The sequence below is a fragment of the Microcebus murinus genome, chromosome 13 (assembly GCF_040939455.1).
Source record: "Microcebus murinus isolate Inina chromosome 13, M.murinus_Inina_mat1.0, whole genome shotgun sequence".
Taxonomy (NCBI): Eukaryota; Metazoa; Chordata; class Mammalia; order Primates; family Cheirogaleidae; genus Microcebus; species Microcebus murinus.
This window is the reverse complement of record NC_134116.1, coordinates 50,642,759-51,796,191: the sequence shown is the minus strand read 5'-3', so window position 1 is coordinate 51,796,191 and position 1,153,433 is coordinate 50,642,759. Positions and strand designations below refer to the sequence as shown.

The 1,153,433-nt window shown below is 36.5% G+C and overlaps 2 protein-coding genes, 3 long non-coding RNA genes and 2 pseudogenes across 8 annotated transcripts; 4 read left to right on the top strand and 3 right to left on the bottom strand.

Annotated features, from left to right (window-relative positions):
• Nucleotides 1-208,160: 208,160 nt before the first annotated feature.
• LOC142875246 (uncharacterized) lies at nt 208,161-208,313 on the top strand (annotated as a pseudogene).
• Nucleotides 208,314-606,600: 398,287 nt separating this feature from the next.
• Nucleotides 606,601-1,074,080, bottom strand: DIAPH3 (diaphanous related formin 3). 3 transcript variants are annotated; one of them, XM_076009403.1, is made up of 28 exons: nt 1,073,715-1,074,080; nt 1,041,084-1,041,116; nt 1,023,219-1,023,395; nt 1,007,275-1,007,379; nt 965,317-965,447; nt 939,348-939,422; nt 939,192-939,261; nt 934,514-934,650; nt 933,519-933,624; nt 918,055-918,165; nt 917,647-917,765; nt 916,741-916,857; nt 912,991-913,109; nt 910,193-910,257; nt 904,095-904,199; nt 900,590-900,892; nt 899,720-899,834; nt 863,014-863,109; nt 852,215-852,309; nt 848,049-848,150; nt 818,426-818,665; nt 800,234-800,363; nt 779,967-780,090; nt 773,801-773,966; nt 754,002-754,137; nt 715,862-715,957; nt 715,322-715,381; nt 606,602-607,855 (listed from the first exon to the last, which is right to left on the bottom strand). In XM_076009403.1, the coding sequence occupies exons 1-28, from the start codon at nt 1,073,898-1,073,900 to the stop codon at nt 607,593-607,595; spliced, it is 3,582 nt and encodes a 1,193-aa protein (XP_075865518.1). In that variant the 5' UTR covers nt 1,073,901-1,074,080; the 3' UTR covers nt 606,602-607,592. The 3 variants fall into 3 exon arrangements, with proteins under 3 accessions (XP_075865519.1, XP_075865520.1, XP_075865518.1); XM_076009404.1 differs by lacking the exon at nt 1,041,084-1,041,116 and having other exon boundaries at nt 606,601-607,855; XM_076009405.1 differs by lacking the exons at nt 939,192-939,261; nt 939,348-939,422; nt 965,317-965,447; ... (2 more) ...; nt 1,041,084-1,041,116; nt 1,073,715-1,074,080 and adding an exon at nt 936,705-936,843 and having other exon boundaries at nt 606,601-607,855.
• On the top strand, nt 936,960-986,325 carry LOC142874854 (uncharacterized). Its single transcript, XR_012922443.1, has 3 exons — nt 936,960-937,032; nt 979,798-979,852; nt 986,083-986,325. It is a non-coding gene; the product is annotated as an uncharacterized LOC142874854 (long non-coding RNA).
• A 175-nt stretch (nt 1,074,081-1,074,255) lies between the features above and the next one.
• On the top strand, nt 1,074,256-1,097,173 carry LOC105863052 (uncharacterized). Of its 2 annotated transcripts, XR_012922551.1 has the most exons (5): nt 1,074,256-1,074,380; nt 1,075,027-1,075,144; nt 1,081,169-1,081,224; nt 1,094,732-1,094,799; nt 1,097,028-1,097,173. It is a non-coding gene; the product is annotated as an uncharacterized LOC105863052 (long non-coding RNA). The 2 variants fall into 2 exon arrangements; XR_012922552.1 differs by lacking the exon at nt 1,075,027-1,075,144.
• On the top strand, nt 1,082,512-1,084,766 carry LOC105863038 (oocyte-expressed protein homolog; annotated as a pseudogene).
• Nucleotides 1,097,174-1,117,451: 20,278 nt separating the features above from the next.
• LOC105863054 (uncharacterized) lies at nt 1,117,452-1,136,630 on the bottom strand. Its single transcript, XR_001150345.1, has 2 exons — nt 1,136,413-1,136,630; nt 1,117,452-1,118,050 (listed from the first exon to the last, which is right to left on the bottom strand). It is a non-coding gene; the product is annotated as an uncharacterized LOC105863054 (long non-coding RNA).
• Nucleotides 1,120,958-1,121,957, bottom strand: LOC105863050 (small ribosomal subunit protein uS2-like). The gene has a single exon (XM_012749796.3). The coding sequence runs from the start codon at nt 1,121,875-1,121,877 to the stop codon at nt 1,120,990-1,120,992; it is 888 nt and encodes a 295-aa protein (XP_012605250.1). The 5' UTR covers nt 1,121,878-1,121,957; the 3' UTR covers nt 1,120,958-1,120,989.
• Nucleotides 1,136,631-1,153,433: the final 16,803 nt, after the last annotated feature.

Below are 1,153,433 nucleotides of genomic sequence, written 5' to 3'. Positions count from 1 at the left end.
TTTGCAATTGTGAATTGTGCTGCTATAAACATTCGAGTGCAGGTGTCTTTTTTGTAGAGTGTCATTTGATCTTTTTGGTAGATGCTCAGTAGTGGAATTGCTGGATCAAATGGTAGATCTACTTGTATGGCTTTGAGGTATCTCCATATTGCTTTCCACAGAGACTGAATTAGTTTGCAGTCCCACCAGCAATGTAGGAGTGTTCCTATCTCTCTGCATCCACGCCAACATTTATTGTTTTGGGACCTGTTAATAAAGGCCATTCTCACTGGAGATAAGTGATATCTCATTGTTTTTTTTTTATTATTATTTCAGAATATTATGGGGGTACAATCATTAAAGTTACATACATTGCCCTTATCTCTCCTCGAGACAGAGCTTCAAGTGTGTCCATCTCCCAGATGGTGAGCATCTCACTCACTATGTATGTATATACCCATCCCCTCCTCCCCCCTCCTACCTACCCCACAACCGACAAATGTTTGTTTTTCTTTTTTTCTTAACATCTCATTGTGGTTTTGATTTGCATTTCCCTCATGATTAGAGATGTTGAGCATTTTTTCATATGTTTGTTGGCCATTATTCTGTCTTCTTTTGGAAAATTTCTGTTCATGTCCTTTGCCTGCTTTTTGATAGGGTTGTTTGATTTTTTTCTTGCTGGTTTTCCTGAGTTCTAAGTAGATTCTAGTTATCAGCCCTTTATTGGATGTGTAGCTTGCAAAAATTTCCTCCATTCTGTGGGTTCTCCAACAGTTTATCTCTGTTTGCTCTCATGACACTTTCTTTGGGTGTGCAGGAGTATTTTATTTTTTTAAGTTATAATTAAAATTGTATACATTTATAGTGTATGACATAATGCTTTGATCTATGTGTACATTGTGCAATGGGTAAATCAAACTAATTAACATATGAATTATCTCACATACTTACAGTTTTGTGGTAAGAACACTTAAAATCTCTCAGCAATTTGTAAGTGTAGGATGATATATTGTTATCAACTGTAGTTAGCACAATATACAATAGAACTCTTGAACTTACTTTACCTGTCTAGATGAACTTTTGTGCCCTTCACCAATATCTCCTCAATACCCCCTCACCTTACTTTATTTCTTAATTTGATTCTATTGATATTTTCTCATTTAATCGTTACTGCACATCAGACTGATGATTCCTGGCAAGATTCTTGGTAGAAATTACTAGTGGAACCATTATAAATACCTTAAACTGAAATGAAACAAAATATAGTAATATAGTAATGTCTATTTGGGTGGTAGGGATTTCCTTATTGCTATTCATAAAGCTATCTTTGAAAAATTTTGCTGACAAACTTGTCTAAAGATGTGTCTTAAAAGCTTTCATTAATTGGCTCATCTATGAGGTGTCTACTTTTGATAACATATGCTGATTACTTGAGTTTGGAAGTGGCTGTATTGATGTATGCCTACTAGCTCAATTTGGTTTAAATTTCATATTCTCACATCATCAGCTCCATTTGACTCTCTTTTCATCTGTCTTACCCACTGTCCCTAGTTGTCTCTCTCCCTTCATTCCAGCCTTCCTGCTAAGCATCTTATTCTAAACATCAGATGGCAAATTATTTTTTTCCATTTCTATAGCTAAATAGATTGAGACTCATCCACACTTTAAATCTGGGAAGAAATTAAGATTGCGCCTGCCTTGGCAAAATGAATATAAAGCTATTTCTGATTCTTACTTTCTCCTATGGACAGACTACAGTAGAAAGCAATTCTCAACTGTGGTCATTTATCAACCCATTAACAAATATATGATATGTTGATATGTTGCTTTGAGCAATTCATCTGCAAATGGACCAGAACATGCAAACACTGTACTTGTAAACAATTACTAGTGATACCCAAGTATGTTCTTGGTTCTTTTTATATCCCTTTGTTGGGAATAGTTAGAGTCCATTAATAGGGACTGTTAATATTTTAATGCATTCCTGTTTTTTTTTTTTTCTTGCAATTTTTTTTTGTGTGGAGAGGCATTTAGGGAACAACAGAAAGTATGAACTTATTCACTATACTAATGGAATATGCTTTGGGTCTAATTAGCATACACAGTATTAAAATCAATGACTAGCTATAGAGATGTTATAGAGAATATGGAATTACATGCAGCCCTTTTTGGGAAGGATGCTAATCTAATCACCTGCTGACCTCAGAGCAATGCTAACCTTTGAGACAATTGTAAAGCCCATGTCCCCTCACCACATGCCTCAGCATGCCCATGGAACCGTCAGTATTAACGCTAATGCCCCACCTCCACCCACTCTGCTTTTCATCACCTAAAGCTCTCAGCTAGAAAGTGGTGACAGAGGCGGCTGGTGTTGTATGTCAACAGATTATCAGGATGGTAAGTAATATTCCCTTGCTAGGAACCTTTTTAAATCCCTGCATTGGCAATCCTAAAGCTCTGTTGATTTTTGTTACTTGCTGATAAGGCTTTTAATGGCCAAAGCCAGATATATTTTTAGATCTTTTGTCACCATGGGTCCCCTGTCACTCACTGAGGTTGAAATCAGCAGGCTATTAGTTTGCCCAATGTATAATCTCAAGCAAGTCCAATGAAACAAGGGCATGCAGTGAGTAGGCCTCCTGATTGTGGAATTTACTTTTGATTTTTATTCATAGAACACTGTCATTTCTGCCTTTAAAACTAAAGTGAAAACATCTGTCTGCAGCTGTGTTAGAAATCTCTTAAGGAAAACATATTTTTATTAAAATGATAGATACATACATGATATAGCTGTTTGCTTAACACATCAAAATGTATTTCAACTTTTTAAAAATGACTGACTCATTATTTTTTTTCCTCTAAGATAGATAATTAGAATCTCTTTTCAAATTAAATTGCAGCACTTCTTTAAAATAGAAGGTAACAAATTGTCAAATGAAGGAACTATGTGAACTATAGAGAGAGAAAAAATCTTCAGCACACCAAGAAACATTGGGCTAATGTCCGTTAAAGATACTAGATGGAAACAATTCCTTGGTCACCACTGAAATGTTCTTTAACTGGAAGTTTCTTATTAATGGAAATAAATCCCTGTGGGTGATCTGTCACTTGTAACTGTGTCTCCCTCCTGCCCATGCAGGAGAATATAACAAGAGCAGAAGGAAGCATGAAAGAGGAATTTGAAGAGGCTTCACTGGAATACTTTATTGGGGAAAGAACAACTATAAACACGAAGGCAGAGTAAAGGAAACATGCAGAAGGCAATCCATCAGACAAAGGAAATACACTGTGAACTTGAACTAGGAAATGAACACATGGCAAACCTCAATCCCCTGAGAGAGAAGAAGACATCCTGTTAAGTGCTTAATATCATGCTTTCCTTAAAAAGTATTTTTAAACGTTAAATTACAAAATATCAAACTACAAAAAAAGTGGAGCGACACTATTATATCTAAAGGCCTCAATGGTCTGCTTTAGAGGAAATTTTAAAGATAGGCTCACCACAGAAGGGCAGGTGACATTGTGGGCAGGACATGGTAGAGACATAAAGGTTATTAGGTTAAAATGTAGTCAAAAAACTCCACATAAAGAATAATGTGTTAAAGTGAGGCAAAATGAGGTTTTAGGATAAATAACTCAATTGGATGAAAAGGGCTTTTAAGTAGAGAGTGCGAATGTGATTCGAAGACATTGTGAAATGTGATAAGGATGCTACACTAAAATTACCTGGAAAAATAAGCCAGATATAGCTTAAAACAGATCATCACCCATCCAGTTGCACATTTTCTCTTGGTCATAAAAATATATACTTCCTTTCACTAAATCTTAGCTATTAATACTTCCTCCTACAAAACCTGCTTTAGCTATGGACAGCTACCTCACTTTCAAACACTACAAGTAGTCCATTTCACCAAAAGGTGAAGAGATACGAAGAGTGAAAAATATTGTATTAACCTTGAAACCTAGAAATGTGTGGAGTACACGGTGTGTATTCAGTGAATAAGGGAGTTGCTAAATGAATGAAAGTAGGGTAGTTACAGCGGTGGGAGATGGTGAGAACAGTCAAATATGATCACCAGGAGCCTGTTCACTTCATTTCACATTAATTTTCAGAGGAATGAAACAGTATATACATTTGGGATGCTACACAAACAGCACATTTTTCCTCCTTCAGCATTTGCCTCTGAAGCCCAGCAGTTGGAATTTCTTATTGATGATTTTTTTTTTTCTAAAGGACTCTATAGTAGCTTCTGTCATTTTCAAAATAATAAAATTTCACTTATTAATGATTCTGATACTGTCAAAACTAAAATTCATTTTTGTGTTTATTCTTTCTTACCCTCACTCAGTTATTTTATAAAGAAGGTTATGATTATAGAGAAAAACTCTTTTTAACAGCTCTATACTATTGTCTCCTATTTCCTTTTATATTTCCTCAGTATTTCCTGTGTTACTATTACCAGAAGGGCAATCGTTACAAAAAAAATATATACATATACTAAAGCAGTGACCAGGGAGGTAGGGGACAAAATATAACATATTAAATGTGTTATTTTCACATAACATTTTTATATATCTATCCTTATAAATAGTCCAGTATGTATATAATGACCGTTTTATATCTATATGCTCTATGAAATATATGCAAATAAAATACAAAAACATGCCATTGAAATATTTGAAATCTAATTATAAGACAAAGCATATGCACATGGAATAACATACAAACCAGATTTTTCTAGAAAATAATGTAAATAGATTGATTAAGATAGGCAAGGACTTTCCATTCAAGAGAACAGTATGTATGAACTAAATCACTAGCATAGAGATTTAGAGGTAGAAGCAAATTGATCTAACATTGCTCTAGGCCCAAAGAATATTTCTGAATAAGATTTTTCAGTGTGTTAAATTAAACCAGATTGAATATTTTGAGTCCCATCCCACTGAACAACTTTAAATGAAGGATTTGCTTTTTAATGAGGCATTTGCATTTAATCATAAATTTGGAATGCAACCTCTTTAACTTGGTTATTTCTACTGGAATAGGTTCTTTCAGGGTATTATGTCTATCCTATAGTAAAGACACAGATTCCTCAAAATATATTTCAAGTGTAAAAAACGAGACGAATACTTATTTATAGAGAAACCTGGAAAATATAGTACTTACAATAGCAAACTAAGAGTTGTATAATAAAAATTTCAGAACTGTTATCACGAAACCATTTACAGCAGCTCCTGAGGGCTATTTTTAAAAGAAAGACAGAAACAGAAATTTTAGAAAAGTGATTCACAAGACAGAAGCTATTGATAGAGAAAAGCTGAAGTACTGAGGAACAGATGAGTCAGAGGCAAATTTAGGAGGAGAACATCAAAGAATGCTTTAAAAATTCATCATTTCAGGGGAACTATAATCCATTCTAGCTAGAACAAGCAAAAAGAGTAGGAAAAGAAAGTATATTTACACAGAATTAGTCTTAAATTAACAAGTATCGTTAATAATTTTAAAAACTGCCCGCCTCTTCTTTTTTTAATGACAGCTTTATAGAGATGTAATTTACATAAATAAAATTTTTGCCCTTTTAAATTGTATAATCCAGTGGTTCTTCATAGATTCACAGAGTTATGCAAGCATCACCATTATCCAATTTTAGAATATTTTTATCAACTCCAAAAGAAACCCCCATATCCAATGTTATTCCTCATTTTCTCTCCATTCCCAATGCCCCAGGCCTAGGCAACCACTAATCTACTTCCAACCCCTGTAGAGTTCCATATTCTGGATATTTAGTGTAAATAAAACCACAAAATATACAGTCTTTTCTGATTAGTCTTTTCTTTCATTTAGTATGTTTCCAAGGTTCATCCATGTTGTAGGCACGTATCATTACTTTTTTACTAAATAACATTCCACTGTATGGATACACCACATTTTGTTTATCTATGCATCAGTTGATGGACATTTAAGTCATTCCTACTTTTTTACTATTAGAATGCTGCTATAAATATTTGTGTACATGTTTTCGTGTAGATATGTTTTTATTTCTCTTGGGTGTGTATCTAGGAGTAGAATCTTCCTACCACCTGAATAAAAAATAAACAAGTATCACTACCTCATATTTTAACTAAAACAAAAGGAAACTTCTGATTTGGTATCCAGTTAATACAAAGTCCCCTCAATGTTTTAGGTTTATATGGTTCAATTAAAATTCATGTTCTGAATTATTAGTATAATGCGAGGTGCTGTAGGAGCCTCAGGTTTTTAGAATGATATTGGATTATTTGCTTACCACATTATATTTATAAAGCAGAAAATGGAAACAATTTTTTAAAGTCTTCAATAATAAGATTTAAAGCAAAAAGTGATAGAAATTAGCCCAATTAAAAATATAATCAAATTATCAATTTAATCAGTTTCTTTTCCTTAAAATGGTGACCATATTGATAATATTTTTAATGAAAATTTGTTTAATGCTGAAATTCCTCAATTAACCATTGCAACAAATTTAGAATGATGTAATAGCATGTCATGTCATAGCCATACCTGATATTTTTCTATAACAACTATATCAAACCCTGAGTAGATGCAATATGAGGCTTCCAGTGGTCTCAAAGCAAGATATAAGAGGAAAAATGTGTTTCACATTGTTATGGATGTTCTTAGATCAAAATCTGTCCAAACTCAATATTTTCAAGTGATGTGCAGGTTCAAATATGAAATGATTGTTTATTCAGCTTGTACAATACCTCAACAGAAAGAATCAGCCAGTCAAGTTTAAGTTCAATATTATTTAGTTGTTTCTGACTGTGGTACCAGAATGACTCACTAGTTAGAATTGTAAATTACCGTGGAGCACTTTTGAACATTACAAATTTTTTGTTTTGTTTCTGACAAAAAGTTTAAATGTGTTCCTAGTTTTGTTTTATTTCCTGGATACCAGGCAGGCTCACTAGGTGATTTCTCCCTATATGTAGAAGGCACTAGGAGGGTTCAGACTTTGGGGGCTTCTACCTGGAGTAGCCAGAGCTTCAAACGTGACTTCACTCTTAACTTGCAAAGTGCCTGGTGCTTTTCACCTTTAAATTCCTTTACCTGTTTTGCTCTTTTTATCAGTAGTTCTCAACTTTTGTTTCCCATTGGAATTATTAGATAGATAGCAAGGGATTCCAAGTCTTCTAGGGACAAAAGTGGGTTCCATTACAGTTCAACCGTCTAAATGGGCTTTCAGAAAGGCTCATGAGAGATCTGCATGTATAGTAAGACTCAGGTCATGTAACTCCCAACTGCCCATCAAAGTGGTTCCATGATGACTTCTCAACCATGGAGAGGTCCCAATCCAGACACTGTACAACAAGACCCAGACCCAGACCATAACCAAGGTCTCTTTTTTGCTATGACAACGGGTCTGGTGGTCATCTGTGGCATATATATCCTGCTCTATAAACCTATATCTTACTCTTGCTTTATAGTTCCATCTGTCTCTTCCCAATAAACCTAATTTTCATGATTATCTTGCTTTCGGTGTGTCTGGTCATTCTTTGGCCAAGAGCATACCAAGAACCAACATTTCAGAATGTAACCCAACAGAATCACCCGAAAAGCTATAAAAATATGAATACCTGAGTCTCACCTAAAAAGATGATTCTTGGCCAGGCGTGGTGGCTCACGCCTGTAATCTTAACACTCTGGGAGGCCAAGGTGGGCGGATCGTTTGAGCTCAGGAGTTCGAGACCAGCCTGAGCAAGAACGAAACCCCGTCTCTACTATAAATAGAAAGAAATTAATTGGCCAACTAATATATATAGAAAAAATTAGCTGGGCATAGTAGCACATGCCTGTAGGCCTAGCTACTCTGGAGACTGAGGCAGGAGGATTGCTGTGAGCTAGGCTGATGCCACGGCACTCACTCTAGCCTGGGCAACAAAGCGAGACTCTGTCTCAAAAAAAAGATGATTCTTATGGCATTGGTCTTAGGTATGGCCTGGGCATTAGGATTTTCAAAAATTACCCATGTGGTGCTAACATAGCCCATGGTCAGAAACCACTGCCTTACCTAATCTCAGCTATATGCTAAATTCCTCCACAAACTCACCAATGAATTTTTATTATAAATCAATGACCTTCAAAAGAGCCATCAATACTGTCAGACCATGCTGCCCTCATCTCTGACTCATTCATATGCTATAAAACCATACTTTTAAAACTTCACCACCTGATTTAAACCTTAAGACTCAGATTTTAGAACATGTCAAGACATGTCGAGACATGTTTTGCTTCTTCATTCTGAAAGAAAACACGCATCAGAAATTTTATCTTCCAGCTAACAAACAACAAATCCTATAATATCTCCATCTACCCTGTTTTCCTTACTTTCTATAATAATGGAGAAAGAGTTCCTTCTTCTACATAAGTCCATTCCCCTAACCTGTGCTTTCAATGCATCCACCCAATCTTATCTTACCCTAACCTGCCCCATCCCATGGTATTCTATCCTAGATTCTAGAAGAATTCTAGATTCTAGAGAAACTTACACTCTAGATTATCTATTCCCTTTATGCATTCAAACACAACTTGTTGATTAGATTATTTCCCAACAAGTTGTAATAAACTTTTTAAATTCACTTCCTTTCCAAATATCTCCCTCTATCTCTCTTCCTCATCTTATTAAATGGAATGGGCAATTTTATTCTCATACCATTTGATCTCTCAATGGTTTTAAATATATACTTTTTCTTGAAAGATTCTCTTCTTTTGGCTTCTATGAAATAATAATCTCCTGTTTCACTTCCTACCTTTCTGGCCTTTCTTTTTGTCTTTGTTTAGGTTCATGCTCCTCTACTAAATCTATATATATATATATATATATATATATATATATATACACATATATATATATATATATATATATTATTTTTTTGGAGTAATTCAAAGTACAAATGTAAACAAACTCCTCTTGTGATTCTACTCTCTTCATAGACAATCACATCTATGCCCACAACTTCAATTTCCACCTACATACATATGATTTCAAAATTTATATATCTACACAAGACTTTTCCTCTGCTAATAAATTTTCTATTTTCACCTTTGAATTCCTGGGGTTTCAGGAGCTGGAAAGGGTCTGGATTTTAATCTACTTGCAAGCTAACAGCTTTCCACTCTTTTATGGATGCTGACAGAAGATACAAGATTTCTCAATCAAAGAAAAGCTGTGTAGTAGTTCCCCCTTATTTGAAGGGGATATGTTCCAAGACCCCAAGTGGATAGCTGAAACTGCAGACAGCACTGAAACCTACATGCACTATGTTTTTTGCCATGCATACATCCCTATGGCAAAGTTTAATTTATGAACTAGGCACAGTAAGAGATTAATAATAATAATAAGACATAATAAGTTATAACAATATACTGTAGTAAAAGTTATGGGAATGTTTACCCCTGGAATTTCCATTCAATATATTGGAACTGTGGTTGACTACCAGTAACTGGAACCGTGGAAAGCAAAACTGCAGATAAAGAGAGACTAATGTAGCATTCATGACTGAAGCAATAACCAGAGGGCCAGCATATTTTGAGCCAGTTTCTTTAGTCTGAATTCCCACAGGATGACTATATTATAAGAACAAGATGACACCTGCATACGCAGTGAATTGTGTTAAAGAAGAGAAGCCCAGAGCCAAGAACCTAGTACTTTTGGGGCAAGTAGCAGACAAGTTTGTTGGAGACTAAGACCCTCCACATCCCAGCGACTTGTCCTACGCACTGGCCTCACCCCGGAAAATAGCCTAAGACGAAAATAGCACCCAGCCCTCCAGCTATAGTTCCGAGAAGAATGCATTCCATGACGTGCTTGCTCCAGGACATGCTACCTGCAATTGTTCCGGACCCCCTGCCAGGTTGAGGTTGAGTGATCAATCACAAACAGCTTCTGATGCCGATAAGACGCTGCTTGGGGCTGATTGGCCCACAACCAAGCCTCATCATCCCCCCACTCTATTTTTCTGTTTCTACTTCCTTGTTTCTGTATATAAAACCTACTAAGAATCCAAGTAAAGTAGACCTTGACAACCATTTGCTTGGTCTCGTTCCTTTCTCTCGCCCATCTCTTTCAGGCACGGTCCCCCTCGCCCCCCGCCCCCCGCGAGTAACAAAAGGTCCCGCGGGCCGGGACACAATTTACTTTGTCCTAGGATTGCGTTACCTGGTAATCTCATTTTAATCACCTGGACCTATTCAATTGCCTATGTGACAAGCAGGAGCCTTGTGATCTAGCACACCCAGCCAGAATGGGCAGGGATGCTCAGGGCTCCTGACACATGGTCCCTTCAACATAAGGCATCTTAAATTCTCTGCAACCCTGGAGAAAATATCTCAGTTTCTCAAACTCATACTTTTCTCTTCTATCATAAGGCCTTTGCAGAGGTGGAATTTCTTCTATACCAGGAGTTCAGTTTCCTTCGTGGCAGAATCAAATGAAATTTCAAGGTGATCTGTATTTGTCTGAAGGAGGTGGTATTAAAGTGGAAAAGTATGCTGAGAGCAACAAGAAGACAAAAGCATAACGTGGTGGGGAAAAGGTAAACCACCTATTCAACTCCTATTGAAAAATAGCTGTGATGAAAATAGGCTATTGATTTAAATTGAAATCCATAAGCTATACCATTAATGTTTGTATTTGGTCCCCTAGCACTGTGAAAAACATCTAGTGAATTGTTCCAGAGTGTTATCACTCCATTTCTTTCCCTATTTCCCAAATTGTTCATGCATGTTGCTCACATTGCTTCATAAACACATTCTCAATGAATAGCATAAAATCAGTGTGGGAAATGTCCTGCCATTTTCTCCTTTCTGAAGAAAATCATTCTGCTTCTGAATTTCCTCTGTGATATCTCAAAGGTTAGCTATGCTTTACCCCAGGCTAAGCGGTGGAAACGGATCATGAGCTTTTCCAACCTACTGTGATTCTTTCTACCCCCTGCCTTAAATATGCACCCCGGCATTGACTGTAAAACTTCACTGAGGCAAGGAAAGAATGTTAACTTAATCTACCTAGAAAGACACAAGTCAAGGCAGCTTAAAGGAATCCCTCTAATTATTCTTTTGGATCTATATAAACCAAGTCAACAATTCCCATTTAAAACTTGGCTACCACTGTTTTGACAATGATGACTTAACATCTCAAGTTGCTGACAATTCGCTTAGTACTCTTTTAGAAAGTTTATGTTAATTGTGGAGTTTCTTTTATTTTCACTTACAGACTTGAAATTTTTCACCAGGCTCTAAGAATTTCAGTATATGATATGTTTTACAGGTGTAAAATGTCCCTTTAATTTAATAGTAGCTGTCATTTGCACATTTAAAAATAGATTCCCTGCTTTTATATTTGTACTTCAGCTGCTTTCACTAGCTACTATTTTACTTTTTTCCTCTAGACTAAAATTGATATTGCCACCCCCCAGAGCATAACATGGCTTTACCAGCATTAAGACATAATTAAGAGACTGAATTCGATGTTTCCTTGCTTTCTAATATTGGCTCTTTGAAATATAAATTTAGTTATGAGGCTCTTCCCCTGAGGGGAAATACCAGTGACAACCAAATCAGTTGCAGGCAGTTAAGTTTCAAATAACGGTGGGGTTTCTGTTTTGGTTCTGGGCAATTTCTCTGCTGCCAGTCAAGAATCTTCCCTCAGATACTTCTTTTGTCAAACCCATCCAGGGGCAGACTGTTGATTGATGATGTAAAATGTGATTCATCAATATGATGCCAGATCCATGTACAAACAACAAGGAATTAGATTATCAGCTTCATAATAATAGAATTCTAATGTTTAAATATCTTAATATATGCACAGCTAGAATTATGTATACACACTTCCAACCTAACATTGGGAATATCTTGACATTTAAAGCAGAATGTGTTAATGATGGAGACCCAAGCTTTAGGATAAAGGTTAATAAAGATAAAAGAGTGATTTGAATTTTGTAAGGAGATGATTTAGTAATTAAACTAGTACAGCTGCTAAAGATGATATAGCAATGAGATTTCATAACTATAAGGTCCTGGCATCCTCGCTCCCAAAGCTCATACTCAATGGTAAAATAACCATGCCCATTTTTAAAATGAAGAGATAGGAAGAGAGTCTATGATACATACCATGTTTCCCCTGTAATAAGACCTACCCACAAAATAAGCCCTAGCAGGATTTCTAAGCATTTGCGCAATATAAACCCTACCCCGAAAATAAGACCTAGTGATGGGCGTGGCCACGCAGCATATCTGCACAACCCATGCATTTTGTCGCAGAGCGCTAAAGAAGATGAGCAGCCCCAAAGGTGACCGGAAAGGTACAGGCAGCCCCACCAATAAGGTCGCTCCCCCTGTCAGGTCGAGGCCATCCTATATGTGCTACAAGCTGAGGCTTTGAGGGGAAAGTCTCAGTGAAGTGAGGAGTGAGGGATGCTCCACTTTAGGTATTGTGTGTCCCCAGGGGGAAGAAAGAAAGCTGTGGCTGCCATTTCACTCTGATGATCTTCCAGAAGAAGATGACTTAACTATATTTGAATAAATGTAGATTGTTGTACCATACTTAAAAAAAATAACACATCCCCTGAAAATAAGCCCTAGGGTGTCTTCTTGAGGAAAAATAAATATAAGACCTTGTCTTATTTTCGGGGAAACACGGTAGCAACTCTTACAGTAATAGCTGTTACTCCTTAAAAATGGGAGAGCCAGAATGACCCATAGCAGAGAGAAGGTTTGTTTTGTCTTTTAACAAACATGTTGCATATTTCTACAACTCAACTTATGAAGCCACATCTGCTATACACATGTAAGGAAGATTCATTAATGCAATGTTAGTAGAATTCTAATAAAAATAAAATGTCTGTTCCTGGGAGCCACCAAGTGGCTACACTAGTACACACCTCTCCAGTTATAATAATTTAGTGTATTGGCAGGGTGCAGGAGTAATTCATTACATTTTTTTTTCTTCCTTCCTACTTGCCTCACTTAACACATGAGAAGAACAATGTTGAACTCTATAAATAATCTCTTCAGCCCATTTTTTGCGAGGATATAGAGAAAGAACCAAATGATATATGCAGTTTCCATATATATACACAGCTTGAGACACCCTTTCTTCTATGCTGTAAGAGAATACATCTTTTGGAATGGGAAAGTCAGAAAAAAAAGAGGCAATAGGCCAATGGCAGCACTCCAAAAATGATATATTTAGAGGCACAAAATATAAACTTTACTTTGTGTTAGATAGGGCTTTCATCTTGATATTTTCTAAAACTTGGCTTCTAATGTTATCAAAAGTTTATTTGCAGGCCGGGCGCTGTGGCTCACGCCTGTAATCCTAGCTCTTGGGAGGCCGAGGCGGGCGGATTGCTCAAGGTCAGGAGTTCAAAACCAGCCTGAGCAAGAGCGAGACCCCGTCTCTACTATAAATAGAAAGAAATTAATTGGTCAACTGATATATATATAAAAAAATTAGCCGGGCATGGTGGCGCATGCCTGTAGTCCCAGCTACTCGGGAGGCTGAGGCAGGAGGATCGCTTGAGCCCAGGAGTTTGAGGTTGCTGTGAGCTAGGCTGACGCCACGGCACTCACTCTAGCCTGGGCAACAAAGTGAGACTCTATCTCAAAAAAAAAAAAAAAAAAAAAAAAAGTTTATTTGCTTTTGTCAATTTTTTTAAATCATTTTTCAAATCTAGTTGGTAAAAATGCAATTTTTTAACAACTGTTGATTACCAATAAATATTAGCAAAATATTGTTATATAATTTTGACTCCTAGAATTATGTTTTTATTAAATCATAAATAATAATCTGATACTTTAAGTCAAATTAATTATATTATGAAATCAAATTGATGGCTTTTCCAAAAATGCACTGAAGTAGTGATCTAGACAAGCTAACAATTAAGTGTTATTTATTGAGATTAAACATTTGTCACAAAATATCTGTGTGCATGCACATGTATTTCTATACTTCCTATACAGTAATTTATATTTAATCAATCTTTCTCAAAAAATAGAAAATAAATCCACCAGATCCTCTGCGGGAGCATTGTGCTTTTTGTATCAATAAATCACTGAATATATTTGACCATATATTTTTATTTATCAGAATCTTAACTTTTTTTAGCTATTAGAAATTAAGCATGACATATACTGAGCATATTATATATTTATATCCCATAATATTTGGCAATTAAAGTAATTCAATTTCCCCATAGTATGATAGCAATGATTTTAATAAAATAATACTGTGTAATATTGTGTTGTACTGTGTACTGTTAGTGGTAACCCCAAATCATTCTGCTATATCCCAAGAATTTGTATAGACTTTCATGAGTCAGTTCATTCTGTGGTTCTCTCTCATGAGTCCATGGGGCTGGACTGGGGACAGATTGAAATCAGAGCTATCAGACTAGACTCAGAATAGCTCCCCTTTCCAGTTTGGGGAGTGTTCCAAGGTCATATGCACCATGCTTGTGTTCCTCTTTCCTTAGGTGTATTCTCCCCAAAGATGCTACTCAGCCCCTCTTGAAAAAAAATTTCAATCAGGCATATTCCACCAAACCCAGCTACTTCAGAGCACCAGATAAGCTTAAGCTATGCATTGTTATATGAACTTGAGAAAATTATCTCAAATCATTGAGCCTCATTTTGGAATGAAATGGTAGTATCACAGGTTTCTAATTCTAACAAATATATATTTTACACCATATAGAATATTACATTAACCACAATTATTCTATGTATTTAGCAAATATTCTTTGAGCATCACCACGTGCCTATCTTTGTTCTTGTCTCTGGGACCCTAAAGAACAAAAAAGACCCTAAACTTGTGAAGCTTATTTTCTACTATAGTCAGTGCATTCCTACACCCCAAAACAATTTGGTTATTTCCAGACTGTCTCTAATTAAACATTCAATCACTATAGCCTGTTTAAAAAAAAAAAAAAAAATGTCTGCTAACTGTAACCAGTATTACTTAACAGCCTTTTTTGAGTAGGAAAGCTAACTTCAGGCTGCACTTTGAAGTAGCTAAGCAAAATAAGAATATGTAAAAGCAAACAAAAAATTTATTATAAAACAATCACCATGAGTATAAAAAGAAGCATGTCAAATACATTTGAATTCCAAAGTAATAGGTTTAAATTTTGATTCAGCAACAACTAAAATCTCATATGTCAGAACATCAGTAAATAAAATCCCTAGGTACATATCAACCTTAATTTGCAGAACTATGTTATAGTGGAATGACACTCTGTGATCCATTTTTACATATATTTAATATTTCAAAGAAGAATATAAGAATATTATTAGCCTACTAAATTGTAAATGATAGATCAGCAGTCTTGTTTCCACTTACCATATCTTATACATCTTCTGCTTGCTGACAGCTTACTCTTTGGAATAGTTGGTTATGAATTACTCTTAAGAAACTGAGCTGTCTGTTCCAAAGATACTCTTCTTTCTTCCCTAGTGATGAAACATTTCTTTTTATCTGGGACTGCTCTTAAAAATTATAATTTTTCCCATATTTTCCACTGTGTTTTCTTGTTATTCTTTTCTATTATTTCTTATATTCATGTGAAAATAGATGAATAGGTTATTAGAAAACTTTTATGTTTCCTAAGGAATAAGGGACAATTCATTGGTCATGATGTAATATTTATAGTCTAAAAACACTAAGCCATGTGCCCCAGGAAACTTCTCCCAAGTCATTAGAACCCTACTATGATTTACTAGGAAGTTGTCTGTTCTCAAAGGAAAACTGAGAAACATATTTTTTAAAAATGATAAAGGTTATTTTACTATTTGAAAACAGCATATAAACACATATATTTTCCAAGTAAATTTGAAGAATTTTCATTGAAAAAAAGTGATTCAGCTCTTAGTCAGCATATTTAGGATGTAAAATGAAGATAATTCTATCATTCTGTAAAGAAAAAGAAAGAAAAGGAGGAGAGACAATGGCAATACCTAGTAGGACTTATGCTCTATGTGCCAGGCACTTTACATATGGTACTACTTTATTCATATATTGACAAACACACACACATACACACACACACACAATGTTAATATGTTTAATGAAAAACCAAAGAAGTAATATAGTTTATTCAATTCCCTACAGTTAGCTTGTGGTTGAGGCTGCAAACTGTTCTCTTGCCTCACGTTATCGCCTCTGTAATACAGATGCTACTTCACTTATGATGGGGTTGCTTCCAGATAAACCCACCGTAAATTGAAAATATCATAAATCAAAAATGCATTTAATATAACCTAACCTACCAAACAGCATAGCTTAACCCAGCCTACCTTTAACTCGCTCAGAACACTTAAATTAACCCAAACTTGGGCAAAACCATCTGGCAACACAGTATGCTGTAGAGCTTAGGTTGTTTACCCTCGTGATAGCATGGCTGACGGGGGGACTACAGCTTGCTGCCTCTGCTAAGCATCATGAGAGAATATAGTATTGCTTTCTATTGAATGCATATAGCTTTCACACCATCAGAAAGTCGAAAAATTGTAAGTTGAACCATCATGAGTTGGGACCATCTGTACATGGCCTACCCCGTCTGTGTGGTAGAATTTATGCCAGCTCAGAGTAGTGAAAAAGAAAGATTCACAATGGACAAAAATCTTGCACATAAACAGTGAAAGGAAAAAAAAGAAACCTTTGTACTAAATTTGAGAGGGAGAAAAAGTCTTATTTCCCGTCTAAAAAATTACTGTTGGCCTCAGACTGCAAAAGAGGAACAAAGGAATAAGGCAAAGGTGTCCTGGTTCAGCCAGAAAGATCACTACAGCAGCTGGGTGGGCATCTCACTTATACTATGGAAGGAAAAGCCATTTTCCACATTTGGAAGTTTTCCAAAAGCCATGAGATGTTGTCTTTTTAACACATTAACTGCTATGTGAGTTGTATTTAATTCACGCTAGCTTTTGATCCCGGGGCCTCATGAAGCATATGTAACCCACACATCTCTTTAACTTGGGAGCTATGTGAAATATTTTTCAAGTTGCATAGAACTCACACACAGAAAACAATAAAAAATAACAAATTTTTCATTAAATTAGAAATGATCATTTTATTTTCAAAGCTTTTATTCTATTTTTGCAATAAAATACCATGACCCCAAGGAAAACAATTTTGTAACATGTGGTAGTCAATGTGTTAATCACATCTATGATCCAGAATTTATCAAACTTCCACAATTTTTTAAAATGTTAGCTAGTTGGGAGAGTTTCAGAAACTATACCCTCTACTTACAAAAAGTAGTGTCAAATCTCAGTATTTAATAAGTGTAAAGTTCTCCCCAGCAGCAAATGAAGGAGATGCACTCCACTGAATTCTGAGTTGAAAATCTTGAGTTCAATTGGTGTTTTCTGAAAATAAGCTCCAGGACCACCACCAACTGAATGCTTAGACTGAATACCATTGGTCTCTGAGTCAAACTGTAAAATCTAAGAATAAAAATATGTTTAAATATGTAAATAGAAATATATATACATACACATGCAGCTAAACTCATGTAGACTTATACATGGAAATCCTAGTAAATTTGCGGCGTAGAAACTTTATTATCACCATAAAACAATCAGAAAGAGAGGAAAATGGAATATTTAGAAAAGTTAGATGCTGGTTCTCAAGTGGCATTTATAGCAGATTTATAAATCAGATAACCTTGTTTGGAAAGGCACCTACCTAATATTCTGAAAATTCCACACATAAGCTTCTTATGAACATGTTCCTTTTGAAATCTAAGCAGAATTTTACCAGTGGAATTTTTAAAATGTAATTCCAAAGGACAGTTTTCAAATACTTTGAGCATCTAAATTAATGATGAAGGCTGTCCATGCTTTATTTAAAATAACACTAAAATTACATTTTACAATGAATGTGTCAATGTGCCAAGTGGTACCCACTGGTTTCTTTATCTAGTAAACTTCCATTGGAGTTCTTTTTAATGACCGTGCTCATAAAAAAAGCCTCCTTACTGTCTGAGGGAGCATTATTACTCTGAGTGGAGAGATTCCTTAAGTAGTTAAAGCTGTCCACGGATTTGCAAAGTGCCTATTAAAAACTGCTTTAGTCTTTGCTTTTCTTTGGGAACTATCTTTTGTTGTTGCTGCCGTTTTTTCTCTTGTTATAGTGGTGGTGGTTAGTGTTGTTCACTGAAGAAAACAAGCTCTTACAAACAAAAAAATGCATGAAAAGGGAGAGAGAACTGTAGTGGGGGGATGGACCAAGGTGCTTTTTTTGGTGAATTTTGCTCTCACTTGCACCACTATTTTCTTTTTATTTATTGAAATGATTCTGTAACTCAGCAAGGGGAAAACAAAAGGCATGAAAATTCATTTAAGTACTCTCTTTTATTTATGTTAACATTTCATCATATGCTGTTTAACAATTTACTAAATGTTTATTATGCACAGTGTTGCATTCTCAAGAGAATAAATAAGTTTCTGTCAGCACTTCTTTTATGAAATCCTATTTTGGTTGTGGATTTTAAAAATTCATAATAAACATTTCCTTCAGGAAGAAGCCAAGAAAAAAAATGCTTTGACGTTGTTGATAAGTGAGTTTGTAACTAAAGAAATGGAAAACAAACATGTGCATAAATATTCACCTTGTGTATGTGTGGAGAGAAGGAGAAGAGGGAGGGGAAGAGAGGGAGATTGGCGGAGAGAGAGAGAGAGAATAAGAAGATAATTAAATTCCTGGATTTTATGAGTTTTTTAGATAAATCTTTCTGATGGTTTCATTGTTAACATTCCCACAGTTATGTCACCAGTCATACACGCAAAATAGAAATGGAAAGCCACAGAGAACAGACTATATGGTGTCCATGGTCTTTTCAGTTCCAAGTTTTATTATTCTATTATATTAAGAAAAAAACAGAATGGAAAATAAATGTCAAAAGATGAAGAATGACAATCTCTAGCACTGTCATATATCCTACATCATTTGACTTACACATGTATGAAGATTTTATATATATATATATATATATGAGAGAAACTTACCAGTTCTAAGTTTTATACTGAAAAGTGAGAGAATTTGGTTAGAAAGAGACTGAAATTCTTTTCTTCCCTTCTTAGTCATTTAATTTTTTAACAGAATTAGAACATATATTGGGTGATTATTATTTATCAGACACTCTTAGAAGCACTATATTAACTTATTTAATCATTTTTCAAAAAATTTACAAGGTATATCTATTATGATAGTATCTCAATTCTTTAGACGTAAAAAATTAAAAGCCAAGCAATTAGTAACTTGTCAAAGTCATGGTGCTTCTATGTAGCAGACGTAGACTTCCCAACCAAGTAGTCAGGTTCTGAGCTTATCTAGCACACCAGTATAATTCTAACTCTCCAAAGAGGATTGTGACAAGACTCACTCACTAATCAAATGCAGGTCTCACTGTATAAAAGATCAAGATATGTTTCTGTCTGCATAAAATACTTTTCTGAATGTGCAAACTTCAGAAAAAGATAAGGCAGAAAATAAACATCTTCTATAAGCCCTTGGTCCAGATATAACAGTTAATATCTTGGTAAATATTTTTATAGTTACTTTTGGTTTTATAAAGATTTACTTTAACTTATTAATACAGTGAACATTTCTCAATGTCATTAAATCTCGTTTGAGTGCATGCTTTTGAATAGTCACTTAGTTGTGTCACAATGTATTAGATAATTGCTGTTTTTTAAGCATAGCTGGTTACTCAATCTTGCTCAGAAGCCTTAGTGAACATCTTTAAATAACTACATTAATTAATCTGTTTGTATTAGTTTTTTTATGCTGCATAACAAATTACTAGAAACTCAGTGGTCAAAAATTACATACATTTATTATCTAATGGTTTTTATGTGTCAGGAGTCTCAACATAGCTTAGCTGGGCCCTCTGTTCTGGGTCTCATAAGGCTGTAATCAAGGAGTCAGTGGGATGTATTTTCATCTGGAGGCTCGACTGGAAGAGAATCAGCCTTGAAGCTTCCTCAAGTTGTTGGCAGAATTCCTTTCCTTGCAGCTATAGAAGACAGAGCTTCACTTTCTTGCTAGCTATGGGCCAGACACTGCCCAGCCACAAGAGGTTCCTTGCCCACTGGCCCGCTGCATAGGCAATTTACAAGTCACTTGCTTCTTCAAGGCCAAAAAGAGAATAACAGCAAGAGCTAGCAAGGAGAGTCTAATATAAGGTAAGTGCAAAGTGAGGTCACAGTTTGTATCCCCAGGCAATAAAGACACACTCATCTCAACCGTTTCACACACCTGCCTTGGTAAAGGAACTCTAGGGTTTCTTTAAAAGACACTTGAAAATCAGAAACACTTAGCTTTTGGTAAGAATTTAAGCAATGTGGGCAAGCAATTAAAGGAATTATCATCTGAGAAAATCATCCCTTAACAGAAATCCCACATCTTTCTTCATTTTCATCCAGTGGAGAACTTCAAAAGTTTTTGCTCTCCCCACACAGGTGCACACACAGTCACTCACCCATCCACGTGCACACACTTTTTACCCTGGCACATGATATCTCAAGGCATAAATGAGCAGTTGTCACTTAATGATTCAGTAATAATATTCAAGGTATGTTTGCAGAAAATTCTTAACTCATTTGATAGTAGAAGCATAGGTAGAATCAAAAGTGTATAAGCAGTGAGGAATATATGAAAGTCAAATGTATCCAAAGAACATTTTGTCCCATTACAAGCCTTCACATTAATTTGGAAAGAAAAGTTATCTTTACATTATTCAGGCTTTGCATTCAGAAACATGGTATAGCTCTCCATTTACCTAAATATTTTATTTCTCTCAGTAAAGTTTTATCAAGTTCTCCCTATAGATCTTACCCATTTTCTTCTTAGGGTTATTTTTAAATAATATATAAGATTTTTATGGCTACTGAGCATAAACAATGCTTCCAATTATGTCTTCTAATGGTCACCACTGGTTTGAAATGCAATTGATTTTTGCACATTTATCTTATATCTGACCATTACTAACTCCATAAAGTTTTGACAGTCTCTTAAATTGAAATGACATTCACAAAAGATGTGTCAAGGATCATAACACTGGCTTTATTTTGTTTGTTTTTTAGAGGTAGAGTCTTGCTCTGTCACCCAGGCTAGAATGCAGTGGCATGATCATAGCTCACTGCAATATCAAGTTCCTAGGCTCAATCAATCCTTCTGCTTCAGCCTCCTGAGTAGCTAGGACTAAAGGTGTGTGCCACCATGCCCAGCTCATTTTTTTAAAAAATTTTGGTAGATAGTCTCACTACATTGCTCAGACTTGTCTCAAACTCCTGGCCTCAAGTGATCTTCCCACCTAGGCCTCCAAAAGTGCTGAGATTATAGGCATGAGCCACCATGCCCAGCCATAACACTAGTTTTGATCTCCATTTTTACTATTATTTCAGAAAGTATTTTTAATTTCTAAGTGGTTAACTTTACTTTGGTTAAAGTTTTAGTATGACTTTTGAGCTTTAGAGAATATGGACTATGCAGTTTCAATATTGAAATTAGTAAAGAGATTTCTCTATCTACCATAAGAATAAACTTTGGAAATGTCCCTTGAGACTTGGAATATTTTTCTTTTTATTCATTTTATTCTGTCATTTTCTGCATGGTACTTTTCCTTATTAATTTAAGGTTTCAGGGATATGGAAGATATATAATTTTTAAATTTTCAAAAGTAAACTTTTGCTTTTACATCTTGATTATCAATACCAGACCTGAGATGCCTCTTTTGATTCCTTCCCTTACAGTTCCTCCTGTCCTTTTCCCTACTCTCTGTCTACATCACTGAAATGTAGTAACAAAATATTATTTTACAAATATTGATGTAAAATTATATTTATAACAATTATTTAGGCTTGAATATTTAATGATAGTAATATGGATTGCAAGTCATTTTACATTATCATTTTTCTGTTTAGAGCTTTTAATTTTGTTGCCTTTGTTCAAAATCCAGAAGGCAACGTACATATAATTTTTTGAGTCTTTACATAGTTGAGAATGTCTTTTGCACAAAAATGAGAGAGCATAGAATACAATTATTTAGCTATTATAAATTTAAAAATAGGCATTTTGTTAATAAAATATTTGAGTTATTTACAAATCTACATTCAAGATATGCATTATACATTGTATGCTATATTTATAATTGTTAGGCTTAATTGAGTTACATAGAAATATCTAAGAATAGGAAGAAGCAGAGGAAGTTTCTTTTAAACACTGAATGTTGTATAAAATCTATAAAGGTCCAGAAATGTCCTTGACTAGAGACTTTTATGAGGAACAAATGAAACATTGAATCGACTCAAGTCTTCCCCTCATGTTCTTTTGAGTAAAACACCTGTGGTTTCATCTGCTAAATCTTTGCTCAGGGTGATAGGTGAATACAGGCTTTCTTCTTTTTGTACTTAAACAGCTTTAGAAACTTAAAGGCCATTTGTACCCTAAAGTTAGGTCATGCACAAGTAAAAACTCTCCTGCCATGTAGCCCTACCCACTGCCCAGGTACATAATGCCATACTTTGATTCCTGTCTGACTTTGTTCCCTTGGTGTTCAGTACACAGTTCCGCCTCTATGATTTAGAGCACTCTGGAACTTGTCACTGGCAAAGACTCTTTATAGCTGTGATTTCCACTTCTCTCAACAATTACACCCTGCAAGAGGTCAAGTTGAATATATCAAGGGCCTTACAGATGCTGCCTATCTACATCTTAAGTCATGTAAATCCCAGATGTTACCCTTTAGCAGAGCAGTACTTCTTTGGGGAATTATTCAGGTGGTTATTTTTCACTTTCTTAGCAACAAGGCAATCTAGGGAGGTATCTTTATTTTCACTGCACCTCTACATTTGTTTAGGCTTATTTTGCAGTTGTAACAGGTAAAAAAAAATGTATCTTTGGAAAATGTATCTTTGATAATATAACCAATATGAGAAGTGGTCTTTAATTTAAACCACTTCTCATATTGTTCAAAAATACAATTTTTAGAAAGGTGGAGCTTCTGGGGAGGAATGAAGTGAGGAAGCTTTTTCTCTGTCAAGGAACACTTTCTTTTATATTTTGTCACTACTGTCTTTTCTCTCCATGTTACAACTTAGATGGATCCAGTGCTGGCTTCCACTTCCTCCTCTATTGAAGATTTAGCTCTTGAAAAGGAAAATCAAGAGTGAGGAACCATGGTGTGGGAAGCTTAAGTGTGCTCTTCTCTACGAGTTAGATTAGAGTTGCCTGTGTGATACAAGACATCCATTTCAATTTGAATTTGAATTTCAGATAATCAATGAATAATTTTTTTAGCATAAATATGTACTATACATTGCAGGGTGCATACTTATCCCCCCAAAAAAATCATTCATTTTTTAAAAAATGTGAAATTCAAATTTAACTGGGTGTACTGTATTTTTATTTGCTAAAACTTCCAATCTTAGATTGGACTAAAAGCAAGAATGCTATTTGCTTATCCTAGATTACAATGGTAGGAAATGCTATAGAGAATTATGACCAATTTTTAAACCCAGAATAAATATCATGTTTTTGCAATTGAATGGTGTATCCCTTTTAAATGCACACGGGATCTGGGGAGGTGAGGGCAATGTACAATAGGCTTGTTATTGAAGATTGGGAGATTCAGAATCCAGGAGAAATCTCAATACCAGAAGATAATACTAATAGTCACCCACTTCCCCTGATTTTACTTTAGGAAATCTGTCAGTGGAAGGATTAAGAATAAAAGTATCCGTCATAGCACAACTCTCACAAGCCTCAGAGTATAACCTCTAATGTATGCTAACATAATTTTGGCAGAATTCACAAATTGTTTTTGTGAATTAAATAGAATATATTTGAAGAAAATAAAAATAAATTTTTTAGTACCAGAAAACTTAGAGCATTCTATCTCCTCTTTTTGAAATTCCTTTTATCTCACCCTCTTTAACTAGACAATGTATTATCTCTTAAGTTTCAGATCACCTTCTACTGATCACCTCCCTCTCTCGTGTGTGTGTTTCTCTCTCACTGGAGAGTTTTTTGAGGACAAGGACCATATCATCCATCTCTGTATCCTAAAAACTAAATAACCAGTGAAGCTCAAGAAATATTTGTTGAGTGAATGAAGAAGTGAAATCTGCAATAAAATTGCATGAAAACAGGGAATCACTTAGCAGATTTTGAAATAAGCAGAGCTATGAAATAATCCCAAAATGCACAGTTACAAATTTTTAAAACATTATCAGAAAAGTATTAAACTAAGATAAGATTTAAGAAGAATTAGGGCATGAGGAACTTCAAGCTTTTGAGCCCCATGCCAGAGAACATGGTGTTCAGTATTTAAATTTGATAACATGCTCAAGTTTTAATTAGACATCTAACTACCATCTTGATCAGTGCCGCTTCTTTGGAACTTAACCATATTCAGCACAGGTAGATTTTTATAAAGCAAGTTTCCCCTGTTTACAAATAAAAGCAAAATTTTAAATTTAAATTTGTATGATCATATATAGTTTGTGCCAATATAAAGTGTCACTACATCTTAGAAAATCAAATGTTTAAAAAATCTTAAAAATATTCATACCCTTTAATCCAAGATTTTCGTTTCTACAAATTAATTCAAGTATGAAAACTATTTTATCTACAAAGAGGTATATTAATTCATTCTATAAGGCAGGAAACAACCTACCTTATCCAGCAAACAGAAAATGGTTAAATAAGTTATAATACCTATGTTCAACAAAAAATTATTTAGCTCTTTAAAATAGTGTGTAGATAAACATATTACAAACAAATTGTTTATAATATTTCATTATGAACTTAAAATATAATCAAAATATAACTTATGTAAAAAGACAACTAGGAAAAGCAATTTAGAGGAAGTAGAACAAAATAGCTTTCCCAAAAATGATTATTTAACACTTCTTATGTTTTTCTAAGTATTTTAAAGATGTTAACTCATTCAAGCCTCATAAAAGCCCCAGATATAAGTACTATCATCATTGTCATTTTACAAATGAGGATGGAAGAAACAAAGATGTTAAGTAACTTTCATAAAATCACACAGCTAATCAGTAGGAGAGAAAATATTCAAACGCCGGCTATCAATAGCACAGCTATAATGAAGTGTCCAGGTTGGTGCTTTATCAATTTTTAAAATTTTTCTCTGTGTTGTCACCTATTGTGTGTGAAATTATTATATGTATAATTATATTATTCATTACTTAATAGCAACATTTCTTTGTTTTTTTTTTAATGAAACAATTTATCAGGACTTTGAGACATTAAGATGAACAATGCTGTTTTATCTCATCTTAAACTTTTTTCAGTTCTGCCTTATGAAGAAGTTTTTTGTTACCCTAATATCTAAATACTTAGCAATGAGATCCACAGTTGATGTTGAATTCTTCTTGTTGTTAGACAGCATACCAGGGTGTCATTTAATTGCAATACCAGGAGGTATAGACAGAAAAAGATGAGATCACACTGAAGCCATTAGTCTCGAGACATAGGTGGAGATCAGCCAGGTGAAAAGGAAGCAGGTGTCTAAGTTAGATGGCAAGAGACACAATTAGTAGTTCCCTGGATTCATACAGGAGCCTCCTGAGGATCATGTAACCACTTCCCAGCAGGCACACAGTTTGATAAGACGCCTGAGATGGCAAGCCTAGCTAAGAAGCCTCAGGATAGCAGTCACCTAGCTGGAAACAGGGTTGCTGCCTGAGGGAGGAGAGGTATGTGGCAAGGCTCTTGCAAATCCCTAAAGAGTGCTGCTCCCTTTCCCTGGGCCATAGTCTCTGCAAGATGTGCAGTAAACACACTCTGGAAATGCACCCACTCTACCGTCATTTCCATCCTAGCATAGCATTTCTGCAGACTCGTCTCAAGCCACACCAACTTCCACATCCTCATACATAAATACAACCTTGGGGACACTTTATTCTAGAGCCTGTGTGATTGAAATCACAAATGTGACCACTCCCTTGTAAAATCCACTTTTCTTTTTTATTTTTCATTGTTGTCTGATGTACTTTAGCATCATCCAGTCAAACTTAATAAGATAAAGCTAAGGTACTCTCCTTTTCCACATGAGCAGATCTGACAATCTCATTCTAGATAAGAATGACTTGAGTGTGTTGAACCAGGTGAGCTAGCTATCTGGACACCCAGCTTTCTAGTCTTATTCACATGTTTTAGAAGCACGACCACCTCCATCCTTTATTCCTTTAAGTAAGAGTATTATCAAGGAAAAAGGATAGCTGGACAAAGGTGTTAGAAGTAAAATGATAAAATTTGGTATATATATTCAACACCTAAGCTAAGTGCTATCATAAAGATTAACAAGTATTACTAATAACATGCTAGAAGGAAATATCCCTCTTAGAAGTGATTGCCGTGTCATATCCTCTAACCAACAACTTTCCTTCACCTAATGTTTTCTTAATATAAGAAATCTGTGTGCATTGCCAAGCACTGTAATCAGATTTTCTCTAGGTAACAGCTTGAAACAATGAAATACAACTGTGCTTTTTTTTTTTTTTTTAACTAAATAAGTAACTTAGAGAGTGTTATAGGACCAGTATGGAGATTCCTTTTTTAGACCATTACAATTTCAAACATTATGTTTCCCCAATCCTACCCATTAGGTAGGTATATTGCCATGCATGGAAAACATAGATATAAATATCTCTAAGGGCAAACGCTTTGTGTTTTACATGCTTAAACAGATTTTAGGGTTATAAACCCTTTTCAAGTGGCTTATTGCTATAGAAATTAGTTATAACCTGACAATGTTTGTTCACAGTAATGCCTTGTACAAACATATGTTGAGGTTGTGTGTTCTAAATGATATTATTATCAAATCTCTATAAAGACAACTGCTACAACATAATCCCTCTGTCTTCTGGATAAACTGTGTCAACACTGTGTACACCTGGCTAATTTTTCAATGTGTGTCAATTATGGATTTGTACAAACTAGGCTCCTTTAGACAGTTTCAGTCTTTATAAAGTTAGCATCTTTATCTGAATTATTTCTTCTTTATAAGTTGACTGCAGCATTAGTAAGTGGGAATCCTGCTACAGATACTTAGTATACTAATACTGTGTCTTTCTTAATGACACTTGCTGATTAATGTTTACCGTAATGTGATAACACAGCCTGCACTTGGACAGAAAAATGTCAGAATGCTTAAATTCTAGACTCTAGTTACTTTCAGTCATGAGCCCTGGATAAGTCATTTAACTCTTCTGGTGTCAGTTTCCCAACACCTATACTATTTCATGGTTCTCAAACTCCATGAATCTATGTGTCTCTTCTAAGGCAACCTCTGAGATTCTGAGATTCTGTTCTTTATCCAGAAAACAAATTTTTAACCTCCATTGCTATTCAAGAAATGCAGGATGTATAGCGTGACACAAACTACTTTTCATGGACCTTACACTATAGATGCCAAATCATACAAAATGCGAGAAATTAAAGTCGACTGTGACCAGCATCACAGGAAAGATAAGAAAAAATTATCTGGAATTTCAAAAAAAGAGAAGCACACTGCTTCTCATAGTTAACAAATAATAAAGACAGTTTGTCTAACCCTTGGGTTTCATGGATAAAAAGCAGGCCTGATGGTAACATTTATTCGTGAGGCCCAGAGCAAGAATATAACTAGAAGTCTACATATCAATTGTCTGAATATTTAGAAATTAGACTAACAAACTACTTACTATACAAAGTACATTCTGTCATTATACCTTGATGAGCATAATTTCACAATGACCTGGAAAATCAAATTCAAATTTAGAATTCTCAGACTTCCTTGCCCCTGTTGTTCCATTCTCTCAATTGCTTTTTTCCATCTCTTGCTCCTACCATATCCTGTAGGTCTTCACATACACTTCTGTAGATACTTCAGGCTATGTGTCCTAGCTCCTTTTGTGAAAGAGAAAGCTACCATGAAAGAGCTGAGGAGGATTTTAATAGATAGCATTAAAAACATTCCAGTGAGGGAAAAAAATAATGATTAAGACTTTTGGTAGAAGGAAGCTTTCAGGTTTGGTTGCCCAATGTTAAATAGTTCAGTTTGGTTAGAGTTTCAAAGAGAGAAAAATATTAATGCTACTCCCATAAAAATCAGCCTAAATCATAATGTCAAAGGCTAGAAAGTTTGAACTTTATTTGCTAGGCAAGGAGCAGGGATTTGAAGGTTATTGAACAGGGGTGACATAATCAAAGCTGTACTTCAGGAAGATTAATTTGGCAGCCGAATGCAGAATGAGTATATCAGAAGGGAGAGTGGAGGCAGGGAAAAGAGTTATAGCTGTAGTTTGGGTAAGCAGTAATAAGACTGTTAACTAGGGCTAGGGTAATGTACGGGAGGAAAGGGCGGTGTGAGACAGTAGAGAGAAGGCATTGACAGACCCTGATGAATCGCTGGTAATGGGGGAAAGGAGAGCGATAAATCAAAGAACACTCTGAGGTCTTGAGCTTCTGTGACTAAGAAAGAATATTGGAAATCATCAGCAAGAAGCCAGAAGGAGGAGCCAAACTGTGGGGTGAAAATGGTGAGTGGCATTGGTGTGTGCCCTGTTAGTGACATTAGCAAACCTCCACCCAGGTGAAGATGCCACTGAGGATTTACAAATGTCTGGCATGTGGGAGAGTCACATGATGAAGTAAACCCCGTACATCTGAACTTGCTGTTTTAAATGAGTTGTATATGCCATTCTTTATGCAATCTCAGGGTCCACAGGTCTTGAAAGTTTCTCTGGTTCACAAGTTAGCTCCTTGTCAGGTCGCTCAAAATATGTATGTATTCTGAGAACAGTTATTTACAAACCTTGGGCCAGTTAATTCGCTTTGGCAAGATCTGCCTTATAATCTATAGTACAGTGGTCTGCTTTGTCAGGATTTGGTGACAACAGTCCAAGTTTCTTCCTGGCATAAATCATTTCCCAGTATCACAACATTTACTTCTGGGAATTTGGACTTTGTTCAGATTTAGACTTTTGTGCCTTTGTCTAACTTAATGCTTGCAAACAGTGAGTCAGCCTTTGAGGTGACATATTCCTCAAATCTATTGGGATATGCCAGAAGCTCTCAAGTGACACAACTATTGGTTGGTTACAAAAGCCTCTGCCTTTTGTTCTCACTCACAGTAACCACTGTTACACATATAATATCCAGACATGCACACATGCCTGCCCACACACACATGTGCACACACACATGCAGAGTTCACAATCTCAAGTAACAATAAAGGTGAATTAATTGAGCTAATGCTTTTCCACCTATATCTGCCTAATAACATTATCTGATAACTTCTATTCACTTGTCCCTGATACACGCTAGTATTTCGGTCTTTGGTGAAAATATTAGGATGCTGCCATTCATGACAGGATGGGATTAAAGCCTTGCTGCAGCAAGAAAATCCCAGTCTTTGGGAAAACAGAAAAAGGAATCAGCAACAATGCCGGCCACCTTTTCTGGGAGGGACAAAGTCTGTCTGAGGTTGTTTTAGACAGTTGCAGTCAAATCCCTTTACTTATCTCCACTTTAGGAAAAAGATTGGCGTCAAAGCTTTTGTCTTTATCAAAGCCTCGGTTTTCAGAGTTGATAGCTAGACCTATATCCAAATATCTCTTTATAAGTCCCTTCTTTAACATGTATCTTCAACCCAGGCAGCTCAGAGGAATATATAGGTAACAATGATAATGCTCCCTAAGGATTTCAGGGTAAAGGTAAACTGTGGGTGTTACACACAAAAAAATATTAATTTAAAGATCAGTGGTGACTTTCAGATAAAAGAAGAGTCAAGTTTTTAAAGGAGACTACATGGTTCTAATAAAAGAGCATTTCATAAAACAAGATAATCAAGAAAGACAAACAGAACCAAAAATGTTAATAATATCTATAACATACCAAATAATGGTTTTGTGTTGGTCAATTGCCTACTACCTCCCACAGCAAACAAGTCTGGGAAGGAGCAGCATAAATGCACACCCTCCTCATTGTTTCTGGGAGAAATGCTCTGTTCATTGGAATACTGACCTACTTCTTACATATTTTACACATCTTACGTTGGTCATTTCTTTATTTCTTTAATCAATTCTGAGTTAAGCCTAGTTCTCCTTACCTGGCCTGTTAAAGTCCTGGACAGATTGACTCCATTTGACTCTCCAACATTTCTAACTTTTCAGGATGCCCTTGGCATGTATGTGTATGTGTGTATATATATATATATATATATATATATATATATATATATATGACTTGAGTGAGTTTTTAAAAACCAATCCATTATCGAAGGGGCAGGCATAGGTATCCCCAAAGGATATGTAACTTCTTTTGAAAAAGTAGACAAGCCTTAAAATTGTTAATAAATTTACAGAAAGATAGGAGGGAAAAAAATTTTAAAAATAGGGAGAAGACACCATATGCAATGTATGAGAATCTATTTAATCAAGGTTCAAATTACAGGATAAAACTACTAAATGCCATTAATGATTCTGAGGATTCGTTGACACAAACATTTTCAAAAGGTAGTAAAGTATCTTTTTACTATTTCTCTTCTCTACTCACTATATGATATTCACTTTTTATGCCAAATTATATTAAGCAATAATTTTTATCTCCTATTTTTACTATAAAGGAGAAAATACTTAGAACTTTGGATTCACACATACTGAATTTAAATTTATGACTTTCCTTAGATTGCTAAATATTTTTTTAAATGCCATGAGAATTCTTACCACTCCCCTTGAAGATTCCAGTAGTCTAACATTCTCAGATTGGGAACCATTGCTTAAATTATTAGGAAGGTAAAATGGCCTAAAATGCTGAGTTGTGTTAGGACAATAAAATCATGGTTAAGTCAGAAGAGCCAGAATATATGACTAGACCTTCTTAAGCAAAAGAATAGAAGGTGAACCCAGGCAATAAACAGAATTTGATAAATGAAAGAGACTAGATTGATAAGAGAAGCCAAAATCAGATGTCAGATTCATAGGGAAGCCATTGAATGATCAATACATGAATTTAAAGGGTGTTGAGATTACGGTGACCAGTTAAAGGGATTAGTCAAGCAGCCTTCCTTCAGGGAGTAGATAGAGGTCAGGGTACAACAAATCCAAATGTGGAAAATATTAACATCTAAGTTAAACATCTATCTAGTGAGATAACTCAGAATCTCTAAGAAGCCTTATGATTAGGGATGACAGGTCATCCCCTTCTTGAAAGGATAATTATCTAGGGGGTTTCTCACAAAAGTCTTAAAAACCCTGAAAAGAAAGTAGTAAACAGTAAGATCTTCAAGCATTATAAATTAAAAATAAAATAAATTAAAAGAATCACAGGTTTAGCTCCACCGAACTAGATATACAACAGGCCTCGGGCACAGCACAGCTAGGTTTCCTATTAATTTAAATGGGGTAAAATGAAAAAGAAAATTTACATCAGAACTCTCATGAAATAAAAATGCAGGTTCTGAGCAGAGTCAACACAAGTTTACAGTAGGGGCTCAAAGCCTCCTGTACCTAGTCTCACTGGGGTGCCACCTTAATGCTATCTGCTCAGTGTCCTATTGTGTTTGAGTTTTGCGAGTTTGATCTTTAACTGTGAATTTCCTCCTCCTGATTGCACTAAGGCAAAATGCAGTCCTTTTGAAGTCACTTTTGTTGGGTGAATATTTTAAAGCTAGATCTGTTATATAGAATATACATGACATTTGTACCAGTTTACGGAAAATCTTTAGCAGTCACCTCACATCTATAAGCACTATTAATGTCAATGGAAAGGCAGTGAGCCTGATGATCCACATATATATGCTAAAACTGCTGGAGCAGAATAGACAATGAAAGAAGGAAAATGCAGAATGGAAAACCAGCATGGTGCCAACGGGGTTGAAAACATATTGTAATGCTTTTTTGGAACTTATGTGTCAGTGACCTGTAGGATAAATCCATTAAAAATATCAATATCAAACTATGTTTAAACTAGTTTCTTAGAGGAAATTCTTTTGTTACTTAATAAAAATTTTAATTATTTTAATTACTTGCTTTTGATTTTATTTGTTTATGTGTGTTTTGTTTGTGATATAGTAAAAGAAGAAAACACAACCATACAATTGGTAGAATATGATAGAATAGGCAACCATTGAGATGGAAGAATTTTCCATTTCCAAGTTATTAATACTATGAGCTAGCTCATAATTATTAGTAGGTTAAATAAATATTGCAGATGCATAAAGATTAATAATGTATAAATTCAGATGATTAAAGAGATAAAACAGTTTTTAAGATCATCATAATTTTGCCTAAGAAACCAAATATGTATATATAGGAGCCTATTTAATTTTCATCAATGATGACTGATCTCAGCATAAAATTGATATAAAAACTAAAGAATTGGTTAAAATGAATAAATAAAAATAAGATGCAAATGCCAAAGCCTGTGGGGTAAAAATTTGTAATATAGATGATGAGATACATGGCAAACTAATATTCCTAATAGAGAAAAAAGTCTTAAAATGTTATTTTTTTAAAAACTCAGATAATAGAAACAAAAATGAAAGATCTTGGCCGGGCGCGGTGGCTCACGCCTGTAATCCTAGCTCTCTGGGAGGCCGAGGCGGGCGGATTGCTCGAGGTCAGGAGTTCAAAACCAGCCTGAGCAAGAGCGAGACCCCGTCTCTACTATAAATAGAAACAAATTAATTGGCCAACTAATATATATAGAAAAAATTAGCCGGGCATGGTGGCGCATGCCTGTAGTCCCAGCTACTTGGGAGGCTGAGGCAGGAAGATTGCTTGAGCCAGGAGTTTGAGGTTGCTGTGAGCGAGGCTGACGCCACGGCACTCACTCTAGCCTGGGCAACAAAGTGAGACTCTGTCTCAAAAAAAAAAAAAAAAAAAAAAAAAAATGAAAGATCTAGCAGCCAATTTCCAAAAGAAAAAAAAATACATATACTGTACAAAAATATGAAAAGAATCCTTTAATTGTATGCTATGGACTGCATTGTGTCTCTTCATTCTACCCTCCAAATTCATATATTGAAGTCTTAACCCCCAATGTGATTGTATTTAGAAATGGTGCCTTTGGAAAGTAATTAGGTTTAGATGAGGTCATGAGGGTAGGGCCCTTATGATGGGATTAGTGTCCTTATAAGAGGAGACATTATAGAGTTTGCTTGTTCTCTCTTTCTCTGCATGAATGTAGTGAAGAAAGGCCATCTAAGTACACAGCTAGAAGGTGTCCATCTGCAAGCCAGGAAGAGAGCCTTTATCAGAAAACAAATAGACTAGCACATTGATCTTGGATCCCAGCCTTCTGAGCTGTAAGAAAAAATATAAATTCTGTTATTTCACCCACCTGGTCTATGGTATTTTGTTATAGCAGCCCAAGTACACTAAGACACCTATTCGTAACTAAAGAAGTTGTGGTATGGTATGGTATAAAATATATTTTTGATCTTTGTCCATGGTTCCCATCACAGAGCTCTTCAAACCCTTAGAATTTCCTAGAGATAGGAATGTTTTTTGTTATTCATAATGAGCCTCACTGATAATACCTGAATTTATACTAATGAGGTGATTTATTAATAGGATGTGGCCTCTAGATAGTCTAAGACCAAGTGATTAGAGATTTGGAACTTTCAGTCCCACCTTCCAATCTCTGGAAAGAAAGTGAGCAGGCTGGAGATAAAGCTGTATAAAAAACTTTTTAACAACAAGGTTTGATGAACTTCCAGGTTGCTACTGCTGAACACATGGAGGTGCAGGGAGCGTGGTACAATGGGATCTCTGCACCTACCCCCATACCTCACCCTATGCATCTATTGTACCTGGCTGTCAATCTGTATCCTTCAGAATATCCTTTATAACAAACAGGTAAATGTATGCACCTACCCCCATACCTCACCCTATGCATCTCTTCTACCTGGCTGTCAATCCTGTATCCTTCATAATATCCTTTATAACAAACAGGTAAATGTATGTGTTTCCCTGAGTTTTGTGAGTTGCTTTAGCAAATTAGTTGACCTTGAGGTAAAGAACAGGGAAACCCTAATATCTAGCTGATTGGTCAGAAGCAGAGGTCACAACCTGGGCATGCAACTGGCCTCTAAAGTGGGAGTGACTGAACTCTTAACCTGTGGGACCTAATGCTAACTCTAGGTAGACAGAGACAGTTAAATTAAATTATAAGACAAGATTTGGTGTCCACTGGAGAATTGCTTGTTAGGTGCGGAGAATCCCCCCACACATTTTTTTTTTGAGACAGAGTCTCCCTTTTTCACCCAAGGTGAAGTACTTTGTGTTGAGTATTGAATATGGTGAGTAAGTGTGTTAAAGTAGGAAAACACTTTTTTTCTCTACGTCAAATAGAAGTGCAAATCAGAATCCTAGGTCACATTTTTCATAGGAAATTAGCAAATAATTAAATATATAATAACCTTGTATACATGAGGGAATGAAGATTATGGACCTTTTATATTCTTTTGGTGGAAACGTAAGTTGGTGCATATTTATCACAATTTGTCAATCTTTATTGATTCTTAAGTATCTATGGCCTTTAATCCTGTAAATCAATTTGTAGAAATTTAATCAGGAAGTAGTCCATGAGAATATGATTTAGGATAGGAAACAATTGAAAACAATCTGCACATCCAATGTTAAGAGGATTATTAAATAAACTTTATCCATAGTATGAAATGTTTTATATATTTTTTTAATTTAGATTTTCAACTTTCTGTTTTTATATAAGCAAAGATTAAATTTCCCCTTTCTCTGCTTGGATGTCAAAATATGCAGTCAAAGATAATAGAAAGATGAATTTCAATCTTTATGAAGCCAGAAGGTATCTGTAACCTCAAACACAATACAGGTCAAAGAGGAGTGTAGAAAAATGCTGAAAGAGGAGTCTCAAGGCTGCAGATCTCAGACAAAGTCAGCAAAGTATAGTTTTTCAAAGTAGGTGACATATATTAATGGGAGAAATCCAACAATCTCTTATTTACAAAACAAGGACTGGCTGGGGACAGGAAACTTCCTGGACCTACATTGGCAACAAGTTGATCCCAGAGAAGCCAAGCAGACTGAGGAGTAGCAGTGGTTAGCCATATTTTGCAGGAAGCAGTCTGTCAGCAAGAGTGAAAGAATGATTCTCTACATGGTTGGCAATCCTACAACTTCTGATCTTTGTAACTGGCTAAAAACAAGAGCCAGAAGAATTTGTTCACACCTACTCCTGCTTCAAAAGAAACTTTATTACCAACTGCTCACATGAAACACAGCTCTAGCCTGACCTTCATGTCATTCTCCTGCAAATCCTGGCCCAAGAATTAACTTCAATCAAATATGTGCAAAATTTTAAGAAGAGACAGCACAGCAGCTATTAATATATATAGTCACAGTAAAAGAGAAAATTATAAGTCATACAAGCAAAGAAAATTTCAGATGATTAATAAAGGAAAAATGTTACCATAGAAGATATGAAAATTGTGATCAAACACAGCATGGCAAAAATCAATATTTTAAATAACAAATCACCTTTTAGAGAAAAAAATCTTAAAGCAAATAAAAGAATTCAGAGAAGATGCAGTGAAACAACAGAAATAAAACAAACCAGCAAAGACATGAGTTGGCAGAGATGAAGAAATAAGTAAGGGATAAAAATAAACCATCCTAGAAATGAGGATCTCACCAGAAGCAGCACAGAGAGAAAGACAAGCTGCTATCCCAGGGATGAGAAGCTTGGGAGATGCAAGCTAGTAAAAATAAAAATAAACAAGGATTCAAAAATCGATTGCTGAGGAAGAATGTGGAACAAATGTAATTTTTAAATATTTTAAAATAACTTTTTCAATACTTTTTTAAATTTCCAGAAATGAAAGATAACCTGCTTATACAAATTGAAACATCTTATTATGTCCCAGAAAAAACTGATCTGAGATCAATACCAAAGCAAATATTGGTAAAATTTCTGGACTTCAAAAATAAAGAAAGCATGGAAGAATCACTAACATTTAACTTCAGAAAAAGTAAAAACTTGGATAGATGCATAACCATGTAAGAAAGTAAAAATGTCTTTGCTTCATAAGGAAATTCGCCCAGGCAGGGTTACAACTGGGTTTTACTGAGCTTAAAATGAACAGCTAATTCCTATGTCTGTGAATACATTTGAAACAGAAAAATAGATGGAAAGATTTCAAATGCTTCACAAGAGACTAACATAAATCAAGTTCCAAAAGATATTATACCATCTAAAAAGCAAATTAGTAGTAATCATGTGTTTATAAACCAAAACAAAATATTAACAAATTAAATATAACAGTGTATTTAAAGAATAGTACGCCAAAATCTGCATAGTGAACCCAGAATATATGGAAGATTATACTGGAAAATCCATTAATGAAGTTTTTGACATTAGCCAATTAAAGCAGAAAAATAAAGAAAAAGAGGCAATACAAATTTCTAATTTTAACATAAAGGGAAGTAAGTAGGATCAGGTAACATTTCTCTACAGAAATCTAGAAGAGAAACATAACCTGAAAGAAATAAGAAGTAATCCTAGTAAAATTGGTATTATCTGTGCCATCATTCACTATTTTAATTGCACTCTTATAAAGCACAACAAAACTTGAGAAATAAATCACTAACATGCATATTAAAAAGAAAGGGACCTGCCTTTTACTATTTACAATCAACTTAGATTTAAAAACTGACATACTCACAAAAGCATATACAGATTCATGAATAATCCATGAACTGAAAATTAGAACAGAAAAACTGGAACAGAAAAAATTTTCAAAGATACTTGAGGAGCAATATATTCTGAAATAAAGGAAGAACTTAATGTGCATGTGAAAGGGTAAAACGTCTCTTAGAAATACTTGTATGTATGTTCAATAATCAGCATTAAGACATAGCCTAGCAATGCTACTGGGTTTAACATATTAAATAAGCAAGTCACATATAGGAGGGCAAAAATGAAGTAAAAAGGAAACTTAATAATCAAGTAGACAAAAAACAGATATAAAAGAATTAATAACATTATTAATAACAAGGTAATTTGAATATGTATATGTGTATAAGCACATATTATATTGTAAAAAGAATATTGTATGATCATTTCAACAGATAACAAAATATCTTGATTAAACTAAAAGTGAATTGACTTTTAAAATGCGAAACATAGTTACTTCTAATATTCAAGAAATGACCTCCCACAAAAGAACTGACGCCTATCCCTCCATTTCAAGATGACCCACAAATGCACTGAGATGCATTCTCCCTAGCTGCAGCAAGCTCTGTTAACCTACTTTTTTTTTTTTTTTTGACTACAGGTGTGTTTCTGTTGGCCTTTGGATGCTGGATTTTAACACCAACCTCACAGACGTTGTTAAAAAGATTTATGTACCTACTTAATATGGAATATTCTGCAGCTTTAATAATGTGGAGAGATCTCCAAGACATATTTTTATGTGAATAGGCAAGTTATAGAGCTATCTGAAAAGAATGTTCCAATTCATATTTTAAAAAGACTTAGATATTTAAAAGAATTCATGCAAGTAAATACATTGAAAATGTACTCAAAATTGAATATCAAATTATCCATTGGGGAGAGAGTCGTAGGGAGATTTGAATAAAACAGATTTATTTTATTCCATATATTTGTAAAATGTTGGATCTGTCAATAAAAATGTTTTCATGTATTTGGTGTCTAAAAATCGAAATACATTTTTAAAGGGATTTTCTGAAAAAGACCTAAATTTGACAGATATCTCCAAGTGTCAACTAATTTAATGAATTGTTAATAAGCTTGATTATGCACTATTTCCTTGTAACTAGAGGGACTTTTTTGGTTTTTGTTAGTGTCTGTGTGTGGGTTTTTTTGTTTGTTTTTTTGTGTTTTTTTTTTTCAGAGGCAGACTAAATAATCGTCTGTAAGTTCAGAAGGAAAGGGATAATACCTGAACCCAGAAGTATACGCCCCATCTACTAACAGATGGCTGAAAGAACACATACCTTTAAATTTTTGCCTCATTAAAACGTGTAATGGCCTGAAATATATAGCATTTCAAGTAATCGGTAGGTACATTTGAAGGCGAATGATTTTGATCCTTTATCTTAGGAAAAGGAAGATACGGGGAAAACTTGCAATAGAGATTGAGGATGTATAAAACAAAGGAGGGAGAATTGCAAGTCCAAAAATAACAAAGATAAGCTCAGTACTTGACAAAAATACCTAGTGTTTGAATTGTAAGTTAACGCTATGGACCGGTCTTCCGCATTAAAATATCAGAGAAGAAAGATGAAGGCAGTAGAAGAAGGAAAAAGTCTTGGGAGCATTAGCTACTTTTAATATTTTAAAATATAAAACTGAGAATTTGGATTTGGGATGTTTAAGTCAAAAAAGGAAGAAATAAGGAAGAATAGAGAGATAAATGCTGATGATAGACTTGAGTCCTGCACTATCACTGAAAACATTTTTTTAAATTTCTGATGAATATTTTTCAGTTTACACTTTAAATTTAACAAACAACTAAATACTGGAGATCTGAAATATTGCAGGAGCAATCGTCCCAAGTATGCCAGTCTCCATCAAAAAATAATGGTATGAAAGTATCATATTAAATTTGAATCCGACACAATTGTCTTTGAATAAAAAAAATAGACCAAAAATAATTATGTGCAAGATTATTTTTAATATAAAACAAAGAGAAAGTCTTTGCAGTCTATATTATCCAAAAAACATAAATTCATGTTAGTCATAATCCAGTGTTATGGGGGAGTCTTATAAACAGTGTATCTAAATATCACCCTACTGATATATTTTCATACTTTTAGGGAAATGGAATGTAATTTTTAAGAGAAGCAGATTTTTATTAACTTCTTCAGGATTTTGTGTGTGTATCTATTGGAAAGAGGGCATTCTCACTAATCTAAAAATCCTCTTACTTTTTAAAATAACATATTTGAATAAATATTAAAATATTGTGCTTGGCAATAAAGGTGAACAGGAAATTTAAGCACTGAATGGGGAGGGCAACAAGATAAACTTTAAGGTTCCTTTCCATTCTGAGAGTCTACGATTCCAAACCGAAGGAGACCATGGTTAAAATGTAGATATAAATCATAATCATCTACTATCATCAGACAACCCTTATAAGCTGGATTTTAGGTTTATATGCCTCTTTATTCAATTTAATCAAGAATGAGATTGTGTTTTGAATAAAAACAATTGATAAAATTCTATTGAAAAAGCAAATGATTTTATTCAGAAGAGATCATTCACCACTGGGAAATACAACCATTCTTTAATAAAGCATTATTACTTGATTTCACAGCCATTCAGAGAAGCACTGCAATCTCCTCAATATCTCTCATCATTCACTTGCTTTTACTTACAACTATATACAATGCTCATCTTTTTTTGGCAAATAATTATTATTTGAAATTCATTGGTTTATGGAGACAGGTCTCTGCCTTTATAAAAGATATATGTAGATTTATTTTTGTATCTATTTTCCCTGTTTTTTTTAATACCTTTTAATTTTGATACAATTTCAAACTTCCAGAAACTATGCTAAATAGTACAAGGAAGTTTCCTATAGCTCTTAATCAGACTCAGCAATGTTATAATTTACCATACTTATTGTTTTGTCATTCTCTCTAAACACAGACACACAAACTCTCTCCTCCTCTCTCTCTCTCTCTCTCTCTCTGACATACATACTTTTTTCCTGTACCATTTGAGAGTTCATTGAAAATATTTTGTTCCTTTATCCCTAAATACTTCAGTGTATACTTCCTAAAAGTAAGACATTCTCTTACATAACCATAATGCAATTACAAAAATCAGGAAATATTTTAATCAAAATTTATTAATTTTTCGATGTATCACTAATGTCCCTTTTAACACTTTTTCCTACTTCAGGACCCAATTCAGGTCAGCTTGCAGTTAGCCATCCTATCTCTTTAGTCTCCTTTAAAGTAGTAGAATTCCTCAGCTTTTCTTGACTTCAGTATTTTAAAAGAATACAGGCCAGCAATTTTGTAGACTATCCCTCAATTTGTATTGTTTGATGTCTCCTCATGTCTAGATTCAGACCATGCATTCTAAAAGAAATACTACAAAAGGGTTCTTTGTATTTCTCAGTGCATCGTATGAGGAGGTACCTGTTGATAGGTTTTTCTCAGCATTGTTGACATCAACTTTAACTGGCCCATTAAGGTGGTATCTATAAGATTTTTTCGCCAAGTCATTACTATTTTTCCTTTTGTAATTATTTAAGTATTTGGGGTGTAGGGTATACTTTTAGACAGCACAAATATCCTGTGACTTCTCAAATTTTCACCTCTTAATCTTAGCATTTATTGATATTGATATTCCAATTATTATAATAATTTCTTATATAATTATTAGTTGGCTTCCTATGTCCAAGAATAGCTTTCTTTTCACAATTATTCATTCATACATTTATTCATTTCTTTACTATACCAGTAAAGATTCTCATTTTATTCATTGTTATCATTACTGATACTATCAATTTATTAATTTGCCATTTAATTATTAATTTATCATCATTACTGATACTTTCATCAATACTCCCTGCTGTGGACTGAATGTATGTGCCTGTCTCAAATTTATATGATAACTTGATAGTATAGGAAGGTGGGGCCCTTGGAGAGTAATTAGGTCATGAGGGTGAAGCTCTAATTAATAGGATTAGTGTCCTTATGAGAAGAGGCACAGAGGTGATTTCTCTCTTGGCCATGTGAGGATACAATGAGAAGACAGCTATTTGCAAATCCGGAGGAGTGCCCTAGCCAGACACCAGACCTGCCAGCTTCTTAATCTTGTGCTTGCCAGCCTCCAGAACTGTGAGAAATAAATTTCTGTTGTTTAAGCCACCCACTCTCTGTTATTCTGTTATAGCAGCTTGAACTTCTATGACATTTCCATTGCTATCATTATTGATTTTGGTGCTCAATTTCTCGATATTCAGTTAGTGACAGACTTTTGGATTGACTCAAGTGTCCTTTTGATATGTCACCACCTTTCTTTCTTGTGCATGATATCATTCCAGTATTAGCTGGTACTTTTCCCATTCTAGCCCAAGAATCAGTCTTTTTATCAAGCTTCCCTGATATTTTTTATTGGTGAATGGCATTTAGAAACCAAGATAATGGGTTTTTGGTGAGCTCATTGTCCCTGGCATGTTGCTGCTTCTAGGCTGTCTCAGTAGACGTTGCTAGGACATATATGCTGAGATATTCATATACACATATGTCTATAATTATTTATCTATATATTTATCTAACATGAGTGTGTATATGTACCTTTTCCTTACAATCCCCCCAATATAGATTAGTTTTATCTTCTATAGACATTCATATCAATGGAATCATACATCACATATTACTTTGTGTCTAGGCCTTTTGATCATCATATCTATGAGATTCATACATGTTATTGCATTTCATCAGTTTATTAACATTTTATTTCTCTGTATGAATATTCCACAATTTCTTTTACCCATTATCCTGTTGATAAACATTTGGATTCTTTTGAATTTTTGACTTGATGAATAAAATTTCTATGAACATTCCTGAACAGCCTTTGTGGGCATTTATTATCATTTCTATTAGATAAATATAGTTGGTTCTGCTATAATATGACAGATATGTTCTTAAAAATCACCACATTATGAAAAATTGTGCATTAAAAAACACAGGACGAGGCCAGATGTGATGGCTCATATTTGTAACACTAGCACTTTGCTAGGCTGAGCAGGGAAAGATCACTTGAGCCCAAGAGTTTGAGACCAGCCTGAATGAGCAAGAATGAGACCCTGTCTCTATGAGAAATGGAAAAATTAGGTGGGTTTGGTGGTGTGCGCCTATAGTCCTAGCTAATCAGGAGGCTGAGGCAGGAGGATTCCTGGAGCCCAGGAGTTTGAGGTTGCAATGAGCTATGATTGATGATGCTACTGCACTCCTCTTGTCCAAGCAAAGAATGTGACCTTGTTGTAAAACAAACAAACAAAAAAAACCCACTAGGACTTACGGGGAAAATGGCAATAGGGAAACAACACTCAAAACCTTCATCAGTGAAACATAAGCAAAAATAATTAATCCTTATGAAAACAGTATTATAATTTTATATACATTCAGTGGTAAAGAACACAAATTCTACAATAAATATGGCACTTTAACACTGAAAAAGATGAATTTGGCTTGTGGAATTAGGCATTGGAAGGATCGCAACTTGAAAGTTATTTCGAGTTATTTTGAAGGAATAGGAGGGTTATCTGATATGATAAGAAAAGCTATACTATTGGATGTGGGTGGATATGACTCATAACACCCTGGTAAATTGTGAGGTAGCTAGTAGATGTTTGAGATGTGCACATATGTGTTTATGTATTGCTATATACCTCAATTTAGCTTGTTCAGTTTTCTGCATTCGCTTAATCTTTCTCGTAGACAAAATTGCACATAAACAAGTGAAAAGGTATACAAATTGTCTCCTAACACATTAGTTGTGTTAAATCAAATTTGCAATTTTAAGACAAGCATTGAACGGACTACACCTAGAAATGCATTTGCTGAGTCATAAGGTATATATGTTTCACTTCGTAGGAAACTCAAATTGTTTTCCATGTTGGAGTGTCTTGGATTTCCACTAGCATTGATTACATTGATTTCTTTTCTCATATCATTTTACCCTTTCTACTTATTTTGAGTTTAATTTGCTTTTCTCTAATACCAACCTCACAATGCAACCTACAACTCATTAATCCACCTCCCTACCTCCCACACCAACTTTTTATTTTGGCATCAACTGATATACTTGAACGAATTATCTCCAGAACTGAGGATACAAAATTTCTGCCCAATTTTAAAGGGATGGGCCCTGAAAAAAATTGAAAGTTTCCTAATCCCCAAATCTAGCTTTTTCTAAGTCGCCACATAAAATAGAATACTTAGGTTATTTTAGAATCTTAAAGTTCAAAAATCCAGGCAGCCATGGTAATTCAAAGGTAATACTCATGACCCTAGGGTTTTTTGCACATTCGAGCCTCTTTTATAGAGGTCCTGTAACTAACTTTCCACACCACAACGTTCTTGACTCTTAGCTTTCCCTCTCCTGGATTTCTCCTCTTGTGATCTCTGACTTCTGACTGAACTTCCTTTCTATAAAATATGTATCTTTTCTACTTTTATTTCAGCCATTCTCTCATCAACTAGCTAGACATTTATTATAATAATAGGAGATATGAGTGGGGCATGGACAATACAACAATAAGTAAAATAGACATAAAATATCATTTCTTCTTTCTCAAAAGTCTTCAGATCAGATCATCAAGGCTATTGTTAAATACACAAATATGACTATACAGGCTGTCCTTTGTATAAGAGTTACAGGCAAGAAGACATTAATAAGTTTGATATCTAATACTCATTCTCACAGGAAAACTATGACTACATAAGAATTATAAGATGATTAATGACTCATGGTATTTCCCTAAAAAAAAAAAAAAAAAAAAAAAAAAAGATGATTAAAAGGATGCCTTTTTTTTCAAATTGGCTCATGCAAAAGGGACACTTTTATGCAATTGATTTATTTTGTCGCATCTGCCTTTTTACAATCAACACAGCGTTTGTGCAAGCTGAGGTTTAGTTACTCTTTATGTGCTGAACTTTCTTAGTACTATAGATAAACAATAAACAGTACTATAGATAAACAATAGAATTACGTTTTTGTATTTTAAAGAGGATTCGTTTTATAAGGTCCTGCTATGGTTTGAAAGTATCCCTCAGATTTCATGTGTTAAAAACTTACGCCCATCCTCCAAAGTGAGGTATCACAAGAATGGAAGAATAAGCACCACATGTACTCTCCATCAAATTGGCACTAACTGATCAACACTAAGGTGCTTACATGGTAGTAATCTTCATTGGGGTTTGGGGGGTGGGGGGTGGGTAAACTCACAACTAATCGATGGGGTGAGCATTGTATGGGAGAAGGGCACACCTCTAATCCTGGCTTGGGTGAGGCGAAGTCATAACATATAACCAAAATGTTTGTACCCCCATAATATCCTGAAATTTAAAAAAAAACCCTTAATCCCCAAATTCATACATTGATTAGAGGTGGGCCATCCAGAGGTAATTAGGATTAGATGAGGTCATTAGGGTGGAGCCTCCATGATAGAATTAGAGAGTTTTCAGGGATAGGAAGAGAGACCTGCCCTAACAGCTTGTTGTTCACCATGTGGCGACTCCCACCGTATCATGACACAGCAAGAAGGCCTTCATCAGAAGCTGCCATGCCCTGGGACTTCCCACTTCCAGAACCACGAGCCAAATAAACTTCTTTTCTTTACAAATTACTCAGTGTCAGATACTCAGGTATAGCAAAGAAAACAGAGAAGGCAGGTTCAATTTATGAAGTCTATCCAAATATAAGAAATTTAATGATTTACATTTTTATAGAATAATTTTAAATGGCAGATATTTTCTCTCTGCATAGATTGATATTGAACAAATGTATCTGAGTATTTTTATAACTTAAAACTAACTCCACATACAATTATCATAGTGCAAAGTGATATGGATACAAGTGATTACCTTTGGGTTTTTTTTATTTATTTATTTAGTTCTTCTGTGCTATATATCAGTGTAAAAGAAATGTTTCAGGCTGAATCCACACCTCCCATTGAACTTTAAGAATTTGAAACTCCCCTTTTGTAAACTCAGGGTGTTTCCCATTGCCATTTTAGCCATGAAGCTCTATATTCAAAGAAAACCCAACTCATAAAGCAGATGACATCAGATAACTCACTGCATAGATTGAAGCTAAGCAAGGGAGGAGGAACAAGGCAGCAAAGCATCCACCTATTGTCCAACAACCTGGAGAGGGTTGCAGGGATCTTTATTTGAAATTCATTATTCCTTCTAATCCCTCCCTAGATTAACTGAAACTGATTTCCTCTGTCTTTCTAGTGTGCTTAGTGTATCTTAAACTCTTCTTGGGTAGTGGCTGAGTTCCCTCCCTCCCAGGCCCTACCATGGTGCTTGCTGCTGTGTGTGATATTAATAAACACAGGTTGTTTATTGAGCTGAGTAACTTTATAGTCTGTGTTATGGTCTAAGATACTCAGCTTTAAAATACGTTTGATTCTCTTTAAAACCATATGAATAACAATTGTCAAACAATTTTGGCCTGAGTTCCTCAAATGCATTTAGGTATCTGAATATAGACACTTGACACTTTTCTACAATTTTACATCATCAATGGGAAAAGATATCCCCAAAGTTTAGTGAAACTATAAAAGGAGATTACTCACTGAAGTTTTGTTAGGATGAGTTTTTTTTTAAATTCTCAGAATTTTTTTACCATTCTCCAAATAATCTATTTTTCTGATTTTTTTTTCCATTATTAGGTCAGTGAAGAATAACAATATTTAAATGATGCAGTCCTTTGAAAAGCCCTCACTTAAAAAGAAAAACCCATTAAATAAAAGACTTTAGCCAAATATACTGACAAGATTATAATAGCTCTCATAATCTAACTTACATTTTACTCTGTAATTACCCAGGAAAAGGTGCAGAAGTATAATTCACTGATGTCGCAGAATAGCAAACAAAGAGGTATGTGATGAAATCGTGAACTAGGAGGTAAAATTAGTCACTGCTATCTTATTCTTTTTAATGCCACCAACACTACTCAAAGCAAAAGCAGGATGCCATCCACAGCAACATTCTTCATGTGCCCTTTCCAGCAACGCCTTTTTCTTTACCTGCTCTGTGAAACAGTTGTTCTTCTCTTCCTAATGGGATAAAAAATGCATGTGAATTCATTGAAAACCTCAGACAGCCTTATCACAAAAAAAGATTGAAATTTCAGCCGTTCCATTGCAATAATCTACAGTGCCAAGACAAAAATTTGAAGAAGAAAAAAAAAAGAGAGAGAGAGAGAGAAGTTAGAATTAATTAACTGGTGATCTTATACCTTACAATAATTAATGATTGAATTCAAATTAGACCATTACCCATGAAGGTTCTTAGTCTTTCATGATTATATTATCACATATTAGCTTTCAGTTAATTACTTATTCTGGAAAATATCAAGAAGATTCAGTGAGTATGTTTTTGCTGGCTTTCACGTTTAAATGAGATCATGTTCAAAAATTTTTAATGAAAAAAGCCAACTCAATTTAGTTTCCAAATATTTCAAACATTCAGGAATGCCATATGAAACAATAATTTTGGCTCTCTGAATCTGTTGCTTCATTTGTGAAATGGGGGAAATAGTGCCTATGCCATATGGTTATTAGAAATAGTGAAGAAGATTGTGTATATAAAATATCTAGGTCAGTGTTTAAACCATAGTGACCGCCAATTTTAACTCCCTTTATATAACTCAAGTGTATGTGAAATACCATATTGAATATAGCAATAAAAATAATAAATTATAAAAATAGTATTACAAATGTAAAACCTACACAGGTAAAACATAAAAATATTTACAAAATAGCACACTAGGACAACTGAAACTTGGAGACATGATAGAATATACACCGAAAGTAATAAAATTGATATTGCTCCCCATGGGTGTTCTGTTTTCTACCCAACACCAAAGCAGTAGACATCCTTCCAATTACAAGTGAGGAATAATGCCATCATCCTTACTGCCCAAAGGCAGAAGGTACAGGGGCAGGAAATAAAGGGAACTGGCTAGAAATCGAAGCATTTAGATTATGGCATATATTCTCAGCAATCTCTTTCTCTATCTGAATATTTAACAATGGTAGGGAAAGGGAGGGAAAAGATAAGGAAGTTACCACTTTTTGTTTAGTATGTTAAGATTTTCTTGGATTTCAAAACAATTCCATATATTTTTGATAAAATTACCTAACGAAAGATAATTTTAGGACTTTTTATGGCATTCTTAAGATTATCTATCACATTATATTATTAGTTTGTAACTTTGTTGTGATATAAGACTCAAAGACTAATACAATGAAAACTATGAACCTACTCCCATATAAGGAAAAGAATATTATATAGATTCGGTGAGTTCATAAACACTGCAAAGTCCAGCCATAGATTCTCTTATTACATAGTCCTTGGTTTATGAACTCTTGATGTTTAGGAAGTAATTTAAATATTTATACTGCCGTCATGGGATAAAGAAATTTATTTCAAATTCCCCTAAGACTCATATTTGAAATCCCTGAGATTTATGAGATACAGAATTTTGTATAAACCTTTGTTTAGTTCTTTATTTTTAAAAACCACAATTTTATTCCAAATAAGTATTAGTAATTTCTATATAAGTTCTTGACAATTGAATACATGAATGAATCAATACATACATTGATTTTATTTCTTTTTATTGAGTCATAATTCAAATAATAAATATCTTTTTCTATGAATTATAATCAAAACTTAAAATTATTGTTAAAATCAGCCTAAAACAGAGAGCAACAAAAACATTGTATTCTTTATCAAATTTGTTTTTTGTGACCTTTGAGTGAATGCATATGTAACAACCAAAACTGTCAAGCAAATAGTGATATCAAGGAGCAACATTTCTCAAATACAGTGGTAATGTGAGCATAACATGGTGTAAACGCAGAAAGAGCATCTGATTTGCATAGTACAAGAATGAGTTCAAGCTAAAACAATCTGAAAGTATTACTTAGCTCTGTTCAGATATGGTTTGTTTTCAACGATTCTTTAGTGAAAAAGAACTGGAGTTTTAGAACAGAACCCCACTAAATACATAGGCATAGACATAGATTTACCATATACTTACAGACAGGCACACGCATGCATACCCACAGCCTACACACATATAATTAATTATGCCTGAGTCCCTTAAAAGTTACTTACCCAGTTCTCTTGGGAATACTTTTTAAAAGACAGAACCGGAGGTAGTTGTAAGCAGAACTATAAAATAAAGTGGATGGTGGAAGAAGAGAAGAGATTATTGCAATAAAACTTTGGAAGAGAAAAAAAATAAATGTAAAGCAAAATTGGGCCTAGTTGTGCATTTCTGTTCTTGCTGAAAAAGATGGAACCTTAAACATATAAGGAGTGATGGCATCTGGCTAGAGAGATTATCTAAGCAATGCTAAAATAGGATAAGCCTATACAAACAGAAAGGACTTGTAAAATACCTATTTGAAATATGCAAGTGTATTAAGTAAATGTTATCCGAAGCTCTTGGTATCTCAAGCATCCAAAATTCTACTTTGTTTCTGAAAACTGGGACTCCAACAGACTGGTTCTAAGAGGCAAGACCCAATACATGGAAGTTAATACTTCTATGTGCCAAAAACAAGAAAGCTTGAGATATTTTAATGTGGAACTAGAAAACAGACAAAACAATCTTTCAGTTTGCATAAGAAAGCAAGCATAAATGACAAGCATCCCATCAATATGGAAGTAAATGATAAGTGAAAATTTTATCCAATAACCATTATTATTTATTTATATTCTTTATGAAGTAAAATATTTTTTCTTAAAGTAAAAATTATCCCCTGGCCCTAAATTCCTTATCATGTTTTAAATTTCTTTATTCCCCATTCTACCACCACCAGTAGTTACAGAGAGGCTAAGGAGAAAAAAAAAAAATGGAACTTGAATCTGGAACTCATACCTAAGCCATATCGCAGAACTGCCGGCAAGGTCCATTTTTACTCTCAGATCTCGCTCCAGGGCCACTAAGTCCAGAGCATGGTCCCCAGAACCATCGCTCCTGCTGCAGCTGCCTTCACTTGCTTAAGGACAGCAGCAATGCAGGTTCCACAGAGCACTTGACGCTGCTTCTTGCTCAGGCATGTCTGATTCATTTAATCTAGACCATAAACCTCATTGTAGTTGCCACAAAGCCTGGAAAGATGAGGACTGTCTTCTTATGCAAGGAATTAACAAAGAGAAAGTGATTAGAAGATGCGGAGTAACAAAATATGAGAATACTCACTATAGGTAACACTTAGCACTGCTCTTGCAAGCCTTTCTTCTGCCCAGGTTTACAACATGTAACACTCCAAAAGGTGTTATATAAGACAAAAATAAGCCATTCTAGAAACAATTACTTGCTGATATAACTATTCTTACTATCTTTTCTCAATAGCATCTTCATTAGCCCCTGTTACAATGGCTTTTTAAAATAAATATATATACATAGAGAAAACAAAATGTTTAAACATTAATATTTCTCCCTCTTCAATGAATCAACACATACATTAGTAAATAACCCTTCATTTGACTGATCTGCTACTCTAATCTACTTTTCTATCTACTCTATCTCTTTTCATCATTTTTTTTACAAAATTCTATAGCCATTGTTTTTATGTCCTTTCTAACAGCTTTTGGGTTCCTGTCTCCACCATGGACATCACTCTCCTGAAAGTCAAATGACCAGTTCTTCACAAGTCGGGTGGCGTTTCAGAGTCTCATTCTCCTTGACTTTGCTGAAGCACCTGGTGCTGTAAATAAACTTCTGGTGATTCTTCTTGTATTCCTTTCCTGGATCTCATCCCATTGTCCCCACTTGATCACTGTCATCTGTTTTTGTATCCTTTAATACTTCATCTCTGGTGGCAGCTTCTAAAACTCTGTCTTCAAGACTTTCTTTTCTCTCTATTATCTTCCTAATCAAGATCACCCTACTCATTGTTTCACATTTACTTATTTAAATACTTGCAGTTATTCAGTGCGCTTTACTTGATTGCCTACTGAGTGGCAGGCACTCCACTAGGAGCTGGTGACAGCACAGAGAATTAGACTCAGAGTCTTTTAGGAAAAAACATATAACAGAAACACTTGTTATAAAATAGATCAGCAGGTGTATGGATGCAGCTGTGCACGGATTCAGAAGCACCCAAGAGGAGGGTGAACAGGGTTGTAGCCCAAGGCAAGACTGAACTCCCTGGAGGAAGTGACAATATCGCCTTCATAAGAATGTCTTGTACTTGTGCATCCCCATCTTTGCCCTTCCACAGTTAGCTCCACCTTTCTCCATTACTGCTGGACATCTGCACCTTCATGCCTTTGAAGAAATTAGGTTTAAAATCAAACTGCTCATTCTCACTCCTACATAGAGTTCCCCTCCTGGTTTTCTAATTTAAGGTCATGGCATAGATGTTTGTTTAGCCATGCTAGCTCTGAGTCTCTGAGTCGCTGTGGGCTTGTCGCTCTGCCTCACTCCTAACATTTGTTCATTCAAGTACTGTTGATTCATGTTTTAAAACAAGGAGTCGTCCCATGTAGCAGTTAGTAGTTAGCATCATAGGATGGATTCAAAACCAAAAACAAAAGAAAGATCACTTAAAGGTGCAGCTGTAGGCAGATGATTTTTGTGTCTGGGTGATTTCCTCATCTTTAAAATGGGGATAGTTATTCTTACATCACAGTGTTGTAAAAACTCTAAATGAAATGCTTTCCTGGAACATATCAAGCACTGATGACATGCTATCTATTGTTGATCATAATTTTTATGTTGTCCATTTTCACTTTTCCATTTCTACCATCTTGAGCTTATCTCCAAGTTTCCATTGTTCCTACTTTCTCTAATCATTTTATTGAAGGGACTGAACTTGATAGGGTAAGTTTACAAGGTTGCTTGATTCCCTTTTCCCCCTGTCCCTTCATCCTCACTCTGTGGAATAATTCTATCCGTGTCTTTCAGTGAAATCGCAGTCAGGTTAAACAGCTTTTCAGTCACTTTGGTTCCCAATGGCACTTAATTCTGGGAATAATAACTGCAGTTCGGTGTAATCATCAAAATCTAAGCTCTTATCCAATTTGGAGCTTCTCTTAGGCCAGCTTGATAGCACTGCAAGCCAGTAAAGGTGCATGGGAGGTGGGGAGGAGTGGGGAGATGCGGATGAAGGGTGGTGAATCTCACTGCTCTTTAGTCTGCCTGCTTCTCCCCAAGTCCTAGGCCCAAGGGAGAAAGAATTGGGAGCTGGTGCTTTAGTGGTTTAATGTTTGAGCCCTCTGGCGTAGAAGAGAGCATTCAGAGCAGACGCCCTGTTTCCTGGTAAGCCTCAGTGGGGTTTTCAGCTTTCTTGCAATCTTTTTGATATAAATAGCTACCTTGGGAAGACATCCATATCTTTTTCCTCTAGTCTTTTAACCTCACTCCTCTACTTGGTCACTTGGTCCCTTCCTCCTTCCCATCCTGACCTCAGCCACTTCCAGGCCTATACCTTCCCACAGATCTACTGGGCTCAGAGAAACACCTGCATCCTTTCCTCACTCACACCACTATTTTGGGCAGGGATAGGATAGGGAGCTCAGAGCACACCTGACTCAATCTCTGTCTCTCTCTCTCTCCCCGTCCCTGTTTTTTTATTATTATTATTATTTGTCTTCCCACTCTGTTATCATTCACCTCTCACCTTTTTCCTTGTGAGATATGTATAAAAACATTCCTCCCGTATCTCTCAAACTCCAGATAATAAATCTCAAACTCTTCAAAATAACCTCTTGAAGCTTTTCACATTGTGTTTACTGCAAATGGGATGCACCACGGAGGGAAGAGGAGATGCCCCTACGTTCCAACGGTGCAATCAGAAGGAATCCTGAGTATTAGCTGCCCTCCTGACTAGTCCCCAGCCCTGCTTTATGTGTTCCAGAGCGAGGTGATGAGCTTTGCAAGGCAGATTTGAGGCAGCTCCTTGACAAGTGCTGCAAAAAAGTCTCTGTGGGAAGTACTTGGCATCCATCATTCTCAGTTTTAGGGCCTTATCTCAGAGACAGAAAGGGCTCCATTTTAATATCCTGTTACCTTCTTATTATATTCTCTATGAAACTCATCTCTCTATCCACAGTTCTCCCCTCCCCCCTCAGCCAGTGGATCACCCTCAAGCACTGCTTTATAAAACACCCCAGCTTAGAAACGCCCAGCAAATCCCACTCACTGCCCATTGAGGAGTCCTGCTACTTCTATTTGGTATGAGGACTTTTCAGGCTTTGCTCATTTTTAATACTTAAAAATAGGATTCTTTCCCAAGTGGCTCTTGAATCATTACCATTACTTTTTAATAACTGAGAGAGAACGATCTATTAACAATTAATTAGAGTAAATGAAAGGGGACTGTCCCTGCATAGATGAAAGCAAACTGTTTCTGTTTAGGGAAGACTTACTGAAGTACTTCAAACTGTACGCTAGGCAATCAACAAAAGGTGGAAATATTTTCATCAAACTGTGACCAGAAATAATTAAGAACTTCTCTACAGATTAGAAGCACAAATAAGGAGCAGCATTCATCTCTGAATAAATTAATATATGTGTATATTATCTTATTCATAAAAACATCTATTGTAGCATGTCTACATAGATTAGGAAATTAGAGTAATAAATAATTTACACTAGCTACTTTCTTCTTGAAAACAAAAGCACTGTCACTTTTTCCAATGCTAAAATGTTTTCTTAGATACTAATTTATTTGTATGTTGTACTTATTGGAAGCACCATACAAATGATATATTTTGTGTATAGTCTGTACAGAAACTGTTTTACTAATGGAGAATATGCTATTTAGGGATGGAATAATCAAGAATAACTTTAATCAGTTAATTTCAAATTATATAAGTCTCAGAGTTTCTTAAGTTTTTTTAATTTAGTTTTTGGCTTTTAAAAAAAATTTATTTGATGGGAAAGGAGAAAGAGAAGAAAAAATTTTAGAGAGAAAAAAAGTGTCCTATGTGATTAGTTCCAATAAACCTAAAATACAAAAGTCTGAAGTTAGCTAGAAGCAGTTAGATGAATTGTGATTCTTATTTTTGATGAGTCATAATGTTTAAGAGGAGGAGTGTTTGAATATAAAATAAGGTTGTTCTAATTTCTTGATATTATCCTAGAGGCCTTTTAATATATTACTTATATCTTTTTTTCCACTTGAAGAAAGAAATGATCTGACCTCTAAGAGGCACATTTTCAATAAATTCCATAAAACAGCAGGAGAGAATGCAGATTGAAAATGCAGTTCCAGCATCTTGCACTTTAAAAAGCTTTTAAAGCCTGTCTCATGCATTTATCTTTTAACAAAGATGAATGCACAAGACACCTCAAATTCTATCCTGCTTGGTAAGTCAGTGATAATGTTAAATCAATGGCACAATGATCAAAAATGAGAATGGGATCAATATTCTGATCAATTGAATTGCTTTAGATATTAAAAAGTAATTATTCCAGCACAAGTCTGCACTGGCGAAAATAAGAGTATGTCTGACTCGTCTAATAACTCTCACTTTAAATATTGACAAACGCAGTTCACAAATAAAATAACAAATTTGGGGGAATTTTATTGAGCACAAAGTTATAAAATGTGTCTGGTATAGATAAAAATACAATTATATTCTTTCACACATAACTCTGTAAGGAGAGATTTCTCCTCAAAATAGAAGTGAGTCTAATTTATTATCACATTATGTAATGAAAAGCAGGCATTTGAGTTGGAAAAAAAAAAAGAAAGAAAGAAGAATGTAGGCAGAGGTCCTACCCTCAGCAACAGACATAAATCAGAGCTGCTAAGCGGCCATCACAAGGCATCGATTTATGGCTGCAGGTGACCAGCCCAGTAGGCAAAATTAGAATTGGTCCCTGACCTTAAGGAACCTACGTTCTGGTTAGAAAGCCAAACCTAAACATATGAAACAATCTGAGAAAACTTACAGAGCAAAATAATGTAATGAAAAGCTAACTTTTATTGGCAGCTTACAAAGAGCCAGATACTTTCCTAAGCACTTTGTATGTTCAAATGAATTCTGTTGGTGGGCTGCCCAAATCTGCTTTAGCGGTGTGGTGTACTCAACACTTAGCAACTGTAGGTGTTGGCTGCAAAGTACTCCAGGCTCACCTGTTCTCCAAAAGAATTTGCCTTTCTAGAATGGAAAGCCAGCCGGCCTGGGAGTTTATGCACTGCCACCCCCAGGGAGGAAGCTGTAGCCAATGGCTAACAGACACAAGGGTATACAAAAGGCCACTCCTTGCCTAAAGTAGGACCAACTGTGGGGTGTAATTTGTGGCTCTCAATTGCCAGTGTGATCAGGCTCAGGATGCTGCTAGTCTCCTGCTGAGAGCCTCTCTTTGTATGACTCCCCCACCCCTTCCTCCTTTCCTCTCTCTCTCTCTTTCTCTCCTTTCTCTGATATTCCTCTCCCACAAACTATTTGTACAATAATCTCTGCCTCAAGCTCTGCTTCTAGGGAACCAGACCTAAGACACATACATAAACTCATTTAATATTTGCAACAACCTCATGGAGAAATTACTACTATTATACCCATTTCACAAGTTAGAAAACTGAGGCCCAAAGGGACCTCAGTGCTTAGACAATGTCACTCAGCTTATAAATGGTTAATCTTGGCTGTGATGCCACACACTGATGGCTTGAGATATCATGTGTTTAGTCTCTACACTCCATTGCTGTGAACATTTGCCACATAAAGGCATCACTATATGTGGCAGAAAGAATGCAAGATTTAAAATAAGGAGATTCATGTGAATGCTTTAACTCTCTAGTCTTGTGATTTTGAGTTAGTCATGTAAACATACAAAACATATTTGTAGGCTGGGTGCAGTAGCTCACACCTGTAATCCTAGTACTCTGGGAGGCCGAGGTAGGAGGATCCCTTCAGGTCAGGAGTTCAAAACCAGCCTGAGTAAGAACAAGACCTAAAAAATATAGAAAAATTAGCTGGGCATGGCAGCACATGCCTATAATCCCAGCTAGTCAGGAGGCTGAGGCAGGAGAATCGCTTGAGCCCAGGAGTTTGAGGTTGCTGGTTGCTGTGAACGAGGCTGATGCCATGGCACTCTAACCCAAGCAACAGAGACTCTGTCTCCAAAAAAAAAAAAAAATTGTAAACTAGAAATAATAATAATATGAAGCTATTAGGAGGATAACATGAAATCAGTGATGCGAAATTTGACATAGAATAGGCCTCCACAAATGCTAGTACAATTTTGAAGTTGAGAATACCAACATTCTTTTAAAATCATATGGCAACTTTACAATGTATAAAATGTGTTATTTAATCATCTCTTTTAGTCTTCCCAATAGCCTTATGATAAAAATATTATTATATATATTTTATTGATTATTTTTAAAAAATTGAAGCTCAGGAAATTCAGTGAGAGAAGCAAGACTCAAATTTAAGATATCTCACTACTATTCCAGTATTTTTATCTTTGTACCACAGCTACTTAAGATAATAAAGTATAATTTGAGGATATTCTAGTGATTACTAGCAAATCTTATTTTATTCCTCTTTTGCCAACCTTTTGAAAGTGTGAGTGTCCTTAGTTCCACAGGAATCCAGGAAGGGGAGGAAGTGTTTGTGCAGTTCACAGAGGCAGGTAGAGGAGACACTTCATGAAGAAAGGGCACTTGAGCTGCACTTCAGCTGCATTTTGAGCTCAATTTCTTCAACAAGAAAATCTGTTTTAAGTGCCTTTTTACCTTTTTTAGATGACAAATGAAAAACAATATATGTTTGTGGTATATAACACAATGTTTTGATATATGTATACATTGTGGAATGACCAAATTAAGCTAATTAACATATCCATCCCATTACATATTTATCATTTTTGTGACAGGAATATTTAAAATCTCCTCTCTCAATGGTTCCCAAGTATGCAGTGGTTTATTAAGTATAATCACCATGCTGTAGACTAGAAATTGAAAACTTATTCCCCCTATCTGAGACTCTGTACCCTTTGACCATCTTTCTACTCCCTACCCCCACCCCCCACCCTCTGGGAACCACCACTCTCTTCTTTTGAGTATCTTTTGTGTTTCTAGCATTGCATAAAATTTAGAAAGACAAAGATATGTAGTGAGGAAACATAATAATGTAAGTAGAAGAAAAGTATCAAAAGTGAAAGAGCATCTTCAAAAAATAGGAATAATACCTTTCAAAAATCCAAAGAATAGTGAAATATAAAAAGCTTGAAGAATTCATTTGGGACAGACATTTGGGAACAGGGAAAGTCTAGCTTGGGATAAGGGCTCCATTTGGGGGTTGGAAAGAACTATTTAACGTTGCAGGTAACTGGGCCATGATTCGAGCTATACTTTAGGATCTACAGCAGTGAGCATAATGGATTTGAGAAAGTAGGAGATGGAAGGAAGGAAATACATCGAGACTACAGCAAGAAATAAGTGACAGGCAATGAAAACCCAGAATAGGGTAATACTAATAGAATGAGGATAGGTGGGGCAGTGTAAATTTCTCTAAAGTTAAATTAACAGCATTTGTTGATTGACCAGCTACAAGAAAATGAGGAAGAGGAGAAAGTCAAAGATAACTTTCCACACATCTAATTTTTATAGCACAGCTGTTAAGAAAACAAGATCTAGCCCCAGACTTTGCCCTGTTTCAAATCCCAGCTATACCAGTTAATTGCCAGCTAACATAAAGTTGGGCAATTTCCTTTTCTTTTTCCTGCTTCTGTTGCTTCATCTGTAATATGGGATGAAAAAGGATGCCTACCTCCTGGGGTTGTTGTAAAAATTAGATGAATTCTAACAGATGCACCTGCTGCAGAGTAGCATTTGGAAAACATTCCATTACAGTCCTCCCTTTGTGTCTGCGGGGCATTGGTTCCAGGATGCCACCCCGCCCCACACACACACACCCCCACCCCCACCCCAGTCTGCCCTCTGTTGCCATGGATGCAGAACCTATGGATACGGAGGGACAACTGTACTACAATGGAAACCTTGACACAAAGAAAAACACAGGAAGAGATCATTTACAAGAGCAAGTAAAACTGCACGTGAGGCTGATACTGTCAGAAGATTTGGTTTTGTAACTCTACACTGCCTTTTATCTTCATAATTTTTTTCTTGTCATTCCTTTGTTTGATTTTTATGGCTGCCTACAAAGAAGAGGTACTAGTCTATTTAAATCTCTAAATAAAAATGTAAATAAGTCACAATTAATCAACAGTAAACCCCAAGTCTTAATGGAGGCTTCTTTTCGATGAGATGTTAAAGAAATTTTCAGTCAGATAGTAACTAACAAGGGAACCTGTTAGAACAAAGATTGGTTATTCTTGAGACATCGAAAAATAAAATACAAAATTATAACACATAATATTGTAAAATCTTATCTGATATTTCCCAAGCAAAATTTAAATGTTCCCTGCTCCGTTAAAGCATTATCACATTATTAGAATTTTTATTTACATGTTACATGTGATAGTCACAGTTAACCTACAAAATGATCATTTCTAAGAGACTTTTTCTTGTCCACTCTTCACTATACAACAAGCTTCTTTAGCCTGGGCATTTGACATTTTGGGTTGGATAATTCTTTATTATGGGGTGGGGGTGGAGAACTTCCTGAGCACTGTAGGATGTTTAGCAGCATCCCTGGTCTTGACTGGCTAGGTGACAGTAGCACCTCCACACTCAAAGTAGTGACAAACAAAAATATCTCCAGACAGTGCCAAATGTTCTCTGGGTCATAAAATCACCCTGGTTTAGAACCACTAAAGATAAATAAGATGAATATTAATTTTTCCAACTCCCTCGTAGCTTGGAGGTGGACAGGTGACCAAGTTATAAGCAGTGAGATGTAAGAAAATACGATGGAAATTATTCTGGAGCCTAAAGAAAGCCCCCTTTTCTCTGCTTTGGTAAGCTGCCTTGCTCAGAGCTGAGGCTGCCATCTTTTGAGCATGAGAGGAATGCCAAAAAGTACACCTGGGATGCTGATCCAGAGCCTCAATGCTGTGATGCCCTTGCCTAAAGCCAGCACTCACCTACCTACAGACTTATTGCCATGAGAATAAAATAATCCTCTATTACTCTGCACATTTTAGTTAAGTTCTCTTGTACTTGCACTGAAGACAGTCTGTGTGACTATAAACAAGCTTCACATTGTCTTTGAAATTTCCTTTTCACAATTTTCAAATGGGGGTAATGCCAGCAACTTGCAGGAATTGTTCAGAGCATAAAAAGAAAGATAACATGCACAAAGCAGGTGTCTCCAACACATAAGTGCTCAGTAAATGGTAGCTATTGCTGTCATTGACATGGTATCAACTGATGAATAATGGATACCCTTTTAATTTCTCCTTATTCTCCCTAGAATGATATTCCAGAAGACAGTTCCCAGGACCTCCTAGAATGAACAAAGTCCTAAAACAACAATTCTTAATTGGGGCCCAAAAATAGCCTCCAAAGGACTAATGGAGTATCTGAAATTGTTTTCAAAAAATTTAAATGGCATACAAGCATTAACTTGAGACAGAATCAGATGTTCTCATCAGGTTTTCAAGGGGCCCAAAACTGGTTGACCCCAAAATGAATTGGTAACAAGAACCTAGAAGCTTCTTAGCTTGGTAAGGTTACCATAGTTCTTTAGATAGGCTGCTTTTGAGGAAAAATAATATGTCAAGAAGTTCAGAAGGAAAAAAAGAATTTACCTATTATGAACTCACAACCTGGGTAAGGAGTCAGCCTTCATAAACACAGGAGTGCTAAATACTAGGACACAAATCTAATCTCATGAAGCATCTATGAATTAGCCATTCTATTATAACAAATGGTACCTTGAAAGGGTTAATTTACCTTACATGGATAAGAAAGCTACTCAGAAAATACTTTACCCACCAATGCTAAAATTGAAATTAAAGATATTTACTGAAATTTTATTACAAAGTGCCAAGTTAAAAAGCTAGGTGGAAATCTGAAATTCTCATATTATTTGTCAGGATTTAACGCAGTTACCTGGCATGTACCTTTTCCACACATTGCATTGTCTTAAACAATAGAACAGCCTGTTTCCTGCACCATTCTCTTGAATGAGACGTGTAAAAATCCCCATAATATCACTGAAGGTCATTGTCAAGTATCAGAGATGCTAACTTATTTTAGATTTGCTAGCAGAGATACCTAAGGAATACTAACCAACTCAGGCCTTCAACAACAATTATCCTTATTAAATAAAATCTGTATCAGCTGAATCTTCAGCACAAAAGAAATTAGAACTACTGTGGCAAATCTGCAGTATAAATCCATGGCAGTAACTGATTTTCACAAGAGAATATTAATCAAGAAAAGTTTTAACTTTATCAACTCCACTAAGAAAAGACATTTTCTGTTACATATCACACAAAGCCTGACGGGGTGAAGGAGTGCAAGCCTTAAGCCTCTAGATTTTAGCTGATGTATTACTTCTCCAAATTCACAATGCTTTTGAAGTGCCTCAGATCTTAAATCAAGGAACCTGCACTACAAAGAGGATAGTTGCAGGGAAATTAACTTTTTCATATCCTTGTATATGGTATTATTTTTCTTGTCTTAGCACCTTAACATGAAAGATGTATAATACTGACAGAGACAGTCATTTTATATAAAAGACCAGAATAGCTAATTTAGTGAGCAAATAAATGGTGGCACAAATCCTCCTGCTCCTTTAACCCATCATCAGGCATTTTAATCAAGCCAGTCTGTTCCCAAAAGAGAATTTCATTGCAGTTGCAATTATTTCCTTTAATGTTGATGCCCCAAAGACAGCAGAACAAGCACATTGCCAAAATTCAGCTTTAAAACGAATAGAGTTTCAAGATGACATATCCTCTCCTCTTATTCTGCTACTGTTTCATGTTACTTTTCATCTCAGTAAGCATCAGGCTCTTCAACGATGAAATTAGAAGCCTAAAACTGCCCACTTCATGGGTTTAGTGTGTTTCTTAAATGAGGCAGCATGTATAAATCAGTCAGCATACAATACCTGACCTATAGCAAGTGTAAAACACACATTAGTTTTTATTATCGTTATTTTCTTGCACAGAATTTTTAAGGGAAAAATGATTATCTTTGCAATTTTCCTCTATTATCACAGTTTCCATTTACATGTTTTGGAAAAAATTAACTAATCAACCAGAAGAGGAAATATATTATATCTGTGTGTGTCTACTGAAATATATTTTGTCTTTGCTAAAGTTCACAGAAGGCTAAACTCAACAAGTGCTAAGGTGCTTCTGATTGTTTCTAATGCCTGGGATGGCAGAACAGGTACAATATTAAGGATTGCTTCTCTATGCCAGGGCAAATTTTTCACACTGCATCCTTATCTTCTCTGTCACTCACAACTGCTGGCTCTCAGAGGATTTGGCAGGTGGTTGATAAATGGAAGTTCTGGCTTCTTGGAGAGCTCTCTGGAAAGTCGCCAGAAGCGATATCAGATTGATACAGTAATGCAGTAAATGGAGGAAGATGCCAGGGTGGTCAATGAAGGAAGTCAAAAAGAAGATGGAAACAGGACAAAGAGTGCACAGGGAAACCCACAGTACAAGTGATCGACACATATTTAACAATCACTTATTACATGCCAACTACTGTGCTGGACAGAGTGATGTCTAGTATGGGTGATATGAGGTCAAAAATGAGTGAATTGCGAATTTTATCCTTAAGAAGCACAAAATTGACTGGCATATAAAAATAAGTGCATGTATTGATAACTAAGAACATAGTATTAAAATACGTTGGATAGGTCCTAACAGTGTTTTTCAAATGTACGGAGAGATATGGAACATATAAAGGAGCAAGACTAATTTCCAGGGAGAGTGGGAAAGGGGGATATTTGAGCAAAGGCTGAAAGTTAGATATTGCTTTGTTAAGTAGATGAGGAGGGAAAGAAAATTCATTTTAGAGGAAAAAAGAATGAGCCTGGAGGATCTGGACATAGCGTATGTCGGAGTGAATGAAAATCAAGTTGGGAAGCCAAGCTGGAGCCCAGCATTTCGATCTCATGCTGATGTATTATATCAGGCCTTCATTCAGCTACAGTGGGGATCTACTGGGGACAGTTAGCAATGAAGTGACAGGGTTGCATATTTGTTTTAGAATGATTACTCAGGCAGGTATGAGGAAGAATTTAAAAAGGCAACAGTGGAGGCAGGAGACCATCTAGAATCTGACCATGATGGTCTGAGGGAGAAATGTATGCCTGAGTTGGGAAGGGGACACACATAGGAGGACATAGGATGACATAAGCTACATAGGAGGACATAAGAAGAACACAATGGCTTCAATGGGGATCCAGAGTCAGGCCCAAACTAACAGAGAGAGCAAAGCCAGATTAGCCAATTAGACATTGACATTTGAATGAGACACATAAAAATAATTCACTGAGATATTTCCAAAAGCTGAGTATCTTATCTTTTACAAAGTAGCTTAAAAGTGCATACTGCCTGCTCCCTTTGTTTTTGATTCATTCTTTCCGCAACTGCTAGCTACACACTCTTAGGTAATTCTGACATAGCCGTTTATTTCTATTTCTATTTTTATTGGCAAACATTACCTATCTCTGTCTTATGTTAAATACTATGTAAAGGGTTTTATAAATATTAATATTAATAACTGGGCCATGGGGTGCCCAGACATTTGGTCAAATATTTTGGGTGTCTGTAAGACTATTTTGGGATAAGATTAACATTTGAATCAGTAGACTGAATAAAGCTGATAGCCCTCGCTAATGTAGGTGGCTTTCATTCTACCATTAAGGACCTGCTTACAACAAAAACATTGAGTAACAGGGAACTTCTCTGGCTTGCCTGGTTGACCTGGGCCAGCAGTCTTGTCTTGCTCTCAGACTGGAACAACACCAGCCGCTCTTCTGGGTTTCCAGCTCATCCACTACAAATCTTGGGACTTTCCAGCCTCCATAATCATCTAAGCCAGTTCCTTATAATGAATCTTTCTTAGTTATGTTTCTCTGGAGAACTGTGACTAACACAATTTATCTAGTCCCTGTAAAAATATTTTAAGAAAAGACTATCACCCTGATTTTAAGATGAAGAAAGTGAAATATAGAGGGATTGAGGAATATTTCCAAGGACACACAAGAGGGAGCCCAAATTCAAACACAGGCACTTCACCCAGAGCTTACAGTCTCTGCTCCTAACTACCACACAGCTGCTCTGTGCCTACTGCCCTCGTGGACAGATGTTCAACATGGGGGAAGGGAGTGGCATTAGCTGTTGAAGATGCAGTTGCATAAATAATTATTTAAAGTTGTGACAATTTCCACAAAAGGAGTCTCTCGGTGAATATAAGACCATATAAGTGTGTGGGAACCCTGCCTGTTTTGGGGTTCAGGGAATGCTCCTTGGGGAAGTCTTGTTTTAGAGAGAACTAAAGGGTTTACTGTCAGCATCCAGGGTTTCAGCACCAAAGACGTCAGGGTGGGAGTCTGCCATTGGTTCTTGGTATGCTCTTGGCCAAAGAATGAGCAGACACACCAAAGTGTTGAGTCCATACTAGCCCTCGACTCCTTTCTTGGAAAAATCACCAGCAAGGCCAATACAACGGAGTAATCTCCAACAGGGAACAGTTTCACAAAAGCTGCTCTTTATTGTAGAATAAAACGAGTCTGTCTCCTTGAATGGAAAAAGACAAACCAACTTACTCACTGAATGACCTACTCATTTTCTCTTGACTTCTCAGATTGTTTCCTTTTATTAGCCCAGTCTGGAGCAGGGCTCTTGGGAGGTGTCGGATGTTATTAAATGATCAACAGATGTCCTCAAAATTCCATCTGTGTATATATACACAAGCTCATTCTAAGAAAGCCCACCTGATGGGGTGAACTGCAATGCAGATTCAAGCTAATGTCATATTAATTACCCTTCGGTTACTCTAGGTCACTTTCTAAATCTCATGATTCTTGGGCTGAGGAATTCCTAGATTGAAAAAGCATTCCCTCCTTCCCCACTTGTAGCAGTTTCTGGGATAGGATTAAGGGTATGGCAGGAGTGCTCTACACCAACACCACAATGGAGTATCCATCCTTATCCTTCTTCCTAGGTGGAACAATTGCTTGAGAACGCATCAAAGCAGGGAATTTTTGTCCCTAGAAAACCCAGAGGTCCTACCTATCTATTTAACAATGCAACAATATGTCTGAAGACCTCAGAAGGAAAGGCCCATGTGACTGATGTTAGGCAGGAAGGCAAAGGGGGTGTAAGGAGAATGGGAGAAGTAGCCCCAAGGCAGGTGATTTGGAGTTTTCACTTCTTTTTAAAGTCCTTGTGAGGTAATTAAGGGGATTTAAGGGAGGCAGGGATTATAATAGGACTATTTTGCATTTGAAAAGGCCCTCAACTCCAGAGAGACCTGGATCAAAGTAAGGTAGGTTGGGATAGAGAAGGGCTCTTTAGGAGGCCAGGGCTGTAGTTCAAGTGAAAGATCACACAGCGGACTTCACCAGTGTTCCTGGATGTGCAGTTATTATGTATGTCCAGAGTTAAGTTTTTTTTTCCCCAAATTCAGCACAGACTGATGATTTTGTAAAGTACAATAAAAAGTGAAAGACATGAAAATGATTACATGCTTAAATGTCTCTCACTGTCAAATTTCCATAAAATTTTCTAAATGCTTACCCTGAATTTTGATAGTTATTTCCCCCAAACAACAACAAACAGCCTACAAACAACAGTCTGTAGGCTGGCATTAGCCCATGGGTCACTCCTTGAGTAGCAGGCTTGGATGGTAGCAGTAGAAATGAGAAAAGGGGATGGATTTGAGACTTATTTACATAGTAAAATGGACAATATTATGCATTAGATTGGAGAGTTTGGATTGAGAAGGAGGGAACAAGCAAAAATGACAATTACATATTTGTCATGAGGTATTGAATAAATTGAGGAGGTCTTTACTGAAAAAGGAACTATTGGAGGGGAAGCATGTTTGAGCAGATGGAGAAGTGCAGAGAAGATAATGTATCAGGTCAAGTACATCAATTTGGCAATGACTTTGAAAATTTTGAGTGGACAGTAGGATATATGGGTTTGGAGCTTAAACCATTGATATTAACAAAAAAAAATCAATAGTAATAAATAATGAAAATCAATAATAAACATTTATAAATAACACATTAATAAAGTAATAATGTCAAGTTTCAGTCTGAAATGTCAGTTCTTGATTCGTTCATGGCCAAAGAATGAGCAGGTACACCAAAGTTAAGCAAGCATGAAAATGAGGTTTATTGAGAAAGAAAGATAGGATTACAGAGCAAGAGCAAGATCTAGGTTTACAGAGTGTGATACATACGTCACAGATGACAACAGGATCCATTGTCACAACAAAGGGAGAGCAAAGGAAGAGTGCAAAAAAGGATCTGGTTATGGTCTGCATCTTGTTTTATAGTGCCTGGATTGGGACCTCCCTAGTGACTCAGATATCACCATGGAACCACTTTAGACAGTTGGGAATCAGAGTCACCTGACTTGAGCCTTACTACACATGTGAGTTGTTCTAGGTTACTTTCTAGACTCTATGGTACCTATGCTGCTTGGCCCACAGGCTAGAGAGTCCTCTGTATTTTCTTGCAGCTGGCACACTAACTTATGATTGGCAGATTCGTGGGGTATTTCCTCCTCCCGCAGGTATGACAGTCTCTTGGGAGAGGATTAGGGTGGGCAGGACCAAGATAGGGGCTTGGGGACCACCCTCATCCTTCTTCCCAGGTTGGGCAATTGTGCCAAGGCAATAACACCAACTTTTGTTGTATCTACAAGACCTAGAATCCCTCACTATCTACCTAACAATAATAATACCTCTGTGGGCATAATAATTTCTAATAAATTTAGGCATTTAATTCTAACCATACCCTATGACATGTGCACTATTTTTGACCTGCTTATGAGAAAACTAAGGCACAGACAAGATGTATAATTTGTTCAGAGTTACATAGCTGAAAAGTATTCATAGATGCCTTGGAGTATGGAGACAACCTGAACCCTATACATTATTTTGCTTCCAGAAAAAAAAATCTAAATGAAAAACATAAATTTAGGTTATGAGATTGGGTTTTTAAAGAGCTCAGTCTTAGCTTATGGAGACATTGCATAAGCTATAATATTTTGTTGTTGTTGAGTTTTGGGATTCCAGTCTTTAAGAATAAATGCTTGTCAGACAGGACCAAGATGCCAGAGCCATAATATTTACCACTTCTTCTTTTCATGAAACAGATGATTACATACTTCAAATATGAAATTTTGAAAAAAATCAGAAATAAAAACACTCTCTTTCAATTACTTAGCATCATTTTTACTCTCACATTCTGTCTCATAAACATGCAGGTGACAATGCAAGTGTTGTTGAAAAAAGTACTATTAAATCTAGATTATATTTAACTTTGTCACTTTACTATATACACCACTGGATGGCTCTTATTTAATAGGTAGGAAGGAGAATTTATAGCAATTATCAATAGATGCTTGGGGTGGTAGCAGGTTAGGAAGTGGGCTGTCAAAATCAATGCTTAAATAATAGCAGATGTGGCCAGCCCAGGATGAGAGCAGACATACAAAGTCTAGGTAGGCTAGGGATCCAAACTACAGTGCAAAGATAGGGGACCTTGACTTTGGGCCTAGACCAGCATGGATATGGGTCCAGAAGATTATCCCAAAATCTGTCTAGAGAAACAGGAGGCCAGATGTGTGCACCACAACCTGAAGCTGAGAAGAAGTCAAGATACAATATATCAATCTAGCCAAAAACAACATCTGGAAGATCCAAATAGTAGACAGTCAAGCTAAAGACAAAAAAAAAAAAAAAAAAAAAAAAAACAGTACAGATGGGACATGTCAGGGGGTAATTTTTAATCACTTTAGAAAGGCAGTAGTTACCAATACGGACTTTATATTCAATGAGCCTGGGTCCTGTACCAGCTTAGCCAATATTTAACGTAATTAACCTTGTACAACATATTCAAGTTCCCTAAACTTCACCACCTTCTTCATAGGGTTGGTAGACAAATAACAAAACAATGTATATAAAGTGTTTAGCATAATATCTGGTATGTGCTTAATAATCAACAAAGGTTATTCAGGATGGTGAATACCATGGTAATGATGCTATTCAGTCAGGATTGGGTACTGAATTATGAAAAATGTTTCACTGTTAATAGATAATATAGATATAAATATATCTTATTTTTTTCAGTCTTTTTGATGAGAAATTATTTAACCATTGGATTATAAAAATGAAAGTAAATATTGGTAATATGCTATTGCCTTTTTCAGATAGGTCTAGCTATAGGGAAATTACCCAACCAAGACTGACAGGGCAGAGTATGCCAGAATTTTCCTCCCTACGATTGGGTAGGATGAAATATTAATTGAACTATGTCAGGCCTGGTATCTTTTGTGCATTGGTCAATCCCTGAGTTCCTAAATCCCACATTTACCCCAAAGCTGTATCATTTCCCTAAATATTCCATATTAAGTCTGTAAATATACCTGGACTTCTACCCTGTTTTCTGTTTGGCATTCCATTGTCTAGAGATAACCCCAGGCTCCTAGCAGTGCTTTTCTGAGAATTGCTGTTAATCACCTACCTACTTGGATTGCAGGATAAGCTGGGGATATGGGAAGAATTAACCTATAAAGAAGAAAGTGTGAGATCTGCCAAAAATGGGAGAAAATAAAGCAAGTTGCAGGCCAGAGGAGCTGAATTTCACAGCTGACACTGCAAGTCAGTGTTGCAGTACAGCTCAGGTGAATGGAATATGGGGAAAATTCTCTGAGTATTGAGGACAGACAATAATACTTGGACCCAGCAGGTCTTGCTCAGCAAGCTGTCCACAGATTGAACGTGGACCCTGAAAAAAGATGGAAAAGCTGGAATGCTCATGGCTTCTAAAATTAGTTTGTGAAAATTTTAGCCAATTTGAGGAAAGAATCTGACACTTCTAAACTAATTTGGAGAATAGGAGAGAAAAACTAATTCTGAATCTTTCCTGAACTCTACATGGAGCTTAAGATTTATTAGTCTACTAATATCCACATAGAGACAATATAAGAGCAGCAAAGCCTGAAAACTTATGGCTATATATTTAAAGTGTTGAAATTGCAAAAAGACAGCATCAAGTGTGACTTGATGCTAACTGTGTGATTCTTGCTAACTATTCTTGCGAACTATGTGATTCTTGCTAACCATTCTTGCTAACTATTGTGGCTCCAACCTTCTTGTATGTGCTCTCTCTCTCTCTCTCTCTCTCTCTCTCTCTCTCTCTCTCTCTCACACACACACACACACACACACACACATACACTCACACACATGCACAGTTTCTCCCTCCCTCTCTCTCTCTGTCTTTCTTTCTCTCTTTCTTGAATTATATCAGAATCATCTTTTTTGCCAAGTTAGGAGAATTGTGGTTGAAGGGGAAAAACATGTGATAGACATAGTACTTCACTGTTTAGCAAGGCAAAATGGACAAGATTCTCATGTAGAAAGGAAAGGAAGAAGGGATGACGTGGTAAATGTTCTGTTAAAGAAAAAAGCAAATGAATTAATAAGTGGTTTAACACCATACTAAGAGAATGATAATTACAGAGAACATCATGCAGCTTAGGAATCTGACAGAACAAATTTAAAGTGTGGTGTCTTAGTCCATTTGTGCTGCAATAACAAAATACCTGAGACTGGGTATAAGAACAGAAATGTATTCCTTATAGTTCTGGAGAATAGGAAGTTCATGATCAAGGCACCAATAGATTTGGTGTCTGGTGAGGGCCTTTTTGCAGAGTCCTCACATGTCAAAAGGGTGGAAGGACAAAAGGCTGCTCTCTTGAACCTCTTTCAATAGAGCTCTTATTCCCATTCTACCCTCATGATTTAATCACCCCCTGAAGGCCCCTACCTCTTAATGCTATCACCTTGGAGATTAGGTTCTAACCATAATTTTGAAGGGACACATACATTCAAACCATAGCAGATGGGCTGTGATACCTTCATAGCTTTATAATTATGGACAACTTAACTTCTCTAAGCCTTTGTTTCCTCAACTCTATAATGGGGATAACAACAACAACAACAACAACACCAACAAAAACCTTTCTCATAAGGCATTTCTGAAAGTTAAATGAAAAGTTTATTGAAAGTCCTCAGCACAGACTTTAAAAAAAAAAAAAAAGAGCATTGCTTTTCAAAGATAAAATGCATCACTTTGAAAATGTGTGTATTCTCCATAACAGTATCATTCAGAAGTCTGTTTCATGGGGATGATATAGAAAAGAGTCAAATATCAGATGGGGATTGGATGGAATGACCTTAAGATACCTTCCTTACTCATGAGCCTATAATTCTATGCCCAAATTATTAGGCAGTTGGGGTTAGGGGGATCTTTCAGCAGATGCCAGGTGTCCTGTCACTGGGGAGTAAGGGCTGGGAGTGTTGCACAATGGAGCAGTTAGAATGTCTTCCTGCTCACGTGATAAAATCCTCCACTCAAACTGGCTCAATTAATAAGGAAATATAATTATTTCAGTTATAACAGCCCCCAAATATATTAGGATTATTTTATTTAGTGCTTTAGAGATATTACCCAGGAATTTTATTATTATTTCTTCTACCTACAGGGTCAGCTTCATCTGAAGTGGGTTTTCTTCACAGTCTTAACGTAGCTGCCAGCAACAGCTGGGGAACATGCTTTCAAATTCACATAAGCTTTGTCCCTCCCTTCAGTCCAGTTGGGCCATCCAAGGATAGCTCACCTCCAGAAGATTAACAGTCGCCAAGGGATTTCCAGGCACTGACTGGCTATACCAGTTAACAGCCCCAGCATTGCTGGAAGTATATGACTATAAGAAGCAGACATCAAGACCTAAAGCAAACATGTTTGTAGAAAGGAATAAGTGAGTGAATGCTGGCCAGGCAATAGGGCTCACTGCAGGTAACAACTTCAGAAATAAGAAGCTGGATAAAAGCCAGTCCCTAAGATTGGGTGATCTGTAGAATAAGATGAAGTCAAGAAGAGAATTTGGTCATGTTCAAAAGGATACAAAATATGAAAGCAAGTGAACATTACCCACATGTTCAAATAATTGTCTTTCAATTCAAATACTCTCTATATATAATTGTGAAAAGATTAGAGAAAGCTGTAGAGGAAAAAAATGCAAGTTAAATAGTGATGGCCACCTATTAGGCACTTAATATTTTTAGTACATATTATTTAATTATAATAAGAAAACATTCTCATTAAGTACTCATGTGTGATAATGCAAAATATCCTGCATACCTTCTTTCATCAATAGATATTTTTTACTAAATGAATGAACAAATCAACAAATCCATGTATCAATGAGAGACACCCACACAATGGGAATGCCATAAAATCATACCTCATTTAAGTTTCACCTTTTTATAAGATTGGTCTAAAGAGATGAAAGATAAACTAAAATGTGAACCTAGCTGTGGAGCAGCCAATCAGAGGTTGTGGGAAATATGACTTAGTTTCACAGAAATACAACCTTGAAACCCAGATGGAGAGTTAGAGGAACTGGTGGTAACATGGGAGTATAAAACATAATAATACCCTAGAATATTTTATAATAACCCTCCCATCTCCAGCAAAATGATAACTTTCAAGCCAGTTTGCATGGTGATTAAAACAAAAGGACTTAGAAAATCAAAACAACAGTTTCAGATACGTAGGATGCAAAAATTTTCTTCCATTCTGTAGGTTGTCTGTTTACTTTCATGACTGTTTCTTTGGCTGTGCAGAAGCTTTGTAGTTTCATCATGTCCCATTTATTTATTTTTGTTGCTGCTTTGATTGCCTTTGGGGATTTCTTCATAAACTCTTTGCCTAGGCCGATGTCTAGGAGAGTCTTTCCAACATTTTCCTCTAGAATTCTAATGGTTTCATACCTGAGATTTAAGTCTGTTATCCAGCGTGAGTTGATTTTTGTGAGAGGTGAAAGGTGTGGGTCCTGTTTTAACCTTCTACAAGTGGCTATCCAGTTTTCCCAGCACCATTTATTGAAAAGGGATTCTTTTCCCCAGCGTATGTTTTTGTCTGCTTTGTCAAAGATTAGATGGCTATATGAGGATGGTTTTATATCAGGATTCTCACATCTGTTCCACTGGTCAATAATCCTATTTTTGTGCCAATACCAGATTGTTTTAATTACAACAGCTTTGTAGTATAGTTTGATATCTGGCATATTAATGCCTCCCAATTTGTTTTTGTTGCCTAGAATTGCTCTTGATATTCGGGGTCTTCTTTGGTTCCATACGAAGCGTAAAATTATTTTTTCTATATCTGTGAAGAATGCTGATAACTAGAATATACTTAGAACTCACGAAAATCAGCAAGAAAAAATCAAATAACCCTATTAAAAAGTGGGCAAAGGACTTGAACAGAAACTTCTCTAAAGAAGACAGAAGAATGGCCAACAAACATATGAAAAAATGCTCAACATCCCTAATCATCAGGGAAATGCAAATCAAAACTACAATGAGATATCAGTTAACTCCAGTGAGAATGGCCTTTATCAAAAAGTCTCCAAATAACAAATGCTGGCGTGGATGTGGAGAGAGAGGAACACTCCTACACTGCTGGTGGGACTGCAAACTAGTTCAACCTCTGTGGAAAGCAATATGGAGATACCTTAAAGCGATACAAGTGAATCTACCATTTGATCCAGCAATTCCATTGCTGGGCATCTACCCAAATGATCCAATGTCACTCTACAAAAAAGACACCTGCACTCGAATGTTCATAGCAGCACAATTTATAATCGCAAGGCTGTGGAAACAGCCCAAGTGCCCATCAATCCAAGAATGGATTAATAAAATGTGGTATATGTATACCATGGAGTACTATTCAGCTCTAAGAAACAATGGTGATATAGCACATCTTATATTTTCCTGGTTAGAGCTGGAACCCATATTACTAAGTGAAGTATCCCAAGAATGGAAAAACAAGCACCAGATATATTCTCCAGCAAACTGGTATTAACTGAGTAGCACCTAAGTGGACACACAGGTACTACAGTAACAGGGTATTGGGGAGGGGGGGTGGGGGGGCAGGTATATACATACATAACAAGTGATAGGCGCACCATCTGAGGGATGGTCACGCTGGAGACTCAGACTTGTGGGGGGGGAAGGGCATTTATTGAAACTTTAAAATCTGTACCCCCATAATATGCCGAAATAAAAAAAAACACAAAAAAACCCCAACAGTTTCATTTAAATACATGAATGTTTTCCTCCTTGGAAAAGTCAACAAGAATTTGCAATGGACCCTCAGCAGTTCTCAATGGCTGGGTCCCTGTTTTTGTGATTTGGACATGAGTCTACCATATAATAATTATATTATTATTATGCTATGTTATTAATTATAATTATACCAAGTTTGGTAAAAAGCAAAACCTCAAATCAAGTCTGCATGTACATTACGTGCAGCCAACATCAATGGAAATGTTTGTTTCCCACAATCTCCATTCTATTGGCTCTCATGTTCTCTTGCCATTTCTTGCCAAATAATATTTGCTCTCTGTCAATGTCCACTGGCAGTTTGACAAAGTGCTGAATCTGCAGAAACCATGGCCTGCTGTGCAACAGCTCCCACAGCAGATTTCTGACAGATTTTCTTCCCCTGCAGTAATAAGGCTTGTGCTACAGTTTGTGAAGAGGGACATAAATTAGTTAATATGTCCAAAGCATTTTGAAGATGAAAAGTGCTATGTACATACTAAGTTTTACTATTAATTTCTATTACTGTAAGGATGAAAATAAGCACAGAAACACATTAAACCCTACTCACAGAAGCATTAACATGTTGCTAAGATTCTCAGGATGCCTGACAAAGACAAAGCATTGCATTTGTCTTTACATTTGACAACATTTGATAAAACTGACAAATCAATGTTCTGGGAGGAAAAAAGGCATTTATTGCAGTCATTTATTTGAATTATAGATAAAATGCTAACCGAGATTTTACATATGTTGACAATGTTATCAATAGTCACCTGAGAATTGCACAGCACAATCTCAGTACTTAATTCAAAATTCTTTTACTAAAATAGGCATTTGTCTTTATGTATAGTTCTCTTTTCTTTTTCACAGAGGAGACTTTACTTAACCAAAGGTTTAAAGACAGACCCAAATCCTATGAATGTCTTAAGGCCCAGGTTAAAATACTAATTCTTCTTGACCACATCTTAAAGTACTAAATCAGAATCTTCAGGGATGAAGCCATAACGTTTTGTATTTTTAACAGGAGCTCTAATTGCTTCTGCTGTCAAATTGGGCTTTGGAAGCCAATATTAGCCAATTCCTACACTCCTGAAAGAGTTTCTTATTTCTGACAGCCCATATTTCTTTTCACTCTTACACGAGAAGTTTGATGTAGTTACCCAGTCTCTAAGATTTTGATGAAATTGGCTCATAATTGTAGAAAATCAAACTTTTTTTTGGAATTAGTGTTTTGTCTTCTCACCTCTGATTATGTTCTAACTTTTGTAAAAAAAACAAAAATACTTTTCTTTTCTCTGTGCCTTTGCTTATTTCTCTATTTCCATCCTTGCTTGCTACAAATGTTTGGTGATATCAGACCAGGAAGTTTCACCTATAGTCTTCAGCACAACTGTGTCCTTTGATTGCTACAATAGCGCTCAGTCTTGCTTTGGCAGTGCACTAACTTCTTGCTTTTAACTATTTTAAATTCAGACAAAAGACTTAACTTAGGCCTTTGAGGATATTCTGTCTGTTCAGTTGAATTTTGTGTTTTCACTTTGTCTACTTTTACTGTTTCATCTCATTTTCCTTTAAAGTACTATCTGTCAGTGTATCTTTGTTTTATTTATTTTCATCCACCTTTTTGTTCTTTTCTTTTCAAATGTGGAACAAGAGGAGCAGGCATCAGACGAACAGTCAGGTGCACTGCCAGCATATACCAGATCAGTACAATCAACCCCAATCACCAACTAGGCTCCTGTTGGTACAACAGTGTCACCTCATTTTCAGAACAATTCAGAGGTATCATGGTCAAGGTAAAAGTACATAAGATCTAGGATGAGAAAGTCTATATTTAATCCATGTTTAGTTTTTTATTAACTGTGACCTCAAACCAGAAATTGACTCCCTGACTTTGTAAAGAAAGATAATGATAACAGCTCTACCTACTTCATGGGCTGATTGTTAGAATCAGACACAATTATGGATCTTATATCCAGACAAGGAACTGCTACTCATATGAGAAAAATCTGTAAATTATAAAGCCATATTTTTAATGTAAATAATCACTGGAATTAGACTAATTCTTCCATCCATCACTGGTTGAGGAAGAAACCAGATGGAAAGGGGAGCGGAGGGCAACATTCCAGTGCATGAGAAGTGTGAGCATGGAGCTAAAGCCAAAACACGAAGCAGAGCAGGAAGAGAGAGAAATGGGTGGCACCATTGGAACCACTGGGTCAGGCTCAGATTGGCACATCCCATCTTGGGACTTTTCAGATAAGTGAGCCAACACATTCTTCATTCTAATACTGGTTTTAGTTGGATGTATTATCACTCACAACATAAGGAGTCATAACTGGTTAAGTGAGTCTGCTTTTTGTGAGTTACTAAGGCACTCTGCCAAGATCTAGGATTTAAAGAGATGAGTCCAAATAATTTGACTTGAGAAGAGGGTTATCTTTACTGAAAAGCACGTTTAGGCTCACAAAATTTAACTTAGAAAGGATGAATGAGGACCTCCCTGGGGAGGATTATACTTTGGAATGCTACAGACCTGGGTCCCCCAACAAAATATCCTTTATGAGAGAAATGAGCATCTCAGATAAAGCTATTCCATTGTTGACCATTGCTAAACATCTATCCTATTTTTTATCTGCACTTGTGGAAAATTTTCACCTTACTGAGAAGACATTTGAGAACAATGCAAGCCTTTGTCAGCAGTATTGATCTACAGTTAGTCTTTGATTCTATAGACAGGAATCACTATAGGCCAAGCTATGTGATCTCAGCACAGATCTCAGGCTATGAAGATTCCTTCAAAGTTTGGAAGCATAATACCACTGTGAGAATCAGAGCAGGTAGGGATGGATTCTCAACATTAAATTCCAATCAAAATCTGAGAAAGATATTTGGGTCCTAGCTCTACTTCTTTTTAATTTATTTCAAAATAGTTTGATACAGCTTTCAAATGATCTGAATGAATACCCTCTTGCCATCAGAAACAAGAAGACAAGCACTTACCTCTATACTGATAACACAGATTTCTCATTAGATTCCAGGAGCTGCCTTAATAAGCTACTAAGCCTGCTGGCTACACACTGTCAGTTTAATATCTACTGTGCTGAAACCAAAATTATTTTAGACAGACACTCCAATATGCAGATAGGAAATATGAGTGAAGTCTATCCAACAGAATTATTAACTTAGCTATCTGGGCTAGTGATAGGGTGGTGCGATATGCATTTAGCAACCCAAGAAACCCATAAACATTTATTGATTACCTACACCTTTATTGAATAAATATATTTCAAATGCCAGATTCTGTGCTAGGAAGGCCCTAGAGCTGCTTGGGGATCATGATGCAGTTCTTGCCCTTAAGAAGCTTAGATTTTAAGGTGGAATGCCAGGATTATATAAATTCTATAAGATTCATACTATAACATAGAGACTAAGGCAAGAAAATATCAAACTGTTGAACACTTGCTCTGATCAGACAATAAATGGGAATGAATTATATACTTTGTTTATTGTAATGCATAAATTTAACCAGTATCCTTAACTAACATCTATTTAACATTTTAGTTTAGCAATTTTTGTATGTATTTCTTATTTCAAGTATTTTCAAAGCTTTTAAATGATGCTTAAATTATTTTAAAGAATGGATAACATATTTTGTATCTCTGCCTAACAGTTTTACTTGCATGAGGTCACTGCTTGCATGACTTATATCCCATTCAGTAAAAAAATAAACAAGAAAACTTGGTATAAACAAGGGGAAGGGAAAACAATACAGTTGACACCATGAGTGGAGCAAGCACAGCCATCAAGTTTAGTTCAAAATCATTTGGGAAGGTGGCATTTGACTGTTTCTCTCATGGTATTCCTTTGAACAAGGCAGGGAAATGGAGTTCAATCCACAGCAGACTCATAGGTAGCTAAACAAAGTTCTGACTCCTAGACCATGTTTAATCTGTAAACAAGCCTCTAAGGGCATATCTTAGAAGGTATCCTTGGTCTTGTTTGTGCAATGTTTTTAGTTATAGATCAGATGAAGCCATAGAATCTGTATTTAGCATCTTTCATGCAATAATGTGAGAGGAATAGTTAAATTTTTGGATAGCAGAAATATATTTATATTAGCTTTAAATTTAAATTTTAAAAAGCCAGAAATATGATATTTAAAGTTTTTATTTAAATTTTACATATCACTTTTTTGTTTAATAATTAAATGTAAAATTCAGGTGGAAAGAGACTGCAGTTGATTGCAGTTTGATTAGAAATGTAAGAGGTTCAAACAAATATAGAAGCAATATGAGCCAAACGTACCATATTTTTCCAAAAAGGGCAACAGGTTATAGTAGTATCCTTCCATACCTTGAGTTCATGGAGGTAAGCCCAGCAGTACATAGCAAATAGAAGCAGGGGTTGTGATTGGCCTCAAAAATGGCATTAATAAAAATGTCGAGCAAATATGGAATATTTAGCTTGGAGGAAGAGAAGGGTACTTGATTGAAATCTTCAAATATTTGAAAGCTTATTGTGTGTAAAAGGAAGTAGATTCATTCTAAAATTTTCCAGAGGTCAAAACTAGAACGAAGGAGTAAAAGTTACAGAGAGGCAGATCACATCTCCATACAAGGACTTTAAAAATGATAGGGGCTCATAAATGGATTTCCCTGAAAGCAGTGAGCATTGGGAAAACAATAAAATATGAAACAACCATTTTCCAGGGATGTTGTAGAAAATCCCTTAATTGTGAAAGAAGTAGGATGACATGACCCCTAAATTTTCTTTTAACTGTAAGGTTCTATGGTTTTATACTTTACATCATTCTTAGTATATAATAGGTGCCATATAAATATCTGCTCTCACTTATATTATTGTAAGTACTGATGAGCATGTGTTCGTTGAGGGAGATACCCTCAGATCTCACATCTCTGTTTCTAGTTGGTATTTGTATCGATCCCCTAGGAAGAGTCTAAATGTACCAGCAACACTGAGAATTAAGAGTAACTTAGCAGCTGATAGAAAGCCCTGTGGAACCAAAAACAAAACAAAATAAACAAAAACTTAGGAAACAAGGTTGGAGTTAGGTGTTTTCTGTAATTTGAATCATAGTTTTCCATAGTCTCTTTAGAGAAGAGACTAACAGAACAGCCTTTTTCCAAATTGATAAGTAATAGTTTTTTAAAATTTTTTTTAAATTTCAGAATATTATGGGGGTTCAAACGTTTTGGTTACATGAATTGCTTTTGTAGCATTTGAGTAAAAGTTATGTATGCCCATTACCCAGATAGTGTGCATTGTACCCATTCAGTGTGAATTTACCCATCCCCTCCACCTCCCTCCCAACCTGCTTGATTTTGTAATTAATCAATCCACACTTATGTGCACATATGGAAGTAACAGGCATTGAAAGAAATTGATTTTTAAATCAATGATCTTTTTGATAGTTGCCCTAACTGAAAACCAAGTCAATATGCATATATGGAACAAATTATTTTATGGGAGACAATCCATGCCCTTGCCTTTTTTTTTTTTTAATTCTAGGATTACCTACCTAAAGAAAACCAGTTTTTACCATTACTTCCAAACTCTCTTCCATGCTCTATATAACTCTCTCTTTCCACTTGGTCTCCATCTAGCACATTCTTACACTTCCTTCAATACCTTGTTCAATTTTCCTGTCTCCTCTGAAGCTTTCCCCAGCTGCCCCAGGCAGAAATACTTATTCTAGCTTTCTCACCAGTAGCTTCTTTAATACTCTACTATAATGTTTGTGATGCATTATTTATATGTGAGTCTCCCCATCTATATGAGAATGCTCTCTTGGATGAAATTTTATTTTGTTCATCCTTCAAAACCCAATACCAGGGTACCTAGGACACTGTAGGTAGTCAGGAGAAAGACTAAAGCAATATGTACAATGGATAAGCAGATATAGGGATAAGACAAACTACTTATATAAATTATAAATTTAAAATTATGGAAAAATATTATTACATGAAATAAAAACATACCTAAAAGAAAACTAGTACACAAAATTGCTCTGAAAAGAAATTCAAGTTCTGTGCTTTTGTGTTATCCAGTGTCACTTATAGCAGCACCTAATTTGTCTGATTCTGGAGAGGATATTCAGGTAAGAAAATTGTGCAGATAATAAAATTATACTTGTTTTATGTATTGAACTTTCATTCTTTCTCAAAAAGAAAATCATGAAGAAATTTGAGCAATTTCAATTACTTTAAGAACACAGGTGGGTTTGTTCATCTTTACATCTCAGTCCATATAGGCAGTAAAAGCACAACAAATACTTGGTAAATGTATTTATTAATTATTATACATTCTGTGATATAGTTCTCTCCCTTTTTAGCTAGCAATTCTTTTAAAAAATGATTTCCATAACTTCTTTCAAATTATTCTCTTCATAGATTAAGAAATTAGATAAATAATATGGTTGGAATTATGTGTGTAATAAAAATTTTTTAATTCTGAATTATGTGTTCTTCAAGTTGTTGAAGTTGGAGCTTTACTTGGATGTTTACTTGGATGTTGATACTAGTAATGCTTGATGGTTGGTAATGCTTACTTTTTAGTCACTGCTGCCTCTCCTGTGGTTGATATTGTTCAAATTCTGCCCTCCAGATTACTGAACATGAATATTTTCAAATATCTATTGCAATCAAGTACCTAATTGAGAAGCAAGTATTGTTATTGTAGTTCTTCAGATAGAATCTTCTGATTTTTGCACAAAGGTAAAGTGGGTTTATATCAATATATCTAGAAAACTTATCTCTTTATATCTAGATTTGGAAAAAAATTATTTTTCCTCTAAATCAATACTAATAACTATATTTGAGCATTTATAACTTTAATGGAAAAACAAGAGCTATACATATACATATCAGCCAACAAAGTTTTTGTGACACTATTGATTAAAATTTCACAAGTTGCACTGCAAATATGGGCAATATTATGTGATGGGAATATTATCCATACAACTATATTATGGTGGTATTTTTGTTTTCTCAGTAATAACTTTGCCTAGGCTATATCACCTAACAGCATGATGTTTGTTATTGGAAATGTAAATAGTAGGTGCTATATGGAGATACTTGTTGATCTGAGATAATCTGATTTAAGAGCATTTTAATCACTGAAATTTATGGAGCAGCAGAATGACACCCTTATGATACCAACGAATTTAGTGTTATTCAGGCAGTGGTACTGCTGTATGCTTGTTGATTACTGCAGCAAGAGGTATGCCACACGTAACGTGTTACTTTCTCAGCAGCTGAAGAACATCCTAAATGTTATACCAGAAATAAAATACGTCTTTCGAGCAAATCACATGACTCTCACTTCCCTAACACTTATAACACATGTCACAAATGGATTTCAACTATATCTCACACTTCAGATATGCTTTATAATTTTGTTTATACATCCAAACCATAAGGTGTTATAAAACAAGTAAAAGGAGCTCTTCTTATTAAGAGTACAGAGATAACTCCTAGGTAAAGGAAAATCTGCATGAACAAGCCAAAGAGCTTGTCTCTATTCCATTCTGCTTCTAAACGTGTCAAAAAATGAAGTGCTCATTAGATGGTCATCTGTATTTTAATTTCTTTGCATGTGCTTTTATTTCTATGCATTTGCATTATGTTAAAGTATTTTAGTACTTGGAGGTGAGACCCTGTGTGTTTGAAATTCTTTGCCAACTTCTTACAATATAAAGTTCAGAGCAGGAAAATGGACTTCATGATCAACAATGAGAGCTATGTTCTTAATTGAGTTAACTTTAGTTGTACCAATGCTATGCACTTTTCATCTACTGAATCCTCACAAAAATTCTGTAAGATGTGTATTATCTCTAATCTACATACAAGGAAACTGGGACTTAGAAAGGTTGAGTGACTTGCTCCAAATCACACAGGGTTGTGTAGGCTTTGAATAGGGCCTTCTTTCCCCTCTGTCACAAGGCTATAATCTGTGATCAGTACTATGCCTGAGAATAATATAGCAAATATGTATGATAGAATATTTCATCCTAGTGCTCCTTAATATCGGTTTAAAGAAAAGGATAAAAATGTCCACAATTATTTTATGTTACTCTGATGCCTACCATTAATGGTTTGTTTGTTCCATATTTATTGACAGAGAAATATAGAAAAACAGTGAGAAGGGAGGCAGTAAAAGTTCATCCTGGGCCTGTAACCATCTTGAGGCAATACTTTGTCTAGCTTTCAGGTCTTTTGAAAGCTTTAACAATGATCAAATGACACTCCACAACCAAATTGGCAGTACCTTTCCTGGATCATCTTGTTAGCGTGCTCTTAAAGGGCATTCTGACCCATGTTGCTTCAAGTGTCCAAAAAGCATCAATTTTCTACCTTGATTTTCTCTGATTATTGGCAATTTTCTCTGCTAGGTTCTGTTTGGATGATGAGACAAACTCAATGTGATTGGCCAGGTTAACAAAGTGAGAACATTTCAGTCGATCAGTATGCACCCCGTTAGTATTCCTCTCTCGTATGTAATTAATGAAAAGATGTTTTAAAATACACAAAAGAAATCTTATCACAAGGTAGAAAATGCTTTCTTGTTTCTTCCCATTCACCTCAAGACTTGTAGTATATTTATTTGATAATGAAACTCTAAAATGACTCCCTTTTCTGTCTCTGTTCCTAAGTCCCTCTGTAATGTTTTTTTCTTATCCTTTCCTACTTGGAAGTCTTTATTTTATCAACCAATGTTGTCTAATTATTTAATATTTAAATCACTTTTGGTTATAAATTGCTTATGCATGGCAAAATGAACAGCTATAAAAATCTTGAAAAAAAATTTCAAAAGCATAGGCTTTAAATTTATTTTAGGATATAATTACTTGTCAAGAAAATAAGAAGCTATATTTATAATTTGAGGTAACTAATAGGAAATATTATCATTTGAAAACAGCAGAAAGTATTTATTTTATTATAAATGTTCTAGCTTTGGCAAGAACCTTGGTCTTAAAATAGCATTGAGTTTGGAAAATGCCCAAGAAGGTATTTTTAGACCATAGGAAATTTAATGTGTAAAAACAGGTAATAAAGCTTAATGTAGACAAATGCTTGACTATATAGTAAAACTAGTATACTGGGTGTCTGGAATAAAATGCCATTATTCATAAAATGGCTGCATAAGTTGGCTCCAAGTAGAGGCAGATAGATGGCACTATACAAATTCAAAAAAATCTAGTGAATTTATATTAACAATGTCAAGCTTATTCTGCCTACAAAAGGAGAGCATTTTAAAAATGGCATACTGTTGGGTGTACCAATGTGACTTATTTTTCTCGAGAAATGCAATTATAAGTCAGCTTTTAATACTCACCAAAATTATCTGCTTAGTTTTATCTACTTAGAAGATACCTAAAATGTTTCTGGAAATTTAAAATAATTGAATAAGAAAGAAATGTTGCATATGAAAGGTCTTTTAAGAACAATTAACTAGAAAATATTCTTCAAATAATTTTCTAATTTCATGATTGTATTATAAAAATTTTAGAGGAAACTTTTTGTTCTCTACTAAAAAGTCAGTCTATTAGGTTGAATGTTGAACTAAGAATTAGAGTGACTGCATTTTTTTTTTATCATGATGGCTGTCTATAATATTTTTACTAGGTTACTTCTTCTTTCATAATATTATATACAAATTGTGTTAATAATATTTGGAAAAGTTGTTTTAACATCCTAGTTTGTAAAATTATGATACCTATAAATTTTAAAATTTTCATAAGTAGATATAGATAATATTTTTACTTGACAACATTAATTATTTTGGAAGCAATATTTTAGAGGTAGTAAATTTAATTTTAGGAATATATTTTGACAGGTTGTCTCAAGAAATAATCTTTCAAAAATAAACATTAGTTGTTTTCCAGCATTAACACATGGGTTGAAAGCTGTCTGAAAAGTTATTAAAGAGTAGTAGAAAATAACAGTTTATCAAGTTGATTAGAAGGGTCTTGTATGTGTCACTGGGACTGATGTTAGGTCCAGCTAGGCTCTTTTAACAGCTTCATCAATGATTGGGCGGAAAGAAGAGGCAACATGTTAATTAAATCCCTGGAGCCATTAAATCTAAGCATCAATCTATAAAAGGTGTCAGCCCAGAGTGCTTAGTTCAAATATGCTCAGAAATCAAGTTTAAAACAAAAGATTACTGGAGAATTTGTATCTCAAGAAAGGCAGTCACAGCATAATGTTTTAAAATTTATATTGCAAAGATATCACTTTCTAAAGTATCGAGAAAATTGGACAAAGGTGACTTTTTGTTTAAATTTTATCAATATCCTTATGTGATATTTGCCCATAGAGATGAAAACAAAAAATGTATAAGGTGTACAGAGTAATAGGCAAATAATTACATTCAAGCATAGACCATGAAACTCATTTGTACTTGGCCATTTGCTTTTCTTTACAGCTAAGCATTTTACACTCTCACTGCAGAGTCAGATTTGCTTCATTCTTTGAAGAACAATCCCGACTACAGCTCATGGACCCAGAAGAAAATCTGTCAAGACTTAAACTCAAGCAAGATCGACAGCCCAGACCCCCTTCTGCTAATCTGGGACAAGCCTTGTAACTAACTTGTATAATTGAGTTTCTGCCATCATCCTGAGTCTAACTTGAAACTCTTTTTGCCCTTTCTCACCTGTGCCTGCTTTAGTCCCATCATTATAAATAATGTGGCTGGTTCTTCCATTGCTGTGGCATGAAATTTTCCTTCTTTTTACTCATCTTCCTTCTAGTCACTCATCTTCCTTTCACTCCAGGAACAGGAAATTGCTGTTTCTATATCCCAGTCCCTGCTTTGTGCTGACCGATGCTTCTGACACTACTTACCCGGCTGCCTATCTGCTTCTCTGAACATCAGTATATTCAGCTGCTCCAACATTCCATTTCTCTGTGTTCTGTCTCCTGGCTTGTTGGAACATCCTATTATTCAATCCTATTATTCAATCTTTCTAACAGCAACAGTTTGCTACCACAAATGAGCAATATATACATAGCTGTAATTAATAAACAAAATTACAATGAAAGAAAATGTTTCCCCAATTTAAATATAAAAATAGCAAGGTGAAGCTTATTTCACAGTTATCATTAAAAGTGCATATGAATTTAAAATAGAATATCTCATATTAAAGAAAAACAATTCTAAACAAATACAGCATATTTGTTTGATGTTAGACCAATCTTGTTTACTAATTTCATTAAGAGAATAAATTTATTGCTTTTTATTATTTTAATCTGAATAAATCCTCTTAATAATCAAATTTTTCTGTTTGGAGCTATTTTCCATTACATTCAGGTTTTTTTGAGTAGTAATTGGAATTTTGTACTCAGTAATATGCTGAGTGTATCAGTACTATTTATCAGTACTATTTTTAAAGAGATGCCCTAATAATAATAATAATTCAATTTGTTGGAAAATAAGGCAGAAGAACTATCACATTGCTCACTGATTCATTTTCCACATAATAATGCCTGGGCACCTACTGCTTTATTCTCATACTTTAGCCATGCATGTCTACTTGAAGGACCACTTCTGGCTCTGAGCATAAAGCATATCAGAAATCTTCAGTTCTCTATTGAGCTGTATTCTTGGCACCCTTTGCCTATTGCCCAAATCTTTATGACACCAGTTCTTTTTCCTGCCCAGACATATAACATCATTCTTGAACTTTTGTTCTCTTATCTTACTATCTAAGGAAACCCTGCTTTCTGATTTCCAAAATTCTGAATTTTGTATGCAGTGGTGTGCTTGTAAATATTTAACAACCGGTTCTCCCAGAGGAATAAATGCCTCAATTTATACCATTTACCAATTTTAATAGCACAAGTCTCCACCATCCAGGTGGACAATCTCAAGCTACCAAAAATGACTTCACTAATGAGGAGTCAGGACATATATGTTATTTCTTGCTGCCTGATGAACTAGTGTAGAATTTAACAGCTTAAAAGAACTTATTATATCACAGTTTCTGTTGGTCAGGAATTCAGAGTCTCTCACAGGGCTTCAGTTAAAGTGTCAGCCAGGGCTTTGGTCTCAAATGAAGGCTCAATTGGGCAAGTGTATGCTTTTAAGTTCCTGACATGGTTGTTGGAAGAATTCAGTCTCCTTAAAGCCTATTGTTTTTATAAGCTCAATCTCAACTTGATGAGTTCTCTTCTCTGGAACTCTCTCACCTACCTGAGGTAAAGCCTGATCAGGCAGGGCATTTGTTCTGCCAGCTGCTTCCTGGACCAGGTTGTACAACTCTTCCTCATTACACCTAAGTTGAGACAATGAGATGACAATGAGTTAGAACAGCAATATAGAATCCTAACCCACCCAAACCAAACTTTTCATCTGAAAGCAATAGTCTAAACCTGAAGATATCTTTGATTCCCCACAATGAATTGCTTTGTTAATTTCTTTAACAGGTATGGTATTACCCAATTCAGTTCATCATTGTTAACTTTAACTTTTTTGCTTCAAGAGGAATTCACTCCATCTCTTTCTTTTTGAATACTGTTTGACCTCTTTTTGCTCTGCTCTCTGGATTTCTGTGATTCATCACTTTTTATAGTGCATGTTACATCTCCCTGTCATTCTTTCTCTGACTCCTTCAAGGCTTCCTCTCCCTTGGCTGCCTTCTAGAAGTTCATTTTCTAAGGATTTCCAGTTTGGCCTTAGACTCATCTCACTCTGCAGATACTTCATAGGTTTTACAGACTCCCCACAAATGTATGGGGAGTCTGTACATTTTAATCAGCTCAGATTTCTCCTCTAAATTTAGAACTATTTATGAATGTTTCCTATATCTTTATTCATAATCACCCAAAACTGGAAAGAACACAAATAACCAGTGAATGAATAGATAAATTGTGATCTAAATATACAATGGAATACTCAGCCTTCAAGAGGAACAAACTACGGATGTATACATGCAACAGCATGGATGGGTCTCAAAAGCATTATGGTTAAGTGAAAGCAGCAAGACACAAAAAGCTACATATGATATGACTCTTTTTACCTGACATCCTGGAAAGACAAAAGTCTAGGGACAGAACATTCTTTAGTGTTTTCCAGGTACTGCAGCTAGGGGCAGGGGATTGATGATAAAAGTACATGAGGGAACATATGAGGTGATAGTTGTATTCTATATTTTAATTTTGGTGGAACTTACATGGCTATATATATTTGTCAAGACTCATAGAACTAAACTCCTAAAAAGAGTTCATTTTAGTGAATGTTAAATATACCTTAATAACCCTGATGCTAAAAATATCAACATATCAAACCCTGAATTCATTATCTTCCCTTCCTCAATCTTTTCCTATACCTATGTTGTAAATTTTATTCATAACAGTTTGTAAGGAGATATCTACTGTCATTTTTGACTCTTCCCCCTCCACAATATTATATATCTAGTCTATCGCCAACTTCTGCCAATTTAAATCTCTGAAACATGTTTTCAAATTCTTTCTCTTCTTACAACAATTGACCAGTGTAGACCCTCATCTTCTTTTGCTTAACTAGGCAAATTTTATTGAAGTCACTTCTGGAATACCAAGACTTCCCAGTTATCCTTTAATCACTAGGATTTATCTTTACATTGCAAACCTTGGTACAATTCACCATCTTTCCTTTTCCTGACAAAATCTTTAAATTTTTAATATCTATATGTATTAATATTATCTTGAATGTACACACAAGTTTCTGAAGTAGAACATATGATTATTAATTACTTACAATAAAAAACAAATGTGTAGTTATCTAGCGTCCCGATTCTTACATCTGGGGAAATGTGTTGAAAGCTGCTTGTCATCCTACACATAAGGCATCAATTCTGTAGGTAAAGAACTCTAAAAACATAAATCTGAATACTTATATAAGACAGAGAGGCAGCTGCCTCCTACTCTTCTGAGAAAGTTTCCTTAAAAATATGATGGAAAGCCGGATCAAATGGTAGATTCACTTGCATCGCTTTAAGGTATCTCCATATTGCTTTCCACAGAGGTTGAACTAGTTTGCAGTCCCACCAGCAGTGTAGGAGTGTTCCTCTCTCTCCACATCCACGCCAGCATTTGTTATTTGGAGACTTTTTGATAAAGGCCATTCTCACTGGAGTTAAGTGATATCTCATTGTAGTTTTGATTTGCATTTCCCTGATGATTAGAGATGATGAGCATTTTTTCATATGTTTGTTGACATCTACCCAAAAGATCCAATGACACTCTACAAAAAAGACACCTGCACTCGAATGTTTATAGCAGCACAATTCATAATTGCAAGGCTGTGGAAACAGCCCAAGTGCCCATCAATCCAAGAATGGATTAATAAAATGTGGTATATGTATACCATGGAGTACTATTCAGCTCTAAGAAACAATGGTGATATAGCACATCTTATATTTTCCTGGTTAGAGCTGGAACCCATACTACTAAGTGAAGTATCCCAAGAATGGAAAAACAAGCACCACATATACTCACCAGCAAACTGGTATTAACTGAGTAGCACCTAAGTGGACACATAGGTACTACAGTAATAGGGTATTGGGGAGGGGGGAGGGGAGAGGGGGGCGGGTACATACATACATAATGAGTGAGATGTGCACCATCTGAGGGATGGTCATGCTGGAAAATCAGACTTCTGGGGGGAGGGGGGGAAGGGCATTTATTGAAACCTTAAAATCTGTACCCCCATAATATGCCGAAATAAAAAAAAAATGATAGAAAGGATTCTGGGTTCTAATCTTTTGGATTGTGAATAAATTCTCCAGGAGAAAAGTAAAGCCACAGTTAACTCCACAGTTCCAAGTCTCATCCTCTATTAAAATATAAACACATGCCTCAGGGGAAGTAAATACCTCTGGATGGCCTCTTGCTATCTACAGGATATTTCCCTACTCATAATTCAACTTCCACACTTGTCTTATAGTCCAGGTTCCAAGTGATGGCAAAATTTACTCAAAAATCTTTATGTAGGAACATAAAAATATTTCCCTAAAGTCCCCCACACTCCTATTCCTCTGGAACTCTCAATGCAGGACTAGTGACCTTCTCTGCATCCTCACTCTCTTCTGAATAATTGCTACAGCTCCTTGCCTTAACCCTAACCAGGATATTCTTTGAGGTTACTACTCCTCCTTTAGCTCATAGAGGATGTTCTTTGTCTCAATTTCAACAAGATCCCTTCCATCCAGAAGATGTGTCCTTTTTGCTCTCTTGCTGCTTTCAGATAATTTTCTTCCTTACACTTAGAACTTAATATAAACGTGTTACCATGAACTAAACCTGTATTACTTGGCTCTTGGGCACCTTTCCACCTTTGTACATGGCACTGGCTCCCTGGGTCTACAGCTCCAGCTCACTGTGCAACCAGCCACACTGGTCTTTCAGTTTTTGGAGTTTAATAACCTCTTTACCTCCACTGGTCGTTGGGCTCACTGCTCTCTCTGGACACATTTTTCGTTTGGATCTTTGCATGGATGACCTCTTCTTGTCCTTCACTTCTAATATTAGATAATTCTTCTTCCAAAAGGCTTTCTTCCAAAGGCATCTGAGTTCTATAGGTAAAGAACTCAAAAAACATAAATCTGGGCATTTATATAAGACAGAGAGGCAGGTGCCTCCTCCTGTCCTGAGAAAGTTTCCTTAGAAATATAATGGAAAGGATTCTGGGTTCTAATCCTTTGGTTTAGTCCTCAGTTACAGGACTTCCTTTATTTCTTCCATTGCATTTATCACAATGTATCATCTTACTTTATTTATATAGCTTCACTTGTTTGTTATTCATCTCCACATCATAATGCAAGCCTCATGAAGACAGATATAAAAATGTGTCATGGTCATGCCTGTATGCCAGTGACTACATAGTAACTGGAACTAGGTGACCCTCAATTCTACAAATATCTGTGCAATGAACAAATGATCTTCCTGCTTTTACACAGCCTTCTCCATTCAGCCAAAAGAAGTAACATGTGTTTTAAAATGGCTCCAAAATCTCAATAATTTTCTAACCTCAGCACACTTCAAAAGTAGAGCACATTTCCTCCTATTCCAAAAAATGATTCTTAACTAGACAAGTGAGGAAGAAGCGATGCCCTCCTTGACAGATATGTAATTGAAGTCTTCTGGGTGTATGGAGGCATAGGTATTTTAAATAAATCCCCCAAGTAATGCTAAAACATCAACTCCTACCTCTATCCCCACACAATCCCACTGATTGAGAATCAGGAATTCTAAGTAAAAATTTGACTTTGCTCCTTCCTTGTTGAAAGTGGTTGAAAGCCCACCAGTGGTTCCTTAAGATGGTGCACATGGCTTTCAATGACCTGGTCTGTGTTTTTATCACCAGCTTCAACCCACCACTTCCTGACTGATGCTGGATCCTGCAGCATTGCAGAACAGTGTTCAGTTCCCTGCACTTTGTGTATATGCATGTATATACACACATATTATCAATGTATAATATTGACATTTAAGTATATTAAATTACTGAAGATATCCACACACCTCTTCAATAATTTAATAATCTTTAGTAGCTGAACTTAATAATCATTTGTCATCTAGGTGATTTGATTCAGTCTTAATAATCCTATTAAGCGTGTTTTATTCAATTAAGCCAACATAAAGCAACTGTTTTCTCAGTCACTGACCTAAAATACACACACACACACACACACACACACACACACACACACACACACACACACATATATATATATATATATATATATATATATATATATATATATATATATAATTGGTTCTCACCTTGTGGAGGGAGGCTACATCCCAACTATCTGGACAGCTTTTTATGAAGTGTAGTTGCACAGATTTCTATTCCCATCTCACTCTACCTCACACTAGGTTATATTATTCTTCAGAGATGTAGGTATGGAAAGAGCAGGTAGTTTGAAAAAACTCTCCAGTAATTTTGCATTGCTCTGCCCTAGTTAAAAATGACAAATATACACCAATCTTAATGGACAGTGATATATTGTAACAAGGTAGAAAAAGCTAAAAAGTGATTTTGCATCAGCAGTGGAACTTAGCAATTACTTTTATCTGAATAGTTAAAGTTTCCTTCCAACTTTGTTTACCTTAAGGGGCTACCTGTCTGCTTTGTATCAGCTGCCAAGATTAATTTATTAATTACACAAATATTTATAAGAGCAACTACAATGTGAGCCATTATGTTATGTGCTGGTGATGCAAATAATGAGCAAAAAGTACATAGTCCCTATTTTCAATGAGCTTAAAGTCTAGTAGGGGAGTATATATTAATCAAATAATCACACTGATGATATATAATTATCAAACAAGCTAGGTGTACTGAGGGAAATAATCACAGTTCCATGAGGAACTATATCACATATATCTCATTTATACTGGAAATCATGGCAAGCTTCCTGAAAAATAATTGGGCTATGACATTAAGGATGAATGAGTTAACACACAAAGAGAGAAGATGAAGGGATTATTTATGACATAGAAAAACAGTGTAGGTAAATTCCTGTGGTGGAAATGAGCAGGGAGGTCCCAGGTATCCAAGGTCAATGTAATGGAAAGCAGAGACCAAGGGAGAAACCAGAGCCTTCATGGGTAGCAAGGGCTATTAGACTATTAGACTGGCCATTTTAAGGAAAATATTCTTATTTTTTTCTTAAAAAAGTCTTTGTTTTTTTTTTTTCTCAGTTTAATGATAGCTCACAGAGAAGACAGTACATAGGAAAACCTGTTATTGGACAATTCTGTATTCTAAGCAAAAGATAAGGGTAATTTGGATTACAATGGTGGTAATAGAGATAAAGAGAAGTGGATCAATTCATGAAATATTTAAAAAGAGAAACAGATTGGGCTTGATATGGCAGTTGAGGTAGCAGAGGAGTCAAACATTGCTTCCAGGTTTCTCTGTTCACAAGTAAATTAAAGTGTCATTTTTTTAAACTGAGGGACAGTTCAGTAATGAAAAGTTTAATTTTGTACCTGATGACTTTGAAGTACTTTGAATAGTCAAGTAGCAAGATGTTAAGTTGGCAGTTGGGTGTTTAGATCTGAAGCTCAGAGAAGAGAACTGAGACAGAGACACATATTTAGTGAGTGTCATTGTATATGTGGTAATTAAGGTCATGGCATGAGTGAAGTCACCTAGGAATAGAATACAGAGTAAGAAATAGAAGAAATGCTAGAATAGGCACCCAAGAAATCCTAGCATGTAACCGCCAAGTAGAGGAAGATGACCTTCACAAGAAAGGAAGAAGAGAAAGCATATAGGCAGGAGGAAACCGGGAGAATATGATGTTGAAAAAGCTAAGGGAGGAGAGAGTTTGAAGAAGGATATGGTCAATATTGTTAAATGATGCTAGATGGCCAAATTAGAAGATAAATGAAAAGGATCCACTTAGCATAGAAACATGGAGAACTTTGGTGACTCAGTGAGAGCACTTTTGTGGAGTAATGGAGTAAAAGTTAAACTGAAATAACTTAGGAGTGGAAAAGTAAAGAAATGCAAACAGCATGCATAGACGCAAGCTTTTAAACAGCTTGATTGCAAAGTAAAAAAGAAAATGGTCAGTTGCTGCAGGAATTATACAATGAAGAAAGTTTGTGGTTTTATTTGTTTTAATAAAAGACATATAAATGCACCTACATATACAAATACAAATACATATGAGACATACACATATACATATGTGACACAAAGGGAGGGGGAGAGAAGAGAAGAAAAGGGAAGGAAAAAGTATCATTGATAAGGAAAGATCCCTGAGAAGATAGGAAAGCAAGAGGGGACCAGAGCACAGTTGGAGGTTCTGGCCTCAGACAGCTATTCAGGGAAATTCACTACTGTAAAATATTGGAGGGATGAGAGATTGGAAACACACAGCTAGACTGGAATGTTTGGTTAGCAGGGCATTTAGCGGTGAATTCTACCTTTTTTTTTCTAAAGTGGGAAAAGAAATAGAAAAAGTGGGAGGTTGGATGAGAGTGGAGAAGATTTCAAAGAGTTTTAGTCAAGATTAGAAGAACCAAAAGAAACTTTGGTTGTTAATGAAATTTCTGGGTGGAATTAAGAACTAATCTGAAGTTGTTGATTTTGAGGGGGATACCTTTTATTCACTTCTCCAATTCTCATTTGTCCCAAACACTGCCACCTTGTTTGCCAGCTCAAATTTGGGATCTTAATTCGCATCCCTCTTACACCACACTATATTGGTGACTTTGTGTTTTTTTCATCTTCTAATAGGGTGACAGCACCTTAAGAAACTTAACATTATTTTGCTATCCCAATACTTGCTTAACTTAGCACACTGTGTCCACATTTGATACATAATAAATATTTGCATTGAATAAATAAATAGATGTTAGCTTACAGATAACACAGGAAACAAAGGTTTCTGAGGTTTTAAATCTCAAACATCAATCCCTAGATTCTAGCCCGACATATAAAATCTGAAATTTTGTATATAAATCCAGAATGCTAAATTTCTGAACTCATATATACTCTCTCTTGTCTTACTGTAGACATATTTGAATTAGTTATTCTATATAGTTGTATGCCTGAAAGCTTTTTTTCAAATCTTTCTGCAAATTTTCTCTATAGCTATAACATCGCTGTCTCAGATGGATACTTACTAAACTAAGAAAGGAAGAGCATTTCGCATGGTAAGTTAAACGTCTTTTTAAATATGCAATAGAATAAAAAGTTCTGATATAAGATCTTGTGAATTAAGTTGTGTCGTTGAAATTAAAGAATCTGATACTCAACTCGCAAGGGTTGCTACACTAATGAACAAAAACTGTTTTCGATTATAAGATAAGTAGTTAATGCACTTTACTTTCAAAAGACTTGTCTTCAGAGACAGTGACGTTAGCTGCTATTTTGAATTTCAAAGTGAGGCCCTGGTTTGCTGTTGTGGTGGAGAGTCTTGCTGACACGTCCCTGGGTTCCACAGCTATGCCTCACTGCTTGAGTTTTGCTTCACTGTGTCCTTCTGCCCACGTACTTGAAGGCTCAGTCCTCCGTTTGCCATCGAGCAGCTGCCTAAGTATCCATCTGTCATCCGTCTTTCACACGTGTACCACCCAAAGGAGTCCCTCCTGCAACACATCAAAAGTACTTCTGTGCTGAGCAACTGTCTGCGTGTAAAACCCAACAGAAAATAACAAGTTCAAGGGGAGACACTAAAAATAAGTGGCTGGTTTGAACTATCAGAATAATTGCGAATGCGAATAATCTAGCAAAAGTAAAACCAATAGCTGGCAAAAGGACTAATTATACCTAATGGGTAGCTATTCAAAGAAAAGGGGTGAAAAAATGGGTAATAATACAACAACAAAAGGTTTTAAATGAATGATCAAAAAGGAGAAGGGTAAACTATTTAACAATATATAGAGTAAGCACTTTGATTACTGAATACAGAAATACTTCCAGCGCGCTACAGGATAAAAGCAATTAAAGACATAAAAATATGAAATAATCAATTAAATTTTTAAAAAAAATATCCCCAATTCAATAATTATTCATTATGATATAGATATGTGAAAAAGTATTTTAGAGTTTGTATTTCTGTATAAAGTTTATAGAAATCTTTAACCTGAAAGAAATTTGATGACAAATAACCCAGGTACTATCTTCATATTGTCCCACAAATCTCAATACTCATTGCTATCACCACCACCTCACAAAAATGTCCTGTGTTTTAAAAGTTAGGAAAGCTCATTTGATATACTGTTTATCCCCTTGATATTGAAAGGAACTGGCAGAAGTGAATTTCTACAGGGAAGGGCAAAGAGAATAAAATAAAAAGTCAAGACTATTAGTCAAAAAGAATGGGGGGAAAAAAAAACACCTAAGTTCTTCAAGGAGAAGTGATTAAAAGCATGACACTCAAAGGTCCAAAGGGAATAAATGATTCAAACAAGGCTGGAGTGTTAAAATATACATCTAGAAGGATTTGACACCTAAATTTCTGAAGGACTTGAATGATTTTCAACAGACCTCAGGCTAAAAATTTGTAATGAGAACTTCTCAGAAGCAAATGCCGAGGGGAAAAAAGTCAGCTGTTTAATAAAAAGGAATTTGTATTTGACTTTCATTAATTCACATTTGTTTAATTTTCCTAAAAGAAGAACATAACTTAAAACAAAAAGAATAAAAGAAAATAATAATTTGTATTGACTGAATAGAATATTTTTGATCATTTTGCAAACACCGACACGTAAAATTTCTTTGCAACTCAAAGACATTCAATAAATATCACTGTGAAATAACAAACCAAGCAATAAGAAGAAAGCAGAACTGTCTGCTTATAGTCCTATGTGAGATAGACACTGAACAGACATGATTTGAAAGCCATAGAGACAGTGTGAATCAGGGATAGCCTTACCAATATAAGGAAGACAGTCAGCCCACTCCCTGTCTCCCTGTCTAGTGAGATTCAGAGGACAGGCATAAGTACTAGTCTACCACCAGTTACAGTGTCTGAAATTCAACCAGCAATATTTCTTTTTATTATTTTAAAGGTCTTTTGATTTTAATAATCATCTGTTAAAAAAAAATGCTGGGAGAGAGCAGTTAACAGCAAAATGAAACCAAGAAGTACTGGTAAGGATCTTGACCTATAGAACTAGTCTATTTGAACATCTCAGAAGGATGGAGGCATCAGGAAGCAAAGTAAGGATGAAATAGAAAGTAAAAAAGGGTCAAAAATAAAAATCGAATATTTTCCCATGTCTTCGATTGTATGACATCTCTGGGCAAAATGGAAAAATGAGTCATTGAGGGATAAAGATAACTTTTGTGCTTATTGAGGTCAGAATACTAATCTCATTCCATCATATTCCACACTACTATACTTTATTGAAGACACTTAGAATTACAGTATAATCCGTACCACGTAATTATGTTTTGGTCAACAATGGACCACATGTTAGACAGTGGTCTCATAAAATTATAATGGAGCTGGAAATTTCTATCACCTTGTAAGTTGTAATTTCATAGCACAACACATTATTCATGTGTTAGTGGTGATGCCAGCACAAACAAATTTACTGTGCTACCAGTCATAGAAAAGTATGGCAAATACAATTATGTACAGTACATAATATTTGATAATGATAATAATGACTATGTTACTGGTTTATGTATTTTTAATAATTATACTAGAGCATATTTATTCTACTTATAAAAAATAGTTAACTGTAAAACAGCCTTAGGCAGGACTTTCAGAAGGTATTGCAGAAGAAGACATTGCTATTATAAGAGATGAGGGCTCCATGTGTGTTATTGCCCCCGAAGACCAACCAGTGGGACAAGATGTGAAGGTGCAAAATTGACATTGATGATGCTGACCCTGTTTAGGCCTTGGTTAATGTGTGTTTTTGTAAAAGTTTGTAAAGTAAAAAAGTTATAATAAGCTGAGGTTAATTTATAATTGAAGAAAGAAATTTTAAAAATGAATTTAGTGTCCATAATCCACAAAAAACTCAAGTAAATCAGCAAGTAAAAAACAAACAACCCCATTAAAAAGTGGGCAAAAGACATGAACAGAAGCTTTTCAAAATAAGATACACAAATGACCAAAAAACATGAAAAAATTCTCAATGTCACTAATTATCAGGAAAATGCAAGTTAAAACCACAATGCGGTATCACCTTATCCCTTATGTAACCAAATCATTTATATCCCTGTAATATTCTGAAATTAAAAAAAAAATGAAAAGGAACTTGTTTGAAAAATATGAACTAACCACTTTCTGGGAAAAACAAATACATATCATGGATTTAAACATTTAAAAACTTCAAAAACAGTAGATGCTGACATGGATGCAGAGAGAAAGGAAGGCTTATACACTGTTGGTGGGACTGCAAACTAGTACAACCTCTATGGAAAACAGTATGGAGATTTCTCAAAGAACTAAAAGTAGACCTACTATTTGATCCAGCAATCCCACTACTGGGTTACTCAAAGAAGTAACCCAGGAAAAGAAGTCATTTTATCAAAAAGACACCTGGACTCAAATGTTTATTGCAACATAATTCATAATTGCAAAGATGTGGAATCAACTGAAGTGCCCATCAATTCATGAGTGGATTAACAAAATATGGTATATGTATACCATGAAGTACTACTTAGCCATTACAAAGCATGAATTAATACCTTTTGGAACAATTTGGATGGAACTGGAGATCATTATACAAAGTGAAGTATCTCAAGAATGGAAAAACAAACACCACAGCTGCTCACTATTAAGTTGGAACTAACCAATGAGCACACATGTGCACAGAGGGAAGTAAAACTCAGTGGAAATCAACCATGGTGGAGGGGGATTTGGGGAGGGGCAAAAACCTACCTAATGGGTACAATTATAGCAGAGACTCAAGAATTACAAAAGTGATCCATGCAACAAATAACATTCATACCCCCTTAACATTTTGAAATTTTACAAAAAGAATGAAAAAGAATAAAGAAAAAAAATTAAATAAATTTCACGTAGCCTACATGTACACTGTTTATAAAGTCTATGGTAGTGTACAGTAATGTTTAGGCCTTCATATTCACTCACCACTCACTCACTGACTACCTAGAGCCACTTCCAGTCCTGCAAGCTCTATTTATGGTAAGCATTTGTATTTCATATTGTATTTTACTGTACCTTTTCTATGTTTAGATACATTTGGATACATAAATATTATTGCATTACAACTGCCTATAGTATTCAGTACAGTTAACATACTGTACGTGCTAGGTTTGTAGCTTAGGAGCAATAAGCTATACCATATGGCCTAGGTATGTAGTAGGCTATACCATCTTGGTTTGTATAAGTACAAACTCAGTGATGTTTCCATGATGACAAAATCACCTACCAATGCATTTCTTAGAACTTTCCCATATTGTTAAGTGACATATGACTATATTTATTGTACAATCTGATAGGAGTCTTTTGAGATCCTGTAAAATCTCCAACATTATACTGATAGGAAACAAAGGTAGATTGTGACTTATTTAGTTTGTAGCCAGTTAGCTGTAAGTTAAGACAAGTAGCTCATTTTGCCAAGTCCAGTGGATTTATTATATGTCTCATTATTTGTTTGCCTAAATTTTTTCTCATCAGATAAACATACTGATGTCAGTGATGTCACCAATATTATAATTAGAGCATATCACTATGTTATATCTGCACTACTGAACCAGTATCCAAAAGTACACTATGATTCAGTGAATTGGAGTAAAACATTTTATCGCCTATTTCATGAAAGCCTTGTCTTAAAGTGGTGGTACTTTTCATTTTATTTCTGAAGATAATGGGTGTGATTTGAACTATTTTCAGTGAGTGTTTACTTTCAAACTTTTGGAATACTTCATTTACGAAAGGATTGTACCTACTATAGAAAGCTCCATTGGTGAAATATTGGAATACTAGTAAATAAATGAAATCTCCCTTTGAATTGTAGGTTGCTGCAATGCCTATCATGAATTGACCATTCAACTTCAGTTGTGATTGAAATGTCTCCTTTGATTGTTTTTTGGTTTTTGGTTATTCAAGTTGATATTGGAAACAATAAAACAGATGATCAGATTGCACTAAAATGTTTCACACCCAGGCTCTTGCACATACTGTCACCTGGGGTTTGTCAAGACTGTGTATTTTCTTGAACTTCAAGGTTACACTCGGAGTACATAGAATAACCGTCAGAAATCTTCTTGATGTGGGAGCCACTTTACTCATTGCTTTGGGAAAGGACTTGTTATCCATAGTAGCTGTTCAGTGCTAAAAGAGTGATAAGAAATGTAGTTTTCAGTACACTGGCCAGAGAGTAACATCCTAAAAATGTAAATGGTTTGACCTATGCCTATACCAAAACCCTGCCCAATGTGATTAGAATCATTCATTTGTAACCCATTCATGCATTCAAGTAATCATGAACGTCCACAGGCAAATGTTATCATGTCATGCCTGCCACATCCCAACTTTCCCATTATTTGAATGATTAACTTCATAAAACAAAACTATGTTAAGTTTTGTTTAAATAAAAAAAAGTATCAGATTACACAGATGTCAGAATTATAAGGAAGAGAATGCATATAAACAGTGAAAATTTTTGGATGCTCTGGGCCTCCAAATTTATTTATCACATTGGCAACAAGTGATAAGATGTTTTCGAATACCCAGGAAAAAAAAAAAAAGGAGGCTTTGGGTGATCTTTTAAATCTATGTTCAATTTTCTAGAATTTTTCAGAACTCCACTGCAGAAAGGGTACCCAGTAATTCCCTTCAATTTTCATCTCAAAACTGATCTCCTCTCTGGGCTCTCTGCGGCAGTTCAGATTGTTGCTTGATGCATTCCTTTCAGGAGCTATGTCACTTATGGTGAATTTGTCTTACTTTACTCCCCCTTCAAGGGACACACATTGCCACGATTATCTCTGTACCAGTCACAAGGAGAAGAAGTTGTTTTCATTCAGTGGAAATCAAAACGTGCATCTAGTTTTTATTTCCATTAACTCTTATACTACTATTATCAGAGCCTTCTGATAATCTTCCTGCCCTGTTCTCCAAAATGTCTCTATACTTCTTATACCAGACTTCTGTTCCACAATTGTTTTTTTATTCAACAAATATTCAAAATACTACTATGTGCTCTTCTAGATGCTGCAATAACAGACATCAAGAGAAAGAATTCCTTGTCCAAGGAATTCACAAACTTTAAGGAATCTGCGATGATATTATGACACAGGAGCTTGACACCAGTGTGGTAAAACTCTCTACACATTTATCTCTAAGGCCATCCATTGCTCTGAGAAGATGCAATATAGATTAAGAAGAGAATGATGGAAATAAAATTAGACTATCCAAGTTCAAATCTGATCTCTGTCATTTTCTGGCTATGTGACTTCAACAGGTTTCAGTTAAGTGGTGACTCCCTAAGCATGAGTGCCTTCATCTGTGAAATCATTATACTCAATGCCCTACTCACAGGGTCATGTGAAGACTGCTTGAAATACCTTATGGAAATTATAGCACATCTGGTACACAGTAGGCAGTCAATAAATGTTATTTTAGTCAAGTTATTGTCAAAATAATCTATTAGATGCCAACCATGTGATAATTCTTTAACTGTTTATTTTGAAATAAATTAAGACTTAGAGAAAAGTTGCAAAGATAGTACAAGTTCTCTTATAGACTTCACTCTAATTCCTCCAATTATATATATTATTCTAATATAAATAATATAATTTTTTTCTGAAACATTTGAAAGTAAGTTGCAGGCATATCATCCTTTCACTCCTGTATACTTCAGTATACATTTCTGAAGTATAACATTATCTTATACAATCAGTGTAGAATTATAAAAATTAGAAACAAATATTGATACATGATTGTAGCATAATCTATAGACTTACTCAGATTTCATCCATTGTCCCATTAAAGTCCTTCACAGCAAAAGAAAAAAAAATATTTTCTGGTCCAAAATCTAATCCAGGATCATATATTTCATTTACCAGTCATGTTTCTTTGGTTTCTTTCAATCTAGAAAATGTTCTCTACTTTTCTTTGTCTTTCTTAACCTTGACATTTGGGGAATACAGACCTGAATTTTGTAAACTGTTCCTCAGTTTTGGTTTCTCCAATATTTTCTCATGATTAGAGCAGTTTATACCCTTTGGCAAAAAAATAACACAAGAGTAATGTTGTTTTCTTCTCAGTGCATCATATCAGGAGGCACATAAAGTCAATTTGTCCCATTAATGGTCATGTTATCTTTGAACACTAGATTAAGATGGTGTGTGAGGCAACTCCACCATAGTTACTCATTTTCTTTTATAATCAATAAGCACCTTATGAGGATATCTTTCAGACTAAATAAATATCCTATTGCATGTTTTTGTCCACTAGTTTTACCATGCAATGATTTTTACCTAAAACAATTATTACTAAGGAGATCACCAAATGAAGATTTTTCTGATTGCTCCTACATTTAGTAGACACAATCATATGATAACATTTATGATTAACTATAAGCAAACTAATATTTAATTGATTTTTCTAATAACTGATGTTAAGAGAAATCACCCATTAAGGCATAAGAAGAAAAAGGTTTTTAATTTGTTGTACACATCTTTTTAAAAGCTAGGTTATCATCATCAAGACAGCATCTGCTTAAAATACATTTTTAGAATTGCATTAAAACCTCAACACAAAGAACACCAAATTCTGATGAGAGTAATTGTCTCTAATAGGAAACAGGAGACTAGAACTCACCAAAAATAAGATTAGTCGAATAATATTGTCTGAGTGCACCTGAGAAGTAAGAGAGGGATATCTAGATATATTTCTCTTTCTCTGTAAAGTCACTTTGTTTCTGAAGAAATCTATGGGCCTATATTTACTGTGAAGTTAAAAATAAAATTGAAGAAATCACTTTACATTTTTACAAGTAGATTTTTATTGGCTAATAGTAAAGAATTCAGAGAAGAAAACTCATCACTAAAAGACACATGAAGAAATTTCTTCAAAGGTGCTTTTCTATATGCTTGGAAGTTCAGAATTTTTTTCAAAATTGTAATTTACACTTTTCTCCCTCAAGGTCTCTATATTTTGGCTTTTATGATATCACATTACTTCTTGTTCCTAACACAAATTTTCTGAACAGTATAAAGGAGTGCCAAAGTGAGTATTAAGAGCAAAATTTGAAAATTTTACTATCATTTAATATTGGGAAAATTATTTTCTTCTTTATTGTAAAGCAACATTTTACCATGATAGAATGAATGAGAAATTAGTGAAAAATCTTAATTATATATTAATTGTTGATAAATTAAATTTTCAGCTTCCAAATATTTATAGTAAAACAAACTAATTGGTCCTGCTAGATGGATTTTGCTGTCTATACAGATTAGAGATGATTTGGATAAGTAGACCTAGTAAAGCACTAGTAGTCTAATGGAAGATCCAGTATCCAGATTCAGCTCAATACTAATTAGTTATTTGATTTTGGGTGAGTTACATAACCATCAGTCACCGTATTTATCTATAAAAAAGAGAGTTAGATCATAACATCTCTTGAGATTTCTTTAAGAGTTAAAATTATATTATTGTAAAGATAAACTCTTCTGATTCTATTTCTGAAATTCTGATTATAGTTCTACTTAGCACATTATATCCAAATGATGAGTAACTTTATCCCAGCCCCTTCTCAAAGTACCATTAACTATGCATTATTCATGATCGAAAATAAAATATCACTGATTCAAATTATCAACATTCAAATCATAAGATTTTACTACCCATAGTCTACATGTATTTCCTTTATGTTAGTAAACATTTGCATTATTCAACTAAACCTTCCTCTTTTTTTTCTCTTCCCAAGCCATCTTCTGATTACAATTTGGCTTCCATAAAAATGTGCTTTCATACAAGGACTGCACCAACATTCTAATTTGCCTGAAATTTTTATAATATCAGTAAGATATATTTTGGTTAATATTTTATTCTTACGTGTTTGCTTAGTATGAAACAATTCCTTCATGTTCTGATTTTTCTAGAAAACTGACACAATCAAGTTTCTTTACTACTGGATCAGCAAAGCTATCATCCCTGGGCCCTGGTAAATTCACTAACAAGTTAAGGTCTGATAACAGGGAGTCAGCAGACCTTGCCCCACCGATAACCCCACGTCACCATAAGTTTCACTTGGAATGTGTTACTTCCTACTTCTACATCGGGCATTTCTGCAGGCTTCAAGCCACATATCAGAGCTACTCAGGCAGAAAGGGCTCTAGTAATTTTGGATCTAATTCTTAGAGGTTTATATGATAGGAAAATACTGTTAGATAAGAGCTGCCAGTCAAAAAATTCAACCTTTTCCATTTACATATTAAGAAAATGTGAGAAAGATACAATCATAAAGGCAAACACCCAAAGTGATGATTCTAGTGCCCAGGATATTAAAGGGAGTGATAGAAGAACTCAAACTCAAATCATTAAGTTATATCTAATATTTAGCTTTATCTAATAATGTATATGTCTTACACCAGATTCAGGCACACTGCCTGACAACAAACTATTTTACCTTAAATTCTGGATTTCTTTTCATTTAGAGAAACCACACATCTAATTTTCACTCAGCCCCGTTAAAGTAAGTAAATGTCCTCATCCTGGACCAAACATTTTCTGCCATGCAACTTTCATGACCTGCTTAATGTCTACTCTATATTCTATACAGGTGTATCCAGGTAATAGTGATCACTTATCTGGTGGCAAGGTCTTTGTTGTGCATGAGTCTAGATATGTGTAAATAGGTCAAGCCATGTGAAGGCTCTCATCTAGGTGCAGCCATATTTGTTTCTTCTGGGGTTTTTTTGATCATTTACTTCTCAGAAGGCCTTTGGTCTCCTATATGATAGTTCTACTTCTATTTTTAAAATATCACACGTGTATGGACACATGCCAAGTATATGCCTATGCACATAAATAGATAAACAGACAGATAGATTGTAGATATCCTCTTATTCATTTTGTCTCTGTTTTGCCCTCTTTCGTATCCCCCAAATGGGTTAAATCAACTATCCATTATCTCTATCTAAATCCTAGATTCTTTTCCTAAACCTTAACAGCTCAATTTTCTACAAGATATAAATCATAGAACTTTCTTACCATACTGGAAGTTAACCTGGTAGAATCCTGGGCTTCACATTTTTTCAACTCCTTTTTCTCTGATTCCTGCATTCCATTTCTTCTTGCCACTAATACCATGATTGAGAACAGACATTTAATGCCAGATACTTTCAAATTTCATCTCATATAATATTACTAACAAGGATACCAGATAGTGAACATTATCCATATTTTACACACAAAGATGCTGAAGATGAGAGAAGAGTGGTAGCTATGCAATGCAAATCAGCGGTAGGTTCTGATCAAGCCCTTTCTACTGTAATAGACTGTTACACAATGAAAATGTCACCTTCATGCTTTAACTCTATCTGTGGTATCTAATAAAAGATAAATCAGAGACATCAGGGTCCCAATATTTTACTTTGTCAGTTTCATATTTAATTATTTTCAACACTCGTGTGCATTACAGGCAAATAATAATTATATGGGAGAAGGGAGATGAGTGTATAGATGTGTAAAAAAACACAAGCCCTGAATTTTTAGGATGTCTTGTTAAATTATTACTGATTTAACTTTTGTAAGCATTGTCGTAGAAGAGGTTTGACTGTAGCTGAATTTATTACAAGCCAATCAAATTAGTTCAGTACACAAGTAACTTTGTGCTTCAGGATGGCTCTGGGAATCTCCTTTTGATTTGAGGATTGCCATTTACCCATTCCTGGAAGAAAAGAATGATGGCTGAGGTGGTTGTGAGTAGACAATGACCCCATTAATCATTGTGCTGTAGATATGAGTTGTTCCTTGCAGTGACTCATTACAGAATGCATCAAATAATAAACACTGTCAGCTAGCTAGGAGTGAGAGAAGACTGACAGATGGTCAATAAATTCAGAACTGGCATATTTTTGTAAATTGATTATAGGTTTGAAGGCTTGCAGTGCTTTTCACCACAACTTTAAATCATCAAAGTTGTCTTCCAGATTAAGCAATTAAATAATTATGTGAAAAGTCCTGATCATTTGAGAATGGGATATTTTTTACTTTCTTACGCCACTGAAATTTGCCCAATTATTTTTACTAAAACAATTATTTCTAAAGTTTATGCAAAAAAATGTAGTGGCTAAACTGTAGGTATTTTTCTATGAATGCCATGAAGTCTCTATGTAAAATTTAGAAAAAATATCACCTCAAAATCCATGAAATTTTTTTCTTGCAGGCTATGATTATCTTCAATATAAATAGGTAAAGTTAAAAAGAAAACATATGCAAAGCTTGAATAATGTGTGATACTTTATAAAATACATTTCACAAGCCTAGATATTCTGCCACGTAAAATGTTGATGTAGTTCTCTCTTCTTATAAAAGACAAAATTTTGTGAGTGTTATTTTAGTGGTTTGGGGAGATTTATAAAAAGCATGCCAATTCCAAAGCCTAAGGCAGTACATTCAATAATGGCAACAAACCTGTCTTCTGTGTTCAGACATCCTGCACCAGTTACTCCCTTTTGATAGCTCTTTCTTCACAAAGCATAGATTATAAAAGAAATCTGTTCTCAAAGATGATGAGAAAATGCTTATTCAGTTCTTTAATTAGGGGCAAGCTTATGTTTAATATCAGCATTATAAATAAATACCTAAAATATATTTTTTTCTTTCCCCAAGGTTAACTGCTATTCTTCTGTTTGTCCCTTCTGACATACTGCACTTCCTCTCTATTAATATTGAAGGTCTAATTGTGTCCCACCAAAAGATATGTTCAAGTCTGAACCCCCAATACCTATGAATAACCTTATTTGGAAATAGATCTTGGCAGGGGTAATCAAGTTTAAGATGAGATCATACTTGATTTGGGTGGGGCGTAATCCAATATGATTGGTGCTCTTATAAAAAGACGAGAAACGACAGAGACACAGACACACGAGGGGAGCACATCATGGGATGACATAGGCAGAGACTAAAGCAGCCGCAAGGCAAGAAACATCAGTGATTGCTGCAAACCACATGAATCTAAGAGGCAAGGAAGGATTCTCCCCTCTAGGCTTCATAGGAAGTGTAGTCCTCCGAAATCTTGCTTTCAGTCTTCTAACCTACAGAACCCTAAGGCAATAAATTTCTGTTATTTTAAGCCACCCAATTTTCTAGTACATTGTTACAACAGCCCTACAAAATTTCCATCCTGCTTTGTGCCCAAGGAGATGGCCCATATAGGCTGCAAATCTGGGCTTCCTCTCACATCTGACTCAGTCAGGACAAAATCAAGTTCTGGCAGGAAATTCGAGGACAGTGAGAGAGTAAGAACAGTATTTGTTACCCCCGTATTTGAAGGATAACAGTATTTGTTATCCTTCCTGCTAGGTTGCTTTGACGTGCTGGTTCCTCTGCCAAAAGCTACAACTCCAGTAGCTAGCTCTCTCTCTCCGTACTGCTGCCCTCTCTGAGTCTGATAACTGCCTGCTCCCATTACCCCTTCAGACCCGTGGGCGGTAGTGCTCCAACTGTTATCATCTCTATTAAGTATCAATGGCAGCATAATAAATTACCATGAACTTAGTGGTTTAAACCAACACACATTTATTATCTCAAAGTTTCTATGGGTCAGGAATCAGCTATGGCTTAGCTGGGTTCTCTGATTTAGGGTCTCTCAGAAAGAAGCAATCACAGTATTGGCCAGGACTGGAGCTCATCTGCAGATTCAACTGAGGAAGGATTTATTTCAAATTCATGGTTATTGGCTATATTCAGTTCCTTGGGGGTTGTTGGAGTGAGCACCTCAGTTCCTCTCTGGCTGTTGACCAGGGCCATCCTCCACCTCTTGCCACATGGCCCTCCCCAGCATGGCAGCTCGCTGCATCAGAGCCAGCAAGGGCAGGTGTCTTTGGTATTTTAATCATAGAAGTGGCCTGCCCTCGAAGTTGAGATATTCTATTGGTTACAAACAATTTAATCAAGGGGAGGAGACTACATGAGGTAGCACATACCACCAGGTCAGGATCACTGGGGTGATCTTATAAAGCTGCCTACCATACCATCTCTTGTTAGAGCACTTAAATCCTGCCCACAGCTTAGTAACTAGTCCCCTCTTTGAGTGCACTGTTTCCTGCCTCAAGATGCTAACTGCTACAGATGGTGAGAAACTGAATTTAATCACTGTTCTTTTTGCTCACTCTGATGAATTACTATTGACTCTGAATAGTGTGCCTGTTTCCAAAATTCACCAAAACTAAAGAAAGCTATCAGTACCGGACATCCTCAACATCTTCATTCATCCAGACCAATAATATGGTCCACAAACTTAACAATTCACCTAAGACATGAAATAAAACATTTTAATGAAATAATTTACCTTTATACTTGATTAGATCAAAGAAGAATTGGTTCATAAGAAATTATGTAGGATATCAAGGACCTACATAACCATTGTGCCATGTGGTAGATTCAACAATCCTGTGACTAGAACAACTGAAAATGTAGTAGTCAAGATAAATATTTAAAATGATCATGAAGAGAAGACACATGTCAGAGAGTCTGAGTTCTTTCAGTGTGGGAGTGGCAACACAAAATGTAACGGCCAGGAAATATAAAAAAAAAAGATTGTAACAAGATGAATAAAGAAAGGAGAGGTGGAGCAAGATGGCGGACGAATAACACCGCCAGACAGAGTGTCTCTGCAGAAAAGACAGATTCTAGCAGAAATTACAGGAAAGAAGCAAGAAGGTGAGCATACAGCAGACAAGGGCTGGAAGGAGGGGTAGCTGACACCCCGGGAGACTCCACGGGAGGAGGCTGCGGAAGAGAACTGGAAGCTGAGACCACCGGAGCAGCCCGGAGACCAGCGGCAAGGGTAGGTGGATTTGCTGTTTCCCCTCCCCTGCATTTGGGAATGCTGGTGGGCTCCCCAGTGGGTGGAGAGACCTGCGGACACCAGCCCAGAGACTGCCGCCGCCACCAGCCAGCGGTGAGCCTGTAGCAGACATGGCACCAGGTTCCCAACTTCCTCCGGGCACCTCCGTGTGCACAGACCCGGACGCGCAGCAGGTGCCATATTGCCTCCTCCTCCCCTCTGCCGACTCTACCCACAGCTGCCCAGAGAGACAATACAGCCACCAGCCAGAGCCACCGCCAGGGAACGGGACCTTCCCTTTTGGGACCGTACAGCTGACTCAGGGGAACTATAACTGTGAGCTCCCTATCCACCCGCCCTCCCAGATGCTGCTGGCACGGTGTTCCCAGGAGAACGGTGCCGACTCAGAGGATGAGAGACATAGACACAGCTTGGGCTCCCTGTGGGTGAATTGGGACCAGAAATCCTCTCCCTGGTGGGGATACAGTTTAAACTCTGAGACCTAGAGGTCGGACCTGCAGACCAGATCCCCTGCACCGAAGACTAGCATTGCCCGGGGCACAGAAGGGTTATACGTGAACAGCCTACTGAGTTGTGTGTGCCTCCAGGGGTGGATCAGCGTCCTAGAGGGCAACCCTCCTCCCAGGAAGAGGCCATGCACCCAACCCAAGTGACGTTCCTGTGCAGGGAACCTCCCCGCCAGCATCACAGTCCGGGAAGGCCTGATGGCTTGTGGTCTGGCCTGCTGGCAGCAGCCCAGGAGTAGCTGCGGAGTTGGGGAGGGTGGAAAGAAGCGAGGCCCGCTCCAGACTGCGGGTCTCAGACAGCCCCATCCCCACACCCAGACTTTCTGGCTGAGCGGGACCATTCCAGCCCCGCCCTGACAGCTTTCCCTGGAAGCAGAGAATGGAACTTTGACCCCTGCTAACTGCCTGAGGGCAGGCTTTCCCAACCCAGCTCCGCCCACAACAAGAGCTGATAACAGGACACAAAATCAACAGCCTAGCCTATTCCTCCAAGCACATGCCACCTACTGGAAGGAACGGCATCTTGCACAGCCTTTCCACGGCACCCACTGACTCAATATACAGGGAGTGGTCCAATTTCACCCACAGACACCACCTAACGCCTCAGAAACTAAACAAGGTGTGTGAATACCCAAACAATAACTTAAGGAAAGAAACAACAACTGATCGACATGGGAAGAAATCAGCGAAAGAACTCAGAAAATATGAAGAACCAAACGGAAAACACACCCCCAAAGAGGAGCACCAGCCCCCTAGAAATGGACACCAACCAAAATCAGGCAACCAATATGACAGAAGAGGAATTTCATATGTGAATCATAAGAACACTCACCCAGCTGCAACAACAACTCAATAACCAACACAAAGAAAACGCAAAAAGCCTCCAGGATATGGGAAAAGAAATAGACACAATGAAGAAAAGTGTAACCGAACTCCTGGAAATGAAGAAGCAATTCAAGGAACTACAAAATACAGTGGAAAGTCTCAAGAACAGGGTAGATCAAACAGAAGAAAGAATCTCAGAGCTTGAAGATAACACCCTCCAATTAAATAAATCAGTCACAGAAATAGAGCAGAGAAACAAGAGAAAAGAGCAAAGCCTACAAGAGCTGTGGGATTATGTGAAGAAACCTAATGTGAGGGTCATAGGCTTACCAGAAGGGGAAGAAGACAACCCTCAAGGGTTGGACAAGCTGTTTGAAGATATAATAGAGGAAAATTTCCTAGGCCTTGCTCAAAATCTTGATATACAAGTTCAAGAAGCTCAGAGGACCCCTGGGAGATTCAACGCAAACAGGAAGACGTCACGACATGCAGTCATCAGACTGACCAAAGTATCAACTAAAGAGGCCCTTCTTAGAGCTGTAAGACAAAAGAAGCAAGTAACATACAAGGGAAAGCCAATTCAAATAACATCAGACTTCTCTAATGAGACTTTACAAGCAAGGAGAGACTGGGGCCCCATTCTCACTCTTTTGAAACAAAACAATGCCCAGCCTAGAATATTATTCCCTGCAAAACTAAGCTTCATATATGAAGGAGAAATAAAAACATTCTCAGACAAGCAAAGGCTCAGAGAATTCACCAAGACAAGACCAGCCCTACAAGAAGTACTTAAAACAGCGTTACGTACGGAACATCATAATAATAACCCACGAATATAAAAACAACCAAAACCCAAAGATATTAAAGGCCAGATATTACAATGGCTCAAGACAGAAATCATAGCAACAACATCCAACCCAACAGAATGATCAGTAATCTACCTTACCTATCAGTTCTCTCAATAAATGTGAATGGCTTAAACTCTCCACTCAAGAGACATAGGCTGGCTGAATGGATAAGAAAATACAGGCCAAGTCTATGCTATCTTCAGGAAACACATTTAACCTGCAAAGATGAATATAGACTAAAAATAAAAGGGTGGAGATCAATATTCCAAGCAAATAGAAGCCAAAAGAAGGCTGGTGTGGCAGTTCTAATTTCAGACGATTTAGTTTTTAAACCAACAAAAGTAGTGAAAGACAAAGAGGGTCATTATATAATGGTGAAGGGCACAGTTCAACAAGAAGAGATAACAATTTTAAATATATATGCACCCAACTTAGGTGCACCCAGATTCATAAAGCAAATCTTACTGGAGCTAAGCAAATGGATTAATAGAAACTCCATAATCCCCAGAGATTTCCAAACCCCACTGACGGCAAGAGACAGATCCTCCACACAGAAAATTAATAAAGAAATAATGGACTTAAACAAAACTCTAGAACAATTGGGTCTGACTGACATTTACAGAACATTCTACCCAAAATCCACTGAATATATGTTCTTCTCATCAGCTCACGGGACATTCTCTAAGATTGACCATATCCTAGGACACAAAGAAAATCTCAAGAAATTTAAAAAAATAGAAATCATACCATGTACCTTCTCAGATCACAGTGGATTAAAACTAGAAATCAACCCTAACAGAAACATTTCTACACAAAAACGTGGAAATTAAACAACCTCCTACTAAATGATTACTTCATAAATGAAGAAATCAAGACGGAAATAAAACAATTCTATGAAGAAAACGACAATGGAGAGACAAGTTGTCAACTCCTCTGGGACACAGCTAAAGCATTTCTGAGACGAAAGTTTATCTCCATAAATGCCTATAACCAAAAGGCAAGAAGATCACAAATAGACAATCTAACGAAACGACTCAAAGAGCTGGAAAAAGAAGAACAGACCAACCCCAAACCCAGCAGAAGAAGTGAAATCAACAAGATCAAATCAGAACTAAACGAAATTGAAAACAGGGAAGCTATTCAGGAGATTAATAAAGCAAAAAGTTGGTTCTTTGAAAAAATAAACAAAATTGACACGCCATTGGCTAAGCTAACGAAAAGCAGAAAAGAGAAATCTCTAATAAGTCCATCAGGAATAAAAAAGGAGATATCACAACTGATCCCAAAGAGATACAAGATACAATTTATGAATACTACAAAAATCTTTATGCACACAAACTGGAAAATGTGGAGGAAATGGACAAATTTCTAGAAACACACAGCCTCCCTAGGCTCAACCAGGAAGAAATAGATTCCCTGAACAGACCAATCTCAACAGCTGAAATAGAAACAGCAATTAAAAATCTCCCTAAAAAGAAAAGTCCCGGTCCAGATGGCTTCACACCTGAATTTTACCATACTTACAAAGAAGAACTAGTACCTATCTTGCAGAAACTATTCCACAACATCGAGAAGAACGGAAACCTCCCCGACACCTGTTATGAAGCGTATATTACTCTGATACCAAAACCAGAAAAGGATGCAACAAAAAAAGAAAACTACAGACCAATATCCCTAATGAATATAGATGCAAAAAATTTCAACAAAATCTTAGCTAACCGAATCCAGACACTTATCAAAAAAATAATCCACCACGACCAAGTGGGCTTCATCCCAGGGATGCAGGGATGGTTCACCATACGTAAATCTATAAATGCAATTCACCACATAAACAGAAGCAAAAACAAAGACCACATGATTCTTTTAATAGATGCAGAAAAAGCTTTTGACAAAATTCAACACCCTTTCATGATACAAACACTTAAGAAATTAGGCATAGAAGGGACATACCTAAAAATGATACAAGCCATATATGACAGACCCATAGCCAACATCATACTGAATGGGGAAAAATTGAAATCATTCCCACTTAGAACTGGAACCAGACAAGGCTGCCCACTATCTCCACTTCTGATCAACATAGTGCTGGAAGTCTTGGCTACAGCAATCAGACAGGAAAATGGAATCAAAGGCATCCAAATAGGGGCAGAAGAGATCAAACTTTCACTGTTTGCTGATGATATGATATTGTATCTAGAAAACCCCAAGGATTCAATCAAGAAACTCCTGGAACTGATCAATGAATTTAGTAAAGTCTCAGGATACAAAATCAATACACAGAAATCAGAGGCATTCATATACGCCAACAACAATCTAATTGAGAACCAAATCAAAGACTCAATTCCCTTCACAATAGCAACAAAGAAATTAAAGTACCTAGGAATATACTTAACCAAGGACGTAAAAGACCTCTACAGGGAGAACTATGAAACACTGAGGAAGGAAATAGCAGAGGATGTAAACAGATGGAAATCCATACCATGCTCGTGGATCGGCAGACTCAATATCATCAAAATGTCTATACTACCCAAACTGATCTACAGATTCAATGCAATACCTATTAAAATCCCATCAGCATTCTTCACAGATATAGAAAAAATAATTTTACGCTTCATATGGAACCAAAGAAGACCCCGAATATCAAGAGCAATTCTAGGCAACAAAAACAAAATGGGAGGCATTAATATGCCAGATATCAAACTATACTACAAAGCTGTAGTAATTAAAACAATATGGTATTGGCACAAAAATAGGAATATTGACCAGTGGAACAGATGGGAGAATCCTGATATAAAACCATCCTCATATAGCCATCTAATCTTTGACAAAGCAGAGAAAAACATACGCTGGGGAAAAGAATCCCTTTTCAATAAATGGTACTGGGAAAATTGGATAGCCACCTGTAGAAGGCTAAAACAGGACCCACACCTTTTACCTCTCACAAAAACCAACTCACGCTGGATAACAGACTTAAACCTAAGGTATGAAACTATTAGAACTCTAGAGGAAAAAGTTGGAAACACTCTCCTAGACATCGGCCTGGGCAAAGAGTTTATGAAGAAGTCCCCAAAGGCAATCACAGCAGCAACAAAAATAAATAAATGGGACATGATCAAACTACAAAGCTTCTGCACAGCCAAAGAAATAGTCATGAAAGTAAACAGACAACCTATAGAATGGGAGAAAATTTTTGCATCCTATGCATCCAATAAGTGACTGATAACTAGAATATACTTAGAACTCACGAAAATCAGGAAGAAAAAATCAAATAACCCCATTAAAAAGTGGGCAAAGGACTTGAACAGAAACTTTTCTAAAGAAGACAGAAGAATGGCCAACAAACATATGAAAAAATGCTCAACATCTCTAATCATCAGGGAAATGCAAATCAAAACCACAATGAGATATCACTTAACCCAGTGAGAATGGCCTTTATCAAAAAATCTCCAAACAATAAATGCTGGCGTGGTTGCGGAGAGAGAGGAACACTCCTACACTGCTGGTGGGACTGCAAACTAGTTCAACCTCTGTGGAAAGCAATATGGAGATACCTTAAAGCGATATAAGTGAATCTACCATTTGATCCAGCAATCCCATTGCTGGGCATTTACCCAAATGATCCAATGACACTCTACAAAAAAGACACCTGCAGTCGAATGTTTATAGCAGCACAATTCATAATTGCAAGGCTGTGGAAACAGCCCAAGTGCCCATCAATCCAAGAATGGATTAATAAAATGTGGTATATGTATACCATGGAGTACTATTCAGCTCTAAGAAACAGCGGTGATATAGCACATCTTATATTTTCCTGGTTGGAGCTTGAACCCATACTACTAAGTGAAGTATCCCAAGAATGGAAAAATAAGCACCACATATACTGTCCAGGAAACTGGTATTAACTGAGTAGCACCTAAGTGGACACATAGGTACTACAGTAATAGGGTATTGGGCAGGTGGGAGGAGGGAGGGGGGCGGGTATATACATACATAATGAGTGAGATGTGCACCATCTGGGGGATGGTCATGATGGAGACTCAGACTTTTGGGGGGAGGGGGGGAAATGGGAATTTATTGAAACTTTAAATTCTGTACCCCCATAATATGCTGAAATAAAAAAAAATCATCAAAAAAAATAATAAAAAGAAAGGAGCAGATGAAAGCTCCCAGAGAAGCCTGGGAATTGGGGAGCCCTGGAAGTGTGCAGGACAGGGCTGTCAGTACAACATGGGAAGAAACCCATTTGCCTTTGGAACAAGGGGACGCCCCCCTCCCCAGGTTAGAGACTCTTGCACAGACATAAAAGCTTTATGCAGGACGAGTGGGTATATTAGTGATTCTCTTTATAAGAAAACAAGTAAAGGGTGGTTTGATTTTTCCCTTTTTAATTTTTTTTTTATTTCTCGAGGAATAAACTATTGCAAACACAATTTCCAAGAAGTAATACCAAGCCAGAGCAGAACTGGAAATACAGTCCTTCCTTGCTTGAACAAAAATGTCAAGGTACCATGTGATACAGAGCAATTCACTTAATATTTTTAATCTCCCCATGTATAAAACAGTATAATGACATCTACCTTGCCTAGATCACAAGAACATTGTGAAGATCAAATAAGACAATGAAGATAAAAATATTTTGCAAAGCAAAATGCAGCATATAAATATTATTAAAATATTTTTCAAAACTCAATCATGTGCTATATATTTATGACAGTTATAGATCTCAGTAAAGCATATCTTAATAGGCGCCTCTAAATGTTCTCATTAAAATTTCAAAAGCATAAAATTTTCTTTACCTGCTTACAATTGGGGCATTTTGGTAACTATTGAACTAAAACATAATATATAAAAATATATCAACTTAACAGCACTAGAAATTTTTTTCTAAGATATGATTCAGTGATTGATGCCAGCTCTATATTATGAAAAATGAGGGTAATATTTTCTAATAGTTCCTGACATAGTTTCCTTCTCAGTAATTAGATACTTTCCTGGGAGATGCTATGGTGGAAGGAGAAAGATATGATATAGGAAACATTCCTAAAGAGAAAAAAAGAAAGTAGAGTTTTTTCCAAAGGTAGAAGACAAAAGAAGACAGACAAAAAGAGATGCTAATTTCATTTTCTGCCAGCCTAGCATGCTTCAGTAGAAAGGATACTAGATTGTTTAGGAGAAATGTAGTCTAAAGCTACGATCCCCAACCCCCAGGCTGGCCAGGTACCATCTGTGGCCTATTAGGAACCCAGAAGACATCACTGCTTGTGCTCTGCCCTGACCTTCCCCCTCCCCATCCCCCATTCCTATCAGTGGAAAAATTGCCTTCCACGAAACCAGTGCCTAGTGCCAAAAAGGCTAGGGACCGCTGATCTAAAGGACTTAGATACTTCTAAGGGGTCTTATGCCCAGTAGGTAGATACCACCTAGAAGGCTTCACATCACCATGAGCTGGCCACTGCCCAGAAGTGGTGGCCTAGCAGACACAGGGAATGGAAGATCTGGAATTAGTGCTGCTGAAACTGCCTCACCTTCCATGGGATGTGGGATTCCCAGTGGAGAATTGGAAATAGCTGAGAGCTGAGAGCTAGCCTGCCTACCATGTGGCACTGTGGTAAAGGTAATGATGAAACTACATTGGGGCACAGATGAAAAGCCTAAGCCAAGCAAATATAGAACTTGGTTGAGAGTCGGCAAATTCACAGAAAGAAGCCTAGGCTCATGCCTGTAATCCTAGCACTCTGGGAGGCTGAGGCGGGTGGATCGCTTAAGGTCAGGAGATCGAAACCAGCCTGAGCAAGAGTGAGACCCCATCTCTACTAAAAATATAAAGAAATTAACTGGCCAACTAAAATACATAGAAAAAATTAGCCGGGCATGGTGGCGCATGCCTGTAGTCCCAGCTACTTGGGAGGCTGACGCAGAAGGATCACTTGAGCCCAGGAGTTTGAGGTTGCTGTGAGCCATGGCACTCTAGCCAGGGCAACAGAGTGAGACTCTGTCTCAAAAAAAAAAAAAAAAAAAAAAAAAAAAAATTAAAAAAGAAGGCAAACATAAGAGGCCAGCTCAGCCCAGGAAGCACTCCTAGGGGCATTAGCTTTCCCAGCTCTGCAAGAAATGATGGCAGGATGCCCAATGAGCAGGGGCAACAAAAGGTTTGTCACAGAGACCTGTAAGGGATCAAAAGGGCCACACAAGGTCCATGCTTAGATCTAAGCCTTCCACCCACACACTGAGAAAGGGCTCAGCAGTCTTTCCCTTGGGAAGGGCACACATGGTATCTAAAGAAAACTAAAGAATTAGCAGACAAAGGGAGAAATATCTCTGAAAAAGTGTTGAGCTCTGTAATGCCTCAATATTTATCCAAAAGGAGAAAGGCTTAAGTCAGAAGAGACTAAAATACATTTACTTAGTAAGTTTACATATTATCTAACATCCTGTGGATAGAGGTTATGAGAAAGTTCAAACCAGTTACAGGGAAATTTTTGTACATCTGAGTATAGTGTATAAATTTTCACCATTACCATATTCCTGAACCTGTTTCACATATACATTTTAAAAGAGGTATCACATTTTAGACCCACATAGAATTTAACCACTTAACATGAGCAAACATAATTTGCATAAATTTCACCTGTACTGTGGAATGACAGATTCTGAAATGAATTTATATTATACCATGGTGCATTGTATGTGACAAGTACTCAACAGCACAAGGCAAATATCCTTAGGCAATAAAGCCTTCTTCTTCTGAATGGGACGTGAACCCTGTAAACCAAAGGGCAGTGGAAGTGCAGCCCACAATTACTTATTTTCCAGTTCTCGAGCTTTTTGAGTGCAATAAGGTATTTACAAGTTCTTTTAAGTAGAAATTTTGATCTGGAATGCCAAGTCAGCCTTGAAAAGAAATGCACATTATGCGATATAAATAGGGAATAATTCAGGACTTGCCTTAACTTCTTATTTTTACCCCATTCCAGATTTATTCTTTATGAGATGTAAATATCAGAAACATTTTGAATATTGAACAGGTTTTTGAAAACCCGAGCAGAGGAGACCATTTACTGCAAATGGTAAAAAGGATCCAATCTTGGTATCATGAAATCATATTAGTAATCTTCAGATACTTACAAATTAAAGCATTTTATCTTCAGAAACTGATAAGAAAAAAGAGATAATATTAGCTTATTTTTCAGAAAAATGTGTGTTTAAATTCTTAGAAAATATTACCTCAGAAGTCAGCCTAGAAGACATATTTCTGCAGACAGTATCAGTAACTCAACAAACCAAGTTCAAAAAAAATTTTTGACTTTCTGATTGAGCAGTGGTCTTTGTACAGGAGGACCAATAATTGCTTTGCTTGATTTTTTCTTTAATAAATAATTTCAACAATCTCAAATATAGTGTTATTGGCATTTATTTCCAAATCCACTGGTTTATTCAACTAAAGGCAAGATGTAAAATGTACCTGCAAAAGTAACTATCTGTACCTTCCCTCAAGCAGCTTCATGTTTTCTCAAGGTCCAACAGTAATTAGAAGATTTTCAGAAGTGGACTCACAAGAATAAGTCTTAGATATGACAAGCTAGAATATCTACAGAGAGATACATTTTTTTTTTTTTTTGAGACAGAGTCTCACTTTGTTCCCCGGGCTAGAGTGCCATGGTGTCAGCCTACCTCACAGCAACCTCTAACTCCTGGGCTCAAGTGATCCTTCTGCCTCAGCCTCCCAAGTAGCTGGGACTACAGGCATGAGCCATCATGCCCAGCTAATGTTTTGTTTCTATTTTTAGTTGGCCAGCTAATTTTTTTTTCTATTTTTAGTAGAGATGGTCTCAATCTTGCTCAGGCTGATCTTGAACTCCTGACCTCTAGTAATCCTCCCACCTCGGCCTCCCAGAGTGCTAGGATTACAAGCATGAGCCACCAGTCCTGGCTGCAAATTTTGATTTATAAAATACTGCATATATTTCCATTCCCTACATCAAGAGATGAATTATGGCTAAATCCAACCAACATGACTACTCACAAACTCCATGAGATAAACACTGAATAAAAATACAGTAATAGGGTATTGGGCAGGTGGGAGGGGGGAGGGGGGCGGGTATATACATACATAATGAGTGAGATGTGCACCATCTGGGGGATGGTCATGATGGAGACTCAGACTTTTGGGAGGAGGGGGGAAATGGGCATTTATTGAAACCTTAAAATCTGTACCCCCATAATATGCCAAAATAAAAAAAATATATATAAATATTTAAAAAAAAAAAAAAGTACTCTCAACAACAACAAAAAAAAAATCACTTGATTCACTTATTTTCCAACTGAGAGTTTTTGAAGCATCTAGATTTCACCTTTTGGGATAGTCTCTGAAATCAACAACATAATTGGCTTCTTGATTTTCAGTTTTAAAAATCAGATATTAAATTAAGAGGGAATTTCAGTTGCCAGTATTATATTTTCATAGGTTTTGCATATTTGAGGGAATGCTAAAAACTTGTAACTTATGTTTGTAAAAGTCATTATTATTGCTTTTTCTTGTATATGTCACTTCAAAAAGTAAGAGAACTTGAACTTGTCTGTGCTTTCAGCAATAGGGAGTGGTCACTTTTAGAAGGTGCTGGCCATGGATGAATTTTAAAAAAGTCAGAGATGAATTTTAAAAGAGTCAGTTGGAAGAAAACATGTAGCTAAATTGGGTAGAAAAGATTGTATCAAAAATAAATAATCATGTTGCTTTACACATTTGCTTACACTTGCAGCTACTTCTGGCTTCTATCTTATATCTCAAGTTGCTTCAGAAGTAGTCAAAATATATTGGAAATAAATTTTCAGTAGCTTCAGGATAAACTGTATCCTGGCTGGATACTTTAAATATTTTAATTTTTCTGAAAATTCATGTATGGTAAGTCACATTCACACCCCCAAAATTTATAGTCCCTGAGTGGCAGTAATTCCTTCCTCTGCTGCTGACTTACAGCCTTGACAATTCTGTTCTTACATTTTTTTTTAATATCATGAAAGATAATACTGCTGGCTCTGACAGGAAGGTAAGCCCCACAATTATTTTTCCTTCCACACTCAGTATTCATAAACTAGGTTGATTAAAGCATTGCTATGGATGTGGCTTATCACACATGCTACTGACTTGTGAATAGTAAGGAAACTTAAATACTAGAAAATAACAGCAGATTACCTATTGAAGAGAAAGGAGGCTATCCTCACTGATCCTTTTGAAAGTCATATTCAGCTATGCAACATTATCAGAAAAATACAGACAAGATTCTTCCTGAGGGTCACTCCATTATATTTTGTTTAATTCAGAGCAGTAGTCTCCCATCTTAGTCATTTCCAATTTCTAGGGTTGGTGATCCCATAAGTGATTAGGTGACTTTTAGGGAGTGAAAAAGGAACAAAAGTAGGATATATATATATATATATATATTTATATTTGTATATTTATATATATATTTGTATGTGTTATCAGACAGTTTACTTGGTAATTAATATTTTCTATAAATATCCCTACTTCAAAAACTCTTCCTTTTCAGTTCTAACGTTATAAGCTAGAACTTTTTGAGCTATATAAAAGTGTGATAAAAATGCCTGTGTATCAGGAATTCTGTTTTGTTTTATGTTGTTGTTGTTGTTGTCTTAACCATTGGGACATAGTATAATAGAATAGAGGATGACTGGTTAGAATCAGACATTTGTTTCTTGTAATAAACTCACCTTATGCCCCCGAAGAAATTAGTTTTGTTTTGTTTTGTTTTGTTTGTAATCCTTGTTCTCTCCATGTATTAAATAGGTATGAAAGTAACCATCATGTTCCACAGAATATGATGTGTATTTTAATTGGTTTATATAAAGAAATTTTGAGATCTCAGCTTAGAAAGTTCTAACGAAGCATCAAGCATGATGACCTGTGTACAACTCCAAAGTTGGTATAGTTCAGCTTCTGTTATATTGTTATATTTCAATAACTGTTTAAAAGTAGAGTTCTAAAGAAATGATTTTCAAACTTGAAAGAGCATTAGAATCACATGAAAAGCTCATGAAAGCACAGAATTTTGGGACCCATTCTGATTCAGTAAGGCTGGGGTGGTATCAAGTAATTTGCATTCTTACAAGAATTTACATTCTTAATTTGCACAATAGCTTTGTCCTGGGAACACACATAAAAATAGTAACTATAAAATATATAAAGGTGGCTATAGAGTAAGATAAACTTACTTTTTTATCTCCTTGTTTATTTCATTGTCAATTTTTGCAAGCTTTGCTAAAGTGGTTCAGACCATAGCAAAAAGTCATACAGCCTGGGTTACTTGGATGAATCATATGCTTAGCAGGAGAGATGTTTGGCAAGCTCTCAACATTAGATCATTGTACCATAAACTGTATTTTCTCTAGCACACAATAGCTAGTAGTCCAGCTAACTCAATGAAAACAATATTAACGCTGGTACATTACCAGACAATCACATTCCCATTAGCATCAGCCTCTGTGAAAGGTATTCCCAAGTTGGAAGATAGCCAAACTCCTTCAGACAATCTCAACTTACAATACAATGTAATTTGGAAATGGCCATATGGCAATAAATATGGCTACAAAATATCATGCAAGTTCTTGCTCAGCCTTCTTGTGTGACAGAGAGAACTGAGCATCTAGAGATGCCTTAATGTGTGTGTACACACACACACACATATACACACACACACACATATATAACATATTAGCATAATATTTGTCCGTATAGCCACAGAAAAATAAACATTCTTTCTGAAATTGAACAAAAAACATTTTATCACTCTAGTCACTCTTAATACACAAATGCTTGCCTGTGCCCTGGATTATAAGCAATGTTTCTTCTGTTACACAAGTGGTCACATTTACTTCCATAAAAGAGATTGTTTGCACCATTTTTTAAAATCTGGTGAATGAAATAACTAACACTGACAATATTAAAGCAGAAATATTTAAGACCTGATAGAATCTGCAGTGAAGTCTGTTTCCAGTTTCTCCTCTGCTGTGTGTATTGGTCAGTGGACTGTAGTGGACTTCCCATCATAAGAATTAGCTTATCTATTCTCTTGCTTTCTTAGCATTATCCTTCAAGCACAGCCACCTGCTCAGACAATCCACATGACTTTCTGTGACTTCTCAGTAAATGAAGCTCACTCCATGAACCCAAGGGTACTGTCAATCTAAACTATCGATAGGAAGGCTTGAATTGCACATTTTATGATCAGCCAACTGTACTTAGGCAATAGCCATATTTAGAAGAGAGCCATTTTCTGATCTTTTAAAATCACTGTCTACTTTGCCCTCTCACCAATATTAGAAATCTATTATTTTGTATATTAAATGCCATATTACTGAAAATGTGGCAGAATAAATTGGTGACTCTTTCTATCCAAAGGAATTTCAGAGTTATTTATTTTAGTCAGAAATCTCCAGAAAACAGCATAGGAATTTTTAAAGTATCTGCATAGAAATCTAGTTGAAAAATATGAAACTGGCAAGTACATATCATCCCATGCAACCAGCCCTATGCTAATTTCCTGCAAATATTTCTCTTCATCAAGACATTTATATTCCTGATACATTTACAGAGAAGATTGCCTACTTTGTTGGGGGAAGGATAGGGAAACTTCCCCCAACTCAACTCTTTTCAGTCTTATGTAAAAGCTTGTTAGATTTTATTGCATATTCTTTTACCACTTACATACCCTTCTCAATGTTAGAGGTTGTCAGATAGTTCCTGAAAGATTGCACATTCCGATTCAATAAGATTAGATAAACATTAAGTAAGATAGTGGTGTTTTAATTTGGGTTTTACGTAATGCTATCCTTTACCTAAGTCAATTTTTAAAATATCCATCCTACCACAACAAGTGAGACTTAAACAGAAGCTAAATCATTGGCAAAATGGACTACAATATGGCTAATACTCTATTTCCCACCATCTCAAATGTAAAATGGCTCTGTTCTGACTACATCAGTTAAGCATACCAACTCAAAATTACTTCGGGCAACGCTACTTCCCCTGCTATAACTCAGCCATTATTTCTTGCCTGTCATAATACTGACCTCAGAAGGTTTCCCTTTGGTCTTAATGAAAGCACAAAAAGAAAGAGAATTTTTCAACAATGTCATGAGTATAACATATATATGAGATATTAAATAAAATTAGCTATGTGTGGTCACAGCCCAGTTCTGGTATAATGAAATGCATACTCACCTGGAGTCAGAAGACCTAGGTCTGTGGTTAGGATCTATTCCTTGCTATTTATGGAATTCTCATAATTTCTCTCAGCTTCCACCCCCACCATAAAGGGAAAAAATGAGAGTATAGCAATGGATCCTTCATAACATTGTCATGGCATCAAAAAAGATAATGTATTTTAAAATACTTTGGGACTATAGAATGTCTATATAAATATTAAGTTTTTCCACCCCCTCCCCTCCTCATCACATTTTACCCCTGTTGTCACAAAGGAACAGTCTTCTAGACAATCCCAACATTCAGTTCATGGATTCAACTGCTTCCCATATACTGCTGGCTTCCATATTTCCATTTCCCATTTAAAATTCCATCTCACTCCAAACCAAGAGCCTTCCATACATCTTTACTCTAGAGTCACCTCAGGCTTCTCAAATTACACATGTCAAAATCAGAACCCACCCACTCCTTCTCTTAAAATCTGCCGAATTTCCTACATTCCCATCCTTGGTGACTAGAACCACCATCCATTGCTATCTATTTCTCCCTTTACTTCGTCACCTATACCTGACTCGTCTCCAGCCTTGCTACTTCTAGGTCATTAAAACTGTCCAGTTCCATATGTTTTGTCTTGACCACTATTGTCACTGTTGAGGTTCAGGGCCTCACCTCTTCTCTTGTGTTACTCACAGATCTCGTCTCAGTCTCCCATTCCACTTCCTCTTTCACACTGGTGACAAAATGCTCTCATTAAGCACATACCCTATTAGGTTATTCCCAGCCTAAAATCCTCTGTTAATTGAGCATAATTTTGAGGGTAAAATAAAAATTCCTCCATGCAGACTTCCCTAAATCTAGCCTCCTTCTAGAACTACTTCTCCCCTCTAAATTTCCGCCATTCACACCCTAATTTCCAGTTACATTGAAACTGGAAGTTCTTCAAGTGCACCTCATAGTTCCACTAAGCCGATCCTTTCCTCCTGCCTCTCCCACTCCCTAAGAATTCCCCCACTTCATTTTTTTTGCCTCTCATTCTTGAAGAAACATTAGGCAGACACTCTTCCAAGAAACTTTGCTTCAGACTGAAATTCAGGTCCCCTTTTTTTGCTGGCAGGTCACCCTCCTCATCTCTTTGCTACTCACAATACATTTACAGTGCTCTAATTGTTAGCTTATTTTTCTCTCTTAGTTAAAATGTAAGCATTAATTTTTCTTTGAATATCTCATTTACCAATGTCAGTTATGTTGCTCAGAACATTGTAGATGTTCAATAAATGATTGCTGAGTAAATACATTTTCCCTAGTCATTTGTCCTTCTTAATCTTTAATTTTTGTTAAAAAGTCACTAAAATGTTATAAACAACTAAATTAATGACGCCTAATCTACCAATAGAAGTGCTACCCACTTGCCTGCATACATCTCCAAATACAGTTTTACCAGTAAAAATATCATATATCCATAGAGTTAGGAATTCCAATTCTAGGAATGTAGGTTGAATTCTTATCTAATTCTATCATAATGATTCCAGTTACAGAAATACTATCTGATTTCCAGAACATTGAAATGAAGATTAACAAAAACCTTTCCTATTCCAAGCTGCCCTAAAGGTTGAGAGGGTCTTTCTCTGGAGAAGGGTGACTCGATGTACTAAAATTGAAGCTGACATTGGAGATTTCTTTGATGTATAAGAACGTTTATCTTCTACCTATTAATTTTGCAACTTTAAATGGTAATACATTTAAGATGTGATAAAGTTTCTCTTTTCTAAAAAGATGTATTTGATAGTAAAATATGTCTATCTTGCTTCATGTATTTTCTAAATTTCTACAGCAAAAAAATTCTAGTTTTGGTTTTGTTTTGTTTTCTTTGGGTCAATGTTCCAAATGGTGACATTCTCTAACTCATTGTTTAGGGAAAGGACACTGTCATAAGGAAGATACACAAATAACTCCTTTATTCCATAAAATGATGTTCAAAAGAAATAAAGTGAGGAAAAGGAAACCTGTTAATATGGAAAATACTCCTTTAATGTACACAAATAGAGCAGCCAGACAGAAACAGGAAAGCAAAGCATAATTGAGGGGGTCCACAAATGATGTTATAATTGACGTAAATAACTTGAGGTCAAGGCTTAAGTTTATTGATTTTCTATAAATAGTTTTCCTTATGTTTCTTCATCCTGTGACCACACCAACCTCACCTTAACCACATTCTCCCATAAAATTCTGACTCTCCAATGAAAAACAAATATATTTGTATAATGAATCCTGTAATTCAATTTATTCTCATTAAAGACACTCTGGAAAACAAAGAGTTGCTTTCCTTTCCTGCCCTGCCACCAGAAAAATAGAAGTGTTTTAACTAAATTAATTCACTCTCATCTTATTTAGGGCTTTGCAACCACGTACAAAGCTAAATTATACAGTAACTTTTATTTTGTCATGATAAAGGATGACAGAATATGCCAAAGTCTCTTCAGTGATGTCTTCTAGGGAAAGTGCAGCACAATCAGGTTTTGGTAAAAACTCTCTCCAAAGATTCTTGAGCACTCCTGTCATTAAACTTTTTTATTAAATTCTTCGTTAATTAAGCAATAGACAACTACTAGATAGAAAATTTCTCATGTGCTAAAATAATCATTTAAATAATTTTCTGATTAATAGTCAAAATGTTCTTTGAGGTAGTTGTTGATAACTACCATTTTCATTTGAAAATAAATACAGTAGTAATAAGCCTAACTGAAAAATACTCAGAATCCTCAATCTTCGACTTCTTAGCTAAAGATATAACTCTTTCAGCAATCCTTGAAAGATAAACAAAGTAGAATTAATACAATGGAGATAGAAGTTAGAGCACATACATTTAAATATGCAATTTTTCTATAACATTTATATATCTATCAATAAAAATAAGCATTAAAATATTCATAAAATAAACCTCAGCTAAAATAAACTCCTTTGTTTTCACATTAACAATTACTTATATATAAATTAATTTGCTACCTTAGTATGTTTAGCTGTTTGTATTCATGTACAAAACTTCCATTAATTGAGGTTTTAAATCACTATATTTGATAACATGGCTCTTTGAAATTTCTGTGATACATGTTACCATAAGCTTTAATTTTCTAAAGCTAAAATAATAAAATCTTTACAGCATGACCTCAGGGAGATCTTATAGCACATCTCAGTGATGGGAAGGGTAAAGATAGTGTCTTTCAGAGACAAGGGGAATAAAAGGAAAGACAGAATAGAGTCGCCTTAATTGTTCAGATCTCTTTGAAGATAATGGCTAAATCCATTCATTGCTTTTAAAATAAAGTGATTTGTGGAAAGAGAAAAAATGTGACACATGATGTAAACAGATACTCTCACTTTATGACACTGCTGTTATAACCCCTCAAACACACGCATATTCTTTGAACTAGAATAAAGGGCACAGCACTACACAGAAATCTAAGAAGTCCCTCATAAGATAGCAATTTACTAGAGATTAATTAAATTGCAAGAAGAGTAAAACCCTACTTATTTACAGAATAGGTAAGAACTAAAATGAGGCTTTTTGGGTTGGACTTTTTTCTTTTCTTTCTTTCTTTTTTTTTTTTTTGGTTTTGTTTGCCTTTTTGAAAGAAAGAAAGAAAAATTTGACACACTATTATTAGGAATTAATCTAAAATTTTTTGCTTGAAAAACAACCAACCCCTTTGGATAATGATAAACAAATACCAATGATCTTCTTTCCCTTTTATTGATAAATTAGCACATTCAGAATTTTCTTAAAACTATTGTGAAATACCCATAAATATTTATATTTTTATATTGTACCTTCCTAGGGAGGAATTCCCTGATCATCACATCTAGATTGTCCACCATCACATTCCTGCCTCACTTTTTAAATTTCTTTTATTTTTCTTATAGCTATTTTAATTTTTTTTTCTTTTTTTTTACTCATTTTTTTATCCAATCCTCATCCCCCAGAAATGTACACCCTACAAATGTGGGACCATGTCCAGCTTCTTAAGACCCTAGCAGCCTTCCCTGTGCTTGGCAGAGTTGAAAGGCAATGAATGATCCAAATCTCCTATCACACATGGACTTGCTGACTTCAAAGCTGTCTTTTAATAGGATGATTTTCTGTGCAAAAATCAAATATGGTTTTAATGTCCTAATGTGCACTCAGATATACAAGCCTAGGTTCTTGAATTCTTTTCATTCTTGGTGTTTTTCTTTTATGAAGGTTCCTCTGCGGGGCCTGGAATGAAATTCATTGGCTGTGACAGGCTCTAATAACACCAGCTCTTTTCCAGAAGCCACTGCCAGGCTGACCACTGTGGGAGGAGCCCAGGCACAGACCTGCAGGGAGGGTTGGTCCCTAACCCTCCCCTATAATCAACACAAAGAAGTGGGCAGGGCTGCTAACATCAGGCTCCATTAAGGTGACTCTTTTCTGCCTTCCTGGTCTTTAAACCCGAAGAGAGGTAAGGAGAAAAAAAAAAGAGAGAGAGAACAAAAGAAGGAAGGATGAGAAAAAATACAGTTGAGGAAAAGAGGCGTGGTAGCTCTTCTCAAAATCATTAATTACCAAGGTTACTTCTGGCACAGAGTGAGAGAGACAGGGGCAGAATGTGCCTGCCTGAAGCTTGTACTCCTGCCCAGACTGTGAGGAAAATGATGGGATTAAATAAAAATGCCAGCGATAACAAAAAGAAAATCTTCCCAACAGTTTTCCTTCCCTGAAGGATGAACCGTTTAAAGCTCTGGCCTCCCTGCCTGTCTCAATGAGGTCAAAAAACTGTCACTCCTGCAATTGTGATTAATGATGCTACTGCTGGTGACATATTTCTAGCCACAGTCTCCGGAGTGCGGCAAGACTCAGTTGCCTTGTGTTGTGTTGAGTCATTGCTCTGGCAAAAGATCTGTTTGCTACAGCAACAGGCTTAGCTTTCAACAAGGCATCCTCTTGATTCTTTCTGCGACATCCTATCATGAAAGAACAGAGAGCCCAGTACAAAGAATGGCTGCTAAGAAGGATAAAACATTAAATTAATTTAAAAAAAGCTTTTGTACTGAACGGCAAAATGCAGCATAATGAATAATTAAACAATTAATAATGTAATCCTCTTAAAAGCACAGAACCACTATGGGAGAAGATTAAGTGTTTAACAGTTTCCAGTATAATGCAAACGGTAAGGATGAGCCTTTTTTCCCCAGTTTTTAGGGTAATAGAATTGAAAGCACATTTCCGGATTTTAATTAAATACTATTAAATTTTCAGTAATAAGCCGGCAACAACAGTGTTGCAATATGGAAGGATTATTAAATACAAAGGTAAGTACACAATAGCAAAATGCTAACATTTCTTGGTTCTGTTTTTATAAAGAGAGGTTACTTCTAAGCCACCATGGTGTACATCACCAAACATCAAGTTTAAATGCTAATCTGTGGTAATGACTATAAGATTTGGACTTAGATTAATGTATTTCATTGACAGGCCAATCATGGAAAAAGAACTGCAAAAACGACATAGATTAGTTGCAGAGCTATAAAACAAAGTAATTGATACATCCAAATTCTATTACTTTCTCAAGTCTACAATTAATACTCTCCATGTCATAGCACCTGTGTTCCTGCGATTATATTCTCACTGTTTCCTAAGGTATCACAAGTATGGGTTATCTTAACTCAGTTTTCCTAAAAGCAGAACAGGAGACATGAGAAGCAGAATAGAAGAGAAGGAGTAGGGAAGTTCTTCTAGGAGAAGCAGGGAGGCAGTGGAGGAAGACACCAGACCAGGGTGCAATTTCAAATGAACCTCAGGTAGCCTAGCCTGATCACGCAGAGAGCTCTGAGCATAAGTTATATCACAGAGGGTCCAGACACCTGGTGAGGGACTCAGCAGCCCAGAGCAATACTCTGAAGAAGGAGTAGGTCATGCAGAAGTGGCCCTGGGCAGTATGGAGAATTCCAGGGATCTAGGCAGAACACCAACAGTATCTCTCCACAGTTGTTGTAAAGAAAGATCTTTGCTTATAATTATTCATGAACTTGTTTAACTGTATAGTAAACTACATGTCAACGTGAAAATGCCAGTTAGGTCCAGCCTCTATTCCTATATTACACTTGTCTCCACTCCCCACGGCTAACTCCTACATGAAAATTTATTCCCAGGACCAGTTTGGACTACAAGCATGAAGAGATTTTTGGAACTACAGATTGAGTCTCCCTTACTGGAAATGCTTGTAAACTGAAGTGTTTCAGATTTTGGATTTGGCCGGGCGGGGGGGGGGGGCAGTGATCATAGAATACTTGCATATGCGTAATGAGATCTCTTGGGGATGGGACTCAAATCTAAACACAAAATTCATTTATATTTCATACATACCTTATACACATGGCCTGAATGTAATTCTATAAAATATTTCTAAATAATTTTGTGTATGAAACAAAGTTTGTGTTAGGTATTTTATGTGTGGAATTTTCCACTTATGGCATGATGTCAGCACTCAAGAAGTTTCATATTTTGAAGGATTTCAGATTGCAGGTTTTTGGATGAGAGATGTTCAACCTATAGTAGTGTTTTGCTTGACACTATAGAATTTGACCTTAAGTAACCTCATATCCTGTTCTGGGATCTGAGAGGTATGCCTGAAACTCAATCCCACCTATGCTCCATAATTTTTCACCTTGGTTTATATTCTGGTGTATTGCTTAGATTTCAATCCTACTAAGACGAGAGATCCTGTGTCACTCCTGCCATTTCTTCTCTGGACTCTGACTTTCAACTCCAGACTTATGACCTTACCATTTCCCATATGCTTACTACCCATGAAATCCCAAAGGATATACTCCACATTATGTAATAATATAAGTTATCAAGAATCCATCATGCAAAATGTTGGGGCTTTCTATTGTCATGGTCTCCAGGTGTTAGGCTGGTCTCTTACAGATGCCAGATTCCCCTTGTGTGTCCCATCTGGTAGCAATCACCTGGACCATATATACTTACATCCTAAAAGATGATGTCTGTTAATGGTTCTAAAGAAATCCAACTTAAAAATAATAATAAGTTCATGAAGTCATTTAACAAGCAATTGTGGGTGGAGGAGGAAACACAAATTGAATGAAAAATTTCATAAAGTACTCTGATATTAAAGGATATCTTAGAAGCTTGGAGTAAGGTTTGCTATGTAAACTGTCCCTGTATGAAGCAATTTCTTAGACTACACTAGACTTAAAAGACATTTCAAGTTGATTTAGAAATGAAGAGCAATACTCAGCGTGTGCAAATTTTAAACATGAAACAACATGACAACTAAAATTATTTAATCTTGAAGATGTGGATACATAAACAAAAGCTGAGAATCAGATGAAAGACTGAGTTAAATAAACAAATCATAGTTAATTTAAAAACAATTTTTAAGAAGTACAGCTCTGTTGGTTGGTATTACTTAGTTTATTGGTAATAATAAAAGAACAGTTAAGTATGATATTACTAATGTAAATACATTTTAATGTATAAAATACAATTTTGGGAATTGCCTGGGAATCCTTGACTTTGAATTTATTTTTAAAAGTGCATCCTAAAGTCAGGTCCATAGATCTTACGTTTTCTTTCTCCACCACATGGTAGTGCAAGGTTGCTACATATCATTAGTACCAGAGTCCAAGGCCACTAAGTGAAGGCAAAATCCGGTCTTCAGCAGGTGTTTGAGGTCCAGAAAATGGTTGGCAAGATGAAAAAACCTGATCACAGAGGCAAAGAATAATCAGAAGCACAGCCAGGACCAAATGCTGGAGAAGACCGATTTGATGCAGATTCATAGAATCTATGAACTAAATCAGGCAACAGGTCCAGAGGGAATTAAGGAGCAGGAAGAAGCAGAGCCAGGAGGTACACAGCTGATCTAGCATCTTTATAGCTGGAGTTCTCTTCAAAGCGCATTCCTCTGTAGAATATATCTACTGATTTTGAAGTTACAGCTCTCTGAGACCAATCTCTGCATGGCGTGGTAGATAGTTCTTGAACTTTAAATCAGAAAGATCTGAATCTTCCATCCAAGCTCTGACACTTATTAGCTGCATAAACTTAGACAAAATATTTATGTTATTTGAATGATAATGGGTAACATAATATCTCATGGTTATAAATACTGTGAGGATTAAATAAAATAAGTGATTTCAGCTTCACCGTACATTGCAGGGTACTCATGATGCTACTCCTTCCCTGCCTGCTCCTTCCCTGTTCAATACCCTTGGAGCCTTCTGCAATAAAAAGTATCTGGGTTTCATGTAGTGGTGGTGGGGAAAATGTCCATATGATAGAAGGTCTCAGTATGCTGGCAGAAGGTATGATGCCAGTCTGCAACCCCTCCTAACTTAGCAGGTACTGAGACCGGCTTCCGCACCAGCTGAGTCCAATACCCACTCCTATGAGCATGAGACACAGCGAGGTCAAATGTAAGATGAGTTTCTCTAAGGCTGGGTGAAGGGAAGAAACTCATGCCATAGAAAGTTTACATGGAGAAGACTAGGAGCAGAAGGTAGAAAGTATGCAAGTCAATCATGACTGTCAATAATAAACAGGAAACCAAGCATCTGCTATGTTCCAGAGTCTGTTCTGGGTGTTTTAGCATACATTTCATTTGATCCTCACAACATTCGAAAAGTATTAATATAATCATTTTATATATAATGACATTGAACTTCATAAAGGTAAAATAACTTGCCCAAAGTACATAGCCAACAAGTAATAGTAATAAGTCTGATGTAACACTGTATCCCCAGATCTCATTTACGATTCATTGTGATTCATTTTGTTCAAGTAGATGAGGCTGAAATGATGTGAGGATTTTAATACGGTCCTTACACTAAGGGGACCTGCTGCCATCAGATGAGACATTTATTCTAGAATTTTGAATGCTTATGTATAAATTCCTCCAAATTTAACTAGGTAATGATCTATAATGAACACAACAGCGAACCAGTTGAGTGTGGGAAAAATATAGGAGAAAATAATCCAAGACGTTATATGTAATGCATAAAATGAATACTTTGCCATCATAAAAATTCTCTGGTTTTAAAAGAGTTGTTTATCATGAAGAGAACATTCCTAGAGTAGAAGTACTAAAAAAAAAAAAAAAAATTGGGAAGAGGAAGTGACTTCCAAAAGCTCCAACACTGTTATTGTACCTCAGTGTTCAACACATGATATTGAAATCCATCCAAAGTTTTCAATGCAGTCTCAATTTCTTTTTATTTTTCTAAGGAAATATAAATCCAATCTCTAATGTAGTGGAGAAGTCTGATTTGCTTTTAAGGAACTATTTTTCCAACCAAGTTCACTGGCATTCATCTACACCCTAATGAAACATGAAAGTTCAGTTCTCAACATTTAACTACCCCATGTTGACATTTGAAACCACTTGAAAGGAAAAGGGAATCATATTTGCATGTGAAGAGAATTGGAACAGGTGTGAAAGGGCTAAGACCTCAGAACCTCTTTTCTTTAGAAAATGAGCATTATTGATATTCACTCATTAAAGAATGAATGGTCAAAATGAGTTGTGAAATGAATTCTGTACATCAGATACCATAAGAGCTTTTAAGCTACCCTAAGTAAACGAGATTTGAATGAGGTGAGAAGTGGAAGAAAAAAATATCTGTTAGTACATTTGAACTAGATCAGCCTCCCCAAATTTCAACCAAAGCCAAAAACCCAGGATATATTATTACGAGTCAAGGATGTGACTCTTTTTGCCAGGTGGGGCTAAATAAGTTTTTCGCCAAGGAAAGACTGATGTTGAAAGAAGACTAACACTTTGAGACAAGCAACATAAATAACAAATTTATTCAAGTAGCACTCTTTATCAGGGACTCTGGTCTGTTTGCATCAGTGCACACGTGAGACGCATTGGTGGTTGGGAACCTGAAAGCATGGCATTGCTTGGGTGGAGGAGTCATTCCACAGGGCAGATAGCTATGGCAGGAGGAGGCAGGAGGGGAAAAGCCTATTGTTTCTCTCCAGCCAACTGCTACTCACATTCTAAACTTAAACGTAACACTCACCTTAATGGCTGTTGAATTCTCTTTTAAATGACAATATACATACCTCGATCTCCGCTAAATCTCATTTTATGCTCATTTCACTTCGCTGCAGCATTTTTTGTCTTCCATGCTGCATTTTTCTTGAACAATCACCAAACTGGCAGACTCTGACTAGCTTGTCAGAAAGGAAAAGGGATTTATGTTTCATAGGAAATTAATCTAATCAGCGGAACATTTATAAGAGACCGAGCCAGACTTGTTTACAAATGAACAATACCTGAAGGGAAGAGATTTTAATCTCATTATAATATGACCTTCCAAACACTAGGACACAATTGTTTAATTCTCCTTGTTAACTCATTGTGTTTAAAGTTTACTGTGTCTTATGGTTTTCAGGGAAAATAAGTAAGCTGAAAATCACCTTATTCTAATAAAGTAGGAAGCGGGAGGAGGTAAACCAATAATAAACTTTAATATTGTGGTGAAGATAGCCTTCCATAAAACAAAGATAAACAACATTGCAGTCTAATTTACCTCTGCATAAAATGTAAACTAGAACTCAATGTGCAATAAAATATTAGTATCTTTACTACCAGCATAATCTTAACTAATCATTTCTTAGGTTATTTCTGTAGTTACAGTAAGTCATCTGCATGAAATTTGACTGAATAAGGTTAGCCCAGCAAAGGAATGTACTGTGGTTTTCCTCTTTTTCCATTTCATAAAATCTTTTCTCATTAATGTTCTCACACATTTCTAAGCTAGCCCCGAACAGGATCAGTCTCTACTCTTTTCAGAATGTCACCAACCCAAAACAGTTTTCTTCTTAACAATCCCCTTCTTTGTAATACATAAACACATTCTTCAGGGGCACTGTAATTATCCAAAATGAGCTTTAGTACTGCAAATTACTTCAGCACCCCTATGATTTATCTGTAGTAAACATACTTTATGATATTTATATTCCCATTAAAACTGCCACTAATAATGAATTGACAGTACGTAAACATTTATATGATACAGCATGGACAAATACCGGATGTCCCTGTAATAGTTACATTCCTTGCTCTTCCTATCATGTTGGGAAAAACCTAGCCTTGGCATTTTGCCATGTTTATGAAAATATCTTTGAAAATGGCTCAGCACATTGCACTTCACATTTGCAACCATTTCCTTTAAAAAGATGGCATTCATCCGTACTTACGAGGTCTGGGTTATTGCATTTTCACATTATGCATCATTACCCCTAGTAGGTGTCTTATCAGCAACTCCAGTTGCTGTGGAGAAGATTGGAATTAAGCACTGGAAGCTTTTTATTTATTTCACATGCTTTATTTCTACAAGATTTTCTGCATATAAGCTTCTTTGTTCGGCTGAGAATTGGATACATTGCCAAGGCATTGTAAAATTTACATCTTGCTTTTCCTCCTGTATTCTTTCCAAAATTGGATTGAAAACAAAGTATAGTTTTTAATTAAAGCGCTGACCGACAACAGACATTTCTCTTCTCCGAGCATTGGCATTTCTGATCAGTGGCAAGGCTTTATAAAAGCCTAATAGGAGATATTCAGTACTTAGCCACAATCAGCCTTCAAGCAGTTTATGTGTCAGCTAAAATCTGGGATATTCCTGACAATATTCATTTAAAGATAACCATCACCAAAGTTGATCTAACTATGATCAACAAGGGCATACACAAATCTGCGGCAAATTTACCTTTTCCATTTAACATCATGATGTAATCCAGAGTGATGCTCCTGCTGACTTTAACACAGAAAAACTGAAAGAAAAGTTTCAGTTACTTTTCCTAACCAATTTCAGAATAGATTTCTGATTACTATTTTGTTACCTAGTTCAAACCATCATGGCCTATTTTGTCCTGAAGTAGAGTCCAAAAATCATCTTTTTTGCCTTCAAAATGTCTTAATGATTTAAATGTCCTCAGTAAGGCCAATAGCCCAATCATCTCAGCACAGTTTTAAGAAATCTAAGATCACAGTAAACCTCGTTATATGCTTCAAGGTTAAGATGGTCCAAAAATCAGGGGCTCTGTCTTCCCATTTGATTAGCAATCACTCCTTCCGTATGGGAAAAAACTTCACTCTTCTTTTTGAAACTCTCAGATCCTTTGATTTCTCTAACCACAGATTAACTCTCTCTCCCTGGGCTGTCTGCCTCCCGCACCCAACACTTAGATACTGAAGTTCCTCCGGACTCAGTCCTTGCTCTCTCACCAGACTTTCCTCTGAGGTGATGTCATCCATTTTCAGAGCTTCAGAAACACCTAATCCTAATGACACCTAAATTTTTATGTTCATCCCAGGGCTTCACGGAGATCTAGACTCCTATATTCAAATGTTCACTAGACATCTTGACTTAAATATCTCAAAGATATCTCAAGCTTAATCCATGCAAAATTGGAATATTACATTTCCCTCCAATGTTTGCTTTCACTGTACTTTCTCATCCTAATTTGTCTCAATTAATAAATATTAACAGTACTACATGTTACCCCTGCAGTTCTAGCAAAAATAAATAAATAAATTAGGACGCATCATCCTCAACATCATAAATTCTTTCCATTCTAGTTCCAAACTACTTTTAAAATCAGCCCAGTTATCCTCATTTCTACTGCCACCAACCTATGAAAGACACCACTTTTGCCTCTTAAATAACTTTTAATTTATTTTTCAATTTCCATGCCTGCCTTCCACCAATTCATACTCTGTACAACAGCCAAAATGATCTTTAAGAAATACAATGAACTTTATGTCAATCTCACATTTAAAATACTCCAATAGCTTCCCAAAACATTGCAAATAAAAGCCAAATCTTTTCTGAGATCCACAAAGCCCTTCATGATCTGGCCTTGCCAACCTCATCAAATTTCACTTTCTTATTTTCTTTCCCTCCCAGAACAAGCCAACCCAGTAGTCTGAAGCTAAACTCTATCCTCCTCCTAGAATACTTCATCTTCCATGCTTGGCCAGCATAGCTCCTATAATACTCAACCAGAGCTTAATGTCAACTCCTTGGGGACACCTTTCCTAGCCAGCCAGATTTTTTACTCAGTCTAAAGTAGATCCAGGCACTCCTCCACCTTATTCTTTCTCACAGTCTATTTAATCCTTCATAGCCATTATCACAATTATGTTGCTTACATTTTATTGTCTTCACCCCTCCCCTGCTATTTAAAAGTTCCTTGATTTTTATCATCCATTTTTAGCACTTAATTCTGCGTAGCTTTTATGTTTTGTTTCTGTTAGGTTCATGCCTGAAATATGAAGAAAGTTATTCACAAGTCTTAATGGTTATCACAAAGTCCTGACTGTTATTCCCATGAAGGGAATGTCTAGAGAAAAGCAAAAAAGGAATTTTATTCATGCAAAGCAAAACTGGTGCCACAAAATAAAGCTGAGATGAAAGAAGAAATAAAGAGCAAATAAAGTAGTAAAATTATAGGCATCTCTAAATAAGTATTAACTATGTAAAACAACACATTAGAAGAAAGAATTAAAATACATGACAAATATGTCAGTTATCATGTTAAATATAAATAAATTAATAATGATAAAAGAATTACCAAGAAGTTTAACAATTTAAAATATGTTTAACAACTTAAAAAGTGCATGAACCCAAGAACATGACTTGAGGATGTGCAATTTTATAAAGTAATAAGACTGAAAGGGGAAAAATCCAAATGTACAATCAGTGGGAGATGGCATATATAGACTCAAGAAAAATATAGAGAAAAAAATGACTTCATGGTTATCAGAGTGCTCAACAACTGTACAAGTTAAATTCTTCTTAAGAACAAATGGAAAAACTATAAAAATTGACCAATATCATATGCCATAAAGCAAGTACCAGTAAATAGGAAAGGTAATATGTTCTTTGATAACTATCAATAATCAAAATATAACTAGAAAATTGCAAAATCTTTGGACATTATAAAAACACACATCAAAAGGAAATCATGAGAAAAAATACTGAACGTAATGATAATGAAAATCCTACATATTAAAATTTGAAAAGTACAGCATGTAAAATGTATAGATTTAAAAGCATACATTCAAAAGAAAAAATGACCTGAAAGTAATAATTCAAGCATCTATCTCAAGAATTATAAGAACTGCAGAAAAGAAAGTAGTAAGAAGAAAACATTAAAGAAAAAGAACAAACAATAAATGATGATGAAAAAAAGATTAAATATGATTGAGAAGATAAGCAAAGCCAAACATTGAGAGACTGATAGCATTTAAAAATATATATATGGGCCAGGCATGGTGGCTCACGACTGTAATCCTAGCACTCTGGGAGGCCAAGGCTGGTGGATCCTTTGAGCTCAGAAATTTGAGACCAACCTGAGCAAGAGCCAGACTCCCTCTCTACTAAAAAAATAGAAAGAAATTAGCTGGACAACTAAATATATATATAATTAGTCAGGCATGGTGGCACATACCTGTAGTCCCAGCTACTCAGAAGACTGAGACAGTAGGATCGCTTGAGCCTAGGAGTTTGAGGTTGCTGTGAGCTAGGTTGACGCCACAGTGGCACTCTAGCTCAGGCAGTAGAGTCATACTCTGTCTCAAAAAAAAAACAAGAAAATATATATATATGAAAAAACTGCTACAATAATGAAGAAGAGACAATTAACTCATATCTGGAATAAAATAGAGGAGATGGTATAAATAAGATCCTATAGGTGTTTTAAAAATAATAACTATGATATAAATAACTTTATTCTAATAAATTTGGAAATTCAGAATAAACTTACTAGAAAATTCCTAGAAAAATAAAACTTACAAATTTGACAAAGGAAATAATGAAAACCTGATATAAAAATAAAGAACTGCACCAGCAATATAAAATTTTCTCCAAAACAAAATCCAGGTTCAAATATCTTTACTGGCAGGCTCAAGAAAAAATTAATCCTACTTATTTCCAGAGAACAACAAAATAGGATAAACTTTAATATATTGTATCAAATTGGATTTCCTTGATACCAAAAACCAATAGGTAGAGTACAAGAAGAGAAAAATATACTGTAGTCCAATCTCATTGTGAATATAGATGTGAAAATGTTTAAACATTTTGACAGATTATACCTAGCAATTGTTAAAAAGTATAATTCATCATGATAAAATTTGCTTTATACTAGAAATGTAAGGTTATTTTAACATTAGAAAAGCAATACAATTGGCTATATTAATAATAAAAGGAAAAAGTGTATACCACCTCATTGATACATAAAAAAGCATTTGATAATGCTTTTTAAAATCTATTCATGATAAAAAATAAAAATAAAAACTCTTGGCAAACTAGGAATCAAGTGGAGCTTCCTTAATCTGATAAGGGCTTACTCCAAAAAAAAAAAATATATATATATATATATATATATGAAAATCCACTGCAAGCATCTTATCAAATGGTAAGATTATCAAAGGTTTCCTTTGGACTCAAGAATGCCAAATATTACCACTTCTCTTCAATTTTGTACTAAAGGTCCTAGATAGCACTAAAAGGCAAAAAAACACAAATGAAAAAGAATAATGATTAGAAAGGTAAAATTAAAATAGTCATTATTCTCAGCTAACATAATTTCATATGTAGAAAATCCAAACTAATCTACACATTAATTAAAAGTATTTATAGCAACACTACATAAAAAAATAAGTTATATTTAAATGCCAGTATCAAAGAGTTAGAAAATATATATTTTTAAGTCACTATTTATAATAACATCAAAAATACTAAATGTCTGTATATAAATCTCACTAATATATGAAAGATCTCTAATGGGAAATCATAAAATTATGTTGAGTTAAAGAACACCTAAATAAATGGAGGAATATAACGTATTCATTAATTGGAGAACTCAATATTAAAAAATGTTGATCTTTCCAAATAACAATCATTATCAAAATTTTGACTATGTGTCTCTTGGTGTGTTACTTGACAAGCTAATTATAAAATTAGCTGCACAACAGGGTGACTATAGTTAATAATAATGTATTGTATATTTCAAAATTGCTAAGAGAGTAAAGTTCTAATGTCTCACCATAAAAAATAAGTAAATCAAGTGAGGGATATGTTAATTAGATTGATTTAATCATTCCACATGTGTATACATAGATCAAAACCACTTTTCACATCATAAATATATACAGCTGTCAATTAAATATGACATTAATTTTAAGAGGGAAATGCAAAGTCAAGAAAAGTCAAAAATATTTGAAGAGAAAGTGAAAGCACTTTTTAAAATCAGATATCAAAAACTATGTAACTATAAAACTATAATAAGATATAGTAATTAAGACAATGTGATATTGGAACAGAAATGAATACCCTGGCCAATAGAACACAATAGCTCAGAAACAAGTCTATGCATAAATAATCATAGGATTTCTAAAATCCTATGATAAAGGAGTAGAAAAAGAATAATTTTTTTTTTTTTTTTTTTTTTGGTAAATGGTGCTGAGACAACCAGATAACCCCAGGAGAGATTATTGGATGCCTACTTCACAACATACATTAAAATCTGTACAAGAAGAACCCTAGACTTAAAGGCAAAAGCCTAACAATAGAACTTTTGGAAAATAACGTTAGTGGTTATCATCTTCTTGTCTTATCAAAAATTTTATTAATTAAGATAGAGCAGCATTGACTACCAAAAATGAAAGATTCATAAATTAAACCAGATTAAAGTTAAGAAATTCAGATTGTCAAGAGGTAACATAAATAATGGTGAACACAGATTGTTACAATAGCTAAGAAAATAATATGTTTTAAGTGTGAAAATGGTATTGTGATTATACTTTAAGAGATGTTATATTATAGAGACATATACTAAAATATTTATGGATGAAATTATATAATGCCAAAATTACCTTAAAATAATCCAGAATTTAGCAGACCAGGTGGAGGTATAAATGAAACAAGACGGGCCATGAGTTCATAATTTAAAGCTGGCTATGTAGATGTTCATTATACTATTCACTCTTCTTTTGCATATGTTCCCATTTTCTATAATAAAGATATTAAAAGACAATATAAATAAAGTTTAAAAAGACACAGAGTAAGAGGTAACACCTATAATCAGTAATGAACTTATATCCAAAATAAATAAAAGCTCCCATAATCAATAAGGAAAAGCCGGAAAACCCAATAGAAAAATGTGCCAATGACTCACATAGATTCTTCAAAACAGATCAAATGCAAATGGACAACAAAACATATGAAAAGATGCTCAAACTCATTTATAATCAGAAAAATGTAAATTAAAAAACAATGAGAAATTACTATATACTCACCAGGTTAAGAAGAAAAAACTAGCAATAAGACATTGGCAGAGAAATGGAGGAACGGGGTTTCTCATACATGCTGCAGATTAGAACAATCACTTTGGGTAACAGTTTTGGATTATCTAGTAAAGTTGGCAGTAGACCCAGAAATTCAAATTCCAGATTTATGTCCTAAAAATCTCACACCTGTGTGCATCTGGACACCTTTAAGGGCTGCTTATAATAGCATTGTTCCTTTCAGCTTCATACTAAAAATAGATAACATGGCCATGATTTGTAAAATGAATAAATAAACTGAGGTTTATTTATTTAATGGAATACCAAATAGCAATGAAAATGTACAATCTGTAGCTACACTCACAACAAGAATAAATCTTACAAGCATAATTCATTTGATAAAAATTCAAACACAGGCTAAACGTTTACACGTCATTCAGGGTTGCATACGAGGAAGTAAAACTGTAAAGAAAAGCAGAGAAGAAATTACCATAAAAGCCTGGGATAATATCCTCAGAAGGTGGAGGAGGAGATTGTGATCAGGAAGGTTCTCAGGAGTTGCTTCTGGAGTGAGGGAAATGTTATATATCTTGACCTGATTTCATGGTGTTCACTTTATTATAATTTGTGCAGTTTTACAATCATATTTACAGAAAGTCTTATATTTCACATTAGCAGTTTAAGAAAGAGAAGAGTTATCCTCTCACTGCAGAAAGCTATACAGAACATCAAAAATCTTACTCTTAGGAATTTATTTTTCATGAGAGGTTGGGAGGTTGGTTTGGGCTGTAATTTTTTGGACATGTGAGAAGGAAATTTAATGAGAAATAAAAATGAGGCATTTTTACTGATGGACATGCCAAATTATAAAATATATTTTCAGAACCATGTCCATATTTTCAATTACTATTGTAAAGGGAATAGTTCGAACTAGGTTAACAATTCCCTTGAAGAAAGGCTTGTTTTAGTAAAGAAGAATAATTGTCAACTAAGCTATCAATTTAAATAAAATTGTAGACACTCTGTCTCTATTTTCTTCCATTCAGTTTCCTAATTTCCTAATTAGTGTCATTTGAATTGGTGAAAGTATATATCACCTGAGCCCCTCAGCTTCTCGTGCACATGCGCATTTTCTCTCTCTCTCTCTCTCTCTCTCTCTCTCTCTGTTATACACACCCCCACCACACACACACACACACACACACACACACACACACACACACACACACACACACTATTCTTTTGTATTTTGTTTGACTGTCCTATTTAAAAGCCCTAAATAAGCAGTATTAGTTTGCTAGGGCCACCATAACAAAATACCACAGACCAGTTGGCTCAGACAACAGAAATTTGTTTTCTCACAGTCTTGGAGGGTGGAAGTCCAAGATCAAGAGTCAGCAGCCTGCAGCCTTGACTTCTCCTGACACTTCTCTCCTTGGCCTCCAGATAGGCTGCTTTCTCACACTGTTCTACCATCGCATTTTTTCTATGCAAGCGCCTCACCTCCCTAGTGTGTCTCCTACGTTTTTTATGAAGACACCAACTATACTGGATTAGGGCCCTGCTCTTATGAATTCATTTAACCTTAATTACCTCTTTAAAGGCCCTATCTACAGATAGCCACATTGGGGGTTAGAACTTTAACATATGAATTTCGAGGCGACACAATTTAGTCCATAATGCGAGCTCTTTCATTTTGGCGATATTATCCCTAGCCATTCTGTAGAGTATTCAATGTCGTTCGATAAATTTCAAAGTTGGTAACTCCACTTCATTGCTCAGGAAATAACAATCATAAGACCTGTCGTCTACTCCCCTTGCCTTTCATTTGTAAAATACAGATAATACACTTAAGTGGATAGGATATGTAAAATGGGATATGAAACCTTTTAGATGTTCCCATTGAAGATTGTAGATCCTCACATTTCAAAAGGAACTGGAGGGGAGATTGGCAATAAATGACATTTCTTCCTAAAGACATCAGAAAGGCCTTTCTTCTTCCTTTTCCAAATATTCCTTGATAGATCCATCTGTTGTTTCTTTCTGATAGATACTTTGGACAAGGGTAGTAGCCCTTGAGAAGAGAATCCCATTTTCACATAAGAGGAAAGAGAGGACAGATAAAAATATGGATACTGTTAACAGGTCCCACTCACAGCCATCAGCAGAGCCCACACCTTCTTTATCTCATGCTTCCAACCTCTCTCCACTCACTTCAGTCTCCTTAGTGCTGAGTTACTGTCCAAAAAAATAAATCTTCTCATGCCATTTCCCTGCTTAAATATTTGAACGTTTCACTGTGTCCCATAGACTCGAGTCTAAATTTGATATGTTGGGTTGCAAATCCCTTTGTAATCAGACTCCAGCTTACTTTTGCAACCATAATTCTTGCTACTACCCATTCCATGCATGCTCTGATCCAACCCTATGGGACTCCCCAGAAGCCTCCAGTTTTGCTCATGTTTTCCTCTTTCACTGTGTCTATGCCCAGGACACTACTCAGCTGTAAGACAAGAGCTCAAAGGCCACTATGTGAGGTGCTTCCTTGCTGACCGAGGAAGGTTTAGGCTTGCTGCGTGACAAGTACACTGTTCTTAGTACACTTGGTCCACAGTACACTGTTCTTACCTTGAATGTAGTATTTATGATGTTATACTGTAATTGTTGATTTATATCCAAGCCTTACGCTGTAGGCATTGAACAGTGTCTTGTATATATTTGCAGCCTCTTGGCACATAGTCGCTTTCACTAAATATGGTTTTAATGTATAAATTAATGAATTCTTTCATCCTTTCAATAAATATGCACATAGATATTAAGGGTCCCCTATGAAAGAAATTCACCAAAGCTCTCAGAATACAACTCTAAGGTAGTTGATGTCTAGTGTGCCTTCATGGAGCTTCTAAAAGGGAAAGACACACATCAAACAACTTACTATGCAATTATTTTACTAATAAATTACACAAAGGAGGAAAAAAGATGTGATGTTATTAAAATGCACCATAAGTAGCTTGACCTTATCTGAGGAAAGGATTAAGCAATGTTTTCTTGAGAAAGTGATATTTGAGTTACCTCTTAAAAGAGAGAGAGAGAGAAATAAGAAGTTAGCTAGGTCATTGTATCCAAAATTCAGTTAAGTACAGATGACACAAATTATTATTACACAGTATATTTGATTGAATAACTTTCTCTTAATTATAGCAAATAATCATGGTTTTATTTCTCATTTATTACAATGATATTAGATTTCTTTTGCTAGTACATTTTAATAAAAAGTGATTGATTTAAAGAAATTTAGTAAATTAAACAAAGATAATAGTACCAGTATACACAGATATGGCAAAAAAAAATTTTTAAAGACATTACATATAAATAACTGGTAGTAAATTCCAAGCAATGCAAAGAGGGAAAAGAAAAGACTTTCAGGTAGATGGGGAAAACATGTGAAGGCCTTAAAGAAGGAGCTCGGTGTGTAGAAGAAATGAGAGAAGGTAAGTGCTGAAGCCCTGCCTGAATGAGGCTCTGAGCGAGAAAGGGAAAGTGTTGGAAGGTGAGGCAGTGGACATCAATCGGGAAAATAAAAGTAACAAGAGAAGAATGTCTTAAGAACTCTCATATAGAAAAGGAGGACAAACAAATAACAGAAAATTGAGAGCGAATTAACAGGGAGGTTGAAGAAGAACCAGCTTAGTGTTGTATCAGTCTAGCCAAGGGAAAAAGTTTCAAAAAGGGAATGATCAACTGTGTCCAACTGTGCTGAAAAGACGAGAACCCAAAAGCACTGACTGATTTAACAACATGAATGCCATTCATATCCTGAGCCAGAGGAATGATCATGTCTAAGGTGTCTGAGATTTCTCTTTATCTGGATTTTGGATTAATGAAAAAAAATGAATCTTAGGCAGAAGATAGGCCTTAATCTGTCTCCAGTGTTACAGCCCTAATTTTTCAGACAAACATATTCTTTAAATTTCTTTCTTTGGAAATGGATTACATAAAAAGATCATAATTTCTTCTTTCACTAATTATTCATGATTTCCTTTGAGAACAAATTAAAATTCCTTTACTAGATGTTTGATCCTGGGCAAGTCATTTATCTGTCTGAAAGTTCAGTTTCTTCCTCTGCCAAGTGGGGAAAATTATGCCCACAGTGCATAGTTTTTGTTAAGTTTAAGAATGTACAGCCAGTGCCTGGCATAGAGTAGGCACTGCCAAGTAGTGTGGATGCTCAGTAAGCTCCAGTAGGACTCACTTCTCTCACCTTTGAATTCCATTCCCCATTAGGGGAAAGTGAGCCTAAGGATTTGTCAATATCACATGCTTACCATGAAGTTACACAGCCAATTCCACACAGGATCAATGGTTGACTATAAAACAGTGTGTTGGGTATCATCAAGTTCCCAAAATAATCAGTGCTCAGTAAACAAATACACACACACACACACACACACACACACACACACACACACATATATATATGGAGACAAGTAGCTCACTTTCCCAAAAAGGCAAATCCCTTAAAACAAATGATAACTCCATGAAACTCATGAAATCCTATTCTAATCCTGAGATTAACATTCAAGAGATGCTTGGTATGCTATAAACAGTGTTTAGAATATTACAGTTATTTTAACTTATTCTTTTTAGAATAAATCATATTTATAGAAGCACATTTATAGAAGGCTGGTGAAGACAATGTCTTGTGTAATAAATAGAATTGTTGTTTTTGCTCTTGTCAGTGAACACTTATTAAACACCCACTAGGTACTGGAGCTAATGGAAATGAATAAGAATTAACATATTTCTTACCCAAAAAGACATTTTTCAGTGACTTGATGTTTTTTCCTAGTATTTGGGGTAGGCAAATAAAACTGACTGCATCACATTAGAAATCAATCCGTTATCAAATGTAATGTTTTGCAACAGCAAACATTTTTAGATTATAATAACACACACACACACACACAAACACACACACACACACACATACACACACACATAGTAAAAGCATCTGAAATAGGCAATGTTCTATTATTCTAAATGTGCTCCCTGACTGAGACCTGGTATGCCAGCCTGAAGCAAATTATTATAGCCTAGCTATTAACTCCTAAAAATAGGGAGCTATAATGGAAACACTTGGAGACTAAAGAGTGGGCAAAACTACTATACCAACAATGGTGCAGCAATGAGAAATATTTGTATAGTGTGCCATGTCATGGTAGGGGGTATGTGGCAGACATCCCTGCCTTGTGGCACCAATCTCAACTTCTAGTTCAATTTTTTTCTTTTTCTATAGACTTTTTAATAAATACACACTTTTGAAAAGCAAAATCTCTTTCTCAGTTCTTTTCTCTCCTCTCTGACAAAATTCTCAGGTCAGATTGCTCCTTTAAGGTTGAACCCACCCCACCAATAAAAAAGAAGTGGCAGCATTTGTTGAAGCAGAAGCTATGAGAAAAAATTACTAAAGTGATCTGAAATGAAAATGCCAGAATTGTGACCCTTGGCAATTTTGCAGAGCAATTGTTGAGTGACTATATATGTGAGTGCACACTTTCTAATGCAACCCCCTAGGTTCTGACCATTTCCCAGAGTATCACACTATTTTCTTTGAATTTCTGCCAGGGCTATCATACATTACCATCTAAATTTCTGTTGTAAGACAGCTGTTTGGTATCTTGTAATTGAGTGGGTCAGTAAAATTTGTATGTATAGCTATTAGACATTGTCCAAAACTTTAAATAAATCATTCTGCATAGCGAAATATTTTTAAAAGAAGTTTGTAAAATATTAAAATATCCTATTTAGCTTGTAGATTTCAAACCACAGGCACAAACAGATAACTAAAAATTTCATCTGAAATCATAGACGATAACGAATTGAGTGATTCAAATGTACCTCTATTTTAGATTGAGGTATAATTTTCATACAATAAAGTACAAAGACCTTGCATATAACAATTTGATTTGTTTTGACAAATGGATACACGTTCTTTTGTAATTCACAAATGTATTGTAATAAAGAACATTTCTATCATCCCAGAAAGTTCCTGCAAATTCCTAACCGCTCATTTCCCCCAACTCTCTCCCCACCAGAAGCAACCACTGATCTGATTTCTCTTGCCATAGATTAGTTTGGCCTTTTCTAAAATTAATTATGTACACTTAAAAAGTGTACATAAACACTTTTGTGATTGACTTCTCTCATTCCACGTAATGTTTTTCAAAGTAATCCATGTGTTTACATGTATCAGTAGTTCTTTCATTTCACTGCTGAGTAGTACTTTATTGTATATATTCAAACTGTTCAGTCATTGACTCACTGATGAGCATTTGAGTTGTTTCCAGTTTGGAGGCTATTATAAATGAAACTGCTATGAACTTCTTGAACAAGTATTTTTTAAATGCATGTTTTTATTTCTCTTGGATCAATACCTAGGAGTAGAATTGCTGAGTCACAGGGTGTATAATTATAACTTTAAAAGATGCTGCCAAATGTTTTTCCAAATTTGATATATCAATTTTACACCTTTATCTCCCATGTATAAGGTTTCTAATTGCTATAAATATGTATCAATATTTAATCTTATCAGTCTTTTAAAATTTAGGTATTCTATTAAGTACATACTAATTAATATCTCATTGTGGTTTCAATTTTCACAAGCCTAATGACTAATGATGTTAAACATACAAGGGCTGTCCAGAAAGCATCCAGACATTGTTACCATAATATTTCATATTACATGGCTGGATACTTTACGGACAGCCCTTGTATTTTTATGTGCCATTTATTTATCTCCCCTGGTAAGTACCTGTTCAAGACTTTTCTCCATTTATCAAAAATTGTGTTGTTTGAAATTTTATAAATTTATTTATGAAAGTTCTTTACATAGTCTGATATAAGTCCACAGTCAAATGTATATATTACAAATACTTTTTCCCAGTGCTAGTTTTTTGATGAGCAGAAATCTTTGATATTTATAAGGTATAAATTATCATTTTTTTCATTTCAGTTATTGCACATTTCAGTTCCAGAATTTCCACATTTTAAAGTTTCTTTTTCTTTACTGGGATTTCACATTTGTCTGTTTATCGTGTTTATCCTTTCCTTTAAATTCTTAAACGTAGTTAAATTGCTGTTTTAAACTCTTTGCTAGTTCCAACATCTCTGTTATCTATGGGTCTGTCTGTATTGCCTTTATTTCCCTGAATTATGGATCACATGATATTTTGCGTCTGTGCCTATCTAGTAATATTCCATTTCATACTGAACATTATGGACACAATGTTGTTTAACCAAGATTTTTTTTTTTTAAATCTTACTTTAAAGAGTGTTGAGTGTTATTCTGGCAGGAAATTAATCTAATAGTTGATCATCTTGATTGTTAAAGGAGGTCTATATGGTTTCTTATTCTAACTCTAGACTAGCCCTGTGTCTAATACATAAACTTTCAGGGACCTACATTGACTGTTCATGGCATTTAGCAAAACTCCAGCTGGTCACAGCACCTACCTCTTCAGAAATGTGTGACCTCTGGAATCTATATTTACTTTCATAGCTCCCCAGCCTCACTAAGCCTTCCCCTGTGTATTCACAGCTTAAAACTGATTCCTAGACAGATTCCTTTTTTGCACAGTTCCTCTCTCTGTGGGCACTAGCCTTATCAATTCCCACCCACCCAACAGCTTTGAACTCCAATTTCTGCCTCCTGAACACAGCAAGACCATCATGCTCTGCTTGGGCTCCATCCTCCTGCTATATAATCTGGAAATTGCCTCCAGGCAAAAAGTCATGGTGATCATGGGCTTACTTGGTGTGTTTCCTTTCTTGGATCATGGTCCTACTTTGCCTCTTGTCAAATGTCTAAAACAGTTGTTCCCGATATTGTGCCTAGTTGGATAGCTGAGTTGATAGGTGAGTGCACTATCCATTGTCAATTTCTCTGTCATGGGAACCCTAGAGTCCTTCAAGATTTGTTATTCATGACAGTTAATGTGTTCAGCAACACAACATCTGGATGTTTGTCAGTAAAAGGCCAAGACACATCAAAAAGCTTAAAGATTTTTGCTTTTGTTTTTTTAATAAAGACTCCATTTTTTAAACCCTGCTTCTTTAGTTTTATAAACCTCACTGCATAACAGATTCCTTCTGCATCACGCCCTTCAGCTAAGTGGATTTTCCCATATAATATAAGCAACTTTTTAAAAGTCATCAGTACTTAAAGAGAGCCAAATTCATTGTATATGCTCAGAAAAAGAAAATATGGGATGTGATTTTTGGAAATGAGATCTGACCTGAGGTGCATATGACATTTGATTTCACTTCTTTTCTCCCTTGATAGAACATCTCCGATGTGGGCATTTATATATTCAAAGTTGGAGGTGGAATCTGGACTCTTGACTTTTTATAGTTTAAACTACAAATATCCCAAGTTTTCCTTCACTAAGCTCAAGCTGTTTTGCATCCCACTTGTGTGTATACTCACACATACCTTCTACTACCCTCCCACATATACACAGCCATACAGATACATAAAAATGGCCCTGTGAGAGCAGGCCCATCCCCGCCTTTGCCAAGGATGAAGGTGGACAAAAAGCATAGCACAATTCAAATTAGTGCCAAGTCCATTATCATTACTACTTTTTCACTATTCCATCATGGCTTAATGTTAGCTGGTTTTTCTAACATGGCATACATTAAAAAGAAAAAAAAATCTGAAGAATACAAATACAATTTTACTCATTTAAATTCAAACCATTCAAAAATAGGATATGGCTGGGCATGGTGGCTCATGCCCAGCACTTTGGGAGGATGAAATGAAAGAATAGCTTGAGGCCAGGAGTTCGAGACCAGCCTGACTAACATAGTCAGACCCTCTTCTCTACAAAAAATAAAAATTAGCAGGCATGGTGGTGCCCTCCCGTAGTCCTACCTATGTGGGAGTCTGAGACAGGAGGATCTCTTGAGCTAGGAGTTTGAGGTTGCAGTGAGCTGTGATGATGCCACTGCACTCTAGCCCAGGTAACAGAGCGAGCCCCTTTTTCCAATAAATAAATAAATAAACAAAAATAGGATCATCTTTAGAGACAAATATAAGAGACTATTTGGATAGAAATGCACTTTTTTGTTGTTAGAGGGCAAACTCTGCTCCTCGGCTTCCTGCCCTTGTCAGTGGTGGCAGGCTGGGGGTGGAGGTGTGTTAGGAGCAGTCATGGTTACAGATGTTGGATAAAGCCCCCTGGACAGATGCCCAAATATGGCTGAATCGTGTTCCAGGAGAAAATAGCTAAAATTCAAATATCCTTTTTACTAAGAAACCTTCAAAGGAAGGAAAGAACAGACTGAAAAATGAGCTGACACAAAAAGGCAGCAGAGGCAGAGCACAAGAAAGAGAGATCAGGAATAAGAAATCCCTTCATCTAGTTTAAAGTCCAAATGACCCTTGGGAAGTAGACCTTCTTTACGAAGGCAACTAAACTTATGTGCGTAAATGAGGCAGAGGGGGCACTGTGGGAGTCTCCTTACCATTCACACATAGTCCCCACCCAGTGACGGAAGGCTGGGCGCCCCACCTGGAATCGCTCCATGAGAGCCCTTGTCATCCCTTCCTCAGTCTGCAGTCCTTATTTCAGGTGGTGCACCAGGTAGCCATTCCTGTCCTTGATCCGTGATCTGCCCGTGCTGCCTCTGGACCTTCTTTTTGGTTGCCTGAGCGTGGTAAACAAAGAGATTGAATAAGGAAAGGATTAAGAATGTGAGGCTAAGGGAATTTAAATCATCTCTGTAAATTCACAGAGCAAGAAAGTGGCAGAGGCAGAGTTCACACTGCACCAGGGTTCCCTGTGGTTCAAGGTTGTATTCTTTCTACCACACCTTATTCTCTTCCCTTGGGTTCTGAACGTTTTGGAACGGGAGCACGGTCTGTGTGGGTGGCTTATGTTTGCACAAATTGGCTTTCCAGACCAAACATTGGCTTATGTTTGTACAAAATCTTTCCAAAACCAAACATTAGCTTATGTTTATACAAATTGTACAAATTATAGTTTATGTCATGAGACAATGTCATATTTGTTATTCCTTAACAGCCTTTAGTCAAAGATTATGAAATTAAATGAACTTGAGGATTAAATCCAACCAATTCGATAAAATATCTAGTATAATACCTGGTTTCTCTTTAAGTGTCCAAAACTATATAAAGCTTTTATAAAGTTATTAGTCAATAAAACATATTACCCTAAAACTCTCATCCCTTAGTACCCATCGAAAGTTAAGGTCCCATTATTTATTTTAAAAGAAATTGAAAGAAATTAAAAAACAGAAATCCAGAAAGATATTACTTATCACTGCAAAAATCGTGTTTTCTAAGAAGTGCCATTGGCCTAGTTTTGCACCAAGGGGACCAGAATCGTGATGGTAATATTCACCTAGGGTGAATCCAGGGCTATTGTTAAGCCAGCACTGTCACGGCAGTACGGATTGTTAAAATATTTAAATAGTTCCATTTGACTGGTAAACAGCAGCTATAATGAGCAGTAACATGAATTAATAATAAAAATTCCAGCTCATGGTTTATTTCAGAAACCCAACACATGCTGTTATTCCAGAACACTTTTTGCTAGATCAGGCACTATGCACAGAGCTGAGGCCTGCTCCCAAATCATGCCATTTATTCTAAATATCAAGGTGGGAGAGAGGGTTATGCAGCCAAATTGAGAAGAACTTTGTCCCTGAACCTCCAGAAGAAATGATCATATTCTTCCCAAGAAGAGAAGCAAGGACCATGCTCAGGTAGTGAATGAAGAGTCTTGTAGAGCTATTGTCGAAGGCAGGTTCTGCAGTGGGGTTTCTCCAGTAAAAATTTTAAAGAGCGCTATTTTTTTTTTTTTTAAGCAACCTGTTTCCTGGTGGGTGATGACCATGTCTGTGAGCCGTGAAAGGTCAGGTCATCTAAAAATCAATCCCAAACACATTGAATAGTTAGAACCTGGACCCCGAGGAGCAACAGTGCAGTCCTATTTGTCACACTCACCTAAAGTTTCCAACAGCCCTTGCAACTCCTTCCTGCCATGCTTGTCATTTCTCTGACTGCTGGGGACAGAGAGAGCCTGCTTGTCTCCCGGCCATCAGTAACTGCAATTGTACTCCCTTCCCTTTTCTTCTTTCCCCCGGTTTTTTGGTTTTTGCCTCAGTTAATAAGTTGGCACCTGGCAATCATCACCTCACCTGTTGGCCCAGCCTTCCCCTGGTTCACCCTCAGAGTGTGTACAGTTGTCTCCTGCTCCCCAGGGGAGCAAGGAGGAAAAAAGCCTAGGTTCTGGCTCTCAAATCCCAGGATCAACCAATCTCCACTCCTTCTAGCTCTCCCACTCCTTCTTCTCTCTCATTCCCTCTGGCATTGGTTTTTGACTAACCCACAGAGGGAGGAAGGAGATGATGGGAAAAGGAGGGGCAGAGAGCAGAGAAGTAATGAGGGAATCACAGCCCAGACTCGCACGCTGATCACGAACAGCCTCTAGGAGTAGGAGAGGACCACTGTCACCTAAAGACGGATGAGTGAATGGGGAAATCATCAGAATTGGTGGACACACAACTCTGCCTGGAACTTTGTTTATCTGGGAACTACATAAACAAAAGATCTGACCACCAAATACTTACTCCAAGATCACTTCTGGTGTATTTGCTCTGTCTGACAGTTGCCTCTGGAATCTTGTGCTCTTGGTCTTATATCTTTGGCAACAATGAAAGGAGGAATATTTTTAACTCCATAGATGGGAACAATCAGTTTCTGAATTGATTAGGAATCATGCTGAGAATCCATTTGATGAGAACTGGAGTACTCTTGAAATTTGCTGAAGACATTTTTGTCCCCTACTCAATAGCCATTTCCAGCTCTTTCTTCCTTAATATCAAAGACCTAAAGTTCTAAGGGTAAAGATGCTAGAATCTTAATATACTTAATTTTATTTTTTCTTTATTAGGGTGTAGTCTAGAAACATTTTTCTCCCAAATAAAAAGGATATCTGCTAGGATAAAAGCTTTGTCACTCCCAAATCCCATCCCGTCCCAATCTACAACCTTTCTTTCTATCTTTGACATATCTGAACCTAGGACTGATGCTCAGAACTGGGCTGTAGCCATCCTCTGACCAGCAAGGCAAACCAGTGATGCTCTGTGGATGACAAAGCAGAAAGACAGAGGAGGCCTGGATCTTGGTGAGTTCTTGAGTTGCTAAATCAACTGGGAAAAAGCTGCCTCTGGATTTCTTATTATGTGACACAAATAAATTTTATCTTTAGTGCATTTTTTTTTCGGTGTTTTGTTACTTGGAGATGAAGGCATCCAGGCAAACTAATGCTCCTTGAAGAAACCCCACACTGACCTGTGGCATGCGAAAGCACCCTATTCCCATTCATTTTGAGTCAATAGATGCTTGGTAGACCATCAATAGGAGATAATGATTACCCCCAAAAGGAATTGTGGAATTTGAAAGGATCATGGACATTCAGAAACAGATCGGATTAGACACATACTCTCCCTCCTACCTCATCAGCAATCTCTGCTGCCAGATTGTTCCTGGGTAGTCATCAAGATTTTGTTCATGCCTTCCAGAAACAGAGAACTCATCATCTCATGAAGCAGCCCAGTGCTCTTCTTCCCCTTTCTATTTATTATTATTTCTATTTCTATTATTCAATTTTCTTACCAGACCATAGGGCAACACATATTATTAGGGGAAAAGAAGAATTCAGTGACATTCACTCTTTCATTAACACACATTTGTAAAATGCCCTGGTCTATAGTGAAAACCACTTTAGACTTGAGAAAAGATAATATATTGACTAATTTTATGTTTTTCTCATATTTTTTATTATTTATTGACACATTTTTTATTGATTTAAAAGCAAAGAAAGCAAACCAAGATTAATGCTATATAGTGAATAACACAATTGAGGATACTAATGTTATCAATAAAGCAGCCTTGCTGCACTCAAATTGTTAATTAATGGGATATTAAGAGTAGAAGACAAAAAGAAAAAAATAATTTATAAAATATAATAAAAACCACCATGAAGAAATTTTATGATATTTTTACTCTTTAGTCAAGGAAGAAATCTGCCGGGGGAAAAGAAAAAACCTGACTACATATTTAAAAATGTATATAACTAATGTAATATTAAACATAAATATTTGTCTAAGTATCTCTTTAGAAATTGGCTTCATTCAGCAATTTATGGCCTTAGATAATTTATGTATTTATTTATTTTTTATATGTCCCCATTTTATTTTGATTCTTAAAATAATAGTAATAAGTTCAAAATAAAATTCACCTAACAGATATCCTTGTTTATCAATTTTATTTTGATGTTTGCTCAAAGGTCATTAAAATGTTTTCAATGACCCATGGGCTGATTTGGGATTTCTTGTGTGTCTGTAATGTCATATTGAAATATTAGATTATTCTAAAATTCCAAAATTTTTAGCAAAATGTAATGGAGCTATTCCACTGTTATTCCATCAAGCGTGAGATTGCAAAATTGCAGTATATCTTTAGGCCATAGACATGAACCATACTATATGAAAATAGAAAACAAGCTCAAGAATTTTGTAGTATAGTCATTGATCTTATAAAAGCATCTGTCTGCTGGAGCAAAGCTGAATCCTGCACACCAAAACAGCCTTGCACTTATTTAATGTTCTCTCAATCTTCTACGACACATGTACCTATCTTTTAAATCTGAAATAAGATTATGTCATTCCAGACTATAAAATTATCTCCAAAATACATATTGTGAATTACTTGTTTTGGCAAGGTAATAGACAAGATAACTTGTATTGCATTTTTCTTTGATTCTATGCATTTTACACAAAAACATCTAGTTGAATGGGATAAAAAGAGGCAAACAGCATATTCACAGTCATGTATCATAACTGAAAGAAATCTTCTTAAACAAGGTATACATGTAGACGAAGGCTTGGAATTCCACCACTGTCCAGTAAGTGCCAGAGAGTATATTACCCTATGTGTTTTTCTTTATATTTTTATGACTAACATTTCAATGCCACTCTACCATGCTAAGGTTCTGCTTGTGTACAAACAATTCAGGTTTTATGATCTTACAGTTCACGTGAATCGAGAGGTGTTTATTTGAAACAAATTATGTTTGGGTAGCAGAATTTCCAAAAGTAACATCTGTGAACTTACTTTTATTTTAGCATCATATGTTTTATGTGATTCTCATTTTTAGTATTTTGCTTGCCACTACTCCAAAGAAATAATGTTCCTTGGAAAACATAAAACAGAATGCTAGGTGCTATGTGGTATGTATTTTTTGCTTGTTTTTTTGACCCTCCCATGCAAACAAAATGGTTAATTTTGTGGCTAAGTACTGCCCATACTAAACTTTAAAAATGTCACCTCCAGGAACATCACTTTTCTCTGGTTGATATTCTTTATGCTCTAATCTAAAAGTCAAATGAGCATTTCTAGGCAAAAGAAATAAAAGCTAGGGTGTGCCAGTGGGTTTATTTTTAATTGGAAAAAGAACTCCTCTTTCTTAAAAGTCAGGTAATGATTTCAGTGTGTTTCTAAGCAAGACCTGAATAAAATATTAGACAATCATGCTCAAAAGCTATTAGTGGTTTTCTAATCTAATACAAGTAGAGGGAGTTTTGCATGTAATTGGGGTTTTCTTTATTTGTAGCTGTAGAACTTGTGGGAAATTTACCAAGAATACCATTTTTTGAAATTTTCATCAAAGCACTGAGTTTCAAGTTTTTTACATGAGACTAGGAAAAACATTCCCAAATATTAACTAATAGATATAATACATTGAAAAGTGCTACAGAAATAAATACACAATATTCATAAGATAAAATCTAGATCTACAAGGAGGAGATATGCTGGGGTTTTTTTCCTACTATTAATACTGATAGTGTGTTATTCTAGGGCAGGATCTTATGATCATTTTTTAAATTATTATTTCTGGTGCCAAACTCAAAGACTAAGATCTAATATGTTTCCAGATAAAGATATTTTTATTGAATTGACCAATCAAAGATTGATTTGGAATGAAATTTGAATCTATGCTTTTCCAACTGACTATATGATCTATTTGTCCATAATATGTCATGAATGCTGGCATAGGAAATGGCTAAGTATGGGACGATGGATAACTTTTATTTAAAGAAGAAGTTGTCTGACTTGCATAAGAAAGCAAAAATACTAAATAATCAGACCATGTTGTGTGACTGAGCAAGCTGCTCTGTTTTCCTCCTTTGAACATTTCCGTATTAAATGCAGAATTTCCTTGGGTATGGTAAGTACATGATGTATTGGGTTCATGTTTTTAGTTGAAAACTTTTGACACCTGTGTTAGGTTTCAAGATGAAGGAAGAGAATAAAAGTGCCAATATTTCAACTGTCTCACCTTTAGAAATAGGTCTCCTCCCAAAAGTAAAACTCTTTCAAGAATAGAAATCCAACTGTGTTCCAAGGCTATAGATTTTGCATGGTAGAGACTCAATTAAGGGAGAGTGACTAGGATTTATTTCCATTAGCATACAAAAACTCCATTTATGAAACATTTGAATGGTGACAAAAGAACTGCCTCCCCACTGCATCTTTAAAAGAGCACTGGCACAATAGTCCTTGTCCTGCTGATAATCATTTTTTTCTTCCTGCTGTTTATCCATTCCCCACTTCTGAAGAATAAGTATTTTTTTAAAGAAAACAAATGTAAAATATTAAAGTAAATCCTAATCATGTGATCTAAAGACAAAGTATAATGACCATCAATTGAAATATCATAAACACAATCTAAAAAATAAGAACTGAATATATTTTCAATATACAATGATGTATTTTTTTCAACACTGGTAGGATGCACTAAAATGTGTTCTCCTTAAGAGGTTTCAAATTCATTACCAGACATTTATATTTTCACTTTAGTTTTTAAAACAGAGCTGACAGTGTTCCATGAATAAAAATGAAAAGTAAATTCCACAGTCAGAGAGTCTAGCGCCTGCGAGCCCTTGTTCCATGGGACTTGAGGTTACACATTGGGCAAACCAATAGCCTGCTGATTCAGCCTCAGTGAGTGACAGAGAAGTTAACATAGAAACAAACAACAAAAAAAAACCACTAAAAATATATTGGGCTGTGCCTACCAAAAGTTTTATTAGCCAGATACAAAAATCAATAGAAAGTCTTTGAGTTCTCGATGTAGAGATTTTAAAAGAATTTATAAACAGAATATTATTAGTCTTCTTGTTCATCTATTGAAATAAAATAGAGACCGTAGCTCTCCTCTTCTGACTAAGAATAGTAAGAGAATCAAGTTTGAGCAAGGCAAAGACTGTTTCACATCCTCAATCTCTGAACAACTCTCCATCCATCACCGTGTCAGCCACTCAGTTAAAGGTAAGATCATGTCTGAATTTCAGAGCTGGATAGGGTCTTGGAGATCATCTAATTAAATGTCTTGATTTTATAGTTGAGGAAAGTGGATGCACGTAGTTACTCAGCTATTTAGAAGGATAGCCATGACTAGAATTCGAATCTTCTGATTTGTTGGGGTTTTTTTCCCCCTTTTTATCACACTCAACAGTGACATTGTTTTGTGGACCAAAAGTCAGTGGCTTTCTCACAGTTTTGAAGATATGGCGAGAAATATATTCCACATCATTACTACATGCATACATACAAACACACACACACACAAAAAAAAACTGAAACAAAAATGTCTTGAAACAACACTTACTGTATATGATGCACCAATACTTTCCCTATTCCTTTCTATTATATGCTATTGTGTTTCATTTTAAAGGGTAATCAAGACCCAGTAAAATAATGACTTCCCTATTTGCTAAGGGACCACAACATAATTCTAAAGCAATAACAGTAGCCGAACTTACTTATTTTGTTGTCTTCAAAGAGACATAAAGAACTTCAATTGTAACTTTAGTAATTTATGCCAACAATCCAAGAGGCACCGGAACAAGTCATGTGCCCTCCAGGCAGAGGAAGTCCAAAGCAAAGGTAACCATGCTTACTTCATGCATTATGCATGACTTTCTCCTGTCAATATTCACCCCATACTCCTTGTTTGAATAACACTTTGATCCTTCCAGTCTGGAAGAGGATGATCTAGAGATGAACCATTATTTCCACATAACTGCTTCTACCTTCCTGATTTCCTTTCCCAACCATACATTGCCAAGATATCAAAAAATCAGAGTTTCTTTCACTGTAATTACTTTTCTTTCCACAAGTAAATTGCTTTCCCCATATTTTGCTAGATAATTTCATTTAAATAATTTTTAAATATATGTCCATGTCTTCCATCAGTAACCAATTCCATGGATCATGGGCAAGCCATTCTCCTATCCAATTCCCCAATCTAAACTGCAGATGGGGAGCCCTGTGTAATACTTACAAGTCTTTTGATTCTGTTTCGTGGTCAGATGCTGCCTCTGTACCCCACTCTGCTCCATATACCTCCTCCCACACTTTCCCATTCTGTCTCTTTCTTGCTATTCTTCTGTCTGTCTGTCTGTCTCTCTCTCACACACACACACATATACTGGCAGGGATACATGTCTGAATCTGGGGTTAGAATGTGCATATTGACTTGGCTCTTTGAATAACATAGATATGTGCACCTCCCATTGCTACACACCCCTATCTGGTAGGTACACACACACAAGCTCCTGTAACCACCACCACCCCAGTTCAGAGATCAGGTGATCTTTACAAGGCTAGTTCTTTCTATTGACTAGATTTGTGACTTTGTTCACTTGCTTTCAATCAGAATTTAAGCAAAAGCCTAATATAGAGGTTAGAAGGGAGGAAGAGATCTTCTGGTTTAAAGGAAATATTAAATATACATACTAGCTCTGCTTCTCATCTACCTCCTACCTTCTGCCACCACAAGGCAAGTGCAACTCCTTGGAGCAGTGTAAAAACTTGGGGTCTCTATCAGTGCTCTCAGACACTACTAGAAAAATATAATGTTCTGGTCATCTGAAAGAGGAATAGAAAGAAAAGAATAAAGGGAAGAGAAATAGAAGGAAATAAATTTCTTACTAATGTTGGATAACACCCAAGAGAGTTGAGAACAAAGCTAAGCTGAAGTCTTCACCACAGATATTATTGGCTGTTTTGCTTGTCTTCATTCTTGTATCAGTTTGTTTTTGGCAGCAGCCATGCAAGTGATGAAAGGATCTTCAGAAAAAGTAATTATGACAAATATCACTCATGGTTAAGCCATCTCTCTACTCCTGAAGCATTCACAGACCCTCAAAAAGAATGAAACAAATTAAGTTAAAAGGAATAAGCACACACTGGACCACAATGCCCCATGGCAAGCAAGGACATCCTTCTCTTTTTAGCAAAAATCATTTTGTAGCCAGTAAAGAAGAAGAGTTCTGAGAGGCTAGCTCTCTGCTCTGTGGAGTAGTCAGAGATGGCAGGTGAGGCCATTCCAGACCCCTGAATGGTCAAAGAAGAGTTTCTGCTTCTTCCCATTGTGACCAGGTGAATCTACATCAGGTGTAAATGCAAAATAAAGGTAGATGGTCTCAAAACTTGCCTACTACTGCCAATGACCCAGAGATGAATTGTCTTTTCAGGTGATCAACCCACTAATCTTGACTTATAGGCACTCTAGACTTAAAGTAGCACACCTCCCACCCCATAGCTTCCTCTTTATAGCTAGGAACCTATTGACAGTTCTTAGCAGACTGTTAATTGCAGTGAAAACTAGATAAGCATAGGTGTGAACAAAAAGATTTCTTGAAAATGTTTTCATCTCTCTCATGTGCTTTTAGTTAAACATGGATGGAAACGTTTGAGGAAATTTACAATATCAAACCATGAACAGGATGGATTCTTCTCATTGAATTTGAAGTGGAAGGTTAAGCAATGAGAAATTTGGCAAGTCTTCTTGGCCACTGTCCTTCAACACTCTGTTTCAGAAGGCCTTTACTTATCTGTGTTCTGCTCTCAGCCTCCCCATTTGTTTGAAGGTGATGAGGCACAATTGTGGCAGGTTAGATAAGGTTTCTGTCTGCATGTTCCTCAAACTCAACTTAGGCAAAAAAAAAAAAAAAAAAAAAGCAGAAACAATAATGTCTGTCAATCTGAGGTGCTGCAAATAAGTGACACAGAGTTGCTGTGCACCAGCAGCAGAGATTTAATTTAGAACTAGCAGCTCTTGGAGGAATGTTGAATCATCTCCCAGAATCATAAATTGTTTTCTCCAGAATGACCCAGCAAAATAACTTCAGCTCTTGACCGTGGCTTCTTTGGTCCCCTTACCCAGCAAATACTTTGGCCATGTTACAACAGCAAATTGGCATGTGCCACATACCTTTACAGACTTTTAAATATCAGAATCACTTCCATGCGACCAGTTACATTTTAAATTCAAAGCTTTTATGCAAACACTTCAGAATGTGAGCGCTTGGTGTGACAAGCATAATGCAATCACTTCATTTGAGAATAGCAATATAATTCCCCCCCTTTAAAATGTATGCTTTATGCATAGACGGTTCACATGAATGTTTGTGAAAGGCTTGGTTCCTGAGCAATAACTCATTGAAGAGTAGACAATTGGAGTTTCATTGCTTTGTGGCATTTTGCGGCTAAATCAAAACTCCCAAGCTGAATGATGGCTACCATTCTGTGCGGTGTTATAGCACAGTTGCAGAAGATAACAATTACTTAGAAATTGTCCTCATGCTGGTTTCTGGTGGCACAAATTTATTTTCCATAGGTATGCTTCAGCACCATGTAAAACTTAAAGATATGCATTCATTCAAGGAAGACTGATAGTTTTATTTTTATTATTTAATTGTCATATTATCAACTGTGAGATAGACATCTCTTAGATTGGGTGAAACTCAGAGGCACTGATGTAATTTACCTCAAAAAGTGACCATGGAAGTTCCAGTTACAGAATTTCAGGTTTTTTACTTAATATTTAATGTATGTGAATGATAAGAATTCTATAAATCATTTCACAATGTTAACCTTCAAAGCTATGGAGAAAATTTGCTTTACTGGGATTAGTTTTAGGAAGAACTCAGTATTTGTTAGAAGAAATAATTTGATAAGTAATTTAGATATCACAAAGGCATGCTCAGGTAATGAAAGATGCAAAAGTCCAGGATGGGAATTTAAAACACTACTGGAGAGGGAAGGGAGGAAGATGAAGAAAAAAGAAAGAATATTGGCACAGAAAATAACAAGGAAGATGATAGATTCTTTACATAGCAATGAATGGACACATCATTTTTAAATACATTTGACAAAAATTAAGAAATATTTTGTGAGAGCAGATTCTCGTTGAAACCACTTCAGAAGCTGAATTCTGCATTTGGTACTGATTTTGAGAAATATATAAATGCTACATGTGGACTCAAATAGCTGATACATGATATAAAGTATCAGATATGATTTATTGACTCCAGGCTCAGGAAACCATGAGAAATATTTCGCCAGACTGAGAATCCCAGATAATAAGAGCTCATGTTTTATACCAAAAAATAAAAGTCAGCCGGGCGTGGTGGCTCACGCCTGTAATCCTAGCACTCTGGGAGGCCGAGGCGGGCGGATTGCTCGAGGTCAAGAGTTCGAAACCAGCCTGAGCAAGAGCAAGACCCCGTCTCTACTATAAATAGAAAGAAATTAATTGGCCAACTAATATATATATATATAAATTAGCCGGGCGTGGTGGCGCATGCCTGTAGTCCCAGCTACTCGGGAGGCTGAGGCAGAAGGATTGCTTGAGCCCAGGAGTTTGAGGTTGCTGTGAGCTAGGCTGACGCCACGGCACTCACTCTAGCCTGGGCAACAAAGTGAAACTCTGTCTCAAAAAAAAAATAAATAAAAGTCAGACAAATTAAAGAGTTCAGTATAAAAATTACTCTCATAAAAATTGAAATGTAATAAAGGGAATATTTTCTGATTATTATGTGGAAAAAAGAATATATAAAGTGAAATATATATAAAGTGAAAGGAAAAATCATAATTAAGATGTTTGAAATATATGATTACAAAATATTATAAAAACTTTAAAGGTAAAAGAATTAATTGGCAAAGATGTTATGAACAAGACAAATAGTAAAAAGTCCTCAATAAAAATGCTTATGGAAATCAATATGGTAAATAGTAACACCTTAAGAGAACTATAAGCAAAAAACATCAACTACGGAAAACATAAAAAATAAAATAGAAGAGTCTAATAGGTAAGTGAACGCTGAAATACTCAATGCCAGCAAGACTGTAATGGGATGAGCACACTTAAATTGTAAGCTTATGAATGGGTCAAGTTTTCCTTTGAAGGCATATACACACACAGCCTCCCAGAAATGCTGCTTTTGTAAATCTATCCCATTGAAATTAATAGAAATATGAATAAGTTGTTCTGTGTAAATATGCCAATTATTATATTATTATAGTAAAATTTTGAAATTATCCTAAATGTCCAGAAATGGTTAAATAATGATGCTACATACTTATGATGGAACATTATGCAGCTATTGAAATGGTATTTTTAAAAACATTCATTTAAAAATGCCCACCAGGCATTTTTTACCAGGAGAAAAAAAGTGGAAAACAAAATTGTATGTATATTAGAGTATTATTAGAATTCCTATATATTCTCTCTTTCTCTCTCTTTCTCTATATTTAGATAGAGAGACTAGACAATAAATATATAAGGCTGCTGAGAAATACAGGAAATATATATCATGGTTGGTGATATGTAGATTTTTTTAGAGTAAGATTTTAATTTACTTCCTTATATTTTCCTGTGCTTCTTAAATTTTCAAAATGAACATTTATTCCTTTTGTGATTTCTACTTTTGACCATTCTTTTACCAATCACAAAACACTATCCTCCTGAAGCATTAAATAAAGAGGAAAAATACTACTCTGAAACAAAGAGATGCTTAAGTTGAGATGTATCTAAAGAATAAACCTGTTTGATTTCTGCAGAATGATCATGAAGTGTGAGAAGAGGGATGAAGATTGCTGCTATATTAGGGTAGAGACTCCACAAAGTTACACTTCATGATTAAGGATGGGGATGATCTATCAAGAATGCAGACCTAATATGAATATACCTTGTTTGATAATATATACATGTATAATAAAATACACACACAGTTTTATTATATCAAAGATTATACTCCTGGCTTTTTAGTGAGGTGATGCAGTGGATTGAATAAGACAAAGTGATATTGGAGCCTCTCTGCAAATTTTCATGTTTGTTTATACTTATCATACATTTGGAGCCTAGTTAACCTTAATTGATGGGAACTCCATCATCCTAGCTGTGCATCTGCAGTTCTGGAGCCCTAATGGTCTGAGCTATGTAGGTACAGAGTATAACGCTACAGCATTGTCAAAACTCCAGGCGGGATAAGCAGAGATTGTAGTTGCTGGGACTGACATCAATCTCATCTGTACCAGTGAAGTTAAGTCTTCCAGCCTTTGAAAAGGCTAAGGTGAAGCTAAATCTATCTTATTTCCTACCTCTGTTTTTATCAGCCCATTCCTACAAACTTCCTCAGCATTTGACTAACAGGTATTTCTTCTTTTTTTATGTTCACCACCTACCTCTCACTCTTAACTGGTTCCGTTCCATCCACAAGTACGTGGGCTGAATTTCTCTCCCACAAAATAAATATGAAAAGTAATAAACGCAAAACCCTCTATTCATCTCACACACCTTCTAGCCACCACTGATTTATTTCCTCCACTCACAACAAAACAGCTCAAAAGATTTTTCTACAATTTCTACCTACATTTCATTTTCTCCCAGTCACTCCTCAATCCAGTGACCTTCATGTGGTTAAATTCAAGAGAGGTTTTTTTTTTCCAGTTCTTGCCTTACTACATATCTCTTGAATATTTACCCTGGGTAGTCACCCTCCTACCCTTCCTCTCTATTTAAAACACTCCCTGCCCTCAACTTCCTTGATGTTGAACTAAGTTCAGTAAGTTGGACCATTCCTGCTCTGTCTCTTTCATATGACCAAACTTCTCCAACAACTCATTAATATTAGTTTGGTCTGGGTTCTTCGCTTTTTAAATATAATGTCCCCCAAGGTGATTTCATTCATGGTCATAGCTTTACTGCCCTACAAGATTTTTACCAATTTTTATTTCAAGCTCTAGAGTCTATTTAAAACCTTCTCTAGAATGTTTAAAAGATGCCTCAGAACTACACCAAATTCAGTATCTGCCACAGTCCACCCATAACTACTATCCATAACTTCACACTATTCTTGCATTTCTATCTCATTGGATGATATCTCACTTCATTAAGTAGCACATGCCACATATTTAAGCATCATTTGCAATACCCCTACTTACTCCCTCAATATGGAATCTGACTTTTTACTTCCTAAAATATATCCACTTTTTTCTACCTCTACCATATCTTGACTAGTCTCCCTGCTTTCATTCTTGTCTCCCTCAAATCAAACTCTTTTGCAGCCAAAAATGATATTTTCAAAACAAAGGTTTGATCCTGTCGTCCCCTGCTAAAAACCATGAAAGGGATTTCCACTGGTTTATTGGGCATCTTTCATGTGCTCTAAAAAGTCATTTACATTCACAGCACTTGCCTTTCTCTCCACGATCTCTCCTTCCACTCTCTGAATTCCATGCATGTTAACCTTCTTTCATATCTTAAACAAGGTATGTTCCATCCTTCCAGAGTACGTACTGTTTTCCCCACCAACCCCCAACTGAAATGCTCTTCACCAAGATACCTTGTTGCTTTTATTTAACTCTTAATCAACTTTTATATCTTAGGTCAATAAGTTGCTTTTCTCAACTAAATCTCCCCACCCCCAGCTTAGACCAACTCATCCTGCTACTTACCCTCATAATACCCTTACTTTCTGTCAGGCGAATTTTTACAGCTGTGTTTTTAAATTGTAGCTTCAACCCCTTGACTCTCTAAAACATATTATGAATGAATAATTATGAATGAATGAATGAATGAATGAATGAATAATTAATCAATTAATTATTGGTGCTAGGTACTGAGGTGGCAATAGCAATTTTAGGATAAATAAATCCTGGTTCCTGCTCTCCTATCTGGTGGGAAAGAAACCTACGCAAATAATTAAAGGCATAATGCAGCGATAACTATTGTAATAAAGAAATGTACCATACAACTTTGTGGAGAGGAAAATCTAATTAATTCTACATGGAAGGGACAGGGCAGGCAGTCTTTAAAGCCAAGTTGACATTTGTGCTGAACTTTGAAGAATGATCCCAAGTTAGTGAGGCAAAGACTTGGGGAAAAAAGACATCCAAGGCATAAAGACCAGTATAAGCAAAGTCAAGAAGCTATTTGCACTCACGTCAGGTACAAGAATTCCAGAATGAATGCTTCTTTGTGTCTAGAATATGTAGTGTATGGAGGGGAGTGGCACAAGATAAGGCAAAGACTGGGGTAGAGTTGCCATAGCTCTGAAATACTATGCAATGAACTTGAGATGACACTTTTCCTGAACACAGTGTGACCTCCTTCTCTCTCTTTTTCTTTCAGGTGGTGTGCAGTGTGAGCAAAAAATATTGGATGGCAATGGAGAGAAAGGTTTGGAGAGTGGTGGTAATATGGGAGCCAGAAAGCTCAGTAAAAACTTATTACAGTCATTTAATGAAGCTACAGGTAGAGCAGTAGCAAGGAGAATGGAGAGTGAATTTTGAAAGTAAAATAACTACGGCCTGGTAACCAACTGGAATGTGAATAAGGGAAGTGATAAAGGAAAGGAAGAATCAAAGATGTTCAGCTTGGGTGACTGAGTGGCATTTACTGAGACGGGACACATGAGCAGGAAAATGGGTTGTGGAGATGAAAGGTACATTTTTTTGCTCTGGTAAAGCACACAATCTACTAAAAGAGACACATACCATCAATACCTATGCCATGATAACAATATGCAGGAAAATATTTTCTTAGCAGCTAGATGAGATATCATCTTAAGGAGAGCACATCATTTGTTCAGGGAGTGATAAATCTGCTTAGAATCTGGGCTGACAACTGGAATTGGCAGACCTGGGATAGGAATGTTGGAGGAAATATATAAATTCCTGAATGTTGGTGAAAGATGGAAGGAGATGGAGACATAGTAACTGACAGCAGAAAAGAGATATCCAGTGGGTATTTGGAGGTGAAATATTTGTGTTATGTGTGGCATAGAATTCTTCCTCAGATTTTCCTATGAATTCTTCAATAATGTCCGCACTTCACACTAATGCCTTGTGAAGTGTGTTTTATTTTGGGAGAATGCAAAGAAGTGCCCAGGGTTCTTTCATGCTTGATGGAGAAATCAGAGGAGAGCCATATTTGAATTTCAATGCAATTTAAACGCCCTATAAAAAGTACAAAGTTGTACATAGAAGCATAGAAGTTTAGTAGCATAAAGCTTCTGTTTAAGATTTCTTGAAACAGAGGAAAATATTCCATGAAAAGGAAGAAGACATGCACAAAGGAATGAAGATTTAAAATGATAAGGGATCTAGGACGATTGCTCCTGAAGGGTAACAGAGGGAGGGGGATAGTGGGAAGTCACTGAAGTAATGAATTCAGCCCCAAATTCTCAATCCAAAAACAGAGGCTATATTCAATTTTTTCCCCATAGTACTTGAGAGTGGATTTATACTCTCAACTTGCTGTCTACCCTCTTAAAATATTTTACTATGAATATCTATTAAAAAAAAAAAAGCCTAAGAAGATAGAACAATGGCCACAGATGAGGCAAACAGAAGTTGAGCAGGTCTTCATCACTCTATTATTGAAAAAGAAAAAAATTCTGGACTTGCAAAATCTCTTAGATATACTACACTAAGGAAGTTTTTTAAACAATGCAAATAAAAATCAGCCATCTACAGGCGATCACCATGCCCTGCCGGCATGCATAGCTCCATCACTGGCTGATTACTTCCTGTAATATTTCTATGAAGAAAGGCATGTTCTTGCTACAAGTCAATGCTTAATAATTAAAGGAAAGGCTCTGTCTCTTGGTTGAGGAAGAATCTGTAGAATTTATGGTAAGATAATTTGCGAATGCCATTTTCCTCCCCCTTCACTCAGAATTGAGGCTAATGCTAGCGCATGCCTAAAATGACTTTCTGCTCAGGGCTGAAGCATAGTCTCCTTCACCTGATAGGGTAGACGAGCAATTATGCATGACTAATTCTGTAAAATTCACATAAAAGATATAAAGATTAGTCTCATTACATTTCCATTATTCTTTAATAATTATTAAAACAAAGAACTACCCACTGTAGATAGCTCAATGGACCTTGTGTTTCTTTCCTCTGCATTTGTAATGAATTGAATAGATTTTATATTTTCAACAAATCAATTGCCTATTCCCTAATCTACATTATTGTTCACTTAGAAAAGATGAAACATTTTACTCTTCACGGCAAGGTGTATGTACATTGAATGAGTACAGGGTTTTTATGCAAATTATTCTTTGACACTAGTGAAACAGAAACATTTCACTTATTATCAAAGCTAAATTAGCCAAAAGATTCATTATTAATTTTTTTCACTCTCAACCTAATTTTAAAGCTGAAGATTACGAGTATACCTACTGTTATTCCTGCATGTGTAACACATTTCTCCACAATTCTCTCAAAAAGATCTCTTTTACTCTTTTTCAAGACATCAAGGAAAATGATATCAATTTTTCCTGTTTATATAGCCTGGTACAGGACTTTGAGGCTGCCATATAGCATTTCGGCAGTTGCAACACTTTGAATCCAGAGCCTTCCAAAAATCCTCTGCGAAGGTGACTAGTGATGGTATAGGAGACTTTCTCTAGTTCACACTAAAATAAGCTGGCTTTTAGGATCATTTTGTTATCATTATGTAACCATGTTAAGGAAAATTTCATTCAGAAAGAATTTAGTCTAACCACACCAACCCTCTAGGAAATCATTTAGTAAACCTGTCAAATCAGGCTAATTATGGTTTGTTAAGTGCCTGAGGCCTTCTTTAAATCCTGAATACACTGAAAATAAGCCATACCTCCCACGATTAAATTTACTGTGATCATGGTATTGGTGAGCTCAAAAACCTGGTAGATAAATGTGGAGCTCACAGCTCTCACTACATCTAAATTTACCCCACAGTTAGAGCCAGACCACTGGAAAGACCACATTAAAAAATAATAATAATATCTCTCTGGAAACTGAGCTCTAAGAAAACAATAATAATAATGACAATAAAAGTTTCTTGAATGATGATTGCTTATCCCTGCTATCATTCTTTTTTAATTCTCTTTATAAACTTATTTTCATTGCTCAGTCAAGATTTATGACTTCCAAGCATAAAATGCTGTGTAGCCCTGGTTCACGGTGAGGCCACATTAGTTCAGCAGGTCTACCCAAGCACAAACTAGAAGATGTTTTGATGCGGAGCCTTATTTCTCAGTAGTAATGTGTCAGTTCTCATTAAGTATATAATAAAGTGCATTGCAAGACCTTTTAAGTCAGCAACCATTTTGACATACTCTGATATCAGGATGAACAGCTGTTGCAAAGAAGTGATTCTTAAGGAAAATAAAGATGTAATCAATCACTCTTGAGCAAGGCAAAAAGAATTATAATATTAAAAAGGTTTAGCAGACATAAGATTTCTCTGTATTTGTGGGTAGTTGGTTAACTATTCTCATTTCACAAATCTCTGAATATAATCACCCACATTCTAAGAGTTAATTTTTTTCCAAATTCTCCTCCCACAACCTTCTGCAATATTTTTTCAGTCATCCACAAAACAGTGAAGATATGGACACATTTTATTTATCACACCAAAAACAAAATTATGAATAAAATAAATAAAAACAAAAACAGAGCCAGATACAAAATATTTCAATTTCTGTAACATAGTATTAGTTTTAAAAATGTTTTGAAAAACTTATCTTTATCAATTCTCTTAACCTTACATGTCCCCAAACATGTTTGAATAAGTGTACAAAAGACATTTGGCCACACAAAGTGGTAGGGAAAGTGTCCCAGAAAAGAAACAAGTAGAGGACTAAATGAGAACAAAAAGAGGGAACACAGAGACATCACAAGTTATCTTCATAAAAACAACTGTGTTAATCTTCAGTAAACAACAGCATCCCAATTATTTTTTAAATGCTTGCAGTATAAAAGTAGCAATTATATCATAACTTTTAAAAATACTCTTACACAATAAATTCTTGCAACCTTCTTTTTTTTTTTTTTACAAATAGAAACATGTTTTCTTGCTGACGTAAAACTTTTCATTCATACTCAAGTGACAGCGCACAATGAGAACAGCCTCCTATTTATTGAAAAGGCATTTATGAGAGCCCACTATGTGCCAGAATCTGGGACAGACACCCCTATCAAAAGAAATTTGAATAGCTACCTTTATCATATCTTTTTTGTTTGTTTGTTTGGTAAGGCTATGGTTGCCATATTTGATTTCCTAAAGAGAACTCAAAATATGGTAATATGGTATATACCAAAAAAGATATTTGCTGAGATGGGCATACAATGTGTGGATTTATTGTAAATAAGAGGTAAGGTGCTCAGAGAAATATCAATCTAGTGCAAAGAGTAGATACAGGCTGAATAGATCACGAGAGAAAGAAAACTGTATAATCAGGAATGAGAACTGTTCTTTTCAGGGAGCAACATCATGCCAAACAGAAACAGACAAACTACTTTTATAAATCTGAAGATACCACCATAATCTATGATCGTAGTATTGTAATTATGGATGTTTTGTTTGACGTTTTAGGCTTTTACTCCCTTTTTGCATGCTTCCAAAATTCTAATACTTGAAAGTTGAGTCAAACACAAATCAACTGAGAACCACTGTAATCATTAAGGAAGATATTTGTGTTTCTTTTCTCTTTTTTTGTCATTATCAATATTGGTAAGGTATTTGTGTTTCTTCAATAAGCACTCATAACTCATAAAAATAATCTCAATTAATATGACTATAAAACCTGGAGATGTCTGACTCTCCTCAGACATCCAGAGAAATTTGATCACCTCCTCTCTATACTCCATTCAAACTCCTCTCATAGCACCTAACACTTTATTGTACTTCTTTGCAAATCTGTCTCATTGGCCATGTCATGATCATCTGGAGGGCAAGGATGTGATCTTGTGCAACTTGGTACCCACCATGCATGACATGTTATAGGATGTCCTAAATAAGAAATTTGAATTTAAATTTTATTTTTAAATGATCAGAGTCAGAAAAGGAAATAAAATCAGGAGTATTATCAATGTCATCTATTAGGAATATTACCAATCGTTTCTTTGGAAACGATTACGGGTTAATTTTAAATTGTGATATTTTTCATTAGTACTGCTATAATTCTTTTACTAAAACTGCAAAGCCTATACCTTTAAATTCTGCCTATATAATTAGCTCTCAGCATGACACAGAACAAGTCACTCAACCTCTCTATTCTTTAGTAGTAAAAATTATTTTAATTTACCTTACAAGAAGGTTAGGAGAAACCAGCTATGAAGCAAATTATTATATAAAAGTGCTATATAAAGATTAATGGAGAGGACTATGACTTATAAGAAGTAATTATAATAAAATAAAATAACTCTGGATTCAATAGCAACTTATATCAGAAACAAAGCAGCTACAGAAACAACTTTGAAGTTATTTCAATTACTATTTATCCTAACAACATTATATTCAGATCATAGTTGATATTTATTCTTTTAGCCCCTGAATATTTTCTGAGATTACTTGTCTGATATGCCTTATGTTGTAATAATTAATATATTATTGAAGTTAGGAAGCTTATTGTTCATTTTAAAATACACAACTCTGAAACCAAGACCATAATTCTACAAGTTAAAGGAGAGATATTATTTAAAGTGAGATGTGTTCAGCAAGCTATAAAAATTCAGGGGACTGTAGGTTGCAAAGTTCCTTTTTATGTTTTGTGGGGAGTTTTTGGTTTTGTTTTGGTAGAGATGGCCTTTATTGGTTGCAACTCGAAGTGTAAGAGGAGGGGTAGGATAGCTTCTGCTCTAGGGCAGTGTCCACAGACCCTGTTGCCATTTTTGAAGCTGTCCCCATCTTTTTATTTTGAAATATATTAAGCTTACATAAAAATGGTAAATATAGTGCAATGAATACCATTTATCCTTCACCTGTATTCACCAATTGCTTTTTGCCACATGATGTACATCTGTACACACACATTTTTTTGTTTTTGCTGTACCACTTGAAAGTAAGCTGCACATATTATAATATTTACCTCTGACTACTCCAGCTTGTATCTCCTAAGAAGTAGGAAACAAGGCCTTTGTCCTAAATAACCACAATACCATTATCACTCTCAAAAAATAAAACACTGATACAATATTAGCGGATCCAGTGTTTCTCAAATTCCCTGTGGAGAAAGATCAGCATTTTCCATTTCCAATAAATTGAGAAACAACATTTTGTAAAAATAAAAAGAAACTGAATTACTTAAAAAACCCAGCAAGGACCTGTATATCACGTCATTTACCACAGAAATTTCTAATTGCTTACTCTTAATGTCTGTTGTGAACTAATAAAAATCAATAAAAAATAACTTTACAAAAAGGCAATTGGCACTGTCTTATGGACCACACTTTGAGTAACAATATTGTGATACTGAGTAAATATTCAAATATCCAAATATCTCCATCAATTCCATGTTTGAAGTGACCCAGGTAAGAATTATGTCCCTTTATTCTCCTTTAATCTAAAAAAAAAAAAAAATGATTCTTCCTCTCCTTCTCTCTCTCTTCATTTTTCAGATATTTGTAATGTTAACCTTTTTGAAGAATCCAGGCTAGTTGATTTGTAGACTGCCTCATTAGGTGACTTTATTCGGTGTTACCTCATGATTAACTTCACTTTAAATTCTTTGGGCCAGAATATGGCAATAGGTGGCTCTGTGCCCTCCCTCCTTCATGACATTAGGAGGCACATGGTGCTAGTTTGTCCCATTATTGGTAATGTTTATGCAGTATCCATCAGATTTCATTATGTATATAGTGATTTCCTTTTGTAATTTGTAAATAATCTGCTGATATGTTGACATGGTGTGAACATCTTGGTCCCCAATGACATTTCACCAATGCTTTCAGTATCTATTTATGAGCTTTGCCTGAAATAATCATATTTTAGGTGAAAATAATCATTTTTGGTTTTGTAGGGGGTTTTTTTTGGTTTTTTTTTTGAAGGTGTTAGCTAGCATTCTTCTGTAATGAGCTCTCCTTTTTCCCTCCATCTCTTTATTTTGGGGGAAGTATCACTGAGGACTCATAGACTATTTTATTCTTTTTATTCAATGCATTATGATCCATTATCATCATAATCCATTTTAAAGTTCAAAGTGTTTGAAATTTAGCCAATGAGAATTTCTTTAGGCCAGCTCTTATGTCCTAGTGACATGTCACATAAATTTTCAAGTACTCTTATATTTTCTGACACAATGTATTCATCATGTATCTTCCCTGCCGCAGACACAGAGTAAATCATTTCTTCGATGATCCCTAGCTCCTGTGCATAGGAAATGGTGTTTAGAAACCAATATATGAGTGTTAGGTGTACTTATTAATATTGCATATTATATTTTTTAGGAGTTTTCATTTCTCTATTATTCCTCTCACCATCACAACCTGTACAAAAAAGAATATTTCATATGTGGAAATACTCAGTATGAACTCTATTAGAGAACATTACTAGTGGGAAATTGTCTAATTAAAATTTCTTCTTTTGTAAATTATTTATTTATTTAGAGATTGGGTCTTGCTCTGTCACCCAGGTTAGAGTGCAGTGGCACAATCATAGCTCTCACTACAACCTCAAACTCCTGGGCTAAAGCAATCTTCTTGCCTCAGCCTCCTGTGTAACTGGGACTACAGGTGCATGCCACCACGCTTGGCTAATTTTTTATATTGTTTTTTTGTAGAGATGGAGTCTAGCTATGTTGCCCAGGCTGATCTCAAACTCCTGGCCTCAAGTGATCCTCCCACTTTGGCCTCCCAGAATGCTGGGTTTATAGGCATGAGCGACCATGCCCAGCATAATTTCATATGCATTTAAACATTTAAACACTTAAATGACTGGGGCTATATTGCCATACCTTTTAGGAATATAGTTTTTATGCATAAAGATGTAAAATCATGTTAAATCTTTTCAGGAATAATATTTTCACACTTTCCAAATCTCCCCAACAAGATGTGATGAATCTCTATTTCCTTATAACCCTAATGGCATGTTGTTTCTTTATTCCCATGGTACATAGCACACTGTGTATTATGCTATGAATATTTCTGACTATTACTCTGTAGTGTTTGCATTTAGTATCTAATGTCAGAAGACTTGGATTTGAATCCCAGATCCAACATTAACTAAATTTGCGCCTTTGAAAAATAGGTCACTTTACTTCTCAAAGTATAGGAGGAAATAGGGTTAATATTATATCTCCATAGTCAGCAGTATTTACAATATTTATAAATATTTGGGATCCTGAGAATACAGAAGATTCAATCAAGGTCAAAGATTTTTTTGCATAAGGCAGAAAATACATTTACATATTCTAGAATTCCAATCAAGGTAAGACCTTAGACCCACTCATAAAGATATTTAAATATCCTAAGAGATTTTAAAAATGCAAAATTCAAAAAGTAATCAACTTGGGAAATTTGGCAAACTTCCATGATTTCATGAAGACAGAGTTAAATGGAGATTTGAGTTATTTGACTACTGGACTATTAAAATTATGCAGTCCAGGACACAATTCTTATTAATAAAAATGTATATTACTAGCTAGGGAAGCTAGTCAATACAAATAACATCCTGGACATCTGATACTAGAGCTCACAGAGCAGACAAAATTCTCAGGTGGTAGGAAACTTCAGTTATCCAAGACAATGATTTTCTTCTTAGAGTAGTAAACATCTTTCAAAAGGGATAGATTTGGTATGAAATATGGACATATTTAAAAGTAAACACAGTGAGGCTTCAGGCTTCAGCTCTAACACATAAAAAGATGGAAAGTTGTCATTCCCATTCTCAGAGCAAGAAAATCTGGATAAACTGAAAATCAATTTCTTTCCTTGGACTCATTATAGAACTGAGGTCACTGGATAAACTGCCACCCTGAAATCTGGAGAAGGTGCATTCCAACAAGATTCATCACCCAAGATATTCCTACTTTGAGCAGAAGCCAGTGACTTCATAAACTGGTAGGAACTCATAAAGGGTATTTTTAACAAATTTATGGAGGCTGAGCATGGACTGGAGTGACAGTGACAAGCTCTTGGTTGCCCCAATCGTACAAGGGCAGCCACACTTTCATGGAATCCACCCCAGGAACCCCACCAGGTTCTCAAGATGAAGAACTAAGAAAGACCCCCTTATGGCTGTAGTCAGGGGAAAGGAAAAATAACATTGTAAAACATACCCAAAGCTTTCTCTAATATATATATTAAAAAGCCTTACTCTCCAGAGAAATTAACTTTGCTAAAGCAAAATTCTGAAATTTTATCACTGCTGAGGGAAGGAAATTCTTCCCCACTCCAACCCCTTTCAAGCAACCCAAGACACAAACCCAATAAAAGACAATTTAGATAGTATGGTAAAATTCAGGTGTGAAACTGGTCCAGGACTTTTTTTTTGTTGGAAGATTTTTTATTGCTGCTTCAATTTTGTTACTTGTATTGATGTGTATAAAGAAGAACTGGTACCTATCCTGCAGAAATTATTCCATAACATATGAAAAATTGCTCAACATCTCTAATCATCAGGGAAATGCAAATTAAAACCACAATGAGATATCATTTAACTCCAGTGAGAATGGCTTTTATTAAAAAGTCCCAAAACAACAAATGCTGGCATGGATGCAGATAGTTAACTCTCATAACAGTGCTGGTGGGACTGCAAACTAGTACAACATCTATGGAAAATAGTATGGAGATACATCAAAGAACTAAAAGTAGAACTGCTATTTGATCCAGCAATCCCATGACTGGGTATTCACCTAAAGGAAAAAAAGATATTCTACAAAAAGACACCTGCACTCAAATGTTTATAGCAGCACAATTCACAATTTCAAAGATGTGGAAACAACCCAAGTGCTCATCAATACATGAATGGATTAACAAAATGTGGTATATGTATACTATATGGAATATGACTTAGCCATAAAAAAACCTCTTGTATTAACCTGGATGGAGCTGAAGGCCATTCTTCTAAAGTGAAGTATCACAAGAATGGAAAAACAAGCACCACATCTATTCACTATTAAATTGGAACTAATAGATCAACATCTGTGTGCACATATGGAAATAACATTCATCAGAAATCAAGTAGGTGGGAGGGGGAAGGGGTGACTAAAATCAAAGCTAACAGGTATAATGTAGACTATCTAGGGGATGGGCATGGAACAAAATCAATTTATATAACCAAATATTTTGTACCACTGTAATATTCTGAAATAATTTTTTTTTAAAAAGGAATATTTAATCAACTTTTCCTAAAGCAGGCAGAAGAGAATTAAAATTAGAGTAGAAATCAATAAAATTGGAAGCAGGAAACCAAATGAGAAAATCAACAAAACCAAAGGTAGCTCTTTGAAAAGACTGATAAAATTGATAAACCACTAGTTATGCTAACCAAGAAAGTAAAGACACAATTACCAATATCAGAAATAAAAAATAATTTAAATAGATATTAAGGGAATGCTGTGAACAAATATAGGGCCACAAATTTTACTTATATCATTACTTAGATGAAATGGACCAATTCCTTGAAAAGACTAAGCTACCAAAACTCACACAAGAATAAATAAGTAATCTGACTAGTCCTGTATCTATTAAAGAAATTGAATCAACAAGTTACATGACAAGAAAAGAAGGCATCAAATCCAGATAATTTCACTCATGAACTCTATCATTTAATGAAGAAATAGTTCCAAGTCTCTATAGTCATTTCCAGATAATGGAAGCAGAATAAATACTCCTTAATTCATTCTACAAAGCCAGCATTACTTTAATACAAAACCAGACCAAAAAGATAACAAGAAAAGATTACAAGATTACAATCTATGATAAAGAAGAAAAACCATATGATCATATCAATTAATACAGGAAAAGAAAAACACTTAAAACCCAACACCAATTAATGGAAAAAAAAAAAACTCTCAACAAACTCAAAAGAGGGAAATGTCTTCAAGATCATCTACAAAAATCCTAGAGCTAATATAATTCATAATGGTAAAAAACTGGACATTTTTCTCATAAGAATGGGAAGAAAGTAAGGTTCTCTGCTCTCATTTCTATTAAATATCCTATCTGAATTACTAGCTAGAGCAGTAAAACATACAAAAAAATAAAAATTATACATATTTGAGAGGAAGAGCTAAAACTGTCTATTGTTGGATCATAGTTCAAGTGTATGTTTAACTCCAAGAAAGTGCTAAACCAATTTGCAGATTGCCTATACCATTTAACATTCACACCAACAATGTAGGAGAGAATGTTCTCACCAGCATTTGACATTATTAGTAGATTTTTTTTCTGTCATTTTAATAAATGTGCAGTGGTTTAATTTTAATTTTAAATAGCTTTAATTTGCATTTCCATAATGGCTAATAATGTTAAACATATTTTTATGTGTTTATTTACTATCTATATATCTTCTTTGGTGAAGTGCCCAAGTCTTTTGTTCATTTTCTAATTGGATTGTTTGGATTTGGTTTTGAGTTTGGAGAGTTTTTTGTTTTTACATATTTTGAATATATTCTTTGCTAAATATATGACTTGCGAAATATTTTCCCCTAGTTGGTAACTTGTCTTTTCATTGCCTTACCAAGGTGTATCAAAGAATAAAGGTTTTTAGTTTCAATGAAGTCTAACTTATGGATTTTTTTTTTTATGGATTGTGCCCTTGGTGTCATATCTAAGAACTTGTCACCTAGCACTGAGTTATGAAGATTTTCTATTAAACTCTCCCCTAAAAGTTTTGTAGTCGTATGTTTTACATTTAGATCATAAGAATCCATTATCAGTTAAGTTTTGTATAATGTGTGAGGTTTAGGTCAAGGTTCTTTTGGGAAGGGGCTATTGATATTCAATTGTTCCAACACCATTTGTTAAAAAGAGTACCTTTCTCCATTGAATTACTTTTGCACATTTGTCAAAAACTATAACTTCAATTTAACTATGATAAACTTAATAAGCTTTCAATTTAAAATCACAAGCCCAAAACCATTATGTGGCATATAGAAATATTTAGAAAAACTTCAGTTTCATTTTAAGAGTTTAATTTATTAGATTTATAATTTTTTAAGTACTCTGAAGTTTTCATTTGTTAGTCAGACAATTGAAGTACTTTAAAAGTAAATTGATTATATCAAATGTAGAAATACAATTTAAAATGTTGAAAAGTGATTAAATATGTGAATGAGAACAAACATTATTAAAATCCCTCAAACATTGCTAAAATTTTCTAGGTATATCAATAGAATAAGTCACATAAGGTGCACTTACATACTTAAAGATGAAGTAGGCCTTTTGAATGTATGGGTTTGGTAAACTGAACACTAATTTTGAAAAGCAAAATAACACCTATTAGAATAGCTAAAATAAAAAATAATAGCAATGCCAAATTCTGGCAAGGATGCAGAGAAACTGAATCCCCCATACAGTGCTTTTGGGAATGTAAAATGGTACAACTACTCTGGAGAACAGTTTGGCAGTTTCTTATAGAACTAAACATAACTCACCACCATATGACCCAGAAAATCCCCCCTTGGGCATTTACCCAAGAGAAATATAAACCTATGTGCATATGAAAATTTGTACACAAATGCTCCTCGCTATTTTATTTGTAATAGCCAAAACATGGAAACAGCATAAATATCCCTCTTCAGGTGAATGGTTAAACAAGTTGTGGGACAAATATACCATGGAATGCTACTCAACAATTAAAATGGAATGAGCTATGGGTAGATGAAACAACTTGAATTAATCTTAATTATGTTGAATTAAAAATGCCAATCCTGAAGGATTATATACTGTAAGTTTTCATCCATATAACATTATTGAAATGACAAAATTATAGAGATGGAGAGCAGATTAGTGGTTGCCAGGAATTAGGTTCTGGCATCAAGGATAGAAAGGAAGGTGGTGTGGCTATAAAAAAGGCAGTGTGAGGAATCCTTCCAGTTATGGAACTATCTGTGTCTTGACTGCTGTGGTCATGCAAATCTACACAGGTGATAAAATTGCATAGAATTAAATATATACACATGCAAATAAGTGCATGTAAAAGTGGTAAAGTTTGAATAAAATGGATGGATTGCATTAATGTCAATATCCTGGTTGCCTTACTGTACTCTAGATTTGCAAGATATTTCCATTGGGAGAAACTAAGTGAAGTGCACACAGGATCTTTCTGTATTATTCCTTACAACTGTATGTGAAACTATAATTACATTTTTTAAAGACATAATTAAAAACAAAAGTAAATCTTGAATAGTCACTTCTGTGCACAAAGAACAAAAAACAAAACTCTTAATAGCATCAAAAAATCTTACACTAGCATAAAGATAGAACATACAAAAAATATTTAGAACAACAGATTAATATATAGTATGCATTTAATAGATTGCATCTGCTGCTACTGCTATCACAATTATTACTACTTCTATAACTGTTATCATTAATTTAATATTTTGAATGTGTTTATTCTTATGCCTGATACTCTACCTTTAAATATCTCATTTGATTTAGGTATCTAAGAATTTTATTACAGAAAACATCACTTCATTGACCAATCTCAACAAACCCTGCTCTGTCCTTCCACTTTTCTTCACTCCCTATTCCATCCCTTTACCATAACTTATTTTTATTCTTAGTACTTATGATCAAATTAAACATTGCATATTTATGTGTTGACTTGTTTATTCTCAATTCCCTCTCTAGACGGCAAGCTCTACAAGAATAGGGTTATATCTGCTTTTTTTTTTTTTTTTTTTTTTATATCTGCTTTTTATTCACTGCTGTTTCCCTGGTTTTTACAAAATGCCTGACATATGAGAGAGGCTCCGGAAAGACTTATTAAATAAACATTGCATTAAACTGATGAGTGACTGTTGATCTTAAAGAACAATGCAAGATTAATTGTTTCTTCTGTTTTAAGTAACAACTTCTGGTGTGTGACAAGAATGCTAGAGAAGAGGTCTTAGAAAATCCCTTTCCAAATCTTTTTATTAAAATACTCATAAAACTATTTTGAAAAGAGTCTTTTATGCACTTCAATGACCAAAAAAAGATCAAGGAAGTGTTGTGTTCTTTTAGGGTCTGACACAATTCTCCTTATGCTTTATTCATGAGTTCGGATTGAAAGTCTGCTCCCTTTTGGAACCTGCTCTTGTAATTCCACTTCTCTGTTTCCACTAGCTATTCAAGTTAACTGGTTCTTAGAGTTCCAACTCTTAGGGTGGAAGCTCAGTTGCCTAAGACCAGATTTGCATTTTGCCTTCAGGTTCCATATAAAATCTCCTACTTGAAGTTTCTTTTTGCCTCTTTATGCAGGAACTTTGAAATTTATCAAGCGACGTAAGTATAAGCTTCCCCCCACCCATTTTCCTCCTAGGATATCCACAAGTCTTTTTAGGTTTCCTGGAAAGAAGAAATGGCATTTTAAAAATATTAATATCTACTATGCACCACAGCTGTTTTAGAGGTGATACGTACCAACCTTTCTTCTGCTTCAGTTCTGAAAAGAACATGTTTTCTTCCTAGGTCCACTGAGAAGTGGTTTATAGCAACTCTCCCAGTGAAACCATATGGTTTACTCTTCATTAAAAGGATAAGCAGGGGAAAAATGTCATGGGGCCTATAGAGGATAACAAATATCTACCATTTATTGAGTATTCTGAAAACTTTATACATATTTCAGGGTATTCGAAGGGCTGAGGCTTTAATAGATAGTTACCAGGTAGCAAAATGAAAGTAAAACAATCCTCACCCCAAATTATGCAGAATTTTCAAAGGGATGCAGGAGAACATATTTTATGACTCCTGGAGACCCTAAACTCATAAAAAGCAGTCAGAGAGGAATTCAAGGAGATCGGTGAGGAATAGGATGTTCCGTGATAACCTAAATCTGCGTACTACTGGTAGTTGGCTTCCATCCTCTGCCTAGCTCTCTATTATCAAAACGCCCAGAAAGTGATGTAAGGTTGGGAAGTAAAGGAATGACTCTTGATCATTCAAAACAATGAGGGGTCGCTTTTACACAGTCTTTGTAATCTGACCAAAAAGCATTGGTGTTTTTTATTTCTATTAAACTCATAATAAACGTGACCTCACACATTTGAATTTTGGAACTGAACTTTTATGTCATTGTGGGATTTTACTATGTATCTTTGAAGGTAGCTCTTGCCCTCCTGAGAGTCCTTTCTGACTTCAAGCCTAGTTAAGAAGGAAGGATGGTATGAGGAAGATAGAATGGTCTTCAAGAGGACTAATCAAAGTGTTTTAGAGAACTTCCATCAGTTGGGAGCGCTAGAGGACCAATGCCTGACTCATGCACACAGCAGACTGTGGACTGAGGTCTAACCTACATCAGGCCAATACAGAGGGCTAGAGAAGGGCTGGCTTACCTTACTGGGTGGCAGAGCCCAAAGTGCTGGAGTCAGCCTGCTCTCCCTGAGTTTGTCAGAGCAGGAGATGTTGAGCATTCCCCTAAGGACCAGACATGGGCAATGAGGGAGAAAAGACTGGCATAGGTTCATCCTGGGTTCTCTCTAACAGTGCTGCCTGAAGGTTTAAGGAGACTACAGGAGAAAGATGTAGCTATTGTTACTGATAGATAGCAGGAAGCCTAGACAGGAATCACAAACAACCATGGGTCTGAGATGTATCCTTTAGGGAACTGCAGAAGAGGAGCTAGCAGATAACCTCTGAATTGAAGCACTTATTAAATACACCACAAGAAAAGAAAGGCAAGATCTGCCAAGGCCAGTGATCTAAGTCACAAAACCAAGCAATACTGTCTCCTCCCCTCAATCTCTTCCTCACTTAAATCCAGATAGAGAGAAAGAGTAGCAAGTTGCAGTAGAGTAGAAGACCCTATCTCCCACATTATAGGATTAGTTAGACTTTTCAGTTATTGTACAGTACTAGGTTTTATAATTATTTAAGTAAGATAATTTTGTTATTTAAGCTTCTGCAGGGCTATGTGCTATCTGAGAATCTGCATAATAAACTTGAGCCTGCTGGAGTTTTCTTACAAGGCCAAGAGAAGATTGCTCAGACTGATTGTGGGAGACAAGAAAATAAAATTGTATTTTGATCAAAATTTATTTATCACACCTATTCAATGTAGTGGCCACACATACATTATCTCCTTTACTCCTCACATCATCTTTGAAAATTAGGCATGCAACGTGTGCAGTAGTTCAGAGATACATGCCCAGAAAGGCCCTGTGCTGGGCTTAAGACTCTTTTCTTAGTGTCTTGAAATTCTTAATAATTTTGGAGTAAGATGCCACACATTTTAATTTTGCACTGAGCCCTACAAATTGTGTAGCTGATCTTGCAAAGGGCCTCTGGGATCCTGGCCATGTTCAATTTCTTGACCTAGACTGGAGTTATATGGGTGTTAAGTTTTAAAAATTTGTTTTATCATACAGGTATTTTATCCAATTTTCTGTATCCATTTCATATTACATAATTTTAAAATGCTAAAAATAAATCCTTTCCTAGAAATAGATTTACTCTAGGATATGGGGAAAAAAAAGTTAATTTCTGACTCATATTCCCAATGAGATGTAGAGGTAGGCTTTTAGCAAATAGACAAAATAAGAAGAGATCAAACCTATTTTTTTTTTAATTTAGGAATTGAAATAAAATCCACATTGGAGCACTAAATAGCAGACATGACACAGTGGAACAATAAATTTTTAAGAGTAAAAAGATAAGCTTGAGGTGTCATCCTACAATTTAGAATGAAGACATAACAAAGGTGAGAGAAGATAATAGACAAGGAAGGTAAATGACAAGAGATCCAATTTATAAATATTTAGTAATAGTTATCTGCAAGGGAGGAAAGAAATGGATCAAAAGCCAATTAAAGAAAAAAAGCTATCACTTCTGGACTTTTGGCTAAGATCAAGTGTGTGAAAAAAAGCTTTCCAGAGTAGAGAAAGGATCTGACACCAGTGGAAACTATGATGTCTCACTGTGTTCATGGCCAATTTAATAAGCAATGTGTTTCCTGTTAACTTTACTATTTGATTTCCAACAAAATAGAAGATGACCCTAAATTCTTCTAAACTGGAAAATAGATAATACTCTACGAATTGATCTACAATCAGAAAGAGTTCACTTTTTTGTTCTTTTCTCTGTCAAAAACAATATAGAAGTGTCTTCGAGTTTTGGTAGTGGATATCAAAGAAGGTAATGGCACAAACATATGGTCAAGTTAGCGTTCATGTTTGAGGGCAGAATAGCAGAACTTTGAAGTTTCAGAAAAAATAATCAAATACTTCTAGAGAAATAAAATATTAAAGATGTTAATGGGAAATAAAAATGAGTTAAATTTCAAAAATTCATCATTGAGAAGTTATAATAGAAAAGAATCAGCAGTAAATACAGAAATCAGAAAGGAAAATCTTCAAAAATCTCCAAACACTATTGAGAGAAAGATTGATGCTACTAAGACTAAATAATTAGTGTAACTATGGTAACTAACCTAGGATGCAAATGACTAAATATGCTTTGAAGAAAAAGAATACTTAAAAAAAAAAACAGGGTTTGCAATACATCAGGTAGAAGAATTACATCAGGTTAAGAATACATCAGGTAGAGGAAAAAAAGAGTAAAAGCACTGTTTTTCCTTAAAATGGAATCCAAAGTTATCACTTTTTTTTATTTTTATAAGAGCATAACATATACAAATTTAAGAAATCTACAAAAATTGCTAAATTTGCCACTAAGAATATTAAAATCAAGTTCTCCACTCTCCAAATTATTGAAGAAAATATTGTTTGAGCTTAGAAAACAAAACCTTAAAATATGCTGAAACTTTGACATGCTGAACTAACGAAGCAGCCTCAAGGTCTCTCTGACCTCCCCTCCTTCCCTCCTGTCTCTCAATCTTCTTCTCTCCCAAAACACAGGATGAGGCTGTTTTCTGAAGTGCCCTTATCTACCTAGAAACTGGACCTGACAAAGAGGAACACAATTGCCTTCGATCCCTTCCCTAAAATTTCATTAACCAGAGAAGATTAAAACTCATTTCACAGAGGAAGAGACTGAAAATTAAACACCACACCTAGAGCCCAGGCTAACTTGGTCCCAAACTATTGTTTGCTCTCTGGTCCCAGTCTACAAAGAGAATTATTTACAAGCGAATATCTGTCTCCTAGGTCCATTCATCTCTCCTAATATCATTTACTACCCCTCTAAAATTGCCTACAGCCCTGAATTCCTTTTCCTCTATGAAGAGGGTATTTAAGCTTCAACTATCTGGCTCTTCTGTCTTGGTTTTCATATATTTGTATGGCTCCCATGCTTATATATGTTAATAAATTTGTTATGCTTTTCTCTTGTTAGCCTGTCTTTTGTTATAGGATGTCAGAAATTATCTTTATGATGGGAAGGAATGGGATCACCCACTTTCCACTCCTTCAATACAAAACATTTTCTATGCAAGAGAATATAACGTAGAAAAAGAAGCAGATTTGCTAAAAGAAGTATGAAATTAACATGTCAGACCTAGAAAAATAATTAGAATCAATTATAATAAAGTTAAATTCAAAATTAATCATATCATTCAAATGAAAATACCCCCGGGAATAGTTTTAAATGATTATTGTATCGGAGGAAATATAGTCTAAAATGCAGGACTACATAGAAAATTTTTGAAAACTCTAATAGTACAGCTTGGTCTCCTAGATGAATACAGACAATAAAACTGTACAAGAAGTAACAGGGAACAGAAGAGAGACAAATCTTCATGGTCCTAGTAGTAGTTTATTTCTTCTCCCTTTTGTTAAGCTAGCAGAGAGCTGGCTCAAGAGACTTGCGTTGCTCAAGGGAATAACAGGCAAATAACAACCACTGTGTCTCTGGGTCCCCCTTTCTATAAAGGCTCCTTCTGAAGCAGGGAGCTTCCATTCTTCCACACTCGCCTAGACTTTCCTGGCCATCTGCATACATACATACATACATACATACATACATACATACATACATACATAGGGCAAGACCAGGGCCAGGCTTCCCTCTGATACATGCGATTCTGCACGCCAAAGCCATTCATGCTCCCTCATCTGTGGATAATAAGACTTGTGTGATCTGCCTGTGCTCTGTTTTTCTCTGCTAGTAAAATTCCTCCCATAAACCTTATGTTGAGTATACTCTGCTTTGCTTGTGATGTTATCCATGATTACATTGCACAACAGGAATAGAAGTCAACAATTTATTATGCCAAAGGATATTCATCTGAGGAATGAAAAGTGGATTACATATATAAAATTGATTAACATCATATGTCACATAAAAAGGATACATAAGAAAACTTACGTTATCCCTTTAATGGGATGGCAAAAGGCACTTGATAAAATATTATGCCCATTATACATTAAAACCCTTTAAAAAAGACAAGAAAGATGAGTTCAGAGTTTATTTCAAACTGACATCCAGCATTATGCTCCCTGGGGTAAGTGCTATGGTTTTTTCTCTCAAATCACCAGCAAAGCAAATAAGATTTCTATCTATTTTTAAACTAATAATATTTAATAACTTCTCACCAATTTCATAATTTATAAAAAATGAGAATGAAAATAAATTATGAGAAGTTATGAAAAATAAGTGAAGCCATAATAGAAAGAAACAGGAAATATTTTCATTAGTTTCAGAAGATAAAACGCAGAAAGAAGCTCTAGAAAAGCAATTGATTGAAAAATAAGATTCATAGAGTAGTTCAGCAAAGTAGAAGAGTGAAAGATACATATGAAAATATCAGTTCCAATTCTATATCCTAAAATCAAGATTTCCCATTTAGAATAGCAACAAAAAATTAAGTGGGAATCATTTCAATGAGAAAAGTGAATGACCTATAGGAATAAAACTGTAAACATTTATTTTATTTTTGTGTCTTTAAAAAAAGGTATCTCCATTATTCTTTTATATTTCTCAATAGTGTCACTTGATGCTATTAATCTATAGGTTTAGTTCAATTGAAATAAAACTGTAATGGAATCAATTTTGAATGTTGAGGAAATTAAATTCCATTTATAAGAATAAACAGGCGAGAACATCTTTGAAATTTTTTTAAAGAAAATAACTAGCCAAATCATATATTTAAAACAACTTATAGGCTGGGCGCGGTGGCTCAGGCCTGTAATCCTAGCACTCTGGGAGGCCGAGGTGGGCAGATCGCTCAAGGTCAGAAGTTTGAAACCAGCCTGAGCAAGAGCAAGACCCCATCTCTACTATAAACAGAAAGAAATTAATTGGCCAACTGAAAGTATATATATATAGAGAGAGAGAAAAAATTAGCCGGGCATGGTGGTGCATGCCTGTAGTCCCAGCTACTCAGGAGGTTGAGGCAGGAGGATTGCTTGAGCCCAGGAGTTTGGGGTTGTTGTGAGCTAGTCTGATGCCATGGCACTCTAGCCTGGGCAACAGAGTGAGACTCTGACTCAAAAAAATAAAGAAAGAAAGAAAGAAAAATTATATAAGTATAGTAATTAAAACACTAGCCTGCTTGCCCACAGATAAACACTGCAACACAAAACGTGACTAAAAAGAAATTATATTGCATTTATGATAAAAGAGGCATCACAGATCAAGGAATAATAAAAGTATCATTTAATAAATGGCCTTACTACAATTTGGTGGGAAACTAAGAGAAGAGGGAATCCATGTACATCTTTCTTACATTAACACTTAATAATTAAGTATTATTAAGGGAAATCAGAGAAAATTTATCTGATTATCCATTTTTAGAGAAAGGCCAATTTTCTAAGTAAAAAAAATACCAAAAAAAAGAGAAAGTAATCCTATATTTCACTCCATAAAAATAAACTCCCTTGAAATGAAAAAGTTAATAGAAATTAAAAGGTAAATAAAAGATTGGGTTCAAATTTAGAGCAAATAAGCAAAAAGATAATATCTTTATAAATCTCATTTCTTTTCTAATTTGCATTTATTTGATAACTACTGAGACCCAGCCTTGTCTCACATGTTTACTTACTAGTTGTAATTCTGCCCTGGTGTACTACCTTCTTATGTTATTTTACTAGGTATCTGTTAAAGTCTCAATGTTTTTCTAATCATTCCACATTTGGGAAAAATACTTTAAATAGGTAAACAAAGCAGGAAATACTTTTAGTGTATACAATTAATTAGAAAAGTACCAACTACCACTTGTTATCAAAGAAATGTAAGTCAATGCTACAATAAAAAATCTTAACCTATTAAATTAACAAATTAAAAAAAAAGATAAACCCTAAAATTATCTTGGGTAAAATAGAAATTTTCTCCCATACATACTGGATAATAGTGGAGGCTGAAATTGTAATTAGGAGACCAATTTATAATTATAAGCAATACTTATAAATTGTCATAAAAATCTTAATGATATCCTACCCACATCCTAAAAGCAAACAAATAAATGACCTTAAAATATGTAAAAGTCTATTTTTAAAAGTTTCTAAGTAGCCTTTATATCCCACAGCACAGAAATGGGAAAGTAAATTATGGCCCACATACAGGGAACTCAACGCTGCTGTTAAAATGATGATTATGAAGATTACATACCAGCATGGAAATACTCATGATAATTCTATCATAGAAAAACACAAAAGCAAAATAAAAAATCATGTTCATGGTAGCAAAAGAAAAAATGGAAAGAAATGGACTAAATCAATAAAACAGTAGCTCATTTTTAAACAATAACTCCCCCCAAAATCCGGTTCTTTTAAGTTGTAAACACACAGTCTCTCTAGCTCTCTATGAGCTAGGCTGACACCACAGTACTCTAGCCTGGGCAACAGAGTGAGACTCTGTCTCAAAAAAATAAAATAAAAATGTATTTGATTCAATTGCATTTGGGGCTGGATGATTTTTAAAAAGTATCCAGTTTAATATATTCCAATCCCCATTCCAATCTTCATTCACACATTTCAATCCAACTTTCCAGGCCTCATTCAAAAGTATACAACCATTTCTCCCTTACTCCTTACACCCAGCTGGGGCTAGAACCTGGGGGCTGGAAAGGTAAAGTATTTCTTGTCTCTTTTTATCCCTGCTCTCCATACCTAGATTACAACCTTGGGCCTTAGAGTCCTCTCTCTGTTCCCACTCTCCCTTCCCCTCCAGAGGGGGACTGTTAGGCAGGATTTTAATTAGCTTTTTCTCTTCTGTGGCATCCCCATATGGTCCACCAGAAATGCATACTCACTCTTTGCCATACAGGGATTGCAGTAACCACTCCCGCCTCACTCTTGGGTTTGAGTCATGAATGCAGGAAACTCTGTTATCCATCATGAGTTGATTTTTGTGAGAGATGAGAGGTGCAGATCATTTCAGTCTTCTACATGTGGCTTTCCAATTGTCCCAGCACCATTTATTCAATAAGGACTCTTTTCCCCAGAGTATGTTTTTGTCTGCTTTCTCAAAGATTAAATGGCCATATGAGGGTGGTTTTATATATGGGTTCTCAGTTCTGTTCCATTTGTCTATGTCTCTGTTCTTGTGCCAATACAATGCTGTTTTACTTACTATAGCCTTGTAGTATAGCTTGAAGTCTGGTCAAAAAGTAGGCAAAGGACATGAACAGAAACTTTTTGAAAGAAGATAGACTAATGGCCAAGAAACATATGAAAAAATGCTTAATATCTCTAATCATCAGATAAATGCAAATCAAAATCTAAATGAGATATCACTTATCTCCAGTGAGAATGACCTTTATCAAAACATCTCAAAACAATAAATGTTGAATGTGGAGAGATAGGAACACTCATACACTGCCGGTAAAACTGCAAACTAGTACAACCTCTGTGGAAAGTAATATGGAGATACCTCAAAGAGCTACAAGTAGAACTACCATTTGACCCAGCAATCTCATTACTGGGTATCTATCTACCCAAAGGAACAAAAGACATTCTATTTTAAAAAATCTGCACTAGAATGTTCATAGCATCACAATTCACAATTGTGAAGATGTGGAAACAACCCAAGTGTCCATCAATATATGAATGGATTAATAAAATGTGGTATATGTATACCATGGAGTTCTACTCAGCCACAAAATAAAATGGTGATCTAGCACCTTTTGTATAATTCTGGATAGAGTTGGAGCCCATTCTACTAAGTGAAGTATCATAAGAATGGAAAAACAAACACCACATGTACTCACCATCAAACTGTTATTAACTGATCAACACTTATGTCCACATATACTAGTAATATTCATCATGTGTCAAACAGGTGGGAGGCAGGCAGGAGGAGGGGATGGGTATATTCATAACTAATGGGTGTGGTGTACACTGTCTAGGGGATGGACACGCCTGAAGCTCTGACTCAGGTGAGGCAAAGGCAATATATGTAACCTAAACATTTGTACCCCCGTAATATGCTGGAATGAAAAATTAAAAATATATAAATTACTGAATAAAAGATAAACAATAGTCAAATTATTAAATTTTCTTTGAACCCTTACTAATTACATGCCTTGGTCAGTGTCCGTAAGCTTTCTGAGTGCTGTTTCCTCATCTGTAATAGAAGTAATAAATTATAGATTTCTATATCTTTTATAGGAAGTTGCAGTGAAAAAATAATATGTTTACTGTAAATATTATATCAACACACTATCCTTATTATAACAATTGACTATTTCATAACAGAAACATTCTTATGGATCCTGTTTTCTTTTTAGTATGTGTGAATTGCATTGGTCTTCTAAGTATTGAAATGATCCATAATGAAATAACTAGAAATGAATACCAAAGTCAAAATTTACTATTACAACTTATTCATTGACGCTTATCAGAATATCCACCAAACATTTTTTTAAAGTGTTACCATTTGAAAAAAAAAAAAATGGCAGCTTCTGAGAGTTTTTTTTAACTGAAATTAGTAAAGAGATATAAAGCATCTGAAAACAAAAGCATGTCAAAGCTTTCCTTGTAATGAGCACAAAAGACATATTTGCTGGGGTAGACATTTTAAGAAATTAGTGAAATGAGTTTTGTGTTGAAAGAAGCTTTTTGTTGAAGATTATTGCTTTTATTCAGATTCAGATGAAATTGTTTGCTTTAGTTAGACAATGAATTTCTTCCTCAGGAGTAATTTCCCTGCAAAGTTATTTTTATCAGTGGCAATTTATATCTTATGTTAGGACAGAATGATAATAGAGGCACTTCGCCATAGGTTTTCCTGGGGTGGTTTCCTCAAACCTGGAATCCTTGTTTGCCCAATAAAGTGCAGAAGACACCTAGAGCAGAAGGCATCCAAAAAACTGACCTCTCTGCTGGCTACTCCTTCATTTCTTTTTTCTTACTATCTCTTGTTCCTCGTCTCCCTCCTTCCCCAGTCAACTGCCTCACAGATCACCTCTAGCTGTGGATATGAGTAATGCAATACATGGTGAAAATGTTTAACTCTCTCCCAAGGGAGGGTCTCAATTCTAAAGGAATCTCCCATTCATTGAGGAGGGACCATGTTTGAGCAGAGGGACCTCTAGTGCTCTTTGCCTATTCAAATCTCATTCCACCCTTTTGCTCTTCCCCTACCATGCAAGGAAATGGATCTACCTTGTTTAGCAGCCTTCAGTCCCACAGCCTCCCCTCTTCCTTTGCTGCCTTCACTCTGGCTTTCGCTGCTCAAGAGTAAAAGCATCATAGCAAAACAAAACACCACATTTATGTGAGGAGATGAAAGCAAAGCAAATATTTAAAGGTTCTAGGCATGCGTCTTCTTTACATATTTCCTAAATGGGAAAATACATATACAGTGTCCAGATAAACATTAAGAAAATAATTTTGAAATGTATGCTGTTCAATTTAAATATAATATTAGTAATAAAGTATGATAGTTCAATGAACATGAAAATGTTTACAATGTTTTCCAGAATTATTCAATTTTAATGTTGAAAAATCATTCAAAATTATCCTTGCGTCTTGTGTGTGAGGACCTTCGGTGATGAAGTGACTTGTCCAAAGGATTTAGATAACTCAAAAAGATCTCATCTCTCCCAGTCCATATGTGTATTTTATACAAGATCACACACCATTTGGGTCTCTTACACATCTTAATAGAAAATTGTTGTTGAAATTTTCAACTTGAGACCTACCTGGGGCCATTGTAACTCCCTTAAGGATCAAAAGAGATGAACAAGAGAAGGAGAGAAACCAACAGCATTTCCATCCTTCAGCAGACCTCATATTCTCCATATCATAACTAGTGACATCATCTTGGTCCCTTCACTCCCTCACCGTTCATCACCCAGATTTTTGGCATGAACTTGTGACTCCACATTCCTATCAGGTTGCAACATTCATGTCCCTCCAGATTATTCACCTGGTTGCTGAGTATGCTTCACTGTTTCACTGCCTGCCCCTCACCCACTGTGTCCTCACATTCTTACTAAGCATGAGGACCTTGACTTCTATATTTTGGAATTGTCCAGATAAGACTATCCAGTTTCTCCAGAGAAGCACAAAACTTCAGCTTCCCAGTAGTAGCTTGAGTGCCATTCTCATAAATACACAGCTTTCTAGAGGTCCTGGGCCACATGCTGCTCAAACTCCATGAGTCCCTTCTCACAGTGGTTAGAGACCACTGTGCTTGCTGCTCACACATTGCTACTCAACCCAGGAATTGAGGTCACTCCTACTACTTCAGGCAGAGGATACTCACTCGACAGATAAGCCTGAGTCCAGAGAAACGTGATGTCTACACCCTGAGGAGAAATCCATGTCTCCCAGGGAAATCTGACCTTCCCTCCTCATATGGAATACATTGCCTAATACAGAACAGAGACATGGTAAAGGACCAATGTCCTAAGTAGACTATAAATTCACCATCTCAGGAGTCTACACTTAGCTCCTCCCTCCACACACTCTCCCCCTCCTCCTCACTCCACCTTTCACTGAGCCTTGGAGCTCAAGGAATAGGCTAATGGGAGAACACTGACAACGCCCCTTTGCATGACTAAATTCTTCATAGGATAGTGATATTAAATTGGCATTCATATATAAAAATACAGCAATTGTAAGTAAATATTTTCCATTTATATGTCAGATGTGTTTTGATGTCTCTTTTTAGTATTTACTTATGTATGCAAAAATTTTGTACAAATACATGAAATTATACACTGGGCAAACTAAGAGCAATTAATCATAAGACTGTAACTACACTGAATTTATTTCTATGGAAGATACAAGAAATCAGATCTTAGGTGCTGGAATCAAATTGCCTGAGTTCACACTCCAGCTCTATCATTTGCTCCCCCTGTGACCCAGGCAGGCAATTTTACTTACTCAAAACTGGTAGTCCTCATGTTTAAAGTGAAGACAATAACAGCACACACACACATAAACAAGCACATGTAAAACTGGTGAGATCTAAATAAATTCTGTGGACTGTATCAATGTCGGTTTCCTAGTTGTGATAATGTACTACAGTTATGAAAGGTATTTGCTACCTTTGGGTGAAACTGAGTTAAAAGTCCATGTAATATTTCTATTACCTCCTACCACTGCATGTGAATCTACAATTATCTCCAAACAAAATGTAATAAAATAAACAACTATTAAGATGATTTTCTGGGGCTCCTAGAATTAAGTCACGCTGCCTTTAGTTTTCTTCTTATTCAATGAGAAAAATCCCTAAGGAAAAATGTATTTGTAGAAATATAGAGTTGTTGCAAATCCTAAAACTAAAAGCCTGGAATTGATAGGCAAACAAAAGAAAATAGTAAAATTAGGCATTCATTGACAATTTACTTGCAATCTAAACACTGAGTGTGGTGAGCTAATGCTGATTTTTCTGACTTCCTGCCATCAAATCCAAAAATAACTCATCCTAGGCACCAGACATCTACAAGCTAAAAATCTGAAATTAATTGTGCTGGGAACTTTTTACACGTGCGTGTGCACACACATACACAAACAAAGGAAAAGCAGCCAGAAGTTAGAAGGAAATGGGAGCAGGAAACAGATTTTGTTTGTAAATGTCTTTCCTGCCCTTCCCACCTGGCTTACTTACAATGCCCAAAGTTTCTTCTTAGGTCCTCATTTCCTCCAAGTTATTTACCAGAGTTTAAGACTGAGTCTTATAGATCACCAGGGAAGGAATGCTGACTGCCGGTGTTTACCTGGGTAGCATCGGCCAGCCTGAATCAACGAGCCCATGATCCTGTGAGCATTCCAGAGGGCCTGGCATTTGCTTCAATGCTGTTTGCTGGACAAATGCTATTCCCTCGCTGTTGTGATGTTCTGCATTAGTAAACTTACGCTGGTTTGTTTACAAGTTTTCCACCTCATCTAAGACACTGACAATAATTCCCTATGTTTTTCCCTGCCTCTCAAAAGTCCTTCATTCAAGCAGCCACAGACAGAATTATACTACAAAGACCTCAAAGCTCCAAATGCCAACATCTCCCTGACAAGAACATATTGTGTACATCACAGTCGAAAAACAGGAGAAACTGTGCAGTTGATAAAAAAATCACTGTGCTATCAACTTGGAATTAATGGAATTCAAATTGTCTACCAGAACAGGGCTTTTCAAACTACTTGAGCAGAAGAACCAATTGAAGATTGATAAAACTGTAAATTTCCATAAAAATAAATTATTAGAAAAAAAGGATGAAGACATAAAAAAATAAGCCCAAAATTGTATTATTGAATTGATAGACATAGATTACTCTGTCAAATTCCTGTGGAAATTTCTAAACACTGAACTCTCAATTTGTGCATTAACTTTAGTACAAGCCTTTCATGAATCAGCAGCGGTCCACCTATCACATTTTGAGTAGCATTGAACTGGAGGACTTTCTATGGTCTGGTCATCTTTCTTCACCTCCCTAATCTTCTTCAGTATTCATCTGTAAATGACCTCTTTACTGGTTCTTTTCTCTATTGCTGCCCTTAAAGAAAGACTTAGAAAAAGATTCCAAGTCTACATGGTCCTCCTTACATGCCTGTTGTCACACTTAAAAAAAAAAATGGCAGAGCTGAATTTATTAATTCTAACAATTGACCTTTACTTTCTCAATGGTTAAAAGGAATTATCTCAGGAAAATCTAAGTGAATTAACTTGTAAGGACCAGATGTTAAGTCCTGATATTGTTTTTCTAAATCTGAATGTTCTCTACAACACTTTCATCCTCTACTCTAACATTCTAAGAAGTTATTGGACCTGTGTAAATCATTTTGGTATGTGGTTATCTACATTTCCTGACATTAAGAGCTCAGTACATTTTTAATACTCCCTTCCATTACTATTTAATTATACATTTACGTATTTTTTTTATTTCGGCATATTATGGGGGTACAGATTTTGAGGTTTCAATAAATGCCCTTCCCCCCTCCCCCCACAAGTCTGAGTGGGGTATATACATACATAACGAGTGATATGCGCACCATCTGAGGGATGGTCATGCTGGAGACTCAGACATTTACGTATTTTTTTCTCCCTCTTTCGAATACTATCTTCAAAGGCAGGAATTCTGCCTATTGACGTTTTATATCTTCCACAGTATCTAGGGCAGGACAAAAATCAACATGCAGTAAATATAGAATAAAGAAACTAGCATTAGTTTTCTTATTGTTAGTGGAAACCTTATATATGAAGAATATCATATTTTAAGAGAGAAATAAGATAATACTTAAAAGTGAAAGGAATATTTTAAACACAAAATAAAAATATGACTCTATAATGTTAATTCTCTTTCATGATTGAAAAGGTCTTCTAATATCTTAGAAATCAGTTTTTATTGTCTTGGCCAAATAGATGTAACTGAGCAGTTACAGTTGTTTTTTCTTAAATTGGACCATTCAGCCAAGCTTTTTTGGTAGACCCTGGAGACCATTGAATTTATTCCTTGGTCAATAAGGACCCTTAGTCAATAACAAGACTACCCCAGTTGTTGCACTAACCTCAAGAAGCAACTGATGACCAAGTTGAATGGTTTTCCAATGTACACTGCCATCTTGGCTTTTCACTTGACAGAATCCCTACAGCTGTTTTAAAAAGCTTTTTACTTCTTATTTTGCCAAAGCCTCTTTAAACATTGCCTGTGAACACTGAAGCTTTTTTCAAACAAATTGGAGCTTTTTATATCTCTAAAGCAGCTGTGAGGACTTCACATTTTCACAAAGGGAATAAAAGATGGAGGCTGTAGAGAGTGGCTTATGGGAGTTTTTGTCCTTACAAATAAAATGTCTTAATAAGTTTATTCATGTAAACAAAATAACAGGGAATGATACAAACCACAAAGAATAATTTACCATCTTCCCCAGTATAATTATACCAATGGATTCTGTCTACTCCTGTGGAGAAGAAAAAAAGAAAATAAATAACACTAATGCTCTAAAATCTCACGTTAGAAAATGATACTTATATTCCTAATTAAGGTTCTAGGCACAATTCTAATGGATCAGGTTGATATATATATATTATAATTCCAGAAAGTTTTTCTAGTATTTCAGGCCAACTTTACAATGTTGTAGTATACACAAAAGATAACAAATAAAGGTTGCTGAAAATTACTATGTATTTATCACGTCATTTTGGGGGAGAGTTCCAAAGTCTCTTGATTTGTTTAATTACTTAATTTTTTGAGATAGATATGTATTTTTAATGGACACAATGATTGTACATATTTATGGGGTACAGTATGATATTTTGATACTTATATATGATGTGTAATGATCAAATCAGGTAATTATCCTAATATCCATCACCTCAAAACTTTATCATTTCTTTGTGTTGATAACATTTAAAATCCTCTCTTCTAGCCAATTGAGAAAAATACAATAAATTATTGTTTACTATAGTCACCCCACAGTGCTATAGAGCATCAGCATTTATTCTTCCTATCTAGCTGTAACTGCAAATCTCTTAACCAACTTCTTCCTATCCTAGCTCCTCACTACCTTCCCGGCCTCTGGTAACCATGATTGTACTCTTTACTTCCATTAGATCAACTTTTTTAGATTCCACATATAAGTAAGAACATGCCTTATTTATCTTTTTGTGCCTGATTTACTTCACTTAACATGATGTCCTCCAGGCTCATACATGGTGTCATGAATGACAGGATTTCATTCTTTTATTTGGCTGAAGAGTATTCCATTGTGCACATACACCACATTTTCTTTATTAATTCACCCACTGATGGACACTTAGGTTGGTTCTGCATCTTGGCTATGGTGAATAGGGCTGCAATGAACGTGAGAGTACAGTTATCGCTCCAAAATACTGATTTCCTCTCCTTATCACATCTTGATAATAGCCTCTTCATTCATAGTCTGTGTCTTCAGTAATTGAATTGAACATATATTTCTAAGAAAAATGTGCTATTTTTTTCTAGCTATTTAATTGCACAATTTAGGTATTAAATCCTTACTCCCAGAAAACCTGGGAACAATTTCCAATATATTTACATGGTGATCTTAACTTTTTTTAATTTAAGTATGCATCTATATTGTGAAATCAGCACCAGAGTACTGAAAGGAGAAAGGAATATTTTTATTTTTCTGATACAACTAACCTCATAATGTAGTCAATATTAACATGCTTTAGCAATAATTGACCATTGAATGTTATGTCCTTGATGAAGAACTTTTCATGGCATAACATGTATGTTCCAAAAAAGTAAACATTTGAATTGATAACAAATGTAAGAAATTACTTATAAGGCCCAAATTGATGTTCACTGACCATATAATGGCTAGATTTTTCTTTGTTTATCACTTCTAGATGTACTATAGCTCTTCTCAGAGACATATATGACATAATCCTGTTCTATTTTTTATTATATGGAAGCACTTATCCTGTGGCTAACTGGAACCCAATGGGTTTTCATGAGCATTTATCAAGTGAATGAATGAATGAATAGGTGGATGAATGACTGAATAAAAATGCAAATATAACTATGCCTAACCATAACTGACTAGAATGTTATATTAGCTTTTCTGTTTCTTGAAATTTCTTAGTGTATCCAGCATGGTGATTTTTAGACTCTAGGCACTGAATAAGAATTTGTTTTTATTGAGACAACATGGCTAACATTCTCTACCCCTCCAAAATATACTACAAGTGCTTACATTTTAAAATTTTAAATTAGTAAAGTTTAATTGCATTCTTTATTTTTCATATTAAGAATGGCTGCACAACTGGAAGGGTTTTAAATTTCTCCCATAGGTTTTCGTAAATATCACCTCCATTATGCAACAAGTCCATTTGACACATTATAGTTTGGAATTCCATGTTTAACAAACAACAATCCGTTGCACTGCAAGGTGTCTACAGTTACCAACGATAGTCTACATTCGTGAAAAATGCAAAGAGAGTGGAGAACAGAAAATGAAGATCCCTGCCTGGCACTCACTTAAGCACAGAGGATTGTGCCAAAGGTCATGGTCTCTGCTGTCAGGCTGCCTGGCTTTCAATCCCAGCCTCACCCTTTCTTGGCCTTGTTTCAAAAGGAAAATAGTCTTCTTGTGCCTCAGTTTGCTCATAGGTAAGACAATAGCATATATCCCATAAGCTGATGAGGAGAATTAAATGAGAACATGCATGAAAAGTCCCTGGCATGGGACTGTTCAATAAATGTTCTAAATGTTCAAAACTGTTCAAAAATGTTCAATAAATGTTAGCTATTACTGAGAATTCATACTCTTTTTCTGAGAAATGGATAGTGTTTCAAAATGACCTCTATTTTTTCCAGTATCATTTGCCCCAAAGTTGATTTGTGGATTAAGTATTTTTCCTTTTCTAAATTTAATGTAAATTAAGGTTTTGTATTTTATTCTTGTTCTAGCATTATTATAGATATATTTGTGGAGGGTGAGGGCAAAAGAATTATACCTAACGAAGGTCCTTTCCTTGGAAAAAGGGAGATATTTATTGTGGATGGAAGAAAGCTGGCACTGATATCCTTTCACTGGCCTTCTGTCCCCTCTTGCCATCCCTCCCCCTACTTTTCAATATTTTCCCTTCCTGGTAGTTCTTCACATCCTCATGATGTTACTTCAATATAGAACAATGTGTTTAAAGGCTAATTGTCGCTAACATATTAAGAACATGTCGTACTTCTCATGATGTTTGCATTTTTAAAGAGGCTCTTCTGTAATCGTTGTGCTTACTATATTGTGCAAGTCTTAATAATGAAATTTCAGTCACTGTAGTATCAACTGTATAATAGAGAGAGATAATTGTGGAGTATATGGGTGCAAACACACATTTTACAAAAGGCTCAAGAGAAGCAAACCTGAAAACGAGGGCCTGGTAAGTCTAATATCAACAGTAAAATAATAAAACATGCCCGACGAGATGAAATTTATCAAAATCTGGAGGATGATGGAATCATGAGCAATAAGCAGCATGGTTTTATAAAGAGCAAATCATAGCCGACACAATCAATAGCTCTATTCAGCAGAACGGCAAAATTAGAGGATGAAGGGAATCAGGTAAATGTTGCCTATTTGCACTACCACAATGCATTTAAAATGGTCTCAGCAAATTTTAAATTCAACTGTAGATAAAACTGATTCAGCCCTGAATGCTTTCTAAAAAGGCCTGAAAAAATGTAAAATGTCATAGATAATGACAATGCAGGCCGTTGTGGGATGCTAGAGTTAATAAAGCTCATTCACCGCATTTCCTAAACTGATGAAAGGGGGAAAGTATATCAGAATTGTGTATGACGTGCTTAGTGAATAGCACATTTCATAGAACACAATTAGGTAGATTTTAAAATACAATGGATAATCTAAGAGGATCCTAGGTGAGTCTGCTGTAACAACTGTCTCTTGACTATAATAAAACAGATCGAGATAAGGGAAAAGCCCTCAGAGAGTCAAGAAATCTTTGGTTATGTTCTCTCTCCACCTTCTCCAACTGCCTTCTTCCATGACTCATTTAACTGTCTGGAATTCTTCCCCCAACCCTGACTTTAGGACTGAGTATGATGTGGAAGGAATCTGATCATGTCCACTGAATACCTTGACTCTTTGACCAGAACTTGATGGGACAAATCTATAGAAACTTTCTTCAACTTTGGCACCCCTGGTTCTTAGATACACATGTAATCACAGCTTTGGTTCACAGATGCTCTTTTGGCCCATAGTCTGTTGAGAGAGAGAGGGAGAAGTAAATAAGTAATCACAGGAAAATGAAATAAGAATAATAATACCAGTGTGTAGAAAATTCTAGAGCAACCCAAATAAATAAGAGATTGCATAGGGAACTGAGTAATTTTCAAAGAGGTGACATTGGGTCCGGGCCTCCTTGAAAATGAGGTAAAGAAGAGGAGGGGACTAGAGACTCTGCCACAGCAAAGGACAGCAGACACAAAACTCTCCTCGTGCATATGATGAGAATAACTTCCTGTTTCGTCCCGCTAGATCGCTGCTTAGAAGAATAGAAGGAAAGGAGCACATGACAGAATTTTGTAAAACATTTTATGAATACAAGAGATTTTAATTACACTATAAGTAGTTAAAAATTGCTTTAAAATAAAATTACCTAGTAGGCTGAAAATTAGGTGAGCTTAAACGCAGCCGCCTAACTTCAGCATAAACCCACGCCTCTAACCCTGTTTCTAACCACGAGTAGGGTGGGAAGATGCCACACGCAGAGCAGAGCCGGAGTTCTGTTATGCGTACTCGTCCTCCCAAACAGAGCGTGACTCACATGTGTGGGATACAAAGCCTCCTACGGATCAGCATGGATTCACAGGCAGCAGCTGCCACTATCCTCCTCTGCAGTATGTTCACTGTGAAGAGAGGGGTAGAGCGTTCCCACCATCCAAGCTTAAAAGCTTAGAATCACCTTGGACTCCTTCCCTCTGTGCTGTGATTTCATACTAATTTATCATGTCTCTTGTTCTCATCTTTTCATTTCCTTTCACGTTGGCAGCAGCAGCAAATCTAACTCCTCACTTGGACGAATACAAGGCTCCTTACCTGGGGTCTTCCATCAGACACTCCAGCCACTCCCCCTCCTCCACCCTCCCTGCAGGCCAACTCGGCATGGAAGAATACTGCTTTTGTGCTTTGTGCTGTTATTCAAAATTCATCAGTAATTCCCTATTACCAATATCAGTGATTCTGAAGCATCATTTGCATGAAAATTACGTCTGATAATTGCTTAAAATGCAGATTCCAGGATGCTATTTCCCATTCTGATTCAGTGGTGGGGTCTTGGAATCTTCATTTTTTAACAAACAAAAATTTGAGCTCTTCTTGGGGTCTATACCTGAACTTTAAATACCTGTTACCAAGCATCATTTTAGGGTCGCATAATCATTTCATTTAGACATGATTATCAACACTAGGAATACAGTCTATAATTTGTGCATGTGTATAATGTATATCTACCTATTTATCTATATATTTGAACATTAGTACTTCATAAATAAAATACCCACTGAGATGTCTTTCTGGTCCTCAAGGGGCTGCTAACTGGTGCAGGAATATCTGTTGAAATGATTCATAGTTAAAAGAAAAAGATGCTAATTTCTGTATATTCATGTTCAAAGGAAGCTTGACTCATGGCCCTAGAATCTCACAGTTTAAATAAGTCTCTCCACAAAGCACATTATCCTTTCAGCAAGGGAGGGTTGTCTTCCTGAGGAGAGTTAAGTCATCAGATAATAACTATTTCTTTCTCCTGTACTGGGTGAGGTTGGTAGTGGTAGAACATTTAACTTATCCCTCCCTCTATGGTGCCCAATCTATCACTGCCCCCCCCCCAAACTGGAGACTGGTACCTGTCTTCTGTCTGAAAGTGGTGAAAGGATCAAGCAGCAGAGATGCCTGATGTGGCCAGGAAATGGATGGGAGACAGATGATAAAACTGAGAGACATGTTGCAGAGAAATAGCTTACATTTTCAGAACACAGCCCTCAAGACTTCATGAGTTTGCCAGGTGGAGTGGCTCACACCTTTAATCTCAGTGACTCAAAGGCTGAGGTGGGAGGATCACCTGAGGTCAGGAGGTCGAGACCAGCCTGAGAAACATTTCTAAAAAAATAAAATAAAATAAATATTAGACAGGCACAGTGCTGTGAGGGTGTAGTCCCAGCTTTTTGGGAGGCTGACGCAAGAGGATTACTTGAGCCCATGAGTTCAAGGCTGCAGTGAACTATGACCCTATTACTGCATTCCAGCCTGGGTGACAGAGTAAGACCCCATTTCGGAAAAAAAAAAAAAAGACAAGGAAAGAGTGTATTATAAAAGTATTCAAACAAATTTATACAGCTTGTGGATGTCTACTTAAATTAAAAAAAAGAATTCATGAATTTGACATGAGTCAAATGAATGCCACAGTAGGTAAACTGGAGTTAGAGGAGCCTAGAAGTGAGAGATTGTAGGATATACAGTGTCGAAGAAAATAAGCAAATGACCATTAGCCTGAGGTTGTTCCTGTACTCAAAACTGTTATATAAGCAAACTGAAACTTAACTTAGGGATATTTCTTATAACTGATTAAGTTTTTAATTGACGAATAAAAATTGTATACATCATGCACACATGTTGTTTCAAAATGTATATATGTTGTAGAATGTCTCAGCTGAGCTAATTAACATATGTATTACCTCACATACATATGATTTTTTTAAGCGATGAGAAAACAAAATCTACTCTCTTAGTGATTTTTAAATGCAATACATTGTTCTTCCTATCTAATTTATTCTTCCTATCTAATTTATTCTTCCTATCTAATTTAAATTTTGTATCTTTTGACCAATATCTCTCTAACCCCCAAACCCTAGCCCCTGGTAACCACCATTCTATTCTCTGCTATGCTGAGTTAAATTTTTTAGATTCCACTTTTAAGTGGGATCATGTGGTATTTGTCTTTCTGTGCCTGGCTTCTTTTACTTAACATCATGTCCCCCAGTTCATTCATGTGAATGAAAGGATTTCCTCTTTTGTAAGGCTGAATAGAATACTGTGTATATATACTGTATTTTCTTTATCCAATCATCTGTTGCTAAACACTTGGGTTAATTCCATATCTTGGCTATTATGAGTAGTGCTACAATAAACATGAGAGTACAGATATCACTTTGACACACTGATTTTATTTCCTTTACATGTATAACCAAGTAGTAAAATTGCTGGATCACATGGTTATTCTATTTTTAGCTTTTCTATGAAGACTCCATACTGTTTCCCATAGTGACTGGACTAATTTACTTCCTGATGACGTGTGCAGGGCATCCTTTTCTCCACATCTTTGCCAACACTTGTTTGCTCATATAATTTTGATAAGAGCCTTTGTAACAAGTGTGAGATGATATCTCATTGTGGTTTTGATTTGCATTTCTGTGATAATTAGTGATGTTTAGCATTTTTTTCATGTACCTATTTGCCATTTATACATCTTCTTTTGAGATATGTCTATTCAAACTCTTTGCTCATTTTTCAATTGGGTTATTTATTTTCTTACTATTGAGTTCTTTAAGTTTGTTGTGTATTTTGGATATTAACTCCTTATCAGATGTAGGATTTGCAACTAGCCCATTGGCTATATAACTTGGGACCACCTATGAGACCATGCCCATATAGGACAAACACTTAGCCTTAGCCAATCAAGTAGTTTCTTTACTTTGCTTTTGTGTTCAGCCTATAAAAGTTTACTGCTCAGGCTATTGGAGTCAAGCTCTCTGAACCTCTTCTAGTTTTGAGAGCTGCCCATTTCACTGATCATTCTTTGCTCAAATAAAGTCTCTTAAATTTATGTTGTCTAAAGTTTTTCTTTTAACAGTAGCCATATGTGGAGATAATGAAAGGAGCAGACTATATCTCAGCAGGTGCACCAGGCCAGAGAACAGAGCAGTAGAAGGCTTCAAAGAACCACCAAATGAACCCCATGAAAGATCTAGCATTTGGAGGTCCATAGCCCAGAGAGAACCAATAGCCACATTTGGTTGGACAACTGTATGACAATCACAAGAATAAACTGTACCCTCCTGTAGCTACAAACAGCACCTGGGACTGAAAGAGGCCTGACACTCTCCCAGGCTATCCATTTTTAAAAATTTTAAATCAGCTTCTCCACAGCCATGTAGAACCTCTGCTCTGTTTCTTGGAAAAAGGGCATCAAATTAGAGAGTGCAGTATCTAAAGTTGACTGATCTAAACCAGAAATCCTGAAGAGTTATGAGATGTGACTAACATTGATCAGAAGCTGTAGAAATTCCACTGATTAACCACTTTAAGTTTGAAACATAAATATATGTCCATAAGTGTCTACTCTATAAAACAGGAGCATAAGCATAAGATACAATTAAAACAAAACAAATATAAGTCCAAAGTACATGTTAATAATTCTTATTTTTAAATCATTAAAGTATACCATGGTGTTAAAAAAAAAAAGAGAGAAATTGGATTGGAACCAAATGACTTGAATTCCAGTACCTACCAAAATACTTAAAAACCAGATCAGTGAGACAATCATTATGAGCCTTAGCTCTATATCTGGGAATTAAGAATAGTAATTATTCAGTACCCACAAAAAATAGGCCATTGAAACAAATAAAATATGCCATCTTATCATCCATAGTAACATAAGACTTACCAAATTCACTATTCAACTCTCAATTTTCAGTAGAGATATTAAAATGAAAACTCCATATAACACCATGTATTATTTTCGCCATTATTCATTAAGTGTTTTTTCAAGTTAATCTATTTTACTATATTTTAGGGTATTCATCTAACACCTAATTCTAAAATTTTGTATCTAAATAAGAAACTGGACTGTATATTTTCTAAATTTTCTTCAGTTCTAAGACTTTGTGATTCTCTCTTTTCTCTCATTCTTAGCACACTTTTTATTAGAAGTGTTAACAAGTGTGAGTGTTGTCTAATTTCAGTTTTCTACCAGAACTAATAAGCAATAAAATCATCAAATGGGAGCAGAAATCTAGAGAAGGGAGAAATCTTAAAGAGAAACAACTGACTGAAAAATCAGCTACAGTAACCAAGAGTTAACTTCCTATTTATCTTATTTAGTACAGCAGTCTATAGATATATTTCACAATTTCGCATACTGATTGGATAGCCAAAAACAGACAAAACCTTTGAAAATTAGTACAGTTGAAGCTAAAATGTTCACAGATAATGAAATAGAAAAGGATTGTCACTTCCTGATTCAGATATTATGTGAAAGAATCACCAGTCTTAGATAAGATAACTGAAGAACTTTGTGTTACTTGGCATGAATTTGAACTGTCTAGAAAGAAATAGTTCTCGTTCCTGAGAGTCAGTGTCTTGGCAACTTGGGGCTGTGGCATAAAGCATTCTCCACTTTTTATTTTTCAAGCAGGTCCGGCTGGAGCATTGCTGGAACAAATCATAGCAACAGAGCCTCACGCAGCCTTTTGCGATGTTCCATTCCCAGCAGGTTAGTGTGTCCCTTGATTCAAGGATAGGTATTGAGCTACAAACACCAGGTATTGCAAGGAGTTTGACTTTATCCACAAATACTAAATTACCTATGTACGCAACACAAATATCATTGTTCAATAACTTGTAAAGGAAACATGGTAATTTAGAGATTGCTAAAGTAATCAGTCAGGAAGAGAGGAATGCCAAAGAGAGGATTTCACATCAGAAAACTGTTCACTTCTCCTACTGAAGCTAAAGTAACTACGAATCATTTTAATTAATCTGCCATAAAATGTCACAGCCTAAATGAGTTCAAAGGATTTCAATTCAATCCATAGTACATCACAAATACCACCATGAACTAAAGCCAATGCTGCAGCCTTAAATCTGAGAGACATGCAGATAAGAAGACAGGTGTATGCATAAAAGAATAAAGTATAGTAGAAACCAATTATAGCAAAGTAGTTTTTCTTCCATAAGAAAAATTTGTATTATAAAAAGAAAAATTACTACAACAGAAGGGACTGTGATTGTTTTCTAATGATTGGAATATCTACATACTTTCTTGATGAAACAAATTTCATTCAGAGTGAATTATAAATAAATTGTCCAGCCTGTTATAGATATTATATAGTTCTACTAAGAATCATACCACCTGCACAAAAAGACATATTCACCACCTCACGTCCTAAACAATCAGATGTAATTAATGGGGCATTTATAATTAATATGACATTTTCATATCTAAAGATTAAAGATGCAGATTGTGATGACAAAGCTAGGGTACATCTGGTTCCAAATAAGAGGTTGACAAAGGCTCTCTTTCTTGATTTGTTACTTAAATATTTGACAGGGTACAGAGATCTAATATGTAATTTTGCAGGTGAACATCATCACCCAGCTAATCCTACTGTGGATATCTTTATATTTCAGATCTGTAGTACTCTTTCTACCCCCATCGGATTGTTGTTGGTGGCAGCTGAACACTTAAGCACAGCAAAAATGTATTATTAGCAAAAATCTGGCTTATTATTCAATTATCAATGGCTGGTTGAACTCTCAAAGTAGACTAAGTATGGCTTTGATAAGTAAGTATGCAGAAGTTCTCAAAATGTTCTAAAATAGTAATTTCACAAAATGAAGCTTTTCTGGATATTTTTTGTATTTGTTAAGCTATATCTGCCCTTTTCTCATTCAACATAACTAAGATCATATTGTGCCAAAATGAACTTCAGGCTGTTGATATCTCTGGAGTGCATAGATACATAGATACACAAAGTATTATGTTTAATATAAGAAAAGAGGTGGTGGCAGAGAGGGAGACAGAGGCTGGATTTTTTCCTTTTAGTAGAAATAATGTTTTAGACCAGCAGTCCCTTTTTGGCACCAGGGATCAGTTTCATGGAAGACGGGGGTGGTCAGAGCTCAGGGGGTGATACAAGAGATAGGGAACTGCAAGGCTTCACTTGCTCATCTGCTGCTCAACTCCCGCTGTGCAGGTCACCCCTCACCCCCTTTCCTAAGTTTCATGGAAGATGATTTTCTATGGATGGGGGTGGGAGGGAGGGCAGCAGAACTCTACAGCCCAGTCTCTAACAGGCCCAGACCGGTACTGGTCCATGGCCTAGGGGTTGGGGACCTGGGGACCACAGTTTTAGACAATACATTTGTAGCCAGTGTTTGACTCAGCAATATGATTTATCAGTATTACTATGAACTCAATATTATTTCTATGACCTTGGAAATGCTTTTGAACTTCTCAGGCTTTCATTTTTGATGACAGTGATGGTGATGTTTCATAATATTTTGCAATGATTAAATAGTAATATAATGATTTAAACTTCCTGGTCTGAAACCGCAATTACTTTTGCACCGATCTAATATGCCGGAGAGCCTAGTACAGTTCCTGACACAAAACAGACATTCATTATATTAGGGTTTTCTTTCTGCTTTGAATAAATGTTTCCTACTTTCTTTCTTTGCCTTCTTCATTCCCTACTCATTATTTCTGTTTGTCATTCCTGACAATAAGCTTTATAGATTTGCCGTGAAGCATAAAAATTAACAGCCATTTAGGACTGTTCCATTTCTCCTACTATATCATAGTCATTCATTCCTCGTAGTCACATCACGTTGTATTGAGTTTGTTCTTCATTTGTTCTGCCTTTCCACTTGACTATAAACTCTCTAAAGGCAAGAACACATATTTTCATCTTTATATCCTCAAATCCTAGTACCTTTAGAACAATAATAAATTCTAAGTAATATTGAAAAAAATCAATATTGGGAATATAAAATACAACAGAGAACATAGAAAAATATAATTCTAAAAACTCCTATTGGCATGACTCTATGCAGATTATAAAATGCTTCCATGTGCATATTTCATTAGTTTAACATATATAATAATTTTGAGGCATATAGTAAAAGGCAAAAAGAAGTCCAAAGACTTGTGCTCAAAACCCTGTCATTCCCAGTGACCTGACCTGAGGCTATTTTGTAAATTCTTTGAGTCCTAATCTCTTTGAGCCTCAGTCTTTTCATCTTCAAACAAGATTAATATCTGTCCTGCCTCCCTGGCAGCATTTTTGTGAGGACCAAATGGGGGAATGTATGTCAAAATGCATTGTGAACTGTAAAAACATACATGTAGGAACTGTCTATAAATCCTCCTCAAAGAAGAGATAGGTTATAAATAACTAGTTGTTCGGTGTCATCTTCACTCAACAATGAAACAACTGCTGACTAAAAGGCCTCATTTTGTACAGAGAAATTGGTCATTTGGGTTGATATGGTGGGGGTTGTTAGGGAAGGTTGTCCCATAAGAAGTCAGAACACATCTGAGCCTTGAAGTCTGCTTGAATCTAGAGGGTAGAAGGAAGAACGTGACAGGCAGGAACATTTTGAACAAAAGCTTAAAGCGCAGCACAGGCAGGTTATTTGGAGAGAGAGTACAAAGATCATCCTTGTCGGAATAGAGCATTAGGGTGTGAGAATAGGAGGAGATAAACTTGGAGAGTTAAAGGGGTCAGAGTACAGAGGAATTTGAATGTCAGGGTAAGTTTTAACTTCTTCATGTAGATAATAATATATTTCATATCATAAAAATATTATTTCATGTAAACAATAATCTATTATGATGCAAATAGAATTTTAGGGAAACAAACTCAGTGATATCCATTTGGTTGAAGATGAAAGACTACAGTACAGAGATTGGTTAAAAGGCTATTTTTCATATGGAAATAATAGAAAGAAGGAAGGAAGAGAATCTATTGTGGCCTACTCAAGAAGGAACACCAAAAAAAAAAAAAAAAAGTTTTAGGAATAAAGTGCTGATAGGCAGTGGGAGGAAGAGTGATGAATTTAACATTATAAGTAAGGAGCAAGGGTGAGAATCATTTCAGATATGTAATACACAGCTCGAGTATGTCATTAGGACACAAGGCTAAGTCATGTTTAACTGGGCAGATGCATAGTGGTGAGTCAGTGAGTCTCAGGGATGAATAGTTCTCAGGGGGGAGGCCCAGGATATTAAGCCTTTGTTGGATATGAGTCAGTAAACATCGGTATAGTATTATAGAAAAGGAACCTTCTCAACCTCCATAATTGTGTGACTCAATTTATCGTAATAAATCTCTATCTCCTATTGTTTCTGTTTCTCCAGAGAATCCTTACTAACAAAGAGAGAAAAACACACGTAAGAGCAGCATGGAACCAGTACTGAATGTGCAGTGAGCAAGACATGTGAACATCATCAGCTAAGTGGATAGTATGCAAATAAGCAATAATTCATTCTGTCAACAAAAGTGAATATTTCTGAATTGAAATTAACTCTAAGGCTTGAAATGTCTTGTATGAATAACATAAATTTGACAGAAAGTCAGAAATTCTGTCACTTTCCTAGCATGTAACCAGTCATGGAAGAATATCATAGGAAGTGAGGGAAAAAACGTATTCAATTTTGGAGCAAATGAAGATAATTTGAGATTTTTAGTAACTCTCTCTACTTTTAAAATAATAGAATATATGGAAACAAATATTTAAAATTAAAATTGATAGAATGTTTTTCATAGAACTTTACAGTTTACAAAACACTTAAATAAATGCTATGTATTTTTATCAATGATTATATACTAACATGTATGTAAAACTTTTTCACAAACTGTAAAGCACAGATGCAAATGTATAGTGTGATAGCTATTTATAGTCATTTTATTGAACAATTTTAACTTGTTCAGTTATATACTTGAGACAATTTTATTTTTCTCCAAACTCTGTCAAATCTTTTCTGTTCCTTAAGGATGTCTTAGACAGATCTCATAGCTTCAGAGTCACTTTCAGACATAAAAATACAACCCAGAGTAGATTAAAACTCCAATCTCATGTTTTTCTTTTTTCCCAAAACCAAGTAAGGGCTTTAAGTCAGGAATGAGAATGATCTGTTCATTATGCCTTCAACTATGCTTTCTGCTTTTAGCTTTTCCATAAAGACATAGAAGAAGGAAGGCAAAGGGGAAAGAGTCTCTTCAGCTGACTGTCACTGTTCTCCAGCTGACACTACTTGGGGGGCCTGGTGCCCTCAGCATAGACAAGTGTCTGTTACTAACGCTCCCCTTAGTACCTACTTGCTGTTTACTTCCCTGAATTATGTTAGGAAGCTATAGCATTGAGTTTTCTAACATGGCTCAACTTCCACCAGTGATTCACATCACAGGCAATCACTGGTGGTTGAGGGGGAAGGGACAGCTAGCCTGGTAGTCAGCAAGCCCTCTAGGTTAGGGTAACAGCTCAAATAGGCACAGAGGACATCAGTAAGTCCACTGAACAGGAGAACTCCTATGATAGAACACATGCTAATCATCCATTCTCCTGGACATCCCCAGACTTCATGGATGATTCTGTTAGATCTTTCCCCCTTGCTTGGTTTAGGCAGTGTTATGATTTGAATGTCTCACAAAATGTATGTGTTGAAATTTGATCACCAGTATGATGGCATTAAGAAGTGGGGGCTTTAAGAGGTGATTAAGTCAGAAAAGCAAAGCCTTCATGGGTAGGAGTAGCTCCCTTATGAAGGGTCTTGAGGAAGTGGGTTCATTCCCTCCTGTCCTTTCTACCAGGTGAGGACACAGTGGTTGTTCCTTCTGAAGATGCAGCTACAAGGTGTCATCTTAGAAGCAGAGAGCAGCCCTCACCAGACACCAAACCTCCCTTGGTCTTGGACTTTCCAGCCTCCAGAACTGTGAAAATAAATTTCTGTTGCTTACAAATCACCCAGTCTTGGGTATTTTGTTACAGCGGCACAGACTAAGACAGGCAGTGTGTTAGTTAGCTATTGGTGCATAAGAAACTACACAAATATGTGATGCTCTGAAAACAACAAACATTTAGTATTTCTCATAAGTCTATATCCAGCTAAAGAGTTCTGCTGATCTGGGTGAGGCTCAGTTCATCTCATCTGGGGGTCCCCATCCACCCACAGGTGGCATGGTGGGCAGGTAAGTTGGGGCTAGCTGTTCTACCATGGTCCCAACTGGAAGACACAGCCCTTTTTCATGTGTCACTCATCTGGCAGCCTTACCTGGATTTGTTCTCTTGACAATGACAAGATTCCAAGAGGAACAGAGGAAGTATGCAAGGTATCTTAAGGCGTAGGGATGGAACACCATCACTTCTGCTATATGATTTGGTCAAAAAAAGTCATGAGGTCATATCAGATTCAAGAAATAGTGAAATAGACTCCACTTATTGAAGGCAAAAGCTGTAAGGTTACATTGTAAAGAGCAAGGAAAAAGGAGAGGACAGAAAGTTAGGAGAATTTTGGCAATCAAATTAACAGAGAGATCCTCTGGCCTCAATTTTTCATATCTATCCCATATGCAAAATACACTCACCATCTCCCAAGACCTTTAAAGATCCCATTCAGTCATGGCATGATGATTGTGATCTATATCAGGTCTTGTATGGTTCCTTACGACCCAGAGACTTTTGACCTAAAAAAGACAAGCCTTCCAGAACCCAAATATGATAATAAATCTAGGAAAGAATAACAAACCCTTCCATTCAAAAATAACATTCCCATTCAAAAATGTGGAGAAGGAACGGGACAGAATAGTCATTGCTCAACATCAATTCTGAAATCCTACTAAGCAACTATTGCCAGAACCGGCAATTCAGGGTTGGGTAATGTTCCTTTATTACATACTAGTTCTACTATCTGGTGATTTCTCTTGTCTAATGTTCTCCTCAGACCTTGCTACCACCCTCCTGCTTCTTAGGTCTGCAATATCCTTTTTCCATCACTTCCTATTTATGTAGAAAGGACTAGAGCTTGCAGCTGAGCAGCTTTCTTGACTCAATTCCTGTCCATATTAAATAGAGGGTCCAGAATTACTTTTGAGATTTGAAAAGCGTCAGTCCCTTTTAGCTCAATTTAGCTGCTCTTTTGGCAATACAATCCAATTAAAACTTTTATGGGCTTTATCTGTACCTGATTATTTTCCACTTCATATTCCAAAAGTCACAACCCAAATTGTTTTTCAGTCTCACTTTCTAGATGTAATCATTGTTATTTTGGGATCAGATTTCTGTGAGACCACACCTAAATAAATTTCCTAGGAAGTCTTTTTTATCCAGCTGACTATGACCTTATTTCTTTTAGGAAAAAAAAAATATTCTTTTTTTAAAGACTTAATTCTTAACCAAGAAAGATTTATTAATAATTTGTAAGTCTTAACAAAGGGTCTCATAACCTTACTCTAATTTGATCCCTGTATCCACACTTCATTTTACTTTGAGAATCTGTTACTGGCAAAAGACACCGGAGAAGAGAAATAGTTTTATTTTCCAACCAAGAAACTCCTCTATATTTCCTCTAAATTCTGTGTGCAAATTAATGGACAATTCTTTCTTTAGCTCGTCTCTTACTTTAGGTTACCTTATTACATGCAGCTAAGAGCAACTAAGCTACACTTTCAACATTTGCCTGGAGATCAACTTGATTAAGTCCAAAAGTGCATTAGAAACAGTTTCTGTCTTCCACCACAGGCCACATTTTAACACATGTTTTGGTCCTGCAAACAAAGATCATGATTGTTTCCAACCCCCACTGCCATCTTACTGCAAAATCACTGCAACCTATGTTGGGATTTTGTTATGGCAACATCTTGCCTATAAGTATCAGTTTCTGTATCATTTAGATATTGGTGCATAACAAAGCACCCCAAAACTTAGTGATTTAAAACAACCACCATTTATTACTTCCAAAAGGTAAGAGTGGCTGGGCTTTTCAGCCAATCTAGTGAGCCTCAGCTGAACTCATCTGGAATCACTCAAGCATCTGCAGTCAGCTGGTGAGTCAGCTGGAAAATGACTGGTCTATGATGGCTCCAGCTGGGACGACTCCAGTCTCCCCTGCTCCACATGCCCTTAATATTCATTGACAGCTAGCTTGAGCGTGTTCTCACAGTGGTGGCTGGATTATAGAAAGAGAGTGAAATATGCACGGCTTCTTGAGGACTAGACTCAGAACTCACTTCTGCTATAATCTATTGCCCAAAGCAAGTCATAGAGCCAATCCATATATGAAATATGACAGATTCCACCTGTCATTAGAAGAATCTGAAAAGTAACAGTGTAAATGATTTGGTTGCAATGGACAGGGCAGTGATATTATTTTGCAATCTTTCTGCCAGATACAAAGCAAACCAGGACAGGAAGAATAGAAAAGTCACAGCACTGCCCACTAGGCTAAAGACAGAGCATTTAGACAATTCTCCCCTCCCAGTCCCATTCCTTTCCCCAGTCCTCTGCTTGAGTGGTAAGGACATGGAGTTTATGAGGCATTATGTTGGCAATGAATGGGAACAGCAATAGGAATTCAAAGCTTGTAGAAAGTGGCCTCAATTTTGGTGTGTGTTTTTTAAACAATGTATTTTATTAGTATTTCTTGGACCATAACTGTGAGATATAGTTGCCAATTCTGAGGCAAAAGAAATATTCCCGCTCCACATCCTATTATTATATAATTTAATCTGACTAGGTAGATGGAGCTGTAATTTATCTTGCCAGATAGACCTTGAAAGGGTTAAGCACAGGAACATCAGGGCACACAGTTGGGAAATGATGGAGTTCACAACAGACCCATCTTCTGATTCCATGTCAGTGGCTCCATAATTTCTACACTCCAAGGATTTAAGATTGACAGTCAGGGTGGGAAAAGGAACTAGCAGACTTTTCTGAAAGCTGCATTTGTATAGCATTTAGTATAAGATTGAAAAAAGCTCAATTGTTCACCTAAAAGAAATGGACAGAGAGGCTGATGGAAGTGACGAAGAGCACTAACTACCACCTCCTCCCACCAAGACAATACTCAGCTGTACCTTTGCTCCAAATCTAGTGCTTTTTTCACTTTGTAGCTTTGCCCCTTATAGTGGGTAATATTGTGTCTCTCAAAACAATATGTTCAAGTCCTAATCCACAGTACCCAAGAATGTGACCTTACTTGGAAATAGGGTCTTTGCAGATACAATGAAGTTAAAATATGACATGCTGTATAAAGGTAGGCATTAATCCAATGAGTAGTGTACTTATAAGAAGAAAGAAATTTGGACGCAGATATATTAATAGAGATGCGCAAGGAAGAACACCAAGTGACAATGGAAGCAGAGAGGAGAGTGATACATTTCCAAGCCTAGCTAGGAAACCCCAAGGATTGCCATCAACTACTGGAAGCCAGGAGGAGGCAAAAAAGGATCATCCTCTAGAACCTTCACAGAGAACATGGCCCTGCTGACACTTAGATTTCAGACTTCCAACCTTCAGAACTGTGACAGAATAAATTTCCATTGTTTGAAGCCACCTAGTTTGTGGGCATGTGTTATAACCACCTTAGGAGATACCTTTTAACTTCCTCCTAACTTTTTCTATAGGAGAGAGGAACCATTTACCTCACCCTCTTAGGGTTCCAGCTAGGAGTGAGAATTAAATTGACATAAGGTAGATTAACAGAAGAAAAGCGTATAAGGTTTACGTGACAAGGGAGCCCTCACAAGGAAATGAAAACCCAAAGAAGTGACAAAATCCAAATGCTTTTATATTAGGTTGAATAAGGAGAGGTAATTTCGGAAAAGTAACTGAATTAGGTGGGAGGCTAGAGGAATAAAAGAGTTATTTTAATAAGATCTCTTTGACTTACCTGGCAGGGGAGATACCATGATTATGAAGGTGGTTTTCCCAGGGTGAGTCTTATCCATTGCACTCTGGATGTGCACCCTGTGATTTCCCCAAATGTGGGAAATTAGACTGCATAATTTGTAGGGCTGCATTTGTGCTCTCCCTGATATTACAAAGTTCTCTCAATTGTGACTCCCCATTGAATATTTATTTTCTCTTGGTATAGGGTGGGCATCTTTCACAAGGAGTTTTAATCCCCTGTTTTCAGGAAGAAAAAGAAGGATTAGAATGCCCTGACTGCATCTGGTATTTTTCAAATATCTTTAACTCAAAAAAATCCTTATACCAAAGTGGTAAATTTTTTTTTTTTTTTTTTTTTTTTTGAGACAGAGTCTCGCTTTCTTGCCTAGGCTAGAGTGAGTGCCATGGCGTCAGCCTAGCTCACAGCAACCTCAAACTCCTGGGCTCAAGCGATCCTCCTGCCTCAGCCTCCCGAGTAGCTGGGACTACAGGCACAAGCCACCATGCCCGGCTGATTTATATATATATATATATATATATATATATATATTAGTTGGCCAATTAATTTCTTTCTATTTTTATGGTAGAGACGGGGTCTCGCTCAGGCTGGTTTTGAACTCCTGACCTTGAGCAATCCGCCCGCCTCGGCCTCCCAGAGGGCTAGGATTACAGGCGTGAGCCACCGCGCCCGGCCCCAAAGTGGTAAATTTTGAGGGGTGTATTCTGCTACCTTCATTACAAACTTCTTGACCATAAATATCTTAGTTTAAGACTTTGTATAATCTCATGAAGAGAAAAGGTATTGCAGACGAGTCAGCATTTTACATCTCCTAAAATGAAGAGGCGAGTCAGAGGGAACAAAGAGCATTGGCTTTAGAATATTATTTTTTTTTCTCTCCAATTCTCATAAGGTCAGCCCACCTACCTAAAACAGCCACTTGAAGCTAATCTCAAAGCCTCCAGTACAATTTTATTCGACCTTTAGTTAAAGACCGCCTCTACCAGGCAACTGACTTTGTTCCATCCCCTTGGGCTGTAGCAGAAGGCAGGTTTCACAGTTTTCCTTTCATTGTTCTGCTTGGAAATCTAAAAGCTGTTCATCCTAAAAGAAACCAACTTGCAAGTGCCAAGCGAGGCAATAACTAAACATATTTCATACATTTTTGAGAAAAAATATGCAGGGAAGAAAAATGAAGGGAATAAAATAGTCCGTTTATCTGAAAACTATGTTTTTTTATGCTAAGCACTATGTTTATAGAGCCAATACATCATGTCCACCAATAAGTGGAAGTGAAGCATGTTTCTTCCACACATTATTTGACATACAAAGTGAGTATTTTATTGGCATTGGGTAATTTAAACTCACATAGTGGTGTCGGGAGTATATTAGCAGCATACCATGCAAAGACTAGATTGTTCAGCAATTTGTGCTACCAGACAGAAGCAGTCCAAAACAATTCAGGAGAGAGGCAAGGGCAAAATGTGTTGATAAGTTGCTTTATATCAGACAAATATAGCTGCCATTAAGATGATACTGATTAGGCTGGTCCAACAGTAGTGGGTTATCAGAACTTATTAACATTAGTGTCACTAAAGTTGGTACTCAACCCCCCACTACTAAATTTGACTGGCTCAAAAAAATAAAAATAAAATAAAATAAAAGATGATACTGATTAACATCTGATAAAATCTAAAAATCCTGCCACCCTGTTTATTAAATGCTAGTTTATATGGCAGAGATGCAGACAATGGCATGCAAATACTGGTCCACCACATATACGGCACTGATACCTCCTCAGATAATCTACTGGATTCATTCTTCCTATTTTTCCCTATCTTGCCCATAACAAACAGCATGTGAAGGGACACACACACACATACACACACACTCCCACATGTTTATTGCTATAAAATACAGAGTGCATTGGGTTTTTAAGTGTTGGCCTTACCTGGACTTGAATTTCAGCTTTACCATTTACTGGTGTGCAATCTGTATCTGTAAAATAGAAAATATATAGCACATATCTCATATGTACTATTGTGATAAACAGTAAAGAGGATAATACATACAAAATGCAGCCCAAGGCACAGAATAAATGGTGAATAAATATCAGATGTCATCATCATCATCACTATTATTATATACATACTTATGCTTGGTTATTAATGTACATCCATATCACTGAAGGCATCTTTAGGTTTGTAAATAAATTTAGGGGTCTGTGGGCTTAGCAAAGCTTTATAATTTGGAGAAATTATATTAATTTTTATTTTTAAAATATTGTGAAATAAAACTCAGAAAAATGTCTCACAGCCCAAACAATAAATTGGTCAACTATTTGATAGAGAATGTCTGCTCAGTATTGACAGATCTTATCAGCTTATCAACCTAGATAAAACAGCATGCCTCATCTACCCATTTATGGACAATTTGAGGCACCTTATAAGAATGGGATAACATGATTAAAGGCAAGAAGCTACTAAAGCAAAAGATATTGAGGGAGGATAACTAGCATAATAGTTCAATTTGTCTGGCTCAACAGATTGCAACATAAAGTACATCAGCCCTGAGACAAATCCCAGCTTCTACTCCCAGAATGTAAGAGGAACATTGAACTTCCCTGAGCCTCAATGTTGGGTTAGTTGGTTTGCATTTCAACTGTAAAACAAAAGTTTGTGTGATACTAAATGAGTAACTGCAAATGAAAACACTTTATGATATTCTTCAAACCTAGAGAATAATAATAGAATTTGTTATTAAACTCACTGTCAGAGATGGTATTAAAATGAGATTTTAAAAAATAATAATACAACTGGAAATGGCAGTCCAGAGAAGTTGGACTTTCCAGTGTAGCTTATGGAAAGTCAGTGAGGAAATTTTAAGTGAGGTGATCAAAGCGGTGTTTTAATGGGTTGATCTTGTAGCTGTGTATGACTTTGTCTTCACTGGGTCATGTTTTTCTTCTTGCAAGTCAGATGAGATAGCACATAAAGATGATCGAGAGAATATGTGCTTGCTCCTTAGAATTTGCTATAGAAAATATACATTAATCCTGTGATATTTATGAACAGGATTTTTCTGGCTATCAGTCAGCTTTCTGGTGGCACAAATGAAGGCACTTACAGGAAGATAGTCTTAAAAACTTATCAGAAATGGATATGTTTTCATGTAATAATGTTTGGCTATATTTTTAAAGAGAAATTACACCTTTTCTGTCAATACAAGAGCATTGCATTTCCCTTCAACCATAACTTCTACCTGTGTAGTAGATCCTTTATTGCTTGAAATATTTGCTGCCTTTCCCTGTGGGTTGATTGTACCTCTCCTTTCCATTGCTATTAAGCTTGTCTCTGTGATTTTCTTTGACCAATAAAATGTGAACAGTAGTGACATGTGTCATTTCCAAATAGAAGCCATAAAAGCTTTCACATAATTCCACCATCTTCTCTTTTCTGGCTTCTGTGGAAAAATGAAATAGCAAAAGTTTCCACACTACTAGAAAAAGACTGTATAGAAGCCATAATAACAAGTAAACACCACAACTCTTTAAACCTATTTAATCAATCCATGATAGTTCTATAGCCATGGCAATAATCATCAGAACTACTCAAGAACATCAGCCAAGTGGCGACAGCCTCTCACTTTAAAAAGTTATCCAGTAAAGAATAAGAAAAGAAAGTTTTTCTGAATGCCAATGAGTCAATGTAAGTCTCACTCTAGTAACCATGCTGCTGCAGCCGATGGGAACACATTCCCATCCTGAAAGTCAGCCAGTCCCCAAACTCTACCCTTCCCCAAAGCCCTACAAAGTGTTAGTTCCCTGCTTTGCTTAAAGAGTGTATGTCACATAGCTTCCCCTCACTTAAATAAACAATAAATTCAGCTTTAAGATTTTTGTTTCAAATATTGAGTGGTGATCTTGTCTTTTGACATATGAAATAAAAAAATGCACCAGATAGTGGCTATTCTGTCTGACTTCCCAGTGAAGAAAATGTAGCATACAGCCATGCTTGATCCATAGTGAACATGTACCATGAGTGAGAAATAGCTATTGTTTGTGTAAACCACTGAGATTTTTCAGGTAGTTTAGTAACACAGAATAATTTACATCACACTGAATTGTACAGACTATAAGTCTAAGTTATGACTACAGAAAATTACACAAAGAGAATAGGCAGTTATAGCTTTCCTCCCACTCCTCCTAAAAGTTGAATTTTCCTCTTGTGGGATCAGAATTCTCTTCCTTCAACTAATGTAATCATTAAGTTTCCATATTTCAGCACAGTATTTATTTTAAAAGGTTCATTTTATTATTTTATTAGAAAGTTATTTTTTCTGTAAAATGAAATGATTTGCAAAGATTTCTCCTATGCAAAAAAAAAAAAAAGAAATCACCTAAATAATAATGATAACATGGGTAAAAAAATAAAAAGTAATGTAAAAATATGGCTACAAAAGAAATAATATACTACAAAATACTTTATTCAGCCATAAATTTTCAATTCTGACCCAATTTCCACCTTAGGACTCCATATCTAGCTTTAAAATGAAAACAAGGAAGTTAAATTTGTCTTTAAAACATGCAAAATTTACTAGAAAATATCTATTATAAAGGTCAATAGCATGCCTGTAGTCATATCTCATTTGATATATGATTATTTTCAAATTTTATTGTGTTGTTGGATCTCATAGAATTCATTTTGAAGGACAGTTTAATCATAAGAATTCAGTTATCATGGAAACACACTGATTCATTTAACAAGTATATATTGAGAACATTTTGTATGTAAACTATAGGATTTAATGCCTTCAGTGTTTCAAAATAATTAAGACATAAACTTGCCTTCAAGTCTAAAAATAAAAACAGAAAATTTAATGTATAATCATAATAAAACATGAGCATGACAAGTGGCATCAGAAAGATATACATAAAATGATATGCAAGATTCGAGGGATAAGAAATCACAGTTGAAGAAAATCAGAAAAAGATGACAGAGCAGGTAATTTAACCTGGGCCTTGAAAGACAGGTGGGAAGACAGGTGGGAAGTAGGCACGTGGGCATGGCTCTAGTCCACAAGCAAAGTGGATCCTCATTTCCTCAGTGTTGCCCTGATGTAGCAAGGCAGAGCTGTTCTCTCAGTAATGTGACTTACCAATTTCCTGCTGTGTGTCATCAATACCTTCCGAGATTTGGCAGGAGGTGAGGGGGGGGGTTATGTTTTAGGATCTGCTCTCCAATTTTATTCACTCACTTAGGCAGCTTAATTTAACCCAAATACTTCTTCTAACAAATTTTAGTGAAGTAGAGATTTCAAAGTGTACAGGTCATTGGAAATTAACTCAGGGACTCCACATGTCTCTGAATTGTTGGCCTATGAAGGCCCAGCCAGGCCAATACCTTCACTCAGAATCTCTCTCAAAGTAGACTACCTCTCTGTATTTTATTTCTTCTATATGGGTCAGAGCTTTAATCCAAAGCGCTGAACCCCAGCCAGGGATTAATAGTGGTGAAAATTGTTAGTTAACTAGATGTGATGGAGCAGCCAACTGATAAGGCATGATTACAGGCCTCATAATTCACTGGGAAAATTCATTAGTCAACATTTCCACCGACACTCCCTTCCCAGTAATAGTCAATGCACAGTTCTTCAGCCCTGTACGACGATTACTTTTCTCACTTGAGAAATTCCAGGATGAAAGGATTAAAGAAAAAAAAAGGCAAATCCTTCCCTCCATATCTCACCCACAAAAGTGGGCAGCATCACGATTCAAGGAAATTTCCTAAAGTCATGATGAAATTTATAGCAGAACAAAAGCCACCTGGACCTATTATTTATTTTGCAAAGCAAAGTAAGGTCTTTAAAAAAAGTCTCATATTCAATTTTATTAAGTAATATTAAAAAGCAATAGAGGTTTCCGGACACACAGGAATATAGTGCCCATATCATTTATATGCAGTTGTGCATAAATCATTTCTTTTTTTTTCATATGAATAGAATCAGAACTTCATGGCACTTGCAGAAAATACCCACCTAACTCTCAAGAATAACCCTACTATAGAATGCTTATTACATTCACTGAGCTTCCCAACTCCTGGATGCAGACAGGTACTGGTGGCTGGCCTGTTATGGACCGGCCACAGAGCTTTGCCAGCCCCGCCTTCCCCCACTTCTTCCACTCCTGGCAGTGGAAAGATTGTCTTCCATGAAACTTGAGAGGAGGAGGTAGAGCACAGCAGGAGGTGAGCAGCAGGCAAGGGAGCAGAGACTGAAGCTTCATCTGTAATCTGTAGGTACAGCTACTCCCCAAGGCTTGCATCACTGCCTGAGCTCCACCTCCTTCCTCCCTATCCACTCCACCCCACACAGTCCGTGGAAAAATTGTCTTCCATGAAACCGATCCCTGGTGCCAAAAAGGTTAGGGACAGCTGCCCTAGAGTGAAAATCGGGCTAAATATTAACACTTTGCCATTATACAAACACTCTTCAACCCTTTGACTTAATGGAGTTAATATCATTGCCACCATTCTCACTTAAGTGGAAGAATGGTCATGTCCTTGGAAAAACAGTAAATTAACTGGCAGAGTCCATGAATGTGAATGGAGCTAACGTCTCAATATTTAAAAAACAGGAGAGAGTAGTGGCTCATGCCTGTAATCGTAGCTCTCTGGGAGGCTGAGGAATCAGGAAGATAACTTGAGGCCAGGAGTTCAAGACCAGCCTAAGCAAGATGGAGACCGTCTACTAAAAATAGAAAAATTAGCCTGGCCTAAGTGGCTAGTGCCTGTAGTCCCAGCTTCTCTGGAGGCTGAGTCAAGAGGATCGCCTGAGCCCAGGAGTTTTAGGTTAGTTCCAGTGAGCTGTGATGTCACCACAACACTCTAGGGGGCGACAGAGAGAGACTCTGCCTCAAAAACAAAACCCCCTTTTATAAAGTTCCCTGGCTAAAAGTCTCAATGTAATTAATGTCATCAGCAACTACGTTCCAAAAAGAAAAGCCGTCTCTCAGCTTCCTTTATCACCTTAGCCCCAGACTCAGATACATTAGATATACCAATGTGCCAGTTGACACACGAGGTCACTTTCTCTTCCTTGGTTTCCTCACCTGAAAATGGGAATCAAATATTTATCCTAGAATTGTTCAAGCATCAAATTTAAGAATATAAGTAGAAACACTCTGTAAACATAAAATATCAGGGCACTATCACCACACTTTTTTGTAAAGTCATTATAACCTTGAGTTCTTGTGTATGCAGGGTATCAGTTGATTCCACAGTTAAGTCATTTCTAGAACACCCTGGCATTGACTTTCTTTCTACCGCTAGATATGTCCCTATCCTCTCTTTTTCTCAGTTTTCCTGCCTGTAAAACCGAGCTGATCTCTACTAGTCACAAATATTTGTGAAATACATAAATGTTTCAAAAAGTTCTCTGAGAGACTTAGAGCAAAAAGCAGCCTGCAAATTCAAAGTGCTAGTTAGATTTTCATGACACTAAAGTATTGCTGCATCTCTCTGGAATTCGTAGGGCTTTTCTATCCTTAGGACACAAACAGAATAAATTGGATGAGTGTTACTGGGTCCTTGAGAGCAGTTCCAAACAGCCATCTATACACATAGACTGGGGTCAAAGCTGGAGACAGAGTCTCAGAATTCCATTATGAAACTGTTGGATGAAGCTGTTTTTCCTGCATACATAATGAGTAAATTATCTCAGGCTTCCCAACTGTTTTGAAACTAGACACTTAAACTTGGGGGTAAGTAATTACTGAAAAACTGACAATCTTCACTGACGGAAAAAAAGTTCCAAATATTCCCTTCTTCAGTTGGGTACATTTAACTGTGTGAGAAGAGGAACTAATCTATGTTTCAATTAGTTCCCAGTGATTCCAGCAAGCTTCGATGGATTCATCAAATTCTGGCTTTTGGGGGAAAGGATTTACTTAAAATCAAATTGATCTGTTGTTCTCATATTATCACTGGTAAATCTATATTTACTCTGCTTTAGGGCTTCTGAAGAGTAATAAATTGTCACCACTCCTGCAGTCTGCCTGAGTCTCAAGTCACACTTGAAATGAGTTTAATATTTAGAGCCCCTTTCAAAAGTACTGTTGCTTGCAGACACTCAGTCGTAAACTTTCCAACAACAACAACAAAAAACGCGACAGTAGAGGCAAGATTTCATGAAGGCAGAGTCAGACTGTAAATTTTCTTCTTGACTTTTGGGGGTGAGGAAGATAGTTTCACCAAACAAAAGCAAAATGCAAATGAAAAGAGGGTGAGATAGAAGTGGGGTATGTGTGTGTGTGTGTGTGTGTGGTGTGATGGCAGCAATAAGGAGGGGAGAATCTAATTGCTTTCCATCCATGAATCATCCCCACTTAGTGGAGAAATTCTTCCTAAGCTCTGTCTTGCCTTTCCTTTGATGGACACTGACGGCAGCCTCCCCCTGTTCAGAATCCAGTCTGCAGGTGTTGCTTAGAAAAGCGTGCACATCACTCGCCGACTCCTTATCATCTCTACGGACTGTTGTTCTTTGTCCCTCCTGGGGACAATGGCTCTGATAAAACTTCAAGGCTCTGATGTTTAAATACAGATCCCTGAATTTTAAAAGCACCACCGCTGCTCCTCCTGGCAAGAGAGCAGGACTGCTAATTTGACGCATCAAATGAGCCTTTTGGACTGCAAAGGGTTAACCCCGCCTGCTAGCCAAGCCAGGGGAAAGAAGCTGACTCCCAGATGCCACTGCCAGCAAAATTAATCTTGGAGCTTAGCATCTGGATGTTTCACCTGCCAGGCAGGGGCCCCAGTAGGTCTTTTTCATTGCTGGGCCAGATTAAAAGAGAATGATGAGTAGAAGCGGTTCCTCGCCATCAGTGACAAGAAGAGAAAAGGCAAAAAAAAACAAAAAACAGTCCTCCACTGAGAATGAGCCTCCGACTGCCTCCAGGTATTAATGCCCCAGAAACAGTGGACAGGGCGTCGTATGCCATGTCCAGACAGCATCTGACCAGTCTGGCTGCAGGAGAAAGACTCTCAGAACATCACAAGCCACAGGGTAGAGCACACCAAGCAAGTCCAGGCTACCTTTAGGGTGTCACCTGTCAAGGTTTCACCTGAGCAGACAGGATTTTTAAATGTGTTCTTTGGTTTCAGGCTGCTGGCATCATTTATCAGGACACCTTTTTTTCCCCCTACCCGTTTGTTTTGAACTTAACAGAAAATCAAACTTTCCCAAATCCGTGTGCCTTCTTGATCTTTTAGTCTTAAGAAATTCTTTAAGCTCCAGGCTTCCTTGTCTTCACAAGTGTTTGTTTTATTTCAGAAAATAATAAAAAACAAAATCTAGTGTTTTTAACATGTTATTTTAACCATTAGAAATACAATTACATTGTTGGAGAATTGCCCAGAGCCGGACGGAAAACAGTGCATTCTGCCTATCTAGAAGAATCTGATCGGGGAGCAAAGGGCTGGGAAAGCAGAAGGGAAAGCCAGTAGGACAGCCCTGATTTGCTGGGCAAGAACCTCAAAGAAATAATGAGGTCCCAGGAGAGGTGGAGCTCTGATGTAGGGAATTGAATCCTTTTCCTAAGCTTTCATAAGATGTGTTTTTCTTTCTACTGCCAGATAAAGGTCTTCGTAGGGTAGAGGGGAAGAAAGAAAGAAGGTAGTGGAAGTATTTGATGAAAAACTGGAGAGGAACGGTTCAACGCTTTGCTTAGGTTTCAGGTAAGGTTTCCTTCAAAAGTACCATGAGCAATTTAAACAGTAAAAGTGTCTGGGAATTAAAGAATAAACCAGGACAGAGACAAGCATTTCAAGGGCAGTTATCAGAAATAATAATGTTTCTATTTAGCAGACACAGCTAAAAGTGGGTTGCAAAGTGTAACACTTTATAAATTTGATCGCTGAATATGAAGCCATATCTTCTGAGTCTATGAGCTAATATTTTTTGCAGATGGAATATCTAAAATCTAATATAAATTATTTGAATGTGTATGAGTGTGTGGGGGTGGGGTGAGGGGTGATCCTCTGGAAAAGAATAGCTGGCAAGCCAAACCTCCAGTTTTAGATTTACGTTCTCATAGCAAGACAAAATAATTATTTCTAAATGTGAACATCAAAATCTGTCTTAAGGCTGATTGAATCTAAGCATGTTAGTTGACTCTTTTACGAAAGCAAATATTTTTTAAAAAATTCACCTCTTCTATAAGGAAATGACACCTCCCTCAACTTCCTGCTTATTACTTACTGTGTATGATTTATCTTATGGTTTGAGGAAGTATCTATCCCAGTTTGCCTAAGACAGTCCCCACTGGTTCTTGTTATCCAGGTGAAATTAGTAAAGCACTCCTTTTTATTCTCTTTAAGTGTCCTGATTTGAAGGACAAATGATATTATTTTCTTCCTTAGAGAGGACTGCAATGTTCTGATGTACACAGGGTAAGGCCATGGGGTCAGGAGACCAGTGGCTGCTAGAACCACAGTCCTAAGAGGGGGCACAGACCCCAGCATGAGGCCCACGAGGAAGTGGTGGAAGTCAATGTGCCATCTCTCACCTTCACATTTAATAAAGACTCAATACTCAGAGTGCCCTCAGCTACATTATACAGAATTAAATGAACAGTACCCACCTGGGGGCCTGAAGGGGGAATTGGAGAAAAACGCCCCAAAAAGAGGGCTGTGACAATAACAGAGATCAGTGAGAGGTCACCAAGGGGAAAGGGAACTAGAGTTAGACAGTGAATTCCTCTAGCCCTTCCATGATGAACACACTCCCTCAGCTGTTGGCCTTAGATTAGAACATCTAGAATTGGTTTTATTAAAGAAATCGGTATCTTTTGTTCCAACATGAGCAGAATAAAAAAATGATATCAGTAAATTTTGTCATACCCCTACCAAAAGGAATCCACATGCTCAAGACAAAAATAAGAATATTTGGGCATTCTATAAAAGATACACCCCATCCCCTTATATTCAACAATGTCCACATTTCTTAAAAATTCAATAAAGAAAAGAAGAGTAAAAAATGTATAATAAAAGATACTTGCCATTTAATACCCAAATAAAATAAGCATATGCTAATTTAAATAATAAAGGTTATAGCAAATTATAAAATATAATCAAGAATAATTTTAGGGCATTTATATTGCTCAAAATAAATACATACAGTTGTTAAAACCTTAATTTTAATGTATCATTCTGGATGTTATAGGACTTAAAAAGCAAGGAGAAAGAAAGTCTATTTCCAGTCATTTAAAAGCAGGCTGACAAGCCCTAAATGTACTCACTTAATCAACAAATATTTATAATATTTACCATGCACAGTGCACTATTCTTTAAATAAATAGTGACCAAACATATACCATCAGGGATGCTTAAACCTCATAGGAAATATAAAATATACAAAACAGACAAGCATTAAAATGTTATGATATATAAAGTTTTCTCATATCCCTTACTTCATTTGGTCTTCTGGGCAGCATATTTTACAGGTGAAAAAAAACAAATTCAGAGAAGTTAAGTGAGTTATTCAAGACCAGATAGCTAAGAAATTAGCAGAGTTGGAGTTCAATCCCATAGTTTCTAATCAAGGCTCTTTGGCAATAGTTCTATTTCTTCCAGGATGGGCTGCATAGAGCAAAGTGCCTTACATACAATTACAATATGGCAGGAAGCAAAGGATAAATGAAATAAGGATTCTAGGCACAGGCCATGTTAATTTAGACAAAGTTCTTGAGTTTCTCTTTCCTCCTCTGTGAAATAGATTACATAGTTATGGTACTCCATGACTTATCTCTTTCATACATAGTATTTCACAATGAAGTACTCTTGAAAACTCAAAAAGAGATGCAAAGTTTTATTCCCATTAGAAACTAGAAATAATCAATGACTCCAAGAGCAATTGTATCTAAACAAGGCATTTTTCTGAGGACAAATGCTAGGTTGGGAGCAGGAAGTATGTAGGAGATGTCTGCACCAGTATGGCCACACCAATTGGTGAAATACTGATATACTTCTGAGCTGCTTAGTTGCTATTGGCCTTAGTCCTTGAGAACCCAAGCCTCTCTCCTGGAATCTTCCAGAGCTCTCCAGGAGTCAATAATTACAAGATTAATGTTGGCAGGTTCCTGCTTCGGTGCTAAGGGCACTATCAGCCTTACTAGTCCTTGACCTCTGTCCCTACCTCATTGGAGATATTTCTGACCAATAAAGAGAAGACTCCATCTACAGTTTTCAGCTTGCTTTCTAATGTAGCCAGAGGCATGTTGCCAACATCCGCCTATGTTCCTGTGATCAATGCCCATGTAAATATAGCACCACTCTTTTTACCCACTTTGCCTTACACCATTTTTGTATTGCTATAATGGAATACCTGAGGCTGGGTAATTTATTTAAAATGGGGGAGGAGGGGTTATTCATCTCACACATCGTTAGGCTCTACAAGAAGCATGGCGCCAGTATCTGCTTCCAGTCAGGGGCTCAGGCTTCTTCCACTCACAGCAGAGGAAGAAAGAGAGCTGGTGTGTGCAGAGATCACATGGCAAGAGGAGAAATGAAAGACAGTGAAGAGGAGCCAGACTCTTTTTAACAACTAGCTCTAGTGGGAACTAATAGAGCAGGAACTCACTCATTACCACAAGGATAGCACCAAGCCATTCACAAGGGATCTGCCCCCATGACTCAAACACTTCCCATTAGGCCCCATATCCAACACTGGGGATCAAATTTTAACATGAGGTTTAGGGGAACAAACATCCAAACTATAGCACACTGTAAGATAGTATTATAATGTAAAAAATGTGCTAGGATGGGAAAGCTATTAAAATATGGTGCTTTATCTCCAGAGAATTAATACAACTGTAGAGAACGTCTAATCTTAGGAGATCTGTTGATCATTTATCACTGTTTTTGGCAAAGGAAGTACTAAAGACTACTTCGATTATCCAGGAATTTACTTCCAAATTCACAGCAATATAATGCAGTTAGACTAGGAAATAGAGCCCTCCAAAGCCAGCTGAACCACATTATATTAATGCAAAGGATATCTAAATACCAAGAATTTCAGAGACTCAGAACGCAACACTTGCCTCCAGTTTAAAAATCTGAGAATGCTCCAAGATCTGTCAAATGGATGCTGAAGGTAACCCAAGGGAAACCACTAACACTGTTTGCCGGCAAATATCATGGTAGAACATAACTCTTTCCATCCAGGGACAAGAAAACAAGACCAAACAAAAATAAGCATGGCATTTATGCAAAATGGTTTGCACTTTTAAAAGAAAGAGAGAATCTAAGTACTAAAGATGCAAAAAAAAAAAAAAAAAATAAAAGCACATACTTTTGAAAAAGATCTAACACAGGAAATGGTAAAATAGTAGCTTCTTTTTAATAGGGAATGGATTTTTATTCCTAGTGTAATTTACAAAAAAAGAAACATGGACTCCATGAAATAATATAATGTTAGCATTTAGATGAAAGGGAATGGACTGAATTGGGCAAATATAAAAAGGGAACTAGATTTTCTAAGAGAAGAAAGTCTGTAATGACATAAAATTGCAGTAAAATTAAATAATTCATTTAATATCTCTTTATGAAGGGCTAGGCAATCTTAGAATAAAAAGATGAGCAAGAAATTAGGAAACAATATTATAGAAAATTAAATAGACAACAGACTCGAGAAGCACTTCAAGTGTGCAGAAGAACAAGAAGAGAAAAATTGTGTAATTAAAAAGCATTAAAATGGAAGATAGAAAATAAAGATGTAAGAAATGGAGGGGAAAAAAGAAAAGAACAACTAAGACAATAAATAATGAACAACATAAATGATTAAATCTTTCCAAAATAGAGTAAAACAATCTTATGTTTCCCCAGCAGATTTAAACATTCCTAATTTTCCCTAAGCTACGATGTTTCCCCGAAAATAAGACCTAACCATAAAATAAGCCCTAGCAGGATTTCTGAGCATTTGAGCAATATAAGCCCTACCTGGAAAATAAGACCTAGTGATGGGCGTGGCTAGGCAGCATATCTGTACAATCTATTCATTTCGTGGCAGAGTGGTAAAGAAGATGAGCAGCCCTTCTCATCTGCCTCATGAGAGTTCTATTGCTGGACATGAGAGATTGGGACCAATGGTTCTAAAGGAAATAGAGTCTCAAGAAATTCAGCATGGAATTGGGGGTTTGGAGAGTTATGATGATGTTCCAGAACAAGACGACTTAACTATATTTGAATAAATGTAGATTGTTGTACTGTACTTAATAAAAATAACACATCCCCTGAAAATAAACCCTAGAGTGTCTTCTTGAGGAAAAATAAATATAAGAGCCTGTCTTATTTTGGGGGAAACATGATATATAAGGAAAACTAGGAAACTTCTCAAGAAAGCCCTTGGACCAAAAGGGCTTACCTTTTTTCTCATCATATTCTGGTGAAGTTGTGAATTTCAAGAAAAAAAGAACAAATCATGCATCCCTGAGGCTGGGGGAAGGACACAGAGGAGTTACCTCTCTCAGAAAAAAACTTCTGAAGCCGGCCATGGGCTTCTGTAAAGCATTAAAAGACATTTAAAAAGGTTTTAAAAAAAAGGAAAACATACCTTAAAGATGTTTTGAAAAAGGAAAGCACTACCACTAAACTCTGTGCTCAGCCAAATTATCATTCAAATAATAAGATGAGAGAAAATTATTCTTAGTAATGCAATAGCTCAGAAAGGATATATCTCAGAGTTTATCCTGAAAATGTCAAACTGTTCAAAAGATCAGTAAAAAGAGAACCAAGAAAAGGTAAAACTGTGGCATAAACAAACGCATAAAATGGCACAGGACTCATGTAAATGTGTTAATAATTGTAAAACAGAAAACAAAATTTGAAAAAGCGTTTGAAAGAATCGTTACTTATCGTGACTAATCAGTAATTTAATAACATCCAGTCATTCTGAAAACCCGTATCGTAAGAAAAAATCTATGAAACAGAAGAAGGGATAATTAAAAATGGGTACTTGTTAGAAAAGGAAGATAGCAACAGTTTCTGGTTTACCCATGACATTGATAATCAGCAAATACACGTTCAAATATGTCATTTTTTATATTTTTAATTTCAGAGGTAAACTCTATACCATTTTCAGGGATTTTTTTCTTCCAAATCATTAAGGGAAAAAACCAGATCAACATTTCATATAACCAAAAGACCAAATGAAAATAATAAGAAAGGAAGCAAAATACACAAACAACAAAATACAGAAATCTCCATATAAAATGAAAGAATAAAATTGAAATAACAGTTATGATAATGAACACCTCTGCTAAAAGATAATTCTTAGATTTGGCTACAAAATATCAATAAAATCTAACAATAATAGGCCTTGCTAAGACAAAATGAGAAAGAAAAATTAAAAGTAAATACTTCAACAAAGATACATCAGTAAAACCCCCAAACAAAGAGAGAGCCAAGGCATGTTACTAACAGAAAAGTAGTTGGCAACAAAAATTAACATATGAATAATTTTTATTATCTATATAAGTATGCTAAATGTATAGATAGATACAATCTGTAATAATGATACTAGGATCATAAACAACTATATTATATAATGTAGTATAAAGTATGTAAAGCAAAATTAAAATGAGAAAAAAGTAGAAAAACAATAGGAGATAGAGATTTAATACAAAATATATAGGCTTTGATAAGTAATTAAGATTAAAAAAGATATGAACAATATAAGTACTTAAGACTTATTTAATATATTTATATTGAACTATATGCAGAAAATAGAAAAATGCTTTTTTAAAATGCCCATGGAAGTTCTGCAAAAATAGTTCTTATATGAGGCCACAAAAAACATACATAAATTTTTTTAAAACTCCAGAAATTCCATGAATTACATTCTTTGAAACTAATACTAAAAAAAACCAAAAAAACTGCATGTTAATATCAAAATGTTAAACAAAAATTTTAAATATTGGAAAAAAGTATTAGTCTCATAAATAGCTATGCTAAAAAATAGAAATGATAATTCTAGAAAATTTTTAAAGTAACACTAATGATAAAATTGCATACCGAATATCTGGGAAGTGGCCAAAGCTTCTCAGAAGACTATTCTTCTTAATTTTAAAAGCTTTTGTTATGAAAAGAACAATGAAAGGAAGAAAGGAAGGAGAAGAATGTTAACTAAATCATTAGTGGCATAAATTAGGAAAGGAAACACAATAAAGCAATTTTAGGAAAAGTAGAAGAAAGAAACTAATTCTTTTTTAAATGCAGAAGTTAATAATTTAAGGTAAAAATTAAAAAGTAGAATTAATGAATCTCAGATGTAGATCTTTGAAAATAAATCAATCGAAACAACAATTCTCCACAAAAGAATAATTTAAAATAAAATTCTAATATACAAATTTACAACTAGAAAGGGGATATCACAGTCCAGAGATAATTAAAAATAATATCATTTACTAGCCTGTGCTAAAGCTTTCAAACTGTTAATGAAATATACATTTTTCCTAGGTAATCTAATTCATAAATTTGACCAGAAAAGTAGAAATCATGGAAGGAATTTAAAAGTTAATCAGAGAATCACTCAGCAAAAATGTGCCAAATAAAAACAAGATATTGTGCTATGTCAACCCCTTTAGAACATAAAAATATATGATGAGCTTTTCAGTTTATTTTATAATTTTTTGCATTATCTTACTACCAAGTGTAAAAATAAGCAAAGTAGGAATTCAGGCCAATTTCACATACATATAATTTACTTGAAAATTATAAACAAAAGTTTATATATTTTAAAAACTATTCACCATGATTGTAAGATTTAGTTTTGTAACATGAAAAGCATATGTTATATTAAGCTATCAAATGTATAATTAAAAAGAAAACATAGTTACCTCAATAGATGCTAAAAGGAATTTGCTAAAATTTTTCATATATCCTAACATAGTAACAAAGACTAAAACAAAAAAATAAATAAATAAGAAGATGTCCCAGACACAGGAAATCTCCAAAAGATCATAATAAGAATTTCAGAGGTCTCTAATGTAAATTTGCTCTACTGTGTCACTATATATGGGCTGCATTGTTAACTGAGACCCAACTGACAACTGCAAAACCACTCTATCTCCTCCATCTGCTGAGCTTACTTGACTCAAACCAGAATCCTCATTCATATCCATATGAAAATAGATCTTTATGAAAGCTCATTGTGCTAACACTGTTGTTGCCCAGAGCCCAGATGTTTGGAGTGCTAACAGCAGGCAGCTTTCAAAGATATCTCAATTGCAGAGAGCTGCTTCACCCAGGGTCACACATTTTTGGAGGTGGCCCATATCCAATTCAAGGCAACTCTGAAGGGCCACTCTTGCTCTGGAGTTCCCTTAAGAATCAGCTGAGTCAACTATTGGGACTGTGTTGCAGCTCAGCCTCTCCTTCTGCCCCATCCTGCTTTTTTCCCTTTTATTTCATAAGTGTCCGTGCCGGGGGTGCTCCTTAACAAACATCCTGCAAACTCAATTCCATCTGAGTCTGCCTCCTAGGGAAAACAACCTAGGAAAACATTACATTACATCCTTAAAACATGAAATGTCTGATTTCAAGTCAAAAGTGTAGTTTATTGTATCTCAAACAAGAAGCAGTACAATTAATCAAAGTATGTGCCTAAACTATCCACACAGTTTTGCCATCTTAACAGTAACTTTTTTTTAAATTTTTTTATTTCAGCATATTATGGGGGTACAAACGTTAAGGTTACGTACATTGCCCTTGCCTCCCCTCCCCCCTTCGAGCCAGAGCTTTACAGTATCTTTTTTATGCCAGGAGCGAGTGGAGAAGAAATCACGAAAGGCGTTTTCCACAGCTTCTTGAGAATTGAATATTTTTCCTTGCAAGAAGTGGTCCAAAGCCTGGAAGAAGTGGTAATCAGTTGGTGCAAGGTCTGGTGAATACAGTGGTTGACAGTTTCTAAGCCCAGCCTCTGTAGTTTGAGCAGTGTTGTTTGTGCAACATGTGATTGAGTATTGTCTTGTAAGAGGATTGGCCTGTCTCTATTGACTGGTCTCAATTGCTGAATCACAAGCATCCTCATCATTTTGTTCAATTGGTTGCAGTAGACAACCACTGTCATCCACTGAACGGCTTTCATGAAGCTATAGTGGATAATACCAGTGCTGGACCACCAAACAGACATCATTAGCTTTTTTGGATGAATATTCAGTTTTGGACTGTGTTTTGACACTTCATCTTTATCCAAACGGTATGCCAAACACTTGAAATTGTCAAAAAGATATCCAGTTTTCATCACATGTAACAATACGGTGTAGAAATTATTCACCTTTATGTCATAACAGCAAAGAAAAGCAAGCTTCGAGATGATTTCTCTTCTGATGCTTAATTCATGTAGTATCCATCTATCTAGTTTTTTTACCTGATTAATTTGTTTCAAATGGTCCAATATTGTTGGAATAGTAATGTCAAACCTTGCTGCTAATTCATGCATAGGTTGAGATGGATTCGCTTTTACTACAGCTTTCAGCTCATCGTATTGCACCTTGGTCTCAGGTCACCCACGTGGCTCATTTTCAAGATTAAAATCACCAGAACGGAACTTCTCAGACTATAAGACATACTGTGCATTCACTAGCCATGTCCTTCCCAAACACTTTGTTGTTATTTCCAGCTGTCTGTGTAGCATTGATTCAACAATGGAACTCATATTCAAAAATAACACAAATTTTTGATTTTATCCATGGATACCCAAAACTTGCTCTTAAAAAATTTGAAAGATAATCACAAGCCATACTGTATGTTTGAAAGAATGAGGATGTACCTTCACAACAAAAATAAAACAAAAAGTGTCAAAGTGAAATGTCAGAGATATCAACTGTCAGACTTAATACTTAAGAAAATCAGACATTTCATACTTAATAACCTAATACAATGGAATAATGTTATTTTATTCAATGCCTGGCTCTAACATTTGGGCCAGACATTACATCTTGGAGTAGGAACTTAGAAATCTGTCAAGAATACAGACCTGGGTTGCCACTTAGGACTAGAGATTAACCTTTGTTCTGCTTCTGATATGTTGCTCTAAGCTTTGCATCTGTAAAATGAGAGAGGTGTTCTAAAGAATTTCTAAGCTCTTTTCTGGTTCTATTATAAAATCCCATATGATGAGAACTTCAAGTATATATATTAGATTTAGTGCTTTAATATCCATCCATACAACCATTTGGCTAATTTTCTAAACAACATATTAATATAGTCACTCAATAAAAACAAATTGTCAGATGGTTTGAGGTTGAAACTAGAATGCTATTAGGAAGTCAAAAGGGATTAGGAGAGGAAATACATTCTCTTCATTCATTCATCTGCTAATTCTTTTATTCATTAACCACTTATTGAGCAACTACTATGTGCCAGATATTATGTTATAATCCAAAATCAGCAAGAAATGTCCTCTAATCTCTAGAATCTCATAATTTAGTGAATAAAAAGGATGCCTGAAATAACATACTACTAATCCATTAATATAAGTTCGGCAATAAAATGTGATGAGTTCTGTTGAACTATGGAAGAATGTACCCAGATCTACCTGAGGGCCACAGGAATCACTTTCAAAAGAAATGATGATCCCTGAGGTAAGAACTGAAAGATGTCCAGAAGGAGGAGGCAGTATACATAAAGACACAATCTCAAAAATTAAGGTCGTGTTTGGAGAGTGCTTTAGTTATTAAACACTTACTCTTAGACACTTAGCTAAGTATCTCAAGGTATGATCAGAAGCAAAGTTGGCAAAGGTTAGCCAAAAATTTGAGGATTCTATAAACCAGTGGTAACTGTGCTTCCTAGAGATAACCCACCCTACTCCCATGTGCTCAAGATTATGATTCTCTAGATGTAGGGTGTGGCCAAGAAATCTTCAATCCAAGTTAATTGGGTTTATTCGCAGATGAGATCTGCAAATTACACTTCAAGAAGCATCAGGAGGCTGAACACGGTGGCTCAAGCCTGTAATCCCAGCACTTTGGGAAGCCAAAGCAGGAGGATTAGTTGATGCCAGGAGTTTGAGACTTCATCTCTACAAAAAAAAAAAAAAATCTATCCAAGCATGGTGGTGGGCATCTGTAGTCCCAGCTACTCAGGAGGCTGAGGTAAGAGGATTGCTTGAAACCCAGGAGTTCAAGCCTGCAGTGAGCTGTGATGATGCCACTGCACTCTATACAGGCAACAGAGTGAAACCCTGTTGCAAAAAAAAGAAAAAAAAAGTGTGTGTGTGTGTGTGTATGTATATTATATAAAATATATATATTAGGAGTGCCCATATATCCCAGTATGCCTGGGACAGTCCCACCTTGCATCTATTATCACAGCATAATTGGCAGTAACCTCGCCATTCATTTGCAAATATGTACTCCTTTGTAGGATAAATCATTACAGTCACTCTAGCAGCACAGTGGTATCAGTGGCATCCAGAAGGTGCCCTGGGAACACAGAAAAGGGCACAGTAAAGACAGTCTAAGAGGAAGACTCTGGTCCCTTCCCCTGATTCAGCTGGATCAGTGTTATACATTAGGTTCCTGTTGGATATTTCTTCTAAAGAACAAATTTTAATAATTAAAAATGGAATTGGAAAATCACAAAGTGACTTTAACATGCCCTGACATGGCCAGAGGGGTAGTTGATATAGACCATCCTGGTAGCTGTGGGGACTATGGAGTAGGGGTGGGCAATCCAGGTAGGAAGCTGTTTGGCTGCCTGAGGGAGGAATGATGAAGGCCCTAAATAAGAGGATGGGAAATATTTATAAGATTTTAAGACAAAATTGGCATGTCTTGGTAATTAATTTTATGGAAGTGAAGTGAAAGGTGTGGGTAAGTTATAGATGACCCCCGTATGAACATACACCACTCAAGAAAAACCCCAGGATACATGACGTGAATGCTCTATTATTTAACAGCTTAGGAAAATCTTCTGCAAAGGGCAGAGAGGATTTAGCGAGAAAGGCCAAATCTCCTGCCTACATATACAATAATAATAGCATTTTATTCCACTTATAAAAATGTTCTGTTTCATTAAACTTTACTAAGCATTTTTAGGTTGTCAGACTATACTCCAAAAAAGAAAGCTGTAATGCTGAGGTCCAGAATCACAGAGAAGTCAAAATTTACTAGTGTTGTTTGTAAGTTTTTAATAGTAATTCTACACCTGGATGAATTTAGGATTTAAGGAACTAAAGCTTATACAATTTTGAGGAACTGAAGCTCATATGATTTTTAAAGTTCTTTTTTAAAAAATACAAAATTTCATGTAAAAATCAATTATTAGTAATAGAAAAACGATCTATTACAGATTTTTAACAGATGAAAATATCACAAACAAAACCCAGAAAATTGAAGATATTTATTCATTCCTTTGCTTAGCATCCCTCTATAATGCTTTCTCCACAAAATTGGCTATATATACTCTTTTGTCACCTCTCCATAAGCCAAGATGTTATAATATTTTCTACAGTGGAGCTTCTCAGGTTTTGCAGTCTCAGCATTATTGACATTTTCATCCAGGTAATTTTTGAGAGAAGGAGGATGGGAGGAGGGAAGTGGGTTGTTCCATGCATAGTAGAAGCTTTAGCAGCATCTCTGGTCTTTATCAACTGTGTGCTAGTAGCATTCTCCCTACAGCTTGTAACCATAAAAATGCCTCTAGTCATTGTCGAATGTCCCGGGGGGGGGGGGGGGGAATCACACTCAGTTGAGAATCACTCTTCTGTAGAAAGAACAGAAAGACAATATCTTAGTCTTCTCAGACAACTGTTGACTGGGTGGCTTAAAAAAATTATTTTCCCACAGTTCTAGATGCTGGAAAGTCCAAGATCAAGGCTCCAGTAGGGTTTGGCCTCCAGTAAGAGCTCTCTTCCTGGCTTGCGGTCATCTGCCTTTTTGCTGCATTCTCACGTTGTAGAGAGAGAGTGAGCTGTCTGGTATCATTTCTTACAAGGACACTTATCATATCACCCTTCTGTCCTCATTTAACCTTATCTCTAGTAAGCACAAATACATTCTCATGGGGGTTAGAACTTCAACATACAAATTTTAGGGGAACACAGTTCAGTCCATAGCAGATAAGGCAATTAAGTTTTTTTGTATAGTATAGTTGGTAAAAAAAAAAATGAATATTTTTGAAAAAGTTTCTATCAGCTTCACAACCATTTTCACAACCATTATCAGTAACATCCTGTCAATTTTTACAGTGATTGTCAAATCTGAGAAAACATCAACTTTCTTTCATAATTTACCTATAATATATTAGGACATCCTAAGTTTTCTGAAATAATGAAATTAATGACACTTGCTTACCAGTTTGTCATGAATATCATTATTGTAGTAATAGGAGTTTTATGTTACCATTATCCATATCAGATTTTCATGTCACCTCAGGAAGAAATTAATAAGAAACGTGCACAGGTCTAGTTGGGCAATGTCATTTCAGTCAGGGGGAAGAGCATCCGCAAAGTTCTGTCCCCGCAATGCCAAAGAGTCTGTTTGGACAGAATGTGGTATATAAGCAGGACAAGAGTGGATAAGAAGATTAGAAAAATGCTCTAGAGTCAGGAAGGGAGTGGGAAGTATCATTAAATACTAGCAAGTGACTGAGAATAGATGACCATGACTTGAAGTTTGAGTTAAAGGATCAAAGGTCGGTTGATGGACCACCAGGCACATGGAAGAGTAGTGTGACCATCATTCACATGAGAATCAGCCAAATCTCAGTTTAAGTCCTAGGTCTGACACAAAGCAGCCTGTGAAACCTTCAACTGTGTCACATTCACGTCCTCTGAGAAGCAGACACCAAGATAAAATTAGATGTGCAAGAGATTTATTGAGAAGAATGGCCATGGAAGATTAAAAAAAAGAAAAAAAGAGGGGAAACAGAAGACATAGAGAGGCCTTTACACCATGATGAAGATCTGACTGCAAAAGGAAAGAGGGGAGAAAGGAGGACTGTGTGGGAAAATCCTCAGACTACGGTACAGCCCTGAGAAAGTCTCAGCTTGAGGGCAACGATTGCCCTTCAAGGGAGTCCTGCATTGGGCAGGAATGTCTAGCTCTAGAACTCTGGCCATACTTCATCACCGGCTGAGAACAGCATGCTTTGGTGGGATGCTTTGATGGATCCAAAGGTGTGGCAGCTGGAGGAAGCATGCCAACCTGTTTTCTTAAAGGGAGAGCTGAGCCATGCACCTCCATGGTCAGCCCACTAGCCATGGCTTACATATAGAAGTAATTGCTAAGCACATAAATCCATTCCAAAATCCCAAGGTGAATATATCTCGTGCACATTTTTCTTAACCATATCTAAAAAACTGTTCTAACCCACTCCAATGCCACCAGACATGAGTACAAATATGACAGAGGGGAAGTCAGAGTGAAAAGGCACAGTGATCTTAACCCATTGCAGATAAGATATCTTACTTGTACAACATTACAGAAACATATGTCTATGTGAACATAGTGCTGGACACACTGCTGGGACATTGGAAGGGGTATTGCAAATGAGGACCCTGAAACTTAAAATACTTCAGCCTCCTGCAAATCTACCTCACTTCTAAAAGTGGTGATGATTTCTTTTTATTGGTCAATCACTATGATTGAGACCAAGTTTTTCTTTCTCCTAAGTCCCCAAAGCTTTCTGCTAACTGCAGAATAGTTATCTCCGTCCTAGAATATATAATCAACAAGTTCAGTGGGACCAGAGAATCTTGTTCTTCAACCTGGGTCAGAGTCAATATCTAAGGGTCCAATTCAAGGGAGAAGGGCAGGTGCATATGGCGTGAGGAAGGTCCAGGTGGGGACAGTTCTCAATATGGTCGTATGAGAGCTCCAGAAGGAAAGTCCATATGGGACAATATAAAAGAAAATAAAACAAAGATTTAAAAAATGGAATCCAATCCAAGTTAAGGGGCTGGCAAGATCTAAAAGAGAAACCAAGAGATCTAGTCAACAGGCTATGAGTTAGGACTATGCTCTAGACTTGGGAGAGGAACTATAGTGCTGAGAAGACCAGGAAGCCAGACCTACTGGTGAGCAGACCGACTTCATTGGTACATAGTGAGGATGGGCATACTTGATCGTGACTTCACTCTCCCCAGACATCATGGATAAGGAAAGCATTACCGCTGGGTCCTCATTGCCTCAAGGATTGAGCGAGTGGAGATGGGCCTTTATTATCCACACCTGGGCATAGCAGGGCAAGATAGACAAGCAATTAATGGAAAATTATGACAAATCCTAAAAGAACATGGTTTTGCTCAGTGTCATTTCTGTACAACATTGATGAGGAGGGAAAAAAAACCCAGCCTGAATCCAGGCTGGGTGTGGTGGCTCATACCTGTAATCCTAACATTTGGGAGGCCAAGTCAGGCGGGTCACTTGAGGCCAGGAGTTTGAGACCAGTCTGGGCAATATATTGAGACTCAGTCTCTACAAAAACTAAATAAAAATAAAAAGTGGTGTGTGCCTGTGGTTCCAGCTACTCAAGAGGCTGAAGCAGGAGGATCGGTTGAGGCCCAGAGTTTGAGGTTGTAGTAAGCTATGATCATGCCACTACGCTCTAGCCTGGGCAGACAGAGTGAGACTGTGTCTCAAAAAGAAAACAAAACAAACAAACAAAAAAGAAACTAGAGTCCAGCCAGGGTCACTGTCTACGTGAAGTCTGCACATTCTCCCTATGTCTGCAGCATGGGTTTTCTCCAGGTAATCTAGTTCCTTCCCCCAACCCTAAGCCATGCACATTATATGAACTGTGTGGGTGTGTGAGTACACTCTGGGATGAGATGGTGTCCTGCCCAGGGCTTGTTCCCTCCTGGTGCCCTGAGCTTCTAGGATAAACCCTCACTACCCATGACCCTGAATGGGAATAGCAGGTTGGAAATAAATGAAAGAATGAATACAAATTATTGTCAAGTAAAACTTTGTAATGTCTACAATAAACACACAAATGCATGACAATAAACAATGTGGACTGAAAGCAGCAGTGAGCCTGCCATATTATTGTTTGTTCTGGAACTGTAGGAGGTACTCCTTACAATTTTCACTTCGCAAACCTTTATCTCTTGATTTAAGCCACCACTGCTATGACGGACATCACTCACTGATTCACCAAAATGTGGGTCAGTAATTATCTTTCTTGTTTTGATTAATCTTTCTTAAATGTATGTATACCTCACATCTATTTCCATGGTTAACATTACAAGTGTTTTGGGTCTTTATTTAGAAGCCTGGTGATATTTTTGTTACCAGACATATGCCACAGAAACTTGCCTCTTGTTCAGATCCATTAGCCTATGGTAAATTGGTTTCATCCTATGTCATTTAGTTTAACGTTGCAGTTTCCAAGAGCCTATCTACGGTGCTAAGTAGGACTGACTGTACATTCATGCCAAGCAGGAGTCTCTATAGGGCATCCAAACCTTAGAGCTCTAAAATATCCTAATCACCAACTTCAAGCTGTTAAGGTGCTAACACAGGCAAAACCTCGCCAAAACGAGACTTTGAGATGCATGTATAGAGTCACCAGTGGAGATAAAAACAGCAATTGCGAATGTGTACACTCGCATGTGTGCTTTACTGGTGCACACTGAGATGCAAGCAAGCAACAAAACACTCCTGGAGGAGAGGTCAAGAGAAAATGCCAAATAACTAGAGAAAAAAATGGCAAAGAGTTCCTCATAAGGGTCAGAGACAAGCGGCCTTTTACCATTACAGCATTTGTATAAAATCCAGGTGTAACGCAGCAAAATTAGCACAACTTTAATGTTAAATCTCTCTTTCTTAAACACAGTTAATGTATTTCCCAGATAGCTGGTTATTGGTCTCATGTTTCCCCTAAAAAAATAACTTAGAACCTTTAAGTGAGCAGAAGGAATTAGTGATTCTTTCTAGCTATAAATTATTTATCACCTTGTTCCACTCTCTCTTTACCTTCACTGGGATGCTTCTAAATTGACAAAGAAACCTATTTACTGTTAATTGATTACCACTCTAAATTCATTGAGATTGCAGCAGTAACAAGCATCTCAAGTAGTTCTGCTGAGATTAGCTGTATCGCATCACAGTGGAGGCGGCAAGATGTGGCTGCGGCAGGTTCTCCTCACTGACGGTGGACTTCCAATTTCAAGTGCACGTGTTTCGAACTTCAATACGACAGTCTTAGTTTGTCTGAAAGACAAGCTAAAATGCAGACCTTCATCTTCGCAGGACGAACGATAGTCAATGGGAATTAAGTCGGGGGAAAAAAGAATCCTGACTGGTCTCACTACATGTTAAAACTTACCAAAAATAGATAATAATTCTTGATAGCATATCTGTTGATAGCATTAGAAAAGATTTTCACTTTTATTCAGCTCTAGCTCACCAAATATAAGAAGCATTAAATTTTAAAGCAAATAAAATATATGCAGCAGAATCTGCTGTTACATGGGAATATGGGAAAAATCTGCACAAAAAAATGAGCTCTGAGGAGTTGTACTTTGTTTTACAATATTTGTTGCAAGAAATGACTTGTCTGTAATATTATCCATTCAGTAGTAAGGATTTGCTGTAGAAATTGCTACTCCCCCGAATTGGGAGTATTTCTTGACAAAGCCATATTTAATTATAATGAATTCAGAGGTCAGCGATATAAGGGCAAAGAAAAAAAAGAATTAAAATTAGCGTGCTGAAGAACTTTGACCCAGTCTACAAGAGTGACAAGTTATGTTGCAAATGTGAACATAAGTTTATTCATTCAACAAATATGCATTGAGTCCCTAATTCAAACCAAGCATTATTCTAACTGTAAACAAAACTGTTAAAAATCTCTCGTCCTCATTGATCGCATAGGTAAGGCAGGGTGGAGGGTGTGGTGAGAGAAGCAAGTAACAAATACATGATGTGATATGGTGATGAATGCTGTGGATCAGGAGAAGGGGGAAAGAGATCTGAAGTCTTATTATTAAGACCACTTAATAACAAGTGGTCACGAAAGGCCTTTCTGACAGGGTACTCTTTTAGCCGAGATGTCAAGAAAGTGTAGAAATCAGCAATTTGCCTATCTGGGAGAAGAGAGTATTCTACGAAGAAAGAATAGCAAGTGCAAAAGTCCTGAGCCGACAGTATGTTGGCACATTGGAGGAGCCAAAAGGGGGCTGGTGTGGCTGGAGCAAAAGGAGTGGGAGAGAAAAATTAGACCATGCAGTCAGAGAGTCCACATCAGGCCGAGTGAGAAGCCACTGTGCACATGTTGGACCTCACATCCTGAACGGATCAATGTGGCTCCTCTGAAAAGAAGAGCGAGCGGGTGGAGAGAAGGACGAGGGCAGAAGGACTACTCAGGCGGTTATTGAAGTCATGCAGGCCAAGGATAGTGTTGGGATGTGGCCTTGGAGAGCGTGGCAATTTAAACATGAGACTGACAGACTGGAGGTCTGTTTCCATAGAGCAAGAGGAGTCAAGGATGGCTATGGTTCATGTCCTGGAGTTGCCATTCACTGAAAAGGGGAAGTCTGTAGGGCAGGTTGGGCAGGTTTGAGGCAGGGAAAGTAAGAGTTCTGTTTTGATCATACCAAAACTGAGATGACGATTACATATCTAAGGGGAGGGGGTGCATGTGTGCAGGCAGGTGTCTTCCAGTGGTCACATTACTGAGGAAAATTACTGTTGCTGCTAGTGAGGATTGAATATGGAGTAAAAGGAAACATCCTAAGGATAAGATGTCTGAGGCAGCGTGGAAGAACTTAAAGACCATTGAACTAAAATAGTTCAAGTACCACTAGCCGAATGATCTCAAAGTGTCAGACAACCTTCTGGAGTCTCAGTAGTATCCCATCTCTAAAAGAAGCAAGCAAATTCAAAGAAGATATTAGTCCTCTGAAACCATTCCCCACGATAAAGCTCTCATGTCCATTTCAGGAAAAAGAAAAGGCCTTTTGTATTATAGATAATGACAATTTCCTATTTTGGAAATTAGGACTTGTTTTAAGGCCTAAGAGCTAAAGTTCAAAAAGTCCCATCTCTGGCAGAGGTCACACAATGTCGAGGGACAAATGTACAAGCATCAGATCCAGCACATTTCAACCCTGGCTACTCTGGCAGGAGTTAGATTAACTTATTCTGATCTCCCAACCTCTGCCTGTATGTCCTTATTTATAAAAGAAAGCAAATAATGCTCTTCTCACAGAGTTGCTCTGAAGATATAAGAATTAAAGAATTTAACACTATGCAAATTGGCATATAAGGTAGTATAATTTAGAATACACCATATATTTAGAATATTCCATAATTGTTAGTTCCATCCCTTCCCATCCCTATCTCCCCACTCCTCACTGGAGGCAAGCTGGACAAGAACCAAGCCCTTTCGTGTCAGGATTTGATTAGTCACGGAGCGAAATGAGTGAGAGCTCTCAATGATATGAATTAATTGACACAGTGGGGAGGCCAAGAGAATTCCATTTTTAGCATCCACTATATGCAAGGTATTTTGTAAACATTGGTGGAATTAATCTCTGCAACAAACATACAAGGTAAATATTTTCATCCTATTTTATTAAATAAGGAATCTGAAGCTCTGAAAGGTTAAGTAATTCAAGGAACACACTCAAGCTCATGCAACCAGTAATTGTTTCTCAGACAGGCTTGATTGTGAAACCTCTTTATACTCCATCACTTTCTCTCTTGATGCCACCTCCCACCCTGCTTTGGTGGCCTAGCAGTTTTTAAACATGATGCTGGGACCTGGTCTCCAGACTAAGAATAGCCTGTGAACATGACCTGTCTAGACTTTTGCTTGTCTGTGCCTCTCTTCTCTGAGTCCCACCTGCTACCACACTCTTGTCTGTACTTTAGTTTTTATGATCAAAGCCCCTCTTTAAATCAATGTTATTCCTGATCAGTCATCTTGGCATATCTCCAGCCAGCAGCCTGGGCTACAAATCCAGCTTGCAATCTCCTTTCATCATTGTTATTCAACTATGTAGAAACCTGGAAGTTGTCTTTAAGTGTTTCCTCTAAGACACTCCTTACGTACAATCTATCATCAAGTTCTGTTGTTTCTACATCCAAAATATCCCCTGAATCCTTCCATTACTGTTTGCTTGACTAGCATTCCACTCCAGGTCACCAATTACCTGTTACCTGGATTTCTGCAATAGCCTCCTTATCATTTTTCCGTTTCTCTCTTCCCCTATCCCCAATATATTTTCCAATATATCCCCAATATATTTTCCAAATAAAGTAATATTTTTAAAGCAGAACTTTAAACACTGCTTCCCACTGTACTTCAGACAAAGTCCTTACCCTTTCTGGTAGCATACACCACCCACAGTCTTGCATGACCTGACTCTTGGTCTCATCGTGGCTTTCTGTGCACCAGCCATAGCTGCCACCTTTCACTTCCGGGAAAGGCAATGCTCTTTCCTGTCTCTGAGATGTCACATGCCTGGCTGGCTCCTTCTCACACCTTCAGGTTCCTGCAGAAATGTTACCTCTCTTTCTCTACACTCATTTAATTGCCGTACGGCAATTCACAATCTATAATTACATATAGTTGGCTATTAAGAGAAAGGAGAAGAGCATCCCAGGCAGAGGAAAAAGCAAATGCAAGCATGTGGAAAGGTCCTGACCTAAGGTTGAAAGAGCTATGTGTGTTTGAGAAACTGAAAGAAAACTATTTTAAAAAAACAGCCTTTGTGTCTCCTGGCAAGATTGTAAACTCCATGGAGGCAGGGCCGTATCTGTCTCATTCACCAATTCACTTCACCTGACATGAATAGTGTCTGATATATAGGAGCCACTCAAGTACCTACGCAGGTCATGACTTAGCTCCTGTGAAATCAAGTGTAGCAGCCACTCTGGATACTACTCATTAGTCCTTAATCAGTTTACTCTTTTCTTTTCCTCAAAAGCCAGAATATAGCTGATATTGTTTTACAGAAACTTGTGTCTATCTGACATACACATGGTTTATTTATAGTCCCTGATGCTTGTCTATAGATAATTTTGTTATCTTGGTTCAGACTTAACTTTCATTTAATAAATCCATGATCCATGTCTTCTCTCTGCTGCTGTCCACACCACCCAGCTTTGTTTTTCTTAGACTATGGGTTGGTCTGAAATATTATGTAGCCTTACCTTGACCGACAGGTAACTCACAAAAATAAGTATCTTGGCACTTCTTTGTCTGACCTTCAGGCTGCATGTCAAATTCAGGTCTGTTCATTTCATCATCATTCTGGAGCAAGACCTACTCGGGACAGATGGCAGAAGCACAACGGCTAAGGAGAGTGACAAGAAGTGGCAACACGTTTATGGCTGCTGCTTACTTTCACATTTTATTGACCAAAGCAAGTTACGTGGCCAGGTCCAATGTCAAGGCAGCAAGGAAATACATTTCACTCAGGTGACTGTCTGAAGTGCTGCAAAGTTACAGAGTAAAACACATGAATGTATAAACCTATAATATGAAGAGAGTAAAGAATTGGGAACAATAATCCAATCTACTACAGCAGTCCCACTTCTTTGAGTTCAAGAAGCAATCTTGGATCCAGTTACCTAAAGATAAGATAAAATGAATAGATTAGATCAACTCTTTTAAACTAGTTTATTGACAAAAGTGCTTATTATGAGATGTGTATTTACTTAACAAAGTTAAAGATAAGCATATATAACCGAGAATAGTATTAAACAGAATACATCAAAAATAGATCTGGTGCTTCCAAAACTCCATATCCAAAATAAAATTGATTAACAGCAAGACTAATTTTTAAACCTGTCATATCAATAGCCAATATAAGGTGTTAGTTTATAGGTCTCACCTGCAGAAAGATATTAAAGATCAATGTAAAAGTAATTAAAAATTAATGATTCTATTTAATATGATGGGCTGTAAGTGTTCATATTCATGAGTGCAGAAAAGACTAGGAAATATGTTAATAAAGTTGTCCATATTGCAGTATCTTTGAAAAATAAGAAAGCTATAATCTATAAAAGATTTATTAAAGATCTTGGATAAAATTAAAATGCAGGAAGGAAGGGAAAAAAATAAGAGGGAATAATTGTACAAAGCTGGAACCATACAAATGTTATTTTTAGCAAACAAATATTACCAGAGAAAAAATAAAATGCAACTAAATAGAATGCTGAATTTCTTTAAAATTTTCTTCACCATAAAAGATATTAATATTTTAAATATTAAAAAAATTGTTCTAAATTTTTAGGAGGGTAGAATTTTTGTACTATTTAATATGTGTTAACTTGAGAAGTACATGCTGATGCCCTGCTATAAAAGACAAAGAAATTAGTGCACTTCTAATGCTTCCCACCTCCTAATTTTTTTAAATTGTATTCAATTATTTCACCAAGGTTTATTACATTTACATTTTCCTACCATGTCTCCCACTGGCTCAGGCCAGCCATAATCACCCTTTTGTGATTCCTTAACCCTGCCAAGATCATTCCTACCTTAGATTCCTTTTACTTATTTCTCCTTCTTCCTGGCACGTTCTGCCCTCAAATATTTGCCAGGTTGGCATCTTCTTGTCATCCAGGTCCCAGCTCAAATGTCATTCTTTCAGAGAGGCTCCCCTGATGACTGACCCTCAAGGTACTCAACATATCACTTTGTTCTAATTTCTTTAGGGCATTTATCACTATCAGAAATCCCCTTTGTTCAGCACTTTTTATTTCCACACTGCCATGTAAATTGCATAGTAGAAGGAATGTTTGGTTCACCACTTCTGTTCAGAACCCTGACACTTCTGAGGAAATCTATACTTTGTTCCACAGTGAAGAAGGCTAGTGTTAGAACCCAGAAAATATCTTTGTCTCAAGCTAAATATCAAGGAATTGGGAGGTATGATTAATATTTTGCTGTTTAGGGTTGTTTCTCTATCCTTATTGCACTGAAGAACATTTTTAAAGAGCTTAACTCTATTTTTCTTTTTGTTGTTATCGGTGTTTTTGATGCATTTTAAGAGAATAAATTTAACTAAAATCCTTCTACACTAACATGTGCATATATTTGCATTCTGCATACATTTTATACACTAAATATTTGAATTTCTGTCTTCAATTTGTTTGTGTAAAACCGAGCTTAAGAAGAAGAGATGATGATAGAAGCTAAGCAATGTGAGCCACTACGACCATAGTTAATTGCAGATGCCTTTGGTAGTCTAATGAAGAAGATATACCCTTTTCTCCATAAAAAATAAATAGGCAGCTCTCAGTCCCCTGAAAGCCCATTCATGGGTCCCTTTGAGAACAATGGGCCAAGTGGAAGGAAACCTCAGTGAGTGTGGATTTTAGGTCTGATTTCTCCACATTAACATTTTGCACATCTCTTTCCCTCTCTGAACATAAACAAAATAAATTCATAAATAATCAGAATGATTTGAGCCAAAATAAATTCAATTAGCCTCTATAGGAATTATTCATCTATTATAATATGTTATTATAATATTAGTAAAGTATTAAGAACAATGCCTGGCACATACTGAACCCAAATATATTAAACAAATAAACTGCTTTGAAATAACCCCAATCCTCTTCTTAACTGCTCAAGACATATTAATGCTAATTAACTAGTGGAACAAAATATATGTCCTAGTCACTATATTCCAAATGCATACTAACTACAAAAAGAAAGAGAATGAACTAAGTTGACATAGATCTGTGGGGATTTTATGTCTGTGATGGCAAGGATGAGGGAGAAACTCAAGCAACTACCTAGATTTTTCTGAACCTTTCTCAGGACCCCAAAAGTATAAGCTTCCGTCTCTTCCAGTGCACAGTGCAGTGTTCTTCATTTCTGGACTTTTCTTCTAAGGAGTTGTGGTGATGGTGAGTAGCAGGGAGGTAAGGTAAATATGGAATACAGTCATGTATCACTTAACAACAGGGATACATTCTGATAAATACATCATTTGGCAATTTTGTCATTGTGTGAACACCATGGAGAGGTACTTACACAAACCTTGATGGTGTAGCCTACTATACACCTAGGCTGTGCAGTGTAACAATTATAACACAATGGCAAATATTTGTGTTTCTAAACATATCTAAACAGAGAAAAGATTTGGTAAAAATAGGATTATAATCTTATGAGACCACCATCCTCTATGTGATCTGTCCTTGAGCAAATTGTCATTACGGGGCACATGACTGCTTGACATGATAAGGGTGAACCAGAGTAGCAATAGACCAGCAGTACCTTGAAACCCTCTTGTGCACACAATCTCCTTAATCTATTTATATAAAAGTAATATTCTTTCCATTAATTACATTCTTTATGGGATAAAACTCTCCCAAATTCCCCCTCGACTTCCTTCAAAATGGAGGTTATTAAGTGCCTATCCTCCCCTAAAAAAATGTGCATATTTTTTTCCTAGTTCCATTATCATACAATAAAAGACTTATTGCCAAAGAAAAATTCAGTGCAACTTTGATCAATAACTTGAATTTATTTGGTCAGAGTTTTTCTGGTTTTTAACTGTCCTCACACTGGGGTTAAAGTAATGCAACTCCTTCCATGCTTCAGCCATTTCTCTCCTAGTCTTGTCCCCCACTCTTCAATGTCAGGATGACCTGAACATGGCCCTCTTTGACCCACACTACATTTTCAATGGCTCTCCACTCTGAAGAATTTTCTAAAATTTCATCTCCCCATTTAAAAAAAAAAAAAAAGCCCATTGTTGAGTTTTACCTTTAAAAAAATTGCTCGGCTTATTTTTTTTCACCTTTTATAACTGCTATTAGAATATACTATTAGTTGAAGAATGACACCCACCTTTATTATAATTCTCATTAAAAAACTATATAAAATGTTGACACTTGTGATTTATTAATCTACATGGTGGAATTCCCTTAACCTAACACAATTGCTGGATACTGAAGTACATTTTTTTTAATTGATACATAATATTTTACATATTTGTGGGGTAGGTACTTGTGATATTTTTTTGCACGCTTAGAATATGTAACTATCAAGTCAGTGTATTTGGAGTACCCATCCACCTTGAGTATTTACCATTTCTGTGTGTTAAGAACACTTCAAGTAGTCTCGTCTAGCTATTTTGAAATATGCAATACATTGTTGCTAACTACAGTCACCTTACTCTGCTATCAAACATTAGAACTTATACTCTGTATATGTATGTTTGTACCTATTAACCAACCTCTCTTCAGCCCCACTCCCATCCACATTTACTTGCCAGCCTCGGGTAACCATCATTCTAATCATTCTATTCTCTGCCTTTATGATATCAACTTGTTTAACTCTCACATATGAGGGAGAACAAGTGAAATTTGTCTTTCTGTGTCTGGTTTATTTCACTTAATATAATGACTTACAGTTCTATCCATGTTGCTAAAGCACATCTTTTGACCACTACAGATAACTTTGCTCTTTTTCTTTGTTCTAGTGTTTCTCGCATACAAAACTCCTGAAGTTTCTCCCAAAATGGGATTATTTACCCTCAAATGGCAGCTTAGATGCTGACCATACCACCCGAACCAAAAGAGCCTTTACTCTATATCCCTGGAGCAAAAAACATTTATGTCTCTATGTGCTACGCTACTTCTCTAATCAGACATTCAGGGTTACTGCACTAATATGCAATAGAGATAGGAGAGGGATTTTACACTGCTGAATGCACTAGGACTAGATTGTGCCTTGGCCCAGCTTCCCATTGAGCCTAGATCTACACAGTAATATTTGACTTAAATAATCCAGACATGTAATTAATGGGACATTCTGCAACAATGCTGAGGGATTGTCCTAGAGGGGTTCCCACTACTAGCAGAGCATAAAAATAATGTAAAAGAAACCACATTTAGTTGCACAATACTTAGCAATGACCACAAACACCAACCACCATCTACAAGTGCACTTTATATTCACAAAAACCGTAATACAACATTGCAAAACAATATAGCTAAGGCAGAGCTTGCATTTCCAAATTATACATTCTATTCTTTTCATTCCTTCAAATAAGCTATATGCTGCCATATTTAATCAATCATCACAGGAAATTAATGAGAGTACAAATGTAGCCAGCCATGAAAAATAAATGCCCAATAGCCAATGTAGGTTATGTATTAAGATGTGGGTTATATCAAGGCAGGTTATTACTGTGGGGATTTCATCCCCACAAATCCTCAAGCATATATGATGTTATACAACAGATTGCTCTGTCAGGGCTTCTGCCTCTGAATTCCAGGTGTGCTCGATTTTGCATCTGTTACTTCGCAAATGCATCAGACTTGAACGGCAAACCATATGGCTTCCTTTACTGGACCTACTTTCAATCACAAATATGCACAAATTACTGATACAGAGGCTGATGCCATCTGAAAATGCCAAGAGTGAATGGTGTTGGGTTGGGTGCACAGACATAACTCAACATGAGTTTACAACAGCCCTGAACGTACTGTCTGGTGCTTCCCAGCTGACCCTGATCTATGGTATCTGGATAACTAATGTGCACATTTAGAATGGCCTGTTCAGTTACTGCTCTGCACTGGGGATCAAACAAGTTACAAATAGCCCTAAGTCCAAATACAGTAGTGACACGCAGTAATGGTGTCATTATCAGACAATAATTCTATGCCTATCACTGACTCCCACTGGCAATAAAAATGATAGCCTGTAGCAAAGTGGGCACTAACAGACACTAGCAAGGGGATAGCAAATTACACTTAGTATATGATTATATCTTCAATTAGCGTCGTGTGCGAATGTGACTCTGTGTGTGTGTGTGTGTCCGTGTGTATGAGAGCCCTAATGATGCAGTTTGAATGTGCGTGACTGGTCCCCTGGCAAAGAAAAATTAAATAAAACAAAACAGGAATGTTCATATTTTCAAATTGTTTTCTGGCATCAGCAGCTGATGAGCTATTATGAAGTGTGTTTTCACTACACAGCACTTCTTTTTATAACACAGTCGTGGATCTCCAAACATTCCCTCCGGACAAGATGCTTTTTGAGAAGGGAACTCTCTGAAAGCTAAAAATACAGAAATCTTCCTATATACTCCCCCAAGCAATGGAAAAGCATTCAGGGGAAAAGATCTTGAAATTTCTAAGCTAGGAAAGAATAGAAATTTTTTGACCCTGCATATTCATAGTTCCTTAAGAAAGTCTTTTGTTGAGGTGTGGTAGAATCCTTATAACAAGGATTTATCCTCAACACTGCTTGGGGCAATCTCAGATTATAAGGGTTTTCTTAACTCAAGGAAAACAAAAATTCATGCTGCCCCACTGGCGCTTTTATAAATTCCCTATTTGCTTTACAAATAGTAAAATGTTGACAGAGCAAAAGTGTAAAAGACATCCACAAAATTAACATTATTTAACCACATTCAAAACCAGTCCTATTTTATAATGATTAGAGAAAGGCTACAAACATTTAACAAGAAGAAAAACAAGAGCTCTGAAAATTTAAAATTGAAACCAAAGCTAATATTATTGGGAATGTTAGTTTTTTAAGTTAAGCCTCTAAGTCCTTTGACAAAATAAGCTTAGTGTTAATCAAAGCAACAAGTAACATAGCATCAAAGTTTGCTCACATCATTTGGCTTTATCAATTTCTCTTTGCTTCCTAGTGTGAGGTTGGCTATATTTCAATATTATTTACTTACTTGTTATTAACTCAGGCAATGAATTCTACAGTCAAGAGCATCATATGCTTTCTTTCTTTTGGCCAATTGTATTGATTTAGTTTCTTCTCATTGGCAGAAAAATTCAGTGTTTACAGCAGAAGTTATCCAGAGAGAGCATTAAGAAAATCTGCAAGCTATAAGGAGCTTGCTTAAGCCCCCTAGAGTCTGGACTATCCTTAAAATATGACTTTGAAATATTTTTTTTATTTATGCAAGACCAAAATCTCACTGGCCCCATCTCAATAATCTTGCATGCAATATAATGAATTACTGCTATTGATACAACTTTTTTTTTTTTTTTTTAGAATGAGGCTATTCAGTCTTCAACAAGAAATGAAGACTTGTAAGCTGATGCCACAAGTAACTGTTCCATATTTCCCAAAGTTCTGAGATCAATAGTTTTTCTTATGTGGAGATTGCTAATTGTACCCCATTAGCTATTCTCTTCTTATTCCTTAATACTTACTTCTTCTTCCAAATTTTTGCTGGGTACCTGACCACTCAGAATATTTCAACTTCCCCAGCTTCCCTTGCAGCTAGGCATGGCCATCGCCATGGCCACAGCTATAACCAATGGAATATAAGGAGAAGTCATATGCCAGTTTCAAAATGCTTTAATTAAGAGGCAGCTGATGCCTACCTTTATCCCTTTTTCACTTGTTCCTTTTTCTTGCTGTCTGGAATGCTGATGTGTGACAGAAGCTGGACTAACCATTCCAGACCATAAGATGATCCTAAGAATAGAAGACACAAAAAAATGGCAGAATGACAAGACAGGAAAAAATCTGAGTTCTGACACCATACTATACCTGAACTATCTACCCCTAGACTTTTATATGAAAGTAAATATATTTCCCTCTTGTCTAAGCCACTGGTAATTTTCATTTTGTTCCGTTTAATCTCTAAAAGCTGAACCTAATCTTTTCTGAAACCTGCTAATATCTACAACCCTTGAAATTGTTGACAATTAGTTATTTAGATAGTGATCTCAAGCAAGTACATGATTCTTGTTTAGGGAAAGAAGCCAGGCTTGCAAAATTGGCTTTTTATCAATATCTCTGTCTTCTACAGGAAATACTTATATCAGCCTGTATTTTCAGGCTCTGTCTTCCAGTGATAAATTCTGGTAAAAACCTGACTTGAATTAGCCACATGTATTTATTGAGTGGAGTTAACATGCGGAGGGTCTCTTTTCATTCTTTGCCCATTCTCTTTGCTATGTCTACCAGAAAAAAAAAAAAAAAGGATATTTACTCTCAATCTTCAGATTCCCAAGAAAGAATAAGGTAACTCAGGCTCACAGTGCTCCTAAAACTGGGTGCAATAATTTGAGAGAGAGTGGGGATGTAGAAGGAAGATCCATTTTGGCCTCAGGGCCAAGCCCAAGTCCAGTTGAGCTAAACTGTGAACAGAGCTGTTATTTTAAACCCATCCTGCCCTGCTGAGACAGTTATCAACATAGATAAGAGTCTTGGGGGAATGAGGGGTGCACGATGAGGCTACCCCAGTAGTGATATTCTGAGCTACCCCATGGTACAGCAGCGCAAGGTCCTACCAGTAGCACAAGTGGCCCTTAATTCTCAAATTCTATATATTTGTCCATTTTAAGTAACTACAATTCTATAAAAATTCTATAGAAATCATGTTCTTTTTTCTTCTTCCTCTCTTTAGGTCTGTGATTTAAAAAAACTACATAAAATAAAGCACACAAAAGCATCACCACTTTACATGTTAGTCATCTGAACTTAAGAACAAGCACCACAAAACAGCAGAATTTTCAATTCACTGAGCAAATGTCTTCAATGATGTCAAGAGGAACTGAACACCTGGGGAAACAAGAGTCAAACTCCAGGCGTTTTTGTTTGTTTGTTTGTTTGTTTTACATACATTCCAAACCTTAGATATTTCCAAGAGGCATACTAGGGAATAAACCTTACTCAGCAGGGAACAGATGTTACCATGTGCTAGTAGATGGGAGAACAGGGAAGTCTGTACCATTGTAGAATAACCTACCAAGCTATATAGGAACCTAAGGGGAAAAAAAATCAGTTACACTGGTGCTACCTTTATTTAAAATTTTGATATTTTATCCATCCTGGGTTTTTGCCCTAATTTTGATTTTTAAATACAGCATTAAAATATAATTTATCTTGATTGCTGAGTTTATTAGCTCCTCCTTAATATGGTAGTCAAGATGAAAGTGTATGAGGATCAATAAAATGGCCTTTTGGGTCTCACCCGAGTCCTTGCCTGCATTTCAGAATCTAGCGCTGGCTATTTTATGTGACTCCTGTCAAGTTTATTAGCATTTCTGGACCTTAGAATATCTGAAATGTAATACCCATTGATGATTCTTTGCTTCGCATTGCTATATGATAATGGGAAAAGCCCAAGCCATGCATGATCCCTGAAGAGTTGGCATTAAATAACTTCAAAGCAGTCTTCTTGTTGTCCTCAAAAATACAAGTCCCCTACCTTTGCTAGGCAGGTTCATAATAGAGTTGGTCAAACAATCCCTGAGATAGGATTTACACAAGCACATTAAAAAGCTGAAAATCAAGCGAAAGGTAAGAATTGGGAACCCCTTTGGAGGGATTTTTCTTCTTTTTAAAAGGAAGGTGTGTAGAACTACTAAAACCTGCAGATATTTAATAAGAACCAGCATCTGTGCTTTGCCTGCTTCAAATTACACAGCATCCTCCTAGCGCCAGTCCAGGGCTTCTCACATGCACGGATGCTGAAGGCAGAGCCATGACAAAAGGCTGGACTAACACTTTTCTTTGCCTCTAGCAACCACTCAATGTCCTGTTTTATTTTATTTGGCTTTGTTATCTGGCTTTTGGCTGACCACCCTAAAAGAACAGCCTGCAGCGGCAGCAAACACCGCTCCCTTCCTCAAGACCATTCTGTGAATGCTCATGCACTCTGCCTTGTGGGGCCCATGAAGATGGGGTGAAGCCCTCTCTAGGATCCACACACAGACACACACTGACACATCCATTCCTCCTTGCAAGACAGATGCTGTCTGGAGAGTAGAGATTATTGCCAAAGAACAACGGGTATCTTCGGGGATAAAAGCACTACCTAAATGTAAGATTTTGTCAGGTAATGACCTCATGATTTTCAAAGTATCTCACAATTGCTGCCTGGTGGTGATTATAGGGTAGGGCACAGTGTGCTTAGTGGAAAGTCCAGATTAGGCCTGTGAGGAAGGTGAAGTGTCTGGCAGGACTGAAATACAATGAAAGATTATAAAAACCTGGTTTCTCCAGCCTGACAATGAGCATAGTTAGAAAGAAACTTAATTGCACTATTTAAGATTAGGAAAGGTACAGGGGGAACAAAGTTATCAATTCCAAGCTTAAAATGCCATTGCACAATATGAGAATAAGTACTCATATGAATGGCGCAGCAAGAAAATTTAAAAACCAATAAAATGAAATACTTCTGCACACAGTGGAATTCAGTGCTGCGGGAGATCAGAGAGTCAAATGCAGTAGCTGTATTTTAAAAGGAGGCTGAATAATTTTATGACCACTATAAAAGAGGAGACAGGCTTAAATTGCTGCAGGAGGTTAGAAATAAGGAAAAAACTTCATAACTGCAAAAGAATTGAGATCCTGGAGTGGGCATAACCTGAATATTTGGATTTGCCACATTTTTTTTAGCATTCTTAAGATTTGTCCCTCCCATTAGCCAAACCAGGGATCTGCTTAACCTCAAAGCCCAGGACCTTTTGTTTTGCTCTATGTTGTCCTACCATCTTTTGTCTTTCACATTATGACATCGCCAAGGCAGTTATCATGAACTCTCCAGTGATCCCTTTCCTGGAATTTGTGCCCACCACAGTGATTGGCCAGATGCTGTTTACTGTGTACACAGATTCCTGAAACCTACCTTACGCCTCCAGGCCCTCCTCCACTTCAAATCACATTATAGCCCCAAGGAGTTACTGTGAGTAGACTTCAAACTACACACAGAAATTCCATTAGATTTCAAATTGGTTGCCTTAACCTCTTATGCACTGCAGACCACAATAATACATCAGAACATGCTGGTTTAGCCACATTCTACCTCTCCCTAACAGCCAACAGTAAGCCTCTAGATAAATTAGGACTTTCTTTCTGGTGACTGGTGATTGCTTCGCATTCCCTACCAAATCATTTCTTGGTGGTGGTGTCCAAAATAATCCCTTGCATTTGTGTAGCATTTCAGAAGTTACAGTACATTTTGGTATGCATATCATTTGACAATCACAGGAGGATGTCAACGTACAGCAGATATTCACATCTCCTTTTGGAAAATGAGAAATCCAGCCTCATTTCTGCTTAAGTGTTTACATCTTCTCATTTCGGGCCCTTTGCAGTACACAAGATGATGCACTACAGCTAAGGAAGCCTGGTCATTTTATTCACAAATACCCCTTTCCTCTGCCATTTTACTTAAATGTTCCACAGCATTTAGAATGGTCTGCCTTTCCCCCCACAATAGTCTAAGCTCCTATAATGCTATTTACTCCACAGAAAACCATCTTTATTCACTTAAAATAATCTTGCATTCCAAACAAGGATCCCTAATACACACATTTTTCTAGGACTCTTACCCTAGTCTTCTGAAATGTTTGCATCCATAAAGTATCAAAGAATAAATTGAGTAAGATCTCAATGTTACTCATTTTGAATGCCCCACAGATTCTGAAACATCTTCCATATAAGTATTCATATTTTTACTCATTTATTCAATAAATATCTGAGCATCTTCTATGTGCCAAAGATACTGAGAATATATAATAGAGAATAAAACAGACAAACATTACTACCCTTTATTGAGTTTAGATTCCAGTGGGGAAAAGAGACAGTAAATAAAGTAATTAGGAAATTTATGGAATGCTGAATAGTTTAAAAAACATAAATTAGGTAAAGACAGAAAGAAGTATTAGGATGGAGGCAAAGAGATAACTTCTGAGTAAAAACCTGATCAAAGCAAAAGAACTAGCCATGTGGATGTCTGGGGGAGGAGCATTCCAGATACAGGAACAGCAAGTGCAAAGGCCCTGAAGTGGAGCCATTGTTGTATTTCAACCAACAACAACAAAAAAAGCTGTGAAAAGCAATATGGAGATACCTTAAAGCGATATAAGTGAATCTACCATTTGATCCAGCAATCCCATTGCTGGGCACCTACCCAAAAGATCCAATGACACTCTACAAAAAAGACACCTGCACTCGAATGTTTATAGCAGCACAATCCATAATTACAAGGCTGCGGAAACAGCCCAAGTGCCCATCAATCCAAGAATGGATTAATAAAATGTGATATATGTATATCATGGAGTACTATTCAGCTCTAAGAAACAACGGTGCTATAGCACATCTTATATTTTCCTGGTTGGAGCTGGAACCCATACTACTAAGTGAAGTTTCCCAAGAATGGAAAAACAAGCACCACATATACTCACCAGCAAACTGGTATTATCTGAGCAGCACCTAAGTGGACACATAGGTACTACAGTAATAGGGTATTGGGCAGGTGGGAGGGGGGAGGGGAGCGGGTATATACATACATAATGAGTGAGATGTGCACCGTCTGGGGGATGGTCATGATGGAGACTCAGACTTGTGGGGGGACGGGGGAAAGGGCATTTATTGAAACCTTAAAATCTGTACCCCCATAATATGCCGAAATAAAAAAAAAAAAGATTTTAAGCTTGGCATTTTATGGTGAGAGTGGAGTGAATGAAGACAATAGTGATAGGAAGTGAAGTTAGAGAAGCACCAGAGTCTAGTATGAGACGTAGAGCCATGTGGGCAGAGCAATATGAACTAAGTTATACTTTGCAAGATATCAATCTGCTTGGTTGAAAATAGACCCCTTTCAAAAAAGCAAGGGATGAAGTGAGAATATCAGATAGGTGTCTATTGCATTAATCCAGGCAAGTGACTCAGGAGTTGTAATGGGGGGAGGTCATAAGGATGGGATAAATTTAGGATATATTTTGGAGGTAGAATAAATAGAATCTGTGACAGGTCAGATATAGGATGCCAAAGAACGTAAGAGGTCAGGATAACACCAAGATCTGGGTTGGAACGAGTAAGTAAATGAATTTCCTATTAATTGTGATATGTGAGAGCAGAGATCAAGGTGGGGAAGCATCAGTAGATCTATTTGGGACATGTTAAGTATGTGATATAGAGACATCCCAATGGAACATCAAGTAGACATTATGTATATGGGATATTTAGATGCATTTGAGTATTGAAATTCAGAGAAGAGGTCCAGGCAGGAGACCTCACAAACACATAGATATATTTAAAGCCATGAAACAGGATGAGAACCCCTGGTGAGGGAGAATGAATAGAAAACAGAGAAAAGTTTAAGAAGTGAGGCCTTCCGATATTTAGAGATGGAGAAGACAAAGAACACTGTGAAGAAATATCTAGAAAAGTAAAAGGAAAGCTAAGTAATTGTGTCATCGAAGTCAAGTGAAGAAAATATTTCAAAGGCAGAGCAAATACCTACATAAAATGATTAAGGTTAGCAATGAGGAAATCACAGATGACCCAGTAAGACTGGTTTCCGTGGGAAGGAGGCACAAGCAGATGATTTGAGTGAGTGCAACAGAGGAAGGAGAAGAATAATTGAAATGAGCAAGTTAGCAAACATATACAACTCAAAGAGAAATGACGAATATCTACAGGAGGAAGTATGGGTCTTGGTTTTGTTTTTTTTTAATGTTGGAAGGTTAACAACACATTTGTAAACTAATTGCAATAATCCAACAGAGAGGGGCAATCTGGTGAGCTATAAAAGAAAGGGGAGAATTGCTGAAGCGTCATTAGTAGGGAAGGTAGGATGAGGTTTAATTATACATAGAGTATTTGGCCTTAGTCAGAAATAACAATAGTTTATTTACAAAGAAGACAAGGTAGGGTATGTGGTTAAGAGTCAGGGAGACCCAGATGAGAGTATGTGGAAGTTTTCTTCTGATTCCTTTTATTTTGTCAGTGAGGTAGAAAGTAGTGCTGTCAGGTGGCAGGATGGGTGGAGGATTGAGAGAGAAGAAGTATATAGCACTAATCTAGGAGATTGGGAAAATAGATTTGGGAGGATGGCTGGCAGTGTTCAAGGCCTGCCTTGAAATCAATGATCATGTGTTTAAGGTGAAACTAGTCATCTTGCTCGTGTATTTTGTCTCATTTATTTCAGCTGCCTAGGTTCAAGCCCAGAGTAGTCAGAAAGCTTGTTTTAGTTTGATCAGATCCCATTTGTTTATTTTGCGGCAGTGATTGCACTGCCAAGGAAACGATCATTGGAGCAAATAGACAACCCATAGAGTGGGAGAAAATATTCGCTCTCTACACTTCCGATAAAGGTCTAATAACAAGAATCTACCTAGAACTTAAAAGAATAAACAAGAAAAAAATCAAACAACCCTATCAAGGAATGGGCAATGGAAATGAACAGAAACTTCTCCAAAGAAGACAGAATAATGGCCTGCAAACATATAAAAAAAATGTTCAACATCTCTAATCATTAGAGAAATGCAAATAAAAACCACAATGAGATACCACCTAACCCCAGTGAGAATGGCCTGTATCAAGAAATCCCAAAACAACAAATGCCGGCGAGGATGCGGAGAGACAGGAACACTCCTACCCTGCTGGTGGGACTGCAAATTAGTGCAACCTCTGTGGAAAAGAATTTGGAGATACCTCAAACAGCTAGAAATAGAAATACCATTCAACCTAGTAATAGCATTGTTGGGCATCTATCCAAAAGAACATAAGTCTCTCTACTGTAAAGACATCTGCACCCGAATGCTTATGGCAGCACAATTCACTATTGCAAGGGCATGGAAACTACCCAAGTGCCTGTCAATTCATGAGTGGGTAACTAAATGTGGTATATGCTCACAATGGAATATTACTCAATCCTAAGAAACGACAGTGAGCTAGCACCGTTTATGCTATCCTGGATTAAGCTTAAGCCCGTAATACAAAGCGAGACGACACAAGATCTGGAAAAGGGGCTCCACATCTACTCACCATCAAATTGGTACTGACTGACTAAAACTATGGTGCTCAAAAAATGGTAGTGTTCAACAGGGATTTGGGGGGGGGGACCCACATCTTAAGGAAGTGGCGAGCATTGTGGAGGGGAAGGAATTACCCCTACCCCTTTTTAGGGAGAGGTAAAGATATACATTGTAACCAAAATGTCTGAAAAAAAAATCTGTAATCGGAAAGTGGGCAGGGGTAAGCGGGGAGGAGGGGAAGGGTATGTACTTACACGGCGGGTTTGGTGCGTACCACCTGGAAGCTGGACACGCTACAAGCTCTGGCATAGCGGAGTGGAGGAGGGGGGGCAGGGGCAAGATATGTAACCCTAACAATATTTGTACCCCCATATTATGAAGTAATAAAAAAAGAAATAAATAAAAAAAGAAAATACAATGTTTTTAATTTTTAAAATGTATTGTTCATATCAACATGTAATGGGCTTATTACTGTTATTTTTAAATGAATTAATAAATATTTTAAACCTTAAAAAAAAAAGAAAGCTTGTTTTAACCAAGGTTGTAATTTAGCCAAGTGAGTGTAAAAAGCACAAAGGGAGCAAGGGAATTGAGCGTATTTGCAAGTAAATGAGTGGAATGAGGGCCTGCAGGGTCTAAACTTGATAAGGGATAAGGAGAGGAGGTTAGGGACAGAGAAAAAGATGTAGGAACCTGCCCAGGGGTGGAAGGGGGCTATTGAAAGATTGCTCCTGGTGAGGTAATTGAGAGAGTAAACTGGGAAGAAAGGCGAGGGGTGATAATCACTTAATGGGTTGTTGGTAACTGAGATAATGGGTGTGTATTGGTAATGAAAAAAATCAAGATTGTAGCCAAAGGGAGTGGTTGGCCCTTTGTTCCAGAAAAGTTAAAGTGCTTCAGGAAATGAAAAGAAGTGTTTCAGGAAATGAGAAGAAGTGAGACAAATGAGGATGAGAGTCTGGAATGATTTGGGATTCCTGAGCTTCTTTTGGTCAGAGATATGAAAAGGAGTAAAGGTCATGCTGGGATTTGTCCTCTGGGGTTTCAAGAAAGATAAGGGAGAAGCATTGGAAGAGTAAGCTGTTGCCAGGAGCTTGAATTCAGGAGCTCCTCCTTGACTCCTGACATAGAAACATGGAAATTACACAGGGCACTTTATTCCTAAGGCACAGCGGCTCTCCTAAACCCTGCTGCGGTGGGCCATGGAGGGGTAGCTATCCTTAGTGCTCTGGCCTCTTGACACCTGCCCACAAGCTCTTCCAGGTGGCGGAGACTGCAAAAGCAATGATACTGCCTCCTCCTGTCTCCACTTCCCTCTGCAGCGGCAGCCAAGGTCATCTGCAGAAAGTAAAATAGTTGAGGAGGTTTAGGGAGAGTTTTAAAGGAAACCCTAAGTAGTAATATATACATCTGTTATCTTCAGTAGAGTATATGAAATAATCATCAAAAAATCTTGGAAGGAGGGACTATTGAGAGGCCTAGAGCCAATGATATAGACAAATTCCGACTCCTACTCTCAACCTAGTTGGTCATGTTTGGTTATTAAAATGTTTTCCAAGTGATAACACATCAAGTCCAACCTGAGGAAACTGAGAATGGTAGTAAACTCCAGAATGTCTCCCAGACAGGAAAGTTGGATAAAATCAGGAGTGCCAAGTAAATTTGAATTTAGGTTAAGCTACAAATAATATTTTTGGTATATCTCCTGCAATATTTGTATTTACACTCTTTTTATTTGCTATATCTGACAAGCCTACCTCTAAAGGAATTTTTAAAAAATCAATAGAGATGCAGGGATGGTTAACCTTGGTCTCTCTTAAAGTAACAAACCCTGAATGAATATGCCTCAAAAATAGTAGAAATGTCTTAAAGCCTCTCTCTCCCAAGTTACCCATTCTAAGTTTCCCATGTCACAAAGAGAGTTGGGGAAGACATGAATAAAGCTTAAATAAGTCAACAGTCACCTAAGATGTCCCCTCTCTGCTTTGTCCTATGTACTTCATTATTCCTCAGTCTCCACAATTTCAAGAGAAGGCTTAGGGAATGAAGAGAGAGGCAGTACAAGAGGAGGGATTCGTCAGACTCTCCTATACCTTAGGAGAGTGTATAGGTATAACATGAAAAGAGAGACTCTCTGGGATGGGCCTGAGGACAACATCCCTACCCCATTGTGAGCCTGTCACAGCACTGGCCTCTTCCACTGGGTCTTTGGTAAAGCCCCGAGTAAACATTCTACACTTTTTCACCCTAATAAGTATTTGAGAAAAAGAAAAGATGAAAGATGGAAGAGACTCTTCCTAATGAAATGCTTCAAAATTCCCAATTAAAATATAAAGGATTTAGAACAGCGTGTTAAGGCTGCCACTTACATTCTATTTACTTAGAGCAAAGATGATGTTCCCTGATTACTGAAGGTCAGTAGTTGCCAGAGCTTACACTGCGTCATATTACCTGATGGCACAAGTCATACGAGTGCTGAAAGATTAAAGAAATACCATATATTAAAATCTACTATCAATCCAGTAGGGAAGAACCAGCTGGATAAATCAGAATAGACTTCAAATAATCACTATATATGAACCTGCAAATTTATCCACATCCCTATCTCAAAAGCTAACACATTTCATGCTCTTTCTCATATTTAAATCTAGATAAGTGAATTTCCAATATCCTTTGAGGATGCAGCTGTTGTTTAACACTGTGATTTCATATTTACACAGCTCCTCTTATCATAGGATCTCAGACCATTTTCACCAGCATAATTCAGTATTAATAACCATAAAAAAACAATAATTTCAACTACATTATTCTGCTGGGCAACTAGTCAGTAACACATTCATTTTCCTGGGCATTTGGAAATTCCCTCTTTATCTTCAAGGAGAAATAGCAGCCAAATTCTCTGATCCCCCAGAGGAAAATAAAAAATAATTAAGGCCAGCCAACAGGACAAAAGAGTGATGTTTGCAAACAAACTCCACTTGTGGGAACCTCTCAAAAACCATTTTATATATTCCAGGAAAGAGGAAATTGATTTGGCAATGTGGTGAAAAATTTTGACATTTATATAGGAAAGGAAACCAAGATTCTCATACAGATTAGGCTATTTGGATACATTTGTATTTGTAGATTAATGTGGCAACTTCCCAAAATGTGACGATAAACCAACTTAGAAATATGTTTTTCATGAGAATGAATGATTGGATACAGCCTCCTCTATAAGCCCTGTACCTAGAATCCGTTTATCCCCTCTATACCCCATAATCTTATCCCACCCAACAATGTAGCCAGAATGATTATTGTATCACTAGTAGCTGACATCTAATGCATGTATGTTTGTTCCAAACCCCCCACTCCATGATCCCCTCTCATCCCACTGGATACATCTGATTCTCTTTTATTTTTCTTACCTACTCACCATTTATTTAATTCTGTCTCAATACAGCATTCTCTCAGGTACTTACACATCCCTTTTCCCAATATTTAAATATAGGGCCATGAGTAAAATGGGCTTTGGCACAAAGTACTAGTTCCTGAATCAGAGAATCACCATTGAGAATTGAATTTAAAACTGATGGAGAAAGGGGAGGAAGAACTCCAAGCAAGAACATGAGCAAGGGTACTTTATTCTGTCTTGTAACTAATATGCAGTTCTCTGTGTGTGTTTGTGTGTGTGGAGATCAGCTGTAAAATTTGGCAGTCTCTTGCCAGATGCTAACAATGATTTTTAAACAGTTCAAATAACTAGGATAACTGTGCCTCATTAAATGACATTGTGCATGTCAAGCACCTTACAACACAGTTTATTTTGGTTGATTTGCATATAGAAATCTTCTTGGCACTGCATCATTTCTCCCATTTAAAAATGAAATCTCCTTTTGAAAGTTAAAGTTTCTTTTCTTTTTTTCTTTTAATCATCCACACATCAGCCCTTCTCCCCCAAAATGCATGTCATTTACTCAAATCAGGTCACACAACTGAAGAAGTAGCACGCTGGGAAGACACACTGGACACCGGACATTATTAGACACTGTGTGGGATTTACTTAAGTGGCTCCATAGAAAGAAATTGCATTTCTATGTCACAGTGGTCCGAGATGGATTTAGGACAAGACAAGGCAAGTAATAAGGATGTCTGTTGAATGTCATGAATCCTACTAAATCAATTAGTTGCTAAGATATAAGAAGATTTTCCCTACCCTCTTCCTCACCCTCAGCGCTACAAAGGCCACGAAGTTATCAAGCACAGGGGACTGGAGTGCTCTGCCAGTGTTCAGCTGCTGCAGGAGGCTCCTAAATGGAAAATTACTCTGATTGTGACAGTGCAATTTCAGATGGCAAGCATCATTGACGACAGATACTGAACCTCTCTGCTGAAACTCAGAGAAAGACCCAAGTGTTTATCCCATTCTAGAGATACAATTAGCCGAAGTTTTTATCTCTGCATCTGAAGAGCCTAAATCAGACAAGTGCCCTATGAGCATTTCTGGTTGAGAAAGGGAGGATTGCAATCTCACACTGGGGCTGGTTTCTTCTTTTTCCCATTAACTGGCTTTTTGAATAGGCAGCAATTAATCACTCTCCTCTGCATACAAAGACAAAATTAGAGCTTTGCATTCTAACTCCAATTTGATGAGTATTTAAGAGTAAAGAATCACCAACATGGTCAGCATCTTCAATATTAAAATAAGAGCTTATGCAGAATATAGTGACCAAGCAATTTTCTATCTCCACGAGAACAGGTCATTTCAGCACAAAGAAATTTTTTTTTTTAAATAAGAAAGTGATTTAGTCATCTTTGGAGGGTTATAAAGCTTAAATACATATATTATTAATGATTCCATAAAACAAGCACAAAGAATATACAACCAAGAGGGTGTTTTTTCCATTAGTATTACCGGGAGAGGCTACACTTAATCCAAGCATTCTTCCATTGCACTGGACCTTTTTAATACTTTGTTTTGGAATTTAATATAAATATTACAGTGCATCCACTCTCTGTATATTTGTCTTTTGGCGCTGGATTTGATTTTTGAAAACTTCCAAAATTCATTTGGAAATTCATCAGTCAATTCCAGTCAGTGAGAGTCCCCAGTGATGATTTTGAAAACCAATTCCTTAATGAATAACATGTTTAGCATGTTCATTTATTTAAGCAACAAATATCTATTGACTGAGAGACATTGCTGTGTTTAAGGTGCACAGATTGAGAGTTATAAATAAGAATACATGTGGATTCTCCCCATTAAGAATTTAGTCTATTGGGGAGAGAAAGAGATGGATACTTGAACAATTCCAACGCCTTAAATGATTTATAAACAAAGTGCTCTGAGAGCACTTACAAAGGAATGATTAATTCCAATTGAAGGGATCATGAGAGGATTGGTGGAGAGTTGAATTTGATCTGGGTCTTGAGAAATGAGTAAGATTTCAACAGGGGAAATCAGTAAAGGATAGGAAAGGAAGCATATGTCAAACAAATGTGATAGTAAAGCCACAGAGCACAAGAAAGTACTGAGTCTGTTTATTGTACTATACATATCCGGTTGTAGGCCAAGAGTTATTTGCAAAATATAATGCTGAAGACTAGAAACATGGACACCTGGAAATGTACATCTGATTGGCCTGTGAAGCCATCCAATTCTATTCTTTTGTTTTAGAGGTAAAGAAACAAAAAGTAGCTAGTGTGACTTGTAAGGACCACAAGAATATCTAGTTGCAGCCAGAACTGAACCCAAATGCTGGGCCATCCAAACTAGCTTCCTCTGTACCACCTCCAGCCCACACCCTGTTTAGGTTGGCATCACATTATGGAAGGTGGCTCTTGTAAGCAATGAATTGAAAGTTTCTGAGAGGAGAGTGATATGATCAGATACACATATTGCACTACAGAAAACACTGAACTCAGTGAGAAGAGACTGGAGAAAGGTTGGTTAAAAACTTCTGCAGTCGTCTAAGTTGGATATAATGGGAACCTAAGCCCAAACTGAAATAGAAAGGAAGTGATGGATTCAAGCGTTGTTTCAAGAATGAAATTGCTGCAACATGGTGAGAGAGAGGGAAGAATTACAGATGATGATCAAGGAGGTAGATGTCACCCCATCACCTGAGAAAGGAAAATGGAAATGAAGAAAAGACTTAAAGGGATAAAGTAACTTTGTGTTCTCCTACCATAGTGAACAGAGCTCAATCACTCATTAGAAGCTGGGAGCTAAGTCTCTGCTCCACGTCTCTGGCCCTTAGAAGCATCTGTGCAGAGATCAGTGGCAACTGGGACCAAAACATCAACTTTATTAGTGGCTGGTGAAGGACAGCGACAAAAAGTGAGCTTTCATTGGAGAGCTACAAAAAGCACTCTTGTTTTCCACCCCATGTCAAGTGTCTGGGAAACAGAGTCTTGTGTCCACAGTGCAGACTGTGAGTAGCCTTCTCAGTCGGTATCAAGGAGGAGATTCACAAACCCAGATGCAGGTGGAACAGAGAGAAGGAATGACAAACACACCCCCCAAGAAGAGAGGCCTTGTTGTGGATGGACGTAGGTGGAGACAGGATGCAGAGGAAACCTCTCCACACCAGCACAAAGGAAGGGGAGGTTTCCTACCTGCTTCTTTCTGTAAAGGACAGCAGCCCGTCCCTCTGACAAATCTCAGTCCAAGGGGTGTCAAACTATGACTAAGCTGATTAACCAACCCTCCTCAAAGGAAACAGAGAAAGAGGCAGGGGCTTCCTTCCCAGGAGGAAGGAAGGCCTCTGCAGAGGCCATACTTACAGCAGAGTAAAAAGAACAGAAAACTCCCTGTATTTCCTAAGTCAGAATCCCGAGAATCATCTTCTTCTCCAACATTCCCTTCTCCCACAATAGTCAAGCAATCCTTAAGTCCTGTCAATTCTGTCCTCTAAATGCCATATGACTCTGTCTCCACTTGTCCATTCTCACTGGTATTTTCTTCCTATCTCCCTTAGAACAGTGAAGAAGAACCTTGTAAATTATGTCCTGTTCTCTGACTTCACAACCTTCCATTTCATTCTTTACAATGCTGAGAGATTCTCTGATGCAATGTAATCACACTATCCTCCCACTTAAAACCCTCTAAGTGCTCCCAGTCATCTCCAGGATAATATCCAAATACTTGTCACTATTGTATTTATTACAATTATTTGTTGCTATGTCTTCTTATCCTATTAAATTTCTAGTTCTTTTGTTGCAGGGAATCTTTCTAATTTACTATTATATTTCCAATGTCTGGCAATGAATCTAAGTAATGTATTCAAAAATATATTTTCGCCTATACAAGACCCTTCCACATGTGACCCTGACTATAACTCTGTGCCTTTTCACAGCCCTATCAATTCCTACCTAACTCTCATGTAAGTTCTAATTCCAGGTTTATCAAATTATTTGCAGGTGCCTACGTATTCTTTGCTCTTTCTCCTCACATTTGCACACTTACTTGCCTCTTCTTTCTTTTCCTCTTTTCTACTTAAATATATTTCTTACATATTACTATGGTTCAAAATATCAGCTCATACCTTCCTTCCTCCAAATATTGTTTCTTAATCTTAACCCTTTCTTCTTATCATACCACTGGGTCCAGATTGAGGTGAAGGCTCTTCCCATGGTATCTATGAATATTTCTAACACTGCATTTATCACACTTCTTAATAATAGTTTACCTTATTTCTTCCTATATAGATGTTAAATTACTAACATCTCTTCATCTCTGGAAATTGGACTGAATAACACACATATTTCTGTAAACGTTGAATGAAATTAAGAAAGAAGAAATGAAAGAAGGAAGAAGGAAGGAAGGGGAGAGAAGGAGAGAAGGAGAGAAAGAAAGAAAGAAAGAAAGAAAGAAAGAAAGAAAGAAAGAAAGAAAGAAAGAAAGAAAGAAAGAAAGAAAGAAAAGAAAGAAAAGATTATCCATTTACATATTAAGTTTTTCAACAGAACAGTCACTGGAAAATATTCAATATGTCCATATGGTAGAGTAGACAGAAGGTTGAGTATCTATTCCTCTGTCTCCCTGCTAATTACTTTGCTTTAATAGACCTTCAGAAACAATTCAATAACTAGAGGGTTTATTCTAAATTGTACTTTGAGTTATTAAGAGACAGAGTAAAAACAAATCTTTTAGGAAGAGCCATTTTTTAATTAAATATTTAACTTTCTTCACTTTGGCTTAAGGCCTATAGAGTCATGCAAGTCAAAAAATATCTACTACTCAATTAAAAGGTGCAACTATACAAAGTAAGAGAAAATTCAAGTACATTTATAAAGCACTTGGCAATTCCCTGTGCCACTGGAAGAGTATCACGTCTCTCTAGTAAAACACTGTCTGGTTGCTGCCTTCTCCCCAGGCAGCATTTGATGGTCATGGTCAAAGTCATGAAATATAGTACTTCAAAAATTAAACTATAGTCCATGTTTCTTTGATGAAATGCAAAGTTCCTTTAAAAAACTATTACAGGAATAAACAAGAAAATCTGAATACTTTTTAAAAAATAAAACCATTACAGTTAATTTACATGAGTTAAAGCTGGAGGAAGAGCTTTTGGTGGTAGCAGGTACCATTTATTAAGACCAATTTAGAATACTGTGTAAGTAAGCTGTAAGAAAACAAGAAGATTTAGCCTGCAAAGTTCTGCTGTTAACATTTTGCGTCTTTGGAGAAGAACACAGACCAAAGAAGTTGAGATTCCTCCCAATGATAGCAAGTATGAAACAGCTGACACTTCCACTCAGCATCTATTTTGTCATCTCTTTGTCTATTCTCATTTTCAAACCTATTTGACTAGGGCACGTCTTTCAGTCAATAAATGCTTATTGCATTGTTATTATATGAACAAAATGGTTAGCACACCACATTCCTTGCCCTGAAGCTTAGCAGGCAGATTTTTAAAAAATCAAAGAGAAGATCAAGGTGTGATAAGGGCTAAACTGAGGAAGTAGGTAGAGAAAGGATTTCACAGTTGAAGGAATGGCATCTACAAAAGCACGGAAAAGCATATTTAAGGGATTTGTAAACATTCCAGTATCTTGGAATATATACCACGTGGAAGAAAAGATAGGAGATGAGGCTGAAATGATAAAGGCAAAATTGTGCAGACTGAATAGGATGTGTTAAAAAGTTGGGATTTTCTTCTGAAGACTGTGGGTTGCACTGAAGACTTTAAAGCAGGAAACTCATAATTTGGGTTTTAGAAAGACCATAGGCCATTAGTGTGGGAAAAGACAAGACTGGGGACAGTTTAGAGATTGTTCTGATAACCTGGATAAGAGGTAATCATGGACTAACCCAAGAGAGTGGTAATGATTTGGAAAGACTTGGATAAACTGGAACGGTATTTAGGAGGGAGCAGCAACAGGACTTGTTATATAGGTGTCAGGAGTAAATAGAGAAGAAATTGACCTCTAGCTTCTTTATACCGTGTCTTTTTTTTTCCCTCAACAAAATCTGTGCAACTGAATCACTAATAGTAGTTAAACATCCTGTGAAGTCACCCAATGCAGTTGTGTGGGCTGCATATAGTCATGTATATTGATATGCTAACATTAATAAACAGAAATGAAGTCTTCTGTCTGATTAACAGGTATTTTTCATCACTCTAGGATAAACGAAATGTTCAACATTATACCTAGGAAAAAAATGAAAAATAACTAAAAAGGTAAGAAAAATGACTGAAGTTTGTGATTATTATTCCTCATATAAGTTACTATATGAGGTAATTTATAGCTTAAAAAATAAGCCATAAATGCCTCCATGAATCTGATGTGCTTCTGAATGTAGTGTTGCCATTTCTGTTCAAATCAAAAGATGTTTCTAACACTATTACTTCACATTCATACGGGTTCATATCCTACGATTCCTTCTTTGAACCTAGAATTTAAGCAAATCTCAAATCTAATTATAAGCCTTTAGGGTTCAGTTTCCTCCAAAAATCTGAGAATAGATGGAAATCTTTGTCATATTTGCATGAAATCTATGTAGTAAGTATAGTTCCCTATTAAGAGGCTTCCTAACCAAGGATAAATGTAACCCAATTTCGAAATGTTCCAAGTACCATCCAGCCTTTGCTTTTTACTATGTCAACTATCAACTTTGAGCCAAAAGATAAAAAAGGCAAAAAGTAGTTTGTGCCTTGAGGAAACATAGAGGAAAAACAGTGAAAATCCAAACACACCACCCTGATAGTCTCTTTTAAGGAAATAAAAGTAACACAGACTTCTGAGAAGATATAAATGCCATGGGGTACTAAAAATATCAGTTATATAACATGAAGGGAGAAGAGGCAAGGGAATTGTACATAAAGAAAAATCTTCCCCAAACCCTACATAACAAGCCAACTCACATAATACTCGAGAGAACTTTATTTTTTTACTGCTCCTTCTCTGAATGGTCAAAAGTACAAATGCAGTGTATGCATGTGGATAGATTCGAGTCTGAAAAAAATAATACTCTAACATTATAACCCTCTGATATAGCCCACGAATATATGGCCAAACCAGAAAATTCTCCAATCGTGATAAAAGAACTGTACAACAAGCACTATGGGTATGAGTATATTAAATTTCACTGAGTAGTATTCACTGGCACTACACTTTTTTAAAAAATCGCCTTAAAATTTTAAAATGAAAAATTTTAGAAGTCTTTTTAGAGAAGTTAGACAAATGCCTACCTTGATTTAGCCCCCTACCTTGGGGGAACAAAGCCGTTTTAGAAAAATAATAGCTCCCAAAGATATCAGGTCCTAAATCCTGGAAGCTGTGACTGTCACCTCATGGGAAAAAAAGTCTTTGTTAGATGTGATTAAGTGCCCATCAATTCATGAGTGGATTATTAAAATTTGGTACATGCTCACAATGGAATATTACTCAATCCTAAGAAACGACAGTGAGCTAGCACCGCTTGTACTATCCTGGATTAAGCTTAAGCCCATTATCCAAAGTGAGGTGACATAAGATCAGAATAATGGGCTCCACATGTACTCACCATCAAATTGGTACTGACTGATTAACACTATGGTGTTCAAATGGTGGTGGTGTTCACCAGGGATTTAGGGGTTGGGGGGTAGTCCCACATCTGAGGGATGTGGGGAGCATTGTGGAGGGGAAGGGCATACCTCTAAACCTTGCTAGGGAGAGGCAAAGATATAAAATATAACCAAAATGTTAAAAAAACACAAACCATTTATCAGGTGTTGGGCAGGGGGGAGGGGCGAGGAGGGGATGGGTGTATACTTACATAATGAGTGAGATGCACACCACCTGGGGGATGGACACGCTTGAAGCTCTGACTCCAGGAGGGAGGGGAGGCAAGGGCAATATATATAACCTTACCATTTGTACCCCTATAATATGCTGAAATAATAATAATAATAAAAGAATCTTGAGGTGGGAAAATGATCCTGGCTTGTATGAATAGTCCCTAAATGCAATTCCAAGTGGCATTGTAGGAGGGAAGCAGAGGGAGATTTGATACGAACAAAGATGAGAAAGGATGTAACCGCGGAGGCAGAGATTGCAGGGATGCGGCCATGAGCCAAGGAACCCCTGGAGGCACCAGACGCGGGAAGAGGCAAGGAAGGACTCTCCCGCAGACCCTCCAGACACACAGGTGCACTGCCCAGGCTCTGATTTGGGCCCAGCAGCACGTACTGATTTGGCGTTTCTGGCCTCCAGAGCTGTAATAGAATAACTTTCTCAAGTTTATAGTAACTTGTTAGAGCAGCCACAGGAAGCTAATGCAGATGCCTTGGGTGTAGTAGAGAACGGAGAAATTTCTCATCATTCACTCTGCTCCTCAGCAGTTCTACACAATGCGCTCAGGGCCTGGGGCGTGTAACCTCATAAAAGAGGCAGAGCTGTAACTGCTTTAACTGAAGATGGCTGGGCACAGGCAGTCTCCTGGGGATCCTCAGCAGAGGAGGCGCAGACTTCTGTGGAATCAGAAGAGGCGAGCCCACTCAGGAGCCTGGGGTAGGCGGTGGGGAAGTGACGACATCCCTTTCCATGCAAATCCCTGCTGCCAGTTGCAACTGGAAACGTTTTGTCAGCACGTTGATTTGTATGACTCCCTGGTAATAAGAAACTCTAGGCGGGTGTGGAAGGCTCCTGGAGGAAGGTACTCCTCTCTCTTCTCACAGGCCCAGCATTCATAAGCAAAGTGACTTTGGGCAAGTTGCTAACCTACTTCACAACAGTGTCCTAGGGCAGCTCTGCAATTAATTTGTAAATGGCCTTTGGCTCACAGAAAATCCATTCAGCCCATGAGATTTGTATCTCCCAGAGCTACTTACTGATTTGCATAGCATGCAGCTATGCCAAGCATCTGCCTGCAGTAAATACAAATACAGAGTTCTTTTATAAACACAGATTCCCTGGAAGATCCAAATAGAAATGAAAGCGAGGAAGAGGGAGACTATTACATTGTGTCACCTAAATCCTATTTGACCCACTCTGATTCCGTTTTGCAAACAGGTATATTGGCAAGCATTTATTTCCTTGGACACTGTGAGACTGTGGGCAAAATGTGTTCAGAGGCTGCTGGGTGCTCAGGAAAAGGGCACTGTATAAATCCAGGGAACTATTATGTGAGAGAGACAGAGCCTTTATCTCCCGGTCTTAATAAAGAACTAAGCATAAGGCCTATCTGACTGCTAGTTCAGACACCAAATTGACCCCTCTGGGAGCTGGGGAAGTCTCAATCTCCTTCCTGCCTTATATAGCAGTGGTAATAAAGGAGTGTGCGCTGAGGATTAACTAAAGTTCACATACTGCCTTGAAGAGAAAAGTCCTGATTTAAGTGCTGAAAATTTATATTAGTGGGAGGGGAAAGACTAGAGAATGGCAAAGGAATGGAAAGTTACAGAAAGTTATAATGAGAAATAGAAATTGAAGCAGGTCTAAGGAAAAGTTGAGAGAACAGACACAAAGTATAATACAAAAATAGAGGATAGAAAAGATGGGCAAAAAAAAAGACTTTTTCTGCATCTGTGTTGGCTGGGCAAACCCTAAAGGGAATTATACACATTAAACAACAAAATAATCATGATTCAAAGTGGAGAAAAGGGGAAAAAGTGGCAAGATGCCAGGGAATGAGAGAAGGAAAAATATTAAGAGGAGGTAAGGGACATGATAAAACAACAGAGAATGAAACTCACAGGTGCTATAGCAGGATCTATAAGAAGAGTCCTTCAGTCCCCCATCCATTTTAAGAGCAAGGATCACTACCCTGATTTTATGAGATCAGAGCTGACCCACATAGATCAGGAGAAAGGCACCTGTCACCTTCCTGGTACAAAAATGATCTGACCAAACCAAATGGAGAATATGGTCCAGCTACTTGGCATATGGCAAAAAGAAATATTTTATTTACATCCAGATTTCCTAACATAAAATGCACTGACCAACAAGCTGTATTTGCACACAAAAAAGGCAATTTGGCAGAATTTAGTTAAAAAGTTGAATATAATTATATTGGTTTCTAGGCTTTTACAATCAAGTAAATGGTTAGGAGGGTTTTTTTGTTTATCGGTTTGTGTTTTTTTAATTGAAGCCGCCTAAACTTTACATGGTTGTGACTGACAATATAGCCTACAAAAGGTTTAAAATTTACATCAATTGCTAGGGGCAAAGGATATCATACCTCACTTTGGTTTTGTGTATAGACAATTCCCAAACCTATGTTGTGGTTTTGTAAAAGCCTTGGCCAAAATCCATCAGACCATAATCACATCTTTCTTCGTGATGTGAAGTGAAACAGGGAGTAGAGAGGGAAAGTGACCAAATTGGAATCTGCTCCACCATCCGAGGGGAAGACAAAATTTCCCCAGCTTATGTATGAGCAGGTCTCGGATTACATGTCCATCCGGCCGTGCTCTGTCTCTTCAGGAGTACAGTAACCAACAAAAGTTTCGTGCTTCACGGTGGAGAAAAGGAAAAAAGCAGCAGAATACCAAGGAAGAAGAGAAGGAAAATGTATAGTTTTGTTCCAAATGTACACCTAAACCATAGCATCTATGTGGCATTTTAAGATGTAAACATCCTGTTTTCCTCCTCTCATCATTCATGTGCTGAACAAACGTATCAGATAGGATCCAGATAAGGCCCACTTCTTTCAATAAAGAGGACTTAATACAAAGAATTTTTAATCAGGTATTATAAAAGTGGAAACACCAAGGTCGCACAGAGGTAGTAAAAGCAGGAAGCAGCTACCTCCTCTAGGGCTGGAGGACAAGGGGAGATGTTGGGAATAGTAAACTTAGAACTGCTTTGTCCAATGTGGTAACCGTTAGCCACACGTGGCATTTGAGCATGTGAAATATGCCTAGTCCAAATTGCGATGGGCTTAAAGCATAATATAGGCACCAGATTTCAAAGACTTAACCTGTAAAAGCAGGTAAAATACCTCATTAATAACTTTTATATTGATTACATGTTGAAATGATATTTTTGAATACATTGGGTTAAATAACATATATCTACTTGATCATTTCCTTTTTATTTTTAATCTTTATGAAACAGATTCAGAAGTTATCCTTTTTACTTTTATAATGCCACTACTGGAAAGTTTGAAATTTCATACATGATCTGCATGTTATTTCTATTGGACAGGGCTGGTTTGTTTACAGGCTCTGAAGGCCCCGATGGGGCCTGGACACATCCTTTGAGAGGTGCTGGAGGTTGATATTGGTGTATCTGAGAGGGAATGATGAGGCTGGTTCTGACAGTGTAAAAATCTGCAAATGGGAACCAATTGCTGCTGAATCAACTGTCCCTTCCAGGGTGAAGATGCAGCAGTGCTGATAGGGGCAATAGAGAAACACAGAGGAAGACAGTCCTTCCTTAGTCTTGCAGTTTTCCCCTAAGAGCCGAACAGGGACTCAACTGTAAAGGAGAAATGTGATTTGCAGGGTCCCGGCCCCAACTACACAAAGCTGAATACAGAAAGATGAGGTTGATATTGAGAGGCAAATAGCTTAACAACTGGTGCAACAAATATTCATTAGAGTATAGGGACACAACCACAAACCAGATAAAGTCCCTGTCCTTATGCAGCTTTCATTCCAGTGAGACACAGCCAACAAGCAAATACGTCAACAAATAAGATGATCTCCCTATAAGTGTTATGGAAAGAAGAAAACAAAGCCATGGATTAGAAGATACCAAGATTGGGGGATAGGGGCACACTAGCTCCTGGAAGGCCAGAGCACACATAACTACCTTGCACAGGCTGCAAGAGGCCCTAGGACATTTGCTGGTCAGCCAGAAATCCAACTTCTGCTTCTAGTCATGCCACCAGCATCTCATGGAAACACATTGTCACCATTACAGAGGTCATGTTATACAGTACAATAAAATTCAAATATCAATGAAGATAATACTATTGCCCTGCCACCAAACAGGAAGTTTATTTCATCACTGGATAAATACACATATGAAGAAACCAGACTTCAAAGTTGTTCATCTCAGTATCCTGACATAAAAAAAATCATGAAATTTATTGTTTCCATTGATTTGATGAGTTTATCATTTACCCAGATCCTAATAAGTATAAAAAAATATCTTGGGCCTTCAAAGAAAAGAAGCCATCGAAATTGGGTTTTCCTTTGGCTTGACTTCATGCAAATGTAATAAGCCTAATAATTTCTTATCAACCCATTGCTGTCTTCAGCCAAGGAGAGTGATGGCAAAACATGTTTGTGTATAATAACTGATTTAATACTTCCAGAGAAGATATGTCTCCTTCTGGAACACTTGGGTCGCTGCTTTGATGAACCAAAGTTAACCAATAAAACCATGGGTTATATTATTTATTCAAGGCTTTAGAGACAGCCTTGTTTCATGAAAAGAAAATGAACATGGTTTTCAAAAAAGGAGAACATTTTCACAACTTTGTAGTTTTTAATAATCAGGACTTACTTATTGGCTTCCTATGGCTGTTGGGGCCAATGATGACTGCTCACCATAAAAAAATACAAAATTTTAAATCAAAAAGAAAAAGAAAAAAAGATGGTAACAAGATAAGGTTGGGCACTGCTTTAGATAATGAGATCAGGAAATGCCCCTCTGAGGAGATGATATTTGAACAAAGGTTTGAAGGAGGCAGAGGACAGGGGAGAGGAAGTCTTCCAGGGCAGAAGGAATAAAACTTGCAAAGCCTGAAAACAGAATGACCTGGGATTGTAACTGGAGCATAATCATCAGGGGGGAAGATGATGAGGGATGGTTGGGACCGGATTATATAGGGTCCCTGTAAATCATGATAAGTAATACGGATTTGAACTTAATTGCTATGGGAACCACTGTAGGATTTTAAGCAGGAGAGTGGTATGATTTGATTTACATTTGTAAAAGGTCATTCTGGCTGCTGTGTAGAGGAAAACTCTAGAGGGGCAAGAATATGAGGGAGACCAGGAAGCTACGGCAATAGCCTACGTAAAAGATGATGATGCCTGGGACTATAATGGAAGCAGTGGAAATGGTAAGAAGTGGCTGTATTCAAGATATGAATTAGAGGTTGCAGCAAAAGTACCATTAGAGAGTGGAATGATTCATGTAATTCACTTGAATAAATTTTCCAGATAGCTAACATTTACACTTGAAACACCAAAATTCTTTTTTAAAAATCTTGTTTTCATGGAAATCTTTCAAAATTGCGCAAAACATTCCTTGATCTTCTTCTGCAGAAAATTCCAACCGAATTTGCAAATTGTTATTTTGACTCAGGATCCTGTTCTCCATTTTTGTCTGCCATCTGACACATCCTCTGTCAATTTCTTGAGTTCTTCAACTCCAATTACTTTCACTCCATATGTTAAAGCTCTGCTTGTTTTGAGGCAGATCTTAATTAGGATGAAAAGATTATTCTCCATATAAACTAATTTGCAGATTGGCTATGGCATTTAGGTAGAAGCTGCACCTGCTAGACTCAGGTCAGCATCTGCTGCCCAGCCTGTCCATAAAGCCTGTGCCCACCAGGCCCTCACCTAACGAAAATTATCTTTGCTTCTGAGACACCAGCCATGTATTTAGCTGCTGTAACCCACCCAAACCAACACGATCCACACTTTCTAAAGCCAAATAACCAGTCATTCAGAAAACTTTATCTTCATAGTGAGTCCCAATTTCCAGTCCTATTCTATGTCACTGTTCTCAGCCAATCCACAAAGTTGCTGGGGTTTCAAGGGGCCAGTAAATGATCTTTCTTTCTTCCTTTCCCAAGTTCTAAATGGGAGTCTGAATTAGAAATCAAATGATCATTTACTGATATATCTAAACTAGAGCCCGTGGCTTGGATTTAAGGCCAACGGCTTTCCTCCTATGTCCAAAACGTCACTCAACCCACCAAATTACGAATCCACTGCCTGAAATAATGAAGGTGAAAATCAAATTAGAGTGGGATAAAGAGCATATAAAAACTGAAGAGTAGAGGTATAGAAAATAAGACTTAATCCTTCATGAAGTTGGGCTCTGAAGAACAATGGCAAAATGGAGCCATAGCTACAGGGGATGTCAGATCAATCGAAGATTACACTGTAAGAAGGGAAGCAGTAGGACAACTTTACATATTCATGCACTAATCGAGGGAAGGGGAGAGATTAAGGATATGGGACAATGTATACATTTCAGCAGAGGTGGTGTCCCTGACCGTCGGTGGATGGGATTCAGAGCCACAGTGGAGAGATTAGCCTCCATAGTAACAAGTGGGAACATAACAGTGATGGGGGCAAACGAATTTAGGTTTCTAGATTTAGTTGCGGGCAGATGGAGTTTTCATTCTGTGTTTTCTATTTTCTGAATGAAAAATGAAGTGAAGTATTCAGCTAAGAATGAGAGGGTGGGAGGTGTGAGAATCGAGCAAGTTTGAAATTAAAATCTTGTTGAGTAGGGAAGCAGAGTTACTGAGGAAACAATTTCGAAGCACTGCAGAAGGTCCATTTGAGGTTTGTGATAATTTAAAGTGAAACTAATCAGCCCACCCACGTAACTTTCTCCAGCAACACTCAGATACTCAGGGAAAGCCAAGGCGAAGCTACGCCAACTCACCTCAGTACGGGTGATTGCAGGTCAAAATGGAGGAGAAAGGAGTGAGGAAATTTGCAGGAGCATGATTATAGGTAGCAATCATCATTGAACTCCTAGTAGATAACAATATCTAGTCAAAAATACCCAGCCAAGCAATAGGGAGATGTACGCGGCTGCCAGAGTCCAGGGCTTTCACCAAACCTGGATATAGATTTATTCAACCTGTTCTTTCTTTCTTTTTATTTTTCTTCTCAGAAAAAAACAAAAAAACAAAATATTGGTAACATATATTTAGTACTTAACCATGTCTCAGATACTATGCTAGTCACTTTTTGAAAATGTAATCTCACTGTTCCTTACGTCAATGCTATAAGGAGATTACTATTATTAACCCCATTTGCAGATGAGGAAAAAGTGTGCGAAGATATTAAGCAACCTATGCAGATAACCAGATCATTTTCGGAACTCCTGACTTTGCAGATCCTTGCTTCCACAGGTTAAAAGTCTTCATTACTTTAGGGGCGAGGGAGACCTGAATATTTTTCCATTTAAATATTTAAAATTTCTTATTTCTACTCTAATGCATAAACAAGCACTCCTTTATTTAGAGATTCTTTTAGAAGAAGAACTTTAAATTGTCATAAAAAAATCAAGTGAAATTTTTATTCCAAGTTATCTAAGGTTACAAATTGAGCAGTCTTGCTTATACAAATAATTATGAAAACTTTACAAACCAGTAAATAATTACTCTAGTCTCTTTCTCTCCTAAACTCTTTTGTGGGTGATAGATGCTGAAGAAAATATGCTTTCCTTGACATTTTCTGCGTAAAGGAAAAACAGTCTGAATTTCTAAATTTGGGCATGGAAAATAAACAAAAGTTTCCCCTCCTTAGTTCCTCTTGCTTCCTTCCTTGCTAATCAAACCAAGATAATGGTTCTGCCCTTGAAAATGCCCAATGACTAACTGATACAATTGTTTTTCTCCATATGAGAAACCGGAATTAAATAGGCATCCCTTCCTATTCATGAAATATTAGGGAGGATTGAGAGAATTTAGGCTTTGAAGCAAGAGTGAAGGTCACTCACATTCTTGATGCAGAAAGTTTGACAGGGAAGCAGAGAATGTTTCCTTGTTATCTAGAGAAACACAGAATTCCTAAAGTTGAATCATGCAAAAGTCCCTTTTACTATTTATATTTTTCAAGACTATGCTATGTTTGAATATATTCAACTATCGCTATCCAGAAAGACACATCCCGGTCAGACAAACATAAAAAAATGAATTGTGCTTCCCTAACAGCAAAACTGATCGGTACGCAGGACATTGTAGCCAGGTTTGGCAGTAGCTATCATTGGTTGACAATTCACTATATTCACTATATTCTAAGCCACAGATTCTCAATCTTAGAATCAGTGGAGACATTTTTGTTTTGTTCTGTTTAACTTTTATTTTGAATTAATTTTAGACTTCTGAAAGAGTGGTAAAGTACCAAGGGTTTTCATAAGTCCCTCACCTGCTTCATTTAATATTAACTCCTTATATGACCATAGTACAATTATCAGAATCAGAAAATTAACATTGGTACAATACTATTAAGTTACTGATCCTGTTAGAATTTTACTAGCTGTCTCACTATCATTCCTTTTACTTTGTTCAGTATTATATCAATTGATAGTTTATACCAGTTTGTCATAGTTCCTTTGTCTTTCCTTAGCTTTCATTACCGTGGCCCTTTCGAAGAGGACTGGTCAATTTTTTTTATAGAATTTCCCCCCATTTGGGTTTTTCTGATACCTTCTTATGATCAGAATGAAGTGATGCATTTTTGTAAGAATACCACAGAAGTGATGTGCTCTTCTCAGTTTATCAGATTGAGGGGTTCATGATATTGATGTCTTAGTCTTGCTGATGTTAACTTTAATCACTTGGTTAAGGTCATGTTTAATGGGTTTCTTCATGGTAAAATTACTATTTTTTTGTAGTTAGTATATGTCTTGGGGATAATACTTTGAAATGCTGCAAATCCTGTTTCTCCTTGAACTTGCACCCACTAATTTTAACATCCATCAATAGAGCTTGTCTATAACAATAATTACTGTGGTGTTTGTCTAATGGTGAGTTTCTATTTCCCTCTTTCCTTCTACTCTTATTATTTGAAATTTCACCTGGAGAGATTTTGAAAATGCTAATGCCTTATCCCTACCATAGATCAATGAAATGAAGATTTACTTAGCATATTATCACTTGTCCTCACAATAAGGCTAAAAAGCAGATATTATTATCTGTATTTAAATAAGAAGAGACTGACACTTAGAATGGCATAGTAACTTATATTTTTAAAGCCACTAAGTAGTGAAGGCAAGACAGAAATTCTAAGCTGCCTATCTCTAAAACCCATGCTCTCTCCACTGTCTCATCCTTCCTCTTTTTAAGTTCAGCTCACTCTTCCTGATGTTAAAATTCATCCCATTTAAAGCCTACTCTCTCTACTAACTCCAATCATGTATAATTTTTGCCTAGATCATTGCAGGCTTACATACATTTTTTCTCTGAACCATTGACACTCACCTTCCTAAAGAATAAGGAACAGATGTCAGCTACAGTATTTGTCTTCACCTGGAGAATAATCATTGTAGAACAATATGTGGGTGAAAGAAAGGGGTATATCATATACACATGGAATCATTTATTTATGCAGGCTAATAGGCAACATTTTTAAAGAAATATAATATAAATGCTCTCTGAGAGAGTTAAATTCATCAGGCATTGAAACACTGAAGCCTATTCATGCAGTCAGTGGTTAAGAGCAGGGCTTTGGAACCAGGCAGATCTGAATTAGCATCTGGCAAACTACTCAATGACCTTGAATATGTCTATTAGCCTCTTTAAGTTTTAATCTTCTAATTTTTTTTTTTTTTTTTTTTTTTGAGACAGGATCTCTCTGTTGCCCAGGCTAGAGTATGGTGGTGTGGTCCTATCTCCCAACGTCAAACTCCTAGGCTCAAGGGATCCTCCTGCATCAGCCTCCCAAGTAGCTATGCTAATTTTTGTTTTTTTGTCTTTTGTAGAGACAGGGTCTCACTATGTTGCCCAGACTGGTCTCGACCTCCTAACCTCAAGTGATCCTCCTATCTTAGCCTCCCAAAGTGCTGGGATTATAGGTGTGAGCCACCATTCCTGGCCCAATTTCCTAATTTTTAAAATGTAAATATTAATATCTATTACACAAACTTCTTGTAAAAATTCAATGATTTCTTAGCACAGGGCCATGAACAGTCAATAAATATGAGCTTTAGAAATAACTCCACTATACTAATTTGCCTACTACCTGACAAAAGATGAGTGCTTTTTAAGGGAATTTTTTGGGAAAAGTTGAAAGAGATGAGTTAGGAGAATATGGCTCTTTAAAAGAGATCAGAGATTACAGGGGTATACAGGAGATTTGGAACTGCCTGAGGGGTACATAAGAACTCTGATGGAGAAAGAGAAAGGGAAATGGAGTGTACGAACCATCACCTTGACTCATCTCCCTTGTGGAAGACACTACCGAGTATAGAGCCAGATAAAAGGGTGGACCATCTGATCAGTTACTACAGCTGCCAATCTGTAACGGCAGGCTGCTTGCTAAAACATCACCCGAAATATAAAGATAGGCAACATTTTCTCCAGAACACCTCTCAGGAAGATTATTGTATGTGCATACCATAGGGATAATGCATTTTGTCTATTTCAGTCACTACTACAGTCCAAAAATACTACCTAGCATGTAGTAATTTTTCAATAAATAGTTGTTGGATTAGTAAATAAATGAAGCTTAGCTCCTCCATAAAGAAGGTATGTCCCCATTACTTACAAGTATTCTTTCTTGCTGAGAAGGGTAAACAAATTAGGAAGTAGGGATGATTCTTTCGGGTCTGTAGAAGAAAGCCTGGGAGCACCTACCAGCTGTTCTTTCTCTCTTCCTCTTCCTCATTAAGTGTTCAGTGTCTCCACACTTATAACTTTGACTCAAACGGTACAAAAGCAATTTATGTAACCAAAACGTTTGTACCCCCATAATATTCTGAAATTTTTTTTAAAAAAGGAGGAAAAAATTCTTGTTGAATAAAGAATGACTAATTTTTTTTAAAGGATGCCAAATTATAAACGTGCTCAGGACATTTATGAATCTGTTAGACTTTGGCTGTATGTCACTGAAAATTATATATGCACTAAGAAAAGCAACCATTGCTTACCCAACTATGAAAATATGAAATAAGATGCCTCTGGCAAAGACTGGAAGTTCCTTCTCTCCCTTTCATACTTAATAAGAGAACCCTGAGAAACATGCCTAGCTGAAAAACTATATATCCCAATCACATTTGTAAACACAAGCGGCCATTGAGATATAAGACAGCTCCAGGAAATCTCTATTGCCCTTTGCTCTTATTATTATTTCTGCCTGGAATGAAGACATGATGGCTGGAGCTCCAAGGGCCTTCTTATGATTTTGAGGATGGTGAACCAGAAAGATATTAAGACACTGGGTCTCTGATGATTTTCTGGAGCTGCCATATCATATCTGGAGTTTGTACCTCTAGACTCGAATTGTGTGGCAGAAAACCAAATTTCTATCTTGTTAAAGTGACTATAGTCAGGTAAGTAGCCAGCACAATTTCAGTGTTGTGCCCCATTAGATGAAGTGTGTGTATAGTTGAATCAATAGAAGCTAAAAATGTGTTTGGAGGAAGAGAGCAATTAGAAGTCTTAATTGAAAGTTTTGGTGTTAATAATTATTAACAGAGCAAGAGAAAATATTAAACACAACTTTTTTTTTGTAACTTCAGGGAAACTGGCTGTTAGTGAGGTACAAATTAAAGTACCACTTATTATGAGAACACTATTACCCACCGCAGGATTAAACAACAGAGCTTGCACATTAGCAAATGTTTTTGGCAATAATTGGCACATTTCATTATTGAAAAAATAATAAATCATCCAGTTCAATTGCCTACCTGGTGCTCAAATCTTCTCTAGAATACTTAGATAAGAAGTTATCCAGTTTATGCTTGGCTACATCAAGTGATGAGTAATTCCCTACTTCCCACATCAGCCCGTTTTATCTTTGGACAGTTCTGAAAGTAAAAATGTTGTTTCTTACATTGAGCTGAAATCTGTTTTCCTCCAGCTTCCATCCACTTATTCTGGTTCTGATCTTTAGAGCCATATTCAGTATATTTAATACCATCCTAAATGATAAGCCTTCAATTATCATGTTCCTCTTGAGACAGCTGCCCCTTCCAGATTTTCATGTCATGAGATCATTCTGAACATGTGGACATCTATTTCTCCAAAATCTCGAGAATATGTATGACTATACCTACTCCTTTCTTTCCTTGCATACCTTAAAAGGCTATTCCACATCCTCCTCAATTACATAACAACTTTCATTTTGCCAAAAAATTATCTTTTGTTACTCAAATACAAGTACCAAGGAATTATTATTTCCAGTTATTTTCAATAACTCTGGTAGATATATTTTGAAACAAAGCAAGTTATCTAACTTGTCAGATGTTGCGTTGTTATTGGTAGGTGAGAGTTCTATTGCATATCCTCCAATTTTTAAAATTCCTCTTTTTTCTATGTATTATACCTGTGCAACTTGTGTGACCGAAATCAGAAATAAATCATTTATTTCTTATATTAGTACAAATGGTATTTAGTACATCTTCAGAATAATATTACATTTGTCCTTTCACCTTTCATTCATACTCCAGTGATCTCCAATAAAATATATTCTTAGGATTCTGGATTTCTCAGCAGGCATAAATGATATTGACACAGAATACTATTGTGACTTTTTCTACTAAATAAAATCTGTTTCTACCGAATTGGAGCTGTTCTCCCATTACCATATTTCAAGTGTACCCTGCTCACTGAGCTTTGGTGACACCAACGAGATATTTACCATCTGTGTTATGATATCTAATTCACTTTGTTACCCACTGAAATCATATATATTGAGCCCACAGGATGTAATAATAACCAAAATAAATGTAACCTAAACCAGTTATTTTTAAAATGAAAAAAAAAAATGAAATCGAAATTTAGCCAACTAGCAAGGGCATTGTAAATTTAATCTGGAACTAATCTCTGAGTCTGACACCTAAGGGCAGACATCCTTTAAGGAACTTCTGCCACTTTTCTCTGCTTCCACAACCGGTGTTATGTCAAAGAAGCAAAATGAAAATGGTCAGGAGCTACAGTTACCTCATACCAGGAGAGCAGAAGTCATTTTTCAGGCTAGATTTTTAAGAGTATAAAGCCAGGTTCACAGTTTAGGAGAAACACAGTTTCTCATTCACAATCTGTCTTCTAGCCAGCCTATTCTATTACCAATATCAGGAAGGTACAGAGATAAAATATAGTCTAAACCTCAAATCCCTCAAACCAGGCTGTCAGGAAGGGGAAAGGTCAATGCTGCCATGCTGGATAAAAGAAAGCTGATGATGTCCACTGTGGTGATAGCAGTTTTTCACCTGATAAGTATGAATTTGGATGGGATCAACAGAAGATGAGATTTGGGTTATTTGAGGTTTGTGCTGTTGAAGTCAGAAACAGATGTGCCTAGGAAGGGTTAGCTAAGTAGTGGGCTAGGCAATGTATGTTCAAAATGGAGATAAAATATCCACAAGCTCTGGGACTCATTTCTGCTCTGCTAAATGCTGTAAGAGGTTGTTTTCTTCTGGTGCCAGAAATTTCATGCTCAAGGCATAGGAGGGAAAGATGATTTTTGTCTGTAAGTTTACTCATGTCCTTCACTGGGTTTCACTTAAGCATGTGTCTACTTTTCCTTTTCATTACAAAAAAAAATAATAATAAAAATAAAATAAAAAAACACTTTCAGAATTTTAAAGGGATATGAATTGGAATTCTCATTCAGGTAGTTCACAAAAAATAATTGCTTGAATTATGCAACTGTTGTGTGGAAGATAACTTATTTTTATTATTAGCCTTATGACCTGGTATTGACATTTTACATGCTTGAGTAAGAATAGGGTTCTTCTGTCTTCAAGGTCCCCACAGACTAGAAGAGAGGATAACACCTAATACAGAATCTGTACAGCGGTGGGTCCCTTAAAAGCAAGACAGAAAGAAACCTAGAGTGTCAGGGAAAGGAGAGATGAATCCTGAACTCAGAAACACCACAAGCAAGATGGCGGAGGCAAACAACAGGATTCAAACATGAGCATGGTGAGTGCTGGTGGATCTCAATCTTACTGCCGTGCTGCGGCCACACCATTTCACTGTGCATTAGTTTCTTCAACCATTAAATGAGAAGGCAAAAACGGCATTCTTGCCCAAAGTGCTCATCATCAATAGACAGATCCCAAGCCAAGCAAAAACATCGCATTGTTCATGGAAAGCTTCACAGCACTCGGAATAGAGCAGAAGCGGCTTTGCTCTCCAAACTTTACATTCTTTAGGACAGTCCCACAAACTGCGACTGCATTGCCAAGCCGGAGGAGTAAAACTAGATGTTCACATACAGCCAGTCTTAAAAGAAGGTTAATTTGTGTTAGCAAACTGTCAGATAAGCTGTCACAATTATTTCTCTTCATACGCGACTTTTCCCCCCTGAAAGTATTAAATAAATAAATAAGCAGAAAAATGTTTCCAGGATTGTGTGATAGCTGATCTCTCAAGGCTACGTTGTGGCCAAACAAATAAAAAGAAAAACAGAAACATTGCTATTCTGAAGGGCATTTTTTTTTTCCTCTTTGAAGACACTACAAAGAAGTACCACATGTACTCACCAGCAAATTAGTATTAATGGATCAACACCTAAGTGGACACATAGGAAAAACATCTATGGGGTGTCAGGCAGGTGGGAGGGGGAGGGGGGGATGGGTATATACAAACACAATGAGTGAGATGTGCATTGTTTGGGGGATGGTCACGCCTGAAGCTCTGACTCAAGGGGGGAAGGGTGCAAGGGCAATATACGTAACCTTAACATTTGTACCCCCATAATGTGCTGAAAGAAAAAAAATTGGTTAAAAAAAAAACTATGATAACAATAAAAAGATCAGTTGTTACTAGGGGTTAGGCCAGAGGGAAGGATGAATAGGTAAAGCAAAGAAGATTTTTAAGGCAGTGAAACCATTCTGTATGATACTATAATGCTAGATACATGTCATCATCCATCTATCCAAACCCATAAAATGTACAACACCAAGAGTCAACCCTAATGCAAACTGTGTATGGTCTTTGGGTGATAATGATGCATCAATGTGAGTTCATCAGTAATAACCAATATACCACTCTGGTGAGGGATAGTCATAATGAGACATGCTATGTAATATGCAGCATAAAGAATATATAGGAAATCTCTGTACCTTCTGTCAATTTTGCTGTGAACCTGCAACTGCTCTAAAGATAAAGTCTATTTAAGAAAAAAAAAGAAGTAACGATGATATAAATTCAAGGGAAATTTCATTCTTTCTAAACTTGAATTAGTAAGTTGTTCTTCATCTAGCATATTTTTAATGCAAGAGAGATAAAATTGGATAAGTTAATGAAAACAATTAAATTAATACAACAAGTAACAGGTGTTAATACAGTATAGGTACTAAAAATGTATGAAAAACAAAAATTCAGAGAAAGTGATGGATGCTCCATCATAGTATATGAATTATATTGTCAAAATAATTATTGATGTTATAACTTATATTTCAAAGACTGCCTTTATATAACAGGTCTATTGTCAAATCTGATAAGGAAATACTTTTTCAAGTATTTCCCACCCTATATTATTTCTATAACACTGTAGATATGGAAGAGTTACCTGAAAAAATGGCACATCTGAAAATAAAAGCTAGGGAGAGGAATTTAATGGAATAAAATCCAATAAGTAACATTAAAATATATCACCTTCTAATGTTTTTCTTAACAAAATTCTGCATAAAATGTTTCAAAATAGAGTCAAAAAGGGCATGCAATATTATATTATTTAGATTTCTACAGCACCCCATATTTTTCAAACACCACCCATGCATGAATTCCTAACTGTATTCTTCTATGGTTACCTGATTATAAATTAGATAAATCTCTCCCTCCCTCTTTTATTCCAACAAAGAAATTGAGAAGGAAATGAGTCAAGTAATTTGCCTCAGCTCATACTGAATAAAGACAAGATTTTGAACATCTATTAAGAGAACTTTCAAATATGATAAGAAGGGTCATGTCTGGCCAAGTTAAAAAAAAAAAAGAGAGAAAGAAAGAAAAAAGAAAAAATGGGCCGCAGCCAGGGTTTAAACAATGGGGCTTTTATTAGGTTTTTATTAGGTTGTAAAGGACAGAGGGGAATTTAGGTTATTTCAAGTAAGAGGGGTCACTTCTGGTTTCTAGTCCAACTTGTAAAGAGCTTAGAAATTATCACTCCCATCCTCACAAGAAAAAAGCTGAACAAAATGAAAATCAACAACTCTTCTTAGATCCTTCAGAGAATTGAGGTCACAGGGCAAATCACCAGCCCCAAATCTTGAGAGACAGGCAAATACAGAGAATCACAGCTTACCAGGAGCAGAAACTTCAGCTAGAGCCAGCAATGATTAGAAATACTTAAAGGGTAGTTGACTAATTGCTGAAGAGTGAGCATGGACTACCTTGAGAAATAAAAAACGGAGATCCAGGTTTAGGGGATGCTCCCACACTTTTGTGAGTTTTATTTTGTGTAGCTCCACCAGGTTCTTACTGAGAAATTAGAGAAAATTCTCGTCATGTTTCCAGTAGGGAAAGGAGAAAACCATGTTGAAGCATGCCCAGAGCATTCAATTCTTCCTGCAAGAGCTTCCTGTGAGAGAAACAATTTTCCCAGAGCCTAACAGACTTGGATATTACAAGACCCTTACAAAACTAGATGAAGGGAAATACCCTACTTCACCCCCCTCTAGTCTTTCTGCCTCATCTCAGGGGGAAAAACAAAACAAAACAAAACTGAGAAGCACTTATGAAGGTCACAGCCCAGGGACACAGGGCCATGAAAAGATTTGGATAAAACTATAGGACTGTAGAATGATTCCACCACCATTACCACTCCATATCTTACTACCACATCTATAAGGGCTCCTGAACAATAACAGTGGATTACAGCTAAAAAGAACTGCTAGTTTCAGACCCTATTTACAAGTGAACCATTAAGGGAACCTAGAGACAATAGAGAAAACAAAAACAAGGACACTGGAAGAAATTTTAGCCTGTGACATCTATAGCTGCAGGAAACTACAAATACAGCCCAACTCTTAGCCAGATAAACATAAAACCTCACTCAAAAGGTCTAATTATCTCAGTTTATTTTACCCAATACATCAAGTATAACTTTTAATAACAACAACAAAATCATAATGAATGCTAAAAGGTATAAAACACAGTCTAAAAAGACAGAGCCAGCATCAAGAGCCACACTCAGATATGGCAGAGATTTTGGAATTATCAGACCTGGAATTTAACAATGATGAATACACTAAGGACTCTAATGGAAAAAGGAGTAATGTGCAGGAACAGATGGGTAATGTAAGCAGAGAGAGGGAAACTCTAAGAAAGAATTAAAAGAAAATGCTAGACATAAAAAACATTATGACAGAAACAAAGAATGCCTTTGATGGGCTCATCAGTAGACTAGATAAAGCCAAGGAAAGAATCAGTGAGCTTGTCAATTGAAACTTCCCAAACCAAAAAGCAAAGAGATGTATTAAAAAAAAAAATCTGTAAAAAAAAAAGAAGCAGAATATTCAAGATCTGTGGAACAAATAAAAAAGATGGAACATATAAACAATAAGAATGCCTGAAAGAGAAGAAAGAGAAAACAAAGCAGAAAAAAATATTTGAAGCATTATGGCTAAGAATTTTCAATTGATGGAACTTGCTGTGAGGATAGAAAGGGCAATTATGGAGTATAGGAAACTGTCTCACCTGTAAAGGGAAGAAGATTCATGAGGAATTAGAATGCCTTGTCCCAGCATAGCAACTTCACACAACATAATCTAGCATTCACTATTCCTATAAATCCTTCCTCTTTTACGAGTGGGTCTAGTCTGTTTTCTGACTACTTTCTTCCTTATTTCTATCTCATGCCCTTTGTTTACACAGCTTCTACTACCTCATGCCTGCTGCCTTTTCTCTAGGTTTCTCTTAGCCTCCTGATCAACTAGTATCCCTCTCTATATGTCCCTTTTCTACTCCATAAGAGATAATTTGACTGGGTTAATCACTCTCCAGTGTAAGCATCCCACCTGGACAGAATCCATTCTTCAAACTACCTGCCAGGCTGCTGGCCAGTCTATAAGATGGCTGTATTTGGCTCAGGTGCCAATTCCTGGTCTAATCATTTTTGATCTGAGCAGCAAGTCATGTGATAAAAGAAATTAAGGGCAGGAAGTTGCTTTTTAGTTCATGCTTGGAAGGGACTATTGGCAATGTGATTTCTTCATATGTTATGAATTTTATCTGAAATTCCCAGGCATTTGGTAGCATGTTGCAAAAAGCAAATTTAAGTTTCCAAAGAAAATGATAACACTGAGTTAATATATCCTTTTTTCCTTAAGCTCCGTTTCTGGCTTATAAATACTCTAATTGAAAGTATGTTACATATTTCCCACCAATAATATCCACCACTGAGGATGGATACCTTAATAGAGAGTGATACCACCAATGGGGAAACAGGAAGTATCCAATGTAACGCTGCTGGTGATGGCCCCAAGGTAAACTCTGAAGATGATCAGAACCAGAGCCCAGATCACCCAGCACATCCTTGTGACAGACCAGGGCAGACAGTTGCAAAGAAAGGAGAAAGATATTGATCTGACATTCCCAAGAGCAGCTGTACATATCCTTGAGGGTTCCATTCCTTGAGTTATTTCACTGTCTTACCTGTTCCAAAATATTTTCAACTATGCCTTTACTAAATGTGTGGCTTCGAGAAGCAGAGAGGAAAAGGTAGGCTAGAATCCAGGAGCAGGGGGCAGTGCGTGTGCATGTGTCTGTATGCATGTCTGTGTAATTTTGCCCTCAAGAGCACAATATGTTTGAAGAAGTATATTTTTAATCTATCTGATTTTAATTTAGGCTCTTAATTTTCTGAAACAGATAAAAATCAACGTAGGAAGAAAGTATGATATTCCATTAGGGCTTACTTTTCACTTGAATTCAAGTTAAATATGAATGTGTTTCTTCTTCACTAGTTTTCAAGGAATCATATTATACTAACTTCTCCTCTGTACACATATGACACACAGCAGGAAGGGAGAGGAACTAGGGCACCAGCATCGTTCTTTTTAGTTCTCTACTGTGTTTGACCTTCATGGACACCTTTCTTAGGAAGAAATAGAGTGCTGTGCTCTATCTCCGCACAGGGGACTCTGTGTGAGTAAAGGCCATGAGATGTAAGATAAGAACCCAGTTCTCTTTAACTAACCCTCTCTGGCCTCAGAATCAAAAGAGGTGCTCACATGCATCACATCTTTTCTATTATCTTTGCCCTTTATGCATACCATTTCTCTGTGAGAAATAGAGTGATAACTTCTGCTTCCTGCTAGAAATGTATGTTTAAGAAAGAGACACAAAATTTGTAGCTGTATAGCGTTTCCATCTTACCAATCTTCTCTGGTCCCATATACCTTATAACCTCACTGTTACATTGCTGTTAAAAAAAAAAAAAAGTGCATTTCTTTCTAATCTGTTCCTTAGGATAGATTTTTAGGGAACAAGAGGGAAACATTGCCCTCCACAACTCCTTTGTCTTACCAAAACATTAAAAAAAGAAAGAAAGAAAATCCATCACTGCTGTCATTGTTCAATTTGCAAAGGAAAATATCAAGTTATGTATTCATTCACCAAAATGTATTGTCTCAAGACTCATAAATGACCATTATACATGTCCCTGGGAATTTAAAATGATCAGACACTTTTCCCATTTTAAAGATGAAGAAACAAAGTTATAGAGAGGTTAGATGGTTTATCTAAATTAAGAAATGAAATATAATTGCAAAAATGAGATTGGTTTTTAAAAGTCGGGCTCAGTGATTGTCAGCCAAGTCAATTCACTTGCATTTTCACCCAACAGCTCCAAATGTTGCCATCCTTCAGGATGCAGGAGATAGACAGATAATCATGTAACATAATGCAAGTGTTTGTTTTTTACCTCTGTCACATAAAATTTGTTGTGAATTTATCCTCCGTTTGAATCGAAAAGAGTTCAAAGTCAACTTTATTTTTCATGAACAATATATATATATATATATATATATACTAAAATGCCCCTTAAATTAAAAAAGAAAATTGACCAGGCTTACTTTGCTCCCTCTCTTAAGGGTCTCTTGTACATGAATGAGCATTAATAAAGGTAGTAAGAAGAGTGAACTCCCCACACCTGGAGAATACAGCAAGCCCCACACATAGAGAGAGCTTAGTGTACATGCTGCATAATAGTATCTCTGAAGAGTAGTGAATTCTGTATTCAAACAAAGGTCAGCAAATAAATCCAGAGTGTCTGAGTGTTTGATTTTTTTTCTTTTTAAAGATGAGCTGCTCTGATGGTTGGAAGTTTTCATTTCCCAGCTCCAACACAGAGTAGTCACATATGCAAACATGAACATTTTGCCTGCAGTCTCAATATAGATTAATTATTTCTGGCTGCCAGGAACCACGGATTGGCTATGCTATTTCTGTGATAAACCCCAACCCTCCCTCACTCAGAGACAAAAGACACACATGCACAAAAAGGCTACAGCCTCAAACCACAGTTATTTCACCTTGAATAGACTTTCCAAATGAAGCCCTTTCATTTTCCTTTCTATATTAAAAAAGTAAAAAACAAAAAGGAATTTCAAGTCTTGTTTTTCTTCATTAGTGTATTGCAAACTGCTAATTAGAAAAGATTTCTTTTACTAAATGATTTAGTTCTTATGTCTGTTTTAACACTTGAAAGGTTACAGCTTCAGGAAAAGAGGAAGGAGGCTTAATTAAAGAATGAATTATTGAATATTCAGTTTTAATTGATGTTGCGCCATGCTATTATTTTGCATGTTTATAGATGTTTTATGTGATTCTGTTATCAGAATAACCAAAGAGAGGGACATTGACTACTGAGCCTAAAGAAGGGGAGGGCTTCTGCCTGATCACATTCAGCCATTTAAGTTCAAGAATGATCTGGAGCGTGGTTTCCATGACAACAAGTCACTAATTGCCAACATAAAATAAAGTAAAAAATCAACCTTCCCTGAATTTGGCAGCTACAAGGATGATGTCTAATTTTTTTTTTTTTTTTTTTTTTTTTGAATAGTGAAATGGCACTTTTCCTTAGGGAATCCCTAAGTCATTTTCCTGAAACCAAAAAGCTAACCATTGTAGAGTTAATTCTAGTCTGGCAAATGTGTCAGCTGAAAACTGTCCAGATCTGTCAGGCGTTGATTACCAACACCTAGATTCTGCTAGAGGTAAAGGAAGGTGGTTGCCATGAGGAGTGAAGGATGTTTGCATCTCTGAGCTGCAGAGTGGAAGAGAGCTGCTAATGCAGATGAATGAACCAAAGAATTGCTACCAAATTCTGGATCTGAGCATCCTTTAGACAAGGATGGGGGGAAAAAAAATTGAGGGAGGAAAAGGTGAGTTAAAACCTAAAATCCACCATTTTCCATGGGGTTAGTCATCTGTGCTCACTAGCAAAGGTTTCTGGTTTCTCTGCCTGGCAGATTTTAAAAAAACAAACAAAAAAAAGTGAACCCTTTGAGACTTGGAAACCTGTTCAACCGACACAATGGCACCATTCAAAATTCACCAATTTATGAACTGCAGCATATCATTTGTAAAAATTGCTTCAACCTGAGTTACCTTTCACTAACTCCCTAAGTCTACTAACCGGGTCACTAGGAGTGAGCAAGAACATTTTGATAAATTCTGTTTCCATGACAATGAATTAACCAGTGAAAAAGGGGAGGTGTTGAAAGATCTGTATTCTGTAGAATACTCTCAAATGTTTGCCTGTTTTCATTTTTAGCCATTTAGTTCTCATGGCTCTGTTCCAGGACTCTTTAATTTGCCAGTAGCTGTTTTTCCTACACAGATTACAGGAGTAATTCATCAGTGAATGTTTCACTCAGTGGTCCCATCTAATGTAAGGAAACATAAAAATGAATTTTTCCAATTATGCCGTTTTGTTTGTTTAGAAAGAATGTAGTAAGCTTTCTTCCTTTCTTTCCTCACAATCTAGCTTTAGTGTTCTTATTCTCCCTTATTTATTGACCAATACCTTACACAGACTACAACTGCAATTTGTAAGATGTTAGGATCTGCTTTTAAATACCAATAAATCCCCCAAAGGCAATGATTTTTGAATTTAGTGGACTGAAAACCCAGAGGGGGACGTAAAGAGAAAAAGAACATTAAAACATGTAGGCTCAGTACATGTTACAGTGAAACAAAGTGTTTGGGAAAAAAATTAAGAAAGCAATAGAGGCTTTCCTTCACTAAATTACTTTAAATTGGCTTATGTATATATAATGCGATCTGTTTATGTTATTTCAACATTTATCTACTTCCTGAATTTAATGATAAAAATTGCTATTTCCCTGAGGAGCAAAGAAGGAAGAAAAAAGTAATTCTTATGGTTTTGTATTCTAAATGATAAAAATAGCAAGAACTTATCTATTTGCACCAGGAAAAATTGGATATGCAACTATTTTTTCTGAGGTATGAAGTAAGAATAATTTTCCCTCAAAGCATGTATTTCCAACCTACCTTTGGTTTGTATCTCAGTAAGTAACTACTTTAGTTCATTTTAAAAACTAAATTCAAATAATTGGATTTTTCTCTTTTCTTTTTTTCTCCTAAAATCAGGCAAATAACCAGTTTTCAATTTCCAATTATTTATTTTACCACTATGTAGCCACTTTCATTCTTTCTGAAATTCGTTGATCTTTTGCTTAAAGCAGGAAGAAATTTTACTGGGAGATATTTTGGACCATCAACAATTAACAGATTAATCAGGTGTTATCCTAATCTAAGACTGAAAATGTGAAGACCTGTGAGATATACAGGAAGTGAAGAAGGAAACTACTAACACTTATTATGCAAAGTTCTGCCAGTTAGAGCTACTTTTTAAAATTTTTAATAAATACTAATGCAATAACATATTTTTCTGTTAAGAACAGATCTTGAGGGTAATATTTGCTCTGAGAGTTTAATTTCCCCACCGAGAACAGAGAGAACTTTCACATTGAAAAGAATGTGGCAAGATTTTTCTCTCTCTTCAACACACACACACACACACACACAAATATTATTAATACTAGTGGATTTCAGAGAATGTAAATGATTGAAAATCAAAGTAATTGTTTTAATGAATAAGCCCTGGCTGTTTTGCAGCAGACATCTATAAACCATTAGAAAAAAACAGCATGCAAATCTAAAATCAGTGTATTGGTAGCTCTGAATTTGTCCATCTTGATTCAGAATAGTGAGGGACAGTATCAGCTGACTGGCTAAGGACAAGGGGAAGGCTAATGACTTCTTTTGTTCACCTGACATATGCAGTGCCTTCTGCCTCTTATGGGTAATGTTCATGAGTTCTGCTAACAGCACCATGCCTCCCTTCCTAGACCTCAGGCCGTAATGCAGGTAGCTGGCATTCCATTCACATTGATGGTAATAGTGTGAGATCTCTCTGCCAGCTGTTCTCTGGAAAATGGAGATGGCATGGCCCACCCTAAGGTGACCCACAGTTGGCACCACACAGTACAGGAATCAGCTTGTTAATGTTATTGTCTCCAGTGAGACATGGATAAACAGAAGCTCTCTCAGTCCTATAGATTTGAAAGTGTCACAAAAATACTGTCATGCTCAGGTGCTAATCATTAAAAATGAGTGCAAATGAGAGGAATAGTGGCTTGTTGATTCACCTGAGTCAAGTTTGACAGCCTTATGACACTATTTATAACTGTATAGATGTCTTTTAGACCTTAGTGAGGGAGATTTTTGACAGAGAAAATAATGAAACTTCTTGAGTTTTTGGTTAGAACTGGTCAATAACAAAACATCCTTAAAGTTCCAACAATTTTATTTCATCATGCACATTAAATGATGTACTCGAAAATTATGGCATATGTCATAGAACATCTATTATTTAAAATTCTTTTTCACATGAACAGGACATTTTACAAATATTCAAGAAAATGACATTTTAAAAGTCATGTTACCTTATGCATGTACATGATAGATATACAAATACATAACATATATCATAAATATGATCATATTTAAATAACTGAAAAGGGATATTGAATGTATGTTCATATAACTATATAAGTACTAATAAGGAGATGCATATTTATGCATCTAAAGAACAGGTGTCTTCTAATATTTTCAATCTGCTCCTAAGAAATTATGTGTAATACTTTTTTAATCATATGGTATTTTAATTCACTGAGACCTCATCGCTTAAATAAATTTTGCAATGATCCTTTTAGTAAAGCCAGAAATACTTCTGTAATATGAAAAGTTATCCTCTCTAAATCTGTTTTGTAACTCTATTTTTTATACCTATGATTTTAAAAATGATGTGTTTACTATAAAAATTTGTAAAGCTTATACTTGCATTTGTTGTCGGAATTTTTCCTCCCACTCTTACCCCAGAGGTAATATTAAGAAGTATAGCTTCAAGGGCAGCCTGTTTTTTAGCCAAGAGGTTTGATCAAGAATGCTGAATCCAACATCCTGCTTTCTTTCACAGAGTCTAATTCTACTGGCCACATAATTCTTCCTATTGCATGCAAGGTTCATACCAACATATAGTTTGATAAGCCAGGATCTCTATCACAAGCAAAGAAAACATCTCATACTTTACAGAGGGTAATTAGATGAATAAAATAGTCTTCTACTTAATTTATGAGCCAGGGCTAACCCTCATCTGTAAATCACATAAAATTTTAACTGCACTGAGAGATCATTATTTTAAAAAGCCCTTTTAGTGAAGTACATTGGTACCAATTCAGTGAGATAGCTGGCATAGTCATTCACTCAACAAGCATTTATGAAGTATTTGCTATGTCTTTGCCCCAAAGAGTTGTTTGTGTGTATGCAGAAGAAATGTAGATGTAGAGATAGAGAATCTAATGGTTATAAAGCAATATGGAAAGGTAATGATAGACACCTGGAATAGTACTGGAGGATTGTGGGAGGGAGTTACTAGGGAGAGAATAAGTTAATGTTTACCAAAAACTTTCTGAATGAGATAATTAGGAAAAAGTCATTCCCTATAAATGGGGCATCTGGGCAAAGGCAGCAAAGTGAAAATCCATTAGGTAAAGAGAATCACAAGCAGCTCAGTGTTGCTTGAGTGCTCAATGTAAGTAAGACAGGTAGCAGGGACAAAGAGTAACAGAGAGTAAAGCAGGTGGCACATCAAGAAATGTCAGGTACCATTGTTAACAACTTGGACATTCTCCCATCTTAATGATCTTTTGGGTGGTAAGGGCATCAGTTCTGATGAGAAATAATAACAATGAGGGTATATATGCAGAGAAAAGATGAATAGAATGTATGTTAGGAAGTAATCAGCACTTGGTGATTGATTGGGCATGGAAAGATGAGAGATGGCAAAATTCTATATGATGTCCAAGTTCTAGTTTAAGCAACTAGGTGGATGGTGGTGCCACCAATTGAGGTCAAGAAGACAATTTAGAGGACCGCGTTGAAACAGAAATGACTGTGGAACATTCTTGTCAAGAGGCTCACTTGGTAATTGAATAAGCGAGTCTGAAGCTCAGAGCATGGCTTTAAATTAAAAACACAGACTTGGAATCCACTGGTAAATGATGGCATCTGAAACCACGAGACTGGATAATATTGCTCTAAGAATATAGAAAGCAAGATGAGCTGTGGAATGAAGACCCAACTCTGGGACACAATTATCTAAGAGATTGCCAAAAGAAAAGTGAAAACAGTAAGAAGTTGATCAGAGATAGGAGGAGAACCCATAAGATATTAATATTATGAAAGCCACAAAAGTGAAAAATTCAGCGGAGAAGTTCAGTAAGATAAGGAAGGAACAATGCACCTAATCTCCCTGTCTGCCTCCTCCTTCTTGAATACAAATTTGCATCATTAGAAACAGAACTTGCGAGGTAATGCATATGTTAATTAGCTTCATTCAGCCATTCAACAATGTATACATATTTCAAAACTTGTACTCTATAAATATATACAATTTTCACTTGTCTATTAAAAATAAATTTTAAAAAATAGAATTTAGAAACCTAACGTCAAGAAAAGTCTAGGAAAGGCCACAGTCAGCATATTCACATGTTATTTAGCACGTGTACTCCTAATTTGTTTGTTTTATAGAGACAGGGTCTCACTACTTTGCTCAGGCTGCTCTTGAACTCCTGGGCTCAAGCAATCCTCTGATCCTCCCACCTCCACCTCACAAGTACCTGGGATTACATGTCACTGTGCTGGCTAACTGTCCTTAATTTTTAAGCAGGAAAAGGTCTATCAGTGTATTTTGTCTGTTTATTCTCTACCTTGACCTCAAAACACTACAAATTCCTTAGATAATACTTCTTGAATTTGTTCTTCTCAATTAAGCTTGTAATAAATTTTAAGCAAAAGCCAGTTCAATATTATTCTGGATGACAAGTACCAGAAGTACAAATTGTATCTGTTACCAGTTAAGGGTTGAAACTTTTGCTTTAATGTCAAGCTGAGAGTGTAATTGATACCTTGTGAGAGTTAGGGACTCACTTACCAGTTCAGTCCTAATAGAAAGGTATACCACTCTTCAACACTAAAGAGAAGAACAGCAACACGTTGTAAAGAGGAAGAAAATGAGCTATAATGATAGAATAGGCTCCCAAGTTAGGGGATAGCATAAATGCAAAGGAATGTTGACTTCTTAGCATTTTGCACAGTAGCAACCCATCATTACGAAGAACAATCTAAATTCAGTTTAATACAACCAACACATCACTAAAGCTTTGTTGTTAAGCAGAATCAGATTCTAGTAATAGCTCATTCCTCACCAGCTGTGTGTCTTAGGGTAAACATGTAATATTCTTCAGTTCTACTTTCCTCATTTGTATAAATAGATAACATTATTACCTACCCCACAAGCTTGTTGTGAAAATTAAATGAGATAACACATACAAAACATTGGTCTAATATAGTGGCTCTAGTATAGTGGCTCTCAACAAGGGGTGGTTTTTCCCCTGGGGAGCATCTGGAATATTCGGAGACATTTTTGGTTATCACAGCTTAGAGGGGGTAGGTGTTATTGGCATCTAATGGACCAGGGATGCTTCCAAGTATCCTACACACACAGCACGGCATTCCACAATAAAGAATTATCTGACCCAAAATGTCAATAGTGCCAAGGATGAGAAACTTTGGTTTAGTAGTCATACACACATTATAATAACTATCATTTTCTGAACAATCACACTACCTAAGTGCTTAGCATCTAACCCTCACCAAAATCACATGATTTGGTGCTACTGTTATACCCAGTTTATAGATTCAGGAATTGACACACAAAAAAAGAATTTAATGTATACAATGCCACACAACTAGTAGTAGTAGAACTAGGATTCCATAAATGCTAACTATTACATCTCATGGAAAATTATTCAGGTATCTTCAAATGTCCAACTCTTGGCATCAGAATAACGAAAGGTTGGTTTTTCAACTTTCATCCAAATATTGACACAAACCAGACAAAACTGATAATGTAGTGTGTTTTGATTTTCATACTCAAGTTTTTCCTTAAATATGGACAAAATAAAAATGGAATAATGGCTAAAAGAGTAGAAAATTTAGCATTTCTTAAGAGCATATTAAAAAGACAGTTGCCAAATCTACTTTTACAGAAATCTTTTCAGTGTTAAAAATCAGTAAAACCTGACTTCAATAACGGGCATTAGGTCTTCTCTAATGCCGAAGTCAATAGCTCCTCTTGTAACGGTGTTACGGTTTAAGTACCGCTTCAGGCCTATGCTAAACTTGAACATGGGATCAAAGAGATAGAAGTCACCTGACTATATCACTTTCACATTATAGTCTGAAATTCTTAGAATCTGTACATATATCCAATTGTCAGTGATGTGTCATTGATTGTTTTTAACAATCTTTTTTTATCGATGTGTTTTGGAACGTGTTTTTCTCCTCTTTAAATCTTCCTTCAGGGAAGCTGAAACATGAGCTGGTGAGTATGTATGTGTATGAAAGAATCCTAGAAAGGCAACAAATGCTGATATGTAACATATTTGTATACATACAAATATTCTGAAAATTTTAATGTGTATGGAAGTTTTAGTGTCCTGAATTTCCAAACTAATTAGGTATTAAGTGAAGGCAGTACAGTGTAAAAAGGAAAGCAATATGGAATAGTGGCAAAAGGTGTAAGATTTATTGTCAGATCAGTATTTGAATCCAGACTATACAATTTACTAATTATGTGACCTTGACAAAGTGACTTGACTACTCTGAGTCTCAGTTACCTTTTCTATAAAACAAGTAAAAACAGATTGATCACAAAGGGGTCTCCAGAAATTAAAAAAATATATTTCTATTTTATACTATCTTATGCCAGACACTGTTCTACACAGTAAGGACACCATAGTGAACTACCAGCACGCAGCTTATAACAACAATATTAAAATCAAATATAATCTGCAATAGCAATATTTGCTCCAAAGAAAATAATTCTAGGTAAGCTCATAGTGATCAGCCAAGAGTAGGGGCTGGTAAGTCCTCTTAGGAGGTGTCCTTTGAGCAGAGACATTAAGGATATAAGGCAGTGAGCCATGTGAATATTTGGGGAAGAGCATTTTAAGCCTAGGGAAGAGCAAATGAGAGACTTCTAAACTGAAAATATTCTGGCAGATTTGAGAAAAAGCAAGGAGATCAGTGAGGCTGGTTCTCAGTGACTTATAAGTTGAATTAAAAAGGTAGCCCAGGATTAACTCATACAAGAATTTATATGTCATAGTAGGATTTTGGATTTTATTCTAACTCTGATGAAAAGCCATTGGACACTTCTGAGTATGGGAGCATCATGATCCAACTATGTTTTGAAAGGATAACTTCAGCTCCTACGTGGATAACAGATGCTAAGCACCCAGGAGCAGACAAAGGATGACTAGGAAAAGGCAATTCCAGTAGTACAGGCAAGAGATGGTGCTGGCTTAAAATAGGAAGATGGCACTTGGCAGTAGCTAACAGTGGTTAGAGTCATGATGAATTTGAAAGTAGACTCAGCATAACTTCTGATAGATTGTGAGTTATGAGAAATAATACAAAAATGATTCCAAAGTTTTAGATTTGAGTAACTGCAGAAATGGAGGTGCCATTTACTGAAATAGGAAAGACTAAATGAGGAAAAGGTAAAAAGAAAAGGAACTATAAAGAGTGTAGTTAGAGATATATATGGAATAGACTATTGAATATATTAGTATGTATTCAGGAAAAAGGGCAACAATGGATCTTAAAATGTGGTCATTGTCAAGGAATAACAATACAGTTAAGTTAAGAGGACTAAGTGAGATCCTTACAAGAGTATGTTAAAATAGAAAGAAAAGAGGTCCAGGGTCTGAGCTCTGGGGGTCTCCACTATTTAGAAGTCAAAAAGATGAGGACAATGCAGGAAAATCATGGGAGGGGAGTGTCCTAGCACCAAGTGAATAAAGTGCTACAAGAATGTGGGGGTGACCTGTTATTGTCCATATGTTACAGAGGGGTTGAATGAGGTGGGGGCAGCATTGATCACTGGCACTGGCAACACAGAAGCTATTAGTGATCCTGAGAAGAAAAGATTCAGTGGAGTGGTTTCAAGAGAGAATGACAGGAATAGAAATAGGGATGCATAAGGTAATTAACATATTTTTGTGAAAATTAAATAGGAAAACATATGTAAAGCCTTTAACCCAATGCTTGGCCATTATAAAGTACCAATAAGTAGTTGCCATCAGTATTTTTATCATTTTTATGTAGCCATACTCTATCATTCAAATATTAATTATATATTATATTAAAATTTAGCACAGCCAGACCAAAAGAAATAATTGTATATATGTGTATACATACATATGTATACTGTTTATTGTATACTTTTATCAAAAAGATTCATGTATAATTATTTCATTTTATCCTCACAACATTCTGTGGAGAAACAATATAGCTGAGGTTTTCCTTGTTTTACAGCTACCAAGGCTTAGGCTTGCAGTTTATTGTGTGCCCAAAGTCACAACTAAAGCCAGAAATGAAACCAAGATCTAATGACACCTAACTATTTTTTGGCAACAAAGAATAGAAGTTCAGTTATCCCAACAACAACAAAAAGTCAAACAATATCAATAAGAATTGGATAATGTAAATATCTGACTGAGGAATGAACATCTAAAAAATATTTTTAATTCATAAATCATTTAGACATGTATTGTTAACCATCATGTACAATTTGTTCTTCATAGACATGATCAGTGAAAAAATGTTCTGCTTTAAAAATGGATTAAAATGTTTTCTTCATAAAGAATATATAAAGAAAGACAGAAAAAGGTAAAACATTTCTTTAAGTATATCTTTAATCAATCAAGAAATATTTTATTGTGCAACTACCCATGCCATGTACTGAGTTAGGTACAGTGGATAAAGAGGAAGTAAAATGATTATGACTCTTGCTCCCTTGGCATCTATAGTCTGATGAGACACATACTAATCAAATTTGCAAATATTAACTTGTTAATTTATAAGTGCATAGAGAAAAGAAGCAGAGAACTATGGGAGAGAAAAATAGGAACAAGCAGGGCACAGTGGCATTTGCCTATAGTCCCAGGTACTTGGGAGACAAAAGTGGGAGGATTGAGCCCAGGAGTTCAAGGCTGTAGAGTGCCATAATTGCACCTGTGAATAGCCACTGCACTCGAGACTGGGCAACATAGTGAGACTGCATTTCTAGAAAAAAATCAAAAAAGAAAGAAAAAGAAAAGAAAACAACAGGAATTGCATAACCCAGTGTCACTGTGACTGATATGCTGATACATATGAAGGAGAGAAGAAAACATCTGGATCTTGTAAAAATTTTTACTTTTCAATTTTTAATTATTATGAGTACATAATCATTGCATATATTATATGGTACATGTGATGTTTTGATATAGGCATACGATGTGTAATAATCAAATCTGGGTATTTGGAGTATCTATCTTCATATAAATGAAGCATTTATCATTTTTTGTGTTAGGAACATTCCAATTCCACTCTTATTGTTGACTATAGTCATTTTGTTTTACTATCAAATATTATTCATTCTAACTATCTAACTACATTTTTGTACCCATTAACTATCTCTACTTTATCCTTCCCTCCTCACTACCCTTCTCAGCCTCTGGTAACCATCATTCTACTCCCTGTCTCCATGAGATCAATTGTTTTAATATTAAATATATTTAGCTCCCAAATATGACTGAGAACATGAGAGATTTGTCTTTCTATGCTTGGCTTATTTCACTTAATATAATATTTCTCTTCACAAACCACATACAGTCTTTTCCAGGAGTTTGGAATGAAGAGAGATTCTCAAAAGAGGCATAAATTCAATAAGGCACGTTAGTAACAGATATGAAAGGGGAATCAAGTTGATTTTCTTTTAAGTAATCCATCTTTCTTGATTCCAGGTTTGTAAAAACAAGGAGCATTGTACTTCCTTTTTCTTGTAAAAGACTACAGAAGTCAAGGCGAAATATTAAAAGAAATAAGCATTAAACAATTCTGAAATGCTTCCAAGATGTGTTAGCTGCTCCCAAGACTCCAAGTAATCAATGTGGAACCCTACATACTCCTCCCACAAGGCCAGTTTCCCATTCACAAGAGACTAGAGTTCCTTTAGGGTTATAATCAATCCAAATGCTTGGTACCTTCTGAGAAGCATACAGTTCCCCATCAGTGAGAGAATGGGTAGGATGAATTCTGTGGGGATTTTCAAATCGGCTACTTCATACACCAGACATTTTGTTAGTGACCAAACTAAGCCTTCTTGTTTACCAAGTCCTCTGACCCCAAAACTCTTTGCAGCTTGTTCTTAACAACCCAGGCTCCACTGTTCCCCACCCTCCATAACCTTCCAACTGTGTTCTTTGGAACCCCAATCTGATTTATCCTTACATCTTCAAATTTTTCCCATACAATTCATTTTCTGCCTCAGAAAATAGAAGTTCTAATGTGAGGTCTATGAACTATTAGGTTATTAAATATGAAATGCCCGATTTCAAATCAAAAGTTTAATTTATTATATCTCAAACAAGAAGCAGTACAATTAATCAAAGTATGTGACGAAACACAGTTTTGCTATCTTAAGGGTAGTTTGTATATGCCAGCAGCAAATAAGCCTGGAAAGCGAGTGGCAATGAAATTGCAAAAGGTGTTTTCCACAGCTTGTTGAGAATTGAATATTTTTCCTTGCAAGAAGTGGTCCAAAGCCTAGAAGAAGTGGTAGTCAGCTGATGCAAGGTCTGGTGAATATGGTGGATGACAGAGAGTTTTCAAGTCCAGCCTCTGCAGTTGAGTAGCATTGTTCTTTGCAACATGTAGTCTTGCAAAAGAAGTATCCTATTTCTATTGACCAGTCTCAGCTACTTACTTAGTCACAAGCATCCTCATCATTTCATCCAACTGGTTGCACTACACATCTGCTATAATTAATTGAGCAGGTTTCATGAAGCTGTAGTGGATAATACCAGCACTGAACCACCAAACAGACACCATTAGCTTTTTTTGATGAATATTCAGTTTTGGACTGTGTTCTGACACTTTATCTTTATCCAGCGATTGTGCTGAATGCTTGTGATAGTCAAAAAGAAACTATTTTTTCATCATATGTATAGAAATTGTTCACCATTATGTTCATACAGTATAAAAATGGTTCACCTTTAAAAAAGAAACTATTTTTTCATCATATGTATAGAAATTGTTCACCATTATGTTCATACAGTATAAAAATGGTTCACCTTTATGTCATGACAGCAAAGAAAGGTAAGCTTCCAGATGATTTCTCTTCTGATGCTTGTTTAATTCATGTGAATCCATCTATCCAACTTCTTTACCTTGCTGATGTGTTTCAAATTCTCCAATATTGTTGAAATAGTGACATCAAACTTTGCTTCTAATTTACACCTGGGTTGAGATGGTTTCACTTCCACTACAGCTTTCAGTTCATCATATTCACTTGGTCTCAGGGAGCCCCTGTGGCTCATTTTGAAGACAAAAATCACCAGAACAGAACTTCTCAAACCATCAATGTACTGTGTGTTCATTAGCCACATTCTTCTCAAACACATCATTGATATTTTGAGCTGTCTGTGCTGCATTGCATCCATGACAGAATTCATATTCGAAAATAACATGAATTTTTTACTTTTCCACGGTTTCACAAAAATTGCTCTAAAGAAAGTAAAAGATAATCACAAGCCAAAACATGTGTTTGAAAGATTGAGGATGTACCTTCACAATAAAAATAAAATAAGAAATGTCAAAGTGAAATGTCAGAGATATCAACTGTCAAACTTAGTACTTAAGGAAATCAGACATTTCATACTTAATGACCTAATATATCTCAAAAATTAAGTTAAATGCTTAAAAATATTTATTTTGTGTTTTCTTCCTGTTATTTGACATATTTTTTAACCAGTCAGCTTTATTTGCAAAACAAGGAAATAGAGGCTTACTTCTCTTAAAAAAATAACTAAGTCAATAACTAATATGTTACTCAATATGCTTATTAGACACCAGAAATTGGCTTTGCTTGAAATAAAATAAGAAGCACAGAAGGGGTTGAACTCCACTTTCAACATAAAATTGTCAGCAGAATCAGTTGTGAAGAAAGCATTCCTCAAAGGACCTGAAAGTTTCCCTGACCAAGAAAAATACTGGCCTTGGGCTGTCTCAATTTTGCAATTATAAGTCTAAGACCTGAAAAGAGTATTCTGGACACTGATCATTTGCAGGCATAAGTCCTTATTGATGGATGATGCCATTAGATCCAATGACATATGTCTTTGTAAACTAAAAATTATTACTGTAGTACAAGAATATCATCTCACACCAAATGGTCTATACAGTTTAATGTATATGATCAAGTAGCATGCAATCATCAAAACCATGTTATAGGCCGGATGCAGTAGCTCATGCTTGTAATCTCATCACTTTGAGAAGCCAGTACAGGATAATCACTTGAACCCAGGTATTCAAGATCAACCTGGGCAACATAGCAATACTCCATCTATATAAAAAAGTGCAAAAATTAACTTGGAACAGTGGCATGCACCTGTTGTATGTAATGCCAACTACCCAGGAAGCTGAGGCAGGAGGATGGCTTTAGCTCAGGAGTTCAAGGCTTCAGTGAGATATGATTGCACCACTGCACTCCAGCCTGGGTGACAAAGTGAGACTTTGTCTCTGGAGTAAAAACCAAGCAAACAATATTATGATGTCTAGAATAGTTTTTTATAAACAAAAATTAAATAAAATGTTTCTGCTTTATCATTAAAGAGATCAATGATTATGTATGCATGGATTAAGCTGCAAAAAGTCTCAAAGGTTACAGGGATTCTCCTATATGCTTTGATTTTGCTTTTAGTTTTGAAATGGGACACAGAAGTCACAATCTTACCTATGCTGAAACTTTGGTACGAATAGAAGCAGGAAGCCAACAAATAGAAAAGTTTACCTTGAATTTGTGGACTTTTTAAAATGAGAACATTTGAATTGGAAAGATTAAGACATTACCAAAGCTTACTAAACCAGAGATCAAGATGAATCTTTGATCTGTTAGTGTCTTTCACTGATAGACCCATATCTATTCATTTTCCAACACCTATGGGTTAAACTTCCTAAATATCTCTCAAATCCATCTACTTCAAGAAGGGAGCAGAGTAAGATAGCCAAATAGAAACCTCCAGCAATTGCACCTCTGCACAAAGCGCCAAATTCAATAATTATCCATGCAAGCAAACACCTTCAGAAGGACAAAAAATCAAGTGGGTGATCACACTATCTGGTTTTAACATTATATCAAGGAAAGAGGCACAGAAGAGGGCAGAAAAGACAGCCTTGCATTGCCCATGCCACCTCTCTTTCATTCTCCATCACTACCGTGCCAGCACGTCAAGTGGAGAGAATCTGTGTACGGGGCAAGGAAATTGAAGTGATTAGGGGACTTTTCATTGAAACTCAGAGCCTCCCTGGCTCAGGCAAACACAGGACAGGGCAGAATTCTGCCAGTGTCCATGGAGGGAGCATTTATCCCAGCCTGGACAAAGGAAAATCCTCTACCCCAAAACCTGAGTTCTGGCTAGTGCCACAAAAAGCAGCCTGAGGTCTGAATTAAATTTATAAGGCATTCGGGCCACAAACACTGCAGTACTTGGGCAATTCCTCTGGCTTTGCTGGCTTGGAGCCAGTGGATTTGGGAGTACATGTGACCCAGTGAGACACCAGTGGTGGTGGCCAAGCCAGTGCCTGTGTCACTCCTCCCCCAACCCCAGGCAATGTGGCTTAGGGAGCCTTCTTCCACTTGGAGAAAGGAAAGGTAAGAGTTCAGAGGACTTTATTTTGCAACTTGGGTACCAGCAGAGCCACAATAAAGTAAAATACCAAGCAGACTCCTGAAGTCCCTGAGTCTAGGCCTTAGTTCCTGGAAGGTATCTGGACCCATCCTGGGTCAGAAAGAAATGTGCTGCCCTAAAGGGAAGGACTCAGTCCTGGCAGAATTCACTACCTACTGACTAAAGAGCCCTTGGGCTTTGAATAATATCAGCAGTAGCCAGGCAACAGTCATCATGGGCTTTGGGGGAGACTGGGCTGGCTTCAGGTGTGACCTGGTATTGATGGCCATGAGGGAATCACTCCTCCTCCAAGTTCAGCAGCTCAGCACAAAGAGTGAGGGAAGAGAGTGAGAGACTTTGGTCTTGCTGTCTCAGGAGTGGCAGATGTGGAAGAAAATTCAAGTGTAAGTGGAGCCTTGCAGATCAAACCCATGTTGCTCAAGCATCTTCTGTATACAGGTGGATGTTCATAGGTTATATGACAATACTACGTCATTTTATATGATCTGTGGACTTGAGCATCCATGGATTTTGGTGTCCACAGGAGTTCCTGGTACCAATCCCCCAAAGATACTGAGGGACAGCTATTTGGAAATTCTGAGAGAGAGGTGTGGTGGAGAGAAAACTGTATTGATGTAGAGTAAAAATTTAAATAATCACTTTGATTATCTTACAGAAGAGTAAGCTTCTTGGAGCTTATTTGTACTGTAATACGTACAAATAAGTACAATAATGTAGTGAAGAAATTTGGAGGTGTTTTTTGGACAACAAAAGTTTGTTGACTTGTTTTTTTCTAATGCTAGAGGTTAACTTGTCACCTGTCAGGCCAGAAAAAAAGTTGTATGTTGTCTTCTTTTGGTTTCGGATTCAGTGGCAGGAGAGGCTCAGTAAAGGGAGGAGGTGGGAGAAGAGGCTGTGACCTGATGAAGAACAGACCATAGATCACATCAACCTGTGAGATGGCTGGGCCAAGGGAAGAAGCCAACAAGGAACCCTGTATCAGATAATGACACATGAACTGAGTTCCAAGTTTTCTTTCTCTACTCTGTAATTCTCTTATGAGTCTTTTGTGAACCCTTAGCTAAACTGGAGTTCCAGTATCATAGTGGCTGGCAACCCCACTCTATCAGGAAAGAAGGAGATCTGGGTGTGGGTGTTTACAGTGTGCCTTTCACACGATACTTCTGTTACCTGGCGGATGGCCTAGTGCCTAGTTGTGAGATCCAAGGCCAGGGGAGTCCCTCACACAGGAAACTTGTTTATTCTGGCAGATGCACGTATGGCTCTTGTCTGACCTGGTCTGGTTTATGCCTGGCTGGCTCCCATCTGGAGCCGGGATCCTGACCTTGTGATCTCCCCGGCATACTGAGCAAAATCCTCTTGGGGCAGCCCCTGGTTCTCCAGATGGAAGGTGTGAATTCAATATAACACCACACTAGGAAACAATTTCAAAGATTTTTACTTAAAGATCCTGGTCAGAGAGGGTGTAATTACTGGAGGGCAATCTTCAGTCCACCTAGAGGCAGGATTGAAGACTCAGGCAGAGAGAGACAGAGACAGAAGGAGAGAGAGAGAGGGAGAGAGAGAGATGCTTCTAAGTTCTCATCTCTGGCCACTGGCTTGAGCCACTTGGGTGTGGGGTAGAACTGGAAATGTGTCAGGGGTGACTGAGCCCTGCCTCTGGTTTGAGAAAGTTAAGCTTGTGTTCAAAATGGATGCCAAGGCAACATAAAATTATAAGAATCCACTACAATGAGAGCCTCACCTATTTAGTAAAACATGTTAGTGTATAGCCTTGGAGAAGGAAATAAACAGGCTCTATTTATGCTTGAGGCAAAACAGTATGGGCAGAGGACAGCAGCTTGCAGTGGTGAGGGAAAGGCCAGGAGTGTCCATAAGAAGCCTTAAGCAGTGAGGAAAACAACTGGGAGAGGCATAAGCCCTGTTTTCTGGAGATCCTCAGACAAAATTTGGTATTCTACACAGAAGAACATGTGCTCCATGAATGTATATTTTCACTGCTGGATACTCCTCTAGGTGTGAGGATAACAGAAGTGAACAACACTGACCCTGTCTCAGCCCTTGTGGAAGAGACAGGCCATAAACAAGCAAATACAGATTATGTCACATGGTGGTAAGTGTCATCGAGAAAAATAAAGTGGGGTGTAGGTGATAGCAGCTGCCCGGAGAGGGGTCAGTGGCATTTTATAAAGGGAGATGGGGGACCTGTAAGAAGATGACATTTGAGCAGAGATATGAAGGGAGGTGTGAGTGATCCATACAGATATCTAAGAGAAGAATGTTCTGGGCAAAGGGAACAAGTCAAAAAGACTTGAGACTGGAGTCTGCTCGATGTTTTTGATAGCTTAGGGAAGAAAGAAACCCCATATGTCTATATGAATCATTGCTATCTCCACCAGTATATATTGGCATCAAATCTTGTTTTCCACTGAGAAAGTCATTAACTTCATTAGAAATCAAACATGATTCGGACCAGGTTTTTCTGAGGTTTCATCAAGAAATGAAAGCAGAATGTGAAATTCTTTACTACTATACCAGATTTTCTGATTTTCCACAGGGCATGCCTCAAAGTTTCTGATTAATGTGTGGACAGATATTTCACCTTTTTTTTTTTTTTTTTTTTGAGAGAGAGAGAGAGAGAGAAATAGAGGAGGAAAGACAATTCCAAGAGCAGATTAATTCAGTCTTCCTCTCCAGTCCATGCTCTGCCATCATTCCCAGATAGTTGAGCATACAAGTGGACAATACATCCAAAAACTGGCCTCAAAAATTCCTTTATTTCCATAATTTCAATGACCTAATTCTGCTACACACATGGAGAGGTCCTGGTCCTTTTTCTTCACGTGAAATGCCCAGGTCTGATTTCCTAAATTGAAACATTACAATCTAATAACTACAGCTCCTATCCTTGAAATTCTCTCAGTGTACAATACCTGTAGCTGCAAAGTATCTCAGTGGTAGACAAAGTGCTGTGAAGTCAGATGCCCTAGGCTAAGAGCAATTCTGCAACGTTAAAGATGTGTGAACATTATCAAGTTTCTTAGTCTCTCTAAGCCTCTGCTTTTCTCTATGAAAACAATAATTGTTGGTGGGAGGATAATATAACCTATAACATTTATCATGACAGTACTGAGAAAATATGCAATAAATCATACTTTATTTTATTATTGTTTTTATTTCACCATCTTACAGGGTACCAATGCTTAGGTTACAAATATTGCCTTTGCCCCACCCAAGTCAGAGCTTCAAGCCTTTCCATTCCCAGACAATGCACATGACACCCACTAGGTGTGAATACACCTATCCCCTCCTCCCACCTCCCACCTGCCCAACACCCAATGCATGTTACTACTGTATGTGCACGTGAGTGTTGATCAGTTAATACCAATTTGATGGTGAGTACATATGGCACTTGTTTTTGCATTCTTGTGATACTTCACTTAGTATAATGGGCTTCAGCTCTATCCAGGGTAATGCAAGAGGTTCTAGATCACCATTTTTTTTTTTTTTTTATGGCTGAATAGAACTCCATGGTATACATATACCACATTTATTAATCCGCTCATGTACTGATGGACTCTTGGTTTTATTATTATTTGACCTCACTAAGAGGTCAAATAATGCTTCCTTATTTGTTAACTCATTTCTCAACTCATTCCCTTCCCTCCCTAAGAAAACAATTTAGACCTTCACTTTAGTCACTCTCCTGCCAACACCCTCAATTCTCACCCTACTGTACTTCCAATGCATTCTCCCTGTAAAACCCCAGCCCTAGATTGCCACCAAAAAAAGAAGAAAAAGAAAAAGGAAAAAAAAAACCATACAATTTGATATTTTGGTATGCTGTCCTTGGAACATAGCAGGTGCTCAATAAATAGAATGAATGAACATTACCAAAAACTCAAGACCACTAGCCTCAATGGAACCCTCAGAGCTGCCCAGCAGTTTTACTCCCTAGTCATCTCTCTCCTTGTTCACAAAGCCATTATTTCAGATGCTATCTACCCTTCTCAAACCCCAACCCTATGAGATTGCAATCTGTACTTTTTCCTCCCACTCCTGTTCTCTACTCTACTGGATCTTCTCTATTAGCATTGAATCATGCATGTGTTTCTCCCCTGCCCAAATGAAAACCAAAAATGCCTTCAAGTATCTTTCTTCCCACATCTTGTCCAGTTATCACCCCATTTCTTGGCTCCTTTTCCCATCTAAAGCTCTTGAAAGTATTGTCTATATTCACAGTCTATACTTTCTCACCTCGCGTATGATCTGCATCCTCAACACACAACTCAAACTGCTCTTGTCAATGTTACTTGTGGCAATGGAAGCTTGACATTTGGCAGCAATTGACATTTTGACCTTTAGACATTTTTCTTGAATGCTTTCTTTCCTTGAGTTTTTAAAATAACAGCATTATTGAGATGTAATTCACATACCGTAAAGTTCACCCTTTTAAAGAGTACAATTCAGTGAGTTTTAGTATATACACAAAGTTGTGCATCAATCACCACCATCTAATTCCAGAATATTTTATTTTATTACCCCAGAAAGAAACCCTGTACCCATAAACAGTCACTCTCTGCTAACCCCTCCCCTGGCAAACATTAATCTACTTTCTGTGTCTATGGATTTGCCTATTCTGGATATTTCATGTAAATGGAATCATAACAATATGTAGACTTTTGTATTTGGCCTCTTTAACTTAGCATATTTTGAAGGTTTGTAGATGTTGTAGGATGTATCATAACTTAATTTCTTAATATGGCTGAATTATATTCCATTGCATGGATAGATCACAGACTATCTATTCATCAATTTATGGGCATTTGTATTGTTTCCATTTTGGGCTATTATAAACAACAGTGCAATGAACATTCATATACAAGTTTTGTGTAGACTTGTTTTCAATTCTCTTTGGTACCTACCTAGGAGAGGAAATGTTGAATCTTGAGGTCACTCCATGTTTAAACCTTTTGAGGAACTGCCAAACTGTTTTCCCAAAGTGTCTACACCAGCATTATATGAGGGTTCCAATTTCTCTACATCCTTGCTAACACCTGCTATTGTCTATCTTTTTAACTCTAGCCATCCTGCTGGGTGTGGAGTGGTATCTCATTGTGGTTTGGATTTACATTTCCTTAATGACCAATAATGTTGAACATCTTTTTATTTACTTATTAGCTATTTGTATATCTTCTTTGGAGAAATTTCTATTCTTCTCTGACTTTCAAGATCACACTCTACTAGTTTTCTTGTCTTCTATGTTAGCTCCTCTTCTTTTGCCCTTGCTTTAAACATTGATGTTTCTCATCATTCTGCCCAAGATCCTAACTTGAGGTATCTTCATCTACTCCTAGGCATTTGTTAAAATCTGAAAATCAGTTATTCCTAAATCTTTACTTCCAGTCCAGTTCTCTCTCCTGATACCCAGATTTGATTATCTAACTATCTACTCAACATAATTAAACCTGAATTCATTGTTCACCTAAATTCTAACCCATTCCTCCCAAGATGAATGGTCCCACCACTCAACAAATTGCCCCAGCCCAAATTCTAGCCATCCTCCTTTTCCATTTCCATCAACCACACATCCAAAATGACCAAGTCCACCTTATTCAACCTGTTAAATTCTCCGAATAGGTTCCTCCAGCCCTTATTATTAGTGTCCTAAGTCAGCCCTATTCATGAAATACCTGAACTAATCGCAAAGGCCTCTCTACTCCATCCCCAATAAGTCTTCTCATATCAAATGTTATATCCCTTGAGTCAACATCGCTCATGACCTTTGCACTGAATTTTTGCAAAAAATACTACAGACTGGTTCCTTTAACAACCACTTCAGCCCCTCCTTCTAGCATGAGCCGACGCTGACATGCCTAAGGACCCCATTTCCCAATCTATCTCCCATCTGCATTTTTCCTACAGAATTTCCAAGCACAATCATCTCCCAGGTTAGAGGACTGAGACATAGTGACAGCCACACAGGTCTTCTGAAAGCACTGGCAGGGAAGCAAATTAGTTATCCTGCAGCAGCTTTCGTGAAGGTCCTTCTCCAATGTTTCTCAATCTTGACTGCGCACAAACATTACCCATAGTTTTTTGTTTTGTTTTTTAATACTATAGATGGGCCCTGCTCCAGATCAATTAAAAGCAGTCACTAGGGGTGCTGACCAAGTCTGGGTACTTTTATAAAGCATTCCAGGTGATTCTGATGTGCAGCCAGAATTAGGAAACATTACTTTAATGTCCAGCTGGTTCCTTACTTCCCGGTTGCCAAGCCTAAGCCATGGTAGCAGCAGCAGCTCCTGATTCAACAGCTTTCCTGAGTGTGGCCAAGACAGTGTGGTTCTTGAGTAGGGGGTGGTGGCCCCAACTACATCAGTTTCTTGGCCAGCCAGCATGGCAGGGTGACTTGTACAATTGTTATTTCTGGAGATTCAACCTAGAGCTGGCTTCTCCAGCCCTTCCAACAAGTCTGGAATCTGTTTAATACCTGATAATAAATCCCATTCTGCTAAAATTGGCCAGAGAGTGTTCTGTTGCTCACTGCTCAACCTTTACCAATATAGCTATCTAAAATTCAAGTCTGACTACATTACATGCCTGCTTTAAATATTTCACTGGTTCACCATTATTCTCACATTAAATCTAAAAATGCTATTAAGTGACTTACAAGGTCTTTTGTGATCTGGCACCTGCCTTTATGGGAGGCATGTTAAAAATATGTATTAAACATATTTCAAAAATATATACTTTCATTGAGAAATTACAAATGTAAGAATTTATTGAAAGAAAAGTACAGACATATGGGAAAAACTGGGCATATAGGAATGCACATCACTGCATTGTGTATTAGTATTGAAAAAAAAATTCTGAACAACCCTAATAGCCATCATTAGGAGTATGATAAGAAATGTTATGGTATTGGCCAATCATGGTGGCTCATGCCTGTAATCCTAGCACTCTGGGAGGTGGAGGCAGGAGAATCTCTTGAGAGCAGGAGTTCAAGACAAACCTGAGCAAGAGCCAGACTCTGTCTTTACTAAAAATAGAACAAATTAGTCTGCTGTGGTGGTGCAGGCCTGTAGTCCCAGCTACTTGGGAGACTGAGGCAGGAGGATTGCTTCAGCCCGGGAGTTTGAGGTTGCTGTGAGCCAGGCTAATGCCACAGCATTCTAACCCAGGACAGAGCAAGACTCTGTCTCAAAAAAAAAGAAAAAAGAAAAAAAAAAAAAAGAAAAAGAAATGTTATGGTGTAGTCATAGAATGAAATACTTTCCATTAATTAAAAGAATCTCCAGGTGGTAGTCTTGTGAATGGTTTCTATATCTTATACTTAACTATCATTTCTCAATTTTTTTCAAAGAATATATCATGTCTATCAGAAAAAAAGCAATGGAAACATTTTTACCTTAGGAGGAAGAATTTGATGTTTAGAGCAGACAGACCAAACCAAATAAGGAGTCCCCCTTAAAGAACAATGCCCTGATAAGATAGACCCTTTCTGGGTGAGCTCAAGGACACAGGCTACCTCCCACTGACAGCTTTTTTCATGCAAGCCACTTTGACCATTGTTATGGCCTTTCTGGTGAAGAGGAGGTGAAAGGAAATATTACAAGGGCTTGGAGGAACTCAAATATCTTGTAAAGGGTATCTATTTTCTCTGCCTGCAAGATAAAAGTTAAAAAAAAAAAAGAACTCAACAAAGGAAAGAGATCAAAGCACACCTGGGGAATTAGGAGAAATCTTCAATCTCTGCTATCTACTTTTGCTGCTCCTCCTTCAGCAGCATAAGTTATACCGGAAGAGAAAGTAATTTGGTATTGATTAACGCACACACCGATAAGAAATCATCGAAACATGTTTCCAGTACCTTACATGGACCAGGAGCCTAGCAGAAGCTTTAAATAACAGACATCACTCTTATCTCAAAGAGGATCTCAACTGCTTCCTTCAATAACCTTACAGATGGGAATTTCTGCGTCACCACTTCTTAGGTGCGGAAATTGAGGCTCTGGAAAATTAAGTTCCTTGCTCTGGTCAGCACAACACATTAGTGGCTGGTCAAGTTTCTTAGCTAGCTTTGTAAGTTCTGAAATAAAAACTCACAGAAATGAGCCAGGTCTAAACCAGTTCTGTAAGTGAGAGGGAGGATGAAGGAGAGGAAGAGGAAGGGCTGAGGGGACACAACAACAAAGGGGGGCTTTCACAAGGGTGAGCAGCATGGATAGCATTGCAGCCCCACACTACTTCTCTATAAAAGCTAGATGGAAGGAAAACACTTCTTTTGGAAACACATTTGTGGTTAACATAGAAGAGTGTCTATGTGTGCACAGGCCCATTCATGCTGAGCGAGGAAACCCAAAAACTCCTCCCTCAGTGCTGTGCAGTTAGTTCAGGGAAAGGCCATCCTGAACACTTAAAGGTCAACAAGATCCAGTATGGTTTCATCTTCTTCCTGCCAAAGAATATGGTTAGCATCCTATACTGCTGATTGTCAATTTAAAGGTTCAACTTACAGTAAATAGCTACTTTTAAAATATAAGACTCTTGCAGAAGTAGATAAAAACTACAAGAAGGAAATTCTCACCTCCACTTTCTTTCCTACTCTACCACCTGCATGTTTTCTATACAGGTGACCCTGGGGAACATTGGTGCTCCTGGGTTAGTGAGAAGATCCATGCCCAGAACAGAACCTCCCTTCTCTACTTCTAGGAATTTGTACACAGGTACATCACATCTCTGGACGTGAATTATAGCACTGTTGGTAATAATGAAAAAAATGTTAAATTCCCATCAATAGGAGTGTTCTTACTTATATTGTGCAAGGGCCATAACTTGGAACAATATACAGCAACTAAAAATATAATAAGAAGGTAGATGTAGAACCATAATATTAAAAAATAGCCGCCTGCCATCCCTCCCTCTTTAGGGTTTTGATGCTTGTCTGGGAGGAAGATCAGGTTTAGATAGAGAATTCTAGGGAAAGCCTTTTCGCTCTTTATACCCCAAATAATAACAGTACAGTAAGTCCTCACTTAACATCATGGATAGAGTCTTGGAAACTGTGACTTTAAGTGAAACCACGTATAACGAAACCAATTTCCCCATAGGCTAACTGATATAAACAAGAGTCAAGATCCTGGGGCTGATTTCTGGTCACAAAAACATCAGCAATTTTTAAAATAAAGACCAAAACATTTCTACTATTAAGCAAATGTGAACTAAAAATACATGTTCAAAAGATTCATAAAAACAAGATAATTATTTGACCAATGATTCCAGTTCAGGGTTTAGGGTGGCCAGAGCCTGTCCTTGCACCTGAGCACGCACCTGAGGATGGAAACCAGCTGTGGACAGGAGGCCATCCCATCGCAGGGAGCATGCTCACTCAGACTGGGGCAATGTAGACACGCCAAATCACCCACTATGCACATCCGTGTGATGTGGGAGGAAACCAGAGGACCCGAAGAAAATCCACACAGACACAGAGGACCCAAAGAAAATCCACACAGACACGGGAAGAACATGCACACTCCACACAGACAGTGGCCCCAGGCAGAAGTCGATTTTTTTTTTCTTACCAACATTATAAGGAAATAGACGTTGAACAAAATGAGTTATTAGAGGACCTGCTGTACTCTTCAACCCTGATCATTAATGGGAATTGGAAAAAGCAGAGTAAAATTGCACCTGACAATATAAAAAGTAGATGACCTGCATGGATTGAAGGAGACCTACACAATAAAATCATGCCAGGAAGACATTTAAGTTATTTTTGCTACTACCTCTGACTCCATCCAGGCATCCAGAATTTTCATGCTCTCTCTCCTTTCCTGCTATCGGCTCAAAGGCTGATCTGAAATCAATCATTTACAGTTTAGTGAGAATATGTTTCAGAGCCAAGGTACACCTGGCAGAATTGCTCAGGGGCCTATTCCCAGAATTTACTGGGAAAGAAATGTATGTAGATAAAGTATTTCATTTATTTGTGCAGTAGAATTGTTTTCTACTACTCTCACTGTTTTTAATATTTTCATTATAAATGTATGGTTTTCTGCTATAGTGGGCCAAATGGGTTTTTGTGGACTAGCATGAAAGATAATAATTATTTTTTAATATTGTTCAATGAGAGGATGTGACCTACATTTCAAAACCACCGACATTCATACTTTTAGAAAGCATCCTGTTTTGAAACTTTTAATTACATGGATGCTAAATCAGAAATTAAAGGTATTTAAATAGCACAAATTGCTCTTGAAGAGACACATTTGCCTCTAGAGCAGGGGTCTGAGTATCATTGCTGACGGTAATAGGAAACCACTGAGGTTATGAGCAAGAGTGACAAAATAAAATTGACACAGAAAAATCAATTTGTTAGTGGTGTGGAGAATGGACCAAAAAGGATAGAGGTGCAGGCAAGGGAATTAGAAAGCTGTTCCACATACACCACTAAACAGTGTACTTTATACATCTAACCTCACTCACTCATCACAACGGATATTTTGATATTCATTTGACAGATGAGAGAACTGAGGCTCAGAAAAGATGAAATAGCTTTCCCAGGATCACACTGCTATTAAATATCAGTGCCAATTTGGGGGAAGAGAGTATACAGAATCAATTTGTGACATCCTAGGACTACATGAGACCTTAGACCAATTACTATGATAATCCTCTCTTCAGACTAGTGCTTCCAACTTGGCTGATCGCTGGAACCACCTGAAGGGCTGTTTCGAATACTGAGTGGAGCATGCCACACGAGAATTATTCTGATGACCGGTCCAGTTAGGAAATCTCTGCTGCAATACCGATGATCATCTAACCGTTCTATTGAAAAAGAAACTAAGTCCAAGTGGAAATTAATTCCACATTAGACCTATTGAATTTGAGGTAACAGCAGGGGATGCAGTGGGCTCAAATTCAGCTGCAGAGATGAGACAAGAGCTGAGAAGAAATGTCAGGACCAGAGGAATAAATTTTGGCATTATCAGCATGGAGGTGGGAGTTGGGATCATGAAAGGTCTTCAAGGAAGAAAAGAAATAAAGGTTGAGGGCAAAACTTTAATAAATGTCCATGGAGGTGGAATGAGAAAAGGAAAAGGAACAGGTAGACACAACTGAGCAGTCTTTAGACAGAAGCAGAATCAAGAGGACACAGTGCCACAGGAACCAGATGAATGGAATCCAATTCTACAACCATCAAGGGTAATATGCACTAAGAAAAATCATGAGTTTAACAATTGGAAAGTTACTGGGGAGTTCTGGGAGTATTATCTAGGGTAGAAGGCAGATGATAGGAAGTTAATGTAGGCAATGAAAAGAGGAAGGCAGCAGGTATGGACTTCAAAGAAGTTTGGCAATGAAAGAAAAGAGAAAAAATGGCAGCACCTGGATTACCAAGGTCAATGGAAAGTGTTGCTACTGTCTTTGGAGCATTTGGCCAACACTAAGTGGGAAGGCATAATAATTTACTTTACCAATCAAAGAATGTAGACCAAACCCAGAAACAGCCACCACTCTCTGCATTTGTGGACAGTTTTCCTCCATGTGATGCAAGAAAGTGCACTGCATTTGCAGGAACAAAATGTCGGTACGGGTGGTCAGTATAAAGGATTGATTCCATCTGTGAGGTCTCTTCAGCACAGCTGACCAGGGCTGCACCCTCTGGATGCTTCCTCTGGCACATGTGGCTATCTTAGAACAGAAGAGCTCAGACTCTTTATGTTCTAGCAGCTAAGCTAGGACTTTGGCCCCATGTTGGGCTTGGAGCCAGCTTATCTAAGGGAGTAGGGACATATGTACAGTGTCTTATGTCCCTCTCATGCCAGTAGAATGAGGAAAGATCTGTTTGTTTGTTTGTTTGTTTGTTTGTTTGTTGTGATGATAGGGGTGAGAGAATTGATCAGGGCAGGGGTTTAGACCTCTGGATCATGTGCTGCAGTCCAACCTACTAGAACTCTTCCTGATGAGATCTGGGTCCCAAGTCAAGTTAGCAATATAATGTCACTTTCCTCCCCCCACCCCTTACTTTCATATCTCCCTCATCAAGAAACTTGACTTTGGTCTGGAGTAGGATTCAGGTATTTCTGGGTCTCCCAGCCATCTGACCATCCCAAACCCACCCCAACTTCCAAGGCCATGTTAGGACAGGGGAAAGCAGCACACAATGTCTGGAGCAGGAAGGACAAAGCATGTCAAACTCCACAGGGGAAAAACAGGTTAAAAACACTGAAAGACCATCACCAGCACCAACCTCCATCTCAGTTTTAGCTAATAGCTTCATTTCACAGAGAAAAAAGAAAGTGTCATATGAGAACTCCATCACTTGCAACTGCCTGCATCCCATTCACCCTCCTCCCTTGCTCCCCTCTTCTTATGCTACAGGAGGGTCTTGTCTTTTATTTCACACCAATCTTCATATGTGCATTTTGGATCCTATTCTTATTGCTTCCCTCTCTTTCCTATATCTTCATCTTCCCCCTCTCTTTCCTATATCTTCATTTTCCCCCTCTCTTTCCTATATCTTCATCTTCCCCCTCTCTTTCCTATATCTTCACCTTCGCCCTCTCAACTGGATCTTTTTCATCCTTCAAAATGCCCAAGGCTCTCTTTTAATTTTAAAAACCCTCCTAGACCTGCATCCCCCTCAATTACCACCTGTTTCTCACCTCCCTTTCACAGCTAGATTTCTCAGTAGAGAGGTCTGGCCTCATCTTCCCTGTGTTACCACCAGCTTCTTTAATTCTAACCCTCTCCAGCTCACTCCCAGCCTATTACTCTGCTGAAGTGGTTGTTCTTGGTTCTCACTATGGTCACCTCCACCTTGCGAACATTCAATTGGCATTGTCAGTTTTCACCCTATTTGACCTCCTAGGAATTACTCCTAAGAGTGGTCACTCTTTAATTCTAGAAACTCTCTTTCCCTGGCTCAAGTAACAGGACTCACATTCTCCTGTGTTGCTTTGTTCTATTTATTCCTCCTCAATCTTCTTTTCTTACTCATCCTGCTCTACTCAGCTGTTAAGATTTGGCAACTGATCGCATCATTCACAACCCTTTTCTCAGTCTATTCTCTCTCCCTGAACTACATCTATGTATTAATGACCATCTATGTATTAATGACTGCCAAGGTGTATATTCACTCCAGTCCTCTCCTTTGTCTCTAGTCCTGCAAACCCAACTTTCTACTTTAAAATCTCCATTAGCATGAAGACTCTTCAAGCTCATTATGCTCCAAAATGAACTTGAGATCTTTTCTCACCCCAAACCTGATTTTCTTATAGTGTCCGTTCTCTTAGTGAATGGAATTCATACAATCCAGAAATTTATGAGTGATCTTTACGCTTCCATATCCAATTCATCTATAAGCCCTGAGATGCTACCTCATGAATATCTGTTGCATTTATCCATTTCTATTCATCCCCCAAACCATCCTCCCAGTCAAAACTATAATTATCTTTCCCCCACACTGCTGTACTTAATCCCGAACTAGTCTCTCTACATCTATTCTTGACTTTTTCCCATTGGTTCTCCACACTGCAACCAGCATTGTATTTGTAAAGTGATCTTGTCACCCTTTAATTTAAAATCCTTCAGTGCTTCCCATGGCTCATAAGATCTTACCAGGCTCTGAGTAACCTAGTGCCTGCTTACCTCTCAAGCCTGGTCTTCATCTTACACACTTTCTCATTGTTGGTTGTTCAACTGACCCTGCTCTCCTTCCTCCCTCTATCTATCTTCCTCTATGCTTTTGCTTGTATTTGTTCCTTTTCTGGAATCAATCTCTCCTTAATCTTGAGATCTCTCTCTCTCTCTCTCTCTCTCTCTCTCTCTCTCACACACACACACACACACACACACACACACACACACACACACACACTTATACATGTACACTCAATTTCTCTTTGTTGACTCAAAAACACTCTTCCTAAATACCCCTATAAACAAATTCTTACTGGAAACCTTCATAACCAGCCCCTCCCTCTATATGCTATTATATATAATGGGGATCAGCCCCCCCCATTGTATCTCATAGCACAATGTGCCTTTTCTTTACAGTTTTCTCACAGTAGGTAATTATACATTTATTTAAGATTGTAGAACTGTTTTCCTCCCTGGCTATGCTGGAAGCTCCTTAAAGTAATATTCTTAATATTAAACAGGGTTTTTGCCCTTGGTAACAACAAATATTTATTGAATATGACTTATTAAATTTGACTAAGAGGTCATAGATAAGATTCAGCTTTAAGTTCAAAAACTCCAAGTTCAGGATCACGTTGTGGTCAAACTAGAGGAGAGGTGATCCTGGGGTTCTCTGTGCCTCACGTTTAATGCTTCATGGATGCATAGGTGGGTCAGGCTGCCTCAAAGAAAGGGAGCAAGGCAGATAGTGTCACCATCTCAAAGGACTGTTGTAAAACTTAAATAAAGCTATGCGTGTGAAAACGTTTTACAAGTTGGAAAATCTGTTGTTCATAGACTTTGTGTAAGCCCTATGTAATCTGATATAAGATTGATGAAGACAAAGAAAGTATTTTATTCAAAACTCTAAGTCCAGTGCCCAGAACAGAGCCTGGCACATAGAAGATGCTCACTATTTGCTTGTCAGTGAATAAATAGATATCCTTCTTATTAAAATAAGTTCAGTTAACAGAAGAATTTCTTGACCACATTTGTTGAATGATTAAATCCTATTCTTTGAAGTGGCAGGCTGTCCTTAGAAGAGTTTACATTAAAGATTCTGAAAAATAAGAGCTTCATATATGAAATGGTTTTTAAAACTCAAGGTGATGGAACATGCAAAATCATCTTTTAAGGATGATTTCAAGTTCTATTTCCCTAGTTAATTGTTATTAATCTTTGAAAATCAACTCAAGCATCATCTCCACCAGAAAGCTTGTTTTGACTCCCCAGCCTGAGTTCGGTATTCACACACACACACACACACACACACACACACACACACACCCCTGAACTTCTGTAGCACTGTGGGAATACCTGTTTCACAGCACTCCCACTGTTTTGAAATTCACTAATATCATTCCCACCAGTCTCTAAGTTCCTTTAGGACAGTAGCGTTGTCTATTCTTCTAATGATTACTAATTCCTAACATAGTATCTGGCACTTAGTAGATGCTAAATAAGTTTTTGTCAAAATGAACTGAATCCTTGAAGACTTTCATAGATGGTATCAATTTTATAACCTGATTCACTCATGCATTAGCTTTCAGCCAGTTTTTCAGCTAATCCCTGTTCATACCTGGAAGGAATGATAACATATCATTTCATAAAGAGTTTCTGGACCACTTTCAAGGCAGCAAATGTCATTTTAAAAGAATTCTGATCAATACTAGTTTAAATTAGATATCAGAAAATCCAATGCATACATAAGTGTTTGCTGTATTTATATAAAGCTAAACTTAACAGTTTCTTCCATTTCCTTTCTTTCATTTGGCGTGACATTTTCACTGATATTCCTGAACTGCTGGATAGAGCAAATGCATTTCTATTAGAGCCAAAATTCTCCCCTGGGATTCTGCCAACAGGTGCTCCAGCTTCTTCATCCTATATACACTTCCCTTTTACTTTTATATTACTAGAACAAAAGAATTTACTGTAATTGCTGAAAGGGCCAGATCTATTTAAATAAATGAGGTGCTTATGGATTACACACAGAATGAAACTTTGAGGCCAAACCATTCCCCAGCATCACATAATGTATGGGCAATAGACAGTATCCTGGTGTTTTCTTTCGTTCACCTTCACTCAGCTCTGAAATTTTGGAAAAAAAAAATTTCAGGACTTTTTATATTCACAACTCTCAGTATACCAAAAACAGAGAAAAAAAAATCCCACTCTAAGAAAATATAGCTTAATTTTCCCCTTCCAAGATTATATACCAGGATGAGTCAATATATTCCTGATAACTTTCTTCAGTAAACATATAATTTGTGTTACCCATCTGTGCAACTATCATATATCTTTAAAGCACCACAATTCACAGAAAACTGTCTTTGAAGAGACAATGGGAAAAGTATACAAATGTTTTATTTATTTCTCTGAGTAGGGTCCTCCCCAGGGAAAAAAAATGTACTGCAATATCTTCAAGGTATGTGTTTGTCATGGGGAAAGAAAGGTGAGGAGGGTGAAGGAGGAGTTATTTTTCTGTAGTATTAACTGTTCTATTTCCAAAAATATTTACAATTCTCAAATTTTTTAAAAAAAATTCTATTTGCCAGGCACTGATCTTGAACCCCTCTGATATTGCTTCATTCTTCTTTTCCCGAGAATTTTGGATTATATGTTGCCATACACTGCACACACACACATGAAATCTGCATTCTTATTTCAACATGTAGTTCTGGAAAAACTCTTTAATAGCTTATTTTATTTCCCTGATTGATTTCAACTGCATTTATTATCTCCTGTCACTTTCCCTTCTCCCAAATCTCTTGCCCCAACACAACTAACATTCTTACGTGTTCTATTTTGGATTAATAAACTGGGGGGAAAAAATCATCCCAACTATTATTGCTCTTCAGCAGCCCCTGCTGGTAAAAGACACTGCCTAATTTATCTGTCCTTTCTCAGCTGTGCTTGTCAAGCCTTACTCCCCAAAGAGCCACAGTCTAGCCACAGGTGACCTCCGGGTCCAGCAGATCCAGGAACGGGGCTGCCTACCACCTGCAGGGTAGCAACTGTTTCTTGTTTCCAGTGTGGAAAGAGAATGCCAGAAGAATACATAATTTTTATGCGTCTTTATTTTCCTTGTTTCTAGAACACACAGGAAAAAAAGGGATTTGAAACAGTGGCTCAAATGGTAAAAGGAAATTAATGCAGCCAAGCAGACCATCTGAAAATCTTCAGCTGAAGCGGAAGTTGGGACGTGCTGTCGAAGAGGCATTCTCTTCACAGAGAAGGCATATTAAATTATGCTAGTGCTGACTGCTCTTCCAAGGACTGTTGATAGATGCTCAGGAGAGGAAAATCTTCCTTTCTGGTTGACCTTAAAAGCTGTCTTACCCCAGGCCTTAAATGTTTAAATGTGAACATAAAACATTTTTTCATTGATCCCATAAAATTTTTTTTCAACCTGTTCTCCTCAGTTTTTGTGTATCATCTGCCCATGCATGTATAAAGATATGTGTATAGAGAGAGATAGATGTAGAGATATGTTAATTCTCAGCTAAAGAATAAATACATTTATCATTCAGAATGACAGAATCAGAGTGGAAAACACCCAGGTGATTGCAATTTGTTTTGCCATGCACCCATGAAAACTCCCTGTAGTGGAAAGAAAATAGAGCAAGCAGGTTATGATAATAGAATATATCTATTTTTCTCACATTTATCATTATACTTAAGCCAATCTTCCCAAACAGTGTGAAATGTATACATTTGTAATAGGAATACTGTTCCCCCAGGACTGAGTTGAACGGGGACAAAAAAGCTGCAGAACTGATCTGCATGAACTTGAATCATGTAATGGGGAAAACAAGACTTTGATTGGTAGAAATAAAAGAGACAAGAACAATGAAAGACAGGAAACAGGACACAGAAGACAAACCGGTTTAAGGATTTGGAGTATGTGCCTATTTTGGTATCAGGAAATCTATCTTTAAAAGGAAGGGTGAATATGCTTAAAACAATGGAAGATAAGTTATTTTCTGTACACAATCTCAACAGAAACAACATCCCTTCAAAAGAGTAACGTCAAGGTTACTTCTAATTCATTTTTGATGAATATCATAATTTTATTTAATAGCAAATAATACCACCAGTGTGTCAGTTACCAAAAGACTATTAACTGTGCCAAATATTCCATGTAGATTAGGTTGCAATTTTAAAAACAAATTTATTTATTTATCTTTTTATTTCATACTATAGGAATACAAATATTTTGGTTACATAGATTCCTTTTGTACTGCTTGAGTCAAAGTTATAAGTGTGCTCATCACCCAGATAGTGTACATTGTACCCCTTAGGTATGATTTCACCCATCACCTCTTTCCCCCTCCCACCTGCATGATTTCCATTGAGTTTTATTTCCATTTGTGCACATGAGTGCTGATAGATTAGTTCCAATTTAACAGTGCTTGTTTTTCTATTCTTTAGATGTTTCACTTAGGAGGATGGTCTCCACTTGCATCCAGATTGTTGTAAAAGGTATTCGTTCATTTATTATGGCTGAATAGTACTCCATGGTGTACATATACCACATTTTATTAATCCACTCATGAATTCATGGGCACTTGGGTTGATTCCACATCTTTGCAATTGTGAATTGTGGTGCAATAAACATTCTAGTGCAAGTGTCTTTATGATGAAATGGCTTTTTTATCTTTGGGTAAATTAAAAATCTTCTGCACAGCCAAGGAAACAATCAACAGAGCAAATAGATAACCAACAGAATGGGAGAAAATATTTGCATGCTCTGCATACAAAAGGCAGTAGCCCTAACCTTTTTGGCACCAGGGACTGGTTTCATGGAAGACAGTTTTGCAACGGATGGGGCTGGGAGGAAGGCAGAGCTCAGGCCATGATGTGAGCCTTGGGGAACAGCTGTAAATATAGATGAAGCTTTGCTTGCTCTTACACCACTCATTTCCTGCTGTGCTGTGCAGCACAACCATCACTGCCACCACCCTGCCCCCGGTTCCTAAGTTTCATGGAAGACAATTTTTCCACAGATTGGTGGGCGCAGGGGCAGTGGAGCTTTGCATCCCAGTCCCTAACAGGCCACAGACCAGTACCAGTCCGTGGCCCCAGGGTTTGGGGACCACAGCAATAAAGAGCTAATAACCAGAATCTACAAAGAATTCAAGCAAATCAGTAAGAAAAAAAATCAACTAACCCCATTAAAAAGTGGGCAAATGACATGAACAGAAGCTTTTCAAAAGAGGACAGACTAATGGCCAATAAACATATGAAAAAATGTTCAATGTCACTAATCATCAGAAAATGCAAATCAAAATCACAGTGAGATACCACCTAAACCCAGTGAGAATGGCTTTTGTCAAAAAGTCCCAAAACAATAGATGTGGATGCAGAGAGATAGGCACACTCATACATTGTTGGTGGGACTGCAAACTAGTACAACCTTTATGGAAAATAGTATGGAGATTCCTCAAAGAACTGAAAGTAGACCTACCATATGTTGCAATTTTTGCAGCCTTCTCACTTAGTGACATCATACGATGGGCAGGCCAGGGCACCAGAAGCCACCAAAGCATGGTTAGTGAGAGTAGAGCCTGTTTTAATGAAATAGAATCATCCAGTGCTTTTTATTTTTTTCCTATTTGAAAACCAAATTTTGCCTCAAAGAGGCATCTTGATATAACAAAGCAACACAACCCAGGCTGAGATATAGCAGCCTCTTTGGCAAAGCTGCCAAATGGTTGTACCTTTTAAAGAAAACAAAGACAAAGAAACCAAAACAAAACATTGTATATTCCCTCAATACAAAAGATAAACTTTCAAGTTGTGGCAAGGGATTTTGACATACAGCAAACTCTGACTTAAAGTAGCAGTGTATAGATGAGAAACTGTTAAGTCATCTGACCTTCATCTGTACTCTAGCTGGCAGACACTCACAAAAATACTACCCAAGAAATATCACTTCCATAAAGCAATGCAAAAAAAGTCACTAATGTATTATCATATCCGGCAAGGGGAATGCTCTAGAATTTATTCATTGTTAATGAATTAACAATAGTAGAAGCATATTTATATGCTTTTGTGCAAAAAAAAAAAAAAAAAAAAGAAAGGAAAGTTTCATTACGCCAATGGGTATATGCTCCTTTGACAACCTTCTTGGCAGCGATTATAAAAGCAGAATCTTGGGGGGAAATGTCATGAGGGCCCAGCTTATTAAATTTTGTAAATCACAAGACTTGTCTGCAAATGCAGAGCACTGCAGCTGATTTAGTCATTGGCCTAGAAACTCTGCTGTTAGGACCATTAAACAGGTCCAGAGTTTAAGTTGCACTGTAAATTATACCCCAAAGAAACAGACAGAGACTTTTGCCTCATGTTTTCTGACTGTGAAGTGCAGACTGCCTGCACCGCGGCAACCCTGTGAAATGGTGTCGGATTTTTTACAATGATGCATCAAACTAGTGCACCTTGACTGAGCCCACCTGAGACTATTGCGGAGTTCTCCTGTGAATTTCAATATCAAAAATGGAGAACCAAATTAAATTAGGCATTTTCTATTTGAAAAATCTTCACAGCTGGAATAGATACACCCAATATTCTTTTTAGGTTATGCCAGCTTTTACAGTCACTTTCAACAAATAGCTATCATTAGAAATAGCAAGGACAATGCAGTTGATCGTTTAAAAATAAAGGGTTGTCGTGTTGGTTTTTTGTTTTCTTAAAAGGAATAATGAATTGCCTATAGCTACTATGACTGAAACACCCCTTTAGAGGCCACAAATAAATGAGGCCATAAAGAAAGCAAAGTCATATGTCAAAGAAACCTGATCCAATTAATCATTCTTTGTAGTAATTCTGTCATGAAACTTTCTAACGTTTTGTTTCTATTGAGATGTAAACTGCTAGCTAGTAATTTGGTGCCTACTCAGTTATTTAATGTGATATTAGTTTTTTTATTATTTTTTTTTTATTTCAGCATCTAACAGGGGTACAAATGTTTAGGTTATATATATTGCCTTTGCCCCACCTGAGTCAAGCATGTCCATCCCCCAGGCAGTGTGCACCACACCCATTAGGTGGGAACATACCCATCCCCTCCTCCCTCTCCCCCCTGCACGACACCCAATGAATGTTACTATTATATGTGCACATAAATGTTGATCAGTTAATACCAATTCAATAGTAAGTATATGTGATGCTTCCTAAAATAAAGGTTTTTTTCACACAAGACTGAGTTTTGGAGGTTTCTAATGGCAAAGTTATAAATAGCCAACTATTTCATAAAAAATGGGGAATGAATTAGGTTCTAAAATATAGAAAAGCTCAAAGAAAATAGTTTGAAGCATGAAATAGAACATTATTATGTTTATATTTTGAAATAAGTGTCGCATTCTGTAATTGTCGTATAGTTATAACATTTAACTGACTGCAAATAAATACCCAAATTGCCCCATTACACTCATATAATCTGGGGGTATGTTTTTAAATCATCATAAAAATAAAATCTTTCTATTCAAGATCACTTCTAGGACACAGCCATAAATACAGTAGACATTCAATAAATATTGGTTGATGACAAGCACGATTCTGCCCATTCTATGAACTTTGCAAGCATAAAATCCTCACTTAGTTTTCCATGGTAAATTAACCTAAACCAATAGCCATTGGTAATTTCTATCTCTTTAGGGCAAAAACAATTCATGACAATCATTTATTAAGCTCTTCCTGCTGTCCCCCAAGATCTTGCATACCCAGTATTCCACAACGTAATATAATACAACATAGCTTGCTAAAATTGATTAATTTTTTTTCTCCACTTGGAAATTTTTTATGTTAAGACACAAGAATCTAGTTTGGAAGATATGATTAAAATGTGGTTTGATATCAATAGAAGAAGGAAAGGGCGGAAATCAATACTGTGAGGGCTAATAAAGACAAATGTTCTGTGATTCACCGGGGAAGAAATAATGGATGAAAAATTGAATATGATTCAGCAGTGTAACACTGTCACCAAAAGGCAAATGTTATATTGGATTGCATTAATAGACATATCATGTAAAACAAGCAAGGTAATTTTTCAACAGCAACATTTCTCAAGACTATTGGTTAGGCCAAAATTGGCAAAGTGCCCATACTTTGAGCTACAGTCATTGCACAGGAAGTTGTATAGAATTCAAAGGAGAATGAAAAACAAACACAAAGAAAAATAAATAAATAAACATAGATAGATAAGATGATTGATAGATAGGAAAAAGAAACTATCAAACACAATCTAGAGAATCAGACTTGCTTTCAGAGATCAAGAGAAGTCAGTCCTATATTTAGTCAAAGGCAAATCCAACTAAAGAAAGACATAATTACCGCAAAACCAGATCCATAAAGGGAACAACATTTAAAAGGAAGGTAAGAATCCACACTTTTTATCATGCAATGGTAGAACCAACAATAAATGGATTCTTGTTATCTCAGATACTGATTTACATTAAAGAGAAAGAAAAATCTCTAGCATATAAAAAGTCAATGGTATGTCTGGGATCTTAAGCATTGAATACACTCAAAGGAATCAGTATACTCAGCCTTTCAAAGGTGGTTTGGATTAATGAATACATGGCTGAAGACACCTTCAAACATTTATAGCTATTTCCTGGTCTGTAAAACATGACATCTAGATGGATTACTAAAAGAACAAAATTGGAAAAAACGTCTGGGAAAATTCTGCTTAAAGCTACAAACTCCAAGAGTCACAGAATCCCTACGTTGTCAAAAATAAATTATTTTAGGCTAGAAAGGTAGGAAAATATTAGCTAGTTTTATTGAGAACTTACCATATATCAAGCGATGTTCTGCATTTTTTACCTGTAAAATCCCATTTAGTTCTCAAGCCCTCTTAAGAGCTGTATACTGGTACTATCTCCATTTTACAAATGAGAGACTGAAGTATAGGAATGGTAAGTAATTTTGCCCACAAGTTCCCAAAATCAGGATTTTGAACTCTAGAAGTCTAGCTGCAAGGTCTAGTAGGTATATCCTGCCTCTCAGTTACCTAGGAATATACCACAGAGTCTAAAGGAAGTAAGTAGGATGGGCTAGGAGGATTAGGAGGACAGTATATGTATCAGTAGGTAATGGTAGTCAATGAGTAAAGAAATAACATTATGAGGCAGAAGGAGAAAATTAGAATACGCATAAGGAAAATTTTATGCTCAATGAATGGCATCACTATTAGAGAACATATTGTGAAAGGCTAAGGACTTTTCTCTCTGGAGACGTTCTAAAATTCCAAACAGTTTAGATTTTCATCTTGCTGTGATGATTTTGTGAAACTTTTTCTGAATGTAGAGTATTAAATTAAGTTCTCCAAACTCTTTTATAGCATCTGATTTACATAAATCATAGCATTGCTTTGGAAACATCACACTAGAGGATTTCAAAGGGAATATTTAATTTCTGTCTAATATAGATTAATTTAATATTTAATTTCTGTCTAATATAGATTAATCTCATTAATAGGGGCAGCTGGCTACAAAAATCACATTCTCAAATTTTGCATCTCTTGGGTCCCATAGAAAGAACAGGCAGTTAGAAATGGGAATTGGAAAGCAATCCAGAACATGGTCATGATTATGACAATTACCTAAATTGTATCACTTATGGTATAAGCACTCTCAATTCAGACGCATTATTCAAAGATGCATTCATGATATAAGAAAGTATATCTAGCTGAAAAACAGGTATTGCATTCATATTGCTTCTTATAAAAATACAATGATTATAGCTAATTTCCTCTTGCCCTTATAGCTTCCAGATATCTCGATGCTTTGGTATTCTGTTTCTCTTCTTTTTTCCCCTTATTTGAACTGTTCTCATTGAAAGTATATTTTATGTCTGGCCAAAATAACAGAAATAAATGACAAAACCATGGTCTTAGAGTTAATATGGGACTTTTTCCCTCAATTCTCATCTCTGTTACCACTTTGAACATGTCCACAATAGCACAAGTGCTACTGGGGGTCTTTCCCCACCTGCTCCATTATTCTGTTCTTCCTCACTATCTAGGGACCATTAAGGACATTTGAAAGGACATTGTATTTTTTTCCATAATGAGTTCATTTATTTGTCCCTTGTGCATAAAATTGCATAGAGAAATAGCCACCCCCTTTCTGTTTAAGTCATTCTTTCATTAAAACTCCTATGTTGGAGATGAAAACTTTTGTCCAATACAATTTTAATTCTCACATATAATACTGGTGAATTTATGAATTTAACACTAGAGTAAAAAAACAAAGTATTTTTGTTCTGTATCCTAGATTCTGAGCTTTCTCAAAACAAAAAGAAACAAAAACAAAATCAGTAGCATTATTTACATTAAATGCTAGTTTTTTCATTGTTCTTTATTAAATATTCATTAATGATAAAACATTGTTCAAACCTAGGCAGATTTAGAACAGACAGGCTTGGTTCAAATATTCGTCCTGCCACTTACTAGCCATAGAAATTGGCAACTTAACTCTGCACCTGTTTCTGCATGTTTAATAGGAGTAATTTTACTTCTGATGCCAGCATGACTATGAAAGTTAGAGGTCAAATCAAATTACTATAGTATATTGCACATAGCAGGTGCCCAGTGAATGACAGCTCTTAAGATTATGCTTGTATTTTAATGAAATGCTAAAGGTCATTAGAAAGCCAAAGAAGATACCAAAAGAAAGCAGCAGATTCTTGCACAGAAAATCTGACAGTTGGGATTGGAAGGGTCTCTGCCAATCTTCCATTCCTGCCGACTGTTTTTGTACCTCCAGGACTACTGCAGTGATGGGGGGTTTCAAGAAGATAGGGTCACAAACCTCCCATTCCTTTTATCATAGAATATCAAAATTTATTTGTTTTGTGCACTGGGCTTTCAAATGAAATTTTATTTGATAAAAGATTTCTTTTAGTAGAATAACCTTGGAAGCCATGTGAGATGTCCATGTGAGATTTTTTTTTATTCTTAAGAGTTGAGATATCAAAACTTTTTAAGTATATAATAAAAATGCATAATTTTGTTAAGTTCAAGGGTATCTAATATTAGAAGGAAAAAATATTCTGCATACATTAAGAGTCAAAAAGATGCAAAATCCAATCCATAGATATAACCACCTGAAAGTTGATTATAGACTAATCTGAATTGTGGACTAAATGATTAATGTGGCTTTAAGTTATATAAAATCCTTGTCACATACACTATATAGGAGTCAATAGGAGTCCACATCACAGACAAAGAAGTAGTTGCTTCTTGACCAGAACCACTGATCATTAATAACGTCAGCAAACTGCAAAGGCAACCACACCCAAAAGCATCCCTTGAGAAAGCCACCCTGCAAGTATTTAAGGCAACAAAATTGCACCTCCTAAAGGAAACATTGCTCGAACTATGCAGACACAGAATTAAATGTAAGAATTTAAGGCAATCATTTATTCATTCATTTATTCATTCTTTTATTCATTTATTCATTTATTCATCCAACAAGTATTTATTAAGTCTGTGCTAAGTGCCAAGTACTGTTTTGGGAACTGTGAATACATCAATAAGCAAAACAGGAAAAGTCTCTACTTTCATAGACCTTGTCTTTTGGTCAGAGGATAAATACAATAAATATAATAAAAAAGTATAGCTGATGGTGCCATTGCCTTGCTTACATTTCCTCCACACTCACTGGTTGAAGGAACTGTGAACAGTTGCAACTCTCTGCCCAAGTGCCGGAAGCACACTCTGCCCACACTCAGGCAAGGCAGAAATGACAGCATGGAAGTCCTGAAAAGAGCCCTCAACCAAGCACAGAAAGGTTCTTGTAGACACATACCCCATATTCCTCACTTAGTGGAAAGCGATTGAGCTTCAGTTGTTCACAGAGATAAGGTGCTTAACCATCTATCTCCACCCAACTTGTTACCCCACTCCCCCATTTTTCTTGCAGGCACTTCCCAATAAACTACATGCAATCAAATTTTATCCATAAGATGTTTAAATACTTAAGATTTGTCAATCATATCAATGATGTAGTTGAAAAGAAAATGTTAAATCTATTAATGAAATAAAAATGATTTAAAGATGTATACGCACATGCAAATAGACCCAAATGCTATTCAAAGGCTCTTAAAAGTCATTGTAGATTTACAAACTGAATAGTAAATTTTGTAAAATAAAATTAAAAGCTTAAGTAAGAATTAGGTTTTTAAATTTCTAACTTTAATTGAATATTATTCTTTATAAGCAAATTATCCCCAAAATTGTCTCTTCTACACACAAACCTGCCCCCTATGGCATTGATGGACTCATATTCAATAGCTTGCTCTGATAAAAAATGAGATTTTGAATGTTTACTGTCTAGTCAAGCATAATTTCTGAAGACCAGAGAAATTAAATGTACTACCTAACATTTCAAAGCCAGGATTTTCTGATATTGCCTGTATTATTTATGTCTATAAGGAGCTATAGTTTAATTTTTGACTTTTTTGGAATTTTGGCATCCTATGATGCATGTCAAGATATTTGGGGAAATATTTGAAGGTACTTCAAATATTTGTTAAGGTACTTGTGTTATTGTTGTTTTAACTATTTAACACAATACTTATGTGATTCGATACAAAGTACCTTGTATGATATGGTATTTAAGTCCATTATGGGAAAATGGACTAGTCCAATATGTCACAGTAAGGCTACAGTAGATACAACCAGAGGAAAGAAAGGAAGAATTCACTACCACAGGCTACTTTCATTTTTATCCAGTTCATTATCATATCTGGATAGAAACCACAGCAACAGCAGCAGTTTACAATATTAAGAAGAATTTGGGGAAACATAAAACTGTGCTGATTAACATTTTTAAAAATATTGTGTATAAGCAATACTGAGCTCTATTGGATTGCAGCTATTTCTAAGTTTATAACCAATTGTTAATATTGCAAGTGGGGTTTCATTGCATTTATTCATTTAAGGGTTTATTTAATGGTTTGAGGCATCTGAAATTTTTGGTTGCTCCCATAAGTAGAATTAATTTAGGTTGATTTGATAACTGATTATTTATGAGGCTGGCTGGGGGAACGAAGAAGGTAGAATAGTGATATTAAAGCAGAAAATCATTTGAAGCAGCTGAAGTTTCCAGCCGTGTTTTCCCTATTAATTTAATACACTGGGCAGTCCCTCATGCCCCTCTGAATTTTTAGCACTTAGGGACTAATCACAGAGGGGGAAAATAGCCATTAAGAGTTATTTAACACAGAAGAGTAGTATAGCATGAGATTTTGTAGAATTTAAGAATATGCAGTCTATTAATGAATGTCAGTCCTATTTGCCACTTCTTGTCTAACCCTTTTGACCTTATCATTGACTATTAGTTTCTTGTCAAATATTTAACTCTAAATATAAACATTTGCTTTTTTATCCCATTAAAAATTCTTGCAGATTTTACAAATTCATCTTTGTAGTAAGTTGGGAAAATATAAGAATGTTTACGAAATAATTCACAAATTTATCACCCAGAGTAAACATTTTGGTAGAATTCTTTCCATGTTTTTCTGTGTATATATAAAAAGAGTTTTAAAAACAAATTTGGGATTATATGTTTAATATAGTTTATTTTTTGTGGTAAGAATATTTAACATGAGATCTATGCTCTTAACAAATGTTTACGTATACAACACAGTGTTGTTGAGTATAGTCATGATATTGTATAGCAGATCTCCACAATTTATCTTGCACAATTAGAACTTCATACTTGTTGAATAGTAACTCCTCATTTCCCCCTTCCCCCACCATTCTACTCTACTTCTATGAGTTTGACTATTTTAGATACCTCATGATTAATATTTCACATTCTTTTCTCCTCAGCTAACTTTATTTTGGTAGACATTTTCCAAAAATCTATAAATATTCATGGAAAATAGTTCTTGATGGCAATATAATATTTCATTGTATAAACATATCCTGATTTATTTAACCATTTCTCTACTTAAATTTTCTAATTGTTTATTTATTTATTTATTTTTGAGACAGAATCTCACTCTGTTGCCTGGGCTAGAGTGCTGTGGCGTCAGCCTAGCTCACAGCAACCACAAATTCCTGGGCTCAAGAAATCCTACTACCTTAGCCTCCCAAGTAGCTGGGACCATAGGCATGTGCCACCATGCCTAACTAATATATATATATATATATATATATATTTTAGTTGTACAGCTAATTTCTTTCTATTTTTTTTTTTTTTAGTAGAGACAGGGTCTCACTCTTGTGCAGGCTAGTCTCGAACTTCAGAGCTTAAATGATCTGCCGGCCTTAGCCTCTGAGAGTGCTAGGATTACAGGCATGAGCCACTGTGCCCAGCCCTGATTGTTTATTACCACATAACTATATAATTAATGCCTAAAAACATGTATGTGTCAACAGATAAAAACTGACTTAAAAACGCGTATTATAGGGAAGTTCCTAAAGAATTATAATACTATTCTTTTCTTTACTTTTTCCTTTTTATTTTTCTTTTGAGACAAAGTCTCACTCTGTTACACAGCTTGGGGTACAGTGGCCTCATAACAGCTCACAGCAACCTCAAACTCCTGTGCTCAAGTGATCCTCCTGCCTCAGCCTCCTAAGTAGCTGGGACAATAAGCACTTGCCACCACGTCCAGCCATTTTTTTCCATTTTTTGTGGAGATGGGGTCTCATTCTTGCTCAGGCTGGTCTCAAATTCCTGGCCTCAAACGATCCTCCTGCCTCAGCCTTCCAGAGTGCTAGGATTACAGGTGTGAGCCACCACACCCAGCCCATTTCTTGTTTTTTTTTTTTTTTTTTTTTTTATTTCGGCATATTATGGGGGTACAGATTTTAAGGTTTCAATATGCCCATTTCCCCCCTCCCCCCAAAAGTCTGAGTCTCCATCATGACCATCCCCCAGATAGTGCACATCTCACTCATTATGTATGTATATACCCTCCCCCCTCCCCCCTCCCACCTGCCCAATACCCTATTACTGTAGTACCTATGTGTCCACTTAGGTGCTGCTCAGTTAACACCAGTTTGCTGGTGAGTATATGTGGTACTTGTTTTTCCATTCTTGGGATACTTCACTTAGTAGTATGGGTTCCAGCTCTAACCAGGAAAATATAAGATGTGCTATATCACCGTTGTTGCTTAGAGCTCAATAGTACTCCATGGTATACATGTACCACATTTTATTAATCCATTCTTGGATTGATGGGCACTTGGGCTGTTTCCACAGCCTTGCAATTATGAATTGTGCTACTATAAACATTTGAGTGCAGGTGTCTTTTTTGTAGAGTGTCATTGGATCATTTGGGTAGATGCCCAGCAATGGGATTGCTGGATCAAATGGTAGATTCACTTGTATCGCTTTAAGATATCTCCATATTGCTTTCCACAGAGGTTGAACTAGTTTGCAGTCCCACCAGCAGTGTAGGAGTGTTCCTCTCTCTCCCCAACCATGCCAGCATTTATTGTTTGGAGATTTTTTGATAAAGGCCATTCTCACTGGGGTTAAGTGATATCTCATTGTGGTTTTGCCAGCATTTATTGTTTGGAGATTTTTTGATAAAGGCCATTCTCACTGGGGTTAAGTGATATCTCATTGTGGTTTTGATTTGCATTTCCCTGATGATTAGAGATGTTGAGCATTTTTTCATACGTTTGTTGGCCATTCTTCTGTCTTCTTTAGAAAAGTTTCTGTTCAAGTCCTTTGCCCACTTTTTAATGGGGTTATTTGATTTTTTCTTACTGATTTTCGTGAGTTCTAAGTATATTCTAGTTATCAGTCCCTTATCGGATGCATAGGATACAAAAACTTTCTCCCATTCTGTAGGTTGTCTGTTTACTTTCATGACTATTTCTTTGGCTGAGCAGAAGCTTTGTAGTTTGATCATGTCCCATTTATTTATTTTTGTTGCTGCTGTGATTGCCTTTGGGAACTTCTTCATAAACTCTTTGCCCAGGCCGATGTCTAGGAGAGTGTTTCCAACTTTTTCCTCTAGAGTTCTAATAGTTTCATACCTTAGGTTTAAGTCTGTTATCCAGCGTGAGTTGGTTTTTGTGAGAGGTGAAAGGTGTGGGTCCTGTTTTAGCCTTCTACACGTGGCTATCCAGTTTTCCCAGCACCATTTATTGAAAAGGGATTCTTTTCCCCAGCGTATGTTTTTGTCTGCTTTGTCAAAGATTAGATGGCTATATGAGGATGGTTTTATATTAGGATTCTCACATCTGTTCCACTGGTCAATATTCCTATTTTTGTGCCAATACCAGATTGATCTAATTACTACAGCTTTGTAATATAGTTTGATATCTGGCATATTAATGCCTCCCATTTTGTTTTTGTTGCCTAGAATTGCTCTTGATATTCGGGGTCTTCTTTGGTTCCATACAAAGCGTAAAATTATTTTTTCTATATCTGTGAAGAATGCTGATGGGATTTTAATAGGTATTGCATTGAATCTGTAGATCAGTTTGGGTAGTATAGACATTTTGATGATATTGAGTCTGCTGATCCACGAGCATGGTATGGATTTTCATCTGTTTACATCCTCTGCTATTTCCTTCCTCAGTGTTTCAGAGTTCTCCCTGTAGAGGTCTTTTACATCCTTGGTTAAGTATATTCCTAGGTACTTTAATTTCTTTGTTGCTATTGTGAAGGGAATTGAGTCTTTGACTTGGTTCTCAATTAGATTGTTGTTGGCGTATATGAATGCCTCTGATTTCTGTGTATTGATTTTGTATCCTGAGACTTTACTAAATTCATTGATCAGTTCCAGGAGTTTCTTGGTTGAATCTTTGGGGTTTTCTAGATACAATATCATATCATCAGAAACAGTGAAAGTTTGATCTCTTCTGCCCCTATTTGGATACCTTTGATTCCATTTGTCTGATTGCTGTAGCCAAGACTTCCAGCACTATGTTGAACAGAAGTGGAGATAGTGGGCAGCCTTGTCTGGTTCCAGTTCTAAGTGGGAATGATTTCAAATTTTCCCCATTCAGTATGATGTTGGCTATGGGTCTGTCATATACGGCTTGTATCATTTTTAGGTATGTCCCTTCTATGCCTATTTTCTTAAGTGTTCGTATCATGAAAGGGTGTTGAATTTTGTCAAAAGCTTTTTCTGCATCTAAAGATGCAGAATCATCTTTGAAAGAATCTTGAAAGAATCATGTGGTCTTTGTTTTTGCTTCTGATTATGTGGTGAAATGCATTTATAGATTTACGTATGTTAACCATCCCTGCATCCCTGGGATGAAGCCCACTTGGTTGTGGTGGATTATTTTTTTGACAAGTGTCTGGATTCAGTTAGCTAAGATTTTGTTAAAATTTTTTGCATCTATATTCATTAGAGATATTGGTCTGTAGTTTTCTTTGTTTGTTGCATCCTTTCCTGGTTTTGGTATCAGAGTAATATTCACTTCATAAAAGGTGTCGGGGAGGTTTCCGTTCTTCTTGATGTTGTGGAATAGTTTCTGCAAGATAGGTACTAGTTCTTCTTTGTAAGTATGGTAAAATTCAGGTGTGAAGCCATCTGGACCGGGACTTTTCTTTTTAGGGAGATTTTTAATTGCTGTTTCTATTTCAGCTGTTGAGATTAGTCTGTTCAGAGAATCTATTTCTTCCTGGTTGAGCCTAGGGAGGCTGTGTGTTTCTAGAAATTTGTCCATTTCCTCCACATTTTCTAGTTCGTGTGCATAAAGATTTTTGTAGTATTCATAAATTGTATCTTGTATCTCTTTGGGATCAGTTGTGATATCTCCTTTTTTATTCCCGATAGAGCTTATTAGAGATTTCTCTTTTCTGCTTTTCGTTAGCTTAGCCAATGGTGTGTCAATTTTGTTTATTTTTTCAAAGAACCAACTTTTTGTTTTATTAATCTCCTGAATAGCTTCCCTGTTTTCAATTTCGTTTAGTTCTGATTTGATCTTGTTGATTTCACTTCTTCTGCTGGGTTGGGGGTTGGTCTGTTCTTCTTTTTCCAGCTCTTTGAGTCGTTTCATTAGATTGTCTATTTGTGATCTTCTTGTCTTTTGGTTATAGGCATTTATGGAGATAAATTTTCCTCTCAGAAATGCTTTAGCTGTGTCCCAGAGGAGTTGATAACTTGTCTCTCCATTGTCGTTTTCTTCATAGAATTTTTTTATTTCCGTCTTGATTTCTTCATTTATGAAGTAATCATTTAGTAGGAGGTTGTTTAATTTCCACGTTTTTGTGTAGAAATGTGAGTCTCTGTTAGGGTTGATTTCAACTTTTATTCCACTGTGATCTGAGAAGGTACATGGTATGATTTCTATTTTTTTAAATTTCTTGAGATTTTCTTTGTGTCCTAGGAAATGGTCAATCTTAGAGAATTTCCCGTGACCTGATGAGAAGAACATATATTCAGTGGATTTTCGGTAGAATGTTCTGTAAATGTCAGTCAGAACCAATTGTTCTAGAGTTTTGTTTAAGTCCATTATTTCTTTATTAATTTTCTGTTTAGAGGATCTGTCTCGTGCCGTCAGTGGGGTGTTGAAATCTCCGGCGATTATGGAGTTGGTATTAATCCATTTGCTTAGCTCCAGTAAGGTTTGCTTTATGAATCTGGGTGCACCTAAGTTGGGTGCATATATATTTAAAATTGTTATCTCTTCTTGTTGGACTGTGCCCTTCACCATTATATAATGACCCTCTTTGTCTTTCACTACTTTTGTTGGTTTAAAAACTAAATCGTCTGAAATTAAAACTGCCACACCAGCCTTCTTTTGGCTTCTATTTGCTTGGAATATTGATCTCCACCCTTTTATTTTTAGTCTATATGCATCCTTGCAGGTTAGATGTGTTTCCTGAAGACAGCATATACTTGGCCTGTATTTTCTTATCCATTCAGCCAGCCTATGTCTCTTGAGTGGAGAGTTTAAGCCATTCACATTTATTGAGAGAACTGATAGATAAGGTAGATTACTGATCATTCTGTTGGGGTGGATGTTGTTGCTATGATTTCTGTCTTGAGCCATTGTAATATCTGGCCTTTAATATCTTTGGGTTTTGGTTGTTTTTATATTCGTGGGTTATTATTGTGATGTTCCGTGCGTAACACTGTTTTAAGTACTTCTTGTAGGGCTGGCCTTGTCTTGGTGAATTCTCTGAGCCTTTGCTTGTCTGAGAATGTTTTTATTTCTCCTTCATATACGAAGCTTAGTTTTGCAGGGAATAATATTCTAGGCTGGGCATTGTTTTGTTTCAAAAGAGTGAGAATGGGGCCCCAGTCTCTCCTTGCTTGTAAAGTCTCATTAGAGAAGTCTGATGTTATTCGAATTGGCTTCCCTTGTATGTTACTTGCTTCTTTTGTCTTACAGCTCTTAGAAGGGCCTCTTTAGTTGATACTTTGGTCAGTCTGATGACTGCATGTTGTGACGTCTTCCTGTTTGCGTTGAATCTCCCAGGGGTCCTCTGAGCTTGAACTTGTATATCAAGATTTTGAGCAAGGCCTGGGAAATTTTCCTCTATTATATCTTCAAACAGCTTGTCCAACCCTTGAGTGTTGTCTTCTTCCCCTTCTTGTAACCCTATGACCCTCACATTAGGTTTCTTCACATAATCCCACAGCTCTTGTAGGCTTTGCTCTTTTCTCTTGTTTCTCTGCTCTATTTCTGTGACTGATTTATTTAATTGGAGGGTGTTATCTTCAAGCTCTGAGATTCTTTCTTCTGTTTCATCTACCCTGTCCTTGAGACTTTCCACTGTATTTTGTAGTTCCTTGAATTGATTCTTCATTTCCAGGAGTTCGGTTACACTTGTCTTCATTGTGTCTATTTCTTTTCCCATATCCTGGAGGCTTTTTGTGGTTTCTTTGTGTTGGTTATTGAGTTGTTGTTGCAGCTGGGTGAGTGTTCGTATGATCCACATACGAAATTCCTCTTCTGTCATATTGGTTGCCTGATTTTGGTTGGTGTCCATTTCTAGGGGGCTGGTAGTCCTCTTTGGGGGTGTGTTTTCCGTTTGGTTCTTCATCTTTCCTGAGTTCTTTCACTGATTTCTTCCCATGTCGATCAGTTGTTGTTTCTTTCCTTAAGTTATTGTTTGGGTATTCACACACCTTGTTTAGTTTCTGAGGCATTAAGTGGTGTCTGAGGGTGAAATTGGACCACTCCCTGTATATTGAGTCAGTGGGTGCCGTGAAAAGGCTGTGCAGGATGCCGTCCCTGTCAGTAGGTGGCGTTTGCTTGGAGGAACAGGCTATGCTGTTGATTTTGTGTAAGCCTACCCTCAGGCAGTTAGCAGGGGTCAAAGTTCTGTTCTCTGCTTTCAGGGAAAGCTGTCAGGGCGGGGCTAGAATGGTCCTGCTCAGCCAGAAAGTCTGGGTGTGGGGACGGGGCTGTCTGAGACCCGTAGTGTGGAGCGGGCCTTGCTTCTTTCCACCCTCCCCAACTCCGCAGCTACTCCTGGGCCTCTGCCAGCAGGCCAGACCACAAGCCACCAGGCCTCCCCGGACTGTGATGCCGGTGGGGAGGTTCCCTGCACAGGAACGCCACCTGGGTTGGGCGCACAGCCTCCTCCTGGGAGGAGGGTTGCCCTCTAGGACGCCGATCCACCCCTGGAGGCACACACACCTCAGTAGGCTGTTCACATATAACCCTTCTGTGCCCCGGGCAATGCTAGCCCTCGGTGCAGGGGATCTGGTCTGCAGGTCCGACCTCTGGGTCCCAGAGTTCAAACTGTATCCCCACCAGGGAGAGGATTTCCGGTCCCAATTCACCCACAGGGAGCCCAAGCTGGGTCTATGTCTCTCAGCCTCTGAGTCGGCACCGTTCTCCTGGGAACACCGTGCCAGCAGCACCTGGGAGGGCGGGCGGGTAGGGAACTCACAGTCTGAGTTCCCCTTAGTCAGCTGTAGGGTCCCAAAAGGGAAGGTCCCATTCCCTGGAGGTGCCTCTGGCTGGTGGCCGTATTGTCTCTCTGGGCAGCCACGGGTAGGGTCGGCGGAGGAGAGGAGGAGGCAACATGGTGCCTGCCGCGCGGCTTGGGTCTGCGCACACGGAGGTGCATGGAGGAAGTTGGGAACCTGGTGCCACGTCTGCTACAGGCTCACTGCTGGCTGGTGGTGGCGGTCTCTGTGCTGGTGTCTGCAGGTCTCTCCACCCGCTGGGGAGCCCACCAGCAGTCCCAAATGCAGGGGAGGGCAAACAGCAAATCCACCTACCCTTGCCGCTGGTCTCTGGGCTGCTCCGGTGGTCTCAGCCTCCAGTTCTCCTCCGTAGCCTCCTTCCTCTCGTGGAGTCTCCCGGGGTCTCAGGTACCCCTCCTTCTGGCCCTTGTCCGCTGTATGCTCGTCTTCTTGCTTCTTTCCTCTAATTTCTGCTAGAATCTGTCTTTTCTGCAGAGACACTCTGTCTGGCGGTGTTATTCGTCTGCCATCTTGCTCCACCCCCTCCCATTTCTTGTCTTTAAAAAAACTTTTTTTTACTCTTTTTCTGGAGTTTCCATTGTCAGAAAATTTTTCTTACTTAAAAAGAAAAAATCTCTCCTAGTTTCTTTCTCCTTAGAGATGCAAACTTTGATTGTATATTTTAGTATTTTATAGGTATTCTTTGATTTTTTTCTTTTTTTCTCATAATTGAATATGTAGTCAATTAGTTTAATCCCATTGAGTCTAATGATTCTCTCTTGTTTGCATGCCAAATTTCCATTTTTATCTCAACTATATATATTGGAGAGATTTATTTCTTATTACTCAAATCAGCATTTTCCTTCTTCCATTTTCTAACATATTTTTGGGGAATAGTGAGGATAAAATCCAATAAAATATTCAAATGGCAAAAACACTGCTGTTAACACAAACTTGTCATCACCATCAAAGCTGAAATGTTAGCTGACATATTATCTGTTTATACTAGCAGAAGAAATCAACCTAGCCAGTCAGCTCAAGCAAAAGTTAATAATAATTTATTGGAAGAACATAGAGGTGTTCACAGGACCAAAAGGAAGTCAGGATAGGAACAGACAACAGGCAGCTCCTGTCTCAGTAGCAGGAAACACTTCAAGTCTCACCCTGGCATTGCTATAATAAGAATGAAGAAAATCTGTGTCTGCATCATCCAGTTTAAGGTTCAATTTTCCCCGTCATGTCCAGTTGGTCCAGATGTACTTGATAGTACTGAAATTGAAAATGATCTGAAGTAAGGGGCCTGCAGGGAATTTTGATCTCTCTAGTAAGAAGGCAAGGGTGCAGAGTTGCCTTCCCACTGAGCAGTCACTGGATGAAGGAGAGGGAGTTGCCCAAGAGAGAGTTAGGGTGCTTTGAGGAAAGAGAAACAAATGCTAGAATGCAAGCTCCATAGTGGCAGGAATCTTTATCTTTGTTCACCAATGCAACATATAGTAGATAATTAGTAAATATTTTTTTAATCTAGTTGAATTGGGTAGCCACAACATTAAAAAGAAAGGGGAGAAGGAAGGAAGGAAGAAGGAAGGAAGGAAAGAAGGAAGGAAGGAAGGAAGGAAGGAAGGAAGGAAGGAAGGAAGGAAGGAAGGAAGGAAGGAAGGAAGGAAGGAAAGAAGGAAGGAAGGGAGGGAGGGAGGGAGGGAGAGAGGGAGGGAGGGAGGGAGGGAAGGATGAAAGAGTGGGAAGGGCAAGATCTGAAAGTAATTCAGGGTAAATTTTATTTTAATAAAACAGTCAAACTAGGTGATACTTTTCAACACAATAAGGAGTGACTCTAAAGTAACATAATCAATTTTCCTGGTTGACTTGCATATTGACTTTGAAGGCAACTTTCAAAGGGAAGTTCTAAGATGATCTTAAACAATGGCAGTAATGCTGGTGTAATATAGAGCTTCCCTATGGGGGCACTTAAAAGGACTCATTTGGATGTTTAAGTCTTGCTATGTAGGCTTTTAAAAAATTCATTTGTGGTTACACATTGTCTATTTTCCATAAACTAATTGGTTAAAGAAAACAATATAAGGCAGTAGGAATACTAAGAGAAAAACAGGAAGGACATCGCTTTAAACATGATAGGTTTAATAAAATTTGCTGATCAAATGTAATTTCAGAGGTCTAAATGATTTTTTTAAACACGTTTTCAAGGCCTGCTAAAAGCTATACTAATAGTTACCATATATCTAATACTGACTATGTATAAAGCATTTTACATTAAATTATCTATAATGCTCATAACAACCACCCTGCTAAATAGATACTGCTGCTCCAATTTTACAGGTAAGGAAATTGAGGGTCATAAAGGTTGAATTGCCCAAAGTCATGCAATCAAGCAAGACAAAGCCATGATTTGAATCCCAGTTTGTTTAGTGCCAGACCTTGAATGTAATACTATCTAAAAGCAAAAGACCAAATGAGGCAATGTCCTCCTCTAAAATATAAATTTACTTCCCTAAACCTCCAAAATGCTCATGCACAAACCATGTAACATATTTTCTAAGTAAACTCAAGCAAGCAATTAATGTTATCAAACCCCTCCTTTAATTTTTTCTTTGAAAACCAATTTATTTAATCATGTTTAAATCTAATCACTCCCATGTTGATTGTAGCATTATTTACAATAGCCAAGATATAGAATTAATCAAAGTGTCCATCAACAAATGAATTGGATAAAGAAAAAGTGGTATGTATAGCTGGTGGAAGACTACTTAGCAAAAATAAAGGAAATCTTGTCATTTGAGACAACATGGATGAACTTGGAGGATATTATGCTAAGTGAAATAAACCAGGCAGAGAAAGACGAATACTGAATGTTCTCACTTGTTTGTGGAATTGAAAAATGTTAAACTAGAGAAACTAGAGTATAGTGTAGTTAGCAGGGGGAAAAGGGAGGAAGGGGGGAGATTTTGGTCAAAGGGTACAAAGTTTCAGTTAGACAGAAATAATAAGTTTTAGAGATCTATTGCACAGTATGGTGACTGGAGTTAATAATAATGTAATGTGTATTTCAAAATTGCTAATAGAACATAATTTGCTAATAGAAATGTTAAATGTTCACACATTTAAATTTTGAATGTTAAATGTTAAATGTTTAAATGTTTTAAATTTTAAATGTTTAAATGTTCACACCACACACAAAATAATAAATTTGTGAGGTGATAGATGTATTAATTAGTTTGATTTAACCATTCCACAATGTATACATATATGAAAACATCACATTGTACCCCATCACATTGTATATATTTAATTGACAAATATATAAAATTATTTGTCAATTAAAAATAAAAATTGAATCATATATCCATACATAACACTAATTCTTAAAATCAAAAGTACCTGAAACATTACTAAATAGATAGATAGTAATGAACTTTCCATTAAATAAGTGAAACATTAGCATATGATTCATATTTGCACCAAATTTATATTTTTATGGAAGAAAAAATCTTGTTTTCTATAATGACCAAGGAATAGGCCTATAGATATCCCTTGTAAGGACTCCTTGATGCGAGAGCCTATCAGCATGAAAAAGTAATAAAAGAGAGCTCACAAAGATCTAAAAAGTTTGTGAAGAGAACAACTACTTCATAATGAGAGTTTCCAGATCACAAAGTAGAAAGAAGAAATCCAACTATAAATCTATATTCAGAGTATAGCAGGAGAAATAGGATATGAGGTAATTTCTGCCTTACTTTTGAGCAGCACAAATCTTATGAACGGAGGTGGAAGTTATTCAATAACATTTATTGCAAGGTCTAGTTCAGTGCCTTCCACGGGTGGGCAGTCAAAAAATCTTATTTGGAGATGATATTTATGCAATGATAATCAGTCTACTTCAGCACAGCAATTTTAGGGGAGAATATTGTCTATACTGAGGTTAAGCTTTGTGAAGTAAAATAATAAAAGGAAGGGCATAGACCAGATGTGGAAATTATTCAAAAGAGAAATTAAGGTTTATGCAAAATTTGCATAAGTATTGGCAATTACAATTCAGAAAAGTAAATGCATTTTTTCAGAAAACTTTGAAACACATTTTGGTAAATGCAGGGGATGCATCAAAACCATACATGATTTTCTCCTCCCTCCCAACTTTAGCCACTGACACATTTGTTACTCATTCAAAGAGTGAAGATGAGGGCTCAGAAGGTCTCTGACCCTTGTTTCAGGGCAGGAAGGATCAATTATATACAATTGAGTCTTCTGCCTTTGTTTCTTGAGGTCTATGTACACTAAATTAACGAATTATAAGCACTACCCCTGGAGTTTTGCCACATGAGAAATCAAACTGGATAATTTCATACAATGATTTAATGGTTTGGGTCAACTATATTAAAACATAAAGTGTTTAGGTAGATTTTGAGTTGAGAATCTTTATTTTCCTAGCATGAAATAAAATGTATTATCTCATTACAAAACACACACACACCCCAGGATGCTCTCAGTGGACACTCCGGTGCCAATATATGGGCTGGGCTTAGATCTAGAAAAAAACATTCCAAGCTATGCTGACAATTAATCTAGAAAAACATATAGTATGGTTATTCTTTTGAACAATTTGTTTTAAGTTTTGTATGGTATTTTAAAATCATAGAACTTTAAATTTTCTGTCTATTAAAAATATTAGTAATAAATTATGGGAAGAAGTAAAGTGAAGAGAAGGGAAAAGGAACTGAAGCTATAACAACATTTCTTTAAAGGTAGCATATAGAATTATCTCACAACATTCACCATAAAGAAATCGAACACACACGTTTTAGAATTCATTAGAAATAATATGGTAAAGTTAAACAAATAACCAGAGTTGAATCTTTCACTTTAACAGCCCAAATTTCTCATTTAGTGTTTGCACAAGGAGTAAGAAGAAAGCTACATAGCCAGTGGGACCCTCTGTTAGAAACCCAAATGGGAAAGAGGTAATTTACTGCAAACTTTAGGTTATCCAACCACTAAATCATCTCTGTGTTCAGATCCAATTTTAGTTTTCTCAGAATTCTCTATATCCTCCTTCCTTTTCCCATTCATATACCCAGTTTGAAACTGTATGGCTGGCATAACTTCATCTAAGCTTTTAACAGTCAGCTAAGAACAGCAACCTGATCTTTTCCCATAAAGAAAGTTGGAAAGAAGAAAACCAAGGCTGTTCAGTTAGCAGAGACAATGAAACCTAAAATAGAGGTATTTCTCTTGCAGAGTTGGAGGGGCTGCGTTGACAAGTCAAGCAACGGAAGTGTAGGAAGCAACCTTGTCCCCAGGAGCAGCAGTCAGCCAAACAGCCAAAAAGGATAAACTAAAAATAAGGATTACTTCCTTTCTCTGGGGTTTCTCATTTTATGCAAACTACTCTCTACATCTGTACCCTAACTTCGTCTTTGACTTCAATCTGCAGGGAAGTCTGTTTTCACAATTTAAACAGACAAAGTTTACAATAAATCTTTGCAAGCAGACAACTGAAGCCTTGGGAGCAAGTCACTTTGAAAACTTGGATAGGACAATACTCCATGTTGCATTGGGACAAAGTTCAAAACACTCTAATTAGCAATTTCAGAATTTATGAAACTTTTCTCATTAAGCCTTGCATAAGCACATGCATGCACATATGTATGTGTGTGTATACATGTGCTCATAAAAGAGAGAGAGAAAGAAACCTGTAGTAAAATCCCCAAAGAGAGAACCCGAAATAGATGAAAAAAAATTTTTTTCATTCTTAGCAATGTTCTAGTACTTAGCAATTACTAAATAAGAATATACTCTATTTAGGGAAGAAAATGTTTCATATTAGAATTGGGAAAAAAATCTTTCAGAATAGGACTACATGTGAGTCTAGTTGAATTGGGCACGTCCACATAAGGAGCATAAATCAAGTAATGGTCAAATTAAGGAAGGTCAGCCAAGACAAAATAGATAGATATCTATTCACTTTTTCTATAAGAAATTGTTAAATATCCACTCTTCATCCATTTAACATTCATAGATATTTATTGAGCACTCACAGTATTCCAAGCTCAAACTTTGTTTTTGGTGTATTCACACATGACCTTGTTCAGGTGGCCAGAGGTGACACATCTGGGAGTCAAGCAACAGGAATCAGAAATTCACAGTAAAGAGAACAAAGAGAAGGATCAGATAGATACCTGGTCAGAATAATAAAGCCAAGGAGAGAACCTGGGCCCTCAGGTCCCTGGATTATCCTAGCTTCATAGAGAGGGCTTAATCTAAATTTAGAAAAACTGTCATATCACAGATAGGGAAACTGAGGCTAATCAAAATCATATGTAGTCTTGTTTATTCTCTCAAAACTCCCATATTACCTTATCACCCCATCATCACTCCCATCTTCCTAAGTTTCTGCTCAAACCCCTTATCTCAATACAGAAAGACTTCCAGGGTTATTCCTTCCAATCACCTACTGCCTTTTCTTTGCTCTTGCTCTTCATCCCAGCCAGATGAAACCAATTTCAGACCTGTGCATGCAACATGCTCTTTTACACTTCGATGTTTCTATCCACATCTCTATTTGAGGAGTTCTCACATATGCTAGGCATTTTGCCAAGCGCTCAATGTGAATGGCTCATGTAATCCCCATGAAGAGGCTACAATGATTATTACTATTTTTATAGACAATGAAACTGAAGCTTAAAGAGTTAAGTAACTTAATAACTCATAGCCATAAGAAGCTGAATTGGGGGTCAAAGCCCTGAACTCTAACTCCAAAGTCCACTTTATCATGTGTCATGTCACCTCTTGCCTTCTATTTAGCCAACTCACACTCCAAACAAACTTTTTCTTACTCCATAATTGGATTTAGATGCTGTTCCATATTCTCTCTAAACAGCCTTCATCACAGCACTTGTCACATTCATCTGCAGGGCTCTATGTACTTGGTTGTCCTTCCTCTGGAGTCTAGAATAAGCCCACAAGCCCCTTATGCTCTCAGTGTTTAACCCAATGCTTGGCACTTTGAAGGTGTTCAATAAAATTTTGTAGACTAACTCGAGAATAAATGAATATCATGTGACTATGAAATCATGGGCAGAAGGATTAAAACACAAGCCTGTCTGACTTCAAAGCCATTCTGCTTCCAGTGTACCATACTGGCTCCCAGCTATTTATGGATGAATGCCCTTACTCTACCCAGACAGTGGAAATAAGGTTACCCATTCTGTCATCCTTAAATCAGGATAGTGAGGACCAGTGTTTAAGTCTATACTTTCTTGTGCCTATATCTGGCACAAAGTAGGATCTCAATAAATGTTTGTTGAATAAATAAGCCTCGTCATGGCATGTAGATAGTCCTTGCCTCATGTGTTCTTTGCTGTCTTCGTACACTGCAACAGTGAGCACTGTATGCTCTAGAATTTTGCTACTCAAATTTTGGTGCATGGACAGGCAGCATTGGCCTCACCAGGGAGCCTGACAGACATGCAGAATCCCAGGCCCCACCTCAGACCTACAAAAGCAGAATCTGCGTTTTATCAAGACTGTCCATCTTGATAAAGACTGGTATACATGGCACAGTTTGAGAAGCATTACGCTGGAATATAAGCTGTGTACAAAGATGTGGCCCACCCAAGGGACTTGCAATTTAAGTTAGAGAGAAAACTCAATCCAGTCATAAAATGCAATAGATTAGCACCATAAAAGCAATACCAATGCAAAGGAAGGACAGTATTAGACACAGTAAATTGAAAACCATAAAGAGTAAAATAATGCAATATTTCTACTTCTTAGGCAGAGTAGAGAACACAGGGCCCTCAATAAAGGTGCTGTCTACAAGAGGCTGGTGCAGAGATCACTGCCCAGCACTCAGTATTTAAATCATAATAAAGACAGACCACAGCAAAACTCAAGTTATTAGTGCCATATCACAACTTGAGAAGGTTTGTATAGTGGATCAGGATCTTAAGATAAACTGCCTGAGTTCTAATCCCAGCTCAATCACCAAGAATCAAAATGATCATGTTACCTTGGGTATGTTGCTTAAACCTCAGTTCCTGTTTGGGAAGTAAGATAATAAGTACCTAACTCAAAAAGTTGCAATGAGCACGAGATGAAACCATCCCTGCAAAAGCACTTAGAATACCTGACACCAATAAATGCTCACGAAAAATAATAATTGCATCATCATAATTGTTCTGAAATGCATAGGGAGTGGCTTATTTTGACATAGCTCTTCTGCTCTCATAGACTTTATTGGCAGCCTCTGTTGTCCTATCTCATTTCCACTTTCCCATCCTAAATTATGGCTGTTGTCTCATTATGGGCATAGTTGATCATAACCCCCTTAACCTTATACGAAAATATTATGTGTAGAATATACATATTTCTTAGGAAATGTTCATATTTTTAGTGAGATTTTAAAGGCATTGATGCCTCTAAAAGGTGACTAATCTCTACTCTAGATGAAGTGGGATGGGATATTTAAGAGAATGTAGCAACAACAGGCTTGACTTTCAGTCCTGACTTCACTGGTTGTGTGACTAATCTAAACATGTCTCCCCAATTTTAAAGTGGGGATAATAAGGCTACCTTAATAACATCATTTACTGTGAAGGACTGTGTAAGAGTCAGATGAGATGCTGTACGAAATGGTGCTCTGTCATTGCAAAGAGTTTCTAGATGCTAGTGACAGCTATTACTGAGGGACTTCTCAGACATCTTCCCCCACAACTAGTTTTAGTAGAACCATCTCCCTCAAAAGCTGCAAGCACAGTGAGCTGGTCAGGAGGCTACCATGCTCATGACTTATGCCCCTGCCATGCCTGCAAAGATTGGGATGGTTAAGGACTGTATCAAGATGGAAACAGCAGGGGGAAGGGTTGATTAAAAAGAAATGTTGCGTATGCAGTAACAGGTGAATGACGGCAGCGTCTGGCCTGGCTGCCATGGGCTGCCACACTCTGATCTCCAGACAGATGTCTGAGGCAGACATGCCTGGACGTGTCTTCCAGCCAGCACTGTTTTCTCCTCAGCCACACATTTCCAGGCAGCCTTGCTGTAGCGCTTCCATTTATCAACGACAAAAATGAGTGGAATACCGAATTCAGAAGTCAAAAGATTCTGCTTCTTTAATTAAAACAGGTCAAAACAAAGGAGTCTGGAGATAAGGAAGAAAAACAATCTCCACAAGTAGATCGAGACATGAGCCTGACTTTGGACCTAGACATTTCCACACTGTAATAAGTGGGTTGTCAGGAAGCCAAGAGTGTATAGCTGAGGAGCAAGTGAAAATGAGACTATGAGGGGTGTGATAACAGCTCTATATCCATAACACCTTCATCTCATAGTACACTTGTGCATCAAATGCATTTGCTAGCAGCCTTCCTGCCTTTCGAGGGGGAATCTAACCGGAAGACTAGAAAAAGGGAACTATCAGGAAGCTAGATTTATGCATATGCCAGTAGGATGAGAGTGGAACAGCACTATGCCAAGTGCACAAAGACGGCTTCAGGGTTTTTAAAGATGTGTTAGCGTCTTCATCATGTGCTTGAACAATTCATTCCAATCAACTAGTCTTTCCCAGCTAGCATTCCTTTTGAATTTAAAAAAGAAAAATGCAGTCCCTCCCTCTCTCCCTTTCTCTTATCACTTTCAAATCAGAAACAAGGATATTAAATCAGTTCCTGAAGAAATGACATAGGAAAGCTATTTAAGACTTCAAATTCTTGATAATATGAAAGAATAGAATGATGCTGAGCGTTTCCTGTCTCTGTTTGAGATGAAATCATCGTACGTGTTAGCCCATGACCATACTTAACTCATTTCCTATGTCCCTGCATTTGTGCACATTTTCTTCTCTTTAGCTTTCCTGCTTGAACGGTGCCAGTAATGAGGGGGAACATATTTGTCTCTCATAACTGTCAGAGATGACACAGAGAAGCGAAATGAATGTGGGAGGTGCTGTTTTGTTTCTAATTAACAAGGGTTTTCAAGTATTTGTGTAAAGAAAAGAAGTCGACATTCAAAGGGTTGGAATCTATTGCCCTTTTCAATGTTTTCTTTTGAGAAAAAAAATATAAATTTTTATGTAAGGAAAACACGGTGTGTGCAATTCAATGGCAATGATAGGGACAGCTAGAAATAAAATGTGAAAAAAGAAGTAAATCATCCAGGTACCATAAAGCAATGCATAGCTGAAGGTACCTTATTGCTTTATATTATACCTTCTCATTCTGAATAACTACTATTATATAATATGAATCATTGATGTTTAATAATAGAAATAACCACAGTCAGATGCCAAATCAAGAAGAAAGGATCTGCACTTTGAAAAAAAAGAACTCTTTTAATGTACATGCCACATGTAAACATTCAGGGCTTGAGCTCTGAAAGGACTCCTGCCATGGAGAGCTATTGAGAAAAAGCAGTTCTGAGCAAAAGAAGGGGTGGGGGGAGTTAGTTACAAGTCTGGTTCTTGCCTAGTTAAAGTAAGTGACACTATGAAAGTATGTCTAGGCCTAACTGTGTGTGTGAACACCACTGCACACTGACACTCCATCTGGTTGCCTAGTAGCAGCTGGCAGAATTCAATATGTGGTATGTCCATCCATCAAAAATACCTACTGAAGTATCTAATGAGAAGAAAGCTCTGTATTACAGATTTTAAGGGAATACAAAAAAAAATTGACTTTATGACTCATTATTTACCTGAAAAGACAAAAAGCAAAATGTAAAAAGAAGAATATCTGTGCAGTATGGCATAGCAAAAAAATAGAACATATTAGTATTGCAAAGTGCAATGTATTAATAGTGCAGAGTCAACAAGTAAAGGGCTGCCAATGATACTGTTCAGTGAGCACCATGAAAAGGGAAAGAAGATGAAGATGTGCATTCAATCCCATATGCCTTCCTCCAAAAGGAGAGTTTTTAGCGGAAAAGGAATGGATGGAGATCTATGAAAATTTACAAGTGAATGGCATGTGTTGTTCAGAGGTACCATATCAGAATGTAATCAGCTACAAGTATCAGAAAAATGGAACTGAAAAATGCAACTCAGAGTAATGGGAATTTCTTTGTCTCACATAACAAGATGTCTGGAGATCAGCCACCGGTGTTAGATCTGCAGTCTCAAAAGCTATGAGCTGAAGTTTCTGTGATTTTCTTGGCACTCCCTCTTGCTCATAAGGTGGCAGTTGCAGCTCCAGTCATCATAGTATTGTTCAAGATTTTTAAAAAGAATAAAAGAAAAAAGAAAGGAGGAGAGGAGACAAAAGGGGAAGTGAAAGGGAAATGAGCTCCTTTTATTAGGAAAAGTGAAAGCTTTTCCAGATCCACAACTCTTGCTGAAGGCGTCTACTTGTATCATTGGCCAAAACTATTCTTCATAATCACACAAGAGGTCCGATAAAGTGAACCTTGGGTTTTTCCAATCTCCAGGATGGCTGGTAGAAAGAGGTTGAGAAAGGCTGAAGTTATTTCAAGGGACTGTGTCTGCTACAGTTGGACAGATGAATGCAAGAAAATACAGGTGATGGTGAGGTTAGCTTGAGGGACAGAAACCCTCTGGATAGTATTTTGAAAGATTTTTCCAAAGTAAACACACACACACAAAGTAAATCGTGGGTAGAAATAATGTCTAGAATATCTTGTTTACAAAAACATTCACACCCTTATAATAAACTTTCACACTTTTATGCACTGGAAAATTTCCACCCGTGACACAAGAGCAGCCATCTCTGAAACAGGATATGGCAGTAATTCGCCATGCGGCACACAGGAGTTCTCTGACACAGGTTAAACAAGGAAACAGACACACACCACTTTCACCAGAGCAAAACTACAAAAAAACAGTTTATAGGAATAGACGGTATCTGCTTAAAGAATCTCCCACCAATGTTCCACATTTCACCCTATCTCTTCTCTAGTCTTTTATCAAACCAGTGACATCTGTTTTATGTAGCCCCAAGGCACTTTGTCTTGATTGTGACTGTTTTATTTATTCACAGGCACACCCTGCTAGACACCCTGTTACCATGTCCTTGTTACCTTGAATAAAGGGGGAGACAAAGGTGGTTTTAATCTCTACTTAGTCCATGCCAGTGGGGTCTTGGTGCATAGGGTCCTTTGAGCCTCCTTGCAACACTGTGATTTGAAGTGTCATTACCCTGATTCTGAGCGGTGAACTGTCTAAGGGTTAGAGAAGTACAGTTAGATGACTGAGTAGGAATGCGTCACAGAGGAGCCACGTGGTGCCAAACCAAGCCAGTTGGACTGCAGAGCCCTAGAGCACCACACTGACTTTAGAATTCCATGTGACTTGCCAAGGACTCCAGCACCAAGCATAGTTGCTGGATTGTTTGATATGAGGATGAAACTAATCCTACTCTGGCCACAAGAAAAAAAAAAAAGTGAAATGATAAGCAATGAAATATTTTCCAGCTTTGAGAACACCAGGTCAATTTGATTCAAGCCATTTTGATCATCTATAAGTCTTTCTATGATTTATGGAAAGCCACCAAGCTCTAAAACAAACCTTGGTGTGTTGGGATGTCCCTAACTATTTGCGGCACTGTCCTCTGGAAAGAGTGAGAGCTTTAAATCAAACAATCCTGGGTACAATTTGTTGTCCTACCCAATGTTAGTTAGGGTCCTCGAATGAGTTGCTGGGCCTTCCTTTCCTCTATGTATAGTAGGGTTTGTGATGTCTACCCAGCAGAGAAAGCATGTGAAAAGTGCCTCACACAGTGCCTGCCATATGGCCAGTGCTCTGTGAAGGACAATGTCAGCGACATGAGCCCTCTGTTAGCAGCACGGTCTCCACGTGATGACACTCCGTGGGACCAGGACTGGGCACTCCAGTGCAAGCCTGAAGTGAGATAAAGAAAGCAGAGTCAGCGGTACAGTTCCCAGGTCTCTGCTGTACAGAAGAGGGCAATCCAGGATTTGGCGCAACCAAATAAAAAGCACAAACGAATAATAGAGTCAAGAGTGTTTGAGCACATAGGGAATGAGAAAGAGAGAGGGTGTCAAAGATTAGAACTGTTTAGAGAACGGAAAGATGAAGGGGAGACACAAAAGAATGTAAAAAATGGAGTGGTAAGGGAGGCATAAAGAATATTAGAAAGAAAAAAAAAAAGATGAATCAGAAGGACTAAATGCCCCACAATTAAAGAAGGTGAGGTTTAAAAGAAAAACTTTAAAGCCCTTTGAAAATCACAAAGCTGTTACTTCCCCGTAGTGGAGTGGAGCAGAGCTGCCAATGAGAACTAGGAAACGGGTGAAGAAGCAGTGAAAGCTTGGCAGTGGAAAGCCACAGGAAGGCCAGAGATAAGCCAGATTGAGAATGGATAGAAGGTTCCAGCAAGGTTTAGGAGAATGGTGTTTCTGAACAAAGTTTCTCAACCTCAGCACTATTGACATTTGGGGCCAGATAATGCTTTGTCGTGAGGGCTGTCCCGTGCATTGTAGATGTGTAGCCACATCCCCAGCCTCTGCCCGCTGGATGCCAGTAGCCCCTCCAGCCCCCAAGTCATGACAGTCAAAACTGTCTCCAGACATTGCCAAATGTCCTGGGGGGTGTTGGGGGGAACACGGAAAAAATCAGTTGAAAATCACTACTTTACTTTAGACTGCAGAGACCTGTGTATGCTCTGAGCCACAAGGAAAGAAATGTATAAATAGTTTCAGTGTCTTGTCAAGCTTTTCTGTTTCATATCAATATAGAGGGAAAAATGCCAAAACTTCAAATGGTAAACAGAAGAAGAAAAATAGCAATGACTGTCAACTCAGGGGATAGGAATCAGCAGACCTGTATTGTCTGTGCAATAGTGCAAATAAAGATAACTTTGGGAGAAAGTCTTGGACTGTAATTTCATATAATTTCAGGATCTGACCAAATTAATAATATACACTCCCCATTTATAAAACAGAACATTTTATAATAGTTTGAAAACAAATTTCTGGCCAGGGGTTTTGAAAAGAAATTGAAAAGCTTACAGTAAGTACCCCTACTATATAGATAGAAAGAAGAAATGAATATGACAAGAAGTTTTTATAGCTCTTGCTTGTCTTTTGGCTTTTTTAGACATGATGCATTTGGAGTCTTTCAATTGTTCCTACCTTCCGGCTTTCTTTCAATATGAAAGCTTTAGCATTCAGTCATGAAATACTGCACCCCCGTTGCTCCTATTTTTAAACACATTCTGCAGAGTTGATTTCAGTATAGTTTAATGTTTTAGGCAGAAGTTCAAAAAAAAATAATTCAACCCCATATCTTTACTTAGTCACATATTAAAGAAATATAATTTATAATAAACATCTGCTTTCCAGTAATAGCATAACAGAAGGCAAAGAAAATTGGATGCGAGAAATGACATACACTCATATATATGTAATTAAACCTTTAAAGAATAGCTGAAGGATTTTTTTCAAACCAATCCAAGAATTAATGACACCCAAGTCAATCTCTGGTCCTCTAAAAGTGTCATCTTAAATATAATGGCCTAGTGCAGTAAGTAACATCTGATTAGGTCTCTCAGTTTATAAAGAGCTTGCTAGGTGACACGTAGGTGACACTACAGGAAAACAAAACAACTGGTCAATTCAGAAGGGGGAAATTCACTAAAATTGATTATTTGGCATTGTGAACACACTTCACCAGCAAAGGTGATCACATTTAATTTTCACTTTCCAATTGTTTGCCTTAAATTGCTTTGATAAGAACTTACAGGAAATTACTACAGAGATTGCTCTGTGTTATCTTTATACAAAAATATATAACGCTTATATTTTCTTCTGTCTCTTATAAAATATGTCCTTGAAGAAACAATGGGTATTTGAAAAAGTAATTGCTGGATTTTCTGGAAAAGCCCCCAAAGATAAGGACTTTAATTTTAAAAATAACCATTAGGTTAATCTCAATGAACTCTGGCATAGAACACGTTACAAGCGAGGTCATACTCTTGAGTTAATTCTAGAATAAGCTATTTATTTTGGCTCAGTTTGTGACTATAGATTGTAGCTTCTCCTCAGGCCAGTCAAATCAAAACCACAGATGTTAATTCCAGAGGGACTACTCTCTAATGTAAATAGATCAACTCAAACCCATGGCCATTACTAGAAAAATAACTCAGCCTAAATGATGACTGTTAATGGGGGGAAATCAACCAATATGTATTGCTTCTGTGGTTAGTTAATAATTTCACCTTCATTTAAGTGAAATAAACAATATGTTTGCCATACTGAATCACAATAAACAAAGGGAAATTCTACAGTTGGCTCAAACCCAACCTAAGATTACTAGTTACAAAGTATCCGTGCCTCTCTATGAATCAGCAAGGCCAATTTGCAGACATGGCCTACAGATTCACCACAAAATCACAGCCAGTTGCAGTCACTGTTTTAAAACTGTTGGTAAGCTGTGTTTGAAATGCCATTTGTTTGAACAATGACTCATATTCTAGGGCTACAATTGGAAAAAAAAGTTACAATAGAGTAAGAAGGTAGAACATCCATACTCCACTAAATGAAGTTTCAAATGACCAACAAAACCTTCAGTGAAAACAATGAAAATCAACTTTTCATTCCATACCATAAACAGTTACCCCAACTATCTGACACCTGAAAATTTGACTTTTAAGGAAATCACAGTGAGGTATTATTACGTTATTGATGCCGTGATGACATCTAATATTTTGAATGCTGCAAAGGATAAGGACAAAAACAGAAAAGAACCTTTTAATGTTGATTAGAAATCATCTTGCAGATGACTTCATTTTTGTTGTTAATTAATTTTGCAAATAAGTCAGCCATATTATCTCACCTCAGAGGTCGTGCAGTAGCCCACTCTTCAAACTACTTTATGAAAATGAGATTAAATAATAAGAACACAGGCTGGTATTGCTTTTTAAAAGCAATCTTAGCATCCATACAGTATATCCCAATTTACTACATTTACATCTTTAATGTTAACTATAATTGATGTTTAAAATATTTAACTCAAGGCACAGTAAGAATCTGAAAAGTCGATTTGTGTTTAATATACCTTGTTTATTAAAGCATAAAATTAGAAAATACATCTTCAAAAAGTTATTCAAAGTTATGATTAAAGCAAAGAAGCAGAAGTTGGAATGATAGATGCATGGATCGTCAGATGGCTTATATTAAGCCATGTCAGAAAACTGAGCTGTGACCAAATATTTATAGTTCTGTTACAGAGCTCTTTTTAGTCAAGCTGCCCAAATTTGCTTTCTGTCAGCAGTTCTCAACCTTTGTGTGTGTGTATAGGGCGGGGATTGGGGGAAGAGCAGGGGGCTAATGGAAAGAACATGTCAAAATGCCAAACTACAGAGTTCTTCTCCTATAGAGTCTGACTCTGTAAAAGTCAGGGAGGGATCCAGGATTGACCTTTTATATAAGTAACCCAGGTGATTGTGATGCAAGTGGTCCATGGACAATACTGTGAGAAACATTGTAGCCTTCTGCTTAACTCTTGAGAAACCTTGCTTTCCACCCTTAATATTCTCTTCCCAGCCACTCTCAGGAATGCATGCCCTTCTTCCTAAAAGGCTTACTTGTCACTGTTTCCTCAGAGTATCCTTCCGGTCTCTGCTCCCAGATCTCCTCCTGTCTCCCCTGCATCATTTCAACTTAGTGGCTAGACTGTCCTTTGCTTCCTGAAACTGAGCTTGCCTGACATAGAGTCTCCGATTCCCTTGCTAATGCAATTTGCTGCAGGGCAGAGACAGTTCTTTCCGTTCTTCTTTCAGCATTTCTACTATCAAAAGTTTATGATGTAGTACCTATGTGACCACTTAGGTGCTGTTCAATTAATACCAATTTGCTGGTGAGTATATGTGGTACTACAGTAATACGGTATTGGGCAGGGGTAGGGGGGAGGGGGCGGGTATATACATATATAATGAGTGAGATGTGCACCATCTGGGAGATGGTCATGCTGGAGACTCAGATTTGTGTGGGGGGGAATGGGCATTTATTGAAACCTTAAAATCTGTACCCCCATAATATGCCAGAAAAAAAAAGTTTATGATGTTCTTATGTTCAAGAAAGCAGAGAGGGATAATATAAAGAACCTAGAATTTGGAGTCAGAAGACCCAAGATTGTATCTTGATGCTACTAATTCTGGCTTAGGATATTGGGAAAGTCATTTTAGGCTCTGAGCCTCAATGTCTTCATCTATAAAATGAACAAAATAAGACCAATTTCTTAGGTCTTTAGTTGGGGTTCAATGAGATACTGTCTGTGAAAAATCCTTTAGAAACTAATTTCCTACAGGAATATTAGACTACTAGATAAAATTTTGGAATATTTTTGCTAAACAAGAGGAAACACCTGCCAATAGTCATTTTGAGATCCTCACTTAGTATAAAAAAAACTAAATATGGAACTTTTAGCTTATTTCTCATGAAGGGTAAAAAAGTATAATCCTCTAATAGTAATTTAGTTCTTTAGACACCAATAATACTGACTTGTCAGTGATCCAGAAATCAGCTATTCTGAATATTTTCCATTTTTCCATCTCCTTCCTCCCTTCATCTCCCCTACTTTGGTGCTGAGGAGGTTGTCCCCTGCAACCTATATTTCATGGGCCCCCTTTGCTGGCTGTCTCCTGAGTGTGGCTGGCCACCAGAGGCACCAGAAGGAGATGCATGATAGGAGCAGCAGGATCAGGCTATTTCTTCCCCACTCATTCCATTTTCATATCACATCTCTGGTGGCAACTGTGTCCAGCCACTGTGACTGCAGCCCTCCCTGCCCAGTCTCAGGCCTCACTGGGTTCCAGGAACACCATTTCCTCCACCCAGACCCTCAGCCCTGGGTGTGGTAACAGCCTTCTGCTTTCAGTTTCTGGGTGGACAGCCTCACCATCCTTTGTGCAGTCCTCTGTTTGATTCCAGCCCACATCCCTGTAAGTGCTCTTTTTATTAAAGTCTTAACCTAACCATCTGGAATGAATTCTGTTTCCTGCCAGAACCCTGACTGATATACCAGTACAGTAGGCCAAGAACATGCATGGAATTTTTGAAGCAGGACATGAATTTGAGTTCCTTTTTATGATTAGGGTTTTGTATTATCGTAGATTATTTTCCATTCTCCTATTCTTTGTCAAGAGCAGACATTAATGCTAATATTGAATCTTTTGCCTGCAGGAGCATAGTAAAAAAAAGATTATTGCCCTAAAGCTAAATAGAAGCAAACAAATTTCTCTCCTGAAAAATCTCTCTAAAGTTTTTTGTTACCATGGGGTACTTTAGCTTTGAGGTGTTTTCCTTTCTCTTTGTCTAATTTAAATGATGCATAGAGGTTTTCTAGTTGAGTAGTAGTATTGTTTCCTGTTATTGAGGTTGGGTGTGAAACAGTTTCATTTTTTTTAAATATATGTTTATAAGTTTTTATTGTGAATTAAATATTTTTATGGAGAAAAATTTAATGAAGAAGTGATTAACATTGGAAAATAGCCTATCTCAATTACACAGTAACTTTTTCCCAATGGTTTTCTTAATATTTATATATTAACATCATAACGGCTCAATACAATTTATATAATATGAAGTCATTATTGTGAAAAAGATCCATTAAAATAATATCTCCATCCTACAGACAGACTCAACACGCCATAATGGCTCAGCGGGAGCCCAATGCAGGATTACATGATAGGACTGAAGCTGTGTCATGGTCTAGCAGCCCAGGTAAGTAATACACATTTCGTAAAAGAGCCAAGTAAATAGTTACAGAAACAGGAAAGTCTCTGTAGAGTAAATGTGCACTCAAGCAATTATTAAAATATGGATTATGGCAGATTTTCTTTTCTCCTTTTCTCTAGGCTTACCCTTTTAATAAGAACAAAAGTAAATCAAACATGTGTGCACAAAGACACAGAATACATTCTAATAACTTCAGGGACTCTGTTTTAATCAACTAAAGGGATATATTTCGAGTGGAGAAATGACATCTTGAGACCCCTTCATTCTATCTGGGTGTTACGGCTGATAGGGGCCTGTGTCAGGCAAGCTAAGAACAATACGTGCTATTCTGATGCCTGGATATTATAGGTGCAGCAATAACTAGCTTGCAGAGCTTCAAAGAGCAGAAACGATTTCCACCTTAATAACCCCTGTGGCATTTTTCAATTTTCCAGGCTGCCAGTCAAATGAATGCATGTCTGGGAAGCAGAAGAGACAAGAAAAGGGAAAGATTAACCTCTGAGATCCGTGATATAAACTCCATTGGCTAAAATTGGTCATGTGTTAGAAAACAAACATGGATAGCGCTAGCCCTGTCTAAACACGGAGCACAAATGTTAGAACAAAGATACTAGGAGAAAAACTGGGGTCTTAGGATGGCCTGCCTGAAATAATCTTGGAATGTTAATCATTCTTATTTTCTTATTCCTCTAGGTTGAAAGCAAGTCTCCACCTGATTTTCACACTAATTAGCCCAAGAGACCAGACGGTTCTTAAAAGACCTGAATTCTCCTTTCCAATGAGAAAGGCTTGTGGAAAACACAGATCTGCCACTGCCTAATCTGTTGGATCTCAACTGAAGTAAGCAAGCAGAACTCTTAGAACTGTCCCTTTCTCACACTCACTCTGCAACCTTCCCCCGGGCTTCCCTTATCCATCGGAAATTAGAACACTTTCCCCAGGAGGTGAAGAACCTCTAATTACAGATGTCTTTAAAAAAGCTAAGATTACTTCTATTGCCAAAAGGGCAAAATGCAAATTATATGCAGAGTGGATTTGCTCTAAAGAAGAAGGAATTGTGCAGATGGCTCACTGTACTTTAACTTGTTTCTTTTCCATTTCCAGGTACTGAACACTTTCAAGTTTTCTTTCAAAATGTCTCTTGAGCCTCTGTTTTTCCACTCAGTGTTCCTCTCTGAACCTTTGTGCAAGTACTAGGAGTTCTGAAAATAAGAGAAGCAATTACTCATTTCTGGATTAAGGGTCCTTGGAAATAAGGATGAAAACCACGTGGTAATCTGTTGATTCTGTCTGAAATCACCAGCCCTGGCCCTGGAGACTGGGATAAGACCGCCATGACACTGCCAATGGGCTGCTGACTTAAGGGGCTGCTTAACCTGATCTGATCCTTTTCTAACAATTCATCTACTTACCTCCACATTTATTTATTTAATGGAATAATTATTATGTATATATCATGTGCAGAATTCTATGATAGATACAAAGTAAAATAAAAGAAAAATGCAGTCCAAAAATACATATTAATATTTTGCTAAAGAGAGTCTGTCCCTACCTTAACTCATTTCTAGCTCCAAATCTCTGACCTGGCCTCCTTCTCCTACCCATGTGCCCCTCCAATCCACTCTTCACACTGCCCCTGGCCTGGTGATATTTTCAAATGTAGTTCTGCTATGTCATTCACCATATAACAACATCACAGTCTTCGCCTTACTCCAAGATAAAAATCAACCTGCTTAAGATGATGCTCAAAGACCCTGGGGGACTTGCACTAATTTTCTACCATTCTTCCCTTATTCACTGAATTTATTTCATTCTGACCTTATTTTTTCAAATAAACTTTTAATTTGGAATAATTTTAGATTTACAGAAAACTTACATAGATAGTAGAGTGTTCCCGTATACCCCTCACTCGGTTTCAGTTTCCCCTAAGTTATCATCTTCCATTACCAACATTAGTACATTACTTAGTAACTAAACTCTGTACATTATTCAGATTTCACCAATTTTTCCATTAGTGTTCTTTTCCTGTTCCTGGATCTGATCACCTTGGTCTTCTTTTAAATCTTTCTCCCACCACAGGGTCATTGTGCATGCCATTGCATTCCTGAAAACGCTCTCTTTTACCCTCACTCCTCCCCGCTAACTCTCTTTGCTGTGTGGTTTCTACTCACTTTTCAGATCTCAGTCAGAAGGTCAGTTCCTCAGAGGAGCCTCTCTGAAGTCAGAGTCTAGGGCTGGTTCCTCTGTTACATGCCTTCATGCAACCATGTGCCCTTCCTACATAGCACTTTTCTCAATCTGTAGTTATACCATCCTGGTGTGATTATTTAATTATTGTTTCTGTTTACAACTAGACTTTAAGGGCCATGAAAGCAGAAGCATTATCTGTTTTTGTTAATCATTATATCCCCCAAGACCTAGCATGGTGTGTGGCACATAGTAGGCACTCAAGAAAAGTGTTGAATGAAAGACTGAATGAATTATGACAGATAATACTAAATGATAATAGAAGGAAGCACATTATAGAACATCAAAATCAATGGTACAGACAGTAAGTATCACAGGCCTTCAAAAGAGGAAAAGATCAAAATGAGCAGTGGAATTATGGGATGACTCCATGAAAATGGGGAGTGGGACTCACCTGGACCTTTTGTTCACGCAACCAACAATTACTGAGTACCTACTAAGCACCAATTACTTGAAGTGTTTTGTTTTAAGCAAAATGATACCATCAGTGTGACATGTAAAAACAATGGAGCAATATGGTGCATGGATTAGAGCAGAAAAGAACCTAGAAATTGAAAAGTGGTTGAGATAATCTACTTAAGAAATACTGAGGCCTTGAATGGAAGCAGAGGTAGTGCAGATAATAAAATAAATACTGGGAAGATTGATTCAATAAGAACTCAGAGATACCAATCAATGCAATAGCAAATTCCCAGTAGGGGAAACAGCAACAAGAATGAGTTAGGAGTTAAGCATTAGCATGGATATTTAGGAAACAGTGAGAATGCTCCCCAGTTGAAGTCAAGGGCTCATGCTGGAAGCAACAGAATGGAGACTCACATAGACAAATTCTGCTTTTGAAAAGTCCAGGAAATTGGACTTTCTTCTATTAGTGATGAGTCATTAAACAATGAGGACATGATGAAAGTGAGATATAGGAGAAGAGAATCTAGACAAAGGGAAGGAACATTGAGAAGCTGCTGCAGAAATCTAAGCACTGGCTTTAGAGTATTAGCATTAGAAACACAGAGGAGATGACATACTTTTGACACTTTTTTGAAGGAAGATCAACTTAAAAGTACCCAAGCAGCCACTGCAGTATCTAATACAAGGTGCTTTGTCCTTGGTACTTGCAGTTGACTTGCTCTTCTTTAGGGAGAAAACATCCTGGGAGACTAGGTTTTGAATATCCATAAATGTTTTTTGAGAATCCCTTTTATGACAAGTACATAGAACAGACAAAAAAAAAACAACAAAGTGCATGTGATGCTCCTTTGAAATACCTTTTTCACCCTAATCGCCTTTCAGGAGAAATTAATCCATGTCGTATATTTCTAGGGTCATCATCCTCTAAGATGGCCCCCAAGGATCTCCATCACCTCCTGGCACTCACACAGTGTGTGGTCCCCTCCCACGTGGTCTCGGGGTTGGTCCATGGGATTAGTAACATCCAGTAGAAGCGAGGGTGTCTCATTTCCCAGAGTAGGCTATAAAAGACTGCAGCTTCCGTCTTGGCTTTCCCTCTTCCTCTCGGATCAGTGTCTCCGGGGATGCCAGCTGCAGTGTCATGAGCACATTCAGGCAGCCCATAGAGAGGCACATGTGGCCGGGAAAGGAGGCCTCTGGACACCAGCCAGCGAGGAGCTAAAGCCTGCCAACAACCACATGAGTGAGCCTGGAAATGGATTCTTCTGCCCCAGTCAAGCCTTGATGTGACTGCAGCTGTTGCCAACAGCTTGAATGCTACCTCATGAGAAACTGTGAGCCAGAACCACCCATCTAAGCTGCTCCCTGTTTCCTGCCCCTCACAAACTGTGCGAGATCATAAATGCTTGTTGTTTCAAGCTGCTAAATTTGAGGGGAATTTGTTACACAGCGATACGTAGCTAAAACAACATCATACGACTAAACATTAAAAAATATCTAGGAAATCATGTTTCTGTCTTTGTCCAAGTTGTCGAGAAGTACAAACTAAATATTATTCTTGATTTCAGTTGCTTTTTTTCCATCTAGAATTGTTGGTTTTTCCTCTCCTCCCTCCCTTCTTTCCTTTATTTTTTGGTTCCCATATTCCATCTTCTGTCCGCTGATCTTGGTTTTATTCTACCTACTCCTTTATTGTGAAGCTCCTAAAGACATTTTTTTGGAAATAGATGAGGGAAAAAACAATAACAAAATAAAAACAGTAAACATTAGATAGGATTCCAGCCATGCTCAGAAAGATCGCAATTGCATTGGGTTGAAAAGGGAGCAAGTAACTTGACACAGCCTATTTCTTGTGTATAGCTAACTAGTAATTGCTATTAGAACTCAAAGGAAAGGTACACCGGAAAAGCTGTGTTTTAGGTCAAGTTCCCCAGAAGCAGATCTTGAGACAGGATTTGCATTATGAAGATTCTCTTAAAATAAACTGCTTAGGGAATGGGGAAAGCCAGACAGGAAAGGGGAAGAAGCCAAGCTAGAGTAATATCTCAAAGTCAGAAGATGCTTCAGTCTGACTCTCCACGGGAAATTTGCAATGAAGTTAAATGCCCCAGAGATTGTCCTGAGGCAGAGGAAATGAGCTTCTGAACTCCTGCATCAGTCACCCATCGGCCAAGGACCTCTTAGAAGGAGGTGAGCTTTCATGCACTCCAGCTGTGTTCAGGGTTCTCTGAACATGGAAACAAAGTGGCTGCAGTAGCCTGAGCAAGTTCTCTGAAGTAAGTTCCAGGTGCCTGTGGTCAGAGGGCAGAGCACACTGAAGCCAAGAGAATGCACAGAAGCAGTAAAGGGACCTGAGGGCATCTGGGTAAAGTACCAAGGTCTGCTTTGTTGGGGAAAGTTTCAGTGAAGGAGATGGTTCCTCTCCTGTAATGAGCCTTAAACGATAGTTAGCATTGGTGTAGACTTGGAGGAGAAAGTATTTTACAGACTCTACTGTGAGAAGACTAACTAATTACAAAACCAGCAGAATCCCCCAGTTACTCCAGAATGATGAGAAATTATAACATAGATTGATTTCTGTTTCTAATCCAGAGGAGGGATCTTGAACCTATCTCTTATGTGGATTATTAAACACATTCATTTGTCTTTAGAAAAGGGGGGGTGAGAGGTTTAAAAAAATCTCATGCTTCTCCCAAACCATACCAATGCTATTTTTCATTCATTCTGGCTCTAAAATACAGATACTGCATAAAATCCTGGTCTCAATCCTGAATAAAGAGAACGCCTGGTCGGAAGAGGATGAGGCCCACCTAAGTGTTTTTAAGATGTCTTATTCTCCTATTCTATTATTATCATTATCCCTGGGTTGCTAAAATTTGGAAAACATTTCAAATACAAGCTATTCAATAATGTGTCTCTTTTCCTTTCTTCTTTCTTTCTTTCTTTCTTTCTTTCTTTCTTTCTTTCTTTCTTTCTTTCTTTCTTTCTTTCTTTCTTTCTTTCTTTCATAGAATTTATCACCAACAAGCAAAATGCAGTAATAGCTTTTCATCCTATGCATGCTTTAGGATGTAGTCTAACTTTATCTGGAGTTGGGCATAAAGGCATAAATCATTAAGCCCCTGCCTGCCTGATCAAGAGCCTATCTTTCAGAAAAATCAGGCGTTCAGGGGCTGCCATTCACAGAAGCTCTATTTTCTGGCTCTCCATCAGGATTGCAGACACCTCTCCCCAAGGATTCATCAACCGCCAAACAAAGAGGAAGGCAGGTCAATGACACCACAATCTGCAGCTTCAGCAGCTTCTGAAGTTCCTTACCAAAAAAAAAAAAGAGAGAGAGACTGTGGTGTGTGTGTGTGTGTGTGTGTGTGTGTGTGTGTAAGAGAAAAAAACACAATCTCAAAGGAACTTTAACAAACAGTCTCAGAATTCATAGTTTGCATTCTGTAAAGGAGACTTCCAGAGATGTATAACATGCAAGTTCCTGGTGCCATGTAATGGGCTCCAAGTAGCCTGGATAGGGACTGATCTTTACTGTTTTATTAGCTGGTGTCTAGTTTTGTGCGCTTATTTCCTTATCATTTTCACAAAAGGATTTCTTCATGATGTCTTTCATCATGTAGTGATCATGACTTTTGTGTGGACAAAGCAAACTAAAGGATTCCCCTTCATAGAATAGAGGCACTGCCCTTCAGTTGAATATTCCTCTTTTAATTTGTCCTTGGGTACTCTCAAACTTTGGCACCACCAACTTATACCATGAAATGATGGAATTTTGATCCAGAACAGGAACCATTGCATTTAGGATTATTGCTCACTTTACAGGTGAGGAAGCTGAGCTTCAGAGAGGTTAAACAAACCTGCGTCGGGCCAGGCAAAGCCCAGTCACCTGTCTTCCTATCTAAAGCTTTTCTGCTTATACCATAGTTCAACTAAGAAGGTTAAAGACAAATTTAAACTCCAAAGTGGTACTGTGTAAGATTTAAAGATTCTTTTGAGGGTGAGACACAACACAATGAAACTCAGATAGATGAAAGGCACAACTCTTTATTACTTACGACTCCAAAAGAGAGAAGGCTGCCAAGCAGCGCCACATAGCAAAGGGATTGGACAGGAGCAGCTTAACAGCAAGCTGGAGATGTAAGAGGAGGGGTTAGCTAGGTTTTGCGGGCTTCCTGTGGATGGGCTAATTTGAATAATTCCTGGGACTCAGGCTCAGGGCAGAGGGGCTTACCTAGCTGTCTAGTATCTGACCCTGGGCTGATGAAGGAAGGTATAAGGATGCACAGGCCTGTGGGAGCTCAATAAGGTAAAAAGTTAGGGTATGGATTTAGCCTTATTTGAAAAGAACTAACTGGCCTTTAACTATGGCTTTAAAACTGGCCATAGAAGTATCTCCCCAAATTATATTACAAGTGGTTATGAATAAATAGTGTTAGAACTACACCAAACCACATATATTCAGAGAAGCAGGTGTGAAAAAAAAAACACCAAAACAATAAATCAATACAGTTAATCAAAAGATCTGGGGTTGAGTCCTCCTGCCACTCATTTGCTCTGCAATTTCAGGTAAGTTATCTAATTTCCTCTGTACCTCAGTCTCTTCATCTGTGAATCAGGAATTCACATAGTTTACCTCACAGGATTATTATGGATATTAAATATAATAATGCATGGTAACAAATGCACATATTTCATACTTTTATATAAAATAGAAAGTTGCAAGCAAAGGAACTTTCACCCTAATCACAATTATTATACAAATGTAATGATATCAAGATATTTTTAAAGGACCATGTTCTTATCACTATGGATACACCCAAACCTTCTAGTTCTTGGGGAGTGTGTCTTTTTACTACCAAATAGACAGAGCTATAAATTCTGAATTCCTGATATAATACATCAAGATAGCTCCTTCCAATGTGTTATGTTCTATTGCCTCAAAATAATAAACTGCCAAGGCAATATCATGCATCATATTAGTGGCAGATTATTCACTGAAACTCCCAAGGAGAGGAATTCGCAGCTCACAGACAGACACTAGGTTTCATCCTTTGTTATGTCATCCTTCTCTGTAAAGGTCTGAGTTTTATAGAGGAAGAAAAATCTTAACTTGTAATAATCAGAAAAAGATATGATTCATAAAAATACTTCCAAATTCTTAGAAACACAAAACTTTAAAATTATCAGGGGTAAAAGCAAGATAAAAATAAATCATTCTGGACTTAGAACTACTTTTTGGGCAAAGATTTATAAGGGAGATCAAGACACAGGAGTCTGAATATAAAACATTTAGAATTCTTTCCCAAACTCTCAGAAGTTCTCGCTTCTCAGTTCATGTTTTTCAGGAAGCACAGTTCTTTTGATGTCAATAAAAGAGACTCAAATTGGCCTCAGCACTGATTCTTTCTCATTAAAGTTTCTTCCCTCGTCAGAAATGGGTGGTCTAGAGAAGACTCCCCAAGGAAGGGAGGGACCTATCAGTTACAGCCCTTACTTAGGCTCTCCAACGTGTCTGAAAAGAGCATTTCAGGAAGGACTCAAAAACTTCCAAGAGACAGAGCTCTCTTCTTGTATTTTTTCTCCACAGAAACAAGACACAGGTGAATTATTCAGCTATATGTTTTTTAGAAAGCATTATTGGATATGTATTTCAAAAGCTTATACTTTTGAAATGCACTAGCCTGCATAGTTCAGTTCTAGAAGAGTATCACATATAATGGAGCCCAGCCCAAAGAGAAATTTCCAATCATTGCTCATAAATCTCAGATATTTAGAGTATTCATTTACAGATGCATAAAAATTCTCATCATGTGTTTTCCTGGACATTCTGTTACCTTGAAATTCCTAGGAGCCTCTTACTACCCTCCTCCAAGTGCATTTCATACCACTAATCTACCTACCAAGATCTCCCCTCCCATCTCAGTAGCCAAAACTATGTCATATATTCACCATAATTCAGTAGCTGGTGAGGGGATATAGACTACCGCAGCTGGCTTAGACAGTTAGGATTTATTGCTAAATTTAATAGGAAAGAGTGAACACTGAACATGTCCAGTTCTAAAATAAACTGTTATTTAGGAAGCCAACAGGGTCTGTGAGCACTGCCATTTCTTGAGTACTAGACATATTTAGCATTTTAAATGCATTATTTTAGTCAATCTCTCAATACCCATGAGGTATTTATTACCATCCTCATTGTACATATGAGAAAATAGTTACAGAAAGAATCAGTAATATGTCTAGTGTCAGACAGCTTTTCATGGTGGAGCCAGAAACCGTGCCTAAGTTTGTCTGATTCCAAAGCCCTTGCAATTACCCACTGTGCTAAACTTTGGCATGAAAACTTCAGCGGCTGTTGTTTCTGTTGAATCATCATAATGAGTTGCTGTTGAATCATCGATTTTTTTCTCTTGGAAGTTCTTGGCAAATAATAGATGAAAGATACTGAGCTAGGACCCTGTTTAGCTATTCCAGAACCAACTTAGACTTAGCTACATTGGAAGTGTTCAACAAAAGGTTGTGCAGAAAGACAGAGAGAACCAAAGGCTTGCTATGACGTTCTGAGAACAACAGAGTTATTAGGAGGAGATACCAAAATATCATTGATTCGCCGGAGAAAATGTTCCCATTCTGATCGTCACACGCTGATTCTACAGATGGACCCAGCCTAGCTGAGGCACGCTCTGTGCTTCAGCTGTTTACTTAAGCAGCCCAGGGTTCTCAAGAAAGAGTTGCTATGCCAACCAGCCCCAGGACTATATATACATTCATGACCAGGGCTTATTCTTAGGGCTTTGTTACCTCTCTTTCAAAAGTTTGAATCTCTTTTTGCTAAACTGTTCACATTTACGCATTAAAGCCCCTGATAGTTAGGCAGCCTCCTTTTCTTCAGCAGGTGAAAAACCCAAGTGGAGGTTTGCAGGCTATGCTAAGCAACCCTTTGACGTCACAGTTTATAGTCAGGAACCAGACTGCTCTATTTGCCCAAGCCTCTGACTCGGTAGTTAGATGATAAAGGGCAGTGCTTTTTGTCATCTGTTATTCACTGTCATATGTGCACATTACCACAGAAGTTCTTAGACGAGAAAGTAAAGCGGGCTTTTGGGTGCCATGATTAGCGTGCTTTTTAAATGTCTTTACCGCATTTTTTAATGGAACACATTTCAGAATAGCATCAGCCAACAAATTTGGCCAATCAATCCACCTCTGGTCTCCTGCTAGAGCTGCATTTAAATAAACCTGTAATGTTGAAAGCTGAAGAGAAAAAGCTCTTTAATTACCTTTTCTCCTGTTTATGTTACTTTGATGGCTTTTGTTCAAATGCATCTGAATTTTCAGTCTGTTTATTTTATAATTATTGGATGACTACATGCTGCACTGCCATTTCAATTAGATTTTGATGGTTGATAAAACCATTGTTGACAGGGAATGCGCAAATGAATTTGGGGAAACCAGATTAGTGATGTTTGTGTTGTTGCATTTAAATAAAACAAAATGTCCTGGCAGCAATGTGATTGAATCTGAAAATTTTTTTAGAAAGAAAGAAAAAGCAGCTCTGTGAGAAATCAAGTTTTCAACAGAGAAGCCGTTTCCTGTTGAGACATCATTTTAAATCCTCAAGTGTGCAGCCACTTCTTCTTCAAACAGATTATAAAACCAAAAAACAATCATATAATCTCTTCTAACAAGAGGTTTTCAGCTAGACAGATTGCTTTAAAGGGGAAAGACATAGAAAGAAAATCAAGATCTAAATACTGATAAAGCATGCTAAATCCATTTGAATTGATAAGGTAGAGAAAGCATGGTGATAAAGCTTAAGAGGTTAAGGCTTATGTTCACCCAAAAGATCAATACCTAGGGAAGAAGAAAACTTGGAAACATTTCCACCTCCAATTAACGACTGAAATATGGCAGATGAGGCAGAGTGGAAACAGACAGGCTATTTCCCCAGGAACAGACCCTACTCAAGCAGGGCTCAGGCTTGCTTTGTTATCGATGTAACGACTGTGTGAATGACAATGTTTCAGCACTAAAATATTTGCAAAAGGGAATAGAAATCTGCTGTTTCTTCCAAGTCATTAAAGCAAAGCCGGATAGTTGAAACAAAACAGAATCATGTGCAGTTGGCAAACTGAACGGAAACTAACATCCACACAGCGTGCCCTTCTGTGTGTGCTGTGCTCAGTACCATTCACGCGCTTTCTCACATCACAGCCCCGACAAAGCCGCCTCCCAGCTGGGGAGATGTAGTACACACAGCTGGCCCAGGGCAGAGCTGGGATAAAGACCCAGGACTTAGCAAATGCCTGTGCCCCTGACCATGTGGTTACCGTAGTTTAGCCAGTTTGATTTCATCTCGTACAACATCCTTTTACTAAATCAGTAAAAGATTGCTGCTCCTCAACCCTCCTCATTCAGCTGAATCCGAAGTCTTCCCCAGGAAAGCTCAGTTAGGGCTGGAAGTGATTGGTGACACCTGCCCTCTCTAGATTCAAGAACAGCCGGAGGTTACATACCTTGGAGAAAGAAAGTCAGAATGCTTAGCTATACTTTTCATCTTTAATTCAAATGTTTATTGTAATAGAATAATTCCACATAACAACTATATAGTGTTTTCTGTATGCTAGGCACTTTTCTAAGCACGTTATAGATAGTAACTCATTTAATTATCACAAGAACCTCAAAAGATTGGTACTCTTATTTGCTTCATCCCCCTTTTACAGAGAGGGAACAAGAAGGAAAAGAGGTCCTTCAGCTATTAAGTAGAAGAGCCAGATTTAATCCTAGGCACTCTTTGTTCAAAGTCTACACTCCTGCCTGACAATAGTTACCGAGGCCATGAGGTAAGTCATGCTGGCTTGCCACACCAACTGGCGAACAAATCAGATGTACTGCTCGGGGTCCTGGGGAGGCTGAGCAGAGGTCTATTAGCCAAGAAATCACAATTTCTGGGTTACAAATACCATACAATGGGCTATTAGTAGTTACGTAAGGAGGAAAACCCAAACTCTCTAACTGTACAGACCTTACAATTGGACAAAGGGACAGATACACATAATTCAATGTAAATAAGAAAAAGATTTCATATAGGTGCATCTTTTCTCCCAATAAAATCCTTGGAAAAAGGATTTTTCTGTCTTCTAATTTTTTTTTTGTATCCTTCCACTCCAGGAGATGACTATGACATGATTACTCATAAAGAAATTATTAAAGTTATTTTTGAGAAAAAAAATAAATATCATAATGAAGTCATTGGGCAAGATGTTTGAAATGGATCAAAGGACTTTATTTTGATGAGTAGAATAATGCTGAAGTTGGAAGAGCTGTTGTAATCCAGTTGTTGCTAGAAGTTAGAAATCATTTCAAAAGTTTCCATTGTGGTAACTCAGGCCAAAGGTCTCAAATGGAAATTAGCTATGAAGTTTGACAGTCATATGTTCTTTCCCAGAAAGTCTAACAAGTTAGTGACAGTAAAGGTTGGGTTCTTGGTCACTTGTTCTATGGTAAGGCAGAATTGGAGAAAAAGAAAGTTTTATAATGATAAAAATGTGATACTATGTTTTAAATATAAAGAAAACTGACTTTGCCTGTTATGATCTTAGTTGTATGTTTTTATGCTGGTGACAGCTATGGCTGATTCATCTGCTTTCCACCTTGACACTTTTCCCACCCCACTGTATTCCTAAATAAACATCCCATGTTTACAATAACAGAACAAAATAAATCCAGATGGATTGGGTTACGGCACGTGGGTGAGAGCTGTCTGGGAAAAGGAGAAACCTGGCTTTTATCAACAAGCTACAGTGGAACTAGGCAGACACGCCACCAAAAATACCCAGAAGCAAGGCCAAGGGGTTATTTCAGGGCTCAGGCTAAAATAGTTGCTTTTCTGCTTTCATTTCAATGACATATGACAATTTACCTCAACACAGGCTGTAGATAAATTATGATTCAGAACCTGAGAAAATGTAAGAAATTATAAATATTATCAGAATTTTGTTTAGTACAGATGAACTTTTGAATCTTATTGTTAAGTAGGTGCATTACCTGGAGACAATAGGCCAATTTTTCTGGTGTCCATTTCTTCATCTATGAAAAATGGGGCTAGGTCGGGCGCAGTGGCTCACGCCTGTAATCCTAGCTCTCTGGGAGGCCGAGGCGGGCGGATTGCTCTAGGTCAGGAGTTCGAAACCAGCGTGAGCATGAGCGAGACCCGGTCTCTACTTTAAATAGAAAGAAATTAATTGGCCAACTAATATATATAGAAAAAATTATCCAGGCGTGGTGGCACATGCCTGTAGTCCTAGCTACTCGGGAGGCTGAGGCAGCAGGATTGCTTGAGCCTAGGAGTTTGAGGTTGCTGTGAGCTAGGCTGACGCCATGGCACTCGCTCTAGCCTGGGCAACAAAGCGAGACTCTGTCGCAAAAAAAAAAAAACACAATGGGACTAAACTGAGAAGAAGTATGTACTCCAAGGAGATCAACTAAAACTGTATGATTTGCGGCATTATGGCACATGTAAGTGGTCTGCAACACACTGGGTTACATTAGCGTGATTCACCCAAGCTACTCTTTCATCGAGTATCAAAGGGATTCTGTCCAGGAAATAATAGTACTGTTTAATAAACATGGATGTTGCTATGTTTTTACTGACATTTTATTTCTCTTTTAAAAGCATGCTTTTTCCTTTTCACCAAATATAGTGGATTCTTCACATTGAATTTTGAGAAGGAAAAAGGGAATTTTCAGAAAGAAGAAAGTTAGCTTATAACCTATTTCAAGTTGGTTTCATCTTTTAAGCCTTACATTCATTTAGCATGACATATTGATCATCAAACTGCAAAACACCTAGGAAAAATTCAAATCACCTTCTTTTTCTCCTCTCCTGTCTATACCTCTTCTGTTAGAGTAGGTGAGATGAGGGGAAGGGGAGGAGAAAAGAAGACGAAAATTCTTTTCAGCTTCCAAACTGTCACCATCGAAATGAAAGGCTTTGCAACCATCTTCCCTTTAAGGAGCTGGAGTTTGTAGTCTAGCCCTTCTTGAGACCATGTGTCTTGCCCCTGCTTCCCTGTTCTTATTGCTCTGTCCACAATTTCACCCCTGCTCCTCCCTAATCTCTCTACTCAGCTCTGTTTTCTGTGCTCTCTCTGCCCTCCTCATCTCTTCTGTGATTGTTCTGGCCTTCTTGGCTTTCTCCAAGCTCCCCCTGCTCCTCTGTTATCCTTCTCTTCTATTTCCTTACCCTTTCTGTGCCCTCCTCTGCTCTCCCAGCCCTTCTGATCTCTCTGGCCTCTGTAGCTTTTCCGGTGATCACTCTCCTCAGTTTGTTGTCCGTGATTTCTCTGCCCTCTCTGGCTTTCTTGGCTTTCTTTAGAAGTCAGAAAACCTGAAAAGGTTCAGAGATTAATTTCAGTTTAGATAAGCACCCAAACTTGTGAGTGCTGACACCCATTCTTTACTGAAACTCTGTGTATCTAAAATCTCACTGGGAAGATCAGCCTTATAAAAGTTCAAGTACTTGAAGTTTTATCAAGAGAATAATTTCCCCTCAAACACTGGCCTTTCTGCTTCTTATTTTCTATAAGATAGAAAGAAGATGGCCATTGTTTACTATGAATAGTTTATCTTCTTTCACTTAATGTGAGCTATACATGAAGAGAAAACCCAGCAAGCTTGGCACTAAGAAGGAACACATGCAAGTATTCATCCATTCATTCATAAGTAAAAACTTATTGATACCCACTCTGTGCTGGAAAGTAAGGCAGAGTTGGAGAAAGTCCAGGAAGCTAGACTTGACTTCAATCTCCATGAAATAAGTATAGATTTCTTCCCATAAATGTACCTTATAGATTTCATCTACCTTGTGTGACCTTAAACTAGATAGCAAATGAATAAATATTTCTGCCTAAGTCTCTCTTCCATCCTTGTTTCAATTTAAAGATTAAATATTGTTATTTACTTCCTATAACCTTAAAATATTTAAAAAATTATTCCTATCATAGAGCAGATTAGGGTGCTTTCAAATCAAAATTTTCACTGACTCCTTTTCCAGGTCAAGTTCAACCACCAATGCTATGAATCAGTAACGCAAAAAAATTGTGATAAAAATGTTAATTTTATTTTTTTGTTAATTTCTCCACCCAATATTTAGTACATTTTTTTGTTTAGCTTTTATTTTTATATTTCTTGGGGAAACTAGAAAACTGAACCTATATAGTCAACATTAAGCAAGATTCAATTATCTGAAAATATTTGAAATGTTGCACCTAAGATTAAGCTCTGTCTTCTATCCTACTAATATTTGTCCATTTGCTCATATATCTCTTTAGTATAAGAATCCCAAACTGGTGGTACATGGGCCATGCTAAAAGATATGTTTTATTTGCCTGTGAAATATTTTTAAGATCTGAATATGAACACTCTAGACAGGCTGGCAATTTACACTTTGCCACACTTTCCAGTAATATCAATTGTCACATACTTGTTCCACTTCACACATTTATATTACTCACCTAGTTGCGTGGGCATTTCAGCTTCTGATTCCTAAGTTGAGTGTATCTCACCCAAATGGGAGGTGGGATATGGAGAGATGAGAACTTTTGAAAATAACTGAAAACATCCTAGCAATAGGTTTGTAGGAAATGTAGTAAGAAAATGCCAACTTTGATTAAGTCTCACTCTCCCACACCTTTTTTATATGGTTGGATGAACAAGCTAAACTAAAGAAAAGAAGCTATTCTATTTCTTAATAATTCCCAAGAGAGCCATCTGCAGTGTTTGGGATGAGTGAGCCTGTATACTTAGAAGAATTCTCTCCTCTAATAGATACTAACAGGGATATACACTTTCTTCCAAAGATGAGGCTGTTGCTTTGCCAGTGCTGAATTTGGTTCAAAGATCAGGAAAATAATATTTAAAAATAATTCCTTAAACAAAATTGCATAGATTATCAGGCTATCTTTTAAGGCATGGGGAGATCAGGCCTGAGTATAAAAATGTAGTGGAATTACAGGAATTTGTCCATTTCCTTAATTCCAGCAGGATAGTGCCTACATAGAAAGTGTAACCAATGATTGCAAACCTTTTCAGAAAATCAAGGGGCCAGGAATAAGTCACATCTAGACTAGATACACTAGTTCTCTACATACTCTTTTTAGTCCCCTCACTTAAATTATGTATCAGTTTCTTAAATTGTGTATCTGAGTTTAGGGAAGGCAAGATGGATTGCTGTAAAAGATTAACCTTGCACAAATCGAAGTTTAGTTTTAGCCTTAAGCTCCTGGGTGATAACCTGTAAGCCCTTGGAATGTTATGTTGATATAAGTGTCCTTCTTTACTTAGGGAGTTTGCATCATGCCAGATAGTCCAAGCTAAAAATGTGACTGAGGGTGGGGAGTCTTGGCAATCTCTATAAGGGCCAGAGACTAAGGTCAATCATGTAGTGGTCAACCAGATCTGTGTGACCGAGCCTCAATAAAACTCTGAACACGGAGGATCATGTATGTTTCTGTGGTTGGCAATACTCCATGTGTGTTGATATACATGGCTGTTGAGAGAAATAGACGCTGTCCACTGGGAAAGGATAGACCACCACTGGGAGAGGATAACTGGAAGCTCCATGTCTTGCCTACTGACCCTTCCCTATGCTCCTCTTTCCTCTGCCAATTTTAATCTACATCCTTCAGCTATAATTTAATAAACAGTAACCATAAGTATAACAGCTTTTCTGAATTCTATGAGTCCTTTAGTGAGTTCTTAAAAATGAACAATAGGGATCCCTCAGTAGGCATCTCAGTAGGTCATAGTTGGTTTCAGAAGTGGGAGTAGTCTTGGGGACTCTGCCATTGTAGGTGGAGCTGTATGGAGGGATGGGGGAGAATCTGTATTTCTCCAGAAATTCTGCAGTGACTTCCTGAAGGTTCTATCACTAAAGAAACCAACTATTGTCAAAAACAGTCTCATCGGCTGGGCACAGTGGCTCACACCTGTAAACTCAGCCCTTTGGGCAGCTGAGGCAGGAGGATCACTTGAGGCCAGGAGTTTGAGACCAGCCTGGACAACATAGTGAGACCCCATTTCTGTCAAAAAAAAATTAGCCAGGCATGGTGTCGGGTACCTGTAGTCCCAGAACTTTGGGAGGTCAAGGTGGGAGGACCCCTTGACCTCAGAAATTTGAGATTACAGAGAGCTGTGATTGGGCCACTGAACTCCAGCCTGGCAACAGAGCAAGATCCTGTCTCTAAAAAAAAAAAAAAAGAAAAGAAAAACACAACAGAGTCTCTTCAGACTTTCATCTCTTATCCAGTTCACAGAGAGTGTCTGGGGCTTTCCAAGAAAGGTAGCCTGAGCTTCCAAGCAATACTGCCTTGTTGCTTCCTCACCTCTTCCACCTGGGCCCCACAGAGAAAAAAAAAAGACAGAAAGAAAAACTAACCAACTCGTATTTCTTTCACTCTCAGCATCTTATTCAGGAAATGTTTTCTAAAACTGCATCTCGATATCATCTCATTAAGGAAAAAGATAATTATGATATTAACGTCTTGCTTCCAAACACTTAGGGAAGTCACAAGCATTTAGCTTCACACTTGAAAGAAATGGGGACCAAAGTATCTGACACCTATAATTCAAATGCAAATCTCATAGTGATGCTGAAAACCCAGTTTCTTTTCATTTCCCACTACAAAGAACAGATGGCATTTTCAGTGAACTGATCTCAAACTGCCTGTGGGACTGGAGGAAAAACACAGGTATGTGTATAGATCTAACTTAGAAAGTAACAAATTGTATTTGGAAAAATGTACATCTAGACTAATTCCACCCATGGCACTACTAACATGCTGCCAAACCTGGGAAAGCTTTTCCAGCACCTATGACTATCCTTCTTATTATTACTCTAAGGTTCCAAGCCCCAGAGCAGGAACACAGGCTGGCCAATGGCACATGCCCAGGGTTTCCTCTCCCCAGTCCATCTTCCATGCAATAATCACAGGGAACAACAAATGGGGAGCACTGCACAGACTCCAGGGCCACCTGCTGTTCCTATTCCTACAACTTCTTGAAGGATTACCAAGTAGGAGACACTATGCTAAGCTCTCTACATAATTTACCTCCTTTAATCTTCAGAACACCCCTGACAGGAAGGAGGTGGTAGTAGAGCTATTTCCATTTTACAGAGATGAAGAATCCAAAGTTTAGATAGGTTAAGTGCTGGGCTGCAGTCTGAAATGTCAGTTCTTGGTGCATTCATGGCCAAAGGATGACCAGATGCACCAAAGTAAGGCAAGCATGAAAATGAAGTTTATTAAGAAGAGAAAGATAGGCTTATAGAACAAGAGCAAGATAGAAAATAACAGAGCAAGATACATATGCCACAGTTGACAACCAGACCCACTGTTGTAGCAAAAGAAAGAGAGAGCTTGGTTATGGTCTGGGTCTTGTTGTATAATGTCCATATAGGGACCTCCCCGTGGCTCAGATGTTACCATAGAACCACTTTGATTGGACAGTTGGGAGTTCTATGACCTGAGTCTTACTGCACATGCGGATCTCCCATGAGCCTCTCTGAAAGGACCTGCCCATGATCGCAAATCTAGCAACAGTCAAATCCGTGTTCCAATCTATCTCTGTCCACCTAAAAACATTTTTTTAATCACTGCACATTCAGTATTCTGGTTAATTACAGACTCTGATGATAGCAATTCATCCTATATATCATTAATGGATTGCTAATTTTCAAAGAATTAAAGTACAGTAAAATACCCTTAAGACCGAAAGTACTAAAATTCTACAGAATAGAATCAATTTTTTTTTGGATACTTCAGATGATGCTATAAGCCCTTGTAATGTCTCAGGTGCATCATCCTGCAGAAGAGTGATTGTGCTAATGAAGTGTAGGTCAGAAGAATAACAGATAAATCAGCTTCCACTTACACATAATCACTATCCTAATTCTCATAAATACTTTTGCAGAGTTCATGATGTAGTGATCTACTAACTTTCTTTCAATTCAAGTTAACAAATCTTTATCTAGTGCCTTCCTTGCGCCAAGCCCCATGGTAAGCTCTGGGCAGCAGTAATAAGTGTGATATAATGCCTGTCCTTAAGGAGGACACATTTTGACTTTGGAACACTACATTATTTCCCTTGCAATAGAATTACCTTGTCAATATTTAATTGGCTGTAAGTGGAATATTAACAGCAGCAGATCTACATTTTTAAAAAATTACAATAGGTATGTCCATTGATGTAAAGTGACTAAATACTATTTTTCTTTTCTCTTCCCCTGTAGGCTGTCTTTTTGAACAAGCCATGGCTACCTTCCATGTCACCCAAGCTTTGTTTGAAACTCTTCCCCATACACACACACACACACACACAAACACACACAGTTAATAAATCATTTGTTGTGGTGGCTTATAGTGATTCTCCCACATCCCTTGCTGTGCATATATTCACAGGCTTCTTACAAAAATCTCTCTGATGACTCTTGGGAGGGACAGGAAGCAGGGAACAAAGGCGGAAGGAAGCGAGGAAAGGAGCTTAACCTTCCCTTTGGCAGATGTCTGGGAAAAGGAGACTCTTTATGAAATCACTGGATCAAAGGGAAGTAAGAAGTTTCTATGCTGCCAGTCACAAAGCCACCAAAAACTCACTTTTAATGAAAAAAGAAACTGTTAACTCCTGCACTGTTGTAAAATACTTACCAAAGACACCTTCCCTGCTAAGTGCCATTCATTTCAAGAGTGAAATGCTGGAACAGAGAAAAATGCCCAGGGCAACTGGGAACCTGAGGAGGAGGGAAGTATGTGCTTAGACTGGCCCTGTAGGGGAGGCAGAGTGTCTCTTTCCTTGACAGCTACCCCACTTAACTACTGTGCAGTCAGCCCTCTTTGGCGCCAGTGAAAATTCAGCCTTCCGGCAGATTCCCTGCCATCTGCCTCATGCCTACCAGCCCATATTCACATACCTTGAATGCTCAAAATCTGCAGTGCTCCCAGGGCCTGCCTTTTTGGGGCAATTAGAAGATCCATGGAAAGAAAATCTTTACTTTGCCACTTGGCTTAGGTTTCCAAATTTATCTGAAATTCTGGAAGAAGATATTCAGATAAATACTATTTCTCGATTTTTCTTCTTCACCTTGGTGCTTTTTTAGTACCCATAGCCATGGAGGCTGAGGGAGTGACGCATGGCCATCAGAAAGGCTTGAGTCTCCAGAAAAAATCAGCAGAGATGTTATTCAACTGACAAGGAAGAAAAAGGAGAAATGAAAACAGAAACAAAATAAGCTCAGTTTTTGGCCCCAGGGCTCCAACCAGGTATCTGTCAATTTATTCACACAGAAATATGAAAAGATTCCAGATGGAAACATATTCATCTTTTTCTATTATCTCTTTACTTTATTTGGATTTTAGTGGTTACTATTTGAAAGTTTCCTTGTATAGGACTAAGAAAAAAGCTGAGGCAATTGTTCAAAATCTATGGAGGGACGTGTGGAAGTTTTAGCATTTAATCATTTAGGTCACTAGACTAAATGTTGCAGGACAACCTGTTCTTCCAAAATGTGTCCATCTTTCCCAAGGAAAAAGTGCATGAGTAGGATAGGGTACAACCAAAAATGCCTTCCTGATCCATTTGAGTCCCAGCTGCAACCAAAGATAAATGACTTAGTCACCAGTCGACTCCAGACCCTTTGGGAGCCTAAAAATTAGAAAATCTCTTAGTATCTTCATAGTCAGAAAAGTCCCATAAACAGTAGTATGGAAATTAGAAAGAGATTTTTGATGTCAAGATAGTGTTGTCTCCCAGGTTCCTTTTTCCTCCTTACTGATAATTTCTGTCTAGTTCTCCTTGTTGAATAATCCCCCTACATTTGAATTAATAAACTCTTTAAATGTCTTCAATTGAGATCCACATTAATAGGATTCATAGTTCTACCCATTTTCCTAGGCACACACCTAACGAGGTCACCAACTCAGGTATAAATAATGCCTCCCAACAACTGTGCTTTTTCAATGTAGGATTTAAAAATATACTAAAACTGAAACAAAAGTTTCCTAGTGAGAATAGGAAGTGACCTACTTTCAACCAAAAACATTCTTACCATACTGCACCTATGCTCTAAAGGCAGCTTAATAATTTCTTAAAGATATTTAAAAATGCAGTATAAGTTATTGTATAGCATCTTAATGTGGATTTCTATCACTTCCATTCAGAGCTAAACTTAGATTGACTTTACAATCCATTACTCCTCTTCCTTTTTTTTCCCAGGTATTTTTGGAGACAAGAAGTATTTAGTATTTCTCTATATTGCAAATAAGAATTTTAGTTACATTAAGAATTTCTACCCTGACAGAATCAAGACCAAAAAGGGCAAGCATGGCAACTTGTTTTTAATTGAAAACTGAGTGAAAGATCTCAAGTATATGACTTATACATATTAAGTCTCAGTTCAGAGTCCTGGAACAGCAAAATGATGTTTTACTAGTCTCTATTTCCTCTGATTGTTGGGATCTTCTCACCAGCTGGAAGTGAGTTCCACAGAAAGGACTGGTGCTTTGAACTCAATAGGTTTCTTCTAGGTAAAATTTTGCACCAGGGTTCCAATTAGAACCTAAGGCTGATTACTTGAATTAATAGACCTCCTGTCTGAATCCTAGCTTTCCTCGTCACTGGATCAATGCTTCTTTACTAGGTAATTGATTGTGGGAGCATTTCAGTGGGTCTTCCTCTAAGGTCTTTCTATTGCTTTTGGGGAAGCTCCAATAGCTTTGCTTTAGCAAACAGAGCAAATGGCTATGAGCATGGTTCAGGAGCCACCCTGCTTCGATTGATAACCCAGCAGCACCCCTTATCAATGGTGTCACCTTCAGCAGGTTGCTAACCCTTTTAAAGCCTCAATTTTCTTATATTAATACGTTAAATGTAAATACTTATAATACCAGCCTTAAAGAGATACTTTGAAGATTAAATTGACTAATCTGTATAAAACATCACAACAGTGTAGCAAGCACTCAAAATATGGAATATTATAAGCTATTACTATTACATATGTAATATAAATGCTATAAGCATATATCAAAATTCATTTTTTCTGGTTCACTGGAGTCTCATCAGGATTTTTTTCTTAAGAGAGACAGAGTCTCTCTGTGTTTCCCAGGTTAAGTGCAGTGGCTATTCACAGGTGAGATCATAGAGCACTACGGCCTGAACCCCTGGGCTCAAGCGATCCTCTTGCCTCAACTTCCCTGGGAATATGGGCATGTACCACCATGCCTGGCTCATTAGGATTTAAGACAAAAAATTATAATAATCTAACTTGAAAATCCTTCTAAAGTGATATATCCTCTTTAAAGTATATAGCCTGGCAAAGACATAGCATCTGTAGCACAAACACTGTAAGTGTCCTGTTGATATCCTTTCTGTGTGTCTTAGGCTACTTACTACATGTAACACCTGCGACTCTCTGCCTGCAGTGTTTTCATCTGGCTGTGGGAGCACCCTTTTCCCCCAGTCTGGCTCGGTCGGAAGTCTGGAAAGCTAATTCTTTTCAAAACCCCAACCAATGACAAACAAGAAGTTGGTAGGTAAGTATTATCACTTCCTTGGCCATCAGTTGAGATAAGTGACTTGTGTTTCTCAATGTCTCCCAGAGTGCCCTAGAGCGGCTGAGCTCCAGATGTCCTCAGAGATAACTATCTCAGAACACACATTTTGTTGTCTTCCTTCCCTTTCCTAATTCACTTCCTCCTCTCCCAGGGTTTCCTAGGATGACCTCCCAAGTACAATACTCACACTTGAATCTTTGTTTCAAAGCCAGCTTCTGAGAATCCAAACCAAGACACCACCTCTCAATAAATCCATCATAGCCTCATGTTTTACTCACTGAATATGGCAAAAAACATTGTTCCTTTTTAGTTGAGGATCTTTCAAAGTAATTGACTTGGTTGAGAGGCCATACAGGATGTATATACAAATTAAATGAACGTACATCCCCTTAGAGTTGCAATCCAGTGGTGGGGGGGATACCTGCCTCCACACTTCTCTTTTCAGAAGTTTCTTCATTCCTCTGAGAGAGTCATTTAGAAAATAGGTACTAGATCTTCCTCTTCCCTTCCCTTCATGAAAATTTTACCTCAAAAGCCATTAGCTTAGGTCAAGCCAGATAGGTGTCTTTACCAGGGGTAGGAAGGAGGGCCATAGCAGCAGATGGGGTAACAGATCCTTGGAAGGGTGAGGAGATCTGAGGGGCTGAGAATGGCATGTTGAGACCTGAGTAGAGCATACATAGTGTGCAGGTCATAGTCTCTAAATATTATCTGTTAATAAAAGGAATCAGGATTGATTACTCAGTTAGGAAACTTCACAATGAACCTAGAACATCTGGGTGTGGTAGGATAAAAGAAAGTTCTCAAAGAGTGATGGGGAATGTGTCAGAAGTCATCTTGAAGGGGTTCTTACTGGTCCAATCTGGGACAATTAAGCAACAAAATAATTAATAATAGTAACAAATAATAACCACTGAATAAAATAGAAATGGCAATTCATATTGATTTTAATTAATTAATTTGACGAAAAACAGAGTATTTAAAAAATCTTGGTGTACCACAAAAGATAGTAACTTCACTGCAGAGAAGCCTGGATGATACCACCTTATTCAAGTGACCGAACTTAATGTCACTAACAATGGGACAAATCAAAATTGTACACCAACACTTGATAGGATGCAATAATAAGTTTCACTGCTGTGATATTCCTGCAGAAGATGCATAAATTGAAAATAATCATGGGAAAACACTCATAAACATAAAACTGAGGGATATTGCACAAAATACCTGAATTTCAAAAATGTTAAGGTCATTAAATTTGAGAAAGAACTAAGAAAATTTTCTAGACAGAAGACTAAGAGACATGGACACAGGCATAAAAATGCAACACAGGCTCTGTCCCAGAATCTTCCTATAATGGACACTTTGGGGAAACTTAAATAAAGTCTGAGGATTATATGGTAGCAATGGATATCAATGTTAATATCCTGATATTGATGAATACAACTTGGTTGTATTCATACAACCAATACAAGGAGGAAGTCTGTATATAGGAAATACACACAAAAGTATCATGTTGGCCACTTACTCTTGAATAGTGCAGAAAAATAGATACATTTGCACTGCTCTTAAAGTTTTTTTTGTATAGTTGAATTATTTTATGGGTTTTTAATTTATTTATTTTTATTTTAGCGTACTATGGGGGTCCAAGTGTTAAGGTTACGTATATTGCCCATGCCCCCTCTCCCCCCTGGCATCAGAGCCTCAAGTGTGACCATGCCCCAAATGTTGCACATCTCACTCATTATGTATGTATATACCCATCCCCTCCTCCCCCCTCCCACCTGCCCGACACCCGATAAATGTTACTCCTATATGTCCACTTAGATATTGATCCGTTAATACCAATTTGCTGGTGAGTACATGTGGTGCTTGTTTTTCCATTCTTGAGATACTTCACTTAGTAGAATGGGTTCCAGCTGTATTCAGGAAAATACAAGAGGTGCTATATCACCATTGTTTCTTAAAGCAGAATAGTACTCCATGGCATACATATAACACATTTTATTAATCCACTCATGAATTGATGGGCACTTGGGTTGTTTCCACAACTTTGCAATTGTGAATTGTGCTGTTATAAACATTCGCGTGCAGGTGTCTTTTTCATAAAATGACTTTTGATCTTTTGGGTAGATGTCAAGTAGTAGGATTGCTGGATCAAATGGTAGATCTACTTATATCACTTTAAGATATCTCCATATTGCTTTCCACAGAGGTTGAACTAGTTTGCAGTCCCACCAGCAGTGTAGGAGTGTTCCTATCTCTCCGCATCCATGCCAACATTTATTGTTTGAGGACTTTTTGATAAAGCCCATTCTCCCTGGAATTAAGTGATATCTCATTGTGGTTTTGATTTACATTTCCTTGATGATTAGAGATGTTGAGCATTTTTTCGTATGTTTGTTGGCCATTATTCTGTCTTCTTTTGAGAAGTTTCTGTTCATATCCTTTGCCCATTTTTTTGATAGGGTTGTTTGATTTTTTTCTTGCTGATGTTCCTGAGTTCTAAATAGATTCTAGTTATCAGCCCTTTACCGGATGTGTAGCTTGTGAAAATTTTCTCCCATTCTGTGGGTTGTCTGTTTGTTCTCTTGACAGTTTCTCTGGCTGTGTAGAAGCTTTTTAATTTTATCAGGTCCCATATATTTATTAAGAAAAATTTAGGGAATGGTAACTAGAGAAAATATCTACATATCCTGATATTTAGGAATTGCCTATGGAAAAATCAGATAAGCACTACAAGACCCCAGTCAACAAGCTCTATCAACAAACATGGGTTCCATCAAGTTTTCAGTGCCTCACACTTAAGTATGGAGGCTCAACCAATGATCATCACATTCCTGAGCAAGACTTTCAAGATACCAAAACAAACAAGCAAAAGACAAAATTATTCAGAAGAAAAAGATACACCAGAGAAAGGTAGCACTGGTTTATTTATTAAACAGTATTTGTGGAGCATGTACAGTGTTGCCATGAAGTCTCCGCATGCAATAGTAGATGTGTTTTGAATGGACACTTATTTCTCAACACAAACTTCAATTTTTCCATGTTCTTCTATATATAATCTCCCATGTTGATAGTTGAAATGTACTAAAACAATCTCTGAGTTACTTTTAAGCGATTTTATGTAATTGAAAATCAGGAATCAAACCCCAGTAGTATTTTAGTCACTAAGCTTTAGAATCATACAAACATAGGTTTCAATTACTATCTACCAATCATCCTGAATGTTCTTCTCCCTGACTCCTGTTTCCTCATCTACAAAATGGGTATAGTAACACCTCCCTTGTCATACTCTTGTGGAAATTAAATAAGATGAGTCATAACTTTGCCTAGCACCTAGAAAATACTCATGAAATGATGCTATTGATAGAATTATTATTATTATTCACTAGCTTCTATCTTATCTCAAGATGTAAGTCTTCCTTCAAGAAGAGGCCTTGAGTTCATTATTTGTCTCAACCATGCTCTATTGAGGAATGGCCATGATTGAGTGTCATCTAGTCACTTCACTCTGTTTTGACACCCATCCTACCAACTAGTGACTACGCATTTTTTTCCAGTTATTAGACTATTAACCCTCAGCATCAAATTTATTTTTCTATATTCCCTTTGATAACACCAGGGTTGAGACTCTAAAAACCTTATTTTTCCTTTGTCAGTGGCTCCCTGTAAGGCACTGTCTGTCACTAGGGGGCACTAGAGGGAGACTGCAAGGCTTAAGGTGGGAGGTCAAACACTTCCTCTTTTCTTCCTGTTCCTGCTTTGGTTTTCTGTTCTTGCTTTGGATTTCTATTATTATGTCACTCTAGCAACTCTTCTTAACCCTGGAAGCACCAATTTGTTCCGGTATAGTAGTTGATTTTAGTTTGCAATTTTCCCAGTACTTTTAAGACCAGCCTCATCTCACCTCTCTGGTTCACCAGAGCCTCTCCTCCAAGCCACTAATTGTTAATAATTCCAACCTCTTCCCTCTTCCTCCAGCACTAAGCTTGGGCTTAGGCTTCTCTTTTTGCCTTTTTAGTCTCTTTAATTCCTAGTTAACAATTCTTTGTTTTAAATTCTTTCTATTATTAAATAAATTCCTGACGGGACTCTGATACAGATGAGTTGTACATCCTTATTAGATTCTTCTTAAACTCTCTTCCAGGTTCTTCTCTGGGATAATCTTATGTCCTGTGCTTAGTCAGTTCTTCACCATCCCGTTAGATACAGGCATTTCTGAAATAACTTTGATCACTATGATCATCCAGGCTAACTTCAGCTCTCTTTCAAAGAAATTATTGTCACCACATCTGTTCTTTTCCATTCATGTCTGCTGGCCCCTTAGAGAGCAGACAGGTTTGCTGTATCTAGCTGACAACAATCATTTCCCTTTACTGCTTACCTCTCAGTGAGATCACCTATAAAAGGCCCCTTACTCAAGCGAGTAACATAGCCAAATGTTAAAACCAAAGGTATTAATAATAGAGAAAAGTAGATGGAACTATACTTACCATATCCATATAACTTATTCTACTTTTCTTTCATTTCTCCCATCTCCAGGCCACCCTAAAACGTTCATCAGTATTTTTCTCAAACATCATTTTCTTCTTAGCACTAAGAATGTACAATGACTCCTTATTGCCTAATGAATCAAGTCTAAACTCCTGAGTTAGACCCTGGGTATCATTAGGATGGCTTCAGCCAATTAAACTGACAACATTTTATAGTCTTAGACTGACTTTTTCATTTTGTAGCTCTTGTTTTGGTAACAAATGCTTCTAGTTCTCTCTCTCTCTCTCTGTGTGTGTGTGTGTGTGTGTGTGTGTGTGTGTGTGTGTGTGTGTGTGTTAGTAGGAGCTAGTAACAGCCTATAGACATAGACCTACTGGGGAATGGGTTGCCTGAGAAGGTGGCCTGCAGGTTCAGCCAGGCTCACAGTAAACATACAGGAATGTGGAGCATGGGGGGAAAGGTGGACAGGAAGCCTGAGGCTCCATAAAACTTAGCAAAAGCCAAGAGAGAATCCCTTCAGAATTGAAAAAGCTTCTTGGATAGGCTCAAAGTGCTCCTCAGCCCAGTTACGTGCTGTCAGGGCTACCAGGCATCCTCAGGAGGCTTTGAGGTCCAGAAATCTCCATTCTTCAACCCTGAGGGTTGCAGGGCCCCAAGAATAATAGGAGGCCTTCTGTGTACAATAAATTGTATATTTTACATGCACTAAAGGGGCTTGAGTACTTTGCTTGTCTCAGTGGGCATTTCCATCAACCGAATATTGTCCCCCTTTTGACAGCCACTAATATCCACCAGATAAATTTCCACAAAACGACTTCTTTAAAATGCTTATTAAATAAACGTCTTCCAATAAATGAGTATCTTCCATATAAAACAGCTACAATCCTTAGTTGATTGTAGGGTCACTTTTCTGGTTTTAGTGTATGTCATAAGGAAAATGATCTGTGTCTAATTTATGGAACTTGAAATGATAGTTCAGGCTATTTCTATATGATCTTAAATAGCCAACTAAAAATAGAAAATTTAGCTAACTGTCTGCATTTTTGGTCAACATGATATCAAACACCTAGATATAATATTTAAAAATAGTTGAGTCATTAATGTATCTTACAGATTAGCCTAAGCAAGCAACTTAGGAAGTCTAAAGCATATTTGCATGTTTTTAGTGTTCCTACTAAATTTTTACTTGGCTAATTATGATTTTGCTTAAATGTTAAATATTATGTTTGAGGCTTTTTCTTATAAGATGATTTAGTACTAAATTATCCTTATTTTCGATATATTTGTTATGACTTTTAAATATATTTACTGTCATTCATTTTATTTCAATGTTTCTTGCTTCTAAGTTTCACTCTTGTCATTTACTCTTTTAGCTGTTTTTGATATGGCATGATACAAGTTTTTTTCACTGTCTTTCTTTCTTAAGAATTTACACCCTTAACTTAGTTTGATTTCTTACTTAACGCTAACCTTCTTTGATTTCAGGAATCTACAAAAATACTGAGTGCAAAATGAGAGATATAATCAAAAGAAAGTTTACGTTACCTGATGTCAGAAAAAAATGAAAATTTGATGAATAGGGTTGGGGAGTAGGAGCTGCCTATTTGAATTCATCAGTGGCATACATTCTGAGCTTCACATTTGGCATATTACAAGATATGTTAAAATTCTTATTTCTTTCCATGAAATGAAATGTTTACTACGCATATGTTACTGAAGCACTTGAATGTGAAGAATATGCTTCTCTTGATGAATCATCTGGGGGCGGTGAACGCAAGTAGCAATGTATTTATTTTTGTATAAGTGTCCTTTAACCCACACCACTGGCCAAACTTCACATTCAGCCTCATTTTATACCTTGCCTTAAGAAAAATAACTTGCTTTAGTCAGTTCAGCTGCTGTAAAAAAAAAAAAAAAAAAAAAAAAAAAAAAATTGCCATAGACTAAGCAGCTTAAATAACAGAAATTCATTTTTGTTTTGGAAGCTGGGGATGCCAAGATCAAGGTGCTGGCATATCCAGTGCCTGGGGAGGGTCTGCTCCTTGGTTTGCAGATGGCCAACTTCTCATTGTATCCTCACGTGGTAGAGAGCAGAGATGGAGGAAGCAAGCTCTGCCCGGTCCCTTATAAGAGCACTAATCCCATCATGAGGTCTCCATCCTCATGCCCTAATTGCCTCCCAAAGGTTCCATCTCCATATCCCATTATGTTGAAGATTAAGGTTCCAACATATGAATTAGAGGGAGAGGCACAAACATTCAGCACATAGCATAACTCTTACTTAAATAAATATATACAATCAGTAGCGGTTATTTCTATGTATATCTCCTTGGAATTCATCATACCCTACAGAACTGAATTTAAATACGTTCCCCAATGAATAAATTGCAGCTCATTTCAGAAGTCTGTTGGAACTTGTCTCTCCCAAGCATGCCCAGATGCACTAAGTGACAAGGCCCCCGCCTGATCTGTCCCCTGTCTTTGATCTCATCTGTCTCTATGCTCGTATTTAATATATTCCAACCATACTGGTCTTTATGTTGCTTAATTTTCCAGGTTCATTTTCCCCTCAGGAATTCCATTTGCAGTTCTCTCTGTCTGGAGGGTTGCTGCCCCTGAGTCTTTGAATGGTCAACTTTTTCTCATCATTCATGTCTTTCCTCAAATGCCACCTTCTCAGAAAGGTATTCCCTAAACATCCTAATGCCTCTGTATTCCATTGCCCTGGATCATAGCATTTATCTGTATCTGAAATCATTTGTTTACTTGATGTCTGCTGTAGGATGAGTCCCTGGATAGTCTAATCATCCCTGAGACCTCTTGGGTTCTGACCATCCAAGTCCTAAGAGTTTTTCCAGGTTCCTGGTTTGTTCTCCAGTTGTCTGTGAAACTAGAGGCTGCCCCCCCCAAACCCGAACTGGTTTCCTTAGTCCTGATCCCCTGTTTTCCTCCTACCCACTCTGCCTCAGAACTGGATCCAGCTCCCTGTGCTCTCATGCCTTGTTTCCACAGAGGAGCCTTCCTGAAACTCCTCATCTTTCAAAGACTCTACTGTCATAGCTACACTCAATAGGTTAGAATCTTGGGTTAGGACCCAGGAACTCTGAATGAACACTGAGCTCCTTAAGAAACAGGATGGATATGAAAACCATTCTCTTATTTCTCTGGTATTCCTTGAGCTATCAAGTTCTTTTGGTTCCCCAGCATTCCTGGATGTTTTCAGGAACATTATCTCTGAGAATAAGCAATTTTCTATTAATCCTATGAGGATTCAGGAAGTTTAACATAGGCGACTCATGGCGTAGTGTGGTGTCTAGTTGCATGAATCTGGAGTCAAAGTCTCAGTTCAAATCCCAGCTAAGCTATTTTACTAGCCATTTGACCTTGGAGTCACTACTCAGTATCTCTGAGCCTCAGCCTCCTAACTATACAATTAGGGTCATAAAATTAGGAAATAACAAGGTTATAATAAGGAAAGTGTTCAGATACCTGCCAGACACATTCACACATTGCTTCTGGAGGTGAAGAATGATACAACCCTATGCAGGGAAATTTGTAATATGTACCAACACTACATAGGCACAAGATTATTTTTCAAGGCTTTATTTGTAATAGCTAATATTGGGGAAAGCCCAAATACCCAGCCACAGAAGAGGTATATTTATATATCTTCTCATAAGACAGAAAATAAGAAATATTAATTTATGTATGTATATACACACACATAGGTAAATACAAATTATTATATATGTATATATATTCATATATAATTTTTTGCTTATTTTTGAAAAATAAAATATTGGGACAATAAACCAGAAACTAGTGAAAATGGTTAACCATAAAGGATGAATGGAAATTGAGAGAAAGATAGAAACAGGAATAAAACTTCTGAGTAGACTTTTTAAATGTACTTTTGCCCTTTGAAACAGGCAAATGTTGTACATATTCAAAATTTAAATTTACATTAAAAAGGATTTACTAAAAGCTAACTCTAAAATTGAAATCAGGGGGGCGGAGCAAGATGGCGGACGAATAACACCGCCAGACAGAGGGTCTCTGCAGAAAAGACCGATTCTAGCAGAAACTAGAGAAAAGAAGCAAGAAGACGAGCATACAGCGGACAAGGGCCGGAAGGAGGGGTACCTGAGACCCCGGGAGACTCCACGGGAGGAGGCTGCGGAGGAGAACTGGAGGCTGAGACCACCGGAGCAGCCCGGAGACCAGCGGCAAGGGTAGGTGGATTTGCTATTTCCCCTCCCCTGCATTCGGGACTGCTGGTGGGCTCCCCAGCGGGTGGAGAGACCTGCGGACATCAGCCCCGAGACTGCCGCCGCCTGCCATCGGTGAGCCTGTAACAGACGTGGCACCAGGTTCCCAACTTCCTCCGGGCACCTCCGTGTGCACGGAGAGCCGCGCGGCAGGCGCCATATTGCCTCCTCCTCCTCTCCGCCGACCCTACCCGTGGCTGCCCAGAGAGACAATACAGCCACCAGCCGGAGGCACCTCCAGGGAACGGGACCTTCCCGTTTGGGACCCCGCCCGCCCTCCCAGGTGCTGCTGGCACCTTGTTCCCAGGAAAACGGTGCCGACTCAGAGGCTGAGAGACATAGACCCAGCTTGGGCTCCCTGTGGGTGAATTAGGACCGGAAACCCTCTCCCTGGTGGGAATACAGTTTGAACTCTGGGACCCAGAGGTCGGACCTGCAGACCAGATCCCCTGCACCGAGGGCTAGCATTGCCCGGGGCACAGAAGGATTATACGTGAACAGCCTACTGAGGTCTGTGTGCCTCCAGGGGCGGATCGGAGTCCTAGAGGTCTGTGTGCCTCCAGGGGCGGATCGGGCGGAACGTCCCAGGAGGAGGCCGTGCGCCCAACCCAGGTGGCGTTCCTGTGCAGGGAACCTCCCCGCCGGCATCACAGTCCGGGGAGGCCTGGTGGCTTGTGGTCTGGCCTGCTGGCAGAGGCTCAGGAGTAGCTGCGGAGTTGGGGAGGGTGGAAAGAAGCGAGGCCTGCTGCAGACTGTGGGTCTCAGACAGCCCCACCCCCACACCCAGACTTTCTGGCTGAGCGGGACCATCCCAGCCCCGCCCTGACAGCAGAGAACAGAACTTTGACCCCTGCTAACGGCCTGAGGGCAGGCTTACCCAACCCAGCTCCGCCCAGAACGAGAGCTGATAACAGGACTCAAAAGTAACACCATAGCCTGTTCCTCCAAGCAAACGCCACCTACTGACAGGGACGGCATCTTGCACAGCCTTTCCACGGCACCCACTGACTCAATATACAGGGAGTGGTCCAATTTCACCCACAGGCACCACCTAACGCCTCAGAAACTAAACAAGGTGTGTGAATACCCAAACAATAACCTAAGGAAAGAAACAACAACTGATCGACATGGGAAGAAATCAGCGAAAGAACTCAGGAAATATGAAGAACCAAACGGAAAACACACCCCCAAGGAGGAGCACCAGCCCCCTAGAAACGGACACCGACCAAAATCAGGCAACCAATATGACAGAAAAGGAATTTCGTTTGTGGATCATAAGAACACTCACCCAGCTGCAACAACTACTCAATAACCAACACCAAGAAAACACAAAAAACCTCCAAGAAATGGAACAAAGGTTCAACAAAGAGATTGACACAGTGAAGAAAACTTTAACCGAAGTCCTGGAGATGAAGAATCAACTCAGAGAACTACAAAATACTGTGGAAAGTCTCAAGAACAGGGTGGATCAAGCAGAAGAAAGAATCTCAGAGCTTGAAGATAACACCTTCCAATTAAATAAATCAGTCACAGAAATACAGCAGAGAAACAAGAGAAAAGATCAAAGTCTACAAGAGCTGTGGGATTATGTGAAAAAACCTAACGTGAGGGTCATAGGTTTAGCCGAAGGGGAGGAAGACAGCACTCAAGGGCTGGACAAGCTTTTTGAAGATATAATAGAGGAAAATTTCCCAGGCCTTGCTCAAAATCTCGATATACAAGTTCAAGAAGCCCAGAGGACCCCTGGGAGATTCAATGCAAACAGGAAGACGTCACGTCATGCAGTCATCAGACTGACCAAAGTATCAACTAAAGAGGCCCTTCTAAGAGCTGTAAGACAAAAGAAGCAAGTGACATACAAGGGAAAGCCAATTCGAATAACATCAGACTTCTCTAATGAGACATTACAAGCAAGGAGAGACTGGGGCCCCATTCTCACTCTTTTGAAACAAAACAATGCCCAGCCTAGAATATTATTCCCTGCAAAACTAAGCTTCATATATGAAGGAGAAATAAAAACATTCGCAGACAAGCAAAGGCTCAGAGAATTCACCAAGACAAGACCAGCCCTACAAGAAGTACTTAAAACAGCGTTATGCACGGAACATCATAATAATAATCCACGGATATAAAAACAACCAAAACCCAAAGATATTAAAGGCCAGATATTACAATGGCTCAAGACACAAATCATAGCAACAACATCCAACCCAACAGAATGATCAGTAATCTACCTTACCTATCAGTTCTCTCAATAAATGTGAATGGCTTAAACTCTCCACTCAAGAGACATAGGCTGGCTGAATGGATAAGAAAATACAGGCCAAGTATATGCTGTCTTCAGGAAACACATTTAACCTGCAAGGATGCACATAGACTAAAAATAAAAGGGTGGAGATCAATATTCCAAGCAAACAGAAGCCAAAAGAAGGCTGGTGTGGCAGTTCTAATTTCAGACGATTTAGTTTTTAAACCAACAAAAGTAGTAAAAGACAAAGAGGGTCATTATATAATGGTGAAGGGCACAGTCCAACAAGAAGAGATAACAATTTTAAATATATATGCACCCAACTTAGGTGCACCCAGATTCATAAAGCAAACCTTACTGGAGCTAAGCAAATGGATTAATAGCAACTCCATAATCGCCGGGGATTTCAACACCCCACTGACGGCACGAGACAGATCCTCCAAACAGAAAATTAATAAAGAAATAATGGACTTAAACAAAACTCTAGAACAATTGGGTCTGACAGACATCTACAGAACATTCTACCCAAAATCCACTGAATATACGTTCTTCTCATCAGCTCACGGGACATTCTCTAAGATTGACCATATCCTAGGACACAAAGAAAATCTCAAGAAATTTAAAAAAATAGAAATCATACCATGTACCTTCTCAGATCACAGTGGAATAAAACTAGAAATCAACCCTAACAGAAACTCACATTTCTACACAAAAACGTGGAAATTAAACAACCTCCTACTAAATGATTACTTCGTAAATGAAGAAATCAAGACGGAAATAAAAAACTTCTATGAAGAAAACGACAATGGAGAGACAAGTTATCAACTCCTCTGGGACACAGCTAAAGCAGTTCTGAGAGGAAAGTTTATCTCCATAAATGCCTATAACCAAAAGGCAAGAAGATCACAAATAGACAATCTAATGAAACGACTCAAAGAGCTGGAAAAAGAAGAACAGACCAACCCCAAACCCAGCAGAAGAAGTGAAATCAACAAGATCAAATCAGAACTAAACGAAATTGAAAACAGGAAAGCTATTCAGGAGATTAATAAAACAAAAAGTTGGTTCTTTGAAAAAATAAACAAGATTGACACGCCGTTGGCTAAGCTAACGAAAAGCAGAAAAGAGAAATCTCTAATAAGCTCCATCAGGAATAAAAAAGGAGATATCACAACTGATCCCAAAGAGATACAAGATACAATTTATGAATACTACAAAAATCTTTATGCACACAAACTGGAAAATGTGGAGGAAATGGACAAATTTCTAGAAACACACAGCCTCCCTAGGCTCAACCAGGAAGAAATAGATTCCCTGAACAGACCAATCTCAACAGCTGAAATAGAAACAGCAATTAAAAATCTCCCTAAAAAGAAAAGTCCCGGTCCAGATGGCTTCACACCTGAATTTTACCATACTTACAAAGAAGAACTAGTACCTATCTTGCAGAAACTATTCCACAACATCGAGAAGAACGGAAACCTCCCTGACACCTTTTATGAAGCGAATATTACCCTGATACCAAAACCAGGAAAGGATGCAACAAAAAAAGAAAACTACAGACCAATATCCCTAATGAATATAGATGCAAAAATTTTCAACAAAATCTTAGCTAACCGAATACAGACACTTATCAAAAAAATAATCCACTACGACCAAGTGGGCTTCATCCCAGGGATGCAGGGATGGTTCAACATACGTAAATCTATAAATGCAATTCACCACATAAACAGAAGCAAAAACAAAGATCACATGATCCTTTCAATAGATGCAGAAAAAGCTTTTGACAAAATTCAACACCCTTTCATGATACGAACACTTAAGAAAATAGGCATAGAAGGGACATACCTAAAAATGATACAAGCCATATATGACAGACCCATAGCCAACATCATACTGAATGGGGAAAGATTGAAATCATTCCCACTTAGAACTGGAACCAGACAAGGCTGCCCACTATCTCCACTTCTGTTCAACATAGTGCTGGAAGTCTTGGCTACAGCAATCAGACAAGAAAATGGAATCAAAGGTATCCAAATAGGGGCAGAAGAGATCAAACTTTCACTGTTTGCTGATGATATGATATTGTATCTAGAAAACCCCAAGGATTCAACCAAGAAACTCCTGGAACTGATCAATGAATTTAGTAAAGTCTCAGGATACAAAATTAATACACAGAAATCAGAGGCATTCATATACGCCAACAACAATCTAATTGAGAACCAAGTCAAAGACTCAATTCCCTTCACAATAGCAACAAAGAAATTAAAGTACCTAGGAATATATTTAACCAAAGAGGTAAAAGACCTCTACAGGGAGAACTATGAAACACTGAGGAAGGAAATAGCAGAGGATGTAAACAGATGGAAATCCATACCATGCTCGTGGATCGGCAGACTCAATATCATCAAAATGTCTATACTACCCAAACTGATCTACAGATTCAATGCAATACCTATTAAAATCCCATCAGCATTCTTCACAGATATAGAAAAAATAATTTTACGCTTCGTATGGAACCAAAGAAGACCCCGAATATCAAGAGCAATTCTAGGCAACAAAAACAAAATGGGAGGCATTAATATGCCAGATATCAAACTATACTACAAAGCTGTAGTAATTAAAACAATATGGTATTGGCACAAAAACAGGAATATTGACCAGTGGAACAGATGTGAGAATCCTGATATAAAACCATCCTCATATAGCCATCTCATCTTTGACAAAGCAGACAAAAACATACGCTGGGGAAAAGAATCCCTCTTCAATAAATGGTGCTGGGAAAACTGGATAGCCACCTGTAGAAGGCTAAAACAGGACCCACACCTTTCACCTCTCACAAAAACCAACTCACGCTGGATAACAGACTTAAACCTAAGATATGAAACTATTAGAACTCTAGAGGAAAAAGTTGGAAACACTCTCCTAGACATCGGCCTGGGCAAAGAGTTTATGAAGAAGTCCCCAAAGGCAATCACAGCAGCAACAAAAATAAATAAATGGGACATGATCAAACTACAAAGCTTCTGCACAGCCAAAGAAATAGTCATGAAAGTAAACAGACAGCCTACAGAATGGGAGAAAATTTTTGCATCCTATGCATCCGATAAGGGACTGATAACTAGAATATACTTAGAACTCACGAAAATTAGGAAGAAAAAATCAAATAACCCCATTAAAAAGTGGGCAAAGGACTTGAACAGAAATTTTTCTAAAGAAGACAGAAGAATGGCCAACAAACATATGAAGAAATGCTCAACATCTCTAATCATCAGGGAAATGCAAATCAAAACCACAATGAGATATCACTTAACCCCAGTGAGAATGGCCTTTATCAAAAAATCTCCAAACAATAAATGCTGGCGTGGTTGCGGAGAGAGAGGAACACTCCTACACTGCTGGTGGGACTGCAAACTAGTTCAACCTCTGTGGAAAGCAATATGGAGATACCTTAAAGCGATACAAGTGAATCTACCATTTGATCCAGCAATCCCATTGCTGGGCATCTACCCAAATGATCCAGTGACACTCTACAAAAAAGACACCTGCACTCGAATGTTTATAGCAGCACAATTCATAATTGCAAGGCTGTGGAAACAGCCCAAGTGCCCATCCATCCAAGAATGGATTAATAAAATGTGGTATATGTCCACCATGGAGTACTATTCAGCTCTAAGAAACAATGGTGATATAGCACACCTTATATTTTCCTGGTTAGAGCTGGAACCCATACTACTAAGTGAAGTATCCCAAGAATGGAAAAACAAGCACCAGATATATTCTCCAGCAAACTGGTATTAACTGAGTAGCACCTAAGTGGACACATAGGTGCTACAGTAATAGGGTATTGGGCAGGTGGGAGGGGGGAGGGGGGCGGGTATATACATACATAGTGAGTGAGATGTGCACCATCTGGGGGATGGTCATGATGGAGACTCAGACTTTTGGGGGGAGGGGGGGAAATGGGCATTTATTGAAACCTTAAAATCTGTACCCCCATAATATGCCAAAATAAAAAAAATAATTAAAAAAAAAAAAAAAAAAAAAAAAAAAAAAAAATTGAAATCAAACAGAAGTAAATGAACCTAACTATATATCAACTTGATAACATAACCACACACAAGAAAGTAATAATTAAGTAGGTTTTGAACACAGTCATTTAACTGAACATTCTTGATGGTATTGTATCAGACAAATTCAAATTGTGGAACTTTGTCTAGGACAACTGTCCTGTAATCTTCAAAAATCTTCAAGCAATAAAATAAACCAAGAGGAGACTATTCTAGATGTACAGAGACCAAAGAGATAAGACAACTAAATGCAATATGTGAACCTTCCTAGGATCTTGGATTTAGCAGAATAACTATAAAGGACATTACTAGGACAATTGGGGGTAATTTGAAAACAGACTGTATGTTACAAATTGTTATAGGTTAAATTTTTTTTTTTTTTTTTTTTTTGAGACAGAGTCTCACTTTGTTGCCCAGGCTAGAGTGAGTGCCATGGCGTCAGCCTAGCTCACAGCAACCTCAAACTCCTGGACTCAAGCGATCCTCCTGCCTCAGCCTCCCAAGTAGCTGGGACTACAGGCATGTGCCACCATGCCCGGCTAATTTTTTACATATATATATCAGTTGGCCAATTAATTTCTTTCTATTTATAGTAGAGACGGGGTCTTGCTCTTGCTCAGGCTGGTTTTGAACTCCTGACCTTGAGCAATCCGCCCACCTCGGCCTCCCAGAGAGCTAGGATTACAGGCGTGAGCCACCGCGCCCGGCCAGGTTAAATTTTTTTAATACAATCATAATAGGGTAATATCTTTGTTCTTAGGATATATATGTTCAAGTATTTTGAGAGGAAGTATCATGATTTTACTTGAAACTGTTAAACTTTCAGTAAAAAAGATAGTGTGCACACACAAAAGCAAATATGCAAAATGTTCATTCTGTTACCCTCTCAACTATTCTGTAGATTTGAATTTTTTTTTAAATAAAAAGTCAGAGAGAGAACTCCCCAAAACAAATAAACTAAAAAAGATCAGTTCTTTTTAGCTAATACTATCTCTGATTCCCTCAGTCTGGGAGCCTGTGAGAAGGAAACCTGAAATAAAAACATATGGTTGATAAATAAAAAGGAAATCATGTATTGGGATTTATTTTCAGCCTAGTGAAGAGTGTCAGTTGATAATTTTACTTATTCATTTCCCACAGGATTTGCCCAAACAAATAAAACTGCCTCCAACTTTAAAAAAAAGGAAATGATACTGTCTCCAAGCTTCCCTGGAAAGAAGCAGTTAAATCTTATCCTTATTTTACCTCCTTCGTATTTAGTGATGTGCCTTGGCAGAAACTCAAGGGGAGTATCGTTGCAGCCAGCCTCTGGAAAAAAGGCAGACAACTCTGCCTCCCACTTTTGTGAATTACGCTGGGGAACATTCCGCGGCTTCCAACCTGCCCATCTCAATTGTGGTGACAAAGCACCAGGCCAAGAGGCAGATCCCTGGGTAGTCAGGTCTATATTATTTCAGATTTTAAATACTGAAAGCAAGACAGAAAGCCCTTCTCTCAGATCAGGGAGTGGGAAGTATAATTTAAAATAGATTAAGCTAACCTTATCTGGGGGGCATTTAAAGATCTATAGGCCCTTCTTTTTATATTCCTGATACACAATTGACCTAACAAAACACCTTTAGACACTCCTAAATTATATGCTTTTAAAAAAAAATCTTTTTCCCAGATATATAATATTTGCCTCACAAAGTGATGAAACGACAATTTGCCCCTGGCCTTCTATTTTCCTCTCTTTCAAGCCTTAAAAGCCTGTTTCATTTCTATTGCAGGATCGTGTCCGTGTATAGACAGACACCCTTTGTAACTGGTTAAAAGCCACAGAAAAGCTCTATTGAAACAAAATGCTGCTCATATCCTGATCCATGCCAGGAGGAATAAATCGCACAAAAGCACCTAAAGAAAACTGTTTTATAGTTACTACTATGTTACATTAGCTGACAAGGGAGAAATGATTAGGTTTATAGATTTTTTTCCTTTTATAGAGGCAAAATCTATATGCAGTTGAAGAATTGTGTATTATCACCACTGGAATTTGAATTCAGCTAATGAGACCTAACAGCAAAAGGAAGACTTCTTGCAAGGCCACCTCATCTTGGCCCTTAGATGGGCCATAAAACTAGGCTGCTTTGCTTCCCTTTGAGGCCACAGCACTGATCTGCAGATGTATTTCAAGATTCCATTATTGCATTAACAAAAAACACTAAAACATGCATGTCTTAAAACATGCATCCTAAGCTAATTATGGAATTGGAAGCTGTTAATACCAAGCTAGCATGATTAAATAATACCTTATATTTGCATAGTATAGGTACTTCTATGCTTAGAGCACAGTCACGTGCATAATCTCAGTTAACCCTGGAACTCTAAAAGGTGGACTTCATGGTCAACCTTTCCTTTATGGCAGTTATAGCAACTGAACAAAACATGATAGTTCTCAATGCTGAAATTTATGTCCACCATTTATCAGAACTGAAAATCTTGACTTGAGAAAGAAGGAAGAGAGTGAGAAGGTGCACTACTAAGTTCTGTTACTTACTAGCTCTGTGACCCTGGACAAATGACCAGACTTCTCTGAGCCTCAATTTTCTCAGCCGCAAAATAAAGAAAATAATATCTACCTCATTAAAATGTTGCAATGGTTAAATAAATTTAAAAGAACTTAGCACTCAGAAATGATGGCTATTTGTTGATTCACTCGTTTAACAAATATTTTAGTGTTTTTAGCAATTGACAGATGAGAAAAATACAGATCTAGAGACAGCGAGTAATATTAAGACTAGAAGGATGGCAGATTCATGTAAACCATTACAGTGTAATGTGATATTAAGGAAAACAGGCCAAAGCAACCATGTACAGTTTACACTGCACAATCTAGGGGGCAACACTTACATGTGAGTGACAACACCCCTGGAAGTTGTGTAATGCACAACCTTAGAAGCCATACACAGCAGCCCTGCTGGTAACAGAGAAAGGTTAATAAAGGCTTCATAGAGGTGATATTTAATCTAGGTCATTCCAGAAAAGGGAAAAAGTACATAAGAATGAGTGAAATGAATATGGAATTGCAAGACCACCATTGCCATAGTAGATGGAATATGTGTATGTCCATATTCATGAAATATGATATTGAAAAGATAAAAAGAAACCACAGGGTAAAGGGCCTTATAAATTATGCTAAATAATTTGGCCTTTATTCTCACAACAGTGAAGTGGGTCGGGGCAAATATGTGGTTGCTGCCTTAGGCCATCTTCTCTGCTTCCCATCAGCCTCCAGTTTCTATTTGGAGATTTACACGGTTCTAGGGATATCCCAACAGGATAAAACCCAAAAACCCCGCAATCAATCTTGCCTAAAGTCCACCTATGTTGGGATCTTCAACTATGTGAATTGTATCTCCCCAAATTTGTAAGTTGAAGCTTTAATCCCCAGTAACTCAGAATATGACTATATTTGGAAAGAGGGTTTCTAAAGGAGTGATTAAGTCAAAATGAGTATAGAGTAGTCCCTGGTCTGTTCTGTCTGGTGACCATGGGAGGATGCAGTGAGAAGACAGCCATCTACAAGCCAATGGGAGAGACCTCAGAAGAAACCAAACTTGCTGACACCTTGATCATGGGCTTCCAGCCTCCAGACCTGTGAGAAAATAAATTTCTGTTGTTTAAGCCACCCACTCTGTGGTATTTGTTGTGGTAACCCTAGCAAACTAGAAAGTGAGCCAGTAAAATTCTATTTATTATTTAAGCCAGTTTAAGATTTATTTACAATTGCTTTCAACCAAAATAATTTTAACTGATACACCCATGAAAGACTCTAAGCAAAGAAGTGACATAATTGTATGTACATTTTAGCAAAATATTGGAAAATGTTGGAAGCAAAAATATGGAAGAGGCCAGAAGTCAGTACGGTAGCCTATTGCCAAAGTCCAAGCAAGAAGGGAGGACAAAAGAATGAGCTGACACAAAAAATATCTTGAAACATATTTTTAATGGGAAAAACCAATTTGTAAAATAATTTGGATTACATTATTTCATTTTTATTTTTAAAATCTTCATTATTTTTTGCCTATATGCATTTTGGTTTTTACTCTATATATTCTATCTGAATTTCTTAAATTGTTATATTAGTTGTGTAATTTTTTTAAAAAGGAAATTTGAGAACAATGACCAAGTGACCTAAATCTATGGTATTGAATGGAAAGGATGAATTTGAAAGATATTTAGAAGTCAACTATCTAAAGTCACCCTTTTAGGTAAAGTTCTAACCCACCTCATCATGCTTCTTTTCTGGACCACCCCTCCCCAGAGTGATCCTCCTCCTTTGAACTCCTAATATCCTCACTCTGAGGATAATCATTCAGTCTTCCTACTGTACTGAAGGTTAACTCTTCATGAATCTCTACCTTCCAAGCTCCAGGAGTTTGGGTTTATTCTTTTCTGTAGGCCCACTGCACCCAGTTTGGTATGTTGTACAGAGTAATTATTCAAATGTTCTCTGATTTGTGGATCATCCTTTTTAATAAATGACATTGTCACCCACGTCCTGCTTCTACCATCCTGGACTTCCCCTGACTTGACAAGTTAAAAGCACTTCTGTCCTGCAGGGCTCAACTCTCCTGGGTTCTAGGTTTAGCTCTGCTTCTCTTTTATCAAATGACCTGTTGTAGGCACTGAGAAAACAGTAATAATCAAGATAAGCATGTTTCCTGCCTTCATGAAGCTTAAGTTCCAGTGAAAGCTAGAGACAAGTAGACTATGTAATTGGCACCCCCTGAAATACATTTTTTACAAAACTACAATGTGGATAGTGCCCTGGATAAGAAATATAATGTTTGTGTCCTCCCAAAATTCCTAAGTCCAGGTCGCAACCCCCGATATGATTATATTTGAAGATAGGGTCATTATAGAGGTAATGAAGGTTAAATGAGGTCATAAGGGTGAGGCCCTGGTCCTCTAGGATTAGTATCCTTATAAGAAGAGACATGAGAGAGTTCCTTCTCTCTCTACCAAGTGAGGACACAGCACAAAGATGGCCATCTATAAGCCAGGAAGAAAATCCTTATCAGGAAACAACCCTGCTTACCTTGATCTGGTACTTCTAGCCTTCAAAACTGTGAGAAAATTAATTTCTGTTCTTTAAGCCACACAGTCTACGGTATTTTGTTATGGCAGCCCAAGTGGACTAATACAATGAGAAAATTTCAGAGCATTGTAGGAGCACCACACTCAATCTTGGAAGTTCATTGAAGACCTCCTATGAGAAAATGAAATTTAATATTAGGTGCAAAGAATGAGTAAGAGTTAGCAGGTCAAAGGGAGAGTAAGGAGGGGGGTAAGGCAGGATGCTGAGCAAAAATGGTTTCCCAGACACAGAAAAGAATGGGTGCAAAAGAGAGCAAGATGCTTGACTAGGCCACGCTGAATGAATCATAAAGCTGAGGGGCACAGTCTGTCAAAAGTTGAGCAGGGGCAGGGTCACAAAGGGTCTTTTTATGGGCCTTCAGAAGGAGTTTGTATCTTACCCTGAAATCAATAAAGTGTTATAATATTCCTAAGATATTAAAATTAATAACTAGAATCATTTGTTTTATGTAAAATAATTTGCACATAGTCTGGAAGGAAATATCCACTTTTGCAGCTTTTTAAACATTTGCTCAGCACCACATGGCTGGCGCTCAGTGACATTTGTTTAATAAATGATTGGTTTAGGCCTTTGCTAAGGATATTATGATTCTCATCTTATCGTCGCAGTATACTTGTGATTCCAAATCAGAGATTTTCTAGATGAGCTTTTATTGACATGTTAAAAGAGCCTTTCTCTGCAGCGGTTATGTAATAACACTATGCTAGAACCCAGGTTTCCATTTGCACTGCCTCCTAACACTCAGCCCTTGCATCTGTTATCCCCAGACTAGCCAACACAGTGTTGGACTCAGAAAGATTGAGTTTAAATCATCCACTGTGGACTCCAGAATAATTCTGTGTATTCTAGCACCTCCTACAAGCTGCTGGTCCTTGGATGGGTATCATCATTGCAGTTTTACATTTTTCATCCTTCCAGAAAACAATAGCTAAACATCAAAGCATAAAATAATGTTTTGTTCAGGGGTCTGTCAAGCATGTCAGGTAAAATTCTTTCTTTTTTTGGCCCTCAAATTGTTTTGTGAGATCCCATTACAGTATTGCACCACGTTTGGTCTTCAGGAAAACAGACTTGGAAAACAAGAGTTGATGGACCCTGACAGTCAGTTTCTTAGGTTTGTCTTTTCAGTCAGCCAAGCATGGGAGATAGTTACACTTTGACCTCAAGATCTTTACCCTCCTCCTGAGCCCTCCCATGGCACTATAAACTCACACCTGCCTAAAGTCCACTGCTTGCTGCACATACCTTCTCAGCATTTGAGAAAGATAGCTAGCTCTTGGAAATCTGGATTTCTTAGAAACACTTTTGTATACTATCTACTTCTTTAATGTGTATCTGGTGCATGGAAAAAAGCTCAGTGTGATAAAACCAAGAACTACAGCTGTGGAATGAGTAACGGCGTAACCCAAGCCTACAATTGACAAGGTAAGCAAATCCCCAACCCAGCCTGGCACCATTACTGACTGCAACTGGCAGCAAGACATCATTTGGAGAAGAGATGTTTTTGTGATCAATAATCTTTGAACATCCTATTCAAAAATACCAGGCTTAGAACTCAACAATTGAGTCTTTCTGAGAAAACAAGTCTTCCAAATAGCTTTAGCTACAGAACTGTGTTTGCTGTGGTTTGAATGCGTTCCTCCAAAAGCAACAGTGTTGGCAGGTGGGGCCCAATGGGAGTTGTTCAGATTATGAGGGCTCCAGCCTCATGAATGGATTAATGCCAATTATAAAAGGGCTTGAGGCTATGAGTTTGAGTGCACTTTCTCTTTCCCTCCCTCCCTCCCTCTCTTGCTCTCCTCCTCTCCCGTCTCTCTCTTTCTCTGTCATCTCTCTCCCTCTTTCACACTTTCACCTTTAGCCATGAGATGACACAGCAATAAGACCCTTGCCAGATGCCAGCACCCTAATATTGGACTTTCTAGCCTCCAAAACCATGAGAAATAAATTTCTTTACGAATTTCCCAGTCTGTGGCATTCTGTTATAGCAATACAAAGCAAATTAAGACAGTACTATTCAACCTAGCTGAGACTCTGGAAGAAGATCAATACTACAGGCCAAAAGGACCAGCACATTTGAATTCTTTGCCACTCTTTGTATAGGATAGGACTTCTTTAGTGGCTTTGGCCAAGTCATTGGATCTACTTCATATGGAACGAATTTTAAATGCCTACCCTGCCAGAATAGCTCTCATCACCTGCAGTGCACTATTCTCTCTGCTAGTATCTTTACTGGCACTAACTTCTCTTCTAGATCAGCTTTAAGCCCCTCTGCCACCAATAATAATGGAGTCTTTACTGATCACCTCTTTATTCCTACGTTTACTTGTCTGCCTGTCTGTCTTAAGTCAGGTTCACAGGACATAGACTCTGAAATAGGTTTGCATGGAGATTTAGTGGGGAATGTGGTCAGGGGCAACATGGGCATGGAATAGAGGAAGAAGTTGAACTGGTATGCAGTCACAACTGAGGCCAATCCTACAGGGAACTCTCAAGCTAGCATGTTTCTTCAGAGTCACACCAAATTAAGGCAACATGGCCAGGGGTTTATATCCCCAGATCTATAGGCTATTAGGTGAGGGCTGTCTAGGAAAGGTTATGACCTTGGACAAGACAGCTCGTGGAAAGGGGCTGAGCTGTGGACTCTCAGCAGCAACATTCCCAGAATCTGGGTTGCAGGGGTCATCCACCACACCTCCTCGTCCCAATAATGCAAGGAAAAGTTTAGGGTGACTTAACTACCTTTCCTCCCCAGTCCATTTAGTGTAATATCCACTGTCATTCCTCCTTCCTCCCAAATACCAGCAATATGTTGGGGGCTTACCCCAAGGGGACCCTGGCCTCCACTCCTCCAAAAGCGTCAGACTAAGACAGGGAGCTCAGGTCTAGGGTCTGGTGCTTTTTAAGTTTTGCAGTGTTTTGATAGGTTTAAAATTTTTTTAAAAAAAGGGAATTTTAAATAGTTGCTTTTAATTTATCTTGGTAGCTTTTAATTGCAAATGCACAGTGTTTCAGCTACATTTGGGTTAGATCAATTTTTGTCCACCATCCAAGAAGGCTTACAGCCATTGTTTCTATGGGAAAATATATATTGAGTTCCAAACACTCAGCTCAAAAGAAGTTCTGGAACAGTGCCCAGGTGGGGACTGCTACACAGGTAATGGCTAAAATGAGCACATTACAATTGTCAAACCCTTCAAACACATATAGGGAGAGTAAAAGCCCATTAAGCGCTGACGTTGCCTTTCAACTGTGCCTTGCTTAAACTGATGCCGTAGGGCCAAAATACTGTTCTTGTCAATTTTTTTCCCCAACAAATAAATCCAGTACCACATACTCCAACACAAGGTAGGCTGTTTCAAGTGATCACACATTTTAATGGAATCACACTTCATTTCTGGAACAAGCACATCTTGCCCAAGCAGCTCAGCTGTCATTACAAACAGGATCTAGTCACTGCTCCCTCTATCCCTAGCATTATCCCTGTTTTACTGAAAAAGAAGCTGGCAGGAGGTACTTAAGTGACTTTAGCCCCAAACTAGGGATCAGGACTGCAGCAGCTGGTGAAAGCACAGCCTTCCCCAGCCTTTGCACGGATTCCTGGCCCTGCGCCCCAGCCTGGATTCCCTCCCAGCTGCGGGCCCTGAAATGTCCCTTTAAGTCGCCTTGGCTCCTTTCACCTGTGAAACAAGCTGAAAACAGCCTTTCCCAGGAAGATTCAGTGTTCATTCACTAATCAAAGAAGAAACACTCACCCACCAACCCTCAAGGGGGACAGGAAACTCCACGCAGTTTCTAAGAAGGGCCTTCTTTTCCTCCCCAAAGGGAGTGAGCCTTTCTCAGGTTCGAGCCTCTCTTATTCTTTTGACAGCCGTATTAATAATCGCACCAGCTCTCCCCTGGCATAGTTGCACCACCGAGGAAAGCCCAGTGTCGGAGCTGTGCCCAGCGCAATAATGCCGGCTAAATAAGTACAGTTCATTACCTCCCAACAGTCAAGGAGTTTAAAATCCGTCAAATCATCCCACGTGAGGGAGATTATGTGATTTACATGTTAAAGTGCCCCTGTGGTTTGCTTTGCATAGCAAAGACTTCGGGGGCATGGAAACAAAGCATCAGTGTGCATGACAAGAGTACTATTAGCATAGCACTCTCAGATTTTCAGACAGCCGCAGCCTGGCAAACAATCCGGCACCTTCACCACACGCGTGGAGTTTATAGGATTTGACACATTTCTCGTCTACAGTGAGGAAAGAGGTTAGGGAGTTGGGGTGTGGAAGGAGGTTTACTAGAAAGGCTGTCTTCTTAAGCACAGTAATTAGTCTTTTCTTAAAGGGCTTCCCTCCTCCGATGATTTTTTTTTCTTCTTCTGATATTCATTTCAAGGCAAAAATATTCTGCCTGATAACACTGGAAGGGGCCAGACACAACCGTTTCTAAACACTGAAGTCAAGTAGTAGTGTAGCATGACCACACACACACACACACACACACACACACACACACACACACCCCACTATAACCTTAGGGAAACCTCCAAGGGCCTGTTAAGGCCTTCCAACTTCTATCATAAGAGCATTTTGGGCTTAAGCTGCTGGGTTGGCCTCTGGCAAAATTACGAAACTAGTTGGGTTTTACTTTTTACTTTTGTCATCCCTTTCTAGTTATTTTTTTCTTTCTTTCTTTCTTTCTTTCTTTCTTTCTTTCTTTCTCTCTCTCTCTCTCTCTCTCTCTCTCTCTCTCTCTCTCTCTCTCTCTCTCTCTCTCTTTCTTTCTTTCTTTCTTTCTTTCTTTCAAGACATGGGGTTGCCCAAGATGGGGTTGCCCAAGACATGGGGTTGCCCAAGACATGGGGTTGCCCAAGACATGGGGCTGCCCAACTGTAATGCAGTTACATGATCATATGTTACTGCATCCTCGAATTCCTGGGCTCAAGGGGTCCTTCCAAGTGGTTGGGACTACAGGTACACACCACCATTCCTGTCTAATTTTTTTCATTATTCCAGAGACAGGGTCTGGCTATGTTGCCCAGGCTGCCAGTTCTCTTCTAAATGGCCCTTTGACCATTTCTCTGACTCCTTTTTTTTCCAGCATATTACAGGGGTACAAATGTTTAGGTTACATATATTGCCTTTGCCCCATCTCTGACTCCTTTTGATTAGCTTCCAGTGGAGGATAAACCTAACATGGATCATCATACAGAGCAGGTGATGCTGCAGGTCAGGCTCGCTCCTGTGGAAAGTCCCCTCAGGATTCCAGGCTGGAGAGGGGAGGTTGGTCTTTGAGCACAGAATCAGAGAAAATGGTGTCCTCAGATGTCCTCAGGGGCCTTTCCATCAGCCCAGGGCACTGGGATGAGCTGCTCTTCTATACTCATTCACCTCTTTGACTCCTCAAATGCCATAATAGTCAAGGCTTCATGGTTACAAAAGTGAGTAAAATAAGGTCCCTGCCATCAAGAAGCTCCTAGTCCAGTGGGGTAAACAAAATTATAATGCAGTGTGTTTAGGGCTTCAATGGCATAGCTCTAAAGGAGCACTAAGCCAGTAGCCAGCTGAGTGGTCTGGGCGGCATGGGGATTGAGGGGGACAACATTGCAGGGGAGAAGGTGGCTAAACTGGGACTAAAGGGTCCCTAGGAAAGAAGCCAGATAAATAAGACTGGATAGGGCCATGATAACCTTGGCCAACCCTTACCCCTTGGTTTTGACTCCTTGCAGACTCTTATCATTCCCTCCTTCACCCCATCTTCTCCCCACAACACTTAGTACTCCAGTTAAGTTATAATTGAGCAGGTGATGGCTTTTTAAGGAACACGTTGGCTCTCAAACTCACCCTGTTTCTTTGCTGATCATCTGGCCCCACTGATATTACTCCTTAATTATTCTGAGTAGTATCTTTTGTTTTCAATCCACTTATCCCTAAATCTACTCCCTGCAACACACACATACCCCAAAATATGTTTCAGTTGTATCCTGTTTCTTCATTCATTAGTGTAATGTTCATCGAGTTGCACCTAATGAAAAAAACACCAGTTAGGAAGTTTGCAAAGTTGGGTGCAGTCAAAGAAAGGTTCTTTCCTTAACCAAACTCTAATCAAGGCTCCTCCGAGCTCTCTTTTCAACTAGGACCTGACTCTTGGGCTTTGGTGTTAGTCTCTTCATTGTTCAGTTTCAACAAGAATCCTGCTAAGTCAGTTTGGCCAGAGTCTCCCAACTTCCGTATCAGATCACCCTTAATATCTGATCAAATTCTTCCTCCTCTGCCGTTACCCAGATGATGTCTGATCACCCTGGCCTGCCTTCAACAAGAATCCCGTTAGGTCAGTGCTATCTATGGTTTGGATGTTTGTCCCCTCCCAATTTCATGTTGAAATTTGAACCCCATTTTTGGTGGTGGGACCTAGTGGGAGGTGCTTGGGTCATGGCAGCAGATCCCTCAGGAGTGGCTTGGTGCCATTCTGTTGAAAAGAGCCTAGCATCTCTTCTCTCATGCTCCCTCTCTCATCATGCAACATGCTGGCTTCCCTTCCGCCATGACCAGAAGCTTCCTGAGGTCCTCACCAAAAGCAGATGCCAGTGTCATGCTTCTTATACAGCCTGTAGAACTGTGAGCCAAATAAACCTCTTTTTTTCTTTATAAATTATACATTCTCAAGTATTTATAGCAACACAAAACAGACTAAAACACCAGTTTAGTCAGAATGCCTCTGCACTCCCACCACACACAATGTTTCCTCAGTAATTTTCCACCCATTGGCCTCCACCTTACTCCTTGACTATAAATTCTCATTCTTCCTTGTTGTGTTTAGAGTTGACCCCAATATCTCTCCCCTACTGAACTCCTTATTGCATTGGTCCCTACAACTATTATGATGGTCCTGAACAAAATCTGCCTTACCATTCTTTAACAAGAATCATGAATAATTTTTCTTTAACAAGTCCTGACTTTGCCACATGGGTTATCTGGGCAAGTCACTTAATTCCTCTGCAATTCAATTTTCTCCTCTCTAAGATGGAAAAGAAAACCTCTAGGATCCCTGTCAGCTCTAGCATAAGAGAAATTAACAAGACAGTCGAAGACATAGTAATATCATACAAACCGAACCCCAGGAATGTTGGGCTGAAGGCCAAGGTGAATCCCACCTTACGTATTTAATCCTCTGTCACTTTAAGAGTTTGTCATTTACCAGCCCTGAGCCAGTTTCTAAGAGTCTTTGAAAGAAGGATATCAACAAAGGTATCTTAGGGCTGTTGTGAGAGTTAAATATAGTGCTCTATGTGAAAAGCACTTTGCAAATTATAAATGCAACACACTGTTACTAATGTGTTAAGTCAGATGAGATTGAAATTCCAAGTACTGACAGCAGTATTCTATGGAACATTCCTTTAATCCATTGGTTTTCAGTGTGGGGGTGGGAGAGATTTTGCCCACCAGGGATATTTGGCAATGTCCGGGAACATTTTTGATTGTTACAACTGGGGACAGGCGAGAGATACTACTGGTATCTACTGAACTGCCAGGAATACTGCTAAATGTCCTACAAGGCACAGGACAGACTCCCACAGCAAAGAATTATCCTACTCAGTGGTAAACCTAATACTCCAAAATCATCCTAAATAATGGCTGTCTGTTTTCCCAGGGAAAAAAGACAGATCTAGTTAATAGGGACAACCAATACTTATGCCCCATGAATACCTAGACTCCCAAAGAATCCTATGGCCCTGTGACAAAACTCCAGCCCAAAAAAATTTTCCTCAGAGATTTTACCACCAAGCTTTGCCTACAGGGATTTGGATGGAGGCTGTTCTGTGACCCAAAAGTCCCATAAATGGATGTGCAGAAAGATCCTGGAGCATGCTAATAAACTTAGAAAACTTATGCTCTCTTGTTTTGTTGAGGTTGAGGGAGGAGGAGTATCAAATCCCTAAAATATCCATTGTGTATAATTAGGCAATGGCAGCTGGGGAGATATAATGTATGAAGAGTAGCATGATACATCATTCATACAGTGGAGTTGAACTCATTCATTCTGTGTACATTCCATTCCCAAGCACACAGTAAGGATGTAGCTACAGAGTTCATTCTTTCTGAACATCTACTGATCTAAAGGTCTGTTAGGAACACTCAATGTAAGGGGATAAATATCTACTGTAACCAATATTACTTTTGTTTAGTACTTTTTAAAATGTTTGATCACCAGCTGCTGTTACACAATTTGAAGCATGAGTATTTCTACTTGAATATGAGTTGAATATACAATCCAGGTTGAACAGTGAATGTAATTTGGTAAGATCTTCAGTGGGTTAGGTAGGTTGAATCCAACTTGTTCAACACCTTAGATGGAGAAAAAGAAATTCTGAAACAAGAAAGCTTAGTTTGTATTTAAATGAAAGTTTTTTTATTCAAAAGAAGAAAAAGATATTTAATACATTATATTATTTCTCACCATAGTCCCATAAGGAGGATGTTATTATACAATAAATGGGGAAACAAATTTGTAAGGAGTAAGAAAACTGTGTAAGTAGGATTAGAAATCACAACATTTAACTTATGTAAACTCATGCCAAAAATTCTGAAAATGCAACTGCTGCCCTCTCTATACTTTCTCCTTAAACCTGATGTCCTCCTATTCCATGTTGTGCCTAATTTGTTCTCTAAAAGGCTTTTTGAATGGCAGTGGCTTTAGTAGGCGATTATATTGCAATGCTTGACTGTTTTTGTCTTGGTTTGTCATGTTCGTACCAGATTTCTGGGCTTGAGCCTGGTGTTAAGGTCTCCGAATCCTGACATCTCTGACCTGAGCTGAGAGTTCTTTCCTTTACCCTCTTGAAATGTTAGTGGGGGCACTGGTACTGACTCTCTCCACTGAGATAAGAGCCTAGCAGTGAAATAACGCAGTAGAGGTGAAACCCTTGTAAAACACAGAGCTAAGGCATAATAGTTTTAAGGTGAACAGAGGTCACTGCTCCTGAGAGCTCGGTGAGGTGGCATTGACAATATCCACAGAAACCCTGGTTTTGTAGTGCACTGATAATTGTAGTCTCTTTGTGAAGAAGTAGCTGATTAAGGTGTATGCAGATAACATTCCAGATTTTTCCTGTGTCTGAGCATAAGCTTGGCACTTTTGAAAATGGCATGAAATCTGTCATGTCACCAGGGTGCCATTTTTGAAATTACTACTACAATAAACTAAGTGGCACCTCACAGGATTTACCCCATGTTCAAAAACTGTTCTCATAATTAAAGGATAAAATCATTTGATAAAACCGTAAGAATAATTTAGGTTCTAGGAGCCTCTAACTATTTGGGGACTGCTTTTGTCCAGGTACTTCCCCCTAGGATCTAAGTGAACTCTGAAATTTTCTAATTAACAGTTTATTGTAAGAAATTCTTAAAAGGTATTATTCTCTTTCCACCTCTGAATGTGCACGCACACACGTACACTTTCTTTGTAGAGTACACTTTTGAGGATTCTAGTTAAGAACAATCCCAGTTTCAAAAAGGGCTTTCTGGTTTGAGGCAATGAAAGGAATAGAGAGGAGAGTAGCTCAAGAGCTGCCGTCTCAAAACTTGTAGATTATTTTCACTTAGGATGTGATCTGTAAGTTTAGACAGGAATGGCTGAAGGCAGAAGGAAGGCGTATTTATCTTCTAAAGACTTGTATATGTTTAATACGGAGGAGAGTTTTTCAGAAGTGCCTGGGTTAGAGAATGTTAAGTAAACGGCCAAAATAAATGGCCAAAAAGCTTTCCCTGAGAAAGCAGTGGCTGTCCCTGCACGGGTCACCTAAATTGGGTGGCATTGCTTACACACTTGGCACAGAAGAGCCTCAAAGCCTTCTGGGATATTGATCCCTTAGAATTACAAAGGACTAAACTAGGGAAAGTCATCTGACTGAAGACAGTGTTTATTCAAAAATATTCCCAAAGGCTATGCACGCTTCAAGAAGTATAGACTAAACATTTTTTCTTTCACATAATGAGGAAATTGGGCCAGTCACACATAGGGGCAGCTGAGGCAAAGGAAGCTCACTCAGACCCAGGCAAGTACTTACAAGAGCCTCAGGCATAGTTTGTGCTCTGGGTTAGAAAGTGAGGGGTTCTGGGAAAAGAGATACAGAACACATCCCTGTGGCATTTGTCTCAGGATGGAAAGGAAACAAAGTCTCAGACCAAAGCATCTGGGAACACAATGCCTCTCTGTTGCATAGGGTTTACATTGAAAATAATTACCAATATGCCACAAAAGTACTTTAAAATTGAATTAAAATGAGCCTCATAAACATGGAAAAAGGCAAGAAAGTCTATAATTACTTGTGTTCCCTTTACTAGTATCTTATCCTACATGGTTCCCTTTGTTCCTGAAACCTAAAATTTTCATACGGATCAGAACAAAGTCTATTTTTTGTAACTAAAGCATCCATTTAAAGATAAATATTCTGAGATACTGAGATATGCTTGTTTAGCTACCCCAAGTCTCCACCCTGAAATGAAGTCTATGTTATATTTAGAGTCTCCTGGTGAAATGTTTAAGGTCAACCAATGTTTAATAAATTTTTCAGGCTTATCTGAGAAAAGTCATCTCCTACCCCATTTCATTTACTGCATTTTTCCAGGTAAGGGACACCATATCTGAAAAATCCATTTTAAAAATAAACAAAGCTTTGTGGGTGGCTGATCTTAGATTGTGTCCAAGATTCATCTTTGAAGCATTTCTAATTTGTGTTGTCTTCCACTTGTAATATTCAGCAGCCCTCGAATGGAAGGCATTCACCTAGAAGAGAGAAAATCCATCTTTCAGTTGTCCCAGAAGGTTCTTTCTCAACATGAATGATTCGGTGAGTTGTTTATATCCCATTGACTATAACCCTATTATCTCAATTGGGAACAGATGTTGGTATGTTGTGAAAAACTAATATTCATCTGAAAATTTTCATTTATATCACTGTACATGAACACCTAGAGATAAACGCAGTGCTAAGGGAATAGAATATAAGAATATGGAAAAATTCAGAAATAGCTTATTTTTACTGTGTGCTTTATCTTCTGGAAGTAGAAGCAACAAACATTGCCAAAAATTGATTGGGAATTAATTAGAAAATTCTATGACCTAAATCGAATGATAAATTATGAGAAAATGAAACTTTTTTCATACCTTGCAAAATTGTACTTTCCTGGTGGTATCTGTTTTATTATGTAGCATTGCTATAGTTTGACTGTGTTTCCCAAAGTTCATAAGTCAGAAACTTAATTCTCAATAAAACAATGTTGAGAGATGGGACCTTTAAGAGGTGATTAGGTCATGAGATTAATGTATCCCCTTGAATGAATTAAAACCTTTATTGTGAGAGTGGGTTTATCATGAGATTGGATTGTTGTAAAAGAAAGCTTGACCCTTTCTTGCTCTTCTACTTTCCACCATGAGATGATGTAACAAGAAAGTCCTCTCCAGATGTGAGACCCATGACCTTCTAGCTTCCAGAACTATAAGAAATAAATCTCTTTTCCTTATAAATTATTCTGCCTGTGCTATTCTGAATGGCATTCTATTAATCAACCTCATGTATTTTATACACATTTTTTGTTCAAGTCTACTTATAAGGACACATAAGATTACAAACTTACACAGTTTTATGGGAAAATATAATCTGATATCCCACTCGATAGTGACTAACAATGCCAAATGCTTTGTGAAGTTAACCAAATAAAATGATGGATTTGTAAGTTATAATGAAAATGAATGATAATGCCTAAAACATATTGACCAATATGAGAAGATTGTGGGAGAGATTGTGGACAAGGCCTATGTTATCAGACTATGGTGTTAGATGTCCATCAAAGCCCATTCTTTTTTTTTTTTATTTCGGCATATTATGGGGGTACATATTTTAAGGTTTCAGTAAATGCCCATTTCCCCCCCTCCCCCCAAAAGTCTGAGTCTCCAGCATGACCATCCCCCAGATGGTGCACATCTCACTCATTATGTATGTATATACCCGCCCCCCTCCTCCCTCCCACCTGCCCAATACCCTATTACTGTAGTACCTATGTGACCACTTAGGTGCTGTTCAGTTAATACCAATTTGCTGGTGAGTATATGTGGTGCTTGTTTTTCCATTCTTGGGATACTTCACTTAATAGTATGGGTTCCAGCTCTAACCAGGAAAATATAAGATGTGCTATATCACCATTGTTTCTTAGAGCTGAATAGTACTCCATGGTATACATAAAGCACATTTTATTAATCCATTTTTGGATTGATGGACACTTGGGCTGTTTCCACAGCCTTGCAATTATGAATTGTGCTGCTATAAACATTCGAGTGCAGGTGTCTTTTTTGTAGAGTGTCATTGGATCTTTTGGGTAGATGCCCAGAAATGGGATTGCTGGATCAAATGGTAGATTCACTTGTATCGCTTTAAGGTATCTCTATATTGCTTTCCACAGAGGTTGAACTAGTTTGCAGTCCCACCAGCAGTGTAGGAGTGTTCCTCTCTCTCCGCAACCACGCCAGCATTTATTGTTTGGAGACTTTTTGATAAAGGCCATTCTCACTGGGGTTAAGTGATATCTCATTGTGGTTTTGATTTGCATTTCCCTGATGATTAGAGATGTTGAGCATTTCTTCATATGTTTGTTGGCCATTCTGTCTTCTTGAGAAAAGTTTCTGTTCAAGTCCTTTGCCCACTTTTTAATGGGGTTATTTGATTTTTTCTTCCTGATTTTCGTGAGTTCTAAGTATATTCTAGTTATCAGTCCCTTATCGGATGCATAGGATGCAAAAATTTTCTCCCATTCTGTAGGTTGTCTGTTTACTTTCATGACTATTTCTTTGGCTGTGCAGAAGCTTTGTAGTTTGATCATGTCCCATTTATTTATTTTTGTTGCTGCTGTGATTGCCTTTGGGGACTTCTTCATAAACTCTTTGCCTAGGCCGATGTCTAGGAGAGTGTTTCCAACTTTTTCCTCTAGAATTCTAATAGTTTCATACCTTACGTTTAAGTCTGTTATCCAGTGTGAGTTGATTTTTGTGAGAGGTGAAAGGTGTGGGTCCTGTTTTAGCCTTCTACAGGTGGCTATCCAGTTTTCCCAGCACCATTTATTGAAAAGGGATTCTTTTCCCCAGCGTATGTTTTTCAACATCATCAAAATGTCTATACTACCCAAACTGATCAATGCAATTGATCAAGATTCAATGCAATACCTATTAAAATTCCATCAGAATTCTTCACAGATATAGAAAAAATAATTTTACGCTTCGTATGGAACCAAAAAAGACCTCGAATATCAAAAGCAATTCTAGGGAACAAAAACAAAATGGGAGGCATTAATATGCCAGATATCAAACTATACTACAAAGCTGTAGTAATTAAATCAATATGGTATTGGCACAAAAATAGGAATATGGACCAGTGGAACAGATGTGAGAATCCTGATATAAAACCATCCTCATATAGCCATCTAATCTTTGACAAAGCAGACAAAGCCCATTCTTTATTCAAAGCCAAGTAAGACTAAGAAGTCCACAAAAGGAACACAGCTCACCATTATTCAAAAAAGAGGTGTGAATCTAGGTATCAAAAACTTGAATGCATTAGTATTAGTAATAGTAGAACATCTGACAAGAGGAATTTTAAAACAAGCTTTAGTATGAAGAAGGTCCTCCGGAGAGACAGAAGATTAATGTCGGTCATTCTGTGCAGGAGTCATTTGTTCCCACAGCCTCAGAGATGTATCTCAAATCTACCACTGGTGAGATTTCAGCTGCTTCACTCTACCACTATTTTGGTTTTTGAGCTCTTAAGAAAAGATTTTGAAACTTGGAATAAGTATAAAATCATCAAAGAGAAACTCCATATCTGCTAGGAGGATTGGCCCAGTTTAGCCATGTTGTCAGCAATATGAACTAATGATTATTCAAATAATGATTGAGAGTATTTTTCTTCACCTGCTCTTAGTAAGAACTTGTCCAGTAAAAGAACTCATGAAGAGCGTAAGTATCAGAGCCAAACTTACGTGGCAGAGAATTAAATCATAGATGTTAAAGTTTTTAGAATTCAAAAGGGACCTGAGAAATCTGATGCAACTTCTTTGTTTTAATGGGAAAAACCCTCAAATTTTCAGAAACTGAATGCTTTCTCTAAGAATGCACAGCAAGCTAATGGGAGTCAGTTAAGGTTGAGGTGGATGACTCTGGAATTATATTGCCTGAATGTGTGTCCATCACCACCACTGGATAGCTGTGCGACCATAGCATGTTCCTTATCCTCTCCAGGTTTCAATTTCTTTGTCTGTAATATAGACACAATAGTAAAGACAAGTGTTTCAAAATATCAGTGTAAGCAGAGACTCATTAAGTACAAACACTAAATTACTTATTTTTACCCTAAAACATAGACAGTTGGTCCTTGAACAATGTGGGGGTTAGGAGAACTGACACCCCGTTTATTTGAAAATTCACGTATGACTTTTAACTCCCCCCAAATTAACTGCTAATAATTTGCTATTGACCAGAAAGCCTTGCTGATAACATAAGTAGTTGATTAACATATATTTTGCATATCATATGTATTGTATACTGGATTCTTACCATAAAATAAGCTAGAGAAAAGAAAATAGTATTAAAAAATCATTAAAAAATAGTATTTAAAAATCATGATTTTCTTTAAAAAATCATAAGAAAATATATCTACTATTCATTAAGTAGAAGTAGATCATCATACAGGTCTTCATTCTCGTTCTCTTCATTTTAAGTAGGTTGCGAAGGAGGAAGAGGAGGGGTTGATCTTGCTGTCTCAGGAGTGGCAGAGGCAGAATAGGTGAAGGAGATGGAAGAGGAGGCAGGAAAGGCAGATACACTTGGTATAAATTTCATTGAAAAAAATCTGCATATAAGTGAAGCCATGCAGTTCAAACCTATATTGTTCAAGGGGTTGATTCCAGACCTTGGCTATTGTGTATAGTGTTACAATAGCATGTGAGTACAGATATCTTTTTGATATACTGATTTTGCCTCTTTTGGATATATGCCCAGCAATAATATATCATATGGTAATTCTATTTTCATTTTTTTGAGGAACGTACACACTGTTCTCCATAGTGATTGCACTAATTTATATTCCCCCCAATAGTGTATGAAGGTTCTCTTTTCTCCACATCCTCACTATCATTCATTATAGTCTTTTTGATAAGAGCCATTTTAACAAGGGTGAGATGATATCTCATTGTAGTTTTAATTTGCATTTCTCTGATAACTAATGATTTTGAGTGTTTTTCATATACCTGTTGGCCATTTGTCTTCTTTTGAGAATGTCTTCTTTTGAGAAATGTCTATTCAGATCCTTTGCTCATTTTTAATTGGATTATTTGATTTTTTTTCTTATTGAGCTATTGGAGTTCCATATATATTCCAATTATTAGTCCCTGGTTAGATGGGCAGTTTGCAAATATTTTCTCCCATTCTGTGGGGTGTATCTTCCATTTTTTGATTATTTTCTTTGCTATGCAGAAGTTTTTTTGCTTGATGTGATCCCATTTGCCCAATTTTGCTTTGGTTGCCTGTGCTTTGGAAGAATTTCTCAAGAAATCATTACTCAGACCAATGTCCTGAAGTGCTTCCCCAATGTTTTCTTCTAGTAATTTCATAGTTTCAGATCTTAGATTTAAGTTTTTGATCGATTTTGATTCGATTTTTGTATATAGCAAGATATAATGGTCTAGTTTTATTCTTCGGTATGTGGGTATCCAGTTTCTCCAGCACCATCTATTGAAAAGACTGTCCTTTCCCCACTTTGTGTTATTGGCATTTTTGTCAAAGATAAGTTCACTGTAGATGTGTGGATTTATTTCTGGGTTCTCTATTTGGTTCCATTGGTCTATGCATCTGTCTTTATGCCAGTACTATGCTGTTTTGATTACTACAGCTCTGCAGTATAATTTGAAGTCAGATAATATGATGCCTCCAGTTTTGTTCTTCTTGCTCAGATGGCTTTGGCTATTGTGGATCTTTTGTGGTTCCATATAAATTTTAGAATTATTTTTTTCTATTTCCATAAAGAATGTCTGCAGATTGCTTTAGGTAGTATGGACACTTTAACAGTATTGAGTCTTTCAATACACGAGCATGCAATATCCTTCCATTTTTGTGCCCTCTTCTATTTCTTTCATCAGTGTTTTGTAGTTTTCATTATATAGATCTTTCACTTCTTTGGTGTCTAATTTTATTGGTAGCTATTGTAAATGGAATTACTTTCTTGGTTTCTTTTACAGATAGTTTACTATTGGCATATAGAAATGCTGCTGATTTTTTTATGTTGATTTTGTATCCTGAAACTTTATTGAATTTTTTATCAGTTAATAGCTTTTTTGTAGTCTTTAAGTTTTTCTAGATATAAGATCGCATCATCTGCAAACAAGGGATAAGTTAACTTCTTCCTTTCCAATTTGGATGCCCTTTTTTCTTTCTGTTATCTGATTGCTCTAGCTAGAACTTCCATTACTATGCTAAATAACAGTGGTAAAGTGAGCATCCTTGTCTTGTTTCAGTTCTGAGAGGAAAGGATTTTAGTTTTTCCCCATCAGTATGATTTTCAATGTGGGTCTGTCATATGTGGCTTTTAACATATTGAGGTAAGTTCCTTCTATACACAGTTTTTTCAGAGTGTTTATCATGAAGCAATGTTGAATTTTATTGAATGCTTTTTTGGCATCAATTGAAATGATCAGATGGTTTTTGTGTTTTGTTCTGTTGATATGGTGTATCACATTGATCTGCATATGTTGAACCAACCTTGCATCCCTGGGATGAATCCCACTTGATCATGATGAATAATCTTTTTAATGTGTTGTTGAATTTGGTCTGGTAGCATTTTGTTGATTTTGCATCTGTGTTCATCAGAAATATTGGCCTATATTTTTCTCTTTTTTTGTTGTTGTGTGTTTGTCTGGTTTTGGTATAAGGGTGATACAGGTCTTGTAGAATACATTTGGAAGTATTTCCTCCTCCTCAATTTTTTGGAATAGTATAAGTAGGATTAGTATTAATTCTTTGAATGCTTGGTAGAATTCAGCAGTGAAGCCATTGGATCCTGCATTTTTCCTTGATGGGAAACTTTTATTACTTTCTCTCTCATTAAGAGGTTTATTCAGATTTTGGATATTCTTTTAGGTTTTTATAATTTCCAAATTTGTAGTTGTTGTCCCACATTGTCTTTGCTGAGACTGTTATAATAAAGTACCATAAACTGGATAGATTACAAACAATAGAAATTTATTTCTCATAGTTCTAGAGGTTGAGAAGTCCAAGACTAAGAAGGCACCAACAAATTTTGTGCCTAGTAAGGGCCAATTTCTTAGTTCATAGTCAGCACCTTCTAGCTGTGTCCTCACATGGTGTGAGGGACAAAGAAGCTCTCTGGGGCCTCTTTTATAAGGGCATGAATCCCATTCATGATGGCTATCTCCATCTCCATTTCCCAAAGGTCCCATCTCCTAACACCAGCACATTCATGATGAGGTTTTAACATAATAATTTTGGGGGGGACACAAACATTTAGACCATGGCATACCCTTACCTAATTCAACAGTATTTTAAAAAATAAATTATATTGATTGAATCCTTTCAATATATTTAAGTTAGTTTTTATCAAAATAATCTTAATTCTATTAAAATTCTTACTTCATTGAATTGTGTTGTATTTAGTAAATACATGCACCTCTATTAATAGGTACAACTAGTATAATAAGATTAGGTCCAAACAGCCCCAACTCTTGATAACATGAATCTCAACTTGCAGTAGCAAAAATGATCAGCTTCCTGGAGAATGGCCCATTCTCTGAAGCTGTCAATGTGCTGTAAGTATGTCAGTGTGCTTTACAGATGGAATGAAGAAAGCCAAGTAATCTTTTAAATTCAAGTGGTTAAGGAAGTTTCTACTGAAAGCTCATAGAACAATGCCAACACATATAAAGTACTGAACAAATGTTAGCTATTAATATACAAGTTTAGAGCTCATTTCTCCTGACTTCTTGTCAGGAGATAGATAGATACTTGTAAATTGATACTGCTCTTTGTTCTGCACATTTGTTTGCATTGACATTCATAAATAACTTTTACTCCCTTTTAGCTGCATTAATAAAAATTACCAATGGATTAAATTATATGTGCTGTATTTGTTACAACAGTAAACACTGGCAATCAATTCTAGAATTATGTTAAATGCAATCTCTATGGTATAAAAAATATTTTTTGATAGTTGGGCTCTTTTTTTCTCAAAATTAAGATGCATATAGTTTAAAAGTCAAATACTGTATTATACTGATTCTAAGATGCACATTTTCCCACATTTTAATATCTTTGAAATCTGAATATCATCTTACTGTCCATGACATTTTATAATTACAGTGGACCAGGTGGCAATCATAACACAGTGACACTGTCTGCACATTTACACTTCTTAAAAGTACCAACATCAAAATTCAGAAGTGACAAGAACTTGGAAGAGAATCACAGAATCAATATCATATCACTCTTTAGGGGACTACTGTATCATCAATGATCTCCACAGCAGAAAGAACTATTGTATGGAAAAATACAAGCACCAACAAATGTGAGTTGAAATAATCCAGGAGAATTTGATGTTCTAGGAATATTTATCCAAATCACTTCACTTATATTTTTGTTTTTATTTATGCACAGGAATGATGTATGATTTAAAAATATTAATACTATGCCAACATAAAAGTTCCCTTTTATTAATATCATAAGAAAATGACCATGATTTCTGACAATGGTGGAGTAATGGGTACAACAGTAGCACTCCTACTAGGCCACAAGCAGGGCAAGATTGCAATTCTTGAGAAGAGTAACTCATGATGTGGGGTTCACAATTGCCCCACTGTCTCACCAGGGGACAGGCTCCTGACTAGAGTGCAGTGAGCTGGGGTCTAAGCACATAGATCATGGTAGTCCATTCAACTGAGGAGGTTGTTATCAGAGTTGTAGCAAATGAAGCATCTGGAATCTATAGAGCAGGACCCCAGAGGAGGAAGCTTCACAGAAAGGAGACACCAGAAGTTTGTGATGGAGTTCTTCATGAGCCTTTGGCCAACAGTTGTGTTATGCATGAGTTAGAGTGAGATTATATACGGCTTACTAAACAGCAGTTTCTACAGGGTTCAACATGGAAAAGAGATATTAGTGGTCAAGACCTGCTTATTAAAATGCTTTTAACACCTTAGATATCCACCAGAGACAACAAAAGACTGCAACTTAAAAGTCAGGGCCATACCCTCTTCCATACCCACCCAACAAAGCCAAAAACAAAACCCTGACAAGATCTGTAGGAAGACAGAGTTCAGAGGTTTAGTCCCATCAAGTTAGAGGGGTCTGGAAAACACCTTGGTTTTTCCAAATATCTATGCTAACAAAGTATATAACTAAGGCCAAGGTTACACAATGCAAGGTGATTAGATAATAATTGTACTGTGTACTAGCAATTTAAAACAAAATCAACATTCCTCAGAATCTCTACAACACATTGCTGAAACTATTTCAAAACCGAAAAGCAAGCTAGAATAATTACATCATCTGATTTTAAGACTTACTAGAAAATTACAGTAATCAACACAATGTAATAATGGTGTAATGATAGACAAAAGGGGGGAGGGGCCAAGGTGGCAGACTAGAAGCAGACTGTATGCGTGCAATCAAGGTAAAGTTTGGCAGGTAAAGTTTCACCTATGGATGGACTGTCTCAGAAAGAACATTGTGATTATCAGAGAAGTGACTGGAGACTTCCAAAGTGTATGAAAGAAAGGTGGAGTGATCCACTTGGCAAGATTGGAGGTTACCTGGGGGAAGCATCCACACGCCAATAAGGGTTGGAGAGAGACCCCCAGTGCTCCACATTCCTCCAGCAGACACTGAAATCTGAGCTACAAGGGGCCTCCCCCACCATAGCATGCCTCTGAACTGATAAGGATGTGGCTTGGAGATTGCAGCAGCATTGGACCAGAAAGCAGGCACAGTGGGGTCTCACCAACTTCTGGTCCCAGATCATGGCAACAGACACTAATCCATGCACTCACGCCCAAAATTCCCAGTCTATAGAGGGGTCAACTCCACTGCAGCCAATCCCCCATTACCTGTGCCAGGTCAGAGAGGGAGAAGAGAGGGCAGGTGCTCTCATGCACACTGTGACTGGGTGCTGTGTACTACCCCAACCCCTCCACCAGCTGTCTCCCAAGGATCCATGGACAGCAGGTGCCAACTAGCCCTTAGCATCTGCTGCTGCCATCTTGCCATCTCAGTAGCATCTTGCTATCTCAATAGCACCACCATTGCCACCTGTGTAACACTGCAGCAGCTGCCACAGTTAGACCTGGGCAGAGGGAAAGCTCCAACCACTGTGACTCCCCAGCAAGGCACTGCACATCAACCTGGCCCTGCCAGCCACAGGTGGCCCAGCTTCTGCAGCATGAGGAGTTAGCTTCCCCACTGCCATCTGAAGTCCCCAAACCCATCCTGGTATCATCCAAAACCTCTAACCTGTCCAGGTCCCTGCCAAGGTCCCCCACCCTACACAGGCACCCAAAAAGATTCTGTGAACTGCCCCGCCACCAACTGCAGTTCTGTGACATACCCAAACATGCACTAAGGTCCTGCAACATGTCTAGGCACTGACCAAGGTCATATCACTTTCCTCCATGGAGAGGGACTTGTGCAGCCCACTGCCCAAGCTTTCAACAGTGACTTAGGGACCAACCCACCAATCTGAATGAATATTCCCCAGCACAGGCTTGGACTGTGATGAACACAGGAAAATGGGATGACACAGAAAAACAGCTATATTACAGGCTATTGGTGCATCTTCCCCTCTCCCCTGGGCCAGTCCTCCAGAGTAGGATACAAAAGTACTATCCAGGGATTTCTCCTCCTTCTAACCAATTAGGAGAGTTCTCAGAAAAAGATAGCAGGTGCACCACAAGCCTATCAACACTGAGCTGAGAGAAAATATTTCAGATGAGAAGAAATTAGCAAAAGAATTCTGGCAACATGAAAAAACAAGCTAGTATGACACACCCCAAAGGTCACAATAGATTCCTAGCAATAAAATCCAACCAAAAAGAAATTGTTGAAATGTCAAAAAAGGAATTCAGAATATGGATGGCAAATAAGATGAATGGAATTGATGAGAGAATGTTTAAAATCAAAACAAAGAAACATGAAAGAAAAATAAGAAAAACACACTAAAGAGATAGACAACATACAAAAGGATACAACAGAACTTAAACGAAATGAGTCATTTAGGGAGCTACAAAACACAGCAGAAAGCTTTAACAACAAACTCGACTAAGCAGAAGAAAGAATCTCAGAGATTGAAGACAAGGCTTTTGAACTAACCCCGTCAGTCAAAGATGCAGGGGAAAAAAATGAAGAAGAATGAACAATCCACTCAGAGAAATATGGGACTGTGTGAAATGAGGCAATGTACAAATGTTTATCACAATACAATTCCCAATTGCAAAGATGTGGAACCAACCTCAGTATCCATCAATTCATGAGTTAGTAAAGAAAATGTGAGTACCATGGAGTACTACTCAGTCATAAAAAGGAATGAATAATGTTGTTTGCAGCAACTAGGATGGAACTGGAGATCATTATCCTAAGTGAAGTGTCTCAGGAATGGAAAACCAAATACCATATGTTCTCACTAATAAACGGGAGCTAAATGATGTGTACACAAGGGTACAAAGAGATATCAAGGACATTGGAAACCAAGAAGAAGGGAGTGTGGGAGGGGATGTGTGGTATTAACAACTTACCTATTGGTCACCTAGTGTTACAACTTACCTAGTGTTACAATAAACACTATTCTGGTGATGGACACATCAAAAGCTCTGAGTTAAGAATTTTACAGGGTGTCTATGTAACAAAAATATTTGTACTCTCTTAATATTTTGAAGTTTAGAAAAAGATAAATAGATCATGATAGATAAAATAGAGTCCAAAACACCTCCACACATATGTAGCCAACTGATTTTTGACAAAAGCCCCAGTGTAATCTAATAAAGAAACACATTCATTTCATCAAATGGTGCTGATGCCACTAGATGTCTGGTATCTAAAAAAATGAATCATGGCCCTTTTTTAACAGAATACACAAAAATTAATTTTATGTCAGTCATATTTAAACTTAAAAGTGATAACAATAAATCTCCTAGAAGAAAATATAGATAAAAATCTTTGTAAACTTGATATAGGCCAAGATTTCCTAAGCAGGATACTAAAAGCACTAACCATAAAGGTAAAAATTGGTAAGTTGGACATTATCCACATTAAATAAATCTTTGACAGGGCTGGGATTAAGGTCAGGAAACAAAGCCAACTTTTCATAAATGCAGAGTCATATTTTGTCTTTATTTTGAAGTTTGATATTTTGTGCATCATAATTTTATATTAAATTTGATATTTTAAATTTTGCATTAAAATATCTTGATATCTGAGTTTTTCGTGAGCCCTTAATGTTTTGTGCTGGAGGAAAGTGGGTCATTACCCTCACCTGAGTCCTGGCCTTGATCCTATCCTTTCTAAATTCTGAACCCTATGTCCTCGAGTCTGTGGGACCTTCAGGCTCTGTTGTGGTTCCCCCTCCCTGCTCTGTAGGCTGAAAACTCTTTCCATTCAGTAAACCGGGGCAATCATAGGGCTTCTCTCACTTGTTTTCCTTTTCTCAGAATCAATTACATTCTACCTATGGTCCAATGGCCGAACATCAGTATTTCATATGTTTTGTCCAGTTTTCCAGTTATTTAAGAAAGGAGGGTAATTCTGGTCCCTGTACGCTGCTATAGCTGGAAGCAGAAGTACTTGCAAGATTTTCGAAATGTATTTTTATCTCTAGTGTTTGTATTTTAGAGCTCAGTGAACATGGCAAGTTTTCCATATTCTTCAATTCATACTGGTTTGGAAGCAAAGGCTATCAAAATTTTTCTAAAGTTATTAATACTTTTTAATCTATATTAACATTTTGCAAGTAGCCTGGTAACCATTAATTTCATCATGCGGCTTTTTTTTTTTTTTTTTTTTAAAAAAAAAAGGTCTGAAATACTTGGCAATGACTTGTAGGATTGCTATGTGAAGCTCACTGGACTGAAGTTATAAAATTTGCAAGTGTATGACACATGACTATCTATAACATGATTCATGATTAAAGATACTGAAAGTTGCCAGGCTCCTTGAATAATAAGGAAATTATTTCCATGCCACTGACTTGTGGAGGTGTATTTTCTTTGCATGAGGGAGACTAGAAAACTCTTGAGAGATTCAGTTTATTTTTTTTTTTCTATTGCTACAGGAACCTTGAAAGATGTTTTATCTTAACTTTTCAGTCTAGGAATAAGATGTAAGTTTCAAGAGTGTGAACTAGGCTCACAGGTGAGAGGTCAGTTGCTCTTAGACTGCAGGTCGATTGGCTAGAATAAGGAGGGGGTGGAAAAGGGGAAGATGCAGAATGTATGTGCAAGGGCATGGCTATAGATTGGAGAGCATAGAAACCAGCCACAGTGAGAGGGTCTGGAGGGTCTGGAGTAGAGAGCAGGGGGCCGGAGGCAGTAGCTTTGTAGATCCTCAGATTTGAGAGTGAACAGCCTTGTGTGTAACCCAACTGCTGACCCTCCATTAGTGCACTTGGATACTTTGTCTATGGGGAGAGATTGTTTTCATTCTGTTGTGATCACAGCATGCATTTACTAGGAGAAAGCAATAATCATATAACAAAAAATAATTTGTATTCATAAACTGTCTCCCGAGAGACATAAGACATTATTGAAATTCATTCAGATTAAGAAAATTATCTTCTTTGCTTCCTCTTGCTGACCAAACATAGAACAATGTTCAGCATCTTCTATGAGCATGGCTGCAACATGTGTTTATTGCAATACAAATGTGAAAGAAACTGCCATAAGGCACGATATAAAGAGGCCCTCTCATTCTTAAAATGATTCCTTGTTCTGGTCTCCCTGCCGAGGCTGCCAGCCACCTGCCAATTGTGATGTATTTTATGATATGGACACAGGGAGCTATACAAAGATCATCAATTAATTTCCTTCCCAACAAATGACAAAACATATCATGAAACAGAATCACTTAAACCAGTGACCACTGGGTCTTGGCTTCTACCCCAGAAGCAACAGTCTTTTTCTTTCTGATGACTGCTTTAAACTTGGAATGAGCCCAAGAGCTCCTGCCCACATGGCCACAGCTGCTTAAGCCAGGTCTTACAGAGGGTTCGTGGTAGAATGTGGACGAAGATGGAAAGAGACAGGAGAGCTCATCTGATGTGAGCCTCCCAACTTACAGATGAGCTAACCAATGTCCATAGAAGCTAAATGACTTGCACAAAATCAGTACGAGTCAAAGCGCTACTATTCACACATATTTCCAGTTAATGTACTCAAGTGACACCTTTCTTACTTGCCTTACCCAGAGTCCACAATTTCAGGAAAAGTATATTTTTACCCAAATTATGATACTAGTTTGCAAATATGTGTTTGTTTCCCTATAACAAAATTAAAATATTTAAAAATTCAAGGAAAGAGCAGATAATAAGTGTATTAAAATATTTGAGTGTTTATAATGCACAAGGCTCTAGGCTAAGTTTTAAGGAGAGTAGTAGGGAGGACGTAAAAAAAACTTAAGCAAGTCTCAGGCATCAGGTATGTATTGCTGTGAAAGTAAAACAACAATGAAACCGAGCTGGTTAAAAACAATTTATTATATTTCAAGATTTTTGGGGTCTACTGGAAAGTTCTCCTGCTGGTCTCACCTGTACTCTGTGGCTTCAGTAAGCTAGTGGCTTGGCTGGGGCTGGATGCTCTAATGGCCTGGGCCCTCAAACATCTGGGGCTTAAATGGGGTGTCTAAATTGAGGTTACAGAGATGGCTGGTCCCCTTACCAGCTGGTCTTTCATTCTGGGCTTCTCTGTGTGATAGCAGAAGCACTCCAAAGAAGCAAGAACAAAGCTACAAGTCCCCTGAGACCTCCAGAGCATTCAATCTGTCTTGTTCTATTGGTCAATGGAAATCAAGGCCAGTCCAGATGCAAGTGATAGGGAAATAGGTTTTGTCTCCTCATAGGAAGAGCAGTGAAGAGTTTTTGACCATTTTTAATCCACCGCTTCTCCCTATCTCAGGAATTTATAATCTAGTTGTAGAAATACATTATAAATATAAGTAACCATAAGGCAAAGCATTATTGAATGCTAGTATATCCCAGTTCATTCTAATATGGAACATCTAATACTCATTATAACTATGAATTATCATGAGTGAATAATTTTATTATTGGAGATGAGGAAACTGTGCTACATAAAAGGTTAAGTAACTTACCTAAGGCCACGCAGGTAGTCTATGAGTGTTGAAGCAGAATTCAGGCCCAAGCAATCAAATTCCAAATCCCAGTCTCTTGAACATCACACTTGTGAAATACACAGTAAGCATATTGTACAAGCTTTCTATTGCCATCACAACACATTGCCACAAACTTAGTGACTTAAAACAATACAAATATATTATCTCACAGAACTGTAGGTCAGAAGTTTGGGTTGGCTCAGCTGGTTTCTCCACTTCAGGTTTCACAAAGGCAAAATCAACGCTGAGTTTTATCAGAGGCTTTGGGAAGAATCCATTGCCACGTTCATAGAGTTTGCAGGAAAAATTAAGTTCCATGCAGCTGAAAAACTGAGGATCCATTCTCTTTTTGTCTATCAGGTAGGGCTACCCTTGGTTCCTAGAGGCCTGAATGTGGAGGTATATATTAATATTAATATGTATGTGTCTGTATGTGTGCATGTATCAAAGCCCGCAACAGGGCATCAAATTTTTCTCGCACTTGGAATCTCTCTCACTTTACCTTCTGCTGCATCTCTCCTGCCTTTTCTTCTGCCACATCTCTCCAACTGCAGCCAGAGAAATTTTTCTGCTTTTAAGGGCTCTTGAGATTAATTGGGACCACTCAGATAATCCAGGATGAAGGTCTGTAACACTAATTACACCTGCAAATTCCCTGTTCCATCATCATGTAGCACATCACAGTTTCCGGGGATTAGGGCATGGACAGGTTTGCAGGCCACTCTGCCTACTACAGATATAAAGTGCTACTGGAGTTCAGAGGAAAAGAAGATCTTGAGAGCTGTGAGGTTAGCAAGTATTCATTGGGGTAAAATTGAGTTGGATTTTAAGAGATGCATAAGATATCATTAGGTGTTCTTTGTGTTGGGGAGGAAGAAGTCCCCCAGATACCTGGGGAAAGATATCAGAGATAAGCAACAAGAATTGCACAAGTAAGAACACATGGAAAGGGTAAGGCATTTTTGATAAGTGTTAATGATTAGAATGATAAATTCTTGGGAAAAATTGGAGAGAGATGTTAGAGTTCAGATAAGGTCAGCTGGTGGAGAACCATAAACATAACCATAACCATAAACGCCAAATACAGGAATTTGGGTTTTATTCTACAGGCAACAGGAAGTAATTAAGTTTTTGAGGGAAAGAGTGAAAAATTAAAATGATATTCTGGGAAAATGAATCCAATCAGTGTACAGGACAGGTAGGAGTGAGGAGCACAAGAAGATAGCCAGGTAAATTACAGGGCTATTATAACCATCCAGTTGTGCAACAATAAGGTCTATAGAAAGGAATGGAAATTGGTGAGAGGTCCCAGGAAAAAAGAAATAGCTGGACTGTGGATTGACTGAATGTTGCATGTGAAAGAGAAAACTGTGATCTTGGAAAAAGAGTGGTGGGAAGGGATGAGGTAGAATCTGCTATAAAGAGGAAGCCTGAGTCAGGTAAAGTAGTAAATGTGATTCCAGTGTGGAGAGAACAGCTCTATTCTACCACGGAACAGCTCAGCTCCGCATCTTGCTCAGCCTTCATGTACCGCCATCTTCCTATTTGGGGTAAGACATGGATTCCTCCACAAAGCAGGCTCCCTGCCGAAACCCCCTGACTTCAAAAGCCACGTCTCCAGAAACAGAAAAACAGAGACACTTTTTCCTTCTGAAAAGTTCCTTTTAATGTTTGGAGTTATTTTCCAAACAGTGGTTTAATTAGTGTTTTTAATTTCTAAACTTAATGAAAAATTTATAGCTCCACAGTTGCTTCTGAGGATTCTGTGTGTTTGTGTGTTATCTTTCTTTCTTTCTATTTTTTTTTTATTGCTAGATTTTTATAGATTCAAAATCTTCTGAACTTTAATCTTTAGGGGCATCTCTGCATCTCAGAATTGATGCATATAATAATAATTTTAAAAATTCCCTGACTATACAAAATGTTGGATTAAGAGATCACTCTCTAAGGCACTTCCTAATAAATATTCTTTGGCAGGCCTAAGATTTACAGGGGTCCATCATCAAAGCAGCCATGTAAATGGGGACATATTGACAACTTTCCCCCTTAAAGGCAGAGGCAAACAGGATTTATACGCTTAAACCACAGCTCCCTCGGGAACTCAACAAGGGACTTATTTTGTTTCTCTTTTAATAGCTTCTCTTGGGTACTTTATGGACCAGTTCTCTCATCTCAAGTGTCTGATCCCAAGACATAAATTAATTTTAGATGCACCTTTTATCCATCTTGTCTGCTAAGGCAATATTCACTATTTGTTTTGGTTGCCATGGAAATAATTGACTTCCTGCCATGGCAGGAGTCTTGTTTGGGGGTATAAAAGGGGTTTGGATCCACAGATTCTTTAATTTTCACACAGTGAGGGAAACCATTTCATCAATGGAGCATTTGTATACATCTCCTCGTTATAATTGGAATGATTTCTTTTTATCACTTTGTGAAACTTCCCCTTTTATTTTTCATCACTTCCTTTTTCATGTCCTAGCCTCTACTTTCCAAGGTGCTGACTAAAACCACAGCAAAGGGGCAAGCATTCCATTTATTACTGTTTTGCAGAATGGTTGGACACAGCATCTCAGCAGAATATTATCTGAAAAAAACAGCTGAAGAATTTGAGAAATTGGTAGATTATAGAACCCTTTTCAGGTAGAGGAAGAGGCTACATGTGATCAAGGCAAAAAATACTTTGAATACCGATTTATACAATCAATCTCCCAGTGCCCAACTCAGGCTGCTAAAAATTGGGTCCCCCTGGAGTTTATGTACCAGTTCTGATATTTACAAAGGCAAGTGTTGGATTCTGCTATAAACTGTAAAAACAGGCAACCTGAAAGTCCTTTCAAGTACAAATGAGAAAAACTAAGAAGTATAATTTTTAAAAACACCCTTTTTAAAATATAAAAATAACAAAATGATAAACTATGACATTTTATACACATTTCCTCCTACCTTCCACATTTGGACTATCATTACAGATCATAAAAATTTCCATAACAAATTATCCAAAGACCTTTAATGGCATTTTAAAACATAACTACCAAAAACACATGATATTTTTTTCATTTAATTTTTGAGAATTATATGAGTTATGGCATTTCTACATATATATTTCATAACACCAAAACAATTCTATGCCAATTATCTACAGGGCTAATATTTTTGCTAAAATAATTTTTTATTATAGTTCAAAAAGCTATTACCAAGAGAAAAAAAATTAAATCAATGATCAGAATGAGAATTCTTTGGAGCAATAACAGCGAACAGAACTCTAAGAACCTACTTCAGTCCTTTTAAGTGCACAGCACAAAATCAATTTGCAATGACCCTGAGAATCAGCCTTCTTCACCACATGACAACAAAAGAAATGGGGGATGAAAACAAATTAAAGTAAGTTCTTAAAAGTCTTTTTTGCCTTCCAAAGATTTCAGGATATCTTTGAGCTATGAAACTTTTAAAGGCAGCTCTTTGAATGGTTATCAATATTGTCGTATATCCTTACAGTAATAGCTTTTAGGCTGACCCTAGTAGCTCATGATTCACTTTCTGATCCCTCTTTCATTCTCATTGTTTGTTTATTCCATAATGTTTTCTGAGAATGTGTTATGGACATGGCACAATCCAAAGTAGAAGGGACTGTTCCACAACACGCTTCCCATACAGTTGCGCCTTTAACACTGACAATACCCTGAAGAGGGATGGCCAAATACTATCTCCAGTTCACTGATGATGAAGCTCCACTTTCAGAAGGAGTTGATATAGGGCAGAGCCTGGATTTGAACCCAGCTGTCTCTGACTCCTAACGCAAGCCGTAAGCCTCTAACCTATGTTGCTTCCTTAGTTCGAGTAGTACAGTTGGCTTTAATGATGACATTTAAGTTGGACCAGCAAAGATTTGATATGTGTAAGAGGAAGACAGGCATTCCAGAGGAAGAAAAATATACGTGGAGGCCAGTGCAAGATTCCCTGAGACGGTGTAAATAGTGGCTAAGTCTTACACTGCACTCACTTGTTCCCCAACACTATTCTAAGTGCTTCCTGCATATTACTTTACTTCATCCTCACAAGGAAATCCTCATTCTCCAACGGGGAAAGGTACTATTGTATTATCATTCCCACTACAAACATGAGGAAAGTAAGGCTCAGAGAGATCAAGTAACTAGCCTGAAGTCAAGCAGCAAATGACAGAGATGACCCAAGTGCCCTGGCTCTGAAGCCTGTGTTCCTTCGCTCTCCTAACCCCTGTGCACACCTACCTCCCTAGAGACTACAGGAGAAATGCAGGAGGGGTGGGTGGGGCAGCGCCAGACAACTAACGCAAGACAAGAAAAAGTAGCCTGGGGCTAGGCTAAAGAGGGCTGTCAACTGTCTTCTCTGGGCTTTGGGGAGCTTTTTCTTTTTTGAACAGGGATAAGCTTAGCTCAGCTTTGTGTTTTAGAAAGAAAACCCTGGAGCATAGAGGAGCATGAACTGGAGGGGATAAAAGTTGGAGGCTCTTTTCTTTCAATAAAAACATATTTACAAGTTACCCTCCACACATCTACATACTATACACATACACTATACATAAACACACATACACCGCCCACTCCCCAAACATACACTTATACACATTAAATATGCACCCTATAGACTCATATACCGTACACATATACACATTACGCACACACTCACCACACGAACACACTCATACATACACCACATATATTCATACTCCACATATACATCATATAACACACATATATGTACGTATGCACTCAAACATGCCACACAATGCCATATACCTAGACCACACACACACTACACATACACCACACACACATAACACCACATATGTATGCCACACACACACACATGTGGACATACGCTCACATACACATTCATTTCCTGGCCCTGATCATGAGGTAAATGAACTCAAAAAGGTGATGTTCATTAAAATTTCTTTATATCATTTATTTTCTGCCTCCCTGAACATGGACTAGACATTATCTACAATCTTGGTCCTGCAGGAAAGGAACATTGCTCATCTTGTTCACCTTCCATATCTAATGAGCCAATATTAGAAAGACTTTTCCTTCTCCAGATTCATGTGGCTCTTGTCTGAGCTCAATAAACATGCCAGGTGAGCTAGCTTGAAAGGCCTAGAGAGGAGCCTTGCACAACATTGTCCTCAACTTTGCAGATGATATCCTAGTTACCTATGCCTTAAATTAAGAAAAAGATACATTCTGGTTTCGCCAGCTTTATTTGGTTTCCTATTTAGAAATTCCCTGTGTTGAGCCTGACACTGTGTCCAGCCCAAGACAGTGACTCCAGCCTGCCAGGGGATCCCACAGAGATACGTATGGGGTTAATTACATGTTCCCCTTCATTCAGATGTCTAATTTTGCACATTTTTGTGTAATAAATATACAAGTATAATATTTGTTATTTATAAGACTAATATACCTGTATCTAAACAAAATGAAAACATTCTCTCTTTAGTCAAAATAACTGCCACCTAGATGGTAAATTATATTCCTATTGTAATTCACACTTGAAAATTATTTTTAAAGCATCATGAAATTCTTGAAAGCAAAACAACATTTTCGAGCACACACGGTTTAAGTTTCACTTAGGGACCATGAAAATACATCCTTTAGAACACACATAGGACATTTACAGGAAATGCAGTCCATGAGAGACAGAGCCTCTGTTGGGTCTGAATGGAAGATCACATTTCAGATTTTAAGGTCAAATTACATCAGTTTCTTTCCAGTAAAAAAAAAAAAAAAAAATAGCATCATACTAGAATGTTAATATCTTTAAAACCCCTGAGACTCAATATTGTGATCTCTCAGGATAATTTACCGACGATGAGACTGATGAGCTGAAGCAGCCGTTTAATACCCAGAGTTGTGCTTAACAGAAAAGGATTTCCAGAAGAAACCATTTGCAGGGAAAATTCAACCTATCATTCTTTGTTCTCAGAACCTAGGTTTAGGGTGAGGAAAAAAAAAACCCTAACATATACAAACATGGAGTTCTCACCCTTTCTTGTAAGTATAGCTGTTTCAAGTTGTTGGAATAATTTAGGACCCTGGCCAATTTATGACTATATAAAATCATTTCCATGGGAAAAAAAAACAAAAACAAAACGTGATTTATTTTCATTTCCTCTCCCTCCTCTCTTCTTCCCCTTTCGGTTGGTTTTGTGGTATTATTACATCTACAGAACTGCATGCAAAAAATATTCAGTAAGCATTTACTGAGCCCCCTCTCTGCTAGGTTGCTAGGTGCTGAATGAGACATAAAATTGTAGGAGACTCCATATTTGCCCTCAATGAGCCTAAAATCCAGCAGGAAAGATAAGACACTTATGAAGATATCTAAAAAACAAAAGCACAATTACGAGGATGAACAGGGGTGCCAACTGCTTCACAAATGCAGAGCTGGAGTTGAGACTCACCCGATTGCAGGCTAAAGAAGGCATGTGCAGAATTCCAACAGTGGGATATGAAATTCCCATTTCAGGGACATAAAGTTTAAGTCTGTTGAGGGACATTTTTTGCTCCAGCAGCAGATGTTTGAGACCCTGTGCTAGAAACAGGGAGTGTTAATGACCACAGGTGGTTATCATACCAAAATGACAAACAGCAATAACAACAACAACAACAACAAAAAAATCCATAAAAACCTGAGTGGCTTCTTCTAGGTTTGTTGGCAGAGTTTCAAGCTGAAAAAGGTTGCTAATAAATTATCTTTCAAGTTGATTTCCTTTTTCTCTGTATACCCGTGAACAACCTCAGTGGAATTGGGAGTTAGGGTTATTTGTGAAGAGCAGGCAAGGTTGTTGCTGAAGGACATACTAAGTGTTTCTGCCTGAGCGATACAGCAGTAGACTCGCAAATCTCCCGGTGGGTTTTGTGACAATCGCAGCAACTATCAGAGCAAGAGGGTTTTGGTCACTGGGAAGTTTTCCAAGTGGAACTTTTGTCAGAGAGTCCTCGAGGCTCTTTCTGAGCACTCACGCACATCCTTCCTTCTCTTGTTGGCACCTGTAACCTGAATTTCCTGCACAGAATCACAACCATATCTATAATGTGGAAGAGTCAAATTGGATCAGAGCCATCCCTCACTGCCCACACCCGTGGGGATGGGCTCCACTGTTAATATCTCTGCTGAAATGTGAGCAGCCCAGAGTCTGCAGGTTAAGTAAATACTGAATCAAATATGCCAGCCTACAGGGGAAATAGCAATCTCCACCATTTTGAGGACGCTTATCATGTTCAAGAGCCTTACATTTGTTTTTGTTTTTTGTTTTTCTCTAAGCAGTAATTGTGGAGTGGTAGCTATAGTTATTTCTTTTTCATAGGCTTCAAATAGCTAAATAATCTGCCCACAGCCACACGTACAGTAAGGCTCTCCGATCCCAAATCATCACTCATCTCTGCTATGGGACTGGAAATACAACCCACAAGCGAATTGTAAATTTCAATTTCAGCAACGTAAAACCATGGTGATCAACTGGGTAGTAACTATATATTGGACTAATCCTAAGAGAAATTGAAAATAAACCCTTGGGAAGCCCAGAACTTACTATTCTAGGTTAGAAGAGGTTAAGGAAGGGGTCCAGCCTGGGATACCATAACCTCATACAAATAATACGCTGCCTGCCCTGACCGTAGGAGCCAGTGTTATGAGGCATTACTCATTCTCCCCAGAGACAGTAATGTCACAGGCATGAAAACCGTCTCAGAACCTTAACATGGGGCTTGATGATTCATCCGCTCATGCGTAGTGCTTACTGAAGTGTACTGGATGAAAATCTGAGCCCAAGCATATTATAAATCTACGACTTTTTTCTATAAGCAGTTAATCTAAAATCAAAGATTTCGAGTAAAATATGGACATTCAAAATTGCTGTGTTATTCTTTCAGAAATAAATGGTATTTATTCAAAAATTACTGAGATCTTATAGCCTTGAAATGGGCTGACACCAAAGTATAGAGATGAATAAAAATGAAAGATGAAAAGATCTGTCCCAAAGAATAATCATCTTACTCTCCTCCTACCACTTGCAACTTCGAATTAAATCCTGGATTAGGCAAATTTCCCAGCATCTTATATAAGACCCCCTTTCATTCTTCTTTTTATTTTTCCCTAGCAGTGGTCTCTGTGGAGTTGTTGTGTTCAGAGTAAGAGAGGTGTTGAGGTTTATGTGGAGTGGAATATGATGACAAAAAACAGGAAACAATTAATTCTTTCATTCATTCATCTCACAGATATCTGAGTACCTACTTTGTACACTGCAGGGGGATATTCTTAAGCAAAACCATCAGCAATCTGCCTTTGCAGAGTTCACTTTCTAGTGAAAAGAAAAGATGAGAAAAAAGATAAATCAATAAAATATAGTATGTGCTTTAAAAATGATAAGTGAGGAGGAAAAGAAAATAGAGGAAGATAAGAAGTGTCTGGGAATGCAATTTTAAAGAAAGTGATTATTTAGTGTGGGAGCCCATGTAATCCATAGAAAATTTTAAGATTATTGCAAATATTCTAACCCCGACACAACAGATAGACTTAGTCAGTTGGTATATTAGTTTCCTGAGACTGCTATAACAAAGTACCACAAACCAAGTATTTTAAACAACAGAAGTTGTATTGCCTCACAGTTCTGGAGGCTGGAAGTCTGAAATGAAGGTATCAGCAGGGTTGGTTCTTTCTGAGGGCTGTAAGAGAGAATCTGTCCCATGCCTCTCTCCCAGCGTCTGGTAGCCTCAGGCCTTCCTTGGCTTTTGCTAATGTTCTCCCTGTCTTCTGTCTGTGCATGTCCATCTCTGTGTCCAAATTTCCTCTTTTGATAAGGTCATGAGTCATATAGAATTACATTCCACCCAATGACCTCATCTTAACTTGATCATCGTAGAAACTGTATTTCAAAATAAAGTCACATTCACAGGTACTGGAGATTAGGATTTCAACATCTTTTGGGGGGACATCCTTCAACCCATAACAGCTGGTTCATAAGTAATGCTTAAAAAAATTAAAAGTCCTGACAATATCACTTGAAAAGGAATCATTAAAGGGGTTGATTGTTCTCATCAGGGAATGGTGATGATGTCTGCTTCTATATTTAATAAAGGCTAATTTCAGCCCTGCAAATATCCATAATGAATTATTTAATGCAAGCTGGCAAAAATATACCTATTGAACACAGATGTTGTCTTCTGTTACCATTGGCTTTGGCTATAAAATAAGAAAGGAATTAGGAATCTCTCAGGGACCAGAGCAACAGAACATTAGATAGGAAAAGGTCTCCTTAGCCCACCCAGAGCAACTCTATATACACTAGTCTAGTTCCTGCGCTCGTAGCAGCCCAGAGCAGACTCCCTGGCTCCTTAATAAGCATATTTTCTTTTAACAAAGGGTAGAAAATATTATCAAGCTAAATTTTTCCTCCTGCCAACAAGTTAGGGATAATGTGCACCATGTGGATCAAGCTGATCACATAAATTAAGGCTTTAAAGCATAATATCTGAGCATTTCCCAACTGAACATTACTTTTCTGTATAAATTAAAAATGTCTAAAAGGGGGGTTATTAGAAGGAGACTATCAAAGCTTTTTATTAACATGCTTTCTCTTTTGATCTATATAATTTTCAAAAAGTGTTAGACATATCATGATTTCTAGCACAACTGGAATTTTAAATCTAAGAATCAGAAGAAAAAAATGCAAATAGAAAAGACGTGATTTTGAAGCCATGTCTATTTTGCTGCAATTAGTCATTAAGCAGAGGAAATGAATTTCAGTAAAAAGCCTGCTTTATCTAGCACTCTATCAACCAGAAAGCTCTAGAAAAAAAGCATTTCTAATATCTCCCAACACAAATCTTCCATCTATTAACCACAGGACTATAAGAAGGTTGTTATTTGCTTTCTTACTGGTTTGGGGAGGAAAAAGAAAATTATATCTTTGCATCAGTGAGCTTTTTCAAACAATGGTGATTTACATGTCAATCTCTTGATTATTAAATATTATCTATGTGATTTTCAACTGCATCCAATAGAAAAAAATTTAAATCACAGGAGATATTTTAAAAATATTAACTACTTTGAATTTACATAAAGCCTTGGAGAAGATCAAAGTCCTTTCAAGGTATGCTTGTGGATCACTGAGCCAGAACAGATCTGAAGTGGTCATTTATTTCTGAGCACTCTTTTCATGCATGTCAATATTAAAATATCAAATATTGGGAGAATTTTCAGTTTCTAGTCTTAAAGAACTCAATCCACATGAGACAAAGTTAATAAAACCTTACTACTTAACCAAGTAGTAAGTATGGTATTCATAAGGTGTCCAGTTTGGTGGCCATGGAAAGTGGTAGAAGAATAATTCAAGCACCTTTCCTTGTCTGAATGTGAACTAGAGAGAGGTAAGAGTTAGTCCATCATGTTACTGGACCACAGAATATCCAAAAGATGCAAAGCCATGTGTATTATTAGTTTGATTGGGCTGCCATAACAAAATATCACAGACTGGGTGGCTTGAATGACAGAAATTTATTATCTCACAGTTCTGAAGGCCAGAAGTCCAAGAACAAGCTGTCAGCAGAGTTGGTTTCCTCTGGTATCCTCTGGGACATAAGGAAATGATATGTTCCAGACCTCCCCAATTAGCTTGCAGATGGCCACCTTCTCACTGTGTCCTCACATAGTCTTACCTCTGTGCCTAAACATCCCTTGTGTCTGTGTCTTTCTTTATGTCCTAATCTCCTCTACTTATCATAAGGACACTGGTCATATTGGATAGAGCCCCCACCTCATTTTAGCTTAACTGCCTCTCTAAAATCCCTATTCCCAAACACAGTCATATTCTGAAATACTGGGGGTTAGGACTTCAACATATGAATAGGGCGGGGGCGGAATAGGTGAGGAGGGGGAACAATTCAACCCATAACATCAGGAAAGCTGGGAATCATCTGCTTAGCTCATTGATCATGACTCCCCAGTTCATAAAGTTTTTCACCTTCTCCCTGCTGAAAGGACAGGACAAATGGAGGCTTTGTCTTATTCAACTGTAAAATCTTCAACTCTAAGATATACCTGAATAGAGGAATAATTAGCAAAACAATGTGGACTGCTAAAGTGGCCAAACTCCCTTGAGCACATAAGGGATGCCAGCCCCTCCCTTCTGCTCTGGAAATAAAGAGGAAACGACTATATAAATGCAGAGTGGATTAGAAGAATCAAAGCTTTAGAAATCTCAGGCTGGAACATGGGATCTACTAGCAGATTTCAAAGCCTCGCCCAGCACAGTGTCTACTACAATTAGGACCTACAATTAGGAGCTATCTGAATAGTATATCTCTTAGTATATTGGCTGCCCTCATACCCCTGCTTGTTTGCATCTCTCACCATGTTACAGCCGGTTTCCTTGGGCCCCAGGAACAGAGAGGCAGAATCGCTGAGGCTGCAAAGCACAAAGGAGTTTATTGGCTAGCTCCAGCTAGGGTCCAGGTCCCAGAGCACCAACGTGTGTTCTCCCTATGAACCAGGACCCCACCCTGGGGTATAAGTCAAGCTTTTATACTTTTCTGCAAGTTATACACGCTGGGTACACCTTCCCTCCCACCCCCCTTAGTCCATTGGTTCCTTTAAAAGTGGCTGATCGTGTTGGCTCCTGATTGGCTCCTTCAAATGCGGCCTGGGTCATTTCAGGGAAGGTTGTAGTAGGCGAAGTTTCAGGGAAACCGAAACTTAGGCCTACTCCAGGAAGTGCAGCCTGTCATGGAGTCACTCCTGCTCTCATTCCTGTTTTACAGCCAGTGACCCCAAAAGAGCAGGGACTTACACGTATTCACAGGGTTTCTCCACTTCCCATCATGGTAGTAGATACACAGCAATCACTCAATTAGAAACTGTTGAGTTCTAGAGCTAGCACAGTCATCGGTGAGACAAGTTGTGTGATTCCAAAGTCACTGCCTTTGGATGTTCTGAGTAATCTGATTCACATTTTCTGTCCATTCTAGCTAGGAGAAAGGCAGTTTGATCTTATCATAAATCATATTTCACTATTTTTTCCCCACTGCTCTATACAGTCTAGCTACAATGCTTTTTTTATACAGCTAAAGGAGATAACTCTGAATATGATTGACATTCCATTGACAGAATTTGCTTTGGGTTTGATTCATCTGCATCCTAATCAGGAAAGAGCCTTCACAAGATGGCAGCTGGTAGAAAGGTCACATGTACTGAAGCAACGATGCTTTTTATATTTTACATAGCGCAGAGTAAATTTTTTTTCCTTCTAATTAAATATCTGACATTATTCGTTTCATTAAATTTCTCACGAAAATGATCAAAACACAAAATGTCGGCCTGATTGGTAAGTGAACATGTGCTCACTTACATAATGTGACTAAAAGGAGAGTGTGTACAAGGGCATTTTTACTGTGGTCTATGCAAATGTAAAGTCTGTCTACCTGCATGGTCCTATTTCCCAGTGCAAGGATTCCTCTACTCTCCCCATTTGCTAAGACTCCCAGGAAAGAAGCATGTATTAAATAACAGGCGATGGAGACATCAGCCAACAAGAGGAATCTCAATATCAGCACTGCTCTCTCTCTCTTCCTCCCCCTTCCACCTTCCTGGAAATGAAGGTCATTCTCCTTTACTAGAAGACCAAGGGTTCCTGATCTGATCTCTGGGGAACCAGGGTGGAGAAAGTGGAATAAGCAGCAACATGAAAGATTAGATACTGTTTCCAAAAGTTTTCCTCTGCTTCTCAGATTATAGAGATTATCTAAAGGGAAAATTTAACTTGACCAAAAAATTTGTTCAGCTCCATAAAGCTAAAGATGTTATAAATGGACTCTTTCCTAAAGAGCACCGAACCTTGAATTTTTCCTGTTAGAGAAGGGCTGATCTTCACGGATACCTGTCTATTGCTAGACATTAAGAAGGAAGGTGAACTCTGTCCTCTCCTCATAAAACACATTTTTGCCTTTCCCTCTCACTCCTCCACTGAGCCCACTATGTTTACAAGTGCAAGCTACGACTCTGGAGATGGGAAATCTGATACTGTCAGCACAAGTGGAACAAAATGAAAAGAGAAAAAAACCTACACCCATCTGGACTTCCATATGCTCTGTAGCCCAGAGGCTAATATAATTCCTTGAATGTTGGTTATAAAGCAATGTGATATGGATGACTGCTATGCGCTGGGCTTATTTAGACAAGTGTTCTTTCTACTCAATAAACCTTTGAAAGGATTAAAGTACAATCACTCCCAATTATCTGTTCTTCCCTTTCTGTCTGCGTTTTGACCATCTCCTACAACAAGTCCTTATTTTTACCTCATTCTGTTTCCCTATCCGCTGGACCTAGCAACAATGCAGTGAGAAGACTTGACCTTCAGGGAATGTTGAGAAGTTTACTATGATAAAGCCACCGGGCATGACCAGCCAGGGGGCTGTTGAGAGATCTGCCTAAAGACATGGGAGCCAGATTGTCAATGGCCTCGTGGGCTACGCTGAGGATTTCATCTTCTGAGCATCAGGAAACCTTGAGAGTAATGTGATGATTTTTGTTTTAAAGAAATAATTCTGGTGACAGTGTAGACAGTGTGCATGAGAAGACAAAAAAAAAAAAAGGAGATAAGACAGAGACTAGTGAGATGGATGGCTGTAGTCCAGCAGAGAGATGATAATAGCCAAACTAAGACAACCCCAGGAGGGATGGAGAAGAACCAGGTTCAGTATTGTGGTCAGGTTTATACACCAGGAAAGCCGAGTTCCTTCCCTTCAATGAAACAAAGCAACAGTAAACTCCCTGAGGAATCCTTCTCTGGAATTTTGCAGCCCCTTGTGTATGAGGAAGAATATTAAGGAGACTTTTAATGTGCTTGTGGAAGAGTACTATTAAAAAAGAGGGAGAGTCTTAAAATAATACACCTGACTTTTTTAACTGATCGGAAAATAGTCTTTAATATTATAATTTCTCATCTTAACACATACATTGCTTCCTTACTATTTTAAATATCATAGTTTGCTGCATCTTAATTTATTCGTTTATGCTGAATATAAAAATGCCCTGATTTTTGATCCTTTTCATTTTCTTTTCTGATGATCCCTCAGATTTCTACCTCTGAAAGCTCCAGTAACAGCCTTGACCAGTGGAGCCCTTTAGTACACTTTATGATGAAATTAAAACTAAATGGATTTCAACAATCAAGTTTAAATGTTGCTAAGTCCTCTTGGATGGACAGCCTTTAGAGACCTCACAATGGTTTCTGTGCCAGTGATTTTTTTAAAGGAGGGTATAGAGTTTGCAAGACACTTTTTCCCTCTAAAATTTAGCCCTATGTTAATATCTGGTCAAAACTATTATCATGCAAAAAAACCCTCAAAAGACCCATGACTCAGCATGCAGGATTAGGAAATGAACACGATTATCATAATTTACAAAGATTGCGCTATGCTAACAAAAACTCTCCATTTATCCATGCTCTGGATAATTGTGTGCTCCAAAGATTTTCACCTGTTAGAAAGGATGGGAAGGCGCAGCTGAACACTGTTTTGTAGGTCAGCAGGTTCAAAGTCGCCCTTTAGAAGCAGCTTCAGGACAGCCCCAGGGTATGATGTGAATTAGATGTGTGTACTGACCTCAGCAGAGCGTGGTGCAGTGGTGCTCAAGGACCCACAGCCAGGGACACAGGAGAGGCAGGATCTTACACATGTGAGGTAGATAGGAAGAGAGAACTGTGAGACGTGTTTTAAAAGAATTAACAGTTCCTAAAGAGAGGGGGAAATCATCTAAAATCTTCACTGAAGCTTCTTGGGAGGCTAGGACACAAATTGACTTCATCAGAGAAGCAGATGTTTCCCGATTTCTAGTTGTTTTCTCTTTGTTATGAAAATGATCACGGGTTAAAAGAGAACTGCATTTGTTGGACCACAATTTGGAGCACGCATTCCAGTGTAATGGGAAAGAAGGCAGCAGAAGCCCTCACCTGTTTTCATGATGGGCTGTGCAGAGAGACAAGCTCTCAGGAAGTAAACAAGCTTGTCAGTTCACTAAGGAAGCGGCAGACCAGCTGTCACTCTATTGCACAACACTTACTTTTTAATTTTATTCCAAAGATAGGAAAACAGGAATCCAATATCACCTTTCATTTCTCTTAAGTAACACAATACAACTGAGATCCTCCAAGTTGTAGATAGAGAAAATGTAATCAGAGTAGCTGAAATAGGAGGAAAAAATATATCAGGGGGAAGTATATACTAGCCTCTCACTCAGGGCCAGGTTTTCAATGGGCCTTCTTAATTGTGTCTGCAGTCTTTAACAGCAGTTTCCATTTTCACCAGTATAAGCCCACATTTCAAAAGCAAATTGGATACCTGCATGAACAAGCAGGCAGTTAGGCAGCTAATTACTGTTTGCAATTCAATTACCTAATTACTGTGGGCAAGTGTAGGGTGTTTGTGCAAGCAAACAGTCCCACCCACAAATATTGCAGATTTGATTAAGAAGGCTTAGGTGCAAAGATCCGTGCTTACTGCTAGTGCCTAATAGGCTCAATAATTTTCCCTCTGGGCCCAAGAACATCCTGGTTAAACTCTCTTCTAGGGTTAGAGTGGAGAAAAGCCTGCCCAAGTGAGCCTCACTGGCCTCTCCCCATGCCAGGCTGAAGGGTAACCTGGAACTTTGCCTTGCTACTCAAAGTGTGGTCCATGGACCACCAGCATTAGCTTCCTCTAGGAGTGTGTTTGAAAGACAGAATCTTGGACCCTACATCAGATTTACAAAATAAGAATTTGCATTATAACAAGACGCCTAAGTGATTCATAGGCACCTTTGTGTTTGAGGAGCACCTCCCTAAATGGGTGCTCTTGGTGCCAAGTAATGCAGAGTTAAGTCTGTGTGGGGATCACCCTTGAAGTTTTCCTTGAAAACGAGAGCAAAGCTGGTGGGAGAGAGATGACCCACAGTTATTCAGCAGTAATGAGCAAGCTGGATGTTTCAAGAGAAATCCCAAATAGTCAACACTTAAGGAACAAATCCTAAAATGTTAATACTAAAGTACTCAGCATATGCCCTAGGAGAGAGCAGAGATGGTGTAGCCAGCTACCTCCCTAAAGACTCCATAAATACATCTTTCACACATCATTCCAGAAACATTCTCCACCTATTTAAGATCCACTTGACTTGTGATATTAGTCTTCATCTGTGACTACATGTTCAGCAGCAAAATTATTCTGTGAATGTCCTCAACCAGAACTTTGAGTCCAATTAATCATTCCAATCTACCTCCACAAAATAATAGGATAAGAAGACTCTGTCTTGTGGTGTTCACCAGTCTCTACAGAGACAAACCACATGGATTCATTTACTCAAACATTACTGAGAGGCTGGCTGTGCAGCCTCAGAGACAGGTATTTTCTACTCCCAAATAGACTACTTCAACCAGCTCATCAATCTCACTCTGTTTGCATGGTGCTGGAACCTGAGAGCAGTGCCCTTTTAGGCAAACGTGTGTAGTTTGTCTTCATCATGTAGAGGAAAAGCACTGCGTAGGAATCGGGGACCTGACCCCACCACTAACCAGCTATGTGACTTTGGGCAAAGCACTTAAGCACCAGTCCCCTCATCCCTAAAATGAGGGAATTGAATTGGATTGTTTTCTAATTCCCTTCCAGTTCCTACAATAATTTGTCATCATCCTTCTGCCTTTGGGCCCTCAGCGTCCAAGTCCACATCCAGCTGCCAGGTACCTCTGCATAGTATATTAGGCCTTCTGATTCCAGACAGTTCCCCCAGGTGGGACTTCTCAGCTATCTCCTACTTACACTTTCCCACTGTTAATCTCACCTGATTCAGAGCCTCCTTTGCCTAGCTGTTCCATTGGCAACCTTCCAGAAAGACATGCCCTACAGTATTAGCAGCTCATTTAAATGTATTAACCTTCCCATGGAGTTTTTGGATTTGAATGGGAAACTTCTTTCCTTAGCACAGAGGGCTCAATTTCTAATGATGAAATTTTAAACTTGTTTTCCCAATAAGGAAATCATGGCATTTCTGTAAATAGCTCTGCTCATAAGACCAGGAAGCACAATCCTTCTCTTTTCCTTTCAGCAACTGAAGCCCAGAGAGATTAACTCACTTGTCCAAGGAGATGCTGCTAGAATTAGAACTAATGTTTCTTAAATCTCTACACTATAAGCAGGTTCATCTTTATTATAATTATGAAGGTTACTTCAGTTTGAAGTAAATGCTGACCCATCAGCATGTCAATTAATTTTGTCTCCTAAAAGATCAAGGGCAGGCCAGATCCTGACAGAGAATGGATGTCATTTCTGGGTTTCTTCTGTAAAGGAAAAGAGAAAGGATATTTTACAGTAATGCCTTACAGTAGTTACCTAAGCTAACGTTAGCCGGCTCTTCAACAGTATCAACTATTCAACAACCCAAAGTGAATGACATTATCGCTGAGAGCAGAAGGGGTGAAGGACCAAGAGATTCAATGAAACCTCAGGAGATCTGACCCTGTCATTCACTGGGCTCAATGACTTTACACCTTCACTAGGATGGGACTAGATGGTCTCCTGTTTCCTTTGTATTCTGAAAGTTCTTCTAAAAATTATGCTAGGTAGGAATAATGAATCAAACCTACAATGAAACTTATTAGAAATAAATATAAGGTCTTACATTTGGATCCATACAAACTATCTGAGGGAAGGATGGAGTGAAGGCAAAGCTGAGTAGCTGAGTGATTACAAAATAATCACGGATTCCAATCAAAGTCTTATATGACTGTGAAAGGGTTACTTTAAGTTCAAGCAGCACTGATATATGTTTATTTTAGATTAGGGAAAATTGCAGTCTCGTTCTCCTTGGTTAGGCCACACCTAGAGCGTTGCATTCAGTTTTGATGCTGCATTTAAGAGGCACGTGGACAATGGGAAATATGTTCAAAAGAAAGTGGCCAGAAGAGTGAAGAGAATCTCAATCTTGTTCTATGAGGAATGATAGGAGGTGGAATGTTTAGTCTGAGAAAAAAAAACAGGCCCCAGTGACTTGATGACTACCTGAAGGGTTGTCATTTTCAGGAGCAGTTGGCACTATTCTACACAGTTCCAGAGAGCAGAGCCAGGGCCAGTGCAAAGGAGATGCACGGAGGGGGGACTTGTGAGCATTTAGGGGCAAACGAAGGCAAAAAGGTGACCTCAGGAGGTCATTCTCCAGAGAAGTTCAAGCCCTTCTGTTTGCTCTCCCTTGGAAAAGATCCAAGCATCAGATGAGTGGATGAACCAGGTGACCTTTATTGTCCCTTCCCAACTAAGAGCCTATGAAATGGAGAGAAAGGCTGGACAAAAAGAGAAGGAAGAGATGAGCAAATGCCAGATGTTTATTACTGCTTTAAATTAAACCATTTTTGTCTCTGGAACAGCAATAAATCATTCATTTTCACAGAGGGATATTTTTAGTTTATGTCGCTAACATGCATAGAAGGCACTTCTACAGAATTACAACTATTAAGGCACTCTCAATGTCACTGATACAACAAGGCTATCACCTATTAGTAAGTTTTATTTTTTTGCTAATGAGATATAAATATCTTGTGTTTATAGCTAGAGAACTCTTTCTTTTTGCTGTATCTAATACGTGAGTTCTTTTCATGTGCCTTATTGAAGTCTATCCTATCTCATTAGCAAATTTTATTTTTACCTGACCAGTTGAACACACGTCATGTCAATGGCAACTCTTATTACTAAACTTCACAAAAAAGTGTGATGCCTTCACTTTGTATTCATTCTTGGTTTCATTGTTGCTGCTAGTGAAACTATAATTTATTAAGATATGATTGTCTTCAGTAGTGTGACCATCTGTGTTATTAATACAAAAGCAAAACAAAATCTGCTCCTTTTATCTTACTTCCACCTTCCCCTTCAAAATCTAATGATCATCTTATTTTGACTTGACCAAGAGGCATGAACTGTTTGCTGATCTTAAGAAGCCCCCTTTTGAAAGCTTTTGAAGTTCATCTTTTCTCTATAGACACATGAAAAATCACTAAAAATCTGACAGTACACATCATAATAAATTTGCAGTTGTCCATAACTATTAATTAGCAAAAGTGTTGAGATTACCAGAGAAAAATGTTCCTCTATCATTTGTACTGCTATAGTCTGCTTTGAAATTATACTGTGTTATCCAATAAAAGTCTAGAGACACAGGGAAGAAAGATATATCAATCTATAGAGGAATGGCCTTTTTAATAATTAAAACAATAGCTACTAATTCTTTTTCTATTGTTCGGGGAAAGGAAAAGGAAAACAGTGATTTTTGTACAGGCGAGGGGCAAAACAAAGCCTCTGTACACTTAGAGGTTAGGGAAAGGCCTATGAGGAGGTCAAAGGGAGTAAGTACATAAGGCATATGTGCAGATACCAAAGACCATTTCTACCTTGTTTTTGTTTTGCCTGTGTTCTAGTGAACCCAATTGCCAACGAAAATGGCTATGCCAGCTCATACTTTTGGAAGAGGTAGAAATAGCCTCAAATAAGAGAAGCCATGGGCCCTCTCAGACCAGTAAGAAACTCTTTCCTTGTAAAGACCTCTGAAGGGTCCACACTGCCCCTCAATAGCTCTCTCCAGAGACTCCCAAGAAAGGTTCATTGATTGAATGATGGCTCCCAGGTAGTTCATCCCATTCAGTGACTTGGAATTTCACTTTCATGTCTTCCAGTTAATCACCACTATTTTTACCAAGTGTCTAGCACCTCCTAGAAGCTTGAGGTAGGACCAGAAAGTCCATAACAGACAAGCCACATAACAAAGTTCATTCCCCTAAGTTTCAGAAGCCAAGGGCCTTTACCGGGACTCCCCCCACCAATCACAGGTGTCAGAGAAACAAATCCTTGGTCTGGGTCAGCCTGTTCTAACAGCTCAGGGTCAGACAGAAGAGACCACCTAGGCCACAAGGCACATGTCCATCCCTGCCCCTCTGAGATGTTATGAAAGAGTTAATGAAAATAGCTGGCATTGCTCTACGCTCTGTTGGTGGTGGAAGCGGAGGCATTTATATATTTTTTTATTTAATTTGTTTTTTAAGACATACTTGTGAGTTAGCAAGAGTGATTATCATATTCACCAATTAGCAAATAAAGAAATCGAGGCAAGAAAAAATTGAGACTTCCTCCACTAATCAGTGCCATTCAACTTTGACCAGCCATTAAAAACCTTTAAGATCATATAGAGACTAACAAAGTTGGGATTAGAACCTAGAGGCCTCAAACTCCTAATTTAATGCTCTTTAGCCAAGCTAATCACTCTCTTCCCAATACTACTCAATTCTCTTCCAAAAGAAAAGCTGTTCATTACACATTAGTTCCTGGAACTGTTCTAGGTCCTGATGAATCAGTCAAGTCCACAGGATATTTAGATATTAGACAGGTAAGTAAATAATTAATGATTTGTATTGTGGATTATAACAGAGGCTCTTAAAAGATGCTGTGGGAATGCAGTAGAAAGAATTCAATTTTGTCTGAAGATGTCAAAGGTTGTAATGTTTAAGCTGGTTCTTAAAACATGAGTAGGAGTTCTTGAAGTAGAGACAAGACAAACAATATCCCCACAGAAAGAATAGGGTAAATAAAAACACAGAAATATGACAATTTAGAGACATGAAGTTGGGGCTGGGTTGTGAAGGGGCCCATATGCTAGGTTAATGAATTGGGGCTTAACCCTGAGGGCCAACGGGAACTAAAGAAGGGTCCTCTAAACTTAACGACTAAAGACTGTTACCAATAACCTATTAAGAGCAGAGAGCCAGGTTGCAGACACTATTCTACTGGCAGCTGACTAGAAATGAGAACAGCAAGGCTCCTTTTTGCTCATTGTAACCTGTCTTCGCCAAGCTGACATCACCACTCACCTCCCCTTCTACACTATCCAGGAGGCATCAAATGTAATTGAACATCCATAGCAAGTTCTATGTTCGCAGTGAATGGAGTCATTCATTGAGGCTACAGGATCTTCATTACAATTGCATGAGGCTTTCACTGTGGGCCATATTATGAGAGTATGCTTAGTGCTGGCACAAGGAGAACTGCCTGGTGGAGCCAGCTGCAAATGTCATGTCCAGCTTTTACGCACAAAGGAAATGAGAGCTTTAAATAAAAAGAAAACCAACGCCCGTTATCATTGTGATTCATCTTCTTCCCATCAGCACCAGGATGTCTCAGATTACATTGTCTGGCTCCCGGGAAAGAGAACTAGGACAAGGTTGAAGGGAAGGGGTTGCCACTGTGGAGTCAGGGCCTCTCCTCTGAGGCTCCAGCTGCAGACAGCCACGCTCCATGCTGACAGTCGAGCCAAGGTCTTCCTGAACGATGGTTGCAAAAGCCTTTGTAAAACAGAATATGAGCCCTGGAGCCCACTGCTCCTGGCAGGAGTCGAAGAAGGGAACAGTAGGAGCTGCCTGTAATTTTCTTTGTCTGTGGCAGCAGAGCAAGGGAAAGAAGTGTCACAAACATGAGGGACAGGAAATGAGAGATCTTTATGCTGAACCACTAAATTTGCTGAAGGCTGAAAACCACAAAAAGTAAATTCACATAAAACACGACTTGGCATTTCACCTGGTATGTTCAAGAACCTTGAGTTCAAGGATTTTTAAATTACAGACGTCTCATCTGTACCCAGGGAGAAAGATGATCTTGCCTAAAAACTTAGGACTAACCTATGGGACCCTGGGTGCCTATACCTATGAGAGTCCAATCAGAAAAGCAATTTATTATAGGCATTTGACTTTAAAAAATTGTGGGAGCTGGTAAACAGCTCTTACAAGGCCATTGCCTTTGCATCTGATGTTGGAGCTTGATGTCTGCAGGGCAGACAGTCTAGAAGGAAAGGCTGATATAAAGTAGAGAGAGCAAAGACAAGCTAGAACCCATGTCAGGTTCTCACCACCTCCTGCAGGAGAAGATGGATTCTTCTTCACAGAGATAGACATACCTGAGCAAGGAGTCAGAGAAGCTCAAGGAGGATCCAGGGGAAGCTAGAGCAATCACAGGTCCAGCAGCTGCCCTACACCAATGAGGTGAGCAGGCAGATCAGCAAAGAGATGTATGAGCCATAAAAGTACCTGGCGACCCTGCCCCAATTTTCTCAGCATAAAAACAATACAGCTGCTGTGGCAGTTCTGTCCCCAAAGCTCACACAAAAATGTCTCTTGTGGTGCAACTTAATTAGAAACATACAGGGAAGGGAATTCCAGGAAGTTCAGCATAGCCCAGTCACATTCACATGTTGCAAAGCCACCATGTGCCCTCAGAACTAATGCCATAATTTTAAATGGAAGATAAATGGCACCTAGGTGTCATGTTAGTTTCTTGTGGTTGCTACAACAAAGCACCACAAACTGGATAGCTTAAAACAACAGAAATGTATCCACTCATAGTACTTAGGTAGATAGTGAGGGATTCTGTGTTTCCTAGGAACAAAAGTAGGTGCCATTGGGGTTCACCTTCCCAGTGAGCTTTCAGAGAAGCTCATGGAAGACCCATATATGCAATAAGACTCAGGTCACATAACTCCCAAATGTCCATCAATTTGGATGATGACATCCAAACCACAGGGAGGTCCCTATTCAGATACTATAAAATAAGACCCAGACCATAGCTAAGCCCTTTTCTCTCTTTTGCTACAACAATGGTTCTGGTCATCATCTGTGGCATATGTATCTTGCTCTGTAAACCCATGTCTTTCTCTTGCTGTATAATCCTATCTCTTTCTCCTCAATAAACCACATTTTCATCTTTGCCTTCCTTTGGTGTGTCTGGTCATTCTTCCACCACAGGTGCACAAAGAACCAACATTTCAGACTGTGACCCAACAGTACTAGAGGCTAAAAATCCAAAATCAAAATGTTTGCAGGGCCATACTTTCTCCAGAGGCCCTTCAGAGCCTAGGGAAGAATCTTTTTTTCCCTCTTCTAGTTTCTAGTGGTTGATAGCAGTCATTGGCATTCCTCGCTTCTGGCAGCATAGGTCCAGTCTCTGACTCTGTCTTTCCAAGGCCTTCTTTCATCTAACTCTGTGTCTTCTTATAAGGACACCACTCATACCAGATTTAGATCCCACACCAATTCAGTTATGACCTCATCTTAATGTAATTTATTACATGCAGAGATCCTATTTTGAAATTAATTCATATCCTGAGGTCTTGCATGGACATGAATTTTTGTCCAACCCAGTTATAGAGTCATAGGGAAAATATAGAACAGGAAATAAATGAAAAATCTTAAAACAGGGGATTCAAGCAAGGAATGTGGGCATTTATAAAAGGATCAGCTTCATTCCAAAGAATTATGTGTTCAAGAGTGGAGTTATGATACCAATTGGAGCCTAGATCTGTTGGCATTGGAATATCTACAAGACTTAAAAGCATTTATTTACTGTTTTTCTCATTTATTTCCTCATAGAACACACCATATTGTTATTCAAAAGAGAAAATGTAGGCTCAAGGAGATTAAATAATTTGCTCAAACTATACCATCAGAAAGTGGTGGGGCTAGGATTTGAACTCAGGATGGTCAGATTCCATATGGCATCTTCTTTTATTACCCATGTCAGGTAACAATAAATAATACTCATCAAAGTGAATGTTAACAAACTTCTTCAGGCTCTTACTCATCCTTCAATGCTCGTATTAGATATTACATCTTCTCTAAAGAGTCCCACTCTCTTGGACAAAGTGAATTCCTCCTCTGACTGCCTACATTTTGATCACAATTCCTCTATAGTACTCATTCCTTTGTATTATACCATCTATTTGTACATCTGTTTCCTGCCTTATGTGTAGCTACCATATCTTATCATTGCAATATCCCCAGTACTCAGCCCAATGCCTAGAACATAATAGGAACTCAAATAATAATTGATTAATATTCTTCAAAAAAGAAGCTTCATTTTCTAAAAATATTTCTGGAGATGTTGTGACTACCTCCTCCTCCAGTACAATATTTTCAGACTTCAGAGACTCTGAACTCTTCTTTTATGCCAAATGAAATATTTCTACTTCAATGAAAATTCTTATTTCTTTTCTCTTTTCTGAGGATGTATAGAACACCTAGTTTTGAAAATTTCAGAAAAAGTAGCAGGAATTTTTAAGTGTCCATTTTTCTCTTCCCGATTAAATAATCTCAATTCTATAATCTAATTTTATTATTTTTTTAAAAGTCCTGTTATTACATTAATAAACACATATAAATATTTTTCATTTTATTTTTGTTTCAGGTCACTTAATAATCTAAAAATCCACATTAACTCCAGCTGTGCTTTCTGTTCTATTTCTTTCCATGTATCTTCTTCATTTTCTGCTACTTTGCCCATATTTCTAGAGCAAGCATCTGCCTTCATTACAAGCTCTTGATAACTCCCCAGGGAAACAGATCACCATGAAAACTATACCAAACAGAGAAAAAAGGCAAGGCAAGGGTTATTTGGAGCCACCATCTGATTTTAAGGCCTTTCACTAAATTTTATTCTTATTTTTCTAGTAGCCTTTCATGTGTTCAGTCCTGTATTATTCATAATAGAGGCTACAAAGTCACAAAAGAACAATTTATTAATATTTTAGTTCCATGGCCAACTCTTATTTCCTTAAATGCTTCAATCTATGCCCAGTGTTGTCCTAGATCCTGGTTACTCAAAATATGGTCCACAGATGAAAAGCAGCATGACCCAGAAGCCTGTTAGAAATTCAGAATCTCTGACCCCTCATAAGATTAATGTCTCAGAATCCACATTTTAAGAAGTTTTCCAATTAATTCATATAGGTTAGTTTTTAAAATGCACATTTATAGATAATTGGAAGTAGCTGTGAATTAGAAGAAATAACCAGGGATTGGCATCAAAAGACCTAGACTGGGGTCCTGCCTCTGCTATATTTCTACAGGTGACTATTGGAAAATCACTTTGCATCTCTGACCCTCAGTTTCCTCAACTGTGTGTATAAAAACTTTAAAGCGATCAAAGAGTCACTTGCATTAGATTCTTAAGTCCTACCTCATAATTACTGAATCAGAATTTTTCAGAGATTTACATCTTTATCAAGTTTCTCAGGTAATTTTAAGCACATTTTTGTTTAGGGTTCCCTATAGTCGATAAAAATAGAGAAAAATCTTTTCTATCTTGACATCAATGCTAGTGATATGAGCATCAGTTTTACTAAGAGAAGAAGAGTAGCGATTTCAATAATATCATTTTTTTCTCTCTTTTTTTATTTCAGAATATTACAGGGACACAAAAGTTTTGGTTACATAAATTACTTTTGTACCATTTGAGTCAAAATTATGAGTGTGCCCATCCTCCTAAATAATCTCCTAATATAGCTCAGTAAGTTGACATCTGAGCTATACTTTGTCTTCTTTCTTTAGTCCATCATAGATGAAGAAGTGGTAGCTTTTCCTTAACCTGATCATAGCAGGAGAATTGCTTTGTAGGAGAACTACCAAGACTGGCAATCATTCCAAACCATTCTGCCAAGACAAAGGGGCATGGTGCCTAGTGGGTTATTGTCCTATCAGTGGCTATTCATTGCTCTTCTGATTTGTCTAAGAATATCAGAAAGGTTTCCAAGGAGATGTAGCTTTGTACTTTGTACTTCACAAAATGTTTCTACACCTGGCAGTTAAATAAAATGCTAAAAACTAAATGCTTTCTTCTTACTGCTGTGCAAGCTTTCTAGATCAAAGATATCCCTTCAGTGGTCCTATAAAATTAAGTTAGGGAAGCAAAATAATTGAAGTCAGCATTTAGCGAGCCTCTTCTCTGTGCCAGGCACTGTTCTAGTTATTCTATAGCTACTGATTCAGAAAGTCTCCACTATGAACCTAAGAGGCAACAGCTCATTTGTTGCATTTTACAGATGATGATGAGAATGATTGTTGGACACATCACTTACTGCTTTCATACAAGAGTTTTATTCTGGGGTTCAGCTAGCTCATTAGAGTCTAAAAATATTAAAAGTTAAAAATTAAATACCCTAAAAACTCATATTCTAAGGTTACTTAATTTATAATTCAGTCATCATCTAATCACATTTATAGTTCTCAATTTTCAGTATCATGCAATTTAATTCATGAAATATTGTTTAGTGTTTGCTCTGTTCTTTGGGCCACTGATATGCAGGCTGAGGGAGGGTTACTCAAGCACTAAATTATTGTAATGCCTGTGAAGACTGTCTTACACAGTCTTCACAGGCATTCACATTCTCCTACACAGCCTTCACATTCTCCTTTAGAATAAGGCTGGTACAGATAAATGTGTTGATAGCATGTGTGACAGAATAAGAAACATACTGTCAGGAAAGGGCTCTGGGGTGGGCACAGTGATTCATGCCTGTAATCCTAGCACTCTGGGAGGCCGAGGTAGGAGGATCACTTGAGCTCAGGAGTTTGAGACAATCTGAGCAAGAGTGAGACCCTGTTTCTACTAAAAATAGTAAAATTAGCCAGGCTTGTGGCATGTGTATGTAGCTCCAGCTACTTGGGAGGCTGAGGCAGAAGGATCGCTTGAGCCAAGGACTTTGAGGTTGCTGTGAGCTAGGCTAACGCCATGGCACTCTAGCCTGGGCAACAGAGTGAGACTCTGTCTCAAAAAAAAATAAAAAAATAAAAAAAGGAAAGGGCTCTGGTAGTTTCCAAAGAAGGGAACACTGGTGTCTGGCTGAGGGGACAGACAAAGTGTGGGAAGCATCTTACTGTTCTGAGATGGAAGATTGAACATTGCAGGAGAAAGAACAGATAAGAACGATTAAGCCAAGATGAGGAGGCAGGGAAGTTCTGGGTCTATTCAAACAAACAGGAGGAGCCCCATTTGGCTGATTGCAGCCCAAGAGATGTGTAGGAGAAACCTGGGAAGGAAGGATGATACTACAGAAAGCCTTGAATGTGAAGCCAAGAAATGTGTCATATATCCAGAAGGTTTTGGAACAAAAGAGCATTTTATTAGAGCTACACCTTAAAAAAATCACTCTAGCAGCATCATGTAGAGTACTTGAAATAAAAAAAGAGATTGGGAACAGGGAAGAGGGCTGTTGTCAAACCAAGGCCCCTGAACAGTGAAAGTGGAAAGGGGAAGTTGCTGTGAGAAGCCTCCCTGGAGCAGAACTCGTGCCCCTGTCCATGGTGCTGAGCACCAGCAGGAAGGAGGGGAGCCTTCATATTAACTACAAGACTATAAGACATGTAGTACAGAGAAGAAGCCTGTGGTCCTTGATGTCACCCCAAACCACATTTGCGTTATAGCTGGGTTTCATCCCCTAACCTCTTTGAATCTGTAAACTGATTTGTAACATGGGAGGAGTGAGCTTACACGGCTGTTTTGAGAAGCTACTGAGCAAACCTGTAAATGCGTCACCCAGAAGTGCTCCTTACACTTCAGTTTCCTCTCTTCCTAAGTCCTAATACTCAAAAGGTGAAATTTTCACTGGCAGTAGCATCACCTGGAAATGGATTAGAAATGTGGATTCTCAGACCCTGCCCCAGGCCTGCTGAATCAGAATCTGCATTTCACCATGACCCTCACAGATTTCTATGCACATGTAAGTTTGAGAAGCATTACCCTATGTGTCTGTTTCCCTGAATGCTTCCCATCCAGGTTCCCCTAGCTTCTCCCTGACCTCTTAGCCTTAACTCCACCCTTCCTCCCTCCACATCTCATTCTCCATGAAGAAAAGAAGGAAAGAGAAAAAATGAAGGGGAAAAAATAGTAGAGCCCAGAGGAATGCCCTATGTTTTAGCCCATTCTGTATTGCTATAAAGGAAATACCAGAGGCTGGGTAATTTATAGAGAAAAGAAGCTTATTTGACTTACAGTTCTGCAGGCTGTACAAGAAGCATGGCATCAGCATCTGCTTCTGTGAGGGCCTCACAAAGCTTACAACCATAGCAGAAAGCAAAGGGGGAGCAGGCATGTCACATGGCTAGAGAGGGAGCAAGAGAGAGAAGAAGGGGTGCCACACTCTTTTAAACAACCAGTTCTCACATGAACTAATAGAATGAGAGCTCACTCATTATCTCAAAGATGACATAAAGCCGATCATGAGGCCTCTGTCATGACCCAAACACCTCTTGTCAGGCCCCGCCTCCAACATCAGGCATCAAATTTTGACATGAGATTTGGAGGGGACAAATATTATCCAAACTATATGACCCTGTGACTATCATATAGCAACATTAATTTTTTTGTAAAATTATCCAGAAGGCATTTTAAAAACAGTTCTAAAATGTGAGTTTCAAGAAGGTTTGAAGAAAAATGACTTCCAAAGATAAATTCAGTTGGCAGTTTTTCTGCTATGTTTCTGGGGGGTGGGGATATCTCATTATTTTATCAGTGTACCCGTAGCCAAGCTTTTAAAATGATGTATAAAAGGAAAAAGCAGTGCTCTAGTGACAGGAGTAATCCAACTTTATAAGGCAACAATTGGGACCTGTGGCTGAGGGAGAAGAACCTTTGATTTTGTGGATTAAGGATCAAACTCAGTCCTGAATGCCTTTGCATTTGGCCACCATTCAAACCAAAGCTTTTAGGCTTTTGACATTATGAAGCAACAACATAGTAAAGGATCAAAGGATGGTGAATTCTCTGCAAGTAGGGGTTACTTTGGGCTCTGCTAACACAGGTATTCTCTGCATAACATCAGCAAGCCTAGGGAAGCTGCTAAGCTGGTGAGCTGGCAGTTCAAGGCAGCAAAAACAGACAGTCTGATTCCAAGCACTGAGAAGACAGCAGGGTGATGTCTAAGGCCCATGCAGGGGCAACTGTAATGAGAAAATGAGAGCTGCAAAACAAATAGCCCTGGACCAATACCTCAAAAGTTCATCCAACAGGGACCCAGTCTATCCACAGCAGTCTTCAAAATACCTTAAATAGTTTTCAAAATCTGCCTCATAATATCCTAATGAATCCTCTAACCCTGGTAAGAATCAGCAACTGACAGAACATTCCCTGATTTTATTTCAGTGTAAATAAGTGATGAATACATGGATAAAAGTACACACAGTTGGTTCAGTAGTGTACCATATTTGACACAATTTTAGATTAATAGTGCCAGCACCATTGTAACAGAGAATAAAGAGTTAGAATGGTAACACTTTAACCTCTTCCCAGTGAGTTCTTGAGTAAGTTAAAAGCTATGTTTTGAGTACTCATAACATTGTCAATAATGCTAATAATTCATTTCCATTCATTGAACAATTACTGTGTGCCAGAGACTGGTTTTACAAAATGTTACCATAAGGATAGTAGATAAAATTCCCGTCTTACAGATGATGAAACTGAGTTACAGAAAGGTTAAGTATCTTACCCAAAGATAGACAACTGATAAACAATGACCCTAGCCCCTGTATTTATATCTTTCTAACTCCAAAGCCCTATTCATTAATTAACACTGCCTCTGCTAAGGCACCCTGCCTTTATGCACCTCAGCTTCTTCATCTGTAAAATAAAGATCTTAGCTAGATGATCTCCCATGTTCTTTCCAGCCCTGACAATCTTTGATTCTTTGTGACCTTAGGTTAGTCAATTTATTTCATGTAGAATAATGTGATGATTATTGTTATGTGTCAATCTGACTAAGCTATGGTGCCCAGTTATTTAGTCAAACACTAGTCAAGATTATATGGTGAAGATATTTTTTAAATGTGACTCACATTTATAATAAGTTGACTTAAGTAAGGAATATTACCTTCAATAATGTGGATGGGCTTCATTCAGTCAAATGCCTTTAGAACAAAAACTGAGGTTTGACAGAGAAAAAGTAATTTTGCCTCAGCTTTTAACCGAATTTCCAGTATGCCTGTCTGTCTTAAAGATGTCAGACTTTCCAGCAGCAACTGTTTTAAATATAGCCATTTATCTATCTATCTATCTTGTATACACACACACACACACACACACACACACACACACACACACTGTTTCTCTGGAGAACCCTGACTGATATCAATATTGTGCAAAATCATTTATAGATTTTGAATATGGTGTTTTGCAGTTATTTGGCCTATACCAAAGCACTAAATACAATCAAAAGTAGGTATGTCGAAGAGTATCAGCAAGATGGTGGAATAGAATTCTCCTTCTTCCCACAGAAATACCAAGTTAACAACAACACATGATTAATTCCCTCTATGTGGAAGCCAGAAATGAGTTAAGAAGCTCTTGCACCCTGGGAGAGTGTTAAACCAGCCATATTTAAGTGAGTAGAAAAATTGGTGATACCATCTCATCATAGTCCCTCCCCCTTGCACAGCACCACATGATCAGGGGGAAATTCCCATCTCCTGGCTACTTTCTGGGGAGACAAAGAGAAGACTGAACCATACAGCCAATGTTCTGTCTGGGTCTGGGGGAAGGATACACAAGGAACTGTCTTGCCTATCTTGAAGTGCTGATGAAACTTAGCTTATTCTAGACACCTGAAAGCCACTGAGAAAAAAAGAGCTGGGTGCTGATCTAATGCCCCAGAGCTTCCACAGCATAGTAGGCAGAGACAAATACATCTCAGTGATCTCCCCTTCAGGAATAAAGATAGAAGTAGACTGTATGTCTAACGTTCTAGCTTTTCAGTGGGAGGATACCCATGAGATTGGTTTCTTTCTAGCCAAATTTGGAATGCTGATGGGACCCAACGTACTCTAGATGCCTAGAGGCCACTGAGAACAAGAGCTGGAAGGTATGCTGTATCTTAAAGGATACACGTTACAACAGATGGACACCAGAGGAAGTAAGAGATTATGAACACCTGAAAAAACAAAGAAATGGCTACTCTCTCTAATTGAGAATCCACCTACACTACACAAGTCCAGAGAAGACACATCTCCAGAAAATTTTGGGAGGACCCCAAAATCTCTAGCCAGGCTGATTGGTGAAGGTCTTTCCCTGTGTGAAGCCACCCCATAAAGACTGGGAGAGGTTACTATTTTTCAAATGTGGGATACCAACACAAAGTTACAAGGACAATGATGAAATAAATTGAACCAGCCCAATTAAAGGTACAAAATAAATCTCCAGACACCAACGCTAAAGAAACAGAGGTATATAAATTACCTGACAAGAATTCAAAATAACTGTCATTAAGATGTTCAATAAGCTCAGAAAAAAATGGTACATCAACAAAATGAGAATTTCAACAAAAAACATATTTTATTAAATAAAGAAGCAAATAAAAATTTTAGAGTAGAAGAATGCAATAACTTAAGTGAAAATTTCACTAGATGAGTTCAAAAGCAGGCTTGATCAACTAGAATAAATAGTCAGCAAACTCAAAGGCAGGTCATTTGAAATTATCCAGTCAGGGGAAAAAAAGAATAAAGAATTCCTAAGGGAATTATGGGATACCAGCAAGCAGACCAGTATAGGCATTGTGGGAATTCCAGAAGGAAAAGAGTAAAAGAAAGGGACGGAATATGTATGTAAAGTAATGATAGTTGAAAATTTCCCAAATCTGGGAAAGGAAATGGACATGCAGATTCAAGTATCCTAATAAATCTCAAATAGAATGAATATTTAAAAAGTTAACACTGAGACGCCTTGTAATTAAACTTGCAAAATGGAAAAACAAAAATAGAATTTTGAAAGCAACAAAAGAAAAGCAACTCATCATATACAAGGAAACCACATAAGACTATCAGCAGGATTGTTCAACAGGACAGAGGGAAGTAGGGTTATATATTCAGAGTGCTAAAAGAAAAGAAGTGACAACCAAGCACATTACATGTAGCAAAACTGTCCTTCAGAAATTAAGAAGAAATAAAAACTTTCCCAGATAAACAAAAGCTGAGGGAGTTCATCACCACTAGACCTGCCTTATAAGAAAAACTGATGGGAGTCCTTTAAATTGAAACAAAAAGATGCTAAACAACAACACAAAAGCATAATAAAGTATAAAGCATGATGGTAAAGGTAAATGGTACACAAATACAAAATGCTATAATACTACAACAGTGGCACATAAATCACTTTTGATTGTGGTATGGAAATTAAAAGGCAAAGTTATAAAAAATAACTATAACTATAAAAATATGTTAATGGAGACACCATATTAAAAGATGTAACATAATATAAATAACATAATATAAATTTGAGGGGAGGAGTAAAGGCATAGAGTTTTTGTATGTGATTAAACTTAATTTGTTATCAGCTTGAACTAGATTATTATTAAACATAAGATGTTTTATGCAAGCCTTATAGTAACCACACAGAAGATAGCTGTGTAGTAAAATATGCATAAGAGAAAATAAGAAAGGAATCAAAGGATGTCACTACAAAAGAAAAAAACCAACAAAATACAAAGGAAGATAGCAAGAAAGGAAAAGAGGGACAAAAGAGCTACCAGACAGATGGAAAATAAAATGTTATAGGTTGTCTTTTCCTATCAATAATTATTTCCAATGTAAATGGATTAAACTCCCCAGTCAAAAGACATAGAGTGGCTGAATTAAAAAAAGAAAAGAAAAAGATCCAACTCTATGCTGTCTAGAAAATACCCACTTTAGACTTCAGGATACAAATAAGCTGAAAGTGAAAGGCTAGAAAAAGATATTCTATGTAAATGATAACCAAAAGAGAATCAAGGGTACCTGTACTTATATCAGGCAAAACAGTCTTTAAGTCAATAACTGTCATAAGGACAAAGAAAGACATCATATAATAGTAAAAGGATCAATTTACCAGGAAGATATAGCAATTATAAATATATATGCACCCCATATCAAAGCATCTAAATATATGAATCAAACATTGACAGAACTGAATGGAGAAACAGATATTACAATAATAATAAGATATTTCAATACCCTACTTTAAATAATGTATAGAATATCTAGACAGAAGATAAAATAAGGAAAGATAGAACTTGCACAACACTATAGACCAAATTGATGTAACACATATATACAGAACATTCTACCCTATAGTAGCAAAATACAACATTCTTCTCAAGCACACACAGAATATTCTCCAAAATAGATCACACATTAGTTCACAAAAGTCTTAATAAGTAAATTAAAATTATACCAACTGTATTTTCTAAACATAATGGAATGAAACTAGAAATCAATAACAGGGAAAACTGAAAAATTCACAAATATGTGGAAATTAAATTAAATGATACATTCTTGAGCAACCCATGAGTCAAATAAAAGAAAATTATAAAATATCTTAAAACAAATGAAAATAGAAACATAACATACACAAAACTTATGGGATGTAGCAGAAGCATATCTAAAAGGGAAATTTGTAATAATAAATGCCTACACTAAACATGAAGAAAAATCTCAAATTAACAACCTAATATTACACCTCAAGGAACTAGAAAACAAATAAAAAACTATCAGAAGGAAGGAAATAATAAAGATTGGAGTAGAAATAAATGAAATAGAGAATAGAAAGATAATAGAAAAAAATCAATGAAACTAAGGGATGATTTTTGAAAAGATTGACAAAATTGACAAATCTTTAACCAGACTAAAAAATAAAGGCCCAAATAAATAAAATAAAAAACAAAAAGGGAACATAACAACTGAAACCACAGAAATACAAAGAATTAGAAACCATCATAAACAACTATACACCAACAAATTAGAAAGCCTAGAAGAAATGGATAAATTTCTGAACATAGACAACCAAGCAAGATTGAACCATGAAAAAATGGTTACTCAACAAACCAGTAACAAGCATTGTGATTGAAGGTGTAAGAAAGTCTCCCAACAAAGGAAAGCCCAGGACTTGATGGTTTCACTGCTGAATTCTACCAAACATTTGAAGAACTAATACCAATTCTACTGAAACTCTTCAAAAAAAAAAAAAAAAAAATTGAAGAGGAGGGAATACTTCAAAACTCATTCTATGAGGCCAGAATTACCATGATACCAAAGCCAGCAAAAGATACTAAAAGAAAAGAAAACTACAGGCCATTATCACTAAAGAATACAGATGTAAAAATTCTCAACAAAATACTAGCAAACAGAATTTAACAGCACATTCAAAGTATCATGCATCATGATCAACGGATTTATCCCTGATAAGCAAGGATGGTTGAAAACATGCAAATCAATAAAGGTGATACATCACATCAACAGAATGAAAGACAAAAGCCATATGATCATCTCAAAGACCCAGAAAAAGCATTTGAAAAAAAATTCAACATCCTTCATGATAAAAACTGTCATCAAATTAAAGAAAGAAGGAACTTACCTCAACATAATAAAGACCATACATGACAAGCTCACAGCTCACATTATACTCAATGGTGAAAAGCTGAAAGCTTTTCTGCTAAGATCAGGAACAAAGCAAGTATGCTTACTCTTGCCACTTCTTTTTAATATAGTAGTGGAAGTCCTGCCAGAGCAATTAGGCAAGAGAAATAAATAAAAGGCACACAAATCAGAAAATAAGAAGTAAAATTATCTCTGTTCATAGATGACATGATCTTATATGTAGAAATTCTAAGGATTCCATAAAAACTCCCATCAGAACTAATAACTGAATTTAGTAAAGTTGCAAGATACAAAATCAATATATACAAATCAGCTATGTTTCTATATACTGACAGTGACCAATACAAAAAGGAAATTGAGAAAACAATCCATTTACAATAGCATCAAAAAGAATGAAAACCTTAGGAATCAACTCAACCAAGGAGATAAAAGACCTGTACACTGAAAACTACAAAATATTGCTGACAGAAATTAACAAAGACACAAATAAATTGAAAGATATCCTGTGTTTATGGGTTGAAAGATTTAATATTATTAAAATGCCCATGCTACCCAAAGCAATCTACAGATTAAGTGCAATCTCTATCAAAATCCCAATGGCTCTTTTTTACAGAAATAGAAATAACAGTCCTAAAACTGGACCACAAAGACCCTAAACCACGAAGAATCCTAAAGAGCCAAAACAATCTTGAGAAAGAAAAACATAGCTGAAGGTCTCACACTTTCTGATTGCAAAGCATATTATCAGTTACATAAATTAAAACAATATAGTACTAGCATGAAGACAGACATATAGACTGACAGAACAGAATACAGAGCCCCAAAATAAACCTAAACATATACGGCCCACTGGTCTTCAATAAGGACACTAAGAATATAGAATGGGGAAATGATAATCTCTTCAACACATGGAACTAGGAAAACTAGATATCTACATGCAAAGGAAATTGGACCTGTATTTCACCATACACAAAACCAACTCCAAATGGATTACAGACTTAAATATAAGACCTGAAACTGTAAAACTCACAAAAGAAAACATAGGGGACAAGTTTCATGCATTGATCTTGGCAATGACTTATTGGAGATGACAGCAAAAGCACAGGCAAGAAAAGTAAAAATAAACAAGCAAGACTACATCAAATTTTTGAAGTTTCTGCACAACAAAGGAAACAATCAACAGAGTGTAAATATAATCAATGGAATGAGAGAAAATATTTATAAACCATATATCCAACAAAGGGTTAATATCCAGAATATATGAAGAACTCCAACAACTCAATAGCAAAAAACAACCCACTTTAAAAATGGGCAAAAGACTTGAATAGATGTTTATCCAAAGAAGACATACAAATGGCCAACATATGAAAAGGTATTCAACATCATTAATCATCAGGAAAATGCAAAACCACAATGATATATCACCTCACACCTATAAAACATGTTTTTAAAAACACAGAAAATAAGTGTTGACAAGGATGTAGAAAAATTGGAACACTTGTGCACTAGTGTAGGAATGTAACATGGTGCAAGCCACTATGGAGAACAGTATGGAGGATTCTCAAAAATCTAAAAATAGAATTACCATGTTATCCAGCAATCCTATTTCTGGATAGTTACAAAAAAAACTGATATCAGGACCTCCAAGAAATATATGCAGAACCATGTTCACTGCAGCATATCATGCATAACAGCCAAGATGTAGAAACAAATTCAACAGTCATCAATGGATGAATGGACAAAAAAATATGATAGACACACACAGACATACACACACACTGGAATATTATTCAGCCTTAAAGGGAGGAAATTTTGTCATATGCTACAGTATGGATAAACCTTGAGGATATTATGCTAAGGGAAATAAGCCAATCACAAAAGGACAAATACTGCACAATTCCACTTACATGAGGTGTCTGAAGTAGTCAAACTCATCAAAGCAGAAAGTAGAATGGTGGTTGTCACAGGCTGGGGTGAGGGAGAAATTGGAAGTTGCCTTTCAATGAATATAAATTTCAATCATGCAAGATAAAAAGGTTCTAGATATCTGCTGAACAACATTGTGCTTGTAACTAACAATATTGTTATGTACACTTAAAAACTTATTGGAAGTGTAAATCTCATATTACGTATTTTGCACCACGATGAAAAGAAATTAGATGCATTAAAATTGAAAGTAAGAACCAAATTAATAGAAGGAATTATATTATTAATAGAATAACTTTTGTTTCTATAACTACGGCCACCGGCCATAGTTCAAAACTATTTCGGGGTTTGTTTTGCAAAGTAGTTTTCACAGTTTTCCATGGTAACTTCCCCCATTATTCCTAGGAGATTTCTTTTAAAGTTGTCCTAACTTTATAATGAAATATGACGTGTAAGTCTGTTTTGAGTGGCTGTAAAGGAAATACCTGAAGCTGGATAATTTATAAATAAAAGAGGTTTATCTGGCCTAGGATTTTGCAAACTGTACAAGCATGGTGCCAGCATGTGCTTCTGGTGAGGGCTTCGGGGAGTTTCCAACCATGGCAGCAGGTGAAGGAGGAGCAGGCATGTCACTGGGCAAGAGTAAACAACCAGCTCTGGAGTGAAGTAATGAAGTAAGAACTCACTCGAGCACCAAGCTATTCAGGAAGAATCTTCCCCTATGATCCAAACACTTCTCATCAGTCCCCACCCCAACACAGGGGATCAGACATACACATAAAATTTGGAAGCACCAAATTTTCAAACCATATCATTTGGCACTTGTTTTTTTGTCTCGAGTTTAAATATTTTATTTGATACTGGTCCATGCCCCTGGAATTTTCGTGTGCCTTTTCTTTCTCGTACCATAAATTTTTTTCAATGGTTCTGAGACTTTATCATGCTATAAATTCTAAAATTCTTTGGTATTGCCCAGCACATTGATGATCCTTAAACTTCATTATGAAATAACTAATTCAGTCACCAAGGTAGTTATCGCATCAGATTTTATTTTCTTAGCTATACTTTTCACTTTGCTACCTAGTACTTGTCTTTCAAAATGCCTGGATTTAGATTCAATTTACCTTTTCTGTCCATGTGACTAATAATATTTACAGTTAAATTCATTAAAATATACAAAATCTAAATTTCAGTATCCTAGTCCCTCTAGCCACATTCTGAGCTCTCAAAATTCGCATGTGGCCAGTGACTACCATATTGGACAGTGCAGATACAGGACATTTTTATCATTGCAGCAAGTTCTATTACATGATGCTGTTCTACATCTTCCCATTCTCCTCCAAAATCCCTACCCCTTATTAGCATATTAGCAGAACACTTAGCCTCTAAATAAATTTCACTTGTCTCATCTGAAAAGTGAGGATAACACTTTTCTGACTCAGGAAAGAAGACTGACCCACATTGCCTTTGCATCTCCTTCCTAGCATGATAGCCTCATTTCTATGCATCCACCAAGACTTGGCCCTTGGTCAGGAAGATAACTCTGTCATAATAATGTTTCTCTGGGAAAAACATCAAATTCGAATTACATCATCTCAACTCACAGGCTCTTTGCTAATAATACACCTACTTAAGTGTAGGAACTACATTCCAACTTTACAAATTCCTTCTTGGGTCCAATATGGCAGGTGGTACTTAAACTGTATCAGTTTTTTCACACCCCGGCAGGCCTTGAAATCACTGTGATAAGAGAACCAGCCTCTCTAAGAAGGGTCACAGCATGCTTATAAGAAGACATCTGGGAAGCAGAACATTTATTTAAAAATTCAAACTGCATAGTCCTGTAAGTAATTATAATTGGAGAACATAAGTTGTATTTGAACTAAAATGGAACCTTTGATTACACTTAATGTCTGCTGGATGATTAATGTATAAAGTGTTTGCTGTTTACTAAACAAAGGATTTGTCTTTTTTTTTTTTTTTTACCATCCGAAAAATCTTGCTTAAAACACTTATTTTCAGAGATGCGATCATTTCTTTGGCACTTACTGGACTGTTAAATTGAATTCATGCTGTCCTTCCACGTTTCTCAGCCCACTCAGGAAGTATGAAAATGGGAACTGATGAGGGAGGCCTGGACATGTTTCCACATCCACTGTGTTCACGTTTGTTAATGTAAGTCAGTCCCGCACACAGATCTGCCACCTCCCGGACCAAGATAAATGGTGAATGGTATGCTCTGCTGCTTGTGCAATTTCCCCTCCGTGTCTGAAACAGAATACGTTTCCTGACTTGGGGTATTATTCACTTTTATCACAAACCTTATTGAGATCATCATGTTATATCAGAAACCATGTAAAATACACAGATGGGTTTGAATGACAATAATTCTGAACACAAGATGTAATAGCAAAGATTATCAAATCATTTTCCTTCTACCGTTCAAGTGCCTATCTTGGCTCTAGGTTTTCCTGAGCAGGGGAAATGAATTGGGGAAGGGGTGAGTGACTCTCTCCATCCTTTCACTGACCTTCCTGGTCTTTAACTGTGCCAACTCAACTCCCTTGTGTTATTCCTGCTTCATGAGGAACCAGAAGTTATTAAGCACATCCAGTAATCAGTGGTTTATATCCTGGGACTCACCAACCTCCAAAAGATAAAAGCAAAATTATATAAATATACACACTTTTTTCTTGGGAGAAGGTTAATGGCTTTCACGAGATTTTGAAAAGAGTCCATGATCCAGAGGAGATGAAAAAGCCCCAATGTGGGCCAGCTGTGGTAGCTCACACCTGTAATCCTAGCACACTGGGAGGCCAATGAAGGAGGATTGCTTGAGGTCAGGAGTCCAAGCCCAGCCTGACCAAGAGCAAAAGATGTCTCTACTCAAAATAGAAAAATTAGCTAGGCACAGTGTTGAGTGCCTGTAGTCCTGGCTACTTGGGAGGCTAAGGCTGAGGATAGCTTGAGCCCAGGAGTTTGAGTTTGCAGTGAACTACGATCATGCCACTGCACTTTAACCAGGGTGACAGAGTAATACTCTGTCTCAAAAAAAAGTCCCAATTTTGATGGATATGGAATGCAATCAAGTCACTGATGACATTACTGCTTCTGCATTAGTGGGGCCAGTGCGTGGGTATAACACAGTGGCCAGAGCTCTGTAAAACAGAGCAGAATTCAAGAGTCTTCTCAGCCTCAGCTTTTAGTAGTTGAGATGTGGTCAATAAACCCTGGTGATGTACTTTAAGTCCTATGATGTTGTGATTTATAATGAGAAATATATATTTGGTCTTTTTTCCTGGCACATAGCTCCTAAAATCCTCCTAATTTCCTAAATCATAAGCTCTATGGGAGCATCTTTGGTTATAATATTTAATCTTTTGTCCTGGGTTCCTGAAATAGCTCCAGAGCTACAGTAAAAGGAGTTTCTCTTGTTCCTATCAAGTCCCCTTCAACCACACCTGAGGTTATGATAATTAGGTGATTTTTTTAGAAAGCTTCTAGATAACCTCTGGATGGGGACTGGTTGCTAGGGGAATTAACTATGTGATTAGACGGTTAAAATTTTCAGCCCTACACCCTTGTCTCTAAGAGGCAAGGCACTGAAGCCCGAGTTGATCATCAATGATCAATGATTTAATCATTCGTGCCTATGTAATGAAGCTTCCATAAAAATTCCAAAGAACGGATTCAGAGAACTTCTGGACTGGGGAACACATGGAGGTGCTGGGAGGGTGGCAAGCCCAGGGAGGGCATGGAAGCTTTGCACCCCTTGTACCCCTTTGTACTATCCGTCTCTTCCATTTAGCTGTTCCTGAGGTGTATCCTTTATAATAAACTGGTAAATGTAAGTAAATGTTTCCCTGAGTTTTACCAGCCATTCTAGCAAACTATCAAAGCAAACGATGGAGTCATAGGAACCTCTGATTTATAGACAAGCACAAGTGACAATATGGACTTGTGAGTGGCACCTGAAGTGAAGGCAGTCTGTGGCACTAAACCCTTAACCTGTGGTTTCTGACACTATCTCCAGGTAGATAGTGTCAGCATTGAGTTAAATCATAGAACACCCAGTTGGTATCCACAGAGAATTGGAGAATTGTTTGGTGTGGAAAACCTACACATCTGGTGTCAGAAGTGAAGTATTGAGAGTAGTAGCGGAGTGGAGAAAAAACAGTTTTCCCTTAGTTGACGGAGAAAAGAAAAGAGTTTTCCCACACAGCCCCAAAAGATTGGCTGGTGACATGCCAGAGCTCTGACTATAATAGCACACATTATTTGTTGCACATCTATGTGCCAAGCAATTCATACACATAATTCCACTTAAGGTCAAGAATCCTTCAAAGTGGGTATGATTTACCCCATTAAAAGACGAGAAAACTAAGGCTCAAACTGGCTAACTAATTTATTCAAGGTAACGAAGTTCATACATTGCAGTACCCGAGTTAGAACCCTGGTCACTCTGATTCAAAAAGCTCATTCATTAATATTGCCAAGCTAGGAATATCTTCCCAGGTTCTAGGAATGGACTTTTAATTCTCCTATCATCCCATCTAAAACCGAAAAAATGGCACATCTCCTGATTCTTCTAGCAGGGCAATGGAAGGCTAATTTTAGAAGTCTAATGAGAAAGGATTAAGGTACTTCTTGTTAGACAGTCAACACAAGCAGCTCTCATTAGCAACGGTGAAAAAAATTGCTTGTATGGTCGGTAAAGGCAGGAGCCTCGGCTTTCTTTTGTGATTCTCAGCTGGGTTGCCCCTTTAAGAAGCTTAGCCCACATAGTCACATTCATAGATCCTCTAAATCAAAACCTTTTCAAAAATCACCCAGGAGTGATCCCTAACTACCAAGGAGTAAGACATCCTTTGAGGAAAGAACATTGAAGAGGTTTATCTGAATGTCAGTGAGTTTCAGCTATTCAAGAGAAATCCATCTAGAAAAGTGATTTTATACAATTTGCAGATTTTATTCAACACCACCAAATTTTTATTTACACCTGCTCTACGCAGCAATTGTGCAAAATGTTAGAGAAGAGGCTGTGATATACAGAATGGGATGACTGTCCACCAGAGAGGTTCAGAGTTCATTGGCAGAGGACAGACACACACCCAATATGCATAGTCTGGCACAGGGTACTACGTTGGAAAATTGGTTTTCAACCAAAGTGCAAGAGAAGAACAGAGGAAGAAGACAGTGATTCTAATGGCTGGGTGGGATAGAGACAAACCAGAGAAGAGCTTATGGAGAGTGTGAGCTCTGTGGATAAATAAAGGCAAGTAAGACATTGACAGGTACCAGCACCCCAGAAGCATAAAAGCAAAAGTTATGTGTGTATCTAGAAAAACAATAGCACCCTGGGGAGGCCAGAGAGTAGAGTGACCGTGGAGAGTCAAGAGCACAAAGACAGGCTGGGCTCAGGGGCCCACGCCTGTAATCCTAGCTCTCTGGGAGGCTGCGGCAGGCGGATTACTCAAGGTCAGGAGTTTGAAACCAGCCTCAGCAAGAATGAGACCCCATCTCTACTATAAATAGAAAGAAATTAATTGGCCAACTAATATATATAGAAAAAATTAGCTGGGCATGGTGGCGCATGCTTGTAGTCCCAGCTACTCGGGAGGCTGAGGTAGGAGGATCCCTTGAGCCCAGGAGTTTGAGGTTGCTGTGAGCTAGGCTGATGCCACAGCACTCTCTCTAGCCTAGGCAACAAAGTGAGACTCTGTCTCAAAAAAAAGTAAAATAAAATAAATAAAAAAAGAGCACAAAGACAATAAGCCTGGGAAAGTGGGGTGGAAGTGTGCAAGTCCATCATTGTCAGGCCCATCCTCTAGACACTTGCCACTCAAGTGTAGTCAAAGTTAGAGCCCCATGAACACCTGGAAACCTGTCAGACACGCAGAGCCCAGGCCCCACCCTACACTGACTGCATCAAAATCTGCATTTTTGCAAGATGCCCAGGTGATTCACATGCACATGAAGGTCTGAGAAAAGCCGAACAGACAATGGGGAGCCATTGAAGGTTTCTGGGAGAGGGGGGTAACCTGCTCTCAGCTCTGCTTGGGAAATGCAACTGCGTGAAGCAGCGGGGAGGGCACACACAATGGCCATTTGATGAGCGGTTACTCAGCCACCAAAATCTTGATAAAAATATGAACAGTAGTCTTTTGGAATGATGATTATTAAATGATACCCCTATAGGCATAGCTCCATCATATTTGACTGTAAGGTAATTAGGATATTAATTTTTTAAATGCAATTTATTCATTGGATGGGAGGATGAGGAAGTAAAACCAAGTTGCTGCCAAGAATAACAGATTTTTCACTTTAGTTCACTATCTGGAATCGATGTAACCATGCTGTTTGATTTTAGATGGCTCAAATTTTTTAATACTATCTGAACTCTGATAGCCAAGGACCCTGTAATATAAGATTGATCAGGCAGGTTCAGCACCCTAATTCCAGAATACTCTCTAGCAACTCTTATACCCTCCTCCATTCCCCAAACACCCATTTTGAGATAGCCAGGATAATTTTCTTCATTTCCTGCCCAGACAGCTGTGGAATGTTGTAATTCATTGTTAGACAGCTGCAGCAATCCTCCTTAGAAAAGGATACATCTTGTCAAGGATATGGTTATTCTCAAATTTGGAGTTTATTTTTTAAACAGTGATGGACCCGCCAGATGTAGAAATAGTCCAGCCTGAGAAACCTCAAGGGGAGGCGGGATCTAACAGGCCCATCCCTGCTTGGAGGTCAGCGCTGCAAATACCCTCGCCCCTCGCCGGGGCGCTTGCAATCTCCACGGCTTCGGCCAACAGTCCGACCCACTCCTGTTGGAAAATCCTCTCGACTCCTGAAAATAACTCCTTCCTAGCTGAGTCAACCTTAACCCTCTCTTACGAGCAGATAAGAAAATGCAGCATGCCTAGAAGGTGAAGAGTAGCCAATGTTAATCCTCAATGATTGCCTCCCTCCACATCCACAACACGGCCCTGCTATCTTCTGATCTTTACTACAAAACTGTGGAGAGCAAAGGAAGAGCTAAAAGATTAAAATCTCTCTCCACTCTGTGTGTGTGTGTGTGTGTATACCTACGTGGGAGGGAGACAGAAATAACTACCTAAAAACTTGAAAACTACCTCAGACGACAGTGAGGGAGACAAGACTTGGAAGACTCCAGGGAACAGCGGTGATTAGAGTAGGAGTGAAATGTGAGGGCTCAGAGGTTAGAATATTTAGATTATTTGGGAAATATTGGATATTAGATCAAAGGAGGTTCATTACGATGCCATGTTCTGTAATTTAGATATCACGAATCCCAAACAAGACAAATGTAAAAAAAAAGCTTTTCTACTCTTCAATGGCTTCTTCTGCTTTCATAATAACCGCTTATTTGGTACTATTTTAATTTTTTAAAGCACCTTGGAGTTGGCAAAATAGATCCAGAGGCAATTAAAGTCCCTCTAGTTTCTTTTTGTGAAATTGGTGTTTAATAGCTATTTGGGGAGTTTCTCCCAATAAAAATTTTCATTTTCCCCCATTTCTATTTCAGAATCTCTAATAATCATTAAATTTTGTTTGACAAGTTCAAATAAAGCTATTTTATGGCTTCATAAAATCAGTCACAAAACTCTATTTCCTGAGGTAGAGAGGAAACAGGGTCTTTGTCCAGTGGCATAGCCCTGGGGTTCACAAAAACTCAGCAGCAAAGGTCAGGTGGCTTCACACAGTGAACAAACCTCTTTGAGTAATTTTGAATACCCACCACCTATCAGGTAGCTTGCTAGGCAGAGGCTGTAGGAAGACAAGGCATAAGCCCTATCTCACAAAGCTTACATATTTATGAAGGATACCAGATGACTGATATACATGAAAGAGACAAAAAAAAACAAAACACCTATATTTATGAAATGAAGGAAACAATCAAGGAAGGGGTAATTATAACACAGGTTCATCAACATTAACAGAGGTATCTGCCCACAGGGGTCAGGAACATCTTTCTATCAACTGGGGGGAAAAGTCCCCCCAAGAGTTAGTTGTTCTTAGAAGTTAATTCTGTTGGAGTTTTTTTGTAGGTAGACATGGATATGCTTAATCAGGGTTAAGCTATAGTCCTTTAATCAGGGACTATAGCTTAGTCAAGTCTACAGCTTAACTAAAGAATTTAAATTAGAACTCTCATGGACATGCACAAGACAAGTTATCCCAGCACCACACACCTAATTCAAAGAGGTTTAAATCCTGAAATCAGGATAAACTCTTCTGCACCCAGAGAAAGTCCCTGTGTACCAAGGAGGTTGTAGGCAGTCTGTAGCTGATTTAGTGGGAGAGGCTTGCTGGTCAGGAATGCACCACTGTCAAGCAGCTTAGAACAAACAGGGACCCCACAGTTCGAAACCTTTTTCTCCCATTTACTAGCTACTAGACATTCAGCTTAACCTCTCTCTCTGTCAGTTTCCTTATCTGGGAAATGGGAATAATAATAACGCCTACCTCATGGGGTTGTTATGAGGAGTAAATGAGTTATGATTTCTATAGTCTTTAGAAGTTTTTGTCCCTTAGTAAGTGCTTTGAAAGGGGTATGCTAAATAAAAGTCAGTGCCATGAGGCCCCTAACCCAATGTCTATCGTGACAGGGTGGCTGAAGCATCATTTATTCCAGTAACTACCTGCTTTTTCTATGGATGAGATGACCTTTCTAATGGGGGAAGAGACTGTCTAAAGCAGCCTCCCTCTCAACCAAAAAAAAAAAAAGATGCACTCCGACTGTATTCAAACAAAACAGCTCTAGAGTCCCCTTCCCTCCAGATAGGTCATAATGAATAGAATACATTTTCCCAAAAGATTCTTGCCGTGGGGGTGCCCATCTTCTCTCTTCTTGAATGAACAATAGATATTCAAGCAAAAGCAAGAAGCAGTCTCATATTAAAAGAGTCAAGATCTCAAGATTTCATAACAAATTAGCATTACACGCCAGGCATATCCTTTAATATATCTCTTTTCTTAAATTCAGCATTGAACTTAATTACATTGATTGGATTTTTGTCTTATCTCAGATTATAAAATTAATTTTCATAAATCTTCTGTTTTCCCTATTGTTCTCCACAAAAGTTAGCAAACAACCCTCCTTCTCTAAGCCATTAAAAAAAAAATCACACTTAGGCATCCACATTACCCCTAGACTGACAGACTTCTACAAAACTAATTTCCCCATCCTCTTATCAGAGGTCTGTACTGAAGCAGCAACCACATGGAAACTATTTATAAGCTGCACGGGCCAAGTAAATGCCAGGAAGCAAAAATTGGCTGCCTTTAAGATTTAACACAGACATTCCAAGTCCCAGAGCTATTTCTTTTCCAAAATTTTAATAATTAGTCATTTTCTTAAGCTGTGACAAAAAAAAAAAAAAGTATAGGACAAAAGCTTCCTTAGGAGGACATTAAGATTGTATTACCCTAGTTTGTCGGCACCTTAATAAGTGTTCCCACGGCGAGGGTCAGGAGCTGCAGCCCCTTTCCAGACTCATTGCAGATAAAAACTCCTTTGATAAGCACTGGAGTCCCTGACTTGCAAGTTAACACTCCCTGCTTTTCCAGACAGCCATTCCCCGAGTGCAGGCTGACAATCATGTCAAACGGGGCTAGGACCTGACCACCAACCTCATTTTCAATTGTGAGTAAAATCAGGATTTGAAGCCCGGTCTCCGAAGATCAGACACAATGACATGAACTTGGTCCCCTAATAAATCACAGCTGAAGTTGGCGTTCAGGAGAGCAAACGCTATATGATGCTGCTGGCAAGATGAATTCCATTGCAGTTTCACTTGTCCCCCTTTGCCTTAGCTTAAAACTTTCAAAGAAGTTTAATCAAAGTTTCCAGAACTTCATGTTGATCCTTTGTTTAAAAGCAATTTTTTTTTGTTCCTTTGGGAAATCATCTTACAGATGGCCTCAGGGAGAAATTATATATTTTATATTTATTCTGAACCCTTCTGTGGGTTCTTAGAGGAGCAAAGTTTAGAGGAAAAACCAACATGCACATCTAGGAATTCAGACTGAAGGAACAACAAAAATCACATATCAAGTCATTGTGGAAAGAACAGGAATTACATATCCAGTCATTTTTGAAAGTATGTTTAACATTTTATATTTTATTTCAAGAAATGCTGAAAATAAATAATGCCTGAAAATTATGATTTACCTTCTGAATTCAGCTTCCCTAGAGCAGGTGGTATTTAAGAAAGCATCACCAGTTAAAATCAAAACATCACAGAAATATTGATATTTTACCTCTACGTTCTTCTTAGCAATTTTTAAATGGGCCAAATGGTATAAATTTAGCATTTAAACCTGTAAAGTACAATATTTTTTTTCTGATTCTTAATGCAAAGAAGTGTACTCACAAAGAAAAATCAATTTGTCAGCCTTGCATGTACATGACATTTTTTCATTTCCCCACTTGCTGAGGAGAAACACAGACAATGTATATTGCTGAATGAAGTGACATTTAGAGAATTGTGATTTTTTTCATTTACCATCTTAGTCACATTTAAAATTTTTATTTCAAATAGTACATGAATAAGCCTTCCCTGCATATTTAAAATCAAACCCACAAAATTCCTTGCAAGGAAGCAAAATTGTCATCAACTCAAATCATCCTTTCATGCTGGTTGTCAAAATGATGCATATAATTGCATCAAAAGCCTGAATAAGTAGAAAATCCAGGCTCTCTGGACAATATTTTAAAAATTTATCCAGGTTTTCATTTGGCCTAATCTGACTTCTTTTAACACCGAAGTCATGCCTTTTGGACCTAGTCCATCCTTAGTTTCCTGAACATATTTTTGTAAGTGCTGGACTAGAAGTAGTTAATTTATAATTTCTCATCATAAAAGAATCAAGTTTATCTCTTGAAAGGAACAGTGGGTCATTGAAGTTTGTATTTTCTATATTTAGAGTGTTCTTTTAGTCATATCTTGACATGTGAGAAGCAGGTTTTGTAGAAATAGACAGCCTGCCCTACTAGTTAGCACTTTCTCCTAAAGTATTACAGCTTCATAATGCTGAGTAAACCCATTGCTTGGCATCCCTGATGTGAAACGACAACCAACACCCCAACCTGTTCTGGCTTCCAAGTGCTTTATGCTGCTGGCAATAAGGGTCTTGTTCAACACCAGGTCCATTTAAATCACTGCCATCCCTGACCATTATTTCATCTGTTTCTTGAAAAAAGACCTGTGGTATAGGTCATCTCACTTCCATTTTCTAGTTGAAAGAACTGCAACTCAGAGAGGTACAGGTAAGTTTACTGACAGCAATTCCAATCTAAATGTTCTGCAATCCAAAATCTGGATTCTAGTCACTGAGTCGTCATGCTTCTGTTTGTTCTGGCCACAAGCAAAATATAGTAGTTAAGCTCTGAAGCTGGGGTTCAAATCCCACATCTGATCCTTCCCAACTGTAGCACTGCAATAAATAGTGTTGAACCACTGAGTGAGAGGAGGCTAGAGATGTATGTGTCTCATTAGACATGTATGAAGATTAGAAAGTGTGCAGAAAGTACTGCATCCCATGCAGTAAAGTGTTCAATAAATACTGTCTTCTGCCGTTATATTATTTTATTACGTATTCACAGAAACTTCTAATCATCTTGGATTCTAATATCCAATCTCTTATTTGGAGATACACTCTTATAGAGTCTTCCTTCATATATGGAAAGTTCTGTTAAACGCCAGCAAGGAGTCAAAGCAAGACAGAAAACCTTTACTTAGCATGGGCGTGTTTAAAACAGTGTCATTATGAGCAACAGGACACTCAAGAAAATGACAATCATCTTCATAATAGTAATAATAATAGCAAAACATTCATACCATTGTAATTATTCACAGGACAGTGATAGGAAAAAAAAATGGCTTTAACACTAAAGGAGTGTGAAATTGTTCTTCAAAGTGCTATAATTCAGGGTGCAAGCCAAAGCGGCTTTGGGATTTCATTTAAATACAAAATGCAGGAGAACTCATTAGTTAAACAAGCCCCCCCTCTCAGTCTATACCTCTAGCAGCCACTAAGGACCTGGCTATACATTACAGGTGTTTTGAAACAACATAGATGTTTTTCCAAATGCTCCTTTTCTCATTTCACTTGGATTCATGTTGTGCAGTAAGAGATAGTGAGATATATTTGAGGCCAAATTCACTAAGCATTTATTGACTGCCTTCATGGTGGAAGATATTTTTTGGACAAAGAACTTGGGACTTTCATGATTCTGAATTATAAATGGCTCCAGGGAAAACCCACAGTATCTCTAGTATTTGCTCACTGAAATAGAATTGAATTTGCAAGCTATGTTGTCTCAGTCAACTATTGCCAATGGAATAAGCCACTCCAAAACAATATTCATGTATTCTCACATGTGTCTGCTCACCAGCTTAGAATTAGTTGATCTGAGTGGCGCTAAGCTGGACTCAGCTCCAAGCTTCAGGTTGGTTTAGGGCTAGTCCTTGTGTCTTTTGTCCTCGTGGAACTAGGAGCTAGGAACTTGGAACCTTCTCTTCTTTTGACAAATAGCAGATGTGCGAGTGGGCAAGGCCAACTTGCAAGCACATTTTGAGCATCTGTGCCAATATCTCATTAGCCAATGCAAACCACCTGGCTGAGACCAAACTCAAGTAATCAAGTCACACTCCCCACTAGGAGAGGTGCTACAAAGTTCCACAGCAAGCAACGTGGATACCAGGCAGGCTCTAGAAGTGGGACCAATAAATCAATCTTTCATACATACTTTCATTTAAAAAAAAATGGTTAATTCTTCATAAGCTTTGAGTCTAAAATTAGAGAAGTAACTATTATCAGACAGTTGGGTGGCTATCTTAGAAACTTCAGCTAAGTGTGTTTCTCTAAGATTTTGAAAATTATCACACATGATCTAAGCACTACAATTTCCCTATTAAAAAATATGGACATTACTTATACAATGATGAATTTTAAGTAAAATCAATTACCTGTGTCTACTTACTAGGCTGATGGGAAATCCCATTTAAAGTAAGACTGGCAGAAACTTACCTGCATGCTTTCTGAGGTTAGGGATTATTCTGAAATCTTTATCATTGTACTTGGTCCAGTGCCTGACATAGAATAGATGCTCAAGAGAGATTTGTTTATTGACAGACTGAAAACAGGATTACTGGACATTTTAGAGGCTGGCTCTTTGTTTACACTCCTTCCTTGCTATTAGTGACCACTTGATCTTTTCCTAGCTTATAGGTTTCCTCTGACTCACAGGTTCAAGCCTTCCTACCCTGTTGCTTTTTGTTTATGTCTTTGAAGATATTTTATCTGTGAAATGAAAATTTGCTACACCTCCCAATCGAGTTGGCCAGATTTGTGATCTGTGTCTATGTTGTTTTAATTCCCTTTTGGCCAGTGTTTATATGCCTTTGCCTCTGATGTGTTTGTGTATCTGTCTGTTTGTGTGTTTATTTCAGAAAGAAAAAAAAATATATAGAGCACTAGCTCCTCTTCTGCCCAGAACAGTCAACCCCCATTGCCTCTCCTTACCCTTTCTATTCCTATCACTATCTTACTTGAAAACATGCACAGACAAAAGATGCCTTTTGTCTGCCACCAAACCATGCCCTTACCTTCAGAACTTTCTGTGCTCAGTTGAAATGATTGAGTCATTAACTTGGTTTATCAGCCTCTCTTCTCCTCATTCCCCTATCTGCATTATTTGACTTTTTATATATTTGACTTCTAATATTTGACTTCTAATATATATTGACTTCTACATTTTCATCAAATTTTTTAAAATCTTGCTTCTGGAAATTATTCGTCCTCTCTGAAACTTTAAAAAATATATTGAAAATAATTCAATACAGCTACATAAAGAAAGATCTCCTCCTAGCCTATTGTAACAGATCTTGAGTAAAATCTGAAGGGTAGGGCCCCCTTCACATGTTATGAGGGGCTGGCAGAGCATGGTGAGCCCCAAACAGGTTTAAGATAGTCCCAGTTACAGCAGTGTTAACATGCAGAGTTAACATCCAGAGTTAACATGCAGTAGCCTCGGCCAATTCTTCAGTTATCCCAAGCTTTAGTAATTATAATAATCATAACTAAGGAAAATATCTTTGATTAAAAGCTTACACTGCCAGGCACTGTGGTGAGCCCTATCTATAATACCATTTCTTTTTTTTTTTTTTTTGATTGTTTATTTTTTTTAATTTCAGAATATTATGGGGGTACAATCATTAAGGTTATATACATTGCCCTTGTCTCCCCTCCCCCCCTCGAGGCAGAGCTTCAAACGTGTCCATCCCCCAGATGGCGTGCATCACACTCACTATGTATGTATATACCCATCCCCTCCTCCCCCTCCCCCCTGCCCACACCTGACAAATGTTTTTCTTTTTTTCTTAACATTTTGGTTACATTTTATATCTTTGCATCTCCATAGGAAGGGTTAGAGGTATGCCTTTCCCCGCCACAATGTTCACCCCATCCCTCAGATGTGGGACTACCCCTCCAACCCCCGAATCCCTGGTGAACACCACCACTCTTTGAGCACCATAGTGTTAATCAATCAGTACCAATTTGATGGTGAGTATATATGGAGCCCATTATTCTGATCTTGGTATATGTTTACAATGGAATATTACTCAATTCTAAGAAACGAAAGCGAGTTAGCACTGCTTATATTATCCTGGATTGAGCTTAAGCCCATTATACAATACCATTTCTGTTGATTCTCAGAACGACTCAATGAACTAGAAATTAAACCTATTCTACAGTGGACAAACCAAGTATTTGGATTGGTTATACATTCAGCCAGCTAGTTATGTAGAATAGAAAAGTGGAGATGTAATCCCAGGCTGACATCAGAGCCTGAGCTGTTACTATAGTTTGCAAACTCCCCTGTGATTATCTCTGTGATTTGTCTAAATTGAATTGTTTCGTTCTTCTTTTTATTTGCTATGTTAAAAGGATGAAATGCAAATATTTCAACTAATTTCCTATAAAATTTGAGGATTGAGACTTCCCTGCCCTTCCAGAAAGGGATACTAGCTGATGCGTTGCTAACCATTTGAATTCTAAGGGTTCTGAGTATGATGGGTGGGTCCACTCTGCAAGAACAAAGGAAAACAGGGTTTCAAGAGAGTTGAAGTCCCTCAAAGAAAGGAGGGAGGGATTCCCCCAGAATGAAAGTAAGTCAGAAGAAAGTGATCGGAAGGAAGAAGTGAAGGAGAAAAGAGTCATAGGGACAAAAGCCTCGCCCCAGAAAGTCAGCTCTGATTGACTGACAATGGACATCTCTGATGGGCATGGTTGAAAGGCAGTCATGCCAGTCTGCCTTGGATCAAACACCAGTTTCACTATTTACTAATTTTGTGAACTTTAACAAGTTACTCAACCTCTGTGCTACTCAAACGCTACCTCAGTTTTCTCTCCTGTAAAATAGGGAAAACATTAGCACCTACCTTATAGGATTCAATGAATTGATACCTGTTCAGCCACCAGAATGGTCCTTGGACAAGTGTGTCTAGTAGATGTCAGTCCTTATTATTCATAGGATATTTGAAAGCTTTGGCGTTGGGTGGGGCTATGCCATCACACTCACAGCAGAAACCTTACCCATGACTTACACCCACACCTTGTGCTTTCCCCAGTAAACCCTCTCCCTGGGACTCAGAAGGGACTCATTCCAGAGGGATCCAACGGTGCACCTATGGCCTCCCAGAGGGAGCAACTTCTGACCATATGACAAAACTCCGCTCTGCCCTTTCCAAATGCCCCATGGGGACCTCAGTAATTACAATAGCAGAAAGCCTATTAAACTCAGAACCCACATGGTAACAACTGAAACCCCAGATCCCCTTTCTTCTGTCCCCCACTTGAGTTCCCTCGCCTGTAAAGTAAAACCACCCCCCCCATGGGATCATTATGAGTACTAGATGAGAGAACAAATAAAAGGGAGGCAGCACCATGCCAGACACATAGTAGGTAGTTTAGAAATACAGCCATCCCTTGGTATCCATGAGGGATTGGTTCCAGAACCTCCCTCACAGACAAAAATCAGCAATGCTCAGGTCCCTGATGTAAAATGGTGTGGTATTCGCACATAACCTATGCACATCCTCCTGTATACTTCATCTCTAGATTATTTGATAATGCCTAATACAATGTGAATGCTATGTAAATAGTTGTTAGACTGTATTGTTTAGGAAATAATGGCAAGGAAAAAATAGTCTGTACATGTTCAGTACAGATGGAATTTCTTTTTTTGAGTATTTTCCATCAGTGGTTGGTTGAATCCACTATGTAGAATGCACAGATACAGAGGGCCAAATATATTCATTTATTTCCTTCTTTCCTTGAGCTAAAGACAGTCCTTACTAAACACTGTTAAGGGACTAATAGTTTAAGGTAAAAAGCCTAGTGGGAAGTGGGGAATTAGTTCTGTCATTAAGCCACTGCTGCCTATACTATATCTACAGATTTATTCCTTCCCCAAACGCTTGTTTCTCTTAATGTAGATGGGTCAGAAGGAAGGACTTCCATATAGGAATAAAATGAGTATAATAATAGTAATACTCATCACTACATCTAGCTTCAGATATATAAAAAAGTTAGCTTCTGTTTCTTTAAGGGAAAAGTCCATAGTTTTCTTTTTCGGTCCCTGGAAAATTGAATCATAATTTATTCCTGTGTGTTAGGAGATCTGCTCTGTTGTTGTCATTAGATCCACTTAAGTTCACACAACAGAAGGAGACATTCTGGAGGTTCTTTTTTATCATTAAATGAGCACCTATGTGGTGTTGCCAGAAATGAAGGGGGTAAAGGTAGTTTGAGGCATAAAAAACAAAAGATATTAGCATAAAAATGCACCAGATTAAGCATATTAGTAGAGAGAGTCCTGAAATCTGTTTACTACACGCTAGGGTGACAACATGACAAAGGTAACGAGGGAAGCCACTGGAGAGAGCCCACGGTTAAAGACCAATATACTGGAAACAAAGGCTTCCTTGCAGGACTGTTTGTGATGCTACACCTAACTCTCTCCAGGACAGCTCATTTCTCTCACCAATCAGTCCATTGCTAGAAGTGCTGAGGAGGGGGAAAAAAAATCCCTGTTGCACAGTTTCCTGTCTTTCCCCAGATTCTAAATCTTCACACTGAAAATCATTTGCAAGCACAGGCATCTCTGGGATTCAACGGCTTTTCCCTACCACCTCCCTTTGTTCCTTCAGTCCTACAGGGATGCTCCAAGCAGACAGGAAATGTGACCCAGAAGTGTGGCGGCACATTTGTGTCTTGTTTCAGGAAGATGAGTGTTTCTCAGCCTCCTCTAGTTGAACTCACACATTCCACCTTTGAAGAAAGTTTTAAGCAGTCCTGGCTTCTTCTGAGTCCTTTTTTCCTCCAGATCAGTTAGGAAACAGCCTGCAGGGATACAGTGACCGTGAACTGCTTAGTGGTGTGCACTTTGCTCTGAATACACACCTTCGGGGATGGGAACATGCTACTGATATTTTCTTCTCCTGACTTTTTGGGCAGGATCACCAACCAGTACTATCAGTTGTCATCCATGTTAATTTATTTAAATGATCATATGCTGACCAATACCATGAACAATATATAGTCACATAAACTTCAAATTAGTTCTACTTTTTCCCTTTGAATATAAAATGTCATTTAAAGTAATATTATTACTTTATTTAAAGTAAAATTATTAAAGAAATAAATGAAAAAGGATTCCACACAAATATCTGCATCTAACTGGGCTTTACCTAAATGAACACAGACATAAAAAAATGTATCTATTTTAACCAATAATGATTCATTTACTTTCTTTTTTTTAATCATTGTATTTCTTTTTCTTTTTATTTCAGCATAATAAGGGGGCACAAATGTTATGGTTACATACATTGCTATTGCCTTCCCTCCTCCCTCGAGTCAGAGCTTCAAGCATATCCATGCCCCCGACAATGCACAATGTACTTGTAATGTATATATATACACCCATCTCCTCCCCCACAACCTGATTCATTTACTTTCTTATTGAAATAGTATGTAAGGGTAGGGAAGTCAGAAATGATTAAAGTAAAAAGGTCTTGGTTTCAAACTGACACCAAGAAGCCTGAACATGTGCAGAGATGCCACTAGCCAATGTGGAAAATGTGGACAACTTAGTAAAAGCCCTCTGTCTTCCTACCGCAGCCCTGAGTAGCCCCGTGGGCCCAGAATATGTTGAACAAAGGTGAGGGGCTGAATTTCAGACCCCACTTTCAACCGAAGCCATTTTTAGACATTTCACAATCAGCTCAGTCCCACAAAGCAGCCCAAGGCACATTCCAAAGCGGACTGAGAGCAGGAGATCAGTGATGAGCTGTTGCTTGATAATAGAGACAGTCCTACAGGTGAGTCTTTAAAATGGTGGCCCCCACTTCATCCTTATTCAAGTGAAGTGAAAGGTTTTCCTGTCCATGGCATAAAACCAAGCAAAAAATAATCACCGTATCTCTTGCCAACTTTGCCTTCTTCACTGGGCAAGATTTTGAATATAGAATAAATGCTCTCTGGGCTCCTTGTTTCTGTAGCAAACCAGCCCCTACAACATCGTTGGATTAATGATTTAAGATGCATATCTCTTGATATGAAAAGCTCTAGCGTACCAAATACCCTAATACCTGAACAGTTTGTACTGTAGGCATGGCTGTAGTTTATAATCAATATAGTAGATGAATAGTTACATTTTTTAAATATATGGGATACATTTTTATCTCTCCAAAAGAAAATTCCAGTGCATTGCCCTTCACAAGCAAAACAAGCACACAAGTCATAATCAGTAAAGAAGTTAGAACCCACCCAAATAATTTCTTCTGAATCATCTATCTGCTCCATGTCTCTGCCCCCTCCCAGGCACTCTCCCATTGTCTGTAGTTGCCAGCCAGTAAACACGAATGCTAAAGCAAGAACAAAAGGAAAACAGAAACATATATTTATGTAAACTTGTATTGATTCAACTAGGAAGAAACCCCACAGCTTTCAAGGTCTGAGTCACAAATCATTATGATCAGAAATGCTGATGTGCTAGGAATACACAAGTACTTTTTGCTTGTTATCATGGCTTGGGTCTGTCACAGATCTAGAGTTAAGCTGAAAAACATTAAATGTAGTTTTAAGCCCCCATTTTTCACGTGTTATTTTGGGAAAGGGAGGGCATAGTGGCGGCGAGTCCAGGCTTGTAGATTCAGCTCCACGCTCAGTGACAAAAAGATCCACATTCGGGAAAATCAGAGGGAGGTCACACCACCTTTCTAAACATGAGAAAACTCTGTTCTTCCCAAGATGACCCGAAATGTTCTAATTATTGGTTATTCCCTCTGGTCGGTGATGCAGCCAACAAGCACGTAGAGTTCAGTGAACCCACAAGCGCACAGCTGTTATCTTTGACTTATGGCCAAAACAAAAATTGGAACAGAATTTACTCAGACAAGTGTAAAGGCTTCTGTTTAAAACAGCTATTTTCTAAGCCAGATAAACAGCTTTGAAATGGAGAAGAAATGAATCCTTTTCTAGAACGTCTGAATCAAAGTGAGGTCAACGTCTTGCAGACAAGATGCTAACATAGATTACCCACACGGCTGCACAAGCCTCCCAGAGAAGGAGGCAGCCTCCACGCCTCTGAGTTGTCTGGTACTTCTACCTTTTTTTGTCAACTTGTGTTTGTGTTTGGGAAACAACCTTCTGCAGTTGGGAAAGGCGTCTGTGTTTATTTAGTTAGTCCATGATGTAAAACATGAAGGGACAGCAAACTGCTGTGCTGGAAGCTTCCATGAGCCAGCAACGGCCAGTGGCCTCGGTGGGCAGTAATATCGGAGGCTCTTATCTGGCAGTTTGAGGGCAGACAGAAATAACAACGCGATTTCACTTTGGGCTTAAGTCCGTGATTCTGGCCCTTGAATTTCTGCTAAGAAACATTAACAAACACTGTATATTTTATAGGTGGCAAAGGGACTGGTAGGAAATAGCTGGTAGGAGAAGCAGGGAAAAAAATCACCCTCCCTGTTCCTTACACAAACACTGTGTGCCTGTGCTAATCTGGCAATCCATCTTACAATCACCAAACAGTACAGAGCAAGGAAGCAATTCGCCCTGCAATAGTGCTCCTCGGAGCTTTTCATAGCTTGATGCCTATTGCAGCTGCTTATATTGTACCAGCAGGTGGGTATAAAATAGCAGATTCCAGAGCCTACAGAAGCTGTGTCCCAGGGTAGAAGAGGAGATGATTTTTTTCCAGTAGAGTGAATATGCATATCAATGTACCTGAATGCAGAGCTGGGTCCTGGTGAGCTGTCATCAGCAGCAAATCGGTCTGTACTTCCATCTCAAGTGGTCTATTTCAGTGATAACAAGGCCTATGCAGCAAGGGTTTGAAAAGCCTGCTTCTCTCGATTCCAGCGGGGTTACAGACTATGTCTGCAGCGCGGATAGCCCTGAGCCTACCATCAATTTTCATTCACTCCCAAATTCTCCCTGCACTCTTCATCCGCAGCAATAGTGAAACCTCACCAGTTTTGAAGTCCTGAGTTTTTCTAGAATAGGAAGCATTGGGTATCCAGACATAGGAAGAACAAGAACAATTGCAACTACACGGCATTGTGTGGCCTGTTCTCAAATACTCTGTCGCTGAGGCAGTCAGCTGCATAATTGGTGTCGACTTCATACCCAATGGGCAGGGATAGTTATCAGAAGCCCATTGAGCAAATGGATGGGATGTTTCAAACCTACGAGCATCAAGCTTCTCCCAAAATAACAAGAAGTGACAGCTGAAATCATGCTTAACAGAGCTGGTTTAAAAATGTGAAATGGGTTTTAAAAGCAGCGCTGCCTTCATATTGAGTGTGAATGAGGCTCAGTATGAAATATCATAGGAGGGGAAATCCCTGTTAAAGCTGAGACTCCCACTTTGTTCTCGGCATCTGACAATTGGATATCTCTAGATAATACTTGAAAGGACTAAGATGCATGGCGGCAGATGGGTGGGTGGCTGAGGCTGTGTAAAACAACCCTCTAAGAAAGAGCTTCAGTGAACTTCACAAGCGTCACTGTTAGGACCAGTCCTTGTAGCAATTCCAGAACTGTTGTTTCTCTGGTCATTTGCTTACATAAAATGCACAAGGGAAATCACACCTGCCACCTTCCTTCCCTCCCCTACACCGTGTATTTCCTGCTGGTGGTTGTCTGGTTATTTTACCATTTCTCCACCCAGTTTGTGGCTTTCTTATAATTCTCTCGCATGTTCTGCAAAAGGCCAGATGGTAAGTAAGTTAAAAGTATCTGTCACAATTACTTAATGGTGTCATTGTAGCACAAAGGCAGCCACAGAAAATACACAAATAAGTGGGTGTGGCTGGGTTCCAACAGATTTTATTTACAAAAACAAATAGGTTGGGGGTCAGATTTAGCCCACAGCCATCATTCGCAGATCCCATCTCTAAGACATTGTATCTTGAACAAAGTTAGATCTGGGAAACACCGTGAATCTGATTTCCTTTCCCACATTTTGGCAATGGTCTGTGGTAGATCGTTAGCGTAATGGTTCTATCATTTGTTCATACCTTCTACTACCCAGGCCCTTGTGGGACCTCCTCCCATACTGAATGTCAAGGCTGAATCGTGTCCTCCCAAAATTCATGCATTGAAGCGCTAACCCTCCAGTACCTCAGAGTGTAACCATACTTGTAGATAAGGTCTCTATGATGGTGAGTAAGTTAAAGTGAGGCCATCAGGGTGGACTCTGATCCAGCTGACTGGTGTCCTTATAGGAAGAGGAAGAGACACGAGGATGCACACACAGAGGCAAGAACATGTGCAGAGGCAAGTGTGGCCATCTGCAAGCCAAGGAGAGAGGGCTCAAAGGAAACCAACCCTACCGGCACCCTGATCTTGGACTTCAAGGCTCCAGCATTGTGAGAAAATAAATTTCTCTTGTTGAAGCCACCCAGTCTGTCATATTTTGTGATGGCAGCCCAGGAAAATGGGCAAATATATACCAACTCTAGGCCAAATCATGTGGCATTCTTTGGCCAATGGAGCAGTAGCAAATATGACATAAGTGAAGACTTGAAAAATGTCTCCTGCAGCTCTTGAGACACCGGCCAGTAACCTCATAAACAAGGCTGGGCTAATCAGCTGCATGGTGAGAAATACATGGCCAGTCAGCTCATCACCCCAGCCCACGAATCAAACCCCAGACACGGCCACCGGGCTGCCTGCCAGCCACCACAAACGCATGAGAGAGTCCCACATAGATCAGCAGAAGAGCCAAACTGCTGACCCACAGGATGTTAGCATTGTTTGAAGCCACTAAGTTGTGAGGTAGTTTGTCATCACATGCAATGAACAACCAACCACTTCCCACGTCTTCCCCACCACGCTCTCAGATCAGCCTCTGTCTCCTGCTTCCTTGGCCACTGGAGAGCTGCACTTTGTTTTCCAACCTTTCTCTACCCCTCCAGCCATCCAGTCACTCAGTCTTGTGTGCCACCCACTGGGGACACCACACTCTGCTAGGAGAGTGCATTCATTTTCTATTGCTGTGATAACGAATCTTTGCAAACTTAGCAACTTACAACAGCATGGGTAGGTCAGAAGTTTGACATGGATCTCACCAGGTAAAATCAAGCTGTCGACAGGACCGTGTTCCTTCCTGGAGGCTCTGGGGAGACACTGTTTCCTTAGGAATCCAGATTATTGGGAGAATTTATTTCCTCGCTGCAGTAGGACTGAGACCCTTGTTTCCTTGCTGGCTGTCAGCTAAAGGACTCTTCCCACCTTCTAGAGGCCACCCATGTGTCTCCCTTTCCTCCACCTCCAAAGCCAGCAAAGGTATGTCAAGTCCCTCTCGTGCTTCAGATCTCTCCTGCCACTTCATTCATCACATTTCTCTGGCTCCAGTTGGGGAAAATTTCTCTGCTTTTAAGAGTTTATATAATTAGACTGGGCCCCTCCTGACAATCCAAGAGAATCTCTCCATCTCAAGGTGCCTAACTTCATCACACCTGCAAAGCCCCTTTTGCCACCTAACATAGCATATTCACAGGATCCAGGAATTAGGATGTGGCTACTGTGGGGAAAGAAGGGATCCATTATTCTGCCTACCACAGTTGGCAACTTGTGGCATTGAAATCAGAGACTGTAGTTCTCATCAGCTCTCTGTTATGGTGGGGATGTTTAAAAGGCTAACTGCAAACTGGATGTGGCTAAGTCCCCTCGGCAACCATGATCACGGCAGCCCCGGAAGTCTGGAATGGCTACTTTTACTTATTGTAGCGTAGTCTCCACCCATGTCTTCTCCAGACGTAGTTGTAAATTAGGGTATGTGGACCATGTCCGAGGTCCCTGAATATGGGGTTTCAAGAATGGTGTCTGGAATCCCTTATGTCATTATCTTGGGCAAATGAGCCCTAGCAGACAGCCGTTTTTCTATCCCCACTTCTTCGAGCTCTAAGAAGTTGCTAAAGCTTCCATCTAAGATTGTGTGCAGGGAAAGTGCCAGTGTTGTCACCAGTGTCATAAGTTCCTGTCCCAATCTACTTAGAATTTTGCCAAATGGTTTATTGTGGTCTTTTCCATTCTCTATCAGTTAGGCTGCCTTCAGCTGCAAGTAAAAGAAACCCTGATTTAAACAGGCACACACGCTATGAAAAATTACTATTTCACATTACAGGAAGCACAGACACAGATCAGACTTCAGGGTTAGTTAATTCTGTGGCTCAGAAAAATACTCAAGGTCCCAGTTTTATTCTCTCTCTCTCTCTTTCTATCCTGACATTCTTGGTGTCATCAAGCTGGTAACAAGGTGTCGGCAGCTCTTCCCGGCATCACATCCAATTATAACAACATCCAGAGGAAGAAGAGTAATTGTCTCTTCTTGTGCCTTTGTCTTTGTTGTGAGGAAACATTTTCCTACAAGTTCCCCAGTAGACTTCCCCTCTGGTTTCATTAGCAGAATTGACCTAATTGTAGAGCAAGGTAAGGGAATGAGAACATGTCACTTCATCAGGGTTTTCCGTGATCACCCTTTTAAAATAGCAACTGCTCCCAACACCGCCTCCCAGCATCCCCTTCTGCCCCTGCCAAGGCCAGGTTTTTCCCCTTAGCTTTTATCACAATATGGTTTGCTTTGTTATTTGTGCATTTTCTTCACACACACTAGAATATAAATGCCATTGTGTTAGGGATTTGAGGCTCTTTTATTCACCTAAAACAATGCCTCGCACATAATGGAGTTCTCACAATATTGTTAAATAAATGAACAAGTTATAACCTTTGAACCAATCAGGCCCTTTGGTGGAAGAGGTAAAATCCACTTCCCCTAAGCCATATGGCTGTGGCAGGGAAGGTGGGTTACAGAACAAAATTGGGTTTTTGTTAAGACTAGATCGTGCCAGGTGCGGTGGCTCACAGCTGTAATCCTATCACTTTCAGGGGATGAGGTGGGAGGATCACTTGAGCTCAGAAGTTCGAGACCAGCCTGAGCAAGAGTGAGATCTCATTACCCTCCTCCCTCCCCCCTGTCCAATACCCAATTACTGTAGTACCTATGTGTCCATTTAGGTGCTGCTCAGTTAACACCAGTTTTCTGGTGAGAATATGTGGTGTTTGTTTTTCCATTCTTGGGATACTTCACTTAGTATGGGTTCCAGCTCTATATACATACATAATGAGTGAGATGTGCACCAACTGGGGGATTGTCACGCTGGAAACTCAGACTTTTTTGGGGGGAAGGGCATTTTTTTTATTTTAGCATATTATGGGGGTACAGATTTTAAGGTTTCAATAAATGCCCTTTCCCCCCTCTCCCCACAAGTCTGAGTTTCCAGCATGACCATCCCCCAGATGGTGCACATCTCACTCATTATGTATGTATATATCTGCCCCCCTCCCCCCTCCCACCTGCCCAATACCCTATTACTGTAGTACCTATGTGTCCACTTAGGTGCTACTCAGTTAATACCAGTTTGCTGGTGAGAATATGTGGTGCTTGTTTTTCCATTCTTGGGATACTTCACTTAGTAGTATGGGTTCCAGCTCTAACCAGGAAAATATAAGATGTGCTATATCACCATTGTTTCTTAGAGCTGAATAGTACTCCATGGTATACATATACCACGTTTTATTAATCCATTCTTGGATTGATGGGCACTTGGGCTGTTTCCACAGCCTTGCAATTATGAATTGTGCTGCTATAAACATTCGAGTGCAGGTGTCTTTTTGTAGAGTGTCATTGGATCTTTTGGGTAGATGCCCAGAAATGGGATTGCTGGATCCAGTGGTAGATTCACTTGTATTGCTTTAAGGTATCTCCATATTGCTTTCCACAGAGGTTGAACTAGTTTGCAGTCCCACCAGCAGTGTAGGAGTGTTCCTCTCTCTCCGCATCCACGCCAGCATTTGTTATTTGGAGACTTTTTGATAAAAGCCATTCTCACTGGAGTTAAGTGATATCTCATTGTGGTTTTGATTTGCATTTCTCTGATGATTAGAGATGTTTAGCATTTTTTCATATGTTTGTTGGCCATTCTTCTGTCTTCTTGAGAAAAGTTTCTGTTCAAGTCCTTTGACCACTTTTTAATAGGGTTATTTGATTTTTTTTCTTGCTGTTTTTCATGAGTTCTAAGTATATCCTAGTTATCAGCCCCTTATCGGATGTGTAGGATGCAAAAATTTTCTCCCATTCTGTAGGTTGTCTGTTTACTTTCATGACTGTTTCTTTGGCTGTGCAGAAGCTTTGTAGTTTGATCATGTCCCATTTATTTATTTTTGTTGCTGCTGTGATTGCCTTTGGGGACTTCTTCATAAACTCTTTGCCTAGGCTGATGTCTAGGAGAGTGTTTCCAACATTTTCCTCTAGAATTCTAATAGTTTCATACCTTAGGTTTAAGTCTGTTATCCAGCGTGAATTGATTTTTGTGAGAGGTGAAAGGTGTGGGTCCTGCTTTAACCTTCTGCAAGTAGCTATCCAGTTTTCCCAGCACCATTTATTGAAAAGGGATTCTTTTCCCCAGTGTATGTTTTTGTCTGTTTTGTCAAAGATTAGATGGCTATATGAGGATGGTTTTATATCAGGATTCTCAGATCTGTTCCACTGGTCCATATTCCTATTTTTGTGCCAATACCAGATTGTTTTGATTACTACAGCTTTGTAGTATAGTTTGATATCTGGCATATTAATGCCTCCCATTTTGTTTTTGTTGCCTAGAATTGCTTTTGATATTTGGGATCTTCTTTGGTTCCATATGAAGCATAAAATTTTTTCTATATCTGTGAAGAATACTGATGGGATTTTAATAGGTATTGCATTGAATCTGTAGATCAGTTTGGGTAGTATAGACATTTTAATGTTGTTGAGTCTGCCAGTCCATGAGCATGGAATGGATTTTCATCTGTTTAAATCCTCTGCTATTTCCTTCCTCAGTGTTTCATAGTTGTCCCTGTAGAGGTCTTTTACCACCTTGGTTAAGTCTATTCCTAGGTACTTTAATTTCTTTGTTGCTATTGTGAAGGGAATTGAGTCTTTGATTTGGTTCTCAATTAGATTGTTGTTGGTGTATGTGAATGCCTCTGATTTCTGTGTATTGATTTTGTATCCTGAGACTTTACTAAATTCATTTATCAGCTCCAGGAATTTCTTGGTTGAATCTTGGGGTTTTCTAGATACAATATCATATCATCAGCAAACAGTGAAAGTTTGATTTCTTCTGCCCCTATTTGGATACCTTTAATTCCATTTTCCTGTCTGATTGCTGTAGCCAGGACTTCCAGCACTATGTTGAATCGAAGTGGAGATAGTGGGCAGCCTTGTCTGGTTCCAGTTCTAAGTGGGAATGATTTCAATTTTTCCCCATTCAGTATGATGTTGGCTATGGGTCTGTCATATATGGCTTGTATCATTTTTAGGTATGTTCCTTCTATGTAAAGGGCATTTTTTTTGAAACCTTAAAATTTGTACCCCCATAATATGCCAAAATAAAAAAAAAAAAAAAGAATGAGACCTCATGTCTACTAAAAATTTAGAAAAATTAGCCAGACATCATGGTGCACACCTGTAGTCTAGCTACTTGAGTGGCTGAGGCAGGAGGATCACTTTAGCCCAGGAGTTTTAGGTTGCAGTGAGCTACCATGACATCACTGCACTCTAGCCCGGGCAACAGAGTGAGACTCTGTCTCAAAAAGAAAAAGAAAAAAGAGTAGGTAGGGAGAGTGAATGCCAGGTAGACAACTTAAGTCCTCCCTCTTAACTTCATTTTCTCACCACTACTATCGCCAGTACTGACCTGGGGTAAATTTGAAAAGACAGAGACTTGGTCTTGTCTAATCTTAGAGGAGTTTAGTGGTCTCAAGTAATCTATCATTCCAGAGGAGTACTGGTCCAAACTAGACAAGTAGAAACTTCTTTTCACAGACCCATTCATCCCATCTTCATTTAGAAGGAACCAATACTGATGCTCTCAAGTCTGGTGACTTTATTTACTTCTTGATATTCCAATAATTATAATACCACATACAATTTACCCTTACAATTCTGAGGGAGTAACTTATCTAAAGTTTATATACTAATAAGAAGGGGCTTTATGCTGGAAATAATCATCTAAAGCAATTCATAAGCAATACAAGGAACTAAGGAAAGCCATGAGGCTGATGTCTGGCTGTTCAAACCACCTCACCTGAAGAGGCCTGAGCAGAATGTTAAGAAAGGCAGCAGGCAGCCATATTGCTCATAGTTAACATGAGACTGCTGTAGCATAATCCATATATTCCCCATTATGTTCTGCTCTCGGGGTTCTTGAGAGCTCCAGGATAGGGGATTTTTGCCAGGTCTTTCAAGACCTCCTTCCAGACCCCTCCCTCAGAGAGGAACCAATATCTTCACTGCAGAGAGATGCAGATCAGGCGCCCTATTTATGCCAATCTTGAAACCTCTTTCCACTCTCCTTCCAAAAAACCTTTCTTTATCTTTGGGAAGAAAACAAGAGTAACATTTGGTCTGTTCATCCCGAGTCATTAGAGTGGGACAGTCTTACTACATATGACCCCACCTAACCCAGGCTGCAGGGTCCCCGTCAGAACTCTCCAGCCTAAGCCATGCTTGCTTGCCTCAGAGCTCTCACCCCACTAAGTTGTCACCATCACAGTCCCTCACAGGCTTTGCTCCTTTGGGGGACTGCTCCCCTCTCCTCTCCTGCAAGTGACCAAAGACACCAGCCAGCGTGACTTCTGCCCAGTTTCCTTCCTGGATCCCCAGGCTCCTTCTTAGAATTCCTTATGATCTTTAAGGCAATCTCCTCTCAAAGAAGCCTGACCCTCTTTAGCCACTTTCTGAGGACATCCTAGTTATAATTCAGTATTTTTATTATTTATTTTCTTGCACGAATTGCTCTGACATTGGCCATTAAGAGTTACCTCAGATTGACTCCTGTGTCCTTCAAGCAGGCACCCTTCCTTTTTGCATACTTCCCTGCACCACAAGATGATCCAAGTCAATCTTGTATTTTCCCAGCCTTAGCCCAGGAATTAATCACTTAGTTATGAAGCCCTGGTTTCTTTTATTGCAAATAGTGTTTAGAAACCAAGACCCGGGCACCAGGTCTTCTCACTGCTATTGCAGTGTCACTGCTTCTGGACCCTTTCAGCAGATAGAACCAGGAAATACATACGTGTATACTAACCCAGATGTCCAGGCATACACGTGTGTCTGTATCTTTGTACCTCTCGATTTGTATGCATAGAAAAGTCCATGAGTTTATACTGATACCTCTGATGATTCTAGTCCAACACCATAGGTTTCATTTTAACTTTACCCTTTTCCTTATCTGTAACATCTTTTGTTCAATAGTGAGAAACCTGGCTTATTATCTACTTTATTATTTATTATATAAGTAAATATGTTTACTTATTTGCTCAACTCTAGTATACACAAAGTATTTCATGTCTTACCATGACCCTGTAAGAAACACATTTACTAACTAGATTATAGCAATTATTTTTGTCCTTATAGTATTCAGTCAAGATACTGTTTTCCAAAGTTACTTAGGTAATTCATTTTTATAGTTCATTTTCAAGGCAGACACATCTAAACATACTTTTAGGGTCCGACTTTTAGATCTTGCTTTCAGCTGCATAGTCTCAATAAGTGTTAAATATATATTGTGCCAGATCTTTAATTGTCTTCTTTATAAGATTAAAGCTCTTCATTAAATTAGAATAGGCTTGACTCTTGTGTATATTGTATTTATGCTATATTATTTTTCTATACAATACTTTGGATGCCTGATATGATCATTATAAATTTCTTTTTTATTATTCTAAATTTGTATCATCCCCTTAAGTCTTATATTGGATAGCTATAGTTCACAACCTCCAGCCATAAAATACAAAGCAATAAAATCTTCTAATTAATGCACATATATGCAAAGTTTATAATTAAATGCAAAGCTATAATTGGACCCAGTGCCCCATCTAACACAAAACAGCAATAGCAATGAACTAGGGGGAAAAAATAATAGCTGGAATACTCAGTCATTGAAGTTGAATCGTTATTTACAGTAATTTAAAGAAAAAACATTATTCCAGATCGTGGGGAGAAGAAATATCCATAAAACCAATAAGGAGAAAATCTCTCTCAATTTATCATTACATAGGAGGATAAGGTCTACTATGCTCATAACACACAAAGGTGGGGGAAGACTATAGCAAATTTATGGATGTGGTAGCTGAGGAAATAAGCTCATCTGTTGACTGTAATCTGCCCACATACACCCCTACACACAGCCAAAACATACACACACACAAACACACACATCTCCATTATTGGGAGCCTTAAATTTCCACTTCTGCTTGTTCTACAAATATCCACATAAATATTATGACTCTTGCTACAAATAGAGTTGTTCTATCTTTGACTGTGAGTACTTCCAACGATGGTGTCAACTGACTTGCAAATGTACTATTCATGAATAACTTGTTTCCAAATTTTAAAAAATTAATAAGTTAGGAGTTCCGAATTTCATATGAAATGGAAAAAAATCCCCATTATTGTCTTCTATTAACTTTAGGACCTAATTAACCACAGTTGCGTCTCCCCTAGTCTTTTGATTGAGCACTAAACGCCACCAACATCTACACAGTCCTCCAAGCCAGAGCATAGAAATCATCCATCATTTGTCCATTTCTCTCTACCTTGGGGCACATTCATTCCATTAATAAGTCCTATTAGTTCTAGCTCCAAAATGCAGCATGAATTCCTCTCTACCTTTCCTCTCTGCAGCCAGAGCTCTCTCTAATCCAGCCTACTGTCATTTGTCTGTGAACCACTGTAGTTGCCCCTTAACTCTTCCCCCAGTATTCACTTTTTCCCATCTTGCATCCATCCTCTGTTACTGCAGCCTGTGAGTAGTTTTTCACAAATGCAAGTCTGATAATATTAGTCTTTTGTTTAAAAAATGTTCCAAGCTTCCCAGTTCCTGTGGATGAAAGACCATGCAGGCTCATGTCTCTCCTGGGGATGCATCTTGCTCCACCCTTCACTCACTCTCTGAACTCCAGCCCATTATCCTCCTTCAGTTTCCAGAACATTTCCGGTCTCCTCAGGGTCTTTGCCCATCCCTCCCTCTCTGCTACACTGGATCAATTCCCACCCGTCATTCATATTTCAACTCGAATGCTATCTCCTCTAAGAAATTCTCCCTAACCCCCACCCCCCAAATAACAGGTACGGCAGAGAACCTCTCCTATGTTCTCAAAACACAATGGACTTTTTCTTCATAGCACCAATGATAGTTGAAATTCTATATTTATCTGGAAAATTATTTATTACTATTTTTCTACCCACAGTATATTTGAGTTCTGTGGATTATCCTTAGCCCCCAGGAGAGTCAGCATTTGGTGTTTAATAGGTAATCAATAAGTATTTATTGAATGAATACTGGATAAAAAAGGAATAGCCTGAATACATGAAATTTTTTCTTGTGCCTTCTTTATCAACCATCAACAGCAGGTGGAATAAAAATCCTGTCAGGGCACGTGAATCTCCTATTGTGATCCCTGAAGTTCTGCTGAGCTCAAGACAGATGGAAACCCTGCAGCAGCCTCGCAGAATGGCTCTCAGATCTGACCTGCATACAAAGCAGAGAGCAGGAGAGGGCTCCGGAGCAGAGAGGCAGCAGCCTGTTGACATCCATAAAATACAAGGCCAGCTCTGGCTTTGACACTCTGGGGTCCAGTAAAACGTGGTAAAGATATAGAGAAGGGATGGGCTGCTTTCTTGGAATTATTCCAGACAATTTGAATATATGACCAATATGTAAATATATGGCCATTTTTCAGCCATTCTGTATTACCCACAAATGTGCTATCATCTTTTTAACCTCAAAGAGCGGGGAGACTAAATGCTTCAACAGTGATTTTTCTTCTTTCTGGCATTTCCAGGTGACATGTTTTAGTGAGATAAAAACAAGGGTAATGCTTTCTGACCCTCTCTCTCCCAGCTCCCACAAAAGTATCACGTCTTGACCATATGGGACGTGGATGGCAGAAAAATGACCAACCTGGAGACGAGAGATGGCCACCTCCGGCAAGGAGTCAAGAGGCCAAACGCTGGGCCCAGAGTGTGCAACAAATGCTCTCCAGCTCCAGGAAGGAGTCAGGATGCATGGATCTGGGCCCAGGGTGCTGGCTGAGCACCACAAGGGACTTCCAGGTGGCAGGAGTTCTGGACATCAGGTGGTACCTGAGCCTTGGACTGTGAAAGATGACAGAAGCAGGATCCAATGCTGAGAAAGGGGATAGTGGGAACTGGGAAGCAAAAGTCGTGGTCCCTGGCCAAGTAAACTTGGTTGGTGAATGGGGGGGGGGGGGGAACGAAGAAACAGGGCATAAAGCCCAGGCCCGCTCTCTCCCTCCCGTGTCACACTTGCTTGTCTTTGAAATTTATTGAGATTCCATAAGACTGCAGGCTCCTAGTGGGCTCATTTTCTGGTCTTTGTCCCTCCACTCAACCTGCCAGGAACAACCCCAAACCAGAATCAATTCAACCACCTCCATAACCATTCATATACCTGGTCTACTTATCAGGTACCTAAGGAGAAAATTCTCCTAACTGTGCAGGATGTCGCGATTACTAAATAATGACCTACCCCAACCCCGTCTGAGCTCTCAGTGTGCCCAGTCGTCCTTTCAAGATCCCATTCAAAACTATTAACATCTCGGTGGGCTCTTTAAAACTCTCCACTTCCATGAAATCCCATTCCCTCCACGATTTTCTGTCAACCACAACCTTCAATTTTATGGAGAAAACAAATAGCTTAGGGCAAAAAATACCTCAACCTTCTGCCCCTACCCTTTGACTTAAAAAGGTGTCTGGATCTTTGCTTTCTTCCCGGCTATCTCAGAAGAAAAAGTGATTCTTCTGCTGTTAAAACTAAGCCTTCCATATGCACTCTGAATTTCATCCTGTCCCAGTCCTTAGAGAACTGGCTCCATCAATCACATCCTCCGTTGCTTTCCTTTGTCTTCAACTTCTCTCTTGCTAATACATCTTTCCCCATTGACAAAAGAGAGAAGGAGAGACAGAGAGAGAAGTTATCCCTTTACCTCCTTCCTTCTCTACTTTCCCAGGTGACTTAAAAGGCTCCTCTGTACTCAAATTGTCTACTTTGTCACCTCCTATTCACCCAGCCCAGCTGAAACATCTCTCACCACATCAACAACCTGCTCAGGACCAAAATCAACAGACACTTTTCTGTCTTCATTTCACTCACTGCATGTTGGTCACTTTCTCTTCTCTCATCATCTGTGACACCAATCTCTCCCAATCTTATCCTCATCCTCTCTGTTCCTTCATGGTCTCTTTTGCTGCTGTCTCTTCTCTGCTCCCTTTCTCTTGTCACAGTAATCCTATCGCATAAACTCTCACCCACACCAGCTGTCACCAACCACATCTATCCAGAGGACTTTCCAATAGCTAAGCCTGATCTCCTTAGTTCCAGACTATTCTGTGCAAAGACTCTATTAAACATTTCTATTTGGACATCCCAGAACTGTCTCTAGCTCATTACATCCTCATTGAATTTACATGCTTTTTCACAAAAATTCCTTCTTTTACAGACCCCCATCCCTGATAACTACTCATTTCATGTCCAGTCATCCAAACCAAGAGCCTGAGAGTCAGGTTAGATTCTTGCCTCTTCTTGGCTCTTCACACACAATCTGTCACCAAATACTGTTGATTCTGCTTCTTAAATACTTCTTGGCAGCTCTACTCATGTCTAGCTCCACTTTCACTGCTATGGTCAGGGCTGTCATTGTTACTTTCCTGCACTGTAGCAAGGGACTCCTCATTTGTCCCATTGTCTCTATTCTGCTCTCTCTTAAATTTGTCCTCCAGAGTTCATCTCTGCTTTTATTCTGCAGACATACTTTGGGGAAAATAACAAAACTTCTAGCATGTCATAGAAATGATTAACAATCTGAAGAACACCAATACTTCCCCAATAATGAGTATGTTATTTAGATATTAATAATATATATTGTATAAGGTTTTTGTGAGGCAAAAATGAGTTAATACATATGCAATATTTAGAAGAGAGTCCCATACAAAGAAGGTGCTCAGAAAAACTCAATAAATGTTCAATAAGTAAATGGTAATTAACTGAGATACTCAGCAGAGGATTTGGTGGTTTGCATCTCAGTGTTATGCAGATACTCAGAAAATCAAGTACGGGCACAGCAGGCTTCAGATTCTAGCCTACTGGGGAAGGAACTGTTGACATGATACTGGTTATGGCCCTCAATCATTGAAAGATTGAATTTCTGGTTTTTACAACCCACATTTGGGTAGGCAGAACAATTTGGGCTAAAAAGTACATTATCCATGAGATCTCTTTCTTTGTCTGTTTCTTATTTTTACCTCTATTGGGAGTGATTTGTTTGTATTTTATTCTTTGCGTTTTCATTTGTTTGAAATCTTTGAGTATAGGCACTTACAGGATAAGATGTACTGTATCTCACCCAGTGGAAACATGTTCTAACGGATGCTGCCTGAGTAAATGATAATGAGAAGATCTTCACTTTTTCACTTGTTTGAAATTTTGAAGTATAGAAACATACAGGGCAAGAACTGTATTGAGTTGAGTGGAGACTCAAATTATAATTCATGTTCCCTAGATAATGAGAAGATGATCAAATGATGACAATGAAGATGCTGATCAACAGAGCCCCTCCTCTTACCCATCTATATTACATAAGTTTGCCAAAAGAGAGTTAAGGAGGGTTTTACATGAAATACAGCTGTCTGGCAGGATCACAGGTGGCAGACCCTGTCTCTGTCAGAGGCATTGGAATTTATGGTGCAAAAGGACATCTCTGTGCTCTTTCCCATCAACCTCCAAGATGTGCCTGAACTTCCATTAATGATCTGTCGTTGTTATTTATCTAAACCAAGCTGACAAGCTGTTTATGTTATTAATCTCCTCTACCATTTGTGGGCAGAGAGCTTCTCAAGTTCTAAACTTACCTCTTTCAAGTCAAGAGCAGTCACTCTGGTGTACCTAGATTTGGGAAAAAACAATAAAAGACTGAGAGGAAGAAACTTCCTGTGCAAAACTATAAGCTATAACGGCAAAATACTTACTTTGCCCCAAAACCTTTCACTGGAATAGGATACAGCCACAACTTACATTCAACACAAAGACCACAAACCACTGCTGATAGTGAAGAAATCTATTTTATTTAACAATTATGGCCAGTAATGCTATTTTTAAAAGAGAGACTTTTACATTTTAGATATTTTTATTCTTACTTTTTAGTGTCCTAGGATTCAGAAAAGATCATGTCATACAATTAAATTCTCTACATAAACATATAAAGCAAGTATAAGATGTTTAGTATAGTGCCTGTCACAGAGTAAGCACAACAAATTATCATTATTGATGTTATTATTGTTGCTGAGATCATCATCTCCCATAGTCCAGTGGGGATATGACCAGAGGACACAGGCAACCATAAGGATATCATTCATATATATCTTATGTGTATATATATATATGCACACCTATACATACATACACATATATACATGCACATGAGGGACTTTTGCATGTATCACAACATCACACTCACTTAGGATCCCTGTGAGGTAGGTAAGGTAATATAGTTATCCTAATTTTACATATAGGAAAACTATACCAAAAGAAGCAGATCAACTCTCCCCCAGCCGTCAATGCAAGATTTGAGCCTGGAATTCTGGCTTTCAGTCTCCTAGTTTGTTGCGATTTCCCTTTGAGGGTAAGGGAATGATGCAAAGGAGGCCAGGGGACAGGATGCCAGGGAGGTCAGAGGATAAGAGATGATATTACAGGAAGCTGTTTTCCCGGTTATCCATTCCCACCACGTATGCAAGGTATAGAGTTGTCACGCAATTGATTTTGTTTGTGGCTGTGGCTGATAAAATTTGTCTCTGTACTTTGTTATTATCCTTGACAAATTAATTGTAAATAGGCATTAGCCTACATTCATGATTTGTTGTTTATTGCACCAGCATGAAAAGTCAGAACACAGCATCATATCCTACAAAGGCACAAATTTTTCTTCAAATCTATCATACTCGTTCAAAAGGAAAAGAAGTGAGATTCTGACAAGCATGGGTTGATTTCCAATCATGTTCCCCAGCTTCTTGGCTCAATGAGCTAGACCTTCAACAGTGCCAAGCATATGCTGGCTGCCCTGGATCACCCAAGGTATACTGGAGGCCTTGGGAGACCATATGTTAGGCATCTGACATATGTTTAAAAAGAGCTGGTCATATTTCTGAAGCGGATTTTCATAATGGAGTTTCGGCAGTGCTAGAATTAGCCCTGTAGCTCATCATGTTTAATTCATGCTTAATTACATTTGAATCTGCAAACTTTTCCATGAAGTCTTCACAATCGCACTTACATTGTGGTAGTCATACTTGCTGGATTTTTCTGTGCTTTAAACACAAATGTCAGTGCCTTGTGAAATCTCACAATTAGGCTATTCACTGTCATTTTTCATCCAGCCATGAATCAACATAATTTGATGACAGCTGTACAATTATGAAAATACTATTGAGTAGACATCACCTGTGTGAACCTAGTGCTAAGCATCATTGTAATGAAGTCAGTGAAAAGTTATGAAATTCCTAGCCAGCCTGAACTTAACAGAACATGAAGTCATTTAACTTAATTGAAAGTGTTAGCACTGAGTTTTTCTACTTCAGCAATAGAAGTTCCATACAAATTAGAGCTGCTTAGGGAAGGATTGCCTCCATTGCTGCCTTTTACACAGAGCAGGCCAAATTACCAGATTTACAGGGGCATTTCATATTCGCTCAACCTTCCTCTCTAAGTACCATTTGATTATCTCCAACTACCATGTTTAAATCAAGTTCAACAAAGCCCCATATCGGAAAGTCATAGAATCATAGCTGAAAAGAGTTTTACAGATTATCTAATCCTTACATTCATTTTACAGATGAGGAACTCAGACCCAGACTTTCCTGAGATCACAGCTATATAGCAGCAGACTGGAACCAGAACTCAAATTTCCAGACACCCAAGCCAGGCGACAGTTTTGGGCATGTAGTAGAGCACGTCTCAGTAATGGTTGATGAGAGTCACGAGTAAAGCCCGAAGCTTTGCTCCTGCCTGAGAAATGCAACACCCAAGACTAGAGCTTGGTCACTTTCCCCACCCAAATAGGTCATTCCTATTAGTCTGGCTTGATGCCTGAAAACCTCACCTTTAGAGATCCTTCTCTGAATTTACACCATTGCCTTCCTAAGAGAATATTGTTAAAATGGAAATAATGCATTGCACAGTAGAAGATATCACCTGAAACGGTCCCCAAAACCCTCTAGCATGGATCTCAAGTCAGAAGTCAGGGCCTGAATGAATAGGAGAGGAGACAGGTCATATTTGATGGAGATAACTGATAGCATGTGATAAACGGGAAAGCACTGAACATTTTGGGGAACAATAGTAGGTACCTGGAACCTGAAGGTCTGGATAATAAATGAACTTCAGGTGGGCAGAAGCGAAAGCTTATAATAGGCTGGGAAATGGGAGGAAAAAGATTCTGATTAAGAACACTGGGGAGGGTGACTGATACCCACACACTGGAACCCATGAATGACCAATGACCAGGGTTTTCTTCTCTGGAGAAGAATTATAACTCCATGGGGCCTTTTCCTTTTTCCATTCTCACTCAGGAAAGGCAAGAAAATTTCTGTATCTATCACAAGCATTCTTGCCTAAGGTTTTTTTCTCAGGGCATCTATTGATCCTTGAGCTAGAAAGTGCATGGTTTTTGAAAATATTTTTCTGAGTTCAGACAGCAGGGGAAAGCTCCCAAACAAGCCATCATCCTTCTATCCTTTTGCAACAAAGCTTCCCTGGGAAGGTTTTGGTAACTTGTAAAGTCCATAAATACAGGAGAAGAGCTGCTGTGACTGTCTGGCAACATACCTCGTATCGTACGTGCTGAGCTGGGAAAGGTGAGGATGGTGACACTCAGGGACCCTGGGCTAAGGGTCCTCCCTACTTTAGGTGAAAATATAATGAGGGTAGGCCATTCTCACTGAGAGGTAACCCCTTTCTTGGGATACGAGGATGTTGTATTTATGTCTGATGAGTCTAAGTCCATCTACCAGAAAGGTACTACACCGCGTAAGTCAATAAGAGTAAAAAGAAGAACACAGAAACATAGGCCCTATCCTCAAGAGCTTATAGCCAAATGGAAGAGAGAGGACATCTATGCAGAAAGATAGCCAACAATAGTATCAAGGTCAGAGGAAGGTCAGGGAGGGTAGAAAGGGTGGGAAAGGAAGATATAAATGGATGAAGGAGAAAAGATAGTACATTTAAGTTTAAGGAGATGAAAACAACAGTTACATGAGCACTGTGCTCCCAGCACAGGGCTATGATTTATATATATTATCTTATCTGATGGTATTTATGACTTTAGATCTCTAGAAAGAAACTATAATAATTAGTGGATTAGTACCTGTCTCCAAAGACTGACTTACCTCTAAGAGAAGTAGCTGAGCAAAGGTACATCACTGTGGATGACAAAGCAAAGTCGGTGCCTGTGGTTTGGTAACAGTGAGGCAGTGGCAGAAGTTCTGCCTTACAGCTTTCCTCCCGGAATGTTATCTGCCATTTTATCAACTTTGCTTTGAGTGTCCCCTAAAACCTGGCACAGAACTCTGGCTAGAGCAGATGCCCAATATTCACTTGTTGGTTTGCCTTGGATTATAACTTCTTGTAGCCTGCGTGTTTCCATATTACTGTCATTAGTGAGTGACAAAAGCCTCACCCTTCAGCTTGTCAGCAGTTCGAGTTTCCAACATGCTTGACTGAACATAGCCAGACAAGACCCACTGTGAACCTTTGGCTGATCTTTCCTCAATGTGTACAGCCATCAAAACCCTCCTCCTTTTCCTCCACATGCCCACGAGCTCTGTCAAGTGCAAAGTCACCCTGAAGTGCAAAGAGCACGAGTGGAATTGAGAGATTAGTGATGCAAAGACAAAGGGTGGTCAGAGAGTGGTAGAGGGCAAGAAAACAACAGCGCTTGTCATGCTAAAGACATTTTCACCCAGAGCAGGCCAAACCTTTGTCTGCCAGCCTTGGAAACACTGGCCACGATATGACCTCGGGTTGCCAGGATAAAAGAGATTCTATTGTGGAACTCTCTGGGCTCAGGGAAATAATTATTAACTGTGGCTTCCATAGGCTAGGATTACGCCAGGTGGAAAAAACCATGGGCTTTAATCTGCTTGATCTGAAATGTGAAATTGGGCCTAAACACTTCCTAGTGCTTTAAGTGCTGCTGAGAGAGCCAAGATCTTGTTGCCTTAAACCTTCTGTTCTCAACTCTTACTTTTCTTTTACATTTTCACATTAATTAGAATTCTTTGCAAGGGAGAGAATAATTGTTCTGGCTGTTATGTGCTATCAACAGGCCATTTTCAAGCTTTTACCCAAAAATCAGTGATTAGACCGCAGTTGGCATGCCCTCTGGTCACCCTTGCTTAGCTGCCCTTCCTACTTGCTGAGCCGGCAACAGTCAATCCTGTGGTTCTGAGATTGGAAAAATATGAGACCTCCTTCCGCCTTTAATCTCTGTACCTACAGAGCACTTAGGGAGGAAGACCAAAGATGAGTCTTCCCCCTGGGACCAAAGTGGAGCGTAACTCACTTTTATAAAACAGACAGAGATAGCCCTTCAGAGGCAAATGGGAAACAGGCCTGAAGCAACACAGGGTCACGTTAGGAAACCGGGGCACAACCAGGCTGGCAACATGGACTCTCAGGAAAGAGGTGGGTTGGTTTGCACAAAGTCATAAATGAGACCAGAGCCAGAAGAGCGAGAGGGCCTCGGCCTCTCCAGATGGAGACTCTGGATGGTGCTGGCGGCTGCTGTGTGTGCCAGCTTGACGGTGGCTTGTTGCTGCCATTCATTTGCTGTCAGGAGCACGGCCATCATGCATGGGAGGTTACTAAACCAACAGGAAGCACAAATTCAGTACCTTCATATGTCACTCTGCTCTGTCCAGTGTTTTGAAACCGTAAGGATTATCTTCCAAGAGCAGAGAGGATCTGTGTAACTAAGCTTTCAAGGAATAGCAACCGTGATAGAATAAAGAGCCCGACTCCGTTTCTGAGGTTTGAATGCTGACAGCTTTCAAGCCCCGCCACTGCCCCTTCCCTTCTGCCCCACGTCGGAGCCAGCCAGCTAAGAAAGCCCACGTGTTCCCTTTTACAGCACCGGCAGCAAATTCAAACCACACAAGCCGCACGCAGTCCATGCGTGGGAACCCTCTCCCTGGCCACACCTCACTAACTACTATAAAAATCTTTCTTTGCTTTCCCAAGCTGTTTTCAGACCAGCTTGGGAGCCTTCCTTGCTCTCCCCGGAGAGCCTCATTATGGGAGTAATAAACCTTTGCACGCACTCTCGGTGCATGTATATTATCCTAACCACATATGAGTAGGTTGTCTACCCCACCTCTGTGGGTTGACCACAGCAAGTTGTTTAAAATGAGTAATAGCAAACACTGTTTAAAAATCTTGACCAGGAGAGATTTCCAAGGCATGTTCATAAGTATAGAAAGTAATTTGCAAAACAACATGGGTTTTGTTTCCATTTATATAAAAATAAGTATTTGTTTTATTTATATATTAATATATAAATATGTACACACACACATAAATATATAAAGTAATCTGAAACTTGTTAACCCTTCTGAGCACTTCTGAGCAGAGGTGTGCATCATAGAAGCAGTCGTTCTAATCCCAGTACTTAATGTAAGGCTTGAATCATTCACTGTAAATGTACTATTATATTATTTGTCTAAGGCACTACCAAAAAATACAATTAAATAAAATATTGAGCCCAAAATCATTTTTAAAACTAATTGAAAAGTAGTTTTCACTCTCATATAAAGACTTTTTATATGGGGATCCCCTATCCTGATGGGAAGGGGAGGAAATAGGCACTCTCTGCTTCGCCAGTGAGCTGTGAGAAAACTGAGTAACAGACACATAATATATACATATGGCTTCAAAAATGGCCAAATCCTTTAATCCAGTAATTCCATTTCTAATAACAAACCCTAAGGAAAAAAGCTAGAGCCGTGCACAACAATTTATGTAAAATAATTTGCATTACATTATTGTTTAAAGTTAATTTGTATTTCTCTGAATGGAATACATGCACCTGTTTAAACATCAAGTGGGTTACAAGGCTTGCAGTGAACACAGCAGCCCTGCCCCAATTCCATCCTCATAGGCCCATTCCTCAGATTCCACCGCTGTCCACTCTGGTGTGTTTCTTCTGATGCGTAATTCCGTATTTTTAAATAATATGCTTATCCTGCTACTTCTTGAATCATCAATTCTAGACATAATACATCGATCTTTTTATAGTGGCTGAGACTTCCAATCTCCCCTTATCACCATCCCCATTCATCCTTACTTCTGCCTCCTTCTCCTCCCAATTTTGTCATACCACAGTCTGCATTCGATATTATTGTAGCTATGTAAATATTGTATTATAAAGCCAAGAACTGTGCTATAATAACATATTGTTTCCTTTCTTGTAAAGTATTTTTTCCTAAAGTTAATAACTGCTATTTCTTTTCTATGTAATACTTTCTACTAGTTTCCTAGTGTTTATAGATGTTTAAATAGATCAAATCGTCAGCCCCCATCCCAAAAACTTTCTAGAACTTCTCTTTCTTCCTTCCCTTGCATTAGATGAACACCCGTTTTCTTGGTCTTTATCTTTGTTTACTCCTTAGTTTGCTTAAGCACATTTACAAAAGGGGAACAAGGAAGATCCTTCTTTGCATGTCTGGAAAAACCATTATTATTTCTTCTATAATTTCATCTTTGTTTTTTATTTTTGTCTTATTAGTTTGATGTTGAACTTTTAGGATTTATCTCCCAGTTTCCTTCTGTTTCCTCCATATTCTGTCTCTTTTTGTTCTATTTTACGAGAGTTCCTCAACTTCATCCTCCAATCCCTTTATTGTATTGTTTATGTTACTACCATATTTCTAATTCTTAAGGATTCTTTCTAATCCCTTGATTATTTCTGTTTATAGTACCTGTGTTTGTTTTATAGATGTAGTATCTTTTATTGCTCTGAAGATATTAAATATAGATTTCTGTTTTCTTCTGTATCGCCTCGGTTTTTTATGGGTCCTCTTTTTATTTGTTTGTTTGTTTTTCTATTTAATGTTGGATGAGTTGCTCAAATATATAGTGACCCTTGGCTGTACATTCAATTCCAAAGTTACTGATTGGAAGCTCAGTGCTCAGGAATATGACTCATCCATCAGTGGAAGAGTGGTGTACATGGGCATGATTTGTCAAGTGATGAGCTAAACTGGAAGATGTTCAGCCCTGAAGTCCACAAGGCTTAGTGAGAGATCAAATGTTAGTATCTAGACATCTTGATTCTAGAAGTATTATCTCTCCAAAAAAAAAATTCTCTAATTCCCTACTAGAGGTGAGGGAACTGGGTAAAAACAAACAAACAAAAAAACAGGCATCATACAACTGGAAATGAATTCTAGAAGTAGGGCAGGGGAATATCACTGAGTATTCTAGAGATTAGGGCACAGAGTTTCCTTTAATGACTCTGCTTTCAGCTCTGTGCCTGCCCTTCCCTGCCTGTACCATTGTAAGTACTATAATATCCAGTGTGACTAGGAGAGGTGAGACAGACAAATTGACAGAAGGGACAGATGAAGTGGAGAGACTAAAGGAAGTGTTAGGTTACTGGAATGGTGTGCCATACTCCCCAGAATGCATGAGGCTGGAGTCTTCTGCAAGACCAGCGTAGTTTATTGACACTTAAGGTTTCCTAAAGATGAATCCTACTCTTAGGACTAACTCTGCCCAACATAAGGAGATAAAATGTTGTAAGCTGGATAAAAAGTATCAGGCAGCAGCCTCACATAGACGATATTGCTAAAATAAATCTTCCTGGTAGCTGGTCTGAAGCTCACTGTTTCTGTGTATTGAGTTTTAGCCTATTTTTATAGTCATGCATTCCTATAAAGACACTTATTACAGACTGCAAGACCTGATTATGAAGGGTAGCTACAGAAAATGAATTATGCAAGGGAAAGATCCTGCAGTCTTAATAAACATACTTGTTAACCAATATGTAGCCGAGAAACAACAGGCTTAGAAAACAGTTACTACCTTAAAATAAATGCTTCTTATTCTAAGAAGAGTATTATTTATAAATAACTCATATCATTTGGCAAACTTAAATGAACGACATCTTGAGACTTTAAATAGATGAAAAGGGTTTAGTCCACGAGAGCTTTACCTTGTGCCATTCATTGGAGGGAATGAAGGGAAATCTCTCTGCCCTCTTTCTAGGCTCTTGGTTCAAATTAGTCTCATGACAGAATTGAGAAGAGATTGGTTTCTACAGCTTTCTCAGTACCTTGCTGAAAGAGATAAGGAGAATCATCGAGAATGCAAATTCAGAGATGGCTTTGGCATAATCTGGAGAGTTTGGGTTTCCTGTTAGTAACCACTCCCAGCTTAAGGGTAGTGATTTCTTGCTGTGGATAACTGAAATGCTATTTCACTAAACTTCTCTTGGATTAGTCATGGATCACCAGAGAAGCAGAACCAATAGGAGATACACACAGAGACACGCACGCGCGGGTGCACACACACACACACACACACACACACACATGGGAATTTATTATAGGAATTGTCTCACTCAACTATGGAGTGGAATACTATTCAGCCTTAAAAAAGAAGCAAATCCTATCATTTGCAGCCTTTTTTAAGGCTGAATACTATTCAGCAAATCCTATCATTTGCAACGACATGGTTGAACCTGGAAGACATTGTGTTGAGTGAAATAAGCCACAGAAAGACAAATAACACATGATCTCACTTACATGTAGAATCTAAAACTGGGGTACCAATCCATGGTCTGTTAGGGACCGGGTTGCAGAGTTCCACACCCCACCCGGATCCCTGTCCATGGAATAATTGTCTTCCATGAAACTTAGGAATGCAAGGGAAGGGCAGCAGGAGGTATTTACAGCTGCTTCCCATAGCCTGCATCACCGTCTGAGCTCTGCCTGCCACCCCACACACACCCCCACCTGTGATCTATGGGAAAATTGTCTTCTATGAAACTGGTCCCTGGTGCCAAAAAGGTTGAGACTGCTGAAAAAGAGTTCAACTCACAGAAGAAAAGAGCAGAACATCTCCTGGGGTTTTTGGGGGGATATAGGTTAAAGAATGCAAAATTTCAGTTAAACAGGAGGAGTATGCTCATAAGATCTATTGCACAACATGGTGACTATAGTTAATAACAATGCACTGTATACATGAAAATTGCTGGCCAAGTGGATTTTGAGTTTTCTTACCACAAATAAATGACAGGTATGTGGGGTGATGCATATATTAATTATTTCAATTTAGCCATTCCACAATGTATACATATTTCAGAAAATCATGTTGTATACCACAAATATATACAACTTGATTTGTCAATTAAAAACAAATGAAGATGAAGAAGAGGAAGAGGAGGAAGTGGAAGAGGAAGAGGAAGAAGAAGAAGAAAAAGAAGAAGAAGAAGAACCCTGCCTGAGTCTCCATTTCCAGCCCACTAGCCTGGCTTACAAATTTCAGACTTGCCAGTCCCCACAATTGCACGAATCAATTCCTCAAAATTTCTTTCCTTCTCTTTCTCCCTCCCTTCTTTTGGTTCTGACTCTGTGGAGAGCCTTGACTAATGCAAAACACAAACATTGGTGAAAAAATAACATATAAAACTAAGTACAGTGGTACTGTGACACCATAATTGGAAAGTTCAAAAAGAGGGAAAACCAAACAATATAGTGTTTAGGAATGTATACTATGTGGAAGAATAATTTTCAAAAGGAAAGGATAAGGCCAAATGCATATTACCTCTGCGAATGGAGTCAGGAGAAGTAACTCAGGCATCCCTTTAATGTGGTGTTGGAAATATTCTGCTTCTTAGGTAGGGTGGTAGGTTTATGAGTATTCATTTTATTATTATGCTTTATATTTTACATGTATATTAAATGTAGCCTTCTTATGAAGCAAATATTTTATGATTAAAACTTTTTTAAATAACAAATCTTAAAGGCACCTATAAAAGAACATTGTGCTGAGCTCCTTTTGTTGGCTTAGTGACTGTTTTTAACATAAAATATTTCTTCCTGAAAGCCTCTCTCTGCTCCTTTTTCTTTAGCAACACTCTCTCCTCTTTCATCCTTGTTTCACTTGTTCTTTTCACAGCTTCTAATCCATTAACCACTCTGACATATGGATTTAAATGCCCTCCTTATTACACTCCGTAGGATCCCAGTTCTACAGGTCTGATTTTCCCAAATCTGTCTTATAATCAGTAGCTTTTTTAATAACCTTTATTTTCACCCCCCTCCTCTGGTTGTACTTCCATTCCTCTTACTCTCATCGTGCCCAGGCTCTGAACTACGTCCCGGGAGAGCGCCGTATCCCCTGTTGCCTCCTTTGGCTTTGATTACTTCTCCTCTTAACCTTGTTCTTTTGGTTAAGCAATTCTTCTTGGCCAAATGTTTCACATCTGTGCCCCTAAGTTTCTTTCCTTCAATTCTCTCTTTGACCTTCTCTAATCCGGCTTTTACCCACTTCATTCCGCTGAAATACAAAGCTGCCAATTACCTCCTCCTCAGGGGCTAAGCCTCCTGGCCTCTGTGCCAGCCTTAGTTCCCTTGACCTTACAGCTGCCTTTGATCTTGTGAAACACTCTCTCCCTGGGTCAATGGATGGCTCCCATATGGGCCAGCCGAAATGCATTCCTTGCCTAGACAGACCATAAAGGAACCAGCCAGCAGCTGGTTGCCCGGGGTGTTCTGCGTGCAGGAAAGTAGCTCCCAGCTAAAAGAGGGGAGCCTTGAAAAACTGATGAGAATCAGTTTCTCATTTGAAAGCTGAATAAAGGATTGATCGAGCAGGCTGAAGTACCTTGAGGAAAAGAAAGAGCTGCCAATGATTAGAAAGCACAGATCTTTTTAAAAATAATCTTTCAGCTATTTAACAAATAGCAGTATAAAATAAAAATTTTTAAGGAATTTGAATTGGGTCCAAAGTGCACTGTAATATCTTGAACTTGTCTTTTGCTTTTTCTGAGTAGCATTATTTGAATTTCAGTTTTATAACTAAATAAATGAGCAGCATGGTTGAGTTTTCTGCCTCATGGTTTTTAGATTTAGAAAGAGCTAGAAATAATATTTTCTTCTCTAAAATTACAGTTTAAAAATATTTCATCTTGGCCCTTATTGTATTTTATCATATATTAACATTGGGTACGTTATTTATTATATAATACAGGTTGAATGTCCCTTATCCAAAATGATTGAGACCAGAAGCATTCCAAATTTTGGAATTTTTAGATTTTGGAATATTTGCATATACTTAATGAGACATCTTGAGGATGGGACCCAAGTCTAAACATGAAATTCATTTGTGCTCCATATACACCCTATACACATAGCCCGAAGGTAATTTTATACAATATTTTTAATAATCTTGTTCATGAAACAAAGTTTTGAGTGTGTTTTGACTACAAAAAGTCACATGAGGTGAGGTGGGGAGTTTTCCACTTATGACATCATGTCAGCACTCAAAAAGTTTTGGATTTTGGAGCATATTGGATTTTTGATTTTTGTATTAGGGATGCTCAACCTGTAGGGTTATTTGAATTTGCACTTATTAACAATCTGCACTTAAACTTCAAGAAAACCTTTCACAGTGTATCTCGAAATTATAATTGATTCTCTAACTTCACACACTTCAGCTAAACAGGACTGTTTGCTCTCCCTTATGCCTTTGCTTTCTCTCTTCAGTAGCTGGGCTCCTGCAGTTGCTTTTTGTTTCTGTGTGTGTTTTGCTTTGTTTGCATTTTTGTTCCTGACTAAAAGACTTCCTTGTCCTCTCATTTCCTCTGGTCAAAATCCCTCCCACTGTTTGACCAGCAGTAGTACTCAGTTTGTACCCTCTCTGACCTTACTTTATTTTATGTACTTGCTATGTTATTTAACTTTTTATTTTGAAATAATTTCAAACCCACAGAAAAGTTGCAAAAATTATATGAAGCATAATACTCTTTGCACAGCTGCACAAATCTTAACATTTGCAATATTTGTTGTTTCTTTTCCTTTCTCTGAGTGTGTGTGTTATGTGTATTTCCCTCTTGAACTTTTTAAAAATAGATCGCATATATCATGTTCTTTTATCCCTTAACATTTCAGTATGTACTTCCTAAGAATATTGCTATTCTTTTATTTAACCATGGTATGGTTATTAGCTTCAAAAGATTTAACATTGATATGATACCTTTTATCAAAGCTGCCCATATTCCAATTTTGTCAATTTTTCTAATAAAGTCCTTTATAACATTTTTTACTTCTGATGCAGAATTCAATTTAATATCACATATTATATTTAGATTGCATTTACTCTAAGTTATGTCATATATCATTGCAATGAGGAAATAATCTGGGAGTAGTTGTACTCAAAGCATATAAATAACCTGTTGTTTATCACGTTCTTCCCTCTAGATTTATCATCCATGATGATTTTTTTTTTTTTTGAGACAAAGTCTCACTTTGTTACTTGGGCTAGAGTGCCATGGTGTCAGCTTAGCTCACAGCAACCTCAGACTCCTGGGCTCAAGCAATCCTACTGCCTCAGCCTCCTGAGTAGCTGGGACTACAGGCATGTGCCACCATGCCCGGCTAATTTTTTCTATATATTTTTAGGTAGCCAATTAATTTGTTTCTATTTTTAGTAGAGATAGGGTCTCACTCTTGCTCAGGCAGGTGTCAAACTCCTGACCTTGAGTGATCCGCACGCCTCGGCCTCTCAGAGTGCTAGGATTACAGGCGTGAGCTACCGAGCCCGGCCCATGATGATTCTTGCCTGAATTCACCTTCACCATCATTATTGAAAAAATGGTGAATTTCTAACTCTGCTACCCCATCCACATTTATCTGTCTAAATTATATTATAAAGAAGAGACCTCTTATTTCCTCTTATTTACTCTCTAATTATTATCAGTATAGACTTATAGATTTCTACTGTATTCAATGAGTTCTGTCCTTACCTATTCTGATGATTAAAATTGTCCCATATTTGACCAGCTTGACCTCTTTAAGCTGGTTTATGTATCCTTCAAATATGTCCATCAATTTTTTTTATCATTCCCTTACTTATGGCTTAACGGGATGGTCCAGACTCATCATGTATGTTTCATACCCCAGCCCTGGAGTCAGCCATTTATTTATTCATATCACAAACATTATTTTGGAACCTGCCATGCATCAGGCACTTTGCTAGCCCCCACAGATACAGTGATGAGCAACACGAGACATTGTGTTTTTTTTTTAATGGAACTTACAGTTCAGTAGATGAGACAGACATTATTAATCTTTTCTTTTCCTGTGTCTCACATTCATTTACCCTGTGTGTTGTGAAGTACATTAATTTCTCACCAATTAGAATGAATGCTTACTGAATGAGTCTTTTTCTGGCAATCTGCAAGTTTCTTGTCTAAATCTAGAGCAAGGTGATCTTGCAGTCCTGTGAGAAATAACTCCAAGTATAAGGTTGTCTTCAGCCTACAGAGAAAGTTGTTGCAGAGAGCTTCTGTCCTAGGATGGGAACACTCACCAGTGTCCCCTTCTCACTGCCCCTGGCATGCACTGGCTGGGCACAACACTGGGTGGGACAACGCACATAGTGTTGGCTGTTAGGAACACAGGACATTAAATTGAGATGTTAAGGAAGAATAAATAATGCCCAAGTTAGAGATTTGGGTTCCTCAAGAATAATGTTATGGAAAGCCACTTCTCCAGTCCCACGTTGTATGATTCTCTATCTTTCTCTGCGTGCTACAGCCACAGTGGTTTTCTTTCCATTCCTTGAGAAAGCCAAGCTCCTTCCCACTGCAGGGTCTCTGTGCTCTTGTCCACACTGTTCTTATCTTTTAAATGAAAGTGGCCATCTCTGACCATCCTGCCATGACCCTTGTTCACCCTGTTCATTCCTTTAACATCACCTTTACAATCTGCAATACAGAAGCTTGAAGACATGACAGGGAGCTTGGATTTTTATTCAAGGGGAATAGACTTTGAAAAAAAAAAAAGAAGAGCCATCATGACATTTAAGATAATTGACTATAGATGTACCCTCTCACTTGAGCTAAGAAACTTAACAACCTAGAAGAAAATGTTAGTACTCTCACCTCTATAATCTAGACTTGCTTGCAATCTGAAAAACTAGAAATGCACAAATCATTGCACACAGATTCAAAATAAATGAAATGTCCCATAGAGAGGCTTTAGGCAGAACCTCCCGGTCTTATTTAGGGATGCTACTTCCTGTGTTGGTCATGCTGTTTGAAAGTATTAGTGTGACTGTTAGGTACACTTCAGGGACTTTTGAGAATGCAATTTACAACATTTAATATAGATGAAATGTGAATGCTTTTCATACCCAGTTGCGCATAGCTGAATTCATAAGGGTGGAATGCTGAAAGGTGTACTTGTGCGAGTAATGCTTAATTATAAAGACCTTTCTCTCCATAACCCCATCAGCTCCTCTTATTTATCTGGAAAGTGGTGAGCAACAACAAAATGTTCCAGAAGAAATGGTTTCCTAGAGACTTTTAATCTTCTAAATTTCAGGAATTTGGGACCTTGAAAAAAAAATGTTATCAATCAGTCTGGAAATTGGACAGTAAAATAATCAAATTGTGATTGCTTTAGTCATCCATAGATAAAAGCATCTATTGCCAAGATTTGCAGGATTTGCTCTCTAAAAAATTAGATAAGAAGAAAAGATTGGCATAGAACTGTGTATTAGTTTTTCGGATTATAAAAATAGCACATAAAACAAACTGACATCTTAAATTGCAAAAAGAATGGGATAAAATAAATTTGCCATATCCCACCATCCATTCACTAACAACTATTATCATTTTGATATGTTAATGAGAGAATTAAGGTCAGACTATAAAGAGAATTCTATATTCTGACTTTTGTCCTTAACTTTTATTCTGAGCATTTCTCCTTGTCATTAAATAATCTTCAAAGCCATAATTTTTAGTGTGTACATGTAATTTCAGCATGTGTATAAACCTAATTTATTTAACAACTTCCTTGTTTTGGGAAATATAGGTTGTTTCCAATATTTAGTTATAATGAATAAGACTGTGGACTTCTACCCACAATGTAGCCCTCTGCTTCTCCAAACACTGCTAAAATATCAGGGGGGAAAAAAGGCATTAATCCACAAGTAAAAAGAGAGCACAAGAGGAGACCTCAGCAAATTGGAGATTTCATTATATTTTTTGGAAGATAGACTAGAGGATATAATGACTTAGTAGAGGAAGGCTGCAGAGAGTTCCAATGAGAAGCCAACCAGTTGCCCTAACAAACACTGGGAGGCACAACCCTTGGAAATATTTTACTGTTTCTTCCTGACAAATCACTGTTCTTAAACATACCTCTCTGCAATACCTAGTCAGGAGTGACAATACATTTCTAACCTTGACCTAATTAAGAACCAATCAGCTCTCAAAAGGCCACCTATGAAAGAGACTACGTCAAGCAGAACTCTTAGTCGGAAGAGAGAATGTACTGGTCGTTACCGGTTTTTTGGGGAGGACCTTCATTTTTAATGTGAAGTAGAAAGCAGGAAGTTCCCCTACTTCTTATCCCTCACTATGCAATTTCCTGTGAATTTTCGTTTTGATTCATAAAGCAACAAGTCGCCTTTCAGAGTATTTCAACACATATTCCAGTCTATAACTCTCTGGAATTTCAGTCAGTAGACCCCACCTCTAACCTCATTGCCCTTTTTTCTTTTTGTATGCAACATAGGTTTTATACATCTCATTTTATTCAGTGCATATGTTGAAAATTTTTGAACACATCATTTATTGAGTCATGGCAGTCTATTTATATGACTTCCAAAGTAGCTCACTTTGTACCAGCAAGCTTCATATTATAAGAGCTTCTGATGAATAGAATAGGTACTTTTTATTATGTTCAAATCTGGGTGCTTGTTCTTTGTCACTTCCCTGATGTAGGTAACACCACACTTGAAGGCTCCCTACCCCCATGCTACCATAGTTCTTCTATTACTGCGTTTATCCCTTTACATTGTAACTACTTGTTCACAGAACTGTCTCACCTGTTAGCCTATGAGATCATCAAGGTCATGAATGATATTTTCATTCCTTCAACACATATTTTTTCATCACCTGCTACGTATAACACAGTGTGATAGAAACAGGACATACAGTGATGAGCAAGGTAAACATGATTTGTTTAGGCAAATGCAGTGCGGTCTGAGTCCCATACTGGCATGTTCTTAATAGCTAGCTGTTGCCACAGTAATGCCACAGTATATAACAAACTACCCCAAACTCAGTGGCTTTCAACAAGCGTTCAATCTCATACCCACACGACTACAGGTTCTCTGTAGTTTGCTTAATCTAGGCTTCAGAGTGATGTTCAGCTGGGCATGGCTCCTAATTGTGAATTTGGTTCAGGTCTAAGACACATGTGTTAATTCTGGGGCACAGGCTTCTCAGAGCACGCCGTGTGGTGGATCACTGGAGCATAAAAGGTCAAATACACTAGAAGCCTCCACTCCATGATGTTCACTCACTTTCCCTTGGCCACAGCAAGTCCCAGACCAAGTTCAATGGCAATGGAGCAGGAACGTGCCCATTGTGGAAAAGTACTGCAAAAGGTATAGATGTATAATTCCAATACAGGGTTGGTGTCAAGGATTGAAAAAGATGATTCAATCTACTGTCCTAGATTACCTTTTTGGTTATTGCTGTCCATTGTTCTCTGTAATACTCCTTTTTATATATTCATTGCACCTAAGAACTTGCTCAGTATTTGTTTCCCTACTCTTCTGTAAGCTCCATAAAGGTAATGATCCTGACTGTTTTACTTGCTAATTACTCACCGAGTTAGCCTTTACACATAGTAGATGTTCAATAAATTAATATTGAATTATATTGAATTGGTATGTGTCGTGATAGGGAAATTCAGAAAGCTAATAGATCATAGGGAACAGAGGTTCTCAGTATTGTCCACTCATTAGAATCACCCCCAGGTAAACTTCAAGAACTCTGTATGCCTGTGCCTCACCTAGGCCAATTAAAGCAGAACCTCCTAGTTTAAATCTCCAAAAGTGGAGACTGGGCCTTGGCATGTTTCCAATGCATACCAGGTGATTCTAATGTCTAGCCAAGGATAGGAATCACCGATCTGGGGACACCTCACTCAGATTTGGGCAGTCAGGGAAGACTTCATGAAGGAAGCAGTATTTATGTCTGAACTGATAAGTAGGTGTGGGGCCCAGCTGGGGCTGGAGGTGGGGAGGAGAGGTTTGTAACAGAGGGAGTTGCATGTGCTATCCCACTGAGTTAAGAGAGAGCTCTTTCCCCTGATGTCTAGATCATGGTGAGACAAGTGAGGCAGAGCCTAACAACTGTTGATCTGGGGAGAATTCTTAGATAAAATGACGAGAAAAGCTTAGGATTTGAGGGAAGAACTTCCCAACCAGTAAGCACAAGTTTCTCAGGAAAGGCTCTGCCTAGTCTGAGTCCTTTGGCTGCCTGCCAGGGTGAAGCTTTTGTTTAGCGCAGCTTTTGCCTGCATTTATTTTTGTACCTGCTGTTGTCATGCTGAACTCTTTCCAGCTATTCTTTGTTTATGTAACTCTCTAGGCAGCCATCTAATTTCTAGGATATGACAATCTTTTCACGTAACATTTTTGTTCACGATGACTGCTGAGTTACATTTTAATAGTAAGCAAGCAGGATTTTTTTTCCAAATATAAGAATTAATCATACTAAGAACATTTCTGCTTTTTAAAAAACTACTCTTCAAGGTAGACTTCAAGTAGCTCAATATTCTCCTTATATAGATTCATATGATGGATCCATTTCAGATTCTTTTATCAGTAAAAACTTGTTCTCGTCACAATGATTTACTTTCTTATGTTTGATCATGAGAAATATTTCATCCAGCATGTTTTACTTCTTGTCTTATTTTCCAGGAAACTTAGAGCTAAAATTGCAGAATTCAATATTAGCCCAAGTCAGAGGGTATAATTGTCTTTCCTATTTATCAAATTTTAATTCTTTCATCTTTAGCAATCCTGCTCTGTATGTGGCTTCCATTGTAATCTACCTTAAATACTTTTTGAAGCAAGAAGATTACAGATTACCAGGCAAAGTATCAGGCCTCTTACTAGATGCTGTGGCAAACACAAAGGCGTTTAAGACTCATTCCTTGCCCAGGAATTTTCAATTTACTAACTATTTAGAGATGAATTTCTTTACAAAAAAATATGTTCATGAAAGGCCTATAATTTTTTAGGCCTTAAATTATGTCTATGATAGGTCTAAAACTAAACACATATCTTTTTACATTCTATCTTAAAATCAAAGTTATAGCGATTTTTTATTAAAATTCCTCCAACCATTTCTAGAATATTCTTGTCTGTAAGACAGATATGTAGGGTTATGCACACACATGTGCAAAAGTAGTCCTAGTTAATATTACCAGTGTAACATTGTGAAGGCTGACAAAGTTGGAGGGTACATGGGCACTAGCAATAAAATTATAAATGCATAAATAATTGCTATCTGCTGCCTTTTGTGCAGTTTTCCAGATAAAACAGTATCAATTGAAATCAAGTAATGTTGGACACTGTCATTTTGCAAGAGAAGAAAATCTAAGAAAACTGAGAACCCTGCTCTAAGGAAGTTACAAACACAGTATTAAATAAAATAAGAAGTAGAGACTTTGCAAAGAAAATTAGGCTATTCCAGATCCCAACACAAGGAGTATCCTCTAATCCACCTCCTTCAAATAAAAAGAATAATTTTTTAAAACCCTCTAATAAATATTCCTTGCCACAGTTCTACCTTCTGAATCCAATTAGCAATTTTATCACCTCATTTTATTAACATCTATTAATCTTGAAAAACATAGGACTGGCATTCTATTGATCTCTTTCTGGTCTGTATTTATAAGGGAGAAAGCTTTGTATTTCTATTTGCTAATGTGAAAGAAAAAGAGATTTAAGGCAATACATTTAGCATAGAAAACTCATAAACTTCCACCTAAATAAGCAGTTACAGAAGAACAGATGCGTCTAGATTGCATTGGTAAACAGTGCTGTGTTATAGACCAATCAATACAGTTAATGCTAATTGTAATGCACTTTTGTCAAAATTGCACTTTGTCTTAAAGTTAATTTCTGATTTATGTCATTTTCCATAAAGTAATTTTGAAAATCTAGAGCTTATTGCATTCAGTTCCTGCTAATGAGAGACTGACATGATTGAAACACCATCTATCCTGAGTATTTGGATATCAGGTTCAATATTCCTATTGGTTCAGAATGGACTAATGTTTACTACCTACCCCTGACTTCCTGTAATAGCTCAAAATGCCAATGAGTCAAGATCAACAGGCCCTGACCTGAGCCACGTTTATAGAAAACACCGCAAGCATTTGTCTCAGGAGATAATATCCTGTATGACTGCCTCTAGAACTACTTACAGTGCATTGTGGAGTGCTTTGATCATTTTGTTCAATAAATGGTGCATTTTCAAAATGGGACAAGAATTAAAATTCAATTTTTTTTAATTACAAGTCTCCAGTGAAGGGTTCTGTGGTTGTTCCTTACACATCATCAGTTCCTAGTCCTTGGGCCAAACACAGGAACTATGGGAGCCAGATCCCTCCCATGTTATTCTAAAGAGGTAGGAAAGTTTCAGAGCTTCCTGCTTCTATAGATGTAGAAAAATCCTGCCAGATTCTTCTACTACACAGGAGCATGTCAGACCACTGCATAGCACCAGCTTGACTGAGCTGAGCAGGGCTTTCTCATTCTCCAGTCTTTCCCACTCATGAGCTCTTTCTTTTTCTCTCTCTCTGGTTCATATTTACCTTTATAGAAATTTTTGGCTAGATAATTCACACCCTTTGGGTGGCAAAAGAAACTTAGCAAAATGCCATGTTTTGTACTAAGACATTTACAGAGGAGAATCTAATAATTTCCTATAGCTGTTCCTCTCAGCATGGTATGGAAATGCATTCAGTAGTTTAATTTTCCTTTCCTTCTCATTGCCAGAATTATTTATAGCAGAAAATTGGAGTTGTATTATAGTTATTATTTCTTTTGATTGGTTTAAAAATTCAGTTTGATAGAGATCTTAAAGAAAAAAAAAATTCCACAAGTTTAAATGTGGTTTGGAAAGGCAGCAGAGGGATTTGAAGAGAACAGATCTGATGAAAAAGAAAAATGTTTTAGCATTTTCAACCATCCAGAAGAGAATCATTGAAAAACAGGAAGTCTCAGAAGGAACCTGCAACAAAGTAAAAAGAGTTTATAAAAGAATACATAGCCATTTTGAGAGTTGTGTTGGAAAGGATAAGGTGATATTTTTTATCTGAGGCTATAATGAAAAGACCAGAATTACAGATGTGATGCCTCTATAGGAATCAAACTTTTTCCATGACAACAAACTGGATTCCAATTCCTGGCTAAAAATCTTGAAAAAAATGTGGAAATATGGAACTGATCATATATAGTTGATTCCACCACAATTTGTGGAAAAATGATGCATAATAAAGAGTCAATGTTACCATGTTAATCAAGGACCCCACAAAACAATCCTAATGATTATTAGGGCTGACGGTCTCCCAGGCTATGACTATAGACATATGACTATAGACATGAAATGAACAGATTGCTGTGTAATCTATCCATTGTTACTAAATGTACAGATTATTCTTCCATCAATTATGCAGCCATGATTATTGTCGACAGCCAGTGTGAACATGAGCAGGCAGTGTAGGGCATGGGAGGGGAAACACAGATGTGAGCTTTAATCTTTTCTCTACTCTTCCACCTGCCATTTGATGTCAGAGAAGCCCTATAAATTCTCTTTCCCTTAGTTTCTTCAGTCTTTAAGTAGGAATAATAATATTCCCTTCTCTACTACCTCACTGTTGTTATGAATATCAAATGATATGAAATAAGCAAAATAACTTTACAAATATCGAAAGCACTTATAAACATACAGCATTATTAGTATTTGTTGATCGGTGGCGAATAATGCCGGAGCTTATTCTCACATTTGCTCAAGGCTCAGCTTTTATAGCAAAATATGGCATTGATATTAGTTTTATTGTCTTCCAAAGTTTATCTTAACACATTCTCACTTTAAAAATAGCAAACTGAGATTTTTTTTTTTCTTTTTGCAAAGGGGACTTCTCTTTTGTTCATGTTTTACTGAAAGCGAAAAAGTCCTATTATAAAGATTTTCATTTTCAGTACTTGGAAGGTATTGGGAAAAAGTTCAAATTCAGAGGCAAGTTTTAAACCCCTTCAAAAGTATTTCAATGATGATGGTAAGACAATGTTAACACCACCTGCATTGATAAAGACCTTCATATTCCATTATAATAATGTCATATGCATATTGCAGTTTGAAGAAAGACAGAGCAATATTTTGTTTTTCTTTTTTTAAGTTGTGTGCGTGTGTGTGTCTCTTCCCTCTCCCAATTCCAGTACTTTCTGAGAAAAGCCACCTTGGTGTAGCCACCCAGGGTCTTGAACGTGGAAGTTGGAAACTCAGTGGTCAATACATCTGGAGTTAATCAGGCTCAGGAAAATAACTCACACCAACCTAATTCACATGTCTGATGTTAAGGAATCCACAATGCCAATTTATTCATTTATGATCAAAAATATAATGCTTTATTGATAGCTTCTGGGCAGGCCACAGCTCACCAGAAGATTGCTTGATGGCTATAGAATTGGTAGCCTTTTGCCTAACCTGTGTGGCTGTTGTGGTCAAGTGCTGCTCAGGCCAGGTCTCTGGGCTCACAGTTCAGGAAACCAGTCTTCTAAACAGGGCTAGAGATGGAAAGTACACCTCTGCCCACTATGATTGTTGATCAGTCAGCTTTCGGATCAAGACATCTTTTTCCTTTTGCCATAGGAATACTTTTCTTTCAAGATTGGTCTGGGAGACATTACCTCTTTAAGGTAATGATATATCTTTGCTCTGCTATATTAAATGTTTGTTTCTTAGAAACAGTTGGAAGTAATCTTATTTCTATTTCCACTTTCTTAGGCTGCACTCGTTGTTGCCCCAGGTAACATATCCCCAACAATTCTTCCTCACAGCCCCTGAGCTTGCTGTCTCTACTCTTAAACATCTGGGCTCTTGAACATGGTTGGGGCTGGAAAGCTCCTTATTCTCAATGAATTCCTATGACACTGCAGTACCTCTTTAAAAGTTTATTCCTATGTGCCCTCTGGGTAGGTAGGCATGGGCTGGTATTCACAAAAAGAGCTACTTCAACAGATTCGGTTATACTGTAGGGTTTAAGCCAAGTTTGCCAGGATAGTTCTTTTTCCCAATGGAGAAAAATAGAGTATCCCCCTCATTTTTCAAGAGGGACAATGTTGATATCAATTTTCAAGGAACAATTTTAGTCCCATGGGACTACAGTAGCTGTGGGGACTTCTCTTGGCTACGAGGATTTTGTTCTATCAAGTTTAAAAAGTTGTATTTTATTAAGTAAAAATGTCGTATCACTAATCATTGTAACACTTTGGGATTCAAGGAACTCGTCCAACCTCAGCCCCAGCAGGCTACATTTGTAATTGCAGCTGACATTTACTGAGAGTTTTCTATGTGCTGGGGAGTGTATTAAGCATTTTGCATGAATTATTTCATTTAATCTTCACAATGACCTTATGATGTAGGTGGTTTTAATTATCCCCATTTTACAGTTGAGGAGACTGATGATAAAAACAGACAGGTGGTAAGAGGTAGAGCCAGAACATAAATCTGCTGGTGAAATCCGAAATAGTATAGTGACGAAGAAGAATTCCATTGCCAACAGGCTTTGTTTTTCCTGTGGCACTTGTCTCTATAGTATGCCTGATCCCTGCTGCAAAGATGGATCTAGGTGTTTCACAATTGCTAAGCATTTTGGCAAGATCTGGGCAAATAAAAAGTTGGAAAGTGCAGAAACTTAGACTTGGTTAATATAGAAAGTGTGCCAGGTACTCCCTGGATCTGCTACAGTTCCCAAAAGACAACTTTCTCAGCTTCCACAGAGCCATAAACACAGCCCTGGGCTCTATGGATCAATGCTTTGAGCCCTGTGAGGAGAATGTCACACAACTAGGATGTGTCACAATTTTAACTAAAAAAAAAAAAAAAAAAAAGGTGTTGCCTACAAAGCCATAATTTTTTTAAATGTCTAATGTTCTTCAAAGACTCATAATTTTCTCATAGTTTCCAGAAGGTTAGAGATCTACTGGTTGTATATAGAGTCATGCATTGCTTAACAACAGAGATGTGTTCTGAGAAAAGCATCATTAGACAATTTCGTCATTGTGCAAACATCATAGAGTGTACTTACACAAACCTCAATAGGATAGCCTACTACACACCTAGGCTATATGGCATAGCCTATTGCTCCCACGCTTCAAACCTGCACAGCATGTTACTGTAATGCATATTGAAGACAATTGTAAACACAATGGTAAGTATTTATGTAGCTAAACATACCTAAACATAGAACAATAAAAATATGGCATTATAATTTTATGGGACCACCATCATTATAAGGTCTGTCATTGACTAAAATGTCATTATATGGTGGTGCATGATTGTATTCACATTTTCTACTTCAGGGCCTGTGTAGCAATATAATTGTACCCCCGAGAGTCCCCAAAATAGGAACTTCTGCCTCACCCAATGCTCATGGAGTTAAGAGACAGCAAATTTTTTTCTTCTAGAAAACAAAGAGCTCCCATCATAAATGCACTGTAATCCCTGGAGGTATTACCGTATCTTCGTTGACACTATTTGCTGAGCCAGAGGAAGCTACTGTGTAGGCCACCACCAGCCCCACTGGCACTCAGCCAGCTGTAATATCTAAACACAACTACTGTTCACAGTGTCCTGTCCATTCAAAAACATGCATTTGGCCCCTGCCATGTGCTGGCCACTTTGCTATCAGCCCTCAGTGTTTTAAGTTTTATAAATGTACCTAAGCACTAAAATCATTTGGCCAGTGTAAATATTTTACATTCGTGCTTAACGCATATGTGAAATGTCTCTTAGTCAAACGATTGTTCTGATGCGTAATTTGGACAGAGGAAGTATGTCTATCAGAAGCAGAGGGCATTCAACCTTTGAAACTGGTTGTTTTCACCCTTCCTCATCTGTCTTTCCCCCAAATCTATCTCCAAGTCACCTTCTCTCATCCCCTACACACAAATACACATTTAATCATAAACAAATCTGTAGAGTAGCTACTCACAGGGCTACTTCATCATTAAGATCTATCACTTCACAGCACCGTATGGTTATAATAGGATCCTCCCCCAACCCTTTGATTAATACTTGTTCAACATCTCTCACACTTGCCTACCCAAGAAACTCTTTCCAGGGGAGGAAACAAAATTACACCTCCTTTCACAATGATCCAGCAGAGAAAATGAGATTGCACAACACATTACAGCTCCTGTCGGCACAGCCCCATGCTCCCTCTTGAGAAAGGATGGAAAATAAGCTTCCAGCTAAAAACTCCTAAAGAATGTCACAATTACAAGTTTTCACTGGCGCTTCTAAGTGATAGTACTTCTGACCCGAGACAACTGAGACACACAGATGTGCTCCTAAGTCTACTCATTAGCCTAATGAGAATGGAGTCAGGCAAAGAGTTAATTTGACTAATTTCATCAGCATGCCCTTAGATGTGTCTACTGGGAGAACACCAAAGTGACAGAGACAAACACAGAAACACGCAGAGGGGAGGAATTTACTGAGCTATGCTTGCGATTAGGCAGAGTCACAATTTTAGAACATGATGGAATTGAAGCCAGAAAGAACTTCAGTGATTGCTTAGCCCAATCATGTCATCTTACAAGGTCTAAGGAGGTTAAGAAATAATTTTAAACATAAAATTTATTGTAAAATGAGTGACATCTGAGAAAACATTTTATAAACTGTAAACTGCTACTGTATATGAGCATATATAAGATACTACCAAATTGTTTTCCCAAAACAACAAAGAAGGACAATTTAAACAATGGATACAGTGTTATATACTTTCATAAAACTAATATTGTACATTTCTTTCCCTCTTCCCCCCCAAAAAACCCTCCAATTCTTTAGCTGCAGGGACACACTTCAAACTTAGTCATCTGATAAGGATATAATTTGAAATTATTATTTTTTTGTTTTAAATTTTTTAAACCTTTCCTGCTCTTGAAGATTCTAGAAAAATAAGGCATTGATGAGCATTATTTGATGATGAATATAAATTTTAGTTTTACCAAATTTAAGGATTTTCAGTTAATACTTGGTGTGAATGATTTATGCTTTTGATAAATGGTTTTCAATTTCTTAAAAATTCCACCTTAAAATGAGTACCATAAAATATCTGTTTAATGTTGGCAGTACTTCTGACAGCATGCCTTGATCTTACAATTAGAGATTAAACCACAATTACCCCTCAGATTCAGTAATTCTAAGAGAGCTGATTGAGGGTTTTTCTGGACAATGGAATGTCATTTGCATTGATTATTTCATTATATTAATTTTCTCATCACTTTTCCTTTTTCTTTCTCTCTCTTTTTTTTTTTTCATTTGAACACTATTAAGGAAGTTTTTTCAACAGGCTCAAGCCTGAGGGTATGAAAAAGAAAATGAATAGGTTTCTTCTATTAAAGAAAAAAAAAAAAGAAAGGGCTTGTGGGGATACTAAGCCTCATAGCCTATAAATTGTTCCTGTTCTTTTTTTCTTCATGATAGTTTGTAGAATTAAAACAGGATAGGAAAATTTATATTTTGGGGGTGAGTCTTTTAAGAAATTGATCTTTTGTAATACCCCTTCTACTTGAATGATATTGCTGCTATTCCAGCAGTCAGACCAAGCAGTTCATAATGTCCCCTTTCTGTAAGTTTCCTTACAAATGATTTTTCTCTATTCAATTTTTAATGGAGATCTGATTATGTCTACTAAGTATAAAGTTTATATTATTGCAGAAGAGACAGATATTAAATAAACACGTATATATGACTATGAAATATAGGTGCAATAAGGGTAAAGAACTGTGAGGGGAAAAAAAGGGATAACTCAATTTGTATGTGAGTGTTCTCAGGGAAGTCCTATCTGAGAGATGCAAAGAGCAGGGACAAGTTAGACTGGAAGTGAGAAAAGAAGGACCAGACAAAAGTAACAGCATATGCAAAAGTTCTGGAAGCAGGAAAAACCTTGGTGAGCTCAAGGACTATCAACTAAGGTCAGTATAACTGGAATAAAAGAGAAAGTGGTACAAGATGAGGCTGGAGAGGTGGCCAGTGTCCACATGGGAGAGCACTAAAGAGTGGATGGGGGAGTTGGTGTAGAATGGTGATGGATGGAATGCAGGACGGAATTCCTCTGCCTCCTCCCAAACACTCATCATAAAATATCAGACAGAAAATAATTTTGTATAAAAGCCATAATTCCCCAAGAACAGAGAGATATGGAGAAGAAACGATGGCATCATTAGAGTCTGAAAAGCATGTAAAAGTGGTAACTGATTTATCAAATCTCAGAAAGCCTGTAGTGAGAAAACTAACAAGTTACCCAAATTACCAAGTTATCTGTGGGAGTCAGGGAAAGGTGAGGCTCAGAACAAAAGAACTGGTTGAAAGCCCATCCAAGGAGCCCTTAGATCATACCAGCCAGTTAGGGATTTAATACAAAGAATCAGCTGCCTATAAAAGTCTAGTTGAAGGACTGGAGAAGCACACAGGTCAGGGAAAGCCATGGCTGCTCCTCAAATTTGTTGGCAGCTTACAGAGTCAGGAGGTTGCAAAAACTTCAGGAAATTATCAGAGATGACTTATAGCTATCTGAATCATCATGGCAGGTGATTTGCAAGGAAACACCCTGAGGCTGCTGTAACATTTTATGTTTGCCGAAGTACACAATATTGCCTATTGCTGCCAGAGGGCAATAATATGGTTTCTGCCTTTCTTATGATCTCCAAATCTTGTAGGTGTGCCTCTCATTGGCAGACTTAAATCCAGAACATGACCAGCAAGTGGTTCTGGAAATACAGTTCCTGGGCTTCCAGCCCCTTCAGTATGAGAGGACATAGAAGAGGCATGATGGCAGGGGGAGCAGGAGGAGTGAGGGAGCTGAGCTGCCATCCATCAATCCAGCAAAGAGTGCTTCCCAGATTCTGTTCCTCATTAGTGCAACTTGCAATTGCCCCCTCTCTCATGTAGACAGAAGATGAGGTATAGGACAAATGGTCTTTAGACTGCCTCCCAGGGAAACAGTGCTTAGGCTTATCCAGGACAGTCCTGCCCCTCCAGGTCTGAGCTGAAGAGGCACATTGCCCCCAGGAAAATAGTGCCTTGACTGAGGTGAGCAGCTACACATTCCAGGGCTGAGTTGACATAGTACCCCTCATCCCATCCCAGGAACACAGTAGTAGCTGAACTGAGATACCTTGCCCTACAGGTCAAACAACTGTGGTACCTGGCTTCCCTTGAGCTGAACTGCCCACTAGAGTCTGAGCTGCTGAGATACCTCTAACCCCAGGAAGTGGAGTCATTACTGTGCAGCTCTTTGCCCCCTAGGCACAAATGACAGCTGTGCTATACCATTCTGGGGTACTTGCTGCTGCTGCATCTGGCCTCACAGGGTCTGGGGTATAGCCAAGCCCTGCCATCCCAAGAGCTAGAGTCACAGCATGATGTCTTATCCCCGGGGACCTGAGTTGTCACTGAGCCTTATTGGCTCATGTTCCCAAATTGCAGCCATAATTTATTCCCTGGGCCCAAACATCCACAGCACCTTCTTATTCAGAGTTGGGCCAGTGTTATGCCCTGCCTCCCAGGGGGAGAATCACACCTAGCTCCCTGGGCCCAAGCTGCTATAAGGTGATTCAGAGTCACAGATCCTGGCTCTGTGCACAACCTACATCCAACAGATGAACAGAGAACAAACCTGCACCCCAAGACTCAGGAGCCACAAGAGATTTGCAAGACCCTGAGTCTAGGATCCCAATGCCACAGACACTCTGAGCACCTGCACCTGAAGCCAGCACAACTGAAGCTACTTGTAGGCATGTCAGACCTGACATTAAGATGGATCCCCCTCAGCTAAGTCTCCTCATTGTGAGTAAACAAGACTTGTAGAATACCAAAAGCCCTTGCAACTGAGGACCTTAACAACATATACAGTCACCACAGCTGCCAAAATTTCTACAGCCTAAGCCACTGAAGCACCCACAGTTATTGCTTAGGTCAAATACAGCCGAGGAAACTGCATAGACACCATACCACTGCATCCACCAACAAAGTCATCATTCCCTTTCCAAGCAGAACACTGAGATCTAACTGTAGGCAAAAGTCTTTCTTTAAAAAAGCCACTATAGACAGTTTGAAAGAGGCTATTTTCCACCAGACACACATACATCAATGTAGGGACACAAGAAACATTAAAAAAGAAAAAGAAAAAGAAAACATGACACCACCAAAGAAACACCATAACTCTCTAGTACCAGACCCCAATCAAAAGGAAATAGGAATTCAAAATAATGATCTTTTAAAAACTCAACAAGACACAAGAAATACAAATAGACAATTCAATGAAATCAGAAAGCCAATTCACAGTATGAATGAAAAATTAAACAAAGAGACAAGTATCATAAAAAAAGAACCAAATGAATCCTGCAAAGGAAGAATTCAATGAATGAAATAAAAATATAATAAAGAGCTTCAACACCAGGCTTGATTAAGCTGAACAAAGAATCTCTGAATGTGAAGATAGGTTATTTGAAATGACTAAATCAGAGGGGGGAAAAAGTAAGAATGAAAAAGAGTGAAGAAATTAAGACTTAAGGAACAGCATTAAGCAAACAAATATTTGAATTCTGGTAGTTCCAGAGGGAGAAGAGATAGAAGTAGACATAGAAAATCTATTTAATAAAATAATAGCTGAAAACATCCCTAAGTTAGGAGAGATATGAACATCCAAATCCAGGAAGTTCAAACTCCCCAAGTAAACTCAACCAAAAATGCACATTATAGTCAAATTGTCAAAAGTAAAAACAAAAAGAAAATTCTAAAAACAACAGGAGAAAAGCGTCAAGTCACATATAAAGAGATTTCTCAGCAAAAACCTTACAGACCAGGAGAGAATGGAATGATATATTCAAAGAGTTGAAAGAAAAATCATCAGCCAAGATACTATACCCAGCAAAGCTATCCTTCAGACATGAAGAGAAATAAAGTCTTTCCCAGATAAGCCAAAACTGAGGGAATTCATCACCATTAAACCAGCCTTACATGAAATGCTCAAAGGAATTCTAAATCTAAAAGCAAAAAGATGATTATTACCATCATGAGTACATGCAAAAGTGTAAAACTCACTGTTATAGCAGATAGATAAAGGAGAAAAAGAAAAGAATCAAACTTGATCACTGCAAAAAAAAAAAAAAAAAAAAAAAAAAAAAAAAACACCAAACCACAATGATAAACAATAAAAGTGAAAGAAAGGAATAAAGAATATATAAAACAACCAGAAAACAGTGAAAAAAAAAATGACAAGAGTAAGTCCTCATCTATCAATAATAACATTGAATATAAATAGATTAAATTCTCCACTTAAAAGATAGACTGGCTGAATACAATTTCTAAAGAACATATTTTTATCTCAACTATATGCTACCTATAAGACACAGACCATTTGGAAACCATGATTAACCACGAGGGAAAGAAATTTGAGTTAGTGACCTAACAATTACATTCATAATTTTCCCACTGAGCAAGTACCATGTATAAAGTAAAACATAGTATTTCTAATAAAAGTAAGCTCATTAATAGAGCAAATGATAATCTTTACTACATTTGGGGTTGGAAGATGTAGAATGCTGTTTAGATACAGTGTGTGTTTATGTACAGACCGTTGTGAACTGGACAGTTAACTGGCCCCCTGTTTAAAAAGTTTGAGGAGCTCCTAGCTCTCTGGGAGGCCGAGGCGGGTGGATCGCTCGAGGTCAGGAGTTCGAAACCAGCCTGAGCAAGAGCGAGACCCCGTCTCTACTATAAATAGAAAGAAATTAATTGGCCAACTTATATATATACAAAAAATTAGCCGGGCATGGTGGCGCATGCCTGTAGTCCCAGCTACTTGGGAGGCTGAGGCAGGAGGATTGCTTGAGCCAGGAGTTTGAGGTTGCTGTGAGCTAGGCTGATGCCATGGCACTCACTCTAGCCTGGGCAACAAAGTGAGACTCTGTCTCAAAAAAAAAAAAAAAAAAAAGTTTGAGGACCCCTGCTCTATAACAAAAGCAAAAGATAGACAAATGGGATTATATCAAACTAAAAAGGTTCTGCACAACAACAACAACAACAAAATCAACAGAGTGAGGAGACAACCAGCAGAATGAGGGAAAATATTTGCAAACTATTCATCTCACAGGGGTTATTAACTAAAATATACAAGAAACTCAAATAACTCAACAGCAAAAAAAAAAAAAAAAAAAAAACTCAAATAATCCAATTTTGAAATGGACAAATGAGCTGAATAGACAACCTCAAAAGAAGACATACAATTGGCAAACGTGTATATGAAAAAATGCTCAACATCAGTAATCATCAGGAAAACGCAAATCAAAACAATGAGATATCCTCTCACCCCAGTTAGAATGGCTGTTATCAAAAGGATAAAAAACAAATGGTGGCAAGGATTCAGAGAAAGGAAAACTCCTATGTGGGAATGTAAATTAGTATACTCATTATGGAAAATAGCATGGAGTACCCTTAAAAAACTAAAAATAGAATTACCACATAATCCAGCAATCCCACTACTGGATATATATCCAAATGAAAGGAAATCTGTATGTCAAAAAGATATATATCTGCACTCCCATGTTTATTGCAACACTATTCACAATAGCCAATACATGGAAACAACCCAAGTGTCCATCAAAAGATCAATAGATGCAGAAAATGTGATATATACACACAATGTGATACTATTCAGCCATAAAAAAAGAATGAAATCCTGTCATTCGCCACAACATGGATGAGCTTGAAGGACATTATGTTAATTCAACTTAGCCAGGAGCAAAAAGACAAATACCACATGTTCTCATTCATATGTGAAAGCCAAAAAAATTGATCTCATAGAAATATATAGTAGAATAGTGGTTATTAGAGGCTGGGAAGGGTAGGGAGAAGGAGAGAATAGCCAGAGATAGGAATTGATACAAAATTAAAGCTAGATAAGCTTTAGTGTTCTAGCAGTGGCCCCCAACCCTTTTGACAACAGGGACTGGTTTCAGGGAAGACAATTTTTCCACTGGACTGGAGTGGGGTGGGGGGATGGCAAGCGATGGGGACTATAAATACAGATGAAGCTTTGCTCACTCACGCCTCACCTCCTGCTGTGAAGCCCAGTTCCTAACGGCCATGGGCCAATACCACTCTGCAGCCCCAGGGTTGGGGACCACAGTTCTATATCACTGTAGAGTGACAACAATTAACATCAGTGTATAATGTATTTTCAGATACCTAGAAGAGCAGATGTTGATGCTAAACTTTGGGGCTATGGATATGCTAATTACCCTGATTTAATCACTGCACATTGTATACATATACCAAAATATGACACTGTACCCCACAAATATGTACAATTATTATGTGTAAATTAAAGATAATAAAAGTAAAAAAATTTCCCCTCAAAAAAATTAAAAGATGAAACTTAAAAAATTTCAACTGCATTTATATGGATTCGGTGGATACTTAGATGAGTAGGGGAGGTCATAGGTGTGCAGTAATTTTAAGCACATAAAACCTATCTACATTAACAAAATGACTATTATGAACTTCAGGGGAAACAAAAAGTTATATAGAAAAAAATCTTTGATCACTGTATGACTCAGCTTTGATAGTGTTCTCAGAGTCTTAATAAAACTAAACTTGATCTACTCAAAATTATGATAGAATATTGAAAAGCTGGAAAGAAAAATGACAGTGCTGGTGTGTGGTGGAGGGGGTATTTTGGGAAAGAGAGCTAAAATTTTGTTTTCTATATGATAAAAAAAAATAGATAAAACCTAAAATGTTGCAATACAGTTAGATAAAGCAGGAAGAGGTTAACGTGCCAGAAAGAGAAGGAAAAACACCAAGAGCAATAAAAAATCTTTAAAATCAAAGACATTTTCCTCTTTCTAACATCATCCAATCTCTCCATAATAGCTTTTTCTTTCACTTCTCCATTTTATTTGTTTCTTCCATTAGCATTCCAACATGCTCTTGCAGCAACTGCTTCTACTTCCAGTTGAAATCCCACCGGTCAGGCTACCTGGAAGAGTGTGTTATACATGGGTTCTCCACTTTTCTTGCCTCCCATCCACATTTCCTTTTAAGGTTTTGTTTGTCAAAGTAACAAAGCTTCAGTAGGAGAAATTCAGAGTAAAATATAGTGTGATCAATTTATAATCGTTTCCCACCTCAGCCCACCATGTAGTCTTGTCTTTGGAGAGAAGCAGCTATATAATTAACAGCACTGGGAGATTTGAAGCATGATTTTATTATTTAGCGTAAAGAGGCCAGGCATGGTGGCTCATTCATGTAATGTCAGCACTTGGGGAGGCCGAAGCAGGAGGATCACTTGAGGCCAAGAGTTCGAGACTAGCCTGGACAAAATTGCAAGACCCCATCTCTACAAAAAAAGTGAAAATTAGTCATGTGTGGTGGTGCACGCCTGTTGGTCTCACCTATTAGTACTACCCCGGAGGCTGAATCCAGGAATTCAAAGCTGCCATGAGCTATGATGGGACCACTGCCCTCCAATCCAACCTGGGTGACAGAGCAAGACCCTAACTCTGAAAGAAAAAAAATGATTGTCATGAATAATCAGAAAGTCTCTATTTCCAGGATTGGTACTGTCATGCAGCTATATTATCGACCAGGCCCCTTCTTCACTGGCATTCTCAGAGTGTTGACTCGATCCTCAGAGCTGCCCCTGTGCAGTCCCCCATAAGGTGCCACAGCCCCAATGTCTGCCTGAAAAAAAAATTATTTCCTCCTGCACATTTGTGTTTTATCACAGAGCAAATCTTTTCCAGATTGCAGACTGGAGACTTCTCGTTGTGTCTTCATATGGCAACGAGAGGGTGAGAGAGCTCTCCAGGGTCCTTTTCGAAAGAGCACTGATCCTATCCATGAGTGCTCTGCCCTCAGGACCTGATGACCTCCCAAAGTCTCCCCCTCCTAATCCCATCACATTAAGGGGTATGATTGCAACCTATGAGTTTTGGGAGGACACAAACCCTCCATCCATCACATGTATGCAACTAAAGCAGATGTTCCTTCAGGTTGCATTCACCAGGGTCATATCTCATGCTGTAAATGCAAAGGAGGATGGGAAAAGGAGAAGTGGAGATTTTCTGTAACTAGAAAGGGAGGCAGGTTCTGCTAGTGAGCAAGGAATGGCTGCTGGATAGACAATCAACAGAGTCTACTACTTGCTGTGGGGGCCACAGGACATACACTGTGATACCCAGCAGAGGGCACAGCAGTTCCCAGTGAACAGAGCCATACCCAGCAGAAGTGGTAGCAATGCCTCCCAGAGGTAGCATTGCCCAGAAGGAAAGGTAGTACCATATGTAAGTATCAGTGGTCCCTGGGAGACACAATGATGTCCAAAAGATACAGCAGTGTCTGGCCCAAGAGCTGCACTGTCCAATATTGTAGCCATAATCCACACATGGCTATTTAAGCTTAAATAAAATTTAAAATTCAGTTCCTCAGTCACACTAGCCACATTTCAAGTATGCAATAGCCACTTGAAAAAGGGCTACACTACTGAACACTGTAGATCAAGAACATTTCTATCTTTACAGAAAGTTTATTGGACTGCAAGAGGTTAGAGAAAGGGAAGAACTTCTTAAATGACAAATCCAGACATGTAGAAATAAGATTAAGTTATAGCTTGTCTTTAGGCATCTCCGGGGATGCCTCGAGCCATGGTACAGACCCCTGGCCAACATAGGAATGAAATGTACAAGCTAATGATTTACAATGTGCTGTTTAACGCCTGGAATTCCCCCTGGAGGTACCTGGTACCATCTTGTCTACATTGTTTAGTGAAAATGTGTAGATTGATAGTCCACGCCTGGTTTACATGGTCACTTATCTTGAAGTTGGCTGTTTGATTAGTGAAGCATAAAAGACCTGCCAATCAAGTTGTGCCTCATCTTCCCTGAGACAGGTATCTCCTAAGAAGATACCTGTTAGTGGATCATGATCCTGAGACAGAATTACAGTCTGTGCAGCTGGAAGAGGACCCTGGGTGCTGTGCTCAGGTATTCCAGACCTTTGTAGTGTTGCTTTATGCTTTCTTGCTCCTGGTGCTGTGTATCCTTTGCCTGTAATAAATCTTTCATGAGTAGACCTCGTTAGAATCCTGTGAATCCTTTCAATTATCTGACCCCAAGTAATTGCAGCACCCCATGGTGACCAATCAGATCTGGTCATTAACACATATGAAACACCCCCTGAGCACTGCTAGAAATAACTAGGCTGAACTTGACAAAGCTCTGGAGGTCCTGCATTAGCAGTTGTGAAAAAGAAACACCACAATATATATGAGAATTTATTGCTCTTGTTCATTCTTACATGTCAGAAGAGAGTTTTGAATGAAGTGATGAAGTTTGACATGAATATAAGTCAGAAAGATTTTTTGTGTTCAAATCCTTGGAAAGATAATCTTATTCCTTAAATCTCAATTTCTTCTTTTATAGAATGAAAAATATTGCAGAATTCATACTATACAACTGTTGGAGGGCTTATTTAATGCATGCAAAACATTAAGTACAATACTGAGCATGTAGTAAGCACTCCACAAATGTGAGCTCTTGTTATTACTCTCAACAAAGATATCTATGAAATATGAACATTTGTAACAAAGCTGGGTAGCACATTACCTTACAGATCTTATTATCTGTCTTAGTTTTTTTTTTGTTTTATTCAGTAACAATCTCTCAATTACCTTCCAATTTTACATCTATTTTGTTTTCACTTAAATGTTATTTTACATAAACACACACTGTATCTAAACAGCATTCTACATCTTCCAACCCCAAATGTAGTAAATATTTTCATTTGCTCTATTAATGAGCTTACTTTTATTAGAAATACTATGTTTTACTTTATACATGGCACTTGCTCAGTGGGAAAATTATGAATGTAATTGTTAGGTCACTAACTCAAATTTCTTTCCCTCGTGGTTAATCATGGTTTCCAATCTCAACACTATAAACAGCTTTCCGGCAGTTTTCTGGTATAATCTTCTCCCTTTATAGTGAGATCTCACAGCTACTAAATGATAGAACAGAGGCTCAAATCCAGTCAGACCCATATAAATGTTGAAGTTGTAGGAAAACCTAGAATGATGTGGTACATTTTTGGAAAGCATATCCTTACAATAGAATAATGGATTGTGAAGAGACAAAAAGTATTTTTAATAAATTATTCAAACCAATTTATAGGACTTCAGTAGAGACAAAAGGGTATAGGATATTCTTCCTACCATGAAAGAATTTCCTTAGACTCCTAGTTAGACACTGTCCTATTCAAGGTTCTTTTAAGTCACTTGAAACAGAACCCATTCAAGATAACACAAATGAATTGATGACTTATTACTATGTTTTTAAGTATGAAATGTCTGATTTCCATTAAGTACTAAGTTTGACAGTCGATATCTCTGACATTTCACTTTGACACTTCTTGGGTTTTTTGTATTTTTTTTTAATTGTAAAGGTACACCTCATTTTTTCAAGCACACATTTTGGCTTGTGAATTTTTTTAGAGCAATTTTTGTCAAACCATAGATAAGTCAAAAATTTGTCTTTTTTTTAAATATGAGTTTCATTGTGGAACCAATGCAGCACAGACAGCTCAAATGAATGCAGAGTACATCAATGGTTTTGGAAATTCCATTCTGGTGATTTTAATCTTCAAAATGAGCCACATGGGTGACCTGAGACCAAGGTGGATAATGATGACCTGAAAGCTGTAGTGGAAGTGAATCCATCTCAACCTACATGTGAATTAGCAGCAAGGTTTGATCATTATTTTTCCAACAAAATTGGACCATTTGAAACAAATCACCAAGGTAAAGAGCTGGATAGATGGGTACTGCATGAATTAAATGAGGGAGAAATCAGAAGGGAAATTGTCTCAGAGCTTGCCTTTCTTTTCTGTCACAATATAAAGGTGGAACCATTTCTATACCGTATTGTGACATGTGATAAAAAAAATAGATTCTTTTTGACAATAGCAAGCAACTGACACAATGGTTGGATAAAGATGAAGTGCCTAAAACAGTCAAAAACCTAATATTTACCAAAAAAGGCTAATGATGTCTGTTTACTGGTCCCACTACAGCCTCATGAAACCCCATCAGTTAATTACAGATTACAGTGGATGTCTACTGCAACCAATTGAACAAAATAATGAGGATACTTGTGATTAAGCAACTGAGATTGGTCAATAGAGACAGGCCAATCCTCTTGCAAGACAACACCAAACCGCATGTCACACAAACAATGCTTCTGTAACTACAGAAACTGAACTTGGAAACTTTCTATCATCCACCATATTCACCAGACCTTTCACCAACTGACTACCACTTCTTCCAGGCATTGGATCACTTCTTGCAAGGAAAAATATTCAGTTCTCAACAAGCTGTGGAAAGTGCCTTTCGTGATTTCATTGCCACTCACTCTCCATGCTTCTTTGCTGCTGGCATAAACAAGCTACCATTAAGATGGCAAAATTGTGTGGATAGTTTAGGTGCATACTTTGATTAACTGTACTTCATCTTGTTTGAGATATAATAAACTAAACTTTTAATTTGAAATCAGATATTTCATATTTAATGACTTAATACAATGCTACCTCAAAGAAAGAAAAGGAAGTAATGGCTGAACCTCATGTAAAATAGAATTGGAAACTGGAATGGTGTTAGGAATTGAGGAAGGCACTTAAATCTTTCTTGCTCAGGATGGGTTTTCTAATCTTAACCTCTCTTGGATCCTTTGCTCTGAATTCCTTTCTGTTTTGCCTGGTTTCCTCTGCTTGCATATTTGAACATAGCCCAACATGGACTGACTCAGACTTAACCCTATGGTCCACCAATTTGTGCTACTAGCATGAGTCTCTCATTTCTGTAAGGCAGCATCCTCCCAGTCAAGTGCATTATTTGCCCTTGGCCCAGAAGTGTATCTGATATTAATCAGTTTGGCAGGTGGCTTGTGAGCACATGGAGTCTAGAGCTGCCCCTATGGGGTTGTGGTGTTATTAGGAGGTGTTTGGGTCATGAGGGTGGAACCCTCATGAATGGGATTAGTGCCCTTATAAAAGGGACCCAGAGAGCTAGCTCGCTCTCTTTTGATCTCTCTCTCTCTCTCTGCGCCACGTGAAGATACAATAAGAAGTCAGCAGACAGAACACGGTTGGGGGAAGGGAAGAGGGCATACTAGAAGTAGCCTGCATGGGTGCTATTTTCAAAGAGACGATTGAAAGTTACAGGCAAAGTATTTTTCTAGTGATTCTCATTCTGATAAATGTTTTCATACACAGAGAAAAGAATACCTTCCATGAATAACATTAATTCTACCTTGATATGCTAAAAAATGTTTTTGGTATTGAAACTTAGGGTAATTTATTTTGGGCAACTACCTATTTAGCATGATTTGCTGTGTCAGTGTGATTTTCAGTATGTTATTTTGGCTGGAGATTAAGGCACAATCTCTTGGAATAGTCTGTATTACCATTGTAAAGGAAAGATTAACAAGCATAATTATGTTTCTTAAAAAAAAAAAAATAGAAGAAGTCAGCAGTCTATAACTAGGAAGAGGGCCCTCACCAAAACTCAGCATGCTGGCACCCTAATCTCAGACTTTCAGTCTTCAGAATTGTGAGAAATAAATTTCTTTTCTTTATAAGCCACCCACACTGTCTATGGTACCTTGGTTAGCAGCCCATATGGACTAAGACAGTTTATATATATATATATATATATATATATATATATATATATATATATATATATAATGTTCAAAACACAAGGGTATTTCATTCAGAACTATTCTAAGGTGCCAATGAGATATGTGTTGTGTTACCAAGTATTTAGTAAAAACACAAGTGCTCCAATAGTTCCAGGGTATCAGATACCCAAGTGGACTGTAAGCTCTGGGAAGTTTACATAGAGAAAGTGAGTGTTAAGAGGTATCTGAGAATAGGTATAGTTTGACTACATGGTAAAGGCAAAAGGGCATGGAGGTAGGAAACATTAAAGTGTGTTTAAGGAGTAGAATAGAGTATTTGAACTAGAGCAGTGTTCATATACAGGTGTAATAAAAGATATGGTTGTAAAAGGTAAATTGTGGGCTAATTGAGGAGGGCCCTGAAGTCCATATTAGAGAGGACAAATTTGACTCTAGAGAAAAATATAGTTAAAACTTAGTTTCAAATTATTTTCTTTTTGGAGTACATGATAAAAAGTTTTGGTATCAGCAGTGTGAAGATGGGTATAAGTATTGAGTGGTCCAGGGCTAGAAAAAATAGGTAAGGTGATATGTATTCTCTTGTTAAGATGCCATTGTTAGGAAAATGTAAAAAATGAAGACCAAGATTTATGTACCAAAATATTCATGGCAGTACTACAAATAAAATGAAAACCTAGAAGTGATTTAAATACCTAACAACATGAGATTTATTAATAAATTATGTATATCCAGATGTCACAGCATTCAAAGAATGTTTTATGTTAAATGTAAAATTCAAGCACCAAGCTGTATGTTTATGTATATGGTATTGCCTGCAAGTTAAACATCAAATATTTCTTTTGAAATTTTTAGAATCAATCTGCACTTCCTAGACAGAGGATATTAGCAGTAATATTTACATCTTGATGAAGATTTATTACAACAAGCAAAGACTGGTATCTGTTTTAAATGTTACGGCAAATGCTAAGCTGCTGTAACAAAGACACACAAAAATGCAATGGCTTAAATAAGACAGAGGCTTATTTCTCTCTCATGTAATCACCGGGCTGGTCTAGGCTTGTTGAGTAGTTCTACTTCACAAGGTCATTCAGGGAAACAGGTTTCTTTTATCTTGGTACCCAGCATTCCTCTGGGTTATTTTTCTTTCTTGCATGATCAAAGCTGAGTTGGTGTCATGTCCCTGCTCTAGCCCACAGGAAGCAGGAAAGAGAGCAGCAAATTCAAGCACCTTTATTTTTAAGGATGTGTAGCAAAAGGTGCTCACATCACTTCTGTTCCTAATCCATCAGCCAAAATGTGGTCACATAGTCACACCAAGCTATAAGGGAGCTAGGAAATATAGTGGGAGGTGGTGTGCTCTATGACTTAAAGGAAGAAGGATGGAAGGGATACTTGGGGACAGTAATCTCTTCCACACTTGCTAGAACACAATGGGTCCTCAGGATCCTTTATCAACTGTTCCCAAAATATCCAAGGGTGTTTTTTTTTTTCCTCATATCAGTAGTGGAAACTCACTGTGGTGGTCAGTAAACCAGTGAGCTCTTTACTGTTAATTGAAAAACTAGAGAGTCAAACATAGCAAGAATAAATCTCACGCCACAAATTTAGATGGGAAAAAGTAATTGTATTCCTTTATTATCTTAAATCTTTTAAATTTGACTCCAAGCTCCATGCCTTCTGGCTGATAAGAAATTTAATCTTGGGCATTACTGGACTCTTCTCTTCCAAGGATGCATGATGGTCTTCTATTGAGCCCTGTGGTTGTCAGTTGTCAATGCACATTAGGGGTGTGGTTTCTTCAAGCCCAACTCTGCTCTTTCCGTATAGTGCACAGAGCACAGGAATATTTGTTTTGCAGTTGCATAACACACATCTTACCCCTAGATCTTTCTACCATCAATTCCCATCCCCACCCTAGTGTAGTCAGGGAACAGGTCCCTGGACCCCTGCAGGCAGGGCCTCCGGATCTTTTTTGATATTCTCAGTTTTATGTAAACCTTTCTTCTTTCCCTCAGCAATGTTCAGAGAAATATTGTGAAAGACTAAAATCCAGAGTAACATTACAAATGACAGAAAATGCTTTAGCCCTCAAGCAGGTTCTGCTATCCACCCTGCAAATTTTCCACCTACTTCAAATGAAAGTGGAGGGGGAAACACAGCAAACAAACCACACATAATCACCTCTGAAAATTATCCTGCCACCAAATTGCTAGAATTGCGTATCAAATCAGAACCAATGTACTTCAATATGTGGGCTATCTATTTGGAAGGCTCAGGGATTTTTCTTTTCTTCTTGGTTCCTAGTTATTGATCAGATTTTAGAGAGTTGAAAAGGTCAGAGATGCTCCACCTAAGTGATATCTCCATATATGAGTTTCTCTAGGATAAAAAAGGCCACAGGAAAATATGAAAGAGGAAAAGATTACTTATTTAACTGCTGTAGCTACAGTTTGCCTGTGGTTTAAAATAATCTGGAAGAAACTGTCATAAAGCTTGGAAGGCATTTGTTTATTACCCAAACCTAGGCTGGATATGGAATAGTGCAGGGAGCCCTGAGCAGAACAGATTAAGAAGAAAGAGGGGAAAAAAATAAATTTCACCCAAATCACAGGATAGATAAGTGCCTTCCTTCCTTCCTTCCTTCCTTCCTTCCTTCCTTCCTTCCTTCCTTCCTTCCTTCCTTCCTTCCTTCCTTCCTTCTTTTTGGCAGATTCCTACCTACCTCTGTTACTTGAGAAAATAAAATTCTCTCAAAATCAGTTTTTTTGAGAATAAACTCTCTTATTCTTCAGTTTTCTGCCTAACTGACTTCCCAAACACCAACATTTCAAATTTTCATAAATATTTGACATTTTTCCTGTTGATTTAACATAAGCCAGCAATATTTCTTTTTTAATCTAAGAAAACTCATTTTAACACAGTGAGAACATGACAAGAAGCAGCATGTAGCCAAGTCTGTGTTCAGGAGGTGGACTGCCTCCCAGCAGACACTTAGGAGGGCCTTGAAAACCAAGCGAATGAGGAGAGGATATTTTAGTACCAGCGAAAACTTTCTCAACATCTTTGTTTTTTTTCCCGAAGATGAAGAAGTGTTTGTAGCAACTTTCCAAGATGCTATGGTTGACGTCTTTATTAATGATCTTGCAGAGACAGCAAATGGTACTTAAATGAAGTTTGCAGATGATGCTAAATTAAGAGCTGTTGCTAATACCGGTAAAGACAGCATAGTAATAAATAAACTCTTGGTAAAAAATACAGAGAAGGCGAAAAGTGGGAATGATAGGAAACATCTGAAAGTGATACAGAACATGTATATTTTGTGATGTTACCTAAAAGCTGCCTTCTCCTCCCCCTGAAACTCCCCCCAAAAGGAGACCAGACACTGCTTCATGGACAGAATACATTGTCCCTCCTAACTATGGGACTGGACTTGGAACAGCATGTCTAATTTGGAGCCCCGTATTCAACCTGGAAAAGTCAGAGAGTAGAGAACAAAGCTGACCTGAAACTCACCAAGGGTGATGCAAATAAAAAGGTTAATGGGGATAAATATTTATAATTTCAAGACTAAAAAAAAAATCTGCAATTATTCGAAAGTTGCAAACACTCTGAATAAGAGCAATTATTTAGCCTAGGAAAAAGCTTTTAACTAGAAATAATGAAGTTAAGTTTGGCATTATTTCAGAAATATCAGGAAACTTGTTTTCCAGACATGAAAGCTATTAGATCTAGGACATAGATGGAAAGAACATTTTTACATTTTTCCAGAACCTTCCTTTCTAGGGGAAGGGGAGGAGAGGAGAAGTAGTGAGAAGGATTGTGAGGTAGTTTAAGAGAAAGCATTAGCCCACCACTGAGCAAAAAGCTAGACAAAGCAGAGACATGAACTCAGCAGTTTCACCAACAAAGTCCCTGGGGGTCTTGAGAAGAGGATCTGTGAGCTCAGGCTTACAAAGCCAAGGGAATGTGTTACGAGCACGAAGGAAGACTCCTGAATTCCAGAATCCCTCTTTCTAGTCTGGGAAAGGATGAGTGGAAAAGTCATAGATGATAGGAAATACTTAGAAGAGCTCTCTGACCCAAATTCCTGATTTCCTCTAAGAATTAATTGTCCAGTGATGGCAAGTAGCTTATCCATCACAGCATCAAGTCAACTGGGGATGAACAAATATGTTCAGTGAATATTGATACACTCTGACAACAATGAAGTTCCAATGCAGTTGTAACATACTCATATACCTGACAACTTACCCTCCCATCTCTTCTGGGTAGTTAAAAGAATTACATGATAGAACTAAAGGAAAAAACTGTTTCTCTACTGACAACACTTCTGACACCAAACGTGTAGGTTTTCCACATCAGGAAATTCTCCAGTTCTCTGTGGACACCAAATGGTGTCCTACAATTTAATTCGGTTCTGATATTAACTACCCAGAGTTAGTGCAGATCCATAGGTTAAGGGCTCAGTCCCACAAGACTGTCCTCCACGTTAAGATGCCAATCCCAAGTAACTAGCCCAGGTTACCCACACTTCTATCAGACTTGGCTACAAATCAGGGGTTCCCACACCCCCTCTCTAGGTTCAATAATTTGTTATAATGTCTCACATAATTCAGGGAAACATTTACCAGTTTATAATAAACATTTATGAGTTTATTACAAAGGATATTATAAGGCATACAAACGATCAGCCAGATGAAGAAGTATATAGCGTGAGGTCCAGAAGAATCCCGAGTGCATGAGCTTCTATCCCCCTGGAGTTTGGAATGAGCACCTCAACATGGATGCACTCACCAAACCAGAAGCTCTCCTCAGCCTGTTGTTTAGGGTTTTAATGGAGGCTTCATTAAGTAAGCATGATGATTAAATTATTGGCCCTTGGTGATTAACTCAATCTCCTATGAGGTTGGAGTGGGACTGAAAGTTCCAACCCTCTACACTCATGGTTGGTTCCTCTGGCAACCAGCCCCTGTCCTGACACTGTCTAGGGGCCCTTCTAGAGTCACCTCATTAGCATAAACTCAGGTATGATTAAAGGGGCTTTTTATGATTAACAGGACAAACGTCCACAAGAGGATTTGACTGCCAAACACTAATATATACACACTTTTTTCATATCAAAATTAAGTAGCAACAGATTGAGCAACCATGGAACACAAGCTACTGCCACCTAATATATCCCTTATAGTGTCAGTCTCCAACCTTGAGGCACGAGGGACTGGTTTTATAGAAGACAACTTTTGCATGAACTGGGCAAGAGTAGGGAAGAGATGGTTTGGGGATGATTAAAGCACATTACATTTATTGTGCAGTCAAACTTCTCTGCTAATGATAATCTGTATTTGCAGTTACTCCCCAGCACTAACATCACTGCCTCGGCTCCACCTCAGATCATCAGGCATTAGATTCTCATAAGAAGCGTGCAACCTAAATCCCTACCATATTTAATTTGCAGTAGGGTTCATGCTCCTATGAGAATCTAATGCTGCCACCGATCTGACAGGAGGCAGAGCTTATGCAGTGATGCCAGTGATGGGAGTGGCTGGACATACAGATGAAGCTTCGTTTGCCTGCCCCACCACTCACCTCCTGCTGTGTGGCCTGGTTCTTAATAGTACTGGTCTGCAGCCCAGGGGTTGGGGACCGCAGCCTTATAGGAGCCATCTGCCGAAAAGGAGACAAAGTGTCTCCAGGTTCAATCCAAGATCTCTGAGTAAGATCTAGCCCTCCTCTGCATCTTTCAGGATTCTGTCCAGACTGTCTGCAAGCTATGGATTCTTGTGTAAACTTTACTTACTCTAAATAAAATATGAAAGATAACAAGAGAGGAGGAAAAGTTAAAATGTATGAATATATGCGTGAAACAGTAAGGAAGAATTATGAGTAAGCACAACAGTACTTACCTCTGAACTAGTCACAAGGTTATAGTATCTTTCATTTCCTTTCTCTTCTACCTATTCCCTATTCCCATTGTCATCAGCCAGCACCTCAGCCAGTCAGAGCTCTTTACCTGGTGGGACAACCCAAATTTTATTCCCCAAATATATAAGCCCTTGGTAATCTTGCCTGTACAAAGCTGCTGCAGTTTTCTTATCTTTATCATTGGATAAGGAAAAACTAGACAACATCATAGAGAATCCCCTTGGTTTCACGTAGAATTCTTCCTGTCTCCATAGTACAACAGCAACCCTGTTTTCCACTGATTATAAGGATCAATCACCTCAGTTAACATGAAGTCTTTACTTTCTTTTTTTGCCTGTTTTCCAGAAGCAAGAAGAACACTAGATTACAGGTAACAATCTCAGCTTCCAACGTTGTTGCATTTCTTGACAGAAACATGTCTCTCTTAGCTATTAACACCCTTAAACCAGGAGATTTCAAAAACAGAAGGAGAGAAAACAACTGCTGTTGGAGTAATTTGGTTATAAAGCTAGCTTGAGCTTTTCCCTCCATGTGAAGATTAAAAAAATTTAGCTGTGTACAACCTGGAAGAGGACCCTCACCAGAACCCAACCATGCTAGCATAATAATCTCAGACTTCCAGCCCTCAGAACTGTAGAAATGAATTGCATTTGTTGATCAGCTACCAGTTTTTGGTATTTTGTTACAGCAGCATAGGCTAAGCATTACAATAGCGAGATATGCCCCCACGCCCCCCCCCCCTTGGTTTCAGGATTCCTGTGTTTTGGCTATGCAGGAAATAGAACCAGATATTGGTCACTGGTTCAAATCAAACCTGTATCTTGTAGAACAGCACACAGGCTGCACAAGGAGCTATTACCCAACCAGCATTGTAACTGAGTCTTCGATTGGACAATTCCACCACTATCAGGCCAGCTGCTTCTGGATGGCGGGGTGCACAGTAGGGCTCAGTGAATCCCATGGCATGAGCACATTGGCTCATGTCTTTTGCTTTGAAATAAATTCTTTGCTCCGTGAACTCTGGCTTCAGCTCAGACCTTATGAAAAGGCAATCATCTTTCATTTCTCAACCAGGTAGCCATGGGGATCTTGTCTCTATGAAGTTTTCTCTTCACCCTTTTCCAGACAGTTTAGGGGGTCCAAGGCCGTGACTCTCAAGATTCTTCGGAATCACACGGCAATCACAAGCAAGGCATCCCAGCCACCAACAGGGTCTGTGAGGCCAGAGTTTAGCAGTCTCTAACTCTCTCTCTCTCTCTCCCTACCTCCCTCCCTGCATTATACCTTTTTTCTTTTGTTGTTCTTTCTTTACTCTCCTTCTCTTATTCCTTCTTCCTCTCTTTCCTCCTAATTCTTTCTTCTCCTTCACCTTGCACTTTCCCATCATTTTTGTAGCTTTGACCATCTATTTCTTTATCCAAATGGAAGGAAGCCTAATCCCTACCTAAATTTCCCAGAGCTATCTTTTTCCCAGTTCCCTCAGGCATATTATTGTCATAGAAAACTTGGCATATGGAGAAAGAAAAAAAAATCTTGAGAGTATGACATTAAATTATTCATCCTACTATTAAAAAGCATCAATCTTTCTCATTTGTTTTTATTTTAAGAGTTCAAGCTTTGATCTTTCACTGCAAAGATTTATGTATTGAGGTATCAGGGGAAGTGTTTGCAAATCCCTCCATACAATCTTTACAAATTTTCTCAGTTTCTGTCTCTATCTAAGATCATTTATCTTTCAAAATAAAAATCTTCTTTCACATCCATAGTCTGATTAGATAGTTACATTTTAATCAAGCATTTGATAGGCTTTTACTCTGTCTGCATATTTCTATAGTTGCTTTATTGCGTTAGATTTACATGTATATTTTCAAGAACAGATTTAAGAGCACATTTTGACCCGTTGGATATTTTCTTATATCTATTATTGTTGGTATTTTTGTTTTACGCTTTTTTAACCTGTGTTGACAATTTTGTTTTGTGGCTTTAATCTTTAGTAATGGATCTATGATAAAAGTAATCATTTCTGTAATCTGACATCTTTAAAAAATTTTGAAGCCCAGGTATGTTTTCTATAAACTGTCAAACATCTGTTTTTACTAATAATATGGTTTCATTGAAAAAATTAAAAATGGCTTAAAATTTCAGCAAAGATCTTTTTGAGTCATAAATGGAAATGTACAAAAGAAAGCAATTTATTGCAAATAATATGTGATTAGAAATGGTCTAAAATGGAAGGAAATTTTCTGAGAATAAAAATGGTGTGGGTGAAACACACACACACACTTTTCTCTAGGGTAGTGGTTCTTATGGGGGGGGTGGGTCTTGACCCACTTTCAGAATCTAAATAAAGCTATAGACTTTCCGCCTAGGATGAAACACACTGATACACAGAGTCTATGGACCTCAAATTAAGAACTCATCCCCAAGGAATAATATTGGACAATTAATCCAAGTCAAAATACCCTGTTGCTCCCTTTCTACCCATAGTCCAAAGTCCCACTTGTTGAAACTTAGCATTCATCGTAAAGTAGAATTAAGGTCAATGCCACCTGTAGTTTAACCTTCTATCCATTACAACACAGCAGAGAAAGAAAGAATGAATAAATGAATGAATGAATGCAAGCACAATTCACCACTGGTGTGACTATATAAAAATACAGTGTGGGCCTGATTTGGAGAAAGTCATTCTGAGCAGAAGAGACAGCCTGAGCCAGGGAAGGAGGTGTCAAGTGTGAAGTGGAATGCAAGAGACGGGTCCTCGCATGGGTGCTGAATCAGGGCTTCTTGAATGTAAAGATGACCTGACTCTGTGGAGAAAGGATTTTGAACAGCTGAGTAACTGGTCAGCTTCTAATGTTAGAGATCATCCTGGCCCTTCTGGATGCAGAAACAGTATTAGAAGGTGATTGCAGAAGTCTAAGACAAAGTGATCAGAGACTGAAATGAGGCAGTGAGAGTAGACATAGCTTGAAAAACATTTAGGAAATTAACAACAGATGGAGGCCAGGTGCGGTGGCTCACACCTGTAATCCTAGCACTCTGGGAGGCTGAGGCGGGAGGATGGCTTGAGCTCAGGAGTTTGAGACTAGCCTGAGCAAGAGTGAGACCTTGTTTTTTTAAGAAAGAAAGAAAGAAAGAAAAGAAAGAAAAGAAAGAAAGAAAGAAAGAAAGAAAGAAAGAAAGAAAGAAAGAAAGAAAGAAAGAAAGAAAGAAAGAAAGAAAGAAAGAAAGAAAGAAAGAAAGAAAGAAAGAAAGAAAGAAAGAAAGAAAGAAAGAAAGAAAGAAAGAAAGAAAGAAAGAAAGAAGAAAGAAAGAAAGAAAGAAAGAAAGATTGATTAAAAACAGACAGGCTGGGCGCGGTGGCTCATGCCTGTAATCCTAGCTCTCTGGGAGGCCGAGGCGGGCGGATCCTTTGAGTTCAGGAGTTCGAAACCAACCTGAGCAAGAGCGAGACCCCGTCTCTACTATAAATAGAAATAAACTAATTGGCCAACTAATATATATACAAAAAAATTAGCCGGGCGTGGTGGTGCATGCCTGTAGTCCCAGCTACTCGGGAGGCTGAGGCAGAAGGATCGCTTGAGCCCAGGAGTTTGAGGTTGCTGTGAGCTAGGCTGACGCCACGGCACTCACTCTAGCCTGGGCAACAAAGTGAGACTCTGTCTCAAAAAAAAAAAAAAAAAAAAAAACCAGACAGAAATAAAAAAGGCAATGTGCCACCCTCTCTAGGGCTACTTACATTTTGCAGAGGATTTAAATTGCAGAAAAAAAGCTTTAACATCCCAGGACCACCCCCTCTGAGGGCCTCGGGTGGTCCTTGTGCTGCAGACACAGCACTGTCACACAGTGGTATGAGAGGACAACACATTTTTCTTCCACTAAGTGACCAGGGCTTGAGTTGATAGACAAGGCTGAAGCTCGGAAGCAGAAATATTTTGGAAGAGGGATGAAGAGAGGAAACTCATAAAGAGTTGGGTTTTTTTTGTTGTTGTTGTTTTTTTTTTTTTTTTTTTTTTTTTTGAGTCAGAGTCTCACTCTGTTGCCCAGGCTACAGTGAGTGCCATGGCATCAGCCTAGCTCACAGCAACCTCAAACTCCTTGGCTCAAGCATCCTTCTGCCTCAGCCTCCTGAGTAGCTGGGGCTACAGGCATGCACCACCATGCCCAGCTAAATTTTTCTATATATTTTTAGTTGGCCAATTAATTTCTTTCTATTTTTAGTACATACGGGGTCTCACTCTTGCTCAGGCTGGTTTTGAACTCCTTACCTTGTGCTTCTCCCGTCTCAGCCTCCCAGAGTGCTAGGATTACAGGCGTGAGCCACTACACCTGGCCACAAAGAGGTTTTTATATCAATAAACTTCCCTGCAGTCTAACTGACTAACAAGCACACATGTACACACATGTTCATACACACACATACATACACACACACACACACACACACAAGCTGAGCCCCAGAAATAGAGAAAGTGGCTAGAGAAAGTCTAGCAAGTGGTCAGAAAATGCTATCAGTGCCATGCACATACAGTCTATTTGGGCAGGATTCTTGTACTACATAGAATAGACATACTCTGCCATTGAGTGCCTAAAGTATGTTTTCTTTGATTCTCAAAATATATTCTTTTATATTGAAAAATTGCTCCTGTAAGTGCTTACACTAGTAAAATCACAGCTTATGATTCATATGCCTGATTCTGCTTCACTGAATGTTGACTCTATTTATAGCTGGTATATTATTTGGGGGGCATTTTCTAATTCCTGGCGAATTTCTAATTCTCTCTTTCCATCTTCTTCAGGTCACTGGCAAATAAAAGATAGGAATAAGCAAGAAGAAAAAGGAAGGGGAAAGACTGTGTATAAAAGCAGTGTGAATTGGTGTTAATTTTTGATAATTATATCAGGGCCATTCACTCAATGGCTCTTTCTCTATTAAGCCCAGAACAGGGAGTGTCAAGGGGTAGCTACAGAAAGGGTTTCAGCTCCATCCCACCTGTAATAATCTCAATTAGTGCTTCCCTCAAGTAATCCATATAAAAAATAATACAATTTAAAAAGTAAGTAAAACCATGTGATTTGGGGGGCAGAGGATGCAAACCCAATTACTAGTCTCCTAAGTCCCCACCTCTGACCTAAGTCCTTCTAGTAGGGTGAATTATATTACATAATCCTTTTTATACATCAAGAACAATTATCATCAATTTCATATGGTTCGACTTAGCATGTAGAAATTCTGGAGCCACTGTTACCCAGAATGAGTTCCTTCCTGAGACTGTAGGGAAGAAAACATTCTACACCATCCTTTCTGCCAATGTCATCTGTCATACACCCTGTGACTCCCCAATTTTTCCTACTCCACTCAAGGATTCTCTCTCCTATAAAGTTAGTGTTGGGTTGGAGAAGAAATGACAAGGAATTCTGAAAAACTTACGGGATTTCTTGTAAAAACCCAAAGAAAAGCCATCTGCAGTCTAGCTTGGGTCAGAATTAGTGCAGGTCCTAGAGCTGCCCATGACCAGCCCACGAAGGGCCATGGTGGTCTTATTGTGCTGAGTACACAGCGCCATCACATGGTCATGTGAGGGGAGAACACATTTTTCTTACATTAGACTTTAGGTTGATATCCAAGGCACAGTCCTGGCCTCTTAAGATCCTTTCCTCCTGTAAGGGAGGAAGAGGAACAATATGGATTTTACAAAATGTGGCCAACAAGAGAACACTAAAGAGTACAAACTCCAGAGACTGCTGGAAAAATTCATATCTGTCTTTAATAATCAATAGCTTGTGCTGGCATGCTGGCCATCATCACAAGCACTGCACGCCTGCAGACTGTGATACAATCAAGCTTTCATTTATATTTATGTGACCAGGAGGACTTTGTATTTGATGATTTTAAAAGATGCATGGACTCAGCTCTGTTTAATTCTGATATATTGGTCTATTATCTATAAGAGGCCATTGGCTAAATTGTACTATTCACATGAGGGTCCGTGATGGAAATTTATCAGAATGATAGGGAAATATTCAGATTTAGTTTTTCTTCCACAGTAAAATTTGAAGAATATGAGCATGACGTGCTTCCAAACGACCATCAGAACTAGATTGAAGAGGATCTCATTGTACAACGAATGCATTATTGAAATAGTTTGTTATGCTGCATTAAAAGGGAAGCAGCTTGACAATTGATGGAGCAGGGAAGATTGGATCCACAGAACTGCAGCAAATGAAGCTGCAGTCTCAGGGAGTCAAATTCAGCAAGCCTGGAGGGGGCCCCTAATAGTGAGGTAAACTGGCGTTTCTGGGTGGCCTGTCACTAGCAGAGTTAGGGTTTTATTTCGTTTCAACAACAAAATGTTTATTTAACTTCTGTCACTGCTAACTCAATCTAGACAAGTCATTTCAGTTACGAGGCCCTTTCATTTATTCAGCATCGATGGGAGGGTGTCCTGGTGTGAAAGTCACTATGATAGGGATGGATTTTCAAAAACGGATGCTCACTGTCACTGCTCTGAGGAAACTGTCTAGAGAGAAAATACACAGATGTACTGATTGATAGAACATGTTAGTTTAGTGTTCCTCTTGAAAAAGGTAAGGAGAGGCAGGAAATTCCTGAATCCCAGTGGGAATTTCAATGGTCTTAAATGAAGGTATTGTACGGACTGTGAGTCCAAATGAACATGCTGCCCTCGTGACATTGTCATTGTAAACTGTTAAGGAATGGGGTGTGTGTCTACTATTGTTGTTTCAAGTATTGGGGATGGGTTTGTAGGAAAGCATTCTTGTGCATGATCAATGATTTGGATTTCCAGGGTATTGGTCCTGGTGAGCAAAGATCATTGATTTATTGGAAGCAACATAGGAGATTGAAAATGCATTAGACTTAGAGTCAGAAGACTGGGACCTAGTTCCATCTCTGCCACTCCCTGTTAAAGGGATGCTGGAAAAATCCACTTCCAAGGATCTCAGATATCCTCAGCTGTGAGATATCAATGGAATATTGAAAGTTACTAGAGGCCTACATTTTTACGTCTCAATGGGGAACTAAGCCTTTTCCTACACACTCTAACTAAATAACTTTAAATGAATGCAGCTATGAAACATTTTGACTCTGTCTCAGAGCCAGATGTAGACTTCTGACTTTAAAAGGCCATATGATCATGCTGATGAGTAGATTTTGTTGTCTTTGTACACTGGTTACTGAAGATGAAAGATCCATCCATTCAGCAGATATATAGTGAGCATGCACTTTGGGGCCTGAGAAATAATGAGACTAAGACAGCCCCTTTCCCCTCCTGAAGAAATAAGCATGGAACAGTTCCTGGAATTGATTATTAAGGAGGTCGAATATCTTCTAGTAGTATGCATAGCTTGCAGCTAATATCACAGAATACTATATCTGAAATGATCTTAGAGATCATTTAGGAAATCTCATTTTTCATGAAGAGCAACTAAGACTTAAAAACATCTAGCATCCCCAAGTCACTCAGGGAGCTAGAGATATTCTTCATGTATTCAACAAATATTTGAGCTCCAGATGTGTTGCTAGGTACTAAGAAAACAGTCAACAAGGCACTTACAAATGTCACAGTCTAATGGGGGCCACAGATAAACAGGATGTGGTAAGTGTTATGATCTGTAAACCCATTTCAGAGGGATATCAGAGAAGGTTTTCTTGGGGGAATCAAGTCGAGGCTGAGCTCTAAAGGTTGGGTAGGAGGCATAGAGCTGGGACTATGAATCTGGACTTAGAGTTCAACCCTCTTCTACAAGCCAAGACTCCAGGGACCAACTGGGGCTTGCTGCTCAGTGGCAAGTTGGGGAAGTTTCCAGGAGGAGATGTGCCTACTCTCACCCTGTTTGACACAAACCGTCAGCTAGCAGCTTCTTGAGAACCTTTATCTGCCTTTGCTCTGCCCCTTTGCTTCCATGGCTGGGGTGAGAATGATGTAGTGGAAAGGGTGTGTTCTGCAGAGCTGAGCAGATCTGGGTCAATCCCAACTTTAACAGTGACTACAACTGTGACCCATGGGCAAAGCACTTCCTTCTCTGAACCTCCCAGCTGCAAACTGAGGAAAACTTCTCCTTAATAAAATTGTCGAGTCTTTAGTCAAATAATGAATATAAAACAGCCACAGCCTCCAGCAGCCAGGCCGGATAAAGAGCCCACAGAGAGTAGCTCTGCAGTGTCAGGCAACTGCAAACACCTGAAATTGCAGGCTTCTTGTCAGGGGTGACTAATAGACTTTGCAAAGGAAACAATACATTCAAGGTCTCTAAACACTGAGAAACTATCTTCTGCTCTTTTGCTTCCCCATTATCAATTAACATTATTATAAACCTTCTTGATGCTTTACATTAAGTTCATTAAAAGATATCGCTATAAACCCTCGATCCCAAGCTCATCCCTGCTTTGGACTTACTGAGAAAAGATCCAGAAAATAAAATTCAAATGTACAGATTTACTGATTAGAATTAATTCACTCAGCCATAACATCTGAAAAGAGGCACAATTTCTGTTGTCTTGTTCTTCTGGCATAAATTATAGTTTAAAGAAATTTTTAACAAAGAACCTAACAAAATTGTAAATATAGGCCCAGGCATGTTTTAAACAAAAGCATCGAGTTTTCCATCTTACTTCCTGTTTCAGAGGGGTTCATCCAGGGTGGACAGAAACATTAATTTGCAAACTAACCACACTGGGTCTGGTTTGAGCTAATAAGTGGGGACTGGGAGATCTGGGTGGCTGACAAAATGCCAGTGGGTTCTGACATATAAAATTATTTCTACTCTGGATTTTCAGAGACAATGATAATATCAATTCCATTTTCCCTACTCAAGAATGTTGCATCATCAGCTTCCAGTCTGAAATTTTTTACAATTTTGATGAACCTTAACCAATAGGTCTTAATGCCAGTTGCAAAATCCTATAGAGTTTCTAACTGCTAGACAAGCAACCTGCAAGTTCTTTTGTCTCCTTTCTTCACAAATGCCAATGTGATCAACAAAAGTTGAAGTAGTAGAATGAGAAAGGGAGCGTAGTGCAGTATTTTTAGCCATGAGAGAGTTTCATTGTTTGATTTAATTAATCAAGTGAGTGATCCTTGGACCCTTCTAGCTAATTTTTAAACTTCTGTCGATGGGTGGTTACCCCCATGTAACTTTAATAAAGAGAGTCACAATTTCAGAAATTGGCAAGAGTGCATGGAAAGGGAATGTATGTTATTCTAACCAACATGAAGAAAAGGTACCTCTAAGTTTTCAAACTCGGCAAGTATTCTGGTATCACTCACAACTTGTGTGTTGGTGTCATCACTGAGCACACATCACCTCAATGCACCTAAATGTTCATTTGTTACCTCTCATGTCCCCAAGATCCATATGCCACAATAATGACCAGTGCAGTGATGATCAAACTGGGGGTACTCACAGCCCTGGGAATATAGGAAGACTTTCCAAGGGGTATGAAAATTTCTGTAGTTTCCAGCATCCATTTCTAGATACCCAAACTCCATGTTTACCCTTTCCTAAATAAGATTTGCCTGAGTTCGCCAATAGCCCTTTTTTCACTTTACCAAAAATGAGCCATTACTCTATCCTCCATCCCACTGTAAAAATTATCAGTGTGCCAAAATAGTTTAAAAAGGTGGAGGCACTTTCTTTCATGACTACTCAAAATAGTATAAATTCGTAGGGCTTCCCATTGTTCCTTCTCTTTTATGTACTCTTTCCCGATAAGGATGAAGCTGAGCATTAAAAATGAGAAATTTGGGTCCCTGTTTGGGTGTTCTAAATTCAGATACACAATAAAGTGGGGTTAAGGGTAATAAAAATAAAAATGAAATGAAGTGGGAATAATGATAATTTTTGTTTAATGATTTTACCTCTTCCCTTATTATCAAAGAATTCATTATTTATGAGGAAGAATCTGTTGAGAGCAAGGTAAAAAGAGCATCTGTGGGAAATATTGAACACTAAAAATGGTTCTTTTTATGTATTTAAATGTAAGCACTTCTTTTTCAGCTATTCTCAATGCTCAGCTCTAAGACATGTTATTAGCTGGGGAAAAAGCAGCTTCCATCATCCGAAGAAAAGCACCTTCCATCAGCCAAACAGTATGGCTTAGTGATGCAGATCTTTTCAACATAAGTGGAATGTTTTCTGAGACTCTAAATTTTTTAAGATAGATTAGATAAAACTCACAGATAAGCCTCTGTATAATTTCTTGTAGGATTTAGTGTCTGTTATTAAAAAAAAGTAGTTAAAACTATTTTATCTAGTCATATCTTACAATATTTATTCTAATCTTCATCTTATGAAAAGTTTAATATTTCCACCTTTTATTCATAAAATATAAAATTATGTTAGCTGCCAGACTGATTCATTTTTAGAAGTTTATACACCTTTCTCTTTTGTTTCATATGTAGGAATTTAGATCATAGTGTCAAACTAAAAGAATGGCATTATTTCCTATGTTTATAACTGAATATTATTTAATTATACCTAAAACACCCACACCACATATGCCTTATATACATGTACACACATTTACCTAAAGATTGCCATGGCTTTTATTATAATCTCTAGCTTTTTGTAACTTATCATTTTACTTACATGTTATATTACATTGTTACAAATTAAATAATGGGAAGCTACATATTGAATTATTTTATTTTTATATCTTAGTATAGAAAGGATAAATTAGTTATAGATCTAAGGCATTTTAATCTTTATTTAACTGTTCTGGTAATCATTTTTGTAAAATGCATTCTATAATTTCTTTCTTCAGAGTTTCTATTGTATATCTTAAAACACACTTATTGACACATTTATTTAATTTAAAAATTAAGTCAGGGAGATTTCCAGTTCTAAGATTAAGAGTAGTCATGCAAGAAGACTCCGAAGGGTAGAGAGACTAGTCAAAGATATCAGGACCTAAGAAACAACATGGTAGAATTCCCTGGCTTTTCTGTTTGCTTTGTATACAAACCCTAGACTGGGTGCTAGAGAAGCTAGCAATCCATGAAATACCAACAAGTGCAGGAAAAAAGCCCTCTCAAATAGATCGTTCTCTGTAGCTGAGATACCAGGAAAGGGCTGCCCAGTAAGAGAGAAAAACTTTTAGACAACTACTGCCCTATTCTGGCCATATACCATGGAAAAAAATTGAAGCCAAACTCCCACCAGCAAAGACCAAGTAGGGAAGTTAGACTTCTGTCTCATCAGGCTATAACAAACAAGGTGTGCCTCTGTACTGCTAGGATGATGTCTGGGAAGGTCAAATGGGGGGCCAGGACTTTATTCACCACCCAGGGGCAACTAGAGCTCCCTCAGCCCACCCAACACCATGGTGTCACTGGAGGCCACATGGGGAGCCTAAACTCCCAGCCCTGCCCAGCAGTAACAAGGCAGAATGTTAATGGAACTTGGACATCTCCTACCCCTACCTGCCATCAACTGGGTGGTGCCCACATTTCTCCACCAACATGATGTCAGAAAAGATCTGCAAGATCTTTTCAATATGTCAGAAAAGATGTTCAGCAAGATGTCAGAAAAGATTTAAATAAAACCCAGGTTCTCATAACAATATATCCAAAATGTCCAGAATACAATTTAAAAAATAACTAATCATGCCAAGACCCAAGAAAATCTTGACTTGAATGAGTTAAGATAATCCATATTCTCCACCACAGAAATGTCACAAAGATTCTAAAGTAGCTGTGATAAAAATGTTTCAATGAGCAACTATGAACATGATTTACACAAATGAAAACAAAAAAATAGAAGGTTTCAGCAAAGAAATATAAGATATGAAAAAAAAGAACCAAATGGAACTTTTAGAGCTAAACAATATAATAGCTAAAATAATAAGCTCAATGAGTGAACTCAACGGCAGAATGGGAGGGGGGGACAAAGGGAAGAGTCAGCCGGAAGAGAGAGCAATAGAAAGTACTCACTCTGAACAAATACAGAAAAATAGACTGAAGAAAATGAACACAGTCTTAAGAATTTGTGAGACTATAACAAAAAAAAAAATCTGACTTTTATGTCATCAGGGTCCTAAGACAAGAGAAGAAAGACAGCAGTGTTAAAAAGGTGTTCGAAGAAATCAACCAGGCACAGTGGCTCACACCTGTAATCCTAGCATCCTAGAAGACTGAAACAGGAGGATCACTTTAGGTCAGGAGTTCAAGACCAGCCTGAGCAAGAGTGAGACCCTGTCTCTATTTAAAAAAAAGAAAAAATTAGCCGGGTGTGGTGGTCCATGCCTGTATTCCCAGCTACTGAGGAGGCTGAAGCAGGAGGATTGCTTGAACCCAGCAGTTTAAGGTTGCTGTGAGCTAACACCATGGCACTCTTTCTAAATCCAGAAAATGATATACACCTACAGACACAAAAAGCTGAGGAAATCCAAAATGGAATAAACTCAAAGATATTCATGCCAAGACACATCATAATCAAACTTCTGAAAACTAAAGATAGAAAAAATGTTGACACCTGTGAGAAAGAAGCAATATCCTACCTATAAAGAAAAACAAATTCTAATGATAGTAGATTTCTTATCAGAAAACATGGATGCCAGAAAGAAATGGTAAAAGCATTTTTCAAGTGCTTGAAAAAGAGAACTCAGAATCTTATGTCTAGCAAAAATATCTTTCAGAGATGAAAGGGAAATTAAGACATTCTCAGAAGAAGGAAAACTGATGGTATCACCAGCAGTCCCACCCTAAAAGAATAGCTAAAGTAGTTTCCTGAAACAGAGAGGAAATGAGAAAAGAAGGAATTAAGAATAAAGAACAAGGGGAAGAATAAAAATATGAGCAAATTCAATAGACTTTCCTGCTCCTCTAAGTTTTTCAAATTATGTTTGATGGTTGGAACCAAAATTATAACATTCTCTGATGTAGTTCTCAGAATTCATAGAAGAAATATTTAGGATCATCATACAATAAAGGAGGAAGGGTACAGGGGTTTAATGTGACGTATTGATAGAATCTCTTTAGTATACAGTACTTTAGTATACAGTACAGTCCTGAAATTGAAGACTCAAATTCAAGGAGACAAAGGGAAGTTGTAAAATTTTCCAAATTTAAATAAAAGCTTAATCATATGTTTTTAAAATGGATGTTAGTGAATATTAAATCATTATGGTATTTGGATCCATTGGATACTTTTAAAAGAATGATGTAGCAGTTTTATGTTTAAATGTCAGTATTTACAAAATACCAGAAATTGAAACTTTTCCAGTTATTTAAACTTATGATAAAAATTCTTGGAGTCAATTTAAAAATGAGCAGGTAGGGAAATAAGAAAAACATAATTAGAGACTACATATATGAGTTCAGCCTCTCTCAGAACTACCCTTCTTCCCCACTGGTCCCATACTACTCTGGGTGTGGACCACCTATCGCTGCCACATGGCCACACAGCCACTCATGCTAGATTCCTAGATTTTACCTCCTCTCCTATTTGCACTTCTGTCATGGTCACAACTGGACCCTCCCCAGGGACAGTCATAGAGTCAGGTATTCTGAGTGTGGAGACAATAGATCCTCCATGCCAGTCTCGACAAGACTGAATGGGAAGGGTTAGCCAAGGTTTTGTGTCTGGAGCACATTTGATCTAGGTCTGCTCCTGACCCATTTGATCTTTTTAATGCTGGCTTTGCCAGGTCCTGATCTGCTTTACACATTTCGTTCAGTTCATTTTAAGAACTATTTATAAAAATCTTCTACATACAGACACTGCACATTGTGCAGGGAGATAATACATCTATCTCTATCTATAGATATATCACCTGGCTTTTAAGAAGCTTAAAGCTAATAGATTTTAAATAAATAAATAAAATACTAAATGAAAGGTGCAATGATAAAATATAAGGAATACTGTATTTCGTCAAGTCTAAGATACTGTGGATTATAAAATATGCCATTATTTTATGTATCATTAAGAAAGAAAAACTACTGCCACTTAAACTATAACACAATGCTCTGTTATTACTTAGAATATTTATTTTATACTTATTGAAAGAACCTGTTAAGCTTATTTAGTTGTAGATTTTTATCATATCATATTTACAGTAAAAGGAAAATGTAAGTGAAATAAATTGGTTAATGTGTTCCTAAAACTTCTTCATATTTACAGTTTATCTTTTTAATATCACTTTTTGAGTCAGAGTTTTTCAAGTCTATGTCTTTCCATAGAGTATAGTCTTCTGTCTCCTCAAAAAATTGGTGATAACAGCACTTAGAGTGCTTCGCCCATGTCTGTAGGATTTTATTTTAAGTTGCTGATACTCTTTCTGCAAGTATCTGCAAGTTTTGATGACAATTCTTTCTTGCCCTTATAGAGAAGTTGTCAACAAAAGACTTTCAAACAATTAAGACTCACAATCCTTCAAATGGCTTCCTTAAAGTTTGGTGACAATGAGGGTTTGCAGTTGTTCAGTTGTGCTTCCATGAATAATAACCAATTCTGAATATATGCATGAAACAACAACCATGTGATAACTTCTTTCTGGCTACCAGTGATCATAATATACCAGTAATGGTAAAAGCACCCTGATTTCAGAAATGATAAGATGTAGAGGAAAAATAGTATGCTTTAGATTTGATTTAATATGGTACTATGAGGGAAAAAATGGTCAATTTTTCTGGGACATTCTGGGATGATTTCTCAGAGAAGGTCATACTTGACCATATTTTTTGCTTGCTGTTTTAAAATTGCTGAACAGGCATCCAACAGGCAGAGAACAGGAGAAGGAGGAGAAAATACAGAGACACAGGATTAAGCTGGGGATCAAAGTTGGTGAGAACTTAAAATGACTCTGTGTTTTAGTTCATTTTGTATTGCTATACAGGAATACCAGAGACTGGGTAATTTATAAAGAAAAAAAAGGCTTATTTGGTTCACAGTTCTGCTGGCTGAAAGACTGGGCATCTGCTGAGAGTCTCAGGCTGCTCCTGCTCATGGTGGAAGGTGAAGGAGACCCAGCATGTGCAAAGATCACACGGTGAGAGAGGAAGCAAGAGAAAGGAGAGGGAGTGCCAGACTCTTTGTAACAGTCAGTTCTCACAGGAAATAATAGAATGAGAACCCATTCACACCTTCCATCAGGTAAGGCATTAATCTATTCATTTAGGATTTGACCCCATGACCCAAATACCTCCCACTAGGCCCTCCCTCTAACATTGAGGATAAAATTTCAGCATGATATTTGGAGAGGACAAATATCCAAACTATAGCATTCTAGATGTCTAGACAAATATAAGTCACAAGGGGTCTATAACTCCAAATAATAAACTTGGACTCTGTTGCGTAGGCTACTATTTAGCTAGTGAAATGTTAAAGCTGGGTTAAGATTTGATTTAGTGGTTGAGTACTGTGGCTCACACCTATAATCCTAGCACTCTGGGAGGCCGAGGCAGGAGAACCTCTTTAGCCCAGGAGTTCAAGACCAGCCTGAGCCTTGAACAAGAGCAAGACTCCCTTCTCTACTAAAAATAGAAAAAATTAGCCAGACATGGTGGCGCATGCCTATAGTCCCAGCTACTCGGGAAGCTGAGGCAGGAGGATTACTTGATCCCAGGAGTTTGAGGTTGCTGTGAGCTAGGCTGATGCCATGGCACTCTAGCCCAGGCAACAGAGTAAGACTCTGCCTCAAAAAAAAAAAAAAAAAAAGATTTAATTTAGAGTGAAAAATCACTCTCATTGAACAGTAAAGGAGAAGTTTAAGGAATTTATTACCAGAGAGTAAACAGGCAAGAAAGTTACTGGCAGTAATAGAGCAGAGATGATATAAGTGAGTACTCCCAGAAGTCCAAAAGAGAACCAAAGCAGCGTCTATAGCATGTACATCTATGACACCATGAAGATCCAGCTCCCATTGTAGATCTGAGTAGATGGAAATGATAGAATCTGGTGTGGAAGTAAATTTCCAGTGGTGGTCCTTTGCCTTTGACCTTTCATATCTCAACCAAGTCTACCAGGCAAGAGAAAAAAGTAGGATTGAATCAAATTCCCTCAATTCATCTTGGTATGTATTGAGCCTTTATAACCAAGCAAAGAGGTTTACAGGCATTCTCCTTTGGGAAGCTAACAAGAAGAGCTAGATAAAGTTCTTGTTCTCCAGAAAATATGGTAGGGATTCAATAAGCATTTGTTCAAAGAAAGAAACAAATAAAGAGAGAGAAAATCAACACTTCGAAGAGGAGATCTTATTTGTACTTTGAAAGTTTAAAAGGGTTTCAAGAGATGATACAACAAGACATCCAAAAGAACTTCTTCCCACAGGGTGAAGTTCTGATAAATTTCTCTACACCTCCTCCTACCTCTTTACCCCATCTTTACTAACTCACATTAGGATTAGAATTAGAATTTATTTCATTATCTCCTCTGCCTCTGGTACTCCAATTTAACACGTTACACTTTTTGAACATCATTCCATATGTCCCCGAGGCTCCATTCAATTTTTTCAGTCTACTTTTTTTGTATCATTCAGATTGGATCATTTTTATTAATCTATCTTCAAGGAAGTCTTTACTGACTTTCTACTGTTGTCTACATTTTGCTCTTAAGCCAAACAGTGATATTTTATATCAGATGTTGTATTTTTTAAGTTCTAGAATGTGCAAATGGTTCTTCTTCATTGTTTCTATTTCTCTGCTGAGTTTTTCTTATATTTTCATTTGTTTAAAATATATTTTTCTTTATATCCTCAAGCACAGTTAGATAGTGGCTTCAAATCTTTGTCCACTGTTTCTAACATCTCATTCACCTTATGTTTTGTTTTTTCTCTTAAGAATGGGTTATATTTTCCTGGTTCTTTGAATGTCAAGTAATTTGGGATTGTATCCTAGACATTGTGAATATTATATTTGAGAGACTAGATTCTTTTATATCTCTCTGAAAAGTGTAGGTTTTCTGTTTTAGCAAGCAATGATTTGATTGGACTCAAACTGCAAGCACTGACTCTTGGACAACACCTGAAAGCCCAGTTCAATTTTTTAATTTTTAAGCTGGAGTCTGTCTCACACAGTCATAACTTGGTAGTTAGCCAAAGATTTAGGAAGAGTTTATAACAGAACTTCAGGGCTCTCTCTCTCTAGCTCTCTGGGATTTCCTCTTCACTTACCAAAGCTGTGGTTGCCCCTAAATCTGTCCTTTGGTTCCTCAAGCCAGAAAACTAAGAATTTTCTTTTGGAATTTTAGTGACATCTCCATGCCAACTTTGACCTAGTCTCTGACTAAATGCTATTGAAAAAATGGTAACTTACCCTTTTTCTAAGTGTCAACTCTTCTGCTTATGTTTACTTTCCAGTGAGTTCAGGTCACTGGTTTTTTATTTTGTCATGAATTTATATTTTTTATCATTTTATCAGCAGGAGGGTGAGATTGAGTGGGAGCTATTCAGTCACACTGGAAGGGAAAATCTAGCATTCCTGATTATGATTTGTAATCACTTACGGAGCATTTGCTTTGCACAGGAACTGAGCTTTTTCATGGATTATCTAATTTAGTCCTACAGGAATCCCAGTGGAAAGTAACTATTATTATTTACATTTTACAGATAAGGAAATGGAAGTTAAGAAAGGCCCCAGGTCACATTCCAATAACAAATTCAAACTCAAGTGTTTTAGAGTCCACAGTCCATACTCTTAACCTACTGCTTAAAGAAATAAAATTAACTCTCACTACCAAAAGGTGCCCTGAGGCACCAAAGACTGCCCTAGGCAGGCTTCTTAATCAGAAGTCAACTTTAAACTAGTTGATTGCAGGCTTAGAAATTCATTTCCTTATTCATTTAAAACAGTTTTCCCCCAACTTGCCTTATCATACAGATCACCTGAGGGGAATCTCTGGCTACAGATCACAGACTTTCTGAATCAGTCTCCAGGGGCAGGGGCTGAAAATCTGAATATATAACAGGTACTACAGATGATTCTAATGTTTCCCCAATTTAAAAACACTTACATACAAAAAATGAGCACCTGTTACCCAGACACTTTATTCACAACTCTGTGTTTCCTGAGATAAATAATGATAGTAATAAGAAATGCTAATTATCACCTAGAGCTTAACCTCAGGCCAGGCAGGCACTTTCCTAAGTATTTTATATGTGTTATCACATTTAATCTAGCAAACCTGCAAGTAGTTACTGTTTTTATAAGGCAACTGAGGCGCCATGTGTCCATAATCATACCAATAAGTACACGACCCGATTTTAACTATACCACTTGATTCCATGACCACTCTTTTATCACAACACTATTCCATCTCACTTGTCCAATCTGCCACAACCACTCCTGAACAGAAGTTTGGGTAAACATGTGGACACAATGTCCTCTTTCCCAAGGGACCAAGAATAAAATTATTAACTCACCTTGGAAAGTGTACCTCTTCCCTGTCAGAATCCATTGTAGCTTTGGGTTGTGCTCTGGGAAGCTTCAAAAAGTCCTGTGACTTTGATTACTTTTTATAGGAAGATTGGAGAAGAGTCGGAAACAGCTGTGGAGAATTCAGCCAACAGATTCACACATTTCCACACCATAGCAGTCCCTGCACTGGGCTCTGATGTATAAACATGATGAGGAGTTTACAGCCTAAAGAAAGAAGACAATAAAAAATAATGCCAACTATTGAAACTGACCTATTAACTATGTGCACAATTCTTAGGGTCTTTATGGATTATGGTATCCACCAAAGAAGTTCGAAGTGGGGAAGGTCAGCAAGTTTCAGATTTGCTTATTTGGTAAGATGTCTAATTAAAATTTTATTAGCAAAGCAAGTGTTAAAGTAACAACTCATGTGACTTCTTCTATAGACTGGAGGGTGCCTTTGTTCTCTTTCCTTTTCAGATGCTCTGACCACCAACTTTGCATGAAAGACTCATTCCAAGAACATGCCAAGATTCCAGAGGCAGGATTCTGTCACCCTGATCATCTGAAAGAATTGAAAGTCCATGGCTAGAAACCAGACCTTTAAAGTGCAGTCACTAAGGGTACAAAGGCCTTGCTGGATTCTTATATCCTATTCATGCCATTTTTTAAACAAACAATGCATATTAAATACCTCAATTTACAATTGACATCTTATTGCTAATATTATGCAACAGGCTATATTTTATACCAATAGAAACCTATTTCTGGCATCTAGTATGCAAATTAGAAAGCATCTGTTGTTGATAGAGAGGTGAATAACAGGAAGGCCTGTGATAGCTGCCCCTTTCGGATAGAATGTTATTTGACCCCTGGGCTACACTTTCTTAATTAGTATACTAGCTGTCCATTTCTTGACTGTGCTTTCTAGATCAACACATGGGTATTAGCTGAACCTAAGTTGTCCATCCTAAAATATCTTACTGTGTTACCAGAGAACTTTAAAGGTAATTACAGACTTTGTAACAACAACAAATAAGAAACAAGAAACCATGGTAAGTGCTATACAGGAAGCCCATTACAGGGTGTTTTTATGGAAAGGAAACCAGTTTTCTCTCACAAGGGTCTCAAGACTAGATGAGGGAGCGTCAGGAGTCAGGGATCACCTTCCCTACTTTTCCTTCTCTCACTCTTCCTGTCTCCATTGTCCAGAAGTACGAGTTTGGAGTAGAGAATGTCCAGGGAGGTGTTAGCCAGGAGTAGAGAGTAGGAATTGCCTTGTGCATTCGGGCTACTATAGCAAATTACCTTAGACTGGATAATTGATAAACAACAAAATTTATTTCTTATCATTTTAGAGGCTGGGAAATCCAAGATCTAGGCACCAGCGGATTCAATGTGTGGTGAAGGCTTGTTCTCCACTTCAAAGATGATGCTTTGTTGCTGTGTTGTCACACGATGGAGAGAACCAAAACACTGTGTCCTCACATGGCAGAAGTGAAGGACAGCTCCCTTCAACCTCTTTTATAGGGACACTCATTCCATACATGAAGGCAAAGCCCTTATGACTTAATCACCTCCTGAAGGGCCCCTCTGCCCCTCAATTCTATCACATTGGGGATTAAGTTCCAACATATGGATTTGGGGGGACACCAACAATTCATGGCAATAATCATGAAAGTTAGTCAGAGGGCTCAGATAACATTAGTACCAGGAATTAACAGGAAAGCTTCCTATAAACACCCCAACTCGTAACTTCTCCAGTCACTCAGCAGTCCTTAGGCACATGGATTTGTTCTCCACAGAGTGCACACAATTCTAAAAGCCCATTTCCCACAGACCAACTCTAAACTGTGTTGAATCTGCTGTCTCCACCGTTTCTCCACAACAACTTCTTCCTTTCCATTCAGCCTGATCTAACACTTTCTAGGGAAGTGTGATGTCTGGAAAAGAGATAGCTGGACACTCCTACCTTTCAGCACAGCCCTTTCTGTGCTTCCTAGTTCCTAAATGATAACAACTATTGATTCTGTTCATTTTTATGTTTCTACTGGTTGGGCTTTTTATTTTCTTTTAACAATAAAAAAGTTATATGTTTTGTCTTACATGCTTATTATAAAAAGAAATCAAGTGATATGTAAAAGAATAAGGGATAAATCCTAAAACCCAAAGAGAACCACTGTTAGCAAACTTTTTATATCTTACTCGAAATAAATACACATAAATTTGTATAGTTTTACATAAATGGGACCATAATATACACATTGGCTTTATCGTAGTATGCTTTTTTTCTTTTGTTTTAGCACATCTTTTGGCTTTTTTCCACAGTTACACATTTTAATATGATCATAAATAAACAATGTACACATATATGGGAGAGTTGTCACTGTTCCTTTTTAATAAAAACATGTTATGTATTCTTTCCTTCATCTTGATTTTATCACTTATGTTGGAAATTCCTCCAAGCCAATGGTTTAAATTTCATTTATTCTTCTTAATGTCAGTATAACATTTCATGGTATCCATAACTAGAGTTTATTTAATCATTCCCTTGATGACGGGCATTTATATTATTTCTAGTCGGGATTTTTATTCCTTCGAGGAATGAATGCTTATCTTTTTACATATATTCTTTATATGCTGGGCACTTTCTTTCCTTTGACTATATTTCTAGGAGTAGGATTGCTATGTTGAATATTGTGTGTATTTTTTATTCTAGGGGATTTTGCCAAATTATGTGCCAAAAAACCTTTCATAATTTACATTTCTGCCAGCCAAGTGGAAGAGGATACTTTTCCTCACACCTTCACTGTGCTAGGTATATATGATCACTCTTTTTAACTTTTGTCAATCCAATAAGAGAAATAATCTCTCTCATTGCTACTTTGATGAGCCTTTTCCTCACCACTAGTAAAGTGTAATATTTTTATATGCTGATTTTCCATTAGGATTTCCTCATCTATAAAATATCTATTTATGTCTTTTCTCCATTGTACAAGATTAATTTTCCCTTTATTTGCCCCTTTGTAGAAGTTTATTATATATTATAAATATAATCTATCATATATATCGTACTTATTTTTCCTAATAAATCATTTGACTCTCGATTTTGTATTTGCTATCAATAATCATTGAAATGTTTAATTTGTATAAAGTCAAATATGCCCTTGTAGCTTTTGGATTTCTTCTTTTGCTTTAAAATTTTTCATTACAAATTAAACTTCAACAAACATTCTAGATGACACCTCTAATTAATTTCCTTAGGCAAAATACCCTAAAAGTTAAATTAGTAAATTAATGAGGTGGGCACTTTTAAGATTCTTAATGGATATTTTTAAATTTTTCTACAGATAGACTGTGGTTGTGGCCTCTTAAATCCACCTAGCAGAGTATGAGAAGGCGTATTTTACAGAACTCTCCCCAGTACTCAGGATTCTCATAAAAAGTCTCTTCACTAACTCTACTTTGTAAGAACAGCCCTAATCATAATCATCCCTCTGTGTGTGAATATCTCTTGCTAGATCCTGAAAATCTTGACATTAGGCTGGGGGGTCACTTTTTTTCTAAGGTACACACCCCTCTTTGTGGAATATCTTCAATAATGTCTAGAGCAAAAGGAATTTTTTTTTTTCCTTTGGGGCAGTTTTCACTACTACTGATTACAAACTATTAACATGCCTCACTACATACACTAACTTTATCTTCCGAGGTAGATGCCTTTTATGCTTATGGTTTATGGTACTGAGGGATATAAACTGCATTGATGGGAGTGTCTTCTTCACAAAAGACAGGCAATGTGAAGCTAGAAGAAACTTAGTCTTCATTCCTTCTCGATCCCTGCTTTCCAAGAACATCTGAAAGCAAAGTGTCCACAAGAGCTTACCTAGCCCAATGATTCTCAAACTGACATCTATCAGAATCACCTAAGGACTGGCTGAAAGACCTATTGTGGAGTATTTCTGATTCAGCAGGTGTAAGGCAGGGTTCAAGAATTGGCATTTCTGACAAGCTCCCAGGTGATACCAATGATGCTGAACCGTAAGCAACACTTGAGAACCTCTCATATACCCTACCCCCCACCTGTTTTGGTAACAGAAACTAGTATTTCATAGGCCTCACAATGAAGTTCTATTACTCCTCCATAAACTATCCCTGTTTTTATTAGCACCATCCTCTGTGGTGGTAAAGAACGGTCAGCACTTTCCTCAGTATAACCTCTCATATTTTTAAAGACAAATATTAAGTTTTCCTTATTCTCCTTCTCACCTGTCGAAAGCCCTGATTCTCTAGCCTTTCCTGATAATCATATATCCAACCTGCTCACCATTTTTATTGCTCTTCCCTGAAGCCCATTTTGAACTGCCACCTCCCCACTCCTGTCCCCATTTCTGTTAACAAGAACAGATATGAGGGGAAGGGAATATGCTCAGATAAACCTTTAATGCAAAACTTTGTGGACTACCCCTACCAGGGTCTTTAACTATGATATTTTAAGTAGTTTCATACAAGTTCATGTCCTATAATATTTTTTTCTCAGTTCTTACTTCAAAAATTATAGTGTTACACAAATTGGTAAAAAAAAATATCGGTCACTTTCTTCATATTTATTCAAACATAATCAACTACATCTTTTGGTACAAGAAATATCCATTCATTGACTTATTCCACAAATATTTCTTGAACATCTAGAATGTGACAAGCGTGGTAGATGCCATAGCTAGTGGATATGGCATTAACTTTTTGTCATGTCAACTTGCTGAGGCATGTTACCAAAAACTGGGCACAAGTCCATGAGGCCATATCAGAAGACCGAGGACAAGTGTCTTCAGGAAGGAGGAAAGAGATTTATTACCTTTGCCAGCAAAGGGAGGAAAAAGGCAGACTATTGTTTCAAAATCCTGAACATAGGCAGAGCTGTTAAAGGGAGGGTTCTTAGCTTCAGGCAATTACTGTGGTTAACTATTCTAATCATCCCATCTCTGCCAAAGACAAAGCCTCCAAACTCAGCCAACTGCCCACCTGGAGAGCTGGTGCCACCTGGGATAAGCACAAAAGGACTTCTCCCTGCTCATCCATACCACTGGCCTGAGGCAGGGATGTAGGTTTCAGTTCTTCAAAGAGACAGAAAATATTTTTGCTGGTTTTACATTTTTTTAAGGCCATTCCCTCTGTTACAGGCACATCCTAACAGTCTGTGAATATCAGAAAATCAGAAATGTTTCCACAAGTTGACCTACACAATGGCTAAAAAGATAGTGTTCAGCAACCCAGATATGATTTTGGCCTCTTTTAAATCCACTATGTTCATATAGAAATTGGCCTAAATTATAGTCAACCTTATATTATCCACAAAGAAGCAATAGTATTTTGTATAATTCAAGTTACCATATTATCAAAAATAATAATTTCTGTTTGTCTTTGAGTATGTTCTGAAACATGCATATTCTATTTAATGTTGTCATGAATAGCACTGATTAGTCAAAAAACTTTGTGTCTGAAACGTTCCCCCCACTAAAAAAAAAGTTATCTGATGATCTTCCCTATGCCCTAAACACTATAGTGCATTCTGATGCAGCAAAGACTTTGCATGGTAGACTGCACTGTGTGTTTGTGATGCTGTGCATACGGTGTTAGGATACCTGGTGGTCAACAGGAGCACTATACTCAGGTTACTCTGTGCTGTTGTCTCTGCATATGCATTGTTTAATCCTCTTTGTACCAGTTTTTCTGGCTAGTGATGAATGGGCTTTAACCCCTAATGTCCAACAAAGTGTATGCAAATAACAGTGCTGAACCTATCTTGGATAGACAACAATAAATGTATCCCATGAGATGGATTTTATGATAGCTCAAGTCTCCTTCAAGGAAATGACCGTGGAAAAAAACAGTAAAAATCTGCAGGCCATTGGTGGAAGGGCTTTGGCCTAACGGTAGGCATCAGGCATCACTAGCTGACGCCAGTCAGTGGCTTCAGAGGATTTGAAGGAAAAGAGGATTGATTTCCAATGTACAATTCCAGGACCTGGTTTCCTCAGAGGCCCTGCAAATACTATCCGTGGGGGGATCAGTTCCATCTCTTCCAGGAACATACCAGCCATATCCCATGGGGAAGTGAGGCAGAAGTAAGCTCAGCGGGAAGTGTTTGAACTTCATACCCTCCAAATCAGTTTTGAAACTATTTGTGAAAATTCTAAATAAGGTGATGGTGAATTTACTTCAGCAGTACATTAAAATGATAATCCACTATCACCAAGCTTAATTCGTTACAGGAAATTTGTTAATGTACAACATAAAAAAAGTCAAAGAGAAAATATTATAGGATAATCTCAGTATTTGCTGAAGAGGCAAATTTAATAAAAATTTACTCCCATTCTTAATTTTAAGGTCTCTAAAAATTAGGAATAGAAGATAATTTTTCAATAATGATGAGTACTTACCTCCAACCAGAAGGTAATATCATACTCAATGACAAAATGCTATAAGCATTTCTATTAAATTCTAAATGAATCAAGGATATCTACTACAATGATTATGCAAAATCTATTTCTTCCTTCAAAAATGTATATTTAGCTCACATACATTTTTGTAGGTATTAGGCATGTAATAATGAACAAAATAAAGTTTATTATCATGAAAGGTCTGACTAAACAAAAAGGTATAAAGATACAGCTATTGGAAAAGAGAAAGAAAATGATCATTACTTACAAATAAGGTTACTGTTTATATAGAAAATATCATATAATAAGTTTAAAAATTTACTATAATTAATAAGTGCAATTAGAAACATCCTGGTCTTGGTCTGTTGAGGCTGCTATAACAACCAACCATAGACTAGGTGACTTATAAGCAATAGATATTTATTTTTCACAGTTCTAGAGGCTGGAAAACTGTGCCAGCATAGTCAGGTTCTGGCGAGGGCCTACTTCATGCTTCATAGACAGCAATCTTGTCACTGTGTCCTTGCATGCATGGCAGAGAGGCCAGAGAGTTATCTGGGGTTTCTTTTATGAGGGCAAAAACCCCATTCCTGAGGGTTCCACCCTCATGACCTAATCACCTCCCAAAGGCCCTACCTCCTCACACCATCATTTTGGGGGTTAGGTTTCAACATATGAATTTCAGGGCGACACAAATATTCAGTTTATAACAGCCTCCAAATGAATACTGAGATGAAATGTTATTCACAATAGTAATAAAATGACAAAATATCCAGGCACTTTACCATAGAATATACACTACCAATATGAATGAAATTATAAAGTTTGCAGAAAGATCCCAAAGAAAATCTGACTAAATGAAGAGGCATACTAACTAAAAAGTATACAGTGTAAATTCCTCCCAAATTAACATATAAAACTTGAGTGCAATTTCAATGAAAATAGCAATGAAATTTTCTTAACTTGACAGAAGTGATTCTAAATTTAATTTGAAAAAATAAAAAGGAAGATGAGCCAAGAAAATTTTGAAAAAGATGAATAATAGAGTTCTTTCTTAACTAGATATTTAAAAGTCTCAGAGCCATAGTAATAATTTTTTTAAAAGTGTCTCATGTTGGAAGGAAATTCAGGCAGAGCAATAGAACTTCAAATTTTTAAATTTTTTTTATTTTTAATTATTATGGGTACATAATAGTTGTATATCTGTACATATATGCGATGTTTTGATACAGGCATGAAATGTGAATTAATCAAATCAGGGTAACTGGGGTATCCATACCTCAGGCAGTCAATATTTCTTTGTGTTAGGAACATTTTAGCTCCACTCTTTAGTTACTTTAAAATATATCCTACCTTATTGTTGATTATAGTCATTTTGTTGTGCTATCAAATATCAGTCATTCTAACTATATGTTTGCAACCATTAACCATCCACCCTGTATCCCTCCTTCCTTACTACCCTTTCCAGCCTCTGGTAATCATCATTCTACTCTCTGTCTCCATGAGGCCAATGTTTTTAATATTTAGCTCCCACATGTGAGTGAGAACATGTGAGATTTGTCTTTCTGTGCTTCCCTTTTTTCACTTAACATAATATTTTCCAGTTCCATCCATGTTGTTGCAAATGGCAATATCTCATTCTTTTTTGTGGCTATGTAATATTCTACTGTCTTTATGTACAATAATTTCTTCATCCATTCATCTGTTGATGGGCACATAGGCTGATTCCATATCTTGGCTATTGTGAATAGTGCTGCAATAACATGGAAGTACAGATATCCTTTCGATATACTGATTTCCCCTCCCTTGGATATATACCCATCACTGGGATTGCTGGGTCATATGGTAGTTCTATATTTAGTTTTTTGAGGAACCACCATACTGTTCTCCATAGTGGTTACACTAATTTACATTCACAGCAACAGTGTACAAGAGTTCCCCTTTCTGCACATCCTCACCAGCATTCTTTATTGCCTGTCTTTTTGATAAGAGCCATTTTAAGTGGGGTGAGATGATATGTCATTGTAATTATGATTTGCATTTCTTTGATGACTAATGATGTTGAGCATTTTTTCATATACCTGTTAGCATTTGTATGCCTTCTTTTGAGAAATGTCTATTCAGATTCTTTGCCCATTTTTAATCAGATTATTTGATTTTTTTCCTATCTAGTTGTTGGAGCTTCCTTTATATATTCTGGTTATTAATCCCTTGTCAGATGGGTAGTTTGCAAATATTTTCTAATATTTTCTCCCATTTTGTGGATTGTCTCTTCTGTTTGTTGATTATTTCCTTTGCTGTACAGAAGCATCATAATTTGATATGATCCCATTTGTCCAATTTTGCTTTGGTTGCCTATACTTTGGGGGTATTACTCAAGAAGACCTTGCCCAGACCAATGTCCTGAAGCATTAGAACCACAAATTTAAAGGACAAGGAATGAATTATTCAACAAATGATTTAGGTGAAATTAATAATTTAGAAATAATCTATTTAGAGCCTAACTTTATAACTGTATTAAAAAATAAACATATAAATATGTTCCTCAAAAAGTTAAAGAATTACCCTAAGACCCAACAACTCTACTCCTATATATATATACTCAAAATAATTAAAACAGGTATTCAAACAAATATTTATACATAAATATTCATAGCAGCACTATGCACAATAGCCAAAATACATAAATATGCCAAATGTCCATTAACTGATGAATGGATAAACAAAATGTAGTATATCATATAATGGAATATTATTCATATAAAAGATTGGAGTACTTACACAGGTTACAATGTAGATGAACTTCGAAAACATTATACTAAGTGAAAGAAACCAGACTGAAAAGGTTACACATTGTGTGATTCCATTTATATGAAATATCCAGAATAGGCAAATCCATAGAGACAAAGCAGATTAGTGGTTGCCAAGGTGTGGGGGGATAGGGAATGGGGAATGAATGCTAAATGAATTTCAAGCCTCCTTTGGGGATGATTAAACATTTTGGAGCTAGATAGAGGTGATGGTTTCACAACATTGTGAATATACTAAATGTCACTTTAAAATAGTAAATTTATGTTATATGAATTTCTCCTCAATAAAAACGTAAATAAATAAAATTATAAAAGAAAATGTAGGTGTCCATTTTCCTAAAATCTGGATTTGGGGAAGCTTCCTAAATACAAAATTACAAAAGAAGTCAGAGGAAAAGATTCATATAGTTAATAATAGATGAACATATTTTAAATTTGGTAAGTCAAATTAAATAATAAAACTGTACTATATAGATATGATTCTCAAGAAATACGAGTCATTATGTTCCCGAGCCTACCCACCCTTCACCACTCATAACTCTTCCCTGCTCCCTTAACCACTCCTAGGAAAAATCAGCACCTCTTGTTAGTCTGATCTAGAGCACCAGCTTGAAGAATATCATCTATATTCATAAAATTGCTGTTTCACACCTTACCAACAGCATGAAATAAGCTTCAGTATAGGGTTTATGAAGACACTATTTATGCCCACAAAATGTTAGCTTTCAAAGGAGCAGATTATAGCAAGGTTTGTCGTTAAGTCTCAGTTTAGTTCATCTATAAACAGATTTTATTAGATATTTATTTAGACACTCTGTACAGATTGCTTTGTTTAATTTCGAAATTAAGTTTCCAGGTTGGCAGTGGGGTTTTAAATACTTGAATTCTAGAAAGGCAGCAGCTTTGAACCTTGGTGCTTCTCTTTTAAAAAGCTAATTAGGAAATGAAATCCAAAAGGGCTGAATCCTTAAAATGTTGGCTTTGTAAAGCTGATGGGAATAATTCAACTCTCCTGCTATTTTGGTGTCATCTCCTGATTAGTCATTGGAATGAGATATTCAAAGAAATTAAAAAAGATTTAAAAAAAAATAATTTAGGAGCTCCACTACCTTTGTTAATATTAGAAACTTTATTGCTTGGAAAATTAAATCTGAACACAGAAGTATTTTAGATTTTCTTATCACTCCTGGCTAAACGTTTTCTTAATTTATTATGTGCTTGATCAGTCGGTAAACTTTTGGGATAATTCCCAGTCGTGGTGTCAGCTGGAGCTCCAGAGCCTGACCATTATCCCTGTGGGTGCCCCGGGGCCCTGTGGGCTTGAACACAAACAGCTGGAGTCCACTGAGGAAAAAAAAGCACTAATGCTTTTTCTACCTCCAAAGGTGTATCCAGCCTACCAGGATTTGTAAGGCTCAGTGACATTCAAAATTCCCCTTTTCTTTAGCAGAAAGTTCCATTTACTGCTGTGACTCTCAACCTCTTCAAATGAGTTTAAAATACCTCCTTATGGCGAGGTGAGTTTTTTCTCTTTTGCTTTAAATGTGCCCAGGATTCCATGAAATCCCACCAAGACCCAGGGACACTCAGTTTTGTGTGCCTCAGACAGGCGCTTCCTAAAACTCGCCTGTCAATATTTTAACCTGGACTTTCTTCTCTCAAATGCCAATTGTGTGAAACATATTCCTGGTTCATTTCATCCTCAAAAATAAAAACAAAAAAAGCCAGATTTTTTTCCCTTCAACACATGCTTTTAAGGGCCTACCTTGTATCTAGCACTTTCCTAGCCACAGAGGTGAGAAACACAAACTCAGGTCCTAAAAGGCTTACCATTTAGCAGGAGAGGCAGAAGTGTGAAGAAGGAATTTAAATTATATGTTGTAGATGCCATAGGAGGGAAGCGATTTCTTTCCTCATTCATCGCTAGGTTCATGGCTGAGAAACCTATAGCCAAAGACAGGTTTACAAAAGGAAAGTATATAAATGTATTTAACACAAGTTTCATGTGACACGGGAGCCTTCAGAAATGAAGACCCAAAGAAACAGGGAGACCTATGTATTATTATGCTAAGTTTGAAGAAGAGTGGACAGGCATACACAGAAGTATGATTGGACAAAGTGGGTGTGATCTGTGGTAATAGACTGGCAGGAACTTAGCAAAAATCTGGCCTGTTTGTTCAGATTTTTCTTGGTATCTCTGTATCTTTGAGGATAAGGATGTATCTTTCCTCTGGATATAACAATGATACTTCTAGAATGAGGGTCTTACCACTGCTTCAAAGGATGTCGGAGAATTGTTTTATGGACTGCTTTGGGGAGAAGGGCAGAGAGACCTTCCTGCGTCTGCTGTTTTCTCGAATGCCAAGGTGCCATATTTTGAGGAAACCCAGCCAATGCCAAGAGAGATCAAACAAGGGGAAGAGTAGGCCTGCAAAGGAGTGGAGGGGCTTAATTCTGCCTGGAGGTGTGGGGGTCAGGGACAAACCTGACATGGAAACGTGAATGGTGTGTTTGCTGGTAAATGAGCCCTGCCCTCCTTGTACATGCGTTATGCTCCTCACATCAAGAACTGTGATCTAATTCTCTATTCCCGAATCTGGGCTGGTCTTAGTGACTCACTTCTAACTAGTAGAACATGGCGGAAGTATTCCGTGTGGCTTCCAAGGCTGGGTTAGAAAAGGCCATGCCACTGTAGGGCCACAGTCTCAGATATTGGTTCTTCATGCACTCATGGCCAAAGAATAACCAGACTCACACAAGTAAGGCAAGCATGAAAATGAGGTTTATTGAGGAAAGAGAGAGGATTACATAGAGCAAGAGCAAGATATAGGTTTATAGAGCAGGATACATATGCCATAGATGACAACTGGACACATTGTCGCAGCAAAAAGAGAGAGCCAAAGGGACTTGGTTATGGTCTGGGTCTTGTTTTATAGTGTTCAGATTGGGACCTCTCTTGTGGCTCAGACATCACCATGGAACCACTTTGATTGGGCAATTTGGAGTCATGTGACCTGAGTCTTATTGCACATGGAGATCTCCCATGAGCCTCTCTGAAAGCCCATTTGGTGTGTGGAGGAGTGAACGGCAGCAGCACCTGGTTTCATCCCTAGGAAACCCAGAATCCCTCCCTATTAGTAATACCACTTCTACCTGGTCTGTTAGGAATGCTCGCTCTTAGAATCAAGGCTTTTTTGCAGCCATTAAAGGTACAAGAAAAAAATAAGCACCCAGGCAACTTCCTGAGAACACAAGCAAGAATCACCTAGATGGGCACAGTCAGTCTCTACCACCATGAAAGATAATCAGAATAAAGAAAGGCTACTGTTTTAAGCCACAATGTCTTGGGGTAGTTTTTCACACAGGTACAGATAACTAGACTGCAGGGGAGGAAGCCTAAGTAATGGCACAAGAGACACCAGGCAACAGCTGGACTTCGGGTGTTGTAGGTTCCCTGAGACTGAGGAAAGGGGCAGAAGGACAGAAGGACAGAAGGACAGCATGGCACAGGCTGCAGGATCAGGGCTGAGACCTGGATGAACACTGATGCCATATCCAGGGTGAGTGTCCACCCCATGGACAATGGGGAAGCGATTGAAAAGGTCTTAGAGGGGCAGGGGAGGCTAAAATAGTCAGCTCTGAGAAAACCCCCCTAGCAGCAGAGCGCACAAGTGTGGAAATGTAGATGATCCTACATCCATCCCCGAAGGACGGGATAAGGGCCCTCAACTAAGGCAAGAGCAGTGGAGATGGGGGACGGGGGAAGATTGATTTAAGCATGCTAAGAAAAAGAATCTACAGGATTCAGTGACTGTGTGCATTCGGAGTTGCGAAGAAGGAAGAACCAAAGAAAACTCATTCATTCATTAAACTCTGACTGAGAGCCCACTAAGTACTGAATGTGCTTCTGGGCCTTGAGGACAAAGCAGTGAGTAAGGCTTCCAAGGCCCTCATGAGCTTATATTCTAGCAAGAAAGAAAAACAATAAATGGGCATAAGTGAGTTTAATAAAGTCTCGCTTAATTTCCAGTTGGTATCCTTCCTGTTATTCCATCTTCTTATTTATCACACAGTAAGACAATAAAGTATACACAGGAGAAATGGATAGCTGTCTAGAAAGTAAAAGACACTCCTCAGTCTAGCATTCTGAAGATGATCCGTGGAGGCAGATTATCTGCGAGCTGGGAGTTCGGTTTTGAAGGGCTTGCTCTTCCATACTGCTAGCTCGAGCATGGAAATCAGGCGCATGGGGTCAAAGGCGCGCCCTGGGCTGTGTACTGTGTCTGTCTCTGGTGCCAGAGACTAGCAGCACAAAGCAAAAAGAAGAATAAAGAATGTGTTTCAGCCAGGGAGAAAGTGATCCTCATTCATTTTTCTACAAACATTTGTTAATTTTCTACAAAGGACCTGATTCTCATTCATTTTGCTACAGACATTGTTAATTCGACAAATATCCACTGTTCTGACTGCCAGAAACATCACAGTGAGAAAGAAAGAGAAAACCCCTTATTTCATGGCACTTACATGATATCGGGGAAGACAGACAATAAACAGGTAAAAAAACAAAGTATACATACATAATGAGTACAGTGCACACTGTCTGGGGGATGGTCACGCTTGAAGCTCTGACTCGAGAGGGTAGGGGGGTCAAGGGCAATATACGTAACCTTAACATTTGTTCCCCCATAATATGCTGAAATAAAAAAATTTTTAATAAAATTTAAAAAAGGAGACAAAATAATGCCAGTGTATAAACTTCCTATTGCTGCTGTCACAGATTATCACAAATTTAGTGGCTTAAAACACCTTAAATTTATTTTCATACAGTTCTGGAGGTCAGAAGTCTAAAAGAGGCTTCCACATCCTCGTCTTTTCCAGCTCCTAGAAGCCACTTGCCTTCCTTTGCCCAAGGCCTCCTTCCTGCATGACCCCACTCTGACCTCTGCATCCGTGGGCTCGGCTCCTCTCGGACTCTGCTCTTGTCGCCTCCTTCCTACAAGAGCTCTCGTTCCACGCAGATAATCCAGATCTTTGCATCGCAATATTCCTAACTTAATCACATTTGCAAAATCCTTTTGCCATGACAGGTTCTGGGCATTAGGATGTGGACATCTTGCATGGGGGCATTATTTGGCCGACCACAGTCAAGTTTGGATGGCTGTGGGGAAAAGTAAAGAAGGGTAAGTGGATTAAAAAGTGTGACTGGGAAGAAAGGGAATGAAAAGTGCGGTCAAGTGGAGGGCGTGGTGTCTGTGCACCGTGGTAAGGACTTGCGATTTTATTTTCAGTGTGTTGGGAAATTTCAGAGGATTGACTGTTCATGTGTGGCATGGTTGGACTTACAGCTTTGAAGGTTCACTTCTGATGCAGTGTGGAGAACATTTTCAAAAATTTTTATTCCAAAGAGGAAGAGGAAAAAAGGGGCTGAAGGGCAACGTGTGGCTGTTTTGATATTTTTTTTATATGTTGGGAATATTTCAGCAAGTCTCTATGCTGATGGGAATACAGCATATGACAAAGAGGGGGAAATGACAGTTTAGCACCAGAAGAGGTTAAAAGCAGAAGTACAGTCCTTGGCTAGGCAAGAGGGCAGTAGGATCCTTTGCACAAATGAAGGGGGTGAGAATGCAATAGGAACAGAAATCATTCTCGTTAACAAGCGGGAAGGTGGAATAAGAAGGAGGTGACAGAGGCAGGGAGACCAGCACATTCATTTCACCTAATTTCCCTGATGGAATAAAAAGTAAGGGCATTGCTCTGTATGTGTGTGTGTGTGTGTGTGTGTGTGTGTGTGTGTAGCTGGGCAGAGGGTGTTGATGGCCACAACGGAAAAGAATAAGTATGAAATATTTATTTAAGAGAGTGGGAGACTGTGTTGACTACGGAAATGTTGGAGACTTCCTGGGCAATGTTGAAAGCCCCTTGAGGATTGTAGTTATTAATTTAAAACCAACAGGGTTGTGTGCATGCTTCTTCTCAGCCATGATCAGCTGTTTGGGAGCAGTAACAGAGAGCGTGAAAAGTTGGACTGAGTCAGGGTTGGGGTTCTGAACATGAACACGATGGAGAGAGAAGGGCAGAAGAGATTTGCAGGTTGATAGGAGGGAGCAGTTATAAATATGGACTGTGGAGTCTAAGTTAGAGAAAGGATGAAAGTGAGGACATGAGTGGTGACAGTAAAAAGAGATAGATCAATGAATAGAAGGTCTCAGCATGGTTAAAACAACAACAGCACTGATATGGAGGCATAGAGCAAGTGGGCTGGAAAAATCACAGGCGGTGATTAGAGTGGGATGCCTAAAATTGAGATGGTGGAGATGTACACATTGGTAAGAAAACATACCGTGGATTTGGATAACTAAAGTGCAATGGCAGATGAAATCGTTGGAGGCAGGGACAAGGTGTTGGACGAATTATCTGCATAGGTATTAAAGATACAAAGAATGACAACAGAATGGTGGCAGGAAAATTTTCAGTAAACTGAGCCTAAGTTCCTCAACTAACAAAGGTAAAAGACTGGAAGGATGGTGAATGATTATTAGAAAGAGGAGTATCAAGTAGTATAGTCAAAGACACTTGGGGGAGTGAGTATCAGGGAGAATAATGCCCAGAAGTGGTAAGGAAGAACATCAGCACTCTAGGCATAGTGGTCCATGGAACCACGGGAGAAAAACAGGCACCATTTGAGAGAGCTCTGGGGAAAGCCAGAGGCTGTAGGAGCAAAATGAGAGGAGAATGGAGGCTGAGGATTCGGGGGATATCTGCTGATGACAGCACTGTGAGTTTCAGAGAACCCAGTTGTCAGGTCTACGGGCTCAGGTCATAAGAGGGATGCACAGAGACATGGTGGAGACAGTGCTCTGGGAGGGTTGGGCTTCTCTGTGGGGAATTGGGTCGTAAGAGATGTAAGGAATCACGAGATTAATCCTGATGACCTCTTAGGGCAGGTCGGCAAACATTTTCTATAAAGATCCTGATTGTAAACACTTTGGGCTTTGTGATCACACAGTCTCTGTTACGAAATGCAACTCTGCCGCTGTAGAGCAAAAGTAGCTGTCGATAATATATCGATGAATGGGTGTGGCTGAGTCCCAGTGAAACTTTATTTGGAAAATTAGCCAGTTTGCTGTCCCCTGCCTCAGGTGAAGGTGGCTGACCAGTTTTGGAGACTGTTACGTTAGGCAATTGCAGGGATAAAGCAGGTGGTGGAGGAGTTTGGAGGAGGATGGCAGGTATAACATTCTCAATGGGAGTTCTTGTCGCGCCAGGGTCCCTCCAGCACCCGAGTGAGCCCCAGGTGCTGTCCTCAGTACCATTTGGACCTCTGTGGGCCACTCACATCCTGCTGTGGCCTCCTGGGTTTCAGCAAGAAGAACTGGTGAATAATGAGGTTGTTCTCCAAGATGAGGCCTTCAAATGATCTCCCTTTGGGGAGATGGATGATGAATTTCATTGATGATGTTGATTTTGAAGTGAGACATCCAAGTTGGGATGACCAGCTCTACATCCCAATTTGGCATGGCATGTAGAGCTCTACATTCCACATGGCAATTTGACTATAAAATATAAAGTACATGTTGCTGATTTGGTTCCTTAACTTAAAAACAATAGCACAAAAATAGCATCACAAAAAGAAAATTGAGCCAAAAAATGAGGCCTTCAGGAAGGGGCAAACCTAGTCCCTTATTTTTAAGACAATTAGGGACTTAAAAACACATGGCTAGTGGTATGTAATGACCTATGTTGGTATATTGCTTGATGGTTTACACAGTGCTTTTATATCCATTTTCTCATGAATGTAGAATTCAGAAGATTAGGTCTAGGTGGGACATATAGATGAAGGTGTTATCCATGGGTAGGGAAACTGAAGCCTCACTCTGCCTCCAATTGGAGGCTATCTTCCTGGGAACAATCTTTAATAGGTAGGAAGAGATATTCTGATACAGAAATCTCCTCTGAGTCCTGAGGTTTTATATATTTATAAAATTGATCTTGTGTTTTCCAAATCCCAGCCTCCTTTTATGCTGGGTGGACCCTGAGATTCTGAAGAGTATGAGACAGAAAGTTTTCACCATGCCCAGATCAGATAAATGCATTACTTGCTTGAAATTGTACAACCAAAAAAAATGAGTGCATGAAAAAAGTCTTGAATCTTCTGAAATTTTTCAGCAAATCAGGACATTAATGAGTCATGGGTTGATCCTTCTTCCCCTTTGATAGTTCATTTTCATGCCCATCATCATCTCTATAAGAGCAAACAATGAAATAAGAGGTGATAAGTAAATTATTTGACATTACTACCAATTAACAGCTTCCACGGAGGGAAGGGATGGAAGCTATTGTATAAGTGCATGTTTTCAAGTTGTCTCTTTATATGCCCTAAGAACCCAGAAAGTCAGCATGAAGTGCTGGAAAAGTGGCTTGTTCTTGGAATCAGAAGGGTTGGATCTGAGAGGTGGTTTCTGGCACGAAAAGGAAGCGTGACCTTGGGCACCTCACCTTCTCTGCATCCCCGTGTTCTCACTTGTAAAGGACCACCTATGAGCCAAGCACATGCCGGACACCTTGTATATTCCTTGTTTCATTTAATAATTCCTTCCTAAAACAAGGTTGCTGTGAGTGTCAAATGAGAAAATGGATATAAAAGCACTGTGTAAACCATCAAGCAATATACCAACATAGGTCATTACATACCACTAGCCATGTGTTTTTAAGTCCCTAATTGTCTTAAAAATAAGGGATTAGGTTTGCCCCTTCCTGAAAGGCCTCATTTTTTGGCTCAACTTTCTTTTTGTGATGCTATTTTTTTGCTATTGTTTTTAAGTTAAGGAACCAAATCACCAACATGTACTTTATATTTTATAGTCAAATTGCCAAACTCAGAAAAGGGAAGGTGAAGTTCCAAAATTCTTAGGCGACATGAGCCCCAATCCTCTTATAAAATTTTCTGTGACTTTTATAAACCCACAGTCGGCTGCCCTTTCTATAGCTCCCCTAGCAAAGTAAAGGGTTTGGAAAAGGAATCCATGGGGGTGCTCTTTCCTGGACTGAGGAGGCACTGCTGCTAGAATATGATGGCATTCTTGCATTATAATTTACACCTGCATTTCATGCATTTTATTCACTGCCAATAATTATTGAATAATTACTGTGTTCTCCCACCGAGGCCTCTCTTTGTACTCCCACTTCTTCCTAGGGCTTCAGCTAGATTGTTGCCTTTTGAAAGTTTCTTTTCCTTCTGAATTGAAGGCAGGTGGTTTATAATTCTTATTTTTGAGCCAAGCATTTAAATTGGAAAGCTTTGTACCCAGTAGCCTGTCCTGTCTCCCTGGTTTCTGCATGCACTGTTTGCTGGAAGGAGAACAGGAAGTGGTTTGTCCTAGAAAGTCACTTTTGCTTAAAGACCTTAAAATTCATGTGTTTGTGACTCCCATGTTACCTATTTTCATGTAGCATCTTCCAAATTTGCTAAGCTGATTTGAATTGAGATAAATTAGATCATTTGCAGCCCAACTTGCCTGCCAAATTCAAATTGGCATTTGGAGCACTTTATCTATGCTTGGGGGTTTGTTGGAAGACAAAATCATCAAGACTTAGGTACATCGAAGGAGTCTGGGTTTTTTCCCCCTGTATGGGAAAACAAGTTAATTTCTGCCTATTTTTTTTTCTCCTTTCTCTACAAAAAACAATTCCCCTATCATCCAGTTAGTCTGACTTAGTGTCGATTCTCTAAGTCAGAGAATAGTTCTGTTTTCTTTGCAGAAAATAAAAACTTTAGAAATAATAGGTAAATCTAAAGTACTAGATATAATCTGATTGCTTTACCGAAGTGATGATCTGACTACACGATCATTGAAGTGCCACTACTCCCAAGCAAAATTATCATTCCTTTCTGTTAAAAACTTATAATTAATCTGGGGGAGGGGGGAAACACCTTAATTTCTGTCACTCCCAGAAGAGTACCTATTCTGCATCCCAAAGTGTTTTTTTTCTTTTTTCTTCTTTTTTTGTTTCCTGGGTTTTTTTGTTTTTTTTGTTTTTTTTTTGTTTTTTTTTTGAGACAGAGTCTTACTCTGTCACCCTGGCTAGAAGGCTGTGGTGTCAGCCTAGCTCACAGCAACCTCAAACTCCTGGGTTCAAGTGATCCTCCTGCCTCAGCCTCCTGAGTAGCTGGGACTACAGGCATGTGACAGCATGCCTGCCTAATTTTTTCTATTTTTAATAGAGATGGGGTCTTGTTCTTTCTCAAGCTGGTGTCAAACTCCTGATCTCAAGCAGTCCTTGGGCCTTGGCCTCCCAGAGTGCTAGGATTACAGACATGAGCAACCATGCCTGACCGTAAAGTGTTTACTGTATTTTTGTTCTATCCTCTATAACCATGACAAACCTCAGTAAATGGTGGCTTAATAACCAAGCCTAATTATTATTGAAATGGAGACAAAAGCTGTTCTGGAGTCCAGGCCTTGAAACAGTATCAGGCTGCTTTGTCACTGTCTGCTTTTTTACTCTGTCTTAGGACTTGCAACCAAAATGACCAGAGCCCTGGTATTACAGAAGAATTAAATACTTAATATTAGAAGACGAGCTTCACTGGATTAATATGGATGTTGCTTAAATTGGTGGTATACTATAACACACAGCACTGGCCTAGGCAAAGTGCTTTATGCTCATTTCTTAGTTATTCCTCAAAACAAGGTGTCCGTGAAGTTAGTGGGTGGAAGATAGGAAATAATATGATCCTTTGCTTTATAGGAGAGGAATCGAGCAACTTGAAATTGGTTTGGAGATCTAAGCTCTGGGCATGCAGAACATCATTTTGCTCCCAGGGGCCTCCTCTGTATGAGAAATTTCCAAATGATTTTATCATCAGAAAAGGGATGATGATAAATAGAGTTACAGGAATACTTGAAATTTCATTTTGTTTTGTTGTAAATAATACATTCCCTTAAATAATATCCGTTTATAGCACATATGTCACCGCACCTAGTTATCTTTGTTGTAAAAAGCCCAGATTTAGGAGAGGACAGATTGTCATTCCCTAATGCCTCTATTGTTATAAAGAGTCTGATAAAGCTCAAGTTTGCCTCCATGCTTTATTCCGACATTGGTCAATTTATTCACTTAATAAATTGTTACTGAACATCTGCCACCTGCTAGATACTGCGCTGGGTGCTGATAATGAAACAAAAAAAGCATAGTCTCTGCCCTCCTTAGTCACCCTCGGCAGCTGCTAAAAGTAAAATTAGAATCAAAATCCAAGAGATGAGTTTAGTTAGATGTAGAAATGACCTCAAGAAATAATCCTCACGGGGTGGCTGAGAAGATGTTAAAACTCAAACCTGATAAACATTCGCGAGTGTGTCAAACAGGAGCTCTTGTCTAATCCAGATACAGTGAATAGAAGAAGGTGAAATAATTAGCTGAATTCACTCCTATGTCAGGTATACATCACACGTGTGGCTTCCCCTGCCCTCACGAAACTTACAGCACTTGCTCCCTCTGTTTTTCCCAGCTGTGTAAGTACCACATCTGTTTGCTTGCTTACACCAAATTGTATTAATAGGAGTCATCTTCCAGTCTCCTCCTCCCTCAACCTCAACCCCCAGCCCCACCCCTGTCATCTCACTCCCACCACACAATCCAGAAACAAATGTTGGCATCTCCAAAACACTCCCTGAATCTTCCCTTTTCTCACAGTCTCCACAGTCATTCTTCTGGTCTAGCACCACCATCTCTCGCCTGGTTCGCCGTGATGAAGTCCAGATTGGTGTCCCTGCTTCCATTCTTCCCTTCCAACCCCAGCACTCATGCCATCCATTCCTGACTTGGCAGCCAGAGTGTACATCTTAAACGACAAACCAAAAGGTGCCACTTACCTATATAAAGTGGCTTCCCCTTGTACGTGGAATAAAATCCAAGCTCTTCTGCCTGGGCTCTCAAGGGTACATGATCCTGTTTTTCTCTCCAAGCTCAACTCCTGCTGTTGTTGTCTTCCTTCCACTACACTGGCCTTTCCGGGCCTCAGTTTCACCAGCTAAATTCCCAACTTTGGGCTGGCCCTTGTACAGGCTGGGCCTTCTGAACTTTACAGAGCTGATTTCCTTGTCATTCAGATCACAGGGTAGAGTCACAAATCTTCTCTGTTCTCCCACTCAACATCGCGTCACCACCACTTCAAGTCTTGCCGTACTACTGATCACGATCTGCGGTTTTTCCACTTTATTGGCTTATTTGATTCTTGTCTTTCTACCACCACGAGAACAGAAGCTCCACGTCTATCTCGTCTGCTTCTGTACCCCCGGTGCCTGGAAGAGTGCCTGACGTGTATCTGATGCTCCGTAAGTACGTGTGGAATGGATGGATGGATGATGTTGGTAGAAAAGGAGGGGGAACAGGGAGCTGGAGGGAGAGGACGGGAGGAGGAAAGGGGAGACTGAGGGATGGAATGATATGGAGAAATGTTGGCAGAGTGAGAGCCAAGGAGACAGTAAAAAAAATTAACTGACTTTGAGATTGAGGTTCCAAGGATGGAAAAAGTTAAATACGGCAGGAGCATCCATCGGGGAGGGGAAAAGGGCGGGGAGGTGAGGATGGAGAGGCCGGCAAAGACAGATCATCAAGAACTTTGAAATCCAAGCAAAGCGGTTTGTGCTTTATTCTAGGGAACCCAATTAAGGGTTTTAAGCAGGGGAGTGACAGGATCAGATTTGTGCTTTAGAAAGATCACTGTGGCTGGGATGCAAGGAATGAATTAGAAGAGAGGCGGCAGAAGAAAAATTATGTTAACAGAAAGGAATGGTCAATGTGGCAGCTTAAACAAAAGGGAATCGGAAAGCAAAGATTTGGCAGTGTTTTCCCAACACTGTCAGGGAAGAGGCAGTAAATCTGCGAGTCTGAGCATTCCAATGACTACAGAGGAAGTATATAATGGTGGTTAAGAGCCTGGGCTTGGAGTCAGACAGACCTGGGTTTAACCTCAAATTTATCACTCTGTAGCCTATGTTATCTAGAATAAGTGATCAATGCTAAGCCACAATTTCCTCTTCTCTAAAATAGGAATAATAATGTCAGCATGTAAGCAGTTTAGCCCTGTCTGTTATGCATGAGTGCTAAACAATAAATAAATATTAGTTTTATTATGATGTTGTTAGGTGTGCTCTGTTATGGGCTGAGGTAATTCTACTAGGTCGCTCCATGACCAGGATAAACTACACCTGAACAGCTTCCACCTCCTTTTGACATGTGCTTTGGAGAAAACACTCCCCAAACCGTTTCCCCTCAACTCCACAACAATCAACACAGAAGAGGACTTCTGTGACCAAATGTGGGGTTTTCCCTCACACACGAAGCAGCAGACACCAGCTAGGTGTCCTCTAATTCAATTAGAACACTGTCTACCCAGAGATAGTGTTAGATCCCACAGGGTGAGAGCTCAGTCCCCAAGACACTGCCCCAGGTCTCTGGAGCTTCTGACCAACTGGCTTCAAGTTGGGGTTTCCATGACCCCCCTCCTCTTTTGGTGAAATTAATTTGCTGGATCGGCTCACAGAACTCAGGGAAGTATTGTTTACATTTTCCAATTTATTATCATGGACAATAAAAAGAGGGGTAAAGATGGCGAGGTATGGGGGAAGGAGCGTGGAACTTCTTTCTATTCCCTCCCTGGGTGCGCCATCCTTCAGGAACCTCCTCGTGTTCAGCTATCCGGAACCCAGTCCTCTTGGGTTTTTATGGAGGCTTCATTACACAGGCGTGATTGACAACCATGTAGAAATGGGATTGGACAAAAAGCACATGGTCTAAACCCAGCAAGTCCTGTCTGCTCAGATTCTTCCGTTAGGTAGATAGTGAGAGATTCTGGGTCTCCTAGGGACAAAAGTGGGTGTTGCTGCGATTCACCCCTCCAACACACACACACACACAATGGGCTTTCAGAGAGGCTCATGGGAGATCTGCATGTGCAGTAAGACTCAGGTCATGCAACTCCCAACTGTCCAGTCAAAGTGGTTCCATGGTAACCTCTGAACCATGAGGGAGGTCCCTATCCAGGCACTATAAAACAAGATGTAGACCATAGCCAACCCCTTCTTTTTGCACCCTTCCTTTTTACTCTCTTTTTGCTGTGACAGTGAGTCTGGTTGTCATCTGTGGTCTATGTACCATGCTTTGTAAACCTATAGCTTGCTCTGGCCCTATAATCCTATATTTTTCTCCTCAGTAAACCTCATTTTTGTGACAGTTCCTGGCCTCTCTGTGCAGCCTTCCTCCATCCAGGGTATGGGACGGGACCCTCTAGAATGAGGGTCTTTTGACTCACAATCATATTACGGTCCTGCCTTGGGCAGGTGAGAGAAGAACAAGAGAAGGTCAGAGAGGGAGACTCTATCTCCTGAGGACTAAAGTGACCCAACATTATAACAAGGACTATGGGAGTTATGAATCTCCATAGGAACAATGGATGAAAACCAATATATATATGACACCATAATGTGATTCTCTACAAATCAAGAAACCACCTCATTATTAACTTGGCTTCCTAGATACCTAATTTATGAGCACCCTGGCCACCAATGAAAGCATACTTCTCAGTGAATAGTAATAAGATATTGTAACGCTGTGTTTACTTTTAGTGTCTGTGGAGTGTGGTTAGCTTGTGTCTAACCCCAAACTGAGTCATCTCTGAGAAGAACTAAGCATTGTGACATGGGTTTCTAAAGCTCCTGGACCAGTGGCCACACCGAGAAGACCCACTCCAGGGAGAGTGACAACAGGCTACCCCAGACCACAGGATGATATTTCTCGTTAACATCCCAATCGTGCCATGTAGAATCACATGCCTTAAATCTAATCACTCTTCTACATGATAACTCTTTCAATAAAACATTTTTTAAAATGTCCTATTTTTCTTTTACCTCCCTCCCCCAAACCTTTCCTTGAAGACAGACATCCAGATGGAATAAGAAACAGCTAGGGTTGTTTTACAGTTCCCAGTTTCAAACGGATCAGGAGTGATGCCACCTGTGCATTTGATGTGTTTTCCTTTGAATCTGTCTTTGGGGGAAAGGGTTATATATATATCTGTTAGAGACTTAATATTTTTAGAAATGTAATAGGCTCATTTAGAGGTAAATATTTTAAACAGGCCACCCATGCGTTGCATTAACTGCGCCTTGCTGTGACATTATCACAAAGGCTTCAAACCTCAGGGACTGAGAAACCTTTTAACACTCTGTTTAGTAAACGTTAAACCCTTAGTTGATGATCTGAGTTCACTCTCCCTTAGTATAGATCAGGCTGCCGAGGCGGGTGATATTTCAGTCATTTGAATGTCAGCCTAAGAGCACGCACATCACCGCTGCACATCATCAGAGCCTCGGGTCATTTACACTTGTGGTTGTTTTACTTCACAGCCCAGAGCCTTCCCCGAGCTGCTGTCATTCTGACCCTGAGGCCGCCCTTCACAGCCTCCTGACTCCACTCCCAACTTCCCCTTTCAAGCTGACACAGAGCAAAGGCTGACCTTGTCCCATCAACCACTTACCCACACAGACCCAATTAATCTTTGGTTGCCAGTCAATCTAGCACACTTCCCTCCTTGAATGCTACAGAATTTCGCAGAGGGGATGCTTTTGGCTTCATTTGCTTCCCTGTGAGAGGAACAGTGGCTGAAACGCAGACAGCTGCCCTCTGGAAGGATCTGAGGACCCCATGGTGACCAAAGGTATCCTCAGGTCAGAGTGTCAGGGTGTGGGACTCACCCCTAACCCCTTTCCTTTGCTCCTTAGGGCTTCTTTCCAGGGATAAGGAATTCCTAGAATAATTAACCAATTGCCTCTAACAAGACACGGGTGCCCTGAGACAGAGTTCAGATAAGGAGTAAGGGGAAAGGGCACTGAAGAAGGGATTCTGCGTGTCCCGAGACATTGAGGGCACGGGGTGCCTGGAGTAGTGAGATCCTAAGTGAAGGCACAACATGACTCTACTGTCAAACTAATCTGGGTTTGTTCAAAGAGATTAAACGATGTGACCTGGAGAAGGTGTGCAAATGGCTTACCACCGTGCCTACTTCCACGTAGATGCACTGTAACAAAGACAAATACCACTCGCTGTCTAAGTTAACTGTGACCAGACTTGGCTTCAGTCAGGACCAGAAAAACACAAATCAGTGGCCACTTCAACGAATGCAGGGCAGGGGCCTAGAACGAGACCCATGGCTTCCGCTTTCAGCATTCAGAACATTAGGGATGCATCCAGGTCATTGCAGGAAGATAACTGTTTCCTACATGAGAAGCCCGGGGCAACAGTGGCCTGGATTTGATGAGTAGAGTGGAGGCTGGGATCTGGGACATGGAGTCAGATGAGGAAGAGGGTATGGCCCATGGAGTGAGAAACTCCGGGGCGGGGAAGGTCTATGGGCTTCACACCTCCTGACAGCAATGACAACATCCCATTGCACCACCATCCCTGTTGTCTGTGGGGCCCATGCTGTGCATAGTAGCAAGAGCTGGGAACTATATCTGGGTCCTGTGGTAGGCAGAGTAATGCCCCCTCCAAAGATGTCTGCATCCTAATTCCCAGAACCTGTGACTCTGTTGAGTTACACAGTAAAGAGGAACTAAGGTTTCAGATGGAACTGGCTTGGTAATCAGCTCACTTGGAGACGGGCAAGATCATCCGGGATCAGCTAGGTGGGCCAAATGTAATCGAAAAGATCTTCAAATGTAGAAGAGGGAAGCAGCAGAGGAGGTCAGGGTGATGATGTGAGGACTTGACCCAGGATTGCAGGCTCTGAAGATGGAGGAAGAGGACCCCCAGTGAAGCAGTGCAGGCGGCTTCTAGACGAAGACAAGGCGTCTCCCCAGAGTCTCCCTCGGGAACTCAGCCCTGCCGACACCTTGATTTCATCCCGACGAGACCCTTGTTGGAATTGCAACCTGTGCAACTGTAAGATAATAAATCCATGTTCTTTTAAGCCACCAAGTTTGTGAAAATTTGTTACAGCAACCACAGGAAACTAATACGGGTCCCTTCAGAGGTGAGATCTGGGAGCCCTTCCACCAGACAATTTGTCCAAAGCAGTGAGTCGTTTTTTTCAGTCCCTGAAGAGAACACCTTCTCATCTTTAACCAAAACCTAAAAGCTTCCCAGTTCCACTTCCTCCTGTGGCATATAGAGTTTAAACCAGATCTCCCGCGACGGCAGGCACTCAGAAGTTCTAGGGCGAGCTGCCGAGTGCTAAATGAAGGGCATCCGTTATTGGAAGTCAACGTGAAACTTACCTCAGAACTTTCCGGACTACTGCTTCAAAAGAAGAAATAAACATTAAGGGGGTTGTTAAGGATCTGACTAGGCAGCTTTAGGGAAAAAAAAAAAATTCAGCGATGAAATGTGTCCTGTATCTCAAGTTTACCTTTATTGTTCCAAAGAATAGCAGGGATCTTAGAAGACTGTCATCTTAAAGCACAATGTGTCGAGTTAAAGATGGAGTGGCAGTACTAATGGAATTGCCTTGCTTTAGTAGGTTTAAGGCAAATCCTTAACATTATTTTCCTGCCGTTTTCTAAATTAAATTTATAAGAAATATTATGTATCCTGCTGTGCAAAGTGAAAGCTGTATTCTTGTAAAGGGCTTATAATCATATTAAAAAGCTGGAGGGTGAAGTTTGTTCATACCATCAAAGTCGCCAAGTAAAAATAGAGTCTTATATTGTGCATTTTTTATAATGGTAATACCTTTTGGGGTATATAACACCACAAAGTGCTTCCCTGATATTGTTTTGTTAATCCTCAGAACATCCCCGGCGAGGAGGTATATTTTTATCTCCACTTTGCATATGGGAAGACTGAGGCGCAGCCAGCGTCAGCAATTTGCCGTGGCCTGCCGGCGGGTTGGCAACGCAGCTTGCACCGGAACTCCAGGATCTTAGCCTGAAGAGGATTCAACCACTCATCAGACCAGACGACAGTCATCCTTCTAATCTACCTTTCTGCAGGTACAGGAATAGCTCCAGGGGGACTTTGGCATCTCTCAAATTTTATCTTCAAGTTCCTCAAGGAAAAAAAAACCCTATAAATAGCTTTTCTGTTAATTCCACTACATCTGCTTAAAATACTTATGAACAGTCGGTGGGTCACAATGGGAGGTGGCAGCACAGGGCTCAGAGCGGTGGCATTTTCATGGAGTTAGCGGGAAGTGTGGATGCTTTGGGCAAAGCTGAGGGAGACGGTTTGGGGAGCTGGAGCAAGACTGTCTGGTAAGCTGGGAGCTCTTCCCAGAAGCCTGCTCACCAAAACACACACATTTCCCCGCAGACCGGGGAATTCCAGGTCTTGCAGGAAGTCCTATTCCTGGGCACAGAGGTTTTCCCCCTTTTTCTGCAGGCTTAGATTTTACCCTGGCTCTTAAGCCTCTGCTTTATATGCTTTGAACCAGCTGGTCCAGCCCAGGTTTGAGCATCTTGATAGAAACGTTCAGTAACTGAACTTCATATTCAGTTCCGCTGTCCTGTGCCACAGAGAGTGAAGAGGTCCAAACTCTCCTTCTCTCTGCTGTTTCCTCAGTTGTGTGTCCCTGTGTGATACAGAAACCAAAGGCTTGAGCACCTTGCAGACAACATACGTGAAGACAGTGATGTGCTGAGCACCGGCTGTGCATAGGCACGAGACCCAGGTGTAGGTCTCTGTGCATCCATCACTCCTGTGGTCTCATCGGCATTATGCTGTCCCTCTTCACACAGGAGGAAAAGCCATTTGTTCAAAGCCACATAACGAGTAAGTTGTTGGAACTGGGATTCAGTCCCAAGTCTAATGGAACGGAACCATCTGCTTTAAACCACCACACTAAGCTCCCTCCAATAATCTAGGAGGCATGATCTATCCTGTGACAGATAAATTTGGCCAACCAGAAACTGTCCTCCCAGCACAGTGACATGCCCAGCGTCGCTTGCTGTTTGTGTCTTTCTTTGGTAGCCCACCATCTAGCCTGATGAGCATGCCCATATGTCTTGTTAAAATTTTAGGGCTTCTTACTCTCAACACCCTTTAGTAAAAATATTAGGGACATTTTTTCTAGTTCTTCTTTCTGGGAACTGATTTAAAACAAAGACAGTGAAGTTACTTGGATAGCTAGTGTTTTCTATTCCTTTCTGTGTTTTCTATTCCTTTTCTATCCCTATACCCATATGTGGTATTTGTGTCATTAGTGTATTATAAACACTCAGTTGTTCAATGGTTTATTTATGTAAATAGTTAATTGACTAGCTACATAGAATCTCATGTTTAAGTTTTCATTCAAGGATTAAGAGAGGCACTGGAGGGATAAGGAGCTTATTCTGTCTATTCCTGCCTGGACAGTGTAGACAGTCAGTGTTAGTTCTTACACAGAGTAGCTAGAGCCAGACCTGCCAGCATGCCCATGGGCAGAGAGCCCCAGCGACATCCCCTTGTTTCATACCATTGCAATACCTGCCAGTGACTTCATGGTGCACACATCTGGGGCTCTCAACCGGAGGGTTTCACCTGACCACATGCATGGCCAGTCTGAGAGGAGGGTCGGCCACATGTGCCAGGGAATTAACACTCCTGGGAACAGCTCTAAGCAGTGATGAATTGGAATTAGTGGATCTATATTCCACTTTCCTTGCCTCTCAGGTAGAACATCTGAGGCATGTTCTACACTATCTCCAGGAGGCCCCTCCTAGGTTTAACCCAGTTACCCACAGAAGTAACCCACTTATGAATGCACTTTCTTCCCTTCCCTGTCTAACATCTCTACTTCTTGCTGTGCTTCCTAGGATAACCTCCAAAATTATCCCCAAGGTCTACTTCTGGGGGAACCCAACCTAAGACACCCATGTTTCCTGGATTTCTGTGTTCTCTTGTCCTATACACCCCTGACCTAGTGAATCACAGAGTTAGACTGGACCTCCGAGTCATCCAGCTCTATACTGACCTTCAGGGTGGAGGAGGGACAGGAAGGCAGGATTCTGGCCATTCTTTCAACTAGAGCAGGGGTGATTCTATGTATTTTACCTCTCGTCTTGCCAGCAATGTTCCACTTGAACTAAAGGATCTAAATTAAAGGATCTAAACTAAAGGAACTAAAGGATCTAAAGGATCTGTGGCTTTTCAAAAATTGTTTGAAAAGCCACAGACCTACACAAACTTATTTCCTCATACGGAAATCCTGTCTATATTAGTTTCCTATTGTTGCCCTAACAAATTACCACAAACTTGTTGCCTTAAAATTTATCCTTTCATGGTTCTGGAGGACAGAAGTCTAAAACCAAGGTGTTGGCAGGGCCGTGGTTTCTCTGAGGCTCTGTTGAAGAATCGCTTCTTGTCTTTTCCAGCTTCTAGTGGCTCCAGGTGTTCTTTGGCTTGTGGCAGCATCACTTCAATTTGTCTCCATCTTCATTTGTCCTTCTTCCCTACGTCTGTGTCTTCTCCTCTTCTATCTCTTATAAAGACACTTGTCACTGGATTTAGGGCCCACGTAGATAAGTTAGGTTTATCTCATCTTGAGATCCTTAACCTAATTAAATCTGCAAAGATTCATTTTCCAATAAGGTCACATTCCCAAGTCTCTGGTGTTAGAACATGGACATATCTTTTTTGGGAGCCACCATTCAACCTACTACACCCCCACAGCATCTCTGACCAACAGCAGATGGTCACAGCTCAAACTTATAATAACTGGCCATCCCTTCTATCACAAGACAGGTGATTCCATCTTTGCCAAACTCTTTTCTCATAAAAGATAATTGTCCTACTGTGCTCAATATTGTGCCTAAATAAGCATCTCTGTAACTGTCCCACCATCAGTCCTACTTCTACCTATGGAAATAAGTGGGGGAAATTCAATTCTTTTCCAGTAAGACTAATGAACAGAGCTGAGTCTAAAACATTAAGAGTCAGAGAAATGTGGAGGTTTGTGGATTTGGGAAATCTGAACAACTAATTCATCAATTCGTGATTTTGTGTTTATTTTGTGCAATGCCCTGTGGTGGATGGTGCAGGAGATTCTAAGATGGATAAGAGAGTTCAAGACCTTCACAAAGTAGGGCAACAAGATATGGTCACACATAACTACAGTGCACAATTTTATGCAAATAACCATAATACAAGGTAGAAAGTGGTGGAAGTCATGAAAGAGGATTAACAAAGTGCAGTGGGAGTTGGATGACAGAGGATATACTTAGTCACCCCTTCCATTCTACTTTCACATAGATGCCAAAATGAGTTAAATATAACTCAAAACAGGCTCTTCCAGGCTCAAAACTATACAATGGCTTTTGTGGCCCCTCCTGAGCTGCCCTTGCTCACTTCTCAGCCTTGCCTGATGAAACGTTCCTTCTTTCTCCCTAGATAGGTATCAGCCACACGTATCTGTGTGTTCAGGTGTGTGCTGGACAGGCTGAGCTCTGTTCTGCCCCAGGGCCTTCTCCCAGGCACTCCCTGAGCCTGGAATACTCTCACTTCAATCCTCTACTCTTAGCTTCGAGGAAGACTGTCTTGATTCTCTTATTGAAATTAGGTCCTCTGTCATATTCTCTAATAGCACCTTGACTTTTTCTCATAGTTTGAAATCATATAACTAGGCATGTGGTGATTTATTTGGATCTTTGCCATTGGATGGTAGGCTTCATTACGGCCATTATTTCACATGACATCCACGTGGTATATTTAGGTGCATTTCAATGCCTGGAAAATAGATGTATATTAAAGACATCTGCTGAATGAGTGATTCAGTGATGAATGAATGAGAGTAACTGGATAAAAGTTTTCCTGAAAGAAGTGGCATTTGAGAAGAATTGTGAAAAAATTGCAAAGATGGGGCAGGGAAAACATTTTAGGAGAGTGAAGAATGTGTAAGTAGGACGTTCAGGGCTTACTGTTTGGAAAATGGCAAATAATAGAGTTTGGTTTTAATACAGGGGTATGTCTAGGGCAGAGGTTGGCAGACCTTTCCCATAAAGGTCTGGTTAGTAAATATTTTAGGCCAAATGGTCTCTGCTGCAACTACTCAACTCTGCAATTGTAGTGTGAAAATAGCCATAGATAATATGCAAACCAGTGGGTGCAGCTGAGTTCTATAAAATCTTATTTACAGAACATGTGCTGGGCTGGGTTTGGCTCTCGGGCTGCAGTTTGCCAACCCCTGGTTCTAGGGACTAATGAGAGGGCGGGGCTGGAGGCTGGTGTAGTGCCCGTAGTGCTCTGCTGTGGGGTCCATCACTCACTAGGTGAGTCATAGGGAGTCACAGTAGGTTTATGGAAAAAAGAAGGTAGGCAATTACAGTGGGTTTTTAGTATTATTAATCTGGTAACATCCTCTGATGAACCGAGGCAGGAGATATTAGAGGCACAAAGAGGAGCAGTTAGGAGCCTGTTGTAATAATCAAGGAAAGAGATGAGTCTCAGCTGGAAAGACTGAATGTGAGGCGATGAGGGATATTACAAAATGAGTTCTGCTGTTTTAACCTGAGTGTGAGCAAATGATATAGGGCTGGTGAGAAAGAAACAAAGACATTAGGAGAAGGATTGCTTTAGTGTTGAGGGGAAATGGTCAAATGCCATTTTTTTTACATGCCCAGTTTAAGGTGTCAGGATAACATGCAGTGGGGAACCCACAATGAGAGAAAATTTGGGCTTCAAGTGACAAATTGGTGCTGTGAATGTAGACTTGGGTGAGGGGCTGAGAGACTGAAGAGAGGGAAGACGTGGTGCCAGAAACAGACCTTGGTGAAGATCTTCATTTAGATGCTGAGTAGAGAAAAAAAGGGTGCTAAGTGACCCAGGAGAGCAGAGAGTCACAGCACACAGACAAACAGATTTAAGCAGGAAAAGTGGGTCGTGCATGGTGGCTTATGCCTGTAATCTCAAGTGGGAGGATTACTTGAGGCCAGGAATTAGAGACCAGCCTGGACAATATAGCAAGACCCTATCTTCAAACACATAAAATAAAAAAAGAAAGAAAGAAAGAAATATTAGCTGGGTGTAGTGGCATGTTCCTACAGTCCCAGCTACTCAGGAGGCTGAGGCGGGAGGCTCTATTGAGCCCAGGAGTTTAAGGCTACAGTGAGCTATGATTGCACCACTGTACTCCAGCCAGCCTGAATAACAGAATGAGACCCTGTCTCTAAAACAAAGGAAAGAAAGAAAGAAAGAAAGAAAGGAGAAAAAGTGAAATAATTCCCAAGCAAATTCATCTCCGGAAAGCAAAGCACAAATCTGTTTCTAGAATTACCAAAAAATATTTCCACAACCCGGTGCATGAACCAGAAATTATGTAATGAAATTAACCAGAAACTGGCCTTAGGGTTGGCGCTGCCCCTTTCTCTTCAAGAACCTGCATCACAAAGAACCTGACACAGAAGAGACAGGGCTATTTGCTTTCTTTATCCTAGGCAGGCTCGCATACTTCAAATGACCTGAAAAAATTCAATAATCTGTTCATTTGCTAGAGTCTCTCTCTGAGACTCCATTGATGGGTGATTTATCAGAGCAGCCAGGGCCAGCACAGGGGCATTCTCTGCGTTTGCTTTGAAGCCCTTATGTCAAAGCACATTATCAGGACTGAAGGTCGTTATTTCCATAGAAAACAATGGCTTGTGGTTAATACCACCCTGTTGGCATATAACAGGGGAGATGACTGGCGATAATGGGAGGACTGAGAGTTCACTGCAGCCCACATCTGTCCTGCAGCTGAAGCCTGTCGGCTCTGCAGTCTCACGCTGCCCTTGCCTCCCGGGAAGACTGGGATGCATCTCTTCTTTAGAACGAAGGCTCTGAACCCTCCTTGGAGAAGGCCCATCCTGCAGGGGATGGAGGAGGCTGACTTTCCTGGGGTTTTCACTTCCCACTTGGAGTCAAAGGCATTGCCCACAGATGCCTGTGGTTAAGGCCGGCAGAGAAATTAGCTAGCGGAGAGAGATGACGCCAAACAACCTTTCCTGGAAAGTGCCCAATTTGTTCTCACCTGCTGAGTTCTGCACTCTTTCCAGGTGCTCTGGAATTTAAACTACTGTTTATTAGTTTCTGTGGATTCTCTTTGTGAAAAGATTTATCGTTCTGCATTGCTTGGGAGAAAAAAAATGTACAAAAATTTCTGAGGCATCTCTGGGGATTTTCCAATAAGGAAGTAGAAAATTGTATTTCGAAGTTGAAGCTAACGAGAGATCATCCTATAATAGGTGGGATGCAAGGCTCTGTTGTCTGTGGAGGGAAGGGACGGGAGGGACAGGCTGTTTGCCTGCCGCTGCCCTCTGTCACCAGAAAAATTCCAGCTTTACAATCTGACAGGGAAGGTTTGCAGCTTAGAACATGTCAAATCTCAAGCGAGAAACAACTGTTATCCATGCAGGCAACAATGTATTTGATTTTCACAAAGTTGTCTGGCTTCAGGATAATGAATCGGTTATTTCTCTAAGATGACGTGCAATAGAATTTCTCTGTGAATACATTTCAAATCTTAACGGCATTTCTGGGGTACACATGTAAAAACGATCAGGCCATCAATCCAGCTGCACCAGTCATCGTCATTTGCCTCCCAGATCCCTTTCTGCCCTTGTCTGTGCTCTGGGAGGGTGGGTGGGTGAGAAACAACCTATGTCAGGTGTCAGGGACTTCACTAATCTCCCCATTTTCTGGATTCAAGTTGGGTTCATCCAATGGGAGGCACCAGCAGGAGACAAAAGGGCAGCTGTGATAGCAGTCAGGGTCAAGGTACTTATTGCCTCAGTATCCTTTATACTCTCCACCCGCCCTGCCCAGGTCCTGTCAGATGGCCCCTTTGTGGCCTCCAGGAATAAGGTCTCTCCTTTCACTTCTTCAGGCTGGGGAAGTGGGCAGGTGGCCCAGTGGCTTCCCAATTGTTGTCCCTGGGTGTGTTCTCATGCCCTGTTGGTTCTGCCTACTAGCTCACGCCTCTGCAAATCATCTTGTTTATTAACATCTCTTCAATGAAACCCTTCAAGTGTGCCATCTCTTTCCTGTCTGCTCTCTGATGGAAACGATAGTCATTTTTAATAAGTAATATAAAGGGGAGGATGGAAATAACCGTGTCTATTCCAGTCAAAATCTTAACAGGCATATTAGGAAACTTGATAGAATAATTCTAAATTTTGTCTGAAAAAGAAAAACATTCAAGAATATTGTCAGAAAAACTCAGGAAATTTTTTTTAAAAGACAAAAAGCAAAGACAAAGCTCTTAATTTATCAGATGTTAAAATGAATTGCAAAGTTTCACTAACTGAAGCAAAGTAACACAAGTGCAAGAATGGAAGACAAATCAGTTAAAGAGAACAGAGATCCCAGAAATCCACACAAGAATATACAGGAATACTCCACAGAAATATAGTTTATGAAAATGTTAGCATTTCTAATGATTAGAGAAATATTATAATTATTTAATAAAAGATGTTAGGGTAACTGGCAGCCATTTGTAAAAAAATAGCAAGTGGGATCTACAACCTCATTCCTTAAATCACAGTAAGATGCAGAGGAATGAGAGATTTTAATGGGAAAAAAGCCAAACATTAAAAATACTAGAAGAACACATACCTGAATATTTTTTATAATCTTGGAGCAAGTGTGTATGGTTCTTTCCAAATATGTCAAGAAAATGAGAAATAATGCAGAATGTATTATTAATTTTTATTGTATAAAATATAAAATTCTGTATAAAATATAAAATTCTATAAAATTCTCTATACTTATAGAAAGATGACATATACGAGGAAAAATTACTGACAAAACTTTAGTTACTGGCAATATTGTGGAATAGACAACCTGAAGAATTTTCCTACTAAAAACTCCAAATAAAATATTTTAATGCTCTTCAAATGTGTTGCTGAGCTGGCAAAAAACTAAGGAATCTGCAGAGGTCAAACGTGAAATTAAAGTAGGACCCTGTGAAATAGATGTGCACTGATACAGGCTTTACTCTGAGGATATCTACCAACCGTAGTGAGGCATGTGTATCTCTCTCTCTCTCTTTTCTGAGATAGGGTCTAGCTCTGTTGTCTAGTCTGGAGTGCTGGAGTAGTGTGGCACAATCATAGTTCACCATAACCTCGAACTCCTGGGGTCAAGTGATCCTCGTGCCTCAGCCTCCCCAGTAGCTGGCTACCACACCTGACTAATTTTCGGGGGCAGGCAGAGGGCAGGGCTGGTCTCCCTATGTTACCCAGGCTGGTCTTGAACTCATGGCCTCAAGCAATCTTCCCACCTTGGCCTCCCAAAATGCTGGGATTATAGGTGTGAGCCACCACACCCAGCCCTGATCATCTCTTTATTGTGGTTGTGCAGGGAGAAGGGGGCAGGATAAAGCAAGAGCTTGCCCCTTTATTGTTGGGGTAAATGAGAAATAAGTCTCATTGCATGGAAGGGGAGAGCAAGTAAATGTGTCTGCGATCACCTTGGCACTCAGTGGATGGGAGAAATCTCCCCTGAGGATCTGTCACCCCTCATGGGCTTTCACAGCCAGAGTTCTCATTGTCTGATGCAGTTTAGTCCAAGAAACTTCAAGCTGGCAGTGGCCCCAGGCAACTGGCAGAAGAAAATGTAGATCTTCTCTGAGGACATGCAAATCCAATACAGGCCTAAAGAACTCTCAGAAGTAATGTTTCAAAGAAAATGAGGGTGCAGTCAAAAAGAAAGGAAACAAGGTACCAGATGCAAGAGCCAGCAGACATAAGCTGGCAAAATCTTTAGATACTAGATTTATCAGACACAAACTATAAAATATCGTATTTAATATGTGTAAGTAAATACAAGAGAAGCCTAGAAATATGAGACAGGAACAAGAGACAGAAGCAACCATGCAGATTTGGAAAAGAAGCAAGCAGGGTTCTAAAAAATGAACCATATAATAATTAACGTAAAAAATGCAGTGTGTGGGTTAAATTGAAGATTAGATATAGCTGGAAAGAAATTAGTGTCCTGGAAGACAGACTGAAAGAAATTATCCAGAGTTTCACATGGAGTGTCAAATAGAAAATTTTAAAGTGCAGTTAAGAGACATAGAAGATAGACAAAGTCTTATGCATATCTAATAGGAGTTACAGAAGATTATATAATAGGAAAGTAATATTTAATGAGATAATGGCCAGAATTTTTCAGAATTATGGAGACACACCAAAGCCCAAATTCAGGAAATTCAGTGAATCTTAGGAAGAATAAATAAAAACAAAGCCACACCTAACTATCTCATAGTGAAACTGCAGAACCCCAAAGATAAAGACATTTAAAGGCAGTCAGAGAAAAGTGAGATTATCTTTAAAAAACAGCAGTTAGACTGACAGCTGATGTCTCAACAGTAACAGAGCAACTTGTGGAATAATATCATCACTGTGCTGCAAGAAAATCTGCAAACATAAGATCTTTCAAGGGTGAGAGTGAAATAAAGAAAATCTTTCAGTCAAACAAAACTGATTTTGCCACCAATAGATTCTTGCTAAGGAAAATTCTGAAAGTAGATGCAAAATGATTCCAGAAGCGATTGAGAAAAAGAAGAAATGATAAGCAAAGATAGTGGTAAATATAGGATAAACCTAAAAAAAATTGTCTACATAAAACAATAATAACAATGTCTCATATATGGTGTTTAAAAAGATTGAAGTAAAATATTGGATAGTTTAAGGTTGTAGTTTTGGAGGGTCTAATTGGCATTAAAGTATTTATTTTTAAAAAAGCTTGCATTATTTGGAAGAAGAGTAATAAACATAATTAACTTTAGATTTTTAAATTTAAAACATTAAAATTGCTAGGGAAACCGCTGAAAGAATGAAGTATAATTTCCAAACTTATAGAGGAAAGCAATACAATGAGAAAAGTTAGAGACTAAAATGAATTGCTTAAGAATATGTATATACACATGTATGTATATATTTATATATTATATATTATAGTTTTTATATTTAAATATATATATTTATATATTATTATATTTTACATGGAAAAATCACAAAGAAAAGGGAAAGGAGAGTTAACATAAAATTCAGAAAGCCCATGGAGGCAGGAAACACACTGCAGCCACTCTGCATGGTCTCCCTTAGTCTGGGGTCAGTGGGGTCAACCACAGGATGGACTCAGAGGGGTGCCTCTGAAGGCAGACAGCAGAGGGCCATGAGGGTACTTGAGGGTCAGGTCTCAGCAGCACCTTCGGTCAACAGTGAAGATGGAAAAGAACACAGATTAAGAATCCAGAGCCCCTCCCTTTTTTCTCTGGCACTATTTTATCCTGGAGTCTTTTTTCTTTTTTTTGAGACAGACTCTCGCTTTGTTGCCTAGGCTAGAGTGAGTGCCATGGCATCAGCCTAGCTCACAGCAATCTCAAACTCCTGGACTCAAGTGATACTACTGTCTTAGCCTCCTGAGTAGCTGGGACTACAGGCATATGCCACCATGCCCAGCTAATTTTTTCTATATATATTAGTTGGCCAATTAATTTCTTTCTATTTATAGTAAAGACCGGATCTCGCTCTTGCTCAGGCTGGTTTTGAACTCCTGACCTTGAGCAATCCGCCCGCCTCGGCCTCCCACTGTGCTAGGATTACAGGCGTGAGCCACCGCACTCGGCCTATCCTGGAGTCTTGTGTGATCCCATGGAGGAGCAGGAGGGAATCCCAGATGGGACTAAGAGGGAATTCCCACTGGCCAGAGAGGTGAATGTTGCTCAGATCACACCACCTGGCTTAGATGAATAATTGGATATTGGAATTGGATACTTTTTGTCTGGGGAAGAAAAAATCCCAAAACACTTCACTCCCAAAATGTTAGTAGTGATGATCTTTAGTGAAATTTCAGGTGACTTTCAGTTTCTTTGTTTTCACATATAATTTTTACATAAGACCCCCAGATATGTATACAGCTAAACTTATCTGATTGCAGAATATAACAAAAAGAATTTTCTTTGATTTGAAAAGGCCAATGTTCATTATTCCCTAGAAATTTCCCTAAAAATGTTTTTTTGTTGTTGTAGTTTCTAACATTCTAACTGAATTTCCTAAGGTAGGCTGTGCTTTATAAATTATAAATCCCCATATATACTGTCATTATTATCTTTCCTGTGTGTAAGTTAGTATTCGGCAATTGTTCTCCTCTTAAGAGATCATTTTATCAAAACAGAAATCTGTAATTCATGCTGTTGCATTATACTAAGTCATCTTAAAACAGAGAATCCCCATATTGTGATACTTCTACAATTATGAATATGTGCAAATAATATTCTTAAAAGTGGAGTCAGGTCAGAGAAATGGCTATGGTAGAGACTTTCAGTTTGCCTGTTGTCTTCCCATTCTTTGGGCACATGTCTAGACCACAGTTCTTAGCTTTCCTTATCATGAGGTGACTAAGCTCTCTGCAAGGGAATATGAGCATAAGTGGTGTCTGCTCCTCCCAGGCCTGGCCATTGAAACCTCTCATTTCCCTTCCTCCAAGCTCTATTTTTCTTCAGGATGTCTAATCCCCCACCCATAGTAACTTCAAAATCACCGTTATCCTGGGGCTCTGAATGACTGTGTGGGTGAAACATTCTACTCCCCTCCCCCACTCCCAGTTCAAACTTCTCTACCACTGAGTGCACAGGACGTTAACTTCTGTCACGTCAGCTTTGAGTCTTTGGGTCTATTTGTTTCCGCCATCTTGACTACTCTAACTAAAATAGTGGCATATTCTCAAGAGATACTCACAAATGGTTTGAGAATGAAGATTTTTTTCTCCAATGACTTTTTGTAAAGTCCTCTTCAGATAAATCCTTAAACACTGTGTGGTGTTTCACCCATGAATGTCAGATTTACCTCATTAGTTAATTTGATCTCCTGGGTGCAAAACTGTTCATCTTTTCACTCAGTGTGAAACAGAGGCACACTCTGTGGGGTACATCTCAGATGCCAAAAGTTAAACAGAGCAGGATTTTCCACTAGAATCATTTGGTTTGTTACAGTTACGGATGGGAATGTCATCTGGAAGAAGAAATTGCGGTTTTGAAAATGCAAAAATCATAGGAACAAATCTCAGATTTTGAGGAAACTAAAGGTTTAAAATGACATTTATAACTAAAACCAAATAAAGTAGTCTCCCCTTATCCTTGGTTTCCTGTTCCACAGTTTCAGTTACTGTGGTACAGTACAGTAAGATATTTTGAGAGAAACCATATTCACATAACTTTTATTAGGGTACGTTGTTATAATTGTTCTATTTTATTATTATTATAGTTGTTGTTAATCTCTTACTATACTTAATTTATAAATCAAACTTTATCATAGGTGTGTTTGTATAGAAAAAAACAGTGTATATAGGATTCAGTACTCTTAGCAGTTTCAGGCATCCACTGAGGGTCTTGGAATGTATCCTGCTCAAATAAGGGGGACCACTGTAACATGTGACACGGAATGGAATAGGCTTCAGAAACATCAGAAGAGTTGTCTCCCTCTGCAATATGCTTGTTGTTTTGATTGTTCTTTAAGCCCGTCTCAGATGTCACCCAAGTGTAGCTGAGCCATTTTATACATATCCCACAAATCTGACTCTAGAAGCCTTGAGAAATTATATGAATATTTACTAAGGGTGTGAACTAAAATCCTAAGCCCCATGCTGATTGACCGGAACCCTCTTGGCCACAGTGACCCTAGAGAAACCCTAAAATGGAATTCCCAGCCATGACAGGATGAGAGGTTAGACATACAGCATATAATTTTACCCCCTCCCTTGCTAATGATCATCAGGCTTTATTTCCTAAAAGCCAGACTCGTATTCTTTCCTGATAAAAGACCACCAACCAAGAAGTGGTTTTAGTAGACTACAGAACAAGCACAAAGAGGCTTTTTGTAGCTTCGTTTCACCTTTCTGACATAGAGGGCAGCCATTTTTAAACATGGACCCCATAAAAGGACAGAAAGCCCCATTGCACAAGGGTACAGTTCTTTTCATAAATATACATAACTCTTCCTATAGCTTGTAAAATATGTATATTTAGCCACCTGCTCAGTCTAAAATCCTATTCCCTATGTCCCTCCCCTGAAGCACATCATCCTGGCTTGTGGCCGGGAGCCCTGTTTCCCGGCCTGCCAGAATGGCCACTGCGGGCTGAAAACTTTATGAGAAGTAAAGCTCTCCTTTTCCAAATTATAAGCCTCGTTATTTTTTTCAGTTAACAAACGTCTTCTGGAATGGGTGCTAAGGGCTTCATACATGGGACACACAGAAAAATGTTTGAAGATTCCTCTTTACTCATGCATCTCTACTAAATCCCTACAGTGGTTGCACAAGCGTTTCTCCCCACAGTGACCTGTTTTCCTCCTCTCTCCCCTCCCTCTTCTTTCGTTAGTCCCTCTCTGTTCTTTTCATTGTACATCCCGCTACAGTTTCTCTAGATACTTCACCCCCTCACTCAGTACGCTGAGTTCCAAGGAAAGGTCCAGGAAAAGGGATGAGAGGTTAAGAAAAAAGGTTGTGAATCCTTCAAGTATTAATCTTTTTTGTCCCTATCATAATGACATCTAAGCTTTATGAGTGATCGTATGGATCACATGATTCTTCTCTATGCTCTTTCCACTTTTCAAGGAAAAGCTCTTAGTTCCTCAACAGCTCTGTAGCCCTTAACTAAATGAGTTGGGAAAGTCTGGGAAAGGGCAAGGCCCGGAAATTGGGGGTGAGGCTTTGATGGTGACTGATTCGTTATAATTAGTAGTTACCAGTTTGGGGCGGCTAATGGTTCAGTCCACTGACATAATAAGTTAAGAATTGACCAAAGAGCCTTTGGGTGTGCAGGTATTTACTTTTTAATGTGCAGCTTATTTGCATTTTTACCCAGGATTCTAACGCTATGGAATTTCTACGAGAGCAGTTCTGTAAGTCTTTCTTGTCCTTCTTCAGATGACATTTGAGGGCAGGTACTCCTTCAGGCTGTTTGCCCAGAGCCGTCCCTGGAGCAAACCAAATTGGAGCACCCGCCCCAGCCCTAGGATGGCTGTGGCTCTGTCCTCCCTCCACCTTGCTCTATAATGAGCAATGATGGTGATTACCTAGCACTGCTGTTTCTATGTCTATGGATCCAGAGCCCTGTGTCGAGGGGCTGTCACGAGCCATTGAGAGCATCTGAGTTTGAGAGAGCTGACCACAGTGAAGACTCTAAGTCCTCCGAGCGGGCAGCTGAGACTCCTAGTCCTGGGTGATCTGCTTTGTGTCCCTTATTGGGCAGGAGAGTCCTGAACTAGAACAAAGTTCTAGGGGCTTGTGTTTCCTTTGCCTTGAAGCCTCTGATGGCCGGCAGCCCACCTGGTGTGCCTCATTTATGGAGCCTCTGCCACCCATTTCTAAGTACTGGGTCTCTGGCAACCCTGACAGCTTCACATTACCTACCATCATTTCCTTTGTGACCTTTATAGTTGTCAAACGAGCTTATGGTCTTTTTTCCCTCTAGTCTTTTACCCCTGAAATGAAATAAAGCTGCACATTAATCAACTTGGATTCCCAGACACTTTGCTTTGAGCGTCTTTTGTAGTTCTTTGCTGTCTAATATAACATGCATTTGGAAGCATGGCCGCCCTGCCCTTTCGGAGCACATTGTGTTCTGAAAGCCGGCATGACATAAGCTTGTTTAGATGAAAGGGCCAGGCCTGTTTGGGTAGCTTCTGTTTGGCTTGTTTGACTTTGGTGAGATCATATTAAAGTTTCATGCTTTCTGGGTGTGTAAAATTGATGTAGCATAAATTAGTTGGCTGATCCATGCATTTTTCTTCTATTGTTTGAAAATTACTGTCTCGGGGAAGCTCCCTAGTGGATACAACCTTGCCTACGTGGATCTCAGACAAAACACCACTGTTCATAGTTGTATAGAAGTATGCATCTATGGAGGAAAAAAGAGTCCTCTGAAAATTCAGACAAAATAGCTTCTCTTTACATATTCTTTATTTTTTCCCCATTTCTAAAGAACGTACATCCCACAGTGATGTGGGTGATCTTATGGCATTTTATACCAGCAGTGTTAAAAATTAGAGTGACAGATTTAATCTCAAATTCTATAGTTACGATCTAAAATAAACACATGAAAGCATATACTGAAATGTATACTTGAAAATGTATCAAGTAGGAAGGTAATGTGCTTGCCTTAAATACCAAGATAATTTAGTGCAGACTAATTCTTGCAATAATTAATATAATAGATGCTCACCTTGGAATACCTTAAGTATAGAGATCTTAATGCATTTAAAATTAGTAAAAAATTTGAAGCCTCCTAATGTAATTATGTGTATTTTTATGAAGACAAAATAAAATTTAAGGAAGTTTAATACGAGCAATTATTAGTTATTTTCCTTTTGTAGCTGGCTGAGAAAAATTTATACAACCCTTTCTCAAATTAAAAAAATAAAATCCAATGGTTTTTTTTAAAAAAATACATAAGTCTGTGTGTTATAGAAGTGGTGTGCTAGCTTGCTTAGTTTATCTTTAGTCTCAGGCCTATTTTGTGCTCCCAAATGAAAATCTCATGCTGTTTCCCTTTTCAGAGCCTTCATACGTGCTGTTCCTTCTATGCAGCGTGCTCCCACCCTTTCCCTCCTCTGTCTGCCTAGCTCTGCCCATCCCCTTGACTTTGACTTAAGTCACTACCTGATCCCCGCTTCAGCTCACTTAGCCTCCCATTATATTCTCCACCTAAAGCCCGCACTTCTTATACCAAGCACACTTGTCCTGTGTTTGTCTTCTCTGTTGGATTATACACCCCACTAGGACAGGGGCTATACAGTTGACCCTTGAGTAATATGGGTTTGAACTACACTTGCACACATGGATTTTCTTCCACCTCTGCCACCCCTGAGAAAGCAAGACCAACCCCTCCTCTTCCTCCTCCTCAGCCTACTTAACCTGAGTAGATGATGAGGATGAAGACCTTTATGATGATCCACTTCCACGTAATGAATAATATATTTTCTCTTCTTTATGATTTTCTTAATAACACTTGATTTTCTCTAGCTTACTTTATTATAAGAACACAGTATATAATACACATAACATACAAATATATGTTAATCGACTATGTTACCAGTATAGCTTCTGGTCAACAGTAGGCTATTATTCAACAGTAGTTAAATTTGGGGGGAGCCAGAATATGGATTTTGACTGCACAGGGGGTCGGCACCCATAATCCCTGCATCGTTCAAGGGCCAGCTGTATGTGTTTGTTGAGCTGTACATCCCCAGTATTTAGCACCGTCCTGGTATTATTGAGAGAAAGGGTTTATGTTTAGGATTGACATCTGAACAGCTCACAACGGCCTCTTTCATCTAATCACTATTTTAGGTACATACATGGCGTTTAACAAAAGGGTAAGAGTTGTCTAAGAATAAACCAAGATCTTTCTCTAATGGATCCCTTGATCTTCTTTCATTAAACAGATTATTCACTAAATATTTTTTCATCACAAGTGGAGTAAATTTTATTGAGCTTTATGTCAGGTATCATACAGGACACTGAAGATCTTCTTGTTCTCTGAAAGCAAATCAGATAGAGGATACATATGGTGCTAGATCTGGGTGCAGAGAATAATGTCAGAGATTTTAACTTTAGAAGGATTAAACTGTGGGAACAGAAAGGACAGACAGATAGAAACCTTACACTGGAATGCTTTAATAATAACAGACAAATTTGCTTTTCAAGTCGTCTTAAAAAGCTCAATTATTTATTTGTCAGTACTGCTGGCTATGGAATAGAAAAAGTGTATTTTGGGAGGGCCATACCAAGTTTAGTTCATCTACCATAAATCTCTCACTTTCAGTATGATTGGGACATAAATGGCCTGTTATCCAAATGGTGAAATTCAGAAATTTCTCAAAATATGTTATTCTAAAATGCACAGCTAACTCCTAATCAAAGGTGTGAGGAACAACTTTCACAAGTGGACTAGTCTCCTTAGAACTTCACATATTCTGAATTTAAAAAAAAACAAAAAAACACTCAAATGTACTCTAGTTTTTAGATATTCTTAAAAGGCCTATTTTAAACAAAGTGATTGTTCTGGCAAAAATAAGTCTTGTCAAAGTTACTACTTATGTATTGTGCTTCTATTTTCCCCTAAATTCAGAAAGAGAGGAAAAGAAAAAAAGGAAGCCCAGGGAAAAACAAAAATGATGAACAATGTTATTTTGCAGAGAAGCTAACGGTTTGGGGAGAACTCATCTCTTGTATATTCCTTACTTACAGAAGTCTCACGAGTCTTCCAAACACAGAGGGTCTGACAAGCATCATCTGTGCAGGACAAGCATTCCTAGTGGGAGCCGTGCACTGGAAGTTGACCAACCTCCGGGGACCCCAAATCCTGTCAACTGCTGGTCATCTGACCAACTATGGCAGCAAATGTTCATGTTTAAACTCATTCACCTTAAATTTATGTGTATGATTATCTGACAGTATTATATACTGAAAGAGGAGCAGAGATGACAGGAATTTGAATGAGAAATTTATCCATTGTCATCTTTGGCACACAGGTATTCTGAAGACTCACAGCATTTTTGAACAAAACAACGAAGCTGAGTGGGGAAGAGTCTTCTACAAGGGCAACTACAAAACTGCACACAAACAAAGGCACAGGGAGGCCAGGTGTTTGTTCCCAAGCCTTGGTGTCATCCCCGTGGCAGTTTAGAGTGGCACACAGGGAGAAAGTGTAATTTAAGATCACACGGTCTAGACTTTGGGAATGCCTAGATTTTTATCTTGTTCGCTTATTTACTAGCTGTGCAACCGCAGGTTAGTTACTTCTTTACACATTAGTTTTCACTGGTAAAATGTGGCTCCGAAAGCAATTCCTCCTCCTGAGATTGTTATGTACATAAAGTGAGAGGCACACAACAAGCGTAGCATGGCGCCTGGTGTGTCCGCGCACAATCAGAGACGTTACGTGTTTTATTACTCACCGGTCCACATGCCGGGCGGGCGCTGCTTTGCCGCTCAGAGCGAGGGGGCGCACAAGCCCGGATCCCGAGCAGGTGCTCCTGCCCCGAGCCTGCCCAGCCCACTCTTTCCTAGGGTAGGGCTGATTTATATCAGTTGCAAGACCCGGTGCAGGCACATGAATAAACCAAGACAGTTATTATGTCCCGCAAGGAGATAAGCAAGCGGAGTGTGTGACGGTGAGAAGAAGGTGATAAGCCCCCGGCTAGGGCACCCACTTATGATTCCATAAAATCACGGAACACAGATTCTAAGAGTGATAAAGTCCTTCAGAGCTCATAGATGCCAACTACCTACCTGAGTAATAGATTCCTTTATTAGCTTTCAGCCAACCCGAGTCTGGCCTCTGCTTGCGAGGTAGCTTGGCTAATGAGGGAGGCTGCGTGACAAGGGAGAGAGTGGAAGAGCCAGGAGATGAGGGCGCCAGTGCGGACAAGCCACCTCCCTGCTCAGGATGGGGACAAGGGGCTCCAGCTAGACGGCCTCCAATGCTCCTCAAAAGAACATGCTCGTGGCTGGGCATGGTGGCTCACGCCTGTAATCCTAGCACTCTGTGAGCCAGAGGTGGGTGGATTGTTTGAGCTCAGGAGTTCGAGACCACCCTGAGCAAGAGCGAGACCCCGTCTCTACTAAAAACAGAAAGAAATGATATGGCCAACTAAAAAAATATATATAAAAAATTAGCCGGCCATGGTGGCACATGCCTGTAGTCCCAGCTACTGGGGAGGCTGAAGCAGGAGGATCACCTGAGCCCAGGAGTTTGAGGTTGCTGTGAGCTACGTTGATGCCACCGCACTCTAGCCCGGGCAACAGAGTGAGATTCTGTCTCAAAAAAAAAAAAAAAAAAAAAAAAAAAAAAAGGAAAAGAACATGCTTGTATTCTAAGGCTCAATGACTTCATAACCTTTAAGGACAGTCTCTCTCATCACCAGGCAGCTCTACAGCTCAAATGCTTTCCCATACACCGCATACTTTATTTTTATCTGTTGGCTTTAGCTCTATCCTCTGGAGACACAGACAATAAGTTCATTATCTTTACCATATGAATTCTTTAAGGATGTGAAGGCAGCTCTCCTGCCCTCTATGAGTCCTGCCTCCCCCACACAGATACCCTCATCTATCTGTAGCACTTCTAGCCCTCTCTGCAGAGGACTGATACTTTTTGCACCGTTCAGCAAATCCCCTTTGATCTCATGCTTTTTATTCTGCCCCCTCTTAACTCTCTGTATACGTGCATGGTCTCTGTCCCCCAACCCCCTCCAGTCAACGTACTAAGGGGGCCAATTTGGAAGTGTGGCTTCTGAAGGCAGCTGCGGTTCACAAATGTAGCTTACAGCAAAGGAACCAAATATTCAAATCAACAAAGACATCAAATCCAAGGTCCAACTCACTCTAGCGGGGCTGTCAACACTAGGGAGTTCAGGCAAGGCCTGATGTCTCATTTCTGAGGTCTAGGGAAGGCCAAAATGCTCCAACAATCCTCATGGAGATGTGGGATGTAATTGTGGGACTGAATCCATGGTTGCTATTTGTGCAAGATACCTCAAGCCGAGAGGGAAGTGAATTGTTTCAGGAACAGGCCCTTAGTCCCCTTCACCATCTGCTGTCCTACTGGAGGACTGTACTCAGCAGCTTCTCCCCAAAACGAGAGAAAGGGCTGCCTGAGTTCCATGAGTTGTAGGTAAAATAAACATCAACAAAAAATAAATCAGTTAAAAATGAGAGGTTTGCCATGGAGGATGCAAACCATTGTTTATTAGCTTGCATGCCTTTCTTTGTCTTGTGGCTCCTATCTAACCCTCCACTTTTCTACTCAGAGCATGTCTTTTGAAAGACCCACCTAGTCTCAACTCCACAAAGAAGAATCGAGGATCTTTTGTCCATGCTTTGACTTCAGCATTGCAGGAGTAGCTCCCCTTGGAGACCAGAGTGGTGGTAATGAGGGTATTAGACTGAGAGATCTCCAAGAGGGAGGTGCGATTCAGGGTTCAGTTTAATAAGTGAGTGTAGATTCCCTCAGTTCGTTGCTTCCTAATTCTCCATCAGTAGACTTTCAACCCTTATAGGTCAGATGTAAGTTAAAATGCAAATATTCATCCACCTAAAGAATTCAAAGGAGCCTCAGTAACAGAGAAGCCACAAGGGGTAGCAAAGGTCTGGCTTCTCAGGAGGATGGGGTTTGTCAAAATCTAACTTTGCCTTCCTCGTGCTGTAGCTGGGGCATGCCCAGAGAACAGTCATCTGGAGTGAGTTTATTCTACATGAACAGGGCATTAGGTCTCTGCAGGCATGCCTGCCATTCCCATGCACGACTAATATCTTTATGCTCAAGTGTCCTTGAAGTGTACCCTCCTTTGGCTCATCAGACAGAAGTTGTTAAGCATCTCTGGAGAGCATGAGAAAAGCTACTACAACATGAAAAAAACTCCTTTTCTAGGCAGATTCATAAGGAAGTGCCTGAGAGGCAACTTTCCCCACTGACTGCCAGGATAAAGGAACTAATCACTGAAAAACGGGGAGGTAAAGTGGTGGACTTGGTGAATACATAATGTTTCCTATGACATCCTGGGCCCCAGATGTTATTAAGGAATGAAGCTGGATACTTCTTGATGAGGGCCTTTAATCTCTACAAGACCTTCAGAATTCATGTCATAAAGTGAGACACAACATTTAGTTTAACGGTGGCAGTGAATGTTCTTCAGAAAACATTCAGTGACTTCCAGAATATTTTAACTGACTTTCTTAAAAAGATTTGAAAAAAAAAAAGTGAGATTTGTTTTCTTCAGGTCAGCAATTCTTTATTTTGGGGAGAGGCTGTGGAGGAGAGAGAGGGTACCAGATACAAGCTATAATTCAGGAGGGTGATACAAGGAAGGTCAGGCAGGACAGAATGATGTGTGAGATCACTTTAGAAATATCACCAGGTTCCCTTGGGAGTTATAAAGGTGCCTTAATTCTTGTCCTTGCCAAACATCCTATAATAGTACGACAAGATTTTATTTATTATCACAGTCAAATTGGACTCTTACACTCTGGGTAAGCCACAGGTGTGGAATGTCAGTCATGGCTCTTACAATCATCAGAATGGCTCTTGTTAGGTCATTAAGGAAAAGAAAGTATTCAAGATAAGACCCTCCAAAGAAAAACCTCATCTTCTTCAGGTTGGAGAGGCACCTGTTTGCTTTTATTAGGCACCTAGTTGGTTGTGCCTGAAACAACGGAAGGAAAGAAACCTCCCATTTTAAAATCAAACTTCCCTGATGAGTTGGGTACCTTAATTATGAAGTCTAAGCTTTTGTTGCCTAATTTCGAAGTATTTTAGTAGAGAATGGTTTGCACATATTGAGCCTCGAAAGGAAATAATTACAAAGTATGTAAACAGACATTTCTGTATACTAATAAATACCTATACTTAGCTATGTTTGCCTTTATGGATGTTATTAAATGTATTAAATACACATGGTATTAAATATTTATGGTTAACTTTTTGTTTTTTGATGCAAAGATGGATATATTCCACCAGAATGAGCCATGTCTGTGAGAAAGTAGACGCTTTAGGGAGAAGTTAACTATAATATACATATCTAAGGACTTCATCCTGTTCTCAAAAAATACTTCACTAGAATATGTTTGAATCTGCTTAAATCTAATGATTTTATTATAGCTTCCTATCATAGGTTTCATGTCTGACCACCATTCACACCTACCCAGATTATGCTTAAAAATATTAAGATTAGATAGATTCTTACTGGAGATTCACCTTTAAAATAAATTTTAGTAAGCCATAGTTAAAAAACAAGGAGAAGGAAGAAATTTTTAGAAATTTATTTATCCCAAATATAACATGGGATAAAAATATCAAGAGACAAGTGGAAAGTCTCAATCTTGAAATAATTTTTTAAAAAGTTAAGTAACTCAACAGGGACTTATTAAAATACTTTAAAAGGCTCTTGTAAATGAATGTGAAAAATCTGCCTTAAAGAGATAATCTAGATATTTGGCTTCCAATTCTGTCATCAGAATACCTCTTAAAAAATAAGATTTAAAATAAGAATAATGTAGACCTGTAGGAACATGGAGAATGTGAATATTATTAATTATAAGAAGGAAATATCTTAGGCATTTAAAACACTTTTGTCCAATGATTAGGGTTTCAAGGTGGATAGAGAAAAAGTGTCTATTACTTTAAGGTTCCCTGGAAGAAACTAAGACTCCTTGTAAGTTCTTGCTTCTTGGAGATGCCTAAAGATAGGCTATTGTTGAAGTAAAAGATGACTCTCAAATATAATTAGCTGAATATGGCCAGGTGTGGTGGCTCACACTTATAATCCCAGTGCTTTGGGAAGCTGAGGCAGGAGGATTGCCTGAGGCCAGGAGTTGGAGAACAGCTTGGGCAACATATCAAGACACCATCTCTACAGATCAGCCTGGGCAACATAGTGAGACCCCCATCTCTACAAAAAATAAATTAGCTGGGTGTGGTAGTACGCACCTGTAGTCCTAGCTACTTCGGTGGCAGAGGCAGGAGGATTGCTTGAGTCCAGGAGTTCGAGGCTAGCTCACTACAGGAGCTATGTAAAGGACATAAAGAGCCCTTTACAGTTAAATCCTAATTTAGAGGACACAGCTGACTTTTGTTCTATTTCAAACCCCATTTCCCATCTAGTTTTAACCTTCTCCTTATACCCACTTTAAAAGGCAAAGGTCTGTTTGAAAGTAATGAAATTTCATGGATTAAGGTTCCATTATTTTCATTTTGGGGAAAGATTTGGATTCAATTCTGAAATGCCATCCAATCTCTGTGGTTCTTTGGCAACTCCATGTGTTTTGCTAAACAGTAACTCTGAGAACAAAATGGTTGAACAATTTGGCCCTAGGTCATATTTTAAGAACACCCATGCCTGGTCGTGGCATGTACAGCTAGCATTTAACAATTCGCAAGACAAAAATGAGTACTGAGTCACTGCCAGCTACAATCCCTAGATCTCAAAATTTTAAGTAATTTATGTGAAAGAAAATGTCACTTTTTTTGGTTTTCAATCACATTAGCAGTTTACATATTAGGATCTATCACAAAAGTCATACCGTCCATACAAAAGTTTGCCACATAACTTATCACCAAATGTGCTTCTAGTCTACATGTGTTCACATATAAAAGAGAGCTTAATGTATACTGTATACTATACACAGATGTATAGTATAGCATAAATGATTTAGTTTCTAACTAGTAAACTTGGATCTGCTTTGGATTATGACATTTTAAAATAAAAATGAACCACCCAGGAAATAATCATTTATGGCTGAACTAGTATTTTAAAGTCATTAATAATTCCTGTTTTTGAATAAATAGTATATTAACAATTAAAAGAGCTTTGGAGCAACTTGGTATAAATAATTGCATTTTCCAGATTTATCAGAAAATTTTGATGTGAATTATTGAAATGTTCACTTCCTCATATACACAGTAGGTGTTTTCAATATATTTTAAATATTCAAATATGTTAACAAAAAAGAACATATAAGCAAATCTAATAAGATTGCTTCTATTATTTTCAAAATTACATATATGATTGGGAAAACTTGTTATCAGTTGATTATTGCATTTAGGCAATACTTAGTTTTCTTAGTGATCACTTGGTTGTCTGTGTGTTCTAGCTAAATTCTCTACATTGACATGAAAAAGGGGAGAATAATCTACCTGGGATTTGTCACTGGACTGGATGGGATATCCTTGTCAAGAGCATGGAGCTATACCAGATGATTTTGAATTTTACCTGCTGGATTCTTCAGAGAAATAGTACACACACAGAGGGAGAGAGAAAGAGATTATGAAGGATTGGATCTGGTGATTATAGAAGCTGAAAAGTCCCACAGCCTACCATTTCCAAGCTAGGGGCCCAGGAAAGCTGGTGGTATAATTCCAGGCCAAACCCAAAGGCCTGACTCCAGGGGAACCAGTAGTGTAATTCACAGACTGAATTGAAAGGCCTGGGAACCCGGAGGGCTGATGTCCAAGGGCAAGAGAAAATAGATGTCTGAACTCAAATAGAGAGAGCAAATTTGCTTTTTCTCAGCATTTTTATTCTATTCTTGCCATCAACAGATTGAATGATGCCCATCTGCATTGATGAGAGTGATCTTCTTTACTCAGTCTATAGGTCCAAATGCTAATTCCAGAAGCATCCTCACAGACACACCCAGAAATAATGGTTTACCAGCTATCTGGGGCATCCTTTAGTCCGGTCAAGTTGACACATAAAATTAACCATCATACCTGCTGAACAAACTGCACGGAAACACAAAATTGTACCTCAATGTCGGCCCTCAAATTAGAGGTCATTGCTATGGTTTTCATCTAACAGTTTGCTAAAGGAATATTATGAATTTTAAAACCCTAATTATACCTCTTGCCCATTCTTGAGAAGGCATTTACCAAGGAAATGTGTATCTCTAACAAAAATTGAACCGTTCTTGAGTTTGCACTTAACCTCTGTCAGTTGTTGTGAGTTTTCCTCTCTACAGCTATGGTCTGTCTCAGAACTAGCTCCTGTCATCGAGGGAGAGGGAGTGCTGGCTGCTGACCTGTGGGAGGCCAGCCGCTGCTGATGCTCTGCTAGCCTCAGAGTCCTGGTCCTCTTGCTTGAAAGGTGTCCTAGAGCTCCTGCAGACAGATGCTCTGGGGCCTGACTGCTCTGTTGCTGGACTTTTCTGCCTTCCTCTGCCCTTGGGAGTCTATGTCATCTTCACTTCCCTTTACTTGCCAGGCTTCCTCTCCCCTGTGGCTGCCACCTGTTCCCAAGTTTCCAGAGTGTTTACCGGCTGCCCTGTGTGTCCAAACTATCTAGTTAAATTTAAGTTTTGTTTCTGAAAAGCCCAAATCTGCAAAGTCACATTAAGAACTGATAGTGAGAATTCTTTCATTTAACTTCTCTCCTAAACAAAACAATCCTGCCTGGTTGTCAGGGATGTTGTCTGCTTAAATGTGTAAATGTCCTTCACCTTTCTTGATTTTTAAGATTTGTTTTCAGGAAAACAGAAATTGCAACTGGAGGGCAAAAATGCACATTTCAGCAATACATAGAGGAACAAATTTATTCCTACATTGGCTATGGATAACACTCTCTTTCCCGATGTCTATAAACAGGGTCTGGTTCATAGTTCTAATTAATTAACTTTATTAACTTGGAGTAGAAAAGAGGGGGCAACTTAAGGAAATAAAAGGCAGTGGACCCTGCCAGACTAGTTCCATATAACTGCTTTTTTAACTGAAGGTAAAAGAGCAGTCACTTACTCATCACACATAATAAAGCAAAGTCGATGTTCACACAGACTGCATAGCACAGTCTACCTCCAGCTTATCCACAGAATATGTCAAGAAAAGAGAGGGGGGAAAGAGGAGCGAGTATAAGAAAAGAAAGCAATTTTTATTTCATTGAGTGCAAGTAGCAAGTTTATTTTCTTTGATATGAAATTAACAGAGCAATGATGCCCAAATGAGGTAAAATTACATTTGCATATGAAAACTTTCCTTGAAACATATATTTAGATATTTGTTAAAGTTATTGATTGTCAGATCAGAGAAATTGTAATTCCAGGTTTGTTCATAGAAATCAAAAATTTTGTTACTTGGTAAGTTTCAAAATGTCAATTTTATCCAAGAGTCATAATTACCAGGGGAAAAATACTCTCTCAGCTAAGACCAAGAGTTTTGGCAGCACTGTAATAACTGTATTACCCACTTCACACAAAAGCTCATACATTTTGCAAAGAGAGTATGTACATTCTTATTGCATCATTTTTGGAAAAAATGTGCTCAATTGCCTTATAGTCTCCCACAGGGTCTACTTACTAAGAATTCCACAATGATGATAATGGGGTTACCTGTCATTTCCTTATTTGATAGCTAGCTCTGATATATTTAGTTACATGTTTCTGATGTTGTGCTGGTAGCATGTAAATCCCAGGTTTTACCTTGAGCCTTATAAACAATACACATGGAATATATATGTAGCTAGAGTTGAGGCTGATAACTTGACATTCATTAATGTTAAATATAGTAAAAATTCCGGTGGCTTAGAAAGATGGTATTTTCTTAAGGACACATTGCTGAACACATGGCCACCTACCTGCTCTCTAAAGCAATATGTATAATTTAACTACCAAATATAGAACAGATGAATACCAGGAGACAAAAAAAGCATTAAACCCATTACAATCTTAAATAAAGCAAACCCTCAAGTTTATAGAAAAAGCATTGCAATCATGTATTTAGCTTTACTTTTCTAATATATATCATAATTTAAAACTATAAAGTCACTTATATAAAAGCAATTTTTTCAAGTGTTATAGCTTAGAGCATGGCTTTATATTTAGCTTAATCATTTTTTACCAGTTTAACTTATAAAGCTCGTAATCTTGCCAGCAGGGCTTCAACTTCAGGAACTGATTCGTTTTTAGAAACAGAGCCAAGAAGTTCCATTTCCTTTTTTCTGTTGCTTTCTACATTACAGGCTTCCTTCTTCTCAACTGCCTTGATCCTCCCTGTAGACGTATGAGTGTCTAGATTATAATTAAGCTCCTTGGCGACTGGAGTCCTTGTTGAGTTGCAATTGATATTGCAGTGTGAACGTGACCCTTCTGTCAACTGCACTTTCTGATTTTCTACAGTAAGAAAGAAAGAAACATAAAACTTATCACCATGATAACCAAGGACTGTGCACATTATGAAACATAAATTTAAAATAAATTATCCTCAATAAACAAGTCCCCGTAGATAAACAAAGAAACATTGAACAGAGTAAGTAGGTTTAAAATAAACACACAGAGGTTAAAAATAAACTAAAATATAATAGAGAATCATTTCATTAGCACTAATGCCTATTTCCTTCTTACTTTATGCCTGAAATGCCTGGTAATTGTCATGGTTTGGTTTCATATTTCATTCAGGTCTCTGTTCAAACAACACCTCAATGGAGAGGCCTTCCCTAACCATTCACCTAAAAATCGCCTTGTGCATTGCTCTCTCTCCTCATGTTTTCCTTCACAGGAATCATGATGGCTTACCATATCATATATTTGTTTACTTGTCCACTGTCTTTTACTAGAATGTATATTCCAAGCCATCAGGGATATTGTTATTTTATTTTACTATTTTTAAAATTTTTATAGATTTAGGGGGTACAAGTATAGTTTTGTTACATGGATATAGTGCATAGATGTGAAGTCTCAGTTTTTAGTGTAACCACCACCTGAATAGTGTTCTTTGCATCCATTCAGTAGTTTTTCACTCTTCCTTTCCTTCCCACCCTTCCAAGTCTCCAATGTCTATTATTCTACTGTGTATGGGACAGTATTTTAAATACTGCGGTAGCTTCAGTGCCTAGAATGGCCCTAGTGCAAAGTAGGTGCTCAATAAATGTTGGATAAAGAAATTATATCCATACTCTATGATCTAAGATAAGCATTAGTTTGAATGATAATGAGATTAACTTCCTTTAACAAAAGCAAGGAGAAAATTTTCTAATAAGAATTTTGAAAGTCAATGATTTCCCTTAAAAGAAATAATGAATTTGGTAGGCAAATTATTAAAACTTCGTACAAACCAGAATTATATCATAATGTAATTGTCAAGTATATACATGCCTGTACATACATACATACACACATATACACAAGAATATTCTTTTATTAGATGGCAATCCTGATTTATCAAGGCTAAAGGAGAGAGTTGCAATAGCTAATGATTAAATGGCACTGGCTGATTGACTTTCCCAAAGAGACTGTGATTGTCTTTTAATTAACTGACTCTCACATTGCATAGCCTTATGAGTGATCTTTCTCATAGATCTCCAACTTTAAAAAAATAGACACCCTCAATATTCATGTAACCTTGAAAGGGACTTGAAAATGGCTTCAACAAACTTGACATGACATTTAAAGTTTTTTGGTTATTCGCTGAGAGATGTTCCATTATCCCAATAGTAATGACTTTGGAGCACAAGCAGTCACTCATGACATTGTGTTTTATGTGAGTGCTGAAAATTCCAACTGAAAACAGCTTGTACATTAAAAGGTGGCTGCTGAAGATATTTACTGCACTGTCATTTCCTGACCAGGGGCTTCCAGTGATGGATGAGGATTTTACACACTTTCTTGGACAATCTCAACAAATTTTAGAAGTATGATCACCTTTTAGCTGTTGGAAGAAAATAAATACACTTTTCCTATCACTTTCTCTATCAGGTGGGCGATTGTTACTCAAAAATCAAAATCTAATAGGGCAGTGATTTTCTCTTAAAGGCGTTTATGCTCTGTAGCTTATAATGTACATATCGTGTTTGTGGGAAAGAGCACAGTGGATGTGGTGTTCCTGTAGTTCCCGTGACCATGTAAATTTATATTTTTCTGGCACCCACCCTCCTCTCCCAAAGGGTGCTTGAAACCTGCATGTGTAGCTAAATTCAGATTTTTAGCCAGATTACTGCTCTTTACCCCAAATGTTCCTATCTGTTCGTATCATTTGATTTCTTGTAAACTATTCCATCATGATGATATTTCCAAACAAACCAGTTTATTCTGCTACTGGGTAACTCTAGTTAAATGTTTAATGGCAGATAAGAGGTTAAATTGGCCAAAATATGGGTCTTACATATGAATACACACACACACACACACACACACACACAAATCCTAGCTTCTACGACTATACTGTTTCAAACCCAATTCCATATGCAGCAAAGTGAAAACAACATGAGATTTCAAGGTAAACCTGGGTTGAAATCCAAGCTCTACCACTTGGCTTTAACAGGTTACTTACCCTCTTTTAGTCTCAGGTTCTAATTAATAATCAATCTCAAAGAGTAGCTGTGAGGATTAAGGGAAAGAATGTGGGTGACACCTACTTAGAGATACTTTCCTTTCCTTCCTTTTTCGAAGCTTTCTAAGGAAGGCATCCCCCACCAAAGGCTTAGGGCTTATTCAGAGGCTCTGACCTGTCTGAGTTTTTGGTGACCACCAGTGAGGGCTGAAATACCATATTATGAACAGCTTGTATTAAATAGCACCTTTATTTATAAAGCATTTGTTGCATTTTAAACATTACCACCCTTAGCTTATGGATCGAGGGGTAAAAGGAAAAGGAGGTTAAGTCATTTGCTTAGACCTAGTTACTCCGTAAATCAGTGGCTAAAGCCAAATGCTTTCTCTAGAGATACTTGAGGCTGTCTTAAAGAAATCTGAAAAGATTTTTGCCAAAGAAATGTGCTAAGTAATTCAAAGCTAAGTTTCATAATAATGGTGTCCTATACTTATGTTTTAAAATGCTTTCTGACACACTGAATTCCTGCAACAACTTTGTAAAGCAGATAGTATATCTCTGTAAACTACCTTACCACAATATGTCTAAGGTTACACATATCCTCCTTTTCTTTCCTGGTCTCACTTAAACTCATGACTGTGAACTTCAAAAGCATGGCCTTAATCCCACGACAATCCCCTATTCCTGTGGTCCCGCATTCCTGGGCTGTGCCCTCGTACTCCATGGAGGCCTGTTACGAATCCGGCCCCACATCACTGCCTGATCTCCACCTCCCTGCCCTCTTACCACCCGCTCTGTCGGTGGAAGAATTGTCTTTCATGAAACTGGTCCCTGGTGCCAAAAAGGTTGGGGACAGCTGCCCTAGTCCATTCACTCTTCCATTCTCCTAGACAACTATTTACTTCACACCTCCTCCTCTCTTTTCAAAACTCCTACATGTCCTCTCTCACTCTCAGTTAACTCATTCATAGAAGCAATCATAGGAGAACTCCCACGAGCGTCTCAGCTCCCCCAACATCTATTATCCACCTACTGCACACACATACATTCCTTCCCCCCATTAGGATCAATCAACCTTTTGTGCTCTGCTCTGAGGACAACTCCTCAAGGCGAGCACCAGATATTGCTCTCTCTTGTCTATTCAAGGACATCGTCTGGCTGCTGTGCCCTCTCTCTACTGCATTATAAAGGTTTCCTTCTCCATTTGATCACTCTCTTCAGCATACAAGTATGTTGTAATAACCCTAATCTTTACAGAAAAAAAAATCTATCTCCACATCCTGCTCCAGCTACTAACGCAATTCTTGGCTCCCTTTATAGCAAAACATCTTGAAAGAATTGCCCATACTTACTGTCTCAATTCTTCTTTCCCCATTTTTCTCTTGAACCCACTCCAATCATGCTTTTGACCCTTTACTCTTCTGACACTGTTCTTGTCGAGGTCACTAATGAACTGCGTGTTGCCAAAAACAAGGATTGTATATCCATTTGGACGTCTTAGCCCTCCTTTACTGGATCTATATCAAATCCAAGGATGAAATGCCCAGGATAGACTGGGTTTTTCTTTTAGTGTTTGGTTTTTGAACTTCTTTGGAAGCTTAGGTAAATAACAATGGATGGGCCAATGCAACCAAAAGCATTTCTACCCTTTTGAGAAAACTCAAAATAGCTGTGGGCTTGCTTTAGGGACATGATGATAAGAGAAAAACTAAGATGGTATTTATCTCCTCTGTGGTTTCAGGTGAAGAATCTTTCCTGAGAAGCAACAGGCAAGACAGTATAAAAAGGAAAGAGGCCATTCCTGAGACCACTGAAGAAATAAAAAAGAAAGTACACAAGGGGTTTTTAAAGCAAGTTTATAGCTCTGTTAGAAATTCCTAGATAACAACTCTTCACTCCCAGTCCTCACATTGATCTTTCAGCACCCCAGCAGCCCCCATCCTGATTGAGGGAGTCTCATCTTAAATTGCAAAGCAGATAAATGAAGTTGGGTTGGAGGAATTGCCTATCCCACTGCAACTAGAGAAAATGATTACAGGTAGAGGAAGCTCCCAAGTTGGAAGTTCATTTTTATATAGAAATCTTATTATAATGTTGGTTCAGGGCCAGGTGTCTTTTGTCATTATTATTATTTTGAAAGTTTCTTATTGGTGGCTTCACGAGGGCTGAACAGGAGACCTAAATTCCATGGAAAAACATGCATTTAGTTTCTAAATGATTGCCTTTCAAACAACAGGGAGTTGCCACAACCCTCTAAGTTGGATACTCTATATAGGTGCTCAGAGGTACAAATAAATAGTGATTTGAGGCAGGTGGGCTCATCCTTTTCATATGAAATTAGGCAGCTACAAATATAAGATGACACACTAGGACACATGGACTCAATGAAAGGTAAGGCTGAGCTCACAATATAAAGAGAAGCATTTCTTTTTTGTATTTCTTTTCAACTTAAATCCTTACCATACATACTTTAAATAGAAACTAAAAACATTAAGGCAAAGTAAGGATGATTGCTTAATTTAACAGAGAGAGGAAGTTTGTGCTATGATTTTATAAATTGAATCCTAGGCCTTTTTCCCTTTAAGATATTACAACTCATGTCTATGCATGATATATCTAGGAATACTGCCAAGATCAAGGGCCATGGTGATTGTACTACAGAGAAGGCAAAGCAGCAGCTGCTATTCTTAGTACCAAATCAGTAAGGGAACCTAATCCACACATCTTGTATTTGGGTTTCTGTGGAAATAAACAGGATGAGAATACATGCCATTTTCCTTTAAGACAGGAAGACTCACTTATTTCAATTTAATTACTCATCTGATTCTTATGCCAAGAATTGAATCTGGGGTCCCACCACAGCTTCTTTTCTGAAGGTGAATGAAGAGTTGACAAGTGTTGGAAAGTTGAATAGCTTTTAAATACTGAGAACCCACTGGACTTAAAAATGAGAATAAAGGCCTTAAACTACACTCAGTGTTGGGTCCCACGTGACTTTTGGGAGGGTATAGATTTGAATGAAAAAGAAAGTTTAAAAAAACTCCACCATCCTGCACTAACATTTCCATTGTTTCTTGAGTCACACAAAAGACACAGAAAAATGGGAAAGTTGCTGATAAAAAATTAAATATAAATATATGCAACTTGGCACGTAAATGAGGAAATATTTCAGCCAACAATTTTTATGCTTCTTGAGCTAAGAAGGCAAGACTAAAGCCCTGGCGATGGCCCTTAGGGAAGCCTTCTCCGCTGCAGGAATATCAGTGAGGGCTCCGAAGGAGGCATTATTCCTTTAAGTCAGTATTGATCCCCTATTACATGGTGGTTCTAATGGGCACTGGTTTCTCAGATGGGCCAACTCTCAGATGAAATATAAAACTGAGCTCCTGCCTTTTGTGGTCAATGGTGAGCCCCTGGCAGCCTTGATAGGAGGAAGAATATAGAATATAGGTGTCCTAAATTGACTGTGTCTATTCAGTCTTCCAGAAATTTGGTATTTCCTTACAATTCTTTACTTTTTGCTCTTAACTATTACTTTGACCTACTAAGTAGCTGTTTTGTTTCACCCAAGCAATGGCTTTACTTTGGTGAAAGAAAAAAATGACCCATAAATATAATTTTTAAAGCACCACTGGGTCTACATGATAGTAAAGTTTGTGACAAATATATGTTTTTAATCTATGCAATAACGGAAGTTACTGCTGGCCACCAACAGCCCATATCCCTGTGGTTTTCCTTACTGCTGATTTACTGATGCTATAAATAATTGTCTTCCCTTGGTTTCATTTTGCTGCTTATTCTATCTTATGTAGTGAAAATATATAAAAATGATATGAAGAGCAAAAGGTCATTTGTATATAGTGAAAATCTTTCAGGAGTGCCAGAAACTCTTATTAAAACCAATTATGTAAAAACAAAAACAGCTAAATAGAACAATTACTCCTCCCCATTGAAACAAAATAGGCAAAGCAGAGGATGATTTAAAAAAATAGATATTTCTGAATATAGGAGATTACTGACAATTAAAGTAGAACTCTCTTTGCAGAAACTCACATAAACATACTTCTTTTCAGTCTTGCTGCATATTACTATCCTTCAAATAAAAATTCAAAGACAGCACTGCCATTTTGCAATGTCCTATGCTGGGTCTTTCTAACTGAGGGCTAGGAAAAAGATGAAGATGATGCAGGCTCCTGAGCACAGGACATGCAGGATAAGTTCAGCTGCTAAAGAGGATGGTAATGTAAACTCTTCTATTCAACTGCTTATCTTTCAGATTTGTAATAGTTACTTGAGGTGGACACTCCTCTCCATACCTGCCTTCTCTCTTTCTCACATCTCCACTCAATTGTTAGCAATTCTAATCTGGCTTTCATTCATAACTCTCTGTTGAAATAGCTCCTTACAAGAATATCACTAACATCAAAATTCTTATACTTGTTGGAATTTTCTCATGCCTCATTTTCTGTTACATTTGCAACAATTTAGAAGGCGTGTAATAAAGAATTTGGCTGGGCTTTGTCCCAGTTCCTAGGAGGTAGACTCTAAACACTTGTAATTTTGTTACTCACAGGAGGCCCCTCAGACCTATAGTTTGAAACCATGAATTGATGGTTTATGCTGATGATGTGACTGAAGGTGGGCCCCTGGATAGTTTCCGGTAATAAATGACTCAGGATGGGAGTTGGCCAAGCCAGAAAGACCAGTCATGTGATCAGCGGGTTGGGCCTTTGAGCCAAGTGATTATCAGCTTGATCTTCCAGTTTGAGTTCAATCATGTGGCCAGCGATTCAATCAATCATGCCTAAGTAACAAAGCATCAATGTAAACTCAGGACTCTGAGGTTCGGGTCAGTTTTCCTGGTTTGCACTACTCTGTGTATCATCACATAGCGATGTGCTAGGAGGGTGATGTGTCCCTGAGGACAATAGAAACTTCAGGGATCTCTCCCTTTCGCTGGTTCTGATTTGCATTCTTTTGCCATAATAAAGCTGTAATACTAAGCAAAGTGCCTTCCTGAATTCTGTTATTCTAGCAAATTATTGAAACTGAGGGGGTAGTAGAAACCACTAAATTTGTAGCCAGGTAATCAGAAGTGGAGTAGCCTAGGGCCCCTCAAACTTGCAGCTGGTATTGAAGTGAACGCAATCTTTTAGAAGACTGTGATCTGTGAAATCTGGCTGAACTCCAAGAAGTTGGCATCAGGATTCATTGCAGAATGTTATATATTACTTTGAAAATTATTATATAATTAATAATATCAACAGGATCACCTTACCTTTATATATGGCTATTCTATAGTTTGCAAACACTTTCCCCATATATCTGCTCATTTGATTCCCATAACACCCTTGTGAGAAAGGTAATGTGAGTATATTAACCTTGTTTTACATAAAGTTGAGGTAGCAGATATAACTTTTAGACAGAGCTGTAGACAAAACTTACATCCTCAGATTCCTGGTTAACACATTCTATTATGTTATGTCCCTTTAGCATGCTTACTCCTCTACTTTTTGATGATTTAATTATTTTTATTTATTTATTTATTTTTGGCATGTCTCCTTTTATTAGCAGCTTAGAAGCTTTTGGCACAGATAACATTTCTTTTTTTAAATTTTATTTTAGCATATTATGGGGCTACAAATGTTAAGGTTATATATATTGCCCATGCCCCCCCCCCCATTTATTTTTAATCTTCTTTAGAAATTTTTTCTGCCTTCCCAACCCCTCCTAAACAATCATAACTTTCAAGACGGCCATTTCTCAGAGTTAGATCTGTGGCCCATTTTTCTACCCTTTCTACATTCTCTTTACCAAGATCTCACAGCTTCACCAATTTGCTCTAAGAACAGGACTCCAAATCTGTATTTCTAGCCCTTAGAACAGAGCTTCAATACTGTGTCCCCCACGGCTTCCCTAAACATTTCCACATAAATGCCCTATCATTACCGTACAGTCCTCCACTCCACCAACAGAGCTATTGAAGGCTCCGCTCCTACCATTCCTTTAGATAACACATTTTCAAACCAAATTTTCATGTCCACAGCAGCTTCCTCTTCATGCTAACATACTGAAACCAACCATAGCAGCTGTTTATCAGTCCTGCTATCTGTTATTGACAGATGTTTCAGGCTACTATGTGCTTGTGGCTACCAGTATGTGCCTTAGCAGCTATTAAGTAAATATTTCTAAAGCATATAATGGCCCATCAGCTAACAGATGCCAGGTAGTAAATGATGTGGTCAGTTGATCTGGTGGTTCATGAGGAAGAGAGTAGAGAAATAATATAGGGGTATGATTTGGATAGTATAGTTATTAAACACATACTCTATATCTGATAATATCTATTTTAAAAATTTTACAACAACCCCAAAAGACAGACATCAACCACCTCATTTTATAGATAAAAAAATTGAGGTTTAGAGAAAGTTCACGAACTGCCAAGGTCACAAAGCTTTTGCTAGTTGCCTCTGGCAGATCAATCCAAGTCTTAGGCCCTCATGGTTCAGGGGGCACATGATCAGGCCACGGCAAGTAGACACACTGTGAAATGGAACGAATACCTTACTAACTAAGATGAAGGGTTTGGGGAGAGGCTGATTCCCTGTGCTAATGACTTGGGAGCTGTAATGGAAAATAACCAGCTAAAGAAATACTTTAGGGCCTAAACATATTTCTGAAGCCATTTTCAAGTAGTATAATATAATGTGTTTTCAAGTATTTTCCTTTATTTCTTATACTTCTTTATTCAACATTTATTAGACATTTCAAATGTATAGATGTTTCTTCTGAATAACTTATGCTATTTCTACTCCATTTCATTATGATTCACAGGATCATGTAATGTAAAATCATGTACAAAGACCCCTAGTTACTTGCTAGAACCATTTATCCAATGCTTGAATTATATTTATTCAGTATCCTAGCAAGTGGTTGCCCAGCCTAAGTCTGAAGACTCCAGTCATATCCTCACAATCTCATAAGGCTATATATTCTTCCTTTGTATAGCTCTAAATTACAAGTTTTACCTTATATTTATCCAGTGTTTGTTATTCTGAAATCTTAGTCACTAGCCCTACTAATTTTTTCCATTAGGGCTATATTAAATCTAATTCCTTCAGCTAATTGAAAACAGATATTATATTCCTCCAATCTTTTCTTCTCTAAGCCAAACAGCTATGGTGTTTCTTCAACTGTTCCTCCAGAGATCATGAATTGGAGTTGTGGTTAAATCAATTCATTAGTTAATTCAACAGGTATTTTAGCCCATCGTGCTAGGTGCTAAGTCCTTGAAACATTTAAGATCCTGTCATTTCTATTATTAATAGAAAAAATTTATATAAATGAAATCTTTAACTTTTTTTCTTAGTACTAAGTCTTTGAAATCAAATGTGCATTTTACACATATAAAACATCGCAATTCAGACTAACTACATTTCAAGAGCTCAAGAGTCATGTCTGGCTATTGGCTACTGTATTGGACAACACAGGTCTAGAGAACCTGGAGCTTCTAACAAGGTTATTACCTATAACATTTTTTTTGATTGGATATCTTTACAGAAAATTTCTGTGATGAGTAACTTTATCTCAAGTTGAATTGTATACTATTAGAAGCTAGTTAATATTACTAAAAATAATTTAGAAATTATGACAAAAATAAACTATTTTTGAAACTTTAGTTAAGAATTAAAGTTCAAATTGGAATAATCCATATCCTAATAGAAATTAATATTGCTCATTTCCCCATATTTACTAAAAATACTTCTATAATTTATTTGTAAGTCCCTGTATAGGGAAGTGTAGTTCCCTGGGGTACAGCAAAAGTCACCAAAATCAAGACCACAAGCCCCACCCACCCCTACGTGGACTAGGAAACTTGGCTTTGTTCTATGGTCACAGATTGCACACTAATCATGGTCAGTCATCAAATAAGTATGTGCTGTTTTCACTTCAGAGGGTAATAAATTACAGATATATTAATAAATATATCACTAACACTGGGGGAAAATTTTTATTGAGATTAGGTCAATAAACAAAAGAGCCTATTAATGGAATCAATTATTATAGAAGGAGAAATGAGCAAGTAAAAAAAAGTAATGTTCTAATATTTAGTATTTCATTGTGATTTCGTTTTAAATAAAGAGGAAGAAACAAACAGCTACACATTTCTAGGTAATTTGGATTTACACAGTTTCTGTGAATGGCAAAGTAGACAATGTCTAAAGATTAAAAATAACCTTGTGAAACTTGAATCTAATGACAAGCCTACTGATTCTACCGTCTGTGTTCTGGCATGTGTTTACCCAGCCACCGAGTCATGGGGAGACCAGGTTACCATTCAGAGACTCTTCTACTTTAACTTCACAGTTATGTACACATTTTAGTAAACCAGTGAAAATTAGAAGGATCTAACTGATTAAATGTGATTCTCCTTCCTTCCAAGACGAGATTGACCTTTAGTCCTTGCTATTCTCCTATTCATATTAGATCAGGACCTATATTGGTGTAAGGCTCACAGAGTTGCCACTGTTAAAAGCTGATAGACTGGCCTCTTTTGATTGTTCTATTCATAGCATAGCAGCATTATCTTGTACTGGATTGATGGTAGCAAGTTTCATTATGAAATCTGAAACTATTTCTAAGATTTTAGTTTCATGTATTTCTAGAAAATGAGTGAAAAAAAGAAATCTGGCATGAGTAATCCACATTACCTTAAAGAGTGTAGCTCAGGCTAGAACACTACTGCCTCCTACTGTCAATTTGAAGAAAGTGAGTGCCTCAGAGGGCTTTACTCAATCTTATTCTATTTACAGACTTACAGATAACTGGCTTCCTTCCTTCAAAGGAAGGAAGGAATTTTGCACAGTTAACCCAGGAAGAAATGTTGATGTTTTTTAAATTTCTCTGAATTCTTCAAAATTCTTTCCCTGCTTAGAATGCGAGATCTGTGGAAAAAATCCAGCAAACACCTTGAGCATGGATCTTCCTCCATTCCAAAAAAGAGACTGGTTTGAAAGGCTATTCACAAAACATCTGTTCTTTTAAAATTCAATTTCACATGATTTTGTTGTTAAACTTTTCATTTTTCTCTTCTCCCCCTACAGGGTCTTGTATCATATTTCTAAGAAAAAAGTCAAGAGGAAAAACAAATCTGTATTATTTTTAAATCTTTTAGCAGCATTCTCCTAAATAAATAAATATATTAGCAAGTATGACATGAGTTGAAATAATATAGTAGGAAATAGAACAATTAATTACATCCAGAGAAATGTTTAAAAGCGTTAAGTTACCTACAATAAAGAGGGAGGACATGACAATTGAGAGTAACTATAAACTACTTATTTTTATAACTAGCATATTTGGGTCAATGATTTGGGTGTTAGTTGTAGAGTTCCCTGTGCTTAAACTGCAGTTTGACTTCTGATGGTTTTGGCTGAGTCAAAGAATATGGACCTTTATTTTAAAGGTGAGATTTTTGATTAGCAAAATAAGTCATGCAAAGAGGATCTTTCTTAGAAGTTGCTCCTTTTTAATGAGGAAAACAGTAACAGGAATAGGTCAATATCACTTCAGTTATTTTCTTGCAAATAAAACACCAAGTTTGGTTTCTATGAAACCCTAAGGCTGCACTGAGATCTTTATAAAATTGGTTTCTGCAAACAACTCGTTTTTAACACACCATCACTGGCAGAGCCTGTACTTCCTAGGACTGTGGACACACAATCTGATTGGACCACACAATTCACTCTTTTTGTTTACTGTGCTAGGCTAGATTTCTGCCTGGGGCTTCTCTTGTCAGCAGGGACTGTTTCCCCAAAGACCTGCTTCCACCCAATCTTCTTGGGGCTTTGGAGCACCTCCTGTCTCTATGGTAACACAAAGCACAAAGACTAGAAATGTACCATTACAGAGGGCAGAAAAGAAAGAAATTAGAGTGCAGTACTCCTGGTAAGCTAAAGAAAGTGCTGACGGCTGGAAAATGGACAAGGAGGACAAGATGTAATTGTTCACTGTTCCATTTCTCGCACATCCTCTTAAAAGAGCTACAAGTGTTAGCACAGAAGCCTTAAAGTATATGGAACTTTATAATCCACATGGTATTTGACATTAAAAACATACTGGAGACCCATATTAGCCATAAATGTTTAGCAATTTGTGGTTCATTAAACGATTGAGATAAATCAGAGTTCTCAGTTAACTGAGATATAATGTATAAAAGGAAAAAATTCATCAAATATCAGTATGACTTATAAGAGAAAGAAAAATATATTGCTATCACATAGCATAATGTTCTTTTTATTATTCAACCTTAAGATAAAATGGATTTTCTTAGTCCCTTTCAATTTGATGCATCATATTAAATATAGAATCTATTCGTTCAATGGTTCAAAATAATCAAAAGGTTTATGTCCCCAAACTATTGGTCAATTCCAATCTGTGTCCTGGTTTCAGGCAGTGCCCTTAACTCAGATGGGTTGTATCCAAAATATGGTGGGGTATCTGAGGGATAGTACCTTAAAATATTCAATCGATCCATAATATCTACACATTAAGAAAGATACATTATATATGTAGACATCTAATAAAAATATATATTATCATTCTATCATTAGGTATTCTATCAATATTTTAAAAATATTTCATGCAAGTCTACGAAATCTTGCTGAACATCATTGCTAGGATCTTGCCACGAACTTTGGAATGTCTACTAAAAATGCTGTCACGATTGCTTGGCTACTGGGCTGCACAACAGAATCTGTTGACACACGTCAACCACCTGAGTACAGAGATTTAAAAAGTTGGTTCTGAACTCTGTTCTTTGAGGCAGTACCCCACCAATTAGTCCAGTAGAACTTAAGGAAGCTAATTGTACACTCACTTGCATAACTCTATCAATAATCATATGAGATTTTTTGCCCTTAGTCTTTTTTTTTTTTTTTTCCTTTCTTAAACCCAATCAAATGAGATGCAGCTATAAACTATAGCCACTAGAGGTCAGATGGTTACCCCTGCCACCAATCATTAAATTGTAGTGGGCATTATAGTACCTTGAGTAACATTTAGTGACTTAAAAAATATGGAGTATAGGACACTCTTTTACAACTATTATGGTATAATAATAATAATACATTTGCCAATTAATTATGCTACTTCTAAAAGGTTTTAGATTTTTGAATGGTACTACCTTTCTATACTGGCTTTCATTTTGCTTGGAAGAGGAAATAGTCCATTGCAATAAACAGAATCTAGAAACCTTTGCAATTAATTGATTCTCATGACATGAAACGGCATCTGTCTCAAGTAGAACACGGAAGCAATGTGCTCTGCAGTTCATTTGGTTAACCAGTACCCTGATGAACCTTCTAAACGGAATCATTTTATTTCTTTAAACTAATCTCTGGTGTCTACTTTCTCTTGGTATGTATGTGTATGCATACATATATACACACCCCTTTAAAAACATCTATTTTATGCATTTATAGCCTTATTTATTAAAGATCAATCATAACGGGGGGTTAAAAAACAACAAAACTTTCAACGATAACACAATCCACAGAGGAGAAACTCAGATTTAGTTCTAACAAAATTGTATTTCCATCCCCACCATCTTATTAATAAGATAATTGTTTGCAAATCCTCCCCCCCCCCGCCCATTTCAGGCTATGTTTTATAAAAGACTTAACTAATAATAAAAATAATACTAATTTGTTTGAGTACTTATTAGGTGCTAGGTTTGCACAACCTGCTTTACACGAATTGTCATACAGCCTAATGAAGTATGATTTTTATTCTTTCCAATTCACAGATGAGGAAGAAAGGCTTTGAGGGATTAAGAAAGAAACTTGTCCCAGTCATGAGGCAAATTAGGGTGGAGTTCTGATTCAAGCCCAAGTCTTCCAGTTCACTTCCTGGCTCAAACTATAACACTCTTATTTAACATTTTAAAACTGCAAATGCTGAAAGAGAAGCAGACAATATTTCTATATTAGCACAAGGAACCAAAGGGGAACTATGGGACACTTCATTTTTACCGATATAGTTTCTGACAAATATCTTAAAAATCTTTTGAGCTGTCTAGTTAAAGAAAACCAGGAATATTTATTTCCAGGTTTTTTTGCTTATGTGGTATAAAGAACTGTTTGTCTATACTTATACTAGCTATATAACTAGATACTTACAGAAACAGCAAAATCTATGGCCCAGATTCACCAGTACATTAGAAAATATTCAAAGCTAGTTATTTGGACACTATTATACATAAAAACCTTACATTTTAACAAATACTACCTAATTTGTACCAAGTAGAGGGGACAGAGTGATAAAATTATTTTCTAGTTTTTATCCAATAAAAATAAGCTAACTTCAAAAACCTCAATCTATTTTAAATGTCAAAGTTTTAGCATATAGTTTTCTCCCACTAGTAACACATGCTTTAAGAAACTACTATTCTTCATACTTTAGGTGGACCTAAAAAAAAAAAAAAAAAAAAAAAAGAACAACTACTATTCTTTTAGGAAATAATGCAATTTCTTAAACATGATTTTTAATTTTTTTAGCTGTACTTACGTAATGAAGTCCCTATATAATACTACTCTCTCCTTATTCTTCTAGTCTCCAATCCTAATCGTTGTCTACAATAATCTATGATCCCTCAAATCTCACCTCTTGACTTCCCAGAAGTAGTGATGCCACCTTCCATTTTACTTCTCTTGTATCTACTATCCTGGTGTTATATTATGCTATAATACGTTTTTTTGTGTGTGTTTTTTTTTGCCCCTGCCACATGGGCAAGTCTAGTGACAAGACCAGAAACTACTTAGAGTCTGTGTACTTCCCATTCCTTGTGTTAAAGGCAGTACTTTACATGTAGATATATTAAATTTCATCCTAAGGTTCTACATTCAAGAGGGCAGAGACTATGTTTCACAATTCTTTGATATACTACAGGATACAAGATGGATATGCTTTCATTCCTTTAGTCAAAAAATTTTAGTATGTACAGTGGGCCGTGCTATGTAGGTTTCAGGGATATGCCAGAAAATGAACAGACATAATTCTTTCTTCAGGAAGCCTACAATCTAACCATGGATATATCTACACCTACAGAGATATTTGCTTATTATCTTCCCTATATAACATGTAGAAACAGCAAGAACAGCTTGAAGTGTTTTGAGTAGTCAATTATACCCCTCTCTCTTTTTAAATGCAGTATTGAATCTGGTATCTGTTATGGCTCGTAGCAAAATTAGGATCTGTGTGTCTTAAATACTAAACACAAATGTTTAAGTCCTGTGGATGTTAGAATTCAAAAGAATATACATAGGGCTGGGGAGGGGTGTCATTTGTAGCAGTAGATGGTGAATGAAGGGAACATAAGCAATGTGAAGGTAACAGAGACTAGAGGAAATCTAAGGAAAACCAATGAACTAGGATATTTAGGGGACTCATTGAAAGACAAAAGACAGGGGGAAAAAAGCAGCTTATATAGAAATGCAGGTATGAAGCGATCAAATCTAGAAGAGTTTACAAAGGATGAACTGGACAGTATTTGAACAGCAACATATGAAGGAGGAAATGTATTTATAATCAGAAGGCCTGAGTTTGAGACACTTTTGTTCCTGATAGAGTTGAAAATGGTGGCTGCCATATTCTTTCCCTGAGGTCAACCTCTGATTACTTTCCTTGTTGTCAATGCTATTCTGAAGAGAAAAGAATGAAATGGATTCATCACTCTACCTGGGCCTCTCCTAAGAGACTGGTGTTCCAGTTTCCCATTCTCTTCAGTTAGTCTGAAACCAGGTTAAGAGTGCTTTGGCACAGGCAGCAGCTTCCAGGGAGGCCTCCTTAACCCCTAACCCTACACCTCCTATTGTTCATTCTCACTGCAGCCTGTTCTTTTCCTTCATAGCACTTACCATAGGCATAGTGTGTATATGTAGTTATACATTTAATATTTGTCTCCTCTACTATGCTCTACAAACGAAATCTTTCCATAGGTCTTAATCCAAATGGTAATGATAAGAATGCTACCATTTATTGTGCCTTTCTGTGTGCCATACATGATGAGGAGCTTTAATAACATTTCCCCAGTTAATTCTAACATACCCAATGGAGTTGTTTATTAATATCCCCATTACACAGAAAAAAATCAAGGCCATGAGGCCAGCCACTATCTGTGAACTGTTCTCAGTTTGTTGCTGTCACTCTCTTCCCAGCCTCCAGAAGAGGGCTATGAAGATCTCAGGCAAATTAAAGACCCTTTTGTGGGAGGCGAGGTTAGCTTTACCTTGCTGTCTCCACAGATTTGGTTTTAACTGAGCTTACTGCCATGGAACAACTTTTTCCTTTATCAAGTTGTATGCTGACTGATTTGTTTGTTCTTTGGATTTACATGAAAGAGAATCAAAGACAATTTTCTCTGGCTCATCTGGTTAGTTGCAAACTGTACATTTGTGACTACTTAGATCAGAGGGTGCTCTATTATGAGGTTAGTATATATATATATATATATATATACACACACAACTGTAAAGGTTTCTTCTTGGCTCTATCATTTACTTTTTACATCCTGGAATGATTCTCTTTATCTCTTTAGACTTCAGTTCCTTTCTTTGTTTCCTGGGGATGATTAAATAAGCCAAACCTACAAAGGATTGTTATAACAAAAACAACATATGCAAAAAACTCTTTAAAAAGTACAGATCAACATACAAATATAAAGCATTGTAAGGCATCCTCTAATCAAAAATCCTAAAGTGGCTGTGTTTGGGCCTCTTTTCTGATGGTTACAGCAGACAGATTAGTAACAGATACTCCTAAAGACAGATAACTCTGGGTTAAAACAGAGTCATAGATGCTTTGGTAATAATTGATCAACATATGCCTTTTAATGTAGTACAAAAAAAAAAAAAAGAAAGAAATTGCATTTCTAAGACTTTCAGTGTAATCTATCTCATCAGCAAACTGGTTTATGCTTACATGTAGTATCATTAAATTCATGGTTACAGTGATAAATCCTGTGATGTGTATTTATGTGCTAATTTGCTAGGGATAAGGTGGGTGGATATCCAAATTCTGAATAATATATCAGATGAGAATGGCAGCTGTAATACATATGAATTACATCTCTTTGTCGTTTGAAATTCTCTGACAGCTTCCTCTTACAGCATGATCACAGCAATACACTTAAAATCAAGTTTGAGGGTTTCAGGGCATCTAGAGTTATCAAGGTAAGAAAGACATTATGAAAAAAGCTTTTTAAAGGGGTGTAGGGGTGAAGGGTGGGAAGGAGATTTTCCTTTCTTAAAATCAGAGAAACATTTCACATTTGCCTAAAATATTGGTGCTTTTGTAAGTGACTTCCTTCTACTCTTTCCTTCAAATATCTTGAAATACACCTTCAAACATCTTGAAGTATCTGTGACATTTGTTTTGAGTAGTAACACATTATATTCATGAATAAACCGGAAATGAAGAAATAGACTAAGAAGAAGCATTGCAATCTCTTTATTTAATTAAATCTAAGCCCTCTTGTTCTTGTATTTGTGCCTTTTCCAAGTGTTTTTCTAGCTCTTGCTGGCTATCAAATACAGATCTCAAAGAAGCAGGTGTGTGGGCACATTAGCCCACACAGCATCTACTGAATTTTCCTGCTAGGTGGTTATTGTTTATCTTCATTTACCAACAAGGAAATTGAGCCAGAAGTTAAGTGGATTACTCTAGTGACAGAGCTAGAAAAAGGCAGAACCAGAACGAAAACTTAAAAGTCTCAGTTTTAAGGGGCACACTGTCATTGTCTTCTGGATCATGGAGTATTTGTTTTGTTGAAAGGAAGTGTTCTCTAATGTAGAAATGGTTGACTCATATGAAGAGATGACAAAGAGTAATGGAAAAGTGGTACTGTTATTGGTTGAGTGGGAAAAAAAAGAATATACTGAAGTTGCAGAGCTCTAAGCAGCTACAAGTTTAAAGTGTAACAGAGTTTAAGCACAAAAAATAAACAACTTTTAGTGATGATAAATCTTGCTTTTCTGTGAAATATATTTGGGGACTGATACATTTATTTTGAAATTCCCATGCTCCTTTTTTGTTTGGTTTGAATCTGAGATAAACTAAAATCTATATTCAAAGTTAACATTTCAGTAGTTAAAAGTTGGAGATCCTCAAACTAAATGTGCCACTGCATATGACTTTATCTATTTAGACTCAGCTTCATGAGACTAATGAACACTTGTGATTTCTAAGATCCTTTTATTCTAAAGCTTTTTGATTCTATAAAGAAAATAAAGTAACACTAAAAACAATGTGATGAATATTTGTTAGTGGATTCTCCTATAGGAGAAAGAAGTAAAAAAAAAACCAGAAATGTGAAGCGTAGTCATTCATCCTTTCTTCTGAGACAAAGGGAACAGATAGAACCCTAATTTCAGATAATATGATAACAGGGTAGTTCTAAGTTATAAATTTGCCAGTTACTACAGGCCTTATTTAGTACCTTAGAGATGTCATATAAATCCTTTATCTTATACTGTAAGAACAAAATCATGAAGATACTTATTTCACATCAATGTTCCACTTGAAAGGGAAAAGAAATTCGGCTCACAGGTGGTTTTCAGGCAAGACTACATTGAGGTTCTAAAAGAACAAATAGGAAAGCACTTTGGGCTCTTCAGGAAAAAGGTACAGCTATTTAATAAACTCAAGGGTCTTTTCCCATTGAGATAATGCATAAAATGCATTCACTGACAAAACAAAGTATTCATTTTTAACATAGTTATGTTTTATACACATTTACTTTGTTGTAGCAAATATAATCTGAGTTTCTTTGGGTTAGAAGTATAGAATGTTTTGCAGAAGAATAGGAAGCCTTTTGCCTGGCTTGTGTCAGAGGTTTATCGGTTTACATGACTAGGGTAAGCACATTCTAAAGCAGATGCTATCATCACACATCCTCAGGCAAAACCATGCGCACCAAAGTGTTATAGAAATAGCCTTCTGAAGTAGAACAGAGCACTAGCACAACAATGAAAAACATTGCAAAGACCAGAACCTTTTCATGATCTTTGACAAGCAACGGTATATAAAACAGTAACAACTTCAGAGCTGGGAGGTGCTGGGGGTTCATGGAAAAGCACCATCCATTTCTCTTTTGTCTGCTCTTAGTTGAGCTTCCCCAGAAAGAGTGAGTCTAGACCAAGAGGCAATATTAAAAACAAAAGGTTAGAGATCATCATGGGACATTAATTATGCAAAAGAAGGCAAACTGAATTTAATCAGAAGCAGCAGACTCAGTGCAGGAAGAATTTTCTCTTTTTGACAGAAGCAGTTAGGAAAACATTTATGGTAATACCACAGCATCTGCTGATTACAGTCAAAGCTGCAGGACACCAACGTTAAATCACTGAGCCAATCCTGACAGCTCCTGGGTACTCCAGTCACATCGAACAGCAATTTACAGTGAAATCCATCCAAGTCTAAAAATCAGCCAACATGTTTAAACCAGAGAGAAATAATTTAGTTTGGACTTTTAAAAACAATTATAAAAGGGAATTATGGCTGATGAAACTTTTGATCTAATATGTGTCCTCAACAAATATATTTTTAAGGAGAACATACAAATGTTTAGACCTATGAATGTGTTTTGTGATCAGTAAGGTTTTGCAATTGTTAGGAAGAAAGGATTTTAACCCTTTGCACTCGTTTGCTTTTTTTCTCATTATCCACTTGACATCCGAGTACAAAGGGTTAAGAGGTCAAAAATATAGGAAGTAGAGTTTTAACTCTTTTGACAAGAAGTCAGGACAAAACCTGACATCCCCTCGTAGTGTTTTGAAATGGCACATCGAAAGGACTCAAAGAGCAATTAATTAGAATAAGAAATGTTAAACAACTGTAACTTGGCTGCTAAGCAAACATGAGTAAAATAAAAAGTTCAGTGAGACAATGAACTACAAAGTAGTGTAACATAGGATGAACTGCTTATAGAAGCACAGGCAGGACAACCACATGCCATTATTACCCATGTAGGAATTGCTGAGATGGTAATTAAAATAGTGCAACCTTACAGGTACTAATAACTAAAACTTTCATACTTAAGTGTTTCTGAGAGCTTTCTTATGGTCAAAAACACACTGGTGTTTAAATTTAAATCTTTGAATGACACAAGAACCCAGAGAACAAAAGATTGTATTGAAGCCTTCTGAGATTAACATTCATAAAAGTAAATGTCTTATATTTTATCCAAAATCAACACCAAAGATTTTCATACCCCAGATGCTTTGGGAGTTCAACTAAATATTATTCATAACATGAGAGATTAAAGGAAGAAGGAAACAAAAACTTTAAAATGGCTATTTTTGAAGGAAGCCATTGAAATCGTGGTCCTAAGGGATGGCTCTATTGTTGCCTTTTGCTCAGCTAGATAAATTGTTTCAAAATATGTTTGCTACAGTTAATCACAAATATAATATTCATCTGCAATTTTAAAATCTGGACTTCTTTATTCAATTTCATTTCCCAAACACATTGCAAATGTCTCCAGACTTCTATTTATAGATATAACCTATTGATGGTAATAGTGTACCTGGGTAATCAAAACCACTGACAAAAAAATGATAACCAAAAAGGTCAAAAAATGGATCAATTGAAAATTTCAACCTAACAAATAAGTCTACACATAATTGAATAACGAATCAATAGATATTTATTGAGCAGCTATACATATAAGCCGCAGTGCGAGGAACTACCAGGTAGTTACTGTCATTGGTCTGAAAGGAGTCAGGGACAAAGAGGGGTTTGTGTTGGCTCACTTTTAGTGTTAGACAACTGTTAAATGAGTTGTGCGCATAATACATGCAACAGGATTTCAGAGGAGTGAGACCCACTAAGGGATAATTTAAGTGAAGACAGGCTTCACAATGGTAGGGTCTCAATTTAAGTTTTACCATAATAACAGGACTTTAGATACATCAGAAACAGTTTGCAGCCGGGCGCGGTGGCTCACGCCTGTAATCCTAGCACTCTGGGAGGCCGAGGCGGGCGGATTGCTCAAGGTCAGGAGTTCAAAACCAGCCTGAGCGAGACCCCGTCTCTACCATAAAAATAGAAAGAAATTAATTGGCCAACTAATATATACAATATAAAAATCAGCCGGGCATGGTGGCTCGTGCCTGTAGTCCCAGCTACTCGGGAGGCTGAGGCAAGAGGATTGCTTGAGCCCAGGAGTTTGAGGTTGCTGTGAGCTAGGCTGACGCCACGGCACTCACTCTAGCCTAGGCAAGAAAGCGAGACTCTGTCTCAAAAAAAAAAAAAAAAAAAAAAAAAAAAAAAGAAACAGTTTGCAGGGAATCTTTCCTAAAGGGAAATCTAATAAAAAGGCTATAAATGTCTCACTTAGTGCTATGATTCAGGACAAGTAACACTCATACAGATGAACATATGAAGATAATAACGAAAACACATAACATAGGTTGTCTAATACTAACATTTTTAGTACCAAATTATGCTGGAAATTTCACAGAAAATGTTTCTATAAGAGAGTTTAACCCAAAAGAAATCATCTACATAGACAGGGTTGCGTGTTTATTACACACTAGTCAACCCCCAGGCACAGAAGGAAAGCAATGACTGGGAGTGAAAGCTAAAGATTGCAAGAATTTAACAACTTCTTTCTTTTGTTTCCCAAGAGTCTCCTGAAAGGCCACAAGATTTCTGGGGAAGCTTGATACAGGGTAGAAAATAAAGAAGATCTGGACCGCCCGAGGAGAAAGGCATTCTGGTTAGTAAAAGAGAAGGGTTTGCGCCTTATATGTATTCTGTGTGGAGAAGAGCAGACTCCTGCTGTCCACACCCTGTCCCCTTCCTCACCCACACAAGAAGAAGGAAGGAATAGCTGGGAAAATGGGAAGTGCAGGTGGTATGGTAAAACAGACGAAGGAGCTAAAATGGATTGCACTAAAATAACAAACAAACAGAGTCATCATCAGCAAACAGATGGCTCCTAATAGAGAATAAAATTTGATTAGACAGTTTGCTGGAGTATATATCTGCTGCACCAGAATCAAGTGAGAAATTCTTAGGCAAATCATGAAGGAAAACTTTCCTCTTCATGGGAGAAAGCAGAATTCTGAGTTAGGAACAAGAAGATTGCTATTCTGCAAGTTGAAATGGAGATATTATGTGAAGGAAATTAGTTTCTATGTAGATTTTGATGGCAGACGCTGGGAAACAAATTGGTCTTAAAGTGGACATATTCAGCAGACTAAGGAAAAAACAGTTGCATCAGGTAGTACAGATACAATGTACGCAAGTGGTGCTTGGAGCAAGCTAATCATAAAAGAGAAAACTAAAGAAATTTAGTCATATAATTATGACCCCCTCCAGGCCATTTTTGATGTCACCAAAGTTACCACTCTGTCCAAATAACGTTAAATACAGACATCCAGATTAAAAGAATTGGAAGGTCATCTATTCTACCCGGTCACTTTACCCAAAAGGAAACTAAGGCTGAGAGACGAACTCACGTGTTTTAGAGTTGGTCAAGGTAGAGGAAGGACGACATGCTGGTTATCAGCTCGCAGGCTCTGGGGTCAGGCCAACTGAGGTTTAAACCGCAACTCTGCTGCTTTATTTTTCACTCCATTAAAAGTTCATAATTCACTTTAATTTCATTTGTTTGTGAATGTTTTATGTCATGATATACACTACATTTATATAGTGCTTTGTATGTTTCAATGTGTTCTTAAATCCATCATCTTACTTTTTCTTCAGGGTGAGCAGGCAAGAATTACCAAGTTGGCTGGGCAGACGTAGAAACTCAGGCATAGTAAACATTTTATAAGGCAAGTTAGTGAAAGAACTTGGCCTATGTTCAGCTATCCTGCTCTTGTCACTAGATCACGTTATGTTTGCCCATTGGTATAATTTGCCCTAGATTGCAGTTTCTACACAGAAGAGGAATTGTATTTACTTAATGTAATGAAAACACTGCACATTTGTAATAGTGTTGTTTTCTGCAATTTTTCATTACAACTGCATAGTGTTTCAGCTACATTATGGGTTAAATAGACTCTTGAGGGCTAGCCTGGGAACCTAACCACCATTTATAACATTTATAACATTGTTTCTGTGGGAAATTGCTTTGTGAGTTCTAAAACAACTGATTTAAAAATTAACTTTGGGAATATAACTGGTTTCAAAGTAGAAGATTGTCTGTCAGACATTTCATGTAATTGGTTGCTTAATTCATGCAATAGAAGCAACAATAATTTCTGGTGACGTGCACACTGAAAGCCCTGACTTCAGCATTATACAATTCATCTATGTAACAAAAAAATTTGTACCCTCCCCAAATCTACTGAAATTAAAAAAAAAAAAAAAAAGAAAAAGAAAAAGAAGGAACAACAATGGATTGCCTATTATGCATCTATCAGCCATTGTGTTGGGAATGGGGATGTAAAGATGAATGAGATCTTATACCTGGAGGAGCTCATATCTAACAAAGAGAAACATATTATTAAAACAAATACATTATAGATAAGTACTAAAACAAAGCTACAGAAAAAAATGCTGCAGGAGTAAAAAGGACAGAGGAACTAGGCCTCTATGAGATTTATTGTGGAAGTTACATTTTTGTTGGGTCTTGACATGTAAGTACGAGTCCATCAAATAAAGACGGGTACAGGGACACCTCAGGTAGAGGAAAGCACAGATACAAAATGCTAGGATGTGAAAGGGTCTGGTGTTTGGGGAAAACAATGCCAGGAATACAAGGTGAGGCAGCAAGGCTGTTAACTGTCACTTGCTTGTTAGTCATAAAAAATTTAAGCAATTTTTGAGAAAGTACTAATAATGATCAAAATTAGTGTATAAGAAAAGTTGATCCATACTGGGACCTCTTCAACTATCTTATCATCTTGGATTTTCCAAAGGAAAGAGGATCACTAGATCGAGAAAATTATATAGACCTTTTCCCTGCATGAAAGGTAAGCATTTCTGCTTACTCATTTCATTAGTCTTGTTTTTATGCTCATGGGTCATACTGTCAAACCTTCAGCAATCTTTTGTTGAACTATGAGATCAAATCTAAGATTATAAAAACTGGCCTAATGATACCTATTGTTTTAAGAAATATGGTAAAGGATCAGCAGTTAAAATAAAACCTGGCACATTTCAACCATTTCCTTATGCTTGCTTCTGTTATACTAATGTGCTTTATATCAACAAAATTATAATCTTTTGACCATAAAAAATTGTGTCACTATAACATATGATTAATGGAAATTCAGAATAAAAGTCCACCTGACCTTTCAGTCTTTGTACAGATCAATTTTAGTTAAAGCATGTAGAACTAATAGCATAAGCAAAAGAGAGGAAGCAAAGCTAGGGACACGGACAGAAGGAAACAAGGAGGAAAGAATGTTTTAGCTCAAGTACATTTAAAATGCGTGAGGAACTTTTTTATATTCAAGTACATAATCCATTTGCAGATGGCTGACTGAGGGTGTTTAGGACTATGTAAACTGTATTTCTTTCATGTGTAACATAAACAATAGAATACAGTCCACTGATCCTTTGTAAACATTAGTTAAAAATAATCCTGACCCTTCAGTGTAAAGCTTATGCAATGTGCATGTTTGGACTCAAATACTTCATTCAGTCTAAGACAAGTCAAAAAGGATTGTAAAAAGCCAAGTATGGAATTTAGAATGTAGAATACCCCAGCTACACTTCATAGTATTCTCTGTTCTATGCTTTTGATAAATAAAAATAGAATAAAATTTATTTTTTCTAATCTTACCTGGTACAGATTACTCATAGCTTTGAGAAATTATTGGGTTTTTTTTTTTTTTTTTTACAGAAAAGAATATAAGCTTTCACATTTGAATTCTTAGCTGTTTTTTTCAATACCTGAGAATGTGTTTATAAATTTGGTAAGAAAAAGGAGGGTTGAGGTTTAGGACTAGAGGGCTAATAAGGGGTGTGAATGAGAAATAACTAATTATGAATTGGGGCCAAAGAGGTCATTTAATTAAATTTGTTCTAGTTATATTCCTTCTCTAGCCCTTGTCCAACCCTTACTTCCACTGCTGTCTTCCCCCACATCCCCCCAAAAGCCCTATATTCTTGGCTATGTCTAGAATCCTTGGTAAGATTCACAATTATAATCCATCTTCTGGAGACCAAAGAATGCTGAAGGCCAAGCCTTGGTCAATTCTTTCATTTGAGGTTGACAGTATTATGGTCACAGAACTTTAGGAAAAAGAAAAAGGAAACTAAAGTTCAGAGTGTTCAAGACACATGGCCCAAATGACATAGTGAAATAGCGTGCATTCTCTCCATGTAAAAGCCAACCCACCACGATGACCACCACCACCACCTTACTCTATAAGGCTTCTGAAAAATCAGTTTGGTGTGCCCATGTTATACCACATAGCCTCTCCTTGAGTTCATGTTTTTCAGGATGTGTATTGCTCCCTGGGAGCTATTTTGGGTCTAATTTACCTGTCAAAAATGTGAAATATTGATTATAATAAAGTCTTTCCTCTGACTCCAACTCTTTCTTTAATCACAAAGCTTACAATCTATTGGGAGAGAGGCATTAAACAAATAATCAAACAAATATGTAATTATAACTTGTAGGTGCAATGAAGGAAAAGTAAAGGATACAATTATGAAGTGTAACATGGGACCTGATTTAAGCTTTAGAGAGAAAGCATTTATAGAAAAGCTTCTATGAGAAAATTATATTTGAGACCAGAATGATAAAGAGTTAGCAAGACAGGTTTAGTGAGAGAATAGCATTCCAGGCTGAAGGGATAGCATGCAAGTTTCTGGTGGAAGGCTCTTATGGCTGGAAAGTAGTGACCAAACGGAAAAGTGACTGGACTGAGACAGGAGAGGTGGCCTGGGCCCTGTGAGTGAGGGTATTCCGGGACATAGTAAGAACTGAGATTTTATTGAAAGAACTATGGGAGGCCACTAAAAGATGTTAAGCAGGAGTATGGTCTGGCTGGACGTGCTTTTATAAGCAATCTCCAATGTCACAGAACTCAATTCTGTTTGTCTGATTCAGATTGTCACAGAATTCGGGTTCTACAGTATATGTCATTATTCCAAGGAATGAGGAAAATTATCAGTGTAAATCCACCTCTCATACTTATAAATACAATTGAAAGCAAATGTGCTTTGGATGGTCTTTATATAGTATCATAGAATTATTTTCAATCTCACATGAAAACTCACTGCAGAACAAAAATAGCATATTTCCCAATCTTAGAAAAAAGTAACAAAGTTTGTGCAAAATTCATGAAGCATGTGATAGGATATCTTAAAAATAGTAAAAATGATGTAGCATTTTTCTAATAAAAAGACAAAGGAAATTATTATAAAATTATATGACAAATTTGAGTTTCTTACTTCCAGAATGAACTTGGAGCCTTAATTTATATTAGGAACTATATTTTTAAAGCTGAATTTTAATTGTTTTTTTTTTTTTTTTGAGACAGAGTCTCACTTTACTGCCCGGGTAGAGTGCCGTGGCATCAGCCCAGCTCACAGCAGCCTCAAACTCCTGGGCTCAAGCAATCCTACTGCCTCAGACTCCCAAGTAGCTGGAACTACAGGCATATGCCAGCATGTCTGGCTAATTTTTTGTATATCTATTAGTTGGCCAATTAATTTCTTTCTATTTATAGTAGAAACAGGGTCTTGCTCTTGCTCAGGCTGGTTTCGCACTCCTGACCTCGAGCAATCCTCCCGCCTTGGCCACCCAGAGTGCTAGGATTACAGGTAAGAGCCACCATGCCTGGCCTAAATCTGAATTTTAAACAATCCTTATAATCTTTGTTTAGAAAACAAAACCAAAAGTGAATTTTCATGGAAATAGTTTCTAAAGTAAATCAGGAAGTGACAAAATGTTTAGTATACAACATAATAAATTAATCATAAAGAAAAATCCTTAGTAACATCTTAAAATGTGATTTTTCAAATAAGTGATGTTATTTCTATGATCCCGAATTATTCTTGTGGTGCTATATATAAACCAAATATTCCCCTTTCGATTTTCCTACCATTATAGAGAAAGGATGGATCTGAGAGATTATTAAATATTTTTTATTTTGATATTAATAACAATCAGCTTCAATAATACTAAAGAAAATAACTCTTAAAATGGATCTAATCAAGGTAAAATGAAACAGACGACTGGTAAAACTCAGAGAATTGTGTACGAATCCCAACCTTCATAGGACACTCAAGATTTATTTGCTATAGAATTGAAAATGTATTCTCAGGTCAGAGTTTATCTCAGAACAAGTGTATGAGGTTGATACGCTTTGATTTTGGTCTAGCTTATTATAAAGGAAGGTATTTTATTCTTCATCTGCAGCACAATTCTTAATAGAAGACTTTAAAGCTTTATGTCCAAAAGTGGGATAATATATTATAGGAAAGCATAATTTCATAATTTCTAAATTTGTTTCTTAGTTAGGTACTTTAACAACTGAATAAGAAAAGTAACTGAAAACATTATAAACTAGCTAATTTTTACAGCTTCTGAAATGCTTGATTGTTAAAATAAATAACGCTCTTGGGATGCCTACATTTTCGCTTAATAAAGTAAATTAGCCTTAACATAGCTTCTTAGTGAACATATGACTTTAGTAAATACTTTCTTTGTTCCTGGTTTTGGGAAAACATCATTAAAAACAAAAACAAAGTAAAAAAAAATGGTACAGTTCTAGAATGAAACAAAGTTGTTTGGTCATCAGAAACAATTGGTACTGAATGTGAATTTCTTAATTATTTAAAGGGCCCTAAAATATAAATATTCACAGATTCAAAATAGTGCTGCCAAATAGGTTATCAAGCAAAAAACTACGCAACCACCTGGAGAACAAAATCCATCTGTCTGACTGAATTTAGTTGAAAATAATTTTTTAGACTTGTTAGTAAAACCCTCATGTAAAATTTATTTGATTGAATAATTTACTAAAAATATTTCCATAAGTATCATAAAGTGCTACAGTTGATAAAAATGAATATACTAATCATCTTTCTAACTTTGAACGACTGCCATGGCTTCCAGTGAATATATTTTGTAGGTTACCAGTTAGGCTTCTTTGTTTACCTGTGGTCTCAACTTGAAAACAGGGTTCCCATAGATGAAATGTGGCCCGTTCCATTAAATAACACCCACTTTACAAGGAAAAAGGAGTGAGGCTCACTATTCCTGGGTGTAGCTGGTATTTACTGGGAGGCAAGCATAAATGTTTTTCCCTTAGAGGTGTGCACTGTAGTGCTCTTCTTATCTTCCCTAATACTGGAACTCAGGTGATGAGTAAAGTTAGGATGAGGAAAAGCAGGAGAAAATACTAAACCTATACTTTCTGTCTTGGAACCTGTGTGTTTGAAAAGAACACACTATTACAATCCACATGATTCCTCTCTTCAAATATTTACAAGTTAAAGGGAGAATGTATTAAATGTGATAATATAATAGCACAAAGCATGGTACTTCATATATAAAAGTCACTAAACAAATACTAGTTCTACCAGGTGGCCATTTGTCCCTTCTTCTAAGTATCAGGAAACTATAACAGCAAAGTTCCTAACAAAGAAGGGAGATCTACATTTAGGTAAATGACCTGCTAATAAGTGAAATGTCAATACACAACCAAACTGGATTAATGGTTTTAATACTGAAATGTACAACTTTACCCTTTCTGAAGACTAAAACACATACTTAAGAAGTCAGTACTAAAATTTTTACCAGCATTTGCAAGTATTCCAACAAAAGGACATTCAGTAGTAGAATAAAATGACCGTTATCTAGAAAAAAGAATAACAATTCAAGCTGAGCCAAGCAATTAAAAAGATATGCACTGGTACTCTTTCTTCTAATCTAATAGCATGAAAAAATGTCTTAAAAAATTCTTTATTCTACCATGAAAACCTCTTAATGTGGTTATCTTTGAAAACAAAACAAAATCAGAACTATGTTAATATACAACTTCATCTTCCAAACAAAGGAAAACAACAACTTACTAAATCCTTAATGAAGAATTTTGAAAAGGTAAGGATCTGGCTCTTATCTTTTATTCAAAAGAATTTCCATTTTAACTGCACCCAATTCCATTCACTAATTTCTATTCAGACGAGATGGTTATGTTGATCTTATGCTTTTAAGCAGAGATCAATCAAGATAATCTACTAAAAATCAAAATGGCATGTTATTGAAATTAATAATAGCTTTTTAGAAGTAGCTCAATAGATTACATATTATATGGATTGACTTTTGAACATTAAACAACAGATGGTTATTAATGGTACAGTATTGGATGTAAGATTTATGGCAATCTGAAAACCTGTCAGTTGCTATGATTACCGTATGAGAACATGTACAGTTATTTTGTAGAGTCCATGCCATGTTCCCTTATGTCACAAACCTGTTACCATGACAGGGAGCCTGCTATATTGTGCTATGCATCCCATTACAATGGGTTCATTCATATTTATAATATAATCTGTGATGTCGATGCAATCACTTTAGATCTGTTATTTCAAACAAATCCATAACTGGGTAAAAGGCAGGGATGTTGACAGGTACTAATGTGGGTTTTATGCTGTTTACAATTGCTTTCTAATCTACTAAATGGCTGTGAAAATTGATGCACTGTTAAATGTGTTTTTATATACTAGTATAGACAAAGAGTTGGGTTGTAGTAATTTCTATAGTGCTAAATTCAATTTTCTACAGTGCTTTTTGTTTTCCTTATTTGTATGTGTTAAGTAGGCTCCCGATTTCATGTAAACCATTAATAAAGAAACCAAAAACATCTTCTCATTAATTGAAATGTATTTGCTTTTACTGTCAGAAAGAAAGTCAAAGTAAACTTGTAATTCTATCCTAGTTGCTTGTAAAAAATCTTTGAATTGCATTTCAAATGAATTAGGGAATCATATTCCCAAGGGATTTGGATTATCCAATTCCAAACCTCTGAATCATTTAACTTGAGTAAAAACTTGACTAACACGTGATACATTGAGGACTATATAACTTAATGGTAGTTGTAAAAATTCATACATTTCAATATGAAATATTAGTAATAATACCTCCTCAAACTACTCCATATGCTGACAATAAGATAGTTAAGAGGACAAAAAGGTTTCTCAAAGACGATATTGAGGCTCCTATACCAACATCTATAATTATTTCATATTGCCTATTTAAATATCACTACTAAACACATACAATATGAATGGCTATTAGTCATCATGGCTACCAGGAGACTGCCCTTCCTCTTCAGCTCTGACAGATGTATGACTATAAACAGGTGACAGATCTAAGAATCATTCCTCCCTTTAAGGCCCACTTTTGGAACGAGCTAGAATCTGAGGTCTAGAGGCTGGGTTTTCACTTCTACACAAACTATGAAAAAAAATATTACCTATAGATAAAAGCAAAGAAGAATGAGTGTTCATGATGCTTAAAAATAACTTTAAATCATTCCACTAATTATTGGCTAATGGTTTGTACTTCCATGAAAGGAGTTAGAAATCATGGGTAATTATGCTTTCATTCTAAGATGTTAATTGTGTTTGAAAATAATGGTTGCTTTTATATAAAATTTTGTTTAGAAGTAAATAATATTCCTGGCCTCTTTCTCCCTATTATTTTAAATTCTGATAGTCAAAGAAAATTATATATTGGTTAGAATAAAATACTTGGGAAAGTTCAATAAAATGCATATGTCCAAATGTGCATAAACCAAAGAATGCTTATTTTACAACCACTGAAATAGGGGTAGCATCCTTTCAAACATCTTTCTTCTTCCTTCTCATACGTATCAATACATTTCATGCTTTTATTATTTTTCTCTCAACAAGTCATTGCACTGACATTTATAAAGGGCATCATTAAGAAAATTAAATAATTGGTTGTCTGATTACAATTTCACTCTGAACTTAATATGAGGTTTTAAAATCTTTTCCTGTCTGCATCTCTGATTTCTTGTGGCAAATGGATCTTCTCAAGGACTTAACTTAAAATGATATCTTTCTAATGAAGGAACACAAGACTATTTTACTGCTTCAAAACAACTAATAAAAGGAAAAAAAATGAAGTAACAACAAACCTTCCGTGACAACCTGCTACATTTGGAAATCAGAGCTACTGAACACAGCAGTTGCTGAAGCAACTTGAAAATAAAAATCATATTTTACAATACTAAACAAAGCAAAAATTCTTTTCATGTACTTTTAAAAATCTCTGTTTCACAAATGTTACAGAACAAACGTGTAAAAAACAAAGTTGCTAAGTTAGTGCATGAAAAATTTTTACTGAAAGGAATAGCACTATAAAGCCACATTCCTATTTCCTTAAAAAAAATAGGAAGTAAGCAATATTCTTCTTTCCTTAAATCAGCTTGAAGTAATTTATTTCCTATGAATAACACAAGTACTACATGGCAAGAATTAATAGACCTGAAAGAATTAGAATGGCATGGTGCAGTGGTCCCCAATAGTGGTTTATGAGTGTTTACTAAAGCAGAATGAGAAAAATAATAATTCCTGAAGCTAAATTTATACAAATTTAAAATTAAGATTATGTCCTGTTTTTAGGTTTTTTTGGTGTTAAGATATACTTTTTAAGGCCAGGCGCAGTGGCTCATGCCTGTCTTTCTAGAACTTTGGGAGGCCAAGGCAGGAAGATCATTTGAGGCCAGGAGTTTGAGACCAGCCTGAGCAACATAGCAAACCCCCTGTCTTTACAAAAAATAAACAAATTAGCTGGACATGGTGGTATGTGTCTGTAGTCCTAGCTACTCAGGAGGCTGAGGCAGGAGTTTGAGGTTGCAGTTAAGTATGATGCCACTACACTCTAGCCCAGGCAACAGAGGAAGAGTGTGTTTCCAAAAGAAAAGAAAAGAAAAAAAAAGCTTCTTAAGAATGAAATATTGGTGATTGCAAAAGTTCATCTTTTATACCTACACATTCATTCAACAATAAGGTACTGCACTCCCAGTATGGGTCAAGCTGTCCCAGGAAGAGCAGATGAAAAAATTGAAAAAAATCTCTGTTTTGATGGAGCTTACATTCTAGGGGTAAGGCAGGAGGCAGCTCACAAGAGACAAAAAAGGAAATATATAATATGTCAGAAGGTGATCAGTATGAGAAAAAGGCAGGATACATGTGCTGAGGGTTGGGGTTGCTATTTTACAAAGAATGGTCAGAACAGGCCTCTCTTATAAAGCGTAAATGTAGCAGAGATCTGCAGGAATAGATGGAGTGTGTATCAATTTTGAAGAGGAAAATGTTCTAGTCAAAAGGAACAGTAAGTACAAAGACTGATGTGTTCTAGGAATAGTAAGATGGCTGGGACAGCTGAAGAGAAGGGGGCCAGGGTGGGAGTAAGAGAAATGAGGTTAGAGAGATGATGGCTATACATGGTTTGGCTGTGTTGGTCTCTTACCACACTGGGGGGTTTTGAGAAGAAGAATTATCTAATTATCTACACTTGAACAAGCTCACCCTGGCTGTTATGTTCAGACTAGACTAGAGGAGGACAGGGTGGAAGCAAGGAGGCCAGTTAAGAGGCGATTCCAATAATCCAGGTAAGAGATGATGTCACTAGATTTGTTCTCCTATTTAAGAGATCCAGAGACAATGTGAGATGATGATTCAACAGCAATCATTTTAATAATGACTTCCTCATTTTTTTCCCCTAAGTCCCATTCTTTTCAGAAAGACTTTTTGGGCAGAGACTGGTCTTAAGTCCAGGTTTTATTAGAAAGTGATTTCAGTAATTCACTCTATCTTAATTTATAGCTGGGTTTTCTCTAGGGCTTCCTAACAGCTTCTGGGACTTTGAAGAGTTTGGAATCAGAGCCCACTGAGGAAAGCCCATCTAGTGACCTTCCATGGGCTGCTGGAGCTGAATTAGAATGATGGCCTTACTTAGATTTCCCACTCTTGAAGTTGGGTGGGAAGAGCTATTATTTTTCTTCCAAACTTGAGTCACATAGGTCATTCATTTCTCATACCTTGGTGACGGCCTTGCTGCTCTGACCACATACACTCTCTCCCTTGGACTACCTTAAACGCGGGTACTTCCCTGAGAGAGAGCAAGCCCATCTGTCTCCATGGCTTCAACCATAGGCTTTTGGCTTCAAACTTTACACCTCTACGCCAAACACTTTTCTGAGTTGCAAATCTCAGTTTCTGGGTATGTCTCAAGGCACACTTTTTCTCTTAAGAGGAAAATCTGCTCCCCCTCTTTACATTCCCCATGTTAGTTAGAGGTACCACCATTTTCCCATTTAGCCCAGTTATTCCTATCATGGGGAAAGATAAAGGGAAGGAAATAGAGACTCCAATAATAGCGTATCTCTCTACAGGAGAACTCCTGCTTGTCCTCTTCCCTTTTATCTGGCAATTACTCAGTCACTCTTGTAATAGTAGCCACATATTTCTCTGGCAGGCACTTCCTGTTTTGTACAACTCTGAATAGAGGGATATACTTGTGTATGCAGGGGTGCACACACAGGCACACACGGATTCCTTTATATTCCAGAAGGATATTTTTGCTGATTGGTGGCCCCAAGAATGTAATGTTGGAGGCTGTGCCAGATACACAGCTCACCAAATATTCCACAAGCATTCCTCCATGTCTCAGATCCTTCTGTAGTTAGACTGGGGCCACGTGACTAGCTATAGTCCATGGGTATGAAGTGAAGTAAATGGTGCCACATTCAGGGTGAGGCAGTTAAAAATCAAAGTGTCTCCTCCATCCCTCTTTTTCTGTTGCAAAGACCACTGTCTTCCAAGGCTGTAGCTACAAGATGGAGGGAAGTTGCCTAACGCATACTGAATTTCATTTGGGAGAGGAATAAACATTTATTGTGTTAAGCCATTGAGATTCCAGGGTTTGTCTCCTATGACAATAAGTCTTAATTGCCCTGGCTAACGAAGATTGCTTGGTTATCTGTGTCAAATCAATTGTAAATGTTAAATAGATTTTAGTACTCTTGATATTTCTGAAATTTATCAAAAATCTTCATTTCCATTAATATTTCCTCTTAGTACCATCTGTAAGATAATGAGTTCAGAAGTTTATTTACTTAGTAAAGACAGTTACCCAGATCAAGACTTAAGGATATTTATCTTTTATTTTAACATTTGGAGATCTGATAAATAAATCTTTACTAACACAACATCAACTCTCTGTATGCATGTATATATACATATGTATATATGTATATTTTATAATGCTCTCTCCCAGCCTCTGGCTTTGAATCCAAAGAGTTAATTTAGAAATTGCTCTTATCCTTCTGTTAATTTTAGTTGCTTTATTTCATTGTACCTATCTCGAAGTACATATCAAGCCCGTAGATAATAAATGTTCACAATATGATATAATAAAGGTCTGTGTCTTTGACATTTTTTGTAATTTGACTGCAGGTAATCATCAGATGTAAATTAGATATTCCCTCAAAAGCCATTTCTGAAATCCTTGTTTCCCTCTACAGTCTGAATCAGGTGCCCCTCCAGATATATCCACAGCACTTTAGCACTGGGGTGGGAATGATTTTCGCATTATAGCATGCATGTTTGTTTACCTTTCTCCTTCCACAGATTGTAACCTAGGTCAATTTGAGGTCAGAGGCTAACATTTTCTTGGGCTCTCTATACTCCTAGTACTTAATAAAGATCCAAGTTTATAGCCAAAGCTTAATAAATATTTATTTGCTCACTGAATGAATGGATGAAAGAAAATTATTTCTGAACTTTTTAGCTAATTTAAGACCACCTTGAAGCATGGCTTCCTATTGTGGGGGTTAGAGCTTTTTTACTAGGGAAAAGGCTTATAATTTTGATTAGATTCTCAAAGGAATCAGGATACCTTTCAAAAAGGTTAAAAACCATTGCTTTAAAGTCATACACACACACACACACACACACACACACACACACACACACACACACTCTGAACTTTCAATGACCGGCCGTACATCACTCTTGCCCACTACAACATTCATCCGCCCACTTGCACAGATCTGATCTGCAAGGTCTTCCCTGAGGACGCTCACCAATTTATTGATTCTTTCCTACTAGAAAGTTTAGCGTTCTCTAAAACCTCTGATATTTGGCGGAGGACTGCCTTTCTGCAGATTATTTGTAAAAGTGTTAAGTAAGCCTAGAGCTAATATCAATCCCTGAAGAAACCTATTCCTTAAACTTTTCAACCTTTTCTTCTTACAGTTTGTTTTCCTTTTAAAAATCGTTCCTTTACCATAATTAAACATCTCATCCAAACTCAAAGAATAAAGACTTATTATCTATTTTGTAATCTTGGCTATAGGAATTGCATTTTCATACCTTTGAGCAGGAAGATGATATATAACACCCAAGCATCCTCAGTTTTAAAATCTTCATTTGTCAGATGAGAAAATGCCTTATCCTTCTAACTAGATGTCTTTTTATTGCCTAACATACAATATAATGAAGACTGAGCTACTTGTCATAAAAAAAAAAAAAATCAAGCTTAACTTACTAATTGAATGTGGTTATTTTCAATCTTTAAAAAACGCAAAATGTGAGAAATTTGAAAATGAATAAACTGTATTGATCTTCCTCATTTACAGCATGGAAAAGATGTTATTTAAAATATTTTATGCTAACAGAGTTTGATCATGTCTTAAGGATTAAGGAAAAAGGAGTTCTGAAAACCAGCCTCAAAACATACATACCCCTTCCCTGACCTTTTACACTGCATATCAAGCAGCCCACTCACAAAGGCATTACACAACATTACCAGCCTCTCTTAGTATTTTTAAAATTAACAATGGTAGAAAAGCAAAAGCTAATTTGTAAGCCTTGAGTTCCCTCACCTTAATATGAAATGAATAAAGAAAACATGAAAATATACATATGTATCCTTTACCTCTAAATAAATTTCAAGAAGTCTATCAAGGCTTTATTTGATCTGTCTTCTCTTTGGTCCTCTGACCTAATCTCTTAGTCTCTCAATCAATCCCTCTACCACATTTGCCTCTTTGCTAATTTTTAAAAATACCAGTGTACTCCTGCCTCAGATCCTGCCTTCAAACTCCTTACCTCACTCATCTGCAAGGCACACTCGCTCCCCCATCTCCTTCATGTCTATCCTTAAGCAGTGCCCTGTGGAATGGCCTTCCCTCATCTCTTCATTTAAAACTGCTTGCTCCCTCATGCCTGCCACTACTAATATTCAGCACTCTCTATCCCATTCCCATTCTTTTAAAAAATATTGCTACCCTTTCTTCTTTCCTTTCCTTCTGGGTTCTAATTACATACAGGTAAACCTGAGCTGTCCACTATGGCAGCCATAGCCACATGTGACAACACTTGAAATGGCTAGTCCAACCTCAGATGTAGTGAAGTGCAAAATACACATTGATTTAGAAGTCTTTTCATAAAAAAAGAAAGTATCTTACTAACGATATTTTCATATTAATTACATGCTGAAATAATACTTTGAATATATAGGGTTACATAAGTTATTAAAATTAACTTCATCTGTTTAAGTTACATGTGTCCCACATTATAAATCTATTGGACAATGCTATGTTTAACCTATTTCTTGTATCTCATGTCTATTACACTTTTCTTCTACCATGTTTCCCCCAAAATAGGACAGGGCCTTATATTTATTTTTCCTCAAGAAGACACCCTAGGGCTTATTTTCAGAGGGTGTGTTATTTTTTTTAAGTACGGTACAACAATCTACATTTATTCAAATATAGTTAAGTCATCTTCTTCTAGAACATCATCATAACTCTCCAAACCCTGAATTCCATCCTGAATTTCTTGTGACTCTATTACTTTAGAACCATCGGCCTCAATCTCTCATGTGGAGCAATAGAGCTCTCATGCGGCAGATGAGAAGGGCTTCTCATCTTCTTTACTGCTACATGACAAGATGCATGGGTTGTGCAGAAACGCTGCGTAGCCACGCCCATCACTAGGTCTTATTTTCAGGGTAGGGCTTATATTGTGCAAATGCTTAGAAATCCTGCTAGGGCTTATTTTATGGGTAGGTCTTATTTTGGGGGAAACATGGTATATATAATATTCTGTTTTTCCCCTTCTGCTTTTGATTGGATATTTTCAATGATATTTCAGTTCACCAATCCTGTTTCTGGCATGTCTAAATTGCTATTTTGCTCATCACTGAATTCTTAATTTCTTATTCTGCATTTCTCAGTTCTAGAATTTCCATGTGATTCTTTTTATAGATTCTAATTCTCTGGTGAAGCATTCCTTGTTTTTACCTATTTTATCTTTCCTTTCCTTTAGTTTCTAGACTATATTCATCTCGAAGTCCTTGCCTAACATATCTAGATCATCTACACACCTATTTCTTGTGTGTGTTCATATATCCTATCTCTTGACATGCCTAGCAATGTTTTATTGAAATATGTACATTGGATATATATTTAAAAAAAAACAAAAGCCTAGGAGGCCCCAGACAATATTATCTTCTACCAGAAGATTCACTTTCCTCTCATAGGAAGAAAAGGTGAATGACTTAATCCAATCAGTAATTGAGATAATACTAGGCTAAGTTATAGTTTTAGCAAGACTCAGTCTACTTTGATTTGCCCTATTTCTAGGGCATAGGCCTCCAGGGTTTTCAACTGATTGTCTGGCAGGTTGTCATTTCCTTAGCAACAAGAGGCTTTCCCCTTAGATTTTTAACTTCTTGTGCCACCCCTAACTGTCCACAGCTTCAGAATTCAGTAAGTGACATAAAGGGGAAACTGACTCTAATGAAGCCTTTCAAGTTTCCCTTTTTGGTAGTCCAGCCCCACACAGCTGCCCAAACTTGGCTGGCTTCCCCACCCCAAAGCAGCAGTCCTCTGCCTGGGGCCAAACTCAGATTCTCAGTCTCTTGCCTTGGCAGCTACAGGTATCCATCCCACTGAAAGACACACTACTCTCCAAAATTTTTGTTCCTCTTGTCCTCATTGCTTCCACAGCTCTCGGATGATTTTTGTGTTTTATCTGGCATTTCAGTTGCTCTTGGCAGGAATGTTGATCTGCTACCAGGTCCACTCCCACACAGAGGCAGAAGCTTGCTTTAGTTTTTTTCCTTTGCATTCTGCACCCACCATCTAATATGCTATTTAGGTTATTAAGTATGAAATGTCCAATTTCCTTAAGTACTAAGTTTGACAGTTGATATCTCTGACATTTCACTTTGACACTTCTTGTTTTATTTTTATTGTGAAGGTACATCCTCATTTTTTCAAATGCAGTTGGGACTGTGATTATCTTTCAAAAAATTTTTAGAGCAATTTTTGTGAAACCATGGAAAAGTCAAATTCATGTTATTTTTGAATATGAGTTCCGTCCTGGAACCAATGTAGCACAGGCAGCTCAAAATATCAATGAAGTGTTTGGGAAGGATGTGGCTAATGAATGCACAGTAAGTCGATGGTTTGAGAAGTTCCATTCTAGTGATTTTAGTCTTGAAAATGAGCCACGTTGGCTACCTGAGAACAAATTGGATAATGATGAGTTGAAAGCTGTGGAAGCTAATCCATCTCAACTTATACGTGAATTAGCAGCCAGGTTTGACATTACTATTCCAACAGTTTTGGAACATTTGTAACAAATGAGCAAGGTAAAGAAGCTGGATAGATGGATACTGCATGAATTAAATGAGCATTAGAAAAGAAATCGTCTTGAAGCTTGCCTTTCTTTGTTGTCATGACGGAAAGGTGAACCATTTCTATACCATATTGTTACGTGTGATGAAAAATGGATTCTTTTTGACAACTGCAAGTGTTTGGCACAATGGTTGGATAAAGATTAAATGCCAAAACACAGTGCAAAACCGAAGAGCATCCAAAAAAGCTAATGGTGTCTGTTTGGTGGTCTAGCACTGGTATTATCCACTACATCTTCATGAAACCTGGCCAATCAATTACAGTGGATGGCTACTGCAACCAACTGGATGAATGATGAGGATGCTTGTGATTACACAGCTGAGAGTGGTCATGAGAGACATGCCAATCCTCTTGCAAGACAAAGCTTGACTACATGTCGTACAAACAATGCTGCTCAAACTACAGAGGCAGAACTTGGAAACTGTCTGTCATCCACTATATTCACCAGACCTTGCACCAGCTGACTACCACTTCTTCCAGGCTTTGGACCACTTCTTGCAAGGAAAAATATTAAATTCTCAACAAGCTGTGGAAAATGCCTTTCACAATTTCATCGCCACATGCTCTCCAGGATTCTTTACTGCTGGCATAAGCAAGCTATGACTAAGATGGCAAAACTGTGTTGATACTTTGGGTGCATACTTTGATTAATTGTACTGTTTCTTGTTTGAAATATAACACATTAAACTTTTGACTTGAAATTGGACATTTCATATTTAATGACCTAAATATATAGTCATGTGCTGCATAATGACCTTTCATTCAACAATGGAATAGTCCCCTGAGATTATAATACTACATTTTTACTATGCTTTTTCTATGTTTAGATACACAAATACTTACCATTGTAAGTACCTTACAATTGCCTACAGTATTCAGTAAAATAATGTCCTGTACAGGTTTGTAGCCGAGGAGCAATAGGCTATACTCTATGGCTTAGGTACGTAGCAGGCTATACTGTCTAGGTTTGTGTAAGTACACTCTATGATGTTTGCAGAACAAATGTATCACCTAACAATGCGTTTCCCATTCTTGTCATTCGTGTATTCTTGTCATTAAGTAATGCATGACTGATTTTTTTTTATTTATTTAGTTTATTATCGTCTTCCTTCAGTAGAATGTAACCTCCAGGAGGGCTAGGGGTTTTGTCTATTTTTTAAATAGCTGCACCCTCAGTTCTCAAAAAATGTGGACAGAAAGAATAAATTCCTACCCATTGCATTTGTAAGATAGGAGACACCTGAATAAAGGTGATTATTAAATAAAAATGAGTTGTTTTTTCCTGCCAGTCTCGCAGCCAAGAAAATAGAAATTTATCCTACCATCATTTACTAGGCCCTTTCTCTAAGCCAAACAGTGTGTGAGGGATTGGGCATTCAAAAAGGAATACGGCATAGTCCTTACTCCAAAGAAATAAGACCAGCGAAAAACAGGGATTAAAAATAAAAAAACCCCAAACCACCTACTTTCTTGACTCAGGACAAGAGAGCTGCAATGAGTTTTCAGACACACGAGGACCCTAATTAACCACAAACCTCTTCAAAAGTTTCTGTGGGAAGTTGTACACTTGTTACTCCCGTAGTGCCCCTCCAATTCTGTTCAGAACAATCTGCCAATTTTTCTATAATTGCCTTCAGGGCCTGCAGCATCTTTGTTTTCAACGGTGGTAAAATTTTTTCCCCTTGAAAGTAGATTTGACTTTCTGCAGCCTTTTGGAGTGAGGCTTGATAAAAAAGGAACCTCATAAAATCATTTCAGCTCAATGAGGGAAAACTATGAAGTAAATAGGTCCTCTTGCATGTTTTGCAAACTGCTTTTGAAGGCAACTTCAAGAAACTCGAAAATTTATGAGCATGAAAATTTTGTTGAAATAAGCATTTTAGTGTTTCCTTTCATTATTTTAGTCCTATGGCTGAACATAAAATTTTAAAAGCATACAATGCCCACTGAAAGATAAGAATTACAGAATGCAGAGAAGAACTAGTAGATTATGAATATAGGGAAGTATATTACTAATTGCTATGGTAAATGAGGCTATTAGATTTCTCAAATCCTATATTTCATAGTTTAAAATGTAACACTTTTCCCTGTGCTAATATTACTAAGTAGGTCTTTAATAATGAACAATTCCATTTTGTTTCATTATATTGAACTATGTCCACAATGTTTTAGTTTTTCTCATTTACTGTTGTTATTCATTAAGACTATACAGTTGTGTTTCAGTATCCATGGAAGACTGGTTCTCAGACCTCCCTTGGATAACAAAATCTGAGGATACTCAAGTGCCTGACATAAAATGGCATAGTATTTGCATATAAACTATGTTCATCTTCCCATATACTTTTGTTCATTTCTAGATTATAATACCTAACACAATGTAAATGCTATGTAAATAGTTTTTATATTGTTTAAAGGATAATGACAAGGAAAAAGGTCTGTACATGTTTAGTTTAGATACAATTTGTTTTTCAAATATTTTTGATCCAGGGTTGGTTGAACCCATGGATGTGGAACTTGTGAATACAGAGGGCCAACTGTACATTTTTTTACATCATATAAGTTTTGAATCACCCTCAAATGTGAACTTAATACATATAATAACTGTGAAGAAAAAAGTCACTTTTTTTCCATTTTCAGTTGAGGAACTACTAGGTCAAACAGAGAAAAAAAAAGAGAAACATTAAGAACAGGAATAAAGTACAAACTACAAAACCAAAAGTTGGCTGCTAATAATAGTGATTAAGTTACTTTAATGTATTTCTTAATACATACTTGGCAAAATGTTGTTACATTTTTATTTATAAACTACTGTAGACTCAAAATGGTCAGACACTTAAAAGTGTTCATAACCTAGAAATTACCACTTTAAGAGACTATTTCCTTTATCTAGATCCCTGAACAAAATAAGATTTGACTATGAGAGGTCTGCCATTAAGAACAGGAAATACAGTAGCCTTTAAGAGGCCACCTTTCTTCTGTCTCCTTTTTTCTCTCTCCTGTTAGCCATTCTCAGATTACTGTTAATACTTCAGATTAGTTATATTAGCATTTTTGGACAATAAAGATAGTTACATTGATTTCTTCAAATTGCAACTACTAACAAAAATATGTTGATATTTTATATTAATAATGCATATTTTCCATGGGAATATTTTGATTGGGCACAATTGACACATGCATATAAATGCAAGGAAGTAATTATGATTATATTATTAGCAGTTATTGTGGCAATAATTTCAGAAAATGGTTATATCCATCTGTCTGAGAAAACAGACTTTAATACAAAATGAAGTCATATTCATTACATGAAACAAGTGATTAGAACCCAGTAGTAAAGCCAGATAAATGTGTTTCTACCAAGCTCCAAGTTTAAGTTTTAATGCATTTTTAAATGTTTCTGGTCTCAAAACATTGAACAGCTGACAATTTCCCCCAAGAGAACAATACCTTGAGGGGAAAAGCAATTAGAATATGGATTGACCAGCAATCAGTAATCATTACTTGGTACATTAAATGTAGTATGCTGGCACCTGGTTAAGTAATTTAGAAACTGGTTAAATATCTGAAAAACAGAGCTTTCTCAAGTTAAATGTGAAAGCTCAGAGAAATAAAATGGACTTTCTCACAGTTACAACACATCAAGAAGAAAACTGCAGAATAAGGTTTTAGAAAGTTAAAATTGGGTGAACATATTAAAGGGAATTGGAATCAAAGGGATTGAAGTAGAAAATCTGGTATTTCTGGGAGTTTAAATTCCCCCACATTTATAACTTAGAAAAGCTGATGATACATTTCATATCAAGGTTTAATATTTCTCTAAGTATGGTTAAAATAAACTATACAATTTGAAAAAAGCTTTTATTAAATTCTTAAACTGGAAGAGAAGAAATGAAAATAAATTACTAAACCAGCAAGACAAGAACTTCCACAAATTCCCTTCGCTGCTGACATCTTTCCACCTGCGTCACTGTTGGTCACAGACTCTACCTTCTCTCCTGATCCTGTGCTGTACTGTCTGTGCTCCAGTAAAGCCAACTCTTCCATTTGTGACACAGACTTTGTAACCTCTTATTCAAGGACAATGCTCCAGCAATTCTGTCATCTCCTCCTAACATCAACAATTTCTCTTCACTTCATTGGATTATTCTCTTTAGCAAACAAATTGCTACTATTTCTCTCATCTTAAAAAAACAAAAACCCTTTCCTTGACCCTAATTCCTCTTCAAACTACTATTAATAATTTCTCTCCTTCCCTTTATAGCAAGCTCCCTTGAAAGAGTTACCTGTAATCTCAGTTTCTAATTTCTCTTATTCCCTCTTGAACACATTCTAATTAGGTATTTGTCTCTCCTGCTTGAGGTCACCAGCAATCTCTACATTACTAAATCCAGTGGCTATTCTTACCTTACATCTCTGCAGCACTGGCCAGTTGTTACTCTCTACTCCCTGAAATTCCTTCTTCCTTTGGCTTCTCTCCATTGCTTGGCTTTCCTCCTCAGCCTAACTGCCAGCAAGTCCCAGGGCTGTCCTTGAACAATATCTGTTTTTTGGAACACTGGATTTCAAAATAATCTACTCCAGTCATATTGTTTAAATACCATTTACCTACTGATAATCCACAAATTTATATTTCCACACCCCTGACCTGTCTCTGGAATGCATTTACTGAATATTTTAAATAAGATGCATCACTCTTATAATAATAATAAAAAAATTCAAAAAACATTGCTTTTCTTGTGGATAAAAAGGGACCATATTTCATTAAAATAATAGATTGGTGACAGCTAAGGTAGAAAAACTTTGTGCTTAAAAATGTTATATCTGCAAAGATCTTTTTATTATAGACTTTAAATTAAAAAAAATCTTCATTATTGTTATTTTAAATGTATACTCTATATTTAACATCAGTTAAAAATGACACAAATGATAAAACTGCAATTTTAAAAAGGCATGCAATTTAAAACATGGAAGGTGATTAGAAATATATAATAAGATAGAGATTCAACTCACTTATTGCTAAACAATCAAGGAAGAAGAAATAGGAAATAAATTGTTCAATTAAAAACATGGTTAAAAACAGGGCTCTGGCAACAGATTGGCTCACCAGTTGTGTGGTAATGGGGAAATCTAAGTCTTAATTTCTTTATCTATAAAATGAAGATAATGCTGTACTGGCTTTCATCACATGACTGTTGCTATTATTGAGATGATATATGTAAATATCTTAGCAGAGTGACAGGCCTGTAAACTAAGGGCTCAACAAATGTTGGCTATTGGTTGTAAATTAGTACAACTGCTATGGAAAACAGTATAGAGACTTCTCAACGATCTAAAAGTAGACTTACCATTCAATCCAACAATCCTACTACTGGGTATATACACAAAGGAAAAGAAATCATTATATCAAAAAGACACTTGCACTAGTATATTTAGTGCAGCAGAATTCACAATTGCAAAGATGTGGAATCAACCTAAGTGCCCATAAGCTGATGAATGGATAAAGAAAATGTGGTGTGTATGCACACCATGGAACACTATTTGGCCATAAAAAGAATGAAATGATGTTGTTGCAACAATTTGGATGGAACTGGAGGCCATTATTCTATGTGAAGTATCTCAAGAACGGAAAACTAAATATTGCATGTTCTTACTTATAAAGTGGGAGTTAAGCTATGAGTATGCAGGGCATACAGTGGTATAATAGACATTGGAGACTCAGAAAGACGGAAGGTGAGAGAGGAGTGAGGGAAGAAAAATTATCTATTGTGTACAATGTACACTATTCGGGTGACGGGTACACTAAAATCCCAGACTTCTCACTGAAAAATTCATCTATGTAACTAAAAACCACTTGAACCCCTAAATCTATTGAAATTAAACACACACACACACACACACACACACACACACACACACACACACACACACACACACATACACACAGAAAATTCAGACTGAGCTCTCAATTCTGCCTGAAAAGTTTTTAAACAACACAGAGAACAAAGTTATACTTTGAAATCAGTTTGTTCTGTCAAAAAGACAAAAACACTCAGAGGATGTAATTGAATGACTACAATGCACCCTGGCCAACAAGTGATGCTTTTAACTTCCTATTTAGAGTACATGGAAGTGAGCATTGTTCTTGCCATTTTAACATAGACTTTCTACTCCTAAATTGGCTTTCTGAAATAGTTAGGTAATTGTTGTATACTCTTTAAGTCACTTTGTTAGTGTTCTTGAACTGTGAAAGTAATTCATTGTTGAGCTCATAAAATATACTCTCCAAGGTCCAAGTTTAAGTGAGCACAGTGATTTGTTTCCTAATACAGCACAACCAAATTTTAAAAATCCTTTGTACTGGACAGTCCTTGTAGCTTTGAGTGCCTTTCTTACTCACAGCCTTCTGAGCAAAGCAGCCAAGGGCCGTTTTTTATGTATATAATCTACTATCACCACCCTCACAATTATCATGATCAAAGGCTATTTACCTCCATTTCTGCCATGCCATTGCCATTGCCTCAGCAACTTCCTCTATTGTCATTACCACAATCAATGCTGTCACTCCTATTACCACCACCATTCACCTCTCTTACTATAACAGCTAATGATAGCTATGAGTAAGCTAAGTCCTTTATTTGTATTTCTTCATTTAATGCTCAGAACAACTTGACATATGTTGTTTTCAGGGAGGGAATCAAGGTTCAGAGAACTTAAGAATAACTTTTTGGCCTCTGCTCCTATATTTGGTGAATGGGAAAGCCAGAATTTAGATCAATATTTGAATAACTCCAAGGCATGTATTCTTTCCATGGCCTGATGTATCATTTGGCACAGAGTTAATGCTAAAAAACACATTTGTTGGGTGAATGAATAAATAAGTGATGTCATGCTTTGGGTCACTCAGGCCACTGGACAAGGGAATAGTACCTGGCCCACTGGCAGCATGGACCTGGCATGAGGTAATCTAGCAGGAGACTGTCCTATTCTATACTCCAACATACTCTTAAGTTTCTCTCTTAGGACAATAAAATACATGGAGAAGGGCACAAATAGTATAGGAACACTGAAATCAAGGTCCATAGAGGAGCCTAAGAGATAATAGTATTATATCCAACTGGTTATGACAAAAGAAACAGGCAAACACAGGCAGAAGATACATCATAGGGTGACACTGCACTCTTGGGATAATGGCAATATCCTGAACAACTTTCTAGTTCTCCAAATGGTTGCTTGGTAGCTGCTGACATAGTCTTTCAAGCTTTTTCTGGCTCCTCTTTCTTTAACCAAGCAGTGATCCATGTCTCAGGAAACAACAGGCTCATCCATCTGCTCAAGTCAGTAACTCAAGAGTCATATGTTTTAATTCCCCACAACCAATCATATATTATGTTCTGTATTTTCTCTCTATCCCATTGATTCCCCTTTTGTACAAGCCAAACAATCCTGTCTGGATTATGTGATTTCTCTGACCTGGTCTCCAATCGATCTGCATTTGCCCTTCCCCTACCAAATCCATTCTCCATGTACTGGCTTACACACCCATCTTTTGTACCAACCTCATGTTTATTCAGCTCTCATTTAAAACACCACTTCTTTGGGGAAGCTCAACTTCAGAGTAGGTTGGTCCTCCTGTTATTGACTCTTTTGTCACCTTCCACTTTTCTTAACACTATCACACTTAAAATTGTTCATTTTAATAAAGCCTTCCTTTCTGGATAGTAGGCTCCAAGAAGACAATCCTGTGTTTGTTTTACCCCAGTGTCTAGTCCATAAGGGAAAAATAAATATTTTATCAATAAATATTTCTGTTTCTTTACATAATATATCATCTGTAGTAATTGGAAGGACTTTGTTTTTTGAAACTTAAAAATCCATCAATATATGATCTCAAATGTGTTTCTATTTCACAATTAAAAAAACTAAAATCCAGTCCACTTCCATCTAGGACAGACATGAGGCATACACTGCTCAGAGTGATCTGGGATGGGGGAGGGGTGGGACTGCACCACTTCATGCAGGAATCACAGGGAAGCCATTTGCAATTTTTAAGCTGTGGAATGACCAGATGAGATCTGTCTTTCAGGAAAAAACATTTGGTGGCAATGGAAGGACTAAAGTGTGTTAATTCTTGAGGAGGGAAGAGGCTGTTGGGGAGCTACGAGAATATTATAGGTGAGAGGCTTTTTTTATGATAGAGCCTGAAACCTACTTGGTTATGTGATCTAGTTCTGGCTACTAAACTTAAAAGGAAGTCTGTTAAGGGACTTCTGGGAAAGATTTTCCTTCCTCAAAACAGAGACTCAAGAGAAGAGAGTACTTCCTAAGACTTGTATGTCTCTGGGCATGGCTGTGTGTGGGTCTGATGCTAGTCAGCGTGTAAGCAGGAGGTGCTGAGCCCGAGGATACTAGCCATGGAGAGCCCAGAGGAAGGTTAAAAAGAGTCTGAATCCTTGATGACATTATTAACACTGAAGGTAAATGAAACTTAAAATAAGTTAAAACAAATTTAATGATCTTAAACCTCAGTTTATAACTTTATGTTTTTTCTTTCCTCCTTCCTCTACTAATGCCATGCCTCAACTTTACCTTCAGTGCTTCTTCCCTCCATCCCACCTGGATCAGTTAGGATGCTCCAACTTCAAGTGACAGGTTGCTTATTAGAGTGCCTAAAATACAAGGTATATTTTTTTGTCTCATTATCAAGAAAGCTAAGCTTTTGAGGTGGCTGATTGAGGCCTCAGGGAGCTGGCTGGGGGTATAGAGAGATGCAACCCCATTTTCTATCATGAAACACACAGCTCAATTTTATGATAAAATTGTTTCTGGAGAATAAAAAATAGGTATTCTACCTATCCAAAAAGAAAAAAAAAATCCCCAACCAACCTTCTCCTTCCCCCAAGTACATTAAGAGAGCAGGGAGAAGAATGAGAAGAGGCAGTTCTGAAATAATCTTTCTGTTTTAACCAATGCTTCTCCTAAATTGAGATGCTTATTATATACTAGCAAGAAGGATAGAGCCTATTTTTTCCCATTTATCTAACTATAGGCAGCATTTGGCTGTATGACTCTTTCATTCATCCAATATTTGTTACCAGTTATTATGTAACCATCTATTATCTAGGTATCAGTGAGAACACATCACTTTATATGCCCTCAAAGAATTATTTAGAATTTACCTTAAAAAAATGTCACAAATTAAATGCTTAGCAAAGTTCCTAGCACATGGTGGGTGATCAGATATTTGTTTAATGTATCTGTTCTGTAGCATTATATTTTTAAGAGGATTCCATAGAAACCTTGTGGTGGTAAAATCTTCAAGATATGACATCTGATTAGAGGAGGGGATGAAGAAACAGATGACTAGAAGGTATAATTTTGAGATTTTAAAGGTCTTTTTAGACATATAACGTGTAACTTCAACTTCTTCTATAATATCCTTGATAAGCTACAATGTTGTTTGTGCTTAAATATTTTAACTGATAAGGAGATCATTTTGTAGTAAAAGAGGTCAGTCTATCATTGTACAGTCTTGACTATTAGAATGTTCTTGGCTGGCCGTGGTGGCTCATGCCTGTAAACCTAGCACTGTGGGAGGCTGAGGTGGCAGGATCGCTTGAGGTTAGGAGTTGGAGACTAGTCTAAGCAAGAGTAAGACCTGTGTCTACCAAAAATAGAAAAAACTAGCCAGACATGGTGGCATACACCTGTAGTCCCAGCCACTCAGGAGGCTGAGGCAAGAGGATCACTTGAATGCAGGAGTTTGAGGTTGCAGTGAGCTATGATGATGATGTCACTCTACTCCAGCCTGCGTGACAGAGACCCTCTTTCAAAAAAAAAAATGTTCTTTAGAGTAAGAAAAATTTGTTCCCCTGTTAACAGGGGAGAGGAAATTTCCATAGTTTGTTCCATTATAGCACTATAAGAAAGTGGTTGTGGTTTAATTGAGTTAACAGTGACCTAGTGACACAAGACCATGTATAACTTTGAAGAAGCTATGTAAGCTCTCTCAGACTCATTTTTTCTTTCTCTAAGATGAGAATAATCTTCACCTATCATGTTTATTGTGACAAATAAGTGAGATTACATAAGTGAAAAAACACAGTGCTTGCTTATAGATAAAACTTTTTTTTTAAGGGTGTTAAGAAGATAATGATACTACTGAGCACTTCTAAGGGTAACTTTTTGTAAAAGGACAGAGAAAGTTTTTAAAAAATTTTAAAGTGGATTGGCCACATTAATGTTAATTACATTTAAAATCTTAATACACAAATATATCATTTAACAGATAACCTCAGATATATATTATAAGCAGTGGGTTACGGGCATGCTTATCTTTTGATGACAATTCTTATATTAAAATGCATAAATATTCATAATTCTACCTTTCTTACATTCACAGGAATTGCTTGGCTTAGATATCCAAGTAATATTTTTTTTTTTAAAATAGAGATAACAATGAAGAGGATGTTGACAACAAAAATAAAGTACCTCTCATGGAGATGTGCTCTGTGCCAAGCAATACACTAAATCCTCCACATGCTGAATGGCTTCTAGTGCCCATAAACCCTTCTGAAGTACATATTATCACCTCCATTTTACAAATATGAAACGGAACCTAAGACTGCTTAAGTAACTTGAAAAAGGTCACACTATAAGCAGCTGAGGCTAGATTTGAAACCTGGTCTTTGATGTTAAACTTCTTTTATTAGGTTCCTTAACACATATATCAGTGAGTTTGACAGAATTACCGTATTATAAAATATATTTACTCACTGAATTATTGTGTTAAATGAGATCAATTATCTATCAACTTTGGCAGTGAATATTATTACATCAGCTCTCCTTTATGATGATTCTGTGACTACACAGTGACAGATGTGCCTATTAAAAAATAAAATGTAATAAAAATAATAAAAAATTATTGTTTAATTTTTTTCTTTGAAATGTCATACACTGGTAACTAGCAAATATGCAACAGAAAAAAAGATACGGCATTAAGCATGTACATATGCTCTTCAAAACACTGACAAAATATATTCAAAAGATCTATAATATAACAGTCCAGGAGGGTTGACACTTTAGAAAAAAATACAAAATTCAGTAAGTTAACGATTACCTTAGAACTATTTTGAGTTTATAAAATAATTAAAAAATCATGTCATCAACATGTTAAGAACTTATAATACAACAGTTAAATTTTTAAACAAGTATAGTATCTATACCCACTGATTTCAACCTTAAGTACTTTGTACTTTAAATATTTTTAAGTATTTTCTTAGGGGCCTACTTAACAAGTCTGCACATAGGGGAGCTCTCTGCTAACAATTTACCCTCAGTGCTATCCAGTGATCCATGGTGGCAGGAACTTGTGGTTTCTGTTGCTTCTTCCAGTTCTAAGTCTTTATTAATTTACCACACAACAGCCCAATTCTCATGGTCCAACCAAGGCCAAGCATGTACAGTCTAATCATTCACTCAGACCCTTTGGGAGAAATCTTACTTCCAGCCATGTGCCTACTATCACTTTACAAATGATTATACAATAAAAAAATGGTATTTATGGATGTAAAATACCTATGCAAAACACTGGTTGACTTTCCTGTATAACCATAAACCCACCTCAACGTTGCTTGATGGCAACCGAGAGAATTATAGTATAGGAGGATAAGTCTCCTGAAGTGCTACTGTTGGAGTCTCCCCCCAACTCCCTAAAAAAAGAGACAAGTATTAACATGGACAATCTTGTATGTCACCTATTGTATTGGACTTTTTATTTCTAATCATCTAGCCAGAGATCACTAGATACACAGCATGAAACTTTAACCATAGAAAGACAAAAAAAAATAAGTAAATACTATAATCCTAGCACTCTGGGAGGCCGAGGCGGGCGGATTGCTCGAGGTCAGGAGTTCAAAATCAGTCTGAGAGGCCGGGCGCGGTGCCTCACGCCTGTAATCCTAGCACTCTGGGAGGCCGAGGCGGGCGGATTGCTCGAGGTCAGGAGTTCGAAACCAGCCTGAGCAAGAGCGAGACCCCGTCTCTACTATAAATAGAAAGAAATTAATTGGCCAACTAATACATATATATAAAAAATTAGCCGGGCATGATGGCACATGCCTGTAGTCCCAGCTACTTGGGAGGCTGAGGCAGGAGGATTGCTTGAGCCCAGGAGTTTGAGGTTGCTGTGAGCTAGGCTGACGCCACGGCACTCATTCTAGCCTGGGCAACAAAGTGAGACTCTGTCTCAAAAAAAAAACAAAAAACAAAACCAGTCTGAGCAAGAGCGGGACCCTGTCTCTACTATAAATAGAAAGAAATTAATTGGCCAACTAATAGATATACAAAAAATTAGCTGGGCATAGTGGCGCATGCCTGTAGTCCCAGCTACTTGGGAGGCTGAGGCAGGAGGATTGCTTAAGTCCAGGAGTTTGAGGTTGCTGTGAGCTAGGCTGACGCCATGGCACTCACTCTAGCCTGGGCAACAAAGCCAGACTCTGTCTCAAAAAAAAAAAAAAAAAAAAAAGTAAATAAATAACAATTACTGAGCTGGCACCTGGCACCATATATACCAGGTGCAGCCAGGTCCCTTTACATTATTAATACCATTCAGACTCACACTAACCTTTTATGGTTGGAATTGTTATTCCAGTTTTACAGGTGAGCAAATAGTCTTAAAGGCCCAAGGTCATACTCTTAGCCACCTCCCTGACATCATACTGCTGGTAGGGAGAAAAAACCCTGACATTTAACTTTCTTCCCTTTAAAAAGAATACCATAGAATATAAACCACCCTAATAAGGTCCTAAACATTTAGAGAAGATACTAGGGAAAGTTCTTGTAATTACAAAGCTAAATTCCTCTTGTTCTGATGTCTCCTTGAATAGCTCAAAAAGGAAATCAGATGTTTAGTACTTGACAATCTGTTAAAATTTTCAGAAATAGTGATAGTATTTTATTCAAGTCAAACCATTATAAATTATAAACACCAAAATGTTACTGGCCTAAATGAAACACAATATCTAATCCTATTCATAGCTACTGAATATGAAGTGCTTAATGTGCCTGATAAGATGGTGCCAGGTTGAAAGGAGATCACCATAAGCAAGTTTCCAAAGTCAAATTATAATGTCTTCTAATAATACTGCTTACAAATAAACACTAATGTTAATACATGTGCTATAGTATGTATAATTGAGACATTTTCAATAGTGGAATGTTAAAAAGGCAGGCAAAAGTAATACTTTTTTAAAAAAGTAATTGTTATTTGTTAAATCCTTTTGGTAGGCTATATTCCAACACAGTAATATTTTGAGCTGGTTTTCAATCATCACAAAGATTAGAAAATGCCTCTCTGTATATTTTATTAACATTTCTGTGAGAAGTAATAGATACTTCACATTCATATATTTTAATGACAGTACCACCTCAAAAGGTATTTTTCCCCCAACTAACTGATAATTTAAACATATTCAGAATCCAACCCAGAAATAAGCACAGTATAATGATGACTGATAGTCCATTTCTATTCCTGAGATTTAGCTCATGGTACTCCTCTGATAAGGAAATGCATCTTTCAAAAAAGCACTCACAGTTTTCTTTAGCACAAAAAAACAGTAGACTGCTCTTTTTCTTGTGACATGCCGTATAATGCCTTCCTCCCAGAATATTTTTCCCCTTGAAATTAAACCATAAAATAAAATGTCTTGCTTGAAAAATAATGTATTAGTGAATTGGGACAAATGTATTTGTGTGATTTGAATTGAATTACAGCATACATAAGAAAGAGCGACATTTTACTTAGGGAAGAAATCTATCAAATACAATATTCAGTATTAGTTCTATTTTGTATTTCTAGGTAGAATATTAGTTAACAAATAAAACAATAAGATTTAATGAAGAATGGATTAACTTGCAATCTATGATACTTAAAACTTATGTAAAAAGGATAGCTCTAGGCAAAAAGGTGAAATAAGCGAAGCTTGCCTTTGGCTACAGCAGAGTCCCAGCATTCCATTCTAGGCACAGTGTTCTGTCAAGATGCTCATGGCCTATCTACCAGAGACATTCCTTTCATATAAAGTCCCCTGTGATCTGAACTTGTGCCTATAACTCCTCTTCTTGGTGTTGGAGAAAGCTGTTTTAAAAAAGCCATTCCTTTTGGCTCTTACTGACTTCTTTTTCCTCCCTAAATAAAGAAATGAAAGATGGCACTCCAGTAGCCAAATTGGACTGAGAGGCAGTCTTGATAATTAGAAACTAAAGCATAAAGAGAGTAGGCATAAAGAAAGAAGGAGCCCAAGTCCCTAAGGACATTGTGGAACCTCCATACAAGCTTCACACTACCTTTGAATTTCTCTGTTTACATATATAAGTCAATGATATGAGTGTTCTCTTTATATACACTTCAACCTAATCCTAACCAATTGAAGAAGAGAAACGGAACAGTTGAAGGACAATGGGACATGGTCTGAGAAAATGTGTTGTCATGATGCTGCCACCATGTGAACATCATAGAGAGTACTTACAGAAACTCAGACGGTGGAGCCTACTGCATATCTAGGCTGTATGTATGGTATGTTGTTTCTAGGCTATAATCTTGTATATCATTTTACTATACTGAATTCTGTAGGAAAATGTAACAAAATGATAAATATTCATATATCTAAACATAGAAAATGTACAGTAAAAATACAGTATGAAAGATAAACAATGGTATACCTGTATAGGGCAGCTCCATTACAATCTTATTGGACCATTGTCATATATTGAGTCTGTTGTTGACCGAAATGGTATTATGGGGTACATGACTGTTTTTTCTTTGAAAATTTAAATTTTGAACTGTGTGAACTAGTCAAAAGTCAAATTCTAAATAACTGTAAAATTATGATGTCTGAAATATTATAAATTGTCATTAAATGAAAACTTTTGTTTATTCTATGAAAAAGTTCATAAAAACTGGACATTAAATATTTATTTTAATAAATATGAGCAATGTGATATAAGGCTCAATCATTTCTTCTATAAAACTGAATACCATCAGGATAGGGACTTTTGTGTTCACCTGTCAGGTATTCTGCATTTGGTTGGTGTTTGCTTGCAAATGCTACTTGAACAAATAAAACACCATAAAATATATCACCACTGCAAAGTGCTCTCCTCTGTACATGCTTGACAGTTATCTATAAAACTGAATGTATGAGGAAGATTTTAGGCAAACATAGAAAAAAAAAAGATTGCATTTTTGAGGAGAAGCTTAGCAGAACACAGTTATTGGGAGTTATTTAAGCTAGTAAGCAAACATTATAAACTGATCTATTTACCTGCCCTAATAACTCATTTTCCTCTGCAAGTATTCACTGACTAACTAGCAGTGAATACTGTCTATCAAGTGAAAGTTAAAGAAGTATTTATGTATGTCATTAAAGGAACATTGTACAAACTTACCCTTAATTCCCATGATTTTAATTTTTCGAATATTTTATCCTTTTAAAACAATCCAAAAAATACAACTTACTAAAAACATACTTAGTTAAATTTTCATACTAAAAAATTCCACTAATAATTCTCTTAACAACATACAAATCAAGAGTTTTGATTTATATTTTATATACACTTTATAACATCTTTTTTTGGTTGCTCTATTTTAAAAAAATCACTCATTTTTCCAAAGGGGATTGTTAACAATTATAACCAGTTTATATGAAAATTTGATTAGAATAGTTCAAATGGAATTGGCAAGAATGGCCTTTTTACCAAGGAAATGTATGAAACTTTAAAAAGATTGATAGGAATATGCAACCTAATTTGTCAGTTTCATTTCTCATGTCTTGGTAATAAATGTTATTTTGATAAATAAAGATGATTTTTATTGCCTTTATTGCACTGTGGTTTTTATACAACTATGGTTCCTTAAGTAATGTAAGAGGAAGAACCATACTTCAGTTCTCAAGCTGTTAATGCATGTTTCTTTTAAAGTTATTTGTCAACATTTCTACTTCTGTGTAAGAACGAGGTGAATTGATGGTGTGGGTTGTCTCCATGTTCTACACAATGAAAATTTCAAGGAATAAAATGGATGTAATAGCTCTATAAATATTTCTGGACTATCAACAATTTTACCCTATTTGCCTCTCACCATTACTTCAGGAACCTTTTCACTACATGTTTATCTGCCAAAATAATGGTAATGACAGTGGGAAAGACGTTGTACCATAAACGGAACAAAACTTGGGTGAATTTGTGTATGTTCTACTTGGCATCAATTAAGCCATGACAACAGGTGAAAGAGGGAAGGGATTCCAGTCCCATTGGGTTGGTTGCTTATGTCAAGAGGAGCCAAAACAGAACTAATCAAAGTAGACACTGGAAGTTCTGAAAGCAGCTTCTGAGCACCACTAAAGTAATGGCCAAAATGGTACTAGGGGCTTGTGCTCTTTCAGAAACTAGGCTTCACCTGACAGCAAAAACAAGACAAAAGCTTTTAACTAAAGATACAACCATATGAAGACGCTTTTACAGTTGAGATAAAACTGCTGTCAAAACACTGTCCATAAGACATCTAATTATCACTGCCAAAGGTTCTGAAGAAGTCCTGAAGAATTGAAAGCCAGAAAAAAAGCTTGCCATTCTTCAAGAATTGGTATACATCTTTATAGAATGAAAAAATAACAATCTAATTTACAGAAGGTCCTCAGGAAATAGTTTTCAAAATGGATCTGAGATCCTTGACATGGATTCTTTATTGATTATTCCCTTCTGTAGGCTTCAGAGGGATTAAAAAAATGTGATTCTCTTGTGAACAAGTAATGCGTCCTGGTCTTTCCATACTGCAGTGACTGAAAGCTTAAAAGCCACATCAAAGGCCCTGTTTGTAGTTTGGGTATGATTTGGTTTGGCCAGTCTCCAAATCACACAAGTTTAGGAAGTTGGAAGTGAGGTGAAGTCCACGGTTTTGCTGCTTTTGCTTGCAAGTGTAACTGTGGAAGCATTTGCATTTTCTCTCATTGCATCAACAGAGTTTTCTGTGTCTGGTCACCAGCTTTGTAAATACTGAAAGGCAGCTACCTGTTATGATGGTGTGGACTCTAATAGGCACTGCATGGTTCTGTAACAGAACTGGCAGTAACAGTGCTAGCTTCCCGATCGTGGGGACTTCCTCTCAGGGAGTGGCAGTGAGATTCTGGAGCCAGCAGTTTCCCAATTCAGCAGGCAGTTTCTGAATCATAAATGGGGAAGCAAAGGCCTTGGTAGCCTGTGTTATGGCTTTGGATGTAGTTCCCCAAAGCTCAAACTAGATTGTTTCTTCAGACCTCCCAATGATACTGGAATCCATTTAAGATGCTATTATAAATACTTTACTGCTTAAACTGGATTCTAGTCTCTGCAGCAGAACCCTACCAGTGCATACATACCCCTTCCAAGAAATGGATGCTGTATTTTACAGTGATGAGTAAAATTAATGCAGGTTCTACAGGTAACTGAAAGGAGCTCTTCAGAATAATGTTCAGGGACTAATGGGTGTGAGCTCTGCTTTCCTACTCCACAAATGAAGATATGTTTTTCCAGGACCAGGAAAGCTCAATGCTTAAAATATACCCTTGAACCAAGGTGTCCAGATTATTAGTGTAAGTACCCCCCAAATATAAAAGGACAGTAGTACAGTAAGAACTAAGCTGCTCAGACTTGGTGAGATCCTATTTTCTAGCAACAGTGTCCTGGTAGCTGCAGGATCCCATTAATTTCTGAAAGCAATGGGGTTCTGAGATGTCCTACATCTGCTCCTACGATGCAGCCATCTAACTTTCCATAAGATATTATATCTCTGGCTAATTAAATTGGAAACTTAATTTAACTATATTGTGTTTGTGTGTATGGTGGGAGGGGGTGTCTTTTCCCACCAATTCATAGCTCACTTGACATATTCAATTCTCTTGATAAAAGTTTTTTTATTATGTACTGTTTAAACATTCTTTGTTAAGTCTCCCTTTGCCAGAACATAATGGTCTTTCTATCTATCACCCTCAATGTCCAACAAAGGTTAAATGAAGAAAAAAAAGACTTTGATTGGCTGTCACTATGAGCCCTTAATTTTTGTGATAAAAGGCCAGTCCCATATTATACTCTGTGAGGATTACCTGCAAGATGTGGGTAGGGATGCTAGATTTGGCAAAATAAAACAAAATGAAAAATGAGGGCAATTAAGGAAATTTGAATTTCAGATAAAGAATGACTAACTTTTTAGTATAAATATGCCACATGTAATATTTGGAACATATTTATATTAAAATATTGATTGTTTATTTGAAATTCATATTTAACTGACCATCCTATGTTTTATCTGGCATCCCTAGTTGTAGAAACCCCTTGCATGAACTACCACTTGCAGAATGATCTTACTCCCCACGCTTAGGAGCCTGAGTCTGTCTAAAGGATTTAAGACATCCACCTTCAGACAGAAGGAATGAGCTCAGTATGGGTAATTTATGGGATTATAAATATTGAGGAATAAAAGGTACATGAAACTCTTAGTTAACCTCAGACTCTTGGTATTTCCTGGGTTTTATATCCTTGAACCTAGATTCAAGTATGCGCTTGTTTCAGAGGATGCAGCCCAAGTTTCAGTATTCTATAACCAGCTCTGCTTCCTTTTTCCCCCTGACTGTCAGGAAGCTCAAAATAAGTCACAGTATTGACTTTTTAGCTTCTTTGTCCTTTAAGTAGACAAGCCAGCTAACCTTAAATCCTTTCAAAAAAGGGATGGGCTGTAAATTATTGATTGAGTCAGATGAGCTGGCTTTCCTCTATGGTATCCATGAGTAACAAAAGAAAGAGTTCTGAAAATGATACATAACAGAAGTCACCTTCCTAATTTTTACATCTTTGGAAAGTAGAAAATAATTATTTTATTTAATACTTCCCTAAGTTAGGAATTTGGCTATACAAATTGAAAATCCATGTAGCATCTTACGCTATTATTGCTATGATGAATATATGCCCCATAACAGAAAAGCTAGAGTTTCAACTTTTATTTACCAAGGTATGTATGCTATAACACACAGAAGAAAGCAGTATCAAGGAGTTTAGTGTTTTTAGTTGTTAAAAGTGTTCTACTGCTAAAATATGAAAAGTGAAAATGTGGCTAAACTTTGAAATGTAATATATGTCTGGAAAATAAAATAATTTGCAGCACAGCTAAGTTTTGCTCACGTCTGGAGAGATAACATGAAAAATTCTCAGACTAGCAATTTGCTGACTAGAAAATGACTATATTTTCAATCAGCCTAATATGGCAGTTGTTTTTCAGAGGCAAAGAAAAGCTAAGGAAGACTTACAGTCTGTAGATATTCAGCATAGCTTGGCAAAATTTAGCTTCTAGCTTCTTATCCTTGTTATACATTTCCATATGGGACTTGTTATTATCAACAAGAAGAAATAATAGAAGTAAACAGAAGCAAGAGGAAAGGTCTAGACTGGCATGCATTAACTGGTTGTCAACTATGGTTTTCCTAATGAATTGCCCTGTTGCTCTGTATCTCAATGATTACAGTACAACAGCTTTCATTAGTCACTGCAAATAAGCCTTAGTGCCACCTTATTTACATTCTACTGCAAATAATTAGCATTTCATATAGAATTGTCCAAGGCATTTCTGAACTTACAGCAAGACTATCTGACATCAACCAATACTTGATTCCATCCTGAACATGCTTGAAAACAAATTCTGTGCTTTTTAGTTACAATGGTGTCACCAATGAATTCTACCATGGCTTAAATTTCTGCCAATATTGTAGCTGGGGATATCAAAATGCTGCAGTAATTAGACCTTGCAAGCCTGACTTCCCTAGTGGTAGAACTGTCACAGAAGGGGAGGAATTGATATTCAAAGTTTATAATAACTCAAACCTCCACAATTATTGCTAGAACACGAATGCTACCATTTTAAACAGCAGAAAGCAACTTAAGAAAAAGCTTTATTACAAAGGTGAAAGATACAGGAAAAAAATAGCATTACATGCTTTGATGACCAATGCCTTTTCTCTGCTAAAAATTTATAATCACTTATTAAAACTCAAACTTGATTATTAACTTGGCAGGGAAGTATTTCTATTGAAAATGTAGCTACCATATTTAACAAAAAAGTAAAGCCTATTATATAAATTAGAACTTCACTTTACAAATGCATTATTCTAGAATTAAATACATAGATTTGCACATGTTATTATTTCATAAAACTGAATTTACAGAGAGCATTTTGTACAAAACCAGTTATTTCCATTTCTATTTAAATAACATACATGTGTTCATATGTGGCTATGTGCATCTGTATATGTACCTACATATTAATACATATGCACATATGTAATTTTTTATATGTAATGGGTGTTTTTTGGCCCCACACATACAATATTATAAGAATTACTGAGTGAAGTAATGCTGAATTTGTATGAATGTGTTATTCACAGATCTAGTTAATCTGAACATAATGCCTTGGGAAAGGGTAACCAACAGCTCTAGGTGATGCTGGGTCTGCGGGTCCACATGACTACTCTATATTTCTCTGACCTTTTCATCCTAGGTGCTGTACTATGTACAGCCCCTGATACCTACTTCAGGACCTTACTTTCATGACATAATTGGGCCTCCTGGTCCAGTTAACCAACTCAGGAATTCCCTAACCCTTTACATATTTTTCCTATTTGTCTGTTATCTGTTGTCTCAGCAGCCTGAGAGTCCTGTTCCTTCAGGTCTAGCCAAGAGGGGCTCAGATGGCTGATCTAGTCACCCTTCACTCAGAAGAATCTGTTGGATTCTTCCTGTCTCAGCATTTTACTTTTCAACTAATGGTTTCACTGTCCTCACCAGACATGGAATAAAAACAGGCAAATGGTGTTAAAATGCAATATAATAAAACATTAGCCTTAGGAACAAAGTAGTAAATATAAACACATTAAAAATAAAAGAGTGTAAGACTGTTGGTTAAGAGCTCCTAGTGAATGAAGTAGAGATTAGAGGTTAGAAATCAATGATGATAATAAAACATACTCAGTTATAAAGCCTTTTCATATAAATTATCTTTTCTATAAAGAGACTAAAGAACTTCAAAGAAATAGAAATAGAGCCTCTTTTTAAATTCAATGTTTTGTTCCTTATCATGTCTCTCAATAGAGCAGTGAATTAGTTCTACCTGAAGAAGCCTCTTCAAAAACAAAGCAACCCTCTGTGGATTTCTTGAAAAGTCACTGTGACCTGTGGTAACAAAGGGGGTGTTTACTGTCCCCTGGCAACAGCTGGTGGTCAAGTCCAGGCTATAGTTCTTTAGGGGTATAGGTGGTTGTTTAGGAAACTAGGATGATAATTAGGTCCAATATCCATGAGGTCACATAGAGCATAGTAAACAATTATTTGGTATTCAGGGAAGAAGACTATTAGAACTTGTCCGGGTGAATCCACAGTCTGTCTCCTTTCCAAATGTCTGCTTAAAATAAACCAGGGTACTTGGAAATTCTTTTCCATAGGAGTGTTTATCATCATCTACTCTTCTTTCTTAAGAATAGGAATAAATAAGGCTTTGAATCCCACCTCTGCCATTTATTAGTTATTTAATTTTGAGCAATTACTTAATTTCTCTGTCTGAAGTTCACCTATGTATTAAAAAATATATATGCCTTATGAGATTTTCTGTATGATAAAATAAGTTAGTACAAAGAAGGACAAAACACTGCCTAGCTATAGCAGGAGCTACATAAATGGCTATTATTTCTATTGTTAGGAAGACATGATGTAGAGAAAATAAACCATTGTGAACTTGAAAAAGGAATTTCTTATCTAGTCTGTTACTAAAAAGGCCTAGCAGCTGTGCCCTTGTATACCTGGCCTTTCTGCACATACAATTTGACATACAGCCCTACTGCCTGCGATTTGGGCTCGAATGAACACTTTTCTCCACTAAGAAAGTGTTTGTGAAGAGTAATTGATTCCAAGTCCTGCAGCAGAGTAAAAAATAGTCAAAATGGGTCTGGGACATCTTTTACCAAAATGTAAGGGCATATTAAAAAATGTCTGGGGTAGTTTTAGAAGTACATGGAAACTTAAAGAAGGTTCTTACTGGACAAATCTGACAGTTTGGGCATCAAAAAGAAAAACAAGAGAGAAATTAGTCCTTCATGAGTTGAAATATGTTCTCCCAGTTTCTTGTTGCTTCATGTTTTAATATCTGGTTGGGCTAGACACCCCCACTGGTTATCTTTTTTATTTTATTTTTTTACTTTCTCTAGCTTTTGCTTGTTTGTTTTTTTATTTCAATTTTAGAATTAGTTTATCTGTTTCTAAGAAAAATTCTGCAGGTTACTTTTATTATAAATGACTTGATGTTGACAGGTATCTTATGAACTAATACATAAAGAATTTATGGAAATAATTAAGAAAAAGAACAATATAACCCAGCAAAAATGGGAAAGGAATATAAAGAAATATAAAGTACATAGAAATGAGAAGATAGAAGAGATAATGGTAACATTAATTGACACTGTGAAAAGAAATTATATGTATAAAGGACAGGGTAGGAGTGAAACTCTTGTAAATTTTTAATTTTTAACTATAAGAATCTATTACCTATTAAAAAATAAAGTTATAAAATGAATATAGTTATAGTTAATTGGAACAAGTTAAATACATATAAACACTAGTTATGGCATGCAAAAAGAAAATTAAGATATAGAACATGAACTAATATCAAAACAAGTGAATATAATAAGATATATTTAGTTTTTTACCAATTTAATACATAGGAGAGTACTGATGTTTAATGGAAAAACACCAATGCAGATGAATTTTTCTCCATCTGTATAAGTAGAAAAAGGCATGTATGGGGAAGTCTAAGTAAGAAACATGGTTTCACAATGGTAGGATATATTCCATGAAGTGTAGGAAGTTGTAAGAATGGCTGTAAGAAGATGGATAGGTCATTGTTTTGAGAGGAGAGCTGACTGTGAAGCCCTCCCAGCTCCCGGGAGTTGAGATCTCTGGATGACTTCGCTAAGTACGGTGAGGTGCTCAGAAAGCACAATAGTGTACATGGTGAAGTACAACAGAACAGCCTGTGATGAAGACACACACGTGGTAAACAAGAGAGGTATCAGGATTCCCAGCAAGGTGTAGTTCCACCAGTGCAATATGGGAAGCTTGACTACAGCCACAAAGAACCATAGACCCAGGACTCACACATCCTAGAGGAAACAAGATCCTATACAAAAATCAGGCAGTTACTTAAAACATTTACCCTTATCTGGTCTGAGATCATATTCTCTCTCTTTTTGCTCTGGTAAGATTACAGTAATCCTGAGTAGGCATAGAGATGAGTTGGAATAATGACCAGAAAGAACTCTAATATAGAAGCAATCAATAATTAAATAGATTAGAAAAGATTCACTCAATAATTTGTACTATAATGGCTCCTGGCAATTGTATGTGTGTGGTGGTGGTGGGGGTAGGGACAAGAACAAAAACCACTTTACCACAGAGGGGTAGCATAAGATCTCTGTGGCAATGGAATCCATATCTTGATTGTGATATAGTTATATAACACTATACATGTGATAAATTGCACAGACCTATATATAAACATACAACACACATACACAAATGGAATGCATGTAAAACTGATGAAATCTGAACAAGGCCTGTAGAATGTACCAATGTCAATCTGCCAATTTCCTGGTTATATAGTAGACATTACCCTTGGGGGAACACTAGGTCCAGGTACATAGCACTATACTATTTTTGTAACTTCCTGTGAAAATGATTATTTGAAAATAGAAATTTAAAAATATTTAAATCTATACCAAATACTATGAATTAAAATAAAACTCAGATGGATCATGGAATTAAATAAAACTCCCAAAATAAAAAGAAAACTTAAAGTTTAGTTGGGCTCTTGAGTTGAAAGGTGTTAAGTATTTGGTTTTATCTGGTCAGAGTCCTTAAAAACAGAAAGCCCCAAATTTTAAATGAGAGATTTCACATAAAAAAATAGATTTCTGGTTTCTAATGAGAAATAGCAAAACTAATACCCTAGGAATCATGTAGCTGAACAGAGCAGCAACTGGCCTCTTCAGACAGGGCTCATACTCTCCAACTCCCCACAGGCCTCTGCTTGGCATGCCCATTTCCATTATGTGCCCAGACTCCACCAATATTTTTAGTTTTTATCCCTATACTAGCAGGGATAAATTTTACTCTCTCATGTTTCATAAATATGAAAGTGCTTGAAAAATTTTAAAGAGAAAGTGCTACATTTGACTACACAAAGGGCAAACAAAACAAAAAGAAATACAATAAGCTGAGAAGAGTTCATAACTTTTAAATGATTTTTATTATAAAAGGAGAAATTCTAGGGCAGAAATGTATCATGGGAAAGTGTCTGCTATTCTTTTGTTGCTCATATATTTTAGCTACTTCAGGAAAATAATATTTTAAGAAAAACCAACAGGCAAGTAAATATAGAATTGTTAATGTTAAAATGAAGTTGTTATAAAAAGTATACCGTAGTAGTTGAGAATGTGTGCTTTGGAACCTGACTTTTGGGATGTGGGGCCATTTTTCTTCACACTAGCTTTTGTCCCACTGGCAAGTAACTTGCCTTCCTTGGACCTCCCATTTGTCACCCATAAAGTAGGGATAATATTACCTTCTACTTCATGGGATGTTGTGATGAGCAAATTAGCTATGCATGTAAAATATTCAGCACAGTTCCTGGAACCTAGTATGTGATCAATAAAAATGAGAGCATTGTTGTTATGAGCATAATATCCAAACCCCTTACCTTACCTATAAAAGGCCACTCTGCTCCCAGCCTACCTCTCAAAACCTCTCACTGCTTACCATCCATTCATCACTTTCTTGTCAATATCACTTTTCTGTTGGTTCCTCTAACAAGTCTAGATCTTTCCTTACTCCTTACATTCACTGTTGCTTCTCCCTGGCTCTTTCATTAGCTGGCTACTTCCAGGACCTCCCTTCATGGTAGCTCAAATGTCATTAAGAAAGGTTTCTGCTAGTTATTGCATCTTCTCATTTATTTCATTCACAACATTTATTATAAGCCATATTGTTATTTATTTATTTACTTGTTGTTGTAGGAGAAGGTGGACCCTGGAAGGTCCACAAAGGCAAGAACAGCTTAAGCCCCAGCATCTTAAATAGATGCTTCTAGGAGCTGCACAATCAACATCTATGGAATGAATTTCTCAGTATTAAACTACAAGACATTGAGGAAGAAACTGTAGATTTTATGTCCAACAGCAAATAATATTTTGAGCTTAAATGTTTAATTCTGATTAATGTCCCATAAAGTTCACAAGAAAATCCAATCATATAATTATATTAGGAAAGAATATTTGGGACACAGAGACCAGCAAAAGCACAACAACAAAAAAGAATGCCATTTTGATAAATATTAAGCAATCTAATTAGACAGCCACCATACCTACTTCTGTATAACATTTTGACCTGCAAATTGTATCTTCACATCATAAAGGCAGCTCTGTGATTACAGAGATCACCACAGTTAAAAAGCTTAGAAACAGAATGAGTGAGTAAATCAACGTAAAAGACATAATTGCCATATTTAAAGATCACAGGAGGCTGGTTGTTATCTACAGTCCAATATAGTTATTAAAAAAAATTGGAAAATAGTAAGAAGAACCAGAAAGTCAAGTTGCTTAGCTTTTCACAGCTGAATAAAACTGTGCCTAAATTTAGAAAGCTTTCTTGCTTATTTTCTGCTGGTTTCATTTGACTTTGAAGATTTTCAACATCTAGACGGTTTTTACTAATCATCTGTCATGATCCTAGTGTCTTATGTCACTGAAAATATTTAAAAGCCTGTTTTTATGAGAAATAATCCACTGTGCTAAACTAAGCTGAATCTTTGTAATTAATTTAGAACAGCAGCAGTATAATATATATATATATATATATTTTTTGAGACAGGGTCTTGCTCTCTCACCCTGGCTATAGTGCAGTGGCGTCATCATAGCTCACTGCAACCTCAAACTCCTGGGCTTAAGCCATCTTCCTGCCTCAGCCTCCTGAGTACCAAGGACTATAGGTGTGCACCACCACCACACCTGACTCATTTTTTCTCTCTCTCTCTCTCTCTTTTTTTTTTTTTTGTAGAGATGGGGTTTCCTTCTTGCAGCATAATATTCTTAATATAGCCAAAGTGAGTTAACAATCTCCAACTCATTGTTCTACAAGATTTAATTTGTCATGTTTCCTTATCTGTACAGAATGCTATAATAACACTTTCCAAAAACCTCCTCTTGTGAAAAAAAATTTATCTTTTTCTACTCCTTCAAAATTTAGTTCAAATCTTGTTGTAGTCTATCTATATACTTCACACTAGTGTAATCTAAGTATTTATTTGCAATTCAATTTGTTTTAAGTTGGTAGTAAGGGGATTGGGTGTTAATGATGTAATATATTTAACTGCTTTGTCCTATTTACAATTCAGTTTGTAAATTCCTTAAGAACCTGGAGCTTAATTTCTGATACTTCTTTATATTATTATATTTTTATTTTTTTGGACAAATGATATATCTCAGTTTTGGCTTTACTTTTTTATCAGTAAAATGAATTAGTGTAGAACATTATTTTCTAACCTTCAGGTCTCTGTCCACCAAAACTGGCATTATATATATATATATTTTTTTTAATTGACTACAGAAGAGAATGGATAAGAATAGTAAATGGAATACATCACATGTAGTAAAGGTAAAAGTTGTGAAATGTTTGTTTTTAGTATTTAGGGGTGTGTGTGCATGTAGTGGGTTTTGATGTATTATGTTTTTCTAAATATGGGTTTGCAGTCAAAAAGTTTGAAAATCACTAAGGATAGAAGATCTTTAGGTGTCTTAAATATCCAGATTCTGTAATTTCTAAGGCACTTAGATGTTAACCTTTCTTCTTACATCATTATTCATTAAGAACTATTACTGAATTACTGGCAATTTTATCCAGAGGAGACTATTAAGAAAACAATTTAATAGATAAGCACATTAATGAATACAAAATGTTCATTACTGAGTAAAACTTGCCAGAAATAGATTTCTAGCAATTTCTTTTTCTCAAAACAATCAACAAAGCCAAAACTTAATTTCCATAAAACTTTTCCATCTAAAACACCCATAATCTAAGTATAACTAAGAAAAAAAGAACAAAAGGCACTATTGAAAAACTAGTGTGTAATTTGTGTCCTATCACCTTATTCTAAATATTAACAAAATATCTAAGTTCAGATTTCTAGAAGTCCTTATAAAAGAATATATAACTTCAAAGAATTTTCTACAGATAAAACAGAGTATTGAGGGTGAAAATATATACTATTTATGGATAACAGAGTATTGAGGGTGAAGAATATAGATATGAAGGTTTAATTATATTGAAGTATTTTGTACCTTCAGTACCACAGCCTCTTAGGTTTTTGATGTATGTTTGTTTAAGAAAAGAAAATCTCAAGCAAATAGCCACTCCAATCTGTTTTACTATCAACCTCAACAGGGATGACAAATGTGTAGTACATAATATGATACTTCCCTATTTAGCACCCATTACAGATATCACTAAATGAACATCATGTTCTTTCTAGTTGAGCTTTTCCCAATCCAATGGTCAACGAAGCAAATATCAATGAATGGGTTTGTTGAGAGAGAACATTTTCTTATCTGGCCCAGGCCAGAATCTATGGCATGATTAGAAACAAAGTTGCCATTTCTCTCTCTCTCTCTCTCTCTCTCTCTCTCTCTCTCTCTCACACACACACACACACACACACACACACGCACGCACACGCACACACTTCATGCTGTGTATAGGCCCAACTGGCTAATACATATGTGCTTTCAGGAAGTTTGCTGATTTAGATTACAATTAGGCATGATATAGTCAGCAACTCTGGCCTTTTATTGTGCTTAGTTCCTAAAGTTACATGATTTAATAAAACTCAATTCATATTCCTTAAACTCAGAAATTAAGGTGATCTATAGAAGGCAGATATCTGGTTCTTATGATCTCCCTTTCTTTGCTTCCCTTTTAAACTCATTCTCCCATCAAATGGCTTACTAAAAATGGAAATGATATATAATATGTGATGTTCTGCATTAGAACATACAATAAATATATACTATTTATGGATAACAGAGTATTGAGGGTGAAAACAGAAAACAAGAAAGGCTAGTCTAATCCAACTAAAAGCATCTAAAGTCTAACTTGAAAAATAAAAACTTAATTTTTCATTTTTTCTCATCAATATCATCTCATATCAAAAGTTAAAGTTTATGAATTATTGAATTGATGAGTAGATTTGCCACTTTAAATCATCTACCTTGCCTCTGAGAAGTCATGTCACTTCCTCTTTATGTCAATGTCATGCATGGTTGAGTTGCCACAATCCGCTTTGGCCACTAAAGCTCAAGTCATTCGGAGCCATCAAATCAATTATAACAGCCGCTGCTGTCTTACAACGACAACCAGTGATTGATAACAAAACCTGTCTGCTTTCAGTTCTCATCTGACAGCAACAACCGTGTCCCTGCCTGCTCTTACTGGCATTTGTCATAAATCAATAGCAATTCCACCACGCAGAAAGGTGCTGGTGACTCTCTTCAGTCCATCTGGTCTCATTTTATTTTCAAATTTTAAAAATATAACTATTAAGCAAGATTAATGCCAAAAGTTTATTTCTTGAAGTGTCTAACATTACATGCTAATAATCTCATATTATAGAATCCTCAGTTAAAAAAAAAAGTTAAATACCACAGCACAATGTTCCTATTCTTTAATTCAATTTCTAAAGTGAATCACTTAAACTTTGAAAGAGGAAATTTTACATCTGAAATTGTCATTTTATATTTAGTAGAGAAAAATGATATTTCTTTCAAATTATTCCAGATCTGATGTCATATTTTTAATCAAAACTCAGGAACTGGGACTATAGGTAAACAAAATAAGCATAAAATCAAGGAGGTTTATACCAGCTATCCAGTATAAAAAGAGAATATCACAGTGAGTTAGACAGTAACAGTTCTACTAACTCTAAATTCCAATATATGTGGGTTTACAAAACTTGCATTAAGCTTTGGTTTAGCCAAATATCTGTGCAACCTTGAGTAAGTTACTCTCAGTCTCATCTTTCTCATTTGTAAAAGTGGATTTACCTCAACAAGTCTATTTTGAGTTCCAAATGAATTAACCTGTACAACAAAACACTGGGCACAGAGTAGTTGCTAATTAAACACTTCCTCTTTATACACAAACTCTTAGCTTCAAATACCTTCCAAGGTTAGTTGCCATCCTTAGAAATAGCTAAGGCTTATCTTCTTCATTTAAAGTTTAAATTAGCAAATTTATAGAATTCCCTGCCCAGAACTGGTACCCACGGTGACAACAGTACGAGGTCATTTTAATAGAGATCTTGGTCAAAAAGATGGCCTGCCAAAGAGCGGGACCACAGCAGTAAGAGGATGTGGGTGTGTGGGGTGGGGGCGGGGTCAGCAGTTGCCAGCTGAAGGAATAGGAAAGGCTCAGCAGAGAAGTTTGCAGAGAAACAGTGAGCTTTATGCACCGGCCACACCCAGAGCATGCCAACTTGCCAAAGCACCAAATTGCTTAAGAATTGTCTTATTCCCTTTAGCTCTCTCCTCTTTCTTTGCACTGGGGAGGGAAGAGGATTTTATGCGAGGCAGGCATCAGCCAAGATAGATTTGCCCTACTGTCAAATACTAAGACTACTAAGAAGAGAATATGCACAAGGGAATATATTCTTCAACAGATTAAAACCTATAATCCTACTAATCCATAAAGGTGTCTTTAAGTGGCACTACTTCAAAAATCTACTCCTTCATATAACAGCTTGCAGCACCCATAAGGGAATTCTTTAGAGTAAGTCAGTTCTGCATCTATTCCAGTAACAATTACAGCCTGCTTGAAACATGTCTTCTTGAAATTTGGAAATTCAGTTCAACCACTATATATATTTACCTATATGCCTGCTTGTATCCTGAGATATTTTCACTAATACATCATTTGCCCGTAAAAACTTGACTATGTTTACAACCAATGGCTTTCCCACTTTTGGAAGCTTTTATTTCTCTATCTCTTTCTCCTTTTTTTCTTTTTACAGAGTGAGGCAATATAATTTTATATATTAAGAACACTTCAGGGTTGACATTTAAATGCCCTCCTTACTGGCCTCCTGTCTTTTCTGATCATGCTCTAAAGAACTTCCCTCGTGCTTAGGTCCAAAGTATCAAAATTAACAACTGTTAGTAGAGGGATTAGTAAAGGGATTTGAAGGTTCGAATTTGCATTTTGTTAAGAATGTGATCTTGTAGAATAATGTGCTGTATAAAATAAACTAACTATGTTCCATCTACTGAATTGCAATTTGAATCTTGAATGTATTTGGCATCCTAATACTGAACCGTTGGAGGCTACATGGCACAGTATAAGAAAACACATCAGACACAAGAGTCCAAAATTCTTTAGTTCATATGTGGCAATGGGAGCAGGTGGCTTAATTCCTCTGATCATTCATTTTCTCATTTGCTAAATGGGAATACTAATATCAACATGGGCCCTCACAGTGCTCTTATGAGTATCACTGATAATAACACCAGTACCAGTAAGCATCAGAAGTACAATGACAACTACAGTCTTTCTTGTCTACTTACGCATTACTCTGGGCTAGGTATTCTGTAAAAAACTTTAAATACAGAACTTATTTAGTACCCCCAGATCCTACAAGATATGTTTATTTTATGGATTTTAATAAGGAAACTGAGGCATACAGGGTGGTTGGGCAAGTGGCTTACAGCTGTAGCCCCAGCATTTTTGGAGACTGAAGTGGGAGGATGGTTTGAGGCCAGTGGAGTTCAATCAGCCTGGGCAACATAGCTAGCCACTATTTCTACAAAAAATAAGAAAAAGTAGCTGGGTGTGGTGACATATACCTGTAGTCCTAATGACTTGGCAAGCTGAGACAGGAGGATTGCTTGAGCCCCTGAGTTCAAAACAGAAGTGAGCTATGATGGTGCCCGTGTACTGCAGCCTGGGCAAAAGAGTGAGAAATTTTTAAAAAATCAAGTAAACATCAAAGCTGAGATTTGAACCTAAAGCTACTTATCCCAATGTGCATCCTCTTTATTACAGTGCCACACTGATTCCTGCAGAGCACTACAAAAACACAACTGGGGGCTCTGGAAAACATACAGGCAGCCCTCCCAATCCGTGAATTCAACAAACCGCAAATCAAAATATTTGGGCAATAAAAATTCACAAATTTCCAAAAAAGCAAAACTTAAACTTGCTATGTACCAAGTACTATTAATACTTGAACCCATGTGAAGTGATGTGTAGGCATTTTATTTGGCATTAAAAGTAATCTAGAGATGATTTAAAGTATATGGGAAAATGTGTGTAGGTTATATGCAGATACCATGATATTTTGTATAAGGGATTTAAGTATCCATGGATTTTGGTATCCACTGTGGGTCCTGGCCTAATCCCCCACAGATACCAAGGGATGACTATATTTACATGTCAATAATGAAAATTTAGTAGACATTCACCATTCACAGTTAAAAAAATTTTATTATTATTTTCTTTGTTATTAGAGATAGGTTCTTGCTCTGTCACTCAGGCTAGAGTACAGTGGTAAGACCACAGTTCACTGCAGCTTTGAATTCCTGGGCTCAAGTGATCCTCCTGCCTCAGCCTCGTGAGTAGCTGGGACTATAGCCACCGCACCACAGTATCTGGCTACATTTTTAAAAATACTTTTTGAAGAGATAGGGTCTCACTACATGCCTAGGCTGGTCTCAATTTCCTGGTTAAAGTGATTCTCCCCATCTTAGCCTCCCAAAGTGTTGGGATTATAGACTTGAGCCACTGTACCTGGCACTATTCACATTTTTGATATTGTATATATACCCATTTACCTACTTATTCAAGGCTATGTTGCAGAATAATTTCAGAAAATTCTTTCTTTGTTTCCTTGGAAAACACATCCTTGTGTAAGAAAAATTAAGGAACATTTTAAACATAGCAGTTAAGAAATAACTATTTTGGAGTCAGTTCCAATCCACCTCTACCATATTCTACCTATGAGACCATATACAAACGACTTCACCTTTTTCTCTTTACCTTGGAAATGAGAAAAGTCTGACTTGCTTGATCGGAATATTGTGAGAGTTAAGTAAGATAGTATACAGTACCTGTCATATAGAGAGTGCTCAGTAAATGATGTCTGAGAATATTAATTACAATGATAGCACTGGTGACATTTAATTAGCCTGTTTGCTGATAATTCCCAGATGCTAACACCAAGCATCAACCTCTTTTACAGTATGTAAAATTAGCAAACAGTGGACATTTAAGCAATAAAAAAAAATGCCACAGAAGGAAAAGTAAAAGCAAATTCAATTCTAGCTTAGGTATCCTGAGAAAAATTTCATCAAGTTGTATACAAAGGATTAAGAAATTTACAGCAATCTGGGAATAGGGAATTTATCTACTTTTCTTTTACAAGTTAGAATCACTTGATCTATATTAGGGAAAATATATGTTTATTTTCTCCTTTACATTTTTTACACTATAATAAGGGAATAGGTCCAGGAAATGAGAGAAGAAGAGATGAACAGAGAAGGTATAGCCCCAAAACACAGAGGCCATTTTCTCATACAGAGTTGGTGAACAGCTGGACGAATTTACATGGAGGCTGAGAAGAGAAAAGAAACTATGGGGATGATGAGCAAATAGGGGTGAGGGTAACTGGTGACCTGACCTGGAATTATAGTAAAGCAAGGTGACTAGTTATTTGTTGTGCCTCACTCTTGCCATTAACAGGTAATTTTTACAGTTTAACTCGTTGTTACCCCTGACAAGACAAAAATGATCAACTGAAAGGAAACTTTAAGATGAAGCTGGTGCTATCTGAAAGAAATAGAATGAGTAGAAGGGATGGAATAGTTAGAAAGGAAGAAATACAAAAGGGAGATTTTTTTCTTGAATTTCCTTTCCTTACAGAGTTAATTTTGGGGATGTATGAATAGAGGACAAATATACAAAGAAAAAATCTGTGTAAATATCTCTGAAGGAGAAAGAAAAAAACAATATTCTGATAGCATTTATGCTATTATTATACTACATATTTGAGTTTCTCATATTCTACATAATGAAATTATTACAGATTTAAGTGTATTTCAGGGAGACAAAAACTAATGAAAGACAAAGTTGTAAGTATTATAAGCAATAAGAGAAAGGGTTATACAATACTACTTTTTCAGAGATATTCCACTCTATAATTCTAAAGAATACATATAATCTTAAATAAATTCAAATTTAATAATGTAGGGGAGAAAAGATTTCTTTCCCATTGCAAGGTTTATGACTGAGACCCCTATAATAAAAGATAGATTAGTGACAGAAAAGCATAAAAATTTATTTAATATAAGGTTTTATATGACAGGGAACCTTCAGAAATGAAGACACAGAGCAATAGGGAAAATTGTAAAATGAGGGGAACTTAAGGAGGCCTGTTCATTCAGGTGTTTTTTGGCATCTCTGTGTCTTCATTTCTTTCTTTCAGGTATAGGAAGGATCTCTCTGGAATGAGGTTCTTACTGTTTAATTTAGAGGGAAGTCAGAGAATTCATTTAAGTCCTCCTTCAAGAGAGGTTTGGGAGAAGCTCAGAGAGACCTTCCTACTTCTGCTGCTTTTTTAAATGTCAAGGTGTCATATACTGGGGTAGCATGTCTTATAGCCCACCAATGATTAGGTAGAATGATAAAGATTTCATGCCAGAATAAATCTATGCTAACTATAGCATATATATATCTGAAAGTTTATAAAATAAAACTTCTTAAATCCCCAAATATTGGCAGTTTATTTCAAGATTATTTAACATATATAATTTCTAAATAAAAAAAATAGTTCATGGAAATTACTTATATTCTTATCACTCTCACAAATTCTTATTTGATTTTTTACCATAAATATTGCCTCAAATTGATAAGATTATTTTTCTGTCTATTCCATGCAGTTTTAACATAATGATGCTATATCAAAATTAAGTAAATTAAAACTATTAAAAACAAAGTAAAACATTTTTTTGAGGGGAGGGGTCAAGATGGCCGACTAGAGACATCAGTCACCAGATCGTCTCAAATAGAAGAAAAAATTTCTGGTGAGAAAGCATACCCCAGGTGAAATACTGAGAGAAAGGTGCCAGAACCTATCCTTATCAGAGCAGAATGAGAAGGAGCAAGATCTTCATAGAGACTGACCTCCAAAGGATTTGTAGCTTAGCGGAAAGGGCCGGTGGGAGTGTTTACTTTTCTTCCCTTTGCAACTGTGGCAATCTGCCAGCTCCTGATCTATTGGAGTTGCCCAGGCTGGTCTAAACTCCTGGCTCCAGGTGATCCTCCTGTCTTGGCCACAGGTAGTGCTGGGATTACAGACATCCAAAATCTGTGAATATTCAAATCCCTTATGCAAACTAAGCCAGAGCACCTGGGAGTGGCCGCCTCACCTTTGACAGAGCACTTTCACACCCAGGCTGGGTGTTTCTACTCAGAACCTCTGAGGGTTCCACAGGGGATGATTAAGGTAGGGCACTTGGGAGCAGCTGCCCTGCCTCTGACAGAGCACCTAGCATATCTAGGCTTCCGTGGAGCTTGCAGCTCACTCTTTTGCCTCTAAAAAGTGACAGCAAATGCTTTCATGTGCCTCAAGGACAAAAGTTACCACTTCCCCTGAAGAAGGGCAGTGCTAGCAGTCCTCTCCCCAACCTGACTGTCTCTTTTGGGAAGAACCTACCCTCCCTGGGGCAAGTCCCAATCACACCTACACCTCCTGCTGGAGTATTTCAGCCACAGCCAACAGCCAATCTTGTAGCCCTGCACACAGTAGGCTGAACTAGCTCTACCACCTGCTGCAGCTGGGAAAGGTTAGGAGCTGGGAATCTGGGTATTTTTGTGTCTCTGAAGGACAGAAACCATCATCACTGCTGAGAAATGGAGGTGTGAGTGACATGTATGTCTCACAGCTGCCTACCGCTACTAATATTGTTAAGAGAGGCCAACTATCCTGTCCCAGGATCACAGTGCATCTGCCCTTCTCCTCTCTGAGCATTTTTCTAGAGCAGGAGAGCATCCTACCTCTCATTATCACAACTAGTACCTGAACTCAGGGAGGCCTGAGGCTAAGATTGCCAGCTTGGTCTTGGTCTGGCTCCCCAGAACTAAAGCACACCATCCAGGGCCCTGGGAATTGGGAATTACCTAACCTAGTCCACCACCACTGGCACCTGAACACTCTACCAGGAGCCTGAGGTCTAACTAACCCAAATTGCCAGCAACACCACATGAGCCAAAAGACAGTGTACCTCTCCCTCTCTACACTGAGCAGAATTCCCAGTACAGAACAGATGGACCTCAAAGCTATCTGTTTTGAGCTGAGGGAAGAGGCTCCAGATGAGAAGGAACTCATATAAGAACTCTGGCAATATGAACAACCAGGCTATTTCAATACCTCCAAAGGATCATACTAGCTCTCCAGCAATGTACTCTAACCAAAAGGAAATTTTTGAAATATCGGATATAGAATTCAAATTATGGATCATAAGTGAGCTCAATGGTACCAATGAGAAAGTTAAAATTCAACACAAAGACACAAACAAACAAAAAATAATGCAGGATATGAATGAAAAAATGCACTAAAGAGACAGTATAAGAGACTCTGGAAACAAAAGAATCATTTAGGGAAGTATTAGGTACACAGTGGAAAGTTTTAACAACAGACTAGATCATGCAGAAGAAAGAATTTCAGAGACTGAAGAGAAATGAAGTCTCTGAGAAATATGGGATTATGTAAATTGCCCAAACGTAAGACTCACAGGTATCCTTGGGGGAGAAGAAAAAAGCAAAAAGCATGGAAAACCTATTTGAGGGAATAATGGAAGAAAACTTCCCTGGTCTTGTTAGAAATTAATTTAGAAATACAGATATAAGAATATCACTGAAGTGAATTCCTAAAAGATTTACTGCAAACAGGATATCACTAATGCACATAGTCAACAGTCTGGCCAAAGTCCAAGTGAGGGAGAAAATACGACAAGCTGCAAGATGAAAGCATCAAGTAATTGACAAAGGAAAACCCTTCAGACTAAAAGCAGACTTCTCAGCAGAAACCTTACAAACCAGAAGGAACTGGGGTCCCATGTTTAGTATTCTTTTTTTTTTTTTTTCTGAGACAGAGTCTCACTCTGTTGCCTAGGCTAGAGTGTCATGGCATCAGCCTAGCTCACACCAACCTCAAACTCCTGTGCTCAAGAAGTCCTTCTGTCTCAGCCTCCCAAATAGCTGGGACTACAGGCATGCGCCACCATGCCCGGCTAATTTTTTCTATATATTTTTAGTTGGCCAATTAATTTCTTTCTATTTTTAGTAGAGGCAGGGTCTTGCTCTTGCTCAGCTGGTTTCGAACTCCTGACCATGAGTAATCCACCCACCTCGGCCTCCCAGAGTGCTAGGATTATAGGTGTGAGCCACTGCACCCAGCCCCATCTTTAGTATTCTTAAACAAAATAGTTGTCAGCAAGAAATTTTGTGTCCTGCAAAAATAAGTTTCACAAATGAAAAAGTAAAATTTTTCCCAGATAAGAAATGCTCAATAGTGCTCTAAATACTAAAAAGAACAGTCAATATTCACCAGTGTAAAAACATTTGAAAGTAAAAATCTACAGCTTTTATAAAATAGTAACACAAGAAGAATACAAAGCAACTAGGTAAAAATGAGTAGATGACTGGAATAGTATCTCACTTATCAATATTAACATCAAATGCAAATGGTCTAAATGCCACATATTAAAGATATTGATTGATAGAATGGATAAAAAACCTACAACCCAAATATCTGCTGTCTCAAAGAAATTCATTTTACTTGTAAAGACTCACACACAGTCCTGCTAAAGGGGTGGAAAAAAATATTCCATACAAATGGAAATCAAAAGTGAGAAGGAGTAGTTATTCTTACATCAAGATCTTATTTCAAAAACAGTAAAAAAAAGACAAAGATGGTCATTTTATGATAAAGAGACAAACTCAACAAGAAGATTTTCCCAAATAGACCATATGTTAGACCACAAGACAAGTCTCAGCAAATTAAAAAAAAAAATCAAAATAATATCATGTATCTTCTGATACCAGAATAGAATAAAACTAAAAATCATTTCTAAGAAGAACTCTCAAAACTATACAAATACATGGAAATTAAACAACCTGCTACTCAACAATCTTCAGGTCAATGAGGAAATCAAGATGGAAATTAAAACAATTTTTTGAATTGATTATGAATAGTGACACAAGCTACCAAAGTCTTTGGGATATAGAAAAAGCAGTGTGAAGAGGGAAGTTCATTGCTCTAAATGCCTACATCAAAAAGACATACAAAATACAAATTAATAACCTAATGTCACATCTTTTTCTTTTTTTTTTTTTTTTTTTTGAGACAGAGTCTCACTTTGTTGTCCAGGCTAGAGTGAGTGCTGTGGCGTCAGCCTAGCTCACAGCAACCTCAAACTCCTGGGCTCGAGCGATCCTTCTGCCTCAGCCTCCCGAGTAGCTGGGACTACAGGCATGCGCCACCATGCCCGGCTAATTTTTTTATATATATATCAGTTGGCCAATTAATTTCTTTCTATTTATAGTAGAGACGGGGTCTCGCTCTTGCTCAGGCTGGTTTTGAACTCCTGACCTTGAGCAATCCGCCCGCCTCGGCCTCCCAAGAGCTAGGATTACAGGCGTGAGCCACCGCGCCCGGCCTGTCACATCTTTTTCTACACCGTTGATAGGAATGTGAATTAGTACAACATCTAGGAAAGCAGTATGGAGATTTCTCAAAGAACTAAAAATAGACCTACCATTCAATCGATCCAGCAATCCAGCAATGGGAAAGAAGTCATTACATCAAAAAGACACATGCACTCACATGTTTATTGCAGCACAATTCACAGTTGCAAAGATATGGAATCAACCTAAGTGCCTCTGAACTGATGAGTGGATAAAGAAAATGTGGTACATATATCCTACAGAATCCTACTCAGCCACAATGAAGAATGAAATAATGTCTTTTGTAGCAACTTGAGTGGAACTGGAAGCCATTATCCTAAGTAAAGTATCTCCAGGAATGGAAAAGAATATTCTGTATGTACTCACTTATAAGTGGGAGCTAAAAGATAGGTTTACATAGTTATACAGAATAGTTTAAGGAATTTGAGAGACTCAAAAGGGGGAAAGATGGGTGGGCAGTGAGGAATAAAAAGCTACCTGTTAGGTACAATGTACATTATTCAGGCGACAGGTACATTAAAAGCCCTGACTTCACCATTATTCAATCTATCCATGTAACAAAGAACCACTTGTATCTCCTAAATCTATTGAAAACAATTTATAATATTTAATCTATACATTTTTTGAAAGTTTGTACTTTAAAATTAGGCACTAGGAATTATAAAAATTTGCAAGAATCTAAACATATATCCTAAGAATTTGGATCTGGAATTATTGAGAACTCCTAAAATTAATATGAAAAAGATAATGCAATAGAAAAATAGGTAAAAATCTTGAACAGGCAGGTAGAAATCTTGAACAGGCACTTCATAAAAGATTACAAATGAAAGAAAATATAAATTAAAGCCCCAATGTAATAATAATACACTCCAGCGGAATGCTTAAAATTGATGAAATAAAGAAAAGGAAGGATAAGGAAAAGAAAAGGAAAAGAAAAGGAAAGAAAATTAAAGCCAAAGGGAATAGGAATAGGAAAAGAAAGGAAAAGACAAAAGGAAGAAAAGAAAAGAAAGAAGACTGGTGATACAAAATGGTGTGGAGAACATGAAGCAACTGTAATCTCATTTACTGATAAAGGAAGCATAAATTGGTAAGATCTCTTTGGAAGACCTCCTGGCAATATTCAGTAAAGCTAAACATAAGCATATACTATGACCCAGCAATTGCACTCATAGGTGTGTACTCAACAGAAATGAATATGTACATTTACCAAAAGACATGTTTAAGAATTTCAAGGCAACACTATCCAGAATAGCTGTAAACTGAAACAACACAAATATCCTCCTATAGTAGACTGGAGAAATTATACACTATTCAAATAATGGAATATCATACAGCAGCAAGAATTGGCAAAAATTGCTATGTGTAATGACACGATTAAACCTAGCAGATATAATGTTGTTTACTGGTATGTGTGCTGGCTACACAGTGTGTTCACTTTGAGAAAATACAATGAGCTGTACTCTTACGACTTGTGCTTTTTCCTGCATGTAATATTCCAGTGTAAAGTTCAAAAGTTAAACTACAAATACATAAATATTAATATTAAAAATAGATAAAAGGTTAAATGAAAAATTTAAAAAGCCCCTCATTTTCAGTGAAAAATGGGAAGGATCATGATGCAGTAAACAGCCTACCTATAAAACACAGAAGTGGAGGATGCAAATTGTTGACACATACTTCTGTAGATTTTCAACAACATGCAGATTTCCTAAAATAAGTTTCAGGGTCCAGAATGGCATCTGATTAGGAAGCAACTGAGTAAATGGCTGGAGCAACAGAGTAAAAGACCAAAACAGTATAATGTGGCATAGAATGTGGGGCTGGAAGAGCAATCAGTGATGTGTCCTCCTCCTCCTCACCATGGGAGGCAGCTCGAGGGAGGGAAAGAAGTATGACCAGTAGGTTCCATCACAAGAAACCTGTGACTTAAGAGACTTCCCTAAGTGCTGTAACTACCTGTACACTGGAAAAAATGAGAAGACGCAGGGCAATGAAAAGAAAATATTTGAAGGAACTTGAACCTCAGCTTGAGACTACACAAATTCACTCTCACCAACCACCCATCTCAATCCCTCCTGATACTATTTTCAGCAATCCACTGATGAGTAGTAATCTAAAGGATCAGCATGTGATCTAAGCATGGATGCTGCTAAAAGGAGAAAAAAAAAGTAATATATAAAAAAGAACAGATCAAGACATGTCTCTTCTACACAGTAGGTAGTGTTTTTACTTTTTATGTTTATGTTTTTTGTTGATATTTAAGTAGCTTTGACAATTCAACCTTCACAGATTTTGACGAGACTCAACAGGGATGAAGGATTTTTGAGGTGGGCATGTTCAAAGGGAACATCATATTTTCAATCCTAATGAAATGCTGGAATGTGAAATAAAGAGACAATGTTCTAGAAGGTAATGTTCTAGAATTGTACAAAGAGCTGAAGAGTATGGACCACACTGGGAACTGCAAATGGCACAAGTATAGCCAAGCAGTGGTATCAGGAGATGGGTGAAGAGATGAGCCTGGGGAGGCACATACAAAGTCATGTGGAGAAGTCACATTCTAAGCTACTGGAATTTACACAGAGCATGAAGATATTTGCATTTTTTGATAATCACTTTAGCAGTGGTAGTATAAAGAAATGAATTGGATGAGGAGAAAACTAGAGGAAGGAAGAATGATTGGGACATTACTGCAATAAAACAATCTTAAAATGATGATGGGCAGAAATAACGCAGTAGCACTCAAAGAGAAAGAAGGCCAGCCTTGAGCAGGAGATAGAATAAACGGTATGTGGTGATGAATGTAGTGTGTGTGTATGTGGTAGTGCTGGTGACTGATGCAAGGAAGGAGGGGAAAGAAAATAAAGAAGCAGGTCGGGTTGGAGTTAGGGGGTGGGAAGAGAGGATAGAGATGTACAGTGTTGGTGTACCCAAGGGATGACCCCTGGAGTTGATGAGAACACCCAGGGAGAGAATACTCTCACCCTGGCCTCACCCCTTATAGGTCTGCGTGACAGCCCAAACAGAACTACCAAGAAAAAAATGTGAAGATTCATTTTCTGAATGTTACAAAGAAAAAGTGGCTTATTATCTTTCTGTAATGACCATTCACAGATCTACTGAAGGGTCTCTTCTAGCCCTTCTGATTCTATGACAACTGCCTTTTTCAGAGTCATATGGGGATGCTTGGGGAATTAATGGGATATTTGTAAAGCATTTTCATTTCCTTTAAAGTTTTTATTTACAATCCATTTACATACATTTAAATGCAGCTAGAAAAGCATATTTAAATTCAATTTCCTTTGAAATTGCCAAGGGACTGCAACAGGGAGAATAAAAAAGCACTTTAATAGAGGAAAAAAGTCTACACCCCACAGGCATCACTGTCACTTTCTTGTCTCAAAATACACACACACACACACACACACACACACACACACACACACACACACACACTTAAGTAAAATGGTGGCAAATCATGCTATTCTTGCACTAAACTTATGTTAGTATCAAATTCTTTATTTTCTCTGACAAATTTCTATACTGCTAAAAAACCATATGAGTGCTGGTCACATGATGTATTTGTCTTGAGAAAATATATTGAACTACACCTTAAGACTTATGCATTTTGTGCATGTATGTAATATTTCAGTAAAAAAAATTATAGCAACAACAACTTTTAATAGATGGTTATAAATAAGTCTAATACCAGATGATAATGTAAAATCCAATTATTCGATTGATGATAGTGGTCAATTATCTAGAAAACTGTAATCCAGGGACAGAAGACATTATGAGTAGAAATAATAACCACCAAGTTCACTTAGTACATACTCTCTGCTGGGCAGTAAGGTATCAAAGATGAAGAAGATGGTCCTTGCCCTCCAAGAGTGCATACCCTAGTAAGGAGAGACAACTATATCAACAACTAATCAAGTTTTAATGGAGGTATAACTTATTACTAGAGCCCAGAATAGCAGTGATTATCTTTCTTTGGCTAGGAATGAGGCTAAGAAATGGGCCTGGAAGGTGACATCTGAAAGAAAGCTTTGAAACCGAGTGTGTGCCTAGACAAGGAAGAAAAAGAGTCTCAATGGAGACAGAGCAGGACACCTCTTAGGGGCTTGCAAGGCCCCCAAGCATGGAAATAAAGGAAAAATCTTGAGTACCTTCAGGGGAAGTTCTGGGCACCTACCTACCCTTACAAAGGGAAAAGAAACGACAATGGTTCTCCAAGTAAGCCAGAGTCATGAGGTGTTTTGGTTTTCGATGGAACCATATTGTAACTAATCTTAACATGTGTTCTTGAGTTGTTTTCTAGAAATCCCCACCAGATGGAAAATGCAGATAGGGGGGAACTGAGAAATTGAATTTTGTTCTAAATTTCTTTCTGATGGTCTGGAGAGAGTCATACATATATTAACATTCCTTTCCACTAATCCAAGAATTCCTAAATCTGCCTATGACCTGTAGGCTCTCACTTCAGGATATCTCACCTTTTTGGGCCAAGCTAATGTATAAATAACCTTCATGTATTGATTTATATAGTTTTACCTGCCTGAAATATATCCCTCCCTGCCTTTAGAAGCCTTGGCTTATGAGCCATTGGTGAGCTCGAGTCTTCGTGTTAGCTGTCCATTCTCCTTGGATGGCACCATGAAATAAAAATCCCTCTTTCTCCCATGCCAACTCCTGACTTCAGTGTCTGGCTTTGCTGCACTGGGTGAGTGGACCCCAGTTTGGTTAGATAACACAATCAGAGCCAATAACCAAAGGTGGAGAGGCAAAATCATTTTAGTTAGAAATGGCTAATATGAAATTTATGGATAACTTGTTAGACATGGAGTCTTTTTGTTCTAGGAAGGTTTCTTGCTGTAGTTGCTTTCATAAGAACAACTTTAGCCTGTCAGAAAGGAAGAATTTAAAAACTTAGTTACTTGTCTGTCTTTCCTTTTTCCTCTAGCTTTAATGCACTGCCTAAGATTTGTCAGCATGTTTAACAAGAGCCAAGCAGGAAAGTGGGGAAAAAAAGGCAAAATAGAAGGGAGATGGGACCAAAAAACAACACAGCAGGGGCCAATACTATCTGAAGTGTGAATATTGAATTGTTTAACCCAGAGGTTAATTATCTTTTAAAAACAGAATACAAAAGTTTTAGTAATTTCTTCTTCTATATCTGGGAGAGTGTTGCTTCTAATAGGGGATCAGCCAAATATCTCGGAAGACGTATTTCAGACATGTGTGTCAAAAGTGTTATGTTCTCATGATTTTAGTGGGTAGAAAGAAGAAAATAACTCCCTACTGGCTGGTGTGTGCAATAGAGATATTCTTTGCACAACTGAGAATTAGCTGCAAGCCAATGGTTGCCAATTCTCACGTGTATATGACATATGAGATAAAACAAGGTTGAACATATAAATACAGGTAAAGTGAAACTGTTATTCATTATACTCTGGTTACTGAAAGGCCTATACTTTTTTGAAGCAATGCATTGCTATTAGCTAGGGAACCTCAGGCTGGAGAGGAACAGCGTACCTGGCAATATCCTCCTAGTGAACTGTCACTCTAGTGAACTGTCACTAGTAAACTGAGTTAAAAAAAAAAAATGAATGCATACACTCAATGCACACTTTTGGGATTTCTAAAAATTATTTTTTAAACAAAGAAATGTTCTAATTGTTTTACCCAATTAAGCTTGTTCTGCTTGTTTGGCAGATTTCACTAACGTTGAAAGTATGTTTCAAGCTCTAAGTAAATAGTTTGGGAGGAAATGGATTGAAAACGAATATTTCTAATCACTAGTTCATGTAATGATAATTTTGTTCTTGCACTCTGCAGCGTTCTTTCAAAACAACTTTTACATCTTAAAAACATCAATTCTGTCTGTATTTTATATTACTTTTCTTTTACTTTAAATTTATTTTCAATCAGTAATACTCATAACACCTATTTAATGTTATTTTTATTGAATATATCTTGTTTTATAGTCAACTATCTTTGAAAAAAAATTTTTTTAGAGAAAAACATCAAACAAGGACCCAAAAGAAAAATATAAGCCAGTTAGGTTTGAATATTCTTGGAGTCATCATCAAGATTTAAGACTTGTTTTTACCTTGGAACTTGATATTAAAGGGTGAGAAATAGTATTCCAGATCATTATTTCTAAAATCCTTCTTTTCTGATCAGGGACATCTCAGCTACACAAATTTTTGTGGAATTTGTTTATAAATAGTTCCTAGGCACCTACCCCCAGAAATTCTCATTCAGTAGGTCTGGAATGAAGTACATTAAGTACTTTTTAAAGAAGCTTCCCAGTTGATTATGACACACAGCAAGGTTAGGGACCACTGATAGAATATTTCTCATTACTTTATAATTTAGACAGTGCTAGTTTCTGGCTTGACTAATCACTTCTATGCAAGAACAGACAAAAAACAAAAATTAATTTAAGTTTTAGATAGTGAAAACTTGAACTATCATCACTCAAAAGTTATAAAATCATGTTGAGATGTGAAAAAATTATGAATATATAATTAGTAATTGGAAACATTCATTTTTGACCAATTTTCTCAGAGTAAACCATTAATGCTGGGCACAATTAAATATTATTCAGATAGCATTGCTTAACTGTGAAGTCAACACATTTAGCAGAAAATGATTGGGGAAATAACCATAATAACAAATCAAACTATAAAACTTAAATATACTAAAAAATACCTAGCAGTTTATCTATTACCAATATGTAAAAAAAAAAAAAAAAAAATCATTGGTATTATTCAGGACTGTCACTGAAGTAAATATACTTAGGGAGAGATTTTCCAGATTATGTCCTGGTAAGGCTTGTCTCGGGAGAGACTGAATTTTTAAGTAAATATTCATATGATGTACAAATTTTGCAGCCACAATTTTAAAACAGCCTCCTCCCACCTATGTATTGCTAGCATGGCTCATCAACCTTCCCGGGACGATGACGGTGAGAGGATCACATGAGATGTAGCTCCTTTGAGGTTTCTTAATTTAAAACAAATGACAGTTATGAATGATTTGAGCAGGGGTTAAAATAGAATTTTAAAATTCAGGTCACTCATTCTCTCATTCTCCCAGTGGAGTGATACTTTCAAGCCATCAGGTCCTGTCTTGGCCACTGGGACCTGCCTAAGAAGAAATCTAAAGCTGAAAAAGAGGGCTCTCCAACCTCATAAGCACTCAGACATGTCTTCCCCTTAGGTTTCTTGAGTTCCACGAGACTACGGAAACACTCTCTCCTCAAGATGGCAATGTCTTGCATTCGAGTATCTATAACTACATTCTTCTCATTTCAGGAAGCAATTGTCCGGCCATCTACAGCAGAATGAGGGCATGGGAACCATTTTGGCCCCTGGATTTGTTTCTTCATAGTCAACTCTTCCTTTCTAGGTGACAGTCCTAGGGTAAGGTACAACTTCAATCAAGTGGCCTGATTCTAAAAGCCTACAGACTCACTCCTTCCACTAGAAATTGTTTGGGAATTCTTTGCCTTGGCCCGGATGAGTTTAGTTAGCCAGGGCATGCCACATCACTAAAAACTAAGGTCTATAAACCATCCAATAAAGATAAACATCTACAGGTTTTTATACTGAAAGATTCTGGAACACAATCAGCAATAGCTATGGTTCTGCCCTGGAAAAAAGTTGGAAGAGGCCCTAGGTACCACAAGAACTGTTTTTCTTGATGAGTTGGAATATTATGATATGCTTGCAGAAAACTCCTTATATTTGAACACTCCTCATCCCATATTCATATCTTAGGCCTTTCAGATCTCTGGCCATTAGTGAAAAGAACGTTGGCAGAGTGACGGTGGAATGTCCACTCTTCTTCCTCTAGAGGGCTGCTGTGGCCTGATCATGATGGAAATCAGTCCTACCAGTTATCATCTAACCCACTGCTAAATTTTATGGTAACACAAATACTCTCTGCCAAGGAAAAAATGGATGTGCAGCCTCACTGTAAGGATATTTCTGACTTCATTTGCTCTCAGAGCCCTATGGAAGACCTAACAATTTGAGGGGGCCAGAAGTCATGATTGGTGGTAAATCTGACAGCATCTCAATCTCTGTTGACCAAGGAATTAAGAGTATTCCTGACATGTCAGAGCTCTTTCCTCATTTATCAAGCTGAGCATACAGTGTTTGAAAGTGAAGCCAAATATTTTAAAGCAGATGATTTAATAAAATGACCTTTTATCATATCTAGTAGGGCTTGTTAAAGAATATCTTACATATCAAATTCACAAATATATATGACATTTTAAAATAGTATTTTAATAAGTTTATAGGTATTTTCTTATCTTAAAAATGATGAAAAGAAAAATAATAGATTTTAAAAGTTTTCAACAAATAAATTTCAAATATTTTTCTCTTTGGAATTTATGGAATAGTATTTATTTTCATTAGTGAATGGGACTAATTTGTTTAGTGTTTGAAGCACACAAATGACTTCAAACACTAATCATCACAAACTAATTTCTTTCAGGGTACTAAATGATACTCTGGTAGCTATCTCCCAGGAAAGAACAGGACAAGTGATAAAAACATTAAATATACATGGAGTTCCTTCAAGGAAAAAAAAATCGCATTGAGTTAAAAGGCCTTTTTTCCCAGCTCTCCAGTAAAAGGTAGAATTTATAGTTATGATTGGGTCATTATCATACCAATTTTGACTATTTTAATACAAATAAACATGAAGCTATAGTGAGAAATATCTTGATAAAACAAGCCTATGATATTAATTCTTATAAATTTTAAGAACATTTCAGCTAGGATATACTATCAATCTATTTGATTGGGAGGCATATACATTAAATTTATACCTAAAAACTATCTTGAAATTTATTACTATGTTTACACAGTAGCTGGTTTTAAAAATCTCAAGAACTTGACCATTTTTATGGGTCAATATACTTTTATAGAGAAAATATAATAGTATAATGGTACTTCACATGTTTTTTCTTACCATTATAATGATTTTTTTCTTACCCAAGTACTTATAGCAATTAGTTTCCATGATGAATTACTGGTTGCCAGGTTTACGAACATTTTCTCAAATTAAACTAGCATGAAAGACCATATGACTGGTAGATATCACTTTGCCTTTTATTTTTCAAAAGGGGTCTGTTCTCATTTATGTTGAGTTGATTTTCAGTTTCAACTCATTTCTGGCAGTTAAATCATAAGTCTCTGAAAATAAAGGATTATAAAAAGAGGAGGGAGTTACCAATACAAACTGAATCTAATACCTATGTGAATTACAATTGGTTGGTTCCAACTAAATGAATATTTTTACAGTACGTAGGCCACAGTAATGCAGTTTTAGATGGAAACGAAAGGAATAACCATTGATCTGTCTCCTACAGCCTCTGGGCATTCCAATATTGAGTTCAGGCCTGGATAAACAGTTGTTATGATATGCCTAGCACCTACCTCTGAGGGACTGGTGTCAAATTAATCTCCATGTCATCAGTACCTTCTCAACAGGTTTTAAACAGTCTTCTCTTTCCCTCTAAGTCCCAGATCAGCGGTTGTCAGGGTCTGAGTCAAGCTGTGCTTCTGCCCACATAGTGGCACTGTCAGCACTGTCGGCTGCTCAAATGATTTTTTAGGCAGAGCAGCCGGCTGCCTTCAGCAGCAATGCTTTTGGGGGCACTCCGTGCTGTTCACCCAGAGTCTCTGGCTGCTCTACAACTGTGCTAGTTAAGGGATCGACAGAAGGAACAACAAATGGCTACAATTAGCATTCGCCCTGCTCCCGCAAAAGAATTTCATTGCTATGGCAACGGGAGTTGCCCAGACAACATAGGGCTTTGGCTGAGAACAGCATACCGCATAGCATAATACCAAGTATGGAACAAAATAGCCGCAGATCCGGCTCTCTCTTCATGGCACAAAGATCTCTGCCATCATATTTAAGTTTAATTAACAAGAACTGATTTCTTAATTTTGGGAGCCAAGGTTCTGGCTGTTAACAGCCTGAAACAAAATATCATTATTGATCCATACTTTAAAAATTCCAATAAAATAAAGAATGATTACATTATGATCCTCTTAACTTGATTTTTCTATTTAACACCTTATGAGGCAGCCCTTACTTTTACTGTTGCAACAGTGTTAGTTACAAATCCATTTTGTAAATATAATATATACATGATATAAATGTATACAACTTGTGAAAAATTAACATGTGTTCCCTGACACCTGGATATGCAACCAAGCTCTAGATGTAACTGTATGAAGGAAGGAGCAACCACATCTAAGCAACTTATATTAGGAGCTACAATCTTGCAGGCCTTATAAATCATATAACATGCAACAGCATAATATCTATTATACTATATTTGAAGTAAACTTTTAAAGTAGGAAACTGAAAATACCTTGAAATTGGTTTGGTAGTAGTACTATAAGTAAAATGGATAAATTAATCAAATGACATAAAAGCAACCTACCCCAGCCACCATTAAATGCCTCTGCACTCAAGCTACACAATTGGATCAGTGCCACTCATAGTTGTGTAAACCATTCTATGGATCTGATCCAGGAGCACTTCTTAATGAGTTAAGCAGAAGGATATAGTCAAGTAACACAGGACAATGAGGCTAGTTGGTATGATCCTTCAAATGACAGTCATGTTTCTAAGATTTTTAAAATTCAAATATTTCCACAGTATAGTCTCTTTCCAAGCCAATATCCTTTCAGTATAGCACTAAACATTATCATCAATAATAACAGTTAATGTTTATTGAGTGCATAGTGCTTTGCATGGCTTATTTAATATTCACAAATACCCTGTAAGGTGGGTGTAATTTATAACCAGTGATAGATAAGAAAACCAAGGTGCAAAGAGACTTAGTAATTGCCAGCATATAAGCAGCAGAGCTGGGATTCTAAACTGAGTGTGCCACCAGGTGTGGTGGCACACAACTGTAGCCCCAGCTATTTGGGAGGCTAAGATGGAAGGACCACTTGAGGCCAGGAGTTCAAGGCCAGCCTGGGCAACACAGTGAAATCTCACCTCTAAAAAATTAAAAAAAAAAAAAATCAAAACTAAGTGTACCCTATAATGTTTTCATTACTTCAGCTACATTATAAGGGTTATACCACAATGAGTAATAATGTCATTTTAAAGCTTCAGTCTCTTCAGAACAAAAGTATGAAATGTATACTGGGAAAAGTCTAAATAAAAATTATTGGTATATATGAGCATAATGATGTTCAATTTAATCAGTTAAATTTAAAAAAATAATTATCTGGGGATGTGGGTAAGTGGGAGGTGAAGAGAATAAGAACACATTAGCTAGTTTTGGTTTTTGTAAAAAAATTTCTGAAAACATACAAGTAAATAGTCCAAACAGAAATTATCTTCCTTAATAACACATGTAGAAATTTATTTTCATTTTATAAAAGATTATTTTAAAAAGTACATACTTCATTAATGGTTAGTATCCACTAATGAAAGTTACAAATATTTTACTGCTTTATGGCTTTTTAAATGCTATCTAAATAGTTCAGATCATACATACTATATTATTTAGTTCCTACGTAAATGCCAATCATATTGGGTTACAGAACAAAAGCAGAAATGATTTTATGGTTAACAAACTATTTTTATAAATAGAAAAACTTGAGTAAGTCTAATTTTAGTCCAATCTATAGTTAAAGGGCAAATATTAGAATACTTTCTAGGATATTCAATATCTAACATTTCTACTTTTTCATGAATCACTATGTAATTCTAACTTATGAAATCAAGAGTTTTTGTAAATCATCAAACTTCTGATAAAATCCACTATGAAGTTTTTTATGACTCCAAATGATATAGTAATGCAAGCCTGAAAAATATAAGTTTCTATCATACTGATTTTTTAGAACTTAGAACTGCACTGCATGGGGAAAATTACTTCATTTTGAATATGTTTGAACACTGGCAGTACTGAGATTTTTGAGTAGATAAAGAAGGTATAAAATAAGAGGAAAGAAAAGCAAAGGTCCTCTCATGACACTGTCTGATGGCTAGTATTTTCCAAATAATATCTATATTTTTATTTTTGATCATAATTATACTTGTCATTTATAATGACAGAACAGTTGTGCTTTCCATCCAATTTGTTATAAACACATTTCTTGTACTTATGGATATTTTAGGATAATAGAAGCAAAACTGTAAAAGTACCCACCAATATATTAGGATCAAACAAAATAATGTATGTGAAAGCACTCTGAAAACTGTAAAGTGCTATAAAAATGTGTATTTCACCAAAAAGGCATTAGCTTTTATAGACTTTGAGATCACCCTTGATATTACTTATTTTAAGTAAATCAAAGGAGAAAAGAAGATAAAATATATAAATTACATATCCCTTCTAATCTATCTCTATTTCTAAAGTCCTCATCTAAGTTATCTCCAGCCTCCTCCTCCTGGGACACCTTCAATTTTTAGCGATTTAACTAATTTAAATACATGCTAAACTCAAGCGAAATACCTCAGCTGATTTTTTCCCATTTACTTTGTCACAAAACAGGAAGTAAACACAACTCCCATATTCACCTTATCTTTTTGCCCTCTGCTTCTGATATTTTTGAGTGCATCTTCCTTTCCAGAAAAAGTAATCTCCTGATTCCATTCAAAGAAAGGCAATTTATTGAAGTGATTTGGAGAATAGAATTTGCTGTCACAGATCTAGGTTTAATTCCTGGCTCTGTCATTTACTAGCTTTATGATTTTGGGCAAGTTATTTAACCTTTCTAAGCCTCAGCTTGAGACAATGTAAATAATGCACTGAATAGTGTCTGACATGTAGTAAGTGGTCAAATACTACCTACTTTATTCTTTTTGGAATCTTATCTTTCTAAAATAGATTCTCCACTCCTCTCTCCACTATGTCTAGGGCAATCTACTCCCTCTGTTTTTACCATTTAGCAGTTATCAACTCGTAGACATAAGTTCTGAGTTTGAATCCTGACTGCCAACTTAATAGCTATAGTTATCTGCAAAAATACATTTTCTAATAATAAATATAGCACATTGAGAATGAAAATCTAAACTGTTTGCTTACAGAAAAACAAGCTCTGATTTTTAAAAACTGAAAGTTCCAGATTAGTCACTGAAGAAGGCAGATCTCAGATCAATCACCCTTGTGTCACTTGGATTATCATTGGTGTTGTCATACCAAACCTAAAATACCTTCTATCAATTCCTCAATTAACTGACTTTTAATCCTTAATATTTATTTGAACTGTTACTATATGCTAGGCCCTGTTCAGAACTTTCCATGCATTACCTGATTTTAAGCCTAACAATAAACCAAGACTGGAAGGATTATGATCCCATTTTATGGATGACAACACTGAAGCACAAGAAGCAAGTAACTTGTTCAAGTTTACACAGCTAGTAAAGTGGCGGCCTGTACTCTTAACCTCTATTCTATACAGGTATAGTTAAGATCATTATATCCAACTGACCTATGAACTTTATGTTCAATGTTTAATTTTTGTAGTTAAATGCCTGCAAGTTCTGTGTTATTCATGCAACTCATATTTTATATATATTCCTTAGAGTTAAAACTACATAGAGTCAGATTCAGCACTTATTTTCAATTATTTAGAAGTCATAGGACTTGTTTCAATACCACACAACTTCTAAGCACTAAATAAATGTTCACTGATAATGAAGAAAATGTGCATAGCCAGGGCAAGGTCAAGGTAGCATCACCCACATGGTAGAAATAATTTGCAATAAAATTATAAAATATTAAAACTTAATGAGCACAGTCTCAATTAGGAAATTGAAAATCTGCTCATTAGACTTGCAGATGATACTTAGTTGGGCAGGGGTTAAATGCTTTAAAAGAAAGAAACAGAATTTAAAATGGCCTTGATAGATTAGAGAAATGGTTCATCAAAAGCAGGATGAAGTTCAATTAAGAGAAGAACAAAATGGTATACTTAAGAACCAAAAACATACCACACAGATAAAAAATGAAAATGAGTGGTCAGGCACATTAATGAAATTTTTTGAAAGCCATAGATGAAACAACCTGATTATTTGTTGGCAATAGGAGCCCCTATCAGGGGCTTATGATTCTGGCTGAACACTGGAATCACAAAGAGATTTTTAACAAAATATTAAGAAATACAGTGCCCAGGCCCCATCCTAAACCAATTAAATCAAAGTATGTGGAGACAGACTCCGCATTGGTGTTTTCTAAAAAAAACTCTCTTAAGTATATCTAATGTGGCCAAGGTTCAGAACCACTAGAACATACAAATATCCTTTATACCCACATGAAAAGCCTCCTGAAAATAATAATAGAACTATTATTATGTGTGATCAGACACTAGGATGTATGGTTCACAAAGACACTATTTAATAAAGAAATCTAATATTAATCAATGATGATTCCAAATACTCGAAACAGATTTCAGATAATCTAGATCTGTTGTTCTTGAAGAGTAGTTCCTGTATGAGTAGCATCTGGAAATTAATGAGAAATACAGATTTTCATGCCTACCACAAACCTACTATATCAGTAACTCTGGGCTGGATCCAGAAACCTTTGTTTGACAAGACTGCCCAGATGATTCTGATACCTGTTAAAGTTTGAGAATCAAAGCTGGAAGGTAAGGAGCCAACTTTCTTTTGTTTTCTTATTGCATCTGTTTTCTCTTATAATTACAAAATTATGAAATGGCTCCTTCTATAAGCCATCTCAAATTCTTCCTAGAAATAAGTAGCATATATAAAATATAACTTTAAAAAAATCACAATCAACATGAAATACCTTTTATTAAGTAGATTCAGGTGGCAAATTTAGTGGGGAAAAAATGCTAAAATTGGTGTTAAAATAAGAGAAGAACAAATTGTATACTTAAGAACCAAAAACATACCACACAGATAAAAAACAGGAAAATGAGTGGCCAGGCACATTAATGAAATTTTTTGAAAGCTACAAATGAAACAACCTGATTACTTGTTGGCCTTAAAAAAACTTAATTAGATGGTTGGCTCAGTTTCTTTATCTTTCAACAGGCTCTACTGACATCAAGTAGACTAAAGTTAGTCATAATTATCTTTATAGATCCATTAAGCTGCTGTCTAATTACCCAAAACCCCCCTGGAAGAAGGTGTGAGTCCATCTGAGGGCCCAGCTATCTTTTAACCAGTCATTTGCTATTGGGATTTAGGTCTATCTCTGATTTTCCTCCATCTCCACTCCATTACTCTACTACAGGGGTCCTCAAACTTTTTAAACAGGGGCCAGTGCACTGTCCCTCAGACCATTGGAGGGCCGTTGGAGAGTGTGGCGCACATTCCGCACATGCGCACTGTGGGCCCGGGACAATCGGCTGCTAAGCAGGACAGGCAGCAGCGGCAAAAACACTCAGAGGGCCAGATAAATGTCCTGGGGGGCGCTGCACGTGGCCCGCGGGGCAGTAGTTTGATGATGCCTGCTCTACTACATCAAGAGTTGATAGTATTTATTATTATTAAAGGTTAAAATCTATAAACAAACCTTGGGCTGGCAACATTGACAACTAATCACAAATACTAATAATAGTTTCTCCTAGTGGAGAAATAAGACAGAGGAGATAATAACAAAGTTTCTGATTTTTACTTAAGGATGACATAGTGATAAGAAAGATTGAGAATGTCCCTTCACTCCATTTCTGGTCCCTCTGTCCCACATTTTGTCAGTTATAAACAAAAGCAATTTCATAGCTAAATAAAAATGCAAAATAAGACATTATTTTGCCTAATTGGTAAAAATTCTGAAATACATTTAGTGTTATTGAGGATTTGAGGAATGGACACTTCCACAGGCTGCTGGTAGGAATATGATGTAATATAATACCTTGACCCCACCTCGGCCAGTGAGGCAATATTTACTTTTTTAAAAAAACTTAAAATTGTTCACATCCTGAAAAAACAGTGTTATTTATGGTGGCAAATTTTTAAAAACATCTAAAAGTCAAACTCTAGGAAAGCTGGTTTAATAATATGGCCCATACTTACTATATAACTATGCTATGGCCATTGAAATACTGTTAAAAGAGGAACTCATGCTATACGGAAAATACTCATAACCTATCATATACCCCATATCTAATTTAAAAATATATGTACTTTAAATATTCAAAAGATCAATGCCAAAATGGCAATAATGTTTACATATAAGTAGTTAGGTTATGGGTAAACTTTATTTTCTCCTTTGTACTTTTCTGTATTTTTAAAACATTCTACTATTAACAGATGTTTCCAAAATCAGGAAACTCAAATATATTGGTTTCTAAACAAATTCAATGTATACTTTACTTTTAATGGGCACATTGAATCTCAAATGGCAGCCCAATTGGTTTAAATGCAGTAATCAAAATAAACTAGATACTAAAATACCATATTTTCGTTCTTGATTATAAATGTTAATCAAATATGGATGCTCAATCTAAAAAAATAGAGAGGGAGTTCTAAGTATAAAAGAAAAATAACTGTTTATTTGGTCTAATACTATATTCTACAGAGGAAGAAACATGTTAAACAATGAACTTACCGGCACATACTCAGTAAATCATGTATCTTTTCCTTCCTTCCATAGAATCAACATTTTAAAAATAAGCATAGGTTCTCTTTCTCAATTTAAAATTATCTTAATTATTATGTTGCTAACTTGGCCTTGGAAAATACTATAGATTTCTGCGAGACAAATAATCATCCTGGGGTAAACATACATTTATTCACTTAATTCTGGATCTAACTTATCATATAATAAAATCACGTGTTTAGGTTTAAATACAAAAGAGTTTTTCTTTGGTAAAAGACTATGTATTTAAAAGAAGCTAATAAAGAAGCCATTCAAATTCAAACAAAAATGTAGAAGACACAGAGTTAATTTCCAGAAAATACCACATTTCTACAACATAGTACCTAGAGTTCCTGACTTTCATTATTTAATCCCATCACTGGATGTATTTATTGTTTGTTCTGAGGAGATCAGACCATGGCTTTTTATATTTAGGCAAGGAAAGGGAATGGGATCAGTGGATGAAGAGAAAGCAGGTTAACAGAATGGAGAGTAATAGGCAGTTTCCAGTAAATGAGTAGCAAACAGAGAGACCAGTATTTAAGAAGTGTTGAAAGCCTTGAGACTTACTGGAGAGGATGCTGCTGCCAAAGCCTGCAAGTGTAGCAAGAGGTCCCGGGAGCTGTCTCAGACAGTACTTTTCTCTGCCCTGTAGGACCACGCTGGATTTCCCTTAATGTACTATGCCCGTCATTTATTACTCCCTGCATGTTGAAAACTAGAGCATCATCATCACTCTCATTTGAGAAACTGCCCGAAGAGGAATCACAATAAATTTTAAAAAGATCCTTTTCTTTATCTTTTGTCCTCCTTTGGGATATGGGAAAGACTAATAAAAACGTATGAAATATGCTTTTCACCCAGTGATAAAATAGTAATTTGGATTAAATAAAACATTGTTCATAGTTTATCAAACATCAATTTAAGAACTCTTCAGAGTAACTATATTAACAAGATATGAGTAATAAAAGGACTGATAATAAAAGTTTCTTAGTTGTGTCTTATATTTGCAGCCTTAAAGTTCTACAGATTTTGAATTATTGGCTTGTGAGCACTAAAATACAACAAAATGTTTTAACATTTTTAATGCTAAATCTAAAGAGTATTTACTGGTTGATCTTTTAGTGTGAATAGGTTGGTAAATGAAGACTTTGTTTTTATTTGCATATCATATTAGCACTTTTCTGCTGCATAAATGCTTTAATGGAAAAAGTATGCACATATAATTTAATAGACCTAATTATCATATTTCAAAATAAAAAAAAGTTGTCAGACTCTTTTAACCTTAAGGTCACAATAATGGACTAGGTGGGGATAAATTAAGTTGATATATGAAGTAAATGCGTGATGCTCTATTGTTTTCTTTGTATTTTAGTGTTCCTTTATTTCATTATTCCTGTAGAAATTGGGATAAGACAGCTCTTCTAACTAATTAACCCAAAGAGGTTTGACTAATAGAAAGAGACTGAAAGCATGATTACTTAAATGATCATGTACATAGCACTTAATGATCATTATCATTTATTCTTACAATAGTGCTAATAAATGGTAAAACTGTTTAAGCCAAATGCTGTCACATCATAGCAATGTACATCATGGCTACCACTAATAATTTCTAATTTACTTGGGAATCAATGGGACATCGCAGCTTTCTTAATTCATGTCAATGCTTGCTTCAGTAAATTTACAGACCTTTTTAAAGTAGAAAAATATTTAGTATATATCTCCTTACCTAGATTACCATTCTCTTCCAAAACACGAACTGTTCCAGCTATGCCAACTACATCCCTGACTTTCAGGAGATCTGTGTAATATATTAAAAGTCACTTATTTACAAAAAAGTCAATGATCTACAATGCTAATTTCATCCCATCCTCTTGCTTACTAAGGAGTCACTGGATACAGATTAGCTATCAAGTTCTTATGCATTACTGGAAGGCTACTTTTGATGTGAAAAGCAAAAAAAAAAAAAAAAAAAAAAAAGAGTGATATTTTATTTTTCTCTATCACTCATACCTTACATTATTTTCTCCCACATTAAGAGTAATGAGGGAAGAAAATAACTCAGAAAGGTGCTGCAAAATCACTGGCCAATGTTATCTATAGAACAGACACAAAAAAGTTGGAGCTTGTCCATTTTATATGCAAAAGCACACTTAGTATCCTGAGCTAGAGACACTACCATTATTGATTCTTATCTCTTCCATCACTCACAGGAATGCACATCGAAGAGCACTTTAGTTTCTGGATCACATAAAAATAATAAGCTGAGAGCTAGAACAGAGAGGTCCCCTGTAGGTTCTATTGAAAGAGCGAATGCGAAGAGGAAAAATGCAAAATAAAATACAACCAGTATATTTTAGGAGAAAAAGAGATAACTAATGAAGAAGAGATTTTGGCTTCTCATTATATCTTAATAGGGGTCAACTTACAAGCTCACACAGCTGCTGGGTGGAAGCTTCAGTTCTTCATAACTTGGGTCCCTCCAAAGAGTTGCTTACAACATGCATCCCCCAGAGCAAACGGGGAGGGAGAATGCACAACAGAGCACCCAAAAGGAAAGCTGCAGTTTCCTTTATAGTCTAGCTAGTGACTCGTCATCATTTCTGTTATATTTAATCAGAATAATGTTTGAGGGGCGAGTAAATTACACAAAAGTGTGAATACTAGGAAGCAGGGATCATTGGGGACCATTTTGGAGTCTGGCTACCACGGTGTTTCTATTATCATAGCTGAGTAAAATAGCATACAGGGATAATATGATCATATGTCACTTTGCTTTATTAATTAATAATTGTTTCTTATTTTCTTAGTGCTTATCACTAAGACTTCCCAAATTTGTCCCCAAAGCCTATTAATACAGTTGTATGCATGGTCATTCAGATTATCTGTAAATTTTACATTTTCCCCCGATGGTCCCTGCTACGGTTTGAATGTTTGTCCCCTCCCAAACTCATGTTGAAATTTAATTGCCATTGTAACAGTATTAAGAGGAGGGAACTTTAAAAGATAATTAGGCTATGAGGGCTTTGCCCTCATTCATGGATTGATGCTGTTATCATGGGAGCAGGTTCCTTATAAAAGAAGTCCCTATTTTGTCATTCTTTCACTTTCTTTGCTCTTCTTCCCATATACCATGGGAATATGTACTAAGGCCCTCACTAGATGCTGGTCTCCTGATCTTGAACTTTCTAGCCTATAGAACAGTCACCCAATAAATTTGTTCACTATAAACTTCCCAGTCTGTAATATTCTGTTAAAGCGGCACAGAACAGACTAAGACATTCTCCAAGAGCCCTCTAGCTTTATGCTTTTTCAGATATTATACTGTTTTTCTCTGCTACCATATTTTTCACATTCAAGAGATCTTTTTTGTTTTCTAATTCTTTTTGTATGTAGATATCTTAATACATATATATATGTGTGTAGGTATTCCGTTCTTTTCATCATTGAAATCACCTTTGATATCTCTGCAATTATTAATTATGATTTGCTTGAAATTTTTGTTTTTAATATTTTCTATGTTTACTAAGGGCTCCTTTGGTTTCTTTTTCCTTTTTTCCATGTTAAATGTTTTCCTCAAATGTCAGCTAATGAATCCTTGGCTCAAATTAATAATTTATGACTAAAAATTTTGTGCAAGTAAAATTCGATAACTAGTGGATCTCTCTGTGGAATACTCTGTGTGTGAGCTAGTACTTTGGGGAGGTGGTGACCCAAAGGCCAATATCTGAGTCTTTTCTCTACACTATTCATTAGCTCCAGAGAAGTATTCTGTCATCTGCTTGGAGTATAACCTTGCTTCAGTGTACTAAGAACTAAATGGTGGAGGGGAAACAGAGGATTTTACCATTCATTTCTGCTTTTTTTTTTTTTTTTCTTTTTGGCCTGAAGACTGTCCTCTGAGTTCACATAATCCCTCTATTTAGCAGAATATCTTGCCCTTTCCTTGTGTTCCCATTCAAGGGTCTCTAGCACAATTATTCCAAATAAGTCTCTCACATCCTGGAAGGGTGGAGGAGAGGGAAGTGAGTTGAGGCAGTAAAGCATGACAGTTATAAATCTGCACTTTGCAGCCAGACTGCCTGGATGGAGGCTGCACTGCTCTTTTCCCAATCCCTCATTTTTTCAGCTCTATGCCTCATTCCTTTTGTCAGTGGTTCCTGGCACCTGTAATTCCTGAGCTCTCAGAGTGCTGTGAGGGAAAGATCAGTCCATTTCACATAGGGCCACCTAGTATTGAGCATTTGTGGGTTGAATTTTGTCCTTCCCAAAAGATATGTTCAAGTCCTAACCCCTGGTAGCTGCAAACGGTATCTCTTCAGAACTAGGGTCTTTACAGATGTAACTAAGACAGGGTCATACTAGATTAGGGTGAGCCCCAATCCAATGACTGGTGTCCTCATAGGGCAGCCATGTGAAGACACATGAGTAGAATGCCATGTGATGATGGAGGCACATGCTGGAATGATACAGCTACAAGCCAAGGAACACTGAAGACTGTCAGCAGCCACAAGCAAGGAACAGGTTCTTCCTCAGAGCCTCTAGAAGGAAAAAACCTTACCCACATCTTGATTTGAGACTTGTAGCCTCCAGAATTGTGAGAGAATAAATTTCTACTGCTTTAAGCCCCCCAATTTCTGGTAATTTGTTATGGTAGCCCCTGGAAACTAACACACCTAGATTCCAGCTCTCTCCTTACTGCAGCAGCATCACGTTCTCCATCCTTTCTGTCTTTATGCATTTTTGTTTCACGTTAAAGAGATCTTGATTTCATAGGAGTTGGAAATTGTTTATGTGATTCTTTCTCCTGGTCGTTTTGTGGTGACTCCTAAAGGAGCTCAGGAAATTTTGCCCCAAAACATGATTCCCTGGTATAAAGAATATTGTGAATTAAAGGCCCTTCCAGATAGAAAGGCATTGGAAAGGACTTTCCCTATAGCTGTGAAAACCCTATCAAAAGATCAAAAATAACAATGGACTTCCCTCCTTGTTATCACATATATGGCAGAATGCAACCAGACCAGTTCCAAATCATTTCAACATAATACCTCTCAGGTTAATCTACAAGTCCATCTGTTTCCCCCCATCAATTCATTCTCCCAAGTATCTATTCATCCTCCCTAGCAACTATTTATTGTTTATCTATCATTTATTGACTCCCTAAACAGAATTAACTATACTCCCCATTTCCCCTCTAAAAGGTGTATATAAAAATATCTGGATCCCATTGGGATACTGAATAATCACTCTGTGATTCTCCTCATGCACATGGAAAACAAACCCTTCTTTTATTAATCTGCCTGAATTGTGAGTTCATCTTTCAGCAAACTTTTTGGGGTAAAGACAAGGTTCCCCTCACTCCTACAGTGCCAAGGGGAAAGGGAGGTAAAAATATCTTTACTACTCTATTTTAAAAAGAAAAGTCTCTATAGTCTTAGTTTTTCAACTTTTTTCTGTGAAACTAGTTCATACTACTTCATGCATTTTATGTGCAGTCCAGGAAATATGCATAGCAAGAAAACTAATTTCAATCTTTCTAATTACTATATCCATTCTACAAACTACTGTCATTCTGTTCAAGAACTTATAATAACTTTCTATTGACAAGGCATCAAGCAGGGAGAGAGAAGATGATAAGGAGCTAGAACATTTGAATTCACTGAGTATCTACTTAATTCTAGGCACTGTACTAGAGTATTTTACACACTTTCATTTAGTCTTCCTAACAGCCTATAAAACATATGGTGTAATTTTTCTTTTTACAGCTGAGGAAAAATAAATTTAAAGGTAAATAACCTGCCACCCTCATCCTGTCAGCAAGTCAAGAATTCAAACCAAGATCTGTTTGACTACAAAGGCTAAACCTGACTCTGTGCTGTTTTTCAAGGTCAAAGGGCTCTGCCAGACCATTCAAGGCTTCTGTAAACAGTATTCAAAAATATGGCTAGTTTTTAGCTTTCACAAATAGTCACTGAATAGACCAACCACTGCTATTTTTTTAAAGTATCTACTATGTGCTAGGCACATTGCAAAGTACTTATTTTTAATACTAACAGCAATTTTGAAAGGTGGATTCCATACCTGTGGCTACTTGGAACTGAACTTTAATGAGGGCAAATAAAATAAAATATAAATCTAACAGTGCTTAGAAATAATTAGTTTAACACCAAGTATTGTTTTCTTTTTCTAAATTTCATATTATAGCAGTACAAATGTTTTAGTTACATGAATTACTTTTGTACAGTTTGAGTCAACGTTGTGTGTTATAAGTGTGCCCATCACCCAGATAGTATGCATTGTACCTGTTAGGTACAATTTACCCATTCCTTCCATCCTTCTGACCTGCTTGATTTCCGTTGAATTTTACTACCATATGTACACATGAGTGCTGATCATTTAGTTCCAATTTAATAGTGAGTACATGTGGTGTTTGTTTTTCCATTCTTGTGATACTTCACTTAGGAGGATGGTTTCAAAAGGTATTATTTCACATTTTTTATGGCTGAGTAATACTCCACGGTATAATATACCACATTGTATTAATCCACTCATGTACTGATGTGCACTTGGGTTGTTTCCACATCTTTGCAATTGTGAATTGTGCTGCTATAAACATTCAAGTGCAAGTATCTTTTCATGTTTATTTTATTTTTTTTTGAGACAGAGTCTCACTCTGTTGCCTGGGCTAGAGTGCCGTGGTGTTAGCCTAGCTCACAGCAACCTTAAACTCCTGGACTCAGGCAATCCTCCTGCCTCAGCCTACCGAGTAGCTAGGACTCCAGGCATGTGCCACCATGCCTCGCTAATTCTTTCTATATATTTTTAGTTATCTAGCTAATTTCTTTCTATTTTTAGTAGATAGAGATGGGGTCTCGCTCTTGCTCAGGCTGGTCTCAAACTCCTGAGCTCAAACGATCCTCCTGCCTCAGCTTCCCAGAGTGCTAGGATTATAGGCATGAGCTATCACGCCCAGTCTGCAAGTGTCTTTTAAAAAAATTCTCCTTTGGGTAAATACTTATGCACAAGGGGAGAATCACATAGTGATTACCCAATACCCTAATGGGGCCCAGAAGTTTATATACCTTCATTTTAGAGGGAAGGGAGAGATGAGGAATATAGGTAATTCTGTTTAGGGGCAATAAATAGTTACTAGGGAGGATGGATAGATACTTGGGACAGACAGTATGGATGGGGGCAACACATTGACTTTTAAACAATTCTCTTTGGAAATTAAATTAAATTGAGAGATGAATATTATATTTAAAATGATTTGGGCCAGGTTTGGTTACATTCTTGATCTGCAAGGGAAAGTCCATTGTTCCTTTGATGGGTCTGTCTGGTTATGCAGATAGCAAGAAAGCCCCTTCCAAGGCCTGTTGATTTCTAAAGGCCTTTAATTCAAAATACTCTTTATACCAAGGAGTCATATTTTCGGGTGAAATTTTCTGAGCTCCTTCACTCCTTATAAACCCAGATTCTGAACTTCTGCAACAAGTAAAGGGAGAAATTCAGAGTGGGCAAAAATTTTGAAAAGATTGTAATAATTATAGTCCACTATGAAACACAAGCAGAACAAGAGGCATATTAATCATAACAACCATTTCAGGGAAGTCAAGGACATTACTTGCCTTATACAATATAGTTCTTTATCTCTTTTTCACTAAATTTATTCCAGCCTTCAGCATACATTTGTGGATGCTCATTAAGTGAAAGACATTTGCTATTTCTTGCATAAATGTCCTTTTAAAACAACTTGAAGTCTTCACTACTTGAGACTTTTCGAACCTGTTCATGCTTAAGAGTCTGTTTGATAACGACTATGCCAAAAGGTTGTCCTGCCCTGACTATAAATTAGAAAAGAAAAGACTTTCCCGTCTACCCACAGGGCATTCTTACCTAGGCAGGAGCCCTCCTGAGTCCATTCTTCCCTTTGCTTGACTACATAATAAATACAAGAGACTGATGTTTGAATAAAATGTGAAATCACCCAAATTGTTTTACATTTCTGGCCTAGAAAAATCCCCTTAAAAAATATTTAAGTCTTTTGACAGCTACAGGTAGCATTTGATTCTGCTTGAAAGCCCAAGTGTAAGGGTGTCAAAAACAATTAGTATTTTAATAGCTCCCTTTCTTAGGTTATTTGGCAGGCACAAGTTCATCAGAAAAAGAACAAAAAATATTCTCGAGAAAATAAGCCAATGACATTTAGAAAATTATGTAATTTTACTCTATTGTTCCTTATGCTCTTTCGACTTTAAAACAGGATATAGTTAAAAAGAAATGGAAATGGTAGTTGTCAACATTTACTACTTTGATAGATAAGGTTCTCTAGACAAGGACTTGTTTGGTGTTGTCCTCATTGTTTTCAAAGAAGCCTTAGGGCAGTTAGTACTCGGTAGACATCACTGAAAATCTTAAAAATTTCATAATTCTGCCTCAAGACAAATTCTTGCTGCTTGGGGAAGAGGTAGGTCAAGAAACAAGGGGACACAAGACTGAGTGGATTGGGGTGGCAAGGGGCTGTAAGTGAAGTTTTGATACATAAACAACAAAGCCTGTCTTGTGTGCTTCCCATAGAGTTATTTTGCAGAAAAATATGCTAATTCAAAGATATCTAACTAGCTTCACATTTAATTCTGACTTCAAATCTTCGAGTGGCAAAGCAGCTGTGCCTGGAGGCAATACAATCTTATTTCTATAAAAATCTCTCAAAGCTCCATATACAAGCGGAAGAGTAAAAATAGATAATCAAATCCAAATTAAGGCTATTAAGAATTGATTTAGTGTAAAGATAATATAGCAAGATTTTGTTTAGGTTATGGATGTTCACTAAAAATGTATAATACTTGTTTGCCTAAAATTTTGATTATGTTTTATCTTATTTTGTCACAGTTAAATAGTTTTATCATTAGGGGTTTTAATTGCATATAGTTTATAGAATTCTTCCTGATTACTCTATATCCATTTAACTGGAAAAAAAAAATCCCACTGTACTACTTATGAAAAGAGAATCGTCTAATGAGGAGGCAATCAAACTGCAGGCAGATGCACCATAAGGTGTGGCTCGACAATTCATATTCGTGAAACCTTTGTTGCAAAAGTTTTACAGAGAGCGTACAGAGTATACACGGGAAGAGAAATCCCTGAGAAAGAACAGGAATTAATGTACCCTAAAAATCACTAGTCACTCAGTGGTATACCAAAGGTTATAAAGGAAACAAATAAACAAGGAATGAAAAAGAATTGAGGAAATCAAGTCCTTGAAACTCTTCTTTTAACCTTTATGACATAGGCTTCCCTACTGTGCAATCCCCCCTGATTTCCCCATGTCTTTTCTACCTCTCCCTCATATCATTACTCACCCAAGTCCATTCCTAATTCCAGTCTCTGACTTGCCATTCTCTTGTTTTAAAGAATCTCCTTTAGATAACTCATTTTGCTTATGCAGCATTAGCAATTCTGTGTGAGGGTCTCTTCATCTAGAGCTCTACACCCGCCTTCTTTCCTCAAGTCTAGATATACTCTCTCACTCTTTCCTCATCCCTTGCAACTAATCCACACTGGCATTGAGGTGGCTATGAAGTTCTTGCGATTTCTTCCCTCTTGCTTATATTTGTCTCTTCAGTTCCACGTAAACTACACAGACTTCTCATTTTCATGTCTGAAAACTTCAATAGTTCAAAATTTCTTGGCCTAGCATCAGACTTTCCAGGATATTTCTTCCCTATCTGATTCTTTATTTTCAACTGGGCCAGCTGATTTACCAACAGCCAAATACCACCGTATAATCTTTATTAAAAATGCATTAATAAATAATTATCTTGACTTAAAAAAGGACATTTTACTATTTATACAGACTACAGAAAATCTTTAGGTTTGGAACATACTGTGTTGAATATAGAAATGAGATGATACCCTGACTCATCGGCAGATGTATTGTTTTGTTTTAATATTGTTATACTTTGCTTACCTAAGGGAAAGAAATTTAATTAAGTAGCCCTCCACTTCTAAGGAGGAATCCAATAACAGATTTAAGCCCTCCCCCACACTGATCCAAAAACCTGTTAAAACAGAGATCAGATGATCAAATATCTCCTTTTGAGGACAGATAACATTTAAGGGAGGAGATGAAAGGTGGTTAACTGTGTTCACAGCTGAAACTTTAGAAAGTGGCAAATTAAATCCTCTATTTGAGTGACATTTAAAGACTTGATTTTGCTTCTCAAGATATATTAATTGCTCCATTCAAGCCTGGACATAAACATGTCTGTACATTCAACACATTCTTACTAAATACGCATGTGCCAGGTGCCACTCCAGCTCAACACTGGGGTTATAATAGTAAACAAGACAGATATCCTCTTTTATTGTCTTGTCTCCACTCTGATGAAATTCACAAGTAGTGTGGAAGACAGATACTGAATAAGGGCAGTGTGTGTTGTAAAACGAGAAGACTGGGGTGTTACTAGAGCAAACAATTCTACAAGGTTTAGCCTGGGGTGCAGAAAGGACCTCCTGAGAAAGTGCATACATGCTGCCATTGCTGTTGAACTGCTTATTGGCTCACCTTTGCCCTTGGGTTTTTGGCTCATTTCTATTTATACTTGAAATCTCAGCTTGTATTTCGGGTCCTTCTAGAAGACATATCTGGATTGTCCTCACAAAGTCTGGATTGGTCTTTCAGACTTTGTGTGTTGCCTCTATCCTGGCATTTACCAAATGTATGGGAATTATTACTGGTCTGTTTCCCAACTAGACGGTGCATTCTTGGAGGGCATCTGTATATCTTAAGTACCTAGCCAGTACTTAATAAATCTTGCTGAATAAATAAAAATTTAGCAAGGAAAAAATAGCAAATACTTAATTTCTGCCTAGGCCTTAACAGCCAAAGTGAAAGACAACAGGTAAAAATTTTAACTGAAGTATTTTTGGTGGAGGTTTGGAGCACAGCACAAAGGCTGGATTATTCACTGGGTAAGATTTCTATGCTTCTGAAACCCATTGGAGTTAGAATGCTTGAGGTAGGTTTGCCAAAATATATACTGGGACATTTTATCCCCAAGGTCTGAGAGGGTAACTTCACCAGGACATTTTTATTCTGAAAGAAAAGATGCCTATTCTGAAAGAAAAGAAACCTAAGAAGTTTGGGACTATGGCTATGATTTAAAAACGCACAGACAATATACAGATAGTAAAAGATAATAAAAGATTAAAATTATAGCTAATAAGCTTTAATTTAGGTTTTGGATATATATTTTTTAACCTAAATCTTCTATGATATTTCTAACAGGGCATACATTTATTAATATAGAAACTTTAATAGTAATTTTATTAAAAGAAATAAAAAGTAGCCATAATTAATTCCATAAGTGTATCATTGTAATCCAAGCCTCAGACTAGGAAAATAGTGCTCTCTAGTGGTTAAATTTGGGAACAAGAGATGAGACATACCAGAGGCCAGAGAACCTCTGAGAGGTCATGTCTCAGCAGTTCAACTTCATGTGTGTTACAAGAGAAAACAATGTACACATGAATCATCAGCTCATAGATGGGAAGAGGATTAGATATTGATTCAAGCAGTTGTATTAAGAATATGACATGGCAAAGAAATTAAGAATTTGGACTCTGAAGTCAGGCCCAGATTCAAAATTTGACCTTAAATAAGCCATCAGACTTGTTAAATCCTTGATTATTTTTAACTATGAAATGGAGATAAAAATATTGACTATGTGATAGAATTACTGAGAAGATTAAATGGGATAATGTGCATAACACATTCAGCATAGTGCTTGACATTTAGTAAGGCAAATAATTCAGAAATATTAGGTTGTTATTATTAATTTACTGAGGATATATATGAATTTCAAATAATTGTAGAAAATCTTATAAATTGTTAAAATAGGTTATGATATCAATATCAACAGATATATACTTGTATAAAATATAAAATATCAGACATTAATTTCCTTTTAAGTACATGGAAGCAAATTAAAAGGTAAAATAGGTTCAACGTTATATTTTAATCACATAGTTCAGTTGTAGGTTAGTATTTCCAATGAAAATAAAGTAATTTTTAGAAATGTTACTAAATGAACTCCAGAATATCATCTTATTCTAAAAATAACGACCCTTTTTGCAATGAAGACATTTTCCTTAACCAAATCCTATACTTTTCTAGTCTAATAGATCTATCTCCATACACAAAATTCTTAAAGATAAATTTGGTCATTTGGATTTCTTTCTACTTGCTTAGAAATGTAAAGGTAAGCCACAACAGAAATATCAATAGAAAGTAATTTTTTAAAATGCTTTAATCCATTATACATTGATATTAGAGAGAATTTGATCTTTATGATACATCTTCTTTGGCTTTCTGTATAATCTACTAGCTTAATTATCACAGTGGCCTTAGAACTCAAGCCAGTACATACTAGCTTTATAGAAATGCTACGCTCATCTACTTTTATATATTAAACAGAAAAATCACTATTTATAATTATATCTGAGCCATTATACCCCCAGTCATAGGACTGCTTTCCCCAAGGCTAGTACACAAAGTTAAATAATTTTTCCCTACATAAAATATAAGATACTTACTTTAATTAAGCATAGGATGGGTATACATATGTTATTATAATCATATCACAATCATTGTGTTTGGCTATGGTTGTGGTTCTTCATTTTAATGACTTACAATGGGGGCTGAGTTGTTTATCTTAATAATAAAAAACAACTGAAGTACTTATATGAATTCAAAAAAGAAATATAACAGGAATTAGAAATGTATTATGGTCACATTTGTGTCACTAACTCACTCTGTAGTTTTCAGCCTCTCTAGGTTTCCATTTATTCATCTACAAAACAAAATAATCTCTAAGGAAGGTCTGGGATAGCTCTAAACCTTCTAAACTTTGGCCATTATTTAGTACATCAAAATGGCTCTAAATCATAAACTCAAATTTAGAAATTAATTATGCACAGGTAATCTCTCTTATTCCAACTTTTTTTCCTATTGTTATAATAGGGAAGGAAAAACAAAAATAAAAACATGCTAAAAGAGGTCAAAAAACCTACTTAAAATACTGCAGATCTTTACCTTTCCTCTCATTTATTAAGCACCTACTATATATACTTTACCTCGGGCAGCAAGGATCTAGCTATTAAGAGATCATTATATCCATGTCTTTCTCTTATTTACTTCATAATTATTTTAGGCTTCCCTAAGAATTTGGCACAGGTTCCTTTCTCAGTAACATGTTAATATTTCTAGGACTTAACTCAGCAGCACCCAAAAATCCCTTAAATGAAATCTCTTAAGTTTTTTCCATTTACAAAGCTAAGAAACTTTGGTGACAATCTCACTCTGAATAAATAGCATTCAAAATGAATAAAGGTGCTTTTGACTGCAGAAGGTAAGCACAACCCCAAATATTTAACATGGCAGGAGAAGAACTAAAGTTGATAAAACACAATCAACACAAAATGACAGCCTGAACAGGGAAAAAGATTCCATGCAGTTGAGAGTGAAGGATTAGTTAGGGATTTTGGAGAGGAGCCAGCTTTACATAGATATCAGAGACTAAGTTAATTCACCATTTTAGTGATTTCAGCACATCCTTCCAAAATAATATCACGTGAAGCTCATCTATATGATTTGGTCAAAATGCTGATCAAAGTATTTCTAACTGTACTGGCAAATGTGGTAGAGTAAAACAGATAACAGATTCAATACTTTGAGATGCATAGTAAATCCAATACTTCAAAGCATATGAGAGTACATCGCTTTTGAAAGGGTGCATTGGACATCACTAATCAGAAATGTGTGATGGTAACTTCAAATAATAATAATTAAAAAACACATTCATTCAAGACCTGAAAGAAGAACCTAAATACAACCTCAAGGCAATAATGTAAGGATGAAAAATATCAGTACAATCTCATAACAAATAAGTACATCAATATGGTTTTACTATTTTAGTTATACTGAAACTTGAGAACTTCACAGAAGTCTACTAAAATCAAAGATCAATAGGATAAAAGTAGATAAGAAGAACGTGCAATTTATGAATATGGTTTATTACCATGGTTACAAACTTTCAGAACAGGCCTCTGAGACATTGGACTGAGACTTTGCCGAACATCTGTTAAAAAAATATATAAAAGAAACTTAATATAGAGGTCTGTTCATCTCAAAAAGTATAACAGTATTAGACAGACTTTTTTCCAAGGTTAAGTATTTCTGGCAGCAAAGTAATGCTTCAATACCCTGAAATACTTGAAGCAGTAATGTTATGACTTTTACTTCCCATTTAATTATGCTACTGTAAACTCCACTGGGATAAGGTACATATGGTTCTTTAGATGAGACTTGTCACACTAATCAGGATTTTCTAGGTTCAGTGCATTGATTTGTTAATGCGTTACTGACATCGGCCAACTGGAATGCGTATCTCTGACATTTGTCTGTGCAAGGGATTAAGTAAACTTATGAAACTTCTGAACAGTTGTTGCCCATAGCACTGTATTCTTGACACATGACTTTTAAAAGAATTAGGGAAAAAAAAGGGTTCTTCTCTGTGATCGTTCCCTAGAAAGTAACAGGAAGCAAGTATAGCATTCACCTTTCGGCTTCGGTGTCCTTTTCCTTCTGTCGCGGAAGGCAGCCCCAGACTGCAAGGCCTCTAGCAGACTATCCATCACTCCTGTCTCATCACCCTCTGTGAAAAGAGATGCAGGGAATTCCATCAGCCCTCAGGGTTACCATAGCAATGTCAAAGCATACACAGAAACTGGTGATGGTGATGGTGGGGAGAAAAAAGATCAGATGCCAGGGCTAAGCCAGCAATTTCAAAATAAGATAGGACTTTAAGTCTCTCATAAATCAACTATCTTTTAATGAAATCTGTCTCATTAGTGCCTGTGTTACAGTCTACTAAAGAGGACCGAGTTCCATTGATTCACTTCAAAATACTGCTTTTATAGTCCAACGGCATAATAACTTTAAATGGAATGTGGTTCTAGTCATGTCTGTGTCTCAGGTTATCATAAATCACATTTCCCTTATAGAAGAGGGTTATTTTCAAGGCATTGGCCTCTATTCTAAAATCGACCAGGTGTGAGAGTGTTTTTGTTATTGAGGTTCTGCTGTCTAAACTTATCGTGCAAAATTATATTTCCATGCTAACTTTTGTGAACATGCTCCCAACAATTGATTTTTCAAATCAGAAGATAATCGTCCCTTGACTTGAGGTGACACAGAACACTTACTACAAAATTTCACAGAATGTATGAAAAGTTGATCTTCTGTAATGAAAAAATAAAGCCTCTCAAAAATCTGAAAGAGTGCATCCCATTATGATTAGTTCAATTTGACATTCTAGATATAATTAACAAAGGATGTGGACCTAGTCAATTCTCTCAACAAATAACAGAGTATTCTTGTAATATTCATAGGTATGTATACTTATCAGTGCTAAATATTATTCAAAGGAAGAAGGAGATAAAGCTCTAAATGAACTACTGGCCCAATCCAAATTCAAAGAAACCCTAAGGACTATTTTTCCTCTCCAAAAAAGGTTATTTGCAGGCTTTCTTTATGAAATTGTATTGCTGGCATACTATTACATTTAAAATAATGAAAAACTATTTTCCCCTGGATTTTTTGTGTTTTCCTTTTGGAGACACAATCCCTTTATAGAGAACAGCTGACAAGTAAATGCAGTACAATACAAATAACATACTCATTTACAGTTTATAAACAGACATATAAATATAAATATGTATCAGCCCTTTTCCATCTGGTTCTGTTTCATATTTTTAGAAGAGTTCTAAACCTTGTAGGTGTTACCAAAAAAGGTGGGTGAGAAATAGAGTATTTGGAGGTTGTTAGTTTGCATGTAAATTTAATTCTAAAGTGGTTTGATGGCTATTTTAATTAAAACACATTAAATATTTCAGACAGTTTAATAAGTAACTATCTAGCTATTTGAAAATTTACACTCAAACTCAACTACATTTTTCCTAAGAAGAACTGCAGCTAATGCCAAATAGTTAAGGTAGTGAATATATCTGATTAGTAAAATAAAACATTTAAAAAATAAAAATATTTTTAATCTTTTCCAAGTAAGCAAGAGATTGAAAAAAAAATCCTGAAGTTGAAATCAAACAGAAACAAATGAAGCTGTTCTCATATTGACAGCATTAATCATAAACGAGGGGAGAAAAGAATGCAATAACCTTTGAACTTTCCCCTTACAAACTTTGTTTTTGGTAATGGTACTGATGTAGTGGTTCTAAAACTATTGCATATGTATTATAAGATTGAGCGGATGGGTAAATGTGTTGATGTTGTTGGCAATAGGGGTGCTCACTGAAGGAAACAATATGAAATGAGAGAAGGAAAGGAAGAACCATGAAGTACTGACTTGAATGTACAGGTATCAGTATAAGTTCAAGGTTAAAAAAAAATACTTTTCCTAGATTTGTGGACCAAAAGAGTTCAGAGACAATGACACTACAGTATTAATGAGCATACCTAGTCCAGAACCAGAACATTTAGAGAAGTCTCTGACTCTACGGCTGAGGCCAAGAAAGTGTGAAATGAGCAGAAACATCTTGTGTCAGAAAATAAGAAAGTGCTCAGAAACAGATAGGGATGTTCTGAGGACAGACTGAAGGGTTGCCTTGGGCAAGTTCAGGACAATTTGAGTAAGAAATAAATAATGATAGGAATGGATTATCATACATTGGGTAAAAAAGAATCATGCATCTGCACTGATACTAAAAAAAAAGTATAACAAAAATGGATAGATACCACCTTACTACCCAAATAATCAAATTTGATATTACCAACAATAGGCTACATTCACATCAATTGTCTCCAGAAGTGATGCAAAGCATAACCTGTGTAGTATTTTGCACAAAAATATTGACCCTCAATCTAAATGTGAGGAAACAATCATATAAATTCAAAGTGAGGGACAATCTGTGTCACAACTGGCTTGGGATCTAAAAACTATCAATATCATGATAGACCAAGACAAGAAGGAGGAGAGAGAAATAAGAAAAAGCTAGACAACTGTTCTAGATGAATGGAGACTGAAGGGACATGACAACTAAATATAATGCAGTCTTTGATTAGTTCCTAGATTGGAAAAATTACAAATTACATTATTTGGCTAATTGGGAAAATCTGAATAGGGACTAGATATTAGATAATTATACTGTACCAATGTTAAGTTAAAAGAATGTGATAATTGTATTAGGCTTAGGTAGGATAATCCCATTGTTCTTAAGAGACAGATGCTGACATGTTTAGGCTCACTAAGCAACTTACAGTTTCATGTTCTCTGCTTCATGCCTTTGAGCATACTGTTCTCTTGACACAGAACATCTTTTTCACTTTCTTCACCAAGCTAGCTCTTATCTCTTCTTCAAGACAGAGAACTGAGAATCCTTCCCTAACCTACCTGGGCTAAACAGGGAGCCCTTTGGTGTCCCAATGGCATGTAGTACATACACCGATAAATTCTTCACAATATTATATTTTTATTTCACTGTTTCTACCACTATGCTATGAGCTCATTGAGGACAGGGATTATAGATTTTGTTTAATATCTAGGAAAATGCTAGTATTACATAAAAAGTGTTCAATAAATATACATTGACTGAATTAACTAAATGTATGTTGACTAAATTGACTAAGGACTACTCATGCAGGAGAATAAATGTCACAGATGGACAGGGCATCAGGGAAGTGATGGGACTACAACCCTATCACCATTGTCAACGACACACAGCTTTGTTTCTTCCTTTTCCTTTGTCTCACACATCTATTTAGTTGCCAAATCTTGTTGATTAAAACTCTCCAATATCTCCTGAACTGATATTTTGTTCCTTTTTCAACTACACTATAGAATTAATTTTTTTCCCACCTGGATTACTGCATGAGTTGGCTAGATAGTCATGTTGCTTCCAATTTCTCCCTAATTCTTCCCCATAGATTACAGACAATTCTTATAGCAGAATTATGATCTTCAATTCTCCCATCACAAAGTTCCAACATTATCTCAGTTCTCACAGTATAAAGTCCTAACTTTTCCACTTCCCCCCAAAATGATTCTGATTGCTCTTCCAATCTTATCCCTTATTTCTGACCATCACAACCTATTTGTCAGCTAAATGCAACTGCCTGTGGTTGTCCGCATTCTCTCTCTCCCATCTATCATTCTCCATCTGGAACCTCGATCTCTGCTCTTGTCTCCCAGAGCCAGTGGCTTTTCTGGCCTTCATTTCCATGCACATAATGGGAGGAATACAATACTGAAGTAAAACAACCTGCCTTCTAGTCTGAGCTTTCAACTGTCTGTGTTACACTGGACTATTTACATAATCATTTCTGGCATTGGTAATAGAGATAATACCTGTCTAGAGTTAATGAGGGGAGCAAATGAGCTAATACAAATGGAAGCACCTGGTAAATTGCTACGTGATATTAAAATATAGGGAAATAAATTCATAAATGAAACCTATAGTGAACTATAGTAAGTTTATAAAATATCTTTTTATTACTAAATGTTTCAAGCACAATTTTAGATATATTACAAATTAAGTCTTTTATAGTGTATTGATTACGTACTTGGTTAATCATGTATGACATCATTTCTAAGGAAAACTGACTTGAAGTACAAATGGACTCTTGAAATAAGACCAATGTTTAATATGGAGACATGTCAGGAAGATGATCTTTCAAATATTAAAAATGCATTTAAAACATTCAACTGACACATTTGCCTGGCATATGGTATTGTGTGCTAGGATATTACTAGGCATGAAGGATACCTAGGACCCAAGGTTAACAAGAAATCTTTTCTGCTCTCGGAAGCAGAAAAGTATGGCAGGCAGGGGAGGGATATATACAGACTTCCTAGTGAATGATGACTTGAAGAATAAGCAGGAATTAGCCACAGCAGGGACTGAGGAGGGAGGAACATTCTTGGCAAAAGGAATACCAGGCACAAAGGTAAAAGGTATGGATAAAAACAAAAGATGAGGTAAAATAAAGTGTTTAAATGATTCATATTTACATTATTCTAATACTAACCAGAGAAATTAAAATTAGCCATTTTTTTATTATAGACCAGAACTAAATTTCTCTAACTGCACTCAAAATATTTATAGCTTCTCTCCTGCTGTGAAAACTCTTTTAAATAAATAGACTAACTGCAATAGTCAAAGCCTTTCTACACCTGAATAACATATCACCTTGTTGAATTTGTAAATGGTATTTTAAACATCCCACTATGTTAAGGGAAATGGACAAGGGAGAGTTGAGGAGGTATTTCTAAAGCAGAATCAATAGGATGTGGGGACAGGAAGAGAGTGGAGCTGCTAAGGACTCATGTCTGGGGTGTATGGCCTGAGAAAGAGAAAATGTTAAAAATAATAATAATAAAAAAAATAATTGATTTTGGTGGGGTAAAAAGGTAGAGATGAGAATTTCCTTTGGGACATGTTAGTGGAAGGTGCAAGTAGGAATCTGCAAATAACTTCTGGAAGTCAGCTGGAAATTCTGCCTCAAATTCAGACAAAAAAGAGGGTAATATTTTTGGAAGTTATTTCCATATCACAAAAAATACTCATTCAACACTCTGAAAGTGCATATAACTGCATCAGGAGAGGAATCTTGAAAACCACCTAAACTTAAAGGGCAGGAGGAAAAAGATAACACAATGTTGTGGTAGAAACTCTCCTTCCTTTATTCCATTTTCTTTAGCCCAGGTACAATACTGAAATTGCAGATAAGTAAAGATAAGAAGAAGATCCCTAAAAGGTTCCAGGAAGTTAAAAATAAGCAAACAAACCAAAATAGGTCACATACATAGGAAAGAAATCAGAATAGGACTGGATTTCTCAATACCAACAATGAATTTCAAAAGACAGGCAAGAAATTCCAAAACAAGCGAATTCTGAAGAAAAATAATTTTCAGTGAAGATATAGTTACACTGCCAATAAATGATAGAAAATGGACATTTTTGAAACATGCAAGTGTCTGTACACATTTTCTTAGAAAGAGATTCTAAGATGTGCTTTTGCAAAATAAGAGGGAAAAGTAAGAAAGAGGAAAACATGGGATCCAGAAAAGGGAAAGGGACAAAAGAGCAAAGTGGCAAAAGGAATCCCTGGATATTCTCGGCCCAGAGTGGCCAGTTTGGATCACAGGGACCATATGGGAGGAAACCAGACTATAGGAAAGAGCAGTGGCCATGGAACTGATAGCAAATCCTCTGTATTGAACCATTTGGAAAACTGATTGCTGATTATTTCACAGAGGTATTAGAGAATTTGGATAAAAGAGTAACAGATATAGGCCGGGAGCGGCGGCTCATGTCTGTAATCCTAGCACTCGGAGGCCGAGGCAGGTGGATTGTTCAAGGTCAGGAGTTCGAAACCAGCCTGGGCAAGAGCAAGACCCTATTTCTACTATAAATAAAAAGAAATTAAGTGGCCAACTAATATATATATATAGAAAAAATTAGCCAGGCATGCTGACGCATGCCTATAGTCCCAGCTACTCGGGAGGCTAAGGCAAGAGGATTGCTTGAGCCCAGGAGTTTGAGGTTGCTGTGAGCTAGGCTGATGCCATGGCACTCACTCTAGCCTAGGCAAGAAAGTGAGACTCTGTCTCAAAAAAAAAAAAAAAAAAAGAGTAACAGATATACACAAATACTAACCAACTTTTTAAATAAATCAAGTTTGTATTAACCTAGAAATAACAATGTTGTCCAATAAGAAATGCTATGATGTCTTCCTAAACTTAGTATGTTGAATCTTAATCTCTAATGTAATGATATTAAGAGGTAGGGTCTTTATAAGGTGATTAGGTCATGAGGGCAGAGATCTCATGAAAGGGAATAGTGGCCTTAAAAAAGAGGTGAGAAGAAGCTGTTAGTTCCTTTCACTGTGTAAGGGCACTGTGGTGAGGCACCTGTACAGAGCAAAGAGTGAACCCTCATCAGACATGGAATTTGCTGTTGCCTGGATCTTGGCCTTCCCAGCCTCCAGAACTGTGAGAAATAAGTTCCTATTGTTTATAAATTACCCAGTCTAAGGTATTTTTGTTATACCAGCAACAACAAACTAAGACAGGAAACAAGAGGAATAGTAATGCAATGGCAATATTATAAAGCATTGCTGTTCTCTTGACCATCAGCTGTGGTATAATTGTAATGAAAGACGATAGGGGGATGGGTATAAAAGGAGTGCACAAGTGGGGAGAAGGGATAAGGGAACTAAATTCGCAACCACTTACCAGAGACTCAGTAATATCTAAAATGAAATATTGGCAAATAGTCTATGCATATTATCTAGAAATAGAGAACAGGAAAATATCGAAAGAAATAAATAGGAATTAAAAATTATTGTCTCTGGGAAGTATGAGAAAGTTGAGAGGAGTGAGGGGGAAGATATTTTATTATGCTATAATCCTATTATATTTAATTTAGGAATTTGCAGACATTATGCTGATAAATATTAATATAAAGTAACTAAATATTTTCTTGAAAGGGAAAGACAAAGACTAAAGAAGAGGAAGAGAACATGAAGGAAGAGACTGATTCTTGACTCAAAGCTGCTGACCTCTGAGAAGGGGAGGAAGATAGGTAACAAACAGCACAATATAACATAATGAATATTAAAAGAGAGATATCAAGCATGTGGTGCAGTGGTTGGGGACACCTAGGAGGGGCAGAGAGAAAGGACACAGCAGTCACAGGAGGCTTCCTGAACACCTGAGACTTAAAGATTTGCTTTAAGAGCGCCAGAGCTGCCGGAAGAAGAAGGCCTTGCCACAGCTGTCAGAAATGCTGTATACAGCAGTGTTTCTGGAGGAACATGAAACATCTGGAAGAACTCAGATGTAAGTAGAAATAGAGAGCAGGGTACCAGAAAGGGAGTGATGAGAGGGAAGGTGAGGAGGCAGCCAGGAGCCAACTTGCCAAGAGCTAGATATGCCATGCTATGAAGTTTGGATTTATCTTTAAGGGAGCCATTAACTGATTTAAAGCTATGAATGGTCGAATTTTTACCTTAGAAAGATCACTCTGAGAAGAGACAAGACTCAGGGCAAGGGAAATAAGAAAAGGAACACATAATGATTTAAATCCAGGGACAGTGTGATTGCAGGCCCTGAGTAAGTTATGCAAGTTGTGAAGATGCAAACAGAAAGGAGTAGACATACAGTAATCTTGTTCTGCATGGATGTGAATATTGTAAAGAAATAAAGTTGGAGATGGTTTCCAGGTATTTCGTTTGGCCAACTGGATGTATGTTGATTCACCAAGTACAGAACTGTCTTTGGTGGTAGAATAGACGGAACCTGGACAGGAGTTCAATTTTGGGTATGTTAAGTTGAGATGTTCCTGAGATAGCCAACTGCAAGGTGACTAAAAGTATCTAGAGGGCTTTTAGATTCATAAGTTTAGTGTGGGAGAGGAATTGGTTTATACTAATAGATTTAACTTAGAAGCATATAGATTATACCAGGCGTCCTCAAACTACGGCCCATGGGCCACATACCGCCCTCCTAGGACATTTAACCAGCCTGCTGGGTATTTTTGCCGCAGCTGCCTGTCCTGCTTAGCAGCCGACTCGTCCCTGGCCCACAGTGCGCACTCTCCAACGGTCTGAGGGACAGTGAACTGGCCCCCTGTTTAAAAAGTTTGAGGACCCCTGGATTATACTTTAAACTAGGAAAACATAGTAAAGTACAAACATAGTAAAGTGGTATAGAACACAAGTTTTATATTCAAATGACTTAGATTTGAAAACTGGCTTTCTAATTAGCAATCAGGGTTACTTTGGGTAAATTACCCAACCTTTCTAACCCTTATTTTGTCCCCTTCCCCCACAATGTTAAAATAGAAAGAAGAATAGCATATACTTCACAAAGTAGGATTAAAGGAGATAAGTCCTGTACGTGCTCAGCAGAGTGTCTGGTACATAATAAGAGCTTAATAATAGTTAATCGTTGTTGTGGCGGTTGTTGATGTTATGGTAGAGCATGAGCTCCCTTGGGGAGAGTGTGTGCAGTGATAAGAAAAGAGAGCTGAGGGTAATTGACATGGTAAACTAACAGGAAAAGGGGATTTTAGGAAAGAAATGATTATTCTCAACCTGTGATCATTCTCCATTGTGTTTACCTTGCATGAGCTTTTATATTTCCTCCTTTCAGTGGTAGTAAGAAATATAATGATTACAACCTAGAATGTGGAGTGGGAGTAGGGAAGGAAAGATCAGTTTTCTCAAAGAATTATTGAAAGTGTGCCGCTGATGCACAAAATAGGCTCTCAGTTTAACCCAACTCTTTCTTAAAAACAAACAAACAAACAAAAAAACCTACAACAACAGAATACATTAAACAGTTGACCTAACATAATTACATGAATTATTGTTCTGTGCTTCTGGTTACAGAGATTTGGGAAACAGATTATGTGGCTTCTTTTGATAACCTAGTTCAGTCTTTTACCATCTAGAACAAAGCTAAAAATACTACTTAAACCAGACAGCAAAAAGACAGGAATAACTTAAAACAAAGTCTTTGAACTTGTCTTAATCCAGATGTGAAACTGAAAATTTATTTGAGTCAAGGGAGTTGAAAAGCCAATTTTCATTGGGATTTAACTGATAAAATGATAATCAGAACAGTTCTCTTTTATACTGTAATTAAATGACTGGCTCAACTCTAAGAAATGGGATTTTATAGAAAAACTCCAACAGTTTAATATTTCTATTTTTTCCTCCCTATTCTTCATTACTTACACAACTTGAATTAAACATATTTCCTACTGTAAGTTAGAAGGAAAAATTAGAATATTTGACAAAGAAGAAAGTAGTTTTATTATTATTGTTTTTCCTAAAATAGAGCAGTTAAGAACAAAGTTACAGAGTCAAACTACTGGGCTTGAATCTTGGCTTTTATTCTTACCAGCTGGGTGCCCCTTAAAGACCATCTCCATCTCTTTGTGTCTCCCCATACCTATAAAATGAGGTAATAGTAATATTTACTTCAAAAGGCTGTTGTGAGGATTAAGTGAGGTACTATGTGTAAAAGAGGTTAGAACAGTGCCTCCTATGTACTAAGTTCTCCATAAATATCATCTATTATTATTTCTGATATTATGATGGCTATTCTTATTCACAAATAGGGCAACACTGCTGGTAGGCCAGTGCAACATATCCATTCCCTACCCTCTCTTTCCTACAGAGTCAAGAAAAGCTCTTTCTGAGGCTTCCCTGCAGCTAAGATAGGGGTGGCCAAATGATGTATTTCTGTCCAGTATGGTATATGTGGACATTTGCTATGGTATTTCTGGAAATAAAAGGAGTTTATGTGATAACCACTTTTCCTCTTTATCTATCTTAAATATGGACTGGAATTGTGGCAACTATGACTGCTATAATGTATTGTTGCCTTCTTATCTTGAATATGCTTGGATCTGTGGCATTCATTTTGTCCCTACTAGCACAGATTACAGGGCTGTCTTTTACTTGCTCTGGATAAAACATAAGGCTATATTTTCAAAGCTTAAGTGAAAAATATTTTACAGATATATTAGAATGTGTAAACCATAATTGCTACATTATTACATTGTATCCAAATTTGAATCGAATAGTTTCATGTCTTATACTAAATAGGATTATAGAGATGACATTTATAAAATAAAGAATTATTACCATACCAACACTCCAGCTTTTAAAAAAAAACTATTCTTGAATGTCACTTATAAACTATGATTCAATTTAAACTATAAAACAACCAGGAAAAATGGTAATATAAATATTCCATAACATATCATATGGTATTCTTATTAATTTTTAATTTCCAAATTTGTTATAATTTAGATTCTGTTGTTAAAAAATGACTTGGGCATTATAGTCATTTACTTAAGCTCATAAAGGCACCTAAATTTATCTTCTTCTAATTTTAAAAATAAAGTTCTTTCACTTTCAAAACTAATAAAAACAATTGGCAAAATCTGAGAAAAAAAGTCACTCCTCTACTCATCATTTAATTTTCTACTAAAAAAAAAAAGGGCACAGCCATTTTTGGAATATAAACATATTAGGGCATAAGATTTAAACATAACATATAATCCAGAGATGAATTTGTCATTACAAAATATTATAGCAAAAACTTAGTTTGGTTACATTAAGTAGATATACATTTAAAAAAAACAATAAACAAAAAACAAAACAACTTCAGTACATATAACAGCATTTCCCAAAAGGTGCACCACAGAACACTAGTCCTACAAGAAACTGTGTGTGTATGTACTTGTTTGGGGGAGGAGGGGCAGAGGAGGTGGTTCTCTGGTCAAGTAAGTTTGGACAATAATATATAACATGTACTACTGTTAGCAATTCATGATAAAGGCGACATTTCAAATCAGTAGGGGGATAAGAAAATGTTAGATAATTACTGTGGTGATAATAGTCCATTTGAATCCAAACTTGCTATTTATACTAAAATAAATTCCAAGTGGATCAAACATTTCAACATTGAAAGAAAAAAGTATAGCAGATAATATGGAAAAGTATATTTTCATTAGTTCTGGAATGGGAAAATCTTCCTAAGTAAAAGCCCCAAACCCAAAAGTCATAGAACTATCTAAAAATCAAAAGAAATAATAAGAACAAAGTCTATACACAAAAAATGACAGGATAAACTGGTAAAAAAATATTTGAAATAAAGGCATTATCTAGGACTGGTTTTCTTGAAGTAAAGGACATTTATGATTCAGTAAGAAAAAAAACCCCAAATGGGCAAAGTGATATGTCTAAACAGCCTGACTGCTATGGTCTGAATGTCTGTGTTCCTCTGAAGTCTGTATGTTGAAGTTCAAACCCTCAAGGTGATGGTGTTAGGAGAAAGGAAGGTGATTACATCATAAGGGCAGAGCTCTCATGAATGGGATAGCGCCCTTATAAAAGGGACCAGAGAGCTGCCTTTGTCCCTTTAGCATGTGAGGACATAGCTAGTTGGTGTCATCTATGCACTAGGTAACAGGCCCTCACCAGACACCAAATCTGTCAGTGCCCCGATCTTGGATTCACTAGCCTTCAGAACTGTGAGAAATAAATTTCTGTTCTTTGTAAGCTACCCAGTTTATGATATTTTGCTATAGTAGCTTCACGGACTAAGAATCCATCATAAAACAAATAAATTAGGCTTTATACATAGGATATGATCCTCAACCTCATTCATAATTAATGATATTCCCAATATATCAATGAAGAATCATTTTCATCAATAAACCTGGCAACAATTAAAAATTAGGATAAATCAGTATTTGTGAAGGTTTAGAAAACAGGTCACTTAAAACATTATTGGTAGGTCGAGTACGGTGGCTCACGCCTGTAATCCTAGCACTCTGGGAGGCTGAGTTTGGTGAATAGCTTGAGGTCAGGAGTTTGAAACCAGCCTGAGCAAGAGTGAGACCCCATCTCTACTATAAAATAGAAAGAAATTAATTGGCCAACTGATATATATAGGAAAAATTACCCAGGCATGGTGGTGCATGCCTGTAGTCCTAGCTACTCGGGAGGCTGAGGCAGAAGTATTGCTTGAGCCCAGGAGTTTGAGGTTGCTGTGAGCTAGGCTGACACCATGGCACTCACTCTAGCCTGGGCAACAAAGTGAGACTCTGTCTCAAAACAAAAAAAACAAAACAAAAAAAACCCACTATTGGTGAAAATATAAAACTAATATAATCTCTTTGGAAGATAATTTAGCACATTTCATTAAAATAAAATTGCACATACCATATAACAAAATAATTTTTCTCTTAGAAAATTATCCTATATATTTAACTCACATGAGTGGAAAGGCATATGTAAAAGGATGTCTATTACATTTGTTGTTTGTAATAACAGGAGACTAGAAACAACCTAAATGCCCATCTATAAGAGACTGACTAAATGAACTATGACATTCATACATTGGAATATGTTGAGATGTAAAAAAAATTATGAAGCATATTTACCTTATTCATATGGACCATCTCCAAAATATAGTAACTGACAAAAGCCAAGCCCTCATTTTATCAACAAGGACACTGGATGCAAACCTTTCTATGACCACTCATGGGTATCAGCTACAAGGCTGGATAGATTTTCTGACTTCTAGCTTAGCAATTACTCTACCACAAGGTGCTGAAGAAAGGCACTATGTAAGCATTATTCCAGTGGTAAATGACTGTTAAAATGTCTCCCATGAAAGTACTCAAGTGCCCAAGTCTGATGACCTTGTTCACTGTGACCTATTCTAACAATTACTAAAGAAAGCAAAATTTAAAAACCAGCATTGACTCCCTGGCAAAAAGAATGTTGCCATAGTCGGCCTTGTATGCTATGTAGGGTCTAGGGTGCTGAACAGATGCCTTCAGTTGCAAAAGCACAGAATGTCAGGGAAAAAATAATGTAGCTATTTAAATACATATGTAGATGTGAAATGATAATGACATTTAACAAGATGTGACTCTCACATACAGTGAACATGCACGACCCTTTAATCACACAGAGAGGAAAAGGTTAATTACATGGCACACCACAACCACTTCTGGGTATAAGTTTCACTTGTCACCCACAAGAATTTCACTTTATTCTGAGAAATAAGCTTGACAGGCTTAAGCTTGACAAATGATTACTTTCCATTGAAAATATATTAGGATATGTCTTAGATTTGTTTTAATGTTTTCTTATATTAGTGAATAATTTTTTAAAAGACTTTTCAATGGCCTTTTTCCTCGTAAAGTTTTTGAACAAAGAATGAGATGATTTCAGATAATGAAAATGCTTAATTCATTATCCAGAATCATTAAAGAAAAGAAAAAAGAGGGAGGGGGCTAGAGAATAATATTGGTAATTTCACAGGGATGTTCTTTCAGGAGGTGCTGGGATAAATGGATTTGAGGCCACGAGGAGCCAGTGAGTGGTGCCTGGAACACCGTATGGGGCCCAGAGAGGCCCAACAGTCATGCTCTGACAGGAGCATATGGTGCACGCTGGAGGAAGGGGAAAATAAGGTCAGGAAGGCAGGCTGTGGGAGCTTGGATTCAAGGCTGAAGAACTGCCATAGAATGTTTTTGAAAGGTGTGAAATAATCAAAACTGTACTTCACTATGATTAAAGCTGGCATAGTGTGAAGGTGTCAAGCCTGGGTGACTGGGAAAATGGTGGTATCATTAACCCAAAATGAGAACATGAAAATCAGGTTTTATGTGGAACATGAGAAGTTAGGTTTTAGATGAATTGATTTTGAGGTACTGGCAGAATATTCTGTTTTGTTCAAGAAGTCGTTGGAAATAGAAAAGTACAAAGCTCATAGTTTAATTCAATTCTACAAATATACACTAAGGACTAAGTGTCAGGCACTGAATTAGCCCCAGCCCCCGTTCCAATGGGACTTACAGTCTAAGAGCCATATCAACACATAATTAGTGCCTACCTGTATGATGAATGTTACAAAAAAGAAAGCAGGGTGCTGTGAAATTGCTTAATACAGAGGCAGTGGAGGCTAGAGTTATAGCAATGGCTGCCCAGTGACAATTTCAGGGGTTAATCTTTGATTCCTGTTTGTACTTAAATTTCTGAAGATATGTTTTATTTGTACTTGTAAATACAGGACCTCTATAGATATCACAGTAAACAGTGGAAATCTGTATATAAGCATTTTTGGGTATTAAGAATGTTCTTGCTTAAATTCCATCTCACTGCTGCCAACAGTGCCCAAACAAAGTAATTTTACCAGACTCAAGTTCTTGGTTCATTACTATAATGAACTTTTTGTTCAAAGTACTGTAAGTATTCATTATCTTTTTGTTTCATTTCAAAGGAGAAATACATATTTATTCTGCCCAAATACAGTGTTCCTTCTGCATTGCTTCCCCAATTAGATGCAGAAATCATCCCATTAGTATTAAAAACAAAAGAAATTTAAAAATCCTAATCAGAATAACAGCAACATAGTTTTGAAAGAAAGGAAGTCAGCAAGGAGAATAAGGCAAATCTGAATGAAAAAAAGTGGAGAGGAAAAGGAATTGACATATGCTTTCAGAAGAAAGCAAGTAAGAGAAAAATGAAAAAAGAGACAATTGAACTTTCAGTGAACTCATTAACAACTGTAAAAAAAAAAAACTGGAGGCAAAAATGTGCTAAACTGTCTCAAGAGAACAAGAGAAACCCAGCCTCCCTCCTCCACCCCCCACACACCAAAGACTACAAAAAGCTCACAAAATATATATAGAAGTCCCCCAAATAAAAGCTGATAAGGTGTAACCTTGAGAACAATTTTATTTAGGAAATAAGGAATCTATGAGATAAAGAATAAAAAATTTAAATATGAATTTAGATATACTAAGAACCACCATTTTGATTGCCTGTGTGCTAGTGTCTGTGTGGAGCATTTTACCTAGATTTTCTAATTTAATTCTCACTCTACTTGTACAAAGTAGTTATCAGATCTATTTTAAAGTCAGGGAACCTGGGGCTCAAGGAGGTAAACTCATTTGCCCAAAGGAGGTAAACTCACGTGCTATCTACAAGGTGTAGATAGCAGAGGAGAGATTTGAATTAATATCTGATTCTAAAGCTCATTCTTTCCACTGTGGATTTTTCTTGATACAGAGATATTACATGATAATTGAGAATTATTCAGATCCTTAGCTTTATTAATTTATATTTAAAGGTGTTTTAGGAAACACTTTAAGGCACAAAGACATAGTAGCTTCAGAGCTGGGAATTCAAGCAAATAAGCACAGACTAGTTTCCTCAAATTAACTGGGATGCAGATGCCTACCTCCAGAATCTGATAATAAAATAGACTCAGGTCACTCACATATGGCTCTTTCCTCACAAAGGAAGACCAGAAACTTTCCCCTTCTCCTGAGACCCAGAATATCTGGAAATATTAGAATCAGTTTAGTCTGCAAGTGGCGCCCTGGCTCCGCCCTACTACCCACCCACTGGTGATTGCTATAGCTGGGTTAAAACCTTGAAGCCAGCTAAAACACTGTCATCATATTCTTGGTCTCCACTGCCCAAGAGGTAAGGCTCTCCTGATCTTTATTTCCCCCAGCATTATTAGCATGAACAATCTCTCTATTACCACAACTTCTTCAGCCAACACTCCGTTTCCCTGGTTATCCAAATTGGAAATGGGCTCTACCTGGATACTGGCAAGATTATCTCTGCTGCCCCCATCTGGTAGATGTTGCTCACCCCCTCATATCACATGTGGATAAGTCGGCAGGTATGGGTAGAGGCCAGAGGAGGGTCTGCTTTCTCCCTGATCTTAGCTGCTATGTCAGACTATCAGTTTTTCCTCCCTCGTGTAAAAAGTACTCTCTTTCGAGACACATGTCATTTGGTTACACCACTGTCATCCCTCTGGGCCAATGTCATCTAATCATGCACCAGTTTCCCTCTCATTCAGAATAGACTTTGTCAACTGATTCAGTCTTCCTCTTCCAGCCAGATTCCACCATCATCCTGTATGAATTCAGTTTCATGTAAAGAATAATCCAACAGCAGATCCTCTGAGTTCCTTGACCTCCTCATCTTCAGAGACCAATCCCTTCTCTCTACTTTCCATCACCCACTTCCACGGCCATAATCTGAAACCTGTCACCATCCAGAACTGTGTTATTTTTAATAACTTAAATTCATACAACCATCCTGACCCCTGTCCTTCTCATTCTTCTCCTCTCTGTTCCTGTCATCTATCCATGGAAATCTCCAATACCCTGGCACACTCTGTGTCCTTGACTGCTTAGCTTAGACTATAGTTCATCAATTTGACCATAGTTTACTGGCCAAGTTTACTGGCCAGTATCTTACTTCCCTCCTCTATTTTCCTCCTCTTCCAGACTCTTAGTAAAATGTAAATAAATCCAAAATTCCATTACATGATCTCTGTGCGACCTTTGAGAATACTGATTACCCCAGCCCCTTTGAAATTGTCTCTTTCCTGGGCTTCATGACACTAGGTATTCTTGGCACTATACCCAAGATGCTGAGTAATCATGGTGAAAAATAATACTGCAGAATCAGGGTTAGCGCATTTCCACAATTGCTACCTCAACTGGATTCTTATGGCTAATTCTGTTAGGCAGATAGTGAGGGATTCTGGGTCTCCTAGGGACGAAAGTGGATGCCTTTGCAGTTCACCCCCACTATGGGCTTTCAGAGAGGCTCATAGGTGATCCACATGCGTGGTAAGACTCAGGTCATGTAACTCTCAGCTGTATAATAAAAGTGGTTCCCTGGTGACATCTAAGCCATGAAGGCGGTCCCAATCTGGACACTATAAAACAAGACCCAGACCATAACCAAGTCCTTTTTTGCCTTCTTTTCCTATGACAATGGGTCCAGTCATCATCCGTGGTGTATGTTTCTCACTCTGTAAACCTATATCTTGCTCTTGCTCTATAATCCTATCTTTTTCTTCTCAATAAACCTCATTTTCATGCTTGCCTTACTTTGATGCATCATTTGTTGGCCATGAGCACATCAAGAACCAACATTTCACACTGCAACCCAATAATTCAACACTCCTATGTTTCACTGGGAGGCTCTCCCACTCCCAGCTAGGGGCTGTTTTGGTGCTTCCACACTTCCCTCAAACCTCCCAACCAAGCACCACCCTTCCTCTGCAGAAGCTTTCTTCTATTTCAGATAGAAAACAGAAACCACTTGATAAAAGCTCCCTTAACTTCCTACCATCAAACCTACAAATGTGCCTAAACCTGGGCCCAGCCTCTTCTCCTTTCCACCTATCACAATAGCAGAGCATGTTGTGTTTCAAGACAATTTCCTTTACTTGTGCCGGTATCATATTCCCCTGCACTTCCTCCTGCAGCCCCCAGGACCTTACTGTATTGATTATCATTCTCTTTCAAACATTCCTCTCATTCTCCGTTGATGATTTATTCATTCATGGCTTCATATACTGAGAACTCCCAATTTTTTAATCACCAGCACAAGCTCTACTCCTGAGCCCTGACTAAGGTGATCAATCATCCTGGTTTTCCAAAGACTAAGAGAGTTGCCTGGAACACAGAACTTTCAGTGCTAAAACTGAGACAATCTTAGGCAAACTGGCATGACTTGGTCACATTAGCCCCTATGACTACCCAACCACTCATTAGACATGGTAACTCAAGGGCCTACTGATACTGCAAACAATACAGATAGTCCCCAACTTATGATTTTTTTGACTTTACAATGGTGTGAAAGTGATGAATTCAGTAGAAACTGTACTTTGAGCACTCATACAACTGTTTTTCACTTTCTGTATTGCATTCAATAAATTATATGAGATATTCAACATTTTATCATTAAATAGGTTTTATGTTAGATGATTTTACCCAACAGTAGACTAATGCAAGTGTTATGATAACATTTAAGGTAGGCTAGGCCAAGCTATGATGCTTGATGGGTTAGATGTAGTCAATGTATTTTTGACATATTTTCAACTTGTGATGGGTTTATGTGGACATAACCCTATCGTAAGTCGAGGCATATCTGTACATACAAACATGAATTCATCACCATTTTCCTCACACTTCTATCTCCTCTTAAGTCCATTATCTTAGTGAATAGCACTACCTGCTCAAGCTAGAAGTCTATGAGTAATTTTAACAACTATTGAAGGTAAATATATTAATACATAGAAGGATCTCTGAATCTCTAGGCATTGAGTTCCCAGTCACTTTTCTTATTAGAAGAGTAGCCAATAGGATTCTTATATAATCTGTTAGCACTTTCAAATCCTCCACAGTGAAAAACAACACTAAAAAAATGTATCATTTATCTGAAAAGTTATAGATCTGTTGGACAGTGTCAGTGGTGCAAGATTTCTATCTTCAGTGCCATAATCTACTATTCAAGTTCTTGACATCAATTTTGGGTTTTTAGAGAACAATTTTGATCACCATCTAATACACTATAAATCTTCTTTAAACACTTTTGGAATATTTCTAATATACTATTTAGGAATGATTAATTTGTCTTCCCAATACATTGAAATAAAGAAATATTTTTCAAGTAATGAAACTCTGGAAAAAAATTTGTATCAACTTGTGAATGCCTTAGTCCAGAAGACATAATACACACTTAGTAGGCACTGAGAAACAAAATGGTTGCCCTTCATAGTTCATTCTGTAAATAACCCATTATCTAGACACAGCTCCTGGCTTGCATGCACTCCATCAAATATTGCCTTTAAAATTTGCCTAGATAAGTGCACAAAGCAGAATAAATGAAAGTTTTAGATTAAGCACCTATGAGAAAAGAATAAGACCCAAGACTCTTTAGGCCAAAGGAAATAAGACAAAAAAGTAACTTCATGGTGTTTGGGTTATTATATTTACATTTCCTCATTTTCATTCAGCATGGAACAGTAGATAGGCTGCCATCACAATGAAAAATTGAGTCTAAGTTTCAGAAGAAATTATCTGAAATCATTAACACAGGATCAGATCACCAAGGAAAATGGCATCCTTTTATTTCTCTTGAATTTCAGGAGATGTTTTCTCCTGTCTCAGGGAATTTAGGTGTAACAGTTTTGAAATGGATGGCTTGCTATGGTTTCACAATTTGAAGTTTGTTACTAGACACATAGTTGTATACCTATGAACAATTCTCGGTTGCTCAATGTATTTATCTAAGGTTATGCTTATTATTTTCGCCCTCTTGCCAGCCATCTTGTGACCACATTTGTACATATTAGTGCTTTCATCAGGGGGTTTGTGCATCAACAAGAGGAAAAGTTGAAATTAGATTAGTTAATTTACTACTTCATTAACAGCTGTGGTAAAAAGTCCAAAGAGAAAGGAGATTGAAACTAGCTAAAATGAGAGGTTTGTATTGTAACTGAATCTAAATTATCTATGTCCCCTATTCCTGCGGATAACTGAGAGTCAGCTGTACACACATCTGTGGGTGTTTATAAACATTTACCATCTGTGAGAAGCTTATGGGGTGTAAATGGTTAGCTAATTAGTGAAATGCTAGTAATTTCTAATGACAGTTGTAATGGATAAAGATTCTTATCCAGGTTAAATTGATCTCAGAACCTTGATCACTGGAGGCCACTCTACCTTTTATAACAAGACTAAGTAGTTACACTACAATGAACATGTCGCACATTAAAGATGTATCATAACTATATTAGAGTGCTAGTTTATGCATGATAATGAGCTCTGTCCTTAATAGACTGAAGTGCAGATTGAATGTTTGTCAGGGAAAATGAGAAGTTGTCAATCTGTAGAAAGGTCACCTGATTCTGTAATAGATGATATTTTCAATTCTGTTCTACATACATACTAAGCACCTTCCATTCAGAAAATTAAGAGCATACATAGTAAACTAGTAATCGACATTAGAGATGATTCATTAATAAAAAGATCTATATAAATACATACATACCTACATATAGACATATTTCCCTAAGTTCCCCATATCAGTAACTTTTTCTAAACACGCCTATTTTTTAATGATCCAAATTGTGGGCAAATATTCTAAACAAGTTAACTTTAAGATATATTTGTCCTAGAACCAAATGGGAAGCAAAAATATACCACACATGAAGAGAGACTCACATTTACTGCCTAATGAAAAGTGTCTCATAATAGAGATTACATTGTAATAGAGGACAGTGTCATAGAGTGAGTGGAGTACTAAGCAAAAAATTTGCTTGGGCTCTAATAAAGCATTATTTTTTATTTAAAAATTAATTTACAGAATACTGAGGGAATTTTCAAAGTTAGAAGGAATCCTATTTTGCAGATGAGAAGAATTATGCCCTGGGAAGCTAACTGGCCTGCCATCACTTAGCTACTGGTAAAGCAGGGAATGGAATAATGGCCACCCAACCCCTAAAATGGAGCACTCAACATTTCATGATACTGCTTAATAGTATTCAGAGAGAATAGAAACATTGTCCATAACGTTGAGAATTTTGGCAAATAGACAAAAACAAACAAACAAAAAAAACAAAACCCTACTCTATCTAAAATGTTATTCCTTCCTATACTTCCTAAACCCTTATCCTAGCTTTATTTGGTTCTCCTTAGAACTTGTGGACTTCTAATGCTATATAGTATTTTAAATGTTGTCTGTCTCCTGCCAGAATATAAGCCCAGAAGGGCAGAGATGTATGCTTGTTTTGTTTCCTGCTGTATCCTCAGTGCCTGGGATAGTACCATGACATAATATGTGCTAAATAAATACTTGTTGAATAAAGGAAAGTTCTGTTAGTAAAGAATTTATTCACCATTACAGTAATAATTCTATTAATGAAGGAAGTATTCTGATGTCTAGTTTATAATTTATTTTTTGGTCAGAAGTTTAATAACTACAAAAGCAAATCACAGAGGAACCTTGGGAATGTCTTTAAGAATGCTAGGTGTGATTAGTGCTTGAAGAAAAAAACAATCACTAAAAACTGACTACAACTATATCACATATGCCAGAAAAATCAACATGAACTCAAATTTCAATAATGAGAATCTCAGAGCCTTTGAACTGAATCTCTGGCCTGGTTTTAGATTGAAGGAGAAGGTGTGAGATTGGCCTGTTTTCCTTCAAGGGGATCAGGAGACATATTCTCTCCCTTACCTTATCCCAAACCTCAGTTAGATTCTCCAGGAATGGGCCACCTGGATGATTTGTTTTCAGAGATTCTTGGTTAGTCTAGTTACAAAAAACGCCAAAGCTATCTCTGTTAACTAAAGATTGTTTTTATTTTCCTCTATGAATGCAGCTAACAGTCATTGTGTAGATGTTTTGTTTCATACCCTATTCCAGGCCCCATTCAGGCAAATTCATTCCCCAGATTAAAAAGACTTTAAATTGGAGATGCAAAATCAAACTGTCCTAAAGCTAGTATGGGCATCATCTACCCATTCATGAAAGTGATCTCCCTGTCTCCTCACTCTCAATTCACTAAAAAGCCCTATCAATTCTACCTCTAAACCATCTTTCATATCCAGCTTGTCTTCTCTTTCTTAGTATAATTCAGGCCTTCCACATTCACCTCCTACAAACTTGTAATGGTCTCCTAATTTGTCTCACTTTTTCCAGTCCCCTAACACTCTCTAATCCGTCAGCATTTCCACCAGAGTCCTCTCTCTAAAAGCAAACCATATCGCTGTTCTGCTTAATGCCCTTGGAGTGTGCTGTAGGATGAAGCAAAAAAAAAAAAATCCAAAACATAGTATGCTCTTCTGATTTCCAACTTAGCTTCATCTCTTTCCACAGTGCTACCCAAAGATCATTCCAGGCCTGTTGCATTACTTGTTATTGGTCCAAATACCAAATATAAACTTCATGCCTCTGTGTCTTAATGTACTTATTAGCCTATTAGATTCCCACACTAGAAAGCCTGGTCTATCATTTCACTGTGCTATTTTGGTATTCATCTAATTCAAGATTCTGCATTTCAAAGGACTAACAAAGGTACTCCTTTCTGCACTATTGCTTAGATGTCAACTCATCCTCCCCTTTCCCACCCCAATGTGGGAGCCAAACGGATGATTTTTAGTATAGGAACTACCTATACAGCAGAGAATACACACTACTTTCCTAGGTTATAAATGGAAAAGATGTCCCCATCTGGTGGAATAGAGATTGGAAGTGAGATTACATGTGGTGTAGGAGCCCTGCATACTCATTCCAGGAGGAAATGGGAGAGTAGAATTTCCCATGAAGTCACAGTGAATGGAATCCAAGCGTGGAAGCAACATGCCGAAGTGCTGAGAGTGGCAGATCCACTGATGCATCATGAAGATGAGTCCTACACTCATGGCAGGTGTCCAGGGAACAAGAGTAGGCATGAGAAGGCTGCAGAAGCCCTCACAAGCAGCTGAGGGCTGTGGCTGAAGCATAGTAACTTCCTATGGGCCCTGGCTGGAGAGGAAAAAAAAGTTCACAGAGAAAGAACACAAGTTCAAGTGAAGAATATTTCCAAGAATCACTAACATTGGGTATTCAAGGAAGGACCTAAGAGAAATCGAATAGACCTACCATATTACCATTCAAGAGCAAACCAGTCATCACTTTTACCAAAAGCAGATAGGAAAAATTATGCAGGGCGGTTGTTTTAGACCTAGGCAGAACTGAATACCAGGAAGACGGTACACACTTAGAAGGTGGCCTCCAGCCAGCTTTCAAGCTTGAGACCCATCTAGGGGAGAAGAAAGATAAGCAGAGAGTGTGGAAGAGAATGTCAAACATGAATAACAACTCTATACTGAAATTACTGAATGTCAATACACACACACACACACACAGGCGGGGAGAAAGAGAACTGACTTAGTTGTTCAGCAGGCTGGTGGCTCAGTGAGAAATTAAACTGCATTTATAGAAACAGCTATATCTTCGCATACCTGATTTGCTGTTGTGACTATGAAACATAAGAACAAATAAAACAAACTTGACATACGTCATATCTTGTCCTAAGATTGGGCCAATTTACTTTAAGTGGCCCAATATGCATAAATAGAATATGTACAATTGAGAAATTTTTGTCCCACAAATGTGAATTCCATAAATATTTTAAAAGTGCTTATTGAACACCTGCTATGGAAAGATACTATATTAGAAACAATGGCTCACTTGAAAAGATTTATTTTTTAAAACATGGCTAATTTTGTATATAAAGTTTTATTTTTCTAAGATTTATAACTTGAGAAATAATGGTATGATCTTTCTGTATAAAAAAGCAATCTTTTCATAGACAATTCAAAATATTAATTGAAGTATCATTTAAAATAACTAAACTATAGTCAATGTTTCATATCATTTTCCTCTTTTCTTGTACTTTATAAAAGGTTGATATTGAGTCTCTAATGAAATGAAATAAACTTTTACTTCAAAAAGACCTCTGATAAATTTCTAGGAGGAATACATCAAATTGTCAAAACATCTGATTTCTCTTTTGGAATCAGCTGATCTCAAATAGGAGCAGGCTAAACGCATATACATTAGCTGGGCACGGTGGCTCATGCCTGTAATCCCAGCATTCTGGGAACCCAAGGAAGGAGGATCATTTGAGGCCAGTATTTCAAGACCAGCCAGGGTGACATAATGAGACCCTGTCTTTACACAAAAATTAAAAAATTAGCACCTGTAGTCCTACCTACTCAAGTGTTTGAGGCTGCAGTGAACTATGATTGTGCCACTGCACTCCAGCCTGGGCTACAGAGTGAGACCCTGTCTCTAAAAACTAAACTAAAACAAATAAAATAAAAGCATACATGTGAACATGTGTGCATACTCACACAGAACCTCAGCCCCATAGACAGACCTCCATTTGCTAAGTTGTGATAATCAGATAGAAAATTTTATCTCTAAGAGTTCCTCAGATTCTAACAATGGTAAACACTGTTAGACATATTTCCCCCTTCTCTACTTACCTTTCCTTTTTTAGAGCTGGTTAATAAGGAGTGAATTAGCATTCTACTTCCATTAGATCAAAGTGCAATGTTTTAGAATTAGGATGATGTCAAACATAAAATGGGATTTTTCTCATGGTGGGGAGAGGAAAGATTCGAAAAACATTTTTCCCCAAGCTTTCTGCATCACATGAGCATAGCAGTTCTGAACAAAGCTTGATTAACATTTGGGCTTTTCTAATATTTTTTAGGAAGAGAAGAACAGTTCTTTAACTCCCCAGAAGGCTTCCAAATAAATATAATAACATTAAGACATTTTATGCTCAATTCAGCCAATAGCATGACTTAGGAAACATTTCTTCAGACTGTAATGCTGTTCACCTTAATGATGGAATCAATTAGAACACAGTCTGATCCTAACCCGTTTCCTTGGACCAAGTTCCCTTCAGCATCCCATAGAAAAGGTCTCTGAAGGTTTCAGTCTATGGGAAGAGGGAGCAGAATTAGGGTCTTTTCTCAAGGATGAAAGTTATTTCTAATTATCATAAGTGATATTTTCATCTACCAAAGCCAAAATCAGAGTATGATTAACACTGTTAGAGCAAAATGATATTAAACATTAAAATATTTAATAGAGGCTGGGCACGGTGGCTCACGCCTGTAATCCTAGCACTCTGGGAGGCTGAGGTGGGTGGATTGCTCAAGGTCAGGAGTTCGAAACCAGCCTGAGCAAGAGCGAGACCCTGTTTCTACTATAAATAGAAAATTAATTGGCCAACTAATATATATAGAAAAAATTAGTCAGGCATGGTGGCGCATGCCTGTAGTCCCAGCTACTCAGGAGGCTGAGGCAGTAGGATTGCTTGAGCTCAGGAGTTTGAGGTTGCTGTGAGCTAGGCTGACGCCATGGCACTCACTCTAGCTTGGGCAACAAACTGAGACTCTGTCTCAATAAATAAATAAATAGAAAAAATATTTAATAGATTTATTTAATATTTATCTAATAAAAATATTCCATGCATTCAAGAAATAATGAGTGATTACTAGCAAAAGGCAATGTTCTTTTTCTAAGAGAAGTAAAAAGGATAACTCTTCCATAACAAACACTAAAATGAATAAAGGTTTAACAAAAGTATTTTTATTCACATGTGAATACAACAGAAAGTACAATCTAATTAGTATTGAGAATATCCACTGAATATCAGAGATCATAATTGCAATTCAGCAGTAAGATAATCATTACTTCTAAAATATATCTGAAATGCAACATAAAGACTGCTTTTTCCTTAGTTCTTGGCCTTTGAATTAAAATAATCCCTTTTGTTTCCCAAGCAAACAATCTTCTTGACTTTGTAACACTTGAAGGCTACTTTGCAGTTGTTAAAAAGAACCATCACACATTTAGAATCTTCGAACTAATTGCCAGTCAGAGAAGCAGAGTTGGAATAACTTTGGAGGGGCCCTATCCAGCTTCCTAAACCAGTGATCCTTTACACAATACTGTTGAAAGCTAATGATAGAACCTTGGATTCAGCACTAATTTGACAAAAATGTTTCCAGTTTGCAAGAGTTCTTGCCTGAATAGCACTAATAGTTTAAAAATAAACATTCAAAAGATTACATTGAACTGAAATTACTGTCACTTCTACCCATTAATGATAATTATTATTGGAAGTTCTATGGTGACAATCACTTTAGTCAGGCAATGGTCTCCCAAGAATTGCTTGTTCCAAAAACAGTCAGTCATCTATTTTCTGTTAATACACTAGTCTGTCATATTCTTCCTGCCTTAGGGCATTCTAGGCTGTGTTAAGGCTACCCTCAATGTTAACTCTGTTAATATTATGTTGCTTATAATTTCCTTGAAGAATATTGGATAGCTGAGAAAGGAAGCTATCCAGGAAACCATATTTTAAAATCCTATTACAAAATAATGTCTAATTTCATCTAAACACTAATGTCTATTTATTCCATTTACAAGTAACATATAAATATTCAATTTCTCTGCTTAATTTCCCAGTCTGCCCTAGGGTATATTTATTCATCATCAAAGCCAAATACTACTGAGTTCTTTTTTCCCTCTTTGAGATAATCACTTTAGACTTTGAGTAACCTTCATGACCAAGTTCAGCACCAGTGAATGGATTCCCTTCAACTTTAAGGATTTAATGTCAGAATGACCAAAAATAGAGAAATAACAGAGAGAGCCTATTAATAAAGAAATAAAAAACTAGCCCCACCTATGACCTTTTGACACATTGATATTTTCATCTTAAAAGATAGATATACAAACAATGGTACAGAAATACTGGGTACTATAAACTGGAATAAAAGGATAAAAGCACAATGGATGTGCTAGATTGCTTACTGAAATAATCAGCAGCCCAGATGTTTGCTAGCATTTGAAAAGTTCAATGGCACAACTTTTCATTTCAAATTAATAGAACTTAAAAATAAGATAATTCTCAGTGGTCAGAAATATGCTTCAAGTTTAAGTTTTCCCTAATAATTATCATTAATTTTTTATCAATATTCTTACTCATTTAACTACTTATTTTTCAACACAGACTAGCCATTTTGCAAATGAATGCTTTTAGCAACAAGGAAGACAAGAAAAAAATTTAACAGAATAGTTTTTAAAATCTGTGTCATAAAAAGAATAGAGTCTATGGACTATTGATCTATATTAATAGAAGTCAGCTAACTTTTTCTGGAAATGGCGATATAGCAAATATTTTAGGTGTTACAAGATATCTGTATTGCAAGTACTCAACTCTGCACTTGTAGAATGCAGGCAGCCACAGACAATATGTAAATGTAATAGGTGTGGCTATTTTCCAATAAAACTTTATCAAAAAAGGTGCAGGCTGTTGATTCTAGTGTTGAAGTTTCATCTATATCTTTACTTTTCACATAAAGAAGAAACTGAACACAAAGTGGGAAAGATATCTTTTGAGCAATTAAGTATTTATCAGTTGTTTCACAAATCTTATTGAGTGTCTTCTGTGGTATCTCCTACGTGCAAATACTGTGCTACATCCTATGAGATAAAGAATGTATAAAGTTATGTTTGGAAATATACAATTCTATTAAAAGTATAAGACTAAAACAAATGAAATGAGCATAAGCAAATATTTCATACATAAGTTATATGGCAAGACTATAAAAGTTTATAACAAATGAATTGTTTAACATTAAGTGCAAATATTCAGAGAAGATGTTTTAGAGAATGCAAGAATTAGGGGAAGGGTATCTACAGCAAACAGAACACCAGAAATAAATCAAGAGAAGTAGGGTACATTTATTCATCATCAAAAGCCAAACAGTACTGAGTTCTTTTTTTCTCTTTGGGGTAAAGTGGAAAGTACAAACAGCTCAAGAGAAACAAAGAGAAGTCTCTGAGAAGTATAAATTCATACTCTCTTATCTGCAACCTCTGCAGCCAGTTATTTCAGAATTCAGTATTTTTCAGACTGTAGGAAAGTAAAAAAAGTATATATCCTATAAAATCATAACATACCTAGTGCAACCTGGGGCAGCATCCTCTAATTAAATTGGTAATTATTTCTGCAGTATGAATATTCACATTCAGTAGGACCTCTTATCAGTTCAGGTCAGGTTTTGCATCAAATGATTTTGGACCCCAAAGTCACTTAAAAACTTTTGTTTTTCAGAGCATTTTGCACTTCTGTGTTGCAAAAGATGTTATGGACTTATTAATGAATTTAGCTGCCCTAAGGACAAAAGCAATCCTAGTTTTGTTGTAACTTTGTCTGATTGGTTGTGATAGTTTTTCTATTGGTACCAATAAGTATTAAACTTTAGTGATACTATAAATTTCACCTCTTTTCCACTGTAATACATATTTTTGTCTTTTTTGAAAGTGATGGATTAGACATATATGAAGGTGTCATCCAAGTTCAAAAGTCTACCTTTCTACATAGATCTAAAACAATTGGAGGTCTCTGTATCTTTAGAGTGAATGCTTAAAAGAGATATCTATAATCTTTAAAAGTTATGCATTAGATAATATAAATGAATGGGATAAATTTTTTAAAAGATGGAGAGATTTATGGTTAAGTCTGAAAATAAGACAATACTCTTTTTCTATTTCTGAAATTAAAAATAACTTCCCAGCACCTCCCCCCAAAATCTATCTATCTATCTATCTATCTGTCTGTCTGTCTGTCTGTCTGTCTGTCTGTCTATCTATCTATCTATCTATCTATCTATCTATCTATTAGAGACAGTCTCACTGTTGCCTAGGCTAGAGTGCTGTGGCATCAGCCTAGCTCACAGCAACTTCAAACTCCTGGGCCCAAGCAATCCTTCCGCCTCAGTCTCCTGAGTAGCTAGGACTACAGGCGTGCACCACCATGCCTGGCTAAGTTTTTATATATATATATTTTTAGTTTGCCAATTAATTTCTTTCTATTTTCAGTAGAGCCGGGGTCTTGCACTTGCTCAGGCTGGTTTTGAACTCCTAACCTTGAATGATCCACCCACCTCAGCCTTCCAGAGTGCTAGGATTACACCAAAAAATATTTCTACTTGGGATTGACAATCTGATGTGGAAGAGCTCATCATGGCAATAATCTACTGCTTTGAGAAGTGAACACTATGTAAATAACTACTGATTAGGGGAGACAGTTAGGAAGTATTCAATGTTACATACAAAGAAGATGCCACACTGTGACTGAGCTCTCAATTATAATACAATAAACATAGCTGATGTTATCAAAGTTATAGAGTTCTCCACATTGTGATAAGATCAAAATAATTGACTGGACGATTTTTGCCCTAGAATATGAACAGGGTAAATCTGTGCTTGGTAATAGAAAAGTTATGAATAAGTGATGTTAATATAAAGATTTCTTTGGTTAAATTCTTACAAAGTAATCCATGCTATGCCATAAAGATTTAAATCATTTTGCCCCAATAAATTTAATAATTTATTCCAAAAAATTCAACAAAAATTGAAGTCTATTTTCTACTTGGGATTTAGTTACTATCATATACTTATAACAAGGACTACAAAAAAACCCCCATTTTGAAAATGGTTTTTAAATATTAGAAGGGTGGTAAACTAATTAGTATGAGGATGTACCACAAAGACATTTAACAAAGAGTGACACAGATACCTCTCAAGAAAAAAAAAAAAAAGAAACAAAGAAAAGAAAAGGAAAGAAAGGAAAGAAAAGAAAAAGGAAAGAAAAACGAATCACTGTTTTGAAGATAAGTGGTGCTGGAGAAGTCTGAGATCCTCTCCTGATTTCTTTTTTCTAAGGCTTGTTGGAAGGGGACGGAGGATGGTGTGTGAGCCTTGCACAGCCACAAAGAGAAGCCACAAAGAGTGCACATAAAGGTTGGACTCTGGATGAGTTTTTAAAATTAAAGCTGTGTTATTCCAGCGAAAGAGATTCCTGCACATAAATGAAAACCCGTATAGCTAACTATTAGAGAGACTCTTGGAAAACTTTCCCACTGGATATCCTTTGATACTATTTGTAGAATAGAATTTCAGTCTCTTAATACTACCAGAAGGAAACAATTGTTACATGGTTCAGTGGTGGAAGTGGCGGGTGTTTTAGGGCATGTGTTTTTGAGTAAAGCACACCAAGTGTCTGTGCCACTTCTAAAACCTACTATACTGCAAATTCTCTGGTCCCTTACCTTCTAAAAATATATGGGTCAAAAAATACAAGTACTGGAGACATTTCCATATCCTCAGAACTATTAAGCCCTGCATCTCTGTCAGGCCCAGAATTGTTCAGACTATTGAAGAAACCCTCTTTAAGCAAGGAGTGATGTTGATGTTATCCTCCTAGTCTTTTGCATTGGGATAAACAAATCTTAAGACAAACAGAAGAATCAAAATGGAATCTTATCTAGAGTAGGGGAGCATCTCTAATTTTGGCAATCCTCCCCAAACTTCTAAACACAAAGGAAGAGACCACCTGGCTTAAAACCACTGATATGGTACCAGAGAGATGGTTGTTCCTCTCACCTAAGATTTCCAGGAAAAATCATTCTCAGCCGGGCGCGGTGGCTCACGCCTGTAATCCTAGCACTCTGGGAGGCTGAGGCGGGCGGAATGCTCAAGGTCAGGAGTTCGAAACCAGCCTGAGCAAGAGTGAGACCCCGTCTCTACTATAAATAGAAAGAAATTAATTGGCCAACTAATATATATATATAAAATTAGCTGGGCATGGTGGTGCATGCCTGTAGTCCCAGCTACTCGGGAGGCTGAGGCAGAAGGATTGCTTGAGCCCAGGAGATTGAGGTTGCTGTGAGCTAGGCTGACGCCACGGCACTCACTCTAGCCTGGTCAACAAGCGAGACTCTGTCTCAAAAAAAAAAAAAAAATCATTCTCAATCTCTTTATATAGGTATAGTATCATGATAGTTACTGATTACTAACAATTGTTTTGGCCCCTTTTTCCTACACCATGGTTAAATCATCAATGGTTAAGGGATAATAAACGCAATAGTTAAAAATATAACCTCTCGTCAGAAGACTTGAGTACTGGTTTCACGGCTTGCTAAATCTGTGACCATGTGCAAGTAAATTAAACTTTTTGATAAAAGTAGTCTCATAAGTTATAAACATTACATGCAATCATAGACATAGGCAGAGACTGGTAAATAAAAGTGATCAATAAATAGTAATAGCTGTAGTTGTTATTATTACTGTTCTAGAAAAAGTGGGGGAAAATAAAGAGAAATACATCCAAGCCAATGCAGTTTAATTTGTTCTACCCTTCCATATAGAGAAATTATTAAAACCATTGGCTTATTTATATGCATCAATTGCCAATAACACAGAAAATTGAAAGTATTGCACAAAACTAGAATATGCACAGTTATGGAAAGTAATCTAAGTTTTATGATATCTGTAGAAGACAGAGTAATTATTAAAGCCTTTATGAAAGCAAGTACAAACATTAATTGCATATCTGTTGAGATTGGCAGAGACATTCCCTAGTAGTATTTATGTAATATGCATTTCCTCTAAAATGGAGGCCTAATTGCTTAGTTATTCTAAATTGCAGAATGAAAAACAAAGGAGCAGTTTTGGCCATGTGGGTAAACAACAGATTTCTAAAAGCTAATTATCTCTTTATTTAATAGACTGAAGTTACACCAAATGAGACATTTAAGTCTAATAAATAATAGACAAATTGTAACCTAAAGACTAAAATATAGGAGATGCTCATATAGTTTTTATTGCTCCATTAAATAAGCTCTTATTTACTTCCCCCACAAAACATAATTACACAACATTGGGTCCATTTCAAGGCCATTCTGATGTGCTATTTAAAAATTATGTGAATCAACTTACATACTCAGGAAGTCTTAAAGCATAATATTTGAATGTTATTATCAAATGCCCTATTTGTGTCCATGATTAAGAAACAGAAATGGAGTTTAGAAAAAATTATACAGAATCACATAAAATCACTATTACTATTTGTCTTACTAGAAATCATTACAAATAAAAATAGTTATATACTTTAGATCAGGAGTCCTCACACTTTTTAAACATGGGGCCAGTTCATTGTCCCTCAGACCATTGGAGAGTGCACACTGTGGGCCCAGGATGAGTTGGCTGCTAAGCAGGACAGGCAGTGGCAGCAAAAACACCAGGAGGGCCGGATAAATGTGCTAGGCGGCCCGCATGTGGCCCGTGGGGGCCGTAGTTTAAGGACGTCTGCTTTAAATAAATAAATAAATACTAGTGTCTAAGCTTAGTAGTTTACACATCAGATGTTTAATACTTTAGGTATTTTCTAAATTAAAATAGTTCAAATTTAAACATCAACCTTAGAAAATTTATTCAAAATTCACATATCAATTAAAGACATCATGAAAATGTAATCTGCTTATTTGTTTAATATAATACCAAATCATTCAAGAGAAATAACCAAAACTGTGTCAAAAGTATTTAGGCTCCTCATTTTTAAAGAAAACAAAAATGAGAAAAACGACCTTTTAATACTATAATATGATAATGCAAAAGAAAATAAAATTTCAGTCCCTATAAATTTATTATACCAAGGGGGAAGAAGTTAAGCCCTGGAAACTGAGTCACATAGCATGTTTGCAATTCTGCTTCTTAGATTATAGTTTAACTCTCTTGCTCATTGTTCTTGTTCTGTAAAGGACTAGGAGAGACCAGAGACCAGACCTTCCCCATTCTAGTCACTGATTTTTGCTATAGATTATCTGCCTCTTTTATTATCCTCTACATAACTCAGACCCGGTGGCATTCAAGATCCCAAGACAGTTATGTCTTCAGTGTGGAATGTTAAAAATACCTTCCCTAAAGAAAAAGAACACCTGGAAATTTCAGATCATTTGTAACTATGCATTAAACCTTATATTTGTTAAACTTCCCTAAGCTTTGTCTATATAAACGATCCCAAACTTCTACACTTTGGAACACTGACTTCCATTCTTTAGAATTGTGCTTCTCCTGGCAGGCAATTCTCAGTCCTCAGCTTTGCACTTGAATAAACTCTCTACAAGATTCTGATCCTTTTGATTATTTTAAGTTGGCAATAATAATAGATTCTATACATTCTTAGTTTTGCTGCTCAAAAGGATGTTTAAGGCTTCGTTTTTCATCTAGGAGATATTTAGTCCACTATTTTATCTATATTTTCATTCTATGAACAAAAATCACATTCTGCAATGATAGTAATAATAACAGAGTTGAAGATAGTTGCCTGTTCTCCTGCCAAAGGCAAGTAATGATTTATGAAGGCTAAGAGAGAACAGGGATTTAATTTACTCTGCTACCTCAGGTGGTGATATGAGAATTTGTACATCTGTGGAAAAAACTCAGCTCTTATTTGCATGGAAGAAACACTAAAGTCATGAAAATACATGGAAGGAAGCTCCCTGTGGGTTTATGGTAGAGTTATCTGAAGATTCTTCTCTTCCTCTATCATTCAGAGGTGTCTGTCTTACAAACAAAAATAAACTAAAACAAAAAGTTCCTGGTCTAGAGAGGTTAACAAAACACTAATGTAAATTCAATAATTCAACTTTCCATGTTTTTTTAAGACTGGGAAAGCCAGGCTGAAATTTCTACAAAGATTTGAGCCATTCTATGTTCTTTACTAAAATATAATACCTGTAAAGAATTATTATATAAAGATTTAGCTGATCCTCACATATTACATTAGCACACAGGGTATAGCATATAAACATAAGCCTCATTATCTAAAACTAAATACACTGCTTATAAATCCTATCAATTTGGGAGATTTCTATTAACCAGTATTTTAAATTAGGCAGTTTGCTATATATTAATTGTCTCCTTAGTTATCTGAGACCAAGTTTTGCCACCATCACACCAGACAGTCAACATCTCATTATTCTGTCTTATTTTACTTCCCATAAATTATCTGAAATTATTTTATGTATTTGGTGACCTGTTTCACTCATTAGAATTTTAAACTTCATTACAGCAGGGACCTTATTTATTCTTATTAATTACTGTAATCCCAGCATATAGAAGAAACCTATTTGTTGATGAATAAAAGAAGCAATAAAAAGTAGCCTTGCTATAAATTTCTTATCTACACCAATAAAAAAATAGTAACAGAATACAATAACATATGTTTTTATAATTATGCAATTTATTGAAGATCATATTTGTTAAGTATCAGGAATGCATAAAATTCAATGTATTCATTTAAAAGTGTAAAAACCTAACACTTTACATAAGAATATTTTCAGTAATTAAGTACTAATTAGACATAATATTTTAGTAATTTATATTTCATAAAGCTTTCAAATGTTATGGAAATCATGATTCGGCAAAAAGCATATTCAGCATATAATGTGGAAAAAAGGTGACTTTGTATTTGTAATATTTTTAAAATGAAAAAAGTATCAACAAATAAGTACATAATAATATAAACTTATTTGTCTAAAGTAGCTACTTTAAGAGATTGAACACTTTGTCCTTCTATGTTAATAATTGTGCTATAGTTAAATGAAAATTAAGAACCATTCAGAATAATCATCATTTATTGGGGTTTTAGAAGAGGTCTTTTGCTTTGGTGAGAAAAATATATGCTGACATGCTATGAAATTTGGAATATTATCCTAGATTCTTTAAAATCCTATGGTCTACAACAGGTGTCCTCAAACTATGGCCCACGGGCCACATGTGGGCCACCTAGCACATTTATCCAGCCCTCCGCATGTTTTTGCCACCACTGCCTGTCCTGCTTAGCAGCCAACTCGTCCTGGACCCACAGTACGCACTCTTCAACGGTCGGAGGGACAGTGAACTGGCCCCCTGTTTAAAAAGTTTGAGGACTCCTGGTCTACAAGAATAAAAAAAACCAAAGTTCATTTCCAAAATTTTCAGATATTTCTAAAAGACAGATGACATCTCAAAAGTAGCTTCTTATATAGTAGCTTTCTGTTTCAGCAACTTTTGTCAAATGACTTTGATTATATCTATAGAACATAGTCATATATAACATACTATATTTAGTTTATAGATATATTGAAGTATCTATTTATTTTAGTATCATTTACATAAATCAATGCTACCCAGATTATGCTCTGTAGACATTCTCCTGAAAAATGTGAAAATACATGGTACATATGCACCTCAGCATATTAAAGGATTTGGGAAGTCCTGTTGGGTGAGGATCTTATATTTATTTGAGAACCAGTTATGATAATTTGCAAATCATGTTTGGGGAGCGATAGAGCAGAAAAAGTTTTGTAAAATAATCTAATAGGTCAAAAGAGATGAGCTCTATGATTAACAAAAGATACAATTGAAACCTTCTTTAAATTTATTTTTAAAATTTAAAATATTCAAATGTAAAATTACCTATCTTAAAGCAACATAAATCAATTATTAACCATCAATGATGGCTAAATGTCAGCATAGCTGTGGTAAAATTCAGAAATAGACCCTAGTATATTAAAATGTATATATCAAATATATGAATAATAAAGAAAGAATCACAAATAAAAATGGAACAGAGTCATATTACAAATAATTAAAACTGAAAAAATTGAAGTTGACATGAAATTGTTGGAAAGATGACTTTCTAAACTTAAAGGTGACAGGAAGATAATCACAAAGGCAAACATTAAAATAAAACATTACAGAACAAAAATGAAACACTTTTATGTGTGTCCAGATAAAAAATAAAAAGCCAAGTTGGGAGAAGATGTTTAAAATGTAAATATTAATATAATGAGCCAACTTATGTAAATCCATAAGAAAAACGCTAAGACAACACAATTTACAACAGAGAAAATACAAATAAATAAACCATAAACACTTTAAAATGTCTGACTTCAGTTGTACTCAAAGAAATGCAACTTAAGATATGAAATATAACTTTTTAATCTATTATATTAAAATAGATTAAATCTTAAAATCTTAAAAAATAAGAAAAAATAGCAAAAATCTTAAAAAATAAGAATAACCAAGGCACAATTACAACCCAGTGTTGAATACTGGGAAATTTATAATAATACTTCCGAGAATCAATTTGGCAACAAACATTAAAAGTCTTAAAAATATCCAGCCAGGCACAGTGGCTCACACCTGTAATCCTAGCTCTCTGGAAGGCTGAGGTGGGAGGATTGCTCAAGGTCACGAGTTTGAAACCAGTCTGAGCAAAAGCAAGACCCCATCTCTACTATAAATAAAAAGAAATTAATTGGCCAACTAATATATATAGCAAAAATTAGTCGGGCATGGTGGCACATGCCTGTAGTCCCAGCTACTTAGGAGGCTGAGGCAGTAGGATCGCTTTAACCCAGAACTTTGAGGCTGCTATGAGTAGGCTGACACCATGGCACTAACTCTAGTCTGGGCAACAAAGTGAGACTCTGTCTCAAAAAAAAAAAAAAAAAAAAAGTCTTAAAAATTTCCTTTTCTATATATACCCTAATAAAATAAATACAAGCATTTTCTAATTATTTATGGTTAAAAACATTTATCACATTGAAAAATCAGAAATAACTACTGCTCTATGACTTCTTTACTCACTAATAAAGGTTAGACATGGCATATTCCAGTGTATTCAATGAAATAGATATTAAGAATCACAAGTTATGAATAACATGAAAACACTGAAAAGTTCAGCAAGATGAAGCACACTAAACTGGATATTTGCTAGGAGCATAGCTATTATTAAAAGATAGAAAATGTTAAAACTGAAAGAACAATGTGCCAAAATGTTAACAGTGATTCGTTAGATAGGGAGATTATGGGTAGTGGTATTTTGATCTGCTTTTTAGGTGTTTTCTATAATGTAAAAGTATTATTTTTAAATTTAAAAAATAAGGCCAGGCACAGTGGCTCACGCCTGTAATCCTAGCACTCTGGGAGGCCAAGGTGGGAGGATCACTCAAAGCCAGGAGTTCGAGACCAGCCTGAGCAAGAGCGAGACCCCATCTCTACTAAAACAGAAAGAAATTATCTGAACAACTAAAAATATATATGTAAAAAATTAGCTGGGCATGGTGGTACATGCCTGTAGTCCCAGCTACTCAGGAGGCTGAGGCAGAAGGATTGCTTAAGCCCAGGAGTTTGAGGTTGCTGTGAGCTAGGCTGACACCACGGCATTCTAGCCTGGGCAACAGAGACAGATTCTTTGTCTCAAAAAAGAAAAGAAAAGAATACTTCAGCTATCCTTTTCTGTGTTTTGGAGACAGTCTCTCTTGTCACCCCAGTTAGAGTGCAGTGGCATCACCATAGCTCACTGCAACCTCAAACTCCTAGGCTCAAGTGATTCTCCTGCCTCAGCCTCCTCAGTAGCTGGGAGTACAGGCACGCGACACCATGTCTGGCTAATTTTTCTGAATTTTTTTGGGGGGGTTTCATTCTTGCTTAGGCTACTCTCCAACTCTGGAGCTCAAGTGATCCTCCTGCCTCAGCCTCTCAGAGTGTTGGGATTATAGGCATGAGCCACTGCACCTAGCCTATTCTTAAAAATGGAACTTTTCTTCAAGAGAAATATAAATTTAAACATTATTGATATTACATTGGAAGTTTTATTAAAATTTTTATGTGGAAAGATTTCAATTTTTCAAATTGAGCTAACAAAATTCCTGGGAAGCTTATGTGATTAGACCCCTGAACAAAAACCATAAACATACAGCCAATAAAAGAGCTAATATTCAAATACCAGAATGGTCTGTAAATTAGGCAATAATATATTAACTTTAAATTATTTCCAGAAGCATATTTTAAAATCAATGCTACACCTTTCTGATCTACATTTTTGTTAAAACTTTAAGATATTTCTGAGAATATTCCCTAAATTTCAAACATAAACAAGAAATTGTGCTTAGATGATTTTTTTTTCCCTACAAGAAACAAGTGCAATATATTAAGGTACTCAGTTTGCTTTATTAAACATAAAATATGCCTGTAAAGGTGAAAGAAAAGAAGGCAAAGCAGGCTTCTCTGTCTATCCCTGGGGAAACCTTAGGTGAATTTGCAGCCCTGAATTATAAACTATGGTGATTTAGCAGTGAAGCTGATGGATTTTAATTAAAGCCTTCTGCAATCCTTAGTGGTTTAGAGGTGGAAGAGCCAGAATTTTCAGGGAGTGGAAATATAACTCCAATTTACTTAATCCTTTTGCTTCTAAGTTAGTGGTATCTTTTAGCTTTTGAAAATATATATACATACATTTCTGTAAAATTTCAGTATGAGTCTCTAAAAGATACTCTGAAACATACTGACGTATTGACGACAATATTGTCATGTCTAAAGGAAAATAAAGTGTCCAAATTTTTCAAACACAGTTGTTTCTACTATAATTGTTGGGATTGGAATATACATAAATTACATATATTACAATTGGTTGATCTGTCTCTTAAGTCTCTTTTAATCAATGTTTCCCTTCCTCTATCACTTTTTTCCCTCTTTGGATTATTTTGTTGAAGGAACCAGGTTATATGTCCTATAGAATTTCCCAGGTCAGTTTCTTATAGTTGTTAATTTTATTAATTGACATACATTATTACATATTGGTTATCAAAGTAGTAGTCAAAGCAATGCAAACACACTGGAGCCAAAAGATTATACCGGAGGTCCAAATCACCTGTTACCAACATCAGAATGAAGACATAACTTGTAAGTAAACGAAAGGGAGGAAAAGCCCATGAAACTATTGTTCTATGGTTTAATCACAGAAACAAGTGATCATATTTTCCTTTTTCACCAAGTATATTACAATGCTAATAAAGTAGCCAGTATAAATCTTAAGTATACATAGAATAAATAGCAAATTTGATAGTACTCACCAGTCTTCATTTCTAATAAGCGCTTTTTCTTTTGCTGGCGTTCAAGTCTTTCTTTCTCTGCTAATTCTTTAGCTATTCTGGCACGTTTTTCTTTTTCCTCTGCTTCTCTTTTTTTGATGTTCTCCTTTATTGCTTGCTATTATGAAAAAATGTTTAAAAATGATCAATTTTATTCACAGTAATTCCACAAGAAAATGAAAAATTATCAACCTCAAATCATACTCCAGGTAGAACTATGATTGAATATCTTTTAGATAATGGTTAGGTCTTATGTTAGTAAAACAATCTTTTAAAAAGATATGTACATAAATTCTTGTTAAATATAATATTATGTACCTATAGATACAACTGCTATGTTTAAAATACCTGCATCTTAGTGGAATTAACTAAAAGGGAGAAGAGAAACAAACAAAAATAAAAACTATTTAATTCATAAATCGAAACTACTTTCCCATATACATTTCCAAAAGAGTGTCTAGCATCTGTATTACTCTTCCTTAGCTCCTATGCTAAGTAAATTATCAAGTACAAGAAAAACAGTTGAAGCAAGGCCAGGAGTGGTAGCTCATGCTTGTAATCCTAGCACTCTGGGAGGCCAAGGTGGGAGGATCACTCAAGGTCAGGAGTTTAAGACCAGACTGACCAAGTGTGAGACTCCATCTCTACTAAAATTAGAAAGAAATTAGCTGGACAGCTAAAAATATATAGCTGGACAGCTAAAAATATATAGCTGGACAGCTAAAAATAATTAGCCAAGCATGGTGGCACATGCCTGTAGTCCCATCTACTTCAGAGGCTGAGGCAGGATTGCTTGAGCCCAGGAGTTTGAGGTTGCTGTGAGCTAGGCTGATGCTATGGCACCCTAGTCCAGGCAACAGAGCAAGACTCTGTCTCAAAAAAAAAAAAAAAATAAAAAATAAACTGCTTAAGAAATGATAGAAAAGAGCTGAAATCTTGTAGTGGCTACTTTATATTATAATTATCTATTAATTTTTCTCATACAGAGAGAAAAAACATAAGGATAACTAAAGAAATATTTGGCATTTCAAAGCCAAATAATAGCATGCTAATCATAAGAATGTGTCCAAAGATATGTGATTAGTTATTTAATTTCTTATTTCCTAAGTTTTATATAAATCAAGACATGCCTCGCATATGGCATTAATGGGAATTAGCCAATAAAAATGAACTTTTTGTAAGTGCCAAAAAACAGCATGGCATCATGCTATATAATGTCTTAATGGAGATTGTATTTTAAGTGCCAATGAAACCAAACAGATTATCACATTGCTAGCTGATCACCAATGGTATTAAATAGAAAAGTGTACAATAAACTATAACTATCATATTATTTTGGGGGAGGCTTTTATTTCTTATTTACTGTAGTAGTCATTTTTCTCAAACCCTAGAGATAGTACAAGTTCTTCATTTGAAATCAAATAGTAAAGTTTAATATTTTTGACAAGAATAATGAAAGGAAAAACACAAGGAAAAAAGGTGGAAGAAAAACCATAGAGTAGAGGCAATATTAACTCATGTATATATATGTTCATTTAATAAATACTAAGAAACTACTAAATGGTACTGCTGTAAGGATGAGGGAGGAGGAGAGAGAAGAGAGCTGTGAGAGCGAGCACCAGTGCACTAGCAGGCACTCTAAAACAAATTTACATTCTATGTGGTAGGGTGGGGTAGGAGGCAGAGACAGAAAATAAACAACAAAAATAAAAGAGTGATGTGATAGAATGCCTGTGGTGTTACATTAGGTGGTTAGATAAGGTCTTGCTCTCTCACTTAATTCAAGCTGAATCTTGAATGCCAAGGAGCTAGCTAAGTGATGATTTGAAGGAAGAACATACCAGGCGGAGGGAAGTACTAATGCAAAGGTTGTTAGTGGGTTTGGAAGATGGAAAGAAAGCCAGCATAGAGGTATAAGATGAGGTCAAGGAAGTATGCTGATAATTTAGGGTAATTAAGGCCAAGATAGGGAGGTTGGATTTTTTTTTAAAGGTACTGAAAAACAACTGGAGATTTTCAAGCAGAAAAATACAAGACTAAGCACTGTGAGATACAAGCACTAATCAAGCACCTTTGTTCCAAACTATCTTTTCAAAGGTATTTGTATAACAAACAATATTGGTAGAGGTAGTATCGACATCCTAAGCAAATGGATTTGTTTTTATACAAAATGATAAACTGGGGCAAAGGGTGGACAGTCTTACCACCTATTATAATAGATTGGGTTCCCTAAGTCCAGGATTCCTCTCAGTAACACAAACCACTATGTATATAGGTGTTACCTGTCCCTCTTCAAACTGCCCTGTGGGAATGTGGGTTTAGGAATCTATACAATTATTTAATCTGGCTACCGTCATTGCTGTAGCTATGCTCTAGCTGCATATGCTGTAGCACTAGCTATTCTTTGTCTCTGACCACACAATCTTGCCTTCTGTCAACATTCATGAAACTATGGCTGGTTAACTTGTTAGCTTGCTGGTAGACAAACTCTCAAACTCTTGACAGTTCTTGACATATACTAACACTAACTATTATTGCTATGAAATATCTGTTGCAATACTATGTGCTTTAACATGCAAACCCTCAAAATCTCAAATTAGATTCTTCATTCTCCATTCTGACACAGAATGGTTAAGTACTTGTTCACTGTAATGAAAGTAGGGGCAATAAAATGCAAATATTGACATGTAGCTACAGTAAGTGTTTTTCCATTATGTTGTTTCATATTATGGTCACATATATTCAAAGTCAACTATGAGACACCGGTTGCTATAAAAATCAATGGAAGTTAAAAAGGTAGGAGAAAGCATCATAAAAGTGGAAAATAAGCATTGAGTGCAGTCAAGTATGTATATGTGTATGTGTGTGTGCACCCATATTTGCATCTATAAGGGACATGGGGTAGGAAGAGTGGTTTGTGATGGAGAAAATATGCAAATTTCAGGAAGCAAAATTGTATCTCTTGCTTGAGGGAAATGAATTCAGAGGAATCTGCAATAGATAAGTAAATATCAGGTAGTTTATTTATGAATCTAATTAAGGTATAACATGTTCTGATATGAATTTTCTACTCTAACGACTGGATACATTTCAATGTGAGTATTTAATAGACCATCTATTATCAGATATAATTGCCACACCCTTCTAGTATTCCACTGGGCAATAAAAATGACTTTCTAAGACTTATAACAATAATGTTTATATTTAGAAGTAAGGTCTGAAGGAGTTCTTAAAGCTATTTTGTTTTATGGAAAATGCACTATTGATTTTCATTTAAAAGCCTACCTCATTTAAAACATATCTTATTCTGACATTATAACTATTATAAGAAGAATTTCAGCTGTAAAAATATCAAAAGACTGCATAGAAATAGGTATTTAGTCTAAAACTAATATCCCAGCTCAAAAAGTAATTTGGGATTTTCATTTATTACAAACGTAAGAAGTAGGCTGAAACAGAAAAGCTGAATAGTGAGAGGACAACATTATTCTAGATGGGATTGCCTCTTAGTTATTTCAATACTAAATTCAAGCAAGGAAGTTAAGGATAAGCCAGACATAAATAGAGTTGGCTATAAGACATTGAATTTCTTTTTAAAATCATCTTATTCTTGACCTGGTTTTTTATTTAGACAATTGGCAAATAAATTGTACTACCACCAGCTACTTTCAGCTATGTTTTGCCAAAAGAAATTGTTTGAGTGTTCTTAAAACTTGGCACCCTCCCACCCCCAGGTGGAGACTGGTAACTGGGGCAAAGGGTGGACAGTCTTACCACCTATTATAATAGATTGGGTTCCCTAAGTCCAGGATTCCTCTCAGTAACACAAACCACTATGTATATAGGTGTTACCTGTGACTTTCCACCTCTATGAGTTTGACTTTTTTCAATTTCACGCATACGTAAGATCATACAGTATTTGTCTTTCTATGAATAGCTTATTTCACTTAACATAATGTCTCCTAGGTTCATCCAGTTGTCACAAATGACATTTTTTAAGGCTGAATAGTATTCCATTGTATATATTTACTACATGTTTAAAATCTATTTATCCCTTGATGTAATCAATGGTTTTGAATCTTACGAGATGGGAATTCAATTCACTTTTTTCTCATCCTTCTCCCATTAGTCTGCAAAGTTACCTCTTTGGGATTTCCAGTGGCCATATATGTGTTGATCTCTTTGGGGCTGTTTTGGTCCATTTGATCAATGTATCCACATTTGCAGAAATAAAACTGTCTTATTTATCATGGCTTATGTCTCATTTCTTTTTTAGAAATGTCTTTGATATTCTTGGGCCTTGGTTCTTCCATTTATATTTTAGAATAGACTTAAGGTTCTTTGAAAGGGACTATTAGAATTTTAAATTGAAGCCCAGGAGTGGAGGCTCACGCCTGTAATCCTAGCACTATGGGAGGCCCAGACGGGAGGATTGCTTAAGCCCAGGAATTTGAGGTTGCTGTGAAGTAGGCTGACGCCATGGCACTCTAGCCAGGGCAACAAAGTGAGACTCTGTCTCAAAAAAAAAAAAAAAAAAAAAAAAATAGAATTTTAAATTGATATCTTTACAATTTTGTGTCTCTTTATGAACATGATGTGGCTCTTCATTAACTTGGGTCTTTTAAAAAGTATTTTTTAAAAAATCTCATTTTTTCCATTCAAGTGTTAGACAACTTTTGGTAGATATACTCTTTACCTTATTTTTCTGTACCTATTACAAATGGTATCCTTCCTTTAAAATTATGATTTCTAATGGTTCATAACTAATGTATAAAAATATAATTTTTATATATGACATCAGTTTTTCCTATTTGATAGTTTTCCTATACATTTATTGATAGAGAGCCATAACGACAGCTTAATTTCTTCCATTTCAATTGTTATACTTTTCATTTCTTGCTTGTACTGACTAGGAGTTAAATCCCCATTATTAGGTTAAGAGGATTCCCTCTGTCCCTAGTTTCCTATTTAGGGGTAGAGGTTTCAATTAGTTTGTAGTTCCTTGTTTGAAATCTGATCAGGATTTTCTGAATATCTTGAGAAAAATCTCATGATTTTTTTCCTTTAAAGTCAATCATATTTATGGATATTTTAATATTAAATCACTCTCTAATTTCTGAGATAAATTCAACTTGTACAGGAAGAACTTATCTTTTTGAACATTTAGTCATTTTTTTTTTACTCTATTCATTTGGGGTAATCATTTCATTGAAATTTGGTAAAATTCATCTGTAAAACCTTCTTGACCAGGTACTTAATTTGTTAGAAGATTAAAAAGAAGTCTATAAATTAAATTAAAAATTACTTACAAAATTTTTTAAGCTATTTCTTTTAATTTTTTTTCCAGTTATGTATCCGTTTCATCTAACTTTTCCAATTGTGATCTACAAATTTTTATAGACTTTTACTTTTTTCTATATCTTTAGTTATATATCATTTTTAATCCTCAATATTATTTCTCTTCTCCTTTTTTGATATATATTTTCACAAATTTAACTAATTATCTTTTCAAAATAACCACATTTTGGCCTCTTAAGTTCTCCCTGTGTCACTTTTGTCTTCATTTAATCCTTCATTTCACTCCTCTATTTTCTCTAGGATCATACAATTCCTTTTATAATTTCTGAAGTCAGGTGCTTACCACATTAATTTTGTCTGATTGCATTTCTTGCTTAGTTTTTTAAATTGATACATAATAGATGTATCTATTTTGGGGGTACGTCTGATAATTTGATATATTTATATAATATGTAAAGATTAAAATAGCGTAATTAGGATATCCATTATCTTAAATATTTATCTTTTCTTTATGCTAAGCACATTCAAGTTATTCTCTTACCGTATAAATTTCTTTATCTCAATTTTATTGCATCCTGCAAATTCTAATGTGGGGTATTTTCAATATTGTTTGAGTCTACTTTTTTTCCTATGATTTTATCCTTGATGCATGACTTTTTAAATGTTTTTTAGAATTTTCAAAATACAGGTTTTAAAATTTTATCCTTTTATTTATAATTTCATGTTATTGTGGTCAATGAATAAAGCTGATACTTAAAAATTTATCGAGAATTCTTTCATGGTCTCTAGTATGTAATCAGTTCTGTAAAAATAACATGCACTAGAAAAATGTGTATTCTTTAATTACTGAGCTTGGATTCTACATATGCTAATAAAAACAACTCTGTTGAATTGTTTAATGGTCCCATGTCTTCAATAATATTCTTAAGCTTGACTTACCATTAAATTAGAGAACTTTGTTAAGTCTTCTAACATAATGCTTAATCTGTCAACTTATCCCTATAGTTTGTCAAATTTTACATTGTCATTTTGGGGCTATGTTATTATGCACATTCAATTTGTGAACTGTATCATTCAGGGGAATTAAGCTTTTTATCATCATGAAGCAATTAATGTCTTAAGTCTATCTTGTATATTATTTAACATAGTTTCCTTCTTTCTTATGATTAATATTTATTTGTCTTGTATTTCATTAACTATCCTGTTACTTCAAAACTTTCATCCTTGGGTTATAGGCACGTCTCTTACAAAGTGTATAACACTAGATTTTGTTTTATATCCAATTCTTACAATCTTTTCAAAAACTTATCTAGATTTATAAAATATTTGTTTCCATTGCCTTGCATTTATTCAGCATTACCTATGCTTCTATTTTTATTTTTCTGGATTATTTTGTGTGTGTGTGTGTGTGTGTGTGTGTGTGTGTGTGTGTGTGTGTGTGTATCTTTCTTGGTCCATTTCTCCCCATACAGTTTGAAATTCATACCTAATACTTTTATCCTTTTACTGTTATCCTTGTAATTTTATTACACAAATTAACAACTTACCAAGGCCTAAAGTAAACTGATATCTTTATTTTTTACTCTGAACAATACAGAGAACATAGAACACCTGAATTCAGAGCATCTCTCTCACTCAATTTATATAACATTGTTTTATTGAATACTTTGTTTCTTTACATTTGTTTTCATGGTAGGTATGCCTTCTTGTCTCTTAAATCTTTCTTTTTGAAATGTTTTGCTTTAAATACACTCTTTAAAGCAGGGATAAGCAAACTACAAGTCCTTGAATTAACCACATGTTTTTTGTGAATAAAGTTTTATTGGAACATAGCCACATCCATTCATTTACACATTAGCTATGGTTGCTTATGCATCGGTACACCAGAGTTAAGTGTTTGCAACGGAGATTGCAAACCTAAAATATTTTCTATTTGGCTTTTAAGAAAAAGTTTGTCAATCCCAGTTTTAGAAGATCATTTCACAAAGGCATGTTGCTGAAAAACACTCTTGTTTTCTGTTTATTTACGAAAATTAGATAATTCTGCCCTTGTTCTATAAAGAGCTTTGGCTAGGTATCTCAAATTAGAAGACCAATATTTTGCTCATTACTTGAATATACCTCACTTTCTTCAGACTTCCACTTTTGCTGATGAGAAGTGATCTGTATCTAATTGTTTTTGCTTTGGGGGTCATAATTTTCTTTCCAGCTCATACTTTTTGTCTTTGATATTCTGCAGTTTCCCTATGATTTTTTTTGTTTTAAGTAAGTTTCACTTCATTTATCTGGCCTGGTATAGGTTGTACTTCCTGTTCTGTTCATTCCTGATCTGAAAAATTCTCAGCTATCATTGTCTTTCATTCATTCTTTTTTTGAATCTATTCTGTTGGTCCTTTCATTAAACAGTGATAGGCCTTCTCATCCTGTCCTCCATGTTTCTTAACAAGTATATTACACTTCTAATCACACTGTCTCCCCAGAGAGCATTCCAGACAACTTATTTAGATCTACTGTGCAATCCACCATTTCCTTCCTTAGCTAAGCATAATCTGTTCTTTGATGCATTGAATGTTTAATTTTCAACCATCATACTTCCATTTCCATAATTCTATTTGGTTTTTGTTCAAAGATGCTTGGTCATTTTAGTAGTCCCCTGTTTCTTTCTTTTTCTCTTTTTAAAATCTCATCTTCTATTTCCTTAAACATTTCACATGTTGTTATTTCTTACCTGAAGTCTTAGGGGCCTATATCTATTGTTTATTTTTTTTACTGATCATCACACAATCCCATTTCTCCATACGTTTGGTGATTAAGATTGAGAGTCCTTATTTGATTAAATTTAATTTGTGAGATTCTTGACAACTTAAATAGTAATTGTCTCCTGAAAAAGAACTTTAAATTTGCTTCTGTAAAACAACAGGGATCATTTCTAACCTGGGTAAGTTTAATTTCCTTTTGTCCCAGGCATGTTGTATGAGTCTTTGCATCCCAGGGCAAGCCTGGGTTGAACCTTTGCTTATCTATGCTCAACTTTCAGTTTTCAACTTTGTTCTTCTCTCTTCAACCACTTTTGCCTTAGAGATTTCCCTAGCTTCCTCACAAGACAACCATGTTTTAAAATAGTTTGTTGTATTATGGTTGGAAAGATCTTTAAGAGTCCCTAGTAAAACATACTGTGATAAGCAAAGTCCTCAAAAGTATGTTCTTCTATAAGGCTGAACAACATAGAGATCTTATTTCTTAAAAACATCTATATAATGTGGCAGTTCTTGTACACTACATTTTTGAGGTCTCCTGTGTTCTAGGATCCAGAGGCAAACAAAATTGGGCAGTCATATAAAGTCAGTCCTGAGCACTCAAAAAAGTTTGTTAAAGATCAAGAATGTCTTAAAGAATATATTAAATATGACATTTTACCACTTTTAGAAATTTTTAAAACTCTGTCTGAACTTATTTGGTACCTATGAGAAAGACAGTATAATGATAAGGGAGTGGAAATCTGAAATCATATCATTTTGGTTTAAATAATCATCTAGCACTATGTAGCTGTGTGACTATATGTCCATTCCTCTACTATAAAGTGGGATGATACCTACTATACAGGAATATTTTAAGAATTAAATGAGTTTTAATACATGTAAATGGCTCACATCATAGCTTGACATATATGTTAGCCCTATACAAATTTTAACAATTATTTTATTATATCTTTATTTTCATTTTTATTATAATATTGTTAATCAAGTGCCACAAACACATTTAACCAGCAATTCAAGGAAGAGCTACTTTCTAGCTTACATCAGTTACATATGTTTCCATCAACCATATGGAGGAGTACCACTTTTCATAGTTCCTATGAGAATATGAATGCTTTCTATTCAGAGATGTTGGAATATGATGGTACACTGAGTTGATTAAGAGTAAAATGGTTACATCCAATACAGGCTGCATTACTTGGCAGGGAAGCTATAGTGGTGAATTAAATATGGAAGGCAAGATGTAGTTCTCAACCTCAAGTCTACCTATTATGCCTCTAAAGAATTAATTTACATATATATGCACATTGTTTTTAATACTTCCAAATCTAATATGTGTTATGAGATTTTATTCTGGAAAAAGAGAGTTAGTTTACCTTTCAGTGTTTGCCTCACCAAAGTACTGCTTTCACTTTAAATTAGACATGCCTAATAAATTAATATAAAACTGCCCCATGATACAATTACAATTTGTTGTATATTTTTCCTCAAAATATCAATGTGCATTTTCCCTTCTTCCCATAAAAGCTTTATAAATACTCTATATTCCAAATATGCCTTTACTTGACAGATAGATCAGTCTTATTTTATGTTATAAAATAAAATTGTAATAAAACATGAAATATAAAAATGATAGTATTAAATAGAAGTAGACCGCTATAGATCGGACTTTTTGATCATACTTCATCTCTATTTCTGAGTCTTAGCCCATTTAAATAGCGTCATCTACCCAACTCAACATTTTTCACGTATTATAATATCCTGTATATATTTTTTTGCCTTTGAAAACTAGTAGAGATTTTATTATTTGAAAAAAATATTTAAAGGTACATAAATGTCTTCTTGTTCAGAGTTATGTTTCTTTCAACATTAATGGATACTCACACTATATAAACCAGAGATCTATCCCTTTAGCTCAGTTTTCACTAAACTCAAAAATCTTTTCTTTCTCCTAAGGATTCAATTTTTTTCCCCAAGTCCCTAAAATGAGATTAGACAAATTTAGCTTAAATCGCTAAGCTTTTTAGGGAAGTGACTATTGGATGCTATGAAAACAAGACTATTTTCTCAAAGTAAACAACCACTTACAGATTCAACACATTTACCTTGCTAGATACCTTGCTTGGAGCTTATTTAACCTTGAGAAGAGACATTCCACTACACTTAATGAGTAGTTTCTACAAACTCCTGATGACTTCCTCTTTAGAAATAAATGGAAAATATTTTTTTTTTTTTTTTTTTTTGAGACAGAGTCTCGCTTTCTTGCCTAGGCTAGAGTGAGTGCCGTGGCGTCAGCCTAGCTCACAGCAACCTCAAACTCCTGGGCTTTAAGCAATCCTACTGCCTCAGCCTCCCGAGTTGCTGGGACTACAGGCACGAGCCACCATGCCCGGCTAATTTTTTATATATATATATATTAGATGGCCAATTAATTTCTTTCTATTTTTATAGTAGAGACGGGGTCTCGCTCAGGCTGGTTTTGAACTCCTGACCTTGAGCAATCCGCCCGCCTCGGCCTCCCAGAGTGCTAGGATTACAAGCGTGAGCCACCGTGCCCGGCCTGGAAAATATTTTAATTTGAAAAAAAAAGCCTTAAAATGCATTCTTATATTCTTGTACATATTTCTTTAATGGGGCAGGAAAGAAAATTAATTTTTTAAAAATTCATACACATCATAAAAGTCTTTAAGAATATAAAAATATGTGATCTACTTGTCAGTTTTCTGTCAAAATTATTTTCTTTGGTAACTAAATACAAAAATTATCTCCAAATTTGTACCAAAAAAAATAAACAATGAATTCTAACTACTTCATGGAAAATGTTTATTCTTAGAAACCTCTTTATATTACAAGGTAGATGTTTTAGAAAGAAATCTAGAATGACAGTAAAATTAATCAAATTAATTTTTCTAGTATTAGCAAATCCAATTAAAAATGCTATCAATGAGAATAGGAGTGTATGATATACTATGCTCTAGTATAATTCATCATTTTAACATTCAATATGAGTTGTTATTAGTTGAACTTTTTATGACCGTGAAACTTATGAAAATGGAAAACTATCCTTTGAGGAGCAAACTAGACTGTCCCAAAGGATGTGCAGGTACTGATGATTACACCGTTTCAGCTTCAAGCTGCTCTTTATTGTGAAGTCAGTCTCAGATAAAAGAACGAATTACTTATTAACCCATCGGGGATGTAACATTACTGACCCTTCATAACTTTGCTATGAGTTTGGTGCAATTCCTTCAAACACTTTGCAAAATTATCAAGTAAATGAGATACTTCAGCCTACTTAACATTTCTTTAATAAAGTATAAAATATTCATAATAAACATTTTCTCAAATTATAATTTGATTTTCCATTGTGTGTTCTCCTCTCTTGTGCTCTGAAGTGATATACTATAAAATATTCTTCTTAAATCTCCTAATTATGAGGCTAAACAGAGGCACAGCAAGTACGTACAAGATGGCAATCATGTAGTGCTTAAAGGTAGGCTTGGTGACAAGTTAGCACTTTTTTTTTTTTGAGCGATTGCTAATCATCTCCCCAAGGGAAGGATTGAACTAAAGACCCACAATGCCCAAGTGAACCTAGTTATGTTTAAAATATAACATAAAAAATAGCCTTAAGTTAATAATGCATACTCTCTTTCTTCCTCCTACCCCCGGGATATGTGTGTGTGTGTGTGTGTGTGTGTGTGTGTGTGTGTGTGTGAAAATGTAGAAGTGACCACTACATCTGACATACAAAGAATATACCATCTTATTCATTTTTGTTTCATGGTATCCTAATTTAGTGTTCCCTTTTCAATTACATGAGTTAATATATCTTATTACATATTAGTTACTTAATTGATTTCCTTTCAGTATCAATCTTTTATTGTTTTATTATATTAGAATAATCTGCCTTTAACTTTTGTTATATTATTTCAGTGAACAAAAAAAATACTTAAAATGTAAAAGGGAAATAAAAATTACCAATTATTTAATCATGCAGAACCTGTCAGTCAAATGCATTTATGATTCCATTGAGCAGTGAATACACAGTAAGAATAAATCTTACCAGTAAAGAAAAAAATAAAGTCAATTAGTCTAGGTTTGTTTTTACTGTGAAAAGGCTAAAGAGTAAAGATTTCCTAATCTATCAGAATTATATTATTTTCAAAGTTGCAAACTCAAAATATTCAGCACCTGAAATTGATCTACTTCTTTAAATAAACAGATACTAAAGGATAATAAGCAAAAAGGTCCTATAGTTAGAATATTTTATTCTCAGGTTTGGAGCTTTGTAGCTCCAAGTACAACCTCAGAATAACAAAGGTGCTAATGAAGACATAAGTCTTATATGAAAAGACTTCAAATACAATTTTCCAAGTTTTAAGCCCACCAAAATAAGCAAGGACAGAAGATGCTTCCTATTATAATTACACAAGCTGGCTCAACACTCCGCCATAGGATTTGTACATAATTTTCTTTTTGCTAACAACATATGAGTCAATCTACAAGATTTTAGGAGCAAACAGGAAATGCTTAGTGCTTTGACATTCGCGTTGGTCTATACAGTAGTCAGCATAAAGGCATTTAGAGCTGACAAGCATCAGATTTGTGTAATTTAAATGATTTGGCAAAATGAGTTTTGTTCTGGCTGCCCTCCTTATCGAAAATATTTTATCCTAAAAATACCTTCTCATTGGATGATTTCATTTTTGTTTGGCACTTCACTACTTAGTCTGAAAATTCAGTAGGATAATAAATTATATTTGATCAACAGATGCAGCAAGATCAAATGAGTTATAATTATATTTTTTCACTACATAGATTTCAATTGTATAAACCAAAAATCAACTTAAAATATGTAAATACCATGAATGACAAATCTTTAACTGGATGAAACATAACTTTAACAAAATTGTAGAAATAATCTAAAGACAGAACTATACATGAGAAATAGGTAACTATTCAGTTCACAATATTCCATATGGAGGCATAAAATAAAAATGATAAAATACTAAAAATATCTACCCCACTATCATAAGATGAGAAATGTAAAATTATTATACTTCTATTATTTGTACATAGCTAACTTGTTTTGAGGGCATGTGTACATTACATCATTTGACCTTCAAAATGTAACATCCCTAAGAAACATGTGCTTCCATTATCAGGAAATTGAGGCTCAGTAAGTTTAAGTAACTTGCCTACAATCATATTACTAATAATATGCAGAGGTGGGACTCAAACCCTGGGTGCTCTAATGTCAGGACCTGCATCTCAACCACTACTGTCTTCTACTAGTGAGGCAAGCAGCAAAATATCACTATTACAAACAACCAACCAAAATGGGTGAAGCCTATCACAGGCAGAATTCATTAATCACTTAAAATTTAAATAAACCAAGACTAACCATTTCTCTCTTTGATTGTCATCACAAATAATTCAAATGGGAGTTATATGTGGAAAATAAAGTTTAGGGAAGAACAGATTGGCTTTTATAGACTAGAAAATAATAACTACTAAGTTTGGCTCATATGTCTATATCCACATATAAAAAAAGAAAAAAACTGCAATATAATGTTCCCCCACTCTTTCTGTATGCAATGGTAATTTCTTTTAAGGCAAGGATTTTTTGTTGTCTTCTAAATCTTAACCCCAAAATGGAGTTTCCAAATATTCATGGTTTGAGTAACTATTAATAAGAAAGGATGCCTAGTTTTCTAGAAAAAAGAAAAAAGCTACAGAAATAAAAAAGTATTGCATATGAGAATATATGATACTTCAAACTCAGAGGGGTTGCACTTAGCAGTTACGTGTCTAAAACAGAAAAAAAGACACATTTTTAATAAGTAATTTGGTAGAAAAATTCTTTTGAAACAAATTATCTGTAAGGAGACTAATAACAAAGGGTTCTTAAGAGGTGATCACATTAGGAAATATTTCTTTAAGAAGAGATGTTAAGCAAAACAAGTAAGGTGTCAGATGAAATTTGCTTAAGGAGCTAAGAGTGTTGTACTGTGCTAATAATTTTGGATATAGAAAGAGAATAGCAAAAGATATTCCAATGATAAAAAAGCAGCAGCAGCAGGATAAGAAATGAGAGTATTAAAGAAGAAACCAGCTGGGCGCGGTGGCTCACGCCTGTAATCCTAGCACTTTGGGAGGCTGAGGCAGGCGGATTGCTCAAGATCAGGAGTTCGAAACCAGCCTGAGCAAGAGCAAGACTCCGTCTCTACTATAAATAGAAAGAAATTAATTGGCCAACTAATATATATATATAAAAATTAGCCGGGCATGGTGGCAGATGCCTGTAGTCCCAGCTACTCGGGAGGCTGAGGCAGCAGGATTGCTTGAGCCCAGGAGTTTGAGGTTGCTGTGAGCTAGGCTGACGCCACGGCACTCACTCTAGCCTGGGCAACAAGCGAGACTCTGTCTCAAAAAAAAAAAAAAAAAAAGAAGAAACCATGTTATTTAGGCCATGTGAGCAAAAACCAGTTAAAGTAGACTCCTCTAACATGAATGAGAAGTGGGAACAGGACACGCATTATGCTTCAAGGCCACAGTGACCGATGAGGGATAAGAAAACTAGATTTAAACTTGAAAAGCAAACATGAACATTCTCTAGCAGTTGGATAAAATTAAAGAGGGTAAGAGGTTGCTAGCAGAATCCAACAAAAATTCCTTAATGAGTTCTATTCATCCTGTAGAAGCATGGTACCATCTATTAATAATACATAGATTGGTAATGTCATGTAATGAGTCTAAAACCAGCCACAAAGGGAAAATGACAATTACTGTTATACAATACTGTATATCTAAAGGTGTGAACTTCACTTGGTATAAGCTTGATGCCTGATAGGCCACTGGCCACCAATTTACTCAGTCTATAGTGTACAGTCAGATATTTCTACCTAGTACCTCTAATTTGAACTTTATCTTCACATGAGTCCTATAGGAAATAAAAATCTATTACAGAAAGGTGCTGACTCTCTAGCCTTCACCTTATTCCTCACCTCAGCAACCAGGCTTCACATTAATAATCCTCTAATTTTAAAAGAGAACATGTTATGCTTTGAAATACAACCCGATCTGAAAATATTCTTCTATCATGAAACCGCCAATGCAAATAGAAAATTATTTTACCAGAGAATTTTAAGGAGTATATCCTGTTCTGATTCTCTCCAGTAAGTTATCAGAAACACCCTTAACAATTACAACTGTGTCTTTTCTTGCATGCTTTCTGATCAGCAGTGTACGTGAAGCTGTTAAAAGTACAGGCTTTGGAGTCAGGCAGACTTCCATTCAATCTTAGCCCCTACCAACTTTGAAGCCCTTTGAAAGGCACAGAGCTTCTCTACATCAGTTACCTCACCTGTAAAGACACTGCAAAGATTAACTGAGACATCACCTGGCAATGTAAAGTCCTTAGCACCGGGTCTACTAAGAAGCAAGTACTCTACTCAATCAGGGGCAGCTGTTTTTGGTATTATTTTGTTGAGAATAGTAACAAAAATAAAGCTAAACAAAATTACAGTACAACTTACTCTCTATTTCTTGGGAAGTTGATCAGTTGTTCTAAATAGAACCATTCCCAATGAGCATATTACCTATAGTAGATTGTTTAAAAAAAAAAAAATTAATTCCCAATTGAGAATTCTCAAAGTAGAAGAGAGGTGAGTTAAACTGCTGTCAAATGAACAGCTGTTCCTCAGAGAAGCTACAAGATTTTGAAACTTTTTCCCCTTGGTCTACATGGCTTGAGGCAGCAGTCTGGAGCAGATGTTCCTTCTTTAGCTACTGTAACAAGGCTCTCATAGAGCAAAAAAAAAATGAACCTGAAGAGCTACATCTATACAAATTAGTTGTGAGATCATAGTAACACTGAGAGATTATATGCGATAGTCAGAGGTATAGTAAAAAGCTTTGAATAAAAAGCCTGCCTTTAATTGCTTAAGTTTAAATTCTAAGACAATCTTAAAGTATAAATGATTTTAGATAAAACTATTGTTACAAATAAATATGAACACTTTTTTTATTTTGGGGGAGGGGTTAGGCTTCAAGTTAGTCCTGTTTGAAACAGCTATAGCAGTTATATGTTTAATAGAAGTCGACAAATTTCAGCCATGTATGGTACGGACTCTGGAGCCAGGCAGCCTAGGTAAGCACCTTAGCTCCTTGTCAGGTGCATAATGATGCACAAGTCAGGATCTCTCTATTCCTCAGTTTCCTCATCTGAAAAATGGGAATGCTAACAGCACACATAATATATCTGGTTACTGTTGTAAGGACTATATGAGCAAAATATAGCTCCAGACACATGGTTGATACTATATGGTGTTAGCTATGTCACCCATTGATCACCTGTTACTCAACAAATTCATCTATTATAAACCATGAATTGCACTAGTGACACAAAGATCAATAAGACAGATACAGATGTTACTAGAGGAATAATGTCTGTAGAGATCAGAAGGGTCCATACAATAATTAAGCCAGGCAAGTACAAAGGGTGTGCAGCAAGCACGTGTAACAGTAAGTACAATGGCTCCATCATAGTGGGTGGGTATGGAGTAAGGGCAGTGGTCCTAATTCCCTGTAAGAGAAAAATGGATCTGCACCTTACAGTAAAACTTGTTTATTTGTGACCAGGGGTATATAACCTAAATGCCAGTGGATGAAGCAACAATGGAAACATTTTAACAGTATTTTTAAAAAAGAGAAAATAAATACTTTTGCCTACAGTATTAACACAGCTTTCCAGAACAGACTTTCAACATGTTAAAATTCCACATCTGTAGCTACAGACCTAATATTTCCATACTGACTCAAGTTAGCCTGGTTTCCAAAGTTGAATAACATGTAATTTAAGAGCAACTCAAGAGATCAGAAGACTCTGACAAAACATGACATTGATTTGTCAATAGTTTTTGCCAATATTAAAACTCTGGACCTTTAGTAGATATATATTTTGTCTAAAATCCAAGCAGTATAACCATATTTACCAAAAAAAATAAAAAATAAAAATAATAAAAATAAAGAAAAATAGAATAAAATACTTGTGTAAAAATCTCAACACCTTGACACAACCACTTCCCCTCTATCCTAAAGAAAATTTCTGTTCCAGTTTATTTATTTAGATGAAGAAGTTTTCACATTTAGCTCTAACAACTTTAATTTAGTACAGTGTATGCATGAATGTGTGTGTGACAGCAGCTACTTCTAGGACACATGGGAACTCTGAAATAGATAAAGTATAACTGACACCCTCTTTACCCAGTTTTTTGAATGTGTCTCCCATTCAAACACTTTCTTCCCCTTCCCACGACTTGGTAATGAAATGCCAAGTTATCACAGAATTTCCAAAGCCCTCTAATCCTTTTAGTTTTTAGGAAGATTTGGAATTAGATCTGAATTCAAATCCCAACTCAATCACTCATGAACAACATGGCCTTTGTTTCAAGAGGAAATCCTCCAAATGCCAGTGTTCTTATTAGTAAAATGGAACACAACACATAGAATATGGGAGGCAGCATGACAAAGCATTTCAGAGTGCAGACTCTGGAGGACGATTATGTGGACTCAAATTCTAATGCCACCATTTTATAGCAGTATGACATTGGGCTAGATATGTTTCATCTCTATGCCCTCCAGTTTCTTCATCTGCCAAAGAAGGGTATGAACAGTGAAAAGATGTAGAATTATTGCAAAGTTTGAGATAACATAGGATATGTAAGGCATTTAGAAGAATGCCTGGTTCAGAGAAAATAATATATGTAAAGTATTATTATTTCATATATCCATCTTATACTTTATGCATAATTGTATCAGAGGCCCCCAAGACCACCTATAGGTTTGAGGATTTCCTGGAAAGACTCAATAGTTCAGAAAACCCATTATACTCATTTTTATGGTTTATTTCAGCAAAAGGATACAGATTAAAATCAATTAGGAAAAAAGCGTACAGGGAAGATTCCAGGAAAAACTAGGGATAAGCTTCTAGTTGTCCGCTCCCAGTGGAGTCCCAAGCACAGTGCTTCATTATCCCCAAAACAATATGTACAGAGTATTGCGAACCAGGAAGCTCATCTGAGCCTTGCTGTCAAGGATTTTTACTGGGGGTCAGTCATAGGCATGGACTGCCTCCATGACTAATCTTAGCTATTCAATCTCTGGCTCCCCAAGAGGTCATGCTGACATAGTGTGGCCCTGAGCCCCAAGTGAACAAAAACAGGTGTTCATCATAAATCACATTGTTTACATATCTATCTAGGCTGGACCAACGCCCCAGGTACATAAAAAACACTCTTATCAGGCAGGGTATTTCTAAGGCTTAGAGGCAGATCTCTCAAGAGCTAGTCAAGAGCCAGTCCTTTCTTTGTAATATGAAGAAGAAAGGTTTGAACATCCCAAACCTGCTAAATTAACCCTTCACTGTATAACAATTTATTGAGCAACTACCATGTGCCAGGACCTATGATAAACATTTTAATATATTATCTCATTTAATACTTCAATACGCTTATGAGGAAGGAATCAGCATATTTTCCCCGTAACAAACACAGAAATTGAAGCTAAGGAAACTTAAATATTTATAACTAGTATGGAATCCAAACCTAGCTCTCTCAGACTGCAAAGCCTTTACTATTTCCACTAAGTTGTACCACTTGAGAAAACTTTATGAAATTTAAAATAATATATTGTAAAGTACATGACACAGATACATCATAATATATTTATCAACCAAATTCATTTCTGGTAGTGAAAAAATAATCTAAAGAATCAGTTTGAATTTGTGGAGGAAATATACTAGAACTATGAGCAAATGTGTATTTACTGTAGACTAGTTTTCCTTTAAAATAGTGTGCTTTTATTAAAAGGCTATCTAATCAATCATAATTAAGTAATTAAAACCAAGTCTCATAAACTCAGTAATAAATTTTCCCTAAGATTGAACCAGCTCCTTAAATTCAACCTTCTTTTTCTTTACACCTCAAAACTTTTTAATCTCCACAAACACTTGCTGAAATATAGAAATGACTTACCATCTATTAAGAATAACAATTTTTTGTTGTAGAAATGTATCACTGGTTTCCCTAGGGAGGCAACAATGCCTTTTCACTTTAATATGTGTGTGTGTTCCTCCCCTCATCTAATCAGCTAATACTTTTCAAAAGATCTTTTTAATGCCTAAATGAAAGGATTCCACATCAAAGACCTGACCTCCCTATTAAAGTATCTAAAGGAAAACCTACAAACGTAAAATCTATTCAAAGGCAAATTGCATGTAGCTTATTGTGCAATGCATTAAGAAAAGGAAAAAAAAAAAAAGCTTCATAAGAGCTATATGGAATTTGGTAAAATTATATCACAAAAAATACAAATTGATCTTAAGTATAAAGAAACAAATTCTGAGCCAAAAATTTATTATAAAATTGCTCTGTGATCAGCTAGGAGGGGAGTCTCTATGAAGAAATTCAGAATTTGTCACTTTTTCAATCAAAATTTCTGATTACAGTGTAATGTTAGAAAGGTTAAAAAGAGAACAAATCATACATTTCTCAATAGATTTAAAACCTGAAATTTCTAAAGTTAACTTTTAACATCAGGAAAAGTAGGTTTTATTATAGACAAGAATGGAATGAAGTAATGAAATATTAATAAAAGTAGAATAGATGAGACAGTATAGATAAAAAATACTTTTTAAAAAACAAATTAAGTTTTCTACCATACCATGAATGTAGTTCTGAAGTTATTCAAGTCAGTAAAGAAGTCTTCCACGGACACCTTCTTCACATCGATGGCAAAGTATCCCATTACAGTCTGGTATAACTTTTCCATGTTTTCATGTAACTTTGAAAGTTTCTCATATTGTTCTTTTGCACTGATAACAAAGCTGTATGCTATAGTTAAGGTATTATTCTAAAATGTACAAAGTAATGCTTTAAGGGGAAAAAAAACTTTTAAATCCAATGTTTTAGTCTAAATGTAAGGGAGAATTTTTCTACTCCCTTCTTAACAGTAGCATAACTGCAAACTACCAACTAAAAGAGTGACCATTAACTAGATTTCTGTCTTGTGCATAACTGCAAAACAGTAAGACTAAGTAACTATAGAATAACACGTGACTACACCAGGGTCTTGTGCAGACATTGTAACCATTTGTTTCTGTATCATATAAAAGCCACCATGCTCAGACCCCATTTTGCTCAGAATTTGGAGGCAAGAACCCTCTAAGCCTGCCGGCAATAAAAGCCTGTTTTGCAGTGGCTCTCTGTTTCCCGGTCTGGTGTGCTGTAACATAATAGCCACCATTACTACATCTCCAATTTCCAAAATTACCTCTAATAGTTAACCATTCTTAAAGTCAGTCTATACGATACAGCAATGAAATCTGAAATTTTATATCTAATAAATTTTGGTAAATTATCAGAAAATATAAATATTTATATTAACATGTTTAATATTTCTCCTTAATAGAATATAAGAAAAATTTTCTTCCAATTTACCATAATATATTTGAGGATCATGCAGTATAACTTAAAATTATAGTTCAGTGGTTACAGTTGAGTAATTTCAATGATATTGGAATCAACAGTATAGGCATGTGTATAGCAGTTAAATTGGAAAACTTGGGGTCCATTTCTAGCTCTTAAATCTGGTACTTGTGTGTTTGTAGGCAAATGCCTTCATGTCTCTGTGCCCAATTTCCTTCCTATAAAATGGGAATAGTAAAATCGCTTATTCTGCAAGGACTAAATAAATAAATACAAAGTTCTTAGAACTTTGTGAGTGGGCATTTAGTAGCATATAAATATTATTATTCTCCACTTATTTCAAATTTAAGGTCCTAAAAGCAAACAAAAATAAATTAAGAGTTACATGAAAAACTTCTCATATTATGTAAACAAATCAATGTTTTAACTTCTCTTATGAAATTTGTACGTAAATTCTCATATGCATTCCATGATTGAAAATGATTATACACACACGGGGACATGCATACAGAAATGTTCTCCTCTCACTTATTCATAACAACATAGTTCAAAACATACTGAAATTCAGAAGACTAATTTAATGTCAATGTGATAGTCACTAGCATTAGAAAACATTTTCTAAACAAACAGAATTTTTTTTGCTGTGTGACAAATTGCTGATGCAGTTATAGATATAAAGATATAAAATCACCGAACCATATCCTGAAAAGTTGACTCTTTTAGACTATTAGTCATAACTGCCTATGGTTCTTTTAAACTGGGACATGTAAAGAAAAGGAACATACACAGCTAAACTTCCAGAACTCATTTTATTATATTTGACTAATGCAAAAGTATAAACAGAAATTAGCAAAATTTAAAGCAAAACAAAAAACTAGATTCAGGCCAAGAAAAAGAAACCAAAAATAGAATGTTTGTATGTAAAAAAAAAAAAAAGTATCCCACAATTTCAAAAAAATAGAGTTCTTCTGGTCACAGGATAAAATAAGGAAAATAGTAAAGGAAAAGACAATGAAAGATCAAGAAAAAAGAGACAGCATTGCTGCCAGGCAGGGAGGAAATCAAGTTTTCCCAGAATCGAGTTCAATATTTGTGAAGAGATAAGAGAAATATGTGAGACACCCAACAAAATAATTGATAAAATTCATTACAAAAACATTGATATACTTCTAATTATTTGATGTTTTGAGAAATCTATTTTCTTTTCCTTTACCAAGACTAAAGCCAAATTCTCATGAATTTCCACTTGAATCACTATAATCTTCCCATTTGAAAGGTATATGACAACTAGATGTGTTCACATGTATTGAGCCACAAGTATTTTGACTTAACCAACTAAGGAGCACAACTAAAACTTAGAATTTTTCTACTACCTGCAAGTATTACCTATTAATCAAACCACCTACCACGAATATAGTCCAAATTTATTCTTAGGTCATACCATCATTAGTATACTTAGGCCACCAAGGATGCCCATTACTTCCATAAACAAACTTTGCAAGGATCAGGTTTAATTAGTTACATGTGTTTAATGCCTTTAACAGAACTTCTTAAATACCCAGGATCCAGCTGGCCATTTAATAAGTATTCATTCAGTTCTACTGTATTACAGACACTCCTTTGGGCACTAGGGAAAATAGTAGTTAACAAGATTAGCAAAGTCCCTCTTGTCACCAAACATACATTCTGGAGGTGTGGAGACAGATAAGAAAATGAATGAGATTTTCACACAGTGATAGGCATGACAAAGAAAATAAAAATTTTTGATGTTATATAGAGTGACAGAGGCTAATTTAGGTTGGGTCCTGGAAGGGAAAGTCCTGGCTAAGAAGGTGAGATTGACTAAAACAACTGAGGCATGACTGTAAAAGAACAGTGAGCACTAACAGGTACAGCACTCTCTTGTAAGTTAATAAGACTTCAGAAAAACAAAACATCATTATAAATTTGAGGATTGATAAAGGATGCAGTGCAAGATATTTAACTGAGTCTTAAAAGTTTGTTGAGAATGGGTTAAGAGGAAGAAAGGTAAGAAAGGGAAAAAAAGAACAAAAGAGGAAAAGGAGGAGAGAGTAAGAATAATTCAAGGGAAGAAAAATCTGCTACAATAAATCACCCGGTTACCCAATTTCCCACTCATATAACTGGGCCATTGCACAAGTTTACATTTCACCTGTTCAGATCTATTTTACTTCCTAGGCACAGTTCCATTAAAAAAATATATTAAATTCCTTTACCTGCAAAATGCTATATGTTATGTGGTATAGAATATAGATGTAAGTAAGTCTTTTTCTCAATGACTTTACTGGGACAGTTTTAGCATCTACCCAGTGATTTCAGAAGTGTCTAAAGCATTGCTATATACTGAAACAACAAAAAAGACAGTGTGAAAATAAAGTGGGATTTCGATGAAGAAACTTAAAGAATATAACATGGGAAAGAGTCAAATAACTTGTCACATATGTTGTCATAAATACTAAAATATGTAAATGTCTACCAAATGATTTTTTTCTGAAAGACTCAGAGAAGGGATAGGAAAAAAGAAAGTAGAAAGGCAAGTGCTTGTGTAAGGAGAATTTCAAGGACAATGCTCCAATATCTACTTGTTATTTTCCTTAAAATAAGAAATATTACAGAGTTTAAATGTCAAAAGGAACAAGCACTATATGACACAAATCCTGCCATTTTCTTAAATTTCTCACAGATTAACAATTTAATGAGCGTGTACATCTCACATAGTTTGCAGATAGTAATTCTGATGACTCTGCCTCCAATTTATGTTTCATATTTTTCAAGCAAATATTTACTGTGAAACTATTCAACTCTAATTAGAGTTCTGACCAGATTTAGCATTGGAAAATAACAATTATTACTAAAAAGTCAATGATACGTGAAATAATTATGCATATATTTTAAAGGATGTACTAAATTCATATTTTTATTATATATTAAGCAGTACATACAAAGAAAGACCATGCACTGAAAGAATAAAAACATACTATAATTGAGCGCTACTAGTGACATTTCATATTAGAATGAAATTATATCTTTATAATTTAAAGCAATTCAATTAACAGTTTATATTTAAGAGTTCACTAAAACAAGATTGTTTAAACTAAGTATGTACTTGTAAAGATGGATGCTTAACAACTTAAATATACATATTCTTTCAGAATTGGTTGATGAACCAATCATTTGATATGTGCTTCAACTAATAAGCATTTAAACTTAAAACAAAGTTTGAGTGTTAATAACAAACTTTCATTAAATACATTTTACTCATTGAGCATTTTAGCTTCAAAATTCTTCAATTTCCTAAGATGTAAGAAGCTCACAATTTTCCATTTTAATAAGATCTGTATAAATGCATTTAATATTCAAAATCTGACTTGTTGTCAGTCCTAATTAAAGTAAACAAAGCCTTGCAATGAATGAATTTAATTACTCCGAAACTAGTATGTCTAACTAAGATGAAAAGCAAACGAGTGCAATCTAATCTCGGCAAAGAATATTTATGATTATAAGCTTTGTCAATAGCAAAGTGCACCAACTGTTCATATATCTGACTTCCAAGAGATACATGAATGCTAATCAGTTCATTAGAGGCTTCTAGGTTGTGATATTTAGCGACAGGATGTAGTAGCTTTCTTGTCCATGGAGTATAATTGTACTCAGAATGAAAAATTGTTTCCAACAAAGCATCATCCTTCCTGTTTCTGATTTCCTGCTGGTTGCTTTTTATGAGCTGCATTCCTTTCATGAAGCTGACATTATTCAGCTTTTTGTGTCATATAAATACAAGTGTGGATATGTCCTGAGATTCTCTGCTGAGCAGCATTCTACAACCTTTACTCCAAGCTCAGGAATTCATCTTAGCTCCATAAACCTGAGCTTTATAATTAGTGCACTCACAGTGTATTACCAGAAGCTAAGTGCAAGCAAAATCTTTTCTAAACTGCTTTCTATCTATAGGGAACAATAACAAGTACTTCAATTAACAATACTTAATGATTAAAATAATAAATTCTCACATGTGAACATGTTTAACATGATAAAATGAGGGGAAAATGCTAAGAATGATGAAACTGATGTAATTCCACAATAATACATTTATTTTAATCATACTTTGGCAAATAAGGAGACACAAAAATATATTTTTGATGGATAAATGCAGACTTCATCTTTAGTTGTTTTTTTTTTTTTAAAAAAGACTTACCCAGTACAGTGATAAAGTCACCCTTCCTAATGAAAGAAGAAACTGAAAGGATAGGGAAGATACAAAAGGAAACAAACACATTAGCCTGAAGTGATTGTTGCTCGAGTGCAATTTTATGATATTTCCCGACAGAGACAGAGAAGAAAGCTAAAATTGAACTAATTCACAATTAAGCTAAAAGCATATACAATAAAATCTATGACAAGGCAAATATTAATTTTGTGACTCACTAAATCCCAGGAAAGAAGAGGTAGAAAGAGAAAAAGTAGTTATTTTATGTCAAGAACCTCAGTTTAAAATATTAGGAGTGTCTATTTATAAGAGCTCATATAGAATTCAGAAGTCCATATGGGATTTTAATAATACATTGTAGTAATATTTTATTATAGCGCAAAAGATATCACTCCCTAATTTCACAGAATGGCTTGCAAAGTAACTCAACATTAGTTTCAGAAAATAAAAAAGTTTATTACTTCAGTTACTCATTAGAGACTAAGCTCCAAAGTTAGCGATAAAGATAATTGAATACAAAGGAAACACTAAACAGGACACAAGCCTCATGCTATTAATTTATATATATATATATATATATATGTATATATATATATATATACATATTTGTCAATTTTATTTTGGATGAGGAGAATATCTACACAAGTAGTGACTGTCATAAACTCCATTTTGATTTTGGAATAAAGTGGTATTTCTAAGGGAAATATTAAATTTTGTAGAGTACGAGATAATTTCTAATATACACCAACTCTTGAAATTAAGCTGACTAGACATACCAGTTTACAAGGTCTGTATCTGCTCCATTAAACACTTCAAAAGTATCTAAAGCATATCATGACTTCATATTCACACTTCCTCAAACAAGGCTTTAATATCCTTTCCATTTATCATGAACATCAGAAGAACATAAGGCATATGGAAGGGGAAAGATGAGAGAATGTAACTATTATTCAAGTTGATAAAAAGGAAAAAAGAATAGAAATAGAAATACATTTGTGTATTATTCATAAAATATAAACACTGAAAAATTTCCCTACAAGATGACAAAAGTTAAACCTTCTACAATTTGGCACTACAGAATGAACTCTGGTTATGCAAATACACCTAAAACGTTAAATAAATTGTAATTCTAGTTGACTAGTGACTTAACTTATTGAGATATCAAAAGGATATGGACATCTTTGTCACAAACTTGTCATGCAAGTCCTCAGGAGGGGGAAAGGTTTCCAAATCCTTTTCAAGCTGGTGAAGCTGCCTTCCCATCTGCTTCAAATTCTTTTCCAGCGTTTCTACAGAGACTAAAAGAAAGTATATTAAATGCCTTGAAAGGACAAAATTATAATATATAAAAGGTAAGACACTCTAGAAACAAAACATTTGTGAAAAATCCCATAATAATAATCCAAGAAAAGTCTAAAATTTTAATTTTAATGTGAGAAATTATAAAAAAGAAAAATGAATTTCACTAAATTTTTTTTAACTTTTCGATTTTTAAATCCAGTTATAAAGAAAATTCAATAAGAGACTAAACATAAAGATGAAATTTAAGAAATGCCCCCACACAAACCACATTTAAGAAATAAGTTTTTAAAAATTAAGAGTTCTTGACCACTATGTTACAAAATAATCAGTCTATTAAGACAGAGGCAAAGTTAAAGTATGTTTTTAAAATTAAACTTATTCAAACATAATTTTAATATTTTTCATAATCATTTTTTTTAAAGAGACAGGGTCTCACTTTGTCACCCAGGCTGGAGTGCAGTGGGGCTGGATTACAGCTCACTGCAACCTTGAACTCTTGTGCTCAAGTGATCTTCTTGCCTCAGCCTTAGTCCTGAGTAGCTGGGACTACAGGCTCATGCCTCCATGCCTGGCAAATTGTTTCTTTGTAGAGACAGGGTCTCACTGGGTTGCTCCAGCTTGAACTCCTGGCCTCAAGAAAACCTCCCACCTCTGCCTCCCGAAAGTGTTGGCAAAATCATCTTTTGAGAGGAAACAATAAGTAGATGGGAAAGATGAGGGAAAGTGCTCTCTGTTGTCCAAGCCAATCTATGACACCGGAAGAAAAAGTATCAGAGGCTGATTACAATAACAAATGTCAGGCTTTCTTTACTGACACACTGGGGGTACTCTGTATTTATTATATAATAATTAATATGTTTCCTTCTTTGACTCTATGTTGCTTTCAGTGCACAAGAGGAATAAGTGGTAAACCAGGGCACTGCAGAATTATCACAATGTACTGCCTGTCCAGCAGGATAGACGTGAGGAATTATTTCTAAGAATCTTTGCATAGTCAATTTTACATGAAACTAGAAAAAAGGCTTAACAATACAAAAAGAAGATACAGTGGCCTAAACCATCTTTTTGGATATTTGCTTTAGGTACAGATATATTTTGGTTAAAAAAAAATCTGTTACTTCTGATCAATGTGAACTATATCAAACGATATATAAAAATGAATATAATAATTCTAGGCAATCTGCCATTGTCAGGATTTGAATTAATCCTGAAAAATAGATTCAAGTTTCATCTATAAGGATGGTAATATCCTTGGAAGCAATCTAAATGCTCCCCAAAATGGGACAAATTATAGTTTTTAACTTTGGTTCAAAAGAAAAAAATAGTAAGCGGACATGAAAAATAATGTTGTATAAAAACACAGAATTTTTTTTTTTTACCTAGTTGTGCACAAAATAACATTTACCACTCTGACATTAACAGCTTTTAATAAAACCTGAAAGTATTACTAAAAAATTTTTTAGCAATCTAATTTTCAGACACAATGCTTAATGGGTCCAATGACAGAACTCTTCCAAGAACCACATAGTAGCTATTTGTGCCTGAAGAGTGATGATACTTTAACCTTTGACTCTCACTGTGGTGAAGCCATTTTGATGTTATATTCATACATATTTTCTCAGAAGCTTTTTACTTCTCATGTATTCCTTTTCTGTGATTCTTAAAACTGAGATAATAACTCAGATAATAGTGTTTATGAAATGTTTGCATCATGGTAGCATTTAGTATATTAATTCATTTCACTTGTGTCCCCAATATCTTGCTGTGCCCTGCTCATAGAGGTAACACATATATCCTATGTTATGCTCTTTCAATGTCTGCTTGTCAATTATCTACAACCAAGATGCCTGTTTGATTAGGCCTATGGTGTTTCATTTACTCTTCTCATTTCCAGTTTTTTTTTTTTTTTGGCTTCTTTTAAAGTTCTCTGTCTGCATTATAGATTCCTCTTGCTCTCCTAGTCTATTTGATCTCTTCTCTAATGTCTCATTAGCATTTGCTCTATCATTTTTCTAGAAATCTTACAGGTGGTTCAGTCACTTTTACACTTCCCAAAACTTTGAAACTTCAGATTAAATAAAGGATCTAAAACACACAAAATCCTTTCATTAAGTAAATACATGCTCACTGACATTTGTAACCCATACATCCACCTTGTGCTACAGGTTCGAAAAAGAACTTAGTGTGTCAGTGGTATAATGATAGTAGTAATTGTAATAGTAGTGATAACAAAAAATAATAGTAAAGATAGCATGTAAAATTTGCTGAATGTTTAACTATATCAAGTACTAGCTGAAGTATTTTCCATTAGTTAACTCATTTAACCCTCACAAGAACATCATGAAGTAGGTATTATTATTATTATCATCCTTGGTTTACAGTTGAGGAGACTGGATCTGAGTGGGTAAGTAAAAAAGTCAAACTAAAAAGCAGTGAAGTCAGAATTTGAACTTGGGCAGTTTTATTCCAGACTTTATTTTTAACCATTCTGATATACATAAATTATTAATTATATAAATTACCATTTTATTTTTATAGTCCCTAACTCCCTGTCAGTAACATTTAAATAAACAGATATAGTTTACACATAATGACTGGTTTCTTGTACATTCTTGCCTATTGGAATCACAGTGACTTAAAGCACTTAAGCACTTAAGTGAAAGCACTTAAGCATTCTAGATGGATGGATGAATGAACAGTCAGGTATATAGATGCTACTATCTTTTTTTAATGAACAGTTAAAGTGGTATCCCACAATGGAACAAAACTACGTATGTAAATACTGTCTTAGTTTGCTTAACCAATTTTATTATGCACACACATGAGATTTGTAAAAGATCTAGGGAACGGACAAATGTAAGTCTAAGGGACTCTCATAGACTAAAACCACAAGGCTAATGTTGGGAGGGCACATAGATTGTTTTTTTCTGACACCAAATACATTGTTCCAACATCAACTGGATGTCCTACAATTCAGTTCAATTCTGACATCAACTACCTGGACTTAATGCAGACTCCATAACTTAAGGATAAATTCTTCAATTCTGATACTAATTTCTCAGAGTTAGTGTCAGACTCTATAGGTATAAGGGCTCAGTCCTTCAAGACTGCTCTAATTTCAGATGCCAGCTGCAAGTCCAGGGGGCCACCCATACTTCTGACTCACTGGCTATATTAATAAATTTGGGGATTCCCACAATCCCCTCCCTTAAGTTCCATCATTTACTAGAATGACTCACAGAACTCAGGAAAGCACTATACTCACGATTATACTTTTATTATAGGGGATATAACTCAGTAACAGCCTAATGGAGATGTATATACAGGGCAAGGAATGAAGTAGTGCAGAGCTGTGGTGTCCTCTCTCAACACATCGTGTGCTCACTAATCCAGAAGCCCCATTATCCTCATTGTTTCAGAGTCTTTACTGAAGCTTTATTACAGAGGCCCAAATGATTAAATCACTGGCCATTCATGGTGGAGCTCAATCTCCAGCCTTTCTCCTTCCCCACAGGTCAGGGGGTAGGTTGATAGAACTGCCTAATAGACAGGGCTGTCCTCAGAGGAGGTCAGCCACTTGTAGAGCCATCCCACTAGTGACCACTTCTCAGTTAGGTGAAAAGGGGGCTTACTCCACCAGATTAAAGGTTTGAGCTTGTTCCAATTCTTTGGTTGCCAGTGGGTCAGGAACGACTTCCTCTGTGATCTGAAACAACTTCTCTTTAGGCTCAATTTCCACATCAGGAAAATGGGAAGAATCTCACCTCCAATTTTTTTATGTCACAGATATTTCATAAGAGATAATATGCTGTAACATGGGATGAAGAATTTTTTAAAAAAAGAGTATGTTATTCTTATTCTTAGAACTGAATAAGAAATGAAATGCTTAAAGACTGAAATAAGTGACATTAGAATTAAATGAAAAGTAAAGAAAGTCATCATCATATTCATCATTGTTGCCACCATTACCAGGCCAGGAAGAGTATTGTCAACCTAAGAAGTCAACCTAAGAAGAGTAGTTGCTATTTTCAAGAATAAAATATTAGGAACATTTTGGGTATATTCAAACACTTATGATCAATGTCACAGAGAGTAAGTAAGCTTTCTTTAAAAATGGTTCATGCTTCATCATGTCCCATTTATTTATTTTTGTTGCTGCTTTGATTGCCTTTGGGGATTTCTTCATAAACTCTTTGCCTAGGCCGATGTCTAGGAGAGTGTTTCCAACATTTTCCTCTAGAATTCTAATGGTTTCATACCTGAGATTTAAGTCTGTTATCCAGCGTGAGTTGATTTTTGTGAGAGGTGAAAGGTGTGGGTCCTGTTTTAACCTTCTACAAGTGGCTATCCAGTTTTCCCCAAAGCTTCTGCACAGCCAAAGAAACAGTCATGAAAGTAAACAGACAACCTACAGAATGGGAGAAAATTTTTGCATCCTATGTATCCGATAAAGGACTGATAACTAGAATATACTTAGAACTCACGAAAATCAGCAAGAAAAAATCAAATAACCCTATTAAAAAGTGGGCAAAGGACATGAACAGAAACTTTTCTAAAGAAGACAGAAGAATGGCCAACAAACATATGAAAAAATGCTCACCATCCCTAATCATCAGGGAAATGCAAATCAAAACTACAATGAGATATCACTTAACTCCAGTGAGAATGGCCTTTATCAAAAAGTCTCCAAATAACAAATGCTGGCGTGGTTGTGGAGAGAGAGGAACACTCCTACACTGCTGGTGGAACTGCAAACTAGTTCAACCTCTGTGGAAAGCAATATGGAGATACCTTAAAGCGATACAAGTGAATATACCATTTGATCCAGCAATCCCATTGCTGGGCATCTACCCAAATGATCCAGTGACACTCTTCAAAAAAGACACCTGCACTCGAATGTTTATAGCAGCACAATTCATAATCGCAAGGCTATGGAAACAGCCCAAGTGCCCATCAATCCAAGAATGGATTAATAAAATGTGGTATATGTATACCATGGAGTACTATTCAGCTCTAAGAAACAACGGTGATATAGCACATCTTATATTTTCATGGTTAGAGCTGGAACCCATACTACTAAGTGAAGTATCCCAAGAATGGAAAAACAAGCACCAGATATATTCTCCAGCAAACTGGTATTAACTGAGTAGCATCTAAGTGGACACACAGGTGCTACAGTAATAGGGTATTGGGGAGGTGGGAGGGGGGAGGGGGGCGGGTATATACATACATAATGAGTGAGATGTGCACCATCTGGGGGATGGTCATGATGGAGACTCAGACTTTTGGGGGGAGGGGGGGAAATGGGCATTTATTGAAACCTTAAAATCTGTACCCCCATAATATGCCAAAATAAAAAAAAAAAAATATTAAAAAAAAAAAAATGGTTCATGCTGCTACTCTACAGATGGAAAATCCACTAAGCCATTTCTTATGCGTCATCTGCAGTCTCTGATTGCATGACTTGTACATTACAGTTAAGTGGATTTAAATGTAATTGACCCAACCTCTCACTGTTGGTTTTTAAATAAGGACCAAAACACACTTGCAAGAGAGAAAAGAGTGTGCAAATTCTAGGCTAATAAAATACAAGCTAATGTTCTAAGCCATCTGATGGGCAAAACTAAATTAAAGAACATTTTAACAATTCCCTTGGTGTTTTCTTTTTCAGCAATTATTCTATTTCTAGAGACAGTTCCTTGATGTATCTTCAAACATAATTTTAGCCACACATTTCACATGTGTCAAGTTCTTTGCAGTCAGTAACAATATTTTTTGTATTTGAAATTCCAATGATATCAGGGAGTTTTAAATTGTACACTTTCAAAGAAGTGTTAATTTACTTGTGTCTCTGTATGTGACCTGTGCGTAAATTTTATCTTTCAGCTTTGTCATATTTCTTAACCAAGAAATTAATCATATTATTCCTTTTCATTACTTAGAAGAAAAGTAACAGAACAGAGCCATCAACAAACAGAGTTGACTAGACTATTTTGAGGCAATTTTGACTTCTGTATTTTAGTCAGTTAATATTCAACCAGATGGGATATCTCTCAGTCACCTCAGACATCATGTGTGTCTGCCTCCAATTAGCTCCTTATCTGTAATCTCTGCACCTCAGTGGGCAGAAGGACCACTGTTCTGTTTCCTGTACTAGAAACCTGTTGGTCTTGACCTTTCTCTTTCAATCCTCAGATCCCAACAACCATGACACCTCAGTCATTTTACTCGACAAACAGTACTTGACTCCTTCCTTTCTTAAGACTATTCAAGTAATCATAAGCTTATCTCACTCTGATCTCTGGTCTTCTATTATTTGTCTCCAATGTTGTCTCCACACTGCACATTTGGGCTTCCAGACAATCAGTAATTTAAAGATGTCCCTTCGCTATTTAAAGCATGCCAGTAAACTGGATATATAAGATCTGAGCTGTTAAATAAGGCTCCACCCACAACCTGGCGGCTCTCAAAACAACTGCTTGCAGTTTACCTGCCCTTCCTCATCCATTCTGTACCTGATCCTGGAAATGATGTGTCTCTCTGCCTTGCCCACTTCACCTCTGGGTCACAACTATTCATACTTTATAATCAGTCAAAAACTCCAGCAAGTTCCCTACCAAGGTACCCTTTCTACTCATCATAACTGGTAATTATCTCTATCTTTTCAATTACTACACTCTATTACATTTATCTTTTTACATGTCCTTCTTCCACATGGCTGGGAATTCCTTAAGGAAAGATACCATTCATCTTTGTATCTTCAGTTATATAACATATTGCAGCTGCTTAAATGTTTGTTGAAGGAATGGATTTTGGATTTAACTTTAACCTCTTGAGATAAGAGCATTAAAAATGAAATGGGAAAATACAAGAGATTAAATATCTAGGACATTAAAATCTAAGACACAGACTTTTCTCCAAGTGTCTTGTTATTAGGATGATTATACACCAGAGGTGTTTAAGAAGCTTTAGAATAAAAGTTAAAATCACAACTATAAATATTTAAGTTAAAACAATCATGAATATAGGTTTTTATAACATGATGGCCTTTATGATTTACTATATTAAGATTCCAAGTAAGAAAGGAGAGGTTACATATATTTAAGTCATCTTTGTAATTAAAAAAATAATCCTCTGTGTATATTTCCTGGAGATGTTGGTCATTCAAGCTTAATAAAAAATCCCACATTCATTCTTATATATCATGATACAATCCAGGGAAATTGATTTCTTTAAAGAAAGCTTAAACAATAACTTATTACCTTAGACAATTTAAACATTTAAATTAAATTAACAATCCTACGCTCACAGTAACAACTGTTTTATGTGGCAAATTATTTTCAGGCTCCCAACAAAATAACTAGTTTTCCTAGATAACTTATAATAAATAAAGATATTTTATAAAGTTATAACAATATTTTATAAATGCAAGTTAAAATAATAAAATTGGATAGACAAGATGGACAAAAACAGTCAGCAGTGTAAAAAATCCTGAATATTAAATAGGTGTCTACAACAAAACCTAAATTCTTGGATATCACTAAAAAACCCAACACACTACAATGAAAAAAATCACAAACTCAAAATAAATTGCAGAGCTTGGTTCATAACAGGCAAAGGTAAATTAAAAGAAGCAATGAATGGCGAGTCATCCTCATCAAGTAGCTATAACTTCCTCAACTCAGATTTTCTTTCTTCTCATTATTCTGATTCTTGATGGGACCCCATGTAATAACACACCACAATTTGCACTGCCTAATTAATTTACTATAACAAATGCAAGGTGGGCTTTCTTCTGCTGTTTTTATATCATATTGCAAAATAAATGCCTATATTTGCTATGGAACCTAGAAAAAGCAAAGGTAGAAGGTAACTGGAGAAAATGGTGAGTACAACTCATTAAAGGCCTCTAGTCAGTTCCGCTGAACCATTTTAGCCACTCTGAGGAGAAAGAGGCACCCTTGCACTCTACAACTATGAAGAGCGTTTTAAAGGCAAAGAAGCTTTTTAGAAGAGAAAACTGTATTAGTGGGAGAAACTCATCTAAAATAAATCATGTTTACCTGTAAGAAGTTGGGAATTCCTTTAGACATGCAAGATGCTCAAGAACATAGTAAATAGCAAATAAAAAGAGGTGCATAACAGAGATGTTTGTAACAATATTCAAAATGTTCCCTCAGTATAAATTTTTGTGTACATATATATATATATAGGAGGACAATATTTCTGCTATTTACTGCATTTCAGGGTAATTACTAGTGCTCATGTGTGGCTACTGGAGACCAGGTCAGCCTCACAAGTGCTGGACTACATAAATTCAGACTTGAAAAATTCCAATTTTCTTCTCAGGTCTAAATCATTCTCCTGAAATGCAAGGGTGTACTGGAGATCTTTCCTTGATGTTTAGTAGGCATAGGCATCTTAAACTCACATTTTCAAATTAGAACTTATCTTCCTTGTTGAATTTGTTCCTACATGTCAGTAAATGATTGGTTTTACAACTCTGCTCTCTCATATCCCACATATCTAATCATAGAGCACATCCTGTTGGTTCTAACTTCAAAATACATTCATTTTCTAAATATTTCTCACCACCCTTGCTACTCTTCCTGATCCAAGCCAATATTATCACTCCTCTGTATTATTTTAACATTTGAGTGTTTTCACTGATTCTGCCATTGTTCCTCTACATTTTTTTTCTTAACATAGCAGCCAAAGCAATCCTTTAAAAATTTAAGCCAGATGTTGCTCTTCTGCTCAAAACTTTCCAAGGGCTCCTCATCTTAGAGCAAAGTCAAATTCTTACAATGGCCAATAATGCCTTGTAGGATCTGTTACTTTTCTGACCTTATCTCCTATGATACTTCCCACCCTCACTCTGCTCCAGCCTCACTTCCACTCTTGGGGTCTCTACACTTGCTCTTCCCTCTGCCTAAAAGTGTTTCCCTCAAACAACAATATACTGTGGATCCCCACACCTCCTTTAGGTTTTTGCTCAAAGGTCATCATCTCTAAGGGGCCTTTTCTGACCACTCAATCTAAAACTGCAAAACAAAACAAAACACACAAAAAAACATACATTGACTTCCTTCTTTGGTTTAGGTTCTATATCCATCACCTAAAATGTAAACTTCAAGACAACAGAGACTTTTGTGTTCATGGCTCTGAGTTCCTGGGATAGAAGAGGTACTCCATAAATGAATACTGAAACAATGAATGGATGAATCTTATGTAAGCCAACTTTGTTGATTTTTTAATTTTCTTCCTATCAAGCACAATCCTTACTAATACAAATACCCAGTAGCACAGTGCCAGCCAAGCAGCAAGAGTGCAATAAACTTTACTCAAAGAATCCTTTCCTTATAGGGTCAAAGCACCAAAAACTATCAATGAGCACTGGTTCTTTTTTCCATAAAATATGTAGTATGAAAGACATCTGCTGAGAAAACATAGTGATAGACATGTTTACACGGCAAAAGAGTCTCAACACTGATCAATTTTAAATTTAAATTAAAAGATGACCTCTTCTGAGCAGACGGGAAGATTATCCAAGATCATAGTGTCCTTAGGTTTTCTTATGAGTCTAAATAAACATTTGTAATATTTCTACCACTTAGATCACTTATTGTAAGTTATTAATAGTTCATATATTAATATGGCATTCCTTAATAATTCTGAGCTGATAAATTTCTTTTTTAAATAATATACAAACACCTCCAAAAAAATAAACTCAGAGTTGTTGAAGAATTTCTGGAAATCAGTTGTTTTTAAAGGCTGCTTAGTATTAGAGTTTCTTTTCCAAAAGTAATCTTTTGTCAAAGTTAAAAATATAAAATAAAAATAAAGTGTTTCAGGCTAAAGCAGCAGAAGAAAAACAGAATCTTCTTTCCAAATTCCATTCCCTATGCTAGTATGTCCAACTGGTGAAAATGCATTGAGCTTCATACTTATGATATGTGCAATTTTCTGTATATATACTATTCTTTAATTTTTAGACAAGTACACGCATTTCTCAATAACAAGCCTATAAAAGGCTGGCTGCATATTCTAAAGCTTACCTGGCTGCATATTCTAAAGCTTACCTAAGTTTCAGGTAATACAGTTAGAATCTGTTCAAATAATTTCTGACAATATACATCAAAATTCTATAATCACATATTATTCACATGCTCATGTTTACCTATACCATTTATAACTGGCAGATGTATGTCAACAAAAATAATCACTGAAAAATAATAGCAACAAATGTATAGACCATTTATACAGTGTTCACTAGGTGCTTGTTCAAGCTTTAAAAACACATTAGGTTATTTAGTATGAAATGCCTGATTTCCTTAAGTACTAAGTTTGACAGTTGATATCTCTGAGATTTTAATTTGATACTACTTGTTTTATTTTTATTGTGAAGGTACCTCCTCAGTCTTTCAAATGTATGTTTTAGCTTGTTATTATCTTTCAAATTTTTTAAGAGCAATTTTTGTGAAACCATGGATAAATCAAAAATTCAGATTATTTTTAAATATGAGTTCCGTCATGGAACCAATGTAGCATAAATAGCTCAAAATATCAACGAAGTGTTTGAGAAGGATGTGGCTAATGAACGCACAGTACATCGATGGTTTTAGAACTTCCATTCTGGTGATTTTGATCTTAAAAATGAGCCACGTTGGCAACTTAAGAGCAAGGTGGATGATGAACTGAAAGTTGTAGGGGAAGCAAATCCATATCTACCTATGCAGGAATTAGCAGCAAGGTTTAACATTACTATTCCAATAATATTGAACCACTTGAAACAAATGGGCAAAGAAACTGGATAGATGGGACCACATGAATTAAACTAACATCAGAAGAGAAATCATCTCAAAGCCTGCCTTGTTTTGCTGTCACAACATAAAGGCAAACCATTTCTATACTATATTGTTATACGTGATAAAAAATAGATTCTTTTTAACAACTGCAAGCATTCAGCCCAATGGTTGGAAAAAGATGAAGTGCCAAAACATAGTCTAAAACTGAATATTCATCAAAAAAAGTTACTAGTATCTGTCTGGTGGTCCAGCTATCGTATTATCCACTATAGCTTCATGAAACCTGGTCAATAGATTACAGTGGGTATCTACTACAACAAACTGGATGAAATGATGAGGATGCTTGTGACTAATCAGTGAAGAATGGTCAACAGAGACAGGACAATCCTCTTGTAAGACAACACTCAACCACATGTTGCACAAACAATGCTGCTCTAACTACAGCAGCTGGACTTGGAAACTCTCTGTCATCCACCGTATTCATCCAGACCTTGCACCAACTGACTACCACTTCTTTAGACAACTTCTTGCAAGGAAAAATATTAAATTCTCAACAAGCTGTGGAAAACACCTTTCACAATTTCATTGCCATACACTCTCCAGATTTCTTTGCTGCTAGCATAAACAAGCTACCATTAAGATGGCAAAACTGTGTCAATAGTTTAGGCGGATACTTTGATTAATTGTACTGCTTCTTGTTTGAGATATAATAAACTACATTTTTTATTAGAAATCGGACATATCATATTTAACGACCTAAAACATTTTAACCTTTTTAATCCTTAAAACAAAACTCTGAGTTAGGCTGGGCGTGGTGGCTCACGCCTGTAATCCTAGCACTCTGGGAGGCCCAGGCAGGCGGATCATTTGAGCTCAGAAGTTCGAGACCCTGTCTCTACTAAAAAAAGAGAAAGAAATCAGCCAGACAACTAAAAAGTGTGTGAATATATAAGCATATAAATAAATAAATAAAATTAGCCGGGCATGGTGGCACATGCCTGTACTCCCAGCTACTTGGGAAGGTGAGGCAGGAGGACCGCTTGAGCCCAGGAGTTTGGGGTTGCTGTGAGCTAAGCTAACGCTACAACATTCTAGCCTGGGCAACAGAGTGAGAGAGACTATGTCTCTTAAAAAAAAAAAAAAAAAAAAAAAAAAGGAAAAAACTCTGAGTTAAATACTACTATTGTACCCCAGGAGGTAAGAAAAGAGATTAAAATTATACTTCTAGCAAGCTGGGGTTTAAATCCCAGTTATTTAAATCCCAGTTAAATCTAGCTTTAGAGTTTATGGTCTAAAAAGCAGTTTCTCCCATAGTATAATATTTTTATAATCTAATTGTGATCCTATTTATTTTGCCAACTAAAGTCATTTATTAGGGTTATTGTTGTTATTATTACCTGCCAATAAAAATTTTCTTAAATTCAGAGGCATAAATGAATTTCAATTTTAACTAGATTAGCATTTTCACATGGTAAAAAAAGAAAAGAGTATTTCACAAGCTCTTCAATAATAACCCTTAAAAACTGAATCATTTCACAATTTAATGATAAATGCTTTCCAGATATTCACTTATTAGTGTGATTTCCCATAACTTTCATAAAATTCAAATGGTGCTATCTCCGTGTAATGATGGGAGTGATTACAGGGATGATTGCAGTGGGTTGAATAGTATCCCCCCAAAACTTAGATCCACTTAGAACCTCAGAATGTGACTTGCTTTTGCAGACGGATTTAGTTAAGGATCTTTAGATGAATTGTTAATTGAAATTGTTTTGTGACTGAAATCATCCAATGACTGATGTCCATAGCAGAGGTGAGGACAATGAGATACATGGAGAAGAAAGGGATGAGAAGTTGAAGACAGAGACTAGAGTGATACATCTAAAAGCCAAGGAACACTAAGCATTGCTGGCAGCCACTATAAGCCAGGAGACCCTTCAGAAGAAACCAAACCTACTAACACCATGCCATCTGGTCTCCTGAAATGTGAGAGAATAAATTTCTGTTGTTTAAAGGAATCCAGTGGTAATTGGTTACGGCAGCCCTTGGAAACTAATAGAACTACTCATTTTGCAGCAGCATAAATACAGTCTGGTTTCTGGAGAACAGTTGGCAATTCCACCTGCAGCATCTGACTATCTTCATGCTTCTTCCCCCCCATTGGTTACATGTCGACCTTGCCACCAACGAGAGTCATAAGATTGCCCCAGTCAAAAGTGTTTGCCCCATCCACTAGTTAGGTTTCTTTGTAGTATACAATGTGCTAAGCCATCCTTCAGAATGGACTATTCTGAAATTTTCTTTCATCTACCTTGTCTGTAATTTCCCACTACATATTGTAAAACTGAGGGGCAGTACATACTATTTCACAGCCAGCAGCTTAAGAAAGCGCTAAGACCTTGCTTGTCACTAGTAATACTGTCCTGTTACTTGATATTCACTACAGTTCATAGATGACACTGACAGAACTGCTCAAGTAGCTACTTCAAATCAGTAGCTAGCCAAAAATCTGCAAACACTGTAAACTGTTAGTTTCTTGAAAAGATTAATGCTGTATTGATGCCACTTTCAGTCTGTTAACCTCCAAAAAGATATAGAGGTCTTCCTGATGTGGTTTTCTTCTTCATCATCATCTATCAGCCCAAGCAACAGCAGATTCAGAAAATGTTCCTAGCTCAGTATCTCAAAAAGCAATCTTTAGCTGCAAGTAGTTCCTCCATGCCCTGTGTTTTTCAATGTCAGTCTACAGAATCCTTAATCCTTCCAGTGATTTTGGCCATGCTCTCTCTAGTCCACTCTGCTGCTTTCCAAAATAGTTTATATTTGCACTATAAAATGATTACCTTTACAACCTCATATCCAAGTCTCCAATTTAAAGTTTTGATGCCAATTCTATATAGATAATCCCTGGAAATAAACTGGCAGGATTTAAATGTGTGCTCCCTTACCAGTACACCATGCCTGCGGTGCACTATAAATATTTTTCATAAATCCTATAATTATCTTGGATGTTTATGTTCCATCATATCTTTTTGTGTTAAAAGTGTTAATTTGTTGAATATAAAATTTTACATATTGTACCATTTTGGTAAGTATATGCAAACTTACATATAAATTATATATATGAAATTTTTATTTCGGGGTATTATGAGGGTACAAACATTTTGGTTACATTTTATGACTTTGCCTCACCCAAGCCAGGGTTAGAGGCATGCCCTTCCCCTCCACAATGCTGTGTCCTTTAGTTGTGCGAACTAAAGGACACATACCCCAACCCCCTAATCCCTGGATAACATTACTACCATGTGAGCACCATAGTGTTAATCAGTCAGTGCCAATTATATTTTAAAAATAAATTTACCTTTTATTATATTTGGCTTGGTTTAATATTATTTTAGAATTATTGATATAACCATTAGATGGCTACAGATAATCAAATTAGATATAGAGACATAATGATATAGAAGTCAGAGGCTAGCTTTCTAGATATAGCTTTTAGTCCATGGTCTATCTATAGAACCAGTGCTACACAGTGTAGAGATATCAAATGTTTTCATTATTTCCATTGGATAATGAAAAAAATAGTATAACCACCTACCTATGCCTCCCTTTTAGAAAAGTGTCAACAAAAAATTCAGAGTATTACTTTTATCAGTTACCTGTTTATATTAAAATTACAACTATCATATTAGCAAAATAGGGATAAGTAGGAAAGAAATATACACATGGATACAGTGAGTAAAAGAAAAAGACAAAACAAAAACTTAGTACTACAGCGTAAATAAACGCATTCTAAAACAAAATCTAGGAAATGCGACAGATCTAACTCTGAAATTAAATGTGAATTTTCATGAATATATTTATTTAGAATGCTTTAATATAACCTTATACATGTACTAATTTACATTTAATATCTATTTGAAAGAGGGATTGAGGCATACTTATAATTATTTAAAATCATGCAATAATTCATGGTTTATAGAAAAAGTTTTGATATTCCTAAATCGATTACTAGTGAACATACAACACAGCAAGTCTACAACTACTACTTCAACTGATCTGATAAAGTAAAAAAATCATTCAGTATGGGCTACTCTATTCTACAGCCAAAGAACTCTAAGCAAAAAAGAAAAATGTCTTAAGTTAGTATATTATAATAGTTTGCTAAGGCTGCCATGACAAAATACCACAGACTAAGTGGCTTAAGTAACAGAAATTTATTATCTTACAGTCTAGATCCCAAGACCAAAGTGTCAGTGGGTTTGGTTTCTTCTGAGATCTCTCCTTGGCTTGCAGTTGGCCACCTTTTCATTGTGTCCTCATGTGGTCTGTCCTTTGTACAAGTCCATCCCTGAATGGCTGTTAGTTAAAAATGTCCTCTTCTTATACAGACACAAGTCAGACTGGATTAGGGCCTACCCTAAAAGCTTCATTTTAACTAATCATCTCCTTAGAGGCCCCATCTCCAAATATATTCAGATTGTGAGATACTGGGAGTTAGGGCTTCAACATAGGAATTTATGAAAGACGCAACATTGTCCATAATAGTTAGAATACATTTTTGTGTTCTTTATTGAGAATTCAATAAAAGCAATATCCCATATGTTTGTCTTCCATAACTAAATTATTTTATCATAAATACTTCCACAACCAACAATGTGCCCTCTCAATGTGCCTTTACTCCATCATATAGGCAGAAATGTGTAAACTAAAGTATCTTTTCATAAAACTCTAATATCCTACCATTGATTTGAAACACCAGCTGAATTAATTTATCTCATACAAGTTACGAGGCTCCAACCTACAACCTCTATGATGTAGTGGTTCAAAATAACACAATTTTAGCTATGTTGTCGACTCTGCTGCAGGGGATATAAAGTGCAATTGTATCAATAACTGATACTGAATATTCAAAAGACATATCAAACAACTAAATTTTAATTGGCATTTTTGGAAGGCTATAGTGATAAGGAGGTTAACATGTCTGCTGGTTACAGCAGATGAATTTGAAATTTTCAAACACTATGTGGTTTCTAGGTGGCAGCCACCTGGAAATTAAGTGTTCTAAGCACTCACAGTAGGTGAATAAAAGATAAACATTTGGTATTTAGTAAGGCATTTATCATAAAGTGTTGAAAATGCATGAGGAACCGGAAAACAGGAGATGTAGTTGAGCAGACAAATATTTGGGTCAAATCAAGGAATTGCTAACTGAAAACCATATAAATAGAGTCTTAAAATCAGAAAGAAGTATATAAAATGGAGGAGATAAGAAATAATCAAATCTAGGTTATAAAAGAATGATCCTGAAAGCTAAAAGTATAGAAACAGGAAAAAAGAGTGGCAAAATTAAAAACAGGCAATCATTGAATCCACTCTGATAATACACTGCATATTATATTGCTCTTTTTCTAGAAGTGAATTCTATTCCTAGCAGTCCCAGGGATAATCCTTGGTCTAGAGCAGCAGTTCTTAAGTGCTGGTATAAGTATTTCTGGGACAGCTATGAGTTTATTCTTAAAGAAAGAGTATAATATGCTGAAATTTAGATGAGGTTCCCAGTAGGCATCAGGAAAAAGTACACAAGAGAGGGTGACATTTACTTTTAAGTTCCTTGATGAAGGAGAAAACTAGACAAGGTTCTACATCACAGCTGCCACTTCCCATAGATTTAACTTAGGCAGAATCCAACATGCAGCTCTGAGTGGAGGTGTTGAAGGCTATAAAGAGACATGACAAACTGAGAGAAAAGAAAGGAAGCCAAGAAGGATTTTCTCAAGTAAATAAAATTTAGAAGATAAAGTTAAGGCTGTAAGAATCATCAGTCCCATTTTATGGCAAAATACGATTCTAATACCTATTTGAGATGCAATGGAAGTGGCAAGACCTGCTGGATATACAAGTGTGGATCTTAGAAGGAAAGTCTGGGATTTTAGGTGTAAGTCATTAATGTAATGCTGGTAGTTAAATCCTTGAGAATTAAAGAGATCATTTAAGGAGAAGACATAGGAAGAATAAAAGACTCAGTATTAGGCAAATAACAAAAGCAATATACACAGACTGCACGGAGGAAGTAAAGGATATTGAGAGTAAGAGGCAAGAGCCATGTGGGACCAGAAGCCAGATGTGAGCAAGGTAGACTGAGTTGCACTAAGACACAGAAATTACACCTTGGACCAACAGCAAGACAAGAACACAATGCCTGACACAGAGTAATCCCTCAACATAGGCTTATTAAATAAATGTGTGAATAAATGAATTACAGACTAGACTAGCATGGCATTTCTAGAATTCAGAGTTGATTAGGGAAGAATGGAAATATATGGTAGAACTACTAGAAACCTAAAAAGTGCTAAGGTGATGCTGTAAAACTACCTAAGTTTTATTTTAATATACCACCCCAAATAAACAAAAAGTCAATGTGTCATATTTTCTAATCATTAACAAAATAGCATTCCAATTTTATAATGAAACAGATTATTGAGAAGTAACCAATAAAACTTTTAAAGATTAGAGTCAATTTTAACTGTTTAGAGAAAAGAAAAATGAATCTACCCCTAGAAGTCCATAAGAGAAAGAAATATTACAGTGGTATACAGAAATGCGATAATGACCCCAAAATATTTTCACTGAAATGCAACAGAAAAGCTGTAAGCTATTATCTCTTAGAAAAGAAGCAGTCCTAATGAAGTAGATTTTTGAAAATTGTCATACAGGTAAGCTCCTTAGATGCAATGAAAGTGCCCCCTGCTGATCTAGGAGTGCCTAATGACCAGGATTTGTTATGTCTCAAAAACAAAGGTACTTTTTAATTCATGTGATAGCTCACTGAGGAGACTTCAAATCTGGAAATTTTTAAATGAAGATATATAAAAACACTGAAATTCTCCAAAGCAAACATAGACCTATTTTATCCAAAACACTTTACTCCTAAATATCTCATTCATTAATAGAGCAATATAATCAGAAAAAGAAATTCTGCTCCATAATCACCTACATTATAAAAAATATCTCAGTGATGGCTTTTCTATTTTAAATATGAAGTTGGCTGCTCCGTGAGAAACATATTAACGGTATCTGGTGACCCATACACATACGCCAGCCTCCACTGTAACAGATGGAAACCAGAAACCCCCAAGGCCCCAGAACGCTCTGCTGAAACACCAAAAAAGAAAACAAACAGAAGAATCAAATTACCAACTTACAACTCTGCAAGTCCTTATGAAAGTTAAATATTTTTAAAAAGCAAAATATAATATTTATACAGAATTTTAAGTATAATCAAATGAGTCAACATAGATAAATATTTCAAAAACTGAAGTTATAGTAAAAACTGCTAGAAAATAAATTCTACACTAAAAAATACATCTAAAGCAAAGTATGTTCCAGCTTACTGTTCGGTTTTAGAAGTGTTCAGTTTTAGAACTAGTATGAAAAATAGTGCACTGATCATTTGCAAACTGTCATTATCTAAAAATACTTGCACTGCTTTAATTCTTGTTAAAGTCCTAATGTTGATATAATCTATGACTCAACCATCTTTTTCCCAGAAAAAGAACACCCTCTGTATTTCAAGGCAATTTTTACCACTTTTTCATCCACTACTCTGTTACTTATCAAACTTAACATCCATCAAGAACACCCATTTTCAATTTTGTTTTCATAATATTTGCTCAAATATTCCAAAATTGTAGAATTCTCACTTTAGGAAACTTGATTTTCCTCAGTAAATGAACCAATCAGTTAAAAGCTATTTTGGACATTACCAAGTTGAATGTTTTTACCCCATTCATTTCAACGCCTTTCTGACCTATCCCACATGGTTCAATACAAAATAATTATTGTAATAATTTCAATTATTTTTGTTTCTTAAATTCCATTAAAACATCTATGATATATATACACATGTTCTTCTTATATCAAGGATATTTTAAAATAGCACAGGGACAACGTAAGTAATTCATTATCATTAGAACATTAAGATTTAGTAGTGAAAAATAAAGAAGCTTATTTTTGATCTTATTAATAAAAAATCCAGACTAATTATTTCCAACTTTTTCCCCCAAAAGCTGTATGAAATATATATTTCAAAGAATCATACATCTCAGAACAGTTTCAAAAAACATCTCATCCAATCACATTTCTCTTTGCTGATCAAGTGCTACAATCCCCATTTTATAGAACAACAATTTAAAGGGAGCAGGAAATAATTATATTTTTCAAGAAAAAATATTCACTCTTATATGAAAAAAAAGTCCTACTTTAAGTTGACAAAGTCCAATATTAAAAAGGAAATAATGAGATTGTAAAAATAAGATGACAATATCAATGAGTAGTGGTCAATACAAAAAGAAGATACTCCACCATTCCAAATGAGTTGTTTTCTAAAATGCATTTATAAATTGATTGCTTGTAGCCAAGTAAAGTTGTTTCTATAGAATCAATGTGAAATGAAAATTGGATTCTTAAGGTGCCAAAAAATTATATTTAAATCATATTATAATCAAGTACTAATAATAGGTCCTATCCTTTCTATGACCTTTTACAACTGAGGCCACAGTATGGACTAGAACCAGGTTAGCAATTTGGGCACTAAGAAGGGGTGAATCAAAACTCTGGCAGTTTGGTATCTACTAGGACAAAGAAAGAGAGCTCCACCTACAAGGTGGGCAGAGATAGATTTGGAAATGGTGGCTAAAGCGGGACAATGATTGCCTTCTCCATCCATGTTCCTGTAGCCAGAGACATGACCTGATACCCTGATGACCATTCTCAGAGTCCTTTTGTGAATGGCTGGTGCACCATGGAACTTAAAGTATGGGTGGATGGAGTTCAAAGGATTGTTTGTGAGGTCACTGAAGTCACAACTTGCCTGGAGGTTGTAATAGCCTTAGCTCAAGTGATAGGTAAGTGATCCCTGTGGGTGCCTGAGATAAAAGTATGTTATGCTTTCTTTTGTTGGGTGCATGTGTTTGTATGAAATATTGAGTCTTGGGCTCAGGTACACAGTAGTCAGTCAGTGTTTGTGAATGACACTGAATCAAGGGAGCATCACCCTGGCCACAGTGGAGGAGGTTTAGGAGCAGAGAGTGGGGCCATGAGGCACCCATAGGTTTAAACTACAAAAAAAGTGTTTTCAAATATAAGGCCTCATTATCTAACCAAACAAATGAAACTCACAGCTCCAATCATGAAAACTCATAAAATAAATACCCTACAACTTTATTTTTAAAATGAAATATTCAATATGAAAACACTGTGACAAAGTAGAAAGGATGTACAAACTCAATGCATTATTTTCTGTCTTTTAGAACTGAATAAAAGTACAAACCTTTACTAGCTTTGTCTAAATGTCCCAAATCATCCACAAAATTCAGGATATCAGGGTACTTTTCTTCACATATTTCTACCAGGAAATGAAGTAGTGTTGTTTTCTGATCTGCTGATTTTGTGTCCTTTAGCTAAATAGAACGAGAGGGAGAGAAAACACAAAGTCAAAAAAGTATGTCGATAATCTGCCCACTTAAATAATGTTAATACTATATTTTGTAGATAAGAAATAAAAGTTATAAATTAGTTAATTTCACTTTTGAAAAACAAATATTTAAGTAGTTGAAAAAGTACTTTTTACTTCTTCTTTGGTTAAAATCATTAATATTTATAACAAAGGGATAAATTTAATCAAATCTAGTATGCAATTTTTTATGGGGAAATATATGATGAAATGCCTAGAAAAATAGAATAAACTGAAAGTCTATGTAATAGATTTAAAACCCTGGGCATTCATCCATCTATCATTTTGCACATATTTATAGAATGCCTACTAGATAGATATTATAGTAGTTGGAGATATAACAACAAATAAAACAAGAGTCTTTCTTCAAGAAGCTGCTCAGTAAAAAAATAAAAAAATAAAAAAAAACAAATGAAAATATTCATTTGCCCTAGTGTGAAAAAGAGTGTAGTAAAAATAATCACAAAGTACATCTACAAGGATGTGACATTGGAACTGAACCTTTGAAGACAGAAAATTTGTGTGGGGTTAGGGAAGGGAAGGAGAAAATTGAAAAGTGCAGTATGACAGGCACGTGCAGCAGCATATGAAAAGCGCTACAGATGAGGAAGGATATGGCACATCTGAGGAGGCTGAGTGACTCCAAAATAAGAGTGTATATGTGTTAGGGAAGGCAAGTAGGGACAGTGTAAAGATAGAAATCTGAAGAGACCAGAAAATAAAAAGAAAGGTATGTCATGCAATGGAAATAGGATTTGATTCTGAAGCAATGGATGTTTTTAAGCTGGATGAGAGATGACCAGATATACATATTAGAAAGCTCCCTCCAGTGCAGTGTGGATAAAAGATTAGAACAAGGGTAGTAACAGAAGCATGAAGAGTAATTTAAAAAACTATGGCAATAATCCAGGCAGGGAAAGAGGGCAGCCTACACTGAGGTTATAGCCTGGGAATGGAGATAATGGAAACCAACGGGCCTGGAAATCCAGGTGATGCTGTTAATTTCCACAAGTCTGAAAGGATGAGAAATAGATTTGGGTGGTGTGAGCAAAGAAGATAGTTGTTTCAATTCTGAACAAGGTAAGTTTAAAGCACTAATAATATCCACGTAGAAATATCCTGAAAGAATGTAAATTTGCTTACCTATGTGTAGAACAGTGCTTTCATTATTTTTTTTCATTGTTGTCCTTTAAGGAACTATTTAGGCATTTTTTTTCCTAATTGCACCTTTGAAATTTTACAACCAAGGAGGTACTGCATTTATGTCTATGTACCATATGCACACCTATGCTTTACACCTAAAAACCAGTGAGATAAGTAAGACACTTTTACTCCTCAATGACCAAATTTTTATCCCTTTAGGATGACATTGCCCTTATTGAAAATGCATGGTTAGACCTTGGAGGAATAAACTGATTTAGGAGCACCAACTTGTGAGGTCTTCATTCCCAAAGCTAATTAGTTGAACAAATGTATCCAAACAGGTATGTAGAAAGAAAAAATAATTCAGGCTTGAGAAGATGACTAGGGTTGACCAATCCTAATCTGAAATGGCCAAGGAATGTAATCAGAGGGAGAGGGAGTCAAGGTAAAACCTGAGCAATTACAAAAGTTAGCGTGAATTTTATGTAGTGACTGGGGGTAGGGAGTATTGGTCAGGGGGAAGTGGTATGAACACAGGATGACAGATAATCTGGTAGCATTCCCTACCATTAAGTAATCACTCAGAGCAGATATACATATAAAGGATTAAAAAAAAATCACTGTTCTCTACCAGAATTTAATTTAGAGCTGGAAATTCATGACATACCTAATTGGACACAACCCTATTTACTTGCTTTATTTCCAGCAATTTCCCACTTTAAAAAAAGCTCCCAAATAAATAAATACATAAACTGCCATAACTAATATTTAAAAAAATTCAATATTACTAAATATATATCACTATTAGATAAATACCAAATAACTGTTGATATCCAACATTCTATCCAGTGAAAGAATGAGAGATTTCTGTGCCATTACACATATTAACATACTCACTACTTACTGATGGAAAAACTATCTTGGAAACCTTGGAAACATTGAGCAACCCACCCATTGAGCAGCCTCGCTTTTACATGATTACATGTATAATAGGTTCAAATGACACACCAACCTACTCAACATGTGACTCAAAGAATAATTCCTGGTACTTTAAGAACAGACTGAATATGAACACTTAGTCCATTGTTTGGTACTTTGCTTGAAAGGAATTCCACAACATCCAGCTGGGTATTTTTAGAATGCACACTTCAAAAATATGACTCCATTACTAGCTAGACAAATTGCCACTAACATGTTTGAATGACCTGGTAATGTTAAACTGTATCTTTAACCTAGTTAAAAGCCTTAGGCAAGTTACTAGACCTTAGTTTTCACACAAAATAAGAAAATGGAATTGAACATAGAAAAGGAATTCTAAATTCACTTTTTACTTCAAAAATATTTAAGTATACATTATAGTACACTGAAATGTTAGTAGACATAATGAAGTCTAACTAAAAAAGACTAGAATAAAACTGAAGAAACCTAGTTATAATCACAGGTCACAGTTATTTTTGTGTGCTTGGGTTAGTTAGAATCTTTCTATGGGTTTTAGCTTTTACATACAAACCTATGAATGTCAATCCAATTTGTAAAAGTCTCCTCCTTACATGCTATAATTTCATTCATACTATCATCTTAAATAGATAAGGCCAGAATGAAAGCAACAAACTTTCACAAATAAAATAGTTTTTTGTCTTGTAAAAGAACCAAAAGTTAGCACAATAGCAGTCTTCTCTTTTGTTAAAAGGTATCCTAGTAAGGAAGATCCTTTATTCTCCTCTCTCCTTAAGGCAATTACTTGGGAAGTACTTTTCCTACAGTGGACTGAGTGTGAGCAGTCTACTCCATTCTTACTATGCTCCTCTCATGAGAAACTAGATAAATGGCCTGTGTGAAATGTTGACTAAGACAAGCACCATCTAACTCTATAATTTGTAAAGCCTGGAAAGAGTTTTCCAGTAGTATTTGTTATGTAGCTAAACAGCCCACAACTGCTAGGATTAACGATACCAAGAAATCTCTAAGATGGAACAACTAACTGAATCAATCTTGATCTCTACTCATGAGCAATAAGAATTTAGAATTAGAAACCTGGAACACAATATAGTTTGTAGTGTATACTAGTTTAATAAATGTTAAGTACCCAAGTCAAACACAGATTCAAGTTATTTGGGGACAATTATAAAGCTAAACACTAATTTAGGGAGGAATGTGCTATCATGGTTTGTCTTCCTGAAAACATCAACTGGTTAGCAAGTGGCATAGTGGTAACTGTCTAATATTAAAAAGCATGCTCATTGAATAGTAAATGGATGCACTATTCTCCCATCAATCCAAAGTCTGTATTTAATAATTGTAAGACTAAATAAAAAAATCAAAATTCCAGATAAATAAATTTGAGACTAAGCCTAATAAATAAGCAGTTAAGATAAGAAATTTTGGCCGGGCGCTGTGGCTCACGCCTGTAATCTTAGCTCTTGGGAGGCTGAGGCAGGCGGATTGCTCAAGGTCAGGAGTTCAAAACCAGCCTGAGCAAGAGCGAGACCCCGTCTCTACTATAAATAGAAAGAAATTAATTGGCCAACTGATATATATATAAAAAATTAGCCGGGCATGGTGGCGCATGCCTGTAGTCCCAGCTACCTGGGAGGCTGAGGCAGAAGGATCACTCGAGCCCAGGAGTTTGAGGTTGCTGTGAGCTAGGCTGACGCCACGGCACTCACTCTAGCCTGCGCAACAAAGCGAGACTCTGTCTCAAAAAAAAAAAAAAAAAAAAAAAAAAAGATAAGAAATTTTTTGTTGATAATGAATGATGTCTAATTTATACACTACTATTCAGCTTTAAACCCTAGGGCAGAGATTCTTCATTCATGTTATAATATTCTGAGAAAAAATTTCACAGTGCTGCCAAGTTATTTCTCCTACCTTAACTAGTCTATTCTCTCCCTCACTCTTCCAAATTACTTAAAAAAATAATAATTCTTCCAAAAGCATGAAAGCACAAAATGTATCTTTATTTTCTCAGTATCTTTTCATTTCTTTAATAAACATTAACTAAAAAAGGCACATTCAATTTCTACTCATATCATAATCAGTGACTGGGCTAGAACAAGTAAAACCTGAAAAATAATTTTGTTGAAAATGAAGAACTTAATCACACTTGTAATATTAAATCTTCAAAAGAAAACGAAACTAAAATATTTGCTATAAAACTTTGTTCAGGTTAAGAAATATGCATTATTTAAATTTTAATAGACATTGTTTGACAGGATTCTTTTTGTATTATTGTCAAGAGATTTATGTTACTGATGAGTAATCATCATTGTTAAATAGAATTTCTTATTTATGTATTGTTCCTTTAAGGTACATTTAATGTGGCATAAATGTCAAATAAACAAAAAGATGGATGGAGTTTCTCCAACCACTCTGTTCATTCCAGACAAAATAATGTTAAAAGCAGATCCTGTAATAAATCATGGCCTAGTTGTCAGTCTGGAGCAATACTCCCGTGTAGCTACAATGCAAGGTTTTAGAATATTTTTAAAGTATTCAGTCAGCACGAACGTGGATGACATTTAAAGAATATTCCATTGTCTTAGTCACATGAAGAAAATTCTTAAAATAAAAATTAAGTATCTTCTTAGTGCGATTCAGAATCCAAAGAACTATAATTCCTCACTCTTTAAATAATGAAACTTCCATATCTTAAGAATATTGTCAAATTAGTAACTCTCCTCCCCATTATTGTGGTGCTTTAATTTAAGCAAGTATCAAAACAGCACTGACTCTTTAGATGTTGCAGACATTGGTGAACACCAGAAACATGACAAAATTCTGAGAATCTTGTAATGGCCCATGAAGATTCTATCTACCCCAATTTGTGAATAATACTAATGCTGAGGGTAACAGCAGCAATTCTTGTTTGGCACTTACCATGAGACATAGACTAGCCAAATAATAAAACACATGTTAAGTGCTTAAAACATCTAACATGCATCCCTAAAAGGAAGAGACTAGTATTACATCCATTATGAGAAGAAAACAGAAAGTGGAGCTCAGTAGTGTGCCTATAGACCCAGCTACTGGGTACTGGGGAGGCTGAGGTGGGAGGATTCCTTGAGCACAGGAGTTCAAGGCCAGCCTGAGCAACAAAAGGAGACCCTAGGGAAGAGGAGGGGAGGGGAGGGGAGGGGAGGGGAGGGGAGGGGAGGGGAGGGGAGGGGAGGGGAGGGGAGGGGAGGAGAGGAGAGGAGAGGAGAGGAGAGGAGAGGAGAGGAGAGGAGAGGAGATTTAAACAAATCATACAGCTTGGATCACATAGGTACTATCTGGTGGAACAAAGATTTAAACCTATGTCTGTGTGAATACAAAGCCCTTAACCAGTATAATATATAAGTCCTCTACAAAAACCTTTATTTAATCTAGTTTATTATTACTCACCAAAAGAAACAAAGTTCTCAAAAATATAGTGGAAAAAACTGGCTGTAAGACAACAAAAGAACACTAACATAATTTAAAATATTAAAGCCCTATAACCTGCTAATTCTAGCCTGGAAAGCCTCTGAAAAACAGGTACCTTCTCCCCTAAGATCACATCTAGTTTTAAGAGTATGACATTCTTTCTATTGTTTTATCTATAAAATAAACAAAATGCACCCTGAATCATATCAAACAACAAATCTTTATGTATTTCTGATAGATTATTTCTGACAAAATATTATACCAATATGTTGAAGGGAAAAATATCTATAAAGTTTAACCTTCAAATGATTTACACAAGTGTATTTTAATAACATCATTTCCCATCTCAAATCCTTTGCAGAATAAAATGATTATGTATGCATGAAATAGCATCTCTAAAAATATGTTAAAGTTAGCCACATGAAAATAGATGTGTGAAGACATATTGACAAAGACTATATCATAATTGCTCAGATAGGAAGCTCAAAAGTCAATATGCTGGTACATATTCACAAGTGAAACCAACCACTGTTATAGAATGAATAATCTTTTCTGATGTGTGTATTTTTAAATAATCACTGTGCTGATGAAAGTTTTCAAAGAGACTGGGTATCACTCCAACATGAATGACAATGAAAATCTTGAAATAAATAATACAAGATGCTTATGTAATAGTTATAATCAATACTATAACAAAATTTTCATAGTTTTAAACATAGAAATCAGTTGGTATTAGGTAAATTAGATATTAGGTAATATTTAATACTTATGCCATTCATATATAAAAACAATTTAAATTGCTCAATTTTCATTTTAAAATGATAATGAGAGTTGAAACATTAAATGACCAAGAAAATGCTTTAAATAATGTGGACTTCTATAATTACAATAAGCTCCTTTCTACCATGTTATCACAGATTTTCTCTGAATTATATTTTTAACATATTTCTTTTGAAATAGAAACTCCTATATGAAAAGCATTTTTGCATTGTAGTAAAAGTTTAGCTTATTACATTAACTATTGTATTGTTCAAAGCTCTATTTATTTATACTGCCCACTTTTACCATAAAAGACTTAAAACAGCTCGATGCTCTTTATAATAAACGTATATTAATTCCTTTCATTGTTTATAGATTAGAAAAAATACATTCACAATCGGTAAATGGAAAAAAAAAACTAGAATAAACAATTTGCAAAGGAAGAAATACAACTAGAATATAAATATATTAAAAAAAACCTAAGCTCTTTGGTGATCAAAGATATCAAAAAATACAAGATATTTTTCACCAAATATACCAGCCCTCTCCACCAAACAAAAACACTCTAGCCAAGAACACCTAATCATGGCAGGGTTGCAATGAGACTGGTACTTTCATATGCACTACAGGTACATGAAAACCAGTAAAATCTTCTAGAAAAACCATTTTGTAATGTATGTCAAAAATTATAAAAATATTCTTGTTTGGGGGTAGTTTCAGAAAACTGGCTGGAGTCCAATACTGTCGAACAAAAGCTATATAACTAAAGCATTATTTTAGAGCATTGACTTATTAGCAAGTATTTTTCACAGGAATGATTCAAATCAGAGTAAATGCTTAGAAAGTGAGCATACCTAGATCATTAATACAAACATATCAAATACATTAATTTTAAAATTTTCTTAACCCTTAACATTTTTAAAAATTCACAGACTATTTGTCAGAGCAGTTTTAGACTTACAGAAAAAAGATGATCAGAAAATAAAGAGTTCCCATATACCTTTCCCTCCACACATGAAATTCCTCTATTACTAGCATTGTACATTAGTGTGGTACATTTGTTACAAATGATGTACCACTATTGACACATTATTATTGTCCGTAACTTATATTAATGTTCACTCTTTATGTTCTATAGCTCTATGTGTTTTGACAAACTAATGATGGTATTTATTCCCACTACAATGTCATGCAGAATAGTTTCACCACCCTAAAAAATTGTGTCCCACTTACCTATTCATCCATTCCTTTTTTCCTCTCCCCAGACTCCTGGCAACCACTGATCTTTTTCCTGTCTCTATAATTTTGTCTTTTACAGAACATCAAATAGTTGGAACTGTACAATATTTAGCCATGCCCGTCTGGGTTCTTTCACTTAGCAACATGAATTTAAGGTTTTTCCCTGTCTTGCCTTTGCTTAAGAGATCAGTTTTAATATTGAATAATATGCCATTGCATAGATATACCACTGTTTCTCCATTCACCTATTAAAAGACATTTTGGTTACCTCCAAGCTTTGGCAATTATAAATGAAACTGCTATAAACATTTTTATGTAGGCTTTTGCATCGACATAAGTTTTCAAGTCATTTGAGTAAATACTCAGGAGCGTGATTACTGGATGGTTTGTTCTATGTGTAGCTTTGTTAATTGCCAGTCTTCCAAAGCAGATGTACCGTTTTGCATTCTCACTAGCAATGAATGAGGGCTGTATTATCCTCACCAGTATTTGGTGGTGTCAATGTTTTGGATTTTAGTCATTCTAGTATGTATGCAGCAGTGTTTCATTGTTTTAGTGTGCAATTCTCTAATGACATATGACATTGAGTATTGTAGAGATGTAAAAACTCTCTACCTCCATTCTTCTTAGGACCTCAGCTGGGTCCCAGAATTAAACTGACATAAGACAAAATAAAAGGAGAAAATAGTGCAAGTTTTACGTGGCCTGGGAGCCATCAAAGAAGTGAAGACCCTTAGAGTCAGTTACTTCTATACTGCAAGGCACAAAGAATAGTTAGTTCTAAAGAAGCAACTAAATTAGGTGGGAAAGCTTAAAAGAATTATTTTTAACAAGGTCCGTGCACAATTCTCTTGGTGATTTTGACTTCTCATCATTGAAGATAAGGATGCTGCATCTTTCTGGTATAGGAAGGTCATCTTTTACAAAAGAATTTCATCTTGTGCTCTTAAGAAACAACACAGGGATCAAAGTGATCTTTTTGCATTTGCTGTTTTTCAAGTGTCTTTAACTTAAATAGACAATATGCCAGAATAACATATTTTGGCCCATTCAACATCTTTTCATATGTTTATTAGCCATCTGTAAGTCATTGTTACTGGGTGTCTGTTCACATTTTTTAACTGAGTTGTTTATTTTCTTATTGTTAAAAGTTTTTGTATCATTTAGATAAAAGTCCTTTATATGTGTTTTGAAAACATATTCTCCCAGTCTGTAACTTGTCTTTCCATTCTCTTATATGTTTATTAGAGAAGTTTTTAATCTTTAATTTTTTTAATTTTTAATTATCGACACATGATAGTTGTATCTATTTATAGAGTACACATGATGTTTTGATACAGGCATACAATGTGTAATAATCAAATCAGGGTAATTGAGGTATCCCAATACCTCAAGCATTTATCATTTCTTTCTGATAGGAACACTCTAATTCTACTTTTTTAGACATTTTAAAGTATACCATAACTTATTGCGGACTATAGTCACTTTTTATGGTATCAAATATTATTCATTCTATCAAACTCAAAGTTTTTAAGTTTAATGAAGTCCAACTTACCAATTTTTTCTTTCATAGACAGTGCTTTTAGTTTTGTGTCTAAAAACTCATCCCTGAACCCAAGATCACATAGGCTTTCTCTTATGTTATCTTCTATAAAATGTATAGTCTTGTGTTTTACATTTAGGTCTGTGATACATTTTGAGTTAGTTTCTGTGAAAAATATGAAATCTGTGTCTACACTTTTTTTTTTGTATGTACATGTTTCAGCATCTTTTCTTTAAAAGACTATTCTTTCTCCATTGAATTACCTTTGTTCCTTTGTCAAAGATCAGTTGACTATATTTATGTGAGCCTATTTCTGGGCTATTCTGTTCTATTGACTTTTTTTTTTTTTCTGCCAATACCACGATGCTTTGATTACTGTAGCTTTATACTAAACTAAGTCTTGAAGCCAGGTAATGTCAGACCCCTCTGACTTAGTTCTTCTTCAGCATTGTAGTGGCTATTTTGTGTCTTTTTCCTCTCTACATAAACTTTGAAGTCATTTTGTCAATATTCATAAAATAACTTGCTGGAGTTTTGATTGGGGTTGTGCTGAAACTATAGACCAAGTTGGGAAGAAATGACATCTTAACAATATTGAGATATTCTTTCTATGAAAATAAAATGCCTTTCTTTTGTTTTAGATCTTCTTTGACTTCTTTCATCACAATTTTATAATTTTCCTCATATAGATCTTGTATGTATTTTGTTATATTAATACCTACATATCCTTTTGGTGCTAGAATATATATACATACTATTTTTAATTTCAAGTTACAATTGTTACAATTGCTGGTATAAGGGAAAACAAATAAGTTGGTTTTTTTATTATTATTCAGTGACCACATGTCCTAAAACTTTGTTATAATTACTTATTAGTTCCAGGAGGTTTGTTTTTTGTCAATTTGGGGAGGATTTTCTACATTGACAACCATTTCATCTGTGAATAGTTTTATTTTTTCCTTCTCAATCTGTACACCTTTTGTTTTTCTTGTCTTATTGTATTAGCTAGGACTTGCAGTATAATATTGAATAGGAGTGGTGAAAGGAGACAAAAGACACCCTTGCCTTGTTACCCCCAAGTATGGTGCCAGCTGCAGGTCTTTTGTGGATACTCTGTACTAATATGAGGATGTTCCATTCTATTTCAGGTTTTTTGAGAATATTTACCATAAATGAGTGTTGGATTTTGCAATGTACCTTTTCTGCATCTATTGATAAGACCATATGATTTTTCTTCTTTAGCCCATTGATATGATGGATTATATAGATTTTCAAAGACCAATCCAGCCTGGACTCATAGAATGACTTAGCAAGTGTTCCCTATGCTTCTAATTATTATAGTCAAACAGATTCAGAGATTTAGATTTAGAGAATCAGATGTAAGATTTCTTCCTTACATGTTTGGGAGAAATTACTGGTGAAACTATCTGGGCCTTGTTCTGTTTGGGAAGGTTATTGATTATTGATTCAATTTACTTTAATAGATACAAATTATCCATTTCTTCTTAAATAAGTTTTGGTAGATTGCTTCTATCAAGGCCCATTTCATCTAGCTTATCAGATTTGTAGGCTTTGTAAGTAATATTCGTTTATCATCCTTTTAAGTCCATGAGATCAGTAATCATATCCCTTTTTCCATCTCTGATATGATTAATTTGTAACTTCTTTTTTCTTGGTTAGCTTGGCTTGTGGTTTGTTAATGTTATTGATCTTTATAAAGAATCAGATTTTTGTTTTGATTTTTTTTTACTATTTGCAATTTCATTGATATCTGCTCAAATATATAATTATTTGTCTTGCTTATTTTGAATTCCATTAGCTCTTCTTTTCCTTCTTCTTTTTCTTAAGTTTCCTAAGGTTGAAACATATAATTTATTTTAGATCTTCCTTCTTTTCTAATATATGCATTCAATACCATAAATTTCCCTCTAAGCATTGCTTTCATTGCATTTAAGAAATTTTGATAGTTGTATTTTCATTTTGATATCCAATATAAGTGAATCAAACTCATTATTTTAAATAATATATTTTTTTAAACAGAATATAGAAGCTTCTAAACTTGGCATTTAAAGGACTTAACAAAAACCCATACCTGATATATCTCAAGTGGTATTTTTCTGAGTTTTTTGTGGTAATATTGGATTTACTATGGTTCCAACTTTCTAAAGTTGGAACCATAGTTCAAAGCCACCTATGGACCCATTTCATTATCATACTCATTCCTGTCCCTCAAGAACAAATGTTCACAAATACCCCTGGCTAAGTATTATTACATAAATAATAATGTTGCATGTTTTATCTCTGACACCAAATATATACAAACAATGTAGGCTCTTGATAAAGGAGAGGTAAACAATAAGCTCCTTAGAGTATCAGAAATAGAGTGCCTTATTTTAGTTTTTGATTTTTGATTTATAAAATGTATAAAAAGAGGAAACTAAATAAAGCCAGATATGGCAGTTAAGAATCATCTTGGGTGCTACCTCTGATGGGGTAGCTGTCTATAAATATGAGGTTGAGGAAGATTCTGAGGCTGGGTCTTTGGGGGAACGGGACATTTGAGTAGCGATGCTTGTTATAAGAGCAGTAAGACAACAATATACAAGCAACATATTGGCTGAGCCCTAGCAAAGCCACTCTATACTTTTTAATTAATTAAAATAATAATTCTAATTTATAATGCTTAACAGTGATTTGAAAAAACAAAGGTGATATGAAAAGTATTTATTAAAATGCTACTTAATAAAGCCAATTTAATATTTCTTGGAAAATTTTATAGATTAAATGTTGCAATAAATGAGTCAAAGGGGGTTAAACATTCTAAATAGTTTCACATTGCTTTGGAAAACGGTTTTTCTGTGATTTAACTGGCTGTATGTAAAATGAGAACAGCATTTGTTATTTGTAAGTTTTTGGCCCATAACTGCTTTACTTGAAAAGAGTGCCAAAATTTACTGGTATAATTTTGTCAATCTGATAAAGAATAAAAATCCCTCTAAAACACACACTGAATGCAGATGGAACAATGGATTTGTTTAGCAGAGATGGTTCTTAAAAATAACTTCATAGAGTAAAGGAAAAGGTGATTCATGAGAATCGAAATTTCACAAAAACTATTCACAATGTGTGACTGCAACAGGTATGCAAAATAAAAACTTCCTGTGATAGGCAGAGACATTGTTTTTCATGCTTTTATAGTCACTGAAACTCTACTTGCACAAGGTAGAGACTTGCAAAATGACTCAAGACACTGGCCTTCAATGTATTTGAGTTCCACTGTGTGCCTGAAATTCATATTCCTTATCGAAGTCTTCATTTTCAGAATAGTGTTCAGCTTGGTGTGAAACAAAAGCAATAGTTTTTGGAAACATTTTCACCACTTATCCTTACGTGAAGAAGTAAAGTTGTTTCTTTTTTCTTTTTGTTTTGGTGTTGTTTAGTTTTCATTTTTTATGTTTGTTTTTTTGTTCCAGACTACCAATCAGGAATTTTGCATTTTGGAATATATAAGTAGGACAGAAGACAGATAAAGCAGTTCTCAGTTTGGGTTGAGTATTAAATTCACCTTGAGGGTGGGCACAATGGCTCATGCCTGTAAATCCTAGCATTCTGGGATGCTGAGCCAGGAAGACTGTTTGAGCTCAGGAGTTGAGACCAGCCTGAGCAAGAGCAAAACCCCTGTCTCTACTAAAAAGAAAAAAATTAGCCAGGTGTCATGGCATGTGCCTATCATCCCAGCTACTAGAAAGGCTGAGGCAGGAGGATTGCTTGAGCCCAGAAATTTGAGCTTTCAGTGTGCTATGATGATGCCACTGTATTCTACCTGGGGTGACAGAACCAGACTCTATCTCAAACATAAAAATAAAATAATAAAATAAAATAAAATAAATAAAATCACTTGGGGAGCTCTTTTTAATATGCCACTAATCAGGATCCACATCCATACAGTCTGAGTTAATTTAACTGATGTTGATGCTGAGGCATCATATTTTTAAAGGGTATTCCAGGTTACAAATCAATATCATCCAAGAAAAAGTTGTCATAATTTTAAAAAGTCACTCACTCACGTTGCTGGAAACATTAAAGAAAGTGGGAATTCAATATTTTTTGTTGTTTCTGTTGTTTTAATTAACCCTATCACAGCTTTGGTGAAGTTATTCTACTTATGGTTAGCCTGTTTTTATAAAAGGAATACCCTCAAGATCAGATTTAAAAATCATGCACTAGAAAAGAGAATTCATAGGTAAAAATCAATCTTGCCTGCCACCCTCACCCTTTTAATATCTAACCCCCAACATCCAAAGCCCCATTGCTGTATATCCTTTAATGACTTCAACTTTGAGATGAACTCATTCCATATTCTACTGCCGTAGAAAACAGAAAGCTTCCTACAAAGAGACAGTATGGATATATTTAAAGTGGAATCAATAATTATTTGTTTCTGTAATTTTCCCAAAGAATAACAGCATAAATACTGATAAAAATTAGTTATTGCACTTAGTAAATTCCTTCAAAACTTATATCTATTATCCCAACACAGAAAGTCAGTTTATCTAATTACCTTGAACAGTTACATCATCCTGTTGTATTGATCAGAATGATTTGTTATTCAGAAATCACACATCTCATTAGACATTAGTAAACATTATTAAACATTGTGTGTGGGTTAGTAACACTTGCTTCTTAAATTTCCAAGTCAAAATTATTAATATATTTTAATATATTGTTGAACTGCAATGGTTGGGTCAATTTATTCTTTACCTAGAATGCTGAACAACTTGGAAAAAAAAAAAAAAAAGATCTTGATCCTACCAACAGGTTCTCTTGAAGAAACACCTTCAACAATAACCAGATACAAATCTTTCCAGGTAGGTATTTTGGTCAGAAAAGCATCTACCATCTGCTGATTAGATTTCTAAGGATGTAGATATACATTTAATGAATGGCAATCCTCCGCCCCATGAATATAATCTCAAAATGCCTATTAACCAAGTTTTATCCAAATCCCAGTAATATCTTTGGAGAATTTTTGAATTATAGGCAGTCCTCCATTTTTCTGTATAGTCTAAAGTTTATACTTTTAAAAAGTCAAGCCATCAGAAAGCAAGATACTTATACCATTTTACCTAAACTGGGAGTATCACTACTGTGACTGGAAAGTACAGTTGTATCTTTTCATGAAGGTTAAGATATCAGGTCCTTAAGAGGCCCTATATACAATTTTGGAAAGAGTAAGGGGAAAGAAGGGAAGAAAGGCATGGTTTTAAAAGAAAGATTCTCATGAAACTAATTCTTTCATTTGTTGTTTATAGGAATACTGTTCAGCACCACATTTTTCTTTTATAAGGATACACAGGTGAAATTTCTTATGAAGTTCAGATTTAGCAAATCAGAGAAAACGCTGTTTTTAGTTCACGAAATTTCATGAAAATGTTGCACATCACTTTGGCCACCAGAAAGTACCACATCTAAACCTTAACTTTAATTTTGAATTCTAGTCTATGTTTATCTTACATGTCATGTTTTACTTTTATATATATGTCATATGTCACATCAAATCTTTGGGACATAAAAAGTAAATAAATCTCTTCTCTCTGAACTCAGAGACATTATAATTAGCCATCTCAATTACGAATGTATCCAAAGATATAATGTAGCTCCTAAAATTAAACTATAATGTGGTTGGTACTAAAGAGTCATGTACTTATTTCAAAACAATGCAAAGTTAATAATTTAATATAAATTTTCATGCATTCTTCATACTTGAGATAAATTTGTAAAGGCCATTTAAAAGTAAGGATTTGGGATCTAGAATGTTAAGTGTCATATAATTACCCAGAATGTTTTAACAGATTAAAATATTTCCCTGTCTTTCTACTGTCAAATAAATATGGAATTCCTTGTGGAGAGGTTTATCATCAAACCAAATGCTTTATACTCAGTGTGAAAATTCAATCACAATTGTCAAAGATCAAGCTGCTACTTCTGATAACAAACATGATGAGATATCATCTTGTTCAATATATGCTTTCAACTTGACATGTAGGCTAATAAAAAATATGAAGTTGTAGTATTTATTTTGTTTCTTGCACAACAGAAGGCTCCTATGAGAGATGATCAAAATACCCAGTGCCATTGCATAAAAATGCAGTCAACTCTTTATCTGGAGACAGATTAACTGGTTTGAAGACTAACTTCAGTAAAAGAATAACAGCATGCATTGCATTCACAAAAGATTTTAAAATTACTACACGTCAGTGACTGTATCTCAATGAAAGAATGTCTATTTATTTTCAACCACAAAATAAACAAGATACTACATTGTGTCTTATCGCAACAAGTTTCATTCATTTAACAGCTATTTATTGAGTGTTTACTATGTACTAAGCACTATTAGGCTACTCCACTTTATTAATCTGAACTAGTCTCCTGTCAACAGCTCTCTGTAGGGGAAGGCATGCAGCCAACATTTTGTGAGTCAACTATACTTCTGAGATGCAAAACTTAAAAAGGAACAAACCCCCCCTTTCACTAGGAAACAAACCCCCGTAGGTGTGAACTTAACTTCTCCCCTACCTTGCTTCTCATCTTTTTTTTTACTTTGCCTCCCTTCTCAGGGAAAGTCCGAACCTGGCGGTCTTGTTTGCCTCTTTCTCATTCAGCCTCCAAGTTCATAACCACCATACCCTGAAAAATTCCCTACATGTTTTCAAATGTGTACACTTTCCTCCATCCTCTCTATCATTCTATTTCAAACCCCTTTACCCATTCTCTTAGCTCGGAACTCCCATTATCTCAAACCATCACCGTGATCGTTACATAGCAGACAATCAAATATTTGCTAAATAATTGCATAAAGCAGCTTCAATCGCATGCCCTTTAAGATCCTGAAGTAAACAAGAGGAAAGAAATAACAACAACTAAAAAACCACACTGATCTCATTCCCTTTCGAGTAGTCACTTCAGACATGTCAGTAGCAAAGTCTCCCTCAGCTGGCTAAGCTAGACACCTGGGAGTTATCTTTGATCTCTCTCCCTACTCCCACCTCCCACACTATCATCCCTATCTACCTTCTTCATTCCCTCTGTCACTCTCCTAGGTCACACACTAAGTGTCACCCAATCACTGAAGAGCTCCCCACTATAACCCTCTAACCCAGCACAGTCCAGTGGGACTTTCTGCAATGATGGAAATGTGCCATAACTAGGCTGTCAACAGGTATGGACACTGAGCACCTGAGAAGTGGCAAGTGTGACTGAGGAACTACATTTTTAATTTTACATAAATTTTAACTAATTTGAATTTAAATAGCCACATGTTTAATGGCAATAGTACTTGACACTGCAGCTTAACCTTCTTCCATACTATTGATAGAAATATCTTCCTACAAAACATCTGATCACATTACTTGCCTTTTATAACTAACATGTCTCCATAAAATCTCCACCATTAGGCATGATAATCAAAGTTCTTCAAGACTTAGACCAATTCACTACCTCAGTCCCATTAGTCCCACTTCTTTCCCATCTAGTCTCCAAAGAGATTGGACCACTCAAGTGTACTCACACATGCCACACTATAACTCGTTATGCAAACTGCTGACCCTAGCTTAGAATGCCTCTTCCTCTCACAGAACATCTATTCATCCTTCAAGATTTACCTCAAATTCTTGTTCCTCTCTGAATACTTAACTGCCCTCTTGTAGCTGAGCTAGCCTCTCTGTCTTAACTCTGTTGCCAGACTTTGTGTATATGGTTTCATTAAAGCACTTAATCATAATGAATGACTTACAGTTGAAAATGACTCCCAGGTATGCCAGGTAAATATTAATCACATACATTAAAAAGATAATCTAGCAAAGCATCTGACACAGGATTTCACCCTGAGTAAGCATGCGATAGATGTGCAAAGTCCTCAAGATCCGTTTTAGGAATTGAATCAGCTATGCTAGAGATCTTAACCAAATAGAGTAGCCTGAGAAAACAAGAGAGGAAAACAGAAGGATGGAGATCAGACAGTGGAAAAGCTGACATGATACCACTAAGAGGCTTAGGTGAGGGAAAATGTATAAGAAAATTCATGAAAGCCCCCAGAGAATAACTATTCAGTGACCTCATAGCTAAAGCTGAACTTGTTTTTCACCTTCCTTCCCTAACTGGCAATGGTAATAATCAAATTCCTTAATCAGAAAGTGTGGCTGTTATGAGGTCAAGAACAAGAGAAAACTTTTCTTGTGATGTGCAACTGAGAAGAATTTGTTGTAAGCAGATCAATAGCACTATTACCATGGCCCACTCTTCAGGAAAGAGTTTTGTTATATAAAGCATTGAATATATTTTCTGTGAGGAAAATCAACCTGTGGAAGACCAAAGAGAAGAAAATTTCTAAACTTACCTTTTTTTCATATCCTCTAAAATTACCTTTAGATAGAAACATTTCAAAATCAATGGCATCAACGTATGTTTATTCCTAATATAATCATTTCCCTTTATACAAAGTCTGCTTACAAAAACAATACAGAGAAATCTTTAAATAGTTAAAGGTAAAAATTTTAACAGCATACCTAAGCAATACTAAATATATATACCACTGTATGCAGGTATCTGAACTGAATAAATATTACGTTTAAAGAATATTTTGATGTTCCATTTCATTAGTTTGAGAAAGTACAGGTTTACAATATAATTTTGTTATTAAACAAAATCCTTCAGTTGGATTTGCAGATCAGAGAAAATTAATATTTGGATTTAGTTCAGAGGTTGAGTAAATTAGCTCAGTTCACTCTGGGTTTGAGTTCATGGTTCAGTTCAAGTTCCTGATAATGAGCACATCAAAATAAAAATATTTAAATAATGTAATCAGGGCTGAGAGTTAAGAGTAAGTGTTCAGGCAAATATGTGTTTTTAAAAAACAAACTCACTTTACAGAGAGAGCTAAGGTTAAATCCGAAGGTTTGAGCATTCCGGGAGCCAGCATTCATGTAGTTTCCCATTAGCAATACAAGTTCCAGCAACTTGCTAAAGCTTTTGCTCTTCTTTATCTCTTCGCAGGCAGTACTGACAGCCATGATGTCAGGTTTGATGTTGTTCACCTGCTCTTCAAACTGAAGCTTAAAGAGAATAGCACTGAGCCGTGGCCGTAGTCTCTTCACATTGCTCATCTGATTGAAAAGAAAACAGCAGATTTCCTCTAAAATGCATGGTATACTTTAGTACTGTACGACTGCAAGTAATCTGGGATGATTTATTGGTATGACAGTACCAAGGAAGCAATATGTCTCCTAAAACTGATAGCAGGAAGAGAGCAAAGCCCTGCTTATTTTTGTAAGGAATCCAGAGTCATCCCTTAAAACCAAAATTAACAATTTAGATGCTCAATGAAAAGAAAGCTTTAATTAAATGATAAAATTTAATTAAGTAATAAAGTAAACAGTTTTTAAAGACCAAATTTTAGAAAGGTAACAGGGTACACAGGTAACAAATTACAAAGCATTCATATTATTAGTTTGAATAATTTTTGTTCCATACTGCAATATACTGGGTCATGTTTAAAACATATTCAGAAAGGTCTAAAAAGGGTTTGTTTTCCTCAAATAGCAATTGCTGGCCTCAGAAGCCCTGCTGACTAACAGTATGTGCTAGATAGAGGGAGAGTAAATAGGTCCCAATTTGTACTAAATTGACTTTCTTCGGAAACACAGGAAAGCAGAATGACTCCTGACACATACTAAATTAGCAGAATCAGAGGTAGGAAACATGGGAGTAGCAGACGACAGAAGCAGCACAAAGCCACAAATCTATCATATGCCAAGTTAACCCTATTTGGGACTCTGAGTTTGTCTCCTGGGAATGTGGGGGGTTAGAGGTGTCAAAAAGAACAAAGTGGTAAGTTCTTGCCTTTATGCTTACTCCCTGTGTTATATTCAGCACATGTTATGTACCTATACACGTAACTGCATTTAAGCTAGATATGAATTCCTTGCCTTAGGGATTTGAGACTTAAAACAAACTGAAGGGGCAGTAATAGTAAAATTGTTGAAGTTCAACAACTATTGTAAATATCAAAAGTAGTTTGAGGCAAGGTCACAAAAAAAAAAAAAAAAAATAGTGACAGAACACAAAAGTGTTAAAAGAGGGACTAGTTCTCTTAGCTACAGACCCTAAAGGAAAGGCTAAAAAACACCACTATATAAAGCTTGTAGGTTGCAAAATACAGTGAAAATCATAATTGTTTAGGACACAGAAATCTATCTGCTCATAATATATTGTTATTTAAAATATACTATACGAAAGCTTATTAGATTGCAACATGATATTTACAGACACTATCTTAATGACTTAATATAACTCATCTTACTCACCTAACAAAAACTAAGCAATGAAGAATTAGTTCTTGGTACACGCCTCTGAGAGTGTATTTTCAGATGGACAAAATCCTTACACTGAAAAGTTCCATCACCAAATAATATAAATAGCTAATTTAAACCTAACATTTTCCCTAGCCACACCACATGTTAAATGTTTATGCGTAATCAAGATTCTAAGAGCTCAAGTAATGTAGTTAAATAAGAAGTCTACTCTACACAGTACTTTAAGGAATGTCTTCAAATTTCCCTGTCTAGGGAAAATAAATTTTTTTTCTCCTAAAAGAAAGTAAAAAAACTGTAAGCTCAGCAAGATATTTTGAAAAAGAAAGAAAAGAACCAGTTGTGGTGGCTCATGTCTGTAACATCAGCACTTTGGGAGGATGAGGTGAGAGGAACGCTTGAGGTCAGGAATTCGAGACCAGCCTGGGCAACACAGTGAGACCCCATTTCTACAAAAAATAAAATTTAATCAGGCATGGTGACTTGCGCCTGTAGTCCCAGCTCCTCAGGAGGCTGAGGTAGGAGGATCCCTTGAGGCCAGACTACAGTGAGCTATGATCACAGCACTGTACTCTAGTCTGGGCAACAGAGCAAGACTTTGTCTAGAGGAAAGGAAAGAGGAAAGGAAAGCAAAGGGGAGGATGAGAGGAAAGGAGAAGGGGGGCGGGAGGGTAGGGTAGGGGAACATTTCTAAAGCTTTTATAGAGTAAGTTTAAGCAATATAAAATTGTAGAAAGACAAAGGGAGGCCTTTTAGAATATGACATCTTTCTGGGCATGAATCATTCTTTTTAAATACTGTATCTCTAGCACACAAAGTAGGGTTAAGCAGAGGTTACCCTCATAAAGACATTTGATTTGTCTTAAACTGTATCGCATGCTCCCAAATGTATTCATTTCTCTGGACTTCTTTATTCTTACACAGTGTAAATGGTAGACATCCATATTACATTGGTACCATGAATAATGCTCCATTACACTTAATATATCCTTTAGAATAGTAACACGAACAAAAGAGCACTCACATTGTAATATATACAGCTATGGCCATTCAAAAAGTGTATAACAGGCTCACAACATCTGTGTTTTCAGTAGGTGCCCTTATTCATGATTATGAAGTCAGGTATTGCCCTTCACAATAAACATGAGAAGAAATTCTCCAGTACTCCATGTAAAACATTAGTATTACAAAATGTATTAATTCTAACATATATTAATCTACTACTTTCATGCACAAAGAGAGAGAAAAAAAGCCTGCTTAAATGCCTACATTTTACCACCCCAAAATATGTTAAAGCTTTCCTGCTGACAAGCTAACCATATGTAGCCAGCATAAAGTAATTAATTTTCCTAGAAAAATATAACCTAGATTTGTATGAATAATGAGTCTATCTGGCACTAGGGACAGGTACCTTGAAAAGATAGAGTAAGTCTATGATGTAATGCAGAACAAAGTGCTACAAGTTCACGAAAAACCCTGACAAAGCAAAGTTAGGAAAGGTAACCTAAAACAGAGATTTGAATGTAACTTTTAAAATAGATGTCCTTTACATATTGTTCTTTCTTCCAAATTTAGATTAATTAGTATTCTGACAATTATTAAATAAATGTATTTTAACAAACAAAATTATAAAACTGGAATGGACCTTTAGAAGTCACCTGGATATAGTTCCTCTTTAGTTCACTATTTAGCTGTACATGATCCCCTAAGCCAAATAGCTGTCCTTTTTAATTGAGAAAAAAAATTTCATTTAAGGTAATGTTCCCAGATCTAGATCTTGGTATCTATTATAATAATAGGAGGATTTTTTTTTCATTATTTAAATCAGTCTATTTCTTCCAATAGAATCAAATAAAAAAGGTGAAAAGGTAGGAACATATATATGTATATACATAAACACATATATAAAATATACATTTAATATATATAAAACCTTATGTATTTTTTAAACCTGAACAATGTTTCCTCATCCTCACCACTTTCCACATTTTTTCAACATTGGGGATTTGATTCTGGTCTCCTGATAAGGGTACTAGAACTCTAACTTCTATGCAAGACTAAGCAGAATATAGAAATGAAGAGTTATGGTGCTCAAATAATATTCCAAATAGCAACAGAAAGTCATGTTTTTCAAGTATAATTTTTTTAAGATACAGGGTCTTATTCTGTTCCCCAGGCTGAAGTACAGTGGCATGATCACTGCTCACTGTCACCACAAACTCCTGGGCTCAAGTGATCCTTCCACCTTGGCTTCCCAAAGTGCTGGAATTACAGACGTGAGCCACCATGTGTAGTTGTAATTTTAATTTTATCCACTAATTTATGGGGGGAAGAAACAGAATCACTATGACTTTTTTTAATGACAACTATGTTTAACACTATATCTAGTTCTCTTTGCACAGTTTCTTTCATAAATAGGAGGTTGTCAGAAGTGAACTTATTCAAAACTTGTTAAGTTTTTTCCCCTACCCTACTATACAGACTTATGTAGGGTTACCTCAAAAGAAATTTTAGTAAATGTTCCATATCATTCTTATTCTTCACTAAAACCATAAAAAACTAACCATTCATTTAACTTACTTTCTAACAGTACAATAACCAACGACTGAGAAGTTACTGGATTCAGTGTTAATTGACTTATACTCTAAAAGCTTTAGTTCACATAAATACCTAAATATAAGAAATAAAGGAACAGCATCTCAGGAAGATTAAAGGACTCCTTTAAGTAACATGGCTAGTAGAATCTGGGCCTAGAGCTAACTTGCTCCTAACCAAGTGTCCTTACCACTTGGAGCATCACAATGGGGAAATTAATAACCATGATTTAAAAAAATATCTGGAACTCAGACTTCTACTCTGTTTTCTTACAAGTAATGATTAATTTTAATTTCCCCACAGTAGTTATTAGGTAACACACTATGAGAATGACCCTGCTATGAGCTCTCCCTGCTACCTGTACTTTCTAAATATTTCTTTCTTCTCTCCTTAGTATAACCAACTACTTTCTATTGTGCTGAATTTTTAATACTTTTCTAGGTCTACTATTGTTGTTCCTCCATGCTGCACTCTCTATTCATACGTCCCTATTAGCTAATTCTTCTCTGTGAGGGAGGTATGATAAAAAAGAAGAATGTGAAAATGCAAATGAATCTGTGTGAAAGACAAGAGAAAGTGCTTTGATAAAGTAGTATGATTTAACACATTGACTGCCACACTAGAACAAAAAAATTTTTTTCCTTGGGGCCATGGTGTTTTGTTATAAAAATAGAACCTCGAAAACAAAACAATCCTTTCTAATTTAATGAAAAATCTGTTATTTTTATTGTTTTCTATGTTTTTTCAATAAAAATAATATAAAAACTTGAAAATTAGTAAAATAAAAAGTTATGTCAAAACTTGAAAAATAGTTCATAAGGGTAAAGTGACTTCTTACGCCTTGAGAAATTTATTGACTTCTATATTTACTTAATCCATGTTTTTAGAATGAAATTGTCAATATTAATTGTAACAATAAGAGCATTTACAAGTAAGATTTTTGCAAACCAATTGCAGGATTTTGCCCAGGTTTTCCTTCACATGGCTTGGGCTCACAACTAGCATGAGTTAAATACAACCTACATGGAAGTTAATGTGTTAACACTTAGATCACAGAATGAAGAGACTTAAACAATTTTGAACCTGATTTCTCTAATGATATGAAAAATAGCTTTCACTGTTAGCAGAGCAATATGTTCATGATCTACAGAATTCTCAGAAAAAAAGTTCATTTCACTTTGAGAAAGGCTTCAAAAAACTAACTAAAGTGCCTTATGTCTCAGTAGTACTAATAATATCAAAAAATGTTTTTAAAATAAATGTGCTATTATGATATTAAAGCTGCAATACTAAAATTATGTAGGAAAACTATACAACAGCAAAGTAAATATGATACAATTTTTATGTTTTATAAGAGCAAGGTAAAGCCAAGACTTGTACAAAAAATATTTTAAATAAAATGTATATTCTTCTACCCCGTAAAGAAATAGTTACAGACATCAGATATTGCTTTATCTTTGTTTATAAATTCTTATCAATTCTGGACCACTGACAATTTCAAAGGAGGTCCAAATGAGTTCTGTAGATGCTCAGAATTTGCAAGCTGTGAATAGTAAAACTAGAGAGCAAAGAGACTTCCTTTTTAATTTGGCAGTCTTAGCAAACAATCTTAACACATAAGTTTCATATCTGCTGAATTAAAAACTGGCGTAAAACCCAGAACCATAACAGTGTTTCAAATTCATTCATGCCTGCTTCTAGAAAATCCCCATCCTATCATAGAAAACCAATGTTTTAATTTCTGTCACTATTGCTTAGTTTTGCCTATTCTTGAAATTTATGTTAAAATTATTTAGTAAACAGTTTATATGCCTGCCTCTTTCAAATAAAATAACTCTGAGATTCATACACATGTACTATGATTCAGTATTTCTTTTCTTTTTATTACTGAGCAGTATTTCATTATAAGAACATAGCAAAATTTGTTTATAGACAAATTTTTTATCAGCAAATAAAATTTGCTAATAGACTTTGTTTTTTTCCAGTAGTAGAGCTAGATAGTAGGTTGGATTGAACCCACTTAGTGGAACCCACAAAAAGATTTGCATAAATTTTAACTTCTGATACCTGAAAATGTGATCACATCTGTAAACAAAGTTTTTACAGATTAAGAATTTCAAGGTGAGATCATCCTGGATTTAAGGTGGGCCCTAAATCCAATGGCTGCAGATCTTAATAAATGAAAGGGGAGAGGTAGAAAGAGCTGGAGAGAGAAAGGGAGGGATGTGAAGATGGAGGCAGAGGTTAGAGTGATGTATCAAACACTCAGAAAATACCAAGGATTGGTAGCAGCTATGAGAAGCTAGGAGAGAGGCATGGGCCAAATTCTTCCTCAGACCCTCTGGAAGAAACTAATCCCACCAACACCTTGATTTATGACTTCTGGCCCCCAGAAATGAGAGAATAAATCTCCGTTAAGTCATCAAGCTTGTGGACATTTGTCAGGGCAGCCCTAGGAAACTAATACAGGCTATTATAAATATTCTTATGTGATTATTTTCATTTCTATTAAATATCTAAATGATACAGTATAAATATATGCTTAAATTGTCAGACTGTTTTTACAAAGTGGTTTAAACCATTTTAAATTCCCTTTACCAATGTATATTTTATTTTGGAAGCATTATATTTTATTTTTTCATGCTTAGGTCTATACTCTATTCCTTTAATTACTCAGGGTGGTGTGATGCAGGTGGTAAGACTCATTTTAGACCACAACACATCCAAGTTTTAAAACACCATTTGATAAAAAGAAATTCCTTTCCTCATTCAATAATCTTAAAGCCTTTGTTGAAAGTCAAATGAGGGTATCTTTATGGGTTTATTTCTAACTTTCCAGAAGTTTATTTGTATATCCTTAAGACAAAATCTTTTTGTCTTAATATAAAATCAGTAGTCTAAGTCCTTTTGTTCTTTTTCAAATTGGTTTTGTGTGTGTTCTATGTCTTTTGTGTGCTGTATGAATTTTAGTAACTACTTGTTAAATTTTGTAATAAAAGTTGCTAGTATTTTAATTGAAAATGTGTGGAATCTATAGATCATTTGAGGAAAAAATGAAGTCTTAACAATATTGAGTCTTCTAATCTGTAAGCATGGCATGTATCACTATTTCTTTACAACTTCTTTAACTTCTCTCAGCAATATCTTATAGTTTTCAGTGTAGAAGACTTGCATGTGTTTAGTGAAATGTATCCCATTGTATTTTTCATTTTGTGATGCTGTTGTAAATAGTACTATTTTAAGTACATTTTCCAATATTTTGCTGCCTGTAAAAAAAACAACAAAAAAACTGGTTTTGGTACACTGACTATTATATGACCTCACTAAATTCACTGGTTACCTCTATCATAGATTCCATAGGAATTCATACAGTTAATCAGGTTAGCTTAAAAAAAAAAAGCATACTTTCTGAATTTCAATGTATTGGTCTTTTATTTTTTCTTATTATACAGGTTAGAACATACATTATAATGCTTAAAAGAAGTAATGCAAACGGATACCCTTGCCTGGATTTCAATCATAAAAGACAAAGCATTTACTCTTTCATCACTAAGTAAAAGTATAGTCCTAAGTTTTCCACAGATGTCCTTTATCAGGTTGAAGAAGTTTCCTTTCTAATTTGCTGAGAGTTTTTATCATTAAAAAGGTTGAATTCTGTCAAATGCTTTTTATTTTGCATCTATTTAAATAATTATGATTTTTCTCATAGGTACCTGGTATTTTTTTTCCTGATAATTTCAGTAACTAATTAATTTTGGAATATTAAACCAAATCAACCTTGCATTCGTGGGATCAACCTCACTTGGTCATAATATATTCTCCTTTTTATGCCTGGCAATATCTGGTACAGAAATATTTTGTTGCTATCTTTTGCATCTATGTTTATGTATAATATGAGTTTCTGATTTTTTTGGTAGTTTAATAGATTTCCTCCTTTGATTTCTGGTATTAGTAATTTGAGAATTTGATTTTCTTTTTTTAGCAGTTCATTTTCTTTTGGTTCAAAATAATTTCTTCTTTGGCCCACTAATAGTTTAAAACTATGTTATGCAATATTTAAATAGTGAGAAATGTTCCATTATTGTTGTTGTTTTAATTTTATTGTAGACAGAAAGCATACTCTGTTAGATAATCAATCTTTTGAAAATTACCCAGACTTATTTTATATTCCTATATTGTCTACCTTGGTGAATGTTCCCTATGCATTTGAAAAGAATGTGTATTCTGCAGTTGTTGCAGATAGTGTTGTATAAATATCAGAACAAGTTGGCTGATAGAATTGTCTTGATTTTCTAAATATTTACTTATGTTTTTTGGTCTAGTTTTTTGAGAATTTATTCAAAGAGGGGTATTAAAGTCTCATTATGATTGAGGAGTTATCTATTTTTCCATTTAATTCTGCCAGGTTTTGCTTCATAAATTTTGATGTTCTATTATTAGTCATACATATTTAAGATGATTATTTCTTCCTGGTGAATTATTCTTTTTGTCATTGTGTAATGACACTCTATTTCTTGTAATATGTTTTGCCTTTAAATATACTGTCTCTGAAATATATACCCATAATACTTTTCTTATGCTTTTTACTATTTGTTTTCCATGTGTCCTTTCTGCTTTTTTCCTACTGCTATGTTGTGAATGTTTGTGCCCCTTCCCAAACACGTGTTGCAAATCTACTCACCAGTGTGATAAAATTAGGAGGTGGGGCCTTTGGAAAGTGATTAGATCCTGAAGGCAGAGACCTTCATGGATGAGGTTAGCACCTTTATAAAATAGGCCCCATAGAGCTTCCTTGTCCATCCACCATGTGAGGACATAGCTAGAAGGCACTACCTTATGAATCAGAAAGTGGGGCATAACCAGATATGGAATCTGCCTGCACCCTGATCTTGAAATTTCTAGCCTCCAGAACTGGGAGAAATACATGTCTGTTATTTATAAGCCATTCAGTTTATAGTATTTGTTATAACAGCTCAAACAGACTAAGACATCCTCTTTTATTTTTTTCCTGCTTTGTGTTAATCAAGTAATTTTTAGTATTTTATTTTCTCTACTGGCTCCTTAACTATATCTTCTTCTATTATATTTCCCCTTGTTGATCTAGAACTAACAACATATGTCTTTGAAGATACATACCTTTGCAGATAGATCATTCTTATTTTATCAGGCAAATCAATCACTGGGAGTTCACTTTAAGATATATAGGCTTCAGATTATACTTTGTTAGTGTAGCTCTGTGGGATGTAAGCAGTGTTTCCCTAGATGGTCTAACTTAGTGGAACTCAATCTCAAATTGTCTTCCTTGAGTTTTGTCAAGACTTGATGTAGGCTTTGTTACTATACAGCTAGTGTAAGTTTTTCTTTACAGTGTGGTCCTCCTTCCCAAAGCACAATCTTTTCCTTATCTAAGAGAATGCTAAGTATGTTAATGAAGTGTTAAGACGGTCTCTCTGTTCTGGTAGAGCCAGAAGTTCAATGCCCCTCAGTAATGCTGGACCTCTAATATCTCTGTTCCACTCTTACCCTGTAGCAGCTATCTGGCAAGTCTTTCTCAGTGTAGGAACAGCCCAGTCCCCAGGAACAGACTCAGGAGATCCCCACATGGACTACTGGAGTCCCTTTTTGTAAAACTCCTTCCTTATTAGTGCCCTGCACTGCTTATAACAACTGTTTAACTAGGATAAATTCTGATCTCTGGCTCCACAGCTAAGAGAGACCTATATCCTCTGCTAGAACACACCCCTCTCTGTGCTATAATTGGAAAATTGTCACCAGGCCAAAGGCAGGGTATTCATGATATTCATAAATTTCTGTCCAATCAAGGATGACAGCTTTTTCTCTACCAGTTGTCCACTATCTAAAGATAGTTGGCATGCATATTTTGCCTAGTTTTATCATTGTTAACAGTTTACACATCTTTTTGTAAAATTTATTCCTAAGTATTTTAAGTTTCTTTATGTTACTGTAAATGGAATTTTTAAAACTTTTATTATGACATCATTTCAATCTTTAATATACAAAAACCCACCCTTTACCCCAATTAACCAAATTGTTTACATTTTGCCCCATCTGCTTTATCATATCCTCTCAGTCTCTTCCTACTTATACTTTTATACATATAAGTATATGTATAAGGTGGTATCCCCAAGTTTCTTCAATATTAAGTTACTATTTGTTCCATTATAACTAGTAAGTAATTTATGGGGAGATGCTTTGGCATTATGTAAGTAATATGTATACAAATTATTTTCATCATGTTTTCACATTTTTATCCATGGGGACAGTGCACTGAATGGGAAAATACCCATTATAGAATCTACTCAACTTGATTAAAACTGAATTTTATGGATCCTTCCAGAAACAATGGTATCTTCAAGAGCATGACATAAAACTGCAAATGAACTAGCATATATCTACAATAATTACAAGTTAAGCCACAACTGCAACAAAATTGCCTAACTCTACAGTAATTTAGTTCCCTAAATCCAGCCTTACCTTTCCATTGTTTCCAAAGTAGTCTTACAAGAGTATATGGAGACCAACATAATGAGATTTACAGAGTACAGAAAAATGCTTCCCAGGCACTAGATGATAGATCTAAAAAGCAACCTTAAAACAATGTTGTTTGCAAAGTGATGAATCATAAGAGACCTTTTTGCTTATAACTACAAAATGCTTTAGGCTTTATTTCAAATGAATGATGCATGGCTAGTAATTACTATGTGACTATAATGATGTTTTGTTTTGTTTTTCCAAATGAAAGAAATTAAGCAAATTGTGCCATAAAATTTCAATACTACATAGATGGTCTGACTAGAAAGCATCATGTTTCAGTACCAAAAAAGAAAAATCATCATAGAAAACAGAAACAAACAACTCACAATTCTATTAGGGACTCAAATGCCCTGCTTTTTAGTGGGAATTTTGTGGGGTAGTGGAGATTTTAGATTTAAAATCCCAAAGTAGAAAGACAAAAAAAATTCCAAAACTTATTTTTGAATTAGCAACAATTGTACATTCCTATTTAAACATTCTAAGTAATTTGTATCTATTATTAACTCAAAGTTAATCTTCAAATATTAAAAATAAGTTGCTCCAGTAATGAAGCACACAGCAACCACTGCTAAAAGCAACTTCAAGGACAGTAGACATCTACAGTAAACAGAAATACAAGAGTAATTACCAACATAAGAAGTGAAGTATGGCCTCAGTGTCACAAAAGCAAGGTTCGTTGCAGAGCTATAATATTTACTCTTAGAGTGAACAAGTTACTTCATCTAGGTAATGGTAATGCCTACTACTGGAGATATATGAGAATAACTCCAGATATAATTATTCATTCATTTATGTATCAAATATTTATTGAACATTTATTATGTGTCAAACACTCTTTTAGGGCTTGGAGATTAATAATGAAAATTAAAAAAAAAAACTGGTCCACATGGACCATATAACTAAGGAGACAGAAAGGGAAAGAAAGACGGAAATACAACAGAACAGACAAGATCATTTTAGACAGGAATACATGCTATAAATAAACATAAGGTAATATGGATAGAGAATGATAAGAGGGAACATAATTACAATGAGTACGTTTATGAGGAAGTGGCATTTGGGGCAAAGAAGAGGAAAAATCAAGAATAAAGGCAAACCTGAAGTAGTAACAAGAAAATAAATATGGATAAAACAGTGGATAAGATGGGATTGAAGAAATAGAAACTAGATCATTTCAGAAATTATTGTGAAATTAGTAACCATTAGAAGAGCCAAAGAGAAAACTGAAAGAACACCAGAAGAAATGCTAAAGCAATACTTCAGGAAGAAGAACAATGATTGCAGATGTAAGTCTAGATTTACACAAAGAAGTGAAGAATACTGGAAATGATATAGAAAATATTTTTAATAAAGAAACTTAAATTAATATATATATATTCCAAACCCTAAACCAACGCAAACCCTAAAGCAACCACTGATACAGCAAAACAGAGAATAAGTGTTAATAAGTGAACCAAAAGATAAAATATAGTCATTAAAATAATCAATCCATAAAACAATACCAAAGAATGGATGACATAAATAGAAAATAAGTAGATGACAGATTTCAAATTTGGCCATATGAATAACCACATTAAATGAAAATGGTCTAAATACTCCAGATTAAAAGGTAGAAATGGTCAGAGTGGATTAAAAAGCAAGAATATGCCACCTACAAGAATTGCAAGTTAAAAGGAAAAAGATAGGAAGAAATATATAATGCTATCACTAATCAATATAAAGCTGGAGTGACTATATTAATATAGACAAAGTTAAGTTTCAGAAACCATTAGAGTATTTTAAGCTTGGAAGTAACATAATCTCATTTAGTTTTACAATAAGAGTTCACTAGCTGCTATATGGAAAGAGTGCATTCAAAACAGGAAGCACAGGTCCTGAATAACCAAAAAATGACAAATACAAAAATATATATACTTATATATTTTTGAACTTGCACAGCATCACCATGCCTTAGATTATATCTTTTCTCAACAATATTGTTCTAAGATTAATAACCACATTTCATTCTATTTTAAATTTGGCTTTGCATTGCTACTTCATTAACATTTATGAAACAAACACACAATAAGCATGGCAATCCCTGCCTGACTTTCAGAATTACATTTAACAAAAGAGGGATTATGAGAAATCATTAAAATACCATAAACATGATACTTACATTCAAGGGGCTCTTTGGCTAAATCCTCTGAACTTGTAAGTGGTTAATTAATTACATGTTCAAGATTGATCAGTGGACCAGGTTAAGGTCAGTTGTTACAGAATTAAGGGAAAGCTACAGCTGAAGGTAGAAGCCAGCCAAAAAATATAACACAGTCAAATCCTTGAATGTAATTCTGGCCAGCTGACCCTTTTATAGCTATCTTCAAAAGCTGATATCACTAGTGGACACTCCAGTTTTTGGTGGTATTTTGGGGAGACAAAGTCAGGGGTAAAGGAGGTACAGATAGTACCATAGGAAAAGCCCTCAATGTTGCAGATTAGTTTATTCAAGAATATTAAATAAGAGGGCCTTTTCTATAATAATTAACTAATTCATCTCAAACAATAACTCTGCCAAAACTCTTAAAGGATTGACTCCTTACTTTTAATTTCATCTATGCCATTTTAAAAATTCTTGCTTTCTCTGATGTCAGAAATATGATGACAAAAGTATTTCTATGTTTTATCCAAACATAAACCTATTAAGAATGACATGTTGCTGCATTTCTTTGTATTGATTGTTTGCTGTTTTTATTCTCTATTTCTACCTTAGGACAAATAAAACTCATTCAGAAACTTCAAAAAATAAATTGGTGGGCTTTCAGAAATTCATTCTAATGATTTAGGCACTTTACTGTGGCTAGTGGTTCAAGGGGAGCTATCAGGTGTTTGGAATATGCATCAGTTCAAACCATTGATTTAGAGGGTGTGTTTTGAGGGCATTCAGATCAAATCACTGTCATATATTTTTCAGGGAACCCCTCTGCCCTTCAGTAACGAAGCATGCCCATTGTTTGTGTCTAAAGATGCCTGGGGACCAGGTCTGTGGTCTGCATTGGGAGAACTATGTGGATATTAAGGTGTGAGAAGACAGAGAACAGTCTGCTAAAGCAGACGGAAGATAGAATTTGGGCAATGGACATACAGCTAATAAAGAATAGGACTGTAGCTAAGACCCATGATCATGGAAAAATAAGCAGAAAAAGTAGTCTCTAACTGGTCAAAGAGATAATCATTAAACCACCAGTCAAAATATAGATAATTCCAAAGGAAGTTATAAGACTATGGTAAGAGGTAGGGAACTGAGACCACAGTAGACAAAAGTTTCTCATAGGAAAAAACAGAAAAGCAAAGGCGGCTCCCAAAAAGTGCATAAAATATGAGAATAAGGACAGAGCAACAGACAATCGAGCAATAGAGGAAAGCACTGTCATGATGCTATTAATAGTTTTCTCTTAAGTACATGAAAAATATAGAATGCTTTTGAAAATCCTGTATCAGAACTTAGGAAAAACATAAATATAGTACCAAGGAAACCCATAAGATAAAGCTGTTGGAACCTTAAATCTTTTCAGAATATACTAGCATTCAGTTGATCAGAATGAAGTAGGCACTTTACTGTGAGTAGGGGTTCCAAGGGGAGCTGCTTAAAAGGAAACACTGATAAAAGAGGCTAGAAAAACTTCACTTGCCCACAGCATAAAACTTCAGTAATGTCACATGGCTCACTATAAGAAAACAAACAAACAAACACATAATGTGACAATAAAAACATTGACAGAATAAACATCCACCTAATTATAATTTCAGCATTAAGCCACAGACTATGAGAACCTTTAAATAAATTAAAATTTTTGCCACCAAGTCTTGACTATTTAATGCATACATGTAAGTCAATGCACTGTGAGTGGTACAGTACAAGCCCACACAAAAAGAATTACCTAACAGGTAAGAATTGCGATAAATTCTCAGATTTTCCTGGCAGACAGGAATTGGGACAAATATAGTAAGTCAAATGATTTGTTAGTGGTAATGCTGGCAATATAGAAGTTAATGATAACTTTTCATTAAAGGGGGAAAAATCACTTTGATTATTTGGTGTCCTCTCTTCTAAATTCATATAATATCTGGAGTTGGATAAAAAATTGGTATCCTTGAAAAAGAAAGAAAAATAGCAGTAATAATGGATAATACCTTGACTTTCAGGATAGGGAACTTGATCCAATGTTAGAGGAAAGAAAACACAAACACATTTATCCTTTCAAAAGAGCGAAGTCTGGTATGGAAGATAAGGATGTTTAATGAAACATACAATTCAACACAAAATAAAAATATAAGCAAAGCAAAAAAAAAACTTGGACAAGTACTGTAATTAACCAAATAAATATGGGGCCAAAACACCACCACCCTCTGTTCCAGGAGCCACATGTGAATTACGTTCAATAAAAGTTTATACAATTGATTCTGGGAATCCCAGGGAAGTTTAGCATCAGAGGACCAGTTTTCCTGTTAACCTGGGGACAGAAATGGGGAAAGGCCTCTCAAGTAAAGTTAGTGCTCAGGCCACAAGATAAATGAGCCACATGAAGTAGTTCACATTTTAGAAATGTATACATTTACTGGGCTTTTTAAGGGAGGGTAGAGGATTCCCCTCCCATCTGGGCCCTGTGTTTCTGAAGATAGAAAATAGTTAATATTTGGTTTCTGCAAATAAAAACAGAGACAGGCCTGGTCCTGAACAAAAACACAACATCTTTAAAAACCTTTCTCTCGGCCAGGCATGGAGGCTCATGACTGTAATCCTTGCATTCTGGGAGGCTGAGGCAAGAGGATCACTTGAGGTCAGGAGTTGGAGACCAGCCTGAGCAAGAGCAAGACCTTGTCTCTATAAAAAAGAAAAATTAGCTAGGTGGGGTGGTGCACACCCCAGTAGTAGTAGTCCTAGCTACTTCGAAAGCTGAGGGAAGAGGATCACTTGAGCCTAGAAGTTGAAGTTGCAGTGAGCTATGATCACACCACTGCACTCTAGCCTAGGAAACAGAGCAAGACCCTGTCTCAAAAAATAAAAACAAAAACAAACAAATAAACCACCTTTCCCTTTGCCACCTCCTGTATGCATCTACTTCTTTGCCAATATGTCAAGACCCCTATGCCTAGAAAAAAGTTGGTATGGTGGAAACAAAATGAAATATGGAAATGTGGAGTAGGAAATCCTCAGTATGAATCCTTCTCTTCTGCTAATGTCATGTGGGGGTTTTTGGTTAACTCACTTATTCTATAACAGTTTCAATTCTTGCAACCCTGAGGGGCTATTTTAAGGAATATTTCAGATAAATGTATGTAAACATACTTTGTAAATAGTAAATCACTAAACAAAAGTCAGATAATATAATTGCTACGTAATTACTTGCCTGCTCTATGGGGGCTCATTTGATGCAATACTTATGCCATTAACCTGAAACTCTAAATTAATCTTTCTCTCTGCTCCTATTATACAAATCATCTTCTAAGTATAACAAGTCACAGAATCATATTTTAAAAAATAATCAGACTAACATCGAATATGATTTATCTCCTCTAGCTATCCTATAGAATAAAATGATTTATAAGCAGAAGGCCAACATGCTGTTTTGTGGTATCTTAGATAGTTAAATAAATTTGTTGTATTTTTTTTTTATTTTGGTCCTTGAGCACATCTTCTGTAACAACCACAAAGCTGTTATTGTACACAACTAAATGATTTTAATTTCAGGGGATTCCTAAGGCTAAGATCCTCAGTTGGATATACCTAGTCAGAGAGCTAGAGATAGAAAGCTTTTAGCTCATATTTCTGGCTCCAACACATGCAACTAATATCAGAAGCATAGCTTATCCTAATTAGTTTTTCAGTAATTTGAATTACACTCTTGAAGGCTGTTCCCATGAAAAGAAAACAAATACTCCAGCAACATGTCTCAATATGAGATCTGGAAGTCATGATAATCGATTACAATGAATTCATTGTACCTAAATTCATCAGTCAGTACCTAACTTTATGTCGGCCCCTGTCTCATCCCCTTTGCTACAATAAATTTGTACATTTAAAAGCTAAAAAACAAAAAGTCTGGAAAGGTCTAATAATTGCTCAGAAAGAATTATTAATAAAATAATTATATGAGGTGGCTAAAGTCATTAAAAGAAATGAGAAAGAGGAGGATATAAAAATAAAAGAGATCAGCCGGGCGTGGTGGCTCACGCCTGTAATCCTAGCACTCTGGGAGGCTGAGGCGGGCGGATTGCTCGAGGTCAGGAGTTCAAAACCAGCCTGAGCAAGAGCGAGACCCTGTCTCTACTATAAATAGAAAGAAATTAATTGGCCAACTAATATATATATAAAATTAGCCGGGCATGGTGGCACATGCCTGTAGTCCCAGCTACTCGGGAGGCTGAGGCAGCAGGATCCCTTGAGCCCAGGAGTTTGAGGTTGCTGTGAGCTAGGCTGACGCCACGGCACTCACTCTAGCCTGGGCAACAAGCGAGACTCTGTCTCAAAAAAAAAAATAAAAAATAAAAAAAAAAAAAGAGATCAGAGGATAGAATCTGAGTAAGATTCTTATTCAAGTGTTAGAAGAAATAGGAAAAGAGCCAGGTAGGAGTCAGACAAGAAGTCAAGGGAGCCGGGAGAGAGAACAAAAAGAAAGTAGGTATACCAAATAGGGTGAAACGCTGACCAGAGGTCAAGAGCATACAAGAAGAGAGATGAAAAGGCATAAGTTGGATCTGGAACCATGAGGTTGTCTATAACACTGAGAGAGTAACTCTAAGACAGTGATGGGAGTAAAAACGCATACATAAAACACACTAAAGAATTGTGGAATAGTGAGAGAGAAAATTCTAACTGTCAAGTAGAATACGGGTCTTAAGGACAGTGGGTCCTGAACTGGATCACAACAAATGAGAAGAAAGCATTCAAAATAAAAACATGAGAATGATGAGAGCAGCTAACATAATTGGGCACTTATTCACTACATACCACATACATGCATACTCTCCTAAATCTCAATACAATTCTGTAAGACAGGTTCTTTATTCATGTACATTTTATTTAAAAAAGAAAATGAACTTGAGGGATATTAAACTTGTCCAAAGTTTCACGACTAGTATATAGTAAGACAGAATTCAAACTCAGGTCTGTTCAACCAGACTAGAACACAATGAAGGATAGTTGATGGTATCTGGAATACCGAGACAAAGTTGTTTTAACCCAGATTCAAGTTTAAATACTAGGAACACGTTGCCTGGCAAACCTCAGTAAGCCAAGAGCTAAATGATTTTAGTCTTTCAGTATTTAAAATAAGCCATAAAGTATCTTAGGGACATATGTTTACTCATTCATTGATATTTGTTGAGTGCTTACTATAGACCAGGTATTTATTGTTTGAGACATTAGAATTCACCAGTGAATACTATGGAGAATGATTCCTGCCATCATGGATACTCTTACAGACTGATAGGATAATGGACGGAATATAATACAGTAAATGAGAAGATGATGGACACCAATGAGAAACATATTACAGGGAAGAGGAAAAGAAGTACTTCGGGCAACTGGATATGCCATTTCAAACCGAGTGCTTAGAGAAAACCTCTACATATGAAGAAAGACCAGAAGGATATGAGGAAGCAAGCCATTTGAGAAACCAGAGGAAGGAAGGTCCAAGGAGAGTAAAAGGCAAGTGAAAACCCCCTAAAGAATGTGATTGGCATTTTGGGGAAACAGTACAGAGGCCATATGGTTAAAGTTGCCACAGCCAGGAGAAAATGGTGCAAGATGAGGCAAAAAACATTGAGGCAGGGACAGATTATGTAGAGCTTAATAGAATGCTATAAGGATTTAGGACTTTCCTCTGAGGTGGGAAGCCATTGTAGGGAAACAGGTAGAGACAGAAAATTATCTGACTGAAATCACTGGCTGTTGTGTCAAGAATAGACTGTGTTGAAAATAAATTGAGACAGATATTGTTTCTTAATATCATCAAATTCTTTCACAGATTTTAAATGCATGTGATATAAAACACAAGCAAAATTTTGTGCCTTTTGACACCAAATTAAAAAAAAGGGAAAAATCAATATAAATCACAGTTGAAATTTCAAACTTTTTGAGATAGTCACTAGTGTTAGCAGCTCAATGAAACAGCATATTATTCTGATCATGGTGTGTTTTTATTAGTTCTAATAAATTAAAGAATTGCAGAGTTATTTAATATAGCTGACATTCTGCTAATTTCAAGGGAACAGGGGTAACAAAGCTCATAAGAGAATTCATTCAGAGCTCAATTCCACTTATCCTCCCACTCTACAGAGAACACAATTGATAGCATGCAAAGAGTGCTTTTTCCCCTTAATGGCAGGATTTGATATTACTATTTTGATGTAGATTTGAACTAAATGAACTCAATCCCTTGATTAAATAAGAGTCATTGTATCCAGGAATTTGCCTGCACACTTTTGGCATTTTAACTTTATCTTAGTTCATATTATAGGCACTATATATTTATTATGATGATATATTAGAGATTACTCCATTTTCTCTCATATGAGAGCAAAGTCTGGAGGCAAAAGTAGTTTTTTCTTTCTTTCCACAGACACATATTCTCATGACCACTAGCTTCCTTCCAAATGTCCCTGATGAATTCTATGTCCTCTGAATGCCAAATAGCCTTCTCACCCCAACTCATGCTTAGTTTTTGAAACAAACTGCAATAGTGTCATATTATAAAATCACCTTGTACAATTCCCTAGATCAGGGATTGCAATTTTCCTCAGAGAGGTGGTAACCAGCAGCAAAAACAAACAAAACCTTGCTGCTGATGAGTCCCTCTCCAGGGAGAAGACTGAGAAAAACAGTAAGGTTTGCATATTTCGCTTTGCCCTTCACTGCTTCCCATGTTACATTTCTAGTTCACTTCCTCAGTGATCTCATCCAGTTCCATAGCTTCAAATGGCACCTGTATGCTACTGGCTCCCAGATTTATACCTCAGACCCTGAACTCCCAGCTTCCATCCCCAATGCATATTTCATATGTCCATTTGGATGTCTACAGACATTTTGAGTTATCTTTCTTCCCGCAATCTGCTCCTTTTGCAACACTTTCCCACATCTCTGTAAATGGGAACGCTTATCTTTCTAATTGCAAGGGTAACAATCTTGGAGTTATTCTTGACTTCTCTTATACCCCACATTCAATCTGTCAGAAATCCTATTTTCCTTACTTGCAAAATCATCGAGAATCCGACCACTTTTCACCAGTGACACTGCCATCATGCCTATCAAAGCCACCACTAATTCACAGCTTGATAATGAGTTCATTGAAATAATGTGTTAACTGGCCACTGGCTTCAATTATGTGTCCCACCTCACCCCACTACCTGTTTCTCCACACAGTTGCCAGAATAACACTTGTAAAGCATCAATCTGATTGTTTCACTCCTTTGTTTATAACACTCAAACAGCTTTCTTACACTCCCTGGGACTCACACCATGGCTGCAAGGCCCTGAATGATGAAGGCCCTAGCAGACTCCCTAATGTCCTTGTCTACCAATCTTTGTCATTCACTCTGCCACAGCCAGTGGCCTCACACGGCCAAACTTACTGATCCTTCAAGGCCTTGGTGTTTGTGGTATCTTCTGTCTACACCATGCTTTAGCCACACATCTAACTAAAGTCATACAGGCTTCTGCTCAAATCTTACCTCTTCAGAAAGGCCTTAATAACCATGCTAATCTCTCTCTCACACACATACACTCATGTACCACTTCCTGCAAAGCATTTATTACTATCTAATATTGCATTATTACATTTTTGTTTGTGCATATATTATTACTGTCCCCAACTAAAATGTAAGACAACTAAGTTGCAATGAACTCAGAGCCTAGAGCAATACTCAGCACATAGGAGGTATTCAATAAATGACTATCAAAAAATGAATAATAAATGAATTATTCCTGAATCAAGGAGACGGTATTCAAATACAACATATCAGAAACTGGTGCAGTTACCAACATAAACTCAAGGTGTAAGTTCATCCATAAATTCAAGCCCCTGTAACATTCAAAGGCTGACACCTGCACTAATGGAAAAGTTTCTACCAGAAGCCATTTCCTCAGAATTACCTAATGAGAGTTAAAATCAAAATTTTAAAAGTTCTTAAATAAACTCAACCTTTCAGCAGTGAAGGCAATGTTAAGTTCAACCATAAAAAAGCCCTAATTTTCTGTGAATGTCAGTATATGTGGTTAAATCAAAAAATCTACACATTATTTTGGACTGTCTATTAAACATGTAAAGAAAAGATGTGTATGACCTTTTATGAGTTTTGTCAACACGTAACTTCACTGTGTCATATGCAGGAAGAATTAAGAAACCTGTGAGGAAAAAGATCTTCAGAGAAAATAACACATTAGGATGGATGGGCAAGATAAAATTATCTTTTGGCTGACAGCTGATTTTAACTACTTAAACCAACAAAATTTCAATGAGTTTAATTAAAAACTTCAATCGTATTGTGACTATTTTGGCTTAGGCTGTTGAATGAGATGGAAGGCAGACACCAGATCAAAAGAAAAAAATTATAGCAGGATTCAATGTCTGAAAAATTTTAGGCTAAAAATCAATGAGAACTGAAAGAAAATGAAATAAATAAGCCCTAAACTAGGTGAGAGAAAAACCATCTGTGCTACTGAGCTTATATTAAGTCCTGGATCCTCGTAGAAGCATGTCAAGAAGGCTGCACACTAAAGTGACAAGAATAACTGAAAACAACGGCTAAATGCTTATGATCGTCAGAGAAATCTACCTCTAAGATTTAAATAGCTATGAATATAGTTAGGAAATATTAGTTTATTATTCCAAAAAAACTGTTCTCACTGTATAGTGAAAGAGTTGCAAATGAGGTTGTCAAACTACTACTGTCTAAAGCATCACAGAATTTGAAGGACCATGGACAATAGGAGAGGAACCATAAAGCAGCAGATGAATGGAACTTCTATTTTCCAGGAGAAGACAGTAGATCCTGCCAACTTTAGACTGGCACAGAGATCAAAGATGAATTATTAACATGCAAAGAAAGTAGAAACTACAAGAAACCAAAATGGGTTCTTGAAGAAATCATATCAGACTAACTGCATGTCTTTTGTTAAGAATTTTAAAGCGCTAATTCTGGGAAAGTGATTTTGTATCTGGACATTTGCAAAGCACTTGAAATAGCACCTAAGGAATGCAGGAAAGACTTGGAGATATTTAATCTTGGAAAGCAATGGTTGAGGGAAGAAATATTCTTTCAGGTTCCTTACATATCTTTGTCAGTCTTTTTATAAGTGTTTCAATAAACCATGATTCTTATACCAAGTAACAATTTCCTCAATACTAAAAGATGTTGAAAATAAAACCACTAAGTATTATATAGAGTGCCATGAGTACTCACACTCAAACAACACGGCCTTTTGAGTTAAAGGAGGATCAGGAAAAAGTCTAATCTAGGATGCTGTATTTGACAAGCCTACAAGTGAAGTGGCTAAATCACAGTAATAAGTTCTATTTTTTACAAAAGATGGGAATTTAGAATTTTATGCACCAAGGTATTAGTTTCTTCATCTATTTTCAAAAACTAGCCCATTCTCCCTCACAGACAAATCATTATCTAGAGGTTCATTTTTAATAAAAATTAAATTATCTCAAAAATACTCATTATTTTAAAAAGTGATTTTAAAACATTATTTTATTGTTTTTGCTATATTATTCCCATCCTTTCTAATTTCATACTTCCTTCTGTTCCTTCCTGTTCATTTCTTATTTCATATATTCATTTGATCAATATTATGTGGCCACTATGTGCCAGAAGATCTGCCATATGCTGAGAATGTAAAGACGAGTGTGATATACTTCAGTCTGTCAAAAAGTTCAGAGCATAAATGAAGACTGTGAATTGTAAAATAAGACTTATATTCTAGTATAATAAGAGCCATTTAGAGACATGAATAGGGTACTATGGTAACAAAGAGGAAGGATACTGAATTTTGCATAAAACAATGTAAGTGTTAGGAAAAGCTTTCTAGAGAGGCATTCTCAAAAACGAAATAAGGGAAAGGAAGCACTTTGACAGGCCCGAGCATGGTGCCTTCAGAAAATAGTAAATTGTTTAGCAATGATGAGACACAAAGAAGAAAGTAAAATACAACGTAGTAGGGGAATGGGAGGAATTGTTTCATTTTAAAACCTAATGCCCAGTGGGAAGGAGGGAATTACAGAGGGGCCTGAGGATACATTTGGGCATGATGGATATATTCATCATCTTGATTGTGGTGATGGTTTCATGGATGTATTCATATGTCAAAATTATACCTCAATGAAGGATTTTTTTTCTAAAAGGCCTAATGTTATTGTAAGAATTTTGGATATCCATGTAAAAGTCAAGGGGAGCAATAGAAGGAATTTAGGGAGTCAGTAAAGGATACTCATGGAATTTCATTCTCCATTTTATATCTTTACAAGATTTTTCCATATAATCAAGCTAAAGAATTACTCAACAAACTGCTTTTTTCCACGCTCCTATTACATACAAAGGACTAAGTGTGTCCCTAAAAACAGAACACAGCCCTATCAGTAAGTGACTAACATGGGTCTGTCTTTATTTCAAATCATTTTTAAATCCAAACTTCAAAGATGCAAGATACAGCAGACATCATAAATAAAATTGGAAAGATAAATAAATAAAACAACAGTGAGAGAATGAAAAAAACTGCAAATATTTACAAAGGAGTAGTGTATAGAATACATAAGGAGCTCCTATGAACTATTTAGAAACGCAATACAATAGGAAAATAATATTAACAAGTAATTCTAAGAAAAATACAAATAATATATAATAAATGTCTCAATCTCATTTAATAAACAGGAAATATAAAATTTAAAAAAATCATCAAGTGAAGAAAAGAAAAATAATATTAAGTATTGGTGATGATGCAAGAAAAAGAATTCTCATTTATGTTATTGATAAAGTATAAATTCACATGCTTCATGCAAGGGCAATTTGGCAGTAAATATCATAATTAAAAATGCCTTTTGACTTAGCAATTCAAATTCGGGGACTATTTCCGAAAGAAATAATAATATAATTAATGTTAATAACAAAAGCTAAATCTTTAATATAGAGTTTATGATTAGAAGATGATTTATGCATATTCACTACATCAATTTATTTAACACTCAAAACAATGCAATGGAGGTAGGCATTATTTTTGTCCCTGTGGTAAGCAAAACAATGGTCTCCCAAAGATGTCCATGTCCTAATCCTCGAAACTTTTGAATATGTTACCTTCATGGCAAAATCAACTGTGCAAATATGGTTAAAGATCTTGAGATGGGGAGGATTATCCTGGACTATCCAGGTAGGTCCAATATAACCACAGGGTCCTTATAAGAGGGAAGCAGGAGGGTTAGAGAAGGGGTAGTGTGAGGAGTCAGCATGATGCTGGACCATGAGCCAAGGAATGTGGGAAGATTCTAGAAGCTGGAAAAGGCAAGAAAATAATTTCTCCCTCAAACGTCCTCAGAAAGAATGTACCCTTGCTGACCCATTGGACTACTGACCTCCAGAACTGTAGGATAATAAACTTGCCCTGTTTTAAGGCACTAAGTTTACGGTAATTTATCAGAACAGCAACAAGAAACTAATACAGTTTCATTTCATAAACAAGGAAACTGAGATACAAAAAAATAAATAACTACTAAAGATCATACAGCTAATAAGCAATACAGCTAGATTTTAAACTCAGACCGTAAGCATACATATTATGATACAGTGTCTTCAAAGATATATATATATAAAGATGTATATGGAATTATTATTTATTATTTTTTAAACACTAAGGGGAAAAAAACTAACCATCCTTAATTAAGAGAATGATTAAAAGAAAAGATCTTAGTATGGGATATGAAAGACTACATAGAAATTTAAAAACAGAACAACATAAAAAAAACTTCAAAATATTTGATATGGCAAAAAAAGTTTCAGAACAATATATTTTTTAAAATGTTCATATAAACATGCTTACATTGGTAAATACAAAGAAATAGGAAGTCCAACAGACTGTTAAAAATGATCATTTGTGTGGAATGGCATGGAGTAGTGGGGTACAGTAATTTCGACATTTATTCAATATTTTTCTATAATTTGTTTTACAACAAGAATATATAGTGTATTTAAAATCAGGCATTTTTAATGAAGGGAGTTATGCATGAACTTCGTACAACATTTTTCATTAAAAGGAGGCCTCAACTGCACAAAGTTTAAATTTAAAAGCCCTGCCCTACAGTGACACCAAATGGTGGTAGATCAAAATACAGTACACAAACAGGACATTTGTTTTAATCCAATCTTCCTATAAATGTTTGATTCCTTTAAGAACAGGGAACTTAACAGAATTAAATAATGTGGAGATAAATACCCAAAAACCTGTAATTTTTAATCAAAGAAAGTCTGGTATACCCAGCTTCAATTGCAAATTTTTAGGCCTCTTTCCAAACTTCAGTTAATCTTCTGATCCCATGGAATATTTACATAAATCATTTCTCACACAGTTAAACCATGTCACTGTGAGCACAGTGATTTTACCTAATGGCTTATTGATCAAAGAAAAGCTGAAAATACAAGAAATGCAGTCATACAACAAAAGTCAGGCTATACTTCATGAGAACCAACCTTTGCTAAGCAGGCAGTATTTTGGGAGGATGGATGAGGGATGTTGGGGCTGAGGAAGGAAAGAAGAAATTTAAGAAGAGAGGCAACTGATCCAATTAGTAACAGTTTCTACGAAGTATATCTCTGTTTCTTACTCTATTGATAGAAAATTAAGTTGAATAAAAGAGGAGGCTACTGTATCCCCTCAATAAACCAAACTCTCAACAAGAAATTTTTGTCCTAGACTGTCCAGGGAAAAGAATATTTCAAATTAAGTACATCAGCAGTATTCTGTGTTATTTGCCCAAAACCTAAACAGCAAATAAAAACTGCATATAAATTGTCTTATTCATTACAAGCCACTACAAAAACATAGAGATTGACCACCTCCCAGAGCACTTCTCTAAAATACTATTTGTCCAGAAGACTTAGTCTCTCGACATTAAATGACAGCTTGTTCAAATTTTGATATGTTACTTTTTATATACCATAATTTCCTAGAAAACAGAGGACATACAAATATATGATAAACTACAAAAACAAGCCAATGGTATCAATAAGCTCTCAGGCCCTGAGTTCATACCATGGGGTTTTAATTCTAACAGGTAGCAACCCACCTACCACCACCACTATGACACAAACATGGATGGGCAGAGCTCCAGAATACCTTGTGATGATCAAATGGGCCCACGTCCAGTCATTAGGACCACAAGGAGAATCAATTCAGAAAGGTACCTTAAGATTCTGAATTACCATATTACTATAAATAACAGATGAATGACTAAGCCCTTATTACCATAAAAATATCCAGGTCTATTACACTTAGATTTAAAACTCTTTTAATTAGGAAGAAATCTAGTTTCAGCATTAAAGAATTTTGCTACCAGTTTCAGTTGAGAAATAAATAAATATGGATATGAAATTTAATGTTATAGAAAACTTGGAGAAAATGTTTAGTGATTGGAAGGACATATGATTTAACAGATACTTGGATAATAATTCTGACAGTAAATTTGTATTCCATACTCCATAGGACATAGAGCCCTGGAAAGTTGTATGTAACGGATATATGATAAAAGTAAGACATATTTCTAATTTACATATTATTTCTGATATAGTCTAATTGGTCTTTGACATTGGTTAAGAACATTTTGGATGTGTTACTTTTGGACCCTGCCTTTCTGTTAAAGAGAAAATAACATAAATGAACATAAATGTCCTGGTAAAACCGCATATTTTTTTTAACATAATTCTTGTGGAGAATTAAAGTCAATTAAATATGCAAGGAATTTCAGTGAATTTATCCGTTGCCAAAAGTATAAGTGTATATTTAAGCAAAACACGCGTTTCTGAGGAATTTGTAATTCCTAAGAACCAAATTAATGAATTTACATAATGGGATAAAAGAAAACATTAAAATGACCAGCAAGTAACATAACTGTACAGTTAAAATGGATTTTTGTTAAAATGAAAATGCTAGAAATCACATTGTCAGTCTATACAACCTAAGGATGACACAAAGCTAAGTGTAATTTTATCTATGGTGAAAAACAAATGCAAAGTCAAGCATTGGCTCTATTCACAGGTGGGCAGGAACTAAAGCTAACCCAGTCCTTGATGATTTCTTATTAAAGTACTTTAAATCTATGCTAAGTAAAACAGTAAATGGGTTTTTAAGACATAAAAGTCTTGTAGAAATCAGCATTTTAGCTTACCTCAAGTTAATAGCCCATCTTTGAAACAAACATAATTTCAAAAAGTTTCTGACTTTAAAAATGAAAGTATGAAAATCTTATAGAAATATGTATAGTAATTATAACCAACTTCCTAAAATCCAATTACTGTATTATTAATATAATGTTGATAAACTGAAAACACATCACTCTTTAAAGAATTAGCAAAATTAAAATTGAGGTTTTAATCCAAAAGGGAGACCAGAATATTTCAGGCATCCCACACTGTGCCACACTCTTTGTCCAACATTTTCTTGGTTAATTATCAAGGATTCTGGGTGCTTTAAGCAAGTTTCCCTTTTCTTTTTGGGAGATAGGGGTTGGGAAATAGTGGGAGCCAGATCGGAATGATGAAAAATTGAAATGGAAAAAGTGAAACTGAAGAACATTACTATCTGACAAAGGAAAAATAATATAATAAAATTTATTTTTTTTTCAACTTTCATTCTTTCTCCACCAAATACAATTACCTTTTAAAATGTTAGTAGCACGGAAAGTAGAACTTAACAAAATGCATTCAAGAGTATGCATAATCAACAGATGACTCAGCATTTTTCATATTACCCCTAGGCAATATTTTTCAATAGCATTTCTCTTTTCCAAATTATATTCTATTTGTACACACATATGACTAGATTCCAGGTGAAGTTTCAGTTGACATGTCCTAAAAGGGAAGTGGGTTCCTATGTATATTAAAATCAAGATCATAACCTCTAGCCCAGGTATCTGGGAATATATTTGTTATAACTTTCTGACTCCTAAAAGTACACTGTCTATATATCGTAGCTCTTTGGTATAAATTCTAAATTTTCTAAAGAGGGCATAACTTGGCTATTTTAAATAAACCTAAAATATCTCCAAAATTGAACTTGGTCTTCTGTGTATCATTAGAACACAGGAATAACTTTAATCTTTACTATGATATTATACAACATAAAAGGTTACTTGTTAATAGATATTTTCATATAACTTGCATGTGTTTCAGATTTAATGTACTTGGGAAATATTTCAACATTACATTTTTACGTATTATTTTAATTTGGGAGTCAAAAAAGATAGGCAAAAACAAACACTCTAGTCTGTGCTTACAATTTTAATGCCAATTCTTCTATATTTACCTATTCTCATATGGAAGACATGGCAAGTAGAGTACTAAATAGGGATCAAGAGTAAGATAAAGTGACCAGATAACAGAAAATAAAGCAAACAAGGAAATACAGGGTGAAAAAAAAAGTGAGAAAAAAAATTACCCTCGAGAATTAAGAAGTAAAAGTCTTTTCTTTTAAAGACAATGAGTTTTAAAAGTTTTATAATAAAAATTGTAAGATGTGAACAAGAAAAAGCTTTTTCTGTTCTACTTGGAGTTTTTTTAACTTTGGGAGTAAGTGAGATAAGTAGACTAGACTTTATGAAGAGACAGGAAGAAATTTAAGAGTAAATGGCTACAACACTCCAAATATGGGGTACAGACATAGCTGTTAAGTTAGCTAACCTGAATTTTTAAAATTATATCACATACACTTTTATCCTGGCCTTGAAAATTGGTAATATAACTGAAAATTAAAGGGAAAAAAATACATAATCTTAAAAGAAAAACAATAGTACTTTAAAGTACTGTTATGATGACCAAGTATAACAAACATAGAAATGATAATTTAATGGTAGGAGAAAAAAAAAAAGAAAGCTTATTAACAAAAATGTTGATTTAAGTAGACTAGACTTTATGAAGAGACAGGAAGAAATTTAAGAGTAAATGGCTACAACACTCCAAATATGGGGTACAGACATAGCTGTTAAGTTAGCTAACCTGAATTTTTAAAATTATATCACATACACTTTTATCCTGGCCTTGAAAATTGGTAATATAACTGAAAATTAAAGGGAAAAAAATACATAATCTTAAAAGAAAAACAATAGTACTTTAAAGTACTGTTATGATGACCAAATATAACAAACATAGAAATGATAATTTAATGGTAGGAGAAAAAAAAAAAAGAAAGCTTATTAACAAAAATGTTGATTTTAAGTTGCAATACAACTAATGTATACCATTAGCGTGTCTTTCCCCTTCTTTAGACCCCAGATTCTATAAAATAGGAGGCTGGAACAAGATGATCATATCAAGATGCCTCAGAGATTTTTTTTAAATGAATTCATTTTTTACCATCATTGCCAAGAAAAAAACTATATTTCTAATTTCATAGTCTAAATATGAGATGAACTCAAGTGAGTGATCAGAGTAAGAAATTGAAGCTTACAATATGATGGAATACCTAGCTCTAGAATAAATCACAAATATACTCTCTATTCATAAGGAGTGCAGTTTTCATTTTACATTCTGACATTAAATAGAGAACATAAAAAGTTATATATACACATTTCAAAAGACTCTTGAATTTCATTTAAGGCCAGAGTTTCAATATATAATTTAAATCAAGATAATTTCTCATGAATATCCTTAGGTTGAAAAAAGCAAGATGGACAGTAAATGTATGTGATTATTCATGTACATTTAATGATGTAAAAAAGCTTAACATTCTAGTTTCTTTCACCTATTTTGCACAGTATAAAAATCCTCTCTGAGACTCAATACTTACCACAACAGCAAACTGTTCGGGTTCACATAAGTTGTTATATTCACTCTTGAACTGAGACAATGAATTCAATTGCTTTTGATCAGGAAGATGCTTTATTAAATTCTAAAAATTAAAACCAAAAGAAAATATTTTCATTAAATGTCTTCTCGAATTAAAATGAAATTATTTTATAAACTATGTAAAGGAAACCAGTGAAGTTAATCTTTAGTTTTATTTCTAGGTAACCTCCCATGTATTAAGCCTTAAGCAACACTCCCTGCATCTTGAACACAGTCAATTTTCCTTTTCTCTATCCCAGAGTTATTATATATTCAAATCAAGCACTACTGAATGTTTATTTGATTAGCTATATAATTGAGAAAGAGAATTCAACCTATACCAAAGGAACAGCTTTCTCACCTGGATAAATGTGATCCATTTCATTTCAGCTTTAGGGAATTAAATGTCAGAAATTTTAGGCAAAGCTAAACATATTTTAACACTTCACTCAGGGGGACAAAAGAAATCACCATATTGCTACTAAAAGGCAAGGGAAAGAATAGAAAAGAAATCAAGGGAATTTTAATGGCAGTGCTTTCAAGATTTAACCAGTAGGAATATAGTTTTAATAATAAAAATCTGAAGTTGTCTCTAAAACAAAGACAAAGTAACTTTTCTGATGTGATAGAAAAATTTAAAAAGGCACCGAAGACACAGGATGATACTTTGAACATAAAAAATCATTGAAATAGATCCTTTTAGGAACTTAAGTGCACATGGCTGTAAAAGCTCTTTACCACATCATCTGCAGTTCAGAAACCACAGGCTCATTTGGCTGCTCTATCTTGTTTGTCCATGCACAGCCTTCCTAAGTCACACACTTAAACAAGAGAACCACTTGAAGAAAGATCAAAGGAATGCACATTCATGCCTTCCTGATGGAACTCACATAATTTAAACAATCCCTTGGACAAAGTCTATATGGATTCTCTGTATCAAAATATAATCAACTATAATAGTGTTATAAGAAGTTAGTGTATTAATTTTAAAATTAAGAAAACAAAAGTGGTTGGTGTTCAAAATTCCAAATTACTTCGTCAGTAGATTCTATACAAGTGCAAAGTCAAGTACAAATTATAGGTAAGCATACATCATGCTATATATTTTTACTGGGAGGAAGTCCCCCATAAGTGTTAGTAGTTGAAAATATTGCTAGAGAATGTTATATATCAAAAGCAGTTAGATCAAAGAACAAGTTATTGACTCACTGTGTACCTTTGGATAAAAAGTTGGTTGACTGGCCAAAAACAAAATAAAACAAAAAAGTAGCAATTTAAGATCATCCCTAGAAAAAGTATTCACTATTAATACTATCAAACTAAATAAAAACAATAAAAGTATATGATTTCCCCACATAAATAGAAATTTCTCTTAGTGGAATTGCCTAAGACCAAAAGACATGATTGTTTTCTCTTAACCATTTTAGTTGACAGCTCGATTGTCTTGAGTTATTTATAATATTATATTGGGCCTCTGAATTTCTTAAGTGTTCTTTTAGATGACCAACAAATCTCTTTGAATATTTTTAGTTAATATATAACTAGATTTTAATCTTTCATCAGAAATTTAATTTTTTTTACTTAATTTTGTATTTTATTCTAGAAATACTATTAAGATTGGTAAGCATGCAGATCCAACCTTTTTTGTCTTTCCCCTTACCCAAATTTCCTATACCCTTTACAAATCCTAAGCTCCTGTTAAGTCAAATACTGCTAAGATCCACATATGCACAGCTTTTCCCTCACAGCTCACAATATTATTACTGTCAGAACTGCCCTTCATGATGTTTCTCCGACAATTTCCCTGCCCTTTTCTATGTCCACACCTGTTCAACCTTTAAATATCCTTGCCTTCACTCATACACACAGAGCTCACTCACCCTACACATGCTCTATTTCTAAACCAATCTCAATAAAACTTTGTTCTTCTTATATTATAATTATGTATGTAAATGTCATTTCTGTCACCAAACTATAAATTCCAAGAAGGTGAAGTCTACTCTGATTGAGCCTTATAGAGTGAACATGATAGGTACAATGAAGTATTTGTAAAATGGATTAATAAAAGACTGATGTGGCAAAGATAAATAGGTAAAAAATGTAGAAAAATGGCATAAAATGATATGCTGATGACTACTTGTTATATATGAATAAAAAACTAGATATGCCAAAATAAAATTAACAACTGTGAACAAAGCCAACCAAAATAATGATTATAACAACATAATGCTCTGTTTCCATGCCCTGTTCAAAACAGAAAGTTCTTCACGTTAAAATTGGGAACACACTTTTAAGATTTAAAATAAGAGTTCAAATAGCAGGAAGTTCTTTTTTAATGAATATGTGAAAAACTTATGTATGTTTACAATAAATTTTTAGGTTTTAAATTTATAAGACTAGTTTAATATTTAGTTAAGTATGGTAGGCAGAAAAATGACAACTGTCCCTAAAGATGTGTATGTCTAATCCCCAACACTGTGAAAATATTAGGTTACGGAACAAAGGGAATTAAAGTTACAGATGAAATGGCGTTTGCTATCAGCTGACCTTAAATTAGGGAGATTATCTTGGATTATCTGTGTATGCCAAATGTAATAAAAAATTCCTTAAAAGTAGAAGACAAGAACAATAGCATGAGGAGATGTGATGATGACAGAAAGGAACAGAACGATGCAACACTGCTGGCTTGGAAGAGGAAGGAAGAGGTTCACCAGCCATGGGATGTAGGCAGCCAAGAGAAGCTTGAGAGGACAATGAAATGGATCCCTCCCAGATCCTATAGAAAGAACGCAGCCCTTTCTGCCAACATGTTGACTTTAGTACAGTAAGATCAATGCTACACTTTTATTCTACAGAAATGTAAGATAACTGAAGCCACTGAGTTTGTGATGAATGAATAGTAGCAATAGAAAATTGATACATTAAGAAACATATGGAGCTGAATGTACTTTGGACATGAATTTTAAAGAGCAAATCACCATTTTATCCATATCTAGACAAGAAAATCCACGTGATCACCCAAACATTGATGTAATCAAGCTAAAAGCTGCTTTGTGAATATTTAACAAATTCATTATAAGAAATACAAACATGTATCCAGTAATAAAAATTTTCTTTAAAGGAACTTGGAATCTACTTCCAGCAAGAAGTCACATGCACAATCAACAAGAACAAAAGTGAAAATTGGAAACTGCTAGAAGAAAAATATGTTTATAGAAGAGCTGTTCAATTAACTAGTTTACAAGTATAAGAGACTCACAGCACAATCACTAATAAAATTATATTACCACCACATTTAGAAAGGAAAGGAAAAGCTTAGAACTTATAAAGATATCATTTATTAATGGATTAAAATGTCAAATAATTTTAATTGCTTGTTGACACTAAGAAATAATATCTGGTTTCTTTTAATTGGTAAAAATAGTTTTTCTAAGTATATACATTATCAGAACAAGAGATAATAAAGTGAATATACTCTCTTATAATTTGTGTTTTGATTATACAACTTTAAATTCTATCAAGATATACATTATTGATCCTTCATGTGGAATTCAGCAAGTAACTATAACACCATTAAAAATATGAAATTCATTAAAAATTATTATGGGTAGAACTCTTTTTAAAAATAGTCTAAATTCTGAATAAATCCAGAATATGATGTAAACAAACTCTAGTACTCATAAGAGCACAAATGACTCCAGTAAGGGTTGTTAATAAAGGTAAGCCTAAATGAAAAGAAAACTCAATCTTCTGTACCAAATCATATGACTTTATAAGCCTAAGAAAAACAAATTCTAAAAGGGCTGAAGAAACAAATGTAAATTAACACATTGCTAACATAAACTGTAACAAAAACAAAAATGTAAAATTTAAACAATTTGCTTTTCAGAAACAGTCACTTAAAATGTTTGAAATGTAATCATTTTAGTAGCATTATATATAGTTTGCAGTTAAGAGGAGATGCAGTTTTCTCTCCTGGCAATGCAGAAGTTATGCTAAAACTAATTATGCAGCAATGATTTTCCAGTTGAATGATTTGGGTTAAGAATTTTGCTTCACTTACAGATTTCTATTTAATGAGAAGCTTGCAACGAAATATTGGAATTTAAGCTGTGCCTGTTTGTTTACCTGAATCATAGACTCTGCCAACTGAGTTTCATCTACTTCCAATATCATCATTTTGATTTCCTCATATGGCACCCGAAAAGAGCTCAGGAAGATTGCTAAGAGAGGGAAAAAAAAAAAAAAAAGGCTCATAATATATGAGATAGGAAAAAGAATGTAAGATATAGTTCTATTTATGAGATCAAAAATAAATTCATAAAATAAGAGACTTTAACATTGAACATTTATTACAGAGAAAACTTTCATTAGCATTTTATACTCTTCTACAGTCTTAATCTTGTATTGTTATACTGGATCCACCAAGGTTGATTTTTAAATGCTTAGATATTTGCTTACTATAGGAATGGTACCAATTTTTATGAGATTAAAAAACAGAAATAAGTTAGGAAAACTATAAAAACATGACATTGCTATGAAAAGAATGATGAACCCCGATTATGTGCGTGTAATATTTGTCTAAACATGTATAATTAGCTCATATAATATTTTCCAGCCCTCCTAAATAGTTCAGAAAAAAATATTTTAAGAAAACTGCTAAGCAGTACTTTAGCACTTTCACAAGTCATAGCAGTTCACTATTATGAAATACTGTAGACAAAATGATAAGGAAATAGCCTTTACAAGTAACTAAAGCTTAAAATAGTCAATTAAAGAAAACAAATTTTCATAGAAAATTATTCAAATGAGTTAGATAGGATAATGTTATTACTGAGAATTCCAAACATTATCTACATTTTTCTTGATACCTCAGCTAATTACTATTATAACATTATTATATCAAAAGTTATTGAGGTCTAGAAAGATATTTTCACAACTTCAGATATAATGCTTTTGCTAGCTCCCCCCTTTGCAAACAAATAGTGTATTACTTTGTTTTATTTATTGAAATCCTATGTTATTTGGCCTGTAGGTATTTCTATATGAAGATACTACATTTGGCTTTCTATATCTGTGGGTTCTACATCCTCTGATTCAACCAACCGCAGAAAGATTTGATCCACAGTGGTTTTAATCCACACAATAAACATAGAACCCACAGATATGAAAGGTCAACTGTAAGAAACTTGGGCACCCATAGATTTTGGTGTCTGTGAGGGGTCCTGGAAACAAACCCCAGTGGACACTGAATGAAACACTATTTTTCATAAATCTCAGAAAACAAGATCTGCTTCTTTCTTGAACTAAGGTTGTATTCCTATTCCTGATTCTTGAAGATATCATGTATCACCTACAGATAAACAAGGGCACCATCTGTGTTCAAATTACCAGTTTCATTCACACATGTCTAAATCCAAGAAGTCATAAATATTGGATAATAATGCTAGAGCTATGGATGTCTATAATCCTATATATCCCAAGAACAAGATGAAATAAAATATTTAAATAATATAAGAATATATAAAGATTTATGGAATTACAAAGGATAACTCTATAATAGACACTGGAAAGCACAAAAATAAAATAACTAAAGATGGCAAAGTGGGACTCTCCAGTAATTGTCTTCCTACCTCTCACAGAAACATTAATTTGAACAACTAACCACTTGGAAAAACGCCTTCATGAGCACTGAGGAAACCAGGTGAGAGAGCACAATAATTAATTATAACATAATACTAAACAATGATACATAGACAATACAAAAAAAAAAACACACAAAAAAACAGCTTTATGTTACCCACATTTCCCCTTCCCACAACCCCAGGTAGCACAGCATAAAAAACAACACTGTCCACTTAGGGGAAAGAGAGGGAAATGAGTGTAGAACATTTTCTTTGTCCCTAACAACAAACCTGGCATAGTAAAACTGTCATGGACCTGGACTCCAGATAAGTACACATATCTGAGCCACTATATCCATGTAAATACCAGATAGGATCCCATGGGTGATATTAGAAAGATTTGAGTTCTGGTCCACATTATTGTTACCTGACAGAAGCCACACTGGGTTACAAACAAAACTCAGCAGTAGTCAGTCCATACAGCTACGGGCTTTGGGTACCATGCAGTGCTGCACCAGTATTAGGGACTACAAGATTCCTGTGGGATGCTGTGTCGGAATCGGGAGCCACAAAACACCAGACTGTGCTGTGCTGCCTGGGACCCTTACCCCCTCGTCCTTGTGGGAAACAAATGTGACTCTGTGACCACCGCTGGAGTTGCTCATGCCACTGCTGTAGCCCTTGCCCAGAGCTAAAGGGTGACCTTCATAGAGACCTCAGCCAAGACACAGCAAAGTGTGGAGGTGGCCTTTTCCCTGCTCATCCATGAGATCCAGAGGGTCCAGAAAACCATAGCAAAGCAGGCCGTGGCAGGGCCAGGTGGGAAGTATCAGGAGACCATGTGCTGCTATGGCTGCTCTGTGGCTTGAAGGCCTTGGTCAAGAAAAGCAGACCCTCCCCCCCAGTCAGGGTGATCGTTCTTTGACATGAGACCCCTGAAAAACCTAGCTGCATGGGATACTGTCTGTACTGAAGATGGATGGACACCACTCTTGTTTTTCCTTGGTGAGGGGCTTTTTGGTAATGTGGGATATCTAACATTTATGTTAGGTGAAGTTGAGAGATTTGGTGCAGAATCAAATAAATGGTGTTCCTGAGTTTCAAAAAAAAAAAAAAGAAAATGACATCCATGGGCATAGGGTACCCCCTAACACTCAAATAGCAGAAGTAATCCACACCAGATAGTATGCTAAGAAATTCTACACATAATTACTATTGAAAGATGTTCACAAACAAAGCCAGACTGCAAAGACAAAAATAAATATCTACTTCTTCAATGTGCAGCCACCAATACATGACCACAATGATCAAGAACAATCAGGGAGAAATGATAATACTCAAAGGATAAATGAGGTACCAGTGACTTATGTTAGAGATGAATATGTATAAACTGTCTGAAAAAGAATCCAAAATAGAAGTTTTAAGAAAGCTTAGTGAACTTCCAGAAAATACAAAAAAATTCAGAAATTTATCTCAGAAATTTATCAGAGATAATCATTTTTAAACAATTAAACAGAAATCCTAGAGCTAAAAATACAATAAGTGAAATTAAAAGCACAAAAGAGAACATAAACAGCAAAATTGATCAAGCATAAAAAAGAATTTGTAAACTCAAAAACAGATTAGTTGGAAATATATAATAAGAAAAGAAAAAAGAAAGAATGAAACAGAATAAAGAAAGCTTACAGGATTTATGGGACAACATGAAAAAAGCAAAAGTACATATCACAGGGATTCAAGGGAGTAGATAATGGGGTAGAAGGCTTAAAAGAATAAGAGCACTAAACTTTCTAAACCTTGAAAAAGATATAAATATACAGGTATAGGGAGGTAAAAGATCTCTAATAAGACTAAATCCAAATAAAACTAGCCAATGACATATTATATTCAAACTGTCAAAGATCAAAGACAAACAGAGAATCCAGAAAGCAACAAGGGAAAAGAAGCAAATAACATATAAGACCATTCCATTATGCCTAATAGCAGACCTCTCAGTAGAAATCTTACAGGCCAAGAGAGACTGGGAGGAAATATTTAAAGTATGAGAAAAAAAAAAAAGTGGTCCTTCACAAATCAAGGAGAAACAGAGAGTTTCCAAAATAAAGGCAAATTAAGTCTATCACTATGAGTTCTGCCTTAAAAGAATTGATAGATGAAATTTTGAGCTGGAAATAAAAAGGACACTAATGAGTAACACAAAAATATCAGAAAGTATAAAGCTCACTAGTACAGTAAGTACACAGCCAAATCCTGAATACTCTAACATGTAATATAATGGCATTTAACTCACATCTTTAGTATGGAGGTTAGAGAATAGAACTATTAATATAAATATAATTATTTGTTAAAGGATATGCAAGACAAAAAGATGTAAATTCTGTTGTCAAAAATCCAAAATGTGAAGGGGAGAGTAAAATGTAGAGTTTGTGTGTGATGAAGGTTAAGTTGTTATAAGCTTAAAATAACCTATAATAACTATAAGATGGTTTCAGTTAGCCTCATGTTAACCACAAAGAAAGAAACCTACAAAAAAATGCTAAAAATCAAAAGAAAGGAATCAAAATATACTACTAGAGAAAAACCACTTAACCACAAGGGAAGATAGTTAGAAGGAACAAAAGAGAAATGGATGTACAAAACAACTAAAAAACAATTGACAAAATGACAGTAATGAGTTCTTCACTACCAATAATTATTTTAAATGTACATTAATTAAATTCTCCAGTTAAAAGTCATAAAGAGCTAAATGTATAAAACACCAAAACCTAATTATACACTGTCTACTAAAGACTCACTTCACTTGTAAGGACACATATAAACTGAATCTGAAAAGAAAAAACATATTCATTGCAAATGAGAACCAAAAGAGAACAGAAGTAGCTATACTTCAATCAGATAAAATATACTTTAAATCAAAAACTGTAAAAGAAGACAAAGAAGGACATTATATAATGATAAAGTGGTAAATTCAGCAAGAGGATGTAACCATTATAAATACATATGAAGCCAATATCAAAGCAAATATATAAAACAAACATTAATAGATCTAAAGGGAGAGATAGACTAAAATACAATAATTGTAAGAGACTTTAACACCCCACTTTCAGAAATGGACAGATCATCGAGACCAAAAATTCAACTAAGAAATATTAGATTTAAGATGTACTCTAGGCCAAATAATCTAACAGATATATACATAAAATTCCATCCAACAAAGTCAGATACACATTTTTCTCAACTACTAATACATATAGAACATTTGAAGCTAGATCATGTTAGGCCAAAAAATAACTCTTTAATAAATTTAAGAAGACAGAAATCATATCAAGTGTATTTTCTGAGCACAATAGTATAAAACTAGAAATCAATAATGGGAAAAGCATCAAAAGCTTTACAAGTACATGAAAATTAAACAACATGCTCCTACATAACCAATGAGTCAATGAAGAAATTAAGAGGGAAATTTAAAAGTTTCTTTTAAAAAGTGAAGATAGAAAACATGCCAAAATCTATGAGATGCAGTAAAAGTATTTCTAAGTGGAAATTTTATAGCAAGAAACACCTATATTAAAAAAAGAAACAAATCTCAAATGACCTAACATTGCACCTCATGAAATTAGAAAAACAGGAACTCAACTAAAAATTATTATCAGAAAGGAAACAAAGATCTGAGCAGACAAGAAAAACAATACAGAAGAAAAAAACAAAAAGTTGTTTTTGAAAAGAAACAAAATCAACAAACCTTCATTGAGACCAAGAAAAAAAAGACAGAATACTCGAATAAAATGAGATGAAAAAGGGGACATTACAACTGATACCACAAAAATACAAAGGATCATAAAAGACTACTGTGAATAACTGTACTTCAAAAATTGGATAACGAAGAAATGAATGAATTCTTAGACACATACAACCTATCAAAATTGAAATATAAAATAATATAAAACCCTGAACAGACCAACTGGAAAAGAAATTTAATCAACAATAGTCTCCCAACAAATAAAAGTCAAGGACCTAATGGTTTCACTGCTTTATTTGTACCAGATATCTAAAGAAGAACTAATACCAATTCTTCTCAAACTACTCCAAAAAAACTGAAGAGTGGAAAGTACTGCCAAATTCATGCTAGAAGGCCAGCATTACCCTGATAGCAAAACCAAACAAAAATACAAAAAAGAAAACTACAGGCCAATATCCCTGATGAACATAGATGAAAAAATCCTCAACAAGCATAATTCAACACCACATTAAAAAGATCATTCACCATGATCAAGTGGGATTCATGCAGGGATGCAAAAATGGTTTAAAATATGCAAATAAATAAACTTGATACATCACACTGATAGCATCAAGAAGAAAACCTTGCATTCATTTCAATAGATATCAAAAGCATTTGACAAAATTCATCATTTCTTCATGATAAAAACTCTCAAAAAATGGGCTATAGAAGAAATGTACCTAAACACAATAAAGGCCACACTTGACAAACCCACAGCTAACATACTGAACAGGGAAAGGTTGAAAGCTTTTCCACTAAGATTGAGAATAAGACCAAGACCAAGATGTCCACTTTTGCAACTTCTATTCAACATAGTACTTGAAGTCCTATCCAGGGAAATTAGGCAAGAGAAAAAAAATTAAAGGCATCCATATTGGAAAGAAGTTAAATTGTCCCTGTTTGCAGAAAACATGATCCTATATATAGAAAAATCCTAAAGAGTCTACCATGAAACCATTAGATCCAATAAACAAATTTGGTAAAGTTGCAGGATACAAAAATCAATACACAAAAATTATTAACATTTCTATATACTAATAGCAAACTATCTGAATAAGAAATCAAGAAAAAAAAAATCCCACTTAAAATAGCTACCAAAAAAGTAAGAAAATACCTAGGAATAAAGTTAAGCCAAGAGGTGAACAATCTCCATATGTAACAATTATAAAACACTGATGAATGAAATCTTTCCATTTATTGTGTCTTCTTCAATTTCATGTTTATGGATTGGAAAAAATTAATATCCATACCTCCCAAAGCAATCTACAAATTCAACACAATGTCTATCGAAATATCAATGACATTCTTCACAGAAATAGAAAAAAAAAATCTTAAAATGCACATGGAAACAGAAAATACCTCAAATAGCTAAAGCAACTTTGAGGAAAAAGAACAGAGTTGGAGGCCTCACACTACCCAACTTCAAAATATACTACACAACTCTAGTAACTAAAATAGAATGGTACTAGCATAAAAACAAAAACATACTACAATGGAACAGAATAGAAAGCCTAAAAATAAATCCACAAATTTACAGCCAACTCATTTTGGACAAAGGTGCCACGAACACACAACATGTAAAGGACAGTCTCTTCTGGGAGAAGTTAATGCTACTGACAACTCCACTGGGAGAGGAAAACTAGAAAGTTCATACTTGGAACTCTCCTAGACTCAGCCCATACTACACCTTTTCACTTGACTGATTATAATCTACTATGTTGCTGTAATAAACCACAATCAAAAGTAAAATAGCTTCAGCAAGTTCTATTAAGTCCTTTTTATGAATTACCAAATCTGAAAATGATTTGGGGGACCCCTGAACTTGTGAATGGTATCAGACAGAAGTGAGGGTGGTATTTCAGACTCACTAACTTTATAGATTAAAACACTGCATGATCTCACTTATACAGTTATGTAAGTAAATAATAAATGAGATGAATAAATAAATTATATAACAAAAAATATATAATAGCATATAATAAATACATGAAAAACAGAAAAGATACAATGTTATACTACTAGGAGAATTTGCTATGCATATAGAGATGACATCTTTTTACTTTCCCCTATACTTGTCATTTACTCACTACTTTCAGGTATTATTTTATAATTAAAGTGGCATATACTATTAAAACATATTTACAATGGATCAAAGGAGGGGCTTGTTATAGTTTATGAATAAATTATCTTTTGGAAAGCATTTGCTGTAATTAGGGAAAAAAAATTACAAAAGATTTGAAAATGACCTGATGCCTAAGAGACAATTCAGAAGTACAGACTTTATTTTTTTAAATACTTAAAAGTTACCAAGAATAAAATAAGAAGTACTCAGTTAAAGCCTCCAAAAGACCCATTAAAACGAATCTTTTTACTAACATACATCTTATCCTTCAAAAAATGATTATATAGATCCCAAAAGTAAGCTTTGATTTCAGTTAACAAGTATAAAGTGTGCAGATTTGGGAACGAGTCATGCTTGTTTTCTGTGAGGAAATTTATAAATATTTAAAACTTTATGATAATTTGTAGATTCCAGGTTTCCTTCCTTTAACAGCTCTAATAGCTAATGAAAACAAATCTGGTAAAACACATGAATCTTGCAAAACTCCTGAGCATTCTCTCGATCCTAGAATGCCTGTAATTCTACCTTTAATGATGGGCCCAGAGTCTGTGCCAAAACCTTCATGAACTCAAAATACAGGAAATGTATAACACCTTTAAATAAGTAGGAAAATAAATTAGTGAGTTTTAGAATTCCATAGAATGTTTCCTGAAAATTCTATAGTATATTTCAGTTAAGAAAAATCTAAGAGAAATGATCTAGTACAGACCCACAATTTTTCTCTTCAATAAATTTTAGATGTGAATCTCTCCATTTTATTATCAGTATTCTACTACTGACCACTGTTTTACTCCAATTTATCTCATTCAAAAACAGTTCTCACTATCTAAAACTCTTCTCCGAATTCAGAATATCTGAATTTCATAGACATAAACCAGCTGTGAATCAAACTATAATTACAGGAAAGATTATAGACTACTAAAGCTTCTTACAGCTTAAATTATGACACTTGCTACAATCAGAGAGGTCAAGAATAACCCTAAAATGGATTATATCATAATATGACATGGTATAAATTCTTTATCTTTTGATTTTATATTTTAAAACATGCTTCTCAATTAAATGAATGGGATATATAACTTCTAGCTAAAATAAACAAGACAAACAACAGCTTTCTTTATGATAATAATGAGATTGTTTTATCTGTAAACAGGAATAGATACACCTTATATCTAATGGCTATTTTCAAAACAAGCAATCTTATTCAAGTCACTCAACTGCTATACCCACCAGATTCCCTACCTATAATGTCAATGCTAATACCTGTCTGGTGGGGTTGCAGTAAAAATTAAAGGGCCAAATCTCATGGCAGCACCAAAAGGTAATCAGTATTTATTAGCTGTTTTAATAAAATTTGAAATCCTATATAGCACATATTTTGTAATATAAAACAATAAATAACCTTGTTCAACAAGTTAATTATTCAACTTTGAGAAGGATATTTAGGTTAACTTCTCACGGCTGACCCATCCAGAAAGAATTCTATTCAACACAATACCTCTTCAGGAACCACAACAAGGCTGTTTAGAGTCAAGACTAGCTAGCAATTTGTAATGCCGGTCATGGACATTTTTCAAAACAAAAGCATCGAGTTTAGATCACAGAACACAGAACTTTTTGACATTATCTAAGTTAATAGCACAATGCTCTGAACTAAGACAATGTTCTTTTTTTTTTTTTTTGAGACACAGTCTCACTTTGTTGGCCAGGCTAGAGTGAGTGCCGTGACGTCAGCCTAGCTCACAGCAACCTCAAACTCCTGGGCTCAAGTCATCCTCCTGCCTCAGCCTCCCAAGTAGCTGGGACTACAGGCATGCGCCACCATGCCCGGCTAATTTTTTCCATATATATTAGTTAGCCAATTAATTTCTTTGTATTTATAGTAGAAATGGGGTAGTAGAAATGGGGTCTCGCTCTTGTTCAGGCTGGTTTCGAACTCCTGACCTTGAGTCATCCGCCCACCTCGGCCTCCCACAGTGCGAGGATTATAGGCATGAGCCACCATGCCCGGACAACAATGTTCTTTTAAGGGGGAAAAAAACTACCTGAAACTTATGTATCATGTAAAATCCCCCCAAATCTTAGTTGTCTAAGAACAAAAAACTTATTTCCAATTATGACCACATGTCCACAGCACATCAGAAAGGCAGGGCTCTGTTAATTATGGGCCTTGTATCTGGATGATGTACAGCACTCTGACAGCCAGAGGAAAAAAGACTACTGCTTCTCACACCACCAATTAAATGCTTCCACCTAAAAATGACATCTCCTCTACTCACTTTTCCAGTGGCACAAGCAAGTCACATACATGGTGATCCCTATCTTGAAAAGGGTAGAAATATGCAATCAACTTGTGCCCAAAAATAGAGAAGTGAATACTGGCCAAGACCATCAATGCCTCCACACTATCCCTGGGGATCCTGGCAGGCAGACATTGTAGAAAAGGAATGGTCCTCTGTCATAGTGAGTGTGAAGGAGAGGAGGTTCCAAAACTTCCATAAAATCATTTGCAATTCTACTTTCTGGACATATTACCTAAAACACAATTCCTTCTTTAAATAGCAAGGACTTTTATCCTCTCAATGGAGAATTATTTTATTCTAGCACTTGCTAAAAGCTCACTTGAAGTATATATAATAATTGAGAGGCAGACCAAAAAACATTTTAACTGTTTGTCACTCTAAATTCTCCAAATATTTATATCCCTTTTTCAACATCAGAAAGTAATATATACAGATCATATTATCTCAGCTCTAAGCAGAACTATCTTTGATGCATTGAAGGGGCAATTAGTGACGAATTAGGAACAAATTATTTGCCCTTTTCTCCCAAGAATAATTCAGTCAGGAAGATAATTCAATACTAAGTATTTAGCTCTTATAACCAAAATTAAATCTAAAATATTTCCACTCAGAATTTTTGAGTAAAGGTTTGGAACTGCTCAGATGGGATAACTGAGTTCATTTTACCCACCATCTTTTTATTTCCATTAATATTCTAACCTCCTTCATGCGTGATCAAGTATCACAAATAATCCAAATTCAAAGTTAGAATAGAAGTAATACACTGCCAATTTTTTTTAAAAATATGATGTGATAACCTGAATTCCTCAAGTCTTTTTATACTTAAAAGGGGAATTTTAAAGGGTGGTACTCTTTTCAGTTAAGGGAGATAGAATTTCATTCTAAATCTTTTTCTTACCTTTATTTCCTAATATGCATTTAACTTTTGAACCATTTAATTCCATTTGCATAAAAGAGAGTTACCTCTGAATTTATCAGGCAAATCATAATAAAATTAAAATGACAAAATGAAAAATAAGTCATAAACAAAATGAAATCATTTAAAGCAACCACCTTCAGTGTCTTCTGATAATTTAATAGTATTGAAATGTGATACTTACAAAGGTTCTGGGCAATTTTAGAATCTAGAAATTTAAGTTCTTTAATTTTTTTCTTAATAGCTTTCTTCTCTTCAAAATCTTCTTCTTCTCTTCTTTCTGAAAAACCAAGTATATAGTCACATTAGGGGCAGTAAGATATTCAAGTGCAAAGTGAACTTCCACCATCAAAGAAGCTAAAAAAGATACAAATCTTATAAATCACACAGCTATAAAAATAATAAAATAATAGATATCCCAAGACCCAAACTACTTCAGACAGGCACTGCTGGCTTTTATGCTAGAAAATCTAATGGCTTTTATGCTAGAGAAAAGAGTAAATATTTGAAAGTCTAACAGAAAAAAAAACAAAAATAAAACATATACAGTATAGAAACCAATTCCATTGGGTATAAGAATAAACACAGTTAGCTCATTTGAATAGTATACAGGACACAAATATAAAAGTTAATATACTTGTACTTAGTATGGGTTAAGAAGTTACCTCTAAAGAGTATGAACCAAAAATACACAGTTGCTTTATGTTTGATATACCATACCATGTTTATTTTAAAATATAGCTCATATACTCACTACCAAATTGGAACTAACTGATGAGCACTTATGTGCATAGAGAGAAGTAAAACTCAACAGAAATCAACCAGAGGGAGGAGAGGAAGGGAGAAATCCTAACAGGTACAATAAACAATATCTGGGTGAGGGGCATTCTTATAACCATGACCCAAGCATTATACAAGCAATTCATGTAACCAAAATTATTTGTATTCCATAATACTTTCAAATAAAAAAGGCAGAATTAAAATATTAGGAAAAAAATATAGCTCATAGAAAACTGAGTAAACTTTATTGATTTATACATGTTGAATTATCCACAGATCCTTGAGATAAATGCCACTTCATTATGGTGCTTTATCTTTTTGATGTGCTGTTGGATTCACTTTGCTAATATTTTGTTGAGAATTTTTACATCTGTGTTCATCACAGATATTGGAGACTGTTTATTACTGACTCAATCTCGGTCTGTTCAGGTAGATGCCGTTATGTTGTGTTTCTATTTTCATTTGTTTCAAATAACTTTTTGTTTTCCTTCTTAATTTCTTGATTGACCTATTGGTCATTCAAGTGCATGTTGTTTAATTTCCATGGATTGTTCAGTTTCCATATTTCCTAATGTTATTGATTACTAGTTTTATTCTATGTGGGCTAAAAAGACAACTGATATGAGTTCAATCTTTTAAAATTTGTGGGACTTGTTCTGTGGACTAACACAAGGTCCACCCTGGAGAATGTTTCATGTGCTGAAGATAAGAATGCATGTGCTACAGCTATTGAATGCAATGTTCTGTAAGTGTCTGTTAGGTCCATTTGATCTACGGTGAAGTTTAAGTCCAATGTTTCCTTGATGATTTCCTGTTTAAATGATGTGTCCAATGCTGAAAGTGAGATGTTAAGTCCCATTTATTATTGCATTGGGGCCTATCTATCTTTCTTAGCTTTATTAATATTGGCTTTATATATCAGGGTGCTTCAGTGTTGGATGTATATATAATTATTATATCTCCTTGCTAAATTGGTCCCCTTGTCACTATATTCTGACCGTCTTTGTTTCTTTTTATGCTTTTTATTTAAAGTTTATTTTGACTGATATGATTGTTTAGCTATTACTGCACACTGTTTGTTCCTATTTGCAAAGACTATCTTTTTCCATCCCTTCACTTTTAGTCTATATATGTCTTTACAGGTGAAGAGAGTTTCCTGTATGCAGCTAGGTTAAGTCATGTTTTGCTACACATTCAGCAGACTATTCCTTTTAATTGGGGAATTTAAACCATTACATTCAAGGTTATTATTGATGTGTGAGCTCTTATTGTCATTTCGTTGACTATTATCTGATTGTTTTTGTATATCCTCTGTTCCTGTCTTTGTCTCTTATGCAGTTTGGTGGTTTTCTGTAGTGATGTTATTTGATTCCTTTTTCTTTCTCATTTGTGTAACTGCTCTATAGGGAGTTTTATACTTTTGTGTGTTTTAACAATAGTAGATAAATTTTGATGCTTCCAGATGGAGGATTCTCTTAAACACTTCTTGTAGAACTGGTCTAGTGGTAAAGAATCCCCTCAGTTCTTGCTTGTCTGGGAAAGAATTGATTTCTCCATCATTTCTGAAGTATAGTTTTGCTGGGTGTAATATTCTTGGTTGACAGTTCTTTCAATACTTTGAATGTATCATCCCATTCTCTCCTGACCTATAAGGTTTCCACTGAGCAATCTGCAGTTAGTCTGATAAGGATTCCCTTATATGTGACCAGATGCACTTATTTTGCCATTTTTAGAATTTTGTTTTTGACTTTTGACAGCTTGAATATAATATGCCTAAGACCTTTTAGGGTTGAATCTATCTGAAAATCTTTGGACTTCCTATGTCTGGATGTCTACTTCTCTTCCAAGACATGGTACATTTTCAGCTATAATTTCATTATATAGGTTCTCTATGCCTTTTCCCATCTATTCTACTTTCAACACACCCAAAATACAGATATTAGTTCACTGAATGGTTTGCCATATGTCATGTAGGCTTTCTTCATTCTTTTCTTGTTTGTCTTTTTCTGATTGGGTTATTTCAAAATACCTATCTTCAAGTTCATCAATTGTTTCTTCTGCTTGACCTAGTCTATTATTGAAACTCTAAATTGTATTTTTCATTTCATTGAATTATTCAGTTGTTTGGTTCTTTTTTATGATATCTATCTCTGTTGAATTTCTCATTCAGATCATGATTTGTTTTCCTGATTCCTTTGTATTATTTATCTGTGTTCTTTTGTATATCATTGACTTTCCTTATGATTATTATTTTGAATTCATTTTCAGGAATTTTAGACTTTCTTTTTTTGGGATCTGTTATTGGAGAATTATTGTGTTCCTCTGGAGGTATCATATTTCCTTTCTTTCTCATGTTATCATGTTTCTTGTGTCACTATGTTGATATCTGCATATCTGTTGTAAAAATTGCTTCTTCCAATTTTATGGAGTAACTTCCATAAAACTTTTTCCTGTTGATGTATCCATAATGCTAGTAGGGCAGGGTGGTTTGGCATTGGTTCTAGAAAGAAGAGGTAGTATGATCTGATGTCTTGGGCCATAATCATCAGCAGTATCTGAGAATTCCTCAGTGGCTTAGGATGCATTTATTTTGGAGGCTGTGGTGCAAATGCTGGTGATGGAGATGTCAAATGGACCTGTCCTTAGGCCCCCAAGTGGCACATGCATGGATGCCAGTGGACTCTGGGAAGACAGGCCAGTTGTCGGGTGCCCAGGCAGCATGCGCTGGCAACATTGATGGCAACAATAATTCCTGGGCTGTACATGGGCCCTGGCATTGGTGGACACCAGTGGTGGCAAGCCTGGGCAGGCCAATCCTCAAGTCCAGGTGGTATATGAGGGCACAGGCAATGGTAGCAGTGGGCCCCAGACAGGCTGGTCCACAGGCCCCTAGGTGGTACATGAGGGCAGCAATGGTGGCCTCAGGCAGGCCAGGACTTGGGCCCTGGATACATGTGGGAACTGGTGGTAGTGCCAGTAGGTCCCAGGAAGGCTAGTGCTTGGACCCCTGGGTGGCACACTCAGGCCCTGGGTATGCCATTCATTGGGTCCTCAGGCAGCACACGCAGAATCCAGATTCCTAGGCAGCAAATGTGGGCATATGGAAGTTGGATGAAATTAGGATCTTAATAAAAAAGAATACTGTTAGAAAAAATTAAGATCTTAATAAGAAAACAGTGGGGCAGAGTGTTTAGATAGATATGTACAAATAAAACACTAATGTTGGTGGAAAAATAAAAATCACACAAAATACCTGTTTACAAGGTCTTCATATGTATAAGATGGCATATTATAATTATATTTTATATCAGAAAAAAGTACAAGTTGAATATCCCTAATTGTAAAATCCAAAATACTCCAAAATCCAAAACTTTGAGCACCATTAGGACACACAAAGGTCACGCTCAAAGGATATATTCATTGGAGTATTCATGTGAGATTTCAAATGTATGGATCAGGGATGCTCAATTGGTAAGCATTATGCAAATAGTCCAAAACTCCAAAAAAAAAAAAAAAAATCCAAAAGTGCTTCAGTTCCCTAGCAATTCAGATAAGGGATATTCAACCTTTAATATTATAATTACATATTCTGGTACACAATGTGAGTTAAAGATTAAATTTTCCATTTTTTAAAACATTTATTATTTCTGTATCATTTTATGAATAATCAGCCATGTCTCTCAAGTGATTTTAAATTACACTTTGATCTTAAAATTATTATCTAGATATGTTAGGTCTGTTTTTCTAAGCTTCTAATTCTGTTCCATTGTTCTCTGTGCTACTATTATGTTACTATTACTCTGTTTTAGGCACTATAGATGCATAATATAGTTTAATATTTAATTGGATGTTTAAATAATTTTTCCTTTCTAAATTTTCTTTACTTTTCTCATTTATTTTTCCACATGAACTTCAGAGTAATCCAATAGGCCCCAAAATAAAATCCATTTGAATTGTATTTGTAAATCTATTTGTAAATAGATTCTGGGAGATTTCCCAGAATCTATTTCCTCTGGAGGTATCCTGAGATTTGATATCTGGAGATTTGACATCGTGATAATTTTCAAACTTCACAAGCATGAACATGGCATGTATCTATTAATGTAATTATTCAATTTAACATGGTATTCTTCAAACACAACCCATATATTTATTGTTAATGTTAGGTGTCCTAAGGACTTTTAAATTACACTGGAAGGTATTATCTAGAAACTTTAATTTTGCATACATGTTTTATTAATATAATCAGCCACTTATTTTGTCTTTCATTCAAATAAGAATTTATTAAGCAACAACTAACAGGGACTGTGTTATGATCACAGATACAATACTAGACAAGATAGAGATATCACTAGCCTCACAGAATTTAATGTCCAGTAGAGGTGACTCTAAAATAAATGTCAATTATACTATATAGATGTACTGGTGATGTTTTGGTAAGAACCAAGGAGAACAAAAAGAAAGCACCCAAACTCATACTTGTTAAAGATAGTCTTTATGGGATAAATAATATCTAAGCAAAAGTTTGAAAAGAAAAAGGAGTTGGCCTGGTGAGAAGGTAGAGGGTGGTGGCAAAAAAGACAGACTATGGAATCATAGTGTTCAAAGGTGTAAAGGTGCAAGAACTTGAAGAGAACAGAAAGAAGTGAGGATAATATTAATAAGAGCAGAGAATATTAAGTGGAAATAAATGATGCCAGAAATGAATCAGGCACCATCATGCAAGACCTTTTAAGCCAGGTTAAAAAGTCTGGATTTTATTCTCACACTAATAAGGAACCACTGAAGATTTAAGTATGTGTGAGACATCAAGAGAATTGCAATTTAGGAAAACCTCAGCTTAAAGCAGGTGGACTGAAAGAGTAGCCAAAATATTGATAGAAGGGCAAGAAAGAAAAACATTAACAGCAATTCAAATAACAGTAAATGGTACTCTGACCAAGAACAATAGTAACAGGGATGGCAAGATTGGATGAGTTCCAAAAGCTGAATCTACAGTGGGACGTAGGCTAATTATTGACCCAACCCACCTCTGTCTCTTGAATTCCAGACTTAAACATTAAACTGCTTACTCTCAACATCTCTACTTGGATATCTAATGAGCATCTCTACTTAATATGTCCAAAACCAAACTCTTGACATACACGTAGCCACCTTGACATCCGTTCTTCCAACTGTTTTTCTTATCTCAGCAAACGGGAATGCTTTTGATATGATTGCTCAAGTCAAAAAGCTTGAATTTTGCTACTGTTTCCTTTACAACCACATACAATGCATCAATGAATGGTTGATTCCAACTCCAAAATAGTCACCAAAATAACCATTCCTCAGCACCCTTGCTTTTTTTTCTCTCACCTGGATCACAACTGTTTTCTAACCAGTCTCTCCACTTACAGGCTTAACCACAATGCAACAGAAGAATCCTATGAAAATTTACTAGCAAAGCCTACTCTAACTGCCTAATATAGAAAGCACACCCCTCACCCAGTATTCCCTATCACCATTGCATTTTTCTGCCATTTTTTCTCCTCCAAAGCACTTAAGTGTTCCTTACATATCATAAATTTGATGCTGTCCCTCTTCCTCCATTAAAAAATATAACCTCTGGAGGCAGAAAATTTCATCACCATTATATTCTTAGCACAAGAACAAGGCCTGGAACACAGCAGGTGCTCAATAAATATCATTTTGACGGATGTATACATCATCACTTATGTGTATGTATGTATGCATCTACAGAGTAAAGGAGAAATCGAAAGATACTCAGGCTTAAGCAACCAGGTAGATGATGATGGTGCTATTTATTTAATTCAGCAACAAATGAGGTTTGGACTAGTCTAATTTCAAACATGTTCACTTTGAGAAGCTCTTGTACATCCACATGGTCATGTACAAGAAGCACCTGGATGTACAAACGTGGAGAATAGAAATCTGGAATGGAGATACAGTTACCAGTCATGATGTTAGGCCACTGACTGTCACAGGTTTTCTAGGTACCACCTAAGACACTTTCTTCTCCTTAATCCCAGTATCTAAACCTTCTTCTGGTCTTGTCTTTTGGTTAAAATTTCCAGATAAAGGCTAACAAAAATTTTGCTGGGGTTCTTTTCCTTAATCTGCTCAAATGGCAATCCTCTACTTTTTAGAAAATATATACATTTTATTTTCTTATCTGAATTCCCAAGAAAAAGGCAGACTGTCATTTAAAAAAAAAAAAAATCAGTTTATTTTTCTCACCACCATGTGAGAATGTATATCCTTTCACATTCTGAAACATTTTCTAGTCTACCTAAAGAAAAAGGTGAAGACACACTAACCTTAATTTTAAATAACATTTACTGAACACCTACCAGGCACTGCATTGAATACTTTGTTTCAGTTTCTGATATAATTCTCACTATAGTGATATAATTCTCACTATAGTAATACTACTATCATTGTCGTGATCATCACAATGAGAAAAATAATGCATATGATAATTTTAAGCAACAAATCTGGTGAAAGAATGAAAATCTCCTGATTTTGACTCCAATATTATTTTCAATAGTTATGAAGTATATTAGGTGTCACAGTTTTAAAAAAAAAGTCTATGAGCAACTTTGACTACTGCAATCTTCGATTAAGACATTGATGCAATTTTAACAAACTTTTCATTTTTCTTAAAAATGACAAATTAGATTCACTGAATTTAATATATCAGCATACTCATAGTGCTGAGTATATAACCAATAATGTCATGCTTTTCTCCCATCTTCTCTTCTACCATATAGTCAAAAGATTGTTAGGAAAACATGGAACTTAGAATATAGACAAAGGGGCAGGAAGAAGCAGCATTTTCTAAGGGAGAAAACAAAAGAATTAAGAAAAAACAAGGTAGGAATATGCTTATGTTGATATGAAATCAGATAAGGAGTCTATTATCCAAATAGATTGATTTGAAAAAGTCCTGTATATTGAGAAATAACAGAAAGGGTTTTTTTTTAATGCAGTCTGAATGGGCTTCCATAAATCAGTGGAAAACCAGTCAAAATATTTTATGCGAAGGTCACTGATAAAGCAGTATCTAAGCATTAGCAAAAATAAGAAGGATGCATTAAAGAACAAAAATAAAGTAGGACATTTAGTGAGAATGAAGTTTTTTATACAAAATACAATTCCAGTTACATGCTGAAATACTAGCATGCCAGGAGCACGGGCTGAGTCCTCCTGCAGGGAATTCAGGCTTGGAATCGCGACAGCAGGTTCTGCATGAAGACCCCACCACATCCTAGCCCGTGAACCTCACTATGGCTTAGAGTATTCATTTATGATATAGGGACATCTATGACAAAGAGTGGTGAAAATGAAATGAGATAATAATTACCTTCACATAATCCTCCCCCCACTGATACAGAGGAGGAAAGGACAGAAACAGAGTGCATAAGCACAATTTAGCATCTGAGAGCAAAGCAAACTTTAGACTCAAGTCCATCCATTGGTAGAGCTGCACATCTAAAGCCTGTACAAAATACACTTTCACTGAAAGCTAGACTTTCTCAAGTATAACATGAAACTGAATCATAAAGTCGGATTATTAGTGCCATCTATACTTGTGATCTAGCTTTTTTGCCATTAGAGGTCTGTGTTTAATCTTACTTCCTACAGACGCTGTATAAGGCTCCATTTTTCCAAGAGAAGATTAATACTGTTCAAAAACTGTTCTGATCACTAACACAGCATATGCTGCATTTTATGTCAGAATGAAGTCAAAGATGACAAAACTTTCTATGTTGCCAAGAGCCATGAACTGAAAAAGTCTTTTTTAATTACATTTTCACTTTATTCTTTTTCTATTTTCAAAGTTTCAAAAATAGCAGCAAAATTACATTAAAAAGTCCTCTTTCAAAATCTTTTCTTTCATACTAAATTTTCCATTAAAAAAACCATAGTTCCATGGTACATGGATATATATATATATATCTTATTCCAGTTCATTTTCCATTATGTTCTAATCAGATTGATTAAAAATGTGACCTTTTATACAAGTAAGATTCCATATAAATTTTCATACATTATTTTACCATTGCACATTAAAAAAACCTAGAATATGCAGTTCTAAATGTGTAAGTAGTTAGTAGATACACAAAATGTAATAAAAACCAGTTTTCTCTTTCATAATTATTTTAATTCAATAAATGCTACCAATAATTGTTTATTATATTTTTGTCAGTGTTCCCTGGTTAAGTGTATTTTATGACAATGTGTTGAAAATATTAAATATTTTAATTTTTCCTGCTATTCATTTAGCATGAATGTTATTAAGTTTTATGTGTTAATGTTTACAATAAATTACCTTTGCTAATTAGACTGTAATTACACTAGCCTTGAAAGGATAAAAAGTATATCTGATTAAATAAGCAAGCATTCTTCTCTATGACACCAAGAGAAGCCAATAAATTAGACTCAACTACAGAAATGAAGTAACCATAAATAATTTATTTAGGAAATGAAAAATATGAGACCCTAACAGTCTTCAAATGAAGTGAGGAATAGAGGCAGGGAGACACCTATAAACTATTTCCCTAATTGCTATTGTTTTTCTTCTTCGGTTTCTAACTGTTGAGATTCTAAGAGACTAATAAAGAGTATCAAAATTTACAGGATCCAAATTTAGAAGTATAACAGCCCTTGAATATGGAGTTCAACCTCCCCATTCTATACATGAGGAAACCCGAGAACATAAGTTACTTGATGAAGGTCACACAAAGCTTGGCTATGACCAGATCTGAGATCAGGCACTGACCACCCACAACAGGTCTAGAACAGCCCGAGACAGGGAATCTGTATGAGGAAAGCAGTCTGCAACCAAACACATTAGAGAAAGATAGCTCCTCAAGCTTTGCATTTACGCTTGATCCAAATCTTCCCATGCTATAAATGTTCACCAGGACAGTTAGTTGAAAGGTGAATAGGCCTAGGCAAGAGAGGAAAAATACTTAGTTTCCTGAACACAATGAGCAAGATTCAGAGTATACAGTTGACCTTTGATCAACATGTATTTCGACTGCACAGGTCCACTAACACACAGATTTTTTTTTTCAGTGAATACAGTCAGCCCTCCATATCTGCCACTTCTGAATCTGCAACCAAACACAGATGCAAAATACAACACTCTTGGGAGGCAAACCCTGAAGATATGGAGGGCCAACCATGTATTCCAGAGGGCTGACTTCTGGAGTACAGTATGTGCAGTTTTGATATCCACAGGGGTCCTAGAATGAATTCCCTGCAGATAAGGAGAAATGATGATAGTTCCAAAGGGAAAGTCAAGAATTCACCTGTCACTACCTCTCAAATGGTGGATAGTTTTGGATAGGGTTCAGTTATTCAGCTACATAGAATGAACAGAATTCACCTGAGAGTCTTAAAGGTCAGCATTTGCGAACAGGTGGATAATTGAGAAAGAAAATTAGATTTCTGAGAGTTAACATTATTGGTGGTTATGATAAAACAATATGATTTTAAAGAAGATTTAGGAAGAAGGTATGGAACGCATAGGGAAAAGAGATGAAAAACTTTTTTTTTAAGTTGACAATATACCCTTGGCAAAATATGCAAGCAAATGCTTTGGTATTGAAAACCATAATTCTATACATCTCTTTAGTCATATCTGATATCTCAAACCCAGTTTTAATATTTCTAGGCACATAAATAAATGGCTATGTACCTAACAACATAGAAAATTGGGGGAGAAACAGATAGACTATTTTCCTATTCAAATATTAATATATGACTGCCATAACTGATCAGAGTATTTTACTAGGAAAAAGAAGACTGTTTGACAATTCAAGGCTAAGAATTATATAATATATAGGAAGAGTAGCTGAAGCACTAAATAAAATTTTGTGGAATAGATTATTTCAACTGCAGCAATCATCAAAAGTGTAGCAGATAAATGCATATTTCTCCTTATGTGACATTCTATTTTAGTAGACAATGTCACAAAACAAATAAGTCTTGAAGGTCTTTTCTCTACAACTCAAGTCCTGCATAGACAGAAACAAGGATTTCACTATTTAATAAATCCTTAATTAGGGTTCTTTCTAGACATTTTTTACCATTATTATATACAAATTATTAAAGTATTAGAAATATAGTCTATAAAAAACTTAAAATATATACTTCAAAATGTAATGATTTTTACAAAGCTGACCTAAAGAATGTTTCCCTGTCTCTTTATTCTCATATGAAATAGCAAATCAATCAAAATGTTTTATAAAAACTGCTTAATCTCCAACAAACTTCTCAGTTGCAGAAATTTGCAACTTTCTTCATCTCAAAAGTATTACCCCTACAAACTAAAAAGAACTACTTTCTTGATGTCCCTTGTGTGTAAACTCCCCCTCATAACCAAAGATTTAAATAGCATAAAAACAAGAGTTTAAATCAAATAAAATATTAACACCTTTCAAATTCACACATTAAACAACTTTTAAACTTACAAGCTGTGCACTGGGGAGTAAAATAACCCAGAGAAAGTTAAGCCAATTTATTATATAGTAATTGTGTCATAAATTAAATGTGTTAATTGTGTTTGTTACAAATTGAGATGAGGTTTGATTAAATGGATTTAAAGTCTGAGGGAGGAAAGTAAAAGGAATTAGGAAAGAGAGTTACAAACTCTGCTGAAAAAAAAACCTGAATCCTGTTCTCAAATGCTCTTTCTTGGTTCATCATAACTTCTCATTTAAAAAAAAAAAAATTCCTAAATTTTTTATTATATATCTTCAAAACATCCCCACTCTGAGGAATCTTTCTCAGACCTGTCCCCTGTGAAATTTTCCTGAATGTTGGTGTTTCCCAGTCAAGGAATAATGCACGTATTAATAACACATAATTTTTCCACTATTGTTTTTACTAGTACAGCTTTCTCCCATATATTCTCTGATATCAGAAAGTAGAAATAGCTCTGCTAAAACAAATTACAAAGCAGTCTCTGAGAGAAGGAGATGAAGAAATACATACACAGGAAAATATACTGAAAGAGGAAAAAAACTTGTTATAACAGGAATGAAAACTCAGTGAACATTCCTAATTTAAAAGCAGGATTAAATGCAAATGAGGACACAAGTAATTCAGGATATCTACCATGCTGTAGAAAGAAAATAGTTAAGAAGCCAACTTCTTAAGTTATTGAATCTCCAGTTATTGAATCTTCGTTCCTCCATGCTCTAGGATGGTTCCACATAGCATTCCAGATCATTCTGGTCTCCAATTATAATAGCTACTTAGGACTCCATTTTTGCCCAATCTGTTTTCTAGAATCAATGATTCTGTGCTAATATCTGTCTCCACAATCACCTGAACTTGGAACTTTCTTTTTATTAATCTGGCCTTCTGAAACTTGTATATCTATGTTATCTCACTTTCTAGCTACATCTCATGCTGCACAGATCCTACATAGCCATATAAAATGCCTCCCTCACGAACTAACTTCTTTTCCACCCCACCATCTAACTGCAACCCAAATGTTACATATAGGCCTCTTCATCGTGAGCAAGTGAGTTAAAGGAGAACTGTCAGAATTCATGTTACACTGTAATCATGAAAGGATGTTTTAAGAAATTATCTTTATATAGATGAGTAGAAAATGAGGAGTTAGTATTTAATGGGTACAGAGTGTCAACTGTGGAAGATGAAAAAGTTCTGGTTATGGATAGTGGTGATAGTTGCATAACAATATTCATGTACTTAATGACAAACTGAACACTTAAAGATGGTTCAAATGGTAAAATTTTTATGTATATTTAACCATAATTTTTTAATAAGTAGAATAAAACTTTATAAGGCTTGATTTCAAATCACTGTCTTTATTAATAATGTTAATTTGACCTCTTGATTTGAAAACATATAGAAAAATGAGAGTATTTAATAGTTTTTACAATGAAGAACAAAAATCTAAGTCACTGTAAGATTAAAATATTAACCAAACTTGGATCATATAAAATGCGTTATGTACTTTCCCAAGATACCTCAAACATGTATATTAGTATGACTGCTTAAATGATCACATAGATAATGCTGCTACAAAAGAATGCTTCCTCCCTTACCTCTCACCGCAGATTACCTCTCCAAACTGTACCAAAAATTTAATTCTTGGGCAGTTTAGTGTTTTGAGAACCTAATCATATTTCTATTTTCTTAAATACCTAGACCTCAGATTTCTAAGAATATGGTAGCCCATATCAACTAATCTATCATTAAAGATTTATAGTGAGGAAGCAAGGGTAGACTTTTATATGGAAAGAAAATCTACTTTTTCTACATTGAGACTGAGCTTCTTCAGCAACAAGTTCTTTTCCTCACATAGACAGCTGGTACATGGATGAAGTGCAGTCTTAGATTCTAGAAAAGTAATCTAATATAGGCTTAGGCCTCAGCCTCAAACCATTTACCGGACACTAGAGACGTGAGAGATCTATTTGGCATATTCAGACAAGTTAACAATAAAATGGTCCTTTATCTGTGGATCCCAGTCTGTATATCTCACCAAAGAATGTGACAGGGAAAATGGAGACTAAGCTATGTCAGGATTTAGAAATCCGAGAATGATTAATAATCCCCCAAGACCTAACAAAAACTCCTAAGAGGATAAGCAATATTTCCATCTCCTTCCCAATGTCCATATTTAAAGTTATAGTCCATTTATAAAATCATAATTTCCCAATGTCTTCCAGCCTGCCTCCTTCCAAAAATCTTATGTTTTACATATCAACCAAACCTGCTATTAAAAAGAAAATATAAAGTACTTAATAGAATCATGTGCTATGAAAGGAGAAGGAAGGAAACCTTTCATTAATGGGAATGCAGTGGCTTAAATCTTGTTAGAAAATCTCAATTTAAACTCAATTACTTCACAATTATGTTGGGCCACCTGACACTTGGGCAGAAAAGAATTAACATCTTAGTGAAGAAGAATCTTTACAGGAACTGAAATATCCCTTACTGTAAACTCCCCAACCTGACTAATTAAAAACTCTCTCTAGTTTAAATGTTACATGAAAATGTCAGACAGTAAAAGTTAATGTTCAAAAGACATATACCAACAAGCAAATGTAGAAGAGGAAATAAAATCCTAAACACAACACCTTTGACATCTAAGAATATCTATTAGTTGAGACTCTCTGGCTCATGTCAAAACTTCTAATCCCTAAAATGTTTTACTAAATCATATTCATATTCTTTGGACTACTTTACTTCATGTTAGAAACATCAAATCCATACTTCTTGTGATTACTTGAATTTCTGAAAGCTTCAAATCCTTTTTTCCCCAATTAAAATGGAGTGTGAAAAATCATCTAAAAAAAAATTTCATTTTACAATAAGAAAACTAACCCAGAGGGAGGCTACAGGTCTGGCAAATGAACATAAGGATTCTGGACTCCCATTATTCTGGACTCCCATTATTCTGGACTCCCATTATTGTGCTTATTCCATCCTGGCCACCCGAAGCTGGTCTAGTCCATCAATAGAAACTGCAAATGTGATGACATAAGAACTGAATAGAATTAAACGGAGAATGACTAAGATTCATTCTACCCTGTAGAGAAATTGGAGCCAGATAATAACTGGAGATGATAACTGGAGATTAATTTTTTTCTTTCTTGAAATTTTTCCCATAGCCTTACCATTTCAGGATCAATGGCATTTATTTCCTCTAAGGAGAAAAGATAACCTTAGGATAAGAGGTCATTCCTCAGTGAGTATAACATTAGATTTCTGTTAATACCAACAGTGAGACAATAGTCTTGAAAGTTATGTGGTTCAATTGCAGTAGCTGAGTACTTACAGGAAAAAAAATTAATGGAGTCATAAAACATTCCTTTAACATTCCTACTATAAGCAGTGGATAGGAAGGATGTGGAATATGAAGAAAGGACAGAGTCTCAGACACTAGGAAGACACAAAAGCCCTTCCTGGATCGAGGGAAAACTTGCAGAGGATCAGGGGAAAAGATCAGAATTTAGATACAACTCTATAGGGTGTGCTCTCATCATTCTCCCCTAGATAGAAATGGGCTGTGGGAGAGAAACCTGGGAAAGGATAGAAAACCAAAGAGGGATTGGAGGGTATTTGTGCCTAGCTTCCTCTCTAGACCTCCACAGCAAAACTGTCTCACAGTAGCTTTTACCAAACTCTAGATAGAAAAAATTTTGCATGGCACATTTAGACAGCAAGTATGCCTGTGAAAGCATCTTGCTTTGTAAGTGGTTAATGAGGGATGTGCAAATGCTAAAAGGGCCAATGGAAATATTATTTTCAGGAATATTTGCTACATCACATTAGATTTTTCAAATAAGAACTGGAAATTCACATTGGACATAAATTCCCCTGTACATTGGATATAAATTCTTCTACTTGGAAAAAAAAAATCTATACTAGTAGTAAATATTATATTCTGAATTTCAAGGAATAAGGCAGGAAGGATTACAAAGAAAAATATTTTCCCAATACATATATACAAATGCCCAAAGGGAAATTAAATGTGTTTTTGTTGATCTATACAATAAGACTTTACCTCAAATTATCAAATTTAAAATCTTATCCCCATACTTAGTCCTCTTTGTTTAGTTACTTGAATACTTACAATGCTTTCTCAGCTTTTCATAAGCTGTTCCTTCTAAGGCTGAGGAAGATACATACAACTTTTCACTTCATCAATTACTTCCAACCTCACACTTGAGCAAACATTCTTCAGGATAACCATTACAAAGATTTCCTTCATTACAAATGACTGTCCCTTTTGATCACAGGCACCATTTGGAATAATTAACTATCAAATATATTGCTTTCTGAATGGAGTTTACTGAATTAATGGAACCCTGTATATGTAATATACTTGACAAAAATTTCTTTCACTTTGGAAAGCTAAGGTCATTTCTAAGCTGTTAACTGTTTAAAAATAAAACAAATGACTCACATATCTTGTTACAATTTTTGAGATTCATTTACATTACATTAACTAAGGCAAAGTCACCTTTTTACTCTTTAAACAATACCCATTTAAAATATATAAGGATTGAAAAAAAAAAAAAACTAAACATATTATTCCAGTAATTGCCATATTATTCTGGGCTTGTTGTCTAAGAAATTAATTTTTAAAAATTCATCAAAAAATAATTCAAACAAAATAGACATTGAAAAAAAAGAAGGAAAGGTTTTCTATACATTATTGCAAATAAATACTCCCCAAAGAAACTACTGGTAATGATAGCTATTGGTAACAAAAGATACTACTGGTAACCTTCTAAAAGGCTACACATATAATATAAATATATGTGCATGAGACTGTATATAAACACAAAGATATATATATAAATATATATGTATGTATGTATACAAACATATAGTTTAGGGGTTTTTATCCTTTTAAAGCAAATGAGCTGGTACCATATACATTATTTGGCATTTTACTTGTTCCACAAAGCAATAAACCCAGAAATTTTCCAGGTTCATGTCTAGATCAACTACATTTTTTTAACAGCTTCATAATATATCACCTGGCACCATAATTTACCTATAATATCACAAGTTAGCTATTTTCCTTATTGAAAAGTATTTGTTTCTAAACCTTTCCTACCAAAATTATTACAATCAACATTCTTATATGTATATTTTAACCTACACATATAAGCATTTGTTGTGTCTACTTTCAACTATGCCTAAGTAATAATTTAATTCCCTTATGAGAAAAGAAATATGATCAATTTAGCACCATTAGCACATTTCCTCTTCTACTGAGCCTAAATAAAATGAGCTTCTTGGTGTTTTTTTAAAGGTTTATTTTGGTAGTCTATTTCTGAATGTTAATGAGAATCAGTAATTTCAAAGAATCCTAGAATGTTACACTATTAAGAGAAAGAACTCTGATTTAGGTTCCCAATTCTAGCCACTGTCACTTTACCACACCTGCGTCAGAGCCAAGAAAGCCCTGTTAGAACAATAATAGCAAGTGGAACTAAAACAGTTTTCAATATGGAATTACTTGAAGGGCTCCCTTGTCACGATTATACAAAGAAAATCTTAAACTGTTTCATTCATTTATTCACTCACTCACAAGTCACTGAGTTAGGCTCACCATAGAAGGATACAGAAATGTCAAATACAAGGCTTATTCTTAACCTCAATTAAAATTGGAATAATAAGATGTATAGAGATGAAATTATACAATACTACAATCATTTATATAAAGTGAAAAGTATTATAGACTTCAACCATATTTATATATTTATCCTATTGGAAGCTCAATTCTTTGAGGCCAATCAAGGAAAAAGATGGAGCACTTTGGAGGTTCAAAGGAATAAAAAATAACATCTCACTACATGAATCAGGAAAATCTTCATGGAGTAAGTGGTATTACTTGTGAGCCTTGCAAGGTGAATAAGGGACAGGGTTAGAATGCATTCCTTTCTTCTCTCCTCTGTGAGGAGTCATTTTCTAAATATAAATATTTGCATTTGTACACATACACACACACACACACACACACACAAAGAAATAGAGTTCTGAATAAATGTTCCATAGAATGTAGGAGGAAAGTTGACTTAAAAAAAAAATACACACACACACACACACAAATTTAAAAGCCAAAAGCTTCAGGCATTTCCAGTCTTGGTCTCTGAAAGGCAACTGAGGAATAGGCGTGTTCTGTTTCACAAATTGTCGTCACACAGAAACTCCTAGTGCACAAGACAAACCAATCCTCACAGGGAAGCAGGACTGTAGCATCCAATATGGAAAGATTTGACTTCTGTTGCCCAAGGGAATTTTTGATGGTTTGTTTAAATATGTATATTTATGAATTTATTTGTTAATGAATAGTTGAATAAAAAACTACTGTGCTTAGCACTAACTTGTTTCAAATAAGCTTTTTTTGTGTGTTAGAAAGGAATAGCCCTTTATACCTCCTTTAAAGGAGATAGATCCAAATCCTCTGGAAAGAACTCGCCCTTAAAAATTAATCTTTCCAGGTTCATACCTAGCCATTTAACTGGCCTTTAACACCACTATCCATCTTGCAAGCCAGCAATACCATCATCCTCATCTACATAACTATGCCCTAGGCTAGAAGGTATTTCAACAGTGTACCAAATAATCCTTTGCCCCCATGATAACTACTGCTGGATTGGCCTCCTTCCTCCCAATTTTAAAAAGTCATACTTTCATTCTTTAAAACAATTCAAGTGTCTTTTTTTTCCCCAAGCTTTTTCAAACAATCCAGGCCTCAAACCTCATCTCCTGCTCTTGTTCCCCTCACATAAAATGCGCCAGTCATACAAAACTTCTAATGGATCCCAGGTCACAGATTCTTTCCAACCTGAACACCTTCCATGACTACCCTTTCCAAACTAGTACCCATTATCATACCTTGGCTCATTACTTTCATAGGACATTCAAAAATTATGGTCATTTTTCTTTGTCTACCTATTTATTTTCTATCTTTTCCATTAGATTATATACTACATGAAGGCAAGAAATGTATTTGTCTGGCTCAGCACTGTATCCCAGGAGCTAGGATGACATTACCTTTCATAGGAGAGGTATCCAATATTATTTGCTTGTCTGAGGCAACCGGTATTATTTGTTGCTTGGCTGACTAACTGGTCAGCTGGCTGTTTAGCTGGCTGCATGATTTGCCATGAATGACTCAATAACCAAAACCAGAACCTTGCATGCTGATGGTAGATAATTGCAATCCTAGGCATAGTACTAAGAAGTAGCTAGCCCTGAGGAAATATAATTTGTATATCCAATTTCACTTGCTGATAGGAAAAAAAAAGCCACACTAGCGCTAAGACTTAAGCACTTAATACAGCAGGGATTATGGAGCTCTGAAGAGAAACAGTCCTTAAGCACAAAACACTGGGCTAGGAGATAAGAAGGCCCTCTGCTGTAGAGGAACATTGACATGAGGACCAGGGGCAAGAGGTTCAGGTGAGTATGCCTGTCCTGTTTCCTTCAGAACTCAAGATTAACTTATAAGTATTTTCTATAATAATTATGAATTAATTTTACCAGAAAAATTAAAAACCTATAAATTAAAATTTTAAAAGCAAGCTTCACATATTAAAAACATACTTATATAAAAAAAGAGAAATAACACTCTGGCTTAATATTAAATGTTTATTCATTAAGCAGACAGTGAGTTACAGGGAGCTGTCTCTATAGGGCACATTAAAAAATAAAATATTTTTCAATAATCAACATATAACGCAAATATGTCAAATGATATTTCTGTTGGCAAAGATTTTAAGTCTACTATGTTTAGCTCTCAAATTTTTCATCTATTAAATGAGAAAATGATAGCTACAGGCCCTACTAACTTTACAATTCTATGATTATTTAACACACATTCCACTTTTCATAGTTCTGTTACAAGATGCAAAGCATTGTGATCCTTATGTGTTGTCCTTTCAGCTAAAATGGTTTAGTAAAAACAAATATTTGTACAGCATTTTATACTTTACAAAGCACAGATTATAATTTGTATATAAGTTCAGGATAATTAATAATGAGAAAATAGCCTCACCAACACTACTTAATGGTCCTTGCATTGTCGTTTCTTAAAAACAAAATACATATTTTAAGTTCATGCTCAGAATATAAAATGTTCACAAAATCAATTCAAAAATTCCTAAAGAGTATATGCATATATAGTTAATTTTAATTGGCATACAAATAAATAGCAAAATGCTAAAAAAGCACTTAGGTCATCATTTAAAATACATGCAAATAAACAAAGAGAAAAAACTGCTGATGAATTACTGGCCCATGCTTATCTACTTGGACAGCTATTGTGTACAATCTTTTAATTTGATCATACTTAAAATTGCAAAGTTACTATTGTAAAAACATTTTAAATACATAATAGACATGTTAATAGTTTATGTCTTTGGGTTTTTTTGTTTGTCTGTTTGTTTTTCTCTTTAAACTATATCACCACTGCCAGGCACACATTTAAAATAAAATGAGAGAATTTGAAAATCTGGTACAATAGGGAAAGAAACCTAAAATTGTAAAATAAACCAATGCTGAAGTATTTTGCTGCACACAGGGGTCAACAACACTGTGTCTATTATTCAGCTGAAACACGGAATTTGCCTTTAGATACCATTTTAATGTTAAATCAAGAACTGTCAATCAGCACCATTTGTTTGTAGTCCCTCATCAGAACCCATTGCCTCAGTCTGAACATTCATAGGAAAGAATGCAAAGAGCCTATCTGCAACCACTTAACCTTCATCAACCAGCATTCATGCATGCTCATTAACATTTTTTTCATCCACTTTTGAGCATGACACAGCTCATACCGGAAAAATAACTCGCTGATAATTGTTCAAGACAACAGCTGGACAGGCAGAGTGCAGAGGTGAACACTCTCATAGATTATGGGGTACAGTAATGCATTACAATTAGTATAAAGAGTAATATGTTCATATTCAATAGTTTTCCACAGAAGTTAAGGAAATGTCATTAGCACAAACAGCAATCTCCTCTAACTTTAACTCTGCATGGCCCACTGTCTGATTTTCTTAATATATTTTCTTTTGAAATAAACTAATGGCAACCATTGACCCCAGTTACTCTACCATTTCATGGATGGAAACAATATTTTTGTCAGACACAGTCTAAACTTATGATCTAATTTAAAGACTATAAATGGGGAAGGGAGAGTTTCACATCTTACTAATAACGATTATTTATTTTTAAAAAGTGGCTTTGAATACTATGCTTAAAAATTTCAATTCAGAAAAATAAATAAATATTGCTGAAAAAATCTAGAATATCAATAAAAAAGGAGTACTAAATATGGAAGGAAACTTAGAATATTCAGCCCAATGTCTTATTCATAACAGCTGTGACAGCTACTCTATTTCTGTGCCATAATGTAATACAAATAAAATGAAATTAATATAATACCAGTTGCCATGTATAGAGTAATGTAAATAAAGTATCATGCTAGGTACTCAATTGACATTGTCTCTTAATAATCCTATAAGTAGCTATTAACCCCTCTTTTTCAGATAAAAATTTAAAGCTAATCTGAAAGAGATTGAAAATTCATCCCAAGTCAAAAAGCATGGAAACAGAATTCTGACCAGATAGTCTGATTTCAAAGCTGATGCTCTTCCAAAGCTGGCTTCATTGGTAATTTCTACATTAGAATCCTGCTTATACTTCCATTATTTCATCCCAACTCTCTGGGTGTGCAATTATTTGACTTCATAGAATTAAGCCAATTCCTACAAAGACCTCTCATTCCTACAAAGACCTCTCAAAGAAGCCTGTCATTAATGCTCAGAAAATCTCTAGTCTCTGTACCTGTTTCTACTTAGTTTCCCTTTGACACACTTTATTCTCCCACCACCATGCTTAGATGTCCTAACCAAACTTCTTAGTGTAAATCCTAGTATACACATTCTCTGTCTTGCTTATTTGACATTGTTTTTAAATAAGTAAAACAGTAACAAATTTTGTTTAAAGATCTAATTAGCTTTTATTAGTAATTCATGAATCAGGCAGCCTCTCACATAAAAATTTAGAAAAGGAACTCCAATGAGCTGAGCAGAAAAGGTTGACTTTATAGGTAGGAAACTGATAAAGCAAACAGAAGTAATGAATAAAAAGCAAATAGGTCATTTTGAAGTTTATTTTCCTTATAGGATTAATACAGAGTACTTCTTTATCATGCCAGCTCAGATAAACTGGACCCTTTCTGATTGGTTGCTGTGAAGCTGCTGCTTTTTGGGAAACTGGCCCATTTCAACATTCAGCTTCCTTACATGGCACCTAGCACAAGTGACTCTTTTCTGGTTGGCTCTGGTCTATTAGTGCAGAAGCTCAGTTCAAAACAATGGCTTCGTGTAAATTTTGTTTAACAACATTTAGTCACAAACCTCTGGGAAGAGAGAATCAACAAACCTAAATAAATATAAGAGTCTATTCCTCCAGTCTTACTTTTGATTAGTGGTCACTGTTGAAGAAATAACTCACAAAGGAATCCACTATGACTTAATAATATAACCTGAAATAAAACCTCAGTAATACAACTGGAGTCGACAAATTACAGCCACATAGGCCAAGTCCAGTCTGCCACCTGTTTTTATAAATATTAAAATATATTTATAAAATACAGATATGGCCATTAGTTTACATACAGCTGCTTTAATGCTACAACTGCACAGCTGAATACCTATGACAGACACCATATGGCCCACAAAGACTAAAGTATTTACTATTTGTACTTGTATAGGAAAACTTCGCCAACCTATAATATAACCTATAGTGGAGATCCATAATAGTATCTCAAGTCAACTGGATAAAAACAAAACCGATTTATCTTTTGCTTAAAATCTACAGGTAACAGCCTAATTCACTCTATAAATCTGAATCATTCTCTTCCCTGCTTTTTTCCCCAAATCCCCCAGCTAATGATTATCTAGATGTTGATTATACTTCCTTAAATATCTCATATTTGATGTACTCCCATGGAAGTAACCTAGATTCAGAACGCTATTACCTATCCCCTGGGTAATTAAAATAGTGTCTTAACTGTTATTCTAGCTTCTGGACTTTGCCTACTATAACACAGAGCTGTGTAATACTCAGGTATCCTGTATATCCCTATGTAGATTACAACATGTGTGTCCCTATTCAAACTTTCTCAAAGTTTATGATGGAATAGAATTTAATATATTTAATATTTTGAATTATTAATATATAACTGACAGAACAAATTTAAATTACATATGAAGACTTCCTTAATATAAGCAACACTCTTTCCAGGTTCATCTTCCAGTGACATTCCCCTATAGATTTTCCTATCCCCAAACATACTGAAGTATAGTCCATTGCTGTTCTTCAGCTCCCAAGCCTACATATTTCCCCAAACACCCCAATAGCATATATGTAACAGTGCCTTTGTTTACCCTCTTGACTCCTTCTTCCTGTTTGTTCATCCAACCAACATGCTTATTAAGCACCAATGGACATCAGACACTGCCCTGAGTGACAGGAATAAAGAAGGCAGAAGACATAGTACCTAAGCACTCTCACAACTAAGAATTTTATTAAAATCACAAACGAGCACTATGAATGAAAAGTAAAGGGCACTGTGGAATTGAATTACAAAGGGATCTATGCCAATCTGAGAAGTCACAGAAGTTACACATGGATGGTAAGAGCCTGGGGAAATGACGCTTAAGCCAAGAAATGAAGTATGTATGGGGTCAGCAAGGTGAAGCTATCTCTTTCATGAAGTCTTTTCTAATTATCCCAATTAAAATCAACAGATTTTTTAAACATACCTAACAGTTGTGATATAATGATAAAATGTACTACTGAATGATCAGTCAAGCTATACAACAATATGGAAAACATGTAGAAATAACTCTACATATATGTTGTTATAAATATTGTTAAAAAACAGAAATAGTGAAAGGATTAAAGGAGACATATAGATTCTATAATAAATTCGAGCAGGGAAGTAGACTTAAGGGTGGTATTTTTTCTTTCATCCATTTTCTAAATTTTTAGTAACATAATTATCTTATAATGAACAAATTATAGCAGTTTAAATAGTTAAGTGAACTATCTTTACATAATTTTAATGAAATACATATATATGACCCATGACACATCTATCTTTCATGTAAAATTGCAGGCTTTTCAATCATACTTGTGAATCTTATACCACCATGCACTCAATAAACTTTTCATGATCAAATATTATTTGTATCCTATTGTTTCCCTAGAGCTTTATTAGCACTTATAAGCCTTTATTAGCATCTTTATTAGCATTTCTATCCTATCTATAAGGATAGGAACTAATATATTTAAAACTTGATTTTCTTTGTCATATCCAATCAAATCTTTAGAAGAGCATAGTTTATAGTAAAGCTTTGAGTTTTTTGAAAGCTTAAAATGAACACCTATAAACAATGGAAATTATAAGTGTTGGCAAGGATGAGGAGAAATTAAGACCCCTATACATTGCTGATGGAAGTGTAAAATGATTCAGTCGCTATGGAAAACAATTTTTAAAAAATCAACACCTAACACAGGAGCAATTTTCTGGAAAAAGACCTATAAAATGTGTTATAGTATATTTGCTATTAGTTGCTCTATTTGTAGACACCAAATCAAGGTCTATCTAACAGTAATACGGAATTTATATAAAATTCCACTTTCCTCCTTCTTACATAGCTGCCTGCTGCAAAATAGAGAGAAAAAAGTGAATCATTTAGCATCTAGGTCCTGAACCTATACCACTCTCAACCACCTTCATTATTCTCTGAATTTTTTTAACCTAATTTACAAAAGGCCTGTTAGTCATTCAGAGCTAAAGTCATCAGTGGCAAAGTTAATTGGAATCTAGATCATTTAAATATTTCTACTTTCCTTCCAAAATTCCCATTTGCTTAAAATGAAAAAAGACAATTTGCTTGAGGAAACTGAAATTATTACATTTCTGCTTTAAAGAAATGAAAAACCATTCATTTTTTTCAGCAAACATTGATTCAGCACCCATTATGTGCCAGGCATTCTTCTAGGTGCTTGCTTGGAACACTTCATTTCAGCAAATGAAGTAAAGATCCTATTCATAAGGGAGTTTACATTACAATGGGGGTAGAGAGAGAAAAAGATAAACATACATCTAATAAATAAGTAATGAACAATATGTTACAAGGTAATAAATAATATTTCAAAAAACAAGGTACAGGGAATTGGGATAGGCAAGGGTGTATGGGAAAACATGCCAGGATTAATTTGGGAGAGTAGCAGCCTCATTGAGAAGGTAATATGTGAGTCAAGACTTGAGGATGGTTAGGGACATATTGAGCAGATATCTGGAATATGAATGTTCCAGGCAGGAAAAGCCTGAGGCAGTAGGATACTTGGCATGTTTGAGGTACATCATGCAGGCTGTCCAGTGTGGTTGAAGTGAAAGAACTGAGCGAAAGGGAAGAGGAAAGAAACCCAAGGAACAGGACAAAGAAAAGTTTCTAAAGCCTTCAGCATTTTCCTGGTACTGAGAAGAAATAACTCAACCTTGTGAGGGTAGAGACACAACTACATGGAAGGTGGCGGCCAGGGGCAGAATCCAGGCAGGCCCTCCAATGCCTAACCCAGGGAAAGACATATGTCAGTAAAGCAGCAGCAGCTCCCAGTGGGAATTTTCCAAAGAGATTAAGAATGGATAAGGACTGCAAATTAACAAACCCAAGAATAAGTAATGAGGACACAAGGGAGGGGTAATGAAACATACAGCCAAATTGAGTAAAAAAAAAAAACAAAGACCAATGCTCCTGTAGTATAGGATGTATACAGCCGAAAAATAACAAGAAAGATACAGTTAGAAATACAAGTTGGACCTGACTGTGGAAGGCTACAAATGCCAGACCAAGAAGTCCTTTTGCTTTTTAATCCTTTAGTATGTGTGCATGCATGATAAATGTGATATCTATAGGGCCCATAAAGCTGACAATAGCTTGCATTGTCTTAAAAAGAGAGAATATGAAAAGAGAGAGCAATTTGGAAGCCATTAAAAAAAAAAAAGTATGTAATGAATGAAATGGCTATCATACCTTCTAATTGTAAAAGGACCAAAATAGGACAAAATAGGAGATGTAACTGTGCTATTCAGGTAGTCAAGGTACCTGATACCAAGGTTATTTCCATCCTGTTAATAACACATACGAGTTGCCAAGATGCTCTTGTGCCTTTCCTTCCTCTCCTGTTCTCTGTCCAACAGGACAGAGAGGAAAGAACACAAGTTATCAAGTCAATTCTTGACCTTCAACTCCTTTCTAATGATGTGACCTTCAGGGTCAGATTTTCAACTTCTGAGTCTCAGCATCCTGCATTAAAATGAGGCAAAGCCTCAATTATACAATGTGAGGAAAGGTCACAGTCCCTAGGTCTATGCAGGCATTCGTTTTTCCCTTTCTCTGTAGTCAGTTCCTTTCTCTTACTCCTTTTTGTTTCTAACAGCTGTTCTGGCCTTCTGAAACCCTAATGTAACCAGAAATAGGAAGAAATTTTGGTTTATTAAGGTTGTAAGTTATGCTTATTTATCAAAAAACTTTCACAAAAACAATTCTCTTAATAAAGGATACCTCAGAGATACAAAAGTAGGCAGGAGATGATCATGCCAGAACGATCCTGCCTTCTCTGCACTCAACTATGTTAATGAATAAAAAGATGATAACAAATGAAACAACTCAGTGATTAGACAACCTCAGATTATCTGGTTTATGGAACACTATTCTTTCATATATTTACACACATTCAAATTAATATATATGTATATAGAAGTATGTGTACATATATTTTTATATATGGTGACTTCTATTATAAAAATATTGTTAAAACACTGAAACTGACACAAACTATAGCTCTCCTTGCTATTGGTACTGAAAACACTGCTAAATTTAAATATGTAATGAAAATATAAGTAGTCAATTTTAAAGGCTCATATTTATTTTTACATATAAAATATTCAAAATGAAGTAAAATAAAGCTTGGTAAAAGAAAATATTTGGAAAAAATATAATTTTAAAATATAAAAATATAGAAGCTCTAACAACTAATGCTCCTCATTTAAAAACAAACACAATTATCCTATTGGCTATTTTAGCTCTCCTGGATTGAATCTTTGGCTAGGGGAGCAGACAGCCAAACTGTCCCACTGTGACCTGTGAAACCCTGAAAAATAATTGGTTCTCTAATTGAAAAAGAAAAGAAGATTAAAGAAGGAAGAAGAGCCCTGCTTCGGGAAGAATGAGTCTAAGGCAATATGATGATAGAAGAGTAGACTGGCAAATGACTAAGAGCCAACAATTAAATTAAAATAAATTGCTTATTTTGTGTGAAATGTGGTTGTATTACATCTTTTGATAAATGTGATTTGCCTTGGTGATGAAATTTTTTCCAATTAAAATAAACTTTTCTATATTGTATTTTAAATTATCCATTGAAATATGCAATTGTAATAACATATTTTCCAGGTTGTAATGAAATTAAATATTCATACTCATTTGTAGATGCTTATTAGGTCTGAATAATATTTGAACTAGGAAAAGATTCCTCTTCCCAAAGTCCCTATCTCATGCAAAGAAATATTATACAGGTAAAAATATGTTGTAAAACACCATAAAACAAGAGTAACAATCTGTATTTTAAAATATAATTAAACTGTAAAGTGAGAAAATTTAGCTTATCAACAGACAATGTAGAAAAAATTATGTTGCAAAATTTAATAATGCATAAAATATATTTTTTTCTAAATTAGAACTAGTATCTCTTTCAACCTTAAATAAACAGTAGCAAGTTAAAGTCACAAAAGTTGTTTTTAAATGTCAATGATTCTTTACCACAGGTTTTTCGAGTGTATTTCTAGGTTTCTTAAAAAAGGAATATGAAATAAAATATATATATATAAAATTTAATAACTTCCCAGAATAAAATGAAATTAGTATACATTATAAACTATAAAATAAATAGTTGACTGTGATATCTGTTGCACATTAATTAAATATAATACTTTAATAGAGAAGGTAATAAATTCTTTCCTGGCATTTAGAAAAACATAAGAATTTTTCCTAAAAATCCAAAAAGGCCCTTGGCTGTGCTAAAAAAACATATGTTAATGTGATTGATACAGATCCAAACCTCCATAAACATTTAGTGAACAGAACAAATGATTTTAAAAGTTGAATCACAACACCCCAGGACCCGAAAATGGCATTCCTATAAAAGAAATCCAGGGCTAAAGGAAAGTAACATAATGTAAATGAAGTATAACTAACAGGGCCAAGTATCTTGTGAAATATTGCAATTTTATGGCACAGAGTTGTCCCAGCCACTTCTGCCTGTTCTTCTACCTTACATAGAAAATGGAACTTTGCAAATGTGACTAAGGTTAACGACTTTGAGATCGGGAGAACAGCCTAGATTAACCACGTGGGTCCAATTGAATCATTGAGTCTTTAAAGGAAACTTTCCTAGGTCAGTCAGGGTCAGGGTCAGAATCAAGGAAGCCAGGAGAGAGAAATGTAACATGAGGGACTTGCTCTGCAGTTGCTGGCTTTGAAGATAAAAGAGGGAAAGGATCCACAAGCTGAGGAACATGGGTGACCTCTAGAAACTGGAAAAAGCAAGGAAACAGATTCTCTCCTAGAGCCTCCAGAAAAAAAAAAAAAAAAAAACACAGCCCTGTTGACACTTTGATTTTAGTCCAATGAGAACTATTGGACTCCTAATCTACAGAAAGGGTAGATAATATATCTGCATTTTTAATCTGCAAAATCTGTAGCAATTTATTATAGCAGCAATAAAAAACTAACACAAAGCCCATTTGTGAACATCATGATTTCTCCTGCCTCTGCTAGCTAAGCTATGCTGAAACTGAAGGGAAAGTTAAGAAAATGGATAAGCAGCTAACCTAGAGAGTACTCACATCATTGGAATATTGAATTAACCAACTCTAGGACCACCAACCACAAGATTTCTTATTTTAATCATTCCCTGCAAGCAAACTTCCTCACTGATTCACCAGAGGAGACTGATTTTTATACATCAATGCCACATGTATTAATAAAATTACAAGATCGTCTTCCAATCACAGATTTGGGGGCTGTAAGTCATATTTGGAGATGAGTATTTTTCACTTCAAGAATTTTGCACTCCTTACCTATTACCTGACAAGCTGGTAGGGAAGCAGAAATACTAACACTCATTTTTAATTAAGCCACAAACTAAAGACATTTCTTTAGGTAGTTCCTCAATTAATTTGCCACCAGTTTAGGAAACAAGTATTAGGTTGAACCATATTAAGTTTTTAATAAGTCAAAATGGTAGAATTTCAACAATTTCATATGGTTCATCCACCTAATTTCTATTAGCTTGCAGCACACAACTAGAGGAGAAAAAAAAGAGTAATCTTATTCCTGAAAAATTATCACTCTTCTGAACCTTCTGGTAGTAGTCTATGAAAAAAAAAAAAAAAAAAAATTAACAGTTATCACCCTTCCTGCATACTCTGGGGAGAATTTAGCCTGTAAGCTTTAGTTGGCACTCTTATTTGCCTATCAATTAAAGTTTCCCTATGCCTTAATTCATCCCAGTTCCATAATTATATTAAGTCATCCATACCATCCTCACTAATCTCTGAAACTGTAAATAACTGTCAAAAATAATAATGAATTCTTAGCAAGAACCAGTAAGGTTTTAATGTAGGACTAAATGAACTTTTCAATATCACTCTGAAGTCATCAGCTCAATGCTCTCAAACAAAATCACAATAAAAACAAAATTAAAAATTCTAGCTTTTAAATCTCATAAAGTTACAAAAATTGTTAGACCCAGTTCCATGAATGACTAATAAATTGAAAAACCAAAAAAAGAAAGAAGGAAAAATTCATCGAAAAAATCAGAACAAAAAGGAGAGGGGGAAAACAAACCCAACAGATCTTTATTTTTATCCCTGACTTAACAAATCCTTCTCTCAAAGGACTTAACAAAGCCCTTGACATTTAAGACATACACAAAAATGAGTTAAACAAGATATACAGAATAATCTATTATTATTTTCTAAAGTTACTGGTACAGACTAGTGTTACAGTAGCCGCTATAAGTGGCTATTAACGTAAGTCAGTTAACACAGTAGTTTCATGGTTTAGAAAGATTCATTTGGAAGCAGGACTATAGAACATAGGTCATAAATTATAACATTGTGGAAGATTCAGAGATGATATACAAAACTTTACAAGTAGAAATGAGCCCTGTATTTTCAAAATTTAAGTTCAGCTAACATTTCCTGAGCAACTACAATGAACTGGGCACTGCAAAGATGCTTTACAATAGGCATTATATAATCCTCACAATAACCTCATGAGATGGGTATTATGTCCCCCATTTTATACAGAAAAAAAATACAGCTGTAAAAGCCAGGGTCACACACTTGTAGGGTGGACTCCACAAAGTCCCTCATTTCTTGTGTATACTCCACAGCATGGTATTAGTATTTACAGCTCAAATACTTACAGAAGTGAATATAGGTAGCAAATGATGAAAGATGGTCTTAATAAAAAACAGCAAGTTTTTAAAGCCTTTAATATAAATTGTGGGATGAGGGTGAACTGCTGTGGGGCAGTGGCAAGGTGGCAGGAGATGAGAGGAAAATTATTTTAAATCAAAGCAGAGCACTTTAAATAAAACATAATAGGATTTCTTTTAATCAGAGAAGCAGCATGGCATAGCAGAAAGAGCAATGGCTTTAGACTCAGATCTGTATTTCATTCAGAGTGGCTGCTCCTTTTAGATGAACTTCAGTGGAAGAGTATAACTTTTTCTTATATATAAAATATATTCAACATCTGCCTTGATTCTTTCACAGAATTATTCTGGGGACCATAAAACAATATAAATGAAGTAAACATTTAGCTGCTAAAAGTACATTAATACTGATGCTTGATTATAGTCTAATTAAGGAGCAAGTTTCATATTTTACCCAGATTTAATATATGTATACTTTTATTAACAATGCATTATGGTAGTCTGCTAAAGATTTAAAAATGGATAGCCAGATGTTAAGATTGCCTTAAAAAATTATTTTAAGTTGGATGAAATATCTTATTATGTGTATTGATTCCCTGAATTTAAAAAATAAGCCACATATATCTGACTAGGCAGCAACTGAGCCAGGCCTCATCAGGCCCAGGTCCCTAATATCACCTTACTTCCACCGCTGCACAAATCAGAAAGGCTGAAGTCATCCTTAACCCTTTTTATCCAAAGATTCCAATGACAAAGAAGTAGACCCCTTCTCAGAATATTATTTTTAAATGCATATAAGATTTTAAAGGAAGCAAATTATACTCAAATGCAGCTATCGAAGTGAATTAAACACCAGCTTATGAAATAGTAATATATGTGTGAGGTAGCAGTATAGATGTAGTGCTCAGATCTCCCTTTAGGAAAGAACTTTCCATTCAGCTACAAGGAGCACATTTAGCTGACAGGCTCCAAGCTTAAGGATTCTCCCTAGCTTTTGAGTCCAGGCCATGTTCTTCCTGGGCAGTCTCCAGCCAATGACTGAACCTGGCACAAGTACTAAGTACTGCTGTTAGGGCCCAATATGGACTCCTCTAACAGGAATTCTTTGCTTCAGAGCTCCTTCCTGGCTGGGTTGGCTGAGAATGTCAGATTTGCACCATGGTCTACAGTTTTACCTGCCCAGTCCTGCAGCCTCACCCACCCCCCACAAAAAATAAATAAATAAACAAAAATAAATACAAAACTCTTGTACTCCAACATCTCAGTATCTGCTTCCAGGAGGACCACACTGACAAAAATATGCTTCTTTATTAATGTATTGACTAACAAGATCTAGCTGCAAGTCTAATAACTCCCCTAATTTTAAAGCAGTGATGAGTTTAAATGATATTTTGATGTAATAATTCCAATACCTTATGAAAGTATATTTGAACTCTACTTGTAGAAATGTAATAGGTACTGCTGTGTTTGTTGTCTGTGTTTATAATTCGAAGAAAAGCTATATTTCAATCAGAGGTTACTGAAAGTAATGATGCACTTTTTTTTTCTTTATCCAAGGTCATAGACTCCAGAACCCTATTTATGGACTCCTAGGCTATTAAGAACTCATAAGCCAGAAAGTGTTTCTGACTTTGAAATATCCATTCTTTTAAGATACAGGGAAGCACTTAGACAAGTTAGAGTTGTGGTAACCAGAGATCTCTAACTTGGCTCTCCTCCTCAGATGCCATGAAACATGTGAAAGCTTACGTTAAACACACAGAATAAGTTATAAGATCATATGCCCAAATAATTTAACCTTGAGGAGCAAAAAATACCCAGCTTATCTAATCATATGAATACATAATCACCTCAAATCCAACTTGTGAAATTCAAGGTCATAAAATACATAATAAAGTTATTATGATACAGAAAGTTTCCTTCTGTTACAAAAGGATTTACTATACTATTTATTCAGTATCAAGTCCTATATAGCATAAAATATAGCAAAAGTCCCCTGTATCTCCTTATAACTCTCCTACTTTGACCCTACCCTTTTCCTGTGCCCCAGGATGGTATCAGGTTACAATGGTAACTCCACCTGATTCTACCTCTTCAGGCAAATAGTGTGTGTGTAGGAAATAGGGGAGAGAGAGCAAGGGTGTAAGTGAGCAGCCAGATTTACAAAATAGCATTTTAAGATTAAAATGATGCATTCAGAAGGATGAGCTTCATTTATATTTTCAAATGAATAATAATGTGTACTCACTGGCTATGGAAGTCCTGAGTGATAGAACATGATGCAGACAAGACTAGGTGCCCAAAATAAGGAAGTGTACTTGAAGCAATCAGAGGACAAAAGTTGCCCTGGTTAAATAAGGAATAAGGCAGAAGATAGGGGAAATAGAAGAGAAATCCTTACAGAAAAGGTGTGAGATAACAACAGTAGGATACAACAACTTTAAATTTTTGTTAATAGGTGATAGCTACAGGGTATCGTTACTGAAAACTCCCACCAGAATTAAAATATCAAGGTGAAATTATAATATGGAAGAGAGACTGCATCCTCCAAATATACCACTAGTCAAGAAACTCCACTTATTATAAATCCATTTCTTTTCTCCAATGGAAGAAGGAAAGAGAGAAAGGTAAAAAATAGAAAAGGCTATGTTTATGCACACACACACCCCACTACACTCATACCCTAACTCTCTTTCTGGCTGTAGCATCTGTACAGTATACAAGAAATATGTCTATGTACAGGGACTTTATTCTGTCACACTATACCAAAGATATGCTCTATCACTAAGCATATAACCAAAGCATTCTGTGGACTTGAAAGTCTTCTGTGGCTCCAGGCCAAATAAATCCACTTTCTTTAGCCTCTCTTCTTTAGGTTCTATTTCTCTAAAGTTTTCAGAATAAATTTCTACTTCTCAGCAGCCCAACAAAGAATATGTACAATTGGTAACAATGAGATACTTTTTAATGGGGAAATAAGATACTCCTGACCCATCTCATAATTTCCTAAAGTCTTCAGTTCTTTTGAGATTCAGCCACAGACAAGAACCAAATGATACTTCCCTAGAGAAATTATTTCATTCTCCACTGATTTCCTCTCCAATCTTTCCAAATTAGTATTTGTCATATATCCTTTTCAGAAAGGTTGAATTCATTTTGGCATCACTTCTTTATTGGCATGCATTCCTCCCCCAAAATATTTTTATATTATAAATTATATTGTTCATGTTAATGTAGACTTGTGAGGTAGTTTAGGACTTTGTATTCACTTTTGCTCATACAGAGGAATAAATTAAGTTTATATACAAGGCAACATCTTGAATACAGCCAAGTTGTGGGGATAATCCATAGTTTATCATTCAACACCCAATATTTTGTCCATTGAACTACGATGTTAGAAACCTAAGCTTGACTTGTTTTTAAGTGCGTAATCTATTAACTATTTCTATATGCCATAACTATTCAGTTGAGAAATAATTTATAAACCAGTTTATTGGCTATATCTGGCAAATATGATGCACCTGTTATAAAATGTGATTACTTCAGAAAGCTAACAATTGCAGAATTATATTTTCATAATACATCAGTCTAAATGAATTAGATATTCACATACTTTCAAAAAGCCCTTTAATCCCTATTAAGTTAACAGTTTGTGAATAATGAAGATAATTAATATTAATTTTAGTTGACAAATCCAACACCAATAACCTGTTAGCATACATTAATCCATTTTCCAACAGCCTGTAAAAATTAACCAACAGATGCTTCCAATCTGGTAAAAAATATGCAGGTCATTAACATTATTTTGATGATACCAAATGTTCAATATATGAATATTATGATTAAATTTTAGAGAGATATATAAACAATGTTCTTTTATAACCTTGTTAATTCTTAACAGAAGCCAAATAGTAAAATATGGCAGTCTTTTCTAAAATCTAAATCAGCATTTGTTGTTCCATTCTTCATTCTTATGTTTCATATAAGAACTTGAATTAGTTTCCTTAAGAATGCAAAAACAACACTAGTATAGGAAGCATGTCTGCCTTATTCACTCTTGTACCCTCAATATCAAACACAACAGCCAACATGCAATATGTACCCCATATACTTGCTGGTTTACAATTGCAATGACCAAATGGAAAAAGAAAAAGTAGGTGGAATCAAAGTGGAAGTATGAGAAAAAGAAAACAAAAAGATAATCTGAAAAAATTCCCGTATATATTTTCAGAAGAATTAAAAAAATATGGAAAGCTAAGATGTATCTTAAAAACTTAGGACAGAGAGAGAAACAAGAAAACCCAAGTGGGATAAATAACAGGAAAATATGGTATAAAAGAAAAAATGATATAAGTGACTCAGGAAAAAATTGCTGATTTCATGGGAAAACACTTAGAGAGGATTCCTATACTTCTTAAGATAAAGACAAGGCACTTTTCCCACAGAAGCATCGTTATAAATGGTCACAGGGGGGAGATTAGTTTAAAAAAACATGTAAGATCTAACTGGAAAAGAAAAAGGAATATAATAAAGGGGGCAACTGAAGTTAAGAGGAAATCTCCCCCCACTTGCTAAGGGGTAGAGAGGCAAAAACATTTTCCCTTTGGACTCAACAATGTATAAGTGACCAGGTTTCATTTTGAATGATGCAGAAATTACAAAATTGATTCAAACAAAGTACATTGGAGTAATGGAGGACAGGCAAATGATAATGTCTCAGCAGCCTGGCCATGAATAAAGACACAACATGGAGCAACCTGTACGCTCCACCCACCAGTTTTGTTCTAAGTTTTAGAGACATCTTTCTTTTTCCTTCCTTTCTTCTCATCTGATATATATATATATATACATATATATATACACACACATATATATATATTTTTTTTTTTTTTTGAATGCAGCAATGACTGGCCTTTTTCAACAAAATACTTTACTAGTAATGCCAAAAAGCACACTTAGGAATCCTCAAAAAATGCTTTCTAGTAATTATTCTTTAAACTGAAGACCAAAAATCTGTCACCTTCATAGCTCACCTCTGGTTAACATTGAGAAATGTTAGCATTGCTCAGGGTCACAACTCTGGGCTTCCCCATCGTTTGTGTTCACCCTGGAAATGTCATCCACTGTGACAGAACAAAGAAAGCAGCATTTGAGCTGAGAAAGAAGATGTCCTAGTTCTCTGCCAGCCTCTAACTTTCACTTTCTAAGTCAAGTGAAAGAGATTCTAGGCCAAGAGGCCAGCATGTACAAAGGCAGAGAGGAACAGAAATGTGGAATATTCAGAAAATGATCATCAATTCTTACCTTAACCTTTATAACTCATAGTAGATTGAGCAAATACATCATTTTTTCCAACCTTGAATCTCAAGGCTAAAGTTAGATGACTTAAGAATTTTTTAAAGGTCCAATTATTTCATTTAGGGCTAACACTACAGCTAAATTAAAGACATGCTAACAAGTTTCCCTTTTGAGCCTCATTAATTAAGAAAGTAATCAGAGTAGAGAGGGGGAAAAAAAGAGTAACTGGGTGGCAGACATTACTTAAATAGCTTTTAGGTACCACCATTTGTAACTACTAGAAAAGCAAAGGCAAAACTAATCAATTCCAGATAATGAAATCTGAAATTCTGAAGTGTTTTACATGTAAATACACGTTTTAACTGCCATATATTTTCCTTGATTGCCAGAAGAGTGCACTAATCTTATTCAAAAAAAATTTTGATTCTCCATAATCAAAAGGTAAAATTAAGATCTGCTTGCTTTACAAGTTTACCTAGGCTGAGCTTGGTGAGAAAATTCGGTTTTCAAAGATCAAAGTATACCATTTTTAATATTTTAGTCACGATAAATGGTACTCAACAATACATGCTAAAGACTTTAATTTACCAAATTCTAAAAAACTACACTAATTTACAATTACCTTTTAAAAAGAGTTTCTAATTTACAATATTTTTTGGAAAGCATTGCAAAAGAATACAAATAAATTTTTTTTAAAGTATCCGCCAACATTCTTTGGTTGCTATGATGATCAAGTTAAATCAGATATATAAAGTATCTAGCACGGTACCTAGCAAACAGCAGGCATTTTAAGAAGTCAATTCTTCCCTTTCTATACCAAGGCCTCCTACCTGCATCCATTCAGTACAATCTCATCCTGCCAGCTCTCCCTGTGTTCTATGAGCCCAGGCGCATAGGTGGTGGCATAGGTCTACAGTGGAAAAAGTTCTTTTTTGAAAACTAAAAGGTAATGATTGATCTAAGTGCTTGTGCTACAGACCTAAAATACAAGTTTTCAATAATACTTAAAAATTCACTTAATATATATGGCTATCAGCCTTGAAATGTAAGTAGCAGGCCCATGAGATTGGATAAATTCAATTTTCACATACAAGGAATACCTAAATATTATAATTTTTTAAATCACACTGCACAGGTAAAAGCTATCACAAAACAATTTGAAAAATGAATGTCATTGCTTTTAATGAAAAGATCAAATAATCTACTCAAATATTTTTCTCTTTCATGCTAACTTTCAAGACACTATAAATTGGATATTTCTATCCCATATGACTCATACCAATTAATTAAATTATGTGACAGTCATTGTAATACTAAAAAGTGATAAAACTCTGACTAGAAGAAAGCGCACATTTTGGTTTTCTATTTCTCTAACTAAAGAGAATTCTCATGCCAACAACATCTCTGAAAATATTCTCCTTTACAAAAGTCGAATTTATCCCAATGGAATATCTTCAAAGAAAGCATTATATAGAAAATTTAACAATCAAAGTTTTGTATTAATCATTTACACTTCAAAACTTGTTTACTTGATATACTGTATAACAAAATTCACTTTTTAAGCATTTCATTTCATTAGGTCATTTATTTACCCACTAGTAATGTAAAATCATCATGTATAAGATCCTTAATGTTTTCTAGAGATTGGTACGCGAAAAGTGTCAATCTTAAACCTGTAAAATTTAATTACTAAATAACCAAAACATTGGACTTACCTTTTTGTTGGCAACAGAATGTATTCTCAAGTTTACAAAGCAAATCCATATTTTCATACTTGTTTTCATTGACTTTTATCCAGAAACAGTTTTCTGTCATTTCATCAGGTCTGATCTACAATCAGAGAGAAGGCTGATTCATAAATAGCTGGGTGCTTTGCCTATCCCAGCCCAATCACTATGTACAGACCCAGCATCCCACAGCTGCCTGCAGATGTTTATGAATTAATCTCTGTAAGATTTTTCCCTAAAGTATGTTCAATGAAATACAAGTTCTGCAGGATGTTAACATCTTATTAAGAAGAAAAAGTCTGAAGCTGAATGAAATTAGTTTCTACTCAGTTGCATTTCTCAGTTGTCAATAATGCTCACCTGGCACTATGACTCTTGAAGGCAGTATACACTACACAGCATTTCCCAAGTTTATGTGACCATCTTTCTGCAGGATTCAGAATTCCTATGACCTGACTAAATATAAGATTCTGGCAAATAGTAACACTTTTCCAACAGAGTAACACTTTTCTAACAGCTTTTCCAATAGCTACTAACAGAGAAAAGTTCCTAAGAACATTAACATTTTTGTTTCCAAGAAATATTTCATAGACACAAGGCTCAATGCAATAATGTTAAATTATCAATTTAATTAAAATCAAATTCCACCAGAACAACATCAACTCTGACCAAACTTACAAACCAGAAAGTCTTAGTCAATATCAAAGGACTCTGTCTCAATACCTTAAAAAAAGGTGCCATTTTATTTATTGTCACTTTGATTAGGGTTCCCATTGGAAATTTTATATATATATATAAAAATCCAAAATTAAATTTTAATCTAGGTAAAATTATGTTTCTTCCACTAATTTGTTTTACCTTTAACCAATTCAATCTTCTCATGCTGATTTCAGGTTTAAATTCTTTCTTGGGTTTCAACCCAAATGGCAGAGTTGGTGGAGGAGGAAAGTTTCCTCCACCAAGAAATCCCAGGGGAGGTGGTGGAGGCACAGGACCACTAAATGGCATAGGCATTCCTGGAAGTGGAGGAGGGGGAGGGGGAGGAGGCGGCACCCCTCCACAAGAGGGCAGTGGAGGGGGAGGAGGAAGTCCTGGGTGGCCAGTTCCATCTTCTTTTGACAGGAGCAAAGGAATATTCCTATCAGCTGGCAAGTCACCAAACTAGAGGAAAACATAATAAGGAACATAATTAAGAAAAAGTTTACAAAGCATGTAAAAGTATATACAAAAATAAGTTATTATTTTAAACCAAAAATAGTTGAACATCATTAATTTCAGATGGTTTAACCTAAAAAGAAAATTACAAGAATTTTTTCTTCCAATTTAATAATTATGGCTTTTTTTCTCATAAAAATGTAACTGCCAGAAGTATAATTCCCCATTCTGAGGCAGTTATGACCACCTAGGTAGCGATATCCAGAAGGGAAATGAGTATATAGATCTGGAAGCTTTGAAAATCAGCAATCTGTAGGTTATAGTTGAAGCCACGGAAGTGGATAAGTTTACTCACAGTATAGTATATAGAGAATATGTAGCATGGGAAAAGGTCTATGTACAGAATTTATATGGAACACAAATTTAGGTGATAATGTAAATAAATAAGATCCCCTAAAAAGGACTTAAATAGTGTTGCACATCATGCTTTTGCTAAAGTCTTCTCAATGGTAACCTAATGCACTTGAGGAAAAACGAAATCTAAAATTCTTAGTAAGGCCTACAAAGTATGTCATGATCTGGTCCCTGCCAACTGGCCTCTCAAGTGACTTTCTCCTAATTCCATGTATGTGCCAACATCATGCTTTGCTCAGGGCCCTTGTACATGCTGTTCCCTCTGCCTAGAACATTCCCTTCACTTGGCTAGCTCCTAATGGCCCTTCCAGACTGAGCCAACACGTTCCTTCCTCAGGAAAGCCTTATCTGCCCACTCATTTTATACTCATAGCACTCTGTACTTCTCAACAGCTCTTATCAAAAGTGTGAAATAATTATTTAATGAATCATTAACATTTATCTCTTTGATAGATTGTAAGCTCAATGAGGGAAGTGACTATGCTGTATTATTCCCTCTTTCCCCAGTACTTAAAGCAGGGACTGGCATATGACCACTATTAAAGAAATGAATAGGATAAATAAATTAAGGACAGGAGGAGACAAAGACAAGAACAGAGTCATAAACCACAAGTGAAGAGAGTGCCTCACCCCCAAAAAAGTCTGTTCTATGGAGTCAAAAGCCACAGAGAAACCAGGTAATATCAGGAGTGAAAAAGAACCAGCTGTGTCTGCTGGTCACTTTTGTCCTTATGTTCTTATGGCATGGTAAGAATTTGATACATTTCAAATATGAAGAAGATCTTCTATGTTAATTTTCTGTAATATGATAAGAGTCCCAAAATTACTAACTTAATTCTAAGTTATATATAAACTACCTTTCAAATGGGCTTTTAATAAATGTTAAAAAATCATTTCAAAAGTTTTATGACTCAATTATGAAACGTAGACCATGTATAAAAGCCTAGGCCAATGAAATCTGAAATCACCACAAAGAAAAACAACGTTGTAAGAGAACTTGAGACCAAAAATCAAAGAGCATACCTTATCAAAAATATTAAGTGTAAACAAGAACCAGGTCAGTGTTAACCTGGATTGCTGTGATCAAACATGGTACTTCACTTTAAATGTTAAGAATATATGTATATTATACTTAACTCCTATATACTTTACAGCTAACTATGTCTTAAAATAAAGATGGTTGAATTTCTCCTCTAAAATAGCTCATTTGATAAAATAGGAATGATTGACTTGAATATATGCTTCAGAAGGACAGACATAGTGACTATGTTGCTCAGCATTACATCCCCAGCACCTAACAGTACTTGGTTGTTAAAAGACTGGAGGAACAAAAGAATAAAATCACACACAAAAAATAGAAATATTTTATTTCTAATCTTCACAGACAGAACAGTGTTATGATCTTAAGATAAATGCACAGATATCATGAAAAATAAACTAAAATCCAGAGAAAGACTTTGCCACTTGTTTCTCAAAAATGAATAGGGTATTTAATCCTAGGCTTTCCTCTGATAGCCATAAACATAGGTCATCCTTGTGCACAATTTAAAACAATTTAGGAGATTTGATTTAATTTCAGTTTCAAAACATAAATTTATAACCATTTTATACAAACGCACCATGCAATAACTTATCCAAAGATGGTGGATATATTTTTTATAAATTGAAATTTTCTAAAATAGATTTACAAGTAATCCTTCAACTGGGAAAAATTAAAAAGAAAAAGAAGTTCTTAAATTTATATTAGCCCAAACCAGGAAAAACTTGCCATAAATATTTCAGCCATTGTCTATAACTCAATCTGAAGTAAATATACAATCAAATGTTTCTTTTAATGTGACAGACAAGAAGCCATATGGGGAAAATGAATGACTTCAAAAAAATGTGCTACTTCCTTCTTGCAGCACTAAAGAAAGAAGATCAATGAGAATAATTTTCTTGTGAATAGATTTTCTAAAATTGAAACTTAACAGATAGCTATCTCTTAAGGTATCTTCAGACAGCCTCTGCAACAAAACTACCCACTAAGCATTAAAAAAAAAAAAAAATTACCAATAATATAGGATACAGTATACCTGAGACTATTTCAACATAAGCATAAATTAAGATGAAAGAAAAACAGCAAAACTGTACTTATTGCTCATCATCCTGTATGTAAATCTACATGAAGAAATTTAGCTATGAATATGCTACCTCCTTACTTACATCCACATAAAGCATGCAGATGATGTATTTCTTGCTATCTAAATGTTTTATGTGTAGAGGGTGTATGTGAGCTATCTGCTTCATAATCCAGATTTACTCTCTTTTTTTGTCATGTTTTAAATCTGTTTACTTTTGGAAATTGAAAAATTATCAGAAAATGTTCTCATTCAGCTAGAGGTTATCTTTTACTGCACGGTACCCATAGACTGAAGGTTTTGAAAAATAAATAGCTTGAGCAATAATTTCCTGTAGTAGGATAAAGATCAGTGATGAATGGCAAATTTAAAAGACTTTCTTACCCTTTATGCGTAATTACTTAGGAAACAGGAGACATTAGGAACAAAACCCAAACAAAACATAAGGAAGGAGATTAATTAGTAAAATCTTAGATATTCATACAAATAGGAAAAAAGCAAAAAGTAAATTAAAAAAATAAATAAACAGAGCAGACCAGAAATCATACAAACAATATTATGAAAACCTACAAATGAAATTAAAGTTTAAACATTCTGATGCTATGAAGATATAACATAACCTTTGCTCTCTCAGTGTGGTTCCAATATCCAGTTCACATAGGATGGTATTTTACCTGAGATTTAAAAGCTTGTAACTCTGCTTGAAGCTCATTAATCTTTGCCTCTTTTTTCTGCAATTGAGCCTGAGTTTCTTGGTGGTCAGTAAACTCTTTTTCAAACTGAAAAGAAAAAAAAAATGAGAGAGAAAGATGGAAAAGAAAAGCACTATTCTTCATATAGAAACATAACTCTAATGATCTGTCAGTAGAACGTAAATTTCTGAATTGGTTTCATGAAAGGAGTGGTAGATTTTTGCTAAGTCACCTGCAGCCTTTCTCTAGGTCCCTCCAGGTCCCACCAAAATCATTCATTCGCAAGGAAGCAGACAAAGACAGAGATGAAGTCTGTGACCTTCTCTCAGCAGTGGAAACTGGCCCATAGTTATCTGCAATCCTGGCATTTTTCTTAAAAGTCTCAAAATATCATTGCAACTTTGTATAAAATAATAGAGAGCAAAGCATTGTACTTAATTCCTTGTGCCCCCAACAGAAAAATTTTTACTTTAAACTTATCTGAAGTTTATCTACATGATTTTAAAGTATTCCATTTTAGTATTTTTTATTAATAAACAATTCCGTTCTGTTCGATTATTTTTTTTTTCTTATAACAACACAACATCTTCTAATATCTTTGGAAAAGTAATAGTAAATTAATCTTTCAAAGTCCCTAGTGAAATTCCTTCTGGGAAGAAGGCAAACAATAAATTTTGGTGAATCCAATGAGTTTTCTAATTTATACTGCCACTCTTTATAAGTTCCCATCTTGTATTCAAATAGCTTCACATTGCCATTATCATGACTGAAAAACCTCTCCTAGTAGAAGCTAATGTAGAGTATTGTCTCATCTTCAAGAACAAGTATTTGACTCACTTAAAAAAATGAAAAAAAAAAATCAATCATTAAAAAAAAGTAACTATTTCACAAAGGTAGCCTCCAGGTTTTAATACAATCAAACCATAATTAGGAATATAACAGTATAGAACTCAACAGTTTACAAGGGCTTTTATTTTTAGTTTATAAAGGGATTCTTAGTTTGTCCTTAACAACACAGAGAGTGTTAGTCCTTCTTCAGTTGGTGAAACATATGAAGTTAATAACCAGATTTTCTGCCTTCAAAGTCTGAGTTACTTGGATAAAACCACACCACCTCCCTACAATTAATGTTTAGACAATGCTTTACAGTTTTATTTCATGAACTATTTTTTAGAGTAGTTTTACGTTCACAGCCAAACTGAGCAAAAGTACAGGTTTTCCATAAAGCCCCTTCCTGCACACATGGGTAGTCTTTCACCTGCTTTATAACTATCTAAAGAAAAAGCACAAAAAGAAGAATTTTTAAATTTAATTACAAAACCTCTATAAAGTAATTTTATAAAACGAATTCCTGTATTACAGGTAAGGTAAATAAATTTCAGACTACTAATCCTCTCACTCTCAACCTTGTGTTCCTTTTTTATAAAGATAACAAAAATAGGTTAAAAACTATCCAAATGTCCTTCCACCTCACCTAAACCACACATTCCCACCACTCCTACAGCTCCTCCATAACCCTTCTCCTACCATTAAATAATTTAAAAGATACTAATGCTGAATCTAATCAAATAACTAAACTATAAATCAAACCATATGTATGTAGGTCTCAGAGGTCCACCCAACTCCCTGTTACCGTGTGCCTCCCTGAGGCCTTATCGCCTTCACACATCTGTTACATAGTTAACCCCTCTGCACCTCTGTCCCTCATCTTATTCCTTATAAAGCCTCTAACCATAGAGGAGAACTCTTAATTCCAGACTATGAACCAATCCCTAAACAGATTTTCAACCATTAATGAAAATTTTTTAAGACACAGAAAAAAACATCATTTTCAAAACTGAGCTTATACAGCCCCTCCGCCGCCACAAACCTCATTTTTTAAATACTGCTATTCTTTGTAAAGAACAGCTCAAATAATGATTCTTTTGCTCTTAAACTTTCAGTGCTTCATTATAATCATTAACTTAACCACTTCGGTATCAGTGTTGACTATAGTTGATAGCCACAGATGAACATGCACAGCGACTTTAGCCGACAGCCGTGATGTGACTTTTCTAATTTTCCATTTATCAAAATAAAATTGTGAACACTTAAAAATAACATAATAAAAACACATATGTATCTGTTAACTATTCTGATTTACATTACAAGTAAAGTTGCCTGTAAAGTAAAACAAGCTTTCAGTGCTTTAAACTTTTCCTCATCACACAAGAGCAAAACGGATTCGTAGTCAATGCACAGCACAAACTACCATGCGGACTATGAGTGCTGGCTGTGGGCAAGGTTTTGTGATCAATGAGAGCGGTACCGACGTGGTTACTAGGTAAGATCCCTCTGGGATTTGCTCCCAACCTACTTATTTCTCATTATATTAATATAATAAATATTTAACAGCATGCCTGAGATATGTCCTTCAGAGTAGCAGGCTCTGGAGACAGAATGGAACAGAATATGGTCAGCACTTTTAGTAAGCACAGTTGTCTGGTGGACAAGTAAAAGCAAACTAACATCCCTAAATCCATGAAAACTACCAGTAATAAAAAGAGTGACTGAAAGTCAGGGAATAATTCCTGGGTGAATGATGTTTGACCTCAGGTTTGTAGAACATACTAGCATTTTATGCAGAGGGAAGAGCCCAGTGTGTAGACGAAAGGCAAACAATAGTTTGTAAGAGGCACAAGAAGAGGTATGAGAACAAACAGCAGGAGATGAAGCTAGAGATATACACAGAAATAAAATTGTTGAAAGGAATTTTGAAATAAGCCAAACATTTATTCCTTTTTTCCTAAATACCATGGAAAGCTATTAGTGTATGTATTATAAGAAAATAACAATCAAATATGCACTTTGAAAAACCAAATCAACGGCAATGTGGAAGATGGAGTGAAAGAGAAATACCAGAGGCATGGAAATTAGTTTGGAAGCTACTGCAATTATCCCAGCAAGAACTGAGGGTCTGCCTGAAGTAAGGTGGAGGAGAGGGTAATGGAAAAGAAATGAAATGAGACTACAGAATCAAAAAAGTTAGTATCTGACTGAATGATAGAGATGACTGAGAAGAATATGCCTAAGGTGAGTACAGTGTTTTGTGGTTTTGCAAAACACGTGGAAAAGAAGTGTTGTCATTTGGAAAAAAAAAAATGAGGGTATAAAATGCAGAAAGAAAAGGTATTTTTAGGGAGAAGAAAGATGAATTTGGTTTGGATATGTTAAGCGTGAGATATGTTTAGCAAATTCAAAAGAAATTTATATATGCCTCTTCCTTGGATATCTCATGTTGCTGCCTCATACTGATCCTTCAGTGCTCATATTAGATATCCCTTTCTTGGGTAAGTCTTCCCTGGCTACCCAAGACTAGATGAGAAATCCTTCCTCCAGGCTTGCACTCCATATACTATTTTTCTACCATAGCAATTATCACACTGTGATATAAAAATATCAAAATGTGGTATCACACACCTCATTAATACTCACCAACATGAAAGCTCTTAAAAGTGAGAAACTTTTCTATTTTATTCATCACCTTTCTGATGCTTTATATTTATAATTAAAGTCAATAAATATTTGTTAAAGTGATGAGCCAACTCCTGTCAAATTTTCCTTTATATGTTGAATGACTATGTTCATATCATATATCAAAGTTACCTACTCTCCCAACATCAAAAATCTTTAAGAGGTCATTTTCTCTTTTCCCTTTTTTGCAACTAAGACAAAGTTCGCCTCTATGTAGCAAGAAATTAAAAAATTAAACTTTTCTTATGAGAGTAAGAATGAAGAAGACTTTCCACAATATCAATATGTGCAATAGGATATGTCTGTCCTATCTTATAGATGCTAGACTAAAATTCAGAAGGAAAAAAGATGACTTAGGAGACCAAAGATAAAAACTATCAAAATAAACAGAGTCATAATTAGTATACTCTAAGAAAATTTATTAAATTAACTTGGCCATACTGAAAGTATCTGTATTACTTACCAAAAGAAAAATTTCCACGTCCTTCCCATAAAAGGATCAGATGAAATACAAACTTTGCTTTAGCATTTTTATAATATCTATAGTCAAATTACTGTAGCCTTGGGGATAAAATGAATCTCCATTAAAAGCATACCATATAAAAACTGATATGATAGCCTTCTTCTCTGAAAAGAGTTACTAGAGCAATATTATACTCACAAAATTACATGCAAAAATGTCAAAAAACACAGTTAAGGTTGAGGCGCTGCTTAATTTCATTCCCAAGGGTAAATGTATTAGTGCATCTGTACAAGAAGGTTGATAATTCAATATTCTCTATATACTTTCTGACATTTCTGGTCTTCATTTTTCAAATTTATGCACCAAAATAAAGAATGTGTCTAGCAACCATGATAGCTTTCTGCCTAAAGCAAAGTATTTACATGTGTCCTTATAAAGCTATCAGAACAAAGTTTTTGCTGATATATACAAAATGGTATGGCAATAGAAATCTTTTATGGAACAAATAATATTTTCTGAATACACCTAAGATGTATAATTTCTGACTAAAAGGAGACAACTAACCTTGAACAAAGTCTTTCTTCTATTTACATTTAAAGCTTACAATTTAAAAAAAAAAATCTGTTGAAAAGTTAGTATGTTTTACTCCATTATATACTACTAATATGCACATAAAAATGATAACAAAAGCAAGTTTATACTATCTGAGATGTGCCCAAATCAAGTACTTGAGGGTTTACTACTATTTTCCTATAAAGAGCGAAAGCACTTATTACTGAGTTTAATATGCTGAAATTAAAAAAAAGTTAATAAAAAAAAAATACAAAGTTGGTTGAGTGAGGAGTCACCGTACAACATGAACATCTATTAACTAACACTTAATGACACAATTTAAAACATCTATTAATTTGTTTCCCCGACTAAACCAAAAGACTTGAGGGCAATGACAATATAATATTCACAGCTATAATCCTAGCCTAAAACCTAAGGCCTGGGATACAATAAGCTCTCAATTAGTGTTAGATAAACTCAATGCCTTAGCACCTCTTCGAAGCAAATTTATAATGTTTTCCGTAAGTTACTCCTAACATGTTTTATCTTCAAAGTCCTGTTTTATCTGCAAACTTTACAGAAATGTGTAATTCTCTCAAGACACATTTAATACCTGTACATTAAAAATGTGTACTTCTTAGCATGGTGACGAACACACGGTAAATATTCACTTAGCAAATGTTCATTAAGGGTTCATTCTAGTGGCAGTAGTAGTAATAATTATCATTCCTTCAATGTGAAAACACAGCTTCAAGCATTCAAGTTAGAGTGACTACTTGAAGTGTGAAGAATCCAACAAAAAAATAAAGAACGAGTTTAATAGGTACATGCTTAGCCAGAGATAAAAGGACAAAATGCTTCCTAAAGAAAAGTAGAGGATAGTTAGAAATACTACTAGCTTGAAACAAATAAAAGTGGTATTATGATAGCCAATATTTTAACCTATGAACATAGCAGTTTTTATAGTACAACTTAATCTAAGGAAGCAACTTTAATCAAAACAAAAAGCATATTAACTTTTCCCTTAAAATTTTAAGATAGGAATTCAGCTTACGGGACTAAATTATATGATATCTTGAGAATTACTCCAATCTTAAAATTTTGATTCCATACATTTTGCTCAAACGCCTATTCATTTACTTAAGCAAAAAATATTTCTTTTAATTCCTACACAGGGGCCAAGAAATGTTTTTGGTCCAGAGATAATGAATAAAACAAAAATGTCTAATAAAATTTAGTCTAGAGGAAGAAATAGATAATACTTTCATATGTACATATATAAATACATAAACTATGTAGCATATCAGATGATGATAAATATAATGGAAGAAAAACGAATAAGGGAGGCAAAATAGGGACGGTCAAGGTTGGAAATGAGGAACTAAAATTTTTAAATACAATGGTCTGGAAAGTCCTGCTTGGAGGATGGCAGCTGTGAATACACACGAAGGAGGTAAAGAAGAAAGGAATGAATAATAAGCAAAGTCCCTGAGGTAGAAACATGCCTGCAGTGGTTCCCCACAGTCCTGCAAAGTCAATCAAAGTTACTTACTTTCTTGCCAAGGTCTGATGCTTTCTCTTCAAATTCTTCTAGTTTTGCTTGATCTATACAAAAATCTAAAATTGCAATGACAGAAAATTTTAACTATAGTACTTTTCAAATTCACTGTGACTTCAAAAGTTTAGAAAGAAAAAAAATCATAGAAAAGAATTAGAAATAGTACTTAGTAATAGTAATTTGTAATAAAACCAACAAAATGGAGAAAAATATTATAATGATTGACTGGAGAAGGCTTTTCTAAACATAATACCAAAAAACATAAAGAACAGACAATCTCAATAACAATTTTAAACTTATATCAAGCAAGAGGAGAGAGTTTAATTGTAACATACAAATTCAAAGGTTTCTATCATCAACCCATAAATATTTTAAAGAAAGAATAAATAATGTCCAACACAAGCTAAAGAAACAGGCAATAGTAATGAACAGAAAATTAGGAAAATCAAAACTAAAAATCACTAAAACATGAATGGATGCTTGCTTTTCCCTAATAACATGAAAATAAGCTTTTTTAATGAGAAATGATAGCAAAGATTAAATGATCCATAATGCCCAGTGTTGAAGTTGGCTAGGGGAAACCAACTCTCCTACACAACAGTGAATGTTGGGAATGTTGCTGATGAAAAAGTACGCAATATATACTAGAATTTTACATATGCATTTCTTTCATCCAGCAAGTCTATTTCTAGGACTTTGTCTTTAGGGAATAATACTCGTTAAAATATTGTTTCCGTTAACCAAAAAAAAAAAAAACCTGTAAATAATTTAAATGACCATCAATGATGGATTGATTAAATAAGTTATGTAATATGTCCGCATTACAAAGTATGATAAAGGAGAAGTGATTCATATAAATTTCCCATAGTATATTTTATTTCTTCTTTTTTTGTAAATGAAAGCAATACATGAACATGGTTTAATAAAACATAGAAGAGTTTATAATGAAAAGTAACAGTCAATCAAATCACTGCATCCAAATCTGTCTCACTTCCTAAATGCAACTTTTTACAGTTCTTTCTGTATTAGATTATCCTAGTGGTTAGCTTCTTAATTATAAATAAATGTGCATTCTATTATTTCTTGATACATTTAAGGAATTATAGATAACTTCCTAATATAAAAGATGAAGACAGTGTTCCCTCTCTAATCCCAATTTTTGATAATTTTATTTACTAAATTGGCTGGCTCCCTAGTACTAAATACTTAACCCTCTGATTAATATTATAATAGATAATATCTAAATTTCCACTATAATATATCAAATTATCTGTGCTCTGTGCTTTCTAACACCTTTCTCTCCTATTGTCCAACCTTCTGTCTTCTCTCACCTATTCATGTTACAACAAAATTCTCTTTTGTATTTAAGTCTTCTGTATTTTGTCTATAAGTTTATTCTAAATATTTAAAAACCGATAAATATAATTATTAAAACTATCTAAATATGCATCACTCATATATGCAAGCAGTGTTTAAATATTTTCTTTTCTTTTCAACAGTTCAATGATAAAACCTCTCAGTTATTCAAGAAAAACGTTCCGAATATCTTCAGGGAATCATTCCACATTTTAATTTGCCACATATTTAGAGCATGCATTTCCTAATTTCTGTGTCCCCCTCCTACCTCCTCAGGAACTTCTAATTGCTTCTCTCCTATACAGAGAAACAAGCATTTTCTTTATAAGTGTGACTAATATTATCCAAGTCTTCACTTATTCTATATATTTCATTCCTCTTCCTGGATTCAGACAACATAGGAAGAAGAAACACAACCTTGCACAGATATATAGTGGAAAAGGGAGGTGCATTTTAATAGCGTTTTCAGATCATTGTGAATATTCTTCTTTGGTGTTAGATCAAAATTTGACAAATGGTACCTTCTTAAACAGTAGTTCAATGTGGAATTACGTATCATATTACCGAACTTATACTCTGTTACTTTAAAATCGATTGATCAATGTTCCACTTTTAATGAATCTTTTGCCTATGCAGAATTTGTAACATCAGGCACTGGTCACTTGAAAATGAGTGATTTGCTAAGTTGTGCATATCTTCCAAATGTTGATAAATCTCTTCATATAATATCAAAATAATCATATAGATTGATATCACCATTGACCTCATCAGAAAATTCTTCTAATATTAAGAAGCTGCCAGGCTGACAGCATCACCTAAACATTTCCCAAAATTCAAATTTTCACTTATATAAGAGCTCAAATTTTCTCGTTGGTAACAAATTCTATCAGTCATTTTCTTGGAAGTTATAGGCTCCCTTCATTTTATTTAAAGTGTGTATAGTTTGTAGTCTTTCAAATTAAAAAAAAGAGAAAGGCAACCAGTTCAATTACATAAGTATTTTCTTATCCTGCTTTGCTATGAGCAGGAGTGTTGTATGTATACATCCCATTTGTTTAAAAATATTAAAACAATGTGTACTCAAGGCTCAATATTTAATAAAATTAATATTTTAGGACTTTATTAAGGACATTCTTAAGTAAAAAATGGCAGTTTTCATTTTGTTTTACTGAGTAAAGAATATGATGATAAACTAAACTACTATAGTTTAGTGCCTTGATTCCTAACCAAGTACCAGAGGTTTTATCCTCTATTGTTTTGCACCATCAGTGCAAATATCAAGGCAAATAATGTCTTAGCACTTATATGAAAAAAGTTTTGATCATTAGAACCCTCAGGAGTCCACAGACCACACTATGAGAACCAATATCTTAGATCTAACCCATAGAGTAGGAGGTAAATAGATGTTTCCACTTAAATAATAGAGAAATACTCACCTATAAATTGTGTTAAATCTAAATCTAATCTTTTTCGATATGTGAAGTCTGGATCCATGCCATCTCTATGCAATACAATCTGGGATACACACTCATCAATTAATTTGAAGTACTGTTGCCTAAAACCAAAGAAAAGACTAAATGTTCAATCAATTCATTATTGTAATGTTACATCAAAACGCTTTTTTATTAAGCTTTATTTCAAGTTCAATGATTTATTAATATAATTTCAACAGTTGACATTATAGATTTAACATGGGAGTAGGAGTAAATACAATTGTCATTACTTTCCCTCTAATGATTTAAAAATGTTATATTTTTTTATAATCTTTTAGGAAATATAGTATTCTTTAAAGATGATTTTCATATAAAAGTCAGAACTTTGACTTAATTAGTTGGCAGTAAAAAAAGAGTTTAAGATGAAATGTTGTGTACTCAAAAATAGTCCTCAGAGATAACTTTCCACTGTACCACTCTGAAATAGCCACCATTAATTCATTTTATTAATTACCAAAAAACAAAAAGCTTTTCTAAACAGTTCTGTAGGAGGTTCTTAAAACTATATAGAATACTGTTTTTGGAATGTTTGTGGAATTGAATTAAAAACTGGTACTGTAAATTATATGCAATATCAAATGAACATTTCTTACTCAAACAAAAATAGAAAAATTTAGATAACAATATTTGTCCAAAAATCAAACCTTAACTAAAATCTCCTAGTAGTAGAGTTCATGTTGTCACTATAGTTCAGTCCATTTACATTTGTAATAAGCTAAAGAACATCCTTAAGAATCAACAAATGTGAAATAGTCAAAAGATTATATAACCAAAACCAAACTAAAGTGACAGACAGGGTGGGTACTAGTCTAAAAAGGTTATAATCCTCCATCCTCAATCACCAAGTAGAACTTATTTCTTTCCTCAGTGACTGTTAGCTCATTTTTCCTCTCCAAATCTTCCTCACCACATATTTGCTGGCCCTATAAGGCACTTGGGCTTTCCTTCCCTACAAATTGTGACTCACTGTTCTTGGCCTATTTACCTTACCTTCATGAACCATCTATTATGCTGGAAAATGCATTAGCAAAGATGATTAATGATCATTAATTGTCACAGAGTGAAAATGTTCAAGAAATGGTTCTTGAGTACTAATCAAAGAAGCTGATATCTATGTTTGCCTCAATTTCCTCAACTTCTTTCAAAGATATTATTTCCAACCTCTGAATATTTTTGCCATAATAACCATATTTACACTTAGGTATATATGTTTCACACATATTTATATCTGTCACATTTGAAAATTTAGATGATACATTCCTTTTTTACTCTTAATATTATTCTAATGTTTGAAAATTTAAAATCTTTTAAATTAACAAGTTACTTTATGTCATTTTTAAAGAAATAATAATTTCAATAAATTTTTTTCTCAACTCCACAATATCCAATTATGAGTTAATTTATAGTGTAGCTGAAATTTCATGCAAAGACTCTTCTGGCAGGCAATACTAGCTCCCTACTGCCCAGACTGGTCTCAAACTCCCGGGCTCAAGTAATCCTCCCACCTCAGCCTCCCAAAGTGCTAAGATGACAGGCATGAGCCACCATACCCAGCCCCACTAATTCTTTTAAATAAGAACATTTCACAATCTGCATTGAAACAATTAATTTATTATTTATAAAAAATGAAAAAGTGTGTTCATATCAACAGCAGTTTAAAATGTTCATTAAACAAAAAATGTTCAAATCATCTAGAATTTCTGAAAAGGTAAAATCCAGGTCCATGGTAGATAGATGAAACCAAAAAATTTAGGTAAAACCAAAATAACAATACTCATAGACCTGTACACCAATAAAAGTGAATTTTACTACATATAAATAAAAAGCTAAATAGATAAAAATTTTTAAAGGTGTATGACAAAAATACTATACAAATGACCACAATCCTGATACAATCTTGCAATAAAGGAAAATCTCCTTTTAAGTAATATTAGCAACAACAATAATAAACAACTACAAGAACTTGCAAACATGGGGAAAAATAGAGTTATCTTGAGTACAACAGTCCCAAGAACACTGCCTTCATGGCAACCATATCTATTAATAGAACCAAGACCAAAGGCCTGGGGCTTAAAGAGCCAAAGAAGTAATCAACAATGATGAGCATTAAATTTAAAAGTTGGAGGAGTTAAGAAAATAAATAAACTTAAAAGCTGATTCTCAAGAGATGACCAAAATAGTTAAACTTCTATGCCTCACTAATATCACTTTGGTACCACCACAATCTAATATTTCTCTGAGACTCTTGATTCCACTAAAACAATACCATCAACTAAGCATACTCCAGGACAGTTGTGCTTTTTAATCTGTTTTCAAACTAGACATAATCACATGCCCTCTTGGAGCACAGAAGAGGAGACCAAAATCATAAGTAAGATATAACCTCTGCAGAACTATGGACATATTCAAACCACTGAAAGCAAAAACACTCTTGAATTCTTGGGACTCAAGCAACATCAAACATCCAGGGCTTGATAGAACCAACTATACACAGATCAAAAAAATGTATGGTGTTTACTTTAGAGTAAATAGAAGTTTCAACTACATTTTTAAGTAAATCTGAGGTAGAAATATAGTATGTTAATTAGCAGAGTACCAATAATATTTTAAAATCTTATTTAATTAGTATTTCTTATCTACCATTAATAAAGTGGTTAAATATTTAAAATATTTTATTTTTAACAAAATATCAGAAAGAAGCAAATTAAACATCAAAATAGGTTACTAAGCTCATATTTTAGAATATCAATGAGATTTCTAGCTATAAAGATAGGATGTTTGATCCATTTCCCTTACTCATCCCAAAGAACCTAAAGTTTTTTAACACTTTGACTTTCGTTCTCCTCTTTTTTAGGTACAACAAAAAAACCACTGAGTTACATTTTCTGATGTCATCCAGAGAACACAGCCTGAATGAGGCTTGTCTAATAAATTCTTTTATTTAAAATTAAGTAGGAAAAGACACATTACCCACAGTATTTGAGAATGAAACTTCAGCAAACGTAAATTGGTGGCAACAAAAAATGATTTTATAACCAAAGATCTCAGCTTCTCTCATAAAACAGTAAGAAAAGTATAAAGAGGATATAGAGGCTGAGCATATACTATGTGCCAGGGATTTGGCTAGGACTTTTACTCATGATATCATATCACCTTCATAACAACCCAGTGAGTTAGTTGATAATATCCATATATACCTATGTTATAATGTAGATAAAGCATAGAAAGGATAAATAATTTGTTAAAGTTCATATGACTAGTATATAATCAAACTTGAAAAGCCATTTATCTAGCTTTTCTGATACATTAGTAACGTTAAACACAACTATATTATTAAAGTGCCCTTCATGTAATTTATAAAAAGAAACTTATCAACATCATTTCTACTGCCCAGGGAATAACGAGAAAATATTATCCGTCACATGATAAGCCAGTAATTTGCTGGTAATTCGCATTTTTATTCAGATGAAAGGTTGTAACCAAGAATCTACTGGAGCTTAAAAAGTAGTAATAATAACATCATTTTACCTTCATCTATCTAAATATATGTCCAGAGGAAACACCACATTCTATGAATCAATATTATGACAGAAATAAAAATGATTTGCTTGTCCAAATCAAATATCATGTGAATTTCACAATTAATAGGTTTTTATTAGTGAAAGAAAACATTAGAATATAACTTTCTCTTACCTTATAAAATAATCATTTCGAATCAGCAAAAGATGCTGAAGAATAGAAATAAAATATCCCTCTGCCCTAGTTTCCTTAACTGTGTTCCACACCATGTTGTAAACATCATATGCTTCAGTGAGTTGATTAAGGAATATATAATTTATATGCTACACCATACAACTGTATGAATATGACAAAATCTACTCTGTAAGGCTCTGAAACCCTAATATAATCTTGTATATTCAACATAGTATCTTGTATATTCAACATAAAATATGGGTATTTAAGATTAAGGGCAATGGAAAAACTCTGGAAATGGCAACTTGACCTGACACTTCCTGGCTTCCCTTCTATGATCAAACCCAAACAATCTGCCTCTCCTAAGCAAAAATGTTGCAGGGTAAAGTAGTAGGCAACTGGGTGTGAATATTATATTTGGTTCTCAGAGTATCCTAACTAACAGTGTTGGTACCAGGCATTATCTATCATAAAGAAGCCCCAGTTGAGCTAGGAAACTGGTGGATCTTAGGAAGGGCTAAAAGAGTTATCATGGGGTCCATAGGAGCATGCACCAAGTATAGGGAAGGAGCATCCAATGGACTGAGGCTACCCTACTCTCAAGGCTATAAATCACTGAGTGACAGGAAAACTGTCAAATATAAAAAGAAAAGAAAAAAGAATAGATTCACACATATACATAAGAAGGCAGTCTAACAAAATCCATTTGTTAGTTATAATATCCACTTACATATGTGTATTCATAAAAATAAACATTAATAAAATAACATTTTTCTGATGCATAACATATTGATTTCATACGGTCTGTATAGAAATGAGTTAAATATTTGAGGAACTGTGGTTGTTGTTTTAGATTTAGCAATAATTTTACATATTATTGGACTAGACTCCTGAACAAAAGGATATTTAAGTTCAGCTCTAACATCTTCAAGGCGATGGGAAAACTCAATCAAATCTTCTTCCTTATGCTCATCAAAGACTTTAAGTTGGATATCCAGGCCATCATTCTTAATGCCTTTTAAATTCTAGAGATATTAAACAGAAATTATGGTAAGTGCTTTTTTTTTAATTATGCAAAAGAATTAATGAAAAACATATAAACAATAAACCAACCATTCAACTTGATTTACAGCATTCAAACATTTAAAGTGTTAAATAATACTCAAATCTTATCATCTATATCTCAAAAATAGGTTTTTATACTTAAGCCTTTTCCCACAAATAAATTATTCTTGAAGGTAATTTATCTAAATTTCCCCCTACTCAAGTACTATTCTAATTTAAATATTAATAAGGAGACTGCAGGGCACTTACTGGCAATATCTCTTTCAATCCACAACGCATAAATTCATTTCTGATGTGAAGCCTGAAGTCCAAATCATCAGGAGATGTAACAAGGGCATTGATGAGCTGCATACAAGCTACCTACAACAAATTAGACAGTGAGACTTTTACCGGATTTCCAACACTAAAGATTAACAAAACTGAAACATAAAGGTTTTGTTCTAAGTATTATCAAATATTAGAAAATCATTTGTAAGTAAAATATTTTAGCTAATTATAAGTTATAAAAGAAATCTAGTTTCAGTGGAGTTTTTTTATTTCTCATTTATTTGAGGGTTTTTGAGGTGAAAGGAAGATAGAGAAACATTAGCCATTGGTACCACTCTATAAAAAAAATCCACTCATAGGCAAAAGTTAAGTTCTTGTCCAGCAATATCATTCCACACACATATAAGATGAATTGAACATATCCTAGTTGAAAACAATAAATATCTATTGGATGGATAACATTTATCTAAAATAAAATAATAAAATAATTATCAAGAGAAACTTAAAGATCCAAATAACCTCAAGGTCAATAAAGGTCTTAAATCTGGTTAATAGGGTTGTTAATAACCAAAAATTATATAATGAACACTGCATAATTAATTTCTAGAAGTTAATTTATCAGGGAATTATTCTCATGCTTTGGCAAAAATTCAAAATTACCATATGCTATGTTTTAAACAGAAATAAATTACACAGCTCACTAAATCCTTTAATATACTGCTTAAATGATAAAAATTTTAAAAGTCACAAAATTTTTCAGTGCATGTTTAACACTTAAACTTTCGACTTCATTTTTTCATCTGTGGCTGAAATATATCTTTCATCATCCAAAATCTATAACATGGAAGCAAAAGAGATTTTCTCCAGAGAAGCAAAGCATTCTTTGTTGTTGTTGATAGTGTTATTTTTCTGAGTCTACCTAAAGTCTAGCAAGAACTACTGGACTACTGATCAATATGTTTAACCTCATGCTGTTCCCTAAATTGTCTTTTCTCCATCCCTTAAGGCAAGGTTTATATGAATTTAAAATACCGTTTTGGAGTAAGACACCAACAGGGGTCTCAGTTCCTGCTGGTTGAAATATATAGTAATTGTTATGTTTGATATCTAAGCATTAAAATCTGACCAGCATGCTTCGACTGTCAAAAGTTAAGATTGTTTAAAGTGAGGGTGAGGAATGTGCCAGAGGAGAGAGAAAGGAAAAAGAAAAACACACTTAAAAAAAAAAAAAAAAAAAATCTACCTTTCCAGTACACATTCACTCAGCTGTAACCAGTTCATGTCAAAAAGTCAAGTTTAAAATGTTTTCCCTCTACCTCCTTGCCAGTCATTACCACTATCCACAAACATTTTTTCAGCAATGCCATATAATTTTAAAAGATCTCAAAGAACATATAAATAATGCTGCTGCTCTATGTTCAGAGGAACTAAATCAGTCTCAATTACCCGGTTTCTAGAAAAATGCAAATTACAGACAATTCAAAGAAAGTAGCAAAAATAAAGAAATATAAAAACTAGCAGCAAATATCACCTAAATGAACAGCACATACATGTAGACAATGATAGCATACAATTGAGGAGAAAGGAGGTAAAGGATAATGCAAATTATTCCTAAGAAATATTCAAAAACTTAAAGTGGAATAGGAAATTAAATTGAAATAATGAATTTAAGTTAGATTTATAAAGCCCCTGCCCAATTCTAATCATAATTTGCCATTTTCATGGCTTACAACCTATTTAATTTATATCACATAAACATGTATCTGTGAATATACACAGGTATGCACTGAAACATATTGTTTCCTTATGATTAAAACATTCTACAATCAAGGTAAAAACTAAAGAGTTTCTTCCAGGTTTTTAACATGTAAATTGAGATATATGGACCTGTAGTATCACATGATTTCATATTAATTTAGCATACCAGCAGAAGTAGGTGCCAAAACAGCATTTATGCTGAATTCCTACTGACACTGAGAAAGGTTCAGAAACTACAAAGGTAAACAGAACATGTTGCCTGCCCAAATGAAGATAAATCGATACAATGATAAAAATATACTGTGTATTAATACAAGAGATATGTTTGGTAAATAATGAGATTATGGAGATAATACTAAATGAGAACAAAAACAGCTGAATAACAGTACTGACTCAAGACAGTCAGTACTGACTCAAGCATTAATAGTAAGGTGGCCTGATGAAGTAGACAAGGATGTTCTAAGCAGAGGAATTAACAATTTCAAAGACATGGTTCCTTTAACCAAATTACAAATAATGCACATTTTATGCATAGTTTGTCAGGATGAGATGGAAAAACAGGGGAAGAGGTCAATAGAGATCTGCTGGACAGAGACAGGAGCCAGATGAGGCAAAGCCTTGTGTGCCAAATCACAAGATTCAGATCCAACTAGAAATAGTGGAAATCATAATTTTATGCAAAGGAAGGGCAATAATACAGACAATGGATTCAAGATAAGTAGTTACAATAGAAGTAACTTTGGTGAGCAATAAGGAGGGCTTCAACAACATTTGAAATATAAAGAAGAAAAACTGATGGAAAGCTGATGGCTAGATGAACTTGGGGTTGAAGTGAAGAAAAGCAATTATTCGAGAACTCCCACTCTGAACCATTAACAGAGATACAAAATGCAAGGAAAGTAACAAGTTTTACAGGAGAATAAGATATATCCCACTTTTAAAATTCTGAGATTGAGATGTACATTAGGAATCATTTGTTCATTAAAAAAAATAGTCATTAAGTACCTACACCTTGTGTCAACTGGGGACATTAACAAACTCAAAAAGATAGAAATGAGGCCGGGCGCTGTGGCTCACGCCTGTAATCCTAGCTCTTGGGAGGCCGAGGCGGGCGGATTGCTCAAGGTCAGGAGTTCAAAACCAGCCTGAGCAAGAGCGAGACCCCGTCTCTACTATAAATAGAAAGAAATTAATTGGCCAACTGATATATATATAAAATTAGCCGGGCATGGTGGCGCATGCCTGTAGTCCCAGCTACCCGGGAGGCTGAGGCAAGAGGATCACTCGAGCCCAGGAGTGTGAGGTTGCTGTGAGCTAGGCTGACGCCACGGCACTCACTCTAGCCTGGGCAACAAAGCGAGACTCTGTCTCAAAAAAAAAAAAAAAAAAAAAAAGATAGAAATGAGAGTGAGATGTTCATCATAAATAAGTACTCTCCATGCTCTACTTGATGTTCCAAAAATGCAGCATAAGAGCTCTATTAAATTACATTATGTTATAGAAATTGTTTCAACACATGACAAAAACAATCTCTCTCCGGAGCTGATAAGGGTGAGAAAACAAGGAGATTCTGCCCTCCTGGGAGCACCTAAGTTAACTAAAGTTTCTATCGTTGGACATCAGATTGTAATCCACCCTCTGTTATTGGCTTACACATTTCATGCTTTTGAAGCCTATTTATTGGTGCATACTATGCACCAGACGCTGGTTTTGGTGCAAGAAATACAGCTTTGAAAAAAGATAGACATTTCTATGAGAAAAAGAGGAATTGAGACTGACTCCAAAGTTTTTGGCCAGAGTAATTGAAAAGATGAAATTTTAATTTACTGGCTAGAAAAGACAATGGAAAAAACAGGCTTGGGAAGAAAGAACAGGACTTTGGCTTTGGAGATGTTAAGGTGGAAATATCTATGAGTTATCCAAATAAAAAAAAGTTGAGAAGGAAATTGGATATAGGAGACTCCAGTTCAAAAAAAAGAATTTCCAACAGCAATACTAATGTAAAAACCAAGATCTCAGATGGAATCACTTAGGGAGTAGTATAGAAAAAAGAGGAATAAGTCATAAGGTATAAGATATAAGAACTGATTGGAGGCATTTCAATTGTAGGCTTGTATTTGCAGACTAGAGAAATATACATAAGTTAAAGAAAAGTACAAAGCCAACACAGTGAGAGAGAAGAGAAACAAGGAGATTGCGGTGTTCCGGAAGTATAAGAAGAGGTCTAAACAGGGAGAGTGATCAACTGCATCAAATCCAGTCAAATAAGATAGGACCAATCAATTACAACATTTTGCACTGGGCAAAATGAAAACACTGGTTATTTGAGAACAACAGTTTCTACAAAGGAACAGTTACTTTTCAAAGTAGAAAAATACTTGCCTTCTCACTGGTACCATATGCAATACTAGTAAACAAAAGCAACTAAAATTGGCTCTAAAATGTCCTTTTCTTTGTTCCAAATACATCTTTATACATTAGAAATACTGATGTTTGATCTTTGGTTAAACAAGTCTATGTACAGACATTTATCTATGTATTACAGATCACGACCCAATTTTAATGTTTTAGAAGCAACTACTGTAAGCTCACTTTGTTACTCCTGTCCCAAGTACCAAAAAGGTCTTAAAATACCTTATAAAAAGGTATTTTTAACCTAAACTTCTAACTGAAGGGTTATGTAGGTTTGTATCCATCTAAGATTTAAGATAGTTGAGAATTTCCTCAAGGGCAGCAGTAGGTTAAAGGTACAGTACAAAGACTGGGACCAACAGAGCCTATACAGCCTAAGACCAGGAAGGTGAACAGCCAAAAATGTACTGACAATTGGTGGGACAAATGCCACCAATGTCATAAACTAGGAAGGTAAAGACATAACAGGGGGCAGTAAAGTAGATAAACTCTAAACAGAAATCTCAAAGATATTCAATATGTAGGATAGAGCCAGTCAAAGGCAATCTTAAGAACAAGGCAAATGATCAAAGGAAAGTCATTAGAAGTAGAAAGAGGTCAACAGCAAGACAGAGGAACATGCCACTATCTACATCATTTAATCCAAAGTAGCTTCCTGCCATTGAAAATAAAGTGAGAAGATTTCTTCATATGTGAATACGTAGCACCTAAATTTCCTTTAGTACACAATTTACTGCTATCTATTTCTATACTCAACACAAGTAAGAAAAAACAAACATTTTACATGTTTTTTTAACCATTGGTTTCCGACCCTTTTTGGACAAACTTAAGTACAAAATTCAAGGTACAGTAATAGGTTTCGATACCTGAGCCCCATCCATAAAGCCTGTCCAATTTTTTTCAAAGGCCACCAGAGCAGATGTTTTCTACACAATTCTGTTGATGGGATTTAGAAAGTCATCTAACAAACAGCAAAAGCAAGTAGTCTTTATAAAGATTACTCTTGGGTCAACATGTTCGTCCTGGATATAAGTAGATGTCTTTACAAGTAAAATGATGGCTATACTACACTGTAAAAATATATCAGCTTCAGGAGCTAAATCTAGAATGAAAACAAGTATCAGTAAAATACTTAAATAAAAATTCTATCAGAATCTGCAAATACTTATTATCTGGGTCTGGAAGATACAGTTTAGACTGTTATTCATCTTCTCTACCCCAAAGCAGGTCTCTCTTTGCACAACCAAATTTCTCATTTATCAAGCAAAATGAGTAAACAATGCATAGAGAGAAATAGTTCATTTGCCTCCACTGTAAATAAAGAAATTCCAAAGATCTTAAAATTCTATACATGTGCATTAATTCAGAATAAAAACTAAACAGACTACATTATGTAGACCAACAGACATAATAAAGTATATAAGCAAATGTAAGTTCTATAATTTTATTTATACTTCCAATTGAATGCTTTGTAAATGATACAGTTAGGAAGTGAGTTAGAGCTTAAAGTCACTGCATATATCCCATACAGACTCAGAGAAATAAACTGCAGGACTCAAGAGGCTATAATTTACATGAATGGAAGTACTAAAGGACAAACAAACTTATACTTTTTAAAAATATTTATTCAGGCACTCCCTCTAAAGTACCATTAATTTTTTCTATGTCCTGCCATGCATTTTTTTTGAAACTGCAATTTTCATATAACATATGTTTAATATATGTTAGGTAGCTTTAAATTCTAGAGTATAAGCTTCTTAAGGGCAGACATATATTTCATCCATCCTTGTAGTTCCAATATCTAGCATAGCCCAGTACACAGTAGTTACTGAAAAATTAACTAATTAATGGGTTAATTATGAAACTTTGCAGTTACCTTTGAGACATTAGTTATCTCTGCGGTTGTCTATTGCAGCATAAATGAAGAAATGTATTATGTAGTAAATTATGCAGTAAATTCTAGAAAATGTTAATCACTAGTTTATACTTAGATGTGCTCCATATTATAATAAGTTCACACTAGAATATTATTTAACTGTTTAATGTATATTTGCATAATGGCATATGCCAATCCATTTTAATAAGTTTGATATTTTAATTGATTCATACTTATATATTAATCCTGCTCATGCAAACCTCAATAAAAGTAGTAGTCAAAACCGACAGGATAATTAAGACAAATTGATCTCTGCATCTTTCTGGGATGCCCTAACAATTATCCTAAAAATAAACTCTTTACAGATAATTCTCTGTATTCTTCAGTTGCCCCTTCATTAAGTGTTAGAACAATTTACTTAAAATTGAGAATAACTTTAGCTAATAGTGATGGGGAGAGGAGAAACTTAAAACAAAATATAGCAAATCAAGATGATTATTCAATATAGGAAGACCTTTACTTGGTCTTGAGCAAACTAAAAGCTGGGTGAATTTTGATCATTAAAAGAGTAGCGGAAACAAAATCAACTTAAACAAATAACTTGGCTAAATCCAGAAGGCATTTCACTTCTCATTTGTTTCAATGCATGTGCCCGATAGCATATTTGTCTGATTATTGCCCAATAACGAATTTCAAAGTACAGTGCTTATAACTCAATTAAGGATATTTTTTTCTACTGTTTTTAGTATTTTAGTGAACCTAAACTTCTTACATAATGAGGACATGTTCTTGGTTGTTTAAGAAAATACTGTTTTTTTCTAGTTTCTGAGAAATGGAAAAATGAGATCCAATCAAATTTTCAAAGATCTATTCTGTACCCGAACTAAATGAAATCCAGAAACTGAAGAGATTCTTTTTAAAGTTAAGAAAAAAAATTAATTGTCTTGCAGCAGCCATTAGAATGCAACTCTCAATCTTTGACTGCAGAGAGTATAAATGACCCTCAGCCCCATCACAGCATCTGAGCTTAAGCCACACTTCCCGGATCCTAGCCAAAGCCTGAACACAGCAAGTACACTAAACAGACCTATTTCTGGAACACACAAGACTTTGGCTCGAGGATTCCCCAATGACTTTGACAAATTCTCCTAGATCTTCAGGGTGACCTGAGACACTTTCACTCAACCTTCCCTCTCTCCCTCACCTGGGTTCAGAGCTGTATTGAGTTAGACAGTTTTTCCAGGCTCCCCCAACTCATTCTCCAGACTCCCTCTTAGGCATTTTCCCTAGTCCCTTGCACATCAAACCCCTTGCTTCTCAGGGGACCCACATAAACAGCCTTATTTCACAAAGCAAGTTTCAACAAGAGTATTATTTTCAAATTGTCTGATCTGTAAGTATTGTAACTGAGGCATATTCAAATTTCCTATTTCTTAAGTATTTAACATAACACTTTTGCTTTTCCTTGTTGTTCTATATATGTGAACACCCTCTGCACTTTCGGATGTTATAATGAGACGTGGATTAAGACTATGTGTATGCCATATACCTAAATAAGTATAGGACATAGTTTTCCTCTAATAATAACAGTTCCAGAGACACCAAAGCTTGGATTATATTCCTTGCTACCGTGCTTCCCTGAAAATAAGACAGGGTCTTATATTTATTTTTCCTCAAGAAGACATCCTTGGGCTTATTTTCAGGGGATGTGTTATTTTTTTTTTAAGTACGGTACAACAATCTACATTTATTCAAATATAGTTAAGTCATCTTCTTTTGGAACATCATCATAACTCTCCAAACCCCGAATTCCATCCTGAATTTCTTGCAACTCTATTTCCTTTAGAACCATTGGCCCCAATCTCTCATGTCAAGCAATAGAGCTCTCATGGGGCAGATGAGAAGGGCTGCTCATCTTCTTTACCACTCCGTGACGAAATGCATGGGTTGTGCAGAAATGCTGCGTAGCCATGCCCATCACTAGGTCTTATTTTGGGGGTAAGGCTTATATTGTTATATTGGCAATTGCTTAGAAATCCTGCTAAGGCTTATTTTATGGGTAGGTCTTATTTTCGGGGAAACATGGTATTGCTTCTTTGGAAACTATATTCCAGGGATTGACAACTATCTACCATAGGAATCATAGAAAGACTTATCAACCATCTACCACCTCACTCCATTACATCAATGTTATCACTGTAGCCTAAGTAGCCTGAAGATATAGTTGCATAACAATGTGAATGTATTTAGTGCCAATGCACTTTAAAATGGTTAAAATGGCAAATATTATTTTATGCATATTTTACCACAATTAAGAAAAAAAAAACTTAAAGAGAATAATGGCTTCCCAACAGTGAGTAAAGAAATTATAAGATCTGAATTATCTTTACTAGATAATAGTAAAAATTAGAGGTTGAGAGAAGCATAACATAAACCCAGCTAAGTATTGGTATATAAAGAGTATATTAAAATCAAATTTTTAGAGACCTGAGAAAGTTAAAGAATTTAAGCATATTGTAAGTGAGCAAACTAAAAACTAAAGATGTTACAGGTTCACATCAAAGCATCAAAGACAACCAAATAGTAGTTTCACCTCTCTTTCTGAAACAAGCTTCCCCATCTTTTCTTATTCATATAAGAAAAGATGCTCTCTGACAGAACTATTTCTCCTCTCTGGATTCAGAAACTTTGGAAAACAGGTTTCCCCTTTATTCACTAAAACTCCTGTGGTATCATATGAAGCAAAATTAATGAAAGTTTTATTCTGTTCAATCTACATCCAAAGTACAATGAATATATAGAAACATTAGGAGCTACAGACTGAAGGAAAAGCAGCCAAGAGGTGACACGAGGAAGTTTAGTGGGTCTGCTTTCTGTCACATGACATTTCTTCCTGGTATCTTACACTTCCACTTGTATTGCAAGTAAAGACATTGATGTTCATTTTTCTAAATGGTCTTTTCAAGGATGTTTATGTACCAAACAACCCTGAGAAACAGAGACAGTATCTCCCACCAGAGCAAAGGGCAAGTACATTTCATGTTCAGTATATTAAAGATAATGTCCCCCTGGTGGAGCAAAGCAGGTGGTGGCAGGCATGCTTACAGCTCATCATACAAGATTTGGGTTCTCTAAGCTCAAAATTTCTCTCCTACAGAACAACCTGCCATCTCTCACTAGAGAGCTCTGACTATGATCTGACTACCATTACCTAAACTATACTAAGAAGTCTGTCAGAATACCAGAAGATAGCTCTAGTTCCTGTGCTTCCCACACAAAACATCTTTCAACATCTCTGGATGTCTGCTCCATTGCAATTCCCATAACCGTAGTTCATTCTGTGGGATGGGTGAATGACACAGACAAAAAGGATTGGTTGGACTGACTTCACATAGTCTTCACACAGTCCCTCCAAAAATAAGGATTAAACATAATTGTTTCCTAAACCAAGAATTGTAAAGTGTATCAAGTAGCTGGGTGGCCACACTGAGAACCCTGTCATCCTGTAGTCCGTCAACTAAGAAAGGTCCCACCTGGAGGATCCCAACAACTACAAACAACACATTACTTCCGGAAGTATCATGTGCACCTTTTAAGTCTATGCATCTTCTGTGGAATACAGGCATTAACTTGCAACTCTCTTCAAAAACACCAAGTTTTATGGGTGGTCCTAAGAAATGTTCAAATGTTTAAAGAAATACTACCAGTGCATTATGCAACCTTCAAGCAACTATGGAGGTCTCTCCAAACTAAAGTTACCCTTGGTTACTCAGGGGAGCCTACTTGATGAAAAACTGATTCACCATGTGTACCCTGCAGGCAGTTATCCCTACAAGGGAGTCACTCCATTAGAAAAAGTGGTAAGAAATCTGTACCTGATTTAAGCTGAAGTAATCAATGACACCACCTTAGCCATAGAAGGCATTCAGGTCAGCTTTGACTCACTGGCCAGAGTTGTTATGGATGAAAGAATTGCCCTAGACTTCCTCCTTGCTGAACAAGAGAAAGTCTGGGCAATGTCTAACACATCATTCTGTATTTGAATTAATACTTTAGGCCAACTGGAAAGATTAATCGAAAAACTTAAGGAGAAAGCTTTGTTCAGTTGATAGATCTGGGACCTGGAAGGCAGGGATGAGGTCAATACTTCAGATAGGCTCATCCTGCTGCCTAGAGTCCTGCTGACTAGTAAGTAATTTTAATTAATATGCAATGAGATAAACTGAACAGATTTTATCATAGCCTAGATCAATCAGATCACTCAGTAATTACTGCCCATGATATAAAAGTTATGCTCCTTATGCCTAGGGTTTCTCTCTTAAAACACAACCTAATGCCTTCTTTACATCACACGATGGCCATGGGGACTGATACAAAGCTGATATTTGGGCTACTGCTAGTGCTAGTGCTTGTTTTAGACCTAGGAGTTCATGTCTTCTGACAAAACACACAAAAGTGTGGCAGACTAACATGTCAGTTTGTAAGCAGCAGAAAATCTCAGACCTCCCACCTTCCATGTTCTTGACACTCCCAGCCATAAGCCCATGGGGACTGGATCAGGAAGAAACCAAGGAAAAGGAAGGTACAACATAGTATCACTGTAGGGCTGAAGACATACACACCAAAGAAAAGGCAAACACGCTCCCAAAAAACTCTAGGATTCCCACACTCTGATTCCTTTCATGACAAAATATACCACAATTCAGTCAGCCAATTCAGTATGACCAATAGCAAGGGTTTCAACAAACTCTTTGGAATCTAGATAATTCATTTGATATTCTAACAAAGTTTGGCTCTGACAAGAGAAGACGGAAAACACATACAGAAAGGAAAAGGAAAAAAAAAAAAGAAGGAAATGAAATAACAGAAAATTAAAGTGTGGCAGAAACTGAAGACAGGTTAATCGACACTTATTCCATTCCTTTTCTACTAAGGAAGAACTGGCCAACATGAAGGGACAAACACACGAAGACTGGATCCTGTGATAGATGGTTTGGTTCTGCTAGGGAAACCATGGTAGAAAGTCTACTGTCTGTTCCTAGTGTCTCGGATGTTGTCCAGAATAGAGTGTTGGAAGTAGTGTTTCCATTAGAACATCGCTGTGATGTGGTATGGCATTTTTTCTTCTAGCTATGTACTATCCACATATGATTCCCTGGGCCTACCAGAAATTCTATAGAGTGCCCAATACCATTTCTGCTTAAATTACCTAGAGCAGATTATGTTGCTTACAGTTAAAAAACTCTACCTGATATATTTGAAAAAAGAAAAGTAATGTATGCTTTTAAGTCCTATATTTATATTTGTACTTTCTTTCTATATAATAAGATTCTCTAAGGCCTGAGAATAACTTTAAGCTATTCTGGGCGCACACAGCTTTTCATTTTCTTACTATACAGTATCAAATGGGGGGTGGGGGGAAGTATGCTCAATTCTGTCATAATCATAGGCAATCAAATTATCTTTATTATTATAATCAGACTAGCAAAATATCTAATAATCCTCTTTTAAAAAGTACTCTTTGACAAATATACTTTACAATAAAAGAGCAATAAAGATCTTTTTTATTTTACTATCTCCCATTTTCTCCACTTTAAAAGCAAACAATTGGTTTCTATTTTATTCAGCAACAAACAAGTTTTATTTTTAATTTGGTGATTTGCTAATATCACCCAGATTAGTACATTTTAATAAATGCAAATTATATAGCTAATGGAATAAAATGGGCACTTAGAGCAATAGCTTTATGAACAAATTGATAACCAGTTACCTCTAAAATATACTTTACTTGTGGAAAATTCAGAAAGACGCAGAGAAGAAAGTATTTTCAGATATTATTACAGTGTTACTTGATAATATAAGTATACTTGAAAAAAGAGCATAATCAGCAATTCTCAAAAAAGATAATCTACTTTTACCTTTTTTTTTTTCTTTTGGCCTAAGTTAGCATTCTGGAAAATGGTACCTTTTAGTCTTAACCTAAGCTTGCCACATGCTAGCTATTTCGCACATTAGGCTTAATAACAACGAAAAGCCTTTATTAGGCAATAAAAGCCACAATAAAATGGTTGAACAGGGAAAATAAGAATGTAGAACAATCCTTCCTTCCCATTGTCTATTCTTAATCAAGATCATGAAAATTTAACCTGAATATGTAAGAAAAATAAAAAAAAAATAAATTAAAATGATGCTAAGATAATCTTTTACTTCTTGATGAAAATTAAGCTTTAAAAACTACATTAAGAAATTTATTTTAGTTTTACAGCATATCAAAAAATTAACAATACTATTAACTATAGCAGTAAATGCAATTACTTAAAAGTAAGGCAATTAGTTTCATAAAAGCAAATATAATCACCCACCTATACCTTGGCAAGTTTCTCAAAAATTAAATCAAAATCAAATACATGACTTTCACAACTATCAAAGGACAATGTTGCTGCTAGCCCCAATCCTCCTCACCTCTATTCACTTAATATGGCAAATAGGCAGTAGTTTAAAAAGCAATCATCTCCACAAATGCTCACAGCATTATTCATAACAGCTAAAAAGTGGAAACAACTTAAATGTCTATCAACTGACAACGTATAAACAAAATGTGGTACATTCATGCAATTAACTATTATTGGCAATAAAAAAATGCAGGACGGATATATACTCCAACATGGATAAACTTTGAAAATTGTATGCTAAATGAAAGAAGCCAGTCACGAAGAACACATAGTGCATGATTGCACTGAAGTGAAATGTCTGGAATATGCAAATCTATAGAAATAAAAAGCAGATTAGTAACTGTCTCAGGCTAGAGAGAATATGGGATTGTGGGGTTACAGCTAAGGGGTAAGGGCTTTCTTTTGGGGGCAATAAAAATGTTCTAAAATTGATTGTAATAAAGGTTGCACACCTCTGAGAATATACAAAAACACTGAATTGTACACTTTCAACAGCTAAATTATACATTTATTTTATCTGAATAAAATTTTTTTAAAAAAGAAATCACTTCAAAACTGTACCAAATTTTTAGATAAATAGAATTTTTAAAATTTCTTTAAGTTTTAAGATCTTCTATAGACTAGTAACCTATAAAATTCCAAATTTTCAACAGACAGCTGTCTTCCTACAAATATTCATTGGCTAAATATAAATTTATCAGAACTATAGAAATGTTACTTTTCCACACTAAAGCACCCTCCATAAAATTAGTAACTATCCATAAAAGAAATGACTTAATTTACCCTAACATTTATCTAATTAATACATCTTGCCTTCAAGTTCATATTGGTTTAATTAGTAGTCAATTAAAAATCAAGATCAAATAGATTTACCTTAATGTCTGATAGCCAAAACAAATTTAGTATACCAAATAACCAACACTTATAAGGTTGCAATAGTCAAAACGTTCCAATTAATGAGTTGATCATGTCATTTACCTAGACAAAACTGGGCTTTGTTCTTATCAAGCCATTCCTCATCCCTTCCCTCACAGTTTAAACCTCAAGTGATGGATACTGTTGTAAAGAATGGGAGCCCAGTTTTACCAAGATTCTTAAAAACATTTTTTTCTGAAATAATTATACATTCATAGAAAATTGCCCAAAAAAATCAGATAAAGTAATTGTTCAACTTTTCTCTACAAAGTTTTCTTTAGGTTTACTCTTCATTAATTTTGTAGTGAATAAGAAGCCTGAGGCCAGATGAAAAGGAACTGGTCAAGGCACCAGATGACAACATATCAACTACACAAGGGAAAAACACAAAAACAGAAAAGAAGGAGGAAAGAGATGGAAAGAAGAGAAAAGGGAACAAAGGGGGAAATAGAAGAGGAGACAGGAGAGAAGAGACAGAAGAAAGTACAGACAGAAGAGAAATGGGGGTAACAGTACATGAACTGAAACCCCAGCACACCAAGTGACTGAAGGTGTGGGTCTATGTCAGAGACAAAGAACACATCCCAGACCTCTGATAAGCCCAGAATGAGTGAAGACAGGCTCTTTGCAAGAAGCTCCAGCAGGACCGATGTATTATATTAATAATAGAGACCATCTACTCACATCTTTAATCCTGCCTACTGCCAAGAGAAACAAATCACAACAAGGTTCCTCGCTTATATTCATAAACATTGTCAGCTGAAATGTCATCATAAATTTATTAATTTCATAGCTCCTAGCACATTCTGATTTTTCTTCAAATACTATGTTACTTTTTACTTTTAATTTAATTTTTAAAATTTAACATTTGGCATTTCTATTCCTATCATACCAGGAAAAAATAACATGACAAGCTACCCAAAGCTTTAAAGAAAAAATTATAACTTTTAACTTTTATTAAGCATGAAACAGATTTACTTCATATCTATCGAGCATTGGTTTCCAAACTTTGGTGCATGTCAGAATCACTTGAGGATTTTTTAAAAACTTCAAATGACTAGGTCACAACCACACCAATTAAATTTTAAAAGTCTAGAAGTGAGAATCCAGTATCAATATTTATTTTTAAAGGATGCTCAGGTTTGATTAATAATTATTTAACAATAATTACACTAATAAAAACCTAGTGTCTTAGATAAACAAACAAACATTGGTTATTCAGCTTAGATACCAAAATGTTTAAGTATAGGCTGGGTACAGTGGCTCACACCTATAATCCTAGCACTTTGGGAGGCTGAAATGAGAGAATCACTTGAGGCCAGAAGTTCAAGACCAGCCTGAGCAACATAGCAGGACCCCGTCTCTATGAAAATAAGAAAAATTAGCCAGGTATGGTAATGTGCAACTGTAGTCCTAGCTACTTAAGAGGCAGAAGCAGGAAGGATTGCTTGAGCCCAGGAGTCTGAGGTTGGACGGAGCTATGACGATGCCACTGTATTCTGGTCTGGGCAACAGTGTGAGACCCTGCCTCAAAAACTAATAACAAAAAAATAAAAATAAAATGTTTAAGGATAAGTGTGAAGTATTGAAAGTAAATACTTTTGAAAATATCTGTAACCTTGGGTTTCATTATTATGCATGTAAGCTTGCAACTTTTCAATTATGAAAAATAAAATGAGAAGACATGCATAATTCACCTAATTGGCAATACTTTTTAGAAATTACAATAATTAATGAGACTAATGTAAACAATTCATAGGACTATTGTTATACCTTTTACAGGGAAACCTAGTAATTCCACTCCTAGAAAAGTAAGCAAAGGAAATAATCATATTTGTGTGCCCAAGATGTATCTATAAAAAATTACAACTAGTACAGACTGGACTTTCACATATTTATTACAAATGCCGTAAAAGAATATTAAATGGCATACAGAGCTTCATAATAGTATTTACATATAAGCCAGTCACAAAACAGTTACAAAATAATGTATATGGCACTTAAAAATAGATTTTATATAACATGAAACTCACTTGCAGTTGAACTGAATTGTGTCGAAGGCCTTCCACAATAGGAAAAAATCTGTCAATTTTTCTTTCTTCACCAGCTGAAGTTAAAGCTTCTAAAACTTCTTCAAGGCTATTGGAAATTTTGAATCTATTAATTAATTTTAAGTAGCAAATAACACAAATGTCATAATACACTTGCTTCATCCTATTAAAGAATACTAAGCAACCAATAACATTTTAGAAGTAGCTTACTGAGTACACAGCATGTACTGTTACTATTAACAGTGTTATAAAGCACTGTTCCAAGCATGTTTTAATTCATTTATCCCTGACAATAACCCTATGAAGACATTTATTTATCAAACATTTACATAATCCTTACTATCTGTTAGGTACTATTTGAACCACTTTACAAATATTAACTCATTTTAAAGTATTTAACAACTGTATGAGGTAGCTAAAGTATTATTACCTCATATTATAGATTAGGAAACTAAGGCAGAAAAAGGTTAAGCAACTTGTCCAGGGTCTCACACCTACTAAATGGTGGAGTAAGGATCTGAAACCAGTAAAGTACTGTTATATATATTACTTTCTAAATCTGCCTTACATATAGATTTTCAAATAGTAATATGCTTGCTTCTACAAGGGAATAGACATGACCTACAGTTTGAAATAATTCTATCTGAAAAACATCAGATAAGAAACAGTACTATGTGTATATTTTCCTAAGTCTTCATTTAGAATTTTAATAAGGGCTTAAGTTCAAAATGGTTTTAATATGATGAAGGAATCAGTTTTTCATAGAAACATATTAGCTTATAACTAATATATCAATTAAGAGAAATTATTACTCAAACATTTCTGCATAGCCAATAATCTTAATCAGCTGTCTAAATATACCTCAATATTTATTTATTTAAAGTAAATTCTAGACTAAAGTAGGATAGTGAAACATTAAATGAATCAAGCTGTAGTAAATTATTACACAAGTAGAGGAAAAAGTTGAGAACACTTACATGCTTTCCTCCCCTACAATGCACATTGCAGAGAGAAGTTTAACCACATCTGTCATCATATTGGGGTACGTGGGATCCATGGCTTTGGCCAATAAGGAAAGACTCCTCTCTTCACTCATAATTCTTTCCAAACCATACTATAAAATTTTGAGAATAAGAGGTTAAATGTTAGGAGTTATTTGGAAAAATAAGGCTCTAAAGGAAATGTAGGTAGTTATTCAAAAACTTTTATGGAATAAAACGCTTACTAAAGTGTAATAATATAAAGACCATGGAACACCTTAAAAATTCATGAAAGTAATCACTTTATGTCAAGAACTATGACATCAAATATAGATAACTCCTCAACAGTGATTTTACAATAATATAACTGATAATTATTAAGAATAGGTAAGTGGTCAACTAGAGAAAGGGAGAAGCAGTGAGAAATATGGGACTTCCCAAAAAGAATGTACAAAACAAACACCCAGATATCGAACCAGATACTGAGACCATGAAGGGACCATTTTCCTGGGAAGAGAGATCTTACCACAAGTAAAAGCACAGATTAGCACTATTCAAGAGAAATGCAATGTGAACCACATGATTAATTTTAAATTTTTAAGCAGCAAATAAAACTATTTTCAGCAAAATTAATCAAATACATCCAAAATAACATTTCAACTATAACCAACATGAAACGTTTATTGATGATAATTCATTTATTTTTCTTCCTAAGTATTTGAAATGCAGTGTGTATTTTACACTTATAACACATCTCAATTCAGACTAGCCACATGTTAAGTGCTCAAAAGCCACAGTAGCTACATTATACAATGCAGGCCTAGATATTAACACTTACTTCATAAATGGGCAAGAGATAAAGGATGATTTGGGCAGATAACACGTAGAACTGGCATAATGTATTCTAATCAAAATAATTTATCATCAGGAAGGCAATGCACTTGCAAATTCATTACTTAAAGGGGACGATTTGGGATACGAATAAAGTTTGTCAGTTATAGCCAGGATGTCACATCCAATTAGAAGATAAGGAGTTATGTTAATGACATATCTGTGAAAGATAACTATCAAAATACAGAGGATGAATAGAAGCAATAAAACAGTACTATTTACCTATCATGTATCTTGGAGGATCCTTCTAAAGACTGAGAAATCGTTTAATCAGAGTTACTACCAAGCACTAAAAACAGGCCTTGATCCCAATAACAGACCTATGAACTATGGCTTAAACTAAAACTTAGTACTATATATAAGCAAAGCTGCATCCATAACAAGCTTAGACTCAAATGTTTTGATTAATATGCAATCTTATTTATAACTTTCCTATATTGTATATGGCATCTATGCACAGAAACTTTCACACTGTGCTAAAATACTGCATTTGTTTTAACCACTATCTAAAGAACACAGGTACAATGGAGGAAGTATAACCACAAGGGCCAGGGGCCCCAGGATAAGACTTTTGGAGCAACTTCTGTCTTGTTGGTGATAGAGAAATGTTTACAACAAGACAGCTAAACAGTCAAGAAATGCTTGCTTTTCTGATGCCCTGGGCTGTTACATAACTGGAAACAAAGAATAAAAAAGTAGGCATAGGGCCAGAAACTACAAGATGCCTCAATATTCCAGGGAATTGTCAGCAGTTTATAAAATGCTACTTAGATTCAATTCAGATAGTCAGTGAATGATTATCTAGTACCAAAGAGCTGGATTTGTCCTAATAAACCTGAGGACTGAGTAAAGCTTGCTTCTGGCATTTCCCCTTTATTTCCCACACACTTAGCTGTCCTTATCTAGCATCCACCCTTCTAGAATCAGAATCTTACGACTCCTCCAGCCATCTAAGGCAACTCATGCTCATTTCCTCCAAGTGATACCACCTACCTCCTCAATCAAGCCCTCAGGCCCTAAACCATTGTGTGTGAAGAGTGGAATATGAGCATTCTCCAATTTCACAGTTTTAACCATTATCCTGTGACCCCAAAGGTCCATTGCAGACCTCTCTGATTTTGCTAATGTAAAAATGTATAGTGCTTACTTTGAGACTAAACTGAGGCCAGATCACCACAACTCAATATCTATAACTAAATATAGAACTGCTATTTCTATAAAATTACATTCAATTATTCAAACCATCAAGCAAAACAAACACTGTTGACTCTGTGTGAGAAATAGTCAACTTACTTACCAGTGCTAACATTAAAGTGCATTTAACGAAGGCTATTATTAAAGGTTAAAGAGGCTTGACAAATTTTGGAAGGTCTAAGCATGGATCTTTCCTGAATGTCAAGGACCCACTCTGGTTAATATGATAGCTGGCCTGTTCTAAAACTGAGGACCAAAGCCAGGTTCTATTTACATTCTAAACGAGGTCTATTATTACCTAATAGATGGAATTTCAGGCCATTGAATATGATGTTTTAAGTAGACGAAGGTTAAAACCGTAAATTCCTGTGTAGGCTGCCTAACATCTGGGCCCACACTACATGAATACTGGTGCTGAGCAACTACCCATGGTGAGTTAATCCCAGTAGCAGAGATAATGTGGGTCAAGGAGCTGCCTTCAGTAGCAAAGCATCCTCCCTCTGGGTGCACATTTCAAAACAACACACACAAAGTTAACTGCCCAAAATGAAGCCTCTGTTCTAATTACCCTTAAATTCAAATAAATTAACTTTTCATCCTTTTATTTTGTTCCTCCTAGGTAATTAAAATCTTCCATTTTAAAAATACTTTCTGTCTAATTTAATGTTATAAGAAATTCACTTTCATGTGATGTTATCAAATTTGCTCATTATGTTAATTATATAATTAATTATTGGTACCAAATAAAGTACCACTGTTTTTCCCTCTTAAAGCCTGTATTTCTTCATTCAATGAATTCTAATAAAGACTGCACAGTGAGATTAGCAAATTTTTTACTTAGAAATATGATCAGATAAAATTTAAGAAAACCATCAACCAATCCTGAAGGAAAAACACTTTCCCCAAGACTTTACATATTACTAAGTTTATCATTTAGACACTATAATACTAAGTATATCAATAACTCAATTTTTATTCTTATTAGCATATATAATAATAGCACCAAATATAAATGGCAACATTTTACACTCCACAAACATAAAATATAAGCAACAAAATCTGTTAATATAAAGGAATAAATAATACATTAATTAGAATATAAATACATAAAGTTTACTTCCCCTCCAATTCAGTCTCAAACAAGGTAGGAATACTATCTTCTGTATACCAACTCACTTTAACCATGATATTCTTCTTGAATAAAAATTATGATCCACATGCTCTTTTGGTTTAAAAAAAATGTTCCTGTGTTTTCTCTACTCTCTGCCTTTCCATCACCAATGAAATTTCCAATTTCTATATTCTCACTTTAGAAGGGGCCTCCTAAAACAGTTCTATGTACTCAGCAAGAAAAGATCTTTCTCTATCAACACTTCAGTTCTTTCACTCATTTACACTACAACATATTACATAAAAATTTACTTAATATATCTAAAATCTAATTCTTATCGAACAGTGAATTCAGTATAGAAATGAATTATGATTTCTACATCAGATATTTTCCTCAAAAATCATATCTGATTGGAGAGGGCAGGGAGAAAAAATATATTTCATTGGTAAAAAATAGAAAACTTAGCTCCAGAACATGCTTAAAAATATGTAAATAATTCACTAAGACAAAAAATGACTAGAAAATAGATATTTGCTATATTTAGTAAAAAGAAATGTAAAATAAATGTTAATAATTTAAATACCAGGACTTAGGTGTGTAGCCCTCTAAAAGTTTATTTTAAAAATGAGTACAAGGCAAAATATTATAAATTAAAATTAATCAGAAATATATAGGCAGTTTTGCTATAAAACAACAATCATCACATCACCACAGGTAAAATTTCCTTTCCTTCATCTAATAGCAACTTAAACACCTATCATTACTTCACACATCATGAGGTAGATGTGTTTAGATTTTGTAGCTAAAGAAATGGCATGGGACAATGCTAATTTCTGCAGTTAAAAGTATAAAAACAAACAAAAAAGAATTGTCAGATAAATGCAACTCCAGTAAATAGCTTTAAAAATTTCTCCCATCTAATATAATCTCTTTAAATATGCAAATTATGCAGATCCTACATATTACATTTGGTCTCAATATTACTTGGGTTAAACATCATTGCTCCTTTTCTGGGACCTGCTCCTATCTATAATTTCATTGTAGATTTTAAATTCCCAAGATTGAAAGAACTAAGTCTTTCCAACTTGAATATTATTACAGACTACATTTTATAATCATGTATGATTTTAAAGTTGTCTCATATTTTTGAAAGTTAAAAGAGAGAAGGGAGGGAGGGAAAGAGGAGGGAAGAAAAGGCCACAAAAATGGGAGAAAAATGGAAGGAGGGAAAGAGGAAGAGAGAGGAAGAGAAAAAGAAAGTTAATTAAACGTGAAGAGGTAAGCACCAGAAGAGGATCCATCATTCCCAAGTTTCTCTTCCTGCCTGACAGTTGAAACTAAACTTGAATAAAATTCACAATTTTTTCCATCATGCACTGAAAGGCACATCAGAGTGATATATCATCACTTTCGTACAAGAAAAAAAACGATACATTACAAAATTGGCAATGGATGAATACTATTACCTATTGTACATACCTGTGTATTCATCAGGGCTTTTAGACACTGTATGACTTTGTGTTGATTTTTCTTTACAACTTTTTCTTGGCTGTATTGAAATAAAAGATATAAATATTGGTAATATAATTGGACATACATAAGGCTTAACTGAAAGTAATTATTAGCAATACTTACATTTTTCCACCAATCAGTTTTTCCAAAATGTCTAGTAATAATCCGAGCCCCTCATGTCCAAAGCTTTCCACCCAACTGAAAAACACAAAAAAAGGTAGTTATACACTGTCAGTATTCTAGTTTGGATTATCATGGTAATGCTATATACTCACAAGTATTTTATACTTGTTATATTCATAATATAACTTCAATATAAGAATAACATCATATGCTAAAGCATTCATGACTCATAATCTTAGCAGTGAAAGAAGAAGCAAAGAAGGGATAAACCAACATTGTGCTATACTCAGCTTCTACTGGTTTGTGAGAGCTGATTATGCCCATCTCTTCCATGCTCTGTGTTCAGTAACACCATGTTGGCACCTTGAAATCAACCATGGTGAAAGTATTTACATCACAGAAATTGGCAAATGCTACCAATCGGAGCTTCCCCCATCCACCCACACAGAGCTGGCTGTAAAACATTTTACTAGCACACCACTGGATAAACCCCATTTTGGACTATTCCAAAGAACAGAGATTAGAATGATAACCAAAGAAACAATATCATATTTAAACATAAAAAGAAGGTGAATTAAAGTACTTATTGAAAAGGTAATATTAAAATACAAATATGCATAAAACATCTCCCTATTTTCTTAAAAATTTGCAATGTCAAATTGTGAATAAAGATCTATGGAGGGAAGATGCAGACTGACAAAGAAAAAGATTGTTGACACAAAATAATCAAAATAATGAAAAGGGATGCTTTAGGAGAATTTCTCAAACCATTAAAATGCGTCCCTATATATGTTAAGAATTTCCTAAGTTTCAAAGCTAAGTAGCTTTAAGAAAAAAAGTGGGGGGGAGCTCTACAATTGTTTTATAAATGATTATTTCCATCTTGACCAAACCACTCCTGTTCCATAAACCCACTGATCCAATCACAGTACTTTAGGACAACATTGTCACTAGACAAAGCTTGCCTTGATTATGGAAAAACTAACTTGGTAGAAATGAATACCTTTTTTCAGTGAAGATTTTGAAATCTAGGCCAATAAATAATATAATGGCAATAATCATCCCTAAAAAAAAATGCGGGAAAGAAAAAGATAAGTGATATATATGTGTATATTGCCTTCTATACATGTGTTTTTTTCTTTCTTAACAGCTTTATTGAAGCATATTTGTTTTTATGTGTATTTCATATGTGTGTGTAGTGTTTGAATAAGATGTAAAAATTTTTCATGTCATCAAAAACAGGACATTATAAAGAACAAAAACAAGCTTAAGTCATATACCAGAAAATAATACCATTTCCTTACTTAAGACACAATATAACATTTCCAATGAAAACAAGAAAGTAAAAACCAAATGTAACATATTTACATAAAAATACAAATATTGTTTAAAGTCCATCTTTTTCATTTGCACATGTATGTGAACAGAATTTGATTATCTATAAATGTTCAGAACTTCTAATTTTACAAAAAAGAAAACAAAGAAATTTGCCATGTAGATTGGCAGTCTCTTGTCAGACAATATTTTATTCATCTCTTCTCTTTCCAGTGAAAGCCATGGAATAACTAATTTTAAAGTGCACTTAAACAGGAAAAACACTCCCCTGTAAAAGACTGAAGATTGCGATTATAGTTAAGGCGAGGAAAAAAGTTAAATGTAAGTTGCTGTTTTCAAACCAGGATGCTACTTCAAAAGTGAAGGGTTTACTTTCCACTATCAGCAACAGACAGGTTACCTGTAGGCATTTTAAATCCTGCTTTCATGTTTCATGAAAACACCTACAGCATCCTATTTAACTGTTTGCCTTGTTGACATCCTATTCTGTATTTATTCTTATTTCACATGCAGCAGGGAAGCTTGAAATAAAACATGTCAGGAGTAATTTGAGAGTTTTACTTGGGCTGGCATTGAGATGCAGAGAGAAAGTGTTCATCAGTCCCTTCTCTGTTAGTACTTCACAGTGGGCCTTCAATATTTTGTTTCAAGTGAATTTTCAACAATCTCTATATTCATAACTATATACATAAAGATATTCTAAAGTTAATATAAATGATTTCAGATTATTCATGCTACTATCACCTTCCATCATTATGGAGAGTAAAGTTACTTTTCACAAAGCTGCCTTACACCAAAATATACAAAGTCATTATAAATTATGTCAATATAATAGAAAAACTTTGTTACACTTAATATGCTTATGCTGTGACCACTATAAAATTTAAGAAGCACATAAATCCATGTAAATCAGTAAGTTCTCTGATATGAGTAATTAATAATAAAAAAAGCTATTTAAAATTTATCACCCCTAACATAATTATAACTAGAATAATGGGACCCATAGAAAGTCTCAAATCAACTATCTAGATCCACTAGATAACTCTTCTAAACTATAGAATATGAATCATTAAAATACAATTTATACTCATTCATATATATTACATATAAACTAATTCTCTATAAAACAAAACATTATTAAAGTTGCATATGAAATGGCATTAAACCAAATCACTTTATATATTACAATCTTTTAATTCATTGTGAGAATTAATTTCTCAACAATAAAATCAGAAAGGTGGGCAACAGCCTTCTGAAAACCAGGTTACACTCTATTTCATAAAACATGTCAAAAACAAGAAAAGTGGGACAGGGTGCAGGGAGAGGAAACTAAGATGCTTGATAATCAAAGAACCTATATTTTTAACATAAAAAGAAAGCTGATTAAACTGTTGAAAAGGTAATATTAAAATGCAAATTAACTATGCATAAGACATGTCCCTATTTTCTTAAATTTTTTTTTTCTTAAAAATTTGCAAGGCCAACATACTGCTATATTAACAAGTTGTCATTCACAAACCCATACTCTAATTGTTTCATTCCCCTCACACACTATTTTCAGCAATATTATATTTAAGGATAGAGGTGCAAATATCACTTCCTATCTCTTCTGGAAAAGATGTTCAAGATAAAAAGTGATATTGAGTAGGCAGGTCTGCAGTCTTGACAGAGGTTTATTGAAATCCATAGCTTTCTACAAAAGTGAAAAATTTCTCATCATCAGTTTAAGAAGCAACCTGGAAAAAAATTATCAACTGATCTATAAATGATCAATCTTCAGGAAACAAAATCTGCACTATTTGTTCTGTGCCTGTCAGCATAGTACCATCAGGCATTATGAGGTTTAACTATAAACTGCATTCACGGATGAATAAGCCCTGTGCAAATGTTTCTTCTTCATGAATAGAAATGACATAGAGATCAGTGTGACATTTGTATTGCAAAAAAATTGCTTTAAAACAGCAAAAAGTGGTGTGCTAAATACTAATTTAACATAAAATCTACCTCTTAAAATTCTATAACAGGAAATATCAAACTCTTCTCTTTTAATTGCCTCAAGGAAAATTTCTAAGTATATTCGCATTTAGCACTTCCTAGTAGGGGTCTTAATGTAGGAGAAAAGAAGAGATGAAGAGGTAATAAAACTTAATAAAAAATTTAAAAAGACAGGGAGAGAGAAAACAGGTCTGTAGAATTACAATATTTAAATCACCTCCAAATGGTCAGAAGTAGGCTTTGAAATTCAGTTATTGCTTCCAGAGACACAGGATGAAATTAAAAGTATATAAAATAGTTTCTGACATGTTAGCTTTGGAAAACAAATATAGCTAGTCATCTCATTGAGCAATAGAGGCAATAATCAGGTCTCAGATTTACCTCTCAGCCAAAAGGAACAAAGGACTATCCAGTATGTTTCTCACAGAATGATCCTCCCACCCTTACACTTTTTTCTTTTATTATACTACCTCTCTTCCCAGATGTGCCCTTAGAAAAAGAAAGACAGATGCATCATGGATTTTCAGAGCTGGAATAAACCTACCAGATTCATAAGGGCAACCTTGCCTGATACATACTCCTTGAGGATAGGGGCCAGTTCTTATTAACCTTAGTTGTGCCAGCACCTGGGATAGACTAAGCACTCAATAAATGGTTTTAGAATGAAACTGAATCCTCTTCCATTGTTATATATAAGGAAAGGGACATTCATAGAGAGGATAAGGTCACTTAGAAATACCACCTATGTCTGCTGACACCCAGGTCTTTGCCATTACTTCATATATGTAGAAATAGACACAATGAGATGACATGTTCTATGTGCCATTAGTGAGCCTGTCTCAACCTTCATGCTAGAAACATCAATTCTGATTTGAGAACTGATCTTTGTCCATACTGAACCAAAGATGATGAATCTAGAGTCCCTGACCTATGTCATACCTTAAGAATTGACTGACTGCTGCTTAAAGAGTGATGCTTCATTGCTACTAAATCACAAGTATTCATTAATGAAGTCAGCCAGTGTTTATTAAGGACTCAATGTATGCTTGATACTGCACTAGGTATGAGAAATACAAACTGAATGAAGTATGTTATCTGCCCTTGAAAGGATCACAGACTAGTGGTTGAAATAAAATTATTTCCATAATGTACTAATCATGGTACTATGGGAAGAGAAGGTACAATATCTACCTCTCCTGGGAACTTCAAAGCGGCTAATATTTGACCAGAGTCTTAAAGATTAAGTCATAGAAAGGAAGAGAGGTTTCTAAACAGAAGGCATACACACAAAGACATTAAACATAAAAGATGTGGCCTATACTGAGCACCACAGGTAGCTGTAGTAGAAATAAGGCCAAATGGGTAAGAAAAGGCCTGATTTTGAAAATAGGAAATGGGAAGACATTAAAGAACTATGCATGTGTGGTGGGAAGGATAATCCTACCCCTGCCCACCAAAAATGTGTATGTACGTCCTAACCCCAGAACCAATGAATATATTACTTCACTTATCAAATGAGCAATTAAGGTTGCAGATGGAATTACAGTTGCTAGTCAGATGATCTTAAAATAAGGAGATTATCCTAGATTGTCCAGGTAGGTCTAATCTTATCACATGACTCTACTGTTCCTGGCTTGGTTAGAGACATGAGATGACAGAAAGAAGAGAAAGAAAGTCAAAGCATAAGAGGACTGGACCCAACTCGACCCTTCAAAACTTTACTGGTTTTGAAGATACAGGGAGAGAAAAAAGAGCCAAGAAACATGGATGAACTCTAAAAGCTGAGAATGGCCCTCAACTGACAGCTAGAAAGGAAACAAGAGTCTTAATCCCACAACTGCAAGAAATTGGGTTCTGCCAATAATCCAAATGAGCAAGCAAATGGAATTGAGTCTGAAATTCATAAACACAGGTTGTCTCCATTTATTTGAATCTTCTTTAATTTCCTTCATCATTATTTTGTAGTTTCAGCATAAAAATCCTGTACATAATTTGTTAGAACTGAGCTTTTTTTAAAAATGTTTTTTATTTCATTTTCCAAAAATTCATTGCTAGTACATAGAAATACAATTTATTTTGGTATGTTTATCATGAATCCTGAAAACTTGCTGAACTCATTGATTAATTCTAGAAGTTTTTGGTAGATTTCTTGAGATTCTATATATATTTATAGTCATGTCCTCTGCAAATAGGGACAGTTTCACTTCTCCCTTTATGATACATATGCTTTGCATTTCCTTTTCTTGCCTCAGTGCTCTAGCTAGAGCTTCCATAAGAGAATCAGAATCTGGAGAGCATACATCCTTGCCTTATCCTCAGTTTTACAAGGGAAGCATTTAGTCTTTTACCATTAAATATAATACTAATTATAGGACTTCTGTAGATATCTTTATCAGTTAAAGAAAGTTCCCTCTATATTAGTTTCCTAGGGCTACTGCAACAAATTACCACAAAGCTAGTGGTTTAAAACAACAAATATGTTCTCTTGTAGTTCTGGAGGCTAGATGTTCCAAACCTAGGTATCAGCAGGGCCATGCCCCCTCTGAGGCTCTGGGCAGAAGCCTTCCTTGCCTCCTCTTAGCTTCCAATGGAAGCTGCGGTCCTCCTATACCTCAGTCACCACATGGGACTTTTTCTGTGTCTCCCTCTTCTTATAAGGACACAAGTCATATTGAATCAAGAGTCTACCCTACTTTCTTATGACCTCATCTTAACTAATAATGTTGCAATGACCACATTTCCAAAAAAGACTACATTGGGTGGGAGGGTGCCTAGAATCTTTCTGGGGACACAATTCAACTCCTAATTTTTTTTTAGCATGAACAGGTGTTAAATTTTGTCAACTGCTTTTTCTGCATTAATTCATATGACTTTTCTTTAGCTTGTCAATAGAGTGCTTTATATGATAATTTTAATGTCTGTATTCATGGTAGACATTGGGCTATAAATTTGAGGCTTGTTCTTGTTTTGTTTTATTTTGGTACTATCTTTCTTAATTGCTCCCTGCTCTTCTATTTCTGGAAGAGACTATGTAGAACTGGTATTAATTCTTCTTTAAATGCGTGGTAGAATTCTCCAATGAGATCATCTGCATCTGAAGATCTTTTGCGGTAGTTTTAAATTATAAACTTTATTTCCTTAATAGAGGACCATCCAAATTTTCTATTTCATATTAGGTGTGTTGTGGCAGTTTGTATATCTTAAAGAACTGGTCTATTTCATCTAAGTTGGCCAATGTATGTGTTTAAAGTTGTTCACAGTATTCTCTTATTACCCTTTTTATGTCTTCAGAGTCTGTAGTAATATTCCTGTTTAATTTATGATATTGGCAATTTGTCTTCTATTTTTCCGCTTTATCAATATTACCACAAGATTGTCAATTTTATTAATCTTTTCAAACAACCAGCTATTTTATTGATTTCCTCTATTGTTTTTCCTATTTTAAATTTAATTAAGTTTGCTCTTATCTTTATTATTTCCTTCCTTCTGCTTGCATTGGGTTTATTTTGCTTCCACCCCCCCCCCCCCCCGGCCCCAGAGATTCTTGAGGTAGAAACAGTGATTACTGATTTGAGCCTTTTGCTCTTTTCTAATGTATTTAGTGAGATAAATTTCCCTCTGAGTACTGCTTTAGGTGTGCCCACAAATTTTGAAAAGATGCACTTTCACTAAGTTCGGTGTATTTTTTTATTTCCCTGAGACTTCTGTGACCCATAAATTATTTAAAAGTGTACTGTTTAGTTTCTAAGTGTTCAGTTTCTCCCTTGTTCTTCTGTTCCTCTTAACTAGCTCTTCTTTCCTTTACTCTCACTTCCTGTTATCTTGCTCTTACTGGTATCTAATTTTAGTCTTTTGCAGTGACAGAACATAATCTATAGGATTTCAATTCTTTTAAATTTGATGAAGTTTGCTTTATGGCCTGGGATATGGTTTGTATCTTGATATATATTAAGCATATTAAAAGAATGAGTATTCTGTTATTGCTGGGTTAGGGGTCTATAAATATCTATTATATCCTTTTGCTTGGTGTTGTTTTTGAGCTCTCCTATATCTTTGCTAATTTTCTATCAACTGTTGACAGAGGTTCAATAAAATAAGGGCTAAAGGACTATAAAGAAATGAATTCAAGAGCAGGTTATAAATAATTCTGTGGGAATGAAATCTTGATCGCAGAAGAAGTAAAACAGAGAAGAGATAGTAAAAATGAGAAAATAAACATAACAGAGGATAAAAGAGTTGATGGGAGAAATCTGAAGGAAGAGTGAAAAGAAGGCAATAAACATTAAAATAGTACGTAATAAACATGATGACAAAAGTAAGCAAAGGATCATAGAAGAACAAGTAACCTAGCCAGGGGCTTGAGACAAATCCACATTAAAAGAAAATAATGTTTATATTCTTGAAGTGGAAAGATGCTCACATCTTAAGTTTAAAAAGCAGAAATGGCATATAAGGAATTTTCTATTCTTATTTAAAAATGGGTTTGTTCACATATAGGAAACGTATACATATGAGTAAAGCTACACAAACACACATTTCTTAATCATCCTACACCTAGTCAGCTCACTCGGTTACCTGATATTTTCCATTCCAGAGTGAAACACAGACTAATGCCCATAGCAAAATGAACATTTCAGGCTTATATTCTACTCTCTAATATACCCACATTCTTCCCTTCCTACCAAGAACCAGTTGAGTCTGTTTCCAAATCTGTTCCTACCAGTTGTACCTGCATTGTATTCACATAATTTAATTAATATTATATCATAACAGATAACATATAATTGGGATAAGAGTTGCTGCTTCTATTAAAGCTAAGCCTGATGCTTTGGAAAAGCACAAAAAAGATTATTTTTTAAATAGCTATACAAGTAGATGCTGACACATTGCTAATTTAAGGGGAATAGTACAAAAAAGATTTTTTAAAAAATAATTCTGCACTCAGATTACTTTTTAAGAGCCTCTAGGTTCCTGTTCTCCTTTAAAACACCAATACCAAGAAGACAATGCATTATAGGAGTGGTTTATGCAATCAGCCTTTGCCTACTCTAAGGTCTGTGCTCCACGTGAAATGTCTAGAGAAATAATGTTAATGTTTAGGATATATTTGAATCATTTATTTTATCCATACTTTAACCAACATTTTCAAACAATCAACAAAAGCATCAGACAAGAGGACTTCCTCTATAGAAATTCTCTCTCTCTTCCCCCCTACTTACTCCCTCCCAAGAAGTTATAGTATACATTTAAATAGGTAATATTATATATTCATCTTAATTGTGCTTTCGTATATTTTCTTATATTTTTGTGAGGAAAATATTTATTTTTAATTATCCAAAAGAATAATCTTACATGAATGCCTAGAGAAACACAAATGTATTTTGCTTAAAATCAATATAGAAGCTTCTTAAATGGGGAAAAATACATCACTGCTCACATATGACAAACTAACAAATTTCACCCCTTAAACTTAGAAGGTCAGCTTTAATACTGTATAATACCCAGATCTAATTTACATTCCTCTGTCAGAGTAATATATCACCAATGCTGAATATAATTATAGCTTATCTTAAGCTTTCATTTTCACCTACCCTTAGCAAGGTGACTAAATACTTAAAATGAACAGTTCTGGTGGGGGGTGGAGTACAAAGCAATTAGTATACCCTGTAGGGCAAAACAAACATACACCTACATCCCATTCAATGGCCCATCCGCAAAAATTACACTAAATTATAGAGCTAGACCAGGAAATTCAGAAACATAACATTCAGATTGTAAAATCTAAACTTCAAAATATAACCACTAATATGTATGTTTTCTGGGAAATGACTTTTTAAAGAAATTATATATTTAAAAGTAATAATTTATTCCTACTTCTAATATTAGATAAGATACCAGAACAAATTTAGTAGTCTATTCTCCTAGTCCCATGTTAGCTATATTCAAAGGCATAAAATATCTAGAGAAAGCATTCCAAATAACACCAGATTAATAGCAATGATGAAAAACATAACAAAAATGTTTGTACCCCCATAATATTCTGAAATTAAAAACAAAAATCAGGTCCATGTTGTTTAAAAAAAAAAAGAAAAAGAAAGCACAAGAAACAAGAGTTATTGATCTTTAGATGAAAAGATAAGAGAACTATAGATTTAAATAATATACACTAGTATGTGCTCTAATCAAACCTTAAGTCTACTATTTAAAGAAATATATTGTAGAAAACGAAATACCTATTAATAGTTTGAAACATATTAAATATTAGTAAGTATAAGATTCTTAGTATGAAATCAAATATCAGGAAAAAAGCGCTAAATTATTAATTTTAAACACAGACTAATTTGATAACCAATGTATGGGGAAAAGAAGTTATGGTCACATTTCTGGCCTTATGTCATCTGTTCCCACCCTAAATACCTGCCATTACCGCCCAGCACTAGTCAGATCAGTTCTAATTATTAAGTCCATGACCGACACTTGATTCTATACATTTCACTGCTACACTTTTATCTTCACTCAAAATGGTTCTCTCCACCAAACTGCTTCCTATGTAATAACTGAGATGATTTCATCTTTCAGGGGCCAATTCTAGTTTCCTTCTTTGAACTCTTATTGATTTAAGTTTCTCCATTTTTCACTGGGTTCCCTTCACTGACCCCAGGGACTCCTCCAGTTAGCGACTATTCCTCTCCTTTCTTTTATAGCAAAAGGTCTCACACAATTGCATCGCAGGCATGGTCAGCATTTCTTCACCAGCCATCACTCATCTCACTTCAGTGCCATTTCTGTCACAAAAAGCTGATTTTCTCAGAGTTCAACAACCCTCCTCTTGCTAATCCAACAGTATTATTTTGCCCCACCTCATAGTAGCACGCTATGTTGTTTGCCAGTCCCTTGTTTTGAAACACTCTTCCTTTCTTAGGTACACCCTTCTGGGTTCTCCTCCTCCCCACTGTCTACTTCTGTTTTTCTGTCTAGTCTGTTTTTCTGGCTCCTCCTCTCTTTCTGAATCATGTACTTCTAGACCCTTTCTAGACCTGGAGTCCCTCAGAACTTGTTCTGAGCACTCTTCTATATCATTACTCCCCTACTCCACCCTCCCCCCAGTCACTCAATGGATGGGATCTCATCCATTCTCGGGGCTTTATGTACAATCCACATATCAGCAACAGATACATATCTGCACTCCACATTTCTCCACTAAGCTGCAGACTCAGATATCTAGCTGCATGCTTGATGTGAAACTTAAAACATGTCAAACTGTGAAACTTAAAACATATCGAACTTCACATGTTAAAAAGAGATATTTTGATTTCTCTTCTCCAAATTCATCAAATCAATAACAACCACCATCCTCCTCCATCTAGTTAACAGCACTACTATCTACCTATTTGTTCAAGTAAAAATACTTATGTCATTCTTGATTCTTCCTTTTCATTCATCCCCACATCCAATTTATCAACAGGTCCTACAGATTCTACCTCCAATTTATATGCAAAATCTACCCACCCAGCCCTTGCTCCACACTGCTACAATCCTTATCCAAGCCCCCCTCATCATTCCCATGATACTGCCAGAGCCTCCTATCTCACCTCCATGTCTACTATTTCCTCCCTCCAATCCATTCTCCCCATAGCAGCAGGAGCGATCCTCTCAGAAAGGTAAACCAGAATAGCTCATCTCCTGCTTAGAACTCTTCAATTGCCTCTCACTTATTCAGAATAAAAATCCAGTTTCCCTATCATGACCTCTTCATGTCCTCTCTCATTACCTGGTTACTGCCTACCTCTCTGAAGGCCTATTGGATTCCACTGCCTCTCTCCACCCTTCTGCTGCACTGTTTCCCCACTTCTGGATCTCTGCTGAATCAGATGTGCTCTAGGCCCAGCACCACTGACCATGCTTCTCTTAATTAGTTGCTTGTCCCTTTGGTCTCAAACTGCACCACTTCAGAAAGACTTTCTGAGACCAGCCTACATCAGAAAGCTCTCTATTCATTATTATCAGTCCCTATTTTTTTTTTTTAGTGGACTGATTATACCTTTGTTTTATTTATTTACTTGTTTTCTAGGTCTCGCTCCCCCATATGTCTCTTGTGTACTGTGGTACCTAGCATAACATTGGAATACTTCTTGCATGGATAAAGTAACAGATTCCACACTATATTCTAGTGGCTTATTAACCACACCACATACTTAGGGACTTAATTAGGTAATAGCCGATGGTATCATTTATTTAATGTAGTTAGATGTTTCTCTCCAAATGGAATCTCAGCAATTTGGAGAGAGAGAGAAGCCCTTCCATCTAATCTAGTTTTCTACCAGGACGATACATTAAGACATGTGGAATATTATACTTGATCTTGCAAAATGAGCAGTACAGGCTCATGCATTTCACTTTATTTCAAGCATTAATTTCCCTATTCGCTTGTTACTATTCAAATCCTTTCAGTAAGCACTCTGACCTCTTCTGAATCCCATATTAAGGTTCCACAATAACATAATACTTTGTCTCCATCCTCAGAAATTCTTGGCATGGTGGGGAAAGCAGCCAAACATATAAAGACTCAAGAGTACAAAGGCTTAAAATAAGTACACAAGAAAAATGATTTTCTGATCTCTAAAACCGTGTAGTCCAATAGGCTTGCTACTAGCCACATGTGGCTATTTAAATTTAAATTAATTAAAATTCAATTTATCAGTCACACTAGCCACATTTCAAATGCTCAATAGCCACATGTGGTAAGTGGCTATGGTTATAAGGCAGACATAGAATATTTCTGTCATTATAGAAAGTTATACTGGATTTCTGTTCAAATGAGCTTAATTTCTCTTTAGCCCTGCAGAGACACTCCAGGTTACCTAAGTGATTCTAACACTCATTTGGGTGTTTCTTTTCCGTTATCATTTATGAATTATAACATATGATAGATGTTATAATAAACCTGCTTCTTTCAGACATATATTGCCCCTATAACAAAAGGACTAGAAATTCATGGCCCATAGGGGTGATAAAATTGAGTTTTACTCTTACAAGCTTTTCTGAATCAAAAAAATTAAAACTTCCTTCTATTGTCAATGTGATGTCTACTGTTATACTAAGGTCTGCCTTTATGTATAGATATGTAAGAGGATACCAAGATAAACATTGACATTTTGAAAAACCTTTTACTTAACCCACCTAGCAATACTTAAAGACAGTAATAAGCCCAAAAAAGTAATCTAAGGAATGAAGTTAATTCTTTATATGTAAAATACTATTAATAATAACTAGATGCTTTAGTGCCCACAGTTCAATAATTTATCTCATTGAAAATATATTTTGAGGCCAGGCATGGTAGCTCACACCTGTAATCCTAACATTCTGGGAGGCCAAGGTGGAAGGATCACTTGAAGCCAGGAGTTCATGACCAGCCTAAGCAAGAGCAAGTCACCATCTCTACAAAAAGAATAGAAAAATCAGCCAGGCATGGTGGCATGCACCTATTGTCTCAGCTACTCAGGAAGCTGCAGAAGGAGGATTGCTTGATCCCAAGAGTTTGAGAGTGTAGTAAGCTGTGATGACACCACTGCACTCTAGTCTGGGTGACAGAGCAAGACTGTCTCAGGAGGGAAAAAAAAAAAAAAAACAGAAGAAAATATCTTTGAATGGAAACTAAAGAAACCAAAATACTCAGTAAATAACTTCATATTGCGATAGGTGTTATAGCCAGGAACACAAGGTGTAATTCCCCAGAAAACGGACAATTACAATAGAAAAGGGAAGTTTCTTATATTTTTATATTTTCACCTTTATGTCCACGGGAAAATTATATAAGTTTAATGTAATTTTTCCCAAATTGTTATGGCATAATACTCTATCTTTCATTGTTTTTAAACCATAAACTGATCTTTTCAAATAAAGTTTCCAGTAACATTTTCTCTCTATTGTACTTAAATATAAGTAGCGCAGGATCCAAGCTCTTCCCTCTTTAAAATAGTTTCATGTAACTACTCTAGATATATATGAGTTATACGAAATCACTGTATTTTAAAAATGAAGACTAGATTCTGTGTTACATTGTGACTGACTTTATCTGTTAATAGGATTTTTTTAAAGAAATCAATCTGGCCATTCAAACAGCAATTTATATTTCATTTTAAATAGACAGGGAAATATATATATATGACTTTCAAAAATAGATCGTGAGCACTTTACAATTCTAGGCCCTTTCAGGTCAAGTATAAATTAAGCTGAACAGCTCTTATTCACCGTCTACAGAAAATATGTATTTTTCCTGTTAAAAGTAATTATTAAATTTTCAATGTGCCCACTTTTATTGTTAACCCTGCATTCAAAGTCAAAGCTTTTAAGACATAAAGTTAACTTTGAAAGCAAATATTTATGACACATTTTACTATATCTTTAAGCCAAAACAAAGCAATAATATGAATGACAATTTACAAAAGAGGAAGCCCTACTACTCATTGGGACCATTCAGTCTTCTAGAGTAGAAGTCTCCAACGTTTTGGCACCAGGGACCAGTTTCATGGAAGACAATTTTTCCACAGATGGTGGAGAAGCGGGCAAGCAGAGCTCAGGCAATGACGTGAGTGATGGGGAGCAGCTGTAAATACACATGAAGCTTCACTAGCTTGCCTGCTGCTTACCTCCTGCTGTGTGGTCCAGTTCATAAGTGTTTCATGGAAGACAAATCTTCCATGGATTGTGGGGGGTTGCGCGGAGGCAGAGCTATGCAGCCCAGTTCCTAACAGGCCATGGACTAGGACCAGTCGGCAGCACAGGTGTTGGGGACTGCAATTCTAGAGCATCTCAGAGAAATAAATGGCACCAGGTTTGGAAACACTTTGAAAACACTGGAAAGTAATAGCCCATCCCTTAAAAATATCAAGGTAGTACATTTAATAAAAATATTAATGTCTGAAAACATTAATAGATATTTTCTTCCAGGGTTTTTCTCATTAATATTTCATTAATTTAAAGCACTTTTAGAAAGGACAGCAAAGTGGCCTAAAATTAGAGGATACTGTCAACAAATATTCCTTTAATAAGCAATATTAAGTATCATAAAATTATGGAACTTGAATGATAATTAAGATATAAATAATACAAGATATATCCTAAGATATATAGCAGTGTTTACATAAAGGAGAAAAGAAGAATATTAACATCCTATCTTATACTTTTTGACTTCTTATTGGAAGGTAATTTTTAAAAATGCTTTTAAGAGGTAAAAGTAGGCATATCTCTCTGAGGAAACCTCTGTTTCAAAAATGAATCCCACTAATCTTTTTATCCTACCAAACGGAATGTTTCTATTACTTCTATGATACACCATATTGCTAATTCCCCCATCCTGGCTACAGGCAGCCACACTAAAGGCTACCAAGGACGATATCTATAGCACTGCCTGTCAGACACACCGCACCTCTCCTTTTCTATTTCTTTATACCTGTATAAAGCCCACTCACTACCTTAGCCTTATCCTACCAAGACAGCACTCCCTGCTTAAGGGAATCTTCCTTAGAACACGCTTTTCTTCTCTTGGGATTTTCTTGATATGAATGTCCAATCATCCTTGTACATTTTAAAAAAATTATCTTTAATCTTTCAGAGTTTATCTCCTTTATTTCATAGCCTTGAATATAACATTAAAAAATCACACAGGCCGGGCGCCGGTGGCTCACGCCTGTAATCCTAGCACTCTGGGAGGCCGAGGCGGGTGGATTGCTCAAGGTCAGGAGTTCGAAACCACCCTGAGCAAGAACGAGACCCCCGTCTCTACTATAAATAGAAAGAAATTCATTGGCCAACTAATATAGATAGAAAAAATTAGCCGGGCATGGTGGCACATGCCTGTAGTCCCAGCTACTCGGGAGGCTGAGGCAGGAGGATTGCTTGAGCCCAGGAGTTTGAGGTTGCTGTGAGCTAGGCTGACGCCATGGCACTCACTCTAGCCTGGGCAACAAAGTGAGACTCTGTCTCAAAAAAAAAAAAAAATCACACAGTAAATACATCAAACAGGTCAGTAAACAATAGAACAAAGACCCCTAGGCAGCACTGTCTAATAGATTTGTTTGAGATGACAGAAATAGCCTATATGTCCTGTCCATTATGGTAGCCACTAACCAAATGTGGCTCTTGAATAATTAAAATGTTGTGTTTTAAAGTTTAATTTTAATTAATTAAATTTAAATAGCCAAAAGTGGCTAATGGCTACTGTACTGAACAACAGAAAAGAAAACACAGATGGCTACCTGTATTACTTACCTCCCAGTATCATTATTAAAGAGAGAGGAAGAAAAAAAAGAAAGGAAAGACAAAAGAAATACAAGAATGTGGTCAAGAGGGCAGAGCAAGATGGCTGAATAGAAACCTGCAGCGATCATTCTTCCTCACGAACACCAAATTCAACAACTATCCATACAAGTAAGCACCTTCAGAAGAGCCAAAAATCAGGTGAGTAATCTTACTACCTGGTTTTAACATTATATCAAGGAAAGAGGCACTGAAGAGGGCAGAAAAGACAACCTTGCATTGCTTATGCCACCTCTCCCCCATGCCCCAGCAGTGAGGCACCAGCAAGCCAATTGGAATCTGTGTGCCAAGGGAGAGCAGGGAGGAGAGGGAAGTGACTGTGGGAATTTGAATTGAAACTCAGGGCTGCCCTGGCATAGGGGAATATAGCACATGGCAGAATTCTGCCAGTGCCCATGGAGGGAGCAATTTGATCAGCCCGGCCAGAGGAAAGCTTAGCTCCACCACCAGTTGGCAAAGAACAGTCTAGGGCCAGAACTAAATTCATAACGCAGTCAGGCCACAAAGGCTGCAGTCCATGGGCAACTCCTTTGACTGCGCTGGCTCAGAGCCAGTGGACTTAGGGTGCACATGACCCAGTGAGACACCAGAAGCTGTGGCAAAGCCAGTGCCTGTGTCCAGCCCCCACACTCCACTACAGGCAGCATGGCTCAAGGATAGTCTTCTTCCACTTGAGAAAAGAAAAGAGAAGAGCTCACAGGACTTCATTTTGCAACTTGAGTATCAGCTCAACCACAATAAAATAAAGTACCAAGCAGACTCCTGAGGTTTCTGAGTCCAGGCCTTAGTTCCTGGATGGCATTCCTGGAAAAGCCCTTGAACTCTAAATAAACATAGGAGGTCGACGAGCAACAGTCATCTCTGGCTTTGGGTGAGACTGGGTTGGCTTCAGGTATGACCTTGTATTGGTGGCCACAAGAGAGTGTCTACATCACTTATCCCCCTTCTCCAGCAGCCCAGCACAGAGAATGAGGGACAAGAGTGACAGACTATGCCTAATAATTGAAGGAATTCTCTCATACCTTATCCAAGCTCACCGAGGTGGTACCACCAGTAGTCTCTAAGAGTCACAGCATTACTGGGCTTGGGGCACCCCCAGTGCTGATATGGCTGTAGTGACCAAAGACTTAGACTACAACACTCAATTGAGTCTCTGAAAACCCTTCTCAAGAAGGTAGGGTTCAAACAAGGCTAGACTGTGAAGATTAAAATAAATACCTAACTTTTCAATACTTAGACATCGATGAACAAGCATCAGCAACATCCAGGAAGATATGATGTCACCAAACAAACTAAATAAGGTGCCAGTGACCCATCCCAAAGTGGTGGAGATAGGTGGCCTTTCATGCAAAGAATTCAAAGTAACCATCCTGAGAAAACTCAATGAATTTCAAGACAACACAAAAAAGGAATTCTGAAGCCTATCAGAGAAATTTAATAAAGAGATTGAAATAATAAAAAAAATAAAAAAGTAGAAATTCTAGAGCTTAAAAATGCAATTGACAAACCAAGAAATGCATCGGAGTCTCTCAGAATTGATCAAGCAGAAGAATTAGTGAGCTTGAAAACAGGCTATTTGGAAATACACAGTAAGAAGAGAAAAAAGAATAAATAAGAATGAAGCATGCCTATAAGATCTAGAAAATAGCCTCAAAAGAGCAAATCTAAGAGTTATTGGTCTTAAAAGGAGGTAGAGAGAAGGGTTGGGGTAGAAAGTTTATTCAAAGACATAACAGAGAACTTTCCAAACCTAGAGAAAGATATCAATATTCAGGTACAAGAAAGTCATAGAACTTTGCAAGATATTGAAAGATATTGATATTGAAAGATATCAATATTCAGGAACAAGAAAATCATATAACTCAAACAAGACTACCTCAAGGTATTTAATAATCAAGCTCCTAAAGGTCATGGGTAAAAAAAAGGTCCTAAAGGAAGTAAGAAAAAAGAAATAAATAACATATAAAGGAGCTCTAATATGTCTGGCAGCAGACTTTTCAGTGGAAAACTTACAGGCCAGGAGAGAGTGACATGACATAATTCAAGTGCTAAAGGAAAAAAAACCTTAAACCTAGAATCCTGCAAAAATATCCTTCAAACATGAAGGAGAAATAAAGACTTTCGCAGACAAACAAAAGCTGAGGGATTTCATCAACACCAGACCTGTCCTACAAGAAATACTAAAAGGAGTTCTTCAGTTTGAAAGAAAAGAATATTAATGAACAATAAGAAAACTTCTGAAGGTATATACCACTAGTGACAGTAAGGACACAAATACAAAAGACTCCATTGCTGTAATTACTGTGTATAAACCACTTATATCTGGAGTAGGAAGACTAAAAGACAAAGCTATCAAAAATAACTTTTTGAGAGATAAATAGTATAAAAAGATATGGATGGAAAACAAAAAGTTAAAAAGCAGGGGAGGTGGAGCTAAAAAGTAGAATTTCTGTTAGATTTCTCTTTGCTTATTTGTTTGTGTATAAGCAGAGTTATCATATATTGAAAATAATTAGTTCTAAAATATTTTTGGCAAACTTCATGGTAACCTCAAATCAAAAAACCTACAACATATATACAAAAAACAAAAAGCAAGAAATTAAAACATGTTACCAGAGAAAATCACTTTTAACAAAGGAAAGCAGAAAGGAAGGAACGAAGAAAGAGCACAAAAGTAGAAATTAAATAACACAGCAGTAGTAACTTCTCACCTATCAATAATAATGTTAAATGTGAGTAGACTAAACTGCAATCAAACACAGAGTGCTGAATGGATTAAAAAAAACAAGAGTCAACCATGTTTTTTGTAAGAAACATACTTCATCTACAGAGATACACATTCTGAACATAAAGGGATGGAAAAAGATACTCCATGTAAATGGAAACCAAAAAAGAGCAGGAGTAGCTATACTTCTATCAGATAAAATAGATTTCAGGACAAAAACTATAAAAAGAGAAAAAAAAGTCTTTATATAATGAAAAAGCGGCCAATTCAGCAAGAGCATATAACAATTCAGCAAGAGGACAGAAATACAAGAATGCAAAATAGCTAAGAACAACTTAACTGGATCTACTCATTTCAGAAATCATCATTATTAATATCAACACAAATATGTACATATTGTTAATTCTTAAACTCTTTTTAACCTAAGGTTAATTTTTAAAATTTTTACATCCCCTTTCTCCTTCAGCTAAAATTCCAAAACATGTCTTATTAAACGTGAGCTGCTTATTAATAAGAAATGTGTAAACAACAGAGTTAGGTTTTTAAAAAAAAGGAGAACAAATATAAATATAACATAAGCATTAAAAATTAGGGGCAAAATTATGGAGCCATTAACAAGCATTCACCACTGAGCAGCAGGTTTGACAATCAAATGACAAAAAGGAAAAAGATTTTCACTTCTATTTATGTCTTTTTGAGAAATTTGGACCTTTTGACATACGGATGTAATGCTTTCATAATTTAAAATTTTTCATTCAATACTTTTTTAAAATTAGATATTCCCAAAATAATCACTAAAACATGATTTTAAATTCATATCTAAGGCAATAAGAAAATAAAGTCTCCTTAAAGGGAAAATTTAAACACAGAAAAAGAAGGAAGATTCAAAGAGGCAAGCCAACCTCAAGCCCCATTTGTTATGTGGGACTCGAGCAAAGCCCTAGGATCCAGCATTTCCTTTGTGATAGCTTGATATCTATGCAGAATAAAGGAATAAGAGAGAAGGTCTAGAGCTAGCCATCATGCTTAAAACACTAGCAAAAAGCAGGAGTCCGTCTCAAAGGGCCACAACTTCATACAAATGTAAACTGTAAATAAACTTGCACAATAAAAGTAGACTACAAGAAAAATTTGTTCTGAGAATTCAAAATATACTCCAGACATATGTAAGGCGCCTATGTGGTTTAAAAACAAAAAAAAAACAACCTCAAACCAATAATTTTAGTTTAAGGTTGCCCAGGGTCAATATTGTCCCTACACTCCCAATAGAAACACACTAATTCATTCTAGCAGAATGTATCCTCAAAATAAATCTCAAAAAAAGTTCCAAAGAACAAGAGGTCAAAATCTTAAATTACAAAACACACAAAGAAACAAAATATCAGTAAAAAGTGAAAAGAAACAACCAGCACTAGTGTTAGGCCTAGAAAGTCCTCATTTATTAGAATTATAAACATAGAACATAAAATAAGAATATCTAATATGTTTAAAGAAATAAAAAAGATAAAAAAATAAGTAGGGAGCTGAAAATTATTAAAAATAACAAGGAGTTTTAAAACAGAGCCAAAAAGAAGTTACATGGGTGAAATGATAATAATGGATATCAAAAATAGCCGGGCGCGGTGGCTCACGCCTGTAATCCTAGCTCTCTGGGAGGCCGAGACGGGCGGATTGCTCAAGGTCAGGAGTTCGAAACCAGCCTGAGCAAGAGCGAGACCTCGTCTCTACTATAAATAGAAAGAAATTAATTGGCCAACTAATAGATATAGAAAAAATTAGTCGGGCATGGTGGCGCATGCCTGTAGTCCCAGCTACTGGGAGGCTGAGGCAGGAGGATAGCTTGAGCCCAGGAGTTTGAGGTTGCTGTGAGCTAGGCTGACGCCATGGCACTCACTCTAGCCTGGGCAACAAGTGAGACTCTGTCTCAAAAAAAAAAAAAAAAATTAAAATCAAAAATAAAATATATAAGTTAAATTGTAGATTAGACAGAAATAAAGAGACAATTAAGAAACTAGAAGATCTTAAAAAAACAATCCAAAATGTAATAGAGACAAATAAATGGAAAGTATAAATGATAGAATACGAAATAATAGTATATGGAGTAAGAAGGTCTAGTATATGCAAGATGATAGCAAAAGGCAATATTCAAAGAGATAAGAACTAAAATTTTCACAGAATTTATGAAAGACACCAATCATATTCAAGAAGCCAAACAAAATTCCTAACAGGATAAATAAGAAAAAAATTCAACCCTCCCCCAGACACATAAAGGACTCTAGAACACCAAGGACAAAGAAAACATCATAAAACCAGATAGAGAGAAAAAGCAGACTATCTGGAAAAGAATTAGTTTTTAGATAAAGAACCAACCTTTCAAAAATACCAGTGAAAACCAGTAAAGAAAATAATATCTTCAATGTCCTAGGAAAAGACATCTAAAGCCCTCAATTTCATGCTGTAGGCTCTACGAAATCTATCCTTCAAATCAAAGGCAAATAAAGATACATTAAGATAAATAAGAGAAGTTTACCATCAGACTCTCACTAATGGATTTTAATGATATACTTAAAGTAAAACAGGAAAAAAAGTACAAAACACCAAAAAGAAAGATATGTGCAAACATATACACATATTTGTAGTATAACAATAATAGTAATAATATCTAATGCATAATGCTAAAACAAAAAAGGATATACTAAAATATCACTAAAATCTAGCATATTAGGCTGTTCACGCCTGTAATCCTAGCACTCTGGGAGGCCGAGGCAGGCGGATTGCTCAAGGTCAGGAGTTCGAAACCAGCCTGAGCAAGAGCGAGACCTCATTTCTACTATAAATACAAAGAAATTAATTGGCTAACTAATATATATGGAAAAAATTAGCCAGGCATGGTGGCGCATGCCTGTAGTCCCAGCTACTCGGGAGGTTGAAGCAGAAGGATTGCTTGACCCCAGGAGTTTGAGGTTGCTGTGAGCCAGGCTGATGCCACAACACTCACTCTAGCCTGGGCAACAAAGTGAGACTCTGTCTCAAAAAAAAAAAAAAAAAAAAAAACTAGCATACTAATCAAGAGAGAGACTGATATTATTCTTTGATTTAAGAGAAAACAAAAGATACTGCTATTTCTTGTTCCTTTTAAGTACACGCATGTTAAATTTCCTTTTTAAGTGCGTACATTTTAAATTTCTTTTCTAAGATCAAAAAGGATCATTTGTCTTCCAAATTAGTAAATGAGAAAAAATAAAATAGAAATTAAAAATTTATCTAAAAGAAGTTAAGGAGAAAGAAGAGAAAAGAGGAGGAAGGAAGAACACAGAAAAAGAAGCCGCAGACAGAAAAGGAGAAAGAACAGGATGGGTAGAAAAGGTGAACCTGGAAAAAGTAGCATAAATTAAAAATCCAAAATGAAACATAAGATAAATGTCAATATATTTTCACAGTCAATACTAAAAGGTAAGTCTACCAGGCAAAGACAAAGATTATCAGACAGGATAAAAATTTATTCATGTTATTTACAATAGATCTTCCTAAAATACAAGTAAAGGTATGAAAATGATTAGCTATGATGAATGTGAACAGCCACATATATCAAGATAGATAAATCTATGAAACATAATATTGAGTAGAAAATATAAGTCTCAGAAGAAGACATGGAAGATGATTCCATTTACATAAAGTTTAAAGATATATAAAACTAATCAATAAATTAATTAGTAATTAATATATATGGTAAAACTATAAAGAAAAGGAATGATAAGCCCAAACTTAAAGATAGTGATTACCACAGAATAGTTGGGACTAGGGGGAGTGATGAGTGGATGAGGGTAGAATTAAGGAGGGATACATGGAAACTTCAAAGTTATAGGCAATGTTCTGGATCTCGGCCTCATTAGTAGGCAAATAGGTGCATGTTTTACTGCTAGGACAAATAGTCTTTATATATGTTTAATGTTTTATAAAAATACTTTTTGAAACAAGTCAACGTATTAGTAACTTCAACTTTTTGGTCTTGAAAGACTTTCTTCAGATCATGTTGACAGCAACAAGTACACTGATCCCATTGTTTGCCACAAGATTTTCTATTTATATCTTCAGACATGTGATGCGTGGCACAAAACATAGACCAACTCCAAAGTCAAGCTCGTCTACTTCCTTTGTGTTTTAAATCCCAGAAATGCAGAAAAACTAGATTCCAAAAATGACACTGATTAAATGAAATAATGACTTTCAAAGGCTGTTCACTTGTTCTGGTTTAAACACATTTTCCTGTAAAATTTTCCAAAATGATTTTCTCAAAGTTACAGTTATCACCTTTATCAAACCTAGATCCAGAATGTCCTTAGATATCTTCTAGCAAAAAGATAACTTTAGTGAGAAAATATTTCCCATAAACTTCAAAATATAAATTTTGATTGTGATTAAGTAGATATAATGCCTAAAAATCACAAAACACAAAGACTGGGTAAAACTAGCTTTTCTGAGACAGAAATCTTGCCCTTGACAGGTGCAACAAATTGAGAAAATGGAGATGCAGTCTGTAAACACTTTGCTATGTACATAGATGGGTACAAAATATAAATGCTTGATATCACTCAGATTGATGTCAATGCCTACCTCTTTTTATGTTTCTACATAAATGTATTCAATAACTCAAACATAATTATGTCAAGATCCACTAAAAGTTGTATTTGATACTTTGAAGAAGCTAGTCTTTTCCCTAGTGTTCAAAACTAGCTCAGAACTGTCACCAAGAATACTGATAATCAATCAATAAATCTCATTAAACAGAAGAACTTTGTGATCTCCACATCAAATCCTCATACAACAAGGCATCTGGTTGTAGATAATCTGGTATCTAACATATGGGTTTTCACATAATTCACAGGATAGTAAAAAGTTGACGTGGCTTACAATTGCTAAGCAGTCTCAGAAGGTGAAGAATAGCTCTAAAAATATTATATATCTTGAGGGGGTAGGAGAGAGCTAATTTCAGGAGGAAGCAGTCTACTTTTTTCCTTGATTTTTGATTTAAAGAAATCCTGATCCTAAACCAGTACTGAAGAACCATGATTAATCAGTGCACTTGTTTCTTTTTCATTATATTCACAAACATTAAAAAATTTTAACTCTGATTCACTGAACAATATCACTGGTCCAACAATGATCTCGAAAGCTTACAAAACTTAGAATTGCTTCTCAGAATTTAGTCGCATCTGTATGTAAACAATAAATATGAAAAATATGTAAACAATAAATATGAAAAACTGACTTTATCAGCAAGCACATCATAAGTAACAGGAAAGACCAAAGATTTGATCATAGGCATAACTTCCAAGTGTTACACACCAAGCTAAGTAATTTCTCTAATTGGAACACTGGATAAAGAAATATTCAAGTATCTCCTCAATTTTCTCTCTACATTATAGTGGCTTTATTTCAGAAAAATGTCTCTAATGATAAGATTTTCTACTCTTTTCAATTAAAAAAATTACTTTATAAAAAACATTATGGATTCCTAATATATTCTAGAACTATCCATTTTGGGAGAAATAATTCCACAAGTTTTGGATTTTGCTTTTTAAAATAAGATTCAAATATTATAGAAGAGACAAATAGCATAATTTCCCAGCATTTTAGGTAAAAATCATAAAAAACATCCTACCCATAGTAAAATGCATGAACTCATACATAAAACCCTTTAATTTTGTTTTCTTCTATTATCATAGTCATCTACTCAAAATATCAAGAGAAGGAAGAAAAAGGTGGGAAGGAAGAAAATAACAGTGGTAAAGGAAGGGTCTACTTCTACTTATAACTGAAAAATGATGCATATCTCTAGTGCCCATTGGCTGACAGATAAATTGAGAAATGAGTGTGAGTTGTGGCCCCAACTGATCCTATAATACCCTCTTCCTACATTTAAACTCAGTAGGAAAAAGACCTTAGATCTGTTTTGTTCCCTCAAGCCACACTCCTAAGATAGTACTTGGAAAATAGCAAATATTTTTTAAATGAATACATTTTACAGGTACAGATTAAGCTGGAAACAATGCTTTTCATTAATGAAGAGACTTGTCAAATTCTCTAATCCATTCTCAGTTTCTAATGATAGCCGTGCTAAGACTGAAGGCGGCTAAAATTAAAACCTCATCGTTTCAATTAACAAATATTTATTGAGCATTTCTCAAGTGCTAAACATTGTGCCCAGTAAAAGTGGTAAATAACAAATATGAAGGCACTGGTCTCATGCCCACCATTAGTTTACAGTCTAGAGAACACACTGGAAGTGGCAAAACTCAGAAAAATAAAGGTAAAATTGAAATAAACTAAAGATTCTTTGTTTACTCACCATACTCCTTTGTTAAACCTTGCTCTCACATTTCAACAGGTAGTGTCTTTTGTTTTAAATACTTGTATGCCCAAGGATTTTTTTCATACTATATCCAAATCTCAGAAATGTCCAAAAAAGTAATAATCAAAAAAAATACTAAAGAACATTTTCTATATCATTAACCTACAATTATAGAATGCTATTCTACTATTCATAACACACATATGCATACACACACATATTACACATATTCTTATGCAGAAATAATCATTCATTTCTTATACAATAAAACCCAAAACTAATCTACCTTACACCCTTGCAGCTTTGAAATTCTCTGAATCTAACTGCTCAGACATTTCATAACAACTTCTGCTTAAATGTTTTCAAGAATACTCTCGTTTAGCTGCCTACTTAATTCGAAGTTAGCGTAGTCTCCGAATGAATTGAAATCCCTCCTCTCAAGCATCACAATTAACATATACATACATAATATATTTCAGGTACACCTTAGTTTTTTTTTAAACACGTCTGTCTCCTACCATCCAATAATCTGACAAGTATAAATATGCCCAGTTTATCAAAATACATTTATACTTCTTTTTAAATTTTGTATACAATTATTTCTCAGAGGTCCAAAAATTAGCCCCATTCCAAAAGTCTAAAAATTGATTTATAGAAACACCTATGTTAATGCTGCCAGATAAAATACAGGATATCCACTTAAATGTGGATTTCAGATAAAAGACATTTCTAAGTATGTGTGGAATTCAATTTGACTGGGTGTCCTGTATTTTTATTTGCCAAGTACAGCAATACGAACCTATTGGCCCCTACAGCAAGAACATTTCCAACAAAGGAAAAAATTAATTAGTGATATTTCTTACTATGTCAAACAAGAATCAGCAAATATATATCTGGCACCAAAATTCAGAGCAAAACTCTGTCACATTAAGTTGATAGTTTCTGATCATGTCTTTTTAAAAACATCTGAAGTTTTTTAAAATTTCCATGGGGAAAAAAAGGTTTTCTTAAAGTCCATGAGCCATATAGCACCCAGTAATAATACAAAAGGTACTATGGATACTATATTTCTTCATGCATATCAATATTAGGTATTCAACTTTTACCTTGAGAAATTGTTGAGGTATACCAGCTATTTAATTGAAGGCACCACAAAGAAAGTATTAAATAAAAATGACAGATTAATGACATCTGTTTAATCTACTTAGTAACATGTCCTGATGATATTCAGATAGATGAATTACCTTACAGGATTACTGGTCAAAGACACTCGAAGGGACTCTAAGCACGTGACAAGTCTCTCATCTGCAGATCCCATTTTTAGCTCATGAATGAATTCCTGAGGTGAGATCTGTCGGCTACGCTTAAGACTTCCCTGTAAAATAAGTCAAAAAGAATTTTTTAATTCATGCTGAATGAAGATTATCCATAAAATAATAACAAACTAATCCCACCACTCATTACCAGCTGCACATGACTACTATGATTAGTATTATTTTGAGGTGATGATTTCCACTTCTGCCTATAAATCTATCAATTCATAATCTATGGTTTCCATAAAAGACAGTAATATAAGATCAAAAAGTATACAAATTAGAATAATTGCTTCTCAAATGCAATATGTCATGGAGGACAATTAAGAGTACATCATAGGAAATATCTTAAAATATAGTAATATATTTTAGGTACACATTAAATAAAAATCAAAATTCATATAAGAACTACCCTATTAAAATTAGTACTCTGACCACCAACATGGAAAAGGCTACTAGGCATTAAATCCACTCAACTGCCATGAAAAGCATAGTTTTAGGCACCATAGACACAAGGATTAACAAAACCTAAGTCTGGAAAGAAAAAGACAGACACAAAAATAATAATTTTCAATGCAGTCTAATTTCTGTAACACAGTACACCAAGGGACCAAAGGAGGAACACTTAACTTGGCAGAGCAGATCAGAGGATCCTGGGTGACACAAGAAAGTTAAGAAAGGAGGAGATAAAGAATTAGAAAAGAATCCCTCCCAGACCAAAACATAACATACATGCACACAAAGAGAGAAAATTAAAACACAAACACTCACACACACACACACACACACACACACACACACACACACCTCTCCCTTAAGATAGAGGCCAGATCATGGAGTGATAAAGCACCACTACACAATTAGCTTTTCCAGGGGAGTTTTGGAAGGCTCACTCTAGTGCAATATGAAATATAGACCGAAAGAGTTGAAGTCCGTTCATTATTCAACAAACATTAAGTGCTTACTCAATACTAGGCACTGTTCTAAATGCTGAGAATAGAGTAGCAAATAAAAGATGAAAATTTCTATCCACATGTAGCTTTATGCTAGTGGGGAGAGACGGGTAATAAATGAAATAATTAAAATATATTGTACTGCAAATAACATAAGAACTATGGAGAAGAATAAAAGCAGAAGGGGAATAAGGAGCATAGCATGAGGCATACAATTTTAAATACAGTGGTCAAAGAAAGGCTCACAGAGAAGAATTCACATGCCTCAGATATGAGGGTTTGAATAAAGAGTCTAAAGGAGATAAGACAGCTAACCATACAAAAATTTAGAAAAAAAATGTTGTGACAGAGAGACTATATGGTTTACAGGACACTAAAGAACTTGTACTTTTACCCTGAGATCAGAAGGAAAAAGCCTGTTGTGAAAACATGCATAGCCCAGGTAGGAAATGGTAAGGATGGTGAACTAACAATAAAGTTCTGAATATCTATTTAAATTACAGGTTAGACATCCAAGGTCCAGAAAGGAACTGTACATGTTTAAAAGCAGATTATCTGAGATGGCAGGAAATCAGATGTATTTTTTTTCATGTCTTTTGTTTTTCTTAATTTGCTATAATGTTGCTTAAGAAAACATTCTCAATAATGCAAAACAAATTAGCACAGCAGAGAGAGGCTATTTTTATTCCCATCAATATCAAAATGGTAATTTATGAAAGAAAAATGCAATGGCAAAACCTCAAGAGAATTAAAAATGATAAAGAAAATAAACTTGAAAGGGGGAATGGTGAGAGCAATGAAAATAAACATCCAATTATTTTTATCATAATCACTGATATTAAAAAGAAGATATTCAGCTTGCATTGACATAGCATTTATCAATGGTAATTTAAAGCAAAAAAAGACAAAGTATTATTTATTCAACAGAGAAAATTTGGAAAACAGAAAAGCAATAGGAAAAAAGTATCTTGAAATAACTGCTATCAATCTGATATTTCTACATAAAGCATTTTTGTCATAGATATGTACAGAATATTTTATATACATTTGTACTTAAACACACATATTTCACCTAAAAAAACATGTAATGACTACTGTTCTATGGGCTACTTTAATCATTGAGCATTATTTTATGAACATATCCCAATTTCAATAAGTCTTAAAGAATATGACTTTTTCCTGCCTATATACTACTGACATAGAATTACTTAATTAGTTTCTCATTCTTGAGCATGCAGTTTGCTTACAATTTCTTGATATCATAAATTTTGCAAGTTTCCTGTGCATGCTGCCAGGCCAATATTTTTATACAAAGATATTGTAATGTAGGTTAAACTAGATGATCTCTTGTAGCCCATTCTAAATTGACCATGGAAATAATTATGATTCTGTTAGGATCAAAATAAACCACAACTGAATAAATTGATTTTTTTTAACAATGTATGAGTAAGTCCCATGTAATAAATACTTTTTAAATATAACCATAATAAGCAATAAGTGCATTTGGATAAAAATAAAAGTGGTATTAAAATATTAAAAACCAGAAGCCACCTGTCCCACATCTTAGCCCCATCTCACAAAAGCAATCATTTCTAATTCCTTTAACAGTTTCTTCTGATAGTTACATAATATATAAATAAAGTAACTATTCTGATATTTTTAAATTTCTAAATTTTAAATATCACATTTGATTATTATGAAACACTTAGTTATCTTAAAACTTTGCAACTTCTTCTCTCCCATCCTCTAAATACAGTTATAGGTAATCTCAATTAAACCAAAAGATACCATTCCATGAAACGACAGCTAATTGAATCCACATTTTAGGAGGCTCCTACAGCAAAGTCCCTAAAGAGATGACATCAGGCATCCAACAATCTTAATCCTTTAGTTCACTTTAATGACATTAAATAAGACATTATACATCCCCATTCATAAAGTCATCCAGTTACTATTATTTCTATGTTGATAAAACTGAATGCTTTCCCCTAAAATTGGGAACAAGAGAAGTATGTCAGCTCTTACTATTCCTATTCAATATTAGACTGGAAGTCGCAGTTAGTATAATGCAATAAGGCACAAATGATAATAACAACAATAGACAGAGATTAGAAAAAGTAAAATCGTCTCTATTTGCAAATGACATGGTTATCTACATGAATTTAGCACAGAATAAAAGCTCAACATATAAAAATAATGTGCATTTCTAAATAGTAACAACAATTGGAACACAAAATTTTAAAATAGAATATTTTTAATAGCATCAAAAAAGCAATTAGGAAAACTTTAACAAAAGAAAGAGAATACCTATAGACTGAAAACTACAACACATTTGTGGAGAGAAATTGAGAATTACCTATGTAAAGATGTTATATCATGTTCAAGGATGAGAAAAATCAATTATTAAGAAATCTCTTAAGAATTATATTTTCCAAAAAATAATCTATAGATTAATTATGATTACTGTCAAAATCCCAGCCAGTGTTTTGTAGAAATTGAGAGGTAAGTTGCAAAATTTATATAGAAATGAAGGAAATCTAAAACAGTAAAAGCAATTTTGAAAAAGAACAAAGGTGAGAAGATTATATTATCAGATTTCCAGATTTACTATAAAGCTACAGTAATCAAGTTAGAATGGGATATGTATCAATGGAATAGAATAGAGAATGCAGAAATATACTTGCACCTACATGGTGAATGATTTTCAAAAAAGGTACCAGTGTAATTCAATGGGAGAAGAAGAATCTCTTCAACAAATGATGCTGGAACAACTGGACATCCATATGAAAGAAAGTGAACCTGGATCCTAGACCCAAATGTAAAAGTGAAAACTATGAAATGGCTAGAAGAAAACAGGTGAAAATCTTTGCCACCTTAAGGAAGGCAAAGATTTCTTAGGTCTCTACCTAAGTAAGTACAAAAAGTACTAACTATAAAATTATTGATAAAGTGGACTTCTTTAAAATTTAAATCTTCTACTTTTCAAAAGGCTCTTTTATTTAAATTAGTTTCACTTAGAAAATAAAAGGTAAGCCACGGACTAGGAGAAAATATTTGCAATACATGTTAAGAACTATAAAGGGCCTGATGTTTTAGCCTTCATTCAAGCTAAATTTGCCTGTTATGATTTCTAGAATGCTGGCAAAAAACACAAGACTTCTGGGTCAGAGGCAAAGGACTTTATTATGCATGTATTGGTTTCCCAACCCACCAAGTCTCGGCAATATAGGACCCATGATTGATGTCCAGACATGCAGTGGACTGCATTATAGGAGAAGAACACTGAGCTTGGGGGGATTCGCCATTTTTACAGTCAGCAGTAACAAGCCTATACACATTGGCCAGAGGGAAATATAACCCTATCTCTCAAGGCTGCTGCTCACTACAAACAAAACCCTGAGAAATGGGCTTGATAAAGAGCAATCAAGCCTTGCATTGTTGGCATATTCATCATCATGAAGATTCAGGGAAACTCAGGGCCCATGGTAGACTGCTTCTCCCAAAGATAAATACATTTCATAAAGAACTTATATTCCGAATAAAAGAACTCCTACAACTCAATAAGGCAAACTACCATTTAAAAAAAATAGATAAAAGACTTCACAAAAGAAGATATATATGAATGGCCAATAATCATATGAGGACATGTTCAAGATCACCAGTCATCAGGGAAATGCAAACTGAAACCACAAATACAGTAATACTACACATCCTCTAGAATACTGAGGATGTGAAACACCTGGAACTCCCCTACAGACGGAGGTGTAAAATTGCATTGTCGCTTTGGGAAAGAGTTTGGCAGTTTAAATTAAATATACACTAATAACCTAGCAATTATACAACAAGGTGTTAAGCAAGAGAAAACAAGAAAAAAATATATTCATACAATATTCAGAACAACTTTCTTCATAGTAGCCAAAACTGGGAACCACCCAAGTAATCATCAACACATTGTAGAATATCCATACAACAGAATACTGAATAGCAATAAAAAGAATCCACTATTGATAATGTAACAAGATAAGTGAATCCCAAATTATTACACTGAGTTAAGAAAACAAACAAACAAAAAAAAGTGCATAGTAGATAGTTCCATTTATAGGTAAGACCAAGACCAACCTGCTAATCTTTTCTATGGGCCATTATCATTCAGGCATAGAAGCACGGATGTTAATTTTTGATGTATTTGGCTGGAGGATAGGGAAAGGGGGTGACATTTTACATAGGGCAGCAAGTAAATTTTACCAATAAACAACTAGAAAAAACAGGCTAAACCCACTGGCTAAAAATAATTATTTCAGCCATATTGTTTTTCCAGTTTGAGTAGTTTACTGCGTCAAGGTCTCTCCATTCCTGAGAATCCTGCTTCTAACACTCTCCCCTTGCCTCCTCACCACCACTACTATGCCCTTACTCAGGCCTAATCTAGACATTAGTTATATCTAGGCTGAGAGTGATTATTAAAGATTATTTTAACTACTACATGGCAACATACTATATGTGGTAAAACATGAAACAAGGAGATCAGTTAGATCAAGCTATGGCATTGTCTGGCCAAGAATTGATAGTAGGCCAGGCACGGCGGCTCATGCCTACAATCCAGTACTGCGGAAGGGCAGGAAACCTTCCCCAGGGAGGCCTTTCCTGAGCCACACAGTGAGCACCCCAAACTATGGATTCGTTTTTCATAACACTCACTACTCTGTATTGAAATAACTTTAATTACTATTTATTATTTAAAGGATATATTGAACACCTACTGTGTGCCAGGCACTGTTTACATGATGTGGTTACAGGCATAAAATAATAGGTTTTTGGCCTAATCCAAAACATTGGCCCCATCTACTTAAATGGGGAAGATAGAATAAAGCGAGTGAGTGATAGGGGAAGAAGCTACTTAACAGTCACAAATATGAACAAATTATATCTTTTTGATAATATAGTATTTGTGTAGAGACCGGAATGAAGAGAAGGAGACATGGGAAAACTGGAAAGAAGAATTTCAAGCAAATATGAATCCCTGAGGCAGGAATGATCTTGGCCTCTTCAAAGGACAGCAATTAGATTCATCTAAATCCCAATAAGCATGACCGAGTTAGAGATGACCAAGACAGACAAAACAGGTGGGAGGGAGTCTGATCCTGGAGTCTATGTGCCAAATGTTGTATGCGCTAAGAATGGTTTTTACATTTTAAAGGCTTGTAAGAAAGAAGAGGAAGAGAGGAAGAAACGCAGAAGCAAACAGCAGCAAATGAGCCCATATGTGACAAAGCCTAAAATATTTACTATTTGGCCGTTTTAAAAAAAAGCTTGCCAGCCTCTGATAGGGTCATATAGGCCATGGTAAGGACATTAGGCTTTTGTCTGAGTGGTATGGATTAAGTATTAGAGGGTTCTGAGCATAGAAAGTATAAGATCTAATAAACATTTTTTAAAGATTATTTTAACTACTACATGGCAACATACTGTATATGGTAAAACATGAAACAAGGAGATCAGTTAGATCAAGCTATGGCATTGTCTGGCCAAGATTTGATAGTAGGCCAGGCACGGCGGCTCATGCCTACAATCCAGTACTGGGGAAGGCCAGGAAACCTTGAGCCCAGGTTTTTGAGACTAGCATGGGCAACAAACGAAAGACCCCATGCCCCCCCAAAAAAAGAGTTGGTAGTAACCTGGCATAAGACACTGGTGATAGAAGGCATGAGGTTTCTCAATATGAAAGCAAAATTTGAATACAGAGCAGACAGGACTTGCTGATAACTCGGGTGTGAGGTATGGATGCAGTTAAATTCAAAGACAACACCCAGGTTTTTTTCTCAACAAGCAAGTGAATGGTGCTGCCACCCACTAATCACTGTGACCTTAACAAGAGAGCTTTAGGGGTAGATTGGGGTAAGCTTGATCATAAATTCAAGAGGGAAACCAAAAAGAAGAATGGACAACTCTTGCAAGTAATGAAGGAAACCAAAATATTTCACTCCGAAATATATTTCCTCAAGCTAGTTCAAGATGGCTATTCAAAAGGGCTGGAAATATAAAAATAGCTGAAAGCTGGCTTTTGGGGGGAGGGGAGATTTGTATCTGTCCAGAAAATCTGCATTAATGCAGCCAGGCTTTCTCTGAAGGCTTTCCCTTGTCAGATCTAGGAAAAATTAACTGAAAGTCTGACTGACATCTTGAAGTTCTGAAAGAAACATTTACCATCCATGCTCTCTGAAGGCTGGTACCTGTGAGGTTTCACCTACAAAACAAGACCACATTTTCCAGCCAGGCCTCCTCTACTCCCCTCCCACAACCTGTCTTGCCACCATAACCTAATTTACCACCATAACTGGTTTTGACTATGCACTCTGAGACCCCATTCTTTATGTAACTTCAAGATGGTATATAAGTTTCTGCACACGCTCCCCATGCATGCTAATAAAATTAATATGCCTTTTCTGTTATCAATCTGCCTTTTGTCAGCTGATTTTGCAGAGAACCTTCAGAGAGCAAAGGAGAAGTTTTCCCTTGACTTATACAGATTTGCTGTAAAAAGGGAGCAAAGAACTGGGGCAGTAGACAGAAGGGAATCTGTGGTGTGATTTCTGGAACATTGATGGAAAAAAACCATGGTAATGCTTTCATGCTGAAGAGAATGACCAAGGGAAAGAAAAGAAACTGATACTACAAGGGGTAGTTACAGATGCAGGACAAAAAACATACAAGCAAACCAAAAAAATATGTGAGTAGATGACAGAGGATGTGCCCCACTACACAAGAGGAAGAACTGACTTTATATAGCTGTAGGAAAGTTTATTACTGGAAAGAGAGCAAAAGTAGAGTTTAAGGGAACAGATTCTAGTAGATTCTTAGATCTGGTGATTAGGAAGTGAGGTATGGCAGTTCTCTTCTGATTACATCAACTTCCTCAGTAAAAGCGGCAGCAATATAATCTGCTAAAAATGAGGCCACAGAGCTGAAGGTAGGAAACTGTTAGGATATCATAGCTTGCTTGTAAACTGACGTCTTTCAGAGGAGACTAGTCAGTGTAGCTACCTGCTTCCTCCCAGATGCATGCTGTGCTAAGGTACAGATGCAAAGGAGGAGAGTAATTTAGCTTAACCAAGGGCAAGGTTTACATGGCTGGAGAGGCAAACAAACTGGTGGTTTATGCAAGAGAGTAAAGAACTATCAATAGGGAGAGGAGTAAAGGCATTGCAGGAACAAGGAGGTGATGAGCACGAAAAAATGGTAGAGTCGATGGATTAGCATTGCCATTAGAGTTATAGAATTCTGAAAGTTGGGATTCTAAGAAAGAAAGAAAGACAATGCTTGGGAAAGAAAGTCTGTAATTCATATTTAAAGGTGATATGGATTGGGTGGAAAACAAGATCATTGGGAATGATAAACTAAATGAGAAAGTGGAATGTTGGATGGATCAACTATGTGAATGATGAAGTCATTAAGGATGATGACAGTGGTAACAGCAGGAAGGAAAGCAACAAGCTAGGTAGCCAAACCTTCTAGGAATAAGGAGGAGTCTGTCATACACACGAGCATCTCTGTGCGTGTACCATCACTAGAATGCATCCAACTAGGGCAGTGTCTGCTTCTGCCTAATTCATCACTTTATCACAAGGGACTTTATTTACCACAAGCCCCTTATAAAATGCCTGGCATTCAATGAATGCATGAGGTTACAATGCAAGGTATACATAGACAAAGGAATAAAATAAGAAAGAAGAGGAAGATAAATAACGCACATACCCCAAAAAATATTGTGGAATAAATACTTACTCAGAAAGGAACATTTTAAATTAAAGACATAGGACATAGACTAGATAGATCAACTGGGAGATTAGTTTTCAACACAATTAACCCCTTTTTACTATATTACTATCCAAATACAGGTACGAAACAAAGGAAAATGAGGAGAGAAAATGTTATATTACAAGAATAATCAGAAATATTCCTTTTAAACATAGCTCTTGTGTTTCTTTCATTTTACATAACTTCAAAGGAAGTAGGAAGTAGAAGGAGAGAGGGGAAAGGTACTTAGGGCTGCATATCTCTAAGTCCATTAGCCATAAAGATGAAAATACTCAGAAAGCTTTATCCCCTGTGGCATCAAAACACATTAGTGAGATAAGAATGTCTGCCTGACATCACAAAAATTAGAAGGATGTTTATCCAACATAATTTTTAAATCTTTTTTAATCCCTTAGTAAATTTTATTCTAAAATACCAAATGCAGGATAGAAAGAAAAGTACATAGATTATTCTTATCATATTCTTTGTTAAATGTATTCTAACGTGCAAAAAGTAACATATCCTTACCGTTTCTATTTCTCTAAAACCACTTTCTTTTCCTATGTAACTATTACAGGTAATAATAACCCTTTCCTTTGACCTGTCTTAAACAGATTATTTTGTCTCTGCCTAAATGACTATATTTCATCTCAGTTCATGTTTCCTCACTATTCTGTCTCATTTGTCTGTTTGTAGAGTAATTCTGCATACTGTTTCTATGATAAAATAAAAATATATCATATTTCCAGTTATCAGTAGAAAGTATTGAAGAACTTACCTCTTTTCATTTTTCAAATAATTGAATGATCTGTATACAACTACGAAGAAATCACCATTTAATAATGACCTGATTTTTAAATAATAAAAAAAAAAAACTAAATCTAGAATGTCTACATATACTTCAGGAAAATGACACATCATAATGCCAACGTGAGTCAGGACAATGACTTGCTTTGTGTGCCTAATTAAGCTTCTGACACATCACCATGTGTTACTTAAAGCAAAAGTTTGCCTAGATCAGGCATCCTCAAACTACGGCCCACGGTGCACATGTGGGTGTTTTTGCCCATTTGTTTTTTTACTTCAAAATAAGATATGTGCAGTGTGCATAGGAATTTGTTCATAGTTTTTTTTAAACTATAGTCTGGCCCTCCAAAGGTCTGAGGCACAGTGAACTGGCCCCCTGTTTAAAGTTTGAGGACCCCTGGCCTAGATTATCTGAGACATCACAGGAGTCAGAAATTATATTCTTAATCACTACTCTAATTGTTGTAGACTGTTATCCAACTCACTGAATCATACCTTATTCTCCAGAATGTAGCCTACACCAAAATTCACCATGCAACATCTTCAACTACAGGTAATGGTTCACTCTTTAAATCACACTTAAATCTATAAAGAAAACTAGGATTTTTAAACATGAAGACCCAAAATATATGACTTCTAGAGATTAAAAGATTGAAGAACTGTAAGAATAGGCTGAAGCCTTAATTTTCATGTGAAGTTAGTTACTAGATTCTAGATCCTTCTCCATGACATTTACTTTGGAATTTTAAACAAGTAAATTACAGAGAAAAGAAAAATGTCATTGACATAAGCCAAAATAGTGAAGAAGCCTAATTTCTTGTAGTGGTGAGAAAGTGCATATGCACTCCTCCAGAGGCATGTGTGTCTATCACTACGCCCACAGGTTTTTACTTAAATCAGTAACCATAAACTAACTGTCTCAGTTTTTCCTTACTATTGCAATTCCTGAATTCCTGGTACCCATTCAGGTGATGAGACTTGTGAAGATGAATGAGATGTTATGAAATGTCAAAGCTATTTAAAGAAAGAGTTTGCACTGATAATGACAATATTTTAAGAAATCAACAGAGTCAGCACAATACAAAACAAGGGTAAGCACAGTTGTTGCCAAGAGGGTAATTATAATCTAAATTACTATCATGTATATTACTATTAAAATGCATTGCAGCAATTTCCTTACATTTTTCAAATGATTTCAAGCATTTCTGATGCCAATGATCAACAGAAACACTAAACTGTCAGTGTAGTATGAATAACAAGTTTTCAGAACATTTACAACCCAAACAGATCTCCAGTGCCAATAAAATTTGTTATTCACAGGTGATTTTATGCAAACTCATAGCAGAAAATATGAAAGCTAAAGAGTATGACAGAAAGGTGTATTCACCAACATCATAAAGTTTAGCAAGGAATTCCCTTAAAGAGTTGTCTTTTAATAAACATTTAATTAGCATCATTATGTACCCAAAATTCTGCCTATAATTTTAGAAGCTGGTTTTAGTGTACATTAAAAATAGCATAAAAGTTAAGAATTACCAAGTACATTTTACAAAGAAATAAAAGATACAGAAAATGTGTTCTGCTCCCTTTATGTTTCCAAAATATCTCTATAAAGAAAAAGTATAATGATCCAATACTAATTTAAGACACTTAGAAATTAACTTGAAATAATAATATAAGAATTCAACCCACTACATTTTCTTAAGATCCATCAACACTTAACCAGCATCAATCTTCCTTCTATTGGAAATTCTTTCCTGCATTGACCTCACTACTTTCAAGGGGACACTTTATTATTTAGATTATTTTACATATTTAAGAAGAGTTGCTTCAACTGCAGAATGCAATAGTCCAGCATTATAACATTTCTACCTTTCACCATACCAGAACTAAGATGTTCTTTTTAGCCCTAAGCCTCAAAAAGGAGATATCATACAGTTAACAATCAACTGCTTCTCCCCATAGCCAAAGAATACTAGTTTGAATATACCATGGTAAACCACACAATGGAGTAGCATGAAGTTCTCAAAAAGAATGAAGATATCTCTATGAACTGATAAAAATATATCCTGAAAATGATGTTTAAGTTAAAAAATATAAAAGAATATCTGTAGTATATAACTTTATGGTTATGAAAGAAAGAGAAATAAGAAAATACACATATATCTGTTCATTTGTGCAAAAAGACACAGGAAGGAAGGAGGAGCGAATAAGATTATATACCTTCAAGATAGATGGGAACATGGTAGAAAAGATGAGGGAGGACAATACTGTAGAAGGAAGGGGAGTGAGGGGCTGAGTGGCAATTTTTTGTATAGTTCTGACTTTTTTTTTTACATAGTATTGGTGTTTCATATACTCAAAAAGTAAAATATAAAATCAAGAAAAATAGGAGATCCTAAAATGAATCTAAACCCAAAGAACCTAACTGTATTTCAAATCAATAATAATATTAGAGAAATAAGTTAGAATATGAAAATCTGGAAAGCTAGAATGAATGCTGTAGTGTTAGACTCTAATTGAAGGTTATCAACATGAATTGTGGTTTTTCAATATATTTAGATGGGAGAGAAAGGAGGAAAATAGGGATAGAGATACATAGATATAGATACAGAAATAAAGATGGGCATGTGTATATACATTTTCTATATATAGTTATACATATATTTTATATACACATATATGTACATATATATATATACATGCATCACATACATGCAAAATATATATATTATTAATGTGTGTATATGTATATGTATAAAGTTTCCTAGCTCTGTCTAAAAGGGCCTAGAAGACAAAGTACCCAGATCCTAATTCTAAATAATATTCTCCACTAAAAGGAACTAGGGCTTCTTAGAGAAATGGCTGATTCCAGGGCTGGGGCTAGACCACTATAGGATCATCCCAGAAGACTGTGGGTAAGATAGTAAGAAAGTACACAAAGAATGATGCAGACAAAAAAGGACAAACAGCTTGAAGGGATTTCTACTATCCAAATCTATTGGGAGGAATGGACACAGATAGGTAGTGACTGTTAAAAAGTACAAAGTTTTCTTTTAGGTTGTTAAAAATATTCTGAAACTAAATGATGGTTACGTAACATTGTGAAGATACTAAATGCCACTGAATTTTGTACTTTAAAGTGGTAAATTTTATGCTATGTGAATTTTACTCAATTAAAAAATATTTTTAAAAACATTTATAAAATAGGAAAAAAAAAAAACTAATCTGTAGTGTAAACGCCAGGACAGAAGTTACCTTGGGAGGAGGAAGGCAGTGAGTGGGATATTTGAGCTTGCAGAGGCAGTATCCTATTTCCCCAGCTAGGTACTGATTTTTATGGGTGTGTTTACTCTGTAATACCTTATTAAACGGCATGCTTACGATTTATGGATTTTACTATAGGAACATAATCTAGAAGTACTAGAAAACCATTTTTAAATTTATAAATTTATTTATGCTTTATATTATTTCTAAGGTATATTCAAGTGAAATGCTTCTTAGATCTTTAATTCAGGTTTTAAAACATGCCATTGAAAATACTTTATACAGAATATATTTGTCCTTGCTGAACATTAAAATTAAGTTAAAAAGTTACATGGTGTCAGATAAGGCCACTTATTTTTATTTTGCATCATCAGTATACCTTTAGAACTGGAAAGTGTTTAATCTCATCTAAAAACAAATTGTGATTTAAAGATTAAGAAACAGCCCAAAGTTGGAGGTGGGGGAGCTGATTAAATAAATATGGATGTTCTAATTTGCCAGACTCTATTTGATGGTTCAGTGAAGGATAAAGATCTGTTCAGCACATCTGAGTAGAGAGAAAAAAAATACAATAATGCTCTTAGTCATTGGTTCATTATCTTCTTTATTGTGTTTATTATGTTTATGTAAAAAGAAATGCCACAACAAAACTTCATTGGGCATTTACCAAAAAAGGGGGAGGGGGGATAAGAAAACACCAGCTGTTACAGACTTTAAAATTAGGCAATTTGTTTTTCAATCCCTCCAGGTAATTGCACAATTATTTGCCTCCACAATTCACAGTAACAAAGGATCACTGTTGTATTTACAGTTTAAGTCTGTCTTTCTTTTTTTCTTGATTTATGGGAGAAAACTACCTTGCCTCTTCATATATACATGCTAGCCTATAAATCTAATCTGTTTATGTTAGTAAAAAAGCTCAAAAATATGAAACAGGACAAAATTTATATACTTTCTATATTACTCTTCACATAAATAACAGTAACAGCTAAATATGGCATAAAAAATAAATGGTAGGGAAAAAAAAACTTTGGATCAGTGGATCAAATCCCACAATGATCAGTTTTAGGACTTAAGCCACTGGTTTCCTCAGTACAAAATGTTCACAGTGGTTATGGGATGGAAGAAGCTGCAAAATTGAAATACACTTGAATATACCTATATTATTGTCACAATAAGCATATATTCCCTTTTCAATTAGCAGTTTTTAAAGCTGTGCATTTTATAGATCAAAGCAAAGGACCCACAGTCTACAGGGTAGGGTAGGGAACAATCTGAACTAACAAATTGATCAAAATGAGAAGCAACTAAGTCCAACCAAGTGCAACCAAAACGGGTTCACTGTTCATTTGGTTATATTTCATCCTTGTGGAGAAAGATACAAAAAGGCTCAAAATTGTCTTAATGTGTCTTTTATATTTCCCAGAATCCTTGGCACTATTATGTTCTAAACAATATTGTATAAATACTTCTTAAATGATATGGTAAATGGACCTAAATTTACTGAACTACTATGCTGCTAAGAAAATTCACAAACATGAAAATTTAAAACTCTAATAATCTTACAACGTTATCCCTTCATAATTTTTAGGATATTCTGCAAAACCCAGCTATCCATCTAAAAGATTCATTCAATAATCATATATGTAAGTATTTATTAGGCAACATTATGATGAATACTAGGACTAAAAGAATGAGTTAGATAAAATCTGCCCACAAGGTGCTCATCGTCAGGTGGAAAAAGTATCTCAACAGTTATAAAGTTGGGGAGCCTGGATATGAACCTAGTCTCTGTGAGCAGAAGAAAAGATGTCCCAATTATTGCCTGGGTAGTCAGGGAAAGCTTCCTAGTAGAGATAGTTCAAGAGCTAGGTCTTAAAAAACAGAGATTGAAAAGCAGAATAACACAAACAATATGGGCCAAGGCACAGTTAGGTGAAAGAACTGGCATGGTTTAGAAACTGCATACTAGGAAAGCAGACTTTAACCAACATATAAAAGGAAGTCACTGCAGGATTGATTGGAAATGCAGCACAAACGCTGAAAGTTAGAAAGATACTTGAACCAGTGAAGACTGAGACATGAGCCTTTGAGGAGGCTTATAAGGTTACAGAGATAAGGAGGCAAGTTCAGGCAGACCCATAAGAAAGAATATATCTTCCCAGTTCTATCATAACATATTTTTTTTAAAAAAAATCAAGAAAGAAACAGCTGAAAAGACTTGCTAAAGTTGGTCACAAAAGTATGTCCACGCCCACATAGAGAAACCAAGCATGTCTCTGTTCAAGGCCCTTAAAAGACAAAATATAGGGAGAATTGTTTCCCTTGTTAACAGGTAGACACAGGAGCCTCTCTCAAACCATCCCACTCTTCTCAAAAATATACAGCTGTCTACTATGAAAAAAATCAAAATTTTCCAAAACCTACCTTTCCAACTTCATATCCCAATGTTCTTTTTAACAGGAGAATCACTCCACACTAAAAGAACAACTTTCCAATCCACATATGCACACCATGGCTTCCCCACATACTAGTGTGATTCCTACAGCCTTCTATATATTCACTCCACCACCTCACATGTTCAAATCCTATCTGTTCTTCATTCCTTGTCAACATCACCTTCCCAAGGAAACCTTTTTCAAATCCTCTCAACAGGAGATAGTCCTGACCTCCAAATTCCCACTTTAGGTTTATTTCTCCTCTTGTACTTTAACTATTTCTACCTAGTTTCAATGACATATTTATACATTTTATGACTACTACCAGGTTAAAAACTCCTTGGGAGTAAGAGAAATATTGGATTTAACTTTATATGTATCCCAAAAAAATAGGAACTCAAAAACCATTTTAAAAAAATAAATTTTCAAACTCCTACCTGATCAGAACCATGTTAAGGCTGTTAATTAAAACAATATAGTTACACTCATTTATTCATTCCATATTTGCTGAGCATCTACTGTATGCAGGCAGTGTTCTACATGTTAAAAATACTGAAATGTCCTAGCTCTTGGGAGGCCGAGGCGGGCGGATTGCTCAAGGTCAGGAGTTCAAAACCAGCCTGAGCGAGACCCCGTCTCTACTATAAATAGAAAGAAATTAATTGGCCAACTGATATATATATAAAAAATTAGCCGGGCATGGTGGCGCATGCCTGTAGTCCCAGCTACCCGGGAGGCTGAGGCAGAAGGATCACTCGAGCCCAGGAGTTTGAGGTTGCTGTGAGCTAGGCTGACGCCACGGCACTCACTCTAGCCCGGGCAACAAAGTGAGACTCTGTCTCAAAAAAAAAAAAAAAAAAAAAAAAAAAAAAAAAAAAAAAAAAAAAAAAAAAAAAAAAATACTGAAATGAACAAAATCAGCGAAATTCCCATTAAGCTTTGGAAATGCACTCTTAGGAATTCTACCAATTTGGTAGGTAATTCTTTCCAGAGTAGTATTAGCGCCATTACTATTTAGGTGAGTGACTCTGTATACTATTTCCTTTCAATTAGTGCCTAAACCTTTATACTCAGACATCTAGGTAATAGTAGTGCATGAGACACATGAATGAATAAGGATATCTATCCTAGTAAAAAGGTGAACATGTCAGATTCTCAACTTATATACTATCAAGAAATTTGAACAAAAGTACAGGTGTACCTCAGAGGTTGTAGGTTTGGTTCCCCACCACCACCACAAGGCAAATTACATAAAATTTTTGATTTCCCAGTCCACAGAAAGCTTATGTTTATACAACACTGTAGTCTATTAACTGTGAAATCACATGTCTTTATATATATATATATATATATAAATAAATAATATTTTCTTGCTAAAAACTGTTATGATCATCTGAGCCTTCTGCAAGTCTTCATCTTTTTGATGGTGGAGGGTCTTGTCCTTGTTGCTGGCTGCTGATTGATCAGAGTGGTGGTTGCTGAAGATTGGGGTGGCTATGGCAATTTCTTACAATTAAGAGTCAATGAAGTTTGCTACAGTGATTGACTCTTCCTTACATGAAAGATTTCTCTGTAACATGAAATGCTTTTTGATAGCATTTTACTCACAGTTGAACTTCTTTCAAAATTGGAGTCAATCCTTTCAAATCCTGCCACTGCTTTATCAACTAGGTTTATGTAATATTCTAAATTTTGTCATTTCAACAATGTTCAGAGCAACTTCACCAGGAGTAGATTCCATCTCAAAAAACCACTTTCCTTGCTCATCCATTACAAACAACTTTTATTCCTTAAGGTTTTAATATGATATTGCAGCAATACAGTCTTCAGGCTCCACTTCTAATTCTAGTCCTCTTGTTATTTCAACCACATGTGCAGTTACTTCCTCCAATGAAGTATTAAATCCCTCAAAGTCATCCATGAGGACTAGAATCAACTTCTTCCAAACTCCTTTTAATCTTAATATTTTAACCTCCTCCCATGAATCGTGAATGTTCTTAATGGCATCTAGAATTGAATCCTTTCCAGAAATTTTTCAATTTACTTTGCCCAGATCCATCAGAGGAATCACTATCTATGGCAGCTATAGCCTTACGAAATATAGTTCTTAAATAATAAGACTTGAAAGTTGAAATCACTCATTGATCCATGGGCTATAGATTGGATACTGTATTAGCAAGCATGAAAACATTAATCTCCTTGTACATCTCCATCAGAGCTTCTGGGTGATGAAGTACATCATCAATGTACAGTAACATTTTGAAGGGAATCTTTTTTTCTGAGCAGGTTTCAAAAGTGGGCTTAAAATATTCAGTAAACTATGCTGTAAACAGATGTGCTGCCATCCAGGCTTTGGTGTTCCATTTATAGAGGACAGGCAGAGAAGATGTAGCATAATTCTTAAGGGCCCTAGGATTTTTAGAATGGTAAATGAACATCGGCTTCTTTCTAACTTGTGAATGGAAAACTAAGGAGAAAATACAGTTATCCTGAAAAGGTATTGTTTAATCATTGTTTTGAATGATGTATTTCAAAATGATTAATTCACATGACGATCTGGAGAAATGTACATATTCCCTATAACTCATGTATTTATATAAGTGAAAAATAAAAGTTATCACTTTTAATAAAACGTATTTCTTTAAAAACAGGCTAGGAAAATTCAAGAAGATGGTATAACTCGGCCGGGCACAGTGGCTCACACCTGTAATCCTGGCACTCTGGGAGGCCGAGGCAGGAGGATTGCTTGAGCTCAGGAGTTCGAGAACAGCCTGAGCAAGAGTGAGACCCCGTCTCTACTACAAATAGAAAGAAATTGGCCAAACAACTAAAAATAGAAAAAATTAGCCAGGCATGGTGGTGTATGCCTGTAATCCCAGCTACCTGGGAGGCTAAAGCAGGAGGATCGCTTGAGCCCAGGGGTTTGAGGTTGCTATGAGCTAGGTTGACGCCAAGGCACTCTAGCCTGGGCAACAGAGTGAGACTCTGTCTCAAAAAAAAAAAAAATTAAAAAATAAAAATACTAAAAAAGATTGTATAACTTTATCAGAAATATAATTTTTAAGTGCCATTTCTACTCATTGATATGTATCACAAGCAATAAGCCATTTATTAGATATAAAAGTAAACTGGATCACCCCTGAAATGCTATCACACAAAATCCAACAATGGAAATGGGGTAGTTTATGCTTAGATTAATTTTTATAGTAATGCTGAAAACAAAAATAAATTTCTAGAAGTTAGAAAAGCAAATATTCTATATGTTATAAATGTTATACTTAATTTCTGATGAAAATAATTAAGTCACAATTAAATTCTGGAATGTAAAATTCACTTTCATAAATTAATAATTAATTTTTATAGTTACCATATCACAAGTCATGATTCATAATTAAAGACAGTGTTGTTACTGGTAAATGTTTAACAACAATTTCTCAGGAATAGAAAAACAACTTATTGATAGTGTTTGCCAATTTACATGATATAAATATTCCCAGACAGCCAGTTACAAGCAACCAATGCCATGTCACTGAATGTGAACGAGAAACTTGCTCTAGAATACCACTAAAATATATTGTGCTAGACTAATTTGTGTTTGACGCATACTATAGTTATAAATCACTTTTATTTATCAATACTTATTGTGAATATGCTACATTCCTGGCTGAGATGAGGGCATAATGAAAATTACACAATCTCTGCCCTCAATGAAATTACACCTCTTGTGAAAAGCAAAGGCCATATGAATTTCAAAATGCTTAAGATCTAAGACGAACTGATATTTATTTCTTCCATCTTAAATTGTCAATAGCCTATATTCATTTTAGACTGCTCAAACACCAATCTTATTTCATAACTATAACAATATTTTTGTCAATAGCCTATATTCATTTTAGACTGCTCAAACACCATTCTTATTCCATAACTATCACAATATTAAGTACCAAGTTTACCAAAATGTGTCAAAGTGACAATGAATTAAGGACATTTCCTAAAAGCAGTTTATATGCTTATTAAGTATATATAATTGGTATTGTATATAAATTGTATTTCAGAAAATTATTTTCTTGCTGAAAGTATGTTTTTCTATTTATATCCTCCAATGCATTTGCTCAACCAATATTTAAGTACAACATATATGATGTCTGATATATATATGTATATATATATACATATATATATATAGGATAAATAAGCAAAAACATATCTCTTTATTCAACCAACATTTACTAAATGCAGATATAGCCATAGATATGTAGATATAGATACCTTATCCCATGCTACGATGAGGAGATATAAAAATGACAGATATGCCATTACCTTAAGCTTATTTCCTTCACAGTAAGTCTATTTGTCATCTTTAATTTATGCCTCAAGGTTAGGGTCTTTAATGTTTCTCAACTTCTTTAGTTTGAGCAGTGGAATAAAATATGGCATTCTGCAATCCTATAGTATAATTTCTGAAGGTAATCAAACCTGTATTACTCTTTTAATATGGCTGTATAAGCAATTTCTAAAACTCAATTTCTTTATTCATTTATCTGAATATTTGAGAATGTTTATTTTTTCCATAAATTCATGAAAGCACAATTCTCTATCCCCTTCCCATCATAACATGTCAAAAGGCTGGTGTATATGCCCTTCCATATTTTAATCCCTACATGTATAATCCTATATATGTATATATACACACAGGTACAGGTAGAGAGTTTGGTTTCTTTCTTAATGGAATCATCTTATATGACTTTCTGCACCTTGCTTTTCTCAATAGCTTACACCTCAAGGAAGTTCCTCAAATTATCAGTATTATTCTAATTCATTCTTTTTAATACGAGCAGAATACTCCATAATATGGATAACTGTAATTTATTTAGCCATTGCCTTTTGTTTCCCAGTTTTTAAAACAGTGACTAATATTGCAGGAAAAACTTCTTTGTGCATATGTCATCATCTTTTGCTTTTATTTCTATGTCATAGAATTCCAGGAGAAAAACTTTTTGGGTCAAAGAGCATGTATGTTTTCCTTTTTCATAGACATTTCAGATAGCTTTCCAAAAATGCTATATCACTCCACAGTTCCACCAACCATGCATGAAGGTACTCCCGCCCACACTAGAATAGTAAAAATATTTGAAGTGTACAGTTACTTTAATTTGAATGTCCATACTCTAAATCTTTACATTTGGATTTGTTCTTTTTGCATTGCCTTTTCAGATCCTTAGTCTATTTTTCTGTTGTAGTTCTTTGGTCTTTTTTTGTCCAGTTAATTCACAAAACCTCATTGCAGGGTACAGCTATTAATAGTAATTCTTTGTCAAAATCATTAGAAATATTTTTTTCCAGATCTATTATTTGTCTTTTGCCTATGCATAATCTGTCATACAAACAGTTTTAGCTTCTATTTTTAGAGTTGATTATACCTATGTTTTACTCTACAGTTTGAAGATTTCCAATTCTTGGAGAAATCTGCTCTGCAGTCTGAGAAAAGGACATCAACATTCAGAAAGAGGCCAAGGGAAGAGGGGAGAAAATGTTCTGTCCTCAGACTTTTATTCTAGCTATCCTAAGGCTATCTCTTCCATTCCAAGTATGTAAGCCAATAAAATTTTCCCTTTGGGCTCAAATTAGTTCAAGTTAGGCCTCTGTCATGGATGACCAAAAGAGATTTGACTAACAGTGTCATTTACTTACCCAATTAAACATGTAAGTTTGATACATTGTGATTTTTATATCAGTACTAGAAAATTAGTACTATATAAATTATTTCCCATTCTCACTACCCATGTCCCTGTTCCTAAGTCTCCACATATCCACATATGAATATACAAAGAAAATGTCACTAACGATTTTGAGAAAAACAGAATCTAATTATTTCTTAAGGTACAATAGCTAAAGCTTTTGATATTTATGTATAATTGACATTATTATTAAAATTACTTCTAAGAACTATAGTGACAAAATGCTTAGAATTTTCTTAACTAATTTTCACAAAAGTTTTATTCTCACTTCCACATACTGACCTAGAAAGTTATACATACAATAGCTAATACTTCATTTTAGAAAGTACTTAACAGTTCTCGTATTTGTTCTCAGGCCTTAACCTCAGGATCACTTTTGTGTTATTTTCCAGATGGGGATTGTTCTGACCTATTTGTAGCCAAAAATAAGCTGACAGCAAGGTTTTCATTTCTCTTTATCATTTTCCTTTTCTGTTCATTCTATTCCTCTCCCATCAGGACAGTCTGTATGGATCTATATCATGTCCTTTGGAAGTCTAAGCTTCTGTAGATGAGATTCAGAACTGACCATAAGAGAGTTAACATGGCTTCTAAGGCCCACTACCGTTTTCAAAAAGAATAGCTCCATATTTATCTTTCAGAGAGGGGAAGGAGGGCTGCATAAGACCCATTTTTACAAAAATTTCCTGTACTAAACAGAATTTAAGAACCAGGATTCTGCATTAGTATTTGTTTATATTTCCCAATTGAAATGGGCCCTCAAGATAGCCTTCACATATTTTTACTCATATCCCATTTTTTCAATGTTTGCTGAAAATCCATAAGCTCTTTTCAAAATGATCCTTAAATCTGCTCCACTCTGACCACATGATTTTGCCCCTGACTTCACTGAGAATAGTGAAGCTATACAAGCTGAACTGACTCAACTTTCTTCTTTGTCAATGAAACCAGGTTTCTCCTATCTATACTTGCTCTCCCTACCCAGAGAAACAAGCATACTTCCTTAAGACTTTTAACCCCAAACCATGAGTCTAATCCCAGCACCTATTTCCCTCTTTTATCTTCAATCTCTTTCTCTCTAGTGACTCCTTTTCCACAAACCTTTAACTCTCTCACCCAAAGCTCCCTCAGTTTGGCTTCCCCTCAGGCTACTAATTCAACTTTTTCCCATCAGCACCAAACAACTGAGCACTGTCAGGTATACATTTACTACCCTCCTTCCTCAATAGACACTCACTTCATAAGACTTCTTAGGTGTGGTTACCTTCCTCCATCAATCCTCTCCCAGAGCTGCATTTACAAATGACCATCAGGAACCTCCTAATCCATAAACTTCTTGCTAATGTTCACCCACCAATCTCCTAAAGCAAGATACTGTTGTATTTTCCTACTTGAACTGTCCTCTCCCTAGGCTATCCCATGTAATTCTTCTCTAATACTCTACATTGTATCTATAGATGTAGCTATACCTGTAACAGTTGGTTACTATGCTTTCCTGGGTTTCTCCTCTAGGCTTTCATTCTCACTCCATCTTTTTTATTCTTGCTAACTTCATTGATAAGTTTTCAACTACACCTTTACACAAATGAAAGAGGATGCTAATCTCTGGCAGGCCATAACTATTGTATGAATTTCAGAGGAAAAGGGATGTTCCTCCCTGTTCTCTATAGGTAAGTACTCTATCAGAATTAACTTTTATATAAACATTAACATTTCCCTTCAAATGGAGAATTGGGTAGTACTAAAAAACCTCTAGATTTATCAAAGAGTACCTTATACTACATACTGGAGGTTACTAAAGGTCTCTAATAAACCTCAGAACAAAAAGAGTTGGAACATAATCAGGACACCATTGAATATCAGAAGGCTAACACTTAAAAAATAATTGAAGACTACACCTATAATTAGTACTGTTAGATGCATTATCTAACATATATGTGAGACACCACACATACAGTAATATTTCCTTACTTTCAAAACCACCTTTTGAGGTTGGTATCCTCAACCTCATTTTCTAGAACTGAAAAACAAAAAAAGTAACCAAAAATGTTAACAGTTACCTCTGGTGGAGAAATCATGGATCGCTTTCATTTTATGTTTTGTTCATTTATATTTTCTACAGTGATTATACATTATTTTTGAAAAGATGTATTATAAGATGAAGATATCAAGTTTTCAACTAAATGGTTTTGGAAGCAGGAATTGTAAATTGAACAGCATTACCTAGTAAATGAAGGAATCAAAGAATTTTCAGAAATGGAAAATACTTAGACATTATCAAATCCAGTCCTGTAATTCTTTAGATTAAGAAAATCAGTTTACATCATACTTAATAAATTCTAAAGCAGACATAAAAATCACATGAACTACTCAAATATAAAATAATACTTTTCATATATTTTAATGTACTATTATACCTCCTTCGTGAATCAGGTCTCCAGGTTTGCTATATTTTTCATTATGGTGATATTTACAACATCAAGCATTGTAACACAGGTAAATGCTTAAATAAACACTATTTGGCAATGATCACAAACTGAACACTTAAATTATTCATAGATTTACCCAGATGTTTCCAAAACTTTAAAGTTCTGTAAATAAAAGTGATTCTTAAATGAGTGCCAATTTACTACAAGAATATAAAATGAATCCGTGTGCTATTCCAAGTCACATTTAAAAGCTTTGCAAACAGCATACTATTAACTCTGCTGATTTGTTTTTATTTTTTCTAATTGAAATGTGGTCCATGTTATCAGGCCATCTGCACTGTAGCAAACGATTTGGTAAACAAGAGAAAAATGGTGTTCTCCATTAGGAACAACATCAGATTTTGTTTCTCCTGAGAAAATATTATTCTAGAAGGATATATTCTGGTACCAAGTCTGAAAACTTGAAGAAAGACAGCCACAGTAGGAGCAGCTTGTTGCAATGTTTAGGTTGCCAGCTAAGATGCTGATGAGAGTTCGAGGTCTCTCCCATTAACTCTAGTAAGTCACAGTATTGCATTTTCAACAATGTACTGGGGCAATAATCCAGCACTTTACCATATACTTAGGGCCCATATGCCAGATTGTACTCTTCTTACCTGCTTATACATTCTGTTTCTACTAAACTGTGAGCTCTCTGAAGTGCTAGAGACCTTTGTCTTACTCACATTAACTTATCCAAGTTTCTCTGCACTTAGCAGGAGAAAAAATGGATTATTGCAGCCTAATGATGAAAGAGCAATCATTTAAGTTCATGGTTTACATCTTATCACATCCAGACGTTTAACATAATCTGATAGATGGTTGCCCTCCCATTCCCCTAGTTTTTTATCCCACGTTATCCTCTTCACATATTTCTGTCAAAAAATTTTACCCTGAGACATATACAAAAACACCCAAAACTAAAAGTCACCCCTAATCCCATTATTCATTTTTGTTTAAATGTATGAGGAAATAAAAGTTCTTTGCCCCAGTTCCTCCAACCATAGTGTGAGGTGACCACTGCAAATGGTTTTACAAGTTTGGTGAGAATCCATCAAGAGTTTTCATTTACATGGGCAGATATACACAGATACCTGCCCATTCAAATATTAATAAATGTATATGGACTCACACACAACTTTCTTTAAACAAAAATTGGTTCATACCATACATGTGTTTATATATATATATATATATATATATATATATATATATATATATTTAATATTGGGTAACTTTCCAAGTCAGATCTAACTCATTCATTTTTATTACCAGCATTATCCATCAACTGTATGACCATACTATAAATTACTTAATCATTTCTATATTAATAGATACTTTGGTTGTTTTAAATTTGTTGACATTTCACACAGTGGCTACAAGGAACACCCTGATACCTAGATGTTTATACTTTCAAGCTATTATTATAAAATAGAATCAAAACAACAGACTGTTAGATCAGGAGGGTATACAAGTTTTTATTTCGATAGATACTGCCAAATTATACTCCCAAAAGATTGCATTGATATATATTTCTACACCTTCACCAAACATTTACTGTCAATAATCTTTTTTTAGTTTTTCTATTTTGACAGACACACTAGTTTTAATTTACATATTGATATTAAACATCTTTTCAAATGGCTGTATGTCATTTGAAATTCTTGTTGGGTAAATTGCCTATACACATTAACTAAATGTATTCCTATTAGGTTGTTCATCTTTTTCTTAATGATTTGTAGGTATTCTTTAAACATTATTGATACATAGCAAATATTTTTAGTTTTTCATTCTTCTAAGTTTGTTTACTACCTTGCTCTCTCTCCTATACTACCTATTCAAAAGCTTTTTACTGTTTTAAGTAATATCATCTCAGAATGATATTTTAACTTTCATATAACTTATCTAGCCTAGTATGGAAAAGTAAGTTTTTCTTTCTGAGGAGACAGGTCTAATATTACCTCAACCTTAACTAATTTAAAGTTTCTCCTGTTCCTCAATTTTAACCTCACTCAGACTAAGAAATCTATAGTGATGAATAGGGTTTGGATCTTCACTATTTTCCCACCTCGTTCCTCATTTCTACCATGCCAACTCATCAGGTTTCCTCTGGCACCTTCAAGGATGGAGGGATTGGGGAAGTAAGATAAAAAAAAACTGCTATATTCAGGTACCACTATTATACCCTGGTGCCACTGTCCTCTGGATGTGACTGATATCCAAGTGTTGACTACATCTTCTGTGGAATGCTCATAAGGGTTACTCAGAGAGTTCCTTGCTGAAGAATTAGCAGTCCAGCCTACATAGACTCTATTGGGGTCACCACATATACAGGTGGTCCCCCTGGATAAAACTTGGAAACAATTCAAAATCAACCTCTTCTGAAAGGTGGATGTCTAGCCAATGTTTTGGTGCAAGTCCAGCTTATTCCAACCATAGGTCTAATCCTTTTTCTTTGCTCTGCAATCAAAGCAGCTCAAACAGCCTCTTGCCTTTAGAGGCTACCATCCGCAAATAGAGTAAGATTCAATCCCTGTGTCCCCAAACTGGAAGGGATACACATCAACTTCTGGTTCAATCAAATGCCCACCCATTTGCCCTTCAGTCCCTCAGAAGGGGTTGGAAATGCTGCCACAGCACTGTGATACCTCTCTCTCCAAAGAAAGCCCGTCTATCTTCCATTTCTTAAATAATTGTGAACCTATTCTTATATAGTCTCAAAGTAGATGATAGCCTAATGGCAGCACAATCAGTTTCACAAGCTCTTCTCATGGCTGCATTGTTCTGGCACCTGCTATACTCAGTGATTGGGCTTCTGCCAAAACTCTGACATAACAGAAAAAGTCCTAATTAATTTTTCTGCTATGGAAGCCCAGTTTTACTATTAAAATATTCCTTTTTAGGCTTTTTCACAAATCAAAACCGCCTTAATATTTTAGCTAAGTGCCGTGTCTTTGGTAGGATATTTTTTTCCCCTTTCTCATGATGTCTTTTATTTTCTAAATTTTCTGCAACAATGCATCACTTCTGAAAGAAAAAAAAAAAACTGCTAAAATTGTTTTATTTTAAATACCTTTATTTAACACATTCCCCATTAATGACATTCTTAGCTTAGGTTTTGCTATTAATCTTAAATAAAACTATATAACATTATTTAAAGCCATTCTATTCACTCATCCATTTTTTATTTATATATTTTACATTTAAACAGTATTTGAATTCTGATCATATATTACCAAAAAAAGCATTACTTCTACAGCAGTGTTAATGTGAAAAGTATTTAGAAATCATAGGCCTTTTTCACTTAAGTAGACCAGACAAAGCAATAAGATAGTAAGAAATTATTTCACATTGGTTAGCAATCGCTTCACTAAATGATGCTCTATCCTTTTAAGGTATAGCTTTGATTTTAATAATTTTAAATTTGAGCATCTGAATAAATGAATGATGCTTAGAATGTTACTTGATTACTAAACAAGTAGATCTTAGAATTTCTAATCATTTTGATTAAACAACCTTAGTGTCCTAAGAAAATTCTCAAAAATTACAGGTGAAAATATAAAGATCATAAGCTATAAAATCTAAATAGTGAGAAAATAAGAACACCAGTACCTGTCTGATTCCCCTTTAAAAAATAACCAGCAAGAAGTATACTTTAGAGAAGATACATTTTTGCCAACTACAAGATACACCCAAATCTTAAATTATAGTTAACTTCAGATAATCAAATTAGGAAAGACCAACATATGAGATAATATGAGCCTTCCATTAAAATGACAAGAGATCATACATTTTTACCAACATCAACTGAGATCTAAAAATAAAAATGAATTTATTTTAATTACCATAAAAAGTATGACCTCATCAATTTTACTCTAAGAATAGTGAACATGTGCTGGAGAAGGAGCCAGTCTGCATGGTACCTGCAAACATGACCAGAGATCCAAAGTTCTATAGAATTCTATTGAGCCTCCCAGGAAAGGTAGTGCCCAGACATATAAATACAAATATCTAGTTTGTGATGCAACAGGTATTCTTTGCCTTCATGAAGTTTCTAGTCTATCACATTAATTAAGGAAAAGCATATGATGCTATGAGCATACACAGCAGGATCTAACTTAGTCTAAATACATGCTCCATTATCTCCACAGTGCATCATCCAACAAACCAAGTAAGCAACTCTCTATCATTTAGCTTTCTCTATAGACTGTTCTGTGAGGAAAGAAGAGAATAGTATTAACAGAATCTTAAGAGTAATATTTCTGATTATAAAATACTAAAGTGACATTTGGATTTTTATATATCAGTCTCTATTAGCTTAGATAGTATACCTGCTCATAAAATGCATATTGCATCTTACCATGTTGACCAATCAAGTTTGTGAGCCTCCAAGATGCCCATCACATGTGGACAATGATGGATTTCACAAAGGTAATATTCTTTTACAGATATATCTTGCCTGAATACACGTCTTTATGTCTTTTTCCTCCAAGGGCAAGGCATAAAGGCAGAGCCAGAGCATGTTATATCTTACTGAGATCCTTCAAGTACTACTCCAATAGTCAAAACAGCAAATTGAAACTGAATTCTTAATTAAATGTGGCTAAAGGGAGAACAAGAGCTGGTTGGTGGTACAAAAATAGAAGAACCAGTACAGGCAAGAACAAGAACGGGTTGAAATGGGCGAGATGGAGGTCAGCCATGAACTTTGGAGAAATGCAATGGTTACTGCGTGTCTATTTGCACATAACCTCAAGTTCAATTATAAGGGATAGACTAGAATGGGTAATTTAAAATTAAATTAGAGAAGTAGACACTAGAGCATAATTTTTAGAAGAAAACTAATAAAAGATATTTTAAAGTTAAAATTTTATCTTTAAAAAGGCACCAAAGCCCAGAAAGTTTTATAGTCCTTTAAAATAACAAATCATCAAATAATCTGCAATATAAACATATTTCAGAGTACAAAAAAGGCATGTTCATTAGTTTATGTCATGAATCTGGCATACCCAAACTGTGATAAAAATGAAATAAAAAAAAACAAACTGATTTCATTTGTGAATGAAGCAAAATTTTCATGTTAATATTAAAAGGGTAATGAAATATTAATACATTAATTTATTTTATTTACATTTTCCAACTCACACATGTTGAAATAAAATATATTTTAACATTTTAATATAATCTATATTATACATAAAATGAATATAACAAATATGAGGTAGTAGCACAATGAGCATGTTTATAATAAACAAACTTATATTGGCTCAGGAACATATAATCAACTTTTTAAAAAAATCATTGGGGTAAGTAGCCCAAAATTTTTGAAGACTACTGACCCAAAATATAAGAGCTAACCTGGACACAGAAGGAAATAAAATTCAGTGGAAATCAAGCAGCGGGTGGAGAGGGGGAGAAAGGGAAGGAGAAGATGGCCAAAAACCTACCTAATGGGCACAATGAACACTATCTGGGTGATGGGCACACTTTTAACCCTAACTCAAGCATAACAAAATTGATACATGTAACCAAAAGCATTTGTATCCCCATAATATTTTAGAAAGAAAGAAAGAAGCTGGGACTTGAACTGTTAAGGGATTTTAAGCATTACCTCTATTCTATACTTTCCCACACCAAAACCCCTAGATTTTATAATATAATTTAGTAAACTGAGTCCTAGAGAGTAATAATGAATTTTCTGAAATCACAAAACTGGAAGCAACAAAGCTAGACTCTTGACTCCTAGAAACGAAATATAGTCTGCCATTATGAGTAAAATAAACTATTATAAAATATTGTAGAACAGTTTTAATTTTTACTATCTAAAAAAATATAATGCATTCTTTGTTCCTATTTACAAGCATTAATGTTGTTATACTTCAAATAAGACTTCAATGATTTTCTTAGTATTTAAAACAATATCTAAATACAATTACTCACCATTTTTGTACTTTCTACCATATATATAATAAACCCCTAATGTCCATAACATTTTACAATGTGTTACAGAAATTGATGAGTTTAATTAGTTAATGTGCACGGATCAATTTGAAATAAATTGAAAATGAACACAGCATACACTCTACTTAAGTTTGTGAGAGTCCTATTTCAGAATTCACTCTCTAATTTGCAACCCAGTATGTTATATTTTAAACTAATAACTAGAAAACTTTCTTTTATATTTCATCAGCTTAAAGCAAAAGCAACCTAAGGTAGGTAGAGTTTTATCAATCGAGTGGTCTCACCTCATGAGTAAAACACAGTCCTATGCTTCTATTATCTAAGCCAATTCATTTGGCTTGTTTTTTATACTCATTTTTTTCTTCTTAATAATGTGTATGAAATAACATTACACTTTCTCTCTGTCTATAGAATAATTTTTAAATGAATTACAGGCACAAAAGGTAGACAAACTAATTGGCAGACAAATGAAATAACAAAAGAAATAATCATTCAGTGTCAATTCTAGTTGGTTAAGGATGGTATGGAACTACATACTTAATTCAAATAATATATACATTTATTCTAAGTAATACAAGTATCTGCACAAGGGATCACACATCACTTTTCATGTTGAACCATTTTAAAACAGAAGGTGATAAAAAAAAAACTCTCCGATGTCTGTGCACTCCATTTACATGGAGTACATCACTATAATTTTTTTTAAATGCATTCATATTCAAATCTGAGAAACATGATTCTGAGCTCATCAGGCCTGCTTAATTGCACTAACATCTGCAATCAATTTAAATTCTTTAAGATAGTCTTTCACAGCGTTTGAAGTGATTTCACGCTGTGATAGATTTAACACACTCACTAATTTATAGACACACACAAGCAGATGAGACCTATTTTTCCAGGGGTGGGGTACAGTACCAAAGGGCAGTTTGAATTTTCCCACTATCAATGGGATACAGAAAAAAGATGCATCCTGCATAACTTAATTGAAACTACATGAGGAGATGATAGCACTGCACAAGCATAGCATAGAAATTAAGCCTAAAACTAGTGTTTTATTTAAATCTATTTGTAGGTCATGGACCATTAAGAGGTTTGATGAAAGTTTACAGATGAAATAAATGTCAAAACCTTGAGCTATCAGTTAAAGTTACATAGATAAATGTCATCCCTTTCTCCCCTAAAACTTGGGGGTAGGGGATGCTAATAACTCTGAATTGTTTTTTAACCAAACACATAAACTGATATTGAATAAAGAAAAGAATATGAGATTCAAAACCAGAAGACTGTAGGATCTGGGCAGATGGCAGCAGAGTATAGTTTTGGAAACTCCCTGGATGCCCACAGAAAGAAAGAAAATAATAGCAAAATCAAAAAACCCAATAACATTGAACAACTAAGTATCTTCTCCCCAATCCTCAAAATACAGGCAGCTGGAGAAAAACCACCAGGCACAATACCTGCACGGTAGCAACATTTGTGTGGCAAGATGCAGGGGAAAGCAACACAGTACTTATGAACATGAAAATAAGAGAACCCCAAAATGGTCCAGAGGTACTGACTGTACATCTCAGAAGGTCTACTTAAGAACAGCAGCTAAAGCTGAGAGGAGTTTGGCCCACTCCACCTGTGGGTGAGTACATGAGGCCCAGAAAAAATCTTTAGAGGCTAGAGCAGTATGTCTCATGAACTGTTAACACTGAAGTGAGGTGCCAAGATTCCTTTACAGGCCAGGACCCTACATTTGGAAGAAAGTGCTAAGAGTGAAATCAAATTGAACAGAACATTCCTACAAAAGCAGAAAGATACCTACACCTCAAAGACAAACCCATAAATCAAACTATAACTTACAATTTCAAATGGGCTAAGAGACATTAAGAGAATATATAAGACATGAAAAAATATAAAAGGGAGAGTAAGATAAACTCAGAAATGAAGTAAGGAAACTCAAGGAAAAAATAGAAATAAATCATTTCTGAAACAAAACTAGAAGGAACAGCCGGGCGCGGTGGCTCACGCCTGTAATCCTAGCACTCTGGGAGGCCGAGGCGGGCGGATTGCTCAAGGTCAGGAGTTCAAAACCAGCCTGAGCGAGACCCCGTCTCTACCATAAAAATAGAAAGAAATTAATTGGCCAACTAATATATATAATATAAAAATCAGCCGGGCATGGTGGCTCGTGCCTGTAGTCCCAGCTACTCGGGAGGCTGAGGCAGGAGGATCGCTTGAGCCCAGGAGTTTGAGGTTGCTGTGAGCTAGGATGACGCCACGGCACTCACTCTAGCCTGGGCAAGAAAGCAAGACTCTGTCTCAAAAAAAAAAAAAAAAAAAAAAAAAAAAAAAAACTAGAAGGAACAGAAGATTAAACAACGTCATTAGTGATTCAGGCTGAAATAAATGAAATTTTTAAAAATCAAAAAGAAATGAAAAATAAGATGAAAAGCATTTGGGAGAAAGTAGCATATTAAAGATAAGTAAAAACCCAAAATGCCGATAATAGGATCCCTGAAAATTAAAAAATATGTTAATGAAATTTAACCAAAAAAAAAAAGTTTAAAAGGTACACAATGAAAGAGCAGAGTGCATACTTGATAATCCCAACTCAGACATGCAGATAAGAGACAATAACCTTAAAGGAATAAAAATCAGTTATTAGTTGACTTTTTGACAGCAATGCTCTCATGCTTTATGCTAGAAGAAAATAGTATAATTTATTCAAGATCCTAAGGAAAAACACTATGAATCAAAAGTTTTATATCCAGCAAAACTGACTCTCAGCAATAAAGGGCATATACTATTATCAACATGCAAAATTCAGAGAATATTATTGTTATGAGCCCTTTTGAGGAATCTACTAAAGACCAAACCTCAAACAAACAAAACATCTAAAGAAATATCAACATAAAGACTGGTGATAGCATTAAAATTCCATTAGTCATAGATAAAATGAGGTCTGAAAGGAAGAGAGTGAATGTAATGGCTATATGCTCAATGTAGGTATAATACAATAAAAACATCAATTATAAATAGAGACAGCATATACAAAAGAAACACTTTTTAAATACTCTTTTTTCTTTTCCTATCTTTCCACTAAAAAGGCCTAGAAACAGCAATAAACCCACTAGCAAGAAGGGCAGTAAGCATTCTTGGGCCTCACACTGTAGTCTTGAAATACCATTCCCCACTAAAGGAAATGACTGATTTGGTGTCTAGTGTGGGAAATATACAAAAGGCGCTGGATCATCTTATCTTACCAGGTAGAAGTGAAAAACAATCCAAAGCTATTAGAGCAAAATGATTAGAGGCCAACTAGATAAGATCCCACTGAACAAAGATGGGACAATTTGAGCTTCACTAACAGTAATAATGATTAAATTCTTAATGATATTAAATGATATTAAAATAAGTCGTCACCTCCAGAGGATGACAGAGACCCGATTCCATATCTTGAAAGCTGCCAATAAAGGGAAAGAATTAAGCATTTGTCCTAAATTTCCTTTATCACTAAGTAATCAATCAGTATTTGAGAGAAAGTATCTCTTTATAAAAGAGACATTTCAACTAAGAATGAAAATGAAATGACAGAATTTTAATTGCAAACAACATGTAAATACCTACTGATGAAAGAAAATAACACTTTGTACAGTCTTGCTAAAGAGAACAAACCTGAGTTTGATCAAGCCTCTGGATCTAGCTGCCTCTTTCCAGGAAATAACAGAGGGCAGAGAAACATGTTAACTTTACCATGAGTCTGCAAATCAGCACAATTCAGAAAGTCTAGGATAAAATAAGAGAATGGATGGGAAACCTGAAGATTACAAAAGACTTGAAGATATTCCAAATTTTAAAATATAAGCAAGAATAAACTATGGTGTCTGAGGATGCCCTTGTGGGTAAAAAAACTATAAAGAAACTCAAGGAAGTAATTCCCACAAAAGTCAGGATAGCGATTCCTTTTAGGAGAAAATATACACAAATCTGAAGAGGGGTATTAGAGTGGGACAAGGTAGCTGGAGGGTTTTCTGGGATGGTTGGCAAGGTTCTATTAATTACTCTGGTTGGTGTTCTTCTTATGATAATTCATTACATATTTGTTTTTTAATGTTTTCTATAACTGTGTTTTATTTCACAAAGGGTTAAAAAAAATGAAACCCTACAGCATTAATGTGGGGATGTCACATACTTCCTGGACCTTTCCCTCATTTGCATCTCCTCACTTGGAGATACTCTAAGACATATTCCAGACCTAAAGTGAATTAAAAAAAAAACTAATATCTACTAATGTCTACTAAACAAGAGTTTAACAAAGTCATCCTTAACAAAAATAATGCCAGAAAATTATTTTAAACTCACTGAAACAGTACAATATAATTTTCCAAGAAAAATTCCACAAATAAAATCTAATGTAACAGTTAATACACAAGGAACAGTCAAAATTTAAGATTGTCTGAATTTATATTCAGACTATTTTGTTTTCACACCACAATGAATCACAGACATGTCCCTAATCTACTTAATCTACTCTGGAAGGCTTTCTGATAATGAAGGGATTTAAAAATAATTTTATAGGCTGGGCATGGTGGCTCATGCCTGTAATCCTAGCACCCTGGGAGGCGGATTGCTCAAGGTCAGGAGTTCGAAACCAGCCTGAGCGAGACCCCATCTCTACTAAAAATAGAAATTAATTGACCAACTAAAATATATATATACAAAAAGAAAATTAGCCTAGCATGGTGGCACATGCCTGTAGTCCCAGCTACTCAGGAGACTGAGGCAGTAGGATCACTTGAGCCCAGGAAATTGAGGTTGCTGTGAGCTAGGCTGATGCCATGGCACTCACTCTAGCCTGGGCAAAAAAGTGAGACTCTGTCTCAAAAATAATAATAATAATTTTATATCACATTGACGATAAAAGCTATACCAACCATATTTATTTTTTTCAGGGTTATGGAGGAAACCTCTATATTGTACCGGTTAAGAAATGGTAATAAATCAGGAAACCATAAGATTGGGAACAAATGCCTTCTGATTAACCCATTAAAGATTTTTTTAAGTATATGTAGAATTTATTCCCTTTTAGAATAACCAAGAATTGAAAGGATATCCCTTAAGTTCAAAACAACTTAGGCATTTAAGTTTAATGCTACCAACTGGGAAGGTGAATTAGTTCACTGAAGCTTTATAATCAGGTATACTCTTCTCCTCCTTGCTGATACCTGCTCTATTGGGCATCTTTTTCGAAAACACCGTAGGCTCTTCTCTATTAAAGTAGTTGACCTTCCCCTTGATGATTTCTATATGTGGCCAAGTGCCATAGAGAACTTCTTAGTAGCTACAGGATGTATGCCACTTAAACACTCATTTTGATGTTGTACACATGGCAAACTAGCCTTGACGCCTCAGTGGCTAGATAATACAGTTTTATTAGTAAATAGTATAAGCTTAGCCTTTCAATTCTATCAACTCCTAGACTCTTGTTGAATCAATGTTACACGAAAAGACATCTGGAGATAAAGTCCATCTTCTATGGCCCAGTAGTTCTCATTTGTGGCTACACAGTGAAATCACCAGCAGAGCTTCACTCAATACTGATGCCTGGGTCTCATGCACAGGAATTAGTTTATGCAACTGTTAAAAGGAAGAGCCTGCACATTGAGATATTTAAATATCCCAGAATGAGGATTCTACTGGATATCAAGACTGAGAGCTATTGTTCCTGGCTACTTTTTTCTTCTCATTTCATCAATTACCTATCCCCTTTTCTCATTGAAAGACAATTGTATGTATATAGCACTTTTAGTTTTTTCACTTTTTCCTTCAGAAGTGTTCTTTCTTTCAAAAGGTTCTTTATATATGGATATTTTCTCATTACTTTTATCTTCATCATAATCATATGCCTCTTCTTACTGGCACTTTCAAAGTTATCACTACATTTATGGTTAACAGACATGATAAGTATAATTATGTTCATAAACATCTAAAATGTAAGTATGAGCATAGAAAAATGTCTTAGGCCAAGAAACAACCCAATAACCAAGTTAAAAAAACAACCTCAGAAAGACCTATAATGACGACAATTGGTGTAAGTATCATTAACCAACTCAGTAAATAATAGTTTTTCTATATCTGGTGAATCCTTTTTAAAAAAGTCCTATAATAAAAGAAAAGATATCTTAACTACCAATAAGATTTTTAAAAGACCAAAACATACACTTCTAATTTTAGCCTAATATAATCTCTTCATGTAAAAAAGATCAATTTCTTCATTATCATCTCCTACCTAAACAAAAACAAAATGCAGTAATAGTAGAGAACATTAACCACCACTAGTGCTGCCCAGAAACAACTCATAAGGAATATGGGTGAATCTGTGCTGTTGGAAGATCATTTTAATTGTGCATAAATAAAACCTATCCTATATAGGCACAAATGGAAATTAAAGCGCCAGATACATTATTAGGAAATAGTCTTAACAAGAAATTGGTTCATCACCCTGAGGCTCTGAAATTTTCTCCTAGCCAGCAAGCAAAACCTGGAAACAAACAGGTGAAGTATCATAAGCAAGGGCATTGTTATTAGATACTTCTAATATACCAACTACTGATTTTTACTAAGCTTTTGTGTTACAGAGAAGCTTTTATCAAATCCCTAACCTAAAATACAAGCCAAAACATAATCCATCTTAACTTTAAAAATAATGCATGAAACTGTGGTTCATCTAAGTTTCTAGTGGTCAAAATATAAACCTCTTTAAATAATAACAACAAAAAATGAGAGAAAATAAAACAAACATGATTTACTTGGATCTAATATTGCTTTCCAAAATTAATATTTGAAACTGTATTCTGAGCAAGAAAAAAAAAGACACCGAAAGGTATTAAAATGCCCTCACTAATATTAACAAATTAATGCTAAAACTAAAATCAACTCCAGATTTTTCATCTAGAAGAAATGTAATTGTTTCTTGGTATCTATGGGGGATTGCTTCCAGGACCTCTCATAGATGCCAGAATCTGCAGATGCTCAAGTCCCTGATATAATGGCATAGTAGTTACATATAATCTAGTTACATCCTCCTGTATACTACCTAATACAATGTAAATGCTATGTAAATAATTGTTATATTACATTGTTTAGGAAGTATGACAAGAAAAAAAAATCTGTAGATGTTCGGTACAGATGTGATTTTTTTCCCCCAAATATTTTCAATCCACAGATGCAGAACCTGCAGTACAGGGGGACAACTGTATATATAAATATGAATATATGACTAATATTTTTTCAAAACATAGTTCTTTTCTGATCAGGATATACCTAGAAGGATGATATTACAGAATATCCTGGCCTCCATACTTGAATATATCATACACTACAGAGTTGGAACAATGTTGCCATAAGACTTTTCAAAATACTTTTAAATACTATATTATATAAATTAATACATATACACATACACACAAATATATACATACACGCATGTATGACAAACTATAATCCTACACTTATAAACTCAATGTAGACTCAGTCATTTCAACATGCTGTTCTAGTCTTTTGAATATTAAAAATGATTATAACTTTTGTTATGGTCTTTCTCTGTGCCTTTTAAAGTTATGTTCTTTAATACTTAATATTTAACTTTCTTATTTAAAAAGTCTAGGGAAGAACTACAGCAATACTTAAGGAAAGGTTCAAAGAATAAAGTTAAACTTTACCCAAACTTTTCCAATAAATGCCTCAGAAAAGCCCTCACATTCACTTAGAAGCCAGCTTGACTAGGAAAGAAAAAAACTGAAAAAGTCAGAGGGAGCTAGCAAACTTGTAGGAACATTTATAAAAGAAGAGTTCTGTTTCTTCCCCTGGAAAAAAAAATCAAAAGAGAAGAAACTAAACATAAATAAAAAACAAAGGGTAGATGTTCTAATTAAGACTCCTAGAAATAAATACAAGATTAGGCTGTCCCTTGATATTGGCCCACCTAAAATAAGCATGTTATTGGAGCTATAATACAGACACCAATGACATGTAGATGAGGGTAGCTGGGCAGCCTGTAACAACCTCTGATTCCAAGCCAGTGTATCCAAAAGGGCTTTTAATTTGAAGTAGAAATTTCAAAGAGAAATTTTTTTAAAGCATTTTATCCACATCTAATGGTACAGCCAAAAAAAAAGACTACATGCTAACAGGTAACAGTCCAGTTATAATCTGAATGTAAGTAAACTGTCTGGACAGTTGCATCATCTTGATAAACAAAAATAAACTGGGGGGGGGAATAGAACTACTAAAGCAAATGCTCATCTATACTGATGGGTTCTTAGAGCTGTAATAAACCCATTATACTACATAGCATGAAACAGAATTTCCCTCAAAAGCTCTTTATACTTCTCTCACTCTCTCGCAAAAACCCCACCTCTCACAGAGGACCAGACATTTTTCTAGTCCTCCTTTCCTATCTCTCAAACTTGGCCTCCCTGATTCTCCTGCCTCACTCCCTCTGCCCCCTCTGAACCTCTTCCTCTTTCAAATATCCACTTTTTTGGGATATAGGGTATGGCATCTCAGGACTTCTCTAGTTTTTATTGCCACAGCTTACCCTAAGAAACCTAAAAGTAGAACAGCAAATATAATAGAAGACTCCTTCCTCTTGACAGATAGGAAAGGTATAATGTACTTTTTTTTTTTACTAATCCTTTGTGATAGAGGAGGAAAAAAAGTATCTTAGTAATCTAAATCCTATTCTGAACAGGAATCCTTTTTAATATATTCTTTAATTATGCATAAATTAACCCATGGTCTCCGATTACCCCCATTATGAGAGACTTTATCACATTATCCAGATATACCCAGAAACAGCTCATCCTGAAGACATCTCAAGCACATACAAGAAAATAAGCACCAACATAAACACTGGTATCACAGACCTGGGATATGATGTACTCATCCCAAAAAGAAAAGGGGAAAAGAAAACTAAGTGAATGCACCAACTCCCTTAGAATATATCTCCTAAGCTTGGTTTGTCCATTCAAACACAAGAATCTTGACTACAAAAAAATCATCTTTTAACAATATTTGTGCTTTAAACATTTTGAAAGAAGATAGGGATTAAAAAGAATTAAACCATAATAAAGAATGAGAACAATACCACATGATTTGTATATTTAAATTTTAGTTCCCTTCCATTTATAAAATAGTGAAAATCCTTAGACAGTTGTGGCTTAAGAGAACATACTCTGTTGTGGTCTAGAATGTTCTTCTTCTTGTATTGTTTGCGAACTATGGATCCTCTTCCATTTTGCTTCTCATATCACATCCTACCTTGAAGGTTCTTACACTAACTGCATCATAGTCTCAATCCCTAGCTGTGTAATCAAACAAAAGTTAAGTCTGGATTCTTTATGAAAGACGTTTTCTCCAATAAACTTTCCATTAAACAGCTAAGTTGAGTAATTTATCAGGGTACGATCAAAGGGCCTTGTAGTACCCTCTCTCATCTATGCTCTGAGTGAGCATACACTGGTGAGGGGAAGGTCCTAAGATGTTCCTTTGAATGGAAACAGTAATTTCCACAGTGAATTAGAGAGATACAAAATAGGCAAAAACATATGTGGATGATATACCAGGATGCTTACAGCAGCAAAGAAAAAGCCTGAAGCAGCTTCAATAAGAACATGTATCACCTCATATAATGAAGAGTCTGGAGACAGGACTGCATTAAGCCAGAGCAGCAGCACCATGATGTCAAGCATCCCCAACCTCTCACAATTGTATCCAACTGCAGAAAAAAGTGGCTCTCCTACACAAGATCCTTTTAAAGGAGAAAAACCTTTCTCAGAATCCCCGCCCACTAGATTATACTGCACAAACCTGGGTCACATACCCATTCCCCTAAGAAGTTAAAAAAAAAAAAAAAAAAAATGCAAATCTGGTATTTTCAGCCTCTAACTATGACACTTTCTTAATAAAATTATAATAATCCTTCCTAACTACATAAGTTGTTTTTATTTTATTTATTTTATTGGCCACCTAAACCCAGACTTACTAAGGTCTTGAAAATAATCCTGATTGATGGCATTTTTTTTTTAATATTCTAAAAACCAACCTTATCTATTTCAAGCCTACTTTAGGCCTACTTTGAGGAATAATGTTTCTAAAGCATTTTCAAACCATAAACTATAGGAAACAATACTACTTTCCAAAACATAATATTAATGTTTATACACAAAAGAGAACCTCAAAGCAAATTCTAAGCCTAAAGTCATAAAAGTATACCTTTTCTATCCTCTATCCTTTTCATATTTTCTCTAGAACAACCAATATATGAATTTTTATTCTGTTTTGCTCAGAGTAACTTTTTCAATAGCCATTAACATAAAGTGGCATGACAAAGTCTGTACCCTGGAGTTAATAAAATGTGTTTCTACTTCCAGCACAAAAATAAATGACTGGTCAGCTTGAACTTTCTATAACGTTAACCATCTGCCAAATTATTCAGAACCTTCCTAGTAACAGCCACGATCCTCCACACGCTAATTAAATGAGTCAATGCTGTAATCACACTTTAGATAACTAATCTATTTCAATCCTGATAATTTAATTACCTAATTCTGATAAACAAATTCCAACCTTAGTGCAAAATGATTAAAGGATTAAAGTTAAAAATTAGTGAATGCAAACTCAAATAGTGCCATTATAACAAAGTTCAAAATGGTTTGCTTGACTCTTAAAAGTCTACTTATCTCAAATTCAAGAATTAAAATGCACTATTATGCCAAGGTTTTCTAAACCAGTTCTAACTGACATAGCATCTCTTGTAATTATAGTAAAAGATTTCATGCTTGTTAGATTTAAAACTCCCTAACGGGGTAGTCATCACCGACTGTACAAAACATTTACAAAGACAAAAAACCTGCTTTTTTTTTTCCCACATCACATTTCACCTCCTCTACCTATGTGTTTGTGTGTTTCTATTATGTGTCCAATGCTGCTCAACAAGATACAGTGATAAACTATCTTGGTGCCCCCATTGCCAGTGCCTAAAATACTGCCAGACACATAGGCACTTAATAAATGTGTGTTGAATAAACAAATAAATGTCTTAGAAATGTGGACTCACCAATAGCAAATTATTTTCATTAATATACTTCTTCCTACATTTTTAATTATGGTATAATAAACAAATCACAAAGAAAACTGAACAATTGCTACCACCGCCACTGCTACCACAGAAGGCAGCCATCCATTGTAAAATATGTCATGTTCTAATTGTGGAATAAACAATTTGATTCTGATAACAAGTCCATGATGTACATCTTCCCATTTTATGGATGAGGAAAACGAGAATCACAAAGGTAAAAGACAACACCCAAGGTCAAACAGAGGATAAATAAGCAGATCCAAAACACCAGAGCTCTGATTCCTAAATCGCCAATGCCAATTTGTGATATCTAAGTATCATTGAGAGACAAAAGCAATTACTATCAATGTCACAATAGCAGGAATCATAGCCCATCTATATAAGTAGCCATAAAAAGTGCAGTACTCACAGTGAGTTCCAGACCTGAAACCAGGCTGCCAAAACATGAGACATATTTAAAAATTAACATCATTTGAGATTTTCTTCCAAAAGAAATACCTCAGAGTCACTGACTGGTCTAGTAGATAAATGGAGTTAAAATATAAATAACTTATGTTCTTGTAACCTGGCCTTAGGTTAAAGTATACAATGAAAACTAGTATGTTAAGCTACTTTTCTAATCCAATTCCATTTTAAATTCAGCCAAAATCATTTTCTGCTGTCGTTCTACTGATTGCTTCTTCACTGGCTTCCATTTTATAGTTTTCATCCAATCCATTTATTCACAATTTGTATATTATTAGCCAAGCTCATTTGTTGTTCCATGAAATAAATGCAATTGATTCTGTGTGCCAGTCATGGTTTCTTAAACATTTAGTCATTACTTCCACCCACATATTTTATGTTCCCCTGGAAAATTGGCAGCCTTGTGGAGGCTTAATGCTCCTTTAAATACCTATGTTTATAATTTGTTACAAGATAATTTTAGCCATAGGGAAACTCACATTAAAGATATGTCTCTAAGCCACTATTATGTATGTGATTTAGATAGTTACAATAAAATCATTCTTACTTTTTTATAATACAAATATTATCCCTGTTTATAAGTAACATTAGAAATCAATAACCATCTTAATTCAGTAATGAGGAAAAGTGTCTTAATGTAGACCCACCACAGTGTTTCTTAGCAATGTAACTAGCTAAAAAAACAAAAGTAGTTTAGAAGTTATGAGAAATATTTTTAAATTAAATAAATTATAGTACTCATGCCCTTATAAATTCAGAAGTCCTCTGATTATTGTTGCCTACAACCTTAAGCACTTCATTAGACAAATGCATTGTTTTCCATACTACAACATGTTCAGCTGTATTTTTCAACTTGACAGTTTTACTTACTGTCTTAGAAGCAGTATTAATGTACTGCATCACCATTTCTTTTTTGATACTGAAGTCCTTTTCCCGCAATGGTGCCTTTTTATCTTCATTTAAATTCATATCTTCCTGGAAAACACAATTAAAACGCCTCATTTTAGAATCTAAGTAGAGCAGCAATTCTACATACACTATGAACAGAAAAATCAATAATTTGTGACTAAAGCAGCATTAATTGTTTTGGAATGATTTACGTGTAGTTCTGCCTCGAGGAAGGAGAGAGAAAAGAGCTGGAGAGACAGAGAAAAAAGTATTCTAAATCATTTTAACAGGTTAAACACTTACCAAAAAAACTTTTTATATTCACAGTAGGTTAGTAAAATTATATTCACATCACTATAGGTAATTAGACTTATAGTGATGAAAATTTCTGTCATTCATAGGTCATTAGGATTCACAATTTCAATATATTTATTTTTTACAACAGCTGCACATGAAGTTTTCTTGTACCACTTTGAAAGAGCTGCTACATGTACCATAAAAATTAAAAAGTAAATAAACCAATCACTTTCTAGATTCTGATAGCTAAAAGCACATGTCATCAAATATCTAGTACTGTTCCTAGCAAAAGACAAAGCATTCTATAGTTTCGTCTTTTCCCCATCCCTATTAAAAATATTAACCAGTTTATTTATTGAATGTTCTAACTCGCATAAAAGTTACACTCAAAAAAACAGGTGCCACCTAAAAATCTAACATTTCTCAACAGCACCAACCAAAATAAGGGTTTAGGTATCCTAGATCTTGCTACAGGCCTAATTTTGGCTAAAAATACAAGTCAGATATGTCCATATAAATATATGAATTGCTATCAACTAAGCTGCTCAAGTAAGAGGCTGTTCTGGCAAAGGATAGGGAGCCTGCGGTAAGACAGAAATGGCCGATGGAGAAGGGCAGTTCAAATGGATTTCCTTCTGATCTTAGTCCTGGGAGTTTTTGTGACAGGCAGTCTAAAACACCTGAATGTATATAAACTACATATCTACTCAGAATGAATATAAACTACATATCTACTCAGAATGGATCCATAAAAATCAGGACTTTGGATTACCTATGGAACCAAGCAAATTCAATTTCTTCCAAGTTTCATAAGGATGCTACATTCATCAGAGACCATAGTTTATGCCTTTAGCTGACATAGTTCTTGGCTACCAAGCCCTTCAAGCACTTAAAAATCAAAATTCCCTTCATTTTACCTTGATAGAAATATTTAAGTTCTTAGAAGGTTTGACACTCCAATACAAAGGATGTAATTAGTAATGTCACTCTTGCCATTCTAGTTAGAAACAATCTATTATACGAATAATGGTTTCAGTTCATGTTTTTCTCTAAGCTAGTGATTCTCAGTAGGCCTTAACAACACCTGGAAGCATTCTAGAAATTTTGGAAATTTCTGGAGGCATTTTGGTTGTTACAATGACTGAGGTGATGCTACCAGCATTTACAGGGGTAAGATATGCTAGATATTCCACAGTTAGTCTTACACAACAAAAACTGTCTTGTGCCCCACAGAGTTACATATCTAAAGAAAAAAGAAAAAAACAGAGAAAGAATCACAATTATCTAAGCCTAAACTTTAATTTAATGGAATTAAAATGTAAAATGGAATTATGTAAATTGTTGCATAATACTTTGTAGCTCATGGTTTTAATATACATTGACTTTGCCGGGCATGGTGGCTCACGCCTGTAATCCTAGCTCTCTGGGAGGCAGAGAGCTATTCATATCTATGAATACTTCCCAAAATATACTTCAAGCTATCACAAGAAAAAAATAAAAAAATCAAACAAACTCAAATTGAGAGCATTCTACAAAATTACTAACCAAGATTTTTCAAAAGTATCAAGGTCATAAAAGATGAGGAACCCCCAAGCAAAACCTAAATTAAAAAAATAGGATTGTGGAGAACTTGGCTACAGTAAATACACACTAAATTGATAGGAGTTTGGGGCAGGGTGGGTAAAGAATCCACAATCAAGACAAATCCAAGGCTACTGAGAGGAAGGATTCGGTTAAGACACAAGCAAAAAAATTTCATTCAAAACCCAAACTTCTCAGGTTGCTCACATTTCCTCCCATTTTCATTCCAAACCTGCTCTGTGAACCATCCTTCTCACCCAACCATTTCATAAATACCCCTAATATTCCTGTAATCTTAAATAATGGTTAAATTCTTGAGCCAGGCACTGTGCTAAACACTTAACATAAGCATTATTTATTTAATCATAATAACCATTTGAGGTATCCCTTCTATTAATCAAAGAGCTGAGGTTTAGGAAAATTATTTAAGATGACCATCATCCTATAGCTTAGATTTGAACTCTGGTCTATCTTAACTTCCCATTCTTATTTCCATATCATTTATCTCCATTATCATCTAAAATTCCATTTCCTTGGGGGCTAATACTATCTGACTGAATGCTTACATTGCCAATCCCTCGGGTTGATTCCTCTGACACCCAATGCCTTGCTATCACCCACGATGGCCCCAGAGCGTCCTTGGCTTCCTCACCACCAGCAACCTTTGTTTCTGCACCATCCTGAGCTCCAGTCCTTGTGACCACACTTGGACCTTTTCATTATCTAAAAACTGCTCCAACTCAGGCATCTCCAAGATCTCCATAATCCTTATATCTGACCTCAATCTTCCATCTTTTCACAGTTCCTATTCCCAGACCAACTTTTTCCTGACCCCCCAAAAACCTCCAGTTTCTTGACCCTTCCATTTTCTCCAGTGCAAGCCAATTATTTGATTCACCAATTCCTACAACATTTATGGGAAATCCTACTGGTCTCTTCTTTTCACATTCCCTAAGTTACTTAATTTAAACTTTTGCTATTCTCCAGGAACTATGAAACTACCACTTCTACCTGTCATTCTCAATAAGCAAATTTCAGTCTCTCTGTGAAAAGAAAGATATCAATATCCTGTTTACTGTTTTACCAATTTATTTGCACATAATCTCTTTCCTTACTGATCCCTGCCATGAATTCAAAGACAATCACATTCATTTATGCATGGGATCCTCTTTCTTCCCACCTCCTAAAAAGGACATTGCACATCAATTATCCTGTTCTAATATATTTTACTAAACTATTCTCAGTTGGGTGGGTATCAATATATAAATATGTTAGTCTTTAATGGATTAAAGGAAAAAAAGAAGAACGTTCCCTCAACTCTCGCTCTCCTTTATGCATGATTTTCTCCTTCTCCCTCACAGATAACTTTTAAAATAAATTTTTCTATACTTGCTGCCTCTTTCATATCACATAGACCACAGGGGTCACTTTTTAAATATTTGTTGGATAAATTGAAGACAAACATATGAGATGCAGATAATTTTCTGGTAGATGGAACTGGAGCTAGAGGTAATACTCACAGCTCCAGCCTAGAACACTGAACAACTGCTGCTCCTAGAAGATTTGCAAGAATCTTCAGACAACAGTGACGAGAATGAGTTGTAGCTTCAGAGGTAGAAATATTCAGGCAGTGGTAATGACAGAGGGCCAGCCAAGCTAAAATCCATCATTCTTACAGGAAACACAAACAGAACCATACCAAACCTCAGTGACCTAGAAGAGGGTCGCTATACGATTCAGCCCTGACAAGCAAGACCTGATCAAGGAGTGAATGGGGCTGAAATTCCTTCAGCCCAACTGCATTCACCAATCTGTGTGACTCTTTGTGGTGCAGTGTCCACCTGGAGGCATGAAAAGATACATCTTTTGGTAACTTGCACAAAGACACCCAATAGTCAGTGGCAGCCATGACCTGGAAACCAGGTCAAACAAGCAGACATTAAGATATTCCAAAGATTCTTCCTATGAATTGGATGGAGCCAGAAGTTCCTACAAACCAGGAAATTACCAGTTTCCTACTGTGTTTAGGCACCTTGACTCCATACTAGATAAAATATTGGTATAAAAGAAATATTTTCCACATTGTCTTTGGCAAACCTGAGAGGGAGAAAAGATGTAATATTAATACCTGTGCACATACGTGCATTAGAGCACTAAGGAGCAATCAAGCAGAGAATAGCAACCAGAGAGTGGACATTTTTTCAACTGAATTACAAACGTTAAAGTCAATATTTTCATTCATGGATATGGATTTTTACAAGACAGCATGCTCGTTAAATTTACATACATCTAGTTGAGTGGGACAGTTAACACCATGGAGAATCAGATTAAATTTAAAATGATTGACTATTTGGAGAATTAAGTGAATATATACAAGCAGCAACTTGTGGAAGATGGTCAGGTGCAAGATAACTCAGCCAAAAAAGAAAAACACTATGGACAGGCAGAGGCATGACTAGAGTTACAAAATGAATACTGGAAAAATAGTGTTATAATAGATCAAAATAATCATATGGATCGATAAGCATAATATTGGAAGATAAAATTGGAAGCACCACAATAGCAAAACCGAGCATTAATTCTTATTAATGAAATCATCTGATTTCAATGCTATGATGTTTTGTTTCATGAGTTAAAGTCAACATAATTATCCTTGATAGCAGTCTTGGTTTTGCTAACATTTTATTACAAGGAACCACAAATTGGTTAAGCACCTTAAGAGGTCTACAATGATCTCATAAGTCCCTCTCCTGAGACTTTAGAACATCCTATAAGCACAATTTTATCCAGAGTTCTTCCAAAAGTGTAATTCTGTTCTTAACCACGTTAAATTCATCTTCCACATTACACAATGTCAAAAGGTCTTGCTGATGTTTATCACTACCCTAAGGTAAGTTTTTACTACCATGAATGGTTTAGTGCCAAATAAAAAAATAGAGGATATCATGACCTGATTTGAGGTCATTCTACACTCTCAAATAGGGCAGACTAAATGAATTCTAATTAGTTCTGAAATTTAATAACTTTTATTCTTAAGTTGGGTTTAGATATAATTAGAAAACTAAAAGATAAATACTACCAAGAACCTGGAACTTGGAATTAACATTATTAATACTTTTTTATATTCAAGATCCCTATAAATATACTGAAGCTATTAAATAGCTTATCTTTTGCCCACTAGTTTTACTATGTCCTTATATAAACCTTTAAAATAGTTTTTTACATAAATGTGATTATAATAAAATTATATTTCTTGGTTTTACCAATAGTGGAGTTGAATTGTCACTGTGGTATCCACAGTATCTTTACTCATTTCCCATTAAAATTGATAGGAAGCCAGACAGCTAGCTTACAAACAGGACAGCAGCCAAAAAAATGACATTTACCCATAAACTGACAATGAACTCTAAGCACTTTTATTTAACCAAAAATTCTAACTGAAGTTTATGGACAGAGTGCAAACTATCTCAATCGAAAACCAAATTTCAATTTATCCTAATGCCAGGATCAAGGAACCAAAAAAAAAAGAAAAGAAAAGAAACTTAAGTATCACTTTTCTTTCATATACTACAAATTTTAGCAGAACAGACAAGAAATGAGATGAATATGCAGGGAGCTGCACAACTCTAATTTATTTTGGAATATAACCTTGCTGGAACTGTTTAAGCATATGCATGAGCGCTTACAACCACAGACAATCGTTATGTAATCCTGCAGATAAAAACACTGCCATTGATTAAAAGGAATTTCATTCATTTACTTGCTTTTCAACTTTTCTAAGTGAATGACCATTTCTTCATAAATTACATAGAGGATAAAATGGTCATGTGATTTTTAGCTACAAGGGCCAAGTTTTCTAAGGAAGAAAATGAGACTAGGAAAAGGCCTTTACAGTTGCGGAAGGATGTATCTGCACACCTCCTAAGTGGTGAAACAGTGTGCTGAAACATTACCATAACATTTCTCCTTTTAAAATTCCTCTCTCTAACCATTTTATTGGTGCTGCAAAATCCTACCAGGCAAAATCCAATTCTCCTAAATCATTTATTTTCTCATTTATCTGGATCTAGAAGAAACAACTAAACATTGACATTATCCTCCTGACAAACACAACCCATGAATCAACTCGAAAATTGCCTTACACAACTATATTCTCTCTCTCTCCCTCTTCTTCCTCCTCATATTTAGATTATTACTTAAATTGCTTTTAAGCCACTTTTCCCTGAATTTTCAGTTTCTACCCAATGGAGAGGGAAAACAGTGACAACTAATAGATCAAAAGAAAGCATTCTCACAGAACCTCTCTCACTTTATCTGGTCAACCCTAAATATACTTTTTTAGTTTGTAAAAAATAAAAATTGCTTATAATATAGAAAAGTAGGTTTTTAAAGAATACTAATACTTGAAATAAACTGCTGGAAGGAATCTATAGCAGCTAATGAACACTTAGAGAATTAACACAGAGGGGTCCTTGTTGGTTTTTCTTTTCATTCAGACTCCCAGTGACCCTTAAGATATTCCTTGCACACTCAACACAACAGGCATTCATTTATCTGACTAAAGTAATAGCTGTGCATAAATCCTTAACACCAAGTATTAAAGAGAAAAAAAGAAAAACTGTCATTAGTGTGTACCCAAAGAGTGGCAACATGGAAAAAGCTTAGGAAGCTGTCACCAACAATACCTAAAAGTATCAATTGTACATAGTCGCATTTGATTTTATCAGTTCACTTGAGCTCTTTCTTCCTCCCGACCTTAAGTTTATCTCAGGCGAAGATGTCTATGCTACTGAATTGACTACAAATCTCAGAAGAACACAATGGCATCTTGATATTTAACTCTGTGGGACTGATTTATATCATTTGATTGCTTAAACACAGTATTACCAAAGCAGAAAGAAACAGATCAACTCATACCATAATACATGACTAAATAATATGTACTGTGAAGGCACTAAAGGGACAAAAACAAGGTCAAATGTGCATAGTCGAATAAAATATGGTTCTGATAAAAAGAGTGGAAAACTGATCTAATGAATCAGCAAATAAAATAGAAAATGTACATAGTCACTCATTTAATCAGTAATGGAGGATATACTCAGCTTAAAGGATAAAAAATTAACAGGATCAAGCATCTATGCTATAGGAAGTCTAATCTAGTGAGGGACTAACCAACTTGAGTAAGTAAAATGAAATTTCTGGAAGACCTATATTAAATACTTCTGGAACAGAGAAAGTTAAGACATTATTTTCTGGGGTTAGCAGGCAAAAAAACACAGAATTGGCCGTATTGATCTTCATTTTGAGAGCATAAAAAACTTTTTGGAAGGCAAGATAGGTATTAGACAGAAGCACAGACATTTTCAAGAATGAGTAGCTTCTAACTCTCCTATTTCAGGTTGTTTTTATTTTTAATTATATGTGGAGTTAAATCTCAGATCTGAAAAACAAGCATTCAAAACAGTCAAGAAGACTGGTAAAGAGTCAAGAAGACTCTTTTATTATGCAACACACTCAGTGCAATTAATTCAGAAAAATAATCAAATGAAATAATAGAAATAGGAAAACAATATATATTCACATATATTCTGATTGTGTACATAGAACATGTATGAGAACATAATATGAGAAAATATACAAATAATAAAAACTAATTAGCATTCAGTAAGGTTACTGGACACACAAAAAAATCAATTAAAAATTACAATATTCTTAATAAAAATTTTTTTAAAGATACTTATATGTTAGCAACAAGCCTAGGAATAAATCTCATAAATGATGTCTCATAAACAGCAGTCTCCAACCTTTTTGGCACCAGGGACCAGTTTCATGGAATATAATTTTTCCACAGGTGGCAGGTAGGAGTAAGGAGGTGGAGGGGGAAGGGATGCTTTCAAGATGATTTTGCAGCTGCTCCGAGCACTAGCATCATCGCCTCAGCTCCACCTCAGATCATCAGGCATTAGATCCCCATAAGGAGCACGCAAGCATGCCGTTTACCATAGGGTTTGCGCTGAGAGAATCAAATGCCATTGCTGAACTGACAGGAGTTGGAGCTCAGGCATTGACACAAGCGATGGGGATCAGCTGGAAATACAGATGAAGCTTAGCTCAGTCGCCCATAGCTCATCTACAGCTAATGGACCAGTACCAGTCCTCAGCCTGGGAGTTGGGAACAGCAGTCATAAAAGATCTTTAGGGAGAAAGTTATAACTTTTTACTCTTCAGGAACAGAAAAATATAAATAAATAAATACATTGAGATATAAATGTATATACAATGTGTGTAGCTGAGAAAACTTAATATCACAAAGGTATCTATTTTGCCTAAAATTAATCAATAAATTCATTGTGATTCCAATCCAGATCCCAACAGGATTTATAATAGAATCTAACTAATGGATTCTAAAATTAATATGAAAAAGCCATGGGCCAAGAATAGCCAAGGTGATTTTGAATAGGAGAAAGGGGTCTTAAGATATCAAGGTTTATCATACAACTACAGTAATTAAGACAATAGATATATATTAGGACAATAAATATAAATGCAGACATGGATGAGCCAAGTAATGGACAAAAATTAAACCTTAGAAAGAAACTCACACATCTGCAAAAACTTGACCAATAACACTACAGATATGCAGAAGAAATTCACAGATGAGTAGCCCAAACAGCCAATAAGCATGTGAAAAGATGTTCAAACTCACTTGTGATCAGAAAAAAATAAATTCTTTAAAGCTGTGGTTCCCAACCCTAAGACTGCAGACTAGGAACCAGGCTACACAGCAGGAGGTGAGCAGCAGGCCAGTGAGTGAAGCTTCATCTGTATTTATAGCCACTCCCCATCACATGCATCACCCCACCTGAGTTATGCCTCCTGTCAGATCAGCAGCAGCATTAGATTCTAATAGGAGCATGAACCCTACTGTAAACTGTGCATTTGAGGGATCTAGGTTGCATGCTTGAATCATCCTGAAACCATCCCCCCACAACACCAGTCCGTGGAAAAATTATCTTCCATGAAACCAGTGCCTGGTGCCAAAAAGGTGGGGACTGCTAGTTTAAAGTAAGAGGTATCCTGTTTACATCTGTTCACCTACAAAACTTAAGTCTTATAATACCAATGCAAACTGAGAGACATTTTACAAATTAACCAGCCTTGAATCTTCAAAAGTGTCAAATTCATGAAACAAAAGATAGGAATTATTCCAGATTTAGGAACATTTTAAAAACATGACAACATAATGCAACACATGATTCTAAACAAGATTCTTTTGTTATTAACATAAAGGGCATTATTGGTACTATTGGTAAAGCTTGAATAGTGTCTGAAGATTGTCACTGGTAGAAACTGACTAGTGTTATTAATAACTTTCTCATTTTGGTGTTTGTATTATGGTTATGTAGGAGGATGTCTTTATTTGTAGGAAATATACATTGAATCAGCAACTTACCTTGAAATGGTTCAGAGGAAAAACAGTCTCTTCTGTACATTTATAATTATCACAGAAAAAAGTTTATTTTTTTTAAAGAGATGAGGTCTCTTTATGTTGCCCAAGCAGGTCTCAAGCTCCTGGCCTCAAGTGATCCTCCTGCCTCAGCCACCCAAGTAGCTGAGATTACAGGCATGAGCCACTGAGCCAGGCTAGAAAAAAGGTTTTTTTAATGTACTGGAATGAAAACCATCAAATTCCAGGTATTGTTCACCTCAGGGAAGAAAGGAAGAGGAAAGAAAGGTATTGGAAGGACTACAAAAAGAATTTCAATTACATCTGTGGTGGTATTTGTTGTACTATGTTCTATATTTTTTTGGATGCCTGAAATACTCAATAAATAAAGAAAACACTGCTAAACAAAAACAGATTCTACTTTATATTATATATTGAAATTGTTTCAAAAGCAAATGTGAATGCCTTTAGTATTATCTACACTACATTTCCCCACACTAAAAAGTCAATATATGTATTAGACAGATCATCTAAGCTCTTAATCCCAGGAGACACTTCAAACACATATTTAAGAGATGATGATGGCATTTTATAAATGTGCTTTCTCCTACATTATGATAAAGCCTGATAAACATCTTCCTGAGAAATATTAGAGCATCACTAGTCATACTTAAGTACTTTGTGCAATTTTATCAGGCCATATTTTCCACGCTTACAACAATTCTGGACAAGAAGTCCAAAATTTAAGTAATTTTTGTCAGAATGATTTTTATATCATTGGCACTCATTTAATGCCTGTTAATGATGGCATCCTGACAGATGGCCTTTCTTACATAGCTTTCATTCTCTCAATAGATAGTGAAAGAAAATGAGCAAAGGTATGAATGTATGAAATCTCTCTTCCGTTCATTATTTTATCCTTTTTTGTGTTATTGGGCAGACCAGCAAGTAAAGCTAATCTTCATCTAGTACAGGGTCTAAGGTGAAGAGAAATTTAATATCTCAGAAATCTTAAAAGTTAGAAGTTACACTTAATTCAACAGACATTTGTTTAGGATGATAAACCAATGGAATGATACTGCATGGATTTAGCCTAATGGAGAGACAGATACCCCAAAAAATAAAAAATAAAAGAATGAATTCCATAAAGGACTCATATATAAGCAGCTATCAGAAGCGGGTTTAAGGAATGCCTACCTCTGGGAGACCATGGAAAGATATTAAAGAAGAGTAATGTTTGGGCTAAGATTTAAAGAATGAACAAGAAAGAGTTCTCTAGTAGAAGCACGAAAGGATGAAAGGATGAGGCAACTGCAACAGCACAGATAAGAGTAAATGAAAGTGTGAACTAAAGCAGGAGAGAAATAAAATTAGGAACTAATAAGGACAGAGAAGTAAATGGATGTAACCAATTCCCTACTGGGATCAAGTATTACTCAGATTTCAGAGTGGGCTTCTGAGACAGGGAATTAAGGGAGGAGCAGGAGCTTTGTTGATTTTTTTTAAAGGATGAATTATGATGAGTTCGGTTTCTGATGTGTTGAGGGGTTCAGCATCTTTTAGAGAGCTGGATTGTGACTGCTCTTCAGCAGAAAACAGAGAAAGCTGTCAGAATATAGAGGATACTCTACAACACGGAAAGTTTCCAATCCCCCAGGAGGAATGTGTAGAAAACCAAAGTGTATGAAGACAAGAGCCATGGAGGCAACACTCAGAGGAAATAAAAGTATACACAGAAGAGGAGACATGGAAAGTAAAGTAGAAACTGGCCAGGGATGAAGAAAATCAGGAAAGGGAAAGGAAGTGCCACAGTATCCAAAGCAAAAAGAGAAATGCCAATAAGAGAAAACAGCGGTGTCACATGCTGCAAACAGAAGGGTAAGAATCTGAAACAAACAATAGCAAAAATTAAAAGCTATGGGTAGAAATATCCAGATGTAATATAATCTTTGTATTAATAGAAGGCAGGCTCTGGAGGGAACAAGATAAAGGATACATTAGCTTCCCATACACAGGATATGGACCCCAAGGAAGATGCAGGTCTGAGCTGTCTAAGAGGTACTGCAGCCAAAAGGTGATCCCAGCAAAAGAATTGACTCATAGAAGACAGGGGCAGATGGCCAAAGGAGAAGTCACCAGACATGAGTATTATAGGTGAGATTGGGAGAAAGGTAAGGGATATAAAAATACCACAAAAGCAAAGAATCAGCATTTGTAATCTTCCACATCTTTGGTAAGCAGACTGGCTCTCCCAAAGATGTCCACCACCCTAATCCCTGGATCCTGTAAAATATTTATAACACATTGCAAAAGGGACTTTGTAGATATAATTAAAGTGACAAACCTTAAAATAGGGAAATTATCTTGAATTATCTGGGTAAATCCAACCTAATCACAGGCCCTTAAAAGCAGAAAACTTTCTCTGAAGTGGGCAGAAGAGTGATACAGCAGAAGCAGAATTTGGAGAAATTCTAAGCAAGAGATGGATTCAATTCATGGAAGATGAAGGGGCACACATGAAGGATAGGAGAAAGGCCTCTAGAAACTAAGGGTGGCTGGTAGCCAGCAAAAAAAAACAGGAATTTCAGTCCTACTGAGGACTGGCTTCTGGATTCTGCTAACAACCTGAATGAAGTTGGAAGAAGATTCTTCCCAAAGCCTCAGATAAGAGCCCAGCCAGCTAAGACTGATTTTAGCTCCGTGAAAACTACAGAAGGAGTCAGGCCAACCCAGATTTCTGACTTACAGAACTATAATAAATCTGTGTTGTTTAAAACCACTAAATCCATGGTAATTTTTTACAGTATCAACAAGAAATTAATATAATACCCTAGGCACCAATGACAGGTTATAGATACCCTAAACCAGCAAGTGCTTGTTCCTCCTCCCCCACCTCCAATCTAATCCCAGAGGAGACAGAGTTGGACTAGAGATTAGGGAAGAACAGAAAAGCAAGGTGGGGAACCAGAAGAGGCCAACCACACCCCAACAACCACCTCTAGTAGAGGTTCTTAGAAATGGAACAAGCTTGAAAGGGACAAAAGGAGCAGCTTTCTTTGGATGGAAATTAAGTTATTTATATGAAGCTAAGGTTACTGTTATCTGAAACCAACAGGAAAACTTTGGCTCTTGCCTGAGATTTTTGCCAGAGTTACAACAAAATAAGCTGAGAGGGATGGGTTAAAGAGGCAACAGCTGGAATAAACAAGTCACTTTCAGCTTATATTTATCATGTTCACCTTATTCAAAAAAACTACTCAGAGATATCCACAAAGAGTTCAACAATAATCACCAAAATAAACTTCAGAAATCAAAGCTGTATATACAGTGATGAACACAACTGTTTCACTATCTAATAACCATACAGAAACCAAGATTAGCTTTCAGCTAGAAATTCAACTTTCACAGAAAGACAAATATACAGGAGGGAGAGGGGTGGGGGAGAGACAAGCCCTTAAGAATTAGAACAAAAAATTCATCACTACTTTATGAAAGCACATGGAAACTAGATTACCCAGAGCCAAGCAAATCAATTTACTAAGTAAAATGAGTACAAATGTTGAAGTTTTACACTCTACTTCACATTCACTAAGTAATCCAATCAGCACAGTCTTTCAAAGGACTATCTTTAGGAGGAAAAAGAGGTGTTCTTCAAAACAAAATTTTTACTTCATGTAAAAATTATTAAATACTTTTTTATTTTATTTTTTTTTTTGAGACAGACTCTCACTTTGTTGCCCAGGCTAGAGTGGCTCAAGCAATCCTCCTGCCTCAGCCTCACGAGTAGCTGGGACTACATGCATGCGACACCATGCCCGGATAATTTTTTCTATATATATTAGTTGGCCAATTAATTTCTTTCTGTTAATAGTAGAGAGGGGGTCCCACTCTTGCTCAGGCTGGTTTCGAACTCCTGACCTCGAGCAATCTGCCTGCCTCGGCCTCCCACAGTGCTAGGATTAGAGCACTAGCACTCCAATGTGAGCCACTGCGTGAGCCACCACGCCCAATCTGATAATGATAAATAAGAATAATTATTTTTAAAACTGCCCAATGCCAAAAGAACAAATCCAGATGTAAATTTTAAATGGTACAAAACCTCTGTAGTTGCAAATGCCAAAAGGTCAACATGGATGATTACTCAATGTTACTTCTCAAGAGAATTTTTATTAATAAAAAACGTTACAAGTATGTGCAAGCCAAAAATCAAACCTAATTTAAATCTAGCATCCTCCACAGATATAGAAACAGTGAAAACAGTCAAAACTGCGATACCCTGAAAAGCTTGAAAAGTATCCTAATCCACATTTTAAAAAGGAAAAATAGCCTTCTCAGCTTCAAAGACCTTTCAGTTTCAGAATCAACAGCAGGTTTTTCCTATAGAGTATTGTGATATACCCAAGGAATCATTAAAGAAAGAAACTTTTCCTTATTTTTGAAAAAGACATTAGTTGTGACTAAATTATTATTTAACAAATTGGACAGCCCTGAGAAAGCAACAATTTCATTTTATTTCTGCTGAGTAAAGTGAGAGTTTGATCACAAAAGATCTACTGCCCACAACCTGTTTAAGGTTTAACAAGTGATCTACCCCTCCCCCAGTTATTTAACAAGTATTCTGTAAAGACTTCAAAAATGCCAATATTCATCTGCCCTGTACATACTATTAAAATTGATAATCTTACCCCTCTCTTGGCTAAGAGTAACAAAAATACTATAAACTGTACTTAGTACTTTCTAGGTAGTTGACTTTTAACTGATTATGATAATAAAATGTGGCCTTCATAAATATTTAACATCAATGGGCTACTTATTCTGCTTACTTAGATGACAACTACAATTATAATAAAAATTTGTAATAAGGTAGTGACAAGTGAATAAAAGTACCATCCCAGAATCACACAGATAATTTAGGTGAATGATTCCACATATGGCGCATGGATGAGAGGGAAGAAAGCGTACTTTGCCATCTCTAGTCCTCAAGGAGAATACTAAAAAGAACTACCTTCACATAAGCCTCATTAACAGAGGCAAAGGCCAGACAAAAAAGGTTATTCTTGGCTGAAATTATATCAACTTATGGTGCCAAAAGTGAATAAAGAGTTATACACTTGTACCTAACTGAAACTAAAATTAGTACTTCATCAAGAGCTGATATAATAGAAGAGTTTCCCCAGCCTAAGGTTCATGCAGAAAAATACTAATAAAATGTATGCTCAATGACAAAAAGTTAGAAATCACTGACACTTAATAAAAAGCATATAAAGACACAAACTAGGCATTCTTTCTTTCTGTAGTCTTCTAAAGATCCATGTGTAGCACTGGACACACATAATTGTGATAAATAGAAAATAAAGCAATGTAATGGCAAATAAATTGTACATTCCAGTCAAACAATGAAGAGACCAACTATTAACATTTCATGAACATCTTATACTCTAAATAGGTGAATGCATTAATTTCCCTAAAATTAGTAAGGCTGTCAAAACCAATAGGTGAAAGAATAAACATATATAGATTAAATCACAATTCAGAAATAATACACAACTCCTCAGAATGACACACAAAATCTTTTCATAATCTTCCCCAATTTATCATTCCAATCTTATTTTTCCCACCTCTCACTGGTGCCCCTTGAGCTATGTGTACCCTACCTCCATGTCTTTGCCATTGTGTTTTCCTCAAGAGAGTGCCCTTCCTTCTGCTTATCCAAATCCTTTCATGAGATAAGACCTGGCTCCAGTTCATCCCTCTACTAAATTTCCCTAAACCACTATAATATCCTGTCCATTTTGGTTTCCCCTGAAGCTAATTAGTTATCTCAAAAATTAAAGTAATTTTTTTTCCTTCCCTGAACTTAGAACTTAATTATTAATACCTTCTGGCATTTCTTACTCATTTAATTTTTCAAATTGTTTGTTTTGAATCCTAGGAGATAGTAACTTAAAAGGTAGGAACTATATATGTAAATAAATCTATTTAGATGAAATTAGCATTAATCTGTGGTAAATGGTTTGCATATACTTAATACATGTGGGTTATTGGTCAAATTAGTTCAGCTGGCTTAAAAGCCAAATGCTCAATCAGTCGGAGAATCATCATAATTGAGAACTGAAAAAGTCCCCAAATGGCACTACGTGTCTCTACCAGAAAAGGCACATCTTAAAACAAGTGAGTTCAAGTCTCTACAGATATACATGTTGTGGAACCTAGTTATCCTGAGAATTAAGAAAGGAATAAAACAAGGTCCAAAATTCGGCATACAACAATGCAAACAGCAGAGCACTTTAACCATCCTTCTAAAATCAACTGAACCCTGACAGACCACTTAGATAATCCATTTGACACAAGAATATACCATTTGATACTTTAGAGTGTTTGTTTTTATGTACCCTATATGATGCCAAAAACTGGTGTGTTGTTTTTCTTCAGATTCTTATGTTTGTAATCCAAAAGCTCCCTACGGCTAAAGCACTATCTTAGCATTGGACATTGGAACATCAAGTCCAATGGAATGTGGAACATGACTTAGTGTTCCATTAACATGAGCAAAAGCTAAGGCTTTTTCTTCAAAGACTTTATAAAGCATCAAAATTCTTACCATCATCTTTTCAAAAAGGTCTAAGAGTTCATTCTCTGACAGTGGCTTTGGAATGTTTTCCATCACCTCTAAAGATGCTGATGAGCAATCATTGCTTGCAAATGCAGTCTTCAGGTTGGGAAGAGGAGGTCTCTCTTTCTTGCCCCCTGGAATTCTTATACTGGCAAATTTGTCCCGCTACAAATAAAGATAAAATGGCACGCATGTAAGTATTTCCTTTCCCAACAACATTTAACTAATTCCAAAATGGAAAACAAAAACAAGACCAATCACATTTTCACTGTAACTCATCAAGAGGTATTCAACACTGGAATCTTTAAAATTAAAAATAATAATAAATATAAGAAGTGGTAAAAAGTTTTCAGTAATCATTCTATCTCAAAAGAGAAATCAGGCAACCTCAAAAGATTCTTCCTAATCTTAAAATCACACAACTATAGATTTGCTAACCTTTGCTTTATAGATTAGCAAATTAATCAGTTTCACAAAGGTAACTTAGCTCGTTCAGTAGTGGCACCAAACCAGAACTCAGTGTCCCGTCCCCCATCCCTCTATTGACATTTTGGTCCACTGTCCTTTTCATAACGCATATCATCTTCTGGGGTTGGGAGGGCATAATTTAGGAATTTTGAGATTTGAATTTTACTTATATCGTCACAACGTTTTGGCCTGATAACACATTTCTCTTTGCTCAGGCTAGTCTGTATGTGAACTTCCTAAACATCTACAGAGCAGACTGGTTAAAACCTTAGGAAAGAAAGCTAGATTTTTGTTGTAATGGGATTTCTTCTTCTACAACTAGATCATCAAATAGCTTGCTGAAGTTTGAGAAAGCATAGATATTAGTTTACAAAGCTAATTATCAATTCATTCAAAATTGTTTGACTTTCACAAGTTCTATTCCTCACAAAAAGCCAAGATTAGTACATTTTAACTCAAGCAATGTTTCAACAATCAAAAAGGCAAAAAGTCTTAAACTAAAGCAGGTATCAAGAATAGATGTACACTTAAATATCAAAATCAATAATTCTGTGAATTGTTCGCCATTGCTGTATACATTATTAAGCTACTATTTTTTACCATATGTATAGTGTGTATACCTGTATTGTTCATTATGTCAGCCACTAACTATGTATAATGATTAAATTAAACTGAATGACATTAGGTTCAGTGAAGTGTTCAAGAGCCACTGTGGCTACTGGCTACCACATTAGTCAAAGTACATAGAGAACACTTCCATCATCACAGAATTTCCATTGGACAGAGCTAGTATAGCCATCAAAAAAATATGACACTGAAAAGTCTCAATTTAAAAGAACAATAAGTCACAGTATTGATTATTGAATTCACTAAAGAAATAGGATTTCTTCAAATAATGAGATATGAAGATAATATCTTTCAAAATAAGTCTCTAAATTTACTATGAAAATGATGCCTAGGTAAAATACTATGGATTATACTCACTCATGGTCCATGTGATATGGTCTAAATGTTAAAGTACTAAGAATATAACAGCTTCCTATAGTATTTAGAAAATAGTCACAAAACACCACTGCTGTCATCCTAACAATCAAAACTAGCAAAAGCCACAAAACTGTACTTGTATTGTTTTTAACCCATCAGAAAGCTAAGGACACAAAGAAACCTACAAGAATTAAATACCAGGAAGTAAAAAGCTGCTTTCATCCCAAACAGTTGGGGAAGATTAAGTCAGCCAAATTTTTAATGAACTACTGACAGCTGTATGGATGCAGGCATAAGAGATCAGAATTCCAAAGAGCTCCAATCATGAAGCCCCAGCCACGCAGCAAGTCTGCACCTCAGACCATCTCTTTTTCCTTTGAGTATTCACCCACAGCATGTGGCTAGTATGCCAACGGCTGAGAACAGAACAGGAAAGCTGAGTGAGACCCACCCAAGGCATGAGAGGCCTCACCCAACTGCAAAGAGCTGCCCTCCAAAGGCTGTGGACTAGGCTGGAGTCCTGAAAGAAATCCCCAGGACACATTCTGGGCCTTCAAAAAGTACATGACAGCTTCTGTCCAAAGGCTGGGGGAAGAATATCAGGTCAGAGAGAGATTTCCTGAAGAAACAGAGAGCCAGACATAGAACTGAAAACAAAAAAAGAATTCTACATAAACCCTAAAAATGGGCATCAGAACTTTAAAGCAGAAAGAAATATCCTATAGTTGTGAAAGCTAGTAGTTTATTTGTAAATCCAAAAAGTAGATTGCCAGATTCTCATTAATTAATGCTCAGATCCCAAGTCCTCAAAACATGTGAAGCCACAGATGAGATGAATCAAACTAAAGGAACTACAAAGCCCAGACGCAGCTCAACTAGATATCAAATGGACCCAGTCCTCCAACTCCAACAACCTGAAAAAGGAAGGTATTTCCTGTCTTAGAAAGAAATATTATTTACTTCTGTTTCTATTACACTTAAAGTGTCCACCATATAATAAATATTTCTAGACACACAGAGCAGCAAGAAAACATGGCCCATAATTTAAAAAGCAGACTTAGAAATGGCCCACATGTTGGAATTACCAGACAGGCAGTTAAGAGTGATAAAAATGCTAAGAGATAATGAAAAGAGTAGACACCACACACACATATGTGATGGGGAATTTCAGCAACAAAGACACAGGAACTTCCAAAAAAAACAAAAAATCAGATCGATTAGAAATGAAAAATATATCAAAAATGAAGATCTCATTAGATGGACTTAACAGTAAGCTGGACACAGCTGAGGAAAGAATCAGTGAACCTGAATACCAGATCAATAGAAACTATCCAAACTGAATGACAAAGAGAAAAAATAATGAGAAAAGAAAAAGGAAAAAAAAGAATGGAGCAAAAAAATCAATGACACAACATCAAATATTGTAACACAAGTGTAACTGGGATCCAAAAGCAGGAGAGAGAATGGAAATGGTGCAGAAGAAATACTTCAGGAGATGACTGAGAACTTTTGGAAATTAATTTATATATATATACACACATATACATACATATATATATATATATCTCAACTTACAGATCCAAGCAGCTCAGTAAACCCATAAAAATACATTTAAAAAATCCATACACCTAAGCACTTCATAGTCAAACTGCTGAAAATTAAAAATAAAGGGCGAACATAAAAGGGCAACCAGAGAAATAAAAATACATTATATACAGGAGAAAAATGAAATGGTATGACAGGTAATTTCTCACCAGAAACAATGGTGGCAAAAGACAATGGAATGTCAACTCACAATAAGGCATATTAAAAAAAAAAAGACACGGAATGGCATCTTTAAAGTGCTGAAAGTACAGTTGACTCTTGAAAAATGCAAGGGATAGGGGTGCCAAACCCCTGCATAGTCAAAAATTCATGTATAACTTTTGTCTCCCTAGAAATTTACCACTAATAAATAGCCTATTATTTAGCAGAAGCCTTACCAATAACATAAACAGATCAATTAACAGGTATTTTGTAAGTTATATGTATTATATACTGAATTTTTACAATAAAGTAAGCTAGAGAAAACATTAAGAAAATTGTAAGGAAGAGAAAATACATTTACAGTACTGCACTGTATTTATCAAGTCCATAACTTCACACATCTTTTTACAGGATCTGTTTCAACTGTCTGAAATGGAGGGCAACCACAGCTGCAGACCTCAATCTACAGGACACATCAAGCAATTTTTCTTGTAATGTCATGACTTTTCTCTGCTTGTTGGGAACACTTCCAGCATCACTAGTGACACTTTGTATGGGTCCCATGGTGTTATTCATGGCTTATAGTATTGCACTAAATACGATGAAAAACACACAGGAACCATGAGAAATCACTTTTTACTGCAATACAAAATTTACTGGAGAGCTGAACTGCTCACACAGAGATAATTAGTGTTCCACAGCATTTTAAATGGATACTGGGGCCGGGCGCGGTGGCTCACGCCTGTAATCCTAGCACTCTGGGAGGCCGAGGCGGGCGGATTGCTCGAGGTTGGGAGTTCGAAACCATCCTGAGCGAGACCCTGTCTCTACTATAAATAGAAAGAAATTCATTGGCCAACTAATATAGATAGAAAAAATTAGCCGGGCATGGTGGCACATGCCTGTAGTCCCAGCTACTCGGGAGGCTGAGGCAGGAGGATCCCTTGAGCCCAGGAGTTTGAGGTTGCTGTGAGCTAGGCTGACGCCACGGCACTCACTCTAGCCTGGGCAACAAAAGTGAGACTCTGTCTCAAAAAAAAAAAAAAAAAAAAAAAATGGATACTGGCAACATTTGAGCACACTGCAATAGCAACAGCAGGTGACTATGAAATTATTACAGTAGTAAAGTGTACACTATAGTTAATTTTACATAGTTATATTTTAACATTGCATCTTTATGTTTGCTTACATTCTATAACTGTGAATGGTAACATCTCAGTCTGTGAAAGTTTTGACAAATTTTATCTTTTTAGAATAGATTTATGTGTATGTTATAGTAGCAAATGATAAAATAAACTAGTATATACACATATTTTATGCATTAATTACATACCTTTTTCTTAATTTTTTCACTATTTCCAGGTTATGTGGTTTGTGAGTTTTTTTTTTAATTGTCACAAATCTCCAAAAATTTTTCCAATCAATTTTTTGAAAAACATCTCCATATAAGTATACCTGTGTAGTTCAAACCTGTGTTGTTCAAGAATCAACTGTACTGTCATCCTGGGATTCTATATCCAATAACAATAGCTTTTATAAATGGAAGCAAACGAAAAACACTTCCAGATACTGTCATCCTAGAATTCTATATCCAGTGAAAATACCCTATATAAGTGGAAGCAAAATAAAGACACTTTCAGACAGACAAAAGCAAAGAGAATCTATTTCCAGGAGACCTGTACTACAAAAAGTGTAAAAGAAGTTTTTTCAGGCTGAAGGGAAATGATATTAGATGGAATCCCAGATCAACAAAAAGAAATGAGGAGCAATGGAGAGTTTATTAGATGCTGGAAATACAAAAATAAATAAGCTACATAGGACTTAACCTTAAATAATTAACAATCAAATGGAGGAGAAAAGTTTATAAACAGGTAATTACACAGCTATATAGAATATGTAGAAGGAGGAATGTAAAATATAATAACAAAGAAGAGTAACATCTCACTACCATAAACATTCCCTACTTTGGAATAATGCAGAAACATAAAATTATCTCCACAAGAATATATGTCCAGAAGTTACTGTTCCTATGTACATTTGTACCCTAATTCTTGATATTTCAAATAACTAGGAGACACTTAAAAAATTGTTTTAGGAAATGGGACTGGTTACCTATCTTCTGAGTCACTACTTCATTGCCATGATTTCTATACAGGTAGGACCAATTCCTAAGTGTAGAAACTATCCTGGCTTCACTTTATCTCTTTACACACCAAAAAAGAAAGTGCAACTTAATTAATATGCCAAACTTATAATGAAGTGAAATTAAGCAAAACATCATTAATGTAACATCAATATTATAAATGTAAACACATCAATAAATGGAAATAGTAAGCTTAAGTACTTTACAAGCTAATTTGTAAATACATAATCTAAAATTTCTATCAGTGATAGAAGATATCACAAAATTTTAGTTTTTACCAAATATCAAGACTTTTTAAAATAAATCTCTAATTTCTCATAAAAATGACAATGGTTAATATTTACTGAGCCCTTCCTATGTGTCAGGCACTGCGCTAAGAGTTTAAATGTAGCATCAGATTGAATACATTTGTTTAATTCTTACAATGAGGAAATTGCATGTCTAAATACTAAAGGACAAGCTCCAAAACACTTTTATATATAAAAATTTCATAGTATTTAGCTTATAAAATAACACAAGGAAAAAAATCAGTCCATTATATTTTCAGGAGTAAAACAATACTTATATCAATAAATAACATGGTTTGTTAAAATAATGATAATAAAATGGAATTATCACACCTCCCCCATATGCTTAGCATCTAAAACTCTGGAGGAAGATTGGATTTTACCCAAATGGAAAAACAAATTTGCACATTACCAATAGCATACATGGCTAAAGGGAAGATAGGAAAAATCAGCATATCCCTCTTCTAACTTCTAAATTTACAAAGGTCCGAATAGTAATATGAGACATAAAAGGATCAATCAATGTTTCATACTTTCAATATAATGCTTTTATTTATTTTCCATGATTAGAAAGGATTGAAAGACAAAATAAGGAAAGAGCCATAGGAGAAAAATAAACACAATTCTTCCTCCTATATGAGAACAGTAAATTGAAATCTATTGAATACTTCAGGCTTAAAGTAAAAGCATTTCCAGGTATGTAATGCTCTATTGAGCACTCCAGGTAGATTCAACAAAATTTGGGCACTATTACAAAGATAAGTGCAAAGTGAGCTTTACTATCAAATCATTTTAAATGTTGTAAAGAAGTTTCATATATTAAAGAGACGCTAGTATGACTCCACTCACAAATGGAAAAATCACTCCTAATTTATGGAATTTTATGGAATTGCGCACATGCAATTTTATGGAATTTTATGGAATTGCACATGCAATTTGCTTTAACCAAGGCATAACAGAACACATGAGTAAACTTTAAAAATACTTTTGATACTTAATAACATGATAGAAATCCCCCTAATACTGTCTGTAAGCTGGTTATTTTGTATTTGGCAATTTGGCTGGGGTCAGCATATAATTTGCATACTTTTTATTTTCTATAAAATTTCAAAATTTTATATGAAATGCTTGTCTTAAAGTTGAGCTACAAACACAACCCAGACAGGTGTAGTACACAAACAAATCACCTTTGTTTAAGAATTGGTTAAACACACAGAAGACTGAGGAAATTCCATTATAATGCTATTTGGAAGTGGTACACCACACTTAATTAATATGGCTTTGACTGTGTCTGGGGTGTACTAAGTTTTATAAATTAATATCACTAATCTTCAGGGAAAGTTAAATGAGCACCCTACTGAGTATTATCTCATACTGAGTAATCACACTGATAATCAGTAATGACAGTTTAAATAAAATTAATTAAACAAAAACAGGCTCTAAAAATACTATCTAGGTTTTTAACTACACTATAACACTGAAATAGTGAAAACTTAGTGTTTGGGATTTTCAATATTACAACATTTTAAATACCAACAGAGAAATGCGTGGTTTTTTTTAAAAGGAAAAGAAGATATTGTAATTATTAGTCATCTTACAATTTCACAACTATGTGAACTATGTATGATCATAAACATACTTCATTAGAACCCAGAAGAGAGTAGCATTTTCATGCAATCCAGGAGAATTATTAAGCAAATAAAAGTTCCTTCTAAGTATAGATTCAATTCTATCTGAATGTATATCAGAAATATATAATAAAATATATTGCTTTAAATTATCTATCAATTTTCATGCAATCTTATATTTAAGAGGAGGCAAAAACCTAACAACTAAAATAGCTTGGCTTTTTAATTATCTTTATTACTAACCAGGCAACTTGCTAATTAAAAACATAGCTCCAGAGTCTGACTTCTGAATCCTGGCCAGCCACTTGCTTGCTGGGTTACCACAGCCAAGCTACTTAAACCTTTAATGATAATACCTATCACAGAGGTGTTAACAGGAAATAAAACTACTACTAACCTTTCAGCTTTGGGTTAAAAAGCCTAAAATGACTTGTCTGACCACTCTAAAGTAGCACATGTACCCACTCCATTCTCTATTACAGCACATAGTATATTCACTTTATATGTCCTTTCAAATGACTTATAAAAACTATAATTATTTATTTTGTAATTGTTAACTCTTTCCAACTAAAATATAGGTACCACACTAGACAAACTATCAACTGTCTTAGTCACTGTGGTAGCCAGCTTCTAAGTTGACCCCTCAGTGATCCTCTGACTTGTGTAACCAGTATTGTGGAAATTGTGCAGTGTAATTTCCAAGACTAGATCATAAAAGACATTACAGCTTTTTGCTCCCACTAGGGTTGGGGTATGCCAGCTGCCAGTTCATGAGAACACTAAAGAATTCCTAAAGGGAGGCCCACATGACAAAGAACTGAGGCCTCACACCAAAAGATAAACAGGCCCCTTGCCAACAGCCATGTGAGTGAGCCATCTTAGAAGCCCCAGCCAAGCCTTCAGTATATTCAATAAAATATATTGCTTAAAATTATCTATCAATTTTCATGCAATCTTATATTTAAGAGGAGGCAAAAACCTAACATATAAAGCGAATATACTATGTGCTGTAATAGAGAATGGAGTGGGTACATGTGCTACTTTAGAGTGGTCAGACAAGTCATTTTAGGCTTTTTAACCCAAAACTGTAGCCCCAGCTGACATCTTCATTGCAAAGTCAGGAAAGACCCCAAGCCAGAACCACTCAGATAAGCAACTACCAAATTCCTGACCACTGAAGCTGTATGAGATGATAAATGTTTGCTGTCTTAAGTCACTTAAGTTTTAGGGTAACTTGTTACACACGAACAGATAATTATTAATATTATAGTCACTGTTGTATATTCAGCCTATAGCAGAGTTCCCAGTAGATAGATAGCAGTCGATCAATCAATACTTGCTAAAGCTGTGAATGAATGAGCAATTACTAGATAATAAAATACATCCCTGCCATCCCTGCTGATATATAATACAGCATCATAATTTAAGGTAAAATATTGTAAATGCCCCCAAGAAAATCATAAGCCAGGTGAACTAGCAACAGGAATGAATGATTAATTCTGGAGTGGAGGAAATACCGTAAGAGAGGCTTTGGAAAGAGGATACATCAGAGAACCCTTGTGAGGCTGCCATAAAAATTACACGAGACAGAACATGTTAACAGCTAAGCAGTATGCCTGCTGGTTCCATGGTCTTTACTAAATGTTGGTGACATTTAGTCACTTAGAAACTTAGAGACATTTAGACACTTAGACATTTAGAGACTGGCTACCACAGTGACTAAGACAGTTGATGGTTTCTCTAGTATGGTACTTATGTAAGATATATCATCATAGAGAGAAAAAGTGACCATTCTTTCATGTGTGATAAACTAACCATCCCAGTTTTAAGTTCCATGGTATTACTACCCAGTAACAATTCCTACTGTCCCACCAACTACTGCATTCTAATTTCAATATTCCTCAATGTTACAAATGGGCTTTTCCAGCTCTTAATTAGTATTTTAATGAAGTTTATAAGTTATTTAGCCAGAGACATCTTTGAAAAGAAAACTGTGTACCTCCCAAATGATATTTGATATATTTAGAATATTTGTTCACATTTAGGTTTCACACAGCATTTATAAAATGAGCAACACAATTATGATCTTAAAATTTCTTTTATTGCTTGAAAATAAGTTACGACATGCAATATGTATTCTATAGCCTGCTGCCATGTCATGGAGGAGTGTATGGAGACGCCTGCACAGGGAAGAACTGAGGCCTCTCTTCAGTTGACCTCAGTCAGCACCAGCTTGCCAGTCATATGAGTGAGCCATCTTGGAAATGGATAATCCAGTCCTACCGAGGCTTCAGATGACTACAGCCTGAGCTGACATCTTGATTATAAGCTATCTCATGAAAGACCTCAAACTGAAACCATTCTGCTAAGCTGTTTCCAAATTTCTGACCCAAGAAACTGAAATATTAAGTGTTTGTTATTGGTTGAAGCCACTAAGTTTCGAGAAATGTTATAATATATAGCAACAAATGATTAATACAGAGCTCCTTATAGAATACTTTTAAATGCCTAAAATAAAATATATGTAATTACAAAGAACTAATTAAAATAAAATGGGGTTATCAAAATATTAATAAAGTTTCATATAGTAATGTTCTTCATTACTGCATTAAATAACAAGGGTTAATGGCAAGTCTAATTTTCAACATAGTGTTGAATATAAACCATATTTTAAAATATCTTCAGTAACTAATGTGCTTTGAAAATATCTGTGATTTCAGAAAATATCTGTTAAAATATTAGTGATGAAGTCACAGGTCAAATATTACTGTGGGTTTTTTTGGTCTGGCTAATAGTTGTTTGTGGTTTTTTTTTTTTCCTATATGAATAGTTCAAAAAAATACTAAATGGACACCATGAATTCTACCACAGCATATTTGGTGGTCCATGGACCACAGGTTAAGAGCCACTGGTAGGTGGATATGACAGGATAGTAGAAATAGTGATGGAAAAGAAGTACTCAAGATTGCCTTCAGTGAATCAGTGGGAGCAAGTGGAAGACCTACAGTTGAGATCAACAACAAGGAGGAATGTAACAGGTTGTATACTCTGATGGTTTATGCTTCAAAGAGATCTGGAAGCTTTTGAAGGAAGAAGCCTCCAGGGAGATAAAGCCATCAAAGAACATCCAGGTTTCAAGTAGAGCAACGAGGAAAGAGAACATTCAAAGACGATGACAGACTTTGAGTTCCAAAGGGCAAAGTAGGAGGGTTTGGGAAGCCTGGAGGAGTTGAGAGATAATGTCAGATTAGAAGAATGAATGGACTTGAATGGGAAGAGAAGCAAGAGGTACTAACTGATGATATGAATTGATTATGACTCAGCTCAACTGAAAGGTGATTTGAATTGTAATAACTTTAACAACAATTAATAAAGACATAAATCAAACCATGTGCACTGTATCTTCTTAATTCATCCTCTGTTCTAACTGCCACTATCCTAGCTCAGGCCACTTAGATAACTGCTTCAGTCTCCTAACCATCCTCCATGTCTTCACTGCCCCTCTACCTCTACTACTCTGTAGCAATTCTCTATACTGATACCATTTTCATCTAACTGAAAATGCAAGAACAATCAAGTCCTTCACTTCCATGCTTAAACACTTTCAATGGCTCCTCATTACTAAAATGTTAACATTCCAATCTTACCTTGGTCAAAGGTCTATCTTGATGTGAACCTTTCCAGACAATCTCTTCACCACCCCACCAATTTACACTGTGTGATCCAGATGTAATGAATAATCTAGAATCTCCCAAACAAGCACATGTTGTTCCTTGTGCCTAGAACCTACCCATAATTCATACCCCATCCCCTTTACCAAGCTAATTTCAATTCAATCTTCAGCTCACAGCTTGAACTACAGCTCATGTAGGAATCCTTCCTGACTCCTCAAGACTGGGTTACATGTTCACAAACCTAGTGCCTGCCATTACATAGTATGTACACAATTCTAAAACTGTCTGTGAACATGTATGTTTACTGAAGTAAGCTTTAAGTCCTTGAGAACAGGGACTATTTTATTCATTAAACCACCCCTGAAACTTAGCATGGTTCTAAGCATGTGGTAAACATAATATAAATATTGTTAAGTGAGTAAATTCATGATTAGCTTCCTATCTTCCAGGCCTGGAATACCAGCCATCACTCCTTGCCTTGTTAAATCCTTCTAAACAATATTTTAAATAAGAAATAATTAACATAGCATATCAAGGAGAATGTCAGGTATTATGCCTTTTATATATTCAATAAGAAAACCCAGACTCTTCCCAACACTGATAATTCACAGAGCAGTCCCCTAGACTAAAAACAAGAATGAATTTCTGTAATGTAATATAATAAGCTAGTAAGAAAAATAGCCATTCAAAAAAAGAAGCACAAAAATTACTGAAAAAATTAATTTTCAAGAAACACCTAAATTATATCTACCCATATCTACTCAAAGTACAATTCTAATTGCATATATCCAAATATAATATATACTTGAAAGGAGATAAAAATTAGCTCTGTAAATATTATACTTTATTTTTAAAAGGTATAGACCAATATTACCCATACACAAAAATCATCAGAAGACATCAACACATCAACAATTGCTTTCTACCTGCCAACCTGACATGCTTCCATTCCACTGATATCCTAGAGGTAAAATAATTACAGAGTAAAAACACCACACCAACTCCTGCCAGCCTGGATTCTAACTTACCCTTCAAAACTCAGCTGAAAAGTCACCTTCACTATGAAGTCTTGCCCCAAATCAAGTTGACTTCACTATTTCCACTGAACCCTGTATACTGTTCCAGACTCTATCACACATTATAACTACTGATTGTGTACACTTCTGTTTTTTCACTGTACCCAGAGGACAGAGACATTCTTAACCATCTTTGTGTTCCTATAACAGTACTAGGCACTCAACAAATGTTTAATGATTGAGTGGTCAAAAGAATGAATAAACAAGTCGGCACCCCCTACTACATCTTAGTATATTCAACTCTGAGAGCTCTTGATCTTATTCCCAAATTTCTACTGATTTGAGGAGGAGCTCTCTAAACTATCCCATAAATATTTAAAGATTCTAAGATAGCACTTAAGTGTTACTACTGAAAATCTAAATACAGGAAGTCCTAATTAACTCATTAATGGGATAAAAAAGGCCACCTGACTTAGTGAATAGTTTAAATCTTATAGAACTTGTTTTGATGTATTTTACATTCAGTTGTCCCAGTCCTGGTATGTATACTCTATATAGAAAAGTATAATTTGAATATATAGTTTTACAGAAAAATGATGGTGAAAAAGGTTATACTTTTTGATTTATCACTCATTGTTTTTAACTTACTAAGGAAAATATTAAAAGTTAATGAATATGGAAGATAAATTTCAATTGTAGTACAGAAACCCTTATATCCCACTAAGACAATCAGATAAAATTATTTTAAATAATTCCTCTAGGTTGGGCTATTTTTTTTAAGCTAATGTTACATGACTTGCCAGCTAGGCACAAATACAGATAATTAACTTCATTTAGCTGGGTGCAGTAGCTCATGCCTCTCATCCAAGCACTTCAGAAGGCTGAGGTGGAAGTATCACTTGAGGCCAGGAGTTTGAGACCAGCCTAGGCAACATAGTGAGACCTTATCTGTACAAAAAATTAAAAATTAAATTTTTTTTGAAATGTTCATAGCATCTTTACTCATAATAGCCAAAAACTAGAAACAAACCAAACTGTGTGATTTCATCTATGAAATAAAAATCTGAAAACTGAACTATAGTTCAGAATGCTGATAAGTGTTTGTCAAGAGTCAGGATGGGAGAAGAGAACTGACTGCAAATGGGCAGAAAGGAAACCTTTTGGGGTGATGGAAATGTTTCGTATCATAACTGTATACATTATTGTACACATTTGTCAAAATTCAGATTGTACCCTTCAAATTAGTATATTATACTGTATATAAATCATACTTTAATCTTAAAAAGTATTATGTTACTAATCATACAACTAATATCATAAGTGCATGGTTTACCAAGCATTTTTACTTAATTTGTTCCTTAAACCCTATACCAAGGCTCAAAAGCTACATAACTTACATAAAGTCATACACCTAACAAGTGGCAGGGCTGGCACTCTAACCTAGCATTCCTACATATAACTATATGTAATAAAGAACTGATGCCAAAAGAAAGACCTCATGACTTCCTCTAGTTTCTGTGTAGGTCATGAAATAAATTTAGTGGATTAGACCACCATTTTTTTTAATGAAATGGAGAGGAGTGAGGAAAACTGGAAAGGAATAAAAAAGAAAAGATCAGAGTTCATAATGCTTAGAAATGTTAAATATTGGTTATCAAACTTTTGTTTCAAGTGAAAAACAGTTTGGAGGTTTATGTATGCTAGGCTACAAAATAAAATGTATTTCTTACTGTGAGTCCTAATCAAAAAGAGTATGAAAACCTTTGGGGCAGACCAAACAAGGGATTACAACTGTAAAGCTGGCTGCCATGAGATAAACAAAAGAGATGAAGAAGATCAGCAGAAGTACTGTGCTGCAGACAAGCAGTTGTAAAGGACAAAGGAGAAAACACAAGTCAAAAACAACTAGACTCCAAAAACACTCAGTGCACCTTGATGGATAATTAAGCATTGTTACATCTACATTTAATTTTCTCCTAATTTATCTCTTCAAACTTATCTTCCCTCACTCTAATTCCTCTCAACCTTTTTTGCCTCTTTTCAATCCAGGTATAAACAATGGAAGATTATAAACTAAACAGTGATTTCTTCAGCTTTATATTACCCTAGCACCTGAAAGGCACTTTATACATAGAGAATGCCCAGATACTTGTAGAATAAACACTATGTATAGCTATTAACTGTGCCTAGGGACCAAAACATAGTAATCCTATATTACTTTAACAAGACAGTATCCTGTGAAATTCAATTCTGATAGTAACTCAAGTAATAACCTTGAAATGTGAAGTACTTTTGCAAGCCTTTAACAGAACTTAAAGAGATATGTTTTTAACATGAATGTTTCCCATGATGTTTCCATTTAGTATTTCTAAAATACTATTATTCAAATGTATGACTACAGCACAAGGCTATTCTTATATGACTCTCCCAAATTCCACCCAAAAAAAGGCTATTCCCATTAAGAAATTCTAAATTAAAAGCACACATGCAATGTCTGTGTTATGAGATGGCAAATTTTAATTAGAAAACATACTGCCAGCACATATCAAAGCATCAATGGAAAATGCTTCCCTGAGCTCTAATACACCAGAAATAGTTAAAAAAGCCCTCAAAATACTCAGCTACCCTTTCACTTCTCACAGTTTCATACTGATCTGTACACATCCCCTGGGAGGCTCAGCTCCAAAGATGTCACACCACCTCTCTGTCCATACATCAGGAAATACTTTTTAAAGGAGTAAAAAAAAAAAAAAAAAAGACAGAACTGAATGCACAGGTTCAACATACTTCATCCTTGATGAAACTCACCAAAACCCAAGAGGAAGGTGAGAAGACATAATTAGCCATGCTTTACAAATAAATGAAAAATGAAATCATTGATTTGCCAAGGTCACAGAGCTAAGACGTAGTAAATTTCTATATTTCAACAAGAATCTTCTGATTCTAAATCTAATGCTCCTTCCACATTGCATCAGTCAACAATGAGTAAGAAAGAATTTATTCTTTAGTGCCTCCTGTTCAAGACAGCCATGCTTATTCTCAAACTTCTACAATAATGGATCAAGCTGCCTAAACCAGAGTACCTACTTGATCCTTCCCTCGATGAACTCCTGACCTACTCAAGGGACAAACTGAAGCATAAGGTCAGCAGAGAACAGTGAGAGTGAGGAAACACCAGTTCAGTCCGTAAGTCCATGTGAAGAGGGTCAATGAGGAAGTTAGGAGAGATGGTCATGTGTACATCTAAGAGGAAAGCAGAAGTAAGGCAACATTCAGTGATCCAGACAGGCGGTCAGAAAGACTGACAGAAGACCCATGTCACCCCCTCCATACCTTGTGCAAAAGGCAAGACTCCATCTCTAGGAAGCTTGACTAGGGCCAACCCAGGCCTAAATCCAATACCAGGCAGATTATCACAGTACTGACTCTTTCACTTGTTCAATAAAAAATTTAACATGCTTACCATGTGCCAGACAACATTCCAGGTTCAAGAAGTGTTAATAATGACATATCATCCCTGCCTTCAAAAGGTTTAAACTAGTAAGAAAGACAGACAGTAAGTGATGTACTACTAAAAATATATACTTGGCACTCTGGTAATAATCTAAAAATTTTGACCTTACTTGGGCCAGTTGCAAGCATAAGGGGAAAAGTGAAGAATGGGGGCAGGATAGAGAAAGAATTAACAAAGTCTTCAGTGAGGAACCCAATTATTGATATAAGACAGAGCAATACAGCTTTTGGAATAGCCTCTTGAAGCCACTCCATGATTTTGTTTCTAAAATTTTTTTTTTTTTGAGACAGAGTCTCACTTTGTTGCCCAGGCTAGAGTGAGTGCCGTGGCGTCAGTCTAGCTCACAGCAACCTCAAACTCCTGGGCTCAAGGGATCCTCCTGCCTCAGCCTCCCGAGTAGCTGGGACTACAGGCATGTGCCACCATGCCTGGCTAATTTTTTTGTATATATATTAGTTGGCCAATTAATTTCTTTCTATTTATAGTAGAGACAGGGTCTCGCTCTTGCTCAGGTTGGTTTCGAACTCCTGAACTCAAACGATCCACCCGCCTCGGCCTCCCAGAGAGCTAGGATTACAGGAGTGAGCCGCCACGCCCGGCCTGTTTCTAAAATTTAGGGTAAAGATTGTGGGTTGGCAGTGTGCAAACCCTGCCATATAGTGAAAGTAAGGGCAGTGTCTGAGTGAAACGGAAAAAAATGGAGTGTCCATAAAATATGAACAAACCTCAAAAATATCATCATACAGAATACTATCCAGCAATAACAGTGAATGAAGCCCTGATACATGCAACAATGTGGATGAATCTTGAAAGCATTATGTTAAGTGAAAGAAGTCAACCACAAAAGACCACATATTGTATGACTCCATTTATATGAAATGTCCAGAACAGGCAAATCTATAGAGACAGAAAGTAGACTGGTGGTTGTCTAGGACTGAGGGAGTTGAGGTAAAGTGGACAAGGACTATTTATAAATGTGAAGTTTCTTTGTAGGCTGATGAAAATGTTTTAAAATTGACTGCAGCAATCATTGTACAATTCTTGTGAATATACTAAAAATCACTGAATTATGGGTGAATTGGATGCTACATGAATTATATATCAAAGCTGTAACAAATATACCATTGTACGTTCTCATAAAAGTTCAAATGTAAAAATCGCAGATGGTTTTATTATCCGCCTTTAAGAAGCCATTTGCAGGCTAGGTTAAGTCAGCACAGTAAGTGTATGGGATTTGGAGCTACATGGAACAAGATTCAAGATACAGCTACACCACTTGCCAGCTGGGCACACTTGGGCAAGCTACTTACCAACCTGTCTGAGCTTAACATTGTCAGTTATAAAATAAAGACAACATCTACCTTGAAAGGTGAGAAATAAGTTGCATAATCTAAATAAGTGCTCTGTATTGCTACCATTTTCTAAATGTTAGTAAATGAAAAGTAAATGTTCTCCAAAACAACTACATACATATCTTTTTCTTAGATACTATTCAGAGGAATAAAACATATCAACATTCTAATTCAATTTTTCAAATCATTCATGTCAAGATCTATGTTTCATTCATCTTTGCAAGTCCACCTTACCCAGGTGCCTAAGATGGAACTTTGGATCAGAGGTGCTAAACATTTTTTGAGTGCTTACCATGGTCTAGTTACCCTGTTTTGTGCTTGACAGATGAGAAAGCTAAATTCAAAACATGGTCAATGGAGTTTTTTCCTCTATATTATGGTTACATATTTTTGGTGTAATTGTTTATTTAGGTTTGTTGTTGTTCTTGCTATTATTCCTTTACCATTAACCACGAGTTACATTCAAAAATATATTTCTCAGAGAAAAATAAACTATGCAAAGATTTGTAATTTCTCAGAAAAACTTGATTCTGTAAGAAGCTATAATGTATACAGTGTTAATTACTTTTAAGAAGCCCTATTATTTTCAGCATGAAGAACATATAGTAAGCCATGCCTCATTTTCTCATTTTTAAGCAAAAATTTAAAAAATATATGCATGATATTTTAGTCTGGTTTACTTTAATTAGCAACTACATATTTCTGAGAAGCTGACACGTCTTTAGCTATTTTTTTCTACTTCTTCCTGAAGTATAAAATTCCTTCCCAGAGAATGAGAGCTGATTTGAATGACTCAAAGTTGACTAACAATTTGTAATTAAACAAATTTTTTAAATTAACATATCAACTATTCCCTTTCACAACTTAAAAGCAACAATTTAATGTATTTTACCAGTTCTGCCTCTTATTTTAGCAATATAAAAACAGTACATTTCCAATACGTGCAGCTTTTAGCAATTTAAAAGGTGTTAGCAAGCATGCCACCAACATAACATAGTTAGTTAAAATTCATAACAAAGGAAACGTTGAGGATAACCTTACCATATCATCCGTCAGTGTCCTAATATTTAAATGCTGAAAATGAAAAAAACCAATCATGTCAGTAATTTATAAGAGTTTTTTTTTTAATTTTAGTTAATAGGATACATTCAAAATTCTATAATGCTAACTTAAATGTAATTAAATTCCTGACAGTCTAATAAAAATGTATTATATATTGTTTTAATCTCTTTCTCAAAAAGATGGACAAAAGTTATCCTGCACGTGGTAGTTTCAAACATTTACTAAAATTTATTGACTTTGTAAACCACACAAACTAGAAACCTAATTTGGGACAATAAATATATTCTCCTAATTAATAGTATTAATTACTATTACATATACGAACTTAGAACACAATGAATATAAGACAAATGATTTTCAGAAAATTTTTCAAATTACAAAACAGCGAAACTTTAAATTTACCATTAGTATGCAGCATAATAGATAATGAAGTACTTTGCTAGCTTAATTAACTTAAACAATTCTAGTAACGAAGAAGAATGTACTAGAATAACTATTTGCATCTTTAACATCAGTTTGATTTATCACCAGTGGTGACAGTAGACACTTTTCAATTTCATTGCTAGCTTCAAGAACTCTTTTGCTGATTTCCTTGCCAGACAAACATAAGACCACTTTAAAAAGTGAATAAATTAGTTTTCCTGCAAAGTGCAATTCAAACGAAAAAATAATTATTTAGAAAAAAAAGAAAACACAGAAATCTAAGTTTTATATATCCCAAAGTAGAGCAATGTTTTATATTCAAGTAGCTAGATTCAATTACCAATTCTCCTCTCTCTTATTCATTGGAGCATTATATCTTTAAAAGGGCAGAGAAAGGGTCAAATACACTTTCTAAATAGAAAAACAGGTCTACTCTTTTATACGTATAAAAGGACAGGTGTTAACAATTATCACCTTAACAATTATCACCTAACAGAATAAGTGGTACAAAAACATTTATTGAACAGAATGAAATTTATCATTCATGTTTGTATACTCAAGTACACCTTTATGCTCATGAATCTACCTCAGTGATGATCCAGAGTAAAAATCTGTTCAGTGTAAATCACTATCCCAGATTCTCCACTCCCTTTCTTTAACCAAGATGTTCCTTCTTCTAGTGCAAAGGAAAAAAAGTAACTGGAGGAACCTAAAATAAACTGTGTATATGCCAAAAAGAATGTGGCCATATAAATGACCATTAGCCCACCACTAGGTTAGAGATTGAACTGCCTGTTGAGTTAGAACTACTCACTTTGACTCAAGAATAAGGAAATAATAATAGTGGATAAACTAAGAGTTAGTGTCTATACTAGGCTTTAAAATTTGCTTTTTATCAATACTATTTTCAGCCTTTGACACTAACAAGTAATGCTTCCTATGGTCCTAATGGGTGAGTATAATCCTGAGCAAGACTGTAAAGTTTCTAAGGCACTTAGGGCCAGAGTGTCACCCCTGAGATCATTACTAGTATTAAACCCAAAACTATAGGGCTCTCGCCTTTGCAGAGAAAGGAGCTGGGGAAATGCCTTCATGGGGCTCCCTTCCTATGACTGCCTGCTATGTATGTACCTTCCTGCCAAGACAAATTTCCAGCCCACTGCACTCGGTTGACCACATGTCTCTCTTTTATTATTCTACTATCACAAGTATCACCCCAATAACAACTCATATCACTCTTGAAAGGGGTCATTTTAAGTGCCTGTGGCAAGAAAAGAAGAATGTAGTCAACTTCTGACACAATAGCATTCCAAGTGGCCTAATGCTTAAAAAATAAAGCCAAAGAAATCAAGGATAAAGCTAAAATCCTATTTAGAACAGTATGCCATAATAAAGAGTAAACATCTACTTACACAAATGAAATATTCCCAAAGACCAGTTTGAGTTGCTTCAGGAAAATGCCATAAAAGTGATATTTAAAAAAAGAAAAAGAAGAGACAATGAAAATAGAAAAACAATCTTAAGAGAAATAAGAATGGGCCCATGCAAGATTTATGATCTAAAAACTGCATAGAAGATACAGAAAGTAAAAGTACTAGATAGGAAAATAAGAAATATAAATTTCATGATGTAAAATGTAGAAGATATAAACATCTAAGAGAAACATTTTTATATACCTTCAAAGGCCTAAAATTAGAATTGTACTCAATTTTCAGGAAAAGTAGTAGTCACTCTTGGGTAAAAAACAAGGCAACACAAGGATCTATTTTTGATCATAGTTTTTTTTTATATGTATATTCTTAAACTACCTCATTGAGAGTCTAGCTTTTTTTTTTCCTCTCCTAATTTAATTTCCTAGAGGCTTGACCTGTTTTTTAAAATTATATAGGCATGTACATAAGCCCAGTTACAAGTTATATTGCTACATGCAATGTTTCACAAAAAAGAATGTGATGAATCACAACAGAATTATAATGTAAGGGTAGCTAGCTTGCAGGGAGAAATAAGAAAACTCAAAGGGATGTAGGTGGGGAAAGTACAACCAAGACTGACAGAAAAGAAAAATGCTAAGGTCAAGTTCACCATTCCTTCTCTTTTGGAGAACACTTACCTATCTCGCCACCAGCAAGAGAAGTCAGTACGACAGGAAATAACAGCAAATTCAAAGACCTGTACAAGACTGGAGATATTGACTAACAGAATAAACAGCTGGAAAACTGCTCTGAGAATGTTTCTATATCAAAACAATAAAGTCAGAATTGGTTTCATTTCAAGATTTAACTTCTGAAGAATAGAGATTACATAGTTATTTGTTTACATACATGCAATCAAAGAAGTCACTAAAGAAGCTAGTGTTAAAAATCTGAACAGATCTAAGCACTAGTAATTTCCTAAAAACTGGAATATTCATAGTCTACTTCAAACACAAAGGAAAAATAAAGAAATAAACACTAAATAGTGAAAAACTGTAAAGATGATATCAAGTGACACTCTTTTTTAAGATGTTTGAATATTAATATTAATTTCAAGTTTATCATAAAAAGTTTACATTACCTGAAGGTCCTGCCTGTTTGGCTTATACACTTATAAAATAGGGACTACCCATTAAATTGAAATCGCTGAGGAAGAGGGAGAAAAGAAGAGAAAATGACTGACATAAAATTCTCAGATAATTCTGTCGGCTTTTAGCCTTACTTCTATAGATACAAAACTATAAGGGGTAACATCCTTAATTAAAATAAGAAAAAACTTTATAACACAAAAATATTGCTTTCATACCCGTACTTGAGGTACTGTTTAAATGTCTGGTTAACTTAACCAAGACACTTAAAAAATGAAGTACTGCTGTTTTGTAGCCACCAGCAATGCTCTTTACTATCTTCCGGTTTGGGAAGATAGGAACTGCACACATCAATCCAGTTCATGAGTAACCTTTGCTGACATGCACTCCAAGAAGGAAACAGAAACATAAAATCAACTATTAAATGAAAGCAACTAGGAACACCTTTAAAAATAATAACTTGAGAGCAACCTTTTTGGATTATATTAATATTTACCCAGGAAAAAGTTAAAAGAATACAGTTTTAGACATATTAACTTTCACACCTAAATGTGATTTTGTGACCTTCAGTTATATTACCTGTCTATGATTCTATAGGTGTTGTTGATGTTTTATGGCCTTGAAACAGAATAAAACTAGTGATAATATTTAAATATAAACAGTTCTGACCACAGGACCATTGGTAATTGTGAAGATGTGGTATTAAAGTACATTAGGGCTCTTTTCTAAACCAAAAACTCACCCTTCTTCCTGTGGTCCTATGTTTCTCAACTTGCTAATTCTATTTTCTCCCTAAAAAGCAAGGTGTGCCACATATAGATGGGTAACAATGTTTTCTGCTAATGACAATTCCTAGGATGAATGGCCAAGAGGGTCACTCTGGAATTGAAAGAGGGAAAAAAAAAAGGCTTTATAGATTTTTCTTCAAAAGAACATAGGATTCAGGGGGGAAAAAGTAGAAATACAGAACATAGGTCTCTATATTCCCATTTAAGCAATGCATCAAAACTTTTATTGAAGACAGTGCATGCTGTCGAAAAATAGATTTAGAGCATTCAGAGCACTGTGCTAAATGCTGTGAATATCAAGAGGTATGTGAAACAGTTACCTCAGTAACTTAGTTTACAAGTAAAGTAGCAAAGATGGATAAATTATAACATAGAAAGCAACATAAAAACCTCAGAGATCTATACACAGTGAAAAAGATTACAAGCTATAGCCCAAGACTTTTAGCAAATTTTATGTTTTCTTTCATTGGCTAGCATATTTGAACTAGCAGGCCGGAGAAGCAAAGATCTGTCCATTGATGTCATTAGGAACATGACAGCCACCATCAGATGTCAAGCTAGCAGGCTTGGATCAATTTGTTACTGTCATCAGAACCCAATATATGGCAATACTTTTAAATAATCTTTGGTTGATACAATTTGATTCTATTAAATTTACATCATTTAACTGGGACCTTATGAGGAACTACCAACAAGAGGAAAATCTGTAAAATTAAAGTCTCCAACACACTTGACTCAGACACAATTTTCATGAACTGGACCCTCTAGACCAGCTTGTTTTCAGCTTTTAGTGTATGTAAGAATCACACCAAGACTTTCTTTTAAAAAATAGATTACAGGGCTTCAGCCTCCCAACAATCTGATTCAGTAGGTTTAAGGTGGGACTTGGAAACCTACATGCTTAAGTGGTCATGCTTGTAATGACACTGCAGCATGCCCAGGACCATTCAGGAAATCCTACTTCACATTCCACCATTATCAGCCATTCAACATTCTCTCAGCCTACGCATGCATTAATTTTTCATCATTGGGCCTACCTTAAAAATGAGATATCCCTGAAATAAGCCACATAAAGATTACAGATAAGTATAAAAGGATTTCAAAGAAGTGAAAGACAGGGAGCTAGAATAGTTGGGACAGACTTTACTGCCATGAAGTGACAGATACCAATTAGTACTGTTTTAAAAAAATTTGACAATCTCTGGTATGTAGGATGAATTATCAATTGCATCATTTATTCAAATGCTTAGTCTATGTCTAAGGTCAAATCATTCAATCTCATAAGCATATATTTAGTAAAGTATTGAAGATTGTTCAGTATCTCAAACCATGACATGACACTATTTGCTTGACAAAATGAGTAAATGACAAGTTACTAACATAGTAATGTTATACCTTAAGGTGAAAATGCAAAAATCAGTCTTAATCATAATCTGTGGCTAACGATAATACATTGCTTCCACTTTTGTTTTAAAATCCAGATTATTCCTTTCCACCAATAACTTATAAATATATACATCAACCTAATAACATTTCTAGTCCACACACCTGTGTTTATCTTAATGTCAACACCAGTTATAAAGACTGTGAAAATTTAAAGTAATATTACTAATAATGGCACCAAACACACCTACAGAGTCTATCTAAGGATCATCTCCCCAGCAACTACACAACACACATAGATGTGAAAATATTATTCTTCAAGGGCTCCAGATTTAACATCTAAGAAAGGTCCAAAAATAACACTGAAGCTTTCATAGCAGTGAGGACAAGAGTAGAGCTGGCTCTTTGATACTGTACTAAAGAAAAACTTTTAAGTTGATAGCTCTTCATGTGGTAGGTTTTTCAGTCTGAGGTGGAAAAAAGTGAGAGAGGAGATGTTAGGAACAGGTGAGAATTAGGAAAAGCTCTCCAGCCTCTTTTAAACTATTCATTGTTTTCAAAACAGTAATTCTGCCAACCTTAGAAGACAAACACACCACCCATTATCCAAGGCTTCTCCTCCGTCATTCACCCAAGAATCCAGACTCCCCTTCTCCATAATTCCAACTTTGTGCAAGGAGAGTCTTTAAGAGAGAACGGTTTCAGGAAGAGGCATCACTATCATGCAAGTGTCCATAGAAGTTGAGAGAAAATATTCATTTCTGAGAACACAGCAGGGTTTTCAAAAGGATAAAAGGGCTACAACCTACCTGATAGGAAATGACTGCCTCTCTAGAAAAGTCAATTATCAAATTGTGGCTTGGAACTCTAGCCTAGATTACACATCACAGCAGGTACACACTTAACAAGTCATTTTTCATTCTAACATTAACTCCAGAGTTCTTTTTCCTTTAATGAATTCAGTCAATGTTGAGGTAAAATTAAAGAGAAAATACAATGGCTAATTCCAGTAACATAGTTTTAAAATCTGTTTTAAGATGTTCTCTTCAGCTGTTCCAGTTCTTTTTATCTATACTAACAGATCAAAAACTCTTCTGTATTATATCCAGGGAAAAGCAATTCAAATCGTTGAATCACTTCACAAGTAGCTTTAGTTCTAGATTTCTAGAATCCAAGACCTTTTTCATCGTCTGGAGAAGGCTGAAAAGTATTTGCTGTAGAGATATTTAAACTGATCCCCAGAGCTCCCAGAATCACCTTGAAGTTTATCCAAATTACTAAATTACTTCTGAGAGTGACTCAGCCTCCTAGATGTCTTATCCAAGACACAGATTTAGACTGGATATTCATTCCTAAGGCTAACATAGTGCCACACATTATTTCACATATATTTGAGAAGGATTTTGCTTTCAGCATCACCATAGAGAAAAGGAATTTGGCTAAACCTTTTTAGTGAACAATTTGGTAAAACAAATCCCATGTTCACACTTTAACCTAATAATTCACTCAGGAAATAAGAAATACAACCAAAGGTTCATATGCAAATATGTATCACCAAAGCATTACTTTAAGTAGCTAGAATTTTAATCAACCTAACGTTTCCTAAAACATGGGAAAGATTAAATAAATCAAAGTCCTGCCATATGGACTACAATGACATGAAAAAATGCTTACAATACAATGATACATGGGGAAAAGTTGCATTTAAAATTGCATGTGTAAAAAAAAAGAAAGAAAGAAAACTGCATATGTGACCAGGTATGGCATGACTCACACTAGTAATTCCAGCACTTTGGGAGGCTGAGGCAGGAGGATGGCTTAAGCCCAACAGTTCAAGACCAGACTAGATAACATGGCAAGACCCTGTCTCTACTGGGAAAAAAAAAAAAACTAGCTAGGTGTGGTAGCAATGCTTGTAGTCCCAACTACTCAGGAGGCTGAGGTGGGAGGATCACCTAAGCCCAGGAGTTGGTGGAGGCTGCAGTGAGCTATGATCACGCCATTGCACTACAGCCTAGGCAACAGAACAAGACCCTGTCTCTAAAAAAAAAAAAAAAAAATGCATATGTAATATAATCTCAACTTCATTAATGTACAGGAAAACATTAACAGGAACCACTGTTAATTTTATATATCTGGATTGTGGAATTTGGGACATTTTTTCATATTTTCATGTATTTTCCCAGTTGTCTAACAATGAGCATATTTATTTTTATGATACAGAAAGCTTTTTTTTAAAGTTACTATGGATAATACTTTTGACACTGAACAGAAAACATAGATTACTTCCTTTTCAAATAAAAAAGTATGTATTAGTAAAAGAAAAAATGAAAATCTAAAAAATGTAATAAATACTGTGAGCGCAGACTTTTTAATAGGCTGGGCTTTGTGATGTATATTTTCAAGTATGTCAGAACATATTAAGTATTATTCATTTGTTTCCTAATTCACATATATAAATTAACCAATCTCAAAAAGCTCCTTGGTTCTGTGAATTATTGATGTTGTCACCAGCTGCAGACTTAATTCCAAGAAAAATATACGAATCACTACATCACAAGCACAAATCCTCTTGACACAAATTCAATTTCTGTAGCAACAATAATATATTGACTTAGCTTTATTTTTCCATCTTATGACACTTACTAATGGCAGAGATAAAAGAAATCTATCATTTTTCTTTACTATAAATGTAAACGATATCATGCCATCTTGAGAGAAAGTTAAGGTAAATACCACTCACTAAATAACCCCTTAATGTAAATGAGGAGACGATGCCAAATATAAGAAACAAAATATAAGAACTTATGATTTTTCAAGCAAAATCTAGTCTCATAATCTTCATTTTTTTTCTACCACACAGTATAATTAGGCAACCAATATGTGCAAGACACTACATTAAATATGAAGAGGACCCAGTCTCTGCCCTTATGAGTTAATAACCAAAAGAACTGGCAAGATAAGTAAGCAAATAATCAAAATGCAACACAATGAGATAAGCACCATAACAATATTCAATCATAATTTAAAGAAAAGGCTCTACCTGCTAATTATATATGCTTAAATGCATGCTAATTAACATGCAAACATTATAACAATGATCTAAAACTAAAGTCAAATCAACTTTTAGCCATGATTCAGGTGCAACTTGTAATACAAAATTTGTTCTTCTTAGAGAATGAGATTCCTAAAATATTAATTGATTCATTCATGCAACAAATATTTATTAAACATTAGTGTTCTTGACAAGCGATACATAAGTAAATACAACAAAGATTTTTGCCCTAAACGAACTTACTTTCTATTGAGAAAACATATATTAAACACACTAAGTAAATCACTTCTTTACTTAGAATGTTAGAAGGTGATGAGTGTGCCCTGATAAAAATGAAAAGTATTTTGCAACAATTTAGATAGAACTGCAGACCATTATCCTAAGTGAAATATCTAAAGAATGGAAAGACAAACACTACACGTACTTGATAATAAACTGGAACTGATGAGCACATGTGCACAGAGGAAAATAAAACTCAGTAGAAATCAAGCAGGGGGAAGGTGAGGAGGGGAAGGGTGAAAACCTACTTAATGGGTATGATGAACACTATCCGAGTGATAGGCACACATACAACCCTGATTCAAGCATAGCAAAAGCCATGAATGTAACCAAAACATTTGTACCCCTGTAATATTTTGAAATAATAATAATAATAAACAGTAAGCTATGATGACGCCACTACACTCCAACCTGGGCAACAGAGAAAAACCCTACCTCTAAAAAAATTAAAACGTAAAAAACAGGCCAGGTGTGGTGGCTCCGTGCCAGTAATCCTAGCACTCTGGAGGGCCAAGGAGGGCGGATCGCTCAAGGTCAAAAGTTAGAGACCAGCCTGAGAGAGAGCCAGATCCCGACTCTGCTAAAAAAATAGAAAGAAATGAATTAGCCAACTAAATATATAAAAAAAAAATAAAATATAAAAAACAAACAAATAAATAAAAATTAAAATGTAAGCCTCTCAAAAAAAAAATAGTAGTTAGGCCAATATGGGCCTGGGATGCAGGGCAGAAGGATTTGTAGTTGCAATTTTAAATATGTGGAATTGGGGTAGGCATAGGCCTTATTGAGAAAGTGGTGTTTGAGCTGCAAGTTGGCTAAAAAGTCATCTATGTGGATGGAGCGAGGCAAGTGTTTCCGACAAAACGAAAAGCCAGAACAAACCTGTCAGGAGAAATACGTCTGATGTTCAAGAAGCAAGGAAGCCAGTGTGGCTACAGCAATACAAAATGAAGTCAGAGAAAAGGAAAAAGGAGGTAGATCGGTCCCAGACCATTTTATATTTTAAGGACATGGGTTTTTATTCTTCTGAATAGTCACAAATATGTTGTAAGTATAAAAGCATTATAAATAATCAAATTGCACAGTAAATAATAGTCAAATCAGCATATTATGCAAGTTACAAGGGGAGGGGGAAAGATCTGTACTCAAATAATTATTTATTTCACGGCCCTTTTAGTGGCTTGTTTGGTTATGGGGCAAGAAGCCATATACTAGAAGGTATTATATTAGAAATACTCCCAAAACACTGTAAAGCTAATAAAGGCAATTTTTAGACAAACTCAGTTAATTCTATCAACTATTTTTTTAATATAGAATTAGGCCAGGAGGTGGAGGGGATAGCCAGACACGTTTGGAGAAAAGAGGATAAGGGGAAAAAGCTTTCTTACAACTGTTTAAACATAAACCCCAGGACCCCTCCGAAGTCACTGGCTCAAAGGGCTCTCCCTCAGAGGTTTCCACACAAATGGCACAGTGCTCCTCAGATATCTCAGCCCCAGACACAGGGACCCTGACCAGCACCAGCCTCGTGGCTGCCCCTCCCCCAGCTCCTGTGATCAAGACCTCTTTCCTTCCTACTAATATCTAGGTTACCTCAGCATCTCCAACTTGCCCTTTCATTTTCAATACTCTTGAAAGTGATCCCCACATTGAATTGCCCATGGTTTCTACTTCCAGCCTGGGCCTTGATGGAGATGCTGCCCCAGTCCCTTCCCTCTCAATATCTGTACTCACACTGCTTCATTTACCCTATACATCCTCCTTACTCACCTTTCAAATGCTGCCTTCTTCAGGAAGGTTCTCACACCTTCCTAGCATCAAATGTGCCCCTCCTGGGACTCATCCTGCCTCGTGTCATGGCATAATACCGTAGTAACAAGCAGAGGTGAACAACCTGGGCTCTGGAATCAAACTCACCTGGATTGGAATCTAGCTCTGATACCAATCACTTGTGTGACCTTGGGCACTTGAACTCTCTGAGCCTCAGTTGAGGCTAACAAGCATTTGTCCCCAGAGGCTTGATAGACGATTTAACAAAAAAGGCCACGCAAAGTACAAAACATACTACACTTGTGATTAGGAGGCTTTAAATAATGTTACTCCACTTGCTTCTCATTAAGATCCGCATAGTCATCACCTTGGTTCTGATCATAATCATTATCATTGTCCTCAATGACTACCACCCTCAGTCTCCTCCCGGGAGAGCCAGGGCCCCCAAATCATTGTCTAATCCATTTAAATCCATGCCATTTTCCCCTCTGGGCTTGATTTTTGTCACGGTTACTTTGCCAGCAGCTCTATTTTCCTGGGTATCAGTTATACTGGACTGTCCTCTTTTCAGCTAAAGCCTTTCATGTGTTATCATATGTCTTTGGGGCTCAAATCTGGGGGTTGAGAACTTTAAGCAGTGACAGTTTCCTAATGACATCCCCAGAGACTGTGTGTTGCCTGGGCCTCAGGAGAATAAAAGTGTGATGGATGAATGAGATGTGAAGTAAACAGTCTGAGAAGCTATTGCACATATAAATTTATAGTAAGGGTGGATCAACCTTCATTATTATCAAGAAATGATGACCCCACCTATGTCTCACCATAGCCTTTTTTGTCACAATTCCCTTGGGTTACTGATCACTGTCTGTCTTGCAGTTTTTGTTTATGTAACACCATCTTTTTTTTTTGGAGACAGAGTCTCACTTTGTTGCCCAGGCTAGAGTGAGTGCCATGGCGTCAGCCTAGCTCACAGCAACCTCAAACTCCTGGGCTCAAGGGATCCTCCTGCCTCAGCCTCCTAAGTAGCTGGGACTACAGGCATGCACCACCATGCCCGGATAATTTTTTCTATATATATATATTAGTTGATCAATTAATTTCTTTCTATTTATAATAGAGACGGGGTCTCGATCTTGCTCAGGCTGGTTTCAAACTCCTGACCTCGAGCAATCCACCCACCTCGGCCTCCCAGAGAGCTAGGATTACAGGCATGGACCCCCACGCCCGGCCAACACCATCTTTTTTTATGTGGCAGGTATCACATTTTACTTAAATTCAAATCCCTAGACCCACCACAGTGTAGGGAACATTTTAGGCCCCTGGTTTTCAACCTGACCCCAGTCTTTTCAACCTGATTACACATGAAAATCACCTGAAAGTTTGTTTTCTTTTCCTAATAGAGATGCCTAAGTAATAACTCAGAATACTCAAAGGTGGGGCCTGCCATGAATAATTTTAAAGATTCTCCCTGGTAACTCTAATGTGCAACGTGGGTTACAAGCCACTAAGGCAAACTATTTTAAATTCAGTCTTCTAGGACCACACTTCTGGTCTTCCAGTACCGAAACTATCATCAAAAAATCTCCAAAGATCCCCACATGTAAATATGGTTAGACACCCGTTGGTTTGTCTGCCTCATGCACACCATCCCTTCTCTGCAAATGCCTATGCCATAGAGGTGGAACCAGCAGCCTTCATTGTTTCTTGTAAGCCAGCCCTGGCCACAACAGAATGCAAAGCAGGATAAAAACCCAAGCAGAGCCAATCAAATTCTCACTCTCCTAGAAATCTGGAATTAGAATTCAGAGATAAAAATCAAGCTTTGCTCTTGCATGGACCAAGAGTATATGTGTATATCTGGAATTGTGGGGCTCTTAGACGAGGGGATGTGAAGGTCAAAGCAGTGGAAGTCACACTATGCAGAGATACAACAGTGGAGCTCATGCCTAACGAGAAGCAAAATGACACTGTATGGCCCCAAAGGGAGACAGAATGAGAGAACCTGCCAGCTTTCACTTCTTGGGTTCAGTCCCTCAGGAGGGCCAGCCACACTTACTGTTCTTGATTACAGTAACTACTTGTGTGTCTTTACAATTTCTCCTTTCAGACTTAAATTAGATATTGTATGAAGGTCTGTTCCTTTAAGCCAAATGGGCCTTGGCTGCTACAGAACCCAAGATTGCAAAATGGGTCCCCAGGTAACTATATGATATAGCCCACCTTATCATCATTACTATCACCACTTACTGGGCACTTTACAATTACTAATTTACCCAACAATCCTATCAATTAGCTATTATCCCCATCTTAGAGATCAGGAAATTGAGTGATAAAGAAGTGACTTGCCAGAGATGGTGAGTGCCCAGGCTGGGAATGGAACCTTGGTCATTCTGACTCAAAAACCCAGGCTCATTCTCTTTCCCTTTCCTCAGTCTCTACTACTATGAAGGGACAGCCACTGTTATCAAACCTAGAGAGGAATACATACAGTGGAAATGAAGCGGTTTCTGAATTATTTATAGGGCAAAGAAATCTGAAAATGAAATCTTAACAAGAAAGATAAAGCATAATTCCAATTGGATGATTATTAAGTGGTAACAACACTGACTACAAAGCCATACCTTAAAACTTCAGATGAGTGAGTACAGATGGGGAGAGGAGGGTTGGAATTTTTATAAATTATACTTGGAATCAACCGTGTATTTCCAATAAGAATATATGGCTTGCTAGGGAATTTCCTCCTTTGTTTTTTAAAGTTGTTCTCAAGTATTAAGTATATAACAGAAATATAAGGAATAGTTTTGTCTTTGGTTTTTTCAGAGAAGGTTGGACTCCCTGGGCTCATGCGACACTCTTGCCTCAGCCTCCTAAGTAATTAGGTCTACAGGCATGTGCTACAACGCCCAGCTTTGAATAATCTTTTATTTCTCATTTATAGATTTTTTTAAAAAACTGTAATACATACCACAAGCCACAGCCTTACAAACCATGCCCTTCCAATTCAAGCTTAAATATAAGCCAAAATTATTTGCATTCCAATGTCACTCAAAAAAAAAAAAACCAGTTCAAGTCAGAAATTAATTACACAACAGCTAATTAAAGAAAATTTAATTGTTTTAACTATTGACAAAGTTTGAACTTCTCTAAATAACTGAATTACCACTAAGTTTTCTTGCATAATTTGATTACTACTCTCTAAATTGTTTTATCACTTAAAAGAGTCAAAAGATGATTGCATATTTATAAAATTAACATCTGAAAAACAAAAAAAAGAGCACAATTCAAGCTTTGTCATGCAGTTCCAGCACTATGTATAAAATGTGGGTTATATTTTACATTTCTTTTAGAAATGCTAATCAAGCAGGATATAGTTACTGAGCTTCTAAACTAGTGCGCCACTAGGCTAAGGCTGGGATTAAGACCTATATAAAACACAGCACCTGCCCTGAAAGAGTTTACAATCCAATAGGTTCTTGAGGAAAAATAAATAGGCTGAGTTACTTATTTTCCCTTTTTGGCTATTCAAAAATAATATAACATTAGTAACTGTCCTACCAGGACTAAACATACTGGAAAACATGGCTTCCTCACCTTAATACTTTCCTTTAAACTCACTATCCAAAGGAATTTGGGGAATTTGGAGATAAATCCTAGAATGAGAATAGACAGAGAGCAGCCCAATACTGTACCAAACTGGCACTGTGTCATTACAACATAAAACATGTGAAATTACAACATAAAACATTCTATGTCACCAGTTTGGTTATAAACACACCAATTTCTGTAGTCAAGCCACAAGCTCAAGCAACTGCAGCCTAACTATCTTTGGCAATCTTCCAACAACACCAAAGTAGACTTCAGCAATGACCCTCTCTAGCAAGAATCCAAGCATATCTGATAGGACTTTTAAAGGTACAGTAACAGGGCTTGCACAGTAGCTCACACCTGTGTAATCCTAGCACTCTGGGAAGCCAAGGCAGGAGGATAGCTTGAGGCCAGGAGTGCAAGACCAGCCTGAGCAAGAGCGAGACCTCATCTCTACAAAAAATACAAAAATTAGCTGGGCATGGTGGCATGCGCCACAGTCCCAGCTACTCAGGAAGCTGAGGCAGGAAGATCATTTAAGCCCAGGAGTTCAAGGTTGCAATAAACTCTGATGAAGCTGCACTCTAGCCTGGGCGACAGAGCAACACCATCTCAAAAAAAAAGTACAATAATAGTTTTATGTTGATTATCGCACCATTCAAGCACACTAATAAAACAAGTCAACACAAGTTTTAAGAAGTCAGCAGCTGACAGCCACAGGTATGGGAAAGTACCTAATGATCCTACCAACTATTGTAAATGACTAAGGAACACAGATTTTGCAAGGATAGGAAGGTACTTCTATGTCTATTTCTGTCATCACTGATGTTGTTTTGCTCATAAACTTATCACTGAGGGTAGTTCCAGAGGTTATGAGGGTGTATCATTTTTGCCAGAATAAGATGCTCATGTTATCTGGAAGGGGTAAGTCTATAGGAAACACCTGACTTACAGGTGTAGACTACAAAGGCCATAGGCAGTCCCTTTGAACATCAATGTAGGCCAATGTCTGTTGGCTGAAGAAGTAGGGGGAAAAAGTGCTGCTAGAGCACCATAGGGAAATTCCCACCATGTGTCCTCAACATGTGCAAATTTCTATTTGCACAGCAAAGGGAAAGTCATGGGGAAAATACAGCCATTTTTGGAAGACTGAGGAAACCAAGGTTCTGAAGTATAGGAGATTGGGACAAAAAAGGTAAATTTGTTCAACAGTCTACTTGGTACCTTTTCGAACTAGAGACTCAAATAAGGAAAATTTCCTCCTCTTCCTCCCTCATCCCCCACCCCCACTCACCCACACACACACCTATCAGTCTAGTAAGGCTAACTGAAACTTCAATCTCTAAAGTACAGTACAGTGAGATGAATGCTACAACAACCCCTGGTCTAAGCATTCCAGGAGAGTTGCTTAAGGGTACCAGGAAGGCCTCGGGGTCCAGATTCACTTCAAGCATTCCACAGAGGACACTGTAATGGACCAAACCAACAATATAGGAAAAGTTTCCCCAACAAGATATCTAGCTTGTAAAAATACACTACTCACACACCAAGAACTAGGTGAAAGAAGACAAAAAGAATGAATGAATGGATAAATAAATAAATACATTGTAATCATGCAGAGACCTATGAGGTATTTGTATGGATGAAGAACCGGATTTCAGGTAGAAAGTGACGGGTTCAGTTCTTGTGGGCGTTGGGACTCAGAAAACAATACCCCAAAATGAAGGCCTCAAAAGCAACCTCTTGCTTCTGAGCAAGTTTTTCTCTGACCTTCTCCTGCCATTTCTCTCGGTACCATTCTCCCCCAAGAGTAGCCATGAAAACTAGAATCCCTCTTACTCAAGGTGGGTTACAGAAACCAGAACCCCTTTACCCCAAAACCAGCCGTAAAACATAAAAAAAACATTACTTCCCACCACCAGCAGCTTTCTCTGTAAACATTGGCTATAAAGAAATTATCTGACCTACTTTGTTTGACTATAGGTCATAAGACCCCCATTCCAGACAGGGCACTGCCCCACACCCAGAAGGAAGGAATGCGTGCTCAGAGAAGCCAAGAAGAAGCTAGACAGACAGGCTTTACTGAGTTTCCCCACTCAGTCTATTAGCATTAGATCATATCCTTTTTGTCCAATCACATTTCTACCTGGCCATCCATACTTTGTTAAACCTAAGTAGAATAAAAATGGACATTATGGTGGCTCATGCCTGTAACCCTAGCACTCTGAGAGGCCAAGGCAGCCAGAGGATCACTTGAGGTCAGGAGTTCAAGACCAGCCTGAGCAAGAGTGAGACCCCTGTCTCTACTAAAAGTAGAAAGAAATTAGCCAGACAACTAAAAATAGACAAAATTAGCCAGGCATGGTGACACACACCTATAGTCCTAGCTACTGGGGAGGGTGAGGCAGGAGGATGGCTTGAGCCCAGGATTTTGAGGTTGCTGTGAACTAGGCTAATGCCATGGCACTCTAGGCCAGGCAACATAAAAAAAAAAAAAAAAAATGGACAATTTCCCCTATATCTTTGGGCCGTCAGTTTGAAGTCTCCCATACATATATTTATATGCCTTTTCTCCAGTTACTCTGCCTTTTCAGTGATTTTCAGTGAACCTTCAGAGAGAAAGTGAAGGTAATGCTTTCCCTTCACTCCTAACTTGTGCAAGGACAAAATCATTAAAAGATAAAATCATGCTATTTGGCCTTTAAACTGGAGATGATGGAGAGTAGAAGCTGAAGGGTTTTAGACTGTTTCCATAATCACACTTATGTTTCCAAAAAATTGTTTTGGCAGCAAGGTGGTAGATGAAATAAAATAGGTCCAAGAACCAGAGCCAAGGAAACAAGTCAGGAAGCTGCCGCAATAATCCAGCAGAGAGACGGGAGATGAATAAGGTCAGGGACAGAAGGGTTATAGAACAGGAGAATGCTCTAATAATTGTCCAGGAAGCACAATCAAGGTTACTGGGTAACGAATGAATATGGGAGTTAAAAGATCAAGAAGTACACAATAAATCTGAGGGTAAAATGATGACATTCACTCAAAGAATACAGAAGAAAAAGTTTGTGAGGAAGGAGATAATAAGTTCAAATTGAGATGTGGCGTGTCTGATGTACCTCTAATCCATCCATGTAAAATAAGTTGAATATTTTAGACAATACCTCAAAGAAGAATCCTAAAATACAGATAGAGTTTAAGAAGTTATCAGCATCTAGACCTGAGGTATCCAATATGACAGCCATTACCCACATATCGCTATTTAAACATAATTCAATTCAAATTAAATCAAATTAAAAATTCAGCTGTGGTAGCACCAGCCATATTTCAAGTGCTCAGAAGCCACATATAGCTAATAACTATCAAACTGAACACAACGGGACAGAACATTTCCATCATCTCAGGAAGTTCTATTAAAAAGCACCAATGTAAATGATAGTAAAAGCTAAAGAAATGGATGAGCTGGCTGGGCGCTGTTGCTCATGCCTGTGATCCTAGCACTCTGGGAGGCTGAGGCAGGTGGAATGCCCAAGGTCAGGCGTTCAAGACCAGCCTGAGCGAGACCCCATCTCTACTAAAAATAGAAAGAAATTAATTGGCCAACTAAAGATATATAGAAAAACTTAGCCGGGTATGGTGGCACATGCCTGTAGTCCCAGCTACTCAGGAGGCTGAGGCAGAAGGATTGCTTGAGCCCAGGAGTTTGAGGTTGCTGTGAGCTAGGATGACACCATGGCACTCTAGCTCAGGCAACAGAGTGAGACTCTGTCTCAAAAAAGAAATGGATGAGTTCATGCTGGAAGGAGGTATAAAGGAAAAAGAGAAGATGAAAGAGACAGTACTTGGGAACACTAATTTTAAAGGGTAGGAAAGGGGTGAGCAAAGATCAGGAGAGAAGAACATGTCCAGCCCAAGGTTTTAATAAGTGAGAGGTTAAATACTAATATGTTAAAGAAGTCAAGTATAATGAAGCTTAAAAAATTAACCACTGGGAGTTGTTGGTCTGCTAAAGCAACTCCAGAGGAATGACAGAAGCAAAGGCAAGGCTGAGGAAACAATGGGAGATGGCTCATCCCTCCTTTATGAATGAACCCTACCTCTTACCAATGTTATACTAGCAGCAACTAGCTAAGAGCTATTTAGTACAAGCAGTCCGTAGGTTACAGACAACTTGACTTATGGCAGTGTTCGCTACTTACAACCAGGCTCCCAAGGCTCCCCGATGGGATAATTTATAATTAAATAATTAAATTAATAACTTGGGAACTAGTTTCTTCCGCACATGTAAACAAACCCTCATGGCATAAGCGGTTTGTTGGTGCAGCATCCTTACACTAGTGGCTAGTTTCCTTGCTTGTACGGTCACTTATACACAGCACCACTGTGTGTAAGTGTCTCAACTTACCCACAAAAAAGTTGTCTCAACTTTTTTATTTTATTTTGTAAGTCTGTGTTTACCTTTATGACCATACATCCAAAGCGAAAGTCCACTGCAAGTCCAGGTGAGCCAGCCGCAAAGAGAAAGGTGATTATTATGGAAACAAAAGTAGAAATAATTAAGTGTTTGGAGAAAGGCAGATGCCATCATTCATAGGGAAAGCATTAGACTTCAGTCGCTTGATTAAATTATAAAGGATAAAGTGAGGATAATGGAACCTGTAAAAGACAGTCTTCAAATGAAAGCATCAATTATTACTAAGCAGCATAGTGGATTAATTATTGAAATGGAAAGGTTATTATTGATTTGCACGCTTAGAAAGTAAAGGTAATTGTCATGAGGAATTTGTTGCAAGTAAGGGTTGGTTTAATCATTTTTATGCATAATGTTAAACTACAAGGGGAAGCAGCCAATGCCAATGTAGCTGTAGCAACTAAATTTCCTGAAATGTTGAGGAAAATTATTGAGGAGAGGGGTTATTTGTCAAAACAAATATTTAACATAGGTAAAAGTAAATTGTCCTGGAAAAAAATGCCTAAAAAAAGTGCTCCAGGGCATAAAGCAGCAAAGGACAGACTAACCTCATTGCTAGGGGATAATGCATCCTGAGATTTAAAGCTCAAGCCTTTGCATGTTTACTGCTCCAAAAATCCAAGAGCACTTCACCAAATTATTAAAGCAGCTCTTCTCTTCCCGTTATTTGCAAGTCAAATTTAAGGGCCTAGGTCATACTTGTCATGTTTGAAGATTGGTTCTTGAGCTGTTTTATTCCAGCTGTAGAATGTTATGGCTTGGAAAAGAAAATTCCCTTTAAAACTCTGCTTGTGCTAGACAATCCTCCAGGACATCTAACGTCTTTAGATGACCTTCACCCTAATGTAAAGGTCATATTTTTACTACCCAACACTACATCTTTACTGTAGCCAATGGACCAGGGAGTCATTTCTGCATTTAAGGTTTACTATTATACTTCTAGCATACATTCTCACAAGCAGTTAGGGCTGCAGAAGATGATGTGATGACCTTGAGAGAGTTCTGGAAGAATTATAACATCTATGCTGCCATCAAAAACATCACTGATTCTTGAAGGAAATGAAGCAATCAACAACAAAAGGGGTGTAGAACAAACCACATCCTTACTTCTTTGATGATTTTCATGGCTTCACAGAAGAAGACATCTCCAAAGCCAGAAAAGTTATGGTGGAGAGTGGCAATGCTCTGCCACTAGACATCAGTGAAAATGTCAACTTACTAGAGTCCTATCCACAAGAATTGATCAATGAAGACCTTATGGAGACAGAGAGGCAGCTGATAGAAACACAAGAATGTAAAGAATCAGAAAGTCCAGAGCCAAAAAAGTTTACAACAAAAGAATTAGCTGAAGCCTTTTGTCTCATTGAAGCAGGATTTGCTAAGCTAGAGGAGCAAGATTCTAACATTGAGCAGTTTACAAAGGTTTACTATGCAGTTAGTGAGAATATCAGCTGCTACAAAGCCATTTATGATGAAAAAAAGAAAAAGACTGTGCAGACAACCCTACAAACCTTTTTCAAGAAACTGACTTCAGTGGTGACCGCCCCTGAGAATCAAATCCTAATTCTCCAGCACCCACTCTATCCTCTCCAGCACCCACTCTATCCTGTCCAGCACCATCTCCATCATCACCTTCCAATTAATGTTAGCTACCTTCTTGCCTCAAAAATGCCCCTTCCAGTAAGCAAGACATTGATGCAACATTAGGTAAGCATTAACCTTTAATATTCCTTTTTGAAATTTCTCCTATCTCCTATCAAAACTTTTTATATAAGTTTTTCTGTTTTATTTGGATTAAAAGAGCACAATCATCCTGTAATTATTATAGTATAGGGGTATTATTATTTTTATTATTATCATTACTGTATTTCTCTGTATTATTACCACATAGGAGCCATTATAATAGTTATTTTTATTATTACCATATATGTACTATTTGTCAAGGATCCCAGTTACATACAAACCCGACCTAAAAAATGTACTCAGGAACATATCTCATCTGTAACCTGGGAGATGCCTGTACTTACGTTGTTAAGCTCCATTATAACACATCAAATCATCACGTCTAACCTATAATATAGCTACTATTGTTCCTACGTCACCGATGAAAAAACCTATAATAAAACAGTAATTATCCAAGGTACACAGCTATCAAACAGCAGACACCAGTATTTAAGCCCAGGTTAACTCCACAAACTGAGTTCTTAAAGATCTCACAACATGATCTCCCCTCTATCCCCATACCAGACTGAATGTGAGCCTCTTGAAGTCAAGGACCAAATTGTGTCCACCTGTGCTATGCTTGGTATACAGGGCATTCAAATATTTACTGAATAAATGAAAACAACTAATTCACAGAAAGTAGCTAGAAGGGAAGGAAGCAGAGCATACTATTCAGGAAGGCAAAGGTCATGGAAAAGTTAAGAAGGAGGGTTGTCTGGTTTTCTTTATGCTTTTTCTGTTACGATGAAAAACATTTAGGCATTCTTGTAGGATGAAGCCTGTAAAGAGTGAAACATCAGGAATAGGGTTGGGTCCAGAACAGTAGTAAAGGGATTAACCTTGAACAAGAAAAGCAGATACACCTTCTGTGGATACTAGAGGAGAAGAATGAAGAATGGTTGCAGATACAGATGATTACAGCAAGTTCAAGCAAAATGGTCTTTATTTTCTTTCTGAAAAAGGTGTCAAGGTGAGTGCTAAACGTCAGGGGTAACCATCTCTAAGATGTATTAAGTGAATGCTATGGTATGTTCCCATGTGGGGGGAAAACTGAGTGCTCGACACATACACACAGAATATAAAGAAGGATAAAAAAGAAAATAATAAGTGCCATCATTGCTTCTGTGGAAAGGAGGAGAAGAACAGAGACTTTAATTGGTAGTCTGGGAGAAAAGGGAGGCTTAATGAATTTTACTTCATACTCTTACACTGTTGGGCTTTTTAAGAGGTGAAAGCATTAGTTTTTCAATTTAAAAAACTACAACAAAAAAGAATCAGGTCCATAGATGAGGTAGAAAGAATGATAAAGCTTTAGAATAAATGCTGAGAGAAATTAAAAAGGAGGTCACCAAAGAGCTAGTTAAAAGTCAGGACTCTGGAGCCAGACCGCCTATGTTCATATTCACCGGCCCTATTCCCAGCTGTGGCACCTCAGGAAAATTCCCTAACCTCTCTGTGCCTCAGTTCCATCCCATACAAAACAAGGGTAGGGACAGTACCTACTTCAAAGCAATGCATGAGGAATAAGTGATTAAAATAGTACCTAGCCCACAGTAAGAGCTGCATACATGTAGTTATTGTAATGATGATTGTCTAGCCTCACAAGCCCATTGTAAGAGCTGAATAAATGTACTTATTGTGATGATGATTTTCTAGCAGCACTGAGGACACAGGATACCTGATGTCTAAGGGCATCAGTTCACACAGCTGGGAAGGGCTTCCACCAGGATGCCGCAGTCCAGTTAAGCCACAGGGAAACCTGCCAGGTTGCTCCAGGCTTGGAAATCTGAGGCAATTAGACAGGGAAGACAAAGGTTCTATTATTTATTTATATTCTACCTTCTGTGAGGTTTCAGGAAGGGAGGAGTTTGAAGGCATCCTGGTTCAAAAGGAGCTCTGGGGTTACTTTTGTGGAGCAAATGTTGGCAGCAGGAGGCAGAGAAAGAGAGGCAAGCTCAAGGGGCTGGAGGACTAGATGAAATAGAAAGGGAGGGAATATGTCCAGGGACCAAACCTCTTGTTGTGTGACCCACTCCAAAAGGGCAGGGTCCCAGGACACAGTCCCAGTGTCCAGCAGGAAGGAAGCAATGAAGAGAGAGGGAGGTAGGAAGCAGAAGAAAAAAAGGTCAAAAATGCTGTCAATACCTGAGAGTTTAACACTGTAATAATAGGAACTCCCCTACTCTGGAGTCCACAAAAGAATCAAGAGAATAACAGTAATAATAGCTATCACATATTAACTGCTAGGCACTTATGCCTAAGCTTCTGTAACTCAACTCATCCTCATAACAATCTAAAAGTGTAGATACTGATTATTTCTATTTTACAGGCAGGAAAAAGGAGGCCTAGAGGTTGATTAATTTGCCCAGGGATATACGCCATATTTAAATCCAGCCCAAGCCCCTTTTATCACAGTTTAGAGGTACAGCTCTAAAGCCACATTGCCAACCCCAAGTTCTCCAATAACCCAGATATGTTTCTGGTAATCTTTATATGCCCTTGCCCACCACCACTGGAAGCTTTTATAAAAAGAAATGAACATTTAGGGTATATCAATAACATTTAAACAAATTAAACATGAATGGATTAATGAACCAAGCAGTATAAGGTTACAAGAGTAATTTGCATAGATTTTCAATTAGCCAAGCATTCAGATTCTTCCTGTAAGCACAAACCTATACACCAGGCACTACAAAGAAAATGACTTCAAAAAGCTTACATGCATAAGGTAACTACAAGCAGGTTCAAGATAACATATCAATAAGAGCAAAATAATACCCTCAAAGAGAGGCTGAGTGAAGTTAGAACATGGTTTTCATTGGAGACCATCACCTTTTATAAAGAAATGAAACTGCCACATTAAATTTCTGAATGCAGATTATATGCATTCAATTTTTCGTGTTCATTTCTCAGGCTGTCAAATTTTTCATTAAAAAAGAATTGCAGTTGTCATTATGAAATGAATTCTATCAAAGGTTTTAATAAACAAAAACAGTTTAAATTCCATAATTAATGTCACCAATTTGTAAATCTTTTATTTAAAAACTTAATGTTATAAAGTTTCATCTTATGACACCCAAATACATAGTCTACCTTGGGAAAATGCAGTAATTATGGGATAAACTCCTCACATTCTGGGAAGATACTTCATAATAAAATTAACCAAATAAATACAATGTTATGGATCTTAAATCCATATATCTTACTAAGGGGTTGAAGAAATGCCATACTGTAACTCCTTAGAAAGAGCTATGGTACTCTGAACAGGTATTTAGCCATCTTTAATTTGTGAAGGTCTGACTTGGACCTCAGCTACTTCAGTATATTCCAAGTCCCTCACATACCGAATGTCATTATTTGATACATTAAATTCTTAAGTCACTGACCCCTCCATTCCAGTATTTAAGATCTACCATAATACTCAGAGGTGGAGAGATTAGAAAGCTACTGTGTATTAATTCCACTCACAGATTTACTTTTAGTGAAAGAGATATATATAAATTGGAACCCTAAAACACAACATCAAAATTGAAATTAGAAAAAAAAAACTCTATAAGCTCTCTCCTCAAGAAAAGTGAAGAGCAAAGATTACAAGGGGATATATATATATAAAAAGGGAGAAAATGGACATTTCAACAGAATTTATGATATTTCATTTCTTAAACTTATTAGTAAGAATACAGTGTTCTATACCTCTTTTATATGATAAATAAATACACAAGAGAATATTTTTTTTAAGATTGTGAGATTCTTATTTACCCAAGGAAGCCATCAGAAGTGCTCTGAAGCACACTGTATACATCCTTCATTACTGATAAATACTTACCAATCATTTTTATCTCATCACTAGACAAAAGACTGAAGTGGAAAACCTATGCCTGGTTCAAGTACTCTTCTAACGTCTTGACTTAATTCATCTCTGAGTTCCTAAAACTATCGTAAACAGAGTGCTTCTCCAAATTCTCCATTTCTATATGACTGTTTAAATCTTGTATTTTTTCAAAATTATCTTAAACATTAGAAGTAAAGTAAGCATATTCTGGACACTCTGAATAACTCACTTTTGGTGACCACATTTGCATTTGTATTTATGATCAGCATGGGGCCCAGTGAGGGCCAAGGAACATCATGAAATGGGTTTTCACAAGCTCCTCCACTTAGGAAGAATTTGGTTCCAAAAGCCTGTTTATATAATAATTCCAAAATCACACTATTCAGGGAACCATGCACCCACAGCTATGGAAAGTTAAATTTCTAGAGAAAAATAAATATTGAATTGGAAATACCAATTGGTAGTACTGGTTCTGATTCTTTCTGCTTTTTCAACTGTTTCATACCATTTACTAAAAACATGTTTGCATGTGGCTGTTTTCTTTTCACAACCAGGTTTTTAACAGTTTGCTTTTTCACCCACAGCCTCAAGTTTCACCCACAGCCTCAAGTTAAGACCCTGAGAAAGATAGTGGTGGTGTTCAAGGACAGGCCTCTACCAACAGTGTGAGGCTGAATCTCTAGATTCATTGTCTATACATCTCTTCCTCAGCCTCTGCAATTTCATTTCCACCTAAGAAGTTGGCAGAAAGAAAAATGGCAAAACATACACATATTTTTCCACTATTAAATCCAATAATGATGACTTAATTTCAGCAAAACATCATCATCAATCACAGTAAATTAATGTTGTTAATATGAATTTTATTAGTTTTATAGTTTTGTTTTGGATTTTATATGTAAATCTATTTTAGTTTTATAGTTGTAAAAGAGCCATAAGCATAAAGAGTTATACTTAGTTTTATATCTGCACATATATTAGTAAAATTATTTTTATTATCATTCAAGTCTATACTGGAGTATCACAATATTTTTTTTCCTAAGTTTGAGGTTGTTTCCTTTGGAGGTTTCTTTTTTATAAGTTTTATTTGTAAACAAGTTGCATAGTCATATGAGCCTTATTTTGCAAATAAAGAACATACCCCTCAGAAAGCTTCAGAAACTTGCTCTCACCATTCAGCCAACAGATTAGAACTCTGCGTTGACCCAAATGTCACCTTGTATGCCAGGATAAGAACAGAAAATAGAATGGCTCTGCCTCTACCACATCATGAGGAAAAAAACCTGGCTCAAATAAGATTTTTCCAGCATAAGAAAGTTATTCAAATGTACAATGTATGTCCCAATGCCCTAAAATCTAGACAAAATTGTCTGCTATTACTACTGCTATTACTACTAATGATAACAACAAAACCTGTAAATATTTACACAGAGGTTACAATGAACCAGGTACTATTCTAGGATCATAACAAATTAACTTTCAATCTTCACAACAACCTCATTTTATACATGAGGAAAGAGAGGCACAGAGACAGATGAAGTAATTGCTCAGGTTCACATAGCTTCAAAAACCCTGAGACTGGTACAAGTCACTGCTCACAAATGTTATTCATAATGACTCTTCTACAAAAAAACTACAAGAAAGAATACTACTGGGCCTTTTGAAGAATAAAATTTATGGCAAGCATTTCCAAATAGTTTTTACTAAGTACCTAGTGAATGTTTAAGCACCCAAACTTAACTTATTTAATAACTCTTAAATTCTCCCCTCTGTTAATAATGACTATTCAATTTGCTATTTGAGAAAAATTACTCTCAATGGTAAGGTATTTCAATGCCATCCTGCTGCTATTGAGAGAAAAGTTACCTTTGTAGATTCTGTTCAAAGAAAGCCCATGCTTTGATCCTTAATATCCCATGAAGTAAAAGGTTATGCTTAATCTATATTTTATAGATCTAAAAGTCAAATTAGTTTCTGGGATAAACAAGAAAGAGTGTGATGGTAAGCATATTCTTCAACATTCATTTGATTCCTAGTTTAGAGGATACTATGTGCTGAGTTAAAGACAATTATATTAGTGTAATACGTAGCAGTTTTTTCTCATATTATTCTGCAAGCATAAACAAGTTATACACATGTTAATTTACATTCTATATAAAAAGCCAATTTTAAATCCAATTTATAAGGCAATAAATATATAAAGATTCTAGGACACAGCAATAAAGTTATGCCATAAAGTAGAGTTAATTCAAGACAACAATAATAAAAGCATAACAAATTTTAGTATTCTACCAACTACACAAAGGTGTTTCAGGTAACATCTGTTCAGAAGCAATTGCTACAAGATAGACTAGATGAGATGCAAGGTTTCACAGTGTAATAAATGTATGTCAGTTTGCTTGCTTCATAATTAAAGACATGAGTCTTTGAAAAAAGCAATTAAGCCTTGCTCTAAATCTGAGACAATCATCCCTATTCCCACCCCTTTTTACCCACAAAGATCTGGAGTGGTCCAGGAGTATTAAATGCTTAATCTAGTATCTACTTTCAGCAGCTAAATGTAACCCCCTAAAGCCACTTGACATATATTGTTTCTTGTGATAAATCATATTGTTTTTAAAAAAGCTGGGTTTTTTTCTATTTTATTAGGAGGGATAGAAAGGAAAGAAAGTCTGGGAAAATTCAGAGCAATTTCTTGGAAAAGCAGCCTGAAAAAAAAAATGATTTTACCTGTTTCTGAAGGTTATAATGTCTGATATGTTAGGTAGAATTTTTTTTTTTAGTGTATAATGGGGGTACAAGTGTTAAGGTTACATATATTGCCCATGCCCCCCTCCCCCCTCGAGTAAGAGCTTCAGGCGTGTCCATCCCCCAAACGTTGCACATCTTACTCGTTGTGGTTGTATATACTCATCCCCTCCTCCCCCTCCCACCCTCTCCACACCTAATAAATGTTACTCCTATATGTCCACTTAGGTGTTAATCCGTTAATACCAATTTGCTGGTGAGTACATGTGGTGCTGGTTTTTGTTAGGTAGAATTTTGACATGAATTAAACTCAGGTGCCTAAAGCTTTCAACTAAGAGCACTATCTCAATTCTTAACAGTTTAAATCTGGGACAAATGAAAACAGCACTTAAGATAACTCAATGAAAGAATAAGTTCAAAAAAAAAAAAGCATACAAAATCACCTCACCTCCATATTTTCTCAGCAACTATAAAAATGATACAGCAGACAAAAGATAAATGAAGGTTTTGGCTGTCATTCCGGTTGTTATTTTTTGGTTGTAATTTGGTTATCTTATATCCCTACAAATTACAAACCTTCCAAAATAAAGGGATACCACAAAGGAAAGATTTAAATGAATCTGATCTCCTACAACCTTTCAACATGGTCATCCTCACAGCTATACATGCTTAGTTTCCTATAGCAGCTGTAACAAACTACCACAAATTTGGTGGCTTAAAACAGAAATCCATTCTCACTCCTGGAGGCCAGAAGTCTCAAATCAGTTTCACTGGGTGGAAATCAAGGTGTGAGCTGGGCTGCTTTCCCTCTGGAGGCTCTAGGGGAGAACCGTTCCTTAACTCTTCTGGCTTCTGAAGGCTGCATCACCAATCCCTGCCTCTGCAGTCACATCACCCCCTCTTCTTCTGTAGTCAAATAAGGATACATATGTTTGCATTTGGGAGGGCAGCCGGATAATCCAGAATAATCTCCCCATTTTAAAATCCTTAATCATACCCGTGATGTCTTTTTTTTTTTTTTTTTTTTTACCATATAAGGTGATATTCACAGGTTCCAGGGATTAAAGAGTGGCTATCTTTTGGAGGATCCTTATTCAGCCTAATACACCTACCTCCAAATAAACCCAATGCGATTAGGCAAGCATGCACTAATGTCATCAAACCTACTTTGGTTTCAGCTCTACTCAAGTTCCTACTATCTGTACAATAAACAAAAATTCCCCAACCTTATAACTCTTCCCACATCACAACCTGCCTATAATCAGGAAATCACTAATTTATACTCATTAAAGGCATAATTAATTACTGCTAATGGTTCCTGGATGAGAAAAGAAGCAATAAAGATTCAAACTCCAAAGAAGTAACAAAGATTAAAACTCTCTATGGGAGAGTAATTCAGGAGAATGATTAATGATGTGTACACTGGAGCCAGCTTGCCTAGGTTCAAATCCCAGCCTCACCAACTGGCAGCTGTGTAATCCTAGGCAGCTTAATTTCTGTATACCTCAGTTTCCTCATATGGCAAATAATACTTTGCTAATAATAGGGTGTTATAAGTATCAAAAGAGTTGATATTTATAAAGTGCCTAGAACAGTGCTTGGCTCACTCATAAAAGGCAACTATTATTACTAACAATGTCCAAACACAGTAGATAACAGATGTTAACAGACAGGGTGAAAAATCTCTCACAAGCAAAACCGATAGTACTGCAAGGACATAAATAAATAATAATTAGTAATCTATTTGATGGAAACTATTAGATGAAAGATTTACACTAAAGTCGATGAGAACTTTTAAAGGATACTCCTAATTAAAAAGAATTCCTCCACCAACTCTGACCACCAATTTACAGGCCCACTTTCAACAGACTGACCTACATCCTAGAAATGGAGATTTCTCCCAAAAGCCACATGTCCTAGTCTCAGGTTGGATCTGGTGGCCACCAGCGGGCATACTGTTTGTTGCAAAGAGCAGTGGAAAAGAGGCATCACTAAAAAGCTTTTCACAATGGACAGAGCAACTGTTCTATTCTAGAAGGGAAAAAGGACTCAGGGCCAGGTAGTGAGGGTGTGACCTAGGACAGGTTCCAAGTATAACAACCCCACTGAATTCTAACTTACCTTCACAAAGTCTCCACCCAGGTACCCACCTTGTCCTCTCAGCCTCCTCCAGTTGTATTCCATCACCCAGTAGCTATCCCCAGCATCTTAATACTCACTGCTTAATATATTTTCTACTGAAACCAACTTGGTAGTTGGTTAGTTCACAAACAGCCCCAAAGTAGTTGATTCATAGTGCAGCCAATTACAATAGACTAATTTCTACTATTTATATTTATCTATGGGGAGCAGTCCTATGCTACAAAAATTTTTATGCAATTCACAAATGACTTAAAGCCCAAAACTATACATTCAGTAGAAAACAAGGATTTGTTTGTCTGCTTTATCAGAGCTCAAAGTAAAACAGAATTTCAGTGGGTAACATAGCTCCTGCTTCCTTAAACTACAAGAACAAGTGACCAATTTACCACTCAGATCTACTACCAGCTTCCATCTTTCTAGAAGTGTGCAAAACACTGAAAATCTAAATTATTCCTATCCCTATTACATCACCAACCTACAATACTTGTTCTACTCAAAAGCAGTTGCCCCAGGCTCAGATAATGACTGGGTGACCTGAATAGATTTAGGCTAACATCACTTCATCCCAATCAAGAAAAAGCAAAGAACTGACCTGACATCTGGCAGTACAGCAGCCTTAATTACAGAATAATCACTTGTTGAAGCATTGTTGGGATCTACAATGGTCTCAAAAATTACTCTCCATCCCTAAAACAAGAGTTAGTGGTATGGGACCAAAATCAGTGAGAGGTAGGCAGAATAAGAAGAGCTGCTCTGAAGGCAGCATTGAGATTAGGATACTGAGCCTTAGGCCAAGAACAGAGAGCTGAGCCTAGAACTCCAGCCCCTCGTAAGAATCCCAGCTCAAAATGAAGGTTTCAAATCAGTAGCATACCCAGGCTCCTGATGGAAACAAACTCAAATTATCTCGCAAGAAAAAACATCTCCAGTTTATGCCTCCTGGAATCCTACAGGTTAAGATAAAGCAATGATTACAAAGATTAACAAGCACAGTGGAGAGAACAAGCCGCCATGAATTTGAGTCAATGGAGACAGTCCAAAGGTTGCATATACCAGAACTGTCAAATAAAGAATAAGAACAGGCTGGGTGAGGTAGCTCACATCTGTAATCCCAACATTTTGAGTGGCCAAGATGGGAGGATCACTTGAGGCCAGCCATTGAAAACCAGCCTGGGCAATATACCAAGACCTCGATTCTACAAAATATATTTTTAAAAAGCTAGCCAGGCATAGTGGCATGCACCTATAGTCCTAGCTACTTGGGAGACTGAGGCAGCATTACTTAAGCCCAGGAATTAGAGGTTACAGTGAGCTATGATCAGGCCACTGCAATCCCTGGGCAACAAAGCAAGACCCTGTCTCAAAAAAAAAAAGAAAAAGAAGACGAAGAAGACGAAGAAGAAGACGAAGACGAAGACGAAGACGAAGAAGACGACGAAGACGACGAAGACGACGAAGACGACGAAGAAGACGACGACGAAGACGACGACGAAGACGACGACGACGACGACGACGACGAAGACGACGACGAAGACGACGACGAAGAAGAAGAAGAAGAAGAAGAACAGCCAAGTAGGAAACATTGAAAGAAAGAAAGAAATGAATAAGAAATAAGGGCCTATCAAGAATGTCCAGGTAAGCCTGATGTGGTGGCTCACACCGGTAATCCTAGCACTCTGGGAGGCTGAGGTGAGAGGATCGCTTGAGCTCAGGAGTTCGAGACCAGCCTGAGCAAGAGTGAGACCCCATCTCTACTAAAAACAGAAAAAAATTAACCGGGCATGGCAGCACACACCTGTATTTCCAGCTACTTGGGAGGCTGAGGCAGAAGGATACCTTGAGCCCAGGAGTTTGATGTTGCTGTGAGCTAGGTTGATACCATGGCATTCTAGTCTGGGCAACTGAGGGAGACTCTGTGTCAAAAAAAAAAAAAGAAAAAAGAAAAAGAAAGAAAGAAATGTCCAGGTAGATTTGAAAAAAAAAAACAAACAGAACTTATTAAAATAAAAAATAATTGCTATAATCAAATATTTAGAAAAAGTTAAACAGCAGAGTAGACATAGCTGATGACAGAATTAGTAAACAGGAAGATATAGTTAAAGAAATTACAATGTAAGCACAAATCTAAATTATTTTCAAAGATTACAAAGAGTCCAAATTACTCCTAAATTAATTACAAAGTCATGATTCAAATCAGACTCCCACCCAAAAACACAGTATTTTTGATGTGTTATTAGCTTTAGAGCTTAAAAGTATTATCTTTTTTATGTCATCTTTACAATAACCCTTTTAATAAGTGGCAGGCAGAGGTAGTCAATATGGCTGGCATACATAAGAGTGAAAAACAGCCCAGAGACTACAAAACAAATCACCTCATACATCCTTCAATGAAACTAAACCAAAATATTAATTTAGGTCTTATTTTCATGACCTCTTTCCTGGAAATGAGTCACAGAAAATCACACCACGGGAGTTAAGACAAAATGGAATGAGATTATTATCCCAGACATTAGACTATAAAAGGAAGAAAAGTCATTGTTCCAGTGGATTCTTCTCACATTAGGCAGAATCTTTTATTGCCAAGTTAATTCTACCCCCATTGATTTGTCAGATCTGTCAAGATAACAATCATCAAATCCACATTTAATTCTTCTGCAAAATGTCACTATTCCTATGACCATTTTGATACTTAATTTACCATTATTAATCTACGCTTTTCCTCATTTTCAGTATTCTGATACATCTCTTAGCTCTGCTCTCAGTTTTACTCAACTATAATTTTTACTAAATGTTATACTTAGCAACTGGTTCACAAACTAGTATTCCCTTAATTTGTGAATCATAACCTAAATTCCTCACATTTTTTACTTGTCCACGGAAGGCAAATGTACTAGTACTTACACTAGTACTATCACTTAAAAACAATGTTTTTCCATACTTCTAAGTAAAATGGAAGGATCGATGTTAAATTTCAATTCTGTTGGACTCACCCCAAATCTATGAACCTTCTGTTACTTATTTACACACACGTATATATAGCAAATAAAACGATACTGCCTATTCTTTCACTAGTTGATACCAACAAAAAGACTTACAAGGCGCTAATCATAACACTTCTCTTGAGTGTTAAAATAAAAAAAGCAAACCAGAATAACAAGTTTCAAATATTTAGACTTCTTTCCAAACTAAACACAACATTCTTTAGCAGTGACCACACAGCCCGCCAAGTTTTAAAACTAGCTGTTTCAACTTGGAAAAGTATATCTACCTTAAAAGTTGTTAAATCTACTTTAAAAGTTATTGGGCCACCGAATCAAGACTGAGACCTCATCCTTATAAAAAAAATAGAAAAATTATCCAGGCTAGCATGCCTGTAGTCCCAGCTACCTGGGAGATTGAGGCAGGAGGATCTCTTGAGCCCAGGAGTTTTGAGGTTGCAGTGAGCTATGATGATGCCACTGCACTATAGCCCAGGTGACAGAACTAGACCCTGCTTCAAAAAAAAAAAGTTCTTATTGGATTAAAATATTATGCAGCAAAAAATACTATCACCTAAAAGTTCACTTTGACATGTCGTATCCCCTCTTACACTAGAGGGGAAGGGAAAAGTCCGACTTTAAAAATGCAATGTCCTCCTAGATGACGTCAACACATATACATTTGAACTGCTTTTCACACATCAGCTTTAAGAAATTTGGGGCAACACAAAGATCAATGCATTTGACACAGGATCCAAATAGAATTGGACCCTGTCACTGTCGATCTATGACGATGGTAAGCTCTGGATAGCTAGAACAAAATTTAGTTCCCCAGTCCCTGTGGGCCCACCCTGGGCTGTCAGCGCCAAGCCACACTTACAAACTTGGGGCGTTTCTCCCCAGGCTCCTCGGGGCCACCGGGCGGCGGAGGGTGCTGGGGGCCCTTCTTGCGAGGCATCTTGCTCTCCCGGCAGCTGCGGACCGAGCCGGAGGAAGGGTAGGGAGCCCCAGCGGCGGAACCGTGGACCTGGTGGTGCAGGCGCGACCGGGGCCGGTGCCGCTCCATCTCTCCCCTCAACTCCAGGGGAGGCGGAAAGAAGGTGGCCACTCAGCAAGACACAAGCTAGGGGATCAGGAATACACGGCGGGTTTCCCTCCCCGGGTCCGCCGCCCACGCCGTCAGCCCAGCCCAGTCCAACCGCTGTAGCTGGGTTCGCAGCCAACACATACGAAAACTCCCGCCACCCGGGCCGCCCGGGACTCGCCAATCCCGGGCCGCCGGGTCAATGACACGCCGGGGGACCGCCCCTTCCGGCTGTACCGAAATGTGATTGGCTGGTCCGTCTGTCCATTTCGCCACCCAACCCTTCAGGCGGTCCAGGCCGCTCACCTTAAGGGCGTAGGGTGAGGTCAGATTTGTAGAAACGCGCGGAAGAACCGAAGGAAGCGTTTGCCTGGATTTATTTGGAATTTGGAGAACAGCTTCCGGCCAAACTGGCAAGCGGGCGAGAATGGCTCCGAGCCACCGTTTGGTCAGCGCTCGAATGTAAAATCATCTGCTAACCTTCTCTTTGCCTGTCTGGGGAAGCCTGGTGCGATGACCGCTGGGAAGTGTAGTTCCAGGGTCTCTGCTTGAAGGGGTGCTGGGAGGGAATGACAGCGCCCACGAAGCTCCAAAAGGAGGCTTCCTCGATGTATTTACTGAGCGCCTGCTGAATGCCTAAATGCTAAGTACTTAATTGGGTGCCATAGGTGTCCACCGCGCCCTTTAGGAGCTCACAGTCTAATGTGGTTAGCTACCCCTTACACAATTCGCAAGTGTTATAGCAGTTGTTTTTAAAAGTTCCTTAAGAACAAAGAGGACAGAGAATAAATCAGAAGGAGCATATCTGGAAGGTAAAAGGAAGGATGCATAGATTTTCACTAGGCAGAAAAGAGCGGCAGGGCATTCCACGCAGGAGCAAGGCCAAGAGGGTTCAAGAGCATAGAGATGAAGAAACTTCAGGGTCACGTTATGAGGAGCTATGAACTGAAACCATGCAATGGAGTCTGTTATGTAAACCCACAATCAACCTATAAGACTAACACAGGTTCCTCATGTGTCAGTGTAACCAGGCCTCTGTCAAACAAATTTCAGTGCCCCCTATAATAATAATCCTCTCAACTACTTTTTTTTTTTTTTTTTGAGACAGAGTCTCGCTCTGTTGCCGGGGCTAGAGTCCCATGGCATTAGCCTAGCTCGCAGCAACCTCAAACTCCTGGGCTCAAGCAATCCTCCTGCCTCAGCCTCCCGAGTAGCTAGGACTACAGGTATGTGCCACCATGCCCGGCTAAGTTTTTCTATATATTTTTAGTTGGTCAATTAATTTCTATTATTTTAGTAGAGACTGGGTTTTGTTCTTGCTCAGGCTGGTTTTGAACTCCTGACCTTGAGCAATCCTCCTGCTTCAGCCTCCCAGAGTGCTAGAATTACAGGTTTGAGCCACTGCCGCCACCCTGCCGGCCCCTATCAACTACTTGACCCTTTAAGTTGTTTCCCAGAAATGGTGGATTTTTCTGCAAGACAAGGGAGCTGAGATTCTGAAGGCCAAAAATTGCCATCCCCCACAACCTGTCCCCAGTGCACCTAGTTTCTAGTTACACAACAACTTACAACAAGGCACTGGCCTCTTCTATAAAAGCCCATGATCTCATTAGTCAGAGAGGTGGATTTGAAGAAGCTTTTCCCAATCTCCCAACGAGACATTCCTGTTAAAAATTCCTTTCTTCCTTGGCAATACTGGCTGTCTCAACAATGGGATCTTTGTGCCACAAGCAATTGGATCTAGACCAAAACCTCCTTGCAGTTTTGACATCAGTGTACTTTTCCCCCTTTGAAAGTCAACTTTTCCTTTTAGCTATTTCTTTGAGGTATCTATCCTTTGACTATATGAAGGTGGTGTGGGCCAAGACTCTGGTAAATATGCAGTATCGATTTTGGTAAAAGATACAAGGAACGCTAGGTACTGTGAGATTAGCACAGAGGTGCAGAAAATGGTGGGCCTGTCCCAAGGAAGCCTTCAAGCTACAGCTTTTTAATTTTCAGTGTTTGTTTTTAGTGTGCCAGACTCTATACCGCTCTCAGTCCTGAAAGAGCACCTAATCTTTAAGGAAACTCCAGAAGAACAGTAAGGTCAGAAGAACTACAAGTGTTAGGTAGATAGGAATTCCAGAGGTGTTGGAATTTCTAATAGGTGTTAGAAACACTGAAGGAGGAATGCACAAGGACAGAATAGGTGAAAAGTTTATTTTAACATCTGCATGGATGGGGTGAGTGTTCAGGGCTTTTAAGGGCAGATTTGGGCAGCTTCCCCTCCCCAGCAAAGGGAGTGTGGGGCTATCTTGCATAAGCCAGAAAGACCTTGCAAGAGCAGGATACCAAGTTTTGGCTGTTTATGTAAATGTAACGGCACCAAAGGCGGGAGGGTTGAGGGTCTAAAGGTCAAGCCTCCATGGAATTTTCTACTGGCCTCTGAATTCAGCCTAATGCTACAGACAGAACTGAGTGCTGTTGCAGTTCACCAACTCAAATGGAGGTTCAGGGAGGCTCATGGGAGATCGGCATGCTCAGTAAGACTCAGGTCATATAATTCCCAACTGACCAATCAAAGTGCTTCCATGGTAACATCTGAGCCACAAGGGAAGGCCCAATCCAGACACTATAAAATAAGACCCAGACCATAACCAAGCCCTTTTCTTTCTTTCTCTTTTGCTATGGTAATGGGACCAGTCATCTGCGGCATATTTATCTTGCTCTGTAAACCTGTATCTTGCTCTTGCTCTGTAATCCTATCTTTCTGTCCTCAATAAAGCTCATTTTTGTGCTTGACTTACTTTGGTGTGTCTGGTCATTCTTTGGCCATGAGCGCACCAAGAACCAACATTTCAGACTGCAACCTGACAGAAGTATTTCCTTATACTCCTTTGTCTTATTTATGTCTTGATGACAGTTGGACCCAGATACAAATTTTATTCCTGTGATATACTATCTATTTGATTTTGGAGATGATGTTTAACTTGTTTTGCTACTTCATCTACAAAAGGGGGACAATTATATTAACAGTAATAACTACCAAATAGGTGTATTTTCAGGGTTATGTGAAATAGCATATATAAACTATCAATGCTTTCCAGCCAAAGACCACCAGGAGGAATACCTGTAGCTGAACAAGTTGAGTTTATTACTCACCGGAAGCCAGAACTGGTATTTTGGGGAACCATGGGATATCTTAGAAAGAGTATGTTAGAAAGCTCTTAAAGAACTTGAGCTTTGGTTATGTGATCTGAGGAAGACTTCATGCAACAGGGTTGCACAAGATTAGGTAGTGTCAGGGAGTGGGGACTATTCAGTGATTGGGTATCTTCATCTTATCTAGGAGGGTAGCAAGATAAAGAGCAAGGCTAAAGCTGTAACTGACAAAGGCATTAGTCATCCATATCATCAGGAAAAATGGAGATGTTTACTGTTAAAAGACAAAATTAAAATCTATTAATAGTTTAAGTAATATAATTGGCTTTTATTTGTGACTCTAGAATCCCTGAGCTGAACAGAAGAGGCTAGCTTTGTAGCCAGAAAGGGGCTGGAGGAAGCAGAAATAAGGAATGAGAAGCAAAACGGTTGTTTCAAAGTTACTTTCCTTATAGGGTTAAAACAGAGGGAACATTCTTATCATGCCAGATTAGGTGAATTTGGCCTCTTCTGACTGGTTGCTATGCATGTCCTTTGTTGTTGTTGTTGGAAAACTGGCCCATTTCAGAGTGTAGTTTGATTATGTGGTGACAGCATGAGTCAATCCAATCAGGTTTGATCTGGTCTGCCGAGGTCTAGTATAGGAACTTAGTCCAAAACTAACATGATCCATAATGGCTTCTCATTAATTTATTTAACACTGGTATTTTGTGATTTCTACACTGACATTTTTGTTGTCCCTGACTAAACAAAATTTGGAAGTGGTCTTGCTTTGTCTCACTTCATCATGGTCACAGAGTGACCTTGTCTGATATTGGTATTCAGTGAGATACTGCCCATCAAGAGAACAACATGGCCTATCTGTGCATGTCAGGCCAGTTTCTAAAAACACTTAGGCCTACTTGGAAGTATCAATCTAGTTTCCTGATGTCAAGGGCTGCTTTTTTATTTCTCACGTCACATAGCAGGTACTAAATATTATATAAATAAGTTGGAGCTATTATAGTTAATTTTCAAGTTTTCATAGAGCAATCTGAATTTTTTCTCATAGAAACTCATTGGAACTGCAATACACCAGTGCAAATAATATCTTTGTATAAGTTTTACATTTTTGTTTTTATTTGTTTATTTGTTTGAGACAGGGTTTCACTTTGCAACCCAGGCTGGAGTGCAATGGTGCAATCAGAGCACACTGTAGCCTCAAACTCCTGGGCTCAAACAATCCTCCTGCCCCAGCCTTCTGCTCCAGCTAGGACTACCAGTGTGTGCCACCACATCCAGCAAAGTTTTACATTTGTTGTAGAATATTTTATATTCCTTATTTAAACTTGTGTCATTATTTATACCTCACAACAGCATACACTAACCCTCATTCTGATCACCTGATACCAATGATATAGCCCACTGGGTCAACAATTTTGGATATAGCCCACTGGGTCATTAATTTTGGAAATTCTACTTTGTGCCAGGTTCAGTGCACTGAGCTGGGACAAAGTTGAAGGTAACAAAAGGCATGCCTGGAAAAGTTGGCAATCAGGAATACTTTTCTTTCCTTTATCATTTCTGTTTAGTCTCAACATCCAATTACTAATGCCATCCTTCACCTAGTGAATCTTCATTGAGGGTTCACCCTTAATGACTATATGAGATAGTTGTGGAAAGTTGAGGGAAGGAATTGATCATACCTAATCAATTTTTCTAAATGAGATATCATTTTATCCTTATTAAATTGGCAGATATTATGAAGTCCCATGTCACCAAATTTTGGCCAAGATGTAGGGACATAGGAATTCCTACATAGATGGTGGGAGTACGAAACTGGTACAACCACTTTGGACAACATTTTGGTAATATCTAGGAAAGGTGAAGGTACAAGTACCTATGACCCAGCAAATCCATGTCTAGATATCTCCCTGGAGAAGCCTAGAAATACACTTACAAAGATATTCCTTAAATATTTTGTAATAGCAAAAATGGGTAAACTATTTAACTGTACCAAAGTAAGGGAAGGAGTAAATTCATGAAGGTTTATTACACAATGGAAACCCCTACTGCATTTAAAATAAATAATCAGGCCTATATATGGATAAATCTCCAAAACAAAGAGAAAAATCAAGTTGCAAAATATATATAAACTACATAATGCCAACAAAATCACATATATACATATGTGTACATATATATGTATATATGTCTATGTTTATGTGTATACATATTATGTATGTATGTATGTCCATATAATAACACTGTAAAAACACAAGGGAAATACACACAACAACTTCACCTGCTTCTAGTGAGGAAAGGAAAAAGTGGGAAGGAATTAAAGCTGAAATTTTATAACTACATTCTCTATAAATGTTTTATTTATTAAAAGGGAAAGATCTGAAGAAAATCTAGCAAAATGTTAACATGTATTTAATCTCAGTGGTGGGTATAAGGGTGTCTATTTTACTATTATCTATAATTTTCTTTGTTGGAAATGTTTCATATTAAATTTTTCACAAAATGTACAAATTAAGAACAAAATAGAAATTTTAGAGATAGGTCCCTTAATTCTTTATATTCCTGCACAAATTCTTGGTTTATTGGTATTGAGTCCACAATGAGCTATTAAGTCCATCTAAGGAAGTATAAAAGTATAAAATAATTAATTTCCTTTTAGGATGACTTTATTTTTTTCAATTCTGAGTAAAAAATAAATTCTCTCCCCTCTACTCTGCCTTTCCACTTTCTTCTGTTTTCTTCTTACATCTCTTACTTTTCTCTCTCTTAAATTAACGCAGAGACACAGAGCAAAGAGACAAGGAAAGCCACTACAATTTCACTCTTCCAGTTTCAGCTTAAACTAAAAATTCAGTTATTTATCAGACATGCTTTCCCAGTGGTCATGAAACATTCAATTACAAGTCTAATTCAAAACTTAATTGATTTAGCTTTACTACTTTCATCTTTATTTTACCACCTGACTACAGTGGAAGTATACTTCACTGTACACAAATCTTACAGCATTTTGTACTTAGTGATAGGGTATTAGAATAATTATCAGGCCAACAGCACTGGCTTTGCACCTTCATTTCAAAACCTCAATGGCAAGATATAACGGTGTCACTTGCTCTACCAAAATTAGGGCATGGTGTCTTCCACACAGTCCACATACTTGTCTTTCTTGGTTAAAATTGCTGAAACTGGATTTGAGAAGGACAGAGCAGGAAATGTCAAGGTTGAATCTGGTCAGAAAGGACTCAGAAGAGCCTGACTCAAATTTGGTTGAAAGAAAAATCTGTCAGTACACAGGCAAAGGCTGGGAACAGTGGCTCACGCCTATAATCCCAGCACTTTGGAGGCCAAGGTGGGAGGAATATTTGAGGCCAGGAGTTCAAGACCAGCCAGGGCAACATAGCAAGACCCTGTCTCTACAAAAAAGTTAAAAAATTAGCCAGCATGGTGGCGTGTGCCTCTAGTCTCGGCTACTCAGCTATGATGATGCCACTGCACTCTAGCCCAGGCAACAAAGCAAGACCCTGTATTCAAAAAATATATATATACACAAAGAAGGAATTGCTGTATCATACTTTAACCTTATGTTTGAGGAACTGCCTGATGTTTTCAAAGTGGCTGCACCATTTTGCACTCCCACCAGCAATATATGAGGATTCCAATTTTGCCACATCTTCATCAACGACTTTTTTATGTGATTTTTTTAATGTAGCCATCCTGGTGGGTGCAAAGTGGTTTTGATTTGCCACCTGTTTTTGGTAAAGAAAATGTTATTGGAATCCAGGCACACTCATTCCTTTATATACTGTCTATAGCTGCTTTTGCTCTACAACAGTAAAGTTAAGTAGTTGCAACAGATACCACATGGCCTAAAACATTTGCTATCTGACCCTTTATAGAAGATGTTTTCTAACCCCTGCTAAATGATTTTTTTTCCATTGGTGTATCACAATTGCTTTTGTTTGGTAGGTTATTTCTTTTTCTTCAGTGAGAGTAGTATTTTAATAAAAAGCAAATATTAATTTTGGATAATTATTCATGCTGGAGCTGAGTACTTACCTTTGATATTTTATACACCCACACCTTTTCTCTTTAATCTGTTTAACAAGGTCAAGAAGATCTTGCCACCATAAGGAATCACTGTGGAAAACAGAGTTGATTTAAGGTATGTATGAAAAGCTAAATTATATGGATATGTTATTCTTCTTAAAATACATTTAAGCAATTTGTGCTCTGATAAGTTTTCTCCAGGGTCTTATGCTCTAAGTTCAGATAGAAATTCTTCATAGGAAATGTAATTAGTATAACACAGTTTAATGTCATGGTTAATAGTTTCCCAGAATGTTTTGATTAGAAAATTAATCTGCCCATGTTTGTAGATGATAGAACCATTTAAAGGAGAACAGAAATATTCCTATTAGTGTGATATACTTAACTAAGGTTCAGTTGAAAGTATTAGATGTCACTACCAGATCACATTCCCAATATTTAAATAAGTAGGAAAAAGGAATTAGGTAATTATTAAGACTGTTGTAAGATTATAGTTTAATTCCTTCATATTAAAACATAATTACTAAAGCCTAAATATAATTTGTTGAGTCACTTGGAAAATAATTTGTCTGACAATAGCAAATAGTAACTATGTCATTCAAAGCTAAAAATAAATGTAATAAGCTATAAGAATTCTATGGTGCCCAATTTTCAAATTGTCTTTTTCTTTCATCTATATCTCTATCGCATCACCATATGTGCTCTTCTTTTTTTATCCTCAAGAGAATTGCTGTGTTCTGGACATTCCTTAAGATCAAATGTATATAAAGCCTGTCTTTATTGAGATTTCTTCTTAAGGCATCCAATTGTGTGCATTATTTGCTTTGTGTTCTGTTTAACCTAACCTGTCTTAATACAATAGACTAAAAATTATTTACTCAGTTTGCTTTGATAACATGTTGTTTATATTTGGGTCACAAAAGGGTAATGTATAATTAGTTGCTACTTAGAAAAGTTAGCATCCTTACTGTTTTGCTTAGATGTCTGAAATACTTACCGTTTTATGTGGAATCAAGCTGTGCTTGCTCACTGTCCTGACACTATCGTCACAAGTCACCAGAGAGCTTTATACTGTGAGATCCTCATTCTCAGTCTTTAATCTTTTATTTGCTGCTGTTGATTACAGTATCCTTCTTAGACTGTTTCCTCATTTATGTCTCTCATAATCTCTCTAAACATTCTTTCCCTGACCTCTGCTTGGGCTTTTCTTTCTGCTGGTGTGACAGTGTGCCTCTTTATATAGTGTGCTTTAAGGCAGAAAGGTTGGTTCAGTTCCACTATGTGGGTGACTTCCAAATACTAAACTGACTGGAAGAGTTAATGCATACACATTAAACTGCCTCAGTTTACTCATCTGCAAAGTGCATAGGTTAAACTCTGTTCCTCAGACATTCAAACTAAGATGCTCAGAGGTCTAAGATTTCACACCAGTACCTCAAGGATCACTGCAGAAAGTGAGGAAAAAGGCATCCAAGATGATATAATTCTGGGCCCTGTCTCCAGGACATTTAAACCAACACTGCTTTTACCTGTTGTATGTTCAACATGAGATACATGTGAAACAAAAAAAAAGGATTCTGCAAAAAAGAAAAGAGTGAAAGCTTTATTAAATAAAATGGAATATAAATCAGTGTTCCTTAACTTTTCATTTTTTATCACCCCCCCAAAGAGTCTTTTAGACATTTTTCCCAAATCATCTCCCCCATGAAATTTTAGTATCTTAGATATACTATATATCTGTTTATGTACTATATGTACATCAGTGCTTTATACATAAAAAGAGACTATTTCTTTGTCCCCCAAAACCAATTTTCATAATCTTAGGGTGGGGTAGCAAGGGTAATATCATTCTTCCACACGCTAAATAATCCACTAAATAACTGAGAGACTTTGAGCTACTTAATTATCCTCTGAGACTCTCTCTTTCCATTTATAAAACAGGGGAAACAATTTACAAGCATGTTATCAAGATTGAGGTAATATATGAAAGGGTTCTAGCAAAGTGCTTGGTACATATTATTTATACATGCTCAATGATTTTTTTTTTGCTACCTTGAAAGTTCCATCTAGTCTGACATTCTATGAAATTAGAATTCTATTTGGATATTCCCAATTTAAACATAAAAAACAACCTCTCACAATCCCACCGCTATCAACTTCTCCTCCCAACTGCCAATGTGCAAATGCACCAGCACTATTCTTTTGTATTCTAGGCAGAAATCCTTAAAGTTCTCTTTGATTTTTCCCTTCTCTTTGACAAATTACACCTAATTCAAGATGGTACAGAGTGAACAGGGAGCACCAGCCTCAAAAAGCTAGAAAGGAAAAATGCAATAGTTTGCCCCTCTGAGAATTAAACTAATTAAATTAACACAATGGGAAGAAGGGGTTTTTTTTGTTTGTTTTCTGAATTAAAGGACCAGTAACTTTGACTTCACTAGTATATTCATCTATGTAAAGAAAAATATTCATCAGAAGTTTGGTGGTCAGAAATTGAAGGGATAAAAAAAAAAAAATGAGACTATCCCATGGACACCTAAAATGTAACACACTACAAAACCGAACTCAGCATCCTTCTCCCTACACCCGCCTCACCCAATAAACCCACCTCACTGAATAGCAACACAGCCTGCCCAGTTACCTAAGCAGAAACCTGCTCCATTTCACAGCCAGTCTCTAAATCCTGTCAATTCCTCATCCTTTAAAACCACTCAAATCCATTCTCTCCGCACCACTGCCCTGCCTCAGAACAGGCTCTGCCCCTGCTGACACGGATGGCTGGGCCGGCCTCTCTAACTGCTTTCTCGGGCTACACTCTGATCCCTCTAAGGCATTCTGCAGGCTGCCGCCACACTGCTCTCTCTGAAAGGGATATCTGATCATCTATGTAACTCCTCTGCTTTAAAATCCAGCCACTTCGCGTCACACCCCTTCAATACCTCAGAAGAATGAGGGGAAGGGAAAAACCTCTCCAGGAGAAACTGCCACAAACCAAGTTGACTAACATATAGGTAGCAGAGCTGGAGGAAGCCCCGCCGCTCCGAGCGAGCTCTGCCGCTGCTGGTCCCACTACTGGGGGACGACGCTGGTGCTGCTGAGCCCCAGCGGGACAAACCGACCCCGGTCCACACACAGGAGAGACAACTCAGGTTACCACTTCCGCCGCCGCAGATGCGCATCCGGCCCTGGTGGTTTCCGGTGCGGGAACTGAGGGACCCTTTCGGGTTCCATCTGGAGGCATGGCAGGCGGGCCCGCTTTTTGGCCCAGCCGGAGCCGAGCCGTAATTCCAGAAATGGAGCGGGTGAGCCAGACCCCGCTGACGGTGAACATAGTGGACTCCCGGAACTTAAGTCGAAGTCACTGTCTTCGGACAGTCCACTGTCCAGAATCAGGTGAAGAGCACACTCATAGGCCTGGCGTGGTTCTTTGGTTTCATGGAGAACGTCGAGCCCGAGCTGAGGAGATGAAACGCCTTGAGAACTTGAAGGCCCCTGCCTCAGTTTCCCACACTCCCCAGCACGCTATTACTTAAAGGCAACGTAATTGTCAGGAGCACTATGAGAACAGTCCTGTTTCTACTAAAGGTAAAGAGAAGCAAGTACGGTATTCCTAAATGTCTGCATTCCTTTTTCCTGTGTCTTGATGAATAGTGGTTTATTTTGTTGCAAATATGAGTTTGTAGAACTACTCTGAAAAAGAGATGGATTTCTATTTTGTCCAGAGGCAAACATTTTTGCTCACTTAAAGCAAATTTATAAATAAATTAAAACAATAGGTAGCAGAAAAACCTTTTGACTAGTTACTTGATGTCATGCGACTTCTACCTTCTTTTGAAGTTAACAGAAACAAACTTGGGCCTAGCCTAGGAAAAGGAGGGATCCCTGAGTTTAGCAAGTTTTATGATATACTTAGCCAGTCTCCCACAGTCAGCAGAGACTTTTCTCTACACTTTAAGAAGATGTTTACTTTTTCTTCCTGAGCACGAAGAAGAGACCTGCATTCCAATAAGTCAGGAATTCACTCAGTTTATTTTCAGTGCCAAAATGTTTTTGATAAAGTTTTATAAATAGTTTTTTATTCTGCTATTTTTATAATTAGGAAGCCCAAGTCATAGTTCTGTATCGTTTAAATTACCATTGGGGCTGGGCCTGGTGGCTTATGCCTGAAATCCTACCACTCTGGGAGGCCGAGGCAAGAGGATCGTTTCAACTCAGGAGTTCGAGACCAAACTGAGCAAGAGCGAGACCCCATCTCTACTAAAAATGTATAGAAAGAAATTAGCTGGACAACTAAAAATATATACAAAAATATAGCCAGGTATGGTGGCACATGCCTGTAGTCCAGCTACGGGGGAGGCTGAGGCAGAAGAAACTTGATCTCAGGAGTGTGAGGTTGCTGTGAGCCAGGCTGATGCCAGGGCACTCTATCCCAGGCAACAGAGTGAGACTCTGACTCAAAAATAAATAAACAAATAAATAAATAAATAACTGTAGGGTCATGCAACACATGACATTTCAGTCAATGCTGGACCACATATATGGTCCCATAAGATTATAATACCATTTTTTATTGTATCTTTTCTATGTTTAGATACAGAAATAATTACCTTTGTGTTACAATTACATACAGTATTCAGTACAGTAACATGCTGTAAAGGTTTGTAGCCTAGAAGCAACAGGCTATGCCATATAGCCTAGGTGTGTAGTAGGCTATACCATCCAGGTTTGTGTAAGTACACTCTACAATGTTCACACAATGATGAAATTTCCTAACTACATGTTTCTCAGAAGGTATCCCTCTTGCTATCTGTGCATAACAGTGTTTATGTTCTTCATTTCCCTAGTTTTAATTTTACTGTAAAATCCCTCCCCAGTTCTTCAGTTTAGACCTATATCATCATCTCTTTCTTCTCCTTTTCAATATAATATAATTTCAAGAAACCTTTTCCTTTACTTCAGATTATGTCTTCATAAATAAGTCTCCAAAATTTTCCTTTTCTTAAAGGCAAATGCTTGAACCTAATTATCATCTCACCATATGGTTTCTCTTCTCTTCTTTATTCCTCAAAACTATCACGCAGTTCTTTCGCAATTGCTATCGAAATTCATCTGACCTCTTCCCATTATATTTGTACACCTCTAAACTTACCATCTGTCATTGTCCTTCAGATGGTTACTAAATTCTGAATTCATTTTAAGGTCTTGCCATTCTATAACTCAATTTCTCACCTCTCTCAGTTATATGATTCCCTAAGCCTAATTTCCACTTCTTACTAACAGGAGGGAGTGAACTGTTATAAACAAAATAAAACATCCTTTGTGACAAAGAAGAGTTGCACCTTACTCGTTCCCTGAAAAGTGGTAGTTAGCAAGGACAAACTACACTGGCAAAGGAAGAAAGGAGGAGCCACTTGAAGATACTGAAAAGACAATTCTAGTATACCATGCCCCTGTTGAAGTCCTCTGGGGAGATGAATACCTAGGGAACTTGTCTTAGTCCATTTGGGCTGTTATAACAAAATGCCATAAACTGGACACTTATAAACAATAGAAATGTATTTCTCACAGTTCTTCAGGCTGGGAATTGTATGATTAGGGTACTGGCAGATCTGGTGTCAGGCAAGGGCCTTCTTCTAGTTCATAGACATCTGCCTTTTTGCTGTGTCCTCAAATGGGGAAGAGGCAAGAATGTTCTCTGGGGTCCCTTTTATAAGGGCACTAATCCTGTTTATGAGAGCTCTGCCTTTATGCACTAATCACCTCCCAAAGGCCCCACCAAAAAAAATCACAAGACTGCAGAAACATGTATTAGCTTCCTTCAAATCTATATTAAACCTAATGTTCAGGCATAGTCTGTTTTCTTTAGTAACCACTTATTCCTCTGTCCTTAAGACATTCTCCCAAATTTTTTTTTTTTTTTTTTAATTATATAGTACTTCTGCTTTGACCTTTCTAAACTGAGATTTCAGAGCACAGGACTTCATTTTGATATGAAGTTCATATCCTTCAAATTTGAAGTTCATATCCTTTCTATCTAATTAATAACATAGGATTTAAGGCAGTTTGCACATGTCCTCTTGTAGTCTTCACTCTTCCAGTGGGAAGAATTCCCATCTTTGAGTTCTATCTTGATACAGCAGCACCTATTCCCTTCACGTGTTTTGGTTGATCATAGATGGATTTTTCTCTACTTCTCTATATCTTTGCTAACATATGATAACAAGTACCACAAACTGAGTTTCAGATGTAGATGAACCATGTTTTTATATGACAGTGTGATACTGTTTTATTTTATTTTCAAAATATGCAAATGTGAAAATATACCCAGTTCTAGATAGATGGTTTAGCTATCAATGGCTCATTAGTTCTTTTCAAAATAAAGAACTTTTTATAGTAATATGATGTATATAAAAGCATTTTATAATCTGGACATTTATATCTAAAAATATAAATTATCATTGTCCCTGGTATGTGTTTACTACATGTTATATAGATAGTATATCTGACGTGTATATATATTTTTATATATAGTATATATTTATATACACACACCTATATGCAATATATATTTTCAAATATGTTTTAAACATTTATATCATATTTTATATTATATTAAAATGTATTTTAGTATATAAGATATATATTTTTTAAGATAATGTTAATATTAGTTTTGATCCCATGGACTAGCTAATTGATGTTGTGAAGTTAGCTGAAAACATGACAGATGGCAGGAAAATAACATTTAGTGTTAGAACTCTGTCATAAATCATTCATAAGAGAATAATTTATCCTTCCCAGATAATCAGAGGTTGATAGTATCATAACCTTAGAACTGATAGAAAGTACAATTTGGAGATGCATTTGTCAGAACTGCTTCCATTGCAAGTCACAAATTTTTAACTCAAACTAGCTTAAACATAGAAAGGCATTTTATTTTCTCAACACATCACTGAGAAAAATACTTGGGAAGTTTACACAGTGGAAGGAACTAGCTATGGAACTGGTGATCATGGCTGGCTACTTTAAAAAATTAAAAAGCAAGGTTTCTTGTCTAAAATTATTTAGCATTTCCAGATAGCAGAGCATGAAACCTAGTGTGCAGTCCTTCCAAGTTCATAACTGTGTGTGACTACACAGGCTGCATGTCCATAAAGCTGGCCCTGCTAGAGATTCAAGTCAACCAGGACTTCGCTTCTCTCTTTCTCCCTGAAGTGTCTCGTATCCACTTTTCTCTGTTTTCTTCTCTACGTTGTTCTTATTCTCTCCTACTGCAGAGGGGTTTAGTTAGTCCTCTTTGCTAATTCAAACACATAACATCTCAGAGAAGGCTCTGACTGGTCAGGCCTGAGTGAAATGCCTCAATGTATTAAGGGAAATGTGCAGGGGAGAGGTGGAGTTACACATTGAGATAATGGGATGGACCTATAGGTCCAAACCACAAGGAATGAGGGAGGAGTTCCTCAGAGAAAATTGGCATGCTCTTACCAGTAAAATGATAGTATCCTGAACAGGCAAAACTGAAATTACCACGTGATTTAACTTGTCACCCTACTGGTTGTAGGTTTTTTTTGTTGTTGTTGTTGTTGTTTTTATTTTTTATTTTAGTGTATTATGGGGGTCCAAGTGTTAAGGTTACATATATTGCCATGTCCCCCTCCCCCCTCAAGTAAGAGCTTCAAGCATGTCCATCCCCCAAACGTTGCACATCTTACTTGTTGTGGTTATATGTATACCCATCCTCTCCTCCCTCCCTCCCACCTGGTTGTAGTTTTTTAATCTTTCTTATTCACAGTTGTGAAGATTAAATGAGATAATTAATACTACATTACGGACATTCAATAAATATTCGTTTCTTTAACATTTTCTAATGTTATTGTAGACCCCAGGGTATAAAATAATTTTATGATTAATTGAGGGGAGAAGTATAGTTTTCAAATTTATGTGTAAAGATGAATTACACAGTGATTCTGGATGGCTCCAAACCTTTTCTGCAAAACCCACAAATAGAATGGTTGAGAGAAAGCTGAAGGAAAAATGGAAGGCTAGGTGAAAAGAAATCTGTTTGTACAATATAAAGATAACTTTTTTCCAGAACAGATTTTCCTAAGTAGAGACAGTGAACATTATTTGTAACAATATGATCTGTTAATTCCCATCAGTACAGATGAGCATTCTATAATGATAAACAAAGCTCTTTTGAAGGTTTGGAAAAAAAAATGAAGGCACTTTCTTAAGAATTTTAGGGCAGGCCTTTTGATGGTGTCATTCACAGAAAGGGCAAGCCCTTTTCTAGAGGTTCCCCACTAGCCATCGCCTACTCAGGTATCCAACCTGTTTTATTTCTGTGCCTTTTTCATTTAATTTTCTGAACTATATTCCAGAGCTTCCTTTCTTTTACATGCCAGTATACTGGTAACACCATAGCCCATACACTATTGAAAGTTTATTGAAGAATAGAAAGAGGCTTTCTACACCCTTAGAGAGAAATGAATGAAGTTTAATTTCTAGGAAGAGCTGACTGGGGAATTTGTAACACATAAGAGAATTGGTAAAAGATAAGGTAGAATCATCATTTTGCCTTCATTACATAAGAAAGGTAACATAACTAATGTAAACTGTCAGTTTTATTAAAAGCTAACCATTTTGAAAATTAACTATTTAACAATCTTGATTTTTTTTTTTTTTTTTTTGAGACAGAATCTCCTTCTGTCACCCTGGCTAGAGTACAGTGGTGTCATAGCTTAAACTGCTGGGCTCAAGCCATCCTCCTGCCTTAGCCTCTGGAGTAGCTGGGACTACAGGCACAGGATGAAGCCCAGCTGATTTTTTATTTTTAGTAGAGACAGGTTCTTGCTCAGGCTGGTCTTGAACTCCTGAGCTCAAGCAGTCCTCCTGCTTTTGCCTTGCAGAGTGCTAGGATCACAGGTGTGAGCCACCACACCTGGCCAACAATCTTGATTTTTTTTCTTTACTTCACTCTGGTTCATAGGGACCATACCTTCAGAATTAAATTGAGGAGTAAAAAAGTTTTTAGGCCGGGCGCTGTGGCTCACGCCTGTAATCCTAGCTCTTGGGAGGCCGAGGCGGGCGGATTGCTCAAGGTCAGGAGTTCAAAACCAGCCTGAGCAAGAGCGAGACCCCGTCTCTACTATAAAACAGAAAGAAATTAATTGGCCAACTGATATATATATATAAAAAATTAGCCGGGCATAGTGGCACATGCCTGTAGTCCCAGCTACTCGGGAGGCTGAGGCAGAAGGATCACTCGAGCCCAGGAGTTTGAGGTTGCTGTGAGCTAGGCTGACGCCACGGCACTCACTATAGCCTGGACAACAAAGTGAGACTCTGTCTCAAAAAAAAAAAAAAAAAAAAGTTTTTAATCATGTTAGATAGTTGATAGGCCTTTGTGTGTGGAAGGGGTTTCCAAAATGTAATATATAACTGAAAGGAGATTCTAAAGCTTTTTATGTGCACTAATTTATAAAATCTCTGTAAGTACTGAATTTTTTCATGAAGAAAACATGCTACATGTTAAATACATGACCTATGTTTCTTTTTTAATTTTCTAACATAAAGTCAAAGTCTTAGAAAAGCAATAGTCATAGCTGCAAGATGAATTTCCCCATGCATTCAGAAATAGCTGGGACCAAACCAGTAGCTATTTGCCTTAATTACCATGTATAAGATTGGACAACAGATGTTCTCCTACATGTGGTTTGCTAATTTATTTCATTCTTTCTGTCCATTTACATGAGCCATTCTGAAAATTAGCATTGAAAAAGTGTAATTGAATCTTCTGCTCCTCTTGGAAAATAAAATCTAATCCCTTACATTATTACTACATCAACTTTCAATACCAAAATTTAGGGAGAAGAATGCCTGTTACCAACCACAACCTTCTATCATACACAGATGAAAAACTCACATCATTCTTCAGCTTCATACCAAATTCCAAACTGCAATTTTCTAAGAACAGCATTAGGAAAATAAACACAGCTACTACCATACCATCATGTTCTCAAAGGTTTTTAACATCTATAAAAGATTATTTGATCTTCACTAATAAATTCTGGCAAATTCAGTCACTCCCCCCTCCCATATTTGTATACATACACACATTCTCTGTAAGTCTGGAAATTTTCCCACAATTATAATTACATTTTAGAACCATGATTTAAACACAGGAAATTTTTAAAGAAATGAATAACTTCTTAAATTACTAAATATCAAGCTTGTTCTAGAAAACCTTTTAAATTAGGATCCATTTTTCTATTATATCTACTTCATACTAATAATGTTAAGGTGCCTTGTTCCACTTAAGAAGGAAACTGACATGCTTTTCCATTATATAGTATAGCTGACCATAGACTATTTAAATTGGTTTCAAATTTTAGGTTAATATTCTTACTGCTGTCCTGCTACTTGCTTTAATTCATCTTAGTATTTTATGGTGTTAGATATTACTGTCTGCATAATAATCACAAAAGTTTAAATATAGTGCCTCCTTTCCCCTCATTAATGCTGCTACTAAATTTCACTTCTTAAGAAAAAATTATTGTATTATATATATATTTCAAAACAGATAATTATACTGTTGAATGATTCTGCCCTGTATGGTACTTTAATTACTTATATGATGTAAAATTTGATTGTAAGCACCTAGAGAATATGTTACTAAGTTTACCATTTTTTAAAATTATAAAAATAAGGCAAATGCGGCAATAAAAATCCAACATTTTAAAAGATTATAAAATACCAAGTAAAAATCTCCCATCTTCTACTCCTAGTTTTTTTCAGCAGAGAAAACCACATTTAACTATTTCTATTTCAGGTTCTTCTGGTCATTATCTCCATAATACTGACTGTTATGCTTTTGCCTTATTTTCTCAATTGATTAGTGCCCAATGGTATCAACTGACTCTATTATGAAAAATGAGAAAATTAACATATTTCTACTCTTTCTGCTATCTCTCTTCTTCCCAATTTTTGCTAATTTAATGTTTATTTCTGTTTAATTAGATACCTTTATTTTTATTCACATGTATACACATAATTATGAGTACATAAATGTAGTTATATGATATATGTTTTGTTTTAATGCAGTATTTTTTCTTTCTGTTTTTTTTCCCCTAATTCTGCCTTCCTCAGTTTAGAAACACTCTCTCCCCATTAACACATATTTATAACCTATTAAGAATCCCTCAATATTTCTTCATGATTATATAATTATTTAAAACATATACATTGTTTAAGAAGTATAAAGTTTTAGTTTTGCAAGATGGAAAAAGTTCTGGGCATCCATTGAACAATGTGAATATATTTAACACTACTGATGAGTACATTTAAAAATGGTTAAAATGATAAGTTTTATGTTATATATTTTTTACTACAATTAAAACTTTTTTAAATACATGATTTTATAATCATTCACATGTGTATTAATACATATACAGGAAGTCTTCACCTTGCACTCCTACATAAATGAATTTCAGTTACCACCATCCAATTAAATAACACCACTCCCCCAACAGCATGGTTCAAATTTTAGTTGCCATGAATGATAGCATAAAGAGCAAACTGCAAAAAGCAAAAAAGCAAACTTGTCAGTCTAAAAATCACTATGTAAATAACAAATGTATGTCATGATCATGACTATTCATGCCAAATCTTTCAAAATCCATTGATGATTAGTTGCTGCACATTTTTTATTTAGTTCATGCACAGACAGCAAAGCATGTAGTTCTGTTGCATCCTCATCTCTCCCAGTGATAAACACACATGACATTTTACAAAAATGAATAATCAAAAGAAGGAAATGATCAACAAATATAAGAATGCAGCAAAGATATGAAAATAACGTTGAAAGTGAAATTCAAATCAATCACAGATGGAATTATAAAAGAAAATAGCTGCCAGGCGTTGTGGGTCACGCCTGTAATCCTAGCAGTCTGGGAGGCTGACTGGGAGGATTGCTCGAGGTCAGGTGTTCAAGACCAGTCTGAACAAGAGTGAGACCCTGTCTCTACTAAAAATAGAAAGAAATTAGCTGGACAACTAAAAAATATAGAAAAAAATTAGTCGGGCATGGTGGTGCATGCCTATAGTCCCAGCTACTCAGGAGGCTGAGTCAGGAAGATTGCTTGAGCCCAGGAGTTTGAGGTTGCTGTGAGCTAGGCTGATGCCACAGCACTCTAGCCAGGGCAACAGAATGAGAATCTGTCTAAATAAATAAATAAAATAGCTTTATAAATATATTCTCCTGTTTACTTCTTTGCTAATATTTCAATAGATTTTTGGGAACAGCAAGAAGTAAAAATCCTTGGCCCAGTTTGCCACAGTGAAACGGAACCAACCCTGTCTGTAGTTAATGAATGCTTATGAGATAAATATTTTTATTAACAAATTACTGGTATGAAGTGAATATGATTTTATTAGTTTTTTATTGCTGTCATGCTGTCATAACAAATTATCACAAACTGGGCTTTAAAATGAAAAGTATTATCTTACAGTTCTGCAGGTCAGAAGTTTGAAATGGGTCTTAGTGGGCTAAAAATCACTCTTTCAATAGGGCTGCATTTCGGTCTGGAGGCTCTAGGGGAGAATTCACTCCTATGTTTATCCAGGTTTCTTGCAGAATTTATTTCTTTGCTGTTATAGACTGAGTTTCCCATTTCCTTGCTGGCTGTCACTGAGGGCTGCCTCAAGGCCCTCTTCCTCCATCTTCAAGTCCAACAACAGCAAGTCAAGAACTTGTAAACTTCAAAGTTCACTTGCTTCTTCATCCATCTTTGCATCTCAGACCGACTCTTTAACCTTCCTCTTCTGTTTTTAAGGCCCCATGTAATTATATTGGGCCTACCTCAATAATAAGGTAAAATCTCCCCATTTTAAGGTCAGCTCATTATCAACCTTAATTCTATCTGCTCCCCTACTGTTCTTTTCCCATGTAAGGTAACATATTCACAGGTTTCAGGGATTAGGACATGGACATCTTAGAGAGGGGCATCATTCTGCCTGCTGGAGGGCTCAATATCCATTACCATTTACTGCAAAAGACAACTGTCCAATTCTACTTATATGGAAAGGTTTATGAAAGGGAAGTAGCCTTTCAAAAAGGCTATGAAGAAATCAAGGAGGTATACTTGACTGAGAAAGGAAGGATATTTTAAATGTAGGTAGCAGTGAAAAAAGAAAACATGAAACATTAATACTTCATCATAGAGGTGGAATAAATAGCTGGGGCTGGAACATCCTATGTCTTAGATCATTCCACTTATATAAGTAACTAAAATATTTTATAGCATAACTGTTATTTACAAATTAAGGCACATAGTTAAATGGAATAATCTGTATATTACTAGGACTAAAAATAGGTGTAAAAATTAATTTGGTATGGTTAGGAAAGATTTTTCTGATTAAATTAAAGATATTTGCAGTGGAACTGCAATGAACCTTGAGATTTCAAAATATGTTTTCTTAGAGAATCAACCTATATAATGAAGATAGAGAAAATAACAGTTTCCTGGAGTATATAAAAAATGATAATTTGTTATACAGGATTTAACTATCCCTTAAAATCTGAAAACAAAACCATTCATAAATCCTTGTTTCCACATTTGCAGGATGATAAAGCTAAATGTTCTGCTCTGTAAAGCAGTGAATATCATTTTCTCCATCATAAAGGAAAAAGGTATTTTTTTCTGTTTTTTATAGTATAGGGAAAAATACTTTTAAAGTGTCCCTTTATTGTTGTTATACAGTCATTTGTGTGACTCAGTAGATTAGTATTAGTAAGTAAATTTCCAGTTACCGTGCATATTTCCAACTCTGTACAAACCGATCACTAATTGATACTTGCTTCTAATGCTAGGTGAAGTAAAGCTAAGGGATAGGTTCAGACTTTTATTTAAGGATTGACTATCTGCTAGTATTGCTTTACTATTTAGACAAAAGTAAATAAACATGTTCTATGTTTTAATAATGAACATATAGGTGAATACAATTCATCCACAGTGCTAAGTTAACTATACATAGTACCTATTGAGGTATCATATTGCTAAGAAATGTACCTTCAACATGTTTAAATATGCACATAAACATTGAAAGCTGTTCTGAATATAAATTTGCTAGTGTTTTCTATAAACTGAAGAACTCAATATGTGATATAAAGAGAAAGTAAATGTAGTTCACCAGGTTTAAATATGTACTTAATGCTCATATTTACTGCTAATAAATGCAAGTTACTCAAAGTAGACTTCAAACATCTTTAGGAATGCTAATTTTATTTAATAAAATTCTTCAATCTAATTTCTTTGTTCAGAATGGAATTTCTAGGTAATATTATTTTTTAATGACTACAATATCATCTTGACATCAAATGATGGTTGTAGGTTTATGAGCATTTTTATAATGTCAGAATTTTAATATTTTAATTGTGAATTCTTAATAACATGAATTCATTCTTCATTGCTAGCTCTGACATCTTTTCTTTTATAAGAGAATATGTAATTTTATTTGAAGCAGAACAGAGTCAGTATTTATGCTCTTAAAAATTACCATTTGTTTCATTTTGTGCCTTTTCTAAAGGGTGTTAGGTAAATTGAGAAAACTTTCAGTTTGTTCTAGGACTTTCTCAGGAAGAGAATAATGACTAAGTTTCTCTCCTTTTTTTCTTTGTAATTGTGCATTTCTTAACAGCGTCTGTCATGTGCCATCTAAAAGATGACAAAACTAAAATTTTGTGAGAAATCTCATTATATGTTTTATAGAATTAGTTTTTCAACTATAGAGGACCTTTACTGTACATTTGCAAGTCCCTTTTTTCCTAAATACCACCTTGATGCATAAATCTTGCCATAAAATGACCACATAAGTCACTAACCCCAAAATGTTTATTATGAATTGCTTTGTATATGGCAATAAAAATCGCTAAACACAAAGTTGATATGAATGGTGGCCAGGATGGGTGGCCAGCCTTAGGCACTAGCTTAAGAGACAGCTACTTTGTAACACAAAGAACTAAAACTAGCACCCTCTGCAAAATTACAAATTACAGTTAGGTGCCACATAACGATGTTTGGGTCAATGATGGATCTTATATATGATGGTGGTTCCGTAAGATTATAATGGAGCTGAAAAATTCCTATTGTCTGATGACATCGTACCTATCATAACATTGTAGTACAACACATTACCTTTTCTATGTTTAGACATGTTTAGATACACAAATATTTGCCATTGTGTTACTGTTGCCTATAGCATTGAGTATGACAACATGCTATATAGATTGGTAGGCTAGGAGCAAATAGCCTAGGTGTGTAGTAACATCCAGGTTTGGTTAAGTATATTCCATGAGGTTCACACAATGATATACCATCCAGGTTTGTTTAAGTATATTTTATGAGGTTCACACAATGTTTAAGTATATTCTATGAGGTTCACACAATTCTATGAGGTTCACACAATGATATGATAAAGAAGCATTTATCAGATCATATGCCCATTGTTAATTAACACATGACTCCACTCTTTGGCATAAAAATTTGGGGTTATTCATAATTAGTCAAAAGTGAAAAAATCAAATATGTGAATGCTTGAGAACAATTTACTAGGTGTGATTTCCCAATGTAAAAGTTTACAACTATTAATATTACTTGTAAAACTTAAGGGAAGAAAGTGGAGAAGGGATTCTCTCTTCAAATGGGAAAGAACAAAGTAGAAGCTTTCAGGAAAGAGCTGGGAAAATTTGGGTCAACAAGAGAAATATAATGATACAGTATGATGTACCAGGAAAGCCCTGGGTTATATTAGAGATTTAGATACAATTCTAATTTTTTCACATTACTTCTCCTGGGCCTCATTTATTCTCCTGTTAAATGAAATGTTGTACTCAATCCTTTTGGACTGCATCCATGGCAGAACCTTATTTAACCAACAACCCATGAAGACACCAGCAGTAGAGTGTCATCGATCCATGAGGACTCTTGCATTTAAGATTCAGGAAGAAGATCTAGGTCTTGAATTGGCCTAACCATTGCTATTTGTATGTCATGTTCAGCTGTCAATAAAGATTGCTTTGATTTTCTGTCCGGTCTGCTCTAGAGCATCAATAAATCTGAATTTTGACTTGGCATGTTCTCAGAACCACCACACACAGAAAATGTATTTCATGGCTATTGGCTAATTGTCTGTTTTAAGATCTTCCATTCACTCATCCAGTTTCACTCTTCCCCTTCTCTGTGTCCTAGGAGGCCCAATGTGCATAGCCTATGACTGTGAACTCCCTTGCCTCCTGGCTTTTAGCTGTCTTTAGCTAAAGGAAGCCTTATTATACAACTGGACAGCAGGAGAAGAATGAGCTTGAAGAATTAATTCTACTGTCTGTCCTCCGCAGCAATATTACCTCTAAGAGGGCAAAAACTGGTACTTAGGGTAAAAAAAAAAAAAAAAACCAACAACTTACAATGGATTGTGACTCTCTAAAGGGCCACACTACCTAAACAGACATACACTAAATCTATGGTATTAAAATTTCATGGGGAAGAGGTATAAAATGTCTATAAAGTTTCCATGGGGTAGTAATAATAACACACTGTCCTACAGAGTCAATGTGACCTGACTGTGTCCTCCAATTCAGGGTCACAGCTGTCCTGAGATACAGAGTTGGTAGAAAAGAGGAATGGTGTGAGAGATTAGAGGGGCTCTCTTAATTAACTTGAACCACTGAAAAGTGAGGAAAGAGAACTTAAAGCTTCCAAGAAAAGAATGAGAAGGCCTCTCTTTCCCCTCATTTCTCCAAACTCAATTCATACACCTAATCATATTTTAGTTTATACACTTTTCACCCAGATCAAACCTATACCTATAAATCAATTAACACTACACTTTCTGATCCCGTACATAAATAAAGAGGGAGTTTTAATAAAAATAATGTCTACCCCGTGCACTGGGACCTGAGGGATCTGGACTTCTCTCTATCCATGTGACAGCAGAGTGAAATTCGGCTTCTTTATGAAGCCTGGATTGACAAAATGGGGCATCATGAGACAAATCAGGAAATTGCAATGTGGGCAAAGCAGTCTATGATAATAATATTTGGCTTTAATCTTATTTGCTGGTTAGATGTATTCCAGTTATAGAGCCAACATCTATTTTTTGCACATTCATCCTAAAGCATAATGAATTATGTCTCTATTTTTTAAATTTGTTAACAAACCAGCAATTAATATATTAACCCTCTTTGGACACATTAAAAAGATATTTGTTTTCACTCACTAAACTAATTTGGGTGTCTGTAAGGTAAATTGCATTTGTATAGACAACAGGTTTCTTAGGCCAAACTTAGATGACTGCTGCAGTGTTTTTTCCAGCCACTCCCCAACAAACCCCCCAGTTAGCTGGCCTTCCAGGGAAGCATGAGTCAGCATACTCATGTAACCAAGGTGTTGTCTCCTGTGTGAACCCATGTGATCATGCTTTCCCATGGCATGTCACCACTCTTGTTCAGAGCCATATATAAGTGCTCATCATGTTCTCAGACATGCTTTTTGCTGCTGCTGTATTCCCCCTGACAATAAAGAGCATGTTTCACCTGCCTGCAGCCATTCGCCTTTTCTTCCAATTTCCAAAGCCTGTGCCGGAGCACATGCTAGCCACAGAGCTTCCTCCTCACAGTGTCAAAAAAAAAGTAATGTCTAGAGAGTATGTTACAATTCACATAGCTCTTCCAATGATATAGTCTTACATTATTTTCAAAATTATTTCTTGTATTACCATTTTATAGATAAAGACACTAGAGATAGAATGCTTATGTAATCCATTCAATGTCATAGCTAGTAAATTAGCAGTGCCAAGACTCAAACATGTTTTAAAAATAGATTTTGTGTTTTTTCATTTCAATGAGCTGCCTCGAGTTAACTACTGATAAGTAAGAAGAAAGTAGTCTTGCACAAAGAGAACACTCCAAGATCCAAATAATCCTCAGAATAAGTCACTATATTAAGTTAGTTCTTCATTATAAATGTTAGATTGGTAAGTGATGCAAAAGAGGTAGAGTACAATGTCTAAGTCTTTTTAAGAATTCTTAAAAAATGTTTTGTTGATAAAATATAAATAAGTGTTTTGTGGAACACTATAGATATAAAAGCAAATACGGGTACAGAAACTTATCTACTCCAGTATAATAATACAGATTTAAGTATATAATAACTTGTGAAAACTGCTCAGAGAAAAAAAAATGTTTTAAAATAAAGTGGTGCGGAGGAAGTATTCATTCTAAAAGATTTTAATCCAAACTCAGCATATCTTTGAGCTCCTTTAAGAAGAGAACTCTATCGTGGTCTGAGTACATACCACTAAATGAATTTTTGAAAAATAAAATTTAGGCCGGGCGCGGTGGCTCACGCCTGTAATCCTAGCACTCTGGGAGGCCGAGGCGGGCGGATTGCTCGAGGTTGGGAGTTCGGAACCATCCTGAGCGAGACCCCGTCTCTACTAAAAATAGAAAGAAATTAATTGACCAACTAAAAATATATATACAAAAAACTAGCCGGGCATGGTGGCACATGCCTGTAGTCCCAGCTACTTGGGAGGCTGAGGCAGGAGGATCGTTTGAGCCCAGGAGTTTGAGGTTGCTGTGAGCTAGGCTGACGCCACGGCACTCACTCTAGCCTGGGCAACAAAAGTGAGACTCTGTCTCAAAAAAAAAAAAAAAAAAATTGTGTGGGAAATGAGAAGGTGACAATCAGAAGCAAAGCAAACACATCAGATAAGGAGACAAGACTTTATTTATTTATTTTTTTTTTTTGAAGGTCTCTATGTTCACACGAGACTAGACTTTAGATGAAAAGATATGTGTTTGCAAAATATTCTAATAATGGAAAGGATTAACACCAATCAGTAGAGTGTTAACAAATACATCAGGTGGGAGAGATACACAAAGAAGAAATAAGTTTGCTAGCAAATGAGGGCAAGCATGGAATTAATTACATCTCTCAAATTCCTGTGCCACTGAAGATGTTTTAAAATCATTCTTGAACGAGAAAAATGAAAAGAAAATTGTACAATTTAGAAATAACAAAGATCTTGCCAAAGTAACAATTGATAACAAGCATGATAAGGAAGTTAGGTATTGTGGACATACATAAATCAGCAGCCGCAATTGACCAGCTGGTAAAAGATGAAAAGCAATTAGACAGGGCTTCCTGGGTTCCTTGCAAATTTAATTGTTAAGAGCTGGTGGATATCTTTAGAAAGCATTTGTTGAAAAGAATTTTGCACTACTGAAGGAAAAGGTCAAGGAACCCAAGCAGAGGGAATGACCATGTGGGAGATATATTGTTAACTATTAGCAAGGATAAAAGCTATATATATATCAGGAAAAAATGGTTTGTGGACAAAGAATAGCAACACACTATCAAGATTTAAAACATCTCATTCAAAAGTATCTTTTAAATAGAATTATCTAGAAAAATGTTTAGTATTTCAACATTAATAATATTTTTGTCTTCCTGAACTTTTTGTTGAAGAAAAATGAATTTGGTTTAGATAGACCGTGGTCCACAGGAATTAAAGCTTTCTGAGTCTGTAGTAGAGATTATAAAATGAAAACATATCAGATATTTTTCATACAAGCTACTTGAATTTATCAGGGAAAAAAACATAGTACTTACAGTCTTAACTTTTAACTAAGCTGTTTTAGCAAAACCAGATTAAAGATTTCTAACATTCCAGCTATCTGACATTTAGAAATAGTTGACATAAAATTTTTTGCTCCAGAAGTTATTATTTTAAAAAATAAATACATTGGCTTTGCTTCCATTCATAGCTTAACAATTCTTGAATATATGTATCAGTTAGATAAAGTAAGTTTCACTTGGTAAAAGTACATTAGGGGGAAAAAGCCAACAAATACGATCTTTAAATGTATGCTCATTCTATTTAATGGCTGTGTAATATTCCACAGTATCTTTTTACTTAGCTATTTTAAGTAGGAATATTTAAGTTATTGGGAATATAAGTATAATAATATTTATTTGGGGAATTGTTTCATAATTCTTAATGGTTTCTTAATGTCTTGGAAAGAGGTACTGATGTTTGAAAAAAATCCCATGTTAAAATACTTTCATCTATAAAACAATTACATGGCATGGATTTCTCTCTTTACACCTTCCTCTCCACAACACAAACATACACATGCACATGTATACACATACATGCACACACACTGCAGAGTACCAATGTGTTGAAATAAATATCAATTCTCGGGGTCTAATGTACAGCACAGTGACTATAGTTAATAATACTGCATTTACTTGAAAACTGGTAAGAGAACAAATTTTGAGTGTCTTCACTCCTTGCACCCGTGCCACACACAAATGTTAACTATGGGTGGCGATGAATGCATTAATTAATTTGACATGGTAATCAATACACAATGTATGCATGTATCAAATTGTCATGTCATATACTTTGAATATACACAGTTTTTATTTCTCAATTAAATATTTTAAAATTTTAAAAAGAATTTAAAGAAAAGACATAAAATATCAAGAAGTCTTAAATAAACTCTAAAATAGAGTTCATATTCACAAAATACCAAATCACTGGTTGATTTAATTAATTCATAAAACAACTGCTTGCTGAACACCCAGTTTAATTGCCTAACTGAATTAACTATTTTAGTCAAAATGTTGGATCTGGTAGCTTAGTATAAACACTGTTCCAGCATTTCCCCCTGGTTACATTATAGCTGCAGTCCCCAACCCCTGGGCTGAGGATGGGTATGAAGTCAGTGGCCTGTTAGGAACAGGGCCGACCAGCAGGAGGTGAGCGGTGAGTAAGGGAGGGAAGCTTCATCTGTACTTACAGCTTTGGCTCTGCATCATTGTCACCACCTGAGCTCCGCATCCCCCCACCCCCCACCCCCTGCTGTCTGCAGAAAAATTGTCTTCCATGAACCTGGTCCCTGGTGCAAAAAAGGTTGGGGACTGCTGCTTTAGAGGATACATTTCCCTCAGAGACTCAAGATGTGCACCCTAACAAAGCACACTAATCTTTTAGCAGACACAGAGGTAATTCTGATGTGTTCAACAGTGATTTGACTCCTGTCACATATGTCTGAAGAGCAAGGGGCTACATTGAAAGAAACTGTCTAGAGACTGAGTGTTCTGAATTCTCTTGAAAATTCAAACAATCCTGAAAAGGACAGTCATGGCAGAAAGTGAAATCTCAGGTGAATAGGTTCTGGAGAGTCTATTAGTTTGTTGGAGAAAAAATGCCAAATGTGAAATATAATTCATTAGTTGAACCAGAAACATTAAACGAGTGTGTTTTGTGGAGACATGCTGCTATAAACACCATTGTATAACTTCGGAGAGTTATTCAGATATGCCTGACAGCTTTTAAAGACCCTGAATCTTCAAGTAAATAAAGTACATTTATTTATTTATTGTGACATAAAGCCTGGTTTACATGTGTCACTGAAAATTTTTTTTAAAACTGTCCTACTTAATAACAAACATTTGGATATCACATTTCCAAATCATGTGCAACGCCAAAATTAAAAGCTGAAGTAATACCTGAATCAGAAAATTTAAAGCAGTGATTGACATACTTGACAACCTCATTGGGCAGAGAAGCCATTAAAGTAAAATAAATAGTAAAAATTAAAAAATTAAAAGTGACAAGCATGTGAAAAGATGTTATGATGACTTGTAAAGGCTAATATAAAGAAGACAAACACGGGAAAAATGGGCTGAGAATATGATTGGAGAACCTACAGAAGAAATAGAAATGGTCAATAAACATAGAAAAAGATAATCTGACAAATAATCAGAGATTTAAAAAGTAAAATATCAATTTGATGTTTTTGGTCTAGTAAGAGGATAAAGAGTTTGGGCGTAGAGCTCACACCTATAATCCTAGCACTTTGGGAGGCCAAGGCAGGAGGATTGTTTGAGGTCAGGAGTTTGAGACCAGCCTGAGCAAGAGCAAGACCCTGTCCCTATAAAAAAAAAAAAAAAATAGAAAAATTAGCCAGGCGTGGTGATGCATGCCTGTAGTACCAGCTACTCGGAAGACTGATGCAGGATGATTGCTTGAGCCCAGGAGTTTGAAGTTGTCTCAAAAAAAAAAAAAAAATAGTGTCTATTAAGTGTGAAATAGCATTATGTCTAAAAAAATGTACATACCTTAATTAAAAAATACTTTATTTCTTAAAAATGCTAATGATTAGCTAAGGCATCAGTAAGTCCTAATCTTTTTGCTGGTGGAGAGTCTCACCTCAATGTTGATGGCTGCTGACTGATCAGGGTGGTGGTTGCTGAAGATTGGCGTGGCTGCAGCAATTTCTTAAAATCAGGCAATAAAGAAGTTTGCCACATTAATTGACTCTTCCTTTCACGAAAGATTTCTCTACAGCATGTGATGCTGTTTGATAGCATTTTACCCTCAGTAGAACTTGTTTGAAAACTGGAGTCAATCCTCTCAAGCCCTGCCACCGCTTTATTAACTAAGTTTATGCAATATTCCAAATACTTTGTTGTCATTTCAACAATGTTCATAGCTTCTTACCAGGAGTAGATTCCATCTCAAGAAACCACTTTCTTTGCCCATCCATCAGAAGCAACATTTCAACCTTTAAGTTTTATCATGAGATTGCAGCAATTCGGTCCCATCTTCAGACTCCACTTCTAATTCTAGCTCTCTTGCTTTTTCCACCACATCTGAAGTTATTTCCACTCCTGAAGTCTTGAGCTCCTCAAAGTCATCCATGAGGGGTGGAATCAACTTCTTCCAAACTTCTGTTATTGTTGGTATTTTGACCTCCTCCCATGAATCACAGTGGCATCTAGAATGGTGAATCTTTTCCAGAAGTGTTTCAATTTACTTTGCCTAAAACCATCACAAGAATCCCTATGGAAGGTATAGCCTTACAAAATATATTTCATAGGTAATAAGACTTGAAAGTTGAAATTACTCACTGATTCATGGGCTAGTGAATGGATGTCATGTTAGGAGACAGAAAAACAACATTAATTTCCTTGTACATCTCCATCACAATGTGTGGGTGACTAGGTGCATTTTCAATAAGCACTAATATTTTGAAGAGAATCTTTATTTCTTAGCAGAAGGTCTTAAGAGTAGGCTTAAAATATTCAGTGAAAAATGTTGTAAACAGACGTGCTGACATCTAGGCTTTGTTGTTCCATTTAGAGTAGATTTAGCATAATTATTCTTAAGGGCCATAGGATTTTTAGAATTGTAAATGAGCACTGGCTTCAACTTAAAGTCAAAAGGGAATTAGGTAAATAATTCTGGACTAGCCACATAATAGAATATTCTGCAGTTATTAAAAATGTTGATGGAGGTCTACATGAACAACATTAAATTAGAGTGATATTAACCTGGGTTCCCACCCAGGCCTTTTAAAGAAACTCTGCTCAGTATGTGTATTAGTTTCTTATTGCTGCTTTAATAAATTACCATAAACTTAGTGATTTCAAACAATACAAATTTATTATCTTACAGAGCTAGAGGTCAGAAGTTCAAAATCTGTCTCAGTGGGCTAGAATCAATGAGAAAGCTATATTCTTTCTGAATTCTTTAGGGAAGAATGTGTTCTTTGACTTTCCTGGCTTCTAGAAGCTGCCTGCATTCCTTGGCTCTTGGTGGTTCATGACTCCTTCCTTCATCTATAAAGCCAGCAGCATTGCATCTCCCAAGCTCTCTCTGCATAATCATCACACCTCCTTTTCCTCTTCTGATATTCCTGCTTCCTTCTTATAAGGGCCTTTGTGATTACACTGGGCCCACCAGGAAAACCCAGTATAATCTCTCCATTTGAAGATCTTTAACATATTCACATCTGCAAAGTCCCTTTTACCATATAAGGTAATATATTCACTGGTTCCGGGAACCTTTCAGCTGTCCAGATGATTTCTAGCCCTTGTCCATTTACTGAAAAATCATCCCAGATGAAGGGAAGAAAAGAGAGTGAAAAAAATCTTACCAAACCATGAGTAATGAGGAAAACACTGGAGTGACTGAGTTCACCATGAATTGGCCAGATTGATATTTCTACTAGTTGTAGATCTTAAGAGTAAATTAAATAGCATTTTAGAAAGGTATAGTTTTGTGCATCTTAGTAATCATGTTGAAACTCATAAAATATATATGTATTGATATGGAAAAGTATCTATAACATTATTATATGAAAGATCCACATTATAAAACATGTTATTCTATTTTATTTGTTATATTTGCATGTTTTTATACATAGAAAAATGTCTTAAAGTTTATATTTCTATTTAAACATGGTTTTCTCTTGGTTATTGGATGAGTGGCTTTTTTGTACTGTTTTTCTTTATATTTATTTATTTATTTTTAGAGATAGGGTTTCATTATATTGCCCAAACTGGTTTTGAACTCCTGAGCTCAAGTGATCCTCTTACCTTGGCCTCTTCAAATGCTAGAATTATAGCCATGAGACATGATATTGGCCTATATGTATTCAATTTTAGATCTGTGCTACTGTTTTTATAATGAGCATGTATTATTTGAATAATTAGTGAAAACGACAAAGTAATTTCCATTTTATAAAAAGGCATAGTAAAAGGTACCTTTATTTACTTTATTTTAAAAACTTCTTTTTTTTTTTTTTTTTTTTTTTTTTTTTGAGACAAAAGTCTTACTCTGTTGCCCAGGCTAGAGTGAGTGCTGTGGCATCAGCCTAGCTCACAGCAACCTCAAACTCCTGAGCCCAAGCAATCCTATTGCCTCAGCCTCCTGAGTAGCTGGGACTATAGGCATGCACCACCATGCCTGGATAATTTTTTGTATATTTATATTTTTAGTTGTCCAGCTAATTTTTTTCTATTTTTAGTAGAGACAGGGTCTTGCTCTTGCTCAGGCTGTCTTGAACTCCTCAGCTCAAATGATCCGCCCGCCTCGGCCTCCCAGAGTCCTAGGATTACAGGTGTGAGCCACCATGCCTGGCCTAAAAACTTCTCTTCTTTCTTTCTTTCCTTCTTTCTTTCTTTCTTTTTTTGAGTTAGGGTCTCACTCTGTCACCTGGGCAAGAGCGCAGTGGCATGATCATAGCTCACTGAAACCTCAAATTCCTTGGCTCAATCTATCCTCCTGGCTCAGCCTTCTGAGTAGCTAGTACTACAGGCACATGCCACCATGCCCAGCTAATTTTCTTTTTTTAATTTTATGTAGAGATAGAGTCTTGCTATGTTGCCCAGGCTGATTTCAAACTCCTGGCCTCAAGTGATCCTCCCACCTCAGCCTCCCAAAATGTTGGGATTATAGGCATCAGCCTATACCTGGCCTCATCATTTATTTCAGATAGTGAGATGGTATGGAAAGAATATTGAACAACTATCACTGATAACAATGTGAGATGAGGTGTCAGTTTTTGGTTTCTTAGTCATGTAACCTTAGGCAAGATACCTACAATTTCTGGGCCTCATCTGAAAACTAGGGATAATAATGCATGGTGGTACCAAGAAGAATGCATTGGGCTTGATATTTAATGTGTTATTTAATTCTCAAAACAACTCGATGTGATTATTATTATCCCATTATGCAAAATCGAATATAGAGAATATATATTGCAGCTCTTTGAAAAACCAAAATAGAAAACCAAGCTATTCCTGCAACATAATCAAGAAGAAATGCTTGCAATACTCAGCATAGATAAAGATGCCACAAATAAGCTCTTTAAACAATATATTGATAAATTAATTTTCTGTATGAATATCAGGCTTCTCTAAGATGTTCAGTAATTTGAAGAGAAATCTGTGAGTTCTCTTCCTGAAGATAGACTATTTAAAAAAAGACAATATTTCAGTGGTAATCCTTACCTCCTGCCAGCCAGAGCTCTTGATTAAAGGTTTGTCTTTGAGAAATAGATCACTAAATAAAAATATCAATTATTAACTGTGTTTTCTAGATTCAAGGTATTCCCCATAGGAACTCTGTATGTGTGTTTGAATACATATAAATACATGTCATATATATATGTGTAAATTGTCATTTTAAGTGCTTAGCTATTGTTAACTACCAAGTACTCTGGTTAAGATGAGATATATTATACTTTATGGATATAGATAAAGAAATTAGAATCATGAATATGGGCCAAGTATGCTATATTAAGTAAAAGTGTCTAGAATAATTTCATATTACCTAAGTAGAAAAACTAGTACAAATTCATACTTTCTTATCAAAAACCTTTAAGGCTAAAAGTATTTTAGAATTCAGAAATTGTTGGCTTTCAGGAAGGTGCTTGAATGTATATACCTTATGTAATGTACTGATACAACATCCCCAACAGGTCTGTGCCCTGTAATCAAGCACATTGTTATTTCTGCAGAGAAATGAATGAATATTCATACTAAGTAGGATAAATAAAGTCTTTAAACAGCCTTATATAGTTCAGCTTTTGCTGCCAAATGAGTTTGTACCAAATTTAGGAAAAACTTTTAAGTTCAGTTAAATTGAGATTTATTTTATGAGAAATTGTTATTTCTCATAATGAGAAATGAGGTGCTTCCAGTTTCTTCAAGTTGTTTTCAGGTGTTCATTTGCTCTTCATTTGTATGCCCTTGCTGATGTACTGAGGGCTTACACTTACAGAAAGAGACTGTGAATGCACAGTGTTGACTCTTATTAGAAGCTTTATTGCTAATGGTGATAAGAGAGTTGTCTATGGAGAGGGAATTTCTTTCTTCACAGCACCAATAGGTACTCCTTAGATCTGTGGTCCCTAATGTGCAGGCCATAGACTGGTACCAATCTGTGGCCTGTTAGAAACAGGGCTGCACAGCAGCAGGTGAACGGCAGGCAAACCAGTGAAACTTCATCTGTATTTACAGCCACTTCCCAACACTGGCATCACCTCATAAACTCCGCCTCCTGTCAGATCAGCAGCAGCATAGATTCTCATAGGAGCACAAACCCTACTGTAAACTGTGCATGAGAGGGATCTAGGTTGCATGCTCCTTGTGAGAATCTAATGCCTGATGTTTGAGGTGGAAGTGAAGCAGTGATGCTAGCACTGGGGAGTGGCTGCAAATGTGGATTATCATTAGCAGAGAGGTTTGACTGCACAGTAAATGTAATGCACTTGAATCATCCCCAAACCATCCTCCCTCCCCACCCACCGGTCCATGGAAAAATTGTCTTCCATGAAACCAATCCCTGGTACCAAAAATATTGGCAACTGCTGCCTTAGATGACTAAAACTTGTCCATGTCACTGCATGTAAAGAGTTCATAAACAGTTTCCTGTATTAAAACTCTTAGAAGCCTTTAGTTTATTTGAAAACAAACTTAACTCTTGGCCTCTGCTCTGTGGGCTCCTGCTAAGAGTAATGCATATTATCTGTTTCAAGTTCTGATGACCTACCACTTGCAATTATCTGTAATGTTGATACACTTAGTCAGGACGGTAGATACTTTCACAATTTGAGTTATTATGTGAGTAGGATGAATAAAGGGTATGTTTTTCTGGACTTAGGATAAAATATTTCCATTAGCAATATGTCAAACATAAGTGGTGATAAAGTTAGAGAAATGTTTTCAAAGTGGCTCACAAATATTTCTATTTCAAAAGGAAGCATATACATAAGTGTTAATATAAACACTTAGGATATAATAATGGAAGACATTTATGGAGGATAAAATGGTGGGAAAGAATATAAGAAACAATTTTAACTTCTCCCCATTTTCTAATCTTCCAGCTATAATTGAAGAGACTTAGCTATGATTGAAGAGAATAGGCATGTTATATTCATTGAACTATGAGGAAGGACCCTCACAAGTGCAGGTTAATAAGAGCGAAAGTTTGTCAGACCCTCTCAACAACCTTGAAAGAATTATCCTACTACTAAGAATGGGAAAACTGAGACCCAAGGAGATTAGGTAACTTGTACAAGGATCATGTGGACATAAATCAGAGTCTGCAGCCTTATCTAATTCAAAAAATGGAATGAAAATGATAACTTAGGGGGAAAAGGAGAATTTTATTTAATATACTGTCTAACAGGCTTCTAGGGATAGCTATACTCTATTAAATTGTACATATGTATATGTATTTTGTGGGGTTACTTTGTAAAGCATAGGAATGGTGACAATTTATGATCAGGAGAAGTGGACTAAAATAGAGGAAGGGAAAACCCAAGCATAATTAAAACAAAGTATACTTTTTTCCATACCCTACATATAGTCAGCACAGACATTATTTCTGTAGTTCTGGAATGGGAAGAAGTTGTATTACTGTGTGCAGTACCCATGCGATGTGACAAGAGAATAGGAGATAAAAATCTCCTAACACAAATAGCAGTTTTGTTTCTAGTGACAGTGCAAAGAGCCAAGAAAACTCTTGTACACTAGCCAGTTTAAATTACTTTCTTGAGACACACTTTCAGAGTAATTTGATTTCTAATCTGTGCTAACAACAACAACAAAAAAACACCATTGAGCCTCTATGTGTATTATGTACTTTTCCAGCATTTAAACTCACACACCCACATCTGCCCACCCTCACACACACATACAATAACCCACATGAAATATATCTAGAATAGGAATTTTCCAGATCTAATCACATATAATACATTTCTAATGGGGGAGGCACAGGCACTGTGATAGGCCTGTGAGGGATGATATTTTAGCTTATGCCAGCTGCTCTTCTTAATCAAATGCTTGATCCTATGGATGGCTTCTCAATTGTTTTCTTACAAAACTGGCTCTGTATTAGCACAGTGAACAAAATCAATTTTTGAATGTATTATATTAAATACATATTTGTTAAATTTGTGATTCCTATTTTGATATAATTCTGGAATGAAAAATTCAGAGGAAGCTGAATTAGATGTTGAACTGAGTTTTAAGGTGCGGTACTCAGTAAGTCAAACTCAGTAACTGTAACCATCAGCAAGAACTCAGAGGAAGGATGAAACCTTATGGATCTGATTATGCCTAACATATATACCTCGCTTGGTGTAGTTAAAAACAAATAAATATTTAAGAAAATAAATTTTAAAAATTGGTCTGGGCATCAAGGAATATAAATTAATTAATTAGTTAATTAATTTCTTTAGAAATTGGGTCTCGCTATGGTGCCCAGGCTGATCTTGAACTCCTGGCCTCAAGTGATCCTCCTGCCTTGGCCTCCCAATTAACCACGGTGCTTGGTTAATTTATTTGTAATTAATTTTGTGATCACTTGTTATTTCCCTGAAATATGGAATAATTTTGTATACCAACAGGAAAATGTTGTGAGAAAATTATTGTAAACAGAAGTGTCTTCAAAACCCGGCTTATTTTCTCTATGCCTAAAATACATTAATACTTCTGGACAATAAAAAATTACTGTATTAGAATGCAATGGTCTAAGGGTTACTACTCTAAAGAGCTCATTAAAATTGATAAGAAAAACACTGAGACCCCAATATGAAAATGAGCAAAGGACTTAAATAAACAATACATACTAGCAAAGATAATTAGCAAGCAAACATATGGGAAAATGTTTAACCTTGCTAGTTATCAAAGAAAAACAAGCTAAAATAATTGTGTTAATATCTTACACCATTTAAATGTGCAAGATAAATGATATTCTGGTGAGTTCTACCAAATGTTTAAGAGTAATTAACATCAATCCTTCACAGACTTCTCCAAAAAAATAGAAGAGGAATACTTTCCAATTCATTTTATGAGGCCAATATCATCCTAATACCAAAACCAGACACAAATATTATAAGAAAACTGCAGGTCAATATCTCTTATGAATACAGATGCACAATTTCTCAACAAAATACTAGCAAAACAAACCAGCAACATATAAAAAAAGATTATATACCAGGACCAAGTAGATTTAACCTAGGAATGCATGGGTAGTTCAACATATTATACAAAAATCAATCAATATAATATAGCGCGTGAATAGAATGAAGGAAAATTAACAACAAAACCATCTCAACAGACACAGAAAAAGCATTAAGAAAAAATAATATGCTTTCATGAGAAAAATATTTAATGAACTAAAAGTAGAAGGGAATTTCCCCAATCTAATAAAAGTCATCTACAAAAATCCATAGCTAACATCAAACTTGATGGTGAAAGATAGGATGACTTCCCTCTAAGATTGAGAATAAGAATATTTGCTCTCACTAGTTCTATTTGATATAGTGCTAGTGGTATTAGTTAGAGCCAGTAGGCAAGAAAATGAAATAAAAGGCATTCAGTTTGGAAAGGAAGAAGTAAAACTATCTTTATTTGCAGATGACACAATTTATATGTGTAAGATCTAAAGAACAAAAAGACTATGAGAACTAATGAATTTAGCAACTCCTCATGGTTGCAGGATATAAGATCAATATACAATCATCAATGATATTTTTATAGATAATGACAATTCATAAATGAAATTAACAAAGCAATTACATTTATGATAGCACCACAAAGAATAAAATGCTTAGGAATAATTTTTTTTTTTTTTTTTGAGACAGAGTCTCACTCTGTCGCCCTGGCTACAGTGCAGTGGCATCATCATAGCTCACTGCAATCTCAAACTTCTGAGCTCAAGCCATCCTCCTGGCTCAGCTAGGACTGAGTAGCTAGGACTACAGGCATACACCACCATGCCTAACTAATTTTTCTATTTTTTGATAGAGATGGGGTCTCACTCTTGGTCATGCTGGTCTCTAACTCCTGAGCTCAAGCAATCCTCCCGTCTCAGCCTCCCAGAGTGCTAGGATTACAGGCATGAGCCACAGCACCAGTCTTGGGAATAAATTTAACAAAGGACATGGAAGTCTTGTACACTGGAAACCAGAAAACACTTTTGAAAAAAATTAAAGAATACCTAAATAAATGGAAAGACAATCCATGTTCATGGATTGGGAGACTTAATATTGCCAAGATGACAATATACTCCAAATTTATTTACAGATTTAACCCAATACCTATCAAAATCTCAGCTGCCTTTTTTGGGGCAGAAATTGACAAACTGATTGTAAAATTCCTGTGGAAATTCAAGGGAACCAGAACAGCAAAAACACTCTTGAAAAAAAACAAAGTTGGAGGGCACACAATTTTTTATTTCAAAGTGTACTACAAAATTTACTAATAAAGACAATGTGGTACTGGTATAAGGATAGAAATAAAGATCAATGGAATTGAATTGAGAATCCAGAAATAAATCCTTATACTTAGGGTCAATTGATTTTTGACAAGAGTGCCAAAACAATTCAATGGCAAAAAGAATAGTCTTTTCAACAAATGGTACTGTGTATCCACATGCAAAATAATGAAGTTGGACCCTACTTCACCCAAAAAATTAACTCCAAATGGTCTATAGACCTAAGCATAACAGCTTAAACTATAAAAGTGTTAGAAGAAAACATAGGTATAAATGTTTGTGACCTAGAGTTGGGTGATGGTTTCTTAGATATGATGCCAAAAGTACAAATGACAAAAGGAAAAAATAAACAAATTGAACTCCATCAAAATTTAAAACATTTGTGCTTTAAAGGATACTGTTAAGTAAGTAAGAATGCAACCTAAGCAATGGGAGAAAATACTTGCAAATCATACATTAAGTCCCTGACAAGAGACTTAGGAGACTTGTATAACTAACAATAAAAAGACAAATAACCTAATTAAACATGAGCAAAGATTTCAATAGACATTTCTTCCAAAAAGATATACAAATGGCCAATAAGCACATGGAAAGATGCACAACAACATTAGTCATGAGGGAAATGTAAATTAAACCATAATCAAATCAAATACCACTTTACATGGACAAGGATAGTTATAATAAAAAACGACAGACAGCAAATGTTGACAAGGATGTGGAGAAATTGAAACTCACATACATTGCTGGTGGTAATGTAAAAAGTGAAGCTGTTTTGAAAACAGTTTAGCAATTCTTCATGAAGTTAAACATAGAATTGCTATAACCCAGAATTCCCACTCCTAGTTATACAGCCAACAGAATTTTAAACATATCCCCACGAAACCTTTTACAAAAAAGTTCATAGCAGCATTATCTTATTTTTTTAATTTTTATTTATTTATTTATTTTTTTGAGACAGAGTCTTGCTTTGTTGCCCAGGCTAGAGTGAGTGCCATGGCGTCAGCCTAGCTCACAGCAACCTCAAACTCCTGGGCTCAAGCAATCCTGCTGCCTCAGCCTTCCAAGTAGCTGGGACTATAGGTATGCGCCACCATGCCTGGCTAATTTTGTCTATATATATTAGTTGGCCAATTAATTTCTTTCTATTTATAGTAGAAATGGGGTCTCCCTTTTGCTCAGCCTGGTTTCAAACTCTTGACCTTGAGCAATCCGCCCGCCTCAGCCTCCCAGAGTGTTAGGATTACAGGCGTGAGCCACCGCACCCAGCCAGCATTATCTTATAGTAGAGCAAAGTGGAAACATTCCAAATGTCCATCAACTGATGAATCAATAAACAAAATGTATTATATCCATATAATGGAATATTATTTGACCATAAAAATGAATGAAGTACTAATTTGTGCTATGACATGTATGAACTTAGAAAATATTAGGCTCAGTGAAAGAAGCCAGACATAAAAGGTTATATATTGTATGATTCCATTTATATGAAATATGCAAAATAGGAAGATCCATGGAGACAGAAAGTAAATATTGGTTGGCAAGGTTTGGAAGGAGGAGAAAATGAGGAGTGACTGCTTGATGGATATGAGTGGTATATAAATACTATCTCAAAAAAAGCCATTTTAAAAAAATACTTATTCAGTATCATCAAGACTCGTGATATTGGTACAATTACATGTTGCTAGCAGCTTATATATCAGCACAATCCTTTTCTAAAGCAAATTTGACTACATGTTCCGTGAGCCGTATACATATTCCCATTTAGTAATCCTGCCCCTGGGAATTATACCAGGCTCAGAGCCAAAACTATGAAAAAAGCTACATTCCTGAAGACTCACTCTTCCAAATACAAAAAAACTGAAAATGGGCCGGGCGCAGTGGCTCACACCTGTAATCCTAGCACTCTGGGAGGCTGAGGCGGTAGGATTGCTTGAGCTCAGGAGTTCGAGACCAGCCTGAGCAAGAGCGAGACCCCCGTCTCTACTAAAAATAGAAAAAGTTAGTCAACTAAAAATGAAACAAAAAATTAGCCAGGCATGGTGGCTCGCACCTGTAGTCCCAGCTACTCTGGAGGCTGAGGCAGAAGGATCGCTTGAACCCAGGAGTTTGAGGTTGCTGTGAGCTAGGCTGACACCATAGCACTCACTCTAGCTGGGGCAACAAAGCGAGACTCTGTCTCAAAACAAACAAACAAAAACCTGAAAACATCAAGTATTGCACAAAATAAGAATAGATATTTAAATAACACTTTAACAATTTAATGAAATCTTTTTCAAAAACCTGTGATGAATTGTTAAGTAAAAATGTTTTATAGGTGCTTCTGTCTTTTAAATTAGTTCTACCTTAGATAAGGGCCAACAAAGAACATCGACCCAGGAAAGTAAATGGTTTGTCAGCGTCCTGTAATCATTGGGATCTCTCTCCTGTGTTTCTTATATTACTTTTGTGATGATTATGGATCCACCACAGTATTCCTTGCCATGACTATGCTGTTGTATTTAAAAGACAATTTCTGAGTGCTTTTGTTATGTTTGGTATATTCAGAAAGATGTGTGGGTACCTGGATGTCTGGAAGATGACTCTGACCAGGAGAAAACACTGGAAAACCTAGTTGACTTCAGTGAAGGCACATGGGGAGCAAACATTCCCTGCAAAGCAGCATGCCAGGAGTTGCCCCTCGGTGGAGCCAACAGGCTGGTGGAGAGACCTGAGCCTCCTCCACCAACAAAGGGTAGGACTATAGACTTTGTGCACCCTAAAAAAGAAATTTGTAATTATAGGAATAGTGGCCATGAGAAATGCTCCTTATATGAATCAGAGACTGGAGCACATCACCAGATCTTTAAAATATTTTTTTTTTAGGTAATGGTATAACATTATTATTTATAAAATTAAAGCATTACTACATATATTTATATATGGTAAAGTACACAAATCTTAAGTCTACAACTAGGTGAAAATTTATGTAAATACAGATTCGTTTCTCCACTGCTGAGATCAAAACAGATCTTTTGGCCTCACCAGCAACCTCCTCATTCCCATGCACAGGTGATACCCCCTCCAAAAACAACTACTATTTGACCTGTATCTCTATAGATTAGATTTGCTACTTTTGAACTTGATAAATATGCAGTTACTCAGTATGCATCTTTCGTGTCTCCTTTTTTATTGCTCAACATTATGTCTGGGAAATTCATCCATGATGCGTGTGCAGCTAGAATTGATTCTTTTTCATTGTCACTGGACTTATGCATTGGAAAGTTAGTAAATTTCCTTTTATTTAAATTTCATTGTGATGTAAAATAAATGCATGATTAAACTATCTTAAGAGGGAAAAGTTAGAAATAAAAAAAATTCACTTAGGAGCATTTGACTCCAACAGAAGGTCAGATATAATCAACTAGAGAGCTGTCACTTCTGAATAAACAAAATGGGCAGATGTTTGGGAAAATCTGTAAAGTCATATGATAATTTTGTGGTGAATGTAGACAGAGCTACAAAGCAGAGGGACTGACCAGCTGGCCAAAATATTAAACAAGGGAAATTTGTACTCCCGAGAGGGTTTGCAGCAATCAAAAAGCCCTCTAGACCCCTGAGTTTGAGGCACGTGCAGCATAATTTCAATGGTCTCTTCTGTTCTACTGCAAGCCCATCTCACCTGTTTTAGGCAGATCATTAGGCGTGATGAGGAAAAGCTTTTGTTACAGTCTTAGCTGTCAGCAAGCTGCTGTTTGCAAATCCTACACTTCCAGACAACAGCAGCCAGGCTTTGGTCAGAAAAGGACAGATTTCAAAGAGTTATAAACCACATTTTAGAGCTTGCTCTGGGAGGATATCAGAGGTTAGATTAAGTTAAATAATACAAACAATAGTAATATTAATATTAATAGTGCAAGTCTGTTCTTATCTAATGGGGAAGATTTGGACAGGTGTTCCTGCATTTACAACTGCTCAATTTATCAGTGGTTTCTCTTCCACTTTGTGTTGCCTTCTCCCCCTCAGAGCTTGCTATCCTGAACCTTTATTTCCTAGAAAGGTAAGGTAATTACTAACTTGTAAATCTATAAAAACTGGCAGGTAATCTTGCTGGCTGCTTGTGAGTCCGGCTTTCTATTGACATAAAAAAATGTCTTTGTCATAACTAAACATATTAAAATGTATAGAACATATTTTGAACAGTTAAATAGTTTCATTTTCTTCGTAATTAGGTAAAACAAAATTATTTTCTAGTGTAAGTTGTCGCTAAGATCTATGTGACCTTGGGGAAGTGATGTCTGAAAGTCTGAGTTTCCTCAACTGTAAAACTATGAGGTTGAATTAAGAGATCTTTAAAGTGCATTATTTTTTTTTTTTTTGGCAGAGATGGGGGTCTCACTATGTTGCTTAGACTGGTCTTGAACTCCTGGCCTCAAGCAATCCTCCCACACTTCCCAAAGTGCTGGGGTTATAGGCCTGAGCCACTGTGCCTGGCCAAGAGATCTTTAAAGTGTATCATTATTATTATTATTATTGGTGGAGATGGGGTCTCATTATGTTTCCCAGGCTAGTTTTGAACTCTTGGCTTCAAATGATCCTCCCTCTTTGGCTTCCCAAAGTGCTGAGATTACAGGTGTGAGTGAGCCACTGTACCTCGCCCAAAGTGCATTTTTAAATGTTACTATAATTTATTCCTAAGTTGAGTCATGTAGAAAACCTAAGAAAATAAATTCCCTTTTGATGTTAGGCTAACCCTTACGTTAACATTAATTCCAATTTCTACAAATTTAAGGGCAAACATAAAAAAAAAAATTCCAAGAATGAAACATTTACCATGACTAAAAATTATATTCTACTTGAGTTTGAGGGTTGTGTTTGGAGATCACAATGTACCCTTACTTACTGAAGCACCAGAAAAAAAAAAAATAACAATTACTTCTTGAAAAAGAATGATGAGACTCTGATCAAAGAGTGGTCTTTTTGGTTTAGATAGAGAAAGTGCCAAATGTCAGATAACATTAGATTAAGTTGAGATCCAGAGAACATTTGGGTCAGGCTAACAAATTTATCTTTATTTAAGCTCTTAGCAACCTGTATGCTCGGTGTTTATTACTCTTGGACAAGTGCCTTCTGTTTATCTGGGAAGCGTTCATTGAGACATGAGTCTCCATTATATAGATGTGACATCAAGTGATAGGAAGTTGGCATGAAAGCCGGTGTTGTAAGGGACCATGTTTTATTAGGAGGAAATGTCCGTGATTAAGGATTTCTTTGACAAAATGTAGATTAGACTCATATTTAAATTGTCCCTGATCATAAGAAGAGCACCAGAGAAAATGTGTTGCCATCCTCCATGGAAGTGGGCTTATTTCAGGCAAAATTATTTCTGACACCTATCTCTCATTTTGTGGTATCCAGTATACAATAATTACAGCTCTCATGCATTGATGCAAAATATGGAAATTCCATTTTTCTTTTCTTATACAGAAAACACAAAGATCCTCCCATGCACCCTTCTGGGCTATTATCATACAGTGTGATTTATGTATTTCTTGTATGTTTCTTTCCTTTTAAATCTGGAAGTATATTCTTTTGTTTTATTGGGCTATTTATTCTGTTGACATCCTTGGATGTGAGTTAATGGAACCATGATAAAAGGATACAGAAGTAGAACAAACAAGCCTGATGGTATAGATTCAGGACTGCCTGACAGATTAGGGATAGCAAGGATAGGAACAAAAGATAAAATCATCTGATTCATGTGCACTGAGATGGTCCAAATAAACCAGTGCTTGAAGTTTCACTATGCTATAATTCTGGAAAATAAACTCAGGAAAGATGGGTTGTTATTATAGGGATTAGGAGAAGATGTTGGTTTTCCTTTTAAAAATTAATTTTTACGCACAAAATTTTAACGTTTAAGAGCCTACCACAACACTTTGCTGTAAATGAGCATGTTATAAATATTTGTTACTTAATATAACAAAAGAGTTGATGAGGGAGAACTGGAAGCTGAGACCGCCGGAGCAGCCTGGAGACCAGCGAGAAGGGTAGGTGGATAAATCACCTTTCCCCTCCCCTGCATTTGGGACTGCTGGTGGGCTCCCCAGCGGGTAGAGAGACCTGCGGACACCAGCCCAGAGACGGCCGCCGCCAGCTAGCGGTGAGCCTGTAGTGGACGCAGCACCAGACTCCCAACTGCCTCCGGGCACCTCCGTGTGCACAGACCCGAGCCGCATGGCAGGCGCCATATTGCCTCCATTTCCCCTCTGCCGACCCTACCCATGGCTGCCCAGAGAGACAATACAGCCACCAGCCGGAGGCACTTCCAGGGAACGGGACCTTCCCTTTTGGGACCCTACAGCTGACTAAGGGGAACTCAGACTGTGAGCTCCCTACCCGCCAGCCCTCCCAGGTGCTGCTGGCACGGTGATCCCAGGAAAACGGTGCCGACTCAGAGGCTGAGAGACATAGACCCAGCTTGGGCTCCCTGTGGGTGAATTGGTACCAGAACTCCTCTCCCTGGTGGGGATACAGTTTGAACTCTGGGACCCACAGGTCAGACCTGCAGACCAGATCCCGTGCACCCAGGTCTAGCATTGTCCGGGGCACAGAAGGGATATATGTGAACAGCCTACTGAGGTGTGTGTGCCTTCAGGGGCAGATCAGTGTCCTAGAGGGCAACCCTCCTCCCAAAAGGAGGCCGTATGCCCAGCCCAGGTGGCGTTTCTGCGCAGGGAACCTCCCGCGGGCATCACAATCCGGGGAGGTCTGGTGGGGTATGGTCTGGCCTGCTGGCAGAGGCCCAGGAGTAGCTGCGGAGTTGGGGAGGGTGGAAAGAGCGAGGCCCACTCCAGACTGCAGGTCTCAGACAGCCCCATCCCCACAAGCAGATTTTCTGGCTGAGCAGGACCATTCCAGCCCCGCCCTGACAGCTTATCCTGGAAGCAGAGCACAGAACTTTGACCCCTGCTAACGGCATTGGTGGTGCCTGAGGGAATGCTTACCCAACCCAGCTCCACCCAGAACAAGAGCTGATAACCAGGACACAAAAACAACAGCATAGCCTGTTCCTCCAAGCAAGCGCCACCTACTGACAGGGACAGCATCCTGCACAGCCTTTTTATGGCACCCACTGACTCATTATACAAGGAGTGGTCGAATCTCACCCACAGGCACCACCTAAAGGCTCAGAAACTAAACAAGGCATGTAAATACCCAAACAAAAACCTAAAGGAAAGAAATAACAACTGATCAACATGGGAAGAAATCAGCGAAGGAACTCAGGAAATATGAAAAACCAAACGGAAAACACCCCCCCAAAGAGGAGCACCAGCCCCCTAGAAACGGACACCAACCCAAATCAGGAAACCAAAATGACAGAAGAGGAATTTCCTATGTGGATCATAAGAACACTCACCAACCTGCAACAAAAATTCAATCACCAACACAAAGAAACTACAAAAAGTCTCCAGGACCTAGAAGAAAAGTTCACTAAAGAAATAGACAAAATGAAGAAAAGTTTAACTGAACTCCTGGAAATGAAGAATCAATTCAGGGAACTACAAAATACAGTGGAAAATCTCAAGAACAGGGTAGATCAAACAGAAGAAAGAATCTCAGAGCTTGAAGATAACACACTCCAACTAAATAAAACCATCACAGAGATAGAGCAGAGAAACGAGAAAAGAGCAAAGCCTACAAGAGATATGGGATTATGTGAAGAAACCTAATATGAGGGTCATAGGGTTACCAGAAGGGGAAGAAGACAGCACTCAAGCGTTGGACAAGCTATTTGAAGATATAATAGAAGAAAATTTCCCAGGCCTTGCTCAAAATCTCAATATACAAGTTCAAGAAGCTCAGAGGACCCCTGGGAGATTCAATGCAAACAGGAGGACGTCACGACATGCAGTCATCAGACTGACCAAAATATCAACTAAAGAGGTCCTTCTAAGAGCTGTAAGACGAAAGAAGCAAGTGACATACAAGGGAAAGCCAATTCGCATAACGCCAGACTTCTCTAATGAGACTTTACAAGCAAGGAGAGACTGGGGCCCCATTCTCACTCTTCTGAAACAAAATAATGCCCAGCCTAGAATCTTATTCCCTGCAAAACTAAGCTTGATATATGAAGGAGAAATTAAGACATCCTCAGACAAGCAAAGTCTCAGAGAATTCACCAAGACACGACCAGCCCTACAAGAAGTACTAAAAACCGTGTTACGCACGGAACACCATAATAAAAACTCACGAATATAAAAACAACCAAAACCCAAAGATTAAAGGCCAGATAATACAATGGCTCAAGAGATAAATCAAAGCAACAACATCCAACCCAACAGAATGAACAGTAATCTACCTTACCTATCAGTTCTCTCAATAAATGTGAATGGCTTAAACTCTCCACTCAAGAGACATAGGCTGGCTGAATGGATAAGAAAATACAGGCCACGTAAATGCTGTCTTCAGGAAACACATCTAACCTGCAAGGATGCATACAGACTAAAAGTAAAAGCGTGAAGATCAGTATTCCAGGGAAGTGGAAGCCAAAAGAAGGCTGGCGTGGCAGTTCTGATTTCAGACGATTTAGTTTTTAAACCAACAAAAGTAGTGAACGACAAAGCGGGTCATTATATAATGATGAAGGGCACAGTCCAATAAGAAGACATAGCAATTTTTTTTTTCAATTTTTAGAAACTCATGTTTATTTTCCATCAACCTTATTTCCATTTTTAAGAGTCTGTAGAAGAACTTAAGACCACTCAGTGGTTGTTCCCACCCATTCAGTGGCCTGAGCAGTGGGAGCTGCAGACCAGTCTTCTGTGGCAGGCTGGGCGCTCCAGTCTTCAGTGGGGAACTGCTGAATAGGCACAGAGGGCACCTGCACGCCTTCAGACCAGTCTGCAACCTCGGGCTGAGTAGCAGTAAACTCAGGAGCTAGAGCTGTCCATTCACCCCGAAACTCCTCTTTGGTCACAGCTTTCTCGGCGACAGCTTGCTCTTCCTTTTCAATCTCTTCAGGATCTCTGTAGAAGTAGAGATCAGGCATGACCTCCCACGGGTGTTCACGGGAGATGGTGCCACGCATGCGGAGAACTTCCCGGGCCAGCATCCACCACATCAGACCCACAGAGTGAGCCCCCTTGTTGTTGCACGGGATGGCAATGTCCACGTAATGCAGAGGAGAATCTGTGTTACACAGAGCAATGGTAGGCAGGTTAACATAAGACGCCTCTGTGAGAGGCTGGTGGTCAGCCCTGGGGTCAGTAACCACCAGAAGACGCGGCTCCCAGAACGCTGCCTGGATCTGGTTAGTGAAGGTTCCAGGAGTGAAGCGGCCAGCAATAGGAGTGGCTCCAGTGGCAGCAGCAAACTTCAGCACAGCTCGCTGGCCAGTATTTCTGGAGGATATGACACTGACATCAGCAGGGTTTTCAATGGCAACAATGGCACGAGCTGCCAACAGAAGCTTCTCCCAGGTCCTCTTCAGATTTATGACATAGATGCCATCAGTTTTTCTTTTGTAGATGTACTGTTCCATTTGGAAGTCAAGGTTGGTGCCACCTAAGTGGGTTCCTGCTGCAAGGAATTTGAGGACATCCTCCTCCTTCATTTGCAGGACATCAAGGGCTTCGGACATCGTGAAAGTTTCCCTTTAAGTTACGACGGGAATCCAGAACAACGCCGTATGGGCCCCTTCCGCGGGTAGCGTGGAAAGGAGATAGCAATTTTAAATATATATGCACCCAACTTAGGTGCACCCAGTTTCATAAAGCAAACCTTACTGGATCTAAGCAAATGGATTAATAGCAACTCCATAATCGCCAGAGATTTCAACACCCTACTGACGGCACAAGACAGATCCTCCAAACCGAAAATTAATAAAGAAATAATGAACTTAAACAAAACACTGGAACAATTGGGTCTGACTGACATCTACAGGACATTCTACCCAAAATCTACGTTCTTCTCATCAGCTCACAGGACATTCTCTAAGATTGACCATATCCTAGGACACAAAGTAAATCTCAAGAAATTTAATAAAATAGAAATCATACCATGTACCTTCTCAGATCACAGTGGAATAAAAGTAGAAATCAACCCTAACAGAAACTCACATTTCTATACAAAAACGTGGAAATTAAACAACCTCCTACTAAATGATTACTTCATAAATGAAGAAATCAAGACGGAAATTAACAAATTCTATGAAGAAACCGACAATGGAGAGACAAGTTATCAACTCCTCTGGGACACAGCTAAAGCAGTTCTGAGAGGAAAGTTTATCTCCATAAATGCCTATAACCAAAAGACAAGAAGATCACAAATAGACAATCTAATGAAATGACTCAAAGAGCTGGAAAAAGAAGACAGACCAACCCCAAACCCAGCAGAAGAAGTGAAATCAACAAGATCAAATCAGAACTAAACGAAATTGAAAACAGGGAAGCTATTCAGGAGATTAATAAAACAAAAAGTTGGTTCTTTGAAAAAATAAACAAAATTGACACACCATTGGCTAAGCTAACGAAAAGCAGAAAAGAGAAATCTCTAATAAGCTCCATCAGGAACAAAAAAGGAGATATCACAACTGATCCCAAAGAGATACAAGATACAATTTATGAATACTACAAAAATCTTTATGCACACAAACTGGAAAATGTGGAGGAAATGGACAAATTTCTAGAAACACACAGCCTCCCTAGGCTCAACCAGGAAGAAATAGATTCCCTGAACAGACAAATCTCAACAGCTGAAATAGAAACAGCAATTAAAAATCTCCCTAAAAAGAAAAGTCCCGGTCCAGATGCTTTCACACCCGAATTTTACCACACTTACAAAGAAGAACTAGTACCTATCTTGCAGAAACTATTCCACAACATCGAGAATAAAGGAAACCTCCCCGACACCTTTTATGAAGTGAATATTACCCTGATACCAAAACCAGGAAAGGATGCAACAAAAAAAGAAAACTATAGACTAAAATCCCTAATAAATATAGATGCAAAAATTTTCAACAAAATCTTAGCTAACCGAATCCAGACGCTTATCAAAAAAAATAATCCATCATGACCAAGTGGGCTTCATCCCAGGGATGCAGGGATGGTTCAACATACGTAAATCTATAAATGCAATTCACCACATAAACAGAAGCAAAAACAAAGACCACATGATTCTTTCAATAGATGCAGAAAAAGCTTTTGACAAAATTCCACACCCTTTCATGATACTTAAGAAAATAGGCATAGAAGGGACATACCTAAAATTGATACAAGTCATATATGACAGACCCATAGCCAACATCATACTGAATGGGAAAAAATTGAAATCATTCCCACTTAGAACTGGAACCAGACAAGGCTGTCCACTGTCTCCACTTCTCTTCAATATAGTTCTGGAAGTCTTGGCTACAGCAATCAGACAGGAAAATGGAATTAAAGGTATCCAAATAGGGGCAGAAGAGATCAAACTTTCACTGTTTGCTGATGATATGATATTGTATCTAGAAAACCCCAAAGATTCAACCAAGAAACTCCTGGAACTGATCAATGAATTTAGTAAAGTCTCAGGATACAAAATCAATACACAGAAATCAGAGGCATTCATATACGCCAACAACAATCTAATTGAGAACCAAATCAAAGACTCAATTCCCTTCACAATAGCAACAAAGAAATTAAAGTACCTAGGAATATACTTAACCAAGAAGGCAAAAGACCTCTATAGGGAGAACTATGAAACACTGAGGAAGGAAATAGCAGAGGATGTAAACAGATGGAAATCCATACCATGCTCGTGGATCAGCAGACTCAATATCATTAAAATGTCTATACTACCCAAACTGATCTACAGATTCAATGCAATACCTATTAAAATCCCATCAGCATTCTTCACAGATATAGAAAAAATAATTTTACGCTTTGTATGGAACCAAAGAAGACCTCGAATATCAAGAGCAATTCTAGGCAACAAAAACAAAATGGGAGGTATTAATATGTCAGATATCCAACTATACTACAAAGCTGTAGTAATTAAATCAATATAGTATTGGCACAAAAATAGGAATATGGACCAGTGGAACAGATCTGAGAATCCTGATATAAAACCATCCTCATATAGCCATCTAATCTTTGACAAAGCAGACAAAAACATAGGCTGGGGGAAAGAATCCCTTTTCAATAAATGGTGCTGGGAAAACTGGATAGCCACCTGTAGAAGGCTAAAACAGGACCCACACTTTTCACCTCTCACAAAAATCAACTCACGCTGGATAACAGACTTAAACCTAAGGTAAGAAACTATTAGAATCCTAGAGGAAAAAGTTGGAAACACTCTCCTAGACATCGGCCTAGGCAAAGAGTTTATGAAGAAGTCCCCAAAGGCAATCACAGCAGCAACAAAAATAAATAAATGGGACATGATCAAACTACAAAGCTTCTGCACAGCCAAAGAAATAGTCATGAAAGTAAACAGACAACCTACAGAATGGGAGAAAATTTTTGCATTCTATGCATCCGATAAGGGACTGATAACTAGAATATACTTGGAACTCATGAAAATCAGCAAGAAAAAATCAAATAACCCTATTAAAAAGTGGGCTAAGGACTTGAACAGGAACTTTTCTAAAGAAGACAGAAGAATGGCCAACAAACATATGAAAAAATGTTCAACATCTCTTATCATCAGGGAAATGCAAATCAAAACCACAATGAGATATCACTTAACTCCAATGAGAATGGCCTTTATCAAAAAGTCTCCAAACAATAAATGCTGGCGTGGATGCGGAGAGAGAGGAACACTCCTACACTGCTGGTGGGACTGCAAACTAGTTCAACCTCTGTGGAAAGCAATATGGAGATACCTTAAAGTGATACAAGTGAATCTACCATTTGATCCAGCAATCCCATTGCTGGGCATCTACCCAAAATATCCAATGACACTCTACAAAAAAGACACCTGCACTTGAATGTTTATAGCAGCACAATTCATAATTGCAAGGCTGTGGAAACAGCCCAAGTGCCCATCAATCCAAGAATGGATTAATAAAATGTGGTATATGTATACCATGGAGTACTATTCAGCTCTAAGAAACAATGGTGATATAGCACATCTTATATTTTCCTGGTTAGAGCTGGAACCCATACTATTAAGTGAAATTACCCAAGAATGGAAAAACAAGCACCACATATACTCACCAGCAAATTGGTATTAACTGAACAGCACCTAAGTGGTCACATAGGTACTACAGTAATAGGGTATTGGGCAGGTGGGAGGGGGGAGGAGGCAGGTATATACATATATAATGAGTGAGATGTGCACCATCTGGGGGATGGTCATGCTGGAGACTCAGACTTGTGGGGGGAGTGGGGGAAATAAAATCTGTACCCCCATAATATGCTGAAATTAAAAAAAAATAGAGTTGATGAATGTGAGACTAAGACGATAGAGTGGACACGCAGCTATCATATTGTCTGCCTAGAAGAGCACGTGTTGCTGAACGCATGTTTGGCTACCCGCCACCCAAGAAGAGAACACAAATGGCAAGTGTTTGTCAAGTAAGAGGAAGCCTGAGGAGATGGCGGACCATTGTCTCAAAGATCATCTCATCTCATCTCATCTCATCTCATCTCATCTCATCTCATCTCATCTCATCTCATCTCATCTCATCTCATCTCATCTCATCTCATCATCTCATCTCATCTGATTACCGAGCAACTTCGAAAGGGAAGGGGTAAAGGGGTTTGGTGGCAAAAAGCAAACATTGTGCATGTCAGCAAACAATAGGTCATCTCATAGATCTTGTCATAAGCAGTCTGTGGTTGGCCTGTTCCAGAGTCTTTATCTGTTTTACCTCAAGGTTGTTTCCTAATCTTGTGCCTAGCAGCTGTGCAAGCAAACAGTAGGTTAATTCTTAACTTTTAAGACAGAACAAGGCGAAAGCATACTGGAAGCAAAATGGCTTCCCTTTAGCTAGCCTAGCAATGTAGTCTGAATGGCCCTTAGGGTACACTTACACACCCACTCCCATTCTGGCCATACCCCATCCATATGGCTAAGATTGGAAGCTGTCATCTTCCTACAGATCCTGCTGGTGGTGACTGGTATAGAAAGCAAAACCCAAACTCAAATAATCCTAGTACCTTCCCTCCACAGTAATGGGTCCAGGGAAGTATATATAACATAAGCTGAGCCAATTGGACATCTTCTCTTTTGAAACTGGAACCATGAAAAGTGATGAACTCCTGAGTGATAGAGCTGGAATAATGTAAGCTTGGAAACTGATGGTGGCTATGGTTCATACTCAGGAGATGAGTCTGACATGTGATATCCACCTATAGATGGACACAAGGTGGGGAGAAGAGTCCTGACCACATCTGATGCTGGTTCCAGCTGTCCCCTAGGCCCAGTTTTATCCCTGTTCCTTATGGGATTTGGTCACTTGAGCCAACACTGCTCCTTGAAAGAATCTTAACTAATACAAGAGACAATTAAAGTAGAACTATATTGATTTGGGAGTAACCTAGATGGTAAGCAATGTGAGGTGAAAGATTATGTTCTCCATCTTTATAATCACAGTGCTGTGGTATATAGCTGGCAGCCAATATTTTGAAAGACTCTATAGTTTTTAAAAATAGATTTATTACACCCCTGGGAAACGTGCTAAGTACTGAGAATAAAATAGCGAGTAAGACAAATACAGTCCTTGCCCTTAAGAAGCTTTCACTCAAGTGGAGAGCACAGAGAAGATAAGTGGCAATGATAATAAAAAGTAAACTTTTCTGATAGGAGAATATATTAATTATGATTTGGGGGTAATGGGTAGATAGCCTAGCTAATCAAAGTTAAAAGGGAAAGTATTAGGTAATGGGGTGCTTCACAGAACACAAGAGAAGGAAAGCAGCCTGGGAAGACAGGAACCAGGGATTGGAGAGCCATTAGCTCCCCAGAAAATGTTCTGACTCTCCTCACCACTTCTCTTCATTTTCCTCCAAAACTGATTTCCTTGTTCCCTAGTCTGAGTGCTGTTGTAAAGCTGGTCACAACTTTCAAGTACAGACCTGTCCAGAGAAGAAGACAATTATATTGACCAGAATTCCCCTAATGAAGAATATCTACTTTTGGAAGTAATACTTTGCTGAGCCAATTGGCTTAGTGAGTGAGCCCTCAGGGAATGCTCAAATCTCAGAGGATGATTACTTGAAACTGCTGTGCACAAAACAAGGAGGAGAATTAGTGTGGCCCAGAAGAGAGATGAAGGAAGGAGAGGGAGAGAAAAGCTGAATGAACTCCTTTCTCCTCCATCCCATTTATAGCAGAGAAAATTAAAATTACTCCTGGGATGACTAGCTATCTTAATGAAAACTAATAAAAGAGCAGAGTCCTATTTGGGTTCAAGCAAAACATAACAGTATATGAAAAGGCAAGGAACAGGGACAACCAAGTTACACAAGTTAAAGGCCTGGCCACCTTGAGAGACTAACCCATTCTCTTGGCTAAAGGGATTACTGGGAAAGAAATTCTGATTGTATGATCTTGGGACAAGTGTGGCTCTAATAGAGGAGTGGGATCATGTACAAAATGACTGTTGGGTCCACATTTACTTTGGGATGGGTGGCAAACAGTTAAGAGAATTTTTTGTAAACTAGTCAGAGCTTCTAAAAGCTCAATTTTTTGTAAACTAGTCAGAGCTTCTAAAATTCAATATGGGGATAAAGTGGTGTCTAGGGAACCTGTAGGAGAGGCATCTAATCGAGGCTGAATATTCTTTGAATGAAAGAATTAATAAATGGAGCTTTCTTGGATGGTTTGGCAAAAGCTGTGATATGAACAGAAGGAAGACAAAGCTATTCATACAAAGCAGAAGTCTAGAGTGAGAAAAAGACATGATGTAGAAAACAGAGTAAGGAGAATCAATGGTGGTAAGAGAAGAAGAAGCCAAGACAGAGAGACACACTGGAAGCCTCTGGGTGAAGAGAGGGCTAAATAACAAGATGCTACCATGTGGTAGTTGAAGGCTGTTCCAGTTCTCCGAGAGGTCTGACTTTTGAGCAAAGGGCTGTTATCCTCATGGCCTGGTTGTTTAGCTGCTGGACTTTTTTGTTTGTTTGTTTTTTCTTTTCTTCTTTACTTTCCTTACTCTTTTTAAGTATCTTATAAATAACTCCTATTACCTGAAATACCCTAAGCATGTTTATGATCCTGAAAATCTGAAAGAGTTTAATAACAAAACCACCAAGAAAGAAATGAAGAAGAGAGAGAGAGAGAGAAAGAACCAAGTATGCATTCTTATAATCAAGTAAGAGTTAACTTCTTCCCTCCAACTGCTATTCCTTCCTCATAATTTCTGTTTTCCTACCCATCTCCACTTTGTTATTTCCTATAATCCTTTCCTTCTTAGCCTCCAAATAAAAACCCCATTCTACCTATCTTTTTCCTTTCCTGTTCTATTTAGTTACAGTATAATGATGTACAAATGCTCACTAGGTTACTCAACACTTGACTTATGCAAATTTGACCTTATACAAATTATTACATAAGGCACATAGTAAAATTTTAGAGATGTAGAAAATTTGCATTATATATGGAAACAAAAAGTAGTCTACTTGAATGCTAAGAAGCAAGGCTCAAAATAGCCCTTACCAGGAAGAGAGCAATGGTTCTCATCTTTTTTTGCCTCCTGCCACTTCCCCCTGCGTTGCCATGCTGTTGCAGTTACACTCTCCCCACCCTTTCGTTTTAACTCATTTTATTCAACTATGGTTCAGGCGGCAGTTAAGTGCTCAGACTCGGGGATCTGGCTATCTGGATTTGTACCCTTTTTCTGACTTTTTCTAGCTGAAAGACCTTGAGTAAGTCACCTAATACCTCTAAGCCTCACTATCCTAATCTACATGGTAGACATAATAAGATTTCCTTCCTTGGAGTTTTTATAAGTAGTAAACTAGGTAATCTTAGCATAATGCCAAGCCTGTAGTAAATATTTTTCTTAGTGCATTCAGAGCCTAATGTCACTGACCCTAATGGCAGGCTTCTTTCCTGACTTACATGTTGTTAAATAAGCTTAGCCTAAAGCTACCTCCTTACATATTTTAATTTCAGCCTAAAGGTCTCCATATGTAGTGAATGGTAACCTAACTGGATGCATAAGCAGACTATAACCTACTCTTGTACCAGTCTCTGAATTTCGACCAGTCAAGGCAGCCAACTGTTCAAACCATGTTCAAATAAGGCAAATGCTGTAACCTATCCAGCTATTCTGTACCTCACTTCTGTTTTCTGTATGTCACATTCCTTTTTCTGTCCATAAATCCTCTCTTAACACATTGCAGTGCCAGAGTCTCTCTGAACCTATTCTGGTTCAGAGGACTGCCTGATTCACAAATTATTTTTTGCTCAATTAAATGCTGTTAAATTTAGCTGGTCTAAAGTTTTTTTTTAACAATATTAAATCCTTTTCAATTTTTAGGTTCTGAAAACTAAGAAAAGGACAACTGCACAAACTATAGAGTATCTGTAGTAGAAAATGGGGTGCTGTGGGGATTCAGATCTAAGATTACTCTTTTTTTTTTCCTTCCTAAGGGAGTTGGGCTGAGCCGAATTAATATAGTGATGAAGTGAACTGGATGTTCCTCTGAAATGCTTTTTCCAGAAAAGAGCAAAGCTCTCAATTTTTTCTCTCCTAATTCCAGTCTTTTATTCTAGGTTCTTTTAGGTTATTAAGTGTTGAAATATTAAAAAAGAAAAAAAGCACTTAAACTTGGTTTGGAGAAGGTGAAAGTGAAAGGAGGAGAGTAATATGTAAGGATTGTAACCTAAAGATTCTCTCTACAAAAACAACTTTCTGCAGAAACTCAGGTCAGATGTCTTTAAGCCACAGTACAGTAGAATAAAACATTCTCCAGCTCTCATTGAATGGAGAATTTATCAGACTGCATTTTAAAAAATCTCCTTTTGTGGAACTAGTGAGAGTCTCGGGAACCATGTTCATATCCATAATAATGAAGCCAGATAAGGGTGCATGACTCAGATTGTGCCCATCAAAACAAACCATCCAAGCACCATGTGAAAGGCTTTGATAAGGCCCTGTGAAGACAGTTTATGCAGTCCATTTGTCATTGCATATGGTTTCATCCTTAACACAACATTTTTAAACAGCTTGATTTTTAAAAAATCAATAGTGCTTGAGTAAGAATGATATCAGGACAACAATCTTCAATTTAATATTGAGGGCTTTTTTTCCACATCTCTTTTAGCTTTAAACTGTCTGGCTTGTATCATAGTCTAAATTCCAGCAGTGACTTTCCAATGCTTCCAGATTAATTCTTTCTTACTTTTGTCGTGTAGCACAGGTACAGCCTCTTTTCTTTTTTACCAGTGGTTTTTAAACTTGTGTTTGGAGCTGTGGAAACCTTTTTATCAAATAAGATCTCACTCAGAACTCAGCAGCACAGTGGAACTGCTCGGAGAGTATCTCCTATCAGGAGGATCATTGGAAAACCACTACCCTATACCAAAAATGCTTTTTTGGGGGGTAGATTTTAGCAAGAATAGAAGAACATTAAAAATGTAATTTTCTTGAAGAATAGAAATTCATTAACTGACACATAAATAAAAAATAATAATGTATAGGAACTATATTCATGAAAAATTTACGTTACAGTATTATGCTTTGTCATCAGAAATAGAAATGGCTACAGGTTCAAGGCTCAATTTCCCAGCCTGCATTCCCCAGCTCCTCCAGATGAAAAGGGCTAGAGCTCTGGAGTGGCACATTAGCAGCTGACTGTCTTGCCTGTCTCCTGACGGGGTATTTTTCCAATAATTAGAATTTGTACACGTCCTAAGCACAGCACTTTCACACCTGCGTAACTGATCCAAACACTGGGAATGTGGATCTAGAAGACGGCCCACCTAGAAGAAATCTACAGTGGAAATAGTACAAAGATAATTTCCTAAATTACTCTGACTTTGATGTAAGACTAGAGAGAAAGGAATTTTTCTTTCATCACAGCATGCCAAATCTTATTTTGCTAAAAGGAGCTTTGATCCCAGATGCGTTACTCTATACATAACAATCCCGTGTACTATATTTGAGAGGACCGACCATCTTTAATGATGATCCCTCATTTTCCAGTTCAGAGCCGGATCCTTGGTTTTTATAAACCTACAAAGGAAAAACAATATTTCAATCTCCTAAACAGAGTTACCCAGCAGAGTAGTGGAGTAGAGCAGATTCTATAGCATGGCCCTACTTGTATAACACAAAGCTAGACATATCAAAGCATTATGAATTGTTCATAGATGTAACAGTCATGATAATATATTTCAATCTTGTACCTTTGCACTGAAAATCTTCTTTTCTTGAGTCTCTCAGTGTCTCTGTTGTTCCCTCAAAGCAGACAGCCACCATCTCTCAGAGCTGCTGTTGTGCCTATAAAAAAAGGAGTTTCATGCTTCATATCTGTTTTCTCATAACCAGCTCCTTTCATTAAAGTTGGTAAGGAGTAGTGCTGGAGCTGTACCACACAGCCTCAGTAGAGCTGATTGTTCATTTTTCAGGAATTTTGCAAGCCATTATTAAAAATTAAATTGTATAAACTTAGAATTTAAGTAAATTTCTTTTAAAAGAGGTAACATGCACTTAAAACTCATCACTACCTAGTTATTTTACCACATTTTACAGTTATCTTTACTCATTATTTATGTTCATTTTATCTGTATGGTTTAAATATTATATAATAGTGTGCTCCTGTGCAACTCTTTCCCTTTCCACATTCAGTGATGTTGGGTTGGTAGCTTGAAACCAGTGATGAGCATTTACACCATGGAAATTGGCAAATACAAAAATGTAAGGCTTTTTTTTTTCAGGAGAGCTAGTTGTTAAATGTTTACCATCACACTGTTGGCAATGAGAGTATGTCAATTCCTTTGTCAATACTTCACAAAACAATTACTTATGTTTACATGACTAGCTAGTGAGACATTTTGTCATCAACTAGCTATTTCTATAATGTTGTGAGCTTTGATACTCACAAGTGAATTCCCTCATTCTCTCTTTATCACCAGTGAAAACTGTAAATCAGCAATAAAGAATTAAGTTAGGTTTCAACAAGAAATAAAAACTATGCCAATCAACTGTGTGGGTAGCACTTTATGCTGTTAGAAAAGTAGTCAAGATATGAAACTCATAAATCTATTGCTATCATGGGGGAAGGATGTAAATTTTGCTATGGGAAAGAAAGGATACATACTAAAATAAGGAATTGGGTTCATAATTTGGTAATAATGTGAGCTCATTGGCAAGTGTCTGTTTTGTTTTGTTTTTTGTTTTTTGTCTCACAGAAAGAAAACTTTACCAAAGATTTGATTAGGGCGTAGAAGAACGATTTGGTGATCATCTAATGGCTATTATCAATGTGCTCACATTCAAAACCAGGCTCATCTGTAGAGGGATGGTCCTTGCATGGTACTTTTCTGCTTAGTTTCCTTCACCAGGAAAGTCACTAAGCATTTCTGCTTTCCTGGAGTCCAAACCCTATGCCCCAGAAAGTGTCCGCCTCCACCCTGTGTTCTATACCTCTAGGCCTAAATGTTTGTACCAGGATTAATCCCTTTCCTGAATAATTCTAATGATATTTTCATTGATAAGAGGGGTGTGTGTGTGTCTGTATGTGTGTTTGTGTTAACAAGAGTTCTGCTACAAAATTTCAGAGACACCAAAAAACTCTGTAGTAAAGATAAATAGTATTTTAATGTAATATTAATTATTTATTTTAAAATTTTCAGTAGGTTTAAGGAGTACAAGTGGTTTTTTGTCTCATGGATGAATTGAACCCCGTGAAGTCAGGGTTTTTAGTGTACCTGTCACCTGAATATTATACATTGTACCCAATAAATAATTTTGGTCCCTCACTCCCCTCCCACCTTCCCCTTTCTGAGTCTCCAGAGTTCATTATACTGATGGGTTTGGCAATCTCATTCTGTGTTCTTGGTTCTTGGTGTGCTCTTGGCCAAAGAATGACCAGACCCACCTAAGTAAGACAAGCACAAGGTGAAATTTATTGAGGGGAAACAAAATAGGATTATAGAGCAAGAGCAACATATAGATTTACAGAGGAAGACACATATGCCACAGATGACAACAGGATCCCTTGTCCTAGCAAAAGAGAGCTTGGTTATGATCTAGGTCTTGTTTTATAGTATCTGAATAGGGACCTCCCCGTGGTTCAGACGTCACCTTGGAACCACTTTGATGAACAGTTGGGAGTTACATGACCTGAGTCTTACTATGCATGCGGATCTCCCATGAGCCTCTCTGAAAGCCCATTTGTGGGGGATGAACTGCAATATAAATTTAAGCTAATGACATAATAATTAGCCTAAGGTTGTCCTACGTCACCTTCCAATCTCTATCGTACTTATCTCTTTGGTCTGTGGGCTAGAGACTCCATGGCATTCTTTCGCATTTGGTGTGATAAGTTCTGATTGGTAGATTGGGAGGGTGTTCTCCCCCAGGTGTGGCAGTGGGCCACCTTGTCCCCAGGAGGGGCCAGAGGTCCCTATCTGTCTATTCCATTTTCTTTCCTCTCCTGTGAGTTTGTTCAGTTAGCTGTTTCCTCTCTCTCCTAAATTTTCAGCTCCCTTCTTTGGATAGCCATTCATTTCCCAAAGCCTACAAACATCTTCAGGTTTCAACCACTATTCAAACAAAAACTAAAGCAAGAATAGCTTCATCTCAATCGCCTTGATTCTCCACAGGCTAACACCACCCTCACTTCTTTCTTTATACCAAAGTTCCTTAAAAAAATAAATCCACGTTCAATGTCATTATGTTTTTAACCCCTCCATTTGGTATTTCTTGCTGGATAATGTTAATTATTCCTGTCTTCTTGAGAAATATCTTCTCCTTTGACTTCTATGATACCATATTTTTATTGTTTCTGCTTCTACCTCCAAACATCCCTTCTCAATCTCATTTGCAGTCTCATTTAGTTCTTTCTTAAATTGTTGGTAATCTTTAGGTATTAACATCAGTCCTCCTCTTCCCTCAACTCTCCTTTTGTGACCACATCAACTCCCATGGTAGAGCTATCACAAGTAAGCACATGACTCTCATTTCCAGCTCTGAAGTCCCTCCTGAGCTATGGATTTCTTTATAGAATGCCTGCTGAATATCTCCTTTTGACCACCCATAGACACCTCAATCTCAACATATCCTAACTGAAATCATCACCACCACCCTGGTCTGCTTTACTTATAGCATACATCTGGTTGAATGGCACTAGGAATTCAACAAGGAAGCATGTAGTCACTCCCGAGTCTTTCTTTTCCTCAATGGGCTGGAGCCCTGAGTATTCCTGGAGACACCACCTGCACACTCAGTGGAACTGCCAACAGGGCCCTCAGAACTCCACTTAATATCTACTTAAAGGACCTACAGGACAACCGGTGCTTCTGAAAGGACATCCCACTGCAATCTGCCCAGGATCATCCCATCATATTCTTCTTCTCTGCCTTCATCTTCTGCTTCTCTCCTCCTTGTTTCCAGAAACACTAGCCTTTTACTTCTGCCTGGGCCTTTCAGTCCTTACCTGGCTCCCCACCTTCCTTCATTCAGCTCTCTACCAATAGGAAGATATCTATCAAAGAGGCCTTCCTGGCCTCCCCACATAAAAACAGCAACCCACTCCCCTACTATTCTCTTTTCCTCCTAGCCAGCTTCATTTTTCTTCATAGCAGTTATACACACCTGACTTATATTTGTCTATTTATTTTTTTCTTCCCTATTAGGATGTATGTTTCCTGAGAGCAGGGTTTATTTTATTAACTCTATATTCTTATCACCTAGAATACTTTTGACATTTAGTAGATGCACATTACATATTTGTTAAGTGAGTATGTGATTAATTTATGTCATATCTACCTCTTCAACATTTATTATCTCTATTAGTTTCCTCTTTCACATATTCAGTAAATATTTACTCAGCTTCCTCCTATGAAGACTGCATAGTGTTGTGTGCTAGCCATTCTCACTGCTCCAGAGCTTGTCGTCTCCAGACTGGACTCTTGCAATTGTCCCCTAATTGGTCTTTTTGCTTACTGTCAGTTCTCTCTTTTATCTGTTCTTCATGCCGTTGCTAGATTGTTTTCCAACTTAGCTCAAATTGATATCTTCTCTGTGAAGCCTTTCTCAATAATTTCGGTAGAATTGCTTGCCCTTCCTTGTGCCTCTGTGTACCTTGTCTAGCTGGTTACCATGACAAATATACCATGGCTTTTTACTGCATGTATTTATTTGTCATGTTCTATTTGACTATAAACCCATTGAGGACAGATGCCATGTTTTATTTGGCCCAAGTCTTATTTATTCTTACTATTTAACACAGTACTCAGGATTTTGTGAATGCTTGATAAATATTTGCTGACTAAGTGAAGTAATAGTGTAACAATGAATTATCTGTCTTTATGCCAGAGTGTAGAGCGCTTATACACAAACCATAGCCTGTTTTTCTAACTTTTAAAAAATGATGTAAGGCCAGGTACAGTGGCTCATTCCTATAATCCTAGAAATTTAGGAGGCCAAGATGGAAGGATTGTCTGAGGTCAGAAGTTCAAGACCAGCCTGAGCAAAAGTGAGACCCCATCTCTACGAAAAGTAGAAAAATTAGCTGGGCATGGTGGGACACACCTGTAGTCCCCGCTACTCAGGAGGCTGAGGTGGGAGGATTGCTTGAGCTCAGGACATTGAGGCTGTGTGAGCTGTAATGATGCCACTGCACTTCAGTGTGGGTGACAGAGCAAGACCTTGTCTAAAAAAGAAAAAAGATGTAAGCATATATCTCTGCATGATAGGTAAAAAGCAGGTGTTGTTATCTCTCTCTAACAGAGGAAGGATTGGATTTGTATCTGTTTCCTAAGATTAGTTTCCTAAGATGTTATCACCCCAAACTGGCTTGATAACATCAAGTCTGGTGTGCAGATTATTAAATTGAATGCTGAGGGTTTAGCAAAAAAATGTAGAAATATTCTCTGCCTTCAAGAATCATACTAACTGAAGAAGAAGACAATACTCATAGAAAACATGCAGGAAAATTGGTTTATTGAACTCTTTTTAACAATCTAAAAATGGATCACCCAAATATTGAGACATAAAAAGGAAAAATGCTGAAAGGACCTCTGTGGCCAAACTAGAACTTCTTCCATGAAAGATCAGCCTCCTTATTCAGTGACAGCTGCTCTACCTTAAGGGCTATACACTGAGGAAGACAAGTCACCTCTTCTAAGCCTGCAGTGCTCCCTAATGGCCAGCTGTCCAGGGCGTGCAGCAGAATCACAGCATTCTGACAGTATAAGTCAGAGCATCACTTCCACAGTTTACCTGGAGGGAAGAAGCTAAAGGCAAAATGTGTAGGGAAATGCTGATGAATTCCTAATGACTAGTGTAGGTTAAATATCACTGACACGTCAATAGATAGAAGGTTCCATTTTGGTGGAGGCTGCTAAAAATCAACTAACATAATGTTTCTAAAACTAAATCAAAACTCTCCCAAAGATTAAACTTCAAAATTGTGATATTCTGGTTTTCTGGGAAATGAGTACATAGAAAGAGAATGAGGCAGGGAAATAAATGAACATTTCTAGGCATTTTCTATGTGTTTAAAACTATTCCTTCACACCCTCTTCCTCAATTAATCCTCACAGTATTGCAAGATAAATGTTACTAGCCCCATTTTTATAAATGGTGATCTAGGAAAGAAGGGCCCAAATAAAAACATTAATTATTTATGTCTATCAGTATGGACCACTGGGTATTTATTTATTCTAGAGGTTATAATCTATTAGTCTCATTTATTGTGTTGCTTTTCCCACCTTTGACCACAAGGAGCTCCCTTCAGTGTCCCCTTGTGTTCTTTTCACACGCCCCATCAAGTTTTGACTATTGCCTTATTTTCTGGCATCACAAAATGTTGCAGGCTCCTCTTGTATTTTTCTTGCTTTAGCTCTGGAAATAGCTAAGGAGTCCCAGATCCTATTGTTGGAGAAGGGTTTTAAAGTGAAATTGTGATCTGAGCGCCAGGGGGGCTCATTGTCAAGGTGTTACTGTTTCTAGGCCCTCAGAGAGAAAATGAATGAGAAATATATGCTGATATAAACATACATACATTCCACATACACCCATCTCCATCTTTTTCTATATATATGTATCTCTACCTATATTCAAAACCATGACGGCCAGGTGTGGTGGCTCACGCCTGTAATCCTAGCATTCTGGGAGACTGAGGCAGGTAGATCATTTGAGCTCAGGAGTTTGCGACCAACCTAAGCAAGAGTGAGACCCCATCTCTACTAAAAAAAAGAAAGAAAGAAAGAAATTAACTGGCCAACTAAAAATATACAGAAAAAATTAGCTGGGCATGGTGGCACATGCCTGTAGTCCCAGCTACTTGGGAGGCTGAGGAGGGAGGATTGCTTGAGCCCAGGAGTTGGAGGTTGCTGTGAGCTAGGCTGATGCCACGGCACTCTAGCCTGGGCAACAAAGTAAGACTCTGTCTCAAAAACGAAAAAAAAAAAAACAAAAAAACCCAACCCCCCCCCCCCCCAAAATATCATGAGTTCACACTGCTACCTCGGATTCCGAACCACTACCTCAGGGTTCATTCTAGCCTGCCCTGTCCCTTTCTCCAGCAGTGAGGGACTAGTGTCTCATTATCCCCATGATTATTTATTTGAACAATCCTAGAATTCACCTAAAGCAGTTATTGAGTTACTAACCCATTCTCCCATGGGAAAAAAATGTAGTAACTAATAATATTGTACATTTATTTATTTATTAATTTATTTTTGGTCTTTAAGCTATACAACTTATAGTCAAAACATTGTTTTCTAAATTTGTTACTGTGAGTGTTCCATTCCATCAGGTTTCCTCTATCTACTACCTAATTCATTTTAACTGATCAAGTATGAATGACATTATCATGATTCCAAAAGTCAGAACATATTTTTAAAAAGATAAACCGCAGAAGTATCACTCTCCCCTTGGCCCTTCTGCCCTGTTCCCATTCCCCTGCTCTTTCCATTCAGTTCCTACCCATCTCCTTTGGGTAACCAATCTCATTCTTTCTGGTTTGTTCTTCTTGTGTTTCCACTTGCACAAATGAGAAGATACATGTATATTTTCTTATACTATATGTTATACATACTACGATACTTTTACAATTGGCTTTTTTAACTTAAAAGTATGTCCTGGAAACTCATCCATGTCACTAATAGTTCCGGCTGAACGGTCTTTCAGGTAACAAGCTTCTGTTTGGTTCCCCACTTGTACTGCTTGCTGCCAGGGGCTCAATTGGAGAACTTGTCTCCTTAGGATCCCAAACTCTACTGAAGCAGTGTTTGTCTTCGTTTTATTTTTGTTCTTCGGAGAGGACCTGTAGTCTGTTTCTCTCTTGGGATTTAGCTAACACCATCCCTGGATACACCTTTGAACCCCATCACTTAAGGGGTTCAGTGCTGCTTCAGAGATCAGGTGGCTAGGGTAACATGTAAAAATGAAAAAGAATGCACCAGATAAAGGTATGGACATAAAAACAGCATGTTAAAAATAAGGGCTCCCATCTGGGACTAGCTTTAGCTCACCTCACTCTCCTCCCTCCTCACCACGCTGCCTGTTGCCTCTTTGAGCCATCTCTACCACTTTTCCTTCTCAAAGCAACTCTAATATTTATTTTATCTGCTTTCCTCTGTATTCCAGCTTTAGAAGGGGTGATTATTTATTTCTCCAAGGTTTCCTTTGATAAAAGAATGAGGTCCCTTGATAACAAACCTTCCAAACTAGTTGTTTCTTAAACAGATTTTCAAGCATTCAACCAGCCTTGATCTTTACTGGTTCCTCTTTCCGGAATGGCTTTCTATAGCTTCTCTATCTGGAGAACTCTGACACAGCTGATAAATGCATCACTTCCTTTGTCCTATGGTCCCAGGCTCCCTCTTCCTGGAAACCCAGCAGAATGAATTCATCCCTCCTCCCATGCTCCAGCAGCTCCCTGTGTACTCCCTATTATAGCATTTACCACATTATGTAATTATGTTGTAATTAGGTGTTTGCAGATCTGTCTCCCCCCCCACTAGACCATGACTGCTTGAGGCCTGGGATAATTATGTCTTATTCTTCTTTATGTCTCCAGTGCCTTGCAGTATCTGCCACATAGTGGGTGCTGACTAATGTTTAAATGATTTCATTAACTATACTTCTTTGTCACACATGCACAGTCATTTAGCACAGATAGAGGGAAGAACTCTAAAGAGATTTCACGCATTCTGCTAATAAGGAGGAAACTAAAGCACAATGGCTAAGTGAAAAGTTTCTGTTTTTCAGCTGATGAAGTGTTCAGTCTTGTTCCCCCCTTCAACTGAGAGGGGCATGGAATAAAATGGTCTGATTTTCCACAAGCCAATCCCAGGCTGATTGGAGAAGTTTCACTCTTATCCATCTACCTGTTGCCTGGACCCAGAGGTCTTGGAATTACAATGAATTGTAGGCATATGGGATTATCTCTTCCTCTTCTCGGGGCAAATGTCTATAATAATTTAGGCCTCTCTGATTTTATCTCAACCATGTAACTGGTCTCATTAATTTGACCTTTTAATTACCAACAACCTGCTGACTTGAAATTCCTTAGGATCCTCAGAACAAGAAAATAGCATTCTCCCCAGGAGAGAGAATAAAAACAAAATAAAACAAAAGCAAGTCCAATACCCAGCTATGTCGGGGTCTTCCTGAAGTACTAACACCATAATAAAGGCTTTCTGCTTCTGTTTCATTATGTGACAGTCAGAGACTGTAAACACTGTCGGTGGCAGAGAAAACAGTGTCTAGAAACAAATAAGAAAAACTAAAGATGAAACTGGGAATATGTGCACAGCTTATGCTTTGGTGTTCTGTGGTCATGACAGCTTTTGCTCTTATGAAAGTACTGTGTGTGGTGTTCTTTTTCCCTGTAATGATTTCTGAAACTGTGTGACTTGTGGAATTCGCCTTAAAAAATGCAGTGAGTGTTTAATCGCTTAGGGTGTGAGTAACCACATTCTGTTCAACTATGCTTCCAGCCCTCTCTTTCCTCCTTATCAGTGACAGTACTCCAAACACTTGTCTCAATTTTTAGATCAAAGCTGATGAAAAACAGACCTCTAAAGGGTTGAATTGCCTTCTGCATTTTTGTTCATTGGGAGAAAATACCTATACCACTTGAAAGGGCTGAGGTTTTTTTTTCTTTTAGTGCCTCATCTTTAGATTGTAAATTCTGCTTTGCCTTCCTGCTTTGCTTATTTCTTACTCTGTCAATGTCATCTGCCTCATGAAATGTATCTTTTAATTAATTATTCTTGTCTCAAGTTGTCTGCTGTGGCTCACTGTCAGGGCAAGAATTCATATCAGTAAAATAGGATCTGTCACTAAAGGGAAATATCTTGGCTTATTTCAACATGGAATTAACCTCATTTACCCAATAGTCACCTTAATTGATTTTTCAAATCTTTTTGTTGTTTATATTTTCTTTGAAGTTGCATACTACATGGCTTTTCTACAAAGAACAGAAATCGAGAAGCATAAAAACACTAAACAATGGAAGACCCGAGAAGTCTGATTCAGAAAGCATTTGGAGAGAATTCTGAAGCCAGAAGCCAAATCCAACCACACAACAACAACAATAACAGTTCTATTCACATTCTATTATGTGGGAAATCTCAAAAAAAGTGCCTCTCAAAAATGCATTAAATATGGGTAGTTTTGAATATATTACACAGGGTCTGTCTGAGTTTATTAAAATGATGGAAACAATTATAGATAATGCAGAAAAGACTTATAAAGTAAGTGAAGGTAAATGAAATTATAACAAACAGGAACACAACGAGTAATAAAATAATCAAATCTCTATGACTTTTCTAAAGACAACCTTTAAAAACAATGGTAAGTTTTCAAAGCTAAGATATTTAATAAAGTGAATAGAACCAAAGAGTCTGTGGTTTGGAGAACCATAATTTAGTCATTTTGGAAAGAAATTGAGGTCTAAGGATTTACAAATACAGGTTGAGTATCTCTTACCTGAAATGCTCTGGACCAGAAGTGTTTAAAATTTTGGACTTTTTGGGGAATATCTACATATATATGATATGATATCTTGTGGATGGGATGAAGTCTAAACACAAAATTCATTATGTTTCATATAAATCTTGTACAAATAACCTGAGGGTAATTTCATATAATATCTTAAGTAATTTTGTGCATAAAACAAAGTTTGTGCACATTAAACCATCAGAAAGCAAAGGTGTCAGGTGTGGAATTTTCCACTTGTGGCATCATGTCAGCACTCAGCAAATTTTGGATTTTGGAGCATTTCAGATTTTGGATTTTTGGATTAGGGATGTTGAACCTGTATTTATATGCTCTTTTCAGTATAATCAAGAGTGAATTTGTATTCCTTTCCTAAGGGGGCATTAGGTTACTCTTCTCCGTTTAGTCTAAATACTGAGAACACTATGATAATATGTTATTTAGTCATTATGACTGACTGCGTGGTGTAGAAGGATCACTGGGCCAGAAAGGAAGAGCTCTAGGTTCTTATGCCAGATGCACCATTAACTGGTTTTGCGACCTTGGGAAAATCAATGAATTGACAAATATTCCTTAAGCATGTTGGTACTATGCAAGATGTTGGAGATACAATAGCAATAGGAAACGTTCCTTGACTTTCCCCTTAGTAGAGAGAAATTAACAGTAACAACAACAAAAAAATCACAATAAAGAACTACAAGTATAACAGTAAGAAATGGGATGGGCATGAGGGCAGGAGGGGGCATTTCAGGAATTTAAAGCCCTTTGGCCTTGCTGGCTTTGAGGGTGTCAAAAGACAGGTCAGAGTCATAGGCTGAAACCAAATTACATAATATATTTTACATTCAAGTAAAGGTTTTGAATTTTATCATGTATCCAGTGATTCTCAAATTTTGGTATGCAACAGAAATACTTAGGGAGCTTATTACAACACAAATGTCTGCCCTTGAGTGATAGCATCAGAATCTCCAGTGACAGGACCAGGACACCTATGTTTTTGACAAGCCTCTTGAGTGCTTCTAATGTGCACAAAAGTTTGGGAGCAAGTAGCACAATCAGTGGGGAGCTACTTAAGGCCTTGAAGTAAGAGTAACACAAGATGTGCGTTTTAGAATGATCACTCTGGCAAGAGTGTAGAGAATGGACTATGGGAGTGTGAGCTGGAGGCAGGGAAACTGATTAAAAGACTATTTTCTCTGTAACTCAGGACCCAGCCACCCCTTTTGGGTATATGTCTGACAAAAATTTCATATGTATACCTCAGAAGAGGAGCAGAAAAGTGTCCATAGTAGTGATGATGTGTGTGGTAGCGGAAAACTGAAATATCCCAAGCATCTACAAATAGGAGAAGGAAAAATTGTAATATTTTCCCTTAAGAGAATATTCTACCACAGTGAAAATGAATGAATCAAGTCTATATGCAACTAAATACATGAATCTTACCAATACAGTGGGCCCCCTTATCCTCAGGGGATATGTTCTAAGACCTCCAGTAGTGAAACCTCAGATAGTAACAAACCATATATATACTATGTTTTTTCTTAGATATACATACTTACCATAAAGTTTAATTTATAAATTAGGCACAGTAAGAGATTAACAACTAATAATAAAATTGAACAACAATAATATAGGTAATAGAGGTTATATGAATGTGGTCTGTCTTTCTCAAAATATTATACTGTACTCACCCTTCTTGTGATCTGTACATCTGATAACCAAGACGACTACTAAGTGACAGATGGGTAGCATAGACAGCATGGATATGCTGGACAAAGAGGTGATCCATGTCCCGGCTGGGAAGGAGTGGTGCAGTACAAGATTTCATCACATTATTCAGAATGGCATGTCATTTAAAGCTTATGAATTGTTTATTTCTGGAAATTTCCATTTAATATTTTCAGACCACAGTTGACTGCAGGTAACTGAAACCGTGGAAAATTGGTACTGTGGATAAGGGGTGACTACTGTAGAGTATTGAGATTAAAAAAGCAAGTAATTTACAGCAGACATACTGTGAAAGTTGTCAGAATCAAAACGGAGTCACTCCTGTCAGACCCTGGCGAAATGGAGTCGGGAGGTTATGAGGTGTTGGGGGAGCCTTACACATATTTGCCTGATAACAGGAACCATCACAAAAGATTCTACTGAAACTACAACTTTGCACAAAAATTTCCACCACAACCTTGCATTAAAAAAAAAAAGAAAGAAAGAAAAGAAAATATTTCTGCAAGGACATCTGCCAAGGAACTTCCTGTCCAACTTTGAACTGATGCTACCCTTGTTATTGGTCTTTGTAGCCAAGGATAATTGTTTCAAAACACCTTATGTAACTAACCCTTCTCATTTAGCTTTTTTTAAAAAAATGTTTTTTATTTCAGCATACTATGGGGGTACAGATATTTAGGTTACATATATTGCCCTTGCCCCACTGGAGTCAGAGAGAGCTTCAAGCTTCTATCCTGCATACGGTGTGCATCACACCCGTTACATGAGTGTACACTTCATCCCCTCCTTCCTGCTTCCATCTGCCTGACACCCGATGAATGTTATTACTATACATGTGCTTAAGTGTTGATCTTTTAAGTTGCTTCCTAACATGTGCCTATGATGCGTCAAGCATATGTATCCTCTATTGCAATGCCCTGCTCATTTGCAACTAAACTCAGTGTTTTAGAGAGCCTCTCCTTGTTTGTTATTTTGGTTGACAGTACTATGTGACACCATCCAAATAGAGTTTTAAAATGAGCAAAGTTAAACAGTCCACACACACACACACACACACACACACACACACACACACACACACAGTTTTTCAGCAAAGTGAGAATAAAAGCACACAATTTAGGATAGCATTTACCACTTGTAGAGGTCAATAGGATGGGCTCAGAAGGAAACACACAATAGCTCAATGGTGATGTTTTACTTCATTAGTTGAATGGTAGACTGATGGTGGTTTATGTTTTGATTATGCTTCATAATTTATATTTGGTAACCAGTCTGCAAAGATGGCTCTCCGGAGCACCATGCCTCCCAATCTTCATGCTCTTGTGTGGTCCTCTCCCACATTGAACCTGGGGGCATAATCAAGAGGATGCAGCAGAAATGACACTCTGTGACCTCCAAGCCAAGGTTATAAAAAGTCTTGTATCTGCCTCATTGGCCTCTTGGAACACACACTCTGGGGAAGCAAGCCACCATGCAGGAAGTCCAACTGTCCTGAGACTATCATACTGTAAGGAAGCTCAAGTTAGCAACATGGAGAGGCTGTCTGGAGACAGCTAAGATACCCATTATATGAGTGATGAAGTCATCATGGATTTCAAGCACAGTTGAGTCTGCAGATGACCCGAGCCCCAGCCACCATCTGACTGCAATTCCATGTGAAAAAACCCAAAAAAGGACTGTTCAGCTGAGCCCCGTTAACACTCAGAACTATAAGAGAGAATAATAAATCACTACTTTAAGCCAAAAATGTGGAAGTTCTTTGATATGCAAGAGATAGCTAAAACATTATATGTCACATATATTCTTTTGTATGCATCAAACATTACAATATTTTTCAAAAATGAGATTACTAAAATATGTTGGAATCAGACAATTTGGCTTCAAATCCTGGCTCAGCCACTCCTATCCTCTGTGGTCTTGGATAAGTCAATTAACCTCTCTAAGAATCAGTTTTCTCATCTGAGAAATGGAAAAAGTAATAGCTTCTATCTCATAGGCTTAAGGAAAAAAAATGCAGATTTTGTATGTTATTATCCAGGCAGAGGGTAAGGACATTATAAATTGTAGGGACCAGACCATACTACACAAACTTGCTTCCAGTGGATTTAAAGAGGAAAGAAAAAAACTTTTGTAAATGAAAGAGTGTGGATTATAACTCAAGAACTCCTGTGAGTATTCATGGTGAACAGGATTCAGCTGGAACAAGTGACTATAAAGTCTCTTCCCACTCTGTGGTTTTATGAAGATTCATTGATTTCCTGTGGTTTATTTCAGGTATAAAACTTGTGAATTCAGATTTCTCAGAGATAGATTTCCCTTGTTATTTCCCTAATTTTAGCATTGTCTCTGCCCTTGACGTCTCTCTCCTGGGGAGCTCTTCACTTTGGGCCGACTCCTCTCAGGTCAGGTGACAGCAAAAAATGAAGGAGTAATTCAGTCAATCCACTTGATGGCTGATTAATACTTCTCATAGGAGGGAGCAGGCAGGGAAGGAAACATGAGACAGAATGTGATGTTCTTTCCGCAGGGTAGCTGAAGTTGGGGGAGAGAAGCTGGACAAGTGATGTTAAGAAGCAATCTTGTTGGAAAGATGATCATTCTCTATGAAGGCATGAAATATGACCATTGAGCACCCCACAGATATCTTCAGAATATAATGAAAGCCAATTTCTGCCCTTTCCCATTTAGCTTGGTCCACAAGCAACACAGTTCAGGAGGATTAGCAAAATGCCAGCCAGGAGGTAAGCATTGTTCTGAAGAGCTTGTTGCCCATGGAGCTTGTGAACCACAAAACATCAACAGCAACATTGGCTGGAGGCGATCCAAGGGGAAGCAGGCATGGCATGACTGCAGCTCATGCAGGGGCTGGGCTCTCTATCTGCAGACCCTGGAGCTCACCTGAATCAGAGAATGACTTCCATCTGTTGTCTACTCCTGCCAGGGCAGAACAAAAAGGATAGAGTTATAATCCAGCAGGAGGTATATGGGTTAGATGAGCTCCAGAGGTCTCTTTAAGCTTGCATTCAATGAATACTTTGTTTTTCTTATCTCTGAGAAGAGGTAGCATTTTTTAAAAAACTCAGTGTACTTTTGAAAAAAAAATGTGCTTGTGAAGTATTTGTTGAAACTACATAAATGTGCCTAAAATTTTTGTTTAACTGTAGTTAGATGTACAGATTTGCGAGACAGCTGCTGCAGAACTTTGGGCTTTATTTATTTACATAATCTTTCTCTTTACATATTTTCCTTCTTTGTTCCACTGAATTTTGAGAAGGAAATATAAGTCATTTTCCTTCCAAGAAGACTGTACTACTAGCAGTCTTCTGTGATTTTTAGTGCAATCCTAAATGTCCGAAGGCAGGATAAAACCTGTAGTTGAAACCTCAAGGTATGATGTTTTGGTACTTACCTACCAAGTTCTTGTATTGTTTAGCTTCGTATAGTATCTAGTGGATTGTTACTGTTCTTACTTTCCTTGGGGGAAAATATGTAAATGTCTCTCACATTTCATTGAACTTTTTAAATAAATTCCAATGCATTAAAAATTTTTGACACAATTTCACTTACAGACAAATGGCAAATACAGTACAATTTTTTTTTCCTGGAACCATTTGAGAGTAAGTTGTTGACCTAATGTCCCATAATCCCCAAATATTTTAGTTCAAAGGCATATTCCTACATAACAACAATATAAGTACTGAAATCAGGAGCTCAAAATTGATATTTTACTACCATCTAATTCTCAGATCTCATTCAAGTTTTGCCAACTGTCCTAAAAGCATCCTTTATAGGGAAAGGATCTGGTTCAGAATCAAGTGTTGCAAATTAGTTGTTATGTATCTTTAGTTGTCTTCAGTTTGGAACAATTCCTCAATCTTTCCGTGGCTTTCATGAGCTTGACACTTTTAAAGATTACAGGTCGGTTTTTTTTTTAATAGAATTATTAGGCTGAACCCAGAGGCTGGTGAGAGGTTCCATGAGAACTTTCCCTTTAAACTGGCCTCACCCCTTTGAGACTCCACCCAAACTCCACCTCTTTGAGAGCCTGCCCAAACCCTAGAAAAAAAAAAGCCCTAGATGTCCGCCATTTCAGGGTTAACTGTAGGCAGACGTTGAAATAAACTTTCTTTTTCCTTCATCTTGCTGTCATTCGTTCCTCCTTGGCGTTTCCAACAAGAATGACTTTCAATTTCTTACCTCATAATTAGATTCATACTATGCATGTTTGGCAAGAATATCTCCAAAGAGATGTTATGTTCTTATAGCGTCTTACCAGATGGAATGTAAGTTTGATTTGTCTGGTTAGCTGATGATGTTGACTCAGATCACCTGAGTCAAGTGGTGTCTCTCAGTCTTCTCTGTATTTACATTTCCCCCTTTTTAATAAGTATCTTATAGGGAAATGCTTTAATACATTGACCACCACACTAGAAAAAAAATTTTTTTTTCCTTAGGGCCATGGTGTTTTCTTACGAAAATAGAAAAAAATTTCAAAAACAAAACAATCCTTTCTAATTTAATGAAAAATTTGTTTTTTTAAAATTTTCTCTGTGTAAGTTATATGCAATTAATTTGTCAATATTAATTGTAACAATAAAAACAATAGCAAGTAAGATTTTCACAAACCAACGGTTTTGCCCAGGGGACCACCCATCATGTAACATGTATGCTACAGCATGGCAGCATGAATTGCCTGTGCACCACATGGGTCCCAAGGTAAAAGAGATGTGTGAGTTACATGTTTCATGAGGCCCCAGACTCCAAACTAGCATGAGTTAAATATAACTCACATGACAGTTAATGTGTTAAGCAATGTAAATATGCTGTTCCATATCTAATATTTTATTTTTTTATTTTTGTGTGGATTATGGATTACTATTTAATTCAATGGATTATAATGTCACTATATATATTTTGGTACTCAAATTGTCTGAGGTTTTACCAGTGGGATCCCCTTGAAGCTGTTTCTGTGTCCTTTTTACATGTTTTCATTCTTTTAGTACTTCTTTGTGACATGACAAGATGTTCTAAGCTCATCCTGTCTTTTTCCTGCCCCAGCTCTGGAATCAGCCATTCCTCTAAGAATCCTAGTTCCTTTAAATGGAGAATGGTATTTAGAAAGCAAGATTTGCTTGTGAGATTTGCTCATTGCTTGTGGATGTTGCTGCTCCCAGAACCTCTCAGCACTTTCAAGCCCTTTCTTTATATTTTAAGAAAATTATCCATGTATAATAAGTGTTACAAATATCTTTTTCTCAGTTTGAGGTTTTTCTTTGACTTTATGATGATTTTTTGCTATGCAGAAATAATTGATAATTTTGCAGCCCAATTTATCAGCATTTTTTGTTTTGCTTCTAGGATTTATTTCTTAGCCATACCAGGCTTTGGAGTTATAAACATTTTGAATATTTTCTTCTAATACTTTCATAGAAAAAGATTTTAAGTCTTGAAGTCCACATACTTGTGTGTTTGTAAAAAATTTGTGTTTCATTTGGAGAGTAAAGCTCATTTCAACAGACTGACACACTATCTGAGGAAAACCAAGGCAAGATCTAATGTTTTAGATATAAAAGTATTTTGTGAACAGTAGTAGGACCTCATTATCCAAACTCATGGTTTTCTTACACTAGTTGACTATTATCATTACCTTAGGAAATTTTTATTAAATATACTCATACTCAGTAACCACTATACAAAGCAATTAGATCAGAATCACTTGGAAAGAATTTTTTTTAAAGCTCTGCAGATGATTTTAATGTACTGCCAAGAGTGAGAACCACTTATTAAATTATACATCTTCACAGCTGCCTAAAATTCTACCACTAGTAGTAACTGCTTCCTTTGAACTAAGCAATTCCTTTTTGGTTATCTTCTTTTAAAACATAAATTTATTCAAAGATTTAACAACTCAAAGTTCTAATAATTTAGCACTAAGAGTTTAGCAGACTTTTAAAATGAAGATACTACCATTAAAATTATGCATGTGCATAAACTATACATTCAACATACCCACTCACCTGTGCTGCTTGTGTATACAGGCAGCAGCTACCTAAGTAAAGGTGATATGGGTGAAAACATGAAGCTTTGCCATCAGAATGATCTCAAAAGGAACCCTAGCAATAGATCTGGACTTCTTGAAAACAAGAGCAACCTGGAAGGTATGTGATATTAAAAATATGGCTCATTATCTGTGTGATTATGGGCAGGTTTGCTTTACTTTGAAGACCCTTAGTTTTCTTATTCACAAAAGTGAGGCTGATACAATAATAATACCTATTTTGCAGGATTGTTGTGAGAATTAAATCAGAGCATAAAGGTAAAGTTCTTTACATGTACCTGACACATAGAAATAGTAAGTGGTTGCTTTTAAATAAGGAATAGCTGCTCTCACTCCTTCTAACTGGTACTACTTCTAACAGATAACTTTTTATGCATGAGCCAAGTTGTATGTTGGCTTAGATTTGCTTCTTGGGTGGCTTGTATATAATATTCAGCAATATCATTATTTAACACTAATCTTAGAATAAGAGTTTTAAACTGAGACGAGTTTTTTAAAAAAATGAGTATGTATTTCTTGATTTCTAAAGAAAACACACTAAAAGAAAAACTACACTTACAAGATGTTAATTACTCAGACTAATTGTTGGAATTATCTGGAGGTTATGAATGAATCCAAAATTGTACATATGCTATATTATATTGTTTATTGTACTAAAGTTCCAATGTTGTAGCTTTTGCAATAGCCTGTGTAAGTATCATAATTCTGGAAAAAGTAGTATTAGAACATGAGGTGGTCATGGATGATATTGAATAGAGGTTTATTACAGTGTTTAATTTTATATATAAAATATTAGCTGACCTTATTTTACCTGATGCATGTTAAGAGTCAACCGACCTTGTGACAGTTTGAAATAATAGACAAAGTATCTCAGAAATAGGCTCAGAATTATAAGGCCTGAAGCATGCACAATTTCCTGTCATGTCAAGTAAAATGAATATGGAGTGCATCCTTAATAAGCAGAAACAAAAACTGATAGCCCTTACAAAGGGGGAATTCTCTTAAGCTTTATATATATATGAAAAATCTATCAACACAGTTCTTTTATTTAAAGGAAATTGATGGTTTAAGTAAACTATATTTATATAGCCATCAATTCTCTTTATAAAGATCTTCCTCAGGGAAATTTTTGTACCTGTTAATCAGCTGCAAGACACAGTCAGCTGAAGGAGTTGGTTCTGATACCTAAACCAGGCACAGATTGGAGAGGTGGGGAGAATATCAAGCCCATTTGCTTTCAGCCAATAAATTTTTATGAAGCATCCAGCATGAGTTGGCTCTATGTTATGGACTGAGGTAACTCAGGGCTTTTATAATCGAATAATGAATACATGAAATATTAGAGAATAATGAAGATTTTAAAAAATAAACCAAAGGGAAGTATTTATTTAGATTGAAGTAGTCAAAGAAAGCTTTGTGAGATAGGACCTAACTTGGGTCTTAAAAGTATTTGGACATATGGAGGTGGAGAAAAGAGGAAAGGAGGCATTCCAGGAAGAGCAATGTGTAGATATAAACATAGAAGGGGGAATAAGCAAGTAATGTGTGTGGGCTACATTCATTTGTTATTGCTGCATAACAAATCATCTCCAAACTTAGTGACTGAAAACAAAGGCCATTTGCTGTTGTCTGCTATTCTAAGGTTGGCTGAGTGGTTCCAGCTGATCTGGGCCGGGCTTGATGGATCTCAATTGGGCTGCAGTCAGCTGGACGGCCAGCTGGAGTGGGCTGTTCTAAAATAACTCACTACACATTAGGCTCGTTGGTTGGTTGTTAGCTGGTTGTGTGCCTCACCTCACCTCTACGGAGCCTTTCATCCTTCAACTGGCTAGTCTGTGCTTCTTTTCCTCACATGGCCGAGATATAAGATAGCAAGAATAGAAGTGTGTCGAAGTCTCTTGAAGCCTAGACTTGAACCTGGTTCACTATCAGTTTTGTTACATTCTATTGGTAAAAAACATATCACTGTGCCATCCCAAATTCAAGTGGTGGGGAATTAGACTATACCTCTTAATACAAGGAGCCACAAAGTCACACTGCAAAGGGTATGGATACAGGGAGGGGCCAATTTTGCAGTCTTCCACATGGGTCAATTAATTGAAGTACAGATGATATGAGAAAAAAATAGGAAAATTCTCTAGAACTGTGGTCCCTAATCCCCGGGGCTGTGGCCTGGTACCGGTCCCTGGCCATTTAGGAACTGGGCCACACGTTACTGCCTTAGCTCCATCCCACCCCTGGTCCATGGAAAAATTGTCTTCCATGAAACTTAGGAACCAGACCACACTGCAGGAGGTGAGTGTGGGCGAGTGAGCAAAGCTTCATCTGTATTTACAGCCGCTCCCATCATGTGTGTTCCCCCCACCGCACCCCCTACATCTGTAGAAAAATTGTCTTCCATGAAACTGGTCCCTAGTGCCAAAAAGGTTGGAGACCACTTCTCTAGAAAGATTAGAAGATTAGTTTGGCAATGGTCCATGCAGATTTGAGCAGTCATGGAGGAGACTGAAATTAAGGAGCTGGGGGCTGCATAAGTAATCCTGGTGAGAGGTATCAGGACCATGACAAGGAGGGAGGCAGTATTATAATGATTTTTATTTGCTTTGTTAAAAGTAACAACAAAATAAATGATTTCGTCCCTTTGAAAACATTTTGGGAGATTTTTGAATTGATCTTGGCTCACTGACTTATGTTTCTGAATTGTGTCTTTTCCTGTTCATATCTTTGGGCTGCAGCCTGTCCTTGGTCTTCAGCTGATTGTGAACACACAACATTGTGCTGACTCCCCAAAACAGTACCATGTCCAGAAAATCTGCTGGTGTGAGCACTTTGGGTGCACATTCATCAGCATTCAGCTGTTCGACAACCGAAAGATTTTTTTTTTTATGGTGTTTTGCACTCTCCTGAGCTGAAAGTTTCCCAGAAGATTTGAAACAAATTCCAGTCTTGCTTTGTTGGATTCTTTCTGCAACTTCAAGTGTACTTACTCGAAAAGTGGACCTGTCAAGCACCTTGCTTCATTCTTTTGTTGATGGAACTGTATCAACATGATATCATCAACTATGACCTGCCAAGCATCATTATGAATTAACCTTTACTTAGAGCAATAAATGATGCTGTTATTGCTTCTGGCAACTGTAGACTCCTATCAGGTAACAAAGGAAATGCATATTTATAAAAAATAAGACTTATGGGACCACTAACCGTCATAAGAATTATACAAAATAAAATAAATACCATACTGATTTTTTAAAAAGTACTTTCTATTTCTTTAGGAAGTCTGAAGAAAAAATTAATAATTGAGTTAGGTCTTGAAGAAATCTTAAGAGGTCACTCTGAGAATACTTGTCTTAGAAGAGAAAAATTAGTTAATACCAAGTAAAGATTTCAGATACTCATCATACTTTCCAAATTGATTAAAAAATTTATTGCTTTAATAACTCAAAGTTCAATTGTTATTACCAACCCTTATATTCTTTTCAAATAGCCACACTGTTTTGTTCTAATGATTTTGCTTTTCCAAAGACTGTAAATCTTATATGCAAAGATTTAATTGCTTCCTATGAAGGAAGGAGGAGATGATGGAAATGCCTGGTGTGGGGCTCCAGAAAAACAAAGCATTTATCTCTATTTCTGTCTGTTGAGATGTTTTAAGGTTAATAATTGGGAATTGCTCATTTTAAAGCCACATTGCATTAAAAAAAGACACATGCTTCCTGCTGATAGGATTTTCAGACTGCCTAGAATTTATTATAATTTTGTGAGAGAAAAATCTTAATAGCTCAGTGATCAAATACATTATAAAATAATTTTAGAAAACCCAAGTATTTATAATTTTTCTAATTGTTCCTTGTAAATTTCACTTTCCCCTCTTGTACAGTTATGCTATCAGGATTCGGAAGTTTAAATTGCAGCTTTCATTCATTTTACAACAGTATGATGAACGTTTTATCTTCCCTGGGAATTATTATTTCCAGAGGTAATAAGAACAGTCATCTGTTATATGGTCTGCATTTCTTGAGTTGTTTTCTATGCTTTTTGTTGTCAGCTTAGCAAAATTAATTAGATTAATTCCCAAATTCTAGAGAATATTATTAGATATCAATTAAGCATTCAGAAATGGTTATTTTAGACAGTAGTTTTATAGACTAATATTAAAAGAAAGTAAAACTATCTAGATTGATCTGTTTCAATGCTTAGTCTTCATCATATATCCTAATATCTATTAATATTTTCAATTTTATAGGAATCTAATAAAAAGTTTGTTTATATGCATTTTGAATAAAATTTTAGCTGACCT

What these genes read in the sequence shown, in the direction of transcription:
- DIAPH3 (XM_076009403.1), bottom strand. Translation starts at nt 1,073,900, where the DNA reads ATGGAGCGGCACCGGCCCCGGTCGCGCCTGCACCACCAGGTCCACGGT. An exon ending in ACCTTTTTGAAAAGATGATG is followed by an intron (nt 1,007,380 to 1,023,218) that starts GTAAGAATTTTG and finishes TGTGTTTTCCAG; the next exon opens with GAAGATATGAATTTAAATGA. An exon ending in ACTTCAGAACTACATTCATG is followed by an intron (nt 754,138 to 773,800) that starts GTATGGTAGAAA and finishes TTTTCATAATAG; the next exon opens with CAAGCAATAAAGGAGAACAT.
- LOC105863050 (XM_012749796.3), bottom strand. Translation starts at nt 1,121,877, where the DNA reads ATGTCCGAAGCCCTTGATGTCCTGCAAATGAAGGAGGAGGATGTCCTC.